The sequence below is a fragment of the Drosophila yakuba genome, chromosome 3L (assembly GCF_016746365.2).
Source record: "Drosophila yakuba strain Tai18E2 chromosome 3L, Prin_Dyak_Tai18E2_2.1, whole genome shotgun sequence".
NCBI classification, from domain to species: domain Eukaryota; kingdom Metazoa; phylum Arthropoda; class Insecta; order Diptera; family Drosophilidae; genus Drosophila; species Drosophila yakuba.
This window is the reverse complement of record NC_052529.2, coordinates 7872541-8978123: the sequence shown is the minus strand read 5'-3', so window position 1 is coordinate 8978123 and position 1105583 is coordinate 7872541. Positions and strand designations below refer to the sequence as shown.

Sequence of the window (1105583 nt, the reverse complement as noted above, 5' to 3'; positions counted from 1 at the left end):
CTCATTCAATTTGCTGAACACACAGAACTTCCGGAGAATCGCAAACCGAAGGAAGAGATAGCAATTTTAATTTGCATTCCTTTCGCCTCGAAGGAGCAGCGGGATGTCCTAATGCAGGACACCTGCAGCTTCAACTCACTTAATCAGCAAACAGACATGGGTGATGCAGGTGGCTGGAGAGCAGCGGCGACATGCGCTTAAAATTAAAAATCCAGCTCTACAGTACAAGCTCTCCAGGATCACACAACAAAACATTGACATTGAACTAATAAAAGCTGCAGGCGACACGTGCCACGCCCACCTACCAACCCCAGCGCCCACCCAGGAGACCTTAGCTAGCGAAATGGGCGTTGATACGTCGTGCCAACGGGTTACTCATGTGCTCCACTCTATATGTACATACATATACATATGTACATATGTATGGGAATTCTCATGCGACTATATTGTTCCCTGTGTGTCGAATGTTGGCTTTTGGTCTGGCGACTTTCAGCCTGCGGGGCGTTTTTGCACTTAACCAAAAAACTGGCTTTTGTTCTGGCCAAATATGGAGAGCGTTTTAATAAAAAGCTTAACTCAGTGAACCCTAAAAAAAAGAGTTCAAAGAGCCAGCGGCAAATTGAATCAAAAGTCAGCTATAAAGGGGAAAAAAGTAAGCAATGTGATTAATTTCCCACTTTAATTTTAAATAAAAAAAAACAAAATACATATAACTATAATCGAGTGAAAATCGTGTTCAGTGTACGATAGTTTCGCAAGCTTGTCGAACTTAAATTCTTGAGCTGACAGCTTTAGCTTCTTGGCCATCTACACGACAGAATCTGTCGCAGCGTGCCCGCCTTATACTTATGGCACTTACTGTGCATTTACAGTTTATGACAGTTTGAGGACATTAAAATTGAAGCAGTTTGTATCAGCCAGGCCAGCTGCCAGTGGCCACATGGGGTGTAGCTGGCTTATCGCCACTCGCCACTTTCATGGCCATGGAGCGCATTAATTGATTCGAGAGTTTGCTCTTTAAAGCGGGATTTTAGAGCGGACATAACAAAGCCACTTGGGGAGAGTCTGTGAAAGTCATTGACACTCTCGGCCAAGTCACGTATTGGCCGAAAAGAAAAACGCAGACTTTGCAAAAAGTAACAACGCTTCTTTATATTTATACCGTATCGTCACACATTTGTCGCATTAATTGAAGGCGCGAAAGCGAGAGTTGAGCACATTTTCGGTTTTTTCATTTATGAAAAGTCATTTGACAAGGGGGCTGCTTTCGACCGTTATCAGAAGGCCACAAAAAAGGGTAGAATTTGGCCCCTTGGAAATGCCAATAATAATTATAAATATATGCGACTGCTACCCACATCAAAGTGAAACAGCATTTGAGCCTGGGGGGAAATGTAGGACAACCCGCAATAAAAAGCAGAAAAACTGTGTAAATAAGAAAGTGAATACTATTGAAATATTACCTTGTTTTTATGATGGAAATAGTACACAAACATTTATACATATACATATATGCCAAAGTGGGCTTAAGTTAAACGTTTTCTTAAAGAAACTTAAATTTCAGATTAAAGCATAGCTACTTGGATGACACATTCGGAAATCTCGTACGATTTTCCCCTCAAATGACAATGATTTCGTGCAGCGAATTTCCTCGGGTTTTCAATTTCAATTACTATCGCTTTTATTTCAATTCATGTTCAATTTTTCCAGTTATTTTACAGCCATTGTCTGCGGCCAGGCGCCTTTGACTTGGACCCCAGCTCCTTCTGCTCCTTTTACTCCTCCTCCTGCTGCTGACATTGGCTTTTTATCGCAGATTTCTTTTGGTTCGACGGCCCGTAAAATGCTCATGTGATTGCATTGTCTTCGTGATGCACAGGAAACAATGTTGATTGGTTTTAATAAGCCAAAGGATTCTTCAAGCTAATTATATCTGTAGAAAAATATTGAGACATATAACTGATATGTAGCTTAAAAGTATGCTTACACAGAGTTTTTCTTTTCTGGTAAATCGCGTCAGTTTTACGATTTTTCCGCCGTGTACCATCGAAATGGCTGATTCAATTGGTGGATCTATTCGGTAGATTCCACGGAGACAACGCGACTGGCGGATGGACAATGCAGCAAATCCTCTTATCAAATTGTCATCGTCATTAAATCGCAATTAGCCAACACCACAGCGATGGCAGTAACAACAATCTGTCGAGGATTTGGGGCGCCTCGATTGCTGACGACAGCAACTGGAAAAACAGAACAGAACAGAAAACTTTTAAGCGGAAACACGCGCCTGGCCAGCTGAACTTTGCTGCTCGGCGCTGTCCTCCTCGGTGATTCTGAGACATCCTGCGATGTCCTGGCTGCCTTCGCTCTCCGAGTCAAACTCAAATTGACTTAAGCGCTTTTCGTCCACTTTCATTAGTGCAAAAGGGGGAGGAGCTGATGGTTCAGGACTCAGAACTTAGAACTCAGGACTCAGGACTCAGGACTCAAGACTCTGGATTTCAGGACCCAGTCATTGACACCGCCGTTGTTTTTCTTTCCATTTCAGTTTCTGCCTCCGCTCAACTTGGAGTAAATCAGCTTAGCGATTCCGCCCGATTTTCGCCTGTCAACCGGATATCCAGATGACGGATGATGGCATCATGTTCCAACAGACTTTATTTTTGGACTAGCAAATGCGGTCGGAAAATTAGTGGTAAATCTAAAGTGGCTGCAATTCACATTACAAAATTCTTTTAGAAATGGATCATAATTATTTTAATATTAATTTCTATGAACTAAACTCTAATTTGACTTCTTAAAAGCTACTGGTTATGTCAACTTCCAAATAAGTTTAGTTTAAGGAAGTTTTAGACTCATTCTTAAAGCTATTTTTGTGACCGCATCTGTAGTTGGGCACAGGCTACCGGATTTATGTCACGGAAGTTAAAAAAGACTCAGGCGCCCACCAAAATGGATTCCACTTCCTATTTGCATGCCCAAGAGGCTCTCATATCGTCGAGCTCCTGATTCTTAAGTGATAAGTGGGGTCTATTCCTGGCATTCCGCTGCCCTCGGCAGCTTGAAAACTTAAAGCCAATTCCACTTAAGTCTGGTGGGGAAGTGCACAACGGCCATAAGGCATTTGCCATGTTTTTCCAACCGACAAGAAAGCGCAACAATCGCCACCACACCACACAGGGTGTATATAGCATATATACTCTTACTTTGTGGGTAGTAAGAGGCAACGATTGTTGGTGGATTTTTGTGAGGCTTTCTCGCCGAGCATTTCCGTTGAATTATAAACATTTCTATCACATCGCAATGCACAAGTGCTGTGCCAGTTGGCCAAAACACTCGGCTGTGATTTTGATTGCGGAATGTGGTCACATAGGGGCGGGAACGTGACGAACGGAATATTGGCCAATCTCTGGGATACCCGTTTTATTTCTGGATGTCCAACTTCGCTGCAGAGCCAATTAGACAGAGTGCTTATATGGCTAAAACAGAGGGAACTGCCAAGCGGAATCCTTCCGCATGACTGGTTGTGTTTTTAATTGAAGATTTTAGTTTTTAAAAAGTTAAGCAGTTGGGAAAAGGAAACTTCTTTTATGAAATTAATAAAAGAATAAAATTCTGAGCACCTGATTAATTTTAACGCAAAATACAAACATTGATTATAATTCTAATATATTTCCTCCAAAATAAAGCAATCAAGATAATTATCCACGTTCTTAGCCCAATTTGCATTATGTTCGCCAACTTTTGCGCACTTTTCCCACTCATAATCGGCTGCCATTTTCCACGACTTTTCAACTACTTGCGGATATAAAGTGTTTACTGCACACAACAGCGTACGCAAAAGGATAAGTGGAAATTTTCACGCAAAGAACGTGACCATTTTCGTGTCTACAGTTTCTTTAGTTTCGTTTTTCCTGACGGTGGCTTAACATTCAAGTTGGTATTATTCCAAGTTCAGAACAACAACAAATTGTTTCAGAACTTTGCTAAAAAAAAAACAGACTATTGTCGTGGCGCAGGAGCAAAACAAGTGAAACAGTGCGGAATACTAGGAAAAAGGCTACTCAATTTAAAATATATATAAAGTTGTATACTTAAATCGATTATTCACAGTCTAGTCATAATTTTTGAAGTTCCTCTGCCTTTGGTTCAACACTTGGTTCATTTCAATAATGCCTGCGAAAGTCACACTGGTTTTTCTCAGTGCACTCGACACAGATGCGGCCAGCATCATCGTGTGCATTTGCCTTTGGTTTTTTGTTGCCTTGTTTTGGAGTTCGCCCAGCTGCACTTTGCAAATGTCAGGCAAAAGGACTTCGGCGTGGGCGGAAGGACGAAGCTCATGCGGCGCCACATGACATTTGGCAATGCATGCGAACGCGTCCTGCGGCTTCCCAAAGATTTGCCCCACTGGAGCAGCCATAAATTATGAGCGGCAGACGAGCTGATAAAAACGAGAGAGTTATTTGCGGAGGCGTCTTTGCGTTCAGCTTATTGATTACTTTGCATAAAGTTCAAATTAATGAATCATAGGCCATGTTTACAAATGCTAGTAGTCGTAGGCCCGTGGCAAATCACATTTATCACTGCTAACGAGTTTCCATCGCAAACGATACGCATTTTAATTGCCTTTAATGCGTTGGACCCTTTAAAGTTGTAGTATTTCTTTCTAATGTGTTTGTACAGAGTTATGTCATTATTATTCATTGTCATTGATGGGCTGCTTTTATAACTACAGTAGAATCCGTTTATAGCGACTTTCAAGGGACCGACAATTTTACGTCATTATACCCCGAAGATGCACTGACAGAAAGGTGCAAAAAAAAATTTTTTTTTTATTTTATGATTGCCATCTTCGTAATATGTTTTAACATAAAACAAATTAATTTTTTAATAAAACAAAAAATTTTAATAATTTAATTTAATAACATGGGTTTTTCATAAGAAAAAAACAGAAAAAAACTAGAAATATGGCGAAAACGCCGATTGAAAATATCCGATTTCTTACAAAAATTTTTTTTCGATTTTTTTCGATAGCAGTAAAAATAGTTGTCCAAACGTGAAATGCCATACCTCTTTGAATTCGTAAGAAAATTCCCTATCGATCCATGTAACTACATTGAAATGCTAATTTTTGGCCATTTTTCACAAATTTTGATGATTATCGAAAATGCAAAAATTTGTCAAATTTTTTTATCAAAAATAATCCGTTTTTTTCCGATAGCAGTAAAAATAGTTGTCCAAACGTGGAATGCCATACCTCGTTGAATTCGTAACAAAATTCCCTATCGATCCATGTACATACATCGAAATGTTAATTTTTGGCCATTTTTCACAAATTTTGATGATGGTACCCCTTATCAAAAATGCGAAAATTTGTCAAATTTTTTCTTTTCGATAATCAAAAAAGTTGGTATAGACTTAGTTAGATATGTTAATTAGCAGCACAAAACAGTCTTTATTTTAGCTGTGGCCATTTTTGGCCAAGCTATGGCGAAAACGCCGATTGAAAATACATATTTCCATTACATGGTCGTATTAACATTTTATTCCCAGAAATCCTTGAACTGGGCAAAATTGCCACATATGAATGTACGACTATTCTACAGGCCTCTTTAAGATTTAACACCTCTCGCAGGCAAGCGAAACAAATTCAACACATAACTCCACGTTTATTGTCGCACCCACATTTCCGTTTCATGCCCCTTAAATGTCGACCCTAGGCTTTAGAGTCGATTCCATGTTGCTCTTTATGTGGCACAATTTATCAGGCAGGACCCGAAAAGGAGAAAGAAACCCATGCCTCGCAACTGTAAAAACACAAATCGTTTGTGTGGAATGCAAAAATAATTTGCAAATCAAAGATTGATGCAAAAAATCGGGGCACAAAAGGAAAAACGAGTTCCGAATGACGATGGTCGAGCTACGAAAAAAAACCCACCAAACATTGCGTATCCGCAACGTTGTCGTCGGCGTAGTCGAGAGTTGATGACATGACCAACAAATCGTAAATTCGATAAAAGGAAATTAGAAGGAAAGGCATCCGTGGCCAGAAAGGGAAAATGAAGAAGTGGATGGGATGGAAAAGGAGTTGCGCGGGATTTTCCAATCGATTGTCTTCGAGTGGAAATTTAATTCAGCTATGAATACGAAATTTTCCACAGCCATATGGAAATTGAAAACCAAATCTGTCGCATCGATATTGGCAAATTACGAGGCGTGTAAAGCCATAAATTGATTATCTCAAGTGTGCTTATCCTGGCCTTCGATTAAGCTGAATCACGTAGCCCGAATTACTCAAGTTTATCAGTGAATTATGAAAGGAGTCTAGACTCTGCCCTCTGACTTGCATTTTAATTATGGTAATTTACTCTTGATTCTTCCGAATAAAAGTGGCCCAATCCCTTGACCATTAATTGAAATTGTTGAAATGTGCGAGTTATCTGAAATTATAATCTTCGCTGCCAACATTCCTGTCGATGGGCAATTAAAACTTTATTTATTGCAAAGCCATAAGAAAAATGCAGCCAACAATTTCGCAGTGGTCTTAAAAGACTTGGGCGGCAGCTTTTCAGTTGGCGGAAAATTCTCCGAGCCACAAGGGAGCCTCAAGATAATGGAAGTGGGAAAACAAACAGAGCGAAGGTAAAAGACTGATTTATTTCTCACCCACCTTCTTTGATGTTTTTAATTCTTACTCAAAACATTTTGCGGCATAATCTTTAGAAACTGCGACCCAATTAATGAAGAATGAGGAAAAAAGCATAGATGAATACACAAAGTTGCCTTGAAAAAAGTTTAAATGAAAAGGAAGCGTTTAATGTGGGTTAATTAGTCGTTACATTAACTATGCGGCGAATCTTTAGTTCGGAAATGGATAATTTTTCAAAGAACACTTTTATTGCTAACCCTAACACTCGAGGGCACTCAGCGGGACTCGAAAGTAATTAAAAGCAGATGATGTTGTAATCATAAACGAGTGGAAAACTATTTTATTAAACCAGCCAAACAGATTGCGGCCCCAACAGATAAAAATCAAATTCACAAGGACCTTCTATTCGCTTTAAGATCGTAAAAATTTACAGCTTTGGTAATTGCAAAATAGTTTGGCATAACATGGGAAATGTTGTATAGGCACAGGATAGAAATATGTGCAAATATTGCCGATGGCAAACACCTACACCAGATACCCAGTCGAAAAACACCTATCCATAAAAGATGCCGGCCAGATTTTATTGAGGCATTATCAGGCGAAATAAACGGGGACAATTTGCCGAAAATTGGGGACTGGGCCCAAGAGTTGGTTTTATGAATGCCATTTTGACAGGAGACGACAGCAAAAGGCGTTACAAATTGCCGGGCGGGGCGTGGCAGTGGGCAATGGGCATAGTTTTTGGCCAACCTTCAGACCTGTAATGAATGGCAGTGTATGAGCGATAACCAAGCACACGGAGAAAAGTGTCCTGTAGGTTTACTAAAATCCTGAAATTATATTTCCTACAGAACCAGCAGTTAGAATTCAAATCACTTAAATGATTAATGGTTTAAGCTTAATCCAAGTACTAACATTAATACTTTTCACCCTTTCTCATATCTAAAATATATTTATAATTAAGGTCAAATTTCGTTTTTCTAGTTATTTTTTAAGTGTTTTTCCGGTGGCTTTCGAATCGACTTTTATGGCTCATAACCCACTGCACTGAAATCGGTGAATGGCGGCGAATTTGTGCTTCCCGATTTATCATCTGCAAGGACGCAACTTTATTTGCCTCCGTTGACGTTGGCCGCCCAATTAATTGGGCAATAAAATGCAAAAACCAAAACAAATTAAATGAGGGTAAAAAGTTGGCACTGCCAAAATATTTGCCGTGGTTAAACCCACTGTCTGGTGACACTTCGATTCGCAGAGAGCAACGCCGAAAGGGAAAGAAATTCATAAATAAACATTTGCCCGGTGCAAATAGCGACTTTTTTGAACGGAGCCATTAGAAAGTGGCGCTTGTCGCTTGGTGGAGGGGGGTGGGAGGTGTTGCAAGTGGGTGGTTTTTGGGCACCTGGGTGGTGTGGGAGGTGTCAAGGGCGCGATAGCTCTTTGACAGCCGGGAAAGCGGATATGGAGTGAACGACAGGTTTTCCCCCAACTCTTCCGCTTGGACTTTCGTGTTTATGCAAAATTTAATTTGAAGCTTTTTCTCAAATATTAGCAGCGAAAAATGCTGCAGTGTTTTGTAGGAAAAACGGAAACGAAAAAACGCCACAAAGTCCGTAAAATTAAATACTTTAGCTACTTTTAGCCGTCACTTGATGGACGAAATAAGAACTTATTCTCACACATTACCACTTTTTTACGCCCAAGTGGAATTATAAACAAAAACATTGCTTAACTTTTTTTTTGCAAAAACAACATTTTTAAAGTCAATAATGGAAAAAAGATAATTTAATTTGCCACTAGTTTGTTATACTATACTGCGTTCAAAAAGAACTTTTACATTTCAAATCCGTTAACGTTTTTACATCTATTCTTACTTTACATTGTTAACTAAATGTAAAATGACTGATGTTATCGATTACTTAGGAAATTCAAATGTTTAAGCTTAGCGCGGTGAATCGGTATTTTTTAGGCAGTTCGTGTTCCGCCAAAACATATGGGCTTCACTTCGGTTCACCGTCTGGTTACACTGAAAGTTCTAACTGTGCTTGTGTGCGTGCGACGTCGGTTTTTTCGTCGTCGCGACTTTTTTTAAATAAACTGGAGGCATTCGCAAATAATTTAAGCCTAATTGATCAGGAATTTGTGCATAATGTCGGTTGTGATATCGAGCTCTTTGTAAAAAAGCGCTTGAATAGTGGGTAAGAATACAATTGCACCAAAAAGAATGAACGAATTAGAACTTTTTGCCACGAGAATATCAAGTGCGTAGGTGTGTTTGTGTGTGTGTTGGTGTTTGTGCATGTGTGTGTGTGTGTCTGTTGTGGTCTTTGAATATGCGAGTGAGGGAGTAGGAAGTATTCCCCCTTCATTGCTCCAAAAACAACAAATACGGGGAATAAGAAGGAGAGAGAGAGATAGAGAATAACTTGTAACAAAGTACCGTTACAACAATGTTAATACGGAAATGTGCAACTGAAAAACAAAAACAACAACAGCAACGAGAAGTAGTACGAGTTTTGTGGGCCTTTCGTGCAGATACTACCAGTTTTTCCCCCCCTCCCCCTCCGTTTTCTGCACAATTCGAGTTTTCCCAGCTGCGCCACAGCAACAACAACCACAACAACGAGAGCAAATGCGATTTTTCCGCATTGCAGTTGCGCCAACTAACACCGATATTTTTTTGGGGCTTCGTGCCTTTGCGCTCTTCTTGCATTCAGCCCGCGTTTAATAAACAATTAAGCGTCGAGCAATAAACAACACCGCAAGCCGCGCATAGAAACTTTAGCTTTTTCAAAATATTACACCATCCGCTTACATAATATAGTTTACAAGTCGTGCTTCGCCTTTCCGTTTTGTTTTGCTTGTTCGCCTTCTTCTTGAGGTCGTTTCTTCTGCTTCCTCTTCTACGTGAGAATTCCCAACAACCTGTTAGAAGATTCGGTCCCATTGGGCGCTTTTCTAGCTGCGTTTATGCGGGGCTATAATCCAGATCAATGTTACTATGTTGTGAAAAAAAGGTGAAAAGGGATTTGAAATCAATCAGGATAATAAATGTTTTATGTCAACATTCTGGTAGTAAACAATTTAACCTTTAAGAAGGTGTTTAGCAATTCGTAAGAGGAAATGATTCATTTTTATCATAACTGCCTAGTATCTACACGCAACTGTGCTTGAAGTTCTGTTTTGCTTGGTCTTATCTGAAATTCGCCCAATTAACGTTAATGGAATTCCCGCATAAACGCATACAGTCAAAGAATTTACGTTGATCGATGGTTTATTCACCCTCTTGGTCGCTTTCTTTCGCAGCGTTCTGCTCTTTCCACCTGTGGGCAACTACCGCCGTTATCTCATCCACCAAACATGTGAGACATACCGCCAGCAGTACGATCTGTTCACCTTCTCAGTGGGCCAAGGGGCGCAACGCCGCACCGTCCTCTGCTTTCGCAACCAGCTTCTGGATCCCAGCGGCTTTGAGAAGTGAGCAACACATATGGTAGATTATCCATAGTTTTAGTAACTAATGCACAATTAACAGTCGCAAGCAGCAGCAGCAGAGGGAGAAGGATAGAGAGCGGGAGGCAGCGAGAAGCTGGCGGAGCAACAACAATTCGCACTATCACACGAACGGCAGAAGCAGCAGCGCCAGCAGAAGAAACGCCACGGAGCTCTGTAAGATGGGCGTTAAGAAGCATATCAGCGAAACTCCATGTGAGTAAGGGGTCCACAGTGAGATGGCCATATAAACAAAGGCAATACTCTGTTGTTTAATGATTTATATTTTGGCGTGAAGCGTTGCGGCTCTTCATTTAGCAAGCAGCCATAAATTTAAGTGTTTGCAAATACGCAAAAAGACGCCAAACAAAGAAATCAAAAATGTTAATGAAAACCAGGGATCGCGACGAATATGAAAATACCCAGTAATACTTAAAATTAAGTCACATATGTATGTATGTAATTTGCCCAAGTTGTTAAATGTTTCTGTTCTATTAATTTAATATCTACATACTTGATTGAACATTGAACAGTTTTAATAGATACCCTGCAAATTGGCGCATTAATGAGCTTTCCAATCAGAAGTAATGGCTGATTTCCAGCCAAGTGTATAGATAACACGTATATCAACCAAAAATAACCAGATGTGCCAGCTGAGCGACGCCGACAGCGACGTCGGCAGCGCCGTGGCCGTTCATTCAAGGTCGCCCTCTTTCTCGAGCGGATTTTTTGGTGATGTTGCATCACAGCTCACCACCTCACTTCACCTCACTTGGCTACACGCAGGTAGACGCTCAGCTGGTCGACCGCTGCGCACGCTCACTAGCTCTGGACCGCCCCCGCAGACCCCCCTTGCACCCAGGGGATCCACCTGCCAAGTTCGTGTTGACATTCACGAAAATCGAGTATAGAGCGGATCGTGAAAAATTGGGTCGACATAAGTGAATTTTGTTTTTAATTTATTTTATGCCGAATCCGTTGCTTCACCTTAGTCTCTATTTTTTTGTTTTGGTTTGTTTTTTGTGCATTTGCCAACTATTGTTGCTAATCGTCTGCCTGCCTCTCTCATTTGGCGATCTATCTGCTTTTATGCTTTTGTATACACGAGAAGTATCTTAAACAGATGGTATCTGACGTCTCTTTCTTAAAGTATCTCATTGATGGCATTTTCTGTATCTGTATCTTGCAGTAAGCAAATCGAACTCGGTGGATTTATACAGGCCGCCAGCACTGAGGAACAACAATAGCAATAACAACAACAGCAGCAGCGAGGAAGGAGCTGCAGCAAACGAATCTATAACAACTCCATTAGCTGCAGGAACAGCAACCCCTGCATCTACGAGTCCTACCTCGAAAGAATCCCCGAACAGGTAGGAATAGATCAGGAATCAGGAATAGATCATAAACTGTGTATATACCTTTGACGAAACTGCTTCGTTAATATTCTGTCGTGAGCTAATCGGTTATCTGTTTTCTTTCGCCGCCATTTATTGTTACCTCTGTTTTGATCCGCTCCTTCGCAGAGAGCAGCAAGCGGACGCCTCAGCAGCAGCAGCGACCCGACGTGAACGCCGTCCCGATCGAGCGGTTTATGTGCCAAGGGCACGTCGCAGTCAAACTACACCACCGACTACAACAACAACGGCGACAGCGACAGCGGTTGCAACAACACCACCAGCAGCAACAGCAGCAGTCGCAGCAGCAATTACAACAGCGCCGGAATCCCCGCCAGTTGCAGATACACAACCGAGCAAAGCGGACGACGCCAACGGTCAGCCGCCGTCCAAATCGAAGAAAACCAAATCGCATCGGGAGCGCAGAGAACGCGGAAAGAAATCAACAGCTCTATCTACAACAACAACGGCCGATAACGCCACTGTGCTCGTTATATCAACATCTGAGAACGATACTCAATCCAACGAAGAACGCCGACCGGCAAAGCCAGCGGACTGTGATAAGGAGGTGGGTGTACGCAAACGGGACGAGAACTAATCTAAGTGCCACTAAAACCTTACGAGTTAGTAAAAAGTGTAGAGCAGTTAGCATTTTGTGAATGGAATAGCCTTCGAAGTGATACTCTATTTCCAAACTTATATTAACACTGACCTTGCCTTTCTAATGCACAGATCATGAGCGGCGCCCAGCGTACAAAGCCAGGCAATGGCAACAAATCAGCCAGCAATGGCAAAAACCAGCCATCGCCTCCACTGCGCATCGAGGATGTGGTGGCGGCCACAAGCACCAATGGCGAGGAGCCGGCCAAATGTGATAACGATGTGCGCGAGTTGCAGCGAGCCTCTAAGGTAAGTTATGCCACAATAAATGCCCGAAAGGATTTAACTTACTTTGAAACGATTGCAGGAAATCAATCGCAGCAATCGACGCATCATGAAACAAACCTTTAACTCAGATGTGCTGGAGATTCCGGAGAAAATAGAGACATCGGCCACTAAGGCCATCCCATCCCCGCAAGCATCAGCCACAGTAAAACCACCTGCAGATAGCACCACCGAAGATGACGACGAGGAGGACGAGGACGACTGGGAGAAGATGTTCGACGAGAGCGGCGACTGTCTGGATCCCAAGATACTCCAGGAACTGAGTGAATCTGTGGGCAAGTGCAAAATAGAGCTGCCCAAAATGGACTATACGGTGAGTAGCTATTTCTTTTTAACAAGCATCATAACAGCAAACACTGTATTCTGCAATCGGCACAGGTCTTTCACATTAAACAGCAACTGCTCAACGAAGAGGAATTTCCCCACGTTCTGGAGGTGTCCAATTTCCCCGTTGAGTTCAAAACTCCCGACCTGCTCATGCTTTTCGCCCAGTACAGGGGCAGTGGCTTCGACATCAAGTGGGTGGACGATACCCATGCCCTGGCTGTGTTTAGCAGTTCCCGTATTGGTGAGTGGCTATTCAATTCAACCGGAGATTGGTTTTGTAATGAAAATGAACGTTTCTTCCACAGCTGCTGAAGTGCTGACGATGGGGCATCCGTTTGTCAAGTTGAAGCCACTTGCAGAGGCCACTCTGGAGTCACGACTGAAGGCGAAGAAGGCCGGTGCGGTATCGCTGCAGCCGTATCGCCAGCGTCCGGAAACCTGCACGGCCTTGGCCCGGCGACTGGTATCGGGTGCACTGGGAGTCAAACTGCCCACGGCGCCGCAAGAACGGGAGAACGAGAGACGGGTGCTACGTGAAGCCAAAGGTGAGTGCGAGCTCTGTTATTAAACTGGGTCAAGGACATTCCTCCTTCGTCTTATATTAATCTAATACCTAATCTTCTTATTCAGAACGCAAACTGTTAGCTGCCAAACAGCGGGACGAAGTCTGGGAGAGCTAGACCTCAGCCCGGAAGAAGGCCAGGTGCATTTTTCTCACCCCATCTGCAATAAGTGCTGTAGCAACCACAACATGAAGATCAACAAAAACAACAACTACAAACACTACCATTAACTCCCACAAAAAAAATTCTCAATCAAAGCTAACAAAGTAGATGAGTAATTCGCATGCTAAGCAATGTACTTTTAATGTTCGCTTTTTGTGAAATTAACACAGACTTTTTGCTCAATTTGTTGTAGTTTTTAGAGGATGCATAATACGGATGCAATGCATATTATATCATCTAGACCGTAAGAGAGAAATATCTATATTTATTGGTCGTAGCAATTAAACATGCAGAGAGACATATGTACGTGTTGTTTTAACTCCAGCCGTAAACCTTAATTTTTAAGCGCGAGCAATTTATATATTGATATATATATTTTAATAAAGTTTATAGAGTAAGTAAAAGTTAATCGACAAAGTGGTGTTTTTATTAAAAACTTGGGTAGAACATATTTTTGGGTAATACTTTTTAATTCGACAATACAACGCATATAAATTTATTTTTTTAATTACGATTATGATTCAAATGAAAATTTAAATATTGTGCGAAAATTTAATTCATGTTGGCAATGCTGAACTTTAGCATTGGTGTCAGATCATCATCGAGGTATTTTTGCGTGCTACGGCCACACTAATGCCGGCAGAACACTTTGTTATTAAAACAAAAAGAGTTAATTATAGCGCTTAAAAGGTATCAGCTGTGCGTGTGTGTGGGTGCTCAGTGCAAGTTTACTTGGCCTGCAACTGAAACTGAATATTAAAACGAAAGTTAGGCAATCGCATAGGCACTGGAATTGTAGTAGTTCTGAAAACTATTTGTTTAAGTCAGTTAAGTTACACGCTGACAACTATAAAATATATTAGCAGTAAAGTAAATGAAATTGATAAGCTTATCTTTTCGGAAGCGCAGCAACAATAAGCGCGTTCTACGCAAATCAATTGAAGTTCTGGCCGTTGAAATAGTTGCTTTTTTGACTGCGTGGCTACAAGTTGTGGGCGTGTTCGAATTTCGGGTAGGTGCGTACAGTGGACACCGGCTTGCACGGACTGAAAAGGGATTTAGTGCCTGAAAGAAATATCTTCTCTTTGTAATCAGTGTCTGCAAGATTGGCAAGCTAGCTAAATTATATCTTTACTCTTTAAAAATGGTATACATTGATTAATTAAATGATTAGGATTATATAGATTGGTGACCACTGTACTGGGGTTTATTATAAATATAAAGAGGCGGCAATAATTGTAAGGGTTGCGTGTCATAAACACCGTATTAACCGAATCCAATAGCTATATACATACGTGGATCTCGTTTCAGCCCAGTCATGTCCAAGTACTTATCACTCCTACTGCTATCCGTGGCACTTGCTGGAGCTGCTAAGCCGGAAGATAGTGAATCGTGCTATTCCTTCGCCGGCGGCTCCGTTTATCCCGACCAGCCGAAGGGCGACCATCAGCTGCAGTACACCAAGGCACTCAGTAAGTTCCATAGATACGCATACAAACCGGGATTAGCATTACTAAGTCGCTGTTACCTTCAATTCCGCAGTCTCCAAGCCAGCTCCCCAGTTCGAGGGCACCGCCGTAGTTAATAAGGAGATTGTGAAGCTATCGCTATCCCAGTATCTGGGAAAGTATGTGGTACTACTCTTCTATCCACTAGACTTGTAAGTACATCCATTTAGTATGAAATTCAATAAGTAAGTTGTACTTATCATTGTATCATTTCAGCACCTTTGTCTGTCCAACGGAGATCATAGCCTTCTCCGACCGCATCGCCGAGTTCAAGAAGATCAAGACCGAGGTGATTGGCGTCAGCGTGGACTCGCACTTCACCCACTTGGCCTGGATCAACACGCCGCGCAAGGAGGGCGGTCTGGGCAACGTGAAGATCCCATTGCTCTCCGATCTGACGCACAAGATCAGCAAGGACTACGGCGTCTACCTGGAGTCCAGCGGTCATGCCCTGCGTGGCCTCTTCATCATCGATCAAACCGGAGTGCTGCGACAGATCACCATGAATGATCTGCCCGTGGGACGCTCTGTAGATGAGACTATTCGCCTGGTCCAGGCCTTCCAGTACACTGATACCCACGGGGAGGTGTGCCCAGCAGGTTGGCGGCCAGGTGCCGATACGGTTAGTTAGTAAAATGTGTGCCCAAAGTAAGCCTTACTGAAATTACTCCTCTTACTGCTACAGATCGTTCCCAATCCGGAGGAGAAAACAAAGTACTTTGCCAAGAACAACTAGGGAGAGATAGATGCACATTCCTTTAGCAGCCCAGCCCAGTTACATTCCTAATGTTCACGACTGAGTCCACGACCCAAACGAACAATCGCGAGAGTCCTCTGTACAGAAAGTCCATATACGCAATGCCACCGATTGCAAATGGTTCGCATTTGTTTTGTACAAAATATAGTTTGTTTATTTTACAGCATAACTGAGAGATAAATAAATTGATGAAGTACATGTGAAAGTGATGCAAATTGCGCGGCGCCACAGCAGCGGCACCAAAAAGGACAAGATTGAATCGATTTCAAAATGCCTTGAAGGCTGGCTCACGAGGCCATAATAATGGGTAACAATTCGATTGCAATTAGTTTCATACAAAAATATATGTTATATGTAATTGGTAATAGGTAATAGTAAATTAGTTAGGTACGCCATGGTTGCAGTTAAGTAATCCTGTGCTCCGACCTCTGGGTACAACAAAGCTAGGTATGTCGAGGTATATAAATCTGGGAAACGGGGCGGGGCGACGACAATAACAACTAGGACGTCATAAGGCACTCGTTCTCGTCTGATTCTTTGTGTGTAGTCTGTTTTTTGTTTTGTGCGTTGTCAGTATGTGCTACATTGTGGTGTGCTTTAAATGCCAAAAACCGAGGTCCATAAAAAAACGAAGGTGCAACTGCGGTTCACATCGAAATAATGCGTGAGATTCCTTTTGCTTTGGAGATTCCATATCGATCAAAGCGTTGCACTGTTCAGATTCCCGGAAACGTTAATCAAATAAGGGGATACAAAATTCTTATAGCTATGACGATGCAACACGTCGAACCAAAAAGCAGTCGGCGATAATAATGTCTGGGCGTTTGTTCCTTTATAATTCGATCCATTGACGGCTTACTGCTCGTAGTAAACCACGTCCTGGAACAAACAGAACATAAATTAGCACAGATCAAAGTAGGGCAATGAGTATATTTCAGTGGCAAATGTTATATTTCACTTTATGACGTATGAGCTATCTGCCTTGTGTTGAGTTTGACTGTTGATATACGCAAAATTGATATACTCACAATCAAAAATAGCGCTGCGAATATAAGCGCCTTCATGCGAACATCCAGATTCAGCGGGAAGGTGATGCTGAAGTAATCCGCATCGGTGAACAGCTCCCTTCCCAGTCCGGACCATTGTTTGCTGATTTTTCCGATCTCCTCGTTGTTCGCGCTCAATACCTGTACGAGTAAAGGGGTGAGAGATGTTTGCGTTTCGCATTAATCGGTACGCAGTTCGCGGCATCGCAGTTAATTGACTCGCTCTGGACAGTCAGGCATGTCGAGCCATGACGTCACTGGCTCGGACTGCAGTTTCTGTACTTTTATCCGCGCACAGCAGCGGTCAGCAAAAGGGCTGTTGTGTCTACAAATACGCTTGCTTACTGGAGCCATAAAAAGTATAAATGGATTGAGGTTTCAACTATTGTACAAAGCATATATCTAATATCTATAATTGAAAATGTAAACTGGTGTGGGTGCTATTCATCGCTTTTGTGATTAATAATCCTGAATGAGGCCAGAGCCACAGATACAGCCACTTATAATTGTTCAATAATTAAGAGAGCAATTAATTGGATTCCTGTTGCTGTTCATTTAAGAATCGCATAGAACTTCGAGCGAGCTAAACAGTTAACTGATAAAGCCCATCTGCGCTGCTACGACTTTATATGCTAATCCGCTGACCGCTGCTGTGTGTGTATACACTTGTTTGAGCAGGGGAATCGAGATCTAGAGCCATGAATAACCACTTGTTGGCTGCGCACTGACCTTGAAGTTGGTATCACTGAAGCACTTGCAGGGACAGAGGGGTCCCTCGATCTGCAGGACGGTGTCGCCGAATGTGTTCTTGATGTTGAACTTGGGCCGCATGAATGTGCAGACCTGCTCCACGCTTCCGATCACCTGGCCGGGTGGCGCCGACACCTCCACGGCGTTCATGCAGCTGGGAAAGCAGCAGAGGAGGTCGCACTTGAAGGGCCGGTACAGGTGGAGCACCTCGTTCTGGAAATTGTCCAGGATCTTCATCTCGAAGGGACGCGAACGGCCGAGCATGTTGCGGGTACAGCAATCGCTCTCCTCGAAGGCGAAGTACACATTCTGGCCCAGTGAGTTCTTCACCTTGAAGCGGTTCTTCGTCTCGAAGCCGGTGAGCAGCTCCAGTTTCTCGATCTTCTGCGACACGAGCAGCTGGTCCAGGGCGGTCAGGTATTCCAATCCCTGCGGACAGTTGGGCATGCCCACGGGTATCGACATCCAGTTTTCTGCAATGGGGCGTTGTTCCGGATTAGCTCTCTATGTATTTATATATTTATATATACACTTATATGTATATGTAAAATGTGCTTCCTATATCTATGCATCGGAAAGGGAAATTAGCATAGCTACCATGGCGGTCAGTTGATTAGGGGCACTGATAGTAGTTTTCAGCTTAGGCATTTATTTATTTTCCTGATCTTATTTTAAAATACTTTTATTTCACAAACTTTTGTTCCTTTCATTTATTGGTATTATTTGTTTTAAACCACTTGTAAGCCACTTTATTGATGCACAATATCTGCTTGCTATTGCCGTGCCCGCTGCTGTATTCAACGCCAAGAAAGTGGCGACGGCAATTCCGCCTTTTGCACACGCCCACTTGCCCACACAGACGCGCGCATCCCACTACGTCCATTTGAGCGTTGGAATTCAACAGTGGGACTAATCCATATATGTCCATCACTACGCACCAGCTCCGTTGGCATTGATTCCGGCATTCGCCGCCTGCGGCTGAAGGACCACTGCGCCATTCTCGTCCTGCGGTGCATTCTGCGGGAGCACCTTGTACTCGCTCATCTGCATCATTGTTATTCCTAGCAATTATATTCGAATCGGATTCTTGAACAGTTCACAAAACACTGAATGCAGTGTGACCGCGTTGGGAACGCCGAAAAATGCTGTCCAATGCATCTGCGAAAAATACTGCCATCTAACACATTTCGGTATTTATTCGAATACAAATTAACACTGTGTTAATTTAAATTCTTCTGAATGTTTTTCTGAATTAATTCGTATTTTCTGTAGAATATAATTTATTACGAATAAATATTCTTTTAACTAACGGTTTACTTTAGCTAGCCTCTGTATGTCCACAGAAATTAGAGTTTCTTTGTGCCAGTTGGTATATTTGTGCCTGCCACCTACGGTAACACTGCGGCTATGATTGGATGATAAGGGAGCCATAAAAGCCTGGACACAAAAGCCCCGAAAAATGCTGCTTGGCAGCCGAATCTCCAGTCGAAATGAGCGAATCTCTTGATAAGACCACCAGCCCAAGCTCGGCCAGTTCCAGGGCCACGCCCCCGGGGGCGGAGGATCCGGATGAGGGCCACGACGTGAGCGACACCTTCTACACCAGCCAACGCAAGAAGGGCAGCCACGTATTTCGGGTGCGCCTGGACGCCACGGGATTCACCCTGCAGCGGGAGTCGCCGGGCGGCAGCATTGTCAAGGAGCAGCATGTCCGTATCTCGGATATTGTGGGTGCCCGCTGTATGCGGCCCAAGAAGAGCCGGCGCCTGGCGATGTCGGGAGCCTGTGCGTGCAGCTCCGGTAACCCCAATTCGCCGGCCATCTCGGCGTCCGGGGATCATCATCGCACTGCCAACACCCCAAGCAAGTGCAGCACCAATAGCCGCGAGAATCTACCATCGGATGCCGGTGATGCCAGCGCTTTCCTCTACGTGTTTGCCTACGTTTTGAAGAAGAGGAGCCTGCGGTCGGAGTTGCACAGGGAGCGAACGGTGCTCACGCTGCGATTCAGGTCGTTCGACACCTTCGAGGACAACATGAGGGAGGCGGATCGATGGTACAGGTCCCTCCGTTGGCAGCTGCATCGCACGCTGGAGGAGATCTTTGTGGCACCGACGGCGGATGAGCGACGTCGTCGAGTGCTGGTGCTGCTGAATCCCAAGTCCGGTTCCGGTGATGCGCGTGAGGTGTTCAACATGCACGTAACGCCGGTGCTCAACGAGGCCGAGGTGCCCTATGACCTGTATGTAACCAAGCATTCCAACTTCGCCATCGAGTTCTTGAGCACCAGATGCCTGGACGCCTGGTGCTGTGTGGTGGCTGTCGGCGGAGACGGTCTCTTCCACGAGATTGTCAATGGACTGCTGCAGCGCCAAGACTGGGCCCACGTCCTGCCTCATCTCGCACTGGGAATCATTCCTTGCGGCTCCGGAAACGGATTGGCCCGGTCCATTGCCCACTGTTACAAGTATGTTACCTTTGTTTGATGTTTCATTTGATAGAACACTATACTTCGTTACTTTCTCAAGTTTATAGACAACTTTTTCAGGTGGCTCATCACATTTCGCGTAAAACAATCCTTTCTTAGTCTAGACTTGCACTTTTCCAGAAAATAGATTTCCTTTATGGTTTTCCTATCATTAAATTACAGTCTGAGCATAGGAAATAATAGTAGTCTTATCGTGTCAAATGGTTTTATGGTTCTTCAAGTGGGGATATCCCCGAAAAAACTTTCCATATCAATTCAGCACAATCTTTAGCTAATTGCCCCAATTTTGTTCAAAATTTACTGGCATATCATTGTAATTAGAAATCTTAATTGTATGGCCATATTTCCGATTGCTTAATGCTCATTTATAGCTTAACATCCCGTTGAAAGGGTATTTTTAACCGGTGATTGATAGAAAAGAATGTTTATAAACTGTTAAACAATATTCAGTTGTCTCGTCTATTCTATCCGATCTATTGCTCGTAATCAGATAATCCGGCTTGACTTGAAACCTATTCACTTGAAACCTCTCTCCTTAGCGAACCATACTTCAGCAAGCCAGTGCTAGGAGCTGCTCTGACCGTAATTAGTGGACGCAGTTCACCCATGGACGTGGTTCGCGTGCAGCTGCAGAGTCGCTCCCTCTACTCCTTCCTATCCATCGGCTGGGGTCTGATCTCGGACGTGGACATCGAGAGCGAGCGCATCCGACTGCTGGGCTACCAGCGCTTCACCGTATGGACCCTGTACCGTCTGGTGAATCTGCGCACCTACAATGGCCGGATCAGCTATCTCCTCACGGACCATCAGGTTTCCTCAACCCAGAGCGCTACCGGCTATGCTGCTCAGCGGAGAATGCAGAACAGCCGGAGCTGCAACACGCACATCGACAGGCTAAATGGGCCGGCGCCCAACTATCATTCCAGTGCCGAGTACCTGCCACAGGAGTTTGCGGACGTGATCTCCCTGGAGACGTCCATCAATCAGTCGTTCCGCTCGAGGTGCGACAGCTGGTTGTCCGGGGGATCGCGGCGCAGCTTTTACTATTCCATATCGGAGAGCATCTACCACAGTCTGGCGGATGAGAGTGAGTTCGCTGGCCTGTCGGCCGCCGCGCTAGAAAACAGGCAGCAGAACTACGGTCCGGCGAGCGAGCTGCCAGATCTGGACGAGCCCCTGCCCGAGGATCAGGGTTGGCTAGTGGAAGAGGGCGAGTTTGTCATGATGCACGCCGTGTATCAAACCCATTTGGGCATTGACTGCCACTTTGCGCCGAAGGCCCAACTAAACGACGGCACCATCTACCTGATCCTCATACGCGCCGGCATCAGCCGCCCGCAACTGCTGAGCTTCCTCTACAACATGAGCTCCGGCACCCACTTGCCGGAGGCACACAACGACCACGTGAAGGTGCTGCCAGTGCGAGCCTTCCGCCTGGAGCCACACGACAATCACGGCATCATCACGGTCGACGGAGAGCGCGTCGAGTTCGGGCCACTCCAAGCTGAGGTCCTGCCGGGCATAGCTCGCGTCATGGTGCCCAAGTAGGAGTGCAGGCCGCTCTCCCAGAGGCTGGAGCTTACTGAAAAACCATCAAGCAATCAAAATCTCAATTTAGGAATCTCTGCATTTGTAGCTAATACTTAGGGTCCCAGGTGGCCGATATGAGAGAGTTGTGCATTCTTCGTATTTTGTATTATTTGTGGCTTGCTTCTGCCAACCAATCATGTATTGTTAACATTTTGAACACAATTACAGCTATTTACGAAATATTTAACATGTTTGTATATAAAACGTGTGCCATATTAAGTGCACGTGAATCTTTGAATATATTTTTAGCTCGGCTGCTTAAAATAGTGATGCCGTCTTATTTATTTTATTCTTTTTTTGAAAAATGTAAGGACATGAAATATATATTCAAACTGTTTAAAGATGATTACAAATAAATCTATATGAGTTCAGAATTCTTAGAAAGTAAATGTTCAAAGGACTAAATCACTTTTTTAAAGAAGAAAAGTTAGGGAAATAATTCCATTATAGAATCAAATCTTTGAGCTTAAAATAAAAAATATAAGAATCAACATAAAGTTTTTAATGTTTTCTCCCAATCATTACCTAATCTTACGATTTAGTTTAATTTTGTCCAATATAAAATAAAATTTAAGCTTTTTTTAAATGTAACGGTTCCCACCAATAACGGTACCATTGCGGTATTTTACATATGCAACTAGTATTTTTGTGGAACGTGAATAACAGCTTTTAACAAAGTTCAGCCGGTCACACTGGTCAGAAAAAAAGAAAAAACAAATCCGTTTCGTTTGTGAAAAAACATTTCCGAGGAAAAATAAACAGCACGGCTTGCATTTCGCCCAGTGTCAGCACATTCCGATTGCAGTTCGCGACTCTCCAGCACGGAAACCCACTGTACATTCCGCTCAGGAAACGCTTCGAGCTCTGCAATATGTCGTCCGAAGAGCTGGCGCCAATTAACGAGCAGGACTTCAAGGATCTCAAGGAGCGCATGAAATTGATTGTGGACGCGGATCCAAAGCAGTATCATAATGACTTTTCACTGCGCCGCTATCTGCGCGCCTTCAAGACCACAGATGACGCATTTCAGGTGAGCCATACGCAAATAAAGCCCTATATATCAGTACCATTAGAAAACCTCCCAAGAACCGCAGCTTTGAATACCCTTTCACAAGGTCTCGAACTAATTTCCACCTTCATTAGCACCTCTGAGCTCTGATTTAATATGCAATAACAAGCCTAATTCCTTTTATGGTTATAAATCCATGGGCAGCTTATGATATCATCATCCATATCGTGCTCCACATGAAATTCAATTACTTCGAAGATTATTTGTAAAATTATATGAATAAAACCTATTAGAGCTCTGGCTTAAGGATAGAAACTTCGGATCCTTGACCCTTATATGAACAGCATTTTTCCACTTCAGGCCATTCTGAAGACCAACAAGTGGCGCGAAACGTACGGCGTGGACAAGCTGGCCGAGATGGACCGCAGCCAGCTGGAGAAGAAGGCCCGCCTGCTGCGCCACCGCGACTGCGTCGGTCGTCCGGTGATCTACATTCCGGCCAAGAACCACAGCTCGGAGCGGGACATCGACGAGCTGACGCGCTTCATCGTCTACAACCTGGAGGAGGCGTGCAAGAAGTGCTTCGAGGAGGTCACCGACCGCCTGTGCATTGTCTTCGATCTGGCCGAGTTCAGCACCAGTTGCATGGACTACCAGCTGGTGCAGAATCTCATCTGGCTGCTGGGCAAGCACTTTCCGGAGCGCCTGGGCGTTTGTCTGATCATCAACTCGCCCGGACTGTTCTCCACAATTTGGCCGGCCATTCGCGTGCTGTTGGACGACAATACCGCCAAGAAGGTGAAGTTTGTGGCTGACGAGGTCGAGCTGTGCCAGTACCTCATCCCGGACATCCTGCCAACGGACATGTAAGGCTTCCGCCTCGAATTCAGCATGCGACGAAGCTTCTGCTTGGCGTAGACATATCTCCAAAGAGAACCGAAACCAGTACCTAAGTTTGCAAGGAGGCTTCTGAGAGCTTTTATCCAGTACAGTACTCTATCTGTAAATCGATGTGTTTAACAAGTTGATTGTAAAATGTATTCTATTGGACACAACTATTAGTACAATGCTAACTATTTTAGATAAAGGTTTATCTTGTATGTGTAGTATCTATATACCTGAATTCGTACCTATATATATATACATAATGTATATGCAAGTGTCTATGTGTACAGCAAATAAAGTTGTTAAAAAAAAAAGCCTCGCCAAGATAAGATCAGTGTTGGCGGCACACGTGAGTAATCGTGTCGATAGTGCTCTAATTTTAGAGGACTTATCGCCACCAATGATAAGAATCATAATTCTGAACGATTCGTGGTGCTAGGCCTTATCAACTGATTGTTTTGGTTTTGATGATTTGAAATTTGCGCCGTCTAGAGTTGCCACTGCGAGGGGAATCAGTAAAGGGATATTTATGTGTTAGCCAACACTCTTACTGACCAATGCAATTATATCAGCAATCAGCTTAACCATTTAACAGCACTTATTTACTACATTCTAGTATTTTAATGTTTATAAGTTCAAAATGTGTACCCTGCAATCTGCTTACTTATTCATACAATTAGCTTGTCCTTTTAGCTAGTTTCTAGCTATTTTCGAGCCAGCTTACTTGCAGCTGGCGGGAGCAGGTGGCAACCCTGGATAACCAGTTGTGTTATCATTTGCAGGCGAAACAAAAACAAAAGTCGAGCACTTGATAAGGAAATCTGAATCGCGCACTATGAGACCCCGCCGGAATAACAATAACAATAGCACTAACCAGAGCATTAGCGAAATGGATAAGTCGCCCCGTCAGTTCGGCGCAACAGCGTCCCAAAGCCAGTGATCGAAGAAGCGTGCGCTGGGAAACATGTCAGCGCCTCCAAACGTAGCAGCAAAGCCAGCAGGAGCACCCAAGGATCGTCCATCTGCGGAGTGCTCGAGACCAGGACAACGCGCCTTCATACTCGCCCTGGACGTGGGCACCACCTGTGTGCGGAGCTTCGTACTGGACGAAGAATGTGTGGTCCGGGGATCGGCGGTGGATGCTGTAAGTGATTCGATCTTCAAGTGATCTTCAACCTCGGTGCAAAGTTAATTAAGCAAAACCTTTACGACCTTTGGCGCAATTAGGTGGAGCTACTGAACCCGCAGCCGGGCTATTTCGAAATCGAGCCCGAGAGCTTGTGGCGCAAAATCGTTAGCGTTATAACGCAGGCGGTGAAAAGTGAGTATCGGGTGTATTAAAAACCACCAACAGGTTTACTGCATGGTTCAATATATTAATAAAAAGCTTATGTGAGAGCCACTTAAAAACTATATAAGGTAAACCTGAATTTGGATACCTTTGGTATTATTTATTTATAATTATTGAATTTCCTAGTGCAGCTCGATTCTGAATATGAAGATGTTTACACTTGATACCAATTGCAGATGCCCAGCTGACACCCACGGACATCACCTGCCTGACCATCTCCACGCAGCGGTGCACCTTCCTCACGTGGGATCATCGCACTGGCGAGTACTACCACAATTTCATCACCTGGAAGGACCTGCGCGCCGACGAGCTGGTCGAACAGTGGAACACCAGCTGGACAAAGAGCTCCATGAACTGGATGTCGTATGCCCTGTTCCTGCTCACCCGCCAGTCACGATTCCTCGCCGGCAGCGTCCTTAAGCTGATGAATGGCCAGGTCACACCAAGGCTGCTCTTCGAGATAATGCACAATAAGAAGTTAAAGCAGGCGCTGATGCAGAAGAAGGCACGTGTGGAGCTGCTGGATTCGTGGATCCTGCACAAGCTCAGAACTGGCAGTAGTCGCGATAAGGATGTGGAGCACATAACCGATGTAACCTCGAGCACCGCGACGGGATTGTACGATCCCTTTACGCTCAGCTGGTCGCCGCTTATAAGTTGGTTGTTCGGCATTAATGTGAGTGGATTATATTCCCCTTAAAGCTTGGTTTTTACACATTTCACTCCATTGCAGTCCAAGATCCTGCCGCGTGTGGTGGACAACGGCTACAAGGGCTTCGGGCATGTGCATCCCACTGCCTTTGGTCCGGAGTGGGCCAACACACAGATACCGATTGCTGCCTCCCTGAGTGACCAAACGGCTGCCATTTGGGGCTCCCAGTGTTTCCAGAAGAACGACGTCAAGGTCACTATGGGTACTGGTGCATTTCTCAATTTGGTCACGGGCGATCGCTGTCAAGCTGCCATCTCCGGCATGTATCCACTGGTGGCATGGCAGTTCAAGAAACCAACGAGACAACAGGGAGCCGTCTACTGCATTGAGGGAGCATCCCATGACTTTGGCACCGTGGTCACTTGGGCGCAATCGTGCGAGCTCTTCGACAGTCCAGCGAATACCTCAGATATTGCTCAGTCTGTCCCAGACACGAACGATGTGTTCTTTATGCCCGCTTTCAGTGGCCTGGGGGTACGTTTGTCAAGCACTTGCAACTGTTTCCAGATTAGCTAATCCCCATCTTATCTTCGACAGCCGCCGGTTAACGATTATCGGTCAGCAAGTGGCTTTATTGGACTCAGTCCGTCCACCACCAAGGCCCACATGGTGCGGGCTTTGCTCGAAAGCATAGTCTTTCGTCTGGTGCAGCTGATCGAGGCCGCTGAAGATGAAACCTCTCAAAAGCTTCATATGATTAGGTATTTCTAAACTTCTTTGATATCTCAACCGATTTTATATTGAGCCTGCATTCACATATTTCAGGGTTGACGGCGGTGTCTCCCGCAACGACTTCGTCTGCCAATTCCTGGCGGATCTCAGCCGACTGAGAGTGGAGCGGGCGGAGAATGCGGAGAGCAGCATCATGGGCGCCACCTTCATGGCGGGCATCAACCACGGAATCTGGCGCGATGTGGAGGATCTCAAACGTTTCCGGCAAGTGGAGCGGGTCTTTGAACCGCGTCCCAAGGAGTACGAAACCATTGCCAGCCGGATGGACAAATGGAGCCGGACAATTGCTCGGTTCAGTGACTGGTATTAGACTAAAATCTTCTTGTTTGTCTTTGTTTTTGTTATTTATTAGTCACTTAAAAGAATAGGTAGCGGTAAAATAAAATGCTGAATTTTTCATATTTATGCGCTGGAGAATGTAATCTAATTTTAGGAATAATTAATTTCAAACATATATTTAGCAATAATCCGCTTCCCGCCGATAGCCGATAAGCGGTGTGACTGTTATCGCTAACGATAGCAAGTGTGGTGACACTGTTTCTTTGGTTTAGCACGCTGCATGTTTGTTTTGATTTTGTTGCCGCAGAAATCGCATTAAAATGGCAAAGACCAAGAAAAATGTGAGGGCCAAGGCGAAAAGCGTGGTGGGAGCGGCCAAACAGAAGGCGCAGGACATGCAGGGGAAGCTGCGCCAGGAACGCCTCCTTCACAAGACACTCACGCCCAAGAAGACGACCACCAAGAAGGAGAAATCCGAGGCGAAGCACAAGAAACTGCTCAAACGATTCGCCGAAACGCGCAAGGAACGCAAGGAGGACCAGGCGCGCAAGAATCGCGAGAAGACCAAGGTCATTGGCGATCTAAAACCACTCCGGGATGCCCTGCCCTCGCTGCAGGACATCTACAAACTGGTGAAAAGCAAGCAGAAGGATAGTTCGGAACAGGCAGCGCTCACAGAACCAGAGATTCCACTGAGTGCCAACGAGAAGATTCGGAAAAAGCGCACAGACATGGTCAACAGCGTGAAGTCCTTCGAGAAGCTCATCAAGGACAAGAACTTCAAGAAGAATCCCCGCGAAGTCATTGCCTCCCATGTGCGCAACAAGTACCAGGCGATGGAGGAGGACGACGATGAATAGAAGCCTTCAATCACTTTATTTTAAGCCATTACTTTTAAGTACACAAACAAAACAAAGATTGTAAAGAACTATATGACGACGAAAATATGATACCAGAAAGTCATCGTTAAGTGCCTCAAAAAATAAAAACCAAATTTATGCTTCGAAACTATAAGAATTATCATTAATTTCGATACTGAACTTAAAAAACGTTAATTGTAAATAAACTTTCACAGAATATAAGCCATGTGTATGATGAATGTATCCAGCTTAAATAGCTTGCCCCCAAAGAAAACCCGCTCGATTTTGTTTATTAAGAAGTATCTTTATTATATATGCATTAGGTATAGTTATCATTTAACGATGCATATAAATATTACATGTACGAATGTAAGTTTGTAAGCATTAAATCGTAAGATGGTCAACAGAACGAGGATTAGACAAGATTTGAACGTGAGGACTCGACTTTTTTTTTTGGCGGGGGGGATTTATGTTTTCTTCGGCCCGGAGTATGTGATCGTAGTAATCTATAGCAACGTTATAATCATAGAGCGCTTTATATGCGCCTGCTTAGAGTTCGAATTTCAACTTGGTGTTGTTCTTCTTACAGTGAAAACGGAGCCGTGGACTCGCGGTCCTTGCGTCCAAAAAGTTAATCTACAGCTATTTTATGGTTATTATCGGTATTATCGGGTTAGCGTGGGCTGGCTCCTTCCTGTGAGATCATTAAACGCTAGTCAAACACACATCTGCCGTCTTGTCCATCGATCGTATCCATTTCGCCACCAGCACTAACAGTTAAGTTAACATTGCTATTGAAAAGTGTCTCCATAAAATGGCGCTATCTCATGTACAAAATGTAGGCGAATCTACACTAAACTTAGGTTACAACCTACCGCGTTACGTCTGCGTGATCTTGAACTTGATTGAAATATGTTACGACGTTTCTCTGAACGCGTTGTGGGTTATCGGGAAGCGGTTCTCTGTTAGGCTAGGCTCGTGGTTTCCGTTTCGAAGTTTTACATATACATTGATAGAAAATATAAGTCAACTATGTCTAGGTTTTGCACATTCAAGAGTTTGAAACAACAAACTTAAGCTAATTTGAAAATCTTTATCCGCTGCACAGCGAATGTGTTTACTTGTTCAGCAGAAACATGAGCAGGCTGCAAGAGTATATTTGTTATTAAATTTCAGCTTTCAGAAGACTGTCAATGATTACTCACCGGAAGTTAATGCCTTTGTTGGCCAGCATACGGTTGCATTCACTTGAGCCGCTACCCCCGATTCCATCTGGCAATGGCAAGACATAGTACTCGCTTTCGGTACTCTGAAATTGCAGAAAAAGTATAAACACATGACTAGTCAACAGCTCTTATTATAAATATTTGTTATTCTCACCGTCTCGGTGAATTCGTGTTTGTATATTTGTGTTGAAACTTTCATGTCCGAGAATGGACCCTTTAGCGCAAAGAAATGTATGCTCATGGGCGTGCTGGTCTTGGTCTTGAGGATCAGCTGATAGGTGATGGTCCGCTCGTTGGACTGATGCGGATCGCGCTGGCTGTTATTGATGCGCGCTTTGACCACCCACTGCTGATTGAAGGCCGAGAAGCGGGCCGTCTCGTAAAAAAGCTTGTGCACGTACTCGTCTGTGCGGTACGGTTTCATTTGCAGATCTAAAAGATAGAATGTGAATACATACAACCAGGAAGTACGAGATTTTTATGTCACACCCACCATTGAATATGATCTTCTCGTAGCTAAGCAAGTCAATAAGGGTGTTGAACATCTTCTTCTCCTCCTTGATCCTTTCATCGTGGGCCTCCAGGGCCGCCATTACCTCGTATCCAGACTTCTGGGGATGCAAGCAGTTGCGCTCATGCTCGTTGGCTATGAATTAGTTGGATAATTAGTATAAATTTTGATGCGGGCTAGTCGATGCACTCACTCTCGTGGAAGGGTCCACGCCACTGGCAGCCAATGCGATGATATTTGCATTTGGTCGGGCGCTCCTGGCACTCGTGTTGTTCATGGCGTTCGAGAGATTTGTATGGGAACTCCTTGTTGCAGAACTACAGACGATAGTAAGCAATTTAAGTAATCAGATACAATAAGTAATATAAAACGGCTCACCTGGCACTCGCTGGGCAATTCTGAGGCAGCCTTCTCCACGGCCAAGTTGCGCGAGGCAGTGCTCTTGGAAATCTCCACACGGCAATTGGGGCAAGTGGCAATCTGATCGCGCAAGCTAGGAAAGGGACAAAAACCAGGACTAGTTAGTTGGAGTTAGTTGCGGCATTGGCAAGGATCTTAGTTTGGTTTCTAGAGTGGTTTCATACCGTCCATCCGCCAGCAGATGCGTGAAACAGGCGGCGCACATCAGATGGCCCATCTGGCACTGCAAATGAAAAGAGCAGAGGGAAAGAAAAACGCAGTTTTAGTAAATTCACGACTAAGCAATCGAGTGGTAGATGGATAGAGATTGAGAACTAAAACAAAAGTGGAATGAAAATTAACCTGCAATTAAAGAAAAAAGAAGAAAAGTTTTCTATTAGTCAAAATACGGCCTTGTTGCAGAGAGCTTGTATTGAGTTTTTATGGATGAGTGGGGTGGGTAATGTGGTGTTTCTGGGTGGGTTCTTCGAATGAATGAATCTATTTTGGAGTTCTCTTTGGGGTGGGGAAGATGGCGAGGCGTGGAGTTCTTGGCGGGAGGTGATCTGAGGTGAGGTCTGAAAATGTTTAGCTTTGGGGCTCCGGGTTGTGTGTGGTTTCATTTTTTTGGTTGAAATAAAAACGCTATTTTGTAGTTTGGTTTTATTTTGCATTCTCAAGTTTGCACTCTCCTTTGCAAATTTATTGAATTCAGTTTCACGTTTCATTTTTTGGGGTTTCTTTTTTGTTTGTTTAGTTTAAGATACATTTCAGGGTTTAACTTTAATGCTATTATGAAATCTGTTCTATGTACTTAGCATTTACGGTTACAATCTTGTTTCTTTTTCTTTTTTTTTGTTTTGTTGCGTGTGCTTACAAAGGTTACGAAATTGAGATTATTCACTTAACTAATATTAATCATTAAGAGAGGTACTTTATCTAAAAAAGGCTGCAGCAAAATCGAAATCATAAATAGTTGATAGTTCTGGTTTAAATTTAGCGTAGTTATCATATAGGTGTGGTTACTTTTCTTTTTTCCGTTCAAAGCCAATTACAACGTAGTGGTGTGTGTTTTCAATTGGTTTTCGGACATGAGTTGGTCAAGCAATTGATGAAGGGTCGGGAATAGTGGACCGATAACGGCCAGATAAAGTTGAATACCCCGCAGTGAAGTGAAAACTCAACCCCGCCGCTGTAAGAAGCAGTCATAAAAGTCGCCGCATGCGTTTATTTACAATTCGGTTGTGTGGAATGCGGGCCCGTTTCTCTCATTTTGGAATTTCTATATCTATTTTGGGAAATATTCAGCTCCGAAGGAGGCAAGCGATAGTCCCTGGGCACTATTTGTGGACGGAGTCGCGAGTTCTGAGCGATAAGCAATGCTTTTCTTGTGTATCTTGTGCACATAACAAAATTTTCATCGTCTCGAGGATCGTCCCGAAAGTTTCAAACAAACAACAATAAATATATACGGGTTTCACTGATATCGTTGTTCTTTTGTCTACCCTGCAGATATGAAACCCTAAACGGAATGCATAAAATGACTCCCCCTTAAAAATATGTGTATTACGTACAAATTTGACCGTCAAAACATTAAATGTCATGGGATAGGCATGTTATCACATGTTCGTGCTTGGAAAATTCCAATTGTAGTTTTATGTTAGGTCATTTGGAATCTTTTGACTTTCGAATCCAATTTTTCTCTGTGCTCTGTGTGTATCTTGTGAGGCATCTGAGTGTTCAAGTGTTTTACTGTATCTTGGCAGTTGAATGAACCCATGAATTCATGTTCTTTGACTGACAATTTATGACCTAGTCTAACTGCAGGCAGCAGCTGCTGGCAGTTCGATTGTTTAATGGAAAATCCTCGGGATTGACAAAGGAATTTAACTCGTTGAAGCGTTTTCTCCACCGATAACAATAACACAGAAAGCAGAAAGACGCAGACACAACAAAACCCAGCTGATGGTGTTTTTGTAGATAGAGAGTGGAAACAGAAGGAGAACGTCAACAGTGTGTACGAAAGGAAATCGCCCGAAAGATCAACGGCAACGGAAAAAAGAACTCAGGTGTGTTTTCAGGTATACCTTTCCCCCACAAACACACATGCACTTGGAACCCGAACTGGAAAAACGAGTTATTTCCAGATTACAGGTCTTAGAACCTGCAGCACGCTGATTCCACAAATTCATCAGCAATTTCCGAGGCATCACTGCATTTCCAATAACAAATATGCGTAGCACACACTCATTTCTATTCTTTCCTTTTTTTGCTACGTATTTAAAATCGGCAAAAACGTCGTTTCAATTTTCCCCAGGCCTCGAACAGCTGATTTGGCCACGACATTGGCGAGAGTGAGACAACAACAGCAACGCAGTGGCAAAAGCAAAACAATAACAGAGAGCAAAAATCCGAAGGTGCGTGTGTGTAAGTGTGCAGGGTGCACATACATACATGCATACGGAGAGGCAGACAGACAGACAAACATGCCAATAAAGAGGAGTGGAAATGAAAAAAAAGAGGAAAACAATCGGAAATTATTTTAGTTAATTAATAGTTTCTACGGGTTTCAGCGAATTCCTTCTGACCATTTAGTATGAATCAATCCACGGTGGTTAGGTAGCGTTATTTGTGTATAGAATGAAACGTTCATTTGATAGTTCTGTGTGGGTCAGCAGTTCTTTTTCATTGTACCGTAATACAAAACCGATTTCAATGACGCAGTTACGGCTGCCTTGGCACATGTGTGTTAGAGAAAGAGAGCAATGTCAACCTACACATACGCCTTACGTAAAAGATCTTGCACATAGGCGCAGCAGGAGGGGCCTGGAGGTTAGAAGGCCCCGGCTTAGTTTTGTTACTATATTTGTGGCTAGGCAAGGCAGTAAGCAGTTGGTTATCATTATAAGTTTCACCCCTCTTCGTTGCACTTCGGCCTACGCCCCTGCAGCATTTGAGACATTTCTGTATTTGTGCATTAAATTCAATCAACGTCAGTTACGGCAACAATGACGACGCCTGCAAAAGCATAAAATGAAAAGGAATGCGGGAACTGGGCCCAAGAAGCGAATAAATGAATAAACGAACGAGGAAGCACAATTAAGAGAATGAAATGCTGGAATTGCTCCGCTGAATTCTTCCCACTTAAAATAGGCCAATGGGGGAAGACATAATATGGACTTCTATGACGCAATACAGAAAATCTGCAGTAAGTGTTACTGCGCAAAAGAGAGTGAGAAGAAAGGGGGGTAGAGAGATGGGGGGGGGTCATAATTCATAGTGTGAAATGCAACGGTTCAATTTGGGGGGTTGTTTTCTAAAACGCAATAAAACTGCATTAGTTGGCCGAGAGTGCGACAGGGTCGGACTGCTTATGCTGCGGTTGCGCCCGCCCTCTCTCCCCCTCGCACTCTTTCAATGTTTTCAAGGCGAATAATGCAAGAGTGCCCCAGCTAGACATCTCGCTCTCGCACAGCTGTGTCTTGCTAGGGTGGAGAGAGGGAGAGAGGTGTTTTACTCTTACAGCTGAGCTGCCACGATTTGTTTGTATACAGAATGAGGCGCACACACACACGCGCACTTGCTGTTTTTCTTTTTTCGCCTTTTAAGCTCACACTTCCTTCTTTTTTTTTCTAGTTTACAAGGGCTTATAGTTCAAGCCGCTGTAAATACCCCAAAAAACTCACCTGGTACATGGCTGTCTTGGGCAAGTCCAGGCAGACGGCGCAGCACAGGGCATTGGAGATGCGGTGGGCCAATTTTTCATGCATTCCCGAAGCGGCTGCGGCACTGGAAAGCAAACTGCTGCCGCTGCTGCTGGTGGCACCCCCGTCCAACAACTGTTTCTTGGCCGGCGGCTCTCCGCTGCTCTGCGTGTCAAGCGGCACGCCCACCACATTGCCGCCGCCTCCCGACGAGGAGGACGACGAAGAGGACGAAGAGGCCGAGGAGGCGGAACTGGTAGTGGCCACAACCTGGTTGTCGCCCAGGAGCGGTAAGTTCGAGGACGACGGCGGCTGTTGGACCGCCGAGCTGGAGGATTCCACCGACATGACTGGAAATTTCCTTGGAATAATGTTTGTTGTGTTTTTCCTTGACACTCGCTTCGTACACAAACTCCCACACAACACGCACACTAGACTACTACACACACACAGGCAATACCCAGGTTGCTTTCCCTCTCGCTCGCACACTCTGTATGGCACTTTCTTTCAATTGCCACCTTTCCCCGCTGTCCGTAACGTTTCGTTCTCTTCTCTGTTCTTTCGCTCAGTTCTGTTCACAAGCCTTTTGTCCGCTGACACGTCCGCTCGCCAGAAGATTTGTTGTCTTTTTAGAAAGTACTGTGCGGTGTGACCGAAGGTTTTGTGAGGCTAAATACCAACAAGACGTATCGATGTTAGTAAAATGCCTATCGATGTTTTTCGATTTTCTGCTTTCTTTCAGCCCTAGCTGATCGTTAGCAGAGACACCGTGCCATACAAAAAATCCATTATACATGTTCATAAAATAATAATCATTATTTTACACCTAGAGTTACGGTATCCCTTTCCTAGCACCAGGACCGGCGACACCGTTTCATCACAATCAATGGATTTGCTTGGAATTGCACCAACATTTTTTTGCCAAATCATTTCAAATTTAGAATCCCGCGCAGTTTGCAAAACAAAGTCAACTGCTTCCATTTTTTTGCACGATTCGATTATGCTAAATTCAGTATTTTGCAGATCTTTGTGAGGATTTCTATTCTGTTTCATCTATATTACATATAACACCATGATTAATGACCGATTTTTTCGTAATTTCTGGCGTGGGGAATTCCGCACCCGCCCAAAATTTGGTTGGGTAACATCATAATGAAACATAGATTTTCTAAATTTAAAGAAGTAATCCGTGTTTAGTGTGTTGCCCTGGTCGCCGGCAGTATAGAATTCGTCACTCGCGAGATGCGGTCACACTGCTTGCGGCAAACGAAAAACATGTAAGAAATAAGATAATTTGATTTTGTCATTAAATTGTGCAAGAACTTTACAAAATACAAACGGTAGGTCCTTTATAAAATCCCCTCCCGCTAGCTGAACTGTGACTGGGCAGTGGAAATACGCAAGTCGTGAATTTCCCAGCGAAAAATCGCTGTTTTCTTAGCAGACATTTTTGTATCACCTCGCTGTGTGTGTGTGTTTGGCATTTTTTGTGTTTGTGTGTGTGTGTGCAACAGCGGCAGCAATTCGAAAAATAACAAAAGCAAAATGTTGGCTTGTTGAACAAGAAACTATACGCATAACTATCTGTTTTGCGTTAATAACGGCCATTTAGACAAATTGCGTCTTAAAAATATGTCTTAAGCTGGGTGTCGGTGGTGGGTTAAAAACAAAATAAAACAAATAAATAACGAAAAACGGCGTATTAAACATAATAAATTGACTTTGAATTCAATGTGCAATTATAATCACAGTTTTCGAAAAATAAAATAAAAGCATTTCGAAACATGGCTTTGAAAAAGTTAAAATTATAAATAAATAAATTTTGTTAATTATGTCCATCTGTTCCCACTTAAAAACAAAACGTATACATATGTGTTCTTATTTCCTTTGCTCCTGCTTTTCCTCTTCCCCTTACCATCTCATTCCCTTCCCCGCTGCGCCCTCTTCCCCTTTTCCTAGCCAGCTGTTTGTCGCGTTCCACAAATATGGCTGGAGTGTGGATCGCGCTTGGAGCCCAGGCTCCCACATTTCTCTATGTGGAACGCAACCTGTGGCCAGCTGTTGGGTCCTGTTGAACTCCCCCAGAAATATTTACATATATATGTATACATTTATTTTGTGTATATGTATATGCATGTGTGTATAACAACGCCAATTGCTAGGGCTTCTGCAAAATATCCTGGCCACTTAAAGTGTTACAGTGCGTCACAGGGACTTTGCCATTTCTAAAAGTTATTGTAATTATTTAATTATACTATATTTCAATACTCCCTAAAATCGGAACTTATGTAAACAGTGAAAGGATATTCCTTAGGAAGAATGCGCTATTTTTATACAGTACATTTTATCTAAAATGGATGAGAACTTTTCTACATTCCTCTTAAGCTAGATAAAATTATTAACAATAATATACTTTATTGCAAAATGGAGTGGCAAGCATTGTAGTCCATGTAACCCCTTGAGCGCGAATGTTTTCCCAACACTCCTCAAATGGGATCCACATCCACTGTGTTGCACACACAGCTGGCAGTTGTTGTTTTTATTCGAGCTCCTGTTCACATACACACATGCACATACGTACGTGCATGTATACAACACTCGGGGGTCGTTTGTGGACTCCATTTGGCTTGGCTGTTGGATCTTCTTTGCGTTTTCTTCATTCGTGCAGCGCCAATCGCGCGGTGTGTGTGTTGCGTTTTTCTTATTTGCGAAATCGCTGGGGAATGGTAATGAAAAAATATACAATATAGCAACAGCAAATCCTTTCAAGGAACTATTCAAATTCAAGTAATTACACGACCGATAACAATCGAAAGAATAGAAACAATGAAACAGGCAATTAAGTTCACAATATGTTGGCTTAGGTTCAGTGTGTATGTATTTTGGATTGTGTTAAATATAAAACTCTAAAAATATGAGTAACCAAGTGCAAAATGTAATGAAAAAAGTGTGGAAATGTTAGCAAATATGCGCGCAATTGTGTCTGTATATGTGCAGGAAAAAGCGTCCCCGTACACCCACACACAATCACTTTGGAAAATTTAATGAAATCCGCGCTATACCGCCCTCTCACTCCCACTCACTGTTGCTTTTCGGGATTTCATTTTGTCGCCCCGTTGTGCAAAAACAAACAACTGTTTTTCGCTTACCGTTACTTATTTTAATCCAATGTTCTTCTCTTTCTCGCATTTTACAGTCGACGCGCCTCAATTGTTAATCATTTGCCCGAAAATGCATTTCAACTGCAAAAAACTTACGTGAAAAACTGAAAAAGATAAAAATATTTTCCAAACGTACGATGTGAAAATGTGTTATGTGAAACTTAGCAGTTAAGCGCGGATTGTATGTATTATTTAAATTTTTGTTTTAATATTTTCTACAAAATAATTAAAAAGAACTGAAAAAAATCGAAAAAATAACGAAAAAAAAAACAAGAAAAAGTTTTTAAGTCAGTGCATATAAAACGAATAAGAAAACAAAAACAAAGCGTAACGAAACGAGAAGGACCACAAAAAGAAAGAGAACGAAAGAGGAATTGGCGAAGGCGGGAGCGAGAGAGAAAAATGTCAACGTTCTTGAACAATTTCTTCCCGGCAGGTAAGCAAAAACAAAGCCAGCCAAAGAAAATCAAACACAATCAAACACAGGGAACGTAAGAGCAGAAACACAGCTGGTGGCATGGGCGTAATGGAGGGGGTTTTGACGGACCCCCCCACCAAACAAGTTGCTTATACAAGTTGGGTTTATTGCGTACCAGTGAATTTAGATTGTGATGATATAAATGGTATGTTTTCATAACAACAACTCTTATTAAAGAATGGAGAAGTTTACTTATTCAAATCCTTTGCACACCTCTGGCCGGGTGGCATTTAATTGAAAGTCACCTTTGGCATATTTCATAAGCGTTCTCACCGGGGTCATCCTGTAATTCAATTCTGCGCCTCTCTCTCTGGTTTTTTTTTTCGCTCCACTGGCGGCATGTAAATTGAATTTTCCAACCGAAGCGCATATTGTGATTATTGGCAATTACATGGACGTGACCGAGGAACAAAGGAGGTACACAGTGGGTAGAAAGGGAGATAAGGACGGAAAGGAGTGGCGACTGGGAAGCGAGAATCCGGGCATAATCAATCTGGACCAGAACAATCTATCCACTTCCCTTTAATTACGTGCATTCCTCGCAGCAATACCATCGATTATCGTTTTCCTTGGCTGCCTGTTATTCCTGGAAACGCTCAGATTCCCATTTTCTACTCCTTGCAACCCCTCGGGGATCAGGAACAAGTTCCACACACTCTGCATTCACATTCTCCTGCATTTTCTTTGTCCTGCGAAAGAGATGGGAACACAGAGGCCGAGACTGGGAAACTCATACAGGTACGGCAGGAAAAACCACTTCCTCTGCTCCCAGCTCCCTGCCCCCTGCCCTTTGCCAAAACCAAAACAATGAGACCAGCACAAAGGCTGCTTTCCCTACGGCCACTGAAGCTTGGGATACTCTTTGGGGTGACTTTTGTATAATGTAACATTACCATATTATCCTATTATACCCTAAATATTTGATCGTCAACCGAAGATGTTGCAGGATTCTCCAGTTCATTCAGGAAGTTTCTCATTTTATTCGATATTGATTCACATATCTAGTCATGAAGGATTTGCAATACTTTCAGTAAGACAATAAATAATCAATTATCCTTGATGGCTTTTAAGCCATCCAAGTGAAAATCTCTGAACTACCTGAAAGGGTATAACAACAACCAAGCAGCCCAAGTAAATTGGCAATAGGTGGCAGAGGGGGTTGGCTGGGCTGAATGAATGCACTCGCAAACCCGTTTGCAGAGCCGAAAATTCAGACCGATCAAAACAACAGCGAACCAGAACTTCAACGCTATCAACAATAGCAGCTCCTTTCTGCCTTTCTGGCTTTATGTCTTTCTGGCTTTCTGCCTTTCTGAGCTGGAGTCAACGGCAGCTGACGGAAACACATTGACTTTGGTGATACGATGATGGTGATACCATGGACAATGCTACAATATGATGGCGCTGCTAACTTCTGGATGGTGCTGCGTGGTCTGTAGGTGCACTGGGTTACCTGTTGATGGCCCTGCCACTCACTCCTCCTCCTCCTCCTCCTCCTCCTCCTCTTCCTTTTTCGATGGTGTCCGTTCTGGTCGAGTGCAGTGGAAAACTGGTTTACCAACTCGCTCCTTCCCCGCGCCCTTGTCCCTCCGCTCTTTTGGGTCGAATTTAGCGTAAACAAGAGAGGTTCCTACGAAACTGGAGATCTTGAGTCTCTCTGTTTATGTGTATTAATTTTTGGCCAAAAGCGGATGAATACACCTTGCTAGAAACCGGAAAAGTCAACACGGAATATGGGAAACAGATTATGTTACCTTTAAATATGATATCAGAATCATGGCGTTGGGGACAATATTTTCCCTTCTGCACATTTTAAATGCGGAAGTGTGACGTAAAAACAAAATTATTGTGCATTCTCGAAGATGTCCTCATTTCGCGTTTAAGCACCCAAAATCATTTTTTTTGCACATAATACCTGGCAGTTATGGGTATTATGAGTCGTATTACTTCATGATTTGTGACCATCATTTCAGCCAATATTCTGTGCCTTTTCGTGCCGTTAGAACGTTTCGTCCGACGTGAAAAACTGGCGAGCAACTGGTTCTGTGTATATGGCCATCTTTAATGGGGTCTCCAGAGCAGCTGTTGGCCAGTTCTTGCAGGTCTTTCAGCTCCTTCAGCTCTTCCAGCTCTCTGGTTTTCAATCGCCAAACATTCAATTTGGGCCTTTGTTTATGGCCCATAAAACAGCGAAACAACAAAAGGAAAGCGCCTCATTCGTTCGTCGGCTGAACGCTGTGCAAATATTTTCACTCAACTTTATTGACGCACCAACTAAAAGCACTAAACCAAAGTCCGTCGATTCATCTGCCCAAAAAAATCAACATAGAGCCGGGCTTAATTTTATTTCTATCAACTTTTTTACTGCCTAACGATTCGTAAAAGGTTTTTGCTTTTGTTCTTTCGCTTTTTATTGTGCGACAAGTGCTCGCAACATGAAAACTGTGTATCGAAAATATAGGAAAAACTGTGCAGGAGCCTGGCAAACTAAATAGACTATAGAGGCTGAAAACAAAACATAACTATCGATTGATTACTCTCGAGTTGGCTGTCTGCCGCGACAGGAAGCCCGCTCTTCCCTTATTTGTTTACAACATTTCGCGGAAATTGCCTGCAAATAAGTTTTCCATCAGCGTCCATTTCGTTCCTTCGGTGTTTTTCTCACAGTCTTTGTTTACGCCGCTAAATTTAGTTGTATCAATTATGGAGGGGCTCCACAGAATGGGGCTTGCCATCTTATTATTAACCCATCAGGTTTATTTTTAGTTAGTCAGCTTTTTCTTTCGACATGACTCATTTATCGTGTCATTGTTTTTAAGAACGCTATCAAGTCACGATGGGAAATTCATCGATTCCTAGTTAAAATTTAAGTGGCACTGAATGCTTGTGAGGAAATGAACAGATTAGTGTGACACTTTTCTGACCAATTTGTTATGAGAAGTCCGAACAGGAACTCCTACATTGTTCTGACTTTAGTATCCTTATCAATAATGTAAAAATTGCCATTTAGTACACAGCTAATTTAGAATTATCGCGTTTTAAGCGTGGAAATCGCCTTCCACCTCTTTTGTTTTGTGGCCCATAATTTAATTATCGCGCTGCGAGCGACATTGCAGACAAGTTGACGTCGCTAATGTGCCACACTTGCCACTTTTGTTTGTGCAGCAGCTTTGACACTAGTTTTTCGCGTTTATTTTTTGCGAAATTCCAAGGCGTCGCGCTGGAAAGTATGCAACACATTCTTTTGTTGGCACGCACCCGACTTTTGCATATATCTTCGCCTTCCTCCTTTCATTTTGGCACAAACGGCTAATAATGACACCAGCATGGTGTTTCCCACGTCTTTCTACGCCTTTTCCCCCTTTTTGTCTGTTCGCGCCTTCCTGTGTCTTCTTGGCTATTTAATTTCGCATTCGCTTCTCGGCTTGCCAAAAAATCACATTGCGCCCTTGGGCCAAAATGCTGTGCACACACGCATTACTCATACGCCCGGGGTGTTCCGCCCATTTCTCATTGCCCACTCTGCATTTGCCGCCCATTATAATGGGATATATCCCCCAAATATCTCGTAAATACGCCGCTGGGCCTGTGCTCGCTGTCCTAGTGGCCATAAAGCAATTTGGCCAAGTGCGTGGCCCAAACACGTGCCAGGCCGCACAATATGCCAATCTCGGAGTGGAGGAGCGAGTGTCTGCCAGTTTTATTGCCTCTGGTCGGTGCCATTATCTCCAGTTCCGTGCTGGCGGGCAACGCGGATATCCGGTGCGTTTTCATGCAAATGTAGAGTTATTAAAAGGACCGGATTCTGCGTAAATTGTTCTTCCACTCTGCACTATGAAGGTGTTTTACGATCCTTGACGAGAGTTTATGGGAAAGATATTCGAAACTATAACATCCTATTATTTAGTTTAAATGGATATGCATGCAAGTCTGATAATAAAAGGTGGCGAATAAGAATTGGTGAACCCGATTAATTAGACTTTGTGCACTTTTCAAGTGATAAACTCCAACTGATAATTATCAACATTAATTATTCCTAAATATAAATAATTTGTTATCTGTCAAGGGTGCTTCACCAATTTCCATTATCAGTACTCGCCCCATTCTTAGAATATTCGAAATTATCGGTTCGGTTCAGTGACTTTCAAACTGTGTTATCACGCGCTCGTAGCTTTTGCATTTTGTTTTGTTTTCTTCGCTGTTCGCTTTGTTGGGGGATTTCGTTTTGTTATTTCTTCTGGTTTTTTATTGTATAAAAGTGTTTGTTTTTGTTGTTCTCGCATTGTTGCGCTTGGCTGTTTGCTTTTGCACTTCGCTTCGTGTTTTTGTGCTGAGAGGTGTTTGCTTTTTATTTCGATTTCTCGCGTCTCTCTTCAAATCCCCGTTTCTCTCTCGCGCTGTCTTTTCCTTTGCGCCGCTTGCTTTTTCTGTGTTTTTTTGTTAGTCACTCTTTGGCAGCGGTCGCGAACGTAAGCAAACGGCGGGTTTTTTTCGAATACGCCTGTTTAACCCACGAACCGCCCCCTTCGACACCTACGCCCCTGTCTGTGGAATTATCAAATGCGAGTGTGTGAGTGCTGCTTCTGTCTGTGTGTGCCTGTGCTTTTGCGTCTGTGTGTGGGTCTTAACGGTTAACGCGCTGGAAAAGTGGAGCGATAAAAAAAAACAGTTGTGCTTCGGAATATAATGCGTGACATGTGTTAACCCCCCGAGGTAAAGTGTTGTTGCTTCTGCCGTCAATCAGACAAGAGCATCAATCAAATGGTGACTCCGAAACTGAGACACACAAAGAAGAAGAATCCCGCTGAAGTGCTAGGGAGAGGGGAGGTAGGGAGGATAGAGGGAGTCGCGGAGAACTTTCCCAATGTGCTCCATTTCTACAGTCGTTCTTCCTTATATCCGACCTCGGCATATTTCTGTGAATAAAATTCTTTAGAATTTATTTAGAATTGAAACTTGTTTTGTGATAACAGCGTGTTGAGATTAAAATTTATGAAAAACAACGAAGTCTTGAACATTCCACATGGCAATTTTGCCAATTGCAAATTTACGACGTGCAATTTAGTCGTATTATATTAATACTTCAAATATCAATCTTTTTTCTAATAATTCGCGTGATACCTGTTCGATTTACCGAAGTTTGACTGTATCGCTCTCCCAGTCTGCATATCATTTTGCGGCCCGCTTCACATTTACAACTTCCGCTACTGTTGTCACCCCCACCCACTCCAGACTCCCCGGCCCCCTACCACCCCCCTTGTCAGCCACCAGACTTTTTCTTTGTCAACTCGATGGCCGCATTTCGAAAATTTAAAACTTCGCGCTGTCGAAATCGCATGCATACGAAAATGAATACGAATGGCGAATAAATAAAAAGCGAGTAGGCTTAATTTCGTGTGTACATATTTACACACAATTTACATTTCGTACGTTTTCGTTTGCGTAGTGCCTGTTGTTACCATTGCTCGTCAAGTTGGGCTTGAAGTTATATGATATATGAATGTATTTCCAGCTAGATATTAACTAGCGTCTAAAAACCCCCCGACTTGACCTTATCCCCGGCCCGAAGCGATTGCAAACAGCTGTTCGGCTCAAGCGTCGATGATTGAAAGCAGCTGTTGTTGCTCAGCGAAAAATTGGGTCAAACTGTTGCTGTTTCTGTTGCTGTTGCCGTGTCTCTGCCTTTTGCCGCTGGCAGTAAACCAACCAAACTTGTCTGTTGGCCAACAAAAAAACAACGCTCAACTTGGCTCAGTTGCTAGCTCTGCTTGATATTAGGCTGGAGATTGAGATCGGCTGTAAAGACGATTGTCAAGCGGGCCACGGTGCTGTTGGCCAAGTTTAGAGAAGCAGCCACTAGAACAGAAGTCGCGCAGAAAAGCCATCTCGATCATGGGTTCCCACCAACAGAACTAATTTATTCCTTAACCGCAGCGAAGGAGATTGGTGGGAAAATATTAAGCTACTTTGTAATTCCTAACTATGAGAGCATGATAACAAATTACTTCGATCTCTATCTAAGTATAGAATAGGAATCTATGAGCACATTAAATCATAACTAAATATTTGTAGTTAAACACATTTAGCCTTTACCAACTTCAAGTGCTACATAGACACTTAAAATATTCAGCTGCATCAACATGGAAATACTGTCTTAAAAGCAAAGCAAAGCTCAAAGTTCAAGCGTATTTAGCACTTTTTACCCGTTTTGTCACATGTCTGTAATGTTTCAAGTTGCTTTATTATTATGAGCAATTAGCTTTAATTTTAAAAGCAATTTTTTTGTCAGTAAGCTTTAATTCACTAATACTGGTTTCCAATTATGTTATCATTGCTTACACGCGCACTGGTTTGCCTTAATTAGTTATTTAATCTAATGTATAGATTGTGTTATGAATTAGCCACTGTAAAGAACTCAGCCTTTAATTTATCTTTCCAAACCTACTAGGCTATTATTATTTCAATTACAGAAAATGTGCTTGACTTATGTGTCTCTTATCTTTATACTTTTCAGGTAAAGTGTCTCCTTATCATTTAACCTCAAATGACACTTTACAGGTTTTGTAGTTCTGACTAGAGTTCTCTTGGTTCTGGGTTTCTATCAGTTTCCTTTGATCTCACTACCATTATGTACACCTTGCAGGTAATGCTCTCTATATATGTATGTTCATATATATAATACTGATCCGATTGTGCCAACCGTTTGACTGCGGTTGGGCTGATAATGAAGGCAAAGCCTTGGCTATAAATATTTCATTTATAATGTACTTACAAATGTGTGCGAGTGAATTATTATTACACCGACAGTTTTGCTAGCCATAAAGCGATGGCCACGTGTGTGCGTGAACCCCGTTCTTCTACCCGTTCCGCCCCTTCACCCCCAATGCGCCCCATTGGATGGGAACTTATCAGATGATCGCTTACAGCCCCTAGCACGCCCCACGCTCATAATTAGAATCCGCAAAATACTAGTTTTGGCGATGGTGATTGCACCGAAAGAAATCACCATGCTTTGGTTTTTCCTTTAGAAGATATCCCTGACTTTAATATATCAAGATGATGCAAGTGAGTCGCTTATTAAATATTCATCTGCTTAATATCATCTACGAAATGATCCCAATATCTGGCAGCGAGTAATCAGAACGCGATGCCCCGCGATCGAGGTGTGTAGGGGTCATTGCAACCGAGACTGGGGGCCTCTCAAACTGTGGGCACTTTTGTGCTGTAAGAGCAATAAATAAGCAAACAAACAAACAAACAAACAACGCCAATGGATTTTCATTGTTCTTACTGCTGCGCGTGTGCCTGCAGAGCTTGAACTTTCCCAGTACAGTGGTGTTTGGGTAGCCCAAACTACAATCATGGGAATATTTAACTCTACGCTTAATGGAGGGAATTAATAGAAGAATTAAACCATTGGGTAATATTATGGTTAGTTCTCGTATGGAAGCACATGCTGAATATTAAATACTTTAATGTGATGTGTGTTTGGTAATAATTTTGAAGATTTTTTTATAAGTTCTGCCAACTTTACTCAGTGCAAATTAAAGCTAGCGCTGCTTGACTGTATCTGCAGCAATATGCAAGCAACAACAGCACCATCTGCAGCTATGACCACATATTTACAGTTAATCGGACGGACGGGCGAGCGAGCGGCCCCACACCACACGCCCACTTTGTCTTCGCCGCTCGTCTGTCATCGTCACACAGTTTGACACGCACTGTGGGGTTGCCGCTCTCTGTTGTCTTGGCTCTCACTCTCTTCTGACAGCCAATGCACAGTGGGACGAAACTGTTAATTTATAACTGCATACATAAATGGGATATATTCCGTTTAAAATTGGATTAAATAATATTGAGTTGGAGCACCGAAATTCAAATATATATTTTTGGAGTGTGGCGAAAAAATCTTCTTAACAAAGCACATTTTGTACCCCTGCGACCACTGTGCGCAATCGCTGGCTGCCGCGTTTCCCCAAAGCAAAACAGCGGTTGGGGGTTTCAGTTTAGAGAACGCTGCACTGGCGCTCGGTTCGTGGCGCGATCGATGGTCTTGGTTGGTCTGGTTACCCGATTTGAACCGATCCGATGTGTTATTTTCACCGCTTGCATATTCATTACACTTACACAAAAAACAATTACGCGCCTCTGCTTTTTGAATAATAGCAACAAAGTGAGTTGAGCTGGGCGGTAAATGGTAGACCATCCGTACCGCTCTGCCACATCTACATATTCACTTAACGTGACGTAACAGCGCGGTTTTTTTGTTATTGTTTGGCCTGCTCCCCAAACGTGTGACTATCTGACTATCTATCTATATACGAATTCGAAATATATACACATGTATGTATGTATGTATCTGAGTGTGGCGTTTTCATGAACGCGTTCGTGATCTTTGAAGCAAAACAAAGCTAAAGCTGTCCATTTCACCGCGAAACGCAGCATAAGGCAACGGCCCAATAATCATCGGTTTTCTATGTGTGAATATATACTGAATACTTTTATATATGTATAACTTATAACTGAAGACCAAAATTGCTCACGTAAACCCTAAAGTATAGACGTGCCTACATATACATTATTTTTGTGCCGACGTCATGCCAACAAACAAGCAGTGGCCAGCGTTTTATGTAAACTGAGAAACAACTTTGATTCTGGCCATGTTCAAGTAAGTTTCGACCAGCAACACCTGGTTGGAGGCTCTCAAACTGTGGCCTAGTCCTAACAGGTTATCGCCCACCTTCTCCTTCTCCTTCGCCGCCCCCTAATTAGCCTGCCCAGTGCACAAAATATAAATAAATTAAGGCACACATAATAATTATCATTAACATATGTGGGCATTCAATTAAATCGTGTGTGCTTGTTTCGCTCGTGTGTTTGTTTTTCAATTCGAAGTCAAATAAATAAAATCAGGCTACAAATTATTGCTTATATGGCCACAGCATCATCAACAGCAACAATAATCTCACAATTCATAAACAATAAATGGCCTACGAAGTCTAACTACCCTTTAAAAAGAAATATATGTTTCAGCCTACTGATTGCTGCGCAATTATTTTGAAATAACATTCTAAAATGATTTCAGTGTGGTTTTAGAATTTAAATACTTATTAACAATACTGGTAAACCCATGTATATGTACCATTCTTTTTGATAATAGACTAAATCCCCGCAAAACCTATATCAAAAGTATTATAATCCTGTGTCAAATTTATTATATTATATTATATATGAACAGTTCTTTAATGGGGCAAAACCAGCAGTACTTGATAAAATGAAGTCAGTAAATGTATTCTTCGCCGTCGCCTCCCTGCCAAAATTGCACGAATAGTGAATACAACCTGCTCCAAATAAATATAAATATTTTTACGTATTCGTCTATATGCTATATAGCGATTTCAAGGCCAATATCACTTGTTTTCTCTTCATACATTGGCAAGAGGCATTGGCCCCGTACCCCGAATCAAATGCTTTGCTTTTGAAATTGAATTTTTCACTTTCGGTTTGTCGAAGGCAAATTCACTTGCATTCGAATTGAATCTCGAAACGAAACGAAGCGAAGCAAGTCTGCTTAGCATTGATTCAGCACTCGAATATCTGATCCGGTGGAGAGGGGGTTCCAAAATCAGAGAACTTTGAAAGCAGACCAAGAATTCAGCATAGCACTCATACGTGGATTAGTCATGACGGCGCTGCTTCCGAGTTGTCTACATAGGAGGAAGGTATAGTGATTAACACCTGAGCAACCTGACCGTAACAACACGCACATACAGACTACATACTACATGCTACTATAATATATGCGGTTGTATTATTATATTTCCTTTAAAATGTGCAAATTGCCAAGTTCTAAGTTTGGCGGCTCAGTTGTTTACCGCAGAAATTGCGTCTTGGCTTTATTTACTGCGACCTGGAGTCGCAAGAGGAAGCGGGAGCAGCCGAACAACAACCATATATATTGCGCATACTCCAAAAATGTTGGGGCCTACGCGCGTTATCGTCGTATCGATAACTGTGGAAAATAACAAGAATTTTGGTTTGCTTCGAAAGGGAATAACTGTAGGGGAAGGGTGTCTAAGGAAGGGGGAAGAGTTTGGTGAAGCAGCCTTATCGCGCCAACAGCACACACAAAGTATTCATGTTGATGTTTGTTTAATTGATTTCTAATCAATTATCGTCTGTAACGCAACTCTCTCTATAGTAATTCCCATTTTTCTGCTCTATTTGTAGATACGGCTGCTATGGATCCAATTTTCTTCTCGCCAACGAATGGTATACCGTCAGAGAGTAAACTCGCCACTTATATGGTAAGCTAACTTCCCCTCCCACCCAATTAGCTCTTATCACAGTCCCCCAAAACAAAAATAAACCGATTGAAAACAGGGCGATAAGAGTTAAGAGGAAGATTATGATAACACCACCGCCCACCAAAAAAACCACCCATTGAAAGCAGCTGTTGGCCCCCAAGTTAACAGCTGGCCACGTTTACGCGAGTATTTTTAATTATGCTTTATTTGTTTTCACTCAATTTACTCGAACCATTTCAGTTTCAACGCTCAGTCGCACATAATATACACTTGACCGACTTTTTCGGCTTTTTTTCAATTTTATTTTCGGGTCCACTGACACACAAAGTGCCATATAAGTCGTATATGCAAGTTAAATATCAATTTGAGTTTATGCATGGATTTCGTATTCTTTGTGGGGTGTGTTTTGCGAATCTTGAACAGCTTGGCAATTATTAACTATAAAATATTAATGTGCCAGCCGCATAATTGCCATGGAATGGTGCTAATGGAAAAGTATACGGAATTTAATGGCATTAAGTGCTATATTTGCCGCTCAATTCATTTTTACAATGCGAAGATCAGCAAATCTAATAGAGCAATTCAATGCGAATGTCGTGCAACCATGACAAACTTTAAACAATTCAATTTTCACAATTCGAAGCATTAGTTACTCAATACCTACTGCAATGTCTGATATATGAAGTTGTGTTATTCAGATAAGATAATGAATGCATAGACAATACAAACATTGGTCGAATTAGTAGTATTTTGGCAAACGGCACTCAAACAAAAGACCCACTGATTCGATTGCAGCATACCACTCATATCTGTAATTTGTAAGATCCAATTATTATGCTATCTCTGCTATCTTTAATTTTGAACTTTCACTACAACTGAATTTCTCACTTTTTTCTTTGTATCTCTCCGAATCTCAATCTATCCGTCTACTCCGATTTTTTGTGTCTCATCCCAGAATCGACAGAATGTCGCCACACCGAGCGGTTATGGGCTGAATAACGGGTTCTCACTACTTAATTTGGATTCGCCCCTAAATAAAAAGTCCCAGGTAAAGCCGTAAATATCTGGTTCCCCTTCCCAATTCTTCCCAATCGTTCTCTGTGACATCCACGAAACGTGTTAGACTAGTGAATGTTTGCGTAGCGGTTTATACTAGCCCCTTAGCGTAGTAGTTAGTTTAGTTACGATCCTATCCATCAAAGTGAACATTATTGTCCTACTGTGTGTTCTTTACAGGAGTGTTTTCATTTTCGATTCGGCAAGAGAGTATATTGCATTCCATGAAGCTCTGCACTTGAGCAAAGGGTTAAGGCCCTTAAATTGACTCCTGCCGAATAAGAAAATCGAAACAATCGTTTGGGAATCATGGCTAATAACTGTCTTTTAATGGATTTCCCATAGGTCACGCCGCAGTCGCCCGAGTTCATTCCAACGCGCATTAGCTCGACACCCAACTTCTACGCACCATATCATAACGCGCCCATGCAATTGAGTAATGGGCTCAACGGCGTCAATGGGTTAACAGCCGCCGCCGCAGCAGCAGCAGCCGCAGTTCCCTCCTCCGCGTCATCGGCGTCCTCCGCCTCAGTGACCATCAGCAAAACGGCCAACGGCGGCGCCTCCATGCTCGCCCTGCAAAAGACCGCATCCATCGCCACTGTTACCATCGCACAACAGCAGCCACAGCATCCACAGAAACAGCAACAGCATCCGCCGTCGGTGGGCGGAGGAGCTGTGTCCGCCGCCTCCGCCCCCATAGCCATTAGTGGCGCACCACCAAATCCCGCCGCAGCTCCGTTCGTCAGCAGCATGTCTCAAACGCCGCTCAAGGGCAGGGGCGCCATGATGCGCCAGGAATCACCCACGGCAGCCATGATATCGGGCGCAGGACCGGGTGAGAAATCGCCACCGCACGGAATGACGCCACACGGAGCATCGCCCATACCATCAGCGCTGCCCACCAGTGTACACCAGGTGCGTTAAAACAAACTGCAAGCCTTAACTACTCCCTATTTATCAAGTAAATTCTTAATTCTGCAGGAGAACGTTGGCGGCACCATATACTTTTATCCGACTGCCAGCGCACAGAACAGCCAGCCCGTCGTCAATTCCATGGTGGTGGACGGAACGCATCCGGCTCTGCATGGCGTGAGTGCTGTGGCACCGATGAGTGCGGGCGTTCCGGCGTCCATGATGTACACGGGGCATGTGTATCCGGGACCGTCCTCCAACGTGGTCACCTTGCAGCCAAAAACGCTGCTGGAGTCTGCCTTCTTTATGCCCGACGAGATGCGCACCGAAGTCCTTGCCCGCAACGAGATCTCCAACCTGATTATGGACGCAGCGGAGGCTGCGCAGCACGCCCTGCCGCTGGAGGTGGAGAACTACCATGCGTTATATCCCCTGGAACCGCCGGCGCAGCCGATGCACGCCAAGCTCACGTTCCCCGCCACCACATACAGGGCCACGCACAACACGACGGGCTACAAGTACTGCTTGCGAAGGATACATGGTGCGTAGATAGTTGTACTTCCTCAATTGTTCATTAATTAACATTGTAATTGTGCTTTAAGGCTTCCGCCTGCAGTCAACCAAGTGCATGACGCTGGTGGAGATGTGGAAGAAGCTGCAGCACACGAATGTGGTACAACTGCGTGAGGTGTTCACGACGAAAGCATTTGGTGATAACTGTAAGTGGGGAAAGGTCTTTGGAACCATTAGCTATAAGTGTGTGTTTAATGCTGCTGTCCCTGGGAATTGAGGACGTTGTCATCTCTATAATAATGGGGTAATTAGAGTACATTAAGATAATAAGTTTGCTTTATGCCATAGGATTGCCAAGTTTGCCAGAAAATTATTCTATACGTGTCATGCATGCGATTGCTGCTGCTATTTATAACTCAGCACTTTAAAATGCGTAATCTCAACTGGTCAGGGAATAATTATCACACATCGTTAATCACTGATATAGAGAGCGTTAAACTTGATTCCTTTATAATATTGTGGCTTCAATTAGACTGAAGATGAAGTGGGGTATTTTAGGTAAATTCAAACCTACTTAGTTACCATGTCAATAATGTTTATCGGGCACCTACAGCTTTAGTATTAGTGTACGACTACCATCCCGGCTCACAAACATTACTGGCCAAATACTTCACTCCGGCGCCAGAGACCAACGGGTACACTGATCCATTCCAAGGCGAGGCCCGCCCCTTCAGGTGCGTTTTTTATTGATCATAATCATGTTGTTCCACCAACTATTAATTAATTGCTTATCACAGTCATAAGAGTAACATGCAGCGAACGAGCAATGGACCCCTGCTACCGGAGGCCACCATCTGGTCGATCATCATGCAGCTGACCGCCGGCTTAAAAGCCATCCACCATGCCGGTCTTGCATGCAAGTATGTAAACCTCCGTGTGCTAGACAGCCAGAAACTCACTGATCAATCTTTCCAGAGTTCTTGATCCCACAAAGATCATAGTGACGGGCAAGCGTGTACGGTTTAGCTCATGCTGCATCTCGGATATAACGCAATTCGATCCGAATGCGTCCAATCCCTTGGCACTGGTTAATATGCATCAGCAGGTAAGATGGTCTTTTATTTTGCTGCATAAGCTGGAACAGAAACTAATTACACTTGTTCACGTGTCTTTAGGACGATCTGACCGCTCTGGGTCGCTTAGTATTAGCTTTGGCCTGCCGCTGCCTTCAATCCGTGCAACGCGACAACGTCCAGTCGAGCATCGATATGGTCACGCGAAACTACTCCACCGATCTGCGAAACTTCATTGTGTATGTAGCATATATTGTATAGCCATAGCCACTAAACTATAGAATTAACACGTGTGATTTTCAGTTACCTCTTCACCACCAATAACCGTCGCTCGGTGACCGACCTAATGCCGATGATCGGTGCCCGTTTCTATACGCAGCTGGATGCCCTGCAGAGCAAAATTGATATGCAGGAGGACGAGTTGGCCAAGGAGATGGAGAACGGGCGGCTGTATCGCATATTGGTTAAACTTAACAGCATCAACGAGCGACCCGAGTAAGTTTACATACAAATTTGCTTATATTTAAACCACAATCTTCACATCAAATATCCATTTTCTACAGCTTTAATCTGGACTGCACTTGGTCCGAGACTGGTGATAGATACATGTTGAAATTATTCCGTGATTATTTGTTCCATTCCGTCACTGAGGATGGCCGGCCCTGGCTAGATCACGCACACATTGTACAATGCCTCAACAAGCTGGATGCTGGCTCCATAGAGCGCGTAAGTAAAGTCGGAAAAGGTCGGCCAGTGGGTTCAGAGATCTCATAAAAGCTAACTTGACCCCCATTTTGCAGGTGCAACTGATGTCCCGCGACGAGCAATCGGTACTCATCGTCTCCTATGCTGAACTCAAGAATTGTCTGGAGAATGCCTTCTCCGAACTGATGTCAAGCGCGGCCAACTGAGCAACTCGAGAAAAAACAAACAGCAAACAAACAGAAAAACACGCGCAGCTCACTTAGCCACCCTCCGCACGACCACAAAACGACTACGATTTAACGGATTAGCTACTAAGTGAAACATTCATTACGACTAAGACATTTTGAGAACCATAAACAAGTAAAATACGAAGATGTTTATTGTTAAGCCAAACCGAAAAAGAAACGTAAAACAAAAAAAAAATGAAAACCGATATCCAATGTTATGTTAGCTTTTAACTAAATTTTAGGCATTTAAAACAATACAAAAGGAAACAACCACAACCACAAAAAATAAACCAACAACTTTTTGAAAACGAAATCTCTCCAAAAGAAAAAGCAAAAACACAAAAAAACGCAAACATTAAAAAAAAAAACAAGTAAAACAAACTAAAAGCTAAAAAAATTTGAAAAATTTGTTAAAAAATGCAAAAAATACATAAAAAAAGAAAAAAGAAATCACGCAAAAGAGCCGAAAAAACATGGATCTATTTTTACAGAGCTAAGAGAGGATGAAAGTATTTATAAATATGTATTAAAAATCGAAAGAAAAAAATTGTAAAATTTTGCAACAATAAATAACTGTAATGACAAACAATTGCAACAGTGCAGCAAATCGTTGAGCAACAACAAAAAAAGATAAATTCAATGCAGAGTAGATGGATAAGGATTATGAGAAACGTAGAGAAACTAAGAAAGTGAACAAGGAACCACATCAAATGTTTATAAAGCATGTCTGACAATGATCGCCTGCCTCTTCTCCCCTACAGTAAACAAAAAATATATGGAAAAGAAGTTACGAAATCGAAAAGAATTGGATAGGAACGGAAAGCGAAAGGCGCAGACGAGCTAGAACGACAGCCGAGAACGTTTTTTATTTTTCAAACTGTATTTTTTATAGCAAAATATTTTAAAATGGAAAAAACACAAATTTTCTAAATACAATTTAAAATGTTTACAAAAACCAAAAACGAAATGAGATGAGAAACTATGTATTTGTAAAGAAAATGTAAATGTTGGTTCATGGAACATGCAAAGCGACGCACAGCGCGACTGTAGAAAGTAGCTCAACGAGATACTCAAATCTCTGAAAACTGAAACTGAAAACTCTAAAAAAAAAAAAAACTGAAACCAAAACCGAAACCGCAACTAAAATCGAAAAGAAATTGTCTAGGCCAATAGCGTGATATGTACATACATCCATTTTGAAAGAGTCTGCGACACGCAATATCTACATTCGAACCATTTGTGTTGCTCTCACATGCCGATCAACGATCCAAGTGCATATATGTGTATTGCCACGCACGCGCTGAACATCCGAGTACAATATTTTGCTAATGAAAGTCTGTCTCTAGTTGTAAAACTCCTCCCCGCTATATTCCAATCCACTCCAGAAGTCGCGTTGCGCCTGCGCGGCCGCATATCTCCCAACCGAAGATGGAATGCCTATCAAGATCGAGTCAAAAATCGTTCGAGAGATCGGAGTTACTAAAAGGCTTCAACTACTCCTCACCACCAACAGATACCAAATCTCATGAAAGGGAAAAGCAAGGAACTTTTAAATACATTTAAGTACAATTTAATTTCAAGACTCGTAACAACTGCATATGGATATCATTTTTTGTTGCAACGAAATAACGACGATGAGAGAAAGAAATCTAAAGGATCTAATTTTACAGAGTCCACTCACAATTCCTCTAAGCAAAAGTTTCCAATTTTGGCAATTCTATCCTAAGTGTTATAAAAAATGAAAAAAAAAATATGCAAATCAGTAGATGGTTCGTTTACCAGCTTAGTGTGATTTATACTAATTTTGTACTTGTTTACAACTCGATTTCTTAAGATCTGATCAAATGGTTCATGCACTTCAGTTTAGTTTTAATTTTACAATATTTTCCTTGATTTTGTACACTTTTGTACTTTTATCGCTCTTTCCGTTTGTCAAGATTACGGCGTACTTTATTTTTTAAATTATTGTGTATGTACATCAACGTAAGACTAATTATTTAATTGAAACAAAAAACGAAATGTATAAAACTTTTTCAGAAAACCAATAAAAAAAATAATAAAATTTTTAAATCCGGTGTGTTTTATTATTCTGATCATTAAAATTGGATTATAAGAGTTACACATTTACAGATGTTGGGGATGCATAAAATAGAACTAAGAAAATTAGGCGCATGCGCACAGCGAGAAGAGAAAACCGTCGGCAAATTCATATCACCACAGGGCGGATTTCAAACTGCGCGCCCTCAAATCCCTTATCAAGGGTGGTTCTGTTTCAGCCCAAAAGAGAGCAACAGTTTTCAGCGCGAGGCGACCGTGCCGGTGTGCGAATAATTCCCAACATGTTAAAGCAGTCCCCGCATGGAGTAGCTGATAAAAATTGTTGTCAGGCACTCTGGTTTCTCTTCAATTGTCGAATAAATCTTTCGCCTTTTACTAAAGATTTCCGTGGAGAGGAACACTCTAATGAGTCTAAAATAATTTTTTAGTAGTGCCCTGTCGCAAGACTGGGGCCATTAAAAATAAATATAAAGTAAATTCTTGAAATTGAAAATACATGCTGTTTTCTTGTTGTCAATAGAATGGAATTAAAACTCCATTTTGTATGTTTTTTAAGTTTGTTTTTATTTTAACTACGTAATTACAACTCTATAATACAAAGTTATTGTTAAAGTTGAAAATGTACAATTTTCTCTGTGCCTGTTTGTATTAGATTGCGAATGACATGGGGAGTTGAGGCAAAAGCATTGGGAAGCTTCGTTTTAAAGGGGAAACTGTTTCGCTTGAATTTCAAATTCGTTCAAATTTCGAATGATAGTGACTTTTTAGGCCGATTTCTTGTTGGTTGGTCTCTTATGATTATCACAGTTTGCTATACGGAAGTTTCGGGCATCTTCCATATAAACCTTTTTGTTACGAGTCATACGGAAATGCGAAAGTTAGTGTGTGTGCGCCTCTCAGAAAGTAGTTCAGGATTTTTGGGTTCATCATTCTCATCTTTGTTGTGGGTGCGAATTGGTAACTAAGACATAAAAACTACTTACAGAGCTAGCTAGACCTATATTTAGTGTAAAAAAATTCAGCCGAAATTTAGCAAGTTGTCGAGTATTTTTCGTAGTTAGTTGGGGAATGGGGACGGCGGCAGCAAAAGAGTTTCGTGGCAGTTTCGCATTACAACTAAATCTAGGGCATCGATTCCATAATATTAACAAGTCCATCCGCAGATGGATGGTCTTAGGCTGGCGCCTCCGTGGGCGTGTGGCATCCCTCGACGTTCTCGGGCCAGTCGCAGACGTTCTCCTGGGGATTGAAGACCAGGTTGGCGGGACAGGGCATGTGGTGCTTCCGCTCGCCCTCGCACATGTAGTAGTGGGTGCAGTCGGCCCAATCCTTGTGGTAGCTGATGTGTCCGTCCTCTTCGGCGCAGGTCACGTCATGAGCTGATACAAATGATGGGTATATATTCAAGGTTCCCTGGATAATCCGTGCTAGCAACTTACGATCTTTGGTGGTGTAGGCTCCTCGTGGGCCATGGGATTCATAGGGACCATCGTATTCCAGCTCCACCTTGTAGTCCTTCAGCTCGTCGTTCAAGGCAGTCAGAAGCGGGTACTTACCACTGCCGCAGCGACCGGAGAAGTCGTCCATGTCGATGGACCACACCATGATGCCTCCGAAGCCCTGCTCCTTTAGCCATTCCGTCTGTTGATGAGAAAGAAGTTGTGTAAGTAAAGCGTTATTCACGACTCACTTAGTTTTTCCAACTCACCTTGGTCTTGAGAGAACGCTCATCGTCGAAGCCCACCCACTGGTTGCCGCGGTAAGCGAAGGGCACCTGCTGCTCCGAGTCCCAAACAAGGGTGGTGTTGTCTGCCGCCAGGAAGGAGCAGACCTCGTAGTAGCTGAGGAAGCCGGCCTCGTTGGTGAACTTGCCCGCCTTGCCACCGCCGGACGAGGGGGATCCAATGTCGAATTGGGTGTCATTGACAAGCTCGAAACTGCGTCCATAGATGGGCATGCCGATGAGCAGCTTCTCCTTGGGAGCGCCCTGTTTCACCCACTCACGCGCGCTGTAATCAACGGTCAGTTTCTTCTGGTACCCGGTGGCCGATTCCAAAGCAAACAGAGGCGAATTATGGCCCACAGTGCGTTCCCATTGTCCGTGGAAGTCGTAGGTCATGACGTTGATGAAGTCCAGGTACTTGGAGATCTCGGGAACATCGTAGCCAGCGGCGATGGCCTCAAAGGAGGCGGGTACAGCGGCCGTGAGCAGTAGGCGTGGCAGTCCAGAGGACTTGGCCTCACCCTCAAAAGCCACACGCAGTTCCTTTAGCAGACTAACGTAGGCAACACGATCCTCGGCACCACGGGGATACTCCCAGTCCACGTCCAAGCCATTGAACTTATAGTCGCGCAAAAAGTCGATGGCCTCGTAAACAAACTGATTCATGCGGAACACATTCGAAGTGAGCTCCTTGAAGGGAGTGGAACCAAAGGCCCATCCTCCGATGGCCAGAAGGATCTGTAGATCGGGATTATTGTCACGCAGTGCAATCACACTCTCGTAATTCTCGGGATCATCATCGGTGGCCTCTGTCAGCTTGTAGTCCTGAAGAGTGGCGAAGGCGTACACGATGTGGGTGCACAGCTTGGGATCGATGTTCTCCGGCTGGAATTTACCAGCTCCAGGGCGCTTGGCCGACCAGCTGGTCAGGTAACAGAACACCTGGGCAGGACGAGCTGAAGGAGAGTGAGCAGCAAGTTATGGATGGAAGTTTGGACATCGGCATTTATATACTACTCACTGTTTGAGGCGACAGCATTTGCTCCAGACTTGATGCGCTGCTTCTTCTGGGCCTGTGGTTTGCGCACCTTGTTGAGAATCTCATCCACCGAAATTTTGATGGGTTCCGGTTTCTGAAAGGAGCAACGTAAGGGATTAGAAATAGTTCAAGCTGTTATTACTGGTAAACAAACCTCTTCGATATCCTCAAATGTGGCAGCAACGGCGGTCCAGTTAACATCCTTGGCCTCCTTTCCACGTGAAATGCCCAGGAGTTCCTCCCGCATGGCGCCAATCAGTGGATACTTGACATTGCCACCGCACACCTCTCCCTTGAAGTCGTCCATGTCAATGGTCCAGACCATGGCACCTCCAAAGCCATTTGACTTGATCCAGTGCATCTTGTTCCTAATGGCGCGCTCATCATCGAAACCAACCCACTGATCTCCATCAACCAGATAGGGAACCTTCATCTCGTCATCCCAGACATAAACAGCGCCATTCTGCAGCATTTCGCAGATCTCGTAGTAGGCCAGGAAACCACCTTCCTTGGTATAGACACCTTCGCGTCCACCACCCGATGCGGGGGCATTGGGACCATGCTTATCGGGATTAGCCAAAGTGAAGGAGCGTCCATAGGTCGGCATTCCAATGACCAGCTTCTCCTTGGGAGCGCCCATCTTAACCCACAAACTGGCAGCATTGTCGACGGACAGCTGTTTGCGCCACTCGGAATCGGTGGAGGGAGCATAAAGTGGGGCATTGTGTCCAGTCTCACGTTCCCACTTTCCGTGGAAATCGTAGGCCATCAGGTTGATGAAATCCAGATAACTGGCGATGGCAGGCACATCGTATCCACCACGGATATTGTCGGGACCGACGGGCACGGCGGCGGAAAGCAGGAGACGTGGCTTCTTCAGTTCCTGGGCCTCAGCTTCGAAGGCTTCGCGCAGTTCCTTCAGCAGCAAAACGAAGTTCTTCTTGTCATCGGAACCCTTGGGGTATTCCCAATCCATATCCAGACCATCGAAGCCGCGCTTGCGCAGGAAAGGAATGGCCGAGTAGACAAAGGTCTGGCGGGTGTATCGCGTGGAGGACATGTCCTTGAATTTCTGGGTGCCAAAGGACCAACCTCCGAGAGCAAGAAGAATCTATAGGGTAAGGTGATTGGTTAAATAAACTTTATAATTTTTTATATATTTCTAAAACCAACCTTAAGTTTGGGATTGGCCTTCTTAAGGCTCATCATACGTTCGTACAGTCCGGGGACATTATCCTTGGTCTCATCGTTGGACTCATAAGAACTCAGCTTGTTCTTCTTCAGCCATCCAAAAGCGAAGATAATGTGGGTGCAGAGATCGGCTGGAATGTCCTCCGGCACGAACTTGCCAATCTTGACACGGTACTGTGACCAGTTGGTGTAGTAGCACACGATCTTCGGCGTTCCATCGTCCACCTTTGTCTTCTTGCCCTTCAATGAAGATCCACTGGCCACCAGAGCTGTTGCTCCAGCTGCTACGGCTGCTCCTCCAGCGGCAGCTGCTCCCAATTTCGCCTTGGAACGAAGGCGTGTACGACGAGCACTGGTGGTGGTGGCGGAGGTGATCAGGTCAATGCGCTTCTCGGCCTCTGGAGCCTCAGTGGACTTCTTGGTTTCGATGAGGTTGCTTCTCGAGGAGCTGACCGATGTTGTGGGACGCCGCAGACGTCGACGTGTCTTGGCTGAAGTTAAATTGAATGCAAAATATTAATTATATTCTTATGATATTGTTAAGTGCTTAATTAACATCTTTGCAATATTTTTGTTTCCCTTTATAAATTTTATTATATATAATATTTAATATGTTATACTATTGCAATCCATTGAAATCCATAGTTGTAGGTTATTCATTGTTCAACAGCCTCCCATCTGAACATCTGCATGAGACGTCCGCCCACATCTAGCCCACCACGTGATCGAATTGACCTTGCCCCAATTGCACAATCTGCGATGGAAGCGGCGGCTTCACTGTACAGGTACGGTAGCTGGCACCTGTCATCCGAGTGAGCTCCCCATCAGCCGACAATGTGGCAATGGTAATGACGGGTGGCCGCAATCTCGATCTCAATCGCGATCGTAATGGCAATTGCGATGGATTGTCAACCACTTGCGATCGACGAGTGCCGATAATTTCAAATTAATGTCTCTTCAGCTTGAATCCATCGAAAGTCGTGACGGAATTTACTTAATTCAGTCTTAATAATTAAGATATCGAACGTAGATTAATCTCAAGTAAATAGATGGAATGACTAAATTGAGACGCTGACTTGTCGCACCAGGTTTCTGTTATATTTTTCAGTTTAATTTCGTTAAATGAAGTGGTATTGCAGCAGCAGAAATAACAAAGCGAAATTATTGCTAAACCTGTTTAAATATTTCATTTAATGGCCGTATCTTTTGCATTTTTCCACTGCGCAAGCCCACACACAACACAACAACCATACTAAATATGGTTAAAAAGGGGAGGTGGCTGCAGTACGAGGTACGCCTTCGCCTTCGGATATTATTAGCTGGCGAGGCATTAGTTGCCGCTTGGTCGCGCGAACTCCAACTGGGGATATAGCTCAGTGGTAGAGCATTCGACTGCAGATCGAGAGGTCCCCGGTTCAAACCCGGGTGTCCCCTTGGTAAACCTTTTTGTTGCTGCCTGCTCCCCAGTTCTAAAATGTATATAATTTTCTCTGATCAGTTCTTATTGTTTGTTTTTCTAGAATAGGGGTCTGGCTTATTATCAGGCTCTTCGTGTTCTTGTTTAAAGCAGTAACGGAGATAATTAGCTCATGGGGCCTTTGTTGGAGCTCGCAGCCACACTTGGGGATATAGCTCAGTGGTAGAGCATTCGACTGCAGATCGAGAGGTCCCCGGTTCAAACCCGGGTGTCCCCTAGGTAAACTTTTTTGCCTTCTACACACAGTAGACAGTAGAACACACACGACACAGTAGAAGCAATTAAACACGGCGGATCCAGTGTAATGGTATGGGCATGTTTTTCTTACTATGGAGTTGGACCAATACATTGGATAAAACCATAATCAGCATGTGTATGTGGATATTTTGGAAACGGTTATGCTACCCTTTGCAGAATATGATATGCCGCTTAAATAGGTCTTCCAACAAGACAATGATCCCAAGCATACCAGCAGGAAAGCCAAGGAATGGTTCCAAAATAGATCAGTTCATGTTCTGGAGTGGCCTGCGCAGTCGCCAGACCTCAATCCCATCGAAAACCTTTGGTCGAATATTAAAAAGGTAGTTGCAGCTTTTAAGCCAACTAATAACGAAAGCCTATGGACCGTGATTAAGGAGTCCTGGAGCAATATAACCCCAAAACGGTGCCAGCACCTGGTTGACTCCATGCCAAAGCGTTGCGCAGCTGTTATTGCTAATAAAGGATACACTACCAAACACTAAATTAATGGGATCGGCGTAGTTTTAATATACAATCACTTGTTATTAATGAATTTGTTACTGTTAAGTTTATATTTTATGTTTAAAGCATTTTTTATGAAGTGGTGCTATTATTTTTTTCGCCCTTTTTTGTCATTTTTCATAAAGTTCCTTAAATAAGTTAAGAATTCATAGAACAATTGTAATTTTTTTTTATTTCCTAAAAAGTGAATTGTTTAACCTTTCTAAAAAGGTATTTCAGATCCTTTTAAGCCCAAAATTGTAGGTAGGAGACTTATTCAAAGTTTTACTGGGCAAGTGGTGCTATTTTTTTTTCGCAGCTGTATTTGACTGAATATCTCAAAGCCGTATTTCTGTACTAAGATGTATTTTAGTTGGCGCTTATAACATTTGCCAAACCTGTTTACCTTTACTCCGCTATAATACGAAATGAAAAGTTTATCAAAATCGCTATGCAGTTTGTGAATAGCTTCAAATTCCCATAAGATGGTATATTTATGTTTGCACAACGGCAATAAAATACTATTTTTTAATTTAAGGCGTTGTATAATTGTTGGTCGTTTTATTTATATCTGAGCTACTTAAAACGTATGCCCAGTGGAGGGTTAAATTCTTGAATGCTGCTATCGAACATGTTCGATTGCAGCCGCAACAGTGACTTTTACGTTAAAACGCTATCTTAGTCTGTGGCAGCCAACGTGGGGATATAGCTCAGTGGTAGAGCATTCGACTGCAGATCGAGAGGTCCCCGGTTCAAACCCGGGTGTCCCCTTGTTTTTTTGCAAATTTTGTTATTTCTTACGCACTTTTAGTAGTGCTTTCTATACAATTTTTAAAATGATCTTTTGGACAAAAATATAACCAGACGTGTTGTTATGAAGACGTTTTCCTCTTGTTCTCGAAAGGTTTTCTTGAGTTTAGACACTATTCTTGCACAGCCCGGCTAGCTCAGTCGGTAGAGCATGAGACTCTTAATCTCAGGGTCGTGGGTTCGAGCCCCACGTTGGGCGAAACTTTTTTTTTGTATACTTTACGTTTTAATTAACGGTTTAAGCAAAGACATTAAAAGATTAATTAGAATTATTCTAATTAGAATTATTCTAATGTCTTTGGTTTAAGTTTTTAAACAACTCCACCATTCTAATTGTTCAGCATCTTTTATTGCCAGTCACCGAAAATAAAAGTGATATATTTTCATAAAATTTTAGATAAACAACTCCATGTGAAACATGAAGAAGGATTTTAAATATTTACATAGCAACAATGCCGATACACTTAATTTAAAAGGACCTATTTATTAATGCAAAAAAGCAATTCGCCCAACGTGGGGCTCGAACCCACGACCCTGAGATTAAGAGTCTCATGCTCTACCGACTGAGCTAGCCGGGCTGTGTGATTGAGGTCAACCAAATTGGTGGCACAAATTTTTCAAACTTTTTTTAGTCTTGTGTCTTTTTACGCCCAATCATTGGGTAATTTGTAGCTCTTTGATAGCATAAATAATGACCCTTTTTATTAATGATGAATTTATCTGTTAACAATGCACCATTTTATAAATTAATCTATTGAGCATAAAAATAGATAATTAATTGCATCATATTGGCTACATCTTTTTCGAAACCAATTTAATTTTTTTATAGATAATTTTTTAAATACCTTCCTTAATTAAGATTTAACGTTGACTTGAAGGGTTTGTCTACCACACCCTTCTGCCTTTCTCCTAATTAACTTTTTGGGTTAAACAACAACCATTTGTGTGTTGCTATGTGTTAGTGATGCAGATAAACGCAATCACAGCAAAGTAGAAGCAACAATAGAAATGAAAGAAAAATTGGTTATCAATTTCCGGCAAGACCAGCATGGAGAAACTAAAAATAGTATCTAGTTACGCCCACACATCAATATCTGGGGGCTGTTGTTTTGACTTCTTCGGTTAATTCTAAAACTTTATATAAGAGGGGATATAGCTCAGTGGTAGAGCATTCGACTGCAGATCGAGAGGTCCCCGGTTCAAACCCGGGTGTCCCCTTGTTTTTTGCCTTCTTTCTCTTTTTGCCCAATTACTTGTTCATGTTCAATTTCTTTTTACATTTTTTACTTACTCTGTGCACTGTCTGCGGAGGGCGAGAGCAAGACAATCAGCAGGCATATCACAAATGCGATTCGCAGCAACCGCGGTGGAAACTGTAGTGGAGAAACAAAAAAAAGGGGCAATTAATCACGGGTTTATGCTCTGATGTACGATTAATAATCTGTGATTTATGTGGGGGGCACGTCGACTTTCAACAAATTACGTGGCACTTGTTGCCTCCCCAATTGGGCCAGAGGGAAGGTCGTCAGGTGACAGACAGAGGTCGGTCGGATGGCCCTTTTGGCGCCCACCAGTCATAAGCGGACGAACACGTCTTGACATTGACCCAGTTTTATCAGCAGTGCGACCTGCCTGACCGACGAAAAACAAACAATGCTCCCAGAGTTTCAGCTCGATTGCCCGGCCAACTAATTACCAATTAACCCGATGCTCATAATTATTCAAAGCGACTGCCTAGTGTTCAGATGAGACAGTTTGTCTCATAAAACTGTTAAAACTTCAGAGACATCAGACATCTTCAGCTGCACTTCGCACACTTATTAGCCGTTTTGAAGAGTCTCTCGACTTTGAAAGTAAGTCCGACCTCCAACCGAAGCCATTCCCCATTCACAAAGGTTCGCTGAAGTGCTGGGAAAAAGGTGGATTGCGGCGAGGCACTTCATTTTCTGGGACACCTGATTACTTTATTTATTGGAATTTAGCTGAGAGGTGTTTTTTTGACAGCTCTGATAATGCGCAGACAAAATATTTGGAGTTGTGGATATAACATTTTTTTTTGTTTTTTTGGTAAAAAAATATCCGTTTATATTCGATAGCAGTAAAAATAGTTATCCAAATATGGAATGCCATACCTCGTTGAATTCGTAACAAAATTCTCTATCGATCCATGTACAAACATTGAAATGCTAATTTTTTGCCATTTTTCGCAAATTTTGAAAATTTTATCGAAAATGCGAAAATCCGAAAAACTAGGGATAGACATAGTTAGCTATGTTTATTAGCAGCACAAAGCAGTCTTTATTTTAGCTGTACGACCATTTTTGGCAAAGTTATGGCGAAAACGCCAATTGATAATATCGATTTTGTAGAAACATTTTTGTTTTTACATTTTTTGATAAAAAATAATCCGTTTTTTTTCGATAGCACTAAAAATAGTTGTCCAAAAGTGGAATGTCATACCTCGTTGAATTCGTAACAAAATTCCCTATCGATCCATGTACAAACATTGAAATGCTAATTTTTGGCCTTTTTTCACAAATTTTGATGATGGTACCCCTTAACAAAAATGCAAAACTTTGTAAAAATTTTTTTTTCGAAAACCGAAATAGTAGGGATAGAAATTGTTAGCTTCGGTTATTAGCAACACAAAACAGTCATTATTTTAGCTGTGCTGCCATTTTTGGCCAAGTTATGGCAAAAACGCCGATTGAAAAAATCCGATTTTTAACCAATAATTTCTTTTTCGATTTTTTGATTAAAAATAATCCGTTTTTTTTCGATGCAATTAAAATAAATATGTTAAAGAAATAACGTAAGTATTGATTTATTGCTTATTGACTTAACTGTGACCCTTCATGTAGGTTATGATTATCTTTTTGCTAATATAGTGAACGCTACCCGTTTAGCTATAGGTAAACACACTTAACGTTTTTCCATTTACCGGGCTATTTTGGCCATTACCCATTGCCTGTTTAGGTATTCAGGGGGCATCTCCATTAAGAACACCTTACACAACGCCGGGTTATGCAAATCGCCCGTGGGCCACAAACAGTTAGCCGTAATGGAGGTGGTTAAGTTGAGAAATGTAAAAATGGAGAAATGGCCCAAATTGGCACAACCGTGATTCGATTGCTAACGGTTGCGGCTTACAGTTAGAAAGCGGTGGATGTTCTGGCGAGAAATGCTCAAGGTCGTGTTACTAACTCGCCGAGAAGGTTGTCTCACTAATGAACAAACCCCCGCCATTAGTCCGCCCATTAATCTCCTCGGATCTCTCCATCGAGATGGGACGCAGTTGAGCCGTAAAAGTGAAACTGGTTTCGTCTTATTTTGGGCTATTTATTTAAATTTTTTTAACAGTCCGCAAACGGTGCATAAATTATTTAGTCTTGAGGCAAAATAACGCGAAAGGTTCCTTATCGCGTGTGGCCAGTTAGTCAGTTAGTCAGTTGTTGAGCCGAACTGGTCTGGACCAACTGGTTTGCTCTCGCTTTGGATCTTTGCATCTTTGGCTCTGGAACTCTGAAACTCTGAAACTGGGCGCGGAAATAAACGGAATGACCGTAAAGAGAAACCTGGCCTCTCAAATGCCTTTCATTTTCCTTGTGCGAAAGCGAAAATCACCGAGAACCGAAAGTCTAACCAAACCGTTTGAATTCAAGCAACAAATCATCTTTCAATTGCATTCTTGCGTAAAATGTGTTGTATGTTTTGGCTGGCATAACCATTTCGGGCGATTGTCCAAGTCGAATTGCAAACTTTTCTACAAATGTCCATTGTGTTGGCTCGGTTGTGTGGCTGTGTGTCGGTATCATTAGCTGGTGTCCATGTTGACTAACGGCTCGCTGGAGCACAGCCAAGTCGCTGGAACTCGGCACTGGTCAAAACTGGGTGTTTTAGCCTCATAATGAGCAGCCTTAATTTCCCGAACAAATTTGCTTTGAATAACACAGAAACTTCGAAAGATTTGCTTGGTTGGCTTGAAAATGGCTTGGAAAATTACTTAGCTTCGAGAATTTTCTGGGAGTTTCAACATACGTACTATATTTTCTTTTCTTAAATAGAAACTTGTGTTAATACCATACATATATGCTCCAAAATTCATAGATTTAAACCCCAACATATAAATAAAAATATAATTTCTGTGTAACTGGGACTTGCTTTTCTTTCTCGGCTTAAAAGAGCCGCCAAGTCTTCGGTTTCAGTTTTGGCCCCACGTTTGTGCGTTTGAGTTTAACTGAAAGCCGCGCCAAGCTCTATGTCTGCGGTTACGACAGCACCAAATAAAAGTCAATAAATAATAGAAAGAAAGAGGGGTGGATGAGGGGGTGGATGAGGGGGTGGCTATAGGTAAAGACAAGCCAACTGCATTCCACCAGCAGCATGATTGGATTTGTTCAATTGTCTTGCGCAAAAAAAGAAACAGCATTTCCAAATGGGAAATCAGAGAAAATCGCATTTAACTATTAAACTTCGAATGCGAGACTTTGAACACCCCGAGGTGTTGGGCTTTATTCGAATTTAATGTTTTTCAATCAACCAAAGAAATGTGCAACAAACAACTTATTTTAAAGGAAAAACGTTAAATTCCTTCCTTTTGTAAAAGTTAGTTAGCTTATTAATAATTTATGATTACATATATGTATGTTAATTAATCGAACAGGGCAGACCTCACATTCAATTATTTCCAGGGTATTTAAAATATGATCTGTGTGGTGATTGTGGATTTCACTTGCACGAAAGCAAGAAAGCGCTGAAATAGCAATTCATTTGCGTAAATTTTGTGGCTTTTGTTGCCGTTTGCCGAATGCCGAATGGCGAATGCCCATGTCGGCTCAATAACTTCAACGGGCGAGACAAATTGCGCAAATACTGCATTAATCATGCGCCACGGAGGCTGCAACATCTGCCGTTCGCATTCGCGTTCGCGTTCGTCGCTTAAGTCTTTCGTTTGGGCCGATCGAAATGGAAATGAAAATGGAAATGGAAATGGCAATGCAGTTGGCGCTCGTTTGAAGTGCGATTTATTTAAATGCGGTCTCGGCTTTCGACCATTTACCACTTTAGCGGCTGTCGAATCGATGTTGTCTGGCCGTTTGTTTGCGGCTCTGTCGCGCCTGCTGTATTTAATTAAATGTTGAACGCCTTTTTGCTTGACCGAAATTAAGCTCAAGGTGAGGCGCAGCGCAGCGCAGCGCGTCGCAGCCAAAGCAGCGAAAATAACATCGAAAAATAAACATAAGAAAAATGTATAAAAGTGTAGTGAAAATTTAAGAAAACCAGCGCGACACGCGTCTTTCGACTGTGTGGGTATACATTAATTGGGGGCTCTAAGCCACACAAGTCATAAATGCTTGGGCAATATTTTGGCTTTGATTTTGCGGCTAACTATTTTGTTTTCTGGGCCCGGTCTCAGACCAGTTGCATACGTCACACAATTAAGCCATGTCGTGAGCACCTGTCCTGACCAGACGACCTTGCGCAATCTGACCAAAAAAGCTGCGCAAACGAGTCCAGAGAGAAAAACGGCTGCTTTGCTTTGACAACGATTGCGGATTAAGAGCGCCTGAGTCAGCGCACTTTAGTACTTAAGCCGCAACTGGTTCACGAATCGATTAGAATAATGGCTGAGCTTTAGCAATTTGTTGGGCGAGAATATGCGACTTCAATTACACATAAGACGTGTGGGAAGGGCGGGCAGCCACTTCTGGGTGCGGTGCTTAGCCAATCTTCTGGTCTGCCGGTTCTCCTGGTCGGGCAATTACTTCCTGTTGCAGCATAACCCTGAACCGGCCATTGACGTCTCGCAAAACGAGTTGAGGCAGCAGACTCCAACGGCTTTATGATAAGTGTGCTAAAATCTACAGACTGTTCTAGGGCCTCTTACACCGCGAAAATAAGCGAGGATATACAAGGAAAAGGAACGAACTTCATTTAATATAAATTCATTTCTCAAAATACTGTTACTTGTTTACTTATAAAATGAATCTGAGGTTTATTTGAGGTTAATTTAGAGACTTGAATTAAACATTATTGTTGGCGACAAAATAAAATACCAAATTTATTAATATTACGTTTTGAGTTTATGGCGAAATTTTGTTTCTTTGAAAGTATAATTTTATTTATAAGGTGTTTTATATTAGCTATCCTTTTTGGCTATAAAAAATTCCTATGAATGTGTTAATCGCGTCATCTTAAGATCAATCTATTCCCTTAAGCGTGTAATCTTTTGATGGATTAAGCAACATGGCTGGGATTTCTTGACGCACCCACTGAATTATGGAACTGCATTTTGGTTTGACTTTTTAATGTCCCGAACGTGAGGCAAATAAAATGCCAGCCAGCTGTTGATGCCTTTGCTGCTGAGTCACTATCAGTAACAGAAAAATGATAAAACAAAAACATAGAAAACATAAAAAACGCAAAAAACCTAAAAAACACAAACAGAAGTGGCAACAGAGCGAACGAGAACATATAACCATTATTCTTGCGGCTGCAATGCCAGATTTCAACAGTTGAGTGCGCACCACTTCCGTTCCAGTGCCGCCAGATCAAGCATTTCCTACACGCTGCGATCTTGTTCATAATGTCAATAAAATTTATGTCCGTTTGTTTGTTTGTTGGTTTGTCTTGCTTTTTGGCTGGCCTCGTAAAGAATTCGCCATTTGTCAGTGTCGCATTAGACTTAAGGCAACTTCTTTGGCTTTTTGTCAGCCTTCTGGCTTTGGTTTTTCACTGCTTACTCTGGCGAAACCGTAGGTAACGGCCTGGAAAATGCTCGAGACTTGGTGTCTCTCGAATGGTGGGTAAAAATCATATTTTCACTTGCACTTTCTGGGGGAGTGTTTTCAGTTTTCAGTTTTTAGTTTTTTTTTTTAGCTTTTTCAGCAATAAGGAACTGACTGTGCGGACATTATGTCATCGCCATCAGCAAGTGCAACACGAGGAGAAGCGCCAGCAGCCGCCTCCTTACGTAAGTCCACATGCGCTTTTATTAATAAACAAAGCGACCCAAAAGACAGAGACAACCAGAAATCATAGGGAAACGAGCAGCGGTGAAATTTGTATTATTAGCAACCTAATACGAGGTTTGCATCTCCAGCGGCCAAAAGCAGGTGGCATTGTGCTCAACTTTAACCTTTTCGCTTAAGCAGCGAAGATGCGACTGCAAAACCCGTTTCGCTTATACATTTTATAAACAAATGTATTCAAATTAAAAGATGTCCGATCGCCTCGAGGATGGGCCAGTTTGAAGGCCCGATCAGTGTTTATGGCCTAGACTATAAAAACGGTTTTGCTTTTAATTTAAGCCACTTTATTGCCTCGTCTGGCCGGATGACGGATGAATTTATTGCCAAATGGCACAGCGACGTCTTCGCTGGATGATAATAATAATTGCCTCGGCCAGCGGAAGGGCCACAAATTACAATTTTCGCCTAATTAGTTTCAATTATGAGTGGCCACGATTGTGCAACCGATCGGCGCGGATCAGTCTATCGCCACCGATAGTGATTTGACATTTCGGTTATGTCGCTGTGCGATTTCGCCGTGGATATACGGCTGATAAATATAGATACTCCGCCTTTATATAATGACGAGCCAGTGGCGAACCAGTTTGCTTTGGCTTTTATTTCGGTTTGTCACCTCGCCGCAATGACAAATGATTGATACACACGCGTGTACCACAGATCCCTAAGCATATGGATGTGGATTTGGCCCAAGCATAATTAACATTTGTTTGTCTGCCACTTTGGCTGCCGGTTTGGCATTGGGTGCGGGGTAATTAAGATGGATCTCGTAGCGCGCGGTTGGACAAACAAAGCGCGCTGGCTTTATGTCGCACTTCCTGCTAGACCCTAAAACTGAAACTTGCACTGCTCACTCGCCGAGTTCGTTGCCTCAGTCTTTTGATTTGCCACCGTGCACGGAAAAAATGCGAATCATTAACGACGCATTATTAATAGGTACACGCCGTTAATGTCATTTTGCAAGACCATAGCAATTGAACTTGCTTGAGTACCAAGTTTGTTGCCTCAGTCTTTTGATTTTGCTGTGCCTGTGGACATTAAACATTACCTTTTGTTCTGAAATGTGGATAGTAATCACGGCACTTGTTATATCTCTTCTTCGATTTTTTATTTTAAGTACTGTATATTGTAGCTATAGTGTGTTTTAAACTGAACTTGTATTTTCTTCAGTGCAATGACTTGTTGAACTACTCTCACTCCTATCGCCATCAGCTGGCTGACTGTTTGTCTATCTGTCTCACTGACTGACTGTCTCAACGAGGAGTTCAATAACCATTTGATGCGTTTCGATTTCAGCCAAACTGTGCACACAAATCAGCATAAAAGTGAGCGAGGCAGCAAACTCGATTTGCATCGCATAAGCTGTTTTTATTTTCATATGTACGAGCCCCAACCACTATTAATTCGAACAGCATGTGATTTTTGCAGTGTGCAATGTTCAACACACGATAGTTTCGATACTATTACAGATAGCGTATGTCAATGTATTTTTTCTTAAAGAGAATTTTGTTCTCTTTACGATGATAAAAAAATATTTCTTGTATTTACAACAACAACAAAAATATGAGTACTTTATTCAAAACGTAGACTTAAGAGATAAGAAAAAATTGACCACTATTAATTCGAACGCTGCTTAATATAACAAATTAATATAAATTAAAATTGTGTAACGTCACCTTTGGCCTGTATTACACATTTAATACGTTTTGGCATTGATTTCAACAAATTTTGGCAATGTTCTCGAGAAATCGAGTCCCACATCTCTTGCAATTTTATTTTAAGGTCAGAAATGTTCCTTTGTGGCTCATTGCGAAGCTTTCTTTTCATTAGCCACCAAATATTTTCAATGGGGCTTAGATCAGGACTATTTGCTGGCCAATCTAAAACCTCCATTTGTTTATATTGAAGCCAATTTTTTGTTGTTTTGGCTGTGTGCGATGATGCTCCGTCCTGCTGAAAGGTGAATTCACCACAGTCTGCCAGTTTTGGTATTGATGGCAGCAAACTAAAGGGAACTGGCCAAAATTGTCAAGTCTGATCGTCGCCAATCTTTAAGAAATTTGGCTTCAGAGTGGTCGCAGAAAATTGGAAAAACTGTGAAACGAGAATGGACGCGACAGCAGTTAAAAAATATTGGATATGGATTCTATAAAGTATGTTTTATTATACTTTTTATTATTATACTTTTATTATACTTTTTATATCATAACCAATAACTTATCTGACTCGTAGGCCAAGGAAAAACCCTTGCTTACGCTTCGTCAAAAAAAAAAGCGTTTGCAATGGGCTCGTGAAAGGATGTCTTGGACTCAAAGACAATGGGACACCATCATATTTAGCGATGAAGCTAAATTTGATGTAAGTGTCGGCGATACAAGAAAACGAGTAATCCGTACAAAGGGAGAAGCATATCATAAAGACTGCCTTAAAAGGACAGTAAAGTTTCCTGCAAGCCTTATGGTATGGGGATGTATGTCTGCCAAAGGGTTAGGAAAACTACATTTTATTGAAGGAACGGTTAACGCTGCAAAATATATTAATATTTTGGAAGATAGTTTGCTGCATTCAATACCAAAACTGGCAGACTGTGGTGAATTCACCTTTCAGCAGGACGGAGCATCATCGCACACAGCCAAAACAACAAAAAATTGGCTTCAATATAAACAAATGGAGGTTTTAGATTGGCCAGCAAATAGTCCTGATCTAAGCCCCATTGAAAATATTTGGTGGCTAATGAAAAGAAAGCTTCGCAATGAGCCACAAAGGAACATTTCTGACCTTAAAATAAAATTGCAAGAGATGTGGGACTCGATTTCTCGAGAACATTGCCAAAATTTGTTGAAATCAATGCCAAAACGTATTAAATGTGTAATACAGGCCAAAGGTGACGTTACACAATTTTAATTTATATTAATTTGTTATATTAAGCAGCGTTCGAATTAATAGTGGTCAATTTTTTCTTATCTCTTAAGTCTACGTTTTGAATAAAGTACTCATATTTTTGTTGTTGTTGTAAATACAAGAAATATTTTTTTATCATCGTAAAGAGAACAAAATTCTCTTTAAGAAAAAATACATTGACATACGCTATCTGTAATAGTATCGAAACTATCGTGTGTTGAACATTGCACACTGCAAAAATCACATGCTGTTCGAATTAATAGTGGTTGGGGCTCGTACAGTGAATAGAGTGCATAGAGTTTTTCACTCAGCCCACACTCCCCCGTTGCAAAACCCAAGCCCAGTTGCAGCTGGCTGTCAGGGCTGGGCAAAAAGTGATTGCCAAGAAGCCGACAGCCAAGAATCGAGAACGTCGTGTTGCCAGGCACTTTTGGCCACGCTTCAAGCCGAGATGTTATTGGCCAAAGTCGGAATGCCTGGCCTGGCCTGCAATTATGAACCAGCTACTTGAGGCTGTTTGAGCCATGAGTCGTGGCTGAGTTGTGAGTGCCTGGCATTTTCTGGCACATTATATTCACGTTTCATAGAAATATCGCAGATTGCTTCATAGAAACGCCAGTTGCATTGTCTAGTCTGACAATAAAACATTTAAATGTCTTTTATTTATGCAAAGTCAGACTTAAACTGCTCTTAAAGTGATTTAATCTCTTCAAAAGTCACAGCTTCAGGGACAAGTAAAAAAATGTCAGAACGTTGAAGCAAAATATGATTTAATTTGTTTGAAATAAAAATCAGGAGAAAAGCAATTCTTGTTTATTGTTTAATAAGCTTACGCTTACCACGAATATTTTGGTATTTCACGAAAAATGGTTAGTTGTTGTTACTCAATTTCCCTGCTTGTATCTTCTTCTATTTGTTACTATCTAATTGCGGGATCGGTTACAAAATCTGGCAAGGCAGGACCCTCGTAATCGTTGGCTGGCACTCGCATTACGTATACGCCCAGTCGCACCGCATTAGCAACTTCCGTCACAATAATAAAAAAGTAATACGACAAGAGCGTAGAGAAAAATGCGTTGCTTGTTTTCTGTAAGGGAGAAAGTCTGTCGCTGTGCAATTATATTGTCTACCCCCCCCACCCTCCTTTTCCACTAATTCGTATTTTTTACGTTTCGTATTTACTTTTCTTTGGGGTTTTTCGAATGTAAACACGGCTGAAGCTCGCTGTCTTGCCATTTCAATGGTTTGTTTTGCAAACAAAATTCTCTGCAAGTGTTTTCATTCAATTGTCAGCGCCGGCAGTGGCATTTCAAACGAAAGTGAGAGTTTCAGATACACTCGTAGATACATGAACAGCTACAGATACAGATACAGATACAAGTACAGGTACCGATACGACGGCAGTTTGCAGATACATTTCCAACTTACTGCACATGTCAGTCACGGCTGTCAATAGCGCGTGTCAAGTCGGGGGGCGTGGCAATGGGAAAAGGGGCGGCACTAAAAAGAGTTATTAACTTACGCCAAAATGCCGCGAAAGTGCACAGAGGCAATGAAAACTTTGGCCCGGCTGGCAATTAACATTTTTGAGTTTTCTTTCTTCAAAGCGATTATGTTTTGACCTGCTCCACATTACATAAATATTTTGGTAATCATAAGAAGGGGAAAACGTGATGTTAATTATAATTGGGAAAATATCTCCAATTAAGCAGCTTAATTTTTACTAAGAAGCTAGTTAGTTTGGTAGACCATTTGGTATGTTTCCATTGGGAAACTTTTATTAGCACATGAAATGTATGTTTTCAGTGCCATAACTAATGCAAAATCCTATCACGGAGACAATGAAAACTTGGGCAATTAGCATTTCTTATTGTTTTTCGTTTCGTTTTCATTTTCGAAATGCTTAAATTTCGACCTGCTCCACATTATAAGCTCGTTCACAGAAATATAATGGAGTTCGTATGTCCGATCGGTTGCATTGTGCGGCTAGCGAAAGACCATAAAATCAAATGTTTAATTTATAAAGCCAGCAGAGTTCGCATTTGATTTTGATTCGCCGATTGCCTGTTTTTTTTTTTTTTTTTGCTTTTCCACTGTTTTCGAGACTCCGCTTCAAACCTAATTTTTGCAGTTTTTCTTTTTCGAGACCAGTTTTTTTTTTATGTTTCTTTGCTTTGCCAACTATTTGCCAATCGACAGCGGCGAGTTATAGGTATTTTTTCATTTTCTTTTTGCTTTTTTCCTTTTGCAAATATTAATTGTTGTAAAACAAAACTAGTTATTGTTTTTGCTATTGTTGTGCGCCTGTGCAACTTTTACTTGCTGCCCAAGCTGCTGATTTTGCTGGCAAATTGAGGCGTGCCGCCTGCTGCGGCCATAATGGAAATCTTTCGGCTAGCTGGCTTTTCGTTTTTCTCGCATTTTTCGCCTCAAACGGCCGAGGAAGTAAAAGCTGTTGCCAATTGGCCAATTGAAGACGGCGACTACGGACATTTTCCCCTTTTCTCGGATGCTATTCAGCTATGAAAGCGAAACTGAAACCCCCTGCCAACTTCTAGCCCCCCACTTTACACTCTTTTTTTTTTGTTTTTTGTTTAGCCCCCTAGCGCTCATTTTATTCATTGTCTTTGACAAGTTCGCCTTCAACTTCGGTCGGTCAGTAGCGGTACAGAACCCGTTGTCGTTGTTGCTGTAGCCCCCTCACTCGCGTTGTTGCTTTTTCTCACACTCAGCCATTCAGCCATTCTGCGATAAAGTCTTACACAGGAAAAGAATTTGTGAACGAAACGAACTATTTCCTAGCTTTGTGGCGAACGTGTTGGATAGTTAAATAAAGCAAACTTAGCAATTAGCATAACAAGAATAACACAAAGTGTATCTAACTCAAGCAACTCCAAGATAGATCTTAGATTTTAAACAGTGTTTTTTACTTCAAGAAGTGGAAAAGGTTTCAACCAGTCATCTATGATACTTAGATTTTAAAAAGTGTTTTCGACTTCAAGAAGTGGAATGGGTATCAACAAATCATCTATGACACTTCTGTGATTTTTCTTCTGCCTATCATTGTTTTATGTTCTTTATGCTTAATACTCTTGATTAAAATGCGATTTTTTTGCTGTGCATTCTTAGTTTACGTTCTCCAACTGCCATGGAGTTTCTGCTGCTTAACATACGTTTTTCCGTTGCGTCAACGGACTTTCAATATTCTTTGGCATGCTTTTTGTTCTGCCAAGTCGAGGGGGTTGTGTTGTGTTGGGTTTTGATTTTGGTTTTGGTTGTGGATATGATAATTTCCATAGCTCCATGCCTCTGACACACATTTGCACTCACCATTTTTACAGCTCGACTCCGCGCCGCGTATCCACAAGCTACAAAATCGATTCTCCTTGAGCGGGCAGTCGCTATTAGATTGATCTGGACTCGATTCGATGCGATTGGATTGCTTTTTAGGTATGTTGGAGCTGTCGAGACACTGCAAACTGTCGTGGCTAACCGCACATATTTTGCCACTAGTCACTAGTCACTTTCAAAAATCCTGGCCCCCAAAAAGGCGAAGTGGACCGCTTGTCGCTTCGAACTCGCACGTTGGACTGAAAAACTGAAACTGATTCGAGCGCCGCCGCCGCCAGCTGCCAAGACAAGGCGACGACAACAACGGCCACGGCAGCGACGTCGGCGTCCACACTGCCAGAAAATATTGGTGTTTTCCACATCTAAATGCTGCAAAGGGTTGTGTTGAAAAGTAGCAACTTGCAAGCTGAAATTTTGTTTGCTAGTTGAACAGTAGAATACTTTTACATGCAGCTGTACTTTTAAATTTAGTCTTTAGTTCTTCGGTAATACTATATTTAGCCAAAAGTAAGCGGTATTTGGTTCAGTGCATTGAGAGTATAGCTGAGCTTAGTTTGGCCCCCGGATTGAGCAGGGTTTCGGTTTTTGTTGCTTTGGTGTTTGGTGTTTTGTGTTTTGTGTTTGACAACGGCTGAGCTTCAGTTTCAGGTCCGCCACGTACGACGCCATATACGAGCAGTCCAACAACAAAGCAATGGAGCAGCAGCAGCAGCAGCAGCAGCAGCGGCAGCGGCAACAGCATAAAAACAGTTTTCGGTTTGCAGCCCGCGCTGTGAGCTGCATGGAAAATTAAATTTGCTGCGTTGCCTTTGCTCGGCTCTTTCGTACAGCACTGTTAGCGGGCAACAGAGGGTTAACAGCGGATTTGGTGGACTAGACCATCGATTGCCTTTCAATTTGCGTTCAACTCAGCCACAATCAACCGGTTTTATTTAGGCGACTTGTAACGTCACTGAATCAATCACAGATTTAGGCAATTTCAGTTTCTTTATTAATTTATTTTAGAGCTGCCTCATTTTTTGTAGCATTTTATTATAAAGTATTATAAAGACTTTACTGGATTTGTTTGCGTCATTTTAATAAATCGATTATATGGTCACTTAGAAAGTAAAATTTGTAACTTAAAATAATAAAAGCTAGAATAAAACATCTTGAAAATGTATGTTCTATGATCTAGAGTTGTGCTCACAGAGAACTACAATTTGGCATTAATAACATTAATAATAATTGTCTTACACATTGAGTAATGTTTTAAAATAAAAACTAGTTTAAAGAGGATTAAGGCCGCATAAACGCGATTTTAAATAGTTTAAAAAATAATAATAATAATTTTGAACACCGTTTATTTGGTAACTAAGCAGAGTAAAACTAGTTGACTCCCCCACCCAACCGTACAGGGGGCGGTTGGTAGCCACCATTTGTTATCCGATTGGGATTTTGTAAACAAACATGTTTGATTAGCATAAAGACAAACGGCCAAGAGCCGTCAGCCAAATGTCTCCGACCTGATCCTCATCCCCATTCCCATCTCCATTTCCATCTCCATCTCCATCTGCGACTGCGTTAAATGCAAATTCGAAATATGATTTACAAAATACGCTGCGCATAACAGTTGGCTGACGTTTCACACGATAGAAAGCAGGAGGCAGTCGAGGTTAATTAGCATATGGGTTTCTGTGAAGGGGTTTCATAAGCGGAACCCGTCCAATTTCAACTCCAATCCCTGACCTGGCCACACCCCCTTCCACCACCAATCAGCCAGCAAGCGTCAACAAATTGCGCTCCAATGAAAGCGAAAGTTCAGATTGAAGTCGGTTTTTTTCCAAAGTTCTGGTCTTACAGTTCCTGGTGATCTTTTGGATCAGCTGAGGAGTCTTCTCACGCTTTGCATGCCATAAATTTCACCGCCTTTCACTGTAAATCATTTGGCCGACTCAGTTGCGTGCATTTTTATGCCCATTCCGTTCCATTGCGTGCCATTTGCCATTTGATGTTTGCTGCAGCTTTAGTGTTTTTGCAATTATGTGTGCCAGTTTTCCCCCAAAGAAAACTCTTCCATACGATGCTCTGTTTCGCAAGGGGGCCAGGTTTCACATCGGATGCACAAAAGTACATAAAACCGAAAGCCAAATAGGCAAAAAAAAAAAAGCGAGAGCCAGGAAGAAGGAATCTATTCGAATGGCAAATACCTATTATATCTATTATCTACCTATTATCTATGCGGTTCAGGTGGGACCTTTTCGACGAGTGCATTGGCATGGCTTTCGAATTCGTTATACCGATTGAATATCAAATCGAACGACTTAACCTTCACTCCAGCAAGTTCGTGCCTTAAGTCTTTTGTTTTCGGAAACACAAACACAACACACAGTCGTACAAACTGAAAGTGAAATTTCGTTGTAGGTAATTTCGTTGGCTGCCTGCCTTTATGATTTTGGTAATTGTTGAAAAAGAAAGGCACTCACAATCGCATCACATCGCTGATAAGAAACGTGATTTAATTTTTAGCTACAAATTATGAAAAACATATGCCGTCCACCAGCGGCTTTTCACTTTTCAATGGCCTTGCCTGGGGGGCCTTGTCTCGTTTAATTTTATTTTTATTTTTTTTTTTCTTCACTCTTAGTTACCATCAGATCGACTGCAATCGCAGCATTGGGTTGCCCTGGTCATCTCATTCGGTTGCGGAAGAACAAAAACTCGTCTGGGAGTCGTCCGCTCATTTTGCGTTGTAATTTTGGAGGGTGAACTGCCCTTTCCAAAGCTGGTTATTTACGTCCTTTGAAGATGGTTGTATATTATTCGCTTTATTGTTATTCAAACTGATTTTGTTATAAGTATTCATTCATTTTAAGCAAAATCAATTTCAAGGGTATTTCAAAATGATTTGCGGTCAGTGACAAAGCTTAAAGCAATTTATAGAACTAATCTCTTTATGGATTAGTGCTGTTTATAAGAATTACATTTTTGAAGGTTTGCTTTACCCCTATAAAATGTTTCTAATACCCCCATAACTTAGTTTGAAATAGAAATTCCACGAATACCCAAATTTTAATCCATTTGGGTTTCTGATTACCCAAAACGCCCAACCCAAACATACACCTCTGAATCTTTATGGTGTGGCAGAGCATCCGAGTTTCAGTGCTCCAACAAATAGCACCTTGTTTTTTCCCGTGCTCTTTGGCTTTTCCTTCCTGCTATTGTGGCCCAGACAATGATGGAGCTGCACTTGGATGCTTGGCTGGTGGAGGAGGAGCTCGAAGTGGAGCCGAAACGGCAGTGATGATAGCGATCTGCTTTCGCTGCCCCTTAATCAGCCAGTCATCGGGAAAACGAGCAAGCTCACCGAAGTTGGGCTTATTTGCCTTTTGTTTGTTTAACTTTTGTTTCGGTGTTTATCATATACATAGTATTTTTGTTGGTTGCCGCCACAAGATTGACGCGAGAACAAGGTTTGTCGCTTAGGTCTTTTGTCGGCCAGCGTTTTGGAACTGCGATGCCGGATATGTTCTAATAAAGCCAACGCGGATTCAAGGCCTTAATGGGCCGGGCCAACAAGGTTGACCTCAGCACGCTTTTAATCGTAACAAAATATAATCGCATAGTTTCACACTGAATGGAGCGCTGATTTCTTGATAGATGTGCCCTAGATCATTACCAGACTTTGGTTTAGTAGACATAGAAGGAGCTGGATCCCACACTGGAATTAGATAGAGAGCTGTTTGCAGAAGTCGTACTTTTCTTTCGGCTGGCATGTGTTTTCCATATCTTGCGAATGGAACTCATGCCTAGATGTTTAATGATCCCTGACAGAAGCTTGGAGCGTGGCTTTTGGTTACTTTTCCTGGGGGATTCAGTTGGAGTCAGTGATTCCGGTGGCGTTAGGGGTTCAACTAGAGGGGGAATAAAGATGGGCTGTGGTGGCGGAAGGGGCAAAGGAGTGCGCTGTAAGCCACCTAGCACCATTTTCAGATTCTCCCTGAGGTTTTTGTACTGCTCCTCCTCATCAAACGGATTCCTTGGGCTGAGATGGGCTTTTGGATACCATAGTATCAGACTTGAAGATGATGTCTTGGGGACTTTATTCCTACGAAGACGCGGTGGTGGTCTTGGTGGTGGTGGCGGTGAAGGAGCTCGACGCTTGACAGGTCTGGTCCTTTGGATGTCCAGCACCAAACGGTCGGCACTGCTGGAAGCACTGTGGTGTAGACGCCATCTGGAAAGGATTCACTTAGATCATTTAACTCTTTATAAACTAGACACTCACCCCACCACAATCAATATCGCATTATAAACTGGCAATGCCAACAATCCGAGTATCAAGAGCCTCACCAGCGGACACGAGGATTGTTGGAGTTGCATAAGCCAGTCTATGGAGCAGCATCCAATGGACCCGTCCACCATTTTCTGACTTTCGTTAAGCATACTTAAGGTGGTCACATTCTCTGTCCAGGACAAGGAATTAGGCAGGATGTTGTGCATGGGCCAAAATAACACCTCCCAGCATAGAAACTTCATTTTATAATTCGTTTTCTATTACTACATTTGGAACAAGTAATATTATGTGTCTAGAAAACATATAAAAAATAATGACTTTGGATTCCAGGATGTGGTGTTTTAAACTTGAAACATATTTGAAAATTCTACAATAAGTTATTGTCAAATTAGACAAATTGAAAATCACTCCCTCTTGTGCTTCGCTTGATCCACATAGTAGTAGTCATCCCTGCCCTCCAGATAGTCCACATTTGACTCCGTTGAAACGGGAAGGTACTTGTAGCACTCACATTGTGGCAAAGCCATGGGCAGTAAGCCAGGGGGCACAAAGTTGCTCCCTCCAAAGGATGCTTCCGAATAATTCTTTAAAGATTTCAGACGACATCTTAAAAAGTGGGTGCAGCAGATGGCGGGCAGGAGTAGCAGGGAAAACAGTAATAGCCAAAACCAAATGGCATTCTACGGAATGAAGATAGAAAATAAATAAGCATATACATTTCTATAATAATAGATTTTCATGGGTTTTTTGATCACTTATACGCTACTAAAGTAAATATTGATTCACCATTAAGTTTATGCAAACTTGTTTGATTATTTGCTCAATCATAAGTGTGTGGCTATCGGGGAATCACCTCCTTACTTACCATTGGCTTAACAATCCGATTGCAGAGGTCGGCGTACTCCACCATGGCTGCATCCTCCTCTCGGGTGAGGGGCTCACAGCTGTCCATGTTCACTTTGGTGGGCCCGTCGACCATTCGAACGTAATCATTCAGGCCCGATTTCACTAATTTACTGATATTGCGGGCCACTCCATCGCTTAACTTTTTATTATCTCGCCGCAAGAAGTCGTCGCCCAGTTTAATCTTGTCCAGCAGATGTTGGAGGTACCTGGTGAAGCTACCGTAGCCACCTGAAAAGAGGCGATCCATTTGCTTCAGCCGATTTATCAATCGCTGGACAATCGTTTGCAAGGGTGCACCCAGGTGTTTTTGATAGGCTCGCAGATAAGTTGCCTGGTTTTTCAGAGCGACTCCCGGCTTCATCTTGATCGCCAGGCTTTCCAGTTTTCTGGTCAACACGTTCAAAGGACCTGGCTTGGGTTCTGGCACCAATTGGCGGCAAATGTGTCTTGTGTAGTCCTTTATGTCATATGCAGATATATTTCCGCTCAATAACTGTTTGGCAGCTTCCTCTGCCTCGGGATGAATATCTTTAAGTCCGTCGGGCCACTCAGTGTTCTCAATTTTCTCAAGTGACTTGGCAACGTCCTCCATCACATCATCGCGTAAACCATCCGGATTATAGATCTCCTTGAGACCCAGTACATTGTACAAGCTTTCGTTGCGAACACAGCTCTGCAGGATATCCGAGGTTCGCAACATGGGCATGGAGCGAAAGGTGGTTACGTTTTCTGGGAGAAACTCGTTGGGATTAATAGATTTGTTTTCCACCGGCTGTGGTGCTTTCCTTTTAATGATATGAAACTTTAGTTTAGTGCTTTGCGAAATGATAACCCATACTTAGAGCAAAATGCATGATACAGCAAAGCGCCGTGAAGCAGATAGAAGAGCACCAGGATGATTCCAATCGAGAACAGGATGAAAAGAACAACCAGGACAGCACAGAGCAGCCAACTGGCTACTTTCGGACTGGACAAAGCTATCAGAAGACCAAGGAGCAGAATAAGCGGCACCAGCATTAATAAAACAATGAAGGCCAACGTGTATCCGAACCACCAGGATCCGAGCTTCCTACGCAAGGCAGCGGCTGGTGTAGATCCAGATCCAGCATTTGACTTGACCACCACCGGCATATCCTTCTTCATCTCCTCAACCACGCGATGCAAGACTTTCAAGGATGCGCCGTACCTCTTGTTCAGCTCCTTGGCTAATGAGATTATCGGACTAAAATGTTGTGAGCAGTCTTCAAAGGTTCTTAACTTACCTCCTTTGTTCAGGTCCTCCTTGATGGAGTCTAATACGCCACTCATGCGATCTTTCATCACCCTGGAAACCTGTCGCAATTGCTTAACTGCTAGAATTGGATAACTGACAAACTTGCTGTCTATTACTTCCTGAACAGATGCAAGCAGTGATTCAAAGTCTGGTAGCTTAAGGGTGGTGGTATATTAAAGTTTTGCTTCTGAAATGCATAAACTGATCCTCTTACACTATCGTAATGCAAACAGCCCATGTCGAGCATCATGATCTCATTCGCACGGTAGAAGTCTTGGCACTCCCTTTGCTTGCATTGGAATGTTAGCAACACCATGAGATCGCGTTTCACGCCACGTAACGCTATTTAGGATTATCAATTAAATAACCAGTTATTAAAGGAATCAAAATCCTCACCATCCCGAAACTGAGTGGCCAAACGTCGCGCATTGAGCAACTCATTCTGGATCCTTTGCACAACTGGCGTGATCCTTGGCATATTGTGCAACACCACACTCAGCCGCTCAATGGCTTTGGCAAGGACTTCCGGCTCCCTATTGGGATTGCTAATAGTTGGTTCGCGGTTGAGAGCACTCTGGATCCTTTTTACTATCCGATCGTAGTTGATGATGTGCTGCTGATGCATACGATCAGATGCTCTTTGGTATATGTAGTCCTCGTTTGATTTGCTGGAGTTACCGGCATGACAACCGATCGCTTTGAGGTGCTTCAAGTTTTTATGCAGCTGAGTGGCCGCCAATATGGCAAAAATTAGAAATAAACTGCGAATAAATCCATAATCCCACTAGGCTGCAACTTTCCTTATATACTCACAGCATCAGCAATGCCAAAAGGGCCAATAGAATGCCACAGCAGTAGCGCATGCCTTTACTGGACCTCTGGGTGTTCTTACAGCGCGCACAGCAGAGGGCATAGAAGAGCCTAATGGGAATCAGTTCGCTGACTATAATCTCTCCAAAAATGAAGCAGCTCTCACCCAAAGATGGGCATCAGCAGAAAGAGAAGAACCAGTAGAAGAACTAATATCTTCAGGCCCGTCTGCGATGCCAAATACTCCCGCCAGTCGTCATCCTTTACCTTGTATCCAATGTCATTGCCATCCTGGGATATATATCCGTGGGGAACATTCTCCGAGTCTGAGACCACGAATCCAGTAAAAACATGGGGTAAATATGTGATTGGACGCCAAGAGTCCGCATCCCCATCGTTCTGATTATCGTTCGATCTGCTTTCTGGTTCAACATACCTATTTTGTATACTAAACTTCCTCATAGAAGAGGAAGTCTGGGACTTAACTATATAAAGCTGAAGGGCTACAATCCAAAAAGGGGAATACCATAGCTGCCACAGGAACACTTTTAGTTTCATTCTTTTCAACTAGATTGTTTATCGACAGGATTGATTGTGAAATTCAAGATTGCTTCGGTAAAAACAACTAGTACAGTCGTTCTGACTAAGAACACTCATTAAAAAAACAATTAGTTTTGATACTCGCTTATTCGTACATAAAACCACTTGAAGTTTATTGACAAAATTTTGCAAACGACAGAGACAACCATCAACGGAGCTCGATGATTGACTGGCAACTGGGTTTCTTGTGTTTTTTGTATTTTCCGGGATCTTATTCGATAATCTTTACTTGCGCTGGGCAATATTGATACATGGTTACTTGACTTAAGCGGAAATCATTTAATGTACGTCAAATGTAAAATACAACATACATCTTAATTGTATAATAATACTAAAAATTATGTAATTGTGTTATCCATCCAATATGCTCGCATGTCTGTATATTTTTGTATGTATGGTGTTTATAGGTTTTGTGGAAACTTACAGCTTGCCCTTAGGTTCTAGACATTACAATTGGGAACGTTTAAATGCTTAGGGGTGTTTGTTTGTTTTGCTGTTGTTTTGGTTTTCTCTTACTAAACTATGACAACGTGTTAAAATACGTGTTACATTCAAGTATTTGTATTCTCGAATCTGTAGCTGAATAGAGGGTTTTATTTGATTGGTTGATCAGTGTCCGAATGCACAAATTGTCGGTTTTAAGGAAGAGTGTAGTATTGTGTATTGTTTCTAAAATAAATACATTAAATGCATTGAATAACTTCCAACTCTGTGTTCTGCTCTTTTCTAAATTAAAATGGCAGTTTTGGTATTGATCATATTTTCTTTACCGCGATTTTGATTTCCGGGAAGTTTACAGATTCCATAAAGTTTTTGATCGGTTAATATTTACGTAGTTGCTTGCTAGGTATTGATTTGTTTTATTTTCATTTTCATTATCATCTTCATTATCATTTTCATTTTGTTTTCGTTTTTGGGTATGTCTCGCCTGCTCTGAGTGTGTGCATAATAAAATTATGAGATTCCTTAAAGCTTCTGCGGCCGTGCGACCCGGCGAATGGCCAACTTCTTCAAGGGACTCATCAGATCCGACGCCTGCCGCTCGACCCTCTGGCCCAGAGTCTCCGGACCCCGGACTCCATAGTTCACTAAATGCTCCCGGCTGGGACAATCCCAGCCTGATTCGTCCGCTACATATCATCATATCGTATCGTGCTCGTCTTTTGGCAACATTTTTTAAAGTAACTATAAATGGGTGTTTGAGAATTTTCGCATTTGCTTTCTTGCTTCGGCCCGCACTTAAATATTTAACTATGCGTTCGTTATTCTCCAGCTTCCAGGTCAATGGCTGATCTCCTGGCCGGGCCAAAGTGATAACACACGTGATGCTACGATACTACTTAATTAAAATTATATAATTTCAGTTATTTTCGTTTAGGCCTTTAACTAAAAGTACAGTCTCAGTAGGGGGTATACATGTATGGGCGTGGGGCGTGAGGGTTCAAAATAAAATCATCCATGTTGCCACCTCTAGAACAAACCGCCTCCGTGCGTCTAATCCTGCTCGGAGGCACCCGGATAGTAGTAGGGCGGCGGACGCTCGTACTCCGAGGATGGCGGCGCAGCTGGGGGATTGTGGTATCGTGGTGGCTCGTGGTCCCAGTGCCTGTGGATTGCAATTAAATCGAATTAGTCCATGGGAAATATGCAGGGCGTATTAAATATTTATAGTGCGACCACTCACGCACAACACAGAAACAGAAACTGTAACAGGAACAGAAACAGAAACACAGAAGGCCGCAGTAGCTGCGATTAATCAGATTAGTTGGTCAACATAGATCGAAACCCGATATGGAGTTAGTGGCACTTGGTCATGAGAAAGCGGGCATTTACCAGCAGGAGGCCAGGCCACTGGGAGGATAAGCTTTGAGTAATGAGCTGTCTGGGCTTGTCTGTTAAGAGATTGTGTCCAGAAGTGTCTTTAACTTTGGAGCAGCAATGTTCGCAAGCTCATCCAATAAGCAGTACAAATTTAATACATAAACATTTAATAGTTCGCCGACTTAAGACTGCTTTTTTACAGAAGAGAAATAAACGTTTTGGAAAATTAAAATATTTAACAAAGCGCAAATGTTCTTTTACAACATTCAGCAAAATTGAACAAATTGAAATTAAATTGGAAATAAAGAGTTCAGATTGCAGAGAAAAACAGAGGGAACTAAGCAAATTTTTGGTAGGGGGTTTTTTCCAGTCTTTTCACAAACAGTCGGAAATGTATTCGAATCGAGGCTGTCGGGGAAGCACACCGATCGAGTCTTTCAAAAGGCACTTTACCGAGCAGAAACCAAAACCGCTTAGCATTCGGGCCATGCCTAAAAGAAACCATCTGCCGCCAATGCCTTTGGCCGAGTGCCATTGGTCACACCTTTAGCGCTAAATTAAACAAAATTAAAAATTAGCGTTATAGCGATTTAGCAGCGGTCTAAACGATCAAGGGAAACTGGATATCGATGCGGTCAAGCTAATTAATTCTCAATACAAGGCAGCTGCAAGGCATTCACTATGGTAAGATTCTATGGGGCGATTTGCTAAAAAGCCTTTCGTAATAATCAAATATTTCTTACAATACATTTTACTTAAGAAAGATAATTTCACCAATTATAATGATAAGAAAGTCTTTTAGTTAGAGCAAAAAAGCAGGAGAAGGATTCGCTGGGTGGTGGAGTGCACTTACGTTGGCGCCATGTCGTTGTAACGCATGCTGCTGCTGCCAGGAGCTCCATCGCCTCCGCCGCCACCACGATCGCCGCCAGAGCGGTTGCCCCGCGAGACGCTGGGCGAGGCGTCCTCAAAGTAATCCTGCTGCTCCCGTCGCCGCTCGTAGGCCTTGCGACGCTTCTTGGGAACGCTGGAAAAGGAGATGCAATGGGAGAGTGGGACACAGGATTAGCGAAAGTGCTAGCCAGCAAAGAGAGAGAGGTGACAGGATGATCGCTTACTTAGCCAATGGTACATGTTCACGATCACGTTCGCTATAAGCATCGTACAGATAGTCGCTTCTGTGGGCGGGATGATGCGGGGTTAGCGGTGAAATGAGAAGAATGTGGACGGCTTAGTTATGGTGCAAACGCTGAATTTTTTTTTTTGTCGGTACATGCATACATTTATAAAACAAATGCTGAAAGTTAATTAGATAAAATGGAGTCCAACCCAAGGTGTTAGTCTGTCTTGCGTTTGCTGGCGGAGAGATCGCGATCTGATTGCTTTAAGGCCACCTCAATCACATCCCAGGCAACAGCACCTGCTTCATCAGCTTGAATTACTTCCTCACCACCGCCACCGCGGGTGTTTGCGCCCGCGGGGCAGGCGCAATAAGTCTGCTGTCCGCCGGAGCAGGCAACTACAGGCGGTGGCACATACGGAGCACCCGTGCAAATGGGACAGCTTTGGGTTAGGCGGTTTAGCGGGGATGCCTGAAAGCTAATGGTAGTGCAAGGAAGTCAACTCACCCGCCCTCGACCACTCCAGCGGCTCCTACGGTGGCCAGATAAGGGTAGATCTTCTTGTAGAGGCACATCAGGCGGTGGGCCACGAACAGGATGGGCAGGAAGAGCAGGGCGCAAAGCAGTATGCCTACCCAGAATCCATTCTGCAAAAAGAGTTGAAATTAAATGTTGAACCTTTTCATTTTAAAGAACTAATAACTCACAATGGGATCCACGATACGGTGGCAAATCAAGTCGACGCCACGATAATAAATGTACGACAGGGGTGCACAGTGGCCCACACTTTCGTTGGCCTCCTTTATAATCATATCGATGTAGTCGTCTATCATCTGGTCAATGGACTGCGTCAAATTGCTTCCTAGTGTATTGATATAGTCCTTGCCGCGCTTTTGGATAAACTGTTCAGAGTTTATGGCAGTGGCAGTGAGAATTTTGATTGTATTGGTAAAGTCATTGTTTTCGTACGAAATGAGCTCGTCAATCTTCTTTAGATTGGCCTTCATCTTTTCCACGAGGCTCGTAAGTTTCGGTACAAAATTGCGATAGAAGGCTTTGGTGTTGAGGCCCTCATTCCAGAATGACACCTTGGCCCAGCCGTATGCAGGGTATTCCAGATCGTTGGACAACTTGTACAGCTGCTCGGACAGGGCGTTCAGGTTCATGGGCGTGAACTGGGTGCACAGACTAGGTAAGTACAGGGAGCTATGGTACTTCGCAAGCTTGCTGTCGCGCGCAGCGTTTAGCTCGTCACGTTCTTCCTGCGTCAGAAGTACCACGGTGGACAGATCCTCGTCGAAGACCTTGATCGAATCTGTATTTTCCTGTGCGTGTGTCATCACTTTTATGCGCGTCAGATCGTTGATATCATATATTTTATGCTGACGCATCATATCGAAAATGGTCTGATTGGCGCGGCAAGCCTTTATCGCACTTGACATTTTTAGTGGTTGCATCATCTCCTTGGTAGATTCAGATGCCGGCAAGAAATGATTCAGATCTATGGACGCGTCCAGTTGCCTGAATATCGTGTTGTTCTCCTGATCCCTCAGTGGTGCACAGGCACCCTGGTACGTTACCATGCCCAGCATAAAGTAGAAAAGTCCAACCAGTGCGATGATGGAGAAAACACAGAATATCAGCAGAATGGCTCTAAAATAAGTAAGTGTAATAAATAAGACAGCAGGACAGAATAAGGTTTAAGCTACTCACAGAAGCAGGCAGGTGGCACCAGTGGACTTGCTGCAGCATTCATCACCATATCCAGTTCGTCGTCGCCCAAAGCAGCCGCACAGTAGAGCAAAGATCAGTATAAAAAGTACCTAAATGAAAATCCGATAGTTAAGGTTTTTTGGTTGAAATTCTGAAGGTTCGCCTTACCAGAAGAATGAGCAAGCACACAATTAGGCTGACTACGTTCCTATCGTGCCCATACCGATCGTAGACATCCTCAAATGACTTGGTCGAGTGCAGAGTTTTTATATGTATATCACTTAGTACTCCCTCGACAATGTTGCGCACATTAGTCGCCTGTTCTCGGAAGATCGTTCTGCCCTTCGTTAAATCCCGCATCATGGGAGGCACCACAAAGGACAGTTGCGTCTTCACCTTGTCGCTAACCTTCTTCAGACGCTCGAGTCCACGTTGAGGTATAGCGTAATACTTGTTTGCAACTATAGTCTCCATTCCCTCTACAAATTCTTTGGTGTTCGGGAGCTGAAAGACGTTTGGGTTATTATTTATATTCGTACAAATTGAATTCCAAACATACATTGTCGAAGTGCAAGCACTGCGAGGAATCAATGTGCTCGATATTGCTGCTAATCAGGAACTTCTGGCACATCTGCAGTTGACAGAGATTGGCCACTGCAAAGTTGACATCTCGTTTAATGCCGCGGACGCCTGAAGTTGAATAAATAGTTTTGTTATTATACTGCGGCCTTTTTGAGTATTTGACATTTCCTTACCATCTCTTAACTGCGAGCCATAGAAGCGCAGATCCTTCTCCATCTTCTCGACTTGTCTCATCAGCTCCAGAGCCTCGGGCATATTCTCTAATACTCGTTCCATTTCTGCCAGGGAATTACTCTCCGAAGTGTCGGAGAGATCCAAAAATATGTGACGATGGGCATCTAAGAAAAGCCACATATGTTAAATGGATAATCAAAAGAGTGCAATCCATCAGTCTAATTACGGGTTAATTGATCCAGCACATGAGTCTCCATCTCCTCGTAGTTGTTCATCATCAGATGGTATACGTGATCGGAAACATCCTTCAAATAAGTGCAAGTGTCCTCGCTGCCGCGCTTCATTGTCTCGGAAGTCTCGGCAAAGCCGCTGTCAATCATTTTGTTGGTCACAAAGGCGATAATGATGCCAAAGCTAAAGAAGAAAGATAATTGCAAATAAGGCTTCTCTTGGTTAAGTGCCTCCACTTACATCAGTCCGATGATGAGGATCAACAGACAGATGCCACAGCAGAAGCGCCGCTGAGCGTCTTGTTTACTGGTACATGGAGGACATCCCTGTCGACATCGTCGGCAGCAACAGAAACAGCAATAGCAAACGCTGTAGAGTATAAATATTGGTTATCTATGTTAGCTATGTTACTATGATCTTAACACTCACGCAATGAACGGTATGATAATAATGAGCAACACGAGAATAAAAACCCAGATGAGAGCCAGCCAATAATGAGCCAGTAGATCCCGCCAGTCGTTCTCCTCCACCTTAGGACCCAGGCTCAAAGTGTCCGAATTCTTGACCACAATGTAACCTGCAATATTGAGAAAAGTAATTACTCTATTTTGTAACCATCAAATGTGCGCTTTACTCACCCTCCGGTATGGGTTCCTCCCTATAAAGAATCTTGTCATATAGAAAGTGTGTAAAATTGAAAATTGGATTCATGGCCGACGTGGGTGGAGGTGGTGCCTTGGAGTAGTTGGTCGTCGGTCGGTATGCGGTGTACTCGACTGGTGGCCAATGGGGCTGACCAAGCTGTTCGTGCGTGGTGCCATGGCCCACATATCCCTTGCGCCAGCTCCCGGGAGCATCATTATCCTGGGCGGTTGTGGGCCTGATAAGCGTGGCCAATGCGAAGCCGAATATGGCTACACTTAATCCACATATGGCCAGGTAGGCTATCTGTCGCCTACGTCGCTGTCGTCGCTTCCGGGATCGAAGGGACTTCGACTTGACCGCGGCCAGAGGCTCCACTGTGGCAGCTACTTCACCCATGGCCGGCTGCTTTTCGTAGGACTTCCTGTTGCGGAGAAGCTTCCTCAAACTGATTAACGTGCTGAGCTGCTGCTCTTAATCGTGTTCTCTTCGGTGTAGTAGCCCACACCCATTTCACACGTCAGTGGCCTGCAATCAGAAAAATGGAATACAGGATTAATCAAGGAATTTAGTTTTAGTGTCTGCCACTAAATATATGATGATCTCAGCCCTAAGATATATCTTCTATGTGTATCTTCACCGACACCTATCAAATTAATCTTTAATCTAAATTCCTTCCGTTTTTAAATGGAAATAGGTGAGACAAAGAAAATGCTAAATGAATTGGACTATTCGAGGACAGAACAGAGCTCACACCCTAATGCGGCAGTAGCATGTCCTCGTCCAATAAGAAATGCTTGGCCGGGGCAATAAAATATATTTGTTTCTTGGTGTGTCCAGGCAAATGGGGCATAATCCCAATCCAGGCATCGGATAGGATTGGTTCCACATCGCAATGCGCACACAAGCACACACCCAAAGGCAATCTTACATCCACTTGACATCAATTAAGGTCAATAAAAGCCGAGAAGATGACAATGGGTTGAGGCATTTGCTGCCCGAGAATGCAAACCACTGTCGATACAAAGGACTGAGCTTCGGCTTGGGCTTTGGCACATTGCCCACAATTGGCAGGTGTTATCTCTCCGTCGGGGAGGTGAAAGTCCCTTTGGCGTCGGTTGAATGCACTTGTCCGTAGATCATGAGTCACCAGCTATGCTCGGAAGCATGGCGTGCATGTGTCGCCCTTGCATAATTACCCAAATATCAAATTACTAGCTTAGAGAAATATTCCAAATAGGCAAAGCATTTGCAATTGCAAGCAAAAAACATATATTTTAAAAGCAAAATATAAAAACAAAACAAAAAATGTACATGCCCCGAGTGAGGCTCGAACTCACGACCTTAAGATTATGAGACTTACGCGCTGCCAACTGCGCCATCGAGGCATGAACACGTTGCCGGCAAAAAGCAAGCTTGTGCCAAAGGTTCTTGTGTGTGCGAGTCCTAACCGCATAAATAAATATTCCTACCTATGTTATGCAGGTACTTACATATGTATGTACATATAAACGAAATTATGTGTCTGCGACCTGTTTGTTTAAAATAATCAGATAAGGAACTTTGCGGTCTATTCTTATCGATGTCAAATCAGAAGCGTTATCTTGTTGACGCCACTCGAAATGCTGTTTAATGTGTAAATCACATTAAAAAGAGACACATTTGATTTTTCAAGCACTGTAAATCAATCATTATTTGATGTCAATAATGTCACTATTAAATGTGCACTTTAAATGTACTTGCATTAAAATGGTATCATAATGGGAAATGTTAAAATATTGTATTACTCCGATTTTAGTCCGATTTACACCATTTACATTATGGAACAACAAATTGCTCTTTTGAGTATACATATTTGAATATATAATATACGAGTGCACAGCATTGGTTGCAAATGGCACTTTCAATTTGCTTTTAATGTGGTTGTCACTAAGATGATTCTCGGAATTGCATTTTCCTTCTTTTATTTTATACCAGCAATTTGCTGATGGAGCCTTGGGTTTTTCCGAGCGCACTGCCTACTCACTATCAACGTTGCTCACATTTCCAGCATAGATCCAAGAATACGAATGAGTGTGCTCATTTGATACCCGCCACTGGCAACTGTAAATTTATGGCCATCGAGGCGAGCAACAAGCAGCAGTTACATACACTCATCGACTGTCTTTGCACCACAACACAACAGCCATAGACAAAGAAATCGAAAAGTTTATTGAACTCTGTGGGCGAGTGGACAAGGGCTCGACGGCTCGACGGCTTTCCAAGGCATTATGCTTTATAGCCTAGCCCTTGCGCCCTGGCCCCGTCGTGCCCCCAAAAGAGCACAGAATGTAGTGTCGCAACACTATACGTATTTATATATAACACTAAACACATTCGGAGCACTGCAATGCCGCCTGCTTATCTCGAGGTTGCCCCTCTTTCGCTTTATGCCCTGCTTACTTTCCGGAAAGAGCTGGATTACCAGACGTGTTGATGGCTGTGTAAAAATAGACGTTTGCTGCGAACTGCACCTGCTGACAGGGCTTATTGGCTGTCCCAAACAAGCGGACGACGAGTGTTTGGTGTCAATTGCGTATACGCCGCGTTGTCTGGCTGGGAGCGAACTAAAGACGCTGGAAAACCGATGCTCCATTTGCTGCTATGCTGCGTTGCCACCGCTACTGTGCAGAAAATTCTCTATACCCCCATGATGGGGCAGCCTTTGAACGGCCTTGACACGCGCTACGCTGCGGGCAGCGAAACAGAAGCTGCTCCTGCCCAAAGTTTGCTGCCGTTCCCATACTGTAAACTCACTTGGAAGTGAACGTCGCAGGACAATAATCGCAGATACTGGATACCAAGCATAGCATAGCCAGAGGTCGCGTCTCCTCAGCGAATTAGGGACAACAAAACAATTTGCAGCCTCGGCTTTGCTGTAGGACATCATGGCCATCAGGAACATGCGCAGTACGTGGCTGCAAGGATGCTGCACTCCCTCGAACAGTGGGCGGAACAGGCAAACGCTCGGCAAGGCCACACGCAAAATGCCCTTAATTCCGGTCAGAGTTCAGTTTTACACAGTGGAAAAGGCGAATAATAAACCACACTTAATAGTATCAGTATAAACAAATATCTCCCACAGCTTTATAAAATATACTCCCAAAAAGGTTTGCCAACTGTTTTAAGTAAATACGATAGCATTTATATTCGCTTATGTCTAAACATTTGTTTTTAAGGCAGTTTTTGTATATAAACGAACACATGGAAGAAATTATAGAAACACCTTCTAAATAATTGCTATATTGTAAATTTCCCACAAAATCATTTAATAGACAGACCAAACTCAAAACTTTCCGGATAATAAAAATCTTGCTATGGCATTTAGAAAAGTAAACAACTACAACAAGCTACCAATAACATTTTTATTATTATTTGGAAAATTGCTAGAACGCCATAGCGAAGTATTGGCAGTAATCAGGTAATAATATGTAAACAATTCTGGGAATTTGAGAATCAAATCTTTTAATTTGCCAACACCACGAGTCGTAAAGTGGTTTTTGAATTATCTAGACTTTTGAAAGTAACCAGATTCAGACACAGCTCTAATAAACTTGCTAGGTTAATCAACTTTACTGTCTATTTACAAATAACAATACCACCAGAGCGATAAACGCCATACAATTCGCAATCTGTTAATTTGAAGAACAAACTTCGCCACAGAATGAATCGAAATAAACTAGATTATTCATGCATTAACGAGCTGTTACGAATGCAATATTCCCATTGTCGTCAGTAGGTATCTTTCGTATCGTATCGTAATACAATTTCCCTTTTAGATAATATGAGTCAACAGCTCGCAACAAAGGCAACAGTCCATTTCTTGCAATTGAATGGCTTTGCCTGTTCCAAACCAGCTGATTGAATCCAACTGGTTTTTGCGCCAACAAGAGAAAGTTGACAAAGTTAAACAAACTTATTTGGCGATACCCGTATTGGGTCACAGGCACGGACCCATAGAACGGGTGGCCACTGTATCTGCGGAAACACCAAGTGCAAGGTACTTCAAAATCTGCTGGCGGCTAAGTCAGCAAAAAGTGGAATTCGAACACGATAAACTTAATGACGGCACCTGAGCGTCGTTTGCTTATGGCTTGTATAAACAAAAGAATTAAATACAAAGTGAAGGTTGCATTAATAACAACAATTTCCTCATCCATACAGAGCCACAATCAATGCCAGTCCCGAAGAAAAATGGCTGAGTGGTACATAAATATTTGAAAGAATTCCCATGAACGTAAATTATTTGCAGTTATTATTGCAATGTGTACTAGAATAAATAGGTTTTGTAATGACCAAGACAGCAATGACCTTTGCTGATAACTTGGAATAATAAATGCCTTACCATTTGCCAAATTAAAAACATTTCCTAGTAATGTTATAGTTAAACATATTCCTGCAATTATCAACTAATGCCGTTCTTAAGAACTCAGATAGTTCTATGAAATGGCTGCAATTAAGATGCTTTATATATAGACCATGTGAAGGAAATGCCAGCAATGAACTTTACTAATTTACGAGACCGGAAAGAGTCAGAATCTGAGATAACGAACGATGGCACAATGACCGCGAGACATCTTCAAATTCCAAGTGGGCTATGTGTGATTAATCAGTTTATAAATATAAACTTTTCCCCAGAAAAGTGCAGCCAACTTTTCGACCGAATTAAGAGCACACACACTTTGCAGCATCTACATCTTTTCAATTCAAACCGCCTCCGCCAAGTGACATCCACATCGAATTTGGAACAGCCGGCGGAGAAGTGGAGGTGGAGGTGGAGTCCATGGACGGCGGTTCGAGGCGAAAGATATCGCAAAAGAACAGGTTGCCCTGCCGATGTAGTGAAGTCGTGCCAAAGCAAAAACTCGTTTCTCGTCACTGACTCACTCTCCAATAAAAAAGCGCAGAAAAATGGGCTAATCACACAAGCAGATACAAAGTAAACTTCTTTAGATGAAAACTGAACGAATCCAAACAAAGGAAGTCGGAGAAAAAGGGGCGGAAATGAACTGAAGAGTTACAAAAAAAAAAAAAGGTGCAGACGATCGAGAAGTAGTTCGCTTCACTTATAGGAAGAAACGGAAGCCATGTACACTGACAGAAACTGACAGATGCTTACGTGCCCAAAGATGCATTATATCATCTCGATTCTCGGACGTTGAGTCAGCTTATTTACTTAACGAATCTGATACGAAGGTTGGCTTATCCAATCGCTTATCATATTGCAAACCTCTGATGAACTTGGTTCCATTTTTCGTTTGTTTTCAGCTTTCGAAGGCAGACCAGCGTCATAAGTTCTTCATTTGCGTTTTGAGTATTTGATTAATGATTGCAAACTCTGGGCTAATCTCTAAATTTGCTTATAGATAAATATTGCTGTGTTTGTTACTGGCTTCTTATTATGTTAATACTTTTAGCTTGAATGTAGCATTCTACATAACTTGTTTATTAGTCCTATTTGAGCAAGTGGCTTCATATTTAATTATTTATAACCAGACTTGTTATCATATTTGCATTTGAATATTTTTGGAATTTGTGAAATGTCATGCAAACCGCTTAGTCGGTTTTGCTTTAAATGTTTTTTCTAGCTTTAATCCTATCATAACTACAATCGCTTGGTGTTGAAAGTCATGTGGCCCTTTATTTATTTTGACTGTGTTATCTCGGTTCTAATTTGGGCTTATATTTTGAATGAAATCAACAAATGCTTTCGCTTTTTCTAAAATGTGGAGCCTATTATTTATATTTTTATCGTAATCCCATGGAAAATTGCCTATTCAAGCGAAATCTATAATGTGGGGCTCTTTTTTAGAGTCTGCTTCCGAGTTCTGCAAAGTGTGTGGCTGGGAAATAGAATAGAACCCGTAACTCTATAAATACACGGATTCCGCTCGGCTGGGTGTCGTTTCCACCACACGCACTTGTATCTTGTATCTCAGGTCAGGGATGTGTGGCACATATATTTATGTACACATGGTGTATATATGTACATCTGCGGGAGTTCCTTTTTTGAGTGTTTTGTTGGGATGAAGCAATTAGTGCAGTGCCGCGTATTAATTATGCACACCACCAGGTGGGAATTCCGGGCGAGAAGGGTGGGTGAAGCATTAAATTTGGAGACAGGAAGGGCGCTATAGCCACTAATTCGACACCGCAAATTGAATAACTCGCTTCGCGGGCTGGGTAAATTGAAATAAACAGAATAAATGAGCCGACGGACACTCACCAACATCGACAACCGCCGCCTAAGCCAATTAAGCTGGCTGTTGGACTCGTCGGGCTTGTGAAAGATGATGCTGATGCGACGCGGCGTCCAAATCCAATTAGCCGTAGGATCCAGCGATCGGTCGCAGTTACAGACTTCCAGACCCAGGCTCAGGCTCGTATCCCCCCAACAGATGCTGGGAACAGATGAAGGGAAGCGGAGGATTATGTCGCCGGACTTTCAATAAAACACCCAATTTGGACAGCTAAGAGTGCAATTTGTTCAACTTATAAAAATGCAATGCGACCGGACCGAGTAACGTTGTCTTGAGCTTAACAAAACTAAAGGTTGTTCGTGTTTTCGTGTTAAATCGTGTAAAATTCCAATCGAATTTGGGTTAATATTAACAGATAAATCAAAACCGATGGGAAAGTTCGTTGTACAAAGAAGAAGAAAAAACAACAAAATTAAGGTCGCTGGCGCAACGAGGATTTCCCACTTTCCCAGCTTCCAGTGGCCCTTTTGGCCCAATTGGAGTTTTTCGTTACACGGCAAACATGGATATTTTATAATCCGAAGTTAATCTCTTTAAGCAATTTTAAATGGAGCACATTTGTTCTACATTTGTATATATATATACATATATAGTTGGCGTTGTTTTTGTATGTATCACAGCACTGCACCGCCCTTTCGAAACATTCTGCTCTTTGTTTGCCAGTTACACCTGGCGTTTGTTGTGATTTTCACTCGCTTTTCATATTTTCCCGTGGCAGTAGGCGTGGCCAATCGGGTTTCAGTCACGCGAAGGCACGCTCCATTCAGACTAGATCCGCCCCGGATGTTCACCTTTTTTATTCCAAATTTATCCGATCGAAAAACTTCGCATTTCAAAGAGTTCTGGACCAGTGTGACCGTGCGCGGAGCTCGTGAATACCCGTTCGTGGCTTAGAAAAATGCGCTAAAATATAACGAAAATTAATACTAAATGCATTCCGGAAAAAAAAGTCGCAGCCCTGGAAAAATATCTAAAGAAACCGTTAACGGGAGACGCAAATCATAACCGGAAATTATTTTAAATTCAAATTTTTACGGAGCTCTATTCTTTTATTCAACACAATACAAAAGGAGTAATGGCAGTATAATGTATTGGAATAGGGATTCAGTACTCCCTTTAGCCACCGTTTTTGACTACGACTTTTATTTTCCCAAAGACAGACAAAAAGCCAACGTTGATCGTCCTGGATTTTTATTTTCCCACAAATTAGTTTCAATACTTAGCCTCTTCTTGTTTGCAGATAAAGGAGTCTCGAGTTCATTGTACTAGCGTTTCATTAAACAATTTTGTTTATTTTGGTTTCGTTTAAAACACTATGTTAGACGTTAAATAATTTACAATCAAAATTTGGGTTCAGTTTTCTCGTATATGTTCTGTCTCTGTATCTCGTAGCCCCCAAAGTTTTTTCCAAAGGGGCGCTACTCCATTGACCACCTGTCCACTGCTCACACGGGTGGATGTGTATGTACGTACGTCCTATGTCGGCATGTTTTCATTTGTGGGAGGGTAAGTGGGGGAGTGGAGGAGCAAGTGGGGGAGTTTTACACGATTGTAGCAACATCGAAAAATATAACTTTGATATCTATGGTACTATACTATACATACACATGCACGTGTGCTCCCTATACGTTCAAGCATTGACTTTGTTGAAGGCTCTGCAATTAGTTGCGTTATTATCAAAATAAAAACTACAGCGTTGCACATGATCGGAGGCGCTAACTTCGCATACGGCTAAATTAAAAACATTTCGATTTGTGTCAGTGCCCATACATATATCTCTCTATTTATATATACATATATATGTATATACATATTTCTCTCTTATATACCTTGTGGTTTTTCGGTTAAAGTCGCCTAGTTTGTGACCCCATTCATTATAATTTGCAAATTTATTTCTTTAGAGTTTAGACTTTAAATCACTACGATTTTCAAAGTAAAGCTTGGTATTCAGTTTATTTGGATTTTCCTCTTCCTAAGTGTTGTAACTAAACGGCTTTGGAGTGAACTAAATTAGAAATGCGATCGATATGCGGGATGCAGTATTGTGCTGTGCTGAATTTACGCGGTTTCATTTCATTCGAAGATATCGGATTACACTTACTTGGTTTTTTTTTTATTATTTGGCAGTTATTTTGTTGTTGTTGCAAAACATTATTAGCTCTAACACCTGTCTGCTGTGATGTAATCCCAACCCAAAGAGAACCAACACTCGCAAAAGCAAAGCAAAAGGAAACGGAAACGGAAGCCAGAAGCCAAAAGCCGGAAAAGCGGGCAAGCACACGGGCCAATCGAATCGAATATATGTGACTACGTTACTTAGGCGATAATAAATTAGTTAAGAAATATAATTGGGCTGAGGTGGTTTGTGGTGTGGCAAGGTGCTTTGTGGAAACTATGGTAAAACGAAGATCTAACCATCAAAACAATAACATTATCTCGGCCTGATCTGCGTTATATATGCACCTAATAGACTCGAAAACTAAAGCCAAACTAGTTACAGCATTTGTTACAGTTACAAAATCCTTAACTCCTTAACACTGCTTATACGTATCTATAGCCACCAGCTGCATTCAAGTTGTGTGGATAGGACGCCGGCGATGGAGCGCACTACAGCTGCGCCAGCGAGTCGGAGCGGATGAGCGGCGCCAGGGAGCTGGGCGCTTTGTGACCCGTCTCAATCTCGTACTGCACGTCTAGCGAGGCACCTGCGAAAGATCGGAATGGAAAGTCATCACTGAGTTTCACAGCACGGGGAATTTTATTTAAGAGTAGGTTTCAAATGGTGCATCTTGCTCTGGGACAATGGATGGGAAAATGGTTAGGTGGGTGGGCGAACTCTTCAACAACGACGACTGCTCTGGACCCTTACGTTTCTTTTCCAAGTTGGAAGTCTGTCCCTCCGGAATGAACGCTGACACTATTATGGCACAGAAGACGCACAAGGCGCCAAACACGAAGGGCGGACCTGGCACATGCTGTGAGATCTTCTCCACGTTCGTCGCCCGGCTGCCGCTGCTCTTCGCGTGCGAGTCGTGGTCGTCGTTCAGATCCACGTTAAACAGGTAGAAGACGACGCCGAAGACCGCCGGACCCAGGCCATTGCACAGACCCCTCATGCCCGTGATCATGCCCTGAACAGCACCTAAAGTACACACATTTCATTCAGTAAAGGTCTTTCAAATGGAGCAGTTATAGTCCTTTAACTTACCCTGACTCTCGGGAGCCGCATATAGGGATACAAAAGCACTGATGGCGGGATACGTGATGGAGCCCAGGGCAGCCACAACGCCAGCCGACCACATCATCCTGAAAGACAGGAAGTAGAATATAATTTATATGATCTGCCTGGAAGAAGTGTGAGTTATTACTCACCACTTTTGACTGCCAAAGCCGTACCACAGCAGCTGCACGATTTCCAGGGCTAGGCCCATTATGATCGTGCGCTTGGCTCCAAACACTCTGAGAAAGAAGCATGTAATTAGCCACTAAGTAAATGCAGCTGAAGAAATTCAAACTCACTGCATGAAGGAGCCGAGTGTGACTTGCACCGTGATGCTGAGGATGCCCACTATGGCTATGAAGACCGAGACCTCGACATAGTTGAAGCCCATCTTCAGCTTCAGATAGACAAACATGCAGGAGTACTCCCCTGCCTCGGGCAGATAGGATAACAGCACGGTGAGGCACAGCATCAGTACGGTCTTATCGGTGCCCACTTTGCGCAGCGCCTAAAAAGAACAAAGTGTTACAAAACCAATATCAGTACCCAGAGGCAACAGCTTGAGCTTACCAGAAAAGGATCCGCTTGCTCCCAGCTGATAGGCGCCCCCCAGGAGGCGGGGCGCATCTTCTCGGACAGACTCTCCGGCACGGCCACCAATATGAAGAATACATCGAGCAGCGCAATGGCCGTGGAGAGGGCCACGACCAGCGTGTCGCCGTACATCTCCATCAGGGCATTGCCCAGAGCCGGCGAGATGACCAGACTGGCGGCGAATGTGGCCGAGGCCAGGCCATAGGCCTTTGATCGCTCCTCCGGCGTAGTTACGTCCGCCACGTAGGCAAACACCACCGAGAAGGTGACGGCGAAGGCGCCGCTAATTGAGATCATGGCAAAGAACCACCACGTATTGATGGACATCAGCGGTATGGGCAGGCAGGTGAAGAATACTGTGACTAATAGGAAAAACTTTCGGCCCCAGATGTCCGAAAGGGCGCCAATCAGCGGCGCCGACAGGAACGACAGGATGCCCTTGATGCCCATGACCAGGCCGTTCATAAGGAATGTGTGATCCGGGAACGTCTGGTTGAGAGTCTGTTTGCGGAAGAAGCAGTAAAGATTAAGATCTGATACAACTATAGAACATAGAATCGAACTCACCGATATTATGGGCATCGTCAGCAGGCCCCAGGCGAAGAACTCTAGAAATATCACAACCAGCGCATGATGAACACTCGGCTCCCCGATGCCGGAACTCTGTGAAATAAATTCGATGGCTCATTAGTAACAATGCAGTTTTATCTATTGGCAAATTAAATGGACGTGTCCGCTGCCAATTGGCATAATGGCAGGATGCACTGGCGGCGCACCCAAGCCGAGTGAGTGCGTCATCGTTATGAACGGAGCCAGTAGTTAATAAGGCGACGAGAATGCCGCGTTAACCCTTTGAGGCCCCCGGCCAATTGGTGGCCGCCTTTATTTGTAAACATTTGAGTCCCGCGTCAGCTAAATATAAATTGTACTAAATGCGAAACTGTTTGAGCTCGTTAACTGCACCAATGTCATCCGAGGCGGCTGGCAATGGACTCGGAATGCCGGCAACTGATTTGTTTTGTCGCGCATCAATAAATAGGAGACGAAATCCAAATTTCAAATGATCAAAAGAGATCGAATGAGAAATTAAATATAATTAAATATAATAGCTAAGAGCTCCGAGGGTTTAAAGGCGACTCTTAATAAGTCCTATTGAATTATTAATTACTAACGCTAATTAACTGGAAACTTGAATTGACGAGAACGACATCTAATGAGCCTTTGTATTTACTACACTCAATTGACTCGAAACCCAAGTTGATAACCGGAGCAATCCGATTTTCTCCTATTTTCTAGTTTTCACTACTTTTATGTTCCTTTATATCTAACTTTTTCGCTTTAACGTATACTTATAGACATGATTTATGGGAACAGTGCCTAGAAACAACACTTTCTAGTAGTTAGTTTTTTCTTCAATAATATTCTCCACGAAAACAATAATTTTCCATGTTCCAATTACATGTGGCGAGGTCTGAGATAAGCGTTATCTGTTAGATAAATACAACTTTATCGCATAAACTGACAGTTTATCTTACATATGGTACATCTTATCTGCTATTGTGAAAGAAACCTAATTCGATTCTGAGTAATTATGTAAAGCCCTCAACGTGTTTAAAATGAGATAATTCATAATAATAACGCTCAATTCAACATATAGCTCCATTACCTATAGAGAGTATTACCTATCATAAGTGTGTGGAATTAGTGGAGTCAGTAAAAGGTTAACTTAAATGAAAAGTCTCTGTTTTCTATGAAATACCTTGCAGCAGCAGATGTTGCATACAACGCGTATCCACTCGAAGAAGCGGTTCCGCTTTGGTCGCTCCGGAGTCGCCTCCGAGTTGCCGCCCTGCGATCTCATCGAGATGTAGGAAGCGGCCGAGTGGGTGCGCCTGTGGGCGGCTCCTCCGCTTCCGCCGCATACACGGCCCGCTGCCGAGGACGCGGTGATCGCCGTTTCCGCAAATGCCGCGCTGGGATGTGCCGCTGCAGCTGCATACCGCGATGTCTGCGGGGATGTGGAAGTTGAGGTGGAGGACGAGGATGAGGAGGCGGCATTAGAGGGCGGACTCTGCCGCAGATCGCACCCACTTACCGTGGGCACATCGTCCGCATCGGGCTGCTGACTGCAGCTGGAGCTGGAGCTGGAGCTGCTGTCCGCCTGCTGCTGCTGCTGCTTGTCCTTCAGCGGAGAGTGCCGCTTGACCAGCTGATTGCCACGATCGCCAAAGGCGGGAGGAGAGAGCGGCAGGGAGCTGATGGTCTCCACATCGGCCACGTCCGCCGTTGTTGGCGTCGAACTGCTGCTGCGGGTGCTCAAACTGTCCGTCTGTTCACCCGACTCCTGACGCTCCCGCTCCCGCTCTCGATCTCGATCGCCGGGTGCCGACGGCTCACCCTTGGCTGCCGTCGGTGAATTGACCTGTTCCGCCTCGGAATCCTCCAGCTCGAAGCTGCTCTCCAGCGTGTCGCTCTGCCGCTGGCCATAGCTTCGCCCGCTGCGCATGGTCTTGTGATCCGTTTTAGCTGCGTGCCTCCCTATTGGTTTCTAGTGCTTCTGTGGGTTCGGTTATCACACTTATTTCCATTGCCACGGGTCCACGAACATGGGCGCTGTGAGTGGTGATGATTTCGTCTATGATTTTGGGATGCTATCCGGATGTCCAATGCTCTTCACTCTGCTCCACACCGCTTATCTCCTCCTCGTTTCTGCGACAATCGAAGCGAAGTTCTATCTTATCATTTGTTTGGCTTGAACACGCTGTTCTTTGCTACCGCTCTTTTTTTAGCTTAGTTTTGAGGCACTTCTCTAGCTGCAATTAAAGTTGGCCAACCGAATGGCGCTTACTCATTTGAATTCATGCGAAACGCGCGTTTTGCTTTCAGCTGTTCAAGTTCACTAGGAATATTAAGTTGGCGAAACAACATGCTGAACACATCACTCTTGTTTATTGATATTTAATGAAAAACCGATCAAAAATCTGCCCCAACTCGAGAGATATGTGATTTATCTTTGGAAAATGAAGTTAATCCTTAAAGAAGCCGCAAAGTATGCTGTTTTTTTAGGAATTCACGTGTGTTATCCACATTTACTTGGCCCAGAAAAAGATAAAGATCGCGCTAAAAGCCACTTAATGCCATTGCTTAGTGGCGATTTTAGCACCCTGGTGTAAATCGCAGTCGCAAGCTTGGATAGGCTCGAAAGTAGATCGATCAACATTAGCAAACGAGTAAACGAGCAAACGAAGCAATTTAAATCGAAGCAAAGGCATCAAAGTGAAATAAATGGAAAATCAAGTCGCTGCTGCCTGGCAATTCACAGCAATTCACAATTTTCCGGCCATGTCAGATGGGCATAGATGAGTGTGTGTGTATTTTTCTGGGAAGTGCCCAGTCCGCAGATCGTGGAATAAACATTCACATACCCGCCGCCTTCCCGACTTCTGGATCCCTGAAACTCACGTCCGCTCACAGCGATTCGCACCACGCGCGCGTATATCGATCTCTGAAATTTTAATTAAATCGACAGACGAAAAAAAGTCACCTAGAATTTTGACAAACATGGGAATCAAAAACATCTCCAACTCTGACGCTGTCGTTATCGAGATCGAGATCGTTTTCCCCCCCCAAAAAAAAACCAGCGACGTCTGCTGCGTTCCAAAGTGCGCGACTCACTAAATTGAATCGCTTGGGCACTCGGTTCTCCAGGCCACCGATTCGCCAGTGCTCCAGTTTTCCAGCGAGCGGAAGCTCGGCAGAGCGCCACAATCCCAGAGAGAAACACATGTCCACCTGCTGTGGAGCTTATTTAGAAAAGAGCCACAAGCAGAGCCACTCGATACAGCAAAGAAATTGAGCTTGAAGTAACGAATGTGGGATATCCCTTGTAATTTCCATCAAATTGCGCTTTTAAATGCAAGTACACGAAATATAATGATACACAATAAAATACACAATATTTATAGTATGATTAAGCATTAAGTTAGTCACTGGCTTAAGATGTGTTTCCTGTTTTCTATATGTTTATGAAACTACAGATTTGGTTTAAATGTAGATTATAAACGAGGGTATGAACAAGTCAAACACTAGTTGGAAGCACACGTAGTTTATAGCCATTGTGACTTGAAAAGTTTCGAATTCTATTAAATCGACAATTCTATTATCCAAACTGGCAGAGATACCCCTCGTACATGTACATGGTGCTACGGGGAGCCACAATAAAATGCCCAAAAGCAATTGTCGCACATATCACATGGATGAACTTGACAACGATGATGAAAGTTTCGCGTTAAAAGCAAATGAGCAGTGGTCTCCAGTACAATGGAAATGTTTTTGCTACACGACCACATGAGTTTGATTGCTATCTACATACATAGCTCTCTGGATTTATGCTGGCTATTTGTGTTGTCTCACAGTATCAGGATGACGGAGCCGAAAAGATCTGATGGGATTACATGCCATAAGGCATGTTCATATGAATGTGATATTGAAAGAGTATCATAGAAATCAGGCCGACCAACTGAAGGTTAATGCATAGAACTAATTTGTTTTGCTGTTAAAAGAGATTATATCAACAAATTCAGAAAAATATGTTAAATACATTTACTTAATTTTGTTTACAATATATATTATGGTATATAAATATGTAAAATGTTCAGCAGAATGAAATTTGATTAAGTTCGCGAATCTCCTCCACTGTCAGTCAACCGCTGTGCGTGGAATTAGTTAGATGAAAGCCGAGCTCCAAGCGATGATGGTGACCTGACCGCCGGCCTGGTTAGTCCGTGGGAAACGGCAATCGGGTCAAGTGCAGGTTGGAGAACAGAAGCCGCTACAGAAATTCAATTTCCGCGAGAGGACAAGGGATTGGACTTGCACTTGGACAGCCTGTTGTCCGAGAGGGAAACGCCAGCTGCCAAGTCAATCATCGGGAGAATGAACCGGAGGATCTCATCCACCAACTGAAGCTCGTTCACATGGGCGGCCTGCATATGTCGCATCAAAAGGCATTAGGAGCGACCTTGACAGGAGCGGCTAGGAAAGTAAAAAAAAAACAAAAACGGGGAAAAAGGGGGAAAGGCATCCGTTTTGCAGGCACAGCAAAAAACAAAGGGAAAAAGTGGACAGACAACAAGTCAACACGATGGCGTAACGATTTGGCAAGAGACATGCTGGAAAATACATTTCCATGTTTTCCTTACATTAATGTCACAAAAAAGAGAGAGAGACTAGCGACTAGTTTGTCGCTGGGCTGGGCACTGCCAAATTGAAATGAAAAGCCGGCTAAAACGGGATGTGAGCTGACTGGCGATGGCGACTGCTAAGCTAAAGGTGCCCTCGAGTGGCATTCGTTGCGAATTTCTGGTTTTCTGGTTTGGTTTGCTAATTAATCTTGCCGGTCATGGGTAATCCATCTGATGGGTTGCCCCCGCAGGACACGCAAAAAATTTAAATGGCCAAATGGCTGGCGAGGTCAAGTTGGGGGCCACTCAGGTGAAATTCGTGATACAATCTAAACTCCATTAAAATGCATTTAACCGCACTGAAAAAAATATTATCTACAATAAATTGCTATGAATCAATAATGACTGTGAACTCCTACATAAAATTAGTAGTCAGAGTTTGTTATAAAACTCCTAATTTAGAAATCTAAGCTTGTAAGAAGCTTTAACTTTATTAAATTGGTTTCAACTTCATTTTAAAGTGTAAGAATACAATAATATGCAAAGAAATGCTTTCATATTTCGAATTTTTTTCCATTTTATGCTAATTTTGTAGATGGTATTTTGGCGAAGCCACAACCCCTTTTTCCACAAAGATATTCTGCGCTCGTGGCGCACTTGATTTCGATTTGGATTTCGCAATAATGCCAAGACCACCAGACAATGGCCAATAACTGGCAACTCCATTGTTGTGGCTTATTGAAAAGTAGGCCAAAGCCCGCGGCACCAAGGACACCGAGCACTGGCAGCCCAGAAGTTGCCCCCAAAGTCATGAAGTGGAATATCCTGCTCCCCGATACCTTCTGCTTGCCACATGCCCAAGTCAGAGATTATCGCGCGTGGGTGGCTGAGTTGGCAGGTGCTTGAATCCTTAAGCAAAGGACTGTCGCAATTTTAATTAAAAATACTCCGGCAGGCCTGACGGCACACACACAAATCAATCAGCGACACTTTTGGCAGGGGTAAGCAGCATAAAAGCTGGGCATTAAAAGCAAACAATAAGCGGAATTCCATTCCATTAAATTTCCTTCTTCTATCCGGGCTTTTTGTTTCAAAACTGTGGACGAGGATTCCAAAATGGAACTATTCCTGTTGGGGTAACAAAAATAACTGATTTTCTTCACAAAAGCATTAATGAAAAAGACATTTTAATGGAAATTATGAAAGAAAGGTATATGCATTAAAATGAAATATGAATAAATATGAACACCTCGCTAAAAACAATTAAACAAAGTTTGCACTGTTAAAGATACCTACGAATATACATATATGATTTCCTACTTTAATAGATTTTCTACTTATATAGATATCTTTTCCAAATAGATTTTCTACTCATATAGATTTTCTTCTCATGTAGAAGAGCTTAAATTCCTGCCAAGTGAAACTGAAAACTGAAAACGCGCACATGAGCACTTCTATCGACCAGCGAAGCGCTTTCATCTTTCTCCTTAGTTGATGCCAAATGTCAGCCCACATGAACGGCGGACTGGCTGACGACGACTGGTGGCTAATGGAGAGCATTCCGTGGCACCAAGGTCATGTGAGTGCACGAGCGGCGGCTAAATGAAAAGGACGAAAAATGCTGAAAGAGACGAGCCTGTGCCAAAGCAGCAGATGCCGTTGAAATTCAATTCAGAGCCTGCAGCGCGCGTGCAACGCTGCGGATACGTAATGTGCCTGCTCACATTAGCCAACACATGAACACACACACACACACACTCTCGTGAGAAGCAAACGCTGCCCGCTGCCTTTCAATATTAAAAATAGTTTGTCAACAACGTGGCCAGAAAGTGTCAAGCTGCGACGGGTGCAGCGTCTAAATGGGTTTCAGCCCCATGAGCACCAAGGATCAGCGGGATGAGCAGGAGGAGCAGAAGGAGCTGAAGAAGCAGAAAGAGCAGAAGGAGCCAGATGGGAAGATGATTTGTAGCTCACTGGCTTTCTGGGTTGACACTTTGAACAGCCCACTGCCGCCCGCAAATAATCAATTCTATCGATTGGCTAAAAGATATACATACATCGAAAAATGAATTGGAATTTTCAAATTAATTTGACAAAACTTCCTCATTTTTATGAGCCCTCAGTTTGCATAAAATTCAATTGTTTGTAATAGTTTTAATCCCCCGGAGTTCTAAATTCAAATATTGACCGATTTCAGGGCATAAGAATAATGAATAAAGGACACAGGACACCACAGCAGAGCACATGATTTATTGATTTTGTGGTTTCACACAGATTCCGGCAGCTAGATAATGGAAATTGCAGTGCTGGCAGCAAAAACATCCAAATCGCTGCAATCCCAGCCGCAATCATCCAAATGTAGTGACCTGGGATTTCATCAGCCACATGAAATGGATGAAAAAAGCCCAGAAGCGAAGCGAATGAATGGCGTCTCTTATTGATTAGCGGCGATGATGCACCCAGACCAAACCAAGCGAACCGAACCCCTGGCACCACCCAACCACCCAACTACCCATCACACCAGCCGAAAGCTAACCCGATCCGAATCTAAATTCGATGGCGAGCACCCGGCTGACCTTGCATGCCGCACCAAGCACCGTGGACACCAAGACACGGCACACAAGCAGTTTTAATAAATTTATGATTCCCGAACTGTTGCCCAAAAAGTGTTGACACAACCAAAAAAAAAAAAAAATAAATAAATGCAACAACCGCAAAAGGACAGAATGAAAGCTGCAACACGACAGTTCAACTGCATCAGCGGAAGTCGTGCAGTTAATTTGCATAAGGAGACAACGGAAGCGAGTGCTCCGAGGATTGGCACGTGGCCAAAATGCCACAGCCCCAAAACGAATGGCACTACTAGGCTTAGATAATTTCCTTGGTACTGCATTAGCAACTGGATTAGATTATATGGAAACACAAGAACCAACAGTACATGTGCGCATAAACATATTATTAAACAACCTTTTTGGTCTCTACGAACAGTTGCATAATATAATTGAATTGGCTCAATAGTTATCACATGTTTGCATATTATTATCGATGTAAGGTAGATAAATCAACTAAAAGTTCTTAAATATGTTTAAAATGGAAACAACTTGCAGACAAGTCAGATAACTTTGAAGCGTACCTTTTAGTCACTGGGCTATGAAATAAAGTGCTGCACTTGACACTCTACCCATTGCGGCATGTCTATGAGACAATAGGAGCCCCCAGCTCTGACAAAAGGGGAGATTCCAAGCTGCGAACAAAGCCTCGGAATTGGGGATATAATTTATGGATGCCAACGCGTTATCCAACGGCGTTTTCTGGGACTCGAGCAGCCACTCATGTGGCGAAGCGAAGTTTCGCCATAATTGATTGGCATTCGAGCCCCTGACTGTGCAAATGTTTGTCCTGGCTTCAGGACTCAATCCCAACCTATAACTCGGGCCGAGGATGAGAATGGAAATTTATGCGTGGCAGAGTTTTATTCTTTTCGCTTTCCCAGCAAAAAAAAATAGAAAAAGAAAAGCACATAAAAAGTGTCATGGAAATTTTGCGGCGAAGGTTTATTGAACTCTGGACGTTTGGTTAGCAAAATAAACGTGGAGAGATGATTTCTCGCCAGAATGACTGCATATGAAGTAATCTGTACGCTATAAAACACGCTTAAATCCATATAGAATGCAAATCAGATTGTTGCATGCACCGCGGATGAGATTATCTCACATTTAATGGGCCCACATTAAATGAGAACCTCTAGAGCCAGAAGCTCATCGGCCATAAAAAATCATTTTACGAGCGCTTAATGCAAACGGAATTATGCGAAGTTCTCGGAACATTAAACAACAACAGCATACTGGTCAAGGAAATTATAAGGATCGGAAAATGGGCGAAAGGACGCCCAGTTTAGGTGACCTTCTTCAAGGAAAGCGGAGGCTTTTCCTTTTCCTTTTCGTTGCGTTTCTTTTCGTTTCTATTCATTTTCATTTTCGTTTCCATTTTTGTTTTTGTGTGCGTCAGGCGGGCAAAGAACAAAGAAAATCAGTAACACGAGAGGCTGAGAAAATTCGGTTTTCAAGGGGAAAATTCTCCGCCACATTTGGTTTTTCCTGCGCCAAAACGAAGATGCGAAGAAAAAGCAGAGATACATATAGTCTGATCTCATGAACAAAAACATAAATGAGCCGAGAATAACAACAAGAGTGGCGGTGGGGGTACAGTTACAGTTTTGCGTAACGGACGATTTTCCCACTTTTCCGTGGGTGGAAAGCTGAAAAGCGAATTGAGTGGGTCAGCGAATTGAGAAGCATTTCAAGTTCAATCTTCGCTTCGTCCATTTCCCACTTTTCAAACATTAAATTTGCACAAAAACACACATTTTTCACGGAATTTTCCTTTAAGAAACGAGCTGTTTCAAATTTTCTTTGCTGTTCATACAAGGCTCTATTTAATTGCACATGGTACCGATCCGATATAATTAGCAACAAAAGCAGTCACGAAAAGAAAACGCGTGGAAATTGTTTTGGCGAATTTTCCGTTTGGTACACAGCGCGACAGAATGTGCGCTACTTCGATGTGCGCTTTTCCACACGCTGCGCCGTACTCAGCTGGAAAAGCGTCTGGCAGAGCATTTTCTTTCGCTTTCGATTGCACTTTTCCTCGCGTTTTTCATTTGAAGCTTTGGCCGCGCAAAGCTTTTTGGTATTTTCAGAAAATGCCTCTCACTGCGAACTCATGATTTATTCTAAGGAATGCACATGAGTGAGTTTTACAGACTTGAATAAATTATTTATGTTAAATGTTCCATAAAAAGTAAGGATATTTTGATCTTTCTAAGCCTAGTACATATATATTTTATTAAAATTAAATTTCTCCCTTGGGATTATCACCCACATTTTCCCTGCCAAATTACTTTCGATTCTTTCACTTTCGTCGTCGATTTGCTCCATAAACCTGCTTTCTCGCGTGCTCGAGAATTTCCCACAACAATAACCATCGGACTTTTTGGCCAATGTTTGTTTGTTTGCCGTGTTGCTGTTGTTGCATGCCACATTTTCCCGGCTTCGCATTTTCCGAGCAGAAGCTTTCGCTCAACGGGCCATTTGCCACGCTCTCATGCGACTTCATTCTGTGGTTTTACTTTTACATATCTCTGGCACCTGTTCGCTTCTGCGCCCTATCGCAGTGTTTTATGAATGAAACAGCTTTTCTGCTTCTCTATTTGACTCACGGCAAAAAGCTACTTTCGTTGAATAAATTTACAAGGGAATTTTGGCAAAAAGTTCAGAGAACCACGAAAAACAATGACTTGTTCTGGGGAAATTATCTAATTGCTTGGGAACGGTAGTACACTGTACACTGCGCGCAATTACTTACAGTGGAAAGTAAATTAAACACAAATTTGTAAATAAAATTTCTCCTATAACGTAATGTTTTAAAAAGAATATTCTTGTTATTAAAGTGCATAAAGTATTCATGACTTTCTCAACAGTTTTCCGCATTTAAAGGGCTTCCTAATTGAAATTAATTTGTATGAAAAATGGCGTCGTTTGAAATCTCCTGGGTGGCATGAAGTCTAATGACTATACCGTGCAGGATAATTAGTGGCTAGCCAAGGTCGCTCGGCAACTCCGAAAACCAAATTCTCGTGGCTCGAGCCCTAATTAAGTTTCCCAGCCATTAGACAGGGAAAACAAGTGAAAATCCAATGGGGGAAATGGGCAGGAAAACTAGACCGTGGCGCAGGCGTCATGAGCTTTTCAGCTGGCCAGCAAATCGAAAACTGTTGCATAGAAATGGGAGCTTGGCGGCAGGCTGGCTACCAAACTCCAGGTGAATCCATTTCCCCAGCGACCAACTCAAATTGGACATGGGCTGCAAATGGGAATGGGGGAGTTCCTGCTCCTCCTCACCTGAGTTGCTCATAATGTCATGGCTAAAACTACAGCCATTACAAAGGCTGCTTTTCGAGGGTGGAAAGTAATGGTGACTAATGTAATATTCACACGCGCAGTGATTTCCCAAACAAATGAGCGATCATTAGTTCTGGAAAGCCAAGAACAACACACATAGGTATAGCATAGGAATAGTAAACAAAAGGCAGTTCAATGGCCCCAAGTAAAAATAAAACCAGAAACCCGAAAAGCACTCAAAGAGCAGAAAGCGAAAGGCCAGAACCCACGGAGCAGCTTCTCCACGAAATCGAAAGCCGACCACCACAAGTGGTTCATCTGGCTGCGGGATGGATGGGGTCACCGATGTTGAATTGATTACGCCATTGCCAGTGACACACTTATAAAACTAGAAGTGGATGTGGAACTTGAGCTGGAGCTGTAGCTGTGGCTGGAGAGGAGTGGAGTGGAGTGGAGCACTGGCAAATGAGGAGTCACCGTGGGAGTTACCCACTTATCAATCACGTTTTATGCCTTTACTGCACTTCATATCCGAATCCAGTGCAGAGCTTTAAAACAATCGCCCGATTTTTGGGGGAAAACCTTGTGATATTATCGCTACTATCGTAAATGGGTGAAATCGCCTGATGTCTGCCACATTTACCACCCCCTACAGTGGATATCAGCTTTATGGGCTTGCTTCATCATTAGCGATAGGAAAGTGCCACATTTTCCCGCAGTAAGGCACACAAATTACGCTCACTGAGGGAAAAATCTGACTAGTTTTACAGCCTATGCTGTGCATTGAGTGTTTTTATAAGAAATGGCTTGAAAAGTATTGTATTTGCAATACTTATATGTAGTAGTGTTAAGATAATTTCTAGTTATTCAGACTTAAAATACCGCGTGGCTTTTTTTTTAGCAAATAATTAGCATAAAACGATCATAAACAAAGCAAACGTGAAACGTGTTTAATATGGCAGAATTGCTGATAAGAAAATGGAGAGACCTAGTAAAGTACTTTGCTAATGGATAAACTTTGTGACCTTATATAGATTTTATAATTTTAATTTTAATAAATCTTAATCTAACACTTTAAATTTCACACAATCCTTAAAAAAATAAAAAGTTTTGCAATTGAAATTACCGTCCAAACTATACAATTGTATTACTAAATGTAATCACAGTGTATATTCCACATCGAAGCATCTTAATAAACACAAATAGGGCTTTATGCGATAATAAAACACCATAGTTCTGTGGAATGTAGTGCCTTTTACTATGATATATAGATGGCATTTGTTTCTGATTATAGAAAGTGCATATTTCATATCAGAGCGTACTTATAAACATATAGTACTACATGTCCAGTTCGGAATACTATAGTAAGCACTGTTTAAACCCCCGTGCCAACTGAGTAAACATTTCAGTGCTCGAATCGTTCGTTTGATAGACCTCGATTACGTCTAAAAGTAATGCCCAAATCGCGACTGGAGCGTCAAGCACACGCCGTTTGCTGAATCACCTTGGCTCCGTAGATAAGGCCACTTATAGTGATATCGGAACGGTGCTAGTCCGATCCGAAATCCGTGAATATATGCATATGTACTCACCGTGAAGACACTCTTGCTCTTGTGGGCCCGATTTCGTATGACCAATCCCGCCAGCGGCTTCTTCACATGGATTTTGGGCATCTTGGCGGCGCTGGCAACGTTGCGGCTACGTGGCTTTAGCTTTACCGTTAGCTGTGCAGTAGCTGGGGGTGTGCGGTGTGTGCTTGTATTTGTTTTGACAATGGAAACGCCGGAGAGTTGCTGCCTCTTTTTTTTGTTCAGTGTTTTTCGCTGTACTGCCTAACAATTTGGCTGCATCGCCTGTGTTTTGCTCGGTGTTTACTACACTGTTCACTTTACTACGCGGCGACACTTAATTGAGGCGCACACGGCACGGCACACACTCGATTTGCTCGTTCTATTCGCGCTTTAATCACAATTATTAGTTTACCATTAAAGGGACGCCTGGGCAACAAGAAGAACAACAACAACTGCGGCGGCGGTTTAGGCGGCTCGCATGCCTATGGGCTAACTGCCATCGACGACCTCATGTGGCTGGAGCTGGATCACCGGGATCTCTGGGCAGTTTCTGGCAGGGATTTGACTCAACGGAGCTATTTTCACGAAAATTTAATGCGTTCGTTGCAAACACGGGCCGAGAACAAGGTCGATTTGGGGCTAAAAAACGCCAAAAGCGGGCGCTGTCAACATGTGTTCTAGGGTTGCCGCAGCGCGCGCATTTCGTGTGCTAAAAATTTGACTCTCTTGAATTTCAAATTAGGATCAAATATTTATTTTAGGAGCTCAAATTTTCAAAGTTTTAATTTATATATAATATCTAAATGAAAATCACAACATGGGGAAAATATTATGGGAAAGATTAATATTATAGGTAATAAAATAGGTTACAGAACATATAATCAACAATAAGTATAATAATATATGAATAAAGTAGATAGATATCTTTAGACTTAATTAACAATGCACAAGCAAAAGCATAATTTAAAATAAAAAAAAGGAATATATGTAATCTATTTGGTATATTTCTTTAGAACCGCTTTAGAACATACATCCATGGTCACACTTACGCGAATCAGCTGAAGAAATATTTAAACGTTTTAAATAATAAAAACAAAGCCCTCTGAAGAATGCAAATATTCTGACCCCCGTTAGCAGAAGGATATAATCCTAGTTCGAGCATATTGTTTTTCAATAATTTTACTGCACCTTTCCGATTAAGGCCATGGTTCGAGTTCTGTTCCTCCACCCGGATTTGGGCATCGGAGGAGCCGAGCGACTGGTGGTGGATGCCGCTTTGGCTCTCAAGGAACGAGGACACCAGGTCAGCTTCCTGACGAATCACCACGACAGCACGCATTGCTTCAAGGAGACGGCGGACGGCACCTTTCCGGTTCACGTTGTGGGCGACTGGTTGCCACGCGGGCTCTTTGGAAGATTCTACGCCATCTGTGCCTATCTGCGCATGCTCTATGCGGCGATCTACGCCAGCTTTTTCATGCCCCAGCGCGAGCAGGTGGATGTGGTGGTGTGCGACCTAATCTCTGTATGCATTCCGGTTCTCCGCTTCGCCCCTCATCGTCCGAAAGTTCTATTCTACTGCCACTTCCCGGATCAGCTTCTCAGCAGCCGTGAAGGTCTGCTCAAGCGCCTGTACCGCCTGCCCATCAACTGGCTGGAGGAGCACACCATCGGTCTAGCAGATAAGGTGCTGGTCAACTCCAAGTTTACGCTGCGAGTCTTCCAGGACACCTTCCGCCGACTGAGCACGGTGCCGGATGTGCTGTATCCTTCGCTGCACACTCAGTACTTTGACCAGATGCAGAAAAAGCTGGAGCAGCGGTCTGCTTTATTGGACGAGCCTGTGCATCCGCGCGTACCACTCAACGCCTTCATCTATCTGGACATCAATCGATACGAGCGAAAGAAGAACCACGCTCTCGCCTTACATTCCCTGCGTCTCCTGGGCGACATGCTGCCCACCACGGACTTCAAGCGCTGTCGCCTTATCATCGCGGGGGGCTACGACACCCGATGCATGGAAAATGTCGAGCACTTTGCGGAGCTGGGGCAGCTCACGGAGGAGCTTAAGCTGCAGGATCACGTTGTGTTGCTGCGCTCGCCTACCGACGAGGAGAAATGTCGCCTACTCTTTGCCGCTCATTGCCTGCTGTATACACCCGAGAACGAGCACTTTGGCATCGTGCCGCTGGAGGGCATGTACTGCTCCAAGCCAGTGGTGGCATTGAACAGCGGTGGACCCACCGAAACGGTGGTGAACACTTCAACGGGCTTTCTGTGCGAAAAAACCGAGAAGAGCTTTGGTGGAGCAATGCACCAGCTTTTCCGAGATGAGCAGCTGCGTGTGAAAATGGGTGACCAGGGTCACAAGCGCGTTCAGCAGAAGTTCTCCTTCCAAGCATTCGCAGATCGGCTGAACGGCATCATTAGAGATCTTGTTCCTATTTCCAAGGAGTCGAGTGCTAAGAAAACTGAATAAAATTCCAGTTAAAAACGCACATCTATTGTATTCTTTCATGGAATTATTATACCCGTTACTCGTAGAGTAAAAGGGTATACTAGATTCGTTGAAAAGTATGTAACAGGCAGAAGGAAGCGTTTCCGACCATATAAAGTATATATATTCTTAATCAGGATCAGTAGCCGAGTCGATCTGGCCATGTCCGTCTGTCCGTCCGTCTGTCTGTCCGTCTGTCCGTCTGTCCGTATGAACGTCGAGATCTCAGGAACTACAAAAGCTAGAAAGTTGAGATTAAGTATACAGACTCCAGGGACATAGACGCAGCGCAAGTTTGTCGATTCAGGTTGCCACGCCCCCTCTAACGCCCACAAACCGCCCAAAACTGCCACGCCCACATTTTTGAAAAATGTTTTAATATTTTTTCATTTTTGTATTGGTCTTGTAAATTTCTATCGATTTGCAAAAAAACTTTTTGCCACGCCCACAAACCGCCCAAAGCTGCCACGCCCACACTTTTGAAAAATGTTTCGATATTTTTTCATATTTGTTTTAGTCTTGTAAATTTCTATCTATTTACTAAAAAACTTTTGGCCACGCCCACTCTAACGCCCACAAACAGCCCAAAGCTGCCACGCCCACACTTTTGAAAAATGTTTTGATATTTTTTCATTTTTGTATTAGTCTTGTAAATTTCTATCTATTTGCCAAAAAACTTTTGGCCACGCCCACTCTAACGCCCACAAACCGCCAAAAACTGTCCTTCGCACTTAGACTAGCTGAGTAACGGGTATCAGATAGTCGGGGAACTCGACTATAGCGTTCTCTCTTGTTTTTAGCTACACATGTTCATATGTACGCGAAATATTAGTCATCAGGAATGGATATATCATTCAAGCATATGACTCATCATTTGGTTGGATTGTATAGTAGAAATCCGCGAAAGATAAGTTTCCCTTTAAAAAGTTTTGAAGCCTCAAAAAAACCTATTGCAGCACTGTATATGTAGTTTATTATTAAATTCCATTTTTCAGGGCGCATAATATTAGGTTGTGGGACTGGGGTGATTCGGATTGGACTGAGATCGGGCTGGCTACTGCTCGCGCATGTAGAGATACAGATAGCCGAGGTCCTTGGGTGGGTTCTGAGACTTGGCCACCTTGCTGTCGTTGAAGATCACCCATTCACCCTTCTTGCGAATGTGACAGACGTAGTGTCCCACCTGGGCGGAGGTGCCCATGTGTGAGATGAATGCCACTAGACGGTACTTGCCGCCTCCATCGCGGTAGTCGGTCTTATTGGGCGCCGAGGAAGCCGCTGCAGCTGATGAATTCGATGCGGGGGCAACTTCCTCAACACCAATGGAATCGGCGTGTGAGAATATCCAGTCAGTGGCACGCTCCACATTGCCATCGGTCGCCTTCAGAGCAGCCACAGCCTGTCGTTCGTCGAAGCCCATGCTCATGAGCATGGCCAGGCTCTCGGGATTGGCCACAAACTGGTTGGCTGCGCTGTCTCCAATGCTGTTGTTCGGCACCACAAATGGCTCCGAGATATCCTCGTCAGCGATGTGCTCCATCAACCAGTTAGAAGCTGCCTCCAGTCCGCTGTTTTTCGTGTGGAAGCAGGCACGCTTGCAGGCTTCTGGTGGAAAGCCCATGGTCAGCAGCTCGGACATGACCGCCTCGTCAAATGTAAACTTCACCTCCTCTGCGGCGGGCTCAGGAAGAGCCTCCTCACCAGGCTGCAAGCCACCAGTGGAGCGCCAGTTGCTCAGATCCAGTTCATCGGGCATGTCCACGGAAACGTCCAGTTTCTTGGGCACCCAGTCGTCGCCCAGCGTGAACTTTCCTACGTGAATCATCAGGCAGTCGGGCATGGTGGCCAATCGCGTGATTTTCCTGGCATTCGTCTTGCCATCAATGGCAGTGGAGTAGAATTGCTCGATCAGCTCCGGGCCGAAGAACCTTTCCAGACAAGCCTGTAGGGGAACCTTGTGTCTCACGATGTCGCGATCCAGAAGCCGTTGTCCGGTCTCGCGGGCCGCCTTCTCACGCTCCTGAAACTCCCGCACCTCATCCAGATTGGTGGCCTTATCCAACGGAACAGGCAGACGGAAACTGTATTCCTCGCGTGTCTTGTACTTCACCTTGCGGCTAGCGAGACACTCAACGCGATCCTCCAGCAGAAACTTTAGAGCATCTGCAGGATTAGTTTGGTTCCGTGAATTCCTGTCCAGCAGGGTGAGCAAATGCAGATAGAAATCGTTGGCATCCTGCTGTTGTTTGGTGCTGAAATCTGGGTGATTCTTGCCCACAATGTTCTTAAACATGGCCGGCGAGATTCCGGTGCTGTGATCGGTGTCCAGAGTGTTCTCGGCAATACTGCTGTACTTTCCCGACTGCAGACCGGTTCCAAGCTTGGCCATTTGAATGTTGAAGTCATTGGCCGGGTCGCTGGGGAACTCGCTGAAATAGCGTTCCGCTCCGGTGCCCACGAACCGCTGCTGGAAGTCTGGGATGACGAAGAGCACCTGCATCACGCTGTTGATGTAGCAGGAGTTGCCCAGATTGCGCATGCCAGTGTATCCAGGACCAGCCAGAGGCTGCAGCTCACTTTCGCTCTCTGTAAGTGCCGACCACTCGCCGATCCGCTGGTTAATATCCAACTCAAGCTCCACCATCGACTTCTCGCTCTTCTTCATCGCCGCCATGTTGATGCCAAAGTGGGAGAGATGGCGCTCTAGGTGGGGATCAAGTACCATGTCGTCCTCCGGGTAGGAGAACACATCCGACTTGCCATCAGCGGTGATGGTGCCCAGTTTCACCGCCAGCGGGAAACCCGTCACTCTGTAGTGCTCCACGGCGTGATCGTTGCCTCCACTGCCGTCAAAGAACTTGCGACCGCACATGATCGAGCCATCGGTCAGATTAAGCCAGAGGTTGTTGGTCAAATCACACTTCTCGCACTGCCAGCCGGATGGCGGAATCTTCTTGCCATTGTCCAGCTGCTGCAGGTTCTCTGCGTACTTCGAGGCCTGACGCACTTCACCATCCCAGGTGCCTGTAAAATAATTGATTTTAGGTTAACTTCGGATTCACGAGACAACAATCCTGCAACTAACCCATCAGCGTGGCCTTCTCCAGCTTGGCAATTGCCGAGTCAGCGGCCAGGATCGCCTCCACCGCCTGGGTGACACGCATGGGCAGCTCCGGATCCGGATAGGGCAGCTTCTTGTCCAGCTGGGGGGCCACCACGATGCTGTACGTGTCCTTGATCTCGTACTTCTTGGCCATGTCCGACTCGTTATAGCCACCCTCGACACCGATGGCCAGGCGGGTGATCTTCCGTTCCGGCCCAGCCTCCGACTCTGGATCGCATTCAGCCTCTGTATCGGCGCCCTCCTTGGGCGTCTTCACCCGCTGGATGTGAAGGAAGACCCGGTTGCCGGTCTTGTCGGCGTACTCCCGCACGTACGCCTCGCCAAAACCCAAAAAGCTGTGCAGGCACACGTATAAGCCGGTGGGCGTCTCGGGATTGTCGTAGGAGTAGACGCACTCGTCCTTGTAGATCGGAGGACTGCCCGCCCCGGATGCGCAGGGCACGTTCACCTTAGATAAATGCTTGCGTAGTTCCTCCATGACGCTATCTGGTATCCTGTGAACAGCTCTTTTCTCATAAACTTTACGCACCGAATGTAAAATAGTATAGTTGATTTTTTTTGCAGCTGCTGCTTAGAGATGAACAGGCGAAAATGCATCGATACCGGCGAGCACAGCAATGCGAATATCGATGTCTTCAGATGGTGTTCTGCTGGTTACAATTAACTTTTAACAATTCTTACCACTATTTACATTCCTTATAACGGCTATTAAGTGGTATTTACGTATTTTACCGCCCAATAAGCACAATTACTTCAATTTGGTGGCTGCAGGCTATCGTAGTGTATTCAATACTGCCATCTCTAGCCAAAGCCAACAACAAATTCGCGAGTCACCAAGGGAACCAAACTAGTTCCCTTGAGTGCAAAAATTCAGGGAAAGTGTGGCAACGCCGAATGAAATAAATAATATGTATTACCGTAGGAAACATTTGAAAAAAACAATAAATTTTTGACCATTTAAGCACAATTAACAACTTAATTGAAAGTTCTGGAGAATTTTTAGTAATTTGGTATATAGTTTTGTTCTGTGAGTGGTCACACTGTTCAGCGACCTGCCAACTCGTCTTACGCAAAGTTGCCATATAGTCACAAAAATCTTTCGCATAAAGAAGTAAAACGTAAGAATTTTCATATGCGTTTTTCGTCTGAAAATTCGCATTAAAATAATGTAAAAAGTGGTAAATATGTTGGCGCAAACAGTGCGGCATCCAAACGCATTGAAATTCAGCTCGTTCGAACGGTTTTCGGTGTTGTTTTGCCCCTCGCATAAATTTGTTGCGCGCCATTTTGTTTTTGGAAAGCAAAAGAAAAAGAAGAAATACAACAGCAAAAACCTACCACAAAAAGTCAAAGTTTGTTAAAGCGATAAAAAGAAAGAAATAATTTTTCTGAGGGCGAAAAGCAAGTGAAAAACATGTGGCGCTCCGCTAGTTTGTGCATCAGCTTTGTGCCCCTAAAAGACATACGAAAATAACGCGCGACATAAATAAATACGACTGAAGCACAGAAAACTGAAAATATCGATACGATGAATAAACGAAGAAGCAGCGATTAGTACGTCGTCGGCGGTCGTCTGTGTGGGTGATAGAGTGAGGGAGATGGGCTGGGGTTGGCGATTAAGTGCGAAAGAGAGGTCGGAGCGCGGGGCGCGTATATAATTACGTCATAAGAATTAAAGAAAATTCAAGGTCTACAACGCTGCGGCTATACAAAAAGCTATACGATTTCGTTACGTTCTCGGTTTTATCAAAAATAAAACTTTGGCCAGCGGGCAGCAACAACAACAAGTATGGCTGTGGTGTGCCAGTATGTGTGTGTTTCATTTTCGCGACTGTATAATTACATACACACGCAGTCCCGCCGTTGCTGTCGTTGTTGTTGTTTCTGTTTTCTTTTTATTGTAAGCGAGGAGAGCGCGCAGCTGTGAAAGGCAAAAGAGATGAAGAGAGCGAGAGAGTGGAATTTGTTGTTGAGCAATTTGTGTAACCATCGATAATGTTTGATTTATTTAAACCCCATTTTTATTACCCCTTTTGCAGTGACTCGCGATGCGTGCGGCATAGAAGTCGGCACCCCCCAAAAACCGAAATCCCGACCCCCCACACGCACACACACATGCACAGACAGCGATTGTTCATAAAATTTAATTGATTAAAAAGGCAGAGTGAAAAACAAAAGCGAACAAAACACCGGAAAGCAAAGGAAAATTAATAAAAATCAATAGAGCGGCGAGCGGGAGGCGATAAAAAGTGTTATCAGTGCGAATTAATTGGCTACAAAAAAGGAAAGGAGGAGGAGGCGGAGAGGAGCGGGAGCAGGAGGAGGAGGTTGCTCCGGAGATTGAGGTTTAGGGAGCTCCAAATCCGCATCCCGGACGCGGATCCGGACCCCTCGCCAGTATGTCCGTGCAGCAGTTCTGCCTGCGGTGGAACAACCACCAGCCAAACTTCATCTCCGTGTGCTCCTCGCTGCTGCACAATGGCACCCTGGTGGACGTCACCCTGGCAGCCGAGGGTCGGCAGCTGCAGGCCCACAAAATCGTGCTGTCCGCCTGCAGTTCGTACTTTCAGGTAAGTTGGAGACCACTGCAGCGCATATTCCTTGAGAACTAAATTAAACATTAAATGTGTTCAATAGGCTTTGTTCACAACAAATCCGTGCCAACATCCCATTGTCATCCTGAAGGACGTGCAGTACGATGACCTAAAGACCATGGTGGATTTCATGTACTACGGCGAGGTCAATGTGTCGCAGGAGCAGCTGCCGCACATCCTCAAGACCGCCGAGATGCTGAAGATCAAAGGTCTAGCGGAGATGCCAACGGATCCGGCCAATCTTACCAAGTCAGACAGCAAGTCCTCGACCGACGGCACCGAATTGGTGGGCGGCGCAGGAGTGGGCACTGGAGCGGGCAACTCGGCTGGAAGCCTTGGGGCTGCCAGTGGAAGCAGCGTGGGGGACTCCCTGTGGAGCAGCAGCGAGGCCCAGCAGTTCCAGCAGCAACAGCAGGCCCAGCAACAGGCACAGCAGCAGCACCATCACCACCAGCAGCAGCAGCAGTTGCAGCAGCAACAGCAACAGGCCCAGCAGCAGCAACAACAGCAGCAGCATCATCACCACCACCATCAGCAACAGCAGGGCGGACAGGCGCAGGCGGCGCAGACGCATCACCACCAGATGCGACGTACGCCATCACCTTTGAGCGCTGGAACATCGCCGGCCACCAGGCGCAAGCGCTTGCGCAAATCCTCGAATAACGGTGAGTTGGAGTTGGGTAAAGCATCGTCGTGATAGATTCAACATTTTAACGATTCAAGAATTAATGGTTTTTTACGCTTACGCAGGCTCAGGCGATCGCAACAATGCGGAAGAGCAGCACAACAGCTCCCTGGACGCAGGCAGTGGTGCGGGCAACGCCGGTCTCAGTCTCGCCCAGATGAACCAGATGACATTTGGTGCGGGCGGCGGTTTGGCCGGCCACTCATTGCACGCGGCCAAGCTGCTCAAGGAGTCGGCCAGCGCTGAGCTGGACCAGCAGCCGCAGGACTCGGATCTGGACGATGGACACGGACACTTACACATGCAAATTGTAATGAAATTGGTCACGTTAACCTTGTACCCTCGTCCGCATGAGCAAACACACTAATTGTTTTCTTTTTCTTCTCGGTGCCCACGTGCAGAAGCCCGAAGTGGACATTGGTGGAGTGAACCAAACGATGCCCTTGGATATCTCCGGCGGCACTACACCATCGGAGCACGACGCACCGAACTCCCAGTCCTCGCACTCGGGTAAGTCGCAATTGGAAATCAAAAGCCAGCACACTGTTTCATCAAAGCTCATTGTTCATCGGGTAGGGATTTCATTCGCCAGGATGGATTCTATTTATCCTTTCTTAGTTTTGTTTTGCCTTGATTACTTTTAAACGAAACACAAAACACAGAGTACTTAACTGCAATTCGTAGTCAAAAGAAAGCTGAGTCAAGGGGGAACAGTATGTTAAAATCACTAGACTTTTTTGAAACGAGCATCTACTTGACATGACTGAAAGAATGGATCTTTACACTGTAGGTATCATTTGCGAACTTAGTAATGGGTTCATTGAACTGAAAAGCACTGTCACCTTTGTTCTCTTAATCAAAACAATCTTAAGTCCGAACCACTGTGTACTCTCGATTCACCCATCGAAATAATGCCCACAATCATACTTCATCTGCATATCTCACACACGAACGGTGCCATTTCGAAACAATTTCAGTACACAGCGCTTGGAGAAATGAATGCTAAAGCTAAATATGAGATCTAGCATACCGATTATTCATTACCGATTTACCGACTAAGTGCAACGAAATATTTGTGAAATGCCGAAATTTTCTATGTTTAACTATTATTGTGTATTGTATTCCAAAAAAAAAAAAAAAACCGAATCCTGCCTGAACTTGGGAATGGGAGAGAGCTAGCACAGAGTCCAAAACAAAAACCAAAACTTCCAAAAACTAAACCTATGATTTGTTTTTCAATTGTTCATTCTCGATTTGCGTTTACTTGCGTTATTTGATTTTTGTTTTGTGGGAATTTCAAACAGCGGTTTCCGATGATAATGATTTAGCCTTAGCAATCTTTCCTCTACTACCTACCTCTATTGTACCTATTGTACCTCTATAAACTGCCTCAGAACCTATAAACTGTCTCAGTACCAACACAACCGAACTAAGATCAAACAGGACTGGGACCAACCAGACCAGACCAGACCTAATCCCGATCCATTAGAGCTAGGAGAGAGCGATCTCAACTTCAATTTCGATCGAAATGCCTCAGTACCAGTAACAGAAACAATCTTTCATTCGCTGTCTCTCTCTCTCTCCCCTTCCCAGGTCTGCAATGGACAGTTGTCGATTCCAACTATCCGCGCTTCTCCCTGCCCGCCTGCCAGTCCAACTTGCTGGGCAACGGCGGTGGCAGCGGTGGTGGTGCCGGTAGCCAGAGCAGTGGTGCGAATAGCGCCGGCGGCGTCAATAGCGATCAGCGGCAGCAGCATGAAGCACAACAGCAGGCCACCCAACAGCAGCAGCACCTGCAGCAGCTGCACTACCAGCAGCAGCAACAGCAGGAGCAGGCCTCCGCCTCCGGACAGGCCTACTCGTCGCAGATCATTACCGTGAACAACCTAGTCGGTAGCTATGCGACGGCGGCCCAAAACCTTTCGCCCACCTCACCCAATGAATCAAACATGGTGCAATCGGTCTACAGTCAGGGACCCACGCCGACCCAGTCCCCCGTGCACGCGGGAGTTGGTGGAGCCAGTGCTGCTGGCGGAGGAGCGGGCAATGCCAGTGCTGGAAACGGTGGAGCCACTGGAGCGGCCAACCAGGTGGTGAAGCGCAAGAGATCAGTAAATCCGCAGGGAGACGAGAACTTTATCCGAGCCCTGGAGGCGGTACGCACGGGAGGTATCGGATTCTGCAAGGCAGCACGACTTTACGGAGTGAACAACAGGACACTGTGGCTGGAATACAAAAAGCGGGGCTATCCCGTGTCACGGCCCAGCATTAAAGCGCGCGTCGTTAAACAGGAGCCGAATCTGTCACCGTCGCCCACGCCCTCAACCAATCAGGGTGATGACAACACCAACGAAACGCTCGGCATGCAGATACCACCACAGGCGGAGACCCCGACGCCTTCGCTCATGTGCACCCCGCACCACGCTGGCCTGGGAAGCGGAGCTGGAAGTCTGCCGGCCGGAGGAAACTCGCACCCAGCGATCGGGGTGATGAGCCTGTTCGATCCGCGTTACATGGATTCGCCTAGCAATGTCCACTCGATGACGCGACAGCGGTATATCGAAGCCACCGGCGGCGGAGCAGGTGCGGGAACGGGTGCAGGCACCGGCACCATCAACGTTAATCCGACCACCGCCATGAATCTACAGAGTATTAACTTCAACTCAATATAGAATACGATTTCGAGCCAGGCGGGGACGGCCACTCTGCTGCAGGCAGCCGCCGTGATGGCCGCCAGCGAGCCAGCGGAATCCCTGAGCATATCAGCCATGCCCGTCTCCGTTCCAATGGGCATGGCCCACAGTTTCCTCATCAACAACTTTGTGACGGTGGCTGCACCGCCGGTGGCTACGGTGACTAACACAGGCCTGCAGTACTTGGACAAATCGTAGTTCTAGTTTCGGACACAGAGCCCCCAAAACGATCGATACAGGTATTAGAGCAACGGCAGCAATCTAGTGTATATAGCGCACCCGCTTGTACGGCAAAGTGGCAATATGATTCGATATGTCGGCCGAGGATGAAGCACAAGTGAAATCGGATCGGATTCCTGCGCTGAGCAGAGCTAAGCGAATCAGGAGGATCGGAAGGAAAAAGGGGGAAAGGAAAGGAGCGAAGCGAATTAAGAGAGCAGGCAAGCCGGCCGCACTTGTAATAATTACATAGAACCTAATTCCTTAAGCTAAATGTTTTGAACCCTACATTTTTACGATTGTTAACTAAGAAATCGGTAGTGCAGATCTTCGATATATATATATATATATATATATAGCTATATTACGTGTAAAAGAATAATGTAATTGTACATAAATTATAAAATTTTATTAGTGTTAATCGCGAACATAAAATGATTTGTAAGCAATTGCAGCTAAAAAGTGGTGCTGTGTGCCAGCAGCCGATCAAACCTTGCGGAATCCGTTCCATATTCCACTTTCTGTAATGCAAGCAAGCAATGGACTAAACCAAAAATTCTATTTGTAATCGTAATGCTAAACATTAAGGACGAAATGAGATTTATTGGCAATTTCTGGCAAAAAAAAATTCCCCACATCCTGCGGTTTGCTAGGCTCTGGCGCATCAGAAATAAGTTTTCTTCTTCGTTTCGAAAGAGATTTCATTTCTGCACTTGTGTTACAATAGCAAATATCAGTATGTAGGACCTCCCCGTGAGCATTATATTTAGCTTCCCTATCAATGTGAAAACATTTTCTGTGTACAGTGACGCAAATCCACTCAATTTGACGCATAGGCGTAATCGTTAGCGACTCCCAACTCCATGCCGAATAAGATCGAGTGTCAAGAGCATAGACTAAGCTACTAGATCGGCGGAGGAGGTGGAGGAGGAGCATTTAAGCGAACCGGATATGTATGATAAATATGTACCAATCAATATATATGTATATATATTTATATTTGTGAATGTATCCACACAATTTTTTTCATTTCCTTCTGAGTTACTCAAGGCTGCGCTGGCACATGGTTTTACGGTGATCGACTCTAGGTTATATATATATATATTTCCAAATCCGAAAACAACATATCTAAGAAGGGGGTGTTTTTCAGGGGGACTCGTTTACTTCGGCACTTGTTTTTATCCGATTTCTTTGTACATAGACAATGTACATACAAATAGCGATGCGACAACATCGGTGACGGACTACAAGATACAGATACGCAAACAAACGAAACTTAAAGATAACTCGTAACCACCCAAAATCCTAAACGGAGACTGCAGCTAAAGGCAAATAGGAAACCAAAACAGAAACGAAGACGGAAAGCGGAGATACAATTCCGGTTTTGAATAACGATTACGAATAGTGTGTTTTTTAAACGATTCATATAAATATTGTACTAATAGAGAACTTTTTATATTGTGTCAAGGCATACTAAGAACTAAGCGTGATTTGTTAGAAGTCATAGAGTAACGTAAACTTTGATAATGGACTTTTATTACACTCACCCACACGCATGGTATACCACGGAGGATCCCTACGATCCCCAAGCCAACCCGATCCGATCCGATCCCAGACCACAGAAACACAAAACCCCGGAAACATGCAAAACCGAACAACCAAACAGAACAGAACAGAACAGAACACGGATGAAACAACGCGAAAATAGCCGAAACAATAAGCAAATATTACTAACTCTGTTTCCTACAATTGCAAAGTACCAATAACTACGCTAGTTATGTGTGTTAAATATATATATAAATTATTTAAATCAGCGTAAGTGCATAAAGAACCGATTGTATTATAAGTTGCATGTACCATACCAAGTAATGCGCGCCCCAAACGAATATCGCGATGGAACGAACATTCTAGACTGTAGTCGATGTGCAAGAAACGAATAAACTTTCAAAACTACAACATACTCCACCTGCTCCCCTGGCTTCATTTCGCTTTTCCCCATTCAGAAAGACACGGTTGCAGATTGGATGACTTGAAATATACTTACAATTGATTCGAAAATGGTGCCAAAGTATTTGAAATACTTACATTTCGTCATGAACCTAAAGCGACCGTGTCCTGGCTTTCTAAACCAGCTCCAAAACTAATCCTTTGAACCGCTTTCCTTGCAGAACCCAGTCCGGCGCATGCTCCTCATCCGCCACATCCTCCTTTGGCGGCCGCCAGCAGCAGCAGCGGTGGCAGCGGCAGCTTCGAGCGCTCCTTCAGCATCGGAGGCGTGGGATCCGGCGAATGTGATCCAGATGGCACGCCCAGTTCGCCCGCCGTGATGGGCACCAAGCGCAACAGGGTGCTCACCCGCCAGCCGAGGGTGAAACGGGACAGCGACAGCATCTCGTCCACGAATCAGATATCCCCGGATACGGCTGCCACGACGCTCGACTTTGATCCATTCAATGCTGCGGGTGCTACGAGTGCCACGGCCAGAGATTACTCTACCACGGGCTCGCATCATCTGCACCACCAGCCGGCTGTGCACCACCATCATCACCTGCTAACCGTTCCACCGCGGATCGAGCGCCATGCCTCTGAACCAGCGCCCAGTTTGGGCCCCTCCACGCCGCACCTGCTCAGCGTGCCGTCCAGCACTCCCTATCTCATCAAGCAGCACTCGGATCCGCTGCTGCCTCGCCAGTCTGCGCTGCACATTGCCGGATCCGCTAGTGGATCCAGTACCGCAATGGCAACTGGCAGCAATCCGTTTGCCCCGCTGCACCGCCAATACTCGCATCCGTTGTCGGGTTCAAATGCCAGCTATGTCACTCCGGCGCCGCTTCACCATCCGCACCACATCTCACTGCCCGAGTCCATCTACGCCTCGGGGTCCCCGCCGCCGGCCGGCTCCTCGCAATACCTGGTGCCCACGCGCGTGTTGGCCTGTCCAGTGGTTTCTAGTGAAACAGCGGCCACGCCCACAAATGCCAGTCCCGGCTCTTCGTCGACAGTGTCGGCGGCCGTGTCTGTGGTTACCTCGCCGAATTCGGGGCTCCAGAACAGCGCCAGTAGGCATCCGTTGTCGCCCACGTTCTCCATTGGCTCGGATGTGGCACACGAACGCAGGTCTCCGCACTCGCCTTCCATCAGCAGATCGCACGTCGTGGAGCGGGCAGTAAAGAATCCAGCAGAGGCCGCCAACGGAGGTGGTTCGAGGCTGCGGACTTCCAAGTCTGCCTCGGGCTCCATCAGTGGCACCCATCTGCATCCCGGCCAGGCCACCATGAGCAGTTCGTTTGAGCATTTGCCAACGTTGCGTGTCAAGAACGAGGAACTGCAGCGCTCGGTGTCTTCACCCCAGGTGAGTTGGATATGTACCCAATCTAAAGATCACTCACTTACATATGCACCTCTTTTTTTTGCAGACCCAACGGGAGATCATCACTCTCGAGAATCCGCGTTCTAGTCATTGTCCGGTCATTCGACCAGGTCCGGCGCTGGGCTGCAACTTCTGTTGGAACACCATCGACGGGCATGGACGCATTTTGCGCCGCAAAACGAAATACCATTGCCCGGAGTGCCAGACGAATTTGTGCATTGTGCCCTGCTTCCAGGAGTATCACGAGCGGCTCAACAACGAGGCGGCCGCTGCATCCAGTGGAGCGACAGCGGGCGACAATCAGACGAGCAGCAGCACGACGGGATCGGGAAGCAGCAGCAGTGGCAAGGCTTCGCCGTACGTTTCCTCTGCCGGCAGTAGCAGCAGTGGAGCGGGTGCAGCTCGTCATTATACCAAGACGGAATCGATATAATCTGGAGCTGTCGTGGTCAAGCCCGTATATTTGTATTTGTGACAGGACGGCCGCCGAGAGGATGACCTCCACCAGACTTGAAGCCACGCATTACTCGGACTTCTTTCTGGATCATGGTTCAAAACGCGGTCGTCTGTCGAATTTGTTTTTTTGTCAGCAGGAAGCGCGAAAAACGCGCGCTCACGACCTGCACCAAAATTTTCATTTGTTGTCCCAGTCCCACTGTGCATCCGGCCCGGAGTCCGGGCACATGGACGGACTGCCGGAGAGGGCGCCATGTGGCGCCGGAGATTTGTTTTTTGAGCCGTGCCCAGATGCACGCAGCCATTGTAAAGTAACGAAAACCTTTTGGACCACTCCGCTGGAATGAATGCGGGGTGAATACTTTTTTAAATCGCTAAATGTAATACTATGTTTATGTGTGTGTACCAATGTACTATATATATATATATATATGTATGTGTATGTTCTTGTACAAAAAAAAACCGAACGAAAAATCTAACAAAAAATAAAACGTTGACGACGGTGCAGCCAGGCAGCCAGGTGTATCAAACTTCTGAAGCTCGAATTACGATTAGGTTTTCAACAAGTACAACTATCAACTATCACTACCCCAATCCGCTCCGGCTTAAACTTAAGTACGTCCTTGCACCTCTACTTTCGCCGGGCACCGCTGCGCAGGCGCACGAATTGTCAAGAGGCCCACACTTGTTTTACTTAACGTTTTATATCTATGTATGTATGTGCACATGGCCTTTAAGAAGGTTTACGGATGTGCTAGATCCGGGAAATTCGTATTCGTTTAACTCTGAGTGTAAACTACCATATATGTAAACAAGACGGATATCAATAAATACTTGTGACCCTCTGGTTTGATACGCATTGCGTTTTTATGTGGAAATAGTTTTATAAAAACTGCAACGAGCCAAGGAAACTAAACAACTAAGTCGAGTGTCTCTTTTACGTTTTACACATCTCACAGTGATCTCGTTTTATTGATCTAATTACCATTTAACAAACCGACTCCGGATTACTTCTTGGCTGGCGCCTGTGGCGGAACGACCTCAGCGGGGGGATTAGCGTTGCGGAAGTTGGGGAACTGTTCCCAAGGCGCCGACAAGTCAAACTTCCTGAACTCCTGGGCCAACTCCAAGGGCTCACAGACGACGCGCTTCTTCTCATCATCGTAGCGCAGCTCCACGTACCCGGACAGCGGGAAGTCGCGGCGCTGGGGATGTCCCTCAAATCCGTAATCGGTCAGGATGCGGCGCAAGTCAGGATGGTTGGCAAAGAACACACCGTACATGTCCCAGATCTCACGCTCGTACCAGTTGGCCGCCTTGTGAACCTCGCAGGCGGAGTCCAGGGGAGTCAGCTCATCGGTGTAGGTCTTGACGCGAACGCGCGAGTTATAGCGCAGCGAGAGCAGATTGTAGACCACCTCAAATCGGTTCTTGCGGCAGGGCACATCAACACCAGCAATGTCGACGAGGTTGGTGAACTGCGCCTGATGGTGATCCTTAAGGAACTGCAGCACGGGCACCACACCCTCTGGGGCAATAAGCACCTCCAACTCATCGCCGGCGGTCAGCTGCACCTTCTGCACGTACTTGGGCAGGCACTCGGCCACATAGCGCCCAAAATCGGAGAGATGCGAGCGAGCAACTGCATCCGGCTGGCGGACAGTGGCTGTGGGTGGAATGCCTTACATGTAATGGGCACTGCGATAAAGTCGACTGTTACCTACGCTTATCCGCCTTCTTAGGATCCACGGGCGCTGTGCTGGCCATCCGGAGAGCAGCCGATCCTGCAGCGGGAACCACTGGATATTTGAGGGTGTTAATAGATCAGTTGAAGCTCTGGAGGCGGGTTGAATACCCACCATGTTTGGCCGACAGAGCGGCGACTGCGGCCCGGGCACCCAGATTCCTGATTAAGGCCGCCATTCTACAAATTGTTCAATACAAATTCAACAATTTGCTCCGTTTTTGACAATTTATGTAATGCTAAAATGTCAATATAGTTGTTGGAGCTCTAGGGTTGTCAGTGCGCCCAAATTAATCATACTCGACAACCCTCGTTTGGTTTTTTAACAATTGGGGTATAACATAAATACCGCAGACATAATTTTATTTCGTGTATGATAACATTAAATTATTCTTAACAACAACTAATTTCCAAGATACATTGTTGACTGGCTTATCAAAAATAAATATATCTTACTTCTTGATTTGTTGATTAAAAATACCAACGCGTTGCTTGACGTACAGCACATGGAAAACATAACGAAAATACCGAGATCTTCGGCACACTCGACTACCCTGGCTGAAAACTCTAGCATCGCGTTGCGTTTGGAATTGCGAGAATTGAAATTAAAAACTTCTTGGAAATCAATTGGAAATCAAAACACAACAAGATGGTAAGTGAAACGCGTCCTGACAAGGCCCCGGGATAATTAAAATTGTAATCTACATTCGGCCCCTTTGCAGAATCACCTAAAGTGGATGGGCCACTCGTCCACGATAATGGACATTCAACGCTCGCTGCGTAATGATAATCAGCACTGCGAGGTGGTTCTGGCCTCCAGGGACGGGGTTCGAGTGCGCGCCCATCTCTTCGTGCTTAGCACCTGCAGCGAACTGATGCGCAACCTCCTGGTCGACGTTCCGCGCGGCCAGGAGGCAACTATAATGCTGCCCGACATCCGCGGTGATTTGCTGGAGTGCATGCTGTCCTTCATCTACATGGGCGAGACGAGCCTGCCCTCCGCGTCGCTCTCCGAGTTCCTGGAGGCCATTAACCTGCTGGGCATCAAGTCTGCCATCAGTTTCGAGTGCAATCCATCGGCTAGTCCACCCAGCGTCGATGTAGACAACAATTCGTTAGCCGTGGAGTCGGCCAAGTCCATAACTGGCCTTCAGATTGCTGAAGCGGAGCTGTTGGACGACGAGGAGGAGCCACAACCGACGGTGTCTGTGCCAGACACTGTCCTCGCGGGGTCACAGCATCAGCCCAGCCACTCCAGCCGATCCTTGGAGTACCTGGATGTCTACGAGCCGCCGAAGATCACCTACTCCATAGAACACATGGACGGAAATTCCAGCGGCAATCAGTTTATACTCACCGAGAACACGGGCACTTTTACTATAACACAGTCAGCTTCGAGTTTATCAAAAATTGAAGCTGATGAAACGGCAACCAGTGGCGCTGAAGTGGACCTCGGAGACGATGACGTGGATGCGGACATTGCTGAGGATTCTGAGGAGCACGAATCACAAATGATCGAGGAAGAGTTCGTATCAACCGATCCTCTTATGGAACTGGAAGCGGGTACTGAAATGGACGACGATGACGATGTGCACGACCATCTTGTGGACGATGAAATAGATGAAAAGCCTCGAAAGTTGGGCGGGGGAAAGTCTCGAATCCGCCGCTCTATAAGTGCGAAGCCTGTCAAACGATTGCCCGATTGTAAGCCAACGCGACTCCAGCAGTTTGTGGCACTCAAACGGGAGGTAAAAGATGATATCAACGACGCTTTGGATCTGGCGGCCGACGCGGTTATTATCGAGGGCTTAAGCTTACAAAAGGCTGCAGACCGATTTGACATCTCCAAGACAGTCCTGTGGCGCCGCGTCCGCACTAATCCCGCCTACATGCGAAATAACCGGGAACGACCATCGCTGCTAGAGGCCTACGAACGCCTGAAGAATGGAGACTCTTTGAAGAGTATCAGCACGGAGTTGCAAATCCCCATGTCTACATTGCACCGGCACAAGGTTCGTCTGTCCGCCCAGGGGCGCTTGCCAAACTTCGTGTCCTGTCGAAAGCGGGACACCACGCCCAAGGATGAGCTGCGCGACAAATTGGCCAAGGCGGTGCATGCGTGCCTACATGAGGGAATGTCGCAAAACCACGCGGCCAATTTGTTCGAGATCCCCAAGAGCACACTATGGAGACACCTGCAGCGACGCTCGACGAGCCAGAACAGAAAGGTTAAGAAGGAATTGAAGGTCGAGTACGGAGAAGATATGCTAAACTAGAAATAAGCTTTGGGAATTCTGGTGGTAGAGACGTTCAGCTGGAATCAATAAGTTACCATTAAGAAGCCATAAGCATAGCGTTTAACTGCGTGTTGTCCCATCAATGTACATCAACCTTGTCCTAGATCCTGATAAAACCAAAACTGAATCCAGAAGAGCAGAGAGAGATGCTATACCAGAGGTAGTTCTTTAGACTTAGCTCTATATGTAGATAACATTATCTATTTTAAGTACAGCTGCTCTTTTATTGTTCACTTCATCGTCATTGGTTAATTAAATACAACCAAACATCAACAAAAACTAATTTTAATGGGTACAATTTGTAGCGACATGAGAGAAATCTAATTCAAATGCAGGTACTCTTCTCCAGCAAGGGTATAAAAATATCGATATTTTTGCTGATTCTTCACATCCCTAGCGCAATCTTTTCCCGGAATGAAGAGTCCAAGTCGGTGGTCTAGTGATGTCCAGGTTACCAGACCGAACTCTGCTCACCCGCTGCGAGATTTTCGTCTACTTCGGCGTTTATATTGCGTACATAGTTGTGGGCTTGTACAAGATCTATGGACTCCGGGATCATATAGCCAAGGAGGCAAAGTTCCAGTTTCCGGACGGCTGGAGATTCTATCCTTTATCGCAGCGTCGTCGGGATGACAGCAACGACGAGTTGGAAAACTTTGGAGACTTCATCGCCAGCTTTTGGCCCTTCTACTTACTGCATGCGTGCGTCCAAGGATTTATACGCTGGAAATGCCCCCGCCTTCAGTGTCTGGGATTCATCGGCGTCTGTGCCTTGGCTCTTAGTGTGAACCTGGACTGGACATCGATGGTGCTACTAGTCACACTGATAGCCAGCTACTACCTCGTTTCCCTGCTCCCACTAAAATGTCTAGTGTGGCTCTTGTCCGCCGGCTGGATACTGTGCATCAATGTGATGCAAAAGAATGTCTGGTGGACAGATCGCGTCGGTTACACGGAATATGTCCTGGTGATTGTCACCATGTCCTGGAGTGTGCTTCGCGGCTGCAGTTATTCGCTGTCCAAGATGGGGGCTAAAGAGGAGGATCTGAGGAGATACAGCCTAATTCAGTATTTGGGCTACGCCATGTACTTTCCCTGTCTGACCTATGGGCCGATCATCAGCTACCAGAGGTTTGCAGCACGGAAGGAGAATGAAGAGCAGAACTGGCTGGGATTTGTCGGAGGAGTCCTGCGCAGCGCCATATGGTGGTTGGTAATGCAGTGCGCCCTGCACTATTTCTATATACACTACATGTCGCGGGATGTGCGCATGGTGGAGATGATGGACTCGGTCTTTTGGCAGCACTCCGCCGGCTACTTCATGGGCCAGTTCTTTTTCCTATACTACGTGGTAACATACGGCTTGGGAATAGCTTTTGCTCTGCAGGATGGCATCCCAGCGCCCAATAGACCTCGCTGCATAGGGCGCATCCACTTCTACTCGGACATGTGGAAGTACTTCGATGAGGGCCTCTACGAATTCCTTTTTCAGCACATTTACGCAGAACTGTGTGGAAAGCGATCATCGGCAGCAGCCAAGTTCGGCGCCACCGCCTTGACCTTTGCGTTTGTGTTCGTCTGGCATGGATGCTACACATACGTGCTTATCTGGAGCATTCTGAACTTCCTCTGCCTGGCTGCAGAGAAGGTGTTTAAGACGTTTACCTCGATGCCGGAGTACCAGCGATGGACACAGCGTCATTTGGGAGCCGTTGGTGCTCAGCGGTTGTACGCCATGCTGGCCACCCAGCTCTTTATTCCGGCCGCCTTCTCGAATGTCTACTTTATCGGAGGACAAGAGATTGGTGACTTCCTGATGCGCGGCGCCTACCTCAGTGGAGTGGGCAACTACTTGGCCCTGTGCTTTTGCAGCTATTGTTTTTTCCAATGCTCCGAATTGCTCCTGACCAAGTCGGTTGGTCGCTCCAAGACAAAAACTTATTGACCTCGCCAAAAGGCTGTCTAGACTTACGTTAAAACCGACTACTTATGAACAAACTTGTATTATAACATGGCTTTAGAATTGTATTGTGTTTTTACAAAGCAATTGTTTACTTAATTTTCTCTTCAACAAAAAATAAAATAATATTCATGGAATATATAATAAAGCAGCGCTCTATCTGATCCTTCTAACCGCCGCCTTCGCCTGTATCCTTCCAGTCCAGCCACCTGGTTTGTGTACATGTGGACTGAAAGTTGTCGGGGAAGAGTTCATCCATTATTTCGTCGCAGGTCTGCGTGTGCTGCGTGTTGTACAGACCATCTGGCCAGTGGGTTTGGGTTTGAATGTGGGACAGTCCCAGTTCCTCGAACAAATCGTCGCAGGTCTGGGTGTACATGTGGGCGGAGGTTTGCAAGTCAAACATAGGTTCAGTTCCTGGATACGCGTGGAAATCGTTTTCGACCGGAACTGGCTCTGGGAAATCATCGGTCATCGTTCCTATGTCGCCTCTGGTGTCGGGTGTTTGGGTTTCTATATCGCGCAACAAGGGCGCCAGCACTTCGTTCCTGATTGCATTCAGATCGTCCTCCTCCGTTTGTGTTTCCATATCTAGTTTCTGGGATGACATTTCTAGCGCATAGGGCACATCCATAATGGGCAGGAAACAAAGAATATGTTCCTCTGGAGCCGGCACATCGGTGGCTAGTTCAAGAGTGGAATGGATATTGGTTTCAGGATTGGGTAATTCAGCAGATAGTGCTGTAACCTCAGCCAAGCTGGATGACAGAGTGTTTATATACCCCTCTGCAGGAGGTAAATCACTGCCAGCTTTCAAACTGTAAGAGGCGAAGGAATCTGTAGGAACTGGAATTGGCTCCGGATTCAGCTTCCTCCATGTGGCCAGCGAAGGAATGGGAACCTTGCCGGATTCATGCTGCACCAAGTGGTTCTTGCGCCGCATGTGAGTCCTCAGACCAGCCTTGCTGTTGTAGGTCAGTTCACACACTGGACACTTGTGTTCTGAGCACTGATGCTTCTCCAGATGGTGTTGCAGCAGGAATTTCTCGCCGCACTCCTGGCACTTGTGGTTCTTGTCTAGGTGGCTCTTCTGGTAGTGCTGTCGCAGCAGCCGTAAGCTGGTAAAGCTGCGGGCTCCCTTGGTAGCCACATGGTAGATGCACTTTTCCACGGGGCAATGGAACGCAGTGATTGCGCCGATATGCGAGGGTGGAAGCACTTCCTGGTGCCGCTGGCGCAGGTGCAGTTGATAGTGACTGAGGTTGCCAAAGATTAGGCTGGGACATTTCTCGCATCTGTGCTCCCGCACTGGCATTAACTCGCGAATATCCGGCGTGTGTTTTTCACAGTGCATTTTGATTACACTTGTGTTGTTTTTAAATGGTATGCAATCGATGCAAGATTAATCGAAATCTATCGATTGCCTCACTTCGGTATTTCTGAACAATACTTGTAAAGGTCACTCTGCCACGAGAAATTTATTATTATAACGTATCGCTCTCGGTTGCAAAATACGAGGTAACGATCGCTTTCGAAAGAATATTTGTGCAGGTGCGAAAAGCTAATAATAACAGCCAAATATGGGCAGCAAAGAAAAAACGGGACCAAACTTATTTAGATAAAACTTAAAATCAGATTAAAGTGGGCCCCAGTGTGCGCACTTATACTTATACCGAGATGTACATATAAGCGTGTGCGTGCGAATAAAAGTACATTAAAATTAAGCGCAAATAAAATCGGTATATTTTTCTGTGGTTATATGTGCTATATGGTGTAAGCTGGCGCATGGCGAAGTGTGATAATATCAAGATATTTAATTACCATCGAATGCAACAAGCAGTTTCAACTGAGCAATCCAATCCACCCACCCACACCAACACACACACCTGTGAATCCATTGGCATTTGCTGTTGTTTTTGCCACGCCCCCCGCGTCCTTGCCGCCCACAGAAGTGGCTATTTTTGGCGCGACTACGTCATCAGTGGCATCGGAATCGGAATCGGCCGAAAACATCTGGCGGTGCGAAAGATAGTGTGCGGAATACACATCATCCAAAGCAGCTTCATCATCATCACGATCATTAGTGGACTGGGTTTTAAGTTCGGTTCCGTTCCAAAAAGCGATCTTAAAAGGGCGTCCCCAAGGTCGCCCAAACTCAAATCCAGTTCTATCCACAAAAAGTGCTTATATTCCACTGTAATTGTGCGCAATTTCACCACTATTTAACTACAAAATGTCTTCAATTATTCTATTTTCTGGCTTACGTACAATCGTAATTTGGTTTCTGTTGTAATTTTGTTGGATAAATACGCCCCGTGGGCCTAAAGTTCGATTCATGATATTGGCATAGGGCAGAGAAATAAACGAAAACACTGCCTGAAATTAACACAAAGGCTAAAATTAAATACATATTAAGGCGTTTTTTAAATCTCTTCTGATCGCTTCGAGTGGCAGACCTTGTACGCACAGACGTACACATCTGAATATTCTAATTTATGGCATACTCTTCTAAAAAGAAGCATGAATTTTGTAAGATGGTTGCTCTCTATATCGAAAAATATTTTACTCGTTATGATCTGCTGCTTGAATATATCCAAAATCGTTTGGACACAGGATAAAAGAGGAATAATTGTATCTTTTTATAAGATCGGCTTATTTTGGGTATTATTACAGTCTTTATTTATTTATAAAGCCCTTTTAAGAATGTACATTTTTGTTATTAATCTTATTAACTAGCATCTTAGCTGCATTCCTTATAAAGATTTGATAAGATAGTCTGGGAAAACAAGTTAGTCTGCCGACATATATCAAGCATTTTAACTACCAAAGGGAATTAGTTGGTGTCAGCACTAAACTCTGTGAGTTAAAGATCGCCAGGTCCAAAAACGCAAGACTATCGCCTTTTCAAAGCGAAGATTCATACGAGCTGAGAAGATAATGAATGTCTGAAAGCATGACGTAATCGCTGCGGTTGCACATAGGATGGATTTCTGGGGAGATGGATTTCTAGTGCCTCAAAGTCTCAATTTATTTTCCAATTAATGCCAGCCGCCGCATTCAACTGGTTTCGATGCCTATGGCAAACTCTGGGAATCGGACTGGTAAATGGGGAGTTTAAGTAGAATCTGGACGCCAGTGGATGCTAATTGCATTAACGAATTTGCTTCAATCGAGTGTAAACCAAATCGAAGCTGATTTAGCTGAGATCAATGCATGCATATCGCCCACATACGTCATCGTACTCGTATATCTCATGTATCTGTGCATATTTCCGCCAAGTGCAGCTGGTTTTAGCCGCTCGTTGGCGTTCTGGCCAAGACCAAGACATCTGGTTATCTGGCTTGGCCATATCTACTTCCGCCTGGCCTGCAGCTATGTGCTTCAGATATCTATGTATATCTGTGTGCAACAGCTCCCTGAACGAATGGTGAAAGTTGGCGCAGTTTGGATTTGGATGAGGGGCAGGTCATTATACTTCAGCTCCAAAAGTTGAGCGCCTGTCGTCTGAGCGTCAGACATGTAAAAACAATTGCTCAATTGCTTTGGCAGTTGTCGTCATACGAATACAATTGCCATATCTTATCCGAGTTTCTACCGAAAACTCCGATTGTTGCTCCCAGTTTTGCATGTCTACAATTTACAATCCCTTGATGGAATTTCAATTGGTAATTGCCTTGTGACCGCCAGCAGATTCTTTAGTTCTGTTGCTACACGGAAAACAAATATTTCCACGGTATTTAAACTATTTTTTCTTAGTTTTAACCAAATCAGTTGGTTTAGTAGGTGTATTGCTTGATTCTGCATAGGGTATATACAACATGTAGAGCATGTTTTGAGATCTCTCTATGCGGATTTGCTCTCCAATAGAATCGAATGCGTGCCAAATGAGCAAAAGTGACTCATGGCGCCGTGGATGGGGTTGAGATGCTGACCATTGGGCTCTGTGCTATTTTCAGCGTCTATTTTCTTAATCAAAGCTGTTCTGGTTGTTTACCTTTCTGAATGTGTAACTTTCAGTTTTATTTTGCACATATTATCACCAATCCGTTAAAAACTGAAGTTGATCCTTACACCAAATGTATTTTGGTTATATAACATATATATAACGAACTTCTCGTCATATCTACGAACATATACGTCTAGAATTTTGAATGTAGATAAACAAAATGCAAACCCAATTTTTTGATTGGGCAAATAGCTTTTTAAGTATTTTAAGTCGCGGAACTCCCAATGGACTTGGTGCTGATAATAAAAACAAAACGACAAAAAGAATACGAAATTTGATTAAAAAGTAAAATTAATGTTCAAATTGTAGACATTTTTGTTTTGATTAAACATTAAATTTTCTTAATTGCTTTTCCTTACAGATTCTTAACCGCCAAGTGCATTTACTAGCCTAGCAATATGAGTAAACCGGGCAGTGCTCCTCCGCAGTTCACCTATGTGCCGCCCCCTTCGGCCCCGCCCTCTTACCAGGAGGCGGTGGGCGGGGTGAAGCCCGTGGGTCCATATACGCCCGTGGTGGCGCCCGCAACCAACGCAAATACCACGATTGTGACCACGGTTGTGCCCATTAGTCGCACCTCGACGCACATGATCTGTCCATCGTGCCATGCCGAGATCGAGACGACCACACGCACCGAGCCCGGAATGATTGCCTACTTGTCCGGATTTTTGATTGCCCTGTTCGGGTGAGTTTTGACTGACCTTCTGCTTTCCCAAAGACAAAAGAGTTAATGCACTTTTTTCTTAGATGCTGGCTGGGATGCTGCCTAATACCTTGCTGCATCGACGACTGCATGGATGTCCATCACTCGTGCCCCAACTGCCGCGCATATTTGGGGCGATACCGTCGATAGGATCGATTGAATGAATGAGCAGGTCCAGCGGTTCCGTGGTGTAGATTGATTACTTTAAGCAAGCGTTTTTGCCTTTATTTATTTAATTGTAGTAATGTCATTTGGATTCCACAGCGAAGGCAGATGGAAAGAGCCAAGGCTTCCCTTAATCTAACGCTAACTCGCTAAATTGCTCCGCCGTTTTATATTTTGGTTCGCCCAATCCATAATTGTTACGTGTATGTTTCTGCCACGCTAAAGATAGTAATACGTATACATTCAAATATCCAGCGCTTCGCAGACAGGACAGCCACTACAGAAACTTAAATAATAAATCCGTCTTTCTACGTACCCACATATGTACTAGCCTGATTACGAGCACAAAAGTCGCTTGCGTGTCCATTTTGAGCAACAGGCCCTTAAATATTTGCACAAATTGTAAATCTGTTGAAGCCCATCTTATGTTTTTTGCACATTGTTTGATGAATAAATGGCTTAGAATGTAGTCCAAAAGACAAAATACAACATATTTTTGTAACAAATTGTAAATGTCTTTAGCAAAAGTGCATATTGTATACTGTGAAAGTTAATCTCCCTAATAATTAATCACGAAATCTATATAATTGATTCTTCATTTTTAAATAAACTGGAAAATGTCACCAAAGATTGGATCAAGTGGATTGTTTATAATGCTGAATACCTAAAACAATTGGACAGGAGTAGATGAAGTGTAATATTTATTTTGGAATTCACCTCCAAATAACGAAAAACAAAATTAATAAGAAACGGCCCTTTGTTCCAAATTCCACCGTTCCTCTATCGCCGCTAATATGACGCACATCCAATTTCCCCTGCTTCAGTGTTGAAAAACAGAGAATTCAAGTTCATTTGCAATTATAAATTTACCACTTAAACATTTCGAAAACTTTGTTTCTACAAAGCAGAAAAAAGGTAATACTATTATAATATACTTTTTTGAGCGGAAAATGCACCCACAAACAAATTTTAATTCAAATAATTTATTGAATACAATAAAGTAGCGTATGAGTTTCGTTTGTAAACTGTTTTCATTTTAAATATTATGTTCTAAAATATTTGATTTGTACAAAATATATTCTATTCATATATGCCGAAAATTGTTCCTTCTTTGCACACTCCGGTTTTTCAAATTTTCTTTTTTCACTCATCTTGTCGCTTGCTGAATGTTTAATTTTAAATTGAAGATTTTATATATGTAGGTGTGGTGCATGTGCTTAATCCAAGATATTTCGATATGATTAAACAATATCTAGGCGAGAACTTTACATACAAATCGAGTTCGGTGGATTGTCAAGGAATGAGGGCGCGAGGACTGGTAAAATAAAAGAATATGCGGGGAAATACAACTAATTTGCAAAGGCCGTTTATTTAATATAAAAAGCTGGCAACTCAAATATCAAAGCGAATCTGTAAATCCGTTTAAATGATTAATTAACAACTAACTTAGAAGTGTATGACAAAAGCATTTCACATTCCAATGGCAGCGCCAGGAACGGGGGCTTAGAACTAAAAAAATGTTTTGGGTTGGGAGAGGCCGTACAAAGGAATATTGGCTGGTACAAAACGAGGAAGAATCATCGCTGACAATATTAAGAGCTAAATTAAGTCTATGACCTATTTATTTACTTAAATACGCTTGACGCCATAGAGCCACCGTCGTTAAATCATCATCGCCGCCGTCGCCAGCCGCCAAGCATCATTGCAATCACTTTAGCATCATCGTCCTTTTTACTTTGAGGAGTGAGTTTCGTTTACCATCTCTGCATCTCTCGTTTTTGATCATTGTCCTTGTCTAAGCTGAGGAGGGTCCCACAGGATCGTCACCCTTCACGGCCGACGCATATGAGCCACTTGGTTTGTCGCCACCACCGGAAACAGAAACAGCCGATTTGCCATCACTGCCACTTCCACCAGTGCCTGCTCCGACTGCACCAGCACTGCTCGGCGGAACTCCAGCTGCTCCGCCAATGCTCACGCCACTGTTCAGGCCTAGAGTTTGAGGTGAATCAACTAGAGAATTTGTTTCGATTGTGGGTTTGGTTGGGATGTGTGTAAGTGTGAAGTGTGTGCGAGAAGCGAACAGTTAAGCACCTTTGATATCCATGGCATAGTGATCCTCCAGCCGCAGGTCGTGCCTCTTAATCAGCTGACACTCTGCGCCCTCGACGGTGGGAATGGAATACACGTACAAGTACCCATCCTGCGAGGCGATCAGCAGTCTGCAAAGGCAACCGAATGAAGGGTTATATAGAACTTCATATTAAAGCGAGGATAATCAATTTTCAGTTCTATTTGTATTTCATTTTCAATTTAAGTTTTGTTTTATATTTTAGTACATTTCAACAGGATACAAGAGCACATTTTGTTGAACACATAAGCGATCTCAAAGAAGATTAAGTAGGTAGAATAAATGCTTTCGCCGGCTGCTTTTCGCAGAACAAGGGCATTGGTTTCTAAAAGTCACAAACACTACCTACAGTTATAAGCTTGAATAGAATTGAAATTTTTTGGAATTCTTTCACATCTAGGTAGAATTTTATGACAGTTTTTCTTTGCAAATTGAACTGAAGACAGAACGGCGATTCGAGACTCACCTCAGCTGCTTTTGTATCGTCGTAATGGCGCACATCCTGCGCACTCCCGCCTCCGGCAAAGTGACCGAGGCGAAGGCGCGGCCTTGGCTAAACACGTCGGTCACCTGCGTGGGCAGGTAACTGGTGACCGTTTTGCTCAAGAATCTAAAAAACGAGTAACTTGCATGAGAGAGTAGATTTGGTGAGTGGTTGAGTTGTGGTTGTTGTTGTTGAGGTGGTTGGTTGGTACGTGTTTGGTGGATTCGCAAAATGAAAGAAAAGAAAAATAGATAAATGTCAAGTGCCACACGAGAAACAGGAGAAAAATCAAAAATTCATAAGTCCTACGCAAAAAAGATACTTTGATCTGGACCCGTTCTCAAAATAGCTGGTTAAAATTATGGCGGATTTACTATATTGGTATTGCTTGACTTTACTATTTAGTTTTGGAGACAAAGCTCTTTGTGTAAAGCGTATTCTTTTAAATAAGTTTAAAATGACGGGACTAGTTTACATATGAATGGTGTGGTCAATGAAAATAATAGTTGAAATGGATTTAAAACGATTGCATACCAAATGGGAAAAAAGAGTATTTGAATTAAACAAATGTGACATTCAATATACATAATAATTCGACGAAAGCCATAGATGATAGCGGATGGGTTTGGTTTCAAACTTAGGAGTCGGGAGGTAAAAGCGATTATGTACAGAACACCCACACCATAATAGTTGACCAGTAGCCTTAACTGCACCGAGCAGAAAGTACAACAATCTACAAAAGCTACACAACAGAAGTTGGTTTATCCGAATCCAACACCGCTTACCCCATCCAGTCGTCGCTCGACTGCTTTCCGCCATGGCCTTCGGCCGTTTCCGTGGCACTGCGATCAAGTCGGAAGATGTGCACCGTCTCAGTGTTGGAGCTGGACACCAGATATTCGGCGCACGTGCTAAACGACAGCGAAACGATGGACACACACCGCTTTAGTCCCCGTCGCAGTTCAAACAGCCGACTGCCATCCTGGGAGCTGAAGACTCGGATCACCGTGCCGCGCTCGCTGGCCGTGGCTATCTCTGTGCCCGAGGGACTAAAGGCCAAAGCCGCCAGAGGTGTGTCGTGTGCGGGAATCATGGTCTTGGCGTGCAAGTTGATGGCATCAAAGATTTGTACCTCTCCAGCAGTAACGCTACCCGGATAGGCCAGATAGCAGTGCTCTGAGGACGAGGAGAGGGCGCAAAGACCCTGCGGATTGCACGGTGTATCGCGTATGGTGTGCACCACCTTCATGTCCTGGATGTTGTGGATGTACAATGACTCCTCCAGGCACACAATCAATCGCTCGCGATTGAGCTTCACCGCCAGTATTGTGTTTGCATACGAGTAGTTGCAGATCTCGCTCTGCTTCTTAAAGTGGCACACCTTGAGCTTGCGAGGAGCTCGCTGGGAAACTATAGCCACTAGGGAGCTCTCGAACAGACGCTCGATCAGGAACAGCTCGTCGCTCTTCGTGTGGTAGATCTTGTCTAGGGTCGAGTCCACGGAGCCCAGGCTGTACAGGCTGTAGCCTCCACTGGTGGCCACGGCCAGCGAACTGAAAAAGATGGCAAATGTGAATGGGTATGCCAATAATAGTTGGAGTACAAAAATTTAACTCGCTTTGAAACTATGACTCATTCAGTTGAAAGTTTGTAAACTAGTACAAGTCAATATAAATTATAAACTAACATTGCCTAATGCAGAAAAGTATTATTTGTAGAGATAATTATCTAATCAACATGAACAAAAGTAGAACAAATATCACTGTCCGTTTGCGTTTACCGTTCTCTTTAGCGAGTGTGGCCTGTAACTTACGTTATGTTCTGGTTGAAGTTGACGAACACTTCGCCTGCATCCACATCGGTGCGCCCGAGCAGGCTCATCATGGTTTCTGTGTGGGAGGGGCTGGGGTCCTGCAACAGATTGGGCGTAAATCGTTAGCTATCATGGTTGAATACTCGGCCAGAATAGTGGCCCGATCTCCCGATTTACCGATGGCGCATTACGGAATGGCGAATGGCGCAAACAAAGCGTGGGCCAAAGCAATAAATATACATATGTTAATAAATACAATAACAAACGCTGCACGCGTGTGTGTACACTTTTTGGGGCTGCTGATAAAAACAACAACAACAAACAAAACACACACACACTCGCTTGCGAAATGTACATACGTGACTGGGATTCGTTTATTTGTACCTTTTTTTTTAACGGTTACACCTCTGCCTCGGCCGTATCAATATTCGCAGGACACCGCTGTTAACTTGTGGTTGGCTGCAAGGCGTTTATTTAACTGAATCCACGTAATGTTTAATGATATTTGGATTTCTTGTCGCGCAATTGTTTTTGCTCTGTTTTGCACACACACGCACACACACCAGCTCCCACACAAAGACAAGTTGGACAGCAACAGAGCAGAGCGCACCAGGGAGTGCGAGTCGAAGGCAGAGTTGCATCGGCCAGTGCTGGAAAGGGCTGAGCCTGTGCCTGAGCTGGTTACACTGAGGAAATCATTTACTCCCGTTTAAGATTAGCATCTACCATAGATCTACAATATAAAGACAATAAACGACATATTCGTTGTGTGACTAATGTTGGAACTCGAAATAACAATAGAAATTATTTTAAAGATATCAGATGGTGGCACGCTTATTAGTTCTTAAAAGGGAACCACCGAGTCGTAAGCACGAACCAGCATCGTCTGCACCCCTGGCTAGGTGTTCAGTGCTTTCCAGCCCTGGTCAGGTCTGGTTCACCAAAAAAGAAAATAAAATTACATTTTAATCTTTCCAATATGCAAATATCTGCGCGCAAACCAGCAAGAATCGAATGCAAACACTAAAGAACCCCAGCATAATGTGACTTGTGTTCGCGCAAAGTGACGTTTCGTGCCTTGCCCGAGTGCCAAAACCAAATCCAAATCCAGACGCACAAAATCGATGCAGATGCTGTCTGCATCGCTCGCACATTCTCATAGAAAGTGCAACTGAATTTGAATAATTGAATAAAAGCCGTGTAAATGACCAGTGAATAAACAATAAAGTCTCGAACATCGAAAAATGCAGACAAACGATAATCGAAGCAATAACAAGGTGCTCAAATCAGACCAAAACATGTACATGCAAACATTCGAGGAGCCCGATTTGTATTGACGTTGTTAAAGTGAAGCTGATTACACAAAAGATCCTCAGAACGATTTTATGTAAGTATGTAAACAGAGGCGGACAGGCCCACCTTGGGCCCCAATCACAATCTCCTGGCTTCGGCTTCCCTTGGGCTGATAAGAGCTGAGTGCTTAGCGCTGCTTATCTTTCATCTGCAACCTGGCTGATGTCGCCCGCTGTCTTCTTACTACACCACTACTGCCCCCCATTGTCTTTGCCAGCGCGCGTTTTATACCCTGCCAAGGGGTCGTCCGTCTGCAGTACCCCACCCGTTGTTGGAGCTAGGGATATATATATGACCATTTCAGCCTGCCATTATAGACTAAATATAGACTCGTGTTCAGTGCCTAGCTGATAATGCGGTCAAAGTGCTGGCATTCCAATTGGCTGCCAATGAGAAGGGTATTTAAGCTTCGCTCTCACCACTGTCCCTTTCCGATTTTAATTTACTTTGCTTCTGCCTAATCAATGTCAGCACTGTGCGTCGTGATTTGTAGTACCTTTAGCTGGAAGGTACTCCACGCACAGTACTGTTATCGCACTCCGGGTGCTCGTTTCGGTTCTACGCTCATTTCTGTCCCGTACTTTTCCACGACCACCGATGAAGTTCTACGCGGAAGAAGGGTACGCTACACATTTGTGGATCGGGGATTGCAGTCAAATTGCACTGGGCGGACCTCCGTTTGTTTTGGTTTTTGCGCGGCTTAATTACAATTACATTTTGCATTCATTAAGAATTCCGTGACTAGATTTCGTGCGACTAGCCAGCACTGTGGGCTCCACTTGGAATGCTCATTCATAAGTTCAGATAACAATGTCGGCATGCCGAAGTACCTATTTTTAGAGGCAATGCTTACCACTGTGCAGTGCGTTCTATTTGACATTAAACTAAAGCGATCTTTATCGCGGTGATTTTGCAAAATTGAACGTTTTTCCCACATTTCAACTCTTTACTTCTTCAGCCTTCATCGCTTTCTACTGAATTAAAGGTTTTCTTCAATTTTCAAACATTCATCTATATAAAAAACTGTTTAACATCAATGTATCAATTCATTCATCTTATCCGCAACTTTTTTTCCTCGCTCAGCCAAGGCCCGAATATGTCCGACGGCGTCAGCATCTTACACATCAAACAGGAGGTGGACACTCCATCGGCGTCCTGCTTCAGTCCCAGCTCCAAGTCAACGGCCACGCAGAGTGGCACAAACGGCCTGAAGTCCTCGCCATCGGTTTCGCCGGAAAGACAGCTCTGCAGTTCGACGACCTCCCTATCCTGCGATTTGCACAATGTATCCCTAAGCAATGATGGCGATAGTCTAAAGGGAAGTGGTACAAGTGGAGGCAATGGCGGAGCGGGAGGTGGTGGTACGAGTGCGGGAAATGCCAGCAATGCGAGTGCCGGAACAGGATCGGGATCTGTCAGGGATGAGCTTCGTCGATTGTGTTTGGTTTGTGGCGATGTGGCCAGTGGGTTTCACTATGGTGTGGCGAGCTGCGAGGCTTGCAAAGCGTTCTTTAAACGCACCATCCAAGGCAACATCGAATACACGTGTCCGGCGAACAACGAGTGCGAGATTAATAAACGGAGACGCAAGGCTTGCCAAGCGTGCCGATTCCAGAAGTGTCTACTAATGGGCATGCTTAAGGTAATTCCTTAGTCCAGAGTTGAAGTTCCTAAAAGCTAATTGCTTTGCCTTTTCAGGAGGGTGTGCGATTGGATCGAGTTCGTGGAGGACGGCAGAAGTACCGGAGGAACCCTGTTTCAAACTCTTATCAGACTATGCAGCTGCTCTACCAGTCCAACACCACCTCGTTGTGCGATGTCAAGATCCTGGAGGTGCTCAACTCCTACGAGCCGGATGCTTTAAGCGTCCAAACGCCGTCGCCACAAGTGCATACGACTAGCATTGCTAATGATGAGGCCTCGTCCTCCTCGGGCAGCATAAAGCTAGAGTCCAGCGTTGGAGTCACGCCCAATGGGACTTGCATTTTCCAGAACAACAATAACAATGATCCCAATGAGATACTAAGCGTCCTAAGTGATATTTACGATAAGGAACTAGTCAGCGTCATTGGATGGGCCAAGCAGATACCTGGATTTATAGATCTGCCTCTTAACGACCAGATGAAGCTGCTCCAGGTGTCGTGGGCAGAGATCCTAACCCTCCAACTGACTTTCCGGTCCCTGCCGTTTAATGGCAAGCTATGCTTCGCCACGGATGTCTGGATGGATGAGCATTTGGCCAAGGAGTGCGGTTACACGGAGTTCTACTACCACTGCGTCCAGATTGCACAGCGCATGGAGAGAATATCGCCACGGAGGGAGGAGTACTACTTATTAAAGGCGCTCCTGCTGGCCAACTGCGACATCCTGCTGGATGATCAGAGTTCCCTGCGCGCATTTCGGGATACGATTCTCAATTCTTTAAACGATGTGGTCTACTTGCTGCGTCATTCGTCAGCTGTGTCACATCAGCAACAATTGCTGCTCCTGCTGCCTTCGCTGCGGCAGGCGGATGATATCCTGCGAAGATTTTGGCGGGGAATCGCACGCGATGAAGTCATTACCATGAAGAAACTGTTCCTCGAGATGCTCGAGCCGCTGGCCAGGTGAAAAGGATTATGCGGGCTCCCAATCTAGTTGATCTAGCTGATAAGCACAGGTGCAAATATAGTCGTAGGTTGGATGTATACTTGAGTAGATTAAGCGTAGGATAAGCCATGTATATAGATAGTAAAGTACTTGTCGGGTAAGATTAGTTCGCAGAAAAAAATATCTTTTTAATGATCTACCAACTACAGCAACTGGAAAATCCTACTTATGTCTAGAATCGGGGACTGCTTACACTGGATAAAGGCGCAGATAGGTGTTATGTGTCACAGTTCTTCAATAATTTGTTCAATTCTCACAATTGTGAAACGTGGGAATTTGTAGGCTCATGTTAAATACGAAAGTGGTTATAATACAATGAATTATACTGTTTCTTAGTGTCACGTAACACATTCTGTTTCTATGTGGTACATTTGCGGTCAGAAAAATAGCACTTTACGTCTTTAAACCTTACAAATTTTGTAACTGATGTTTCCATACTCCCTAACCTTCTATATTTGTTGGAGCTTTCCCCGTAAAATCCTGCTTAGCTCAAGAATAAGTTGTGAATTGATGTGTTAAATGTGTTTGTAACATATTTGGATTTTCTATTAACTAAACAGTTTCAAATTAGATTACCAAAATTTAGTGCTACACCGTTGATCGCATTTGTATTCCCCTTATCCCAGTTCCCTACATATGTTGATATTTCGCAAAACTTCAAAAAATGAACCATGATAAAAGGTATTCCGTGGTCCTAAGAGCTTACAATTAGTGCTAACGATGGTCATATTTACATTTGCAGACTAGAGACGTTCCATCATCACCAATAAGAGCTAGACCCACTTAATGCTACGGTGTATGTGTATCAAAGTACTTGTTGGAGCTTTCCTGAAAGCGATCGCTACGCGCCAATTCGTTGCGGAAGTAGGAGATGGTTCGCTGGAGTCCAGTTTCTAGGGGAACCTTTGGCTCCCAGTGAAGGAACTGCCGGGCCCGAGTTATGTCAGGTTTTCTGCGCTGCGGATCATCCTCCATGGCCTTCGATTGCTTTATCACACTTGGCCCGCCGACCAGTTGCTTTATGATTTCGGCAAATTCGCCGATTGTCTGCTCCACGGGATTACCCAAATTCACCGGCTGTGTGTAGTTGGATGCCATTAGGGCTATCATTCCATCCACCAGATCGGAAACATACTGAAATGACCGCGTTTGTTTGCCATTCCCATATACGGTAATGGTTTCATTCCTCAGCGCCTGGAGTATAAAGTTTGAGACTACTCGTCCATCGTTCATGTGCATCCTGGGTCCATATGTGTTGAAGATACGCGCCACTCGCACTTGCACCTTTTCCTGCCGATACAGATACAATTAGAGAGCAATCAGTTTGAGTGCCATATTGCTGGCAAAGATCGAAAAATGTGATCAGTGTTCGCGCTTGATATCTCGAGATAGCCATTCGAGCGGAACATCAATTAGTGGCATTCCAATTGATTTAAATTAATGCTCAACTAGCCATCGAAACAGGAAAGTTCTGCCACATATCTGGATGCCAACTAGTTATGCTTTTTTTTTTTTTAATCTGACTTAGGAATGGTATTTATTCATATATATTATTAAGGGTATTACCTGTTTAGAATACGCATAGCTCAGCGTCTCCGAGACACGCTTTCCCTCGTCGTAACAGGCCCTTGGCCCAATAGGGTTTACATGGCCCCAGTACGTTTCCGGCTGCGGATGCACCGTGGGATCGCCGTACACTTCCGAAGTGCTGGCTATCAGAACCTTGGCCATCACGCGCTTGGCCAAGCCTTTAAAAGATATACACTTTACGTATAGTCCTTGATTAAGTTTATAAAGTATTTACCCAGGACATTGATGGTGCCCATGGTGTTGGTCTTGATGGTCTTCACCGGATTGTACATGTAGTGCGGCGGCGAGGCAGGCGAAGCCAAGTGGTAGATCTCATCGATCTCGATGAAAAGCGGATTCACGATGTCGTGGTGGATGAGCTCGAAGTTCTCGTGGCCCAGCCAGTGTTCGACATTTCGCTTGCGTCCCGTAAAGAAATTGTCCACCACGATGACCTCATGCCCCTGGACCATCAGATCGTCGACCAGGTGGGAGCCCACGAAGCCCGCTCCTCCGGTAATTAATATGCGCTTGCGATTCTTGTAGTTCAGGTATTTAACCTTCGGATACTTGCGCGGAGTACTGCTTTGAAGGCTATGAATTTGCTCCTCCAATCTGGCCAAATGCTCCCTTGTGCGCTGCAATTCGGCCTTTTGCTCTCGGATAAGAGAGCTCTGCTCCTCGTAGGCCATCTGAAGGCTCCTTTGCAGTGGACTCTCCGTAGGCGGAAACTTGGCCTGCACCTCCTCGCCGCCAGGAACGGAAACGGGGGGCTTGCCGCTTGGGGAATGGCTGGCCATTCGGTACAGGTAGACCAGGAGCAGAAGGACCAGCGAGATGGCTGCTACGATCTTCAGGCGCTTCTTGGTGGCGGTCATCGTCGTTTGTGGATTGTGTGTTGCGGGGTTTCAGTGCTTATCAGCAACTGATATCGCCACATTGCATTCTCGTTCGGCTTTGGAAACTATATAAACAATACAATTGCGTTATCAGGAGGTGTCAGAGTGGCCAGGTGGCTCGAGCTGAATCCCTAAATAGAATAAAAGCCTAACGCCAGGGAAAAGCTCCCGCCTAAATTTAAAATTTACTACAAAAGCAAAGACTACAGAACATTTCGAGTTTGGTTTACTCAATAATTCAATTTATTTTTATCATGATGTAAAATATGTATTCAAGTGAACTTCTAGGTTCTTTTGAGTATATAACATATCCGAACTGCGGTCATATCCTTAATCGGCAAGTTCATTTTATGAGTAAATTTCTTTTCAACGATAAACAAGGGAATTTAGGCGGGTCAGCAGGGAATACTGTTTGATGAATGTGATTGTTTGCCCAAGCCAAGTAAGGCTATTTAATTCGCCAACCAAGAACATCGATCAACAGTCGAGCAAAACTCTTAGTTGCAAATGTTGTAGGACTTAAACTCAACATGCGATTTCCTTCAGAGATTTTCTGTACAGTTCTGCTTTTTATTTTTGCGAGGAACTCAAAGGCAGATATTCCAGAATGCAACTATTTCGACACGGTCGATATTTCAAACGTTGAAAGACAAAACGATTCGTATTTATACGATGACATCCCAATTCCGGCCAACCTCACTGGAGACTACGACTACAAGATGTTTGGCCGACTAAGGATGCCGGATGAAAAGCGTTTAAGGGCCTGCGTTTGCAAACTGCGTCCTTGCATTCGAATCTGCTGCCCAATCAAGTACACTTTGGCCAACGGAAAGTGCGTTGATGGTCTCCAGGAGGAGCTCGCCCGGTTAAAATCCTATATATACCTGACATCAGCCACGGACCTATCGACGAAGACACGAGTACCATTAACCGAGATGGCTATTATCAGAGATCAGTTCTTACCTTGCGATGAAATGGTGCAGCTCAAGGATGAGTTTACCTACGTAGAGGTTTGTCATCCAGTACTTTAATAACTGGGCCTAACAGTTTGGTTTTAGAATGGAACGCTTTTAATCCCCGATGGCCAGTTGTCCATTGAAAAGCAATACTACTGCCTGTATCCGTATCAGTTTAATTCGGACTTTCCAAACTCCATGTGGATAGTGAAGCACAGCTGCATAACTTACATGTATCCTGGATATAAAGAGAGTAATGAAATTTATTATTATATAATATTTAACGATTGATATTTTCTGTTGCAGTCATAACAATATCAATTATATGCTTTATTCTGACAATCGCCGTATATTTATACATCAAGGATCTGCGCAATGTGACTGGCAAGTGCATTATAAGCTGCATGGTCTCTAGGTTAATCCAGTATTTGATCATTTTACTAATTAATATGAAGGTATTGAACAGTATCTGCTCTCTAGCTGGTTAGTTATTGAATTCGTCTAGTGGTAAAAGATATCCCTGAAAATATAAAAGGCTTCTCGCAGGTTACAGCTTGTACTTCTTCTGGAGAGCTTCCAATCTCTGGCTCTCCGTCATCAGCTACCAATTATGGAAACTCTTGACGTCGCTCAATCGAACCGAACCTACTTATAGGTTCCAGCTGTACAACGCCTTCGTCTGGACTACAGCCGCCGTCATGACAGGAAGTATTTATATGGTTAATCTGATGTGGGAAAACGATCTCTATAAGTGGAACTGGTTGCCTTTGGTCGGTTTTATTAAGTGCGGTGCCAAATGTAAGCTTTCAATCGTTACCAAGGTATTGCTTTACTATATTGAAACAGTTTCGAGCACATCCTCCTGGATCTACGAATCTGGGCCGTCGCTGATCCTAAGCACTTTCAATATCGTCATGTTCACCCTGACAGCCATTTACATACGAAAAGTAAAGGGGGAAATAAAGAGGTTCGCACATGAGGAGGAGGGAAGGATGGGCTGCATCCACATCGACAGCGAGACGTGAGTCATGCGTGATAAGTTTGGACCTTGGTAACCTAGTTATCCTTGCCGTTTTATCAACACAGCTACCTGCAGTTTCTGCGACTCTCCGTCGTGATGGGCCTGACTTGGATCATAGATGTCATTCCGTTTTCTGCGAGGTTCGAGTTCGTCTGGAAACAGATCATTATGATAACCGACTATTATCACTACGCGTTTGGAATAGTACTTTTCACTCTGCTTGTGCTGAAGCGCAGTACATTAACTTTACTGATGAGGTCTTAAGTGTTTTGGCAATACCCTCGTAAACTCTATAATTTTAATACATTTTTGGAAAAAAAAAACTTATTTCAACTCCAGTATACGTATTAATTGCCTTGAAAAAAATATATAGTTTAAAAAGCAACGTAGTTCAAACTGCCAATCTGTTACCGCTACAAGCTCTTCATTTAGCGAGCCTTTGGTCACACTGATGCTCGAGCAAGTTTCGATTCGCTGAAAAACATCGATAGGTATCGCCAAAAACAATCAGCTGCTCCGCTTGTAGTTTTGCGATTTCATTGCAATTTTAATTTGCTAAACTATTCAAAGAGAAATACGTTGGAAAACATGCCGAACGAAAAAGCAGAGGACCAATCAGGTCAAGAGCTGAAGCAGAAGGCCAAGGAGGTGGCCGTGGCATCGGAGGCAATGCTCGAGAAGGTTGTTGCCGGCTTAAAGATCCAGGACACGGCATCGACGAATACAGCCGGAAACGAGGATGCGGAGCAGACTGATGGTGCCAAGAATGAGGCTTCAGTGTCCGCGGATGCAAGTAAGTTTTCGATATGCCAGTGAAAACCCAGTTGAAGGCTCCTCCTTCGGCTGAAAAAATGAGGTTAGGTTTTGTCGCGAACTACAGTCCAGCTTCTTTAACTCGAACTTGCAAATGCTTTATATACATATGTGCGTGCCTATGCGGACACTACTCTTTCTAAATTCCAAGTCCGTTTTGTGTGCAATTTTAAAGATAACAGCAATCTAAAAAATGAGCAACTCATGAATAACAATAAATATGAATATGTATACTTGGATAAGGTAGCTCTATATTACAAAATTACAAAATATATGACATAAAAATTTCTACTTCGTTGATTTCATTGACTGATGCTTAATTGAAATCCCAAATTTGGCATCTCGCTGTCAATTGTTAAGCATTCGAAACTAGCTCACTGCCAGATTGCCTTAACCTTTTTATGATACAAATTTGTCATTTGAACAGTGTTATGCTACTAGCTAATTTAATCGACAATTCGTTTCTTTCAGGCAAACAGGCCTTGCTACAAGCCGTTTCCGATGCGATGGCCAGCACCCGCCAGATGGCCAAGAAGTTCGCATTTTGGTCCACACAGCCAGTTACCAAGCTGGACGAGCAGGTGACCACCAACGAATGCATTGAACCGAACAAGGAAGTTAGTGAGATTAGAGCGGAGCCTTACACTCTGCCAGGCGGCTTCAAGTGGGTGACACTGGACCTGAACGACGCCAATGATCTCAAGGAGCTGTACACGCTGCTCAACGAGAATTACGTGGAGGACGATGATGCCATGTTCCGGTTCGATTACCAGCCCGAGTTTCTGAAGTGGTCGTTGCAGCCACCTGGCTGGAAACGCGATTGGCATGTGGGCGTTCGTGTTGAGAAGTCCGGCAAACTGGTAGGCTTCATCTCGGCCATTCCCAGCAAGCTCAAGTCGTACGACAAGGTGCTGAAGGTAGTGGACATCAATTTCCTATGCGTCCACAAGAAGTTGCGAAGCAAACGGGTAGCTCCAGTCCTGATTCGAGAGATAACGCGTCGCGTCAATCTGACGGGCATATTCCAGGCGGCCTATACAGCTGGAGTAGTGTTGCCCACGCCGGTAGCCACCTGTCGCTATTGGCATCGATCTCTCAATCCCAAAAAGCTTGTAGACGTGCGCTTCTCGCATCTCGCACGTAACATGACCATGCAGAGGACAATGAAGCTGTACAAACTGCCCGATCAGCCAAAGACAAAGGGCTATCGCCGGATCACGGCGAAGGACATGGATAAGGCCCACAAGCTGCTGGAGGACTACCTAAAGCGTTTTCAGCTAAGCCCGGTGTTCAGCAAGGAGGAGTTTCGTCATTGGTTTACGCCCAAGGAAGGTATTATCGACTGCTTCGTGGTAGCCGACGAGAAGGGCAACATCACTGATCTGACCAGCTACTACTGCCTGCCATCGTCTGTGATGCACCATCCGGTGCATAAGACCGTTCGTGCCGCCTATTCGTTCTATAATGTGTCTACAAAGACTCCGTGGCTGGACTTGATGAACGACGCACTGATCTCGGCACGAAATGTCCAGATGGACGTGTACAATGCCCTCGATCTCATGGAGAACAAGAAGTACTTTGCGCCGCTAAAGTTTGGCGCCGGGGATGGAAACCTGCAGTACTATCTTTACAATTGGCGTTGTCCATCAATGCAGCCGGAGGAGATTGCCCTGATACTCATGTAGTCACCTCAATACCTAAGCTCACATTATCGCCCTGCCTTTCACAGCTAACCTCCTCCGCTTTCTTCACCCTGCTGGAAGTGTCGTGCGGCTGCTTTGCTTGGCTCCTATTTACGTAGCTATTACCTGTAATCTTCAGTTATTCCAGCGAGGAAAGCCCTTTGCGAGTCATACACCCAAATAGCATCATTGTGAAAATTGCATTTTGCAACGGCCAAGCTTCGATATTTTTTACCACACAAACGAACACAAACTGTATAAAATGCGCAGCAATATCAATAAATATCTAATGTTTATTTGTACCTTGTTTGCCTATAACTGACAAACTATTTTTCGGCTCTTTTCAATATAAAAAGATTTTTAAAATATTGTAATGTTAACAAAAAGAAAAAATAAATAAATATTATAATTTTTTTAAAACGGATTGACGTGTTTTTGCCCACTGTCTTAGCCGGCGATAGTCTGGCAACTCTGCCACATAGCCATTGGTCTGGCAGGGCTGGTCAAAAAGCGCGCGCTAAGCGAAAACAGCTGCACTTGTATTGGTTTGTTAGTTAACGAAATCTGGTTGAAATGTTTGTTTCCTCATATTACTAACAATTAAACTAACACGTCGACATGGACGATTCGGTGTTCAAGCTGAAATACCAAAAATACAAGCTGCGCGTCAAGTTGTGGGAGAAAGATTTCAAGAAGAAGAATGGCCGTGTTCCATCAAAGGTGAGATTGGGAAGCGAATGTGACAAGTTTGCTAACTGGTTGACCTGTTGCAGTATGATATTAGGGAGGCTAGTCAGGAGATTCGCGACTCCTACAAAATGTACTACAAGCTGAAGACATCCTTTCTGGAGGAGACGCTAAACGATGTGCTCAGCGAAGATGGATACGATATCCTGGAGATGTCACAGGCCAGTGATTTGGGTGTGAGCATGCTGGACCCGGACCTCAGTCTTAATGGAGGTCCCCAGCTGCCCCTAGATATATCTGGGCTGGTGGAGCCACAGAGCTCTGCTAATCTGGAGAAGATTTCACAGTCGGCGGAGGGCTCGTTCTCTAATCTCGACGATCTGCCCAATCGTCAAGTACTGACCAATCTGGTCAATCGCGATGAAAACCATGTCATTCGCAAATTTGAGGCGGTGGAGGAGCTGGCAATCAACCAAAATGCCTGGGGCGTTAATGTGAGTAAGAAGCCAGCAGCTCCACCACAGCCTTTAGAGTCCTCCAAATCAGCTCCAATACAGGGAAAGCAACCTAAAGCGGCCGCTAGTCTTAAGCCCAGCTTGAGTGCCAAGTTATTCCAGTCCACGCGCGGATTTGCCAAACGAAATCCTCGGAAGCCGCTGTCACGTAGTGTCAGTTCCTCTAGTTCCACCACTTTACTTAGCTCAATTCCCACTGATCATCAGGAGGAACTGCCCGACTTTGAGACCATACTCATACGCAAAGCACAGGAGTACAAGGAGAAGGAGCAGGCCCTAGCTATCAATCCAATGCTGGCCGGTGATCACAGCAAGGACAGTATCAAAACCGTTGTGGACGACGGCTGGCTGCAGCGGAATACCAAGGAGAACACCCTTGAGGAAGAGAAACCATTTGCAGAAGCAAATAATATCAGTGGTCCCAAGAAAACAAACTTTGGCCTGGCCAATCTTGATTTGAGTAAACTTAAGCCCACCATTAAGGAGGAACAAGTTGCGCTGGCCAAGCCCGAACAGGTGCCAAGCACGCAGGAGCTGCAAACAAATAAGAGTGCTACCATGAACCAGAAACCAGCTCATCCCAGTCACACACCTCCTGCATCCAGCCAACAATTAGCTGCTCCTAAAAGTAAACCTCGACAAAGCGAGCAGGAAACCGAATCGGACTCTGACTCTGTTGTGGCTGAGAGTGAAGAAGAGCCGGAGCCACAGGAGTATCGGCAGCTGGCAAAGCGTCGCAAAATAGTTTCAGCAGCATCAGGAGCAGTGGAAGTAGCCGCCTCAGTTGAAATTCCCAAGGAAGTCGAACCAGAGACAGAAACATTTACTACAGAAAACCCAGGAACCGAGGAATATGGTATGGATTTCTCTGCCGATGAAGATCAGGATGCCACATATGTACCAGAGAAAGAAAACAAGGATAAGGCAAAGCGCAAACAAGCCGCAAAACAAGCCGCAAAACAGAAGACCACTAAGCCTAAAGCGGAACCAAAGCCGAAAGCTGAGAGGAAACCCAAAGTCAAGGGTGAAAAGAAACCCAAGGTGGAGAAGAAGCCCAAAAACTCTAAAAAAGTCATTGCTGCCGAACCGGCTCCTGATCCAGAAGAGGATGAGAGCCAGCCATTGAATCCGGAAGACCTGAAATACGTGCTGGCCTTGGAGGCGGGAGATCTTACCTCCGTTCCTCGCATTAATGTGCAGGACCTAGAAGAAGCTGATGCTACCGCTCAGCGCTATATTAGAACCTTTGCCGCTGGATCCAACACAGGATTATCGGAAGGTTCCAACATCCGAGTGGATGAAAAGAGAGCCGCAGCACGAAAGAAACTTGAGGAACGCATAGCAGCTGGTAAATTAAACGAGAACTTTGTGACAATAAACATTCAAAAGAAGAAGTTCGTCCGTGGCAAAAAGTCCGTAAACTTCAGCAAGTATAAGAAGCAACAGTGGCGGAATAAGAAACGAGTGGCGGCCTTGAGTGGGCCCGACATGGATATGGGTGGCTGTGATGGCGGAGTGCTCACCTGCTTCCAGTGCGGCGGAGTCGGACATTTCGCTCAGCAGTGCAAGGTGAAGGGAGATAGCCTATTGCCTCTTTCGGCACAGCTGGAAGAGGATCCCTCGCCGTTTCCCACACTTGCCGAGGCCCAGGAGATGGCCAGCCAAGGAGCATTGGTGGCACACAGTCGCAACATCTCAAGGCTGCCACAGGCGGCCAATGCAGCCATCCTGCAAGGCGATGAGTTCAATAAGTCAGAGGACGAGGACCAAGAAAGCAGCAGTGATGAGGAGGGACAGCATCATCCAGATCCGAATTGGTCTAGCGATGAAATGGACGTCGATTTCGAAGCCCTGGATGCGGCCGTGGAAGCTTCCCTAAGTCAGCCGGACTCGCAAGAGAAAGCCGCTTCACCTATTAAGACATACGTCGGCCACAAGATTCCCGAGCAGTTTCTTAAGGAGGCTGGCCTGGACCCCAACGCACCCAGTTCGAATCGCAGCCAGCACGGTGGGGTGAAGCCCCTATACGATCTTCTTCCGGATGGCAGTGTCCAGGAGACGACACCGGAGGTTCTGGAGGCACTACACATGTTCGGTCACACCAACTTCAGGAAAGGTATGAGGAACCTTTCCCAATGGAATAATTTCATTGTAATCTGTTAAAATCATTTCCCTCTTAGGTCAGGATCGCGCCATTATGCGTACTCTTTCCGGACTCTCATCACTAGTTACACTTAGCACGGGCAGCGGTAAGTCCTTGTGCTACCAACTGCCCGCCTATCTGTATAGCCGTAAGGTGGGAGCTATTACGCTAGTCATCTCGCCATTGGTGTCGCTTATGGAGGATCAGGTGACCGGAGTGCCGCACTTTCTGCGAGCTCACTGTCTGCACACCAATCAGACGGCGCCGCAGCGTATGAAGATTCAGCAGATGATAGCCAATGGGGAGATTGACATTCTTCTTGTCTCTCCGGAGGCGGTAGTTGCCGGGGAAAGAGCGACGGGATTTGGAGCTATTCTTCGTCAGCTGCCGCCCATTGCTTTCGCTTGTATAGACGAGGCGCATTGTGTGTCCCAGTGGAGTCACAACTTTCGTCCCAGCTACCTGATGATCTGCAAGGTGCTGAGAAAGAATCTCGGTGTTCGCACGGTGCTGGGGCTAACGGCCACAGCCACATTGCCAACGCGTGTGAGCATTATAAATCACCTTGGCATAACAGATGGAGAACGTGGTGTTATTAGCGATATCCCATTGCCCGACAATCTAGTGCTGTCCGTCTCCAAGGACGATAACCGAGATGCGGCGTTGCTTCAACTGCTTAATAGCGAACGGTAAGACCTAGCCCACCGCCGTAACACATGAAGGAGGCGCAAATACATTTCGATCATTCTAGTTTCGAGCCCTGCCAATCCATCATCATCTATTGTACGCGTCGGGATGAGTGTGAGCGAATCGCTGGGCTTATTAGAACGTGCGTACAGGATCGCAGGGAACCAGCTAAGGATCAGTCTAAGAAACGCAAACGTGTGAACTGGCAAGCGGAGCCCTATCACGCCGGAATGCCCGCTTCCAGGCGGCGGACCGTTCAGAAGGCCTTCATGGGTAATGAGCTGCGCATTGTGGTGGCAACCATCGCCTTTGGCATGGGCATCAACAAGCCGGATATACGCGCCGTAATTCACTATAATATGCCAAGAAACTTTGAGAGCTATGTGCAGGAAATTGGTCGAGCAGGTCGCGACGGGCTGCCATCCCACTGTCACCTCTTCTTGGATGCAAAGGGTGGCGACCAGAGTGAGCTGCGTCGTCATGTGTATTCGAACTCTATTGATCGGCATGTTATCCGTAAGTTGCTGCATAAGATTTTCGTGCCATGTAGCTGTGACAAGGATGCTGCCAAGGGGACAGCACCGCCGATCGCCCTTGAAGGTGATGGTCCCAGGGTGCATGTGTGTCCGGGGCACGAGATCGGCTTCTCCGTGGAGAAAACCGTTGAGATGCTGGACATCCCGGCGGAGAACATATCCACGTTGCTTTGCTACATGGAGCTCGACCCCCGGTGGTGCATCAGTGTGCTCAGCTCAGCATATGTGATGGTCAAGATAATCTCCTATGGTGGACCCAAGTACCTGAAGTAAGTTCTTTACAAATTGTCGACATATAGTATGTATGTCTTTTAAAAACAGTTAATGGTATTGTAAATTAATGTATTCGGTTTTCCCACACACAGGCATGCTGCAAAGGAATGTCCACCATTAGCCATGGCCATTGCTTTGCAGATAAGGGACAAGACTTTTAAAGAGGACTCGAACATCATTGAATTCTCGGTCACCGATATCGCGGCAGGAATTGGCTGGAATAGTGGTGTGGTCAAGTACCAACTGAAGGATCTGGAGTGGGTAAAAGGTGAGATGCTACTTCGTTCAAATATAGTTCCCTTCAATTATTAACTAATCTTTCGATAGTAAATGGATATCCCAAGCGATCGCCCATCACGGTGAGCTTCTATGATTTGGGATTCCGTATTAAGGTGCCGGGCGACTTTACCGAATCAGAAATCGACAACGCTCTGGACACTCTCTATACGCGATCCGTAAAACAGGAGCGTACGCAGCTCATCCAGCTGCAATATGTGGCCCATGGACTGGCTGCTGTGGCCTATAGCTCTTGCGGCCAGTGCTGCAGTGCGGATTTTCCGCAGGATCGGGGCGAGCAGCTGAAGGCTATCGTGCGCAATTACTTTGCCAATGACTATCCACAGGATTTGGAGCTGGAAATAGAGGTAATTCTTTACCAACATACTTCCATTACCTTGTTTCATCGCCTTCCGCTCTGTTCTTTAGCCCAGTAACGTGCCGGATGAGAACATCATAGACGACGTTCATGCCCTGATAAACATGTACCCGGACAATACATTTAGCGGAAGGAATATTGCGCGCATCTTTCACGGCATCACGAGCCCTAACTATCCGGCTGTCATCTGGGGACGCTGCAAGTTCTGGCGCGCTCACGTCAAAGTCGATTTCAATCGCATCCTGCAACTGGCCAACATGGCTATCATCAAGAGGCGTACGTGACCGTGATATTAAGATGAAACTCCACCGGGATTCTCTTATGTATTCGATGCCGTGGTTAACTAATTAATAGCTTCATGAATTTAAAAATATGTGATGCCAGTCAATAACATTTTATTCGTATAAGTCTGAGAGTAGAAACCTAAATTACAATTTTCTTACACTATGCTTACAAACTATAAAATGAATGTTTCTATTTAAAACCTCTAAAATAAAAAGGTTTTGTTAAATATGAAGGAGAATGTATGACCTCCGATGCAAGGGTCAATTAGCGCCACTTAGATAAAGTAAACAAATGCCAAGCTCGTTTAGAGGCAAATTGCAGCTACGGCTTTAAATAATTCAGCTGAAATCAATTCGTTTCAGCCCGTAAAGAAACAAAGATGCGGCTGAGTCATTCCCAATAACATCACGATATGGATAACTCCGGTCGAAGGTGTCATCTTCAAATCGGAGTCTAGCCAAAGGTCGTCCTTCCTCAGTTCACACGAACGCGATGCGAACAATCCAATGGGGGAATCCAACTACAACCCAGAGCACAGACAACTGGAAACAGAGAAACATCATTGAAGTTGTCGGATCAGCGAAGCGTTTGATAAAGGTTTTTTATGACTTGGCCATTTTGTAAGGCCTTTGGCTTCTCGTGCCGTTGTTGTTTATAATCATAAACGAGACTCGAGTACACAAAAGTCGACCCAATTACAACTTGTTTGTTCTGAGAGTGAGACATCAACGTCATCATCCTCGCTCCATGATCATCCATATTGTGCAGATGGCCAGCAAAGCCATCGAGCAGCGAGCTGACCTTGCCTCCGATTTTACTCCAGTTTCGAGGCATAAGAGGCGAAAATCAATTGAAGTGGTAGCAGGCAAATACCAAAAAGCAACCTAAGAAATAAAAAGAATACAAAAGTAAAGGAAAAGCAGCGAACAGCTTGACTTGCAAGCTGAGGCAATGGACAACATGACGTATGCGGAATATTAAACAATTGCTGGCAGTCCAAAGAAAATGCCTTGAAATGGGGACTTTGAAAATATATTCTGATTGTTAAAATGGTAAGGAATCGTTGTAAAAAAAAATGCCTGTAAAATCTTTACATTGCTATCATATATCCAAACGCTCACTAGCCAACTTTAGCACTTCGCTGACAATTTACGTACCTGCTTCAGGCCACATTCTGTTGGCCAACTGGCCGTTCGATTGAGTTCAACTACGACTATGGCTAAAGGCTACCAGAGCTGACCCTGTTCGCACCTCGTTATGCTTCCACTGGCATTTGGCCGTGCTCCTTCATAAGTACTCCAGTATCTGGTCAATGTGATCTCCTCTCGTTTTACTTATGCCATTTTCTGCATGAAATTTCCCCCAAAGCGCTGTCTATCAGCATCATCATCATCCACTGTGAACTTTGCAATCCGATCAGGCTGGGTTCAGATGGTTTTGGCCTTCTAGTCAGTTTCTTTTATATTTTTGAATGGATCTTCCATTGGCTTCAATCATCTCCAGCAGCAATTGCTAACGTTGTGGTAATTGGTTTTCCTATTTCAGCTTCTCTTCGCTTGGCTGCGAACCGAAATTTGAGTATTTCTTGTCACTTTGCTGGTGAATAATTTTGATCAACATCAAATGGCAATTCAATCAGTTATTCTTGGCATTCTCCTGGCTAATTTTTTTGAATTGACTAATGGTAGTTGTAAATAATAATAGAACTGAAAGGCGCTGAAATTGATGGGCCAACTGAAGAACCGACGGAAATGTCTAGGATTCATAAAAATCATAAATATTTAAGATTTATGTCTGTCAGTCACTCATCAAACGTTTATTTAACTTTATCTTTTTGACCCTTTTTTTGTACTAAGTTATGCTATATCTCATTTTGGAAATCTTCATTTTTCATCTTTCTAAAATCACCCAAGTTTTTATTGAAACCGCTTTGTAGCCTAGTTTCAATGTATTTACCTATTTCGCAAATGCAAATTTGTCACGAGGAATTTGAAAAAAAAAAAAGCAAATTTATTAAAATCAAGTCACTTAAACGAATGACTGGCAAATAACAGGAAAAGATATCAGAAAACATTGGGTAACTCAACTGCGGCCAAATGCACTCAACTAATCTGAAAGTGACAAAACAATTTCGCAAAACAAAGGCAAAATTCGATTTTGACCCATATGCGGCAGATTCTGCACTCTGTTAAGCAAAACAATTCAATGGCTTGATTACAAAACCTATCGACAATTTGCCACAATTTGTGGTGGAGTGAAACCTTTTAGCTTTCAGCTTTTTGCTTTCGGCTTAGATGATGTATGGTATTTGGGTATTTGGGTATTTGGAGAGTGCCGCCAAGGAAGGAAGGGGTGGAGTTGCGCAAATCCGAGACAAAGACTGGCCCGGTGATGATGATAGATCATGGCGGTGCTCTTCTTTAATTTTTTTTTCTTGTAATTTTTCTGTTTATTTTGGCTTCTGGCGGAAGCCACATGGCATGTGCCATGTGGGATGTGCGATGTGGAATGGCTCCATAGGATGTTCTCCTCCGTTCGACTTGAAACTTGGACTGTTTAGCATATTCATTGTTGATTGCAGCGCCGTGATAATTATCATTCCTCAGACTTCTGCCGCTTTTGCTGTTCTGCCTTTAATTACCTTCCTCTTCTGGCTTTGCATAATTGCATTGTTGTTGCCGAAATCGTCATTAGAATTTTTATTTGCACAATAATCAAGTCGGTCCAAAGTCATAAAAAAGGAGAACAACCCGAAACCGAACTGTATTGTTTTTGTGCAATGGCAGAGAATTCAGTTATTCTTTTTTCAGTTTTTCAGTTTTGTTTTTTTTGGTGCGGAGCAGCGAACTCCAAACCAGAACAATGAGAACTTAATGCGTTTATCCAAATGTTTGCGGTCTGTTTGCCAGTATTTTTACATTGGTTGCTGGAAGGCGGGGTATGTTTCGTTACCGCCACAGAACTGCAATTGACAAATGATGCTGAGGAGGAACGAGGTGATGAATGAACTGGCCGGGAGGATGCAGTCTTACACAGCCTTGAACTACTTCAACTGGCTAACTCGGATAAAGTTGGTTGATGGATGTGGCCCCTTGAATGGAAATAAGTTCCTAATAAGTATGTTCAATATGCACGATGGACAATTTTTAGACCTTTTTTAAATGAATTCCCATAAATCAATGCCCTATAAAGACTTTAAAAGTGCACAGAACTTAACATGTACAGTTTATGGCTAGCAGAATATATTACCAAGTTAATGAAAGGCATATCACTGATCAATAGGTATAATTGAATGCCCCCAAAATTCAAAAATTGAGAGTACTTATCCAATGCTCCATTGATTTAAACCACATGCTATAAAACACTTGTGGTTAAAAACCGATCAGTTAGAGGTCAGCCCACGCTGACCCTGATGTAATGCCATCAAAGGTAATCCAATTCTCCACACAAAAGATGCCCCTTCGCCGGCGCATTAAAAAACATTTCTAAACTAATTTAATAAATTACCGCATTAGGCCCATTAAAACCGACAACAGAATGGAAACGGAAAAGCTAAGAGAAAAATGCGTTTACTGTCATATCATAACATTTACGGTGACGGGAAGCCGACATTTATAAGGCACATAATTACTCGATCATTGTTTTCGTCGCGTATTAAAACAATTTTCAAATGAAGAAGCTTTACCGCCACCGCTGATGATGATGACTACAATGGACCTTCAAATGGGTAAAAGTCAAGGTCGCCAGCTCGGCGTGTGAAATCATTGGAAATTAATTGTGGGTGCTAGGAAAACACTTCTGCTCCAATCGATTAACTATCAATTATCCGAAAATCAATTGGGAAACGAAACCTGCTTTGCAGGTTAATAAGATATGTTCAAGAAATCCATTGGACAACTTGGACTCTTGTCCATTTTTAGTGGTCCGGTGCAGTGCAACTGGCGCTGATTAAGGGAATTTCTCACACAATCCAAACGCTGAAACGCCGAAACTCGCTCACAAAACCAAAAACTAAGCCACGAAAGACGTTTGGCAATGCCTGACGTCTGCAAATGCCTTGCTTTTCTCGAAGGTGAACCAGAATGCAGCAGCCACATCTCGGGGTCCCAGGTCTTGAGACTCCGTCGATGTCTCAGCAATTGAAGCGCACTCAATGAACCGGATTGCCACCGTGCACATCTTTTGAAAGTGAGCGGCTCGGCTCAGCGGCTGGGACGGCATCAATTCTAGAGCAAATGGATGTGTCTTGCTGGCGCAGCGATGGAAATTTATTGCAGCATTTTATTTTAATTAGTCTAATGTATGATCATTTTTCGCAAATCGAAATTAAATGCTGTCAGTTGACGGGAAAATGGGCCGTAATCTCTTAGGCAACATCCCCAGGAGATTACAAGTTCTAGACATTGTGTAATTTATAACTAGTCAACTAAGAAACAGCAAGAAGTTTCTAGGACCTGAATGGAAATTATAGCATAAGACATTTATCTTTACAAGCGAACCATGTTACAAATTATGATAATACCATTTTACTGTGTTAAATATTAAAAAAAATATGTGGTTTATACTTGTACCAATACTTGCAAAATATATATAAATATTACCAAATTTCAATATTAACTACATGATTGCGACGTTTTTTGTTATGATAAAATATGTTACAATTTTTGTTATTTGGCATCGGTCAATTAGGTATTTTTCTCGACGAAGCCAATCGAGTTCGTTGCCTAAGTCTTTCGATTATCGGCCGCTAATGAGCGAAAATTTCGCACTAAGCGTGACAATTAAATGGAGTCGCTATGGAGATGGCCAAGTGACATCACAATCACAAATAAGCCGAAATTTGCACTAATTTTTCGCTGCTTTGCAACAGAGCCAGGCAAACGTCAACAAACCGCGAAAGCAAAACAAAAGCCGACCGCGCTTTTTTTGTGTAGGGCATCCAAAAAAAAATCCCCCGCACTCATGAATGAGAGAATAACTGCGATTTGAAGAGCCGACCAGCCGAGCGAGGCATCAATAGACACGATGATTTAGTTTTTCCAGCCTCGTCTCTGCGATGATGTTGCTCTTTGGCAATTCCAGCGATGACGAGGTGGATTTAGCCGCTGGCAGCCTCGCTCATCTGCAGAGAGTCCGCGGAGCCAGCGCTCTGCTCTTGAGTATAAAACTAAAATTGATGCGAATTTTTTTACAACTTTTGCATCAACTTCAAACGCGGCAACACGTGCAGAGCCCCAGCGCTTGCTCCTCCGTTCGAAACGAAGTGAGTCCGATTCCATACGATACGATACGGCTCGATCGGATCTGTAATAAATTGCGGCGTGTGTTTTATTAGCGCGGCAAAGTGCGTGGCATTTAAATAGTGTTGGGCGTTGAGCAATCGATTGCGCAAATTAGTTTTCAAGAGGGGCCGCAAATGAAAAAACATCCTTAAGAACGGATAAACAGAATTCAGCCCTTGCAGCACTCAGTTTCTGTATAAAACTATTGTAGTTCTAAAGGATAAGGCGCCTTAATTAAAAACTGTTTGAATATGGTGTTATTTTTGATAAGGAAGTGTCTTAAGAAGACTAAGCATAAAGAAGGAAGCATATAAGGAATGACATTCAAATAAAGTGTTTATAGGTCTAGAAATGTGCAAGTTATAAGAGGTTTAATAAAACTTTGCACCTTGACTATCGCATCTAGTGGATTACTGACCTGAAAGCTTTAACTGCTATATTTTTTAACTACAGATAAATGTTGATAACTAAAATGTTACCTAAATGTTAGATACTTTTCAATTAAAATGTGCGTACAAAGTACATCTCTTTAACAACTAAAACCTAAGTTTTCATTAATTTTTAATGCGTTTTAATGGTGATTAGATTGAAAGGACAGCCCCTTTATGTTCTTCCATAAAAAGCGTGTACTGAAATAAGCAAATTACGACGAACAATGTGTTAAACAAGAATCCAACGCAATATCGTTAACCCCGACTTAAGCGACTCGAGTTACTATCAATTAAGATCCATTAGAAGCACACAATCCGCGGGCACAAAAAGTGAATGCAACCGGCAGCAGCTGCAACATCGCCGTCAGCAATACTTGATTGTCCATTAGCAATTGCGGTTGCCTCCTCTCGTCCGACTATAGAAAACATTTAGATATAAAATCTAATTATATGCCGCATAAGCCAAGAAGGAGAAGATGTTTCCTTTCTAAAAAATTCCGACAAAAATTATGCTGCGCGCACAAAATAAATAACATCAACCCACTCGACTCGTTTTGTATCGATTTTCGTTTTGTATCTTTTAGATAGGAAAAAATCACATTTAAATTACGGATTACCAAAAGAAAAATTTACAAAAAAAAAACAAAACACCAAAAGCCAAAAAAGCAACAGACATCATGGCAGCCACAACAACAGCAGCGAACAAATTACCGCAGCAGCAACACAGACGGCAGCAGCATCTTCAGTGGAGCGCCTGCATTATGATAGTCGTGTTCGGACTGTTTTCAATGCTGGCAGGGAACTGTGTCAATGGGGTAAGTGGAGTCGTCTTCTTCCCTATCCCCATCCTGATCCCGAACTCTGAAATCGAAAAACCCAAAAGAGCAAAACGCCACAAAACTTCACAATACCCCTTTGCCTTTTGAATCGCTTTTGTGGACCGCAATCATGGAAAATAGCTATTTTTCCATGGGCCTTTTATGAGCTTGGGAAATGGCTTATTGAATAATTTGGCCAACATTGATTTGACAACTTCATTGGCCGCGTCTGTTCCCATTCGTCTGCATCGTTGCTGTATCAACATGAGCAACTGCAGCAGCCGCAGCCGCACACAAAAAAGTGTCATCTGAGATAATTTCCTACATTCATTTCGAGTAAAAAGATTGCGCACACCATTTGTCTCTTGTTTGATAGGGATCTAAACCAGCAACAACAACGGCACGCCAGCAACAACAAACTCCCACGCAAAGTTGCAGCCACGGCAACAGCAGCAACACCAGCAACAATTACAATTGTTGCCTCTAAAAAAAAAAACAGCCCAAAAAAGCGCCTGTGGCCCCCTTTCACCCTTCTGGCCATCTTCTTTTCATGCAGCATGCCATTTTGCAAGAAGAGGCCAAAAAGCCAGAAGAAGCGGCAGTAGATTCGGGGCTCCCAAGGGGAAGAGGGGCTAGCACACGATGCAGACAACCTGTCTGCCAAAGTGTTAGACAACTTCTCACGTCTTGGCCAGAAACACACAGAGAAAGGTGAACCCAAAGCTGCCTCAAAATAGGGGACGCCTCTTCCTAAAAAGGTGTCGTCGTGGGTTTTGGCTTCCCTAATTTAAATACTCTAACTATGCAGCGATACTTTAATACATTCACTGATCTTTTAAAAGGAATTGAGTATTTCTAAGTCAATCTAAAAAGTATTTTCTGGTTAGAACTACTATTAACCAAGAGACATACTTGTTTTCAGCACTAATATTTACTCACTTAAATAGCTAAAATAACATTTTTCAGGCAGCTCAAAAAAAAGGGTGAGCAACATTCGCTTTCTACCATTTGAGGCACTCTCCGCTGTGTTGCATTATCAATTAGCCTTGGTGGCCCCTCAGCCGCGCGCTCGCCAAACAGAAATAAAGGGAAAATGCAGGGAAAATTAACCATTTTCCAGCTGTAACTGCCGTGGCCCATCTCGGCTGGCTTAGCGGGTTGGTATTTAAAGGAAAACGGTCTGGTCTGCACTGGGCAAAGGTTGAGAGTGGAGGGTAATAATTGATGGTGGGCTTTTGTCGAGAGTGGCATCTTGTCCGCTTTTTGGGTTAGTAAGGCAATGGGCGGTCCATATAGTTTGTTGTTTAAGTCTTTTGTTGCCGCTGAAAATGCTAAAAGCCCCTGGAAAGTTATTAGCGTGAAAATTGCAAGTGATTGAGAAAAGTTATACCGAAAAACGAGGCAGCTCGAATTTGCAATGCAATCGAAATGGGACTGGAGTGGAAGGTGCATACTTGTTGCAATTGCACTTTGGGAAATAAGTGTATATTTGTTCAATATGGTGTTTGTGTATGTAAAAGATATCAAAACTGGGATTAATTTCGTTTGGTAACTTGTATCTGAAGTAATAACTTTATGCTTAAAGCTCCATAAAATCCTTGATTAAGATGTTTTTGAATTGCCCATAAACTCCCAAACTTTTCCCATGAAGAAACCCCCTGCTGCTCAGCCTTTTTCCCACCCCATCAATGTGCTGCACATTGCCAATCACTTTGCCCTGTCCCAACGTATTCAATTAGCATAAACTCAGCATTAACCCAAATAGACAAGCGCCAACGGCGGCAACTTTAACCCCCTGAAAAAGGGAGAGAGATTTATTCGAGCGTAACAGCGGCAACAATGGATAATGGGATAAGAAATCGAGGCAAGATCAAGATAGACAGCAAACGAAGATGCAACACACTGGCGCTCAAATGAGGCTGGAACCAATGGATGCGATGCTTGGCCCAGATGGATGGTTCCCCAGTGAGATCGACACAAAAGAATCACACATCTCCTCCAGCTTCGATACGTGGTGTGTTGTGATCCGTGCTGTAGCCGCCGGAGTTTTATTGTTTTATTTTGCACTTTTCGGCTTTTCATGGTTTCCTACGCATGAGATTGACAGTCGGTTGTCACATGGCACCCCCCCCCCCCCCCCCCCTCCCCACCAGCTCTGTTTGCGCCCCCAATTACTTGCAACTGTTGCAAGTGCACAATTTTCAACACTCGCTGGTTCTTTTGTTGGTTTTTTTCGACAGCCTTTTTTTCGGCTATAGCATTTGCATTTTAAATTTCTGTTTGTGTGGCAATTGTTTTAAATTGTAATTTGTTATTGTTTAGAGTTCATTTTGTTGCTGCGCTTGGGCAATGTTTGCCAGCCACATGTGCCACCACCACCACCACCCACAACTGAAGGTCGCTGAAGCGCTGCTTGCGCTGAGATAATTCACACGAACGATCCACAAAGTCATAATTTCTGGTGTGCGAGGGAATCACTCTTAACTGCATTATTATTTATTCTATTTACTGCGTTTTAAGTGTTTCGAAATGGGGCCAAAGGTGTGAAGAGTTGAATTTCACTGATTAACTAGATGTTATTGCTTTCAAAAGAGCCCCTGTATAAATACTTGATTTCATGTTTCTTAGCAAATCGATGGCTACACTGCTGGCGAGGATTACCCCGCCTACGACTCCGTGCCAAAGGGTCTAGCATTCAATTGCCAGGGTCGCCAGCCGGGTTACTATGCGGATACAGAGACGCGTTGTCAGGTGAGGTCCAATAAAACACAGTAAATGTATAATGACTATATGAAAGTGATCTTAGGTCTGGCACTGGTGCCTCCACTCGGGCCATCAGTACTCCTTCCTCTGTCCCAATGGAACCGTATTCAACCAGGCGGTCAGGGTCTGCGACTGGTGGTCGAATGTGAACTGCGAGGGATCGGAGCAACTCTACCAGAACAACGACGAACTGTATCGCATCCCAGAGCGCCAGCAGCAGCAGAATGAAGTATGATATGAGGCCGATGATGAGTATAAGATTGGGACAGCAAACGGAACCAGACAGCGCGGCGGAAGACAGCGGCAATTTCAAAAGCAACAGCACCAACAGCAGCAGCAGCAACTGCAACAGCAGCAACAGCAACATCAAGCAATCAACAGCAACACGGCAATCGGCGGAATCAACAGCAGCAATAGAATCGTAGATAGCAGCAACTACAGTAAAATGACCAAAAATAGCTTTAGAGGTAGCATGAGATTTACCACACCAAGTACCAATCCTCAATCGTCATACTCATCATCACAGCAGCAGCAGCAACAGCAACAGCAACACAAGCAACATCAGAAGCAACACAATTCTAGTAAAAATAGCGAAAGAAAATCAAAGCCTAGTAGCGTTAACCATAGAGATAGGGAAAGCAACCAAACTAGATCTAGGAACCGCACTCACAATACCCCTCAATCCGGCAAGAAGAACAACAGCAACAGCAACAGCTCAAGAGGCAAACAGCGATATAATACGAATAAGTTCGAAAACGACGCGGAGCTCAAGGATTACAAGAGCAAGATCAAGAACAAATACAATATCGATTATGATCATTCTTTGGATGAAGAATATGAAATAATCGAGGCCATCGAATGAGTGAACATAGCTTTATACTCGTTGTTCTCGATGTTGTTGTCACACAAATGCGACCCCAAATTGGCGAACTTCCATCTGAATGTTTTGAATGTTTTGAATGTTACCCAAAATTTACCCGTTGTATATATGTTAAAGCATAATCACATACCCTTCATTGTTAAATACACACAACCCCTTTCATTTAAATTTGTAAAGAAAAGTATTGCTTGTGTTGTGCACAAAAGCAAAATAAAAATACATCTTAAAAAGTAACTGATTTTTTGTTCAGTGGTTTTCAATCAAGTTTAAAGTTTTGGTGTAAAGCAGTTCAGGTGAGTGGAAAATCGTTCAGCTTTTGAATGCGAGCACTCAAGATTTTTAATTTGAAGAGAAGTTCGTTGAAAACGAAGACGATTAGTTAAGTTAAACCTTCTATGGAACAGTACAAAAATATTGTAATAATTCCCATTATAATTATATTATAATAATATATATTATAATAATTATCTTCATCTTTGCGGGCATTAGCAGTTTTCTTAGGAAAACAAAAACGTTTTAGGTCATAATAAAATGTCAAAATTGTTTACAAACAAATAACACCTTAAATGTATGTTGTTACAGAAATGTAGGACATTTGAATATGTTTACATTGTATTTCAATTCCCATCTTTAACTTCATGCTTCATTCATTGGCTGATCTGCATAGCAACTTTTTCGGTCACTTGCACCAAGCTTCTCAGATTTGTAAGCTTTCGATACCGATTACAAAGTCAATTTTCAAAGTAATCCACTCGTTCTGAGATGCGGCTTTTATTTCACTTTTAGCGGTATGTACAAATAACACACTTCAAGCTATATTTTTTAAAATCAAGTTTCATTCTTTTAGTGGTCCGTATAGCACAAGTTATCAAAATGATGCTATATATGCTGGCTATAGATGTCATTCTATATTTCCTGCTCTTTCCCGATTTTCCTTTATGGGCTTTCTTGCTTTTCAAGTTGGTGTTTATCAATAGACCGCTGGAGAGGGTTGGAGTTGTTTTATTGAATGCCGTAGCCAAGTGGTATATATATCCATTACTGGTGAAATGGGTTGCCTTAGAGGAAGCAAAATTGAACTCGGAACACCTTTAATTTCTTTATAGTGCAAAAATGAAGTAAAGAAAGTGAAGTAAAGAAAGTTTTAGTGACAATTGTTCCATGAGATGTTTTATATCATTGGTAAATTCTTAGAGTAAGAACGTAAAAAACATAAATAAACATTAACATAAATTGCTGACTAAGATCAAAACGAAATGCTATACGGACTTAAAGAGCTTTAGGGCAGAAAAGAGCTGCTTGCTACAAGATTTCAGTAGAGCTTTTAGCAACTTAAATTAGTTCGTTAAAATAATAACAAGCAAGCAGTCAAGGAACTGGGAAAACGGATTTGAAATATTTAAATACATAAAGAGAAATTATTAATAATGGAAATGTGTACGTATTGTGCTGAATTTATTGATTTAAATCTAGCATCCAAGCTTCAAAAGAAAGCTTTTCGCGATCTCTTTCTGCGATAGGAGTGCCAGTTGTCCCACTCGCACACGAAATCTTCTTAAAGCTCAACTTGACAGCAATCAGCTGGAAGCCATATGGTATATAGCTTTTGATCCGTCTAAAAAGAAGAAGCTCGAAAATTATCCAAAAATATTTGTATGTGCTGGCGTCCGTTCGTGTTTTATATTGTTTACTGACTTGATAAGGCGATGATACCCCGAGCAATGGATAAATAATGCGGTGAGTTTGCCGCACCACAAATGATCTTATGATAAAGCCTCTGTCCGCCTTTCAACCACAATGGGAGTACAAACAGCAGCAAATTGGGGAAATGCACACAAACGCGGCCTAAATGGCTGGTGAATGTTCACTGTGTCGTTGAAATGGGAAAAGGAAGCAGACAGTGGTTAGTAGACATTCGTAATGAGTTAGCTAATCGCCCTTCACCGGATTAGCATCCCCAGCAGAGGTCTCATAGGAAATGTGGGTGTTGGGATCATAACAGATCACCGGAGATATGTGGGTAGGTTTATAGGTTTTATAGGGCGAAAGTAAAACATAACTTACTGCTTATCGGATTTTGAAAGGTAAATGTATATTGAAAAAAAGGTGGGCTAGAATAAAACAGGCCATAGAAATATTTATATATAAGGATTTCACGTCGTAATAATATTCCTATTTAAATGCGTTAGTTTTCAAAATAGCAAAACACACATTATATTGCTTTTTAAATACCAAACTGACAACGATTGTTTACCTGCACAAATATAATAATATTTACTAAAAAACAGAAAAACCTACAAATATAACAAAAAGGTGTTGAAAACTTGAGTAATGCACTGCGCACTGTAACACTTCGTTCAAACATAATCGTTATCCATTCCATGATCGCCAGCCGAATTTGAATAACTCGAAAAGAGTGAGCTCGAATCGAAGAAGTAGTTCAAGTTTTCAGTTTGAGTGCCACAACGGGGGATTGAGGCTTCATTTCCGCGTACAGAGAGGCAAAATAATTATATATGTTATATATGTATATATAGGTAGATATATATAGGTACATATGGTACACCTACGCAATGGCAGTCGTACGTGCATAAGAAATAGGCCGCTTCCAACTGATGCGGAAATAACGCGTCTAAAGGCAAATGAAAACCAATTCAAAAATGCATTCCAAAACAGAGCCCAATCCAAAACAATCCAAAGCGAAACGAAATGAAACCGAGAAGCCTAATTAAAAGTCTATTTCAATTTCAGTCATTAACCGAAAGAGGGACAAAGTGTGACACCGATTTCGGTGCGCCCCTCGTTTGCTGGGAATTATAAATCACAAAATGTTACTTTTCTTGACCATTCACCCACATTTGTTTTTCCCCACATTTCGGTTTACGTTTTTTAATGGCCAAAAAAAAAATACAAAAAACAACGAAGAAAAAAGGCAACGATGAACTGGTAACTGGAGTCAAGTTAACACCATTTGCATTATGCAAGTGGCTTAAACAATATTTGGCTTTTCTTGCCGTTTCTTTGTTACGCTTTGCTGGAAGTGTCCACTAATTAATATGCAACTAAATAATTTACAGTGTGACGCGAATTTCATGCAAAATCTACGAAGGCGGTGCCAAACGAGAAATTATTTAATTAACTCGACTTCATGATGTTGAAAATGTCTTCAATAAATTGCGCAAATTCAATTCATTTGCCCACAAGGGATGCTGTATTTTGATCACGAAACTTCAATGCTCTTCAAATAATATATATTTTATTAAAATAGGAAAAACTATTAAAGAAGCATATATATACTGTCATAGACAGTACCAAATTGTATTGAACCATAAAAAAAGCAACTTTTAAACTTACCAGAACGTGTGATGTTACCTGGAAAGGGCATTTCCGAGTGACCAGTGTCCAAAGCGAGACGCGTACACAATTCGCAAATGTCAGAAGGTCTTTCAGGTGTCTGGGTCTGATCTCGAAAAACCGGTAGATCCACGCAGCAGCCAACTCATTCAACTTATCGTCTCCATGGTGGTGGTGATGTGGAGAGGTGGCTTCTGCGAAATCTTCTTGCCCACTTTGGAAGGCGAATCTTCTCGAGACTCTGCCGATGCGACAGGTCAGTTTGGACAGTTGCCAATCGGCTGGGAAGATCGAAATCCTTCCCAGAAACGAAGGCTATCCACTCTGTATGCCATATTTGCAACTGGTTTTCGTTTTTTTCTGCCCAATGCAGTTTGCGTTTTTTTTCCTGTCTTATAAATATGTTGCGTCTGTTTCGCATGCGTTTTGAAATTAATGCAAAACATTTCGTTGCGGCTCGTTTTCCGAGTGCTCCAGCAGCGAGGCGTCTTTCGAACGGCTCTCCTCCAAGTTGAAGTTGATTTGTGTGCTTAGTATAATGGCTGCGATTATCGAGTTGCCGAAGAGGAGACTGCTCCTCCGACTCCTCACCCCACTGGGTTTTTTGAACATCTCGTCTTGGCTAAGGTTAAGTCGGTTTGCGTTAAGCGATTGTCAAGTGTATTCAAATCCAAGAGATGCAATCTCCGGCCAGTTTTGACTTGGCTCCGTCTCGAAATTGTCGATCTGCCCGCTGACGAATGGCAGCTGGCAGGGGCGTAGTCTTCAAAGGGGGTCATCTTACCTTAGTCTCGGCTTGTCTTCCATTTAGGTTTATAAGCAGTTTTAAAACATACAAACAGGGTCAATTAGGTTTTAAGTGGCTGCCATTTTTGAGCGATCTTTGAACTATTCGAAATTAATCTCCCAATGATTTAAAGCACGATAATTGGTTCATTATCAGGGCCAAAACGGAGGTGAAGTGAATTGAACTTGATTATTATTTCTTTGGCTTTGATTATTTCCAAAATTTGATTGATTTCTTTTTGTGAGGCCACTTTGGCAAACATGTTTAATATGTTTATTTTGGGAGATTGCCGTTTCGATCATTTTGTTAATGGTTGTTTGTTAAAGAGGCTTTCTTATTTACTACACTATTTTACATTCCATGCTGTCTCTCCATTTGTAACTTGTTTTATTCATAAACTCGACTACTTTTCCTATTATTCTGTCTTTGCATTATTATTTATAGCTTATTACAACATCTCTGCCCAAAATCCAAGGCCCAACCTGACAAATTCGATCTGGTTTCCCAGCCAACACACACTTATTTATCTCCATCTAAATATTCAATCTAGCCAAAAAATCATTTTCCATGCTAATTAAGTAATCCGACCTGCCCCAAGCATGAAATCTCCATGAGATCCCATGCCGATCACACCTAGTGCTCCCATTTTCGGACCACTTTTTCGCAATCCAATTTGTTTACCCTCCGCTCGACTTTGTGTGTGTATCAAATTAATTTCCAATCAAATTAAAACGAAATTTGTATTTACAGGAAGCCATTTTAGGAGTCTGAGACAACGGCGAAGAAAGGAGAAAGAAAGGCCGACCGCAGCGATAATACCCAATGACCCAAAACAAATTAGCATAATCAAGGCGCCCAATGCCCAATGCCCAATGGCTGACCATTGAGAGATACATCTATAGAGAAAATACACGCACTTTTGTGCCGCGATCATTAACGCGATCAAATGCAAATGAGGCGACATCAGTCAAGCGGCCGAAAGCGAAATGTGCATCATCAGCTCGATAAGTTTGGACTAGCAGCTTGGATTGCATAATAGAGCCAACATCAAACAACAAACCACAAACGACCTCATTTCGGAAATCGCAAAACACGCTGAACACGCCGAAGATAGAGCCAAAGTTTTGCATTAAGTATACGCAACGTGGGCCGCTACAATGGATCTAATGGAGCTGCTGCATCAGCTGTTCCTTCACATACTCGACATATTCAAGATCTACGTCAAGTTTGCACTGATCACGCTGGTCATCTACTTCCTGGCCGAGTGGTACATACTGCGATATGGAGCAGAATTGGAGGCCGAACTGGACGCCCATTTGGTGGAAGGTGCCGAACTGAGAGAGGAATCCCCCGAGCGACCCGAATCGAATAGCACGCTAAGCAAGGTGTTTCGCTTTGTGGTAAACTTTTTCATCCTCTAAGCGACTGGAAGTCGACTTGAACCCACTTGTCAAGGTCAATCGCACAGCTGAATCGCTGGCTTTTTCGCGGAATTGCAATTCAATTCAGGCAGCCACAGCTCAAGGCTCCCGTCAAGAGAATGTAAAAATCGAACCAGTTGCATTTAACAACAGAAAATACAAAACAAAACTAAGGAAAAAAAAAAATAAAAGCAAAAGCTGCAGGGTAAACACAATCTTTATATGTAATAAACAATAACAATAAGGAGCTGTAAAAAAACAAGTTGAACTGCTTTTTTTTTTGTTGTTGTGAGCGAGCACAATAAGGTATCAAAATCGTTCATTACATTCGATTCTGTTGGGCAAGCAAATGAGAATGACTCAAACTCGGTTTTGGGGTTGGGTTTTCATGAATTTGGGCTAATTACAAACAGAACCGCAAGAAGTTGCCACAATATATTTCCATTGCAGAAGTGGCACTTAAGGAAGTGCCATATAAACTGAAATCTTAATGGCCTTTTTAAAAAGTTCTTCAGAGTGCTCATGGATTTATAATTGAAGTTGAACAACAAAGCAGAAGAGTTGCATTTAATGCCTTAATGTAAGTCTTTTTCCTTAGTGTGTGTTTATTTATTTTAATTGCTTCTTTATTCAGTTTTTCCACTTCTGGATTTTTATTACTCCGTGAATTATAATTGTAAGTTATCGGAGGTATAGCGCGGTTACTAGTAATGGACTATAATGCATTCGATTTAATTAATTCAATTTTTTGATAAAAAATAATCAGTTTTTTTTCGATAGCAGTAAAAATAGTCGTCCAAATGTGGAATGCCATACCTCGTTGAATTCGCAACAAAATTCCCTATCGATCCATGTACATACATTGAAATGCTCATTTTTGCCCATTTTTCGCAAATTTTGATGATGGTACGTACCCCTTATCGAAAATGCAAAAATTTGTCAAATTTTTTTTTTCGAAAATCAAAAAAGTAGGTTTAAACATAGTTAGCTTTGTTTATTATCAGCACAAAACAGTCTTTATCTTAGCTGTGCTGCCATTTTTGGCTAAGTTATGGCGAAAACGACTATTGAAAATATCCGATTTTTTACAAAAAATGTTTTTTCGATTTTTTTTTATCAAAAATAATCGGTTTTTTTTCGATAGCAGTAAAAATAGTTGTCCAAATGTGGAATGCCATACCTCGTTGAATTCGCAACAAAATTCCCTATCGATCCAAGTACATACATTGAAATGCTAATTTTTGCCCATTTTTCGCAAATTTTGATGATGGTACCCCTTATCGAAAATGCGAAAATTTGTCAAATTTTTTTTTTTCGATAGTCAAAAAATTTATGATAGACATAGTTAGATATGTTAATTACCAGCACAAAACAGTCTTTATTTTAGCTGTGCTGCCAATTTTGGCCAAGTTATGGGGAAACATTTTTATCCATGAATGTGTAATTAAGAGTTAATAGTTTATTGTTATCGCGGACCACCCCTTTGAAACAAGTGCAATTGGCACGAAATGTAATTGTTATCAGCTACATCCTAAGTACCTGGCAATAGTGGGCTATGGATCTATTGATCGATGGCTTGTTGTCGATGGTTTTTGTAGACCAGTTAAGTAGTAGTTACAACACGTTGTGATATCGTTGTTGCTAGTGAGTGCTACCTGCAACAAATGTGGAATACCGGTTCAACAAACCGTTCGGTTCGACCCACACAGCTCAACACATACATACAAACAGCCGGGCGACACGGTGCTCCCATTCTCACACAGATACAGATACAGGGACATGGATACAGATAGAAATACAGATGCAGATACTTTGAACGTAACTAGCTGTGAGATGTGAGCCACAAGGCACACGCCGCTGGCGATAAAGCACTCGACAATTCCGCGTGCTACAGATACACTCACCGATTCCGATACAGATACAGATACAGATACTTATTCCAGGCCGAGTTGAGCCTGGCTCTATTCCAATTTGAATACCCAGACGGGCCAAGTGGAGTTCAGTTGACTTGAGCCGGGCTCAGTGCTCAAATTCAACTTTCACATGCGGAACGAGCGCAGATGCAGTGCAGCATTATTGCTATTAAGGCTGCTGCTACTGCCACTGCACAGGAAAAAAAATATATTTTTTCCTTTGAAAATATTTTTAGAAGCCTTAAGTATGTAAAAGTACCAGTATTAGGGAAAAGATGAAAACAGTCCAGGGATTAATAAGATTAATTAAGTAAGAAAGATTCCAAAGGCACCTTGCAGCATAACTTCACTTGGCTTGAGCCTTTTAATAACTAGTAGCACCACTCGTAATAGTTCGCAGTGTACTCTAAGCCAAAGCTGCAGTACTTAGTGACGTAACAAAGCGGCTTAGAGATACACATACCATGCGCCACAGTGAACGGAGCTTGATTGATTCCATTATGAGGAGATGAAAAGTGTTTTGCATTATTTTGCATTCGAGGCGAATATTGAATTTTGATCTGTGCTTTTCTTTTCGGTCAATGAAAACACACATCCAGCCCAAAGTGCAGTCTTGACCAAGTGCCGCGGCCAGCGTTTAATTGCCAAACGAAGCGAGGCACTCGAACGAGCGGACCACGCGGCGTATGCGCAATAATTCATGAGGCGTTTAAACAATTTTTGTTTATTTACTATTGTGGGTCTGAGCCGAGTCTGAGGAGGGTCCGCATTTTGTGACTAATGCGTTGGCATCTGCCAACGGCTTCAGCTCGTTTGGGCCAACGCGGTTCATTAATTGAACCGTAACCGTAATTTGGCCGTATTATTGTTACCATTATGTCATTGCGGTCATCACGGTAGTTGAGGAAATGAAAGAAAGCAAAGCATTTAGGGCACTGGAAATAAGTAATGCACACAGGCATATTAGTTGGCAAATCGATAATGGATTACGATCGATGTATTAAGTAATCTCGGGCGGGTTAAAATTATATACAAAAATATATATCAAAAATATATAAAAAATTGTAAAAGTGCCTAAGTTAGGTAAATATCCAAAACAAAAGCTCTTTGTTAAAACGTTGTAAATATAGTGTACTAAATTTATATATATAACTATACTATTGATAGAAATAAATAGAATCAATGTAAGATTATAATATATTAAAAAGGTATTTTCTGCGAAATTGATTCATATCGATTATCATTCCAATCTAATATAAATTTCATGTTGGACTTAATGACTTTTCTGAGATGCATACATGTAAATCCCTTTGGTCTTATAACTTATTGCATTAAATATAGCATTAAATATCTCAGCAAACTGCTCCCATAGACCCATATTAATTTCTGTTACATTTTTTCCAACATTTTGCAAGAAATTAAATCGAGAAAAAGGTCTGAGCAATCTTAATCAATAAACCTGTTGAGCCCGATTATCGGGCAACCGCCAAGTGAGCAGCACGCTCCAAAAGCAGAGCAAAGTCAGCAAAGTCAGCAAAGCCAAAGGCAAAGGCAAAAACAGAGGCAAATGCAAAGCGTTTGGGTAAATACAAAGGCAAAGACAATCCGATTGCAGAATGTTGGGCCGAGGAAAATGGACAAAGTCAGAGTCGGAGGCGAGCAAAGCTCGACCTGGAGAGCCAGCCAGCCAGTACGGCTCTCCAATCCGCTCCGGATTTCTTGTGTGGCCTCTGGGCTCTCGAATCCGAATCCGAATCTCGACTGTGGACTGTCGGCTCTCCAACATTCGGGGACAACGTGCTGCGCATGCGCAAAGTCGGCATCGAAGCGGCAATAAACCCGTTTTCAGAGGCGCAGACGGACCAAAATTAGCGAGCGATGAGCTTTCGACGGAAAAGCAAAGGCAATGGCAACGGCAACAGCAAAGGCAATGGCAAACGCAAACGCAAAAGCCAGCCGAATTCCCATTTTTATGCCAACTCCGAGTTGGCCAATACGATCTGCAATTTCAGTCTGCAAGCGGTCAGCCAGGTGAACGGCAGCCAGCACAGCTGGTCTCTAAGTAAGTGGGCGTGACCAGTCGTCTAGCCATATAAACACACTATATACACACGGGTGTCGTTGTGCGTGAGAGAGCTGGCAAAATTATATAAATTGAAGTGAACAAATCCTATGGAAAATGCCCAAATAAAGCTACAAAATAGCTATAGTGTTTAACCAAAAAAATAGTGCATAAAATCACTGAAAATCACTAATCGCTTCTTGGCTGGACTCAAACAGCGATAGCCGCAAAGGCAGTTACAAAATCAGGCAAAAAACAATAAAAATTTCCACAAGTGCACCAACACAAGCACAGGCTCAATCACACACACAGGGAAAAGTGCTGCACTAACACCAACAGTGCACAAGTGCATAGAAAAAACATAAATGCATTTTGCCTTTGTGTGATTTTGCGTGCGTTTGCGTTTGTGTGTGTGCCAACTTTTATGGGATTACAATTTTTATTGTTCATTTAAGAAACGCGTTAAATTCACACAAATCAGCTGCAAACATTTGGAAAACAATCAACAGAAGCATTGAAAACCAATGCAATAACATCAAAACCTTTTTTGGATTACAAACAAAACACAATTTGGATCGACTGAAAAGAGGTGAGTTGGAAAATTTGCATTCGCTTGTTAGAGGGCTCTGCGGAGCTTATCTACAAGTCAAACACCTCGAGGGCCCCCAAACACCCATTTGAACACCCTTCCTGCTACACCGAAAGAAAACATTGCCTAGTTCACTATAGAAAAATATTGGAATTTACTAGATTTAATAGGTAAACTTTCTTGTAGAAGAATTGAATCTGAACTGTGAGTGTTGAAAATATACCACAGCAGTGGGAATAAAACGTGCTAATATATTTATGAAAAATAAACTTACTTTGCTTACAACAATCATATTTCTTGCTGTGCTGCAAATTCACCAACTCTCAGGGCCAAAAAGGCGTTTTGCCAACACAAAAGTACAAAAATGATCTCAGGCGTTGCTAATTATTTCTCTGCGCCTTGTACATTGTTAGATGTTAACCCCCCACCCCACCGCCACCCCACAACCACCTACTCTTTTGGCCACAAAAGATACACGTATAAGCCCCTGAAATTTGCAGTTACCATTTTTATTGGTCTTTGTGTGAGTGAGGAGGCGCTCAAATGGTTTGCGCATCTTCGCCGAGCAACAACAACAACAAGAAAAGCAACATCGAATATGGCCAACATAACTGAGCCAAGATTTTACTTTCATCATCGACAGCAACAACACACACAGCAGCCACAAGCAGCAATTTGAAATTTTGAAATTTTACTTTCATCCAGTTATTTGGCGCTTTTCACTCTCCATTTCTTCGCCTCGCAGTCTTCTACCCGCTCACAGTTTTCCACAATTAAGAAACTCAACAATTAGCATTGCCTAATTGCCGCCGCCGAGTAGAAGTTAAATAATACTTGGCTAGTGCGTCTGGGAACTGAACTGGGAACTCTTGGCCATGTTCAGGTCAGAGTGAAAAGTTGGCCAACCGGAATGGGCGATTAAACCCATTTGACGAAGAGCTTTACTAAATGCACACCAAAACAAAACTCAGCTTAAAAACTAAAACAAACACAAATTGATTTTGATTTGTGTGTGGCAGAAAAAAAAAAAGGAAAATCAGTTTTCTCTTGCGGCCAACAAATCTGCGGAATGAAGATGCTGTGCAATGCAAAAAGGCGAGGAAAAGCCGAGAAAAGCTCCTAATGGCGCCCATGTACATCACAGATTTGGGTTATAGATATAAGAAATAATAGCAATTAGCTGCGGCGGAAATTTCCTCAGAGAATATCTAGCAAATTGTCAAAGCGGCAACATAAAAAAGAAATGTACAACCATTGAGCTGAAATGCACAAATAATATTTAATACAAGCAAAGTCATGATTTCATTAGTTTTCGTTAGTGATTCAGTTCTAGGAACTGCTTAAACTTTAATCGATTCAGATCTTTTTAAACAAAACACAGCATTTCTCAGAATTGTTTTTATACTATTTAGTTATACACTAATATTTGTTGAATGCCATGAATATAAAGTGTTTATAAAACCTTCTTAAGAATACAATGCAAATATTTCCGTTAGTCACAGTCGAAACAAATTATATTTAACACAATTTATGCTCCGTTGATTCGAATTAACTCATCAAGAATAAGCTTCCCCTTCCTGTGAACTAGTAACCCACACCATTCGATTAATAATTCATAAAACTAAACGACGATTAAAGGCATTGCAGCCGTAAAACTAAGTGAGTCGTAAAATGATTCACACATATTCGAAATTTTGAAAAACCTTTACCTTTTTTCGTGCCATTCAGAGCCGTGAAAAGCGATCGACTTGTGGATCGACTGCACTGCACCGACAAGCCACAGAAAAAAGAGGCGACCTTGAAAGTGCCCAAAAGCGAAGCTCTCATAACATCCTATAAAGATGCTAATTTCTTATGACAGCCAGCAACTTGTATTGGCCAGCTGGCAACTGGCTAAGAGAGATGATGGCAGACTGAGACTGAAAACAAAAAAAAAATAAAAACCAGCGACTTCTGTTTCTATCGTGCAACCGGATTGCGACCACTTGGGTTATAAATTTCGGTCCACAAAACTCGTTGTTGACGTCGAAGAAATTTATTAGCGAAATACGAGTATGCACGCATTGAGATGTAAACGAAAACGAGAGTTTGCCTCCAGACGATTTTGCTTACGGCCATGATGCATCTAACAACAAGGCAATAAAATGATAAAAAATTATAATACTTAAATTTAATTGCTCATTGTGTCTGCGTGTAGCGAAACCTTCGGTGCTTTTGGTTCTAGGCGCCTTTTATTGTTAAAAAAAAACAATTCAAAGTCAGAGAATCTCCAAACAGATGGAAAAATTTGCAAAGTTTCAAGGAAAAGTTTGGCCATTATGATGGGTATTTCATGCAAATGTTCTATTAAAAATCGAATACATTTTATGAAAAGCCTTTTGGGTAAATTAAAAATAAATTTCCTAAACCAGATCTCGATTTTTTTATTGTTTCCGTTTAAGCTTGTTATTTTTGTGCAGTCGAACACAAGACATAAAGATTCATCAATTAGTTCCGAAACAAAGGCAGCTACAAAAATAATAACAACTCACCGGTATTTGTCATCGTGCTTAGCCTTGAATTTGAACTTGGCCAAGACAATCAGACCAGCTAGGCATCGACTTTTCGAGACATCATTTATTGTCTCGCCTCTCCGATTTCTCCGTGGGCTGTAAAAGCTTAGACGTCTGCAATTAATAAGTTAATATTCCATTAACAAACAATGCGGTGTACTAAATGCGAATTATGTGAATTAGGTGGCTACACAGAAGCAGAGCCATAAACTCATTTCGTTTAGCACAGGGCAATTTATCACCGAAACCCAAAGACACCTGTTCACCAATCTGACCTTTACCTCTGGGCTATAAATTAAACAAATGGGAAAAGGTGTACCGAAGTTGATGGCTGTGTAGGCCTGGTTCATGTGTTTTCATATTTTGGTCGTATTAAGAAATTAGCAGATTTTTGACACAGGCACAGCTTCTAAGTCATGGCATGCACAAAAAAGGCTGGAGCAATAAAATTCGAACACTGCTAGCCACTTAAAATTCATGTTTCCACTAAAAAAAAATCAACAATTAAACAAAGCACATAACACGCCCACCAAAAAGATCTGAAAGTACAATCCAAATTATTTGTGCGCATTTCAAGAACCCTTTGACATTTCGACTGAGGCATTCGTTGACGCATTCGCTTCCATCGACATCAAAGTTGTTATCTGTGTAAAAAGTTAAACCATTATCATATTTAGTCAGATATTTATCTGCGCACTCGGCCCACACAGTCGGGCAAAATGTCAAAAAGTGCAAACCAGCTGAGAGACACAAACAGACTGGCAAACAGTCAATAAGCCAGGCCGTAAGACATCAAATCCAATCAAATCTCCACTTAAAATGCACGACACACTTTTTGGTTAAACAACAGCACCAAAACAGGGTGTGATCGGCGAATCTTTGAGCTTATGGCCACTAAAATTGAGCACCAAAATTGTGCCATGCACAAGCAGAAAGGCAGTGAAGGAGGAGAAGGAGGAGCTTCCTCGCCCATCCGTAATGCCCATCAAGTATACGCCCCGTGTGCGAGTCCAAGGAGATTCCGCCGAACAATGCACAATAAAAATGCTTTTTGGGCGAAACAAATTGCATTCAACTGCCAAATTACAATGCTCCAATGATCTTTTCCCCAAGTCTACGTTTTGCATTTAATTTGTCGGAGAAAAAACGCATTGGAAATGAAAGTATTTTTTCCCCTCGCTCGCTTTTCAATTTGGTATAGTTATGCTTTGTGTTTATTATGTGGTCGAGGTATTTACTTATTTATTTGCCAGTGCGCTGACCACCACCCTTCCAATTTCGCCCCACCAACCAATCGCTCTCCTTACGTAAGCCAAAGCCCAGCGAAGTGACATTGAAGGCGTCCAAACCTAATTATGCAACGACATTCGACACCCGAGACGGAAATCGGAAAGTGAAGCTGATCAATGTGTGCACAATTAGTGTGTGCGCGAAATTCGCACTGATGACATTAGTTAATTGATCGATTTGTGGAGAAAAGAAGCCGCACTTAGACGGTTTTGCAATACCTTTTACTTAGGAACCTATGTTGCATAGGGTGATTATCAGTTACTGTATGTTTAAACGCTTCAGTTAAATTGGGATTCATAAAATACATGCAACTTTATCTCATCTGATATTTGTTGGCATACATTAAAGTCCATCCGAAACCACATTATTAAGAACTTCTTTAACAGCGTTTGATATTCTTTCTTCGCGTGAAATTTCACTACTTTTCTTTGGCCAAAACTGTCGGAGAAGAAAATCGAAAAGCCAACCAAATACAAAAGTTCAGCCAGGAACACTTTCTACAACCATAGAATGCATTTCTGCATGAGGTGATGGTTCCCTGCTTAATATAGAATCTAACCCTTCCCAACTTGAATAACAAGCACGGAAAGTAGCGTTAATCATGGCACGTGATTCGAATGCCAAGATGATATTCAAGATAATATTCAATCCAGAACCCTCGAGCTTACAACTCAATTGGATTTCTTTTGTTTTCTGTTAGCTTTAGAACGACTTCGTTCAACGACTTCGGGAGAACATTAATCTTCCGCAAAGGTGCGTGGGTGTGTCCGAAACTCAGAAATATACATAATATGTTGTACTTTTTTCATTTCAGTTACCAAACCAGCAGAGAACTGAAGTCTTCAAGATGGAAAAAGCCAAAGGCTGGCTGTTAATGACAGCAACAGGTGAGCTAAATTGAATCGGATCGAATCGAAGGACACTTCACTCGATTCAAAAAAACCACTTCATCTTGCTGTTCGAACCGGACCATGACATAACACCAATCCTTGATGTGTTATGTAACATAATTGGGGGCAACTGTGAAGTTTTAATTAATTTAAATTTCGCTTCCCTTTCGATGCAGTGCTGCTGCTGAGCCTGCTGGCCTCCACAGATGCCGCCCTGCCCTTCAAGAAGGTGTCCATTGCCAAGACACCCGCCTCCACGAGCAGCACCACCAGCACGACGACGGAAGCGACAGCCGTCGAGGAGGAGGAAGTGGAGGAGGAGCAGCCAGTGCCCACCGGAGATGGTGGCGACAGTAGCAAGGTGAGACGATGGCTTCTGGAAGGGATTGCCTCAGCCACTGACTTTTAACGCATTTTTGCAGTCGGACAATGGCACTCTGTCGAAAAACTCTAAGCTGACTGGCATCCCGCAGATCGATTACATCTGGGATCCGAATCTGCCCAGGGAACTGAGAGGGTAAGAAAGGTTTCCAAGTCCTTCAGGAATAATGTAAAAATAAGGGTGAACAGGTAAAAATAGTTATTAGGTGTTAAGTACTTACCACTCTACCTGACTTTTACGATCATCCAAGTTAATGATGGGCGTCTTCGACCCTTTTTCGGCATATTAATTATTATGGCAGCCCATAAAGGCAAACATGTTTTTGGTGTTAACTTCTTTTAAGCAATAAAAAACGGAATAACTTTTTTCATTGGAAAGTCTGCAGCTTCAAAGTCATTTATTCCTGCGCGATTGTCTTACCTTAAGTATTTTCTTTGTACAAATCAACCATCAACGTACTTAGAGTATCCTTCCTATCCTCTTGCACAGCTACAACCTGTCGACCTATCCATTCCTGTCCACCGTGCCGCCCATGGACGAGATTCACTTCAAGTGCGAGGGGCTGCACGACGGCTTCTATGCCTCCATCGAGTACAAGTGTCAGGTGAGCGAGCCGGCGTGACCTTGTCTGGGCAGCAACGACGTAACATAATTGGTCATCATGCCTAGACAAACCAAGCGCAACCCAACCGAACCCAATCCAAGCCAATCCCTCTGCGCCTGGCCAGCAATTTCTCTTTTTCAACTGGCGACGTGACGCCGAAAACTGAAACTTGTTTGCACCTCGATCTTGACCTCAAAAGCGGGCAAGAAGAAGAAGCGCTAAACGATGGCTAACAGGGCGGATTAGTTATGGCCAAATGTGATTAACCAGAGTTGGACTCGTTGCAGATCTACCACCACTGCGTCTATGGCATAAGACACGACTTTCTGTGCGCCAACTTCACGGCCTTCGACCAGCGCACCTTCATCTGCCACTTTGCATCCGATGTGGACTGCGAGGGATCCCAGAAATACTGGAACAGGTGAGACTTCCTCCGGGGGAAACTCCCTAACGAGTCAAAGCGGGCGACACGTTAGCAGCTTTGGATATCTAAATATCATATCTTAATTATGACAAATCGTGGATAATTAAATATATGTTAAATTATTGCATTAATTCAGTAATCTTAAATGGCCATCTCTTAATAGCCACGATTATTAGCTTCTGTACAAGCTTATGTGAATAATTTGAACCTCTACTTGAATGTTTAGTAATATTTAATACTACCTATTCCCATCTTTCTGCAGGAACGATGAGCTCTATATGGCCACCACCACCACGTCGACGAGTACCACAACCACACCAGCGCCACCCACTCAACCTCCTGCACCTCGTCGTCGCCCACAGAGACCACAGCGACCGCTGAGACGACCCTACAATCGCAGACCCATCGATGACTACTACTATGAGGATCAGGATCAGTACGAGGATGATTACTACGAGGAGCGACCCGTACGTCGGCCCAAGCCAAGACCACGCCAAAGAAAGCCCCAAGTGGAGCCGGAGTACGACGATGAGTACGAGGACAAGCGGACGGAGCCCAAGAAACCCATCAGGCGCAATAGGAATCGCTACCGCGATGAGGAGGAGGCCCTGGAGGAGGACTATGACGAGCGGCCGAGTAAGAGACCAAGAGGCAAACCAACTGCAGGAACGGCAGGGCGCAAGATATCGTCGAGGAAACCAGGTCGCGTGGAGGAACGACGCAGCTTCAACGAAGATCGTCCGTTGGGAAGGAGGCGTATTGAAAAGGAAAGGACAACTCCATCAGCCGCTTTGGATGACCTGGATGAATATGAAAAACCCTACAACGGTGCGGATCAGGAAGAGGCCGCCGAAGAGCAAACGCCCCAAAAAGTGAAGACTACACCAAAGCCATTAACGGAATTCATCACTCCAAAGGCGGCAGCCGCTTCCGTTTATGCTCGTCCTCGAGCTCCACCGCGGATTGCTCGCCCTGTTCCCATTAATGAAAAGAAGAAGTTCTCCTATCCAGTGCAAAAGATCACGGCCACCACACAGGCACCATCCAACAGCGCCCAGGAGGAGGAGGAGGACTACCCTGAGGAGAAGGTGGAGGAGGACTACGAACAACCTCCAGTTCGAAACACTCCTCGAAGACGTACGCCAGCATCTCGCGCAGAGCAAAAGCCCACCAGGACCACGTTGCGGAAACCAGTAACAGATAAGAAGCCTGCCGATGAGGAGTACGACGAGCCGGCGGAGCCAGAACCTCTGAGGAAGCGCAAGCGTCCCTTGGCTCCCAGGTCTCGTGCCCCAGCGGCAGATGTCGACTTTGAGGATGAGGAGTACGAGGAGAGTCCAGCGCCCGTTTCGACAGCGGCTCCTTTGAGAAACCAGAGACTGAGGACCAAAGCAACTACCCGGAAGCCAACAGTGCCACCACGTCCTCGCAAGCCAATCGTGGAGGATGAGGAGGAGCTCGACCATCCAGTGGAGCCCGTCGAGGAGGAAGCACCAGCACCCAGATCGCGGGCCAATTCATTGAGCGGCCGAAACGCTGGCGCTGGTTTCTCCCAGCGACCTTCATCGGTACGTGTGGTCAAGAGACCTTTCCTGCCCTCCAGGGGCGGCAGTCCATATCTGCCCCGAGGTCTTCAACCGGTGGGCGTGGCCCTAAAACCACTGCCAACCACCGATAGCACGCCCATTGACATGGGTTCCACCATTTCGGGAGTGCGTCTGCTCGAGCATGGGGCTCCTCTGTTGCGAGGAAGTCCCGATAGCGATGAAGATGACGAGGCGGAGGCTCCTCCATCGCCCAGTCCACCCAGAACGACTCTTCCGCCTCGCAGCGCGCTGCCCGCCACGCCCAAGCGTGTGGAACCGCAGCGACCGAAACTCAATCTCGACGAGCTCTACGAGAACGACTATGATGTGACATTGAACGATGCGCTCGATCCCACGCTGAAACCGCTCTCGCCCCAGCATCCGCATCCCCATTCGCATCAGCTTCCATACCAGCAGCAGCAGCAATCGCAGCGGCAATATGCCAACGCCTATAATCCATTCGCCTATCAGCCAGCGTATCAATCACCAACATCCGCTTCAGCATCCGCACCTGCATCCGCATCGCAACCAGCGAGCTATCATAGTGATTCCTATTTCTCGTCGACAGATATACGCAGGCGGGCTATTGTCCCGGCGCAAACCGCGCGTCCACATCGACTCGAATACGCTGCTGCCGGAGGAGCAGCCGGCGGACCTTCCAGCGGAGGAGCCGTCTCCGGGTCGGGAGTGAGCCGGAACCACCAGCCGCTGGGCGGACGGATTGCCCAGCATTTCTACGACGACTTTGCCTACTGAAAAGTTCGCTTGTAATAAGGTGCGTTTTTAGTCTTTGATGTCTTTGTATCTGACATATTAATATGGTGTCATATCTTTGGATTTCAGTTTCTTCAGCTGTAAATAAGTTTCCCCCACACAAGGAGAGTTCCAATTTGGTGCACGGCTCCAACTTCTTAAACAAATCTGTCTCTACCTTAGTCGTTTAGCCGCACAAAACGTACTCGTAATTCGCAATGGTTCGGGACATATGAAGCAATAGCCGCCGAAAAGCAACATAACCGATGATAACCTACAGCTAACTTTTATCAGACAAATTTTTTGGTTCGTTCTGCAAAAAGCCTTTTCAAATTTTACCCTCGATCGCTTGTGCTATTTTTGCAGCATGAGCTATATATGTCCTGAACCCACCACTTATATATACGTTGTATAATACTCAAATGTCGTGATAGTAGCAGCTTGCGAATTTGTCTGCTAGCTCGTATCTAGTAGTTTATAAAAATAACTCTCTCCTACTTGATTATCTTCGATTAATCAAATAGCATTGCATAAAATATCCAGCAGAACAGAACAACAAGGAAAATATGAATTGATGTCCTTGATCTACATATAGAATGAAAAATACCTAATGTGTTAATTTAAAACGGCAATTTGCATACAAATTGTCCATAATATTTAAGCTTCGTCGGAGATCGTGTTCGTTGTGGAGAACCCAGATGCAAGACTTAAGTCGGAGTGCATAACAATCGAAACAAAAACTGAAATAAATTTAAAACCCACTAAAGCTACTGTTTTTACTTGTCTTTTCATCCTGCTAATTTTGATCAGACGTTTGTAAACAGTGCTTGAGGTTCTCCGTTTCCTCTTCCAAGTGGTCAAGCTTTTTCATCAGAATGATCTAGAAAACATTCGATATTAGCTAATCAAATGGGTTTCAGAATAAAAAAACAATCTATACCTTTGCTGCCGAGACAATTTCCGTGGCAACTCTGAGAGGCATGTGCTCTAAGGATTGCACTAAGTGCGTCGGTTTGACTCTGGCTATATCCTCAATGGTTTGAAAACCCGCAGCATACAGCTGTCGGGCGCGATTCTAGAAGAGTAGTTTAATTAATTACTATATGTTTTCTATAAACTTTGCTACTCACAATCTTAACCGCCGGCAGTTCCATTAGCGGCTCCAGCTCAAAAGTGCCGCATCGATCCATTTTGTTCAGGATCCGTTCAAACAATGGTTTATAGCACCAGAACTCCTCCAACTCCTCGCACAGGCGGACAATGGCACTCGCGGCTGCAGTAGATTGGCTGATTAGATGCTGCAAAGTACCCCGCTCCACGTTGTACTTGCTGGCCACAGAGGGAAGCGGCAGGAGGTTCAGGATGTCCGCCAGAATAAGTACCTTATAGAGGCGATTCAGCTGCAGGGACAATGGACCCTGCACCGACTGCGTCTTAAAAAGGCGAGCTGCGTGGGCCTCTGTAAACCCAAGTTGCTGGAACAGTGCCTGCGAGTCCAGTGGCAGCGAGGTGTAAACTCCAAAGAGTATGCTGGCATCTGCCGGAAACAACTCATCGCCCCTTTCGTTCGAGTTAAAGCACACGACCAGGTACAGCAAGTGCATGTAGTGGGTCAGGATAAGCTGCTGCTGGGCCTGCTTGAGCTCCTTGTGAATGGCATTCGCCCGCTTGTAGTCAATGCCCGCCTTAAAAGCAGCTCTTCCAATATTGGTTAGCTTGAATGGGGTCGACTGCCCAATGAGCAAACGTCGCTCGCCGGCAGGCCTATTGGTCTGACTCACATCCTGCGAGGTTATAATATCCGAAGAATTGATCTTGGATTTGGCTGGCGGCTCGGTAAGCTGCAGCACTTTATTTTTAAACATCTCTCGAAGAATACGGAGCACAATCTCGTCCACGGCCACATCCAGGGATTTAGCCTGCACAGACAACAGGGTGCTGTTAACCAGACGATTCAAATCCCGACGACATTCTGCTAAATTCAAACCAACCACGCTGAGGATAAGCGACTAGAAAAAGAAAATGGTATTTTGGTTATTTAAAGAAAATATTTGTCAATAAATTAAATTAAATCATATCCTACTTATTCCTTTCATCGCATGAAAATAGTTTTACCATAATTTCACAAATCGTTGCCAGGTAAGATAATTTAGTTGTTACGAGGCGGTCACTTTGGTCAGGTAAATTTAAAGGCCATACTTTCTCGTTTGTCTTCTTCAGTCTTCAAAAATCTTTCAAGTCAGTGACAGCAAGAACAAAAATTGCATACAAATCGGCTAGTTTCCAAAAATATTCGCAATTTAAAAATTAATTGTAAGTAGTAAAACTAGAATAGTAAATAATATAAGAAAGAAGCTCTAGGGTTGCAGTTCTCCACATTTCAAAGTCCATCAGGACGATATATATTAGAGCATACTAGGTGAATTTCGTAAACTTACTTGCAGTCCAACTGCCTCCTGTTGATCCAATGAACTTAGAGCCTTGTCCATGGGCGAGAAAAGCATTTGACCGACCAGCAAGTTGTCTTTGCTCTGTGCTATCAGGATACTCTCGCCAGCTTCGCCCAATCCGGCGCGACCTGCTCGTCCAACCATTTGCTTATACTTGCACAGGGTCATAAATTCCTGGCCCACATACGGAGCTCGTATGATTACCCGCTTGGCTGGAAGGTTTACCCCAGCAGCCAATGTGGAGGTGCAACAAATAACTGTGACAACTCCAAATCTATAGGCAGTCTCAATGTACTTCCTCTCATCGGTTGTCAAGCCCGAATGATGATAGGCAATGCCATAGGGTAGGGTTTTCGCCAACACCGGGCTGAGTATGCCGCACATCTTGTCCAGAGCATCCATTAGATCCAACTTCTCGCTACGGCGATGCTCAAAAAATTTTTGCTTAGGCACAATACGACTAAGAAGTAGCGCCACGTTCTCACAATTTTTCCGACTGGGACAGAAAACCAGGCAGCAGTGTTCCGGTGCACATTCACTGATTAAACCAGCCAAATGATCGGGATCGGCGCGTTTGACGGCTTCACTGTACTGCAAATAGATAGTAAAGCAAAATCTTGTAGTTCAAAACGACTTATGCGAATATTTCTTACATTGTAGTCAACACTGCGGCTCGGAACAAATATCTCTTCCAACGTTTGACCAGACGAGTTAATCTCCATCAAGTCAGGGCCACATTTAATGTACTCCTTAAGCTCTACAGGGCGAAAGCCCCTTGTATAGACATCAGCATTCAAAAAGGAGGATATTTCGCTGAGGTTTCCTATTGTGGCACTCATGCCAACAATTTGAATATTAGCTAAAAGCAGAAATTCTATTAATCTGTACAAAAAAATATCACAAAAGATCCACTTACCATTTAGAAACATCACTTTGGTAAGGAAAGCCTCCAAGGTGGCCCCTCTACCTCTTTCGCCTATCAAATGCAGCTCATCCACCACCACCAGTCCTATCTCATGGGGACGTTGTACGTCTATCAAGCTGTCCATTAGAACAGCTCCCTTTTCGATGGAGGCAATAAAGAGACTACGTCTTTTGCGACGCGGCTGAGGCGGACACTTGCCCTTGCCGGCCGTGTACTCCTCCACAATAAAGTCCAGGTCGATTGCAAATGGTGACATGGCGCTGACCTTCTCCTGGACAATTGACACATATGGCAGGATGAACAACACATTGCGTTCGCGGCAAAGTAATTCACGCAGCATAAGGATTTCAGCCACTAGGGTTTTTCCACCACTTGTGGGCAAAGCATAGATAAGATTTTTGCGCTGCCTGATCGCAGGTAGATTCAGGCACTCGTCCTGCCATTCTGCGGGATTAATAGGTAAATGTCGAGTGTACTCATATTGTTTTTCCGTTGTCAGTCATACCATAAAGACTATTGATGCCTTTGTGTTCCAGAATCATCTTCTTGACCTTATCCGGCAGGCCATAGAATTCGCCCTTGCTAGGAAATTTGTCCACAATTTGGTTATTTTTCTCGAAGTCAGCAAAAGCCTGCGTTTCCCAATTAACTGGATCTAGGATGGATTGGTTCTTTAGCTCCTCGCTGGTCACATACTGTGTGCCCTGCACTATGCCCTCTAGCACAGATTTGGAAATGAAAGACATGGAATCATCTTTAACGGGAGGCAGTAGCTTCTCCGGAGTCTTGGGCCTCTTAAAGGTCATCGCGTCCAAGAAGAGTTGTGTGTTTTGAACCATGGGTTCACTAAAATCTTCAGCGCCATGGAATATATCCTCCATTTCGGCTATGCTCAGATCATTGAGGTTGATTTTCTTAAACACCTCGTCGGCATTATCCTCGTCTGCCAGGTTAATTTGATGGTTATCAGTTGGTGGCACACTGGTTTCATTAGGTTTAGAGACACTGTTCGATGGAACCTTCTGTGTGCTTGGAAAGGATGTGTCCGCGAAGAGTCCCAGTCCATCATCCGATCCACTTTGAGTAATCTTGCAACTACTGGTTGTCGGCTGCGTCCCAAAGAGCTCCTCGTTCCGTCCGTCCAGCAAATCCGCCAGTTGGGCATTGGAAAAGAAGCTGTCGTTGTCGTCGCCCTCCGGCCAAAACAGGTTTTCGGTGCACTGACGCTTGGCATGGCTTTCGCTTGTTGATTCCACGCTCAAATCTAAATTTCTTTTATTGCACAATTTTTGTTTATTCGCCATTTGGCGCGTAATAGTGTAACCGTCGCGGGGAAATGATAGAAAACGTAGACCAGGGCTGCAGTAAATAAGCGAAGTTTATGACAGGGATCGAGTCTCCACTTAAGTGTTTGTAAAGCCATTTCCCATAACGGTCGTTAGTTTATTGACATTATTTGTAAATATAACATACTCGGTGAACATAATTATTTATTTCATGTCCTAATTATATATCGAAGCTTTGTCAAATGTTAACGGCTGTGCTACCAAAATAATCACAACCGGCTGAAATGAACTTACTTGACAATGCACTACCAAAACTCGCTTTACAGCACTGCCATTTACTGTTTACCGCTGACCAAAACAGTGCCTCTTGTTGCGTAGTTTTGAAAACGATTAACACGATTGTTGACCACCAGAACAGCTTCTCGTTTTAACAACTACATATAAATATTAATATTTCTAAAGTGATGTCTTATAAAAGAAATTGCGCATTTGCATAGAGAACACAGTGCAAAATGCAGCCACTGGCTAGATAAGTTGTTATCGTAAGTGCATGCAGCGTCGCGCACATTTAATGTTCAATTTTTACTCAAAGTCAGCAATTTTTACTTCCTTAATTTTATTTAGTTGAGAACGAAGAGTGACGGCACGGTTGGCCAGGATGAGCAGCGTGTGGTACCTGGAACATGTGACCACTGGCGCCAGGCTTATTCTGCACAATGGGACTAATTTGGTGGGTCGCCACTCGCGATGCAGGATAATCTTGGGAGGACAGTACCAATTTGTGTCCCGGGAACACGCCAATATCATCGTCAGCGAAAAGGGCGTAGAAGTGCAGTCTCTGGTAGGTTATCGCAGCTCACCCACTCACATGCATCACATCCTCTATGCCTTTATCACAGCACCCCCTGAATGGGCTTTTCATCAATGGAGGAAAGCTGGGCGACAAGATCAATCGTTTGGCAGTGGCAGAGGGCTCAACAATCAGCCTCGGAGTCACGGGAATCAGCCTCAATGAAATTACAGGCATTCATGCTATTTTTACCCTAAAGAAAAAGGAGCCGGTAGTTGAAGAAATCGTTCTATCCTCCGACGATGACGATACAACACCACTGCCCCCCGTGCGATCTCCCAGTGGCAATCAGCCCACCGAGTTCAATCTCAAACAGCAACTACCAAACTTTGCCATCGAAAAGGACACCGGCAAGGAGGAGGCGGAAGAACTACCATCGAGTACCAGTCTGCATCTACCAAAACTTACAGAAGTTAAGCAGGAGATCGTAAAGCATACTTCAGAAGAGATACAAAACATTTTTGGGGATCCAAACCAAGCTATTCTCGACTCTGTATTGGAACTAAATCCATATCTTTATAACAAGCTCAGCAACAAGGCTGCGAGCAATGTTATAACTCACAAAAAAATACACGACGGCGACTGTATAGAACTGGACACGGATGCGGATAAGAGGAGCATTTCGGAGCCACAAGAAAACATAGACCCTGCTCAGTCGGATATGCAAGCAGTTAAGGGTAACCCTCCGCCAGCGCAGGAAGTAGACGATGAAGAAGAGTATGATGAGAGTTTCGCCATGTCTCAGGCAGTGCTCAGGGAAATGAAGGCCGAAATGGCCGTAAGCGATGGAGAAGAGGACTTCTTTTTGCAGACCAATGACCTGGGGAACTTGGCTGAAGGTTCGCCATCGAAGCAAGCTTACGACGACATTGTCTACATTAGCGATTCCGATGATGAGGAGCTATATGATAAGGTTGCGGATTGGTCAAAGCTGCTCAGCCAAAAGGTGGTACCAGACGTCATCGAAATGTCGCAAACCTATCCGGTGGAGGATGAAGAGGAAGATGCTGACTCAGAGCTAGACATTGGAGCAAAACACCCAAAGATGGCAATGCGCATCTCATCCTCCAGTGACGACGATACAGCCAATGAAGGGATTGCACCACAAACAGAACAAAAGGGATGCCACTCCAAAACAAGATCCTTAAACGATCATGTTGTGGGCCAGGGTAAGTATGCAAATAAATTAACTATCATCAATATGATATATTGCTTTGTCTTCAACACAGCCGACAGCACGACTCCGGATCCTCCAGCTGTTCGTAAATTATCAGTCCTATTAAAAAACGATAAAACTACCGGCAGTATCAGCTCCGCCGCCGATGTTGAAAAGCAAGATAATGCTAATGATACTGTAAATAACAATATAGAGGTCAAACTCAACTCCAATCTTAAGTCCTGCCTAAAAATCCCGACCATGATATCAGTAGATAATAAGGAAAAGTTGGCAGAAACCAAAAAAGGCTCTATTCGCCAGCGTAGGCAAACAGTTTCATCCCGAAACGAGCTACCAGATATCAGCGCGCCAAAAATGGAGACTAAAAAGTCCTCTACTCGTAAACGAATCGTGTCGTTCACTTCTCGGGATGAGTTAGCTACCACTTCAAAAGATTTCAAAGATGCTCTTAATAACAAGGTGGAACCACCTAAAAAACAACTTCGCAGCCGTTCAAAATCCTGTTACATGGATCGGCCTGCGGAATTGGATGAAATGCCTCTTAAGAAGAACATTGAAGGCGTCGATAATAATCTCGAAGAACTTATAGTAACACTAGAGGCTCCAGAAAAGTTAACAACGCCTACTAAAACCAAAAGTGAAAGAAAAACAACGCAGACTCGCGGCCGACGCAAGACAATACACAGCCGCGAAGAAATCATAGCTGAGGCTGAGGAAAATAAGCCAATACTGCCAACTAAACAGACCATTGAGGAAATCCGTATTCCAACTAAAAGTCCTCTTAAAAGGAGTCCACGGCTGCTTAACCGATCCAAATCCTGTTACACGGATCGTCCTGTGATCACGGAATCTGACGATCCCACCAAGAAGGGGATCAAGGGTATTTCTCCAACTAAAGGCGACACTACTGGAAAAGTTCAAAACTCCAATGAGACGAGACTGACACGCGGCCCATCTGTGATTGAGGCTCCATCCTTGCCAAAGAATCGCGGCAAGCTGCGAGGGGTTTCGGCAGAGGGGAAAAGTAAAGATAAGGTGATAGATCGCCAGCGTTTTATTGACTATCAAGCTGAAATGAACGCTAAGTGGAAGCAAAAACCCAAAGACAAGAAAAAAGAAGACGAAAAGGTAAAGGAGTGCCGCCGCGAAGCCCTCAAGAAGCTGAATGACAAGCCGAAGGAAAGTAATAATAGCACAAGCACCAATAAGAGAAAGCATTCCACAAGTGTTCCAACCGTTCAAAACACCAATCGTGGCGGATTTCTAACCAAAGGAGTGGAGGGTCCAGCTCCAAAAGTATCAAAGACGGATAACGCTAAACCACCGGAAAAGAAACCAGTTCCTAAACCACCACCCATTACCGAAACATTCTCGCAGCAGCTCCAAGCAGCTGATAAAGCAGTTAATTATCCGCAGCCACATTGCTCTCGTCCAGTGGAACGTAAGGCAGCGGAGCGGGCGAGGAATCAGCGCACCTGTAACAAAGTAACCTTTGCCGAAATGGAGCTTTACCATCAAAAAGCCGAAGACTCAAAGAAGATGAAAATGAAACTCCGTAAGGTGCACTTCAACGATGATGTCAAAGTACACTACATCGAAAGGGTCAAGGGAGCCAGCTCTCAGGTTCAGGGACGCAAGGAGTGCATGAAACTCTTCCTCAGCTCCTACCGCGATCGCCGCGAATGGATTAGAAAAAAGAATAAACCGGTGAATGACATACGGCAGCACTCGCGGAGCATTCTCAAGTGGGCTAACCAATGGCTAAAGCATGGCACCGTAGATGGGGTTGCGGAGCAGGATGTCCTAATGCCAATTCCGCCTGAATTTGATAGTTTCAAGAACTACAGAGAGTGAGTTTGATGGAAGTCTTCAATTTCTACACTTTTTACTCTTAAATACGTTTTGCAGGATATTTGTGCCCTTAATGAAGCTGGAGCTGCTTTCCACCATCGAAAGAGACTACAAAATTAACAACCAAAACTCTTTCTTGGTCAGCTTAAAAAACGTTTATCTGCAGGATGGCTGCTACCGTTTGGTTACCAGAGGTAAGTACATTCAATATTTGGTATCAATCTTACTAATTTTCGTACCTATTATTCAGTCAATAGCAAACCCATTGGAAAATTCGTCCTTTATACCCTCTACAGTCGTGGCTTACTCGAAGAGACCTTTGCCAATCTATTGGAGCTAAAGTGTGTATCAGGTAAATCATTACCATATATTAAGATAAGTGTAGACATCCATTACATAAGAGCATTCCTTCTCTGACCTTTCAGGCAACGTTTTTGACTTAACATTTGAGATCCTTAAACAAGATATATCCGAGGAGATGATGAAAAGCGTTAAGCAGTTGACTGCACGGCCAGTAGTGGACAGCTTACGGGTGGAGCTTGGGGCTCTGAGTGCCGTTCATCAGCTCCCTAGCTCGCCGCTCTGTCGGCGTATCTTGAAGCCTACGCAAGCAGTCAATGAGGTTTCACTGCCAAAGCAACCGTTTACCTTTAAGGGGTGCCACAAGATGAACGAACACCAGGAGAACATTGTCTTGCGCATCTACCAACGGATCATTGACGATTTACAACCGAGTCTCACACTGATCCAGGGCCCCCCCGGGACCGGAAAGTCAAAGGTTATTTCCGAACTATGTCTGCAGACCTTGTACGGAAATGCTGCCAAAACTCTGGACCGCAAAATCCTGATTTGTGCTCATTCTAATACAGCCGTAGATCATATTGTTGGGCTGCTAGGCAGAGTTTTGCGTGTGATGAGCCGCGACCGATTTCAGCTACTGCGTTTTGGAATGCACGAGAAAATGAGCCCCTACTCGCGTCCATTTTCACTGGAGGCGCATTTCAAAAAAGCCAAGGATCAGAAGTTGCAGCGCCTTAGCCCTGAGAACACTGAAATCTTAAAAAAGCAACATAATGATCTTAAGGCTGAGATTCAACAGCTGAAGCAGAAGGCGAATCTCACATCAACATATCTTTTGCAACAGTTGCAACAGAAGGAACGACAACTACAGCTGATAACCGACCAATTGAATCCGCCGCTAACGCAGCGCGAGGAATTTGAGATCTCTCAGATTTGTGTGGCCAGAGCCAATATCATCTGCACAACGCTTTCGTCCTGTGTAAAATTGGCCAACTATGTGGATTTCTTTGACATTTGCATAGTCGATGAGGCCACACAGTGCACAGAGCCTTGGACTCTATTGCCAATGCGATTTGGTTTAACGCATATGGTTTTGGTTGGCGACACACAACAACTTCCGGCTGTGGTGTTGTCCAAGAAAGCCATAGATTTTGGCCTTTCTAATTCCATGTTTGATCGCATTCAGCGAAGCCTTCAGACACAGCTTGATAAGCCGGGAAGTAATCAGTTGATGCATACGAAACTTTTTAAGCTTAGCATGCAATACCGCATGCACCCAGAGATCTGTCGATGGCCTAACCAGTATTTCTACGAAGACCAGTTGATAAACGCCGAGTGTACTGCTCGTTTCGCCTCACCGCTCATTCCATACTGCGTGATTAATTTAAAGTACACCCAAGACAACAGTGGCGCCCAAAACAAGAGTATTAGCAATGACGAGGAGGCACGTTTTGTAGCCAAACTTCTGACAGAAATGGACAAACATATGCCCAGCCAGCAATTTAGCTACGGATTAATTTCGCCGTACCAAAACCAATGTTACGCCCTTAGCCAGGTGATACCCAGTCACATGAATCTCACTCCTCAGACTGTGGACTCGTATCAAGGATTGGAAAAGGATGTAATCATCATTTCAAATGCAAGGACACGCGGCTGCGGCTTCCTCACAAACTATCAGCGACTAAATGTGGCACTGACTAGACCGCGTCGTTGCCTAGTCATCTGTGGTAATTTTGACGATCTAAAGGTCAGTATCCAGATTGAAATTAATAAAAACATATATTTTAATGAACTTTTAAATGTGTTACAGTCCGTTGAAATGTGGCGCAACCTTCTCGACGATGCTCGCAGTCGGAAAGTATACTTCGATATGGAACGCGAAGATGTGGACGACCTACAGCGGTCATTAATGAAAAAGATGATGGTAAAAACTATCCACCTGATTTAGGGGACACAACGGTCAACTATTAATTGAAGAGATTAAAATGGATTTTTAGATGTTATGAATGCCCCAAGTGCCATGGAAGAGAAGCGCTTCCCATATTTTTTTTAAAAATGATTGTTAATTTTTATGTTTTATCTTTTTATATATTTAACATAGAGACTGTAAGATTTAATATTGAAATCTTTGTACACTTAGTTCTTTCAAACGCCGACGAATTGCATTTTCTTTCTTAAATGCCGTACAGTATAACAGGATTTATAAGTAACCGATTATATATCATCTATGTACTTTTTGAGAAAGTTTCACGGGTTGAGGATGATGCATGATGCATAATGGGTATTGTAACACCGAAGGAACGTTAAGAAATAAATATTGAAATGGTTAAAGTCCATGGTTTACCGTCTGCATATTGCACTATATAGAATTACAGCATTACAGGAGTTTCCCTAGTAACTTGATCTCATAATTTCGTCCTTCAGGTATTTAACTAAAATGCGCTTTAATTATGCTAATCTCCAGATTCCGGCGTTGCCCGCCTGATCATCTCTAAGCTACAGTTATCGTAATTAAATTCACTAACAACACGCACACACACATAGTCGATATTAAATTCATAGTTATTCTGTTTGCTTTGCCTTGACGCCTTGTCACATGGGCATTAAAATTAATGGAATCGCTTAACAATACGATTGCACTGTGTAGAGTTTTGCCAAATAAAACAATCGCAATAACTTAATGCAAGAAAAGGAAAAACTAACTTAGGAAATTAACTAAAATGTAGCAACAAAATCTAACTAAGGACTAAAAACATAACAAAAATTATGCCCGTAATTAACTTATTTTATGTGGCTGCTTAAAGTGCTGGCCCGTTCGCTTACAGATATATATCAATGTATATATAGAAATTTCTGCATTACATATAGAACGTACGACTAAGCAAACGTCTTGTCCGAATCTTACTGGTAACCGTTTAAGTTTAGGTTAGCATGTCGCCCAAGTTGTCCTTAAGCGACTGATAAATTTGGTATTGTTGATCTGGCTTAAGGTTGTAAATCTGTGTCAGCAGCTTAGCCGGCGACGGAGTTCTGATGAAACTGGATATATAAACATTTACGAAGGTGGCCATAAGGAACTGGCAATCGAAGCGATCCATAATGCCGCCATGTCCGGGAATCATGTCGCCAAAATCCTTCAAATTAAATGGCGTTACAATTAAAAAACCTTTAAACCCCAAAAGATTCTTTACCTTGATTTTGAAAGCTCTCTTAAACCCAGAGGCAAAGAAGCCACCAAAGGGTCCAATAATGGAACTAAACAGGCTCAGGGAGATCGAGTGCCAGATGAAGGGGTAAAGATTGAGAGTCTTGCCAATGCCAAACTGGAAATGAATACAATTATCAATGTAGACATATAACTTTTTCCTAAGATAGAAATGCATCATCACTTACCAATTTAAGACTGTATTCCTGCGGCGTGAACAAATAGCTTGGCACACAGGACATAGTCATGCGTCCCAGTTCCTCCGAGTACTGGATGGGGCAGATAAAGTACTGGTAGTTGCACAGCACATATGAGAACAGAATGCCAAAGAGGACGGTGGCGAAGCCACCCCCGATGAAGCCCTCCCAGGTCTTCTTGGGACTGAGCTTGATGAGGGGAGTGCGCCCAAAGAAGAAACCGAACACGTACGCCATGACATCATTGCACACAATCATCGAGACAGGTACGATGAACCAAATGAGGCCTTCAAATATATTCTGGATGATGAGGTAACTCTGGGTGACGACAATCAGCAGAGATACATGGGTCCAGGCAAACAGGCTGAATTGTTTGATATAATACTTCTTCACCAGTGAAAGGACGAACCAAACGAAACCGATGATGTACAGGGCGAAGGAGAGGAAGCGGTGATAGGTCACCAGGAACTTTAGATATTCCTGTAAATCGAATTGCATATTAACATGTAGATATAAATGGGTAAAATATAATATAATTTACTTACCACCCGATTAATTACAACGCCAAAGTAGTCAACCAGATTCTCCCCGTAAAAGAAGTAATTGGAGGTGAGCAGAAAATACCAGGAAAGACTTCGGAACCAGGGCAAGCCATGAATTCGATAAACCTGGTAGCCGATCGAGATGATCTCCTGGAAGCACTTCACCTGCACCAGCAAAGTCTGCAAAGAGAAAGTAGGACGATAATTAATTGAAGACTCGTTTAAACGAATTCCAATAAACTTACCGTGATCATTAAGGCCAGCGGTCCCCCATAGATGATCAGTGCGAAGCCGCATATCATAATCCATGTGAAGATGCCGCGAATCACCCAATTCTTCCATCTGTGGAATGCGCAACAAAATAATTGTTTGTAAATGTACATATTTACTTAGAGTATTTGCTCGCCAACTGTAGACAGCTGTGGATATGAATTATTTTTGGAACGCACTCATACTGTCGGATTTATAAAATTCGCACTTCTATAAATTATGACAGTACTTTTTCAAAATTTGAATCACCACTAAAATATTGGGGCTTTGGGTAATCAGACATGATCTTCAAAAGTCTTCAACTGTGCATATGAATTTGGTTCACATACCTATCTGGTAGATCCTTGAGGGCCGAGTCCAATATCTCAGGGGTTTTGTCAGTTCCTTGCGGCAGATTCTTGGCCAGTTCGTCGACGAACTTTTCCTCGGGAATCTTCTCTTCCTCGGAGTCCACCTAGCAAAAGGAGAAGAAGAAAAGATTCGTTTATTGATTGCTTGCATTGGCTGGGATTGCAAAATTGGTTTCGTATCAGATTCGATACGACCGGAGTGCAGGGTTTAAACACTTTCTATTGGACGACACCGAGCAAAGTCCATGATACGTGTATGTATGTGCCTATATACCCATAATCAGAATCACTCGTTTATCCAATACAAAGGCACACAGAAGAGAGAGGGGGCCAAAGTGGGGAGACAAATTGCGGGCTTTTTTTTTGGGTGGCGTGTTTTGTTTGTTGCCAAATTGCTCGGTTGATAAGAAGGCATTTGGATTGCTTATCACCAAGCACAAAAAAAAGGGAGAAAGGGAGGAAGAAGTCTGGTCATGGTAATAGTTCCGGCTCTGGGTTCTTGGCCCAGTGCTTCCCTAATTGGCGTCGTCCATCTAATTGGATTTGCTGGTAATGATGGCGCTATATTGCAACACAGCAGGTGGGTGGGAGGATGGTCGGCTGGCTGGTGGTGTGTTTTGTGTTTGTTATTGGATTTTCTCCAGGAGAGAGCTCTCTCTTCTTTCTCCCACCTGCTTGTGCGTCAGAGAATAACAAAAACACACACCCACACACATTTGTTGGTATACACACATTGGGTTTTCTATGCTCCAAGAATTATGCAAATTGGAATCCGGAACAGCTGCCGCTCGGCTGCTCCACATACAAGTCATTGCTACTTACATGGTCCGAAGAGTCGGCGGCGGAATTGCGTTTATTGGCTCCGTCGGATCCGGAGATGGCGGTGTCCTCCAGTGGCTCATCCTCGCCCTTCCTGCGTCGCACTTCGGCCATTATTCGATTATCGCCAGATTTATTCCCAATGTATTGATTCCGCTTGAGCAGTTCTCGTCCGTGTTCCGCTCTCCGCGTTTGCTGTGATCCGTGCTCCGTGATCCGTATGTCCACTTCGTCCAAATTAAAATGCTTTTCTCTATTTCTGATTAGCGCAGTATGTAGTGTGACCAGCTTGCGCTAAGTGTGGTGGTGGAGCCGAAGTGTTGGCAAATGTGCTTAAATCTGTTTTACAAGTGATTTCTGTTGACTTTTTGCACAAATGATATTTGATGTCATTCAAAGTTTCCTTTATTTTCTTTGTTATCTCCATTGCGATTTTCATAAAATCTTATAATAAAATTGAAATACAATAATACTACAAATGGTCTGTTTTATTTATAATTAGCATTTAACTGATAAGTAACAGTCACCAAAATATTATTTATCTGGCCATCCCTGGTAGTGAAATACCTTCTTACGTTTTCCAACACATGCACCGGCGGCGTCACTTTTTCGGCTTTTGCATATCATCAATTTGCAATTTTGTTGCCAAAAATAAGAAGAAAAGGAAAGCGTAAATACGAAAAATGGCAGCAGCTATCGATGGTGTTTTCCCGGCCACATTGCAGGAGCTGGTGAAGAAGTCCAAGGTGCTGGTCGTGGGCGCCGGCGGAATCGGCTGCGAGGTGCTCAAAAACCTTGTGCTCAGCGGCTTTACAGATATCGAAATTGTAAGTTACTTCGAAAAAGTATTGCACTTTAATGTGTATTAATATATTAACATTAACTAGATTGATCTGGACACCATTGATCTGAGCAACTTGAACCGACAGTTCCTTTTCCATCGCGAGCACGTTGGAAAATCTAAGGCGCGGGTGGCCAGGGAAAGCGCACTGAGTTTCAATCCGGATGCCAAGATAACCGCTTACCATGACAGTGTTACCTCGTAAGTTGGTATAGCTTCGCCTTGGCTTCTTGATATCATAAAACAACAACAACACCTTTTCAGTACTGACTATGGTGTCAACTTCTTTAAGAAGTTCGATTTGGTGCTCAGCGCCTTGGACAACAGGGCCGCTAGGAACCATGTTAATCGCATGTGTCTGAATGCGGATGTCCCGTTAATTGAGAGCGGCACCGCCGGCTACAATGGCCAAGTGGAACTGATCAAGCGTGGCCTCACCCAGTGCTACGAGTGCACGCCGAAGGACAAACAGCGAAGCTTTCCTGGCTGCACCATACGCAATACGCCCTCCGAACCGATTCACTGCATTGTCTGGGCCAAACATCTCTTTAAGTGAGTTTTCCTAATACATAGGTTCATTAAACCGATTCAAACTTTAATTTTAATATTCTTTTTGACTTGCAGTCAACTCTTTGGTGAGTCCTTGGAAGATGAGGATATTTCTCCTGATGCTGCTGATCCCGATGCGAAGGAAAAAGACGGCGCCGATGGAGACGGTGAGCCCAAAGACGATGAGAAGGAAAATGAGAAAGGCGAAGAGTCCAAGGAAGAAAAGGAGGCCAAGGAGGATACTGCCAATGGCAACGTAGTGCGGATAAACACTCGCCAGTGGGCTAAGGACTGCAACTACGATGCAGGCAAGCTGTTCAACAAGTTCTTTAACGAGGACATTACCTACTTGTTGCGCATGTCAAACTTGTGGAAGACCCGCAAGGCACCAGTTCCAGTGCAGTGGGATACCCTGCTGCCTGAAGGTTCCTCCGGCGATCAGAAGGATGTGGCGAAGCAGCACCACAAGGTGTGGTCCATCGAGGAGTGCGCTCAGGTCTTTGCCAATTCTTTAAAAGAGTTGAGCGCTACCTTCCTCAAACTGGAAGGCGACGATACTCTGGCTTGGGACAAGGACGATCAGCCGGCCATGGATTTCGTGGCGGCCTGCGCCAACGTGCGGTCCCACATCTTCGACATTGAGCGGAAATCAAGGTTCGAGATAAAGTCGATGGCGGGTAACATCATTCCTGCTATTGCCACAACAAATGCGATTACGGCGGGTATTTCCGTGATGCGGGCTTTCAAAGTGCTGGAGGCCAAGTGGGAGCAGTGCAAAGCTGTCTATGCGCGACTTAGACCAAATGCACGAAATCACTTTCTTGTCCCGGACGCCTCTCTGCCAGGCCCCAATCCCAACTGCTATGTATGCGCCAGTGATCCGGCCATTACTCTCAAGATCGATACGAAGCGTATGCATATAAAGGAGCTGCGTGACGAGGTCCTAGTTAAAACACTCAACATGTTGAATCCGGATGTGACTGTGCAGAGCACTGGCTCCATTCTAATATCCTCAGAGGAGGGAGAGACGGAATGCAACGAGGGCAAGCTCCTAAGTGAATTGAACATTGTTGATGGTGTGATTCTCAAGTGCGACGACTTCTTCCAGAACTACGAATTGAGTATTATCATTTCCCACTTTGATGCGGAGCGTGATGAAAACTTGTTTGAAGTCGTGGCCGATGCCTCACAGCTGAAGCCAAAGGATGAGGAGCAGAAGAAGGACACAGTCGAATCCAAGGAGGATGAACAAAAAACGGCTGTGAAGCGTTCGGCCAACGGTGAAGGAGACTCAAAAGACGATGGTCCCTCTACCTCGAAGCGCAGCCGACCCACCGAAGTGGTCGAGGAGGATGACGATGACTGTCTGGTAATCGAGGAAGACGAAGACCAAGCAGATGTTGTTGTCGTGGCCACGGACAAGCTCTCAGTACAGAGTCCGCCAAAGTCGGGCGCTAAGCGCAAGCCAAGTGAAGTAATCGAGGATGAGGATATCACCGAGATTTTAGATTCATCTGATGACGAACCCGCGGGACCAACCAAATGCAAACGTTCCCGCCTGGACGAGTCATCATCGAATCCTGTGGAAGTCATCAGTATCGATTAATCAAAAAAAGTCTTTATTCGAATAAGTTCTCAACTGCGCACTAAAATATGCTCTGGATTCCTTTAATTGCATTCTGATTAAAAAACACATTCTTATGGATCATAAAATCTTGATTTGTTCAATGGAGGGGTTAATTTTGCACCACTCGATAAAATATAAAAACGTTTTTTAGTTTGCTAAATTAGAAATTATTGCGAATATTGCACTAAATAAATTCCTATTAATTTAGTTAATTTTTTAATTCGATACGTTTTTAGCGCCAACTAGTGTTGCATAGGAATTAAAGTCATCGGTTGTAATCGATTTCTTACCAGTTGAAACCAAAACAATAGGAGGTGGTGCGCTTTTCTTATAATTTTCTTTTTAAATATTAATGAAAATGTAAATTTTAGATGTCCCTGGCTAGTAGAATACTGCAACAAGGCTCCCGCTTGTGGAACGGCCTTAGTGCCGCGCGTGGTTTCCACTTTCTCATTCGGCCGGCGGCTCCTGCAAGTGTATCGATGCAAAACACACTTGTGGCCGCCACAACTGGGATCGGTCAGGCGTCGGGACTGCTGACACCTGGCTCCACTTTGGTTCAGCAGGTGGCTGGATTCAAGGTTAAGGGCCGCCTGAAGCGACGCTGCAAGGACTGCTATATCGTGGTGCGCCAGGAGCGCGGTTATGTCATCTGTCCCACGCATCCACGCCACAAGCAGATGTCGATGAAGAAGCGCGACTACAAGTCCTGGATCCTGACGCACGCCACACAGTCCAAGGAGCGCGGTTACTAGACCTAATTAGGCATTAATAAAAGCATTTGTTTCAATATGTTCTTTAATACATAAATAATTAAACGAAAAAAACATCCAAGTAGTCCGTGATACGCTTTCCAACACTGGATCAGCTGATTGTTTATCTTGACTCTGGAAAAGATTTGCAGTCGCTTCTTGCCGTTTGTTACTGTAACTGACCGGAGTTCAGTACACCTGGCCGGGAAAGATGACGACGCACTTCAGCAATGTACTGCGGCAGGCATTCAAAACGTTCGACCGGGCAAATCACGCCAGTTTCAATGCGAACTTGCAACACCTGCGTCAATTGACGGATGAGCTGACCTACCGGGATCTGCACCTCCGCGACGAGCTCTTTCGCAACGGGGGAAGCCATCGGGCACCGTGCAGCTACATGCATATCTTCGAGGATGACCGCTTCTCCATGAGCCTGTTCATAGTGCGCGGAGCGAGCACTATTCCCTTGCATGACCACCCCATGATGTTCGGTCTGCTACGCTGCATCTGGGGCCAGTTAAGGGTGGACAGCTTTTCGCAACAGATGGGCCCGGATGAGCCGCTCACCTATGATCCCCATCCCACAGTAGTGAAGGTGAATGCCGAGGAACCCACCTTGGTCACGCCGGCTGGTCCGTGTGCCACATTGACGCCTAGAAAGAGAAATTACCACCAGATTGCCCAAATTGGTAATGACGTTGCCGCATTCTTTGACATTCTTAGTCCGCCATACGACGCGGATATTCCCACATATGGACCGCGACAGTGCCGCTTCTATCGCGCCAAGGCAGATGGCAGCCAGGTGCAGCTGCACTGCATCCCATCACCGGATACGTACTACTGCGATGTTGTGGACACGCCCGAGTCGGTGGTGCAGGCCGCTTTTCAGTGCGCCGACGAGATCTATGCCGAAAATGCCAGCGGGACACAGTGAGTCGTTATCTCGCTTCCCAGCAGCTAACACCCTCCTATTTATTTGCCCATCATCACCCGTTGGCTGGTCGTATCAGCCAAGTATCTTCTGTGTTATTTAAATAAAATTGCCTTTTTTTTGTATAAATCGCTCCGCTCTCACGGAATTTGTTAGGGTTTAATCTTCTTGCGCTTGGTAAATGTCTTGGTTGCGTCGCTTCAGTTTCTTCACATTGGGACTAGCGGGCACTGATGCAGGCTCCTCAACTTGAGGGGCTTCCGTTGCTATAATTGCATCTTCTGGTTCCTCCTCGGGCAGGTCTATTACGTTTTTATCGGTGGTATCTGCTGCTGCCGATATAGGAGCTGGCAGGGATAAGTTAAGTTTCCTTTTAGTTGGCGTAACCAAAGGTTCAATAACATCTTCTTCTACCGGCCGCAGCTTAGAACTTTCTGTATCCCTATCCTTGAATTCGGTAGCTCCCACCGCAGGCAGTTCCTGGCCATTAGCCAATAAAACTAAACACAGTGGATCGTCTATACCCAGAGTGGCACAGAACGTATTGCTCTGAGGGTTCAGTTGAACCTTTGGTTGACCCACAAACATGTGCTTATAATCAGACTGCTCGGCGGGATCGAAGGCTGGAACTGTGCGCTCAAAGTTCTCGGGGACTTTAAGGTTCTGAAACTTTGCAGTCACTCCTTCTAGTTCCTCTTCAGTGGGCGTAAACTTAAATCGCTCAGTGATCTCTCCCGCCTTTTTGCCTGGCAGGTAATAATAATTCTCTTTTACAGAAATCAAGTGATTTGTGCTGTGCAAGATGGCTAGCCACTCTGCGTCGTATTCCAGACGGGGAGTGCCTTCGACAGGATCACTGGGTATCTCTACCACTTGCAGGAAAGCACGACGGGGCAGGCATTTGTCGAGAGCCAGGAACTTCGTCACGGGAACCGATTTGGATGGTGTAGGAGGAGCCTTCTTTTCATTATCATCGTCCTCATCTTCACTGCTGCTGCTGGAAGAGCCAAATTCCCCATCTCCCACCTTCTGGCTCTGATTGTGTGGCACCAAGGCGGCAAACTTGCAATGCAAATGGGCAGCGAACCAATAAGCCGGCTGAACTGCTTTTAGTAACTCCTCCAATGGCTGGCTACCCAGCTTCCCGCTCTCCATGTCTGCCGCAAAAAAGGGTTTCTTGCGGAGCAGTTGCGCTTTGTTTCCGTACTCATAGATCCCGGTGGGCCAGTCGTGCGACAGGAAAATATCCACTCGCCCGGATAATTGCTTCAGCCGGAAGACTTCTAACTGCCGCACATGGTAGACACTGCGGCAAGTGGACTCCGTATAGGGAGGGAATTCATGATGGCCGCGCAAAAAGTCGTGACCCTTGAAGATTCCACTTATTCCAGCAATTCGAACTCCATTTACATTGACAACGCCGGCATAACCAAGGTAGTAGATATTTGGAGCCACCCAACCGCCATAAGGGAGCTCCTGCAGGTAATTGGACGCCTCGTGGTTGCCGCCAATAAATATGGTCAGAACTGGCGCCACCAGCTCACCACTGTAGTACCTTCAATAAGAAAAAGGGATTACCTACTGATCTGAAAATGTTTAGAAACTCTACTCACTTGTAAAAGGTGCACATATCCAGGTACTTCTTTGGAACAGCCATCGTCTGCAAATCCTCCAGATTCCGGGTGGACTGAAAATCGCCACAGCACAAGAGCAAGTCGATCTTGGTGCCGCCATCCTTTTCGATGCCCGCTATGGTGTCGTATATTCGTTCTAATTCGCCATGCGCGCATCCTTCTACAGCTACTTTCATAGTTATTCCCGGTAAATAAAATTCGGTTGTAAACAAATGCGGCCTGTAGTCGTATATCGATAGGCATAAACAAATAATTATTTTTGATATCGCTTATCAATTGACCATTAAGTGTGAGAAAACGTGTTCAGGGAATGGGCGGATGATCGTTCTTATCGATAACTTCAGGGCGGGCACTAGCCCAGATTAAAATTATAGAAATCTCTGATATTAAACCGTACATTAATTATTCTTTAAAATTAAAAAAGATTAATTTATGAACTCCGACAATACTAATTCTTTAAATTCACCGAACAAAGAGATACCCAAATAACAAATAGCTTTGTCCAGTTCAAACGTTAAAAATGTTTTTTTGTTTATTTTTCAAAAATATCGCTTCATTTAGTACAGAATATACGTGTATGTGTGTATAAAGAAAATGTATGTGAAATGCTCTGCGTTGAATTCTCATTTTTTTTCCCTAGATGCCATCTTTTTTGGAGTTCTACGGGGCGTGCTGGTGGGCACAATCTCATTTAATGAGACCTTCTCGTCCTCGACGTGTTTGTTTTTCGTTTTGTTTCGTTTACATACAAAGATTTACAATGGACTTTCGACTTAAGTTATCATAATTTAGTTGGCCGCCATGGCCGAGAAATAGGAAATAAAATATAAATCTACAATAAATATAGTGCGGTCTCGACGCCGCTCGACCGATCGATCTGATCAATCGACCGATCGCCGCAGCATACATTGGTACACGGAGTGTACGAAAACCAGGAGAATGCCTTTAAAGCCATCATCAGCATGCCAGATGTATTTTGTTTGATGTTTTTGTTATTTTTGGAAAGAATATGAGAAACAATCAAGTCAGATATTGAACCAAGTCTCTGGTCATCTGGTCAATTCAGTTTCTTAGGAGCCGAACTTAAAAGAAGTGGGCACGGCGGTCTGCGGAAAGGCGAAGCCACCTTGCTTCTCGATCAGCTTCGATTCCTTGGCGGCTTTGCGTTGGTCGGCGGTCACCACTACCTCTTGCAGCGCCTTGGCTTGCTCAGGTGTGAGGTTGGAGGTCAACAGCGCATACCAGGCTTGGTCTTGGGCAGAAAGTGCTGATGGGGTAAATGTAGATTGTTTAGTTTCTTAATGTTGGAGAAATAACAAGCTAACTTACCAGTAATAACTTCCTTAAACGTCCAGTACTCATCGATGGCGCTTTCGTTCTCCTCATCGTCAATGGGCGTGGTAAATGACTCCAGTCCAGTCTCATTCAGATCACCAACAGACTCCTCCGCATCACCGTCCGAGTCAGCATCATCGTCCTTAATTTCGGCTTTCACTTCGAAACCTGACTCATTGCCCTTCGTTTTGGCAAATTCAGCCAATTTATCCAGATAATCGGGCGCCATTTCGTCCATGTCATCCTCGTCACTGGACAACGCCTCTTCGCAGTCGTCACCGTCCTCCTCCTCCTCTTCTTCCTCTTCCTCCTGAGCACGAGACTCGTAGGCGCGTTTTAGTCCATCGAAAAGCAAAATAAGTGCGGGCACAATCTTTCCAGCCACTTCACTTAGAACCTGGGGCTTTGCTTCGCCCAGCGAGATGAGGGTGCACAGACCCAAGACGCAAAGTTTGCGATCGTGGATGCTAGAAACCATAATAATAAGCTATCTAGTTTACTTAAAAGTTTATGCATTCTTACCCTAGGAAACAGTCCGTGTCGTGAAGCCACTGTTTAATGAAGTGCGCGCTAATAGACTCGTTATTTTGCTGGGACATTTTGTCCAAAATGGAAAGCAGCAACTGGGGATTATAGTAGAGTGCCGCGATCACCACTTGCAGGCACATAGTGCGCAGCTCTGAGGACTGAACCTCGCGAGTAAGCCGGGAAAGAGCCAGTTCCACGAACATGTGTATCACTGAGTCGATTTGACCCTTGCACTGCAAGATGATCACTTCCATCAGTTTGGCGGCATGGCACTCTGGATCCTCGCCAGGGCTACCAGTAAGCATCTAAAAGAAATAATGTGATAATTGAGAAATCAAGATTCTGACACATTTCATTATTCAGAATAGAAGCTTACCGTTTTGCACATGTCAAGAATGGCCAACAGCCTGTTGGGATTGGAGAGGAAAGCGGGCGTGTCGACTGTCACATAGTTATGCAGAGCAGGCATAATGTCGATGAAGTAGTCGATACCGTCCTTCTTAAACACCTGGTAGATGAGCTCGAGCATCTGCCACATTTCGGGGGAAATGGCCTTGGCTGTCAGGTCGTAGACCAGCGAGAAGGTTTCCTCATAGAAGTCTAAAAAGATGACCAGATATTTACAAAAGATATTAACGATTAAGAGCCACCCACAGCCAACTCACCAGTGATGTTGTGCTGGAAAATGTGTCCGACCACATTAATAACGATCGGGTGCAGGTTGAGCAGGACATCGGGGTGCTCTTCCATCACACTGAGCAGAGTTTCGATGGTGTTAAGCAGGCTCATGGCCGTGATGGCCTTCTCGTCGGATCCCTCCTCAGATTCCAGGACCTGGCTGAAAGTGGTTGCCAGGTGCTGGCAGATCTCGGTGGCCACCGGCAGCAATTGCTCGGTGAAGGTGCAAACGATTTTTTGCATAACATTTGTTAGATCTTCGTTCTCCGTCTCTCGAATAATAGTAAGCAGCTCCTTGGTGATCTCCTTGATCTGCGCCTCCACGTATTGCGGCGCCTCGTCCTGGGACGATAGGAACATCTGCAGACCGATGGCTGCCTCCACTTTGACGGGCAGCTCCTTGTCGGTTAGCAAGGCGTTTGTGGTCAGACGCATAATCTCGGCTAGCACTTGGGGATTCTTGATCTGGACGTCACAGAAATAGTGCAGTACCCAGCAAGCACGCGCCCTCATGTGTCCTGCGGGATTTTGGAATTCTGGGAACACGTAGGTGGTCAGCATGGACTCCACTTGATCGCGGTACAAAGCCTTTTTCAGCAGTACATCTGCCAGCGTTCCAATCATGTGCAATGCACCATCCTTCTGTTTGTTGTCCGCATTCGGAGATGTAATTATCTGCATAATTGTGGCCATGGCCTTGGGCAAAATGCCCTTGCGCTTCTTGCACATAGAATGCAGCAGGGATTGGGCAGCCGGCACAGGTGTGGCATAATCTTCAAAGATATCTATTTGGAAGCGGTTAGTATTGTAGTTTAATAGATGTGGTTTTATTAGAGCACTTACCAAACTTAAGGCGAATGTACTCGTAGGGATCGCTTTCCCAGAGCTCCTGATCGGAGTCAGTAAACGACATGATGGGGAAGATAACATCCTGGATGACAGCCACCATGTGAGGCTTGATAAGCTTCCAGGTGTATGCGTGGCTTACACTGAGAAAGAAATAAATTGCATTTAATAAAACAATAATTCGCATATAAATTTTAATTGACTAAAAAACCAGTCATAACTGATTGAAATCGACTTTTTTTACTGCAATTATAAACACTACATCTTATCAGCTTTAAAAATTGTCAGACTGACTATCAAAGATTAGGTATGACCTACAGGGTAGGTTTTTAGAAAGTACTAAACTACCTTTAACGAACAACTAATATCTGAATGTTACAGGAATGTTTATTTAATACTGAGTTACTTACGCATTCTTCAGATAGTTCAGCACATCGGTGAGGACGCGAGGAGAGACGTAGACTCTGTTTCGGTACTGGTCGAGAATCTTGAGGAGCACCTCTAGGACGCCCTGGCTGAACGTGGGCAGATACCACTCTGCGAATTTTTGGTACTTTTCACTAACCACATTGCTGGGACTGCCATAACTGAATATATAAATGCAATTATAGTTAATTAGACTATCAACATAATAAAGCCGTCAACGTACCGCTCGAACATGCGAACCATAATGTGCAGGGCCCACTTCTTGGTCTTCCAGTAGGGGAACTCCGTTCGCTCGTCATCGTCCAGGTGCGAGCTATCGGGCACTGTGCGATCAGCCACCTGACGACAGATCTCCATCCACTGCGAGAAGATCTCCTTAGTAATGAGGTCCAGTGGGAGCGTGTATTGCGTGAGAGCATAGTAGATCTTGAGAATTTGCTTTTGCAGCAGCACCGATTGTTCGGACTGCTCTGCCAGCAGTCGCACCATCAGCTGGTAGATCATGGGCAGCAGTAGGTTCATTGCCTCATTTAGAGGCGTCCTCTCCTCGTGCCGCTTGTACTCGTAGGTCTTGACCAGCTGGTACATGGTAACCAGAGCTCCGTTCCAGCCGTTGACATCTTGGTTTTGCAGATAGATGCTGATGTTGTCCACCACCTGTGGCCAGCGGCCAGGGAAATCGCTCTTAATGATGTGGTTTACGCAAACAGACAACTGGATCCTGTGCACAGAAGAAAATTAGCTCCCTGGAGAGGATTTTCGATGAATGTACTCACCTGATCAGCTCGGGAGCGTGCACAATAGCATCTACTATAGCGCCACGGATCATGGCCCTATCCTGTTCGTGTATGGAGAAGGGTATCGGCTCCCCGGGCTTTGCCTCGTGGTCCGACCAGCTGCTGTTGATCAGATTCTTGAGGTAGACAGCTCCAGCCTGACGCACCGGCTGCTCCACTGTCGTCTGCATGACGATCTGCAGTATGGTGGGCACAAATCCGATGATTTTGTGTATCTGTGGGGGTTATAACGTATAGAAATGAAATAGAATGTATAGATTTGTTTATACAGCTGTTGCTGTGGGTGGGGTTCAATTCGAATTGGTCAAAGAATCGATGGCAGACGCACTTTAAATTCTGTTCACAGAGCTCAATTAATATGGAGAAGCCAAGAACAACTGCTGGCCATAAACGCTGATAAAGTTAATTGACAAGGGGAGGGTTGGTGGGAGGTGATTGGGAGGGGCATGCAAATCGTTAGATGCTGACTCAGTCGTAATGAGCATGCCTCTACAGTGGGGCCAAATCCATTGGTCAGTGGGGTGGGGTCTAATTAGACTGGCCGCTTTGATTGCCCACATTTAATTCCAAGGAGATTGCGTAAGCTTTACTTAAAGGGCAATCCGGAGATATTTCGAAAGTCTTAATTAATTATTTATTAACAATTCAATTGATTTCTTAAGAACCAAGTAAAGACCGCTGTGAAGCGGTATATAAATATATATCTGGCCATATATAGCATACATATGTATGTGCCCCATAGATATCGACTTGTTGCCTTTGGGGCAACAACATAGAAGTCGGGATAATGGTAAACACATAAAGGGCAAACTTTTTGACCGATATCGGCTTACAGTATCCACACCCACACACTTGCACTGTGACAAGAGAGAGAGGGAGCAAGGGAGGTTAAAAGCGAACAATTAAAAAAGCACATGGTTTTCAGTCGATGGCGCCACCTCGAAGACCATTCGAATTCAAGTGGGGGTGTTTATTTTTGGGGCTAAGCTCACCTGGGCCAGTTGATCCTCGGCCGCCTTGCGCTGCTCCGGATTCGGATCAATAGTTGCGCGCAACAGTTCCGTGAGTTTTTGTGCCTCCATTTTTGCTACTTTTGCCTGATTCCACGTTTCGCCGGTCAATCTGCTGCACGTCGTCGTTTGGCGGTCACCTTGTGCCCACTGTGCACCCGCTGCTCTTGCCTTTATGTAGACCTTGGGTTTATGCTAGCCGCACAAGTGGCTCCAATGTGGGGGCCAAATTGCAAATCTCTTTTCCGGAGGAAAAAACGTGGAAAAGGCTCCACACACGCACACACACACCGCCGAAATTCGCGAGACGAACGAAGCGTAGAAGAAGAAGAAACAGCGCCAGGCTGTGTTGAACAACGCCGCAGTGTATTGCGCCCTACAGGGCTGCAACAAGTTCGCCGGTAACAGTTTAACGGAAAATTTCAGTCATACTATGCTATTTACAAATAAGCTTTCAGCACTGAAAAACGATCCACAATTCTCAGATAGACCATGGCAAACAGACAACTATAGTTAAATGCTTTGTGAAACGTGTTATGGACCTACTTGGTCTTGCGTGACTTATAATTTTATTTGTTTACAATTTTCATATCCTGACTTGGTCCGAATATCCACGGCCCTGGAAAGTGAGCTAGCTTGGAAAGCCCGAAATCTCTCGCAAGACCAAGTAGGTCCAAAACAAACATATTTTTTCTTATTTGGTTCCAACAGAATTCCCGATTAATTGCCATTCAAGTTGCATTGCCAATCGTTGGTTGCAGCCCTGGCAGCTGCTCGTACGTGAACATGCGAATGTGTGTGTGACGAAGAGCAAAGTGACACATAGTTGGAGGTGTGGTTGAAAATATATAGAAATTGGGGCTTATCTGCGACTGAAACGAACGGAAATTGGTGTCAAAGGCGAGCGAGGATCGCAACTGAAGAGCTTTACCAGGCAGCAAGGCAAAAGGACGAGCAGCGACCATGGCAGGCAGGCTACCGGCATGCGTAATCGATGTGGGCACCGGGTGAGTTTTTAGCTTCGATTGCCCGTGGGGGTCTCCAAATGGACGGAAAGGAGGTCGTCTGACTAACACCGTTCGTCTACACATTCAGCTACTCCAAACTGGGCTTTGCCGGGAATAAGGAGCCCCAGTTTATTATTCCCTCGGCGATTGCCATCAAGGAGTCGGCCCGAGTGGGAGACACCAACACACGGCGCATCACAAAGGGCATCGAAGACCTGGACTTCTTCATTGGCGATGAGGCCTTTGATGCCACCGGCTACTCCATCAAGGTATGCTCTTTTATTTATTGTTGATAGGCAACCACATCACGTTAACATTGCATTCCAACAGTACCCGGTGCGTCATGGTTTGGTGGAGGATTGGGATTTGATGGAGCGCTTTTTGGAGCAGTGCGTCTTCAAGTATCTGCGCGCCGAGCCTGAGGATCACTACTTCCTGCTGACTGAGCCGCCGCTAAATACACCCGAAAATCGGGAGTACACGGCGGAGATAATGTTTGAGACGTTCAACGTTCCTGGTCTGTACATCGCCGTCCAGGCGGTGCTTGCCTTGGCTGCCAGTTGGGCCTCTCGGTCTGCCGAGGAGCGCACTCTCACAGGCATCGTGGTGGACAGCGGCGATGGAGTGACGCACGTCATACCCGTGGTAAGTAGCACATCTTATCTTATCAGCAGAGTTGGGTTTGCTTTGGATACGGTAAAAACTGTTTTCAAAGTAGTGAATCCAAATACCGTATTGGTTACAACCATATAAACATATTAACCTGATTTCATTTCTAGGCCGAGGGCTACGTTATCGGCTCCTGTATCAAGCACATTCCCATTGCAGGCCGTAACATCACCTCGTTCATCCAGAGCCTGCTGCGCGAACGAGAGGTGGGCATTCCGCCGGAACAGAGCCTCGAGACTGCCAAAGCGATCAAGGAGAAGCATTGCTACATCTGTCCCGATATCGCCAAAGAATTTGCCAAGTACGACACGGAGCCGGGCAAGTGGATACGCAACTTTACAGGTGTGAACACGGTTACCAAGGCGCCGTTCAATGTGGACGTGGGCTACGAGCGATTCCTGGGACCCGAGATCTTCTTCCATCCCGAGTTCTCAAACCCCGACTTCACCATTCCACTGTCGGAAATAGTGGACAATGTCATTCAAAACTGCCCAATCGATGTGCGGCGCCCTCTATACAATAACATTGTGTTGAGCGGTGGATCCACGATGTTCAAGGACTTCGGCAGGAGGTTGCAGCGAGATATCAAGCGATCGGTGGACACACGTCTGCGGATCAGCGAGAATTTGTCCGAGGGACGTATTAAGGTGGGTGATATCACAGCTGCTAATGAGTCATACTTCTAACTTGATTATAATGTTTTCGTAACAGCCAAAACCCATTGATGTTCAGGTGATTACGCATCACATGCAGAGGTACGCCGTATGGTTTGGAGGCAGCATGCTGGCCTCAACGGTAAGTTGCAGTAGCTTAAAATCTGAAAGATCTTGTATATCTCAATATTCTTACCGTTTCTAGCCCGAGTTCTATCAGGTGTGTCACACGAAGGCTGCCTACGAGGAGTATGGCCCCAGCATTTGCCGTCACAATCCTGTCTTTGGCACCATGACATAATTGATCCGATCCAATCGGCTTGCAGCAGTTATTTTTGATATAATTTTCCATTTGAAATTTAATTTGTTCTCCAACCGTATATATATATATTGCGTCTCGGTATTCCACGCTAAAGTATTAGTAATTATTCATTTCTATATGTGTTTAGCTATTAACTCTGTGTAAATCAGTTTCGTTCTGTTCAATTTCGTGTGATTTTGTTAGGCTAACTATAAAGCAACAACTCCGATGTCTGCCAGTTTAACCCCTCTACTTAAGGTGCATTATTTCTAGAAGTCGACTTTTATACCATACTCAAACACGATCACACACAGTCACACCGATCTAAACTCTTGGAGAAATCCCAGCTCTATACACAATTAAATACGAAAACGCTCTACTTGTCATAGAAATATTTATAATTGCAATAGCTGCAACAAATACAAAAACTGAATGAACAAAAAAGGAAAAACGAAAAGAAATATTGATGAGAAATCTGTTTGTTATATTGATAAGCGTAATTAAAAAGGCATTAAATAAATCAATAAAACATTCTTTAAGCTCAACGCCTTTGCCGCATTTGATCTAAAGCTTGTACTGGAAAATTTTATTCAATGCATAAGTTACATATATGTTTTGTATGTGTTCAAATTGCTCTATGTCTTGTATATATTAATTTTGTGACGGTGTCGCTTAGCTGGGAAAATAGCAAAAGGTGGTTTCCGAACAACATGTTACATGCTACAAATCCGAAAAAACATTGTTACGCCTCACGTAATTGACAAGCCGACTAGTCAATGTAGTCACTGGAGCCCTCCTCCTCGTCGTTGCTGCTCGTGGATTGTGCCGCCGCCGTTTCCGGCGAACGCAAATGCTCTGCAATCCGGAAGTTCTGCAGGAAGTCTCGCATCGCGTCCATCATTAAAGTCAATGATTGCTGCAAGCCAGCTTCTGCAATATTTTTGAAGAAGAAGTGTAACTAGCTTATCCGATAGCGATTCTTTTGGAATTTCGAGAAAAGTTTAATTTAGATGTTTGTCAATTTCATGAACGGAATGGCAGAGAAGTTATTAAACGAAAACTAATGTTTTAATACAATTTAGGGAAACAAACGAAATTAAGTAAAGCCCAAACATAACCAGCGAATCATATTCTATAATCCATGCTCTGTGACGACACGGAGGCGACAAAATGGTTTTATCTCAAGATATTTCTAATAAATTAATTCTCATACGAACCTTCTCCTTCACGGATGGCTCCAGCTACGCCGTCAGCTCCTTGTTCAATGCCCGCTTCAATGTTACCATCGACTGCAGCTGCTCCTGCACCTGCTGCTGCTGCTCCTCCTCCTTCTTGAGGCTGAGCATTTGCTGCCAGGTTGTTGATGTTGAACGAAGGCAATAGCGATTGAAAAAACATTGATACGGAATTATTCGTGTTCGTTGTGGGGCTGCTGCTTGACGACGATTTTCTGCAAGTGTTGCGTGTTATAGTTTACTGACTTTGGGAACTTGATTGACCTACCGCTGGTAGCAGTTAACGCTGTTTGGTGGCGGCAGTGGATCGTAGGTCATGATGGCTTGCTTCTCCTTGGACACGAATACCGCCAGCGGAACTTTCTCCTTGTAATCGGAGAGTATGACATGCCGCAGGATGGGCCTTGGTGGCGTTCCACTATACCGCAGTGATCGCTTCTCCTTGTACTCATTGACCAGGGGGTCCTTACTCTCAATGCGATCTAGCACTATGTTAACGTTGGACTCCAACCAGGGTAGCACTTCGTTCTGACGCCAAACGACTCGTGCACGGCACACATACAGGCACACCAGTTGGTGCAGGGCTGGCGATTGACTGACGAACAAGATAAGGCATTAAATTCCACTAATCATTCAAGGAGATAAGACTCCACTTACTTGCCCGACACATCCGCAAAGAAGTACGATGAGGCCAGCACCCTCTTGTCCGTTTGAACCGACATCTCGTCCAAAAGAGGACGCAGAACACCAGGGAACATTAGCAGGGCGTATTGCAGAGCCTGGTTAGAGCGTTCACAAGCGCCATGGAGCGTGTGCAGGGCCAAAGCATAAGAGTAGGCCATGTTGGGCAGCTGATTGAGGTTCCTCGCTGCATTATACTCTTCATAGAACTCCACCAACCATCCAAACTGCTTGCTGCGCAAGGCATAGTAGTCAATGACTAGAATCATGGCAAGGGGATCGGTGTCGGGCTGGAGACTCAGGAGCAGTTTGGAGATCTCGAAGGCTGTGCGACTGCAAGCACGTTCCTCCAGGTACTGGGCGTGCTTAAACAGCACGATGTAGAAGGAGCGGTTTTCCTGTCTTCGATAGTCCAGTCGGCAGTTGCCAGACGTCAAACTGAAGTTCATGTGCAGCGACGATTCCAGAAGAAGAAGGGCGCGCTCAAGAAGCTCGGATGCTAAGGCAAAGTCTTCGGTCATCTTACATACTTCGCTGAGTTGGACCAAGGAGTCGACATGATAAGGACAGCGTTTGATAAGTGTGATCAGGAATTCCGAGTCAATGCGCTCCAGAGCAGAAAGGAACATTTGCTGCACTCCCTGATAGTATTGGCTGTGCTCGAAGGCGAACCACTGAACTTCTGCACCGCTATCTGTGATGGATTGGGAGGACACCGATGGAGAGTCGGGGGCGGGCAGCAGCTTCATCGTGATGGTGTTTTTGGTCAGTGCCGGCCACGAATCCTTCGCGGAAACCATGTAGGTGGACTTCAGTGTGGGCTTCTGCCTGCCGCGCTTAGTTCTGAAAGAAAGTTTGGTTGTAAGACGGTATGTCGGTATATAAAAGGAACGTAAGTCGCAAACTTACTCCACTTTTACAACGCGCTTGCCAAAGGTGCGACGCATCTCGTTCTGTGGATTCAGGTGCCGCAGCTCCACGGCCAGCAGTTTCTTGGTGGCAGACGTGCCGGTGGCAGCCGATACCACCTGCTTCGCCGACTGTCTCGGCACCGCATCGTAGACCTTGCCAAGAAGCGGATCCACCTTCTCGAAGTACTTGTCGTGACGCTCGTTATCCTCGCTGCTGATGTGATTCCCACTGGACTTGGCCTTCTTCTTGCGCTTCTTTTTTTTCTTCTTGGCCGCGCTGGCAGTTGCATTGGGCAGGGCAGCAGATGGGTGCTCCGTTTCGTTGTCATCTTCCTTGAACTCACTCTCCGAGAGACTCAAACCCGCTTGATTGAGCTGAACAAATTTAGGTGGGAACAGACGATGGTCATGACGTAGTTGAATAGGTGATGAGCTGGCTATTTGAAATAAAGGCCTACCAAATCGAATGGATTAAGGTGCGATTTTCGATCGCGTCGCATATCGCTGTCCTCCAGTTCATCATTGTCGCTCAGCTCCTCGCAGTCCTCGTCATCGGGCGGTGGCGCCAGCTTGTCAGCGTCGCCCTGCAGCTTCTTCAGCATTCGCGCAGACATCCTTCAAGTGTCCTTATACCCCTAAGCCGGAATTCTATTTAATTTCGTCGCAAAATACGTGTGTATTTCGCTGTTTCTTTTTTCTTCACCACATTCCCATTCGCACGGCAGCAGGGTTGCCGAGCACTGTGGCCACACGCGCTTAACAACACTGGCCAAGACAGGTGGTCACTTCTTGGCGGAAATCGAAAAAGCTATTCTAAATTTTAGCAAGTGCTTTGCACTATTTCTAAATTACACTAGCTTAAACGGCTTACGTTCCGACTTGCCAATGGAAATCGGAATAATTTTGACGTCTAATTCACAGATATGTTAAGTAAATACAGGTTTCATTTTCAAAATAAAATAAAATTGAAAATATTTAAAGTTGATTTTCAAAAGAATGCATAGAACAAATTAATGAAATGTTTTTGTAGTTTATTGGTAGAATTATCTCAAAACAAAAGTTAGGCAAGGTAAATTGTTTAATTGACAACTAATTTTCGTACAATTTGGGTGCAATTTACTGGCCTACGTTCTGAAAACTGCCATGAGAATTCACAAAAAATGCTTGCCATAAAAGGCGCCTAGCAAAGCACCCAATATAGTGAGAATAATGGCGGCCATGTAGAAGAAATTGATGCGTCCTTGGCGTGGACGACGCATCATCGCTTGGTCAGGATTGGTTCCAATCGTCTGGTCACGCAAATCGTCGATCTGGTCTCTAAGGGCCATACGCTCGTCCTCCAGCATGCTGATTTGCTTGAGCAACTTGGCCACCGGCTCACTGACCTCCTGGGCATCGAAATGGACCTCGCCGTCCTTGTTGTCCGTAGAACCCCCCGCCTGGCGGAACTCCTCCTCCTTCGAAGGGATCACCTCACATTTGATCTTGGTGTCCCAGATATCCTCCGGCCTCTGCTGCTTCCAGAACTCCTGCATATCGGTTATGTCACCAGTCACCTCGGCGGCCAGGAGAAGGAACTTGTGACGCTTCTGAATTTGCTCCTGCAGAATTGGCTGCATAATGATGTCGATGGTGACCTTTTCCTCGGGCCCCAAAACTCCGATGTTGGGACGCACGTAAAAAAGTTTCGGAGTGGTGGTCTTCATCTTGAAGGCCATTCGCTGGGTCTTGCTGGTGTTACTGATGACCAGCTTGCGGTTCACCGAGCGGCTGAATGGACCATTAAAGACGATCCCATCGCTCGGCTCTAGCAAAAGTTTGCTCTCGGTATTGTTAGACATATTGGAGTATTTATACTTTTTTTTTTTGTCAAAAAATCGAAAGCGATTTGAACTGGAACCGGATTATGCCCAATATATAAAAAAGAAATGTAGCAAATGAACACGTCTCCTGACAATGACGTAGCGGAAGTGACAAAAAACGAATGTGACACTTACTTGACTTCCCTTTTCAGGGCTAAGTTAAAATCACAGATTGTTTGATTACGACTCAAATCCTTTTTTTAGTGTGGACACACTGAACGCTTTTTAAAAGTCTTATGGGCAGCATAACTCTTACACATTGAAACATTTAACTTAATTCGTTAAAAAAAATGCCTTAAAACCTAAATTTTAGGCTAATTACAAAAATTATTTACAAACCCTTTTATCACAAATTGTTTAACAATTTTGTGTTGCTTTTGAAAACTGTACTTTTGTGTGCTTTTAAGACCTCTGGATGTTTCGTTAACAACATGATTTGAGTTTCAGTTCGTTCGTTTTATTGTTTTTATTTGTTTGTTTTTTAAGTATTTACAAAAATTCGATACGTTTGTGTGGCTGAGTGTGTGTCAGGTGGGCGGGTGGTCCATCATTTACCAAAAGATCATGCGCCCGGCATTGGGGGAGGTGGCCTTGGACAGAATGATGCCCGAGAGTTCCTCGTCCTCCATTTCGTTGCTGTTTCGGAATGGAAGGAGCGATGGGTAAGATACAAATTAAAAAATGTTCGAGAGGGGACACTTTGGATTTATGCAATTGTATACACATTTATTGGTATCGCTATTTGCTTTGATTAATTATTTTCTCTTTTTTTTGTGTTGCTTGCTTGGTAATAAATAACAATGAATGTTGGTTGTCGAGACGGCGGATGCTGAGTGGGCGTCGTTATTGATCTCACAGGTGCGATGATGGGTTTTTTTCCGAATGGAAATCGAAGTCGATTTGGTGGGTGGGTGCTTTTGTGGGCGGGTGCAGTACAACAGGCACAACGATAACAACAGTTACAACGGATTGCGGTTAGCCAATTTCGCATTTATGGTCTACAAAAAAGTCCGGATATAGAGATAGAAAAAGAAAGAGGAAAGAAAATAAAGTGATAAGATATTTACAAATTAAAACATTTCGAATTCCATTAGAGGCGGAGGCACAAACACAAATTCAAATGCGTAACGCAATACAAACATAGAACAAAACATATAATTTATAATATCGGTATGCAGACATGCGATTGATGATATAGTATGGACTGATTGACTGATTAAGCAGGGGAGCAGGGCTGAATAGGGCCAATAATACACAGTTCGTTTGAATTAGGTCACATTTTATTTGTTTTTTTTTTCTTTGTATTTCGTATTTTTTCGGTTTTTGTTTTCAACTTTAGGCACTATTTAAATATTAAATATATATTGCAAAAATCAATAAAAATATGCCTTAAGAACTCCTGCGCTAAAAATTAGGTTTGTACAGCATGTTTTGTTGTAAAAATTTTGCATTAAGTAAATTTCGATTATATGTACGTAGTTTAAATATCACTTAAATATTTTCGTTTTAAGCCACACGGATTAATTTAAAATTTAGCAATTTCTAATTTACGTTTTGCGGACGGTTACAAGAACAAGTTGCATTCGCGAGAAATGTACAAATTTTTAAACATATTATTTATAAATAGCATTTTAAATATAGTGTTTTCGTTTTCCAATGTATTTTTGTTTCTTGCAGTGTTTAGAATTAGTTGGTTTCTGTTTTGTGTTTTATAAATTAGGTTTCGTATTTATGCAGTCGTTAATTGTGTTTTTCTTTTCATAAATTAGTTTTCGCAATGTAAATTCGCTTACTTATTTTTCAATAAAAAAATAATTATCAAAATCAACAACTAATCACAAGGCAAATAGAGTTTGAAGATAGAGAAATTGGCAGGGGGGTGGAGTTCGTATAGTATTTTTTTATATTTTTTTTGGGCAACGCAGGCGAGTTTTAGTGGATGCTTAGCGACACGAGTCAACGAGTGGCGAGTAAAAATAGCGAACGAGTACCAACACCAGAGAAAGAGAAGTAGAGCCAGCAAGTGGAGGTAGAAAGGTTGTAGGGGTCCCCAGGAGATGGATGAATGCATGATTGGATGAGATTCTTTTTAGATGGCACAAATGCAGCGAGTGGCGAGAAACGGGTTAACAGGCACTTAGTGGGCGAGTGGCGAGTAACTAAGAGCATCTTTTCACGATCTGATTTCTTTCGAAGTAAACAACTCAAAAGCTATTATCCTAAGCAATATCATATTAGGCAGTTAAATTTACATGGAACAACTGCTGCGTGAAATCAGTTCGTGAAATGATGGATTATAGTGATATGGAGCAGATAGCGAGTGACGAGCGACAAGTGAGGAGACATCAAGTCCCGGTCCTTCTCGTCTCTCCGCCTTCTCGTTATGGCTTACTTTTTTATCAGCGAGCGGACCTTCTTCATCGTTCGATTAAATATCGTCTTGTTGTTTCCTCCGGCACTAAAGTTGGAGCCCAGAGACGAGTTGGAGGTCTTGTTGCTGGTCAAGCTGGCTCCCCGATGCACCGAGGCCGATGCCCTCTGTTGATTGCCATGTCGCAGACACTCATCCGGCTGATCCTCCCGCTCGCTCTCCGTCGCACTCACACCTTCGGGACTCTGGCGTTCCCTTACCCGTTCCTTGGCGGGTTGTGGTGGTCTTTCGGGCGTGGGGGATTTCGAGGAGGAGCTAGTGTCCCTGCGTTGGGGCTGCGGGGTCATTGGAATGGCCAGGTTTTGCATACTCTGCGTTTCATTTGCGAGGTCGCTACTCGGCGGTAGCAGCTCTGCCAAAGTCTGTTTGCTGAGAATATGGTCCAGACTTCGTGACTTTCTATGCTGCTGGACATTTCCCGGTGGAGTTAAAGTATGCTTATCACGCCGGGTCACCGATTCACTGAGCGGCGCTTCCGTCACCTCTTCTTCGGGTTGCAGTGTGCTGGTGGAACTGGCGTTGGTTAGAGCTGTACTTCCCGCCGTCACCTTGGCCGCAGCGGCTGCTATTCTCTGCTCAGGAGTTGAGCCCGCCTGATCTAGAAGCCCATCCACACTGTGCGATCGATAGCCACTGCCCATGCCGGAACCAGATCCATGTCCCAATCCAGCGGCGGAACTTCTCCGCGGAGGCAGATACGCCAACGGCATCATATTCTGCATGGACGCGGAACCCGCTCCCGTTTTGTGGAGCAGGGCTGCCTGCTGGGTGCGATAGGGGGTGAGGATCTGGGAGCGTTTCGAGGGCGCACGGGAATAGCCACTCAGCTGCGAGGTGCTGCCCCTTTGGCGGGCCGGTGAGGGAGATTGGCGGTACCTATTTGCCTGGTGATTAGCTGCGCGTGAGACGGCGTTTCAAGCGATTTTGAGTGTGTGGCAATCAGAATTAAATCAATTATTAATTGGTAAGAGTAAAGAGTAATGGGTAAGTGGAGTTGTAATGGGTTGCTTGAGTAGTTGAGTTGTGAGAAAGTAGTGGGTAGTGTATGGGGTAGAAAGTGAGAGAGAGAGTTGTACTAGAGAGTGTGACTTGAGGATCTCTGCTTAAGCCTAAAACATATTCGAGTTGGCTAGCTCTGTAAATCGTTAGCTTAACTTGGCTCACTCTACGCTGGAGCCGCTGGGGGACTCTGGTTAGAGCTTGAGCTTGAATTTGAGTTGGGAGTAGAAGTAGTAGTAGATGTAGTACTCGTTGGCCCACCTTGTCCGCTGCCATTGGCCGTCACCATCAGGCCATCCACCACACTGCCCGTAACGCCGCCACCACCTCCTCCTCCAGTTCCTGCTCCTGATCCTCCGCCTGCGCCTCCGCTCTGGTAGTCGGAGTCGTTGCTGTGCATTCTTTGGTATGAGACCGAACCGGGGGTGCCGGGCACCATCGCCGCAATGCGATCGATATTCTTTTCGCCGCGCAAAAATCTGCCGCATCAGAAGAATGGGAATCGTTTAAGTGTTTTAGTTTTGAAGTTTTCTGGGTTATTCAGGCTTAAGGTAATCGGTAATGGAGTTATCCATCGTCCTAGTCCCGGGCTAATCCAGATCTAAATGCGTCGCTTAATGTACCTTTCGAGCTTATCGATGCATGCGTCCTGGTAGTCGTGGATCCAATTAACACCGTTAAAATGGGCCACACTGCGCATATCCTCGGGAAGTCGCTCCACCTCGGGCCAATCGAATTGCTGATCTATGATGGGTATAATGTTGCAGTTCGAGTTGAGGGCAGCCACAATTTCCTGTAGAAGAAGTATTCCTTTATGAGTAACTATTTGTTTAAGGGATCCAGCCGCAAATGAGATACTCACGCGATGCACCCAATCCTTGCAGTCCTCGTCGTTAATGCAGCGGTGCAGGGCATCGGGCGTTAATACTAAGACAAAGTTCTTTGCCTGCCGAATACTGTTCAATAGGCCGTTGTCGAATTTGCCCGCCTCCAGGCGCTCCACGTCGATGAAGACGGAGAAGCCACGCAGTTGCAGGTGAACCTGTAACGAATGGTGATCATGTAAGTGAGAACACGCTTCCAAAGCACATTAGATATACGCACCTTGAGAAGACTGGCCAGTTGGGAGCCATTGGACCGTCTATAGCTAACGAAAACGTCCAGCGTCTTGGCCATATTCTCCTCCGACGAGCTGGGCAGCGAATTCTCCAGGTTTTTGACCGCATTAAGAATGCGCAGACGATGGATCGAGTTGTGGATGCCGCACTCCGTCATCAGCATATCCTCGTTAACGTGCGGCAGGGCACACTTGTCGATGCCAGCATTCAGCATGGCATACGTGTAGGTGCAGTAGTCAGTACCGATCTCCGAGAGAAATTGGTGCATCTTGGCCGTGTCCTTGGATGAGTAGTCAGCCATCCGCTTGAGATTTTGCAACTCGCGTTCAAAACGCTTTAGCAGGATTCCATTACCGATTCCAATATCAGCCCGCAGGTTATCCTGGTTGAGCTTCAGCAGAAGATCCCCATCCACTTGGGACTCGTTGAACTTGTCGATGTAGTCATTGAAACCGATTTGCTTCACCCACTCCTGCACATCCTCCACTGACCACAGAGGAACCTGTTGGGACAGCTTATGCGGCACTGTCTCTCCAATCAATCTCAAAGCCTGAGCGGCGAACTTGGATGCAATGGCATTGGGACAGCTGGCCACGTTTTTCAAAGCTTCGATAGCGTTGATCTCCCGGAAGATGTCGGTGTTACCCTGCTCCCTCTTGATACCCGCCTCCATGCAGAAATGGAAGGCAGCCAGATTGCGGGCCTCCTCGCGATTGGAACTCAAAACCGGAACCAATCGCTTGAGCCAATGTTTGCTTTGGCCATGGGCATGTGCCAGATTGGATCTCGCAAAAGCGGAGGGATCGTGGGAGGTGACAAAGGGCTCCACCAAATCCAGGCATCCAGACTTCAGCACCTCGGCTTCAATCTCCTTGTTGGCTACCAGCACGGCAATGGCCAAGCAGGCATAGTACTTGATGTTGTCATCGTTGTGGAAGGCCAATGGGAACAGCCACATGGGCACCTTGCGTAGGATCATCTCCTCCTGGTTCTCGGCACCACCATAGAGTGATAAATTCGCCAGTGCGCTGGCGCAGTGACGCAGTGTCTCCAAATCACTGGTGCGGCACTCGAAGAGCACGGCATCCAGTCCACCCAATCGTATCACATCCGAACAGGTGCCTTCCGAGTGCTTAAACAGATGCTCCAGGATGCCAGTGCCTACGCGGGAGTGCTCCATATTGGAGTTCTTTGTGCAGACACAGGCCACATTGACCACCTTATCCAGGCCATTATCCACCACATGTTTGCGATTCTCGGTGGTTAGGCACTGCTCGAGAAGCTGTGCGGAGGAAAACTGGAGATCGGGTTTAACGCAGTTCTTCATGAGAAGATCGAGACCGCCACTTTGGCGCAGGGAATTGCACAATGAGTAGCCCAGCTCGTGGCCATGTGTGGGCACTGCCCAGGCGCGCCGTATGACTTCGTTGATCTTCTCCAGGTACTGGGACTTCTTGCCACCAACATCGTGAACGGTTATGGCACTACCACCTCGCTCATCCTCCTGCAGCGAGCTCACTATTGAGGTCAGCATGTTGGAATACTTGTTGATGGTCTGCTCGATCTCCTGCTGTCCACTTCCCGCTGTCAGCGACTTGAGGTCATCCAACTTGAGATCGGCGAGCTTCAGCATCTGTCCATTCATCGCGGACATTTGGGAGGAGCTGGTGATCATGCTACTGCCGCTGCTGGAAACGCCCTTGTGCGACATCGAGTAGTTGGCCTGCGATGCGGAGGACACATGTTTCTCCTGACTGATTATCCCATTGGAGGTCATCGTCTGGGATTGCTGCGACTGCGATATCGCCTTCTTGTCCGCCGAGAAATTCTCACTTTGCACCGTAATACTGGAGGCCGCCACATTGTTGCTCGCCTGCTGTGTGATGTCGCCAGTGCGGAGGGAGAGGGCTTCCTGGATATTGTGTGGAGGTGATGTTGGAAAAAGGGTAAAGCAATTAGTAAGGTTGGATAAATCAGTAATAGCAATTACAAACATAAAACTGTTATACGAATGTGTATACACTTAATACTCGTATCATGGTCATGAGTTAAATAAGCTGACGTACTTTTATTCTTAAAAGTCATCATTTGAATTGGGAACTTAAGTACCGCATGTATAACATGTTTCTAAACTGTTATATAAACTGTTATACAAACTGTTATACAAACTGTTATACCTAGCTAGAAACCTTTTCTCAACATCGTACTGCCTTTATACATCACTAAATCTAAACTAGAGCTTAACAAACTCGCCCCCATCCCTGTTATACCTTGCTCTGCTCCACCTCAATGGGAATTTCGCGTACATTTCGCATTTGATTGCAGTTGTGGTTATTGTTGTGATTGGGTGTTGTAATTGCTGAGTGGTTGTTGGTGTTGTTGATGGGCGTTGGTGGTGGCGGTTGTTGTGGTAGTTGTTGTTGTTGTTGTTGGGGTGTTGGTGGTGGTGGCGACAGTGGACAACTGCTAATTGGCTGTGGGGGCGGGTTAGAACTTTTACGTACTCTGGTGTGCGAACTAGAACTCGACGATGATTGCGACGAGGATTGCGACGAGCACTGCGACGACGAAGAGGAGGAGGAGGACGAGGACGAAGTGGAGGCAGCTGCTCCAGACATTCTGGCAGCGGACGCAGTGGACATGGTAGTGGCTGTCGTTGAACCCGCCACCACCTGAATGGGCTGTGGTGGCGGGGAGAGCGGTGAATTGATTCCAAATCTATTCGAGGGCGTGGCCACCGGCGGCGGCGATAATGGCATCTCCACAATGGGACTGGGCGACCGGGTGGGCGTGAAATCCGACTGACCGCTCGAACGGAAGATGCCCTTGCGAACGGGCCAGGGTGCCTGATTGGACATTGTTTTGCTTGTATCGCAAAGAGGTGGCAGCAGGTATTTCAATGCCAAAGTCGGCTCGGTAGTTGGTGATTATTTCGTTCCGTATATAACTTGTGTATGTACTTCTATATATGCTATAATGCTGCTGTTTCGTTCGCGTATTTTTTTCCCCAGCTATGTATATACTTTGTATTTTATTTATTTTCATTCACATAAAAATAGCGCACAAATTGGCTACGTCGACGTCGCCGTCACCGTCACTTTCTCTGTGTGTGTTGTTTTCTTTTTGTTTCAGTGTATTCGGGTGCTGTTTTTTGTATCTGTGTGTGACACTGACCGACAAATAGAACTTGTAATAATTCTACAGCTTAATGGCAATTAACAAGGCACTTGACACAGCTTCACTGTACACAAAACGATGAGTCTATTCACATTGCAGGGCATGAAATGACCGAATCGAACACTTGTTGACTTGCTGAGCCAATTTTGCATATGGAAATGGGGAAAACTTAACGAAGGCATTGGTAAAAGCTCACATAGCGTCGAAAGCGGTAGGCCATCTGTCTCTAGGTTCTCGATTATCCGCTTTTGATAGATATTTCTTTTATATTTCAAAAGGATTTCATAAAATTGTTATTAATTCGTTTTATGGCATTTTATTGCGGTTTCCTTGCGGTGATTTTACTTCAATACACTTTTCTTTGTAACCACTTGTTTCTTTACATTGAATTTCACCACTGAATCTATTCAGTTTGTAACATTCTCAATATTCGAAGGTCGGTTTCTATATTTTTCGCAAAGCGTTCCACCTGCGACAATATTCTCATTCGTAAACAGAATCGCTGTATGTCTGATTTGTGGTTTAATTAGGAAGTCTTTGTCACTTCCGCTCTATTTGTATTTAGTACGATCTAGCCATAGACACACATCGGTTTCTTATATATGCAAATGATTATACGTTCCGTTCTATTGTATAATCCAACATTCGATTCGCTGAAACGCTCACGACGCTCGTCTGTCTGCTACTGAGGTCCGCGTATTGCTCTGAGGCGTTTTATTCTAAATAATTTCGAAAATAAAATAAAGAGAGCACGGCGATTTTGTTTTTGCCATAGAACATACGAAAATTCGGAGCGTTAACTCGTGGCAAATAAATCAAAAATAGGAAGAAGACTGCCGATGCGGGTGTACGACTTCTATATGGTTCTCCCATTTATCCATTTACTTCTCGGAAATAATTTAATGCGTGCCCTCCATGCGATTCATGCAATTGACGCAAATGTCCTAAGACTATTTTGATTACTCGCCAATCCATAAAAATGGTATCAAAGTATTTTCATTGGATTCTTTATGAATCTTTGAACCCAGGCACTTGTTTGCGGCACATGGAGCGTGGCTGTCTGTCTGATTGCCTCATATTTTGGCGGAGGGCCAAACAAAAGTAGCCCATCTTGTCGATGCCCTCGTGTGAGATTTCTAATATCTGTCTATGGATTGAGATGGCATGTGCCTAATAAGAGGATCTTTAATGGAATACATGTTGATGGTTTTTGAGATTGTACTTTGGAAGTGGATTGTTTCAGTGGACGAGTATTGCTGTTATGTGTTATACGATCCTATAGATATGAACTAATCCAGAACATTTAATTTGCATCTCTATGTGACTGTTTTAGTGCACTAGAGACCTATTTTTCTCCCAATATATGTACGTTTGCCCTGATCCACTTGAAAAACAAACGACCATCGTTGACATTTACCATTTATGCCTCAGCCAGGAATTTCATTATCCCATCATAAAATAATTAAACCTTATATGCGTATGCAAATCAACAATGATGTAATGCAGCCGCCCCAAAAGCTGATTAGATTAAATCCGCTGTTGGAACTTTGTTTTTCCCCTACTTTGCCGATTCCAGGTAACCCTGGGTAATGGCGAAAAACGACAAACATAATTACATCCATTTGGGTTCAATGGTACCTGAACTTTTCGGAACATTCCGGTTGGTTTGTCCCGTTTGGATTTGCAGTAGTTACGGATGAATTTTGTGCTCTTGAGGAGCAGGCACTTGTTAAGGAGCATTTCACATCACTTTTGCTTTGAATGTTGCAGGCTTTTCGGCGCCAGACAATCGATTTTCTTTGCTGCGCGAATAAGTGGCAGTAGTTTTCGACTTGACGACTTTCACTTTGGGACAGTTTTCACCCAGAACTGGGGTACATTAACGCCTTGGCGCTGGTGTCCCTTATGCGACCTTAACATGCACGCGATGAACTCCCAACTGAAAGGAGTGTCATGGTCTAACAGTTAGCGAAAGCTTTCAAAGGGGCTGACCACCCTTCGGTGGGGATAACTCCCCTTTTCCATGTGCCAAAAAGCTCCTTACAAAAGCTCTTTTGTTCTTTGATTTAGGGGGCGAGTTCAATGGCTTGTTTTAGCAGGTTGTTAACTCTGATTTCCCTGCTGACTAGAACATAACATACTTGGTAAGTTCTTACCTTAATGACGGCTGCATTCTCCTCCGTTTTGACACCATCCACCTCCAATCGATTCCGCATCGCGGAGGCACCCTTGCTTTCTTGATAGTCTATATCTCCGGTCTGCAAACGCTTCATCTCCGCCGAGTTGCTGGTGGCCTGCTCGGAACTGAAGCCATCGGTGACCACCTTGGTCTTGGACTCGGTCTTCATGCTCTTCTCCTGGAACTTGATCGTGTCGATTGTCTTGCTCGACCCGCTCAGCCCACTGGCACTCAGCTGGGCGGCGGTGGGATGGGTGAGGTTGAGGCCGCTGCCAAAGTGGTTATGCGGGCAGTCGTCGTCATCCGGCAGGGTCACGATCACATTGCTGTCATCGTCGTCCACCAGGTTCTCGAACGAGGCGCGAAGTCTGTCGAAACAAAAAATATATATTTGAGTAATGCTTTAACAAGTTGCAGAAATAAACAGACGAATGTCCAATTAACGTCTAAATGTTATACAATATAGGAATGGCTAAGATATTAAGAATAGTAAATATAACTTTCGTTGCACTTCATTGATAATAATTAGATACGTTTGTTTTTGCATATAAAATAAGTTTCAGTTACCAACTACTGACAACATCATAAGAATTTCCACAGCATGTGTCACTATCGCCGATGATTGACTATCTGATAGATAGGCACAACTGAAGTTTTTTTTTGCGACTAGTCACTAGTTAATTGTGGAAAATTCCCACTTCCCACTTCCCAGAGAGACCAAAACGATGATCACTTACTTCTTTTGCAGCTGGGTGATTTTGTCCTGGCTGCTGAGACCCCTGAGATCGTCGATAGACGGATGGGCGGATGTGAGTTTGGGTGCCAGCCGGCTGGTCGTCGTTTGGGACATTGTGCCGGGTGCTGTGATCGCCGAGGCTGAGGTGGTGCTAATGGAACCGGGTCCGCCGGTGATTCGCTCCTTGGCCAGATCGTTGATTTCCGACATGGACTTCTGGATGTTTGTGAGATCGCGCTTGATTTCCGCCGCCTTCATCTCCGATGAGGTGGACAGAGCCTGGGTGGTTGAAGAGCTGGAGGATGAGGAGGTTATGTGGTGGTGCAGGCGCTGAGACTTCTTCTCCACCCGCGTCGTTGTGCTGCTGCTGCTGCTGTTGACAACCTGCAGTAAAAAAACAAAAAACAAACGGATACAATTATAGAAAGTTGAGTTATTTTCTGGCACAGAGACTCATAGGCGGAAAAATGCGAGGAATTTGTGGCGTACAGAGGACATATTTTCCCCTCAGCTCTGTGCAAACATTATATATTTGTATATATATATTTTTGTGAATATGCTTTAACGTCTGGCGCTATCTGCACTCGCATTTTATGGGCCCGGGCGCTTAACTTGGTCTTTATAAATCAAATGAGCCATTTGTTTTGGGATCGACATTTGCTTGGGCCGCCATACAATATGTGACTTTCATGGAGCTTACCCCTAAAAAATAGATGGATGGGCCTCACTATCTAAATTCCTCAATTGTGATAACTAACCAAATGCTTTATGGCACATGAAAACAAATCTATTTGAATAGGGATTTGCCACTAAAAAGGTTCAGCAAACATTACTTCATTGATCAGACCTACAAATGGTTTTAGAAAGCCATTGACCCTAGGTCAGTAAACTTGGCGATGCGCTCATCAAGATTTAATTAGCTAAACATCTTTTGCTATGTATTATTATTTATTATATATATTGATTTTATTCGCAAACTCTGACACTCATAACTTTCTGGGAAAAACCCAAGGAAGACGATTTTCTATTTATGGTTTTGTTTGCTGAAAAGCCGCAGCTCGAAACGTTTTGACAAATGTTCGCGTATTATGAATCAAATCTAATTTTGGCCAGGTTTCTGGCGTCTGCCATCAAGAAGAAATGAGCGAAGAAGAAGCCCCAATAGTCAAACAAGTTGAACAGTTGAACGTTGATATATGCGAGTGAGTGGGCAGCGATCGGTTTTATAAGGCGTTCTTCTGGTTGGGCAATAAAACATGTACACACACATAAATCGAGAGCGATTTGAATTGGCGTTACGCATACGACATGTTGGCCACAGCAAATAGCAAATAGCAAACAGCAAACATTTCGCACCCCAAGTTGCTCACTTTCCGGCTGACATAAACTTATCGGTAAGGTAACACTTTCAAGTACCCCTGATCAATAAATATTTTTCCCTTACAAGTGCGGAGGGTGAAGGAGTTTTGCTTGGACACGAAATCAAAAGATTAGATATCACTTGTGTTTCATTTTTCTTTTTGTTTTTTTCATTCCCCCCTTGATTTCTGCGTCATTTACTAAATTATCACAATGATGTTTTGTTCGAGAATCGTTTGGACTAACCTTCGTAGATCGCTGGTTTTTCGATCAGAGTGGGCAACTTCTTTTGAAACTTCCTCGATTTCAATTGAATTTCATATTACGTATACGCCTCCGTTTTGATAAAGCACTTAACTCGGGCATATATAAACGTATGCGCTCGTTTCTATCACTGAATAATAATCAGGTTGGGATGAGGGGAGCTTATCAGAGGCTGACACACACGATTGTAGACTATATATGTATGAATATTTTCATATAGATTTTACTTTCGGCCCTGCACAATTTTCTTCTTGCAGGACTTTTACTTTTCTCACTCACTGACTTTTTCACTTTTCGTTGGTATTCTCTTTACTACGTTCGTTGTTCGTGGTGTGATTGGGTTTTATTTATTTGTGCAATACTGATAACAAAGAGAGTTCGTTTAATTGTTCGTTAATGGGCAAAAAAGAAAAGCCACGATTCTTTGCTCATTGATTTCGTTTCGGTACTCGCATAGGAGAAAATTATTATAAAGGTGATTTGTATTATTTCTTGTTTTTTTTTTTTTTTTGGTTTTTTTTCGACGGCACACACGCTAGCAAAAAAGAACTACAGCAAAATTATTTCCGCCTCGGCTGAGTGTTTTTGCTATAGTATTTCTTGGATTTCTTAGCGCGTCGCTGGTTCGTTCGTTTCGTTAACTAAAATAAAAATGAGCGCCGAGCACGAAATTTCTAGCTCCACAGGCAGCGTGGGAGCTTGGCGCTCGAGAGCTTTTTCAGCGCGTTTCAGTCGCGTCGCTGCCGGCGTCACTTTAAAGTGCGATCAACAAAATGCACTGAGAGAAAAAAGTAGTGAACAATAGCTAAATCAAGTTTGTATGCGGCAATACTTGGATATTAACTTGGGATCTCTTTTACACTTGCAATTAGGCATAACAACTCTAAGTAAGCAATGTTCATAGGATCAATGAAAAGTTCTATAAAAAATAAAGTTCTTAAATGATGAGACATTCTAACTTTTTATAGAATGAAAGATATTAAAATTTTATTTATTCAGACAATGCTGTATGGTGCAGCTATGAACATAACATCATCAAAGTTATACGCTAAGTGTGTAAGCCATATTTTCTGGCAAGTGAATATTCTTTACTATACAAATTCTTTGCTGTACAAATCTCTTGTTCTGTGAATTTGAATCAATTGTTTAAATACTATGCACAAAATCTAGCAATTTTCGTGCCGTGTAAGAAGAGAGACAGCGAGTGAGGAACAGAGACAAACGAGCAGCTAAATGGCAACACATGGTTTAGCTTTTTAGCGTATGAGTTTTTGCGGCAGAGGAATTCTAGGAAATCAAATTGTAAATACAAGTCTGGGCGGCTCTCCCCCAGCTTTTATGTGGTTACTGTTGTGTGTGTTTATTTTCGCCGTGTTTCCCTTCGCTTAATCTTTAATTTATGCCGTGAATAATTTGCATTTCCATAATTCAGGCTGCCAAGTCGAGTGTTCGATCCACGTTTATGTGTGAATGTCTAAGCTTTTCAAACTTAAGCTTCTCTAATTAACGAGTTCTCGGCTTGCGGTCGATTTGTAGTTCGTTCTTTCTGATTTTCGGATACTCGGATTTTCTGACTCGAGATACTTTGAGATTGTATCTCGTTCTACTCATTTCAATTTGCGATGTTTACTTTTCTGATTACCACGGGACTTTTTATTTATTGGACGAGCGAGCTAAAGAGCTTTGTTTAGCTTTTATTTAGTATTTGAATAATTGGGTGCTAATACATGCATAATTATTCAGCAAATTTGCTTAGCCTTTATAATATTTTAATTATTGTTCAGACCGTTGAGCTTGCCTAATAAAAATAAATGGGTTTTAAATGTATTTAAACATTAATATGGCACTGGTTTTATTGTTTGTTTACATGTTTTCTGTGTGTTTATGCTCTTTACTGTTTATAATATTATTTGTTTTTGCTTTCATGTATTTCTTTTTCACATCTCTATGTTAAGTTAAGGATCTTAATCAACTTATTATCATATCCCGCGTCATAGCCGTCTATTCATTTCGCTTAACTCAACAATTTCTTCGAAAGTCAAATCATATCGCAAAATTGGCTTGCTAACCATCTAAAATAAAGCTTATTTCCGTGGAAAACTTAAATTGTCATGCTGCTCGAAGAAAAGCAATTCGCCGAAGCAGTGTGTAATTTGTGTTCTATTTTATTGCATGAATGAATGAATTTGACGATTATAGTTTTGAATATATATTGAGAATATATATATTTATTTATGAGACTCCCTATATACATACATACATACAATGAACTCTTGATCACAGCAAACCAAAAGCAATCACATCGCAGTAATGATGCTTGTTGAACTTGGACCACAAACACACAATCTCAGTCACAACCAGGATGTACACAGATAAGCAAATGAACTTCACGAATACCAAATGATGATCCGGGGAAGTGGGCACTACGGGGGCCAATGAAACCGGACGGAATCGGAGGCACTCTGCTCTGCTGACGTAGAATTCGATGGCGACGAAGTGTGCCGGCTGCCGGCAAGTGACTCAGCCTCCATTTAAAGCGAGTCAATAAGAGACACCAAGAAGAAGACTGCGGAGAATGTGGTTTTGTTTGGATACCCTTAACTATGAGGGGTATACTCATTTTGGGAAATCGTTTTGATAGTATTACTATTCAAGAAGATTTTTTAAAAGATATAGTATGATGGTAGATATAAGCCATTTCATATTAGTTGCACACATTTTACTATAATAATAGTATACTTATTGGAGTCAGCTTTACTCTGTTATATAAGCAGAAGTTACATCCATTTTGCATTTTTACTGAAAATAATTTCAGGCAACTGAAGAAGTTATAGAGTAGCATTTTTGATACATTGTGAGTATGTCGAGATCGAAACCACCGACAGTGGCAATCTTTCTCACTCGCTTGTGCAAGGGATGTTCAAACATTTGCGAAAGTCATTGCAGCGCTTAACTAGCGGGCAAAATGTGTCATAAACTTATTACAAAAGCAAATGATTTCCCTGTTTACCTCATTCATAAACTGTCAAGTTCTAATTTAGTAAATTAAATAAAGTGGGCATAGAGCTCGTGCAGGTCAGGGCCTATTTTTGGGTTATGAATGGTCAACAGCATAGGCACTTTACTATCAAAATCGATTTCCAACAGGTCAAAACTATTTATACGTGTGTTCAGTTTAATAAGAAACAGATCAGATAATACGCGAAATCAGAAATGTAAAATGTTGATGGACAGTCCCTGTGACAAACTTCAAATGGGTCAGTATCTATTTTTAGCGGATAAAAAGTGTCGCCTATTAGATTGCCAGTTTTCTTATCGAAATGAAAGCGGGGAAAATGCAAAGATAAAAACGTGTGCTGGCTATGCAAATTCTAGTGAAACCCCAATTCGTATCTAATCTGTTTGAATCGTAAAACCAAAGCATAAACAACTTGTTAAAAGGTCATTAAAACGTTTAAACAATTTTGCGGCACGTTTCGCCCTGCCTTTTTGCTCTTCTCCCCCCCTTCCCCTTACAAAAGTGTTCAATAATTATTCGAATGCTTATTTATGTACATAGTGTACAACTCAATCAAGACGGGCAAATAATAAACATGTACGTGATTAATAAAACCGACTTTGTTTGCCCAGCAGCCACAACGTCGCCAGTGGGGCAATGAAAGACCAAAGGGTAATCTTATCAGGCCGCAATGGTTTCCAATGGAAGGGCGTTGAGTTCATCATAGAACTGGGGAACTGAGGAACCGAGGATCGGTTATCAAGTGTTAACCTCTAGACTTATCGATGGAGCCAACACAACACCGAAAGGTACTGCAGATTAGGGGGTTCCTTAAGTAATGCGTTAAAAATAGCGGCATTATGCGAGCTCTGTTTGATTTGAAAACGGTTCGCTTTAGATATCTGAACTGATGACCACGGCTGCGTCAGATTCTATTTTGTCTAATCGAGCACTTGAGTGGATGGAGTTCTTGGTAAATATATATTATTAACAGGCAAAAACCAGGTGGAACGGAGAAGAATGAGATCCTCGCATTTCTCGTTGATATAGTTTTAAATAGTTATTGAATCTTACCTGTTGCGATGTGGATGTGGACTGGTGTGAGGTTTCCTTAAGACTACTGCATGAACTAGAGCTGGTGTTGATTTGCCTGCCATTCGCGATGCTGTGGTGTCCAGCACCACCCACTCCACCACCCACCACAGCTCCATTCAAGGTCGTTGGAGTTAGTGTGCTTATTGTGCTGCTACTGCCAATCGGCTGCGGTGAGCTGTTCTTCTTGTGGAAATTCTCGATCAGCGAGGATGGTGGACTCAACACCCCACTTGGCGAGCTATCCGAGAAGTCTGTCATCTGTGGAGTAAACAAAAAAAAGAACGAGTGGAAATATGAATTAGACGTGAATAGTCGGTTTACAATGCAAGCTTATCAGCTTATGTTTGAGTAATGGCGCAACATTTTCCTAGTATGGTAATGAGTAAAATACAACGACTTAGCTCACAAATAGCACAGCTTTAAGTTAAATGGCTTGGTGATAAACAGAAATTGTGGATTCCCCATAGGCTAATCAAAAATTCAAACAATTTTTGAGCCATTAAAACACTTTATATGCTCAACGCGTGCCGTGCATTGAGATTTATGTGTTGTATTTCTTGATTGAATGTTCAAATGGGACTTCTCCAAAAACCAGGCATAATTAAGTATTTACTTAAGAAACATTTTTTTGTTGAGTAAAATACATTTCTTATCATAATTCATTCCCAGATCTGCACAAACAGGTGTGCCAACAATCAATTTTTTTTCCACAGTTTTCCTTCCTTTGGTTACTTAATGCAGTAGCTCTAGATAAAACTAGGACTGGCCATGAAAAACCCCAACAAGGCCGTGAATATTATATGCCTAGATAAATGGACTTTAAACGGATTTCAGGGGGTCCAACAACAAACGACACAAACCGACAGGGCGCAGCATAAGTTCTGGTTTAATTCGATGAATTCAGTTTGATTTATATTCTCTGGCTTGCATTTGAGTGTTTTGCAATTACAAATTTGCATAAATACAATGCGGTGATTTATCTGCGTTTGCTTGAAACGTAATTAATTTTTCTGCAATGCGATTTGTGAAATTCGATTGGCGCGTGGGCTGTGTTTATTACCATTTAAATCATACGACGGGTGTGTTTTGTAGTGTTTTTTGCGTGTGGGCAGCACGAGACCATTTTTAGTAAATACAGCAGCGGATATAATAATAGCGGAGCCAGCCGAAAACGATATGGTGTGAGTCATATCTTAATAACTCATGGTTTATGGCATTTAATATTAATCAATATACATATATAGTATTTTTGTTTATATCTTAAGTTTGAAGAGCTTCTATGTGTGCATAAATTATAACTCCAATCAATAATTGCGCAATTTGTTCGAAATAGTGAAAACCGTTACCAAGCCACCAAGAGAGAAAGCTCTCTCCAAGCTTTTCCGTGCTCCATGCTCGCTGCTTAGCGGTAACTGGCGTATCTAGCGCTCTATTCCGCTGGAAACCTCCCAACACTCATTCCACTCTCTCTGGAACGCCACTTACAACACTGCCTGCTGCGCAGGGCTGGCATAATAAATCAGCCATCAGCTGGAGTAATTGGTTATTTTTTTTTGTTGTGCGCTGTGGCTGAAAGAAAAAATCGCAGAGCCAGTGTTCCACTGGTGATATCAACTCCGAAACACCAGCAAACAGTCGGGCACTTGCGGAGTAACCCACACTGAAGATGGTACAAGTGGGCAACTGGATTTGCAGCCTGCTTTTGCTGGCCACTTCGATGGCGTCAGCATATGCCGACGTCACAACGCAAAACGCTCTGTTGGGTGGTGGTACCAAGAAGCACAAGGAGACCAGTCCGGATAATTCAGTTGGCGGTGGTGCTATATCGCCGACTCTGGTGTGCCACAAGATGCTGAGGCACGTGTTCGAGAATGCCACGCCGCGGGATGAACAGCAGGCGGGTGTGTTCGAGGAGTACAAGCCTCCGGCGGATGCAGCGGAGCCCCTGGAGGAGGAGGCCTATCTGTGGAACTGCCTGCAGGCATGCTGCGAAAAGCCCCGCAATGGCAGCAGTGCCTGCAATGTGGTGCTCGTCTTTAAAGCCAAATGCTATCACATTCGATGCCACAGCAACGAGGGCTGCTTGCCCAAGCTTCGAGTTCGTATGCCCAACGAGAAGGTTCAGATGGTACTGGTCAATCCACTGGGTGACGCCACCTGGCCACAGCTCCTCAAGGCGGAGGCGGCCAAACAGAATGCTGAGATCCTGCCTTACGACGAAGCCGCACTTAATTTCTGGAAGCAGCCCAGAAGGTTAAGCTACCTAGCTCGTAATCAGGTAAGATTACGATATTGGTTTCTTCCTATAGACCTATAAGTAATCTCATAACCTCTCGTCGCAGGAAACCCCTGTGTATGAGGACGAAGACTTTCCATTGGCCGACAAGCGGATGAATCAAATGATCTTCCAGCCCGACGAAAACGATGTACTGGCCAACGAAGAGCTCGGCTACTATGATTCGAATTCTAAATTCACCACCTGCGACATGGAGACACCTTGTCCACCGCCGCAACAATGTGTACCACTCCAGCCGAATGCCGTGAGGGGAGTATGCACCTGTCCGGAGGGCTTTGTGTGGAACAAGCAGAGGAAGTGCGTTATGGCAGCGGTTCCATATAGCTCCTATCTCACCAGCAATGAGGCGGGACAGCAAGAAGCGGCTGCTAGCGAAAACTCACCGGAGGTATCAGCGCCACCATTGAAGGCAGAGCAGAACAAGGATATTGTTGTCTCTGTAATGTCCAAGGAAGTGCGTTTGCCGGAGCAGGAGGTGACCCTTGCGGCGTTTACGGTGCCCGATGAGCAAACCAGTGATACCAAGTACAAATATCTTTGGACTCTGATTTCACAACCCAAGGGTCCCATGAATGGCACCATTTCGGATCAGAGCAAGTCCAAGGTGAAGCTATCGAATCTATCGGAGGGACTGTACACTTTTAAGGTCACCGTAACTGGAGACAATGGAACCTTTGGCGAGGCCACGGCCAATGTTACAGTGCTTCCAGAGAACCGAATCAATCAGCCACCACAAGTCATCATCTCGCCCAGGGAGCAGATCATCCGTCAGCCGACCACCAATGCCATACTTGACGGCAGCACCAGCACGGATGATGATAAGATCACCAATTGGCACTGGGAGGTGATCTCGGGACCAATTGGTTACCAACCAGTTTTACCAGAGGTTAACACACTCCAGTTGGATCTCACTTCGCCGGGAAACTACACATTCAAGCTAACCGTAACCGATTCCAATAACGTGACCAATTCAACCACTGCCACGATAGCAGTGCTCAAGGAAACCGATTATGCTCCAGTTGCAAATGCCGGAGATGCCGTGATCTTGTATTTGCCCAACAATAATGTCACTCTGAATGGAACAGCCAGTTCGGATGATCACGAGATCGTTGCGTGGGAGTGGACCAAGGATGCCAGCGACGAGGCCAAAGCTGTGGATATGCAGAACACAAGGACTCCCTATGTTCAGCTGTCCAATCTGGAGGAGGGCATGTACACTTTTGTGCTGAAAGTCACCGATGGTAGCGGGCAATCTAGCACAGCTAAGGTCCATGTGTTTGTGAAGCCTCCCACGAATTCTCCACCAGTTGCCGAGGCAGGAACAAATACGGTAGGTTTGGAGTTAAAGAATTATCTTTTATAGTAATTCATATCATATATTTTACAGACCACAAGCTTGCCCATTAACTGGGTGCTTTTGAATGGCTCCGATTCCAAAGACGACATTGGCATCAAGAGTTATTCATGGAAGCAGCTGAGCGGTCCCAATAATGCTGTCATTTTGAAGTCCAACTCATCAGTAAGTAAATATTTATATCGCTATGTTGGACCTCATGTAATCCCATTTATATCTGCAGATTGCCAATGCCACCTCGCTTACACTGGGACTTTATGAGTTCGAGTTAACAGTTGCTGATGAAAATAATAACACCGCTATGGACACCACTTGGGTGAAGATTGTACAAGGTATTCATCTCTTTAATCCTTCGCAGTTTATTGTTGCTAATTACATTACATACCGTCACTAGAACGCAACGCAGCTCCAATAGCCAACGCCGGTGGAGATCATACCGTCACCCTGCCGGCCACCGCCATCTATTTCAATGGCTCCAAATCCTGGGATGACCTGGCTGTGGTCAAGTATCTTTGGACACGCGACGAGCACAGTTTGGCAGCGGGCGTCATTGTGGCAGATACCGACAAAGAACCCGTGATGATTGTGAGTAAAGATTTATCTCTAATCCCACTGCGACTTATGTTATTTATACAATTTTCCAGTTAACCAATTTAGTACAAGGCCGCTATGTATTTACACTGACTGTGAGCGACGATCAGGGTTTGACCAGTTCCGATACCGTCAGCGTGAATGTCCGTCGAGATCCCAAGCTGTTGAACTTGGTCCAAATGACCCTGCCCATGGGCATCTCTGTGCTCGCACAATCCGAACTGGATTCGGTGGTGCAAAAACTGCAGTTGTTGCTGGGAGATGAGAATAAGATTCAGGTCAGGGAGCTAAAATATGATTTGCATACGGATGCAACTGTCCTGGTCTTCTATGTGAACGATGGTCAGGGAAAGGCATTGGATGGTTTGCAAGTGGAGCGGCAGCTGAGAACCCAACTTCAGAAGGATGCATCTATACTGGGCCCATTCGCCGTGGATATTCGCACCTCCGTTTGCCAAAATGATTGCTCTGGTCATGGCTCCTGTAATCCTATCACCAGAGCTTGCATATGCGAAGCGTTCTGGATGCCATCGGCTGGGTATTTCTTTAATAACCAGGAGGCCAACTGCGGTAAGTTTTGTAATGCCCTTCATGGCATTCAATGCTGAATTCTTTGTACATTTTCCAGACTGGTCCATATTGTATGTGTTTGTTGGGGTGATTGTGGGTTGCCTCTTGCTATCTGGAGTATTTTGGGGCATAGCCTGTGCCTGCAGACAATCGAAAAAGCCGCGCCTTCGTCAGAAAGTGCAAAAATATTCATTGATTGGTAATAAGGACGAAGAAGCAGCCAATTGTAAGTATCAACGCCATCTTCTCCTCGTCGCAAAATATTTATTTAGCAATATTTTCACTCACAGATTCTCGAAACACATCGCTGACCGAATCAGAGACGGATTCCGATGTCCTCTTTGAGACGCGCACCAAGTCCAATGGCCTGGGCAAGCACAAGTCGCACAACTCTCACAGCCATGGACATGGAAGTAGTGGAGGCAGTGGCTCTTCCGGCCGCGATGGTCATAAGTACGGAGCACAAAAGCTGGGCCGCAAGATCAAGGCATAAATATATATGCATCAGGATTAGGAGATCTATATGTGTGTGTTAGTCGATCTACTATACCGTGTGTGTGATATCTATTTGTATTTCTATAATGTACTCGGATCTTTTGTACTTTCTGCAAACTCGTCTGAAGTCCAGTTGTCTATAAGTTCCTTTACGTGCAATTACTTTAAGTTAAGAGTCATTGTTTATATTATTATTTTAAGCTGCTGCTGTGCAACAAATATTATTTTTAATTTGTATTTCTACTGCGATACTTTTTATGTGTGTATATAGACATAGCTGTTCACAATCAATGTAACAAACGACATGTAACTGCTTAAAAGTGCATTATTACCCACATTAAACGAAACTAATAGATGAAGTATGTATTTCTTCGTAACCGTCGGGAAAACCCAATGTCGTTGATTTAATTTATGAGCGCTTAATCAAGGCTAATGTCATTTAATTCACTTGATCAATCATTCATCACATTTGGCACAGCGCTGGGATAATTTGTATGCAGAGGCCATATCAGCAAATCGCATGCTGTATGCATTCGAAAACATTTCTCTTTGGCGGCTACAGTTTGACGTTCCCCTGTTGATATTTACACGACTTGTTGACTTATCACTGCTGTTTCTGCTGGCAGCTTCTTTACTTTGATCAGATTTTAATTCAAACATTGACGCATTTCAAGCCCACACACAAAAGACAACACCAAAGTAGGCTCGAATGCGGATTTCTTGCCAATTTGTACACAGCAAACAATTCGTTACTTCTGCCATAAAAATTATTGTACTATTTAAGTTTTTATTTCTATCTTATCGGTTTAAATGGGTTCAAATGGTATTTACATATTGATGTGATAAATATGTTTTGATGAGTTTAAAAAATCATTTTGACGTATTAACAGCTAGATAAAAACTGTCATTATGTTAATATTTTTGTATATTGGTAATTCTTCCAAGTGTGGCTGTCTGTTACGCTTTTTGGCGAAATAACTTTAAGAGCGCGGATTCGCTGATTCAGACCGCGCAGGAGCTTAAGTATTTGCGTGTTTATTATTGATTTTAGCCGGATTTGGCCGGCTCCGCGTGGACCTGACCCCCGTCTCCATCGTGACACCCACACTTTTGGCTGCCTGTCACGCGCGACCCATTTTTCACAGCTGGGAGCGGCCAAAAACACGCGATTTACCCATATCCATGTGGCGCCCGTCGCCCATCGTCCGTCGACTGCCACATGTCATGACCATTGTGGCAAGTCCTTTGACTCTAATTAGCCCGTGGCTCAGTCGAAACCGAAATCGACCTTCGCCGTCTTTTTGCATGCCCTAAACTGAAGGTGAGGTTTTTGAACTCTTCGCCCAACCCCACCCACTGCGATTTTCTCGGTATTTAAAGCTCGCTTATTTGTTTGTTATCCCCTTGTATGAACATAAGTCTCAATTAAACGCCTCTCGTATTCGAAGAATGCCTCTGAATTCTTTTCCACGAACTCCAACGAAATTATGAATTTTTAATTTCTTAATATGTGATGGCAAACTAATTTGCATGATCTGCGATCTCAGAAACCGCAGATGCCGTCGACAGTTTACAGCTGTCGGAGATGTTCACATTTCACATTGGCACTGGGCAATAATAATAACGTCTATAGTATTATTCACCGAATCCCTGCAGCAGGTGGCTACTGGTATTATCATTATTTTTGTCATTTGTCAAATCAGCCAAAGCAAAAGAGCGAAAAAAAACGAAAGAAAAACGACAACTTTTTGCTGTTTGTTTTGTTTTAAAGGTGAATTCCTCTGTCGCTTTGAGTTATGACCATTTTGCATAAATTAAGCGAGGGCTTTATTTTGTTTTAAAAGAATTATAAAACGAAGAAAAAATGTTCGCACTCCAATCAGACAGTATTTCATAATGGTTTTTTGACAGTGGATGATTTATGTGGAACACGGAAAGATAAATAACAATTTAGACTTGAGATGAATTTGCAATTAAATAATTAAGTTGTTATCTAAATTTTTCGTCGAAGAAGGCACTTCCAAACTAAAAGTTTTTGAGATGTTTTGAGATCTGTTTTAAGATCTCAATTATTCAAGAACTTAATTTACAAATTCAAATCAATTTATTAGCTCAGAAATGTACTTTAATTTTATTATCAAAAGAAAAACATCACAATTCTTGTTGAAGGGAATTCATTAGTCATTTTAATGCCCACAAGGCACAAATTATCTTCGAATTTAAACTTGATGATTAGCAAAGTTTTATTGATTTATCAAAGCATTAGTTTTGAAGACATGTCACAAATTCCGAAACTAAAACCGTTTCAAGGTAGGGATTTTTTCATCATTGTGGATTTGCATATAATTTGCGGTTCACTTTGGTTCAGTTTCGTTTGGCTGTTTCATTAAAAAGTTATAAAACTTTATCAATTAACATATAAAAAAAAGCAGAGACAAAAAAAAAACCAAAGAACCCGTAATAGAACATGGAATAATAAAACTGGCTTTTATGTGGGTTTTTTTGTTTGATTTTTATGTGATTTAAATGAACACCACATTGAATTTGGATGTGAGTGGTGGGAGTCGGAATTTTAGTAAAATTATATACCAACAAAAAAATTGGCACACGAGACAACGGTTGAGTGATTTTTAATGTATTCGTGACAATAATTTTTGGGTGCTGCTGATATGGGGTATACGTATTCAGTATGGAGGGGTATGAAGTCTTTTTTGGGTGAATGAGTTGGTGGGTGGCCGGCAAAAGGGGTGCCAGAAGCACCATAAAACGTATTATACGCTCGTTGTATTTGCGTTTTATTATTGTTTAATTAGTCCCTGGCATTCAACTATGAATGCCAAACTTTGTTTGTTTGCTTTGAACAGTAGTATCCAGTCCCCATCCCATTTTCTAGCACCCCACTACCCGTTTTTCCACCCAAATTCCCCTCTTCAGAGAGAATCCCCACACACAGAGAGAATTACTTTCATGAAGCCAGTTTATTGTTCTAGGGCGGCAAATTTCAAATGCAAACTGGCGGTGGAAAAAAAGAAAAAAAAAAAAAAAAGGAGAAATTGCGAAAAGAAGAAAATATGAAGCGAGCTCTAGTGTGGGCTGTGACATTTCATGGAAAACGAAAACAAAAACCGAGACTGTTTCCAATGGGTCGTAGGTTGAGGTTGTCGTGTGGGCGAGGGCGATAAACAAACTGGAAGTGCAAACACCGACTGCGAAAAGTTGATGAATAGTCTCTAGTCCAAGTGTGAGCAAAGGAAGAAGCAAATACAGAGATATAAAAGTGTTTATAGGTTTTTTCAAAAATGCACCATTTTAACTTCAAGAGATAATGGCGTCGTAAAAAGTGATTTTTATTGATCGCCTTAACAAAGATTTGCTTAAAGGTTTTAAGTGAAACTATATTTGTATACACTTTATTTCCGTTTTTTTCCTGCCTTTTAAGAATCTCTAAAAAAATGTGTTGAAACATAATCTTAGCTTTTGAAACATCAATGCGACCTCATTGCAAAGGAGAACTTCAATAAATCAGCTTCGAAAGGGCGTGAAAAATGTCACTATTTTTTCACTCACTGTCTCCTTGGCGACTGGCACCTTCAAGTGCACTTATTTTAGCCAACATTCAATGATTCCATTTTAGCACTTTCGCCAACGACTCGGCTTTTAGTTTCCCACTTCGGGACATATATTTTGTACCTGATGCACCTGCCATTCCACCTGCCAAGCGAATGACGCGCTTTGCAATTTGAGCACTAAAGGTAGCAAATTGAATGAAAAACCCGAGAGAATGCTACACTCGAGTTACCCGACTATCAGATACTCATTACTCAGTGTAAAGGATAAAGGGATATGGCTAAATTAACTCTGTAAGTAAATCTGATCAGGAATATTTAAACTTTATTGCGTCGCAAACACTTTCATATATCTGTTACATACTTTTCAAAGAATCTAGTATACCCTTTTACTCTGCAAGTAACGGGTATATTAAAGCGGGGAAATATTTACGATGACATGACAGGCAGAGGTATTTCCGCTCAGCTCCACCTGCACCTCCAAACTCAATTTTCTATTCAAATTGCCCCGTTGCGTTAGATAATGCAAGTCGCTGCTTAGCAAAGGAAAATCGGCAAAAAGGCAAGGCAAACGGGAAAAATCGCACAAGTTCAAGGTCAATGCCATTGGCATTGTCGTGCTCTGTGATTATATTTGTATTTGTATCTGCATCTGGCTTCTACGTTTTGTATCTGCATCTTTTGTATGGCAACGATTGCAGCTGAAACAGCTGCGATTGCGACTGCCATTGCCAATTAGATCTGTCTAAAATTTGTCTCATTACCCAGAGATTAATCTAATGCATTCGAATTTGACGTTACATTTGGCAAACTGCGTGGGCGGTTGGCTCACCTGAGAATCTTGCCAAAAGTTAACCACAGGAACGGTGAAAAGCGACGGGGTTAAGGGGTCTAAAAACAAGGGATTCTGGGAATCAATTGTTTCTGAATTATCACAATGAAATACTTTTAAACTAATCTAGCATATTTTACTCCTAGTGGAATGTTGTTACCCGAATCCGAATCTCGAATGTGGTTTATTATCTTGTTGTTTTCAAATGTAAATTGCATTTCTGCGATTGTACAACTAATTTGCATGACTTTTAGGTTATCTCAGTCGGCTTCAAAGCCCCCTCAAAATGAGTCAAGACAGCTCTTAATCATACGACTTAAACTATAATTTCACCAGTGAATGAAAAAAAATTATTAAGAAATTCATCGAAAACATTTAAATTAAGACCCATTTTAGTATAAATTTGAAAATGGTGAAGAGCTTTAATTTTCTGTAAATTAAGGTAAAAAGTCTAAATCCTTCTGGCTGCCTTCTATTGTAAGCCAAGCTTTTACCAAGTTTTTAGACAACATGTCGCATTTGAGAAACTATTTCACCTTTAGGGATGGAGGTGTCATATTTTAGGAGGTCGGAGGTCAGATTGCAATCCCTGCAATTGGAACAAGGGTGTGTTTACTTTCGACTACCCCTTTGATTGCCCGATTGCGTGGGTCGGGCCAATGTCTTTTGGCCATGTTTGTCGCGACCGCGATTCGATATCAGTTGTACTGTCGGAGATAAGCCATAAATAAACGGAGGGAAAGAAAACATTTCACAGAAACGTACAAAAAAAATCATAAAAAAATTGTATTCATATCTATGTGGTTTACCTGTGCAACGAAAAACCGGTTCGCAGATTCTTTTCACCTGGGCGAACTGCCAATCTGGGAGACGAGGTAAAAGTGCCAAATTGTATATCGTTTTAATGGGTTCTCTATATGAGAGCCGAGACTGTGTGTAGTGCAATCAGAAAGCATAATCGAGGCAATCGACCATGAAACTGAGCAACAACTACGTAAACTATCTATAAGATACATTTCCCATCGCACAGCCAATTGTGGCCAGGAAGGGGTGAGGTGGCTCATTATACCCCTACTATAAACAATAACAACTTTTTTATGTCTTTTCGGGGGAAAAGTTTATACAAAACTTCCTGTTGCTAAAATGTACAACGAAACGTTTTCAGCATTCGATTCCAAATATTGGCAATATTGGTGGAAAATCCAATTTTAGATATCGAATTTTTTCGACCTTAAAAAGGCTTTTCTTTTAAATAATTAAATTGTATGCAATTATTACCTTATGGTTAAAATTAAGGGCTTTATACCATGTATTTTAATCAAAGAAAGTTGCAATCTGTATAATCACTGCATATTAAAGCATAGTTTTCACGTTTTTTTATTCACTATAAACATTCTAAAAACTTGATGTTTAATGTTTAATATAGAATATTATTCTGTTTGCGTTTTACTTGAAAACAACTTAAAGAAATTAACATACTTTTTAATTCATTATTTGAGATAGTATAAACAGGGTAATAATCACGTTATTTTTGTAATTTATTATTGCGCTGCGATTTTATATAGTTTAGAACTGGTATTTTGATTTCAGCTTTTGAACGCGCGACGGCGACGAACACAACTGAGTTATGAAAACTGAATGAAAAGCACAAAAGCAGAGCAAAGTAAACTTGTTTGCCGCCCGCCCACCCCAAACAACAGGGAGGGAAAGAGCGAGCACAATAAAGAGAGAGAGAGAGAGAGAAACAACAATATTGGCGCTTTTTAGCATTTTCACAACACTGGCAGTGAGAAGCAGGCGTTACCATGCAGTAAAAAGCTTTTGAAACTTGTTGCTCTTGTCTCTTTGGGTTTTCTCTTTCTTTAAAACGTAAGATACCGGACACTTGAAACATATATCGAGTATAATTGACGTTTAAATTGCTTGAACTCCCATTATATATCTCTTAGAGATTCGAGTAAGCTAACAGTTTTAGACTTTAACCCTCTCTTTTTCTCCCCCCTCTCTTTCTCGCACACCAAACCGTTGCAAATTTGAATTAAGACTTCACCCTGTTGCGTTTATCTTTTAATTGAGCTGAGCTGCAATTCAAGTGGACCGTGTGAGATCTACGAGGCGCTCTGGGGTTTTCCCCGCTGCTGGAAGGAAAATCATCTTAATTGAATTCATTCATAAATTGCAGCTTTGAACTGGACCAGCAAGTCTCTATCTGGCAAAGATCTACGAAAGTGGTTCATAATTCAGCAAATTAAATGAAAGGTTGTTAGGAAAATGGCTTTTTATTGATGTCATTTCGGTTGAGATACAAATGTAATCGCTGAGGAACGGATTTTAAATGGATTAATCTAAAGCTATTGAAATGGAATTTGTAGAATGTATTTTAATCCTTGTTTACTCCTTCCATTCTCATATCTTCTCTAATTGAAATACCAAATTCTCCAACCCAATTTTGAGTCATTTTCCAACTGTAATAACACATTTCTCAATAATGGAAATCCTAAATCAAGTGAAAGAATTATAATTTAGTTACTGCAACGCCACAGCACTGATCCTATAAACAGAGCGAAGGGGCGCCGAAAGATATCTTAACATTGCCCCAAGTTGAGGAGTAGTCAGAGCAAAAGTAAATCCCCAGAACCACGGCATGATTGCCTTGCTCCACCACAGTCCGTCCGTTTGTCCGCTCATCTGTCCGTCCGTTCGTCTGTCCGTCCGTCCGTCGGACAGTCCGTTCCCCCAATTGACGTCAACGGCGCCGACTAAAGTCAGTGAGGCAGGCCGTAAGAGGCACGTACTGGAAATCAAATGATGTAGTTTCTACATTATATAGACAAAGGCGACGTCGGCAATGGAAAGCAGAGTACAGAAATAAAACATTCGGTTCCACTTTAGAACGAGACGAAGACCAACACAACAAAAATCCCAAAGATCCAGATCTTGGCTATATAAGCGTATACAATTATATTTTTAGAGGAGATACACGAAATCTTTAATCAATTTAAGAGAATAATACGCAGAGACTTTCTTGGCCCAGGTCGAGAGTGCAAATTGGCAGATGTTTCGTTGCTTCTGGAATCGTTCAATATCAATAGATACATATATGTTATATGTACATATGTATCTGGGCTAACCACTTTAAATGGCCAACTGGAAATCCCCGGGCCAACTGCAGTTGACGCATTTCCAGTCGACGCATTTGGTTCTTAATAAACAAAAGCCGCATGGAATTAATTATAAACAAAGAGCTTGCTATCGTTCGATTTATGTGCCGGCAATTTTAATGGTTTGTGTTATTATGTTCTCTGAATTTGCCAACGCTGCGCCACGAAACATAGAAGAAAACGTGTTTGAAAAGTGAAAAATTAATGTTTTTTTAATAGACTACTGGCGCTTTTTAAAGTGTGGTACTACGCACCAAAATTGCTTTTTAATTTTCAGTTTGAGTTCGTTTTATGACCACTCATTTAATGTTTAAAATGACATTTACAACCTGCGCTGGGTTTTAAAAATGATTTTAAATGCATTTAGTTTTTTTTTGTTTTAAGCTGAGAACATACATATCATTCCAAAGGAAACCTAATACTTTCAATACTGTAGAAATCAACAAATATACACTTCCTGTTTTTATCAATGGGCTTGCATTTTTTTTTAATCAGTGGACGTGATTTTTTACAAATAATATTTCCACACTTCATATCCGTAGGTTTCGTTATAGTTTTGTATATTTTATAGACACATAATACCACTGCAGTTTCTAGGAATCCCACATAGTGGATTCAAAGTCATTAACGCGTTTAGACGTGCTGTTTTTCAAACAAAAAAAGAAAACCAGGTCTCAATGCCATTGCGTCAGAGGAGGAATCATAAATTCATGTTTTTATATAGGTAGCAAAGGTGCCTTTCACTGACCCATTAGGAGATCGCTCTCGCCGTCGTCTGGTTGGTGGTTGGTCATTTTCTACCGGCGACGGCGCCTCGGGGTTAATGTACCCTGTTACCCAAACACTTAACACGAAACCCTTGACTCTGCGCCACAATTGGGAATCGATTGAGGCAGTTTTGGGCGGAATTGATTGACAATTACCTGATAATGCTGCCGGGGAAATATGAGACGCGATCGCAGGGCGGCCGAAGTGTGAGTGCCACTGGCGGTGGCATTTGCCGGTTGGGTTTGCGCCAGAAGCGGACTTCTTGTCGATGTGACAACCATTGTTTATTAATAATCTTTCACTTGGATTCACCGCACTTTGATATTGAGTATACAATTTATTCAAATTCAATCACTTGTACTCGCACACACTGTTTAAATTTTGAGGGGTTTTCCCTGTGCACTCGCTGTTTGTTTACCCTTTTATTTATGGTGGGTTCGTTGGCATTTTTCCTAGGAATTCTTAGCAACAGAAACAAAAGAAGCAAAACAAAAACATTTTTCATTTATATAATTATTAACAAGGCAGACGATTAGCATTCCTTGGGGTTAACAGCAGAAGAAGACCGTGTAATTTATCCGCATAATCGCATTCAGAAAGTGTTTCTCTCTGGCCAAAAGTATTTTACCGTTTTTAGTATTGTTGCGCATAAACAATTATCAAGCATCTGGTTTTTGTGCTCGTGCTTTATTGTGATTATCTGTATATTTGTATTTATTTTTATTTCGTATTTTGGATTTTGTCTGCTTTTGGCAACCGTTAACCGAAAGATACGAAAGAGCCACAAAAGATCGCACTCAGAAAGGCTTACACAAGAAATGCCACAGAACTGGTTTTCGTGCCTGGCCGTGCCTGTGACAAATGTATCTGCAAGATACACAATACGCGTAACTGATTATGGATTCCTTCTATGGATAGTTTTCTGAGTATTCTCCAGATACAATGCCCAATGGTGGAGTTGCTCTGTGCTTCCCCAGCTGATGATTTGTACTTCGTTTGAAAATAGCTAACCGATCGTTTTTCTAGCTGCTAATTGAGAGGTTAAAAACAGCTTGAATTGGCTTAAAAAATAAGGAACAAAGAATAAAAGTATCTTTCGAAGCTGAAGAATGCGCATCAATTTCTAGCATTTTATTGCAGAGAACTTAACCCTTTACTTTACGATCTTTTTATGCTCCATAAAAGTAAACCCTTCGGTTTCCCCAACTCATAACTTCCAAACCTTTCCACTGGCTTGAGCATTACATGCAAGAGATGCACATAAGATACGTATGACATTTACAGCTTCTTTCGGCTCAGACCTTGACTCGATTCGACTTTGGTTTGGTTTTTCACACTTCTGGGCGTGGAACAAGTTCAAAGCCCACATGGAAACTCGAGTGAAACATTTGAAAAGCCCACGTGCAGTGGTTTTCCCCACTTCCGTTTGCCAGTGTTTTTCGCTGTGTCTTCATGTAACTGGCTAATGAGTTTCCGCTTGGTTAATACAGCTAATGCCAATGGGCGACAAAAGGCGTTAACCGCTTTTTCCTGTTGCACTTTTGGCCCGATGAGTGTTTTTTTTTTTATTTATTTATTTACTGTGGGCGTTTGTCTGATTGATTTTAAGTCTGCCAAAGCGACGAAAAGCCTACGCAATAATTTGAGTTTGCGCATTTTGAGTTTTTCCAAGCACATTCGCTTTGAGACCGGTTTTCTGCTGTTAACTCGTTTTATTAGCCCACTTAATTTTTGTTTCAACAATTTATGTAAATTCATTCTTGAATTTTCTATGAACTGTGCACTCATTTACAAATGTTGATTCTATTTAATATATATTGCCATTTTATGTATATTAGAGTATGTTTAAACGTTTGTACGTTTGATATTTAGATTGCAAATTAATTTTCAACATTGATATTTCACGAATCTTTCATTTTATTTAATTGCTAATTTGTGTATATTTTTCTCAGATTTTTAGAAATGTGTCAAAAGTGAATAATATTTTTCTGTAGTAATTGCACACAAAGTGTTTGCAGTTTCGCGTATGCAATATATTATCCAGACTTTTTGCACATGTTTCTCTGTTTCTCAAACGTCACATGTGTGATTGTTTTATTTTTATTCACATTTGTGTTTTTATTTTTAGCTCTCATTTTTATTTACGATCACAGATCGATGGAAATATTTTTCTTTACGCACTTTTCACTACGATTTATAGCGATCCGTAGGCATTTTCGCTATTTCACAACAATACGCTTATACAATAAATCTATTGTATTATTTTTAAGTAGCCTTATTCTTGGATTTTCTCTATATTTGTCGTTGTCTTCGATTCCGCTCCACGAACTCGACGTTCGAGTGTTCGACACAAGACTGAGGCCTGAAATTTTATTTTGTGACTGCCTGGCTGGCTGATTGCCTCGAAAAAAGAGAAAAATTCAAACGAAAGAGACGGAGTAGTGCAGTCGGAAAGAGACAGAAACAGAAAAAGAGCTAAGAGTGGGTGATCGTTGAACAAGTTGTTTTTACTTGGCTTTTGGGTGCGAACTATAAACTGTTTTGATTTCTTGTTATTTATACTTTTACATCTTTTTCTTTTCGCATTTTGGCAATGATTTGCTGGGAATTTTTCGAGGAAATCACGGTTGATTTTCACCTCTCGATCAGTCGCCTTATTGTTTATATTTACCATGTATTTATTTGTACGTCTATTTTGCTTTATTTACTTGATATCTGAGCAAACAGAAATCATCTCAAATTCGAATTCGACACGTGCGTTTAAATGGGAAAAATCTATTAACATCTTTTGCTGTTTTTTTTATATTCTTTTCTCCTTTCAATCTAATTGATTTGCGTATTTGTTTATCAGATGGTTTTTCGTACGCTTTCGCATTTGCAGGAAATGCCAAAGTGGAGCGAAAATAAGCAAAAGTCTTCAGGAAATTTTGGTATAAATATGCCTTGAACTGATGTAAAAAGTTCGCCACACCTACATAGTTCACTTGAATCTGTATTTATTGGATACCCTGAGCAAGTTGGCCAGAAGAAGGTCGTTCATTATTTAACTGGTTATGCAATTTATCTCAGCTAATTCATCATCCATTCATTCACATAAATCTGTCGCATCCTTCAGCTACTTTCGCTATTCAGGTCACAAAATTACTCACTAAAGTGTGCCAGTTTCTTTTGATCGTATTGAAAGAAATGTTTAAGTTAATCACAAATTTGTCAGGTGTCAGGTCCTTCAAGTGAGTCATGTCCATTCAGCAAAACCAAAACATGAGCACATGAGCTTTTCAATCTTTCACAACTAAAGTGAGCGCTCGAGGTAATAGACACTGTGTTGTGTAGACTTGTTGACATGAACAAAGCCAGTAGGTATACAAAAATATTGGTTAGATGCCAGTATAAATAAATAAACAAGCAGTAGGAAAATAAATAAATTGAAACCAGAAACTGGTAATGGAAATGAACGAAAATATCATTGAAAACACAGCAATTCAGCAGTTACCATTTTAAGACAAATCATGATCAAAAAATGGAAGAAAAGTAAAAAAAATATAATTTTTTTTTTGAAAACACAGTTTGATTAGAAATTTAATTACGAGCTCAACGAGGTATGCCATTCCAAATTCGGACCAATATTTCGAATGTTCTAATCAAAATACTGATAGTCGCAAAAACACAGAAAATCGATTTTCTGCAAAAATCCAAAATCATCATCAAAAATTTGAAGAAAAATGAAAAAAATATAATTTTTTTTTTGAAAACACAGTTCGATGGGAAATTTAATTGCGAGCTCAACGATGTATGCCATTCCAAATTCGTACTAATATTTTGAATGTTCTGATAAAAATACTCATAATTTTAGTCGCAAAATAACAGAAAAGGGATTTTCGGCAAAAACTCAGAAATCATTATCAAAAATTGGAAGAAAAGTGAAAAAAGAAAATGTAGCTATTTAGCTACCATAAGGAATCTCCACTGTACTCTTATTTCCTTCGCCACGTACTTATTTGTATCTACTCGTGTATCTACGTATGAATGAATGGGCTTTCGCCTAAAACATCTCTGAGTCATCCGAAAGCCGTGGTTGGGTATCCAATAGCAACTTGCGTCGATCGAGTTGCAATGAAGAAGTTTTTAGCTGTGAGTCATCACCGTGGGAGCTTAATACATTTTACTGCATCCGCAGCAAAGACGTTACTTCCAAGCCTAGAGCTATAACCTTTTCCCAAAAATGAGATACCACGCCCCAAGTTTTCAAGACTTCAGCTTGAGGCCACGCATGCGCCTTGATTTGTTTGGCTTATCGTTGAGTTTTTCTCAATTGGAATTTTCATGCGTAATTGATTTTTATGCATTTCCCCTGCGGCATCCGAGAGATTGTTTATTTATTTGTATGCAAAGCGTGCTTAACACGTTTTTCTCCTTACCCTTGGTTGCACTCGACTTGTGTGATTTATTTGTGACTGGGAATTGGGTCACTTGGAATCGAAAGAGGGCTTCAATTCCCTGGAATAACACACTTAATCGAACGCGAGCCTTTGGGAGTGAGGTAATTTATGCGTCAGACTGAGTTTTTCACTGATTAAAAGGATGCTTTTGGGACAGATTAAATGTATGTTAAGTAGTTGAATGCGTTTTAATAGTTTCCCACAACTCTCGGAAATATTGAATGTGCGCAAATCCAGTAATCCGCCTACCAAACATAAAATTACCCAACGTGTCACATATCTTCCACATATTTTAAATTTTGTGAGATTTTCCAAATATTTGATATTCCAAACTCTGTGGTAATAAGCTATTTACGGGTATTATTGAACATTATTTGCCTGAATACTGACTAGAGTCAATAAACAGTATCTATTTGCCGATGCGCTTGCGTCATTTACATTATCCACTTGTTATCAAACAAGCTCCAAAGACCCTTGGCCAATTGCCTTCCCTAATGCCCTCATCAGAGCCTCAGACTCACAGACTCACAGACTCACATTATTGTTTACAATTTCAATTAGATGTTGGTCATAAATTATGGCAGCTAATCCCGATCGCGACACCTAACAAGCATCCGCATTTTCACACACCTGAAATGCTAATGACACACCATCTGAAGCCAAAAGCCGAAAGCTGAAACCAAAACCAAAACCAAAAACTACAACGAAACCATTTGGACAATTTGTTTTGATTTTGGCCGTGAACTGAGTAGCATATCGGAATAATTCAAGTTTGTCTTTTGTTTTTACTCTAGCGCCCATATCTATTTCCATTGCTATTCAAATGCGAGTGATACAAGCAAAAACAAATGACATAATTGAGGTATTTGAGTTATTTGAGTGGAACTAACCTTGACAGTGGGCATTAGTTGTGCATTAACTTTCATGCTGGAATCGAGATCAGCTCGCTTGGTTAGCTCCCGAAAGGTTTGCTCTACGGTGGCAATGCTGGGGTTATCCAAACTTGTTTTATTGGTCTTTTTGGGGTTATCTCTCAGTGATAAACGGCGTACGTTTGCGAGACGAAAAGTGCCTCTACCATCACCGGAACCACTCGATTTGGTTCGAATTCGATTTGATTTACGGCCACTACGCGGTGCGCTCTTATCGTTCCGTGTTTCCCGCTTATATTGCTGCTCGTCTTGGTGGGTAATACTCAATGTTGTTTTCTTGCACCACAAGCCGCTCAAACGATTGCCCATGCTATACGGTTTTCACATCAACTTTCCGCGGATGTTCAGCACGATCTAACGTTCTAATGTTCCAACGTTCTAATGCTCTAACGTTTGAGCAATTAATCTCGTGGATTTACAAAGATTCTCGCGTAGAACTCGGATACGAACGGGGAATTGGAATCGGGAATCGGAGACGAACCGGTGCGCATCTCAATTCGACAAATACTGAAAATGGAATTCTTGCCGAAAACCACAAAATGCCAGACCCAAAACACAGTTGTCCGTCCGTCAGTTTATATGTAGCTTTTGTGCCCCTCTCTCTTTTTGCCTTTATTTTTTCCCGCCAGTGTTTGCCGCTTTTTGGGGAGCTTTATAATGCGAACACAGAACGAACAGAACGCAAGTTGACTTAGTTTGTATTTCGACTGACACTATATGTGCTCCTCGGTCCCACCAAAAACTTGGCGTCTCCCAGTACTAATCGATTTTTTCTCTCAACAACAGAATACTACACTCTCACTGGGGCTGCTCTCTGCTTGGGAAGAAGATTCCCCGACAAACCCAAACTCAAACCCAAGCAACTAATTAATATGCTCGGGCGCTGTCATACACCCAACTTCATATAATACTAACAACAATCTTCTGCGACTCACGTTGTGTGTTTGAAGAGCTTGTCAAATAGTTGAGAACGGCGGGGAGAAAGAAATTAATTGATCTGCAGTTGGGAAATGGCGATGGGAATACCCTAACACTTCGTGGAAGGTATCTAATCAATAGAAAGTATGATATAGAAATTATGAAAATATTTTTGGTGTCAAAATATCTTTTTGTTTACATTGATAAGTATTGATTAGGTTAATGAATACTTTGTTTTAACTCATGTGAGTTACTATCAAAACATTTAACTCAGCTGGTCATCTTATCAGCTAAGGTGTATTGCCCTCCGCTATATGGGTCATCTGTTCTTTTCTTAATTAAAAGGTTGTCGGCCCATCTAATCGCACGATCAGTGAACACGAATAGTTCTTTGTTCCGCATTGATTACAACTTGATTACTCGACTTAATCAGTTGCTCACCCTAAAGGGTGATAGTGCCACAAAGTAATCAAAACGACCAAGTAATGCAGTATACCTTTGGAAAGGGCATTCGCAAACGAGAAATTTGCTTAACGACGCACGGGCCATGCTAAAAATCAACGCCAAATGCCGATTATTCATACCCGGCATAGCCATCCAATATCGTGGTTATAGCGCTATATACTGAGTGGGCTCGTTGGCCACGATTCTTTCCCCTCTTTTCCGTGGAGCTGCCCCTTTCTATAGTTGTGTGTTTGAAAACGTGCTAAATGTTATTTATTAATTAAGTTGACGCTATTTTCTACCCATTTACGTAAAGCAACGCCAAGCGGGAGAGAGTTATTTCTGCTCAAAGCCGGTTTTAGGAAAGTCGCCAACTCAGGGAGTGGTTCGTATCCCAAACCCCAATCCCCAATCCCCAAGAGCTCCCCAATCCAGACGAAGTCGCGTGTGAGGTGTGAGTTATGTATTTGCTTAAATATGGCACTGTAAAGCTCATCGTGGTTTATAGTTACTTATGGAGTGCACTCAAACTAATACTAATGGAATAATATAATACTAATTGAATAATATTAGTTTGTATAAATAATAATATCCTGGATTTTAGCTCTACAAGCGAAGAGTCCCAGGAACACTGTGTCAATAATTCCCAACTAGTTCTGGCAACTAATTTAGACAAGATAATAATATATATTGAAGATCTTATTAATTAATTACGGCTTATTACTGTGCACTATTATATTTCTCAGGTAGAAGACAGCACTTTTCTTTAAGTGTATGCAAAACAATAATCAAAATGAGCCTAAAAAGCGGCTCAGGGGTTGTAAAAGGTAACGAATGAGGGATAACAAAAGCTTGAGTAAGAGTTTATGGACACCATAAAACCAGAGAACAGCTCCAAGTGAGTCATGACCTTTGCTCCCACTGTGTGTTTATAAATAGTCATCGGCAATTATTACGAGTGGGAATTTGTAAAGTCAAAGGGCCGATCAAAGTCTCGGCAGTCAGGCACTTTTGCTACCCTATATGTATCTTATTAATCTAGAAAGTTTAAAAATCTACATACATTGCCGTAACTTCTGATGCTCGAAGGACTGAGGCTGAATAGCCTGCCCAGCTGGTGGTGATGTGTTGGTGAACCATTGCTGTTCGCCGATGATATGTCGGTGAACATAGGCGAGTGGCTGTGTTCTATTAAAAAGAACAAATTTAATTTGAATTATTTTACAACTAAATAGGAGGAAAGCTATTACTCACCACCCATCACAGGCGACATGTCCTTGGGAAAGGCGAACAGATCGTTGTTGTTCCGGATGTCCGATGAGTTCAAGGTCAGACTGGGCTTGCGCACGCCCAGAAAATTGGATGCTGACGAGGCACTGGAGCAGCCACTGCCGCCTCCACCCGCGCCCTGCATGCCGTACGCCAGTCGCGAGTGGGCGGTGGCGGTGGTGGGCGTGACATTGGGCAGGTGATGCGATTCCAGTGGCGAGGCGGACTTGGGTATGCCACTGCAGGCGGCGCTGACCGCTGGAATGCGCTTCAAAATCGGCGCAGGTGGCAGTTGCGAGGGGGAGGGGCGAAAGAGGCCCACACCCGTTGGGTGGTTCAGTGGGTCACCGGGTTGCGCCTTCGGGATGGCCAAGCGAAGTGTTTGCCGCGCAGCTAGCCTTCTTCCAGGCGCATATTTATTTCCAGGCGTCGCTGTTTGGTCGCCGCTCTCAGCGTGGTGAGATTGCGCCGTGGTGGGCGCCAGCTGTGGTGAGTTCATTATTTGATTTGCTTTCTGTTTTTATCGCTGCTTTAATTTCTATAGACACTCGTTTTTGTTTATAGCTCTTGAATATTTCGTTGCAATATGTTTTTGTTTTACGAGTGGTTTAAATTATTGCTGAGATTACGTTTTCATAAAATTTAATTTTGTGCAAATTAGTATTTAGTACAAATTATTATTTTTTATAGTTTTACACGTTTGTTTGTACAGTTTATTACAATTATTTGTTGTTGAACTTCGGTGTGTTTAATTTTTATTTTTACTCCTCTTTAGGCACTTGTTAATTTATTGCCCCTTGTTGTCAACGTTTTTTATCAATGAATTGCCCGCTGATATTGCTATGTGCGTTCACGGGAACTGCAGCGATTGCATAATTATATATGCACAAGCGTAGGTAATTAAAGTAAAAAGGCTAAGCAGTACTATAAATTAAGTTACAATGGTCGTAGTTGTTGATATTGCATTTTCTTGGAACGTGCCAATGTTGGTTTAATTTACACTCTTTTCCACTTGACCCACTTGCAGGCAATATATAATATTTATATATATATAATTTCTTAGAGATGCTACAAGTCCACAGGATGGTTTTACGCGGAAATGGTTATCTGCCCAGTTTCCAGTTGTGTCACACACTTTTCCACTGCACTTTAACAAATCATATTAATTTTCTACAGCTGAACTTGAGAATTGCTACGTGGTGGTGGGGCAAATGTGAAATCTCCGACAATGAGAAATCTCCGTCCAATTTTCGTGACTTTGCGTGGGACCGGCGACCATAAAAGCCACACGCCATTTAATTCTCGGGTTAATCTGTAATAAATATATACACACATATGGTCATCAGTATATAGACATAGCGAAATTCGTTTTACTTAAATTACTTGGAAACGTGAATGAATTCTAGACTTTATTTGTCTAGCATATTGTGGGTTGAAAGATCGTCTGAATTGAGATTGCCCTTGAACTCGGTAAAGAGAACATGAGAACACAGTCGAATATAATGTAGAAAAATTCATGTTGTTGATTATGGTTACACTGCCATTATAATCACATAACAGATTTGGAAGGTATTTAAGATAATTAGAGCCAAAGAAAAGCTGGTATATAACATCTGGATTATTAAATAAAATTTAAATTATTCTCTTTAATAGGTGCAACCTATGTCGGCAACCCATAAATTGCAATCTATAGAACACATTCATCCCTGAGATTTATTGGCAATTTATCAATTACTGTATCGTTAACCACATGTAACATGCAACTGCAGTCGGCAAGTGCAGTGTTGGCCCATCTGACAACTAATTAGCAACAATGTCAGATGGAGTGCACACACTGATTGATTGCCAAACGATTGGCACGAAGTAATAAAGAGTTTCGTTGGGTTTCAGTTTCGGTCTCAGGGGTTGCCAACAATTAGTGGCATTTAAAAACCAAATTCAGAGTCGCCGAGCGATTTGCATATGACAGCGGGATATTTGAATAGCAACCAAAGACAGTCAGATTGAAAAAATACAAAATTCAAATTGTGAAAAGCCGTTGGCCTCTGGTTTGCCATAAAGAGCTGCTGCAAATTTCTTGCATATTTGCACACGGATTTACAATAAATTGCAATTATGCAAATTGAGCGAGTCGAATGTTTTCGGAGCCGTAGCTCTTCAAACGAACTCCAAAAGATGCCAGACATTAATCATGGCTAGCAATTAGCAATTATTTATATTGACGGGGCGTGTCAATATCTGGGCAATGATAAATGATTTTCAAATTTTTTGTTACTACACACATCAACCCTGGAAAAAGTTCTCGTACTTACTTGCTTTCGATTAAATTCTATGCCATTAATCGTGGGGTCAAGTTCAGTACTAAGTTGGCCTTGCTTATAAAGTCCCAAAAGAGAAATTTAATTGTATTTAATATTAACTACAAGCATGTACATTCAGAGTGAGACTATGGAGACATCTTCCAAGGATTCATCCAAGTGCCATGATGCCAAGCGCGAGTCCTTAAAAATCGCACCGTTACTAAAGCCAGTGTCCATGAGTATTTCCAACAGATTCGGATTGAAGTGGTATCTGATCAACGTGGACAACTTCAAGCCTCGGCGGAAGAGGAGGTACTTCATCAACCTGTCGCGCTTCTCCACTCAACTGCCCAGTGTCATCTCAAGCACTATGCACCTCCTAAAGTATCCAAACTGGAGTGCCATCTTCCTGGCCACAACGCCTCATAGCTTCATGTACTATCAAGCCCATTTCCCAATGACATCCATCGTGACATTTTCACCCGTGAAAAAGGCGAGTTCCAAACCGGAATCATCGAGGAAAAAGCTGAGAGGATTACTTCCGTCGAAGACAAAGAAAGTCAAGGACGAAAAGGCAATAAAGCTAAAAAGCAACGATTTAAATATATAATTTCTTCCTTCAAATCGAAAAATAAATCAAGTAGGCTTTGCCCTTTCATTCCACACCAAAAAAATTAAAATTTATAAAAATGAAAGAGCTATTCATCAATACTCTACAATCCTTCAACGAGTTGACAGAAGATGATCAGAAAAAGTGCAAGGAGCTGTACGAAAGACCTCTCCATCCCAAAATGCAAGAAAACAAATACATAAAGTTTACGCAAGAAATTCTCAAAAACTTCCGAAATGAAAGTCACGAAAAGCCGTTTTTCTTAACATTTCAGACAATAAATTTGCACATCAACTACAGTTCTTTAATATTTAGTATGTGTGGCATTTTCGAAAGTTTCCATTTAGTCATTTACGTTGGAGTTTTGGAAGATGAAAAAGTTCAAGAAAAGGAGGTATTTATCAGTGAGATTTTGAACAACTTAATACGAAACGAGCTGCCCAAATTAAAAATGTTCACTATGAAATTTGTTCTCCTTCACAATAATTTGATCAATAGAAATGTGGTCAAGATTTTGTCAGACATGGAGCCCAGCATCTGCAGCCAGTTTTTATTCATTGCTGATCCGGGATATTGGAGATATTTAAATATGCATAATCCCTATGCTCAAAATACCTGTTTTGAAATATTAAACACTTCAATATCCGCAGAAAATATAGAAGAAATATTCAACAAACATAGGAAGATAGCTAGCACAAAGAAGCTTCAATATCTGGAACAGTTTGTAACCGACTTCTATAATCTTTCCCGAGTACTACTGATCGACAATGTGGCCATAACACTGCACCTTTGCACCTTGGAACGATTGGATAATTTTGAAATTATAATCCGCAGCCACATGAAGGCCTTTAAAAAGAAAATAATAACCCGAAAATTGATCTTTCAACTCTTGAGGGCATTGATCATAATCTATGACCGCTGAAGCAGCCAGGGCATCGTACTAAAAATTATATTTATTTGACAGCTAGATTATACAAACATGGGAATACAAATTGCGTTTATTTTTTATTTTATTTATTTGTGGTAAAAGATTTCCGTTTCGTGCGAAGATGTTTTGACAAGTGATTTTTACAAGTCAGGATGGCCGAGTGGTCTAAGGCGCTGCGTTCAGGTCGCAGTCTACTCTGTAGGCGTGGGTTCGAATCCCACTTCTGACAAACCTTTTTTTAGAATTTCAAATAATTGAATCCACTAGGAATTTATTTTTTCGTTGTATGAAGCATGTGCGAACACATGTTTCACTTTTATTTTATATTTGGGTGGGGTAAAAAGCCGCTTAATGCACACACAAGTAATTTCTCACGCCCTGCTGACAATTGGTCTTCAATAAAAAGTTGAAGCCACTATCTTGTTGTTGTATAGTGGTGCTCCATTCACATGATATTGGGTAATCAAAAGGGGGGCATTAAAGTGCATTAGGCGTGCCGCAAGCCAGCTTATCACGGCCTGAACATGACTGCGCTGCCAAGTCATTCATCAAACATTTGACCGTGAGCCAATGGTTTGTTTGGCTATTAATGAAAGAGCGCCAGCTTCATGTTAACGACCACAGGAATCCCCACCCATTTCAGATAAGCACTCAAAAGCACTGCGATGTAAGCCAACCCGTCCAGACCTTGTACGACAAATGGTGCTGATTCCCGTTTTGAATTTGTTGACGCAGTGGGTTTCGCGATATTGTCTTGCATATACATAGTAACCACAGAACTGACCCAGCCAAATGGCATTGAGCTCCTGCCCTGGAAATCAGACTCAGAATCGAAATCAGAATCCAATCCAATCCAACTGTGTCAGCTTCGACTTGCTTTGTTTACAAACAAATAAGGCAAAGAGAAATGCAAACTTAACAGCACTTTGCTTACTAAATGGTGTCAGTTTTATATTACCCTCAGCCAATTCGGATGCCCCCACCTTTCTACAATGCTGTCATGCCTGTGGGTATTTATTTTTGCGCAGCTTAATGGTTTTTTGATGCATTCTAAATTAATAAAAATTGCGTGCGCAATTGTTGCTCGACTTGAGCAGTGCTGCTGACCCATTTCGATGATTATAAATGAGTATAACTTATCAAGCGAGACTTGCCTTGGAACTAAACTGGGTTTTAGCTGTCTGTATGTCTCTTTTTTACCGGCACTAGCACTTCGAGTGCACTATAATTTGTTTATTTTAACTATATCAGCAAGGAAAAGGCAACAAGTTCAATGGCAAAAATCATTTATCGACGCTTGTCAAAACATTTTTCGATTTGATTTTGCATTTTTCGTTTCGATTTGGTTATTTTCCTGCGATAAACAAATAATTAGCGGAAAAATGAGCAAATGCAAATTACGTCTATTCGCAAACTCAGACATCTGTCTATGGCCATATCTATCTGTACTATATGCGTATGAAGATGTCGGCATCGAGTCAAAGGAAAGCCATAAACAATGCCCGCCTATTCTTCGCCTGCAAATGTATTTTTCCGAGCAGTGTCAAAATCTAATTGGAAATTTTTCACTATGAACATCGAGCAGCGGAAAAACTGTCGTCGAGTGCTGGGACCAAACTCATTAAAATATCCATTTCCCCAAACGAAAAGGCGAACTACCGCGGCGTACAGCTTTCAGCAGTGGCAATAAATAATATAAAATATTAAAAGAAAACAAAAGACAACAAAAGACGAACGCCGCTTAATGAGAAGGGTTTGGGCTCTCTTTTTTTTTTACCCCCAGTTCCGTTCCCAAGACCCACCACGCCCCCTTGAACCGGATTATTATTAGCCAGTTCGCTTTTGGCTCGAATCGAGGAATGCTACGGGTCTTGACCTCTTTTCGAGTTACGCTTTTTGGGAAATCCGCAGAGATATAGGTATTCTGAAAGGCCTTGTTTTCTTTTGTTCGTTGGCGGCGATTGTCTGCGATTTGTACGCCAGCCCAACCCCGAAACCCAGAGATAAGATATATCTGTACGCAAGCAACTTTGTAAACAGTTGTCGGCATTTGTACAAAGTGCAACCGCAAAGCAGCTGATCGAATCGATTTAATTTGCAATTACTCCGTCACAAAATTGCACAGTTCTTGTTATTTAACTCGCGATTGGTTGTGTAATTCCAGCAAATTAACGTCCACAATTATTAGCGGCAAATACAAGCAAGATGTTGATATACTTCCATGTTCCTCGGTGTTATTTCTCGTGAGAAAGTTGGTTAATTTGCATAAAAACTCGCACAGTTAAATCAGCCCGAGTTATGGCAGTTTTATGTAAACCACTTTTTATAGCAGAACCATATGAAGAGCAAACGAATGTATGGGCGCTATGGAAAACGCGCATTTGGTATGCTCATCTCATGTGTCAGGATGGCCGAGTGGTCTAAGGCGCTGCGTTCAGGTCGCAGTCTACTCTGTAGGCGTGGGTTCGAATCCCACTTCTGACAAGAATTTTTTGAAAAACTTTTCTTGTTTAAAAGTACTAATTATATTTAATTAACTAATTATTGTTAATTAACCGCAAACATTTCTAACAATGCCTGGAATTGCAAGACAATGCAGTCGCAACATCCTTTTTTTATTATTGCTTCCTTAAATTTATTTCCATTAAGAATTTAAGAATTTTAATTTACATAATTAAAGGTATGCACTCGAAATAATTATAATTTCTACACGACATTTTCGGGTTCTCGTTACTTTCATAGTCAGGATGGCCGAGTGGTCTAAGGCGCTGCGTTCAGGTCGCAGTCTACTCTGTAGGCGTGGGTTCGAATCCCACTTCTGACAAATCCTTTTTTTTCTACTTTTTATATTTATCTGTCTAATCAAATTGCTTATTTATTCAAGTTATTTTGGTCGGTTTTTAGTTGCCCCCGCCAAGAATAACAATTCGATTGCTTGAATCTAAATAAATGTGCGCGTGTTGGTACTGCTTAAGGCGTAAACAAAAACATGTGCAAAAGGCCAAAACTTCAATCAAGTGAAATGGAAATTGAAAATGTATAACGGAAAAACATGCGGGAATACGCAAATCAAATTGTTTGGCCAAGAGAGAAAGATCGCAGGCGGCGGGTCAGGCGGATAGACCATATGTATGCTTCCCGGAATTGCCAAAATTCCGCATTTGCGGCTCCATTGGGGCTCGTTGTATTCAGACTATGTGGGTGTCATCTGTTTAGTTTTGGGGGAAAACTAATTCGATTTTAATAAACTTTTTGCTTGAATTAATTGCAGCCTTTTCTCCAAAATGGAGGGCGATAATTCATGGCGCCTTCGCCTCGTCTGTGTTTAATGCTTAAATTACTTGTTGTTTTACTCTTTTGTGGGTAATTTATTTGGCTGCCCTTTCATTGATTGACTTGACTTTTATGTGAGGCTTTTATAGGCGTTGCACTGACGTGTGTATGAGCAGAAAAGCCGAAAAATCCCCAAAATGTATACGGTTTCGGAGTTTATGACTCTGCAGAAAAACGCCTTTATGTTTACTCACTTACACACATACAAACACAGAATCTTAAATGCACAGAAACAATTTTGTGTTGTTGGAAATATTAAAAAAAAATTAAGTTCACTTAGGTTTTGTATTTTTAAATTTTATTCAAACTAGTTAATTTAAAAGTGTTGAGCATTTTTTTAAAATTCTATAAAGATTTGTAATAGTTTTAAAATCAGCGAATGACTAACATCTTTATGATTTTGTTTGCGGTCATAGAAAAGTCCAATTTAGGAAAAAATTTGACAGCCTACAGAAATGTATACAAAATCGCGAGGGCGTACTAAATTATTAATCAAAATAAACTTAAACTTATGGGGAATATACATATACATACATATGTAGGAGAAACATTTTGTTTTAGGAAAATAGTAACTTAGGTTTACTAAAAACGTCTTATAGAAACTAACATAGATTAAAATTCTGTTACATTCGGATGTTCAACTTACAGAGAATGCAACTTGTGGGCGATTCTAGTGCGTTTCTCCAGCGATTTGTTGGCGTTTCTTGCTAAACAACGGAAGCTGTAGCTTCTGGATTCGCGATAAGCAGAGGATGAGCACTATGTACGCTTACCCGAAAATGTGTGATTTTCGTGTATTTTTTTGTTTTTAAAATTCCTGCAAGTCAATCAACCCGTCATTTTATGCTGTTGATATTTCATTTTTAGCGTTTTCGCTTCTTTGGTTTTTTGCCTTTTGTTGCTGCTTCTCTTGTTGTTCTTGCTGTTGTTGTTATATCTGTTATTTCTGTTATTTATAGACGCACACATGGAAGCGCAGCCAAAATAAAAGCGCACGCACCAAACACACACGCACACACACACACACTTGTCACAGACTGAATTTCGTAATTGCACGTCGCCGGTTGCCTGGCTGTTTCCTTCGAAACTAAAAATCTTCCTACATAACTAAACACATTTTATAGCCCGCATTTCGTTTTATTATTATAATCCGCAGCAGAAAGTATGGAAAACACAAAGACACACACCGCGACCTCCGTTTTTGCCGCTCTCAAGACGCGCGATGTTTACTGCGACGCTGCCGCCAGCCGAATGCAGGCGGAATGAAGCAGAAATGAGCTTAAAGAGGCGAGCGAAGATCGTGGGCAGTGCTGGCGACCTAGCCTTTTTCCCGTCAGAAACTGATTTGTTCGCAGATTGGATCTCTTGAAAACAGCAGCCACTTGCAGCGCAAATATTTGGTTTAAAAATGTAAAAATATAATAAATAAATAATTTAAAATGTAATAAGCAACTGGTAGTGGTCTGATATAAAACAAAGAGTATAATTATATAATAGGCCATAAAAAACAGATATTATATTCGACAACATTGGCAGCACTGATCGCAGAAAAGCTCTCAGAGAAGCGAAGAGAGAGAACTCATTTGTTCGCGTGTGTTTGCTGTAATTTCTTAATTTTTTATGCGTGGGCGAGTTCTCTCTGGTTCTCCGTCCCTTTCTCTCTAATTTTAAGCCGCTGCACGTGCAATGCAAAACGTCGAAATTAATAAAAAACAAAAATGGCAAATATTTAAACATTTTATGAAAAGGGATAAACTTAAAAAGTTTTAATATTTTCTTGATTTTTTAATGTGTTTAATTATCCAGAGAACTTTAACTAAGTAAGTAAATTGTACATAAATAAATACCATGTCTTAAAAGAACGGCAGTTTTCATAGATTATAATAATGCCCCTAAACAAACTCCCATTTAATGAGCCATAGCTGCGTGGGTAATTGTTGGAACTTAAGTGTTTAAGAACCACAAATTGCATCTTTAATTAAGTGTGTTTAGGACAAGCAGCTGGAACCGGCTTTTTCTACAACTTGTTTGCAGGTGCTTTCTCTGGACTTCACCCCCTGCAACTCCCCACCCAACTCGACATATGTACTATATGCAAATTCGTATTTGTTTTTACCCTCCCACAACAAACACGCCCCCACAATAATTTGTTTTATTGCGATCGTAAAAAAACTGAGCAACAGAATGGGAAAAATACAAAATTTAAAAAATATGGTATTCGCCTGAGCCGCCAAAAGTCGAGACAATGAAACCTGTTAATTAACTTTGCTCAAATTTGGCAGAAAAGTATCGCGACAAAATAGCCAGGGCAAAAAGAGGAGTGAGCCACAATTGATTAATGCTCCACAGAGTCTTCAGTTTGTTTAGACCCCTCCTTCAGTTTATATGTGTATTATTTATTTGTTGGTGTTTTCTACCCGAATTGACTTTGAACTTGAAAAGGAGCATTGACTTTGTCAGCACGGAGTTTGGATCTATAGAACTCTAATTGAAATATTGGGGCAGTTTTTGTTGGGGATTCGGGTATTAATTGAAGCATACTGAAAAGATCAGTCGATAAAATGGGGCATGTTTCATACAGTAAAGCATTTTGAATGTATTAATCATTTTAGTTTAGTTCTTTATTAAAATTGATTTATAAATCATGTATGCAGTTTTTGACAGCGACAACCTTAATGATTTTTTTCCATTAAACTTAAATTCAGAACTGATCAGATTAGTATGCTTTTGAACTCGAAACCCCCATTTAAATATGAATGCAATTATATTAAAGAACCCAATAAATCAAGGCAGCCATAAACGCGTGTCGTTTGGCTGTCCACTGTTGTGGAATTGCCATTTATCACTTGGTATCACCGTGAATTAAACACTTTTCCCCGCCCACAAAACGACTGGTGGTTTTAGGCAGATTAAATCTTTGGAAACTACACAATATCTTCATTAAATGATTTGCTCTAAAGAACTTATAGAAAGACGGCCGAAGGTAATCAGGTATTAGCTTAATCCAAACTCCATTTGCATCAGCTCGAAGCTGGAAAAGCATTCAATGCCTCGGTTTAACCTTTGTGCGGCTGTGCTAACAACTCTGCTGACATATCATGGGGTTTTGGCCGGGAGGGGATTTTCCACTGTTGACCCACATACGCAGCTCCCCAGAATTCCAAATTCAGAATTCAGAATTGTTATGGTAATTTATAACCTCCAGTTAAATATTTCAGCTGCACCCTACTGTTGCAGCCCGCTGGGCTGCGCTTATTTATACTTGAATTGGTATTTGTATTGGTATTGTGATCGAGTTGACAGTAGCACAAATTTTGATTGATGACGCTTGATTGACATTCGGGCAATTTGCTAATTCTATTTCGAGTTGGCCAAAGGAAAATGTGTCGCCTTTTGTGGGTCACCGCGTTCCTCAAACAATTCTTGTACGCTGCGATCATTAATCATAATGAGTCGAGTGCAATTGAGGTGATCTTAGCAGTGGCTGCGTTGCTAACTAGCAAATTAATGGGAATTATGTACGCTGGGTGGCTCGGTGGCTGTGTGGCTGTGTGGCTGGGTTGGGAGCAAATACTTTAATTAACTTGGGCTGTCAGGTCGAGTCGGCCGATTAACATACGCTCAGGCCTATCAAGTGTCTGCCATCAGTCTGTAAAAATGGAAAATATCCAGTCCGGTACGGCCACTCAAAGTCAAAGTGGAGCGGCTGCGGCTCCAACTAATTGAAATGCATTGAAAGTGCGTGCGACCAGTAAATGCTGCATAAAAAACAAAACAAAAACAAAAACAGCAACAACAACAACAACAACAACAACAGCAACTGCAGCTGCGTGTGAAATGTCAAGCGGTCCGCACTTTGGGCTAGTTGACATTTTGCCAGTTTGGCTAACCGAAAAACTACAACTTAATTACTCCTGTTTCGATCGTCAGCTCCCCCTCGATGAATATCGCCATTTTGTTGACTGTCATTTGTTGGGCAACAAATCTAAATATATAAAAAAAGTGACACTTGCCAATCTGCACAGTGTGATGTATGACGTTGACCCGATTTCGCTTGCTTTTTATTATCATTTCCATCGCTTGCATGTGATTTCGTGTCTTGACTGTACTGTCTGTACACACCTTTCCATGCCGCGACGAGCGGCAATTTGTCTTTGCCTCAGGGGTGCCGATTATAATAATTCATCGGGAGCGCATTCAAGTGTGGGCAGCAAGTTCAAGTGTTAAGTGTGATTTTCAAACATTCGTAATACGAGGCGTATACTTAATGTTGCGGCAGCACAATGCCAGCGAATCGGATTGGCCTTCTGACACCCGAACAAAAACTGTCAGGATGGCCGAGTGGTCTAAGGCGCTGCGTTCAGGTCGCAGTCTACTCTGTAGGCGTGGGTTCGAATCCCACTTCTGACAAGAACTTTTTGCCGCCTTTTTCATTTCTTTTAATACAAAAACAACAATTTTGAGTAGTCTAATATTGAAATTATTAAGTTTATAAAATCAAGAACAAACTGGCCCTTGATGAAACTGGAAATTAGCACTCGCTAGTTTAACAGTCAGGATGGCCGAGTGGTCTAAGGCGCTGCGTTCAGGTCGCAGTCTACTCTGTAGGCGTGGGTTCGAATCCCACTTCTGACAAGACTTTTTTTAAATTCTATTTTCCAGAAAATCAACAAATACATTTTTTTTTCTAATGCCAAGTAACATTTTTTTTCTTGTGCCTAACATTCATTACGTCAGACTCGAGGATAAACTATTTCTACATGTGGTCCCAACCAAAATGAAATTTGACCTTGGGGCTCTTAAGAGTCAGGATGGCCGAGTGGTCTAAGGCGCTGCGTTCAGGTCGCAGTCTACTCTGTAGGCGTGGGTTCGAATCCCACTTCTGACAAAGATATTTTGATTCAATTTCATCCAGAAAAACTATTTTTTAGCTTAAACTTTTTTGAACGTCTCTCAATGATCAGCATTCGTCTGGAGCATCCATTAGCTATGTAGTTTTAACGAGGCAGCGTACCTCTCAGGGGCGCCATAAAAATTACAAGTAAATCAATTTGTAAACGCCTAATTGTCAATATTCCAATCACATAATCGGCTGCCAGTTAACGATTGCCCCCGGCTGTCGGGCAGACAGACATAGCGATATAGCGATATAGCGAGACCACACAGGCGATGGCGATGAAGCCTGGCCCCTTGGGAATTATCGCCGTCTGGCATCGCCGGCAAACACTTGGACTTCTACATCGCCAGCTCGACTCATTCGGCTCAATCAGACAGAAATTAAAATGCTGACTGAGCGCGTTTTTCGAATGCGGCCCACTCAGTAGCAGTTCGTGTAGTAGTTTTCACAATTGTTCTTGGGAAAAAAACAGATCAGGTCCATCTGTAATTGTGCGACTATTGTCGTATTGTCGGTCGTAAAACGCAATCAACAGGCCACGACAATTGACAATTTGGCTAGTGTAAAACAAGCCGTTAAAATTTTATTTGCTTTAGCACTTGAGAAACACTAGAAATTGAGGCTGGCCTGGCCATAACAGGCGAATGGGTCAATTGCCATGTGACAGCAAGAAGCTGCAAGATGCAAGTGGCAAGTTGCTGCAGGCTGCAATTTTCACAGACAATGCAAATTGACGGCTTGGAAATATGAGTGATGTGACAAGTGGATGCTTATCTGCGGCTCGACGCCTCTGTTTTTTTTCGAGGGGCTTGCCTCCTTCGGCTGATGAGCGCCCATTGAAATTTATGACTTCGTCGAACCGCCAATTGATTGGCTTTTAAATATCCAAATGAAGGCTGCCAATCGCGAATTGTGCGGCCGTAATTAATGTACAAAAATCGTTTGAACGCACGCCCCAAAGCAACACCTGCAGCAATTGGTATCTTTATTTATGGAAAGCTCTTAACACTTTTAATTAATTATGGGATGGAAAAGTTGGCGGCTTAGCTATGTCGCAAATTTATGACACTAACAATTGATAAGCGCAAATGCTATCTAAATGCTAATTTCTGTAAACGCATTTAAAACTAGAGTTAAATGGCCTTTGGGTATTGCATTCTAAATATTTTATTTACAATCCATTATTGAATGGTGAGTTATCATCACTTTATTTAGTAGTATTTAAATTATGTATGTAGTATGTATACTACAATTAAGCCAACTCATTTTTAATGAAATTCATCATTAAATACACTATTATTTCCAACTTTAAAGTTTAGTCGAAATATAAAAAATTTTTGTGTAATGTCTCTGTGTGACAGTTTTTACTGTACTCGATTGAAAGCTCAGCCTGACTCCCAATGGGTCAGAGCTTTCCGGCGAAGATCTCATACGCATGGGCATAAAGCTCGCCAAAGCTGGAGAGACGCTCTCCAAACCGAGCTTCGCGCGATGCCTTCGCGTGCCACTGCCGGAGCTTTCGACAGTCGGCGCCCACAAGTGACGTAGCGCAGTATACATAGAATGCAGAACGTATTATAACCATAATCGGAGCCGCATGGCAGACCGCTAATTAGAAGATAGAAGCCCTTTTCATTTAATCGTAGCTAGTTGAGATCGCTTACACTGCGCGCGAACTGTATTTAAAGTTCCCCGAACCGAAAGCTTTCACCTAGAGTTCTTACAGTGGGGTTATTCAACTCACAACTGCTGGTCAGAGAAAAGGAGACTTTGTAACAGGTGAGTTCAACTTGTACATTTATGTTTGCCTAAGATAAGCATAGGTAAATAATGGCAAAGAGGGGTACATATATATTTAATTTCACGATATTTTGTAAAGGTAAGACCACGCGTGTCCGTAAGGCAAGCTCCAGTTATCCAAAAAGCTTTTCCGTGAATGTGCATCTTATTGGTGCTTTTTAACGTGCAGCAAAGCAAGCTTTTATTCGCAAGAGCAAAAGTTCTTCAGGTCATTCTAGGTTTTCTTTCATACTTAAGTATGGTAAATGAGACACATGTACATAACTTCATTGTTTCTTAAAATGGTCTAATCTTGAATAAACATTATCTTTAATAGATTACCAACATGATGACCACACTTCGCATTTGCCAGGCCGTGTCCCTGAATCCTAGAGCCAATGGGCCGGAACCAGTATTGCCATCGTCCTCCAGGATTTGCCTAATGGGCTGCCAGGATGTGAAGCCCAATGAGTTGCGTCGTTTCCCAGTCCACGATACCGATCGGTGAGTATTACGTGTGCACGCTCCTTGCAAGAACCACAACCAAACCGGTTTTTAGAGCCTACGAAGAGCTTTCCGATCGATTCGATTCGATTTGATCATCTGAAGCTTGTTTTTGTTGCGAATCACAAGTGCTCATTCTTAATTTTAAACACCACATCCCATGCCATACCATATACCATTTCCATTAAAGCCAAAACAATCCAAAGCTTTGGACCCCGCTCGGCGCTCCTCTTCTTCTTTGTCGTCTGATACCGATACTCGCAGTCAAAGGTCATTGAACTTTCCGCCTCTCCCTCTCTGTCTCTCTCTCTTCTCGATTCGCATAGAAGTGCATCATTTTCATAGGAAAATTTCAATGCCATGGCGGCCAAGAATCAGAAATGCAATAATGCCGTTGTGGGCGGGGCAGTGGGTGGTCGGGGGATAGGTCCCAGATTCCGACTGCCATTTATTTTTAGCTCTCACGCTCTCCTGTAAATGCAACAAATGCGCGTGGGGCTCTGCTCTGCTGGCCGTGAAGTGAAGTTATTTTGCGTTTCTTTGCCGCTTCTTCATCTCCAGTTTCTGCAGTTGGTGCGCAAAGTAAAAACAAAAAAAATATTGAGTTCCGTCTGCCAAAGTTACTTGGCATTGGCCATGGAGTTTAGAGTGGGCCAGTGCTAACTATATTCTTCCGCTCTTATTCTTCCCTTATTTCATGTTGGGAAACCCCAGAAAGTTTGGGTTTATTTATTATTAAGGAAAGCTCTTCGCTTACCTTTTTAGTGGTATTATCTTCGAATGAACTTTGAGACCAAAAAAGTCAAAGTCACTTTTATAAACGAAATCAGAATAAAGTTTGGTTATTTTTTTTAGAAGAAAAACAATTGAAAGAATGTACTGGACTTTTGTTAAGTTTTATTATAATAGCATGTTATCTAACTGTAGTTGATGAGTTCCGTTTAAAAAGTTACGAGCTTACGATATGAAATTTTAAAGCGAATTATGACAATGTTTATTTCACACATATGTGTCATAAATAACGCAGAACCATTGTGAAACTACGGATTTAAGTCTATTGCATTTTACATTTAAAAAGTAAAGCTATTGAAATAGTTTTTGAACTTGAGTTACGTGTCAGATGGTTTAGCAAATGATGTTGCAGTTCCTGACCTGCGCAATAATTAAGAATTCGGTCCACCCTGAAGGCCCTACTGTTGTTGATGTTGTTGTTTCGCCTAGCCATAAACATAAAGGAAAAAAGAAAATAAGCGGCATTTCGACTTTTCCCCCATCTTCCACAAACGGCAGCAACAACAACAAAAATAGGGGGAAGTTGAGCAGAAGCTGCAGCAAAAGCAACAGCGAGTACAGCAACAACAAACAATAACAATGCCCCGCAAAACTTCCGCTGAGCGAGAAAGAGCGTGCGAAAGCACAGCCTCTCTCGTTCGCACTCGCAAAAGAAGCATAAAAAGAGCTTAAATGCAGCGAAAACTTTTTCAAGAACTTTTTCAGAGAGTCAGCCAGAGAGAGAGAGAGCGAGATAAAGAGAGTGGAGAGCGAAAGTCGGATCTAATTTGAAAGCGTCGCAAGAACCAGAACGAAACTCCAATGCAGTTTCATTTTGTCGGTTTAATCATTAAACAAAGAACCGCGCAACCGATCGCAACTAGCTCGTCGTCTCTTTTCCCCTCAATAATTGGTATGTTTCCCATTTGGCGATAACTTGGGAAATTGTGCGAAAAGCTTTTTGACCCCCCCTCGAAAAGAAAAAGAAGCATTCTGAACTGAGCTTTTGGTGGTTAGTAATAGTAGTCGTTATTGCTTGCTTTTCTTATTTACGTGCAGCTGCAATCATTGGCTGCGTCACTTTGGAGTCAGTTATAAACTGGTGGATCAACTCGGCGGCCTCCAAAAGCTGCGCATCTGCTCGAGACACTTCAGCCAACGCCAGGAGATGGCCAAAACCCGCATCAAGATGACGCCGCTGCGCAAGTCGTCGTCCTCCAAGGGCACAGTGCTACCCATTAATGGTGCAGGAGGTTCGGTCATTGCAGGAGTCGGAGGAGGAGGAAAAGTAGGAGGAGGAGGAGTCAACGGAGGAGGAGGTGCAGGAACTGGGAGCGGTGCTGTCAAGTCGGCGCTGGCCGGCAGCACCACCATTGAACTTGTTGAGGTGAGTGGCAGCACAAAGGAACACAAAAGTTCAGCTTTCATAGGGGTTGGTAATTGAGTCAAGCTAAAATTCAGCTGCGACAGAAATTATGTTCTAGACTTCATAACGCAATTTGCATTATTTATTAACCAATTGAAAAAAATCATATCGGTATATACACATTAAAACGTGCTCTACAGAAAGGTCATGCTATTAAAGTCCATTTAACAACATTAAATACAAATGCGTACATAAAATAAATAATTTAAAACATATGTAATTTTCTGATAAAGCTTTATGCTTCAAACGAATACTGATCTTGTAAAAGCTTAGGACATTTTAATTGGATATTCTAAGGAGAGTGTTAATCCCCTTCTTATGTTCAGCATATGCAAATTTATTTTAATAAACCCCCTCTTCTCTTGCAGAGTCCCCATAGACATCAGGCCAAGAAGCCCCACACCAACGTCATGCCCATGCCACAGCGTTCCCACTCCATTAGCTCCTCGGCCTCCAGCGATGTGCAGTCCATAAACTCCGACTACGAAGCCTCGCTGCCACTGTCAGCCCTGGAGGATTCCCAGAATGGACTCAATCGCTTGGAGAACGGTCAAGCCAAGAAGAGGAAACTGTACGTGATCACCGAGAAGTCGGATGAGACCAAGGGTCAGACTCTGGAGACAAATGGACAGGCCAAGAAGCGGAAGATGTTCGTAGTCGTGGAGCAGGATAAGGATGTGGCGGGCAAGAAACTGATGATTATGGCCGACAAGCCGCAGGCCAATCTTACCCAGCATTTGGAGAAACTGCTGCCCGAGTTACTGAATCGCATACAGGACAAGGAACAGAAGCAGATCAAACCCACACCAGTGGTGGCTAAAGCCAAGCCGGTGGTCAATAATCCCAGACCACATATCACATTGCCGCCCAAAAAGAATCCAACAAACTTTGTGAAGATCCCGTCCACGCCAAGTTCAGTGCCTTCATCCATCCAGATGCCACTTCCCATCCAGAATGCCAAGATTCCGAAGTCCGAGCATTCGGAGGTGACAATGAATTCGGAGGAGATCGAGACGAACATAAATCTATCGCCCGACTTCCGCTTCCTAATGAAAATCCTACCCAAGTTGGAGCAGCTGCCCGAACCTCACAAGCAGAACGTGAAGCGTTCCATTCAGATCTTCGTGGAGAAGAGCTACAGTATTTACGGCAACAAGGATTAGTTGTCAGTATTTTGGGCACACCAATTCAATTTCCAATTCATGTGAAGCAGTTCCCATTATTTTTCGAAAGAATCGTACATATATTTACATCAAAGGCATTTCATAACTTTGTCTAAGACTGAAGCAGAACCAATTTAATTTGTAAGCCAATTGTAAGAGCTGAAGCAGCTCCCCCTTTAGACACGTAAGCTTACTGGAATTTGATATTACCCACCTGGAGTTGGGTACATTTTGTAAAAGTCGAGCCATAAAACGAATTAAGATTGAATTCCTTTCTATATTGAATATATGAAAGCTTGATTTAAGCCAGACACTAAAAACACCCTCCAAGAGTTTTGTTTTTGGGAATTGAAGGTATATAACTAGGGGATATTACCATCACCGTTAATAATAACACTTGCGTTTTTTCGTATCTTTTTTGGTTTTTTTTTTTTGCATTGTAATTCCAAAGAACTTTATTTAGTTTGAAAGCATTTGTTTCTTCTTTTTCAGTTACGTTATAATAATATTTAGTAAGTCTAATGCGGTTTTATTTAGTGTGGTTTAGTTGAGTTAATACAATGGTTAGTGTGTCTTTACGATTTCCATGTAAATTATGCAGAGTTCGGTAGCTCGACTGCATTTCGTCCTGGAGAAAGGATTGCATTTGGTAATTTACATTTCTTGCCGGCCCATTTACCACTACACAGGTATGTATTGCGGGCTTAGTTTCGTTTCAGTTAGTATATTCGGTTAATGTGGTTAATACATTACATATATACAGTTAAACACTTCATGTTTAATTTAGCTTGCGGGTCAAGGAAACCAAATTATGTGTAAAGTATTAGGGAACTTTGTTGCGTGCTTTTACTGGATGAGGATTTCTACATGATTGGAGAGACTCCATTTCGAGTGCTACATTATAATCGAGTAATATACTTTTTACAACATTTAGCAAATTTCCCATACACATACAATAACTCGTATATCATTTTTGTTTTTTTTGGTTAAGCATTTGCCATCGATTTTTAGGGTTTATAGGGGGTGTGTTTTATATGGGCTTAAATCGTGTTTGTTAACTACGTTTGGTGTGTCCTACAAATAGCGTTTGCTTTGCGTTTTGCGGTTAGCGTTTCAAGTGTTTTTACATGCTGCTTATAAGAAAAAATATTTGCCTTAAGGTTGCCCTACAAAACAGTTATGTCATTATCATCAATGAGAAGCAATCACAAAGTTTTCTCTAAATTTATGCACGACGACTACTATCATTTACCATTTATCATTTATCGTTTGCTTTAGTATTTACATAATTTCTCGGAGTGCACAAAGCAGCCAGTTTTGTTTCTGGTTAGTGTAAGCAACTAGAACTACATTCACTGTGGAGTCGAAGATGCCTAATTATCCTTTTTGCATTTACACATCGAGTTGGTGAATCGTCGGTTAGTTGCGGGTTTAGTGGGTTCGGGTTAAAAAAACTGTGTCACAATTTCTACAAACAGCCTTTTGTTAAACTTGTTAAACGTACATATATGTGGTTATTTATATGTTATGCGAATTTGGGATTATTTCATATATGTATATAGGAGTATTTTGTAATTTTTACATTTAATAACCTGAGCGCAATCATTTTTATGTTTTAAACTACCAATCTTGACCAATTCTAGTTTCAAAGGACTTCTCTCAGAGTCTCATCATTTGATCATCATATATATTTGGTTCATGTTCAAAGTTTATAATGTACGTGGCATCCTTAGGTGTCCTTTTCAATGGAATGCTGTCTTTGCTGTTTTCCTGCATTCTATTACAAACTTGAAGAATTGTTGGTGTGGTGTGTTGTATTGTGTGTGGGCTTTAATCTCAAATATTGTCCATAAATATACATACACATATATATTGTATATAGTGGGTGCTAGTTGTGTGGCTTGCAGTGTTACATGGCTATAAATTCTAATTAGCAAATGCATTGGGTTGGGTTGGATCCACTTTAGGTAATGCGACAAATAAAACAAAATGGATTCGTTTTTTTCTTTTTTTTGTTTTGTTCTTATTTTTTATACAAACAGTTTACACAGTTTTTTTCGTATTATTCTCATTTAACGTAAATTAATGCGTAATTCGTATCTAATATATATAGTTAAGAATGATCCTTAAAATCGGTTTACAAGTCAAATACTAATGCAGTTTACAGTTACAGTTACAGTTGATCTTAACTTATGAACTCATATCAAACAGGCGGCAGACTCGCCCCCAAAATCAAACATACACCCTAGTATATATGGGCCCATATCTTGTGTGAATTACATTATGTTTTAGTTCAGACCTGCTCCAATTATGGGGGAGGGGGGTTGTGCTATTCGTGTAGTATAATGTACATGTCCATTACTTATCGTACTCGTATCGTATCGTACCTCATAGCTAACCGTCTTACTGCGCTAAGGAGAGAGATGTGGGCTAAATATTGGTGGGGGCGTGGAGATAATGCTATGTACACGGTGCCTAAACCGAACGAAAACTAACTATCGGTCGTAACTATAGTCGTATTTGTTATTTGTTATTTTGTATATGTACCACTACGGGGAGTACGAGTATGTGCTTAGAGATGTAAATGATGTGGATGTTGTTGTTGATGTCGATGTCGATGCTGATGTCACTTTAATTCGAGCGATTTTCTCTATGGTCAAATGAGGGGAAAACAATCTGTACTCTATGCGTTTACGTTTAAGAAAAAACTTTAGTTATAAACAAAAGTTGAAAAGAAATTCTACTTTGCTGCACGATGCCTTTTTGCATTTTGGTGCCACTATGCTTTTCTTTTCTTTCATTTCGTTTTGTTTTTGCTATGAGATCTCCGTGAAAGTTTTGAATTCATATTGGTTTTTGTTTTGTTTTTGTTTGTTTTTATGCTAATCCATACATGTATATATATTGGATAATATATATAATGCTATAATTAATAACTACATACATAAGAAAGCAGCACAGTTAAGAGAATCGAAGAAGAGAAAATTTTAAGTTTAGCTTCAGTTTAAATTTCATCAAGAGTTTCTTCTAATCCATCGTCGTTTTTCGATTAAATATTCATGCGTTTGTTTTGCTCTAAACATTGAAGACAAAAGACATTCAAATACACATACACGGTATACGCTTTTTAATTTCGTTTAAGTGCTTAATCTACATCAAAATGTTCATTTTTGTTCTTTCAAATAAATGAAGTGCGAATTATAATATTGCATATCCTCAATCAATCAATCAATCAATTGTCGTCGTCAAATGAGAAAACTCAGTCTTAAACATATTTAATGTTCTGGTCAGCCGAGGCCTTAGCAATTGATCCTCTATAACCGATCCTGTCCTGCACCTTAGCTATAGTCTATAGCGATGAGCATTGAGAGAGACAGAGGTGTAGTTAGTCGAAAATTAAACTATATTACATGGTAATCAACTAAAAGCAAATTAAACATAACTAAAATCGAATTGGTTCGGGCGGCGCCTTGAGACTCCAAGAAGATCCCTGCAATGGGATGCCTTCTTTCCGTCCAGATGGGTGTGATCCGCTCGAACCATTCACTGGGGGCAGTGCGTCGTCCACTTGTTGGTTTTTCATTTGTTGGTTTGTTTATTGTGTAGTTTACATTTATGAAACTAATGGTTAAGAAGCTTAACAAACTATTATCAAAGCGAAAATTGTCGTAACTAAATTAAGTTGAAATTGTTTAATTTATATTTATATATTAATTTATATTGTATTTTTGTTCAGTCGACAGTTGAAACTTTGAACTAATTTCATCGAATATTTTTCCTTTTTTCCTAATGAGTTAGGCTGACCATTTTTTTGTAATAGTCAGTTACATTTAGAGTATATTTCTAGAAACCAGTTTCAAATTTGAAGCTTCAAACGTTGGTGTAAATAAAAATAGTTGCATAATTTCAAAAGAATTTTTGTTTTTCTTTTAGCGCCTAGTACACATTTAACTGTAGCTACACATTGCATTATTAAATGTTTTTGTCGTATGCTAACAGAAAATGAATCGATCCTTTTTGCGTTTGCGGACGAAAAGGACTATCGCTTGAGGTAAATTTTGGCAAACAAATGTTGGATTTGTGTGCATTTTGTAACTATTTTACTTTAAATATATATATCGATATATTTAAGATTTAAGCATACTTGTATATAATGAATACGATGTCTGTGTGTGTGTGTTGCTAATTAATTTACATATACATAGTTTTAATAGGAGCTTAACATAAAACGATAAAACGATTCTCTTGTTTTTTATTTTAATTGAATTTTCATTTCCAATTCATGTCAAGCACAACAAAATGTCTGCTTTGTTGCCAAAAAATTATAGTTATTTGTTAAATACGCTTTGTTTTTAGTGCGTAGATTCTACTGCTGCTGCTCCCTCTCTCTCTCGTTAATTTTCACTTTTTTTTTTTACGTTTTTGTTTTCTTTAAACTTGCTTGTTTTGCGTCGATGCTGCCTGCTGTTTTAACTACAGTTTTGTTGTTTAGACTAGTTTCCGTTGAGTTACGTTACATATTTGTTTGTCTATAGTATTATTAAATAATTGTTTGTTTTTGTTTTAGTTAATTTCGGTGGTGGAATGCTTTAACTTTCAAACAGACAAACGCCCACTTAAAAGCCGTTTGGCGCTTAAAAATTATTCAATAGTTGTTCCTGGCTGAGTTGAGTTATCTCTGGATTTGATTGGGTTGGTTGGTTTTGGATGGGGTTGGTTTTCGAGGGGTTTTTGGACTGGGAATCGACTCCTCTCCTCCTTCTTCTCGGCGGCAAGGGTCTATCGTTTGGCTGTGTTGCTTTTGTTTCGATTTTAGGCAGCAATCGCCTCATTTTGCCGTCATTCCCATTGATGAGGCGAGGGCGGTAGCTCCGAAGGATGTGCCACAGTTGAACTAAATTGCAGGTGGGGAAAAATGAAAAAAACAAACGAATTTTAATATTGAATTTTAATAGGTGGTTTTTTGGTTAAACATCTAGATTAGTTTGCTCATGCCATGTACAACGAAAAGTTTACAGAAAACATTTAAAGCTTTAATTTAAGACAAATTACTAACTAAATACAGAAATAGCTCCCATTGAAAACAATCTTAAAACGAAACGTGAAATGAAAATGTACAAGGTAGAACTACAAAAAAGAGTTTCGGGTTGGAGGGGGATTTATAAAATACAAAGTTAAAGTTTTGGTTTTGGTTTTGTTTTGGTTAATCATAATAATTTCAAGTCATTGAAAATGGTAGTTGTTCAAGCGTTCAAATCTACTTCAGTTCTTTCTTTGTCACTGCTGCTCAGCTGCACTGCAAATTGTACAAATATATATTTTGCATGATTTTCTGTGCAGTTTTCAAATTTATATAAACTTATCCAAGCATATGGTGGGTATTTTCAAGGCTTATGATCTAAACCTGCATGGATAACGAGATGTTTTTAGGATTAGGCAGGACAATGACTGAGCTAAATGATGGGCGTTAGCTATTCACAAGTTGAAAACAAATTTTCTTTAATTTCATGACACTTGAATTTGATATTAAATAGATAAAGTAGCTTTTTCTTTGGCACGGATATATTCAAAGCATTTGCAATAGGTCCTTGTGTAACGTTTAATGATAGGTGTGCATAACATTTGATATGGGAATGATTGCTTATTCGAGACATGGAGGGAATTATGGTCTGTAGGTGCGTATGGGCTTTTGTTTACTGGATGAAATCTGCTGTACACGATAACGGATATATATATATATAGTTTATAGATATATGAGTTGAATGCGAACACAAAACAAAAACACAAAATTGATTATGGAGCTGGTTATATGCATTATATTCATATTTATTCGATTTTAATCGACTTAATAGCTTTATAAAATAGTTGAAAATGTCTCTGCATATTTTTCGTTTTCCATTCTTAACAGATATGTAATTGCCTTGCCAATTTTGTTCTCAATTTTCATTGCGACATTTGTAAACAATTTTATAATGTTCTTGGTTAGACTGCTGTATTCTTGTTGGCTTTTTAAAAAACATGTATGTACAGAAAAATGTTACGCAAGAATACCCATTTAAAAGAAATGAACGTAGAATTATAACTAAAAGTTAATCATAAGGAAATGGTTAAAACTAAATAGGTTGTTGTTCTTTTTTTGTTTCCTTATTTCATTTTGGTTCTATACACATTTGCAATAGGTAGGAAAGTAGATAAAAAAAGAAATATGAACAAATAAGGTGATAAACTAAATAAATAAATATTTAGTAAGTTTTTCGCTTTATCAACAGACCTAAGAAGGAGTAGAGAGACAGTTGCCGCCCCGAGGCCTCATTTTCTGTATCTGTATCTGTATTATTGTATCTTTATCTTGGCTGTGCTTTCGTATTCGTATTCGGTTACGTTTTCTTTATCGATTTCGATTTCATTTTCATTATCAATATCATTTTCAGTTTCATATTCATTTTCATTCGTCAATCAATCGGCAGAGATTGCGGATAGTATCTTGTGACTTCTGCGTGTCTATATCGATTCGTTCTAGTGAGAGGAGATCGCGCGCCTAGTATATCTCGATCTGTATCTGGATCTGGATCGATCGGTTCTTGAGGAGAGCGCAGCAGTAGGCGGCGGCGGATTGGAGCAGCGGCAGGAGCAGCAGTGCAAGTTGTAGTGGTAGTAGTGGTAGTGGTAGTAGTAGTAGATTTTCTCATTCTCATTGGCTTAACAACGCAAATATAACGATTCGATTTAATAGAAATTTCAAGATTAATATCCATGTTGAACAACAAAAATAAAAGAACAAACGAAAAAGATCATTTAAAAATAAGGTTACAAATTATAATCGTAGTTCGGTAGTTCAATTGGCAAATAGAGAGTTATATAGATATAGTTTTGGATATAGTTGGGACAGGTACGACAATTAGCGGAATAGGTTTAGGTTTAGAGAGATTGAGAGTGAGAGCATTACACGGAAGCCATGTTCAATTAATTTAAACAATAAATCAAAATCAAAATCATAAATAAACGAAACGAAAGAGTGTATCAAGAAAAGAGGTATACAATTTTGACTAAAGGTGTTAAATTTGTAAAATGTTTTTTTTGGGGGGCAAAGACAGGACGGCGTGCAGAGGTGGGAAAAGTTTAAAGGTTTGTCGGTGGAGGAGGGGAAAACTGAATTGGTGGCATTGGCAAGGAACTGCTCACTCACCTGGCGAAACTCTTGAAGGCTGCACTCTGTGGATTGATGCACAGCGGCACACGACCCGTTTGCAGCTGCTCGGCAATGAACTTGTGCATCTCCTCTGCAAGTTTAAAAAACATTTGATTGATATAGGTATTAAAATTATATAAATTATGATTAGCACTAACCTTTGACCTGCTGCACGGATGTGAGTTTGCGTTCCCACAGATCGTCGAAGGGCTGGCCGGCGGAGGGCTCGAAATCAGCCGTATACTGACGCATTCCGGCTGAGGTAGTGAAGCAGCACTTGCACATGCACGAGTGGTACCGCAGACGTCCCTCATCCAGATACGGATGCGCCAGGGCATCTGTCACCGAGATACGCTTGTCCTGCACGGAAATGGGGGGGGAATATTAGTTAAACTGTACTTGCATGGATTGTATAATGAATGCAATGTACCGGATCGAAGACGAGCATCTGGCAGAGCAGGTGCACCGCCTCGTGCGTGGCATGTGAGCTGAGTGTGTAGAGCACCGAGAAGGAGGGCGGCTTGGGCGCCCGGCGCAACATGTGAGTGCGTGCACCCTCGCAGGCGTGACGCATATCCTCCATGGTTGGTGTGCCCAGCAGCTCCGTAATCAGCTCCAGCTGCTGCACGGGATTCTGTGCCTGAAAGAGGATGCGACGCCCCAAGAGTTCGCCGAAAATGCAGCCCACCGACCACACATCCACCGCCGACGAGTAGTGGCGTGCGCCCATCAGAATTTCCGGTGCGCGATAGTACTGGGTGACCACCTCCTGGGTCATGTGCTTGGCCTGATCCGGCTCCTCGACGCGGGCCAATCCAAAGTCACAGATCTTGAGCACACAATTCGAGTTTACGAGCAGATTGCCCGGCTTGATGTCGCGATGCAGGATGCGAGCCGAGTGCAGATACTTGAGGCCGCGCAGGATCTGGTAGAGGAACACCTTGATGTGGTCGGCGGACAGGTGCTGCGGCGACACGATTATCTTGTGCAGATCCGATTGCAGCAGCTCCGTTATCACATAGCTATTGATCGATTCAAAAAAGGGGAGTTAAGGTGGAAACCAATTTCATAGCGACATGCGAAAGGAGCAAACAAAAGTTTTGGAACTCCCTTCAACACATCTTTTATTTTTTGCGTTTTTGCCTTGTTTGTTTGTGCTTAAAACTTTTTCAATTAGTAACATTTGCTTTTAGCCCAAAAGTTTCGGCTGCGACGCCCAAAAAAGCAGCAACTCACTTTGCAAAATCGAATTTTTATAGTTTCTATGGGTGAAGGATTAATAAAATATTTGCTGTTGGTTTATAGTTTGGATATTTTTGAAAGTTTATTCATTGTCCGAAAGTTCGGACTTCATTAAAGGGTAAAAAACTGGATGGTGAAAGCAAGAAGGCGTCTTTAAGTTTAAAAATCTTAATTTAACATATTGAAAGGTTGTTTGGTACAAATGTTTGCAAAGTGATTAAATCATTAAAATATCAAAAAGAAAGATTAATTTTTATATGCTAAACTGGGGGAGATGTGAAACCACAAGAAATAAATTAAGAAATTATTATGGTTCCTAGAAAACTAAAACAATTTACGTTAGCCCAATTTGCACACTTCCGAGTTGAAAAGTATTAACTTTTCTTTGAGTTTTTCATGTTTTCAAATTGTAAAAGGATACATTTCTTGAAAGAAATCCAAATGCGGTGGCTGTAGAATGTCCAGAGCTGAAAGAACCTGCAAAATAACAAAACAAAAAACATCATTAAGTAAATATATTTGAAAATATTACAAAGTCATTGAACTGGCAGTAAAAATACAAATCCCTAGACAATCCAGTCAACAATTTGCACCTCATTTCAGGGGGATTACGTGGGGTTGGTCATAAATTATGGAGTTGCAATAAAAATCAAGTTGCATGTTAAGTGTCCCGGCTGCCGGGGCATTAAATGCCGCAAGTAAAAAAACAAAAAACAAAAAAGGCAGCAAGCAAAAAATCACCAAGGAAATTGTTGAACCCTTGATGATTTTTTATACACTACTAACCGCTGACGAAGGAGATACAAAACACGCCACATTTTGTGCGAGGGTCTTTTCTTTTTTTTATATGGGGGAGGAGGCCAAGTCGACGGTCGACTGATGGACAGGAGAATACAAAGAAAATAAAAAAAATATATCTATGTGGAAAAAGTCAAGGCGAAAAAAAGCAAGCCACAGACAGACAAGCGCTGATTTATTTTCGCTTGCGGTGAAGCGATGATGAAGGAACTTGCAGTGCAGGGCAATCACATCGCAAAATCTAACAGGAGGCGAACTCCACCACCACCGCCCATTTAAAATCAATTTACAATATTTATACAACTTCAGTTGCTGGGCCGCCAAATGCGTATGGTGAACAAAACAGCAAGAACAACAACAGCAACAACAAAAGTTGCCTGCCACAATGTTGCACATTTAACCCCCCTGCATTTCCCCACTTCCCATTTTGTTCGTTGGCAGTTGGCAAAGCCAAAAGCAGTTCAACAATTTTGAGCACTTTTCGCGGGGCATTGCGAACGCAACAACAAAAAGTGCCGACAACTTTGGTTACTGGTTTTTATTTTGTTGTATTTTATATATATATGTATATATATATTGGTTTTTTGTTGGCCGTTGCCGCTAAGCCGCTGCCGCTAAGCCGCTGCCGTCTTGAGGTCTGAATCTGCGTCGCCGTCTTAAGTGGCAAAGTTTTTATTTTTTTATTTTTTCTTTACACTCCACAGGAGCAACGCGAAATTCCCCCTCGTTTCATTTCGGTTGCGCTCCTTTGGCAGCCTTTGTCTTATATTTATTTCCCCGGCCACTTGCCACTTGAGCCGCCTGCAAATTCTGTAATTTAGCGACTGCATTTGTTGCGTTTGCAACATTTAATGCGAGCAGCTGAGGGAAACCGACACAAGCGATACACTCACTTTTGCATAGGGATTAGTATAGATTCGATACCAAGAAATATAGCTTTCTTAATTCAATATCAATCTAAAATGTGAGCAGGTATGGTAAAGGAAACTCTTCTTCAGCCCACACTATTCCACATTATTAAAAATTTCAGATTAGAAGATAGTAACACCTGCTTCTAAAGTAGCTTGTTTGAACCTCTTTTCTGATTACAAACATAATTAATTAATAAGATAACAGTATCATATCAGATATTTTTAATTCTATCTTTCCCAACAAGTCAGTATTTTTATTCAATAGTTGTGCAATCTCAGCATTCTAAATGATAAGCTGCTCGCTTGCAATCACTATTTCAAACCCTATAGATATTCCCGTCTCATCGTGACCAAAATCACTTCTGCATTCCCTCAATATCTTGGATTTTAGTTAGAGTAAACAATGAGTAAAAAACATGCCGAATTTCAAGTGTTTCTGAATGGTTTCCGTAGTTTCTTCATCGGTCAACCTCATCTGCTGCACTTCACTGAACTTCACAGCGCAGGCGCGTAATTTGGGTTGTTATTGTTATTACTCGACTCGAGCTGCATTTTTGTTTTTTTCTCGTTTTTTTATTTTTATTATTTTGGGGTCTCACGTGCGGCGCACGGCTTGCAGCTAATTAACATTTTGGCTTGGGCTTGCAATCAGAAACCAAATTTATGCATTGTGCACCGCCGAAGGCAGCTTCAAGTGTCCTTGAAGTGGTGCATGAAAATGCGAGGGGAGGGTGGTGGTTGTTGGAAAACCAGAAGGGGGAAATTAGCTAGCTAACCAACTTGGCCAACAACAATAACAGCAACAGCTAACTGGGTTGCGTTGAACAACTGGGTTGCACAGCGAGAAAAAGTTGCTGTAAAAATTTAGTAATATAGCTGAGATGGCAGCATATTATACAAATGGAATATTTACAAATTTTCATTAAAATAAAAATTAAAATAATTCTAATCTTTTAAATGACTAAATAATCTGAAAATTTATTGCCGTGTATATCTGCGAATTTCTAGTTAGGTAAAGATAGAGAGATACAAGTGAAACTTGTGTTCTACTTGCAACCAGCAGCTGTGGCAGCCCACCTCAAAACCCACACAACACAACACCAACAGCAACACCACCACACCCCTTTAACCCACTGAGCGCCAGGTCTTGGAAACAACTTCCTCTTGGGCAGCAGAACTTGAAGCATTCAGCAGCTTTCAGCTTCCAGTGAATTTTCCCCCAAGCCCCATGTGGCTGGGAAAACAAAAGCAAAAGTGTCGCCGCTTCGACTTCACAAGTATTTTCATTGCAAGCTGAGGGACAAATTTCTAGCTAAAAGATTGTCAAGCAGCAGCTGTCAACACATATTTGTGGGCTAATTAAATGAGAGGGGGACCAACTCCATCGAAATTGACTATTACAACTCGAAGGGCTACGAATATATACTACATGTATAAACAGAAGAAAACCTTGAGAAGCAACAATATAAATTTTCTTTGATTACGCTTTGCTAGTTCAAGTTTACAGGAAACTTTTTAAGAAACTCCTCCCTTTATTTGGTGCTACATTTCCTGTTAGATATGTATCTCTATGATTAGGAATTAGCTGGAAATATTGTATATCTGTGTATACTCGATGAGGATTTGGCTTCTTATAAAATCAACATATTTATTGCCCTCCAGCGAAATGTCTACCGAAAGTGGCATTTCAATTGCCGGAGAGCCAAAGCAATGCGAATAATAACAAAATTTGCATGCAATTGATGCTGCCAGCGCGTCAAACTCAATCATTTTGGCCGGAAAATGGAGTGAGATTCCCGCATAGAGATGGATTTTGTCGGGAGGAAGTTGACAGTCAGCTTCGAGGTTGCGTAGAAATGCTTGCTTGAAAAAATCTACAAAAAATAAAAAATGGGCAAAAACTCCTGCATCGCCCGAGTTGCAAGTGAGAAATGCTTTTGAAATGTGCGCCACGTACGTTGCAATAAGAAATAAAATACAACAAAACGAATTCAGCCAACAGCAAATCGTTTTATTGGTTTTCCATTTTTATTTTTGGCTTTGCAATTGAAATGGGCAACCGATAATGGGGCGAAAACATTTTGCTGCGATTTACAAAAACTGCAATGCATAAAGCATGAGAGCAGTCATTTGTGGATGTGAAAAGCAATTGAAAGCGCAAAAAGATTCAAGATGTTGATTGATTGAAAGGGTCAGGGAGTTGCTGCCAACTAAAGAAAATTTATTATTTTTTACAAACTACAAACGTTTACAACACTTTATTTATTACTTTATTTAAAGTAAAACATTAAATCAAATTCTCAAATACGTCTACGCAAATTGTGTGCACACTTTCAGCACCTTCTCCATCATTTAATCAATGCTGACCCCAAAATATTTTGCCGAAAAATCACTTCTGAAATGAATACCTCACCATTCACCATTCTCCCCTCACTCAACTCACAACATGCGAATGGAGGTCTTTCATTGATTGAGTTATAAATAGTTGAGCCGCTCAGCCCATATGAAAACTGTATGGAGCACCCAATTTGCAATAAAATGCAAGGTAGCCACGTGCCAAGCCCAGTGTTTTTCCAATCCCCCCAACGCCCATCCCCCCCCCCCCCACGTTGTCAACAACTTGTCTGGGGCTCCAATGCCTCTTGCTGACTCTTTCTTGCTTGTCGCTCCCTCTCTTTCTGGCCAACCGTTTGGAGTTGATTGCACTTGTTTGCCATTCCCTGAATGATGTCTGTCATGTAGGAAATGAAACAGGAAACACAGGCAGATGTAAACGCATTCGAAAAAAATATACAAACTGTATTTTCTAAAAAAAAAAATTGTATTTTTTTGTAATGTACTGAATTTATTGTCTGAATGTTTTTTGTTTCAATGTTTTTTTTTTTTAGTAATCAAATATGCTTTTTTATATGAAAGATATGTATTCAAATATTATCAATTACAGTTTTTCATATCATTTATCTGCTTTGCTTGTGCTTTAAAGTGGATTTAAATTTGATTGCTGACATTAGAAAACTGTTTAATAATTAACCAGAATATAATATTATTTCTCTCAGTGCAACAGTACCATATACCTCAAGCGTTGACAACAAAGTCGCGCCTCTACTGCGCTTCTTTGATTTCCCCCAACCGCCATTCATACACCCACCTATAGCCATTTATGCATATTAATAGAAAATTTGCATATTGGGCAAGGTGTTACAGCAAATGCTGCCTTTTGTTCTTCTTGTTGCTGTTGCTGCCAACATATGGAATCAAGATTGGGGATGGTGTGGTGTGAGGTGGGGAAATCTATGTAGCTGTCTGCTCCATAACGCCCACTTTTCCTATACCTCTTCATTATTGCATAAGGAAATTCACACGCAGCCAAGCGCGAGTTGGAAAAAAAAGAAGATAGAAATCATGTAGGCTGATGGAAATGATGATGAGCGATAAACAGAGATGGCAGATGTATAGATATAATATATGCTGTCCATCTCTTTCAGACAGCCCACGGCCTATTTGATGTCTAATGAAGTTGAACCAATCTGGAAATGATTTAGCAAATATAAACTATTAGAGGGGAGAGACCGTGACATTTAAGAGTGCGGCAAATCGCATGTGACAGTTTCTCATAGTAAAGGCACCCATGTAAGTTTCGCAATAGCCTCTTCGTTGACTTTTAACTTTCAATGCAAATGCCAAATACACCAAATATGGACTACAACAAAAGGTTCTTGATAAAACATGAAATAAGAAACAAAAAATATAAAAAAAACCATGCAAATCTTTCAAAAGCCAGCGGCACGTGCAGCGCAATTGCAATGAATATGTAAATAAATTATAAGCGCTGACAATCCAGAGAGAATAAATTTATAGGAAATGTCCCATTGAATCGCATAAAACATTTGACCCTCAAAAGTTGGCCGCTTTTTCGGTGTGTGTATATGCTAATGTATTTCGGCCCAAATTGCAACATGCATTTATGCATTTATTGCCATCGCCTCTGGCTGTGTTTCAAACTGCCACAAAATGTTGTACAATTCACAGGCATTTTTTTGGGATTGCAAACAAATTTGTTTGTCATAAATTTGCTGCATTTATTTAATGCTGACATATCGATCATAAGTGGAGTGAATTTATTTAAGCAATTTTATGCTGAACAAATTGTTTTCTTAAAGCAGTTCCATTTTATTTGATCACTTATTGAGTTGCCATCGCTTTTTTGCCATATTTCAATACATAATTCCCTTTTTTTCCAGCCCTGTGATTTATTGTAGTTGCAGAATCACTACGAATCCAAACTGAAACGGAGCTTAACCCTTTAAGAAGTGAACTGTTGGAATTCAATGAATTCACATGCCCACATCAAACATTTAATTAATGACAATAATTTCAGCGCACAATAATTCCACTTGAGCAGAGAACAACGGACATTAAATGGAGGGCGTAAAAATGGAAAAGTTTCTGCCAAAGGGATATGCATATATATTTTTCAGAGGCATACAATCCACAAAAAAAAATGCATCCCCTGGCAGTTGTATGTACTATATGTCATGCAATAAAGAGTCCAGCGCTAAAGTGGAAAATATAATTGTTAATAAATTGTTACGGCACCAAAAAGGGCAGAACAAGCCAAAGGCAGTCGAACTGGCACGCACAAAGATTTAAAGGATAAATATCCTGTGCAGTTAAAGACCCACTGCAGTATGACCATAATCAAAGTGGCGTGTATGTAAATATTTTAATTAAATTTTTATGTCATCGGCGATGGCACAAAAGTTCTCGATAATGATAAAAGAAAAGCAAGAAAGCATTTGCAATTTCCACTTACATTCTCATGCTTGAAGAAGCACAGCATTTTCAGCTCGCGGAAAACGCGCTTCGATGAGACCAACGATTGGAACACATTTGGCAGCTTCTTCAAGGCCACTCGTCGTCCATCCCGCGGATCTGTGACGGCCCTGCAAAATGCAAAATATTGATTATGAATATAAATGTAACAATAAAATAATATATAAGTCTAAGATAAGTCCGCCTTATTCCTCTGTCGACATATTTCAACTTGCTGTTATGAAAATACTTCTGTTTTTCAACGCCGACAAAGTTAATTTTCAACTTCTTGTTCACCGCTCAACTTCAACTTCAAGTGTCGCATCATAAACAGACCTCAATGGAGAATTCTGTAGCACCATCAACCCCCTTGGCATGAATGTCATTTTATCCTTTTGGCCAGACAAAGCACAGTGAAAATCAGACAGACACCCGGCGAAAGCAAACAAACATTCGATGGAGTTTAAAAAGTTCGTTCAACTTTTTGCCTTGACAATGCCGCCTGAGTTATTTTGCCTCTTTTGTTTTCCAGTCCACCAGGACGACTGTCCTACCACAAAAAAAAAGAAAAATAGCTTTTCCATTCGAGCCTACAAAATGGCGCCTAGAAGTAGGCAAATATGTATTGTCTCGCAATTGATAAGCGCGCACACAGACATGGCCACAAAATTAGCAATACGAACATTTGCGAAAAAAGGTCAAACAACAGACATGTGGGTTGGGTTTCACTTGGTGCTGAAATTAAGGAGAATGAATCCAGTTTGGGTGGTGGTGTTGGTGTCGAACACCGACGACACCGAGGCGACGGGTCGGCTTATGGAGAACTTTTATGATGCCATTGGCCATGGCTGTTGGCTGTTGGCTGTTTGGTGTTGGCTGTTGGTTGGTGTTGGGTATTGGATGTTGGATGTTAGTCAGCGCGTCCTGTTCTGTCTGGGGCCAAGTCCTTGTCCCCCGTCTGGCCAACTCCTTTGCGAGGCATTATACACAGCCAGAAAACGTATGCAATTAAGGTTTTGTTCGTAAGGCAAGCTCCTGTTGTTTAAGCCCTTTTACCATGATATATATATAACTACTACCTTGTTTGTATTCAATAGTTGGTAAATATATTTTTACTGTGTGCTAATATTATGCCAAGTTTACTACTTTACCCCCGTATCTTTCAGATTTTCCCTGTACGTGGTGGAAAATATTTTTGTTATGGTCTTTGTGCAGCATCTTTCACTTCTCCGGTTACTGAAAGCCCTTCTTCTTTTTTGCCCTGTTTTCGAGAATCTGGTTGTGCTGCGTGATAAGTTGGGGGCCGTAAATCTTTTAGCCCTGTTAGTTCGTTCGGCCGACGACATTTAAGCGTTCAAAATTATGGCAAATTGCTGCAGATTGAATTGGTTTGTCTGCCTCTCTATCTGCGCCTCTGTGTGTCCTGTGTGTGTGCCTGTGTGTGTGCTTGTGTGTGTGTGTGTGTGAGTGTGTGTGCCTGTGTGTGTTTGTGTCTGTGTTTTCGTTTCTTGCTGGATGAGTCAGCATCCAATTTGAGCGTAGCATACATTAGGGCGCTTTTCTTGGAGGCAGAAAAGCGATTTGCATGTCTGAGTTGCGAAAACGAATAAAATCGTCTAGGCACAATGTCAGCAGTGTTAATGATAATGAGAAACGAAACGATTATGCAAAAATACAAAACAACAGGCGCAATAATGCAGACAAATGAGATGAGATTAAATTGTTTTGTTTTTATCAAAAACAACTCGTACTGCACTTACAATTAAGAGCGCATGAGCATGCTATTAAAAACTATTTTCTCGAAAATCTCAAACCTTTATCTCTCATCCAAAAACTATCTGACCCCAAGAAATAGCGCATCGCCAGTGGAAAAAGAGTCGCACCCATTAAAATTTTATGGTCATCTATCAAAGTCGCCGGCGCGCAGGAATCTCAAAATCAAGAATTCACTTTGTTTGCGATGAATTGGGTTAAAATCAAAAATTGTTTACAGCTAGCACAGTGGAACCACAGTGAGTGAACCGATAAGACCACATACATGGACAAATGAGCCGAATGATGCGGAATGATAAAAGGGGCCAGACAGAGACGGCACGAGTTGAGAACGGAAAGAGAGCGCACGATGATGATGATGATGGATGACAAAATGCAGGCACTTCTTTAGTGCGAGGAAGCGCTCTATGTGTGTCCATGCCCCTCTGATCTTAGCATTTGATTGGCCCCACCCACAGCATTTTCCCCGCCCTAGGTTTTTCCATTTTCATTGCTGCAATTTCTGATGTTGTTTCATTTCGTTCTTCCCCTCTCTTTCAATGTCAGTTAATGGGAAATCATTTATCATGTGCGTGTCCCTCTAAGAAAATAAAGAGAAGAAAAGAAAAAGGGGAGAACCCAGTTGTATAAATAAGAAAATAAGTCTTAAAGCAGGCCCAATGGCAATGGCAATATATACATATATACTCGAGGCGAAACAAAAAGTGCCAGAACTAAATGATAATTACCCGAGACAACAAAGAGATCAATAATTTATCATCTCTGACCCCGTGGTCTGTCCTTCATTTGTGCTGGTCTCCGTGGCACCATGACTCCATAACTCCATAACTCCATAACTCCCATGTCTCCACTCAACTTGAAAATTTGTTATAGTTTCCCCCTGCCCTTCAGATTGATCGAAACCGGCGAACTAGAGGGAATAGAACCCATCTTCAATTGTCTTGCCTCATTTTCAGGTGTGTGTGCGTGCGTTTCGTGTTCAAGTGTCCGGAATTGAATCAAAAATGGGTTTACGGATTGTGGACAATGGGGGTTAAGCACTGCTGGAAAAAGTTGGGGAGTAGTCGATGGCCCCAAAGGGTGGAAAACTTCAAATTGTCATCTCGATGGTCCGAGAAAGTTTTGTCACATTCCCTTTTTTATTTTTGCCATATTTTCATTCCTGTTTTTGTTCCAGGCCGCAAAGGAATTCAAATAACCTTTTTATTCACTGGAAAAATCATATTTTCTTTTGGGCATATTTTTTGTTAGGCATTTCCAATTTCAAGAATTTATTTATTTATTTTCTCAAATATTAGTTGTAGGGCATTTCCCATTCGAATATCCAGCTGCAAGCACATTCCTTTCGGATGCTTTAGCAGCTTAAGCCGAAAAATAACTTTTCAATGACTTTTCGGGTTCGGACCTCGCCTGCGGGTCACATCTGCCTCAACTTTACATTATTATTTCATTCCTTTTCCATTTTTTTGTTGCTCTCCTTTGCATTCCCTGTATTCCATACATACTTTTTGTATTACACAAAACGATGTTATGGACCCTTCCTCCTCTTTCTTTTTTGAGAGAGGAGCATCAGCAGCCTTCGCCCTCATCTGCTTGCATAATTTCATTTTTGATTTCTTCTGACACTTTGCACATGCTTTTTGAATAACTCATCACCTTGTGCACTCATCATCACACATTCTTGCCTCAGCCACACCCCCTTCTTCTTCCTCGCGAGCCACTCCCCCTTCTCGGCCAGCTCCTTAAAGGCTGATCCATCCAAGTGAGCATTTGTTGCCTTTGGGCCTTTAACTTCCTGCTGCCGCAGTCGTCGTCGTCGTCGTCTGACTGCCCCTTTTCCCCCTTTCCTCTTTTTTACCCATCTACCAGATCCAGTCGTTCATTGAACCCTCAGCATTCTGGATCTCATTCCTCTCGATTATTTTCACTGCCACAGTTTTAAAAGCAATCTGCCATCTTAGTCTATTGGTTAAGGTTGGGTATATATGAAATATAGAATAAAAACCACTTTAACAAATTCACAAAATCACTTTAAAATTTAAAGTGCATCGAAACTGCGCGCTCGCATATGCGCTTGCTGTTCGTAGTCCTCAATTACTAATTGCAGTTTTGCTATAATTATAGGCCCATTATATATGCCACATGTGGCAGTCGACGGGGTGGCATTTCGCATTTGGCCTGCGTGTAAATTACTAATTTGTGCCGTTGTCCTGACGGCGCTTTGATTGTCTCTGTCACTCCCCCAGCACCTCCATCTCTCCATCTCTCCATCTCTCTGTCCCCCGCTCTCTGTTTATCCTGTGATGTGCTGATCCATCCAATTGTTGTCCTTCTGCTGATGTAAGCATTTCGCAGTGTACATTATTTTGGTCAGCTACCGGCGGCGAATACGTGGGATAAAGTGAAAATTCATGGTGGTGTACACTGTGAGCAGGTGTCGAAACTTTCGAGCAACCTCTTTTAACTATATAACAATAATAAAATATATAAGCTAATCCAAATTAATCCTTAAATCAAAGGTGTTAGTTTTCGTAACCATTCCTTCAATAAAATACAAGTTTTTAACATTGTTTTTGATTAAAACTTGTATGTATCACTAGTTGTTTCGCCTGTAGCATATACATGCATACATTGCGTATGCGTCATGTTTAGACCAGGTTTTCCCTCGACGCCACCGACAGCAACTAATTCGCATGTTTCAACCATTTCACACTGTTATAATTATGCCCATGTATGCCAATACCAGCTGGGAATTCTAACGCCCAACGCCCAACCCCCAACTCTCTTCTCTCTTTCACTCTGCCATCTGGCTGTCTCTTTCGCGCGCAGTTATTCTGTGACTACGCAACATTAATTGCAACATATTCGCTTTTGTTAATTGACTAATAACTTTGGGGTTTATTCACCCCAGGGAGCAGGAGAAAAATGGGGCACAAACAGGAAGGGAAATGGGGGAAAAGTGCACACTCATACAGGCGAAAACAATTAGGCTTAATTGAATTTGATTATATAAACAAAATAACGAATATTCCACATACTGTCATGAATGCATTCAAAACATTCAATTTAAAACTAGCATAGTTAGCTGTGTGTGTGGTGTGTTTGTGAAAATATCTGTGGAAAGCTAGTAAAATCCAATCTCCGCTCATCCGCTCCATCATCTCCTGTCTCGCTCTCTCCGCCCACTTCCTGCCCACCTTGCTGTGCCACCCTTTCTCCCAATTTCCCGCCCATTTCATCGTCGTCGTCTGCTTCAATTTATGCGCGTAATCAATTTTACAAATGGCCTGCAGGCGGCAAAGGCAGGCACAGGTAGGCGTGGCATTTTCCGTCCGCAGAGCGAGAGAGCAACAGAAAGAGAGAGACAGGGAGAGAGAGAGAAAAATAAATTTATGCAATTTAGAATTTTCCAGGGGTTTGGGATTGTCGTCTAGTGCTAGTATGTGCAGTCAATGACTTTCACAGCCGAACGAAGCTAAAATCAATTAAAATCCATTTTGATTGCATACTTTATTCGAAATCCTGCCAACATAATTTCGCCCCCTTCAAGTTTCGCACTTAAGTATACTACGAAAAATGTGAACACATTAAAAATGTTTTCAAGGCAAAAGCAAAACAATAGAGTCATTGTCAATGTCGTTAGCTCGATTGCTTGCCGCTTTTCTTCGTTTCGTCGTTTCTTCGTTGTTGCCTTTGAGCTCTTGGCCATATTTCACTTTAATGCCCAAGAAACTGCTGCTTTGCGCAGACTTTTTGGGGCGGAATGGCATGAAAAACGACAACAGTCTACAACAACAGAGCTCCAAATTGCCAACGACATTTAATGAAATATTCTCGTACATATATATACATATATAGGAAAGTTAGGCGGAGGAGTTGGCCACAGTCACTGTCATAATTTTATAATTTTCTGCGTAATTGTTTTGAACTTGTGTCTTAGTTGCTGACAAAAGATTTTGACCTAATTGATGATATAAAAACTTTTCGATCTTAATTATTACTTATCCCTTTTTGTTTGTTAGAATTATTTATCCCTCATGCTGTTCTGTTGCTAATGGCTTACCTAAAATGAGAAGAACAAATAGAAGAAAATTAGTGTTGCTTTTAATCTTTAATTTCATATTATAAGGTGTTAATTTGACTTTAGAGTTTGCTTTTTAATATTATAATAACAGGTGTTAATTTGACTAAATTTTAGTTATTAATTCACACTATATAGTTGATAAACTGAAGCATAAATTATATTTTTGCTAAGCTTTTCAAAATATTCCTGTATTTATTCCGTGAGATCGCAAAATGCCAAAAACCAAACTTTAACTTGTCGTAACCAATTATGTAAAAATCTGTTGGAAATTGAAATTCAATGTTGACTTTTCCGCGCTGCCATCCGCCCTCCATCTCTCCTTCAGCCAGATTGATTATGACATTTTCCTTCAGCCACGTTTTCCAGCTTCTGACGCAAATGCGCCTCAACATATGCAACGAGTATTTTATGTAATGGAAAATTACCAAAGTGCCAGAGACAAACAAAAAAGCGAACCAAATCGGCGCCAGATAGAAGAAACAAGTTTGCGGCACATGCATTTGACACATGGCGATGGGTGGGGCGGGCGTAAAGGCAAAACTTTCATAGCCACCCTCTCCCTCTGGTGGGTGGTTACAAAAATAACAATAATAATGATGATACTGATGATGATGATAATGACGACGTTGTGCCCTTGAATCAGCACAGCAGCCGAAATGTTGAACAAACTCGTGTGGCCGCCCAGGCAAAATCGCTACGTTTCATTTCATTTCGTTACGTTACGTTTTTGTGCGGATTTGTACGCAAACAATGGAGCGTTTGTGGTTCTGCTCCTGAAATGCCCAAAAATAGCCGAGAAGGAGCCCAAAGGCAAAACAGTAGCCGCAAGTCCGTGCAGCCCCATCTGCCACGCCCACAACTCCACCATATTTGGGCTGATTGGACGGCTAATGGGTAACAATGGGTGAATTGGACATTCAACGGCAGAACTTGAAATTATATGAACTATTTACCCTAAGTCTAAATATTTTTACAGAATTTTTATGTTACTTAAGCGCAATGTTTCTTGCCTTATAATTCTTTTATAAATTGATTTTGACAATTTAAATATTTTCCAGGGTAATTTCGATGTGCAGAAAGCATTTGTTCCTAATGACATTGCCTTTTTCCTTTGTTGTCGCTTCATACTTAAGACCGTCATCAGCATTTCTCATGGATTTTCCACTCGACCCGCGCCTCCTGCCCACTAATTTTGCCTGGTCGAGCGATTTCTTGTTGTGCTTCGCATGTTTAATTTAGCCCGGCTCCCCTTTCTCCCATCGAAATTCTCAATTTCTCGCATTTAGAGCAGAACCCACAGCTTCCTGGCTGTTCAAACACACTTGCATGTTCGTTTGTTTATCCAGCCCGTGGGGCCAAGGCCGAAAAAGGTCGGTCGTCCGGACAACTGAGCTGGGGATTCTGGATTCAGCTCCAACGAGGACTGACCGCCCACGGGGCTCTTCGGGTTACTTTTAAATTAATTATGCGCTTAATTGTCTAATTATTGCACAGCAACAAACAGAAATAGGGTCAGAAGATGGAGGTGGTACGATAGTTTGCCTCGGGAACTCAGGCTGTTCATTTTGGGCCAACAAAGTAAGGACCTTAGTTTTTTGAAAGAACTTTTTGTGTTTCCGGGAACAAACATGTAAGTTAAATGAGATTATCCCTTGTTTTACAATTATTCTAAAGTTAATATTATTCTATAAAGCTTTATTCATTCTAGTAATCTCATTAACACCCTCTCCTTAAAATATTTAATTTATGAAATCCACCCTTTTGACTTTATCCAATTTAATAGAATAAAACAAGACCCATTTAAGGGAATAAAACAAGACTTATACTATAGGATAAACATATAATTTCAGGCTATTTATACTTAGCGCCTGGCTAAGCTTTTAAGGCAATTCATTTGGCCTTTTCACCTGCACAAAATAGAAACCTTTGCTTTGCATTATTTTCATTTTGGCTCTCAGAAAGGCACGCATGAAAGTTGAGGCAAAAGATTTTTCAAACAAAAGTTCAAGGTAATGCCGTTTATTATTCTTTTTATGCTTGGCAGGAAAATGTATAAATTTCCACCGCCGACCGCTCATTAAAAAGGGTGGAAAAATGTAATAAAAGATGAAGAAGCAAACAAAAAGAGAACTTTGCAAGAATAGTAGGAAAAAATTCTTGTGGCGTCTGTGAATAATTTGTTAAAATTAAGCCCAGCCCAAGGGCGTGGCGTACACTCTCTAATGATATATACCGTTGCAACAGTGGGCGCCTTTTGGGGGGTGGGAGAGGGGTTGGGAAATGAGCCTTGCCGTGGGTGACATAAAAATATTATAAATGTAAATGGCGAACGTCGTCGTCTCCGTTGTCGGGCACATTTCTCATGTGAGCTAAGGAAAACAAAGGACTCTTGGCCAGGTTGGGGGAGTTGGTAACGTGTGCGCTGTAGTTACTCCAAGGCTGGCAGACAAAGCGACGTCGTGGCAAAGGGAATTGCAAGTACGGCAGCACTTGGATTATGCGAAACGGGTCCAAACGGATTATGTACTCGAGTGTGCCGCATAAAAGTAGTAATTTTGGGAAGTTTTTTAATTTGGAAAAATGTATATTTGTTGACTGAAAATTAGGCATCTGAACATATATCTTTTGAATATATTACAAAGAACACTTACAATTACTACTTTTACTTTTACTAGCAAACAATCTTAACAATGATTTATGTACAGAAACACCAAGTCGTATAAATTTCCATTTATATACCGCATATACGCATTAAAACAAATATTTCACGCACTATCAAAACACGGCACAAATTCAATATTTCCTTTACCATTTTTCCTTCATATCATAAACAGAAAAGGAAAAAAAATGTAGCCGACTTTTTCGCGTCACGTTGTGTAAGCTTGTGTGGGTGCATGCGTGAGTATGAGTATGAGTGTGCCTGTGTGTGTGTGTGGTGTGCGTTTCAGGTGGAGCGTGTGCCATAAGCATGACAAGCTGTCATTGTTTTTTGTGCCACGTCCTTGTTTTCAGAGGCCCCTGCTTCTGCACCATACACTCCCCCCTTTTTTTTTTTTTGATCCTTTCTCTCACGACTTTATTCCTCTCAACAAGTTGCTCATACGCCACGTTGTACTAATAAGTTAATAGCTCCACTCGCGCGTTTCTTTCACTCCTTCCTTCGCTTTCCTTCGCTCTTGACAAAGTGGCAGAAAGCCCCGAAATAAAATAGGATTTTGTACGTGTCGGAGAAAGTTATAACAATGGGGCGATTCAAGTGTGGAACAAAATATATTGCATGAATTGCTGAATTGCCGAAGTCATGGAAAGTGAGAGATGGTGGGTGGAAAATCGAGGCCAAGATGGCTGGTAATAACCAAAAGATTTTCCAAAGCCAGCGCAACCGACAGCTCAAGGTCTCGGGTTCCTTTGTTTGGGCTCTCTGTCAGTATCCTTTGCATCCTCTGCCCTAATCCAACCCTATCATTGATGGGCGACGCTCTAATAAATTTCAATACTCGACGGACAAACAATGCCAAACGAACGATTTGAATGAAGTTGCCACTTTATCGCAAGGCGCACACATAATACACATAAGAGTATATATATTATATAGCCATTGCATAGGCATTATCCCAATAGCAAGTCCACAAGCACCATCGGACTGAAAGGCCGTTCGCTGTTGATAAGCCACGTTACGACTTATCCTTTATCTTTTTGACTTGAGGTAGGTCTTACGTAACTCGTTACAGTATGGCACGCATCGCTATTCCTCTCGTTTGTATCTTCTATCAATAATTTATGAAACGTTTTTCATATTTATGACTGAGACGCGTGCAAATGTGAGAATTTGAAACGAAAAAGGATGTTCAACGTGCCCGACTTAAATCTACCAAAAACCCTTCTATTCGCTCTTCTTAGAATTAATTCAGTCATTTATCAAAGTCCCGCTTTAATGCATTAGAAGCAAGGACACGCTTGGGTTTTATTATGAATTTAGCACGCTATTTGCGCTGTTTTAATAGACAAATGATGGCCATTTAATGGTAATTGCCAGTTATAATAATGTCCCTTCTTTAAAAAGAGCAAGCAGTGTTTCAATCACGGTTCCAACTATTTTTGATTATAACAAAAGTGAATAACCCACTAAAGTCGCGATCCTATAAGTATTCGATTTATATTTGAAAAAAATTCTTAGATTTTTTTTTACCTTTTTTTCTGTTCGCAGAAACGCGTTTCCTGTAAACTGAACCGTTGTGCTGACCATTTTACTCACCCTATTAACCCCTAACTGACCTTATTACACATATTTGTAGGGCTAAAAATATATAAATACTTTTTCCCATTTCTCATTGTTACTGATGACATTCATTCTGGCACGCGATGTCAATTAGCATTCCCAGTTGAAATATGCCTGATAGTCGGAAAAACAAAGTGGGAAAAATGACGGTTGATAAAACCGCAAAGTCGTGTGAACTCATATAGTTGGAATTCTGTGAAACATGTGAGAAATATTTCCCCAGTACCTTTTGCATTTTTGGTGTTGCACCACCAGCACCACCACCTGCATGACATGTCCGAAAAGTTGGAAAATTTACGCGCCCGGTAATTGACAAAGGCTGGTGGGTTTGCAAATGGCGAGACTTACTTGCTACGTTGGGCGCCATCTGGGACTACTGTGCGTATGCGTAATATGAGCCACAAAGGGGACACAAAGGAGGAAAATGGGAACACAGGAGCGATAGACCACAAATCTTAAATGTCAAATGGCTTGAGTGACATTTGTATTGATTAGTAAATGCGATTAATCATGACTTTTGTGTATGTGGTGTGTGTTGTGTGTGTATGCTGGGTGTAGCATGTGGCATGTCGCATAGGAGCCGAGGCACAAAAATAATGTTACACAAGATAAATCTCCCCCATTCGATCCCCTGTAATTCCTTTAATTTTGGTCACATCTGTTGTTGTGGCCTTAATCAAGCAAATGTTTTCATCAAAAACCGCATAAAGCCAATTTGCCTTCGGGATATTAAGCTACAGTATACATTCTGCAGAGTGAACACTTTGCTTGAAGAGTTGAACGTAGAACTTTAAAATTTTGAAAATTTGAAATCAGCCCACTGAAACAAATACCTTATTTAAATTACAATATATTTCATTAGTTGACTTTTTTGTAGTCAAACTATTATACATTTCATTAAGTTGAGCGCGCACTGTAACCAGTCGCCTCCTGTTGTTTTTCATTGGTTATTCCTGCAACACCATCTTGATTAGCCATCGATAATGACGTCAAAGTGACCCATATAGAGACTAAAAAGTTTCATTCCAATATTGAAAGTAAATGTCCAACAGCTGCTGCACATAGTTAACTATACACACAACAGCTGGCAGACAGTGGGAAAGTGGAGTGAGGTAGCGAGATATGCAAAGAAAGAGATGGAATTATGCGGAGAAAAGGAGACAGCAGTAACAAAAACACGTTCGACACGTTCAGCGAAACTGAAACTGAAACTAAGCAAGTAGTGACCCAAATTCGCTCAACAAATATTATAATAGGCCCACACTCATCTTTAGATCCATTTCGCTATCTCTTTTCCGTCTTATATGATTTTCCGGCTCATGCGCTTCCATACCTAATTAGCCTGTAATAGAGCACTTTCCAAATGACGCAATAAATTTGCTTTTCTTTTTGGCCAATTAATTAGCTAATCATAAATGTAAGGCAAGACTTTGGCCCAACTAATCAATTCACGCAAGTAGAGCGAGATTAAATACATAGTTATACACCACCAAGGGAAATGGACGATTGAAGAGTTACAAAATTGCTGTAATGGGGCACCAAAATCAGTGCTAACGAGTTGGTTGAGTGAAAAATGCCCAAGAGTGTCAAGTTCAGAAAGCTTTTGTCATCAGCTGACTGAGCATTTTCTTGCTTATTTATAGATAAGCCCGCAAAGTAAAGCAAACCAAACTATGGAAATGAAATCGAAATCAACCGAGCGATTGCCACAACAACAACTTCTTGTATAGCTTCTGCACACGCCATAGTTTTCGTTTGCTTTTGAATTGGCTAAGCACGTGTGCCGTTATACGGGGATGTAGCTCAGATGGTAGAGCGCTCGCTTAGCATGTGAGAGGTACGGGGATCGATGCCCCGCATCTCCAGGTGAAAACTTTTTTTTATGCATTTTGTATTGAATTTGTTTTCTTAATCCAATGAAATACTGTAGTACAATTTTATTAATTCAATGCAAATAATAATCACCGACATGTAATACAATCAAGCGTTGAATAATACGTTTAATGAATGTAAAATTGGTTAGTTTCAAATTGCTTCGGTAATTGCCTTAAATTCACTCTGCAGCATTGCAAAATTTAAAGGCATTTTCAGAAAACTGTGCTTTTCCGTGAAAATCAAGAAAACCGCATTTCATTGAAGAGTTCTCAGTATTCCCAGCACTTGAGTCAAGGACAAAAGGCCTTAAAATGGACGCACTGCAGCATTAAAAACAAGAAAAATAAAAGAAATAAAATGAAATTGAACGGCGAAAAAAAATGTCGAGATAAAAAGCAGTGGAAAAAGCAGCGGAAAAGGAGAAATCACGAATGCGTCATAAAAACTTTGCACATCAATGCGCTGCGCGGAAAAGGGCGGCGGCAGGGGGCGTGGCAGGCCCATAGATAGCGGATGGGGGCCATCAGCAGCCACTTTTGAGCCAAGCATCTAGCCAACAAAGTCCTGGGCAAAAAAAATAGGCGATTACAAACAGTGGCGGTAAAATGAATAGCATTGAAATTTCAAATACCAAATCATTAGAAAAGTACAGAGCTAGCTTAAGAGTAGCTAAGAGTAGCTTAGGCATTAAAAACATATCTTGCTTTCCTATAATGTTTTCTAGAATATTTTTCATTAACCCGCATTCGTTAAGAATATACAATATTATGCACATCTGATTAAGAAAACATCCAGCATATATTATTTTGCGGAACAATGCAGAAACATGATTTTACAGCCTATAATTACGACCTCAATTGTATAAGTGTGTTATATAAATAAAAAAGAATTCGCTGCTGCTGTTTGGACCAAGATGCGAGGAGCGCAAGCACTTGAAAATCCAGCAAAAAGTGAGCAAGGCGAGAGGAGGTGAAGTGAAGTGAGGTGAAGTGGAGTGAAGTGGGCACGGATCCGTTCTGAAGGGTAACTGACCAAAATGGTTTGGGTCAGGCCGAGGAGAGAACGTTTTTATTGCAATTTCTGGCCGACTGGCTGGGCTGGCAGGCAGGAAGGTAGGCCGGCTTGTTCAACGGCCGCTATATGCGTGCTGTATGGCCGGCAGCCTCATTTGTTGATGGATTAGTCAAAGAGCAGCCACAGGGAAAATGTGACGGGCAGAGGGGAGGGAGGTAGCCTGACTGCACAGGGCAAGGGGAAGGGGAAGGGGAAGGGGAAGGGGAAGGGAGCAGGAGCATTTCCTCATTTGCCTGTGGCAATGCAATTTTACTGCTGCAGTTTTGCGGCTCCTGCAGTGCATTTTGGCCCCGGCAAACGGGCAAGGAGCCTGGGCCACATTTTTGCTGCTCATTTTGGCATCATTAAAGCCTTCAGTTACCGCATTTTTCTCCTGCAGCTCCTTCTTTTTGTCTCCTTTTTCCCGGCACGCACAGCACAAAATTTTGATTGATGATTGAATGCAACAGCAGCAGCAGCTACAACATCTGATGAGCAACAGCTGCTTAATGATTGAGCGAACGGCACAGAGGAAGCCAACTTCAAATTGTTGTAAAACATCTTGCAATACGCTTTAAGCTCATTACACGTAAGTTATCAAACTTTAATCAAGGTTGAGTCATGCCTAAAAAACTTTTTCGACTACATGACTCACAGTACTACAACTTTTGGGAACAGAAGTTTGAAATAATTAATTTGGGTCAGCTAAATTAGGAATTAAACACACACTCATTAAAACTTTATGGACTTTAAATGTCGATCACAATGGAAGGTGCGCGTTGAGCTACACGGATGTATACTTTTCATTTTGCATTTTTAAAGCTACAAAATTAGTTAGATAAAAACACCAGAAATTTCAACAAAAACCTCGTACTTTTTTTTAACATTTATCTGGAAAAAAAGATCACAATTCAAAAACCTTGAGGCGTAACAACCCACGCATCCATGTTTATTCTCTTGCACTTTTTTAAGGTATATTTTTTATTTTGGTCCATGCCGTTGGCATTGTTTTGATGTAATTTTTTTTCCCAAAAATGTATTTTGATTTTCATATGCTCCGGGTGAATTTCATTGTTTTAGTCGGTATTTAACCTAAGGGAGTTTTCGTATTTGCATTGGCAGCATGCAAAAAGATTCTATCTAAATGTTTTTGGAATTCAGAACACAATAACTACGCAGGTATTTTATTAGCTTTTGATTTTTAATTTATTAGCTGCAGATATTGTTACCTTTGGCACAATGGACGATATCTCTTTGGCTCTTTAAATTGAACTCCCTTTAGGGGAATTAACCTTTTTGACATTCATCGCTGACGTTAATTACTTTGGATGCCTTCACCTGGCTTAACGTGTTTTATTTATTTAATTTTCTCATTGGCATTTCCCTTTATTTGACACACACAATTTCAATGAATTTTAAATGATAATTTATATGGTTTATTTTAAATGTATACACTTTTAAGCAAATGAATTTGGTTTTGCAGTTTAATACTGCACTGCTGCACTTTGCTTTCCACATTTGTGTGGAAATTTTTGTGTAACTTTTCTTTCGGGTTTTTCTTTTCAAGTTTTCGGCATTTAACAACCAAAATGTTGCCTTTTGTGTTTGTTGTTTGGCAACACACAACAAAATTTGGTAATCGGTTTAGGCTGAAAGCAATTTGGCAACTGCATTTCGAAGCGATTTGTGTGGGTTTCTTGGTTTAGAAAAAATCTGTATTAGCATATGTTTTGAGCAAACATTTGTTGAACAAATGCTACCCATCTCTATTCAAATGGGGGAAAAAACAAATTGTCTTGATTAATCACTCGACTTGGGCGTGTTATGAATGTGAGTCAGCTCATGTTGCAGGTGACGCAATTATTAGCGCATTCCTCTTGGCCTTTTGAACTTGGCCCTATCAGATTAAGCTGATATTGATGTTAGATTAAGTTTCCCATTTTAGCTTCTCACATAAATTGCAATTAAATACGACTGTCCTATCAGAAATTCAGTTCCATCTGTGAGTTCATCGATACCTCAATAATTTATCCGCAAATCCATAATGAAGAATACAAAATAAGCTCGATCTGCTATCACTAACCATTTAGGTGCCATCAGTTTTGGCCAAATATTATTGTTGCTTTAACCCCAGTGTGTGTGTGTTTAAAAAATAGTCATCGCAGGGACAGTTGACCACTTTCCCACACGAAAATAAGAAAAAAACTGGAAAAGATGTCACAACAAAATCAACTAAAAACGAGGAAGCGCCTCGCGGCAGACACAAAACATGTTTAAAAATGCATAAATTAAGGAGGGCGGGCAATAAAGAAAAAAAAAAGAAAAAAACAATGAAAAAGCGGCAGCAAAGCCAAATGCAAATCAGCATTGAGGCCAAAGCGAAAAAAGGAGGGCAGCCATGGGAGTTGGTGGGCGTGTTAATTACACACACTGGGACACACTGCACTGCCTGCAAGAAGTTTTCCGACACGAAAATTATACTCCCTAGAATTTAATTTATAAAACTTAAATTGGATATAGTAGTTCCTAATATTTCGAATCAATTTTAGACACATTTATAACAAAATAAATATAAATGAAATAACAAGAACGAACAACGAAGCATGAAGCTTGCTTTAGTTTTTGCGTAACTTTTAATCATAACCCACTGTGCATTAGCATAAAAAAATAGCGCAAATTGGCAAAGCCGTAGAATTTATATTGTATTTTCTTTTGGACCCAGTTTACGCCGTTTGCTGCTATAAAGTTAAAAACCAGGTGCGTTGTTACCAATATATGTGTGTGTGCGAATTTGGAAATGCATTGGCAAGCGGAAACGTAAAGCACAACACAAAATGCAAATGCAGAAAAAAGTCAGCAAAGCAACACACACAAAAAAAATATAAAAAAAAAACCCAAGAAAATGAGAAACAAAACCTCAAACAGCTGATGGTGACGATTCAAAAGGCATCGCTGCTTTTGTGTGGTTTAATGACCTTGCCCAAGTTGCACGCCCCTCTCGCTCGCACCCGTTGTAAGCGAAAGGGGGGACTTTGGGGGGTGGGGGCCATTGGTATTTGCTCCCCTGCCAAGCTGACGCCATGTGGTCGCTAATGCGTGAGGGAGCGGGGTGCACGAGCGGGAAAGAGACAGCGTTCGTGCCTAATTTTAATTTTATGCACACTTCGCACGCCTCACACTCCCATTCCCATACCCATTCCCCTTCTCTTTCCCTTGCCTTTCGCCTTTTATAGCCCCCTCCCTCTCGCTCGCTTTATTGGCAGAACGCAGCGAATTTTATTTTTAAACTATTAAAAACTGTATCGGCCAGAGAATTGTGTCAAGTGTAAATTGAATACATTGTCGGTCGCCTCTTTTATTTAAAGATATGATAAAATTAAACAACAAAATTTCGAGACGAAAAAAATCGCATGTAGGCGTCAACTCGTCTTCTCTCGATTTTATTTTTTTGGCTGTTGTTTATAGAAAAGCATAAAATTCGCATCAAATCGATATCATAAAAAAAGCTAATTTAAAAATCGGTAAAACAGGGTGACTAAAACTCGCCATGTTATGCGAAATATCTATATGTTTCCAGGCCTTATTGCTAATTTATGACCCTAAAAACATACAAATCTACACACACACAGTCCCAAGAAAGTCAATGACATGTGAGGGGGTGGCAGGTATTATATCTTTTGGTGTGGGAAACTGGGAAACGACTTAAATGAAAGGAAATGAAATGAAATGGCACTGGCAAAATGTGTGGAAAATGTGACGCTGAAAGTGGATTCATTATGTCGCAGCCTGGCAACAGAAATTTGAAGAGGAAACTTGGCGATAGCAAGGCCTTCACTAATTATGATGTAAGGAAAAGAGATTAAAAGCTATAGAATGCTAGCACATTTTGTGTGTAGACTTTAAGACTAAACATGTCAAAAACTAGACAAATTACTTATGGAAAATTTGATTAAGATATTGTACACATGTATGTCCCAAAACGAATGGAATACAGAATGGCAAGTTTCTAATATTTTTAAAGCCCCAATAACCAAATCAGTCTGAAGTAAATTTAAAATTGGCACACAACTGATTTTATGACATCAAATGCGGCGCTAATTGATAAGAAACCTTTCAAGTTCAATGGCTTTTCGGCCAGCAAGTTCTTATCACAAGTTTCTTTCTTTCGTTTTTTTTTCCCCCATTTATACAATGTTATCAACAAATCAAAAACCTTTTAGACTCACAAGCAATTGCGTGAAATTGAAGTGAAGTTAATCAGTGGCAATTCCAGTGGCAATTACAATTCTATCTATTCCTCCTTAAAATCTTTGGCGATCAACGTGATCAGCATTTAACGTATATAGAACGTCAAGCTTTTGTTCTTTTTTTTTTTGTAATGTTTTATTGCCTATTTTATGAATCTATCTTATCTGCAGCACGAAGTTACGTTTACTTTATTCCCTTCCTAGTCAGAATCTAGGGCAAACAAACAATTGACTGACTGACAGCATTACGTTTATTTGTCCAACGAATGTCGGAGTGACTAATTTCATTTTGATTATTTTGTTTCAAGTGTGGATAAAGAACTTTCCGTGCAATGAACTTTGTTTTTATTGTGTATCATTTGGTTTTATCTCGAAAAATGGGTGGGGAAAACCAGCGTGGAAAATCTAGAAAAGTGCTGCTAATGGTTTTTGTTAGGAAGGCGCGGTGTCAATTTTTCTATCATTACGGGATTTGGATAAATAGATACGATAGTTTGATTTTCTGCTTGAAGAACCCACGCAGAGTCATAAATCAGCGGAAAATCAATAGAAAGAAACATGGAAATCCATCAGTGATCACACAAATTAGAAACGTGACTTTCGAAGGGTCGAAAAGTGGCATGTGGAATTTTGTTCATTAAATGGTTCTTTTTGTTACCGAAGGCATTTAACACCACTTCTCTAATCTAAACTAAAAGTTGGGAATGAAGCAAATATAAATGGACATTGTATGGGGGTAAGAAAAACGCAAATTGTGAGATCCAAATGCTAACTTGACAAAGAAATCTGCAGAATAAGAAATAAAATCTTTCTTCATGTCCCGGGGTTTTTTTTTTGCCATTTCCCAGTGCGGCTTTTGTCATTTATTTCTTTTTCTAGATTCTTGTATACGAGCCCCAACCACTATTAATTCGAACAGCATGTGATTTTTGCAGTGTGCAATGTTCAACACACGATAGTTTCGATACTATTACAGATAGCGTATGTCAATGTATTTTTTCTTAAAGAGAATTTGGTTCTCTTTACGATGATAAAAAAATATTTCTTATATTTACAACAACAACAAAAATATGAGTACTTTATTCAAAACGTAGACTTAAGAGATAAGAAAAAATTGACCACTATTAATTCGAACGCTGCTTAATATAACAAATTAATATAAATTAAAATTGTGTAACGTCACCTTTGGCCTGTATTACACATTTAATACGTTTTGGCATTGATTTCAACAAATTTTGGCAATGTTCTCGAGAAATCGAGTCCCACATCTCTTGCAATTTTATTTTAAGGTCAGAAATGTTCCTTTGTGGCTCATTGCGAAGCTTTCTTTTCATTAGCCACCAAATATTTTCAATGGGGCTTAGATCAGGACTATTTGCTGGCCAATCTAAAACCTCCATTTGTTTATATTGAAGCCAATTTTTTGTTGTTTTGGCTGTGTGCGATGATGCTCCGTCCTGCTGAAAGGTGAATTCACCACAGTCTGCCAGTTTTGGTATTGATGGCAGCAAACTATCTTCCAAAATATTAATATATTTTGCAGCGTTAACCGTTCCTTCAATAAAATGTAGTTTTCCTAACCCTTTGGCAGACATACATCCCCATACCATAAGGCTTGCAGGAAACTTTACTGTCCTTTTAAGGCAGTCTTTATGATATGCTTCTCCCTTTGTACGGATTACTCGTTTTCTTGTATCGCCGACACTTACATCAAATTTAGCTTCATCGCTAAATATGATGGTGTCCCATTGTCTTTGAGTCCAAGACATCCTTTCACGAGCCCATTGCAAACGCTTTTTTTTTTGACGAAGAGTGAGCAAGGGTTTTTCCTTGGCCTACGAGTCAGATAAGTTATTGGTTATGATATAAAAAGTATAATAAAACATACTTTATAGAATCCATATCCAATATTTTTTAACTGCTGTCGCGTCCATTCTCGTTTTACAGTTTTTCCAATTTTCTGCGACCACTCTGAAGCCAAATTTCTTAAAGATTGGCGACGATCAGACTTGACAATTTTGGCCAGTTCCCTTTTGTCACGGGCCAGTTCCCTTTCAGCAGGACGGAGCATCATCGCACACAGCCAAAACAACAAAAAATTGGCTTCAATATAAACAAATGGAGGTTTTAGATTGGCCAGCAAATAGTCCTGATCTAAGCCCCATTGAAAATATTTGGTGGCTAATGAAAAGAAAGCTTCGCAATGAGCCACAAAGGAACATTTCTGACCTTAAAATAAAATTGCAAGAGATGTGGGACTCGATTTCTCGAGAACATTGCCAAAATTTGTTGAAATCAATGCCAAAACGTATTAAATGTGTAATACAGGCCAAAGGTGACGTTACACAATTTTAATTTATATTAATTTGTTATATTAAGCAGCGTTCGAATTAATAGTGGTCAATTTTTTCTTATCTCTTAAGTCTACGTTTTGAATAAAGTACTCATATTTTTGTTGTTGTTGTAAATACAAGAAATATTTTTTTATCATCGTAAAGAGAACCAAATTCTCTTTAAGAAAAAATACATTGACATACGCTATCTGTAATAGTATCGAAACTATCGTGTGTTGAACATTGCACACTGCAAAAATCACATGCTGTTCGAATTAATAGTGGTTGGGGCTCGTACTTCTATCGTCATCTACACTTTATAATCTCATTGCCCAACATGACGGAAAATCTACCTTAATGCTTCGATTTTTCTAGAACGTAACTCCGTTTTCTTTTGGCCTAGTTTGTGCTGCGTTTACTTATATAATTATTCAATGGTTCTTGTCTCTCTAAAATATTACTTACATATAAGGAAGGTCCTAAGTATTATAAAATACAAATTATGGCCCACCGTTTCTCCGAATAATTACTGCCGTCCAATTATCAAAGCCAATTAAACAGAGGAGTGCTATTTGGCTGCCTGAAAGGGCTTGAACACTTGCCTCTGTAATCAAAAGTTACGTGCAGCTGTTTCCATTCTCATACAAATTATTTTCAATGAAACCGTTCCACATGAAAACTCGTACCAACCAAATTTTCCAATTGAAATTTTCCCGTTGAGCCCAAAAATAAACTTACCCCAGACGAAGGAAATGAAAAAGAGCGACAGATAACACGTATTTTTGCTTACCTGCAATGAAAATGAAAGAGGGGGTAAAATTAATCAATAAATATATATCTTTCATGGACGTTTATTACTAAAGTAGAGCTAAGTAAAGCCGACAACATTTTCAGCATTTTATTTGGCAACAAATCATTTTGCAAGTGTCATAAATAATCCACATACTCGATTCGAACCGAGAGCCGAGTGAGTTTGAGTTTTAAGACTATCTTAAAGACCGAGACAGACAAGTGCAGGTTGGTTCATAATTTATGCAACTATATTATGATTTTTCCTTCCTTTTTTTTTTGTTGGTTTTAAAGCAAGGGAAACCAGTTCTTCAAAAAGAAGTTCATTAAATATTGGAAAATATGTGAATTGTTGGTTGCATTTGAGTTATATGAAAGCTTAAGAAGATAAAGTCGGTTGAAATGCGGTGTTTTTAATTTAGTTAAAAAACAATAATTGCCTGATTTCAATGTACCAATCTATTAAAAGGTATTATATATGTGAGTTTTGATGACATTATTTCCCAGCTCAGTAGAGTGTAAAATTAAGTTATCCACTCCCACGCAACATGCTACTCGTATGGCAAAACTCATCAATTAAGCCGCGAAAAGCATTCAAGTGACAGCTAACAAATAAAATGCATTTACCAAATCAACTTTTGCAGCCACAGCAGCAGCGACGACAATCAAAAAAGAAAAAAAAAAACAACTGAATGAAGTGAATTAAGAAATCGATAAAAATACTGCTTCATTTTCGTTCTCATACTGGCGTGCAAAGCTTTCCTCATATCCCGACGAATTACGTTGATTAATTGCAAGTTAGATATTTTGAGATCAATGGACAATCATCATCAAATCAAACTGATTGCAATTTGCATGCCAAATGGTCCAACTAATTAAGCTCCAATTTTACTCAATTTGATTGGATTTCAACGGAGGCGAAAACAACAAACCAAATCGAAAGGTGGATTGACCCCGAACAAACATCAACAGGCCGCAATCAAATTTATTGCTCTTGCTGACTGTTGATTAGTTTTGATTAGGCTATGTGAATATTTCCCACATACAAGGCAATGACTCTATTCACAGATTATTTTCAACATGCACTATTTAATGTGGTTTCACTTTAATAAATCTGTTTCGCATTATGACTAAGGCATACGAACTGACGTAATCAATAAACTTATTTTGAAGTAAAGTAAGCGATACAAAAACGGAAGTTTATTATTCACATTTAAACTGGTAGAAAATATAACTTCAATGTTTGCACAAGCTGAATGCCCTGGGCGGAGCATATCAAAAATAAATAAGTTTGCCGTTGAGAAGTTGGAAAAGCTGGAAAACAGGTATTCTACACAGCACAGCACAGCACACACCTGCTTACCACCTCCACCTTCCCCCCGTTCACTCCACCTAACTGTTGATAAAAATGTTTATTACGTTTCCTGCTCCAACTATTGCGAACGCAAATGACACAAAAAACACACTCTTGACAAACTTCGAGTGACTCGAAAAAGGGAAATTAAAGGAAACGGATGTATGCCAAAGGGTTGGAGGATTACAAACAACAATTAGACGATAAGGAAACATAATTGTAGCCAGGGGCTTAAGAAACTTCCTCCAGATAGTTGCAAAGGGCAATGAGAACGCTTAGTTGATGAAAAGGAAATGAAGGATTTTATTAAAAGAAATGTGCACAAAGAGTAAATAAAACGGGAGATCTGCAAAGGCTGCAAGATAGTTGTAGCAAGTAATAAACTAATTGAAATTGTTCTCTATTAAATGGGATAAATGTAAATAATTTTCATCTCTAGATTCTATGAAAATAAAGGTATTTAATAATGAGAAAATATGTCCTATTTGTGGTATCAAAACGAGAGGAGAGTTTCCACTAGTTTTCCATTATGTTTTCCCGAGAAAACTGTGTCCAAACGTGCTTGGCAGCACAAAAACTATGTTTCCCAACAAATAACTTTATACCCATTTCAAAGTTTTCGCTTTGCATTTACATAGAACAGGAAATCACCTGCTTAAGGTTTTTCTTTATTTCAACTTGTCAGTTTTTCCCATTCGTTTCTTTATTTTTTTTCTTTTACATTTTCGTGGCCAAACCGCAAACGTGTTTGGCATTTAAAATCGATGCAAGAAAATGCAGCCGCAAAAGGGTGGTGGAGCGGGGGGGAAAATGTCCGGGGTGAGGAAGAGTAAATGCAGAAAAGAGTTGAGCAGTCGTCAGTCAACACAACTGACACGCAATAGTTACACTGGAGATAGATGGGAAAAAGGTGGAGGGTTTGGTGGCAAGTGGCCGGAAAATAGGGAAATGCAGGGGCAACTGAGACGAGCAGCCAACTGAGAAGTTGTGTGTGATTCCTTCAGTTGTTATTGCTAGCCATGTAATTAGGTTGTTGAACAGGCGCTTTTTCTCTTTTTGCCTTTTTTGTGCTTTTAATGTCTTTTGGCTACTCACATGTTGAACAATAATTGTGTAATTTCCCTTACTCCATTTGGTTGTCTACCCCAGCAAATTTTCTTTTTCAATAGAATAAATTTGCATTTCTTCCCCATTCGTATCTAAACCGCCGAGTTATAAATGTGGCGAAAATTTTGATAAATTCGAGTAATAAAAGAAAAAAACAAAAATACAATTTAATGGGCGGCCTTAAATCAAATGAAAACTCGTCCGAATGTGAAAAAGAACCACTGAGCGCGAGGAGAATAAAACATAAATTGCCTCGGCCACAGCAAATAAAACACATGTGGCCCCAGATAAGTGAGAAATGAGGGGAGAATATGTAACGCGGCTCTGACGCAGAGATATCAATAAGTTGCCTTTGGGGGCGACGCAACAGGGCGTATGCGTAATGTAATTTAAATTTTTACAAGCATAAAAAGTGTTCGCAGTCAAAAAAATATATACAAATAAAACGAATAAAATGAGAATCGAATGGAGAATTTAATGATTAAGCCCATCAAAAACAATCAGTATGGAAAACAAAACAAGTGCACTAATATTGATTTTAAAGGGGAAACTTAATCATTGTAGAATCTGTATTAAATAAACTTTTGTAGAATGCGGAGATTAAGTATAATAAAGAAATTATAATAATTATTTCAGTGAGTCATAAACTGCAAACTTTAAGCATGCAATTTAACTAGCAAAGTGTGAAACAAATAAATATTTTATTAACCAAGTTAATATGGTGAAATAATAACGTGAAATGACTTCAATTTTTATGGCAACTAAATAAACGCCTAACCACTAACTGACCAACCTCTGCAAATATTATCACACCTTAACCCACAACGAAGCCGAGCCAGAGCCATTAAAAATACATATAGCCAACAAATTAAGGAACAATAAAAACGCATAACCACATGCCCGAAAGGGGGCGTGTCCGCGGGCCAGTCAAGGCCAAGGGGGCGGTGGGTAGAGGCCACAGGTGGCACAGGGGCAAAGCCACAGAATCGCGACTCCGATACGAGTTGAATAAACCCCGACTAAAGTCAACAGCTAACCATAGAGAACTTGTTGGAGTTTATTTTTCTTTTTTTTTTTTTTTGTATATTTTCTTCTCTGTTTAGTTTTATTTTTTTTTTTTGTGTCGTAAACGGATCGGAATCGGACTGGCAACAGTTGGACTGGACAGGCCTAAAGTTGATAACCTTGAGAGCATTTTCATGCGAAAGTTCAATGAATTTTTAGTTTCTACTTCCATGCAGAGGGAGCGAGAGGGAGGGAGGGCGAAACTCACATGTGACTCCGAAGAAGTAGCCAACAAAAGCGACTTGCCGGGGGAAAAGTGAAACAAAAACCAGACTAAACATTGTCGAATGATGCAGCACGAAACGGGGCCGGAAAGAGGCAGAAGAACGAGGCAGAAGCTGAGAACCAGTTCAGCAAACGGACTAAAGACAACAAAGATCGACGATCTGTGAAAAGTTTTGACTGCATGATACCTAGTAGTACTAGTACCTAGTAAAAAAAATAATCAATAAATAATACTATACTCAACGGAGAAAGCAGAGCACAATTTAACCATGCTTCAAGTATGACAAGTGTGACTGTGGTTTTATTAGACAGCGGACAGTGTGGCCTTGCTGCTTGTTGTTAGGTATTAATAAAAAGCTTTCATTACAAAGAGGAGCCTAAGATTTCTTAAGATGTCTATGATTACAGGGTATTAGAACTGCACGCAGGATAAAGCAAGTGCGAGTGTTAGAGGGAGAGAGCAATGCGGAGAACGTAGAAGCGAGATAGTGAGGTGTGTGAAATCGATGCGTCGTCGAAGTCTTCGTTTTCTCCATGGTCTGTCTTCGCTTTTAGTCGAAGCTCATGAAATGCACAGGAAATCAATGATTCGCTTCGGTTTCGATTACACACACACACTCACACACACGCGAATACACAGAAACTGGCCACACACACTCGCGCATATGATAGCTATTTGCAACATGTTGCCGCAACACGCACAGCATGTTGCTGAAAGCATTTGCAATAAATTAACTAAAATTACAGATAATTATTAAGCATTGATCAAGCGTATAACTTGAGCGATGATCGCTCTCTGAGTTTTGGTTTTGGATTTTTTCTTTCTCCTTTTCTCCCTATACCTTACTTCTTGTTGCATGTTTACATTTTCCTTTTGCCTTACTTGCATATTTATTGGGGCGTTTGTGCATTTTAATTAAGCGATTTGTCAATTGCAGAAGACTACGTGCAGTTGAGAAATGCTTCAGGGAGTCCGCAGAGAAGAAGAATTATTGATTGCGATTGGCTGGGCAAAGAGAAAATTATATAGGAGGAGCAGGATGAACAGAAGAAGATACATGCATGCTGAAGTTGGTAGGCGGCATGCAATTAGTCAATCATAGGGCTGGAATCGGAGGCCAAGTCGACTGAAGGTAATTGAAATGGAAGCCAGATTGAGGCTTGGGTGTTAATCAAATCACGAGAATAGGGTTTAAAGGCCAGCTCTACTTTCAAGTGCCCCATAAAGAGCTTATAAATAGAAAACAGTCAGTGTGACAAACCTTCATTTAAAGCTGACAGTGTGACCACGCTAATTCTAAAATAATTTCTTAAAATCTAGTTTATACTAGTTCTAAATTTATTATAACCCGTGTATTTTTTGGTGTGTTTCTCTTGGTTTCCCAATACACTCCTTTCCTAAAAATCTCTTCCTGTGTCACCCAGTTTCCTTCTTCGTTCTCAAGTTCCCTGCTCCCTTCTGGTGTAATTTGAGAGTCGTGAAAGCCGCAGACATTATACATAATTTAATATGAATATTATGATCCAAAAAGGGAGACAGGGGATTTCCCCTTGCTCCTTGGCTCTTAATGACAAACCCGAGTGCTGCACTTCAACACTTTTAGTGGCAATTTACAGGAGCTGACCACAAAGGAGAAGGAGTAAAAGCTGAAAAAACAACAACTCAAACTTCGGAAGACGGCAACCATAATTGACCACAACAAAAATTTGTGTTTCTGATTATGACAACAGATGGGAAAAAATGAGCGTAAAAAATTGACGAGCTTGGTGGTACAGTGAAAAAAGTGTAATTCAGCTGTAAGGATATTTTGTGTAATGCATTTCTTTTACATCGAGAAAATATTTAAAAATGTAATCCCTTTTTCTGTTGTATTAGTGCCTTCACGTTATCTTCCCTGTTCGCTTGCTGATGATGTGAAGTGCAAATAATTATGAAAGCCAGGCAAGCGTGGAAGTGCCAGCGGGATAATATTTATAAAAAAATGCTGAACGGAAGCAGCTAAAGTAAAAAAAAAATACAAATACTCACACCGTTAAAAAAAAAAAGGGAGGTGCAAAAAAAAAACGCACAACAAATCTTAGCACACCTGCAAATGACAACAACAGCAATGCCGAGTTGGAGCCAGAGAAAAAAAAAGTGCAACACTTGAACTTTGGAGCAGCTGCAGCAGAAACTCGATGCAAGAGGATCTACAAAAGGGAAGAAAGGAGGCTGGGGGCGTTGAGTCAGCAAAAGACAACAAATTCAACGGCCACACCTCCAAGTAGCAACCACACTTCCATAAAAATATATCTTTGCTGGGCATCGAAGGCGCCAACACCCTTTCATATTTCTATACATATATGTAGATAAAGTTTCTCAGCTTTTCAAGCGTGTTCGCAATTATCTTTTTCAATATTTCGTGCTATTAATTCATGAGGAATAGTTTTACTATCTCTGTGTAAAAAGGAACCCCAATTCAGAAACAAAGAACCCTGCTTCAGAATTATCGAGATCCAACCGATTTTAGCTATAAGCCACGTTTTTACTATCCTCCCAACTTGCAGCTAAAGCTGTAATTATATAATCTAGTAAATTCTTATAGGCCAACTCGACCGATTTTTGCATAATTCGACTACGAACAAGAGTAACAAAAGTTCGCATCTCGGCCAACTGGCCACCAACTCAAGCCACCAAGCGCATAACGACGATTATGAAAGACAATCAGCTGAGTTAGCCGAGTTGCTGTTTATGTTGATGTTGCTATCGTTGAAGTATTTTTTTCATTTTTTTTTTTTTTTTTTTTGCTTTTTGCTGCTGCTGCAGTTGCTATTATGGGTATTGCTGCTTGGAGGTTTGTAGGGTAATTGACAAACGGCGAGCCGACTGAGAAACTCAGAAGACTGGGCCCGAAGACCGAGAGCCGCGTCCGTCTGGCTGCACTCGTCACAAATAAAAATGTGGCCAGTGGAGCAGCCAAGCGGCAAAGCTGAATGCCTCACTTATTGCTTCTGTTGCAAAAACAATATGCAGAAGAAAAAATGTAAAAAAAAAAAAAAAAAAAAAAAATGGCAAAATATAGTTACCTCCAGGGGGTTAATGCTATCTGTTTGTGGCCGAGCTTTTGCTCTGATTACTGATAAATGTGTTAAAACGAAATGAAAGGGTCTCCCTGCTCGTTAGACTGAAAATGGCTTTCTGCAGTGCACATGGCGAGGGGTTAAGTGTGCGAAATGGATTGGCCTGGGGGCAATTGTAGGGTTAACGTCATCACAATGAACAAAGTGTGGAAATGGAACACTCCTAGAGGGTGTTCAAATCGATGGAAAAGAGAAAGAATGCAGGTAGATGACGCACGATTTCCATTACATGTATAAACTACAAAGCCCCATGCACATGATGAATAACCTTGTTTCCATGCCACAATGGTGGGGTCACTTCTGTAAACCATTTAAACATATCAACTATGTTGATATACATATATGTATATTTATATCCCCACTGACGCAAAACACACATTGAGGACCTCAAAGGATTTGTACTCACACAAAAAGTTTGCTGGCATCTTCAGGCTTTCTTTCGCCTTCAGTTTCAGTTTGTCAGCCTGCTAAGCCGTAAGCAAATCCGCTGCCTCTATTTATAACCCTGCAGAACGTCAAGAAAAACGCTTTTCCACATCTAACCAGAATGCATAACTGCGAAGCTGCGTCAAAAACTATTCCCCAGTTAAGTCAGCGACAGAGCCAATAATGTAAAATCGCATAACACTTCACAAGCAGCAGCAGCAAAATCAGCAGCAGAATATATGTAAATATAGCATAGGGTTGTGTGGCATGCAACTTGGAAACGGGGGAAACGTACGAGATGGCGACACAGTCTGAAGTTGAGCTGATGCTAGTCGCAGCATAAGCCACTCAAAATGCTGGCATGGCCCGCGCTTTCACACAAAAGCCAAGCTGACACATCGAGTTGCAGGGGGGGCATGGAGGGGCGAAAAGGGGGCAGGGGGTTTAGGCCATGGCTTAGCCATGAGTCCTGTGTGATGGCGGCAATGCAGCTGTAGTAGTTGCCAAGTGTTCGGACAATGAGGAAGTCACTTGATATAATGACACTTGTCGTTGCTTCACTCCCAATTTCAGCCAAGTTGCTGGAGTTGTTCGTGGTGATCTGTGTACAGAATGCAGATTCTTCTTGGCGAAGATTGTAAAAGTTATAAATTTATATTATTGCAGTAGTTGGTGTAATTGGTTACGGAGTTGTTGTAAACGTTGGTGTAGTTGGTTATAGTTCTTGTGCGAATTACCCAGCGTTTATTTACTTTTATTTGTGATATGAAATAAAAAACATTCAAGATTATTGTTGTCTTTAAAAACTTCTGTTGTTAAATTGGTTCTAATACACATATGTAACTTTTTATCTAGATATATCTGCTTTGGTGTTGGTAACTTAATCAGGGTGCATTGCGTGCAAAAGTTTTAAATTCACATGGAAATACGAAGCCGCCACGCAAATAAGTTCCAGGGAAAACTATCTCACAGTTGCTAACAATCTTTGAGGAACGCTTAGGTCTCACAGTTTGATCAATCGCCTGTCGTCAATCAATTTAATGATTAAACTATAGCAATCTAGTGTATTTAAATATGTTGCTTGGGGCTTAGAATTGAGCCTGCTTAATTGGCAGAAACTTATAGTTAGAAATCACTTTGATGGGAACATCTGTGCAAGCAAACATCAAATGTTACTTTTCCCAATCAGAATAATTTTAAAATGTACAATTTATTGCATTTAAACCCGATTTTCCAGTCACTTTTCCATGAACACGCACATTTAAATGTTCACCTCAATGATTGTTCACATCTGAATGTGACTGTCATTTCCTTCACTTCACTTTATGTCAAACAGACGCCCACACAATCGTTTATGGGCCCACATGAAAAGTCCGATACTGTGGAAGATTGGTGAGAATAACGTGTTGAAGGCAACAGAGATTTGCATTTTCCCAGAGGCAGAAGCAGCAGGAGCAGCTTTTCCCCATCAACATTAACTTTAACTGCTAATTGAAAGTTTGATTGAACTTTAATACTTTTGCGGGCCAGCTTTGGATTTTTGTTGTTGGTGCCAACTGGAAATGTAAACATTATAAAAGTATATAGATTTCAAGATGCCCGCGGCGAAATCGTGTCTTAATGACAAAACCCATCATATTATTATTAATAGTTAATTGATTTCCATTCAAACTTTGTGTATAATTTATCAAAAAAGGTTAGTAGCTGCTTTTGAAATGACTTTTTTGGTCTGGCGGCAAAGATCAGCGGGTAGTTGATTCTCTTCTCAGGCCCTTAAAGGTTAATTCTGCTGGTTTTTCTTTATCTCTGGCGTATTCTCGTTCTCTGAAGGGCAATCATAATTAACGATGGAAATGACTGAGAAGCTTGAAGAGTTCTCAAAGTTTAATTCGCGTTGACCTTTCAGTTTGCTTGGGGTTTTTTTTTTTTGTAACCACTTTATGCTGGCCCCCGAGGAATGGAGAACAGAAACAGACTTTTTGGTCAGAGATTTTATCAGGAAATAATCATAAAAGATTCGTTTACCATTTTTTAATTATCTTGTGGCAAATAGAAAGATTTCTTAGATTTATGTAAATTCATTGTCATTTGTAAAATGATTTCCTTTACTTTTCATTTCCATTACACTCGATTTAATTGGCTTTTCCTCCTACTTTCTTCTGCCGACTTCCTGCACTACTTATTGCAAAACAGGCAGCCAATTAACGTTGATTCTTTTTTATATATTCTTAAATTACCATAACTAGTTCAAGAAGTTATTAATTTTGCTGTAAGCTGCACTTAAGTGGCTGCATTATTAGCTATCATGTTCTCGGTCTTATATTCCATTATGGCATAACTCTTTAATAAACATTAATGGCTGCTGGAATGGCAAAAGGAATTACTCGAGGAAAATCTCTAGCTTTCCAAACTAATCCACATTTAATGCACTTTTCCATATTTCCCCCGCCATTTCCCTTTTCTTCTTCATCTTAACCATTGGCTGCCAAGTGATTTTCTTGTTCTTAGGGCCAATCACACCCAATTTCTCTATGTAGAAATAAATCCTAATATTTGTTGAAATCAATTATTTATTATCCAATCAAATGTATAAATCAAATTTGATAACCAGAAAGGCATAAAGTGCCAATGGTTGTAGATAAATGCAATATGAACACTAGTGGCTACAACATTATACGACATTCAATTCGAATTTTTTCGCAATGTATAAAAATATATTTGAACGTCACAGCTGACGCAGTTTTGTCTGTGTCCCCCCTCACAAAGTTTCTACCTCTTTTTTTATAATATTTATGCACATGACACAAAAACGTGAGCCGCTTGCTGTTGCCATTATTTATATGCACAAATTTGCTGTATTTTATTTGTTTCTTTTGCGCCTCGCTAGAATTTATTGAAATAAATTGTGGCCGCTTTTTCAGTTTTTCAGGCAATTCCATTCCGCTCCAATTTGAATTAAAGTTGTGTAAAGTTCTTAAAGAACGTTCTCCAGGGGCGCGCGGTGCAGAGGGGTTCGCAGGTGGGCGGTGGGCCTTTTGGGGGGGTTTGGGGGGTTGGGGGGCATTCCCGACTGTCTGGCGCATGAAGAGGAAAAAACTGGGTCAAAAGTTGGAAAAATTATAAAGTAAAGCAAAGAAAGAAAAGCGTAGCAAAAGTTCAGTTCAAAGAAATGGAAGAGGAAAAGCTGCAAGCATGGGGAAAGGGGGGAGAGAGGTAGACGTGAAAGGGGTGGGGTAGGCGAGGGGGTGGAGGGGTTCACTAACGCGAATGTTTATGCACAAATACACATGCACTCTCTTTATCTCACAGCCTGCATTTTTGTTTATTACAGCTCCTTTGCTATTTGTTTGTTTTTCGACTTTATTGCAGCCAACAAGAAATCGAAATAAAGAAGTCTCTGAAGATATTTCAGGAAATTAAAATGGGCAAAAGGTCGGAAAAATACAAAAGAGGAGCAGGTTGACATGACATATACTTTATACTTGAATGCATTTCTATTGCAATGAGAAAGACGCTGGCCAAAACAAAAAGATTTTAACGAAATATGGTATCTGTTTAAAAAAGAATTTTCTATTGGCATCAAATTCTCGATTTGGGAATTTTTATTAATTTTGGAATGACTATACAAATAGATTTCATTAATGCAGTCAGCTTCGTTAACAAACTAACATAAATAGCTATCATTAATCATTTGAAGTGTCAGCAATAATTTAGCGGAGAATAAAAATATTTTATATCCCAATTAGTGGCAAGTATTCTTCCAATTACAACCATTTATAATGAAATTAAATACGAATTGCAATTGTTTTTCGACCAGCATCCGCTTGTCTAATGCCCACAAAATACCAAGGCCCAATATCCACGCCCACTCCGCCCACTTAAACACACCTCAAAAGAGGTGTTAACTGCAATTTTATGCAAATTAGTTGCAAGCAAAACTCAATTCGTTTGAGTTAAGTTCGTTGATGCGATGGCTATCAATCGTAGACAAATAGCTAATTGCATTGTTTGTAGTTTAATTAACCAAAATGTTTAAGCCGCACCTTCGAATCAGAGAACAGATATCGCGCATATATACTATATACAGATATATATATGCGACACCTACTCTGTGAGTAAAACGGAAATCTGATTTGGCAATCTAAGAGAATAACAAATGAACCTGAGTACAAACTAGAAAAAAAAAACCAAAACAAAAACAAGACAAACTTCCAGTCATAAATATTGGCTAATTATGTATAAAAAAGTAAACAGCCTTCAAGACCAACAGTAAGTAAACAAAGCCAAAAAACTAGGTACAAAAAAAAAAGATACTACAAAATGTCAAAGCAGAAATATTTGCTGTTAAAATTGTTAAACTTTTTTTTGTGTGGCGTACTGCGTTCTGTCAGCTGCAGATGCAGAAAATGTTAACTGCACAAAATGTAAATACATTTTCCTCGTCGGCAGAGGCAGCGCTGCAAAGTCACGTTGCGGCAGCAGTCAACAGACAGCGCGATTTGTGCCACTAACCTACTTCAAGACAACCGACAACTGAACCGACTCGCAAGCTCAACAAGCCAGCAGCTCCCCGTCTCTTTCCCGCCCCGTATGTGCCTCTCTTTCTACTGCTGCGCCTCGCTTTGTCCATGCAATCTGAAGCGTTGACAAAATTGTACAAAACCAAAAAAAAAAAAAGAAAAAAGAATAAAATACACAAAAAATAAGTAGTAAAATATATTTTAAAATCGATTAAGTAACATTTTTGATAGCAAACATTATCTAAATAAATTCAAATTATAGATATAACTATAACTGATGTGCAGTGTGACCAAACTTGCAAACGTGTAAAGGTGTAGCCATGCCACAAAATTTGAAGTCAAAAAAAGGGCATTTCGATTCTAACTATATCTCTTATGTGAAATCATCGTTAGGGTGCCCCAACTTCTATCTGCATTCATTTTCTTAATCCTCCCACATACTATTATTCAAGTTCCTTCGACCGAGTCGTGAACTTTTCCCCCCAGCTCCAGCAAATTAGGCAGCTTAAAAGCCAAAAAGGCGTTGATTGATTTGAAAAAGGCTTCGCAAAGAACCAAGAAAAGGTGCGATTGATGGAAAAGGTGAGCCAAAAGGTTTTTTAATCTCGAAGCATGTGTCCACGGCTAAGTGATTTGGTCAATGGTCAGCAGCTGTCGCAACTGAAAGCCGAGAACAGCTCAATTGAAATATTTCCAAAACTTGTTTATGGGCCAAGTGACAGATATATGCAGAAGGCAAAAGGGATATAGGCTGGAGACAGATGTAGACAATTTTCTGGTTTTTGTTCGTTGACCCATAAAAATTATCAGGCTGTCAATGCGACTCAGTGACACGAGACAGACGTGCGGACCTAAGCCACAAACCGACCAAACCAAATCTCAGTCCAAAAAGAAACCACTCACAGATATCAAACCATTATGTGTCTATCCATTTGGGGGGCCATTATCAAAGCTCTCAGTGGCAATTATGTGGGCATTGTTGCTGGGGTCTCGACTCTATGATTCATCAACATCATCAGCTGTTGCCGCTGCACTGCTGGCTATAATAAACATAATTCTGTTTTATTATTATTTTTTATTTTGCTTGCTTGTCTATTTGCCTATTGTTGCACAGCTGCACTGGACCGCAGTTAGGAAATTTGCTGCCTTTTGTTGCACTCCCTCAAAAGTTAATCAAGATCTAAATGGTTTTCAGCTGTTGAGTTCGCTTTGTAAAAAGGTTTGTTTGGCGGTACTTCTAAGATATGGTTCTCAGAAACATATTTGCCAAATCCTATGTGCTTATGTTTTGTATTTTGTTGCTTTAAATAACATATATCATTCCTTTTCCAGCTGATTTTTCTCTTACCTTTTCTCTGATAAGAATGCACACGACGATACCATATGATACGATATGATCAATATAATTTGGCATTCATTAAGCGTGTTTAGTTCAACGAACCTCTGTCGTTTGCCGTTTAATTCATTTCCATTTTTAGCCAATTAACTTGACCAGTTACTAATTAAATTTACAATGACTAAAACCAACAAACGGCGGAGAGGAAAAGGGGTAGGTCACTTCCATACGATATTGTCATAAAATATGTTTAATAAACACACGCATAGAGACACAGCTGGCAGAGGGAGAAGGAGAGAGCCTAGACAGAGACGGACACCTTCATCTAATTAAAAATATAATTTATGTTGACTCTCTTTTTGTGCTGATACCAAAATGGCACTAAAAGTTGGCCCAAAGAGCCAGGGCGCGGGGCGTCTGTTGTCAAGGCAATTAAACTTGTGTGTGCCTCTCTCCTCCGCTGCCTGCTTGTACATACATATTGTATATAACCCCTCGATCCTAACTCTTTACAAACTGAATTGACCCCACCAGCAGAAAAAAATAAAAAAAGAAGCAAAAATTCAAATTATAAAGCTAAAGACGAACGAACTCCCGCTTTTCCCTGCTTTTTCCTGCTTTTTCCTGCATTTTGCATGCGTTTACTCGCAGCTAGAAAAACGCACCGAAGCATTAAGAAGCATTTGCTGCGTTTGTGGGAGAAACATTTTTGCATTTGCCATTAAAAATATACACTTTTAAAGCCAACTTTTTTCCACCTTTCGTTTTTCTTTTTTGTAATTTCCCATTTTTGCATAGATAAAAGATACGAAAATGTAAAGCCACTTTGTTGTTTCTGCTTTGATGGTTGAGCTGCTGGCTTGGGTTTGGGTTTGGGTTTAGGTTTGAGTTTTGGTTTTGGTTTAGGTTTGGGTTTGTTGGTGGCTCAACAGCGCGTAAAAGTCAACGACAGCTAAATGTGGCGCTCGAAATTAATTTCCAACTTTTATTGTGGTTATACCCCATCGCCCAGTATACCAGTATGCCATACGAAAGCTCCCATTCCCTGACTATCTGACTATATAATTTTAATGAGACACACACGCATCTGCGCAGTGTATTCAACTTTAACTTACGATCTTTTTGGTACAGCAAAATAACTGGGCACTGTTCCATGACTCAACTCACTTTGAATTGTTTGGGGTTAAGTGCGGGCTCCACGTAATGTGAGACCCGCAATTATGTAGTTTTTTAGTTTTGCAAAACTTACCTAGAACGAGAACAATAATGAGAGATTGTTAGAACAGTTGTTTTATCGAAATGTGAAGGAGTTATTAAAGTATTTCAAACTTCTACAAATTGCTGCGTAAGCTGTGAATAATGCAGTACTATATTTTATTTATACCCATTAGATGTGAGGTTGATTTCTTTGATAAGCTAGCTTTATTTGTTCGCGGCGCACAAAATAAATTAAAGACTCTAAAGACTTGTTCCCCTACTCATTGTTTAACATCTGGCTTGTATCAAACGATCTGAAAACATAAAAACTTCAAGTGACTGCGGCATATACTGAATTATCAAAACCAAAAAAAACACTGAATAAAAAAAACAGAAAAAATCGAAATGCATGCAAGAAATTGTCAAAAGCAAATTCAGCAAACACTTAAAATGGTCTCAAGTGAGTAGACGACGGCAATGGCAAGAAAAACCAAAACAAATACAAAAACCCATTGGTCGAAACAAAACTCAATTCAATCAAATAAATACAACAAAGAAGCGGGATTTTTGCAGGGGGGGGGGGTTGGGGAGGCGAGGGGAGGTGGAAAATGCGCGACAGAAACCAGCAAAGTTTTTCGTGGTCCCCAAAGCTGCAGAAAAGTCAGTAACAGAAATTTGTCAAGCAAATAAAAAGGGGTTGGAGTTGGGGAAAATGCGCTGAAAATTTATGCAGCTCCCGCCGGAGGAAAAAGACAAGAGCAAGAGCAAATCCCTGCAGGGGGCGGCCTCTCATCGTCGCCTCGGTGGGCGTGGCACACGCTGCCTCAAAGCGCCGACATTCGTGTGCTTTTTTCTCTATATCTATCTTTTTTAGTTTTTTGTAAATATGCATGGGCACGTTGGCAAACGCTGAAGGACATTGGACCAACTGACTCAATGGCGAACTGACTGAATGCCTAACTGACTGAATGACTGAATGACTGATGGCAGCACTGCTGGTTGAATGAATGAGCTAGTGACTGACTTGCGGCCACGCCCTAAATGCCGCCCCCTGACGCTTTGTTGATTTGAACTAAACTTTATGAGTCTATGTGTACAGAGAAAACATAGAATTTGAAACCATTCTTAAAATGGAATATAGAATTTTCCAATTTAAGTGTTACATCTGGTTCTCTTGGGTTTCCGGGCCCTAATGTTGTGTGTACATTTTTAGTTTTTACTAGTTCGTGTTTCCTTTTGGAATTATCTGGGTAAAGTGGAAGTGTGGGGGTGTGCGGAATATAGGTGAGCCTTCTGTAAACAATTTAGAATAGGGCTGCGAGCAGGCTGATAAGGGGTTTACAGAAAAGTGGGAGTTTTGGGGGGAGACAAGAGTTCGACAGACAGCTAAGTTGCTGACTTTTCCCCAAAGGAAAATAGTTTAATTTAACTGTGGTTTGCGGTTAATCAAACTAAAGTTTCCAGCAGCCAGACGAGAAAGGAATATTTAATGAGTGACTGTCTTCAAAAAGTTAAATACGAACCTAAATAATAAACGCTTAGTAGTTAAATAAATAAACATAAATAAACAAAGTAAAATATTAATTGAATAAATGTTGTAGCAGCTTTTGCCATATCTTCTGCCACATTTCGAGCAATAAAAATCGCTTTTCTTTTGGCGAGCTGAAGGCATTTAAATCAAAAACACCATGGCGAGACACGTAACAATGCGAGGAAAAATCATGGACCATGGAACTCGAAGAAAAATGGTAAGCAAGAAGAAAATTCGCTGCCCAGACTTTTGGCTTCTTTTTGGTTCTGGTTCTTCTTTTTGTTTTGTTGCCCGGGAATTTTCACCGCGCAAACATACACACACACACACACAAACACACACGCTAAAACTTTTCCACAGACATGAAAATCTACTCAGCAATGGGAGTTTGGGTGGGTGGATGTGGGTCGAAGGACGTCGGGGTGTTATAAGCGGTTAAATTTGAGGAAGCTACTACTCCCGATCCCATTGGAGGTTCCACCTTTCCACGTCCACGTACACGTGGATGCCTCTGGCTGCGTCATCCTCTTCTCGCCCTTCTTATCCTCGTTGCTGCCCACCAATTGCCATCGCACCGAACCACCACCCACCACCCCCCTTTTAACCACCATTCGTTTGTCCTTTGTGCGACCCCCAGGTTCAGCCTCCGCCTACCAGCCACGCCCCCTACCCATTTTTGGCAACTGTTTGGCAACCATTTTCGTGTGTGGATGACGCGCAGTTTTTCCAGCAGCAGCGTAAAATAGCTAGGGCAAATTTTGGGTGGGAAAATGGGGGAATGGGTAAAACGGCGAGGGGCAGGACATAGATGCCCTGCAAAATCCTGTGGCTAATTTTATGTTACGCATACGCCGCGTGTGATGTTTCTGTTTTGTGTTTTTCGCTCGTTTTTACCACCCCTCCTGCAAAACTATGTTGCCTACTCTTAAGCGTTTTAGAATGGCTTTTTGGTCTGGGGATTGAGACTCTAAACGGAAAATCAGGATGGCCAAAAGGGGCTTGTAGATGTGGGGAGATGAAAGGATAGTGAAATATATGGTAGTGGTTTTTTAGCAGCAGCAGTTGTAGTTAGTGGAAGAGATTATCATTAAGCGTATAAAATTGTCAGATCGTAAAAGTTTCGCTTCAATTTTCGGTTCTAGAAAAACAAAAACAAAGCTAAATGAAAATTATGAAAGAGGCACTAAAAGTGATTGGCAGCAAGAACAAACTGAATCTTATATATGAACTTGATAAGCTATTCAACTATAATACATACATATTTTCAATCGGCATTTTTGCCATAACTTGGCCAAAAATGAACGCACAGCTAAAATAAAGACTGTTTTGTGCTGCTAATAAACATAGCTAACTATGTTTATCCCTACTTTTTCAATATTCGAAAAAACAAAATTTGACAATTTTTTGCATTTTCGATAAGGGGTACCATCATCAAAATTTGCGAAAAATGGCCAAAAAATAGCATTATAAGGTATGTACATGGATCGATAGGGAATTTTGTTACGAATTCAACGAGGTATGGCATTCCACATTTGGACAACTATTTTTACTGCTATCGAAAAAAAAACGGAATTTTTTTTACAAAAAAATTGAAAAAAAAATTTTTTTTTTAAACCGTATATTTTTAATCGGCGTTTTCGCCATAACTTGGCCAAAAATGAACGCACAGTTAAAATAAATACTGTTTTGTGATGCTAATAAACATAACTAACTATGTCTATCCCAACTTTTTTGATTTCCAAAAAAAAGAAATCAAAATTTGCAAAAAATACCTCTTACATTTCCAAGACCATCGCATATTTTCTCGGTATTGTCATACTGTTGTCCTGAGAATTAAACCAGGATCAGCGTGACAAAAATATGACTGGAGGCAAAATTCGAAGAATGGACTTGGCTACGCAAAAGCCGTCTGCTAACCCAAAAGTTGTACTAACTTGATTAAGATCATAATCGTTAAAATTACTTGAGCACAACTATTTTACGAGCAAATTACAATATTCTTTTTTTTGGCTTGAGTATTTTTATTTTTATTACTACGACGACACAAGCTCACTGGCTTGAACAAAATAATTTATGCCAAAGTCGCTTCAGCACACCCGCTCCTTTTTGCCCTTTTTCCTCCCCGCCACCGATTTTCCCATCGATGCTCCGATGGTCCGAGTTTTCCCTCACCAACGCAGTGATGTAACTTTTACGATGTTGCACAAGTTGCCTTCTGTATGGATGGCCCTGCTCTTTTCACTGCGAGCAAAAATATCCACCGTTCGTAGAAGTAGTAGTTCCAACTCTCTACGGGGGCGGTATTTCCGTCTTGACTTCCACCGAGATTGCTACGTTCTCTATCTCACTCGTCCTCTCACAGGATTTTCGGCCAGGGAAATAATGTCCTTCGTCTGGCATTTTTGGTTGGGGGAAAATTCTACCATCGAAACTTTGTTTTGTTTAATTTTAAGCGACGCTTTTCGGCTGCTCGGCAAAGGCACAACTTTCTGCCACATTCAATCTCCTGCAGCAACCCAGCGTTCGTGGATTATTTTTCGTAATTCGCATTTGGTGCAAAATTCTGTGGCACCAGATAGATAACACGCACCTCAGCAAAATTGTGGAGTTGGCACGGTGGCGTTGGAAAATTCTATGCTGGTGCGCTGGAGTTTGAGGTGGAATGGAAGCTGGTTGGTTGAAAGTGGCAAAACGTTTATTTCGGTGAAATATGTTTTCAGATTTTGCAACGTGGAGGCGAAAGGAAGTAGAAGGTGTTATGTAAAACTTGCTGTTATTGTTGTTTGCATGGCAGTATGGCCTTAGGCAAAAACTTGTGGTTTATCGTTTTATATTATAAACCACAAAAACCTTTGCGGCTAGACAGAAACTCATAAAATTCGAATGAAAATAAAATCAAGTGATTTCCAAACTAATGCTTAATTCAGCATGTTTTTTTAAATTATCCGCACATGTTTTCACCACTTTACAATACCCATAGGATCAACCACCTACAAAAACAAACAAGAAAATGTTCACGGAATTTGGTAAACGCCCCGGGAAAAACCGTGACACGCCCACTGCCAAAACAGCAGAAAGTTTAAATTTTAGACGCAAGTACAAAGTTGAAGCAATTTATGTTTGCTCCAAATGCTAAACAAAAAACGTTAGAAATGGTAAAGCCCACAGAAGAGAAAAGTATAATAAAAACATGAGTAGACCGTTTGGAAATCCAACAAGAGCTGAAAACAGACAAAAAAACAAAATAAGCATCGGGAGGAAAAATTGCAAGGAAAATTGCCAGAGGAAAATTCTAAGAATGCTTTTTTGGCAACATACAAAAAAGAGAGCAAAAAATGGCGCCGAAAAAGAAGAACTACATGGTCCAATGTTTACGACGGCGAAGCGCCTGAATTTATGTGCATAATTTTTTATTTCGCTTGCTAGACATCCCACAAATGGGGGCGTGGCGCAAATTTATGCAAAACAATAAAAGGCAGCAAAGCGAAGGGCAAGCCAATCAAAAAATAAAAACGAATAGAAGAACATTTAAACTTTTAATCTGCAAAATTTCTACGAAATTCAGGGGAATCTATACAGTGATGACTGAAATTAAATAACTTTCGAAAGACAAGCAAATTTTGTTTCGTCTAACATGCAATGCTTAAGGAATTAACTTTAAACCAATTTAAATAGATTTAATGCATACTAATTGAAGTAGTTGTAGTAATTTAAAATTCTCAAGCGCAAAAGGAACAAACCTACATTGATTCGGTCACAACGCCCAGATGTATGCTATAATAAGTTGATCGCTTTATAGTAAAGCCAAAGTAAACTTAACCCATTACAATGAAGGTGGCTTCAGGGTGCGGCTTTTAATCAAACAAGAATGAAACCGCAGTCGAGGAGGATATAAAATGCCGTTGGGCGTAACAGAGATGTACAATTAAAAGAACTGCCACACAGGAAGAGAACAAAAAAAAATTACAATCGTAGTAGTAAAATCAGTAGTTACATGCAACTTCAACTGCAGCAACATCCTCTCTAAAATACGCAGCAACTTCTAGAATCATAAAAATAGTAGCCAAACCCACGTATTAGCCACTTTTACGGCCGCAATCAACGCATTAAAAGCCATCTTCGCATCAGTACTTTCAGGTACTGCAATCTTACAGGGAGATGCAACATCAAGAAAACTTCGAACCGACTGATGATCGGCAATAAACGTGGCTCAAATTCAAAAAGCAAAGACAAAGCAATATCAACAAAATTGCGGCCCAGCTAGAACTTAAAACTGAAATATTAAACAAAACTTTTTTAAATTTGTATTTAAAATATGTACATTTATGCAGGATACAATGCGCAACATGAAATGTTTATGCAAAGAGAATAAAGCAAGGAAAATAATAATATTTATCATTGCAAAAATATTTTATACACCAAACATTGGCCTGGCAAAAAATGCATAAAAAAAACGTAATAATATTAAAGAACATTCTGCTGCACTCGAAGCAACGTTTGATGATCGTATTTTGTTCATTTTTTGGCATTTTTTCCACTCCATTGAAACGCTTAAAAGTGTGCTATAGTTCCTTGCTCTATTTTTCAATGCTTTTCACTGCCCGCGCAATTAAAGCCATCACAAAAAAGGTGCACCTGTGTTTGTGTGCGGCAAACATGTTTGTGTTTGTTAAGCACTTTCACAACAGTTTGTAAAATTTCATTCTGAAATGTTTATAGCACGTAAAGCGAAAAAGAGAGAATAAACAGCGAAAAACGAGGTGTGCAAGAAGAGCCAATCAACAAACAGTAGTAGCAAAAAAACAAACTCTAAAGCTTCATTTTGTAAAAAAAAAAAACTGAAGAAATTACTGGCGGTACAAAGGCAAAAGGAGAAAGTAATATGTATGAAGAGCAGTAAAGGGTTAAGGGGAAGGAAAAGTTTAGCTCTGGAAAAGTGCAGACGGGGAAAGCAATGGAAGTGATGGAGCGAGATGGAATAATGCTCCTAGCAGTGCTACCTAAATATATATATATATATATATATATGTACATATATATACGTATATATATAGTACCAATGTAGGTGGGTCATGAGGCGTTCGAGTGTACTTTGTTTAATGAGTTTTCCCTGTGATGAGAGTTCCCCTGCTGCTTTTCCCGGCAGTCAAAACAAAGCCAGCCACGCCTCCAGATAAAAGGCGTCGGAGGTAAAAGCAGTTAGCAATTCAAATATTAAATATTTATTTTAATCAACGCTTTAATAAAACATTTTGCAAGAACAAATAGAAACGCGAATTTAAATTAAAATCCATCAACCAACTTAATGTATTGAATTTAAAACATGGTTCTTCATGTTAAATAAAATTGAAAACATATACATTTAATAAAGTATTTAATACAAAAGGCTGTGTTGAATTCACTTAATAATCTTAGCCAAAAAACCTGTTTCCTATCCAATTTAGCCAGAGAAAACCACACCCGACTGAAAAACCAGACTAGACCATGCCGAATTGCCTTCCTGGAAAAGGAATTAAATTCAGGAAAACTGCCGAGAGGTAAAAACATGAGAATAATTCCGGCACAGACTTTGTGAAAATACGCTCCCAGCGGGTTGTCCTGGTGATAAGAGATTTCCACAGCATTGTTCGGTCAAAGGTGTATGTAGGTAGCATGAAATCGAAAATCTCTATCTATTTTCGACTGAAATTTAATATGAAAATCAGGGCTGATCGATTTTGCGTGAGAAATTCATAAGCGAGATAGATAGATATTTCTGAAATGCGTAACCACCGAAAACCGAATTTGTTTACACAAATCGAAATCAAAAGCAAACAGAAACGAGGGGACAGCAAAAGAGCAAAGAAAACACATAGTTTTCCACAGGCTGAAGGTCATCAAACTTTGTTGAGGGGCAAATGGATGGTACCACAAAATGGTACGACGAAAGAGGGGGCTTCTTAATGTCTCAAGAAAATCAAACATATGCTGGGGGCCCCAACGCCGCGAAAGATATAAAAATAGTTAAGAGAAATTGTTCAACATGTTTGGCTTGTTCCTCAAGATCACACACAATTAACAGCTGGATAAATACCAGACAGCACTACCAGAATGTAGAGATAGGAACTGAATATGGGGGGCTATAGGAAGAATATCTTATATCTTGTATATAGGGAGCAAAAGTGTCGGTTGTCTCATTCAGTTTTTGTGACTCAAGCCGAGGCGCTGACAAATCAATGTTGCTGGGGCCACAATTTAAATTTAGCCAATATCAATGGGAGCGGCAAGTGTAAACAAAAACCATCGGATATACTTGGGGGGTGGAAGTAGAAAAGCAGCGGGTTTCTTTTAATTAAAATGTTCTGCGATTCCCTCCTTTAATTTGCATTTAATGAAAGGGAAATGTGAAAATTCCTGGTAGTAATTGCCATCTGATATGGCTGATTTTCAAACAGCGCAAAGATGGGCGAAACAATAGTAATCGATGAGGTGAGCTAGCTAATAATAGTAAGGCATAAAGTAGTCTAATTAAAAGAGGTATATAAATTCAAGCTTATGTTCTTCCCTTAACTATGTGAGTTACAAGCCTTTTAGGTTTATGAAGCTTTGATGAATTAATTTCTGACAGTTATGTTAATGGATTGAATGCCCTGTCAGTCAGAATATCTTCTATAAAACTCCTTGATTAAGACAAAGACACCCCCCAACTGGCAGTATTAATAAAGGGGCAAAAGTAATTACGCAGTGTGCATTATGGCAACTAAAATTCCGCAGCTCGCCTGGAAAACTAAGGGCGTGGAAAATAGTTGTCTGGATACTTGGCGTTGTCCGGCATTTTCCGCCTCGACCACAGCTGACTCGCCTTTTGCCAATATTGTTTTATAGCCATACAATATTACCATTAGATAAATTGCCTTCAGTTGGGGGGGACAAGGAGGATAGACTACAAATGGGGACCCACAGAGAGGACACTCTTGTCTGCCCACGTTTCAAATTACTTTCTTTATTGATTTCTTTCGATGACTTCGGTATTGTGTCCGATAGTTTTAGTGCTCTACATGCATTCCAATGTTTTTCAACTCGACGATGCTGCTGCAGCAGCAGCATTTATTAGAGTTTTCCCCACTCGATTTTCCCATCCCCGCATATGTGTGTGTGTGTGTGTGTGAAATTTGATGCCGCACTCTTTGACCCTCAAACCGTGAGATATACAGAGAATGGCAGAGGAGCAAACACTTTGTCGACACTTCCATCCACCCCATAGAATTCTCTATAAAATGATGCATCTCGCCCCCGCACTCCCCATCCCTATATATGTATATATATATCTATCTATCTACAAGTATTTCCCTACACTTTGGCATGTTCAATTTCACTGCCAGCTTCAATTTTATGACGCATTTTTATGATTGGTAAGAAAAAATTTAATGCATTCTGTTGTCGAGTGAGTTTTATGGTAGTTTTTCCTATTTTCTCCCACTTTTGTCCATTCGCTGGCCAGCTCATTAAAAGATCCTAAAATAAAGAAACCCACTCGAACTTTGAACTTCTATTCCCGGCAAACGCACCCACATATCAGTTAATTATTTTTAACTATATAATAAACTTGTTTTTATGCCCAATGCAACATGATTCACCCGTGTTAATTGGGCTAGAAATTGATTAACTTACGTGGCTGATTAGTTGCCAATGTTTTTGATTGAAGTTAGGAACTTACCTAAAAAGAGAGAAAAGAAAATATTTGTTAGTTAAATTGAAAAAATTCATAGTTAAACTATTTTTATGATAAGGCTTTATTTGGTTTAATGACTTCGCTTATTACCCGAAACTAATTAACTAGTTAAGCAAAATCATACCAAAATCTATAATTATCATAGCTCATTAAACATTTATGCAATGCATATCAATGTCTATCAGTAACATGAGCAATAACATTAATAGAAACCCCCATAATCAATAGGACCCTAATAAATTTGACCCTGTTCAGTATCGGCAATTGGTGGACTGCGTAAATTATATAGTTATAACTTTTTATCATGGTTGTGGCCAGCGATACGACCGCATGTTTTTGTATCTAACTGATCAATAACCGCAAAAATAATACCCAATTACCCCTCTTTGTTTTACGACTGGAGGCAAGAGTTCAATTAAAAATATTTAAACTCCTCTTCTTTCCCGCTTTTTACATGCAAACACACACACACACAAATGCGTGTCAAAATAAAAAATAAAATACAGGAAAAAAACTTGGGATAGGTTGGAGAACTGTGCCCCCAAGGCATATTGCAACATACTGCACATACAATAATGCAGGCAAAGGCAATGAACGCGGTCTTGGACTTTTGGCTTACTACACAGGGCAATATTTCTATATTTCCAATATTTATATAATAGAATTAAAATAATATTTAATGGAGTTACGATAGCTATTTATTTAATAATTGTTTCTAGCTGTGCTATAAATAATACTCCATTTTTAAATTAACTTTAAATCACCTTTAGATACAAGTGTTTCCTGCCTCGACATTTCTTTAGATACTTAATTCTCCTTAATTCTCTTACTAAAGGGAAACCCATTTAATTTCTGTGTACGTTATGGGGTCGAAGGGAGGGGTTTTCCGAGGGGCTTTTTGGGAAGGGGTCTTTGGGGTCTGGGTCGGTCAGCTTGGCTCGACGTATAGACGCACCGACCATCCGGTTCTGCAGAGCCCCCATTCGCCATCTCTGTCGCTCGTTCTTGCCCTCTCGCTCGCGCAGTCATCGTAAAAATCCCCAAACGAAAATTTCATTCTTCTTTACTTAACTTTCCGTTGTTGTAGCTGGTTGTTTTTTATTTTTCTTCTTTTTTTTTTTTTTTTGTTGTTTTTGTTTTTGTTGTTAGGGTGCAATGAACGTTGCGTTGCTGCTCCTTTTGAGCGCATGCGTGCCAGCAGCAGGAGAAGAGCCACAAAAATAACAACATTGTCGGCTATTGGAGATGGGCAAACATTTCGAAATGTTTTTGGAAATTCTGTCACAGTTGTATGACAATTCGGTGTTCAGAACGTGATGGAATACGAATGAGATTAATTATGGAATATTCGCTGAAAAGCAAGGGATCAGAACGTACTATACAATACAACTCTCGTTTAAAGATGATATATTAAGAACTAAAAGAACCTGAGTGATCAGTTTATTTTATTATTTGGAGTGCTTAAGTTGTAACAACTTCCTGGTGGCCCAAATGCATTTCAATCACAGCGTTCGATGGCCAGCAATTTAGCACACTTTGTACGTAATTTTTGATACTCTATAAATATGAATGAGCGCCATAAAAATCAAAGTAGCAGTATAAATCACTCTGTCACGATCACGGCACTAACAGTAATTTTCCCCTCACTTTCCTCGTCCGTCCCTCAAAAATAAGTCCGCCAACAAAGACCGGCAAACTTCGTTAATAAATTGGCTAACCAATGTTGCAGCTTCGTCGTGGAGCCCCCGAATGAAACTGCAAACTCCACCTTGCGTCAATATTAACATTCATGCTCATCCTTTAGGTGGCACCCCTTCCTCCCCTACTCCCCCCTCCTAACCCCCCGACAGGGTCAACGGCCCCCACCCCGTGCTCCAATGCTATTATATCTGACCATCTGCCGTTTGTGTTGCAGTCGCCTGCCTTGTCATCGTACTCGTACTCGTTTTTCGGTTTGTATTTTGTATTTTTCGTTTTTGTTAATGACAGAACCGGGCTCCCAATAGTCGAGGCTCCAAGGTTTCTGACACACAAGCAGGGAAATCAATATGAAATGGAGGCTAAATAGGGACTACAACACAAAAAGCGAAGCCAGACAGCTGCAAAGGACATGGGAGCAAAACAGGGTCAGGTACTTGGCCAGACCTGCTGGTATCCTGCCATTGTGTCAGCGATGCTCAACGATCCTCGGCAAGGATCCTCAAACGCGATCCGCCCGAGGTTTGCTCGCTTTGTTATCCTTACATTTGGCTGCCGTAATTCGAGCTCAACGTTTTTGTCCTCGCAAATGCAGGATCTTTGCTTGAGAGAGGACCTGTGACATGAAAATATCCCAAAATAACAGGAAAATACAAAGTGCGGGATGCACCTGCCTGCAGTGGAGGAGAAATCCGTTTCCAAGGAGCAATGATGCATCATATATATTAGGTAAAAATAACAATTACAATTACTTTGAATGAGCATCTGCAATTATATTCAATTTGAAAGTGAACAACAGGAAAAAAACCATTAAGAAAGTACAATCCCTATGTATACGGATTTATTTTGCAGTCTGACATTGAATTGATTCCATATGGTTGTAAAACGTTATTAAACATTGCAGAAAACGTGGAAAAATAGACGAATAAAGGTGTAGTTTCTGCCAGTTATATTTATTTCAAGGTATATATTGAAAGATATTGTTTTCATTATCATTCAGTTTGAACTTCGCACTGTGCAACGCTGACGCATCGAGTGGCGCCAAGGAAACGACACAAAGCTTTTGTTGCATTAGTATCTGGATACAAAAAAAAAAAGAAGGGGAAATGAGCAGATGGCAGGAGTAACAACCTTTTGTTGTTGTTCATGTGTTTTGCGAGCAGCTATCAAGATCGTACATCAATGAATGACAGTTGACAACAAAGCCGACTCGAAAGAAATATGCATACAAAAATAAATCGCAAATTCAGTTCTTTTTAAATTCTCAGTGGGCGGTACGCAAAGAATAAATCTGGTTGAAGTCACCTTACACGGAATTATATATGGGTAATTGCATGGCAACAGCATTCCAGCCAACTGCGGCTTATTTGTCATTGGAGCTTAGAAAGAGGCGGCTAGCTGCTGAAGTGAAAGAGACGCACAGCTGAATTCTGCAGCAAGTGCAGCAATAAAGAATAGGAAAACATTTCCCTGCCACAATTAACGCATCTGTCTAATTATCTTGCTGACAGTAAATGGAGAAAATAAAAAAAAAGAGAGAGGGTCTCGTCTCAGGCACTGGTGCAACTCCGGCTTTTGGCGCCAGGCGGCGAACCATTTTCAAATACTCTTCTCTTGCTGGTAAATATTTAACAATGACGCTGCAGTGGCGCAAAGGCATTTCCAGCAATTACCGCCATAGACTTTTTCCAGAATTTTAATTGAAATGTCAAAAGCGTTTAGTGGCAAGCACACACAGCGTTTCGACCATGGCGATAATAATAATCATCGCGATGAGAATGATGATGATGATGATGATGTTGATAATGATGGTGATGCAGCCAAAAAGCAGTTCCCCATTTTAAGAGTCTAGAGTCGAGTATCCTCAGATTCGTTGGCTCGGACCGGCATTGCGGCAAAATCCGTCCCTGATTGTGTGGCATTATTGGGGTTACGAAAATATGTATGTTAAGCTGCTAGTTAAGAGCGGCCGGAAAGAGGAAAATTCGTACGATTGTGGGGCTTTGTTGATTTGCTTATCGCAGAGGCACCGTTGTCGAAATTCATTTGGCAACGAAAATATTCGGTAGCGAAAATATTTAAAGTAGTCACTAAGAGATTAATAATAGAGCTACTCTTAACCGACAAGAAATCTACCCAATTAGAAGGAATTTTCCTTATCAGTTCTGCTAAATCCCACAAAACAATTCTAGTGTAAGTCATGCGGTGCTTTTAAGCTTGTAATTCAAGCGCCGAACAGTTGTTAATTAACACCTACGAAAAAATGTTGTAAGCATCGCCGAAACTTGTAGACAAATTTGCCAACTCAAAATGGAAATTCAAAAGAGGCAAACGAGAAAATCTGCAGCTCAAAGGGAAACCAAAGTCGGGTAGTTTAAAAGAGAAAAAAAAGAAGGGTGGAAAAAGTGTTGTCAAAACGTTGCAACCAAAGATTGCAGATAGGCTGTTTTGCATCCCCGGCAAACCATTCAATATTTTAAAGCCGAGAGTCCACAGGCATTTTACAGTTGCAGCTTTAAATGCACAGAAAACAATTACGTTGATATACTGGTGATAATAAAAAAAAACAATTGTAAATCACGTACGATTCTTGCTGTTATAAATTATAGCAAGAACTTAAATATTGGAGCTTTAAATGTGAATAGCGTTAATAAAATCGTTAAGAAAAATGTTTTCAAGTGCCGAAGATAAAGCTCATTTCGCAAATATCTTTTTTCGCCTCTGCTCTTTAAGTTTTGCGTTAACCCTCATTTAGCATAAACAGCGGCAGACGCCGAGGAGGATGCAGTCGAGGGAATCCAGACAATGGCAGTAAGTTTACTGCCGTTGCTGCGGACTTGCAGTTGCAAGAGTTGCTGCCGCAGTTGCTGCTGCTGCAGTTGCAATTTCTGTTGCAGTTGCAGCTGCGACGAGCATTGCAAGCAAGCTTGCCAGCCACATTAAACGCTCGCACGATTTTCTCGTTGCGGCTGAGTGACTTGTGCCGTCGTGCCAGCGGCAAAAAGAGTTTTCCATTGTGCTAAATATGCGAGATTTTCCAAAGAGTCGCCGCACCACACCACACCACACCACACCACAACAATGGACCGAAGGTGGGAAATCGATGTTGGGCTGTAGTGTGGCAGCTCATCAGATCCTGTCGATCGGAAATATGGTGTCGCATCGAGTAATTAGCAGGAATCGTGCATATGACTTTAAATTTTTTTGGAGCAATGCTTTATTTAATTAGTAGGAGCGAAACTATTAACTATTGTACATCATTGTTATGCACACTTTACTACTTCTACTACTATTTACGTTCAGAACACCTATTTTGGCTCCTTTCCCGCAAACCTAAATTACATAAATGCATAAATTTTCCAACACTTCTCGAATAGTTTTTCCATTTGGCCCCTGGAGGCGAATAGTTTGACGCAAAACTTAATTAGTTTCCCCCTTCTTCTAGGAGCTGCTCTTCCAGCCCGATGGGTTTTACTTTATTTGCTGCCCCCCAAACTTGCCGTATCTTCACCCGGAGTGGCTTCATTAGGTTCGGGTTCAAGTAGAGTTGACCGCCCCAGGGCTGCCCCCCCCTTCAGCCCCCCCAATCGCCATCCATTTCAGTGTTCGGTGTGTCCAACTGTCTCGACTTGTCTATTTCAGTTTTCCAATGCACTTTACGAGCAGCTCTAAGGTAGGAGCAGCAGCTCACCAGAACAGTTGAACTCCACTCAATGGACGGGGAAACTGAGTATACTGGGTATACTGGGGAAAACTGGGGAAATGGGGGGCCATGAAGGGGGCAGAAGGAGTGGCGTTCAACGTTCGTTCTGTTGTCCAACACACGATGATTTATTTGGCACACACGCACCAAGAGAGGGTTAGTTAGCGGGGCGCTACCTGCTTGAGGTGGTATCTGCACAGCGAGAAAATAGTTGAACTGAGTTAAGAATCGATTTTAATGCCAGCCAGCACATACAAGATTTCCACTTAAAGATTCTAAAGGTCCTAAGTATCCGCATCGCTTCTCGAAATTTAATGGGAAGTCCTTGCTTTTCTAAGTCCAGCTAATTAAGCTAATAAGTTAGCTATATCAAAAGCACTTAAAGACACTCCCGAAATAAAGAAAACCTTTTTTCCCAGTTCACCAATCCCAACATACAACCCATGGAAGCTTTTTACGTTTTGGTGGCACTTGGTTGACTATTATTTTTCATTTGGGCCGCTCGCAGGCGGTCCAAGTGAAAATTATTTCAAGATACTGGTAAAACGCAAAGGCACACGCATAGAGATACAGATACAAAATACGGAATACACAGATACTGATACAGACACAAATGCCGATACAGATACAGATACATATACAGATACACGCACCGCACATGTGCTGCAACGTTATTTCTTGCGCTCCCTTTTGCCACACTTTGTTACACGATACCTAAAAGCCGGGGTTCCGAAGAGGTAGGTGCCAAGAGGGAGCAAATAGGGCCGGGTATATGGTACAAAATAAACTTCAAAGATACATTTGCGCTTCACTTGAACCGTAGAGAACGCCGTTCGAGTGAACTAAGCTGGCCACAGCAAGTGAGCTGCAAACACACATGTGTATCTGTATCTGTATCTCTATCTCCATCTGTATCTGCGTATCTGTAGCCGAGTAGTATCCGTATCTTCTTTGTGAGGACTAAAATGAAGCTGTGGACAAAATTGCGTGCGTAAATCCCTTTTGTCTCCCACTCCAATTCTCTACGTTATATTCGTTGTGCAAATGCTTCACCCGAAAACTAGAAAAATGAGTATAGGTATTTACTGTACTCTACCTGAAATTCAGGACCTGTTCGTTTCCTTAGGCTATGTTGCCAAACTTCTCCTATCCATCAACTGATGGTAGAGATAGAGGACAATAGATCGAGATTTCATAAAGGAATTAGGCAAAAAATGTCTTAAAGTGGTTGTATTTCAGATATCTAAAACCCAGATTAAATCATGACGAACCAAACAAATTAAGAAGTATGTTTACCCTTCTTCATTAGTAAGTCATACATATCAATCAAGTTGAGGCAGCCAGCCCCCAGAATCATGGCGAAGTGAAGAATAAATTATAATTGGACCAACCCTTTACAAATTTAATCAGCTGAAACTAGTTCGCTAAGCGCGGAAAACAAAATCAATATGCTCCTACCACAGCTAAGCAAAAACAAAACGAACCCAATTAATGTGTGAAGCTCAAGAAAAACTTGATGAAAAACTCATAAACCAATTGAGCGCCCTTTTTGGACGAAGCTGCAAAAAGCAATCAAAAGGAGGGGGAAATGCAAAGAAATCGCATCAAGGGAGAGAGAATCAGGATAGCTATGAAAAACAGGATAATTATTCAAACACTTTCAAAGTCAATCATACACTGCTACACACACATACACACACAGAAGGGCAGAAGTGCAAAGTGTTCCCCTAACGGGAAACGTGGAATTGAAAATGTTTTTTGGAAAAACTTTGTCGTTGCAACAGACGGAAAATAATACACATACATATACATATATATAGGCAGGGATGGTGGTTCATCGTGATGATGGTTGAAATTCGGTTCTATTCGGGATGTTGCATTCGCAGGGAAGCGAATCGAAACGAGTGTGGAAAAAAACATATGCGGGACCTCACGACACAACCATATCCTGTAAACGTCTGGCTGTGTGCACATGTGTGTGTTTGCCAGACAAAATAACTGAAAAACGGGCGAAGGTTGTTCAACCAAACGGGCAAGCAAGCAACCAACCACCGCAGCAGCAGCAGCAGCAGCAGCAAAAGACCAAAAACAGGATAGGGAATTCGGAAGGGGGATTCAGCATCAGGAGCAACATCGAAGCATCAAAATCAGCCGAGAGCAGCTGTTCCAAAAAGTGGATGGCATACCATATTACCCAGACCAGGATTGTGTGAGTTTGGAATGAGTGCTGTAGTGTAGTAAATAAAACTATGCATGTGCACCGCTTTCCTTTTTGGCCCTTCAAACACACAATCACACACACGTACACATATTTTTCGGTGGTTGGACGCGGCCCAAAAGCAAAAGATCCCATGGTATTCCATGCGGGAACTGAACTCCCCGACTGAGATTAGCACAGGATTTGCGACCCGATAAAAGTCGAATGGGGGTTTCTGCAGGGGGAAAGAGGCCAGACTTTACGAAAGGTCGAGGCCTAACATACCCTTGAATATTCATTAGGCATTCAGCATAGGGGAAACAACTTACAGAAAAGGCTATTTCAATTGTTTATTACTTTTTTTAATAAATGCTTGTTGGGTAGCATATTTATGTTAAGAAATCTCTTTGCGTATTTCGACAAATTCCTTTAACAATGTAAGATTGTGCTCGTTGACAGCTATCATTTATATATTTTAAACCGTTTAATTAACATTTTACTACAGTTTTCCCCATTTCAACATTGCGTTCAAAGTAACCACAATGTACACATTATGTGTACCAATAAAACATAAAGGCCATTAAAAGGCTCTAAATTGTTCTTGGCCAAATGAGCCTGTTACCAGGGAAGGGAACAAGGTGGCAAGGGAACTCGGGTAACTGGCCAAAACAAAGGCAAAGGCAAAGGCCGTGCTGGTGATGGTGATGGGTGAGGTGAGGTGATGTTGCTGCTACAGAGCCTAAAAATAACAGGAACTGGCTAAGCCGAGCCGAATCAGTGGTTGGTGAGTTAGTGACTGAGTGAGCCTAGACCAAAGACACCTTGCCAAGAGGCTGGCTGACCGGGCCGAGACACTGGGATGCCAGGCTGACGTCCAGGTCCGAATGGAATCGAATGGAGACGACTGGAGTCGGTGGTACGAGTTGAATCGCGCATCGGCGAGTGGAGAAGTCCACCAGCACCACCACCACCACCAACACCACCACCGGCCACAATTCGTGCAGGAAGCGGGTTTCGTCGAGATGCAGGCAAAAGGTTTACACTGTCTTTTTCCTACCTTCCGTCGCACTGTCCAGGTCCAGTTGTCCGTCGTCCGCCGTCCAATGGTTCGTCGTCTGCCTGCTCACCGCTTACCGCATACCGCTCACCTCCCAAAACCAGTTGCAGGTAGTTTAAAGTAAAGCCCAAAGATCTTCGCTCATTCGCTCGTCTTTTGGGATACCTTATAGCATATTTCTTATGCGACTGCTGCGCAACCTGAGTCGCCCGCCGTCTGTCCCGTCCATCCGTACATACATACCTACGTTTCGGATACAAATATAAAACTATATACGTATATGCCTCGTATATATATATATATATATATATATATATAAAACTCAGTTGCTTCTTGACTCTTTCGAGTCGGTTGCATTGGGGAAATTTCGTAGAACTATGCCTAGGATTAATTGCTTAAATGTTTGTTGTTCTTGTTACTCTTGCCTCGGATTTCGTTCCTATCCACAGTGCCACTTCTGGGAAACAAATTATAAATTGAGTAATCTAGCACTGAGCATCGAATTCGTTTTCTATTTCAGCCAACCCATTTGTGTTTATCGTCCGGGGGGCGTGGCAGCTCAATTAAAGGGGTTTAACAGCATTTGGACGCAGTTTTATTGCATAATTTATGCAAATTAATAACGCACTCTATTGCTATTTTATTGATTAAAAACAGCAACTAGAAATAAAACGTTTTCACAGCTAAATTCACGCAAAAGCTTGACTAATCGAAAAGTTCTTCAAGAGACTTGACCAACTAATGTTGCCTGAAACTTTTCTAAGCGGATTTTATTAAGGTATCTATTCTTGCTTGGCCACGTTGCCGAAGTTCACTTAAAACAAGAACTACTTAACAACTTGGACCCCACTCCATTTGCGGGGCACTTCCTTCCGCCTTGTTCCACCTGAAAATCCACGGTTCACCTGCTTTTGGGCTTTCCGCACCGGCTCTCTGAAAACAGGCACCACCTTTAACCAAGAAGCCGTAAACAAAAATACAAAAAATACGAAAAAAAAACCCATTTCCTAGTCTAGGCTGACCGGCTGCATCTAACAAGTTCGACATTTGGCACTTGAATTTAACGCTTGATTGCATTCCCGCCCAAGTTCTAGTCGCACTCCACTCCATTCACTTCCCTACTTTGCTGGACAGGATCTGCTGATATATGCAGTCCAACTTCCATAAGTTCAACTGCCATAACTTTCATGTTTTGGGAGAGCCAAAATATGTGTTCATAACTTTAGCATTTTACGCAATATACACGAGTTGAGTGAAACGTAGCAAGATTAAATCATGGAATTAATCTATGACCCATATATCCAGATTTGGGCAGCTTTTTTATATGCCAGCTAAGCAGGAGATTAGTTTAACTTATTATCAGTAAAATATAAAAGCAATTGGCATTGGTCTAGGTTTAAGACTTGAGGCATTGACTCACAATGTGTAACTTTGAAAGTAAATGAGCATTTTTGCAAGTTAGCAACTGGTAGACCCGCAAACAGTAAAGCCTGCTATGTAAAGCCAATCCAAACGTCAACGACTTCATTCTGCGGGCTCCACTTTCAGTTGGCCAAAGGGAATCATGGAATCAAAGGGAAGGTGCATGGTGCATTGTGGGATATACTTGAGCCTCTTCTTGGGCCTCCTCTAGCCGCCTTTTATAGTTCGCCGGGTTCTCCACGCTTTGTGTGTGTGTGTGTGTGTGTGTTTCACTGGGCTCCTCCACTTCTCCACTTGTGGCTCGTCTTCGGACTTCCACTTCCTTGTGCCTAAACCATCGGTGCCCCCTTGTGTGTGCCAGTTTTTAACTGGCTTCCCTGCGGACGACCAGCGAACGACCAACGACCACTCCCCCACTGCCAGCACTCCTCAAAAGACCCGCCCGATAGAACTGGGCTCACTTTGCGTTTTGATTATAGCCGGAAATGCCGTTTTACACGTGAATGAAATTTGTAAATGCAGCGTTGCCAAACTTCTGGCTACACCACGAATAAATTGATAGGAAGTCGAGTTAAATAATAAATAGATGGGATTTATCGCAGTGCTCTCTGCTTCAACAATTTAAAGCTCTTTTATATTCATATATTGCAGCAATGCATAAAAAAGTTCTATTACCAGTAAGGGAAACTTGATTTACTTGATAGATTTGCAGCTTTTCAGTTGCATTGATAGCAGAAAGTTGCTAATCCATATTAGGTATTTTACTTTCCCCAGTAAACAAACAAAAATATTCAATGCTCACCCCATTTAAGCAACCATTAATGTAAAATTTTGCACTGAAATGTAAATCAAAAGAGTCGAGGGGATAGAAAAAAGGCAGAGAGAGGCCCGACCACTGAGGAGATGGGCAAATAGAAAAGGCCAAATTGATGGGAGGAGGGGGGGGGGAAGGCCAAAACAAGGAGAGCCAGCCAGCCAGCAAGCACGCTTAGGGTAAGAAAAATATATATTATAGGAAAAATCCACCCTCGGGGGGCCAACAGCAACGTTGAAAACTGCACAAAGGCACAAAACCATGAAGGACAGCTAGCTGAGACCCGGGGACCGAGGTTCTGAATCGAAATGAGTACGAGGATGTTGACGTTGCCTGCTGCACAAAACATCAACATCACCATCAGCAGCAGCAGCAGCAGAAGCAACACAATCAAAAGGGTTACAGAATCAAAGGCCTAAGCAGAAGGTTGCTGAACCCACGGCGGGCGAGACCGTGACAAAAAGGCACACAGCAGAGTAACGATGCAGCAGATACCCTTTCCTCGCAAAATCACACTGCTGTTAACACAACTTTGTCAAGTCAAGTCAAGTCAAAGGAGAGTACAAGAGTGCATTAACATTTGTAATCAAAGCCTGTTTTTCAACTTTTTAACCACATGTGTTTATAATAAATTATCATCTGCCAATCATGAATTCTTAAAGTTGCACCAAGATATGAAACAAACCACATGTATATAAAGTTCATAAAACCATTTCTGCATTCTATCCCATCTATTGTATTATAACTCCCAAATGTATTTGCCAATTTCAGCGGGATGTCTTTAGACAAGCTACCAAAACAACCCGAAAATAACCATGCTTTTGCTACCGAATACAACATTTGATTGTGCCAATACTATGGCAACACCCTCTGCCCATAATCTGGATTATGGTGCGGTGCTAATATATGTATAGAATCATTTCACTCACCAGACAACTCCGAATGCTCCGTAGCCGATGGGACGATCCGGCTGGACATCCTGGGGAACAGCCGGCGGTTGATAGTAGGGAGCCGCTGCGGCCAAGATTGCGCTGGCGCCCTGTGGCGCACCACCGGCAGCACCACCCTGTACCAGTGACATCGAAACGCTCATTGATGGACTACGCGGCAAGTTTTCCAAATAATTCGAGCAGCTGCACCCGGCTCTGGTATTTGTTGTTGCCGATGGAGCTCAGTGGTTGTGGTTCTGCTAGGCTGTGGCTGGTGGCGATGGCGATGGCGATGTTGGCGATGGTGGTGGTTTGGACTGGGTCTTGGACTGTGGTTCTGGTTCCCAAAGCGGTGACGTCGGTGGTGGCTAAAGTGGCGGCTGAGGTGGCAGTGGCGATGGTGGTGGTGTTGGTGTTAGTGCTGCTGCTGGTAGTGGTGCTTGATTTGATGTGGGAGAAATGGTGTTGATTGCTCAATGAATGCCGCTGGGGCCAACTGATGGCCGCCATTCAATTGTTGGCCATTTGTTGCTGTTTGGCTTGGCGTGCTTCTATTCAGCGCTATTTGTTTCGCTGCGTGTGGCTTATTACACTTCTTACTTATTTAAATTACATTTGAGGACATTGTGAAGAAACTGCAGAGTGGAGAGAAGAAAAATACATCATTATTTTGCAGGCTGTTTTTGTGGAATGTAACATTCGAAATCATTTAAACGCTGCTAAGGGAATTTACAATACTCATTTACAGTCTCATTGCGAAACAATTTATAAAGGATTGATTCTTATTTGAAATGTTTATGTCGCAGACTTAAAAATTCAGATTTATTATTAAACAACTATGTATTTTGGGGACTCCATATATGAGTAAAATCGTTTTTATCGTGTTTATTTCAAATATTCATCGTTACGGTTACTTTGTTGAAATCCCCTCTTTCGATTGTTCACTGTACTTTAATTGACATTACTTTTGTTTGCTTTTTAAATTTTTGGTGGCAAATGAAGCTGCACACGAATCAAAAAAAAAAAAAAAATCCCAAAAGGAGAGAGACTGAGAGAGAGCGCGAGAGGACATGAAAAGTGCCGTTAGCTGTCGCGACCGGGGCGCGTCCGTGTATTACAGTTGTAAGTGTGTGCGCATGTGAGTGCGATTCTGAGTGATTTTTGGACTGCGCTGCCTGCGCAAAAAGCCGCTCAAAAGACACAAAAATCACTTAAAAATCAGACTTTTCATGCTAATTTACAAATGTTGAAAACCAAACAATGACGACCACCCCCAAGTCGCCAGCAAGCAACAAACAAATGAATTCAACAAACGCTCGCATGAAAATCAAAAAGCAACGGGACAAAAGGAAATTTGCCCGGGGATAAGTAATATTTCCCAGGGTTTCGCTTAGCTTTTTCCGGACTAATTAAACCTAAGCTATGCAAACATGACATTTCACATTGAATTACCTTAAAAAATGCACAAATTATTGAGCAGCGGCGGTGGCAGTTTTTCGTTTATAATTTCTTTTCTACTTTTTATTTTTTCTTTTTTGTTTAACTCTTCCGCCTTTGTGGGAGCGAGACGGAAGAACAACGCGCCGGGGGTAATATTCGTGCGTGTGTGTGAGAGTGAGAGAGAGCGAGCGAGCGAACGAGAGGGAAACAATTTTGTAATTTTGTTTAATTAATATTGTAAAAAACGCGAGATGAATTTTTTGTTGTTGTTTGGTGTGTTACTACTACTAACGCGACGGCTGCTCACACACACGCGCATACACAATCTCACGCACGTTTATATTATGTACATGTATATGCAGAGCCAGACAAACAAACAAAATTTTGCCTGGGTCACGTTTCTTGGCTCTCTCGCAGCTTTTTCTTATGCCTGCGCTTTATTGCATTATCTTTGTTATCACACGGCCGCGGAGCTTGGCTAAGAGAGGGGGCGGATGGCGTTTGATAACCTCGCAGCTTCCCTACGACTGTGCTTAATTTGAATTTTCGATCACACGCGGCGACGTTTGTTCCAGCGATAATTCCGATTTCATGCGCTCGACGTTCCGCTGCGTTCGAAAGTTGAGAGAGACTTGAAACATATGTTCGGCGTTGCTAGAGCTGGACGCACTCCGATAGAAACATCGATGTGTCCGATGTTTCTTACTCGTATATCGATTGGGACTTGGTAATCGATGTTTTTAGCGTGACCGCATCATATTACTCTCCATCCCTATGGTAGTTTTGGTATATAAATGTAATTATCGATTACGCCACCTTGAAAAGGAAGATGGCAGCGCCAGATTCCCGCAAAAGTACGTTACTTTTAAATAGCGGTTTTGTAAAATATTGCAGACACGTACAGTTTTAAATAAATAAAAGCAATAATAATTGTTTAGTTTTTATCTTATAAAATCCACATCACAGCTGTACATTATTATTATTTAGAAATACATCGCCATTTTTTCCATCGATAGTCATGCACATATCGATACATCATTGGCTGTTCGACATATAAACAAAGCGAAATAACAAGGAAATGGACCACGCGACAAGTGATTTAAAAGAATTCATCACAGACCTGGTGATTCCGCACCAGCGCTGCAATGTGAACATTATTCCCGACCACATCACCATGCTGGAGGGCACCAAGATCAAGAAGCAGCTCTCCCGAAAACGCCGCGCCCACAAATCCAGTACATTGAATCGCCGGGAATATGCGGCACTGGGCTTGAATACGCTTCCCACCAAGCAGATGAAATACGAGGAGGCACTGCCACTTCATCAACTCTGGAAGGGCTATGTGCGTGAGCATCTGGAGCTACGGGAAGGTGGACAGGTGCCCCAGGTGCACGATGCTCGCTACGAGGAGTTCAGCCGAAAGTTGGTCAAAATGGACTTGCACGGCGCCAAACTGAAGGTGCTGCAGTCCAAGTGCTCAACGCTGGAGGGTTTAGCTGGCATCTGTGTCATGGACACCAAGAATGTGCTGAAGCTGCTTGGCAAGGACCATCGACTGCGCACGATCCCCAAGAGCGAGTGCGTCTTTGGGCTGAAAGTGGGCAACATGGAATTTACCATATTCGGGCAGCACCTTAACATTCGACCCGCCGAGCGAAGCGTCAAGAAGATCAAGAGCTTTGTGCAGCCCTTCATGTAGAGAATTTAGTAATCATTAGCTTTAGAAACGGAATCCTATTGTAATTTAAGAAAAATACAAGAAGCGCTACCTTTTGAAAAGGAAATTATGTGTTACATTAGTATACATGATAAATGTATGGCTCCTATATGAAAGTAACTTATCGGGAAGCTTTATAATCTTTTCCTAATATTATTTTAAAAATAGCCCTTAAAGATCCTCTAAAACATTACGTGTTTTTAGTTTTTTGTGTTTAATATATATATATATAAAATCGTACATTAAATGTTTATTTTCTTTTTTTTTGGGAATATCGCGCCGCGTTACTTGTATATTTAGGTTCTAGACATTTTGTGTAGTTTGTGGGGGAGATTCCCAGACTTCCAAATCCCAGTTTGAAGGACAGATTTATGCGGGCGTCTTGGTCATGGTGATGACGGCGGATGGAACCAAGCCGAGCACTTCCAGCGGCTTCTCGTAATCGTCCTCGGCGAACAGTTTGCGCGGAAAGGTGGTCATCAGGGAGAAGGGCGACTCGATGCCGGTCTTCATCTGGATGAACACACGTACCGCGGACAGCTGCTCCTTGACATTAAAAGTTTCCTGGAGCGTTGAACCGTCCTGCAGGCGCACCTGGATGCGTGTTTCGGTGTAGTCTCGCGGCGGAGATTTCACGCCAGAGGGTGGCGACGAGACTGTGGTGGAGCTCACGGATGGAGCTGGCTCTGTGTTGCCCAATTCTTTTTGTTCTCTGCGGGGCATGAATTATAGTCAAATATAAAGTGTAAGGATGGGGGTAATCCTCACCTAGCCTTTCGTGCTGCCTTGTCCGCCTCGATTTGAGCCCTCACCCGATCGCGGGCCGCCTTCTCCTCGTCCTTTTCGCGCTTGCGCTGCTCCACGATCTTCTTCATCTCCAGCTCCTCCATGCGTCGCTTGGCCTCGGTCATGTCCTTGCCGGACTTGATGCGATTCTTCTCGCGCTGCAGTGCTTCGGTTTTTTCACGCTCCTCGCGTTCGATGCGCTTCTGCTTGAGCTTCTCCTCGATGAGGGCCAACTGGGCCTTCTTCTCTTCCTCGGTGAGCGCCTTCTTTTCCTCCTCCGATTCGGAGAACTTAGTGTGACCGGTTTTGGCGGCATGGTACTCCACTTCGGTGTGATCTCGAAGCACTTTGCCGCATTCGTCGCATTTCAGGGACTTGGCTACTGGAGCAGAAGTCTCACCGGAGCCACTGGTGCTACTGGAAGCTGCTCCGGCTGAGGAATCCACAGCTGCAGCTGGTTGAGCTCCAGGACTAGGGGATTCCCCGGCTCCTTGTCGGGATGGTATTGGATCATCCACGTGGGCCAGTAGCCACTCCATTGCCGGTTCTACTCCCTTGTTACTGGTCACCTCCAGTGCATACTCCCTGTGAAATAAATTTCAGAATTAAATCAAATTTGATTGTTGCAGTGTAACTTATTTTGCCGGCGACAAGTCGGCCATGGTCATGAATACTTACACACGTTCCCGAGGGAAACCCATATCCATCAGGGTCTGTACTTCACTCATAGCGTTGGATTGCTGATCACCAGTTTAGTTTTCGTATTTTTATGAAAACGAAAAATCTACGATGACACACAAAAACAATGCTAGGCGATTGCGAACTATCGATAGTTCGACCCCTATATCGCTACTACGCAATAGTTGCAGCTATAGTACAAACAAATTTGAAGTTAATATTAAATAAATAAATTAAAACAAAACAACGGATTATCAATTTTTCCCTTGATTCTTTTCGTAATTGGTTCCCAAGCAATATTTATACGTGACACATATTTTGAAATTTCCCTTCGACATGACCTCAAACCTCGCAACAGTTTCGAGTAGTGTAGTGCCCATAATCGATAGTTTGAGGTTTTCTGCGACGTTTGACAACACTGCCAGTTTGGCGTCTACGAGAATTGCTGCATTTCTTTTTTTTCGGCATTGAAAGCGAATTATCAACGATTTTATACTCAAAGCCATGTTGCCGAAGACTAAGAAAATGGTCGTAAAGATCCCGCGTCATCCCTACTTCAATGTGCAAGGCGAAGGAAGCGTGGAACGCGAGGTGGAGTACCAGGTACGAAAGTGTCGCGTGAACCTGGAGCGCATCAAGTCGTCCACCACTCCGAGTTCTCGTCCATTCCCGCTAAAACCAAAGCCCAAGAGATGCATTGTACGTGTGGCCCGACTTCCGGACGTAGAGCGCAGCGAGATATCCGTGACCCCGGCCAGTTCCATCATGAATTCCGACATTGACGAGGGTAAGTGCGATGGTCTAGCGAGGTCTGCCAAGGAACCTATGCCCTAGGCTATCTTGAAGCCATCTTTAACCCACGTTTTCCTTGCAGGTAGTTCCAGCGAACAGGAGTCTAATCTGACAATCTAGTGTTCACATATTATAAGATCAAACAACGCATCCTGCTGACAAACTTCTAATCACACTGGGAGTCATTCAAAGTACACAGAAGAGTACCATGTCCAATATACACCAAATAGATATGCGGCTACTCATTCCCTGAATATTTTTATAAGATCTTCATCTAAGACTGTATGCAAATGAAATTCGATTCATTAATACAAACTCGTGCGCCTAACATGCATTTTCTTTTGTTTTTTTTTTTTAGTTATACCTGAATACCTTATCAATCGAACTAACTTGATAAACGTTTATTTTATATACCAAAAATTAGGAGAATAATAATATATGTATTGGAATATTTCATCCAGATACCTCTCTATGTATGTATTTTATTACAAAAATTGGTTGATTGTATGCCCTAAACCTAAACTCATTGGTTTTATTTAATTCAAGGGATTTTTGGTGTCGCTAGTTTGAATTTCTAGAAAATTCACAATAAAATTTCAAAATATGAACTTAAAAAATGCCGGCAATACGATTTTATCGACTTGTGTTATCGACCTTTTGATATCAGGTTTTAAGTTAAAGCATTGCTAACAAAAAATTATAAAAAGTCCAATAGTAAAAAAGTGTAATAAAAGAAAAAGAAATATTGTTTTTTCGCATTTGAAACAATATCTTTAGTCTACTTATCGATAAATGGATACATCGATACCCGGGAGTCAGCTGTCAGCAGAAAAATATTTGTGGAATAACAAAAACAGGCAAAATTACCCGTATCCGAACCGAGTCGTAATTCCAAACCCAAACATGAACTGGCACACGGGCAACATTGCGGAGGCCGTGGCAGAATCCAAGGCCAAGGACGCCGTATTCGTGGTCTTCATCGAAGGTAATAGTAACTCCTTCGCATTTGCCAATTTTCACCACGTCACTCTGGTGAAATTTCACCTGATTTTCAGGCCAGGACGAGATGTCCCACAAACTGGAGCGCTTCGTGGATGATAATCGGGTGCGCTCTCGGCTGGAAACCTCCGACTTTGTCGCCATCAAAGTACAGGGAAATAGCTCCGCCTACGGACAGTTCATGTCGTTGTGTGGGTACCATTCTGGCTGGCAAATTCAGATTAGAAATCTCTCATGGTTCTTATTTGATTTTCAGACAAAGTTGTGCCCATTCCCTCGCTCTTCTTTATTGGCAAAACGGGAACACCTCTGGAGATAGCCACTGGGATTACGGCCAGCGTGGAGGAACTCACGGAAAAGATCGATAAGGTTCTGATCCTATCGGGAAAACGAACCGAGCCAGTGGTTGCCGCCAGCGACTCTTCATCTGTGGATGCACTGGAGGCCAATACAGTCAGAAGCTTCGCCGGAGCAGATAACTCAAGCAGCTCAAGCACTGGAGAGTCCCAATCAATTCAAACAGGTAGTCTAAAGTTCATTTTAGTAATCGAAAAGATATTTACAATAAATTCTCGATATTTTAGCACCAGAAAAGTTGGGAGAACCTGAAAACACATCAGATTCAAACTCGGCAACTGATGGTGTGGAGGAAGCCAAGGCCAATCCTCCAAATTCCCCTGTAGCAGCTAGCTTAGCTTCTATTCCTGCTGCCGTATCAACCTCCAGTTTAGATGTAAAATCGGGATCAGAGTCAGAGGCTGCTTCTCCCGCCGCTTTGGCGGCTGAGAAGAGAGCAGCAGCCAGCAAAGTGGAGGCTTCAGCTACCACATCCGGGGCAGCTGCCCGGAACTTTGCCACCAATAACCTTATACCGGCTGTGCCGTTAATAACACCTGCTGTTCCAGTTGCAACACAGCGACCGCTCGAAGGCCAGGCAAACACCGAATCCGAGGAAAGGTTAGCTGAAGTCAGAAACATTTTGGAGCAGAAGCGAAGGGAGCGTGTGGAGGAGGAAAAGCGTAGGGAGAAGGAAAACGAGCTGAGGCGTCGCCGGGACGGAAAGGAGGCACAGAGCCAGCAGGCAAGAACCAAGGAGCAGGAGCTCAAGAACATGCAGGTAAATAACTCAATGTAAATCAATGTATAGAGCAAATTGATGATTTAACACGTTTTTATGAATCCATTAGGAGCAGATAAAACGTGAGCGTCAGGAAGAGCTGGCGGCCAGGGAGCGCATACGTGCCCAGATTGCCGCCGATCGGGCGGAGCAGGCACAACGTTTTAATACACCGGACATCAGCAGCACGACCAATTCGGTGGCGGCTACCGCTGCCTCCAACGTGATCACAACAGATGCCTCTGTGAGTTCGGTGGACGAAACGAGGCTGCAGATCCGATTACCCGGTGGCATTCAGCGCACCAAATCCTTTCCTACCGGCGAGGTGCTGGCCACTGTTCGTGTCTACGTGCGAAACGAGTTGCTGGCGGCGAGCGATGGGCGCGATTTTACCCTGGCTACCAGTTACCCTCGCAGGGAGTTCCAAACGGAAGACGAGGTCAAGACCCTGAGCGAGCTAAACCTAGTGCCCAATGCAGTGGTTCTGGTGCTGACCAAGGAGCAAGTGAATCGTGTGGTGCAAAGCGGTGGCTCTCTAATGACCATGCTGGCCACTGTGATTTGGGCTATGCTCACACCGGCGGCCAAGGCTTTCGACTACATTCACAAGATGGGCCTCCGACCGCTCACTCAGAAACTGAGCGTGCTTATGGCTAACATTCGGTGGCCAGGACAGCAGGCCAACCTGGATGTGTACCAGGGCGATGCGTGAGTACTGCTTCTTCACTTGGTTTTCATATTTTGATAACAACACCTTGCTGGTTTAGTGCTGCCCGTCGCAACATGGATATGTTCTCCCTGCGACCCACACCAGCTCCAGGCTACGAATACGACGAGGCTTCAACGTCACAGGCTGGCGGAGCAGCGGACAGGCCCACTCCACAAAATCAACCTGGACCGGGAAGTACTCCGCCGGCTCATAATACCAGCCAAGCCTCGTCCTCCAAGTCACAGGAATTCCAACAGCGACCCGGTGGCTATCAGCCGCCGAAATATGGGGACTCGAACATTCGACGACTGCAGGATACGAAGAAGGATGAAAAGGATAAGGACAAGGCCACTTACAATGGAAACTCCACGCAGCAGCAATAGAACATCACTATTCCTTTACAGTAACCTGTTTGACAACAGTCTTTAGGTATCCATCTATGCAATAACCAGTTATGATACATTTAATTATATCAATTCAATATTCCAAAATATCAATTCGATGTGTTTTAATTAAACAAATGTGATCTTAGCAACTAGTAAAAGATACAGGATGCTTGGTCAGTTTTATGCAGTAGATTAAACTCAAATGCAATAGAACTATTAGGTAATCTTCAAAAAACAAGTTCACTTTAGTTAATAGTCTCAAAAATAATATTTATAAATTTGAAATACGCTTTGATTAATCAAATAAATTCACAATGAGTGTCTTTTAATGGGAGTATTTGCTTTTAACCTTTGATTAGAAACAAAACAAAGTTTAAGTCAACAAAAGAGAGCCTATAAACTAATAAGTGTGAAATCAAATACAGCTTGATTTACATCGTAGGATGTTTACAATTTTGTACAATTTAAATAATTCTATCGAATTACGGGTGGATAACCAAACAATAAATTGTATAAATTGGTAAATCCTTTTAAGTATATAATATAAAATATGACATCTTTTGTTTATAATTTACTAGACTTGCAGCTATTTAAAAACGAGTGTTCTCTCTTCGTTTATGATTGTTAAGCTCCGAATCTCCAGCACACCAGATCAGTGGAAGTATGAAATAATATTGGAGTTAACGATGAGTCCTCCTAAGGCGCGCCTCAAAATACATTCCAGATTGGGTTGCACCAAGACCTGTTTACAAGGTGAACCACATGAGGAATTGCAGCAACTTGTAGACGTTCACGAGAGGTAACTTCCAATGGCTTTTCCTTTGCAGCGGTGGCACCAAGCTGGGATAATGCACGAGGCTACCGATATGGCAATTGGTAATGATAGTGCCACCAGGAACACCAACGGGCACTGCATCGCCCTGCTTGACACCATCGCAATCAATGAGCTCCAGGGATTTGCTGAAGCAAATGCGAATCTCCGATAGATAGCTGATGCTGTTCTTGCCATCGTATAGGCAATGGATGGATGGATTCTTGCCCAGTGCCTTGACTATTGCATTATTGATGGCCGCCACCGTGTTGTTGGAATCGGGGTGGATGTCAGAGGCGTCTAGGACTCGCGACATGATATACTCTTCACGCCAAGTGAGTCCCTGCTCAAAGTACTTCAGTTCGTTATCCAGTTCCTCCACCAGCATGGCGCAAGTTCCGTGCTTCTGCCACTCGTGTTTCCAAAGCCACTCCGTGGAGTCCTTTCCCTTGAGATCTGGCCAAAAGGTCTCCAGTCGATCCTCAATGGGATTAAGCTTGTCTGGATCAAAGTTGGCCGAGTTATTGCAGAAATTGGGACCCATTTGGTGCAGTTTTGTTGGCCAGATGCCGTGGATGGTCCAGAACTCCTTCTTTTGGGGCAGACTGCACTCCTGGTCGGGATTCTCCTCGCGCCAATGATAGCATGTGGTCACCGGCCATTGTTGCGTGAAAATCAGTACATCCCAGTTGTGATCCTGGACAGACAGCTCCCTCGACGAATCCAGCAGGGATTCATCATCGTCCCGAAAGGGGAAACCATCGAATTCACTGTCATCGTCTGGACGTTTCTGGGCCTTCTCATCCACCGAAGTCGATTCATCCGAATCCGATATGTCGCTGCAATGGAGAACATGATACCATGAATAATTTGCCTAACTCAGCTGCAGCCTTTGTTTATTGTTAGAAACAAAATAGATTACTGGGTCAACCTTGAACTTGAATATATATCCCGGATCACCGAGATATAAAGTTTAGTTGGTTTGTTAGTTGGCAAAAATCCAGGAATGATTTTAATATGATCTTAGTTTGCAACGTTTGTACTTACCTAAGGGGCGTGGATTTGATGGTCACCAGAAAACAGGCCAAAATGGCCACAATTAAAAACCGCTGGCTCCGCATTTTGCTGTAAGATAATAATAATAATAACTGCGATGCAAAAACCGTAGGTGGTATCGATATATCGACTTTTGTCTTTTCATGTATCGAATAGTCGACAGTGCATTTTGGTATTTTTAGTCGATTTCTTAATCGATTTTAGTAACTTTTGGCGCCTTTAGTTCAATTTAAAATACGAACAGAACTTCTGATTAAAGGTCATTCTTTTCATAAAATTAAACTACCCTAAAGTATTTAAAAAAAATGGGATAAAAATATTTAGCTATGTTTATTAGCAGCACAAAACAGTCTTTATTTTAGCTGTGCGGCCAAGTTATGGCGAAAACGCCAATTGAAAGTATCCGATTTTTTAAAAAAAATATTTTTTTTCGCTTTTTTGATAAAAAATAATCCGTTTTTTTTTCGATAACAGTTAAAATAATTGTCCAAAACTGGAATACCATACCTCGTTGAATTCGTAACAAAATTCCCTATCGATCCATGTACATACTTTATAATGCTAAATGTTGGCCATTTTTCGCAAATTTTGATGATGATATCGAAAATGCGAAAATTTGTCAATTTTTTTTTTTTGAATATTGAAAAAGTAGGGATAGACATAGTTAGCTTTGTTTATTAGCAACACAAAACAGTCTTTATTTTAGCTGTACGGCCGTTTTTGGCCAAGTTATGTCGAATAAGCCGATTGAAAATATCCGATTTTTTATTTCCATCTATCAAGAGCCAGTCTAGTTAATAAGTTACGACGGACTTATCGCTTACCAAAAAAAATGAAACAATTATTTCAGCTGATTAGGATTTATTAAACACTTCGCCAGGTTGTCTGCTCTGGCTTTCCGTCGAGTCTGTGTCTTGAAAATCCCCTAGTGATAAGACTCCAAATTGTGTGGTTCGCCTCTGTTTTCCTTTTTAGTCATCCCACTTTAATTAGTGACAACGATAATTACACATTGCAATGCTGCTGTTGTCTTTTATCTTTTCTGGTGTTGACTTCTGTTGAAAACCCAATGACTAGAACTACAACAGCGGCAGCAACAAATCAAGTGACAACTTCGAATCGCTTCGCAACAACAAAACGATGGCAGCAATTGCTTAGCAATTGGTTATTGCTTAACTGTACTTTGTACTTTTGATGATCCCACATTTTTTTTTTTTTTTTGATGTCCCCAATTTTGGTGCTGGTACATACGACATGGTGGGTGGTTGAGTGGCCAGCTGTCGAAATTCCGGACAAAAGTGGTGTTCAACTGTCACACTTAATGCCCCATAATTGTAAGGGATATGAGTGGAGCAGCTAGGGTATAAGCAAACTGGGAGAAGTTGGCATAAACTGTCCGATGAGCTAAGGATATTTATAAACAAATACTTCTAACTAATAATACGCTTTAACATACGTACATAACATTAAATATTATTTCGGGTGTGGCTGATGCTTTTACCAAATTCCAAATAAAAGGAAATAAAAGGAAAGGGAATGCTGAAATATGTTAGCCAATCCAAGCCAATCAAAAAGTTTTCTATTTCATATCTTAAATTAGTATCTTAATTATTAGTTTTACAGGGTAAGCACCTAGTTCATTAACATCAAACAGTTCGAGCCGCATGGCACATATTTTATCTATTTATTAAATTCAATTAGTGCGATTGCAAGCGATAAGACTCATTTACATGACGAACGAACTTCTAATCTATGACCCCAAGCCCCCACGATTTTCGTGGAGCGTATTCAAACAAATTCCCGCTCATGTCTGGGGATTTATCAACAACATTTGTGATTATTTTCGTGTCATGTTTTTGTAAGCCCGACGTTGGATAGCGAGCTTTTATGCAGATTTCTGTGTGTGGGGACTTTTGTTTGATGACAAATTAATTTAATAATAACAGCTGCAGAAACATTTTGTAATCAATTGCTGGGGCCCTACAAAAACTTAACAATTATCCTCGATGTACAATCAATTAATGTAGTTGTTGCTCTTGGTTTTTTTAGATAGCGACCATGGGCTTAATGAGATATGTCCTTTGAAAAATGGTTTTCCCTTTCATTAGAAATAACTTTCCTTTGGGTTGGTCATAAATTTTAAAAAATGTACTTACTTTTTGGTCCTTTTTTTATTATAATCATCATCATCATCGTTGTGGGGATTCCCCTCAAGACACATTTTTTTTTGGGAGAAGCCATCTCTCTTTTTCTCTTTCCCTTTCTACTTTCTCCCCTTCTCACTTCCCCTTTCTCCGTTCACTTGGCGCCTGCGCAAGCGAGAAAGAGAGCTTTACGTTTGTGGGAGGAGTCTAGACTCGGCTTTATATAGAGTTTTCCGGCTGGGGACTCCCGGTAATTGCTTCAATTTGGCGTACATATCCGGATCCGCTTTCCACCCTCCCTTTGCGCTTTTCACTGCTCTTTTGCCAACTTCCTTCGCTGGTTGTTTTTGTGCAATTGCTGTGTAAATGGCATGAGAATGATAATTGTAGCAATTATAATATTAAATTGGGAGATCATGGCTCACAGCGTTTTCCCTCCCAATTTCCACCGACTTCTCTCCTCCTCTTCCCTTTCTACTTTCCCCCTTTTTTTATGTAGCATACTTTTTTGCTGTCATCGCTGCTGCTGCTTTTCCTTGTCCTCCCCCCAATTTCCTTGGGGGATTTTTTACTCTCGACTGCTGTGTATTCTACCGGATTTGTTTGTTAATTAGAATTCTAGCGTTGAAATTAAAATGCTCACTCCACTGGGGGTAGGAAAATGGCTTCCAAACGGGGGAAAGCAGAAAAACTTCAACTAGTTTTTCGGGGCGTTGGCTGCCTGGTTGATTTTTCCACTGGCGTTTTTTATTTGTCTGCCTCTGCTCTTAATTACTGCAGTTTATTTTCTAAGTGCGACTAATTAACAGGCAATTCGCAGCATTGCGGCACATTTTACTCTTTTTCGTCCAAAGATTTTCACTTCCTGTGTGTGCTGGCGAATGGTCAACATTTTTGGGGGCTAGTTAGTCGGTTGTGATAGCTCTAGACTTGAAAGTTTTCGAGGACACTGGCTAACTTTTCACATGTGTAGCTGGGTACTCAAAAGTTGGGTGAGTCCAATTAGTTGCAGTCATACGAGTAAGTGGGGCAAAGACAGCACATTTTTCAGCATAGATTTCATTTCGCTTTGGGTGAGTTTGTATCTTAATCAGGCTTGTTTTGTCTTAAAGTTTAAATATTATATACTCCCCAATTCGTCAGTTGTATTATATTATTTCTTAATCTCTTTCGTTGCGCTGAATAAATATTAACATGAAGTATATATTATTAATTAATTAACTATATATTGCTTAGTTAAACGACTGTCCGTCAAATTTGTGGCGAGCTAAACTAGACATTGATTTGCCACCTCGGATCGCACAATTTTACCTTGGTCGCAACCCCGCCGATTCCCGCCGTTAACTGTGCCACAAATTTACGTTATTAGTGCAGCATTAGACGCTCGGCTAATTATCAACACTGTCTGAGGCGCAAAAAGCCCGCTTAACCTCCACCTATCCGCCTATCCTGTAGTCCGCCATCGGCAACAGTCCACCACCATTTACCATTCACCATTGGAATGGCGCCCATTTGTGCAGCATCTCGCTCACACGGAACCACTCCACCCACGGGCCGTAAAACATGGCTCGCAAAACCACCCACTTGTACCCAACCCCACCCACTTTCATTTCCACCCACTCACGCACACACGTAGAGCACAACCCTCGCACGTTAATGAACGTAAAATTCACTTAATTCCAACTTTAGCCATGAATTAAGCACGACAAATGGACGCTAAGAGGATGGCAAAGTGGGTGGCGCAAAGTACTGGGTGGCATGGGGCATTATACCGAAGGGATCCCAGGGATAAATAATCAAAAAGACGTGCCACGAGACGTGGAAAAAGCTGTAGAGAGCGAGATGGATAGAGGAGAAGGGAGCGAGACAGAGTCGAACAATAAGTAAATGTGCTTTTATGGCTCTTAATTAAGGCAATGATGGGGTGTTTTAATACGTTTGCCAAATGTTAAACGACAAACTGGCAGTGGAGTCGTCGTTATGGCCCCAGCTACTGATCTACCCACTCTCAACTACACTGGAACCAATACTTTTGTATAAAGGTTATATAAATATACAAGGAATCCCCTGTTTGATTTCCCATTTTAACTTAATGTACTTAAGAATACAGAGTTAATTCATTGGTTTTTGCAATGGCTATTTATTGCATTAAAAAACAATTATTTATGCTTCAATAGTCATAAGACTGTTTCATAAATGTTTTTTTCCAGTGTAAGCCCTCTTACCCACACACATGTGCATTAATGAAGCTGCTACGAAAGCGGTTTGCAAGCATTTCCTTTCCATTTTCCCTCGTCCTTTTTTTTATAATTTTCCAGCAAGTCCGCAGGCATTTTCTTTTGCCACTGCTGTAATTTGTGTCCCACACCACAGCACACCATACTTTGACTAATTGCTCGGACTGGTCCGTAGATTTATGACGCGCACTGTGCACTTGGCATGCCTAATGAGCAATTGCGTCGACACTTTTCGTCCACTTTGACTTGTACTCAAGGAAATCATCGCAAATTTTATGGCTGATCGAACAAATAGAAAATTTGGGCTCGCAGTAGATTTTATGCTTTGTAAATGTTAGTCTCGACAAGTTTATGGCTACATTTGGGCTGGGATGGCCAAAAATGGCATCAATTTGTGGCTTTTTGTGATGTGTGCCTGTGTGCATATCGTAAAAATCAGTGTGGCACATAAAAATCCAAATGCGCCATTTGCCAGGCTGGCAAAATAACATTTTCAACACTTTTTGTTTGATTAATCAAATGTATGCGATGCCTAGGGGCTGGCTGTGCCTAGTCCTGTGCCTAGTATCTATTTTTCCTCGCTCCATTTTTTACCCGCACCCCGGACATTTAGTCCCTATTAGTATGCCACGCACGTTCTTTAGGGCAGAAAAAAAAAACAAAAAAGGACAACGAGCGGAAACAAAATAAAGGCAGCAAGGAAGCGGAAACGGAAGCGAGTCAAACAAAACAATCATCTAACAAAAAATGGCGTAACCTTTGCTCTTTTTTATGATTTATTTATATATTCAAAACAAATGCAATTGGGTTTATTACACATCAATAAGCCCCAACGACCACCAAAGCAAAAATTTGCGGTGCGTGTAGAAAAAAAAAATGGCCGATGAATTGATTTACATGGAATATAGTATAAATATCCATGGCAGCCGCAAACGTGATCAAATTATGGATGATTGAGGATATGTTTAGAATGACAAATAAATTGGGAGATTTAGGGAGCATGAATTCATTTCTAGATATTGAAACATACTATTCCATAGATATTCCTGTCTAAAATATTAAAAAGCATGTTATATCAGTAAAATTACAGCTTGGATTGTGAATAATGTGGAAAGCACCTCTGCTATCAACTCAAGGGACTTACGAATCCTTCAGCACTTTTTAGCACATCTGAAAATATTATTGTAGATCTGTCAAGTGCCAAGAAGTTGTTCAAACAAGCAAATCGCAGCCCCACACATGCGTAAGGATTTCGCTTCATATGCTCCAGGGAGCAGCTTCGCATAAGACGATGAGAAATGGAGGGGTGTGTCTTGGAGCTGGGGGAAGAGTAAAGGGGGATTGGGGGCTATAAAGAAAAGTATCCTTACGACCGCAAGGAGGCAATTCGGGATGTGTGTAAACAGTAAAATGGCACGCGTTGTCATATTTCAAGAACCAGCAGCGAAAAGGAACAACCAGCATTTCTTGAAGGACTCAAAGATTATGATTTGTTTTGCTTGACGCTTAACGAGCCCATGATATAACACATCTCGTTCTATAAGTATGCTAAGCATGTCCTTTGCCCCACTACCCACACTTTGAGTAATTTCCACTTGACAGCAGACAAATTTTTACAGATTTGTTAGAATTTGTCAAGTGCTTGTGTGCCCATATATGTGTGCGTATGCAAATAAACATTTGCACTTCAAATATATATACATTTATATGCTAAGATGCTTATTGGGGGGGTGGACCCAAGAAATTGCTGACATCATGTAAGCAAATTGCGTAAGGAGGCTCTGACATTGATTTGACATGAACCCAGAACGCCGAGCCCCGAGTCCTTAACCCCAACCATTATAAATCTGTTTGTTTTTTTCCCTTTGGCTGCACAAAGAACAAAATAAAGATTCAAAATAAAAAGGCTTTCAAGGATAAATTACACGAATTTTATAGAAATATTTAGGGACAGGAAAGAAAAAAAAGAAAACATTTTTCCACAACTAACAGTTATTACTGAAGTGAATAGATGGTTATTGCGTGCAACATTTCAAGCGGTGTTTCTTCCAGTGTGTCTTTAATCCTTTTGCCTCAATCAACCCTCCGAAAGATGTAACAAAAACTTTCTTTGCCTAACCCCTTTTTTTCTTACGACTGAGTAAATTGATTGGACAAATCCGTAGGAGCCAGAAGTTTAATGAAGTGAAAAATTGCCAAATAACCAAAAATTAAATGAAACAGTGGACAGTCGGACTTGGAAATGTATCTACATACAAATCTCTATATATCTATATAGTGAGTCTTGTATATATCAATGTTTTTATTGTTTTTTTTATTTTGTTGTGGCTTTTCAGGCCGTCTCCTTGGGTTGTGTAAACAAAAATTGAACAAATTTCCAGTTCAGTGGCTTTGTGGCCGTGTGGCCATTTATAAAAGTTCCATAAGTCAGTCCCGGAGTGGGGGCGTGGCCAGCCCCCGGAGGCAATTTGTATTTATTTGCTGGATTTCCATGTTGAAATTGCTTTCGTGTCTTTTATTTGTATAAATATTTGCAGGACACTCGCAGCCCCTAAAAGCAGGCAACACTTTTCGCCTGCAATTGGTACAATTTTCCATATTGTTGTGGGTAGCAAAAATCATACACAAATTTGCGGTGGAAAATTCTCCAACTACCCGAATTGCCACTGAGAAATGTATGCTTCGTTAAACACATACGCAAATTGTAGCCAGTAAATGTCAAGAAAATGTGAAATTTCATAACCAAAGCCATGCCGAAAACTTCATGCACGAGTTGATAGCATTCTCCATTTTCCAGTTTCCACATTTGCCGCCCTCTTACCACGCCCACGCCCACACATGGCTAAGCTAACAAAGCTGGGAACGCAAATCAGTTTCTGAATCCGAAACCGAATCCGAATCAGAGTTTCCCGCTGCAATCGAGAGCCCCGAAAAGGCCAAGATCATGGGAGCCATGACACCAAACTGTTTGCCCAGCCAAACAGCAACAGACCAACTTGCCTCCTGGCACCCTCAGTCCTTCGCATTGCTGGCAAATTTGCGTGCGGATAAATTGCAATCCACCCTGAGGTCGAATATGGAACAGTGGGATGATGGGGGTGCACTGAAAAAAAAAACAATTTAAACATGCCCTTCATAGGTAGAACTCCAAGTTTTTGAAAGTTGCAAGGTATCTTAGTAGTAGACCTACAAAACATAGGAGTGTTGTATAAATGTAACCTTCTTAATAAGTACTTATTAATATACTTTTTTTTTAGGTGTAAGTACTTTATACGAGTGTTTGGACTCCCAGAGTTTTGCGGTCGACTTGCGAGGCAGTTGGCGTCGTTGCATTTGTTGTCTTTTAATCACCAGCTAACTAGGAGTTGACTTCATAATTCTAATTGTGTCTCTGATCCGATGCTACAACTCTCACCGCCTTTCACTCGCCCCAAGGAAAATGAGAAAGTACGTGACTTGGTCTTGGAATATCGACTATTTGATGTTCTCCGATGGGCAAACAATAAATTGCAACTGCAGGCTGTGTTTGCAGAGGGCCTGGCCCTATCCAAACGATAAGTGACCTGTTGAGAGGCATTAAATTGATTGAGGGGGCACATCGGAGGTGGGCTAATCTCAATTGAAAGTGTTGGACCTCGACTAGATAAGCTAATGATGTCTAAATATTTGCCTGTAGTTGGCCAAGTGAGTTATGAAAACGCTGGGAATTGCTTGATTGATTGATCGGAATGCGTTGGATTGGGAAATCACCTTTTGAGTTGTGACTGACACTTTCGGGGGTTTTCTTATCACGTGATTTGGATTTTAGTTGATAAGTCGAATGAATAGTGGCTTAATCTGCCTGGGAGTTCTTCGATTAAAGTGGCATAGGGAATCGAAGGCTAATGTGCAGATTATGATTATCTCTTCAATGCCCCCTATAACTACTTTATGTCTTTATCAGTGCTTTGCTGTATAAAAGGCACAAATCCGTGCTATTCTATTCTATGATATATTTTATGAAGTGTGCATATGGTGTATCCCTCACCACTTTTCCCACCTTTGAGTTGGCTTGTTTATATAGCTACATAGGAAACTACTGCCTTGAGTTCGCTTCATGCACTCCATTATCAATCAATGCCCACACAGCTGCTACTGCTACTGTAGTTTGTGGCCAAAGCCCCTTTCATGCCTTCACTTTGGTGCTCCTTTATCACCTTTCTGCCAGCTCCCCGAATTCTCCTCAATCCCAATCAACTTGAACTTCGTTCTCTGGTGGAAACGTCAGAGGAGGTGGCTCAAAGTCATAGCCAGTCAATCATAAATATCCAGTGCCCGATATCTTATCAGCTGCTGAAAGCACTTTACTAATAATTAAAATGTCATCATTAAGAAATATGAAAAAGTCAACAGAGTCCCCTCACTTCTCTGCCCGCCTTCAAGCTCTGCACTATCCATCTATAACCGATCTGAACTGCAGTTGAAGAATTTATTGTTTCGCTATTGACTATTTAAACTCGATGGAGACATGTGGCTTGTGTAGGTGGGGGCTTTCCAAATGATTTTCCTGCTTTTATCGGAGCTGAGAACTCGTATTTACCTTTAAACTGGACTAGCCTGAAGTTCGAATTAACCCATTGGTGGCGGAAATATTAACTTCATAATTAAAGAAGACTTTGTAGGTGCTAGTTGCACTACTAAACTGAGTTCAAGGCTATTCGTAATTGGAATTAAATATTCAATATAAAAGTGAACTTATTAAAATGAATATTTTCAAGCAGGAATTCTAAGTATCAGAAGCCATACTTCCACCTTTGAAATATTTTTTAAAAATAATATTTACCCTTTTAAATATCTCGAAAAAATCAGTTTTCAACTTGGGAGTTTGCACTTTGATAAGAGGTTACTTCTGCCCACATGGGTTAAGCAGATAGTCGCTTGGGTTTCACTGTGGTTCCCAGTCTGTTGACACTAATGACAGACTATTGGCGTGTCACATTTTCCCGGTGCCAACCGGCGACACAGTAGCTGCATTTTCAATTATAAACAGATGTAAAGGTCTGATAGAGCTGCATGGGCATACAAAGATAGACACTGGGAGCCTGAGCTAGATATATACATATATATATATGTAGTTGCTAGATATATGGCCATCCATAGCCACAACGCGTATCATCTTATCGGCAGTGCAGTGAGCATTGCTCGATTCACGGGCCCTGGTACTTGAGCCTGTAATGAGTCGTGTCGTTGTCTCTCCGCTGAGGTTCCTCTGCGCGCTGTTTGCTTAGATGGGTTTTTAATTAAATGCTATCGGTTTGCGCCTTAAATAAATTGAAATAATCAATTTATATTACGTATACGACCCGTGTGGCTCAGGGCTCGGACTCGGGCTCCCGAACTCCGAGTCAACAAATTTAATTGAAAATCTAAACAGAGAGTCAACATGACGGAAAGTCAAATGACGAACGTGCCCCATGGCTGTTGTTTCCTCTTGGCTTGTTTGTGTGCATAATTGTTAAATCAATACAAATATATCCGTGCCGTGCCTGGTCCAGGTCTGATTCCCCCAATCTCCGCCAGCACTCGCTCACTCACTCATCATCATCGTCATCATTGGAGGTGAACCTTATCTACTGCACTCTCCTCTGGCTGGTATTTATTTTCCACTTTTTTTTATTTAGGGTTTTCCTGATTTGGCTGATTGAAAATTATTCGCTTTGCTTTCAATTAAAGCTGTCGTTGATATGAACGATGATCGTAAATCTTGGGCGATTCACTCTCCCCACCTTCTTATAATGGTATGGTATGGTATGGTGTTGTTTAGTATGGTATTATGGATTTATGGGCTACCGTATCTGTATCTTTATGGGGACGGTAGTCTTATCGTCTTCATTAACCAAACAAATGTGTTTATTGGCTGGGATGTGTCGTAAAAAACAGCGAATACGCTTAGCCTAGATAAATAAACAAATTAAATAAAATTATAGCACTAAAAATATATTATTAATATTATTAACTCCGCGACTTAATCGCAACGGAAGTCGCCACGTTTATATTTTATGACCACTGGGTGCTGTGGGAATCGGAATTATTGAATATTATCATTGATTAGGTGGCTATTATTGCTATTGACTCGTAAGTTCAGGTGGGTGTAGCAACTGGAAAGGGTATAATTTCTCAGCAGTATCTGTCATTAGTATGGGTTTCATCATTAGGAATTTGTTTAGTTATAGAAAAATTCCTTTAAAATTTTAACTTAAAATTTAATTTCCTAATTTCCTAAGCCCCAATTTAAGCCCCCCTTTTTCGCTGCGCCTCTGTGCAGCACCTCGGATTAGGCCATTTATATGCAGGGCCCAAAATGCAAGGCACAAACGCCATTTGCACACAATTAGTGACATTGGACCCCCAAATTGCCGCCTCATTCGTGGAATGAGTATTGATTGCATCCAATTGGAGCAGGAGGTGATTAGCAGTGCGAGTTGGGGGAGCACTTCTATCTGGCTACTGTTTCCTGTATGGGGATTATCTGCCGATAAGCTTGGATAGCCGGGAAATTAGGTTGGTCGGCTTACCGAAGCTCATATCGAATTTATTGTGTGATAATGGCCATAAAATAAATGGTTGAGTGCAACCCTTTGAGGCCCGGGCATTGCCAAAATTACTCCTTTTAAAGCATTTCGCATTTGCATAATCGCAATCAATCACTTTGGGGTTGAAGGGGAAACAAGAGCAGGAACACAATTTGAAAAATCAAGCTACACTTGTTAAACCAATTTCGTGGAAAGCTACCGCTATTCGTCGATTTGTTTTACTTCAATGGCCGTTTTCCCTAAGTACTTGGTGGAAAAATGGCTTTTCCCGACTGCTTCTCGGGTGGAGCCAATCGAAATGATAAATGCTAATTTGAGGCAAGATCACGCATAAACCAACAATAAATAAATCAAATGGCAGGTCACACAAAAAAGTTGCCCCTGCTCGATGGAAATGTAGAAATCTGTGGAGGGGTTGCCTCATATGAATGCGATTTTGGGCCACTTATGCAGGGCCATGTAAAAAAGCTGGAAAATCCGGAAACCTTGGCACGAATTTCACTTACGTTTTTTGTTCGCAAATTGTTAAGTGATTTACGAGACAGGAGGCGAAGCCATTTATTAGATGAGATTAAGTAAAGGGAGCAAAGGCCATTGAACGAGTAGCATAACCAAGTACAAGTACAAGTCCATCGCCATTCCGCTGGAAAAACGCCACTTTCTAAGCTTTGTTTGCCTGCAGAAAAGTTTCCAAATGGCAAAAAGTTTCTCTTTCAACATTTTTCCTCTGTGCTCAATTGGAATTTCAGCTACATTATGGCAGATTATGTAGTCATAGTGCGGGGATTGCGATGACAGGGTTTTGAATTGAATAAAAGTTGAACGAAACTTTTATTTTTATGGCAGCAGATTATAACAGTTCGATCAAGCTAAAGTTTTCCTTACTTTCAATACACACGAAGTTCTTCTTAATTAGAAAATTACTATCTAAATTTGTAGGGTCATTGAAAGAAGGCGTTACATTAAACTTAATTTTTAGCTTAACCTAACCAGTATTTTAGTGTTACTTCCTTAAAAATTCATAGTGATTTGTTATTTTTATTTTATTGTTTATTTTTTTTTTTTTTGAATTTTTAACCATAGTAAAAACTATATTAATTTAGTGTATATATCTATTACCAAAATCAGTATGAACAGGTTAATCGCTGTGAATATCACATTCCCTTATAATGCTCCATTTACAGCTCTTACAATAGACCCATCCAATTGCTTCAGCTAGCAAATCGAACAAAAACACAATCAATCCACCCATTTTGGCATACCCCCAACTCACAATCTTAACCATCTCGATAAGTCCCCCACTCCCCATCCATCCGTTGGCAGTCTTTTGCAGCCAAGCCATACCATTTGAACCCGTAAAATACACATTTTCTGGTGGTAGAAAATCCAGCAAATTGATTTTAGTGGGTGTTTACACAGAGCTTTAGAAGTACTTGCCGGGGCGAACTTTTCACAATTTGCTTGCCAAAAACCATGGGGTCCAAGCAGCTCCAGCACACGCCCACACACTGTGTGCGAAAGAGATGGTGCGCTGTCGCGTGAGAGAGACGGCACACAGACAACGCATTCGAGCCATAAAGGGCAAGTGGCAAGTGGCAAAACCTCACAAATGGCAAATGGCAGCATTTAGTATGATTATCTGCAATATGGGCTGGCGGGGGTGGTGATGATGATGATGGTGGTGGTGACTGGAGTACCAAGAGAAACGAAGCTATAGCTATATACCCCGGAGTCCCTGGAGTTTCCACACTCCCGGCAGCTCAGTTCCCATTTCCATCTCGTTCTCGAAGGGTAAATGCCACTTGGCCGCTAAACAGTTGGGTGTGTGAGTAGTCCTCGTTTCGCCCCCTTTTCCCAAAAAAAAGGGGGTCTTTCACTGGCTTACTGTGAACTGGGTGGATTTTCCGTTTTCGGTTGCTCTGCCCAGCATTTTATATGCCATTTCTTTTATTGCTTTAATATGTTAATAGCATTCACTGCTTTTCAAGATTTTGCTGTTGCCGTTTGTTGCTATTTTTCTTCATCTGTCGCTCAAAATACCCTAGTTTTATACGGGTATATCGCTATAATATAATATTACATTATTACACCTATATTATTAATAAATATTTTATTTGCTTGTATGCAGTTTGGAATTTTTTTAATGATTATCTAAGAAGTATTCAACTTTTGTTGGGTTGATAATAAACACAAGTTTATTTCAAGGGTATTCATTGTTCGATTCATTGAATAGTTTTGCCATTTTAATGATTCTGCGCTTCTGTCTGCGGACTGACTGGTGTCTTGTTTTTTGCGAATCTGGGCAAAAGGATTTTGCACATTATCATCTTTTATTGCCATTATCATATCATCTGCGGGGGTTCTGTCTCATCTTTCGACGCCAAGGATATTATGCCGGATCCTTCTTATGTAATGTGTGTAGTAAGTTCTTGAGATTTTCGCTTGAGTTTTATGTTTAAAATATATTGCCTTGGATGGGACAGGCGTTTTGATATGGTGTTGTATCAAGGGAATTATATTTTGGGTTGGAAAATGCTTTCAATCTTTTAGAACACTTCTTATAAACAAGGAATAGTTGTCTTAAGGAGAATATTTACTTAACTGTATGTCTGATTTTGTAAACGTTCTTCATCTAACAAGCGTACCATTCACTTCATATGCCCAACATCCTAAGTAAATACAAATCACCATTCACACTTCCAATTCTTGTGGAATTCTCGACCAAAATTCAGACCAAACGCCCTCAGGTATTTCAGCCAATTAGTGGCAAATAAAGTAAATTCAATTTTAGGCACACAGCCGCGGGAATGCCGAGGCCCAGTTGAGCGTATGTGTGAATAATGTGGCCCAGAGGTCCTTCCTCCGATCCCGGCCATACCTAAAGTATTTACCCCAGTGACCCCGGTTAACCCCCACATCGCCATCGACCATCGGAGGCCTGAAATTAGCGCGAATGTTTTCGAGGGTTGATTAGGCAAATGTTCGTTAACTTTCGGCTGCACTTGTCGGGATTACGGGAGTGCGGATAGGGAAATGGTTTATGGTGGTAGGGATGCGAACGGATCTGGGACTGGAATACGCATTAATTATGCTAAACATTTTTAAATATTGTCCTCACGTGCATTCCAAACTCGGCGCCAAAGATGCGCCACTTGAGGATTTGTACATGGTGAGAAAAATTGTATATTTAAACTAAATATATATTTAAAAAATATTTAAGAAATTTTAGTAAGCTTACTTCTAAATCTACTCACTAATTTGTTATGTAAATATATATAATCTGAAGCATTGTCCACTTTTTATATGCGTATCTGATTAAAATCATAGTTCTAAAGATATTTTTTTTGAAGATCTTACCTGTTTGTAATTTGACGATTAGTATAGTGTTTTTCTTTATACTTTCAATCCTTTTTATTTATTTCTTACGGTGCATTCCCCGCACTTCTCCCCGCGTGAGCCAGTTTTGATTGGATCGAGTTTTGTTTAAGGGCAAAACTTTCGCGCCCCTGACTTTCGTTACATATCCCTGGGGTTCGCTTGATTTCTCGCCCGTTCCGTCGGCTGGGCAATTATGCAAATTAGATTTAATACCTTTTAACACATTTAAGCGGATTACAATTTAATATTTCTCACATTGTTTATCTACATTTGTTTGCTTGCCAGTTTTGTGACAGGGGTAGAACATTCGTGCCGTCGATAGGTGAGAGGATTGCCTCAGACTCGGGCACACATGGGTTAATTAGCGCAGGCAACAGCGGCAACATCAACAACAACAGCAGCAAAGTTGATGTCTCTTTTTGTACATTTTAATTGTTGCAATTAATGTGGCACTCACAAAAAGGAGTTGGGATGAGGAGCAGTGCTACAGGAAGAAGTTCTACAAATTAACAACAATTTGTTACAAAAGTTGATGGATGGAAGGTTACTTGAGGAAAAGGTGCTAAGGAGGTTAAAAATGGGGTAGTTACTTTAAGAAATATGTATATATTTAAGAAAATGTAGAGTACCCACGAAAAATATATTCTATTGTTGAGAAATTAAAGCCAAACAGGGAACTATAAATTTCTGCCGGCTTATAAATATTTGTAATATGGAAACATATTTTTATAAAAGCCACTCTCATCAGAACCTTCCATTTCGTAAATCCCCGTTCCTCCCTCTTTATTAACCATATGATAATCTCCACCATCCACAAAAAAAAACCCACAACCTTTGGCGACAAATTTATCAATTCATTAATCAATTCATAACCCAATTGAGAATGGAATGCCGAACTCGTGATACGCGACTAATACCATAATTTCCAGCATGTTTACACAATCCATCTGGCTATATTCCAGCAAACCAAACAGATAGAGAGACGTCCGTGGGAGGGCTTGGTGGTCGTGCTGGTGCTGGTGGGGGAAAATTGAGGAAAATTCGGAACGGGAGACAGTCGCGGAGCAAACACAAAATGTCCAAGAGCAATCAGGAATTTCCAACTTGGCTGCCATCAATCCATAAACGAAGCAAAGAAAATCCGTGCGTGCGTCCACTGAATAAACAATGAAAAAGGATAGCGAAAAGGAGGCATTTTGGGCAGAGAGAAATGCTAGAAAAAATATACACTTTCGCGTTCTGAATTTTAATTTTTACAAAAATTTAACATTTTAAAAATTAATTTGTATTTATAGTAAAAGGATCAATTAGTTAAATAGAAAGATGGTGACGTACAAATTATATATTGAATACATATGTTTGTATATTGAATACTTGTATAAAACCAGTTAAATTATTTATACTTTTCACTACACACTTACCTTATTTTATACTTAACATTTTATATAACGAAATTTAATGTCGGAAAGGTCCTGGCATAAAGTCAATGTCCTGGCATTGCCAAAATGATTCCGATTTAATCGTTAGGAAATTTCTGCGACAGCAACGAACAATTCGTCTATCAAAGCTAATTGCTCGGGGCATCAGGACGAATGATGGGTGCAAAAGAGAGAGAGAGGGTCAATGGAAAATCGAGAGCGAGACGGAGCGATTTGTAAAGGGAAAATTGTCACCATATGCGTCAACACGCAATAATTCACCAGAAAAATAATCCAAACAATTGACCAGACTCCGTCACATTTCCCCCCTCCTGTCTCACAACTCTCTAATGGCGAGGGTGTGTCCGCTTTTCCTACGCCTCTGCCTCCGGATTTTCCTCTGCCCGCAGCAAGTGCCACCTCCCTCTGCAGCACCTCCCCCCCTGCTGCTCGCCCCTGCAACGCTCTTTTGGTGTTTTGGTGCTAATTGAATTCATTGCTGCGTTGATCAAGTGCTGCCAAACAACAACAAATCATCCCCAGAGGCTAATGATACCAAACGACTGAAGCCAAACTCAACTTCCAAGTGGGGGGGCTGTTTGGCTGTTGTTGGGCTGCCATGGGTTAAGGGGTGGCCAAGAGAGGGTTGCTCGTCTGCTTTTTGGACCAACTGCGGGCTCCGTTTCCTCCTAGATGCACTTGTATACGTACGAGTATATCCCCCTGTTGCTGATATATGTATCTCCGCGTTAAAGGAAATTAGAAAACCTTATGTCGGGCTAATTAACAAATTTAACAGAGCAATGAGGGGAGAAAGTGCTTAGCGGGTTGGTGGGGAGGAATTTGGGTGCTTTATTTACCTTAAGAGCATTTCAAGTTAGAACTCTATGGGTGTATCTCTACATATTTTAGATGCAACGTAGAATGGCTTTAATTACTTCAAGTGATGTTCAAGGAGAAAGTAGAAGTTATGGCCAAGTCAGCAAAAATTAATGAATAAGAAAAGGTGTATATACGTACTTCTAATAATTGCGCACAACTATACAACCTGAAAATTACAATGTTTGTTTTAAAATCCATCTCAATGTGTGCATATACATTTCACCCATCAATTAGAACGGATTTGCCCAACGCGGCAGCAATTAAAAACGTACTGCCGCCCATCAATTGTGATATGAATCGCAGCCAATCAATAGGGCACCACAGCATCCTGACCCACGTATCCTACTCCGCATCCGGTCCGCTGCAGTTCACCCGCTCAGCTGACTGTGTAAACAGCCATTAGCTAGATGGCTAACGAGCAATAACCGCTTATGCAGCGCAACACCCCCACTGCAAACCCCGAAAGTTCGGCGATCCCCAGACAAATGCAAATTTGACAATAATAAAATCCAACATATGACAATAATCGCACATATTTGACAATAAAATCGAAAAACGAGGCAAATTCGATTGAATATTAGCGTAAAAATGCAGCGAATGGCAATTTATAGAAATTAGAGGGGTTGAATGGGCAGCGGTGTGCGCTAAATCAGTTAAGCAAACAACACATATAACAAAATTAAGCATAAAATGTGATCATCTGTGTTGACATGAAGATCAAATTGGAACGCGGGTCTAGAACGATAAATACCATTCAAACGAAGAGGGTAGGCTGGCACTGAGAAAAGTAAATCATTGTAGCGAAATATAATAAAATATGAAAAATATACTGTTATGTTATGATTATAATAAATAAATCTACATACGTTTAGTGTGTAATAATATCAAGCAAGTTAGAGATATCTTTTGTGAAAGTGATTTATTTGCAGAGATTGCTAATTATTTTTTTCAGTGCCGCTGATGACGTCGCCCAACAGGGGACAACCAAATTGTAACACCAGCAACAAAGGCAACAAAGTCAGGCGAGGAGGGGCAAATTTGACAGCGGACGCGGGAAGTGAACCCTCAATTGAATCGGCGATTTTCTGGGTGTGTGCCTTCCTCAACTCAACGCTTGTGTGTTTATAGAAATTATAACGCAAATTTAATTTGCAACAGATGCGACAATCAGCAGCAGGCATCCCAAAGGACCAAAGTACCAAACAGCATTCAGGACCTTTCAACATCCCGAGTAGAATTCCAGTTCTACGGTTTGATCTTTGTCACCCTTTTATGGTCTCGCCGGGTTTTCATTGAAACTCTCCTGCTGCAAATTACCCGCTAATAGCTCAATGAATTGAAATTAGGGGAAAATCGCTCTCCCCTTTCCCCTTTTCCCTTCTAAATTTTTTTTTTTTTGTATTGTGTTCTGGTTCAACACATTTGGCCACTTCAAGGCAAATCAAAATAAAGCGCAGCATCAGCAACCGCAGCCCAGGGTGCACAGTGGGTCAAGTTCGGCGCAGAAAGGTGGCAAGGGTTCAGTAATTAGGACACGGTGTTAAAAGTTCAATATGAAACTGTTTTCGAGACAAGATATATTCATAGAAAACGTAATTATCTTTAAGTAATTTGTCAGCAAAGCTGTTTAGCTTCTGTGAAACCGATTGAAAAAGGTTTTGAAAAGCTGATACCAGTTAGATAAGTTAATATTAGTTAAGTTAATATTAGTTATAATTATAGGCAACTTTCAAGTGTTTAACCCACTGTACCTCACATATGTACCCTTCCATAGAAATGTGTGCTCCACTCATTTGCTCAGAGAAGAATGTGCTACGTGTTAGGGGCAAGCAGAGAAACGGAATGAATTTTTATTAGCCCATCAGAAAACAAGAAACTGCTGCATAATAACAACAATAAGGCAACAACAACAGCAACAGCAACAGATCAAACAACCAATAATAACAATATAAAGCATACTTCAAGGCAAACCAACAGCGATAAAACCCGTAAAGTCCGTCGTGTGCGAGTCCATGAAATACTTGAGAATTACGTGATAAAGTGGACGGACAAGTTCTCTTCACGAGAATGGAAGTGAAAATGGGAATGGAAATGGTACTGGGCATGGGAAATGGGAAATGCAATCGAAAGTGGCTAGAACAATACTTTATGTCATCTTATGTGAGCAGTAGTAAAGGTTATTGTAGTAATTAAGAAACTGAATAAAAAGTTACAAACGCAATTCACATAGAAAATAGTTTTGTTAAGAAATAAATATATATAAATCTAAAATTATCTTTTATGTAAATACTTAGCACTCACGTTAAACCGAATTCAAGCGGTTATCAAACCTGTTGTACTGAGCTCCTTGATAATAGCACTTTATATGGCTCTTCTTCTGGCGGAAATCGAGGCTCACCATGATTTTTTCAATTTGCCACACAAACGAACACACAAAATCGATATGAACAAGCCAAGAAACTAAGAAGTGCTTTCGTTGTTCACACTAAGTTGGCTACATTTTAATTAGCGAAATAATTTTGAAGTGATACTATAAATTTAGTCATAATTATTGTCTTAGCAATTAACTTGATTATCTGCGCACATTTTGATTTATTTGCAGCGATAAGCATTATCGCAAGGGCGAGAAATTCAGAAATTGAGTAGAATTTTGATTGGTAGTAACGAATATGTGGCTAATAGCTCTTTCTTTATGGTCGTCGTGTATTTATAAATTCGAGCCACAGACAGCTCTCAAAGCCAGCCAGATTAGATATTTACTTGAATATATATAAATTATTTATTTATTTTTACCTTTTTTTCGTTCTAAACATTTTTTTGGCTATCGTAATCGTTGCTTTGCTTTTTCTGGTTCAAATTAGTTTATGGTTTTACTTATATTTATGAAATTTTTCTCTTTAATTTTAACTTTGTTTTTCTTACCTTTTCCATATTTATGATTCACTTTTCTATTCCTTAATTTTCCCCCTTTATTAAAATCCATGTAAGTTTATGTTTCTCATGATTTATTTTTTCCATTTTTGATTTCCAAAATAAAATCCAGTTAATTAACTAATTCAATCGCATTGCGTTATCATACATTTTATATGTGTTATTTTTTCTCAATGGCTCTTGTTGTTTCTGTTAATATTAAATACTACAATTACATAATTACAATTATTTACACAAATTACACAAGCAAATTGCAAATTACCAACTAAACTAATCGCATTTAATGTAATTTATTTACTTAGGCATTACTCATTTAGTTTAGATTTATGTTTATTTAGTTATTTATGCTCGTGTTCCTATTTAGATTTATGTTTATGTACATACAGTGTCTAGAGAGAGGGGATGGCGGGGAGGGTAATGAATTTAATTTATATTTCTTGTTTACATATATCACACAGTGACCAGTTGTTGTGGCACAAAATAAAAATAATAAAGCGAAATCAATGTGAAAAAAACCCGAAAAAATAGATTTCGACCGATTGCGCGTATGAAACTGGGTGCAAGAAAACAGGGTGTCTCGTTTTGATGGTGGGACGGCGGTTTGATCGCGGCATGACTAGATTGGAGACCACTCCTCCAGATCTTACAGATCCTCCTCCTTAATGCTACTCCTCCTAACTGGCTGCACTGGGCGTCGACTGCTGCTGCTGCTGCTGATTGGCCTTTGCCCGCTCCTTGGCCTCCTGCTGCGCCTTCTTGGAGCGCTTCCACTTCATGCGGCGATTCTGGAACCAGATCTTCACCTGCGTCTCGGACAGCATCAGGCCGCTGGCCACCTCGAATCGCTTGGGCCGACTCAGATACTTGTTCTGCTTGAATTGCTTCTCCAGCTCGAGCAACTGCTGTGATGTGAAGGCGGTTCGGGGTCTCCTCGTCTTGCCCAAAATCGCATGATGCGGATAGGCGGCCAGCTCGGGGATCCGATGGTGCAGCATGCCGGCGCGGGCCAGGAACTCAAATTGCAGCTGCGAGGGCATGAAATTGTGACCCATGGGTATCTGCAACGAGGAACAAGAAATATATTATTATTATTAATTAAGAAAGCAGTATATTTTGAGCTAGTTTCAAACAACATATCAAGGTATCTATTTCTTATTAGCAACTTTATAATATTTAGATTTATATAAGTTCTACTTACGGGAATGGGTTTGCCTGAGGGATCCAGCGGTCGGTGGAAGGCGGAGCCGCCCTGGGCAAGCAGCTGGTAAGGATGGCCGCCGGCGTAGAGTGGGAAATCCTGTGGTCTGATGGGACTGTGGGGTGGAATCGGCTTCTTGAACTCGTCGTGGAAGTCGGACATGCGCATGGACAGATGCTGGGGATGGATGCCACCATGGGGCTGTTGCTGATCCTCACAACCTGGACTGATGGGCGGACTGGAGCGGTGCGACGAAGTGGGCGATTCCGATCTGTAAAGAGAGCAGAAATTTAAGACATAAATTTAATAAGGGGACACCCTATATGGTGAATTATCTAACACATCGATGACAATCGAAATTACGCGACACATTTTGAAAACAATTAATATTACCCCCCAACCGCCCCCTCATTTGTTTGCCTTTTCGTACACAATTCGCACTTCAAATTAGCCACTCACTCACACACTTGTGACGGCAGACACATGGCGTATACGTAATCTCTGTGGCTGATGACCAAATTGGAATTGACCAATTGAATTGGCTTTTTTTTTTTTTGCTTGCCATGTTTTCGAGTGCCAGCAAAGCTGCTTTGGAGCTTCATTGGGGCTTCGCTTTGGCTTTCGGAATGGTTTTCCACCAAGTGCTAAGGTTTTGTTTGGTAGCCAGCCAAGAGATTAGCACCAAAAGTTGAGGGATTTTTGGTAAGAGCTACATTTTTATCCGAATCGTTTTTTAATTCTGGGTATCAGCACACAAGTAATGCAAATGAGTAATAATATCGGGCCATATATCAGTATTTGCTTTGTGAGTGAAAATGTATCATATAACTATTAAGCTTACTTAATTTTATGAACACACCTAGGGTCATTGGTAGTACTTTTAAAAAAGTGACTAATTAAATTATCAGAACAGATAGTATAAGCTATCAAATAAATACTTTTGAATTATTCATTTTTCTAACCCATTGATATTTATGATGAGTGTTAATTAAGTGATTACATTACTAGGTTTTAAATACGTTTCACTTTAAAAATAAATTTGATTGGTTAAACGAAATGAAATTCTTTATGTTAACTAACAAATAATAAACGAGTTAAATTTTCTTAACAAATTTTCAAAAACATTTAATAGTAATAATAATTTTAGAACATTTTATATACTTAAAGGATATTATTTTAGTAATGGTTTTTATCACTCATGATAAATTTTTAAAGCCTTGTTAAAATGTTTTTCTATTCAAACCCACTTCAAACCCACCAGTACCAGTGAACCCATCTAGATCTCTTCACTCACCTTGACATGCCGTCGGGACTGGGTGAGTCGTACTCCCTGGAGTCCCGGATGCGCTGCAGTGCCTCCTGATCGCTGATGCCGCCGGCGGCCGAGGCAGCCGCCTGAGCAGCTGCCGCCGCATTGGAGGCGGTCACGAAGGCATGATTGAGTTCCGCCTGATCCCGGGCATAGTGCAGGGCGGCGAGGCGATCATCCACGATGATGGGCTGTGGCTCACCCGACGACTGGTGCTGACTCTTGGCCAGCAGTGCATCGATGCAGAAGGATTTCTTGGGCTGACTTTGGGCGGGTGGCAGGAGTGTGGTCGTGGCCATGGTTGTGGCATTACTGTGGCTCAGGTGATTGGCCGCGGGCTGCGGCGAAACGGGCGGTGGTGCAGTTGCTCCCGATGGCACACCTGGTGGATTGGCCGGCATCATGAGGGGCAGTCGTGGCAGGGGATAGGCGCCCAGGGCGGGATGTGGATGCGGCACGTGATGCGGTGGCGGGAAACCCTCCACATAAAGACGTGGATGCGGCGGCGCTGCATGTGGATGTGGCGGACCCACTGTGCCCACGGGCATGGGCGCCACTAACAGAGGCATCTGTGACTGACCACTGTGACTACTCTCCGTTTGGCTGCTATCCTGGGCAGCACCGGGACTCAAGGCCGGAGCGTAGGTGCTAACTGGTGATCCTGTGGTGGCCGCCGAGTGCGTGGGACTCGCTGCCGGCGGACTGGGCGTTAACTGGGATCTGGGCGAGAGTGTGGACTGATTGCTGCCCTGATCGTAGTCCTGGGCAGGTGGCGAGGATCGCTGGTGGCTGCGCTGATGCTGGTGCTGGTGCAGACTGCTGCTGTGGTGCTGAATGTGGCTGAGTAGCAATTGCGACGGCATTGAGTTGCTGCTGCTGGCGGTCAGCGGCGGTGGTGGCGGCTGTTGCGACACTTGGGCACTGGACATGCTTCACTCCGTACACCTATATGTTCAGTTTCTATACTCTTTTGCAAATACTCTATATATATATTTTTGCTTCAAATTTCAAAAACACTTTCAAACACGTTTCGAAATCGAATCTTTGCGAACGCGTGCGCAACCGAGTTGGGATTTCCTGCGAAGCGAACTCGACGAGCGCTCATTAACGACTGTGCGCTGCTGGCGGGTGAACGTGGTATATCATATCACATACGCGCTGTGGAATGCCAGTATAAAGCACCACCGGTGGTGCAATCAGCACTGCCTCTCTCTCTCTCTCCCTCGCTCTCTCTCTCGCTCTCTGAAAAACCAGAAAAGCCGCTTTCAAGATGGAGTATCTGGCAGTGGCCGCTGACAGTGCGACAGAGATGGCGCGCTGGCACGGGGCGTGGCCAAGCGGCTGAAAATGTCCATTGAAGGGGCGTGGCTTGGCCGAAAAAAAGAGAGTCACAGGAGGGGAGTGGGGTGAGGGGTGGGTTAGTGTGCTGGGGAGCAGCAAATTTCATATAAATTGTTGGAAAAACGAGGCTATAATTGCCATCATTATGGAGTGTTGAGCAACTAGCAAGTTCAACGGCAAAAGACGAAAGAATCTTCATAATCAACTTGAGTGGAGAGTGGAGGGTGGAGAGTGGAGGGTGAGGGAGTGGGAGTGCAGGGCGGAAGGTCATTAATGGCTCCTAAAGGGAGTGAGGGGTAGGGGGTGCTGAGATGGAGGGGCAATAGGTTACAGGAAGTCTGGCAGATGATTAGGCCAGCAATTAAGGCACTTGAGCACAGCGATCCACACACTTCAAGCCACTTTAAGCGGCCAAAAGGCAGAAGCCTTAAGCCCGGCCAGAAATCAATAAACTCGATAACGTCTCGTTTCATTGGAGTTTTATAACTCGGCTGGCAGTTTAACGCTATACGCCGTAATGCCCGTATAATGCATTTTCTTTACGACCCACGCTCAGCCAGATGAGACGATGATATTAATGTTCCCTTGATGGATTACTAAGTGGACATGAATGGCGGCCACCAAGTGTTTGGAGGGTAGCAGGCTATAAATGGATTGAATGCGGAAGCAAAGGACATCAAATTGAATGGAAGCCCAAGGAATACATTAGCATAAGCTATATAACGATGTGAGCTATAATCGATTTGGTGCATTTCACCTTGATAACTTGATACTGAGCAGATTTAATAGGAATGATACGTTAAAGGTGCTATTGCTTTTCTTGTTAACTTAATCTTAATCTTCTTAACATCATCTAAGTAACTCATTCCCAATTTAAAGCCACAATCCCTGGCCAAAGCAAAGGCGAACGAAAGCAGCTGGCAGAAAGACAAAGAAGTTGCAAAGGTGCAGACTTTAGAACCCAAACAAGAGAGAACGCTATAGTCGAGTTCCCCGACTATCTGATACCCGTTACTCAGTTAGTGGAAGGGAGAAGGAGAGTCTTAAACACAGTTTTTCGCGGTTTGTGGGCGTTAGAGTGGGCGTGGCAAAAAGTTTTTTGGCAAATCGATAGAAATTTACAAGACCAATACAAAAATGAAAAAATTTCAAAACATTTTTCAAAAGTGTGGGCGTAGCAGCTTTGGGCGGTTTGTGGGCGTTAGAGTGGGCGTGGCAAAAAGTTTTTTGGCAAATCGATAGAAATTTACAAGACCAATATAAAAATGAAAAAATATCAAAACATTTTTCAAAAGTGTGGGCGTGGCAGTTTTGGGCGGTTTATGGGCGTTAGAGTGGGCGTGGCAACATGAATCGACAAACTTGCGCTGCGTCTATGTCTCTGGAGTCTGTATGCTTAATCTCAACTTTGTAGCTTTTGTAGTTCCTGAGATCACAGCGTTCATACGGACGGACAGACAGACGGACAGACGGACAGACGGACAGACGGACAGACGGACAGACGGACAGACGGACATGGTCATATCGACTCGGCTATTGGTCCTGATCAAGAATATATATACTTTATATGGTCGGAAACCCTTCCTTCTGCCTGTTACATACTTTTCAACGAATCTAGTATACCCTTTTACTCTACGAGTAACGGGTATAATAAATAGAACCCATAATATGTAGTACATATATAATGCAATGTCCAGACAGGAAAAGAGTTAAAAGTAGCCGAGGAAATGGGGAAAACTGTTCGCTAACAAGAAACGTGCCAAAGTGTATTTTCCTTGGCCACGTACAACAATGAAGTCCCACTCACTCCCAATTTCCCCGAGAAAAAACCCCAAAACTCAAGCCGAAAATGTTTTCCCAACAACTAACTCAAAATTAGTGCGATGTCTGCAATGACGACTGATTGCTGTTGTTTCTATCGCCCCGCGTCCACTTCTCCTGCAATGTTCTATCTGGTTCTTATTTTATTTTCATTATACCATATTTATCTACTCATCCACGTGCATTTAACTAACATTTATGGGTTGGGTGGTGCTGGTTCATAGTGGAACATGACCTGGCAATGGTCCAGCCTCGTTTGTTCTGGCTCAGTATGATTTGTGTTATTCCAGAATAGTTTATTTTATATAACAACACAAACATTGATAGAAATATGGGATTGGGGGCTTTGAATGGTTTGAAAGTGGGGGGATTTTATGAGGAAAGTGTGAGGATTTGAATTGGGTTTCAGTTTTAGTTCGCATTTTGTTTATACCCATTTGATTTCCACTTTGATTTTGGGCAAATGGCTACGTAAATATGCAATTAGAGCTAAAATGTTGTAAAGAGAAGAGTTATGGGTAAACTTGATTTGAGTTAGCTTAAGTACTATGCAAGCTAATTGGAAATATTTTAATTCATTGGTTGTTAACCAATTTAAGCTCCTATTCCTTTTTACTTATTACTTTGTATTATAGTTGAGATTATAGGTGTATATTACCTTTTATATTTTTCCGATCCCAGCAGTCCTTGAAGGAAAACACACTTTTGACAGCCGATATGTTTGGAAAACTCGTTTGGATTATAGCCGCTTATATAACCACCGCCCAAAGTTTCTATGATAAGATGCAATGTGCGAATTGCTCGAAGATAAACCGCAATTGCGAAGTTAAGACAACCGGATGGAGTTGTGAATTCGATGTTGATGCCCGCAAGTTTGGCAGGCAGGTAAATTCATCCAAAGTACCACCATTTCTACAGACTTGCATGCCAGCCGGATTGGGTTTTGTGAAGGAAAGTGAGTATTCGCTATTTACTCATTTACTATTATAATACCAAATTTATAGAGCCAATTATCGGGTATTGCTGTTTCTGGTCGCCGGAAACGGGATGTCAAAAGATCAAGAGAAAAGGTGTAGATATTGAAAACAACAAACGTTGTCACATGTGCAGTCGAGCAATTTGGTCATCTTTGATGGAAAATAAGACGTGTCCCTGCGGAAAATGGTTTATCGACGCAGAAGGGAAAGGCGCTAATCAAAGGATTTCAAATTTAATAGTATTCTGGACTTTAGTATGTACATTACTATTTTTGTAAGCCAAATAAATAAAAAAATACATTTTTCTAATCACGAAACACGCAATATGGACAACAAACCATATTCACTATGATTATTTTAATGCACAATTGAATTGATAAACCCTTTTTTGAATTTACAGCAGCAACCCCATAAATTCTGCCCTAGATCATTGATAAATTGTCTGACATATTAGGCTAATCAGGCGTTAAATTTGCCAGCAAATATCACTAATAGAAATCACCAAATCACCAATAAAAATAAATCGTCACATATGCCGCTGCAATTTAGCTGATGTGGTCAGCATATAAAAGGGAAAGAGAGGGATGAGCCGAGTTGGAAAGAGACGGATAACACATATCCTGAACCTGCCATTTCTCCCTTTTTGTCGTGTTAATTCAGCCGATAAGTGAACAATAATGCCAGAAAATTTCAACAGATTTCCAGCGCCTTAGTTAGCTAAGTAAACAAAAAGTTGCAAGGCTGGCAAAAAAAAAAAAAGGGATGAAGGCGGAGGGTTGATTGAGTTGACTTTGGCACTTGTGTTCAATGCCTCAATCCCCATAGATAAATCAAAAAGGTCAAAGACTTTTCAAAACATTTTAAAACAATAACCGCAAAAAAGTGAAAAACAAACCAGCACCCTTTTATCGTCATCGTAATCATCAACATCATTGGATCTGCTCATTAATCACAACATCATCACTACCGCACCCAAGTGAATTGCAGTTGATAATTGAGCAAATATTGATGTGCAAATAATTGGCATTAAATTGCGTTATCAATAAATAATTTTTACATATCAGCAGCAACAAAGATACACAGATACGGATACTTCGTTGAGTTGTATCTGCAAAATGCCTGCCATGCCAATTGGCTCATTATGTTGACAGAGTTGTGGGCACAGCGAGTTCACTATACAAATGTGTGAATGCCAATTATTACTGCACTTTGATATTTATTATTTGCATGTTTTTTTTTCTGGATTTTCTTCTTTTTCCTGCAATGTTTTAAACAAACCCAGACGGGTCATCTTTGCCTGACCCCAAATGATTAACAAATGATTGCCACATTTTCCAAGGAGGCCAATAAATATGTTTGCTTTTCAATTGCAAATGTCATATTTCTTAACTCATTTACAGTCACCTAGAATTTTTTATGATCTCAATCGTTCAATCATACTTAACCAAACACATTTTTCACAAAATTATCCATTGTAAATCAACATAAGTACACAGACGAAATGAATTAAATATTTTATGTTATGTACATACATTTCATTTATTTACACACAATTTTTAATGGAATTTTCGCATTGAGAAAATGACTTTTAAATGACTGCGGGTTCCAGGAAAGAGACCAGCCCAAAACTCCGCCCCCAAAACCACTGATAAAGTTTATAATTGAGTTGTGTTTTTTTCATTAAGTGCGCGAATTGATTTGCTTTTGTTATTGGTTCGCCAACGAAGCAAACTTATTAAAAACTGATAAACTCATTTCTGTATTTCACTTCCTCGTATTTCTTTATTATTTTTAATAGCCATATACAAAACGTCAGAATTATGGGAGTCATTAATGAGATAATACCGATACTGATAATCCCTAAAGAGGAAATGGTTTACTGAACGATTGCAAATTATTATTTTTATTAAAACAAGTTAGAATAGTACTTAGTTTCCGCTAGGCAAAGATTAGCTCCTTTAGGTTTTAGGGCCGTTTTGATAACGATCAATGATTTTTTGGTCATCGTAAATCTTGCTGATAGTGCTGATGAAAATAAGATTTAAAGAGGTGCGAAGGGTAAAAGGTACTTGTGTTTTAAAATGAACTTACTTAGCCGTAAGAAACGATTGCAGCTTAAGTTTATCTCCGCAATCGCGCAATCTTAAAGCAACATAAGATATCTATATGTATATATCTACATATGTGGATATAGCTTCTGTATCTGCATTGGACTGCCTCATTAGCCACAGCGCAAACAAATTTCCAAGCCGTTGCAGACCGAAAACCAGAGCCAAAACCGAAACCGAAGCCAAAACCCAACCAAGTCGAGTTGCGAGTGGAGTTGTGTGGATTGGAGTGGGTTCTGTAGGTTCTGTTTGCACACAGTTGAGATACATTTAGCTGCCGTGGCGACATCGCAGTTTTTTAACCTCTGCAGGGAGTACTTCCTGATATATACACATATATACAGATATGTACATATATAAATATGGGACCATATAGTGAGTGCGTTGAAGCGCCAGACGATTGGAAGCGAAAGGTAAACGTGCACTTTCCGATAAGAAGGACGCACGAAAATCGCATTTTGATTTGTGCTCCTTATTTGTTCAGATACTCGGCTTGAGATACAGATACAGCTACAGATACAGATACACGGCAGTGCTGTTTGCCTGGCAGTTTGTAATTGTTTGCATAAGTGCATTCAATTGCCAGATAATGATGCCACCTCTGCCATCCTGCTTACAATATCAATTCATTTGTATTTATAAAATATACGATTCTTTTTTTTTTCATTTTTCATTTTGTCACTTTCGGCCTATTTACTTTACCTTTTTCCTGGTCTTGTTTGTGGCCACATAATTTACTATCTCCGCTTATCGATTCATATTTTATTTGCTCCCTTTCTCCGGTGATTTTCTTAAGGGTTCGAAAGACCCTTCGTACTTGAGTTTTAATTTCTGCGCTGACGTCTATTATGATGGATTAATTTTCAATTATGAAAGAGTGTTCGAAATAAAAGAAAACGCTTATCTTTAGCTGCCTTCAATTTCGGACTTTCTTATCGGCACGCTCATATATATCGCTAATAATCAATTTTCAATTAATTCAAAATCCCTTATCAGCAGTCGCGCCCTCCGCGCACTTTTTTCGTATACCCCTGATATTTATGAAGATGGAAAAATTATAAAAATTTGTTTAAAGCCGCTTAAATGGTCGTCACATCACTCGAAAAGTTAAGAATTTGAAGTTTTTTTGAAAGAAGTAATCGTAATCTAATCGCTGACGGGGCAGCGATTTAATTTATATAATCAACTTGTTTTCATAATTAAAAATATTAAAATTGTTTATTGAACACACACACAATCGGACTGATAGCGCGACCATTGGCCCATTTGATTGGATTGAATTGAATGCCTCTCTGCCTCCTTAGCGCTTATCTTGGCCTAATTGAAATTGCATTGAAATTGATTGATTTGCCCATAAACGTTTGACAAAATATCAAAGTTTCTTTCTTTCTTTCTTACCTTTACACACCACACTCACACACAAAGCAAACTCACTTCTTCACAGTTCCCTAATCGTTTTATTTGGTCTGGTTGATTTGTGGTCATAAAAAACGGGCCATTCCTGGCCAGATGCCAGCTCAATGGGGCAAAGGCTTCCACCGAGGGTGTTGTAAATCATTAAAAACCGAATCCGCCTGCCAATTTTGGATTTTATTCAAATGCGTCAGAAGGGTTCGATTAATCTGAAGAGGTGTGATTGGAGCAATAGAATGCTGAACTTGAGACCGTCTGGGGGGAAAATTTGTATGTTTAGATCCACATTTCCTGTAACGTTCTCTTATTACTAAAATACCTTACTTTTAATAGCACACATTTTAAATAAATTCAATGCACAGAATCCCCATCCATCTCAAATCACTCCACTCTATCGCCAAATGTCAAATGCCCTTAGACATTCCCACGTTCCTAATTAGCCGCTTGGCCATAGACAAACATGGCCAAATAGCAATGAAATGAAAACTGTGCAAATATCAAAAGTTGTTCAAAAACATTCAGCAAAGTCAATAAATCGCCGGCAATCTGGAGATCTGGAGATGCGGAGCTAAAGGAGCTAAGAGGCGCCTGGGGACAAACGTATTAATCTCCATTAAAGGGGAATTTCTGTGAATTTATGATGGCGCCACCTAGCTTTCAGATGTCTGTGCCACGCCCCACGCCCTCCCTGCCAACGCCAACTGCCAACTACCTTACTTACGCATTGCGTATTTAACATTTTGCCAAAAAACCAAAATAATTCGAAAGTAAACAAAAGTGCCAAAAAAAAAAAAACCCAAAAAGACGATTGTATACCTTGGCATGCCCCGCCCAGAAATTGCGCCCCCTGCTCACAAACTCACAAACACCATCAGCGTCTTCGGCGGCGAGCCGAGTAAACATTTTAAGCTGCCAGCCCGAAAAACGCTAATGGGTAAACACAGATGCGGTTAAAGCGACGCCCGAGATTTGAACTTTGCGGAGGAGTCTGGAAAGCGCGATTTAAAGCGCGAAAATCCTGCAGAAATGCAGAGTCTGCAAACTAACATTTCCGGTTAACTGTGGTGTAGAAACTGCAGGTTAAGGTAAGCATAGGTTAGCTATTAAGATGGGATTAAAGTGTTCATACTTTGCACTAACAAGTTAATTAATTTAGAACGCGGATAACCTGACCCTCTCGGAGTCACGGAAATGGCCACTTGAACCGGCCAAATCTCTCGATTAGCCATTAGCCGTGTAATCAGCCAAATTGGGGGCTTAATCGAGAGAGTTGCCAAGTGAGCCAGAAGAAGACGAGGTAGTGGCATTTTTGATTTATCAATAATTTGAGTTGTGAGTTGTGAGTTCAAACCTAGCTGCCTTCGTTTATGGCATACACCTTATCAAGATGTATTAAGCTCTAATCATAGACGTTGATTTACCAGGCCAAAAGCAGGCCCAGTTCGCGCCAACCAAAACCCTATAAATAAGCCATTACCAAGCCCATCGTATATTAGTAATAACAATTGCCATTTATCAACGGTTTTGAAATCGCCCTCTCGCACCATTGCTATATGTTTGATTTGTGCACCCCGATAAGTCGTGAATCGCAGAGATATTGATAGTATTGGTAGTATTGGTAGTATGTGGTTGTTAAGGAGCGGCCCATGACAAATCTGCGGCTCCCAAAACTTGAGTGGGCAATTGCTTCCGTATCTGGAACGCAACTCGTATTTTGTCATCGATTCCGGGGCATTGCGAAATTTCCGGCTAACTCCTTGTGATTCAATTATAATGAAAGTGATATAATTTGTACACTTAGTTTCTTATAGACATGCTGTCACCGCTTCAATTTGATTGTTGCCTTTTGATGATTATGATATATGTCGAATTACTAGGCCCATTGACGTAGGTTCTGTTCTTCCGGTTCGGACAACTCATTTCTTTATTGCTTTTAACCAGAAAATTGTATTGTATAGATAATGAAATCATGGTTGTAATTATGAATGGGTGTAATCATAATTATGAATCAAAAGTTCTATGAGTGTGCCAAGAAAACCTTAAACCCTAAAAATTACTTGCATTTTATGGTTTAACTTCCTTGATAAGCCAGGTAAAGTGATGCAATTATTGATAAACACTACTTTATAGATATCAAAGCTAACATACCTTCTGGGAAGGGTATGCAAAATGGAGTCGCATCGACTGGGAAAAAGAGGAAGCGGCTTCTTTTGGAGTTCTTCAAAGCGATTTCCCTTCACCTGCAACACCTTAAGGCCTCCATTACCACTCACTCACCTCAGCGCGCTGGCCAGGTGAACATAACTCACCACTTGATTTATGCAAATAAGCCACGTTTAATTATGACCATTAGCCACTGTTGAGCGGCTACCGTTTTGAGTCAATAGAGCGGCCCAGGGGGCGGCAAAGGGGTGGCAAGTAGCTTTTAGTCGGTTTGCATTTCAATTTCGCTTTGTTGTGTCCCCCCCAGTTGGGGAAAGGTGGCAGGGGGGGGGGGGGAGATGGTGTGGCTTGGGGAGTCTGAGACAATGATACCTGCCTTTAATGAGTTTTTTATTGACTCAAGTTATTGACCGAGTTATAAGACGAAGCGGCTGAAATGTGTGACTAATATCAAAGGGAATTTGCGGGATAAAACCATTTAAAACGAATTCTGCCATAATATAGATAAAGAATTATATAGTAACATAGATATCTTAGTTTTATTCAATTAATCAATACAACTTGTATGTAAGAACTTTGAAGTATGGATGTCGTACTACATGTTTAGGTTCCCAAAAGCAGGCTACGAAATTTTTCTTAGGTAAGTTATGATATGTAAAGTACTAGATAACCTTTTAAGATCATAAACCTTCAATTCTAAGGTACATCCATATCTATACAGCTTAAATTCTTGTCTTAGAGAAAATCCACAACATGCGCTGGTTTTAGATTGTGCCAGAAATCGGTGGTCTTAATTTATAACTAATTGTCATATGACCAACTAGTTATGGCAATCAATGGGACTTAGTTATATGGCCCTGCCAGGCCGATACCATATAAAACTATATGTATATATATATATTAAATCAGAGGGATTTTCATGGCAGTCTGACCATGGCGATAGAGTCAACTGTGGGCCGTCTAATTGCATGCTAACTGTACTTAAATATCTTTATAATTGACGCCACAGTGGGTGTCGTAAAAAGCACGTACCGCCATGGTCCGCGTAATACTAGTAGTAGGTCTATTTGAGAAGGTCTTACGCCTGGAGACAGCGAACCACCCAATCAGACCCGCACCCCAGCCAAATCGAACCCACATCCAAAACCACCCGCAATAAAAGGTATTTATGTTATTTGTCAAGTTTATCGCAACAGTTTGAGTAGAGGGCGGCCAAGAATCGCTGGGGCCTAATTAAACCATGAGCTTTATCGTCTTGTAAAGATCGAAATTATTGCCACCGTTCGTTCCCGCGCTGCCATGCTTCCATTTTACGACCCCCATTTTCCAACACCAGTAGCCACCCCACAATCGCCCACCCATCTATATAAAATATATGTTTTTCCAATGCACATGTACATATGTATGTGTATAGGGTGTATATATGAAAGCGTTACAGATTGCTCGTTGTGGTTTCTGTCTTTTGATTTGTTGATTTTGATAACTGCAACTTGTTGGGCTGCCTATAAAATTTATAGCACTTTTATTGCACTATGCAGGCCCCTTGGACGGATTGAAAATGAAGATCTATATGTAGGCATTACATTTTTAGAACTACCCGAATTTATACCCATTCCCCAGCATTTGAAAACCCAAAGTGATTGCAATGCGCTGCGCAAACAAAGCCAAACAAAAATCGAGTAAAGCACAGAGCCGGGCAAACACAAACATCCGATGGGTTGGGCAGGTGGGATCGCCACCGATCCCCGCTAGCCAAAGTCATCATCATCTTCGCCTCCTTCAAACAGAAGCCAAATGAGCTTGTCGTGGAGCTATGCATATTGCTGCCGGAAACTGACGGTTTCTTCAATCGAATGGACATGTATGGCCAAGAATGGCCAAGTGAGATGGAGTCCGCTTGAGCTGCAACTGTAGGGTTGGAGGGCTGATCAAAAGGTCCGCTCGAGCGGATCTCTGTGGGTCAAGCAAACGCTTCGACTTAATCCAAAGTGGCTACTGAGTTGCCTCCCCGTTCAACAGGTAGATCCCACCTCAAACGGACTCAGAATGCACTCATTCTCAGCAAACACTTGTGGGCTACCGATCTTCCAGTGTCCCAATGTCCCAATGTCCGATTGTCCAATCCGGTGGCCATCGGTGGCAGCGGTTCCCCAGTGGTTCCATCAATCTTTTGCGGCGAGCTGCTGTCAATCTCCTGCGGCAAATAAACTCGAGTGCCTCTCGCAGGCAAATAACCAATATTTGCTCTCGGATTATTAAGTGAGCCAGCAGCATCCCATCCCATCCCATTCCGCTCCATCCATTTCCAGTTCCCATCGGTGGTTCTTCGGTTGCTCCTCCTGCTTTCAGGTGGCTTGTTAACTGTTTGCTCGGGCTGTTTAATCGCTTTAATGGTTAGGCAATTAAGAGTTCTTCGGAAAGCGTCTCCAAATGCCAACTACTTCCTCTCCTCGTGCTGGAAATTCAAATAAATTCTTTTGATATGCTCCGAAAGAAATTCAATGCATTTCATGTAAGGTGAGCAATGCTAAGGATAGCTCAGGCAACTAAATTACTATTTTCAATATATGATTGTTTATGAAAAGGTTTACACACCATTTCGAAAATAGCTTTGATTTGTAATAGAATGGAAAAATGTGGCAAATTGCATTGCATTTCCTATGCACAGCTTGTTTTTAGAATAGTTTGATAGATCTAAATGTACATAGAATGGAGTTGCATTGAAAATTATAAATGTATAAAGTATAAGTATACACAAAAAGACTCATCCGTTTCATAGCATTTATCATTTCTCCCTTGATTTATTTCATGCTGATCATTTCATGGAAATGTGTGGAACGACCCATTGACTCTTACGATAAATACAAATCCGTATGGTTAACTTTATGAAAAACATTTTGCACCGCCGCCGCTGCCTGCAGATGGGATTTGGACCACCAGAAGAGGATTATGATGATGATGATTCCATCCGCAGCTCTTTCGCAACGTGTACAGAGCAGACATTTATGAAATGTCGTTTAAAAGCATGCTAAATGCAGCAGCTACTCTGATCGCCACATTCGAATTTCAAAAACTGGGCGGTTTTTTTGTTGGCGCTTAATAACTAAATTCAATGCGGGTGTTGATGGCACACACACACGCACACACCTGCTTCGATGAAACAACAACACTTGTGGCCAATTTACATGTGCATGCATGTGCTGTGTTTTTGTTGTTTTTTCTGGGCAGAAGTGCCGCCGTGGCCAAATAGTTTCGGTTTTTCTGCGTTTTATTCCTTGGAGGCCATGTGTCCCACCAAATTGCTGGTGATCTTCTCGATTTTCTTCAGATCCGGCATGTTCTCCGCTTTGTACTGCACACACTGTGGTTTTAGAAAACTACAAGTTAATAATGTGTTTGAAATGATAATGGAATTGGGTGCAAACCTTTACGTTGTCCGTCATTTTTAGCAGTATGTGACCCTTGGAGTGCACGTATTTCATGGTGTATCGACAGTTCTGGGGATTGGCCAAGTACATGTTCTCGGCGGCAATCTCGAAATCCTCCCAGTTCTTTACAAAAACCATTTTTTATTTAAACAAATGGAAATCCAGGCGAAATTATTAAAAACAACAACAGCAACTGGACGGCGTGACGTTGAAGCTATCGAAAAAATACTGACTCTCATTTCGATAACGATAGGCTTAACAGCTGCTATTGTAAGACCTATTGTGAATGGCTTAGTATATTTTCAAACATATTTTTAAAGACTTCAAATGCCATTTGCTTGGAAACCTTTTTGATTTACACTTTGCAAATTAAAAAAGTCTACAACTAAATATGATACAATGTTATAACATATAAGAGGTATTAATTTTGCAAACATTACTTAAGTGTGACCGTAAAACACATAGATAGGAATACCACTTCGTTACTGCAAGGAGATTGGTATTTTCCAGGTAACACTGTCACACCCACACCCACACATCGTAGCTGCGCTGCAAAGTGTTTCAATATTTATTGCAAAAATGCTGTGAAAATCCAGTGATACGCTTAAATTTAGTACTCAATCGTACGCAACGGATGGCCGCGGAGGCGTGGGCAGTGAAATTCGCGAGTAACACTGCTGAAAAGGCAGCGAAAAACAAACGCGAAAAAACGATGAAATCTAGTCAATCAAATATTGTGAATGGAAGGGAAAGAGAAGAAAGAGGGGCGCAAAAGGAAAACGCAAATAAAAAGTGACACGCAGAAGCCAGCTAAATTGCAGTTTATTTAAATATACTAGAGATTTGTTCAAAATATAAATATAATCACAAATCATCGAAAAGTCAAGTGTCTGTGTGTGGTGTGTGCGTGTGTGTGGGAGTCTCTCTCTCTCTCTTTCTCTGTCGCTCCCCTCTTTTTCTCCCCCAACTACTTTGTTGTTGTTCTGGTGGGGTTGAAAAGCCATTGCCTGCATAACGGTTAACGCGTGACGTACGACCCACCAACAGCAGTCAAGTGCAGCCCCCTCCCCACCCCTCGCCCGTAAAGGGAGAAGAGAGCACACGTCCTTTATAAAGAGAGGGATCTTGCGATCCACCCAAACACCATTCATCATGATGGACAACGATGATGCACTGCTCAACAATGGAGGACCACAGTCCGGAGCAGAAACGGTCTACGGCACCGAGGACAACAACATGGTCATGTCGGAGAAGGTAATTGTGCATCCACAATGGAGCTCTTTCATCTTAGTCTACTGCTGAATAACCAGATCACTTGGAATGGGAATAGCATAAGCTCACCGTTTGTTAACTTGAGGTTTTTTCAATAAATCTCTTCCTATTTATGTTAAGCTTTAATAGGAGTCCATTGATTCTAGATTGTTAAGACAGCTATCTTAAACAATTGGTATTTTGGTTTTTAGCTAGGAAAATGTAATGTGAAACCATTGAGCACTGACTAATTTATACTATTCACTGAATCATACGGGCGTCTCTGATTCTCCCTTAATTTTGATAACACACAATAAGTAGGTTTAATCTGTTCTGGGTCTCTGCTCCTTAACATCCACATTCAGACCCACTCATATCGTAGCAGCAAGACAAACACGAGATAATGAGGCTATAAAAGCGGAAATACAATCGCAGGAATATGCTTTCTTTGCACATCATTCTTACTCTCCTCATATCTCTATCTCTCTCTTGTTTATATACGCCTAATTATGTAAAAAAAAAAAAACGCATCCAACAATTGTTTATTATGCATCAGCTGATGTCTCTGGTCATTGACATTAAAACTGGCGAAAAACATCAGCCAAAAATGGGTAGAAAAAGAGAGTTAGAGAGCAAAAGAGGAAAAGAGGGTAAAGAGCCGGGAACCAGAAATCAATAAAGTCAGTCAGCCGGCCCTCAAATTTTATGACCACCTCACGCAATATTCTGCAGAGAAAAAAATTGTGGGTACACCACATGCCATGTTGTTATAAATTTGTATAATATCATCTGATCATCTGATAAGCTACCAAAATATAAATGTAACTTTGGTATATATACATAAGTATCTGCATCTGAGATTTAAGAACCTGAGTTTGAAGAAACCTTCCTCAAAATTAGTTCCATAAAATGGTATGACACCATTAAAGCTTATCGATTCTTATAGCCATAAACCCAATGTATATATATTCATACATATATATTATTAGATTCCCCAACTGCCCCATCTGCAGTCTGGTCTATTTTTATTTTTCACCCCAATTCCCCGATTGATTTTGCACTTTATCAGCTTCGCCAGCTTTAATCGGTCTATGCAAATCAAATCAGAAGGCCTTCCCTCGCAATTTCGCACTCATATAAGTGGTATTTCGAACCCCTCGCCCCCCCTGGAATGAGCTCATCAGGTTCCCCAATTCATGGTTCTTGGCGCACATGGGCGGCTGATAAGCTACCTGTTAATTGAGTAATGAGTTCACAGCCACTTTCAAGCGGAAAGCATTGCTAGCACACACCGATAAAAACTTGTTTTTTTGGCCCAACAAGCGCCAGAAACCATTTGTGAAACAAGTCTGGCCAAAAATGTTTGAATACCTTAGCTAGTTGGCCTTATAAGTATGCCCAACCTTGGGCTGCGGACGGGTTTTTATTAGAGAAGTGCCCTCTCGTGCAATGTAAATGCCAAGAAGCACTATGTAAAAACTTAAAAATGCAATGAAATCCCAGTTAAAATCATTTAAATAAGTCGAAACGCATGGGTTTTTTCAGTATTCTTAAAAATCGCATACCTTTTTATTTTACTTTCTTCTTTTGCACATTTATCGTAAATAATTTTCACACAACTCACTCATTCATCATGCACTTATTCATAAGACCGGTTTTATTTCCACAATTTTCATTTATTTTGTTGAAATTTTGTTTTTATGTGTCCTTTACACCATGTTTTTGTTCTTTTCTTTCTCTTTCAGAATGAACAGGTTGTCAGCATCGTGAGTTATCAAAATTTTTCGTTTGTGGTCTATATAATTTCTTCTATAATCTTTTTTTCTTACACACATTTCGATACGTAATTGCACGATATATAATTGTTTAAACCATTTAGTTGAGTACCATTTTGCACGCTTTGCAGTTGTTTTTGCTTTTAATTTTTGTTTGTTTTTAACTAACAACTGAAAGCTGAGAAGGTGTCAACCTTAACCTTTCTCGGTTCTATTATTTACCGGAAACAATCAAGTTTCTTCACCCAGTTTTATAACCAAAATGCATGCGTTTTTCATTCATTTAAACCGCGGCCACAAACCGCAATTATGTTAACCGATTTAATGAAGTCACTAAATGGCAGTTCCTTAATATCTCTACTTGATGCTCTATGTTTGTCTGAATGAAAGGACTTTATGAAAATGAAATATATCCTAGAAAAATTAAACTAATATTTATTTTAAAGGTTCCTAAGGTTTTTTGTGCCACCTCTACTAATCAATTGCACTTTGTTGTCCCCAAAAAAAACGAAGCTCAAATCAACTGATGCAAATCCTCTTGCAGGTCCAACAACTGGCGGGCAGTATTTATCAGGAATTCGAGCGGATGATCAATCGCTATGACGAGGATGTGGTGAAGAACCTGATGCCGCTGCTCGTGAACGTGCTGGAGTGCCTGGATGCCTCCTATCGCATCAATCAGGAGCAGGACGTGGAAGTGGAGCTGCTGCGCGAGGACAACGAGCAGCTTGTCACACAATATGAGCGGGAAAAGAGTGCCCGCAAACAGTCCGAACAGAAGGTGAGTGCATTGGGAACCCAATTTAATTCATTACATTAAATTCAAATGATATGCCCACAGCTATTGGAAGCGGAGGATCTGGCCGAGCAGGAGAACAAGGAGCTGGCCACGCGCCTGGAATCGGTGGAGAGCATTGTGCGAATGCTGGAACTGAAGCACAAGAACAGCCTGGAGCACGCGAGTCGTTTGGAGGAGCGAGAGGCGGATCTCAAGAAGGTGGAGCCCAAAGACTTTAACCCTATAGTACAGACAGTAAATATTTTGCTAATGTATTTAACTATCGTAGGAGTATAACAAACTGCACGAGCGGTACACTGAGCTGTTCAAGAACCATGTGGACTACATGGAGCGCACCAAGATGCTGATGGGCTCAACGCATTCCCAAATGAGCACCGCCTCCGAACGCATGGATGTGAGCCGAGCGAGACTGAATCCCGTGGCTCGCAGCTCGGGACCCGTTTCCTATGGTTTCGCCTCGCTGGAGAACTCGGTGATGCTGGACACCGAGACCATTTGCAGTGTGGGCAGCCAGTCGGATGACTCCGGTCCGCCTTCGCTGCAGAACGAGCTGGACAATCTCGGTGGGACGGCGGAACGTGGAGCTGCCAACGTGGAACAGCACCAGGCCACCTCGCCCCAGAGTCCCGACAGCAGTCCCGTTGTGCCAAATGTGCCCTCAAATGGTAGGTGCTGGGTGTTTGAAAATCACAACCTTTCTGCTTACTACTCATCCGCTGACCGTACTAATCTTTCCTCTCTTCTTTTGATTTTTGTGTTAACTCAACTAAATACAAAACACCAACACACAAAAACACCGAAACTCCGAACAACCCAATCCAATCCAACCAACCCCAAACCCAGTTGGTCGCTCGACTACCAAAAAGGAGCAGCGCTCGGATAACAATCTCTACCAAGAGCTGTCCTTCCAGGACAACGAGGAGAGTGAAGAGAATGAGATTGTCACAGGTGAGATGTTCGGCTCTAATGCACCATTTATGTTGCTAACTAAAATGCGGGGGATTAACTATTTTCCATACAAATCCAAAACCAACTCAACCAAGCTGTACTAATTGCCAATATCCCTCTTCTTCCTTTCTGATTTGCTTGCCCGCGCACTAAACAACACTAACGTGGAACTGAACTCCTTGTGGCCGAATCCTTTAGGCAGCTGGGTCCATCCTGGAGAGTATGCGTCCTCAGGTAGGTACCACTCAAGCACTCAAGACCATCAACCACAGCAGCGAGAGCAAAGACAAGTACAAGAAACTCAGCCACAAACGCCATATAATTCCTACATATATGGATTCATCTATATAACCTGTAAATACATCAAATATCATGCGAGATTCGACTGAACAATCTCAAAAAGAGAAACAAAGATTTTAGGATCTTCACTAGAGCCGCGTATTGTGTGTGTTTGTATTCCCTTGTGATATCTGTTGGAAATTATGAGCTCGAAAGTGTATCAGTCATGCTAAAGAGCATTAGAAAATTAGAAACATTTAAACAAATTTAGAAAATTGCAAATAAAATTTTATAACATCAACTCTAATTAAATTTCTCTTTCTTTTATGCCGAATTCTACTTGCCCAATTCCAAAACCATTTCGTTTCCTCCCAACAACACAAAAATCAAATTCCACTTGCAATTACTAAACACACTCCACAAACAACAATATTTGCATTGTATTGATCCTTTGAAGCTAACGACAACTATTTTGGTAAGTCTAAAACAACGCGCTGCCAACATCCACATATCTATCGATAAAGTAGCTCCCAGTTATTAAAAAACGTAGAATTAGTTCATTACTCTTTTATCCTCGTAAGTAGTAGTATATCGCAAATCGCTCCGCATTGCTGAAAAATGTATCTTTACCTTATTTTTGGTGCTTGTCTGGACTGGAAACATCCCTCTCCGTTTGGATTTTGCCATATCATTTGGTTTTAGCTCTTCCATTAGTTTGGTAGTTTTTGGTTTATTCCTTGATATGGTTCTGGATTTTTCTTCCTATTTTAACAAATGCAAAATGTGAAGGTTGCCATCATCTGACCATTGATTTTAATTGGCTTGATATCATTGATTTCATTTGTACCATCTATGAGTTAACTCCTAATTGAATGCCATTACTTACACTTGAGTTTCACTTGAATTTCCCAAACGCTTTTACACTTGTTTTGTCAATAAAACCCATACCAATTACCAATTATTGATTATGCTCTCAAACATTTTTCAGGCATGGGCAAGGAGGTTGAGAATCTTATCATGGAAAACAATGAGCTGCTGGCCACCAAGTGAGTGTGACTAATGATGTTCCCAATTGGGGAATCAATTAGCTTAAAACCAATTATACCCATTTTCCACATCTTACAGAAATGCGCTCAATATTGTCAAGGATGATTTGATTGTCAAAGTGGATGAGCTCACTGGTGAGGTCGAAATCGTTCGCGAGGAGCTCAATGCCATGCAGCAATCGAGGACCAAGTTGAGGCAGCGCATCAGTGAGCTGGAGGATGAGCTGAAGAAAGCCAAGGAGCAGGTCAAGCAGCAAAGTATGTACTAATAGATTTAGATAATGTTTTCCAGTAATAATTCTGACTGTTATGCATCATTTTAGACACTGAGCAGGAGGAGAATGATGTGCCGCTGGCACAGCGCAAGAGATTCACCCGTGTGGAAATGGCCATGGTGCTAATGGAGCGCAATCAGTACAAGGAGCGTTTAATGGAGCTGCAGGAGGCAGTGCGTCTGACAGAAATACTCCGCGCCTCGCGTACCGTAGATAATTTAGACAGAAAGTCCAAGCAGAGCATTTGGAAGTACTTTAGTAATCTTTTTACGTGAGTCATATTAGCATCTTTTAGAAAACTTTTGTATTAACATGTTAACCGCTTCTATATGGACAGCCCCTCCAACCGCCCAACGGAACGCGTTGCGGACGGTCTCGGAGGGGGGCCGATGTTTCGTCACACCGGCGGAGGAAGTCCTGCCCACAGCCACGGATCCCCCAGTCGAGGAAGTGGAAGTGGCGACAATCGCCTGGCCCTAACCAGCGGCCAGCCGCCGGTGCATCCGGCAAGCGCTGGTCTTGCCAACGCACTCATTATGCCGAAAGACTATGCCGAGGAGGGCAGTTCGGAGAGGATCAGTGCGAGGAGAAGGGAGCAGTACCGCCAGCTACGTGCCCATGTCCAAAAAGAGGATGGACGGCTGCATGCCTACGGTTGGAGTCTGCCGATTAACAAGGCCAGCCAGGAGGCGAATCCCAACCGCCATTCGGGTGGTGTACCAGTTCCCGTTTATTGTAATCCCCTGGCGGAGGCATCGCCCCACATGAAGGTATTTTGTGCGGCAGGCGTTAATCTACACGGCGGCTTCACAAAGAATGGGCAATCACTGATACCTGCCAGCTCACCATATGCTCCGAAATCTACGCTTAAGATAGCCGAGATAACCAGTCCCACAGCGGATCAGAGCATGGAGGCCTTGGACAGGCAGATGGCGAGGGTCAGCCTGGAGACGCTGGAGCCCGAGACGCAACTCAGTTCGTTTGTGTGGATATGCACAAGCACACATGCTGCCAGTACGGTCAGTGTGGTTGATGCCAATCAATCGGCCACTGTGCTGGATGCCTTTCCCATCTGCGCATCGCATTTGCTTTGCATTGCCTCCGTGCAAGGCGCAATGGAGAGTGACTACGCGTTGCTGGAGCAATCGGAAGTGGTCAAAGCCGGCGAGATGCTGCAGCGGCCGGGCGAGGGTGTCGAACTATTGGGCAAAGTGGAGTTTGTACGTGTGAAACCAAAGTCGGACGATGAGCAGAACAGCAATGCCAAGCAACAGCAGGAGGAGGAGGAGGCCAAGGAAGCCACTGAGAAATCCAATGAGCAGCTGCCGGCCGTAAGTGCCGAAGAGCCACTTGGCAATGTGGAGGCCATCAAAATACGACAGGCTCTGCCAGGTGCTCCCCAGCGATTGGCCACGGATGGCAACCAGACGAACAACAACAATAACACCAGCACCAGTAATCTGTTGTTTACCACCAAGTCATTGAACCCCATACTGGAGACCAAGGATCGTGATGAACCGGCAATGAGCTCGGTGGGCCCCACAATGTGGCTGGGCGCCCAGGATGGCTGGCTGTATGTGCACAGCAGCGTGGGAAGGTGGCACGAGTGCCTGCACCGAGTTCTCCTGCCGGATGCTGTGCTAGCGATTGTACACGTAGAGGCGAGGGTCGTTGTGGCGCTGGCCAATGCCCAACTGGCTGTGTTCCGCCGCCAGACAGACGGCCAATGGGATCTGAATAGCTATCACCTGGTGACGCTCGGTGATCGCAACCATTCGATACGTTGCCTCTGTGTGGCTGGCGAGCGCATTTGGGCCGCTCACCGCAACAAGATCTTTATCGTGGACCCCGTATCGCTCAACATTGTGCACTCGCTGGACGCGCATCCGCGTAAGGAGAGCCAGGTGCGTCAGATGGCGGCCACGGGAGCTGGTGTCTGGGTATCGATCAGGTGAGTTTCTTTACCATTCATTTGGGTGCCTCTTACTATATATGGCTCCCTATAACATTCAGACTGGACTCCACGCTGAGGCTGTACAACACGCACACGTTCGAGCACAAGCAGGACGTGGACATTGAGCCGTACGTGTCCAAGATGCTCGGCACCGGCAAGCTGGGCTTCAGCTTCGTACGCATCACTGCTCTAATGGTGTCCTGCAATCGGCTGTGGATCGGCACCAGCAACGGCGTGATCATCTCAGTGCCGCTGGCCGAAGTGCAGCCCAAGTCATCATGTAAGTGATATTCAACTGCTCGGTTTTGGAGCCTTCTGATGTAATTACTTGTATATTTCATTTGGACAGCCGATCCCCATGGCCAGATGCCGCTGTGCTGCATGGCCAACGCTCAACTTTCCTTCCACGGCCACCGGGATGCGGTGAAATTCTTCGTATCGGTGCCCATGCTGCAGCAGCCCAATCTGAACGGTGGACTGACCTTCACCAACAAGCGACCCGATATGCTGGTCATGTGCGGCGGCGAGGGCTACATCGATTTTCGCATAAGTAAGTGGCCACCGCGTCCGCCGGATGAAACGGATTGGGCAGCGAAGCTGTGAGCCGTGTATAACCATTCCATATTCCATCCCATCTGCAGGACATGATAAGTTTGATGCTAGTGATAATGCAGCGCACTTGATAGTTTGGAAAGTCGATACGTAAGCTTTGATTTCTTATCATTTTGATTTTCCTTTGTTTTTTTTTCCTTTGCATTGCTCTTTTAGTTTTCTTATTATTTTGTTAAATGCTTAGTTTTTGATTATTTTTTGTTTGTGTCCTTACCTAATTTGTTTTGTTTTGCCTTCAATGCGATTTAATTGTGCGATTTCTGCCCCACACCTAGAACGTTCAATCTGTAGCAGGATGGGGTCCCAAAAGTGGATTGCTGCATTTCTCTCAGCCGTGACCTGATCTGAACTAGCCCACTAAGCAGGTTTACGCAAGTCACTATTTTAATTTCATTTTATTTTCATGTTTTTCTGTATTGTTCCAATCGGCACCAGTTTTACTGCTCTTGCAGTGCGTTTCAAGGCTAAAAGACTGTTTAAATGAGCGTACCCACTGGTCTTTCGGTTCTGGAGCACTATATCTATGGTTCAAGCGCACACGACACTATTTTTTCGCACAAAAACCACGCACACAAAACTGAATTCATTGGTGTACCGTGTCCCTTGTCCTAAACATTATTTGTAATCACCATAATTTCTTTGTTCAGGGTTGGCAAATTTCTGCTGTGGAATAATTTCTGTAAAATACTCTTTAATCGGGTGTAAACTATGCCTAATTTTCTTAACATTATTATTTAACTTATTTTATTTATATTCATTTTAAAATGTATTTTTATTTGCAAGACTTGTGTACAAACTATTAACAAGTTGTGCAAAGTTCAGCAACACGCTTACTAAAACATTAAACTAAAGACTTACCAACTGTATTGTGGCCAGTATAAGCTTTGTAAATGATCGAAATCTAGTAGTACCCTGTAGTCGTACATGTCTGCACTAAACCATCTTTCACATAGGTCATTTTTGTGCACAGCTCTTAAAAACTTGAAAAACTAATGCAAATGAATGGACTCTTTACAGACGATAACGACATGGAAAACAGTATTCAACTGGAACCAAACCAAACGATCGAGAATCGAGGCGATAAGAGTTACTTGATCGTGTGGCACGTTAGTCAACGTTAAAGCCGATTAATTGGTTAAAGTGCAAATGAATATTATGAATAGCAGTTATATGAATGCATACATGTATAATCTAATAATTCGATGTGTAACGACACAACTGCAGGCTAGCGAAAAGATTACCTTAAACTTTAGTATTTATCTAACTAACCTACCTTAAAACAAAAAAACTACCACGATGACAAAATGGGTTCTATAAATTAATTTAGTTAAACAATTTTTAAATTTAAGCCGCGAGGCTGCTCCAATTGTTTCTTATTGCTTCAGTTAAACCAAAAAACATAAGCTGCACATTTATTTGTCAGTGATAGCCAGCTAAATATTTCAAAGTATATAATAATATATATATATATATAAGAGAGTGTAATAAGATTGAAATTTGTAAATTTTATGCGCTCTCCTGGCAGCAAGTTATGTATTTTGCATAGACACAACAACACCACATTTACATATAAATATAGATATATCTAAATCAGATATAAGAAAGTGCGCCTTGTCAAGGGAATTTTTGCGTGATTCTTTGTCCAAAAATGTAGTAGAATCTTAATTTCATTTATCTATATTTTTATTTTATTGTAAAGTGCGATCATGATGAGCAATTAATTTTTAGTTATTTTGTTAAATAATTTTAAACGTTAGCTGGAAAAGTTTCAACCTTAACTTTGATTGTTATTCATTTGTTCTGTAAGCCTATGTTTAATAATAAAACAAATTTGACCAAAATTCACGCATTTCCATCACATACAACATTAAATCGCTGCGATTTTGAAAGAGAATTCTTATGGCGCATATTCAGTGATATTTTCTGTTTTGCAATGGCGTGACATGAAAAACGAAAGTTAATAAATTATGCGTATGTATTAGCTTTGGCTTCACTTGTAAACGCAAATCATAACAACAACAAAACAAAAATTTTAAAAAATGTCGAAAGTTATTTACTGTAAATAAAGACTCATAAAATAGCAAATGTATTAAACTTATTATAAAAATCAGGCACGCAAATTGGGTTTTTTTTAAATCTACAACAGAGCTTATCATTATTTTTTGTGATTTGGTTTTCTTAAAAAAAGATTTCTCAGATAATTCGAACGTTCGAAAACTATTATATTTTAGAAGCAGTTTGTTTAAAATTTTCAAAGCGGGAAAATACCGGATCGTACATACCGACTTTATGTTTTCCCCACTTGGGCACACTGGATTTCAAAAAAGGGGAGCCCCATAAAAAACCAATTGTACATATTATACAGCTTATCTGTTTGATGTATGGTATTCCTAAAATGATTCATTAACTTGTATTGTACTGATAACTTGGATCGAATTCCTGCAATAGCAAATATTGAGGATTGGTTCAAGCTAGAAATACATTCAAATGAGGACGGAATTTTTGTTTTTAAAAAAACTATGCCTATCTGATAGTTGAGGAAATCGACTAGAGCGTTCTCTCTTACTTCAGTTTAAAGCCTAGCTTAAAGCTAGAGCTTACACATTACGCTAAGATGAAGTATTAAACCAAGTAATGAATACGGACATTTATTTTATTTATGCAATTAATTAAATTACAAATTCGGCATATTGATTAGTATAAGAGGCATGTTTGCCACTCCAGATTCCAGGATAAAAGTAAAGGAATTTTTATTTAGAAATTGTTAATGATATGGTATCCCACTCTAAACTTCATATTCGCTTTTAGTAGCATCACGTTAGCCCTGGCAATTTCCAAGTTGCTCTTTTGGGTTTCCTCATCCAGTTTCTTCAACTCCTTAATATGCTCCTCGATCAACTTGGCGCGAGCTGGATCCTTTTCCATTTTCATTTGGTGCTCGAGCTCCGTAATTTTCAGTTTAAATTGCCTCTTCTCCCTTTCGGATTCCACCAAATGATTCATAGCAATATTACCGTCCATTTTTGTGTGCAGAGATTGCTGTCAACTTGACTTTGTCGGATTTTTACTAACTCACTGTCTATCACTGCGTTTGCAGAACAAATGAAAATGTTCTATTTGCTCGCCTTTTTATAGGCGCAATGCCTTTGTTTGATTACTTTTAAAACGGGGAAATACCTGACATACTTATGTACATCGTACATGCCGATTTTGTCGTTTTCCCCACTTGGGCACACCGGACTTTATGGATTTCAAAAGAGGGGAGCCCCATAAAAAAGCTAATTGTAAATATGTACATATTCATGTACATCTTATCTTATTAATCTGTCGATTCATAAATGATTCAACAACTTTTATTGGTTTGATAACGGAATAGCAAATATTGAGGAATTTTTCAAGTTACAAATACATACAAAGGACGAATGGACAATTTGTTTGATTTTTAAGAAATTACAGAGGTGTTTTCGCTATTTTAGAGGGTATCTGACAGTAGTAAATAAAATAAAAATAAATTTTTGCAGACTTGTATTTACACGCTCCCAAATTGGTTATGTATATCCATTTATTTTTTATTTTCCTCTCAGTTATCATTACGGGGACTCCCCTAAAAGAGAGAAGATTTCTGGTATTTACTGGGTTGCTGGCAAACTAGCAAATCGCTGGTTGCTTAATTATTTTATAGATAAAATTAATCGCTGGTCAATCATTAATTTAATAATGGCATTGATAAGAATCGATATGCGTTGCTAATAAATTGTAAATTAACCATTTAAAGTTAGAAAGCTGGAAACCCAAAACATGATTCTGAAATGCAACTTTTTTCCGCTCTCACCACCTGGTCACACTGCGCCCAATCAGCTGTTGCCGGAATTTATTTATCGCCTGCGTTCCACACACAGATGGTAAAGCACCCATCCTGGATCGGCTGCATCCATGGCATCGCTGAACGAAACGCTCCGCAGCCACTGGCCCATCGCCCTGTTCGGTGTGATCCTCTTCGTGGCCGGGAGCACAGTGCTCTACTGGAATGAGGGACGCGCCGTGCACAACATGATGGCGCTGGATGAGGCACACGCCGACATCTACTCCGTTCGCTTCACGGAGGAGGAGCAGGAGGTGGGCCTCGAGGGCCGGATCGTCCACCTTTCTGGACCGATTATCGTGGGCGAACCGCTCACCGAACCCGACTACAACATCCAGCTGCTGGCGGTGAAGCTGCGGCGACGCGTCCAAATGTACCAGTGGGTCGAAGAGACCGTGTAAGTGGTTTTGCTTCCAGTCCCAGTAAACTAAAAATTAGGAATAGATGTAATTTTAAAACCTCATTCCACTCTGCAGCGAGCACAACTATGGCGAGAGCGTGGGAACGACGCAGTCGGACTCCCGCACCTACTACTACACGCGGGAATGGCGGGACAAGATCGTGGACTCGCGGAACTTCTATAATCGCTATGGGCACACGAATCCCAGTCACTTTCCCATCGAAAGCCACGTCCAGGTGGCAGATGCCGTCTACATTGGACGCTATGAACTGGGTGCGGAGGTGAAGGACAAGTTCAACAACTACCAGGAGCTCACCTCGGACATTCGGCCAGAGGATACTGGCGTTAAACTGCATCTGGGCATCTATTATCATACCAATGATGTGTTCAATCCGGAGGTGGGTGATATGCGCCTGCTCTTCAGCTTCGCCGGCATGGAGGGCGAGGTGTTCAGCGTGGTGGGCAAATTGTCGGGCAACAAACTGGTGCCCTACATAACCTCACGTGGCGTTCCGGTGCTGCTCGTCTATCCGGGCGGGCTCAGTGTCCAGGAAGTGTTCCGGCTGGAGGCTCGTGCCCAGGTCTTGCACACCTGGTGGTGGCGCTTCATCGGCTGGCTGCTCATCTTCTTCGGCGTCACCTGCAACACCAAAATCCTGCGTCTGTTGTGTAAGTCCTCCCTTTCCTAAGCAGATGATCTTATGTACTGAATGGTTTTTTGTACTTCCACTGCAGTCGTGCAGGTGCCGCTATTGGTGGCCTTGGCACCAGATCCCCAGTTCCCGGTGACGGGCAACCTGCTCATCGCATTTTCGCTGGCCCTTACCATTGCGGCTGTGGCCTGGATCCTGCATCGTCCTGTGATCGGCGCCTGCCTCTTTCTGGCTGGCGCATCGCCTTACGTCTGGTTCACCCGCAATCTGGTCGACTACCATCGCCTGGACTGATCCACTACAGAGGCATCTCAAAATATTATTTACATGTTTATTTATTGTTGATTTTCATTGTTGAGCTAACTCAATCTCATTTGCCATTTACCCCTCGGCCAATAAAAACTTAACACTTAGTAACTAAACTAAACTTAGAACTCCCTGATGGCCGCATTGGTGGTGCTGCCAGGTCCACTTCCACCCGCTCCCGCCACATTGGGCTTGGATTCGCTGGAGGTGTGCACGCTGGGACTTTGGGATTTGTCCTGCTCCTCGTGACCATTTGGCGGTTCTTCGTAGCGCACGTAGGGCTCGAAGCTGTTGTTGATTTGCACGGATCCGCGATGCAGATTGTTGGACTCGGCCTCGAAGAGTATTTCGTTGATGAAGCGCTCGGCCAGGAGACGCTGCTCGCGGGGCAGTCGCTTCAGTTTGTGCGTCCAGGTGCGGGCGATAGACTCCTCCTCCGGATAAGTGCCCGCCAGATACTCGCAGGCTATGTTGAGTAGTTCGTCAGTGTTGTGAGAGGTACCAGTTGCTCCGGCACCACCACTAGATCCTGCTCCTGCTCCTGTACATGGGGGCGTTTGTCTGGCTCGTTTGCTGCTCCCATAATCCACATGGTTGGCTGCTGGCGGCGGCGGTGGCGGTGGTCCAAATGATTTGTGAAACATCTCGGAAATGTTGGGCGTCTGACCACCCGTTCGTGGTGCTGGATAATGCAGGGCCCCGCCCTGGCCCTCCAGAAACGCACTTGGACAATTGCTGCTCTCGCCGAAGGCGAAGGTGGGTTCATTCTTGAAGGCGGGATTGACGGCCAGAAACTTCTCCGAGTTGCGCAGAAAGTCCAGCTCCTGAAAGGTCCAGCAACGTGGACTATGCAGACTGCCCGATCGCAGGGCACTCTCCACCACCTTCAGCTCCTTGCGGTAGTTCGTGCGCAGGGTGTTAATCTTCTTTTTCACATCCTCCACGGTGGCGTCCCGCTTGAGATAATGGTAAATGGGCACCAGGCGCAGATAGGCCTCCGCCCGTTTCTCCCGATTGGTGTAGTCCCGCAGCGATGTGTCCCACAGCACGGGCAGATCCCTGTACGTCTGGATGAAGGCGCGCAGATAGTGTCGGTTCTCCTCCGCACCCGACATCACCTTCAATCCGTGGGGCGGCGTTTGTGGCAGCATTTTGCGCGCTTCCTTCGTGTGCCCAATGCCAATCCTCGCCAGCTGCAATTTTGCGCTATGCTCTCCGCTTCAGCGAATCCTCGATGGGCCTATTTTGACCAAAAGTTTTTGTTGTAATTGCGCGTTTGACAGATTGTTTGCCATATTGACGTAATGGCTCTGCGTGGGTATGCGTGTGAGTGACGATACAGCAACAAGTGCGGACGTAGTGGCAACGCTGGTCGTCGATATCGGTACTTGGGCATTTGTATTGATCCCCAACTCGCTGCATTCCGGCGCGAGTTTTTCAAAAAAGAAGTGCAAAAACTTGGGTTTCATCTAAAAACATGTTGTTTCGAGCAGCTTTATATGTACAGTCATTGAGTATATGAATATGCATACATATCAACAACGACAACTTTTGAAAGTTGTATTGCAAAGATTATTGGAGGTCTACACTGCAACCTGTACAAATTTCGGTATATAAGCAAAAATTAATTATTAACCTGTTAATAACAAGTTAAACAAAGAAATCACTTTCTTTTTGTTGTTTATATATTGAAGTTTCCAACTATTTAATAGGTTAAGCAGATAAATGCAGCAAATTAAGTGAAAAGGGAAACCCCTCAATATTTTTGACAATCCCTTTCAAATGTGACCACAAGTTCGCGCCGAGTGGTTCTGGTATTTTTTTTAACACCACATACATTCGCATTTTTTGGCGCCCCAGCGACGGTCACACTGCGCGGCACACCACAGCGAAAAAAAATCAAACCGGACGCGATTGGCCGTTGAGTTTTGATTTGTGATTCCGACGCGCAGCCGTTGAGCGCAATTCGCTTAAATTGTTGATCATTTTGTTGGTTAAATTGTTTAAGCAGGTACGCGAAATCGCTAACCAGAGGACCAAGAACCGGGCAACGCTGCTCATGTGCTGCGTCTTCTTGTGTGTGTGTGTTCGTGTGTGCGTGAGCCTATGCCCGCCGCTTTTTAATTAAATAATTTGTAACAAAAAGGAGAAAAGCAAACAAACATGGAAATGATGCCCGCTAAATGCATGAAAACAGCGTCCAGTTAATGAAAGTAAACGAATCGAGTACAAACGAATTATTTGTCTCCTTGTGCGTTCGTTTTATTGTGTTTCGAGTGTGTTGGTGTGTGTTTTTGTGTATGTTCCACGATCTGTTCTTAAAAAAGCTGCCTTAAAAACGAAACAGCAGAAGATCCATGGAAATGGAGACCATTGAAGAGCAATCGAAGTGCGGTGAGTACCGAAAGAGGGCGCAGGCAGTTGCGCCGTGGGGCGTGGCAGGTCCAAATGCTACGCGAATCTTTCATTTTTCAATGTCGTCCAAAAAACAAACGTACATAGATGTGCCTTGGCAAAGGGTGCGGGGCGGGGTAAAACCACACTCGGGGCCAAAAGATCCTCATAAAAAATGTCGCTGGCAGCAAAATGCAAAGAAAAAAAATAAATAAATCGACTATAAGTACATCTTCGTGTGTATTTGTGTGACTAAAAAAGCAACGGCATCGCGTCGCTGATGTTTTAATCTTATTTTCTGAATTTATTTCGGTGTAGAACATATTTATCGCATAAATGCGAAATGCCTCCCTCTCTTTATCTTCATTTCCCCTGTCTCTCTCCGCTCTTCGTCGACACTGTACCGAGCGCAACAACAACAACAGCAACAACTGAGGCGCCCTAACTGTTGTGAGAGTAAAAGTAAAGGACAGGCAACAACAATTTAAGCGATCAGTTCCTGTTGTCAGTGATGCGCTTTCAGCCTTTTTTAGCCAAGGAGTTGCAGCTAAAAAATGAAAGTATCTAATGAAAGTTATCTTTGTTTAATGCGCAAAAATGGATATGAAACTCGTATTAATTTTTTAATTTGTTTGTAAGCAACTGAAGTTGTTTTTCATACCAAGCCTACAATTTCCGCAACGAGAACATGTAACTGCAAATACCATACAATTTCATATCATATACAAAGGTTATTGCCTTAAAAAATACGTGTAAATATGTTGTATGGCAAGAAATTTTCCCATGCGCGGCATAAACAAATAAAATTATCATTTAATGTATATTGTGCCTGAATTTAAGGCGCAAATAAAGCATATATCAATTAAAAGTTTATAATTCGGTTAGCATATAAAATCAATTCGCCTTTGATGTTGTTATTTAGCCTTTAAATGTTGTTATTTAGCCTTTAAATGTACATAGATACTTTTGCAATCGTTTCCACGTGATAGCTTTGTAAACTTTTCCGTCTGCTCTGATCCGATACTTGCGTACTGGTGGTACTTGCCAGGTAAGAAGATCTTATCCTGCTCGACAGGCTCTTTGCTGCTTCTTCCTCCTCTTGCTGCACAGGATCCTTGATCCTTACTTTCTAGGTGATTTACCTACCCCGCTGCCCGCTGCCCGCTTACCTCGTATTCCATTTACTACACATGTTGACAGGCCGCACATGCCTATACAACTATGACTATATAGTGTGTAGTCCGTGTTTTCCGTCCCTCAACGCTAATGGCATTTTACATGGGCCGCAGACCTTCGGAATCTGCTCTTCGCCTACGTCAAGGCTTCCGCGGGATACGTAATTTTATTACAAGATTTTTCTTTGATGACTGTCTGTGCTGTTTGACAAAATCCGCTACACAGCGAGAAATCGTTTGGTTCTCATTTTTCGTATCATTGTAGAACATCAGGCTAAATTTTAATGCTTCATTTTCTAGAGTTTTAAAATGACTTACCACATATTGTTGCACTTTCTAAACGGTTTTGAATTGAAATAAATTTTTTTTTAGATAATAGTTTTTGTTTTGGATTTCATTGTCATTTAAAAGCGCTATTAGGTCTAGGTCATTTTTAGAAAAATCAACTATTGTCATTTTGGGTTAACCATGATTTGTCATAGAATATTTTTCGCTGTTTGGCTGCGAATGCCCAGAAGAAACCCACACGCAGTCCTCCTTTTTCCGATGGCTTTTCATTTCTCAGATGCCACTCAATTAGTTTTTCATCGTTTCTCTGGCAGGCAGCCAGCGAGGAAAGGCAGAAAATAAATAACAACAGCGGATTTTGCTCGAGCAAAAAGGAAGGAAATTCCCGAATGGCGAAAAATGGTGGCCGCCGCCACCTGTGAGTTTCAGCACTTCTCTCACACTCGGGAATTTTGCTTACCATTTTCCTTACCTTTTTGCTTACCTTTTTGCTTACCATTTTGCTTACCTTTTCGCCTGACCTCACCTACATACATACCTTTATCTTCTTCTTTGAGCCGAGCCCACCACCTGTGGCTATGCAAAATGCGATTTCACTCTCAGGGGTTCCCAGAGCTCGTCTTCCATTTAGTTATGTTTTAGAGTCCGATCCTCGAGGATCCTTGTGCAAAATGTTGCACTTACCGCTGGTGCAGTTCAACTTTGGTAGCCATTTGGGCAAAAAGAGCAGCAAAGTGGTCACGGTTCAGCGACAATCCGCCTCCTATTTCACATATGCCGCCGCCGAGGAGGTCAAGCAGGCGAAGCTCCGACAGGCCGCCTTGTGTCAGGTGTACGAGGATTTCACAGGTATTCCAAGAGTCCCAGTTAAACCCCTTCAGGTACTTAGGTACTTTCCGTTTCCAAGGGTTGAATATGCGCAAATGCACGAGGAACTTGTTCGTCGGAGGGAAACTTAAGTAGGGTAAAGTCTTGAGTGAATCATCCATCCATCCAGATCCATCCAGACATTGAAAAACACCTGGAAAAGGTGCAGGAACAGAGGCATAACGATGTATTTCGAAAATAAATATATCCTTTTCCAAGGAAAGCATTTAATGTCGTGTTAGGATGATATTCATTTAAATGTCAGTAGAGAAATTCGTGGAATTAATTGAGCATATTAAACTTTATAACATTATTTGTTTAATAGCTAAGAATGCATCAAAAGAGAAGGGTTGTCATAAAAATGATTCGCAGTATTACGAATATAAAAACAAGAAAATACTATGTCCTCTTTGATTTTTTATGGCCAGAAGTCTTTCAATCAGGGTAAATAAATCAAACAATTTTCCTCGTACTCATAATACATTTTAATACCCATATCAATCTTCTAAAAATACCTCATTCCCATGCAGCACATTCCGTATCAGCGCTTTTATTGAATTCCACATTCCTGTGATACTCCTGCCTTATAAACATTCGGTTAGTCTATAAATCCCCCCGATTTCCATTAGGTAAATTGCATTGTTTATCGCTGGCTTGTTTTGGGAATGCATATCTGGAATATCTATTTGAAAATTCCGAGACGTCAGAGAGATGAGAATACGACACGAACTGCAGTTCTTCCTCAGTAGTTTCCTGGACTTTGTTCAATTGCACAAGTGGCGAATGTCTCGCCAGATACAGCTACAGATACAAATGTATATAGATGCAATTGGCATCGGTTACAGCTGCACAATTCTGGATAAAATTAATGCAACAAAGCCGCCGTCTGTGGTCTCATCTTGTTCCATGTGTTGTGTCCATGTCGATTGGGGGTAAATGATTTGCACTTGAAAACATTCCCTATCTCTGGGTCCATTTCCCATTCATTTCGCATACTCTACTTTCGCTGCGTGCCAAAAACTATGGCAATAAACGAAGGTCGCTCTTTTTTTTTTGTCGGCGGCTAAGAAATCGACACAATTAAAATTGTTGTCAACAGCTCGCAATTTGGCTGCTTAATGATCGACAGCGCATTTCTGCTGATGCTTCTGCTGACCAGGCCCCCATTCGCCATCCTCCAACCTCCATCTTCGATCTGTATATGAGTCCATTCTCAAGGGGTTCTATTTTGGTTAGTCGCTCTGCTCTGTTTCCTCGCATCTCTTTGTTTTATTTTGCACAATTTTGCCGCGATCTCCGCTTCTCAATTGCATAAACAAACAAATCCACAGAATAGCCATTAATCAAAAAAAAAATCTTTTCTCCAGTCGCCTGTAAACAGTTGAACGAGTTGAAAGTAGTGTTTGGGTCATGCGGATATCGAACTGTAATTAATTATGCTGCCAATAAAATATTTACTTTGTTAGCGATTTGTTAAAATTGATTTTGTTGGGAAACATGCATAAATCAAAAATATTTTAAGTAAATAAAAAAAAATAAAGAGGCACATAAGTACGAAGTATAAAGTATGAATTTTGGCATAGGAATATTTTTTAGTACATTTTTTAAGTACCTTTTCATATAAATAAACATGTGTTGAACAATTTTGTTTTATATATTGTAAGACATACCTTTAAACCGCATTTACTTGCTTGATTTACGTCTGACATGCACTTAACCCCATGCCTTTGGTCATTTCTGATTTCTAAGAGCACATTCCCATTTTCTAATGACTTTTCCCGATTTATTTCGCCCACCAGAGATGTCCATAACAACGCTGCCCACGCGCATCTGCCTGGTGGGCGGCGTTGGCCAGGATGCGGACACGCTGCAGGCAGCCGAATCCTTTGGCCTGCCCATCGTTACGTCGGACACGGGTCTGGACATCCTCGGAGAGTCGTCGGAGTGGCGGACCTTCTACGTGCTGGACGACTTCGAGGGTGCCAGCTTCGAGGCGATACACAAGCAGAAGGAATGGTGAGTACTCACTTACTTACTACTAGTCACTGGCACTAATAATAACTTAATAATAACAAAAGCTGCCGTACAATGGGGCTGCTTAATTTAGACCAAATCTGTCACATGTGGCCAGCTGTCCGCCCCCACATCCTTCCTCTTCATTTTCAACCCACTTTTCGTTTTTCGGGCTGTATGAGATGCCCCACAGTCAAGAGCCATTATCATCAACGCCATGCTGAGCCGCAGCAAATTGAGTTTGAAATCGAGACACACGCACGGGCAATATGTATACTGCTCCTCCGCTCCAAGTGCCCCTGTGGATGCGGATGGCCACCAGTCGCTGGCCACCAGTTCCAAGATTGACAGCGTCAGCCATGCGCCAGATATATCGGACTCCTCTGCCCGCTTCCTTCCGATTCCAATACCCTTTCTCGGGGTGTCAGCATTACTTGAATGCTTGTATTGGGTAAACAGAGTAGTTTGTTTATAAATTCGAATGTGTTTCTTGGAAAGCATGTTACGCATGCTCGATATCCATAAACTCATTTGAAATAATATCTCTCAGAAATGGCCTTAAATGCATTTTCAATTACAAGTGTGCACACCTGTGTGATGATCTTGTTCATGTAAACAATACTCGGTTACACATAAAATTAGGTTTATTAGTTGATTCATTGAAACTAATTGTAAACCGAAATGCAGTTGAAAGTGCTAAAGTGATTTTGAAATTAACATGTTATTAAAGCGGTTTGCTAAGGAGTTTTATGAAATATTTCGAAAGTTTTTCAGGGAATGTTTTTTATATAAAGATTGTTTTGATATTATGGCCAGGAAGGGTATATGTTTAAGTCGACTTGCCGCCGTAAGCTAGCAATCATTTTTCGCCTGCTACAAATTGTTGTCAAATTTGAAACTTGCGCAAATGTTTGTTCTTTTGCTCCATATATATACATATATGAATTTGGTTCGGTTTGAATTGGTTAGGCTCTTGGTTTTTTGCACGCTTGATTAATTTGCCTGCTGCGTAGTAATAGACTCAACTCATCCCCATTTCATTTAATATATATGTGTATATATATTTTTTTTTGGGAACCCACCTCTGCCCTGTCTCATTAGTGATTAACCATAATTTTTGCCATACTTTGGTTAGCGTTTATTTACGAGCTCTTTTTTGAAGGTCGCCTAGTGCGTTAAAGTTGTTATGAATTCGGGGGGTCGGTGGGCGTCTGTTTTCCGTTTCATGTTTTCCCAACACGCTCCGCTTGTAAGGGAAAAATAAAAGAAAATGGCAAACGGGAAAAAAGAGCAAAAAAAAGTGGCTTTTTTCCACCCATTAAGAATTATTATTTATCTTAGATTTTCATTCATGTTTCGGTTCGTTTTGTTATTGCAATTTGTATTTGGTTTTCATCACTTTTTTTGTTGCGCTCGCCAAATGAACGGAAAATAAAACAAAACTTAGGTGCGCATAAGTTGTTTTTCCTCTGCGCTAATTATATTTCATGTTTCACATTTTCTTTATTTGTAGTATTCCATCTATAAATTTAATTGGTCTTCGTCTATAGAAAAACATAAATCGGTATTAAATCTGGAATTTGTTTATCAGCCGGAAAACTACGTAGAAAGTTTATTTGCAGCGCTAGATGTTTATTTTTTAAATAAATATGCACTTTGTGAGTTTGTTTTTGTCAACTGATATGAATAAATCGTGACTATTAAATACACCTGTGTTTAAGTTGGTCATTAAAATTTACATAATCCACCAAATGCTATTCTCTGTTTAGACAAAGTTTTTTCTTGGCTAATCCCAAAATATTTATAAAAATAAATATGAGATTATCTTGTTTATCATCAAATGTTTTGACATTGAAATTACTACTAGTGCAATAATACGTTGCACTTTTGTAGTTCTGATTAAAAATTCACAAAATTCATTGGGAAACAGACGAATTTTAATGAGCTCTTCTCGGGAATCGCAGATAAGGGAAATAAACGATCAGAGGCACTTTAACGGCCACTTAACCTTGCCCAAAATGATGCCACAAAGATCTTGTTAATCGGTGTTCCCAGTGGATATATATATTCTGAATCATAGGACCGATCCATTCGCATAATGGGGGAAGTCTCGTCGCAATTCATTGCCTATTTTGGGGACGTAGCAAACTGCGAATGAAATGAAATTTAAAAATGAAATGAAAACAAATAAAACGCTGGCATGACAATTTCAAATAGTATTTCTTCTAAAGAAATTGAAAATGAATCGTTTTGAATAATTTTTTGGGGACTTCTCCTGGCAAGCGAATTCTCTGGTGCCATTGGCCAAGTTTCAGCTGAATAAAAATTGAGGAGGAGGCATTGCGACAATCTCTTGGCGCCAAGAATCTATAGGAATTCTGGTATTTTCAGATCGAGCGATGTCAAATCAAGTCAAAAGTGTTGAAAGAAGCGTTTTGGGGTTGAAAAAAAAAAACGGAAATTCTCTGCCATAAAAAAAACATAACAAATCGCGAAAAAAAAGATACGAATTTATGCGTTTTATTGAGGCATTTATGTGATCTGTGCTCTGGAGCGTTCACATATATTTAAATATATTTATTGTATATCTGCGAGCGTGTATATAATTTATAAGTTTTTCATATGGCAGTTTAATTGAGACGGCACGAAAAAGAGTCCGCGAACGACATGTCATTGACTGTTCTATAGTTTTGACCCTCGCAAAGTTCGAGTGCCCCGTGTGCTCAGTCAAAGATCGGCGCACTTTACAAAAGAATCGCCACTTCCCAGAGATGGCAGGTCATCCATTGGCGAGGCCGAAACCCCCAAGATCCCCCGATGCCCACGATTCACTTCAATCCGATCATCCATCTCGTCCAGCTCATCCATTTCATATATTGTTGTCGAGCACGCGCGGCGCATTTTTATGCTTTGACTAAGCATCAGAATTTTCCTGGGTTTTCCTCGGTTTTCCTTGGTTTTCCTTGCTTTCCAATGAGAATAATTTAATTGTTCTTTGGAATTTCATTTCGCTTCTGCCGGCTGCTTAAATATTTGGTTGACTCAACTCTCTTTGCATTTCACCTGACTCGCTTGATTTCTTTGTTTACTGTCGCCTCTATTTTCCTTTCTACACCAAGAGAAATTGATGTAGAAAATTATGCAATTTTTTTGGAAATATTTGTAGGAGATATAATTTAAAATATTAGCTAAGTAAGGCAAAGAGAAATAGGAAATTGCGTCACATAACATTTTGTTTTTTAAATTAAAAAAAAAGCCTATTAAAATTCCTACCAAAATCGATCATAAAATCGTTCTCTGTGGATCGCACACTCTCCCATTGAGAGTGATGTTTGCACTTCTTGTAGGGGAAATGTAGGAAAATATCACGCCTGTATAGCATTTGCCACTTATGTGCCACATTAAGTGATGAGGAGAGAACGAGCTGAAAAGTGGGGAAAAACCGGGGGAAAAGCGCGGGACAGGAGCGAAGAGGGTGGACCGAACCGCCTGGCATGTCAGGCATTTTCTATTTCCATTCTCCATACGCTCGCTGCTCTGCGGTCCCCATCGTTTATTCAATAATTTTCCCAAGCAACGAGGCTGGCAGTTGTGTTTGTTTAGTTGCCCGGATAGAATCATAAACTCTTGTCGCTCGGTTCCTCCGGCTAGATATCTCAACTTATTCGTACTCTTGTTCGGCTGCTCTGAATCACGGAAAATCGTACCGTTTTCCTGCGACAAATATTTGAGCATATGAAATATGAAAATGAAAATCTGCCTTTGTTGGTAAGGTTAACTGAACCTAACAGCCAGAAATGTGGGTGAAATGTGTGTAGATGGAAGTGAAAACTGATATGATAGCAGGCTCGATCAAATAGAAGAAGTGAAAGTGAATCTAACAACAGGAAGTTAGCCTGAGAAAGTGAAAGATCAAGTGAAAATGGAGTCTGGGGAGAAAACTACAAAAGGAAGATGGAAACTGTAAGTGTGAAACTTATTGTGATAACTTCAATACAGTAAAGTTAGAACTATGATAAATAAATAGTGTTATTTAAAAGCAAGTTAAGAGTGAACATCTATATTTTCAATGATCCAGTTTTTTTTTAGACGCCATTTTTTTAAGCTTTTGGCAATCATATAGACTTTGGAATTCCCATAAAAAAAGGTCTAAAAACGACATAAAAATTATTTATAGCTATTAATAGAATGCCTCATTCAAGAGTTTGAAATGGTATTTTGAATAGAAATCTTAAGCAGGTTTGAGTATTATCCATGCATATCTTTGCAAAGAGATTCCAATCCGCAGAATCATTCATAAATTTGACCGAAAATCAAAAGCATTACTCAATGCATGTACCGCAAATTGTTTTCAATTTGATTCCTTCCCCTGGAGTCATAATTATAAATGCGCCTTTATGAGCCACATAAATAAATAAGTGTACACATTTAATGTATCATAAATACATCCCCCTACGCCCACTAGGTGCCTTTAAACAATGCTGAACATGTCAGCTTCCGCTCGATTGATTTGTTTATAAGAACTTCCGGCTTTGTGCCACTTGGGATGCGGAATGGGTTGAGGATGGGCTGATTGGCTGACTGGCTGGCTAACCAACAGCTGTCGATGTCCGGTTTGGTAAACAAAAGAAGAGCCCTTAGTCTGATCGCTTGGCTCTGCAGTCAAAGTTCAGTAAGGCGAAAAGCGTCGAGCAATCGCATTCATTTGTGTGTTTTCGGAATGCAATCGGGCAAGGAAGATACCACCGATACGCAACCGATACGAAATGAATTGTGGCAACTGGCACTGCGAGTGCAACTGCCACTGCAAGTGCAACTAGCAAGGTCAATTGGGGCATAAAAACCAGATTGCCTTGCATAACTCAAAAGTGTGCCACATAAATATTTAATTGCCTCTCCCTTTATATCACTTGCAGCATTCTGGGACCGCCGGCTTTGAAGTACGCGGCCGAGATGAAACAGACACTGGGCCAGAACTCGCGGCCCATTTACAATTACGCGATGCGCGGCGTGGTCACTTGTTTCACGGGCATACGCAAGAAGGATGAGCTGGTGAGTGGCTGCCTCTGTTTGGAAGTCTTCTCCATAACTTTGTAACTAATATTCAAAATATATTTGGTTTGCAGACGAAGCTGGTTAATCTCATTCACTCGATGGGTGGCTGCATCAAGAAGGACCTGAACACAAAGACCACGCATTTGATTTGCAACCACAGTGGCGGCGAAAAGTACCAGTGAGTTCTTAATTGAATAAAACCACAAAGTTTTAAAGTTGCCTAAAATTCCTTACTAAAAATCCCTTTGTTATTTTTAGGTACGCCAAAACCTTTCGGTTAACCGTGGTTCGTCCTGCTTGGGTGTTTGCCGCATGGGCGGATCGTAATTCGCTGGAATTCGATGCCACGCAGGAGAATTTCACCAAGACGCATCGCCTGAAGGCATTCGAGGGTCAGAAGATCTGCTTCTTTGGATTCCCTGCGGAGGAGCATCAGCATATGGTGGATGTACTTTTGGAAAACGGAGGCGTATGCGCCGAACTCGATGATCCGGAGTGCTCGCATGTCGTGAGTTTGATTTTATTTTGTACTTAATGCCTAAATGCAAGCTTTTTTGTGGGTAGTTTGGTTTTTGTAGTTTGCATGCTGGATTTATTTCAATTTATTGTACATGCTTTTTAGCTGTTTCAAACAGCTCATTTTCTTAGCCACAAAATCCTAATCCGTGTGTCTTCCAGGTGATGCCCAATACGGGCGCAGTATTTACAAGCACTAGCACTAGCACAGATACTAACCCAAGCACCCTAATTAACCCATCCGAATCCCAAATCCCCGGCAGTAGTAGTGCATCGCAGGCGGTGGAAGAAGAGCACCGACAGGCTGAGGATTTTGAACAGGCGGAAATCAAAAAGGAGGAACACTCCCGCACGGAAACGGACAAGGGCATGGCATTGGACATGGACCAGGAGCAGAAAGAGAATCAAGGCACTGAAGACGAGGATGATATACACTTTGACGAACGCCTTTTTGTGGAGGCGGCCGATATTAGAAACCACGGCGAAGATCAATTGCCTGAATCCGATGAAGAAGACCTGGAGGAGGAGCAGAAACCCAAGGTCGAGCAGGTTATAAAAGAACAGGAGGGCGAGGAAGATGTCCAGGCCAGCACGCCAAAGACCAGTAAAATAAGGACTAGCTTAAAGGCTGCCACGCCCCTTAGTTCACCCGAAATGGATGGTATTGCCTTGGATTTCGAGAGCACCACCCAGAACATTTCCCCAATTTTAAGAGCTATTGACGAGTGCGACTTAGAGACAGATGATCTGCCGCCTTCGGAGAACGATCTAAAGCGCAAGAGGGAAAGCTTCGACAATGTGTCCCTGATGTCGGTGGATTCCTTTGCCCTGCCGGCAAGCACAAAGAAACCGAAACTCATACGCACAGGATCCATTTCGAGGACGCTGCGGCGATCTGTTAGCTTTGTTGCCGAACCATTGATGAAAACATTACGACCACGCAGGAGTTCAGTAGCAGATGCATCAAGTTTCATTGGCAGCGAGGCAGCCGATAATTCCATTTGCTCACTGGCTTCGTCCATTAATCTAACCCTAAACGAGTCCATCCGAAAGCCAGTCAAGGAGAAGCTGCGCAGCTTTTGCGGTAGGATTACCAGAAGCAGCAGTCGCAGACTGGACAGAGGTGTCGATGGCACACCGGAATGTAACACCCTACTGGATAGTGGCTTCAAGACGCCAAAAGCGCCCAAGCTCCGATCAACGGCCACGCCCAAAACAGCCAAGCGACTCTTCGGCCCCGTCTCTGGTGTGGTTTCCGCTTTGTCCCTAACTAACCCATCCACACCCATCCTGAATCCCAATCCGAATCCTAATTGCACCGCCACGTTGGATGTCAACGATACCTCCACCCACACATTTGCTTTCTGTGCTGCTGCCGTCACGCCTGCAATGCCAACATCATCATCATCAACATCGTCATCTCCCATATTATCGACTTCGATCGCTGTACATAGCTCGGTGCTAGTAATTAAGTCTCCCGAAGAGTCGACAACGCGGCGTCATAGCCCCGCTCACATAGAAGAGCCCATGGCAATGGTACTTTTAAAATTCACAAGTGTTTGCTCCAAAAGATCTTTTCAAATGGAGAGGACACACTTTGAAACGGCAAAATATTTCCACTTCGAGGTGTTTTTTTATACAGTCGAACATTGAAGATTTGTTTTCTTATACAGTCGAACATTGAAGATTTTAAAAATATTTTTTTTTTATCCTTTGTATAGTGATTTTGCGAAATATTTTATCTTTTCGGATATTCTCAAATACCAATTGTATGATTCTGTGATGTATTTTAATCATCTGCTCCACTTTCCCATGTTTCCATTGTGTTGAATTAAATATGTTCGAGCATTTTTAACATTTTTTCAGTTGCTGTGCGAAGCGATTTGCCTCAATCCTCCCGCCATCCATTATCCAGCCTCCTTCCATCCCAAATGTTTTGTTAATTGTTATTTAATGGTTATGCCGTAGCTTAAGTCACAACTCATATAACATCTAATTTGGTGCGGTGTCTGGAATTTCTTCTGTAAATAACTTTGGTTTCCTATGGTCTACTCAATATTTTTCTGGCCAGCGCACAAAGTACAAAATAGTAAAAAAGTAAAAAACACAACCAAACAAAGCAGCACAATAAATATTTGAATAACATTTATTTGCCACACACAAAACACACACCCCACACACTTTAAATAGACAGACTTTCGTTCAGCTTGAATAAATGTTAAAAATGCCAACTAGAAAACAGCGTAGATAAACAAATTGAAACAATAAATGGAAAAGAGAATAAAATCGAGCAAACCTTTAACCGTCTAGCACGAGCGATTCATTCGCATTTGGTTGAATTATTATTATTATTTTCTTGATGGACTAACAAATATTTACACAAATGTTACTCGTTCTCGGGGCAAAGCAATTTGCATTAATGTTCCATAGCTTCACACTTTTGCCTCGTTTCGTTCGCCAAGATCTTTTTTGCCGTTTCAAAGTGCTGCCAAAAATGTGCACTAAAAATGTTTTGTTTGGCCTTTTTGCATTTTGATGAATGTGTTCAAAATTTATTGTGCTTGCTGCTGCTGTGCCGAGCTATATCCCTCTATATATACCATCTATATAGACGCTTGATTGACTCCGTTTCGTATAATCTAAATTAGCCAGCAAACAAAACATTTTTGTTTTTTTTTTTTTGCGATCTAGCACATTTTGCATCTCTTTTACACACTAAACGATGAACCATCGAAATTAATTGCCATGTTCTCTTCCGTTCAGGTGGTTGACGAGCACACGACTTTGACGAAGCCGGAGCCGAAGAATAATCACACGCATATCCTGAAATCAGACTGGTTCTGGTATACCATACAGAATGGCTATGCCAATGAGATGGACTATCTGTTTGGCGACGTAAGTAGAGCACTATTAAATTGCTTACAAGCTGAAACTAATAGTCGATTCCTTAGTATTTGGATAGCATCACGAATACGCCGAACACAGATCGTCGGGATTCCTTACCCATTAGCTTTAACAAAAGGAAACGCAAGCGTTTTTCGCAACGCATCCAACTGGAGGGCACTCCATTGGGCTCTGGAAAACGACGCTCCTCCGTTTCGGATGCAGGTCTACTGTCCGTGTCAAATAGTTTATTCGATTGCACCACCAGTCCGGATAAACTGGAGTCGGATAAGTTGCTGCATGCCGAGCCGGAGGCGAGCGATGCCACACCAGCCAAGAAATCAATGCGCTTTAATCACTTTATGGACTTCTATACCACTGAGTCCAACTACGTGGGCATATTGGACACCATACTGAATGTAGGTTGAATATGATCTTAACGATGAAAGTTTTATTTATTTTTTTATGCTCGTCCACAGCTTTTCAAAAACAAATTGGAAGAGTTGGCCGAAACCAATGATCCGCTGCTCAATAAGTCCGAGATTAAGACGATCTTTGGCAACTTTCTGCCCATCCACGAGGTGCACCAGAGCATGCTGGAGCATCTGCGGAAGTTGCACGCCAACTGGCGGGAAGATTGTCTAATTGGAGACATAATCATTCAGCATCGCGACGAACTGATAAAGGCCTATCCACCATACGTCAACTTCTTCGAGCAAATGAAGGAGCAATTGCAGTACTGCGATCGGGAATATCCGCGTTTCCACGCCTTTCTGAAGATCAATCAGACAAAACCGGAGTGCGGACGCCAAGGTCTACAGGATCTAATGATCCGTCCGGTTCAGCGACTGCCTAGTATCAGTCTGCTGCTGAATGATATTCTGAAACACACGACCAGTGGCAATGCGGATCACGGACGTTTGGAGGAGGCCCTGAAGGCCATCAAGCAGGTGACACTGCACATCAACGAGGACAAAAGGCGAACCGAATCGCGCATGGCCATCTTCGATATATTCAACGATATCGAAGGGTGTCCGGCGCATTTAGTGAGCTCCAACCGCAGCTTTATCTTAAAGTGTGAGGTGAACGAGCTCTCCGATTCGCTTAGCGGTCGTGGTGATAGCCTGGTTCTGTACCTGTTCTCCGATTCCATTGAGCTGTGCAAGCGGCGTTCTAAAGGATTTAACACTGCAAAATCGCCGAGCACTGCGAAGACGCATAAGCATCTTAAGCTGATATCGCTAAATACGATCCGGTTAGTGATTGACATCTCGGATAGTCCAAGGGCTTTTGGTTTGCTCTTGCGGGGCGATAAGGAGAAGCTCTATACGTTTACGATCAGTGATGAGGAGACGGATAAGTCGGTCTACGTAAAGAAATTGTGCAACCAGATTGCAGCTCATACCTGCCGTACTGATGCGGTAAGTGGAAGCCTACATAGTTTATTATTCTGGTATTAATGTTCCTTTTCTTGCAGGACAAACTTTTGATTTGTCGTACCTCACAGGAACTGGAGGTGGACATAAGCGATGTGAATGTCAGCACGCTCAGCAAGGCCTTTAAACTTGCGGCAAAAACGCGACTCAAGGTGAGTCCTTAGAATTTTGTTACCTTTAAACTTTTCTAATACTAAGTTTCATTGCTTTAGGTGGGTCGTGCTTTCTCCTTCAACAAGACGCCCAACAAACTGAAACGGGCCGTTTCTACGATGATGACTTCGCCGTTTGGCAGCACCAACTCTCTAACGCCCGCCTCTCAATTGGCCCAGATGCGTTTGGCCAGCTGCACGAATATAAATGTGTGTACAACTACAAAATCCGAAATGAACGACAACTGATGAATGATTATATTTTTGTAGGAGGTAGATGATGAGGACTGTGCAAGCATGCGAAGCAGTTCGCCGTCAACGCAATCGGAGATGCTAGTGGTGCCGCCACTCTCGGTGCAACCCACGCGGAAAAACAAGGCCGTTGTGGGCCGCATTTAGTGCTGATGATGACTCCGCAGTCAATTTGTGTATTCCATTTTGGATGTCTCTCTTGGCGAGAGACTCGTTTGCAGTGTTATTCCTTGGGTGTGGGTGGCCCCATGTCCGAGTGCATATATGCAAGTTTCGAATTCGTAATCTCACAAAACAACCAGAAACAAATTATCACGCGTCCAATATTGTTTAGATTGTAAAATGTATTGTTAAGCTGCACCTGTCGATATGAAGCTGGCGAATGTTGAAGCGTTTGCTACGAGCTGCTATCGATTGATCATGATTAACTTGTAAATAGTTCTCCATATGTGTACTCCCGTGCCCGAATAATTGTGTCGCGTCGCTAAATGTAACCAACTACTCATTGCAGTGACTAGGGATCGCATTCACGCACGCACCGAACGATCGATTCGAATGGGTTTCGGTCGGATGATCGCCACACCGCAACAAGCTGTGAATGTTTACTGAGTAAATTTTTTAAAAACCCTATCTTACCATATTGATTATAACTCAACGATTTTGCTTGAGTAGGCAATTACGGCCCTAAGTCGTAAGGCATTCAAAGCATGATGATGTTTAAGTTAACACATGAACAATGATTAAAGAAAAACATTTTTAAAACCTCCAGCATTTTTTATTCTTAGTTTTAAAGCTGCAAAGTAGGCAAGGAATTACACAGTCACAAAGTATTAAACCTCACCCCAAAAGATGCCATTGCTGCGCGTTGGAAATTTGGTTTTTTAATTTAGTATCTCAGACAATTTCGTTTAAGGGCAATTCCAAGTAAATATTCATATACACTAAGCCAATCTAATCTTCCACACATACGAATCTGGTGTACAAAAATAAAAATATATAGTAACGTAGAGGACCCAAACGCTCGCTTTCAGAGTGTATAAACCGATTTGACGCCCGAATTGATTTTGCACATTGCATCGGAATGAAGTTGATACTGCAAATTATGCGATGGCACATGCAAGAGTATCTTCAGCTTCTGGCCGATCTCCAGAATGGCCATTTCGTTACTCCCGTTGGCCGTCCAAACCGCTGTAATGCATACTTTCTATATCAATGTGGAGCATAGCTAATAAACTTACAGATCTTGTTGCTCTTGGCGCGTATGTTGATCACAGCGCCGCAGATCTCGTCGGAGTATTCAAAGGTCTGGCCCACCATCATCAGGAGTATGTCCAGCCAAATGCGATCCAGTTCCACCTTGGCACTTTTGCCCGCGGTGACCAGCCAGCGACCACCCTTGATGTTGGCCTCATCCTCCCACATTGGTCTTTGGGATTAGAGTATTTAAGTTAGCTTCTCACAATGTGCAATGATTGTATCCTACTTTATGCCCTTCTTGAACATGGAGTAGTCGCATCCAATCTTCAGCTCGGATGGGGTCTTGATGGTATAGTACAAGCTCCAGAAGGTCTCCACACTGTCGATCTCGGTAATCTCGTTCAGCATGTCCTTCCAGTGCTTGGTGCGATCGTTTTCCAAATACCACAGCGTCCACACATGCTCCAACGGATGCTTGTACTCCACCTGGCATAGCTCTTCATCAATGGGCTCTTGCGCTTTGCTCTCCAGTGGCACACCTTCGTGGTGCTGATGCTTTTGGATGTTGTCCAGTTGATGGTGCTGATCCTGCTGCTTCTTGAAATCAAAACTTTGCACTTGTGCACTGGCCATGTTGTTGTGATGATGGTTTTTTATTGTTTTGCTGCGAACAGATTACTTTAATTTATATGGTGACCTCCGCAACGGTTGTGGTCTCAACGAATTTAGTTGGGATTCGAGTGGGGATTGCTTACTAATAACCAAAATTACTTTAGCACATTTTTCTAAGACCTAAACGAAACGTATCGAAAAGAAGGATGTGAAACAATGACACACGCACAACAAATGACGTGAAATAAGCAGTATACTATGCTGGTTTTATGTTATAAATTATTTTTATTCATTTATAAATACTGCAAAACTTAAGACAAATCAATTTACATATTGTTAACATAGAAATGCGCGCTTGGTTCTTACAAAAATCATAACATACAAACTGAAAATGTATGCACTCTATATTCAATGGTCAACTTAACACTAAGCGGAGGCACTAGAGAAAACCAATCGAAACAGCTACGGGGTATACAAAAATTAAAAAAAAAAAGGTTTTTCGTAACCATTTTTTGAAAAGTATCTCAAATAGATTCATAAATTATTTCAGACCCATAAAACAGCGGCTGCATCCTCGTTGGATAAAGTGGAGAAGCGCTGGTAGCGATTCGCATTGCGGTAGGTTTTCGAGGGCGATGGTCCGCTGGAAATCTGAGCTTGAACCTGCACTTGAATTTGCGTCTGGTTTTGCATAGGCAGCCCCACCATATTCAAGCCGGACTTTAGTGTGGAGTTCCTGCTGTCCGAGGACATGGAGAGGCGCCGCTGGTTGCCATTCATCAAGGTGGAACTCAGGGGCAGGCCGACATCGTGAAAGGAGCTAATCGAACTGAAGCCACTCTCATCCTCGGTACTGGAACCGCTCTGCTTATTGCTGCTGGGTTTGCTATTGCTATTGCTATTGCTGATGATATTACTGATGGCTGTGTTGCTGGCGGTGGTCTGGGTCTGCGTCTCCTCGTCCGTTTCCACTTTCGAGGAGGAGGATGCCGTCGAGGAGATGGTGGAATGCACGGAACTGTCGGTGGAGCTGCGCAGCGATAGCCTCGAGTCGCGCATGTTGTTGGCCCGCAGAAAGATGAGTTCCGCATTTGATTTCCCGCCCGGCGATGGTGTCTCCAGTGTGGCACTCATGATGCTCGTGGAATTGTGCAATGGTGGCGTTAGCAGTGTCATCACCGAACTGGTTTTTCCCTTGCATAGACGATGATTTCCCGAGGGCAGCGATGAAATCGAAGCAAGCGAGTGCCGCGGCTGCGTGAGATCTGGCTGCTGTTCCGAGGTGTGCAGGAGATTCCTTATGGTTCTGGCCAAACGAAAGGCCTCCTGATTCAGCTTCTCCTCGGCTGCCTCCGGTGCCGATAGCCGTGACTTGCAACCGCCACTGCCTCCAGACTTCTTTGGGGATCGACGCCTGTGGCGGAGGGAAACATAAATTCGGTTATTAATAGTTTCGAAACTTATTAGCACTGGTATGGAACTCAGCTTACCAAGTGAAATCCTTGAAGGCATTATAGCTGCCAGCTGGTGCAATCGTCTCGTAATTATGCTCCTCATCCATGGCATGCATTGATTTATTCAACATCAAATTGGTGCTGCTCCGGGCGCGTAGATATGAAGCGGATCCGCCACTGGAGGCGTCATCATCCCGGGCATCGCTCTGCAGCGAGGTGTTGCCCACTCCATGGACATGATGCAGACTCTTGGAGCGGGCTATCTGCTCGCCATTGCGTTGGGTCTGCTGCAGTTGCTGCTGCAGTTGGTATCGCTCAAAGAAGCGGGCTACCTCCTCCATCACCGCTCGGTACATCTCGCAATTGGTTTCGGTCTGAAATGTAGGATTATAAATGGATTTAGAGTAACTTTAGTAGCTTTATAAGGCTAGTTTCAAGTATTGTATCTCTCTCTTTGGGAATGTAACCTCAGAAACTTTATGGCCCATATTTTAAGTGTGCTTTCAGCTCTGTGTTATCTATAGATCTTCATGTAAATCCTATTCAATCGACCTTTCGCCAGCCAACTCACTTTGCATTTCCCCTACAAGTTTTACAGCTTTGCTCCAATGTGCCAGGTCATTGCTTTGACACATTGATAATGCATTTGAACCGATGACTTTAATTTATTATTTATGTTAATTATAAATGATTTTGCTTGGCAGCAAACATTTATGGAGCAGCAGTATCAGCATCAGCATAAGCATCATCATCAGCCTATAAAAACTTTCACTTGATTTGTTATCGCGCCCCTTACTCTGCGCATTTCTCTTCACTTCATTGTGCCTGTGGGTCTTTGGGCCATATCAGCATCTTTGGCCAAGTTGATGGTGGGGCTATGTCAGTTTTGGTTAACTTCTGTGGGCCAAATTGTCTAATTATCAAATGCCATTCGAAACTATGGCGCTTGCCAAATTGGCAGAGACCTCAAAAAGGCGTTAAGATTGCCGATTGCCATCACCTGGCTGGCTGGCACACGCCCACCTCCCATTTGAAAATTGGCCAAAACGGTTGGGTATATGTATGTACGAGTATATGTATATACATATATATATCTACTGGTATTTTGGGGGGGCTTCACACGATGCCAAAATAGTTGGTGTCTGGCTGATTATGTAAGTTGGCGATGCATTCGTTGCTATTGCAACGCTTGAAAATTGTTGCTAATTTTCCATTGGACGTTTTTCCGTTTTCGGAGGTTTTCCTACTGCGTGTTTGCCAAAGGTTTTCATTCGAATTACGAATTGTTTTCGTGTGTCTGAGATTTATTTGAAAATGATGTGGAAATTGTTGTCGGCGCATTGCTGCTGCTGCTGCTGTATTTGATTTCGAATTTGTTATGCTTTGTTTAATTTCATTAATGCCCAAAGTGTTTCAGCCATTGTCGAGCAATTGGAGCTGAGAGGATTCGGATTCGCACTCGCACTTGGATTCGGATTCGGATTTTGATTCCGATTCGGACTCGCTTGGCCTGGCAGCAGCTTCCACATTCAACGCATTTCCTGGCTACACCGGTCTGTTCAGTCTGGGATCTCCACGGTGCATAAATTAAATGCGGTTCCCTCCCATCGACTGCATCGTCTACATCGTCTACTCACTCAATCAATCAATCAATCAATCTCGCCTGGGTTCCACCCACGCCTGCATGGATTTTTCGTTTCATTTATAATGGCAAAAAGTTTTTCCAACGCGGTTTTCCTGCCTTCTAACCCAGTTTAGTTTTCCGTTCGCCAAACAAGAAACGTGGCAAACTACAGAAAATATTTATCTTTTCTTATTATTTTCATTTTTTTTTTTTTTCTGGTCACTGCTTTGTTTTCTTTTTGCAATTTTCCAAAGCGCAGATCGCCGGCTTTCCAAGTCAACTTCATTGGGGCTCATTTAAAGCGCATTAAATCGAAATGAAAGCGTAAATATTTTCGCTCTTTCAGCGGCATCCGTTGGCTGATTACGCGTTGCATAGAATAGCCTCGAATTGAAAGTGTTCGGAGGGGAGAAACTGACCACGTTGGATCCCAGATCTCAGCGTAACCAATGTGAACGTTGAAGGTCATTTTGTCGGTTTCGAGTTCAAAGTTCGATTCGGTCAATTGGGAGCAAAGCCGGCTTAGTGTGATGGTCTAGTTTTCGATTGGGGAAAATCTTAGACAGTTGGGGAAAAATTAGTCATCCAGCCGTAGAAGTTGAAATATTAGATTTATGATATAGACTTATAATATACAAACATAAGTGCCAATCTACTCGATTTTTATTAGTTACTTTTAATACCCAAGCTACTGGATTTTATTAGTTGTTTAAAATACCAAAACTATTTTAGGAACTATACAGATCGTAGACAAATCCCATTTAAAGTGAGATTCCCACGAATTCTTGCATTAGCCAAGCTAAAAAACCTACCTATAATTTGTAAATTCTTTACAGCAGCTTTAATCAATTCATTCTGTGTGAGTGCCTCTAGAAATCCTGTTTAAGCATTTTCAGAATGCCCAAGTCACTTCATTGATGCCCAACTTATTATTACACACCATATAGATACCAATCAGAATTGTTAAGATTCAATCGTGGCGCTTCTCACTTTAACAGTAAGGTTCTTCAGACGGCAGAAACCCGTCAGCTCCATTAGCAACCTTTTGTGAGGAAGTATAAAATTAATGCAGCTGTTGGCCAAAGGAAATGGTCGAAAGACAATGAAAGACACACGATGACCAAAGACCAGAACAAAGCCATCCATAGAAAAGCCCCAACCGACCACACTGCGAGTCTATAATTAAGCGACCGAGAAGAATTCCGCCGCCTAATTGCGATGGGGCAGTTGGGAACTATGGGGAAAGGAAGTGCCTTGATTGGTACACAGGTAAAATATTAAACAAGATTAAGATTATAGGTACAAAGCTGTTTTCATATAAGAAGATATTCGGAGTAGTAGATAAGGGAGTAGTAAGTAGTGAAAACTTAAAGCTTGCTTTTAAAGAAATACCCTTTTCTTAAAGCTTGCTTTTAAAGAAATACCCCTTTCTTTGAACTATTTAATTCGCTAGAGTAAAACTATTTCCAATTAAAGAATTCTTCACAAAAATTACAGTGTAAAAGAACAGAAACTAACAAGCGAGTATGTCTGATGACGGAATCGCTCTCCACATCTCGTACATTTCCATTTCCATTCCGATTTGAGTAAATTAAGCGTGAGAACTATTTGAATAAAAAATGCCAGAGACAGGAAAACAGGTTGATCCAAGGAGGGCAGCAAACAGAAGTGTTCAGCCAAAGCAGATCGAGATCGAGATGGGGTTTGTTGTGGGGTTGTTGGGTTGTGGGGTTCACTTGGCACTTAACACAGTTCCCTCCAAGTCGAGAACAGAAATCACAAGTCACGTTTGTGTCTTGAGTCTTTTGTTTGGTTGCGGATTTTTCTTGGTCTGCCTTTCGCCGGCTCATTCACTCACCTGTTTCAATTGCCAATGCAATGTATCCACCTGATTCTGCAATATGACAGCCTCGACATTTAGTTGATGTTGTTGTTGTTGCTGATGTTGTTGTTGCTGTTGTTGTTGCTGCTGCTGTTGTTGTTGTTGTTGCTGCTGGTGGTGGGGATGGTGGTGCTGATGTGGCTGCATTTGCTGTGGCAAGTCATAAATGTGGCTCTGGATGTGGTGGCTGGGTGCGGCCAAGATGTTGGCATCCTGCAAATGTTGTCACAAATAAATACATATACGTATATATGGATAAAGTTAAGGAAAAATGCCAGAAAAATGCGCGTTAAATTAGCCGGGCAAAAACGAAAATTGCGATTTGAAAAATGCTGTCAAAGTGTTGGACAACCACCCAGTGGCTGGTTCGCTTTTAATGCGAAATCCCGCCTATATGAAAACCACCAAAAGCGGAAAGGCTCAGGTGAGCAGCTTTAACACCAGCCAGACCATCCAAAGTTGTACAATTAATTAGAGAAAATTATTTATACAATACTTGCTCCTCCTTTGTATTTATTTTGCACTGCACGTTACTCCACACACACTCCATGGCTTTAAATTTCTGGTATACTTAACATTTTCCACATTTATTAAGGCTGTGGATATAGCCAGCTAGCTGGTCAAGCGCATAACCCGTTTGACTCTGGCCAACCATGTTTTCATATAACTTTGTTTTTATTTTTGCCCATTTTTTATGTTCACGGTTTACTTTTTCTTTTATAACATCATTTTTTCAAAGACTTTGACCCACAACTCGAAATTATAAATGGGGAAACTTATAGAAGTTATTATAACAAATGAAGAAAGAAATTAACAAACAGGAAAGCAACAGATTATGAAATGCAGTTAAACTGGAAAAGATTTTGCTAAATTTAAGTAAAAAACTGTAGATTTTGCTAAATTTAAGCTAGTTTAAGTAAAAAACTCTATACACATTTTCTTTTGTCAAACTGAAAACCATCGAAGTTAACAAATATTTACAACATTTTTCATAACTTTGTTTACATAGCTAGTTTATTAATAAATGATGAAATCAACCGAAATAAAGAAAACGCGAAAAAGACAATTACTCTTCAGGTTGCTACATAAATCATTTGAAGTCTGACCTCCAGTATTTGGACCAACTAATGATGTAATCTCTCTTAGCCCACTTTTCACGCCCACGCACACGCCCACTGCCCACAAGGCAAATTACCAAAAAGACATAGACAAAAAAACACAAACAAAAAAAAAAGAGTTTTCATCGAATTTGATTGCAAATGTTTGCTTTGTTGTTATTGGCACAATGCAAATTATCATTTGCGGTTTTCCAGACTGCCACGCCCACACACAGGCCGCAAACGCCCACCGTTCCAGTGCAGCAGGGAAAACCAAAAAATGTGGTCAGCTCAAAACTCAATTTGGTGCAATTTTACGCTTGTTAATTAATGCATTTGCAGTTTATTTATTTTTATTTTTTTGCCTTGCTGCTTCGTTTTTGGTTTTGATTTATTGATTATAGGCATAGCGGCCAAAAACAAGATTTTGCGGGGAGATGAAATGATTTTGTTGCCCCAAAGGCCAAAAAAGGAAATAAATAATTGTTAATGAACAGCTTTAAGCGTGTGCATTGGCAATATTCATGCTATTTGCTTTAAATATTGTATCCGTAATTATGGCTGTTCGACCATATAATCTGTATACAACTTACTTTTCACCCAATGAATCAACTAAACACTTTTCCGGAATTCCGATTTAACTGCCTTTCTAACCTAAAATACTCTTCCCATGTGAAAAACTGCTGTTTTCCATATTCCCATTTATGCATTCTTGTATTTCTGCCTAATATGCATATGAGAATATTCCCAGAAATTAAGCACACGGTTTTCCTGCATTCCGAGTTACCGGAATTACTTATCAATTATTTTTAATGCATTTTCATTTGGTTTTAATTAAAAATATCTTTGGGCGAGCCCAACATGTTCATTTCCATGGCACTCTAAACGGAAAAGCAATTACGTAAGCGTATAATGCATATAGAAAATCCACTTCTCAAGTAATCAGTTTTCAACTTTGGCTCCAGACTTTTGCAAGCATAATTGGATTCTTGTGAACTTATCTCCCACATTCTCGACTCCAACTAATTTGCATGGGGTGGAGAGCTCGGAACCCAAACAAACTAATTAAAATGCGCGTTACAATTCACAGCAGAACAAGCAGGTAGAAAATAGTGCAAGAATAAGTTTATAATGCAAAGTAGACTGGGTTATGTAACCCCATTCCGGAGCCAAGACTTTGGCATCTAGAACTTTGCTGTTCTTCTTCGTTGGCAACAAAATGTCAATTGCAAATGCAATTGCCGTTCTGCAGTTAAAGAATCTTGCACATTCCCAACTAAACCTACAGATTTACATGTGAATGCAAGGGATGTAAAGCTAAGGCTAAGATGACAGTGGGTTTCACTGAAGGAGTTTACTAACCAAATGAAAAGGTTATAAAAAGCGTTTCTATTAACTTCACCTTTTTTCATTAGCTGTTTAACTCTGTTTCCAACTCTTGCTGACCTAATAAAAATAAATGTTATACTTAAGATAGGTAGATGGGTTTATGTGATTAGTTAGCTTATTAGTTCCCAAACTCACTGTACGCTGAGAGGGAGCCCAACTTGCCATCCTTTGCCCCCAAGCTCGTCAATGTGCTATTTATATGTAATGAAATAAGAGCGCCGCAACGAGCAGAAGAAATCTGCATTTCAAATAGGCAGCAACAGCAAAGCCAGCCAACAATTGCATGCTCCAGTAATCTGCAATTGAAGGAGATTTGGGCGGGGGGCAAAGTGGGGAGCCATAGCAACAAGTGTGCTAAAAAGGGTTGCCACGCACGAAAGAGATGGGTAGTGCTGGCACGAAAGAGATGCAGCGATGATGGCCAATTCCCAGGCCATACATTTGCCATGGCACTTGGCTCGTCTCCATTACCAACTCCATGTCGTTGTTATTTAAATTGTTTTGCGCTAGAACAGCATGTTAAAGGGGGCGGGTATGCATGTGTGTGTGTAGGTGGGTGTGGCCGTTGGGGAAAAAGGGTCAAATAGCAGTTCACGCTTCGCTGGCGAGATCGCCACAATCTCGAACAGATCCGACTCGGTTTATTTAGTCTGCAATGCGATCACAAAAACATTTCTGACTAAATAACTAAGCCGCCATTGGCTCACAATGAAGCTGCAACTAATTAAAGTGTTGCAACAGGAAGTGGAAATTGAAGGGGTTTTTTTTTCTCTATCAAGAGGCAGGAAGCCAGACAGGAAGATGGGCAGAACAAAGTGCCATTCTATTCTATTTTATTTCAGAAAATAAGTTTACACTTTAAGCTAATAAATTTAAATATTAAATATGAAGCTTTGCTCCCAGTCAGGCATAAAAGTTATGCAAAAGGGCTTTAAGTTTTTGCATGTTTCGCGTTAAAAGCAAAGTTTATGCACAAATTGCTAAGCCCAACTAATTGCCGGCCAAATAATGTTATTCATCGCCAAGACCAAAACTCGAACTAACTCGATTAAGGGCTTGAGATTTTGCATTATTTCGCTTTTAGCCATGCCTGGCACACTTTCAACTTCCCCTTTTGTAGCATTTTCAAGGCAAACAACACACACAGACAGACAGAAAGTGCAAGGAAATGGGTAAAAATGAAAATGCTATGAAAAATGAGCTTGAAAATATTATGCCATTACAATGAGATGAGAAGCTGTAATGAGTGGGTGGAAAATGCCTGCTTTTGCTCAGCGATTTGTAAGCAGCTGCATTCGGAGCGCCTCGAATGGAATTCAACTTTGGATTTCGCTCCATCAGCGGCTGTATGGATAATTGTCATTATGGTAATGGTTAAAGATCTGCATTTGGCACGACTTTCTCACATGACAAAACCAAAAACAAACACACACAAAACAATGACAAACTGGAATTGTTGTGGTTTTTTGAAGCTGTTTGTGTCGGCAATCTAAAAGATTCGCTGATTGCTGTTTATTATTACGATGGCTTTTGCCAAGGAATTTCTGCGCATTTTTATTGCAGGGTTTTTGTTTATTTCGTTTGTTTTCCGTTTTCATTTTCATTTTGTCATTTGCACGGAAATTGGGTTAATTTCAAAACATCATTTTACTACAATTCCAATTCCACTTCCTCGCACTTGCATCTGTACATCTGAACATTTGAACATCTGAACATTTGAATGTTGCGTGACGTGTGCCCTCAGCTGGAACTACTAGTATTTTCGACCAAAAAAGTAGCTTCAAAGTTGCCAATGATGGGCTTCAACGTAGTTATCTTTCTGTCAACGGGTTTGACCTTCATTAGGCCCAAGCTTGGCTGATTACCTGCAATGTGTCAGTGTCTATTGCAGTCTACAGTGAAAAGAAATCAGTGTAGCATTACTGTTTTCTGCAAGAAAGAACTTTACTTAAAGAAAACAATTATTATTATTGGAACTTGGGAAAAAACCTAGTTGAAACTAAGAGTTAAGTATTATTTAAAGTAGTTTATACATTTTTCCCAGTGCGCTGCTGTAGTCTCTTCCCTGTTTTAAATGTGTACAAGTATTCCAACTATTCCCGCCAATTGCATTGACAGTGAACCAAAAGCAAAGCCAAAGCCAACAATCAGACTGACTTGGCTTTTGTTTACTTGTTGTGTAAGCTGATTTGGTTTTAGCCTGGCTGTTCGGCGGGTTGGTTAAATGTGTTTTAAATGGCCCTCTAATGGGGCTCGAACGCAGCCCTTTGTTGTTTCCTCATTGTCTTGCTGGGCACAGAATCCCCACCTTTTTCAATTATTCACCTTCCTGCTTTTCTTTTGTTTGTGGGCGTTGGCGGACACGCCCCCTTTGTTGGCCGCCCTTTTACGCATAATCTATTTCAATTGTCTGACCTTCCAATGTGGCGTTTGTTTCGGGCGAAATGAATGTCGCTTTATATACAGGGTAGTGTATTGAAATTGCGTGAAAACAAATTTAATTAATTTGATAATATATTTTGCAATATTGGTAAGGGATCTACTTAACGTGCTTTATTGTGGAAAAATTGTAATTGTGAAAATTGTAAGAATAAAAAAGCATTTAAAGGAACAAGAAACATGAATTGCATTACATTTTGATACGCAAATTTAAGGATTCTAACTTTATTTTCGTAGCTTGCTATTTGATAGATACTAAATCAATTTAATGAGATAATTATTTAATGAAAGACTTTATTGAAATTCCCTTGTTTTAGCCACACAAGTAACAGAACTTGATTAACGAAATGCTTAAGTGATATCCATTTGATTGATAGCGAGCATTAAATGAGACACCAAAAGTTTTCCCAACTGACAGACGCATATATTGTATATAAATATATAGAAGTTTTTCCCCTGTCAATCTGTCAATGTACCATTCTGTCCAACCGCTTGTTCCGGTCGCCTGTCAATCCGAAATCCGTTAGTTTCCTTTTTCATTAAACTCCGTAAGCTTTGCCCGTAACTTTTCCGGCAATCTTTCAATATTTACCCGCGTCTGTCATACAACCGCCGGCTGTTTGTCTTTCCACCTGGCCGTGTAAATATTAAATGAACAAACTTTGAGTTCAGGCGATAATCAGGTTTAATTGCCGCACACACTGTGCCATTTATGCGTTTAATGTTTAATTGTATATCATGTGTATATTTTTGCCAGTTATCTAATATTCGCTGTTTACTTTACACGCGATTATTCAACTCCCATCTGTTTGTGTTTACTTTGTCTATTTAATACCTACAGTTCGCATATTTCTCTTTGTCAATCAGTATTCAATTCATTTTTTGGCAGATATTTTTTCTGTAATTTTTAAGCTTTCTTTCGTTCAATCAAAAATGGTTTCAATTGGCCTGCGGCTGATAGTTGCAGCCACTTTTTACAGAACTCAAGAGGCTGAGGTATATATCTGTTTTTTTTTTAGCAAATTTGGTTCGCTCCCTAGGGCAAAACACTTGAGAAATGTTTTTCGAGAGTTTCTATCAGAGTTTCTTTCTTGTCTTTTTGCGAGCTGGGAGAATGTTTCTTGCAAATCACGCAAATGGATTGATTACGCCCCTTCGCAATTCGATTAAACTCGCTGTCCGTGAGCAACTTTCCGTTCTAATGAAGCCAAAAAAAGAAATAGCAAAAAAATATAAAAAACCCAGAGAACTCAATTGAATTAATAGAGAATTCCCGATTCTCGATTCTCGATTTCGTCGTGGCCCCGAGAAGCCTTTTCTTCACGCCTGAGATTTGGCCAGATTCGAACTGCTTTCTGACGATTGATGTTGATGGCTCTCCACCATTCGAATTGGCTACACGAAATTAAATTTTCCGATTTGATTGAGTGCGAAAACGTTTTTCCAGCCGGACTTTGCGTTCCAACTCTTTTTTACATTTTCACAGGGAGTTTGCTGTGGGCCGAAGACTTGTTTTTTCACGGCATATATACGTATACGTATACGTATTTTTTTTAAACATTATTCCATAAAGCCATTGGCCTTCGGTGACCAGGCAAAGGAGGGGCACTGGGGAAAGGTGGAGGGGCAGAACGGAAATGCAAAGCGACAGGCAAAGTGCGCAAAGAGCGGAACTGGAAAATTGTGCTTGCCTATTGACGGATGGTTTGGGCCAGGCCCAAACCGAACCAAACTGAACTGCACAGAATGCTTCTAACCAACTCTACCTGTTTTTATCAGAGAGTGGGAATGGGTAGGTAATTGCATTCTCTTCCTCATTTAAGTTTGCCCTTTACTGAAGAGTTATTAAACTTAGCCATGGCCGCAGCTGTTTGAAAAACTTTAGAGAACTTTAAGCTGATTAATTTAACAGAGGACTTAAGAATGGATAGAGGGATAAATGTAAACTAAAAGTTTGTAAATTTATAAGGATCTTTAATTATTAATTACACCTATGACGTTTTTATTACCTTTTCAATCTGTTTATCTGTATGTTTTAAGGGAAATTTTCTATATTTCAGTATATAAATCTTGTAAGCAACTTTAATGATACGATTATTTAGATTTGATTTAGGAGCTTTAGGTATTTACGTATTTTCGGCACCTTTTAGCAACACCTTTTCTCGCTCCATTAGCTGTTATTTTTATTGGCTTCTATGCTGTCGTTTGGCTCCATTTCGTGGGGCTTTGTGCTCGCATCAATTTAATTCACTCAGCGCCCAGAATTCACAGTTAAACGCATTCGCACGACCGCTCCTTATGTTACTTACCTATGTTACATAGGCTGAAGACCCCAACTCCCCACCCCCCCACCTCCCCTACTCCCCACTGCAGTGTGGAGCCCCATTTATTAGCCACTTTGGCTGGCACGTTCTTTTTAATTTTCTGATAACTACAAATAGGTTCGACACTCGTGCAGCAAATTTTACCGCTGCTTTGGAATAAAGGTTTTTTTTTTCTGTGCGAAGCAGTGAGGAAACATTGGGGATATGGTGGGGAAACAGTGGGGCCTGAAGGAATAAAGGGGACTAAGGTCTGAACACCCTGTGCATAAATGATGAGCTCAGCACGATTTTTGATTTTTTTTTTCTTCGATTCTGGCGTAATTTTTGTGTTATTTTTCTGGCTGAAGAATGGTTTTATTTATGCGCCTCTTGTGGCTGCCACATAATTCAGTGTGTTTGTGTATGGGACGGGTTACATCAATTGTTGGTATCCACCTCCATTTCTCGAGCTCCTCCGCAAATGCAATTTAATTGGGAGCACTTCGGTGGGCAAACTCTATGGCAGGCACCATCCAGCACCACTCATTCATTCGCTTTTCCACTGTTTGCCGAGCTAATGTCAAGGATTTCTTGAAACCCAGTTGGCTTCAAGGCCACTCGGATTTGTGGGTGGTGGTTGGTTGTTTTTAGGAAAAGGTGAGACACTTTAGAGCCCCAACACGCTTCAAGTGTTCTGCGATTTAGTTTTACGATATTTCTCTCTGCCTTTTATTTTGTTTTGTATATTCCTTTTTTTTGTTGTTTTTTTGTTGTTGTTTTTTTTTGCATAATTTTGGATTTGCGCTTAAAGTTTCAGTTCACGTCGTCGGCGACCGCAGCTAACTTCAGCATTTTTACATTATTTATCAGGCACGCTACACCATGTGAGCATCTCAGGCAATTCATTACGTATATTTTTATGTCTTTCGGCAAACTCTTTTTGGTTTCCAGTGCTTTTGGGCAGAATTCACTTTTCTGGTGTGCGGCTTTTTTTTTTTTTGGCAAAAGGTTCAACGAACTGAATACAAAAGCATATCAAAGTTCATCTTGAGGTGAGCAAAGCCATTTGAAACTAAGTGTGTGGCATACGGATTCAATTGTCACATTTTGTTGCCCGCCCACACATTGTTTTAGAATCAAATTGGGAATTTGGATGATATCTCATAAACTTTTAATAACACCCAATTTTTTAAAAAATATTTTATGTTCAAATAAAACTCTCTCCAAGCTGGAAAACATGATCGTATCCACGTAAATGTAATTAAAATGCGCTGAAAAAACCAATCAACCCAAGATCACCTCAAGATCTAATGCACTTGGGTTATCGCCGCAATTATAGATCAAATGCCTTGCCACTGCAAACACACCTTATATAAATGCCCAGCACTCCCCAATTCACATCCAAACTCAGATTGTCCAACCAAAAAAAAATCACACAAAAAAGATATAAACAAAATAGCTGAGGAAATCCAAGAAATATGCACAAAAGAGCCGGCAAGAAAAGAGTAAAGCGAAAATTACATAATAATTCTTTTTTATGTGTCTGTCCATTCGTTTGCCTAAGTCGACTTGCAAAATACATTTTTAAATTGTTTCTTTTTTTGTTTTTTTTCTATTTAAGCAACTTTATAGCGCTGTCTTTTTCACTCGGCTGTTTTTATGCTTGAAAAATTGGGACGGCAATTTGCACGCTCTCGACGGCAACAACAAAAAGCATCAACATTTCGAATATGTTTTTTAGATTCTAACGGAAGTCGCGTGTTGTTGGCTTGTTGGCATTTTTGTTGCTGCTACTTTTGCGACCATTTTGCGCGACTTGGGCGCCGCTGATGACCCATGCTAAATTGGCTAATTGCGTTTAATTACCACTCAGCATATATTCAGCTGGGAGCCGCGAATTCGTTTGTTAATTATAATATTTTTCAATTTAAGTTAATGTGCGTCTGTAGTTAGACGGCTCATTAGCGTCTTCATTTTGGCCAGCAAAAGTGGAGACATGAGTGGCCAAGAAGCACTTATGAAAATTGAAATCTAAACGGGAAGACAGGAAGTGAGTTGCAGAATCTTTGGGCAAATGAGTGTGGGATGTTCTTTTTGGCTAAAAGAATTATTTTGAAAATTATATTCCCAGCTTATGCTAATAATATTAAAAGCATGAAACATAAACACGTTTAATGGCTAATAAAAATATGAAAAGCATATAAACTAAGTGCAGTCTATTAGTTCCTTTATTTGCTTACTTGTCGCTTGTGCAAACGCCACAAGTGCCATAAATTCCACTCGAATTCCATTCAACCTGAACTAGAACTTTAAATGGCCATAGAGAAAGTCTGGCCATAAACACTATCTGCGAGATACTTGGCGCGCTTGCAACTCAATTCGTGAGATACTTTTCAGCCCGACAGATACAGATACATTTACAGATACAGATACAGAAGCAGAAAGAGAAAGAGATACATTTACAGAAACAGTGGCGGCAATTAAAATATTGTGCATGGCAAACTGTAAACCATGAGATTTATGAGCCGCCAAACAGGCGAAAATACAGCAAAAAATACAAAAAAAAACGAGCGTGCAAAATAAACTAAATTTAAAGAGCTCTTTTCCCTTCCGCCAACAGCGAATGCGTGTAATTTATGTCGCAGCCAAGAAAGATAAATTCCGTACCAAAGTGGGGAAATAGAGCTATAAATGTACATACATAGCTGGCGAAATGTGATACGGAATGATTAATTTGATAGGCCGTAGGGCAGAGAGCAAAAAAGCCAGCATCCAACTGAGCTCTGTTTTGCTTATTAGTTTGTGTATCTCGCAGATACTTTTTGTTAATGGTGTTGCAGTTGTTGCTGTTGTTGCTGCTGATGTAGCTGCTCGGACTAGTGCAACACGTTGCATGTCAATGGCCATAATTAAGCATGCGAAAACGTAGCAAATGAAAACAATGCGGGCAAACCCCACTACATAGCAAAAAAAAAAAGGTTTACTGCCTAAAAGAGGAAACTATGGTTTAAACTAAGTATGTTACTTCAAAGATTTCAGTTTAAACAAAAGAGAATACAATTATTGTGTTTTAAAGGTTTTTATAATTTTTCCATTACACTATTCCTTATAAAATATAAATTTATTAAACACAACGTTTTTTTCGCGAGTGCACTTAGTTTCCATCTCCATTTCTAGCATTTCTGTGCGGCGCTCTTGCCAGTTTTCCATGCATTTTGGTGGCAGCTCTGTTGGCCATTTTCATTAATGGTCTGGCTGCATTGTGGGGTGCAGTTGCCTCCCCTTTTGGCCTCCCCCCTCTCTCTCTATCTCCCCCCGCCCTGCCCCAACCAGCAATGTGGTTGATCCCCTATCCCCATTCCATTGTCTTGCTGGCTGCATTGTTTTGGCTGCATTTTGATTTGAGCCACAGCATCCACAGATATGCCTTCGCTTTTCCTCCGCTTTTCCACCGCATTTTCCCCACCCCATCCCCCCTCTCGCGACACCCCGGGGCTATCATTATTTCAATGTTCATTGCTCGTTCTCTTTCTGCATTTGCGCCATTCTCTCTTTCTCCCTCTGTTGCATTCTGCATTCTGTTGTTGTTATTGTTGCAATGCAGCCAAAGAATTCGCAACCTCGAGCCGAGATCTTTTTCCTCTGTCACTTGGGGCATCATTTCCATTCCATGGACCACCGCCCACCACCCAAAACGAGAACCACCCCCTATTATTGCCCCATGACCTTTATAAGCTGCGCTGTTGACCTTATTTGTTTTGGTTATCTTTTTTTGGGGGGGGGCACTGCTTTAAAATGAAGCTGAAACTAAGCAACTTAAGCCCTGAAATTAGTTATGAGCCTCTGGCAAACAAAAGGTTTTCAGTGGTGAGTAAATATAAATTAATTTAAGCACACAGCAAAATAGTCCTATGAGTAATTTAAATATTTTCGCTTCACTGGGTTTTCTCGTTTCCCTGAAAAGCTTTACACTTCACACGCTGTCTTGGGTTTTGAAAACCCAGAACCCTTTTCAAATGAAATTTCACATTTTCCCACAAAATCTGTCTTTGTTGACCCCCTTTTTTCATGTCTTTCTCAGCTTGTTTAAAATGTGTTTTAATCTAAACGTTGTTAATTTAGTTGTTACGCTTCAGACGCAGCCAAAACAAAAAATCAAAATCTAGATAAAACAATCGTTTTCATAAAAAGAAATGTTATATGAGCAAAAAGGAAAGGAGTTTCTCCGCACACAGAAATGGAAAATGCACTGGGGGAAAATGTGTGCAGTTCCTGCTTTGATTGCTTTGATTGCTTCTTCATCGTGACATGTGTTCGCTACATGTAATGGGAGAATTCAACAAATGAAGACAAAGACCAAGGCAACCAGAAGAGCCGGCAATTGTTGCTGTTGTCGAGGCTAGAATTTATTATTTCCGCCAGCTTTAAAACTCCCCTGTGTTTTTCTCTCTTTGAAAAGTTGACAAGGTAAAAGGGGTAAGGGGGCGAAAGGGGGACGGGGGGACGGCACTCAACAGGTACGCATGCGCAACGCTGTGCGTCATGGGTAACAGTGAAGCTTCCACGGAAGTCTGCGTGTTTTACACAAAAAGAAGCCGTTAAACAACACAAGCATGTTAAATAAAATGTTACTGAAAATATTTTTAACATTCTTATGGTAGCTGAGTTTTTTTATGTTAGATATAAATGATAGGAAAAAATAATTATATTCTTTATTACTGTATTACTATAATTTCTGATTAAGATCAAGTAATCTTACATGAGAGGTTATTTAATATCAAATAATAAAAGTAAATCATATCAAATTATTGGAATAAAGTTCAATCAAAATTATGGAGAATGAAAAGTAAAATGTTTTTAAATATTATTTACGCACTGTCGGAATGAGTCATATTTTTCTGAGATAATACTGCAGAAAGTCTAGCTATTCTATTTTTTAATAATTATTAAAACATAGATTTTGAACTTTCCCAGTGGATGTCCAAGCGAATTCTACTCACACAAGTTCTAAGCCAACTAAGTTTTAGACATTTTGTTATCAAGAACTCGCAGTTATTGAAGTCCCACTGTACTTTTCGCCGATCGCGAGGGTGGTTGCTGAAGGGGAACGCGGACAAACGCAGCGAAACGCGTTCACTGCGGGTCCAACTTTTTTTTGATTTTCGTGGATGTTTTACTTTAATTTCGGTTTACCTTGTTGCTCCTATTGTTGTTGTAGTTTTGTTATCGGCGCAATTCCGCCTTTTGAAATTTGCTGCTCTGCTGAGCGGTTTTTTTTAACCAATTTTTTCGTTGTTATTGTTTTACACTTGATGAACTCACTGTGAGGAGCCACCACACTGAAACTGCAGAAAAGCAGACAGAAAAACCCAGAGAGAACTTGTCTCTCAGACTTTTATTATATGGCATAGATGGTCATGGTCTGGCAGATTCACGCCAGTAAACTTTGCTTATAAACCTGCTAGTTTTCTTGTGTTGCTTGCAGGTTAACTGAAATTCTAGGATTTTGTTATTAAAATCTAGTGGTGAATCATATAATTCACTCATTTCAACTTTGACCATCAGCAACTAGTAAAAACCTTTACTGTACTCATAACTTTCAGTTTTTGCAGCGTTTACTTTCGTGGAAAGATAAACATTCAATCGAAAAATTCTTAAACAACAAAATGAAAACAAGTTCATTTAAATACATTGTTTACTTTGAGTGCTGGAGAAAATAAAAATAATGCTAGAATTCATGCCAAATAAATCTGTTATCTGCGAAATTTATGTCCGCATTTGATTAATTGGCTTAATAAAGATAGACATAAATTTCGTGCAACAGATATGTGGCTGCTAGAATTTCCATTTGCTTGAAGTGCTTTAAATAGCATTTCCCTTCTCTTAGATTCTTAAACAACAAAATGATTTTTCCTGATTTTTCAGCAATTACTAAGTGGTAGCACTTGAACCTGTTTTCCCCGCATGTGAAGCAATTTTTCTATTACCAAACCTTATTGTACTCTACTTTGCTCTTTTTACTTTTCACTTTCCAGGCGTTTAAGTGATTGCTGAAACGCAAATAAAACTTAACTAAAAAAAAATAAAAAGTAAAATGGAATGGAAAAGCAAACTTTAAACCAGTCCTAAGTAAACGCAAACTATTTCAATGTGTCAATCCAAAAGCGCAAAAAAGTTGGTGAGATGGCCAAATATTATGGCCAAATAGTTTCCGGCTTGGGAAAATGCCTAATGAGACTGCGGCGATGAAAGACGTTTTCACGATCAGGCCAAAATGCAAAACGACTTGGACCAGCCAGCTAGCTCACTTTGTCAGTCAGTCAATCAGTCATTCAGTCATGCAGCCATTCAGCAATGCAGTCCGTCAATCAAGAGACTTGGCAAATGGAAATACTTGGCCAAGTTGAGATTTTAGCCATAGAGCCATGGAGTACGCGGCCAAATTGGAATGCCAATGCAGACACGAAGCTCCTTTTAAAATATTTCCCAAATTGTCTTGACAGTTGCGATTGTGTTACGGTTATTCAATCTCAAAATAATCTCAAAAGAAAAGAAATTGTTATGATCTCTTCAGCATCTTCAGTTTCAGCTGCTTCTTCGCCTCTTATGCATTTCATTCATTGCACTTACAGCCGGTCTATAAATGAATAAAACATTCAAGCCAAGTTAACCCATTTCTGCATTCATCTTCTCCTCTCAGTGTTTTTCCCTGTTTTTTTTTCTCTTTTTTTTTGGTCCATTTTAAGTCCATGCAATTTTCGCACGCGTTAGCCAGGCTATAAATAAATATCACACTTGTCGAGGAAATTCTCTCTCTGTGTCTTCCTTTGCTCACGATTTATGTGGGAGCTTTGTGGGGAAAATCGGCGACTGGTGGGGCAATCAACTCCCTGATGCGTTTGGTGGCCAGCGCCAAGTGCACCACATTCATTCAGCAGACACATTCATTTTATTCCTTTGCTTTTTTAATGGCTCTCCATCAGTCTTGGCCCAAAAGTTACCTGGTTTTACGGCGTCGCACTGAGTTAAGTGCACCTAATTCATTCAGTTTAAGTTCCTTGGCTTTATAAATGCCAATAAATGTTTGCCGTAAATGTTTCCTATTTGTGTCCTGTTTTAATCGATAAGTTGGATGTAACAATTTTATTTTTGCCTTGTTTTAATCAATAAATTTGATGTAACAGTTTTATTTTTGCCTTGTTTTAATCAATAAATTGTATGTAACAATTTGATTTTTGTCTTGTTTTAATCAATAAATTTGATGTAACAATTTTGATGGAGAGTATAAAGAAAGCCTTCCTAACCAAATTAACTTTTTCGTCATGCTTCAATATATATGAACTTTTTTTTCCCACTCTTTGCGTAATGCAACCTGGGGCAAAGTGGCGTCTGCACTTCTGCAACGCCCCCTCAGCACTTGCAACACCCCCCACCCCTTCTTTTCTGGCTCCACCTCTGTGACGTTGACGATTGACGAGCAGATGGAATGAAATTGTGGCCGAATGGCCGCCGGGAGCACTCTTTCCATATCCCCCACAAATCGTATATATCCCCCACATATCGTACATATTGTACGTATGCCATGTGAAGGGGCTACAGGCGATGATGCGGTGATGAGGCCTGGGATTTCCAACGAAGTGCTATAAGAAATTTGGTGTTGCTTCTTTCGCTTTTAGCCAGCGAAAATAAATAAAGCTGCAGATTTATATGGACATCGTTTCAAATGGGAACATGTGAGATGAAATTTGCATTAGCTTACGGAGTTTATGGCAAGCCAATGAACTCTGTAAAAAGTGTGCCTCAGTTGTGGATATTAAATAAGGGAATTCTTAGAGCAACAACATTGCTTACTTTGACTTCTTTCTTCTTTACCTAGTAACTAAAATCGAATAAATTTTGTATTAATTTCTTTTGTATAAATAATATTTCTTCTCGTTCGATATAGTGAAACTTGCTGAGCATGGGTTTTTATGACCCTATTGAAATTCACGAAGCTAAATCAGCTTTTTAACTTTTTACCTTATTGAAAACTCTAGTCACTTGGAGCATTTATGCGTAGGCACTTTTTACGCTTCGCCTCAATCTTCATTTAGTAGCTTGATATGCGATCCCTTATTATGCTACGAAATTACCTTCAATTACACTAAACGACAATTAGAAGAGGCAAAAAAGCTACCATGTAATACTCATACTCTGGTCATGGTCTTATAACTGGCATAATAAAGACATTTCAGCGATATGACAATCTTCGAGCTAAACGCACCGAATCACAAGAGATTATGATGTATGAATAGAGAAGGGAGTAGCCGAAAATCAAGGCTAGGAAATGCCATACTTAGTGTAATTAGGAATGCTAATTAAGGCAGTTGTCATGCAAATTACAATTATTCAAGCGCAGAAATCCACACACAATGAATTTCGCAAGAGTTATTTAGTAAGTTTAAAGATTTGTGCCTATAATTGAAAAATATATATTTTGAAAATGCCAGTGAAGTTGAAAAGTGTAATTAACTATTATTTGCCAAGTTCAAGGATGATTCTTGGCTAACAAAAAAGTTAGTTGCCGTAACTTAGCTTGACTTCGATGGGTTCAGTGCCAGATGGATTGGGTAATAGTATGCAACCCGTAAGGTCAACGTAATTTGACTTCTATTCACGCCTGCCAGCGATGGCCATTGTAGTTGGTAAGTCAGCTGTCAACGAATGCGGTTTGTTGTCGTTTTTATTTCTTATTTCACCGCCAGGCAATTGAAAGTGAAAAGCCGATGCAATGAACTCTCCACCGCGGGAGGATGCAACTGTGGAGCATGCAACTCCTACACCACAAGTTGCAAGTTGTAAGTAGGGAAAGCAGCAACAGCAGCAGCAACAGCAGCAGCTGCGTTAGAAAAATTCAAATAATGCGACAACGGAGCCATTCAAGTGTGGCCAAGAGGCCGCAGCGACAACGAAACCGGCAACAATATCAAGTGACAATCATAAAGAAAAAAAGGAAAATGAAAATATAAATATAAAATAACAAGCTTTTGCTGCCACTTTTTCTCATTACGTTTTATCGGCAGCTATTAAAGCCGCAAAATCTTGGCGACATTTCGTAATGAGGCTTGCGATTGGGGATGGGGAATGGGGGATATCCGATTGCCAGTAGTTTTGCATGCCCAAGACAAAAGGCCATCAACTTGTTGAATGTCTGTTGCCATCGCAGTAAGTCCCAAAAACGAAAATCGTTTTTGGCCTGGGAAATCGCCAGTCCACAATCCGATCATTAAATTATGGCCTGACCTTTGCACGCAGTCGCTTTTCAAAAACGCCCGAATGAACGCTTTAGGCCCAAAATAACAAAATTAAAAAAAAAAACAGAATATAGAAGGGGCTGAAACAACACACGGTAATTCTTTGGCTAATTGCCGCTTAGGCCAAGACCTTGCTAGCATTTTCTTTAAACAAAAGTTTTGCTTTCGATGTTTACGCTTGAGTTTTCAGCGGAATCGGTGGGTGATTATGGCATATTTGCCAGAGAACGAATTGAGGAAATATTGTGATTGTTCGATAAGGTCAAAGGTGGGGGGGTTGTGTGATGACGGCAGAGGCCTTCAAATCAAAGGAAGTGAAAACTGGAGGTGGAAAACGCTGATTTAAGGGCAGAGGAAACATAAAGAATTCGCTGTAAAAACATGGGAAATTTTGCAAACAGTTAAAGGAAAATCAAGGAAGTGAGGCAAAGCGGAAAATTATTTATAAGAAAAAATTATTAGTAAATTACTCATATAATCATGAAAAAAAGGTATCAAGAACAATATTTATTATATTTTTGATAGCTTGTTCATAGTATTATATAGAAATTTGAAGTTCTTTTTTTTTATTGAATAACTTAAATATGCATTCTCCATTTTTGTAGTTTGACATTTTTATTGCTCATTTAATGAAAAGCAAAGTTAAATTTATGTTTTCAATAAATCAAGTGTAATATGGTCATTTATTGAAGTTCCCTGAATATTTTAATTTGTGATTTATAAGCCACCGTAAAAATATTTATTAAATTTTGTATTGCCTTAATTGAAAGCTAAATGAAATGGAAACATTACGGAGGAAAAACATTTTCATTTAATGTTTTTTTTTTACCAATTTCTTAGCTGCGTTACCCTGATGCAACTTTCAAGTCCACTTGATATTCGCAGCTGAATTCGTTGAGACACTTAATAAATGTTACATACACCCCTTCCAAACACTTCAACCCCCCAACTATCCCCCCTTATCACCCTTATCAATGCCAAGTGAAGTTTACTCTCCAATTTCGACCCACACACACGACACTTTTCGCACATAAATCAAGTTGACCTTAAAAAATCAGCGAAACATAAACTTTGTCATACCATGGCCAACAACAACAATAAAAGCCACAACTGCAAGATGCCAAAGGAGGCGAAGAGTGAGTGCAAGAGGGGAGTGGGGGGGGGGTACAGTGGGGTTGTTAAGGGGAGGCTGTCAAGGCTACGTGACAAACAACAAGGTGACATAAATATCCAGTTGCTCCAAAAAGGAAACTCAACTTTTTTTTCTTTAATGCCAAGGCAACATAGCAAAGTGCAAGGGAGCCGGGGGATGTGGGGCAGAGTGGGAGGGGGGAGACGGAGACGCGTTCCACGCAAAGAAAGCATTAAGTGAAACAGTGGGCACTTGCGAATCAGAACTTCATGAATTTCCAAAACATAAAAAAGTTATGTTGAATAAAGAGCTACAAAAATGCATAATAACATCTGGTTAACATTTTTGTATATTCTTTGTTTATAACTAAAATATAAAATTAAAGGGATTACCTAATCCAAAAACAAAAAAAAAAGTTTACATTCTTTGTAAGTCTCCATTAAATTGTAGTAAACACATTCATGAAGTACTTCCCACTTCTATTTATTGTTGAACCAAATAAAAACGAATTCAATTTCACAAATATTTTCTTGATAAATACTAGCGCATTTTTTGGTAAAACTTTTATAAACTGTTTGTGTAGTCCAACTATTTTTTTTATATTTCGCATTTCTCGAGAAGTCAAGTTCCGAGAATTCTTTATGGCGCAGAGACCACTGTACTACTGTACTAACCTGCTGCTGTGCTGGCTGATGTGTCGCTTGCATTGGCCAGACGAGATTGAGATTCCTGGCGCACTGTGCCGGTGGTTGTGGCTGTGGATGCTGAGGGGTGAGGTGGAGAGCGGGTTGGGGCGGCTGGGCGGCGGTGAGCAGCTGATTAGCGGCGCCAAAGTGTATCATGTTGGCGGTGTGACGTCGTGCTGGCAGAGCGGGGGGCGGGGTGGCGCAGGGGGAATCCTGTTCGCTGTCTCTCTCTGGCGGTTCCTGATTCTCCAGCTGCTTTTGCTGCTGTTGTTGTTGTTGTTCTTGCTGTTGTAGTTTGGCCTCGTTTGTTGGCGGCTTCTTGAGCAATGTCAAGGCATTGTTGTTGTTGTTGTTGTTGTTGTTGTTGTTGTTGTTGTTGTTGTTGTTGTTGTTGTTGTTGTTGTTGTTGTTGTTGTTGCTGCTGCTGCAGTTGTTGTTCAGCGAAAGCGAACGCGCAAAAGAACTTTTGAAATAGCGACACGGCATCTGGAAATCAAAGTCAAGATCCGTTGTCTGCTGCATGTTTGTTGTGGTTTTGTGCATTTCTATGGGCTAAAACGGGATTTCTTTATTTATCTATATTTGAATTTTCCCTTTTGTTGCCTCTTTCGTTGGTACTTTTTGGTCTCTTTTAAATTGGCATTGTTGATGTTTTTTCCTCTAGCGATTTTTCCCTTTTCGATTATTGCATTTTTTCACGCACCCATAAGTTCACTTTCACACACACTCACACACAAATCAATTTGTTTTTGACACTCGAACGATTTGTTTCCAATACAATTTAATAGAAATTCAATGGAAATCAATTTCAATTTCTGCGATTTATTCGCGCGCGCACAACACTAACCAAATTCATAAAGCCGCAGCTAGTTTTCGTTTTCGTCCGAATTGTTGAGCTTTTCTGCACTAAAGCACAGAAATATTGGGCAATATTGATTCGTTGATTTGTTGTCTACTGCGTGCTGTTAATATTTTATTCCCAAAAATTATGTTCTGCTTTTATATCGCTTGTTTTACAACTTTTTCACAATTTGCTGCGTCTCGAAACTCGCGCGACTTTTCCCGGCCGAGGTGTAAACCCAACTGTAAGTTTTACCGATAAGTTCGCAGCCGGTTTGTGCTTGGGTCACCCTGCTTAGGTTATTATTTCGATCTCCAATGTTATTAACAGTTACCAAGGCAACCGAAGAGAGTCTTAACAGCTAGCTATTCCGTTATTAACATTGCTGTAACGCTCAAAATAAGCTTAAAACTATGCTACACATTTCGAAAAACCTACATTTGTATGTCAAAAGAAGTGGAAGTTTTACCAAAATATACCAAAAACAAAAATTAAATGCATTTTATCAAGACTGTTTTTATATTTAGTATATGGTTAATGGCTAAGTATAGCTAAGCAGAAGGAACTTAGTATTTAAGAATATCTAAAAACCTTTAACAGATTTCCAAAATGTAGATCAAGAAAAGCTAATTTTTGGCGCCGTCAAAAAATGTTGATGTATGTAAATTGTATTTTACAAGAAACAGTAGAATGTATTGTAAAAAGGGAAAAAAGGTATTTTGTTTTTAAATTTAAATAAGATAGTTTGAATCTTAAAGCTTATTAAAAGTATATTTTTAAATGTCTTACAATAAAAATTTAGTGATTTTTCATATTTTTCCAAAAGTAAGCCAAGTGTTTTTTGCAGTGAAACTTTTGTTCAATGGAACTAATAATATCGCTTGGGCAATGGAAATTGTTTTACGATTTCCCCCTTCTAAGGAGGCATTAGCATTCGTTCCCCAGCTGAGTAATCCCCGGCCTAATTCCCATACCTTATGTGGTATCTAAATTGGGGAGACAGGTTGCCAATCAATTTGATTGTGCTGCGCTGATGTTGGCCCCTGTTTATCTAGCTTAGGGGCAAGGATTTTCCAGCTTTTATCATAACAGGAGTGCTTAAATACCCTTTGATGAACATTTGTACATAACCCCCCCTGACAAAGAACTCTCAAAGTTACTGATTTAGAAAACCATGACCCAAAACTTACGGTGTTTTTATTTACTGGTTAAAATAGACGTATGTAGGTAAAGCCCAAATGAAAGTTTCTTTAGTATATTAAATCTAATATTTTTGATATATTTTAGCATATTTATTAATATGTCATTTTAACTCATAATCACATTATTATCTATATCTGCCCAAAGCATTGATGGAATCCTTCTGCAACCTGACCCCTAGCCACTAAAATAGAAATACGGCGATTAGTCAGAATCGCTTGTAGTGGGTACTTAGTATAGATTTCTATTTTTATGGCCCCGCGATCCACTGTTGTTGCCATGTGCGCATGCCCCTGCGACTCTCCGTTACATAAGGCTTATATAAGGGGGCCGTGCGAGCAAGCGAGATGGACGTATGCCACTTGGCTCTCTCGCTGCTTCTTGCCAACTAGTCCCCTCTCGCTCCATCCCCTAGAATGGCTCCAGTGAAGATAAAGACCACGTGATTCTATTCCACCGGCTGCACCAAAAATAGAGAGAGAGCAGAGAGCGAGTGAGTACTTGAAGTTGCTCTTATTTTGATTTTCAATTTATGTCCCAATGCTCCCCCGCGCCGTCAACGAAATGATTTAATCTTTTGGAAAATAGTTTCAGTTACGGGTTGTTGCTGCGACCGTGTGTATCGGTAATCGGTTTTCAAACATTTGCAATCGATAGCAGGACCCTACTGAGCGTGCAATGAGCGGGCCCAAGGAGAATATCATGGACTTATCCGTGCGAGGTAAGTGCTAGACTAAGCACCTGTCCATTGCCCCCTGGCACCCCCCTCTTACCCACTTCGCGAAAGCACCAACAAAGGTAACACGTGCATTGGTGAGAGTGCGAATCGGTTTTGTTTGCTCTGCCTCTCACTCACACTTTGTGCGCGAAAAAGAGAAAGAGCGTAAGAGAGCCATGGGTGGGCGTGTGATAGTAAGCTTTTGCACGGTTTTATTTGTTTTTTTCTTTGTTTTTTCTATTCTCTCTTTTGTGCCTTGGTAAAGCCCGCCATGTGACAAATTATTTAATTTTGTCTTCTGATTGCTGCAAATTGGTTTCTTTGATTTTGCCTTTTTTTTTTTGCAATTTCCATTTCTATGGCGATTTTGTATTTACCTGGCGGCGGAGCCTTAAGCAAAGAGTGGCTTATGTACGCACACGCAAAATTAGAGTGCTTGTATATTGCGTTCGGCCTTCAATAGAAACGAGGTACAGTGAGTCAAGACTAAGAGGTACCTAAGTCGGGAGTGCCATAAGGGTTTCGAAGGATTTTTGTAGCATACTTTTCAACACCAAAGGCGGGGATCTGAAGTTCTGAAGAGAAGCTTGAACAATCTTTTGTAGAAACTTTTATTTTTGGTAATAATTAGTCGTAAAATGTGAGAGCTTAAATAGCCAGTGCTCTCTGTATTCCATAGCAATGAATAATTCAGAATTTACACAGCATGCTGTCATTAATTAGTACAGTCCAGATGCCGCCTAATTGATATATTGTGGAACCACTCCACCAGGAAACCCCCAATCCCCAAACCCATTCACCTTCCCACCCCCCCAACCACTTAGCCACTCCACCGAACGACTTCCCCGAGATAAACCCGTATTTACCCACCCGATCACCTGCGATCGATATGCATAGCACTTCGACTGACCCCATTGGATCTTGACTCCGTCGGCAATTGCGGCCTTTGATATCAGACTAATCAAATGTTTTGGAGGGGAGTTCGATAAAATAGCGTGGATTCTTGGATTGAGCTCATTTTTCGGTTGCCATGATGGACTGCTGTCCACAGTTGGTGAAATAGAAACGACGTCGTCGTCGTCGTCGTCGTCGCCAGTTGTCGCCATTCCACAATCACAATCAATTGCACTGTCATCGTTGTCGCCGGCGTTCGTTATCAGTAGGAAAGGAAAGGAATGGAAAGACGACGAGGTTACCAGGCGACTATAAATATTTACCCTCATGATGATGATATAGTTGGGGCGCATAAAAAGTGAGTTGTGGCTGTGCGGATGGTGATTACGATGATTATGGTGTGGTTGGAGGCAGGGGCTAGTTTTAATTATGAGTCTTTACGACACACAGTCACACAGTTGCCATCCATTGCTCACGTTTAGAGAAGAGTTCCTGAAAAAAAATTCAAATATGTAATAAAGAGACCACTTGTTCTCGAATCTTATAGTTAGAAACTTTTATAGTTACTGAATGCATATCATTTGTGTACCTTATAATTTAGATTAAATTGATTCAGATAGGGAAAGTCCATAGTCTGTATATGTATATGGCTTCAAAATAAGAAACCTTGAAAATAACAATAAGTAATAATAGTTCTGAAGTGCAACATCACACTTGATAGTATTACTAATCAGCACAGCTTCTGATAAGCCCGCCGTTGCACGCCCTTTTTTTCAGTGCACCTGTTGTACCCCGATACTCATCGTTTTCTAGCAACTTCTCCATCCGATCGACAAAGCTCTCATTAAAAGCTCACGAGAGCTGTGAGCCCCAATGCTCGTGTGCTCCCCACAGAAACAACTCTCACGATCTGCGCTTCGGTTGATTTTTTTTTTGTTTTCCCCAAGCGATCGGATCACATGGTCAGGTCGGAGATTTAGTGGCTGTCTTAGAAGCGAGAAGCCCGTAGCCCCAAAGTTCCATTCACTCTGCTGCCGCTGATAAGATCGCAACGCACGCTTCTGGGCGTGGAAATTTTACTGATGCAAAAAACAGAAAAATCATCAAAATGACACCAAAAAACCAAAACAATCGCCATATGTCGCAGCTTGGGTGGCTCCTTATATGCCAGCAGCCATTATCTGTTTTAAAACCACTCACTAATCTGTTCTCGAAATCGGGTCACTAAACACGCGACTAACCTGAATGGAAACCTTGGCACGCGCCCCTCTTCAAGAAAGGAATCAATTAAAAAAAATAAAAATACAACGCGTCTGGGCAGTTTTGGAAAATTTCGAAGCAATCTGAATCAGGCTTTAAAAAAATGTATATATTTTTTTTTTGATTTGGGGTCGCTTTGTCTTGCAAGTGGAATCAAAAGTGGACTTGGACATTCGGTGGCGTGATGATAAAAACACTTAGTATACATGTACCATACGCATGGAGCATAGAGCGATGCCAAGGCGTTTGATTTGAATCGATCGGGAAGCGGTACGGTACAGTACCCATTCAGGGGAATAGCCCCAAGATTAGATTCACCGGACATTTAGGCGTCAAATGGGGTTTATCGAGTCAGTTCGATATGCTACCCACTAGTGTGGTCACCTGCTATTTATGGTGGCTTTTTATGACAGGTAAATAAGTTAGGCACTCGACTTGAAACTTTTACAACCCTCAGTAAGATAGCGGAATTACCAAAACATGGTTTTATACGGTTTAAGAAATTAACGAAATGGAATATCTAACTAGTAAAGTTATTCTAGATTTTCTTTAACTTTACTCAATCTAAGATATTAAGAAATGCTCCTTGTACTATTTTATGAAATCCCGATTTAAACTGGTCAGCAAATACCGCTTTTGTTAACTGATAATCCTTAGCCACCGCTGATTCGTGGACATTATTTATCTTCAAGCTCAAGAGTGCATATTAAATATTCGAAAAGTCAGCAAAAGTTGCGGCCTCTCCTTTTCGTTTCCTCTACTATTTTCCTGCTTAATCCAACTTGGTTTTCCTGGCTTCTTCTTATTCTTCTGCCAGCTCGTTTCCACTGGCCATTACGTCAATTTGCAATAACGAAAACCGGCGAAATCTAAACAAAACTGCAGCGCCATCAAGTGCGGTAATAAGCAGGCCATCTCGCTTGCACCCGCTGGAACCCATTCAAATTGCGAATGCGAACTGTGCGCTGCAGCAGGGGGGAGGTGGGGATGTGGGCGGAGGGTCATTGGATGGGGGGCTCTGTGGACGCAGACTGGAACTGAAATGGGGGAGTCGCCGCGTCGACGGCGACTGCAAAAATTAATATTATGTCATACACATGTATTGCGGTTTGCGGTGTAATCTGCAGCTGTGTGTGTGTGTGTCAGTCTGTTGTATCACAGTATGTGTGTCTGGATGTGTAATTAGTAAGGCACTGGAAGAAATTAGTACTGCAGCTTATTTCTATTCAGATTTTATCTAAAGTAAGATATATTTGCTACAGGAAGTAATTTACTAAACGGGTTGCCTAGTTTATCAAAGCTCGGAACAAATTAAATAGCACATATCACAAAATATACTTAACTGAATTACAAGCCATTTTGTAACAGTGTAAACTACAGCGTAGAGAGAACGATATCAATCTACACGTGTTGAAAGCCGACAACAACAAAAAGAAATCACGATCGTTCATTGCCACGCCAATAAAAGCGCCAATTTACATAGAGTATTTCGCGCAAGATAAAGAGAACGTGAGAGTCGGAAAGAGAGAGCTGGGCTTACACACACATAATAACACACAACAATACATACAATACATACATGTGTGTGTGGCTCAATTAAAAGGCGCCATAAAGACCTACAGCAACGGTACATTTTGCGCTCTTTCGCATACAAATTGCAGGCAATCAATTTGCAACAACGACAATACAAGCAATAAAAGCAATAAAAACAACCGCAGACACCGCAAAACTAAAATGAAGAAGAAGCAGCAGCAGCTGAAGAGCAGCATTTAATGAAAATGTCCAATAAACCAGAGAGCTTTTTATTTATGACAACTGTGCGTGTGTGCGGTGCTCGTGCGTGTGTGTGAGTGCAACAAAATAAACAGAATACTTCTGAAATTATATTGGCCATACAATTTCATGAGACATATAAAATTGCACAAAAATTGGATCAGCAAAAACTTTATAACAATTGTGGCAGGCAGAGAATATGGGAACGACTAAGAGCTAATTTAATTCGATTATTTGGGACATGAAATGCGCAAGGCCAAGCTCAAGCGTTTGAAAAAGCTACTCAAATAACTGGTTTGGCCTAGTAACAAAATTTGTAAAGCAAAATACACTGGGTTAAATGCCCAATAGAAAATCAATATTATTAGCTTAAATAAAATGTACTTATCCAAACTATTAGTTTCGAAAAATAGCGTACTTAAGCGCCAAAAGGTAGGCAATAATATTTTGTTACGATATTTTAATGATTTCTTCGGAAATTGAAGTGAGTTTGATGGTTAAAGAAAGCTTAGTTTTTATGTCATTAGGAACAAAGTATATACATATGTAAAATAGTAAATATACAGAAATGTATGTATGCCTGCTTCTCGTAATGAGTAAATAAGAAATAATTCATTTTTCTTTGTTTATTAAACAAATTCATCTTCCCTCGAAAAAAGTGTGTATGCGGGTGTAATAATTGATACTGTGAACAGAATTTTCTTTTACCCTAAATAAATACACATATGTATTAATTGAAAATTGCCTATCAAAACATAAACATTCATAGGGATGGTTGAAGGAAACGGAGACTGGCACACGCAGGCTTAATTAGCAGCCACAACAATCAATTGTGGTGCCCCCATATTTGCATCATTTCAGCCCACTGTGTCAAGTGAATGGGATGGGTATTCAATAAGTGCAGAGTGAGAAGGAAATATATGCAGCGACCGGTAAAAAGTTTAATTGAAAAGCCGACTTAAGTAACCACGTGGTGGCGCAGAATGCATTGTTGTTATTACTTCTTGATTCGTTGAGTACTCAGCGGATTTTCGAGCGAGTTTGTATTAAATTGCAGCTGAAGTGCCTTCTCTGTCACACTCCGCATCCATCTCGCTCGCTCGCCTATCGCACTGTGTTGAGCCCGGTTTTGTTTTTCTTTTCCTTTTCCCTTCTGTTTGTATTTGTGTTTGTTTTTGCGGTCGCCTACCGTTGGAGCGGCAAAAGTGTCAACAGATGATGAAAAATGCGCCACTTGAGAACGGAGCCGATGAAACCGAAACTCAGCCAATGCGATTCGGTTAAACTAAAAAAAAACTCAAGAAAAAGGAACAAATTTTAATGTTTTTAATTATTAAATCAAATCGTAACTTAAAGAGCTAAAGTGTACATTTTATATACGCACTTTTTATTATTATTTTTTTATATATTTTACTATGTATGAAAACAAGCTTTTTCAAAGATTGATTTTTGTATTAAAAAAATTGTATTGTGGAATATATTTTACTCTGTTTGGAAACATGCTTTTTGAAAGATTTATTAATAAAAAAAAAATTTATTATGGTATATTATTATTTTATTTTCGAATATCCTAACAAAATGAGCTGTTATTATTGTAAGTTTCAACTGCAAAAAATGAGCTGTTTTTATTGTTAGTTTCAACTGCATTTACACTCTGTGTTTTAATGGATATATTTGTTTGAATTGACTTCCAAATTTCCGCAGTGATTTCTTTCAGTGCACCCATTTTTTGTGCTGCTCCGCGACGATATTCGGTTTGATGTATTGGCAGGAGCAGTGACAGCGAAAGGGCAAGCGAGATTGCTAGTCCCTGTTGAAGAGTGGGTACTTGTTGTGTGTGTTGGAAAAAAGGTGAACAGCGTGTGAAGTTGTGATGTTGACAGTTCCACGGATTGGATACTTTCTCCTCTAATTTCGTCTTTTTTTCCGGCTAAAACTCATTGTAAGTGACACTTGTCTGGGTTGGAAAAAGAGGGTTGTGTTGTGGGGTGGAGCTGTTCAGACATTTACGGCTGCTCATTTACGCCCCCAACCAAGAATTTGCCGCACAGATCAATCAAAAGGAACTAAGCCCATGTCTTACCCCACTCACCCCCACCAACCCCCTGAAAAATCCACCCCCTCTAATGCTCCGTTAATTGACAGTTGACACTGCCGCTGCTTCTGTCGACGGCGACGTCGACGTCATCGTTGCCTGACAGTAAATTGAAAAATTGTTGAGATTTCTCGAAATAACGTAAATGTAAAATACCTTAGAAATTACAAAGAACCAAAACAATTGAAAAAGCCAAGGTGCAGTGAGCAAAATTTAACAGCAGTTGCTGCGAAAAAATTTTTAAGCGATATGTCTTATAAGAATATAAACGCGAAATAAAAAAGTAAGTTATATCAAACTTTTATATTCCTTAAAATTATCTTTAAATCTGAAAGCCATGCCCAATTTATTTCGGTGTACCCATCTAGCTTGCTTTCTAATTTGCCATCTCGCTCTGATTTTGTATTTATTTGTTCTTTGGCTCTGGCAAAAATAAATTAAACTTTTACGAAAAATGTTCGGTTCAAGGTGAGCCTATATGAGTGTATAAATAATTTATGTGGCCGTAGTTTCTCAGCCCCACCCCTTCTAAACTCTATACTCTATACAGTGCCCCCGCCTCCGCTCCCGTCACCGCCCCCGCCACCGCACACGCGTCTTTTTTGTGCCAACGTCACACGCAAAATTTTAATTGAATTTACATGCCCATCGACACCGAAGAAGCAGAAATATAAACGAAAATAGAGAAATATTCCTATCTGTTCGTTAGTTGATAACAAATTGGAGGGGCAGTGAAAGAAACTAATTCAATTAACAGTTGGCCAATAAAAACGGAAAGCGATTGCCCACTTAAGTGGTCAAGGGTGGGCGCGGGGGCGGCGGGCGGTGAAATAAAATAGTGTGCAATAAAAAAAGTATTGCTCAATCAAAATGGTTTCTCAGGTAGCATTATATTCGTCTTTTTATTTTGCAGACGTTCTAGGCAAATGCCTTTTCTGCCTTTTGCGGAATTCGAGTACCCTTTAAATTGATTTATATTGCGGGCTTTTGTTTGTAAACATACATAAAATTATAAACATATGTACATGAAGTCAGGAGACTTGTTTGATTTATAAAGTTATACTGCTGCCATTATTATTTTTGTAAATATTTTTATTTATTTATTTTTTTTAATAAAAGTATTTATTTCTTTTTCTAACACTTTATGTATATTTATGATCTTTATTTTAAGAGAGTCTGCACATATCTTAAATTTTATTATAAGGCTTAAAAATACAAATCGAATAAACGGGTATCTTGTAGTCAAAAACTGGATTGTGCCTCCTCAGCTTGCGGCTTTTCCCATGGCGTCCAAGTGCGTGAGCTGCCACTTAGGACATTTCCTGCCCCATTTTTTCCCAGGTCCACTTCACCACCACCCCAAAAGCACATAGATACACTCCCACACTCACAAAGACCTACACAAACACACACTGCCACACACACACAGTCGCAGGACTGACAGCTTATAAATGATCATGCGTGGGTGGGTGTTTAACAGTGGCTCGCTGGGTGGTGGGAGGCTTTGGGTGGCTGAGTGGGTGGGTGGTTGGTGGTTCGAGGGGGTGTTGCGCCCAAGTCGTGCATGCTTTGTTTGCTTTGCTTTTGTTGCTGCCGTCACGTGGTATCTTCTTCTTGTTCCCCCCTTTTTTTTTTTTTTTTGGCATTGAAGCTTTTGTGAGTTTGTTGATTTCTTTTTTTTTTTCTAGCTTTTTGTTTGTTTTCACGTTATTCCACTGCAGTTGAAATTATCAATATTGTTGTTGCCCTAGTTGTTTGCCCCCGGAGTTAGTTGGAAAAATGTTTGACTTGTCTTCAGGAAAGTACAATTTTCCCTTTTCCCCATTCGGCTGCTCGTTTGTCGTTCGTAAAGTGTTTCAAAGGGGCGAGAAAATTGGGCCAGGATATGAGGAAATGGGTGAACAAAGAGTGTAAAGTCTCGTGCCATTTTAGTGAACAAGAATTACAGATAAAAAATGATGGAGAAAATAAAAAACAAATTAAGGAATAAAAAACTTGCAACATTGAGTGAATATTTGAGTCACAAGTAAGACACCTTCTTTATATATATCTATACGTATAGATACAAAGGTACTCTAGAAACATATCTTCAACAAATTATATTAGTAATTGACTCGATAAAAACTTGTATGCCACCTGCTTTACTTGACTTCCCCGTAACCACTGGACGACAATTGGCCCCCCTTCCATCATAATTAATTCTATTCATCAGACTGTGTGTACATGCAACTGGCGAGCCATTCAACCAGATAGATCAAAGTGTGCAAACAAAACGACAGCCATTGCATACGAGTACGAGTATACCAATCCAAGTCCAAATCCAAATCCGAAATTCAACGCTATTGAAAAAGTGCTAACAAAGGAACAACTTGAAAGATATTCTCGTAGTTTGGTGTTATTAATTCATTTGCGTGATGCTAATGAATTGCCACACAGCCGTCGAGTGTATCCAGAATCCATGTGCCATGTGCCATGTGCTGCTATCTTCGAATCATCTTTTGGAATCACCTCCACTTAGGAGACATTTTCGTTTGACTAGAGAAATGCTCGGGCATCCGTAGGGCTTCCAAAGTAGAAAGTATCCCGGCATATCCCCTATATCCCCCATAGCTTCCCCTAATCTTCTCGCTAGATCAACAAAGAGCACACGTACTAATTCCGTCATTCATTTGTACGTTAATTTGTACAACTTGCCGTCGTTTGCGTCGTCGTCCGTTTTTTGTCGTTTCTCGTTTCGTTCGTTTTCATTTCGTATAAATGTGCGAGATTTCAAATAGAGCAAAATGTAGTTCAGATCTCTGGGTATATACTCGTATACAAACAGATATACCTACTTATATGCAGCTAGCTGATAATGGGTAATCTCCATCCGAGTGTTGGCGAAGCAAATACATTGGTCTTCTATAGAATGCTCTCGCTCGGAATCCGAAGATGTTCTTCCGCAGAGATTGCTCACAGGTCCATGCTAATGTCCACTAATTAAGAGAATATCAAAATTTGATTATGCCTCGCCTTCGGTGCATTTTAGAGGGCATTAACTATCTGACTATCTGACTTCTTGTGCTGCCTGTCCAAGGCCGCCCATCAACGATGGTTATTTTGATAAGGAAAGCATGTGTATAAGAAATTCTTTGCTTGCCATGTTTGCACGTTGATATGCGATGTGCAGTATACCGATAAGGTATGGTGTGCCACTCGAAACCCACGAAATTCGAAATCCCAAATCCATTTTTCGCTGCCTGCGACATTTTAAGAAAATGCCACAGCAAATAAGTTTTTCACAGATACATGGATGTACAGATACAATGTATATATATATATACATATATGCAGCGATACATATATAGAGGTGTCCGTCTTTGGTTCCTTGACAGGCTGACATCTCGTGATGGGCAACATTGTTGGAACTATTCGAACCAAGGAGAGTCATTTATATTTTTCGATCCCCAAATGCGTTCACCCACACTTTGGTATACAATTTCGCCTAGCCTTTCTTTTGTTGCACTTGCTTTGAAAATGAAATGGGGGAGGGGAGTGGACCCCTTCTGGCCCAGGAGGGGGTCAACATAGCCTCGGCATAATTTATGAGGCCAGAACACGTTTCGTGGACGACGCTGAACGGGAATGACGTTTCCGCCTTAGAATCTATCTATCTATCTATCGTTCCAACCATCCATTTATATAGCGATGTGTGCTGAGTTATTTCTCGATGGCTTTCGGATTTTCTCCTGCCCACCGCTTCCTAGTTCTTCTTCATGTCACATGATGACAGGCGACAGTTTCGCTGTTTTCGTTCTAGTCGTTCTATCGTTCGAAGAAATTCAGTTGCTGGCTTCCTCCACTCGCACTCGCAGTATACATATCCCTCTGTTCTGGTCTGCAACATTTCTGGGCCCTGAATCACCGCCAAAATGGCCAGAATAGTACCAATCCCCTTGGCTTAGGATGCCTTCAAATTTGGTTAGTCTATTCCGATTCGATGGGGCTTTGCAGATGATCAATTGTTCATCTCGTCGAAGGTTGGCAGTGGCACTAACTTGGTTCATCAGCATACAGGAAGGTTAAGGGGCAACCAAAAGGTCAAACAATGTCGTGATCAGGGTCAGGGAAGAACTAAATTTTAGAATGCATCAGAAGACAGTTTTTACACATGAAATATATAGCTCATTCGTCTTATTTTAACTTTACATATTTTTGTTTAAATTATGAACATTTATAGATGAATATGTACTTACAATATTTAATTACAATATTTTTTATTAAAAATGTAGTTCATAATAATTATAGTGCGTTGGTATACAAGAAATCACTTATGCACTTAAATATTATCATATTTCCTGTCATAATTATTAAAAATAACTTTATCTGAATGAACTCATTAAAATGAAAATAAAAGCCATTCAAGTAGTTGTAAACCAACTGGCTTGCATTAATAATATATATTAATAATAACGTAAAAAGGTTAATAGGGTGTCATGTTGTATTTGCAACTTCACGTTTTTTTCAGAATTTTTTTCAACTCTTGATAAATACTTCTCCTTATTAAATATTGATTAAAGGGTTGCTCAAACGAACGCACAGCTCAATTAATTGCAAAATATGCCAATAAATACCATTCAAGTAGGATCGTTGAGCGCTTTTCGCATTTTAATTATTTTGTTTACGTCAAGTAATTGAGTAATTGAGTGTGAGCTCTTATCAGCGCAGACTCTTTTTCCACCGTTCTAATCGAAGAGTATGGAGCTCTATTTGTTAGAATTTGCCACCTGGGGAATGTTGGTCATGCCCTCCCTATTTTGAAGACCAATTTCAAGGTGTTCTAATTAAAAACCCCGCTCCTCCATAAATCGTTAAATGCAAAAATATTCTTGATTTTCGCGGTACTCTCTGTTCGCTGTTCACATTTCTACAATTCTGTGTTTATTTATACAAATTACAACGAAGAATAACAACTACAAAAAAACAAACAAAAATTTCCACACATTAAAAAGGTTTTCATAGCTATGAAATCAACTCACGTGAGCGCTGCTGGCGTCGACGTCGCCGCAAAATACATGTTAGAATTATTAACAAAACAAAAAAAAAAAACAACAAATAAATCGCAAAAAAAAATACAACCGAAATAGTGAAAAATAAACTCGCGAATGGCAGATAAATCAGAGAGGGAGAGAAAGAGAAGAACAGAACCTAAAAACATTGAAATGAACACTGTAGTTGCCGCAGTGCCAAAGGTACAGATACATCTACAGCCGCGGCCGAAGATACAGATACAGATAGAGATACTCGTGTTCGTATGTACAACTACAAACGTCAGCGTTCTTGTTCCATTGACGTAATAGCCAGGCAGAGCTGAACAAAAAATCAACACTTTTGCATGAGTAAATTAAAATGAAACAAAATAAATAAAAATTCACCCAGAGCCACACAGGCCGGCTCGCCAGCGATCTCTCAGATACTCCGGCCATCCGCGAGATACTTTTTGAGAGAGTCGCCAGAGAGAGAGAGACGCAATGTGAAAAAAATGAACTTTGAGACACAGTGGAAAATGCCAAAAGTTTTGCGCGCGTGTAAGTGAGCGGCCAAATGATTAGAAGGCAATTAGAAGGAATACACTGAGAAAATAATCAAGGCATGATCGATTTTATTAAAGTATTTTGTTTAAAAAAGGTTGATATTTCTGCAAAAGCAAAGATTAAATAGATAACTAGTAAATAGTAAGATTTTCTATGTGCTAATTTAAAGAAAATTAATAAATAAATAAAAACAATTAGTTTCAAACATATTCATTTGAGTCAACTAAAAATTTCTTTTAACGTGCTTGGCATAGTATTTTTTCATATTTAAATTTGTATGATTTTTTTTTGCCAGTGCAATAGCTAAGCTTTGGGCGGTACGCTTAGGAAGGGAATAACAAAGTTTGAGCTTAAGCTCAAGCTTGTTAAAACTATTAATTTCAATTTGAATGCACCTTTATCTTAGTATCAGTTTTAATTTGGCTTTTATTTTTTAAGTTGCGCGCGCTGAACGAAAAAGTTTGCCAAAAATAAGAAAAGCCAAAACACGCGGGTAAAAAAGAGAGAGCAATCGGCCGTGTATTTGTATCTGTGATTTGAGCATATTTCGTATGTGTATTTGTGAGTTCGCCCTTAGCCGCTCTCTCTGTATATCTCTCTCGTTTAAGGCGGCGTGTTTCTACACTTTGCAACGAAACGAGCGCGTGTGCCAGTCAGAAGTTAGTTGAACATTCAGCGCCACAAAAGCCACACTAAAAACATAACAGAATAGAATAAAAAAAAAAACCAATTAAATCGAAATTTCTAACAAGCAAAAATTGGCGAACAATTATTAAACAAAAACACAGAAAAACTATAATGAAAGCTTTACAATTAGCTAAAAACTTAAAGACACTAAGCAAAAAGCACGTGTCACTGCCAAGCAGTTGGAATAAAGTGTACAGTTAAAAAATCCGAATGTGTATTTTAAAACCCGAAATTTAGCGCGTGTTTGTAAGTTTGTCTGCTTGGATTTCGATATACATATGCACATATATGCAAACGTACGTACATAGATATTTTGTGGGAAATGTGAGTGTAATGTTCATAGTGCAAAAAGCATTGTAAAACAAACAGAAACAACAATCAGCTGACTTGCGCGCACTCTCCTCACACGCCGCTCTCTCTCTCAATTTCTCCACTCGCTCGCCATCCCGCTCTCTCTTATACGGGAAATGCATCTCCACTCGGTGTAGAGTTGGCCCCACTTCCGCATCCTCGTGCGCCTCTTTCTATTTCACTTTTTTTTCCGTCGACCTTTCGAACTTCGAAATTCGGTTTTTCGTAGGCGCTTGTCACATGCGCTCTGCGTCGACAGCGACGCCGGCAGAGCGGCCACAACTACACCCACAACACGACACGAAGTGAGCCGAGCGCAGCCGAAACGTATTTTTACAGTAAAAACAGCAGCACACGTTAAAACACTCACACGTCGAGCGTCGTTCGTTGAGATACAAACGCACGGATACGCGGATACCAGAAGAACGCACCGCATAAACGGTACAACTAAAAGAAAACTCAATCCTCTTACCAACCCAAAAAAAAAATTAAGGATACTACACGCCCTTAAAAATTAAATAAAATTAATTCACCCACATAAAAAAACCAAATTAGAAATTGTAATAAAAATTGTTAAATTTCGGTGCGTTTGTGTGTGTTTTGGTGTTGTTGTTCGCGTTTCTGTTGTCAACATTTTTCATCGATTTTCCCTGTCGGGCGCTCGTCGCTTTTCGCCTACTATTTCGCCGTCTCTCTCTCGCCGCCACCCACTCACCCATAACTATACCTAAAATTCTCCAAAAGGAAAAACACTCACTAAAAAAAAGGGAAAAATTTAAGCTGCTGCAGCGTCTTCTTCTTTACCAAATCTGCCATCTCTGTCGCACGCCGGGCGACCAACTATTGCAAATGCCATATTAGTGCTTTATAACTGTACAATAAGATATCACACACCTACAACATATATATGTAACACGGAATATATATATATATATATATATATAGAAAGCCAAGCAGAACTCTAACCAAAAAGCAATTGATTTTATTTTTAGTGCCGCCACAAAAATAAAAGCAACAAAAAAGCTAAATAGCGAAAAAGCCTAACAACAAATTTCAGCGTTAAACGTTTTTGAAACTGAAAACTGTGAACAACAAAAAAAAAGGAAAAAATAAAAACGCAGAGGAAAAACAAAATAGAAAAGCCACAGCAAAATAAAATACAGCAACTAGAGAAAACCAAACGCATTCGGCATTTGCAGCAGGAAAAGCGCTATAAAAATAGCATAATTAGCCAATGAAACAACAAATTCAATTACACGAAAATAAACCTAACAAAAAACAAAAAAAAATATAACCGCAAAGTCAGCGAAACGTACATTTAAAAACAGCCACATGAATTAGTTTTTAACGAATAAATACACCCAACATTTCTTGTTGTACTCGCAAAAGTTGTTGTTAAAACATAAAAATCTTGTTGAATGAATTCGCGGTGCCTTTATTTATAGCCAGCATAACAAAAATCCAACAGAAAAGTAATAATATACAAATATATCTATATACATCTCTATACGTATACAAAATATCTATGTAAAAATCTATAGAGAAAGATCGTATATATATATAGACAAAGCAATAAATCGTAACGGAAAACGTGCAATATTTTCAAAGGTTTAATTAAATTAATTTCGATTGTGATCCAAAAAACAAAAAACAAAACCAACATAACATATAACTAAACTAAGCAACCAAATCAAAAATAACCATCAAAGTGAGATACAAATTTCGTTCGTTATAAATTAAATAATTAATTGTTATTGTTGTGAGATAAACATCATTATAACTATTATTGTTGCAAGAATATACTATAAAAATAAAAAAAGAGAAAAAAACACATACACACAGAGAGAAAAGCAACAGCAATCTGCAGGCCAGCAAAAAACCCGCAACGAGACATTTTTTTGTTCGTGTATAATCACAAAATTTCGGAAATTTTTATGAAAAAATGAGCGACAGGGAGCGATCGTCCCCAACACTGATCGAAACTGGTTTAAAAAACTTAATTGGCGGCCGTGATGGTAACTACCCACTGATCAGCGGCATTAATGGTGAGTACAGGGCGCAATTAAATGCAGAAAATACTTGAAAATTTTCCAAAATATTGCCTACTAAAAGAAGAAAAAACATTACCCCCCAAAGTGCTGGCAATCTGTTACCACTCGAAAACTAACGAAAAATACCCCTCGATTCACAACGAAACCTAAAAAAAAACCAAGTCATAAAATACGAATTATTCTGTGATTGGGTCATCGCACGTCCGGAAATATGCAAAATAATGGGGGGAATTGGGGAGCTATTTGGGGTGGCAGGCAGCAGATTTGGACACGTTTCGCATAACCCCAATCCAAATTAATAGCAAAATAATGTTTAAAGTAAAACCCAAAAATTTTTCATGTCTTCCCGAACATAAATCAATTTGATGGCTTTGGGAGTGGGCTTTATTTTGGGGAGATGCTTGCCACAGGATGACCCCATTTGTGTAGCGATTTCCAATGCTCTGCATTAGGGCAGTAATGCAAGTATCCATCTATCTATCTAGCTATTGCTTTATGTCGAAGTGCGGCTCAAATCAAAATTGATAAGGCTATTAACCTAGAAGTAAGCGGCGAGTCAAGGAGGGGAAAACGAGAAATCGAGCTGAGGGTTGTCGCAAGGTTAAAGTGTACACTGTACAGGGTACAGAAAATGCTCAAGCGGGTGTCGCATGTAGCACTCGTGGTTGTGGGGTCATTGAGGTACATTGAACGTGGTCCGACTCCGACCCCGCCCCCAAACCGCCTCGATTAACCCCCTCCACAACTGCCGGACAGCGAGACAGTGTTATCAAAACCTTAACCCATTGGGCAATCTGGGCCAGCAATCCAATTGTCGAGTATAATTAGTTTTAAGTGTCTGTAGGAATTTTTTCGGACTAAATTTATGACATTTTAGTCTTCTAATGGAATATTTACGAGATTACAGAGATTTGGGGCGCCTGGAAAATTATATGTAATTTTTCTAATCAGGGGTTTTTTGGTATGACTGTATATTCTATTGTAAAAATGTATATAGCATAGGTATTTAAAAGTACTTTAAATATTTATAGCCACTATGGGGATTTCTCCTTATTTAAATTGATCAATATCTAGAAGATTTGGTATCTTAAAGATATATTTTCCTGCGGGTGCCATTTATTTACCAACTCAAGGCCGTCGTTCATCTTACTTTTCTGCAATTGTTACCCACTTTACGTTGCACTTCGATTGCAATTTCTTTTTCCAAACAATTACACAGCAATTTTGCAGCACCATCGATTCAGCATTAGTGTCTGCCTCTTTCCTCACCCGCACTTTAACCCCTTTAAATCTGTTCCAAGACATTTGCATAAGAAAGGAATCAGAAAGGAATTGGTCTTGACCAGCATGTGGAATGAAAAACCCATCTGTGGCAAGGAATTCGATTCGGAAAGCTTTTTAATTCCCTTATTTTTGCCATTTTTGTGTGCTGTTGCAATTTTTTTTTTATATTTTTGCTGGTTTTACATCAGCCCCGTCCACAGAGAAACGCCCACTTGGCCGACGGCAACGTAACCAGAAATCAATAGCATAAAAGCAGAACGAGAAAATTCCATTAAAAAGTGTCATAATCGGTCAGCATAATGAAAAGCAGGCCCAAGTATCCCCTTTCATATGGCACTCAAGTTGTTTCCATAAATCAATAAGCGGAAACCCGAGCACTCACTTGTATGAAAACCATTTCTGTCTGGCCAAAAGTTTTGTATTCAACGTTTTTTTTTTTCTTAATTTATTGTTGTACAAAATGTAAAGGTGTTGCTCTATTTTTTTGTAGTTAAGCGTCTTTTTTTTCTTAATTTTTCTTACTTCTTATCATCGAAGCGATGTCGTGTGTTCACACAAGCATTTGATTACCGCATTAAAAAAAAAAAAAGGAAAAATACACTTTATAAAACACACTAGTTAAATACGGCAAAATAAACATCGGAAAAGAGGGTGAAGCGGGCTGATAAGCTGCAGATAGCCAGGGGCAAGTGTGAAGAGCGTTGCATGCACAGAAACAATTTTCAATCGATTTCCAAATCAAATTACAAGTTTTTCACATTAAAAGAAGATTTTGCAGGACATTGAAATAGTATTTCCTAGTAAGAGATTCCTTTTATTAAGCAAATTAATTATAGACATTGTAAGATGATATCTTAAATGAATTTATCTTACATATGCCAGCCTTTTTGGGCAGTGTAACAAGTCCAATTGAGAGGGTCGCAGGGTAAAATCAAGTGAGCGATAAGCTGCACTAAACTACAAAATCTTACATGAACAAACTGCCCAAGGGAAGGAGATAAGATTGCCGGACTTAGTTGCAAAGAAATGGAGTCGTTCGTCTGGCACAAATCACTCGCCTGGCTCACATAAATTCTTCGAGTGTAAGACAATAAAAGCATATAGCTGCGTGTGCCGCCGTCAAGTACAAAGCTCAAAAGTTGGTTTAGTTCCTCTGATAAGCAAAGGCATTTGATTTGTATCTAGCTGATGAGCTGGTGATCCAATTCAAAGTTGGACGAGTGGTCGGTTTCGAGGGGATTTATTTGCCCGATTCCAGTTCCACTTGGGAAAACTTATGAAGCTAGTTTCTTATTCAGCTAGATGGCATTGTTAAGTTAATTAAATAATGGATGGATTCAAGAGATTTCCAGAGATTAATGAGAACTTTCCGTTTTGGTAGCTTAAGTTTTAGTTAGCCTTTCTAACTGTAGCAAAATGCATGTGTTCTTTGGATTCATCTGCATATCAACAGAAACTGCCAAGCAACATCACTTAACGGATAAACATTTAACCACTTATTTCGTATTCATTTCATGCAGTTAAATAAACTATAAAGTGCAACATAATAGCTCGTCAGCACCTTTAGTGCCGTCCAATTGAATTATGAAAGCAAATGAATGCATTATTTCAAGTGGAATTTAAAATGCTATCTACAAGAGCCATGTGTATCTCGTCTTTTGTCTCTTGTCTCTTGTCTCTCGTCTCGTCGTTGTTCTATTACCACGCTGTCTTTTTCGAGCTGATGGGCAATTATATTTTATTCGATTTGCATGTCAATGTTGCATAAAACGAAGCGCCGGCAATTGGCATAAATAAATGACAGCTCAAATTGTTGTTTGACCGAATAAACAAGTGGCAGGGATTGACTATCTCCTTGTGCCCTGCCCCCCATCAATATTGATTGCAAATTAGCAGCTAATCATTAATCTAGAATTTTTTTTTTTTCAATGACATAAGGCATATTGTGTGTCGTCAATTGATCGCTAATGTGAATCAATATTCACGTAATCAGATTGATTAGCCGCTCATTTTGGGTGCATTTTGCATGCATGTCACAAACCTGCAAAGATGATGATAGAAATGCATTAAACTATGAATAGAATTTTACTTATAAACTTATCTTCGCTTGGTAGAAAAGTTTTGCGAACTCATTGATTCATTGACTTGGTTTGATGCAATTAAAACTTTTAATTGAAAAAGCCGCTTTGAATGGCTGCAAATCTTAAGGTAACAAAAAACATCCATGCATTTTTGCAATTTTAATTAAGTGAGATGTGTGAAAAGCTCATGCCAGAATTATCAAACAAAAGTGTCTACAAAGTGTGAAAAATATTTTCATAAATATACAAGAATATATGTATTTGTGTGCACACTGGCAATAAGTGCAGCTGAGGAAAAACTAAACTGAGCAGGGAAAAATGCTGGCGTGCGAATTTGTCATGCCAAGCAGCTGGTGGTAATTTTTTTCGTTGTTCCCACAAAATTGCGGTCAAACAATATGTTTGCCATGTCTATTTTAAAAAGATCGCGATGCATATCATAATCGCATATCTGCAGCACTACCATTCATATCTTCGGTTTAAAGTGTGAGTGCAAATGTTTAATCAATTTTCGCTGACTTGCCATTTAAAAAACAAAATGGTAAAGTAGGAAATTATTCGCTGGCATTTGGCCATGCCAACCTTTCTCTATCATCCGCAGCAAGGACGTCGGCAACTTTTTGTACCTGGCAAAGGCAGCAATTCAACCAAAAAAAAAAAAAAAAAACCGGAAAAAAACAAAAAAAATGAGCAGAAGGAAAATGGCAGAAGAAAGGAATCAAATTAAGGTTAAATACCACAAAGCGAGCGCACACTCACACAAAATTCGTGGTACAGTAACTTAAATCCGAAACTAACACACGGATAACTAGACGTATATGTACGTATCCTCTTGGCGGCGCCTGAAAGCGGGCAACACTTTTTGGCATTTGCCGCCCGCCGACTTTGGCTTCAGTTTGGTTGAGTTCGGTGGCACTGAAAGAAATCGGGCATCCTTGTTAATGTAAAGTATCGGGATTTTTATTAAAAACCTCTTAAGGTAATCTACTCGCTTAATTTAAATACTAGATATATCTGTTGTAATTCACAAAAACAATAGCACCCCTAAAGAAATTTATTTATGAAGACGAGCCCTGAGTAAACATTTTGTTTATGTGCTCTTAAAGTTGCTCGTAGGCGTTGCCGCCGGAATTTCTGTTGGCAAAATGATGGACAACAACAATAACAACAACAACAACAACAAGAACAGGAGGAGGCCGAGTGGCACACAAAACAAACTGCCAGGAAGTTGGAAAACAGTCACGAAAGCCGAAAGGCAGCAAAATTGAGCACTAAAAATAACAATAGCAACAGCAACACACATCGACAGCAGGCACTAAAACATTCACAGTTCGTGCAACATTAATAACAAAATCCATAAATGAAATAATGTTGACTTCATTTGTTTGCCACGATGACGTCAAAAAGGACACAAGCATACAAAAGAATAAGCAAATGGTAAAAACGGAAAACGGGAAATGGGAAATGGGAAATAGAAACAAAAGTTCGCGAAATGCCTAAAAATCGAGAAAAGTACAAGGGGGAAATAACCCCGCTTGGCGGCAGGCGGCATGTGGCACACAAAAGACACACAGACCTATATAGAGTTTTGATGAGCCGCCACCCCCGCAAATACTCCGCCATTGCACAGATTTCCACTGTGGAATGCTGTCCTTACGTCCTGTACTGTCCTCCACCCCCTGCACCCCTCGCCAGTCCAGCCGTGAGTTGAACATGTGTTGGTTGTAAACAGGAAGCAGCAGCAGCAGCAGAAGCCGAAGCCGAAGCAGCTGGGGCCTGAAAAATGCTCGTATACGAAGAATGTTTTGCCACTATATGGTGCCCGAAATCCACCGTTTAAGCTCCCCTTTAGGCTTCCCTTTAGGCCGCCCCCCTTTAGGCCACCCCCCCTTTGGCCACCGTTCTTCAAGCCCCTACGATATTCCCCGACTTGTTCTGCTTCTTGCTGTTAGCCAGGCGTAGCATGTTGCAAATGTCAAAGTAGCAAAACCCGGAAATTCGAAGGACATGTTCGAAATACGACGCCCACACACACACGCTCAGTGGGTGGAATATGGAGAGAGACTTGCTCACAGAGAGACGGAGAGAGAGAGAGAGAGAGAGCAAAGAGAAAAGTCTCCAAAAGGGGAGAGACATGCGCGTCATGTCTTTGAGTGTATCGCTGCGAGCTTCACTTACGTTTTTGTTTTCATTTTGGCTTGTAATTGTTATTGTCTTTTTTGAGCCGGTAATGCCAGGCTTTCGCTCTCCCACTCCCACTCCCACTCTCTCTCTCTCTCCTCTGTCTTTTATCACCCATTTCTTTTAAGCCCCCTCCCTGTGCCCCCGTTCATTATCCAAGAAAATCGTAAGCCAAACTAAAGCATCTTATGCCGAGTTAGCGTCTTGCTGTTTTAACTAACACTAAGAAAACAAGGGGGCTCTTGCCTTATTTTTCTTGCCCCTGGCCGAAAGCGTGCGCAAATTGTTAAGACTGGCTCTGCGATTAGTTAAACTCAATCACGAGTTTCAGTTTAACAACTAACAAAATGGAAATGAAAAATATTGGGCAAACAAAGTTGGCCATTTAGCGTTGAATAAAGTGTGACACGAGGCAATAGCTCGACGGTGTGATGAAATTGCAGTTATGATGGACACACGGGGCGAATGCGTAATATGAAATCAAGGATAGGCTAGAAAATCAGGGCATAAAGAAGTAAATTTAAAGTCAAGGATAAGCTTAAAAATCAGGAAAAGTAGCAGTAAATGAACCCAATATTCATATGAGAATAATTTCAATAGAAACACAAAAGACTTACAATCTTGTTAGCCATAAATTCATTCCCCCTTTCAAGGTTACTTAAATAGGTGTTTGCATTATAAGCCTAATCATACGCACCGTTGTCACCCAGATCTTGACATTTGACAAATTACCCTCGTAGAGATTATTTAAATATAATATAATACAAATAAAAAATACCACACTATCAAAGACGCCTAAAGCTGATTTTTCCGAGCACATTTTCCTAATCAGATCTCTCGCGGGTCAACGCAAATCACACATATACCTCAGATTTTCCTTTAACATAATCAGTTTTTTCTTTTTTTATTTATTGTTGGTTTGCTGACGTAGTTTAGACCGCTGATCATGTGCCGAACGATGAGCACTGAAACAGAGCAAAAAAAAAAAAAAAATGTAGGCAAATAACGAAAGATAGAATGGGCAAAAAAGTAGGAGTGAAAAATGAGAAATGAATTGAAATAAACATTTTGAACTGAGGGAAAATAGTAAACATTTTTATATTTCTCAGTGCCGAAAATGATTTGCTTTTGAAAATAGGAAAATCCAAGGAAATGGGCAGTGAGACTAAAATTAGCTAACGAAATAAATGAAAATTGCTGCAACAAGTAATTGCAATTTGGAGCGTCTTGGCAGACAACCTCATTGCCCCGCCCCCCCTTGCACCCCCCTTGCACACCCCCGAAAAAATATCCATTAGCTTAATTTACCTTTTAAAATTGTTTTCATTCTCGGCATATCTTTTGCCATTCGTTCGTTTTATTTTTAATTGCACAAACATATTTTTGGAAAATTCGCTTTGCTTTGCTTCACATAGAATGTGTGTGCTGCTTTTCTCTGCTTTGTTAGTTCCTTCAATTAGCCTTTTATTTTTGAGGCGGCTGCTGCTGACGCAATTATCAATTGTTTTCAGATAGCTATAACTATAATTACATTTTCAACTTTTTAAGCCATTTTGCTACTTAACATATTTTTAGCCACTCCGTCCTTGGCAACTGCGATAAGCTTTCGACCTTAATTCGACCAAAAAACAATGTCACAATAAAAAATATTTAATACGGGAAATTGATCGATATCAAGGTTTTTACTCATTCACTTTCGTTATTTGGTTATTTGCAATGCTAACTCACGGATCAAAGGAGTTAGCATTCCATTACTCTTATCACTTTCGCCAACAGAATTGCATTATTATGGGCTTCTTTATGGCCGGGAGTGTTGATACGGTTATGAGCCTTCTGCGAATTTCGTAAGAGTATTTTATATTTGTATAAATATTGATAGATATAGCAAATGGTTAGGTCGTGCCTTGAGCATTCTTAGATTACCCATAACCTGATATGATTGCAACTTCCTGAAAATTATGATAGATTCAATTGTTTCATATTTATTGGTTAGCCATTATTTGGCCCGTGTTTTACGCTTATCTTTCCATTCAAAAGCACACACATCGATCTTAATAATCGCACTTGCCTGAATTGAAATTTTATTTGCTTTCTCGGCTCATTTGTCATAGAGACTTCGTTTGTCAGCGGCTTTTGTTGCACAAACAATTTATAGTCCCTTGGATACTGACAGTCTGTAGATATATGTACTTTATCAATAATTGTTTACGATAAATCAAATCGCAGGAGTTGCAATTTTTATCACCAAAAAAAAAACTCATATCAAGCAAAAATCACAGACTTTGAGGGAAAATATTGCTTAATAATAAAAAGGGGGGCTGGTGCAAAGATATTATAAATAATTTGGCTTTTAGCTTGAAGTTTACTTTGCCATTTATGTACATACGTTCATATAAACAAAAGATTATTGGCCTTAAAGCAAAAAGACCAGCCGCAACGAAAGAAAAACTAGGGATACTTGGAAATTAAACAAAAATACCAAACGGATTTAGGTAGATATCCAATATCAATAGTTTTTTATGGATATTATTTCTCGTTCTTCAGTTTTCTATCTTTCCACATTATCAAAACACCATCAAACCTAATGCTTCTCAAAACTCGAGTCAGTTTGTGGAAGCAAACACGAAGCTCTTTAAAAATGTGTATCCAATCTCATTTATTGCCGGGCTGCTCTACTTTTGATCCTGCCATCAAGTTTTCAATATATATTTCTGTTGTTGCTGCAACAACAAGGGAGCAAGGGGCTTGTAAAAAATTGATTAGTTTATAACGAAGGCAAATTGAGCTTTAATTTGTTGTGAGTGGGTCTGAGTGAAACAGCTTTATGTGCGTGACTGAAGTTGCGATTGTGGCAGCGCTTACAATGCATTGTATATAAGGTCATCATGTGGGTTGTCTGCCAGGGGGGGAGGTGGTTGGTAGTAAATATGGTCAAGCTGAGTCAGGTCAAAGCAACAATTTGTTGGCCATTAAGCCAAAGATTGCAAGGGGAGTACATGTCGAGGCATTAGTTGGAGGTATTTCTATCAAATATTTAAAGCGCCGTCCATATTTAGCACAAGCTGGTTACACTTTTGCCCTGACTTTCAGCTAGCCAAGAAATAGATCATAGGTATAATTTTATAGGATATATGGAATAGGATTTAAAGAATAGAATATATGGAAGAGGATTTAAAGAATAGAATATATGGAATAGGAATTAAAGAATAGAATATATGGAATAGGAATTAAAGAATAGAATATATGGAATATGATTTAAAGAAAAGAATATATGGAATATGATATATGCAATACTAAATGATCACATTTGTCTAAACAATACGAGTGTAAGCATTTGGTTTTGATTACCTTCCACAAACATTGACCTTTTGCACTCAGTGTTTATATGTCAAATCATTTCCCCAAATAAAGGAAAGGTATGCCAGTCATTACATTTGGTGTGCTATCGCATTGGCTCTCGTTGTTGGCCCGCTCTGCAATTAGTTTGGCTTGCATTCGTTTGACATTTTGTGTGGCCCATAGAACCACTTATATATCTACATACATATACATATATACCCATTCGATCTGTGCTTTCTGCAATATCTCGTGCATTCGCTTTTGTCAAATGACATTTCTATTTCTTCTAGTAACTCATACATGGCCATATACACACACACACACACATATATACCTACATATATAGACGTGTGTTGCCAGGGGGAATGTACATAGTCTGCCACTAATGTGGCGTACGTTTTTTGGCCAACACTTTATCAAGATGGCAGACGCCTTGGCTCTTGGCCAGAAGTGCACACAAAACTAAAGCTACATTTTTACCTAGACCAAAAGACCAAAAGACTAAAATCAAGGGATAAGGGCGATTGGGGGGAACACCTTGAGGAAGATACACCTTTGTTGTGCCTAAAGAGTCAAATGCTAAACGCAATTATCAGAATGAAATTTTAGCTCATCAAAATTTCAACGAACTTGTTCGAAAACATCTGCCACACTCCCAAAAACAAAAAAAAAAAAACAAAAAAATAACAAAACGCAAATGAGTCATACGCTTTTATATCCATTTCTATTTGATTTCTTTTCCTTGGCTTTTGTTAACGCATTTGTTTTCCTTTTTGGATTTATTTATCTTGGCTCAATTTTTCATGGCATGAAAAGTGGAATGAGGGAATGACTCTTAAGACTTTTTGCCAACCCCCCATGAAAATGGGCGACAACATGTGCCATTTGTCTTAACCTTCGCGAACATTTAGACGTCATTCATTTCTCATAATTTTTCGTGCGCTTTTCTTCTGATTTTCCTTCTTTTTTCCCATTGTCTACCAATGCTTAGGTATTTTTCCACCGTTAAATGTAGGAATTCCTCATTTAAACGTCTTAAATAGAATTTGTTTTTATTTTTTTGTTGGTGGCAATCATCAAATTTTTATACTCCTGCTGACGAAACCACAAAATTGTTGGGGAGGTGGTAATAAAACTTTTTGGACTGCGCCAGCCAAGGACGCTTGATAAGATTGAATGGGCGGCGGAAGTTGAAACATTTTGCTGGCTACCAGAAATGAACCCAATTTGTTTGGTGTTTCGGCCAAAAAAACAAATAAAAGAACAGAAGTTTATGGAAGGAAATTATAAATGCTTGCGGTAGCTGCCGCAAAGTAATACTTTTTCGAAAATTGATCCAAAATTGTGCAGTAAAAACTATTTCTATTTGGTGGAATGTGTAATTTAAAATTTAAGAACATCATAAATCATTTTTTTGGATAAAATATAGTTGTTTTTTTTGGATTTTTGCAGAGTGGAAATTAATAATTCTTTAGTGTGTTTTGACATACTTACCTTCCCTAAAGTTATAGAAATCGTTGAAACAGAACTTTGCCAACTCGCTTCATAAATCACTGAGTGACGCAGTTCGGTTAGAAAAACTGTCCCTGACTAATTTGTATATTCCAACTTAATCCGCCATCAAAAATATATGTCAACCGAAGCCCATATAAATTCCGCAAAATACATAAAAGTGATACAAAAAAAAAAATGACACAAAAAATGTTGCAAACTTAAAGCAATATAATAAAATATTAGAGGTAAATGAAGCGAAATAAATTTTAGAAAATTTCTTTCAACTGCAATAAAGTGTGAAAATGTTGTTGTTTGTGATTGCCTTGATTACACTCAGCAGCAGAATTCAGACACAAGCTGATTACACCGTATACATATACATACATATGTGTGTGCACATGTGGTTATGGTTATGGATATAGATATAGAGATATGGACATTATACAATAGCAGGAGAATGCCGCCTCCTGGCATGGGGCCAATAAATTGGGCCGGGAAAATGAAAATGAATATGAACAATAAACGGCCGGAGATGAGATGAACAATAAAGGTTGATCTGCGAACGAGGTGTTGCACTATACAGCAATACACTGGCAGCGATGGCAAAGAAAATCATTAGAGCGATTATCATCGAACAATTTCCCTGGCCACAGATACGTTTCACGACACCTTTATGGCCAATCAATTTGAAGAAGATAATCACTTTAATTTATGGAATTACCAGCACTACTCGCTACTCACCTTATCCATGGGATATTTTGTGGCGTTGTAGGGATCGTAAATAAAACCCGATTCGAATACTTGTGGCGTCTCGCCTGACTTCAGCTTATCAGCTATCAGTTTTTAGATTTTTAAGTTTAGCCGTTCCATTAAATGGGTATTTTATGATCGGGGGTATAAAGCATGTTTTTTTTTTATGTGGGTCATATATAATTAAAGTGATGGATAGGGATTTTGACACAATCACAAGATTAATTTATGGCTGACTGGGATTATGCAGCACAAGAAAAATGCTTGTTTCTTATCTGCCATTAAATTGAAATATAGCTACTATATGTATGACAATTAGTCAACGAATTGAATTCATCATTTGAAATGCATTTTCTCCATATATAAACACACTGTATATAGTTTGCCAGTCATAAATCCAAGTTGATAATGCATTTCACTAGCACAACGCTAATATCTTAAAGAAACTGGGCCTTAGATCATCGACATGACAGCCAGTATTTGACTTTACATCATCATCATCATGATCGAGAGGTCTGACTTACATTGTTCTTGTAATAGTGGTGGATGTGTCGGTTTTGACACCTCGATATATGTAATATTTGCACAGTCAGGCCCGTTTGCTTATCTCATTGTGTGGCCGGCGCTGGGGGAATTCAGCCCGACTTGATGACTACTTTGTCTATTTACCCTATCCGCCAGATTAAAGTGTCACGAGTGTTGTTCCACTATGCTCGCTGCTCCATCCCAAGTTCTCCATCCTCCTGCCCTCCAATTTTATCATCTTTCGCTGCTCGTTGTCAATTTGCGTTTATTAGATGCACAGAAAGCTGAGCTTGGGCTATGGATACCTGGAGGTTCAGGTGGTAAGGCAAGGGAATCTGCACCCAAAATGCACTGGAAAATATATTAGAAACTATCAAGAAAAATGATCAAGTATAAAACATCTTTAATGTGATATGCATATGGCTCAAAATTTATGTTTTGTATAACTTAGTTGATTATTTTCAAGCTATTGGTAGATCAAGGCATAGAATCAGTTGTATCTGGGCTGTTTTTTTCTCAGTGCTGACCAGGTGAGCTGTGGCAAGGTGTAGCAGTCTCGGGTCACAGCTGGCGAACTTATGTGTGTATGTGGAGATGCGAACCTGCTCACTTGAGAGCTGCTGGGCGTGCTCAACTATTTCACTGCTGTTTTCTTTGCTGGCCCAGTGGTACATACATACACCCAGTAGTGTAGTGTGTGCCGTACCTCTAAGCCAAATGCCCCGCCCCTCTGGCCATTGGCGCACATGCTTTTTATTCAATTAACACGCCGAGAAGAGGCGAGTACCGAGCGACATGCATTAATTTAAGCCAACAACAGCAGCAGCAGCTGCCAAAAAATTGACTTAATTTGTTGAGCAAACAAAGAGGGAGGATGAACAAAATAAAGGGGGGGGGGGGGGGGGTGGTGCCACAAAGGGGTTAAGTGGTGGGGGGTTTCGGGGGGGTGGGTTCACATCAAATAGCAATCGACATATTTCGTTAATTAGCTGTGCAAATAGGAGGAAGTAGCAGGAAACTTTTACTTTTCCACCGGACGAGCAATATAATAATGTAAATTGCCATGATGTTAAACCTTGATGTGCGGCACTTGAGAGCTGCAAAAACTACGAAAAGTAAATGGAAATGAAGATGAGAAAATTAGCAAACGCAATCAGAATTGGTAATAAGCTTGTATTTCACTTTGGAAAAATACTACATTTGGAAAATATGCAGTTGGAAAATATCCAGGTGGAAATATACATAGGCTGAATACCTATCGTGAAATACAAAAAGCGAATTACAGCAAATGTATCTAAATGTATCTAATGCCCTAAGCACACATCCGGACAGATTGACAAATGCCCGGACATCGACTAAGTGGCAAGTTCTGTGAAAGAGGCGGACTTCTGGGCAAAGTTCTGCTGCCCTCGGCTAGAGTATATCAAAATGCGAGATGCAAACGCATTCGGCAAGTGGCCACTGCATAAAAAAAAAAAGAAGACAAAAAAAAAGGGAAGACTAAATCGCAAATTGAAAGAGCTGCAAAAAAATGAAAGAAAATTTGCATAAGAGACTGTGAAACGGTTTGCATTTGATGAAAGTCGATTCATGGCTGCCCACGAGGGGCGGAAATGGGCGGTCGGTGGTGTTGCAGTGGTGTGTAAGTAGTGTGTGCCCCACTCAATTCATTGAAAGACAAAAACAAAAAAAAAAAAAAAAAAAAATAAGAAAAAAAAAAAAAGGAAATACTGACAGACGGAAAACTGCAAACAAAAAACACTTAAAGTAGCAACGAGAACAGCGACAATGTAGGGCCCAGAATAAAAAGGGGGTTGCGGGTGGGGGGGGGAAAAAAAAACAAAAGGAAAACTGTGAAATGAAAATTCCACCCACAAGTTGGATCCTTCGGCATCCGCCCACATTTCCATTTCCATCAGTCTGCCGGTTGTCGCTTCACGGTTTGCTTCATTAAAATTTGGTTTTCATTTCAATTAAGTTGCGGTTTCGTTGGCCGGAAAATGGGTGGGAAATCAAAGCAATTGTTGGCTTTACGAATAAAAAGAAACCAAGGGAAAATTGCCAGTGTTTGGCGGAAAGTGTTGGAATCGATTCGCAGTGGGCGAGAAAATGCTAAAACAACACAAACACCAAAGCTCAGTGAACCACGAATCAACTGAGTCCAATTGACGCTTTAAACGATTTAAACCAATTAATTTTTAGTTAGCTAATTCATTTAACAATTCCCCATGGATTTATGGCCCAACAAGCAAATATAAGTATTTGAGGGAAAAACAACAAACTGCCGCTGGCCAAATGGCATGCCGCCCACTCATAGTAAATACAATACACCTGCCTCAAAGTTAACGAAAACAAAACTGAGAAATACAAATACAAATTCGAAGGCGGCGAAACTGTCTGATGGATGTGGACGAATATGTTTCAGAATTTTCCGAAATTCCTGCCTCTGCCTGCTGGGGAAAAATGGTATAGAAAATTCAATTTGGCCTTTGATCAGAGATGAAATTGCATTTTCGGCGCGTTGGCAGTGGAAGTGGGGCAGATTTATTACTGTGAAATGTTGCATATGGCGAACAGGGCGTATGAGGTATGTGCATTCGTCTAATCATCTGCCAAATGGCCACCAAAATGCTGACTGCTGGATGCGAATTGCAAAAATATGTTTGCCCACTTAATGAGCCAACAAAAGTGCTCAACTAAATTTTCCACCGCAGCTAAATCAATAAAAAATATAATACACATATATTTTCCACTCGCTTAAATGGTTTCTCAATGGCCGCTGTTGGGGAGGCTGGTTTTCGGTTAATTACTTGGAAAAGTGTCAAAAATGCAAGAAAAGCTATGAGTGCAGCAGCGGTTTTCAAATTGTTTCATTTTCGTATGCATATGAAGAAATTGTCTTGGCATCTGCGACAAGTGCATTTAATGTTTCCATTGATTGCTATTTGCTTTAAGCGCTCTCCCATTTTCTTCTCTTCTCACTTTTCTGCATTTTCTCGATTCAACATAAAAGTGAACATGGTGCTCGTTGATTAAATCGAGTCATATATCTACATATATATACGTGGTTTTATACCTTCTTTTTACATATAAAATACTTCATATATAATTGTAATTTTTATTCATATTTTCTGTTTTTGTTTTCTTTCCAGGTGAGTATGCGCTTTAAAGACCTTTAGTTGTTTCTATTGACAATACAGCTGTAAGTATAATTAAATCGTACTGTAATTGGACTATAAAAAATGGGTCAGTAGTTAAGACCTAAACGGCTTAGACTTACAGTTTTAAATGTTTTTAAAATACTATGATTTTTAAACAACTTCCTAATCAACATCTTCCTTTTCAATGCCGCCCCAATAAAAGCCCAAAACATTTCGTTTCCACTTTCAACTTTATATGCAAACCGACAGCTTAGTTAATTAACACTCGCCGGCAATTACAAAAAAAAAAAAAATAAAAAAACATTGCTGGAGCAGGAACAACAATAAAGAGCTCAATTAACGCCGCTCATGGGCTAAAATCGTGGGGCAGAGAGGGGTTAAGCGGCAAATGATACGTACATGCAAACAACATTTTTACTAGTTCGAAGTAGTTTTCATGTGAACGACAATTTGAAAACCCGGTTGCATCATTTCTGACAACAAAGGGTTAATTTCCATTACGAGCTTATTGAGAGCGAAACGCAGGAAACCGTCAGTGAGTTTTTTTTTCACAAAGAACGGAAAATTCATTGGGTAAAGTATTGAAATGTATATTTAAATATGAAAATTATATTTTTAGGCAGTGGGCAGACTACGTCGAGTAAAGGCAACGCGCGTGGAGAATGCCTTTGATTTTATTTTGGGCTTAAGCAATGTTTTACACATTTAGAACTGTCACAAGACAAAGTGTCTAGAAATTCTTGTGAGCCCAAAAAACTAAATGAAATGAAAACTAAATACGTGAATAAATTTAAAGGAGTGGGTGTATCTGTACAGAACATTTTGTTGTTAGTTTAAATATTACAATTTGAGATTTGGAGCAGCTGCTTTAATTTTTTCTGTTGGACACATTTCAAAATTCATGCCATTTCATGATTTTGGAGATATAACGCCATCTATCGCCGGCAACGTGCAACTGTCAACCATTGACATTTTCTGAATGAAAAATAAAAACTATAAATAAACGAAGCGAGCGCAACGTTTTTTGGGCACAAAAAAGCAATTTAAATTTACGCTAGCTTATTGGTGACTTTTTTAGGTAAATGTACTTTTTGCTTAATTTCCGTACTGATTGGGTTTATTAACGAGTTCAGCAGACAATAAATTATTAAGTACCGCCTATATGGTACATTTAATTTTTTCAAACTATAATAAGATTTTATAAAAATACATTTTACTCTTGTATATAATATACTTTATATGAAAGTTACTTTAAAAATGTAAATAAAGTAAATTTTAGTTAGTTCTAACTCTCTAAATGAGCTTACAGCGACATTATTTTTAAATCATAAATGCGCCTATTTGTCCCATTGTAAAGTAAAAGCTCTGGCGCCCCCTGGCGGCTGCTTTGGTGCAACTGAAACGGAAAGCTGGCGAAAGCTTTCGCTCTCTTCACAGCGCCAGAGAGCGCAAACCGCTTGTGTTTTCGTGTTTTGCTGAAGGCAGCTTGTCTGGCGGCTTCCCCCTGCCGCCCACTAAGACCACCGCCCACCACCAACAACCACCCACCGCCTAACCATTTCCGCCCCACCACCCAGCCGCCCCCACGGCGCACAGCTCAAACATTGGAGCTCATCAACGGGGGCAAGACCGTTGGCTGCAACACGTGCGCATCGTTTTCTAGCTGAGATTCCTCTGGATATCGCGCATACGCCGCGTTGGCGTATGGATTAATACGAAATTTTACCACCTTGGCCTTAGCCTACGACAACAATCGAAATGGAAATCAAATTTCCGCGATTGCTGTTGTTTTGCCGCTCTTACCGCCCCCTTTTTTTGGCCAGCGAGGTCACATGTTTGGCCAGGCGACGACGTCAGCTGCGTTGGCTGTTTCTTCACTTCACTTCTTGGTCTACTCGAATTTCCCGTCCAAAGTGCCGGGTGATGATAAGGCCAAAAGCGCAGGGGGGGAGGGGTGGTTCTAGCCAGTACTTTAATTACGTAAATTAATTTCCGAGTGAACTGAACTTTAACTTTGCACCGGATTCCATTTGCTGAATAGTGTCTGCTTGTTGATATGAAATTTATGTTTATTGTCTGGTCAGCGGCTAGGCAAACCAACCTGTTGGCCAAGTTTTTTCACTGATAAGCCAAGCCGCCCGCAATATAATTTTTATTTTCCGTTAACTTGTTCTATAAAACCGTACAAAATTGACGGTTTCGCAGATATGGCGCATGTTTGATATTAAAACTTTTCGGCCAATGAATGAAAGTCAAGTAAGAGCTATACTGAGATTGGATTATCAAGAATGGCGTGTTTGGGGCCTTGAATGAATTAATATCAAATGATAAAACAATCACGAATTTTTATTGAACAGATTCATATGTACTTAAGGGCACCGTTTCTTTTTAATGAATTTTAAGTGGGCTTTTAATTACACACATAGTTTTTAATTATACATATGAAGTATTATTTGTTTATAATTGTTTTCGAGGAATTTATAATCTCACTTATGTGGGCAAAGTTCATAAAGTCTTGTCTACTACATCAAATTTGAGGTGTTTATTTATATTGATTTATTTCTGTCTGTCTTATAAGTCTGTCTAACTAACATAATTTATAAATATATTAATTGTTGTACCCTTAGAAGTAAATGTAGCTGCACTAACTGGGTCAATTGGTTGCAGGCTCTTAATAACCCAGTCGTGCTATCGTAAAAACGTTTACACATTTCAGCATTTCTAAATAATTATTTAGCAAAATGTTAATTTACGACCTGCTGCAGCAAACACGTGTATAATGACTCGAACCGAACGACGCCATGCCAGACTCGTAAACCCCGCGCTCTCCAGCGGATCCATTATAATACCTCCATACCTCTCTATGGAACCAGAACTCAGAACCCAGAACTCAGAACTTAGAACCCAGACGGTTTCCATGCAAACACGCCAAATCACAATATGTTTAATTAGAGTTTGATTTGCTGCGCTCAATTTGCAGCGACTTTTGCTCGAAAAAATGCATAAAAAACTCAAGAATCAAAAAAGGGGTACTCAATAATAATAAAAAAAAAAAAAAATTACTATCTTGCATAGGTAAAAAAAAAGGCAAGCAGTATTTTGTTTACTTTCTGCTTTGCTGCTCCGCTTCCGATATTTATACTGCACAATTTGCTTTATTTGCACATCTATGCGGTCTGTTTTTTGCTTCTCTATTTGTGTTATTTGTTCTTCGGATGCAAAATAGTGTCGTGCTAGTGTGTGTGTGACTCATTGATTCGATGTGTGTGTGATGGGTGTGTGTGCGATGCTTTAAATTGCTATTTATAAACCAGCAAGAGCTGCGTCTTCGACTCAGTTGGGTTTTGCTTGGCACTTTTTACCGCTCTCTCAGAGGGCTCATTCATCGGACGAAGCGCCACGGCGTATCTATGTGAGTGCGGTGTGCAGTGGTGTGTGTGAGGGTGTTTTTGATTGTACCCAGTGTGAGTGTGGCACTAGCCCAATCACACAGATACACACACACATACACACTGGTGATGGGGAGACCGCCGCTGCACGTGGTAGCGAAACGTGATAATACGAAATACAACAACTGACAACAAAACAAACAGAAAACCTGACAACGCCGCTGCCTCTGCCGCTGCCGTTGCCTCTGTCACCGTCGCAGTCGACGTCATTCGCTGCCCCAGTCGACGTTGGGCGATTTTCCCGGATTGGTTCCCTATTCTCGGCTCCGCTGGCATATAAGCCTGGCCAATAGCGTACCTCTGCCGCACATCCTTCTGTCATTGGAGCACGAAGCCAACTTCGTTTCCTACATTTTCCCGAAGCTTCGGATGACTTGTTGCTTTCGCATTTCCAAAAATAGTCACTTGGCTGCACGGGGCGTATACTCGATATTGCCACTGAATTGAGTCGACTGGGGAAAACAGGTGACTGAAGCGAACTGCACCACATGGTCCATGGTTATGCCAATTGATGGGATTTCAGGGCTGACTGGGTTTCTCAAATACAAAAAGAGTTTTCTTAGACCGAAGAATAGCGCACAAGGCTTAAAAGGGGGTTGCGAATAAAGAAGTTTTTGGGGTGGAAAAAGTGTCAGGATATTCTTGGAATTCTTTTGAATTAGTTTAGCGAAGGATGAAACCCTACAAATTTAGCAAGGCTTTATTTAATTTTATAGTTCAACTATTACAAATTTTTTAAATAATTTTAAATTAAATATTTTGGTATCCTGCATACATTTGTTAATAACAATATTCAAAAGTGTATTTTTAGCATTTTTAACTGCTCTGATTCATAGTTCAAAAATCTGCGATGATCAATGAAAGTTAATTGAGTGCATCGGAAAGTACGGGCGTATTATACAAAACTTCTAGGAAATTGTGCCGGACCTATGACAACAAAAAACGATTATTATAATTATTTAAAACTTGATTAAGCCCTCGAATAGTTTGAATACTTTTTGAAATTTCCAAGAAAAAACGGCGACCTACGGCAATAGTTTAGCGCCTTCGATAGAATGCAGATTAAGTATACGCTCCGTTGCAGCTACTACGTCGTTTGATTGGGTTTTCGCCCCGAGTGTGAAGCACCCAGCTCTCGATGCCCAACAACCCACCCTTCCCCCCCTTTGAGAGCTACTTACTGGTGGTGGGAATGACGCAGCGGTAATTAGTTGGCGGCACAGAGTGGCAATCCTTCGGAGCACATTACGCATACGTCACGTGTTGCAGACGCACCAGTGCCGAATTAACCGAATATTGCCACGCCAATTGGCCACGCACTCCAGCTGATGTGTGTATAGTCTAGTGGCCGTTACAGGGGTACAGGGGGAGGAGGGGGGTTTAGATACAGATATAGCGGTCTATTGCGAATCGACTGGAAACTTTTGAGTTGCATTCGTATTTCTAGCTGCCATTCTATCGGTACGCGTATCTGTGTGTCTGCCCATTTGTATCTTTGAGTGCGCTTGTCGTTCAACGTGCACTTCTCTCTCTTTCTCTGTCGCTCTCTCTCTCAATTAATTTGCGTCTGTGTGTGTGCCCGGTGTGTCCGCAACACGTGCTTAGAACTGTGCTAGACAGTGGGCTTTGGGTCATATTGAAATCCGCGTGACTTGGCCGCAGCAGCGCTGCCGCAGTCGACGTCGCTGTCGCAGTCCCCCAAGTATATACAAATATATATAGTTGTGCTCATAAAAATAGCACTAAATTTACAAATGTATGAATTCTTATTGGAAAAAAGTTTTTTTTAAATTGACATTCCTTACTGGAAAAGCATAAGTGAAATTGAAAAACTAACATTTATACAAATTTTGCTGAAATAAAATAATTAATATAAGTTTTTAATGTAAATAATTTTAGGAAAATAACTTAAGGTAACTATTAAATAAATTTAAATTTATACTATTTAGATCTGGTACTTTTAATAATGTTTTAATCTTTGTTCATTAAATATGTGCCTTCTTTTAAATAACAACTTATATTTGTGTAAAAATACCTGTCATTTGGATCGATTAATTTAGCAATAATACTAGTAATTTTCCCACTGCTGTATATAAAAATATATTTTGTACATGTACAAATATTTTGCGCTACCAACATTTGATAAAAAAAAAAGCCAGTAAAACAATTATCAAAGTGGTAGAGGGAGGGGGGTACTGTTTTCGGACCTCCGCCCTTTACGTAAGCCGACTTACTTGCAGAAAACTGCAATTTTAGCTGGCTGAGAGAGCGGTAGCGGCGACTGCGACGTCGACTGCGACGTCGACTGCGGCGGCGACTGCAGCGGCGGCAGAGGAAAACCAGAGACGGACATTGAGACCGAGAAAATTACTCGGCCGGCATTCTGTCGCATCGCGTTCTCATGTGAAAATCGTCGCAGCTCGTTCCGTGTTTTCGCCACTCGAGCGGGAAAATCAAAAATATATTTCTACGCTCAGCAAAATAAATTAATTGAAATTGATTTTTCAATATCACAAAAATAGTTCTAGAAGAACTATCAAAACGAGGAAATCATTTTTGTTTTATCAAATTTCAAGTGCAAACCATTGTGAAATAAATCTAAAGTGTGTGTGTGTGTCATACGAATAATTACTATTATTAAAAAGGAAATAAATACGCAGAACGAGAGAGATAGAACGAGGCGTAGTGAAAGAGAGGGAGAGAGAGAGAGAGAGAAAGAGCGAGAGATCCGGAGATCTCTCGAGAATCTCCAACCAGCAGCGCTAAAGTTACGGATCTAATTTCAAACAGTTTAACTACTTATTTTTACTTTTTCTACAAAACAACAAACTCCAGAAAGAAAAATACGAAACAGCAAAAAACTCAAAGCAAAAAACGATCTCATATCCAAAGCAGCAAGCAATTCTGAGAATAAGAAAAGGTATTCAACACACTAAAAAAAGGCTGAGAGGAAGAAGAGTTATTCATGCAAGGAAAGGATAATTCAATTGATTTGGCAAATAATAATTTATTTGTTTTGATTTACATATAGAAAGTATTCGAAATTATACTAATGTTTTAAAATACATTTGAAGCCTTTGACTCGGTTGATTTGATATACAGTTTAATTGGCAAACAATTATTAGTTTATTTCAGTTGAAATGTGAAGCGAAAACAATAATTGACCGTGAATGTTTTGATTGCAAAAATTCTATAAAGAACACGGAAAGCCTTTGTACCTATTGATTCCAACAAAATGAAATTTCTATAGCGTCACAAAAATCTTATTATACAAAATTGATTGAACGAAAAGAAAGCGCAAAACTATACAACTATATACAATGCCTTTTCTTATTCCTTATCATCACGATCATCAATAAAAACTAATGGAAAACTAAATAAAAATCATACAAAAATAGACGAAAACAAAGTGCATTCCCCGATCATACGAAAACAAGCGCACTCATTATCAGTCGCTATCAAAAATCGCTTCCCCATGCTGAATACTCAATACTCAATACTCAATACTAAAACTGCAAAAAAAAAAACCTGATTCATTCGCAACATTTTTAACCCACTATCACCTGTTCATTAGCAACAACGAATTGGCTATCAATTGACTGGCAAATAAAAAATCAGCAAACATACCAAAGTGCTCAACACTAATCAGGGTTTTTCAAAATCAAAAGCACAATATTTCCAGATAACACAGACACAGACGTTTAGACCAAACAAAAAAAAAAAAAAACAAAAAAGAAAAACTCAAGTGAAGCCAAAGTGTAAAGACAATGCGCACAACTTTCGGCCGTGGCCCAAAGTTTATACTGCTCACCAGCAAATTCAATCACGTTCAGCACAAGGAGGTGATCACCTAGGATCATCAGGGATCAGTGACTAACCATACCCCCAGTGAAGGATAACCCAGTGAATATCGAACGAACCCCGTTGAAGAACCCAGTGATCATGTCGTCGGATACGAATTCGTGCACCAGTTTCTTTGGCCAGGAGCACGCGAATGCCACACTGTCGCAGTATTTCCAGCAGCTCAACTCGCAAGTTGCTGCCGCAGCGGCGGGCAATGGCGGTGGCAACAGCAGCAGCAACAATAGCAACAATAACAACAACAGCAGCGGCAACAACAGCAGCAGCGGCAACAGCGACAGCGGCAACGATGGCAGCATGACAGGATCCTCAAGCACCATGGACAACCATCGCAGCAGTGTCAGCAGCAATGATTCGGGCAAGAGTAGCGCCACAGGAGGCGGCGGCGGCGGCGGGGCAGGTGCCACCAGCAACAATGGCGTGAATGCCTGGGCCTTGCAGCAGCAGCAACAAACCGCCGCCCTGCACCATCAGCAACAGCAGCAGCAACAGCAGCAGCATCAACAGCAGCAACACCAACACCAACAGCATCTGCAGCAGCAGCAGCACCATCAAGCGCACCAGCAGCATGTTGCCGCCGTCCTGCAGCAGCAACAGCAACAGCAACAGCAGCAGCACTCCCAGCATCAGCAGCAACATCACGGCCACCCCTTGCATCCGCATCACACACACCAGCAGCAACAACAGCAACCGCAACACCACCAGCAGCAGCAACAACAACAGCAGCACGCACAGCAGCAGCAGCAGCATCATGCCGCCCAGCTGGCTCACACACTTTCCTCGGCCGCCGTTGCCGCTGCAGCAGGCAACAGCGGTGGCAACACCAACACCCACTCCATTTTCGGCACCGGCAACTTCCACTACAAGACGAACAACTCGTGGACACTGCCCACGTTGACGTACCAGCGGATTTACCAGGAGAATCCACACTACCAGCGCAACTCCTTCATGGATCCGCAGAGCAATGCCGCTGCAGCTGCAGCAGCTGCTGCTGCCAGTTGCAATGCTGCTGCGGTTGCGGCAGCCGCTGCAGTTGCAAGTGGCAACAATCAGGGATCGAATGGGAGTGCCAGTGGCAATGCTAATGCAGCCACTGGCAATGGCAATGGTGGAAATCCTGGCCAGAATAACAACAACAACAACAGTGGCAACAGCAGTAGTAACAGCAACAACAACGTGTCCTCCGTGCAACATGTGGCAAATGCCGTCGCAGCGGCCGTGATCGCCAACGAGCATCACAACCATTTGAACAGCTTGAAAGCGCGTTTTCAGCCAGCCAGCTCAGGTGAGGTGAAAAAGGAAAATGTCGAGGAAAATGTGGGGAAATTGTAGGAAAATGGGCGTTAAATACAGATGAATTATTATATATAAATTTGCCTTAATGGTTTGTTAAAAATATTTAAAGTAAACTAGAAAAATGGTACTTAATAGCCCTGCTTTGCATACGTATGTATATACGTATCGTTTACCGCTTAGGTACTTTGCATTTTCTTGCTTGGCTTAAACATTAGTCATAAATAGTTCTGTGAATAACTAATTGGCTTTGAGAACACAAAAAGTACACTTAAAGGGAGAGAAACCGAAAACAACTGATAAAGTGCATGATGACTAGTTCGGAGGATTTCCACACTTGCCCAGGCTGCATTAGAAACTCAGTTTTGATATATATGTATATATTATATATGTATCTGGGAACCCTGTGCGATATGTCTGTAGAACGTCTATCTGCATCCCGGCCACAGCGACTGATATCATCCGACGTCAGCGGCCGAGAACTTTGCGCACTGCGAGCTTGTAAAGCGCAAAAGTCAAGAAAGCTTGCCGCGCACACGTGAGCTCAGCTGTACTATATAGTACACTTCATGTACATATAGCCATATAGCCATATAGCCCGTATATATGTACATACTATACCCACTGACGTCGCCGACGTTTCGCATTGAATAGGAAATGGAACTCAGAATGTAGATACATTTGCAAATGTATCTTTGCACTGCGGTATCGCGGTACCTAACACCAGGGAATGCTGATTAATTTGCGACACTTACTCCTTGCTGCAGATAAAAATCATTTACTTTTCGACCTACACCAAATTGCTTTGCTAGTGAAGTGATTAAACTAAATTTAGTTGGCATATAGCAATGTATTGTTAAGTGCCTGTTTACACAAGCAACTATATCTTATCAGTTGATGACTCCCTTAGTAGCTAGCCCATAGGAATTCTCCTTTTGCGTGGCAATTAGAACTGGAAAATTACTTTATATGCCGTTAAATTTTCCATTTAATAATCATGGAACCGATACATTTCGCTGGCACTTTAGTTCGCTGGCCTAAAAGGCTTTCAATTCAACCAGTTTCGTTTCTTGTATTTTTTTGGCACATCCTTTCACCTTTTTTGATCTACTTTGTCAATGCATTTGGCACAAATCCTTTCAAAAATCGCGACTAAGCTGCCACCAAATTTTCATAGGTTTTTCCGTTTCCCTTTTTTTTTTTGTGTGAACTGACCTCAGTTGGTCAACGTGAAGGAAATACATTTGGTTTGATTAGATTTCGGAATTAGGCTGATGAGATTTTTATGGCTGACGATATGGAAATGCATATGGCAAATGAAATGTGGGTGCTCTATCATCTCTCCCTCTCGATTATTCGCTGTTTGCTGTTTTCTGTTTTCAGCTGAGGTTGGTGAAAATTTTCGCTATTGAATACACTGGAAATGACCTTTTTTGGTCGGCCTGTATAATAATTTGTATGCATTTCGTGTTGATGTGTGTGCTGGGTGGTGTGGGGAAAGCTAAAATGGATAAATGTCAGTTGGGGCTGTGGGTGGCCATCCCATAACTCATGCCTGGGAAATTTCCGCCACCCTTGACAATGCCAAATATCTACTTGCTATTATTAAAAATGCCGCTTTATTTTATTTTGACTTATTGTTGCTTAAACATTGTTCTAATGCAATTTGCACTCTCTTTTACTTACAGGTAAGCATCGAAACTCAGTATTTTCCACTGTTAATGACTGTTTGTGAGTACAAGTAATTTTGTGGTTTGCTAAAAACGATAATGGTAAGCTTTTGTCTTGTTTCATTTACTAACACTCATAGTTTGAAAGAAAAAATGGTTTTAAATAGTATATTGTCAATGTAGATATTAGTGATCGTAAAGATACAAAACTTTCGAACAAACATTTTGTATGCAAAAATTCGTGTGATATTCGTTTTGAAAATATCCAACTCGAGCTTAGAAAATATCACTCAATTCGAAGAGCGAAAAGCTTTTTTGCGATTGACTCAAAACAAAGCTGCTGCTTTCGTGGGCAGCGGAAAATCTGCTTCCGCATGGCGTCGCCGTTGGCGTCGGCAGCGCAGCTCCCGCCAAGCGTGGCGACAGCGACGTCGACGTCGGCGAACTTTGCCAGGCGGCGCGAAAGAAAGTAAACAGGCGGAATGCGCAAAAAAATCAAGCGAATGCGATGAGAGAGTGCGAGAGAGAGAGGGGGCGAGAGCAAGACGGGACGAGTGGGCTTTCAGGCTTTCGGTTTCAAGTTTGGCTTTTATTTTGCTTCTCTTTTTTGCTGGTCTTACTTCGCCGTTGCTTCTCCAGCTTTTCACTCCGTTTCTCTGGCTTTTTCTCCGCTTATCCGCTTCTCTGCATTTCTCTGCTGCTCTGCTGCTCAGCTGCTCTGCTCCTCTGCTCAGCTGCGAAGCTGCGTTTCATCGCGCTGGCGACGCGCGCGTTCACTCGACGTTCGCAGTCCGGCGGCACCGGTTCGGTTGACGGCTCTCCACCAAAAACTAAAAAAAACAAAAACCTAAAACAACATAAAAACCAAATCACATGAATATATAGCCAACCAAAATCCAATACCGAAAACTCAAAAATCCCCACTCTCCTCCACCAACCAATACAATTAAAAAGCCGCCGAATAGCGACAAAGAAAAAGCCATAAAATAATACGTATACGACGCGTGTCTTTGTCTGCAGCACGACGCTTTCGAATTCGAATTCGTGCGAACTTGTGAACTTTCGTTTCCTTCATCCAATTCCGTGGATGATCATTGATCCTCCAGGAGCAGCTCATCTTGGATTAATTGTAATTAAAATGTATAGTGCAGTGCTTGAAATTTGTTGATCTCTCTAAGAAATTTGTGATCACAAGATCAGCAAGTGAAATTCCTAAAGGGAATTTATATACAAGTTTATGTATAAAACACATATATAAAATATACAACATATATATAAAATTTTATATTTGGAATAAATCAAAGGTGTTTATAAGTTTGCAAACAACAATTTAGTAGTATAAAAACTGACAGTACTAAATATTTTGTAGATAATTATGATCTTGTTTAAAGTTTAATGCAGAAGTATAAGTATACATTTAAAATATGATATTATTCACACTTGCTTAATATTTGTGCACTAATGTTTGATTCAAATAAACAAATTTCTTATCATTACTTCATGCATACTCCAAGATCATAAAATTTGCAAAAAATATTTAGTACATTGTATCAGTTATCAAAAATTGCAATAAATAAATACAACAGTACTATGAATTGCTAAACAGCCCCAAACATTCGCTGACCAAAAAAAAAGAATTAATGCTGCAATAAAATTTCGCATGAGCGCCAAAACACACAGAAAAAAAAACGATCGACGATCAGTTTGAAAAATAGCAAAAACGCATAGCGAAAACATTTTGCTGGCTGTTTATTTTGCTTTTTTTTCCTACTGCCGCCTCAAGGTCAAACTTTTCTCATTCAGAAGCGGCGGGCAGCGAGAACTGAGAACTGAACCCCCCAACAAACGGGCCCAGCCCCACACAACGATAAAAAAATACAAAAAAAAAAAGTGGGGGAAAAAAATGAAATAAAACAACGCTCAGTACACGGAATAGTTGACAACGAATAATAATAGAAGCAGGCAAACAAAACAAACTAAACAAACAATAGCAAAATTGCGAATGCAAAAAAAAGGGCAACAAAAACAAAACTGAGCCAAAGCGCTCGCCGCAAATTCTGAGTAGCAAAGTGAGCTCGCTCTCTGTGTTTTTGATGTTGCTGCTGTGATCGCAGCAGCAGCAGCAGCAGCAACGTGCGATAAAAGCTTTTATTCGGTTCTAAATTCCAATTTACCACAGTTAATTAAGCCAAGCAGCGAGTGCCGCAGCAGCAACATGTTTGGGCCACACATGGCCAGCTAAGTGATACATGCAGTAGAAAACATTGAACTGAGCCGGGAGTGTAAACAATTGTGATCTCAGCAATGAGAATGGACTATCAAATGCCACCGCCAGCACTGGCACTGCAACAGCAACAGCAGCAACATGGCATGCAGCATCAGCAGCAACAGCAGCTGCAACTGCTGCAGAGTGTGCAACAGCAACAGCAGCAGCAACAACAGCAGCAGCAGCAACACCAGCAGCAACAGTTGCTCGGCAACATGTCGCAGACGGCAGCCTTGCCGCCGCTGAGCAGCTTGCCACTGCAAGTGGTGCACAATCTGCCGCATTTGTTGGCCGGCAACGGTGGCAGCAACGCGGGCAACAATGCCAGCAACACCAGCAACTCGAATCTCAATGTGGCGTGCAACAACAATCTGCTGCGCAGCAACATGCAACACCAGCAGCAGCAGCAACAGCAGCAACAACTGCTCAACACACTGAGCAATGGCAACAATGTGGCAAGTGGCACGCTGCCGCCGCCCACGCAACTGCTGCAACATCATCTGCAACATTTGGCGCACGTAAATGTGAATGCAGCAGCGGCGGTGGTCGCTGTGGCGGCCAACAACCTGCAACAGCATCAGCAGCAGCAGCAACATGCCAACAGCACGGGCGGCAGTCCTGGCAGCAACAACAACAACAACAGCAATAATAATAATAACAATAACATACTCAATCACAACAATCTCAATATCATTATCAATAACCATGCCTCCCTCAACAACAACAACAATAATAATAGTAATAATAATAACAACAACAATCCAGCCACACCAAATGCCAATCTGGCGGCCAGCAACAATGCCACGCCCACAGTGAACACCGCCTCCGCGGTGGCGCAGCAACAACAGGCGCACGAGAACAGTTTGGTCAACAGCCTGGTGGGTGTGATCAACAACAGCAACAACAACAACAGCAGCAACAATAATAATAATAATACAAACAACAATAGCAACAACAACAACAGCAACAATGCAGTGGGCGGCGATGACAACAATCGATGGACGCAATTCCAGGTGCAACAATTGTGGAAGCAACACGCCAACTACTTGAATGGTATGGATCAGCACTTACTAACTAAACAGCACAAGCACAACGTTGGTATTGGAAATAAATTAAATAATTTTTAATTAAATTATTTAACTAATAATTAAATGTTTTAGACACTGCAATAATATTATATTACTTTTGACACCAAAACAACCTTTCTTTGGGTTCACTTGTGAACAAGTGAATAGTGCCAAAAATGATTGATTATTTTTAATAATTATTATTATTATTATAATTGGGAAGTGTTTTTAAACAACAGAGCATATGCTCCTAATAAAATAATATTATAAAACCGCTCTGCTTATACAACTAACTAAATGGAATTGATTAGATTTAGCTGTATTTATTTGAAATCGATTTGAAATGTAATTGAAATGCGGTTTCCAGCACCACAACATGTTCTCTGGATGGAATTAACTAATTGCCTTCAAAAGGCTGATTGCTCTTGACCTTTGTGGGTTAAGTTTACTTCCCTGTCGCTGCCGTTGCATTTCCCCAAATTGATTGTATGCCTGGCTAGTTTTTCGCACCCCAACGACAGCTACCATCCCCACCGTCCCCCTAAAACGACCCTGATGTAGTGTGAAAGTCAGCTTAAATCGATTGGCAGGGGGGGAAATGGAAAATGGGGGCTGTGCGTCCAATTGGGGCGACTTTGGCGACTTATGACGACTGACAGGAGGGGCATTTCTTGTGCATTTGGTAGTTTGTTTTATTTTTGAGGGGCTGCTGTATGGATTCAGCTGACATTTCCGCGTGGGGTAGGTTAGCTTGAGTATCTCTCGACTTTCGAACCTTTCGGTTTTTTGGTTTTTTGGGGGCTCTACGAGTCCGACTCGCTGGCATTTCACAATCACTTTTGCTTTCGACTTTAGGCCATGCTCTCGGCAAGGGCCAAAAAATACGGCAACAACTTGTTGAACGCGACATTTCCAGACAACTTTCGTTTCTGACTTTTGGGTGCTTTCCATATATACATATATACAAGTATATTTGTGTATATTGTATATATACTTATATTCCAGGCACTACTTTTTTTTTTTTGGGTTTTTATTATGATGCATTTAAAAGCCGACTGTTGCGGCCTTTTTGCCTCTTTTTTTCTCTTGACTCTCGGCTCGTCGTTGGCCTTTTGTTGTTATCAGCCAAAGTTGATCTGCCAAAAAATAAAGCGGCAACAAAAGGGTAATTTTACTTTTACTGTTTCCGTTTCAGTTTCTGTTTCTATTTGACATTGCGCGGCATAATTTAAACAATATCAAATTCATAAGCGGCTCTTTAGCTGCCGAAAAATGCCTTTTTTCTACATTTCTACATTTTTTCGTTGAAGCAACAAACGCCGACGCCACTAGCAACAAAAACAACAACAAGAAGCCAGCTACTCTGCCGGCTTAGCAACATCACCAAAAATTAACTTTCACTTTTTCGGCAGTTTTTAAATTCATTTCTTTCTTTGCCTTTTGGTAGTTTTTTGATATTTTTTTTGTGGCCTCTGCTGCTCTGTGTTGGCTCTTCTTGAAATAAAACCGAAAGACAGACAAGCAGAAAGCAAAAAAAAAAAATAAATAATAAGAAACTTAAGAAAAATGTTGAAGGGTTCCAGTTCAGCTCTGAAGAGTGGGATAAAATTTTATCTTAATCAAAAATATACAATTTCGAAAGTTGCCAAAAAAACAATGTGTAGTTAAATGGCGGGGGTTTTTTGTTTAATATTCAATCATCAGGCAAATAGTTGGGTGGATGATGTTAGCGTGGGAAAAGGCGTGGATACAACTAAACTAGCTAAAGAAATCTAACAAATATGCAATACTTTTTCTTGGAAATAGCTTGCTTATTGAATAAATTACTGCTATTATTTATGTATATGCTTTTCATATGTTTTTGGAACTAAGCAATGGGAATTTAATTCTAATACATACAAAGTGTTTAAATTGTTTAATAGATCTGTTTTCTTATGATAGAAAATTTAGTTGTAAATTTGTTAACTGAAAACAGTTTGGAGTAATAATTAATAGTACATTTTTCTGTCACCTGTTAATATCTTTCTACCTGCTTGAGTTTCTACGGTTCTATCAAAGCCACGAGCGCGAACAGCTCCCATTTCAATGGCAATTGACTTGGCCCGTTTGGTGCGCCTCAATCTGGCCATTCATGACTTCCTTTCGTTTGGTTTATCTGCGCGGGAAGCGCTGCGGCTTAAGTGCGCCCCTGAAACATGCCAAAAGGGGAGAATCGAAGCGGTATGGGGACTTGTGGGGTTAATGGGGGCCTGGAAAACCCAAGCCAAACCATCGAGGCGTCACACACTCACCCAGATAGGCGGCCTGCCAAAATGCAACGTATTACAGTTATTTCAATCAAAGTGCTCGGGCTACTCGTCTTGGCCAAACGCAAGATTGTTGCCAATTTATTGTGGCTATGGGTGTGACTCTACCTCTCTTTGTGTTTGTGTTTGGCCGACACTCTCGACTGTGTATGTGTGTGTTGGGTGTTGGGTGTTGCGCAATCGCGAAGCGGTAACGGTAAAACGTGCGAATTACTGCGACGCTGCCAGGTGAGAAACTTGAATCAGTGAAAGTGGCCGAAAGAGAGGCTTTAACGCTGGCTTTTGGCTCGTGTACCACGCGGCGTATGAGCAATCTGTTCACACGTCGTCGTCGTCTTAGGCAAAAAGCACAACAAAAATATACGTTAAAAACGAAAAATGCACAAAGACCAGAAGCACTTTGATTGAATTTAGTGTGTTTTGATTACGTTTCAGCCCAGCCACGCCTACTTCGCCAACGTTTTTGTTGCAAGCGTGCTGTGCATATTTGAGGCAATTTTATTTGGGTTTCGATGTCTGTGGTCGTTCGTGTTTCAGCCGCTTTATGGCATGAGTCTATAATTTGATAGAGCCAACACGATACGTATGATTATCGGTTTCGCTTCCTTATTTCTGCTAATTAACTGCTTCAGCTGCTGCGGCTTTCTTTCGAACTGAAATTGGGCTAATGGGTTGGTTGGAAAAACTGTGTATGTGGCAAATTGTGTCGTCGTCTGCGGATTTTCACTTTCGCCGACCGATTCGATTCGAGTCGAGTCTCGGGCAATTAAACTATTGCAAAATAGTCCGCCACTCGTTTGTCTTTCATAATTTTCTATCAATTTCGTAATCGCAAAGAAAGCGGCCTGCCGTTAGGGAAATCGCTTAATTGTGGACTGCTAAGCTGTTTCGTTGAATAATACGGGAAAATTAATTTGCACAATTGGAGAGATATGCAAATAGTGGAAAGCCTTTCGCCGTTCTCTAAACGGATCTTTTGGGTAATCAGCTCAGATATACATATTTTTGGGAGATTTACAAATTAATATAACTGAACTGCTATAAAAAGTATAGTAATCTTACTTACTCTTATTTGTAAATTTTTCTAGAGTTTGTTGAAGAATTACGTGTAATGATAAACATAAAAGTTTTGCTTCCATATTTCAAATTGATTTTGTACGAAAACAAAAAGTAAAATATAAAAAAAATATTTCATTAATAAACTCTCAATAAGAGTTTGTTAAAGTAAGCTATAGTTTTCAACATATTTTGTTTAACGATTCGGTGAGCAACAAATGGCTCGTACTAGCAACCCGGAAATCAAAAGCCTATCACATTTTCCCACAAATAATTAATTTCACACAAAAAAAGAGCGGTAGACAGATGTAAAAACAAATACACCGAAAGCTGTAAAAAAAAGGCCATAAAAAAAAAGGGAATCAAAAAAAAAAAAAAGTAATGCAAATGAGCGCAAATACGGAATGAATGCAATGCATACAAAGCCGCGGCAGCAAAAGCAACAACCAAGCAGCAAAAGCAACAAAAAGGCAGCAAAAGCAGCAGAGCAAACACACAGAGACAGGGCAACAATCGAAAGTGTTACACTTTCTGCACTTCACCAGCAACAACAACAATAACTACAATCACAACAATAAAAACAACAACAACAACAGCACAACTTCCCCCCAACAACAATGGCAACAAACCATAAAAAAAGAGTGCGGCGCACATATAGTTTATAAATCGATGTAATACAACGAGGCACTCAGGCGCAACAGCAACAACAACAACAACAACAGCAACAGCAATAATAACAACAACAACAAAAGCGGTAACAACAACAAGAAGCCGTCACAGTTGCGCCATCGTTGCGCATGCGCAGCGTATGACCAAGAGCACAGACAGTGAAAGAGAGATGGCGAGAGAGAGAGAGAGAGAGAGAGTGAGAGAGTGAGCGAGATGGCGAAAGTACAGGTGAAAGGGGCGGACAGTTGTTGTAGTTGTTGTTGTTGCTGCTGTACGTCGGTCGGCGGCTCAAAAAAAAGCAAAAATGCACAAAGTTGCATAATTTGGCTAAGTCATATTTATAACACCTTACCATATCGAAATTGATTGGATTTTATTGTTATTTTAATGATAACGCAGGCGATCTAAAACTTTCGCGTGGAATTAATTATCAAAAAATATTCCGCAATATCGTCACTGCATCGTCTTCGATTTAATTCTTCGCCCAGAAGTTGAATCGATTTGTATTTGCGTTTGCGTATTTTAAACTGGTTTCTTCGCCTGCTTTTTTGGGGATAGCTTATTGGGGAGCTGCAGACTCGTTTTTCCAGCACTCTCACTTTCATTTCGCTTGTGGGGGGGGTGGTGGAAGAGGGGGGAAGTGGAGTTTTTGGCCAGTTGAGACGGATGTGTCTGGGAATCAAAATTGTAATTGGTTTAACGGATACTCTGATTATCAGCAAAAGGCGGAAAATATTCACGATAAAACAGAGATAGCATAAATAATATTTATTTAAAGATCTAAAAGATAGTAAGTTGGAAAATTCAATTTCACAATCATTTCAACTTTCTTATATAAACTACAAGCGCAGTATTTTATAATCACTTAATAACATCCAAACTTTTTCATTAAATTAATGCTAGCAGCATTAAGTGTCATCAAGCTGCTTACTTCCTTCAACTTGAACACCACTTCCTTGACGACTTGCACTTGATCAAAATCACAGTCACTAAAACCGCCAAACCAACTAAAGCCCCCAAAAAAAAACGAAACAAAAAGTGAAAGTTTAGTTCCCAAAAAAAAAAAGAAACAACAAAATTTATACATATCTGAAAAACCCAGCGACCATGGTCCACTAAAAATTGTGGCCAACCATTAACACAACAAAGACCACAGAAGGCAACAATTTACAGAAAAATATATGCCCGTAATAAGCATAATATTATTATTAGGTCCATAAACCAAAAGCCACTTTGACCAAAAAAAAAAAAAAAACAAGAGAACTGGAAGTGTGTGATCGCGTTTCACCAGAGAAACAATAAATTTGTTGTCGTAGGCCCAAAAACAGAGAACTCTCTCGCTCTCTCTTCCACTGCGTATGCCTTTCTAATGAAAGTGAAATACGAACTAAAAATGTAAAATGCCGCGAAAATTATGCAAATTATTTTAATTACCAAAAATGAGAAATTTCGTTGGACGAGGCAAACCAAAAATGGTAAAATAAAGTAAAATAAAAGGTGCGAGGGCTCCCAGAGATGACACAGAAAAAAATCGCTGACCCACTTAAAAATGGCAAGAGAAACTGAAACCGAAACCGAAACTGAAACAGCAACAGAAACAGAAACTGAAACAAGAGAAGATTAAGTCGAATTCCTGTTTCTGGGTTCGTTTCTAAAAATAAACCGAACGACAAGATTCCTGCTGTTCAGCACACAAATCAACAATGTTGATGACAGTGAAAGTGAACCGAAAAAGATATAAATTCCCATCGAAGACAATGAAATAAAAGTAAAAGTGCCTTTTGCCAGGAGTCGAATTTACATCCTTCTTGTTTTCCATCCTAAATTTAAATTCCAACGAAATCAGCTACTTTGTATCATCACATTTGCACGCTCTTTTTTGTTATTTGTGCCATTAATTGTGTTTCTTTCCTGTATTTGTTGTTGCTTTATTTAATTGTTTGCTTTTGTGAAAGAATCAATATTGTATTTTTCTTTTCTACTATCTCTCTTTTCCGTTTCTTCTGTTTTACAGGCAGGAAATCTCCATTTTTGGGTTTCATTTGCAAATCAAACGGTAATTTGGTTTTTGTCTTTTTCGTTTTTAGTTTGTTTAATCTTTTTAATATTTCTGTAGTTTGGACCTTTTGTTTTTGTTTCCTTTTTGTGTGTTTTGTTTAATTGCCTTGCGAAAGTTGTTTTCTTCTATTTTTTGTATGAGTATTGTTTTTAATATTTTATTTGCAATTTGTATTGTTTGTTGGGGCATGATTAAAGAGATTGATCTGTTTTTGGGGACAAATTAAAAAAGATATTAAGTTTTGTCTAAGTTTTGCAAAAGTTTTAAACAAGTTTTCTTATGCGTTTTCACATGTATTGTAAAGTCTTAATTGCTAAAGAAAGCTGGTGAAATTTCCATTATGTTAATACCAAATCATTAAGCTTTACTAATAAATAGTTTTGTTTTAAACTTCCCACCAACATTTTTAAAGCTCCTTAAACATAGCTTATAAATAATTTATAGCATACACTTTATTTACTTTAATGATTGGACTTTACCTTATGTGTTTTGTTTTCATCTACTGCCGCATTACATTATTTTTATTGTTTTTCATTTGTAAAACTTAATTGTAAGAAATAATTCACTCAGCTAAATGCATTTTCAAATCATTTGAACATATGTGTATAAATCTTCTGCCAATAATTGGTGACTATCAAACAACAGTGTCTAATTGAAGGGGAAAAGACGCCGGCCAAAATGCTCATAAATACATTGCGCATACGCCCCGTGGGCCAGTGCATTTGCCTTGATTTGCAAGTCCCCATTTTCACCAAACAGCAGAGATTACTTCACAGACACTTGAGCATTTCACTTACGCTTTGGTGAGCACATCGAGGAGAAAAGAAAAGATATTACTTCATGGCACAGACCAGAAATGTGTGTGTTTGCCGTCGAAGAAGTCGAGGAAAGAAAGAGGCAAGCCAAGCCGCAAAATGGCATAAAATTTCGCAATAGTCCGTAATGCAAAAAGCGGCAGTAGCAACAACTGTAAAAGAAAAAAAAAAGAAATGGAAAAAATTCAAGAAAAAAGCATTGGCAAATGAAAGTGAGAGTGAATAAGAAAGCGGAAACTATTGCGAGCCGAAGAAACCAAAGACGGCAACTGGTTTCTTTTACTGTCTGTGGCCAGAAAACGGGTTTCGTGAAAGAAATCACAGAAATGAAGCAAAGAAGCGAGCAGAGATCATGCTCAGCTGCGCATGCGCAGCTTCGACAAAAATCACTCAACTTTGCAACAATAGGGCTAAGAGCTTTTAACCATCTTTGAGTGTTTTAAGTTTATTTAACATTTCGGTTTTTTTTTTTTGTTTTTTTTTGTGTCTCAGCTGGAAGCGATCAAAATCAGTTTGAAAGCTGTGTAGTAAAAATTTCACTTTCGCTTTTCGTATGCTGTCTGTTCGCTGCTTCCTCTTGCCGTTGTTTGCTTTGTGTTTATGTGTGTGTGAGTGATTTGTTTGTTTGTTGGTTTTGTGTCTTTGGTTCGTTTTGTTTGGCTGTAACCCGTTTTTATGGCCAAAAAGCTGCATGCGGAAATTCGCGGAAATTACTTCAGCTATATATGTGTAGTTCCCATGCGATTTCTGAGGAATTCGAATGGTTTATTTAATAAAGAAAGAAATATAGAGTACTTGACCCACTTCCCCGTATGGGGATAAGATATCAAGCCCTTAACTTGCAATACTTGTAAACCACTATCAATCTAATCAGTTGTAGCCATGACTAATTGTGCACCATTCTGTTGCAGGCAAATCCACATCGAATAGCAAAGAAATCATCTGCCCAGATGACAAATACAAGGAGGAGGGCGACATCTGGAATGTTGAGGCGCAAACAGCGTTTCTCGGCCCAAATCTGTGGGACAAGACCCTGCCCTACGATGCCGACCTCAAGGTAACACAAGTTAGTATCATATCTATCATCGCTGCGTAGTGGCTGCGTCTTTTTATACAATGTTCCAAAGGTCAAAAATAACACACAAAGCTCAAAATTTCACACGAAAAGGCTGATTTCACTAGTTTATTAGAAAGCATTTAAAACGATATGTAAATTGCGGATATAAATTTATCACATTTAACTAATGCACTTAGTGGAAACAGCCTAAGCACACACACACGAAACCACAAGTACAGTCATGACAAAACACACGGTGAAACAGTTAACTTGAATGTTATCGATTGCTTACTTAGTGCGAGAATTGTATTCTCATCATCAGAGCTCAGATCGTGTGACTAACCTCAAGGGAATATCTGCTCCACACATTGGTGTCCAGTTGCTCATTGCCAATTTCGCATTTAAACCCTTTTAGTATGCCGACCTAGACGAGTTCCTGTCGGAGAACAACATACCTGATGGCCTGCCCGGCACGCATCTGGGTCACTCCAGTGGTCTGGGCCACCGGTCCGATTCCCTGGGTCATGCAGCCGGTCTGTCCCTTGGTCTTGGCCACATAACCACAAAGCGGGAGCGGTCGCCCTCGCCATCCGACTGCATCAGTCCGGACACCCTGAATCCGCCATCGCCGGCCGAGTCAAGTGAGTATATCCATCGCTCTATCGCGCTATCGATACACCGATAAAAAGTCTATTGAGATCGTAAAATGAACCATTATCACATGTAATGTCTATTGAGATTGTCAGCCAGATTGTCAGTTACGAGCTATCGAGAACAATCGATTTACGCAATCGGTATCGAAATAATCGTTAAGTTTAGGTTTCAAATCGAGTCAAAAAAGTATATTTGCCATTGTTTTAAAGCAGAAATTCGTGTAATTATAGATAAAAAATATAATACAAAATAAAGTGGCATTAATCACAATTTTTTTGAAGTAACGTAGTGTATGACTATTGTTATCAATTATCATTATCAGTTGCTTTATCAAATCAACAAAGCTGTTTTTGTGAACACAAGTGTACGATCTTAGGACTTTACAAACAGAACTTTATTGACTTTTGTAAATTGAATTATTTCAACACAAATGGAATGGACATTGCTTCTTAACTTAAATTATAACTGAATTATATAAATTAATTTAAGTTACCCACAAATGTCTTATCAAATGCTAAATGTTAAAGAGACACATACCGAAGGCCCGCAAGGCTTTCATTTCAATGATTCCCATTCCAATTTGTGCAAATCCTTAAATTTCCATTCAATTCAATTCGTATTCGAATTCAATATAATACTCAATGAGTTACTAAGATGGATTTCATGGATATCCATATAGAGGTTTTGATTTTACGATATCAATTTAGCACGAAACAGTCTGTGAGCCATTGTTAACATTTAGTATTTGATATTCCAGCATTTTCGTTCGCCTCCTCGGGCCGTGACTTTGATCCGCGAACCAGAGCCTTCTCCGACGAGGAGCTCAAGCCGCAGCCGATGATCAAAAAGTCACGCAAGCAATTCGTTCCAGATGAGCTCAAGGACGACAAGTACTGGGCACGTCGCCGGAAGAACAACATTGCCGCCAAGCGATCCCGCGATGCCCGGCGCCAAAAGGAGAACCAGATTGCGATGCGGGCACGCTACTTGGAGAAGGAAGTGAGTCCTTTACTCAATGAACCCCCCTCCTACAAATATTTAAATCTAATTCGTAATTATTTCGCACAGAATGCAACATTACATCAGGAGGTGGAGCAGTTGAAACAGGAGAACATGGACTTGCGTGCACGTCTATCGAAATTCCAAGATGTGTAATGATAAATACAAAAATACAATTTTGTGACTTGGCCTGAGGACACCACAACAATTAAATAATAATAACTATTGATAAAATAACAATAATCATAACTATGATAAAACTACTAATAATGTTTAGTACGGCAGACATGAAACCTACACTATAAAGTACATATTGTATCTAAATATGTATATGCAAAAAAAAAAAATAATATAATTAGTAAGCAAACACACACAACTACACACCCACACACATACACAAGAAAACCCCTCACGGCGTCGTGCTCCGCTTTAATATTTATTTTATGCTAAAAACTAAAAAAAAAGCAAATTAACTAAACACAGAGGAGGAGAAACCGACCGAATGCAAACTAAACATTTTTTAGAGTAGCCAAAAAAGAAAGTCTCACGAGAGCAGAGCGTTGAAAAGCTCTGCAGCCGAAGCTTTTTGCCTTTAAAGTAGCATACTTCCGAGCGCAATGGGAATCCTAAACAAAAAACAAACAAACAAACACAGACGTAGAATTGTTATCTTTTAAATTGTTTAATAGTTGTCTAGCCTAGTTTTACGCAAACAAAAAAACAACTTCTCTTCTTCGCTATTTTTCTGCTATTGTTTTCTCCCTTTTACTTCTACTTCTACTTTAGTTTTTATCATTTCTTGTAATTAGTTGTTTGATTAAGTTTTTCTTTAGCTTTTAGTGAACGGAAATCCACATGCACACAACAAATCATATTGTAAATAATTTCGTTGCCTTTTTTCAAATTAACTCGTTAGAGGAATTACCATAAAAAGCAAAAGAAAACATGTATAAAAAATTGCAAAATGAAAACCCACAAAAAAAAAGAGAAAATTAAAGGAACGCTAAGAGAAAACCATTTAGAGATGAGCAAAGAACTTCCCTCCTCAGTTGCCGGGCACTTGGCAGCTGGTTAGTTTAAGTGAGCTATGATTTTTATAAAAACCTAATGAAAAAAACAAAAATATCAGAAAACCCCAAAAAAAATAATTCAAAACATACGGACACAGACGGACGGTGGACGGACAAAGATGAAAAACTAGAAGTGAAATAGTTTTCGTTGTTGATTTCTTGATACTAAAATAACCAACCCAAAACTAACCCAGACATAGTCAGCTGGTTAAAGCGAGAGAACTAGTTTTCTTACTTCCTACTAAGAACTACATGCACACAGATACACAGACACACAGACCATCCGCAAAACAAATCCCCCCTCATATCACCCTACAGATTTTCACATTTTTCCTTTTAGTTGTAAACATTTTATTCGTTTAACTTTTATTACAAGAAAAACTATTTCTTTTGGTGTGATTTGCAAGATCTTAAACAAACAATTTAAAAACAAAACATTTTTACATAATACCATACAATTATGTTACTTTAAACAACAACTATTTTCGTTAGCTAAGTTTATTAATTATTATTATTTGTTATACATTTGAGTTACATTTACCTGCATACAATTATCTAGAAATTTAAGAAAATATATGAAACCGGAAAAAAAAACACTTACCGACCGAGAGCAAATTTATATTTTATATTCAGCAAACAATATGGAAGCTATAACAAAAAGCGTAGAGAGATAAATAAGTCCATTAAGCACTCCTTCTTAACAAATTTCAATAAGTTTTATTTATTCTATGGAAAAATGTGCAAAACCAACAAAAAAAAAAAAAAACAAAAACAAACGAAAGAAGAACCACAAAAGTAAAGATTGATAAAGGAGAATGAGCGTAACGAAAAAGTGAGAAAGCAAAAAACAATTTGTGTGTAATAATAAAAGTCTAAGCGTTGCTTTTAACTATTGAAAACTCGTTTATTTTCTATCTATCCACCCAAAAAACACCACCACCCCCACAGATGCCCCCCATCCCCTCGCCACACAGCTCATTGTTAGTAAATATCTAATGAAAACCATACATGGATCTCAAGACAGAGTTAAAGAAATAAACCTAAAGCCGTAACCGTAACCGTAACCGTAACCGAAATCGAAACTAACCCTAACGATAGACGCAAGAACTACAAAGATTATATAGTAATCAGTAATATAGCAATATAGATATTTAGCCAACCCCTGTTTTTTTTTTTATTTTTTGTGTTTATTAAAAACAAATCCCAAAAAAAAACTAAACTCTAACCCTGAAGCCTTTTGCACTGCTATGAGACCACCTAGAGAAAACAACCACAAAATAACGTTAAAGATGAAAAAAGAATCCCACAATTAACCTAACATAAAAAAAAAAACATACGAAAAAAGTTGGGTGTCATTTTGCAAAATGAAAATTTTTGAGCTTCGGTTGTTGAATGAATTCACACAAGTATATACGATAAACTTAACACTTATGGATAACTCAAATAGCGGACTATACGACTAAGCAGATTCAAGCAATTGCTACATATTTGTACAACAAACCAGAAGTAAAACAAAAAACATGTTATATTTATATAAAAATATTTATACCTAAGTAATATAAATTGCGCGTAGAGGTGAAAACAAACTAAGGCGATATTTTGCTTATTTCATAACTGTTTGCCTGGCCATCAATTGAATGAGCAGTAGACCTCCCCCCTCCCCTTACACAACTTTAGTTAAGCGTAGTTTTGTATATTTTTAACAACTATTGTTTTCCGTAGTTTGTAGTTGAATTTTTGTAGACAATTTTTTGGTTTATGTAGAGAATTGTTGAATAAAAAACCGAATAAAAACTCTCAACTGAACTAAAATATTTGAGAATTAGTTTGGCTCACATACAAACATACTCACACCCACACTCACGCATCCAAAAAAAAGGGGGAGAATGCGATTTCTATAGTCTACTTTCAGGCGCTTATTTTGTCAGGCCAAAAGAAAGCAAACTTTTCAAGGGCAAATAGTTTTTGTTCCAAGTTTTGGCAGCAAGTTTGTGTAGACGTTTTTATTTAAAGATTTACTCTTGAGTTGAAATGAAAAAGAAAACCCAGATTTTCGAATAAGAATGTTCCGTAACAAAATGTAGACTTTGTAGCAACAAGAAAAGACGATAAAACTGAAAAGTATGAAACGTTTAAAAATAACAATTGAAAACTAACGAAATTATGTTAAATATACATTAAGCATTAATATATATATTTATTATATACAACAAAAATTAGTTAAATGAATTACGCATGCTGCAAGGTAAAACAAACAAACAAGCGAATAACTTTTGTAGATAAATTCGTAGTTGATGATTTTTATATCTATCTTATACAGATATTAGTTGTATGCATATAGTACACTCAACTACATAGCAAACGGGCAAGGGAAGGCGATCGTTAGGCAGGGTTAAAAATAGTAACTAAAGACACAAATTGTTGCAGTGCAAAGCAGAAAACAAACAAAAACGAGAAATTAGCAAAGCGATAACTTAAGTAAGTAGGTAACGGGCAAGAGCTGAGTGTTTTTAGTGAGTAAGAGTTTAAAAAATAAAAATGGAAGCGTGGCGGACACGGAAGTGGCGGCGCGAATCGAATGGCAATGCGAAACATATTAAATGCTAATATATACATAATATTATACACATATACATAACTTATATACATATATATACATAAAAATATATTCTTACATATTATTAAAGACGAAAATGTTGTTGAATTTTAAAATCAATAAAAAGCCCCCGAAAAAATCCACAAATAAAAATATTTAAATGTAGTAAGGTAAACAAAAAATGAAACAAAAAAACAAAAATTGTTAGTTGTTGCAAAAAATCAAGCTAAATTAAATTAAATAAAACCAAAACTAAAAAAGACCTTAAAGCGTTTTAGAGCCTTTACTTATATTTTGAGAATTTTGCAAAATGAAACGAAATGCAAATAATTTTATATGTGAAAAGCAAAAGAAACTGAAGGTAAACTTCATAAATAACACAAGGCTACCATAGCTTAAGTTGTGGCTTAAACGAAAGCTAGATCAAAGCTTAACTTAAAGCCAAAGAAAGGCAAGAAAACTTCATTTGGTACTCAAAAAAAATAAATAAAAAACACTTAGTAAGAGATCAGCTTAAGGCATTAGAGCAATGCTAAAAGAATAAAGGAAATCCACAAGAAACTCAGCCTAATTGTTGTTGGCAGCATGCAAAACACAAATTGAATACGAATGAAAACCAAATTTAAGCTAAAACTTACAGATGAAAAGCCTAAGCAAGGACACTAACATGTACCTAGATATATATACAAAACCAAAATAAATCTAAAAAAAAAGAATGGAGAAAACCTAAGAAAATTCCAACAGAAGTGCTCGAGATGCTGCAGATATCAGCTATAATTTATTACCTAAAGTGAAGTCATTTGTTAATTTTTTTTACACTCCACTTACTTCGTAATAAGTTCCACAGCATTCTGTATAAGTTTTTGTAGATTTTGTTAACTAAATGAGAAATTTACGTTTCTGTTATGAACTTTGATTTAGTAATAGAAATTGAAATTAATTAGTAGGAACTTCGAGAGATAAGAAGTGAGATTTAGGCAAGGCGAATAATTATGTTTTATGAAAACTGCAAGAAAGAACAAACAATAAAGGTTTAGATACAAATTTTGAAACGATAAATGCAAAAAAAAATCACAGCAATTGTTTTATTTTTCGATGGAATTCGTGGTATACCCTTAGGCGAGTTTTTTTCTCCAAACAAAAAGCCAACTTTGGGGCAGCAATGGAAAAACAGAGTGGTTGGCCTTCAAAGCAGCTGGAATATACATTTTTGAGGAACTGGAGGTCAAGTTGATTGCATAATTGGTGAGTGGAAAGAGGATCTGAAAATGGTAACTGGATATGAGATGAGCTGTTAAACTGTTGGTTGCAGTTGCCATGTCGCCTAAATAAAGCTACCGGAAATCCATAAGCCTATAAAAATTACAAACTTCAAGGTCTGATAAAATACGAAAAAATATATATTGTTCTACATTTTGTGTGTCGAAAAAACTTCCATAGATTCCAATCATAAGACCAATTCTCACTTCCAGTTGACAACAAACGAAACTCGCCCGACTTCAATTAACATTTACCAAAACAACGAAAAAAAATAAATGATTTGTTTGTTAGCTTCACACACTGTTACCAAATTCAGCTGAAACTAAGCCCGAATCGGTGATATACACCTATTATGCAAAAAGCATAACAACGCAAAAAAAAACAAAAAGCTTTGAAACTAATTTCCTCATATATTGCTTACAAAATAAACATTTCAAACATGAAACTCGCAGCTAATTTCCGTTGATGAACAGCAAAAGCCACACCAACTATTTGAGAAATGGGAGCTGTATAACCATTACACTGCCAAAAATTTAATTATATGACTTTATATGCCACTAAACTAACTTTAGTTGCTAAGTAATACACATAATTTTTTATCGCAACTGAGAAATTGAAGATGTATATTATTTTAAGGTATTTATTTGTAATTTAAATTTATCTGTAAAATGGAAAGCTTTTTTTTTTGAGTGCACGATTTAAACCAGACCCAGACCTGAGGCGAGGCAATTCGATTACTTCCCCATGGGGAAATGTTGCAATAAATGCGAGCAATGCTCAAACATAAGCGTGCTCCCCTCGCCCGCCGCGCATATTTTTGTATACTGGCCAAGACTTACGAAAGCGAAAAATAAGTTAACAACAACGGCCACTCAAAATGTTAATGGAAACGCAGCATGAAAACTGGTAGTATGCAGGCAACCGCTAACAGACAACGTTGAACTTGAGCTTGAAATACAAGCCAAGCGGAGCCAAAAGAGAAAGATGGGAAACAGGGGAAAGAGGTGGAAAGAGGTGGAAAGAGGGGAGAGAGGGGAAGGAGCGGGTGGGGCAAGAGACACGCGGTTGGTTTAAGCCAAGTTTGTCGACAACTGCATTTGTTGATCAACCCAAATGAGGTCAACGCGTCGTATACGTAATTTGCGTTAAATGACAAAACAATATGTAATAGCCACACAACACTTATGAAACGCAGATATTCGATTACCGTCAAACTTTTATAACTCTGAGCTCTATCGCGATAGGAGATCTATGGCTTTGAAACCTGTTTAATAATTATAACATACATTTATCTATATATGGATCACTGTAATTATTAAGGTAAAGCCAACAGACTAAATCAATCAATATTTTAAAATAAGTAAGCCAACTTTTAATGATTTAGGTGTATAAAAATATATGATTTAAATAGTTAAGTATAGTTTTATAAATAGTTTTAGCATATTGTATAAATTTTACACCATTTCATATAGTTTAGTGTAAGTTACAAAAGATCGACTGTATTTGTTGTGACTATTGATGTTTGCTTGCTGTTCATGTAGCTGTAGTCTGTTGAGTGGCGCCGGAAATGCGCATCATACGATAAATGACGCCCACTAGCAAACTAGCACCCCCCACACCCCCACACCACCCACTATCCCCGCAGCCCTAATGTTTTCCGCCGCCCCCGCTGGCCCATCATTTTTGTTGGCGTCGCCTGTTTTGACAGTTGACGGTTTGCCGGCAAAAATGACAAAAAAAAAAGAAGCTAAATTGCCAGAGAGCAGTGCTGCCCAAAGAGCGCGGACATCGATGACGCAACAGCGACGTAAGAGAGTCGGGGCGCCAAAGAGAAACGCAGTTGTGTGCTCCAAGCAAGCGACTGGCTTTTCACAGCAGTCATTCGCTGTTGAACAGCGGCCGTGGCAAGTTCAGACAGCAGGGAGAGTGTCGACACAAAAATACCAGGCCGTAATACAAATACAAACAGCAAAATAATAAAAAAATTATACACGAAAAAAAAGTATGAATAATAAAAAAGGCAAATAAAAAGCAACAAAGTGGAGCGCAACCCATAAGCAAATCATCGCCGAGCCACTCGAACACGTTGCCGCCGTTGCTGCTGCTCTCGCTGTCTCTTTCGCCCAGTGCGTTCGCAGTGCTCTCTCTCTCTCTGTCGCGTCGCGTAACGTAAGCGTATTACAAAACAAACGCCAACGTAATCAAAGAAATAAATAAAATCAAATCAAATAAAATAAAGGCGCCCGCTCGCTCGCTCGCGTGTTTTCCCAGTGTGCATAAATGAAATAAATAAATTAGTCACAAAATATAGAAAAAAGGGGCTCCAAGTGCAGCCCCCCCTAATTGCCGCACACCCTTTCAGCGAAAGAAAAAAAAAATTTAACCCGTGTGTGCGGCGGGGTTACGTAAAGCCGACGGACAAGCGCCGTTCCAAGTTCTTACAAAACAAAACCGAAAAAAAAAATAAAATAAATATCAAACACATAACACGAGTGAATAATTCGATTATTTCGCACGCGTGTGGCTATAAATTTTTAGCAAACAAAAATATATACAACAACAAGAAATTTTAAATAAATTGCAAGAGGGATTATATCGTGCTTGTGTGAGTGCGTGTATGTGTGTGTGTGTGGTTCTTGAGCAACAGTACGCGCCGCACCCCCCGCGAAAAACCGCCCCTTTTTTGGGGAAAAACAAGGAGGCGCGGTTCAACAGCGACAGGTAATTCCATTTCTGCGCTCTCTTTGCCTCTCTCTTCGCCTCTCTTCATGTGTGTTACGACATCAAACCACATGCTATGCCTCTGTGTGCGTGTGTGTGTGTGTGTGTGCATGTGCAAGAGTGTGTGTTCAATGTGAATGAACGCTCGACAAAGTTGCGTTTTCAAAGATTGGCACATTCAAGTCTCTCTCTTAGGTTTTCGCTCTTTGTCGGGGAAAAACAGTTTTTCCTTCGCTATCTGCAATGATTGTGAAAACAAAAAGTGCAACTGCACGCGGTGTGGGCAGCGGGGGGGTAAACTGAGGGGCGGCTCTTACGTGTTGCCATATTTTTAAAGGCATTACTAAGCGGTTTTTCTTCGCTGTTTTGTTGACGTTCTGTGGCCAATTGAATTCGGTCTGCACTTGATAATCATTTATATTTAATGTGTGATAAAACTTTCGCGGAAAATATATCTTAACGATTTCGCGATAAATTAGCTCAGATAAGCGAAAAACAAACGGTGTGCTTTTTATTCATTTTCCATTTCTTTGCAAGACCGATTTGGAGAGTTAAAGGAGTCAAATGCAGTGAGAAAATAAATAATTGAATCACATTAAAATCAATTAGGATGTATAACATTTATATAGAAAATAAAGTAACTTTAATAAACTTAAAATATAACATTTATATACAAAATAAAGTAACTTAATAAACTTAAAATATAACATTTATATACAAAATAAAGTCACTTGAATAAACTTAAAATATAACATTTATATACAAAATAAAGTAACTTGAATAAACTAAATAAATAACAAATATATAATTAATAATTAAATTGGCTTATATACCAAAATAGCTTATAGTTATTAGTTAAGTTGCCTAACAAAATTTGAAGCATGAAAAACTATAGTATAGTTTTCCTCGAATCTGTCGCTTTGTCATCGCTTTCGTAATTCACTGCTTAACAGTTTGCAATCCATGATAATCTACTAAAGATTCGCCAATTTGTCGGGGTCACCACCCAATATTCGTCAGCTTCCAAAGCGAGAAACTGGGCTCCTGCCCTCTCCCTCTCGCCCGCATATGCCCCTCTCACTCGGTTGACGTTTAGCGTTACGACACGCAACGTACTACGAGTATTATGCGACGTTTGCTGCCAATGAACAACACAGTTCGCCCACTTGGCCCAAAACAAAAACGCCAAAAGGGGCAAAGGGGTTGGGGGAAATGGTGAAAAAAAATATGGTTAACTCGAAATGGAGGAAAAACCTATTTGCATACGTCATCGGGGCAAAAAGGTTCGTCATGAGTCAGAGTCGAATATCGAGGAAGCCAGACTCCAAGCAGCTGGATCGCAGTTATATAAACAAAATCAAACCCCACACCGAACTTATGTAAGCCCCAAAGGGACTGGGCCAATTAGTCAGCGAATGAGTGGGTTCTTGTGTAATCGGTGTGAAATCAAAACTGAAAATTAAAAACTAAAAATTACAAACTGAAAATGAAAAACCAAATATTAAAAACTGAAAACTAGAAGCTAAATATTGAAGAAATCACAAACTACTTTGTAAAAATTTTGGTTGCTAATTGGCTTGCCTCAGTAAATTCTTCAGCCCAGTTTCTTTTGTAGTTATTTTGAGCTATTTATATGAGCGTTTATCGCCGTCGTCCGTCCGTCCAAATACAATGTCATAAAACGATGTGAGCCAAGCTAAAAAACGGCCTAACAAATGGGAAACCAATAAAACAAATATCAAAGAAGAAATCAAAATGTACAAGAGCGCATAAACGCCAGCATTAAGGCAATGAAAATATACATATATGTGATTTCATAACTACGAGCATGATTTCATAATTACGGTGAAAATTACTCGAGGAGCATAATCAATTTATAGCGCACTTGATTATGCAATTTATTGGCTTGCGTGGTCATTAAAGAACTCTATCAGAATTTCTGGGGGATTTTAGAAAAGACTTGAACAACTTTGCTGGCATTTCCATACCTGAGCTGTGGCTCATCATGTATTTGGGTAAATGTAGAGAAAGTTGAATCACTTGCTGACTCACTTTCGTGAGATAGTAATGTCATAGTTGATTCAGAACAACTGTCGTTTTCAATCAGTATTTTACAACCAGGTAAATAGCAATTATTTCAACTATCGCTCAATGAGTTTTATCACATTCAGTGCTGTAAGTTCTTTTATCGACTTCAATCAGCGCTCGCCTACAATCACTTATCGGACTTAAGGCAAACAATGTCTGCATTCAGTTGACTTAGAATAGTGGTGACAAAGGCCGTTGTAAGTGTAGCTATATACACATATTATATGTCAACGCTGCCATTTTGTCTGACTGACGACACGGACAACGGACAACGGGCAACAGTGATAGTGAAGGCAGTTTTGTATCTATCAGTTGTTTTGTATCTACACGATTGACATTGCATAATACTGTGAAAAATAAAACAATCTACGAGCGATTGCCCTGAGGGCGTGTTTTCAGGTAGCCGGGATCCACATATTTGCAGTTCGCTTAGGAACATTTATCGGACACGGATTGTGCAATACGAGTTTACGTACACGGAACGCCAGCAACAACGATTGCAGCGGGATGCACGTGCAGTTATATGCAGTTATATGAGGCGTATACATAATTTTTACTTACGCAAAAGCCGAGCGGCAGGCAACAGGAACAATTAGAATCGAGAGTGCCTGGCCTGTTGGCTTGTTTACCAACTTTTCCCCTTGCCCAATACACATTTACGATGCTTCACAATGCCAGCTGATATAAAAGCTGGAGCTCCCTATCTCAATCTCGTTCGTAACCTTTCTATTTTATATACTGCTTATATGGTTTCCATTTCGAGGCGAAGATTGCGCTGTTCTGCTTAAAATGATCACAAAGTGGGTTGTCTCGAGTGTTGCTTTCGAAAGGGAAATTTCTGGGAGGTTCATTCTTGAATTCCAAGTACAAAATACAGGGAACTTTTCTTTAAGTGTGGCACTTAAAGGCATGAAGTGATCAATGCTGACTGAAAAATAAAGAAGATATAATTACGATTAATTGATATACCTCGTTATCCCACTTTAACATCTTCACCATTAGAACCCCTTTTTCTTCACGAGTATTACATACAACCTATAACCTCTAACCAATAAAAAGGAAGCCAAAAATAATACCCAGATCTTATGTAACGTGCAGCCGAAATTCTATTCCGAATATAACATGCGTGTTTCATTTTCATTATATTTTTTGGGTCGCCGACTCGACTCGATCAGAAAGCCTCATGTAGATCGTATATCTGCGGGCATATAAACACACCCTTGATAAATTCATTTTCTTGGCTAACTACCAACTTATAAGATATTTCAGCATTACTTAACAACGAGATTTATGCAAAAGCAGAAATCGCCTGATATAAAAATGATTTTGCGCGTGTTTCTGTCTGCGTTTTCATATCGCTGCCAATGAAGAAAAACTACAAAATTTCATTTGCACGCAGCTTTGTAGTTTCATTTTATTTTGGCACACTTTTGATTGCCTTTGCAAATGTAAACAAATTATAAGCCCACAAAAAAAAAACGAAGAAAAGCAAAAAAAAAATAAGTAGCAAGAGAAGGAATAGCGATCTTGATGCCGGGCGGACGACAAACCAAAAAATTGTTTACATAACAAAACCAGAATGCGAAGGCAAATCGAAATTTGCAGGTGTGGGTGTGAGTGTGCGTTGTATCTGTATCTGTATCTGTATCCGTGTGTTATGCCGGCATTGTTTATCTTAAAGATACAATACGAACGACGTCAAAAGCAAAACGTGCGCACAATCAAAAATAAAATAAAACCGAAACAAGCCAAAAACCACACAAAAACAAAAACAGATTCTCTTTAATGAGCTGCTCTCTTGGGAATTTCGTATCTCACAAATACAGTTACACACAGCGTATGGTTCTCGAAAGAGCGAGAACGTAAGAGAGAACGCCTAAGAGCAGGTACACGTGCGCAAGTATGGGTATAAAAAGTATCTGTGTGCCGATGATTTTGATTTCGTTACTTTAGCCAGCGTCCGCGTCAGTTCGCTCTATGTGATTCAGTGTTAATTTTCATAATATTATGTAATAGCATGTGCCGCCGCCTGGCTGCCATTCTATTCAATGCCCTACCTTAACGGCAATTAGAACATATAGTAATTCACTAGCCGCGATTCAATAGATTTCGTTTGGCTTTCTACGGCTTCCAGGCTTCCACTTCCAGGCGGCACTTGCGAAAGTTCATTGAACCGCACACTTTTGCACTTTATATAAGAACTGTGCCTTCATAATTAGCTCTGTGCTAAGGTGCCGAACGTCACGTCATCGTTTTTTTGGGGCCTGGTGATTTGGGGGCAAGAAATGCATTTCGAGTGCGTGATATCTCTGGCGTTCTCCAGTGGTTAAGTAATAGATACAGTAGTTCTTCTTCCTCTTCTTCCTGGGCCACCCAGTAATCAAAGAGCGCGCGAGAGCGAGTTCTCTCTTTGATTTCATTGTGTGTGTGTGTGTGTGGGCTGGGAATTATAAAACAGAATCAAAAGCTGCCTCTGAGAATCAGTCATTTCATTTCTTTGGCTGCTATTTATTCTTTTTTTTTCGAGCGTTACGTAAAACCCCTATCATCTTCTTGTTCCGCTTACTTCACATTCTCTCTTTATCTCTCTCACATGCATACATATATATGCACATACTCGTACAATTCTCCCGGAATCGAAATCAAAATCCAACTCATATTCTCTTTGTTCTCTGTGTGTTTTTTTTTTTCAGATGCCTTGCTGCTGCTTCAACTGCTGCTGTTGTCCAAACTTCTTCTTCAGTTCAACTAAAACAGCCAAAAGCAGAGCACGCAAAAGATTAATTGATGGCAAATGAAGTGGTGAAATATATCAATTAAATTCAATAAATTCAATAAGTCAAGAAGTGAACAAAGGTGTGTGTCAGTGTCGTGATGAGGGGTATAGATATTGTATCTGCCAGATAGATTAACCCAACTGTTGCATACGTGACTGCAGGCAGCTACGCAAATAAATACATAAATCATATAAAACCAAATCGCGCATTATACGAACGGTTCGGATATCGGCCATCCATATAGCCAACTAGTGATGCCTCTGTCGCAGGGCTATTGCCTGAAGCCCTCGCTGCGGGCGATGAAGGTGCTCCGGCAGCAGGAGCAGCAGGATCAGGGTCACCACATGCCACCCGGCAGCCATCCGCTACAGTGTTACCTGCCCCACAACGACAGCCAGAACTCGCTGCACTATCTGCTCGCCGAATCCTTCGCCAAGGTGGGCAGTCTACCAGAAGCCTTCGATGTCTACGAGTTGATAGCCAGCCGCCAGTTCGATGGCCATGTGCCGCTCGACAAACTCAATACGCTGGCCAGTGCGCTGACCACGCACATTCGCCAAATGGGCGGCATTGCCACGCCCACACCCACGCCAACGCCCACACCAACGTCGGCGGGCGTGAAAAGTCCCAGAATATCGGATCGTGTGGACATGATGCCCTGGTCGCGATACCATCATCAGGGCAAACAGCAACAGGCGGAGCAAGGTGAATTCCTGCGAGGAGTGGGTGAATCTATGGATGAAGCGAGTGGCGGTCCTCTGGATTTGCACTCACCCACGCGAGAACTACGCGTGCCGAGTCCGCTGCAGGACTTGGAGGACTTCGATCCGCTGATGTGTCCGCTGTGCGGCGACATCCTGCGCTGTCCGGTGACCACCAATTGTGGCCACACCTTTTGCCGGCAATGCTGCGAAACAATCACGCAGTGCAACATCTGCCAGGTGCGTTTCCCCCGCATCCAGGCATCCTCGCCAGGACCGCCAGTCTGCGCCCTAACCACCACCACGGCGAGTGGTGCGACAACCAGCGGCCTCTTCACAGCACCCACCTCCAATCACAATGCGAACCTCAGTCTGATCAGCTTTCCCGTGGGCTATGGCGTTCAGCTGGCGTCCAGCGTCCATCGCCTGGCCGCACCACCCATGACAGTGACCACCACCACGGTGGCATCCACAACGGCCACGGCCACCACCACCATGGCATCCACATCGGCGGCGGCGGCCTTGGGCCTGAGTGCGTATCCCTCGGCGAATGGAGTAGGAGGCAGTGGCTCGACGGCCATGAAGTTCATGCCGGACGTGCTGGTGCGCAGGCTGGTGGAGAAGTGGTGGGGTCCCGATCTGCAGGCCAAGAAGATCAGCGAGAAGGCCAGCAGCTGCATGCACCTCAATCTGCTCGACGACGCGCTCAAGTTCTGCAATGCCAGCTTGGAAAAAGGTGAGTTGCAATATCAAATACTTGTGTATATTGGATAGAATTAAACAATTTGTTAAGTAGTTAAGTAGTGTATTTTTTGCACTATTGCCTTGAAATTTCTCTCTGTGCAGCAGCAATCCTTTTGCGCTGCGACTGCAATGAGGGGGAAATTGAAAAATCAATAAAGGGCAGGACCGAAAATGGCAAGGCTCAATAGACTCCAGTTGCTGACGTCAGGCGAATGGCATGAACCCAGTCCATTCATTGGTGGCGCAACAAGTATCGCACAGGAGAAACGCCCACGCACTAAATCCTGTGGGCCCATGCGGCGTATGCGTATTTTCAGCCATTACATCCGAGGAACTTTGCTCCCGCAAATGTCAACTTGTTACTCTAATTGTGTGTGCTCAGCGCGACAAATGGCACTGACAGGCAGGCAGAAAGGCAGGCCAAGGACCCAATTATCAAATATTTATCGAGCAAATTCAAAGTAAATAAATGCTGTCAGAAGGCAGTGGGAGCAGCACAAAATGTATCTTACGGATACGCGAACTTGTGGCACGCGCTGCCAGCTCAACTCTTTACGCACTCGAAATGATATTTTTGAGAAATCATGGTGCCTTATTTTACTTTTTTGCTTTTTTTTAATGAATTATTAAGGCGCTGAGTCAGTCACTTGAGCTCAAGAGGATTTTCCCCTTCACTTCACGTAGAGGGAATACACGAGAGAAATTTTGAAATTAAGAACAGCTAATTAATCACCTCCATTTTCCCAGCGACAATTTTTTTTGTTGCACCGCGCGCTGTCTTTTAAACGAAAATAGTTTTTGTATTTTTTAAAGAGGGAAAAAGAAATATCAAAACGATTTACGCACTTAGAAATCCATCAAACAAAATGCTTAAAGTTGAAGCAAAATGAACAAAAGGCAGAAGGCAGCAGGCGGCAGACGAGAAACACTTGACTCGTCAAGAGTTTTTCTTGGGCGCAAAACAATGGCAATGATGGACAGAATTAGGTGGAAGTGGGGTGAAAACAAATGGAAAAAATAACAAAATAACTAAAATTAACCAGATCTGAGTTCGATCTTTTTGTTGGCTGGCAATTAATAATTTTCGACAATTCTTTGAATGGCTGCAAGGACTTACAAACTGTGTATTTTACTTCCATGAATTTATGCCTATTTTCTGATTTTCTCCATATAAATAGAGTTCATCGATTCGTGATCATTATATTTGTTTTATCAGCGCTTCCATTTAATCGACTTGGTCACCATAATTGCACCTATTTTGTGTTTACCAATCAATGTTTGCGTTTCGTTCGGTGATTTTCCACTTTTATATATATCTCTGCTGTTTATCCCTGGAAAACAAAATTAGACGGCGACTCGAGTTTATGCTTTTTCCGCCCATCGAAAAATTCTCTCTCTCTGGGAGTGAAATCATACCCATTTCGCTTTCACCGGGATATAAAATAATAATGCATCAGCGTGTCTGTCATTGCTGCGGGTATTAAGTTGGCTTTCTGTGGCCACGTGGGCGTTGGACACAAGGTGGACACAAGGTGGACACACAAAGTGGGCGGCGGTGTTACTTTCATAATTGTCATTATCAAGGTGTTTGACTTGCTGACAAAGTACAGCGTGTTTTCGTGATTAGCCAAATTGTGTGCTGACGCATCCATCCATCGTACGACTGTGTTTACCCAAGGCATTATAATCGAGAGTGGAACGCCTTATGTGGCATCTATGTGTCGGATTGAAATGGCAGCAACGTTCCAGCTGACACGTAAACAACGAAGAATATTTCTTGCTCGGTCTATTTATAAGAAAGCCATGTATTTGTTCTATTTCATTTGATGTTGTGTCTCTTTTGTTATTGCTTCTCTTTTTTTTTCGGACGCCGTAATCAGTTATTGACACTTGCTGATAAAAATGGGGGAAAAAAATCCGAAATTATTTTTTTTTGGGGGCGAAAGAAATTCTTTAAGTAAACGATTTTGATAAGCCAAATGCCATGTCATGGATATAAAGGGAAATTCAAACGAATATACAAATCGATACCAATTAGGTTGGCAAATAAAGCGTTTCAGCAGGGATTCCGAGTTACAAGACACATCGCACATACGCCGTGTGGGCCAAAGCCAAGTGCCCCACTTGACAATGAAGATGTCGGGACACACACTGTCAGCACTCTAGTATCAAGCACAGTATCAAGCACACACAGAGACACACCCCATCCTCTGGCAGGATTTTAATGTCCTGCTGAAATGAGCTTGAGTCCTGGGGGCAGACATGCACAATTTAATTTACATACATATACGTATACTTTTTTTTTTTTACGACCCGAGGCTGTTAAATGTAGTCGTTCACCTCATCAGGAGTTTCCGTTTTTTTCGCCAAGTACACAGAAAATAATTAACAAAAAAGTATTACGAAGCTGGCTGAGTGGAAAGAGTTGTTAAATGAGCCGCAAGGACTTGGCCTGAATACATATTTGATTAGCAGGGGGGAAAAAAAAAAACAGGAAAAAGGTTGGAGTTCCATTAGAAATATTGCATTGGAAATGCCTTCGTGTCATGCAAGGCTGTATGCCACTGACTGGTCCTAATTTAATACATTAATACACGTATATGTTTGTGCATTAAATGTATATGACTCACATTATATATGCCGGATCGTATAATTATATGGCGTGTTTTTCATACTGACCACTTGGCTGCATTTAATGTTCCCTTTTGGAGTCGGAGTTCGTTGTTGGATTGAAAGAATTTTAGCACGAAGCATGCAATTAATTTGGTTATTTCTACCCGACACGTGGCATTTCCAGCCTTGTTCTGCCAGCGATTTCCATTTAGTTTTATGGCCGGCTGGTTTTTCTTTCGGCCTCAAATCATTTCTTTATGGGTTCGTAGAACTTGAATTTGGACCAACGACTTCTGGGCGAAATTATTTCAGTTTATGCGGCTTATTAAGTCTTAATTTCGCGGTAATTAGCGAAAGGAGCTCAATTAAGGCAGAATTTGTTAGCCCAGCAATTCTGTGGAATGCGATCTAATCTGGGAGCTCAGTTGGTGTGCCACATTTGTGATTGCTGTGAAGAACTGATAATTGTATGTAAAACGTGCTGGGAGCTTAATAGATATTATGTCACTTGTAGGTTTTTTAGATAAGTTAAAAGCTAGAAAAATATTACTGACATGACTGTTTAAAAATTTTTTCATTAACTATGAATTAAACGAACAACGTTTTATAACTATACTTTATATGTTACTCAGACGCAATCGTGCTATACAAAATGTAAAGGCCTTTTTATCTGCGTGTTTCATTATATCAACTCTGATTTGACAGACTTTTTTATATAAACCGAGCTAGTTATCAGTATGAAAAAAATATCATTGTTGTTTTGATGATAAGAGTTGCACTTTTTCCCATTTCCATCAAGGGCGTGACCCTGAACTCCAACACACTTTCCTCGGCTCGAGACAATCGCACTGGAAGCAAAGTGAAATTGTGTGAATAATATATCCATTCATGTGATTAATACGTGACGCTTATCGCAACTGCGCTGCCAGCTCACTCAATACACCTGATAAAGCCAGCACATTAATACTATATATTCAGGTATTAGGTACAGGTATTTATATACACTCGATTTGTGGTTATTGTTTGAAGAGCACCTTGATCTTGTTAGCATTGCTTTCCCACTGAGGTTGAGTACTCGTGCCATAAACCATTTGCCTGCCTTCATTGTCGTCATTCTCGTATGTATTTTTAAAAATAAAAATCCAAAGTCTCTGCACTTCCCTCGCAATTCTCCGTTTTGCAATTATTCAGAGTGACTGCACTCATTAACATTTGTTTCTAGCCATTTCATTTTTGACTGTGCTTTTGATTTTGGCCCTGCCTTCTTTTTTTCTCCTGGTAGCTAACATTTTTTAATTAGCCAAACAAGAGCTGGAAACAGTGCGCCCGATTCTTTGTGTGCAGTGAGAGAAATCAGAGCATAGTCTACGAAGCTCATCAGATCGTTCATGCCACGCAATGAGTTGATTCTATAATGCAAGTTTCTTATAATGCAAGTTAAAAAAATGATTTATATTATAAACTTTTTTTATTATTTATTTTTGAACTTTCACTTACCATGATTTCTGTTTGTGTAGTCAAAAGTGCAGGCAGCCAAAAATTTATTGCGCATTTTGAGGTCGTTGAGTTCTTTCCGTGAAAGTGAACAAAGAGCCACAAGGGATGGCAAGGGGGGGTGGGCCAGAAAGGGGGGGCGCAGGCGGTGAGTTTAACGACCACAAAATTCAACTGGCCTTGAGAAAGCCAGTTGCCAATGGTCGTCACACATACAGATTCAGATACAGATACAGATGCAGATACAGATACAGTTACGGCTACAGATGTAGATTTGCCTTAGAATGTAGTCGTGCACAAAGATTGTGTTAATTTCTATCGCAGATTTGTGCCTTTCTTTTGCCACATTATTGAGAATGTGCGATTTGATTTATTTCTTTCTGCGTGTGCTTTCTCCACCCCCGCCCCACTATGTATTTCGATTTCACAGACGCCATGCGTTGCATAGCCGGCATTCCCCGTGCTCACGTATCTGATAGATACTTTTTGGCATGCCCATTGCTTCATATACCCCATACCCCCTGCCCTCGTCCCTTCGACAAGTCTGGCGCACATTTCTTAAATGCCATCGCACATTTCACTAGCTAGTGCTGGGTAAAAAAAAAAACAAAACTAGAATCAAGAAGACACAAAAAAAAAAGAAGAATTTACAAGACTTTCAAATGAGAATTCTAACCCGAAAGGAATTGTTTGCGCTTTCGCCTCAATTATTCATTTGCTTTGGGCCTGAAAATGTTCGGGTCGAGTAAATGCAAACTTTTCCCATTTCAAGTTAAGTTTTCGGTATTTACTTCTGGAATTCAGTTCACCCATGGGAGCGGAGTGGGTGGTGTTAGCCTTGTGGCTTCAACGTGGGTTCTCTTTGAAGTCAAAACCAGTTTTAGGTGTGGGCGAGGTTAACGCAGTGAGATATGTGTATTTGTATCGGTGATTGTGCGGTTAACCAACTGGAGAAAATCTCTTATAGAGTATGTCAGTTTACTCATTATTTTCAGATTGTGTTTTAATCAGAACAGTCGAAATATTGGTGCAAATATGGAATGTTATACCTCGTTGAGTTCGCAATTAAATTTCCAATCAAACTGTGTTTTCAAAAAAAATATATATTGTTTTCACATTTTTTGCAATTTTTGATTTACAAAAAATGCGAAAATTAGGCAAAAATTAGTTTAACAAAGTTGGCTTAAAAGTGATTTGGTTGGTTAGTATTGGTAATACGGAGTAAAAAAAAGTTATTCTTTTAGCTTTCTGACCATTTTTATCCAAGTTATACCGAAAAAACATTGAAATTTTGATGAAAATTGTTTTTCTGGTTTTTGCGATTATATATTTCAGTATTTTGATCAGAACATTCGAAATATTGTTCCAAATATGGAATGTCATACCTCGTTCAGTTCGTAATTAAATTTCCAATCAAACTGAGTTTTCAAAAAAAAATTTAATTTTTTTCACTTTTTTTTCAATTTTTGATGATGATTTTTGAATTTTTGCCGAAAATCGCTTTTCTGTTTTTTGCGACTCTAAATATAAGTATTTTGATCAGAACATTTGAAATATTGGTCCAATCATGGAATGTCATATCTCGTTGAGCTCGTAATTAAATTTCCAATCGAACTGTGTTTTCAAAAAAAAAATCAATTTTTAAAAGTTTGTTTGCAATTTTCGATGATGATTTTTGAATTTTTTTTAGTACATAGTAAATGTATCTCATAAAGTAAAAGGTCACCTCATTGCGACCAAATATTATTTTAATTTCGCCACTTACGACCAAATATTATTTTAATTCCAAAACTTACGATGACTGAATGACATAATGTTAACAACGTGAACATATTTGCAGCTATTTAGTTTATTACGAAACGCTGACATGCACATCCATTCCCATGACACTTGACACTTGTGCAGGCATTCTGTTTGGAATAACGAAAAATATTCTCTTTTATAACCGCATGTCACTTACGGCATTGAATAAGTTTTTCAATTATTCACTGTTTCATAATAATGCCACACCATTTAAGGCGCAACAATGTAAGGAAAACTTAAGTGCAAGCAAGGCTTTTCCCCCAGCTCACATTTTCCCAGCTGCGCACCCACAAATTCTGTCAAAACAAGCCGAATGATGTAATAATCAGCTCACAAGCTCGGTTAGCAAGGAAAACTAACATTGAGACATTTTCCTAATTGAGATATGCGCCCTCTCACTCCGCCAGCCAAAAGATAAAACCCATAGCGAAGAAAATACTTATGCAAAAAACTAGGTAACAGCAGAAATATACAAAAAATGTGTTGCTCCTGTCGTTCGTTTCGTTTGTTTCGTTTGTTTCTTGCTGTCGTAATTGCATAATGAGGCCAACTGCAATTGCGACAAAACAGAAAATTACAAAAAAAAAAAAAAGCGCAAGCGTGAGTCATAAAAAACAAAGCAAAAACGCTGCGGCCAGATTGTCTATTAAGTAATATTCTATTGTAAACTGTGAATTACGATTCGCAAAATTCACTTTCAACATTTGCGAGCGGGCAGCAGCAACAAATCAACTGGCAGATTACTCAATTGACTGCCGCTGCAATTGCAAAAGCTATAGGCTCTATAGCTCTATAGCTCTATAGCTCTATCGCTTGATAGCCATATAGCCTTATAGTCGTAGCAAAATCAAAAGTAAGTCGCCCGCTCACTTGCATACATGTACACAAGCTGTCTAGCAGCTGCCCTCTCTTTCTAATGGCCTGTTGCCGTCTCTTTCGTGGCTGCCCGCCGTGGCTGACTCGTTTGAATTACAGTTATGTCATAGAACGTAGGCAAAGTTGTTGCTGCTGTTGCTGTTATTGTCGCTCGTGTTGCACTTTATCGCATTGCCCAACAACAACAATTGCCACAACAACAACAATAGCTACCCACAATCAGCAATCAGCAAACTGTGCAAAACTGCTAGCAATAATTTGTTAGACTATTGAGTAATAGACACGGGCGCCCAGAGATCGAGATCGACATCATTCCACTTCATTCCACTGCACTTCACTTCATTCTTCACTCCACAACTGTAAACTCTTGCCCCAAGCTGCAAATACCAGGGTATTGCCACAACCATTGCGGCCCTCACACCCTTAACCTTTTTATCCTAATCAATCTATTGAAAATTACATCAGCCTGACATTTTCATTTTCATTTTCCGCTCGGCGAATAAAGTCCACAAAACAATTTCCACGGGGCGTGACTGCGCCAAAAGACAATTCAAAGTACACAGAGATTTTCCAAGATTATTCAAGACAATTAGAAATCATTTTATGAGAAATATTAGTAATAAATATAACTTATAACCTATTTAAATATTATCTTTTTCAACTGGTGTTGAAAATACCAGTTCAAGTAAATTAGATAGGAGTTACCATAAGAATTAGGTGACAACATTATTTATATATATTTTAAAGATAAAGAAAGCCTTTTATTTTAAATGGTAAAAACAACAAACAAATGACTGACCTTAGTGCCTAATAAATCACGTAACTAGCTATATAAAACAATGATTTCAAATCCGGTTTGATTGCTATTAAAGCATTTTGAAGGTGCGATTTTTACAGCCCCTTTTAACTGAAGATAATCCAAGCAAAATGCATTTTTTCCCAGTGCCATTATGCAACAATTACTGGCCAACAGTGCCAACGAGTTAAGGGGAGTGTTGCCTAATTGATGGAACGAAGACAGAATGGAATTATAAAAGCAAAGTTCACGGCGATGACATAATTGTTTTGGATTTGATTAGCCCGCAAAAGGGATTTCAATTAGGTTTTTAAGCAGCGCAAGCTGTTAACACTAAATGATAAATCGCAAACTTTTCCACTTTGGCAACATGGTATTAGCATTCAATTTGGTTATTTGGGTCAGACTGTCAGGAGCACTTGGAACTTTATTTTTTTTTTTGCACTAACAACCATGACTGAAACTAAAATGTTTTTGCACCCAACCATTTTTTTGCTTCTTCGTTCTTGGTGAGTAAAGGTTTTCGCCCGAAAAAGTGATGAAAAAAGCCAGCGAAACTTTTTGCATTATCCCATTCTTTGTGTTAAAATGCGTTTTTCCAGGTGCTGGTGGCTACTGAAAATGAATCATCAAAGAAAGTGCTATGATGTAGCAGTGGTAATATAATTTCATTGGTTGCTTTTAATTTATGGCAGAACTTACCTTATTTTAACCAAACTTTTAGGTAACAGTTAACTAGCTTTGTTTATCAAGTAACTAGTAATTTTCTGGGGAATTTAGTTTGATTATATATATTTAATGAACCATTTCAGATCATTTCAAGCCAATTGAAATATTTATGTCTAAAAATCTAGTAGAATCCATATAGGTTTTAAAAGCTCTGTTGATTGCTACTGATTGCCCAGAATAACCCAGTTGCCCACAAACAACTTTCAAAAACCTCCTATTGTAACAGTTGCCACACAGCGTTGATTATTTAATCGCCGATAGGAGCGAAGAAAAAAAAAAATTATTACAAAATTGCAAACTCCTCAGTTGCGGCAAGCAGCAAAAACCAAAAAAAAAAAACAACATCAGACGAAGAAAAAAATTTAAAAGCGAGACGAAAATTTGAGAGCATTTACAAATCACGATTTAATTTCCACGCGGCAACAACAAGTCGAAAACCGTTGAAATTGGCAACAAACAAATGAGCAACAATGGGTTTTCTGGCGGTTGGGGGCGGCGTGGTTGCAGGGGGCGGGGCAGCGGGACAGCGGAACAGCGGGGTTCAGCAGACTAAGCGTGAAAAAGACAAAAGACCAAGGCGACCACGACAAACATGAGAAAACGGGGGAAACTGAGGCAAATCTTGGGCCTGCAGCTCAACGTAACCAACAACAGTTGGCCGCTGAGCCTTACATAACCAAAAAAAAACCAAAAAAAAAAAAAAACAAAAAAAAAGAAATAACAAGAAAAAAAAGCAGCTCCACTTACCAAACAAACATAATAAAAGTGACGTCGACGTCGGCGTCGCGCATTTGACTTTGACATACTTTTGCGACTTTGCAGATGGTAACCAATGTGGCCCAAAGAGAGCGCACGAGCTGATGAAAGAGCAGCTGTCAAAGCCAGGCTTCACACTCACTCACTCTCTTACTTTCTTACTTTCTCTTTGGCCAGCGCTGGGCGACCTCTTTTGGCCAAGGCGAAAAGACCAAAACTGTTGCTTGTTGGCTTTTGCTCGCTCTTTTTCTTTCTCTTTCTCTTTTACTTTGGCGCCGATTGCACAAGTCTCGGCTCACGCAATGTTTTAGCCATGGCCAATACCCGCCACCCCCTCTCCCCCGGCCAACGGCCCACAAAACTTACATGAGTTTACTCATATTTTTGGCAGCTTTGCATAAAAAGCCGGTTACGTTGGCCATACTTTTTTTTTCCCAGCTCCGTTCGCTTATCGAACTGCGTTTAGGGGCTGATTGGCGTCTCGAGCGATTACATAAGTGAAAACCAGACCGAAATAGACATGGGTTAGGGGAGAATATACGAAAATAGATCTGGAGAATGAAAAAAAGAACAGCAAAACTTTGAAATTCATTTAAAAAAGGTTGCTAACAATCAACAGAATGCTGGCACACAAAAAGATTTTAATCAAAAAATTAAAAGAATTTAAAAAGTAAATTAAATTCGGATTTAATTTTAAACTGAAATTGGACATCAAATCAATACATGTTAATGAAGTATTTGTAAAACTGTAAAAATATTGAAATAACTATATTATATAGATATACCATAGATACACATTTATTTGCTGCATTTTGTAAAAGTGTGCACCCAATTTCGCTCAGTTTATTAGCCACCCCAAATGACTTTTAAGTGGATTATAGCCATACGTTGTCGCCATCCCCTTGGCTGTCAGCCACCTCAAAATGTAATGCATTTTGATGGTTTTTGGTTTTCGGTTTCAGCCTCTCTGTTTTGGGCCTAGTCGCATTTCTGCTTTTGCTTTTGCTGTTTGGCGTCAGGTGGCCAGGTCAGTTCAGCATTCAGCCGAGAGTTGAGTTTTTCCCATTACGAACTGCCCTTCTGTCTGGGAAATCAATTAACTGCGCGTCAGAAGCGCGTGTGGCAACGGATGTGGATGTGGATTTGGATGTGGAAGTGGAAGTGGATGTGGGTGTGGGGACATGGACATGAACGTGTCCGAACATTTATCAAATGACATCTGGCCCAACAGAGCGGACATATGGCAGCAAAATGGTGGCAGTTGGACCTTGTAAGTGGGCGGAAAGAAGGGGGTGGTGATTAGCGGACTGGCACCAAAGTCGTAACACTTGATAAGAACTAGCTTTCACAGCTAACATCAAAGTACTATCAACGAACTTTTTAACCAAAAAAAGTTACATGAGTTCTTTTTAAATTACCAATTTGTAAACACTCAAATGAATAAAGTTTAAATAATTTGCTTCTGTGAATACAACCTTATCAATTGGGGCAAAGTGGAATTAACAACTACCCAAACTTATCTCCCAAAGAATCTATAATTATGGCTTTGAAGTTGTCGGCCTGCCGTCTTGTATTTTATATATATCTTTTGCCTAAGCTGCCTGACTAAGCAAACAATCAAACAAACAAACAAAAAAAGAGCGTAATAAAATATACAATAAAATACTTGTGTATATGGGACAACTTCTGTACATCTTACGCCTCACAAATGTGCGACTTCCGCACTTGTTTTTGGTTCCATAACGACCACATCTTGGTCACCAGTTGACCTTCAGCCCACTCAGCGAGTTGCTGCTCAGTGGAGCGTTTTGAAATCGTTGTTGCCGTTGCGGTTAAACATTTTCAAATATTATTTGCGCGCTTCGTAAAACTCATGAATGCCTTCGCATTACAAGAGAAAACTGCGAAACAACAATATATACATTTTTGCGCTTCACACAGTAGCAAAGGAATGTGTTTTTATTTTGTGTTTTGTCTTGCTCGAATGAAATTTATGTTTGATTTTATTTGCGTGCTTGCGAATTGTTTGAAATTTTTTTCGGCTTTTTTTTTTGTTTTGCTCCAATTTGCCTGAAGGTTGCGCTCGGTTGAGCAAAAAAGTAAACGACGGAGAAGTTATATTATATAAGACTTGAAAATGAAGTTCACTTCGCTGAATATCTCCCGCTGATTTACCTTGAATTATTTCGAATGTAAAGTAAAAATGGCGTTTTTTTGTAGCGAACATAAACATTTTGCGTCTCAGATAAAATGGCGTAAAATCACCATTAAATGAAAAGCTACTGCTTGGCCAAGAAACATGTCCTATAATTTCAAATTTTTAGCTCTCTTGACCAAGAAACATGTCATATAATATCCAACTTTTAGCTCTCTTGGCCAAGAAACATGTCTTATAATTTCCAATTTGTTGCTCTCCATAAAAATTGTCATCCTCACCATCAAAACTGGGCACTTTTGGCCTTGGCTCAGTCTGAACTCTGACATTTTATCTTTGCGTACTCATCTTTTTTGCTTGCCTTGGACTTTTTCTGTTGCGTCTTGTTTTCCAGTGCCGAAAATTTATGCGACAACGCATGGCGCTATTTCCCAGATGTAAACCGCGCAACAGCAGCCACAAAAATCTTCACAGTCGGTTGAGTTTCGCAAAACAGAAAAACCAACAAAATATAACCAGAACAGAGAACAAACTGCAAACAGAATTCCAGCAGTTTTTTTTTTGAGGATTTCCGGGGCTTGACATTTAACAGACTGAGTTGACAACACCCACATTTAGTTCATAAACATGACCAAACACATGAAAGTTTTAAATTAAATAACTAACTGTATTCAATGTTAAGCTGCATTTTATTCAATTTACTGCTGTTGAATAGAATTGAAAATAACGCATACGCCATGTGTGCCTCAACTCAGCGAACTCGAATATGGAGTGAGAAACTTATGTTTTTCAGGAAAATAACACAACACAAATGGAGGCGAATATGCATATGCACAAGAGCACATTCGAATAATTTACACAACAATTGTCTGTCATATGGCCTCGTAAAGATTAATCACATAAATAAAAATGAAATTTTATAGAATTCTTTACCGAGACTTGCAGTTGCATATTTAACGCCGAATAGCCAAAGGCGAATGCAAAACGTAAAAACAATGCGACTGCCTGCACTTCCTGAAAGTGAATAATTATTATTTTGCCACATATTCTTTGCGAGCATTTCACATTTCCGTCAACAGCAGCAAAAGTGGCCAAGTGAGCGTTCATTCATGAAGACAATTACAAAGGCAAATTAAGCAGGGAAATGGTAGACGCTTCTAGTAGCCATAAATCTGCCTAGAAATGCGAAATGCTCGACAAATTTGAGTTCAACAAGGAAAACGCAAGGCGATTTCTATACAAATTAATTGGTCTGAAGGAACTTGGGCTAGGTGTCGAAGAATAACTTGCATTTTCTAGAGATTATAATTTATAAGCGATAATTTTGGCAAATTAATATTTCAATGTTGTGAAATAAGACAGAGTGTGTTGGTAAATTAAATATTCGCATCAAAGGAAGGAAATATTTGCGCCTAACTGTGGTTATTTCCTTTCATTTGGTTTTGAATTATGCACAGCTCTTTTCCTCATTTAACTGCTGACATTTCCCCCAAATTCGCATATTTATTTCGCCTTTACATCGAGCGCTGTAACTTTACGAGGGTCATAAACTTAACTCCGCACAATTAGCTTCATCTGCATAATGGTCATATTTTATGCGCGCGAATCGAGTGTTAGCCATGGGGTTTTTCTGGGTTTTCCCAGTTGTTCCCTCCATCATAGACATCAAAAAACGGTCAATTTAACTGCGGATTTCGGTTTAGATGAGAACTGAGTACTGGGAACTGGCAGCTTGGAACTGGGAACTTGGAACTGGGAACTTGGAACTGTGGGGTGTCGCATAAAGTTTGCCATCTTTTCGCCGCTCGTTTATGGCCGCTCGTTTCCCGTCTCACTTGGCGCAGTTTTATGGGCATTCATTTAGTATTTAGGTCAGTTTTTCGCCACCCCTTCGCTCTTTTCCACCCCTTCCCCCCCTCATTTCTCCAGTTTCCTTTTGCATAATAATCCAGTATATATATATATATGTGTGTGTGTGTGTCTGTGGTGCTTGTGTTTGGCAATCAGAGCTCGGACCATGCGGCGTATACGCAATGTGTTTATTTTTAGCAAATTGTTTAACTGCCTTTAAGCACATCTGAATTGAAAAATTAGCGGGGACATGCATTCTTTGTCGCTACTTTTTTGCTTCTTTGTTGCTACTTTGTTGTTTTGGCATTTAAAAATAAATAAATAAAATGATCGGCGGTTTGCAAAATGCCTTTGTCTTTGTCTTTAGATCAGGTTGTCAGTTCGCTCACGTTTTCTTTTAGCGGAAATCAAAATTCTTAGATTTCTGATCTCATTATGCAATCCATGGCAATGCCATGTCTGTCAACCGCCAAGGAAAATTCGCTTCTCTTCTCAATATTCATTGCTGCTGCTTTTTTTTTTTTTTTTTCTGATGTGGTGGGAATTTTGCAAGCGATTTTTAATGTACGTGACGAAATCTGATTTTGAGTGCACACAAACGCGAAAACGACACACGCTGGCACGAAAAAATATCATAAGAAATATATACAGTGAGAGAAAAGTATAGAGTGAAGTATGTTAAAATTATGATTAAGTAATAACTTAGTGCCTGATAAAGTTATGATTAATTAAGTAATAACTTAATGCCTTAGTAATGTTTATTCTACAAATATTTGGAACATTTTTAGTTTTGCTTTTGAATAAGATATTTTTTATATCTGTGGTTACTGTAATATCTTCTCTATGCTTGTTAGTTTGTATGAGTTCGTATTACAAGATAAATTGCTTTCTAATGCATATGTTAAAGTACATAGAGAGAGTTGTATTTAGTTGTTTTTCACAGTGTAGCCAAAAAAAATATACGAATTGCACACATATGAGCATTGTCATATCTGAAGCCAAATGCAATTTATCAACAGTTGGGCTTAAATTGTCTGCAGCGTAACGGAAACTTGGCTCCGCGTGGAAGATGTTCTATCTATCTGAAGGGGCAGGGGGGCGGGGCGGTGCGGGGGCGTTCGTAGAGCGTAAAATTCTCTAATAAGTGCAAATTGGTAGCAGTGACAACAACAACAACCACAACAACAAACTGGCAGCACAACAACGTCAGCGAGTCGTCAGCGTTTGGCTTTGCATTTTAATTGAATTTCTGTATATTTCTTATATACTTAGTATTTATTATTTTTTTTTTTTGCCCACTCGCTGCGGTTGTAAGTAAAAGTATCTGATGGATACGCACACACATAGTCGCAGATCGAACGGGAAGTAGCCGGTCAGCGAGAACGTGGCCGCCTTCAGTGTGATATAATGTGGAAATGAATATAATTAGTATGCATAATACATATAGTTATGGCTCTGGACTCGTCGACCAAAGCGGGGGGGTGGTGAGGTGGGGGGGGGGGGGGGGGGGGGGGATGGATGGCCCTGGAGATCGAATGATATTATTGCATAATAAACAGGGGAACCACTTTCAAAGTGGGAAAAACATATGGGAAACAGATGGAATTATTGGAAAAGTTGCCATAGGAGGAGACAGCTGTTTTCTTGTTTTTTCGCAATTAAAAGAATATTAGAGATTCCAAGTAATAAATAAATAAATCCCTACATAAAACACAAACAGCAGTAAATAATAAATTGATTCTAAAGTCCATAAATTCATTACAAAAACCGCTGATAAAATATTAACTATTGATAAACAACCAAAAGCTGTCTTATCTCACGTAGAAAGAAGGGCTCAGAAAACGTTTAAGGCATAATCAGCTAAATTACATTCTACCGTTATCTGACAGGGCCCAGTGAAGTGCCGTTATGTTTTGCCACCTCCACTCACATAACGGTTAACCGCAAATCCCAATCCCAAATGCGTTATCTGGCAAGCAAACACCATATCACGGGTATTTATTTTCGGAATTCATTCGACACCCAGCGCAAAAAACAACATAAAAATGGGAACAGCGAAGTAAACACAAAATATTGACAAGCCATTTACATAATCAACACGAGTTTGTGATAATCGGAAGTGTTATTCAATTTATGCTAAAATTCTTGATATCTTGATAATCCAAAAGTTTCTAGTTCAAACTATTATCTATCAACAAAATTGCGCAAAATAGCAATCTTATGTTGCGACAAATATGGCAAAATATAAATGAATACCAAGCTGGAAAATTGGCGGAGTGAAGGGACCACATGTAATCACATTTTTTTTTAGCAATTTGTGTAACAATTGGAATTACAAAAAAATCGCTTATAGGCCCTCGTAGCTGATATTATATAGACATCGTTGTTATTGTTGTTGTTGTTGCAGCTACTGTCGTTTTGATGTTGCGCCTTTTTATGTTGCGTAATGTTAGGCTACATAATCGCGTTTTCTGCTTAACAGCAGCTGCGCGCGTCTTTTTTAACATAAATATTAAAAACTCTTACGATTTAACAGCGCAAGAGTACACTTGCAAGAGAGAAGCCTAACAGAAGAAGAGAAGGTGAAGTGCTCGCTGGTTCTCTTAGCGTGCTGCAATGTTGCTGGCAATGTGTCTGCAACATTGTCTACAAGTGGCCTACGTGACGTAGTGCGGGTGATAAAACTGTGTTGCTGTGGGGGTGGTGCGCGTAGGGTGGTGCAAAGGGGGTGTAGAGGGGGTGGAAAAGGGGTGGGTGGAAAATGCATGACCTAGGCACAGCAATGACTTTCTATTCTAGGTGCTTCGCGCTCTGCTGTTGCTGCTTACCTTGGTTTCGCTTTCACATTGCAATTGCCGATGGTCGAAGTTCGCGTTTTTGGGCCGCATTTTATTATAAATAAATAAAAAAAAGGTTCAAACTACTTACATAAAATTGTAAAGAAATGAGTGACGAAATTCCGTGTAACCTAAAATTTAATTTGTGTTTGTTTACCTATTATATTGCTATGATATTAATGTTACAAAAAAGCAAGATACATTTTAGCAGCTGTCAAATTGAATGTCCAATTGAAACGGACAAACATTTTGAAACACAAACTGCAGAAGGGGAAAATATAATTGACGAGTATTCGCGCGTGTTGAACATTTGCCCAAACCCACACCTTATAGATGCTGTTTACACGTCCATATCGTTGCATTTATCTATATGAATATATATATATATTTTGTCAATATTGGCAGACGTAATTGCCTTGGCCGCACGCCGAAATGTTTCAACTTGCCAAGTTTTGGCATTTCATTTGAGTTGAGGAAGATGACATTCATTGTGGGGGATCTACGTGATTTACAACGCCCATTTGGTCGCAGTAAAAATGAATTAATATGTTTTACTTTTTCATTGATATCTTTGCAGCGCCCGCCAATTTCAAGAGTCTCTGCCTGCGTGCCGAAGTTCTACTAAAATTGAGCCATTATCAAAGTTCTCTAGCGGACATCGAGAATGCACTGAGAACCCGCTGCACTTCGCCCAAGGTGCGTTTGAAATTACATACATATGCCGAGTGATGAATGCATATTTATTTATTTATTTTATTGCATTTTCCAGGCCCACTACCTGCGTGCTTTGGCCTTGAGCGGTCTTGGCCGATTGGAGGAGGCTTTGTACAACGGCTTTTTGGCCATTTGCCTTGATAAGAAAACCAATCTCAGCAACTCGGAAATATTTCAACATGATCTCGCCAAGGTAAAATCGCAGATGCCATGCCTCTATGGGTTTAATGCAAGCTAATGCATACATATGGCTGTAATAATTATTTTATGTTCTAGTTTGCACAAATTTATTAGTAGCAGCTTAGTCTGCACTATTTTTGTAAATGTCTAGACGCCATTAAAATTGCATATGCTCTTGAAAATTAGAAAATAATATGCTGAATATGATTACAACCATATTAATAAGCTGTAGCTCAGTTCTTAACCTTATTACAGAACAATAATTTGTAGTAATCTGTTTAAACATTGAAGATTTAACTGACCAATTCTTCATGCACAGATTCTCCAACGTCTCCTGGCCCAATTGCCGAAGAATCGCAGCTCGCTGAGCAGCGCAACGCCACCAGTTTTCCAGCAGCAGCACCGCAACTTTGCCACCTCGCGAGCACCATATCCACTACTTTGGGAGCAGGTGAGGCGGCGCAGGAAACAGCAGCACCACCACCACCATCATCATCATCATCACCACCACCATCACCATGTTCACTTGGACGATGTGGAGGATGAGTTCGGGCACTATGATAACTACATAATGGCTGGCGATGACATGGAGGAGGAGGTGGATGTGGAGGTGGACGGCGGGGAGCCGGGATCCCTGCATTTGGATGGCGACTTCCTGTTCCCCAGTCCCCTGGACTTTATGGATCACCATCGCCATGAGCGGCACGTTTTCGAGCAGAAGCAGTTCGATCTGCAGCCACGTCGCCATGCGAACCGGAAGCACTGCAAGCGGAAATGGTCGATGGCCATGGAACCGTTGGTCGGTGGCAAGGTGCTCGAGGAGGATGTGGATGTGGAGCGGGCGCAGGCGGCGGGCGAGAGTCAGCGGTGCAGTCGACTGTTTGCTGGGGTATTGGATCGCACGCAGCAGGAACTGCAGCGACTGAAAAGTGAGTTACAAAATATATTTTTATATTTATATAATATACTTAATGCTTAAATACCCTTACAGAACTGGACAAATCGGCTCCATCGCTGGCGATGAGCTCGGTGGCCGGGCAGCTGATCGATGCCAGCGACTTTGACTGCGTGGTGTGCAGCCGGACTCTGTGGAAGCCGGTGGTGACTCCGTGTGGACACACGTACTGCCTGGTATGCTTGGATCGTTGCATGGATTACAACTCCCCGTGTCCATTGTGCATGTCACCACTTGTGGAGTTCAATGTCAATGCCAGTGCCAGTGCCAGTGCCAGTACCAATGCCAATCAGCATCCAAATCCGAATTCGAATCAGATCCACCTGCATACGGGCTCATCCTCGCCAGTTCCATTTGCGCTGGCCAAGCGGCCGGTGACAAAGTTCCTAGAAGCCGCAATGAAACGATTCATTCCAGACCACTACGAGGCGCGTTTCCGTCAGGAGATCGACCAGGAGCCCTCGGTGCCGGTGTTCATCTGCACGGCCGCCTTTCCGGCAGTGCCATGTCCGCTCTTCGTCTGCGAACCCCGATACCGACTGATGGTGCGGCGAGCCGTCGAGTCCGGCGACAAAACCTTTGGCATTGTGCAGCCGAATGGCGGAAAGTCGCGCTACTATGATGTGGGCACCATACTGGACATTCGGGACTGCGTGCAGCTGGGCGATGGCTGTTCCATACTGAGCACCATCGGCTGCAAGCGATTCAAGATTCTGGCGCGCAACGAAAAGGATGGCTATGAGACGGCCAAGGTGGAGTACATCTGCGACGAGCCCATTGCCGATGAGCAGGTGAAGATACTCGCGGGAATGCAGGGCGTGGTGCTGGCTAAGGCCAGTGGCTGGTTCGACAGCCTGAGCACCGAGCAGAAGCACGAGATCTTGCAAAGCTTTGGCCAGATGCCACCACTGGAGCCCAACTGGGAGCTGATCAGCGATGGACCGGCGTGGGCGTGGTGGATCATAGCCCTGCTGCCCCTCTCCCAGCAACTAAAGGTGCGTCAAGTGGTTTACATACTCTGTATGACTCTTTTTAATAACTATATCTACGTTATTAGGTGGACATATTGGCCACTACCTCGCTGGAGAAGCGGCTGCGTGCCATCGACAAGACACTGGACTGGCTGCACGACCTGAGCCACCCACAGCAGCCGGCGCACCACCCGATGAACCACCACCAGCAGGCGCCGCAGTCGCCGCAGCAGGCACATCATCTCGATCTCGACTGCGAGGAGCAGGAGGCGGCTTCTTCCGGTGCCGATGAGTGTTGCCTCTTTGCGGAAACCGGAAGTGAGCCGCACACGGACGAGGAGCTGCTCCTCTAAGCCGCAAAATGATAAAATACATGAAAATAGAGAGAAATTAAAAGTCAGATATCTGCGCGAGGAAACACTCTTTTGTAAATTCTGTGTCTAAGCCATTTCGTTTGTAATCGAACGTTACATGTTAATCCTAGGGGCCAAAACCGAAAGCGAAGCAACCTTAGCAGAACCAAAATTATCACTAGATCAGCAACATAATCCTTAGCTCTAGCCATAACTTTGAGTGTGTAATCTGTATTGTATTGTAAATGTGTGTGTAAAACAACTAGAGAGCAAACCAGAGATATTTGTTTAAAGTCCAAACCATAAAAAAAAAGTAAGATAAACCCCGAGAACACCAGTGAAACAATCAAAAAATGCTTTTGGCTCAAATACCCATGAATGCTAACTTAATAACCCTAGATCGACTACAAAACCACATTCCACAAATCTTGAAAATACGTTTGCCATAGCAGAAGGAGCAAAAGGAAAGGAAATAAACATGAAATTAAATATACAAAATCTCTAAAAAGCAAAACTCATGGTTTCTACAAACAACATACACAAATTTTTGACCATTAAACAATTTTAACGACTACTAATAACAAATACCAAGTCAAAGGCCAATAAACGTACACCTAGAAGGAATATAAAACAAACAAGTCGGATAGGAAAAAAGTTCAACTTCTCTTCATTTACTTTGTATAAAGCGGCTGGAACTCTAAGACAATCTGCAATATTTTTTTTGATATACCTAAAACTAACTAAAACTAAATACTATATATACAAAAGTAATTAGACGAAAACTGAACTAGTAACTTGTTATGAAGAAAGTGATCGCGAGAGCTAATGTGTTAAGCAATTTGAAATTACCTTTCAGTTGATTCTGTCTAATACACTTTCACTCTGAACTCTGACCCTCTCTATAACACCCCTACTCTCTCTTGATTATGCTTAGGCTAACTAAATGATATGCTCACCTATATAAACCTATATATAAACAATGCTAAACGCTAAATGCTTATTTCTGTATTCGTATCTGTATCTTCAGCCCGCATTCCTATTGAAGAGATAACTTTGATATATCTTTGAAACATTAGCTAAAGCAATTCTGTCTTTGTCTTTGACTTTGATTTCTTCTACTTCTAAGGCGCATACTCATCTTGTTTATTCTTTTTAATCGCTCGAACTCTCCCTATAAAGCAAATCAATTTTAAAAACAAAAATTTGCTTTATCAGTCGGCACACATTTGTCTTTGTAAATATCTTTTAACGGATAATCCATAAATTATATGTACATTTGCTACGCTAGCTATAGAACACGAATTTAATTTTCAGCTTCAACACAAAATGAATAAATCTACATCAATTTTTTGTCAACTAAATATTTATGTAATTTTATACAAAATATACACGTACGTCTAAATTAAATCATCATGTATTTAAGTTTAGACACTAAATACAAACCCAAAATCCCAAAATTTGACATCATTTTTGTGTCTACTTTATATGGAGAAATTATTATATAATTCTATATGAAACAAAAAAATAATTATAATATTTCTAAAATTCTTAAGATCAAATCAACAACATATTTTCTCTGTGTTTTTTGTGCTAAATTTTTTTTACTGGTACTTCTTAATTTAATAATGATGTAAAATAAAGAGGAAAACAATTAAAATATAAAATAAATGTGAAACATAACTATGCCTTTTTTCTTTAACTTTTAAAACTGTTTGATGAAAAAGCTTACTATTGAATTTCAGTTGGAACTACAACAAAGTTGTTCTGACTACTCCACTGCATTGCTGAATAGCTACATATACATCCTGTGCGTTGCATAAACCTATAAAACTTTCAAATCAAATCGAGAAAATCTTGTAGATTGCAAATCGAGTGCTGAAATGTTACGTAAGCATCTAATAAATATCGAATTTCTGGTGCAAGCGGTTCGCGATTAGGCAACCATGGAATAAGAATCAGAATTATTACTTTTGTGTGCTACCTTTGCAGAAAGTGAGGTCGTAGTGCTACATTCGTTGCTGAATTTCAATTGTATTGTTTTTAAAGACATGGTATGACAAAGAAGCCAAAGGTAAGGATCGTTTATATTAAAAGAAATTTATATGGAATTTGAGTACGCATTGAAGAGCTAATCTCGCAGTCTTGAGAATAAGAAGAGTAGCTTAACGAAAGATGATAAGACAGCTTGCAAGTTTAATGATCATCTTTGCCATCTTACTGTTAGTTCTTCTATCTTAATTACATCATATTTAATATTTACACAATTTTTGTTTATATGAAGAGTAAGATATTGTTCAACTTCTCTTATAATTTTAAATTATAATTTATTTTTGCATAACACTGTTTCAGGTTGCATTTACGCACATTTGCTTGATCTATTTGATAGTACTATATGTAAGTGAATATAAAATATATGGCTATAAAGAAAGCTTCATAGATTAGGCTAGACAAAATGCTGAGGTTTGTTGGACCAACTACCCATAGTGGAAAACTCACCCCTGCCTCACAGACCTTGAACTTAAGTCGCGGGCAAACAAAGCCCGTTGAATCACCCCTGCGAGACCCCCGAGAGACCCTTGGTATAGTATCTGTAATCTCCAGACGGAATGCCAGAAACACGCGGAATATCGGACAACAAACAGAAAGGCTGAAAGAAAACTATAGAAAATCATGATACTATCCCAGCCGAGAGAGACCCTCCACTAGACGGAGTGCCCCTGAGTGTGCTGATAGTTTGATAGAGCGATAGATAAAGACTCAACTCAGGTTCACGATCGGTGCAATTGAGTGATGTGGCTGATGGGTTCTGAGTTCTGAGTTCTGAGAGCATATTAAATAATAGCCGAGTGCCGGGGCTCAATCAGTCAGTGAGGTAGAGCTCGGAATGCTTGCACATATCGCGTATACGCCCCGGCCGGCAAATGCCTTTTGCCTTTAAAAACAGACTTGTAGACCGACTCTCTCGACCGAACGATTCTGTTTCTGTTTCTGTTTCAGTTTCGTATCGTATCTTTGTATCGGTGAGAACGCTCACATTTCGATGCATTTCGTGGTTTTTCGTTTATCCACGGGCTTTTTGCGTTTGTAGTTTATTTTTTATTTTCGCCAGCTTAGAACTTGCAGTGCGGTTCTCGTGCATTTATTCAGTTTGAGTCCAGCAAGCGCAGCGTCAACGAGCGGATCTCTCTCTCTTTATTTTTCCGAATCGGGTTTTGCGCTTTTCGCAATTCGCATTTTCTCCCGGGTTTATTTTTTATTTCCAACGCGCGCAGCTATTGTTTTATATCACAGGTATTTGGCCGATCCGAAGCAAAGTCAAGCCGTCTGCCGTCGATATTGTCTCTGCCTGTAACTCGATCGCAAATTACACACTTTTCGCATTTTCGGTTCTGTTTCGAAGTTGAGTTGGATATTTTGGTTTGCGCTTAGGACAAATTGTAGCTTTCTTCTTTCTTTCTGCTGATATTGCCAAAAAAAAATCGTGTTTACCCTTTACCATCAACATATTAAAACGTGTATTTTTTTGTTATTGGATATCATTTGTGATATATTTGGGTATATATGTCACCAAGTGCAAGTCGGTGAAAAGTATAAAAAAGTGAGCAAAGCAGAACGGGAAAAGTTATTATGTAACTTTTAGAAATGTATTGCATATAAAAGCAGGAACAAATGTGGAATAATTCCTGAAGAAACAAAGTGAAGAGCAGGAGAAAACAAAAGTGAAAAGGGCGCCAAAAGAAATATATACAAATGGATAAAAAAATAGTCAATATAAAAATGGGCGTTTTTAAACAGCCAAGGAAGAAAGTGTAGTTATAAATAAATGTCCGTCATGTTGCAATAAATTATAAATGTGAAATCCAATTGCTCCAAAATTGATCTGAGCAGAAAATACATACTAATTTTACAAAACAAGTGCATCTAAACTTATGAAGCTAATATAAAATACCTAAGTGTATTAAATACTTTAACTGCTAATTACCAAAGTTGTGCGCCAGATTCAAAAGCTACAATTACAAATCAGCTGCGGCGAAATCGTGAAGTGAGCAAAGCAAAAGTGAATAGAAAAAAAAATATAAATAAAAGTGCAATAGGTAGTGAAAATAATACCAGAAGAAAAATGCCGCGCCAAAAAGATAAGGAAAAAACCAAGGATGAGATACGAGGGAACAAATTGAGATACTTCTCGCTAAAGCAAAAGTGCATTCAACCAACAAATTTGAAAACAAATTACCTGTGAGGGGGACTTATTCCACATACCCATAGTTCAATTTATAATTTGTATAAAATGTCTTTATATTCGGAAGGAATTTTAAAAGCCTACTCTTTGTTTAAATTTTCAATTGAGTTGTAGCGTTTGTTTACTGTGAAAGTCGGAATTCAGGGCCAATATAAAGCTACTGAGCCTATAGTGTTTGTGTTAGCTATTATCAGATTATAATGCATTTCTACCCTTTAGGAAGTGATGTTTATAAAATATATATAAATTCAAGAAGTATAAATTATGCGAGTATAATATTGTTCTTAGTTTAATTTCGCCAGATTGATTATATATTTCACATAGTTCAGTATTATTAAATGAATGAATTCAATATAAACGTCTTCATTATTATTGTGTGATAGATTTACTTAATTACATGAATTTCCAGCGACTTAAACTAGCTAGGTAATTTGCCAGTTGCTTTGCAACCCTACTTTTTCCATTTGTTTTATTTAAATTTTTGTTGCATTTTTTATTGTTGGCTGACAAGTCTCAGGTCTCGGATGTGGCGTCTTTTTGAGTTTTTGAAACGTCACCGTCAGCGTTTGCCTGCCCCGAGTATCTGTGTGCGCACACAGTCTGTCAGTGTGTGTGTGTGTGCTGCGATGGTGTGAGTGCGCGTGTGCATTTGTGCAGTGGTGTGCGATCATGCGGTAGTCGCACACGCTCTCAGTAAAAGTTACTTCAATTGACAACTAAAAAACTATAAACACATGCAAAACGTTTTTAAACATTACAAGTGATAAAACTTCGTTTCTTGTTTTCTTTTTTTTTTATTTATTTCAATTAAATGGGGCACAATTACGAAACGCTGCTAAATAATTACTGCAGTTAGCTGCACTTTCTGGTCATTTTTGATTGGGCTTGCAGAGCGTATACTTCATTTTCACCAAGAGCAAATATGGCTAGTTGTTGATACGGTGAGATAAGCAACTGATTGACAACGTCTATTTTTTGTTTAACAAAATTTAGGTAGTAACAAGGAACAGTAACTTAAGGAAAGCCTTCAGTTAAGCGTAATTATATAAAAATACACTCTTCAATATATAATGACTAATAGCTAGAGAAAGAAAAACTTTGGACTAAAAACTTGTAGGTGCATGATTTTATTTACATTGCCTTTTTAATTTAGTATTTGTATGATGGGTTTTTGTCCCTTCAGGTGAAATCGAACTAGTTTTTAATTACTCAGAATTTAATCGATACTAAATGGAAGTCGTTAAAAATTTCCACTTGGCGATTCACTCGAACTTTGCCAATATTATGCACTTCAAAGCATACCCAATTATTTTCTTTAAATTTGTAGTTTTAACTGAGTAAATTTCAGTTCTAAATAAATCATTTAAGCAAAATCATCTTAAAGATCGAATAATGCGATGATGAAGTAGGCTGCAATTATTTAGTGCTCATCACATCCGTTAATTTATTATTAGATTGTTAAGCGTTTAGGGCAGTGAACAAATTCAAGATCCGTTTGCGGTACAACTTGCAACAACTTAGCTAGAAAACCACATAAAAATAAAATAATCAAGCCTTTCGCTGATGAGCTCGGAATTTTGTAGATTCTAATTTAGTCGCGTCTGGTTAAAATAAGTGGAAACGAACGGCGTCGAAATAAATCAATGAATGAGGTAAAGGTAAAAATAAAATAATAGTGAAAAATTGAATTAAGTCAAGTTTAAAACAACAAACGCCAGAGCGCGACGAAAAGTGTTACAAGTTTTTTGCGGAAAGAGAAGTAGAAGGAAGAAGAGGAAGAAAAGCTGTACAACGGGTCGTATGAGTATTGAGTATTATCACTCACACACGGACACTATGTTGTAATCGCAATGCAATTAGCATTGCCAAGCAAAAGCTCAAGTTCACTGACAAAGAAATCCAGAGACAGCGAGAGCGCAAGCGAGACAGGGAGAGCGAGAGAAAGAGAGAGATAGATGGGGTGCATATATACACACATAGGTAGTATGCGATAATTTCTGTAACTGAGCGAAGCTTTACAAATGCAATCAAATGACGTTAGTTGCCGCATTGCCAGTGCGCCAGAGCGAGACAGCAATGGCCAGAGAGTGTGAGGGAGCGGGACGGGGCGAGTGGGCAGAGATATGGCCACTATATCTCCCGACGTCGTGAGTAGGTCAGTCAACGATCTTCGCCTGGGTTGAGTAAACCTGGCACTACAACCGGCTTTCTGTGCTTTTTCCAACTGCCTTCCGCATTGCAAATGTGCATATGGATATAGATAGATATTCTATGGAACACATATACATAGTATTAGCAACAATGTCATATGTTTTATACATCAGCTTCTATTTGCAATAGATGATGGGTTTCAATTATTCTGCTACATCGCAAACTGTCTACAATTCGATGATGGCTTTAAAGCAGTTTGGTGCAGTTCAATTCGTTGGGGTGAAGGCCAAAAGAGATTGGAAAAGTAGAATCCATTTTCATATTCCAACACTCCAATAAGCACTTACGACTTTAGGACTTAATATAATCATTTAAGTTGCTCAGATCTGTTTAAAAGTTACTAATGTTTATAGAAGCGTTATTAACTCGTCACTTCAGCAACTTTGGATCACCCATTCAATCATGTTGTATGGAGATTAATGAAGTCTTCATTTTAGAAAGTGATTGATAGTCTTTCCACTTGAGATTTATACACAAATTATAACAAAAAGAGACTGGACTTCTTATAAACAGCTTTAAGATTTCCTAAGCTTTATAGAGGCAATCAAACTATTTTCTTTGACCCAATAATTCCAGAGTTTATAATTGTGCTAGTTGTAATTGGACCGCATTCCTCTTGGGCAAAGCTAGCTTATTAAATAATAATACCTGACACCCACTCTATATGTCTCTATCTTAACTCTTTTCCTGGCTGCTTTTTTGCTTTTTTGCACTTTGCGAGAAACCAAAGCAAACCAAACCAACCGCACTAATTGCAACACGAGCCATTAAGCGAGTCATTGGCAATTATCTGGGCAGCATTTGAAGTCTGGGTCTGGGCCAACAGCTACTTACGGTTAACCAGCAACACTTGGCCAAAAGGAACGGGACACTTTTGGGCCTTTGATGTGTATTTAAAATGTATACATGTGGGAAATTATGAGCTGCACTGCGGGTCCCTTGGTCAAACGGAGGTAAACGGATTAATTACAACTGGCACGGCAGTTTGCAAAGCTGTGTAATTTTAAGCTGCTTTGCACATTTTAATTAAACACAGATTTTTCGTCAATGTGCCAGCTTTAAATGAGTCTCCCGCTTGAACGTCAGCGGCTTTCAGGGAATCCAGTCTCAACCCCTTTCCAACTGGTCGAATGCATTTAACAGGCTTGCAGAACCTTTGACATTTGCTGAAAAGTTTTCAAGTTTTCAAGTCGTTGTTTGGCAAGAAATTGCTTTTCGCCGAAGCCCCTCAAATGCTGGACCGTCAATTAAGAGTGAATAATTTTGCGTGCGCTAAGAAGGATGGCTGAAGGTGCAGGAAATGATTGAAAAGTGTCGAATTCAAAAAAAAAAAAGAAATCAATAGAAGAGAGACAGTCAGGCAAACACAAACACGGAGCATTACGCAATTGATAGCGTGTATGCCAGCTTATTTTTAGCTGGAAAACGGACCCAGCATCCGCACTCAAATTCCCGCTGCAGCCAGGCAATTGGCTGGCAGCTGCCCCACTCACACTCTAGTTTCTGGTTAAGCGCAAAGCCACCCAACCCACTACATTCCCACTCCAAAAAATACACCTTGCTCCAACCACCGAGCAGTGGTTGTTATGGCATTCGGTGAACGCATTTTGTAACATGACAAAATAGCGTAGCATACATTTCAGGGGTTGCAAATGTGCAACATTGATTGGCACGGCCAACTGGCAAATTGGCCACGGGGCCTCCAATTGGTTCGCTTGCGCAGGCGCAGCTTATGAGTATTCTTATAATTACATAACCTGGCGATAACCGATTCGAAAAGGATGCTGCTGTGCCACTTGGCGAAACCAAAAGCGAAACCGAAACAGAACCACAACTGCACTTGTTGCTGGCACAGCGCGGCGTTTGGCACTAATTTTCGGAACAAAAAAAACGCGTCGGGAAAAGAACTTGCAACAAAGTTACAAAAATAATCAATTAGTATAAACATAAACCTTTGCAGTTATACAAAATGTGGCATATTGAGCATATGGAAATCAATTGTTGCGTTAACATTACCTGAACTTTTGAACCAAAAACCAAGGGCACATATGAACAAAATGATGTGAGCGTGTAATTCAACTTTGTGGCATTTGTGAGCAAGTCTTCAAAAGAAGTGGAAGTTTCGAACTTTCTACGGTTCTTTCTCGGTTTCTAATTCGCATTTATACCGGCACTAGTTTAATTATTGTGCGGCTGGAAGTGGACTATCCTACAGAACCGAAAATGGACGACGAGAGCGACGACAAGGATGATACAAAAAGGTAAATTCTCTAGACATTCAGTACATTCTCCCAGTGCCCACACACTTATGCATTCGTTAGATGTTAGCACAAATCCATGGGCCATCTGCAGGTGACAGTTGACAAGAAGTAAAAGAATAGACGTGTATATGGCGTGCTTGCAAATTTTCCACTAGGCGAAAGTGAAATGTCCCCCTTTTATTATTTATTTATTATTTTATCCGATGAATAACTGTATTTGGATACCGCTGCTGTCGTCAAATAAAAAATCCCTGCCTTCCTCCACATCCCCTCGGATTCAGTCAATGGAAGCCAACTTGTGGTAACTCAATGCCTTGATCCGTTTCTCCTGCGGCCAACCTCAATGAATTGTAATCCGAGTGTGAATTCGATTAGCTCATGCAATAATTAATTAAGTTCACCGAATGACGTCGAAAGTATCGGGAAAATTCAGTAACTGCAAGAAAGTAGTTATCAAATATCCAGGGTGGCAGAAGGAAATGCTTCATAATACGAGAGTGTTGGTAATAATTGCTTACTTACCGACGTTCTGTTTCTCATGGCTTACACACCTTAAGAAATAACCATAATAGTTTCCTAACAACGCAATTCTATTTCATCACGCAGAGAAGAAAAGTTAGAGAAGAACCCATGTGGTAATACAACGGATGCAATTGAGCAATGCATTTCTATTAAAATATTTTTGCAAGAGTTATATAGATTAAAGGCTAGAGTAACTTTATCCATTCGCATTTATTAAATCAACCATTGGGTAGAACTATAAAATACAGTACTAAACATAAGGAAACTCAGGGTACCTTTCAACCATTTTACTTCGTTGTTACAACTATCTTCTATCTTAATAAACAATTCTTGACTATGAGATACAGTACTAAACATAAGGAAACTCAGCGTACCTTTCTACCATTTTACTTCGTTGCTACAACTATCTTCTATCTTAATAAACAGTTCTGGACTATGAGATACAGTACTAAACATAAGGAAACTCAGGGTACCTTTCTACCATTTTACTCCGTTGTTACAACTATCTTCTATCTTAATAAAGAATTCTTGACTATGAGATACAGTACTAAACATAAGGAAACTCAGGGTACCTTTCTACCATTTTACTTCGTTGTTACAACTATCTTCTATCTTAATAAAGAATTCTTGGACTTTAATGTTCAATTAACTTTAAAACCAGTGAGTAAGCCTAAGCTGATTCGTCATAAACTACGAGTACCATACTGAAAAACTGACAATAGCAATAATCCCAAAACTCAGCTCATCAAACAGTTAGTGACATGCAAATGTCAATGGCAGGATGGAAAAGTTAACTGTAGCGCAGCAAATTGAAAGCGACAAAGGGCACCCAACCCCTGTATCCTGCGTATCCTTAGAAAAATCCGGGTGAAACGGTGATAGCATATGGGCATATGTGGCTAATCAACGCCAGACAATGCCTCAATGGACTCGGCACACGTGGGTCACGAACGCACTCACCTAAGGGGGTTGGCAATACGCCGTTCAATGTGATATACTATTGGATAAACGAGATACATTGAGCGTGTGACGTTGTTAAGCGTAAATGCAGCCTATTGATTATTTTTAACTCATAGCTACCTTTGCAGGAAATCGCGTAATCTCAGCGAGAAGAAGCGGCGGGATCAGTTCAACTCGCTGGTCAACGATCTGAGCGCCCTCATATCCACCTCCAGTCGAAAGATGGACAAGTCCACGGTGCTCAAGTCCACGATTGCCTTCCTGAAGAATCATAATGGTAGGCCACTGCATTTCCCATTGCTAGCCCTTTCAACTCTCAAATGTTTTGATATCAGAGGCCACCGATCGCTCCAAGGTTTTCGAAATACAACAGGACTGGAAGCCCGCGTTCCTCAGCAACGATGAGTACACTCATCTCATGCTGGAGTCCCTCGATGGTTTCATGATGGTCTTCAGCAGCATGGGCTCCATCTTCTACGCCTCGGAAAGTATTACCTCCCAGCTGGGTTATCTGCCGGTAAGTTTAACTAGGAACTACAATTTGGATGTTCAAATTTAAGTGCTACAAACAAAGCATCCAAGTAAGCTGGTTTTAAGTTAAGAAACTTTTTAGTGCTGCAAACAAAGCATCCAAGTAAGCTGGTTTTAAGTTAAGAAAGTCAGGGAAACATCATTTTCAGTATGCGTAACGATTTTATTCAGTTGACAACTTGTACCCGTTCGGCACATAACAATATTCGACAAGAGTCAAAAAAAACATTATTTAATAAAGTTCAAATTTTTCGTACAAGATGTCTGTGAATGTGAATTCAAAAACAAAGGCCGTGAATGTTTACTGCACAAACGTGTCCAGCGATAATCCGTCGCGCATGGAAATGGTATCCTGGGTGAATCATACATTGAAGACGCAGTTGTCCAAGGTCGAGGAATTGTGCACCGGTGCGGCGTACTGCCAGTTAATGGATATGCTGTTTGCCAATTCGATACCGATGCAGCGAGTCAAGTTTCGCACCAACCTAGAGCATGAGTACATACAAAATTTTAAGCTTCTACAGGCGTGTTTCAACAAAGTCTGTGTGGATAAGATCATACCCCTGGACAGGCTGGTCAAGGGTCGATTCCAGGATAACTTGGAGTTTCTGCAGTGGTTCCGCAAGTTCTTCGATGCCAACTATGAGGGTCGACTTTATGATCCCGTGGCCGCTCGCAAAGGTGCAGTTATGGGACTTGGTTCACCGCCCATGGAAACCAAGTTGCATAGCTCTGCGTCCAGGTCCAATCGTCAAACTACTGAAACACCCCAAGAACCACCTGCCAAATCTGAATGTCAAGGTGCAATTACAGAGCCGGAAAAGCTAACTCCTGAACAGCAGTTGCAGAGTTACCGTAATTTTTTGCCGATAATGACAAAGGAAAGGGATTTTTACTTATCAAAACTGAGAGATGTTGAACGTCTTTGCCAGAAATACACTACTGGCAAAGATGGGGAATTATCAGAGAAGATTACTCAGGTTATTTACGCCGACTAAGAATTCAAATGAAGTACCAAATACGCCTAGTTCAAAACGTTTAAGCAGCAAAATTCAAAGAGTTACAGCCATGCAGATAAATTGTCAATAAATTTTGAATACACACTTTTTACTAATCTATGTATAATGAAATTTTTGGAATTGAATCTTATATATGAATCTTATACGAAATGAAAGGAGTAATGGGATAATTAAAGTTACATTTGCAAAAGTAAATATTTGTTCTCATTGCAACTAAGTACTCACTCACCTTTCACCTTTGCTTTTCAGCAAGATTTGTACAACATGACCATATACGACCTGGCCTACGAGATGGACCACGAGGCGCTGCTGAACATCTTCCTGAATCCCACGCCGGTAATCGAGCCCAGACAGACGGACATCAGTTCCAGCAACCAGATCACCTTCTACACCCATTTGAAACGCGGCGGCATGGAGAAAGTGGATGCCAATGCCTACGAGTTGGTCAAATTCGTGGGCTACTTTCGTAGGTACCCCGTGCAGTGAGTTTCGGTCACCTCCACTGATGCTTATCCCCTAGGTAACGATACCAACACCTCGACGCCCACCAGTGCAGAGGCATCGAATGGCTCAAATGGACAACCTGCGGTGCTGCCGCGCATCTTCCAGCAGCACTCCAATGCCGAGGTGGACAAGAAGCTGGTTTTCGTGGGCACGGGACGCGTACAGAATCCGCAGCTGATCAGGGAAATGAGCATCATCGATCCCACCAGTAATGAGTTCACCTCGAAGCACAGCATGGAGTGGAAGTTTCTGTTTCTGGATCACCGAGCACCGCCGATCATTGGATATATGCCCTTTGAGGTTCTGGGCACTTCCGGCTATGATTACTACCACTTCGATGACCTGGACAGCATTGTGGCGTGCCATGAAGAGCGTAAGTTGCCTAAAGCAAACTCAAGTGCATACATTTCATTTCAATTAGCAATTATAGTGAGGCAAACGGGTGAGGGCAAGTCCTGCTACTACAGATTCCTCACGAAGGGCCAGCAGTGGATATGGCTGCAAACGGACTACTATGTGAGCTACCACCAGTTCAACTCCAAGCCGGACTACGTGGTCTGCACCCACAAGGTGGTCAGCTATGCCGAGGTTCTCAAGGATTGTCGCAAGGATGGCCAAAAGTCCGGCAATAGCAGCAGCAGCACCACCAACAATGGCAGCAGCAAAGTCATTGCCTCCGCGGGAACCAGCAGCAAATCCGCATCTGCCACCACAACACTGAGGGACTTCGAGCTGAGCAGCCAGAATCTGGATGGCACATTGCTGGGCAATAGTCTCGCCAGTTTGGGCAATGAAACGGCAGCCACCTCACCCGCCGTCGACTCATCGCCCATGTGGTCCGCCTCGGCGGTCCAACCGTCTGGTTCCTGCCAAATAAATCCGCTGAAGACATCGCGTCCCGCCTCAAGTTATGGGAATATCAGTTCCACAGGCATTTCGCCGAAGGCCAAGCGAAAGTGCTACTTCTACAACAACCGGGGAAATGACTCGGATTCCACGTCCATGTCCACGGATTCGGTCACCAGTCGGCAGTCCCTAATGACGCACGTCAGTTCGGTGAGTAGCCATATAACCTCTATATTTATTAAAGAATATTTTTCAGATTTGTTCGGTTTAATTTTCATAGCAAAGCCAACGGCAGCGATCGCATCACCATCGAGAAAATCATCACAGTCAGTCACATCATCACATGCAGCAACAACAGCAGCAGCAGCAGCAACAACAGCAGCAACAACAACAGCAGCAACAGCAGCAGCATCAGAATCCGCCGCAGCAACATCAGCAACAGCAGCAGCAGCAACTGCAGCAGCAGCTGCAACATACAGTGGGCACTCAAAAAATGGTGCCCCTCCTGCCGCTTGCGCCCACGCAAATTATGACTGGAAATTCGTGTCAGTTCCCGCAACCCGCCTATCCGCTGGCTAGTCCCCAACTGGTGGCACCCACATTTCTGGAGCCGCCACAATATCTCACCGCCATTCCCATGCAACCAGTGATCGCTCCGTTTCCGGTGGCGCCAGTTCTTTCGCCACTGGCGCAACCACAACCGGATATGCTGCCCGACACGGTGGTGATGACGCCAACGCAGAGTCAGTTGCAGGATCAGCTGCAGCGTAAGCACGACGAGCTGCAAAAGCTGATCATGCAGCAGCAGAATGAGCTGAGGATCGTCTCGGAGCAGCTGCTCCTCTCCCGCTACACATATCTGCAGCCCATGATGTCGATGGGTTTCGCACCGGGCAACATGACAGCATCAGCGGTGGGCAATTTGGGTGCAGGTGGCCAGCGGGGCATGAACTTCAGCAGCAGCAATGCAGTGCAGCCGCAGTTCAATCAGTATGGCTTCGCGCTGAACTCGGAGCAGATGCTCAACCAGCAGGATCAGCAGATGATGATGCAGCAGCAGCAGAATCTGCACACGCAGCACCAGCACAATCTGCAGGCGCAGCATCAGAGCCACTCGCAGTTGCAGCAACACAGTCAGCAGCAAAGTCAGCAGCAGCAACAGCAGCAGCAGCAACAACAGCAACAGCAGCAGCAGCAGCAACAGCAACAGCAGCAGCAGCAACAACAGCAACAGCAGCAACAGCAGCAACAGCAGCAACAACAACAGCAGCAACAGCAGCAGTTACAGCTGCAGCAACAAAATGATATCTTACTGCGCGAGGACATCGATGATATAGACGCCTTCCTCAATCTATCACCGCTGCACTCGCTGGGCTCGCAATCCGCCATCAATCCCTTTAACTCCGGCAGCAATAACAACAATCAAAGCTTCAATGGCGGCGGTAATCAGAATAATGGCAACCAGAGTAGCAACAACAATCGCAGTACAAATCCCCCGCAAAATAACAATGAGGACTCTCTGTTGTCCTACATGCAAATGGCCACCGAATCGAGTCCTTCGATCAACTTTCACATGGGCATCAGCGATGATGGCTCCGAAACGCAGAGCGAGGACAACAAGATGATGCACACTTCCAACAGCAATCTGGTGCAGCAGCAGCAGCAACAGCAGCAGCAACAACAGCAGCAGCAACAACAGCAGCAGCAACAACAACAGCAGCAGCAGCAAATCCTGCAGCAGCAGCAGCAACAGCAATCAAACAACTTTTTCAGTTCGAATCCCTTTCTCAACAGTCAGAATCAGAACCAAAATCAGTTGCCAAACGATCTGGAAATATTGCCATACCAGATGTCCCAAGAGCAATCACAGAATCTATTCAACTCGCCACACACAGCACCGGGCAGTAGTCAATAGTTGGTACCCACTGTATATAACTCTCTTTAGCGATAGGAAAAGATCCACATAGTTGTGTATTATCAAGTTTGGCCTCTGGCTCTCTTTATCGAACCTCCTCCTCTATCGGAAGTCCAGAGCTAGTTGTAGATCTCAACAGACTGAGTATTGTCCCACCCCGCCCCCTTCATGTGTTATATATATCACATAGGTACATATAGTACTATAGAAAAGTTCTCAAAAAAATCCATTTTAAGTAGCTTCTAAATCGTTGTACATAATGGTATGTTTAGTTTGTAGCGAAAGCCCATCGTTTCCATGGGTTAGTCTTTATCCAGTAAGTGCCATAGAGGCGCCAAAAGGGATCTCTGATACGAAATCGAACCTTAAAGCCTAATCCTAAGTTATTTGTATTCTAATTTACTGAGCAGCGACTAACTAGCGAACGAGTTGAGCAAAGCTAATCCAATTCCATATTATTTTCAAGACTGGGCTTCATCATCGAGGTCGAAAATTATATTTATCGTACGATTTAGTTTTATTCTGTACATGATTATATATAACTCAAAACTCAGGTTGAGATTGCAACTGACATTTATTTCGCTGTGAACATATTCCCATAAGTTTTCTTTAGGCCCGATCTTTTCCGACAGCTGAAATACTGAATTACTGAAATATCATTAGTTCAATCGTTATTCCCCATTTACCAATGCATTCATATTTTGCTGTTGGAAAAGTTCGTTCGAATATGCTTCGATCTGCAGCTGATAAAGAGCCAAATGCTTTAAAACTTAGAACTTGTAAATGGAAAGAAACTATCTTAAACTCAACTACAACTACCTTAATAATTTTAGTTACTCAATGTTTAAGAATTGTACATACCTATACAACGAGTCGGTAGAACTTGCTTAAGCCTGTAAATACGCGTACGATGAGGATACTAACATATAGACGCCCTTTGTACATAACTGTTTATATGTTTTTCAAAAGAGCTCAACAAAAACAAATCCAATTGAACATGCTAATCAAACCAAAAAATCAAGAACACTATCGATACCGAGTTGTAATAAAGCAAAACAAAAAACAGTTACGAAAACTTAATTGCATGATATTTATTATTCGATTCAATCCTAATAGTAAGTAAAGAGAGGGGTGTTAAAAAGAGTATATGAATTCGACTTAGACGCGCAGCTTGGCAACGGCATTCTGGAGAATCTGGAACTCGGAGTTGATGTTGTCCATCAGATTCGAAATCTGCGGCTTCGAGTCGAGAACCTCAACACTCTGAGTGTAGGCATTGTAGCGAACACCAAAGGGTCGCGGAATGGAGTTTGCAAATTTACTAAAAGTATTTCAAGTTAATATCACACATTTCTTTAGATACATTAGATAACATACATGGTCTTCTCCTTGGCGGTCTCGAAACTATCGGCCACGTAGTACAGAGGCTGGAACTGGGTAATGGGATACTTGGTGACGCCAGTGACCTCCGGCTCAAAGTCCTTCAGCTGCGGCTTGTCCGTGAGGCAATACTCAAGTTCTCCGTAGGAGGACAGCAGACCTGCTCCGTACGCCTTTAGCTCACCCTCCTGGCGGCACAAGCCGTACTCAACAGTGAACCAGAAGATCTACAAACAGTTCACATATCAACCAAGTTGAACTACAAGTTTGGGGTAAAGAGCCACTTACGGTGGATAGTTTTTCAATGTAATCATCGGGTGCTCCCAGGGAAGCTAGCCCAATCTCCTGACTGAACTGAGCAAATGCTGGATCTGCGAAGAGCGGCACGTGACCCATCAGCTCGTGGCAGACATCCGGCTCCGGGGTGTACATGGGCTTGCTGGGATGTCGGATATACTGGGTGGAGTGGAAGACGCGGAAGGCCAGGCCGGCCAGGAAATCCCGGGAGCTGAGTAGTCCAGCCACTGGACGCAGAGTGAAACCTGTGCAATCTGAAAGGCAGCTCTTGAATGTTACAAATTCCATCCATCATGGGATAGTTATCGAACTAACCCCTCAAAAAGTTGGACACATCCTCCAGCTGGGGAATGTTATCCTCTCGGAATCCACAGTTGTCCACCAGCAAGGGAAAGACGTGGTTGTACTCGCGACAGGCGTGTGTCTTGTAGAGCTTCGTAAGATTCCTGAAGATAATGCCCCAGGTCTCGATCTCCTCCTTGGTGTAGTTCACATGGGGCAGCGGCTCACCATGCTTGTAGTTGTAGGCTATGTCGGCGAAGTACTTGCGACGCTTGCGGTATTCCGGATCGGTGAATCCAGGATGATCGGAATCCAGTTCAGAACCATAGCTCAGGATCTGATTGGCGAAACGATCCAGATCGCGTATACGCCGTGGGAACCAGGGCACAGCCGTTGCATTATCCTTGTAGTCACGCGATATGATGTTAAAGTAGCTGCACTGCTCCTTCACATCCTCGATGGCTTTGCCCAAGGCTCCAGATTTGCCATCGGCCTCCACGAAGAACTCGTAACCGGGAACACGCAGCGAGGATCGCGACTCAATGTGCACCAGGTTGATGTCATGCTTCTTGAAGATGGCCAAAATGTTGGCCAAAGCTCCGCTGGATAACGAGGAGTCCTTGGGCGAGAACAGCAGACAGGTGTTCCTGGCCTCCTTAATATCTACACCCTCGACTATGTAAGCCGAGTCCTCAACGCGCGTTGGCTATAAGAAATTCATTGTTAAATTTGAGAGGTACTTGCATAATTGAAAATTTGACAGATTGACTCCGAGTGACCTGGGTTTTACCAGCAGTGAATCAAAACTATTTAACACTGATAATGTTCCTCGCCTTTAACACCCAGATCTTATGAGCAGGCATAACCAATCAGCAAATCTCCTATTTCAGAGGTTACCAGGGCGCGAATCGCACAATTACTTAACCGAAGCCTTATATGAGCCAACGAACTGTAATTGTAGCACTTGCAACTTATTAAAAGCATTGAGTTTGTTTTTGTATTGGCTTGAACCCCCCATTGAAGGTTTAGGTCCGACCGCAATGGCAATTAGCGCATATTGCCAAGGACTCGACCTAGAACTTGGTGTACTTTATCTGTGGGAAGGTCTGCCATGTGGTTAACTTTGCAAGATCTTGAGACCTAAGAAGGTTTTTAGGCAAGGCTGTCTAAGCATTTTATTATTAAAGTATTTATATTACATCTTATTTTGTAACTCCTGTTTCAACTTCAAATATAAATAATCACATTAGTATACTGCTTATTAAAAAATGAAAAACTCACAATGCTCACAAAGCACTCTGTATTTCTTTGTCTACAACTATTGCGAACTAACCCAATTCCATGACAGCTCTCATAGATTATAGATCCGCTTTCTCATTTCAATCAAAATAATCAAATGATATTTATATATTTTATTTCAATTTTTTTTCCTCAAAGGTTGCTAAAGTTCAGGCCGAGCACGCAAAATAATAAACTTGTTATTGTTTTTAATTTATTAGCTAATTTACGGTTCACTTTCTATACCCGGTATGCACAGAGGACTAACGCTGAAGCAAAAACAAACCTTATCAAAGGAGACCTGCCGCTGGTACATATTCACAAGATTCTCGGGTTTCTCCGATGACGAACTATCCGCTCAGCACACGAATTAAAACTGATTTAGTTACTCAGTAAATCGCGCGCTTAAATAGACTTTTCGATAGGCCCCATAGCACAGCCAAACGAAAACGAAAATCAATCCGCACTGAAACCTGTAAATAATACAAATAATATCGCGTTCAATCGGGCGAGTGAATGATCTTGGAACGGCATCCACATGCGGTCCAATCGCGGCTCCAGCTCTGCGGCTGCGGGGTTATCAGTGGCCAGTCCCGATGGGTCTCTAGAATCTAGAATCCCATTTCAGCTCATTACAGAAGCCGTCGTCTAGCCGACTGAATCTAAATAATGTAGCATAAATACAGTCGAGCATCTATAATTCAAAATACGTAGAGAAGGAAGGCTTGATTCGGTAAACCAGTTATGTATGTTATAGAGCTGGGTTCTTAACCCATAACTTATCATAACTTAGATTTAAAATAAGAATGCAAACGATGTTTCACTTTTACTGCACTTCCATTGCAGATGTTCCACTGTATTTTTTGGAAATACTATAAGCTAAAAATCGCCCCTCTGCTGGGGTCCACATTATCAACACATTATTTCAGCTAGTTTTAGATTTGTTTTGCAAAAAATCATACTGAATAATCTGAGGCGGTGTTTTTCTAATGACAGGTTCTAACCAAACGAGTTCAACGGCATTTCAGGGCAATTATTTCAGTAGTGAATAGCTCCAAGTGGGCCTGGCACGCGCTGCTCTTGTTGTTTTATACTTACAGTCCACATCAGTTTGACTGGAATCAATTAGTTCAATCGTATCACTCACCGCAACTTATTGCCGGATTTTGCCTTTTAAATGTTAATACATTTTTCTCAAATTCGTTTGACTTACATTGTGGAACGTACTTGTAATGGCTAATCTATGAGTACGTTTATTATTGATTCGAAGTCGACAAAGCGGCAATATTTTACACTTTCAAGTTCAGAGTTCAGTCAGTCAGTCAGATAACCCCGAAATTTAAGCTGATGTAATATTACAAGAGTTTACAAAAGCCGAAGCAATAAACCATTTCCATACAATGTCTTACTTCCGACATAATATGTTCCAACATTTTTTTTTCTATTTTTAGATGTTTTTCTTTGGTCTATCCTAAAGAAGTTGGTATTTATTTCGGCTTAAAAGTAGGCAATATTATTTGGCCATGATTTAGAAAATGTCAGGGTCTTAGGGCTAAATTTAAGGTAGACGTAGAAAGAATTAAAAATCAATTTTCTAGAAACCGCGAAATCCACTTCAAGGGTAATTCGGGAACAATAAAATTCTCTCTTGACTGAAAACTCCAAAAGCATTGACCAAAATCATTTTGTACCCAATGTTTTAAACTTTTGTCTACAGCGTACAACTGCTCTACATGTCAACAATTTTACATCGCCATTGATGTTTACACAGCAACGTAAAAAAATTGACAAACGTAAATTGATCGGCAGAAATAAAAAGTAATGTAGATTAAGATGTTGTTGATCCAGTTTCACTGAGCCAAACCATACCAAGTAAATACTCCGATCGCAACTGAGTTCCAGCAGTTAATGTTAAGTTTATTGTAAGTAGAAACTATAATAATGAACTTTCAAAAATGGTTTAATGCAGATTTACATCCTTCACACAGAGTTCGGCATGTTTGACCTTAAAAATCAGAAACGATTAAGTAAGATATGGATAAGATACGTGTTAAAGGGAAGACTTACGGATTGTGAAAATACATATCGGGACCCATCGGCTTGCCACTGTCTTTGGATCCAGCCCCAAGGAGCCACACAAATAAACTGCACGTCTGTGGAGGGCTTATAGCCATGATCACAAGACAGCTCGCAAATCGCATGTGATTTGGATGGGCGTTTATTGCAGCTCTTCGGATAGAAACGTCCATGGCTGGGTGTTTCCAAAACTGGACAACTTGATGCAATCGAGGCTATACAAAGGGATAAGTTACAAAGATATAACGAGGCTTGCAAAATCTGATAGCACCACTGATTTGCACTTACCCACACACTTGGTCTCTGGACTAGACCAAAGTCCGGTGTGTCCACAACTGGCGAACTGTGAACCTTGCAACACATAACCCGCGTTGCAGCTGATATTGCAACGAGTGTGATGGAAGCCATTTTCGAGATACTTGTGGCAAGAAGCCTTTCCGTTGGTTGGCTCCTTGAATACAGGGCATATATCGTATGAAGGTTGGGTTACTCTTGGAGTTTCCTGGCAGGTAGTGTTGTTGATAAGCTTCCATCCTCGGGGACACGAGCACAAGTAGCCACCCCATTTATTGCTGCAAATGTGACTGCAATGGTGTAGGTTCTTCTCACACTCATCGATATCCTGGCATGTGCTGCCATTGGCAGATAGTTCCAATCCGGGAAGGCATTCCTTAACGGTCGGCGGAGTTTTTGTTGATGGTAATTTTGCGCCATCCCACATACATCGCTGGCGATCCTCAAGTAGATGATATCCTTGCGGGCAATGGCAGATATAGGAACCTATTGTATTCTCACACTTGTGCTCACAATAACGGTGAGTCACTCGGCCAGTATCTGGATCTGTATCCTGCAAATCGCATTCGTTAATGTCCTGACACTCACTGCCATCGGCAGACAGCTTGAATCCGGACTTGCAAACTATTTCTCCGGTGGAGAAACCAGAGCCATCGGTGGGTTCCACTCTGCCCACCAACGACGGCAGGCATTTGTATGTTCCATTTAGGTTCTCACATCCAGCGGTGCAGTCCCAAGACAGCTCGGGATCGGCGCACTCGTCAATGTCTAAAATAGGGTAAATAAATATATTGCTAATAATAGAATTCATTTATTCAAGCATTTTAAGTACTTACCCAGGCAAGTTCGTTGATTATACTCGTCTATTTGAAAACCATCTATACAAGTGCATACGAATTCACCAGGATAGTTGTTGCAAACCTGAGAGCAACCGCCATTCGATACCTTGCACTCGTCGATATCTGAATTGGTAGATATAGCTTTGTATATTTAGGAGCAATTTGGTTTACCTGTGCAGCTTTTCAAATCGGTATTCAGGGTATAGCCTTCATAGCATTCGCAACTATGAGTATGTTTGTTACATAGATGAGCGCAACCGCCATTATTATTCCTACAGTTCTACAATAAAGGCGGCTTATTAATTTCTATTATGCTCAATAGATCAGGTGTTAAAAGACATTACTTTTTTTTTGCTTTTGTTTCCGTTTTTCCGGGGTCCTTTACGATCCCTTATGCATCTGGGCTTATGACCAAACCAGCTCCCAATCACGCAATAGAGTTTATTTTTTTCGGGATTTTTGAGGCTGTAATTGTCCTTGCAGGAATAATAGGTCACAGAAAAGACATGTTCACCACTTCGGCGAAGTTCCATGGACGTCTTACCGTTTCTAATCCTCGGAGGACTCGAGCAGGTTGCGTCAAAATAAGAAAGTGAAAAATCCTCCAACATGGGAGTCTCTTCAGGAATTTCCGTTAACGATGCTGTAAAATTAATTCAAAAGAAATCATTAAAAATATAATTAAATAATATTAAAGCAGAACATTGTATTAGATTCCATTAATTGAAAATTGAAATACTTTAGGAAGGAGGTAGAAAAAATTGTTACACAGTAAATACTATTGGTTTATTTAAATTCTTGAAACTAAAGATGACATTTTATTTAGGGTTTAACTTTTGGTTGACTTATAAATGTATTTGAAAACACAATTTATATTATTTTATTTAAAGTAAATCAATTTTTTGCACCTGTAATGATATTATAGATTTACAACATACCTGTAGAGAATGCGATACACATAAGTGCGTATAAAACAACCAGAGATGCCGCCATTCAGTTTTGACCCTTTTCATTTACAATCGTTTTAAAAACATGTAAATTTGGCGATCACTTTAAAAAAACAGTTAGACTACTATAATATTGGTTTCAAAAAATTCAAAAATTTAAACAATAAAGTTCCGCATTTTGTAATATACTAGTAAATTCACTTTAACACAGATTTTACGTATTATTTAATATTTTAGTTGCCTACCTATAAACATGTATTTTTTATTAACTGCTCTTTAATTTTAAATTAGGTATCACAACGCGTTTTTTATAAAGTAATAATTTAGAAATATGTTATTTCCGCCGCAGCATTTTGGCTAACAACATTTTGACCGAAGGCAGAAAGTCGACTGCCTCCCATCGTTTCAGCCAAAAATTATCTTTCTTGCCAAAAATTTCCCTAGATACCGCTACCGTGGAGGGTATACAAGTACACTTTCTTTTTTGCTTCAGCGAAATGCGTTCAAAGACCTTGGTAAAGGTTCGAAGCAGCTAAGGTTAAGTGTTAAATTATGTTATTCAATAGTATAAGCTGGCATTACATCAATACAACTAACAATCAATCCATATCAAATGCGCCGCTGCAACTGCTCGCCATATTATAAATGGATTTTAATTAAACGAAATTAAATACAATAGAATTCCAGCGTAGGTGTGTTACTTTTGACTTATTTGGCAGGCCGGTCAAACGCGTTATTCGATACATGTATACAAACTATAAGTAACTATCGCAGTTGATGGCGTCCGATACGCAACATTGCGATAGGAAACCCAATTAACTTATTGTACGAAATTTTTCATTGATGCATTTTCATTCTAAGGTTACACATAATTGGCCATTTCATTGGTTCGCAGATTGGCAGTTTGACGTGACTTTGTTTGCTCGGTAATGCCTAATTGATGATGTTTTTTCGTGGGATTGCTAATCTAGATATTATACACATTAGTTTATAAATATTTTCAGGTTTCATTTGCTCATATTACTGGCGAAATACTGTTACGCAGAACACTAAGATAAGATAAGATTTGCTTATCTGAGTGAATGATTCATTTAGCCGTTTTTTTTTTTGGTAAAGGTCACGACCACGAAAATGCCATGTAAAATAAGTATTTTAAAAGGGGAAAAACTGCATAGGTGCAATAATGCATATATATATTTGATTTCCAGTTGGAATGTTATTAAAGGGTATCGCTGACTCGAATCTTTCCAAAACGAAAGAAAGATAAATAAAAATCGCTTTTACGTCTTTATTTAAAACACATGTTTTTCGGGAACCGTTGCTAAATATACATTGTACGCTCTCGGTATTATTCATATAACATATGTATAAGAAAACGCACACGCTCCTGGTGAGGCTCCTCTGCTACTCTGCACTTCGGAATTCAAGTGTGATAAACCCCCTAGCGATTTAAAACGCTGGAAAATCGCTCCCACGCTTTTGTACAAATATTGTGGGCGTGTGACTCTCGTTACTTTGTATGGTCAATTTAAACTAAACTATTTTTTCCAGTTCTGTCTTTTGGCTACTTCCATGTGGACCACGTGTGTAACTTTTCCGTGTGGGTTTTGGCTCAAAGCTGTTGTCGTTTATTGGCCCATGTACATTTAAAATTAACCTTAGTTGGCAAATTGCGGAAATCGCCTGAGGGCGTAAGCACTACACTGCCATATGAAAAATACTGCATATAAACGCTCGGAAGCTGAAGACAACATTCGAGCAGATACTTTTCTTTGGACAGACGTTGTCTTTTCCTTTTTTTTTCTACGACTTGAGTCAATTTAGGTTGACACTTTCTGGGGCATTGTTTTAGAGCTTCGAGACGAGAACTGAAAACTGAGAACTTCCGCTGGCGGTTGAGAAAAAGGAATGAAACCACTTCCAAATACGAACGTCTGAATTCATTATTAATAAATTAAACTTTTATTTTATTTAACTAAACAAACGTTGCTTTGTTAATTACAAAAAGAGTCCAATTCTAGTCTTAGAAATATGTGCATTACTTTTGTCTTAATTTTAGCTCCAACAGAAAGTAACTAAGAACAAAACACGGAGTTACGTTGCTATAGACTTGGATTAGTTCTTGATGCTTAGATACGATGGACCCACTTGGCGGACGTACACACTCCGCTCGTTGGTCAAATACGGCGGACACTTGACGGTGAGTATGCCATCGGAGGACAGTTCCGATCGCACATCGTTGGGATAGTATCCTCGGGGCAGGACGAACCGCTTGACGATGTGGCGACCCACGAAGGTGTCACCATCCCGTCGCTTCTCGTGCTTCGCCTCCACGACGACAGTGTCGCCCGTGGTCTTCACGCTAATCTCGTAGGGCTTGAACAGGTGCACATCCACATTGGCCTCGAAGCCATCCTTGCCGACAATCACCCGACTTAGATCGGGTGCGGATCCAACGCGGGATAGTGACCGCTTCCAGTAGGGCAAATCCCAGTCGTTCAGATCCCAATCGCGCCACAGACGACGACGGTAATCCCAGTAATCCCAATCCGTATTGTTTGTAGCCGGCACCAGAGCCATTTTGTTTTTTTTTTTTGTTTGGGGTGTTTCCTTGGGACAGGACCAACAGCAACGCTAGATCGTATTTACTTTTCACTTATCGCGTTTTCTGACAGACGTCCACTCGCGTTTTCTGCTCTGAGCACATTAAACTTGGAAACGATAGTAGACGACGCTTATATAGCCATAAGCTTCGCCCCGTGGGATCAGCTCAGCTCAACAGAGATTCTAGTCAATAGCCAATGACAGTTGTGACGTAGTAGCCACACTGTTAAAAAAAGCGGGTTTGATGAAAGTAATTCAACAGTTTTCCTTAAGCTCAAGCTTCACTTTGCCTTAACAGCAAGTGGAATATAAAATACCAGCGTTTAGGTTTAGGTTTAGGTTTAGGGTTTTAGAGCAAAATTATTTTAGAACTCAAATTATTTGAAAATTCTGGGCTTACTATAAATATTTCCCACCAAACTGTTTGCTGCATTTTTATATATTTTCTACACATAATTTATAGATTTTTTCCTGCAGTGCATTAGTTGCAGTTACAGTGGCGTTAAAACTGGGCGATGTTTTCGATTGTTTATCTTTGCATTGACTGCTGTTTATAAGGAAATGGGGCTGTGGGTCGAAAAAAATGTCTTTGCATGTTATTTCCTTGAGGCGCTTTGAGATCTAATGTTGGGTGGGTTGCTTTGCAGACTTGCTTCCGTAGGGGGGATTTTCCAAAGGTTGGTACATTGGATAGTTATTATGAAAACACCAAACTGAGATGCATATATAAAACTAAAAATCTTTTAAAGCTGGAAATCGCTTGCTTTTTATCATACCCATAAATGTATCTCTTACTTTCTCATAGCGCAGATGTCTTCATGGATCCATCCTTATTTGTTTACGTTTTTCCCTTTCGTTTACCAAATCATTCTCCCATATCGGCAACGCCTTAAAAGCGGTGGAAGCATGCCAGCAAGCTTTCGCAGCATTAGTATTTGGCAATTAATTACTCACAGCTTCCGGTTGCAAATTAAAACAAAATCAAAATCAAAGCAAGCCCAAATAAAAACCAACACATTTCTTTGACGGAAATACGCATTTCGTATGATTCTTTTCACTTTTTGACCAAATACGGCTTTAAATGTTGTACAAGATACAAATGAACAGAGCTACGCGGATTACAGATACACAATCTATAGATACAGCAAGCATAAAAGCTGGATTGAGTTTGACATGACAAAAGGGCAGTTTGTGAAAATTTGTGACGATTTTTGCCATGGAGATTAGAAGCGACATCTACGGAACATTTATGGGCCCGAACTGCCTGCCCCTCTTTATAAAACCCGTGCCCGTAACGTAACACAATCATCGGATTGGGATTGGGATTGGCCCACCCCATAAGTCGCTGTAATTTGTTTTTCCAGCCGTTGGTGTTGTTACTGCTGTTGTGCCAATAGATTTTGTGTGTGTTTTATAATAATTATAACAAGCTTCGCAGTTTCGCAATTTAGATGGCATTTGGGGTTGTATGTGTACATTAAGTCATTTGACATCGGACTAGTTCAATAGGTTTGTGATGCAGCACATCAAAACACAGTCGAGGGCACATAAATAGCGACTTTGGATTAATATTACTATAAATTGTATGCCTATATAAGTTGGAAATTTAATCGAAGATGATTTAACACAGTTAAGGAATAGACATTTTAATATAAAATATCTTGAAAATAGAAAACAGACAGAGAATAAGTGTTTAACATCCTTGAAGTCCGTAAGTACAAATTGTAACAATTTACTAGTTTAAAGTATTTCATCTATTTTTCATTTTCAGTGTAAGTGTAGAGAAAATTTCTCGATTGAAAACCAATTGAAGTGCCGCAGCTGGCGGAACAACAATACATTAAACCAAAACAAAGCAATTTACTAATTTGCTTGACTTTATGGCAAAATCGAATGAAAATCAGAATTCAGCCACTGAGGGTGTGGGTTGTGCACAACTTTCTTTGGCGACGATTGTGCATTATCTAACAGATGACTTTCTATAATCGCCAACATCATTAGCATTACACACCCACCACCACCTTCACCATATTCAATTCCCACAGGGTCATTCCTCCGATTTTCAAGTTGATGGATAGATAAGTTTCATTCGCTTTCCTCGCGTTGATTTAGTGATTTAACTTTATGGCAGTGGGCCAGGCATTTTGACTGGAAACAGATGTCTTCATAAATACTCAGAATAAAGAGAAGAATAATCATTTTTTTATTTAATTTTTTTTTCTTATGAGTAAAAAATGGTTCTGATGAAATTCGTTTGATCCAATTTGCTTAAGAATACATTTTCTGAGAATTTTTCAACTCAATGATTTCTATGTGTATCATAAACAGATTATTTATGATTAAAAATTACTTATTACTTGTGCAGCCTACAAGTATGCTACGAAAGTTTAAGACGGTCATGGCAAACGAGTCGTATGAGTAATTTTTGTAGTTAAAAATGGTCGGCAAAATGGCAAGCAAATTAAGTCTCGGAAATCAATAAGGTACATCGCTCACGTGGCAAATGAAGTCGCCGCGCGGTGAAGTCGAGCACAACTATAAATGACCCCCGAGACACTAAACATTCAGCCGCAAAAGGGCAACAAACAGGTGCAGGAGCAGGTGCATTCGACCTGGCCAACAGACAGGCCACTGCATTGCGACGCCTGCCGGGCGGAAAAAAGGGAAATTCTGTGGCCGGGGGGGGGGGGGGGGGGAAAACACAAAGCACATGGGCCAAAGGAAAGCAAAAGTTCAAGTCGGAGAAAAAGACAGGACGACGAGGAGCCAGCAGGACTTAAAACCGTAATTGGCCAAGCGAAGTGAACACTGCAGGTCGCAGGTTGTAGGTCGCAAGTTTCAGGCCCCAAGAATGAGTCCCCAAAAAGCAGCCACAATAATAGTTGCCACAACAGAGCCAGAGAAAACGGGCAAACTTATCCCAGAGAAAGTCAAAGGAATGGTTCAGAAAAGCCGATCATGATATGCCCTAAACAAAATATTAATATAAATATTAATTACCTTTGATATCACATTTTCACTTAAAACACCAATAAACCTGGTCATACAAAAAATTAATGAAAAAATGTATGTAAAGAACAGTTCCATAAAATAGATAACGGATTAAATCAACTGAATATTCAATTGAGTTCAGTCAGATAGAAAATGTATTTTCATATTTATCCGGCATAAATAGATATCGCTCTTGGATAAGTACCCAACGAAGAGGAAAACAATAAATGTTTCAAATAATAGTAGGTTAAATTGAATAAAATTAATTACATTTTCATTTTTTCAACACATGTGGATAGGAAATCAAAAAATCGAAAAAAATATTTGTTGTAAAAAATTGGATATTTTTAATCGGAGTTTTCGCCATAACTTGGCCAAAAATGGTCGCAAAGCTAAAATAAAGACTGTTTTGTGCTGCTAATAAACATAGCTAACAATGTATATCCCTACTTTTTTGACTTAAAAAAAAAAAACATTTGACAAATTTTCGCATTTTTGATAAGGGGTACCATCATCGAAATTTGCGAAAAATGGCCAAAAATTAGCATTGCAATGTATGTACATGGATCGATAGGGAATTTTGTTACGAGTTCAACGAGGTATGGCATTCCACATTTGCACAACTATTTTTACTGCTATCGAAAAAAAATGAATTATTTTTTATCCAAAAATCGAAACAAAAAAATGTTGTAAAAAAATCGGATATTTTCAATCGGCGATTTCGCCATAACTTGGCCAAAATTGACCGCACAGCTGTCTTGTGCTGCTAATAGGAATAGCTAACTATGTCTTTCCCTACTTTTTCGGTTTTCGAAACTATCGGTGGTAAATTGTAAATGTACATTGTACTTTAGTCCACATTCTTCGAGATAGTTATCATGCCCCGAGGCAACCTTCAACGAAATCCAGAGCTGCAACTACATTTCGCAACTCGCCCATTATGCCGCAAGTCACGCCCGTCGAAGGCGAAGGCTCGCCCTTTCGTCCTGTCGCTGCACTTGTTTGCATACGAATGAGCGACTTATTTATAGCGGTGCAGGCAGGACTCTAAAGGATTGCACTGTGGACGAAGGAGGTGGACTAGTACGTAGTAAAAGCCAGAAGGCGTACAAAAAGCGCTTGGCCCGGTCTATTATTCTATTTTTGTTTTGTGCTATTGAACCCAATGGACGTGCTGGCCAAACAACGCCAAACACCGAAATGGAAAACGCTGAATTGACATATACACACACGTTATTCTTTTTTACAGGGTATACAAGGCTCAACCGGCTCGCTGACTGCAGTTAATTTGAAATTCCAAGACCATTTTCATGACGACACATCCTGCGGCGAGATGCAAGCGGCCTAAGGACACTTTATGCCAACCTTATGAGTCACCAAAGGTCAGCGTTTACAATACAAAAACTCGCCTACTTGCACTTGAAAATTTGTAAATGCCTTCGGACAGTTTTGAGTGTCAGTTGGCCAAAAAAAAAAACACAAAAAACAGCGGCAAGACAGTAAAATTAATGCAAGTGACAAGTGTTGTGTGAAGGACGCATTATGACCTTGCATGTCCGTCTGTCAGGGCCAAAATGAAAGAAAAGCTTGGTTGGCAATGAAAACTGCATTTAATTTGTGTCAAATTGGGCGATGAAAGCCCATGCATTATGAAATTCGCGTTCTACTAAATTCTGCTAAACAAAACCGTGGATAAAAATACCTAATACCTTTAATGCTTTAGTTTATTCTATATTATGGTCTTCAAATAAAACACCCTCTTCATTTTATATATAGTTTCGCATATTTATTTATTGAATCTCAAGTTGAATATGATTTAGCTGAAATCTATTGTATTGGAATGATATGCGTTGAGTGTTTTCATTGTTGATAAAGTATGTAGTTACGAGAGGTTTTCCATTGCCATGCAAATGATCGTGTTCTGAGGAACGTCTAAATTACTTTGGTTATATTGGTTAGATGAGTGCTGGCCGAGTTGGCCAATGTTAAAATGTTTTTCCATCTAGATAAAAGTGTTTCAAGAGCTACTGGCAAAAATCGTTATTCCAAACTACAGCTAGGTAATTTTTTATTAACATTTTGTTTGTGGCTTATTTGTGGTTTCGATTTGGAGCTCTTAGGTATTACAATTATCTGAGAAATATGATGCTGAGTTTCGACTTTAAATTTTGTATTGTGATAAAGCTATGAGTTCTGAGACATACATAGATATATTTTCCGTACTTGTATTTTATGTTTTTTTCGTTTCTAAACTCTGAAAAGTGCAAACAGTGTGACTACACATACAGTATAGATATATATATATAAAATGATCTGCTTGATTAGTTGTAAATACATTTGAAATATTTGATTTTTTAACATTTAGAATATATTTAGAACACGCAAGAGAATATCTGACTACAAAACTATAAATATATATTTATTCTGCTTTATCTGTATTCCAGCTTTCAACCAGACGCAAGCTTCGCCAACGTTTTTCGTTTACAATTCTGCTACAAAATCTTATTTGCGTTTAATTTTTTTTTTTAATTTTTCCTGTTTTGCTTTTTTACTAATTTGAAATTGGGACCAAGGTCTTCTGTGTGTTTGTCCTTAGCCGTAGTTTGCTATTGACTTGTTTACAGTCCCCCGAAAAAAGGAAATTGAAAACATGTTTCACTCTTTATGGCGCCCACTGCCACCCCCATTCCACCCCTTTGAGCCCAAAACACTTGCCGACATTGTGCAAAAGTTCCACCAGCTTTTCAGAAAATTTCCTTTTTTTTTCCCAACAGTTTACAGTTGGCAGGGAAAAATGGGAGAAAACTAAACTTTCCTGTGTCTGCGTGAAAATGAAACAGTGCTATTGGTGTATCTTTGTTGCTGTGTGTGTGTGTGTGTGTGTGTGTGTGTGTGTTTCAGAAGACCCATTAAATTAGCCCGCAATTTACTTGGCTTAAAACAGCTAACAGCATTTATAAAATTGCGAGGAATTTCAAGCTCAACCAGCACCTTAAAGTCGTTCAAAATGTAAAAGAAATCGTTTCTTGTTAAATTAATTAGTAAAACGGCAATAGGTTTATAAAATTCTCCCTGAAAGTATTATAACTCTTTCGTTAAAAATCAAATAGGTAGTGCTTAGAGGTTTCGGTTCAGCTGGAATTTCCTTTTTTTTGATTTAATCAAACATTCCCAGTATTAATATAATATCCATATATAAGTTATATCGTTTGCTTGGTATCAAAAAATTGTATAAAAAATGTTTGCTTAACAAATTCCTGGAATCTTATTTGTTTGGTATAAATCTGGCTTTTAAAAATTGTGTGTGTTTGGTTTGCAAAAATGTTTCGGTGTTGGTTTAATAGTTTATCCTTATTTATATTCCATTTGTAATATTAGTTTCGCTTTAAGCTTCAAATTGCTTTGGCCTGTAATTTCTTGAAAATTGTGGCTACGAAGTACTTGCAATGAGAAATCGCTGCTGAACAGGGTTTCAAAATGAAAATGGGATGTTATTAAAATAATTTAGTAGTTCAGTAAAATGTAAAAGAAATTTTAAAGTCCTAAAACATCCAGTACAGTGCTGAATTAAAAGTATAAGTTTTCCAAAAAGGAATTAAAATAAAATAGATAAACAATAAGTATAAGGAATTTAAGAGAATTTTACTACAAAATTGAATACAAAACATGAAAGTGCCCTGTTTCTATTACCAAAGTTGATTTCCAGTGCAAAACAAAAACGGTAGCCCTTTAAAATCCTTTTCCTTAAATTCCAAAAATAATTTCAATCAAGCCAGAGGTTATCCCAGTGCAAAATCATATACCAAATATATATATACCCCTGACTGCGAATCGGAGTCGGTCGAGTGGTGGAGACCTAGTAGGCGATCCTGCCCAGACGCGTGGAGGGCAGCGAGGCGGGTTCCGAGTTGGGAAGCTCGCCGCAACGCTGGAGCCAACTCCAGGCCTGGCCACAAACGACACCGACTCCGGCCAACATTCAGAAGCAGTTGCTGCGACGCTTCGACGTGGTCGTATCCGTGTCCGTGGTTGCATTGGTCACGGCTCCACTGGTGGCCGTGGAGCTGATGGTGGAGGTCCTGGTGGACAACGCTGCTGGCAGCAGCCGGGCCGAGTTCTATGTCTTCTTCAGCGGCTGACCCACTGGCACATTGGCCTTGGGTGTGCGTGACTTCTTCACCAGAAAGCAGGTGAGGAACTCAATGGGCGAGGGTATCTTCTGGAGGCTCTCCTCCGAACTGGAGCTGGACTTGTGGCTCTCGGAGCGCGCATTGCTGCACTTGACCTTGCCACTGGCGCCGGGTCCGGTCTCCAAGGCATGGCGATAGTAGTTCTTGCAGCACTTCTTGGACAAATTATACATGCGCACCGTGCGATCGATGTTCTCATCGTCCTCATCCTCGCCAGCTTTCAGATTCAGTCCCAAACCACCAACACCCACATCGTGCGAATGGGAGTTGACCATGCCCAATCCTTTGCGAGCAGTGGCGGCAGTGGCAGTTGCACTCGTTGGCTGCTGTGGATCCGATATCGTCTGGTTGGTCGTCTGCTGGACCAACTGCTGTGGCACCAACTTCATCGGCTCAATGGGCTGGGGATCCTCGACGGGCGGCTCCTCCTCCTCCAGATTGTTCTGTGAGTCATCGTAGAACTTATAGCTGCGATAGCGAGTGTGTCTGTTGCCCGCCGTCGAGGACCAATCGCGACCCGATCCCGTCCAGTCGGTGCTGGCGGGCAGGGACAACTGGATGGTGGGTGTGCGATAGTACTGGCGGTGCGGATGGAAGCCCAGGCCAAAGTCGTCCATGTAGGACTGTGAGTGTATGTTGTCCAGCTCGTCGGCGACGCTCAGCAAAAAGGGTAACGTCGACATGCTTGTTGTTACTTCGGCTGATACTTTCTCTGCGTTTTCAGCACACCGTCTTTTTTTTTGTTTTTTTTTTTTGGGACCACCAAAATTGTAGGTATCTATGCTAGGTCCGCGGGATTAATCTCCGCTTTTCCGCCCACACTTCTCGACCAAAACGAAACTGCACTTGTTTGCTTATTTACTTTTCTCTATTTCTAATTCCACTGTTTTGTATTATTTGCAGTTTTGTATTTGTTTTTTGCTTGCAAATTTTCCACGGCGCTTTTCACTGCGGTGAAACACGACTGCACGGACTCGAAACTGAAACAGAACTGAAGGAAAATGCAATTTTCAACTGGCACACGACGTCGCATTTATGTTCATCGTCATGATGATGACGATGGCGATGATGATGGGGAAACTCCTTCGTGAGTGAGAGAGAGCATTTCTCTCTCTCGGGCTTTACCTTTTCCACTCTCTGTCTCTCTTCCTCTCTCTCTCTCTCTCTGTTTTGGTCACGCGCTGAGGAAAACCCGATGCAATCACTGGATTTGGGTTTATGTTTTGATTTCGCCGTTGCAACGCGGCGTATGCGTGATATTTTTGTTAGCGACCCGAGGCAAGGCGGCGTATGCGTGATATTCGGTGGGTGGCTGGTTGGGCTGCTCGAGGGATTTTCCCAGTTCGCGCCTTATTGTCATTAGTTTGTGGTTTTGGGCATCGCCAACTGCCTGATTCGTTTTTGGCCTCCAACGTCTCTGCCGCTTTCTAGGTTTTCACGTTTTTCATGCTTTTTCAAGCGCGTCCCTGGATTGCAGAGCGAAGGACATAGAAAAGTGTGTGGAGCGGAGGGGAGGATGTCCTACGGCCCTGCAGCCCTTGTGTGTGTGTGTGTGAGTATCTGTGTGAAGGGAGGAGTGGGTGGCGAAATCTTAGTGCGCAATAATTCATTTGTTGGCACAACTGTGAGCTGTGAAGGCTGCGTGTTTGGAAATTGCCATTAAATCAATTCAATTTTGGCTCGTTAAATCCTCACTTTAGGATGCGGATAACGTGTTGAATTGAACGATTTTCTGAAAAACTGGATCATAGCCTTTAGTAAGCAAATAATAGTCAGCTAAAGATAACCATGTGCATAAGAAATCGTTTGCAACAAACTACCAGCACTTCATTTACTAGACCCACAGTTAAGCGAAGAACTGAATTATCTAGAGTTCATACAAACACCTGCTTTATTTGTGAGCCCAGTCATCCGAAGCAAATCGAGAGATGAAATGGAAAACAGGATATTAGAGCCCCAAATTGGCCTGGGCCAAAGGGACATGAACAGCAGCCCCTAAGCGGGCAAAAGCCAGTGAAAAACTGCAGCCCAGAAGAGCACAGCACAGCACACACACAAAGGATATGCATATATGGGCAGATATCCAGTTGAGTGTCCTGTCTGGCAGTTAGAGACACTTAAGCCTGCGGTGAGCGCCTGTCGTTCGTCCTTTGTGCCACTTATTGAGAGCAATAGACAGCGAGAGAACGAACGAGCGACCCAGCTGGAAAAGGAGGTGCAGGGCATAAATCTTTTAGCACTTTATTTGACACACTTTCAGGCCAGGAAAGCGGACGAACGGAATATCGGACGGACATACGGCCGGAGAGACACATAGACAGACAGCCCAAGGGCCAGGACGAAACGTCACATGCTCATCAATCGGTCGCTCACATTTGCAAGAATACAGAGTGATGTCCATGTACCTTAGAGAGGTAGTACACCGAAGAAAAATATAATAAAACGTAGCTATATGCCAATAGAAATGTTTTATAAGAAATTCTTATTAATAAAAACAATTCTTATTATAAAACTTTTAGAATTAAGACTTATGTGAGACTGAACCTTTGTAAGAAGAACCTCTCAATTATATTCTGTAATGGTATTCTTACCATTTAATACAATTTGTTGAGCAATTTTTCTCTGAGTGCACAGGGGTTCAGAGCCTGGCAGACGATGACAGTTGACGATAAGCGGTCGAGTGACTGAATCCTTGTGTGCTCCGCAGCCCGTTCCCTCCCCTTTGTTAGGTGCCTCGAATGTTGTGACTGTCTTTGCTTTGTTGTTGGCCAAACAAACACTGACGAGAGAAACACTGAGAGGAGAAAGCGGAGAAAGGGCCTAGAGCAGCGGCAGAACCTTCTTCACGTTGGCCTCTTTTGACTCTAGCCTTTTTTTCTCGCTTAATCCATTTAATTGCATTTTTTCGTACATTCTGCTGCAGCAGTTAAGCTGCCCCCTTTGTTCTGGTGCATTCCGGTGTGCACGGGGCGTATGTGGAACGTGAGAACGAAGTACGCATACGCCCCAGTAACCCGCACATCGGTGCATTCAAATATTCATTTGCCATTTGGTGGCTAATGAAAATTCGTTAGAAATGCATTTCGAATGCCACCCATGTAGCCATGTAGCCAAAACACCCGCTTGTCCTTGTGCCACTTTCAATCCAACTCTTTCGACTGAGCGACTGTCTGACGTTTCGTATCAAATTATCTATAAATTGCGATTGCCTAGGCACGCCATCAATACGAAGGAAATTCCGTCGACCGGAAATGCAGGTGGAGATGGGTGTGTTTACATCCAGTTCGTGTTTGCTGATTGTTCCTTTTTGCCTTACATTGTCGTGTGAAGTTTTTCATATCACTCCATTGAACATGGGCACGGATAGCTAGTGATGGCGAATGTCTAAATTCTAATATATATGACAAAGGCTAAAATAAATATACATGGGAACGAAAAGTTCGAGAATATAATTTATATTGATATCCAATACTACTCAACAGTTTTTCTAATTTAATGATTGAAACAGGGCTTAATGTTTTGGCAATAATTTATGGTACAAATAAATAGTTTATTTCTCATCACTGCACACACAACATTTACTCATACACCAGTGCAATCAATTTGCCAATGAGAAAATAAACAAGCAAAATACATAAAAAAAAGAAAACAGTAGAAAAAAGGACGTAAAACTGCCTTCTGCCAAGTCTTGCCATTTGCCCGAGATTTGAATTTAATTTTGAGGTCAGACAAAGGCAAAGAGTTTTGGGCCGGAGAGGTTGTTTGTGCGGCTCAAGTGTTGCCTGCATAAAAAAATGCAATAAATATTTAAATTACTATATCCACATGCTGCACGCAAATGGAGAGCAAATTCACAAGGGGCTTTGGCTTTCCACAGGGATGGGAAATGAGGAGGCTTCTCGAAAAAGTAGGCTAAATGTGGATCGCACTACAAAATAATTAAAAGAAATGTTGCACGGGAATTGAAATGAGTGTCGGGTGTGAGAGTCGCATTAAATATTAAGGAATTGGTAAGGGCTTCGTTTTATTTCAACTTAGTAAGGGAAATAAAACTTAAATCTATGACACAAAGAAATAATATTAATAAAAACTGTAGATATCATGATAATAATATTTATAATTAATAATAATAGCTGATCGGCCATTTTTGGCAAAGTTATGACGAAAACGCCGATTGAAAATATCCGATTTTTTATTAAAATATTTTTTTTACTTCTTGATAAAAAATAATCTGTTTTTTTCGATAGCTGTAATTATAGTTGTCCAATGGTGGAATGCCATACCTCGTTGAACTCGTAGCAAAATTCCCTATCGATTCATGTACATACTTTGAAATGCTAATTTTTTGCCATTTTTCGCAAATTTTAATGATGGTACCCCTTATCAAAAATTCGAAAATTTGTCAAATATTTTTTTTTTCGAAAACCAAAAAGTAGGGATAGACATAGTTAGCTATGTTTATAATCAGCACAAGACAGTCTTTATTTTAGCTGTGTGGCCATTTTTGGCCAAGTTATGGCGAAAACGCCTATTGAAAATATCCGATTTTTCACAAAAAATATTTTTTTCGATTTTTTGATAAAAATAGTCCTTTTATTTTCGATAGCAGTAAAACTAGTTGTCCAAATGTGAAATGCCATACCTCGTTGAACTCGTAACAAAATTCCCTATCGATCCATGTACATACATTGAAATGCTTATTATTGACCATTTTTCGTAAATTTTGATGATGGTACCCCTTATCGAAAATGCGAAAATTTGTCAAATTTTTTTTTTTAAATCAAAAAAGTAGGGATAAACATTGTTAGCTATGTTTATAATCAGCACAAGACAGTCTTTATTTTAGCTGTGCGGCAATTTTTGGACAAGTTATGGCGAAAACGCCGATTGAAAATATCCAATTTGTTACAACAAATTTTTTTGTTCGATTTTTTGACTAAAAATAATGCGTTTTTTTTCGATAGCAGTACAAATAGTTGTCCAAATGTGGTATGCCATACCTCGCTGAATTCGTAACAAAATTCCCTATCGATCCATGTAATGCTAATTTTTTGCAATTTTTCGCATATTTTGATTATTATTATTTTGAAATAATAATATTAATAATTTTATTACACTTAGATCACTTTTATAGGACTTTTGACATACTTTTTAAGCCCCACTATGCTTCTCTATATATCTACTATCACTCAACTATACCTCTAAGATTGTTTATATTTTGGCATTTACTTTAAATTCAAAGCTTTACATTTTTGCACAATATTCGAATAATTTATGCGAAGAACAACAGCAACAAAAGGTAATGGCAACAACAACAATAACCACACCAAAAACTGAATGGACAACAATCGTGTCAAGTTCAACAAAAGCTTCACCCGCAGTCGAATCCAATCGCTTTGGTTTCCACTTTGTTGTAGTCTTACAAGTTTTTACACATAAATTTCACGGCACGCACAACAAAAGCCGAAAACCGAAAACCAGTTAATGCGTTTGCCCAAAAAAATATTGGACACCAGAGGGAGGGGTCTTGCACCCACGCCAACTTCAAAAGAGTCAAAAAAGAGAGAGACTCCAAGCCCAAAGAGCCAAAAAAGAGTTTAACTAACTGGGACGAGTTTTAATACTATTTATTACTATGACATTAGTTGAGCTAACATAATAAAATTACATGTTCTTGGCTAGAACCTTTTGTTCTTCATAGCTACCATACTATGAATGTCATTATATCTTTTCAATACATCAAAAAGGATTTTACTACAAATTGTACTATTGAAGTTAGTTATTCTAGAGCAATAATGATTGATGGGCCTAATCTAAATCCATAACCGATGCGGTTCAATTAAACAGAGTGCATCATTAGAGCTTCTTGGTAGCAATTAAAAGCAGCAATAAGTTATGGTAATTTCAAGGTCATATTTAAACCACCCCCTAAGATACCTAAGCGGCTTTCAATTTGGCCAAAACAAACGTAGTGAAAAAAGTGGCCCACCAAAAACTCGCACTAATTCGCTAATGAGCGGCTCATCCATAATTTAACGAAATAAAAATGTCAAGCCATATTACAAAAGCTGAAAAAATAACTCGAGCAACTAACTGCAGACGTTGCTCTTGTTGCTCATCAGTGGTCCCAAAAACTTAATGAAAAGCCCTCGACAAAAGTTTTCGAGAAGCGTTGCGCATGCGCTCTTTAATTTTCAACTCTCTGCGATCGCTTGACGTTGGGGCCTAGGGCTTTTTGGCCAAAAAAAACTACAACCTACTACAGCTGCTGGTGGCCGAAAGCCATAAGTCACAGCGTTGTCATCGCAGCTTGGCCTGAACTCTGCCAGTCGTCAGCGGTTGTCTCGAGCGGTTGGATCTCCGGCTTTGAAAAAAAATAAAACTGAATAAAAAGCGCTACAGTGTACGGGCCAAGAAAATATCAATAAATCGCACAATCGCACTTAGGACCAAACAGTACACTCCATAACAAAAGTGCGGTGGAAATTGTTGTGCTATTCCGCTGATTCATTTCGCTTTGTGGCGGAAGTTTTCCCCCATTTTTCACCGCTCGCGTGCTGCCATTAATTTGAATGCGCCGCTGATTTTAATCGTAAAACCCCGCCAGAGCCGCCCACCATTTTCCGGCCAAGTTCGCTTACGTTACGTTACGTTAACCAAGAATCAAATAAATATGTGCCACCATTAATCGCGTTTGTCATTTGGCCGGCGATTCTTCGATGGGGAAGACGGGCAAAAAGAAAAGACAATTCCTTTGGCGCGTGTGAAGTTGTGACTCGACCCAATTAGGCAAAAGCGCCAAATAATAATTAACGAAAAATATTTTAATTATACCAGCTGATGGCGGAAAAAAGCTTTCACTGCAACACAGCGGCCAAACCCGTTTTCGTACTTAAAAAACCTGCACATATACGCATACGCCAACAGTTGTTGCTCTCACTATAAGGGACATAATAAGATATAGTAAAGCGGCAGCGTCGCATCGCATCGCATTCGGCAACTTGTTTATTTCAAAATTATATATAACAAACACACAAAAACCAAAAAAAAAAAAGCCCCAAAACGGGTATCTTATAAATAGTGCGCTTTGTTTCGGCACCACAACAACCACAACACCAGATCGACACCCCAACAACTCCGGCTCTCACCTGACGTAGGTCAGGCCAAAGCTCCGCTGGATCAGACAGACAAAAAAAACAACCAAAAACCCAAAAAAAAGAAGCCGAAAACCAAAAAAAAGATTCCATACCCGTTGCCGGCGTTTCGATCGAGAGTGAAGAGTAGGGAGCAGAGCGGGGAACCCGATAAATGGGTCTCGCCCCATTGCCGTAGGCTCCAATACCCCACCGATCGTAGATCGCATCTGTGAAAATGATACACTGGTCTCTGATTGTCAGCGCCTTGGGCGCCTGCGTGGCCGTCTTGGGCGGCTACTGCGGCTGGATTCTCTTTCCCAACATGGTACACAAAAAGGTCGAGCAGGTGAGTGATGAAGAATTACACACACAACTTAAAGAATTTCAATGGAAATGGAAAACCACGAAAGCCGGCCATGCGTTTATGTGAATTGATGAGCTTTACCATTATGCCTACAAACGACTTTAAGAACAAGTTTTTATGTTTTGCGTTTCATTGCATAATCAAATGTTGGAATGGTTAATGACAATTCAAAGAACTTAACAATACTTTGCTTGTAAATTCTTGCGTACAGAGTCCTAATCTCTATTCACTTCGAGCTAACAAGCCTAGCCTTTCATCCAAAAACCCCACACAGTTTCTATGTCAAATATTTAGATTTCAAAGTTCACACACACATTTTCTCTCACTGACCAAACAAAGGCGTAAAAATGATTCTATTGTTGATTTTTTGCTGACCGGCAATTGGCAAATGAAAGCTGTACATCGATTATTGAATAGGTTCGACAGAATTGCAATGATGATGAGTCAGGGAAAGTTCAAAGTTCTAAATGGTGAATAACATTCAATTAATGGAATTGTGTTGATTTAATTACTTAATATGTGGTATGAACCGGTTCTCAGCATTCGCAAGATTATGCATTAAAAGCTGTAGTAACAACTACAGTTTATTTCTAGTTTCTTGATTATATGACATTTTTTCATTAAGACCGGCTATCCGACTAACTTTCATTATTAAAGTTTAGGACATCGGAAATGACACGGTCATCCAATGTAATTCAGCTTATCCATAATGACATCGCTGTACAAAAAAGTTGAGTGGCTATCATCCATCATACCAATCCATTGCGTTTTACGCTCGGTAACAAGTGTAATTACTGAGCCAACAAGTGCAATAGAATCTCATTTCCCTCGAATACATATATTCGAATATGACACGAAATAATTATATAGATGTTGGAATGGTATTACAGAACCGATCCCTTGGGTCACGCTCCAACCGAATGCCAAATGCAATTGAAATGCCATTCATGAGCAAAGCGAATTAATTTGCTAGTCAAATGCATTTGATTATTATTGGGGCTTTCAACCCATTAGCGCCAAAACACAAACATCTCAATTACGATGCATATTCTTGTCCTTCGACGCATTTTATTTATGACCAAGTTGAAATGCGTGGCATTGAGTCAGTTGAAAAACAATGAAATAAAAAGCTGTACTTGAAGAAGCATAATGTTTTGGGCCACGATGTTTACTAGCCACTGAAATGTTCTACAAGATTTTTACAAGGCATATTTATAACAATATGTCACTAATGATAAGTTATTAAACACAGCAATAAGCTTTGCCCATGTGTTATTTATTCAACAATAGGGTTAAAGAATATTAAATATGCTATTTAGTTAAATAATATTTTCTGTTATAAACTATTTTGAGTACTAGGTTATTTTCTCATCGCTTGGCACACGCTCGAAGAATCAGGCGTGACATCTTCGTCGCTCATTGCCAAGGCAACCAGAAGTACTTGGGTTGACTTTGAGCTGGGTTTTGCTTTTTATTGTAATTAGAATGCAAACACAAAGTTTTATCTGCGGCTGTGTTTGCTTTGCTTTAATTGTTGTAGCGAAGCCAAGTTAATTGCCCTTTTTGTTATATGGCTCTGCCCCTGGAACTTTTTGTCTGCCACCCATAACGCTGTTGGGCCGCACAATACTTTTTACGAGCCATCGTTAGCAATGAACTTCCGTGTGCACGCGTTTAAGATCCGATCTAGAATGGCCAAAATACCCTCGAAAATCGTTGGGCCTTCAACTTGAAGGTGGTCCGTCCCTTGCACATTAACCATTTATATTTAAAAATTTCGAATGCAGGCGCCAAAGACAAAAAACTAGCTACTGGCAACTGGCCATAAACAAACGAGTCATGAATTGAAATTGAAATTCAAAGCAATTGAAGTCTGTTCGATGGTCAACACAAAAATGTTGTGCAATTTGGACCGTCAGCAATGCCAAACAATCGCAGTACTCTTTGGGCCTTTATATCTGCTGTTTACCATTTCCTTGCAGCATTCTGACCCACATTATGGAAATTATAATGTATATACTAAGGGTGCTATAGATTTTTATATTGGTTTTGGGAATTATTGATAAATAACTAGGTTAGCAAGTTACGCATACGCCCCTTTGACCCAGCACATTCTTGTCGCACAGCCAATCTAAAGCGAATCTCGAATTTTAAACACGTTTCGCTTCGGCCTGCCTCTTTGCCAAATCCGCTCTATTTCGCAACAATTATTTGTATTTTTCTCTGAATGAATTTTGGGCCATTGTCAGCCGATGGTTGAGCCTCTCTTTGGCTCTTGAGGTTAATCAAACGTTTTGTATGCTCTTCGATATGCTGAGCTGAACCGACTTGCGTGTGCATTGACCTTGAGATCTGCCTTTGCCATATAAATATATGTACATACCCCCAGTTTTGTTCAGCGTTTCTTTTTTTTTTTTGACAATTCTTCAATTGTATCAAGTGCAAAGGGGCAGACCATAAAATTATATTGCTGGTCATGCTTTGAGCTTGTTTTCCACTTTTATTTATGTTTTTCGGTCGGCATCTTTATGTTTTGCCAATTTTTTTTTTCTGTGAACTGTGAATACTTTTCTGGCTACTGGAGTGTACAAATTAAAATGGAAGGTTAACAGCAGAGGTTTTTTTCCAGCATGGGAAAAGTTTTTCGGACAAAACACAGAAGCGACGCCTAATTAGTTGTATTGTTTTGATAAAACGCGAAATCGATGCAAATATTCCCTTGGTCAATGATCCCCTGCGTTTGTTGATAATTATAGCAAATTATCAAAACAAAAAAAATAACAATAGGAATTGCATTTGGGAGAAACATATTTTCTTCGATCGAAAACAGGTTTTCAACTTAGCTTAATCAGTTTGAAATCGATGCTAACATTTTTGATTTGGTTTTTATGGCTCATCAAAAGTCATAAATAGGCAAACAAGTCGCGTGATAAACAACATTAAAGTATGCTCTGATAAATATTAATATTAAGTTACTATCAAAACTTAACAGATTCAATTTGTGATGATTTTAAGTATACATATCTTAGGATTAAGAATATTATTAGCTATTTAGTGATTAGCATACAGTTTATATTAGTAATATAATTTTGGAATTTATTATCTTTACAGAGCGTTATAATACAAGATGGCTCGGAACAATTCAAACGTTTTGTGAACCTACCGCAGCCATTGAACTTCAAAGTCTACATATTCAATGTGACCAATTCGGATAGGATTCAACAAGGTGCCATACCCATAGTCGAGGAAATAGGACCCTATGTATACAAGTGAGAACACACAGCAATAAGTAAAAAACATAAAATAAAGCTTTAATTAATTTTTAGGCAATTCCGCCAGAAGAAAGTGAAGCACTTTTCGAGAGATGGCTCCAAAATTTCCTATGTGCAAAATGTGCACTTTGACTTCGATGCTGATGCCTCGGCTCCATATACTCAAGATGATCGAATTGTGGCGCTCAACATGCACATGAATGTAGGTATAGAAAACGGGATGGAAAAAATTACATTTTTTGAATCCGAATACAGTTTAAGGAATTAAAATCTTTATAATGAATTTGCAGGCATTTTTACAAGTATTCGAGAGAGAAATCACAGATATCTTTCAGGGATTTGCCAATAGGCTTAACTCTCGATTGAATCAAACGCCAGGCGTTCGAGTCCTGAAACGATTGATGGAGCGTATTCGCGGGAAACGTAAAGTAATTTTATCCACTACTAATTTAATCGAGTCAGAAACCCCTTCCAACTGGTGGTGGTCTACTTTTCAACAGAGCCCAAAACAAAATTTGGCTTTGTCTATATACATAGCATGTAGATACTATATGGGTACCTTTAACTTGTTGGTAATGGCTTTTCACGGTTCTCCGATGGACGAGACCAACACCATCGGCTGGCCGTTTGTCTTTGTTCTGCTTTTAGAGCTGCCAGTCCAAGCGATTTATTATTCCTTTCATTTACCGTTTTCAGTTTATTAATAATGGTTTTACCCCAGACGTGCGTCATTGGATAACGCGGGCTTATGAGCTATTAAGCAAATGATTTTTTTATTGCACCAATTGGGCCAATTTAACTTTTGGGTTGGGTAAGGTCGGGATCTTAATCGGAATATTCCAAATTCAGAACTTTGTTGATAAAATTATGGAAAAATACAGACAATCTTTTGTATAAAGTCACATACTTAAATGCTTTTGAAACATTTCTTAAACACTTGTGCAAAAACCAATCTCTATTGTAATGTAAAACAAATAGCTATTACACAAAATTGAAAGCCCTTTGCACCTGATATTTTAATTTATTATGATGTGTTATAGATACCAATACTTCGAATCTAATGACTTTTGAACTTATAGCGCCCATTAGCTGGGTATATGGCATCATTACCAGCATTTTCGATGGTGTCAAAGTAAGTTGACCAGCTTCTCAGCTTTCCTGACAGCTTTGCAACCGTTTAATTATATTAATTGCAATTCGGCGCATCTCCTACTCAATATTGAAACTTCAAAACGCCAAAGTCAAGATCATACTCGTACACATCAGATGTAGAATAGCAAAATTTTGATTGGCACTCACCTTGGGTTTCCCGCGTCTGTGTAAATATTTTGATAAATTGTCGACTAGATCTGGCGGCTGGCGAGGAGAAGCCAATGGAAACGGCAGCTGAAAACCGAATAATTGGAAACGTCAATGTTCACACATATTCAACTCAGAAACATAATTAATAATAACAATTTGAGCTTGTGCTTGCTACTAATTTATCGATAACCGCTCCCCCTGCTGCTAATGCTTTTTAAAAACATTTTAAATACTAAACTTTTTTCTGCCTTGCCCTTTAGCTTTGGTGATTATTGCAACTACGATCCATAATTAAACATATGTATTTTGCAAATCTATACATGATTATTTCAGTCTGTGCTGCAAATCTCTGAGAATGATCCTGGCTTGGCGTTGCTGCTGGTGCATTTGAATGCCAATCTGAAGGCGGTCTTCAACGATCCCAGATCGATGTTTGTGAGCACTTCTGTGAGGGAATACCTCTTCGATGGAGTGCGATTCTGCATCAATCCACAGGGCATCGCCAAGGCGATTTGTAACCAGATCAAGGAGAGTGGATCGAAAACTATCAGGGAGCAGAGCGATGGCAGTTTGGCATTCTCTTTTTTCGGTCACGTAAGTATTACAGCAAAAAGCAATCAGATTTGCCTAGTAACCATTATATTTTCTTATATAGAAAAATGGTTCCGGTCACGAAGTCTACGAAGTGCATACTGGAAAAGGAGATCCAATGAGGGTATTGGAGATCCAGAAACTGGACGACTCGCATAACCTGCAGGTGTGGCTGAATGCCAGTTCAGAGGGCGAGACTTCAGTTTGCAATCAGATCAATGGCACTGATGCCTCCGCCTATCCGCCATTTCGCCAACGCGGGGATTCCATGTACATCTTCAGCGCGGATATTTGCAGATCGGTGCAATTGTTCTACCAAACTGATATACAGTACCAGGGTATTCCGGGATACAGGTACTCCATTGGCGAGAACTTTATCAACGACATTGGGCCGGAACATGATAATGAGTGTTTCTGTGTGGACAAATTGGCAAATGTGATCAAGCGAAAAAATGGATGTCTGTATGCAGGCGCCTTGGATTTGACCACCTGTTTGGGTGAGTTATTATAATTATAATACATTCCACAGATCGAAATTTATTTCATTCACAACTATGGCAACAATATAGCAAATCAGGAAAGCATGAGAAAACGATATGTTAAGCGACTATCTGCGTAGTGATACCCAATATCGTTTCCGTGTTTGTTTTTATAATAATTCCAAATGGGCACAGCGCCGTCATAAAGTTTCATATGTTATAAACGCTTAAATATGTCGCGTTAGCACAAATATTTATGTTTAGAATTCAGTTATGTTATCTTCCGCTTATCTGCAGTTCCTCTTGTTATTTCACAGTAAATGCCAAATTTGCATATCAAAATATTTCCATAAATTTTAAAGATCTTTTGATCTTCTCTGTAGCCGATCTACTTTTAAATTCGATTTATAAAGAGTATTCTGACTTTCGCAAACGGTTTGCCTTCTATTTAAGGAAAGGTATATTTCCGACTAATTCAATTCCTAAAACTAGGGGAATTACATGAATGAATGGTACCAATTCTTTCAAAAAAATTCCCCTTCATTTTCGTTTACCAAAATTGGTTGTTAGGGTATTAATAATTTGATTTACCGCTAAACCCAGTTTCATCATCATTTTGATTTGGTTGAAATAAAACTGATTTAATTTAATTAGCACTTTATTTATGTTTACAGTCTAGCCAGCCGATAGTTTGTTTGTTATCTTATATTTTGTTTAGACTTAACTCATATTGTTTTGATTGTTTGATCAACTCTACATAAGCTTTATCATTAACTGGAGCATTGCCAGTTAGACACCCAAATGATCACCACTAAAAATAAACGAAAGACTCAAACAATGAACTTTCCGTTCTGTAGAAGTTGTGTGATAAAATACCCAGGGAAACCGGAAATATTTGGAATAATATTCGACAATTCTGCTCTTCGTATTTTGTTATGCAAATGAGCCTCTTTAAAACGGCGTTGTGTTTGTCTTATGGCGATTAACTGCTGGGGAGAATTACCCCAGAAGACACCTTTAAAAACACTCGGCTATGTCACCAAGTTGAAGTCGATTATTTGAGAAATTATAAGGTAGCCACCTATAAATCAAATAGTTATCATGGCATTCGAGTTGGTGCCAGATCTAGTTTGAATTTTAATGCGTTTTATATGCAAATGAGCAGCTCGATAAGTGCAAACTGGAGGCATCAAGAAACACAGCTAATAAAATTCGAATTCATGGCTTAAAAGATATAAAAAAATCTCCAGAGATCTCAATAAACACGCGCTATCTTCTAGCCGACAAATTGCAAACGCTTTTTGTGGCGACTTTGATTTAAGCACAGATTCACATAGCGATTTTGATCTCAAACCTGTGTGGGCTGGCTTTGATCTTCTTCGATTGTTTAATTTCTTAATTAACACTCGAGGTTCGTGAAGCAAAAACGTTTTGCTTCGCATTCTGATCTGAAATTCCCCCGAAGGCAATGCGCATTTGAAATCAAAAGTGTTGCCTTTCATTCAACTAGGGGATATAATGAGCCGCTCTTCATAATTCATAATGATGTTCTCAAGTGCTGTGAACGAACGCTCTACAAATTGAAGCATTAACTTTGATTTTTATTATATTTTTTTGTTTGGGTGTTTGCCGATCGCGCACGTTTCAAACTTGAGATTCTTATGGTAATGCCTTCCTTTCGTCGTTTTTTTCTTATTAGTTTGATTGTGCAAGCGTGAGTTAACAGTTTCGGTAATGAGCATTTGAAATATTTTGTCGGATGAGGAAATTCTTACAAATTGGTTCAGACATCACAAGTAGTTAAGTAAATAAATAAATGTTGTTCTGCGAAAACGTGATGAGAGGTTAAGAAGCTTCCGCAACTTATGAAAACATATCTTCCAATTAATTTAATTTAATTAAAAATAAGTAGCTGCGTCTTATTAAGGTCACATTATCCAGTTTCCTTCGAAATTATTTCAACAATGTAAACAGAATAATTAAATTGGAATGCAAAGTGATGTTTCAAGGAGCTGGTTATGCAAATCGAGGGGTCTGTTTTTTAAAGTATATTTTAAGTAATATAATATATATTTTTCATTGTTCCATGTGCATATAGATGCCCCTGTAATTTTGACATTGCCGCACATGCTGGGCGCCTCGAATGAGTATCGCAAAATGATAAGAGGCTTAAAACCAGATGCCAAAAAGCATCAGACTTTTGTCGACGTGCAGTCGGTAAGTTGTATATACAATTAATTTAATCTAGAAAATTCGTACAGCTATAAGTATTCCATTAGCTGACTGGCACGCCATTGCAAGGCGGCAAAAGGGTGCAGTTCAATATGTTCCTCAAGAGCATAAATCGCATCGGCATCACGGAAAATTTACCCACAGTTTTGATGCCCGCCATTTGGGTGGAAGAGGTTAGTTATTCCCTCAATTAAGCATTAATATAACAATTTATAATATGGAAAATTCGATTTATTCATAGGGCATTCAACTCAATGGTGAAATGGTGGCCTTTTTCAAAAAGAAACTAATCAACACACTGAAAACCCTCAACATTGTCCACTGGGCGACCTTGTGTGGGGGCATTGGGGTGGCGGTCATGTGCCTGATATACTATATCTATCAAAGGGGGCGTGTCGTGGAGCCACCCGTGAAGTAAGATATTAATCACAAATCGGTATTTGTTATTGAGAGTTATGTAAAAAAAAATGTATTTGTTATACTATTATTATTATTGATTATGGATGTAACACAAGAAGTTTTTGTCTACGAATTTGTATATAATTTATTTTTTAAATGTGATTCTATTGTATTGTGATTTAGCGCTTACTAAAAAAAAAAAACAAGAAAAACTACTACGAATGAATGAAAATGTTGTTTTATTTGAAATTTGGCACCTTTATGATTTTGGCTAATGAATAGCTAACAATCTAATGCATTTTAAAGATACATTTGATTCCTAGAAATTGGTTTACATTTTAGCATTAATTGGTATTGTGTTCAACATGATTAATGTTTCTTAGAAGCAGAATATATGGCATGACTTGTGGCTTTAATTAGGGACTTCTCATGAATATCCCAGCCCCACAATGTCTGCTATCAATGGAAAATGAATTTCAAGCAAAATGTTTAAACATTCCATTTACTTTTTTCGGACTTCTAAATCAATGCTAAAACCACAAGATTCACTTAGCATAGCCAAAGCCTTGATCGATCCGCCTCCCTTCTTTTTGGCCATGACTCAAGTTCAAGACCAGTTAATGAGGGAACCCGGGTATTAATCAATCAGCCAACTGTTTTTGGGCCCACCAATTTGCACAAAAAAGCGGCGGCAATTAAAACACAGTTTATATTGCATCAAATTGGCTATTATAGAAACACCACAAAAACTTAGGCAACGGAGGCAAAACTAAAAGCGAAATTCCGAAACAGCATCACCATTGGTCAATGGAGAGATGCAAACACATATATTTCACTAGGCGGATAAACAAAGACGATCCAAGGTGTTTGCATTACAATGCGATTGAGACACTATCTATGGGGTGGGGTCACCAACTCGGGAATTGATTGACAGCGGCAAATAGTGCCTGTCGATCTCTTGATTGAGTCTTACGAGGCGATTATAAACGCGTGAAAAACGCTTGCGACTCGCCAATCGGCCGTCCCATAAATACGGGTATTGTGAATTAATGAGGAGCTAATGGAGCCCAGGCGACTGCAGAACTTTCTAACCAATTTTTATGGCTGATTCGATAATTTTGTGGCCATTTCGCGCTTCCAATCTTTTGGGTTCTTGAGTGGCCGAGAACCTTAATTTTTTTTCGCTGTGACCGTCGTAGTAATTATGCAATAGCCACAACCAGTTTGTCTCGCTCGACAGTCGACGACGTCGTCATATTCAAATTGACTTTGGGCTGAAGATGCGACCGCCGCTGATTTCAGTCGTCAACGAAACGTGCAAACGCACACAGCCAGCAGGAAATCGACAAAAAAAAAAACAAAATAATTTAAATCGCGAAAATAAAAACCCATATACACGCGTGCAAAATCAAAAGCCATATACACGCGTGCAAAATCGCTGTAAGAATTTGAAATTTGAATTTCAAATGACCTAAGGATCTTGCTCCACTTTTTTGTGTGTGTTTTGTGTTCTATAAAAGAGTGATAGCCGCGAGTTCGCGTGTCAGAACAGATCAAGATGTTGAGGTGGCCAGTGGTTTGCCTGCTGCTCCCACTTTTGGCCACGGCCAAGATCTTCGATCGCTGTGAGTTGGCCCATTTGCTGCAGCATCGTTTTGGTCTTCCTGCCGCCCAAGTGGCCACCTTGGTGTGCATTGCCCAGCATTCGAGTGACTTCAATACGGCTGCCTTTGGCGGTGGCGCAGGATTGGGCGGTGGTTCCCATGGTCTCTTCCAGATCAGCGATGTCTACTGGTGCTCGCCGCCGGGTCAGGGAAAGGGTTGTGGCCTGAGTTGTTCGAGTTTGCGCGACGATGACATTGCCGACGATGTCCTGTGTGTGCGGAAGATCTATGCGGAGCATCAGAGGATCAGTGGCGATGGATTCACCGCCTGGCAGGCTTATGGCGCATATTGCCGACAGGATGCCAGTGCATATGTGGCAGGATGTGGAGGTCCTGGCAGCACCGCCCTTTCCGTAGCTGCAACCTACCAGAAACCGCAACAGGTTCAGGTCCACAGCTATCCAGTGCAGCAATACCATCAGGTGGCTCAAGTGCAGCCCCAGGGAAAAATCTACAGTCGCTGCGAATTGGCCCAGGAATTGTATTACCAACACAAGCTGCCCATGCCGCAGATTCCCACCTGGGTTTGCATAGCCCAGCATGAATCCTCCTTCAACACAGCTGCCGTGGGTCGCCTAAATGCGGATGGCAGTGCGGACCATGGCCTCTTCCAGATCAGCGATCTTTTCTGGTGCACCCATGAGCAGAGGGCTGGAAAAGGATGCCATGCCACGTGCAATCAGTTCCTGGACTCCAGCATAGCCGATGATGTGCAGTGCATTCGACGGATACACCAGGAGCACACTCAGATCTCGGGTGATGGCTTCAATGCCTGGACTGTGTACAAGAGGAACTGCCTAAATCAGCACTACGAACAGGTTGCGGCCTGTTTTGCCAAGCCACCGGCTCATCAGCCTCAGCATCATCCCAATGCCATTGCAGGAGGTCCTGTGAAGTCGAAGGTCAGCTATGCCTATCAATATGGCCAGGTTCAAGTGCATCAGACGCCAGTTGTGAATCCACCTGTTGTGAATCAATATTATCGTCTGCCGCAGCCGACGCCCATTGCAAGTTACCAAACGAATGGGGCTGCCTATTCGGGCAATCCCTTTCTGCGACCACGCCCAGTTAATCCTCCCAGACAGCATCCCAATGCCATTGGCATACCCCTTAAAAACCAATCCCCTGCCAGTCCCTTCTATATTCACAAACAGCAAACACAGTATCAACCACAATATCAGACACACTTACAAACACACTATCAACGCACGGGTAAAGTTTACAATCGCTGCGAGTTAGCCCAAGAGTTGTATTTCTCACACAAGTTTCCCATGCAGGATTTGGCCACCTGGGTGTGCATCGCCGAGCATGAATCCTCATTCAATACGGCAGCGGTGGGTCGTCTGAATGCGGATGGCAGTGCGGATCACGGACTCTTCCAGATCAGCGATCTCTACTGGTGCACACACAATGATGGTGGCGGCAAGGGATGCCACATCGACTGCAATCGCCTGCTGGACTCGGACATCGCGGATGATGTCAAGTGCGTGAGGACCATCCACGAGGAGCACACCAGAATTTCAGGTGATGGATTCACCGCCTGGACTGTCTACAATGGACACTGCAGACAAAAAACAAGAGCCGATATTGCCAGCTGCTTTGATGGTAAAGATTTGCCCGCGGAAGTCGCGAAACCATCGAAGGGTAACGAGTTGGTTAAGAAGACATCTCCACCTCCAAAGGCAAAAATCTACAATCGCTGTGAGCTGGCCAAGGAGCTGTACCATAGACATAAGATGCCCATGAGGGAGATTCCCACTTGGGTGTGCATAGCCGAACATGAATCCTCTTTTAATACAGCAGCTGTGGGAAAACTGAACTCGGATGGCAGTGAGGATCACGGCCTGTTTCAAATCAGCGACATTTACTGGTGCACCCACGATCAGACAAGTGGTAAGGCCTGTCACATTGAATGCGATCGTTTGCTGGATTCAGATATAACCGACGATGTCCAGTGTATACGCACCATCCACGAAGAACACACACGACTCTCGGGAGATGGCTTCAATGCCTGGACTGTCTACAATGGACATTGCAGAAATCAAAACTTGGCCCAATTGAGTGACTGCTTCGATGGAAATGAGATTTCAGAGGCGGATAAGACCAGTCATTATGGTGAAAGGCCCCAGGTTAAGCCTAATCAGCCAGTGCCACAGAAACCACAACACAAGATAGCAACTAGTCAGGAATATGCTGGTAATCCCTTTTTGCAAAACCTTCAAGCTGCCAAGACACCTCAGCCCACCTTAAATACCAATAAACTTACGAATAAAGTATCAGCTCCCAAGGAGCAAAACACAAATAAACTATATGCCACCAATCCATTTTTCAATAGTCAACTTCAGAACAAGCCTTCTCCCATCATAGCAGGATCTGTTTATACTACCCAAAAACCAATCTATGATCACAATCCCTTCCTGAAAGCACCTGTTTCAGTAACGCCATCTGTTAAACCTTTACATGCTTCACAAGAAGCCAAGCCCCATGACAGTATATCCTATGCCCAAAACCCATTCCTCAGTCTACTTGGCAGACCAATTGTACCTGCTCAAGCATCCATCATGCGCCAGCCCAAGCCTCAGCCCAAGCCCTCGAGCCCATCTAAGACCACTCAGCTGGTCAACAGACCCTACGTCAGCAGCGACAGCTTCCGCAATGAGGTGATTAAATTTACGGCCACCTCTGCAGCGGTGGCAACAACAGCAGGCCTTACAAAGCAATCTGTAACAACAACCACTCGAAAACCTCTGCCAGCGACCACAAAAAAACCTGTCTCAACTACGTCCAAAACAACGAGCTTGCCGTTATGGTCATGGCAAACTTCTACGACCGCTAAGCCCACAATAACAGAAAGTGGTAATCACCATTCAACATCAACCACTCGATCGGTGATAACCAATAAGCCGAATACTCGTCCAACCATTGCTGCAGTTTCACGCGCTACTACTCGAGCAACTACCCGGTCAACTAGTGGGCCAGTTAGCACAAAATCTCAACCAGGGATCTACCTAAGCACACCCCCAACAACTCGTCCGACCATTCGATCTATTACCTCAACAACCCGTTCCAGTACTTTCCCTGTATTTACGACTCGTTCAACAACTCGCCCAATATCTACGACTCGAACAACTACTCGACCAACTTCCCGTTCAACTACTCGAGCAACTACTCGCCCAACTACTCGTTCAATTACTCGCCCAACTCCTCGTACAACTACTCTTCTAACTACTCGCTCAACTACTCGCCCAACTACTCGTCTAACTACTCGTCCAACTACTCGTCCAACTACTCGTCCAACTACTCGTCCAACTACTCGTCCAACTGCACACCCAACTTCTCGCCAAACTACTCCACCAACTACTCGCCCAACTACTCGTCCAACCACTCGTCCAACTACTCGCCCAACTACTCGTCCAACCACATCCCCAACTACTTGGCCTTTCACAACAATTCGACCACTTACAACTACTCGATATATTCCAACAACCCACCAATCTGTAATAACACAAACCACTAATCGAAATGCAGCGATATATCTACCAACAAATCATACAATTTCGACAACTCGTTCAACAACTAAGTCTCCATATCACTATGTCTCCATAAATAAACCTACCACACGCTCAACTACAAGCACAACGATTCGTTACGCAACAACAACTCGTCAACCGCCCACGACAAGATCCACCACTCGTTATTCAGCTATAACGGCATCTACCACTCGTCAAGGAAGTACCACACCAAGGCCATACTTATTTACCTCAACAACGAAGACGAGTGTCACCACTAAGGATCCATTTGATCATCCGTTTTTCCAAAAATTCAAGGCTAAGTTTGAGAAAACTACAGCAGCCCAAAATCAAAAAGCTTCCACGACATTAGCTGTTTATCAAAATCAAACTACCATTAGTCCATATTATGCTAAATATCAGGAAAACAAGGCTAAAACAGGAGAAAAAGCTGTTTTTTCTTACGACTTTGGTCAAAAGAGAAACACTACCAGTAGGTCAAAAAGTGCCTTTGATGTATACCTGAATTGGAACAAAAATTAATGGCATTTCCATTAGTGTGACACTTTTGAGACTTGTATATACATATGCGTTATTGATCGATGTAACCAGCACTATGCTAAACATAATGACAGAATACTCATGCATTATTAATCCATAAGCCTTATAAATAGGATTTAGATAATAAAATAAAAATAAAATCCATGCAAATGCCAAATTTACGAACATTAATTCAATTTCAGAGACTGGTTGGCGAGCAAAGCTGGCAACGTGCCGAATGTCGCCAAGTGCGATTGGATCGTGTTCATAAACAGCTTTGATTAATTTGCTAAACCAGGTTTGGGACGAGTCTTGTTAGCACAAAAACCGAGAGATCACAGCCACAAAGCGAAAAAATACGTGTTTTGAATTTTTCCCAAAAGTGTTCCTTCGGCTCATACATACTTATATATTTCGACATATTTGATAAATATATAATAATTTAAGTCGATCTATTTTGCAGAGACGTTTTTAAAACGCCTTAAGGTATGCAATATTTTGTAGTCTTATATCTTCACATTGCGAAGTTTTCATACAGAAACTTTTTTTTGACACCCACCAATCGGTTAATGATTCCATTACTTGTATATTGTTTCGAATTGATTTTATGTAAATCTATATACAAAATTTTTCGCTTTAATTATAAACACATTCTAACATTTTGACAATGGAGTTTTTTACAGTGCACTGCAGTGTAATCAAAACAGAAATGTATTATATTAATTTGATAACCACATTTCACCGAAAAAAAAAACCTAAAAGGTAGTGAAATGCTGTCACCAAATCTTTACGCCTTGATTTGGCTTATCAGCCTCTTTCTGCATTTAATAGAAATTCCAAATTTCAAAGAGAGCAATAAAAAAATTGTTGCTTGAAAGTTACAAAAAAAATTGTTATGCGAAATTCCGATTTAGTTTCTCTGAGCTTGACCCTAAAATACAATAAACCGGTCTTTAAATTTATATATGTATAAACACAATGTTAAAAGGCTTATTTTGGTTCAACTATACACAGAAAGCCTTTTTTTTCTGCATATCAAAAAAATAGCACAAGCGAAATTTCTATAGAACTTTAAAGGACTTTAAAATAAGATCTTACAAAGAAAAACAAGAAACGATTGCGTTCCCAAAAACCAGACATGAACGTTCTTGTCTGATGCACTCTATGCTTTGAATATTAAGCAGTCGAATTTAGAATTGAATATTACCTCTTTTGGTGGTGGGCTATTGATATTCCTTTTAAGCGCGATTCAATTAGAACACAAGTTTGTACGTACCGAGTGTTGACTTCGCAAACTCACAGCTCACAGCAGACTGCTCCCAAAAATGAAATAGAAATAAAATACACATAAAGTAGAGGTCGACATACGCTTTAAGTGCCTTAATTAAAACCAAACCAGGGAGAACGCTACAGTCGAGTTCCCCGATTATCTGATACCCTTTACTTCAGTCAGTAAAAGTGCGAAGGAGAATTTCCACACTGACAGTTTTTGGCCGGTGACGCAAAAAGATTTTTTGAAAATCGAGAGAAGTTTACAAGTTTACAGTTTGTGGGCGTTAAGTTGGGCGTTCTGCAGATCAATAGAAATTTCCAAGACTAATAAAACAAATAATCAAAACATTTTAGAAATGTTTTTGGAGTCTCCAAGCTTAGTCTCAACCTTCTAGCTTTTATAGTTCCTGAGATCTCGACGTTCATACGGACAGACAGACGGACAGAAGTACGGATCGATCCTGATCAAGAATTATATGGTCGGAAACACGTATTTTTGCCTGTTACATACTTTTTAACAAATCTTGTATACCCTTTTACGCAACGAGTAACGTGTATAATAAACTAATCGAATTCGGCTTAGCTCTTCAGTTTCAAATTCGGCTTTGAACCCGAAGCTAAACAAAACACATGTTGTATATATGTACATTTGTATGTTTGTCGTTGCCCACCAAGATTTCTGAGATATACACACACATGTATCTTTTATCTTAAAATTTATACATGTGTCGCTTTTATATACATATATCCTTATAAGGCTTGCCAACTTTGATTTAGGATTACAAATATGTGATATAAATAATGTTGGCTCGTAAATGATTATCAGACAATATTCGAAAGAAATATGTATTATATTTAAACTTCAAAACAAGAAAACATATAAATAATACGCACTTTACGCACGGCGAATATTTCAAAACTATAGTATGCTTATAAGTTATCGATTGAGTAAAACAATCGTTGGCTTATCGATCTCTGCGGGCATCGATAGTATCGAATTGTTAGCACCCATTTTACCAGCTCTAGTTCCCGCCGATCGCAAAATAAACTGTTTGGAATGTTGTGAAAATTATTGTTTATTCCCGCCCTCGTCCCTTTGTGTTTGTGCTGTTTAATGGAGGAGAAGCGCTATCTGAAGCGCAAGGAAAAGGCGCGCAGCGATGGCAATCGAGATCAGGTAGCAGTCAGTTGCAACCAGCTGGGCGACTTCTACAATCAGCAGGGCAAATACACCGATGCGGTCAGGGAATATGTCCAGGAGGCCCAGATATACGCCTCCATGGGCAAGGAGCTGGAGACGGGCAAGGCCAAGAGGATGGTGGGCGAGATGTACACCCTGCTGTGCGACTACGATGCAGCCAAGGATCACATAAACGATTATCTGAGTGAGTTGTTGGTATCACAGGAAAAGAGCCCCTTGTATATCACCCGTATCCTTGTATATCACAGAGATTGCCAAACGCTTGAAGAACCAGGTGGAGGAGCAGCGAGCCTATGCCACTTTGGGACGTGTGCATCTTCTCCACGGTCAGAGCCTGGCGGACAGTTCCGCGTCCGGATCAATGGAGCAACTTAAGCTGGCCGAGAAGAACTTCCTGCGCAGCCTCCTGCTTATCAAAGAGTAGGTTGCCATCATTATGATGAAGAGATAGGCTTGCCTAACACAATTATACAGACTTTCAGGTCAGATTTCGAAGCTGGAGCAGCTGGATATGCAAGCTCGCTGCTACCTGAACATCGGCGTGGTGAAGGAGCACATGGAAGCTTTCCAAGAGTCCATTGACTACATCGACAAAGCCATTAAGATCAGCAAAACACATGAGCTGTGGGACCTGACCCATTTGTGCTACATTTCGATGAGCTTGCTCTACAATTGCAAAAAGAACGACGCAACGGCGGCACTTCGATTTTGCAATATGGCTTTGGAGGTGGCGAAGCGGTTGCCAAACAAGGTCAAGAAAATCTGCGAGACGCTAATCACCAAAGCAGAGATTCTTATCAAGGCGGGAGACTTTGCCAGCGCCAAGCACATACTTACCAAGGCTTACAAGAAAAACACGCCGGATGAGAACGATCGTGCAAATATAGAGAAGCAGCTAAGGATCGTGGTCAAGGTCTGCCAGACGCTAGATGAACTGGTCCTTACGAGTTCCGTAGACTACCCCAAGTTGAAGAGCCTGTACGAGAAACTGGGCGACGGTTGCTGTCACCTGATGAACTACGAGAAAGCTCTAACTTATTACCAAAAAATGTTGGAAAACGCTGAACTCAATCATGAAAGTGGCAAGAGCCTGGTGCCCATCTATGTGAGTCTCTATCAGACGTATCGAGACAACGGGCAGTTGGACAAGGCCTTGGAGTACCTGTGGAAAGAGTTCGAGGTAAACCAAGATACTCCTTCAGAGGCGTTCACCACTCTCTGTACGATTGCCGAGATATGCGAGCAACAGTCACATCCTTTTTGGACTGTGCACGATGTATACCAAAAGGCTCTGCGGCAAGCCGATAAGACTGGGAGCACCTCTGACAAGCTGGTAAAGATTGCTATGGTGAGAATAAGGCGGCTAATGCTGAAGCATAATATGCAAGTTCTTGTTGAAAATCTGGAGGCGGATGCTACAGCCAAAGGCATTGATTTGGATCAGGAAGAAAGCGTGGGCGACGATGATGAAGATTCTGACGGCGGAGGCACTGCCGTGCAACAAAACACTCCCGACTGGGACGATGATTTCGACCTGGCCACCCTCACCGACTCGGATGCCAGTGATCTGGATGAGACTGAGAAACCTCGTCCACAGAGAACCACACGCGGTAATAGAACGCTCGTCATTAAGAAGAACAACAAGGGAGAGACACAGCTGCATCAGGCGTGTATATCGGGTAATCTGGAACTGGTGAGACGTCTAATCGATCAGGGACACACAGTGAATGTGCGGGATCACGCTGGATGGCTGCCATTGCACGAGGCATGCAATCATGGTTTCCGGGAGATTGTGGAGCTGCTCTTGGACAAGGGAGCCGCATCTGCCATTAACGACAAGGGCGGAACCAGTTGTGACGGAATTACTCCTCTTTTTGACGCCTGCTCCAATGGGTTTTTGGATGTGGCTGAACTCCTGCTGGACCGTGGAGCGGATGCCACTGTACGAACAGACTACAATGAGACCTGCATTGCTGGGCTGGACAAGTGGCGGCAGGGAGCGCAGCTGGTGGATGGCGAGCAGGCGCAGTATGCCCAACTACGAGAGCGACTGCTTCGTACGCTCTCCAAGGTGGGCATCTGCAGTGATAAGAATGCCCGTCCTCTAACCAATGCCAATGCAAAAAGAATAAGCAGGGAAGAGCGTGGCAGCCTTTCAGAGGAAGAGGATGAAGAAGAGGCTCTTCACGAGAGCAATAGAAGATCTTTAAGTCACAACCGTTCAGGAAGTGAGTATGGAGCCAAGAAATCCAGCAGCTCAACCCAACCAAGTGCCAGCAAGGAATACCGAAGTGTTATGGCGCAGCTAAAAAGACCCAACCGCTCTAACGATGATCCTCCCAGCACCAGCACTTTTAACAAGCAGAAACGGAATGCCTTCCTAAGCGAAGATGAGGTGGATGCGGATAACTGGCTTATTGATGATGTGGGCCCGGAACGCAAACGCAAGCGTATTAACTCTGGAGATTTAAGTAGGCGTACCTCTAAGGAGAACTTTCAAGACTCCGCCTTGTCTTTGCCGGCAAACTGGGACGATGATCTGCTGCAGGCCACTCCTGAGCCGGAATACTCGCAGCGTCAGAAACAAATGCGTAAACTTACCCTTTCCCGCTCCTCCAGCATGAGCAGCAACCATAGCAGTTCCGCTGCGCCAAGTAGGAAAAAGCATCAAGCCACTTTGTTGGACAGTGGTTTCAGTCGGTTCCGGAGCGAAAGTCCTTTGGGCAGTGAGTCCTCGCAGGATGGCACCACCTCGGTGATCAGCGTGCGCACCATAGAACCCGATTCCACCACAGGCACCATTCAAGTGCTCATCTCACCGGCAAAATCGTCGCCCATTAAGGTGCAAACTACTCCTGTTATAGCCACAACTGTGTCATTTAAAGTCAAAATCCAGGATGAGCTGTTGCTTGTGCCTATCGAACGGAAAAAACTGCAGGATATTAATATTCGTTGGCTTGCTGAGGAAGCAGGAAGGCGTTATAACAAGTTAGTAATACATATACATCTCCTAATGCAAATTGATTTCAATAATAATTTGCAGGCTGACGGGCTTAACACCTCTCCTACGACTGAAGACTGCCGATGGATTTGCCTATGAGGAAACCGATGCGGTTAGTGTAGCCCTTGAGCAAAACATGCTAATGGCAACTATTCTGGACTGGAAAATATCACCGCTTTCACAGCGATATGAAGAGATGTGCCTTCAAGTGCAGAAGGGTAAGAATACATTGCTTTGACTCCTTTTCCTATATTCCTCGAGTACTAATAGCAATGTCTTTGCAGCTGTGGACAACAAAGTCAAGGTGTTGTTGGAGCGTTCGCAAAGCACTAATATGCTAGAGCTCTCGGGCTTATGGATGCGGGCTGAAAAAACAGAACCCATATTCAAAGCACTTCTCCATCAAGCTCGTCTCACCGTTTTGGATCTTTCGCGCAACTTTATTGGCAACGAGGGATGTCAGCAGTTAGCAAAGTCACTGCCCACATTACTTCAGCTCAAGGCACTGCGATTAGAATGCAATGCGATTGGATCCCATGGATTGGAGGCTTTGCTATGCGGTCATGGCATGGATAAACTGGAGCTCTTGGAAGAGCTCAACTTAAATCAGAACCCATTGGGCAATGCGAGCGTTAGGATTCTTAGCAGATATTGTGCCAGCGCCGCTGGTCAAGCTTTGACTTCTCTTCAAATTGCCCAATGTGAACTGACGGAACTGCAGGATTTTGACCTGGGATTCAATAAGTTGACGCGATTTGATATCAGCTTTAATCAACTCACCCAGCAGAGCGTGCGTCGGCTAACGGATCAGCTTAATAGCTGCCGGCTGGAGCAATTGAATCTCAGTTATGTGCGTTGGCCCCTGGACGAGGCCAGTGGATTTGCATTGGGCGAACGCCTTGTTGCTCTCTTCGAAGGTGGCACCTGCGAACGATTTATACGAGTGGAGCTCGCTGGCTGCGGCTTGAGCGATGCTCATATGTACAATATTAGCCAGCATTTGGCCAAAGCCAAGCAACTACAGTGGTTGGATATCAGTGATAATAGCAATTTAAGTGGAACTACTCTTGGATACATATTAGATGAACTACCTCAATTACGCGGTCTGTTGGCTGTTAATTGTAGCAAACTTCTGGATGACATTCGCCTTCAAAAACTCGAACAACTGAAGCAGCTGCCCAGGCGCTTAGAATTAACAGTTGATGAGCAAGTGTTCTCCATGGCAGGAGCCTTGGAAACACTTCAGTCCATTTGGCAGCTGCAGTTTGGAGACAAGGCAAAAATGCTGACGACATCGAGTAGCCGGAAAAGTGGAAGACGGTACAAAGGTCTACTTAAACTACTCGCTGATGGAAGCGATGCGGAATAGTGAAGTCTCATCATGTGTAAACCATTTCATTCTGTTGTATGTCCCAGAGCACTTTTTTATTGTTTGACAATTAAATAGCAAATCTAAGTACACCTCTTATCGTTCAGTTGATAGCAGAACAGAACAACGATTTCTTGAACCTAAGTAGGACAGACACTCAGCCCCCACAGGGCTTATCTTATCAATGGATGATAGCTGGCGAAATAATTTGCGATGGTCTAGACTCTATGCCCTGGGAGGTAAGTGAGGGCAAGATTGGAGAAACTTGAATCGGCAAACATACTAACGTACTGACTGTTTGCCTATTTCTTCATTCCTTCTATACACTTGAGGTTTTCGACATTTCTTGGAAATTACCAAGTACCATTCCCTTGAGTGATAAATTACATTCAGTCATTCATATTTTCTTGTAATTATTTACTTATTGTACTTTATTAATCGGATTTGTGAATGTGTCTACAATGAGCATGACGACGGATGAGGTAAATGGAGATGCGGAATCCTAGTTAAAACTGACTTAGGCCTGACCCTTAGCTGCCTCGTACATGTTTCGGGAAATGATGAGGCGCTGGATCTGAGAAGTACCTTCGTAGATCTGGTAGATCTTGGCATCACGCATCAGCTTCTCCACGGGATACTCGCTGTTGAAGCCGTTGCCTCCAAAGATCTGGACGGCATCGGAGGCAATCTTGTTGGCCACATCGGCGGCATGGCACTTGGCAATGGAGGCATAGTAGCTGTTACGACGTCCCTGGTCGATTTCCCAGGCAGAAAGACGCCACGCCAGACGGGATGTCTCCACACCGATGGCCATATCAGCCAGCATGAACTGCACAGCCTGGTGGTAAGCGATGGGCACGCCAAAGGTCTTGCGTTCCAGCGCGTATTTCAGAGCCTCATCCAAGCAACGCTGGGCCAAGCCCACAGCTCCGGCGGCCACTGGAGGACGCGTCTTATCGAAAGTGCCCATGGCAATTTTGAAACCGGCTCCCTCGCCAATCAGCACATTCTCCTTGGGCACGCGCACATCCTCGAAGGTGATGCCACGCGTGTCGGAGGCGCGCTGTCCCATGTTCAACTCCTTGCGACCGGGCGTCAGTCCGGGAGTGTCCCGCTCCACAATGAACCCGGTGAAGGCCTTGCTGGGCGGGCACTTGGGATCCGGATTGGTGCGGGCCAGCACAAAGTACCAGTTGGCCACGCCGCCGTTGGTGATCCACATCTTCTGGCCGTTGATGATGTACTCATCGCCCTTCTTCTCGGCGCGTGTCTTGATGCCGGATACATCGGATCCTGCTCCGGGCTCCGTAACACCATAGGCGGCCACCAGTGGCTCCTCAAGCAGACGGCCCAGGTACTTTTTCTTCTGTTCCTTGTTACCGGACAGGATCACAGGAGTTTGCTGTGGAAAAACGTAGGGCTTGGATCATCTTGCCGTGAATGCTTGCCACTTGTAACTTACGCCCAGACCACTGGCCTCCAAGGCGGTCATGATGCCGGTGCAGCCGTAGGCCAACTCTTCGGCCGACAAGCAGGTGGTGAACACATCGAGATCCAGGCCACCAATGTCCGCGGGAATGTGGTTGTTCATCAGACCCAGTTCCCAGGCCTTCTTGATGATGGGCCACGGGTACTCGCCGCTCTTGTCGTATTGGGCAGCGACTGGGATGATCTCCTCGCGGGTGAACTTACGGGCCAGTTCCTGCAGCTGCAGCTGATCCTCGGTGAGTGCAAAGGAGGTGCCATTGGGCGACACGTGCGACACGGCGGCGTAGGCGCGACTTTGGGACACCAACTGGCGCAGGGCGGGCGCAGCGAGCTGGAGTTTCGAATTATAAATAACACTAGTTAAAATGTTTAATTCAAAAACTGTGTTGGCTGCCTAACAAACACTATTATTTTACATGCCTGTAGATCTGCTGTTACATTTCAATTCAAATGATAAACAAGTATCTGAATTTATTATGAAAATGTAGAAATGCTCGGATTAACAACCCACTAAAGTTGACCATGAAGTAATCTCAACGCTCAGCCACAATAAATTGGACCAACTACGTGTGTATTTAATTAATACAACATCATTATCAGCATAGACAATTATTGTTTCCATTTTTATAGGGAACCATGGATGTTTGAGGTTCATAATCCATAATCATATTCCAAAGATTACGAATATGTCTGCCAATAAAGTTTGCGTTCCAATTTAAATAGAGTGAGTGCACAATAAGCCGCCATTAGACGCCGCTAATAATACTTTCTCGGGGGGGCAAAGTACAGATGATTGCTACCAGATAGGCGGCAGCAACAAAATTGTTTTCGAAAACGGAACCCACTCGAATAAACATATGTATGTATGATTGTAGGTATGTACGAACCTAAACGCGAACGATCAACAGTTGCTGTCGTCACTAGAGTGATAGAACTTTAAACTTTCGGATAGGATATGTCTGAGCTATGTATATGTTAATTTCACTTTCGCTGCGTTGTAAATCAACTAATATGCTCACCTTGTTGAGGAACGCCATCTGAATATGGGTTTATTTTCGTATTTTCCTGAGTTTTAACTAGGTCGCCTTGCTAACTCGTCGCTGGCTGGCAGCGAAATGATCCAAACGAGTTGGCGATGCGCCGGTATAGCGATGAAATATATATGTATGTGCATATGTACATTTGTACATTTGTTCATCGCGATACAGCAGCAGCGACGCTTGGACATTGGACTTTGTTGCGCTGGCAGTCGCAAAAGCTACAGAATCGTGGTGACGAACGAACTACAAACATATGTACCTATATGCAGGAGGTGGAGATAAGGGAAGATTTCGCTGACATTTGTATGCGCTGTTGGTGGAACTTTTCCAGAGCTTCTGGAAGAGTTCACAAATTTGTTTTACCTTGGCTTAGCCATAAAATAATGTAAATACATACTAAATCTGATTTTTAGTCGCCCTGTTTTAACACCACACATGTATTTTACGCTATTTTATTAAAATTGTATAAAACATAAATAAATTGTATTGTAAAATATTTTTAAATTACCTAATGCCCATTATATTGTCAAGTACAAGCATATATACATATATGAAGAGACACACCCCCTTTTTGATTAAACCGATGTACCACGCGTGATACCCTATGAAATAAGCTCAATAAAACATAGCTTCAACGTAATCTTGAACAAACTACGTAAGGTGAAAGCTTTCAGTTCACAGCGTAACGCATGGCTTTTGGGCAATAGGTAGAAAAACTTACAATCGGGTATATTAGGCTTGCAAATGTTCGTTAGCATAGGTCAAGTAAGGTAATCAGTGAAAATTAATTTTAAATATAAATATACTACATTTGGTACTCCATTAGTTCAACCAAATTAAATAAAATATTCTTTTATTATTAAACTTCAATAAAAATTCAATAAAATATTATTTTTAATTACAAAAGTTTTTGAATATTAAAGAAAAAATAAATTTATAATTGATATTGCTGACTTGTATCACTTTAACTTCGATATTTTTCTTTTTAATTTAGACAAAAAAAAAATTTAAGCAAATTGACAGGATAGTGTCTAGTCGTTAGTCTTCGCTGCCACCTGTTAGGTCCTTAAAAGTCGGAGCATACTTTCCCGCTTGACACAAATAGGCGAAACATGTTCCTCTGGCTGCGCGTTAAAAATAACAGAGTGCAGCCCCGCCTCCAAGCGACAAGCGACCAAAAATCTCCAGCGAAACGAATTGAAAGTCCGTGACACAGTTGACAGGCAGATATAAAAAACAGAGCACTACGTGGCGCGGCACGAAGACATCATTAAATCAGCATCCGCAGCCATCCAAAGTCGTAATCAGCCGTTGGAGCGAGTGGGATCTCTTATCAGCCAGGCCAGGCGCATAAAACTGGGTCCGGTTAAAGCTCTTCCGCCAGGACGAGGACGAGCACACAGCCGAACTGCTGCCGAAGTGGTTCGGGTGGTGCGAGTCAGGCGGGTGGAAAGTCCTGTGGCGTCTATGGCCCAACTGGGATAGCTGCTCCTAGTCAGTCATTTGACATTGCTCCTGCGAGAAGGTTGTCCACGGTCCGAGCCCAAATCCTCCGTCGCCCACAACAAGTCCGCAAGTCAGCCGTAGTGTGTGTGTGTTTACTTGTGTTACCCACTCCCACTTTTGGGATACATATAAAAGTGCCACCCCTGCCATCACCCCACCCACAAAAAAAAAAAAAAAAAGTGAAGTGAAAAGTGGAGAAGTGGAGTGAAATTTAAAACAAGTGTTACCTAAGTACAAGCCGCAAAAAAACCACAACAAAAAGGGAGCAGTAGTAGTTGAAGGTTGCGGCAAAATGGCCCAGTTTGTGACCCACATCCAGCCCACGCTGATGGAGGCGTCCCAAGGTCATGTGCCCCACCACCACGGACATCAGGTGGGTGTGCAGCACTCGTCGCATCTGCCCCACAGTGGCCACAACATGCCCTCGCCGCCCACCCACAATCACCACCATGGCCACGGACATGGCCATCATGCCACCAGCGGTGCTCATCATGGAGGAGCAGCTGGCCACTCGCAGAAGCAGTCAGCACATCATACCACCACCACCGGCCACGCCTCCAAGGGACAACACCACAGTCCGCCCTCGAGGATACATTCACCGCCGCCAGAGCACCATGTGGATCATGTGGGACACTACGAGTACTTCCAGCATCAGCACGAGCAGATCTTCCACCATGAAGGAGCGAATGGTGGTGCCGGCCACAAGCAGCAGACCCACCACCATCCCAACAAGCACGAGCACTGCCCCACAGGACACCAGAGTGCGGTGAGTGGTCCTCCCAGGGTTACATCACTGGATGGGGATCTGGGGAATGGGTTGGTCCCCTTAATATAGATAGTCACGTGATCAGACCGCCAAGGGTCGAAGTTAGAGGTCGCACCCAGTTGGCAAAGGAGTGGGTTGAAGTCCATAAAGTTTAAAGGACTTCTCTTTCGATATTCGTGTTTTTCCACTTAATGTTTGAAGCTTTAAATCATCCAAAGTTGGGTATGTATCTTTTAGGTTATAAATAGGCCTGGCATATCCTTTTTTTTCATCTTATGTGTTCAGTATCAACTTGTTAAAGTAACTTATGTTTCCAACTCAATTTGATGTCAAAGGACTTCTACTTTTTCTATAGGATGTAGCATCCTTCCTAGTGTCCCTTAACTACGAATTGAACTCATAACTTTCGGGATACAACAACGTCTAATCATGTTAACCTCCTGTCAACTCGGTCAACTTGGCAATGATAACAAAAAGTTGAATGCCTTATGAATCATCGTAGAAAGTGACAATGAATCACAACTTTACGGCCATAATCGCGGCCACATCTTTGAGCAGAGAGTGTAACACATCCCATGCCATCCCAGCAGTGACGCAATAGTAATCCTTGGACCGACTGTGTCCAATGCCAAGTGAGTCATCGGCAAGTGCGCTTCCGTTGTCCTTGCGGAAGCATTAACAACTCCTACTGGCGCCTGGCATCTCCGGGCCATCAAATCTTGGGGCTCCCATGACGCTGGCAATCCTGAGGTCGTCAGCCAATCACCCAAAAAGCTCTTTTGCACAATCTTCTCGGCTTGTTTGGCCTTTATAAATAGCCAACTGGCTGAATGTTTTAGCTAAACGTTCTCTCTTTACGCCACTCTTTAGTTTGGCATAGAGTCCGATGTGTGGTCTCTGTTCTCGTGGGTCTATTATATTCCTATCTGTTCTGGGGTCTCTGCTTCTCTAAAGCGACGAGGCGCATTCGAAAATAATTCAGAAAACGACTCAAATCGCTCGGTGCGGCTGACGCGTGAGGCCCTCTAGACAATATTTAGATATATACGCGTATATATATATTTCAATCTATTGGCCCCCGACAAGGTTGAATACCTGGGGGTATTCTGGGCAAATGGAGACGCTGAAGAAACGCTTCCCATCGCTGCAGAGTTTGGGCGTAAGTTTCGGTGGAACCTCTAATTTCAATTTATGTAATGCACGTGGAGAGCTTCCCCAAAAACGAAAAAAACAGAGTGTAACAAAGCCCACAAAGCATCTGTTTTGGGTTGCCCTAAAAATACAAATAAATTGGCCAGCGAATCGTGCGGGAAATATCTTCTTGTTTTTTTTTTTTTTATAATTCTGTGCGTGTGCCGTTTAAATATTTTCGCCATATTTTGTCCCTCGGGTGCAGTGAACCGAACGCGGTGAAAATGTTTCCATTTTCTGCTCCCATTCCACCAGCAAATTTCCCGCGATATGACGACTTTGGCGTGCTCAATTTGCGTTGCGTTTTTTTGGGTCGTCAGAATTATGGGCAATCAGCTCATCTAGGTGGTAATTTACTTAAGGCATTGCCCCAAAACATTCCATCCACGGTGTTTCATTTTTTTTATTTTTAAGGGGCTGCGGGGAGGGTCATTCAAATATCATATTGCTGGCGACAAGCCCCCGCGACATCGATGCTAGCACAAATATTAACTTAAATACAGGGAGGTTTCAGGTACCTTTTTATAGAACCGACGTGTTGATACTCTATGGGTCAAACCAGATTAGGAGTATTTCAAGTTAATAGTAGTCACTGCTTAAAATTCGCCTGTTTACTAGAATATTCCATAAACATTTATTGAATGAGCAATATGAAAGTTTTTAGCTGCAAGGTGAGCAGCATATTTATCATAGATGTTTATAAACAATCGTGTTTGCTTCAAGACTTTTGGCCTAAATATGAAAATTTTGATATACTCGCTATATAAACTTGATGAATTTGAAAGATTTCTTTAAAATTAGCAATAAGCTGAACCAAAACAAGAAAATCGTTCCGCACTTCCCTTGGGTTTATTGCAATCGAAAATAGACTAAGCAAAGCAAAATGTAATTAAAAACCTATCAATTGCATGCTAACAGAAGACTGCTTTGAATTAATAATGAAGTCATACACAAATGACAGTGGGCACCGACTTAGAAAGGGTACAAACATTTCCAAAGAGCCACAGGACATGCAAAAAGGCCATTTGCTTTGGGCCAACACTGACCAACTCGAAGGGATTTTGGTTCTTTAAAGTGCGAAGGGAAAACCCCTTTCGGCTGTTCAAAAGCAAAACAAACAGGGTATTGTTTATACAAGCGATAGGGGGAAGCTCTTTAATTAAATTCAAAATGTGTGTGGCACCTTGCCGGTGGTTTTAGCCTACCCTTTTAGCCCATTTAATTACCTGCAACGTGATTCACGCACACTCATTCCTTTATTTACTGCACAATTTGTCCCGGTCACGATGCAATTTGAAATGCAATTTTATGCAACCGCTCGTAGGGGTGGATTTCGATGGCAGCCGGGTTTTCCTCCTCCTTGGCAGAGGGTGAGTTTCCCATCTAAGAAACAGAATTAATGGCACTGCGTTTGCCTTACTTGGCACAACGTGACCGGGAATGCATACTCATTCGATCGGGATTTTCGACCTTTGAATGCGGTGGCCAAAAGAGGGTGGGTTTTGGGGTGTGATTTTCGAATTAGAAGAATGTCGAAACGGGAAGTAAACAACATCCAGTTGCGAGGTGCGTCTGCGCAAAAGTTAATCCCCAGCTGGAAGGAACAATCCACCCATCCATTCGGACCATCCAGTCATCATCCATCAGCCGTCAACCAACTGTGGATTGTGTGCACTCGGCCGAGCCTTTCTTTGCTCTCGGTCAACAGAGTTCCGGGTCGAGAGATGATAATCTAGGGGTAGGACTTCTATTCTCTTTTTTTTTGTGTACTTAGGTAATTAGTATAATGTGCCAACTGAAACAGTCGGTGAAATTAAATGTCTCGGATTTTATTGCGCACTGACGGGGAGATTAATGTGGGCTTTGTTAGGATAGTTATAGTTACACCCTGAGTAGGTTGTTCGCAAGTAAATATTTGTAATGCTAGTGGGTATGAGTTGGATGGGATTCTTATTGGTGTGGAATTTGATATATGGTAAGGTATGATACGAGGGTATTCTAGGCACACAAGGAAGTTGTGAAATGTGAGAGTTTACTTATAAGAAATTCGAGTGCTTTCACAATTTTACATTGCTCACACTTACATTTGAAGAAAAGGGGGATGGAAAAGTGTGTAGGAAAGACTTTGTCATTGTTCTTCATATTTCGATTATTGCGATTAGATCTAAATACATGCTTAAGCATAACCAAATTTTTGTTCATAAATTAATTTAAAACCATTAATTTTTTTGACAATGGCCCCCTAAAGGTCTCGATTTCCTTTAAAACACGTGCTAGCGTCTATATGAAAACGTCAACAATAACAAAGGGCACGTGTCGCATGGAAGGAAGACCCTTCGGTTGTGGGCCCTGCCCCTTTTTGTTGCTTCCGGTGGCACTTCCATTCGAAGTCCCGGTTCCAGAGGGCGAACCACCCTTGGAATACGAAGGGTGGACCTTCCAATTGGAACGGTCGAGTGCGCAGGTCCTTCGAAGTCCTGCCAGTTGAAGTTTCAACCACTCGGGCAGGACTTGTCGCATCCAGTCTGGAGTTGAACATCGAAGAAAACGGCAGCAAAACCGAAAACTGCTCCTCGAGAACCGTGAACTTTTTGAAGGGACTGTGTGAGAGCAGCCAGGAATCCAATCAGACACACAAACACACAAAGACATTTACACACATACACTGACACTGACACGCACACAACCGAATCGGTCGCCTGTACGAACACACCCTCTCGCACACACATGCACTCGTGTACATATAGCTTACATAAAGTCTAAGGAAAAATCGATAGGAGTGCATTAATAATTCAGCGAAAATAGAAGAGGAAAAGGTCTCGAGCAAAAATCTTCAAGTAGTTCGAGTTTTCCGCTTTGTCTAACGGTGAAGAAAAGTTCCAAGTCGCGTGAAAAATATGACTAATCTGCAGTGACGACACACGCCGCTTACACAATTTCTCTACACCAATTAATCGCTGAAATCAATCCAAGACGGGCATTTTCCCACTGGCAATTGTGAAAAAATGGTCACCGAAAATGGAGCTCAGGTAAAATGAAATTTTCATCATGCTTTTCACATTGTGGGGTGTACTTTTCGGGGCCAACGTGTGGAGATTCTGGGGAGCAGCCATGATGGCGTCCATTTTGCGGATTATCGATTTTTCGTTGTCTGGCTGAAAAAGTGCAGCGAATTTGGGGAAAAGTCTCGTGAAAAACTCTATATCGGAGTTGCATGGAAAAAACGCTCTTTTTATGCGAAACTTAAGGGTAGTAACCCTTTTGTCGTAGTTGTCAATCAGGTTTATTGATTTTTCACTGCATTAAAATCGCCCATTTAATTAATGGGCGTTGCAGGCAATTCTGATTTTAGCCTTAATGATCCAAAAATAACTATTGTACTGTACTGTAATGGGAATTTCAACCAGATGGTGGCTCTCAGTGGCCCAACCACTGTCCTTTTTTTAATCGGAACTGGGTGTGGTGCGTGCGTGTATTACTAGCTGTGGCAGCAGAGTAAGGTAATCGAGATTTAGGTTAAACCTAATGATGACATGCGACACTCGGGCCAAGATGGAGGGGAAAAAAAAATCCATAATACATGACTCACTTTTTCATCTGGTTGCACCAAGAGATTGTTTGTTGCTCCTGCTAAAGCACAGCCACTTGGACTTCGATTAGGGCCGATGCTTGTTGCCAAGTACCAACTTGGCCACACAAGTTCAAAGCAAGCCCACTTCAAGGCGAAACTCCTTTGGTCGAGCACTCAATTTGGCCCTCGTTATACAATGACGAGAACGGGGAGCGAGGCCGAGCCCAAGAACCTTTGAACTTTCGGAACACGTCTGGGAATCACCTCGCCCTACAGGCAGAAAAAAAGTATGCGTTGCTTATCAATATGACCTCATTTTACAAAGAAAAAATCAAACCACTTTGAGAACTAAAAAACTTGTAAACAACATTTGGAATGCTTATTGTTTTACTATTAATAAAAAAAATTTTCTAAGAAATATAGGAAATTGATTTTAAAGGTGACTTTAATGTCACATATTGTTAATTCAAAATTACAAAGTTCTTTGATGCTAAAATTGGTATATCACATGAATGTCCTGTAATAACAATATCTTTTAATGGCCAACAAATTGCGAAGTATTACTGGTAATAATATTTGCCTGTGCAGCCAAGCAAACAGACTTCAGGAAGTAGACGGAGCAAACAAGTTCCTTTTCAATTCGTATGTATGCCCAGGGCATGTGAAATGAGTTTTCCTTTTTGGCCGCTTGTGTATATCCTTCACACACTTCCTTGTTTGTCATGGGGGGGGGGGGGGGGGGGCGGTGGGTGGATGGTTTTTGCGGGTGGGTGGTGCATTGGACTGGGTGGTTGTGGAGGAGAGTTAATGCTCAGGAAGCGGGTCTGCCGGGTGTCTGAGTTGCGGTCACTCTCCAGCAATTTTTCGCTCACTTCCAGTGCGAAAATTCGTTCGCTTTGCCGACTTCCAGTTGCAGTTTGAAAACGCGACATGACGTCATTTTCGAACTCGAAAATCCTGAAGGCAATGGTGGGGGTTGGGGGGGCGGTAGAAAAACATAAACAAAAACCACCATCGACAGCTGAGCTCCGGCGAGTGGGTGGTTGGTTTTTTCACTTCAGTGGGTGGGCGTTGGCCATTAGACCGAATTACACCGAACACCTGCTCCAAAAGCCGGAAAAACGCGGCTGACCCCTCACCTTGACCCCTGCAAATCGAACTTGCAACGAGCAGGTGCATAATAATAGCCATTTGTAACTTTTCCACTGCTGAACGGACACCAAACTTGGAGTTGCGCAACCTAGCAACATTCGAAAAAACTTTAACCCCCACTTTTTTTTCTTGGTAACCACCCACACAGCAGGTGATGAATACGCAACTAGCACGCAACTAAGCGAAAAGTACATGTTAAGTTTTCCGGAGCAGCGGAAACTTGGCGAAGATCTATGGCATTACGGTTGATAAGGTGTCAGGCAATTACTTCTGCGTGACCTTTGCCTCATTTGAAAACTGTGCAATATTTTACAGCCGTGTATTTGGCCATTTGCATAATAGTGACTTTAACTTATTCTGATAGGAGAAGAGCAATAAAGAAGAATACAATTCTCATTAAGTAAGAACTTACTTACTTAAGCGAACTAACTTGTTTGGAAACAACTTGTTTGAGAGATAACCTTATGAATTTATAATTACCCAAAACTTATTTTATCTTATAACTCTTTATTTTCTAGGGCGATGGAAACACTTCCTTTCTGCGCGCCGCTCGTGCCGGAAATCTGGAGCGCGTGCTCGAGCATTTGAAGAACAACATTGACATAAACACCAGCAATGCGGTAAGAACTTAAGGAATATCTTTTCAAGTCTTATTCCTAGCTGATTCCATGACTTATTTTCTAGAATGGCTTGAATGCCCTGCACCTGGCCTCCAAGGATGGCCACATCCACGTCGTCTCGGAACTCCTTCGTCGGGGAGCGATTGTGGACAGTGCCACCAAGAAGGGAAACACTGCCCTGCACATCGCCTCATTGGCTGGACAGGAGGAGGTGGTGAAGCTACTGCTGGAGCACAATGCCTCCGTGAATGTGCAATCCCAGAATGGTTTCACTCCACTCTACATGGCCGCGCAGGAGAACCACGATGCGGTGGTGCGTCTGCTTCTGTCCAACGGAGCCAACCAGAGTCTGGCCACCGAGGATGGCTTCACCCCACTGGCGGTGGCCATGCAGCAGGGCCATGACAAAGTGGTAGCCGTCCTCCTCGAGAGTGATACTCGTGGCAAGGTCAGGCTGCCAGCACTGCACATTGCCGCCAAAAAGGACGACGTCAAGGCAGCGACTCTGCTTCTCGATGTATGTACAGATTTCTATATCTCTAGAGAAGTGTATTTAACCTAAATCCTTCATCTGCCTTTCAGAATGACCACAATCCGGACGTGACTTCCAAGTCGGGCTTCACCCCGCTGCACATTGCTTCCCACTATGGTAACCAGAACATCGCCAACCTGCTCATCCAGAAGGGCGCCGATGTCAACTACTCGGCCAAGCACAACATCAGTCCGCTGCATGTGGCCGCCAAGTGGGGCAAGACCAACATGGTGTCCCTGCTCCTGGAGAAAGGTGGCAACATCGAGGCCAAGACCCGTGACGGACTCACTCCGCTCCATTGCGCCGCTCGCTCCGGTCACGAGCAAGTGGTGGACATGCTACTCGAACGTGGAGCTCCCATCTCGGCCAAGACCAAAAATGGCTTGGCACCCCTCCATATGGCCGCCCAGGGTGAGCATGTGGATGCTGCCCGCATCCTACTGTACCATCGTGCACCCGTTGATGAGGTGACAGTGGACTATCTGACTGCCCTTCATGTGGCCGCCCACTGTGGTCATGTTAGGGTGGCCAAGTTGCTACTGGATCGAAATGCCGATGCCAATGCAAGGGCATTGAATGGATTCACACCACTGCACATTGCGTGCAAGAAGAACCGCTTGAAGGTGGTGGAGCTGCTGTTGCGACATGGTGCCAGCATTAGTGCCACCACAGAGAGTGGACTTACGCCGCTCCATGTGGCCGCCTTCATGGGCTGCATGAACATTGTCATCTATCTGCTGCAGCACGACGCCAGTCCCGATGTGCCCACTGTGCGCGGCGAGACGCCACTCCATCTGGCCGCCAGAGCCAACCAGGTGAGTTGAGTGTCAATAATTGGGGGGAATCAGATTGCACAACTAGCTCAAGACCTTCGGCACACTATGAAAAGTAGTTATAAAGTTCCATGAAGTAGTTAGATAACTTTCCCTGTGGTTCAACCTTTCCCATTCCAGACCGACATCATTCGCATCCTGCTGCGCAATGGCGCCCAGGTGGACGCACGTGCTCGGGAGCAACAGACGCCGCTGCACATCGCCTCGCGTCTGGGAAATGTGGACATCGTGATGCTTCTGCTGCAACATGGCGCCCAGGTGGACGCCACCACCAAGGACATGTACACGGCACTGCACATCGCAGCCAAGGAGGGCCAGGATGAGGTAAAAGATCTGATTGCGAAAAAGATCACCGACCACATCGACACCGTTTACCTGATGCAACTGTTTTGGATACGCCATCAGGAGTTTTTCATTTGATTTTAAGTTTTTCCCATTGATTTTTGAGTTTTTGTACTCGAATCGGTATTATGAGTTGTTTTTTTTTTTTTTAACTCTTGTGTTGTTGTCGCCATTTGCCGTTTTGTTTTCGAATAAATGTTGCAAGTCTTTTTTTTATGTATTTTGGTATTATGATTTTTTGAGAACCATTTTGGACGTCTGATTTTTGGCACGTAGTCTTGAGGGTGTATTATTTATGTGACTTTTTGTAACTTTCTATAGGTGGCCGCTGTGCTAATTGAGAACGGCGCCGCCTTGGATGCCGCCACCAAGAAGGGATTCACGCCACTTCACTTGACGGCCAAGTATGGACACATTAAGGTGGCCCAGCTGCTGCTCCAAAAGGAAGCGGATGTGGATGCGCAGGGCAAGAACGGTGTCACTCCATTGCATGTGGCTTGCCACTACAACAACCAGCAGGTTGCCCTGTTGCTGCTGGAGAAGGGAGCCAGTCCACATGCCACGGCCAAGAATGGACATACTCCGCTGCATATTGCCGCCAGAAAGAACCAGATGGACATAGCTACTACTCTATTGGAATATGGCGCTTTGGCCAATGCCGAGAGCAAGGCTGGATTCACTCCACTGCATTTGAGCAGCCAGGAGGGTCATGCCGAGATCTCCAATCTGCTGATCGAGCACAAGGCCGCCGTCAATCATCCGGCCAAGAATGGTCTAACGCCCATGCATCTGTGCGCCCAGGAGGATAATGTGAATGTGGCCGAGATTCTGGAGAAGAACGGCGCCAACATCGACATGGCCACCAAGGCTGGCTATACCCCATTGCATGTGGCCTCGCATTTTGGCCAGGCCAACATGGTGCGTTTCTTGCTGCAGAATGGCGCAAACGTGGATGCGGCCACCTCCATTGGCTACACTCCGCTCCATCAGACGGCCCAGCAGGGTCATTGCCATATTGTGAATCTCCTGCTGGAGCACAAGGCCAATGCCAATGCCCAAACGGTCAATGGACAAACGCCATTGCATATTGCCCGCAAACTGGGCTACATAAGTGTCCTGGACTCGTTGAAAACCATCACCAAGGAGGATGAGGCAGCTGCTGCTCCGGCCCAAACCGAGGAGAAGTACCGCGTGGTGGCGCCCGAGGCCATGCACGAGTCCTTCATGTCCGACTCCGAGGAAGAGGGCGGTACGTATACTCATTAGTAAACACCTGAACACGTAACAATAAGCCACAAGGTCACAAGATCACTGCCCAGCTAGTCAGCCAGCACACCAGACACTGAGCACAATCCCCATAGTCACATATAGTCTTACGATAGTCCTAAGTGAATCCCCCCGCTCTTTCATGTGTGTGTGTGCCAGGTGACACTAACTGGCAACTGGACGCTGGCTACGAGTACGGCTTTGGCCCAATCTATCTGCCGTACTACCAGGGCGACAGGCACTATGTCTCCAGTAAGTGCCCAGGGCCACTTGGACGTTCCCTTATCAGTATATCCGTATACTTGTATACTCGTATTCGTATTCCTAACTTAAGTGCTGGCCGTTATCAAGTGCACTAATTGGCTGCGATTGGATTGGATTATGATTGGCTTGTTAAATTGTCTCTAAAAGTTGGCACTTTATATGGGGCTGAAATGTATAAATGTACACAATTTCTTGACGTTGTAATTGGGCAAAGGTATACAGACAGACCCCCAACATCTAAATCCTAGATCTTCTATGAATTCAGTTAAATGATATGGCCAAAAAATAGGTAAACTGAAACTTATTTTATTATTGTGTCCCCTTTTTTATTGGCAATAGATTTATAATTTTTGTCAACTTTTGATACGGAAATGGATTTTCAATCTGTTTTGGGAAACCTTGACTTGGTTGTCAGACTTTGGGCTAAAAAGAACAAAAATATAATTTGCTTTTAATCGCGGCATGAACAAGTGTATTCTACTGTGTCTGTATTTATACCATCACTATTATCGTATCCATGTAATATGCTCCTATATAATGGTCATGCTAGCTTTATATCACCCCTAAATATATATATATATATATCTATTATATACCGATTACAAAGTAAAGCATGTAAAACTAACGAAATTTTGTGACTAAAATCAAACTCATTTGCATTCTTCTACTTTCAATGCACCGCGCTCTCATCTGCAATTCAACAAATGCCAACCAATCAACCAACAACTCCAACACTTTAACAACAACAACAACAAAATACAACAACAATAACCAATGACACCAAACAACAAATAATAATATGAACAACAACTACAACGCTATATGGCCAATTGGACTGTCTTGTGCTTAAACAAAATGCAAATGCTGTGGAATGCCCTCGAAACGCATCGAAATCGAAATCGAAACAAAACTCTAGGCGAAGACAATATGCTATCAGATCAACCATACCGCTATTTGACCGTTGATGAAATGAAATCCCTAGGCGACGACTCGCTGCCCATCGATGTAACCCGTGATGAGCGCATGGACTCCAACCGGATGACCCAGAGCACCGAGTACGCCTCTGGAGTTCCGCCCACCATTGGTGAGGAGGTGATCAGTCCACACAAGAGCCAGGTGTACGGCAGTTCACCCAAGGCCACCGTCGATGGAGTTTACATTGCCAATGGATCTGGTCTTGATGAGCCGCCGCATGTGGGGTAAGTTTTCTAGTTCCTCTGCATTTGTACATAAAAAGCTAGATGCTCCAACTAATTTTGGTTTACTTTGCAGTCGCAAGCTAAGCTGGAAGAGCTTCTTGGTGTCCTTCCTGGTGGATGCCCGTGGAGGAGCGATGCGCGGCTGTCGGCACAGTGGCGTCCGCATGATCATACCCTCGAGGTCCACTTGTCAGCCAACCAGGGTAACCTGTCGCTATGTGAAGCCGCAGCGCACCATGCATCCGCCCCAGTTGATGGAGGGCGAGGCCTTGGCCAGTCGTGTCCTGGAGCTGGGTCCTTGCTCCACCAAGTTCATTGGGCCCGTGGTGATGGAGGTGCCACACTTTGCCTCGCTGCGCGGCAAGGAGCGCGAGATCATCATACTGCGTTCAGACAATGGAGAAACATGGCGGGAGCACACCATCGATAACTCCGAGGAGATCATACACGATGTCCTGCAGCAGTGCTTTGAGCCAGAGGGTGAGTGAGAATGTGGTTTATTGGACACATCCCACATGGTATATAATCCGAAATGTTTGCCACAGAGATTGCCCAACTGGAGGAGCAGGCTGGCAACCATGTGTGCCGATTCGTCACCTATGACTTCCCTCAGTATTTCGCTGTTGTATCACGCATACGTCAGGAGGTCCATGCCATTGGACCGGAGGGCGGCATGGTGTCCAGCACCGTGGTGCCACAGGTGCAGGCCGTCTTCCCACAGGGAGCCCTCACCAAGAAGATCAAAGTTGGCTTACAGGTAAACCTCTTTAAACCGCGCAAGGGCGTTGCGCCTGAGAAATTGCGCAAAATAAGCGTCAATCATGTGCCCAAGAAGAAGCGCTTCTCGCTCATCTGGTAAATCAACCGGGGCAGTCATTGAGACAAAAAAGTAAAAATCTAAAACAATTACACGTTATCGGTCAGCATATATACTCGAGCATTTAATCTACAACTTCCCCGAAATATCAAAACAAAAATAATGCAAAAAAAGGTTTTCCAAAATGAAAATGAGCATTTATAACCAGTACTCCTATATCCAGTTACTGTAACCATCTATGTTAACCCGCCCTAAATCCTGTGTAGTGAATTATGGTAGATCTAAATCACCAAAGTTCGATTACAGTGGTCATATATTGGTGGCAATTTCCCAAAACTAAAACAACTGTAACCGAACTTTGGAGGTAACGTTTCCAAATGTTATTACTCGTATGAAATATGTGCACTTTGTTTGATTATATTGAGACACACTTTGATAACTTTACGGCACTAAGCTAATGGAGCCATTGTGGAATCGGTATCCTCATTGCTATCCTAATCACGAATGCTTTGCAAAACAGTGACATACAATAATACAATTATATATGAACCGATTGAATTTGATCATGGATCAAGCCAAGTCTGTCAAATTGCAGATTTTCGGCTAGCTTATTAACAGCAAGAGCAAAAACAGCAAAAAAAATTGTCCAACTTGATAAGACATATGAAATACATATGAATATCGAATAATATGATACATTTACTTATATGCTAACTACTTATAGCTATTCATACATTATTTATGATTATTATCTACTTATGCATAAGATTATACTTACAAGTTCTCTGAAATGCAGTACTACCCAATAAATTTAGTTCGACAAAAACTTTATGCCAATGAAAATGTTTTAATTACGTTTCATTTGATTACTTTTCATTCAATTGCTTTTTCAAAAATGAATAGATAAGAGGTGAAAATACTTAGTGAGTTACAATTGGGTCCGGTTTGAAGTGCCTAACGAAGTTGTAACATTTTAGCCATGCCGTAAGCAAAAAACGATTTTATAATGGCCCCACTCATGAGTTCAAATTTTCGCACGTTTTATTTGCATTTAACTGATATTTGTAAATCTCAACATTTTCAATAATATTATTATGATTTTTTTTTTCGTTCTGTACATTGTATAAAGTTCTTAGTTTACTTTCTAGCCCTTCAGTTGTAGACAGAGTTTTTTTGATAACTAAATTTATTGGGACATAAATGGGCTCGAACATTGTTATCGTTTGTAGTTAACTTATGCTGTAATTTAACTAAAACATGCAATTGCTCAATACAACAACAACCATGAAAACAATATGCATAAACACCTTAAAAGCATTGTACAAAAACCAAAAAAACTAAAAAAAAACCCAAAGTGTCGAATCGAATTGATAATGTTCACCATTTAGCCCAAAAGACTCATTTCATATTATTTATTTTATTCGTTGCCTTACTACGACAGACAAAAAAGCGCATATTTCGTATAAAAAATTTTGTTTTGTCAATTTTTATTAAGTTAAGTTATACTTTTGCGTTCATCTCATGCCAGTGTGTACTGTGTGTATAAGCGTGGCCGATCGAAATCGATTTTTGTCTATAGTGCCAATCGAATCCGTTACACTCGTTCTAGGCCCAACCGGTCGATCCCGACCTCACGGCGAAGCTATTGGGTCGCGGCGTGGCCGTATCCCCAATTGTTACGGTCGAGCCGCGTCGCCGTAAATTCCACAAGGCCATCACACTCAGCATGCCCGCGCCCAAGGCTCACAGCCAGGGTATGATCAACCAGTACTCGGGCAATACGCCCACCCTGCGTCTGCTATGCTCCATTACAGGTAAGTTGATGCCGATCCATTACCGATCCGCCAGCTAAGAGCCGGTCTTTTGTGTTGTTTGTACGATGTGATCCAAGCAGTTATTATTACCCATTATCGATTATCGATTACCAATTGCCAATTACCTATTACCATTACGACTATTACGAAGTATATCCACTTACATTTCCATTACGTTAGTTGATGTTTTTTGAGTATTAATGATCCTCCTCGAAAACCCCCAATATCTTCCACATCCTATCTCTCTCTCTCTCTTTCTATATATCTCTATATATATAACTCTGTCTCAGGCCTTTGTTAACTTCATTCCTGTTTATGATTTCTTGAGTGTAACTATACCTTATGCTTTCGTTGAGTTGAGTTTAGTACGTGCTTTCGTTATTCGTTTTGGTTGTCTCTATAACATTTAGAATACAAGTATCTCATGTGCTAAACCGTAGTACTTTATATTTACCATACATGCCATATATACTATACTATCCAAAAACCTGTACAGTGGAAATTGCCATCTAAATCCAATGAAAAATGACTCTGGGAATTAATGACTCCCGAATTAAATTTATGAGAATGAGATTGAATTGAGAAACATTCGTTTGTAGGTCCCATCCGATTCAAACTGAAACATTATGCTTGTGTCTGTGTTGTAGATGCGTAAACATAAGTTGTTCGAACGGGTTGTTCCGGCAGTAGCCCGCATCGTATCGTATCGTAATCGTATCCTCTTTTGGAATCTTAGACAGTTGTAGAGCATTCACCTCCATTCGCCACCTTTGATGCGCTCATACATCAATGACACACCCACCACAGATACATACAGAAACAAAAACAGAAAAAGATACAGCTACAGAAACAGATACAGATACAGATACAGATATTCCACAACTTTATCTCGTACTTCAGCTCGATCCCAACCCAGATCAGTGTCATGTTCAGTGTGTCTCTTCATTGTGCCAAACGGTGTTCGTTCTGTTACCCTTTGTTCAATTTGCGTTTATTGTATCGCTTGAGTTCGTTCTGATAATTTTCGATGATTTCGATTTCAATTTCGATTTCGTGTTGAGCAAAAACAAACCCAAACAAAACAAACTTCGATTCAATTCTTGATTGAAAACCTATTTAATTGTTCTATAATTTCGTACTAATGCGTCATTGCATACGTGTGCACGCATTCCGTTCTGTTTTCTCAATCCATTGAAGGTGTGTTTCGGAAAAGGTCTCTAAAAGGTAACTAAAACTGACTCAAATGTCACAAATACTAAAATAAAAATAATACAAAAAAATTCAGAAATTCACAAACATGTATGAAGTTTCAAATTGAAACTGTTTACAAAATAAAATCGTTATTTGTTCATATTTAGTTGTTTCGTTCTATGCCAAACAAAACCAAATAAAAATTTAAGAATAGCAATCATATTGTGTTGCAAAATGAGGCATACAACCAAATCCAAGAAGCAAATTTGACAAAGGAAAATTTGAAAATTCTGCATATTTTATTTATGATAAATTCTCTTGTTAAGAAACTATTGCAAATATTTCAAACAATTTATTTTTCAACTTCTATGCCTTAAATCCTTGGTTATTACTCCGTTTCATTGAGTTCTTCGTTTTCAGTTGCCCCCATTTATTTCCTGAGTTTTGTTGAGTTATTCGCTTAAATTCGGGTTGCGCTGCGTCTTTGGGTTTACTATACCAGATGCTCAGGGTTAACTTTCTGTTTTGGTGGGGTCTGTTCAATGGGCCCCACTCGATCGGCAATGTTCTCTTAGCCAAGAAAACGCTTTCAGCTCAAAGCGGCTTAGTTTTTTGAAGTAAGCAAACTTTCCAATTTACTTTTTCGAACCTTAAGCTTGTCATGCAAACGTCTTTGCCGCCTTCTCTTTCTCTCTGTCTAACCTCTCTCCCTCTAACATACAATAATATGAATTACTCAAGCGATTTTCTGACTGCACGCGGTTTGTTGCCAAATATATAACTAAACTGCACAATTTCATTAAAGAGTTTGTAGGTTTTGTAAGCTAAACTAAACGCCAACTAAAGTTGCTCTTTGGGCCATTGAAACCGTACTTAAAGCCAGGCCACCAGATCGTGCCAGACTAATTTGATTTATTTAGTTACCGATTGGAATCTTATCCTTATTCCATTCAAACATATCATACTTGTTAAGGTTCTGAAGCTTTACGTTTACATTTTGGTTAATATTTTCGGTTTTGGAATGCCGTGCACCTGATTGTAGATTGTTTATCCGTTGTTTATTGAACGTTAACAGTTTGTGTTGGTTGATATTATTTCGTTTCAAAGAAAGCAGAACTATTATGTACATTGTTTCTTGATTTAAGAAGAAAAATCAAACTAATTAAGAATGATCAATTTCGAATTTCTACTGTTTGTGGCACCAAAGAGAACTTTTCTGAAACCGAATAAGTGTCAACTATTGAGAAAGAAACTAAAGTCAAGCGATCGCTGTGGCAAGCTCAATAATATCATATAACAAACGGTGTTTTGTTAATGTACCATACAAATATAAACATATTAAATAAATATCAATAAGTTGACGATTCTTTTATACATTCCTATTTAATTACGTTTGGTTTTCTATAATTTGTATTATTTGATTGTATTTGATTCCATTTCGTTTGGATCTTATGTTGATTTGAACACATTTACAACAAGTAACACTTGACACGCTCACTTAATTTCCATTCAAAAGAAGCCAAAAATTAGTTTTTTTCCAAAGTGTTAAGCATGTTGTTTCGAAACGGCTTCAACGTAAGCGCAACAAGTACCCTAGTACTCGTACCTCTGTAAATGCTACAGCCCTACCAAATTAACCAAATATATGCTTGAAATCAAAGTGCCTCATAAACTCACACACCCCACACTACACACTACACACTCTTCTTTTGACATTCAACAGACTCCACTTATATCATCACACTCATGCCATGCCATAAGATAACCATATGATACTAAATATATCTAATACTTATCGCTAAATACGATTTTAATACTATACCATAAACTATATACAATAATAATTTTCAATACTACTCCTATTCCATCTAATTGCTTTGTAATTAACACACACAATCGTAATTCTCTCTGAAAAAAAGTTTTTGTGTTGAGTTTATGGTTTCGTTTGAGAAATTAGTTCAACAATTTTGGAATTAATTCAATATTTATCTGCTAATGAGACAACAGTAAAGATTTTCAAGAGTTTTTACATATATATATGTAGTCTATGCGTAAAGCCCATTTTCCAAGGCCTTAGACCTGCCATTGAACCTTTCCGTATTCCATCTAACTAATCCATCGCCAGGCGGACCATCTCGTGCTCAATGGGAGGATGTCACCGGTTCCACGCCCCTGACATTTGTCAACGACTGTGTCTCCTTTACCACCACAGTATCAGCTCGTTTCTGGCTGATGGATTGCCGCAACATCTCGGATGCCACCAAAATGGCCACTGAACTGTACAAGTAAGTGGTTGCTCTGCACCACAAGTAGTTCCATTCATAATTTCTGCATCTTTGAACACAGGGAAGTCATCCATGTGCCGTTCATTGCCAAGTTTGTGGTATTTGCCAAGAAGATAGAACCATTCGAAGCGAGACTCCGGGTCTTCTGCATGACCGATGATCGTGAGGACAAAACCCTGGAGAAGCATGAGCTCTACACGGAAGTGGCCAAGAGCCGTGATGTCGAGGTCCTCGAGGGCAAGCCGCAGTACATCGAGATGGCTGGCAATCTAGTGCCTGTGACCAAATCGGGCGACCAGCTCCAGGTGCAATTCAAGGCCTTCCGAGAGAACCGTCTGCCGTTCACTGTACGTGTCAAGGATCAACATGCTGATATTGTTGGACGCACGTTGTTCATGAAGGAACCCAAGGTGGCCAAGGGCGAGCCACCGCAACAGCCCATCTGCATTCTGAACATCGTTCTCCCGGAGGCTGTGATTCCCGATTCCACAACCGCGTTTTCGGACCGCGTCACCTCCGCTTACAGGACCTCAATGTTCAGCTTGAGCAAGCATCAAAATGACCATTACATTGGTGACATCCGCATCGTCGATCTATCCAACCTGCTGGGTAAGGACTGGATTCAGCTGGCCCCGGAGATCGGCATCAATGGGGAGGAGATCGATGAGATCATCAACCACAACACAGATAGCATTGCCAGGCAGGCACAGAGCATGATTCGCCTGTATAAGGACAAACCAAACTACGATATTCTTTCGCTGGAAACGGCACTCAAAAACATTGGACGAGACGACATCATGAAAAAGTGTAAGAGTGGACGACTGTCGCATTCGCGTGAGTTCGATGAGGCGGACCTAATGAAGAACTCGGAGTCCGTGGAGGAATTGGTTCGCAGAGAAAGTAAGTATACATTGCAATGGCTATAAAAGTCTATATATATCGCTTTCTTCGAATCCTTTTAACCCATAATGTCAAACGTGTTTGAAATAACTCTTTAAGTTCTCTTCCCAGGCAAGCGAATCCAGCAAATTAACGAACGCGAAGAAGTCAAATACTCTGCCGAGGAGAAGGAGGTCGAGGAATCGGAGTCCGATGAGGAAGCTGCCAAGCGAACAGTAGCGGAACGACGGGAAAAGATTGTGAAGCGTCTGTCCATGGAACGATCCATTCCTGCCTCAACCCAAAAGAAAGAGATCACCCGCGAAATAACCGAGATCAAGCGAAAGAGTCTCATCGAGGACAAGAAGGCTCACCATGAGTCCGAAATTCTAATGCAACTGCCTGCCGATAACGTGATTATCAAGACAACCACTGTACCCGACCAAGTCATTAAGATGAAGATGGGCAAGATGGACTCAACCGAGATAAGCAAGAGCGAGTTCGACAAGGAACTCACGCACAAGTTCAGGACATCCGGGCGTAGCTCAGAGGAGGAGGACCAGCCATCGTCTCCAGATCAGACTGACAAGATTGTCCAGGACATTAGTGCTGCCGAGAAGAAGGAAAAGGATGGCGTTACCTTCAGCCGAGTGACGACAATAACCCGCCAAGAGGCTCGCGACATTACCGAAGACTTCCTAGAGATTGAGAAGCGCAGCCAACTGCCGGCTACTTCCACAAACGCAACAGTTCATGAGAAGTTCGATGAGGAGATCAAGGAGAAGACCAGCCCTCTGGCTTCAGTGCCGCAAGAAACCGTCAAGGAGGTGCAACAAGTTATCAGCGAGGTCACCGAAATAGCCAGCAAGAAGGTTGAAAACATTATTAGCTCCTTTGAGAGTAGCAAGTCTGTGGAAGCTACTCCAGTTCTGCCCACACAGTCGTCTGTCGAATCAACGAAGGTTAGCGAGACCATTAAGAACCTGGAGGATGCCAAGACCGTGCCCACGGAGCAAACGAAGACTGTCCATGTTATCGAGAGCTCTAGTATCGAGGAGACAATTGCCGAATTCGAAGCCAAGAAGGTCAAATATGACTTCCATGGCGGTGAGCCTAAGACACAGATCCCTAAGTTCACACGGAAACCTAGCGATGATTCAATGAAGCCCACTGCAGCTCCACGTGCAACAGTTGAATGCGAAACCGAATCGGTCATTGAGACAAAGGCCGAAAAACCGATCTCAAAGATTCCAGTCAAGACAATACCAACCGAAGCTCAGAAGGTGGTCGAAGTAGATGCACGTAAGATCACTCAAGACTTCCTGCAGGGTGAGAAACTGGCAGCCGAGCCCAAGACATCTCCGGCAGCAAGCAAGATACCCAAGGTGGAGCCGAGAAAATCTATGGATAAGCAGGTCGAACGGGAATCAAAAATCTTGGACGATGTTGTGGCCTCTACAGCCACCATTATGACCGCTGGACTAGGGAGTGAGCAGTTCAAAGAACAAATCGTTGAGCAGTCTGAAATTGTCGCCAAATCCGAGACAGTCGCGGAAAAGGTCAGCGAACTGCTAGAAACATTCCACAAGATCGAGGAGAAGGTCGCCAAATCGGAGAAGACCTCGGAAATATCCAGCAAAGTGGAGGAGCTAGTTAAAATCGAGGACAAACCTCTCTCACAAGTACAGCCCAAGGAGGATAAGGTGGCTGAAAAGGTTGCTGAAGTTATCGAAACATTCCACAAAATCGAGGAGCAGATCACCACTGCCGATGCCCACCAGCTCACTCGTGATTTTCTGAGCATGGAGCAACAAACCCAATTGCCAAGCATGCCACAAGCTGCTGAGAAGCCCCTCGAATCCAGTTTGACATCCACAAGTGCTTCGGAACCAGAATCAATTGTTACAGTGAAGTCCTCACCGCCTGCGAGTAAGATACCTGTAGTGGAACCCAGGAAAATCGTTTTCGAAGAAACCACAAAGCCTCTGGTCGAGCCTGAGCTAGTGAAGACCACTGAAAAGAAGCCTCTCAACGAGCGACAACTAACCGCTGATTTCTTGAGCATGGAGCAGCAAACACAGCTGGTCTCCGAGCCTGCCAAGTCGTTGGTAGAAGAGGTGGTGAAGTCAGCCGAGCAAATGGTAGAACAACCGAAACAGCAAAAACCCCTGAGTGAACGTCAACTGACAGAGGACTTCCTGCTTATGGAACAGCAGACACAGCTGCCTACAGACATTTGCAAGCCGACGGATAAGCTGATCGATGGTATTGAGTCTGCAGCACCAGTTGGAGATCAAGCTTCGCCGTTCCACACGCCCAAGCTGACCACCAGTGTGGTCACCCAGGAGCCACAGCCACTGGCGAGCGAATATGACAGTGACACTTTCGGCAAACAGGCCACCATGCCGCTAGGAGATTCATTGTTGGAGCAGGGACTTATTGCACCAGTCTCCATGGAGCCACGAAAGTCACTGACCGATGCCGAGTTCTGCAAATCGGTGGGCGAAACAATCACCAAGAAGATGAGCGTGGGAGTGATTGAAATAAGTGATGAGCTCAAGAAAATAGGTAAGTTGTCTAAATGATCTAAGTTATCATTTGGTCTAACCTTATTGCTTGATACAGAGAGCGAAATCCCACACTCCCAGACTCCGCCACCAACTCCGAGTGACAACAAAACCGAAAAGCAGAACGAAGAGCCTGAACTGATCAGCCTAGAACGTGGTAAGTTGGTGTTGGTTAAGCTTAATGTTAAATCTATAAAACAATTTGAAAATAGATTATCTGGCCGACACTGTGACCACCCTGCATACGACTACAGAGTCGACCCTCGAACGCGTTTCTGCCATTACCAAAATTGGTAAGTGCAAGTCCTGAAATGGGTGGCTGCCACTATGCTCAATTTCTATGCAATTTGTAATTGTTATGTAAACTTACTTTATATATTTTCTTATGTTTGCCTTTTTCGGTAAAAGAATATAAATCTGTTACCATTATTTTTATACACCCCTTCTTTTAATTTGAATTTTTTTCATTTAAAGTTTTGCCACATTCCGTAGTGTTCCTTGAAATATTTTTCTGTTTTATTCCATTTTGTTACTACTACTACTCCGTTCCTCTACATTCCATTTTGATTTAAGTGAAAAGGCTTTTTGTATGCAAAGTACCATTCAACCATTAAACGATTGCGATCTAAAAACCGTTAGTTAGTTAATTGTATTTGTAAAAAAAACGAATGGCAAACTGCTACTGTGTGTATCTTAATTAAAAAAGTCTATAAGTGCGGCAGTAAGAGTGCCATAAATCGAAAACTAAAAAAATTAAAAGGGATATCCCAATCCTAAGATAACAAACACCAAACTGAAACGCAATGAATGAATATGGCCACGAAATCACGCAGATACTTGTAGCAAAGCAAATGTCGTTAAGTTTCCCGATAATCCAATTACGTTAACACTGACGAAAGGTCGCAGAAACATGGCTAATTGTTTGTCTGGCGCCGTTCTGCGCAGTGAATGCATAACATTCGGTGGTGTCAATGTCAGTGGGGCATTCAATAGATAGATCCAATCACGGATCGATAATCGTGAAAAACTTTAACTTTTTCCCGAATCGCTATCCCATCGGGGATATTTTCCTGTTGACCGAAGAAAGCCTATTAGTCCATTAGCCCTGTGAAGGCATCCACAGTTAATAGTATTTTCCTGTGGTTTCTTATATAATTGTCGTCTATCCAATCCACCGCAGGGTGGTGAAAAACCGACACTAGCGCACTTATGTCATAGGGCATGGGGGCAAAAAGCGGGCAAAACCCGAACGGTGGCGTATACTTAATTTAATTTGCCTCTGGCATTCTTGCAGTACAGCGATAGCCGCGCATTTCGGGAAGATTTAGTCACGTATTTGAATTTCCCAAGTACGCGCGATTCAGAATTTAAACAGAGTCACGACTCTGGTAAATGTGAGGACTATTTTGAAACTATTTTAAAAAATATTAACAAATTTGTGCTGATTTGTGATTGTGATTCATTCAATGCGTAACAGAATAAACTATACACATAAACTTAACAATACGCTAAAGTAACTTTAAGTCTATTGTATTTTAATGGTAAGTTCTGATGTATAATTACAATCAATTTGAAAAGTTGCCACAGCTTCAGGTCCTATGTTTATACATCTATGATGGGTATCGTTTTCTGATAGGTCTGTCTCATTGTTGTCCTCTCAACTCTCATGGTATAATAATTACGTTTGCAATTACAAATATTTAAGCAATTGAGTTTATGTTTTTTAACGAACTACTGCAAGCTACAATTTACATTTAAATAATTCGATTTGTGTTTAACCTATGTAATAACCTTGTTTACTATACTCGTACTCAATCGGCCTATAGAATATATCTATAGCTAAGCCAAATATGCAATACCTACATATATTAACATTCGTTTAGCAATTACTAAGATTTTTTTCATTAAGATAAACACTTTTGGCATACTTTTGGATTTACGAAATTGAAAAAAAAAACCAATTCAAAACCTCGCCCATATTGGGATCAGCAAGGAGCTGGGCGTTCTCCAGCCGGCTTTCGATCTCCATATGAGGATTTGTCGAAGAACACTCCAGTGAACCACCATGGCCTTCAGTTTGCAATGTTTATGTTTAATTTGTTTTTCGCAAATAATTATGTGTTCTGTTGCTTTTCGTAACTTTATCCAAACCTTAACGAAAAAGCATATACTTACCATAAATATATATCGATAATAGTGTACTGTACCTGAATGTTAAGTCAAGTCATATACAGATCTCACTGTAGTAGTCCTATACAGCATATACAACTCGTATTCGTACTTTTGTCATTATTTGCGAATTATATAACAGCCACAGTTGTAATAGCCTCACTGTATAATCAACATTTGATTTCTTTGCACCCAGACCCACCAACCCAGCGCGCTTTTTAAATGTAATCGGTTGTTTATAGATCTCATTAAATATACGAGTATGTGACATATGATGTCGTGGCTTGCTCCAAATCTTGCAATCCTAGCTAGTTTTGCTTTTTGATTTCATAATCAACATAAACATTGCTTAAATATTTGCAAATCCAAAAATGTGCAAACGTAATTCGCTAAGATCAGCTCTTGAATTTCACTCGAAGCCTTGAATCTTGTGCAGCATCCAAACAAGCAGAAATGGGCCCAATAATCCACGACCTCATATGCAGCATCTAAACGTATGTACCTGAATGAAGCTAAGCTCATCTCAATCCCAGTTTAAGTTGGGTCGGTTCAGCTATGCTCCATCTGGAATTTGGCATCTGTTAATTGCGAAACAGAAATTTTAATTGCGCTTCTCAACTAATAACTAAAGCATAAGCATTAAGTGCATGTTTGTGCCTGCTGCTGGGTTTTTGGCGTATAGCTTGTAGTAAGAATAAAGCCATATATACCAACCTTTAATAAGGTGTGTGTATATATGTCGGCAACTTGATTGCACTGTGTACATAGACTAATCCACCATAAAGAGAATATGGTTTAATCGAAATTGGTGTTAATTGTGTTTATATTGCTTGTTTTTACTCTACTTTACTCTCCCAACCAAACCCCAATTCGCCATCCCCGGAATGCCTCAAACAGAGCACTTCAGTGTTCATAATGTAAAAACCGAAACCTTTACAAGAACAGATGAACCTGATAAGCTGCTCCATAGTGTGGTAGCTCCCCCCGATATTCAGAAATTTTACTCACAAGACACTACCTCATTTACAGAAATGAGTACAAGTAGTCAAACACCGAAGATGACAACAACGACGACCATGACAGCACAAATAGATCGCACCAAAGTAGATTTGACTATTCCTGGGCAAGATCAGCAAAAACATAAGGATCTCAAGGAGCAGTCAGCCGTAGATGTAGATGCAAAAACAGAGGCAGAGAAGACTGCCAGTGATAGGGATTATTTAGAACAAATTATGGGCTGTGGTGATGTGAGACGCAAAATCATGCGTTTGGAGAGCAGTGGCAGCACCGAATCATTGGAGTCCATGGGCAAGTCGTCCACTGTGACACCCAAATATATAGGCGACAATGTGCCAGTGGTGCGAGAGGTGGTGCAGAGTATGGAGGATAAGATCTGCAGTACAGTGGTGTCGGCCATTCCATTTGCCGTACAAAAACGGAAGACCCATGAAGATGACAAGGAACCCAATGTAGTAGAGCTAGAAAAGCAAATACTTACGCCAGCAGATTTGGCCCTGGAAAAGTTAATCAAATGTGAGCCGCCCTCTGAGGTGGTAAAAATTTCACCCATCGAGGCCATGGCTGTTGGCCTTAAGGAGATTGAAGAAGAGGTTTGTGAAAAGGTTTGCGAGAAGCGCAAGTCGTTTGTGGTAGCTGAAGACTTTTGTGAAACGGATAAGACTTTAACAGAACAGGTAATAGATTTAAATAGGCAAGTAGACCAGGTACCTGCAAGGATTTTAACTGACACTATTGAAAAGCATTTAGACTTAGAAGATAGGGACGTCCTTGAAGCTTCACCAACGGTTAGGGAAGTTGTGCAGGACATAGAACGCAAATATCCCGCGGCCAGCTTAGAGGCCAAACCTTTTAGCCCACGCAAGCGGGTAACAACAGACCGTAAGGTTGATGTTTCGTCCATAGAGCAGCTGATTTTAAGTGACGCCGATCTGATTTTAGATGGTTTGGGCTCTAAGTGTATACCAGAACAAAAGGTACAGTCGCCCATTTCTTCCATGAACAAGACGAGCAGCAGTACTGAAAACCTAGAAGACATATGCGAAAAAATATGCTCAAAGCGCACAATCTCAGATATGGCAAAGGTCTTTGAAAGAAAAGAAGACCCAATACCTTTACCATCTATTACAAATGTAAAGTCGACAACTGCCAAGTTCCTAGAGTGCGAGTCAGGGAAGTTTGCTATTACGGAGAGTATTCAGGATTTTAATGCCAAGAGTAGTTTAAATGAAGAAGTAGCAGGGATTGAAAAAGTTCAACATAGATTTTTAGCAGATTGTTATACACAAGAATTTCCAATAGAAACGATTATGGATACAAAATTCGTAGAATTCCCAAAAATTTCACACACCCTCGAACGATTACATTCCATTTCGAAAACTGACCTTGCGGATACTAAGAAAATCGTCCACGAATCTAGTGAATTTGAATCAAAACTAGATAAACTTGTGCACAAAATAGAACAAAAAGATAACCAAAACCCTGATTTTGAACACAATGTAAAGTTTCCCACTCAGGACAATTTAGATGAGTTTCAGACACAGAAAAACTTGACCTCTGAATTTGTTACAGTGACGGATAACTCGGAGTATAAATTTCCAACTGAAGGAAAATCTTATTTAGGTAAAGAACCAATTGAAAGCGATAGCGACGAGGAGTTGGACAATTTGAAAAAGAAAAGCAAGATTAACCTTTTATTGAAAATTGAGCACTCATCCTATTTTGATACAACAAAGATCGTCAAGAGCACAGAAAGTAGAGAAATAACGAAATTTCCAATGGCGAACGATAGCAAGTCAGGAGACACATTTTACTCTGGGGAAAAAGCACAATACATTCATTCCACTGAAACAATGTCAGACAAACGTGACAAGTCATTTAGCCACAAAACTTCGTTGGTAACTTTAGATAAAAGTAGTGCAGATACTTCTCACATTAGTTTGGAACCGGAGTCCCCTGAGAAGAAGGACGAAAAGGTCCTAGCAAAATCAGACGACAGTTCCCAGTCAGTCATTGAGACTGTTAAGCCAAGTCCCAAAGCATATTCGCACGACGAATCTGATGACGAAATAGATATACCCAAACTACAAGACAAACCTATTGGCCACCCAATTTCTTTGCTAACTTCTGTAGAAATTATTGGGGAAAAATCTCCTCTTCATTCTAAAGAAATAACAAAGTCACCTCAGAAGAACGACGAAAAGGTCCTAGCTAAACCAGAAGACAGTTTCAAATCAGTCATTGAGTCTGATAAGCCAAGTCTCAAAGAATATTCAGACGACGAATCTGATGACGATATAGATATTCCAAAACCACAAGACAAACCTATTAGCCAGCCAACTTCTTTGGTAACTTCTGTAACAGGTAGTGAGGATAAGTCTCCTCTTCATACCGAAGAAAAAGCGAAATCGCCTGAGAAGAAGGACGAAAAGGTCCTAGCGAAACCAGACGACAGTTCCAAGTCAGTCTTTGCGACTGTTAAGCCAAGTCCCAACGAATATTCGGACGACGAATCTGATGACGAAATAGATATTCCCAAACCACAAGACAAACCTATTAGCCAGCCAACTTCTTTGGTAACTTCTGTGACTGGTAGTGAGGATAAGTCTCCTCTTCATACTGAAGGAAAACCGAAGTCCCCTGAGAAGAAGAACATTAAGCCCAGTCAAGTGGAATATTCCGACAATGAAGGCGATGCCAAAATTGAGTGTCCTAAGCCCCAAGAGAAGCCTTTAAGTGAACCAATTCCAGTAGTGACACCCTTCAGTAGTTTCCATGACGTAATGTCTAAAGAAGTTATTTCCTTCAAGGCAGAAGAAAGTTCAACAACAATTCAATCAAATGTTAAGTTCGCAAGCACTACTATTACAACAGAAGATACCAAGATAGTTATACCGATTGACTCCCTTTCACACTTAAAAGACGATAATATCCCATCCTCAGTAGATGAAAAACCAAAGTCAGCAAGAGAGTCAGGGAAGACTATTTTAAAAGAGCATTCGGACAATGGAAGTGAGAAGGAGTTTGGAACTACTAGGCCTCAAGACAAGTCTGATAGCCACCAAATATCTTTGGTAACTTCTGTAGCAGATATTGGGGGAAAATCTCCTCTTCATACCGAAGAAAAAGCGAAATCGCCTGAGAAGAAGGACGAAAAGGTCCTAGCTAAACCAGACGACAGTTCCAAGTCAGTCTTTGCGACTGTTAAGCCAAGTCCGAAAGAATATTCAGACGACGAATCTGGTGACGAAATAGATATTCCAAAACCACAAGACAAACCTATTAGCCAGCCAACTTCTTTGGATAAGTCTCCTCTTCATGCCGAAGAAAAACCGAAGTCGCCTGAGAAGAAAGACGAAAAGATCCTAGCTAAACCAATCGACAGTTTCAAATCAGTCATTGAGACTGTTAAGCCAAGTTCCAAAGAATATTCAGACGACGAATCTGATGACGAAATAGATATTCCAAAACCACAAGACAAACCTATTAGCCAGCCAACTTCCTTGGTAACTTCTGTGACTGGTAGTGAGGATAAGTCTCCTCTTCATACCGAAGAAAAACCGAAGTCGTCTGAGAAGAAAGACGAAAAGGTCCTAGCTAAACCAGACGACAGTTTCAAATCAGTCATTGAGACTGTTAAGCCAAGTCCGAAAGAATATTCAGACGACGAATCTGATGACGAAATAGATATTCCAAACCCACAAGACAAACCTATTAGCCAGCCAACTTCTTTGGTAACTTCTGTGACTGGTAGTGGGGATAAGTCTCCTCTTCATGCCGAAAAAAAACCGAAGTCGCCTGAGAAGAAAGACGAAAAGGTCCTAGCTAAACCAGACGACAGTTTCAAATCAGTCATCGAGACTGTTAAGCCAAGTCCGAAAGAATATTCAGACGACGAATCTGATGACGAAATAGATATTCCAAAACCACAAGACAAACCTATTAGCCAGCCAACTTCTTTGGTAACTTCTGTGACAGGTAGTGGGGATAAGTCTCCTCTTCATCCTGAAGAAAAACCGAAGTCGCCTGAGAAGAAAGACGAAAAGGTCCTAGCTAAACCAGACGACAGTTTCAAATCAGTCATTGAGACTGTTAAGCCAAGTCCGAAAGAATATTCAGACGACGAATCTGATGACGAAATAGATATTCCAAAACCACAAGACAAACCTATTAGCCAGCCAACTTCTTTGGTAACTTCTGTGACTGGTAGTGAGGATAAGTCTCCTCTTCATGCCGAAGAAAAACTGAAGTCGCCTGAGAAGAAAGACGAAAAGGTCCTAGCTAAACCAATCGACAGTTTCAAATCAGTTATTCAGACTGATAAGCCAAGTCCCAAAGAATATTCAGACGACGAATCTGATGACGAAATAGATATTCCAAACCCACAAGACAAACCTATTAGCCAGCCAACTTCTTTGGTAACTTCTGTGACTGGTAGTGGGGATAAGTCTCCTCTTCATGCCGAAGAAAACCCGAAGTCGCCTGAGAAGAAAGACGAAAAGGTCCTAGCTAAACCAGACGACAGTTTCAAATCAGTCATCGAGACTGTTAAGCCAAGTCCGAAAGAATATTCAGACGACGAATCTGATGACGAAATAGATATTCCAAAACCACAAAACAAACCTATTAGCCAGCCAACTTCTTTGGTAACTTCTGTGACTGGTAGTGAGGATAAGTCTCCTTTTCATGCCGAAGAAAAACCGAAGTCGCCTGAGAAGAAAGACGAAAAGGTCCTAGCTAAACCAGACGACAGTTTCAAATCAGTCATCGAGACTGTTAAGCCAAGTCCGAAAGAATATTCAGACGACGAATCTGATGACGAAATAGATATTCCAAAACCACAAGACAAACCTATTAGCCAGCCAACTTCTTTGGTAACTTCTGTGACAGGTAGTGGGGATAAGTCTCCTCTTCATACCGAAGAAAAACCGAAGTCGCCTGAGAAGAAAGACGAAATGGTCCTAGCGAAACCAGACGACAGTTTCAAATCAGTTATTCAGACTGATAAGCCAAGTCCCAAAGAATATTCAGACGACGAATCTGATGACGAAATAGATATTCCAAACCCACAAGACAAACCTATTAGCCAGCCAACTTCTTTGGTAACTTCTGTGACTGGTAGTGGGGATAAGTGTCCCCTTCATGCCGAAGAAAAACCGAAGTCGCCTGAGAAGAAAGACGAAAAGGTCCTAGCTAAACCAGACGACAGTTTCAAATCAGTCATCGAGACTGTTAAGCCAAGTCCGAAAGAATATTCAGACGACGAGTCTGATGACGAAATAGATATTCCAAAACCACAAGACAAACCTATTAGCCAGCCAACTTCTTTGGTAACTTCTGTGACTGGTAGTGGGAATAAGTCTCCTCTTCATGCCGAAGAAAAACCGAAGTCGCCTGAGAAGAAAGACGAAAAGGTCCTAGCTAAACCAGACGACAGTTTCAAATCAGTCATCGAGACTGTTAAGCCAAGTCCGAAAGAATATTCAGACGACGAATCTGATGACGAAATAGATATTCCAAACCCACAAGACAAACCTATTAGCCAGCCAACTTCTTTGGTAACTTCTGTGACTGGTAGTGGGGATAAGTCTCCTCTTCATGCCGAAGAAAAACCGAAGTCGCCTGAGAAGAAAGACGAAAAGGTCCTAGCGAAACCAGACGACAGTTTCAAATCAGTCATTGAGACTGTTAAGCCAAGTCCGAAAGAATATTCAGACGACGAATCTGATGACGAAATAGATATTCCAAAACCACAAGACAAACCTATTAGCCAGCCAACTTCTTTGGTAACTTCTGTGACTGGTAGTGAGGATAAGTCTCCTCTTCATGCCGAAGAAAAACCGAAGTCGCCTGAGAAGAAAGACGAAAAGGTCCTAGCTAAACCAATCGACAGTTTCAAATCAGTCATTGAGACTGTTAAGCCAAGTCCCAAAGAATATTCAGACGACGAATCTGATGACGAAATAGATATTCCAAACCCACAAGACAAACCTATTAGCCAGCCAACTTCTTTGGTAACTTCTGTGACAGGTAGTGGGGATAAGTCTCCTCTTCATACCGAAGAAAAACCGAAGTCGCCTGAGAAGAAAGACGAAATGGTCCTAGCGAAACCATACGACAGTTTCAAATCAGTTATTCAGACTGATAAGCCAAGTCCCAAAGAATATTCAGACGACGAATCTGATGACGAAATAGATATTCCAAACCCACAAGACAAACCTATTAGCCAGCCAACTTCTTTGGTAACTTCTGTGACTGGTAGTGGGGATAAGTCTCCTCTTCATGCCGAAGAAAACCCGAAGTCGCCTGAGAAGAAAGACGAAAAGGTCCTAGCTAAACCAGACGACAGTTTCAAATCAGTCATTGAGACTGTTAAGCCAAGTCCCAAAGAATATTCAGACGACGAATCTGATGACGAAATTGATATTCCAAACCCACAAGACAAACCTATTAGCCAGCCAACTTCTTTGGTAACTTCTGTGACAGGTAGTGGGGATAAGTCTCCTCTTCATACCGAAGAAAAACCGAAGTCGCCTGAGAAGAAAGACGAAATGGTCCTAGCGAAACCAGACGACAGTTTCAAATCAGTTATTCAGACTGATAAGCCAAGTCCCAAAGAATATTCAGACGACGAATCTGATGACGAAATAGATATTCCAAACCCACAAGACAAACCTATTAGCCAGCCAACTTCTTTGGTAACTTCTGTGACTGGTAGTGGGGATAAGTGTCCCCTTCATGCCGAAGAAAAACCGAAGTCGCCTGAGAAGAAAGACGAAAAGGTCCTAGCTAAACCAGACGACAGTTTCAAATCAGTCATCGAGACTGTTAAGCCAAGTCCGAAAGAATATTCAGACGACGAGTCTGATGACGAAATAGATATTCCAAAACCACAAGACAAACCTATTAGCCAGCCAACTTCTTTGGTAACTTCTGTGACTGGTAGTGGGAATAAGTCTCCTCTTCATGCCGAAGAAAAACCGAAGTCGCCTGAGAAGAAAGACGAAAAGGTCCTAGCTAAACCAGACGACAGTTTCAAATCAGTCATCGAGACTGTTAAGCCAAGTCCGAAAGAATATTCAGACGACGAATCTGATGACGAAATAGATATTCCAAACCCACAAGACAAACCTATTAGCCAGCCAACTTCTTTGGTAACTTCTGTGACTGGTAGTGGGGATAAGTCTCCTCTTCATGCCGAAGAAAAACCGAAGTCGCCTGAGAAGAAAGACGAAAAGGTCCTAGCTAAACCAGACGACAGTTTCAAATCAGTTATTCAGACTGATAAGCCAAGTCCCAAAGAATATTCAGACGACGAATCTGATGACGAAATAGATATTCCAAACCCACAAGACAAACCTATTAGCCAGCCAACTTCTTTGGTAACTTCTGTGACTGGTAGTGGGGATAAGTCTCCTCTTCATGCCGAAGAAAAACCGAAGTCGCCTGAGAAGAAAGACGAAAAGGTCCTAGCTAAACCAGACGACAGTTTCAAATCAGTCATCGAGACTGTTAAGCCAAGTCCGAAAGAATATTCAGACGACGAATCTGATGACGAAATAGATATTCCAAACCCACAAGACAAACCTATTAGCCAGCCAACTTCTTTGGTAACTTCTGTGACTGGTAGTGGGGATAAGTCTCCTCTTCTTGCCGAAGAAAAACCGAAGTCGCCTGAGAAGAAAGACGAAAAGGTCCTAGCTAAACCAGACGACAGTTTCAAATCAGTTATTCAGACTGTTAAGCCAAGTCCCAAAGAATATTCAGACGACGAATCTGATGACGAAATAGATATTCCAAAACCACAAGACAAACCTATTAGCCAGCCAACTTCTTTGGTAACTTCTGTGACTGGTAGTGGGGATAAGTGTCCTCTTCATGCCGAAGAAAAACCGAAGTCGCCTGAGAAGAAAGACGAAAAGGTCCTAGCTAAACCAGACGACAGTTTCAAATCAGTCATCGAGACTGTTAAGCCAAGTCCGAAAGAATATTCAGACGACGAATCTGATGACGAAATAGATATTCCAAACCCACAAGACAAACCTATTAGCCAGCCAACTTCTTTGGTAACTTCTGTGACTGGTAGTGGGGATAAGTCTCCTCTTCTTGCCGAAGAAAAACCGAAGTCGCCTGAGAAGAAAGACGAAAAGGTCCTAGCTAAACCAGACGACAGTTTCAAATCAGTTATTCAGACTGTTAAGCCAAGTCCCAAAGAATATTCAGACGACGAATCTGATGACGAAATAGATATTCCAAAACCACAAGACAAACCTATTAGCCAGCCAACTTCTTTGGTAACTTCTGTGACTGGTAGTGGGGATAAGTGTCCTCTTCATGCCGAAGAAAAACCGAAGTCGCCTGAGAAGAAAGACGAAAAGGTCCTAGCTAAACCAGACGACAGTTTCAAATCAGTCATCGAGACTGTTAAGCCAAGTCCGAAAGAATATTCAGACGACGAATCTGATGACGAAATAAATATTCCAAAACCACAAGACAAACCTATTAGCCAGCCAACTTCTTTGGTAACTTCTTTGACTGGTAGGGAGGATAAGGCTCCTCTTCATACCGCAGAAAAACCGAAGCCGCCTGAGAAGAAAGACGAAAAGGTCCTAGCTAAACCAGACGACAGTTTCAAATCAGTCATCGAGACTGTTAAGCCAAGTCCGAAAGAATATTCAGACGACGAATCTGATGACGAAATAGATATTCCAAAACCACAAGACAAACCTATTAGCCAGCCAACTTCTTTGGTAACTTCTGTGACTGGTAGTGGGGATAAGTTTCCTCTTCATGCCGAAGAAAAACCGAAGTCGCCTGAGAAGAAAGACGAAAAGGTCCTAGCTAAACCAGACGACAGTTTCAAATCAGTCATCGAGACTGTTAAGCCAAGTCCGAAAGAATATTCAGACGACGAATCTGATGACGAAATAGATATTCCAAAACCACAAGACAAACCTATTAGCCAGCCAACTTCTTTGGTAACTTCTTTGACTGGTAGGGAGGATAAGGCTCCTCTTCATACCGCAGAAAAACCGAAGCCGCCTGAGAAGAAAGACGAAAAGGTCCTAGCTAAACCAGACGACAGTTTCAAATCAGTCATCGAGACTGTTAAGCCAAGTCCGAAAGAATATTCAGACGACGAATCTGATGACGAAATAGATATTCCAAAACCACAAGACAAACCTATTAGCCAGCCAACTTCTTTGGTAACTTCTGTAACATGTAGTGGGGATAAGTCTCCTCTTCATCCTGAAGAAAAACAGAAGTCACCTGAGAAGAAGGACGAAATGGTCCTGGCGAAACCAGACGACAGTTCCAAGTCAGTATTTGAAACTGTTAAGCCAAGTCCCAAAGAATATTCAGACGACGAATCTGATGACGAAATAGATATTCCAAACCCACAAGACAAACCTATTAGCCAGCCAACTTCTTTGGTAACTTCTTTGACTGGTAGGGAGGATAAGGCTCCTCTTCATACCGCAGAAAAAGCGAAATCGCCTGAGAATAAGGACGAAAAGGTTCTAGCTAAACCAGACGACAATTTCAAATCAGTTATTCAGACTGTTAAGCCAAGTCCCAAAGAATATTCAGACGACGAATCTGATGACGAAATAGATATTCCAAAACCACAAGACAAACCTATTAGCCAGCCAACTTCTTTGGTAACTTCTGTAACATGTAGTGGGGATAAGTCTCCTCTTCATCCTGAAGAAAAACAGAAGTCACCTGAGAAGAAGGACGAAATGGTCCTGGCGAAACCAGACGACAGTTCCAAGTCAGTATTTGAAACTGTTAAGCCAAGTCCGAAAGAATATTCAGACGACGAATCTGATGACGAAATAGATATTCCAAAACCACAAGACAAACCTATTAGCCAGCCAACTTCTTTGGTAACTTCTGTGACTGGTAGTGGGGATAAGTTTCCTCTTCATGCCGAAGAAAAACCGAAGTCGCCTGAGAAGAAAGACGAAAAGGTCCTAGCTAAACCTGACGACAGTTTCAAATCAGTTATTCAGACTGATAAGCCAAGTCCCAAAGAATATTCAGACGACGAATCTGATGACGAAATAGATATTCCAAACCCACAAGACAAACCTATTAGCCAGCCAACTTCTTTGGTAACTTCTGTGACTGGTAGTGGGGATAAGTCTCCTCTTCATGCCGAAGAAAAACCGAAGTCGCCTGAGAAGAAAGACGAAAAGGTCCTAGCTAAACCAGACGACAGTTTCAAATCAGTCATCGAGACTGTTAAGCCAAGTCCGAAAGAATATTCAGACGACGAATCTGATGACGAAATAGATATTCCAAAACCACAAGACAAACCTATTAGCCAGCCAATTTCTTTGGTAACTTCTGTGACTGGTAGTGAGGATAAGTCTCCTCTTCATACCGAAGAAAAACCGAAGTCGCCTGAGAAGAAAGACGAAAAGGTCCTAGCTAAACCTGACGACAGTTTCAAATCAGTTATTCAGACTGATAAGCCAAGTCCCAAAGAATATTCAGACGACGAATCTGATGACGAAATAGATATTCCAAACCCACAAGACAAACCTATTAGCCAGCCAACTTCTTTGGTAACTTCTTTGACTGGTAGGGAGGATAAGGCTCCTCTTCTTACCGCAGAAAAAGCGAAATCGCCTGAGAATAAGGACGAAAAGGTCCTAGCTAAACCAGACGACAGTTTCAAATCAGTTATTCAGACTGTTAAGCCAAGTCCCAAAGAATATTCAGACGACGAATCTGATGACGAAATAGATATTCCAAACCCACAAGACAAACCTATTAGCCAGCCAACTTCTTTGGTAACTTCTGTGACAGGTAGTGGGGATAAGTCTCCTCTTCATACCGAAGAAAAACCGAAGCCGCCTGAGAAGAAAGACGAAAAGGTCCTAGCTAAACCAGACGACAGTTTCAAATCAGTTATTCAGACTGATAAGCCAAGTCCCAAAGAATATTCAGACGACGAATCTGATGACGAAATAGATATTCCAAACCCACAAGACAAACCTATTAGCCAGCCAACTTCTTTGGTAACTTCTTTGACTGGTAGGGAGGATAAGGCTCCTCTTCTTACCGCAGAAAAAGCGAAATCGCCTGAGAATAAGGACGAAAAGGTCCTAGCTAAACCAGACGACAGTTTCAAATCAGTTATTCAGACTGTTAAGCCAAGTCCCAAAGAATATTCAGACGACGAATCTGATGACGAAATAGATATTCCAAACCCACAAGACAAACCTATTAGCCAGCCAACTTCTTTGGTAACTTCTGTGACAGGCAGTGGGGATAAGTCTCCTCTTCATACCGAAGAAAAACCGAAGTCGCCTGAGAAGAAAGACGAAATGGTCCTAGCGAAACCAGACGACAGTTCCAAGTCAGTATTTGAAACTGTTAAGCCAAGTCCGAAAGAATATTCAGACGACGAATCTGATGACGAAATAGATATTCCAAACCCACAAGACAAACCTATTAGCCAGCCAACTTCTTTGGTAACTTCTGTGACTGGTAGTGGGGATAAGTCTCCTCTTCATGCCGAAGAAAAACCGAAGTCGCCTGAGAAGAAAGACGAAAAGGTCCTAGCTAAACCAGACGACAGTTTCAAATCAGTCATCGAGACTGTTAAGCCAAGTCCGAAAGAATATTCAGACGACGAATCTGATGACGAAATAGATATTCCAAACCCACAGGACAAACCTATTAGCCAGCCAACTTCTTTGGTAACTTCTTTGACTGGTAGGGAGGATAAGGCTCCTCTTCTTACCGCAGAAAAAGCGAAATCGCCTGAGAATAAGGACGAAAAGGTCATAGCTAAACCAGACGACAGTTTCAAATCAGTTATTCAGACTGTTAAGCCAAGTCCCAAAGAATATTCAGACGACGAATCTGATGACGAAATATATATTCCAAACCCACAAGACAAACCTATTAGCCAGCCAATTTCTTTGATAACTTCTGTGATTGGTAGTGAGGATAAGTCTCCTCTTCATGCCGAAGAAAAACCGAAGTCCCCTGAGAAGAAAGACGAAAAGGTCCTAGCTAAACCAGACGACAGTTTCAAATCAGTCATTGAGACTGTTAAGCCAAGTCCGAAAGAATATTCAGACGACGAATCTGATGACGAAATAGATATTCCAAAACCACAAGACAAACCTATTAGCCAGCCAACTTCTTTGGTAACTTCTTTGACTGGTAGGGAGGATAAGGCTCCTCTTCATACCGCAGAAAAAGCGAAATCGCCTGAGAATAAGGACGAAAAGGTCATAGCTAAACCAGACGACAGTTTCAAATCAGTTATTCAGACTGATAAGCCAAGTCCCAAAGAATATTCAGACGACGAATCTGATGACGAAATAGATATTCCAAACCCACAAGACAAACCTATTAGCCAGCCAACTTCTTTGGTAACTTCTGTGACAGGTAGTGGGGATAAGTCTCCTCTTCATACCGAAGAAAAACCGAAGTCGCCTGAGAAGAAAGACGAAATGGTCCTAGCGAAACCAGACGACAGTTTCAAATCAGTTATTCAGACTGTTAAGCCAAGTCCCAAAGAATATTCAGACGACGAATCTGATGACGAAATAGATATTCCAAACCCACAAGACAAACCTATTAGCCAGCCAACTTCTTTGGTAACTTCTGTGACAGGCAGTGGGGATAAGTCTCCTCTTCATACCGAAGAAAAACCGAAGTCGCCTGAGAAGAAAGACGAAATGGTCCTAGCGAAACCAGACGACAGTTCCAAGTCAGTATTTGAAACTGTTAAGCCAAGTCCGAAAGAATATTCAGACGACGAATCTGATGACGAAATAGATATTCCAAAACCACAAGACAAACCTATTAGCCAGCCAACTTCTTTGGTAACTTCTGTGACTGGTAGTGGGGATAAGTCTCCTCTTCATGCCGAAGAAAAACCGAAGTCGCCTGAGAAGAAAGACGAAATGGTCCTAGCGAAACCAGACGACAGTTTCAAATCAGTTATTCAGACTGATAAGCCAAGTCCCAAAGAATATTCAGACGACGAATCTGATGACGAAATAGATATTCCAAACCCACAAGACAAACCTATTAGCCAGCCAACTTCTTTGGTAACTTCTGTGACTGGTAGTGGGGATAAGTCTCCTCTTCATGCCGAAGAAAAACCGAAGTCGCCTGAGAAGAAAGACGAAAAGGTCCTAGCTAAACCAGACGACAGTTTCAAATCAGTCATCGAGACTGTTAAGCCAAGTCCGAAAGAATATTCAGACGACGAATCTGATGACGAAATAGATATTCCAAACCCACAAGACAAACCTATTAGCCAGCCAACTTCTTTGGTAACTTCTGTGACTGGTAGGGAGGATAAGGCTCCTCTTCATACCGCAGAAAAAGCGAAATCGCCTGAGAATAAGGACGAAAAGGTCCTAGCTAAACCAGACGACAGTTTCAAATCAGTTATTCAGACTGTTAAGCCAAGTCCCAAAGAATATTCAGACGACGAATCTGATGACGAAATATATATTCCAAACCCACAAGACAAACCTATTAGCCAGCCAACTTCTTTGGTAACTTCTGTGACAGGTAGTGGGGATAAGTCTCCTCTTCATACCGAAGAAAAACCGAAGTCGCCTGAGAAGAAAGACGAAATGGTCCTAGCGAAACCAGACGACAGTTCCAAGTCAGTATTTGAAACTGTTAAGCCAAGTCCGAAAGAATATTCAGACGACGAATCTGATGACGAAATAGATATTCCAAAACCACAAGACAAACCTATTAGCCAGCCAACTTCTTTGGTAACTTCTGTGACTGGTAGTGGGGATAAGTCTCCTCTTCATGCCGAAGAAAAACCGAAGTCGCCTGAGAAGAAAGACGAAAAGGTCCTAGCTAAACCAGACGACAGTTTCAAATCAGTCATCGAGACTGTTAAGCCAAGTCCGAAAGAATATTCAGACGACGAATCTGATGACGAAATAGATATTCCAAACCCACAGGACAAACCTATTAGCCAGCCAACTTCTTTGGTAACTTCTTTGACTGGTAGGGAGGATAAGGCTCCTCTTCTTACCGCAGAAAAAGCGAAATCGCCTGAGAATAAGGACGAAAAGGTCATAGCTAAACCAGACGACAGTTTCAAATCAGTTATTCAGACTGTTAAGCCAAGTCCCAAAGAATATTCAGACGACGAATCTGATGACGAAATAGATATTCCAAACCCACAAGACAAACCTATTAGCCAGCCAATTTCTTTGATAACTTCTGTGATTGGTAGTGAGGATAAGTCTCCTCTTCATGCCGAAGAAAAACCGAAGTCCCCTGAGAAGAAAGACGAAAAGGTCCTAGCTAAACCAGACGACAGTTTCAAATCAGTCATTGAGACTGTTAAGCCAAGTCCGAAAGAATATTCAGACGACGAATCTGATGACGAAATAGATATTCCAAAACCACAAGACAAACCTATTAGCCAGCCAACTTCTTTGGTAACTTCTTTGACTGGTAGGGAGGATAAGGCTCCTCTTCATACCGCAGAAAAAGCGAAATCGCCTGAGAATAAGGACGAAAAGGTCATAGCTAAACCAGACGACAGTTTCAAATCAGTTATTCAGACTGATAAGCCAAGTCCCAAAGAATATTCAGACGACGAATCTGATGACGAAATAGATATTCCAAACCCACAAGACAAACCTATTAGCCAGCCAACTTCTTTGGTAACTTCTGTGACAGGTAGTGGGGATAAGTCTCCTCTTCATACCGAAGAAAAACCGAAGTCGCCTGAGAAGAAAGACGAAATGGTCCTAGCGAAACCAGACGACAGTTTCAAATCAGTTATTCAGACTGTTAAGCCAAGTCCCAAAGAATATTCAGACGACGAATCTGATGACGAAATAGATATTCCAAACCCACAAGACAAACCTATTAGCCAGCCAATTTCTTTGATAACTTCTGTGATTGGTAGTGAGGATAAGTCTCCTCTTCATGCCGAAGAAAAACCGAAGTCCCATGAGAAGAAAGACGAAAAGGTCATAGCTAAACCAGACGACAGTTTCAAATCAGTCATTGAGACTGTTAAGCCAAGTCCCAAAGAATATTCAGACGACGAATCTGATGACGAAATAGATATTCCAAAACCACAAGACAAACCTATTAGCCAGCCAACTTCTTTGGTAACTTCTTTGACTGGTAGGGAGGATAAGGCTCCTCTTCATACCGCAGAAAAAGCGAAATCGCCTGAGAATAAGGTCGAAAAGGTCATAGCTAAACCAGACGACAGTTTCAAATCAGTTATTCAGACTGTTAAGCCAAGTCCCAAAGAATATTCAGACGACGAATCTGATGACGAAATAGATATTCCAAACCCACAAGACAAACCTATTAGCCAGCCAACTTCTTTGGTAACTTCTGTGACAGGTAGTGGGGATAAGTCTCCTCTTCATACCGAAGAAAAACCGAAGCCGCCTGAGAAGAAAGACGAAAAGGTCCTAGCTAAACCAGACGACAGTTTCAAATCAGTTATTCAGACTGATAAGCCAAGTCCCAAAGAATATTCAGACGACGAATCTGATGACGAAATAGATATTCCAAACCCACAAGACAAACCTATTAGCCAGCCAACTTCTTTGGTAACTTCTGTGACTGGTAGGGAGGATAAGGCTCCTCTTCATACCGCAGAAAAAGCGAAATCGCCTGAGAATAAGGACGAAAAGGTCCTAGCTAAACCAGACGACAGTTTCAAATCAGTTATTCAGACTGTTAAGCCAAGTCCCAAAGAATATTCAGACGACGAATCTGATGACGAAATATATATTCCAAACCCACAAGACAAACCTATTAGCCAGCCAACTTCTTTGGTAACTTCTGTGACAGGTAGTGGGGATAAGTCTCCTCTTCATACCGAAGAAAAACCGAAGTCGCCTGAGAAGAAAGACGAAATGGTCCTAGCGAAACCAGACGACAGTTCCAAGTCAGTATTTGAAACTGTTAAGCCAAGTCCGAAAGAATATTCAGACGACAAATCTGATGACGAAATAGATATTCCAAAACCACAAGACAAACCTATTAGCCAGCCAACTTCTTTGGTAACTTCTGTGACTGGTAGTGGGGATAAGTCTCCTCTTCATGCCGAAGAAAAACCGAAGTCGCCTGAGAAGAAAGACGAAAAGGTCCTAGCTAAACCAGACGACAGTTTCAAATCAGTCATCGAGACTGTTAAGCCAAGTCCGAAAGAATATTCAGACGACGAATCTGATGACGAAATAGATATTCCAAACCCACAGGACAAACCTATTAGCCAGCCAACTTCTTTGGTAACTTCTTTGACTGGTAGGGAGGATAAGGCTCCTCTTCATACCTCAGAAAAAGCGAAATCGCCTGAGAATAAGGACGAAAAGGTCATAGCTAAACCAGACGACAGTTTCAAATCAGTTATTCAGACTGTTAAGCCAAGTCCCAAAGAATATTCAGACGACGAATCTGATGACGAAATAGATATTCCAAACCCACAAGACAAACCTATTAGCCAGCCAATTTCTTTGATAACTTCTGTGATTGGTAGTGAGGATAAGTCTCCTCTTCATGCCGAAGAAAAACCGAAGTCCCCTGAGAAGAAAGACGAAAAGGTCCTAGCTAAACCAGACGACAGTTTCAAATCAGTCATTGAGACTGTTAAGCCAAGTCCGAAAGAATATTCAGACGACGAATCTGATGACGAAATAGATATTCCAAAACCACAAGACAAACCTATTAGCCAGCCAACTTCTTTGGTAACTTCTTTGACTGGTAGGGAGGATAAGGCTCCTCTTCATACCGCAGAAAAAGCGAAATCGCCTGAGAATAAGGACGAAAAGGTCATAGCTAAACCAGACGACAGTTTCAAATCAGTTATTCAGACTGATAAGCCAAGTCCCAAAGAATATTCAGACGACGAATCTGATGACGAAATAGATATTCCAAACCCACAAGACAAACCTATTAGCCAGCCAACTTCTTTGGTAACTTCTGTGACAGGTAGTGGGGATAAGTCTCCTCTTCATACCGAAGAAAAACCGAAGTCGCCTGAGAAGAAAGACGAAATGGTCCTAGCGAAACCAGACGACAGTTTCAAATCAGTTATTCAGACTGTTAAGCCAAGTCCCAAAGAATATTCAGACGACGAATCTGATGACGAAATAGATATTCCAAACCCACAAGACAAACCTATTAGCCAGCCAATTTCTTTGATAACTTCTGTGATTGGTAGTGAGGATAAGTCTCCTCTTCATGCCGAAGAAAAACCGAAGTCCCATGAGAAGAAAGACGAAAAGGTCATAGCTAAACCAGACGACAGTTTCAAATCAGTCATTGAGACTGTTAAGCCAAGTCCCAAAGAATATTCAGACGACGAATCTGATGACGAAATAGATATTCCAAAACCACAAGACAAACCTATTAGCCAGCCAACTTCTTTGGTAACTTCTTTGACTGGTAGGGAGGATAAGGCTCCTCTTCATAACGCAGAAAAAGCGAAATCGCCTGAGAATAAGGTCGAAAAGGTCATAGCTAAACCAGACGACAGTTTCAAATCAGTTATTCAGACTGTTAAGCCAAGTCCCAAAGAATATTCAGACGGCGAATCTGATGACGAAATAAATATTCCCAAACCAAAAGACAAACCTATTAGCCAGCCAACTTCTTTGGTAACTTCTGTAACTGGTAGTGAGGATAAGTCTCCTCTTCATGCCGAAGAAAAACCGAAGTCGCCTGAGAAGAAAGACGAAAAGGTCCTAGCTAAACCAGACGACAGTTTCAAATCAGTTATTCAGACTGTTAAACCAAGTCCCAAAGAATATTCAGACGACGAATCTGATGACGAAATAGATATTCCAAAACCACAAGACAAACCTATTAGCGACCCAATTTCTTTGCTAACTTCTGTAGAAATTATTGGGGAAAAATCTCCTCTTCATTCTGAAGAAAAAACAAAGTCACCTCAGAAGAACGACGAAAAGGTCCTAGTTAAAACAGAAGACAGTTTCAAATCAGTCATTGAGTCTGATAAGCCAAGTCCGAAAGAATATTCAGACGACGAATCTGATGACGAAATAGATATTCCCAAACAACAAGACAAACCTATTAGCCAGCCAACTTCTTTGGTAACTTCTGTGACTGGTAGGGAGGATAAGGCTCCTCTTCATACTGAAGAAAGAGCGAAATCGCCTGAGAAGAAGGACGAAAAGGTCCTAGCTAAACCAGACGACAGATTCAAATCAGTCATTGAGACTGTTAAGCCAAGTCCCAAAGAATATTCAGACGACGAATCTGATGACGAAATAGATATTCCAAACCCACAAGACAAACCTATTAGCCAGCCAATTTCTTTGATAACTTCTGTGATTGGTAGTGAGGATAAGTCTCCTCTTCATGCCGAAGAAAAACCGAAGTCCCCTGAGAAGAAAGACGAAAAGGTCCTAGCTAAACCAGACGACAGTTTCAAATCAGTCATTGAGACTGTTAAGCCAAGTCCGAAAGAATATTCAGACGACGAATCTGATGACGAAATAGATATTCCAAAACCACAAGACAAACCTATTAGCCAGCCAACTTCTTTGGTAACTTCTTTGACTGGTAGGGAGGATAAGGCTCCTCTTCATACCGCAGAAAAAGCGAAATCGCCTGAGAATAAGGTCGAAAAGGTCATAGCTAAACCAGACGACAGTTTCAAATCAGTTATTCAGACTGTTAAGCCAAGTCCCAAAGAATATTCAGACGGCGAATCTGATGACGAAATAAATATTCCCAAACCAAAAGACAAACCTATTAGCCAGCCAACTTCTTTGGTAACTTCTGTAACTGGTAGTGAGGATAAGTCTCCTCTTCATGCCGAAGAAAAACCGAAGTCGCCTGAGAAGAAAGACGAAAAGGTCCTAGCTAAACCAGACGACAGTTTCAAATCAGTTATTCAGACTGTTAAACCAAGTCCCAAAGAATATTCAGACGACGAATCTGATGACGAAATAGATATTCCAAAACCACAAGACAAACCTATTAGCGACCCAATTTCTTTGCTAACTTCTGTAGAAATTATTGGGGAAAAATCTCCTCTTCATTCTGAAGAAAAAACAAAGTCACCTCAGAAGAACGACGAAAAGGTCCTAGTTAAAACAGAAGACAGTTTCAAATCAGTCATTGAGTCTGATAAGCCAAGTCCGAAAGAATATTCAGACGACGAATCTGATGACGAAATAGATATTCCCAAACAACAAGACAAACCTATTAGCCAGCCAACTTCTTTGGTAACTTCTGTGACTGGTAGGGAGGATAAGGCTCCTCTTCATACTGAAGAAAGAGCGAAATCGCCTGAGAAGAAGGACGAAAAGGTCCTAGCTAAACCAGACGACAGATTCAAATCAGTCATTGAGACTGTTAAGCCAAGTCCCAAAGAATATTCAGACGACGAATCTGATGACAAAATAGATATTCCAAAACCACAAGACAAACCTATTAGCCAGCCAACTTCTTTGGTAACTTCTGTGACAGGTAGTGGGGATAAGTCTCCTCTTCATACCGAAGAAAAACCGAAGTCGCCTGAGAACAAAGACGAAAAGGTCCTAGCGAAACCAGGCGACAGTTCCACGTCAGTATTTGAAACTGTTAAGTCAAGTCCCAAAGAATATTCAGACGACCAATCTGATGACGAAATAGATATTCCAAAACCACAAGACAAACCTATTAGCCAGCCAACTTCTTTGGTAACTTCTTTGACTGGTAGGGAGGATAAGGCTCCTCTTCATACCGCAGAAAAAGCGAAATCGCCTGAGAATAAGGACGAAAAGGTCATAGCTAAACCAGACGACAGTTTCAAATCAGTTATTCAGACTGTTAAGCCAAGTCCCAAAGAATATTCAGACGGCGAATCTGATGACGAAATAAATATTCCCAAACCAAAAGACAAACCTATTAGCCAGCCAACTTCTTTGGTAACTTCTGTAACTGGTAGTGAGGATAAGTCTCCTCTTCATGCCGAAGAAAAACCGAAGTCGCCTGAGAAGAAAGACGAAAAGGTCCTAGCTAAACCAGACGACAGTTTCAAATCAGTTATTCAGACTGTTAAACCAAGTCCCAAAGAATATTCAGACGACCAATCTGATGACGAAATAGATATTCCAAACCCACAAGACAAACCTATTAGCCAGCCAACTTCTTTGGTAACTTCTGTGACTGGTAGTGAGGATAAGTCTCCTCTTCATGCCGAAGAAAAACCGAAGTCGCCTGAGAAGAAAGACGAAAAGGTCCTAGCTAAACCAGACGACAGTTTCAAATCAGTTATTCAGACTGTTAAACCAAGTCCCAAAGAATATTCAGACGACGAATCTGATGACGAAATAGATATTCCAAAACCACATGACAAACCTATTAGCCAGCCAACTTCTTTGGTAACTTCTGTGACTGGTAGTGAGGATAAGTCTCCTCTTAATGCCGAAGAAAAACCGAAGTCGCCTGAGAAGAAAGACGAAAAGGTCCTAGCTAAACCAGACGACAGTTTCAAATCAGTCATTGAGACTGTTAAGCCAAGTCCGAAAGAATATTCAGACGACGAATCTGACGACGAAATAGATATTCGCAAACTACAAGACAAACCTATTAGCCAACCAACTTCTTTGGTAACTTCTGTGACTGGTAGTGAGGATAAGTCTCCTCTTCATGCCGAAGAAAAACCGAAGTCGCCTGAGAAGAAAGACGAAAAGGTCCTAGCTAAACCAGACGACAGTTTCAAATCAGTCATTGAGACTGTTAAGCCAAGTCCGAAAGAATATTCAGACGACGAATCTGATGACGAAATAGATATTCCAAAACCACAAGACAAACCTATTAGCCAGCCAACTTCTTTGGTAACTTCTGTGACAGGTAGTGGGCATAAGTCTCCTCTTCATACCGAAAAAAAACCGAAGTCGCCTGAGAAGAAAGACGAAATGGTCCTAGCGAAACCAGACGACAGTTCCAAGTCAGTATTTGAAACTGTTAAGCCAAGTCCCAAAGAATATTCAGACGACGAATCTGATGACGAAATAGATATTCCAAAACCACAAGACAAACCTATTAGCCAGCCAACTTCTTTGGTAACTTCTGTGACTGGTAGTGAGGATAAGTCTCCTTTTCATACCGAAGAAAAACCGAAGTCCCCTGAGAAGAAGGACATTAAGCCCAGTCTAGTGGAATATTCCGACAATGAAGGCGATGCCAAAATTGAGTGTCCTAAGCCCCAAGAGAAGCCTTTAAGTGAACCAATTCCAGTAGTGACACCCTTCAGTAGTTTCCATGACGTAATGTCCAAAGAAGTTATTTCCTTCAAGGCAGAAGAAAGTTCAACAACAATTCAATCAAATATTAAGTTCGCAAGCACTACTATAACAACAGAAGATACCAAGATAGTTTCTAACTTAAAAGAAGATAAGATCCCATCCTCAGTAGATGACAAACCACAGTCACCAAGAGAGTCAGTGAAGACTATTTTAAAAGAGTATTCGGACGATGAAAGTGAGAAGGAGTTTGGAATAACTACGCTTCATGACAAGACTGATAGCCACCCAATATCTTTGGTAACTTCTGTAGTAGATATTGGGGGAAAATCGCCTCCTTATCCTGAAGAAAAATCAAAGTCGCCTGAGAAGAAAGACGAAAAGGTCCCAGCGAAACCAGACGACAGTTTGAAGTCAGTCATTGAGACTGTTAAGCCCAGTCTAGTGGAATATTCCGACAATGAAGGCGATGCCAAAATTAAGTGTCCTAAACCCCAAGAGAAGCCTTTAAGTGAACCAATTCCAGTAGAGACACCCTTCAGTAGTTTCCATGACGTAATGTCCAAAGAAGTTATTTCCTTCAAGGCAGAAGAAAGTTCAAAAACAATTCAAACAAATATTAAGTTTGCAAGCACTAGTATTACAACAGAAGATACGAAGATAGTTATGCCGGTTGATTCGATATCTAACTTGAAAGACGGTAACATCGCAACCTCAGTAGATGTCAAATCAATGTCAGTAAAGCCTATTGTGAACGAGTATTCGGACGATGAAAGTGACGAAGAGTGTGGAATTACTAAACCTATTTCTGGCGTATGTCCTAAAATAAATACACCCATTATGTCAGAGGGAAATTCAACCCCAGTTCAAATCGATTCAAAATCAGCAAACACTAGTGGAACAACTGTATATATTCAGACATTTAAGCCAATAGCCGAGTCTGATGGTCAGATGACATTGGGAACTCCTTGTGGGGTAAAGTCAAATGCAACTAGTCTCATTGCACAGAAATGTCAGGAATCCTATTTAGATCATCATGCGGGCGTTGATTTGGTTTCTGATTCTGAAGAAAATAGGTCTGTGCAACAGATTGTGGAGGATACCATCAGGGCTGGTAATGCTGAGGTACAAAAAATTGTAGACGAAACACTCAAAAGTGTTCAGAAAACCAGAAATATTAAAGATCAGGTAGTAGACGAAGGTCGTTCAGTTGAACAAATAGTTGAAGACACTCTTAAGAATGCAAAGTTTATTCCTGATATTCCTAAAGAAGATAAACCGTGTAGCCCACAGCTAAAAGAAACTAATGCCCAAGAAGTTCGTCCAGTTGCTTACTTTGTAAATTTAGACGATGAACAGAAATTAATAGCTCCAGTTAAAAAGGCACCAGTTAGAGCACAATCGAAACAAATAATTAAGTCAAAAACGGGGAAAATATTAGAAGAGACTTCTGCAAAATCGACGAATAAGTCTACGATTAGCAAAAGAACACTCGCGGTTAGGGAAAAGCCTAGTCCCAAACCAGTTTCTTCAGCAAAGACCACTACTACTGTCAAACAAACTCCGACTAAAAAAACAGTAACAATGGACAAAACAAAACTATCGAATAAGACCGAGTCACGACGTTCAGTTACAAGCTCTACTTCAACAACCACCAGTTCCGCTTCCGCTACTAGTCGCGTGATAAGTGAAATACACTTCGAGAGATCATCTAGTCCTGCTTCAAGTTCCATTTTCTACGAAAGCAAGCCGCAAGGTGAAGGCAGTCGTTCAACCACGCCAAGACCCAGGGTTAAGACAGATGTCACACGAATTCCCTACAATACCTCACCTCGATCGTTTAGTCCACAGCTGAAGACCACAAGGGCAGGCAAGAAAGTCGTTAACCAAACTAAAACCACTGTCACTCGATCTACCAAAGAGCTTACAGAAAAAAGTTCCAAAAAGACTGAGCGAACCGTCAGCCAAGAGCATGTTGAGAAGCGGAAAACTCCGACACCGTCTGCCACCCACAGATACATGCAGCCCACCCTGGCCCACAGCATGAGGTACGGTTTGAGTGGCGATGGCGAAATTGGCCAGAGTGTCTCCACGGCACCCCCAAAGTCGCCAGCACCACCCAAATCGCCAGCTCCGGCCCAAACTAAAAGTACCCGAAGAACACAAACTGTTACAAGTGCCTTGACAAAGTCCACAACCCAAATAACGAAACCAAAAAACTCGATTGCTGAGAAGAAACCAGCGCAGCCCCGTTCCCAGATTAAAAGAGGCTCACAGAGCGATAGCAAGGAATCCCTAATAAAAAGCACCGACCGCCTATACAAACGACAGACATCCAAGGAAAATAAACTAGCAAACGTGATAGGCTCAAAGAGCCAAGCAACCAAAAGCATGAAGACACAATCAGCTAATTCAGCCATGAAACTTGTCTACAAAACTTCCATAGAAACCGACAACAGGCTTCTGACGAAGACCACAGCCACTATACAGCGCACCAAAGTTCCGATTAGCGTGTCTTCCAGTGCAAGGACTGCAGCAAAGCTAAGCAAGAGTGATGACACCGTCAAGAGACCTCAGGTAGACAATAAGAAACCAATAAAGCGAACGGTAAGCAAAGTAAGTGAATCCAGTGGCACCATGTCCACCACAGCTTCGACAGCTACGACCAGAACCGCGCAGAGCTCCATGGAGCCAAAGCTCCAAAAGAAGATGAAGGACACGATGAACGAGTCGAGTTCGAACTCGGGTAGCGGCACCACCAGTGCCAGCGGCTCTTCAAATAGCACGCGACGAAGTGTGCGTTCCGTTAGCACGGCTAGCCGCAAAACGGACAAGGACTTGACCAACATCCGGCGAGCAAGTGGAGCGGTTGTTTCGACATCGACCGTACGGGTGCATCGGGAACCAACAGCAACCACCAGCGCTGTTAGCACCGTGCTCGTTGATGACGACTGTGAGGTGATAACCATACGTTCCATTAAATCAAGCGATAGTACAAAAAGTTCTACCTCATCATCCTCCGGTAGCGGCAGCAACAGTCGCAAGGTGCTAACCAGCGAGGTGTTCACTAAAACCTTCGGCCCCGACAAGCCGCTGGAGGTGGTCTATCGACAGCCAGAGTTTGATGTAGAACACCACACGATCATGTCTGTGCGCCCGCCCTCCACGACAAGCAGCGATCAGAGATGCATTAACGAGTTCGATGTCAGTTTCATCGACACCACCGACTCCAGTCTCTCGGACTCTGTTGCCTTACCCATGTTAGGCTCCGGTGATCCTGATCGTCTGCTGGCCGCCAGTCCCGGTTCGCCCAAGCCCACTCGCAGCCCCCTGGCCCTTATTGAGGAGACCCTGCGCCGCCAGCAACAGCACCACCATCACCATCAGCAACACTACCACCACAGTAGCGGTGCTATTGCTGCTGCCCTTGATCCTTCTCTGTCGATGCCAGTGGCTTTTGGAGAGAGTCAACTGGAGGCGGAGGCAGGGGTGGAGAAGGGCAACACTTTCAAAGGTAACTATGGTACTTATGTATATATTCAAGATATCTGTTAGGTCGAGATCACAATGATACTTAAGATAAGCTTAGCTACGATACCCATCATATCTAGGGCTTAGTTACCAAATGCAACTTTTCTTATTGATATGCCTATGTATGAAATGCTTTTACTTAACCCATTTTTAACTTATTCTCCACAAATAGCAAACATAAATAACTAAAGCCGTCAAACTCAAGCCATAATACACAATAGCACAGACCCACCAAATAAAGCCAAACATAATGTCCAAGAAACTCCCAACTATATCCGTAACTGCCGACAAGCGATCCACCCATTCCGACTTATCCTCCTCATCGTCATCCCAAGACACAGATAGCAATGACATGGACTATGGGCGCAATGGCGGCGGGGGCGTAACCGATGTCGAAGATTTCGACAGTCAGGTGGAGGTACTAAAGCCAAGCTCCCGTCGAAATTCTTGTAAATCCTCCCTGAAGCCCAAAGCTCATCCTAAAGCGAATACGGGAGACAACGATGTGACTGATGTGGAGGACTACGACACAGAATCGGAAGATGATGAGAAGAGCACAGCATACCCAGAACTAAAGCTGTCGCTAAGGGAGTTCCTCCAGCAGGGACTCCAGAACCAAGAAGTCGTCGATAATGATGCCAAGGAGAGCTGTGAGATTAAAGCCGGAGATTTCGTGCAAGCACAAAACCTGAATGGTATGGCAGACTATCTGACTGATTGCGAAGACTACGACACCGATTCCGAAGTTGGATATGGTTGCGAGAAATCAGTGTGCGTTGATCTGGATCAAGCAATGGGTGATCAGGGGCGAGTAAATATAGCAGATGGGGAGAAGAACCAAGACGACTCCGATCAATATGAAGATGTTTCTGTGATTAGCGATATAAGCGATTTGGCCTCAGCCATGTCCGATTGCACTGGTATTGGGGTGCGTGGCATGTCCGAGGATGAAGTTTTGGAGGTATCCGATAGTGGTCATGAAGAGGTTTGCAACATTGCCTGCTCGGAATCAGAGTCCGAGTCTGAGGGAGCAGCTGCGTTTAGCCAGAGTGCAAGTGAGACTAGTTTTCCTGCAATTGACGTGGCCTTCGTAAGTGCCAGTGGACAGCCACGTCGAAACTCGAAATGCAGTATACCCACGTCTGGACAGAAGAATTTCCTACAGCTGGCTTCAAAAAACGAAGAGGTTTTAACTGACGTTGAGGGTATTGACGACTCGGCCGCCGAAGATAGCTTTGACAACGAGGAGGAGGACGAACAACCCATACCACGTGCCATAATCCTTGCCTCTGGCGATGATGGCACCTGTCTCACTGATGTCGAGGACATGTTCTGTGAAGAGAGTTCCCAATCCACCACTGCTGAACCGGAAATTCGTTCAATTTGCCACGAGGCCTTACCACTGCCCCATCGCGAAGTAGTAGAACTGAAGGAGGATAAGTACGGAGACACAATTACCAATGTCATGCCCATGGACACGAACTACGAGTTTGGCATTTACAACCACCTAAAGGACATGATCCACACCGATTCCGAGGACTATTCGTGTGCCGATGAATGGAGTCTTCAACGTTCAGTTGCTGAAGATGCTGCAATGGGAGGACCGAGTCTAATTGAAAACGAAGTAATTGTATCCAATGAACTATTGAAGCAGCAGCAAAACAAGCGCCTGGAAGTACAGACCAATGCCGAATCCGTAACCGATGTTGAGGAAATCTTCGTGGCCGGAATAAATCGCCGCAAGAAGTTGAAGACCCGCACTCTAAGCAAAGGCAAGAATAAACTACTGGACGCCGTGAAGGGCAAAGAGGATGGAGTCACAGATGTCGAAGATATGGACCTGAGTGAATGCGGTTTGCCTTTGGGTGTGAAGCGCGTGGAACAGCTTAAGCAACAGGCAAAGGGATTAAATGCAGACAAAACCTCAGAATCTGAGGATGTATCCACCGACGATGTCTCCGACATCTCAGACGTCTCCGACGTACCACCGCCATCGACAGGTGACAAAACTAGCGGCAAGACAAAGCCACAACCGCTTCACTTCCGTCTGCTAAAGGATGATATGCAAAATCAGGAACATACCGATGTTGAGGACGTTCAGTTGCCTTCGGATGCGGAGGATGCGCTGGAACCACCGGCCGTTCCACTGGCCAACAGCAATAGTAAGGAGCTGAATGATATGTTGAACGAGAGCTATACGGTGGTGCACGAGAAGAGTGGTCGCAGTTTCAACAGCGAGGCCGAGAAGCTACATGCCAAAGGCGTGATCCGAGATGCCCATACCGACGTTGAGTATGTTGAGTCTGACGAGTCAGCCGCCAGGGGAGGCAACTAGCGTGCTTCCCGTGTCCGCAGCCAATCCGACTCGAATCAGTCCCAAGCAGTTGCCAAAATAAATCTCAACAATAGTTAATAAGTGTTCATAGATACGAAAACCCAACACACACACTCTCAAGCATTTTGTAAGTAAAGCCAACAATTACCAACCATTTTCGTTAAAGTTCTTGCCACAATAAATGCAGCAAAAAGCCTTAAATCTACTCGCATCGCCCCCATACGTCTAACCTCTGTATCCGTGCCATACTAACAAATTTCTAAGCATCACCTATGCGTCGTTCTACTAACACTCACTCTCTCTATTGTAATTCCCAATCGTAATTAATACTAAAAAATTGTGATATTTAAAATTCGTTTCGTTTGTTCTTGTTTCGATTGTCTGTAAATCATTCATTATCATTTCGTTTGTAGATTAATATAATGTAGTTCTAGGTCACTTTTGTGTTTGTGCCACACATAAATTGAGCTCGTCTAACGTGCGTTTTGTTTATTGCAGAAACCCTTCAGGAAAAAAAAGTAGACCTATCCAGTCTGGATACCGCAAAGATCTCACATGAAATTGGTAAGTTTTTCAAGTTCAAGATATTTAACTTTTGCTTGTCATAAATATTGTACTACATAATGCTTAATTGGTATGCAAAATTGATCAGTTATTCGTATTTGTTTCCTAAATGCAATTAAAGCTCATTGACAAAATAATTTCAACGGAATTATGTTCGATATAAACTTTTGACTCAGTGCGTCAGATCTCGCTCACATCACCAATCAACCTCACCGCCATCAGCTATCACACATATCAGCTATCTTGCACATACTGCTCGCTTCTCATGCTCTACATGATTTCCAAAGCTTGCCCTTACTTTCTAACGCGCTCACACTTTCTATTTCAATCTGTCCAATTTCTACCTACCATTGAACTGTGCAATTGTCTTCCAGGTGATGTTAAAGTTGGTGGTGGTGATGATGATAGTGATGGCGATGGCGATGGCGTTAGCGGAGATCTTGTTGCACGCATTCGCGAGGAAGCCAATATTCTGGTGGATCGCGTGCTCGAAGAAAGTGTCGAGATCATTGAGAGTCACGGCCATCAGGCCAATGGCCATGAGATCGCTAAGCTGGACTACAACTCAGAAAGTGAGAATTATGCCATCACATGCGACGATATCAGCGGCGTCGATGTTATCAAATCGCCCACCATTGAGTCCATGTCGGGCAAGTCGTTTGACGACAACATGAGCTTCACCGACGAGCACATACATTTACCCTTGCATGCCCAGAACACGACCACCACCATGACAACGACAATTACCACTCAGTTCCAACAGCAGCAGTCCCAGTCTGCTGTCCCAAGTACATCGGCGGCAAAAGGTAACATACCATATAGATTTGAGGTAGTCCCAACGCTAGCCTAGAGTTTAGGATAGTAGCTTGAGGCGAATTAGAATGTTGCATAGTGTTGATTAGTCCGTTGGCTATAACCACTCTCCTGAATTGTTTGCTTTTTGCTCCCATTCCGCCTCCCATGTGACCATGTACCATATAGATCCGGTTCCAGTTCTCGAATCCGTACCCGTATCATTTCCCATAGAGAGTAGTCGAAGTCAGGCGGAAGACGAGAGTGCAACGAGAGCCAGGCGCATTGATCGAAAGATCGAGAAACTATCCACGGACATGGACGATGTCAGCGCCAGGTTCGATGAGGCGTTTGAGATGTCGGTGCCCGAGGACGAGATCAGCGCCCTGCAGGGCGACTTTTCCAAACTTAGCTGGGATGAAAGCGTTTCCCCCACGACCAACACCATGGCCGATATGGCACAAAACCAAATAACTCCCGATAACGATATCCAAGATCTCATCGCAGGTACCCTAAGCAAAAGCGAAGCGCCTAGTGATAAGCTATGATTTCCATTTTATTTGCCTCATTTAATGCCGTTGACAGAGCAAAAAAAACGACTCACTATAGATGTATGTGCTGTATTCCTTTTGATTTATGTTGTCCTAGTGAAATGGCAGAACCATAATCGCGGCCAATAATTACTTTTTGATTGTTCAAGTTGAGCTCTAATTGCATTTAAATTTTTTAAATTAATTTTGTACTCATATCATATGAAATATGCATGCTCTCCTATACTAACCTATACTACCTATCTATCTCTATGAACTTGTGTTTCCTATGCTAACCATATACTTGAATGCATATACCCTAATATCACCTACTCTATTTCCTGTTTCTATCCCGTAATCGTATTTACTCTTCCTCATCTTTTGTTCTCGACTTTCACAACACTTTTAAAATTGCTTTCGTTTTCACACCTATTGTTTTGTAGAAACAGGCGGCGATTTACCAAACTCAAGTGAAACCGATACCACTCCCGTACCACCGTCGAAAGAATCGGAAACCAAAACCGAAACTGAGCCGACGGTAGTAACCAATGCCTTCACTACCACCAGCCACGATACACCCACACCAAAACCAAGAGTACTCAAAGCAAACTCCCCCGTCTCCGAAGGCACTGATAGCACCACCATTCCTGGCCCAGTGCCGAAGCCCGAAATACCAATTGATATTAGTTTTGATGCCGCCGCACCGGTTCCAAAACCCCGTGCTCCCATTAAGCACACGGAACCCTTTGAAAACCTGGCTGCCCTAGCTGAACAGTCTGATAGCATTAGTCTGAGGAGCTTTGAGCTTACAGAGGACATTTCCAAGACGGACGAGCCCTCCACAGAGCTCTCCATTCGATCCCAGCTGCGGGACATAGTCACAACCACCACCACTGCTTCGGAGGATCACACCGAAAGCTTCGAGCCAACGAGTGAGATTTCCGTCGATGATGCCGATACTGAAAAATCAGAGGGTGCCGAAAAGACCACTAGCTTTTATATTGGGGAATCCAGTCGTAATGTTATCATCAAGACATCGACACGATCTGCAAGTGTTACCCCGCAAGAAGAGGAAGCTCAGGGCGAAATTGGCATTGATGCTAAAGATATTTCCCTAATGAAAGAGGTATCCGTTGACTCTGACGAGGCCAACGATGTTTTCAAGGAGTTCATCACGATGAAGCCCGAAGATCCCACTGCAATGGACAGCAAGATAACCAGACAAGGCTCGGAAACCCGAAATGACATACTTGAATTTGAAAATGCTGATAAGGACAAGACTGCAGAGCAAAAGATGTCCAAAGTAACAACCGAGGAGAGCTTGACCACATCCACCGGCTCCAGCGGTCGAGCCATCATTGAAATTGCACCTTCGAGCAGCGAAGATCCCGATGAGTCCAGTAAGGAAATTCCGGAAATTGTCAATACAATCTCTGAGAAGGCAGCCTCAACTGATAGATTCGAATTGCCCTTGGAAAAAAGTGAGTGGGAAACATCAGAAAAAGAAATCCCAACGGCGGGCAAACAAAAAGTTGTTCACTCGCCTCAACAACCCCAAGAAACCAGCATGCAGAGTACGCTTGATAAGTTTCTCGGAGATGAAATCCTGGAGGAAGAACACAGCACTGAGGATAAGGAGATGAAAGACTTAATCCAGGACACCACTTCCCAACTTGAAACGAGTAACATGCCGCAGGGATTTTCATTTGCAGGTGAGAGCGAGGACATCTCCTCATTCATTGGCATACCCGAAACAAGCATGCAGACTTCCACCTTGGATAGTACTCAGCCTCCAGAAGGTCTGTTCGACACCACAATCAAGGAGACCCTTAATAAACAAGCGGCAATGGCCCATTATGCCCATGATGTCTTTGGCAGTGCGGAAAGACGTGATGACCACGGTTCGCTAGGTTTCATTTCCACCGGCACAGCCGAGGAGTTGAGCTCCATGGAAGAACAAATGGCAAAGGAGGAACAAGCCTCATTGGGCTTTATTTCAACTGAAACTGCCGAGGATTTCAGCTCCATGGAAGATTATTATTCAGAGAAATTGGCCGTCGCAAGTGTTGTTGGTGATGAGGTGGCAACCGAAAAATCAATTACAACTAGCACTTTTGAAGAGCTCTCGTCTGATCAATCCATGAAGCCAATTGATGCTGTGGTTCATCGACTTAAAACCGAGACATCGCCAGACTCCATGAACCGCTGGTCTATTCCCGATGTAGATACCTCCAGCTCAAGCGAGAGCTTCCACAGAAGCTTCGACAAGACGCAAAGTCGGCCGTTGTCCTCAGACTTGGATAACCTTCTGACCACCACAGGCACTGGCACCTCAAGTGAGTACCAAACCGCGCGGGAATTCACCACCACTGGTCGCACAGAGGGCACCGAATATATTAGTGCAGTCAGCACCCTCGGAAGCAGTAGCTTAGATTCCCAGTCGGAGACTTCGGCCAATTTGGCCAGCATTGATGTGTCCGAGCTGTCGGAGACATTGGTGGCCTCCTCTGCTGATGTCGATGCATTCGAGGCCGAAGAGATGTCGCGTCTGGGCGATCTTCGAGCCGATGACGAGGACAGTGATGAGAGTGTAGAGCTGCCAGGAACTGCCTATCCAACCAGCGAACAGCAGAGCCTCATGAAGCGCTCCCAGGAAATGATTTTCAAGCCAAAGACCCAGGACGAAGAGCCATTGCCCGTTCAGGATGTGCAAACCGAGGAATATCCCAAAGCCAAGGAGGCAGAGCGCACCTGGGGCCTGGCCTATCCCTTGGAGGATAGCAAGGTGGGTAGTCCGCGGGAAAGTGAAAAAGGCGAGGACATCCTGCTGTATCACGCTGATCCACGTCGGTCCATTGACGAGGCCAAGCTGGCATCCAGCCTAGACGAAGGCAGTATTCTTTCCGTTAGCATGTCGAGTACATCCAACATTGACACCGTTGTAGAGAACTTTGATGATATCATTGGATCTGCCGGATCTTCTTCGTTGACCGGCATCGAAGGTTTCCAGTACGGCCATGATGAGTCTATTCCATCTGCCTCGGTGCCCGAAGACGCCACATTTATGCTGGAAATGGAGAGCAAAGAACATTCACCACAGGATTCGAATGCCAGTACTCCTCCAGGTGGTGAATCAAAACGCCGGGGTCACAAGCGTAATGAGAGCATTTCGGGAGATGCCTTGAAAAACTTGGACAAGGAGGTTGCCTTACTGGGCGAAGGCAAGGAATCGGAGAGCGAGTCTGACACGGATCCCTACGAATCGGAATATGCCCGCCAGTTCCGTTCCCCCAAAGAACGAAAGAGCAAAAAGAAGAAGCAAGCGGCAGCCGAAATGGATCACAGTGGCGAACTGGAAAAGCGTCCATTTACACCATCCCAGTTGGTAGCCGAGGTCATCGTGGAGGACAGTGTCACCGAGGAGCTGGAGGCAGAGGCCGCAATGATCGAGGAGCGCCGTCCCTCTCAGAATATGCAGGACTATTCAAATATACCCGACATTATGGTCACGGAAGACATCAAATCGCCCATCCTGGAGGAAGAGACAGATGAGTTCCCCGAGAAGATGCTCTACAAAGTGCGCACCGAGGAGGAATTGCACAAGGCGAGTGACACCTCGGTATATCAGAAGGCCAAGGCCGAGGAGAAGGAGCAGGACTTTCAACGACGAGTACAGGAACAATACCGTCAGAAGCTCGAGGAACTGAAGCGCGCTGAAGTGGGAGCTGAATACGATGATCGCAAGGCTCCCGATTCCCCAGACTCCTTTGAAATGGTCGAACAACCGGATATCTCGGATGAATTCGTCATTATTGAGGAGGTGGCCAAGGAGGCCAACGAAGTAGATCTCGGCGGTCAGAGCATTAAGATTAAACCGATTAAGTACGTGCAAAAGCACGACGAGGATGTTGAAAAGATCATCATTAAGTCAGCACCTGCGGATCCCAAGCTCGGATCCCAGCTCTACAAGGACGACCTGAACTTTGAGTTCGAGGAGAGTCCTCCCACAGGAGCCAGCAGTAGTAGCGGGCAGCAGGAGGAGAGCGATTCCAGTGAAACTGCAGCGGCCAACAAGCGCTGGGTTGAGATGCAGTTGACCGACAACCAGCTGCGTTACCCATATGACTTAGCCGGAGCCGTGCTGGAGGACATTAAAGAGGAGGACGGAGAGTTTGAGGTGGGCAGTAGCCGCATCAGCAGTTTTAAAGACTCCTTTTCGAGCACACCCGAATACGATGTGGCGGCACGACGCTATCATTCCCGTGGTGAGCACGACGATGTCTCAATGAGTAGTCTACAGGAGTTTGAGTCCCTGGAGCAAGCCATTTCCCTAGAAAACCGAAATCGCACACACCAAGGTTCTACGGATTCGAGCAATGGAAGCTTCACCCGCCGATATGTGGTTCGTCACAGTGGCAGTGGAACTGCCCCTGGTGACGATGTATCGGTCTCCAGTCTGAAGGACTTCGAGGGTCTCGAGAATGCCTGCATTGAAGCCCACCTGATTGAGATCAAGGCCAGGGAGGAAGCTGCATTACTTTCGCGCTCGGATGAGTCTAATAAATCGAATGGCAGCGAAAAAGGAGCCACGGGTAATGTTGTGGTGACCAAGGTAACGCGCACCGTAACCCGCACCGAAGTGGTGCCCTCCAGTCAAGTGGAGAGTATCGAAGCCCTGCTAAAGCAGAAGCTGGAGCGGGAGGAAGGATCCGTTCAAGGCAAAGTCACCGACATGAGCACCACTGAGTTGGATACCAAGTCTAAGATCGACAGTCAGGACTCCGAAAAGGATAGCATCGATAGCATGGAGATCAGCAAAAGCCACGACATGATGACCAGCAGCATTGAGAGCTTTGACATCTCCAAGGACGCCACGACGAGATCGGACATTGATTCTTTGGAGATCGATAAGCGACACTCGCGCCAGGAGAGCATAGAATCCTTTGGCGATGAGCAGCTGGATCTCATGAGCAAGTTCGTTAGCGGCGGTGGAGTGACACTGGGTGATGGACTGACCACCACCACGACCACGACTACCACCAGCACGGATGCCGATGGGCATGAACATACGGTGACCAGGGTGATAACCACTACAACAAATGTGGCTGGTGGCATCCAGGAACTTCCAATGGACGAGGCCGGTATGTCGAAGGACGTATCGGTGGATTCCTTAAACATGTGCGTGGAGCAAACAACCAGTTCGGCTGGCACAACGGCCACGTACCAGACTAGCGCTGGTAACTCCCAGATGTCCGGGAGCGTGACCAGCTGTGCATCCAGCACTCTCATGGAGGATTCGTTCCCTGGTGTGGGTGGCATGTCGTCGTCGCAAATGTCGGCCAGTTTTTGGTCACACGATGAGTCCACGGTGGTCGAGGATGAAGGACGCGATCTCGCCAAGAAGCCACACCAAGGCCACTAAACGCTGGATGGGATTGGGAGATAGAGAGAGATACAAAGAGAAAGAGCGAGAGAGTCAGAAGAAAAGAGATATATAAGAGATGTCACACGTAATCCTATATGAAAATGGGGCTTGAACGGTGACTTAGAATATTTGGCTAGGTAAGCATCACACGGCAAAGGCTGCGCGGCTTTTCGTTTTACTTTTGTTTTGTGTCTTTACTTGGTCTTCGACTTAGAAGCAGAGCTCAACTTTGACAGAGAAAAGTAATACTCGCCGCTCTACTTAGATCAAAATGGTTATTAAATAAGGCTCTTCTCGTTCTATTTTTGCAGACAAGGCGCCCTTCTAGACGAAGCACTAATGAAGGAGTTTCTGGATGAGGAACGCATCTTTACCGGCTCTGAACATCACCGATTTCAAATCGAACAGCGAGAGGGATTTATTAATTAGCAAATTTGACATTTTCCATCTACACAGACACACACACACACACATTTTTAATGATATTGAAGTGCATACACGAGTTTTTAAAGGCAAATATATATATTTTATATATTTATAAAAACTATAAAATCGCAAACATGAATATGAATACGAATATGAATATGGCAAAAATTAGCCGTTCAACGCATTTTCTTATTGGCTTTAATGTTTAAAAATATAAATAAAGTTACGGCAGAAACCGAAAATCTTTGTGCTAGGCGTTGTAATGGAATACACCTTTGCTTTTAATTTGATGTAGTTATTATATATGTACATGTACGAAGGAAACTTATTATTAAATGAATCGCTTATTATTGTAGTTTAATTTAAGCAATTATACAAACGCATGTGAAAAAGGGGACGCAATGAAATAGTTAAAGCGTGGCAAGTGAAATGCTTTTAAAGTCTCATTTTTTACCAGAACCAAGCAAATTTTTTCGCTTGCATATTTTAACAGTGAAATATACATAAATATACAATCTGAAAAAGAATGCATAGATCAAATTTAAACCATATACAAACAAAATATGAACTTAATTCACATAGAAATACCAAAAAAAAAAAAAACAACAGCCATTAAGTGTATCGCTAATTTTCGTAATGCACATCTTGCGTGAACGAGTATTTGTCAAAGAACCTAATTATTGAAAGGATTTAAACGTTTTAGCATCACCACTGTAATGGAATATGAATAAAAAAAAATAATATTTGTGTTAAAAACATACAAGAAATATTGAATGAAAAAGAAAAACATTATTGTATTGTAAACCCACACGCGTATGAATAACCAAATAAAATGCTTAATACAAATTTTGATTGTAGTTCAATATTATGGATAAGGGGAAATTGTTATTACACTTACAAAAATGATGTGGGGAAATTTTTAATTTTGGAGGGTGGCACTGTAAGTGTACCGTAAAAGAGTGCAGGATTTCTTTAAACTCTTTTAAAGATACTTTTTGTATCTATGAGCTATAATTTTTGGTATCTTTTTTTTTTTTAATAACTTCTGCGGTACGATTTTAAATCCTGTAAGATTTAAAAAATGGATAAAATAGACAAGTCTTCAAGTAAAAATAAAATGACAACAGAAAAGAGTTTTTTTAAAACAATTTTATCCGTTTTTATATGCATATATATTATAGGAAGGATCTAAAAACAACACAAGGATATAATATGGTCACACCATATATTTTTTTAAAATTAAATTATGATGAGGTCGGCATATGTCATAGCTTTATATTACGTATTTAATGTAAGTGAATACCCTGCTTAATCGTTTTAAAGAAACTAATTACATATTAAGGCCGGTATGTCTTAAATATTTAAATAAATAGTTTAAAAAAATTAGTTGTTGTAAAGAACAAGGTATTAAAATGGTATTTTATTGGAAACGACATTGGTGGTATATTACGGTATTCATTTTACGACCTAGCCGTATGGCATTTTTTATCGTCATCGGCGCGGTCACACTGAATCGGGCAACATCACCGTGAAAAAAGAAACGAATTGGGGAAAATGTGGTTTTCGGTCAAGTGATAGCCGCAACGCAGGTGAGCTGGGCCGAGGAAAAACGGATAACCGAACCGTGAAAAGCGTCAACTGGCCGGAAAACTCCTTGGCTGGGCTCTATGCAATTCCTGGCCCCAAAAACTTGTCGACGTTCGGCTGTTTTTGTTGTTGTTGTTGCTGCTGCTGCCTCTGCTGCTGCTGCTTGCTGATGGCTGCATTTTCGTATTGGCATCGGATTTTTCTTGGGTACCATTCGACGTACATATAATCCGTAGTTGAAAATCCAGAAGCAATTGCTAATGCCAAGCCAAGTAAAAGAAAGGCAATAGATAGAGCCAGCAGATCCGACGGATATTTCTAATTATACAACATACAACCCAGGCCGTAGCAAAAACGTATTTTCACCCGAAGATCCGAAACTGGTTATACACACATCGCAAGGAACACGGGAGGTTGGGAGGGTGAGTAAAAATCGATTTGTTGCACAAAACACACGACGAGTGGGCGAAAATCGGGGGCCGAAAAGTGGGGTGCGGCTATATAGCTCTATATAGCTGGCATAGCTATAGATTCTAGGTCGACCTGGGATTATAGTACAATATATCACTGGCCATCTTTTTTCTTGCAGGCTGCCCCATGGACAAAATCAAGTTAAAGGTTATTGGCGTGCTGCGCGAACGCGATGTTGGTAATCGTAGTGGTTCTGGAGGATTGGCAGCAAGTGCTGGAGCTGGAGCCGGATCTGGCGGTGTTTCGGCCACCGCAGGTCATCAGTTAGCCACCGCCGCAGGAGGAGTGGGCGTGGCGCAGCCCTCGATTGGGGTCACACCGGATAACAACAACGAAGGCAACGCCCCGGGCGGTGGAGGAGCAATAATGGAAACCCAGGCAACGGGAGGAGCCGGACCATCGGGTGGAGTCGGTGGCGCCGCTAGAACATCGGTGCTATCCAGACCGCAAACGTCCAAGATAAGCGCCCTAGACCTGGCCGGCATACTCAACACGCGGAGAAGACTCGAGTGGACCAAGGAGTGGCTGCGCAAGAACCAGGCCGAGTTTCTTAGCAAGGAGAATTTACTAAGTGAACTGCAGTCGCGCAAGGATGAGTGCTATCACTTGAATTACTTCCTAGCCATAACAGAAAGCCAGTTTCGGTATCTAGTGCAAAAGCTGGAGCCCATCATTAGCCAGTATGCTCCGCAGCGCAAGAAGAAGTCCTTCAGCGCCGAGGAGCGATTGGCCATAACGCTCAAGTATTTGGCAACGGGTAAGTATATATGAATGTCCCATTAAGGGCTACTAATATAAGTACCTCTATTCCGCACGCAGGTGAAGTACATTCTTGTCGAAACTACTGCTTCCGTGCCTCGAAATTTGTGATAAACGAAATGATTGCCAATATCTGTCTGGGCTTCTATGAGCACCTCAAGGACCAATACGTGACACTACCAAAGACTGACGATCAGTGGCGCAGCGCCGCCGAGGAGATGGAGCGCAAGCACAACCTGCCCCACTGTGTGGGCAATCTGTTCATGCGTAGCATCCAACTCCAAGGCTCCGGAACAGGTTCAAGTTCCGGGGCGGCGAGCAGCGCATCCGCCGCTGGCGACGATCGCAAGCGCGCGACCGTCATCTTCACGGGCATCGTGGATGCCGACAACAATTTCCAGTACGCAAAGGTGGAACGGGCGGCGAGCAGCCGACCCAATGACATCTATAACCAGACCACTGCCGTTGAGCTAATTAGGCACAAGATGCACGCTCTGGAGGAACAACAGTCGGCGGAGATGGACCGACAGGGCTATTACTTTGCTGGCGATTCGGTACTGCCAGCCACCTCGTATCTGGTGACCACACGCAATCTGCCCAAGGATCGAGCCGTATTGGAGGCACTGGAGCAGGTCAATGCCCATGCGGATCAAACGATGCGAATACTGTGCAACATGTTCCCCATTCTGGCGCAGCCGCTGCGCATCAGTGACAAGCACATCCGCGAAGTGGTGCTCGGCTGTGTGGCCCTGTACAATTTCCTGCGCAAGACGGACGACTCATTTCGGCGCACCAGCGACAGCATCGTGCAGCAAAGGGCAGAGCAACAGCAATTGGCCTACAGTGTCGATAGCGATGAAATTGACGACGATTGCATCATGCTGGCCACCGAGGAGGAGTTACGCGAACGGGCGGAATTCACGCCCAGCGTTGGACTGACCACCTGCTTCCAGCCGCTGTGTACGCAGCGTGGCGAGACGCCCGAAGGTCTGGCCAAAAGGGATTGGCTGCTCCAGCTGGACTTTGGCCAGCAGAGCGGTAATGGAAGCGGTATTGGCATAGGAATTGGCAATGGCAACATGAGCGGAAACGGCGGCATGGGCGGCAGTACAGACAGTGCGAGCGGCAGCTCAAATGGGAGTTTATATTAGTGCAATTTACCTAAGTACTTTACGAATTTTGTATAGTTCCTTGTTTTATATTTTCTAAATCTATAATCTGTAATCTGTAACAGCATCTCTGTTTGCCACGTTCACGTTGCCGACTTTTGTTTACCTCTCTCTCTCTCGTTTGGCCCATTATCTATCTGCATACCATTACGATTACGTTCACGTTCACGTTCGTTTCATCTGCGTTCCGTGCTTCATCCTAGGGTTCTGTATAGTTAGCTTAGTTTCTTGCGGAAGTTCCGGTTCGGTGAACGATGCTATGTGATGTCTCAAATCTCTATTGTGGCCCAGTGCACTGCTGCTCCTGGGGAGCACCCTGCTTATTAAACGGGTCTGGCAAACAAAAAAAAATTAAGAAAACAAACAAAGCGGCAGCTGACAAAAATGTGCAAAGTCGAAGAAGTACATCGGAAACAGATCAACAAAATTAAAATTTTAGTATTCGTATTTAAGCAAAAAAAAAAAACAAATTATACATAATTATATTTACAAATAAATGTGTAAGGAGTGGTCTTTACGTGTCGAAACCTTATGCAATGACCTCTCTCTCTCTAAATTTCACATCTCCTGGGACCAGTGGGGCCACTGCTGTATCAGAGTGTACAGTGCGTCTCCAGGACTCAGGGTAGCACTGACCTGGCGATGGCCCAGTAGCTTGTAGCTCTCCACGAGCTGAGCCTGCTGGACAGCCAGCTGCAGCAGCTCCTTGGCGGCATTCAAGGCCGCTTGGTTGGGAGCTTGCTTATTAAAGTTACCAATGAAGGCGATGCCCAGGGAACCATCGTTATGGGGAGCAGCAAAGGCACCTTTCTGGCTTGGACTTCTGCCTTCGTACACCTTGCCATTGCCGCCGATCAGATAGTGGTAGGCTATGTCCGAGAACTTTTGCCTGGTCATTTGGAAGTTTTGCAGATTTCGCAAATGCTGGGCGCATGTGACGTCATCCGCACAATCCCCACCAGCTGTATGGGCAATCACAGCGCGGGGCAAGGGAGTTGCCATGCTGTCCATGGCTCCGTTCGGTGGCTTGGCATTCCACTCGGCCCTCGTCACTATCGGTACTTCCCCCTGGACAGCAATGGCTGTGAGGCCAACGATGAGCACTCCGATCCAAGTCATCCCACCTTCGTGTCTGCCAACTGACTGAACCGGGGATCTTATGTGCTGCGGCACCTATATGACCGCTGCCGATAAGGGGAGTGCTCCCAGGGAGATAGTCTTACGACCCCGCATTGTATGTAGCTCATGATGTGGGGGGATTTTTCTTGCCAGTGATAGATAACTGACAGAGGGGAGTTCTATTAGCTACTTGGGGGTTACGATTGAAGGAAGCACACGGAGAATATTGCAAAATGGTTGGGGTTTGGAAAGCACACATTGTGGGCCACCGCAAAGGGGAATTTTATTAATTTGTAATGAAAAGAGTAGGATAATAGCACTTAATTCACTTACCACTTTTGTACTTCATTAGGAATTGGTCGCAATTAGCATGAATGGAACAGCATCAATATATACAAATGTATGTACATAAATACATACACATGCATTCATACAAGGCGCTACACCAACTTCTTATTGGGTTGTTTCACTATTCCGCTTTCTATGTTACACTAACACTCGCGCATCAGCAGTTGGATCATTTTTACATATTATATTTTATATTACCACAAACTCTTTGTAAATTATGTATTTATAACGCCAGCAATAATTTAACCGCACTATTTTCACGCATTCAAATAACGGACTGCATTTTACCGAAGCGTTTGATGCGATCGAACTACGCGCCGAATTGCATGTAATGTGTATAACAGAAAGCAAGGTGAAAGAGAGCGCGTTCGCGCAAGTGCCGTTATTTCCAACTTGTGCAGCATACTCTTTCGCACAATTTTCGAGCAAGAACTATGCAACTGTAAGCTCTCCGTAAGCAAACGTAAGTGTTTGATGCGATCGAATTACTCGCCGAAAGCGAATGCGTGTGTGTTTTCGCGCAAGTACCGCTATTTTCACCTGGGGACGCCTTCTTCGATCGAATATTTTTCAGTCGTTCCTTTTGTTTTGCCGAAGCGGTCGCTTTGTTTACCGTGCGCCTGAATTTAATTTTTTTGTGAGTTTTTACTACAGCTGGTTGCTGGCCGTTGACTTAAAACTAACTGTAATCAGTTATCTAAACTGTTACATTCTATACAACGTCGAAGTAGAACGTTAATTCGATTCGGTCGGTAATATTAAAATATCTGCGAAATACTATGGAGTAACGAATGGAAACAACAGTTATTTTTTGTATTTTTTTTTATTATGTGTGTGGGTTGTGAGTATCAAGATATACATATGTAAATGTATGTATGTCGGCAATAGTAAATTAGTGAATAGTGAAAAGGATAAATAGTGAATAGTGAAAAGGATAAATAGTGAATAGTGAAAAGGATAAATGTAAGAAAATAAATATATGTACATATATGTATGCAGAAGGTAAGGTAAGTAACTTTTAAATTTGAAAAATAAAAATAAAATTGTTTTGAAAATATATGCATATTTTTGGTAGTGCAGTATAGTAGCAGTATATAGTAGTAGTATAAAATTAAAAATGGCAATTATAATTCAAACAGCTTATGATAGGGTATTCCCCCGAAAAAAGTCGAATACCCTTAAATATATTGAGAGCCCTCGATTTATGCGTACTTTTTGCCAGTTAATACGAGCCCACAGAAACCTCAACTTGACACAGATGTTCTAGGCAGTGATTTAATTAAAAAACTTTTGCAATTAAATGCAAAAACTGCAAAAAACAATGCGGAGTGCAGGCCATTAAGCCCCCAAAAAGGGGCGTGTTGAGGAAGTGAAGTCGCAAAGTGACAACGAAAATGCAAGTAAGCGCCCTCAATTAAAAGCCAAAATGAATATAAAATGCGATGGCAAAAAGGAGGCGAGTTGGGCGAGGATTCGAGCCCAAGCCGCAACATCCAGAAAACCCAAAAAGCCGGGCTAAAACCGAAAACCGAGGCCAAAACTATGCGCGGCTGGAAAAACCAGCTGCTGGCGGGAAAAACTCGCCGTTAACTTGAATTTAAGTGAGTTCGCCACTCGGAGCAGCCCTACAAAATCCGCCCACCGCTCACCCCAAAATAAAAAAAACATTGTTGCATGGTTATTCGAATTGTTTTCGGGCGAGTTTTCCGAGTTGTCCTGCCGAGGAAAACATATTTTTTTCGCCGAGTCCATAGTCTCAATTTAATCGGTGCCGCATTTGGGTGCAATTTTTGGGGGCGCCAAGTTGGCTCATTTGCAAAATTGTCAGATTTATTTCGCTAATTGCTGCTCATCCGTTTAATTAAAATTAAAAGAACTTGCACAAGTTTAGGGCGAAAGTTTTTATGCGAATTCTACTGGAATCTCGCATTGGGCACGTTTAGTTATCCTTCGCTCTCCCGCGTTTTCCTCTTCCATTTTCCATTTTCCATGCCACGGCAGTGGGGCCGTTGGCACACAAAGCCATCTATTAAATTGCAGGGAAAACTTGGAGAATCCATGTTGCTCACGATGGCGATGACGATGGTGATTATGATGTTGTGTTGCATGATGAAGAGTAGGCCTTCCATTTCTCTGGACGGCAAACAAATTAAACTGCAGGCTCCGTTAAAGCCGTCGTGTAGCAAATTCCCAAAAGGTGTCAATCGTGCAAGCCCGGAAAGTTGTGGCCAACAGCAGCAACAATTTGCACCCAATTCTGCAACATCTGCTGCCTGCCACGCCCCCTTTCCCCCTTCTCGCCCCGCAGGCTTTTCCACGAAACAGGAAAGAGCAAAAGTTGCCTGCCACTGCAACCACAGTGCGGATTTGGATTTCAAGTAACTTTGCACTGCGGATTGACACCTCCCTCTGCTTTTCCCACACCCACACCCCTCTTCCACCCGAAATTCGAAATCGGGGGGCGTGTCAGATCACGAGGAGGAGGAGGGAGGGGCGGTAGTAGGAGGCGACATTTTTATGACAACTTGCTTAAATTCCATAACAAGAACTCGAGCAGAAAACGAAAACTTATTTCGTTTACGAGTCGCGCAACTTGTGTCCTGATATTTTCGAAGGCGCTGCCTTCGTCTTATTCGCTAATGAATAAAGTTCCCGGCTATGAATATGCACGAGCAGGATTCAGGACCTTAACCTTAAAGTTCCCTCGAACTTTCTGTTAAACAATGATTGAACTTTAAACCTTTAAATTCAAGCTGAATATGTTGTACTAATGGCTGACAAATATGAGAAAGTCACTAAAATACAACCACCTAAGTTTATGCTACATTCCCCAATTCAACATCATTCAAATAGTTTAGTAGTTTTATGTTTAAATGCACAAAATGCATAAATATACAAATAAGAAGCTTAAAATAAGCATCACATTTTAAGGTAATCTAGTTTAAACGAATCTGTGCTTATTTATAAATACGCATAATTCTCATTAGTTATATAAGCATATTTTCCATCCGAATCAAAACACCAAATTAAACTGAAACATAGCTTAATTAGTGCGATCTAAAATGCATTCTATACATCTGTGGTTTTACCAAGATTGGAAAATTGCCTTTTGCATCTGCAATTTATGCATTGCCATTTGGTGGCAAACCACTTGATTGTCGACTTTAATGGGCCCATAAATAGGCTTTAATACTTTGCACTGTGATATTTGAAAGTTTGTGCTACTTTTCACATTTCCCCATCTATTTTATTATGAACTGCAGCACTTTGTGCTTACATCTGCTCTCTCCAAGTTGCAGTTTGGCACGCCGCAGTATTTGCAATATGCAATGCAAGTTATGCGCAACAATATGATGTTATATTAAAGCCAAAAACGATGTGCGTAACTGCTAACTCATCGTCCTTTGGTCCTTGCCCCTTTTGGCGACCAACAAAACCAAAAAAAAAAAAAAAAAAAAAAAAAACCCGACTCCATCTTCCTTCGTCATGCTGACATCTTGTCAGAAAATTTTCATGCAGCTGTAAGCTGTTTTCATGCACATTTTGGGCACTTGTGCCTCGCACAAACACTTCAATTTTTGGCTTCAAGGATGCGTGTGTGTTTGGCCAGGATCCAGTATGCAGCATCCCACATCCAGTCGCCAGGATCCTCAGACGCAGCCGATCCGAAGAGGCGGACAAACATCAACCAGTCCCCCGAGCAGCCCGTCAAAGTGCCGGAAGGAAGTGCGCTGGGGGAACCTACTGAAGGCTAGCTGGGAGCTACGATACGACGATATATAGGGGCAACTCTTTAACCATAACTTTTGATATATGCTAGGGAAATATTGTGGGAGTGCACTCAATCGTGGTTCGCCTGGCATCGCCATCAGCAGACGAGAGGAGCTCTGGCTGCGCTTTTTGTCGATGGGCGATGGAGTTGGGTTTAGCTTGTGTAATAGTAGTGCTGCCATCAACTACTTAGCGTCAAAACGCTTAAAGTTGAATTTGTAACGCTCGAAGTGAGGCGACGACCAAAGTCAAAGCCAATGGGTATGTGGGTGTGTGTGTGTGTGAAAGGACGCAGGACGAAGGTGCCGTCTAATGCCAGTTTACTCATCTATTTTTATTAAATCGCCTCGGATGCACACACACTCCACACTCCACTCCTCTTTTCTCGCCTTTGTCCCCTTTTGTTGCATCGCCCGAAAAGCGTTACGTATACGCAGTGTGGGCCAGCACAATGGAGTGTGTAGTAGCCACGGGGGTCATAAGGCATCATCAAAAATATTATTTATCGTGTAGCCGAACATTTCTTTACAATCTACGAAGTTGGCTTCTATTTGAATGAATTCTTTAAAGTAATTCTTGATTCCCTTTTAATTACATTTTACGTTGTTGTTTCAGTCTTTCCAAAGCGAAAGCAATTCATTACGGAGATAATTTGAACGTAGAACATTTCAGGAAAGCATGTTGCTCAAGCTCAACAGAAAATGGTTATTAAGAAGTTGTTTATCGCTTAGATTTCTTCAACTACTAACTACAAAATAATCAAAATGCAGCTGCAGAATAAAAAGTAAATAAACTAGAAACTGTTGCAATTACAGGTGAAGAAGCTCCACTGATAAGCGTATGAAACAGCATTTGAGGTAATTTCTTTAAGAACTACTTGAGCCAGTATGGCATGACCCTTAAAAATACGTGTATATACGAGTATACTCGTACATACATATAGATGGCAAGTGTGTGGCGATGGCAACGGGAGGTCGAATGACTTTAGAGCCTTGATTGCTGCACTGCAGTGCCACTGGGCAGTGACTGCTTGCCACCCACCGCACCACTCCACACCACACCACACCTCACTACACTTCACTTCGCACAGCAGCTTATTTTGGGGGTTTAATTTTGATTTAAACGCTGGCAGACAGCTTGAAGCCCGCTGCGTGCTGAACCGGAAGCACAGACATGCCCGTTCACTCGGACATGGCAGTTTTCAGCTTTCAGTTCGACTCTGCATCAAGTTTTCTCCTCTCGCATCTGGGCTTTACTTAAATTTAAGTTGCACTTTCTGTGTGCAACCCACTCAGTTCGCTTTTTGCTTCGGCAGGCGGAACTGGGCTAATTAAAGGACACTTTAAGGCCACTGCTTAGCTAACCAATCGATGCTGCTTGTCAAGCATTTAATTTTCATTAGATTAAGAAGCTGGGCACCTGAGTGGGCGGACGCTCACAGATCGAAGGATTACTATGTACAGGGGGAAAAAAGAAAGGTAAAGAAACTTAATTCTATTAAAAGTATTGTAAAAATATAATTAGATTCCTTTACTCTTTTATGGATGGTGCAGTGGATGGATTTTGCTGTTTTTATAATGTCCAAGAATGTGAAGTTTGTGAGCCTGCTTATTGCTGAACTAAGTTCTTTGAAGGCTCATTGAAACCCGTAATATAATTACTAGTTCGAATGCTTTTTCTGTGAGTGTCCTGAAACAGATAGAAATGGGGAACATCCAGACGGCTCCCGTCTGGCAATAGCTGCCGTTGCTATTGCTGTTTGCTCTCGTTCTCGTAAATGTAAAAGTTGCAACTTGTAGCCTCAAAATAACCACAAAGTAAACACCAGAGTGGCGCAGTCAGGAGTCGGTTGTCCGTGGTCCGTGGTCGGTGGTCCTTCGTCCTTCGTCCTGCGTCCTTCATCCTCCGCATTCGTTCGGAGTTGCTGAGTGGCTGTTTTGGTGGCGAAAGAGGGGTACGTCTATTTGAATAGCCGGCGAAGACATTGCGTGCTCTCGCACACAGTTGCAGTGCCACGGACAAGGACATTGTACGTGAGAACAGGACACGGCGATGGCGATGCGTCGATGTCCTTCGGCGGAGCTCAAGCGAACTGAACTGAATCGAGCTGGCCAAAATAAATAAGTGTGTAATTTAATATTTAAGGCTTTGTCAGTAATTATTTCATCGCAGATGGCGCAACTTTTCCTTTGTCCCGCTGCCAGGGCAAAGCAAAAAGGACGAAGAGGAGCAGTGGGCTAGGGTCCTTGAGAATGGAGGATACTCTTGATCAAATGCACTCCTGCTGGCTGCTAGATGTGCTGCAGCAGCGCACTCATAACTCGCAGTTGAGATCGCAGCTTGTGGCACGGCGGGGCAGGGACTTGTTAAAGTGACCCACTTGCCGCACATTTGTCTTTATTAAATGCGAAAAATTACGAGTTCACGAGCATATAAATTATAAACCAATTTAATAACCAGCCAGGCACAAAATGTGCTCAAAATGAACTACCAATTTGTGGAGAACAACGGTACGAAACATAATAATGGCTCCGGGTGAGCGTGAACATGAATTACGAGTACCAATGGATGGATGGATGGATGGGATGGTGGGTAGTACTTGACATTAGGTGGCTTGGAAAATTCGAAGGGGCTTCCCAGTTTCCCAGCTTTCCCAGCTCTCCGGTTTCAACGCAGGGGAACACCTGTGCGAGCCATAGGGTTTTTACCACTCCTTTATGCGCTGATATGTATGCATTTCCCACCCCCCCCACGTCAACTTTTCGCTTTGAATATGCGCATAGTTTAAGCTTGTAATTATTCCAACATTTAGTTTAACATTTAGCCACGCCCACACGCCCCCTGACCCGCTGACGCCCACAATTTTGCCATGGAAACGGTGTGCATTTCGCTTTAGAAACTCCCGCTGCCGCCCTGGAAAAACTCGAGTTCGCTGCATGCGCGTGTTAAAGTGAATTTGAAATGATTTATTGCACATCTAGCCAAACCAACCACTGATACTACAAATTCTACAATTACAGGGCACACACCCTCACACCCCCACACCCTTACACCCTTACAGCCGCCCACCCAAACACCCCACTTCTGTGGCCTTACATCTCATGGCTTTTTTCCAGTGTTTTTCCGGCTTTTTCTCCTTGGCTCGTTAGCATGTTAATTGTAAAGCGTGTCCTAATTGCATTTTACCTGCAAAAGTGAGTCCAGGTTTTTGTCTCACGCTCTGCGCTTTAAGCCTTGTTTTCCAGACACATTATACTATATAGAGTCAGTAAAACAGATTGATGGCAATATATTGGTAATATACATAGCTGGGTTTTTGAAATGATTCACAGTTAAAACGGCACATAAAACAAGAGTTTATAGAGTAACCCATTTTCATAATACTTGTATATTATCAACCATAAACAGCCATGAACTTAATATTTGTATAAGTCGGTTTTCAACTTATACTGGGGTAGGAAAATGCACTCAAAAAAGTATAAGACTATTGCCAACTTATAAAGGGTTGGCTTACAAATCACTCGGTTCGGTTTCGAGTAAAAGAACAAATTGGAACCCAATGCGAATGCTTAGTTGCATCAAACTCAAATGGGATCCGCAAGCAAACCGTGTTTGAAGTCCTTTCTAAGACCCCTCCAACGCGCAACTCCAACTTCATACAGGATCTAGTCAAACAAGTTCGTGTTCGTGTCATACTCCACCCCTAAATGGACTTCAAACTTTGCAAACTTGAGCTACGAACTTTGCAAATTTGAGCTACGAACTTTGCAAATTTGAGCTACGAACTTTGCAGACGTGAGTGAGTCTCAAGTGAAAATTCAGAAGCGGAGGTGTTTGAGTGCATTGCCGAGTGATTTTGTGGGCGAATCACGATAATTATTAATAATGTTGCTTAATTTCATAAATTAATAAGGCCATTAAAGCACGCGCAGAGACCAAAAAGGTAAATGAGCAAATTAAACAAATTGCCAACTGCATTCGAAAATCACATCAATCAGGCAGCTGAATCTCAATGGTAGGGTGGCATATTTATGGACCCCAGATAGCTGGATAGAGTGGGTGGCCTCTGGGGATTGGGATGGGGGGAATAAAAAGGTCGCCATCAAAGCATAAAAATAAATTGATATCACAGCGAATTTGAATGAGCAATATGGTGTTCCTGCTATTTTTCCTGCCCTGCCACTCGTTCATATATCAGCGCTTCTTTTTTTGCCATGAATTATTTTGCCCGCTGCATGTGAAATTTTGGCCAGACAATTGCAAAGCAGCAGATACACTTTAAGAAGTCTAAACTAAAGGATGTGATTAGATCTCTTAAATATGGAGATTTTCAATAAATTCTATATTATATAGCTTTTCACAGCATTCAACCTTTATAGATTTGCATAGACTTCCTGATATAAAAGCCAGATAATAGAAAGTTTGCTTTAAGATTTTTATCCGTGTAATCACAGCCGTGGAATGAATATGATGCATGAAATAACAATAATGAAATGACAACAAAAGGCACGGATAACAAAAGGATTGCCAGCGAGAAAGAGTCAGATGCACGGATGATGGATAGAGAGGCAGATATGGAGCCACATGACTGGGGCAATTCAAAATCAAATGTGATTTTTGGTCACTTTGAAAATTGTTGATTAGTGACGCCTGAATGCAGCCCAATGAAACCGGAGGCCAGCCGCTGCATTAAAGCAATTTCAAGATCTCCGCCCGCCTGTCACTCAACTGCCGGAATCCAAAAGGGTAGTAGTACCCTGGGAAATGGCTTTGACTTTGGAATGGGATGAAATGGAATAGTATAGGATGGGATTGGATGAGTTGGTCAACTGGACATGGCACTGAAAGTGCAACTCAGCCGGGCGTGCACTTGGCACACTAGTCCCAAACAATTGATGGGGTACAAAAATAAAACACACAAAAATGGCAGAGACCAAAACCTCAGTGTGCACGGCTGTGTGTGTGTGGGCGTTGATTCCATTTAAACAATTAAAGCAACATAAATTAAAAATGTGGTCAAGCGCCGGTCACCGCCAACAGCGACAAATTGCATGTACCAGTGGTAACTAGAGCCACATCTGCCACGCCCTCACGCCCCTACGCCCCCACATCCACATCAGTGCCATTAATTCGAGCATATTAATTCGTATCCACATGCCACTCTTCTGTGTGTGTTTTTGGTTTTGGCATTATACCGCAAACGGAACGCTACCCTTTATTGTTAATCAATTACAATCTGCAGTATGCACTCGTTCTTTGCCGAATTATTAGCTCTATTGTTCGAATTGGTTGCAATTATTAGCTCAATTGTTTGAATTGGTTGGAAATCATTGGGAAACATACTCGTATTTTTAGGCAGCAAAGTCTTAAAGTAGGTCAACACTTTACAGACTATTTGCAAACCTCTTTTCAAAAATTTAAATACTCATTTGCGTCGGTGTAGGTGCATAATAATCGGTGTATATATTTTAACGGAATACAAATAAATTGTTATATAATCAAACAGTGTTTAACCGGTAAGTACATGTATTTTTCTTATTTTGTTGCAATGTTTGTTCTTTAATTAATATGCAACCTTTCTCTACTGTACACATAGCTATAAAAGGCATGCTTTCTATTCTGATAATATCAACATTGGTCAGGTCAGTTCAAAATTTTAGGTCTAGCTAACTAGTTCTTGAATCCCTTTTATTACACTATAGGTTATTATTGATAGGATATAAAACATGTTTTTATATTCTCGGTGATCGATGCTCTTCTGCATTTTAATGTCCGTATCTTTTTTGGTGAAAGAAAAAAGGAACTTATAGTTATTTGAATATCCGTTATCAGTGCAATGTTGCCGTTTCCTGTTTCAGTATTTCAAAGATGAGTTGGTATATTTTTTAGAAGACTCATTGACTCGGGATTTTTTAGCGCCCAAGTGTGGGTCACACTGCAGCTCGTGTTATTTAACGTTCGGCAAAAACATCTGTTTATTTCACTTAAAACAAGTAAATTGCACCATGCTATGCCTACGAGCGGTGCTGCCAAGAGGGAAACAGTTCGCTGTTGTCCTGGGAAATGCCAGCCGTCAGATTTCCCTGCCCCACAACTGCAGATGCATTACTAGTGCCACTTGGACGAAACTACAGCAATCACAGCCACAAAACTTCCAGCAAAACAGGTGGCTTTCGGCAAAGTCCACGAAAACTGAGTCCGAGGATGCACTGCAGCGGATTTACTTTGGAACTCTGGCGCCACGAATGAAAATGGTCAAGTTCTTTTCGCTGAGCACCAGCTTAGCCGGCTTGGCTGCCCAGCCCATTCTCCTCGAGCAGGGAATGAAAATCGGAGGAACTGGAATGGCCGTATTCCTTTGCACCGTCGGTGGATTCTTCACTTTTGTGACTCCACTGCTGCTGCACTTCATCACCAAGAAATACGTGACGGAGCTGCACTTTAATCCACGAACGGAGGAGTACACAGCCACCACAATATCCCTACTTCTGCAAAAGGTCAAGGTGAGTAGAGTTAATTTTAAATAATAGTTTCTGTCTTAAATGTATATACTGTTAACCTTCCAGACCACGTTCCGACCAGATGATGTGGTCGTTCCAGAGGTTCCCGGCATGTTCACCTCTTTTCTGGTCAACAAACGACCTCTATTTGTGGATCCGGCGCTCTTCGACGATCCCGAGCATTATGTTAAGATAATGGGCTACGACAAGCCGATCGATTTTAAATTGGATCTGACTCCGAACCCTGAAAAGCCCAAAAAGAGTGGGGAGCAGCAATAAAAGATACTCTTTTTGATTACGTGGAATTTTTTTATTTTATAACCAGAGTCTGAAAAAATTAAATTTTCGGACAGGAACCCAAAAATTAATGAAAAAATATTTTTTTTTTTAGAAAATTTTTAGTTCTGAGTTTGAGGTTGCCAGACCTAATAAGAAATTTAATTTTTGGATTTGGTATTATTTTTGGACAGTTAAGCTTTCTTAAAGTTTGCGATGTGGTCACACATTTATTTACATCAAACATATGATGGGCACGCCGGAATTAAAAATAATATTAGAATTCAGGTAAAGCCCTCTGCTTAAAGCATTACTTGCAATGAATGAGACAATGTATCATTTAATTTTATAGTGCAGGAGCGGAGTTACTATTTGGTAACATCAAACGCCGTGAACTGGTTTTGGACGGTAATCAAAAATGTATGTTTCCAAAAAGAGCTCTTAAAATTTGATTAAATCAGTAATGAATTATATATCTTAAAAAGGGACTATTGCTAATCTGCTTAAGTGGATGCATGCCAATATTTTAACGGAGCGTCCGGAACTCTTTCTTCAAGGAGATACTGTGTAAGTTGGTTTAAACTATAAATAAATCATAGACTTACTTTATAATTTCTGTTTTCAGGCGACCTGGAATTTTGGTTCTCATAAATGATACAGACTGGGAATTATTGGTAAGTAAGAGTGCAGAATATGGAATACATTTAATTACATATAATTTAACATCTAGGGCGAACTGGACTATGAGCTGCAGCCCAACGACAATGTGTTGTTTATATCAACCTTACACGGCGGTTGAAAAATGTTCTGCAAACTAAATTAGTAATAGAGTTTATTTTTATACTGCTGCCATTAAAGCGTAATCAAAAAAGAAACAAAACCGTATTTGACTGAATCAGAATTACGTCCCTTTACCAGAGGCAAAGGCCCACACGATGGTTCGGGTAGTAAAGTTTTCATCATATCATCTAGAGTTTGTAAGTTAGCAGATTCTCGCTATTTATACCAACACCCCCATAAACAAACACCTGGGAATTGTAAGCTAAAAATAGGAAAGCTCGGCTGTGTTTTGGCGGGTTATTCGAAATGAAGTGAAGACAAACACGTTCGTTTTACATTGAAGCAACATTTATTGATTTTAAATTTTCGCTTAAACTTAATTATCGAGTTATTATGAAGTATAGATATATTTTTTTATGTTCGTTTACGATTATTTTAACTATAGGCACTTAGGTTACATATCAACTAACTGTACGTAATGAAGTTCGATTCAGATATGTTGGGCAACGGCCACGCCCCTTTTTCGGGTGCTGCTCATGGCTCCCATCGATTTCTGTGTGTGTGGGTGTGTGGTGCGGATCTTTCGATTGTGTGAACTAAGAACTAGATACATATGTATGAAAATTGCTTCGACATTGACACGCTGAATTCAATAATTTCGACTGAAACGAGGCCAAACAAAAGCAGCGACTATGACAAATTAACGAAAACTAAAAATGTAATAAATAATAAATAACAAGAATAATGAAATAAAATTAGCGATCGAACGTAATATGGATGATACTACATGGATCCGATGAAACCGTTCTGCTAAAGCTATTAATGGGGGCTTTATTCTATATCTAGATGCGATGCTCCAGGAGCTCCTCTCTATTTGCCGCTTTCCGGACTTGCGGATTCCGCTGCATGGGCGTAGGATCGATATCGCCGCAGGATCACCGTGGATGCACTCGTCGTTGAAGCTCCGGATGCTCCAGTCGTTGATGTGGACCAGCTGCTTCGGCTGCTCTCCGCCGCCGATTGTTCCTGATCCGGGGTAACGCACATGTCCGAAACAATGCCGCTCTCTGAATGGGGGGATATTTACACATATTGGAGATATTATATTTCGGATACGGACAAAGCGCCAACAACATATATAACTTGGATCAATAAACATGCAGCACACGACAGGTTAGGATTTGGTGTTGGTGGGGGATTATATACAGTAATACTGGGGGCGGGGTTCTTCGAGATTATGTACAGGGAACAACTACTAGCTACGGGATGCATCTGGGGGCCTAGAAGAAGTAGCACAGTTCAAGCTCTATACCCATGGACAGTTGGCTGACAATGGTCGTCGATCGTTTGTGGTGTCGTTTGCTGCTCCTGAGTCCGTTTCCATTTCCATTTCCGTTTCCGGAAGTGCTGCCTCCATCGGCAGCCGTATCCGCCCCCTTGATGCCACCTCCACTCGGGGATTTGGCCAACTTCAGAGCCTGTGTTTCGTTGATCAGCTCCAAAGTGGCACTGCAGTTGGTGGAACTAGCGCTGTGTGCTCCAGGTAGCTTGCCAAAGTGCAGGCTGTGCCTGCCACCGCCATCATGGTGACCCGACGAGGAGCCACCGCTGATGGAGGAGCCACTGGTGGTGCTGGTGCCGCTGGACAAGGAGCTCTCCGATATCAGCGAATTGGGACGCCGCATGCTGCCCTTTCCAGGCTCCGAGTGACGCAGCTTGGGAGCTACGCAAAGATCATCGATACAGAGATTGTTAGGAAATTTGAACCATAAGTTATAGATGGCTTAATCTAAGAGGGACTTACTCTTATTCAGCTGTGCCAGTGGAATCGAGCGATCGCTGATCTGGTTGTTGCTGGGTCGAATATCTAGACAAGGCTTGCTGCCAATGCCCATCGAGGACATCTCCGCCAGGCGAACTTCTGTAAAGTGATAGACATTAGTTGGGTATATACTCGGACATATCAGATATCTGAAAGATATTGCAAGTCACACGAACCTCGGTTTCGTTTCGCCTGCTTCCAGAGCAGTTTGGAGATCTCCTCGGTCCAGGCATTCTTAATGTCCTCCGACATGCACTGCAGCATCCACGTATCATCGGGCTTTCGTTTCCGGAACCAAATCTCGAACTTGGTGGCCGAATCACCCGTGTGCGCTGTGAGGCCGATATCTGAAGTTTTTATGCTGTTCTTGTAGATGTAGATATCCAGATTCTGTTAAAAAAATACAAAAAGCATTATTGAGATGTTCTGATTTTTTTAAAAATATTATATGAGGTACCTTAAGCCTTTCATAAGTTGCCTTTTGTTGCGTGAGAGTTAAACATAAAAGGTGTTTATATTTTTTGCCTGCTTTCTAACAACTAATGCTTCAAGCCTAAACCTACTTTTTCTATATTTTTAAGTTAACAATTTAGAAGCTTACCTTATGATCAGGAAAACGACGAGCTTTGCTGAAGAGCACCAGTTCCTCGAAAAGGAACACCTGTCGCAGTGTTTTCTTGCCACCGCGTCCCTGCCAAACGAGGAACTCGTTTTGGCGCAAAAGTCGTCCCTGCTCCTTGACATTCACATCGCAATCGCGCAACGAGTCCATGGCCAGTAGGTCATTTCCATGGCGCAGCTGAAACTTGACCATTTCCTCCGCTCGCTGCAGCTCCTCCACATCAGCTGCGATTTCTTGAAGAGCTGCTCCTTCGACTCCCTTGCAGGCTTTGACCAACTGCTGCAGGAGCAAGGCATATTTACCCATTCTCTGCACAGGTTTCAGGAGGTAAGAGGCCAGATCAAGCTTATCCTGCAGCTGCATTTGCTTGGGCTTGAAGAAGGAGCTACCATATTCACTAAGCAACGTGTCGCTTTTGGGCTTATTCTTGTTGTAAAGCGCATATAGGTAGAACTTGGACTCCATTTCCAGAAAGGCAGCGCCCACTTTTAAAGGATTCCGCTCATAGCGTTCCAGTTCGCCCAGAAAGTGCGAGTTGTGGAACTCAAAGATCTTCTCGATATTGCCAAAGATCACATTTCTCTGGCCCCTCAATGGCTGTGGGATATCCTCACGCAGCAGTTCGTCTATATAGTTCTCGATCACGTAGTACAGGGAGCGGACATAGTCGCGTTCGGTACCAATCATCTCACGCATGATCAATAGAAGCGTTCTAGGTTGGTTTTACACATTATTAGCGTTGCTCAATTGGTGTGGCTCATGGAACTTACTTTTGTATCTTGGGATCCAGGCAGCTGAGCTCCTCCAGCTTTGGCAGCTCCAGACTGGAGCCATGGCACTGCAGGTGGGCATTCGCCTCCATGGGCGAGTGCATGATGTCCATGTATCTCTTAGAGGGTCGATCGAAGCACTCGTCCTCGAGCAGTTCATCGTGACTGGAAGGGATTGGTATTAGGTAACAACTAACAACAAAAAAATGAAAATATTGTTTTCCAAGTACTCACCTCTTTTCGTTGAGGCTTTGGCAGGAGCAGATCCTGGCCAGCTTGGGATTGCGTTCGCAATTGTCGCAAACACCCACACCAGAATCGGCGATCTTGGACTGCTGCTCCTCGCCATCACCACCGTCGCAGTCGTGATCCTGCTCCTCTTCCTCCTCCTCCATTTGGTCCATGTCCTCCAGGTTGCGACTCTCCCGCCAGCAACTGCAATTGCTGCTCGAAGGCCCGCCCTCAAAGGAGCTCCCACTGGCCGAGCTGCAGCGATAGCTAACCCGTTTTCCAGCCGCCGGAGCCGGTGTGCTACTGGCCACTGGCAGGGAATGGCTCTTTCGCATCGCCGGCCAGTGCTTCTCCAGCAGTGAGGTGGCGCCCAGTTGCTCCGCCAGACGCTGCAGTTCCTCCTTGGCGGCGGTTTCCCGCTGATGTTGGGTGAGCAAGTGCAGCAGACGGCCAGCAGCCTCATAACGTTCGTGGGCCAACTCCAGTTTCTGGCCAAACTGATCCAGGGCGGACTTTAGGTTATTGGCGCTCTCACTTAGGACAGAAACTTTAAGGGCAGCAGCATGCAAGTCGCGTCCTTTGGCCAAGTGTTTCTATGGGATTTGTAATTAAACAAGAGTCGTAGATTTCAATGCATTCAATGCACTTACCATGGCTATGAAGTAGTACTTTTCAAACTCCTGTTCCTGAGTCCTCAACTGCGACTCGTTGTCCCATTGCAACTGAGAAAACTTTTGCAGATTCTCCGCTCCATCGCTGCCCAACCATGAGGTGACCTTAAAAAATAGGACATCAAAGCAAACAAATCAGTGGGAAACCTTCAACTCGTTGTAAACACGCCCACGCGCCAGGCCAAGGTTCCCCATTGCCATGTTCCACTTGATCATAATCACAATCATCATCGGCATCAGCATCTCCTCCCAATTTCCAATTCCCAATTCCCAATTCACAGCGCTGAAAAGTGAAACTCATAGAAATGATCGTCGCTCTAATTAGCCTCCACTTTACAAATTAAAATCCAATCGAACACAAATCAAATAAAACGACTCAACTATGGGTATTTTGGAGGTAGCTAAGCCTCCCAAAAGGCATTGGAAACCACAATATATATATATATATGTATAAGCCAGCCACACAGGTAGTAGAGATGCCGTCCAAACAAAAACAACAGCCACGGGCAATCAACGATCTCACATTGATAATTTTGTGGCTCTAACCAATTTTTAATCACCTGCTGCGTCCAATTGAATTGATACAATCGACGACGCCGCTGCCGCTGATGATGATGATGATGAAGTTGCTGCTACGGAACCACCAAGCTAACCAGCTCCCATACCCATCCCAACCCAGAGTAAGCGCCCATCCGACGTCGTCCGACTTGGAATCCAAATTCCCAAATCCCAGGTCGCGACGCGTGCACCGGAGCATTCACTTTCCGTTTTTGGGTTCTGCCCAACTCTAGTTGTGCACTGCGAAATAAAACGTCTTCTTTCCGCAAATCTTAATCTAATAATATCTTGAAAGTATATAATGTACTTGGGAAATTGTGGCATCATTATTATTGAGAAGATGATTCTAGCAAAGAAGTAACTCAACTTGATCCTAAGAACTGATTTGTTTACACAAGTTGAAATATGATCTCCTGTTTTTTTCGAGTGCCATCTCTCTGGCATAGAGATCCACTATCACCAGCCTTCTTTGGGCCATGTCCACGTCTGCAACCCGCCCAATGAATGAAAATAAAGTCCCAAGGGGCTGGGGAGTGGGAGTCGGACTTATTGGGGGGATCTGGAGCAGGGGCTCCAAACAGCTGCTCCAGTTTCACAGTCACAGTCACAGCACAATCGGCTGTCAGAGACGCTGACTCGGAGTCTTCATGCTCATCAGATATGGCAGGCACGGCTTTTAGCGGCGTTGTATATATACGTATATATAGAGATCTATGGCTTGTACAGGGTGAGGCAATCGGCTTGATTTCTTAATTGACTTCGTTCTTTAATTAATCTAATTTCGGAACTGAGTGCTTTTGGCTATTCGATTGAGCATGGCAGATTGATAATTGCACTGAGTGATCTACTCTCTATGAGTGACTGGAAATCCCAGCAACTCACAGAGAATATTATTTAAACAAAAAGTACAAAAATTTCATATTTTTTGCAATTTTATCTAGCAAAGGTTATTCATTGCATTCATAGGCTTATCACAAAAGTTCTAGTTCAAAAAATTACTAATTTGTGAGTATAATATACGAAGAATGTTTGGCTTTATAAAGATTGACTCACATTTGGGTAAAAACAATCAACGAGTTTTAGTTGAATCACTTGATTATATTTCGTTAAGCTTGAGCTAGAAAGGAAACAAAAGATTTAGGAAAATAGCCCATAGAAATATTTAATTGCCACACTAGTGTGTTTATGAGCAGGGAAAATAGAGACGAAAATAATTGAACCGGACATTGAAATCGAACCTTGAATTATTCCATTTGGTGGCTTAACTATTTCCAATCAAATGGAACCAGAACAGAACACACAAATCGATGATGTCATTGAGTGAAGTATGTCAAAACAACTGGATTGGGTCACAAAAACTTTGAATGGTTTTGAGTGCACTATATCCGTATAATGGATCGATCACATTCGAGTCTGTAGAACTGCAGACACCCTGTATTTGCTGAAAAGTGTTTACATTGAAACCGATCGATAGAAGGGGGAGCAGTTTGGCCTTTTTGGCTCCGTAAAGCCGATCGGCAGATTGTTTCCCAACGATTGCTCCGCCGCACAGGCTGGCCATAAATTAATTAATTGATTTAGTAAAACTCGGCCCCAAGACGATTTTCACTGCTAACCCGATGCCGATAAGAGGACGTGGGCCGATCTCAACTGAACTGTGAACTATTAAAAGCCGACTCGATTGCTATATTATTGCGATGCCCGATAAGTCAGTAAGTCAGTTGCTCAGTTGGCTGACTCACATAGTTGGCTATTTCGGCTGCCAATTTGCCGGCGTTTGGCTCTTCTGTTTTTGGAGCGGGTGTCATTATGACGCGATTGCTTGCCACTGTTGTAATGGTAACGAAGTTCGCCAAACGCGTCAAAAACTGCAGCAACCTGCCACAGGCAGCTCAGAATCGCAACTGGATGTGGAAAAGCCGAGGCAGTTGCTCCGCGTCATCCGTGCCCACGATCTTCTACGTATATATGTACACAAGTACTCGGGCACATAATGAGACATTTTCAATTTCATTTCGGTTTTCCGTCCTCATCGCTGGCAGGCGGCACTCAATGAAATTCAATAAAATCAAAACAATTAGCAAACGTAAACAGAAAAGAGCCAAAGAACAAAATAATAAAAAAAACAAAATGGCAAAATGGGTTAGACAGGGAGCTCCGGCACCCACGACTGCAAACCGATGACAATGTCGGCGGAGTATTGACGGAGTGGAGTCTTGCATTGGCTTACACCGAAAGAATAAGAATCAGGGTGTTGCAATCTTCCATCTTCTATTTTAGTTAAATATAAAACGAAACTTATTTTTGTGTTTTTTCCACTATCTAAAACAAGGTTTTTTAAGATCTGTAGTATCACAGATATGAGAAGAGTATTCCCAAAAGACTCTTTTGTGTATAAACACTTTGAGGAGTTTTTCTTGGAGTGCAACTAAGTAAATAGGCAAATGTCAGCCATCCGCCAGCGACTTTGTCTTCGGTGGCTGAAGTTGCTTCTGCGGCGATAAGAGCGCGTCCATCTATGGCGGATGTGGAGCTCTTGGAGTGATAAGCCACTGCATGCGAGTTGACTGCACTCTGTTCTGGACGGGATGATCATAGGAGCTGTTCCCGCTGACGCTGCCACTGCCGCCTGGCATAAAACGCAAATTTAACGTGACAGTTCAACAAGTCGATCGCATGCGCCATAAAACACATGCAACACCTACAACAACAGCGGGAGCAGCAGCAGCAGCAGCAACAACAACGGCGGCTAGTTGTGAGCATGCGTGGCTTCCAGTGGTGGCCACTCCCTCCTCCTTTCTGCATCCATGATCCGTGCTCCTTGCTGCTGCCGCTGCTGTCGTGTAATTTACACAAATGTCGCGCACTTATCTCATGGCCATAAACATTTTTTAAGCCACAATATCGAATTTATTTTGACACTTTACAAAGTTGTCGCCAATGTAGCAGTTGTTCTTGTAGTTGTTGTACCAGCCTATCATAGACAACCAAAAGAACAACAACAATTGGCAATTGGTTTACCCTTCGAAAGAGTAATTCGATTTCGTATGCTAATTCGGTGTACTTCATGGATCATAGCCAACACATGAAGTTCATTTAGTTTTATGTAGTTGAACTGGGTTTATAATCGGAACTTATGGTTTCCTGTCTATAAAACAACATTATTTCCGTTTTAAAATAGATAATTCAAGTAAAGTGCACAATCCTGAAAATGTTCAACAAATTGATGACTAATCATTAACCTTATTTTTGTGAAGTCTCAAGTTTTGATATATACAAATGGTATCACATAAACATTCATTGCTTATTTAATACTAATCGTATTGATTGCATTTTAAAGAACATTTGGGATTCGGTTTGTGTCGAATTACATGAATTTCTGCCGAGTGGAGGATTTTCGACTGGGATTCTGCGGATTCTGCTTCTATTTCTGGTATTGGGTAATTTATTTGAAGTACCTCTTAAATGATATGCTCTTGCCATTTGGCTGTCTCATTTCTTGTTGGCTAATTTGTTCTCTATGTTCGCCAGTTGTTGATGGTGATGTGTCGCCTGGGATTTCTCAAGCATATCGCAGCCGGCTTATCTCAGGCCTTTAAGTATTTCTGCTCTTGTCGGGCTGTTTCGCATTTGAATTTATGGCAGCATGCTAGAAATTATAGCACCGATAACTGGCTAGGAGATCAGAGGAATGGCAATCGGAATGCGAGTGCGCCAAGTGAGACATTAAACATGAAAGCCGACCAGCAATGGAGTGGGAAAAACCAATTGGAACTTCAATTTTTCTTGGCACCTAGCTATGCACTGCGAAAAAATATCCTATGCTGACCATAACGAGTTATCGAAAATTCTCTGATGAAGAAACTATTCTTGCATTATTTTAGTAAATGTAAAAGATAGCTTCCTTAAGATGGCGAAACTTATAGCTTCTCTCTGTGCATCATTTACCAACTGTCAAATGTTATTTATTTAGTTTCTTATTGCCCTGCTAACCGTGTTGGTAATCCCTTTGGGCCCACATACCTACATTCGGCATCCCACTGGGCCAGTAAGGGGTTTATGGTCGTAAAGTATGGTAAACTCTTGGCACGCTTGGCTGCATACATTCCCGAAAGTAATAAAGCAATTTCGTTTGGCTATTTTTACGGCAAAAGGCGATTACAATTTTACTTATTTTTCACTTTCCAAACCAGCCAACTCAGCCAACCCAGTGGACAATCTAGCGTCTAAATCCCATGGCCCAGGTCTCCAGATAGTGAGACACGCACAAAGTCATAAATACTGGCCACAAAAGGCCAAGACGTTAATGTGGTGACAATATTGCATGCAACCGAATGGTGCACCTTGGTGTTGTTGCTGCTGCTGCTGCTGGAAAAGCCGCTTTACCGCCAGCTTTGGCACAGCAAGTGCATCGTTCATACATATATCGTACATGTGTACGTACATATCTTGGAAAATGAGGGGCGGGTCTGGGGGGCTAGGGGCGTGGCAGCTTATCGGCGATCAGGCGACGGCGACACTGTTCAACTTCAACATCAAGTCCAACTCCCAACTCCATTTCAATTGCATTGGGGAGCGGACGTGACGACGCTCAAAAAATGATGACAGCTGCTGATGAAGTTGACGATTTCTAAAAATGCGTGTAAAATTAGTGTTAAAAAACATGTCAGACCCAATGTGACAGTTACGTTTTGACATGACAACAATTACACTTTGTTTGCCCGCCACGAGCAGTATATGCATACTACGTATACATATACTTATGTCTGGCAGGTTTTAGAGACCTCAGAGTCCAAGAGCAGGACCCCGAACCCAAACCCCAAGCCCGTGTTAATTCAATAACCTGGACATTCTGGCGACCAAAGCGACGATGGCCAGCGGCGATGGCTGGCTTGCTAAGCGTATGATTAACGTCCGTTTTGATGACACAGCCAACATGGAATCATGCGGCCAAGAAGGAGGTGGTACGGCTATATGCAGAGGAGCAGGAGGATCACATCTGCATTGTTTGTTTGCGTGGAACATTTGCATGCAACAATCTCAACCGGTTGGAATTGGCGGCACTTGCGGCAAGCATGTGTTCATTTCGTACGAGGCACTCGTATCTTGGTAGCTTTCGAGTAGAGATGACAGCGGACACGGGTGCTACACCACATCACGCACGAGGAGGTTGCAACATCAAAGGAATACCTATTAAGTGGATGTTGCAGCATTGACATAATTCTTATAAAAAATAACTAAATGTAAAATTCTAATGCTCAGCAGCACACTATAGCTTTAATGTTGTCTGTGCAAGCCTTAACTCGAATCACTGTTTGATATCCACTTTAAATCCTTTTAAGCTTCTTGTTTGTCTTGTTTTTTTTTGCATCTTTGCCTTTGGTCCACTTAAGATTTGTCAATCTGGCAAAGTGCCTATAAGCTTATTTTTCAATTCTCGATTTCTGGTTAGCATTTATCCAAATGTCAGCGGCTAATCGACAGTTGGCTAAGCAATTGAAAGAGCGATAAGTGCGTCGAGTGGGGAAAATGTATAAAACCCGAAATCAAAAACTAATTTTCCGCCGACTAATTGCAATTAAGGGTAATCTTATTTTCCTGTATGCCAACTAGTTTTTCACCCGTTGCGGAAAATTAATGATTAATTTATGTAATGGGGTCTGACATCCACACACACTACAAACAGATATGTATGTGAAAATGTGGAAAAAAAAATTCGGAATAACTTGGGTTAATTATGAAAAGAACTATGGTCCATCTCTATTGGGTGGAAAAACGTATTATGCCCGCGAGGGCTAATACATGCGGTTATTATTAATGCCCCTGTGGATGGGGTCCCGTGGTTCGAGGTTGCCGGCTATCAAGGGGGTTCGCCTCGGCATGTCGACAGTAAATAAGCCTTCATTTTTCATGGCTCTCGCCTGACCGAATTCTATGCAGCCAGTTCTTGGCCGAAAGCAGCTGGCAGTGCGGTTATGCAAGCTGGCAACAAGCAAGAAACCGGGAGAAAGGAGCTGGAGCTGGGTTCTACTGCCACCGCATTCCTGGCCCAAAAGACAGCCGGTCAAGTGTCAGGGGCCATAAATAAGCTGGCTTCCGCGACACAAATGTTCGGATCTGCGGATGCTGTGTGCCTCCGCTACAGAAGCTACAGTCAAATCCAAAACCAAAACCAAAACCAAAGTGCTTCTTATGGCCATTGCAATTCAAGGCGCGAAACAATTAAACATAGTTTTCATTGCACAAAGAAGCCGACATTGCGCAAATTAATTTGTGCGCAAAAAAAAAAGAAAAATAAAACATGAAATCAAATCAAGAAAAAGAGCAATCGTCTCAAAGAAAGCGCGCTAAGCAAATCCAATTTCACCGTCAGCAATGTTTATTTATCTGTCGCCACAGCTGCATTTACCCCTTTCTCCGGCCAGCGAAGCAAACACCCAACACGGCCATATTTGTGGAGCAATCCACCTTCATCTACGGGGGACACAGAGCTCCAAGCTTCAAGCTCCCAGCTAATGCAGCCGATCAACAATTTAGATACAATATCGCATATCGCATCATAATGTCGTCGTCGTCGTCGTCGTCATCCTCTTGGCCAGCAAAATGGAGACACTGCAGCAGCAGCAACTGTTGCAACTGTTGCAACTGCAACAGCAGCAGCCACATCAAGCACGGCGGCATCTTTTTTCGCACCTTGTTTGAATGCTCGCGCCTAATGGACGACAGCAACATTAGTTTGCCGGCCGGCTGGAGACGCTTTTTGTGGTCCAGTTTTATGTGTTCGTTCGTTCGTTCGGCTTGTTTTGGCATCGCAGATTATATATATTTAATTAAAAAGAAACAAGATGAATGCGGTATCAATTGACACGGCCAGCGGTGAATACACTATCCATAGATCTCAGAGATATTTTCTACCGATAGTGCGATCGAACTAGAAGTATGCAAATATTTGCAAGGAAATGGGAGTGCTGTCATTTCAAGTTTCCCACGCAGGAAAGTAGGTTTAAATCAATAAAAAATCAAATTAAGATAGCTGAAACATAAAATAGCCCTTAACCCTAAACACGATAGATAGTTCTACGCGCTTTAAATAATTTGTTGGTAGATTAATGTTTCATGGAAACAAAATCCATAAGCAATCCTCAGTTAGAGTATTTCAAAACTACAAGGGGCAAAACAAAAGCTAACAACGAGCTGCTCAAAATTGGTAGCTGTCAACGCCTTTTTAATTGAAAGCGTGTTGGTGTTAAATACTCGTAAGTATCTCTTAGTATGATTTTTGCGCCGATCGCGATATGACAAGCGGTACAACTCCGGCGAACGGACATGCGGACGGACAGACTGACTCTTGAGCGGACATAAAGACAGCTGAATGGGCGGCTGCTGCTTATCGGTGAACTACTTTTGAATGGAAATGAATGAATTCAAATCGAATGTAATGAAATGAAATGAGCGAAGTCGAAGTCAACGAATCGAATCGAATGCGAGTGCGAATCAATGGGCGCCCCGAACCGCCGACAGATCGATTGAAAAATCACACACAAAAAAAAAAGCAAACAGCAATTAAAAGACAGGGAGTGCAAAACAAAGATTGCGCTTAATTTCTTTAACCTTGCTTTCACTTTTCTCATTAACTTTTCGTTTGGCAATTAAAATTCAATTTTTGCTCAAAAATCAACTCAGATAAATGGCCGCACATTTCTCAAAAATAAAGCGAAGTGCGCGGGAGCGTGTGAAAAAGGCCAAGAAAACCAGGCAAGACGCCACATACGAGCCGAGTACGTTAACAAGGCTCGGTAAATTTTTAAATGCCAATTTCCGCAAATTATTAAATGAAATTGAGGATTCCGCACAGCTATCTATACATCTTTGGCTATGGGGAATTCAATCGGCTGTGGGACCTTATACGGTGTGTTGTGCAGAGCAAAAATAAAGTATAGACAAATTATCTACAACAAATTTGTTTAAGACTAGGAAATACTTGGATTTAACATGTAAGAAATGGATAGTTACAAGTTAGGATATTGCCTGTATTTTAATTGTAGATCTTGTATTTTATTCTGAAAACAATTTTCAAAATTTAATAACAACTATCTGATAAGTAGCTTTCATATTTCTCTCTGTGCATTAGCTGCGTGTTTTTGCAATTTGACATACTTTTGTTAACCAGCAACTGCAACTGCAACTGCAGCAGTGGCAAAGGCACAGGCACAGGCAAAAGCAGCATCTTGGGGCAGCATCAACAATCATAGTAATAATGGCAAAACTTAATAGTGGCACAAAAGTATGACGAATATGTAAACTGCAGCTAATCCCGCAACAAATGAATGCGATAAATCAACGGAATTGCATTAGCCGGGCCAAAAGGACTCTCGTCCGAAAACGGGCGTAGCTCCAACTGTCACAGTTGCTGATTAAGCGAGATTCCCAGCGGAAGATACCGCGACGAGTTTTGTGGGTGCGTGCGACTGCAATTATGCGCATGGCGCGCACGGTAGCCCTCGGCATGCGATTGCGATGTGCACAGCAGATCCCTTTCCCCCAATTGGCCAAAAACTCATTAGCCAGTCAATTAAAAGGCCAGGAAGTGGCAGTTGCTCTTCTGCCTGCTTTACAGCCACCTGGATGCCAGCGCTTATCTAACGACTCCATTTGGCCGCTGACTGGCAGCATCATCTCTCAATCCCAATCTGCCGACCGATCCTGAAACTAATGCGAAAGCGACTGGAGGAGCAGTGGACACTAAGCGGATGTGCGTAATAAATTAATAAAATCCGCATTAAACGCAATGCATATTCAATTAACAATGTCAGTTGCGCCGCCAGCGTATCTTGCAGATACATTCGGCATTCGCTATTCGCTATTTGCCATTCGGCGATTGCAGTCACATATGCCGCATTTGGCTGCGCCTGCCGCATTTCCTGTCAGCAAATAGCAAATCCCAGGTGCTACAAAGTTGCCGGGAGAAACCAATTTTATGGATATTGTAAATCGTTCGCCGAACCTAGGGCTTTAAGCTTCGCAAGGGAATACCGCAATTAGCCTAGAATTCACTTATGACTGTGCTTGAAACATACAATGGTGGACTTACCTCGCTGATCTCATCCTCGAGGGCCCGTTGCCTGGTTAGTTGCCTCAGTCGCTCCCTGCGCTGCTCGGTCAGCTGTTCCAGGCGCTGGGCAGCCCGGTCCACCTCGTTGAAGAGGAGCGTCACCTTGCGCAGCTTGCTGGTGGCATCCACGTTGAGGAATGCCCCCGATGGAGAAGATGTCGGTGATTGCGGCTGTGACGTCATACGTGGCGAGCCGGGTGCAAAGGTGATGGCCCTGGCCAAATCCTGCAGCCTGGCCAACTGGCCAGCACCCGTCTTGCGCAGACTGTGGAGCTGCGAATCCATCAGCGCACGACTGAGGGCGCGATGCTGACCATAAAGTTGGCGGCGCGTGGGCAAACCCTGAAGATCGGCGGCGCGTATTTCGCTGAGGGCGCTCACCAAACGACCGCCGGCCGTTGAGCATTGACGCTGGAAGGCCTCAAGTTGGGCGAAAAACTCACGCCACTTGGTGGCATCGTGATGACGCTGGTTAATCCCGGCCAGCGTGGACAGAGCGGGCACGGAGGGCAGCAATCCAGCGGGCAGCTGCGATGGCGCAACACTTGTCGTGACTTGGTCCACGCTAATGAATTTAACCAAATCCACTGGCAACGGCGACGAGGGCTCCTGTTTGTTTGTTTGTTTTGGGGTCACAGTCAGAGCAGAGAAAAACAGCGAATTCGTTGTCATTAGTGGACAAGTTCTGTTTTTTTTTTTTGTGTATTTTTTTTTGTTTTTGCGTTTTTTTGTTTTTGTGGGATTTTAGCCTAGTCGGTCATGTTGGGGCGGGTTAATTGGCTGGGGATCAGAGTCTCAAAAGAGCACAGGCTGGGGCGTTAGCCCGTTGCCTGGCCTTTCGGCCTCACCCCCTGACAAAAGTGCACAGAAAAAATCACTTTCGAGTACCTTCAACCAATATATACAATTAATGTAATACATTTGCCAGAGGGATTTGACTTTCTTACATTTTGATAAGTATAGCTGTTATCCATGATGTTTTTCTTTGGTTTTCACAGTGATTGTTATTTAAGAGAATCCATATGAAAGAATTTACTAATTTTAGAAAATATATTCATCCTTCAGCTATTATCCTATTTATCCTATCCTATCCTATTTAGCTATTTTAAAGGGCACAAAATAGCTAAATTACTTTAGAATATTGCATTTTTTTATAGTGTTTGAGGTACTTAAGCAATTTCTCGCTGTGATCCTTTTGTGCAATCTGAAAGGTCAGGCGGCATAAACTTTAAACTCACCGGGTGATCGCTATTATTGTTCTGGTGCTGTTGTAGCTGCTTCTGTTGCTGCTGCCCATTGCATAATTGCAGCAGACTCGAATCGGAACAAACGGCCAAAATTTCACAATTGCCAATTTGCTTGGCCAAGAGTCTGAGACTTTGGCAAATTAAGTCGATTACGCATAAATGTTGAGACTTCTCGATGGCAATTAAAATGGTAAATGTCTGTTGGGCGGGTTGTTGTTTCTGCTGCTGAAGTTGCTGCTGTTGCTGCTGCTGCTGATCAGCGCTTTTATGGCCATTGATTGTAGCTGTCGTTCCGGGTGTTGCCGGGGTGCTGAAGGGGCAGGAGCTGCAATGGTAAGAGCAGTGCAAAACGAGCCATGAATTGTGGCTCAAACCGGCCGAGAAGGTGCACGGTCAAGTCGCATAAATAACATCAAAGTGTTTGCCTGCTGTCGATCAGAGGTGGGCAGATATCCATGAACTAGTTCTACATTGTGTTATACAAGATATCTATATACAAATTTTTATATATTCTCTTACGTACTTTTATGCCTTCAATTTATATTTGGGAGCTTAAGATTTAAATGCAATATCATTAGCAAAATACAAAGTCTTCATTAAATTACATTTTGTATTCCGTAAATTGTGAAAGCATAACATTTTCAAGAGCTATTAAAACGGTTTTCGTGGGAGTTTTAATTAATTATTATTCCCGTTGTGCAAACTTCTACCAAACATGAAATTAAAACGGAAATTGCCTTGTGCTTCCACCAAGGTGTCTCTATTTGCAATCCCCCCACTAAGATGAATACCACACAAAATGCACCTTATTAGCATTGTTAAATTTAATGCGGCCGCAGGCTACAATTTTTCAATAAATCATTATAATCTCGAGGAGCATTGCCCGCCTGATTCTGGCCGCAAATGAATTGCTCTGTTTTCCCGCTGATTCCCAGGCTACCATGTGAACTGGTTCGCATGTGGGCCGCACAGATCCAAGTGGTTGGGGTAATAAAACGGCACATAATGCTTGGGCGGATTGGGTGGTGGTGTCCGTTTGGGGAGCAGAACACACCGACTTGGCTACGCCCAAAACAAGTTCACTTTAATTGGCAATAAGCGGCCTCTGCACTTGGACTCTTGGCCAGATGAAGCACTTTACCTTTCAGTAACTCAGCGGGGCGAAGTCACGTAACTATGACAAGTTGGTAGCCACTTTTAATCAGCGTAAATAAAAATTGAAAATTGCCGCTAATGGCGGCCGGTGGGCATTGCATTAACAGAAGCCAAGTGCCGTGTCCTAACACTTTAGCCAAAGTTTGCACAGCTGCTTTGAAATTCTTTACTAGCCAAAGATAAGCTAACTGTAAACGCATGCCAGGCCAGGCCAGAATCTCGTTTCTCACATGCTTCTCAATGGCTCTCAGTTGGCAGTCCACCCCCAGGTTGTCTTCCCGATGCAGTTGCTCTCGCCGCTGCTCTGCAGTTGCAAATTGCACGCAATGCTCACGGGCCAAGATTCAAGATCCAAGATCCGCTGATGTGGCGTGTTTCAGCGGAGTCTTTGGGTCTAAGACCGCGGCTTAATGATGCCGCACAGTGCGCACAGGCTATAAAGATCGCCTGGCATTTCAATTCCAAAGCGGCCCATATACACGCTCAAAGCAGTTCTTTGTGAGAAAGGCAGTCCGAGGGGAATAGTACCCTAACTGTAGAGAAAGCTTTCTTTCAAGTTTTATTAACTTATTTATCTTTATAGTTTTATTACAACTTTAGCTTACATTTAACTCTTTTAATGCGATAATTATCAAATTGCCTCGTGTATGATTTGACTCTGGAAAAGCCAATTTATAGTGTTTCCCAATATTGAAGCTTCTCTCGTCAACAAAATTGTTATTAAAATCATAAGGGATCATTAGTAACTCAATATATGTATTTAACATTTGGCAAAACCGTCCCATGCCTTTGAACTCATCTTGCGTGAACCCATTTTGTGGATCACCCCAAAAGACGTATGTATGTAACCCCGTACAATCTTCGTCATGGGCCATTATAATTGTGAACCTCGGCTGAATCCAAATGCATTTCGGTTTTGGGAACAGCCGCGCATGCTCTCTGCGTCAATTTTGTAGGGCAAGACGCATTAAAATATGAGCACAATCCTAGGTCGAGCGTGTGTAACCTGAGCTTTTCTTTTTTTATTTTTATACCCGTATTATGCGCGGGCATGCATATTTATACTAAAAACTCTGGCAAACTGGGTACCTTTCGCAGGCGAAGATTCCGAGAAGTGCAGCCCGCCAAACGGTGTCCATAAAAACAAATTTAATTGCAAGCTGTCACACACACACGATGGAGGGAGTTGTGGATTGGCATCGTAGATGGGTATGCTTTTTTCCCTGCCCCCCCAATTTTTTTTGGAGTCAGATAGGCAGGGAGTCATGGAGTCAGGGAGTCAGGGAGCTGGAGTAGAGGTCAGACCTCTGGCCCAGACAAATGATGTAAGCTATGGATAAGCCAAGTGGCCATGTTGACACTGACGCACTGGTGAAAACTGAACGCAGACCAAAGAGCCAAGTGAAGAGTCGAGTCAGCCAAGTCAGCCAACATCTAATATTTGCCGTCCATCTGGCTGACATTCGGAATTGGACAGGCAGCTAATGAATACCTTACACATGTCGGCAAACAAACGCAAATAATGTCAATGGTCTGGCAGATCCAACTCGTCATGAGTCAGGTCAAAAAAAAAAAAAAAAACAAAAAAAACTGGATGGAATGGGATAAGTGTAGTGGAGTTTTAGATGCTGATAATGATGATGATGATGAGGCGGCTACAGCAGATGTGCCAGTTTTCAGCTGTTGCTGTTGCTTTTGCGATTGCTATTGCTGCCACTGCCAATGTTTGTCAAAGACTTTTCTACACGATTTGGCCGCGTTTTTACCAATTGGCATTGAAGCAATTAACATCAGCATGCAGCTGGATTTCAAAGTGAGTCTCTGGCTAAAACTAGAACGGGAATCGCACTGCCAACTCCAAGTGGCCGCCAGATACGAGTACACGAGTGTTCTCTCCTCTGTCGATTTAGATTTCACAGATTTCTGATATTTCCAGGAATCGTGTGGCAGTTGGAACCTTTTTGTGCGCCAACAGCAACAACCACTGCGCAAAACTAAAAGTTCACATCATAAATTTTAAAGTGTCACGAATCTGTCTGGGAGGAAAATAAAAAAAAAAAAAAAATATAAAAAAATCATTCATATGCCTGCAGTTATCGTTCCCTCTCTATCCATCCACCCCCACGCTCACCCTCTCACTCTCTCCTCAAAGGGAAGCCGCACTCGGTCCCCCAGAAAGACGTGCCCGCTGGAAGCAGCCCCACCAACATTGGCAGCCAGCCTGAGTGGAATTCTAATTTACACTGAGCAGCAGGAGAAAAGCCCTGGGAGTTCATTGGGTTTTCCCAGACCCTTTCCCATGACCTTTGCGATGAACTTGTAAACGGCATGTCGTTAATACACTTTTAACGCGCGGTGTGGGCAGAACTTTTGTTTAAATTTTGAGGGCTATTTCTTAGGTAAAGTTCTAATAAAAACTTCTTTTATCTATTAGAACATCTGGTTTATAAACTTTCTCTATATTATTCGCTATCTCGAGTAAAAGATTTTAAAAAGATTACTACCGTCTTCCAGCAATTGGGCTTTTCAAAAATCTCAATTGCATAAAACTTATTAAACTCGAATCCGAATTGCTTCTCTGTTAGCACGCCATTATCTTACGATCAGCCTTATCTTATATCCTTTGAAATCCACAATCGCTCTTGACCCTTTTGTGTGTGCCCCAATTGAGAGTACCGATTTTCCCCGCCTTATTTGTTTACTCCACAAGAACCCCCCTTCACTCAAAGATGTGGGGCAGATAGCCAACCCTGCTGGACAGTGTTTATCGACTTTTAGCCCAGACTTTTGTTCTATTTTCTAAGGCAGAGCGTTCTTGGCTCACAATGCAAGTGCTGTTCGATGTTGCCGTTGTTTTTTCTGCTGCTGCTGCATGTTTCCTTTTAGCCAAAGTGGCAAATTGACTGACATGCATTCGAGCCGAAACGTAACGAAACGAAAGGAAAGGAAGGGGGGAGGAGTGCAGGTGGAGCGAGGAGTGGGAACAGAATCCCCCGACTTAAAGGCTTAAATGCAGCTCCGCTTCATTCCCAGCGCCATTTGGCTGACTGGCTGGCGCATTTGCATATCGGCTCGTAAATATGGATGGGCCGACGGGTCTGCGGGTCTGCCGGGTCTACGAGTCTATGAACTTATTGCCAGACAAATTGAAATGCCTGATTCGGCTGCAGATGCTGATTCTGGCCGGGGGATTCAAGGTGGAGGAGGAGGAGGTTCCATGGAGTACTCGTACTGGTTCTGCGATTGCCTACAGCTGCTCGTTGAGCCCATTCCCATGCGTTACTTTGACACTAAACCGATGAGGCTGATTCTAATTCAGAATCAGATATGGAAATTGAGATATGCACACGGGAAAAAACTGCTATCATGATATGCTACGATTTAATAGTCTTAGAATAGCTGAAATGCCAAGTTCCTTGGGTATGTATAAACTTTATTGGACTGCAAACTCTCAGGTTCTTGAGGGATATTTATGGAATTTGTTGTCAGTGTAGATCATAGGAACCCCCACTCACCTGCGCTCGGGAATTGTGCTGTAGTAGAGGAGCAGCGTGGCCAGCTCGTAGCAATTGAGGCCGGCGGACGCCACACAGGCCGCGTCCACAGTCACAAGTGGGTCGCCTTGGAGGGTGCGTGTGCCTGGAAAGGAATGGAGATTTTAGATGGGAGATGGAGATGCGAACGCAGTTAAGAGATGGGCCATAAAAGAACTCGAGATGTGGGAAATCGCACTGGTACGCGGTCTCAATTGGTGCACCCTGGGTGGCCACTTTGCCTTCGATAATGTGCGAAAAAGCGTGAGCACATTAATTGAAAAGCGCCAACTTTATGCACCACCACCATTTCCACCAACCGCTTTTCGCCAATAACACCAGGAAAATCGCCAGCGGCAAATTGCCTGGCGGGGCGTTACAAAAGCGATTCCAATTTATAAGCAAATTTTTTTTCATGTTGATTTCGGCTCAGTGAAAGTCTAGAATTAGTTGAGTTTGGACTGGGGGAGCGGCGAAAATGGAAAGTTTGTCACCTATGTGCACCGCATGCGGATGGATGCTCACCTGGTAAATAGACGCCGCTGGTCAGCAATTTCTCAGGCAGCTCGCCAATCGAACTGGGCGGCAGTAGCTCTGTCTCGCAGGTCTCTGCAGAGAGAAAAAATATATGTAAATATAAATGTATGAAATATAAAAGTAAATGCAAAATAACTCACAAGTTATGGCGAAAACGCCGATGGAAAATATCAGATTTTTACAACAATTTTTTTTTTCGATTTTTTGATAAAAATAATCGGTTTTTTTTCGATAGCAGTAAAAATAGTTGTACAGACATAGTTAGCTATGTTTATTAGCAGCACAAAACAGTCTTTATTTTAGCTGTGCGGCCATTTTTGGACAAGTTATGGAGAAAACGCCGACTAAAAATATCCGATTTTTTACGAAAAATATTTATTTCGATTTTTTGATCAAAAATATTTCGTTTTTTTTCGATAGCAGTAAAAATAGTTGTACAAATCTGAAATGCCATACCTCGTTGAACTCGTAACAAAATTCCCTATCGATCCATGTACATACTTTGATATGCTAATTTCTGGCAATTTTTCGCCAATTTTGATGATGGTACCCCTTATCGAAAATGCAAAAATTTGTAAAATTTTTTTCAAACTAAAACTTGCTTGAAATTTTTCTCCATGTTAAATTAGTTACCAGAAAAGACTTGCGAAAACTCACACGAGTGTAAAGTGTGGTTAGGGGGGGCTTGAAAATATGGGTTAATTGTATTTTAAACGCTCGACGGAACCTTGAAAACTGGTCCAGGATCTGCACGGTTTGCATAATAATGTCATTTGATTAATTTGCGGCTGCCGAACGGCCCACACCAGCTCTCTATCTCTAGCAAGGGGGCGTGGTCGGAGTCGCCACCGCCTTGGCTCTGCTACGTTGCCCCCAAAAAACTAGTTCGTCATAAATTGTATAGCTCTGCCACGGGTACTTTCGCATGCGACAAATATTTCCCAATGATAAATGCGGCACATTTCAGCGTCTCGGGAAATTCTGCACTCGACGCAGTGAACTCCGGCCACCTGTTGCCGCTTTTCCAATGGCAGAGAGCCAAAAACGAACGCGACCCGCTGCATTGTAATTCAATAGCCCGACCACAATAGCCCCCGCACTTGCCAACTGATTTATGTCCGCTTGCAAATTGCACCCACACCCAGCCCAGATCTCCAGTTGAACGCATTCCAGGGAACAGTGGTAAGATTTGGTGGCAAGATAGGGTTCTTACTGGGATGTGTCAATGCCAAATAGATAGAAACATTCATGATATGTATTTGCTTATGTTATAAATGTGTCAAGTGTGACTTCGAATCTTTTTCCTGTGTAAAGTCTTTATCATATACTTTTACTTCTCTAAATCATATAATTTGCGCTCATATATTTTGGCTACTTGGAACCACTGTGTCTGCGCACTGGCACTGCTTTGGTTTCTCATTTAATTTTCATATTTTAGGCTTTGACAAATTAAAAGGCATTTGCACCGTTGTGGCTGCCACAGAGACAACGATATTTTGCGGCTAACCACGTCTCGCCGGATGCCGTGGGTTGTCGATGTTAATGGCTAATGGCTAAAACCACCGGCTGCCGGCGAACCTCCTCCACTTCCTCCCTACTCCTTCTCTCAATGGAGCATTTTGAAGGGGCATTTTTTTTTGCCGCCAATAAAGAACGGCTTTTAGGATTTTTCACAAAATAAATGGGTACATGTAGAAGTGGCAATTTTCCAACATTGCCAACTTAATTGAGAATGGATTTGGCATTTAATGGATTGCGTTCTCATGGTATTAAGTTTTCGGTAAGCTGTTAATTAATCTCAAGTGGCTTGGCAAAAACAAAAGCCGGATGCGTAGTTTGAGATTAAAACCACACAACATCAAGATATCAAAAATGTCAAAAACATTTTGGCTACAATTTCACTCTCTCATACTTTCGCTAGAATTCAGGGCAGCAAACTTCCATAATCTTTTGGCAATCTTTGGCCATTAATTGATTTAAATATCGGGCAACATTTATGAACAGCAAATATATCAAATTAGCGCCAAAAACTAAACGCTATCAAAGCGCGCGATTAAACCCCACCCCCAAAAAGGAAAAATAAAACAAATCGACTTCAAAGCGCCGTTCGAAATGAACGCAAATTTGACTCCAGTTTGGGTTTAACCGACTTTTGGCTGCGGGGCGTTTAATTGAATAGTTCGGGCTCACAGATTTGCATACGATGCAGGCCACGGAGCTAAAACAAATAAGACAAATCACGCCCAGCATTTGCGATAAGCGAGCCACGAACTGGTCGCTCTGTTGCAACTGTTGCAGGTACACTCAAAAAAATAATCAAATTACATAGTTTAAAAAATAACTTTCATTGGAATTATTATAAGCAAATAGAGAACCGATCTCCAGGGGTTTCCTTTTTAGTAAATTTTCTACTATTACTTTTTGCAGTGCATTAATAGCGCAACGAAATGCCGACCGATATCGGAGTAATTTGAGTATCCTGCGGCTATCGGTGCGCATGCGTAATGCGATATTACGTATACGCAGCGTGGTGCTGGATCGGTGCTGGTGCTAGTGCTTGTGCTTACCTAGAGTGTGGTGTTTCCCCGGTCCGATGCTATCGCTGGCCTCCTCATCGCTGTCGATGTGCGGAAACGAGTTGCCCAGACAAAAGAGTGGTAATGCCGGCGAGATGGAGGCACCACTTGCCTCATTACCACCAATGTTGCTCCTCATTTTGGCCTCCGAGTGGCTGGTCAGGAGCTCCTCGCCGGCACTGGAACTTGAGCTGGAACTGGAGCTGCTGCTCCTGTCGCTCACATTACTGTTGCCCGACGAGGTGGAGTTCATGCTGTCCTGGCGATTGGTCAAACGCCTAAGCATGTAACGGCTGTTGAACAGCTTGTTTTTGGTAATCAAATCGCTGCGTCGCAACGCGCACTTTGGTGATCCCAACAGGTTATTGTTGCATCCATTATTGTTGGCCTCATCCAGAGAATCCTCCCCGCGGTCATGATGCATCGGCATCTGCAGCTCATTGAGCGAAACACGCTCGATGCTGCGCTCCACGCTCACCAGCAGATTCTGCAGCAGTTGCGGCAGCTCACCGCAATCCGATGCCATCAGTGCCGCCGCTGCCGTGGACATTTCCAGCTGGAGCACGCTCAGGGGCAACTCGCCGGGATTCTCGTGGTCGATGCAGTGGCTCTGGACGCTCTCCTCCTTGCGGGACGAGCGCCAAACAGCATAGAGGCGCGCTTTGCAATCCGCGTCTCCTTCTGCTGAAGATTCTGTAAGAGAAAAATGGTTTATTACCGGAAGTTCCTACTTATGTTGAGCTTTTCAATCACATAGAGATGATAATATCAATTCATTTAGTTTAGCCCAATTCTTATTTTATACCAATTACTGAACTTGTACTTAAATGTTCGCTTATTTCAAATTCATTTAAATTTATGCACATCAAAATTTAATAAAATTTATTGCAAATACTTAAATAATATCTGTAAAAGGTCAATTGTGTTGCAATTAATTTTTATTGTAGGGGTCAAGTCGTAAAAAGTTATTAGTCATAAACATACATATGCTATATGGTGTCCAATGCAGTAATAAAAAAATAACACTCAAATAATTTTACGACTATGTTTTCAGCTAGTTTATAGGGCGTTTGGTAGGCGTAAGAAAATTATAATGTTTCAAAGTAAACCAGTTTCTTGAAGTTTTGTCTAGACAAAATCAAAGCATTAGCTACTAAAATTTGTCAATCGTAAGACAAACACATAGAACTTAAAAATGTAACCTGTCTGACTTAATTGGAAGACTTCATAACCTGTATTTAAATAAATACCTAGAGATACAGCTTACTCCACTATTCTCCTTCCCATGCTTCCATTCTAGACCATTTAAATTGCACTAGCAAGCCCTAGACGGTCGTAAGTGATCGATTATTTTGATTGGGGGTTGCGGACTCGTGTGCCTGCCATAATCATAGCTATAAGAAGGGCCAGACCACTTCGATCCCGATCCCGATCCCGATACCGGTCGACCCACTTACCCAATTTGATGCAGAGATAGAGCTCCGCCGGACGAAGTGCGTGCGCGATCTCAGCGTCGCTCAGCTGCAAGACCAGAGCTCCATTGGATGTTGCCAAAGGCCAGCCGGGATGCCATAACCAGGACTGCAAGAGACGATAAGCGGTATAAGTGCCTGATTGCAGATTGAGTAACGAAATCATTTGCAAATTTTTATTATTACCACGATTACATGTTCGGGTAGAAATTGTGCAGGCCACAACACCCGCAAGTGTTAAGCTGCGGAAAGGAAACCGAAAACGATAAAGAAACCAAAGCCATAGCAGCCACCAAAACTCTAAGACCAAATAGCAAAACCAAAAAAAACAAAAACCAAAAGCCGAGGCTGAATGCCTGGAAAGCGCATTAAAAATGGCCCAGACTGTCCGACGTCAGACATCAGAGCTGGGATATTTGGATATTTGGAGGCCTGAATGTTCGAGGTCTCCCCCATGTTTGTCCGCCAGTTGGCCATATCGGAGATGGCGAGTGTGGCAACTTTTGGCCGCCCCAGTACCAAAGGTGCACAGGAAAAAGAGCAATGCAGATATCTATAACTACGTATTAACCACAGACTTAGGAGATATGAATAGATTCCTTGTAAAACGAAAAATGAACCAGAGCTTTATTCAGTTGGCTATCTATAATAACCAGCTTAAGTTATAAGAGTTCCGTCCATTTAAACTTCAAGGGTTACAAAGTAGAAATAAGAGTACCAAGAATATTATTAATATTAATAGGATAATGTTTTTCTTTGTGTGCATTCCCGAAAAGCCCACGAAACAAAAAAAAAAAACGGAAAACGGGCACCGCCTGGCGATGGCGATGGAAAATTATAGATAAATCATGCAAGTCAAACTTTTGGCAATTTTTGCTAATTTTTGGTTATTACCCTCAGCGTTTGTGCCAAAACTGAAAACACTGAAAAGCAGAAAGCCCAACGCAGATTTCACCCCTACGGGAATGTGAAATCGAATTCGAGACCCGCGACTGCAAAAAGCTAGAAAAACTAAAAAATCAAACATCGAAACCAAAAACCAAAGGAGAGAGAGCTCCTAGAGACGCGAATTAAAGCCCGATCCTTTTGGTCAGCTATTAATTGTTACAATGCGAAAATGTTTCTTCGCATTGTTGCTAATTTGCCAGTTGCTCAGCCTTTTTTTTCAACATTTGATTTTTGTCTTGTTTTCGTTTCGCTTTTTTGGAAAATCAGACGGGGGAAAAAAGGTGCGCACTGCCTTGATTTATAGCGCCTTTTGACTCAACACAAAAACTTGGATATTTTATTGGTAACAAAGCGATGGCTGTTTTGTGTGTGTGTTTTTTTTTTATTGCACATGCCACCCAGTTAGGAGCGAAAGAGAAAGAAATAGCGAGGAAAAAAGAGAGAGACGCGTACATAAATCAATTGTTGTCGCTCGAGAGGAGGCATTCGTGGTTTGTTGGGGTTTGAGGCGCCTGAAGAGGGTCTCCGATCGAAATCCATTCAAACAGAAAATGATCAATTTTGTCATTTGATCAAAGCCGCAGCAACGATCGCAACGCATCGTTTACAATCGATTGAACAAAATGATCATCGCCGATCAACCGAACCACACAACGACAACAACGCAACCACTTCCTCCGCTCGAAAGCCATCTCCCTCGCACCACTTGCCGTCCCCCTCTGTCTGATATTTCGGACCTGCACTGAGAAAATTTGCATATATTTTATAACTATATCCTTCCAGCTTAAGTTCCTCTTACTGCATTGTATAGGTTTCTTGTACATGATATTCTTTAGCACTTTATTTAAAAACTCATAATTAAAGTAAATGTTAGTAAATTGTTTGGCAGATTTAATAATTGCATGTCGTGCAGGAAAATCTTAATTTTTTCTTTCTGTGTGTTTCAGGGAGGTATCGTTGTATAAGCCCCTGTCGCCACATGCTAAAATAATGATTTTCGTAACATTTTCTGCATGATTGCTCCCAGACCCAGCTCCATGCCAAGTACCATGTTCCATTGGCGGTGCCGGTGCCTACCCTTTCTCCATCTCAGATCCGATCTGTTCCGATCGGATCCAAGCCAATCCAATCCAATCCAATCCAAAGGGGGTTCTAAATCATTGGAAGCGTTTCAGTTTCGTCGTCATTGACCCAAATGCGCGCGTCGCTCGGACGCCGCTTGTCATTGTCGTCGATGTGGCTATATTGTTTGTTAGTTTTAGTTGTCGTTTGTGTTCGATGGTGTCGCCTACACTGAACGTTAAACCAACCCTCCATCAACAAAAATTGGATTTAATGTCCAAAGGCAAGTCATGAATTACTTTGAAGGACAGCAAGTGGTCGAGTTAGGTAAGTTTGTCGTAACTCAATATTCTTAAAAATGCCTAAAATAAGGCCTCACCTGAATTTCTTGAACAAATCAGCTTAAGTCCATTAAACTAACATATTTTTTGTTAATTTGTGCTTTATATTAGAACTAGTTTCATAACTTCTTAAAATAACTCTACACGTCTTGAAGGCCAACAAATGGTTAATGGACCATAGCTGAGCTAGAACAGAACTACTTCCCCTAAAAAATATTCCATAAATTTAGTGGTTTGGTTTCTCTTCCCAGAATTGTAGGCACAAAAAAGAACAAAGCAAAGGGTATTTCACCACAAAGATCCAAAAGTATCTTTTTTGTTCTTCAGCTTGGGTCGTTTTCAATTTGTTGAGGGGCGACAAATTTCCGTTCCATTGGCGGCTTTTGGCTTTCGAGTGCCTGAATGCCATAAATCTGCGGGTAGATTTTGTCGAGGATTTGTCTGAATCCTTGCCCGGATCAGAGCATATATCATTCCATCATGGTTTGTTGTTAATTTTTTTTTTATATATATATTTTGTTGTATTTTTTGCCACATTCCCACGCCTTTGATGTTGAAAACTAAATTACCGACCGGCAGCCGCAGAAAACGAAACGGAATGAAACAAAACCCATCAACAGGCGGCGAAGTCAGCGAAGTTCGACGGGCCGTATTTATGAGTAATCAAGCCGACATGGCCCGGCATTAGCATATATGCAGATATAAACATATCTGTATCTGAATATATATATATATACGAGTGTATGGGGATATGTGAATGGTGTGTTGCGAAGGAAACCGAGTATGAATGGCCATGTCCCGGCGTGTGGCGCCCAGCCTATGGCAATTATTCAATGCGGGTGCAGTCGTACACGGATTTGGATTTTGGACTCCGCTTTTGGATATCGAAAGAATCATGGGACCACCATCGGTGCCGACAACATTACGCATGCAAAGGAGCACAGGGCGCTGCACAAAAATAACATAAAATGAAATAAATCGACACATTCACATGCACTTGGCTTGTTTTCTCAACAAATTGTATGCAAAAAAATGTGCGCTGCTGGGTCTCAAGTTTCGTTTATTGCCAATTTTTGGCTTCACATATCTTATATATATCTATATATAGTTTTTAATTTCTCAGCTCGAGAAATAGTTAATTTGTTGGGTAAAAAAGGGCCACACCTGGTCAAAAGCGCCGCCAGCAATCGATAATTATGATGTGTAAGCAACGGCCTCGGGTTTTTTTTTCTATGTAACCATTTTTATTTTGGGTGGATGTCCAATGTCTGAATTTGGCTGGTGATTCCGTTACTTTTGGCCACATTTTGTTTGATGGCTAACAATTGATATGTGGCTGTTTGTTATTTATTTTGTAATTTACCGCTGACCAAAGAGGCGGAATTTAATCAGTGAGCGAAAAATTGCTTGGAAATTAAATAACACACTTCTTTGTTGCGAGGAACATTGCAGAAAATTGAGTTATTAATGGCGATAAATAAACTTTCTTTGCGAGAAAATAAATGTGCCATAAATCACTTGCTAAAGCAGTTAAAAAAGTAATTTGCGTACTTAATACCAATTGATTTTTCGAATTACTTATACCATGAAATATTGCAAATAAATAGAGCTATAAATATGACAATAAAGTTGCCAGCTTGTGCTAAGCACAAGTGAAGTTTAGAAATCGAATCTTATTATTTGGCTAATTTCATAATTTAGGCATAAAATAGTAGCTTTAAAGTAAAAACCTGAAAAGCAATCGATGTTTACGTTCACAGTTTATCGATTTGCTGCTCCAAAAATGAAACCATTAAATGCATTGATCTTTTTTTGAATAGAATAGCTGGCTATTTTCGCCATTTCCTATTTGGCTGCTCTAATTGATTTCCTACTCCACATGTTTCCTGTGTATCAATTACCATGCTCAATATTCCTGATTCTCTATTAATAGGCGTGTTATTTTGCACTCACTCCCACTCTAATTTTTGTTCGAAACTTTTCAGCAAGCTTTGAACTCTTGCAACAACAGAGCGATTCACTTTGTATTTATTGCCGTCAACGTCACATTTCCGCTTGATCTGGCGCGGAATGGCCATCAACGGAACGTCATTGGCACCACCAACATTTGCAGTTGGATCCACAATGCACCACACATCCATGAACACATCCATGACCACGTCCCTGTAGATGCCACATTTGATTCGGATCACTCCGGCCACACCTACAAATTGTTTCTGCTCCCCCATATTGTGTGTATGTGCGAGACGGGGGCGGAGTAGAACCGCTATATACTTGTAAATATATAATAGCACGGAGAAAAAAAGGTATATACTTGTTCTAAAACAATTTATTTAGTTATAAATTCAGTTGAAGACTTATTACAGATATCAATTGGTAGGTAAGTGACAAATTGCTAAGCCAACTTTGAAATGGTCTGCAAATTGTTTGCTTACTATTTTTCTGTAGTTACAAAAGATCTTTATTTCTTAAAGTGCTTCATATGTGCACCGTGCTTGTGTGGGGCACATTTTTCGCAATGCAGATGGGAGATGGCACCGGGAGTGAGACGAAAATAGATCAGGTCTAGGCTGTCATGGTAGTTGCACGGTCGGAATGCCACGGCAGCTCTGGTGTTCTTGGAAGCCCCACACTGCCCCACTGAGTGTTACAGTATCTGCAAATTTGTTGTGTTTGTTTGCATTTCGGTGCAACGATCGGTGCAGCGAATTTCGAATCGTCTGTGGATGCAGGAAGTTGCTGCTTACATTGGCCCTCGATGGGGTGTTGAAATTGCAATCAGTATGGGAATGGAAATGGGATCGAATCGAATCGTATCGCATCGGATCTGCTGTCACAGTTATGGGTTATGGCTTGGAGGGCTTGAAGGGATGAGAAAGACTGTTTCGATTTCGTGGCAACTTCAAAGGCAAGATGCTGGGGCAGGCAGGCACAGTACTGTGTTGCACGTTGCTGGTTGCTGGTTGGCCGTTGCAAGTTGCTGTTATATCAGCACAAGACTCTCTCAATTACGAGTCCAATTGACGGGAGCGGGGCACGAGTAACAAGTAAGCAAGTAACTGCAAAAACCGGTACGAGCACAGAGGTTCTTCTGGACAGAGGAGGCTGCTCACTGCAACAATCAACCACTTTCAGTTCACAGCTGATCATGAACTTCGGCTAAATCAGCTGAAAACGAGTTTTTATGGCATAATAACCAAAACGACCGGGAAAGAAGTTAAGGCTCCGCAACAATGATGACGATCTGATCTGAGCGAAGCTCTGTTGTCTGTGTTTGCTCAACTGCTTTTCCAGCAGTTTGGATGGTTAGTTGGACTTGGACTTCGACTTGGACTCGGACTTGGACTGGGTAATTGAAAAAGTTGTTAGCCACATCAATTCCAAAACGGCCGTAAACTTGTTAATGCAACCCAGACGGGCAGAAAACGCATTAAAAAACACCAATAAGCTTTAGGCCCGATAGAATCTCGACCATCATTTCGCAATTCAAAAAGGGATTCGATGTTCTGCTCTCAAACAGAAATCGTATTAGCCAATAAGGAAGTACAAAACGGGTAGCAGAAATATTTGTTTCTCTGATTGTTTTTCCTTTTTTTTTTTTGGGGGGAGAAATTCTGGGAAATATTCTAAGTTGCGACCACGAAATGTAATTCCTTGGAAGCAGTTGGAAAACTCAACGAACTAAGGACAACTGCAGCGACAAAGCAACACAACACGGCGCAACAAATCGAAATAAACTTTATGCACGTAAAATTTTAATGAGCACAGCACGAAGTCAATTTCAATGCTAATCCGGCGGCCAAAAGCCAGACGATGGACAAATGGACAAACGGACATTTGACCAGGAGTTTGGGGGACCACCGAGTTGATGTTGCTGCATTCGCTGCTGCTGTTGCCTTTGTTGCACATGTGCCCCAAAGCCACAAATCACGAAGGTGGCGCGATCTGACATCCTACTCACAACGGAGGCCCTCGGGCAAGGTGTCGCTAACACTATGTAACCAACGAGGGGATTATCATAGCTCCTGCACGGAACAAGGGAGCTATAAAAGAAAAAAACAGCCATAAACTTTGAGTATTTCCGCAGCGGCATGTGTATCCATATGGGGCATATTGGCAAGAAGTGGACGGAATTTTGCAGCTTTTTAGGTGCAGTCAGCTATTTTTAATACCCCTATTAAGTAGTAAAAGGGAAAACCATCATTGACCTGTAGCTAAGAATCTTAGCAGACTTTCTAATTAAGTTTAAAATGTTTAGCAATGAAGTACGATATCTGATTGGTAAGTGTTTAGAGCCCTGTTGACTAGTGTAAACAAAGAGTTACGCTTGAACTTGACAAATGCCCAAATAACGTGATGCCGAAACAAATCCTAGAGGTGAACCTGAACCGGGAGGTAATTTATTATTGAACCATTTATTAGAGCGTGTCGTTGTCGTGGTCGTGGCTCTTTGACTCTTTGGCTGCTTGGCTGTTTTTGGCCGTTGCTGTTGGAGCACTTTGTGGCCAACTGGGCACAATTGTCGCTAGGGCTTGTCAGTCATTCATGGGACGATTTGACGGCTTCGTTTGTTCGCTGAACAATTTATAGGTAACTATTTGCTTTGCCCGGAGCGTTTCTGGCATTTGAAGCAGCCGATTCCCACCGACTACGTTCACGTCTGGCCAGAGGATTGGGAATGGGGAGGTGGGAATCGGGGTTGGGAATGGGTCTGAAATGGGGATCGGGCACTGGATGGATGGATGGATGGATGGCTGGGACGCCTTTGTCTTGGTCTACCTGTTGGCATTGCAGGAAGCGTTCACCTCCACGCACACACACTGAGCAATAGAGACATGCTCATAATGAGGATAATCACGATGGCGATGATGACACAAAGACAAAGCTGAAGGCAAACAAATAAGCAAACGGCAGACAGAAGACAGCGATACACAAAAAAAAACATATAAAGGAACAAAAGTATCCATATATGCATGAGTGTTTCTGTGAGCGCCGCGGATTCGGATTCGGTGTCTGCCACTTGACGTGCCTGCCCCATACTGCTCCTCCTCCTCCATTCCCCACCCCTATATATGGCTCCCAGCCCAATCGCAATCCCAATCCCAATCCCAATCCCAAGCAAAACCAAGCCAAGCCAAGCCAAGCCAAACCGCGACTCATCGCTGGCCTGCGGCTTTTGTGCTGGGTTAATTACTAAGCGAGTCACACGCGCTTGAATTATTCAAGGCTATCTTCTGGATGCATTCGTATCTATTGCCAGCTGCGCTCGGATACAAAAGTCTGGAGATGCGCAGATGTTTCTTTTAATATAATATATGTAATAAATATATATATACAAAAATGGTAGTAAATAAAAATTCTAAGTAATCTGTTGTGTCTAACGAATTGATTATGAATATTCAAAGTAATTTACTTGATTTACTCCATAATATCAGCCTTTAAAGTAGTATTTAGTGCTTGCTAGTTAAATAGGGTTTAATTATATATTTTTTTCTGTGTGAAGTAAATGCACCGAACTTTATCTCCAAAGACCTGTGGATCGCAGAGTGCACACGCGTCTTGTAACTCAATCTGCTGCATTGCAGCAATTCAGAGGGACGAGGCATCTGGGTTTGTTTTCTTCGGGGCGACAGCATTTATGACTAAGTATTTTATAATGAAGTGGCAAATGTGTAGCTACGAAGTTGTCCGGCTGAATAATTGTTAACATTACACTGCAGATAGTTTGAATTTTTTACAGGCAGTACATGTATTGCCAGACATACCGAGAAATTTATACAAAAAGTGGTTTTTGTAGTGAAAACATATCTCCAGCCACCCAGAGGGTAATTTAGTTAAAAGTGGCATAAAATAGTAGAAGTAATTATTTTTTTGTGAAAAAGAAGCTTACTGATCCTTTGATTGTTTATTTGTTCTGGCTAATTTTATAAAACGCTCAGGATACCCGTAATAAAGATATCTATATAATGAGACTTGCCCGAGAATTGGTTCTTCAAGTCCCGGGGAACTGAGCTCATTGACCCGTCAAACGTTATCTTAACGTCATGCCACATATTTCTGTCAAAGTAATGTGCACATTTTGCAGCATAATATACCCATAGCGGCTATTTTATTTCGAATGTTTGCTCATTGGCGAGTCCAGTCACATATCATCCATATCCTGAACAGCGACTTCCTCGGCGATCGTGTGCCTATATATATATTTATATATGTATATAGAGAGTCGGTTCCAACAACACGTGTTCGAATGGCGAATCTACACATACATATGTGTGTCTTCACACAGCAAAATCCGCAGAGACAAACAGACGGAGTGAGTGAATTTTACAAGTTATTTTATGCAAGCCATAAATATGCACTTTACACTTTGCACATTTTCCCCTCCGTCTAACTCTGCGTTTGTCTTTCACTGGGCGGGCAAAAACAAACCGCATATGTGCCTTGGTCAGATGCTCTTAGTTAGACCAACACAAATACTAGATATATCCAGGCATTCAGACACTTAGACACCCAGACACATGGCAGACGCCATGGTCCTCGGACTACGGACTACGGACAACGGACCATGGACTACTACGGAGTATGGACTCCAAACGTTGGGCCCATGAGTGGCGGCCCCCAGAGCCTGCATACAAATTATGTACAAACATGTTTTCAGAAATGTTCAATTCATTATCGCTAACAAATGCCGATCATGTTGTGTTCAACACAGTTCAAAGCACTTTTCTGCAAATTATTGCACAGATCTGGTCGCTGGATTGATGGACCGTTTCAAATGCAACTCGGAAGCACAGACACTCACTTCATAGGCACTTTTTTCCTCTTTTTCCACAGACTTTTCACTCTTGGCGCTGCACTCCTAATCGTAATTGCTGTTTGGCTAAGTGATATGCCGTGTTCGGAGATTCTCAATTACACGGCAAGAAATGTTCTGTATCAATGGAGATCTGGAAGCTGGCATAAATCCATATATATGTACATACTTTGCAATAAAACAAAGCCATTAAACTAACACAGATAAATCAGACTTAAGAGAAAAGAAATTAGTTTCTGTTTTAATGAGACTACTAGCTCTTTACTTATTAACACCTTTTTTAAAACATATTTTCTATGCACAAACTTTTGGTGTTTAAAAATGTAAGAATGCCACCCTTTCTGTACTTTTTGTTCTCTGCAGATTTCGAGTTTGCGCTGGAATCTGTTTAGCAGACTGTACGGCTTTACCCCAACGCTCCCTTTGCTCGAGAACACTTAATACACAATTTCCGCTTTCGGATCGGTAAAGGGGGAAAATCAGAATAAAACCAAGCCAAAGCAATCCAAACAAAACCCTATCAAGTACTTGCTCTTCGGCTGGGCCACTCTTTAGATGAGAACGCTGCTGCGTCTGCGCACAAAGGCGATTTAAATTACAGAACGTGCCCGGCTGCAGAGGGTAAATAAAATATACAAAATACATAAAATGCAAGCTCGACGCGAACTACCATTGAGTTTTGAGGCGGTACACAGAACGCAGCAAACACAAATTAAATAGCAATTAACATGCAGAGGCAGCTGCAAGTTAGCAGTTGCAACTGCGAATCGAGTTGCCACAGGTCAACCAGATGCCCGCCAGTTTACGACTCCAAATCAGCGGCAAATGTGCGCTGTGGCTGATTGATTCAAATAAGTTTATGTGGTTGGACCTAAGTGGGTCACGCCGAGCACTTTACAGCAGCTTTTTTTTTTTTTTGGTTTTTGTAGTACTTTTTAGCTGCCTCCCACGGACTGAGCACCACATGCTCCACAGTGCGTATGCGTTACGAAAATGATTATAAATTACATTGCAAATGGAGCTAGCTGGGGAACTGATTAGTGGACCCAGAACCTCTGACAATTCGATTTAGAAGGGGCATAGCACGTAGTGCACAGCCCACACTTGCCACTACTTTGTCATTGAAAATGGTTAACAAATAATACAAAGACCTCTCTCTGCGATTCTAACAAGTCGAAAAAGCGTAGGCTGACCCGAAGGACGCTTCCGTGGTTTGTCTTGTATCTTTCATGACTTTTGCCTCTGACCGTGTGTAATAAGTATGCAAATTGCCAATGCGAATGTGAGTGCGAGTGGAAAACAATTGATTTTTAATGAACACTGAGGTCAGGGTTGGATTCAAACACTACACTACACTACACTATACTTTACATACAACTGAACAACGAAAAACACTCGACAATTATTGGCCATAAATGATAATGAACTTCAGACATCGGGCCGCTTAGCTAATAAAATGTGAAACCAGAAATTACCTCAAAACTATTCGGCGCGGAAATCCTCTGATTTACGCTGATGTGACGGCTATAAAGCGTTAACTTCTAGGCTGATAGCAGATATATGTGGCACTTAGGAGAGAAGTATATATTTCTATATATATGTATATATTCGAAGCTGATTCGCACTTTTACGATTATTTCTTGCAGATTGTAAAAAGATCACACATTAAGGCACTTTTATAACGTATTTGCAGGCACTATTCGGGCATCACTCTGTCGCGATTTCGATTTATTTGCATGTTAATTCAACGATACTTTGCACATTTCTTTCGGCACACTCTGTAAGCTCCCAAAAGGTGAAAAAATGCGAGACTCTTTAACTACGAATTTACGTATTTAGTTGGCAGTGGCACGTTGCACTTGGTCACTTCTGTTTACTACTCTATGCATTCGTCTTCGAGTCGCTTTTCTTTTTCTGGGCTTCTCAGTCGCTTTCTGCCGCTCACAAGACTGCGCGTCGCGAGTTCAAATGTTCAACTGACTCCAGAAAATCCGAAGCACAGACCCGTTAACAGTGCTTCGGCGTGCCACCAGCCACTGTTAGCGCGCTGCTAGTTTAGACCATTTTTAACAGCTGCTGTTAGGCGCCAGGGCTGCACAAGCAGCAGCTGTAATGTTACACCCGGTGGCGAAATTTGAACATTAATGTAATTCAAAATTTGATAAGTTCTTAGGAAAATTTAAATTTTAAGAAACATTCGTGCTTAAAACTATATTTTAAATTTGATCTTGAAGTTAATATTTGCATTTAAGTGACTCATGTCTTACATTTAACAAATAGTCTTCAAGTTTTTTACTGGTGTATTTATCAGTAAATACTTTATTTGTAAACCGCAAGATACTCCTCGTTCCACAAGAGGACACAAAACATTCCATTGCAAAAAGGGAATCTCAGTTGACTTTGCTTTGTTGATAAGGGTAAACCTCTGGCGAGCGTAGGTGATATAATCTTGAAAGATTAATTACTCGGACAAAGAATGTGAGTGCCATGAAGTTCAATAATATGTTGCTGGATTTGATTATCAATGTTATTAATTACAAGTGAAAAGGTGCAAGTATTCGTAACTTCATTTGCATAGATGGTATTACATTAAATTAAATGAGTAAAATTATTTGGTTTTTATTTTCATGCAATGTACTGTAGAGTCTAGGTAGTACTTGAGCATTTAGTGGAAGTTAGATTAGCAATACCCTTAAGCGGAATTCTAAGCCACGAACAACTTCGCCCTGGTAATTTTCGCAACTATTTGCTCCAGAGAACACTTATCGCCTGATGATCGACCAATCTCCCGATGATTTTCCAATTTTCACAACAATTTCTCAGCGCAATTGTTACCCAAGCATTTCTTTTTGGCGGATGAAACCAAAGCAAACTATTTAGCTGCGATTAAAGAACTACGTTCGTGGAGAGCCAAACAAATTGCTGCTAATTTCGCCTGCTGCGAGTAACTGGCTTGTAAATGATATATCTTTTGGCTGGATTTCTGGTGTTCTCTATAGGACTCTTACCTCGCCAATTTGATGGGCCGTGCGGAGAGTCGCGGCAATTTGCGCAAATTTGCATAGGAATCGCTGCTCGAAGCGGGCCAAACTGCCGTCGAATCCGCACACGAGTCGCTCACGTGCCTGCTGGATTAAAATGGCACGCGTGCGTGCCCAGTAGACGGGATAAATGTGCGACAGATGGCTGTCAATCAGCCGGGCCAGCGTGGCGTCCACGTCGGCGGGAAGTCGAAGTCGCTGTGATGCAGGGACTTCTTCGGGGTTACACTGCGAAGGTGATGTTGAGGAAGGTTCCGTCAGCTGAGGAAAACAGAGAATTGAGATTCCTTAACTTCATGAAAAATAAATAATTGCCATTAAGTATACAGCAATTAATAACACTACAACGTTATGCAGTATTATTCCTTTTTTTTAAATGTATAAATCAGTTTCATTTTCCCTCAGTGTAGATACGTACCTCCGTCTCCAGTGGGACCTCCTCCGCCTCCTTTGGCGGCTCCAGCTCGTCGACCGCCTGCTGCTGCTCCTCGGCAATGCTGGCACTCAAGCTGCACTCGATGGGCAGGGCGTCCGTATAGGACCCGTTACTGCCCTCCGCCAGGTCGTCCTCCTCCAAGAGCTCCTCCTCCTGCTCCGCCAGTGCCTTCGCGGGCTCCCTCTCCCCGATTGTCGTGGGTGCTGCTGGCTCATTCCTGACCAGTGTGATGGTGGTCGTGGTGGTGGAACTGCTCGTTGGCATCTTGGCCTGACCCGTTAGCCGCTGTTTGCACTTCTTGAGGTACTTTTGAACCCGCGACTTGCTGCGGTTCAAGGTGGCTGCTGTGCCGGAGGTGGAGGCGGAGGAGGAGGTTGTAACCGGGTATCGACAGCACACATAATTAGCATTCGCGGACAGTTGGTCCACCTCTGGAGGTTCCAGCTCCATCTCCTCCTCCTGCTCCTCTGGATCCTCCGTCTCCTGATCCTCATCATCGCGAGCTATGGGCGCTGCTCTGGCCTCTTTCATGTCCCTGTCAGTGGACTCTAGGCTCGGAATCTGGCCTCCTGGAACTCCCGCAGCCGGAACATCGATTTGCGTGTCACTCGGCACCAAGATCTCGGCTAATTCCGCTCCTGCTCCCGAACCAGTAACAGCTGCTTCTGCTCGCCCTGCCTCGATGTTCGTGTCAGCCTGTAAATGCAGAGGGGAAAAAAGCTAAGAAAAAGACCTCAGACACGTGTGGAGTTCAGAGTGCGCTTGTGTATCCGCCAGATACACAATTGCCGCATTTCAAATGGGCCAAAGTTCTTTGCACAGGCAATGGGGCAATGCAAAGAGCCGCATTAAACACAATTGCTTCGGTTACCACTGGCAACACGGGGGCATACAGTGGGGCAAAATATGGTGGTAATTTAAAACTAAATATTTTGTTTAAATTGAGTCTAAGAAAAGAGTTATTGATTTAATACGCAGGATGTCCTTTAAGTAACTAAATATGGAATACAGGCTTATATGTTGTGCCAAGATATAGAAATGCAACTGAGGACTTTAAAATTCGATCCACTTTCCCACAGCAAACAGTGCTTAGAGGGCTGAGGGTGAAGGGGCTCGGGTTGCCTTGTTGCATGTTAAAAGTTAAACAGAAATCAATTGGGGACAGCATTGATCCGAGAGACAAGGCTGGGAATAGGGAGTGCGGGGGGACGCATTGCATGACAATCAAATGAAACGTCAAACGTTCGTTGCCAGTTGGTTGTTAGTGGGTATGTTGTTGCTTTTGCCGCTGCCTCAGTTGTCGTTGTCATAGGTCAAGTGTAGCACAGTAGAATTCACTTTCTTTCAGATACGAGCACACACAAATTTGCAGTGAAAGTGGATGTGGTGGCTGTTCAGTGTTTCGAGGATGTGGATGGTGTGGGGATGCGGCCTAAGCAAATGGCCAAACTTTGACCATAACACACATAACAAAAAACCTTGGCATGTTAAACTTTTTCGGTTGGCGAACCAAAATACTTTTGGTCTCGGCCACAACAATGTGTCATTGTGCGGTGCCGGCGCTTTTCCATTTATTTTCCCATTATCCACTCACTCGCCTTTCCACGCCCAAACGAACTTAGCTACTAACTTGGCCAAGGAATGTGGCTAGCTCTGCAAGTCCTGCCTGCTAGCAGCTTTTGGTCCTTCGTGCCGGGCTTCCAAACGCCGGCGTTGGCCGCCAGATGTCGCCCTCGGCGCCTGCGCATGCTCAATGAGTGCTTTGCATAGCCAAACTCGAACTTAAAACCCCAAAACCCCCTAAACCCGCTGACTACACTCATTTATTGGCAGTACGAAGCCCGCAGAGACAGAGATTTCTGTTGTCGAAGCTTATAAATTTCCACAATTTGTTCAGGCCGGGCTTTTTGAAGTGCGGCCAAAGCGACGCCAATAAATACCAATAAATATATCATCAATATTTTCTTTTTGGGCCACACACTGAGAAAAAACCAAAGCTTGGACATAACACAAATGTTTAAAAAGTTAACTACTCTTTTAATTCTTGTGTTTAAGGTTTACAACCCTCACAAAAGGTGATCTTATAGAATTATCATTGCAAAAATGTATCTAATACCCCAGAAATCATGTCATTTTCTTGCAGTGCATGATTCTGGTGCTGCATTCCGGCAATTGGCCACCGCTTGAAGATCAGTGCCCAGTGGCCATGGCAGTGGCACGCACGATCTGGAGAAAAAAAAGGCAGAATCAGAGGCAAATGCAATTTGCTGTCATGCCAACTCTTGACCAAGTGCCGACCACTGCTCATCAATTAATTGCCCCGGCTGGTCTGGTTTGGTTGGCTTTTGGCTCTGCTTTTGGATTCGTTTTTTGGAATGGGTTCGGCCCGCCCGGGGGCGTTTTGTCGGTGGGTATCGGTGGGTATTGTCGGCGGCGGTGGTGCGTGAGTCTTGGGCAGTGGGTCGGTCGGTGGTTGAGCTGAGCTGCTAGCCCGCTGTTCAAATTATGGCCGCGCGTCAAAAGGAAATCGAAAATGTTGCACTAGTTGGCTGGACAAGCCATTAAAGGAAGGTCGCCTCGCTGCACACCGACAGCACAACAACCTTGGGGCTATGCCATGTATCTAAAATATATGCCGATCCCCATCCCCATCCAAACCGATTCAGCACTCTCTCACGCATCTACGGTTTCACCTAACGCCGTCGTGACCCAAATCGGAATCGGTCATCCACCATTCCAACGTCTAAGATCCACTCCCCTTTGATTTAGTGGATTCGGACAAGATTGGAAATTAATTTTTATGCATCTCTTGTCACATTTGTGTTAATCAAAACATTATGACTGCGTTTTCGTTTATTAATTGGACAACCTACTCCGGCAACCCAAACACCTGCAAAGGAGCTGGAGTTGGAGCCTAAAAGCGAAAAAGCTGGAAATGTCATTGCCATTGCCATTTGGACGCACTGCCTCTGCCCACAAAGCAAATTAAATTTATTGCGTGTGATTTTGATAGCGCAGAGATATACAGAAATATTGCGTCAGTAACTAATTTGTTAGACGATCGTTTTTTCTCGTTGGCGATTGTAACGGGTCGAAAAACTTTGACTACGACTTTTACTGATATATAGTAATAAGAATTATAAATCGCGTGTTTATTCCATAACATGAATTATAATTGCAACTAGTTTTGTTAATTGATCCTTTACAATCTTAAGTTCGTCTAGTAACAATTGCATATTAATGGGATAAAAGGTTGGAGATTTAAAGTGGTATACCATAAAAACTAATATAAAAAGCCATGTTTTAGCAGCATATAAACATGTAAAATGAAAAATGTTTATGTGGGAATTTGTAAAAGTAGTGTAGGTGGTGCAAATTGCATTTTTTTTTTTTTTTGTAGAGAAAGACAGAGTGTGTGCGTGTGTTTCTGTGTGGAAATGCGTGGGCTCAAACTGCCACTGCATCCAAATTAAAGTGACAGCCCCAAGAAATTGAAAATGACTGTGAATGCGTGTCGTTAATGGGCTGTCCTAACCCCAGACTAAGGTTAAAGAAAGAGAAACTGAAAGCTGGACAGGAAAACAGGTAAACAGTCAAATGGCGGGGGTGGCCAATAAGAAAATTAATATACAACATAAAAGTAATAATTTTACTTGATGGGTAGTGCTTTTATTAGATATTCATCATGTGAAATCAATATTAAGTGAAAATTTTGGCAACGTAATAGATATAATAAAATAGATTAAATAATAAATCAAACATTCCTGCTTAGTAAAATGTTAAAACATATTCTTTAAATGTTCGATACCTTCATAAAATGCGCCATAGTATCTTAAGCAAACTCGACTGTCATGGCTTTGAAATTGTTATTAAACAATGCCGCATTTAAAGGTCATCCCTCATCATCAGTTAAGCCATTGCACTTCCTTCCACTTTTGGGTCAGATCGACTTATTCGATTACAAAAACCCATTTCCTATATCAAATTTGCATCTCGTGCGTTGAATAACAGCTGAATGCCAATTGTCGGCGGTTTATGAAAGGTTCAATGTGTCGGCCTTTTCCGCGCTGAGATCGCAAATGCGTTGCAGATTTTGGTTTTGAGTTTTCAGTTTTCAGTTTTGAGTTGCATTTCGCCGTCGACGACGAAGACGAACTCAAAGTCGCGAGCTGAAAAATTCCCACGTCGTGCGTGAGTGCGCGGGAAAATATTAAACAGATTTTCATGTCTGAGGAAAAGCATACGAAAAATCGCTCTCAACCGCATTTAACAGCTTCGGAGATTCGATTTGAAAGGCGTTCGTCGTCGACGATATGTTTTTTTTTTTTGTTGGCAATCGCATGTCGCGGCGTTTTTGCATGATTTCTAGTTAAAATGCAAAACTCTGGCTGCGATAAATAAATATGCATGCCTCGAATGCAGCGAACAATGTGGAAAACGGCAACCGAAAACTTAAACTGCACTTTGAATTGAAACTGACGAGCAGCGGATGCACAGCCCCCATCCATCCCATTCCAACCCATCCCCAACCCCATCCTCATACCCATTCCCATTCCCATTCCATCCACCTATTTGGAATTGGCCAGCCAGCCAAAGCAGCCAAGTTAACAGCGGCAAAATCACCAAACAGGCGGCGCAATTAGCCACCACTGCCTGCTAGTTGCAATTTTTATTTGCTCTCTTGGTTTATTGGCCATTGAATGCAATGCTCCGCGTCCACCTGTCCGTTTGTCCATCTGTCCGGCCAACAAATGAGCCACTGATAAATATTATTAGCGCACGGCCAGTCCCAGTCGCAGTGGCAGTTGCAGTTGCACCACCGAAACCACCGAAAACCAAGTGCAAGATCAGGTCCCGCACCTAGAGTACACTGAAAAAGTCTTCCAGATGAAGTCAAAGCCCATATTATAATCCAAGTTCTCAATACACAATTGTGCCTTAAGTGTTTTATAATATTTTATTAATTTATTTCACATTTTTTGTTGCAGTGCATAGTTCGGTGCAGCGACTGCCACATTTGCGGCATAATCGCAATTTATTTAAATGCGATCCGGGGGCAGCAGAGGATGGGACTATTGGCTACCTCTTGAATTGTAGTCCCACCACAAGCGCTGCCACTCTGCAATTAATATCGACATTTTAACACTTTACGTTGAATTATTACATCTCTTACTTTTACCCAATTGTTATTATCTGTGGGCCAGACAGTCGCAGTTCGTTTATCTAGTTTGGTGGTCCCTATTTGTGTGCAACAGCTTTTTTGCCTTGTCGAGTCTTATTTTGGCTGCTGCTTTTCCAAGCCGCCAAATCACTGCTATTTCCTTTGCATTTTCGCATTGACTTTTCCTATCCCCCCACTATCGTATTTCGTTAATGGGCGGGAAATGCAACTGTCGTCGCACTCGAATGTCAAGGAAAACGCCGGCGTACATTAGTAGAGTGCCCTGGCTGCTGATTGAATAACGCCAATCGAGGTGTGATCGGATTAGTTCAGTGTCGGAAATTGCCAATCTAAAGTGTAGCAAAAATAGTCGTAAACTTGTTCCTTAAACTCTTCGAGAAATGCAGTTAATTCGGTGCTAAAAGGTGATTTATGCTGGAGTATGTAGGTTAAGTATGCTAAGGTTGTACATCTCTTGGAATCTATGAATGCTTTTTGTGCATTTCTTTTGAAAATGTAAAGATGCAGCAGTTGGTGAATTTATAACCAAATAGTTTAAACTAAATATATCCCACGAGCTGCAAAATTCCTGAGTTCCACCAAAAAGAAACCTGTTGCTTGCAAAAAGTTCCCAAAACTTCATAAAATGCTAAAAACTTTCGCCAACTTCCCTTAACGAACTGGCCGCCGTTTAATCACAAATCAACTTTCACGCCCCCAAAAAGCGCAAAACACTCGAGAAATATGAACTCTCGTCTTGAGCGCTCACTTAAAGCTAGCCACATTAATCTACAATTACTTTGTATGCCCCGATGGCCGATGGCAAATGGCCAATGGTCGAGAGCCGAGAAAAATGACTCAATTTAAATCAATAAAGGGCAGGAAAGCGGACTAAGGCTCTTTCGCAAAGGTACGTGGTGACCCCGAATGCTGCAGTGATGCAGTCATTCAGGGATAGAGGGTGACCCACCGTCTCAATGGCCGCATACGAATGCCAGATCAACTTTGAGCTGAGGGGCCGAGGATTGTGTTGCAGGCGGGCATATTGCTTCATGAATATTTTCCAGATTACATAAGCCATCGTCGAAGCGTCTCCGGTCATAAAGATCGATATCCACATGCAAATTATATGCGTGCCAGGAAACTGCCGCCACATCCACGTCCACGTCCACGTCCACATCCACCTCCAATCCAGATTCGAATTCGGATTCGGATTCGGGTTTAGGTTCAGGTACGGACTTGATGCGTAGTTTGTTGGGTTGCGTTTATTGTTTTCATAAATAAAGCGCAGGCACACCGAAATTTGTCGGCTCGCATTATTATTATTATTATTATTGCTTATTATTATTGTTGCAATGGCGATATTCACTTGGCCAGACAGATTCACTTCATTTTTCACAGCACACAATTGCACACAAACACAAACAACAAACCGATCCGAAGCAAACCGAAGCGAACTGAACGGCTTAAACCAACAAAGGCGAAATGCAAAAAGGCAAAAGGCTGGGCGCATACAAAAGGAAGGCAGTGTGGCAGATACTTTTGGGCTCCCCCTTCTCGTGATCTTGTGTATTATTTTAATATTTATTTACATTTTGAGCATTTTGCATAACGCGCGGGTCACGACGGAAATCGTCGGCTGGCAATTTATCAATACATAGTTGTGTGGCCTAAAGGAAAAAGCCAAAGTTAGAGCCATGGAAAAACTACGTAAAAAAAACTGGGCAGAAAGGTTTCGCAGACGCGAAATCAAAACAAATGAAAAACGCGCCAAAAAATCAAAACGCGCACAAATTTTGCTTCACTGGGCGTACGTTTCCCATTTTTTTTGTTTGTATTTTTGTATTTTGCTGAATCGGTCGAAAAGATCAATATAGGAAAAACGTCAAGAGCCATGAAGTCCGTCTGTCCGGGAAACGAGTTCAAAGCGTTTGCGGCGGCCGCTTTGCGCCAACTAAATTGAAATGAGCGGAGCGCGAAATGGAAAAGCCCAGTCGGAATCGAGGGTGTAACTCACAGATACTCACCCAAACACCCATACCCATTTTCCACTGCAGGCTTCAATGATTTTCCATGCGTGCGAACGCTTGTTTGCATTTTGCCTGGGCTTTTTCGCTTCATTTCAGCTTTTTTGCTGAATTCGAGCCCAGCTGACTCAACCGCTTGAATGGCCGGTAGAAAAACGCTCGCGGAACATCAATGGCAGCAAAAACAATATGCACAACACACCCACAATTATCGGTGATTTATAGTGGATGTGTACAGGGATATCTCCACTTTGACGGGCGCTTGGTCACCGATCGCATTAGAATACAATCAGGAAAGGAATACATTTACATACATTTCCAAGAACGTTGTTTTTCAATCTAATTGCTTGGGCTTTCGGCAACTCAGAAGATAAATAACCAGGTCTGCATGCAGATCAATGTCTTACTATTTCAGGGTGCAAGATTGCTGGATTATCTCAGGGAAATCATTGAAATTATACAAGAACTGCACTTCTTTTCAAGTAGTAATTTCTATGGCTTTAAATTTCGTAACTTTATGTATTGCCGAGATACCGAGTTAGCAGTTCTACTCCCAGAGTAGAAAAGAGTATCTTATAGTTCGGCATGCCAAATCGAGCATTTCGTTCAGTTCCATTTAGTCAGTACGAGTGTTCCAGGCTGGGGACTGAGGTCTGTATTATGCACAATGTTATTGTTTGCCCCGCTGAATAGCCGCCGCCCTTGTTTCATGCCCATCCCTCTGCCATAATTGTGGATACAAAACATCATATAGACATCTTCAACTCCTGCCTTGAACTTGGCAAGTTCTCGTATATACACGCATATATGTACAAAATAGAGGGCTGTCCGCATATATTTTGTTTGCTACTTTGTCGGTATTTAGCTGATGCCTTTTGACGGACATTTGTTTACGATGCCAGACGCAGGTTTACCCTAGAACGCTAACGAGCTGGGGTTCCATTGGTTCCTGGCCTCGAGAAACCCATGCGATTGCGTTAATCGGAACACGCGATGAGTGTTTACTCCGCTTTAGTTTCACGAAAAAAAATCTGGGCAGTCGCTGAAACTTCGAGTGGTGCGAATAAACATTTGCCAGCGGGATAAACAATATATGGGCTCCACCGATGGCCCATAAATATGAGTATTAAGTGCTCTTCCCGGTGGGTCTGCCATATTTTCATTTGCAATGCGAACGAGCATTAGGGTAAAGTTGCACTGCAAATTGGGTTGTGAGTAAGAGTATCAATATTTCCGCAGCCAATTAAAATCAATTAATTTCTAAGCTTTTTACAGGCATAATTGTGAGTCACTAGTTCGTGATTTGATTCCGGTTTAATGGCTAGGTATATCATATTATATGCCTTTTACAAAAAGTTCTCTAACTCACGTTAATCACATGTATTAACATATATGAGAGCTTTACAAATTACTTTATGCATACAATTCCCGCATTTAAAAAGGGCGAGTATCCCCATCTATTTTTTAAAACACCCATTTGGGTGTCTATTGGCTCATATCAGTTTGCTGCCTAAATATTAGAAAACTTTTTAATATGCCAGGGGCGTTCAACTTAACCCCTACGTGCTCTGTTTGAGATCCGCATTGTTACAAACACAAAAATTTCGAAATCGCACAAATGCCAGCTACAAATAATTGCCAAAAATCACCGGCAAAGTCAACTCAACTTTCATAAAACGGCATTCAATTTGATTTGCACAATTTGGGGGCCTCTTAGCGGCTGGCTCCTCGACTGTCGGTTGGTTTTCACATTTGTGGCATTTTGGCGTTTGTTTAAATTGATAACAGGCTGAAAGTGCCTTTCAAGCTGACAGCCATAATCGCTCAACGCCAAATGTTCGCCGGGCCGAAATAGTTTGGGGTGTTGCGGAGTGTTTTCCGACTGCCAGGGGATGGAACTAAGGATACATGTTACATATATAGTATAGAACCAAGCCTATGTCTCCGGCAGGTCGATGGACACACCCACCCGGCAGAGCCGGCGAAAAGCGGAAACGGAACAAAGCCTCAGACAGTGGACTCCTTTGCCTCAGACCACTCCAAACACTCCAAACCACGAACTCTGATGGAGAAATTATAGCGAGTCACGCGAGTGCGAAGCTTTTCTAACCCTTTTCATCAGCCGGCTGTGCCCCGATTCGCAGGAAAAGCAGAATTAGCTAAAAATTGCACCGAAAGCACCGAAAATGATTGTATTTAATTGAATTTGCAGCCTGGGCTGAATAACTTTTAATTGAATTCCAGCTAAAATCTAAGGGTTGTGCGTTGGAATGATGACCCACTTGGGATCTAGTGCAGGATGATCTAAGCAGGGTAATAAATACATAAACCTAATTGGATAGTCAGATAGTCAGCAGAGGGACAAAAACTTGTTTAGCTTAAATATGCATAATATCTTGGTCAAATACAGACTTATTTTGCAGGCCTGTATAATAGAGCACTCACTTTATGGACTCTAAAAAGTGCTAAGTACTTGGATAATGAAAAATGTTTTTATGTCATTAAGTCACTTTTTGCCATTAATTTTAATGACTACAGATGATTCTATTTATTAACCTTTTTTTGTAGATTAATGGTGTTCCTGCAATCAGCGCCCACTTTATTTTGGCTATGCAACTTAGTTTATACTACTGTTTTTACAATTGTAAACTAACTAGCTTCTTATATGCAAGTAGTAAACAGTAAAGGCTGCCCATTAAAAAATATTAAAACAGCTGTTTAGTAATGCATAAAGGGCGAAAACAACTAAAGCAGCTTTTAAATAATGCAACTCGATTTACACTACTTCATTGGTTTTATATGATGAATTGGGGAACTAAAATAGACAGAGTACCCTCAATATAGTAGGTATTATATTTTCACATTGACGTTATCTGGTCAAGTCTGGAGTAGTTAACTGCCAGTGATCTCATTTCGAAGCCCATTCAAAGTGGAGACTAAATAATAGATTAATGCCCTTAATTGTGGCTAAATTTATGGGGGTTACGTTACTGTTTTTACCTCCCCATTTCTTTCGGTGTACTCACGTGACACTCCCGCCTGGCCAGTCGGCGCTTAATCCACTTGAACGCCTCCTGACGACGGCGAACGAAGGACATGGTGGAGCGGTGCCAGAGATGTAGGACGACGACGAGGAGGCGCTGCACCCAGACTCCCAACCGCTCGCTCCAGACTTCCCTGCGCAGCTGGAACATTAAGCACTGCACTCAGTCCGATTTTCAGCGGAATCAAATAACATAACTTTCGGGGCGTTATTCCCACGAATAATACGTTTGATTTCTGGCTAAGCACTGGGCGATATTCCCTTGCTGGGCGGATTGGCCAAGACGCGGGGGCTAATAGAATTTCACTTTTGTTTTGGGGGCGGTACGTGGTACGCGGTACGGAACCGTTGTTACTTCAGTTGCGTTTGTTGTTTGACTGAGAATGCCGCCGAGTTTGTTTCTCCACCTCGGCAAACTTTGAGTGAGTGTGAGCAGTAGACTCGACTTGAGACTCAAGACTTGAGACAGAGAGAGCCCTGCACTTGCGATTGTCACCGCTGATACTTATACGTTTTTTTTCCGTTTTTTCTTATGTTTTTTTTTTTTTTTTTGTATTTTTGTGGCTTTCCGCGTTTTGTTTATACAATTTTCTGGTGCGGCCCGTGTGCGTGTGGCTTACTGGGGAACCCAGAAAAATCGTACTACTCGTACATAAATAATGCAATAAGTTAGGGCCCCGCCGAATCGAGACAAAAACAGAAGGCGGAAAAATTGAAAAAAAATTGAAACTGTTTTTGCATTCGCTGCACACTCACACACACACACATCAAACATCACACCTCTGCTGCTGTACGAATACTCGAGTACTCGAATACTCGGCTTTTAACCGAGCTTTGCACTCAATTTGATTGCCGGCAGAAGCGGCTGCGAAATCCACGGTAGTCACATGCGACACATGTGAAACACGCAGGGGAGGCCCATTTTACGGTGAAGGCGAAGGTGTTGCTGTTGTAATCCGCGGCCTAGGCACAGTGGGTGGAAAACCATTGAAATGGGATGAAAAAAATTTGTCTCTGGTTCAACTAAAATATGTACTATAATGTATCAAAAGAATGAAAGTAAAAATGAAATGATATTTTAGGAATTGTCTTTTAAATTTTTACACTATATAAAAATAGATATAAAAAGTATAAAATATAAAAATCTAATGCAAGGGCAAGTAAGTACACGAAAAAATATACCATTTGCAGTTGACATTCCTTCAAAGGGTAAAAAAAAAGGTCGATAGCAAAATTATAGAGAAAATATTTTTTTTTGAAACTGAGGAAAATTAAGAGCACTAATTAAATCAATGCCAGTCGCACTTAACGCCCAGAGAAGCTCAGTTGGATATTAAACTGTATAACTGTTTCTTACAATTTGAATTTCACTTTTTCACATATCCTGTCACCACTGTACTCGTGCTAGTTCGTGTGTGGGCGTTTCTAGGCGATTCCCTTGTACAAGCCCAAGCCCAGTCTTCGAAGTGCAAGCGCCGCTAGGCGACGAAGGCAAACAAGTGTTTTGGGTGTCTGCTATAAAATGCGAGGAGGACAAAAGCCCATGGAGCGTCCATCGGAAAGCTTTTGGAGCGTAGATTAATGTTACTGGCGGTCGGCTGGCCGTGTTGCTATTTTGTTATTTACCCGCTCGTTGCTAGTACGGTTATTTATTTATTTATGCTAATGTTGCTGGCAGAGCCGCTGACGGTGCATTTGCATTGTTTAGAATGAGAACAGCGAGAAAACGAGCCCAGCAACAAAAAAAAAGGGGGCACACACAATAACAACTATAACAACCATAACAACAACAACAAGTGCAACAGCAACTGCAGCTACAGCAGTAGCAACAAACACACGACAAGTGGCACTCACGCGACAAAAGCCCATATATAAAGTGTTCTCATGGTTATCTCGTTGCCTGTGCGATACTTTCGAGTGTTCCACATGCAGAGGAAACAATGATTATTATCAGTATAGTATAAAATAAATATATTTACATACATCACTAAAAATCATTTAGCTTTAATCAAAAGCAAAATAATTCATAAGAAGTTTATATAAATCTTTTCAAAATTAAGGTGTATTGAGGTGTACTCACATTTTTTCACTGTGTGCCGATATTTTGGATACTGGCACATAGAAAGTTCGAAGTTCCCATGGCGCAGAAATTGATGGAAAATTCTCAGCACGTTCGTCAGTGGATTCTCCTGCTCCGCTTGATTGACAACTGGGCGTCGGATCACCCAGCTCAACTTGAAACCTTGAAGTATGGGTTTGTTGAAGTGCACCTGTGGCTCCACCAGAAGCGAAGATGTCGCCGCTGGGCACGATGCTCGATGCGGATTCAGATTCAGGATCAAGTTCATTTATTTGAATGCATTTCAAAGCTTATTCGTCGATTCAGTGGATATCACCGAAAGGAACCACCTTTTACGAATGGCTGGAAAATATGTTAAATAATTAGCAGAAATGGAAATTAAAACCAGCAAGCATTAGATACTCAGCACTGCAAACTATTTTTATGACTATTCAAACTATACTAACTCCACATTGTTAAGATGAGGGTACTAACTAAATAGGTAGTTTAAAACTATTTTTTATTTTACTTTAAACTCTTATCTATTTAAATTTAAGGCTACCTTAGTAGTTATTCTCATTCAGATACGTAACCAAAATAATTTTGAGCCTCGAAATTTGAGCTCAGTTCTTGATATATTTTTTGCTACTCACCATGAATCCTGACAAAGCAGAGAGTGACTTTGCAAACAAGGTGCGCTTTCACCTGAGCAAGGACGAGTTGGAGCGGCAGATGCGGAGAATTCACGACCGTGATGATTCCGTGGACGGCAAGAACCGTTCAGCTGGAAGCGGAAGCAGTGGACATAGTCGCATCACGAACTCGTCCACTGGTTTGCCACGGCAGGAGTCGTGGATCTTTGAGAGCGTTGGAGGTTACTTTCTTGCCAACGAAGATTTGGCCAGGATGAGTGTGCCGCGTCAGGAGCAGTTGCTGATGAGGGATCTAATCTACTCATTCTCTGGGGTTCCCTCTGCATATGTAAAGCCTGATATTCAGATCGATCAGATTTCCGAAATGTCATCAGTGGATATAGCCAAGGTGCGCTTTCGATTGGATGAGGCCTTCAATGGGGCTTTCAGAGCTTTGGCTAATGAAGTACTGCCCATGATAGGTTATTATATTAGTGTCCAGAGCTATATAGAGGAGACCAATATGTCGCCAAATTGTGGCAGAACGCGTCTGGCCTTGGCATCTGCCTTAGGTAACCAACTGCAGGACTACTATGATCTACAGGCCAAGTTGGAAACAGATTTGCAGGAAAAGAAGTTGAATCTCAAGGAACTGGTGCGACAGGTGCGTCCTTGGTTGCCGATCCTAAAGTCTTTCTCCAGCATGGCCTGCAGTGCCCGGGGCAATCTGACCAGCGCCCAGGTACTAACATTACTGGATCAGACCTATCGGGATCAGAAAGACACTGATGTAGACCTAAAGGAACGGGTATCCCAAGTTTTGGCTTCTGTTAGTCGCACTTACATGAAGATTGTGCAGTTGTGGATGCAAAAAGGTGTTCTATTCGACACGCAGCATGAGTTCTTTGTGGAGGACACGGAGCCCTCGACTTCAATGAGCAGTACTCTATTGGCGCCGGAGAAGTGTTGCCACGCCTACTGGGCGGAGCGGTACCGCCTTATGCCGGACCGTTTGCCGGGTTTCTTACTTTCTCTCGCGAATGATGTTTTTCTGGCCGGGAAGTACCTGAATATTCTGCGACAGTGCAATGTTTCCATGAAGCTGCTGCAGCTGCCACTTGCTTATAATCCAAGCGATTTGGAGCATGAGGAGATCATCAAAACCAGCTATGAGTTGCCAGCGCAGAAGCTTCTCCAAGTTTTGGCAGAGGAACACAATTTGCCTTTACACATTCGCAATTTAAAGTCCTATTTCCTGCTGCAGGAGGAGGGCTTCTCCGAGACTTTGCTGTACAAATGCCAGGAGTACCTCAAGTACAATGTGGACAGGTTGATACCCGAGAAACTGCAAACCCTGCTTACAGAGACCCTGCAAAAGTCCAAGGATTTCTTCAAGGATATGCTGCGATGTCAGCTTAAGGATTGCGATGTAGCCACACAATTGGAGAGACATCATAAGGCCCAAAGAGCTGAAGAAGAACAGGAAAAAGAGAGCTCCAGCGAGGAGGATCCTCCAGAGGTCCTGAATCTTTACGGCTACGAGGCATTAGCTTTTCGCTATGAAGCTAAGTGGCCACTAAGCTTTGTGCTTTACCCGGAGCTCCTAAATCAATTGCAAATGCTGCAGCGTGTCCTGCTCTTCCTGCACTATGTGAAACACCATTTGACGGTCCTGTGGCGATCTCCATCTGAGGGTACGGGTCTCAAACTCACCAATCAATCTGCAAAACTTCGCCATCGTATGCTGATGTGTATGCTAAGTTTGGAGCACCACATCACCCAAGACATCGCCGAGCCCCGATGGCAATCGTTGACCCTAACGGTGGACAAGGCGAAAAGTATTGACGAGGTTGTTAACAAATTGGAGACCACCGTAGAAGAATGCCTGCGACTAGGGCTACTACCCTGTGCCAACACTTTTGTAAAGTCCCTATTTACACTCGGCCATGTGTGTCTCAACTTTTGTGACTTTGTGGAGTCCTCCATGGGAGAGAGGAGTACCAAAGAACTCGAGCAGGATATGTGCGAGTACGAAAAGGAATTTAACAGCTTTTTGGCCAGCATTTTGGAGTTGGTTAGCCAGTTGGCCAAGACCAAAGACTTTGGGGAACGGGATTCCTGCAAGCGATTGCTCAAACGACTTGAGGAGTTCGTCAAGTTATCTGAAGTGGACAAGGATCACGCTTCCAACATTTAATGAGGAGCTCCAATAGCTTCGCCAAATCATTCGTGCTCCCAAATCTCCATGCTATTAAATACTAATTGATAAGCCCATGTATTATTTAGTCCTGTATTATATTATTAAATTAATCCTTTAATTGCCCAAAGTGTGATATACTATTAACCCACCAGTGTGAGCTTGTCTTATGGGTATGACACCTGTGGCGGTCTTCCACTTTTGAGTTATTGTTAAGTGGCGCACAATGGGCGTGAATAATCGATGTGTGCGTTTAATTTCTGGCCAACGAGCATTATGTCGAGTCACGGTGGCAAGTTTCGGGGCTAGTGCAACGAAAGCGGCGATTTGCATAAGATCGTAAATTATTTTAAATGGCGGTAAAGAGATTTAAATGCAGCAACGCAGACCCGCAGCCTCACACTCTCGGGATAGCTCGATTCGATGGAGGGGCCAAAGTCTCTTGCTGCCAATTTGAATTCAAAGGCCAATTGTTATGTAAATGCACTTGCCTCAGTTGCAGACGCACGCAAGCGCACGAAAATTGTATTAATAAATAAATGGGTAGAAAAACGAAAACTCGCGAGTGGCTGTACAGAAATCACTTAATACTTATCGCTTTAAGGACAACAGGTGGTCGACGTCGATGATGATGATGATGATGATGCAACGCAAAATGTATATCTGCAACTTTGCATTCAACTGCCCAGAGCGGCCCAATAATAATGCACTCGAAATTATGGTAAAGTTCAGATGCATTGCTTCCGAAATGTATATCATTATCTGCTTGCGAAAATGATGGACTGCCGCTGTCGGTTTGCATTCAAATTTACCCCTGCCTCAATGGACTTCACCTGGAGTACGAGTACCTTGCAGCGCAGTGACCAGAGGTTGCATGGTCGTGGGAATTCCCCCAGTTCGACTTTTGGAGACCGCTGGATTTTCTCTCCCCGTTATGGGGGCAGGTTCATTAAACTCGGGGCACGCCTCGTCCACGTAGATGACTTCATTTGTGCACACAAACATGCTTCAAAATGCCTAGAAATGTCATAAACTTGAACCCGCCAGCTGGCTGTGGAGCGGAAGCGGCTCTTCAAGGTTCAATGGGCCCCTAATTGAGAGCCGAATTTTATTTGGCAAAACGGCCAGAGGCAGTCAACCGTTTAGCACGATGGGTGGGTCACCTTTTTAATGGCCAACGGCGTAGTTAATGCCTTATCTAAACAAATCTTAAAAAGACCGTTAAAATGGCGTTGAAAGTCAATACATAAAATTTGATTATCTTCGTATTATGATGAATTTTCACTTTCTACTTGCATCTGGGATGGTTGTTTAACAGTTTTCGCTTATAAATATAAGCTCGTGTTTAATTATTTTCTGCATAACAGTTTTATTAGCAAAATGCCAAATAAAAATATTTGAAATTTAAATAATAGAGTGTTTATTTACATTTACCAACTATAAGGACGAATAAAACCATTTAACCGTCGAAATCGTCTACAATAATATCGCTGTGCGATTTGGTCATCATATTCTGTAGAGCTGCAAATTCGGGTTGACTGGACTCGACCGCCTGAGATCCGCCAAGGGGTTCGTAGATGAACTGGCACTCGCCCAGTTCCCCCAATCTGACCCTATCCTCGTACCACCGCAATCGATCCGTATTGCCACCCAAGGATTGATCCAAAAGTTGACGCCTCTTGCGACCTCGCTCCAGAAACTCAATATAATCGATGGGCTTGAACTCATTGAAGTTGTTGAGGATCTCGAAGGAATCTTCGCACACCTTTTCATAGGAGTCCGCTTCTTCAACCTCTCGTTTTACTCTCTCCGCGATCATCTCACTGCGCTGCATGTCCTGCAGCTCCGCAGGCAGGATTCTGGCCCGTATGTTAGCAATATCGTTTTCCACTCTGGCCAAGACATCCAAATGGGACTTCTTCTTGGCAACCTCGTAGGAGTGCCGCTCCTTCTCCAGCGCCGTCTCCCTGGCCAATTTCTCGGGATCCATTTGCTTGCGGGACATCAAAATGGTCATCATTCGATTCAGATTAAGTTCGTCCCACTTGACGGCCATTTTTTCGTTGTAGTTCAAGCCACTGTAGATATTCTTACGCCTGGGCAGAACAAAAAGAAATTAAAATAGTATAAGCTTGCGATAATTTTATAACCTACTTGATCTCTTCGCCACCTTCACCACCTTCTTCACCGGACTTTTGGCCCTTTTTCCTGGTGGCAAGCTGCTCCTCCTTTTCCTTTCTATCCATTTCCTTGCGGACTTCCGCCGCAGCCTCACGCTTTGCCTCTATGATGTCCTTGTTGAGTTCGTAGTACTTCTGTTCCCACGCCTGAATGCCCACCTTGCGGCGCTCCTCCTTGAGGACGTACTTCATCAGCTGTTCCAGCTCATTGGGTAGTGGCACATCGAAGGAATGGGGCAGCTTGACCATTCTTATACTACTGTTATAGTCGCCAATGCCCAAGATCTTATAGGGAAGCGAGGGACGATGCTCCGTGATCCCGGTAATGATACCACCGCCAAGGATCTCCGTGAGGCAAGCATCATCGTCGCGGGCTGTTTAGGGATATAGTTAATAAATTCTATTATTTAAGTTAACGTCTAATTACCTAGTATATCCCACGCCTCGAGAATGCCATCCATTCTAGTCAGATACAAAACTGCTGGACGCGTTTCACTCCAGGCGACGGCGGTGAGGTCACAGGCTCTCTGCCGCCAAAAGATGGGTGAATAATTATAGTCCTCCTTCCAAATGGCCAGGATGGTGCGTCCGATGGAAGCGAACAGCTCCGGATAGAAGGGATTCTTCTTCACCATCACCACAGGTCCATCGTGGACCATGGCAAAGGGTATCGAACTGTTGATCACCTCCGTGGCCTCTCCCTCCGTATATGTGCCCTGCCAATCAATCCGGCTGACATGGCCATAGAATGTGGACACAATCATGCTCTGGCGCATAGTGGGTGGATCCTTGGCTATTGTCTTAATGGGATAGTTCGAGGGATTGGCGTGTATCAACTTGGCAACAGGAGTTAGGCAAGAGAAACACGAGGTGTCCGCTATGATGCCAGTTATTGGTTCCGGGAAGTAAAGGTTGTAGGTGGGCTTTATGTTCATGGATTTGTATGCGGATTCACTCGAGGTCAACTCCTTGGGCAGCATCCGGTTTCGCATCTTTTCCTTCGCACCCTTTCCACCCTTGCTGTCCAAGTCCCAGAAGCTAATGGTGCCATCGAAGGCACACGTGATAAAGAACTGGTGATGGTTCCGAGGATCGGGATCATTGTAAACCTTTCCAAATTGACTTAAATACATCGAACGACCCAGCCAATAAAATCCTGTGATAGCACCTTTTGGTGAGCAATCCAACAAGGAAATGGTGGCCGGTGCGACGACATTGTCCTCGATATCAATGGTCCAATTTAGGAACTCCCCGATCATAATACGGTACTTGGCCTGGGCCGCCGTCAAGTACTCCTCCTCTTCCAGCTTCTCGCAGCGACCTTGAAGATCCCACAACACCACCTGACCATTCTTACTGCCGCCCAGCAAGATATCCCCATTAAATGGGCAAAATGTCAGGGCAGTATTCTCGATGGGGGCCTCGAATTCCAGCTTATAATTGAGATTATCGGAAAAGCTCCACAGGAGTACGGGATTGGGCTCGAGCACCGCTCGCTGCACATAGTCCACCCGATTACTGGCCTCATTCACGGTAGCTGGAGTGCTGAATGCATATGACACCGCTATTAGTCCGGATAGTTTTGGATACCAATCATAGCCAGCCACGAAGCGCTTGTTGCTCTTCGATATGTTGGCAAAACAGAGGAACTCCTGCAGATAGGGATTGGTGTACTGCACCACTTGTCGCGTGGATATCAAGGAATAGTCATCGCTGAGGAGAAATTTATAGAGATAATTTTGAAGAAAACTAGAAGCTTAACTGGCAACCCACCGATAGCTGTCGATCTGATTAAATTCCAGAGTATTGAGCAACATTTCAATCTGAGCGGACATTTCCGGCGGTTTCTTCTCGGGCTCCACATATGTTCCCGGCTTAGCCTGGGCCTTCTTCTTCTCCTCCTCCTCGTCCACATCGGTTTCATCCAGCTCAAGGTCTTTGGATGTATATAAATTTATGTTACATTGAAAATAAACGAAACCCACCTTCATCCTCGATCTCATACAGGTACTGCGACCAGGCGTTCGAGGGAAAAGTCGGATTGGTTTGCTGCTCTCTTTCGATTTTAGCAGGCGCAGATTGCACCGACACATTGATCCGTTTCTTGGTCACATTCTCCCACTTGATGTTCTCATTGGGCAAAAGCTCGATCACTCCATCCCGGACATCGCGTGTCAATCGGTAATCGAAGGCCACGTGGCGCGGCATCTGAATGGGATATACACTCTGGATCTCCACATCGATGGGCTCGTCCTTGAAGCGCTCCACCATGATGGTCATCTCCGCATCAGTGCCATGGCTCACCCATCGACGGGGCTTCTTTCTCAGGCGTCGCTGCATCCGCCAACGCTCGAAGTGCTCCATATTCTGGATGATACTCAGGGCTATTTTGGACTCCTTGATGCTCGAGTAGAAGATGAAGGGTTCGCCCTCGGGCGGATCATCTTCCTGTTCGGTCAACAGTGGACAGAAACCAATTAGGACGAAGTGCTCCGGATTGAAGTTCTTGAACTTCTTCATCAGATCAGCCGAATTTTCCAGTTCGTCGAAGAGCACATCTCGAAGGTCCTTGAACTGCACCTGCTTCCATGGGAACTCCTGCGTCACATTGATGCCCACCTCAATCTTCAGTGCCTTTCGAGCTTTCTCTCTGCACAAAAACCAAAATAGAGTTGGGTATGGAATGGTTTATAAGTTCTCTACATAACTTACGACACCATGACCTTTTGGCAACTGGAGAGGGACATGAGGGTTCGCCAGGACTCCTGCACATTGAACAGCTGTCGCAGATCACCGACATCCTCGTCGGAGTCCGGCTCCTTGAACTTTTTGAAGTAGGGCTTGCTGCGCCTAGTTGACAACGGTGCCGCAGGATCTGTAAGCTCCGCATCGAGCGGCAAACCTTCGAAGTCACCATCTATTTCCGATCTTCCCGTGGGCTCGATATCCGTGTTCGACATGGTCAGTGCGTCTTTCTAAACGGTTCCTTTTGATAAAGTTTCGTCTGATTGTTTTGTTTATTTGTTCTATTCCTACTGACAACTGGAAAACTCCAATTCTGTCATGGCAATCCGGGAGCATGCGCATATATATTTATATTAAAAAGGTTTACACATTCAAGCGTAGAAATAAATCATTTTATTGGATACTTTTTTAAAATAAAAGTTAAATTTTTAAGTGAACTTTTGCTTTTATGTGAGTTTGGTTTTGTAAGTGCGAAGCTAAGGTCTGACTGGAGTTTCTCCTGGCCTGAACGTGAACGCACATAAACAGAATTAAGTTGAAACATTTTCACTCATTTACATGGACGATTCGCGTCGGCCTGGCAATTTTTCCTCAACGATTTTTGAGTGGGTGATTGCCTTGTTGTCGCTGTCGTTTCGCCTTCGTTGCCGCTGTTGTTTTTGGGGAATACGCTGTTGTTGCTGCATTTCACATCATTATCTTTGACCAAATACGGAACTATGCGCAAAAAACGCAATTGTGTGTCACTCACAGCGACTTCAAGCCCGAACGAAAAAGCTACGAAATATGTGTTTCTTGTGCGATCTGTGGCAGTTGTTGTCCGAGTCCCAGTGCCAGGTCCAGTCCCAGTCCCAGTTCCTGACCCTCCTCACGTCTGCGATCTTTTGCTAGCACAGAGAGAGAAAAATATAAGTAGTCTGTATACTAAGACTATATACCTTTTAGTGCATATTTTGGAATTTACCTTACACATTTCTACTCAAAGTTTTATTGTTGTGGGTGTGCTTTAGGTAACACCCCACACAGTGGCCACTGTTTCAGATCTTTTTCTCAATGTAGCCGAGATCGGTTCAACAAACGCCACAATGGAAAGTCTTCGAGTTGACGCACTACGCAATCGAAATCGAAAGTTCTCTGATGGACAGCTGCGAATGCGACTGCTGTGTGGTGCAGAGTGCACCGAGTCAATGCACCACCGCGATTTTGCTGGTGGCTCAAGTTGGTGATGGTGGTGGTGGCGGTGGCAGTGGTGGTGCCACATGAGTGGCACACATTTAATGGATGCACGTCGTTCACTTTCATTCTGGGCGTCTGCCCAACTTTCGATTTTAAATGCAATTTATGCACCTGTCACTCAGCCAGCTGATAACTGGCAACTGCGATTAGCCGCGGCTATTGTGCCCAGTGTTGCAGTCTTGCCATGTGGCAAGTAGCTTGCAACCAACGCCACAAAAGCCAATAAATCAGTGGACAAATTGTTGACAAAACATTTCGTAATTTAAATAAGAGAAAAACTACGACAAGCTGCCGATAGTTGGTAGCATGCCACAAATGCAGCCCAGTCCAAAAAAACTTCCTCATCCGTCTGCAGTTTGCAATGCAGCACCACCAAAAAACAAAAATCGAAAACCAATGACAATAGCCCACTCTAGCAACTGAAAAACCACACAAAAAAAAAATACAACAGTGGGGCAGGCTGATAATTTTCCGATTGCCACTTTTGTACATGTGTGCATCTGTGTTGCAGCGAAAAAGCTTAAGTTTTTTTTTTCCAACCAACACCTCTGCCACCTACACAACCCCTTGACCTTATTGACTACCCCAAAACATAAGGTTGAGCTGGTAAATGGAAGATAAGATACGCTGTATATTGGCAAAGCAAAATATAAATAATTAATATATAAAATTAACATGAATTACAATACATCGAATAAAGAAATACAGCCTTTTCAATCTTTCTGTAAAGAAAATATCAATAATTTTGTGACTAATGAGTTGAATACCTTATTGTTTTCCTCACATGATAATACGGAACAATTAAAGTATTTTTTCAATAATTTTCTATGTTGTATAAATTAAAATAAGTAGGATCATAAAAATATATTTATATTCAAATAGAGATAGAGATAACCATAGAGATTTCTAAACACAAAACATGAAATCAATTAATAAACCTCTGAATCCCCTTAATTTCCTAACCCACCACGCCACTTTTACACGACACCAGGTGGCATCTTTGATGATTGATGGCGCCGAGGTAGGTGCTGAAATTCCATAATCCCCTTAGAGGGTATCGCCTGGTACTGGGCTGGGCTGCCATTGCCATCATAATCGCGAAAAGTCGTAGGCTGTGTGGCTAACACCGTGCAACACCGGCAACATTGGCAACATTTGGAAGTCGGCATTCGGTATTCGGCAGCATTCAGGAGTTGTACAATCGGCGACAAAATGTTGCATGTTCGTGGCGCTGTCACCGGGGCTTAGAGCTCTTGGAGACTTTGGATTTGGCTTTTGCCAGGACTGGACTGGGACTGGGACTGGGGGAATGTATGCAAAAAGGTGCTAAAAAGATCAGAGGCAGCGATTTATCTTCATTTGCATTTGACGTCGCTGGCTGTGTGTCAAAAAGGTGTTAAGTGCCAGGCAACAGCCCAAACCGATTCCATTCGATTCGACTCGACTCGACTTAAGCCGACTTTCGGCGCCGCTTTTGATGGCAGCCACAGTAGCCGATGCGCATAATTTTCTATATTTTATAACTTTGCGGTAACCAAAAATGAAAATACCAGGGGTAGGTGGGAAAACTCTGCTGTTCACACAGAGGCACATCAATCCGTTGAACCGCGACCGCCCAATAAGGCGAAAACCCCCCAGCACGAATCGCTATTATGGCCAGGCAAATTTGCCAAAAAAAATAAACCTCAAGCGACACCAACAATGGCTACTTCTAGCCAGGCCAACCAAAGCCGAAAAATACTCCCCAAAAAAAAGGAAAAAGCCAGCAAAACAAAACTAAATAGAAACCAAGCGAAAACCAACCCATGCTGAACTGAACTGAACCGCTAAGCGTTAGATAGTCGCACCGATAAAAGGGACATGAAATTCAAATTTGAGTGCTGCAAATTTGCCTGGCGACTTATCAGTCGAGTGAAATTTGCAACTAGAAACGGCTTCCGTATTACGGCGTTTTGTGAATTATGTGAGAAATTTGTTTGTGGGCTAAATAGTTTTCATGATTTGCCACCGACGCTGCCCGCAAATCTCCCATATTCATGGTGGCGCAACACGGCGTATGGGTAATGGGACGAGAAGGAAGTGCCAGAGATGAAATCCAGATAGGGGATAGCGCTTAAAAATTAGTTCACCGCCAGGCTTCCTTTAAAGGAGTGATTTCAGATTGGCTGGAAAGTGAGAAAACTTCACAAGGTTCTCAATGCACTTATTGCACTTATGTTGGCTTAACACTTTTTCTGTCCCAAACTCGCTACATTTTCGCTTTTCCCATGAACAAATTGGCTAATTGCTTACAAGTATAACAAGCAGCGGACTGTGAAAATATAACTTGTTTTTAATAAGCAACTGGCAACAAAACATTGTAAAATATTAATGAGAGGAAGCGCTCAAATTGGTGAAAGGGAAATTGCCGGCAAACGACGTTTTGGCTGTCCCTCTGGTAACTTAATATGAGGAAGCCACAAAAACAGTAGTAAGTTAGTTTACTTTACTGCCAAGACTTGCATGAATGTATTTAACTTAAGATATGTTAAGATATGGCAAACCATTTAATCGTTCTAAGATCCTATTAATCTAATAGGTTCTACACTTATGAGAGTTTTTTGCTTTAAGATATTTAAAGCTCCTTGAGAGTTTTGGTTTTAGGACTGCCATGCCATATGCCAAAGCTCCATCCACTTGGGATTGTAATTGGAGCCCCGAAAGAGGCAGAGATCGTGGCTGATTCGAGACTTGGTGTGGCGGGTGTGTGACAGTGATAATCCCCCGAGAAATATGCACACAAATTAGGCATGCATGTGGCCCAGGTAGGATGTGGTATGTTTTTTTCAATGGTTTTGGGTGGAGGGGCTGCAGTTGCTGTGCCTTAGTGGCTTTTGGCCATTGTTGGCATATTTAAAGTTGTAAAATAGCAAGCCAAACACGTTTGACCGACATTCGTGACCAAAGTGCGGCTGCCGATCCGTTTGGATCCACAGCTTGGCTGGGGCTGAACCAGGATTTCAATTTCAATTTCGATTTCGCTTGGGCTGGCGACAAATGTGGTCCGCTCCCCAAATCACCAGATCACCAGATCCCCCAGATCCGCCAATCCCCGCCAGCCAGCCGTCCCTGCTTACTTCGTTTGCCAACCGCTGACCGTGTGACTACTTTGGCAAATGAAAATGCTTAGAAGAAAAAATAAAAGTTGCGCTGATCGCAGCCGCAAAGGCAAAATAATTTATGATGCACTTTTTGAGACTGGGACCTCCGTCTTCCAACTCCCGTCCCGTCCTTCCTGCCTTCCACTTGGTCGGTCGCTGGATAACTCCGTGAGTCATGGGCATGGGCCGCTCCGCTCGCAGCCAGGTGTCGCTCAAACAAAAGTGAAACCATTCTGGTCGGTGGGTCCCCCACTTTATCGGTTTTTGGGGGGATCCAGAGAGACCAGCGACCAAAGACCAGCGACCACGGAGACCCTAAAATATGGCGCATTTGATATTTATGATTGTCTGCGTTTTAGCGTTTTAATCACATGCCCAGGGTGCACTGACCTGCCGCAACCTACGTACTTCGGCTTCAGCTACTTGCCGGCTACCGAATTGCGGTGAAAATCCCTCGCAGTTTCAGTTGGATTAGCTGGGCACTGCGAGAAATGTCATAGCCTCAGGTCTGCGGGCAATAAATTAAGTTGGAGCATTCCATTTTGATTGCCCTGAAGTTTAGCAACTAAGAACATTTCACGAATTGCGAAATATATTTTTCGATTCACATATTTACCAATCTAACAATTTGGAAGTCTGATCCATTCTGGATTGATATTTTATTTCTCCGAGTGACAGAGGTGGCCCACGGCCCAGCTAACTATGTTAAACAGCGAAATCAGGCTCGGGCCAAGACTAAAGACTAAAGACTGAAGACTGAAGCCTAGGCCTGCAGCCTGAAGCCTGAGGACTCAAGACTCAAGACCAGGCTGGGGCTCATGACTCCCAACGTCATCAAGATAAGGCGCATGACATACGGCGACAAGAAGCTACCAGAGCGTGCTCCATTCAGCGCCTTTTGGCCAGGAGGAGGTCGCTCCATCGCCCCATCGTCAGCGTCACGGCCACAGCGGTGGACCAGGCAAAGAAAACAAACCAACAAAAATCAAAAAAAAAAACCTTTGCCACAAAACGCTGCGACCAAATTTGGTCAAACGTGCAACATTTCAGCCGCACGCTGTCAAAGTTTTGGCGTAGAAAGCGAAATTTTGCGCGACTGAGGTAATCCAGGCTACTGATGACGAGAATTACGAGAATGTGGCAACCGAAAAGGAAAGTATTTTGTGCGGCCCAACTTTCGGTTGAACTCGTTTGTGGCAGCCACAGCAGCAAAATGGTCAATCGATCTTGGTTCCCCCTTTCAAGGTCCAAATGGGCAAGACAATTTATTTTATAATCGTTTAATGCGCTTGTTTTTCCGATGACATCACCCGGAGTCAAGAGTTGGAGTTGCACCTATACGAATACATAAGTGTATATATATATATCTTGGATCATTATAATCTGTCGTGGCGATTCCCTCGCTTGGCGACGTGGCAACATCAGCATTAACGCGGCCCACGCGGCGAATGTGTAATCAATCAACTGGCCATCGCGGAGGCCAACACAGGAGTGGTTCCCCTTCTCACAGATCTTGGCCAGCTATCGCTAATGGCTGCCACACAGTGTCAGGGGCATTGGTTGCAAGTTGCAGGTTGCAGATGGCAAGTTGCCCATGTGTATGTTGCCCATTTGATAGACACCGAACAACGGGCTGATGAGGCTTCGTCTTCGCACTGCCGCATTCGAGGGCGTAATTACATTTTTATTGAAGCCTCCGCAATGCAGGTGCTGCATTTTGTGTTATTTCATCGCAGGCAGGGAGCCGAAAGTGCCAAATGGAAAACTCCCATGAAAATTAAGGCTCGTTTCCGGCGTAAACAAAAATCGAAAAAAATTTACATAGTTCACCGCCCCCGATGGCAATTTTAATGATTAATTTTCTCAGGCTCCAAATAAATGAAAAACCCATTGACAATAACATCGAAATTGGTAACAACAGGAGCTGGCAAAAAACGTTAGCTAAACGATATTTCTATGCCCTTTCTTAGTTAAGCAACTTAACTTAATTTATACAAAACAAACAGGATCTGGAAATTAATAAGAACTTAACTAACTAAATTTAAAGTGGCATTTAAAAATTACTACTGATAGGCGCAATTAAATTGCAAACAAAACAATTAAAATAAAAGATCTGAAATCAGTAAAGTTTACGAAAAGAGCAAAGTTTTCGTTATTCACTGAGGGTATCGTAATGCCTGAAGTATTTTTCCAAGTATTTTGCCAAGCGCGACTGAGATCGATATAAATCTACAATTTTAATTTTATTTGGCAAGAACTCGCAGCAATATATGAATGCAATGGACGATAAACATCGACGGGCACGACTCATACCCGCTGCCAGTGGCAGATCTTGGCCAGATTCGAACCCAGAGCCCAGAACTAGCTGACATTTTCGTGGGTGTGGGCCGCGAAACAATGCCAGATTGCCAGGGACCAAATGAAATACAAAAAAGGTCAACAGGCAGCAATCAAAATAACTGAAAATAACTCAATTTTCTGGAGCAATTAACATGGTGCCGCGATCGCAGATATGCCCACACACTCCTTTGGGGCGGCAAACTTGAATAATTCGCGCAGCCGATGAAAAATTGCATGTAATTAACAGTTAATAATCAAAAATTACGTATACGCATGCGCGGCCGAGTCGAGGCAATTAATTTAACCATCGATTTGGTCGGCACTTTGTGAGCTGTAAGGCTATGAGCTGGGAGCCGTCTTGAAAGCCACGTTTGGCCTCTCTGACATCCAGTGGCAGCTGGGCGAAGATGGCCAACAAGAAAGAGCTTCACCCGCAACGAAAGTTTCGCATTCTTTGCGAGTGCCTTTGAGTGAAATGAAAAGTGAAATTATTTATTATTAATGAAATTAATATATAATCATGTTTTGGGTGCGTATGCGCTTTGTTTTTGCGCGACAGCAGCACGTACATATGTTAAATCACAAAAAAGCGACGATAAATAACCAACAAAACGCCGGGACCAACAAGACCAAGTCCAACACGTTTCGCAGCATCCAGTCAAAAAATCACAAAAAAAAAAAAGTCAAAAAATATACAAAATGCGAAAAATACTTTTGGCCAGGCTTTAAAAAGTTCACTTTCGTTTGTGTCCAAAAACTACGTCTTACATGGCATCTGCTCCCAGCAGCCGTATGATAATGAACACGTAAAATTGCGGGGAAAATGTTCGAAAATTGTGCAAAAAGCACAAGAGCACAGCCGAAACCAGTTGCTGCACCAAAAATCATTGCAAATCGGCGGCAGATGCTCCAAGAGGATGAGGATGTCGTCTCCTGCCAACTGACAGGCTGAAGGTCGCCAATGTCACAGAATGTGTGCTCAGTCATAAATATGGCCTGAAATATGAAGTCGACTGTGAGAAATGGCCTGCCGTGCGCCGCTAAGTAATGATAAAGGAGGGCCATTAATTTATAGCCTTTTAAAATGTACTCCAGATGCCAGAACTACACTTCATTGATGGCCATTAAAATTAGTACAAGCCAGACTGGATTGATTTAGTGGTAGGTAAATTGAAGCCGTCTATCGAATCGCCATTTCCCCATAGAATTGAACAATAAAGCAAGCGATTAACCCAAAAAATGATACCAAATTGGCATAAGTCGCCTCATTAAGGAGAAAATTCGCAAATGAAGTTTGGCAATTACGGAGAAGTAATTTGCCATAAAAAGTTAAGTAACCATATACAACTTAATTTGGCTTAATGGCAACCATAACTTGCACCCTATAAAAATCAAATGAAAACCAATTGTTTCCTCCAGTCGCGTTACAAATTAAATGCGAAATTTATGCAATTTCAATTTCCTTGTGGCCTTTTTAATTAAATCATAAATATTTATATGGAATATTTCACACGACTCGCACACTTGCCGCAGCTTGGCCAAAATTAATTCAGCAAATAAATAATAAAATCATTTACAATATAATTGCAACGAGCCAACAAAAACACTTTCACCTTCGCCACGAAGTCAAGTCTTTTCTTTTTTTTTCTTTTTTGGGGGGAGGTGAGAGGGTCTGATTTTATTTTTCCGCTCGGTTTTGGTTTGGTTTTTTCGCGGTTCGGGCCATTGCTGCTTTTATTTATGCTTTGTGGGTGTTCAACATGCGCCATTTGACTTTTTACCACTGTTTTTCCTCGACTGCCGCATAAACATATTTATGCATCGCAGCGTTAAGCGTTTATGGGATGCCAGAGAGTCTGCAATTAGCCGGTGCCAAGTAACGTGGCTTATGCCACGAAAAAAAAAAAAAATCGTCGCAAAATATTTGTGCTCGGATATCGCATTTCATATGGCCATTTGACACGGCCATGGCCCCACTCCCATCGAAATCTTCGATCAACTTCATCATAGAATCTGGCATTTTCCACCGAACTCCCCGCCCTCCTTCAATTAATTAAGCATTAAATATTTGATTTGCACTAGGCACATACATAAAACATGGCAAACTTCGTTGTGAGGCGCGTCATTATGCCATCGAAATTGTGGCCACTTGGCTGATTACACAGATAGGCACTCCGAAACTCTGCACAGTGGGTTTAATGGGTTGTCTATAAAAACGGACATTGAATTTCTTCCCATTACCCGTTAAGAAGTGAGACGGAAGTATCAAAATGGCTCATGATAATTAATCAAGTCATTCGGTACAAGCCATCTGCGTATGCCTTAAAGTTTGTAAATATATTTTACTTTAGCTGTGCGCCCATTTTTGGCCAAGTTATAGCGAAAACGCCGATTGAAAATATCCGATTTTTTAAAACAAATTTTTTTTAGATTTTTTGATTATAAATAATTCGTTTTTTTTTCGATAGCAGTAAAAATAGTTGTCCAAATGTGGAATGTCATATATCGTTGAATTCGTAACAAAATTCCCTATCGATCAATGTACATACATTGAAATGCTAATTTTTTGCCATTTTTCGCAAATTTTAATGTTGGTACCCCTTATCGAAAATGCAAAAATTTGTAAATTTTTTTTTTTTTGAAAACCGAAAAAGTAGGGATAGACATAGTTAGCTATGTTTATTAGCAGCACAAAACAGTCTTTATCTTAGCTGTGCGGCCATTTTTGGTCAAGTTATAGCGAAAACGCCCATTGAAAATATTAGATTTTTTACAAAAAATGTTTATTTCGATTTTTTGATCAAAAATAATTCGTTTTTTTTCGATAGCAGTAAAAATAGTTGTACAAATCTGGAATGCCATACCTCGTTAAACTCGTAACAAAATTCCCTATCGATCCATGTACATACTTTGATATGCTAATTTTTGGCCATTTTTCGCCAATTTTGATGATGGTACCCCTTATCGAAAATGCAAAAATTTGTAAAATATTTTTTTTTCGAAAACCGAAAAAGTAGGGATAGACGTAGTTAGCTATGTTTATTAGCAGCATAAAACAGTCTATATTTCAGCTGTGCGGCTATTTTTGGACAAGTTATGGAGAAAACGTCGATTAAAAATATCCGATTTTTTACAAACAATTTTTTTTCGGTTTTTTGATAAAAAATAATCCGTTTTTTTCGATAGCAGTAAAAATAGTTGTCCAAATGTGGAATGTGGAATATATTATAAATCAAAATATTGGATATATTTGGGTAGAATAAATTTTCGACATGAAATCAGCTTTGAACTTGAGTACCTAGAAACCAAAGCAAAGTAGCCCAAACCAAAGTGCAATTATCTGTTTCTTTTTCAGCCAAGGATGTGTAGTTGAATTCCAATAACTGCGAACTTCCCAATAACAGAACCCATCCATCCACTCAGTACAACCCGTCCATTCCGAACCAGGTTAATGCCCACTCAATCGGCGTTGATCCAGTGTTCACTAGTTGACTGCTTGACTGCCTCACTGGCTGTCTGGTGGCGGTGGCTCATAACTCATTACTAAGTGGCAGGCTTTTGTTATGTGGCACAAAATGCCAATGAACTCTGGGTTTGGTTTTATCAACGGTTCCCATTCCGCTTAGAAACACAATGAGTACAAAGAAAACGGAAGCGTCCTCGACGCTTATAATTTGCGGCCACTAAACATGCATTTCCAGCCCGTGATATATATCCCCATCCAAAGATATGTATATATACAAATGTATCTGTATCTGAATCTGAGCAGGCAGACGCATCCGAAGGCCGTTCGAGGAAAAACTGTGCGATGGACGATGGACCGGCGAAGAGTGCATGCTTAAAGCGCGTTAAACGATGATTTAATGCCAATAAATAAGTGTAAACGTTCATTACAGATAATTAATGTATCTGCACAGAGGTCAGACAGTCAGGGAAAAAAGTGAAACTTCAATTAGACGGCTTAACAGCATTATGGCGTGGACGATTAAGACTTGAGTTACGTGGTGCGGTGCGGCAAATTGACATTTCACCTGTGTGCGAAGTGGTCGTGGTCGTCTCTCTGCAACTCAGCCTGCCTGCCTGCCATTGATCTCTTTATCAGGTGGTTCGGGTCCTCAGTGTCTAGACCCTGGGGTTCCGGATTGGGGAATGGCGAATGGGGGGTGGTGGAGGGGGTATTGTGGCTTCAGAGGTATTGGGATCTTCGTCGTCTGGGATTTTGGACGGGCGTTAGTGCTGCACATGCCCCAAATCCCGGCAACAATCTCAACTCTGCCCGCCTGACAATGTCGCCCAATTCGTCTTGCACTTTTCATGCCCGCCGGCTGCAAATTTCGTATTTCTTTCGTATATCTTTTCTTGGCTTTTTTCCTCCATCGAGTTTGGGTTTCAGTTTTCAGCGATCGTTTTTCGGCTCGGTTTTGGGTTTCGGTTTTTGGTTAGCCTTTTCAATTTAAAATGTAAATCAAGTGTGAAAAACAAAATCTGCAGCGAAAGTGTTGCAATTGCAATTTGCTCGTTGCGATTTTTGACGTTTCTCGCTCCGAGGCTGTGTATTGATTTATTTTGATTGTTAATCAATTTGGCGAGCGCTGTCCCCCGAACACTGTCGCTCTGGTAATAGTTCAATGAAATTATAAATCAGTCGGCCAATTCCCGTCCGCCCGATTCCGGAATCCCCATCCCCATCCCCATGCCTATCCCCATTTCCATACCCTCGATTTTCAGTTATCGCTCGCCAGTTGCATATCGAGTAATTCAAGACAAACTCGAAAGAATGCAAGTGACACACTTTTGATCTCTTTCACTGCGGCACCATTAACCCATTGAGGGTGTCAAGTAAATGGGCGAAATGTGTAAAAGGTGAGGGGTATTAATGGTATTAATCAAGGAGGATGTTAAAATATTTGTCCACCTTGCTAACCATTGAATTCATCCACGGGAATTGATAGCAGCTGAAGTTATGTACTTCAAGGTTTATCTTAAGAAAAAATTTGCGCGTTTAAGCAAAATACTTGTGTCACAGAATGACAGACAACCAGACTTTTATCTTTTTCAAACATTTTGGTGTTTAGCCCTTACTAGGTCAGAATATAAACATGCAAGACCCATTGCTAGCAAATTCCTAAAAACTCACATACTTTAGGGTCTGTCGCGACAACAAGAACCAAACACCAGTGGGTTAAGCCGATTGGGAGGTGGGTCATTTGTCAGCAGGAAGCTGCTGGAATCGAGGAAAGCCACTGCCAATGCCGCATTTGCTGCATAAGCAAAAGCAAAAGGTTATGGCGCAATTTGCGCATGCGCACGCAAATTACGCGCCATAAATCATGCGACGGAACGCCAGGCGACTTTTGTGGCCATAAAGCTTGGACGGTTTTTTCTGATTTTTCGCTTTCTGGCTCCTTGGGCTTGGCTTTTTTGTGGGAGTTGCCCCAACTGTCACCGTTGCTGATTGCCGGTGGCTGCCGCATTGCGAGATTAGCGAGAAGCGATAAACACATAAACCAAAATAAACTGTAAAGAAAGTAGTTGTGGATGTGGATGTAGATGTGGATATGCTTGTGGACACACATTCGATGGTCGCGTGCGTAAGCAATTAATGGTCGAAATGGTGGCCCCAAAAGGTGGGGAAGTGGGGAAGTGGCTTTGGTCATGTCTGCATCTCTGTGGTCGCATTGACATTTGCTATCCTGACCCTGACCCACAAAGAGCTTGGCGGTTCGCTTTGGCAAATTGAAAAAGAAAACTCAACTAGAGGCATGTCAATCACTGTGGCTCACGCCACCTCCCTCCCCTCCCCTCAGCCACCCACTCAGGTGGCATGCAAATCTTCTGCTTTACCCCAGGTATTTCATTTCTTTGCCAACACTTTTACACTTTTGTACACTTTTTGTACTTCTTGACGGTCGCGGTTGGCTGCTGTGCCCCCAAGGTTAACGGCGCAAACAAAGCGGGCCAAAACAGCCAAATGGAACCGGCCAAAATGAAATGAAATGAAGCTCTCTTCACGGACCCCAAAGCCAGCGGCTAGAGATGGCCGACTGACAAGCGCTCCGATTTGGATGGGAATCAATCCGAAATGTGGGAGCGGAACCGGGTTTGTGGTCATCAAATATCGGTCAGCTGGGAAATAGTCGAAAATAAATCTAGGAGTTACAAAAACAAGTCGTAAATAATATTACTGAGTGTATTCCTTAATCAACATTAATGATAATATGGGTCTTATGTGCAAAAAAACTTAGTTTTAGCATCATATAATAAACCTCAAGAATACAAGAACTGTCATGTCTAAACGGTTCTTCATTACATTCTAATATTCTATCAAATAAACTTACGTATTTTACTGATATTTAGCTTTCAAAAAGTTTTAGGAATGTTATTTTACTTTTATGTTATGGACCCCTTTCCATGTTCTTTCTTCAAGAACCCTTCAAGTTAGTGCTAAATTTAATTGTCTAAATATATCAATTTCAGTTTGGCATTCACCTACTTTTTGCTCCCTGCGACGACTGACCCAGAACAATCACTGCTGGCAGCCACAAGTGCTTTTGGGGGATCCCAACTGGAGACCCTAACGAGAAAATCACGAGACGAGTGCCATAACTCTCACGCTCCGATTTCGACCGTCTCTAGGCCCATGGGCACTTCGGCGCCGACTTTGTTCTTCTGGCTGCCAAAGCCAGGCCCAAAACGTCACTCCAAAGAGCCAACACTCAGCTCGGTTCGCGTTCTTCTCATCGTGTTTATAGTTGTTTTTTCCGATTCGGATTTGGAGTTGTTGAGTAGCAGCGTCTGAGGAGCAGCGGCATTGGCTCTTTCTGACAGCTCGTAGTACAGCTCGCCTGGTATGTATGTTCATTTTTATGGATTTTTCGGGAAGATGGCAATGGGGATGGGGATGGAGCATTGGCCGTAGAACAGCTGCATTCTTGGAAGTCAAAAGCGAGACGTTCTTTGGTTGTGCGGCTATGGCTTCTAACTGTTGCTGATTGAAGTGAAGACCCGTCTGGCGGCGGCCAGTTTCGCAGGGCGTTGCAGAGGTTTCTGATTACAAATTGAATTTTATTAGTTTGCTTGCGCCCGCATTGATTTATGATTTTTCTACAAAATGAAATCTATAAATAAATAAAAAAAAAAAACAAGAAGAAATGCCCAACTAGAACTGGGCTTTTGTAGGTTGTCTTTAATTAAGACCAAGTGTCAATATGATTTATGCTCCACACATACTCGTTGGTATAATTAAAGATACGAAATCATCGCAGCTTTAGCTTGTTGTTGTGGCTTTCCCTTTGGCCAACACAACATTTTTTTTTTCCATTTTTTTTTGGTATTTGTAGATTTGAGAGGTGGACACATTGCGTGCGATTGCATTACGAGTGAAATTTGCCAACTTTTACAAAAGATCTTGGGATATTGATAACCTTTTTGCCTAGGTTTTGGATTGCTGCCGCCTTCGACTTGGTTTTCTGCTCCTTCTGCCGCCGCTGACATCATCAAATTCGAACTCAAAACCGAGTCGCAGTCCAAGTCCAAGCTGGCAATTTCATTTCGATGGCATCCATTTGGGTTGGCTTTGATTACATAAATTTGGCGCCGTCTGCGATCGCGATGCTATGCGATGCGATGCGATGCCATGCGGTTCCATTTGCATCTTCAAAGTCCAAGTGGAACCCCGAAATGTGGGTCAGCGGTCTTCGACTTGGGTGCGGCTCCTTGGCTCTGGACATCGCCATATGTAATTACAATAACTGCAACTTCCAATGCAACAACGGCAATGCAGCGGCATCAAAGCAAACAACACAACACAACACAACACTACTCGACTCCACTCGACTCGATCTCAAAGTAAAATGTCTCGAAACCTGTCGCTTTTAATTAAAGGCCCCGCAAACTCCGACTCTAAGTAACTTTTCATGTTCCAAGTTATGCGCACAATTTTAAGCGACAGCCCCCACAAAGGCATTCAACATCAAAATAACTTTTGCATTTAGTCATAACTGCATTAAATATGTTATTGTTGTGGTTAAATATTGTAAATGTTTTCGCTGTTCGTATGCAAAAAGAGGTGGTAGCATAGAAAAAACTGGGAAAATCTCAAATTTTTCGACTTAGAGTTCGGTGCTCAGGTTCGACCGACCCACTTCTGTCATGTTGTACGATAAATACTTTGAGATTTATTGTTCGCCGCGGTGGCAGGCATAATTACAATTTATGCCCAAGGTGGTCCCCCAAGAGCACTCGCCAAGTCCCGTCTTGTGCAATAGACCCCAACGAGTCCAACTCCTCCCCGAGCTGCCAGCTCCATCTCAATTCCAGTCCAATCCCAGTAACAATCTCCGCCAACTCGCCAAGTTCAACAGCGTGTTTGAGGAAGCTGTCGCCAAAGACAAAGACCCATACAAATTGCCAGGGAAGCCGTCTAACGAGCCGTCCCTCTGACAGCCACTTCGATGTTTACCTGTCTCGCAATTGCCATTATTCTTGCCTGAATTGAAAGTGAACACCTCACAATATTGGGAATATGAAAGCTTGGAAGTGCGGATCGAAGATCGCATACCCCTTGTAAATAATGTGGAGAAAAAGCTGACTTAAATAGTTCAAAACTATCATAAGATTATTGTAAACTATTTTGATTTTAGCAAAATGATTCACAAATTCCCATTCAAAGTATTATCAATGATTGTTTCTTAAGAAAAATGTCAGAATATTTAAAAAATATTTTTCTTTTCTTTAGGCATACAAAAGTCGTACAAAAATATTGTTATAAACTGTGCATCAAATATTACACACCACAATTACACAATAATCTCGGACATCAGAAATTTGTATATTGATGCCACAGAGAAGTGAGCTTGCCGCGCTTCAGTTGTTTCGGAGAACTCGATTGTGGACGTACATTCTTCAGAGTGCAACCGACGGGCAGACTTACCTAAAAATTTCATAATTCAATTAAAAAACCTAGGATTCATTGTAAGTCAGACTTACGGATTCGCTGGTCACCCGGACGGGCTCCTTATCCGGACAGACAACATAGGTTCCGGGACCATCGGAGGGAATCTCGGGCTCGGAATCAAAAGTAATCTTGGGTTCGATGGGTGCAGGAGTGGGCTTGGCAGCTGTTAAAATAGAAAAATAATTATTAGAATTAGTCAAATTTCTTAATTTTTAATAAAAAATAATAATCTTAAATATGTCAACGATGAATTCGTTTTTCTACTTACACCTGACGTAAATGAAAAATGTGCAGCTTAGAGTTTTTCCATCGGTGGTGGTGGCTTCGTATTTGATTGCGTGATCGCCGACTTTAAACAAAGAACCCGGAAACTGCAAGTAGGTAATTGAAGTAATGGTTTCCCAAACGCCATTTGTTTTTCTTACATGTGACTTATAGATCTTAAGAAGTTTGCCCTCGAATCGTGGCTCATCCCACACCACTGACCGCAGGTTCTGGTGCTCCTTTAGATACACTTCGGTGGATGGAGGACAATAGTTGGTGGTATCCGAACCCAAATCCACTCGTGTGCTTTCGCTAGAAGCAGGAGCAGCACTAATGAGCTGGGCTGGCTTGGAGGAAAAGGGCTCCAGCGTGGAGTAGGAAGATGACCCAGTATCTGGGGAACTTAAACTAGGAAATTCAGACTGGCGAAGTGAACTGTGTGTGGAAAACAAACCGAAGCTTACGGGCTTGGATGATTCCCGAGAAAGGGATTGTAGTTTAGAATAGGGTAATGTTTCTGAATCTTGGGAAATTTGAAAATTGATAAAGGAAACTGGTTTTGGAGTTGATGCCTGGGATCTGAATGCAGGAAATGAGTATGAACCACTAGTTGACAAGGTCGCAAATGGAGCCGGTCTAGGAAGTGATGATCTTGAATATTCAGATGTTCCCAAAAAGATAAATGGATTTGACACTTTCGGTGTTGCGGCCTTAACAGTAATTACTGTGTGGCATCCAATTGTGAGTTTGGTCTCCGGATCGTTAACTCTAAAGTGGACCTTATGGACTCCAGCTGGCAGATGACCCTGAAGTTGACCTGCCCAAGTGGGATGTGCGACCAATCGGCCATTCTTAAGATTTGTTTCTGGCCTTTGCAGAGTCACATGAGCCTTCTGCTCACCGGCATGCAGTAGGATTACAACATTTTCCGGGCACTTGATATAGGGTCTAATCCGTGGCACATTCTGGATTTGATGTGATGTCACTGTTTTCGGAGAATTCCACTGCACGGATAATTGACTTGCAAGCTGATTGATGCCGAATGGCTGGCAGTTAAGATCGGTACCGAATGACCAGCCCTGCAACACCATGCAGGAGGTCAACATGGATCCGGTGGGCACGTAGCCAGAATTGCACTGAAGTTGACAAATGTCGCCAAATCGGGATGGACCCTGAGTGCAGCTGGCTGGGAATATAGCTCCATTCCGAGCGGGCTTTAGAGCGGGGCAGATTCCATGACTTTGCACGCGAGTTTGTTTGATGGCTGTGAAAAGATACGGAAAAGGTATAACACCAGCTGTAGAATTTATTACTTGACTTAGGGTCTCACCAACACACTTGGTCTCGGGTCCCTCCCAAATTCCATTGGCTCCGCAGCTCTTGGTCTCTGGACCCTGTAGTACATAGCCTGGATTGCATGCAATTCGGCAGCGACTGTTGTAAAAGAGCTTCTGCTTATGGCGATACCTGTTGCAGTGCGACTTGCCATTACGGGGAGCCTGGAATCGAGGGCACAGATCCCTGGGCTGCAACTGATTGACCCACGTGCTCTTGGGCACTTCTGGAAGCTTGGGAACGGGTGCTTTTGATGTAGGTATGTTACCAAGGGGGGGCAGCTTTGGCAGACCTTCCCACTTGGGCAATGCTGGAAACTTGGGCTCTGGGAAATCGAACACAGGCTTCTTCGGCTTCTCGGGTATTTCATTGGACAGCTCGGTGAAATCGGGATACTTGGGCCTCTTAGATTCGGGCTTGGGCGATTCAGGCAGTGATGAAACTGTGGGAATCTCCGGCAAAGCAGGGAACTTTGGGAACTCGCAACGGAAGCCCCCAATTTCGTTAATGCACTTTCCGGTGATACAGCTAGTCTTGTCCTGAGCACACTCATCGATGTCCTGGCAAGTCTTCTGATCACTATCTAGCTTATAGCCCGGTGGACAGCTGCACTTGAATGAACCCTCGCTATTGGAGCAGCGATGCGAGCAGCCGCCGTTCTTCTTCTGGCACTCATCGATGTCCACACATTTGTCGTCCGATCCCAGGATGAAACCCGAATTACATTCAATTGGAGCACATCCCTCGGCGGATCGCTGAGTGCCCGGTGGACAGCCCACCAGAGCGGGATGACAACTGCGACCGTCGTCGTTGAGGATATAACCCAAAGGACATCCGCACTCGAAGGTACCTGCCTTATTGATGCACTCGTGGCTGCAACCGCCGGAGAGAAGGCCGGCGCACTCATCCACATCCTGGCAACTTTGCTTGTCCTCGGCCAGTTCATAGCCTCTTTCGCATGCACAGGCATGGGTACCTAAAAGATTGACGCAGATGTCACTACAGTTTCCATAGTCCTGCGAGCACTCATCAATATCGGAGCAACCGAATCCATCTGGCGTTAGCTCGAAACCCGTTTCACAAGCGCAGGCAAATCCCCCAGGTTGATTCAAGCAGAGCTGCGAGCATTGGCCATTGCTGTCAATGCACTCATCAATGTCCTGACAGGTGCGCATATCCTCTGATAAAGCATATCCCAAAGGACAGGCGCACTGGAAGCCACCTGGCTCATTCTGGCAAAAGTGGGAGCAATTCCCATTGGCCAGCGAGCACTCATCAATGTCCAAGCATGTAGGCGGAGATGGGACATCGGGTGAGGTTGAAGCAGTAATGAATGAGGTGTTTAGTGATGTGACTATGTGGTTATCCAAGCCCAGTGCATATCCCGGTGGGCAGAGGCAGGTGTACGAACCATTGAGGTTCTCGCAAAGCATTTGATCGCTGCACCCATGAGTTCCCTGCGAGCACTCGTCGATGTCGAAGCAATAGCCGCGTATGCCATCCAGCTTAAGGAGCTCATAGCCGGCAGCACATATGCAGCCATACGAACCTGGAAGATTTCGGCACACCTGCTGGCAGCCACCATTATTCACCAGACACTCGTCCACGTCCTCGCAGCTCTTGCCATCGGCACTCAAGCGGAATCCCTCGCGACAGGAGCAGCTACCTCCGCGGGCAGTGAGGCAAATCTGTTCGCAGCCATTGTTGTTCACCTCGCAGAGATTCTCGGCCAAACAGGTGTACTCCTCGACCAGGTTGAGTCCTTCGGGACACTCACACTGATAGCCACCGGGTGTATTCTGGCAAGTGTGACTGCAAAGGTGCGTATCCTCTGCGCACTCATCAATGTCCTGGCAACTGAACACCTCACTGCGGTAGCCCGTTGGGCAAATGCAACTAAAGCTGGTATTGTCCTCACTGGCCAGACACGATCCCGGAGAGCACTTCTCAACGCCCTTTTCTGTGGAGCAAGAAGATTCCTGCACCAAACAGGAGTGTTGATCCTCAGATAGTTCATAACCCTTGGGACACACGCATTGGTAGCTTCCCTCGGGCAAATCCTGACATTCGTGGGCACAACGCGTGCGATTCAACTGGGGATTGTCCAGGTCCGCACAGGTGTCCAAGGCACAGCTGCGCTGATCCTCGAGCAGGTGATATCCCTCAGCGCAGGAGCAACGGAATGATCCGATTGTATTCTCGCACTGTTGCTGACAAGCTGCGTTATTATCAAGATCCTCAGGACCTTCTACATCGCACTCGTTAATGTCCTGGCAATCAGTACCGTCCGCGGACAGTTGAAAGCCAGAATTGCATGACTTTCCAGCGGGTTGTACTTCGGAAACTTCCTCTGAGATTTCGTTGCTCTCCTCGATGGGATTCGCCGCAACTTCAGTGACCTCGGGCTTCTCCACCAGCGGCTCCACACAGCGATAGGAACCTGGCAGATTCTCGCAACCGTCCTGGCAATCGGATGACAGCTCGGCATTGGCACATTCATCAATGTCTGCAATGAAATGTGTACCATTTAATGTCTATTTTTTTTTAACATGTAAATTATATAAACATACCAACACAGTTCTTTCCTGACTCATCTATGTAATAACCACCTTGACAGCTACATTTATATTCTCCTGGAAGATTTTCGCAAATTTCCGAACAGCCACCATTCGATTCCAGGCACTCATCGATATCTTTAAAAATAATAACAATGCTTAGTTTATTCTAATAATTTACGTTAACATTATACACCCACCAAGACAGCTAGCATAATCGTCGGGATTCAGGGTGTAACCTGATCGACAATCGCATTTATTGATGGGCTGGTTTTCATCTGGATAAAGCAATCGCTTGCAAATGTGCGCACAGCCGCCATTGTCTTCCCCACAATTGTTATCCAAGAATGTTGGCTCATAAGGATCTTTGATGGTCTCAACAGATGCATTGCTGGAGCTCTGTACTTCAGTAAGGACTTCCGGTTCCAATGGAGCTTCGTTTTCAAGGACCTTGTTCTCAGTTGCAGTCTCCGTTAAAGTTTCGTTTTCACCCGTTTTCTGAGGAAGGTGTGATTCAACGACTTCATTCGCCTGATTATCATCAATATCGATAACTATTTCTGGTTCAGGCCTGGATTCGGCATCATCCACTACCGGTGGTGGCGGTGGCGGTGGTGGTTCCGATTCACTAACCTCTGGCTCCTTATCACTTTCCTCGAATTCATCGTAGGGCACAGTGTCGTACTGTTCGAAGTCATCTTCGTCATCCGCTTCGATTTCTTCTTCGGGCTCTACATAATCCAACTTGGGAATGCAGGTGGGTATTTCACCCACCCACTTTTGGTTCGAGCAAAACATTTCGGAGTTTTCGGATTCAAAGTCGTAGTTATCATCGCACACATAGAAGGCCACTAGGAAGACCTTCTTGCCCCTCCGGCGGCGATCGAAAAGGGACACCCTGCCGTGGTTAATCTCCGGTGGAAGGATTTTGGCTGCCGAACAGCTCATGTCCAGGTTAGCAGCCACAGAGACAGGCACTTTGGGCTCCTCTGGAATATCCATGACATTTTTCCTTTTTCGCTCAGAGCTTGGTGAAGCTTAATGGAAATAGAAATACATAAATTTTGATCAGAAAATTATCATACAAGAAATCTGTTGATATTTAAGGGTCTATAAAATAGTATTTCCCGGTATGAGAGATATAACTTCTAAATGTTTGTGCGATTTTATAACAATTAAGTTGTTAAAATGAACATGCCCCAACTATAAACATAAACGATTTTCCGTGTTATGCATCCAGCAATTTTAAGTGCACTATAAGATTTCTCACCAGAATCCGACGGCAATAAAATATTTTATTGGACGCACCATGCCACAAACAGCTGTTCACTCTCGCCTTAATATGTACCAAAAAATAATGACTAACACAATCCTAGAATCTTAGCTTTTAAGGGGAAACCCATAAAAACTAGGTGAATCAATCTTTTGAATCGTTGCCAAAAGATTTTTCATGGCCAGAATTTAATTTGTCATTTTGGGATTTGCTTTGTTTGGATTTATGACCAGTTGTATATTTTCATTTTTCACAAAGCCGGCCGGTGATTTGGTGAGTAATATTTCGTTCAGATAAATAAGAGACCTGTGTTAGCCATGACTATTTTGTGTTACACATTTTCCGGAGAGCGTGTCATAAAACTATGAATATATGCTCCATTAGCTATAAACCAAACGGTCTTATGGCCATTTTGTGGACACTTTAATGTCATAAAATAATCAAAAAAAGTGGTGGCATTTTTAAACTAATTAAGAAAAATTATTTTTATTTTTTTTAATTTAAATCTTAAAAATTGAAAAGGATTCTTTTTCATTACTACAAAAATAAAGATGTATTTAAATATTAAAAGAAAGATTATATATTCGAACATTATTTAAGTGATATAATTTCGAATATATTTTGTAATACCAAACCGATCGCCATAAGCCAAAGAAGCGCAATCCAAACTATAATAATCTTTTACAATCCCCAAATTCCATGTAAGCTATCCAATAAATTTCCCATTTCCACAAAATCAGTGAAATATTTCCGATTTCCACCCACACTCACCTGAAGCAAATGCAACGCATGCTAGCGCGCATAAAACATATTTCGCCGCCCACATTCTGAGGCCCTATTCCGATTGCGATCCTTATAGAACAGCTTCCACGCACACCTTTCCACTCTCACTTTTGTCGAGTTCTTGGGTTCAGATTTTATAAAAAAGAATACATTAATAAGATTTCACGACATTCGTTTCTTTTTTTATTTGTTCTCCAACATATTTATGGGACAAGATCTATATATATGGTGGCATACAGAGGAACAAATCCATTTGGATTAAGGCGGCTTTATAAATAGCACATGTTCAACTCTTTTTACATATATGCACAGGTCATTCGTGAAGAAAAAGGGGTCAGATTTACATCAAGCGAATGCACTTTTTGCAATTACAGTTCACAGAGCATTTCACTACTTTAGTTGATCTAAAACACATAAAAACGATCTGTATATATATACTTCCGTAGCTTTAGGAAAAACAACGTGTAGTATTTTTATTTTGGAAAACGCACCGATTCCGTCGAGAGCCCAGGCAAGACTGAGGAGCCAAAGAAATTCGGACTTTTCTCGAAGGGAACGAGAAAACCATTTTTCGATGTCTCCAAAGATATATATACGTTTATGGGTGTATATATGCTGATATTTCATTGATATCATAAAGCAAATTAGTGCGAGAGCGCACAAATGTCACCAGAGGGGGGCGTAAAGAGGGAGGCTATTTTTACCGATGGTATTATCATTAGCATTGGGCTGTGAAAATTAATGGGCTTCCGTCATCCATTGAACTTGATCGCATTGATCCTTCAGCAGCTGTCAAATGCGGTAGTCTCTAACATAATTTATATTAGCTAGCTGCTTAGTCATTCTGTAGATTATTGCAAATGGCTTTAAATCGAACATAATTGAATACACTGAAATGTGGTGCGCCTAGGAATTTAAATTTAGTTCAGTTTAAACTTAGTATTTGTCAGACATAATAGTTTTACACCCACACGTACCTGTTTCAAATGCGAAAACTCATAAAGCATTTCGCTTCCCACACTCAACAACCATTTATTCCATCCTTCAACATATCAATAAATTTGATTTTTCCGGTTGGCTTGACTCAAATATTACTCGTGCATTTACATTTAATATTCTTTTCAACACTTTTATGGGACGGCAGTCATGTTAAGATGGGCAAAGTCTTAAAGATTAGGATACCTTTCAAAAATAACACATGACAATAAGTTTTGTATACAATATAGATATAAGTTCTTTAGTTACTCATATTAACTATTATCATTTAAAGTAAAATAGGTGCGATTGCACCTTATTACTTGAATTTTAAAAGAGGCCCATCATCTGTAAACAAATTGCCCATCTGAACTCGAGATATCGGAAGAGTGTTAAGAGGCGAAACTTTCGCATGGGGGAGGCCATTACATCACAAGATTGGTTGGCTGGGTACCGAGCACTTTTGCTCCATTGTTGAGCACATAATTAAGCACCGCTTAGCTTATGTAATTAATGTCAAGCCAAATGACCAAATGCCAAGAGCCCGAAGTGGAGAGTCTAATGAACCAGCTGCGTGTGCTGATTTATATGCGACTTTTCGAGCTGGTTTGTTTGTTTGTCTACTTGTATGTTATAGGTCTCTCTGTCCGTCGATCTGTCTGTTCGTCTAACTGTTTGTTTGGCCTGGCCAAATTGTGTTTTGTCACCGTCACCATCGCGAACGACGTCTCTCGTCTCTCGTCTTTCGATCGCGCACTTAGGCCTCGTTTATGCGCAGGCTCTGCTCGATACTCCAGTTTCTTGGGCCATGTGAATGTGACATAAGTCGCCGGGTGTACGGCCATGATATATGAATATGACAAAGCGACATGGACAACTTTATTGGCTCATGAAAAGCGCTGTCACTGCTTGACTGACATAAATCACCGAACGGCAGAAATAGGCATTCAGCGCCCCAAGAGCCAATCGATTGCCGCCAAAAAATAAAACAAACTGGCCAAAAAGTGTTCAGTTCAAAATAAATCAAAAATCAATCATTGCGAAGGGCCCATGGGCGATCATCTCTGTGCAATGTGGTGTGGGTCCCAGTGAAATCTAGCGCAATCAGGCGATTTGCGATTTGCATACGACAGGAATATGCCGAATCGATTGCATAGTTTTTATCTGATTGGAACTGTCAACTCAGGCGGACATTTCGCTTCATTCATGGGCACGGGCAAAAACCCATATGGAAATTAGAGCAACAATTGGACATCGTGCAGCGTTCTAAAAATAATAACCAAGTGCTGCTTTTATTGACCAACAGACAAACACACAAAGTCCACGTCAGGAACAGGAATGTGGGCATGCGAATGCACGCCACCTATCGGACGAACGAAGCGTATCCCGACACGCTACCCCCTCACACACACACACATGCTCAGAATTTCGTATCTGAAGCCGTGTTCTTCACTTTCCCCATTGTGTTTTCACTTTTGTGCCGGGTACTCATAGGTTACCAGGGTATACCTGCCCTTGAGTGATGCTCAAGATCGGTAAACATTAGATTACACACAATTTTCCAACAATAATCGTATATTTATAAAAGATATTCATATATAGACAAGTTGATTACAATGCAGTTTATTATAATAATAAGTTTAACAATCATAGGTTTAACATTTGCATCTATTCTACCTGTTTAGAATCTCCCAAATACTTTATATTGTATGGTACAGTAAAAACATATACGACACGCTCAAACAAACTGATTACACTGATTAAATAATTGATTTTGCATAACTTCGGAATACATTTTGTGTAGTTCAGCTCAGTAACAGGTACTCCCTGGTCTAAGTCCTGGCTCGTGGGCACCACACCTTATTTTGTTGCAGACCTAGAACCCTTTTAGCTTTTGGCCTATAACTACCTTAACTATGACTATGGTAAGTGTGCGCCCAACGCGCATGACCTCAGCAATTTCACTTCACTTGAAGTGCAAACGCACATGCAAACCGTGGAACTCCAACAGCTCCAAAGTGCTCCACGGGTCTGCTTGACCAGTCCAGTTGAGAACGGTGCGGTCCTGTTGCGTTGCGTGCCCAGTAAATGGCAATGGCAGGGATGTGAATGGGGATTGGCGGCGAGTGGTCGAGTGCCGAACTGACCCTTCACTTTAGCAGCGAATGTTTTGGGTCAGTGCTCAGTTGCGTTGAGTTCGTGACCAAAGGCGGGCGTATTGCTTATACCCCAAATTCATAATCATATTCATATTCGATATAAATAAATCCACGGCTGTTGCTAAACCAATCCACATCGATACCCGCTCCGATCGGCATGGTTCGGCGATTGTCTGGCTCGAATTGAGAAGAAGTCATGGGCTGTGCCAGCAGCACTCCCATGGTTGCAACGGCGGGCAGCGAAATGCTGAAAGCCGCCAGCCATGTCAAGCAGAAGGGCGAGGCCGTCGTGGAAGGTGTGTGTGTGTGTTTGTGCTTGAGTGTGTGTGTGTTACCAATCGGTGCTGGCCATTAGTTTGGGTTGTGGCCAGCAGATGACATTTAAGAGTGTGCAGTCGCAGGGACGTTCCAAACTGGCAGTCGGCGTATACTTGATATTTGAAGCGGATACTTAATTTTCTGCAAAGGCCAGTCTTAGATCTAAACCCAAATATGCGATATTAAAGATTCTAGAAATGCATTGGTTTACTTGTGACATAAAATCACCTTATTACCTTTTAGTAGTTCACCAATGATTGATGGCTTTGAGTAACCGTCCCAAAGTGCTTGTTCTACTCTCACCTCGATCATATATAAAGTCCTTGACCCCGTGCCCAAATCAATATTAAATTCAGCTAATTACCGGCCACCAACAAGCTAGTAAATTCCCACTTAATGCCAACAAGAAATTCGATACATCCAGGCGCAATGTACGTAATAAATGTGGTCGCACTTCGCATTATTATAATAACAAGCCACGTAATAAAGGACAATTGGCCAGCGCAATGCGTGCCGCGTAAACTTTTTTGGCCTGATTTTTCGCCTTTCAGAGGGTCGCAAGTGAAAGCTGCCTCCATTGCCATCACTCGACCATATTTTTATACATTTATTTAACGCATATGAAGAAAAACGACTTGGTTGCGTGACCAGACGTCAACGAATTAGAGCAAAAACATATTATACGTACATGTGCACTGAGGGAAAGTACTATTATTAAACGCGGACAAAACTCTGTAAATTGACTTCACTCCAATACACTGTTTTTTAAGAAAAGAAATATAATTATTCTTTGCACCTGTGGTTTGAACAAAGTTTTAAAATTTATTGTTTAGTTAAAAGTGGTGTTATTCCCTTTAATTATTCGTGAAAGTTTTGAACGTTGATTATTTTCTAACTGCACATTTATATTCTATATATTGGCACTGCCCTTCGTGAGCGGCAAATGAAAGTGCTTTCATTCCCGTGCTTTCCTTGCAGACGCCTCTGAAACGCTGACCACCACTTTGGACACGGCCAAGGAGACCGTTGGCACGGCGGTGGCGGGAATTACCACTGAGCTGGGCAACGCCTTCAAGGAGGGCACTCAGGCTCTGGACGAGGCCAAGCACAAGGTGATGGAGGGTCTGCATCTGGAAGAGCTCCAGCAATCCGAGTCGAAAACAGATCCGGCAGAGGCAGCGATGAGCAGTTCCCGGGCACCGACGCCCAAGCTGCAGGAAGATACGGATAGCCTAAAGACGTCCACTCCAGAGCCGGAGATCGAACGAGCTCTGGCCAACGAAGAGGAGAGTCCACCGACTCCGAAACCCTCGCTAGAGGAGATGGCGCTACTAAGTGCGGAAGTCTCGCAGGCATCTGATGCAGATGCGCCCGCTGCAGATGCACCTGCTCCGCCGGCTGCCGAGCCTTCAGCGGCTCCAGCAGCAGAAGCACCCGCAACTGAATCCTCCGCGCCCGTGGAGTAAGTAAGCCTCTAGAGAGCACCTGATGCAACGCAAATCCGTAATCGCTAACCCGTAACCCCCGTAGCCCCATCGCAAATCCGTAACCTGTAGCGCCACTGCACCCTGAAGTTTTCGCGTAGTTTGTACCTGCAACGTTCGCTTATGATTCGTAGTTGCCGTCGTAGTATCCCGATATTTACATTTATTATGGCCTAATCAACATACTTTCTCCTCTCTCTTTTCTTGACTTGTATGTAAATTGTAAATAAACTTACTCTACTTCTATGTACATATCATATACTCTGCCTTTGTTTACTTGCGACCTCAGCAAATCAAACTAACCCGAACATCAACAGCAAAGTCATGTGCGTAGTATTGTGGTAATATTTTGAATATATTTTACACGGTTATAAATATACTTTATTCGGTTGGTCGAATATGTGCGTAATTGCACAACTGTGAACAAATGACCATTAAAAAACTATTATAAACACCATAAATACTTTTTTAAGTAAAACACATAAAAAATTACATTAAATTGAGATCGTTAAAGTTTTGCAAATACCACTCTCACACAAAATCTCACATATATACAACAAATGAAACACCCCACCAAAAATTAAAAATCCGCATAACACTAAAACACCATCTTTTCACACATACATTTTCACACACTGAATGGTAATCCCTCCAGAAGTCGTAAGGTGCGTCGCAAACTCGTCGAAAGGAATAAAAGGGATGAAGAGGAGCATAGACCCAGTACCACCGAGTGGGAGAAGTTCGCGGATCAGTTGGCCAAAAGCAAGAAGTTTAAGCCCTACGAGAGCTTTGCCCACGGCCAAAACAAGTTCTCCGTTTACCAGGATCACACCAGTCTCAGGGATAAGCCGAATCACTACGATGGTCATTTCAGTGGTGGAAACTCGCAGAGTGCCTCCCAATCGGATTTGTCCAGCGGTCACATAACTCCAGCCCCCACTCGCAGAGGGCAGCGGGAGTTCGCCAAGTTCGTGGGATCCGAACAGGCGGGCAGTATATCCCGATCCAGTTCCAGGCTCTCGAATGCCGCCACTGCCAGGAACTTCGATTTCAATCCCCAACGCGAACGCATCAGTCTTTCAGTGGCCACTCGCATTGGTTCTGGTATTCAGAGAGCTCCTGCTGAAAGGATTTCCGGTTGGGGCAGAGGAAGACCGGCTCCATTGGTGGAGGAACCGGGATACGCAGGACGCAGGATGAGCACGGGAGTTATTCAACAGCCTTTGAGACCTGGTAGAGAGAAATTCCTGGGCACTGCAAGTCGACGGGCAGTGAAACCCATAACCCCTACGAGGGATGTGAAGAGGGAAAAGTCTTCCAAGAAGCAGCATTCAAAGATTATCTCTTCGAGAGAATCGTCGTATTTAGATTTTGATCCTCGAAGTCCAATAAGGACTACCAAAGCTTTACCGAAGGATATAGTACGCTCCAGAGAACATTCATTGAATGAGTTCGATTCCATTAAAACACAAAGGATTCCCTCTAAAGGATCAAAAACTTTGAATACGACTGTGGTGCCATCAAGGAATGTATCTTCCAGGGAACCATCTTATGTGGAAATAGAGTCTTTGGAAACCTATCACAATCCTCTAAAAGTACAAAAACCTTCAGATAAGGAAACTGTTAAGTCTAAAGAGCCCTCCTACACAGAATTTGATTCATTTAAAAAGGATAAAAGTCCGCGAAAAGTAAAAGCTTTGGACAAGAAAATGGTACGGTCAAGAGAGCATTCATTTCATGAATTTGATTCTCATAAAGCAGAAAATAGTGCTTTTAAACCACCTCTACCTATGCAATCCGCTGAAGCGCAGAAACTACCTCAGAATCTCAACCAATCACACAATATTCCTATGGAGCACCTACCCCAGATAGAACACAGTCCGAGTGAAGCAACCCAGACATCAACAAACCAAAATCAATCCTCCGCACCTCCAACACCTAAAAAGACAGAAACTCCAAAAGCAATTGCTTCGAACTCAAAGATGCCATCACCACCGATTTCTAGGGCTTCCAGCGCCAAATCCTCAGACAGCAGCAATTTAGATGTGATAATCCAACCCATGAGCAGTCTGAATACACCTAGTATAAAGTCCTTTACCCAGTCACCGGATCAAGTTATCATGGAGGGCTATGAGGACTCCGATTTGGAAGCTGCGCTGGCCAGATTGGAAATCTTGAGAGGATCAACGGCCACTTTGCATTCTTTAAGATCCTGCAGTCCTGGCAGGCACACCTATACAGCCTCCTTACTGAGTTCTCGACGCACTTCTCCTTGGGTGATGAGAAAGAACTACGGAGGCACTGTTGGCAACAAAATAAAGCCACCTGAATTGGTGGAGTCCCTGAAATCCACAAAGGCCATCCATCAAACCCTCGAACGCTGCGATATTTGCTATAATGAGTTTCTTACAAACTAGCTATATTCTTAGTTATGGTCAAAGAAAAATGTAAAAAGCTTTTAGTTCTTTTAAAGTTCTTACATATTTATGAAAGGGAACTACTACAATAATATTACTGCCGTACATAGCTGTGAAGCTTGCTCTAATCTACAATATAGACAATAGTATTTATATCATTCATGTAAACAAATATTTTACTTTCATTGTTAGATAGGTTTCAACGAAAATTAAAATGTATACAAATTTAAGTAGACATTTTCCAGTTCCATGAAAGTATATTTTTTTAAATTATATAAAATAACCACATGCCTCAATAGGTTATCAATAAATTCCACTTCCATATATACGTTAAAAATAAAAAGTTTATTTACGAATAGATTGTTTAATGTTATGCAATCCCAGGAGTTGCAATAAAGCAAGACCAGATATTAAGAAGTTATATGCTTTTGGAACGCTTTAATTGCGAAACTTTTATGGCAGGCAATTTGGCTATCGGGAGTTCAAATCAAAACCGAATCACCCTGCAGTCCGATTTGGGTTCCTTTAATTGATGACTTAATAACGAAATTGAAATGTTTATCTTGCCGTTCACTCAATTATTCTGCCACTTGAAGTTGGCTGCCTCGGTGCGGTGGGATGAAGTTCGATTTTACGTTTTACGACTCCACGTTCCGCGTAGCAGTGATTCCACATGGCTTCCACATCCACATCTCCCGTCCGTGACTTAATGAACTATTAACAGCAATGATAGTAATTTGTTGCAGCAGCAGCAGCAGCAGCAGCGGCGGTGGCGGCAGCGAATGAAATTGCTTTCGGGCAACAACGAGTTGTCTTCATGGCACTTTTTGGCAAACAAATAGACAATTCAACAAAGCGACATGCAGACAAATGGCTACAGTGGATACTACGAGCAGCAGACATATATCTGTTTGGCTTTTCGCGGGGGTGTTACCTGTGTTTTGGTGTCCCCCTTACCCCACAACACTTTATGCACCTGCCTGCTCTAGCCTTTTGCCTGCAAATTGAGTTTGGAGCTGGCATCTATTTTGGCACGATTTTCAAATTACGTACATTGACTCGCAAAATGTTTGCTTTATGCCGCAATTAATTCCCAGGCGGAAGAAACAGTGCCCCACAGGGGTGAGCGGGTCCAAAAGTTGAAGGTCTTCGGCGGTCTCTGTGGCGTGACATTGAAAGTGAAAGAACAAGTTTTGATGGGCTTCGCTTTGTTTTCTATTTTTAATGACTTTGGCATGGCCGCCACTTGGTTCATTGAACGCAGAGCAACGCACATAAAAAGAAGAAAAAAAACAAACGAAAAGTAATCACCGCTAATGATCTATGAAGTGCAAGTGTCTGTACTTTTACTTTCATTTATCAAAAGTGGAGGCGTCATCTCTTTTGGCCAAAAAAAACAAAAAAATGTGGAAATTAGCAGCCGTCCAAATGCAGAAAATGCATCTTAGCACTTCATTTTCTGGTTATAACTCTCGTTGCGCGTAAGTTTGTGGTAAAACGTGCTTTTAATCAAATTTACATGTGCCACTCATACGCACTGTAGGCTGGCAAAAACCAAACAACCACCAAAAAAAAAAAACATCTGAAAAAAACAAGCAATTTTCTGTGTGAAATTGATTTATGCAATTGTTGTTTGGGGCAAGCAGCAGCTGATTTGTTTATATGTTCAGGCGGCAGCAACAAGCATGGCAAATCAATAAGTTTATGCAACAGGCGGCGATAAAATCTAAGAAATCAACGAAGACAATGCCTTTACAGAGCTTCCTGCTACAGTTTCGTTTTGACCAGTTTTAACATACATTTTTCGACCACTTTTAACAGCGCCCACTGAGTTAACAGTGCTCTGTGCGCATGCGCATGCGCATTTTTGGATTTTTTCGGATTTTCAATTAATGTCTTTCCTTTTCATTTCCATTTCAGTTAATGCGGCAACGCACTTGCTGCTGGCTGCAAATAGCAATCATTTGTTAGGCAAACTACTTTTCGGCCGCTTTCGTTTGGCCTTTTGCCAACATTTTGCATAACCTGGGTCAAGACGGAAATGCAGGAGGAGGCCGGCCATTAATAATCTTTGGCTCTCGGCTTTTCGAGGCCTCAGCTGCCCGCTGCTGGTGACTTCTTCAATGCGTTTCGCCAGAGCCTTTTCTTTTGTTTCTGCCGGTCGGCCAGTTGGCCCAAAACGTGCCCGGGCTACAAGCCAAACTCAAATAGCAGATCCCTGTGCCACTTACCCAAAAAACACCCAAAATAATAGAAAAAACTGACTAACGATGCTCACATTCGTTCATTACTTAGCCACATATTTGAAAAATTTTAATTATCATTTAAATTGATATAAAAATGATAAAAAATGAACACAACTTTGAACTTTTTAATTATATTATTCACTAAACAATTTTATTGTTAATACAAAATGTTATTAAACAATCAAGTTGACAATGAAACACAGATGTAATTAATTCATTCGCTTTATGCAATCCCTGTCCAGTCGGTGACCCAATCTTATTCACCTCTGCCTTTTATCCGACCTGCACTCCCTGCTGCAACGAGCTGGTGTTCAGTAGCCTCCGCATAATCCAAATTAAATTGTCAAAAGAAATGACAATTCAATACACACAATCTTGTTAAGCAAATATGAAAGAAAATACCAAAACAAAAAGCACTCTGTCATCCGTGCTCTCCAACAAAAGCGGAGACAGCAGGAAAGAGTGAGAGTGAGGCGAGGAATCACAGCCGAAAACCAAAACCAAAACCAAGACAGAGATGGAGGTTCCAAAAAGTGTCAAATTAAACTGTCAGAGCGACTTTTAACCCATTTTCGTGGGCCATTACATAAGCTACTTATCAGTTGATAACTGGGCTCTCGGGGTGTTGGAAATACTAATAGGGAAATAGAAATAGAAATGCGAGTGCGTAGGTGGTGCGACTGTGGAGCGGTCAGGCGCATAAATCAGCTTGGACACTCAGCCACTCGAGTTCATTCGCTCATGCGTCAGCCAAACAAAAGACTTAGGCAACGAACTGCAGCCGCTGTTGCAACAGAATGCAAGCCTTTCGAGTGTGTGAGTGTGTCAACAGCTGGGACTGCCACTGCATATTCTAAGCCATGTGTGTGTCTAGCCCTACCCTATTCAATGCCCCCCACGTCCCCCCAGTTGCATTCCCATGTGAACTGCGCTAATTCGTGACTACTTTGTTGGGCGAATGCTGAGGACTCCAGAAAAACACATCGCCGGATGCACAGAGAGAATTCTCTCCACTTTGAATAAATTAGTAAAGAACATCAACTTTCCTTACACATAAAGTTTACGACGTATGTGAACTAAAAATTTATAGAATATCGGTTGTATTTATCTGCCCCAGCTTAACTTAATAAGTATCTTAGGTTTAAGTGTTCGATAGAATAAGTGTTCGCTTAAAATTTCTTATTGTTGAGTTTGAAGCCCTTCTTTCTCATCATAGAAATACTACTTTTTTCTCCCACTGCCTATAAAAATATGAAAGAACACTTAAAGCCCTATTCATATGCGCGTCACCCCAAATAAAACGGGGAGGGGAGAAACCCTCTGTAATAGATTTGAATGACCCACTCCCAAGGCTCGAGGTTCAAATCTGGAGCTACTGCCTCGAGGACTGGCGCTTGGTGCTTGTGAGTCAGAGATCGGCTTGCTATATGTCCCATTTCGATGGCAGTTCCCTGCCCACGCCGCAGGCGCAAACACTTTACTTTTGTTTTCGAAACGGTCGCAGTTGCAGTTGCAGTTGCAGTACCCAGTTAACTTGCAAGTTGCAGTCCCAAAATGAACTACCCAAATGAACGATGCAAGCACACAGCTCTCATTCTCCGTCGTCAATTGGATTCGGCTGTTTTCCGTTTCGATTCGACGGGGTTTTTCTTCTTCAGGGTTCGACAACGTTGCGGTTGTCGCTTTCGTAGTCACACAAAGATAGAAATCGCATGACACGATCTTGTAGCCCGAAACAGGCGCCAGTAACCCAGTTTTCAGGTTTCAGACCAACAGCAAAAGCAAAAGAAATAAACACAGCAACAGCAACAACGCCAGCAACGATGACTCCCTTTGGCCAAAGCCAAATGAAAATGAAAATGAAACGTTTTCGGCATAAATAAATAATGACAACAGAGCGCAGCCACCAAAAAGGCAACAACAAATGATCAGACAGTCCTGTATTTGCATTTGTTTGCATACCTCTGCCACAAGGGTATAAACCGTTTATTGACGGGCTTCGTATAGATTAGTCTTTTATAGTATGAAAGCGAATGATTTTCATCGGGCATAAAATATATGTGATTAATTGTTAGCTTTTATATTATGATGAATTTTATATCTATGTCTTATCTGGTTTTTATTTCATAATTAGACGTAACAGGTAGAAATATAATAGTTTCGATATTTTTTCAATGATATAAATTATTTAATCTACTCGCATGTAAGTATATCAGATGCACTGCGACTTTCTTTCAGTCTGTGAGGGTAAATTGGCTTCTGTTCACCAACCAAGCGATTTCTTGCTTTTTGTTATTGTTTGTTTGCTGCCTGTTATTTGTTTGTTTGCTTTTTTTTTAACTGCGGCATTTTGGTTTGTTTGTTTCAAGTTGTTTGGGCTCAGCCTAACAAGCTGGCGACATCGACGTCTGCCCATTGTCTTTGTGCCTCGCCGATTTCATGTGGCATTTTTCTAGATTCAACCAGCCATCCCAGCCATCCCAGCCAACCCAGCCCACCCCCTAAAAACAAGCGCTGACCTTTGACATCGTCCCCCGAATAAGACCAGACGCTCTCGATCTTATTGGGCAGCGAAAAAAAAATTAGGTTTTTAGTAAACTTTCTTTAATAGATATTTGGATATAGAAGAAGTTCTTTATATAAACTCCTGGGTTTTTTACGATAAAAAAATATAATAGCATCGAAAGTTAATACGTAATAGCTTTTCTAAATCAATATATTCTTCTTTTTGCTTTCTTACATTCGTTATACAATCTTCTTCTAGTGAAAGAAAAGCAGGTAAGTTGATACTCATAGTAAATTTAAGATGCATAGACTTTATTTATGTGTAGCAACTGAACGGCGATGTCGAAAACAGTACATTGAACTGCAGCTCAGAGGCAGACCCATAAATTGATTGATGCCGATGCATAAACGTCAAGTTTTCGCTCAACTTCAATTCTAAAGCAGTCGAAAGCAAATTTCACTTTCATTGGCAGTCCGTCACCCACAACATCGGCGATCCGCGCGTCTGGGAAAGCGATTCACCCTACGCATCGATGGATGGATGGATGAATCGTCTGGGATCCGCCGATCCGCGGATCCCCGGACTTCTTTTTATGTTGCAACGGTAGCCGAAAGACGGGGCGACAGACCAACGAGCATGCCAAAAATTGCATTTTCTACAACAAATCAAGGTGACTGGACATCAAGATAAAAACATAATAAACGATTTGACTAAGCCAAATGGTAATAGGCCCCGGCAACACAACATCGCCAACATCATCAGCAGGAGCAGCGATCGTGGCCACGAGCTCTGGAGCTGGAGCTAAAGCTGAAGCTGGAAGTTGGAGCTGGATTTTAGCCACTGGAGCGATCATCGAGCTGCTCCGCCGTTATTGTTATTGCCATGGCCAACAGCCTGGCATCGCATCGGATGGCTGGAGCTCCTGGCTCCAAATTTGGTGCGAAACTGCGTTGTCGCGGTCACTTTTTTCCCCCTTCGTGGATCGGGCACAGTGGGACGAAGGACTCGTGATTTGCCAGGATAGCACTTGCCTATTCAAAAATATTATAAGTGTGCTAAAGGCAAAATATATTCTATTATTAATTTAATTTAAGTAAAAATTTCTCCATTATTTTTTCCGATAAGAAAATATCAAGTTTGAAAATTGTATATATACGTAGAACATTCAAATAGAAAACCTCAACAGCTGACCTTCAATTAAACCCAAATGAAACCACTGTGCCATCGTTGTCGTGCCTGTCGTCGTCGTCATATTGAAATTGAAAATAAGAATCGTATTTGGTAATTGCAATGAAAGCGAAAGGAGTGAAAACTTTTCTGCTGTTGTAGGTATGTTATTTTGGCCACTAAGATAGATCACCAAGGATAGCGGCCAAGCAGCGGTCACTTTCTACCCATCGAGCGGTTCAATGACACGGCCCCAAACGCCCCCGCCTTCAGTCCATTGCCGTTTTTATTTAATTTTTTCATTTAGTAGTGTGTTCATGGGTTATAGGTGGAGGTATACATTTTTGTGAAGTGAACTCGAGCTGATGGCAACACTTATCGATGGCTTAGCCGAGTGCCTAAGCCGCTAAACGGCAATAACCACATCAAAATGCCAATGAAAACCTTTTGACATTTTTATCACGCACAGCACCGCCGATCGAAGATCGGAGCTTGAAGCCCCAACCAAATGCTAATTGACCTTGACATGCGGAAGATTTGAATGCGCCCCCCGTTCCCCATCCCCCAGTGCATCAGATGCACTTCAAGAGCAACTTGAGTGGCCGCTGCACTTGGCTTTGGATGTCTGGGTTTTGGGTCTGGGTCTTACTGCCACTGGATGTACGAACATGTATGAGAAGTAAAAGGTACGGGGTCCGAGGTCCGAGTTAAGTGGTAAGTGGTAAGTGTTGCGGTTGCAACATCATCAGCGCCAGCATCGAAATGTGAATGCATATGCAGAGTGTTAATTGCAATCGCCACTGCAGTGTGACCAAGGTGCCTGCAGTTCAACAAGTTAAGTGTAATTTATAAATAAATTAATCAAATTATGGGTGCTATTGGCTTCCAGCTATTAGCTAATCCAGTGTGTAAGCTGTTTAGGGAGTTGCGTGGAGTAGGTGAACCCAAACATATTCAATTACCTTGTAACACTGGGAAGTTTGAGCTATACATTATAACAATACACCATAACATTCTCATTTTCCTGGTGAATTCAAACTAAATTCAAGTTTTTTGAATAAATCTTCCTACAGTTCCTACAATCGGAACTGTATTCCTAAAAATATAATAGGGTGTGTATACCATTAATGACAAAAGTTTTTTGGATTTTTCGTAGGAATAACAGTTTGTATAAAAAAAACTATATACTTTCGAAACAGCTCAGCTTTTCGGCCACACTTGAACAACATTTAACGAATTGATGTGCAGTGGGCCGCACCTGATTAAATGTCTGGTGAGTAAACAACGAAAGTGCAACAAGTTGGGGGCCATAAAAATGACACCAGTTGGGGCGGCCTGCAGGGGGTGTGGCTGAAGGGGGAAGTGGGGGGACAAGGCCGGGCGACACTTCACCTTGGGTTGTTGAAGTTGTTGTTTCTGCTGTTGTTGGGAGCCAACGGTTATTATTTTACACGCTTTCAGCTACAACTACAACTTTATTTACTTTGCGCGCAGCGTCTTAATGCCTTGTGCTATAAAATGAAATTTTACGCACTAAGCGCGGCAATTAATACAAAACCGGCAGACAATTTCAGTTTTATTTTCATTTTTTAAGGGGCGGCCATTGCGGGGGGAAAGGTAGTAAAAGTGAAACAGAAACTGAACCAAGGTTGCCCCACAAACTGCCCACCTGCCACCGCTTTTCACTCTTCACCCCCCGAAATGCCACAATGTTTGCCAGTAAAATTGATAACTCTATTGCCCATTTTCTGATTTAGCTGCCGCTCGTCAATTGCTCACCTGATGATTGATTTTGCTGATTGCCAACGAGTTTGCATCTCACATCTCGCATTTGCATTTCGCATCTCTGCATATTTACCGCGGCCAATTATAATTAATTTCCCTGGCTCTCTCTCTCGTATGTGAACATCGCAGAATCCGATGCATTTTGTCAACATCAACTTCAGCGCGCCGTTGGAAAACCGAAAACGAAAGTCCGCCAACTGACTGAGTGACCGACTGTCACCGTTTCAGGTGTCCATTTATTACCTGTCATAATCAATCGGTATAGGGAAACGTGAAGGTGCTGAAAGTTGGCCATAAAGGTGAGGAAAGGTGGTTAAGTCGCTCAGTAAAACGTTCACAGTAACTTTAAATTGGCAATCTGGAAATTTCCTCGAGCTACAAGACTAAAGCCATTTTCGGCTTTTTCAATGTCAGGAAAATATATATTTTGAATAACAATAATACAGAATACTAACAAATTAGTTGTAGTTGATCTTGTGACAGTATCAGCTATGCATAACGTATTTAAATTCAAGGATTCCCCGAAGAGAACTTTCAATTTCTCTGGAAAGAGAGAGTAGAGCTCCATATGGAAGTGGAAATGGCGAAGACCTTGTCCGTCACTCGGATGAATGTGAATGTGAGTGTAGTGACCTGGCTCTGCCTTCAACCGCTGGCTCACTGACTGACTTGCAAGTGATCTGTGATCAGTGATCCGGAGGAGGGATTCCCGCGGAGGTTTTCCGAGCCTTAAACGGATTGCAATTGCAACTGGGAATGGTGGGGGCTTCGTGCCTAAAACATTTTGCATAATTTGTTTTGCTCACTTTGTATATGTATTCCAAGGCTTGTGATTTGATTGCGTTGTTGATTTTATTATGAAAGTTGCGAGACAGCAATAACAACAGCCCGATTAGCATTGCCACTTTTCTATGGGAACACAGGAAAAAATGGTAATCTATTTATGCAAATAATTAAATGCACACATTAGAAAACGCAATAGTTCAACTTAAATTATTTTTAAGAGCAATGAATATTTTTATACAAATTTGGTGGCCCGAACCCCCTTATTTAATATCTATACAAATTGCTAATTTTACTCAATATGAGCATATAAATCTTCCTTTTTCTGTGCAGACTGACTCACAGCGCCTACAATTTTATTTGTATTTTATATTCCTTTTTATGTGCGGCGTAGCATGTTGCCAGCAATTGAATAAAAACCCTTTTCATGTCAATGCAACATTTGTTGCTCTGCCAGTCGCAGTTCGATGTAGACTAGCCAAGCTGCAACAATCGGCGGCGCTTGGCTTTGTACTTGTCTCTTTGGATTTGGATTTGGTTTTGGCTGCTGCTGCAGTTGTTTCCTATTAACGATAAAAATCACATGACACGAACTGGTCGCTCGATCTGGCTCCATTTTCTGCACTTTTTCCCTGGGCCTTTGGTTGCTTTGTTTTGGTTTTTTTTTGCCCCGATGCCGCTTCAAGTTTTTTTGGGATTTGGCGCCGGCGCCACTAACCCAGTTTAAGCCCAGCCGTTCGGGCCCAGTTTAAATCCGACCTGGGCTGGCCAATTATGCCACATTATTGTCCAGTTGATTGCCGCTGTTATCGCCCTGGAATGACAGGATGCGGCGGCCAATTGGCAGGGCCATGGCCAATGCCTGGAGATTACGCAACGTCAACGTCAATTAAATCAGTTTTACTCCAAATATTTTAAGCCAATGTCAACTGAAACGTTGGGGGGAATGGGAAAATATATGGACATCGTCTGCCCATCGCACATCGTACACCTTTTGGCCGATCTCGATCTCTGGCAGTGGCCACGCCTGATTGAATTTATGGCCGATCGGCCACGGACCAACTGACCAACTGCAAATCGAAACTTAATGCCCGAAAACGCATCGATTCGATTAAAATGCTGCAAACTTAATTGGGGCCCAGTTTGTCGCACATTCTGGGTGGCCCTCGTACAGTGGTCAACAATAACTTTACATTTAAGTAACTTATTGCAGATAAAAATATATATGCAAGTTTATATATTTTACCATAATTTCCTGTTCTATACTTCATTCTTTGAGGTACACAACAATTAGGTTGACTCAGCACAATCAACAAGTTAGACTTCTTAAAGTATCTAAAAATTTCGAGCTAATGCTGATAGCATGATCCCGCAAAATCCATTAAAATCTTTTCCACGTTTATTCAATTCTAAGAAATATAACTAATTAAAAATCCACTTTACCTCTCCACTGTGCATCCGTATTCATATGTGGTCCGCCTGGACCTTCTTGCTCGGTCAAGTGCAAGTGGCAGTTTAAAGAATCGGGCGAGGAGGCTCCTCTGGAGCGATGAATCGGGTGTCCCGGTGTCCCAATGTTGGCGCCCCCATATGCGCATAATAATTTGGATGGAGTGCCGAAGAAAGTTGCCGGCTCCACGGCATCGTTTCATGTGGTCGATGTTGTTTTGCAGCCAGCGCTTGTTGCAGTGCTTGTTGGTAAGGCTGGTAAGTGAAATGAAAAGTGCATAAATCTGCCGATCTGGCAGCGGAGTGCAGCGTAAAAAGCGGGGCGATAAGAATCGAATCGAAGGAGCCTTTTTTCTCGTTCGTTTTCGGTTTAAACGCAACACAAAAGAACTTTCGCTTTCGTTGCGCTCTTTTTTTCGGTGCGGTAAAAGTGGCCAGTGGCCAACAGTGGTAGTGCATTATTTAACCAAATTTGGCCATTGAATGCAACCGGTCGGCGCATTCGGTGGTAGGTGCCCCAGTCAGCGATATAACAATTATGTGCGTTTAATGAGCAGCGGGAGCAGATCGAGGAGTTGCCGATCATGCCGCTGACGGATGAGATTGATTGCGTAAGTAGGCATAAGGAAAACGGTCTGCCCGGTTGCAACATTGTCACCCGCTCCCGTGGAGCGATCACTTTCACTGCTGCCCCCCACACCAGAATCGCTTAGAAGAGTCAGCGATTTTCGCTTGTTAGCTTTATGCGATGGAGCAGTCGTTCGTTGTGCATTCGTTCGATCGATGGTAAAAGTGATAGTCGTTTCCAATTGGTGATTATTATGGCTTAAGTATTTTACGACTTATATAACCACCACGCACACATGAGACGTCAAAGCAATTAAGCTACCCAAACACACACGGCCGGCGATACAAATGCAGGCACTTTTCTAATTAATTTCGAAGAGTAGCAGGGGGTTTCGGAAAAAAATCTCAATAAAATTTCATTTTCATTGACAGCCGCTTTTCAACTGCAGCTCCACCAATTCCAACATCGCGGTTCAGTGCCGCCCCAGTCGCATGATGAAGTGTGGAGACGGCAACAACAAGAGCCACCACTCGGTACACTTAATTGACAAGTGTGAAACTTTCGATTTCTATACACCCATTGACATACAAAACGAGGCAGACAAAGACACTCGGAAAAAATCTAGATCACTAATGAAAATTGAGAGCGGAGTCTGGACATGGCCCAAGTTTACCTTTTTAAAATAGATAGATAAACTGATTAGATCGTTAGTTTCTAAGCCAAGTTCTAGCCTAAGCTTATGAAGATACTTAATATTTTGTTGCACTTGTTAATAATTTGTTATTTTAAAAGCACTACTCCAAATAATCCCACTTATTTTCATTAGTTTATAGTAAAAACCCATAACTTTCTAGCTGTGCAATCTAATGATCTTGCCTGCTATGATTTGTTGTGCCTAAATGTCACAATTCTTCCAAGTGATGGGCGGATCCCGGCCAGGACAGGAGGGTCTGTGGAGGCTGAGCTAGGAGGTACTGGGTGCGTCTGGCCAGATCGAAATGGCATGGAGCGTGGAGCGTGGAGTCTGGGGCACTGCGAGCTTGCTATCACTATCGGCAGCTGATGGCTCCGGTGATAATTGCCGATATCTGGCGACTGGTCGGGTGCGACTCGCGTGCTGACTTGACAAAAAGGCTGCGCAATGCCATCAAATGATTAACTAACGGCTCGGATCGACATGAAACGTGCGAAATGGGTGAAATTTTTGTTGGCGTGTTCGAGTGCCGGCCGGTGCGATTTTACACTACAAAAATTATGTTTCAATTATGCCAGAAAATGAAAGTTGTCTGCAGAGAGCACTGTAATGGCTTAATTGCTGCCACCGAATTGCGGGTAATCCAGGAGATCATAACGAGATATCTTTATTTCTTTTACTACGAATTTGTCGGCTGGATGACCTCATGCAGTCACATCGCGTTTTGGAATTTCATTTTTCTTATAAATCACAATAACTTTTCTTCGATATCCTGAAATTATTACCCTAATAAACATAATAAGATACAACATAAGTAATATTTAGTTGGAAAAGTATGAGTATTTCCTCCAGTTTAAATTTAGATTCAAAAATACTCAAAAATTCATTAGAGCTTCAGCAGCTTGTTCAGTGCCGCCTTTTAAAATCTGGAGTTCTCAAAGTTGCAACCTTCCCAGAACGGGCTGTCTGTTCTGTCAGTTTGGTATTTCAACATATTTTTTGGCAAAGCCATAATTAAAAATCAATTTGGCCAAAAAGTTCCTATTATGCAAGCGCAAGAGCAAGAGCCGCCGCGACAGGCTCGTAATAACCAGGTTCGTTGCCTGAGTCTTTTGTTTTGCCGTTTTGTCAAAGGTGCAGGCAGAAAGGCAGGCAGGCAGTTCCCCCATCTGCCGCCAGACATCAACGTGAGCCGCACATATCGAGCATAATATCGCGATGTGGAACGGCATGGTCTATTGGAACCCGGGTTCATGCTATGTCAAGCATGATTTCGCTGTTTGGGGGCCGTGCCTCAGAGACCCATTAATGAGCACACAAACTGGCATTTGACAGATTTTTTAATTAAACCATACAAATTGCGATTCTTCACGCTTTTCGCCACACGAAACAGTGCGGATATTATTGCTGGCCCACATGGCCCGTAGGCCACATTGAAGCTCCTCCCGCTCCTTTTCTGCGCGAACATAAAAAAAAATGGCATTCCAGTTAGCGATAAGCGAGTAATCTCGGCAAGAAAACGAATGAAATGCCAACGTTATCGGCTATCTGGCAGCTGGCAGCTCCCGCGTAAATGCAATTTAAGGAGCGGGGCAAAAAGAAATTTGCATAGGCGCCGAGCTAATGAATTTCTGCTGCCTGCTTACATAATTATCGGCGGCACCATTATGGCCTAAACCTGGACCTCGTGCTCCAAGTCCAAGTGCTCCTTTCACTTTTGTGCGAATGCGCCTGCCTAATTATTCCTGCCCGGCCGTGTCCACATCCATTGTTACCCCTGTGATTTCGCACATAATTAAACTGCACAAAACGTACTTAAATTAATAGTTTTATTGTTTTGTCTTCTCCTGAGTTGGAGTCTGAGTCGAAGCGGAGTCATGCGGAAGCGGCGCCCTACCAAAAATGGGCAGCGGAAACCTGCCACAAAAAATCCAGAAGTGAAAAGGGGTTATTACCACCAGCAGCAATAAATAAAGAAGAAGTCAGAGACCACCTTCATTTCACTTTCTTGACAAATCGCACAAGCGAATAAAAAGATTATTTAATCTGCTTCCTAAACATAAAAATTGTAAATTTCAATAGAGTGTAAAACTTCTTCAGAGTGGTGTATAAATTGCATATTTTACGATTTTAAATATACAAAGAACCCAAGAAAGAAACCTGAAATACATTTTTAATTTGGCATTCATTCGGATGACTTCATTTAAAGATTCTCTACTACACCAAACCGCGTTCAAACGACAAGGATTACAAATTGCAAATTTAACATTTGACCTATTTTATAAATTTAAACAAAAATGGCAAAACGAAAAACTGGTTTTTAGATCCACATCGGTTATCAAGAGGTCGAAAGGTGACTTGAAAGAATAAGTTCCTTTCAGTCAATTCGCGTTCTTCGACTCGAGCGGTTACCAAAATGTATCAGAGGTCACTAGAGCTAGCCATTTGTGCGGCACTACTACTGCTCGGATCAGGAAGTGAAGGACGTGAAAGGGATCCTTCGTGGTCAGGATACTACAAGGACAATGGAACTCATTACTTGCTGTACGAAAAGACTCAGGATATCGCTTCAACACCAAACTTTGGAAATATATCCTCGAATCCTTTTATCAACGCCTTGGAAGCCCAGGAGAGTTTTCCAACGAGAATCGTCAATGGCAAAAGGATTGCGTGCACAGAAGCTCCCTTTCAGGGATCCCTGCACTACGAAGGATATTTTGTTTGCGGCTGTGTGATCATCAATAGAATTTGGGTCCTCACTGCCCACCACTGCTTCTTTGGACCACCAGGAAAGTACACCGTGCGAGTGGGATCGGATGAACAGCGACGCGGTGGTCAGCTGCGCCATGTGAGTAAGATCGTGGCATTGGGGTCATATGATGAGTACACCATGCGACACGACCTGGCCATGATGAAACTGAGATCGCCGGTCTACTTTGGCAAATGTGTTAGGCCTGTGAAACTGCCCTCCACCAAAATTACGACATTTCCCAAAAAGTTCGTAGTTAGCGGATGGGGTCTTACCTCGGCGAGTGCCCAAAATGTCCAACGCTATCTGCGTCGCGTGCAACTCGACTATGTGAAACGGTCAAAGTGCAAGAATATGTACAAAAAAGCCGGACTCCAAATATACAAGGATATGATCTGCGCCAGTCGAACAAGCAAGGATAGCTGTTCCGGAGATTCTGGTGGTCCGTTGACCAGCAGCGGTGTCCTTTTTGGCATCGTGTCCTGGGGCATTGGCTGCGCCAACAAAAACTATCCCGGTGTTTATGTCAACTGCAAGCGATACGTGCCTTGGATTAAAAAGGTCATACACAATTATTAATATAAATTAAACTGTATTATACTTATTGGACACAACCTTATCTTGAGCGCAGAAAAGTATTTTAGTAATAAAAGTAAAATTAAATTAAGTTTCCAAAACTTTTCATGGCTGTCTAATATCAATCTTCGGCATACTATAAAGCAATTACCTAAATTAAAATGTTTGATTTAAAATAAATTAATCACGCTTATGACAACAATTTGACAGCATTTCAAATTCGAGCTAAGCGCTGCGGGTTAATTTTTTGCCCAGAACCCGCTAATTAGCTTAGCCTACTTCAACGAAGCTAAAGATAAATGGTCAGCAAATATAAAATATAAAAAGATAAAAGATCCGAGAACTAAGAGGTCAAAAGGTGAGCCATTGTTCTAAGATGGTTCAGTCGAGAGGCGATCGTTGCTCCGATCGGTTATAGAAACGTGTTTTAGGATGATTGCGAGTTTATCGGGAATAGTTCTTATTGCGAGTCTGTGGATCCTGCTGGCAGGTGGTCAACCAAACAATTGGAGTGGCTACTACGTCGACAATGGCACCCACTATCTGCTTTACAAGGATCCACGAATTGAGCCGCAGACCATTTTGCCTGGAAATATATCCACTAACCCCGCCATAAATGCATTGGATGCACAGGACTATCTGCCCACTCGAATTGTGAACGGCAAGAAGATCAAGTGCACCAGAGCCCCATACCAGTGTGCTCTTCACTACAATAATTACTTCATTTGCGGTTGTGTTATCCTCAATCGGCGATGGATTCTAACTGCCCAGCATTGCAAAATTGGCAATCCTGGTAGTTATACCGTGCGAGCGGGATCAACGCAGCAGAGGAGAGGTGGTCAGCTGGTACAGGTTCAGAAAACTGTGTGCCATCCGAACTACAGTGAATACACCATGAAGAATGACTTGTGCATGATGAAGCTGAAGACTCCATTGAAACTCGGTCGGTGTGTCCAGAAGGTGAAGCTGCCCTCCACAAAAACCAAGCGATTTCCCAAATGTTACCTGGCCAGCGGATGGGGTCTCACCTCAGCCAACGCCCAGAATGCCCAGCGATATCTGCGGGGTGTCATCGTCTGCAGGGTGAATCGAGCCAAGTGCCAGCAGGATTATCGGGGCACTGGTATCAAGATCTACAAGCAAATGATCTGCGCCAAGCGAAAGAACCGAGACACTTGCTCCGGAGACTCCGGAGGTCCACTTGTTCATAAGGGCGTGCTCTACGGAGTAACATCATTCGGAATTGGTTGTGCCAATGCCAAGTATCCGGGAGTGTATGTCAATGTGCTGCAATATACTCGCTGGATTAAGAAGGTCGCAAAAAAATATTAAATTCTAATTTATGCAGAAACAGTCAAACAAAAAGTCCATCAGTTTCTTTAAAGATTTAGATTATAATACCAGTTATTTCAAATTGATCTGTTGCTTTTGTAAGATAACTTGAATAGTAACTTCAATATTTTAAGAATAAATTATAATAAAGGAATACATTAAACAAACGAAAATTTTTGTTACTAGTAATATTAATAGATTTCTGTTCAAACATAAATCCATGCTTAAGACTGGGTTATCATGCCCCCAAGTGAAAGAATTCGGCCAATTAATATTCATGCCAAAAACAGTAGGTCACATGCCAAACCTGGAGGTCATTAGCATTCTTGATTCCCAGCTAGCAAAGTAGAGTTCGCACCAAGGGGTCAAGAAGTCGACTTTCAGTTATCGGCCATTATTGGTGCTTTACGGACCATTTGTTTTTGTACGGCTGATGAAAATGTTGGCGTTGATTTTACTGCTCATTTGTGGCCATAAAACCTGGGCTTCAACGCCCCAGGAACGGATCGTGGGTGGAGTGGAGCTGCCCATTCATCTAACACCATGGCTGGCCTCGATCATGGTGCATGGCAACTATAGCTGCAGTTCGGCATTGATTACGTCTCAGTGGCTGGTCACGGCTGGACATTGTGTCCACTATCCAGGCAGCTACTCCGTTCGTGCAGGATCCACTTTCACTGATGAGGGTGGTCAGGAAAGAGACGTAGAGAGTGTTATCCTCCATCCAGATTTTAATCTACGGACTCTGGAGAACGACATCGCCCTGTTGAAGATAGGTAAATCCTTCACTTTGGGAGAAAATATTCAGGTGGTGAAGCTGCCTCTGCCGGGTCTTAATATACTTCCAAGAACCCTCTTGGTTGCCGGTTGGGGCACTCCAAATGCCAATGACAGTGAATCGGAGCCCAGACTACGTGGCACCATGGTGGAAGTTATTGATCAGAGACGTTGCCAGCGACTGTATTCGCATCTGCACCGTCCCATTACGGATGATATGGTGTGTGCAGCGGCAGCTGGACGAGATCACTGCTACGGGGACTCTGGGGCTCCATTGGTTCACCGCGGCAGTAGCTATGGGATCGTTTCCTTTGCTCATGGCTGTGCTGACCCACATTTTCCAGGGGTGTACACTAGACTAGCCAACTATGTAACCTGGATCTTCAACGTCCTGGAAAGTGATAGCAAAAATTAAAGAATATTATATACAAGGTTGTTGGGCTTTTATTTATTTTTTTCTCATTGTACAACTCGTTGCTCGGAAAGCAGTTCTTCCTGCATCTGCTGGATGCTCATCGCTCCTGGAATACCCGATGCATTATACAATCCGCCAGCGTTTTCCCAGCCATCTGAGAGAAGCCGCTCTTTCTCGTGCCCAACCAAGGCGATAAACTTGCAACCGCCGCTCGACGGCAAATTTGTGTAAATTATGTATTTGTGCATTTTGATTTCATTTAAACGAAGTTTCCTGATGGCCCCTGGCGCATGTCAAATATCAAAACCGAAACCAGCCTGCCAGCTAGCTGGCCACTTGCGCAACAGCCACAGCATCCAGCAATCCATATTAATATCCAGCCCCATCCCGATTCCATATCCATATCTCCATCCCCATCCCCAGCTCCATCCTCATCCTCATCCCCATTCCAATCCCAATCCCAGCTGGCCAAAATATCACTGCCATATGCGGTGGGCGTGCTCCGTTAATGCTGCACTCTGGCGGCCCCCGGAATTAACATAATCGTGCTGCCGTTGCTGCTGGGATCGGGATCGGGTTTGCTGGTGATTCGGATGCGGATTGGTATTGGGATTGTCTGTGCCTGTGCCGTGGCCCGGTGTATCCGACATGAGTGTGATGCCCCAACAAAGTGTTGAATGCCGGCGCTGGCTGTCAAGTGGAGGCCCCCGGGCATTGGCACACTCAGTCGCCACCCGCTTAGTTGTGCAATGGGAGCATCAAAAGTGGTCTGACTTTTACATGGATTTTCTTCGCTTCTTTTTTTTTTAGTTAAAATAAAATTTTAATAATATGAAAATATGCTTAAAATTTGCAGTTTTGCAAGTGTATATGTGATTTTTGGGGGTGTGTGTGTGTGTCTTCATATATATAAAAGGTTATCAGCGTTGTGGGGGTGTATACGCTTGCTAGTCAGGCATGTAAATCTCTTAAGCATAATTTCACACCGAATCGGCTTTCTTTTATATATATATATATGTATATTTTGTTTATCATTAAGTTACGCTTATACAATTCGTTACGTATTCTAGCCTAAATGTATACCATCGTTTTGTTTTTGTTTTTGCTTTGTTTTAGTTTTCGATTTGCTCTTGTAATCTTGTTCTTTGTATATGTGTTCAAAGGTTTTTGTAAATTTTAAACTAATTGCTATAAAAATGTTCAACAGCAAACTCGCGTATGCATTGGTGACTTGAAGGTGGACCAAAAGCGAATGCACAAACAAATCAACTGTCAACTCGAAAAAATCGTAAAAATGTGTTTAAAAATCGATAGCCAAAAGCCATTAATAATTGTATTTGGTTTCTGCAGCATGCGCGCACAATAAATTTTACAAAAATGAACGTAAAAAATTTACAATTACAAGCACATATAATTTGTTGAACATGGCTCTGCACATGTTCTCTTTACCAATGCATTCTTTAAAGCTATATAACAATTTTTTTAAATTTCATTTTGCATCATTAGTTCTGGACTCGATTGTATCTCCTCTTACCAACTGCCTACTCGGTTCTTCCCCCAATAAGGATAGAAATTAATTAACAGTAAGTGATCAACTAAGGAAGTACTTGAAGACTGACAGTGAAGGATTCCCCAACAACCACTCAACTAAAGGGGGGCACATATACCCATGAGCTTTAAAAATGATTAAAATTAGAGTGTGAATCGTAGGGAGAGTAATTTCATAGTCAGCTGAATGGCTTCGGGGATGCCTTGCGATTTCTTATGGTTTGGTTTACAGATTTAGTTATTGCAAATGTTTTAAGACTCAAGTTCAGTTTAATCGTAAGCTTCCTGCGCAAAACTTCTCTACTCATCTTGGCTGGGTGTCGTTGCTGGTTCTATTTAAACTCCTCAATTTCTATTTCGCTGGATCTTGGCTTTCTCTCTCACATACATCACATATTTTACACTTTAATAATACTTCCTTACACATAATTTATTAATTAATTCATATTTCCCTCTCTGCAGTTATGTAGAGCTAAAGTTGGTTGCTTCTGCTGCTATTGTTGCTAACGCTATTGGACAGCTTCTTATACACCAGTCAGGTCTTTATTAGTTGACTTTTTCCTTAATTGATGATTCCGCTGCTGCCACTGCTCCTGCTCCTGCTTACATTGTTGTTGATTGATCGGCGCCAATTTACGACAAAAACGGATTTGTAGTTGCTTCCGGCTTGATCCACGGCATGTTGTTATTTTGCTGCAAAATTCAATGTCTCATTAGTTTGATTCCAATAGTTCAGTACGCGTAAGCTAAGTTACTAAAAGTAAGCAAACGACATGCATGAGTTTTAAGTTATTTGAGCCAACTACAGGGTTTACATTATTGGTTTAATAGTTTTAGTTGTTAGAGGTAATTCTACAAGTTAAATAGCAGAACATGCACATTCGAAAAACATTTTACCCATTTGCATTTATTGCTTAGTGTATGTTTTATTTAAGCGTCCAAGCCTCCATTGATGGCTACAATTAGAAAATATTATGGATCAACTGGGTTTTAGCAGAGCTTCTGGTTAGGATGAGTATGTGTTCTTCGGGAAGCAGCATGGAAAACCCTTTGCTGCACTCCCCCATCAGCAGCTCATTGTACTCAAACAAACAAACAAAAACTAAATCAACGAAATAAATAATAATGCAAGCTAAACAATAAACAACAATTTCTGGCAAAGGTTGTAGTGTGGAAAGGGCAGCAGCGACAGCTTTAGCGACAGCAAACTCACTTCCAGCTTGCAGTTGGCCGACGAGGTTGGGGGGCCAAAACTCAGGACAGGATCGGCCACAAAACCCAGGGGAGCAACGCTAATTCCAGGGGTTTCGGCCAGTGATTCGGATAGGGCACTGCTATAGCTGGCAGCATAGCTTGAATAAAGTCTGGGAGTACCATAGTTGCTGTTGATATTGTTATTATCCTTGCTGTTGTACACATAGCTATCATCAGCAGGTGCTGTTGGACTATTATAGTATGGACGTTCGCTGAATATATCCATGTTGCGAATGCCATCGACACCCGGACTCGGACTTGCGTAGCAGCTGTGTATGGTGCTGTTGCTGGTGGAGCTGTTCATATTGCTCGGAATATTGCTATTACCAAGGATATTGGTGGTGGTGCTGCTGCTGTTGCTTTGATACGCATAATTGTAGACCTGCGAATTGGCCTGTGGCTGGGGGATGTTGGCGGAGGGAATGATGGGATTACTAAACGCATTCAACAGCTGAAATTCACCCACGGACGAGGGCCCCAAATTGAGGCTAGTGGGACGTACGGGAGGCGGAAGTCTTGGCTGGGATATCGGGTTTTACATGCAACAGTTGCTCAAAACGAAATGACAGAAGGACAAACGATAGTATAAGGAAACAAAATGCAGACGTGAAATGATAAGATAGTTTCAAAGACAGAAACAGAAATATCGATAAGTCATCAGAGAGCAAAACCTCAATTAAAATAATTAAAATATAAGTAAAAAGAACGCAGAGTTTCCCTAACACCGCAGACGCACAAAATCCTCCAAATTCTGGCAACTCACCTGTGAAGTCGCACTAACGCCACCCATTACAGGTGCCCAGGGATCTTGGTTCATGCTGACTGAAAACGGGGCCTGTTGTTTCAGCTGATTGATGGACGGCACCTGGAAGTAATCGAAAAAGGAAATTATAAGCAAATCTATATCTATTTAAATCGAATCCAAAATTCAACTCACGGCTGGCTGCTGTTGCTGGAATAGATTCGTTTTGGGTGGCACTACGTTGTCGCTGAAGGGATTGTACGTCGGCTGATTACCCGTTTGCGTTTGTGGCGCAATCGGTTTGATCAGATTATCCAGGTTAACAAGCGCAGAGTTCTCCCCGAGGAAAGAATGGGCATCCTTTATAGGTTTCTTTGCCGTGGCGCCCGTCGACGGATGCATACTGCTGTTTATAGCTCCATTTCCGTAGTTCGCAGATAGCGGATCCATGTCGTCAAGCAGAGAAGCTGGAAATGGTTTTACGGTGATAAGCTCGAAAGTTCTGTTGTTTTCATACAATTGCCTTACCATTGTTGTTGTTGGAGGCGTTGGAATTGCTGTGCTCACTCTTGTTCCGGTTGGTAATCAAGTCGAACTCATCAAACTCGGGTGACTGTTTCTGAAATTGACAAGAGTATTTTTAACATTACATAACAAAAATTTAAATTTTATTATCAAATTAAAGATTAAAACACCGCGTACCTTTATGGCACCAGTTCCCAGGGCTTTCCAGGGATCATCCAGTGCCCCCACACCCGCCTGAGGTGCTGCTCCTGCTGCCCAGGGATCTGCCAAGGCAGCTGCTGCTGCTGCTCCTCCTGCCGCTGATGCTGCTGGCTCTGCTAGCCAGGGATCCGAAGATGAGCTACCATTATTTGCCGCATGGTTTACGGGCGCAGCTCCTAAAGCTCCGGCAGCAGTTGATTTTACCAGCCAGCCTTCAGCAGGAGCACCGGCCGGGGTGGCTCCACGTCCATTTTGGTTGGCATTGCCATTGGTCTGCAGCCAACCCTCGTTGGAGGAGCCCGAGGCCACCGATGGCGACTGAGTGCGTGCTCCCCAGGCATCGTTTCCAGCTGCTGCACCCAATGGCGCCGAACTCATCGGCACTCCGGCACCCATGATGGTTCGCGGGGCAGCGGAGGGATTCCAGGGATCCACTTGTGGCGAGGATGTACCCGACCAGGGATCGGACAACTGGCTGGGAGCTCGGGGACCAGGTGTGGCCCAGGGATCAACTACAGCCGCAGGGGCGCCGCCTGCAGCGCCTAGCGGCGGACTCGAGATACTCGTAGCGCCCAGAGAAATATCCAGCAGATCCAGTAAGTGGCTCTGTGGTTCCTCCTTCTTGGGCGCAGGAATAGGACGTCCGTTTGGATCCCTAATAGATTACGTAATTTTATTAGTATAAGAATCGGAAGTATTGTATTTCACAATTTCCACTCACTTGAAATCCTGCTCACTTTGGCTGAGCGCAAGTTGCAGGCGCACATCATCACTGCGCCGCTTGGCCTCCTCCTGCTCCGCTTCCTCTCGGGACATGGCCATGGCCAGCTGGAGCTGCAGCTCCTCCTCGCCCGCCGTCTGGGGACGAACCATTTCCAGCTCGGAAACCGATTTGGGTGGCTCCTCCTGCCACCCTGGCGGCAGGTCTCGTTGTGATGGTCCATCGATATAACCATCGCTGCCGAATCCACTCGGATTCTGAGCGAATCTCTCCTTGGCCTTCAGCGCCTTCGCACGCTCGTTCTTTAGTCGCTCGTCATCCTTGAGGAGGGTGACCAGCTGCTTGGCCTTCTCACGAACATGGGTTCCCTGATCCTTGCCCTCCTCGAAGTAGACAAACTCCCGCAGGGTTTGAATGGCAAAGATGTTCTCCTTGCACTGCTGGGCCACCTTTTCCGAGCCGGTCTTGATCAGATACTCCAGCAAAATGAGTGCCTTGTACACATGGCGCCAGTTCTTGCCGTGGTCATTCAGACGCTTCCAGATCATCTGCATGATTTCCGAAAAGGCAACCACATTGTGGGTGAGGTCCGCTATCTCGCCCATGATGGCGGCCGAAGGACCCCACGGGTCATTCGAGGTGGCCTCGCGCACTTTGACCTGGATGGATGTTAAATGTATGTTTTAAATAGTTGAATTGGTTTGTGGATCATGGAGACCACTCACCTGGGCATCGGAGTAGTTGTGCGCAAGGTTCTTGATGTTTCTGCGCAGACCAGCGACATTGACCTGCATATCGTCCTTTTGCTTTCTCACTGTGTGACAAGAAGGATGGAAAGGGGTGTTAACATGGCTATATGTTCTTGATCCAACCGTTTGGTGGAGTACAGGGTTTATCGGTTGGATTGTGGAAGGGGTTATTTGATCTTAGGTTTAGTTTTGCTATCGCAGAGTTCCGCTTTGATGTTGATGCGAATCGGTGTGTGGTAAATTTGGGATTTTGCGTTGATTTTTTTTTATTTTGACAGTTTCTGCAAAGGTTTTGAAATGTTTCCGAATCTAAAGTGTTATGTGTGTTTCGGACTACAAAATCTGAACAAAAACAAACAGAAACGGTGAAGACGAATCGGTTCCAGTGGGAGTGGAACGTATGTGGAAGGTGTTACGTGATCTGTTTGGTGAGTTTTGCTGCTCTGTGTTGCTGCTCGGTGTGGTGAGAGTTGAAACTCAAGTTTCAAATCGAATCGGATTGAATATGTTCAATATGTCCCATTTATAATTGGCGTTTTTTATATACTTTTTTTGTTGTGGAAAAGAAATTGAAGTTATATAAGATGTATTAACATTGAGACTTACTTTTCGTTTGTTTTTGCGTTTGACTTGGCTTTTTATTTTCTATACAGAAACTTTGGACTTTTGCTTGAATAAGCTATAGATTCTTTTGCTCTTTTTGTATTTAAATTCGTTTTGGTTTATGTTTATTGCTGTTTAAGTGCTCCAAAGCAAGCTATATATGAGATACAAGATAAATACAATCAAAATACATAGTAAAAGAGTACACATACGGATATACATATTTATATATAGTCAAATGTCGATTTGTGCAAAACACACAAATTAATTGATTAAATATTCGCCAAACTCAAGTGCACCAAACAAAAAGAGTGAAAGCATATGTTAAAACAAAAAATTGAGATACGAAACCCTGAGATTTTAAAGCGCTGCTTTAAAAACCGCACCAGACTTTACAATACTAGATACACCCAGTCCGAAGGCCTCTAGAAGAAATAATTCAATTTGCGGGCAAACAAAAAGCAAACGGAAAGGAAAAGCATGGCAAAAAAAAATTAAAACAACTCATGGCAAAGAGTATTCCCTTTGACATTTCCTAGTCGACTAGGAAATACACTGCACAGAAATAAGTTAATATACATATCATTTTATACAATCTTAATTTGTTGCCACCGAAAGGGGTTAACTTCATTTTAACCATTGACAATATACACAGTTTGGATATGTACAAAATTTATTGCATTTAGCATTTTGCTAAATGTTATGAGAAACTGATTAAAGAATCTTATCTTTTAATCAATTTAAATGAATATCCGAAACCTATCTCATTTAACTCATAAACCCCTTTTCATTTAGAGCCCCTGCTTGAACTTAACCCATGGCAGACTGAAACGTGAAGCCGCAAAAGTGCAAATAGCCACGGCTCAGGAATCAAAAAGTGGACAGACAAATGTCTACGGCTATGTCTGGATATGCAAATGTGCAGACCAAACTGCATTATGCATTGCAGGGCAACCCACAACCACAGCGAGAATTTATAGCAAATGAATTGATTTTCAACCGCCTTCCTTGCGCTGTTCCATCTATTTTTAAAAGCGAAAACTGCACACCGGCTAATCAAATTGTTATCGATTCAGTTGCAAAAGTAGCGAAAGCTATTCGAGAGGAATTTAGAGTAATGTGGTACTCGACCGTAAAGAAAAACAAATGTACACAAATAAGCCGCAGTTGCGAATTGAAGCTGATTAAGTATAAGATAACCACGTATATGTACAAATTATATTTTACGACTTTGTTTGGGGAAAAGTAGATAAACGCAAATCGCCAGTCACTTTACACACTTTATAATGTTGTTAAATTTATTAAAAATAATATAAACAGCTATAAACAGAAAAGCCAAACATACACTTGATAAGCGAATACCACGTTTTATTAGGTTATCGATAAGACCAAAACAAAGAAAAACATACCACTTTCTTGATTCGAGTTATCATAATTTGATTAGATATAAATTTAGAAATATTTAATAATGCTTTTATTACTTATAAATGAAGAAATTAGCTTATATAACACAATGAGCCTGGACAATGATATTTCAATAAAGCTCTTCCAGCAGTTAAGTTAGCAATTAACCTCAGCTAACCCAGAGAAAATCTCAAAAACACTGCTGCAAATTAAGTGGCGACTATTAACCAGTTTTACAGCTGGAGAATCATTTAGTTTCTGATATAAGCACCGTTCTTTATGCGGTCCGACGAGTCTATATTTATTTCTGTTTATTTTTCGTGTAAACAACGCACTTGACACATATCGAGAAGAGCCGGCAATCCTCCATCGCGGCAGGTGCCTCAAAAATGTATCTTACAGATAAAACCCGTTTCGCAGGCATTCGAGCTATGCGAGAAATCAAGTGAATATATGGGGGGCAATACTCGTAAGTGGTCACTGAAATTCATTGACCGATCGTAGTAGCGATCCACTGTGAAAAAGGGCCGTTTGTGTGCCTCGTTTGTTTGTTTTCATTTCGCCCGAAGAAGGCAAAATAATTTAATTAAATGTCGCGCAGTAAGAAGGGCAAAAAAAAACACTACGCAAATGAAGTGCAAGAGTCAAGACAAAGTGGGTGGTGCGGTGTGCGGATGGTGGTCTGTTTTTTTGTAGTGACGGTGGCCTGAACTTGAGCAAATTGAATGCCAGACAGCAGACAGAGCAACGACGAAGCTTTCTTTGTGTTTCGGTGCACTTGACTTTCGGCTGAACGTCGCCGTTTTATTGCCAAAATAATACAGCTACGCTTGTGTGGGTATCAAAACAAACAGAATGGCGAACGAGTTGCGAATCACTTTGTTCCAAAGGCTGCGAGCCTTGACGGCAGCGGTTCAATGAACGTATGTAGCCAGAGGCAGCAAAAGCTTCCCAAGCGCCCCAAATGCTCCAAACACCGAACTTAACTCAAAATGGGGAGCTACTGCGTGTGAGGTGTTCGTCGATTGATATGCGCGGTGTTACTGATCACTCTGCGATCGCTCGTTATATCCAAAAGCAATTAAATGCGAGCAAAATATTCCACATTCACGAGGCTATTTGACGTGCATTATTGTCAGACGTTTAGCATGTTTCCGCTAAGGTGAAAAATATTGATGAAAGCCTGTCGGTAACCCCTCAAAAGATCGTTCTCTCTTAGTGTTCCTATATACTATTTTATCTCATTAAACAGCAGGGAAGCTTTTTTATTTAAACACTACAGGTTGAACTCAATTCTCTGACAATCTTGGTATTAACAAAAATAAACAATTGATTACAGGTTTGAATTAATATACTTGATATATGCTATACGAAATATTTTAACCGATTTGTGAGCTCTTTTTAATTAAATATTTGGGTTACTGTCGAATTTCTATTACTATTTTACTGTATGACTCTCAAGTATCTATTTGCAAAGTAATAGATACATATGTATGTACAACAAGAGAATATAATAACAACAAAAAGTCGCTTGTAAACATCTGCTTATCTGGTATTCATGGAATTTTCACAGTCTGAAGATATCTGCGTTACTTTCGCAAATGAAATGTTTGCTTTTGGTTTACGGTTATCTGAGCTCTTGAGATTTTTTTTTTTTGTTTGTTAGCACCTCAAACAGGTGGAAAGGGCTAGTTACTGGCGACGAAGGTCACTGTTCGCCCGCTGATGCTGCCCACTGTGCGACACGATCGCCGGGCCCCTCCTCAATCCCCCTCAGCCCCCCAGTCGCTGACACTGTTGCATTTCCCAATGCTGCTGCAGCGGCTGTAAATGCGGGCGTACATTAGGTATCATTTGTATATAATATATATGCATTAATGGCTACATGGGTGCTTTTTGCGACTGTGTGCGTGTGATAACGAGCCAGAAATGCGATTAGATTTCATTTGTGACACTCAAACTACTCGCACACACACACACACACGCACACGGACGCACTGATTGGGGGGCACACGAATGTGCGAAACTTCATTCATTACTCATACGCCCCCCTCGCATAAATAAACCTGTTTCCACCCACGCCCCTGGCAACCCCGAATCCACTATGACTAATCACTCGACCGGCTAACGGCAGTTATCAAATTATAAAAAAAAGGAAAAAAAAAACACAAAAACCAAAGAAGCGCTATCAATAAGCAGAGTAAAATATGGTTAGCGGGGAATTACATTTAGACAAGGGGGATCTATAATTACGAAAATTATTATTTAAGAAAAAGAAGCCCCAAAGAGAAAGAGAGCGAGCAATATGTTTGTGGCCCCCTCCCACTTACTCTTTCGCTCACCTGCAATGTTTCTGTGTTATTGTTGTTTTTGTTGCTTCACTGCAGTTCGCCTTTGGATGTTCGTTTGTGCCTGTGTGTGTGTTTGCCGTATGTGTGCGTTTGGGGGCTCCGCTAGGCTGTGTATGTGTGTGTGTGTCTGTGTATGCGACTCCTCCTCCCCAACTAGTTTTCTTTTCTATATTTTAAGACTTTCTTTTCTTTCTTTTTTCGGACTCGAATAGACACGGTCACAAGATGACGATGACGACAATGCGACGTCAACAAAGGTGAAAAACAGTGGAGCGGCGCGCACGATATGGATATCCAAAAATCCTGGCACTTTATCGGGTATTTGGGGCTCTCGACGGCTATTGCGATGATATTGCAACTTATTTACCCTTTGCACTCTGCACACAAAACACGAATTATTATTTCTATCTCTGCTTTTCGCTTTGCACTAGTGATGGGACCAGACTTGATGGGCACTCGATATTGCGATGTCGATATTACTCATCAACCTATTGGTTCTTATCAGTTTCGAATATTAGTATTTTAAAAATACTAGTTAATAAATGAAAAAAAATATTTTGGTTATTAAGTAATATTCATTTGTTATTATTCATTTGTATCTCGTAAAATTAAAAACGGAATATCTATATACTAAAGTCAACCAACAAATAACATCGTTATCTCCCCTTTTTCTTTCAATATTTTCTTAGATTAATATTTTAGGTAGCCATTTAAATAATAATTTGAATAGATTATAAATAATTTAGATAATAATTTTAATTATTTAAAAATTGTTATTACTGAAAATTATCTACATCATAATTTAAATATAACGACGGTATTTTTTAGTTGTCGTCCCGATTTATACGCATGTCATCGATGGTAATCGGTAGTTCGCACATATCAGTTATCGATTTCTCTAGCCTTCTTAAACTTACCAAACTGTGGTGAATTTTTTTGGGTGAAAGTGATAACGTTATTTTTGTCATATATTTACAGTTGTATTTATTGATTTCCAACGAATAGACTTAATGTTCTATCTACTTCTGTTTATCTTTCCTATTTGTCAAACATTAAAATCAATTAATTGTGATATTTTTGTTTTGTGAGCTTAGAGCAGTTTAGTTCCCACCTCTACCGTTAGCGGTAACCCAAGTTGGCGCCAACAGAATACTTTCAAAACCAAAATAACTTCAAGAAATCGTGGCAAGTTTTTAAAGAAAACAAAATCGAGTTTTATTTATGATTTTATTTAGAATACCATTTTCATTTTCGTATAATTACACGCTAAAATCTATTTTCTCATTTTGTTAACGAACTGATAACAATATTTTTTCTCGTTTTTTTATTCGTATTTTTTTTCAGTTTGTGCATGTGCACCGCTACGGTTGTGTTTGTGTGTGTGTGTGTTGTTTTGTGTGTTTGTATGTGAGTGAGTGCTTTTCGTTATTAACATTAGCTCGATGCGATTTGTTGTTGCTGTTGTTTAACTCTAAGTACCTACTTGTAGATGTTCAACGTTCATACATACGTACGTGTATACAGTTATTAAATATAGATAATGTGCATATGCAGTTGCATATTCGATATCGCCAACTTCCTGTTTCTATCGGTCACGCTTTCGCTTTTTAATTTCACGGTTTGTTTTAATTTACTTCATATTTTAATGATCATACTACGTGAGCCGACATTCATTCAGTTATATTTTTGGAAAATGTATCACCCATTTTAATGTATTGAAATGGAATCAACTCTAGACATATAACAGAATGAAGTATACATTTTTCTCTAATCCATATATTTTCAACATTTTTAGGATATTCCTTCTAGTTCCGTGAAATTGAAAAGCGAAAGAGTTCCGCTTGCCAACGCCAAAGCACACATACGCGAAATTGAGCCCCCAACAAATAAGCTTAAATCATAAGACTGTCCTCGTACGTTTGTCCCGAATTCAGGATTGAAAAACCGCAGTAATCGTATCGAATTTTGCATAATATCGACGAAAAAACTCAACAAAAAAGCGTTTGGTTCGACAACGGTTCGATTTAGCGATGGCTTAAATAAAACATAAGAACTAAGTTAACTTAAGGCATACAAATCCGAAACTCGCTCCTTTCCGCCGTTTGCATGCTGCTCCGCCCGATCTCCATCGATTCCACCGCCTCCATTCGTCTGCGATTTACAGTAAAATAATGTGGTTATTTTCGGGGGATTCCCCCCGAGGAGCCTAACCGCCCCAAGCGGAGGACTCACTCCTCCGGCGGTTCCTCGGGAATCTGAAGGCTCTGCGCCGCGTGCGGATACTCTGCATGCACGGAGTTGGAGTGCACCGACTCGGAGTCCTCCTCCAGCGCATTCGCCTTGCTCGGCGGCGGCGTCAGTGCATCACTGCCCACTGGAGGCTGCACCAGATTGGGGATGTACTCGACCGTCTCGTATTCGGTCTTGGCCACCGCCTCGTGGTCCAGATCCCGCTCCAGTTCTCGCTCCCTCTCACGCTCCCTCTCCCTTTCCAGGTCCTGCTGTAGAGGATCGAGAACCACTGGCGGTACCAGGGCAGATGCCTCATCCTGTGCCACACCGACATCCGTTTGATTGACTGGAGTGTCCTGCGGATTGTGATCCTGGAGTTCCACAATCACGGGCAGCGTTTCATTAGGTTTCGGTGTCGTGGTGCTGGTGGTCGTCGTCGTGGGTGCTGTGGTGGTGATCACCTCGATGGGATCCACCTGACTACTGGTCTCTATTGTTGTCGTCGTCGTCGTGGTACTTGTGGTAGTCGTGGTCTCCTGTGCGCTGTTCGTGGCAACTGGATTCGCGGTGGTAGTCTCATTCTTGTCCTCTTCTGGTGCCACAGGAAGTGGCAGAGGCGGTGGCGGCGTAGTGGTGGTCAGCAGAAGTGGTGGTGGTATTGGTAGTGGCGATATCACCGGATTGACCAATGCGGTGCTAATGAGCACTGGATTACGCAGAGTGGCAATAAGTGGTGGTAACAGCTCATTATTAGCCTTGATCAGCGATGGCATGATCACCTGCACCATCGGCTTTGGAACCTCGCGGCCTGCCAACTTCAGATTGGTCACCATTATGGGCAGGTTCACATTGTATAGCATCGGGAGTACCGTGCACACCTCCTGGTCATTCTCAAAGCACTGGGAGCGACCTCGAATTCGGGCCTCCTGGACTGCCATTAATCGACACAACTCGTTTAAGCCCACGTCACACATTATGGGATTGTCTGGAAGAAAAATAGAAGAGTTTTTATCAACAATATAGTTATTAGATCTAGGTATATTGAAGAACTTGGAACCCTTGTTAAAATAGAAATTCCTATAGTAATTTGGGGTAGGAGCAATCCCAGTTGCTAAGAAATAAGCTCATTGATAACATACCATCTAGATGAATCTCCAGTTTGCCGGGAACATTGTGGTTTTTGCAGCGTGTGTTGGTGACGAGTTCGCTGGATATGGTCGAGATCTGGTTGTTGGTCAAGTTGGCCTGGCAAAGAACGGGCAATCCCTTGAAGTCCTGCTCCAGTTTGGTGATGTTGTTGTAGGCAACCTTAAGGATTTTTAGGCTGGGCAGCAAAGTCTACATACAAATAATGACAATTAGTACGCAATAGTATGAAGACAACAAGTTGCTTACCATTTCCAAGGGCTTGAGCTCCGCCAGCTGATTGCCGGTCAGGTCGAGGATGTCCAAACGAAGCATGCCATCGAAGTCCCCCACCTGGAGGTGTTCCAATCGATTTCCAGCCAAATTCAGTATCCGTAGATTGCCCAAGCCAGCCAAAGCGCCATTCAGAGCGTCGATTCTGTTGTTATCCAGATCCAGGTTGACCAGCATCAGCTCCTGCACTCCTCGAGGATCGGGCAGCAGACGTTGGATGCGATTGCTGGACAGCTGGAGGGTCTTCAGCGAACGCAGTCCGTGCAGTTCCGCCATGGAGAACTCTTCGATGTCGTTGAATGAAAAGTTGGCGTTCTTCAGCTTGAGTATGGGCAGCAGCGAGGAGTTGAGCGACTTGATGTGGTTGCAGCCCATCTGCAGGGTCTCCACCTTGGAGCAGGAGGCGAATTCATCCTGGGCCAAATACTCCAGCTCATTGTTATCGGCCATGACCTCGGACAGATTGACGGCATTGCGCAGTACACGATCGAAGGATCTCAGTTGGTTGCAGTGTATGTGCACCGTTTCCAGGCTGTGCATGCCGGCCATGTTGGCCGGTAGACGTTCCAACCTATTATTGTGGGCCATGAGGAGGCGCAGCTGCCCGCCATCGGGTAGCTCGTCATCCAGCGAGGTGATGTTATTCGCATTGATGAACAGCGATTCCAAGTTGTGCAGATCGTGTAGCGAACCATTGAGCGACTCCAGTTGATTGCGACCCAAATGCAGGATGAGCAGACTCTTGGGAAAGGAGCCTCTGTCCAGGCGCGTGATGATGTTGCTCACCAGGATCAGGTTTGTCACCCGTTGAATGCCCCGGAAGTCCTCCTGCTGCACCGACCGTATCTTGCACCGCCCAATGTCCAGAGTCAAAAGGCTCGGCATGTGGCTCAGGGCGTGCTTCGGGATCTCGTCGAGGTCGTTGTCGCCGATGCTTAGGTAGGTGACATTCGATAACCCGCGGAACGGCACCTCGGGCAGCGATCTATAAATAGCGGCAACAAAACAAATCCATTACATTTTCGTATTATTAGACGGAGGGAGCCGAATATTGGACACACGGCCAAAAAGGCAGTAGGATTCTCCGGATCCATTTCACCAAGACTTAAGTGACTTTTGAAGAAAAGGTGCCCATTAATTCTTGGTAAAAACTAAATCTCTTGCACTAACAAATATCTAATGTTTGACATATAAGCAGACACTCAACATTTTTATCAGATGAGTTAACTTATGAAAAGATCTGGCGAATCTGTTTTAAGGAATGGGCCGATTAAACGTATATATTAAAACTATAAATTCTCTAAATGTTGTAGTTATCTTCTTAATTTATTGGGTATTTCCCGATAATCAGACACATTGTTTAGTAGATCGCTGGCGAAATTTCCTAGTAATTTCGAAAATGTATGCTTTAATGAATGGCTCTAATAATCGTTGTAGTACAAGAGCAATGCCCCCTAAATCTGATTCACGCCATGACAGTGATTCAAGCCAATCTGTAATTAGTTTTGAATGGGCCCATATCAAGTTTCGCATCCCTGGTCTATCTTTGGACCTGATGACGCAGCCTTATCAGGGGCTATGGCCCCATCCCGCACCGCTGCACCTGATCAGTATCTTTATCGACGTCTGCAGGTGGCTATTAAGTTGTCGCCGACGAGGCGCCAAACGACGAGGCCCCCAAGAACAGCAGATTCATGATGGGAACTGGGCTGGATGGCGGATGGCGTGCCAAGTGAATCCTTGGCGCCCGTTATTGGCATGTGGATGTGGATATGTTGATATATGGAATATGTGGACATATGGACATATGTACACGGTGGCCAGATTGTGCAGCAGATTGATTGGCAGGCTCTATTTTTAGCCAGACGATCTTGATTGATTGCCGGCTCCAAAGAGGAGGAGGAGGATGAGTAGGACTAGGAGGAGGAGGAGGAGTGCTACTTTATCTGCGAGCTGCTCTTGTCAAGCCTTGATTATGTAATGAGTGAAGCTGGCCGAGCTGGACACTCTGCCCAGATGCTCAGATGCTCAGACACTGAGATACTGTATCTATAATGAGCCCGTTGAACTTGAGCACATAGATATCGAGATAGATAGTTGGATGGATGGATGGATGGATGGCTGGATGGATGGCTGGATGGATGGATGGATGGATGGATGGATGGTTGGATAGATGGTTGGTTGGATGGATGACTGGTATGTGCGATCGGGCAGAGATGTATCCACAATTCCTTAACGTCAGCGGTATAATTGTCACACGACCTAAACTGGCCCCTTGATCATTGATTGAGCGTAATAATAAAATTCAATTGGACTGCCTGCTTCGCTCTTCACTGACCCCGGACCAAAGACCCAAAGACCACGGAACAGGGAGAGAGCCCCCAACCGTATAGCATATATATATATAAACCCCCAAATTGAAATTGAAAACAAAAACAAGTTGAAAACATTCCATTTTAGAGTACTAGTAGTATTTGGTGGTCTATTGAAATGCTCTGTTATTGTTTACTATACTATGAGTACTACCTCCACGGATTGAGTAACTTAAATCCGTTTCCAGCGGCAACATTATCTCATTTTTGGGCCCAGACAGATCGACTGGGAATATTCCATCGGACAACCGACCGACACCCAATAAATTATGTACGAGTAGTTATCATAATTAATTGTCAGGCAGCAAGCGAATGAAGCCGTCAACATTTTTCGCACTTTCTCAGGGCTGTGACTGCACTCCGATAATGCTGGTCATAATGGCGATCACTGCAATAATAGCCTCAAACAAATCTGCGAGTGATTGAACACATAATGCACATATAGTGGGCCCCGAGCATGAGACCTTCTTATCGCCTGAGAAACCACAAGACCAAAGCCCCCAATCAATCTGTCGAAAAGGCCACATAACTCCTTCTCGAAGATCCCAGCCCACAGCTTCCAGCTCATAGCACCCAGATGTCCTTATGTCCATTCAATAGTTGACCACACTTCACTCAAGTGCTCGCTGATTATGGGCGATCGTAAAAAGTGATCATAAAGTCGAGTTGATTATATTTTGGCGCCAGCCATTAAGCATATTTAATAGTCGTAAAAAGAAATCAAATAAACACAATCTCTTATCACAAATTGCTTTCGGCTGTGGTCCACATTTGGGCTAGGATGATATAGAAATGTGTACTTGGACGAGATCCATCAGTGCATTGGGATAACCTTTATCAATTCATTACGAGATGTTCTGAAATCATCTTGCTGCTATTTTTTAAGAATGCAAGCTAAAGACTTCCCAAATTCCACAGACGATCGGAAACAATCCAAAAAAAAAAGACTTTTACCGCCAATCTTTTGGGAATTTCAAACAACTTGTGATTTCAAGCGGTTATAATATATATATTTTGCCAACAAAGATCCTAAGTATGTACAGCCAGATAAGCTTCTCTAATTTCTCCCAGTGCATACGAATACACATGTGTCTGGTGGCGATACTTTTCCTGGCTGGTTGGCATGATTTGGTCAAAGCGCGATATTAAGGCAATAGGTCAATTGTTATAAATTGACATCAATGTAAAAAGCGTTCCCCGAGCAGCCGAGAATCGAAGGCATTGCCACCAGAGGCACGCGCTCCCCGCTGGATGCTCGATTCTGGGATTCTGTATTCTGGATTCTGGGGGAGATCGGCGCAGAGATGGGGAGATGGTGCATAACACTGATTCGATCAAGTCGGCTAATTAAGTCATGCCGCCTTTCATACGAGCACACAAATTGCATTCGGAGAATGATAAATCGAATAGCTTAATCGTGGGGGTAGGCCGGGAAATTGCCATGATTTCAGATTTCAGATTTTAGATTTCAGAAGGCCGATTCAAGGAATGAATTTTCCCAGAACTCGAACATCGCAATCTGTTGATTAGCTTAAGGAATAAGTAGCTTTCGGTAGTTTGCACATGCTACTTTAAATACTTTCAATGGAATGCTACATTACTAAAACGTGTTTGGAATGTTCGTCTAATCTGCGCTTCATCCCACACAGATGCTATGAAATTTTTAATAGATTCCCAAAAACAATAAAGATAAGCGATTTTTGAAGAATAAACATGAATGAGTCTAGTACTATGGACTATAACAAAGAGCCATTTCATTTCGACTAAGACAAAGATGCAATTGAATGAAGCTATTGAAGAATTAAACAAACGCTTGTCCTTGTGACTGAATTCAGTTTTTGAAAACATTTTCTTTTCTTTTTGGCAATTTCGGAATTTTCGGCTGCCTTTCGCTGAATGAATTTCTTGTTGGGCACAATGAATCCTGAGTCATATTTTGTTTTGAATCGCGACTGTTGCTTTAAGACAACGGAGTCAAATATCAATGAACCCGCGACAGGCGCTTATGAAATAGGCTCGAATGTTATTTCTATATTCGCAAGTGCAGAACGGAGAGGTGGTGGATCGGTGGTGGATCAGTAGATTGACAGCACTTATTTATACTCGTTATTTATAATTGACAATATATAAAACACAATGCGACAGTGAATTGAAATTCATTGAGAGTCAGAGTCGGAAAACGTGCAGGCGCCCCGTTGAAAAGACGCTTTCAACCAACTGCAATTATCAATTTTTGTACGCATTAAGTATACGTCGTATAACCGCCAGCCATACGGCTAAGTACATACATAGCTTGAATCCTATATAAATACTTCGGTAGGTGATAAGACCGTGCTGTTATCAATTCAATATGAAGACGATGATGATGAGAATCGAGCTGCGGCACATCCCATGGCTGGTTGGTGGTAGTTTGGGAATTAGCGGCAATTCAATGCTACTTCCTAATTGAAAAATTAAATCATCTGCTGGGCGGCAATTAAGATGCGACTGCACCATCTCCAAGTCCATCTCCTTTGCAATTTTCCCCAATTTAGCCTTTTAGATAATGAGGCGACGGTGGTGGCGGTGGCGGTGGCACTGGTCTCTTTGACGTAAACAAACGACATTGTTATTGTTTTATTGTTTTAGTATAGTATCTATATGGCTGTAAACAAGATCTGGGCACCCGAACCGATCTGAGTTCTGAGCACATTTTTTTTCGTGCATTTACATAAGCGTATTGAAATTTGTGTACATTTTGCATTATTATTTTTCGCTCGGTTTTTATTGGGTTTAAGGAACCTAAATTGATAGCCGGCCGAGCGGAAAATTCTGCCTTTCTGCGGAACTTGGCTGTTGGCCTTGAACTCCCCCCCAGTAAAGATATTTTGATTGGATCTATGGCAGGGTAATTTCCCCAATAGATGATACACCTCGTTCCACGGAAATTGGCACACGCTACCAAGAAATAAAAAGACTAATTAAGTAGCTCTGCTGTATTGTAGCTACAGTAGTATCTTTCAAAAATAATATTTCCTTTAAATATAAGTAATATCTAAAATGTATGCTATATGAAATGGAGTGCACCTATGTTCTCTTGTTAACAATTTATTCTCGTTGGGAAATGTAAAGTACATTCAGTCTATTTAGTTTGTTTCTAGAAAATAGTGACTAAGCAAAGGAATTTGTCTCGAATGTGCACGCTGGGAAACCCCTTATAAAGCCATTTGGCTCCTGCCCTCGAAAAGTGTAACCAAATCGATATGAGTCAACTCACTTGAGACTGTTCCACTGCATCCGTAGCTTGTACAAGTTGAAGTTCATATCCGTAAACGATCGCATTTCCAGGTCGTCCAGTTGCGAGTGCGTGATCTTCAGGTCGATATTGGTGTCGGCATTGAGCTTATTGGCCAGGCTGTCCACGACGGCATTAAAGGATTCCAGTTTCTCGCAGGAGAGCTCCACATGGTTCCAGGCCTTGCCCGTTTCGCAGGTGCAGGGCGAGATCTCCGGACGCACGGAACACTGCAGCGAGGCCAGGTGAAAGACGGTGTACACGAGGGAAGTCATTTTCGTATGAGTGATCTCAGTCACTCGGTGAATGCGATTATTTCACAATTCTTTGGCCAGAGCAATAATAAATATATATACACTTTTTGTTTATCTACGGTAACGATATAACGCGGTGCACAGTTCACAAAACACGGTTTTCCGGTTCGAGGCCAGGACACGTTGCATTCGCCCGGGCGGCGGATTATCAACTGTTCGAGCAGGCAGCTCGGAAAACGAAAAACGAAAGACTCGGGAAATTACCCACTAGGCGCACATATGCGTGCGTGCGGGGGTTTCCATGGCAGCTCGGTTTTCCAGCAGGATTTCGTTGATTCTCTGAACCGCTGGCATCGGATTTCAAAGCCGCACTGTTCACCACTTTTGAAGATCTTTCGAAAAACACACGCGCACAAAAACGCTTCAAGATCGGATCAGATCGGTTTGGTTTGGTTAGGTTCGATCGATCGATCGATCGTATCGAATCTTTAAGACTGGGATATGGAGAGCTGGAGCTGAAGCTGGAGCTGGAGCTGCTACTCCTCCGCCTCCGCCTATCTGCTAGACCTCCTGACCCGCTTGTATATGTATGTAGATCGCCGATGCTCGGAATTAATCTTCTAAAAAATTGTATTTGTCGATTGGTCGTTTGCTTGTTGTTTGTCGAACCGAGAACACCGCGAGTATATCTCTATTGTATTTTATTGTATTTCATTTATTGATGGGCTGCTGATCACGTCTAGATTGCAGGGCGGTCTCTTTCCGACTGGGAGTGGAAATGCTAACGTTGAGGATTCGTATCTGCTGCTGCTGCTGTTGCTGCTGCCGGCGGCGCTGTTGCTGCTGCGGTGCGATATGTATTGCTGCTGCTGCTGCTGCGGTGCTGCTGCTGGTTTTACGCTCTCTGCGATCTCTTGGCGCTCTGGCGAGATGCTCGAGCGGCTTTTTGGCCAATTGGGGACTTGAGATGCGGCTATAATTGTCCACGACACTCAATTACATGTTATGTCGGCGCCAGGCATCAATCTCCATCTCCATCTATATCTGCAACTCAATCCCGATCGCGATGTGCGTGTTTGTGCCCCCTTCGAGTGCTGATGTTGCTACTTGCTACTTTGCTACTTTGCTACTTGGTTGCTTGGTTGCTGCTGGGATCTTCTTCTTTGGAACCTAGTTCTATGTATGGGGCATCATTATATTATCGTGGACACATGTTGGTACGTACTTACATATGTGCTACTTGCCTCCTGCTCTTGCCCTACGCACTCCCAATAAATTGTCCTTCACATAGACATCTGGCACTCGCCTCGCTCACTCACTCGCAATGTTTTTAATTATGACTTTTCGGATCGTATCGTACCGTATCGGATAGGATCGTATCGTATCGGATCGGTTGGGATCGGTTGGGATCGTTGGCAGTGTTTGAATGGAACCGGCTTGTTTAAGGATCTCCGGCAGCCCAATTGAGATTGGGCCAAGTGAAAGAAAATTTTCCACTGGCGCCAGAGCGATTCAGAAACTCTGGCGGGGAAGGGATCAGGCAGCTGGGAGATGGAAGCAGGAGCCATGCATCAAAGTCCGCTGCCTTAATTTATCTCCAAGTTCTGGGCCCGCATGCATAATTAAACACTGGGCGCCTTAAATGCGCTCGCCACAAATTCCGCAAATTCCACGGATTGCGCGTGCCAACAATGTCTCCTCATCCTCCTCCATCTCCTGCTCCTCCTCCTCCTCCTCGTCGTGGTCGTCGTCGTCGTCTGCAGTTCTGGCTGCAATTAATCATCGGGATCATCGGGGGGCGGCCACTGGCTGAGTGACTTCTGATGCCCAGCCAACACATCCATCTCCATTTTCCATGCAGACTGCCAGCTCCCGAGGAACCTTGGCACGATTATGTTATGTTTAGGGCCGTCTGAGAGATTAACTTAATTACTTACATACAGCCGGGCTCATTCATTTAAGGGGATTTTATTATTATTTAAATCATAGTGCCGGTTATTATTCTATCAATCCAATAATGTTGCAATAAAAAAATTATTTCAATATTTCCAGCCAAATTGTAAACGTAAAACGGGGAACACAGTTTTTGATTTATAGAATATTTCTTATCTAATTACCAACTAGGATATATGTATATCTCCAAACTCTTTGCCTCTGAAACTGTTTTTTCTTAAATCATTTTTTATAGTTTTTTTAACGTGTTTCACGTGTTAAAAATTGGAACGATTTTAAAGATTGAATATGCAAATCCACATTAATTCTTAGGACTCAAGTCAAAAGAGTTCCCATTAATATAAAAGATGCAGATGTAAAATAAATTCTAGTTTGGAAAAGAAAAACGTAGGATGTTAAATTCTTTGGCAATGCAACTGCCGACCTTGACACATGCGAATTGTGGTGTTACAGTGCTGAACCGCACTGTAATCAATAACTGTAGGTACAAAAATATACTTCGATTACGTAGCAATCTATATTTAGCGCCCAATCATTTCGAGTAAATATTTAAAGAAAAGCGGCAAATATTTATAATTATTATTTATTCATATGTTTTCTTTTCTTTACGGCTTCTTGGTATTTGTGTTGATTTCTGGTTTTTTTTTCTTTTTTTTGCACATAAATATTCTCAACATTTTTATGTGACACATTTTCGTGTTTCGATTGCAGGCGACAACAATAACAAGAGTAGCGTAGGCTTCGGAATTCGATGACGATGAAATTGGATGGTGCGTGGTGGTATGCTTTCGAATGCTGGTCCAATGGCTTGGTGTGGACATGCCTCCGGGAATGCTTCTGCTGATGGCTTATCCACTTGAATGGATCTGCACATTCCGGCTTGGTCGTCATCGGCCGTCCAGTCCAGCAATCATGTGCCATCGGCTCACGTCAATGGCGATTTGGCGCCGGCCAAAATATGTACTTGGCTGGAATTCGGAATTTGGCTGTCGTCACGGGTCTGGTCTGCTTTTGCAGCACGTCATGCGACGCGGGGACGCCACCGCCATTTGGGACAATTGAAAGCATTCCGCTCGGTGTGTGGTCCCATATCCAAGTCCATTTAATCCGATTCCAATCGCCATTCTTTCGGTTAATGTGTGTTTATTTTGCTCATTCATGCAACGCAAAAATCGTTTTTGATTGGGCTCTGTGTCTTGAACCATCGTGTGTGTGTGTGGGTGTGTGGATAAATATCAGTTGGATATTATTAGTCTAAATAGTTTGAAGCATTTGCTAAGGGTCCACTCCGTGTGTTGGTGTTGTCGCAAACTTCGTCGTCTTCTCGATTTAAACAGAACTTAGCCATTAAGTAAATTAAATACAGTTCATTAAAGTAAAATATACAACAAGCACAAGGTGGCCGCTGCAACTGCCCCCTACTTTTGCTCGGCGAACTTGGCGATCTGTGGATACTTGCTGGACTTGAAATCCGCATCCTGCTTGATACGCTCTTTTAAACTATTCCGCACCGCATCAGTGTAGGCAGCCTGAACGGTGGAGTCGTGAGCAATGGAACCGATTACGGTATCCATACTGATCGACGAACTTGAGGCGCTACCACTGGTTCCACCCAAACCGGCGCTTTGGATAGCCCTCTGCACTCCGTTCGCAATGAGACACTCCACGCTGGCCGTCGGCTTTTCCGACTGAATTATCTTCCGCCGCTTGGCGGACATGCCCGAGATGTAGGCATCCGAGAACGGCGGCTGAGGACGACTCTGCTGCAGGATACATAAGTGGAGACATAGTTTTCTATTAGTGTGGTTCAGAAAGTTTAACGAAATAACATACCTCTGACTGGGTCTGTAGGTCGCGCGTTATCACTGGCAACCAGTCATTGGGGAAACTCATGTGCCAGGGCTCTGAGCCCACAATCACTACGGGTAGGTCGGCTGCCGGTGAACTGCTGCTGCTGCTGCTGCTGGCGGCCACTTCAGCCATCTCAACATCCGTATCCAGAGATTGCTCTTGCGGCTGCTGCTGCTGTGGGTTGAGAGCAAAAGGCGGCGGCGCCACGAATGGCTATTAGTGCATGAGTTTCTGGGCAGCAAGAAAAGTTAGGAAACCTACTTCGTCGGCAGCGGTTGGAGGAGTTGCTTGAACGCTGCGCAGGACCAGGAACTGTTGGGCATCTGCTGTGTCAGTCTGGGCAGGAATCGTGGGGTCTATGTAGATGCACAAGAACTGCAGTGCTTCGTTGCGGAAGTCTGCAATAGAAATATTCAGTTAGCAGGGTTACATGCGAGCACATTGGTGTAAACTTACTGGATCGCATTGGTGTGCAAAGCAGGCGCATTAGCTGGCGCCAGTAGAGCTCCGCGTTCGCGCTTCCAAGACACAAGAAGAGAACGCTGTAGAGGCGCTTGCGGAACTGGTCACAGAGCTGTTTGAGACTTTGCTCGAACTGAGCACCATCACCGCCGCCCGGAGCTCCATTACAAAGCTCGATAATCAGACGCAGGCTGACACGCAGGATGTTGCACACCGAGTCGCGGGAGTTGTATTCCGGCCGCTCGTACTGCGGCAGGTAAACCAGGCTCTCTGCGAACCAGTCAAGTGCGCGACCAATGGCCCCTGGGATGGTCTGCTCGTTGATGGGCACGCCGACAAAGAGGCTGTCGTTGAGGAAGCTGCGCAGCTGCGAACGCAGGTTGTTCGAATCTCCGCCGGCAGGAGTGGGTGTGGATGTCGGCACAACAGTTTGCGGTGGGCCAGCTGGTGTGGTAGCAGCAATTGGGGCAGCTGCTCCTGATGATGATGAGGCGGCCGAACCTCCCTCGGCGGCGACTGCGCTGCCTACCGAAGCTGTTGGCGCATTATTTCTCAGATTATTAAGCAAAAAATTAGCGAGTAGGGTGGGAAATTGTCGTGACAGGCGACTGGTGGCGGCCTGTAGTCGCCCCCGCCGGCCAGAGGGCAAGCCTCCGTTGGTGCTGCCACCGCCAACGTGGGCCGTTCGAGCCGCCAGCCGATCGCGATTGATGGGCGATCCTCCCGTGGGCCGCACTCTTCCGGCTCCGGCCCCGGCTCCGACTCCGGCCCCATTGGTGCTGCCAGCACCAACGTGGGCAGCTTGAACATGAGTGGTTTGGGTCTGCGCCTGCGCCCAGGCTGCCGGTCGCAGGCTGTTTAGTTGCTCGCTGGCTGGTCGCTGGCGACGCGACGACCACATTGGGCGGAACGTGTTACTGCCGCGCTGGATGCGACCAGTGGTGACTAGATGATGACATGGATAAAATGGAAATTAATGTCAGAGATGGCAGCCCAGTCGGCAGTCGAGAAAGCAAATAGTTTTAAACTAAATCAGGTTTCTGTTAAACTTAGTAGAAATTTCATAGAAATTAATATTAAGTTTAAGAAACCAAATCAATTTCATTCGATTAATTGAATTCAAGGCTTTTGGAAAAGTTTGATCACGCCCTGACTTGACTGGTTTTTTTTTGGGAGACTGTGCTTTCCATCTCTGGTTGGTGAGTGTGCGCATGAAATGGATTGGGTGTGCGAAGTGGGTCGTGGCGGGGGTCGTGGACATAAAGTAGTGTCTGATAGCTTCCCCTGAAGGGGAACAGTACTCACCAGGACGAGTTACGGCAGCGGCTGTCGGCGACAGAACGGTGGCTCCTCCTGCTGGTGCTGTAGAGGTGCTGCGATTGGTATTGTTGTTTTGGAGCAGCTGCTCGGGTTCCCGAATGTGATGACTGTTGCAAGGCAGGAAGCGGTCGAATGCCGTGTGTGTGGGAGCAATGCGTCCGCCCCAGTTGTTGTTGCCGCCAATCTGAATCTGTGGCCTAGATGTCGAACGCGTTTGCGTGGACGTGGTGGGCAAGGTATTGGCCCTCTGATCGCCACTGCGTGTTCCACTTGATGTTGAAGCTGCATTTGGAGACTCTGCAGTGGCCGTTGCAGGCGTACTTTCAGGGGAGGATTCGGACGCAGAAGGTTCTGCTGTTTCGTTTGATCCAGGTGCCGGAGCCTGTCGCACTGTCGTCATCACATGCACCGGCAGGTTAATCGACATGACGTTGGGGGCATTGAATTCCACATGAACATCGTTCGGCCGCTGACCATTGACCATTGCCTGAATAATGCGAGCCATTTCCATTTGGGTATCTGTAAAGCAGCAGGAGTTAGTAACAGCTCGTTACAGCATGAGGTAATAGCAAGGGTTAATCTTTTTAGGGCCTGGTCAGTAAAAGAAACAAACTAGCAATGTGAAAGTGGAACCAAACAGGGGATGCAGTTAGTGAGCAGTTGAGATTATGGTTAGTCTGCCGTGACTGCTGCATGGGATTCAACCGAACAATCAAACATACTGCGCGGTGGCAGGGTCACTGGCACATAGACACGCAGCCTAGGCACTGGTCGGTTTTCTCGTTCGGGAGTTTCGCTTTGATCTTGATCTTGATCGTGATCTAGAATATGGTCAACAAATAATACGGGTATATATGGATTCAGTACTTAAGCAGACACTAGTTCCTTGCAGAGACTATGAAATCGAAACGAATCTAATTGAGCACAAATTCATCTGCATACAATATTTGAAAGCATTTTCTTACCCATTTCTAGACGCTGCTGCTGTTGTGCAGGTGTTGCGGCACCTGCAGCATTTGGCGCCACCATAGGTTCGTCGACGGGATCCTCCACTTGATCGCTGGACAAATCGCGAGCAGCGGCGGCAGCCGCACTCGCAGCTCCAGCCGCCATTTCCGCAGCGGCTCCAGCAGCTCGACTGGCGATCTCCGCCATGGCCGCTGCACTGCGGCTGGCATCGGTGGCCGCCTGCAAATTGGCAGCCTGCGGGGGTGCCACAGCAGTTGGAGTGCCTGCGGTGTTGGGCGTTTGCGTTCCAGCTGCAGAGGCAGTACCAGGTGCTCTATTACGGAAAGGCTCGTTGAGGAGACCCGAGGCCGGTGCCAAAAAGTTGGGCGTGAAAATGTTATTGGAGCGTATGTAGCCGCTCTGCTCGACAAGAATGGGTCGGCAGGTGAGCACACGTGGTCCTGGCTGCGACAGGTCAAGCATTAAATCGGATATAGCGTGCTGGGCATGCGAAAGGTAGTGGAAGGCCTCCGAAACGCGATCAAAAATTCGCTGCGCGTTCTCGCGTCCAGCGGTGTCCTAAAAACGAAATAAAATGTTTCACATTTTCTAATAGGCCAATAGGAGCACGGCTTATTGACTTACACTCTCCTCGAAAGTGGGATCATTCTGGAGAATCTCATAGTACCGATCTACAAAAGGCGCCAAGCGAGCCTGTACGCCACGATAGTGCTGAATCACTTGGGCCAACACCTGCGGACGAGTGCGGCGCCTGGGGCCCGAGTTGTTGCCTCCTTCTGCAGCCGCGTCATTTGCTGATCCAGCCGAGGATGTGGGAGTCTCTGCTGCAGTGGCCGGTTGGCCACCAACTGCTCCCTCCGCTTCCGGCTCTGGTGTTGGCGTGACGGAACGATCCGATGCTCCATCGGCAGCTTCGTCGTCCGTTTCGATAACATCCTCGATAATCACAGTGGCCGCTGTGGTTTCACCACTAGCATTGCTTGCAGCTCCGCTGGCTGCTCCTTCGCTGGTTCCAGCTTCGCCAGTCCTCTGCTGGCTGGTCTCGCCATTCTCGTTGGTATAAACTGTGGGCAGCTGCACCACCGTATAGTTGCGGGCGCCAGTACGCGAGAGAGCGGCGGTCACAGCATCTTGGACCATATCGATGATGTTATTGTTGCGCGGCAGATCCGTCGAAGAAACACCCACTTCCACGACAGTGGACTCCATGGACCAGCGACCACGCTGCAGGATGTCCAGCGATTGATTGTTGAGACCAACGGCTGGATTTTCCAGATAGGCTGCTATATTGTCGGCGCAATCGATCATGTGCAGGGCCACAGTGATGCGGTTAATGCAGAAGGACGAGGAGTTGGGATAACGATTTGGTGGAGGGCGAGTCTGCTAAGATACGTTTTAATAATGGTGTTGAAAGATCGTTTAGCATAATGGCTTACCCCTGCAACTGGACCATTGTTAACGGGTATGGCCATGGTGCCCACCAGCATGCCGTCGAGGGCGCGGAAATACGGAGAGGTGCGCATTCCCGGCGGCGGAGGACGTGCCACATTGCGGAAGGTGCGCATGGGTTCATCATTGTTCCGGGCGTTGGCACCGCGCTGCGAGAACGGTGGTCGTTCCGCCACATGGAGCACCTTGCCATCCACATCTGCATGGGCATAGAGATGTATTAGATACAAGTGGTAGATATGTATATATATATGGGGGTGCTCCCGGGGGCATGACTCACCGTATTCCTTCACCTGCTTATCATCGGCCAGAACGCGACCCTGGTAGATGATACGCTGGTTCTCCGCCGCAATGTTCGTCTTCTCGGCTATTTGGTCCTTGAACTGGCGGATGGTGAGCTGCAAATGGGCGGGGTACATGGATATATAGAAGCCTCTAGACCTGGACACACAACCTCAAAACATTACCTCATTGTCGATGCTGAATTCGTGGGTGCGCGCATCTAAGGTCTTCACCTTAAGGTTTATGAGCATTTTCCGGCCGGACTGCGTCGCAAATCAATTGAAAATCTCGTTTTTCTTTCGGTTTTTCCCGTGCCGTGCAAAAAAACAGTCGAAAAGGGTTTGTTGGCGGAGGGGTGGGGAGCGGGGTATCTTGTCGGTGTCGCTGTCACCTGCTCTCTCGCTCGCACTCGCACTCGCTGTCGCTGGCCTTTGGCTTTTCCGGACACGTTTTCGCACTGCACAACTAGCGGTAAATACGTATATCTTTTCACTGATCTCCGGCTGCTTTCGGATCGGGCAAATATATGCTGGGCTTCTATGCTAAAGCGCCGAACGACTTTGCAATTCAACAACAGCAGTAGAGGAGAATAATTACTGGAATTTGACAGTGTGGCAGTGTTGCCAACTCTCGCAGCGAAAGAGTAGCCAAATGCCATGTTGCAAATAGCTAGATTAGCTAGTAGTTGCCGAGAGCGGTTTAAAAGCTAAAATAAAGCGTTCACTTATGTTCGGTGTGGAGTATTTGGGAATAATGTTATTTATAATATATTATTGATTATATTATTGATTAAAATAACTAAGTACAGGAAGATAAATAAAAACTTTTAGAGTGAAGTCCAAAATATGGTAGCTCGCTTTGGCTACAAAATAGTTAAGCTGACAGCTCAGTTGCTAGTGCAGAAAAGGTCCTAAATATTATATCGAAGTCACTAACCACACGGTTAGCTTAGACTCAAACCGAACGAACTTTTCTTCTAGTCTGGCAACAATAAAGGCCACTTGAGCGGTTCTTTTGAATTTGTACGAAATATTATAATCTATATTATTTTTATTGTTTTTAGGCATTCTTTGCTGCTCTAAGTTAACAGAAAGGTAGAATGTCTCTTGAGAATTGCCTAGACTCTTGCTCACATGTGGGGCTCTGCGAGATGAGCGCTATAAAAACGTTTAAAGAACTGCACATGTGAAATACAATTCACCCACCGACCTTTTCACCCCTTACCCCTCCCAACCCTTAATCACCCCACTGCCTTTGACTGCATCCTGTGGGAATTTTTCGGCACTGCACATGAAAAGCGGCGTTTGAATAATAAAGAAAAGAAAACACGAAAAACTGGGGAAAGTCAGCCAAGACGCAAAGGTGTAGGGCAACTTTTCGCTTTGAATATTTAAGTGGAGCTGTGGCATCGGTTAGGTGGAAGTAAAATAAGCAGAAGGCTGCCGGAGAAAAGCCAACCGCAGCTAACACAATTTTTCGCATACCCCTTGCCGGAATTGTGCGGAAATTTGATTTAATGTCTGCGATTGTGAGCCTTTCCACGGGCTCAAAGTGATTGCGACGAGCCCTTATTTTCCGCACTGAAAGGATGCCACGGAAATGGGCAGTGGCAGATTGCTGAGCGCACCATTCCTTTTAAGGATTTTTTACTGTGTTTTTTTACAAGCAATTGAAAGATTAATTACAAAACTGGCATTTAAATATTCTAAAAAAAGTTTGTTAGTTTATTTCCCGGTTTTATGTTAGATCTTGTTATAAAATTGGACTACTAATAAGAATAGGTTTAAAGACAAGCTCAGTTTAGCTGTACAAATTACGAACAGTTAATTGCATTAAAACTCAGCTCAGCCTACATTCCGCTCAAAATATGGATTATGCTGGGCGTGAAAGTATAAATAATAATTATTACCGTTTTTCACCGACTTTGCGCGGGCCAAGTGCAAGTTTTACAATTTACAAATTGCTTTTAAATGGGCTGTGAAAAGTTTTAATGAGTTTTCCACACAGCCGTCCCTCATCTAAGCGCCCAGTACATTCCGCCCACCGCCTTGTCAACGATTTCTGTTTATGCATTTTCATTTTCATTATCATTCCAATTTTTTTCCACCAGCACTGCCCTCTCGTTTTCCGCTTTCCATTTGTTATTAAGCTAACGCTTTCCGTTACTTTTTTATTCCTCGTTTTGCACCAAAAGTTTTTCCTGTCACAGTGGGTGGGTGGTGGTCGGCGGTGGGCGTGGCACTACATTGAAAATGTTTTCTTTGTGGGTTGGGGGAGGGAAAGGTCGCCTAATGAAATTATATCAATCGGGCAGATCAGCCACCCTTAAGTCGCTGCTCCTGGCAGCTGGCAAATGACATTTGCTTTTTCCAATTGTTCATATTTTCATTAAGAAACATTTGAATTTCCCCAAACGTGTAACCTGTAATCGTTTCACTTCAGCTTCAGAATCGCAATCTGAATCAGATTGAAGTGCGAGTTTGGCCTCCGCACTGGCACTGCATGACTACATTTCTAATTTCGGTCTGGTCAAGAACAGGGCCCCAGAGCAAGTCTCACGTCAAATTAAATCAAGCTGTAATATAAAGAAAATTGAAGCCAAGTCCCCTTTGTGCCATAAAGTACGGATGGCCAAGGAGCATTCGGTGGGGCAAAATGAGAGTGGCCTTGGTCTGCGAGTGGGTGGTGTGCGAGTGGGTGGAGTGGTGTGGTGTGGGTTTTCGTTTCCGCCGCTGATTGGCAATATAACACCAAGGAACCTCAGCATTCATGGCGGAACTTAACCCGTGTGCCACTAGTTCGAATTCAAAGGAGCTGTGTGATTAATATTTTATTTCTCTCGTAATTCATAGTGCAGAATTTTTATAAAAATGGGATATGTTTAGGAAGGAATACTATATCTTTCAACAAAGCAAGGTTAATTAACCCACAGAACAAATGAACAATAACTATGACGAGGTGAAAAGAACTTTCGTTGACCACTTGTAACTGCCAGAAAGTACTATAATTTTGACCTGCTAAATGGCAACTGCACTGGCCTCATAAATACAACCGCCAACTAACCGTGCCAATTTATAGTCAACACTTAATCTAAGCTGTCAATGTGGATGCAACACCAGCGGTTAGAGCAACAAAACTTGGCCGACGAAGGAGAAGAGTTACATACATATGTATGTAGGTGGGTGGAGGGTTAGTAATTGGCGGGGATTACGACAAAACGTAAAAGTGCAGAAAGGCATGTGAATGCGGAAGTCGAACTCGCAATTGGCCAAAGTGAAGAAGTCGTAAAGTTTTTGTTGCATTCTGCCGTCTTCGCCTCCAAATTGGACGCTTAATTTATGTTTCAATTCCAATTAGCCAACGAGGCGCGGGCTTTTATGCTACTTTTCCTTCTTTTCGCTTTCGAGTGCACAGAGAAAAATTCTACATGGCTTATTAGGATAAGTGTTAAGCTTTTAAAGTGTTGTAGTATAAGGAGCTATGTGTATTGTGATTCATGGATTACTTTTTATATATCATTCTTAAAGGCAGCAGTGTTCTTACAATTTGTATTTAATTTCCCTAAGTCTACAAAAACTCGTAATATTTTTTTTCATCAAAAATTGGTAAGAGATGAGACCCATTTCCCACCGTGCTCGCTGGTAATTGACTTTCGGCCTGGCCCTGACGCGTCATTTGTAATTGTATATCAGCACGAGGAGCGAAGACGAAGGCGGCGTTTATTAGCCATGGCCAAATGCAGCTAATTGAAGTTCAAATTGCGTTGGCGCACGAGTTGAAATGGCAAAGGAAACCGTTGAAATGTAAGCACTCACATGTGATTCCTGTCGGTTCAATAAAACGTTAAGTTCAGTTCAGACGACAATGCAGACGTAAACGAAGACGAATCCACTTAAGGCCAAAACGAAAATCCAAAAAGGAAAAAAAATAAGAAAAAGAACCAGTAATGCGAAAGCCAATTCAACACTCAAACACAATCAGCAAAGAAAAGCAGAGTCGAAAGTTGGGCTGCGAAATAAAATCAAGCATAAATGCAATAATACAATTTATGTGCCGAATTTCATAAGGACCATAATGGACACACAAGCACACACTCTCCGCCTCCATGCCTTCCTGTCCTCCATAATCCGCACAATAAAGATATGTGTATCGAGTGGGACCAACAAAGGTGACTTTCTCAAGTTGGTCAGCAATCGCTGTTACCGTAATCACATTTGGCGCCGAGATGTTGACGCTATTTGCCAGTTTGTGTCATTTTCATTGCGCAAAAGTTCTCCACTCTTCTCCGCTCTTGAGGGCAACAATGTCCCCAACACTTGCCCACCGGATATCCGGTACCTCCATCCATTCCATCGATTCCATCCATTCCATCCATCCATCTTCCCATTCTTTGTCTCGTTTGGCAAGCTAACAACATTTGCTTGACGTTTGCCAATTGCATTATGACTCAATTGTGAGCTGAACGATTTCACGGGCCATCCAAAGAATCAAAGAGAGGCATCCCATCATTGAGGCAACTTCAACTAGAGTGGAGTGTCGCTCCATTGAGGGAGAAACTGAAACAGAAACGGAAACGGAAACAGGGAACTAAGTTAAAAGCGGAAGTGGTATGCTTTTCGATCGAAATGCAATGTAACATTTAAGGTTCTAATTGTTGATTCTAATTAGAATGTGTCTAAGCTAGCACTAAATTCATACTGCGATTCTTCTATTAAAGATAGTTCTGAGTAAAATTTTGGTCTTATTCAAATATTCAATATTCATACTTGCAATATCGAAGGGAAAACAACTGAATACAACTTAATACCATTGATGGTTCGTTTGCCACAACGATTGCCACTTCGGATGGTTGAAGATACAAGTATCCACATAAACCTGCATATCTTCATGTGGAAGCGTAACTCTCGGATTGAGATGCTTCAAGAGCGGTTGAAACTGAAATGCATTAACCATTTGGCAGCGGCGTTAATGCATCTCCGATGGGCAATAAATCGCGTTGGCCGCAATATGTTTGGGCCACTTGATGGCCCTTCAGCGGACAATTGTAAGTTGCCATCACCGCGTTATGTGGAGCAAGTGCACAAACCTTACCTTATTCCGGGCATTATGCAATGACTATGGGCCCAAAGTCTTGGGCTCCATGAAACTGGGTCGACGACACGCCCTTCTCCATCGCCTTCTCCGGCTGATAGGCTCACCCCCACCAGCTTTTGTGGCTGTCACTCGGAGAGCTGGGCAATTGTAAATTGATTTGCCACGATCGAGGGATAGAGAAATGGATTTCTGAAAGTCACGCAAAGCCAGCCGGCAAAGCCGAAACGAGTTGAAACGACCACTGCGCCCGATTATGAGTAATTGCTCAGCGCTGTTCATTGCGCTGGTCAGGTCTTCTATATATGGCCCAACCACAGACTTATCCAGCACAGTTGTTCCCATTGCCTCAATCGACATGGCTTACTTCCAGTTCCTCAGCGTTGCCTCCAGCCTGCTTCTACTCCTGGCACCCACCTGGGCGGGTTTGATTGCCCAACCGACCATCAGCTATGCTGGCGATGAGCACGCGGTGGCCCACACCCAGCAGAATGTCGTCAGGAGCTTCGATGGCACCGTCTCGCACTACGCCAAGTCGCTGGCCACGCCCTACTCGCAGGTCCACAAGCAGGACACCCGGATCAGCAACAATGTCTATCAGCCGGCGGTGGCCAAGACCTTCAGCTATGCCCCAGCTCCAGTTCCAGTCTCGCTTCCAGCTCCGGTCTACGCCCAACAGGCTCATCAGGAACCAACCCAGCTGTTTACCCAGGCATCGCCCGTTTACCATCAGGCTGCTCATGTCCAGACTCCATCGGTTTACCATCAGGCTGCTCATGTAGAGGCTCCATCGGTTTACCATCAGGCTGCCCATGTCCAGTCTCCATCGGTTTACCATCAGGCTGCTCATGTAGAGGCTCCATCGGTTTACCATCAGCCTGCTCAGGTGCAGAGCTACCACCAACCTGGTCATGTGGAGACACCCTCTGTGTACCAGCAGCACGCCCACTACAGCCAGCAGCCCGCTGTCATCCAATATTCTCCGGCGGAGAGCGTGTCCCACATGAGCTTCGATGGTTTCGGTACCCACTACGGATTTTAGGTGCTCATTACTTAAGTTAAGGTTATGCATTGTAGCTTGTGTATGCTTGTTAAATAAATTGTTGAACTAAAGTAATTAATGGTTTTTAATAAGTATTTATTTATGAGCTTGTGCTAAGGTTAGTTCTGTAGTTAAAGTAAAACACAGCAACTTCTTGATTGACTCATTTAACAGTTTGCTGTATAATCTTCCTGCATAACTATATTTGCATCATGTGCACACCATTTGCTGTGGTTTTCTTGTCCAGCTTGCGGCTTACTCCCTGTTTATCACTCACGTTCGGCGGCAGCGTAAACAAATCATAAAAATCCACACAAAGTGCACCCTACAAACAGCCCCAAGTAGGACATTAGCTCTGGTCCTTACACCACTCCGAGATCCTTGGATCCTGGACAGAAGGATGCTGGGGGGTTACGTGATTTGTGCAGCGCAAACTTAAAAATCGGACATGGAAGCTACGTGACTGGAATGATGGCAAACCAAGGAGCCAGGAGCATTTGAAAGTTTGAAAGGGCGAAGGAGTATCGAGTGGCGTGGCTTATGAACTAATAAGATTCTGCCCATCCTCGTAAATTATGCACATTGACAACTGTAATCGGGAAATTGAAATCAGATTTTTGCAGGCTCATTAATTTTGCAAAAGAAACGGAAAAACTCCATACGCAGCCGAAGGGCAAATCGAAAACTTATGAATGCCCGGAGTCAATAACCAATTTGTGTGCTCTTCCTTTTCTCACAGCTTCTTTAAATGATAGCTTCATTAGCTGGCCATCAAAGTAATGGCCAAAATGATTACCAGAACAGGGCCAGCAACTTCTGGAGCAAAAACTTGCGAATTGAAAAACCGAGCAAAAGGCACAAATTTGCAAAAAATGAAGCCATAAACTGCGCTTAGTCCGACATCCTGCAGGACCTCCTGCCACTCCCCCCCTTTGCAGCCAGCACTTCTGTCCGCCACTTGAGTGCTAAAAGGCGCAATGATAAAATATTTGCCCGACCAGGGCTAGTAAATTTGTTGGCTGAAAAGTTGAAACAGCTAACAAAATGCAAAAGGAGACGAAGAAAGGCCGAGCCGTTAGTTGTTGTTTTTATTTAGCTGTTGCGGCTAAAAGTTTTCCCACTTTCCACAGCCAGGACATTGGCCAAAGGAAAGTTGGCGAAAAATAAAAAAAAAAGCAAAATGCCCAGTAAGACGTATTTATCAACATAATTACATTTTTTAATGGCCCTTTAAACCGCAAAATGGCAAAGCCGCAAGGCAAGATAGAGTCATGGCGCAAACTTGCCTCAACATCTGCATTCTTTTTTTTTGCTGCCAACAAATATTAAGTCGATTTGGGTGGTCTTAGCAAAAGGTTGTGAAATAGTTGTTAATAACATAGTTTTATTTTGTGTCGAGTTATCGCATCTTTGCATTGGAATCAACCAAGTATAATTATTTGCCCTTTAATTAATAAAAGTTGACGAATAGCGCAACCGATTAATAAACTTATAAAGGGAATATGCGCATGTAAAAATGCATACTACAGTTGTATTATTCAGCACAATTCTTCCGTGTGTTGTTTATAAATCAGTGTATTCTTTAGTGTAGAGATAAAAAGTTAAGAGAATGTGCTTTCCATTCTCTTTGTTTATAGTCTCGCGATTGCATGCTTATTTAAAGAATAGGATTCAATGGATTTCTACTACAAACCTGTTTGAGTATTGAATGACGTAAATTTTGCGTGCTACTCGAAAATTTGTTCAAATATGTTTTAAACATGAAGTATGTGGGCTACTATATATGTATATATAAATATATATATATATTTAAAGAGAGTCCGTTCCCAATAAAGAGGGAAAACATTTGTTGTTTGTGATTTATAAAAATTGCCAAAATTCCAAGAATTGTATAAATCATACACAAAACATGAACACATTTCTCACATCATTTGGGTCGTTAAGTAAAAAATGGGTGTTTAGGAATAGTTACGAATGAGGGTATTGTATATTCGTGGTCACGATAAAAGCACTTTTATACCATATCTCTCAAAGCCATGTATATATTAACCGAACTCGGAATGCTCAGAGTTAGTTCCCGGCACATTGGCTCTCCGGCAGCATGTGGAGAATTCTGTGTGGGATCGTCGTTCTAGCGGCGATTGTGAATCCGCTGGCGGAGACAAGGGGAGTCCGCCGACGAAGAGCAGTTAAGCTGCAACTGGACAACTACCTAAGCTACGATGGAATCATGGAGTACCTGGATCAGCTGGCTCGGTCATACAGCAGTCGAGTGACACTAAAGAATGTGGGTCGCACCTACGAGAAGCGAGTGCTGAAAGTGGCGATGATAACCAACGGAGATGGACGACCGGGAAAGAGGGTGATATTCTTGGATGCTGCCCTCCATTCGCGCGAGTGGATGACTCCCGCCGCCGCCCTCCTCACCATCCACAAACTGGTGGTGGAATTTGAGGAGAATTCCGATCTTTTGGCTGACTTCGATTGGCACATAATGCCACTGGCGAATCCAGATGGCTACGTATATTCACGCAATACCGATCGCTACTGGCGAAACACGAGGACACCGAATGGAGGCAACTGCTTTGGCACGAATCTCAACAGGAACTTTGCAGTTGACTGGAAGGTGGGCTTTTCGCAGCTGGAGGATCCCTGTGATGAGAACTACGCTGGCAGTGCACCATTCTCGGAGGTGGAGGCACGTACGGTGCGCGACATAATGCACATCCTGGTGGACAGTCAACGGGCGGTAATGTATCTCTCACTGCACACGGCAAACCGATCGGTCTTCTATCCTTGGGTCTACAATACGTAAGTTGCAAAGAAATGCCTAATAATTTATAATTAACTTACATTTACATTACATTTAATGTAGCGCACCAGTGTCAAACCAAAAGGAGCACGATGAAATCGGAAGGTTTGTTGCCGATCGAATTAGGCAAAGTACGGGCACCTTTATAAAGACGTGGCAATATGCTAAATTTGATGGAACATTTGGTGGCACCAGCATGGACTATGCACTGCTCGCGGGATTCCCACTCTCCTTTGTGTTCGAGATGTCGGGAGTGGGACAGGATCAGGTGGAGTACAAGTTCTTTCCCCCGGCCAGAGATATTCGTCATCTGGCTGAAGAGTCCTGGACGGGCATTAGAGCGTTTGCCGAGAAGGCCATTGAGAAATATCCTCCCTCCAGGGTGATTGCCTATAAGCAAATGGTTGAGCCTCCCAATAACGCAGCTTCACGGATTCGGGGCTTTAGTTCACTGGTTTGCATTTTGTTCATATATTTGACCAACGTTTTTGGCTCGAATTCTTTGTAAGCCAAACTGCCTATATAAGAAAAGATAACCAAAGTTATCTAAAGCTCTTATTGATAAACCATATTTTGTAAAAGGTCTTCTTTCGTTATCTAGCTGTAACTAAGTTCACTTGTTTTAACAAAACAAAATTAAAATAAAGACTAAAAATTATTTTGTATAAAAATGAAAAACTTCCTTTGCCATATATACGCTTTATTTTTAATTATCAGGCATTTCACGAAAAAACACTTTCCTCCTTGCGCTCTTTAAAATGTTTTTAATATCCAGCAGGGAAAACCCGTACTTGACGCACTGGCATTACGCATACGCCTCGTTGTCCGCTTGTTTGCACTTGCTATCAACGTGACTTGGCTGCTTCGCTGGCGTGGAAGAGGGCAGAGTTTTCGTTTTTCGGGTGGGGGAACCCGCATATCACTTGCATTGTCCGATACATTTCACATGCTGCAATTAACGCAACAAATTGCATTTTTAATATGCAAAATTAATGCGAAAAATCTTTCTGTGCGCGCGGACCAACCGAAATGCAACGAAGGCGAGATATATCCAAGTATTTTATTTATAACAGTCATTGTGAAAATTGTGAAAATTGAAAATTCACATTCACTGTCTACAATTAAAAACACTTTTCCCACACACGCCTTGTTTCGCCTTGCATGTTTGCGCACTCGTTCTGCTGGATATTGTGGATATGGTGAGTATTTAAAATAATAAAATGCCATTACAAAGTCAAAGTTGCCTGGCCCAGGAAGTCGCTGTTAATTAGTTTTTTCGCAGGGCAGCTCTTGGCCAGCTGACGAGTCGTCGCCCAGCCATCTATCTGTCCATCTAGCCATTCATGCACTTTCTGCGCGGGAGTTGGGTCAAATGTTTTAATTTCCGCACGAATGTCTCTAACGGAAATTACTTGAAAAAAAAAAACGAAGAAAAATACACTTTACCACCCAGGGGCGGGATGTCAATGGCCTGCAGGGGCTTCTCGTTATCTTGTCCAGGGGCTGGCAATAATTACTACAAATGCAAGTACTCGTACTCAATAAAGCCACTCACTCTTAGTGAGATTAGCGCAATTATCGCTCTCAAGCTATGAAGTCAACTGCACTTTGAGTTACACATGAGTCCTACTCCGATTAGATATACTATAGGCACTTCGCTCTCGGATCGCTGGTATCGTTCGGCTTGGTTGGCGATTCAGAGTGAAACATGCTGCTGTTTCTGCTGGTTGTGCTGCTCTGTGGCGCCGGCTGGATCATCCATCTTGGCCAGGCCGATCGGCGGCGCAAAGTGGCCAACTTGCCGGGTCCCATATGCCCACCGCTCATTGGCGCCCTTCATCTGATTCTCCGGTTGAGCCCAAAAAGTGAGTAGCTGCTGAAAAAAATTATATATGTATTAGCTTTCAAAAGGGGTAGAATATAGAATATTCGCCTGACATCAGAGTTGTAATTTGTATACTAAAAGATTTAAATATTTCATATTTAGAAATAATAAAATCAATAGAGTTATTATATTTTATTGCTCCTTAGCAAGTATTCTGATTATGAAAACCAATTTAAGTACAGCAGATTATAATCCTTTAATTATCAGAAATAGATATACAAACCTTCAACTTCAAAAAGTTTATATCCGATTGATTTGCATGCACTTTAAAATGTATCACGTTTTGTAATATGTATGTCACATATGTATTACTTACTCATAAATGAAAACTGAAAAGCTGTTCGTGACTGCTGCTGTTTTAACACACTGATAAGAAATTACGAGGTTTCTGTTATTTTTTTTCAACATTTTCACGCTACCGGCTAGTGAATAATATAAATTTGATGTCAACCGGTTTTCTTACAACCAGATCAATAATAAAATACATCAAATTAGAATAAAAGTAGCATTTTACTTAAGCTAGCGAATAATACTTATGCACTTGAATTGTGCCTAGTGGAAAACTTTGAATGGCTTTATGTTATCACCAATGTTTATTGGTACTAATACTAAATATAGTATGCAATTTGAAAAGAGAAGTACTTAATCTTAAGCTAATAATATTCGAACAAACATTAGCCGCAGATTACTTTGGAATCTCACGTATTATCGCTAAGCTATTAATGAATGGTCAATGGCAAACAAGATTTCTTATCAATGAGAATTTCTGAGCAGAGAAGGAAATAAAATGCATATCGTCTTTACTCATATAAGTAAACATATACTTCTTTATTATTTTCAATTGATTTATTTTATTTTTTTCTATATAAATTTATCAGCTTTTTTAAAAGTGGGTCGAGAGTACGTGCAGAAATTCGGTCACCTTCAACGAGTTTGGATCTTTAATCGCCTGCTGATTTTGAGTGGCGATGCGGAGTTGAATGAGCAGCTACTGAGTAGTCAGGAGCATCTGGTGAAGCATCCGGTGTACAAAGTACTTGGCCAGTGGCTGGGCAATGGATTGCTCCTCAGCGATGGGAAAGTGTGGCACCAACGCCGCAAGATCATCACGCCCACGTTCCATTTCTCGATCCTTGAGCAGTTCGTCGAGGTTTTCGATCAGCAATCGAACATTTGCGTTCAAAGACTGGCGCAAAAGGCCAATGGTGATACCTTCGATGTTTATCGGAGCATTTGTGCCGCTGCATTGGACATAATAGCCGAAACAGCTATGGGCACCAAAGTATATGCCCAGGCCAACGAGAGTACACCATATGCTGAGGCAGTCAATGAGTAAGTGCTCCATGAAATGTTAAATGAATTAATGAGATATATTGCCATATTTGGTAATCCCTCACAGATGCACTGCTCTGCTTAGCTGGCGATTCATGTCGGCTTATCTGCAGGTGGAGCTGCTTTTCACCCTCACCCATCCTCACCTGAAATGGCGCCAAACGCAGCTCATCCGCACGATGCAGGAATTCACAATCAAGGTGATCGAGCAGCGTCGTCAGGCTTTAGAGGATCAGCAGAAGCAATCCCGAGCTGCGGTGGCCACTGGCGATGAGGATGTGGGCTCCAAGCGGCGCATGGCCTTGCTTGACGTGCTGCTGATGGCCACTGTGGATGGCAGACCACTGACCAACGATGAGATTCGCGAGGAGGTGGACACGTTCATGTTCGAGGGTCACGATACCACCACCAGTGCCTTGTCCTTCTGCCTGCACGAGCTATCGAGGCATCCCGAGGTGCAGGAAAAGATGCTGGAGGAGATCCTCAGGGTTCTGGGCACCGATCGAAGCCGACCAGTTAGCATTCGGGATCTCGGAGAGCTCAAGTACATGGAGTGCGTCATTAAGGAGTCGCTGAGGATGTATCCACCAGTGCCCATCGTGGGGCGTAAATTGCAGACTGACTTTAAGTACAGTAGGTTTCTCGATCCTTTATAGTTTCCAAATCGGTCCTTAATTTAATATGTTTTTAAATTCTTTTCAGCGAATTCCGTTTATGGCGATGGAGTTCTTCCAGCTGGCACAGAAATTATAATCGGCATCTTTGGTATACATCGCCAGCCAGAAACCTTTTCCAATCCGGACGAGTTTATCCCTGAACGACATGAGAATGGAAGTCGCGTGGCTCCATTTAGAATGATTCCATTCAGTGCGGGACCCAGGAACTGCATTGGTCAGAAGTTCGCCCAGCTGGAGATGAAGATGATGCTGGCCAAGATTGTCAGGGAGTACGAACTGCTGCCGATGGGCAAAAGGGTTGAGTGCGTTGTGAACATCGTTTTGCGTTCGGAAACGGGCTTTCAGCTGGGAATGCGAAAGCGAAACAGTAACTAACTACTAACTAGTTTAAGTTGTAAAAATACACAATGGGTTCATAAGGTATTGTGATATATTCATATGTTTAAGCAATAGTTTTAAAATTAAAGGCTTTATACCAAAACTTTATTAGACGATAATTAAATGGCGTTTCCACCTATTTCGCGTGGCTTTAAGCCCAACTGAAAGCCATTTGATGAGCCCATTATGAGTCGCAAATCCAAGCGCAGCTCATCGCCATAGGGTAACAGTTCAAAATTGGCCAAAATAGGAGCCAACAATGTTTTTAGTAGCTGCATACTTAACTTTCGAGCTGGACAACAGCGAGGACCAAGACTGAAGCTCAGGAGTTCTGGAGGAGAGTCCAGAAATCGCTCCGCTACAAAGTGGTTTGCTTTTGGATATCGATTCTCATTGCGTTGCAGTTCAAAGAGATTAATATAGATCTCTGAACCAAAAGGAAGATCTCCATCTCCCACAACACTGTGTGCTGTTGGAAATCAAGTTATGACGAGTATTAACTAAAATATATTACTCATACGCACTGTATGGAAAATCCTTCTTTAGTTGCCTGCCAACAATCACCTGTGGTGGATAAAGTCGCATAGTTTCTTGCAGAACAGCTTCCAGGTAAGGTAGCTTTTCCAGGTCCCATCCTTGATCCTTGATCTGTGCCAGACTTAACTCCTCCCAACACCTTTGTTGAACCGATGGATTTCTGGCGATCGTGACGAGGCAGAAACAGAGAGCTGAACTGCAGAGCAGATAGCCCAGATAATTACTGGTATTGAGCTCTCCACAGATTTCTTCAGTTGTAAGTTGGGGATCTTTACTTTCCACAAGAATTTCCAAAAGGCATTCAAAATTCTTCATAGGCATTGGCCTCAACTGAGACATGTCCAAACCATTACCAATTTTGAATTGCTTTTGACTTTGGTGACTGGCCATGAGATTCTTGTGTTCCTCATTTAGTCGTTTTATCAATCGATTCTGACGTTTTCTCATAAAGGGCGAACTCAGCCAATAGTTAAATCTGTTTGCTGACTGTAGACTCAGAAAACGTTTTCTATATATTTCCGATAAGCTGAAAAAGGTAATGAATATGACATAATTAGGAGTTTTAAGCAACAACTATCAATTACCTTTCTAGATTCTTGGAATACTCCTCACTGGGTTTGGCACCGCAGGTGATCATTACTATCAGATCCAAAACCAAGGGACTCACAGTTTCCCAGATATCGAACACCTTTTGATCGGCCTTTTCCACCAATTTCTGTTGCAATTGATCCGCCTGCTGGCGACTTAAGTCCATCAACTGCTCAAAGTTTCTTTTGTCAAAAAGACCACTTATAAGAGCATGACGCTTTTGCCATTGATCCGACTGGCACATGAGCACACCTCCTCCCAGCCAATCCTTCATCAGCTCATATCCCGTCTCCAGGTGGGTGTCACTTTCCAGAAGCTGCCTGCTGAGCTCCAGATCTGCCAGGGGAATGAAGAGGCGATGGAAGACCCAACAACGACTCAAGGATCCATATTTGCTAAGGTATTCGGTGCTGCGCTGCAAGAAATCTGCCCGCATTTGTAAGAAAGTGTATGTTAAGTTCAGTAGCACTTACTTTTCGGCGTTAGGAATAGCAACTTGTGCATTGCTCCCATCAGCGGCCAGGTGAAGGGTCCCTTCAGGTTTTTGATCAGCGATCTCTGCCGGCGTGTCCTGAAATAGTTGAAGGCTGAAGCCAGGCAGAAACAAACGAATGTGGTGGTCAAGATCATGGTGCCAACTGAGCCAAAACAACGGTCCCCGTTTGTCTATGCTAATCGCAGGTTATCGCAATCGCCTGCATCTATACTATCCACGCTTTATGGCCGTTCGAGGGGCAGTGCTAATCTCACAGGGGTCTTAAATTTCATTTAATCTTATCGATGCTCCGACCCCCTTGTATGTCAAAAAATAACCAAGCGATAGTAAAATCTCCGGATAAGTTAAGATAAGTTTAATATATTATGCTTACATATAGTATTTCATAATCAAATCAAATCAGAAAGATATTTGGATATATCTTAATCTTTTCTTTAAAAGTTTTTGTTTTAAAAACCTTATTTTCATAAAAATAAAAACAATTAAATATACATACATATATATACATAAATAAAACAGCAACATTTTAATTTTGTCACTGGCAATGCGTTCCACAAAATGTTGCGTAATGTATCAGCAACATGTTGCTAAATAATATGCAAAATTAATATGTACTACATTAATAAAAGGCGTATAATTAATATAGATTTTAATTAAAAATATTATTTATACATATATTTAAATAAAGTGCTGGCATAATTTAATTCTAAGCCCAAATCTCAGTAAAGCGAATTGTTTGCTTAGAACTTAGGTTAGCGAGCAAACTTGATTGGCCAAGTCGAAAATTGCCAATACCCGCTTGGGGTTGGGGTGCCATTGATAATTGCGTCATCTGTGCCCTAAAAGATACTAGTCACTAATAAATATTTAAATACTTATCCGACATTTATGGCTGCTGAGCCGGGTGACACGATTCGAAACTATTAAACAAACCAATTTGGGGCAATCGAGTGAGTGGGAGGGACAGCAAAGGACGAAGGACGAACGCCTTGGGGCCATAAGCAGCTGTTGTCCCGTCGAGCAAACAAATCTTTTGTCTTTAGCCCCTTTGCGGTTGCCGGGGTCAACGGAGAGGGTTGGTTGGTCAACCCTTTCAGGTTTCTGGAGTTTGCAGCACTCGGACTGTCAAAAGTACATTTGCCTTGGTTACGCCACAGAAATATCCCCCAAGCATGTAATGACAATATCAGCAATCCTTCCTGCCCCCCTCCGACCACCACTTGTGTATATCTCTTGTATCTTGTATATATCCTTGCCCTCGGGGAGTTGGCAAAACTGGGGTGTTCCTTCAAACCGAACGGAGTTTGTTGTGTTCCATTTTCATTTTGCGGCGTTGATGAAACTTTAATGACACTCCGCACGCATTCAAGTGGCAAATGGCACAGGGCAAAGAAGGGCCATGTGTCCAGCTTCGGGTTTTTGCTTCCAGCCCCGGCATTTTTCTGCACAATTTCACTGTGAGGCAACAAACAGACAAAGCCGGCTAATGGCGGCTAATGAAGCCAGTTTTATTGGGGATTTTGTGGGCCGTTGAACCCGGCTAGAAGCACTCGGAAGCTCTGCAACACCGAAGTTCCCAAGTTGGCCATAGTGCATGCATGTATTTATGAGGGCCAGGTATTCAGGCATTCATACGTCAATGTCACGAGTCGCAAGTACAAGGACTCTCCGGCTGGAGTCGAGTGCAATGGCCACTGGTTACTGGCCACGTGACCAAACACCAAACAGCAAACACCAAACATTCCGTTCGCCACCGTCTCGCATATGCAAATGAACAAAAAATTTGATGACAGCGTCGCCGGTGACAATGAAAAGTAAGCGAACTACAAAGCCAACAGCACAGGAGTGTTACGCAAAAACACAGAAATAACCAAACAAGAGAAATAAGAAACAAAAAATCCGAGACCGACAAACGGCGGCAGGACAAAAATCCTTTCACAAGCCTGCCGAATATGAGCTCCTGCGAAAAAAAGGTTTAAAACAAAGACATTGCAACAATTTACATTCCCATTGTTCGCCGCGGCGGCAGATACACGTTCGCAAAAAGCGGCAGATAGTTAGATACAGCCATAGATACACATGCTTACAGTGCGATTCATAATTGATGGGACATGTGAATATACTTTAATATAAATGGTGCACCTAAAGGCATGTTTGTTTTTAAAGATGTATGCACAGCATGTACAATATTAGATAAAACAGATTAATAACCTCTCTCTCACGTTTGTTAATAAAAAGGATATATTTATTAATAAAAAAATATCTGCTAATTTATTTACCTATTATAAAACATTTAAAGTTCATTTTGTAAACCATATTTATTGAGACGCAGTGTAGGTTTGTCCCTAAATTGCAAATGCAGTCGGTCAGCCGGCAAGTTAGAGGCAGAAATAAAGCAGAAACACACATGGAAAGCGATGACAACTGAAGTAGAGGATATGGGCCGAAAGGACTTAAGGAACTGCTAGACAATAAAATTTATATAAGTATATACAAAAAATGCATGTCAAAGAAAGCTAATTAAGTCAAATATCTAGATCGTTCACCAACTCGATTTATTTATATTTTTTTGGCTTATAGGTAACAAACTAACGAATCTGTTAAACGTACAGTTTCAATAAAAAATTGTTTTTTATTAGCATAATAACATTTGCATAAGAAACTAGTGTAGCGTATTGCAAAGCCGTGCAGGCCGAAGTATTTTCGACGTTGGCATTGTGCTTTTCCTTGCTGTTGTTGGCCACAGGAAGCATTTTGCATGAATTGCCCATAAAAATGATATGCACATCAAGATTGTCTGATGTGACTTCAGCGATAAGCGTGAAAATTTGCTTACTGCCAAAGCTCGTACTGTCCGCATTTCGAGAAACTTTAATGTGCAGGAATTCCTTAATTATAACAGCTAATCAGAATGAACGATACTTGGCTAGACATTTCATTTGGCGACTGCAGCTAAAAGGTTTCCATCAGTCTCAGGCACACGCCCTCCGCCCACTAACCTGCTGTTAAGCTACCTCTTAACCGCCGCCTCTTAACCGCCACCCCCATTAACCATCACCCATTAGGTACCGCCCATTATGATCTGGGACCTGGATAATAATAGTACTATTAATGCACAGAGAAAAAACTACTTCATAATAGTATGTATAGTATAATAAAATTCAGTTACTCAATAAGTGGATTTTTAAAAGTATTTCGCAAACTTCTTATAAATGATAGCAACCATTTATATCATTGAAAACGATAGTGGGGTACTTACATACATTTTTGTTAAAACTTAAGAGATAAGGAATTTTCTCACTGAATAAAAGCCTCCACATACACTGGCATATTAATAGTCCGCATACCTTTTCCTTGGTCCCCGAGCCCCCATTTTCCGCTTTCCCAGTTGTCATATGTCAGGCGGCCGTAATATTACGAGCTGATGACTGCGTTATGATTACTGTCAGCGACAGGCACTCAATGAATAAGCAGATGAGTGAGACTCAGCCCAGTCCCAGCTTTGTCGTGCTTGTGGACTTTTTACGCATTTTCCGAAGCGAAAACCACACACCACCCAAAAACACCCCCACACACACACACACACACACTCGCCGCACACCACCACATGTGACTTGAGGTGCCCCGCAGCGGCAACAACTTTGACTCGGCAACAATTTATCACAGCCAATTTAACCACTTAAGTGCGAAAAAGGTTTCAGCAGACTGAACTTAACGTGGCTCAAAAGTGAAGTACTGCACTGCATGTGAGATAAAGTATTGCATGAATTTCAGGCTGCAATCTGGCAACTGACCACCGAATGTTCGAGTATCTGTGTGTCTGCCGGCGGCATTTATTTGTTTACAATCTGTTTGCGCAAAAGCTGCCGCAAGGCTTAAAAATCTGCATTTGCATTTGCATTTGCAGTCTGACACCAGCCGGCTGGTGATTGTGAGGAAGAAGGTGGAAGAATTTGAGATCCTGTTGCGAGTGCAAGGACTAATTGAAAAAGCGAGTTTCCATGGCAGTGCATATTTTTCAATGCAATTCAATTTTATTCACAATCACATATTTTTGTTGAAAATTGACATTTTATTCTAGCAAAAAAATCAAATTATATTATTGATTACTCTTTTATTTATTGTGCAAAGAGTGACTGCTTTTAATTAAACTTACTAAAAAAGAAATGTAGAATAAATAAAACAATTATCTTTACTTGTACTTATTATACCCGTTACTCGTAGAGTAAAAGGGTATACTAGATTTTCAAAATTGGCGAAAAATGGCAAAAAAAAACATTTCCATTTTTTGAGCTCTTGTGGATAGGAAATTTTGTTACGAATTTAACGAGGTATGGCATTCCACTTTTGGACAACTATTTTTACTGCTATCGAAAAAAAATGGATTATTTTTAATCAAAAAATCAAAAAAAAATTTTTCGAAAAAAAAGGATATTTTTAATCGGCGTTTTCGCCATAACTTGGCCAAAAAGCGCCACACAGCTAAAAGAAAGACTGTTTTGTGCTGCTAATAAACATAGCCAACTATGTCTATCCCCACTTTTTCGATATTTAAAAAAAAATAATTTGACAAATTTTTGCATTTTCGATAAGGGGTACTAACATCAAAATTCTCGAAAAATGGCAAAAAATTAGCATTGCTATGTATGTACATGGATCGATAGGGAATTTTGTTACGAGTTCAACGAGGTATGGCATTCCACATTTGGACAACTATTTTTACTGCTATCGAAAAAAAACGGATTATTTTTTATCAAAAAATCGAAAAAAAAATTTGTTGTAAAATATCGGATATTTTCAATCGCCGTTTCTCCCATATCTTGGTCAAAAGTGGCCGCACAGCTAAACTAACGACAGTTTTGTGCTGCTAATAAACATAGCTAACTATGTCTATCCCCACTTTTTCGATATTTGAAAAAAAAAATTTGACAAATTTTTGCATTTTCGATAAGGTATATCATCAAAATTTGCGAAAAATGGCAAAAAATTAGCATTTCAAAGTTTGTACATGGATCGATAGGGAATTTTGTTACGAGTTTAACGAGGTATGGCATTCAACATTTGGACAACTATTTTTACTGCTATCGAAAAAAAACGGATTATTTTTAATCAAAAAATCGAAAAAAAAATTTGTTGTAAAATATCGGATATTTTCAATCGCCGTTTCTCCCACAACTTGGTCAAAAGTGACCGCACAGCTAAACTAAAGACAGTTTTGTGCTGCTAATAAACATAGCTAACTATGTCTATCCCCACTTTTTCGATATTTAAAAAAAAATAATTTGACAAATTTTTGCATTTTCGATAAATCAAAACATCAAAATTTGCGAAAAATGGCAAAAAATTAGCATTGCTATGTATGTACATGGATCGATAGGGAATTTTGTTACGAGTTCAACGAGGTATGGCATTTCACATTTGGACAACTACTTTTACTGCTATAAAAAAAAAACGTATTATTTTTAATCAAAAAATCGAAAAAAAAATTTTTTGTACAAAATCGGATATTTTCAATCGGCGTTTTCCCCATAACTTGGCCAAAAATGGCCACACAGCTAAAATAAAGACTGTTTTGTGCTGCTAATAAACATAGCTAACTATGTCTATCGCCGCTTTTTCGATATTTGAAAAAAAAATGTTTGACAAATTTTTGCATTTTTGATAAGGGTTACCATCATCAAAATTTGCGAAAAATGGCAAAAAATTAGCATTGCTATGTATGTACATGGATCGATAGGGAATTTTGTTACGAGTTCAACGAGGTATGGCATTTCACACTTGGACAACTATTTTTACTGCTAACGAAAAAAAAGGTATTATTCTGTATCAAAAAATCGTTTGTTAATTCATGTTGCTACGCCCACTCTAACGCCCACAAACCGCCCAAAACTGTCGGTGTTGAAGACTCGACTATAGCGTTCTCTCTTGTTTTTATTATATATTTATTTCGCGCTTGATCGAGGTGATTGATTCCTGTCTTCGTGGGCCGCTGATTCTAGTGAGATAAATAGTTGGTTACTTTGAAATCTCAGAAGCAGAAGGCACCTACCTCTCAAGAATCATTTGAATTGTGCTGCGCTTAAGAATGAACAGCACAAATATGATTATGCCGGAACCCAGATGGAAAAAATTTGGCACCCGAAGGACTTGTCGCCAAGCATTGTGCCGCTTGACGAAGTATGTTATTACCTCAAAAATCCCAGTCACGCCCATCATTACCGATAGACGCAGGTATAGTAAAAAACTATTGTTGAAAAAAGAAATTAGAAAAAGTAAGTTGGAAAATCTTAAAGCTTACTCATTATTCTTCAAGCACTTTTCCTGCTGTTGGGTAGAATTTTTCACACTACTCTTAATCTTCCTAATGTGAATCACCGTCAGAATAAACGTGAACACATTAAATAAACTCAAGATCAGCATCGGGCCATATAGATATATCATTGCAGACCAGTCATAAGCTGTAAAAGTGAAAACAATTACTAGTTCCCTACATTGCTTCACCTTAAAACCCACTGTTTATCCAACATCGATATAAACCAACGCCGGGTATCCAGTTTAGTTTGTCGGGCTTATCCTTCCAAGCCCAATCCACGAGATATGTAATTCCCGTCATGATGGCAGGTGTGCCCCAACCAATGACATTATAGGCCAGGAAGTGATAGCGATGCTCATCCCGATTGATCAACCTCAAGTTATTCCATATATGATGGCTCATAACCGAGAGCCAAAAGTGCGAAGCCAAAGCAAAGTAGTAGTTAGTGTAACCTGTGAAAGATAAGCGCATGTTGCAAGTGCATTTTCGATATGCAATTAACTACCTGCTAGAGAGCAATTATTAATCCACAAGTTCAAATCTCCTCCTGCCCAGATAAGGTACTGCACAAACTTACAAAACACATAGCAAATGAAGCATTTTCCGAGCAGATTTCGCAGCTTCTTTATAAAGAGATACACTGCGATAGTGAGAATACAGCCCACCATGGAAATTGTACCGACTGAAAAAGTCAATGTATTACATTATAGATGCTCAAATCAGATGAGATACTAGGTAGCTACGCTGAGGTACGGCTGGCATTGATCTTGGTATGTATACATGTTCCAGAATCCATAAGGAATTCGGATCCTCGATACGGGGATAAAGGCAGTACCACTGCTTGCCCAATGTCCAATTTACAGCGGGGTTGATCATGAAGCTTCCATTCTAAAAAGATCGAGTTATATGAAGAAATCTCGCACTGATCAAAACTGAACCTCATATAATTGGTACTGATCTTGCTGCACCGTAACAACCTTTTCGCAATACCGAAACTCATTTCTTAAAACGATCATGTCGGTGAGAAGATGATATGTTTTCTTCGATCCATCCTGCAGGGTGATCTTCAAGTGCGGATTGAAACGCTTCAGTTTCTCAGTGAGGCCATCGCTACAACGACTATTTGGTAACATTTTGTTGCGAGGACAACAGAATCGGATGCAGAGTTTCAGTTTGCAGATACACGCTCTCAAATGAGTCTTCACTGGCTCCTGCGATCCATCTGCCAGTTGCCTGAATGCGTAAAGACCCGTGAGATGAGCAGGAATGTTAAGGCCCTCGTACGCATATGAGTTATTTAGCTTTGGGATGTGAGATATATCCACAGTGTCGAAATAATCACATTCAGGAATAACTGCCTCCGTTTGACTTAACATCGCGAAAACAATTATGGCAAAAATATTCAAACGCATTCTGTGCAAACTGTGTGTTGCGACTGAACTCCATGGGCATAGCTCACTCAAATCCAAAGCTCGTTTTCGGTATCATTTATTATTTTATCGGTCTTTTATTGTTTTATTCTTCTTATTTGGATTGCAAAATAAAATCGTAGCTAATTCCCCTGAGTTTTATTATCAAAAAGTGGTAAGCAAATATACAGTACTTTTTAATCACACATTTGAAATAAAATATATAAAAACATTTCTGAATCCCATTTCATTCAGTAAGTTTCGACCATTGTATTGTTTCAGATACTGCAGATTTTGTAGTATTGCTTACACGTGGGGTAAAAAATCTGTACTCCTAATGAGAGGAATTAAATTCTTAAAGTAATGTTAGTCTGCGTTTACTTGACACTTTGGTGCTGCTGTTTTTTTTATATTAACGACCCTTTGCCAGTTTAATGTGCCTGAGCTTAAATGCCCACGACCAAATGCGAATCACGACCTAAAGGGCTTCAACTGAATGGCACCAAATCGGCTTTCGTTGCTCTGCCTTTCAGTCATTTACACATATGTGTGTAAAAGTGCGAAATCATGTTTTGTTTGACAAAATCTGTATAAATCTAAAGACCAAATGCCAGCAGTCAGCTCAGCACAGAGCTCTCACAGCGCAGGGATTAAAGGGAAAATGGGTGGGTGGAACAAGGAATACGACGAGGTATTCGAAGCCATGCAAATGGATTGCTTTGGGGCCTCTGGGGGTCAAATGGAATTAGCCGCCATTTTCAGGGGTATAAATATGGAAAGGGCAAAGGACCAAGGACCAAGGAGCAATACGCGAGCACTTGTTGCGCCGCGCATACCATTTTCACACTCATTAAAAATTTGCATAATTACGGCTGCCTGCCAGCTCATTAACACTGCCGAGGTAGACAGGACTTAAGGACCCAGGACACTCGTAACCAAATGAGCTTTTCATAAGACCGCGAGAATGTTGAATTATAAATGCATGGAAATTAAAAACAATTACATGATATTCCATTTTTCGCCCACGCCGCTTGCATGTATTAACAAATAAAGTGCCCATAACGATGCTAATCCTTTAAGCCACACCAAACTGTTAGCGGGTGTGCGCCCCTCGCAAAAAGGGGGCGTGGCTGTCAAAAAAGGGCTATCAATTTGCATTGCGTTTGGCTCATTAGCGTCGCTGCCACTGACCACTTGTAAATTTGGCATGTCTATATGGGATATTCGGAAAATTTATAGCCTTGTGCATGACATTAAATCGGGGAGGATTGATGTCTTTTCTGTAATGTTGTGGAATTTTAAATATATAGATTTTAATAGAGAAGTATGGGCAATAGTTTATATCAATATATATTTACTGAAGTATGTTACAGAAATTGTTTTCATTTATTTATGGAGCAGTAGTACTTCTTAATCACTTTCTTTCTTAACTATATACCTTTTATAGACAGATTTTAGTATTTTCTTTTGATGTACAATTAAAGTATATAATTATACATAGCTTTCCAGTTTAAAGTTTTGAACTTTATAAGCACACCTCGTGGAGGCCGCCATTTGACAAAATAATGCGGTTTTGCTCCTGCTCGATGGCTCGAATAAATTGGAAAAGCTTGAATTACAACGGCAAGCAGGGAAATATTTATATAAAATATTTTCAATGAGTCGGCTCTGGCCATAATAATATGAGTAATTAAATGTCAATAGAATTAAGCCAGACAAAGTGGCACAAACACTGAGTAAATAGTAATCTCAACAAGCAAAGCCAACAAAATATGTGTGTATTTTTAATAGGAAACAATATTTATTTGCACAATAATTTGAGACTACTTTGATTAACTAGTATTGATTTAAATTCCAGGCATTGAAGTGCCACCGTCGAGTGAAGAAACCAACTTATTGCCCAGAATTGCTGAATTTGCTGGGCAAATTGCTGCGTCGCTAAGCCGTAAGACCAACAAGAAAAATCACTTTTCTCCGTCAGACGGACAGGGTGTTTTATATACTTTTTTTTTGGTTTTGGGTGGCTTGGGATTTACTTGCGATTTTCCAACGGCTTTGCCGAATGATTCCCGCTTAATATGCCAAACACAATTTGACTTTTATTCAATATGCAAAAGATACGCGTCAATTTGTTGCTTGTCTGCAGAACTTTTTAATCTGATCGATATGCATTTCTCCATCCACTCTGCTGACTCTTTAAATCTTCAATTCACTGGCATTAACTTCTGGCGTCTAGTGGCAACATAAAAGATGTTGTGGCCAGATTTATGTTGGCAGTTTTACAGTCATTTTGAGCACCAACCAACGCAGAACGGCTACTTAAGACAGTGAGCTCGCGCTGAAAACTTTTGCAACTATTAAAGTCTTAAGTAGAAGTGGATAAAGTGAAGCTGCCACAGTCAGCAAACTGTAAATGCATTTCCACTATCCACAACAACAACAAGAACAACGATATCACGTTGCAAGGGAAAACTTTTCCAGAATTGTTGTTCTACTTATGCGGCCTGGCCAACACTTTCCGTTTGTTTGTTTGTTTGTTTGTTTCTGCGAGGACAAGACAAAAACTGACTTAAGCCCACATTCCAAGTTTGGTATGGGTGTGTTTTTGAGTGGGTCAAAGGGTGTGTTGCCTGCTCCAGAAGTAGCAGGTGTGCTGAATAAAGAGATTAGGGATTCTAGTTCAGAAAGTATACAAAATATCAGTTTGCAGTCTGCAGTATGAATAAATGCAGCATTCATCTAGTATCTTTTAATCAAAAGACTTTAGCTTTTCTTTGGCTCATAAGCAGGATGCAGTTTTACAAGAATCCAAGTATTTATTATTTTAAAATCAGCTTAAAGCATATATTCAAGCTTCAGTTACCCATAAAAATACATTTCCACCTGATACTCGACAACTTGTGGGTTTATAACTTTATCAAAGTATTTAGAGCACCTGATAACACTTTTCCCATTTCTTTGGGGGCTTAACATTTTTTGACTTATGGTAAAAGCAAACGAAATGTCAAATGATTTTCCAATTTCCGCCGCCAACCGTACTGTCCCATAATATGCACCCTCTTTAGCCTTAAATCAATGTTGACAAAAGTTTTATTGGATAAGTTTGTTTAACGACAAGCAAGAGTAAAGAGTAGACGCACACAAAAGGGCAGGTAAAAAGGCAAAAGTTCTTGCTATTTTGCTGAAAAATCAAATTGAGCAAAAGTTGATCTTCAAACAGGATAGAGCCAATGGAAAATGAGGGGTGCGGGGGCGGGGTGCAAGGATGCTGGAAAAGTTTTTTTTTGCAAAAATCGTCGGACGCGGCAAGTTTGCAATTTGATTTGTGTTCAATGTGCGCGCAACTGATTAGGCATTCTGCGAGTTCATGAATGTCCACTTTCATGTCCACGAGCAAATCAGTACCAATTTTATGATATTTTTTGTATGTTTGTGCTATCACTTAAGTTTCAGCAAATCGCTTAACAATTTTACAGCAATTCACAAAGCGTAAACAGTGACTTTTAAACAAATATGCCTTGTACATTATATTTAGTTTCTTTTCAAGTATCTGAATTTAGAAATCACTTAAAAGTCAGCGTCATTATAATTTGCACTGTGTGCTCATCTTGGAAGTAAGCCCCACTATCTCCATCTGGAAGCTTGCCAAGTGTGGCACACTGAAACTTTGCGGCAAGGACTAACAACTGTTGCAGGACTCTCCCGGATAGCGAACTTCACACCCTCGCATGCATAATGGCATTGTGGTTTTCCGGCCGCAGACTCCTGCTGTTTAATATGCTGTTAAATTGCATTAAAATTTGAAAAGAGTTGCCTCTGCTGCTGGTTGGCTTCCTGATAAGCGCATTACGAGCTGCAATCGGTGATAGTCGTGCTTTCTCATGTGATCCATTGAATAACCCTGGAAAACCGAACTGGGTTCTTCTTCAATGTCAGGCGGCAGTAATTGACTGGCAAATAATTTAATGCGAAATCATGGAATGCCACGCCCCCGGGGGCGGCAGTGTGTGTTGCACATTTAAAATGCAATAACCGGATTAGATTGTGTTGTTGTCATATCGGCGTGTCCTTTTTGGCCGCACTCCGTTGTTGTGCTGCATGTTACTCTCGTATTTATAGAGTTTTAACGCAATCGCAATTTCGGTTGACATTTTGCGCTCTCGGCCATTTCCCACTTTCCCATTTTCCCATTTTCCACCTTGCCAACTTGCCCCAGCCTCTGGCTGTCGATAGACGTTGTCTACAGGTAGTCCGCCCCCAGAAAGTACCACCCCATCCACCTGAAATCTCTTTGCCATCCCAAAAACCAGGTGTATATATGCCCCATGCCCTCACTGTCTGCTTTATGAAAAATGCATTTCGTCTGTCGTCGGTGGTCCATGAACTGCGTAACTGTGGCCGTGTGGCTAATATTATTTCATTTGGCTTTTGAAGTTGAAGTTACCAATTCACTGGGGCATTGGGAAATATCTATTCAATTTCTATTCAATTAAGTGGCTTAAATGAAATCGCCCTTATTGGCCACTAAATTTTCCATTTGAGCACTTAATTGACATTTAAAATAAGTGAGAAGGCTGTTGTCGAGTGGTCCGACTATCAGATACCCGCTATTTAGCTAGTGGAAGTAGATAGAAATCAGAAACAAAATTAATAAAATTTAATAATATTTGATTTTCTAGCTTTTATATGTCCTCAAAATATCGTCGTTCATACGACGTTCATATCCACTCGGCTAGTGAGCTGATAGCTTTCAACAAATCTAGTATACCCTGTTGCTCTATAACTAAGGGGTATAATTAATTGAGAAAGACAAGTCATGGATTTCACGAAATATAGTTGGCGTTAAAATATTATATTTATATTTTTCATTTCTGGAAAAAAATGTAAGGAATACCTAATGAAATCAAGTAGAGTGCTAATCAATTTTAGAAATAAATCCCCTTCAGATTGTTTTTTTTTTTGTTAAAAAAATCGTAACATCCCGTTTGACATAAAAAAAAACTTTTGACGAATAAATCTCATAATTTGGCGTGCCTTCCATCAATCAAAAATGTGACATCTGCAACACCTGTGGCTGTGCAAGCCGCAACATCCCTATATTTTTGCATTTTTTTTCGGGTTGGTGGTATTGATGTTCGTACAAATTAAACCGAATGCAAATAAGTCAATTTCGAATGAAACACGAAGCGAAATTAATGTGCTACAAAATAAATACGACAAGATAAATGTTTTTGCCACCGAGCGGGTGGCAAGTAACAAGATAAACTGATGCCCGGAGTATCTCACGGATGCGGATGGGAGTACTAATAAAAATACACGGACACGAGCCCTGCGAAGCGTCCTTGTGAAATGTGTGAAAAACGCTTTTGGCTCTAGACTTTCGTGTATAAGGATGTATGTATGAGTGCGGCACGTTTAGCATTTCAAAAGGCGTATTGTTTATTTTTTCGTGTTTCCCTTGTGTTTTCACATTCAATGTTATTTATCTGCGTTTTTCCTGCCCTCCAAAAACTCCTACGATCTTACCTCCTTTGTAACCCAAGTTAACTTTCCACTCGCCGCTTTTGTAGTTAACTTCTTTGTAGTTTCGTTTGCTTATTCATTTTCTTTTTTTCGCCCCCACATATACACATGTACACATGAAAAGTTATTTTTTCATCGCACAATGAAAATGAAAATGGGTGTGCGGCGAATGAGCGCAAAACTGGAAAACTTGTCACGTGATAAACTCGGAAAGCAAAAGAATGTCACGTACTGGAGAAGCCCAGCGCGACAACCTTTGCCACTTAAAGTTTTAAGCTTGCAGCGCAGAAATATGTTTTAATTCCATAATCAGCTTGCACTTGGCCAAAAACCCAAAATCAATTCCCCACTGTTACCCTACTGTCCTGCCAAAAAAGGAAAAAAAAAGAAAATACAAAAATAGGGAAAATCCCAGCATTTTGGGACGACGAATGCTGGTCACGTAGAGTTTTCCCCCCTGGAAAAGTGGGGGACAGCTGTTTGGGTGCACTTAGCATTGCTACATAATTTCTGATGGCGTCATTTTAAGAATTATGAATGCCACGTGACTTCTGCTGGGCAAATAAAAGAAAATGAAATCCGGAAATCAGGCAACAGGATTTTCAGTGTTCAGCTAAGGCGGCATAATCGTTTCTCAGAAACTGAGTCAATTTGAAAGTGGGATATTGACTTTGGGCGATTTTTTAAATGGAAAACTTATTCAAATTTAGAGCCTGACCGGAAATTAAAGAATTCGCTGTTGAATTTTTCAAGATAAGAAGCTATGTATGTACTTACAGATACAAATTGTGAACAGACAATACAAATATTTTTAGTTCGGCCAATACTTATTATATGCAAATGTGTATAAGATATATGATGATAATGATAGGTAACTTACTAATTTGAGCATTTTTGTAATTATTACCAGCTACTCTGCAGATGCTGCGTGGTAACAAATGTCCTTCTGTGATTTTAAGATAGTAGTTTTCCCGGCTTGCAGATGCCATTTAATTTATTTCGTCTGACCTGAGGGAAACCTGCGCCAGAAAAACACCTCGGTGACCAGCGGTCAAAGGTGTCACACATAAACCATTCAATCTGACAGCCAGTGGGGGAGATATATAGTATATACGAGTTGGCAGGGGGGCTCTATATACATATGTAGCTTCTGAAGTGATATGGCAAAGCGATAGACAATGACAATGCCCAAACGTTGACCGCAGTCAAACTTTCGATTTCACTTCGTTAACGTGGCGAGTTGGACACGTTTCCGCCCCTCAGCTCACCTTTTGCGTGTCCTGCAATTTATTTTCCCTGCACATTTGTCGAGAGCACATTTCCCTGACCCCACAACGCTCCATATTCATTTCGGTGGTGCAAATTGCGCACGAAACATGCGAGTGGTGAGTGCACAAAACCAATTTGTAATAAAGACGACGCTGGCGAGGAAAAGCGGGAAAAAGCGCAATGCCTTCATTTCATTGTTCATTGTTGCCATACCCAGTGTTCCAAGGAGTAGGGGGTATACTGTAGTTGGGAATACCTGTATTTTTTGGTATTCTATATCAATATGTAATCTGTAAAATTGCATACCTCAGCTATGATTTTTATACTTTCGCTGCTACTTTTCTGAAGTTCAATTACTTTTGTTTCGATCATTTTCACTCTCAGGTAGCTTACCACTTATTACTTCTTTTATTGTAGGAAATGCAAGAGCTGGATATCCTTTAGTCGAAATCTGTGCCCAGTTTTTTGTGGTGTCCTTAAGCAGCAGGATGATGGGTAGGGGATCAGTGGCCCGGAGTGGGATTATGCGGCATCAGAAGATGTTGACACATCACGCAGCCGTCCAGGCATTTGAATGTTTTCAATTAACTTTATGTAGATAAATAGCCGCCACTAGCCCTCACCCCCTGCCCCCTCTGGTTGACTGAGTCGTTGGAATTGCAGGAGTTGGCTTTAAAGGACGAAGCCGAAGGACGCAACAAAAATGAAACATTGCACGGCTGTAAATTACGCCAGTGGCATTGGGGGTATAAATGGGGGGAGGTCTTTGGCGGAAATTGCATTATCAGCGTCAAAAGGCAAAGGCATTTCAGCTGCAAACGCCCAGCGCAGCCCAACGAACTTGCCCCTGCCACTGGTGTGGCATGTTTTGCCGCCGGCTGCTGTTGCCTGCCACTTCCTCCTGCCACTTCCTGCCCGCCGAGACAATGAGTTGTGATAGCACAACTTTTGCAGCGGCGTCGCGCGTTGCGCATAATTACCGTTCGGGCGGAATGCGAACTGCGAATGGGAGCGGCTGCTATGGACCGCCTTCACCGCCCTTACCGCCTTTGCCGCCCAAGACTGATGAGCTGTTTATGACTTGACGCTTTCGCAGTGCATTTAATGCCGTTATTGTGGCGCATTTGTAACTAGCAGTTAATAACAGTGCACAGAACTTTTTACTTAGCCATTTTAGTTTTACTTACCAATATTACAGCGACATTAAATTTCTTTACAGCTGTTGTTACTACAATTATATTTGTATACAGGGGTTTTTGGGTAAAAAATATATTTTTCCAATTTAAGTAGCTACCATCCAAAGTTTTGTTCTCCGTGCTGTTGCAGCTGCTAAATGGATTACGCTCGCTGGCCATTGTTCATGGTGTTTATATGAAATTTTAATGAATTGTAAAGCCAGGACATCTTGGAGCAGCACACATGTGTCTTCACCATCGCCTTTGCTGCTCTATCAGACAAACATTATCATCGCAGTCCCTACTTCAAGTTCAATAAAGTTGAGTGCCTGGCACAAATGGAAATTTTACGCATACCCATCGAGGCGAAAGGAAAGTGCGGGAAAGTGCCCTTTAAAATCACTTTATTACGCCGGCTTGTGTGTGTGGGTGTGTTTTTCACCCCCCAAAGCGGGGAGTGGGTAGCGGGGAGCGGGGAGCGGGGGTCTGGTGATGGACACATTTGTTGGGGGGCGACAATTTATAAGAAAATTCCTTCATCGAACTCCGGCAAATGTCTTTTGGCCGATAAAAACGTACACGGCACACGCTTTAATCATGAAAAATCATATTGAAAGCTCATGCCCTGCACATGCTGATAGCGGTGGGCGTTCGCCAGATAGTGGGCGTGGCAGCCATTAAATGAATATTTCAACAAATTTGCTTTACAAGTATATTTAAGAGCAGCGCCAAACGAGACGCTCAATTCTACACACAAAACAGCTGCACAATTTCCGTTGGAAACTTGGAACTGCAAAGTTTTTGTGTGCGACTTTTGACAACAACAAGAACCGTGACATTTGGTAGGCGAGAAATAAGTTTGGACAAGAGCTTACTTAAAATACCCTAACTTTTATATCCTTACACATTGACATTGTTAATATTGAGGCATTGACATTATCTACAATATAATACTACTTATAAAAGTAGCTTAAATAAACGAACATTTCAAAGCATTTTTGTAAGTTAAGCATGGTATATTTATGCTGATGATTGTATTGTTGGTTGATTATATTATTTCATACCCTTTTTTTTTTTGTTCTCTAAGCCCATGTGCCCATCATACCCTTCTTCGACAAGTTGAAAGTTCTTGCCGCATGCATTTCAATTGCGTCGCCGTTGCCGTCGTCATTTACATGGCAAGTCATTGGACAAAGTGGACGCCCCGCCGGCTGGATGGCTTGCCACCCGGTGGCATGGAGAGCATCTACCGCCTGCTTAGTGTCTTACATCTCTTTGACTCTAATAGATTTTAATCAGCCGCAGGACATGCGCCCGGACGACAAGGACAACGACAACGACAACGACAACGTCGACGACATGCTGTTATGGCCCCCAAAAATTCCAGTCCAGCAATCCAATGAGAAACGCCGGCGGCCGATCAGGCCTCGTCTTTAATTACGCCAGTTTTGGGGGGAATTAAAAAAGAAATGAAATACTTATTATTTGGCATTCATATCTTTGTTCGCATTTAAATTGGACTTCAGCAAAACGAGGGCTTTGTTCATAGCTAACGGCTTTGAGCTTTTTCTGTGTGTAAAAGTGCCAGTTTAGTGAGTGTTTTTCCACACAATTTCCCGGCCAAAACCTTCGGGGCAGCGCACACACCTCTAATGAGCCACTTCACATCCTTGAATTCTGCTGCATTTTCCAGCACTTTGACACGTTTCATTCCCTTTTTTCCAATTTTTTTTTTTCCATCCAAGAAGGGTGTGTACTTTTATTTGCGTAATTGGCCAAATGCTGAGTGATGTGGCCAGCGTCTTTATGGCTGAAACAAATTTAATGCCCTTATCGGCATCCGTTCTTGGCCATAAAATGACCCGGTTTTCCGCTCCGCCGTTGCCATTGCCAATAAAAGTGTCAAGTGAAATGCGTGTAATGAGCATCGGACTTCGGTAGCCCCTCAGTTCCGTTCTCTGACTTCTGACTTCTTCTGACCGAGTGGGAAAAGTGTTTTTAAATGCAAAGTATCATTATTTGTGGGCATCGTTAAACTTCATTTAAAGCTGCGCAAATGGAGCCAACAGATGACCTCCGGCCGGGGGTCACAGCCTCTGCTCCTGTGGGCGCTTATCTTGTCATTGCCATCTTTATTGGCTGCTATTATCGTCCTGCGGGTGTCCATAATTCCGCATGTAATTTGATTACCCACACAGCCCACAGATTGCCACGCCCGCCGATATCAACAACAACTTCAACGGCTTCATCAGCACTTTGAGGTCACTTTCATGGGCGGAGACGTTTTAAGAATAAAGTAGAAAAATTGGCATTTAATTAGCATTATTAAAATTACAAATATATATATATATTCAATATTTAACTGCAAATATGAAAGTGAAAATATGATTAGCCACATCATTTTGCATGGCTATTGTCTAGTAGCCCAATCGAAACTCTCGCGTTTGCTCATGCAGGTACATACAGAAGATAACCGTCATAATAGAACCTATTATCTGCGGGCAAGTGATATATCAATAAGGTGTTTAGGATATATATACATCGGACTTCCTGATACCGATAAGCACGTGTTAAGCTGGAACCAAACGTTGATGACGTCCGCAGCTAAATCTGGAGACAAATTCTTACACACTATCCACATGACTATCTTATACAGGCAGAATATAATCATAATGAACATCAGCTGAAAGAGACTCGGAATGTAACTATTTTTGATTAGAGAAATTAAGTACCTACCACTCGAATTATAAAGATTATATTCATTACCGTTCCATAAACTCCAAATGACAAACCTAAAAGTGCAATGAAGCATGCTACTATATTTATGTTTTTGGCAACTTGATGTTCCTCCACTGTTGAATTCACACCGTAAATTATTACTTCCATAATATTAACAGCCTGCGGATTGGATCAAAATGAATTGTTTAACGACAGGCAAAGTAACCAACTCACTATGATTAGAATTATTGTCAACAGCAGTCCGATCTTAATAATTAAAGGCCGGCAACCGCACATCCTGAATTTTTTTATGAAATTCCAATAATAAATGACAAGTTTTTCATGCCTATAAATGCGGCAAGAAAGATAGATATGTTACAGAATGTCTTGACTATAAGATACCTGTTACTCTGCCAAGGAAAGTGCGGAAAAGCCAGGAGTATTGCTATTATAATCGGTTATTATAATTACAAATAATGAGCAGAGCTATAAGTATGCTAAATACAAACTCATTCATTTTGCATATTCAATATTTATTGAGAATATGCCCATAGTCCAATGGTGGTCCACAGTCTAAAAGCCCAATTGAAACTCTCGAGTTTGAATTTTATATGAAATTCAAACAATAAATGACAAGTTTTCCATGCCTATACATATGGCAAGAAAAAAATATATTTTATAGATGGTCTCAACCATAAGATACCTTTTACTCAGCCAAGGAGATAGCGGAGGGGAATTTACTACATGGCCAGTGGTGTTGATAAAAGTGTGACAACTTCTCCAACTTCAGCTAGTTATTTACAAGTGCTAAGCCGCAAGATATTCAAGTGGCGGAAAGAGGAAGAGGTCCTCGAGGTTCTCGAGGTCCTTCGAGTCCTGCCACATGTGGCTGAGTAACAGGGACAACAAAGCGGCCAACAGCAATGCCAACAACACTGTTGACATTTTCCAGTTGAACGCACAATAGCCCCCATTCCATTTGGAACCCGTTTGTTGTTTGCCGTCTTGTATCTTGTATCTTGTATCTGGTATCTTGTATCTGGTATCTGTCCTGTGTGTCCTGTCGCTCTGCTAAAATAATCGCCACAATAATCTGTCAACGACAGCTGCTGATGTCATAAAAACCTTTTGAAGATGTCCTTGCTGGAGTCCTCTCCTCCTTGTTTGTGGACCCAGCACAGGCTAATGATAATTTGCCACAATTTACACTCAAACCAGCCGCAGCAACAGGACCTCCTGGCTGTGTGATAAAATCATTGATGGAGCCAAAAGCTAATTGAATGTTAATCGCTTGCCATTGACATCGTACGTGGCAGCCAACGGCGGGGTGGAAAACTGCCATTGAAAATCGCAGGAAAACGGAGAAATAGAAAACCCCTCATCCGGAGCTTTTCACAGATGCGATGCGTTCAGATAAAGCTCAAAGGTAAGCGGTCAATTTGCATAAAGTGATGATAAATCAACAGCAAAAAAGGCGACCTTAAAGCTGCTTTTGTTTTCCCCACCGCCCAGCTGCACTTGTTTGTTTCGCATCGCGTAGCAAATAGAAAACAAACAGTCTTTAATCTAAAATTTAATTTTTCAGCATTAAAAAAGATGGGGCATGGTACACAGAAGGCCGAAAATTGGCTTGTTGTGCCTTTGATATGTTTCAAATGCAATGCATTCAAAGTGCGGCTGCTTGTGACAGAAGGACACATTAACTGCAGTCACTGGCCGGCATTATAGTCGCAGTTAGGAAAACAGAATCCGGACCATGGGACGGCCCCTTTGTGGTTCGGTGGAGTCAAAGTTGCAATTGAAATGCTGGCACAAATGTAAATTCAAACGGGCACAAAATGGCACAACAGCCACAGCAGATGCATCAATTGTCTTATTGTGTGCCGAGACAGAGTCGTCATAATGTCCATCAAAGTGAGGGAAAAATTACCAGTATACAGTAAAAAGTACCTACTTCTTTTAGAAAAGAAAATTAAATTAAAAATATAAAATATATGAAAGGTTCTGGTAAGCTCTACATTCACCTTTTTATGCTAAACTTTAAACCACACTATTTTATATTAAGACTAATAAAACAATATGAATTTCTTTCGGTGCAACAATGGCCATAGCATACTGTGTCTGTGACGCCGTCTGGAGTGTCATGCTCGGCATGGACCCGTGGGATAGGTAAATTTGATTTATGACCTATTATGCGTCTTATGTCCAGCCATAATTTAATTATACCAGGACACACAGCCATCCAGCCATCCAGCCAGTCAGACAAAACACAAAATACCGAACGGCAAAGCGACAATGTCTGCAGTTTTTCAACCACATACACACACACATAATGCTGTTATTTAAATCATGAAAATTCGCTTACCTAAATTGCATTGCAACAATTGCAGGGTGGTACTTGCAACCTGGCCCCCTTTGTCAGTCTCGTTTTGTGTGGCAAAAACTAAAGCGACAATCCTAAGCCAAAATGTAAATGTAATTAAAGTGCAGTTAGGTTTTCCTTCTAGGAGGTGTGTGTGTGAGTGTGCTTGGCATGCGAAATGAAATTGAAATAAATTATTGACTAATTGTCAACTCAGACGAGGACAATCTGGCACATTTTGGCATGTGGCATGCGGCATGTGGCACGGGGCGTATGCGCAATCAAATCACAAATCAAATCGCCGGCCGAGCACAAGAACAAATGCAGCTAATTTGGCTGGCAAAAATTCCAAGACAGGGTGCCCGTTCTACTCTTTATGGACACGTTTTCATTTAATTTGATTGTTCTTGTCTGGCCTGTCAATTGGTCTTGGGGGAATTAATCAGCTCGATTGCATGTCTCATTAGTGTCATGTCTTGAAGGGGCCAACTGAAGTGAACATTTTGCTTTATTTTGGAGAAATTAAAAGGGGATTTTAAGAGCACTTTGCCATTTTTGAGGTAGAGCCATCCACTTAGTTTATCACTCATAAGTTATTTAGTTTCAAGCTAGTTCATAAGTTCATGCAGCCTACGTCAATAATGGATCTATGTGTTTAATAACTTTGCTGCCTTTTTAATTGTTTATTACCTCACTCTCTCTATCATTTACCCTTTGTTACGCAACTCGTTTTGCTGCCCAAGAAATCCGCTAAAATATCACTGTCAAAACACGCATTCGATCTATTAAACTCCACCTCTTGGCCGCCTGTCAATGGTTCCAATTGAACCCATTTAACTGAAACCCATTAAAGTACCACATATCTATAACCACTCTGAGCCAAGATGTCAATTTTAAGCTTTTGGGGGCCGGCGTGTAAGCCATTTATGCGTAGTTGCGGTTATGCGAGCATAAATATCCGTTAATTAACTGACAATAATTATAACAAGTGCACAAGTGGGCCAGTTGTTGGTTATTTGGTGGTAAGCGGAAAAGGAGTGCGGGCAAGGTGTGCGAAAAATATGAAATCCAATTAAAGAGCCATAAAACACGACATGCCACGCCCCCGCAGCTTATCACAAAGCCGCTTACCACCACGCCCACCTCCTCCACACTTAAGGTAAGACCTCATAGAAGGCCAATGCTTAACGATGAATTGGCACAAACCAGTTCGGCCCATTGTTCGCCCAGAAGGTCTGCTCTGCTCCACTCGACTCATGTTTAATTTGCAACAATCGATCTCCGTCTTTATTGACCACCAAACAACATTAACAATTGCTTAAGCCCAAAGGCCAAGACTCATTTAGAAACCCCAGTGGGTTCCGAATCCATCGAAGCTCATGTGCGACACACTCTCGGCGGGGGAGTAGTGAACCGTCTGGGAGCTGCCGTAGCTGGAGACGCCCAGAGCTGGGGCACTGTGGCTGTAGGTGGTGGCAGCGGGTCCGTGGTTCACATTGGTGGTGGCCAGTGGGGCGGCATAGGACACGGTCTTGGCTACAACGGGAGCGGCAGCAGCGTAAACGGGAGCTGGAGCGGAGTACACGGTCTTGGCCAGAACTGGAGCAGGAGCAGCATAAACTGGAGCAGGAGCAGAGTAGACAGTCTTGGCCAGAACTGGAGCTGGCGCGGAGTACACGGTCTTTGCCAGAACTGGAGCGGGAGCGGCATAAACCTGAGCTGGAGCGGAGTAAACGTGCTTGGCCACAACTGGAGCTGGAGCAGCAGCGTACACGGTCTTCTCCACAACGGGAGCTGGAGCATGGACCAGAGTCTTGGCCACAATGGGAGTAGCCTGGGTGTACAGAGGAGCTGCACCATAAGTGGTGGTCTTAACAGCCGGAGTGTAGACATTGTTCTGGATCCTGGTGTCGCTCTTCCTCACACTGGAGTAAGGGGTGTCCACCGCCTTCGAGTAGCTGGACACAGTGCCGGCAAAGGACCTGACCACGTTCTGCTGAGTGGAGGCGACGGCATCCACTGAAGGATTGGCAATGGCCACATGGCTGGCTAGGAGACCAGCATTGGCGTAGGCCACCAGGGCGCACAGAGTGATGAGGTATTGGAAAGCCATTTTGGAGTTGATGTTGATGTTGAAGTACGGGGCGATGACTGGACGGATTGGTCGAGTGAAGTCGAAAGCAGGCTGGTTGGGCTGCGACTGATGCTGATTTGTCCAAAATGTTGCGGCTTTTATACGCATCGGACGCGTGCCAGTTTTTGCAAGTTTTTGGTTGGTTTTTTGGTGATTTTTGTTAATGTGAACTGCCCACAATGCGATGGCAGTTCACCTGCGTAACCACTTGAAAGCCAATTTGCAGGCATACATTAAACGCGGTAATTAGGTTTCGGTGTGGGGCAAAAGCGCATACTCCAGAGCCCCCAGTGTAAAATTAATAACAATTTGCCAAAAAAAAAAAACAAAATCAAAAAAGTGCGCAAATAGAAGAAGGAAAAAGAGCGCAGGAATTTGTGGCAGTAAGAAGCATCCCAAGTTGGCAACACAATTCAATTTGGAGTAGCGTCAACTTTGGTAATTTCAATAAATATTCATCATGCGCCCGTGAGCAGCGGAGCAGGAAAATTCATTTTCCAAACTTGGCCAAAACAAAAGGAAAACATCAAGAGAGTACAAATGCAAACGGAACGAAGTGCTGGATGCTCTTTGCCTATAATTTGGGCGATGCAATAAATAGTGACATACTAATAAATAATAATATATTTATGGCTTATCTATATACAAACTTTATACTAATATATACATATGTGATCTAGACTGAACAGCTTATTTATGAGCCAGCAAAACTTTCCGCCTCCTGATCATTAATTTCAACTTCAGATCTGCCTTCTGGAAGGGCACAAGAACTTCTGAGCTCCCCCTTGGTATAAAAACAAACAAAAATCATAAACAACTGACTGCCACCACTCTGAGAACAAAAAAAAAAAATACGAACCACTGACACCCCTGCTGATAAAGTTGACAGCAACAAGGAGCTGAGGAACATCCCCTCATCCATTCAGAGGAGGGGTTGCCTCATATTTGCTGCTCGAGTGGAACTCAATTTAATGGAAAAACACGGCGGGAAAATAAAAGTTTGTCCCCTGCCCCACCAGCAGTCGCTGGAAAATTTATGAGCTGCTGATAGCACGAGTATTCAAAATAATTCACTTTCCTGATACATTTCGGGTGTGGGGCACTTGAGCTGGCCTCCAATTAAGACAGAGACGGAGCACGGAAAGCGGCAGGCAAAAGAGCGCAGTCATTTGTCGACCCATTGAACCAGTTTCTTTTTTTTTTTTCACCTTTTTTTTTCTTTGGGTGCTTAGGCCTAAGTCAATCTGTCATACGAACACACACTGTAATTTGCGGTTTGGCCGTGAAATTTGAAATTTGGCAAACCATATGCGCGTTTTGGCTATAAAAACAGTCGCTTGCCAGGGGTTTGGTATCAGTAGCCACTGCAGCTCACTACAAACATCACTTTAAGTGTTCAGTTCTCAATTAATCCAATCCAATTCCAGCCATGGCATTCAAGTACGTCCTGTTGTCCTTCTGCGCTCTGGTGGGCGTGGCAAGCGCTGGCTTCCTGGCTCCGGCCACCACCTATGCCGCCGCCTCCATTCCCGTGGTGGCCAAGGTGGCTCAGCCCCACTACGATGCCGTGGGCACCACCCAGCAGAATGTGGTGCGCTCCTTCGGCGGCACTGTGTCCACCTACTCCAAGAACGTGGTCACCCCCTACTCCAGTGTCAGCAAGGTGGACTCCCGCATCACCAACAATGTCTACACCCCGAAGACCCTGTACTCCGCACCTGCTCCCGTGATCACCAAGTCCTTCTACGCCGCTGCTCCTGCTCCAGTGCTGGCCAAGACTGTCTACTCCGCTCCTGCTCCCGTCGTGGCGAAGACTGTCTACTCCGCTCCTGCTCCGGTCTACGCTGCTCCTGCTCCAGTCGTGGCTAAGACTGTCTACTCCGCTCCTGCTCCAGTGCTGGCCAAGACTGTGTACTCCGCTCCCGTGGCCAAGGCTGTCTATGCTGCCCCAGCTCCAGTCTACGCCGCTCCCGCTCCAGTTGTGGCCAAGACCGTGTACTCCGCTCCAGCTCCAGTTTACCACGCTCCTGCTCCTCTGGTGGCCGCTGCTCCCGCCGCCTTTGTGAAGTACTCGCCCGCCGCCGTGGTGGCCCACGCCAGCTTCGATGGATTCGGATCCCACTGGGGATACTAGGGCGTGACATCGCGACCTTTGTTGACACTTTGTTGATTAGTTGATTTTGTACGAAATAAAAAAAGTCCATTTGTAACTGAATCAAGCACGAATTTCCTTCTTTAGTAATTAGTAATAATAAGGGAAGATTGGTTGATTTATGGAAATATTTTAAGACTAAGCATTCAGAACTTCGAATATAAAACGAAGTTATAACCTCAATTTGAAGTAACACTTTCACCCTTTTTCTCAGCATTCCATTTGTCTAGCGTTTAATGGGGCGTATGTGTGCCAAGATATGTTGTAACCATTCCAAATCCCTGGAAACAGGGTTTCCATTCACCTCAGAAACCCTTTTCATTCTGTTCGCCAAGTGGAACTCTTTTCATTTTTTTTGCAAGGGCGCAAATATTTAGTGCAAAACTTTCTGTTTGTCTTTGTCGGTTGGGGTGCAACAAAAAATTGTTGGCCAAAGTTTAATGAGCCACATGACCCAACCCTTCTATCTGTGAACTTTGCACTGGATTTTTCAACAGCTTGACCAAAGTGTGGTTGCTTTTGCTGCCGTTATTGTTATGGAGGCTAAAAAGTTTTCCCAACACCGCCACCCAAAAAACACACGCATAAAAAAGGCATTAACGATGTGGGCCGGAGCAAACTATTTAGCCATAAAGTTGGTCGTTCCGGCGGACAATTTCGTATGCATATTTTATGGATTTTCAAATGCTGCAAAATTGTTTTTCACGACTAGAATTTAATGTTGACAACAATAAAATTTATGCGCGGGTCGAGGGACAAGGGACATAAAATGAATATCCAAACTTGAGCGTTTGTTGGTGGGAGTTCTGGCTGGATCGTCCTTGAATATTTTCTGCTTAGCTGCATTTGCATATTGTCCGGATTGGAGTCCAATTCCGTGTCCAAATCCCCGACTGTCCGGGGTATTTGCAATACTTTTTCAATCGCCCGACATGCTTTGTTGATTTCTTTATTGGCTCATCCATATGCATGCCGTCGTTGGACAGAGGATTCTGGACATTGGATTTGCCACTCAAGTGTTTATCGTTATTGATTGCAGTCCGTGAAACATGACGAGAGCCAGCAGCATCCAATTTGTCTAGCCCAGCATGCCAATACTCATTCTCATGAATTGTAAACCGCATTCAAACGTCGAGTCTACAAGAAAATCGGCTGCTTGAGTTCTATGCGATGTTGGAAAGTAGTCCTCAAGATCTTTGAACTTTGGCTCTTTAGGATTGCTTTCTAAGTCCGAATGGATCTTCAAGTTAGGGATTTAAACTACCAAGCGTTTCGCTGCGTCGTTCAGTCCACAAGCTTCTGCGTTGGGTCCCGCTCCTTATCAGGATAACGAGGAATACCTTCAGACATATGACTAATACATACTGGGATGGTTTTTTAGTACATGGAATTGAAACAGCCGCTCATTACTCACCTGAACTAGGAAGGAGATCACCTGGATGATGGGGAACGAGGGCTTTATGGAGTGCGTGGAGCAGCCTGATTGATAGAGATCCTCGTCCTTTCCACTGAGATCCTTGTAACAGGACAGTGGGATAACCAGCAGGCCCAACTTGTAGTCGTCAGGTCCCAAAACACCGCAGCACTGGCACTATAAATAAACCAAGTGGTAGGTTCACTTAATTAATATTTTTGAGTGACTCTTACACGGCTTTCGAAGAACTCCAAACTCTTGCGATTTCTCCATATTCGCAGTACATCTCCTACAGTTTGGTACTTCTGTGCAAACAGAACAGTCAGCATCATCTGCAACCAAGTTGCTACGAAGAGTACTGTTGCGTACTGGAAATACAGTGAAATACATTGTAGACAATCGCTGTGTTTTTACAAAGTGTTTTCAAAAAATTACAATGCGTATTTCCCTGGAAAAATGCAGATATATGAAGAAAAGGCCCAAGATTAGCAGCGGAACCATAAGGACATTTATGACTAGAGCGATAATCATGTAGGACCTGAACAAACAATTCCAGCAATCCAGGTATTCCTTCAGCTTGTCATAATATATATAAACATCCGCACAGGTGAAAATCTGTGGATGGCTGCACATTCGTAGTGGCTTTTTCTTAGGTTCTATGATACTACCTACGAAATTTACTACCCATACTAAGAAGGTGATCAGTTTGCAGATGCCTATCTTCGTACCGCAGAGTAATCTTTGAATACCTCGTGTTTCCTGATCATCCATCATACCTATCTGAATAGTAGGAATTTATATATTACTAAAATGACACTACTCCCGCAGGTATAAATGCTTTTAAAACACAATTTATTCGGTTCAATACAATGGCCTTACTCTCCTACAATGCGAGTTTTTTGTTATACCACAATGAGAAAATCAGATATTATTTTGAAGGCCAGTAATATGCTTTGAAGAGAAGAAATTTCCCAGTTCAATATAATAGTTTCAGTTCAATCGGCTTCGTTTGCAATGTCATATAGCCGAAGCCAGTATAGAATTATAGCGGCCATACATAAAAACTATTCAGATAATAGTTTATTAATGTTAGTTATTAGTTAATTATTAATGTAATTTGCAAAGTACATCCATACCGTAAGGACCCAGCATACCATAAACATGGGATGAGCTGCCGTCTTACCCGGATTCATTTCCGTACTTATACACACGAAGAGAATTCCTAGTTTCACCAGGACGATTCCTGCAAAAATCAACATTATCTGCAAAAAACAAAAAACGTTCATCTTAACGATATTAGAAACCTCATGCTAACAGACCACTTTTAATATTCGAATTTTATTACAGATCGTCGCATATATTAAAACAACTAAAGTCGACAGTACAAATGCGGACACAGATAGGCTTATAACAATCATTACATAATGGTGTCCCTCTAATGCATTCCATATGGAAACATCTTTTGCTATTTGTGCGCCATTAATGCCCTGCAAAATGAGTAAAGAATTTTTTAATTAACTAAATGCGCATCCAACTTACTGCGGTTATGGGTATCATAAACAAAAGCCCAACTTTGAGAGCAATTGTGGGACAAAAGCACATCCTGCTGAAGATTTTTCAAGATCAAATTTGGATATTTCCGTTTGAAGAACTAAAAATATATATGTATGAAAAAAAGTTTAAAATTTTCTACATAGTTTACAAGTTTTTCAGGTGCTTACCAAAGCAATATTATTTTTAGGAATTAGACAGCTTCCCTTGAAGGCTCAGTTAGCCGCATATAATAGAATAGAGTTAAGATCATACAGATAGTCTGTGTTAGGTAAAAAAAGGGTGTAGGTAATTACTAATGGAATAAGATGAAATACCCACCGTAAACTTCCAGCACAGAAAGAACCAAAGATGGGCGGCGGTATTTTCTATACTTGTTTCTATCGTTACTGTACACACAATTACGATAACACCCTTTGCCACAACCTTAATAATCAAGCAAATGAGAGTCTACAAAATTCAGTAAATAAATTATTATTTAAGAAAATAATTATGAATTAACTCCCAGATACGCACCACGTTCAAAGCCAATATGTGATCTTTAATCGCAGCAAATATGGCAAGTAAGAAAACAACTAGTATTATGACACAGAGTGCTAAACTTATAATAAGCATAACATGATGGTGACCCACCAGTTTGTCCAGCAAAGTGATGTCCTTTGCTATTTGCGCGCCATTAAATCCCTTAAAAAGTGTGAGTACAGTAGTTTTACATGAACGGGTGTATATTCAACTCACTGCGGCAATATGTATGAATGCCAAAAGACTGAATTTGAGTACTTTAGTTGAACAAATGCACATTATACCGCAGATGAAAGTCAACAAATCACATTTGAAATTTTACAACTACCAAACCCAATTGACATTGTTCTCATGTGTTATGTAAATCAATAAATCTACTTTTTCGAATAACAGTTGTCAGTTTTGTTAATTTCATAAATTTGTACTTAACTCTGTACTTCACATTTGTACAGCTTGAAAAACCCCTTTAAGAAATCTCTGGAATTTGCATAGATTTATTCAGCATCGCAGCTTGTGACCGCGTTTGGTAATGGAAAACGGCTTGGGGTTGGGAAAACTAGAACTAAACCCTTACACATCCCTGCATGGAAAGCTGCTGTGGAATTTTTTAATCAAACAGTTGCCATTAATTACTGCAAAATTCTCTAGCCACATAACAGACATTTTTTCGACAGCCAGCCGCGCTGGAATGAATGAAAAGAAAACAGGATGCGCTGCCGAGTCCTTCTTCCTGTGGGTGTGTGTGTGTTCGTACTTGTATTGGTGAGTTAGGATCTGCGAGACGGTGCCAAGCGAAATGCTAGATGGGTGGGGCACCACCAGCTGAGGATGGAATGCCAAGCGAACCGACCGCAGACTCGCCTCCAAAAGGGGCAGCAACTAAAAATCAAATTAGGTGCAAACGAGCGCCCGTCAGCGGCAGGCGTTCATTTACTTGGCTCAAAAAAAAAAAAAAAAAATAAGAGAAAAATAAGGTGGGCGTGTCGCGGTTGCGTTTTCGTAATGAATAATTTATAATGCAACCCGCCAATGGATTTTATGTTTTTATTTTCTTGTAAGCTCTTAGTTGAGATTAAAATTTTGCGGTTGCCCAAAAACGCGGGCGAGTTAAAGTTCATGCTCCGCAGGATTCGCCTGAAACGGCTGATAAATGTGCGTGGGCTGGTGTCATGTGCACGCTCGTGAATTCAATTTGATACACAAACTGATTTATCGACTCCAACGACTCCAGCGTATTCAAAACACTTGAAAAAAATACGCATAGTTTAATAATAATAATGCTATGTTTGTTTAAAGCTGAAAATAATCACAACAAATCTTTAAAGTATCTTTTTCATTGTTAGGATTATATAAATCTAACTAAGGCAGCCAAAGTATTTAATATGTTTCATTTGGTGGGCTACAAAAATGTTTTAATATTTAATTTTCTAAATATAATTATTTCCAACATTTAAACCATACGATTTTTTCCAGTGCTTTGTCTCAACTCAACTTGGCACACGCCATTCATAAGTCAGTCGTCGTCAGTGGGAGAGTGGAGAGTCGAAAGTCGCAGACGATAAAAAATTACATACACTTGTAACTGGTGGTGTCCTCGGAGTCGGAGCCAGAGTCCTTGCCGCTACCACTACTCCGGAGTTATGTCCTGGTTCACGACTGTGAAGGCTGCTGTGCTGCAGCCTCTAACAAGGTTAATTTGTTGCGATCGCAGTTCTGTGTCATTTATCTTCGCTGTCAGCGGCAAGTTCTCGCATAGAACGATGCTCCTGGCAGCGTTCTAATTTGAATTTAACAAGCTCACTGGAGGCAAGGATGTGGGCATGAATCCATCAGACCCGCTTCCTTCTATCGGCAAGCATTGAAAATTAAAAATTTATTGCCGGGCGTGGTGTCAATCATCGTTGTTCATCATCATTCTCAGTTCAGCTGAGAAAGTGATAAAGTATTGGAATAAAAATCACTGGGCACTTGCGGTACTCTGTCAAAAATAAAACCATTTTTACGATTATAATTTTATGCTCAATTTTTTTCATGAAATAAGTTTAGATACGTGTATTTATAGATAGAAAATGTATAAATAATTTTGGAAGCCCTGAAATCCCTCTATATATTCCGAAAACCCATGTCAGGGTGCATAAAAAATCTCGCCGAGCATCCTGCCACACAGTTGCAGGCACACACACTACATCATCATCAATTTGCGCTTGTGAGCTTCTAGAGCACCCTCATCCATCCTGTTTCCTTTTTATGCCCCCCATGCCCACATATGTACATCCTTTCAGGACTCCGCACTATCCATTGAACGTTTCAATTTCACTTGTTGGCTTCGATTGTCGCCTGTAGTTGGTACGTTGGGTAGTTGGGTTAACAATTGAAAGCGACACTTTTATGGTTTTCAGATTTGTGTGATGTTTCCTCTTTCACCCAATTTTACCACTCTCAATTCGGTGTGTGCTACTTTTTTTTTTGTCCACCGTAGCACTTTTCCCTCTGTTACGTGCTTTATTACAAGGGTGTTGGGTTTTCCGTTTTCCAGCAACAATTCTAATTGATAAATTCTTGGGGAAATTACGTTGAGAGAGTGTTTTTCACACTTACTTCCAAAGCATTGCCCCATAGTTTCTATAATATTATTTTTATGCCAGCCAAAAGGTCTCGTGCTTTTATTTCGGCAAATAAAATTTTGTTGCATATTTTGCGGCGCCAAATGGCAGCCACAAAAATGAATGAAATCGTAAAATTCAGACCCTGCTGGACCGCATCCACGCCCAGTGAGCTAATAACGTATACTCGAAAACCGGAAACGCCGCAGACCAATCCAATGCCGCACAAAGGCTGACCCGCAGTTTAAACCCCTTTTGACCTCTGACCCCAAAGGAATTGCTTACTTTCTATGCAGAGAGGAAAATGTATTTCGAAGCACACTTTTGGACAGCTTTACATGTGATTTTTGTGGAAAAGCTAATCTTAGACACTTCTACAGTTGATTTTAATGGAATACCCTATTGTGGCATGCTGGAATATATACTTATGCAGTATTACTATCTTAGGCAAAAGCTTTTACACTTATGATAACATTTTAATACCCACTAATAAGATTAACAACTTATGTGGATTTTTTCTTGTGCAGCTCTATTCAAACTTGCATATCAGTGTGTTTTCCGGTTCTGTGTGCATTGGCATTTAAGTGCCGAAACAAATTTTTTGGCAAAAGAGGAAAGAGTTCGCAGTCAGGACGTCTAACATAACCTCGATTTGTATGCGTTGCTTCTTTCATTCGGTTTTGTCTGTCTGTTTGTTTGTTTGTTTGTTTGTTTGTTTGCCTTTTGTCTCTGCTACTGCCATCTATTGCCATCTCTTTCGGCATGCAATTGCAATAGCATTGCCTCCTCTTTCCCTCACAACGAAACGCCACAAGGACTGTCCTTGTCCCGCATCCGCGCTGTGTAAATATTTGATTTTTGCATTAAAGTCAATTTGCTTTCATGATTCCGTAATTCATTGTTTACTCACGCCAACTTCTATTACGCCTTCTGCCGCCCGCTTTGATTGTTTATTTTTATATCCCCAGGCCCGGCCTGGAACTCAGACTTCGGGTTCGGTGGGGGGTATCCCATGGTCCCGGATTTCCCGCATTTCCGCTGCACTTCCATATCCACTTCCATATACTCGTAACATCCACAGACTCCGACACACCAGTGATATCCGCATCATCTTTGTTTGTTGCTCCCAGCAAGGTTTTCCACCGCCTTTTGTCTGCTGCCGCCGCCTCCCTCAGTTTTCCACCCGGAAAATCCCCGGCCACCACAATCACCACCAATCTCCACCAGGCAGACTCATCCTCATTCTCATCCTCATCCCCAATCCTCACTGTTTTAATATGCGCACTCAACGTTAGAAATTAAATCTGGCTCTCAAATGTTATTTGCGCTTTTCGTTTATTTATTTATTTATTATTTGCTTACGCGGCTGCCAGTTCTGTTCCTTCGTTCCCTGGTCCTTGGTCCTTGGTCCTTGGTACTTGGTACTTGGTCCTTGGTCCTTGGTCCTGGCCCAGTTTTCATTAGGTAATGCATAATAAGCTCGAGAACTTGCGCCAGTGAATTCAATTTATATTATTTTCTCTGGGTGCAGATTTTTGGGGCCTGGTCCCCGGCAAAAGCAATTATAAAACTGAATATGAATGGAAGTGTAAGAACTCCGATTTCAATTGTTGGGACCTAAGAAATGGGATTACACTTTTCCATGCAGAATGTCCGTTGCAGATTGTACAAAAGCCGTAAACAAATGGGTTATATTCATAGAATAGTGTTAGAACCTTTGACATTGTCTTTAGCACTATAAAATTAATTATGATGCTTTGGATTTTCACAAGCGAACAGCATTTTACGAGAAATCATAAACTACAACAGGTTGCAAGCTCAAGTCCTGCGAATTCTATTTATTTTACGCGACCCACTTACCATCACCGATTTTATGTTTACTTTGCTCCACTCTCGGCACTCCTAGATTCACCATGAACCGCAGGAAGAATCCTGCGGAGCCAAATCAATATGTCGCACCATCAATATCCTTCAGCCATCGATTGCCATTATTATAAGAGGCGCGTCGCGTGCAATTTTAACGAGCTTACGCATTTTATCGCCAGAAGCTGGAAAAGCTGGAGAAGCGGGAAAATAAAGCCAAAGACCCTGTCATCGCCTCATCATCAAGCTGACTATGTGGCTGCAGTAAAAAAGAATCTAATTTAGTGCGCGGTTTGCATACAAATGCCACATACCAGCGGCCAATGCCGCAGCGAATCCTGCGTGACAATGATGCCACATGCATAAGTAGGTATGGGGAGTGTGCTCGTATATGGTGTTAATTCGCAATTGGTGTCACGATATACATTGATTCGCCATTTGGCTTATGCATTTTTCATTAATTGTCTCGTCCCATCTTGTCGCAGTAAATTGCCAAGCATCTCGCCAGCCAAGCAATTTAATCAAAAATTCTAATTCGTATCCAAAGTTGGCAGCAAGTTTTTAATGACTTTTCCAACTCCGGTTAAAGTTTTAGACGCGCTACAACTGCAATTACTGCAATCGATGCCGGTGTTTCGCTGTTTCGGCTCTCCATGCTCCCAAAGCTAAGGTGTTGCTCCACAGGACTCGCCCAAGGACTAAGGCACAACAGCAAACAAAACAACGTTGAGCGTTGCGCAAACCGCTAATCGCGTTACACAAAACTTCGCCTCCAAGGCAATCGAGTGCGAAATTCCACATACGCCCCGTGTGACGCGGCGATAGCGAAGGCATTCAAGTCATTTCCGCTTAAGCAATCAGTTCTAGGCAGCAGTCATCATCCACTTTCCGCTTACCACTCCAATCCCCGCCAAACCAATCCCACTGCGATCCGATCCCCTCCAGGTGGGCCACCACTTGACATGACAGCCGCGTGCTGTAGTCACTCTGCATTTGAATGTCTGAATGCCGCAAAACGTTGCTCGGCAAACCGACATAAATACAAACAAACATGGCTGACTGGCGGCCACTTCCTCATCCTCATCCTTTCTGGCCATAAATTGCAAAGTGCTGAATGGTGCATTTTGAACTGGGAAAGCGCTTACTACGAATAGTTAAGAAAACCATTTTCAGAAATTTTTCAAAGTTTTTTGGAGAGTGTTTAACTTGTATATCTACTACTTATATACTGAGTACTGAAATATATTCATGTTAAGTCTAAAACTGGTCAGCATATTTTATAAGTCTAAGAGATGATCTGTTAACTTTAAAAAAAATCTCAAAAATATGAGAGTGTATTTTAAAATACTGCGCTTTCTTAAGAAATTTTCCATTCCTTTTTTCATATTCGTAAGATAAACTACTGCTCATTGGGATTGAGAATAAGTAACACGTCAGAGTCCAATCATGTGCCTCTAATATTATTTGATATTCGCCGTTTGTTTTCGCTGTGGGCTGCTAAACCGGAAACAGGAAACCGGAAATTCAAAGCACCGCCGAGCAAATCAAATGCAGCACGTCTTGCACTTTGTTATTGGCTGTTGCTATGCAGCTGATGGTTTTTTGTTGCCGCTGCCAGACACTGCGGACAGTTTGAGTTGCATTGTGCAAAAGTTTAATTACAATTTGTACTTTTTTTTTTTGTTTGCTGCGTGCCATTTCTGCAAAAAGCGAAGAAAACTTTTTATTGATATTGCTCGCGAGTGCACGGTGCACGATTTTCCCCGCCGACCTCCGGCTCAATGTCAAGTGTCATGTTATCCCGGACTTATTCATGTCCGCCAACACAAAGGGAGGAAAACTCAACCGGAACCGTGCAGAAATTACTTGCAAATTGATTACTGACATTGCCTGGCCCGACTTTGAGTTGATTTTACTGCTTAATAGTCAATGTCACATTACCGGCGCACTGAAACGACAATATGACAAAGACTCAATGCCCAAAAGAAGATACTTGTACAAAATAAGAGTTTCATCCTTTCAACGATAGTTGGTACAAGAAATGACAAAGAGGAACTTGAAGTAAAATATAATTAAAATTGTTATAGCCCATCTACTTAACTAACCATATTTACTGAGCCTTAAAAATGTAAAAAATGCTTTAAGGAAGCATTGCAATATTTTGAAAACCACCCTCGCTGTGTGTGGAATCAATAAAGCCCTCGAGACAGCCTTGGCAGCCATCAGCCGGAAATTGTCATAAATTTATTTTTATATGTGAATCAAATTGGCAGGCACGGCAAGTGAAAAGTGGCCCACAAAAGGCAAAAAGCAGCCGCTGGAGTTGGAGATGGAGATGGAAAGTGCCAAAGTGCGGACACGAATCGTGGACTGCGATTTCGTGCTCGATGTGCAATGTGCGCTGCACTCGCCGTGTGCGGAAAATGTATGAAAATTTTATTAGGCATATGCAAATGTGTCAACTTTATTTGCAATATTTTCGACACATTTCGACACTTGTTGCCGTAATGAACTCCCAGCGAATTTCAGCACTTTCATGGCTCGCACAACTGTTGCGCAAAGTTTTGGTGGAAAATGTACGAGGCGTACATAATGCACAAACAGCCGATTGAATTAAACAAAATGACAGGATAGCGCATGGCAACATTTTAAAGCCTACTTTGCAGCGCCTGCAGGATGTGAAGTTCCCGGGTTGGGTGTGCATAAATTGCTGCTATTGTTTAAATATTTGCCAACATAATTAACTTAATTCAATTGGATTTCCATTAGAGCCGCACACGCACAACTTGAACGACGTAGTGCTGGGATTGCCTCAGTGTTTGCCCAGCCAAGGTATCCCATGCCCCATGCCCCATGCCACCCATACTCCTGGGATCAGGATACGTTCGGATATCCTGGGCTGAATCAAAGGATTGGCCCTGCATAACATATGAGCTGGAAGTTGAGATGCGTAGCTCCCCTTTTGACTTTGTCCACGAGACTTCGACGACGTTGTCTATTGACTTTCGAAATCGAATCGAATCGCATTGCATTGAAGGCAGCAGCAAATCACACAATAAAATAATTGATTCCATTTCAAATGCACACATACAGAGGAGTTTTGGCAGGATGCGGGTCGTATCGGAACACAAACTCGTTGAGAACTGCATTTGCCGTCTAGTGCTGAGTACAACTTTATTTTCATTGTTTGCAGATTTAACATTTAACGCAACACAAACACACAGAGCAGCAGAGTCAGCTCAACTTTGGCTTCCAGTTCAGCTGCTTGGTTTTCACTTGATTCCCTATTATGGATTATTTATGGGCCGGGCAGCAGGTCCTTCGATTAGGCATCCTTGTTGACCGCCTTCAGCAGCTCCTTGCGGGTTTTGCGGCGCATCCTCAGGTTCGAGATGAGGCGCACGGTGCAGAAGTAGATAAGTTCCACAATGCTCAGCATGGACACGCCCATGAAGAGGCCAAGTAAGCCACCACAATTGGCAAGAAAGTCGGTGGTACCATACAGCTCTGAGCGGCGAGAGGTGAGGAACTGGGCCTCCTTGAAAAAGATGGACACGCGCGACATCTTCATGCTGTCAAAAGGTAGTTTTTAAGAAGAAAAGGTTAACATTTTAGGTAATAGATATTGATTTTTAAGATATTTATGACTTAATAATTAGTATCATGACTTACCCTTGTCTCTTCTCCTGCTCCTCCTTGCCCTCCGGAGTATCCGTGTTAATAACTGTCTTGTAATCAAAATCTGCCTGCGAGATCTCAGCCTCGTAGGCAATGGAAGTGCACGATGGCAGGCAGTTGCACTCGGTTTCTCCCCGTGTATTCTCCCCAGCGTTAACCAAGCCCTGTGTGAATTCCCTGAGCAGCAGCTCATCCTCGGCCTGGTTATAGCACTTTAGGCTGGCGTCACCGCAAACAGGCATATTTACATTACCTGAAACAAAACCAGTTGAATAAATCCCAATGGTATAAAACCAAGCCGGCTATAAAACTTACGTGGCATGGAGAACTTGACGCAGCCACATTTGGTCAATGTGAAGTTGGCCAGGCACTCCAGTTCACAATTACTCTGCGAGTAGATGTTAAAGTAACGCAATTCCCTTTCCTTCTGGAAATAGCACTGCCGCCGATTGGGCTCGTAGTGCTTCAGGCCATCCGATGTGGTAATGATCTTGGGACGAATGGATATGAGCACCTCCTGGTCGAATGGTATACGGAAGTACTGCTTGGACACTTGGGCCACATCGCCAGGGGTGTGTAATAAAATCTAAGATGGATTTATCTTAAATGGATTTTCTTTAAATGGAAAACAAAATAGACTTTACCTTGAAACCTTGAACTGGACCACGACACATGTCATCGAAATCGATCTCGGCACCACCCATGAACAGATATAAACCAGCTCGAGCTCCGGGGCCCAAAACTCGATTGGGATAAGGCGAAGTATCCGCACCGGCGCTATAACCATCCTCCACATTCCAGTCCATGGACAGTCGGTTCTCCTCGCGGAAGATAAAGTCGGGTATAATGCTGCAACGGATCTTGTGCATCAGAAGAATTTGAATTTCTCACAAACTTGATGTTCAAGCTCACCCTTCCGCTCGGAAAATCTCCGCTGGACTGAGCGAGTTGAAACTGTAGCAAACGCCGTCTTCCGTCACAAATTTGTGGAATATATCACTGCACTTAACCGGAGAGTTGCGCCACTTGCAGTTCAGATAAGTGTCATCAAAGTGAGGTGATACTTCAGTCAGTGCGTCTATGATTTCCATGCCCCTACGCGTTTTATTACCCAGTGTTACATCATGCAAGTGGGGCTCGCAAACCTGCGACACAGCGCCATATAATCCCTTTCTGTTTACAAATTTATCATGATACACACTTGTTTTTAGGTGTGAATAGCGCCATAACTTACTGCTTATTGGTAAGGTCCACTATGCCGCTGACATTGCTCTGAAAATCACGCACCTGGTGATACGAATCCGTAAAATTGAATACATCACGTCGGGTTTTTGTTTCCGGACAAACTGTGACAGCGGGAAATGGGATTTGCCACACGGGAGTGGATTTCTCGGCGAAGCTCACAATCACCGGATTGTTGTTCCACTTGTCCCAGATATTAAGGGTCAGCTTGACGCAGGTGAAGACCGATAGCACCAGGACACTGATCCAGAACAGACGCTCCAGCAGCGGACGCTTCTTCTCGCCCAGATACCGGATGCCATGGATGGTCGTATAGTCGCAGTACTCGTGTATGATGGCCTTGGCCGCCTGGAAGCCGCTGCCGTATTTGATCTGCTTCTTGGTGTCCACCTCGTCCTCGCTGTCATCGGAGACGGTCTCCCGGAATGCCGGCGCCATCCGGGCCATCAACGCAGCCCGTTTCCACTGGTTAGCGGCACTGGGCGGCGGACGCACTGCCACCTCATGGCTGGGCGTATGCGGTTGTGTGCTCTCCGTCGACATCCGGTCCGGCGTGCTGGAGATGCGTTGACTAAGTCAGCGTTGCGCACGCAAGACTCCGGCTTTTATATACCCTCCGATTCCGGGTGCTGGGTGCGGCTGCCTGGGTTGTCCTGGGATGGAACCCAGTGGTCAGTCCCGGCGGATCGCGAACGCGGCACGCATACTTTTCCACGAATTTTTCGGCGTGAGTTGGAAGGTGGCGTTTTCGGTGGCGTTTCAATTACTTCATGTCGCTAAGCTGGCGTAATTTGCAAGCTCGCCCTGGAGCACCGGAATCCCCATGGGTGGATGGGGATGGGGGAAACGGTTGAGGAAACCCAGAAACTGGCAAACCTTCCCCGCCACCCACCTGCAGCTAACGTAATTGTCAACTGTGACCCAATGCCCGGCTAAATGTTACCTTTGAGTACCTGCACTAGGCGAGGCCATCTAATTAGCCAGTGCGCACTTGAAGCTCACCAGGGCCCCGGTTCACCAGTGCCACATCCTCATCTGCAGCTGGGCAGCAACGCGACATGGCCATGGCCAAATTGAAAACGGCTACTTTCCGGCCACGCGGGCTTATGCATTTTAAATCCCGGCCTCACCGCTCGACGCCACTTGACTGCAGGCGCTTAACTCGACCTCGAAACAAAACGCCAAACGGCTGCAGACGCCGACAATGTCGGCCCAAATCCTCAGGTTAAACATGGCTGAACAAAGGCAGCGCTGGGCAATAATAAGCAACGACTAGCAAATGCTCTAGCTAAATGGAAAATGCTTTTTAATGGCAGCTGACCCTTGACATTAGGCAGAGTAAAAACCTGCTTTACATAGAGAATTTATTGGTACTGCACAACTTAAGCTAAACATTCAAATTATTTAAAAATGTTAGTTCAGTCTATCGATCTTTTCATATATAAAATATAAATATATAAAAATTTTAAAAAAATCAGCAAAATGTATGTCAAAGTGTAACTACCCTTTAATGAGAGTGCAGCAAAGAAATGCAGTGGCCAGCGGCAAGGACACAACAAAGAGGCAGCCAGGACGACGGGGCAACACGATGCGACCATTTTGGTTGCGCATTCTAATAAAGTGAACTGCATTTGGGGGGCATTGTGTCTAAATTTTTCGCAGGTCCTGGAAAACGGCGCCAGAAAAGGGCCTTTGTTGGGGGACTTTTCATTATTGTGACGCTGCGCCTTCAACAATGTTGTCATTGTCCTTGCACTTGCCGTTGTTACCTGTTACCAGTTAGCTGTTCCTTTTGCCAGCCGTAAACATTTACACACTTCTCGCTGCTGTCTGGCAAAGTCTGGCCATCATTTATTTTAATGAGCTGCGAAATAGAATTTCTGATGCGTCGCCCCAAAATTCAACCGGGAAACTCACTTTAATTTAGCTACCACAATCCCAGCAAAACCATTGAAAGTCTCAATAAACTATATATTTGTGTATATATATATATATATTTTTGGTATTCTCATTTAGCATAATACATTTCGTTTGTTGGTTTATATGCTTTAGCTGGAGGACATTGAATTGAATGTTGTTACTGTTTACAAACTGGTTTGGTAAGTACATCATAATAATGTTGATTAACCTATTTACATAGCCGCTACTTTTGATATAGTTATTACAGAATATAGTCGCTATTATAATAATACGCATATTTGATTATGGTTCTAGATAATGTATAGCAAGTTACTTCGAATTTGTTTTTGAAACACCTGTTGTCACTATGCTACTTTTGATATACAATTTGCGTGGGCTAATTTGGTACCAACTGGGATTGAGTTAACCCTTAAATTATATCCAAAATATAAGCATCGATTAAAGCCGGCACCAGACGATTGTCCGGTTGATAACAATGATCTTATAATTCCGTAATTTGTATCCGTATTATTCCATATATTCATATATACAAAGCTCGATTACCATTCAATTTGCAACGCCGACAGGCGATGACAGCTTAAGCTTTCCATAATTTTACCTATACGTTCACTTATGCAGTTTCGAAACCCAAATAAATACTCTTCCGTTGGAAACGATAAACCCAAAGGACACATGCAAACAACACAAACACAAAGGCGTTTTGCAGTTACAATTACCATTACAATTACAATTACAATTACAGTTACAATTACAATTACGAATACAAATACATTACATATAAACGTACACATGGCTGTAATTGATATAGTACACAGTACGCAGTACACTTTATATACTATATAGCTGCTCATATTTCATATCTATGGCTAATTAAAAATGATATGTTTGCTGTAATTTACGTTATTCGTTCTTCTTCTCCCTCCGGCTTATTAGCTTATTAGCTTCCCTCCAAGGTTAGTCTGTTGAAAAAATACTGAAGAAATTGCACTTGTATCGCACTACGATAGCACAAGAAACACCGCTCCAAAGGGCGTCTTCTGAAGCTGTTGACCTTTGACCTATTGCGGTGCGAGAGCCAGGCCTAAGCTGTTGGATAATAGGCCCAAAGTATTGGCAGTTGGCGCTGTGGGTGATCCCGCTGTTTCCTGGAATTAAAGTTGAAAATACATTGATTTAATAGAATTAAAGATACAACTAGTAACTAATCAGTGCAAGGTGACTACTTCGTTTAGCTTTATTTGCTTAGGATTATTATTTACAGTGAAGTGACTGTCGAGGATCATTCATACTCACAATGCTCAAGGTGCGGACAATGCAAGCCCTGGTGGCCGGCGGCACATCCGCCTCCAAGCCGGGCGAACTGCCCCTCGAGGAGACGGAGCCGTTCAGCAGCTTGACATTCAGCTCGTCGGAGTGATGGGTCTGCTGGGAGCTGCTCGACATGCGTCCATCCAGGGAGAGATCATCCCTGTGCTGATCCTGCAATGGCATCATTGGCATATCGGAACCACTGTCTGTGGTCGCCGTAATCATGTCACCCGCCTCCTTGGGACTGGCGCTGAGGCTGAACTTGATGTCCAGACAGTTGGAGTCCATGTCGCTGCATGGCATTCCGTTCTCAGTCGATGATCCCGATGCCATAATGATGGCCGTTCCCGAGGGCGACATGTGGCCATTGATGGCCGTCTCACTGTTGATGTTGTTGTTGCTAATTTTATTATTGTTATTGGGCTCCTTGTTAAGTGTTGATGAGGCATCTGCTCCATCTGCTGGCATCTGTGGCATCTGCTGCTTTGTGGCTGCCTCATCGGCGATGGCATGTCCATTCTCCACGGCTGCATTTGCAACATTGTTGCTGCTGGCGGTGGTGGTGTTGCTGTTGTTGCTGCTGCTGCTGCTGCCCTCATCATCGCCCAGCTCGTAAATGTTAACCATGTGGGCGGCCTGTGCGTGGACCATCAAATCCCAAGGATTGACGAACGCATCCTTGCAAACGGCGCACAGCAATTTGGCGCTCGTCGGCGGAGTCTCTGTTGGAGCAGGAGCATGCAAAACATGCGAGAATTAATTAGTTATTTAAGTTGGAATTTGCAGAAGGATAGACAATCGGAGGCTCTGGCGCATAAATAACTCAATTTTAAATGCATTTGCTAGCAGCCGCAGGACATGAATCCACAGACATCCTGCTGCCGGCCGCCCGGCCAACAGATGTTGCTGACTGGCAAACAGAGCCAGTGCCAACAGTACGACTTAGACAAACACTTTTGGCCGGCAAGGGGCAAGGGCAAAAAGTGTTTAACAATCATAAATTAATTGCCAACAGACAGACAGGCTGCCACGCCTCCACTCTCCCCAATCAAGAGGCCCGTTTCGCCCACTTACTTGCACTTGCCGCAAAGGCAACATCCTGGCACTTGCATGTGAACCTCAGCTTGCAATAACTTTTCTTGTGGTCCAATAACTCAGACAGCTCGCCAAAGGACTCCCGGCAATTGCCGCAGATTAATGTATCCGGATTGCCTGTAAATATGCAAGGGGATAGGTCTTAAAAGCATGTTGAGCGTAAGTGAAAAACTGTGAAATGGCAGTCTGTTTCTTTCTTGTAGCTTCAAAGTATCTGCTATCTATCTCTGCTAGTTTAAAAATGTATTTTAAAAATATTAAATATAATATTTCTTTAAGACTAACACTGTAAATTCTTTAATTTCTTTATTTTAAACGTTTTTGGTGGCTTAAAAAATATATTAATATTGCAAACTCAGTGCAATCTTTCCACCAAATTCGATTTTATGCTAATGGGCCAGATCTTTAGCTCAGCCTGAAGCAGTTGATTTTTGTCCAGGATCTTATCTCTTCTTCGCTTCGATCGGCTCTGTAGCCGCAATCCTTGATCCTTTTGTGAAGAAAAGGGTTTCGGATATGGAGCTGCACCCTGAGCCCTTTTTCTGCGATATCTGAGTAAGTTCGTTATAGCATTTATGCGCAAGTCAGGCTGAATGGCGTGTCTGCCACTTCGAGGCTGCTGTTGCAAGGCCTTCGACTGCTCGGCATTCTCATTTTGTACGTTCAGTGAAAAGCTGATGACATTGGGAGCGGATGCAACGCCTTGATTCATGGGCTTGGTGCAACAGGGCAGCTTTCTGGTGGTGCTTTTGGTAGCATGCGTTGTCACATGTTTTTGAGTGGTGGACTTGGCGCTTGTGGGCTTAGTGGGTTTGGTTTTTGGAGCCACAATTGGTTTCGCAGTGGTGCTAGTAGTTTCCCGCTCTTCGTTCTTCACATCCACGGATATAGTGTCCTCCTCTTCATTTTTATTGGGCTCCTTGGTGGTGTCACAACTCTCGGTGTTCGCATGCACTTCGCACTCTCCTTTGCCCTCATCTGGATCCATTTGAGCGCAGTTGGTTGCCACCTGCGGTCGCACCTGTTGTTGCAACTGCTGTCGCTGGCCAAAGAACTCGGACAACTGTTGCAGCAACTCGAGCTGCTCGGCAGTTGGCGGCGGATCCTGTGACTCCTGTCGCTCCTGCTTCCTTGGCAGTGGCACAAATGGCGGCTGGAACAGATGAAAGGCGGGGAACTGCTGGTTATATCGATTCAACTTGAGCGACGGCATCTGGGAGTGAAGAAGGTTGCTTTGAGCTATCGCAGATGGCCTCAAACTGGCAACGTGCTCAACCTGAATCTCTTGCAACGGCTGACTTGGCGGCTGCTGTACGTCCAACTGCGGTGTATACCGCATTCCTGGTCTGATTCCGATTGCGGATACGGGCACGGCGCTATTCACCTGCTGACTGGAGCCGTAACCCAACAAGGCCGGCTTGTTGGCCAGCAGACTGCTCTTCAGGCTGAGTATTCCCTTCACGTAATCCGCGGTCAGAGGCTTCTGTGTGGGGGCTTCTATCACGGGCATCGGCATAACCTGCTGTTGACCCTGAACGACACTGAAAACGCTTGCAGTGGCCAAGAGAATGGCAATGTGACTCATTTCTCTTTTTCAGAGAGTCTGCCGTAAACATTTTTGACCCCTTAAGCCAGGAAAACTAGACGGAACTCCTCATGGAAAATCCTATGAGTTTTTCTTCTTTTCCATAAAATATCTTGCAGATGCCTACTCTCATCTTTTCAGTCAGGTAAAGGAAGAGAACCTAACCGCTTTTTTACTAACTTATAAAAGCTGACTGCTCCTTTGCTAACTGCCACAATGAAACCACAGACAATAATTAAAATATGCTTTTCCGGCTTTATCCCTCAATTGGCCAGCTGCCTTGTGAGCAAACTGCAGTCAATACTCACTGTAGACTTTGAATGGTCCCCATTGCTGATGCAAACTTAATTGCTCCTGAGCATGTTGCTGCTGCTGCTGCTGTAGTTGCTGCTGTTGCTGCTGCTGTTGCTGCTGTTGATGTTGCTGCATCAATTGGCTGTGCAATTGTAGTGGCGTTGCCGCCTGATGAGGCTGCGGTTGCTGTGGGGACAATGCCAGAGTCAACGGCTGCAGCAACGGTTGCTGATGTTGCTGTTGCTGATGCGGCTGCTGCTGATGCTGTTGCTGCTGCTGCTGATGCTGATGGGCGGCAAAGGCAGCGGCTCCAACCGGATATGGCTCGCCGAGCGCCGTTTGATTAGCAATTATTGCAGACTTTGCATTTTGCGGCGATGTCGTCGCCTGGACAGCCACGCTGCTCTTCAGCTGGAATCCGTACGGCTGCTGGGCATGATGCGGGTGGTGGGCATGTGGATGGTGCTGCTGCTCCTGTTTGTATTGCGACCAGTGAATGGAACCCGGTGCCGCCGCTACCGTTGTGGCCACTGCCGCATTCGAGAGCAGATTCTGCTGATGCAGCAGCAACTGCTGTTGCGGCAACAAATTGGCCATGGCCGCCATCGCAACGGCAGCAACCTGCTGCTGCTGCTGCTGATGATGGTGTTGCTGCTGCTGCTGCTGCACCTGCTGCTGTTGCTGATGCTGATGTACGGCGGCTGCCGCAGCAGCGGCCACCGCGGCCGCACTGTGATGATGCTGGCCGTGCTGCTGCTGTTGTTGCTGTTGCACGGCCACCGCCAGACCGCCGCCGTTGGTCATCAGACGCTTCCGCTTCTTGGCCCGCACTCCGTTCGAACCGCCCCCGCCCGCACCCCCGCCGCCACGCAGCAGCGCCGAGGAGCAGTAGCTGTCGTAGAAGTAGTCCCTGCACGGAGAAAAAAGCACAAGCAAGTTTAAAAGGCAACTACTAATTGGTTATGTAATTGCTTATGTACAAGTAACTGTTTAACAAAATGTTGGAATTAACTCATTTTTATTATCAGTGCATTAGGCAAACTAGTGGCCGCTTAGGAGTCGTAATCTGCTCAACAAATATTTGTCCGCTAATTGAAGTGTCAGCCCCAAAAAGTATGCAATGCGGAAATGTTTAGGGAGCATGATAGTTTTGCTTCTGCGAAAACGACGAATTGTCAATACCCTGCTTATATTTTAATATGTTACATAAAAAACTCCTAATTCTTATTAACTGGTAGGTAATTTTATTTACAATTGATCTATTAATTCCATATAATAAAAGTAGTCTTAAATCAAACTTTCCTATCTTAACAAAGCCCAATGATAAATGTGTATTCCCCCTCATTAACTGCAAATGAACAACCTGCCAACTGTTGCCCAACCTCAATGTCAGTCAGTCACTTCCTCAAACCATCAACCCATCAGCCCATCAGTGCGTCAATATTTGTTTAGGCTGCCATTGCCGCCGTTTGAATTGTCATTTGGCAATTGTGTTTGTGTGTGTTTGTGTGCTGGGGTCTCCCGTTGGGTCATGTTGCCAGTGATTGATACAAATGCCGAGACAGGACGAAAATGCCCCCTCCCCTCCCCTCATCACCCCTTCATACCTAACGAAGCCAACCAATTGTGGTCAATTGAGTGGGGGCAGTGGGTGGGTGGTGGAGTGCAACAATTGCGGCTTTTTCGGTCAGTTTGTGTGCGGTCACAAGAGGGAAACCAGGTGAGCAGCCGTTTAATGACAAACACAAGCAAGAGCACCTGGACATAGCTATGGTTTTTCGATAGAACGGAGTGGGGAGGGGGTGTGCCTCGACATGTTTGCGTTTTAATTACAATCAAGTCGATGTCAGTTGGGTTACCCAAACCCAAAAGTCTCCCATGTCGATGTCCTTTTTAAAGCATTTGGCATTTCGTTTCGGCGTCATTAAGCTGAAATTAAATATTTCCACACGAGTGCTGGAAGGTCTGGGGCACAAGGCCCAAATAAATTGTGAATGTCGCTCAGTCATCATTAAGGCCGCGCCACGACAAAGACAAACAAGTGCACATGTCAGCGCCAGGACATTATGGCATACATTGCAACTGTCACTCACAGGATCCACAGGATGCCCACACATACATATATACGTATGTATAGCTGTGTATAGCTGTGTTGACGCAGCTCTCGAATACACCAACTGACCCTAGAACAGTAAGGAAAGTGAGGAGAGAGGAATGGAGACGAGAACTTGGCCTGAAGTGTCCTGGTTCCGGTTGGGGCGCAAAAAGCCCGGCTAGCCGTTGACAGCCAAATATTTTATGCCGGACGGGGAGTTGAAACAAAGGGCGACCCCATCGCCTGATGAATGGTTTCTTATTTATTTATTTATTTGTTGGGTGGCGCACACCCGAATAAAAAGGGCCACCCGTTAAATGATATGTAAATAGAGTGCAAGTGAATGCCACATGGCGGCGTTAAATTGAGCAAAATTAACTTTTAGATTAAATTGAAATGAGGCTAGAGCCCAATTTGTATCCTTGGTAACTCACCAATCGTTTCCGGTCTTGCTCACATTCTGCCTTTTCCTTCCGATCTGATGCGCTTTCGGTTCGGCCACCATGTTGACATCTGGAAATGGGAATTTGAAATGGGGTATGCTTTTAATGACAAAAGGCAATCTGTATTATATACCGAAAAAATATATATAAGTACACAAAAATTCGGTGTTCTTTGAAGTCATTGTTTGGCAAAACACAAAGGCAGTCCTTTATATTCCCACTCCTGTCATTATGCAAATGAATAGACAAAATGTGAGTGATTAAAAATGCTTTGTTTTTTTCTTTCTATGCGCATGCTTTTCCATTGACCAACTGCAGTTCTTGGTTAATTCAATCTGGCTGCACTCCAATCATTAATCTTAATAAAAGTGCGCCAAAGCCGGAAGGTACATTGTCAGTTATTGTTTATGCAAAAAAAAAAATACTATTTGTAGTCGAAGAATAAATGCTCTACAAAATATCAAGATTTAATACCAGATTTTAGAAATATTGAAGCTGTTTTCAGACAGTTTGTAGGAATATTATTTTGTGTGGTGTTTTTACATCGCAGGTTACTTATAGATTTAAAACTATTTACGTTGACTTTTCAATTCCCTAAGTGTATTTGAATAGCTTTATAAGCCCTAACCGCATCTGACTTTTTTTATGAAAAGGGTGGAAACGGATAGCTTTTCGGAAAGAGTCAGGATTTCGCAGCCCACGCTCGTTCATCATAATTCATGACAAAGTTTGAAGTGCGACGGCTGCGCCTCCAATCCTTTGGAAACGAGTAGCTGGGGTAGAATTCAGAGGAACCAAGAGCTATCTACAAATTGGTGGGTTTGGCTTACAAAAAGGAAAAAAAAAAAGGAAATACTGCAAGAAAAGCGGGCGTGAATGCTTTGAGACCTTCTTCTTTTTTCAGCTGCTCCATTTCCTTCTTGGCTTTTTCTGTTATTTGTGTTTTTCATTTTACTGCCTCAGTACTGTCCGACTGTTGGGCTGGCAGGCTATAATTAAGATTAAGGATAAAAGCGTAAGAAGGATTTGCACAACTTCCAGCCAACCATCCCCACTGTTACGCCACGGCCGTGTAAATCGCTTTAGTTGGCCTGGCCGCGTTTTCCAGCGCTTCAAAGTCAATGGCGCGTAGCAATGAAATATTATGCCGGCCACTTCGTAGTCGGTTCTTCTTCTTTTCCTAATCAGTGGAATTAGCATTCAACATTTTCACATTTAGCGTTTTGCATTTGCATAAGCGGGAAAGTAAATTCCATGAGAGTCTGGCAATTTCGCATTGTTTGCGCGGCGAACGGGGCGTATGAATATCAAGCATCCGCCGCGTTGCCGCCAGAAGCAGAAGCAAAAGCATCATCAGCCGACACAGAGCACTAAGTGCATTAACTTGTTCTCCACACGAGACACGCACTGAAGAAATGAAAGCAAAAAAAGAGTAAAAAACATAAAAAAAAAAAGATAAAAGAGATTCACAGAACCGTCAACATGGCAGCTGCAACTGGCGTTGAATTATTTCATTAAACGCCGAACGACTAGACTGTCAGATAGTCGGATAGTCGGATAGTTGGAGAGTCAGGGAAAACGGCAGATACAAAAGACAGTGAGTCGACTGTCTGGCATAACATTGAAATTTCATTAAAAGTATCGTGCCAAGATTTATGTCGACCGCACTTTAAGTTTTTGCGGCCGGCAGCGACTTCCGCCCGTCGAAATACTCAGACATTAGTGCGGAGGGTGCCTGGAAATATGGCCACTACACATGCCAGGCCAGGATCGTTGGCGGCTCCTTCGTTACCATTGCCTACTATGTGTGTGTGTGTGTGTGTATATGTTAGCCATAAGCCAGGACAAGGCAAACCATCCGCACCTTCTTCCGTTGCCCAACCGCCGCCTTTGTGGCTTTTTTCGCGCGTTTGTTCGATTTTAGTGCAACTCTTCCGCTGCCGGCGGCCATTAACCTGACGAATGCCCCAAACTCCATTCAGAGCCGCATAACTGGCGATATCCCGCGAACATGCAACTTGGCCCAGCCGCGGACGAGGGTTAAGGTCTAAAATGTCTATGCAAAGCAGCAGCCTTCGTTAGCGGCGAACACAGCAGTTGCACAGATTTAAGACCACCTCTATGCACTTTAAAGGTACTGAAGGGTAACATGGGTAGACTAACATATACCCGTTATAAAGCTAAAGAAAGTGAAAAGACTGAAGTACCAAAGCTACTTCGATGCTCCACCTAGCGAGAGCTACATTAACTACCCATAACATTAAAATATACAGTTTGATTAGTAAGCAAAACAAATGTTTTAAATAGTACTCAATAACTCAGAAAAATACAAAATCTTTAACAAAATTTCTTCATTTAAATGTGTTATTTGCTTGTCAAATGATGAAATAAATGAATCAGCAAAGAAGCTGCCTGCAGGACATTTAACAAGACACATATCCTTACCTAATGTCTGGCTGAGCACCGTCTTGCCATCCTCGCCGTGGCAGGCATTCCGAGCATCGAATGGATTGGTGAACTGCACAAAGGCATAGCCCTTATGCATGGATATGCCTGCAGGATGTTTTTGGGAAATTCAGTGTAAGAGGACGAGGGAAGCTGGCTGTTGGATGACAAGGACTTACCCGCGAGGCGGCCATAGATCTGAAACATGCGCTCCACGTCCGTTTTGGAGCACTGGAAGGTATTCAGATTGCCGACAAAGATGCGCGAGTTGACCGCCTGCGGATCCTGCGAGTTGGTCTGGTTGGACAGCTTGGACAGCTTCATGGTGGCTACTGGCAACGTCACAGATCCTGCCAAGGACACGGGCACGGGCGCAGCCGCGGCGCACCTGTGTTCAAATAACAAGAACGCAATCCTGCAATCCTGGCTAAAACCCCCCTGTTGTTGTTCCTTTTTTGTCTGTGGCTAAGATGGGGCTTTTATTGACGGCTTATTGCATTTGCAGTCGGATTGTTTTCCCCTCAAACTCGACCGGCTGATTTTTCACTTTTAACGAATCCAAATCTGTGAGCGGCCGCAGATTGTTCGGTATCGTTGGAAAATCTGCAAAATAAGAGAAAAACTCAGTGAACAATAAATAAAAATCACATTCGCTTTTGTTTGCCGTTGGGCTTAAAAAGTATCAATGGACGTGTTTTTGTTTCATTTATTTATATGGGTATCGCTTTTTCACGTTGTCCTGTTGATTTTGGGGAATTTTCAACTTAATGCCGGGCAATTAAAATGCAAAAGTGGCTTTTTAATTTAAAAATACTTTTTCATCGGTTAATACTTTAATATGCTTTCAGAACTTTCATTTATATAAACTATATAAGTTATATAAATATATAAACTATATAAGTCATATAAATATGTTTTGGATTCTTTGGAATTATTTTATTATTTATTGTAGCAGCTTTTTACACCCTGGCAATTACTACCAAGATGCTTCCGTTGAATTATATTTCTAATAAACATCCTCTTCTACGGATTTCACTTTGCCTTCACTAAAAACATGTTTTGAGCTTGTTATTAAATTAAATAACGTTCAAAGCCATTTCATACAGCGACTCACAGCCATTTACACACCCATTATCCTTCTTTTGAAAAAGGAGGCAAAAGAATACAAAATGGAGAAGAGGTGCCGAAGCGGCAACAACAAGGAAAAAGTGAAAAATTAAGCGTTTTTATTGCGCTTTCGATGCCAACAGTGCAGTGCGTCCTTGTCTGACACTCCACCCCATTCACTCCCACTTACTCCCACTCACCAACACCCACGCACACACTCACACGCCACCCACATCACACCCATTGTGGCAACATGTGCGTTGAATGTGTGCGTGTGTGGCTCCTTTGCATAGTGTGCATGTGGTAGTGTGGGTGCTGAAGGGCATTAAAATGTACAAAAGACGTGCATGAAATAAAAATAAAACATGCAGCCATAAAAATAAAATACTCGTGTACTAGCAAATTGTTAATGTGATTTTTATGCAATCCCCAACCCAAAGAATTTATTGCGGATTTATGGGTGTGCCAGTTGGTGTTAATTGTGAAAGCTTTTGGCGCTTCAACTGGAATCTAATAAAAGGAGGAGTCTAGATTATTGACGTGGAAAAAACAGAACAGTAGTAGCTATGAATGAAATAGTATCAATGAACCATAAAGTTTATTTAGTTTCAACGAATTAAAAATTCATTAGCGTAATTGATGATGTCGCTTTTTATTAAGTTCTTTCTAGCCGTAGAACTAAAATGTACTTATTTAGTACCTAGCCCAGTTTAGAATACAACATTTGCAACTCCTTTAGGTGTTTAGAAATAAAACTGCATTACTTTCGTCGGTAAATATTCATTGATCGGTATCTACGGCTTTTCCCATCAGTTTTATTAAAAGCGTTTTCGCATTGTTTGGCATAAATCAAATGGAGGGAGCGAGAAAAGGAGTAGCAAGGAGTTGGGATATTCATGGCTTTGGCTGCATTGTGCGCCAGTTATGAGTGAAAGACTCTTTATTTATTATAATGGCATTCCTGCCTGCCAGTCTTCTGTCTGGTTTTCATCCATTCACTCACCCATTCAGGCATTCATTCACTCATTCAACGGCTCCTATTTTTGTGTCGCATTGTCCTTGCAAATGAAGGAATAACGCCGATGGCGAATGCACCGCAAACAAAACCCACAGATGTGCTCAAATGACAAGTTTGATATGAAACGTAAAACTCCCTTTTCATTCAAATTCCAGACGATTGAATAGATACGAATTTTTGTTTGATTATATAATATTATTTGATCATGCTACTCACAGCATGGCACATGTTTCTTTAATACTTTAGTCTAAGAATCAGGAAATGATTTTCCTCAGTGCATGACATGACAGCTTCCTCGAAGTCTGCTGTTCGTCATGGTGCAAATCCTACAACAATAGGAACAAACACTCCTGCTGAAGTCACATTGAATAAACGTTTGAATATGCAACAGTTTTGGTGGCCTACTTTTCGGCGCTGTCGGCATATTAATGAACGCAACTTTAATTAAGACAACAATAAGGCAAGCTGACATATTAAAGGTGTGTGTGCTTAATCCTGTGGACAAGTGAGTGTGGCAATGGAGCTGCTCAAGTGCCTGCAAGTGGTTAGTTAACTTGGCTTAATTATAATTAACTGCACTACGGAGCAAGTCAGCAGCCCAAGTTCAACCGCTAGAAAATGTGCAGGAAATTGCCGCAATTCCCACTTTCCACACCCTTTCCCTGCTCCCCCTTTTGAGTCCTGGCAGCCGTTTTAGGCGCAGGACAAAGGCTGCCACCGTGTGCACTTTTATTTTCCAGACGCCCGAGCGCAAAAGTAAATTAAGACGCTTCGTGGCAAGTGAGTTAGTAAAAGTCGTCGCCGGCTAAACTTCAGGATGCCAACGTGGAGCTGAGCCGCATGTGAGCTGAACTTTGTAATTGAGTGTGGTGGAAACACACAAACAGGAGTTGCACGTCGGAAAAGTCGAATATTTAATGCTCTTCATGGGGCTAAAAATTGAAAAGCACTTTACTTACAGCACTCTTAGAATTCACTAAGACAGTATGGAACAATTACCTTTATGGGCCTTTAAAAATAGTTTTAAAAAAATCGTGGGCCTTGAACAAATAAAGCAATTAGGATGTATTTCAACTGTTAAATTGAACATCCTTCTCACCTTAGTGAATGGACCCTGCCACAGAGTCCTTAATTACTTTTGCTGCATCCGGCCAGGCTCAGGATGCCTAATGCCCCGCATTGTCTACGGCTTAAAGTCAACGACTCTGTGGACTACATTTCGCTGCCTGCCTAGTTGAGTATTTCGCATTTCGCTCCCCGATACTTTTTAGCCAGCAGTTTGGTGTTAAAGCGTTTTGATGGGGCCTCGACGTGGCATAAATAATGCAGAAAGCCATTAAGCTGGTGGAGTTGTTGAAGAGCCAAACGATGCGATGCCGTCAGGATTATCGGTGGCCAGCGATCAAATGTCAAAGGACACATTTCGTCAGCACGCCTGTTGCTATTTACTGCCTACTACTCGTATCGTATCATCTTGCGTTTTCTTTTTCCATCTCTACATATGTTTATATGGCAGACAACTTTTCATTTCAAATTGCTTGGGGCCAAGGGGTTAGGGGGTTTGGGGGTGGCTGGTGTTGATGGCAACCCCAATAGCGTAGCACAAAAAATGAATAGACGCCGTGGCCCATTGAAAGCCGAAAAGTCAACAAAGGGGCTTTCTCCTCACACCCACCGATCTGAAGCAGATAGAGCGACAAATAACCCCAATTGAAAGGGGGACTGAAATGTTGGAGGAATGATGATGATGGTGATGGTGATGATGATGGTGATGCCATGTGTGCATTGACAAGCCAGCAAACAACTTTATTCATAAGCAGTCAAACAGGACGAAGCCGGGCCAGGACATGGCGGACCAGGCCAACAAGGACCCGCAGACGTGACCCCGGTCGGGCCACACAGAATCCTTTCCAAAAAGCATAGTCTCCATATGCGTGCACTGAACAAAACTTTTAGATATTAATATTAAAAAGATAATTGTTCCTCAGCACAGTAGTAAATTCAAGATATGTGACTTTTTAGGCATTCCAGAATAGGAAATATTTTAACATTATTTAAACCTAAATTATATGCCATTTCTCTCAGTGCATCGACTTGTGCCCAGAGATGACTTCACGTCTGCTGGCGATAACTCTGCCGAGTTTATGGAACTCGGACTAGACCAGAGTCGAAGGAGTCCAACTTTTGGGACTTTCATGGCATGAAATTCATACTTTGTACATGCTGGATATTTTAAAATTCCGGAAAAGTACTCAAAATTGTCGATAAGCGGAGAACGTGTCACTAGCCGAGCATTGTTGCTTTTTGTTTGCTCTTAATTTATCGTAATGCACAAAACAATTTACAAAAGAGTGGGCAAAAAAAAATGGATACAAATATTTAAATATATTTACAGGCGTATTAAGTGCCAACTATTTGCATAAATAACAAGAAATTAATAACAAACACACGGCGCCATGGCAGCAGCCGCACAAAAGTTAATAATTGCCGCTGCTGTCAACAGGCTGTGGAAATGGGTGGAAAATGCTACTGACATGTGGACCACATATAAATGAAAAATATGCAAAGGGGCGGGGGGTTTGGGGAAAAAAAGAAAACATCGGGCTTCGGAGCTGCAATACCATTTTATCACTTGACAGTAAATGCGTTTTATTGCGATGCTCATTAAATAAATTAAATTTGCAATGGACGAAGTGCCGCGGGGAAATCGCAAAAGTATTTAAACAATTCAAAAAGCCAAGGAATTCACGCTTTAAAACTTTGAGATACCAATATACGTGTTGATCATACCAGAATAAATGGCAATAATTACCAACAGGTATTAAATTTTTATTCCCAAAAAAATGTATATCAACAATTATTTTCAGTTAATAAGTACTGTATATTATTATATTTTATAAAAATTAAGATGAAAAAAAATGTAGAAACTAAAATTAAGTTAAACAAATTAGCCGCACCAACATAAAATGGATTCGACACAGCACTTATATTTTTAAAAACTTCAGTAATAAAGTAACACATTGTTACTGTGTGGCGATGAAGCTGGTTGTGACATTGCTAGTCTTATCACTAACTGTTTCGGTCGGTGAAAATAACAAATTGAGTCCCAGGATAACCGGTGGCTATAGGGCCAAGACCTTTACAATTATATATCTAGTTGGAATCGTCTACTTCGAAACTCAAAGGTCACCACTGTTCTACGGAGCCGGCACCCTCATTTCGAATCAATGGATCCTCACGGTCAAGCATGTTCTGAAATATAAATACATTGAGGTCCATCTCGCGTCAAGAAGATCGTATAGGGGCTTTGATATCATCAGGGTCTACAGGGAAAACTTTCACTTTCACCATGATAAGCAGCGCGTCATTGCCCTGGTTAAGTGTCCCTACCAAAAGTTTGACTATCGAATGAACCGGGTTCGCGTTCCAGCTTTTGGAACAAGACACAATCGATTCACCGGAAACATGACCATGGTGTGTGGCTATGGAACTTCAAAACGAAACGGTAAGCTGCCCGAATGGATGCATTGCATAGAGGTGCCGGTCATTTCCAACACCGAATGCATTAAATACTATGAAAAATTGAATCCGTTTGAGATGTGCACCTCTGGAGAGGGCTATAAAGCAGTTTGTGGGGGCGACGTGGGCGGTGCGGTGGTCACGATGGGCGATAATCCCACTCTTATTGGTATCATATGGCTCATGCCCACCAACTGCAGCAGTGGATATCCATCGGTTCACATCCGTGTCAGCGATCACATAATATGGATAAAGAGGATATCCGGTGTGGGATTCTGTGAGTATCCCAAATGTTAACTACTTTGACTAGAGAATGTAAATGCCTAAATTGAATCATTTCAGAAAAAGGATTGATGTTGTATTGATGCAGCCCATTAAATTAACAGACAAATAGAGCGTATTAAAAAAATTAAGCTTTGTGGTAACAATCAACCTAACTTCTAAACATAAACAAATAGTTGTTATGTATTTCATGAACGTTAATACAAATTACTACAAATGTAAAAACTAAATTATTATAAATATTCTGCAAAATGTAATCTTAATTCTGGTACTTATTTGGGTACAACGAAACATATATTTTATAGCTTGAGATTTAAACAAATTGGCACCTAAAAGTTTGCTGCAATATTTAAACGTACACCTATGTAATGTAATTTTGTTTGTTTATAATGTAACAATTTAATGCGATTTGGGGATATAATACATATGGAGTTCTCCTCGCCCAGCCGTTAAAGTGTTAAACTTATTGTTATTGCATCCACTGTTTGCAGTTGAAGCTTCACTATTTGCTTTATTTCGCTCTTTTCGGTTCAGGCTGCGGTTCTTTAGCGCACATTCATTCATTATCGCCAGTCCCTATAAATATATATATATATGTGTATGGATATATATATCTGGTGTGCGGTTCGTCTGGTGTGGCAATAAAAATGGCTTGAATATTTTTCAGTTTGTTATGCATTTTCCTGCCACTTGGGCAGCAACAACAATTATGAATAACTCGCTGCATAATGGCCTGCAAGCTGTTCCTATGAAATTCCTGGATCGATTACCAGGGGGATGGGATATATATATTCATATAAATGTGTATATAGTATGCATATATCACTCCGCCAATTACGTGGCAAAGGGAACTGAACAGGGAACTGGCAGTGCCGGCGACAGTAATCAAATAATTGTTGCACTTGCTGTCATACGTATCGCTCTTTGGCTTTAATTATTTGCACAGTTTTCCACTCCGCAATGGACACGTCGTAATAAGGATATGCGGATAAAGTCCTGAATATGCCAACGATTACTTGATTAATCCAAAGCGGTTCATTGCTGCGTTTCAATTGAAATGCTTTACTTTATATCACCAATTGAAAGACTAAAACGCACATTGTGAGCTTAAATTTTGGTTTGAATGATGTACATATGGTCCAGTTGGCTTTTTGAATACCCAACGAAGTTCAAACTACACTTTTTCCGATCCAAGTATCCAGAAATTTGTTTTCGAATGTGCCAGCAGTGCTTGTGTATTGAAATCCTCAGTTATTACACTGATTCGTAGATGTGAACAGGTCTAGAGTTCCAACCAAAAGTGAAATCCCACAAACCAGGCCATAACAAAAAACATTTATAGTTTAATTATTTTGTTAAAAATTTTATATATGGCGTGTTAAAGAGTTGAACATTTTATAAAAATAACTAAACATTTAACCCTGTTGTGCAACTCACCATGCACGTTCAGCATATAGTCCATTCTTGTACACCAAAATTACTGCTCACAATACGTCTCCTGTCGACCCAAAATTCGCCTCCATTCCGGGCATTGCGATGGCCTACGACTATTGCACTGGCTCCACATTGCCAGTGTTCATCAGCCACTGTGCCCCGTACAACTTTCTGCGCGAATACCGCCTAGCCTGCGATGATAGGAATATACCAGCGATGACGCTGCTGCAAGAAGCCCGCAACGCGTGGCACGCACTCAGTGCCCAGGAGAGGTCCTTGTTCGAGGAAACGCCATATCTGATGTCCCGATTCGGACAATCCAGCGACTCGGCGTTACGGCTCACCATCGATGTCCTGTCGGCCCTACAAACCACAGTGCACAGAAAGCACTATGACGATGATCGGTCCAGGAATCGTAGAATCCATCGTGGCAATGCCAAGTCGCACAGCAAGAAGCGGCAGCAGAAGATGGGTGCAGTTGGCAGGAAGCGAAGTCCAGGGATTGGAAGTAGTACCAGGTGTAGGGCAAGCACCTATACTCCCCAATTTCATTGCGAAAGAACCGCCTCTGTTTAACCAAGATAAACCCATTTCACCACTGACTTGCCAGGAATGGAAAATATAGGTACACTTCAATCAAATGCGTTTTATTGCCAGCTTTATGGCTCATTTGGGTTTTTGGTTGGCAAAATATTATGGTTTAAGTAAATAACTTGGCTGAAAGGTAAATTGATAACTGCATTATTTGCTGCGCTTATCGCTTTTCAACTTAATTTAACACCATTGTTTTAGCCAAAAGCTTTCGATTGGTTAATCTATTAAATTACGCTGTAATTTCAAAATTAATTCGAAAGTGTTGTTTTTGTTACTCCCCCCACTGCCCCGTGACCCGCTGATAACCTTGCAACAACGCCCACCCACCCACTTGAAATCGAATACGAAATCGAATGATTCACCCACGCACAAACACAAATACAAAAAGAGAAACATTTATTCCACTTGAGCGGACTTCATTGGCGATTTAATTGTTGCGGATTTTTTACAATAAATTCCATTAAAAACATTTTTGAAAATGCATATTATTGAAATTCATATTCATATTCATGCCCGTTGTTCGGATTGCTGGAGAGCAAATTTTGTGGCGCCTATTTAATTATCCAATTACAGCAGCACCATCAGCAGTGCGAGAAATTAACTTAAATGCGAAAATATTTGCCGGCGGCACTTTAAACACTTCCATTTAAAAATCAATGCGAAAATGGGCGTGGCATGTGGGCTGGTTGGTGAAAATGGGGCGAAGTGGGCGGAAGCCAAAACACAAACACGAAATATTTTGGCTATCACTTTTGGCTGAATGCGGATGCGGCGGATTCGGTGGATTCGTTGGATTTGGTTGAATTCGGTTTGGGTTCTGTTTCTGCCTTTCGGTTTTTACTGTCGATATTTTGCACTGTTTGCCAATGTTATTAGTTTGTTATTCCTTGGGCTTTGGTTTTTGCCGACACACGCAATTTTGTGGTCCATTAAAACAGTCAACGGCAGCAAATATCGCTGCCTTTTGTAGTTAGTCATGAATTTAATAATTCGTTTAAAAATTAGAATGGCAAGGCTGTTACATTTGTTAATACATATAACCCAATTTATAGGTAATTGTATAAAAAAAATCTAGTACAAATTTAATTAGCTACCATTGATTTCTAAGGCATTGCATATGTTTTAAAAAATGTATACTTCCATTTAAGTATTTTCATCAAAAGGCAGTGACACATATTTCGGTCACATAATTGATTCACCAATAAAAATATTGTTCAATTAATATTTATATCGCGATATCAACGTTTATTTTATCAAGTTTATTTTTGGTGTGGCACTGCAATTGTACCGCGATAAGTCAGAGACGATGTGTACCAGAGTTAGGTACCGCGCATCTCTGACAGTCTCGAGACGCGTGGAAATTGGCTCAAAACAACAAGCAATGGTAGGGAAATTCGTGGAAAATCGTCGAACAAATATAGAAAACTCTACAAAAAAGACCAAAGCAAGGTCAAGTAAAGATACCCACTAGCTCTCGCTCTTTCTACCGCTCTATCTCTGTCTCTCTCTGCTCTCGATGGATTGCCACGACTAACGTCACCGAGGTAATGACTCACTCTGCCTAATTGTTCGGGACCGCACTGTATCTCGCTCTCTTGCTCTTTGTATCGGAGAGCGTATGCGCAAAGCGCTTCGCTTAAGCGACTGGCGCACGCGTGCGAGCGAGACAGCCGTACAAACAAGTTGAGAGAGCGAGAACTACAGTGAAAAAACAAGTACAACAACTGCCAGCGGAGGCAGAAAATTTCTTCAATCGCCGCGAAGATTTCACAGCGTTTGGGCGTGTTTTCTCCGTTCCTGCCACTGCAAATCACCACATATGCGGGCAAAATTAATTCATAAATAATATACCGAACGAACAGGAAGAACGCCGTCACGGTTCTGCTTTCAATTAAGAATATTGATTGAACAACTTTCGCGATAAATCAAACTCCACTTCAAATTCGCATCTCTCTCTGTACGCGCTTGAGTGGGTGTGTGTGTGTGTGGGCAGCATTTGTATTAGTGCGTGAGCAAATTATTGTATAATCGCCAAAAAAAAAAAAAAAAAAAACAATAAAAGCAAAACGCCAACGCGAAAAGCAAAAGCTATACAAATAGAAAAAACAAGCTGAGCTAAAAAAACGAAACTAAAATTTGTTTGTCGAACTAAATAATTACGAAAAGATACCAAAAACTGCTGAGTACAAAAAGTATCTAAAAGATTTAAGAACTGCCTGTGACCTACCAAATTAAATGATAACCCCAAAGTCACTACAAGTATAGCTGCCACAAAAAAAACCAGTTGCAAACCAGCTGATCCACTGAAAGACACCACGCAAAAACAAAGCAACGAGCTGCTGAATTCATCGATCATTCATCAGCATGCAGGCCATCAAGTGTGTGGTTGTGGGCGACGGAGCGGTGGGTAAGACCTGCCTGCTCATCAGCTACACGACCAACGCCTTCCCGGGCGAGTACATACCCACCGTGTTCGACAACTACTCGGCCAACGTGATGGTGGATGCCAAGCCCATCAATCTGGGCCTCTGGGATACCGCTGGTCAGGAGGACTACGATCGTTTGAGACCGCTCTCCTATCCGCAAACGGATGTGTTTCTCATCTGTTTCTCGCTGGTGAATCCGGCATCGTTTGAGAATGTGCGTGCCAAGTGGTTTCCGGAGGTGCGTCATCACTGTCCGAGTGTGCCCATTATCCTGGTCGGCACCAAGCTGGATCTGCGCGACGATAAGCAGACCATCGAGAAGCTGAAGGACAAGAAGCTCACGCCGATCACCTATCCCCAAGGACTGGCGATGGCCAAGGAAATCGCTGCGGTCAAGTATCTGGAGTGCTCGGCCCTGACCCAAAAGGGTCTGAAGACGGTCTTCGACGAGGCCATACGATCCGTGCTGTGTCCTGTCGTCCGCGGTCCCAAGCGGCACAAGTGCGCCCTGCTCTAAGAACTTTGAACCCACCCAAAACAAAAAAAAAAACACAAAAAAGCGAAGAACTCTAAAAAAAAAAGAGGAAAATGAGAAGAGAACAAAGCGCAAAATTCTGTGCAAAATATTCATATTCGCTTTGTTGGGTCTATAGTTACAGCAGATAGTGTGAGTGTGATGTGAATGGTAGTGTGAGTGCGATGTGAGTGCGTCTCTGGGTTGCGAGTGTGACGGCATGAGTGTGTGAATGAGTGAGCGTATTTTTGTTTTTATTGTCAGCTTTATGTGGGGGAGCAGCAGCCACAACAAGAACAACAACAACAACAGCTATCAACAGCAAGGGGGCTACAAGGGATGGGCGGGGGGCGTGGTGGGGCAGGGGTCTCTGGGGGGCAGATCACGGATAGAAAGATACATACATAAGCATACAAGTATGATAGTGTGCGTACACGATGAAATAAATGTGGAGAAACTTATTAATCTTATCGAATGTAATATTGCTCAAATTTTATTAAATATTTTAAAGGGATTTTCTTACTGCCACCACAGTGTCTAAATTGCTGCAGATTACATGGTTACATTTTTCTGTTCTGAGTTATTTTTGCCTAGCATTTTTAATGACTAACTTGTTCTAGTATTTAGATTAAAGAACAGCTCATGACTTACAAGAATTGACATTTAAAAAATGTTTAATGATTAAACAATATTTAAAGAATATTAAAAGTAGGATTTTAGAAGCTTAACTATACTAATTTATGCAGAAAACAGCAGCTGCAGTTTAAAGAAAACTAGTTGAAGTTCATAAAATGCCTTAAAAAAGCAAGTGCATCAGGATAAACAGCACACATTATAACTTTCTTGTGTTTTTTCAAGCAAAATTCGGTTCGAGAAAGGTATGACAAATAAAATCAAATGAATTGTAAATAAATCTAGACGGTTTAAAGCCTTTAGCGCCCCAAACACAGTCACTACAACAAGAACCAGATAGCTGTTATCTGGGTGGGCGAGAAAAACCGCAGGAAAGGCCCCGCCTATGGCCAATATCTGAACAATCGGGAATCGGGGAATGTGGGAAGCCGACAAATGAAAAAGAAACTTTCATTTATACATACGAGTATAGTAGATATTAGAGTTATGAAGGAATGTGTGTGTGTGTGTCTGATCAATGGTCTTCCCGCTCAATGCATTTGCATTTGGCATTTGACTTGATTTAATGTATACTAAATGCACAATTAGCCACTACTTTCATGTTAATTTATATACTGATATTTATGTTAAATAAATGCATATACTTTGCCAATTTGTTTTTAACGAAAGAAAGCGGTAAATAAAAAAAAAACCAACACTTTATTTATATTAACACATAATTTACCAATAAAGAGTGTAATATTAATCAACCGAAATAAACGTGTGTACAAAGCTAAATAGTAAATTATGTTGGGAACAAAGTGCATTCCAGATTTATGTCTTCTATGGCAGTAATGTGTGGGTATATTCAAAGTTCGTTATAATTGATAATGCAATGGGTTTTAACTCCTGATTTGCTGCATACTTTTCGGCGACTGCGGAAAAATTCCAAACGCCGGGCAACTTTAATCTTATCTGCACCCGCATTTGTCACTAATTTTAGATAATTATTTCCGATTGCCGGACACGCCGGAAGTTCTGATCCCCGGACCGGTTGACTAAGCAATTTGCCAGTTCCAGTCCAATCATATATATATATGGCGCTACATCATATTTATTTATGTTTTCGATCAATTCCATCTATTTCTGCAGTATACTTCGATTGTCATAATGAGCCAGCTGTTGATTGATTGCCCGCGGTTATGATGAGGTTCTGGTTTGGGTGATTCGGGTGATTGGGGTGTTTTGGGTGGTTGCTTTTGATGGCTTTGCCGTGGGTTACCGTATGTATGTAGCTCGTTAGCGGATGTGGGCCCCACGCCGCCGCTGCTCAGTGTGAATTTGACAAATAATTACATAAGACAACCTGCTGTGCGAATTGTGCCCATCCTCCCGCACATTTCAATGGCCTCTGATGGATGTTTTTGAAACACCCCCACACCCACATCCACAGCCATCAGGGTTTTGTCTGTGACGCGACGAATCGCATAATTGACCCACATTTTGAACAAACACCGCGACCAACCAGCCAGCCAGCCAGCAATCAAAACAGAGAGGCCGTAAAGGATCGAGAGACCAACGAAGTCAATTTAATTAGCAGCAACATTTGGCTAGCATCTAGAACTGCTTGCTGCACCTCTAGAATTTGCACTTTTGGCTCTAGAATGCAACGCCCAAGAAGCCGCTGAGTGAAGAAGCGTTGACAGGCGCGGAATGTTCGGCATGTGCAGATACAATTGCCCTACTACATTGCATGCGGATACTTTGTTTCACCACAATGCCAAATCACAAATCACAAATAATTCCCAATTCATTTCATAAATTTTGTGTTCTCTCACATGCAATCATACAAGCAATAGCTTTAATTTTATGGTTTAGCTTGTGCTTCATGCTTGTTGCATTTATTTTGAATATTTTCATTATTTTCCTACCTTCCATTCACTTTGATATCTACTACGTCTTAGAACACATATCATACACAAAAGCATAGTAATTTTTCTAGAATTCTTCTAAAATGTAAATGATTGTGCTTTTCACCTATAAACAGAAGCAGAATTCCATTGCGCGCATAAATAAAAGGCATATAATAAAATTAGCTTGCTTTTCCCTTGAATTCCCTTTAATTTCCAATCCCCAATCACGGTCCGAATTTTAGAATGTGAACGGGTGGGATTACCCCCTCTCAAAATCGAAGGGGGAAAACTGCAGAATGGCCAATACCGCAAAGTGGACAACTGCTGTGCGATGCAAATCCATTGACAAGTGTCGCATAATCATGCCCCATGCCAAATGTAAATGCAAATGGAAAATGCTAAATGCCAAATTTATGCACTGCATGCGTGAAATTAAAAGCTTCCCCGGCGGACTTACAGCTCCATTTGGTCCTGATTTTCGGGCCAGGTTTTGGCCAAAAGAGGCTCGCGCAATTTGTCCGCTTTCAGGCGGTTAACAATTTGGCTAAATCAATTATACGCACGACGAGTAACGTGAAATCGACTGCTATTTTTCATGGCGATTTTTAGCTTAATTGAGAAATTTCCAGGGAAATCGTGGCCGTATGGCAAAGCCGAAAAATTTAATATGAAAATTTCCAAAAGAATTCCTTGCTGGCCACAAATTGCGTACGAAATGCCAATAAAATACGCTCCAGCGCAAAAATTCCATGCCACATAAGATGAAGGTAAATTCAGGTGAGCTTGGCGCTGGGCAGGTCAAAATATTTCACACTTCCGCTGTGGCGAATACTTGCACCTGAACCTCTGCCAACAGGATATGACAAGCTCAGACCTCACTCACCCTTCCTCTATCACCTAGGCCACCCAACCATTTTCTCAGCATATTTTCAGCGGCAACTTCCTGCCAGAAAACACATTGCAAATTATGATGCGAATACGAGTTGCGGGCGGAAATGTTGAGTTTTCCAAACGGCCAACTAGAAAAAATTTCATTTGTGCGCTGATGTGGATATTGGTTTTGGCTGCTCATGGAAAAACAAAGGAATATGGGACAAATCGATTTTACTCGAACTGGAAACGACTTCAATACAGATAAATAAATAACAAAAAAACAATAGTTTGCACCTTTACCTCAGTTAATAAATATTGCTTTACAAAACCTTATTGTATTTAGGCAACATAATTTTACATTAAGATGCTGACTATTTAAGCGGAACACCACGCGATACTTTGAGTAACTGTGAGATACTGTGAGTAAACAAAAGCTTGAGCACTCAATTGATATGGATGGCCAGCAGCCAGGACACGCAGGACATTCGATGGGCTTGTGGTGATAGAGCGCAGCCATCTAGTGGCGTAACCAATATCCGTTGCAAGGATTACGCATGTGGGTATCTTCCTCGGACTTGTTATTGATAATCTTTGTCATGGCCTGCATGGCAACGTAAAGCATCGACAGCGGCTAACAAAAAAGCAAGGAGTCACAGGACAACAGCGTGCCGGAAAAGGATGCAGTCAGCAAAATTTCAATACTTGCATCTTTACTAGTTAGAAAAATCTCATAAATACATTAAACATGTAAGAAAATGTACAAGTTATTGTATTGCATGGCTATCTTTATATATAAATCATAATGACATTGATATTTATAGAAAAATTGGTTTTTAAAGTATCTCAATATTTTTGATTGTGTAAAAGATGGGCCAGGATTGTCGTCCTGCGGAGTAACGAACTGCGGCAGGACCAGACAGGCGACGGGCCTTGTTTGTCCCGTCGATCGATGCAGCTGGAGTCGTGGCGAGTCGAGTGTATTAAAAACAAAGTCACACTGTGTGTCCTGCATCCTTGTACGCTGCCAAAGTCAATGAACAGCGACGTGGGACTTGGACGTGGACGTGGAAGTGGACGTGGTTGTGGAACCGGCTGCCAGGATATGAAGCGTGTGCGAAAGTTTTGCACAATTAGGATGCCTCCTCCTCGGATCGCTCCTCCTTCTCGGGGCAATAAAAAAGTTTAAAGTTGCGTTTAAATATGCATTCCATAATTCATGAATGCAGCAGCAACAGCAGCAGCAGTGGGGGAGCTTTGATTTTCCAGTCGACGTCGACAGCAACACGTTTCCGCCATTTTGTTGGCTGGCTGGCCAACTTGTTGCATTTTCTACATTTGCATGGTTGGAAAATGATGATCGGGTGGGGAAAGTGTAAGGGAAATGTTGACATCCCGAACACGTTGAAATTTCCGCCAGACAACGAGCGATGCTGAAATGTTGAAAAGCTGAAAGGCTGAAAACTTGCGCCAGTCTGACATTCAAATCGACCAAAAGTACCGAGTGTGTGTGTGTGAGATTTCAGGTGTGCATACTGAATTTGAGTATGATTCTATGTGAGGCTTTTCATTTTCAATTAAACACAATTACATGTCCAACTGTCAGCTTTCAGTTAATAATGAACACAAGACAGAACTAAAACACAGGCCAACATCCCGAAATAGGTGTCACTTAGTTGCGCCCCAGGTAGTTCAGCTGATGCTCAAAAGTATCTGCATTTTTGCGCTACACTCTATTTTCGACCACCTCCCTCTGCTACACAGTTCAAAGATTTTTCCCCACACCCCCTTCATCACATTTGTGTGTTTGGCTTTTTAAAAATATATATGTAAACAAAACACACATAGTATTTACATTCGCGTATAATGATTTTTGGGGTAAATAGATGGATAGAATTCTCAGTGGGTTCGAATCTAATGAAATCAAATGAACTTACTTTTTAATATATATATTTTCCGCAGCAAGAACGTATCTAGAGCAGAGCAAAAATTATTCACCCTCGGCGCAGATTGACATTAATTGTTTAAATTGAAGCGGATACGCTCGACTGGCCAGCGGAATTCTTATAAATTTTATTCCGGCACGGGTGAGTTCCATCGAAGGATTTACGCATCCCACTTTGGACTTTGGACTTGGGAAAACTTGCTTGAAGGGCTTAAGTAATGACGGAAACTTTGGGAATTTATGGAAAGTGGAAATTAGTAGCTAGGGGTTTCTAAGATTTACTAATGCAACTATTAACATTGTGTGAGGTAACCAAATTACTTTGGCCGGAAATTTACTTAAAGGGTTGAGTAGTTTATAGTTAAACTTCGGACAATTAGGTACAAGTTACAAGAACCACTTTCCACTGTCAGTTAGAGTATAGTAATCACAAAATGAGTTAATCAAATTAGTCTTAATAAAACACTTATACATATACATTTGTCACCCCAAAACCACCAAGTGTTAAATTTATTCAAAAATGCTTCTTCCCCCGAAATTTCATGCATTTGACGCAAATTCGGGGGAAATCCTCGCCCTCTTTGGTAACTGATGTCTCTGAGGACACTTTATCATGGCTCGCGAGGCTCAAACAATTGTTGCAAATGGAGCTCAGCGACTAAGTGGTTTTATTTTAAATCTTTCACGTTCAGCACAGAGTCACCGAAAAAGTCACAGAAAAAAGAACTAAGAGCGCGGAAATCTGAAGCTTTATTACAACAAGTTGCTTTCAAAAACTCAACAGTCGCGACAAGTTGTAAGCGGAATAATTTGGTTTTTCTGTTTTGTCAGCTCTCCTTATTTTCCTTTTTTCCATCTGAAGCTCAATTGTTTGGTAAATGTCAGTCTTCATTTGTCAGCTACATTCAAAGTTGGCTTAAGTGGCTTTGTTCCTGGGCGGAGGATACAGATATACTAGATTTATATATCTATATAAAGACAATGTGCACTAAAGCTTTAAAGGTGGGCCATTCTACTTAACACCGATGGGCGGACATTTAAAATTACAATTGAAATTGAAAAATTCCCAACGAAGCACTTACTGTCTTATAAGAAGCCTATAAATATTTAGTATAGCTTTTCAAGGACTAATTCTGATTAATTTATCAATCGATTTGCCGATGAGCCTTGACACGAAATGCCAGACTCTGGATTTATGGCCCAACATTACGAGCTGACTAGCTAATTATTTCGCTGTGTTTCGCCTTGGCTTTTGCCCACTTAACAACTGCCTGTCTTTGTTTCTTGGCAGTGAATCAAGCCTGGAATCAATAAAATCCCGTGGCACATGAATTCAAACACGTAAACCCCAAAAACAAAGCCTGCAAATGTGCATGGCATCAAAATCAAAAAGGGGGCCAAAACAACAAAAGCCAACAGCGAACGAAAGTGAATTTCACGCCATTGGCCAAAACGATTTTCCGGTAGGAAGGCATCAATCAGATCGGAAAATATTTCGTTTCGCTTACTTATTTATGCGTCCCTGGCGTATGCGTAATATTTCGCTGTTTTATTACAAGCTCATTGAATTCACAGAGCTGCATAGTTGAAGCGAGCCTAATATGCATAATTATTCATTATAATTTATTGTATATATTTATTAAATTACGAGCTTGTTATATTTGCTCGCTTATTTAAAGTTTTTATAGCCAAAAGTTTGCTGTTGGCAACTTTTTAATCGCTTTTATTACTACTAAGCACGAAAGTATAAATTAATAAACACTACAAAAGTATTCCACCTTTCAAATACTACTACTGTATATATTACTTTCAATTAAAACTTGACAAACTTACTACCAAAATATCTCAATTATAAGCTTGTAAAAATTCAAGTAAAACATTGTAGTACATTTTTAATGTTAAACCGCCTGAAATTAAACGAGCTAAATCGTTTAAAATTGAATAGTATTTCTTTTTCAGACATTTAAGATAAATAACCCGAGACATCTGTGCCACAAAGGAATGCTAATCAAGTGGGAAGCCGAAGCAATGAAATTATCGACCGATTTCGGATTCCCAGTGGTTTCTCGTTCCCATGTTCGTGCTCTCTAAGCTCTCTAATTGAACTCTTTTACTTTAAGCCCGCTTCCGCGTTTCTGTCAAATGGAGCATGTAAATCCAACCCACCGGAATCCGCCACCCACTCGATTGCACATCGAGTCAGGTGACCTTGTGGCAGTGGTTGGATTGGGCGGTGGGGATGTGAATGGGGGGATGGGCCATCTTGTTTAACTCAAACCGCAATGGGCCATTTGCTGTTACATTAACCCACTATGCACAGCTCATAAATTAGGAGGCATCTCAACACCTGCGAATTGCAGTTGCAGTTGAATCGCAATCGCCATCGCCATCGGGCAGATGGCTTTAATATGCTCGGAATTTCGCAGCAAAACCCCTCAATAAACACTGATTTTCATTTTGACTGCAGAAAGCGTTAAATAGTTTTGTGGTTTTTGGCTGTTTAGATGAAAAGTTAATACGGCTGCGGCCTTTGATGCGTCAGCTGCCAAAAATTAACAGGCTAACTCTGCACTGAAAAAATCCCTATTAAATCATTCCACAAAGGTTACAATTCTTAAGGGTATAAACTAAGGGTATAAACTAGTCTCTTAGCTCTAAACAAATTCTGTACCATAGAATTAGAACATTTATGTTTATATTATACACTTTTACGCAAGTCTTTCGAATACTTGAACCTAGGTGACGACGACGAAGTTGTTGAAATTTTTATCATATTAATACAATTCCGGTGGAGCAAGCTACTTGCATAAATTAGACGCAGATAAATAAACACGATCGAGATGAATAAGTTTCAGGAATTGTGCACATGTGACCGAGCTGTTAGGCAATCGAAAATCTATGCAATTAAAATGCTATAAAATTTTTCACAAGCCAATCACCGGAACATAAACTCAGCATGTACTTGAACGAGAATCCATAGGAGCCATAAAATATATGGCCTACAATTTGTTTGAACTATCGTCGCCTGCAAAGCGCCAAGGACAACGCATTGTATCTTACCATTTCTATCTATTTATTATGCTGCGTACAGCCATTGGATGGTCATAAAACCATTGCATACTTAGTGGCGTTTGGTGGATAGTAATTCGTTTTTAATAAAGCGTATAGCAGCAGGCGCCAGTTTCCTGGCAGCAGAGGAACTACAGGACTCTACAGGAACCCCTCCATATCAAGGCACTATTCAGTTTGGTGCCGCAATAACCGAAAATCTAATAGCCATAAATGTGGCGATTTTGGGCATTTCTAGCCGAAAACGGGCCGTAAAAATGGTAGCCCCCATTCCCCGATTTATCGCCGTGTGTTTAACAACATGTTAACATGTTGACTATTGCAATGAGCATTTCGTATGCGAGCGTGCCCGTAAATCAGGCAATCGACTGTGAGCCACAACAACAGCCAAACATTAACCCCGGCAAACCCCAAATCCGTTTCCCGCAGGATTCGGGCCTTTTTGCGGTCTGACGGGCCATAATATGATTTAACCTGCGGTTTGCGTTTGCATTTGGTTTGATTACCGATTTTGGGTTTTGTTTGGATAGTCGCACTCACTGTGTTTGCTTAATATTATGTTTCTGTCATAATCCTTTCCATATTTCAATAGCATTTGACTAACTCAACTAGCTAAATAACAGATTGAAACACTTCAATTTCAGTTATATGTAACATTTTCATTTACAGATTGTTTCTTTCTTACTTTTTAAATTTAATTGTATTATTTTTGGAACAAGGACCAAACTTAATTTGATAGTTCCCGAAGTCTACCGAACTAATTTATTGTTCCCAGCACAATCGCCATCCCATTTGCAGCCTATTCATTCCGCTCATTTGTATCTCCACTCGGCCGGTCTGTCTAGTTATTATGCTGTTATTTATATTTCAGCGCGAAATTCTCAGTGCCCCCGAATGTTGCACAATTTTCGTGTTTTTTTCCCCCGCTTTGTTTGTTTTTTTGTCATCAAACATGTTGCGTGTCTGGCCGCCGTGTGCAATTTAAGCGATGACTGAGGTTAAGGGGGGGTGCAGAAATTCGGGAGGAGGGCTGACAAACTTTTGCCACGTAAATGATTTGTTTTGTCAATTATTTTGTTAGCCAACATGCAACAGCAAAAGCAACGGCAGAGTCTCAGCTGATAACATCAAAACAAAGGATCCCATCCCATAATCCCAAAGGAATAACTTTTTCGGGCTCCGATTTAATTGAGAGGCGTGGCCGCACAAATTGCATCAAGATAAACAAACATTTCCGTAAACGGGCAGTAAACAGCAACGGGGAGTTGATGTGTCCCAGATTGAAAGGCTGATTTTGTGATTTTCTGATTTTTCACAGATTGTATTAAGTACTGGGCGAGGATCGCTTCGCTTAAGATTGTCTGCGGCATCTGTTTAGACAAGTGAGTCGCATGCATAAATATTTATCGCACTCACAGCCAGCTGATTATTTATTGCCTGGCGGCAGATTAAAAAATAATGAAACACATGTGCACTCGACTCTCTTGCTGTTCAAATTAAAATCAATGCACATTTGGCTTTCGGGCGGCCTACAAAAATAATAGAAAAACAGAGTTTTATGGGGGAAGAACGCCAAACAAAGAAAAAAAATGAAGGAAAATCCGTTGCTGAACTGGCAATTGAGTGATGGATGGATTGGCATTGGCCCCACTACCATTCGGCATTTCTTTTTTATGCCTCTCGTCTTAATTAACATGCGCGACATTCTGTTATTTCTTTTTTTTTTTCCTTTTTTTTTGTGACATATGCTTAGGTTCTGACGTTAGGGGACTAGATATTCGGTAGAAATTACCTTAGAGCAACTGGAACTCGAACACCATTCAAAATTGACAACACACACGATAGCTCACTCACTAATAATATCTTTGTGGTAAATTCATTTGCTAATGATGCGCCTGGCCAGAGAAATAAATTTCCCAATTCATTGCACTAAATTTGTGGCACTAATTGCACTTAGCCGCAATCGCGATAACTCAAAATAACACACGCGGCACCCAAGATTCCAAATATTTAGGAGGAAAATATTCAAAAACACATAGACATACAGAGATCTCTTGAATTCAATTTGCTTAGCGTACAGTTGACCGTTTCACAGTGCGGGCCGTTGCCAACTGAATCGGTGGATAGGAATCGAAATAAAGCCAGCCCCGAATCGCTGGCACAAAGGCTCGTGTATCTTTCGGATTTTCCGCTCGTTTTGTTTCGGCTATCTGTCGGATTTCGCCTTCGTGTGGAAAAGCCGGCAAAACAAAATGTAAATAACAGTGGGCAGGAGGGTATATTGGTTGGTTGGTGCGGGGTGCGGGGTTTTGGGGGGTTTATGGGAAACCGGCTTTTGGTCTCAGTGTTGAGCTTTGCAGATTTTACGCCTTACGACCCAAAACGTCAGACGAATGGATGTGTGCCCCCTGCTCCATAAAAAAAACCCCACCCACTATACCCACCCCCTCTCTGTTTGCTTTGTGGCTTTTCGGGGTTGTTGTTAGAGAGTGTGTCGGTGTGTGTGTGTGTGTGTGTGTGCGTGTGAGTGTGTGTGTCAGCGTTTGTTTGTAGATACTTCGGCTTGTCCTGCAATTGGCGGGAAATGTTGTGGATCGCATTTGGAGTGGCTCCTTGAAGCCATTAATATGCTAGACATTAAAATCTAATCTTGTTAATTAAATAAATTGTCGTTCAGTGAGGTCCTTAAACAGGTCATAACTCCAAATATGGAATGTCATACTTCGTTGAGTTCGTAATTAAATTTCCAATCAAACTGTGTTTTTAAAAAAAAAAATATATTTTTTTAAAATTTTTTTGAAGTTTTCGATGATGACTTTGGAATTTTGCCGAAAATCGAATTTCTGTGTTTTTGCGATAAAAATATCAGTATTTTGATCAGAACATTCAAAATATAGCTCCAAATATGGAATGTCATACCTCGTTGAGTTCGCAATTAAATTACCAATTAAACTGTGTCTTCAAAAAAAAAATTTTATTTTTTCACATTTTTTGCAATTTTTGATGATGATTTTGGTTTTTGGCAGAAAATTGATTTTCTGTGTTTTTGCGATAAAAATACCACTATTTTGATCAGAACATTCAAAATATAGCTCCAAATATGGAATGTCATACCTCGTTGAGTTCGTAATTAAATTTCCAATCGAACTGTGTTTTCAAAAAAAAATTATATTTATGTCACAGTTTTTGCAATTTTTGATGATGATTTTGTATTTTTTGCCGAAAATCGATTTTCTGTGTTTTTGCCAAAAAATATCAGTATTTTGATAAGAACATTTGATATATTGGTCCGAATATGTAATGTCATACCTCGTTGAGTTCGTAATTAAATTACCAATTAAACTGTGTCTTCAAAAAAAAAATTTTATTTTTTCACATTTTTTGCAATTTTTGATGATGATTTTGGTTTTTGGCAGAAAATTGATTTTCTGTGTTTTTGCGATAAAAATACCACTATTTTGATCAGAACATTCAAAATATAGCTCCAAATATGGAATGTCATACCTCGTTGAGTTCGTAATTAAATTTCCAATCGAACTGTGTTTTCAAAAAAAAATTATATTTATTTCATATTTTTTGCAATTTTTAATGATGGTACCCCTTACAAAAATTGCGAAAATTTGGCAACAAATAATTTTAACAGAGTCGGTCAAAAAGTGATTTGGTTGGTTAGTATTAGTAATTAGGAGTAGAAAAATGTAATTCTTTTAACTTTCTGACCATTTTTAGCCAAGTTATAGCAAAAATACCAATTGTAAATATTGAAATTTTGCCGAAATTCGATTTTCTGTTTTTTGCGAATATTATTATTAGTATTTTGATCACAGCATTCGAAATATTGGTCAAAATATGGAATGTCATACCTAATCCTAATTTTATGGCTTTCTAAGTTTTTTAATGCTTTTCTTAATCAGTTTATTCCTTTTATTTTTTTTAAAAGACCCTCATAATATACTACAAATTTATAAATCCAGCAACATATTTTCAGAAATGTTTGCAATATAAGAACATTAATTCCTTGTAAAATTTCCTATCAAAAACGGCAATTAGTTACTTTTGAAACCATACCTTGCTCAACTCACAATCCACCTTGTCAACATGTTGCAGGAGCACAAAATGTTGCCAACACACATCGCTCATGCGCCCTGTTGTCCCATTCGCCGTGTTCTTCGTTGTTTTTCCTTGCCTCCCCCTCTGTGCCGCCTTCACCCCGCACCACCACCCCCCGGGCCGTCCCTTACTACCCAATTACCAACACCATTGCCTATCCCAACCAACACGAGCGACCGCCTAACGCTGCCAAAGTGACAACCTTTCAGTTTTATCGCTTCTACATAGCCATGGTTTGTATGTTACTGATTGTGTGCCAATGTTTGCAAGGGGGATATCTATGTGTGTGTGTGTGTGTGAGTATAAATAATGTAACAGTAAATTAGCGTGTTTGACACACTGTGGGCGTGGCCAAACGGTGCGTGCGTTGAACAAACTCAATCAAGTTAATATTTGTAATTGCGGATAAGTTGAAAATTAACAGTCTCTGTTGAATTAAAAACAAAAAATCTAACATATTCTGCTGGGAAAATACTTAATATTAAAATAATTATAACTAATAAGTTAATTTAAATAATATATGGACATAATTGCGTATTCCGCGATCTTACAATCTTTCTATCTACGCCAATTACTATTTTTGCAAAACTATCCAGTTTCTGCTGCTAGAAATTTCATAAAATTATATATATAGAAGATTTAAGATATGCACAAGAAAAAAATTATTTAATTATGCTTATTATATTTAATTGGCAAAGTTTAATATCATGATAAATAGAAGGAAATATTTTTCTTCTCATCAAATAATAAACGAAATTATGTGACTCAATTAAAAATAATTGTATGCGTATTCTCTAATTGAATCAAAATTTATATTCAATTTTCCTCTTTTCATAAAATTGAGAAGAAATTATTTCTATATTACCGTCGCTGGCCAATTACATGTTGCAAAAACAAAAGGCGTCCGCTGCTGATTTTCATTCCGATTTTTATTATACTCAATACGAAAGAAAACTTGTGCATTGGGAAAACCCAACGCGAAACTGAAAAAAACAACAAAAGTAAAAATTAGAAAAGCGAGTTTTAAATATATTCTGTAAATAATAAGACAAATCTCTACTCATTATCTATTTTAGAAAATAAATAATATTTTTTAAATATTTAGAGTATTAGTTTTGAAAATCACAATTTTAGTGTATTGTGTACCATATAAAATCGCATAGTCAAAAGTCAACAAAAATAACTGTTAGGCAAGTAAACAAGCGGACACAGCGAACACCAGAAAAATAATTAGAAGCCAAAGGGGAGCAATCTAGGCAAAAATTGCTTATACCCGCTCCTATTATATCCATTTCGTAGAACATCAAATGGGCCAAGACGTAAATAAGATCGTCTTCCTCTCATTTTTGGGGGAAAATCTTGAGAGTCCACAGCAGGCGCCACCAAAGGGCACTCGATGTGATGACGCGATCGCAGAGTTCGCCTCACATCCGAATGATCACAGACTTCTCGCACCTGTACAAATCAGTTGTTGTTTTTCGCCTTATTGTAGTGTCTGCTGGCCAAAGCGTATTTTTGGTTCATTGCCAAACAGGCGAGCAGCAAAAAAGTGACTGACTATGCCAAAATATCTTCAGACATTGCCTATTGAGTAGGTATTTTCTTGACTGAATAATTCTTAAAATTCTTTGTGGAAAATTAATATTTTTTTCAGGATTTTTTATTTGCTATTTAAGAGTAGTTAACGTACTGTATTAATGTCTAAGTCGCCATTTCGTTCATTCGCAAGAATTTATTTGGTTCTTTTATTAACATTTATTTTGGTATTATTGGCTTAATTTTGTTGCTCATAGTTGATCAGCTAATATTAATTATATTAATGTTCCTTAAGTAATGAAATGGAATGATCAGTTGTTAACAGATTGTTATCAGTTAAATTAAAGTAAGATTTGACCAATTAAGTTCAATGGTCTTCGCACCTACAAGAGATTATTAATCGACATTTTCAGGCACAATCCAATCGCGCACGTACAATAAATCTGTCTTTTATCTGCCTCAATTAAACATGGTCGAAGAAAATCCCTTGCCATTTGCCGTATTTTTGGCCCAAAGGGATTTCGTGGGCCGTGACTTTTTGCCCAATCCGTGGCCCAGAAATTCTCACCGGAATTTTGGAAGGTGCGGTGTGTTTGTAGTTTCATTCCCCTTGGAAATTTTGGCTGTAAATTGGCCCAACTGTATTTCATGTCGTGCGCTGAAATATGCGAACCATTTTTAAGACTTAATTGTTATGGCTGTAAATTATACTTGGCTGTGATGTATGGACTCTTCGACGGCGCTATAATCATAATTTCCGAATGACTAAGTGGATGCTAAATCTTTTTGAAGAAGCTAGTGCGCTGAATTTTTATTGGTTTCTAATTGGCCATGTTTCACAAGAAAACAATGTTAATAACAATAATAAATTTATACGCCTGTGTAGATTATTCAATTTCTTCTTTTGATGTAAATTTTAACTCAATAGTATTCTTTGTTATATGTAGTCACATTAAATATCCCTACCGACGACTTGTTATTTCTCCTGGTCTAATTTATTAATCCCATCACCCATCCATCTCAGCTGGCTAAGCATTAACCCCATTTGGCCTAAATGGATTCCCGTTTGCCTTGATGAATGCATTTCCCTGACGGCACGAAAGCCAAAGGAAATATCACTTACGAAAGTCATTCGAAATAATTGCATAATGAATAGGCAGGACAAACGAGCAGGGGTCAGAGGGCACTGTTTCTCGTCCTGTTCCTGTTCCTGTTCCTATTCCTGTTCTCGTTTTCGTTCCAGTGGCAGTAACCCCCAAAGTATTCCTGCTGGCTAGCTGCGTGTGGTTAATCAGTCCGATTAATCTACGCAGGACGAGTGCAAGTGTTTTGCGAAGGCGGAGGAGAGCCGTCCTTGTTGATGATGATGTTAATTTGCACATAAGTTGCACGTGCAGCAAAACGGGAGCAGGTCCAAGGAGCAGCAGGATCAAGGAGCTGTATCCAGCAATTAATTTACTTTGGCAGGACATGCGACCAACGACCGACGACCGGCCGCCTGCTGGGGCGGCACTCAGGGGGGTGGGTGTCCTTGCTGGCGGACCAGCTCATTACGGTTTGCCGGTGGCATTGTCATATGGAAAGTCTTGGCCGGATGACAATGTGAAAGCCGCATTTAATTGGCATTGGGAATTCGCCGGAGTCGGTTAAAGAATGGCATGGAAGTGGGAATGACAAGTCAGCCAGCCAACGGAGAAATGACAATGACTCCGACTTCGGATCCTTCATTTATACAGGACGAGTCCTGCAGTGCAACTCACAGTTGGAGACTTTTGATTGGCATGTCCCACATAGGTACAGTGCGTGTCACAACCATATTGCTGTAGCAAGTTGTACTCATATGCACGTCAAAGGGAACTGAAGCATGCGTAGATTTTAATAAATTACTTATATTATTTATTATATATGACCCATATAGTATATACTTAAAAAGTTCAGCCTTTTTTGTTTTAATTACATTTCATTAATCACATATCCATCCAAAATTAGACTGATGTGTAAGTGAACGCTTTCGTGTTGAGTCAACGCAAACGGAAGTGCAAATCACGAGTCTTATTAAAAGTTTATTTTTGATCATTAAGAGAATAATGCAAATAGCATTATGCCGCGATATATCATATACGAGTCTTGAATATTTGCTCAGGTGCTTAGGAGAGGGGAGAAACGGGAGTGGGCAAAAAATAATTTGCATTTCATTTGGCCGTCACATTTTTGAAGTAAATTCTGCGGCCGAGGGGAAATGCGGATTGTTCGCCGAGATCCGGCGGAAATGACGGCTATAAAAGCCAACTGCCGTATGCGGGATACGTGTAGCTAAACAACCGTAAAATATATGCAAACCCCAGATATTCTGCCACCCCGCACGCACGCACAGCAAAGACAATTAGTGTAAGGCAAGCCATGCCATGCCACGCCCCCTCCGGCGCCCACTTCGTGACTTTTGGCGTTTCGTCCTGGAAACGTTTGGCTTCTCCTCCCCTCTACACCCTCTTCAAAAAAAATGAAGAAAAATACCACCCCTTACCTCGGTTTTTCCCGTTAACACATGAGCATTTGCTTATTTGCACAATGCGAACTGAACGAAAGGAAATAGGGTGCGGCAGAGGCCATAAAGCGAAATTAAATAAAAAATACTTGCATTAAAATGAAAAGCCGGCAGAACGGTGGAAAACCCCAAGGACACGGCACTCTTTGTTTGAAGATTTCATTTTCGTTGAAAATGCTTCTCAAATGTGGTGCGTAATGTGCCATTTTTGGGGCTCTCGCCATCTCGAAACGAGTTTATTCTGGTACCTAATTAAATGCGAAGCTTAAAAAATGCGATTAAGGAATTCTTGAGATTGTGGCTTTACTTTGGTTACATGTACATATATGTACATACTATAAGAACAATTGGATTTTCTTCGACATGGTTGTGTACACAGAACTCAACACAAATAGAAAACTCGATTAAAGCGTTTGCATTGATGAAATAAAAGTTAATTGCTTGAGCATATTTACTTAAAAGTAAGGCAAGGCAAATGCATTTTGATATATATTGCCCGAAAGAACACAATTGAAATGAGGAGATGAACACTTGCAGAATTTATACTAAATATGCTTATTTGCCTAGACTTTTTTCTAACTTTATGCAGCTTTTCTCGTATAAAATTGAGTGCGTCGTTTACAATTTTCCAAGCATCATATATTACCAGATCCCAGACTAACCCAACACGCCATTGCCACCTCATACAAGTGATATAATTCCTTGGGCAAAAGCAAAAGAAAATGTTCCATAAGAATTAATTCCCCAGGACGACTGCTGCTCCTTGAGGACGAAATTCCTCTAATCGAATTAGTGGAATTAATTTTTGATGATATTGAAATTAGTGGCAGGCAGCACCACAAATTTCACCAACTTCGATCCGGAGGAAGAAGGTACTATTTGCACCACAGGGGGCTGCCGAAGCCAACTACAAAACACTTTTGGCTGTCCCGCATTCCTCGATGGCGTGTGGGTGCATAAATTTTGGTTTGACATACCGGGCTTGACTTTTGGCCCGTCGCCATTCATTGTGCTCTTTTGGACCACTTGATTCTGGCATGTATACTATATATATTACGTATATATGTAGGTAGGGCTGAACTCCAACCCTCCAGTAACGACGTCTTCCACCTTTATTATTAATGACTCTTCGACATGTGTGTCAGGTTCGGCGAGCGGAAGTTTTGTTGAAAAGCAATTTTATTTACTTTTATTTCGTGCCGTTGCAACAGCAACTGTTACTACTGATATTCTTCGATTTGTGCTTATAAATGGAAAGGTTGGAGGTGGTAGGTGGTGAGTGGGTGGCTGCTATGTGTCATGTTATTATTTATTGTGTGCTGCAAATTAAATGCCAAAATACGTTGAATATTTAATGCAGTTCTGCTTAAAGTTTGCCGCCCCTCAACACGTGAGTTGGCGTTGAAGTTGCCAAGTTTTCGCTACATTTCCTACATTGTCCTTGTCCTTGGGGCACCCACCCATCTGCCCATCCACCCACCAGGACATGATAGCACTCTTACTGCTGGCAAAAATAAGGACCTGCAGGCGCGAGTGAGAGCGCAAGTGTTTGCATGTCAGCGAGTAATAAGCACAAGGGCCATAATAGTTTTGCCAGTTATTTTATTTTTTTTTTTTTTTGCTCTCTCCGCCTGCGAAGCATTTGCGCCCGAAATTCCGCCACGATTACGCGGCCATGACTCGAAAGCCGCCCAGAGCCAACTGCTCCTGCTGCAGATAGCAAAAACTTTCAGGAGATCAGTTTGGTACTTACCAATGACCTTCTAGTAAAGTAAATAAATAGTTTTCATAAAGTTAATTCCTATCTAAACATATGTTTCTTTGGTTTACGAACTTGATCTTTGTAATCTTTGCTGCATGTGTAAATCCAAAATATAACTCACGAAACTAAATGGTCAGTAAAAATTAAAGAGAAATAAGCTTTTTGTATTAAGTGAGGTTTTGTAATAAATCCTTTTCTAAAATCAAAATGGGAATGATTGTTGAACTATTTACTTTAAAGGTTCTGTTTATTAGGTTTGTCCCCATAAATTGCATGCATCGCACGTTAAAATTTCTTCTAATATGCTTTAAAATATTTTTCAGTGTAGACTAGACCAAATGAAGGAGGCCAAGTCAGGCCAAAACAGCTAAGAGCCGAAGAGAACCGGCGCCTCCACCTCGTTGAGCGTCTTGGGAGGCAGACATAAATGTTGGACATTAACGGGTAATTTTCTTGCAATTTTGTAGTCGTTAGCGTTTTGTGGCAAGGACGATGACGACGCGCCGCGTTGACAACAGCAGGCAGAAATTTAATTTTCGCCCCCAAAATGTTGCGCCACAATTCGCATAAATTGTGCAGCTAATTTCGTGTGGCAGCAAAACGGGAGCTGCTGCATTCGCCAGGAGAAGATTTAACAAAAAAATATATATGCAGCTTCTGCAATTATTTAACTTGCAGCCTTAAAGCGCCAGCAGCAGAGGCAAAAGCAATTCGGAATGGAAATCCATTAGCGGCGGACAAATTTGTAATTTCCGCTGTTGGGCACACGCACGCAGGAGACCCCAGGACACCCCTGGACAACCAGGACATCCAGGACACAGCTGGACACTCGGCTGGACAGCCACCTCATCGCTGTTTTTGAGGTGTGTTCGGTCAGGTAATTTCATTTACCTTACTCATTTAGCACGTTTCTTTGAATGAGGGTCGCGACAGGGGTTGTGGATGTCGGTTGGTGGGAGGTCCGGCTTTTTCCGGCTGTTTGCATGATAAAAATCACATACACTCCTTAAATTTCAACAGCACGCGATGTCGGATGATTATCCTTGAACCAAAAAAAATACCCAAAAGAACCAAAAAAAAGCACCAGAAAGAAGAGAACACCGCATGAGAGGAGTGCAACCCACACCTCTTTCATGGCTTGGCCTTTGTCTCCTTTGCTGGGCAGCAGGGACTCAACCTTTTTGACTTTCCTGATAGAAATTAATGCTCTGGCTTTTGTCCTCATAAAATTTTATTTGAACTAGTCTGCTATTCATTCGCCCAGCGCACGCAAACTCCAGGAATCCAGCTTAAAGCTGAACTCCACCTTCCCATCTTCCGGTTCCGGCAACTTTTTAATGAAATTCCATAACCTGGTAATCAAAATCCAGCACCCGGATGACCAGAAATATGCCCAAACACTTGACGCTGGAGCGGCGACAAGATTGAACGGAAGTTGTCAATTATTCAGGCTCACACTACCAAACTTGTTTGCCCCGAGGGTTGTCTCAAATTTTCTGCTTAAAATCCTAGTATAAAACAAAAGATTCTTTAAATAATAATAGAAAGTATTGTACAAATGTAGCACTTAGTTATTGAGGAATAAAATGTATTTTCTTGATTTCAAATTATTATTGTACTAGACATTCAACCTCCATGGGCAAACTACGAGTATTGCATGCCCAATTTGCTACAAATCAGACTGGAAATGAACCTAACTCCTTTTCTGTCCGTAGCCTGCCAATCCTGCAATCTGTTTCCACCTCCGGGACGGCAGCTCCTCTGAGTTTTGTGTCCCCGTTCTAGGCTCAGTTTAATTTACATTTATCCACACGCTTAACCAGTTTGCTGGCCCCAAAGACTCCAGGTGGAGAGTTCATTTGCCTGTTCCGAGTCCTGTTTCTGGTCCGACTTTTGGTCCTTGGTCCTTGGGCCAAAGTCCCTGTGGTGCCTTGGCACGCAGACACACACATTCTCGCACAAACAGGAAACGACTGACACCGTACAAAATGTTAAACACTTTGGCAACATTTGCTTAAAACTTTTGCCAGTCCCTGACTTTTGGGGAGGATTTTTCCAAGAGGCAGGGCATTTGGATGGCAAGCGTGTGCTTTCTAGTTGCGGTTGCTGCACACAAACAGTCGCCGGGCACGATGCAGTTCAACCAACAGCAGCTCCAGTAGCAGTTGGCATGCACTGGAAAAAACTAGAATGTATAACAAACTTATGGAACAACAGTACGAACAATAGTCTTCACCATTTACTAAAATGAATAAAAATAACTAATTGCAGAAAGATGTCTTCACCCTTAACAATACCATAAGACACTTTAGACTATTTTAGAGTTGCTCTGCTTTTTAAAAATGTATAAAAACTTGTATAATTTGCAGACAATACATTTTCCGCTGTGCAGCGGCAACAACAAAGGGCCAAAAAGGTAAACGTGGCAAACAAAAGGCACGCCCGGAAATGGCAAAGCTGCTCGACTACAATAACAACAGCAATGAGATCCTGCCGCAGGAGCTGGAGCAGGAGCAGGAGCAGGAGGATTCAGGAGCTGGAACAGCAGACGCCACTTGGCCACTCATTGTCGGTCGCCATGGTGAATCCTCAGGTGTTTTGCGCACAGTTTACTACGTTTTTCATTTAACCAACGTTGGGTTCAGGTCGTTTGTCCTGCTTTTTCCTGCTCTTTGCTGCTTTTGCCTGGATGATGTGGCTCCTGCCGCTTGTTGTTTGCTAGTTGGTGTTTGGTTTGCGGTTGCCTGTGGACGGCCAACGACACCTCTTGCTGTCCGAGCATAATTAAAAATTCACATAAATTTAGCTTAGCGTTGACGCACACTCACTCACACACAAACACACACGCACGCATTCTAATTGGGTTAATTATGTGTCGCCTGGACCTTAAAAATGTCTGTGTGAGTTGCACCTGTATTATGGCCAAGTTGTCAGCTTCAGCTGGCCAGAACAGGATCTGAGTTGCAAGTACATTAACACCAAATTATGCTGTCGCATATGAGGTGAACGAAAGGGAGTTTAAAGGAGTTGGGTGTCCGTGAGGTGCAGGGAAAGTAAAATGGTTTAAATGTAATCCCCTGATGTTTTCCTCTTTCAAGCTGACTAATTATGGGCTATTTATTCAAGACTGCTTCTTTTGAAGCCAAATAGGAGGTTTACTACTAAAGCTTTTTAACATATTTTTTAGTTTTTCTTTAAGTAAAATTAAACTTCTGTAGTATGTTAAAACCTCTTTCGCAAATTTCTTACCCTTACTCGTTTAACTCTAATGCTGATCCACTGTTTCAGGCTTAATTACACATACGCCCCGTTTGACATGCCCCGAATGGTTGTCCATTTTTATGGCCACCTTGTTGCATAATTTAGGCCACAATTTCGGCTTGGCAACGGCTTAAGTAGCCAGAAAAGTTTTTATGTGACCCCGTCTACGTGTGCGGTCCCCAAAGGACCAAACGTGAACTTGGCAATAAAAACAGATTTAGGTCGGGAAAATGGCATGAAAAGTGTGACAAGATGGCCCATAAAATAATGAAACATAATAATAATAATAGTAATAATAAGGCGAGGTCTGCTTTTAATCCCGAAGAAAGGCTCTGTGACACTCGAAGAAAGCAAAAAGCACACAGAAGTATGCAACCTATAATGGCAAATGTCAACAGCATAAGCAGCGGAGGGAAAATCGGGAAATCCGGGTGGGGAAAATGACGGGGGAAGCCAGCAAAGGCAAGAGACAAAATTAATTACTCGACGTGGAAATGTAATTACGAAAATATTTAGCCCAAGCTCAGCGGCATGCCAAGGCAACAAAATGCCATTTGTCAAGCGGTGTCCCACCGAGCGGATTTCTTCGGGTCAGGCTCAGGGGAAATCCTTGATATCCTTGATATCCCTGCTGTCAGTGTGTGTGTGTATTTGGAGCCAATAATATGCCGCATGCTAAATTTAATGATTTATGAGCCACGGCAATTAATCAAATCGAATTAATCAAAACCTCATTAAACTGTGGCGCACTGCAGCAACGCCCAGTTTTAAATGCCTCAAGTATAGATTCTTATTCTATATATCACTAATTTTTGTATATTCCCCTCACTGCTTTTTCTTTGACATTTGTGCGTGCCATATGCACATTAACTCAGCACAAGGAGAACTTTTCCCGGTACGGCGTGTGGAAAAAAGTTCACTTTATGGCCCACTTATTTCAGAACGATGCGGTTTTCCTATAGCGCCGCTTCTGCGGTAATTATCCACTCACTATCCGTCGACCAACTGGCGCAATTGCCTTTCTATGTAAATCCTCTCGGGCGGGAAATCAGAAATGGAACTTTTGCTACAATTGCCTTGTATTGTAAATGCCATCCGATGGCCTCAATGCGTTTTCTGTTGGCAAAGGGACAACCACATCTCTTTTAAATCAAGTTATTTCTGTTTAATTTTCTATCTATTTATATGAGATTCTTTCAACTGATATCTTTTGGTACATTTCAATACTAATACTGTTTAAGGTAAGGAAACCCTTTACATTTTTATATGAATTCCAAATCAAAAATTCCTGAATCCTTAAGAACCTTATCCACCAAGTACGTCGCAATATTTTTTTGTTTCAGCCAGCCAAGTCGAGTAAATTGAATCCAAGCTACGGAAGGGATGATGATGATGACTGCGTTGGTTATGGCCATGTCTCGCTTTCAGTGTTGACAGCTCCGCTGACATGCTGGCCATAAACACGGCCAATGCCAGAGGGGAAATCATGGGGATTGGCGGGAAAGGAGCTGCACCGAAAGGGCTTCGGCTTGGTTTGTGTGCTGCCACCAGCGTAAAACCGCAAAATTTAATTCCCTTATCAGAAAGTGACAAGCGTGCGTAGTTAATGCAATTTTGCAGCGCATTTAACATGACATAGCTGCCGTCAAGGATGAACAAAATCTTTGTTATGATGAAAAAGGGGCGAGTACCAGAACTGCAAACAAATATTCATAACACATTATAAAACAAAATGTCCAAAACGTTTTACATGTGTATAACATGTATATTTAAAAGAACGTCTTCTTTAAATTCTATATAAATTTAAAAGAACGCCTTCGATCTTACACTGTTTTTTTAGATCAGTTATAGATATTAGATCAAATAAAATAATTCCATTTTTCTGACAACTAACATTTATTATTGTTTGTTTAAAAATTCGATGTGATAACTTCTTTTTCTGTGCCATCTTTGTAGAACGCACAGATCCGCAAGGCATTTTCCATTTTGCAGCGGAAGTTGTTTACGTCCAGGATGATTCCCTTTATTTCAATGGCTACACTTCCTCCTTTGTCTTCTTTGCGTGGAAAAACCGCAAATTGCGCTGCTGGAACTTGCCCACTTTTGGGGCAAATTACAATTCCGCTGATTGCATTGCCCACACTCGCCGGCATTTTCTTTTGGGCTGCGAGTGAAAAGCGCCTTCGGCTCATTCACATTTTCCACGCGTTATTCACACTTTACGCCTAGATTTCGAACGCCATGAATCCTCCAACTGTTTTGCATATTTGCGTGCCTGATCCTTGCTCCGGACTCCAAAGTCCGTACTTTGTAGTCTGTAGTCCGTAGTCCGTGCTTCTGCGTCCGCAGTTTGCCGTTTTGTTTCTGTTTTTGTTTCGTTTGCTAGTTTTGCATTCATTGCGAAAGAGATAAAAATAATGAACATACCAAAGGCAAACTCGAATCGCACAAAAAAAAGGAGAAAACCAAATGCCAACAAGCAACTCAGCACAACTGCAGATATGGCTCCTTCTGATCCGCCAACGCCAACTTCTAAGCCCCATTCCGCCCCCCAGTTTTTTGTATGTGCGTGCAACGGAGCTGCGATTTAGCCAAGTTTTTGTTGCCTTAGATTTATGTGCGCCGAATGCATACACGTACAGTAGATACTGCTCCTAAGGAACTATAGTCAAGAAGCTAATATACCTTAATACCGTATATTTGTTTATATCTGTACATATTTCCAAAAATATTGTTTTTATGATATTGGTATTCTATATCAATTTTTATTGGGTAAACATCATTCATTGTTGATTTATGCTGGGCATCTAATTGTTATAATTATTTATAACATATTTTCTATTTTTTTTAAGTGATCACACCTGTATTTCTATACTAAAAATCGCCTTCAGTTTGAGTGAGAAATGGGCGTTTCCCTGCATTTTCCTGGGCGCCGTGCATAAGGCAAATTGCTTGTAAGTTCAACTCGTATTTTGCATTGTTCCTCACTTCCGACAGTTAAATTAAAGCCATTGTCTAAGTTGCAGTTGGTGTGGCCGTTAGTTAGTTTTGTGCGCCTAACGTAGCGGCGATTGCCTGGCATTTTTATCTGCAACAAACCGCTGGGGCAACAATAACAACATTAGCCAGGAAAAACAGGAACAGGATTAGAAGCCAAAACAGTTGAAATACGACAGCGAAAACAATTTGTTAGCCCAGAAGTGTTCTGCAAGTTTTCTTCTTGACCAAGTACCCTACCTACCCTTTCATTCCAGTTTCGTAATTGTGGGCCTAGTGAATTTTATTTTGAATTCTGGCTTTTGGCCATGAAGTGTGGGCTTTTGGTTGCGGTTTTAATTAGTCAAGCACGCGTCGAAAGAAAAAGCTGTAATCAAATGCGCAAAATCTTGTTTTAAACTCTGCATGGGGCGGAAGTTACCTTGCTTAATTAGGGAAGTTGCGGATTAAGATTTTTTTTTTAAGGATTAAAAACTATATTAATACGAATTTTTGCTGATACTGGATGCATGAGAATTTCGTATTATATTAGGTTTGCAGATAGTTTAGTTATTATTTATATTTTACTTACAACCAAGTTTTTTAATTGCTACATCTGGACCTCATCAAGAGCCAACTAGTAACAGGGAGTCCACTCGATGTGGAAAAACAACAGCTGAGAAACGCATTAATTATCTGACTGCGGAAAGGAGGTTAGTGCCTGGGGCAAAAACCACCCATTAACCCACCAACGAAGGCACCACCCACCGCAGACAACCACCGGGATGACACAGAAAGTGTTGAGCTGCAAATGAGGCAACAATGCGACCAAAAGCGGGGCGAAAAAAAACACACAAAATAGAGGGAAAAGTGGGGAAAATGCAAAGTGGAAATGCTTCGAGTGCAGGCCATGCGTGGCGCAAACAAACTCGGAAAATGCAAAACGGATGTGTAAATAATTTAGACGAGTTGCCAGCACAACCGGCGAGTATCAGTGTGTGTATCTTTTTAGTTTATGTATCATTAAAAAATACTTACAGCCAAACAAAGCGGGAAGAAGCCGAGCATAATGAAAGGCAGTGGGAAAAGCGGAAAATGTGCCATTTGCGAGCTGCAAAGCAAACAGAATGGAGGTTACATCATACAGTACATATACATATATCTACATACATATATATAGTGGCTTCGTACTTTTCCGGAACGTGCGAGAAGTGCAATAATTATATGCATACAAAGAAACAAACACTCGTGTGCTTGTATAGTTACTTTTTTGACATGCTGCAAATTAAACAAGTGGTAAAAAAAAAGTAAAGCACGAAAGGAGAAAGACGCTTGCCGAAGTAAATTACTTTTTGCTACAACTGCACACAATCAAATGCAAGGGGATTAAAAACCAACAAGTAACATGTAACAGCGATATCACCTTTGGATTATGCACTTAAAAAACACAAAGGATTAAGATCAATTTAGAGTCCAGTTTCAGTTAAAACCAAACAAATTTTCAGGCAAAATCCAAAGTGATTGTGAAGTGTGCACCTGTCAGATACGCAAAAAGAATCATTTTATTACTAGATCTATATATGTAAAGCTCATTTTTACGCGCAGTGCATGAAATTCTCAGTTTGCGGCCTGTCAGTCTGTATAAAGGATGGGACTGGGTGCAATGTGGCAAACCTCCGGCGGCATTTGCATACCTGATGCTAAAAAACTATGTTAATGTGTGAGCTATCCGGGATTGAGGCGAGCTGGCAAGCAAGTTCCTGGCCCGCCGAGAAGGAGAACCAGCTGTGAGTCCGCCGGCGGGACAAGCCGCAGACATTGAAAGTGTCGCCCATTCCGCCTCTCCGTTCGCTGCGTCCTGTTTGTCTGCCTCTGTCTGCCTCTATAAATCTCTACGGATGTGTTGTTAACTGCCGCCGGGCTACTGGAATCACTCCCCTTTGGATTTTTCCGCCTCCCAGACAGAATAGGGGGCGTGGCTGGGTGGTGGCTCAATTTGCACGCTTCGTTATTCAATTAGACACTTGGCACACAGAAACACAACGAGTGCCGTGGAGGAAGGGCAAATTGGGAAGAGCAGCGACTACAAGGGACGCATAATTTTGATTGATGGCCCAATAATGGCGGTGATTTATCATATTTGCATGCTAACATTTAAGCCAACGAACGGCGGGTCTGCTCTTGAAGCCAGTTAGCGAGTATGTTTGCGAATTAGCTGCATGACATAATTAAATTTAGCCCTTTCAATCTGAAAATGCAGTAAATGGAATGTACTAAAGCACATGGAAATAGCTTTAAACAAGAAAGAACGCTTTAGTTGCGGTGGAAGTGCAAACGAATATGTTAAACAATTTCCTGGAATATGGATAGATATTTGGAAGAAAAGTAATTAAATAAAATAGTTAAAAAAATATTTAAAAACTCTGGTATACCGATAGAAATTGGGAAAGTAAAATAATGAAAATAGTCTAGGCGTGGCACTTTTGGGCGGTAGCTACTAGCTATAACCTTCTTCTGTCACCGGCCACCGAAAAGTATGCTATGCAACTGAGCAGATGACACCCATACAACTGCAGGTGTGTGCGTGTGAGTTGCACATATATACACATGTATCCCGCTAATTGGTCTTTTGCTCTCTGCAAATGAGAGCGTTGCTGTGGCAACAGCCACGTGCTGCTGTGGCTGCTGGGCGTATACGCAATATTTGTAGTTTTTTATTGCACTTTCTCCGTGTGCATGTGTGTGTGTGTGTGTGTGTGTTTCCCCCAGAACGACTGTATGTCTATAAAATCCGGCTTAAGCCGCTTGCTACCTGCGAAATGTATGAAATTTTTGCAGCCACTCAGCAGCCCTCCCACACACACACACACACAATCGCACACAGGTGTGTATGTGGGAATAAAGCCAGCGACAATGCAGCTTCGCACACGCAGAAGTACACAAAGGAAAATATTTGTAACTATTAATGTTTTATTATAAGCCAACAATACCAGCTTAAGATATTTTACTAAAAGTAGTAATAGTAATAAAAGATTTAAAAAGTTTGAAATGCAGGCATATTATATGCATTTAATGAAATATAAAAATGATTAAATATTTAATTATACCTGTTCTTGGTAGATTAATCCACAAACCGCCCTAAAGTGCCACGCCCACACTGTTAAAAGATGTGTTGATATTATATTTTTTGAGAACTCGCCAATAGTTGTTTTAAGCCAAATAAATTTAGTTAACTATTTTGCGGAATAATACCCTTTAGGAATTTTATAAAATATAAGCAAGGCATTTGCTTTTATATATTATTTAAAAATTTGTTTAAACAGTATTTTTTTTGAATGCACAAATACAAAAAACCAAAAGTGGAACGCATTTTTGCCAGCAGGTTTAGCCGCTGCTCTCGCTGCCTGTGGCTTTGCCGTCGGCTTGGGACGCTGGTAAACACTCAAATCCAATTAAATTTAATACGACTTACTTGGCTTTGTTGCAGGTGGAAGTGGGACAAAGGGATCGGGGGGAAAAAAAAGGGGGGGGGACAAAAAAGAACGACGTGTGCCATTTGTTTGGCATTTGGTTGTTCTCGTTCTGGTTTTTCTTGTTGCTTTTTTCCCACTCGCAGGTTGTTTTCATTTCAGTTTTTATTTTGTGTTTCATTACTTTACTTTTTGCTGTTTTTTACGCGGTACCTGTAGAGTATATAGCTGCCAAACAGACATATTCTTCATCTGGCTTAAGGACTTAAATTAATCCCCTTCCTCGTACATGCAAATTATTCCAAATGTAACATTTTTATTTTGCAGATGAGTTAATCATTCCTAGTAGTATATAAACTACTTGTTTTTTTATTTAGCTGCTACCATCGACACTTAAGGAGTGAGGAAATCTTTAAAATAAATTTTAGATTACTTACATTAGTTTAAAGTCATGTATGATTTCTGATTCCTAATGGAAATTTAAAAATAAAAAAAAAACGTACATTTAAATTCAAGTAGCAAGTTAACTCTAATAGTCGCAAGACTTTCCAACATTCTTACCTGTTTTGTAATGATTTTGCGGAGTCTGCTTTCGTTCGGTTTACCCGAAGTGCTTTGGCTTAATTAAGGCAACATTTGCCAAATAAAATTGGCCCCTTCAAATGAGCTTAAGAGAGCTAATTGCGTTTTGTGCCACCAACTCGAAGAATCAGGCTCTCCGGGAAGTTGGCAAAGTGAATTCGCCGTAAGCCGGGTTTAAAAATAAAAAAAAAATAAGCAATAACACGAAAATGAGGCAATTAATATCGCCCCGACTGTCAACGATCGATGCAATCCGGTCCGATTCGTTCGGTTTGAATGGGATTATTTATACAGCAACTTCTTTCCGGTTGTCGTAGGACCAGCGGTGCCACTGGCATTGTAAATATGCATAAGCTCCAGAAACGGCTTGGAATATTCATGGAGGTAGTGTAAAGTGCCAGGAGCTGCAATCTATGGCATATGCAAAACAAACTCCTCGATAACACTCGAGGTGGCTGTCTAACATTTGCACTATATCAATTTAATACAGCTTGAATGGTTTGTTTAGCAGTTTAAATCACGCAAATCGGAAATGGTTTAACGATAGAGTTTGACATGCAACAACAGCCATATAATGTTCATTTGGTTATAAGAACAAGATTTTCATTAGAGAAACACACATCAGACTATAACTTAATGAATTCCTGAGTAAAAGGCAGTGGCTTGTCATAAATCTAAACTTTATTTGAGGTAACAGTTTGAAATTCGTGGCACATTATTAATAATCCCTTAATTCCTTGACCATTTATCCAAGGCCCTTCAGACTTTCCAGTGTTCGTGATCCCACCCTTGCAGTATTTTGTGGCGCCACCGTTGGCGCTTTTTCTCGATTCACTGCCGGAAAACTGATGGGTGGATTTTCCGCCATGATAAGCGGCAGCAGCAAGATCAGGCAGAGCAGAGCCAAAAGGTGTTTCATCTTGAGTCAGATCGAAGTAACTGGCAAGTAACTGGCAATTGAAAGGCGAATCGCTCTTTTATACGAGCGATTAAATTTTGCGAGTACACTCGAACAAAGCACAGCTTCGGGGCCAGTTTGCCGGATCTAAATTTAAGTGGAAATCGTATTCAATTTGGATTTCCGGCTGGCAATTAAGAAAATTGGCCAACACAACGACTGGCGACTGGCAACGAGTACATAATGGATTGTAAATATTTGACACCTGCGCCACCCACTTAACCCCAACCCCAAACCCAACCCATTGATGTGGCCTTAATCCAAACGCAGAACAATGCCAACAATTTACTCAGTCTAAGCTGCCGCCCAGCAAGTTCTTCTTCCAATTACTTTTTGCACGATTTGATTTTACATTTAACGATTTTTCGCACTTAATTAGAAGCCAGTGTCGATGTCAGTGGCAGGCGGAGGTGGATGTGGAGGTGGATGTGGTGGCATTCAGCCAAAGGGTTGCCATGATTTGATTAAATGTGAAGATGAATTTTAATTAAAATCCACCCCCAATCTTCTCGCCCTGGCTTGCCGCCCTCACCCTTTTGTGGCCAAGTTTTTGACACTCAACGGTTTTCCGACACTCCCCCCAAAAATCAACCCACTCCTCTTTATAGAGCAATAAAAGCCGCAAGTTCATGCCAGACTTATCGTAATTTATGCAAAATGAAAATTAAAGATCCACTGAGCAAAAGTTTTTAATGCAAATGACAGAGGATTTAATTCCCAAACTACTTACAAGCAATTTGCCCGAAATTCCACAGTTCTCGACCATCTATTTCAATTAATATGCTTTAATGCGCTGATTACCATCATTCCCTTGGCCAAATAGTAAATTATTTTGCATAATTTCTCTTTAAATGAGCTGCATGACAAACAATGCCGCTTTGTCCAGCTGTAAAAAGCCAGCTGGAAGACTTTAGTTAAAGTTTTAATCAAAAACAAAAAAGTAAGCACAAAGGAAAACAAATACAGCCGAGCAATCACACACTCACTCGCACAGAATTTTTACGGGCAGTCACATACAGTCCACAAAAAGTACAAAATGCGAACAGGAATCGCTGCCAACAGGGCGACTACTTGATACTCTCTCTTTTCGCTTTGTTTGCTTTTATTCATTTTTTAAAAATATCATAAAATAAAGAGAGTGTATTTCTTTTGATTTGAAATGGAGATGTGTATGTATGTATATAGCATGTTTTTTTAAGAGATGAAGAGAGCTGGTAATTAACGTTAGCCTTAAAGTTCTAAGGACTAGCCATCATAAGTGAAAGTATTCAATGATAACCAAATATTTCGACGATATACACCAGATATTCAGAATGTGGTTTAGAGGGAGGAGTTTTGGCTGTCGCTTCCAATGGGCCATTCAAAATTACGAGCCAACAGTTTCCGCAGTGTTTTTTGTCATTTCCATGCGCTCATTGTCAGTTTTAAGTAAGCAACTTCCTCGTTGTTGTTTTTTCTTCCTTTTTCAAAGCAGCAGCCGAAAGTTTTGTGACCAAAACTCTGCCTACAAATGCAGACAAATATGGAAAAACTCATGAAATGCAATAAATTTTCAAATATATTTTGTGTGCGCGGCAGCCGAGTTTTTAGTTAGTCTGTTTTTGAAATTCTTTTTTCTCCCCTTTTTTTTTGCGTGCGGGGCTTTTTGTTTTTTTGCAAACACTATACAGACTTTCATTGTTTTAAACTGAAAAACTTTTTTCTTGGTGCAGCGCACAGAACAAACTGATAAAGCCACGTTTCGCTTGCAAATTCAAATACCAAAAAGTGCGATAGAGACTGCGACTGGCGCACTCCAAGAATTGACGGAGTCTAAGGCCAAAAAGTCATATAAATCAAATGTTGATTGCGTAAAGTCAGAAGACCAAATTTACGAGTAGCGTCAAAACCGTCTAAAAATGGTAGATATCTTTGGAGAATGACAAATTCAACATGTCCATATTTTGTTAAGTTATTTGTATTTGAATCTAATTTGTATGAAGGAGAGTTATTGTAAGTGAACCAAATTTGATACCTTCAAAATTGAGATGACAACATTTTAAATGGTTTATTTATAAGATGATAGATAATTCAATAATATGATAAGCAATAGTTAATGTTTTACAAAAAACTATATTATAAATATATGTACATATGCAATTATTTGGATGAATACAATTAGCAATCAAAACTGTTTATTTAATCCCTGACTCACTACATTTTCCAACTATTAACATCACACAGCAAATTGTTCAATCCCCGAGTCATGAGTTAGTCAAGTGAAAAACTTTTACTACGATTCAGCCTGTCATCCTCTTGTCAATGACTATAAATTTTGAGAGATTTTTTTTTAGAATTGCCCCATCGCTCGGCGAAGACACAACAACAAATCAAATCAAATGAAATCGAACATCGCCCATCATCTGCCCGCTGATAACTGTGATAACTCTGTTCTGATAGAGTTCTTCACTGATAACAAGACAAAGTGGCTGGTGGGTTGGTGGGCTGTGAATGAACGCTGAGCTAGCAGTTGGCTATATAAGCCAGAATACGTAGGTGGGAGCCACATTAGAAGCCCTGGGCCCAAACGGAACGGAGCGGTCTGAAAAATGTTGAAACTATTTGCTGCAGTACTCCTACTGGCCGGTGTTGCCTTGGCGGTGGACAACTACGATGGGTGAGTGATTCCACGGACACTTGGCCATTTATCAGTAACTGGCACAAAGGCTTTTAGTCAGCTTGAAACAATTAAAACAGAGATGCCATCTGCTTTTTAATGAAAAATGCTGAAATTCATTTTAAACTATTGTTTTACTTATTCAAATCTTTATTTATAGCTACAAGATCTACGACATCACTGCTCGGAATGCCTTTGAGAAGCAGTTCCTGCTGCGTTTGTCCGGAAATGAGGCGTACGACTTCTTTGATCTGCCCCGCTCGCTGGACGCCGCCAGTCGCGTGATGGTGAAGCCGGAGGATCAGGAGGGCTTCGAGCACCTGCTGGAGAAGTACAACGTGAACTACTTGGTGATCAATGAGAATTTCGGTGAGTCGCTGCGCAAGGAGCAGGAGGAGAACCAGAGCCAGAGGCTGATGAACCTGCGTTCCGCTGGACGCAGCGTTAGCTTCAAGGCGTTCCATCGCCATGCCGAGATCAATGCCTACTTGGATGAACTGGCCGCCGCCTATCCCAGCCGTGTCTCCGTTCAGGTGGCCGGCAAGTCGTATGAGAACCGTGACATCAAGACCATAACTATCACCAATGGCGATGGCAAGACCGGCAAGAATGTTATCTTCCTGGATGCTGGCATTCACGCTCGCGAATGGATCGCCCATGCTGGCGCTCTGTATGTGATCCATCAGCTGGCGGAGAACTTTGCCGTGAACTCGGATCTGCTAAAGAACTTCGATTGGGTCATCCTGCCGGTGGTGAATCCCGATGGCTATGAATACTCTCACACCACCACCCGTATGTGGCGCAAGACGAGGAAGCCAATCAGCAGTGCCTGCTATGGAACCGATGCCAATCGCAACTTCGATTTCCACTGGGGAGAGGTGGGTGCCTCCAGCTACTCCTGCTCCGATACCTTCAAGGGTGAGACAGCCTTCTCCGAGCCGGAGACCCAGCTGATTCGCGATCTCCTGCTCAGTCTGACCGGACGCGGCAAGTTCTACCTGACCCTCCACTCCTACGGCAACTACCTGCTGTATCCTTGGGGTTGGACCTCGTAAGTATCTTAAACACATACTCGTTTCTAGATATTCAGTGCTAATGCATTCAAATCCTATTGCAGTGCTCTGCCCAGCAGCTGGCGCGACAACGATGAGGTGGCCCAGGCTGGTGCGGATGCCATCAAGAGTGCCACCGGAACGAAGTACACCGTTGGCAGTTCCACCAATGTACTGTACGCTGCTGCCGGCGGCAGTGACGACTATGCCTTCGGAGTGGCCAACTTCCCGGTATCCATCACCATGGAACTGCCGGCTGGCGGTACTGGCTTCAATCCCAGCACCAGCCAGATCGAGGGCTTCGTTTCCGAGACCTGGGTGGGCATCAAGGCCATGGCCCAGAAGGTGGCCGAAAAGTACTAGGCGCGTACAATAAATGCCATTGATATTTCCTAATCGCGTAGTCTGCTCACTAATTGGGTATTCTATTCCCGTTCTTGGCATTGCCATGCATGGTAAAATCGACGGGTGTTCCATCGGGTTGGGTGGCCATATCGCTCAAGCTGCGCCATTGACATACTCTTCTTCTAATTGGGCGGGGAACACTCGACTCGGGACACTATGAACTTATCGCGGTCTGCCACTTGAGTTCATAAAGTGGAACGGATCTAAAGTGGCGGTCTTGATTATCATGGATACTCGGTTACTCGGTTACATGTGTCTCATTTCCTTTGGGCTGAATAAGTACGAACTTCAAATATTTATTTATGTTGGATATTTATTGGCATTGGATTCATCATTCCAATTTTAAATGTATAAATGTATGTTAAAAATAGATTCATCATTTTCATTTGTTTAGAAAGATGTTTCACCTCCGAAAGTGTCCACAGTCAGCGGCTTTACTTCAACTGGGTCTCTATAAAAAGAAATATCAAGTTATTTCAAATATTACCCAATCTCTGGACTTACTCTTTTCTAAGCCATTCAAGGATTTTTCTCCTAACAACAAATAGCAAAAAAATTTGTATTCCAATGGCAGCATGAAAATAGTCGGCTACCCACAGGAAGTGTGGAAAAACTCTATAGGTCTGCATTACACAGAGAATCAAATCCAGACTCCAAAAAACTCCCAATTTCGTAGGTAATCGCAGCCAAAATAAATATCTGTGATCGAAATAAAATATATATATGCTAAATTGTGATATTTATAATGCCCTACCTTAATATGTTCCTCTCCTTTAGTTCAACTTTAAGCACTTCTTTAACATTTCTTACGACCAGGATACTACAGACCATGTTGATAAGACTTACAATCATCATCCCTATATAGTAGAAGGCAATTGTGTAAGAGCTGTCCGCAGCATCAAATTGAATGAAATATGAAAACATGTATTTTGCGTTCTTCTCCCAGAAATAGTTTACGAAATAAATCAGTACGGTGCAAATGGCCGCAGTGAGCCAGACAAAGGAACAAAAATTCTTGAACCGAACCCTAGATTGGGGAAGATTTCGATCTTTTACAATAAAATGTTTCCAAATAACATGATTTAGAACAAGGAACCAAAGAAACGAAGCTATCCAGAAGAAGTAGGCTAGGTAACCTGTAAATTAAAAGAGAACTATTTTACTTGACTAAGTATGGTAAACAATTTTTAATAACTTACCTTTAACAGCGTTATTTCTGTTCAACAAACACTGATCGTCCAGCAACCAGAAAATGCATTTCATACACATGCAGACTAAGCAACTTGAAAAGCACTTTCCGACTATATTTCGAAGTTGTTTAAAGTACAGATAGGCGGCAATCGTTAGTACATAGCATATAACTGATATCACACCAACTAAAAAAAAACAAGGGTAAACACTATAGTCTGTGCAAAGACATTATAATAAATAAATAAATAAATAAAATATAAAAAAATAATTTAAGTGAATCTTATTTGCATTTTAAATACTGAAAATTGGGAATTGTATGATTAATTATTGTGTATAAAGAGTGATCAAACTAATACGAGCAATAATAACCAATTTATTTACTTACGTACGAGCACCGCTGGCCTCATTTTGCAACAGATTGTCGTATACTTATAGATGTCGATGATATATCCCGATTCGGTCAATTGGTATATTTTTATTGCGATGGTTTCATTCTAAAATAATAAGTAAAATGTTATAGCGATAAAATATGGCAAATCAAATACAAACCTCAAGCAATGTATGTCCATGGCAGCTGGGGTATTCTCTTAAAGTTTCGGATTTACTTAGGATGTCTTTCTTTCTGTTAGGTGACTCTACTTGATTATATATGCACTCGCCAATGGGAATAAATTCCGTTCTGGAACAACAAACTCCGACGCAGTTCAACCCTTTACACACACATGCGTTTGTGGTCTCCCTACATAAATGTTCCACTGTCCCATTGACAGGAACTTGGCCGAAATAGTCATCTACACCTTTTAAATACGAAATATCCACCGTGTCGTGGTAACTGCAGCTAAGTAATTTCGCGTTCGACTCGTATACAATTAATGTAAAAATTAATACATTTAATAATTTCACAGACTTATGCATTTTGAAACTCTGCACCCAAATTTGCTAAGAGGAAATCTCGACTGACTGTTTTTAAGCTTACTGTACTATATTTATATAGTTTCGAAACCGACTCATTGGCAGCATCAACATTATACTTATTCCACAGGGAACTCAATGCAAAACATATTTTGAGAGCTCAAAACAAATTCTCTCCCTTCTCTCTCCTAAAATGCGATTAGAAAATAAATGAGTGTTACTGAAAAGTTTAGAAGGTTCAGTTATGCGAAACTTATCAAAAAAACGTTTTTATCATACAAAAATAATACAAATGTTTGTATTGTTTGCCAAAATGAATCACTCATTCTATAATTTAATTGTAATTCGCTTTAAAAAAAAGTATTTAGTTCCACACAGTTCAATAACTTGTCCATTCATTCCATGTTTATTTGCAAAAAATACCGTAGACTTTATCGTTATTGGTATCACAAATTAGCTATTGAACTGAAGTTCTACTTGTTTAGTTTATATTGGTCAGGCAATCAATAAACTGAATCATCGAAACAGTTTGATAACGATTATGCCAGAGGATACTTTTGTATTACCCTCCGCGCCATGGCCGCAATGCCCACCCAGGTCTCCTTGACTATGCGATCAATTTCCGATGCCGGGGGATCGAATCCAGTGCCTCCGAATGGCAGTTCCATGGTGAAGGAAATCGGAAAGCCAGCATTGAAGGCATAATCATCGCTAGCTCCGGATGCCGCATAATTGATGGTTGTGGTAGAGGGACCAACCGTATAGTTGGTGCCAGTGGCCTCCAGAATAGCACTTTTACCTGCTTCAGCTACCTCCTTAAGATCCTCTTCTGTATCGGGAACAGCTCTGGAACATGTTCAAATTTCATGTTATAAATAAAATTTAAAAAATAAAAAAGCTCTATAGATACTTACGCAGTCCAACCCCAAGGATACAGAATAAGTGAGCCATAGGAATGCAAAGTCAAATACATCTGTCCGCGATCCGCATAGCTATGGATGAGATCCCCGACCACCAGAGCCTCCGGTTCCGAGAAAGCCTTTGCACCAGCGAAGGTGTCATCACAGGGATCGTCCGAGGCACCCTCCTCGTTCCAGTGGAAATCGAAGTTTCGATTGGGATCGGTGCCAATGCAGTTCGAACTGCTGGGTTGCCTGGTTTTGCGCCACATGCGAGTATCCGCCGATAGCTGTGTGTACTCATAGCCATCGGGATTGACCACGGGCAGGATCACCCAATCGAAGTCCTGCAGTAGATCGGCATTATCCTCGAGATTTTCCACCAGCTGATTGATTAGATAAATCGCAGCCGCCGGTGATATCCATTCGCGAGCATGGAAGCCACCATCCACAAGGATCACATTCTTATTGCGCCTGGCATCGCCATTGGTGATCGTGATGGTTTTCAACCAGCGATTTTCGTAACTTCGGCCAACGGTTTTCAGGAAAACTCGACGTGGATATTTCACAGCCAAATCCTCGATGAACTGGTTGATCTCCTCGTGGGAGTAGTATCTCTCAGTGCCCAATCTTCCATTGTAGGGAAACCACTGGCGTAACATTTGGTTCGTTTCGAATTGGCGACTTAGAGTGAGACCCACATTCCGGTTGATAATATCATAGTCCACATTATTGTCGTCCATCAGCTGCACAAAGTTCACCTGTTCGTGAGGATGCACCATAATCTGGGCTGGATTACCACCATTGAATCCCGAGAACACCTCATAATATGACGCATTCTTGACCAACTCATTAAGAGTTTCGCTAAAGGACAACGAACGCGCTTTGCCAGAGATCTCATAGATTTTGTATCTAAAAGAAAAATTTGTTTAAATTTTGATTTAAATTATAGATATAATTTAATATCCTACCCTTCGTATCTATTGGTTTTTTGCAGTCCAGCAGAAAAGCTTAGGCAGCTTAGTGCCAGCAAAACCCACCAAACCGACATCTTTCACAGTCGATTCCTATCTGTGCACTACCAATTTTAAGCTATCGAAGAAAGTGCCGTGGACTAAATTCTTAAATCGTTATCAGTAAATCGTGCTGCGTTATGAATGGTAGTAAAGATTTCAAAAGAAATCGATTGTAAATAAAGATTGCTAGCAATGAAAATAGCGATCCACTATCTATTTGGTTCCCAATTACGTTATCGACCCAAATCTTGTTAGGTAAAGTGAGTCGAATTCGATATTAATTGAACACGGTGTTTTTTAAAAGAAAAAAATCTTTAATACAGAAAAATATTGAAAATTAGACATCTCTATAAGCACTATATATAAATGGTAATTTATTGAAAACCAAACACATGTTCTAGTACATCTCGATCACTTTCTCGGCCATGGCACGGATGCCAATCCAGGTTTCAGTGACGAACTCATCGATGCGGGTGACCGGAGGATTGAATCCAATGCTGCCGGCACCTGTCAACTCCATGGTGATGGACACATTGAAGCCGGCATAGTAACCATAATCATCACTGGCTCCGGCAGCAATATACAGGACATTGGTGGACGATCCATAGGTGTACTCCGTACCAGTAGCGTTCTGAATAGCCTCAGCTCCAGTGCGGGCAACCGCATCCAGATCCTCCCAGTTCTCCGGCAGATCGCTGTGAAATGTATGTTATATGTCAGAGTAAATCATATAAAATGTAATAGTCATGACTTACGAAGTCCATCCCCAAGGATACAGCAGATAGTTGCCGTAGGAGTGGATGGTGAGGTACATAATACCCCGATCGGCCAGTGAGTGCATCAGATCCCGAACGGTAATGGTCTCCGGTTCGGAGAAGGCCGTTGGTCCAGCATAGGTGTCTGCACATGGGTTCGAGGAGGCACCCTCCTCGTTCCAGTGGAAGTCAAAATTCCGGTTGGGATCGGCTCCGTAACAGGTTTGACCACCGTACGTGTATGGCTGGCGGGTTTTGCGCCACATTCGAGCCAGAGTTCCGGTCTGGGAGTGCTCATAGCCATCGGCATTGACCAGGGGCAGGATGACCCAGTCGTAGTCCTTCAGCAGATGAGCGTTCTCCTCGAACTGCTCCACCAGTTGATCGATGACGTAGAGAACGGCTGCTGGCGAGATCCATTCCCTTGCATGGAAACCGCCATCCATGAAGATCACTTTCTTGTTAGCCTTGCCATCGCCATTGGTGATGGTGATGGTTTTCAGGACGCGCTTCTCATAGGACCAGCCAACGGTCTTAACGAACACACGGCTGGGGAAACGCTGCGCCAGGTCATCGATATAGTTGATGATCTCCTCGTGCGTGTAGTATCGCTCCGTGCTCAGACGACCCTTTCCCGTGATGGGCGCCAAAAGACGCTGCATTTGCCGCTGGGCAAACTCCTCGGCAATGGAAGCCCCCAGGTTGGAGTTCACCAGATTGTGCGTCATATTCTCTGCCTCAACCAAACGCTCGAACTGTTCCAGCTGGCCGGGACTCACAATCACACGGGACGGATGCCCCAACAGACGAGTTTCGCTGATGAAATCGTATCCCTGCAGACTGAGTTGATGCAGCAGGTGAGCCTGGTCGGCACTCGAGGGAATCACCTCATAGATGCGGTAACTGGAAGGGAATAACTTGAATATTTCATATCCAATAGTAATCCTCTGAGTAGTTCCTTGATGGGTAAGTGATAGCTCCTATGCGAATACTTACCCCTCGTAATCCTGATCGGCAGCCACAAGAGTGGCGCCCACAAAGAGCACTAGCAAACCCAGAGAGTACTTCATCTTGGCAAGAACTAAGCAACCGCGTGGATGTGCCGTGCCACTTAAATAGCTAGACAAAGTCACCCGGCCACATATCTAATCGACAAATGGATCCATAAATAACAAGCCACTGCCGTACGAGTAACCCGCAAATCAGAGCAAATCAAAGTTAATGTCTGTTTATTTACAGCCCGATTACGCCGGATAGCGTCTTATCACCTCGGCGGCCATGGCCCGCACTCCCACCCAACTTTCCGTGACCAAACGCTCGATGTGGGAAACCCAGGGATCGAAACCCTGGAAGCCAGCAGCCGGCAGCTCCATGGTCATGGAAACTGTGGCATTCACCACTCCCAGCGCAAAGTCCGCCGTATGTGGGATATAGCACGTAGTATGTGCTTCCATAGCTATATATTCCATTCGTGGAGTAGATGATCGCCTTGGCTCCGGCATCCGCTACAGACATCATGTCCTGGTACGTATCCGGAAAGTCGCTGGAATCAAATAATATAAAATAAAATTGGTTTATTTGCTATCTCTGCTGACCTACCTGGTATAACCCCATGGCAGGAGAAAGTAGTTGCCATAGGAGTGCAACGAGAGGTAGAAGTTAAGTCGTCCCCTGTAATGGAGCATCACATCTCGCAGGACCTGCGACTCGGGTTGGTCGAATGCTCGCTCTCCACGATAAATATCTTCGCAGGGATCTGAAGAGGAGCCCTCATCGTGGCCCCATTCGTAGCCGAAGTTGCGATTGATATCCGTGCCAATGCAATCCGGATTGCTGGTGGGTCGACGGGTCTTACGCCAGTAACGAGAATCCGTGTGGGTGTACTCATAACCATCCGCATTGACCACCGGCATGATCACCCAGTCGTAGTCCTGCAAGAGCTCCTGGTTATCCACATAGTGGTCCAATAGCTGCTGTATGATATATAGGGCCATCGATGGTGATATCCATTCCCGGGCATGCACCGTGCCATCAATCAGGATCACTGGCTTGTTCCGCCTGCCATCTCCATTGGTAATAGTTAAAACTTTGAGGGCGCGTCTCTCGTAACTCCAGCCGAATTGTTTCACCTGGACTCGCTTGGGATATCTTTCGGGTAAACTATCCAGATAATCATTGATTTCCGAATGGGTATAAAATACTGATAGCACATCAATGTGTGGCCATTGGATGAGCAACTTCTTCTCAAGATTCTCAGCTCGTTGGGCTTGCACCAGTGGTGCCAAGTCCTCTATCAAAACCTTGTACTCCAAATGATAGTTTCTTAAAGTTTCAATAAACCCACTAGCTTCTTCAGGTGGTATCATCACTTTTAGTACGCTTTCATTTCGACTTGGCTTGTGAAAATCCCATAAGGGATTCTCCGTCGACCACTTCCTCACAAGATTCTGCTCCTCAGCTCCTTCGAGTTTCAGCTCGTACAGCTTGTAGTCCTTGTAATCCTGCCAAGCGAACAGCACCATGGGCTGCCATAGCAGCAGAGTTAGCAAACCCAAGAGTGGCCAAGCCATTATTGCCTGAAAGTCCGATATTGACTGGGCTAAAACACTGGCGACGGGGGCTGATCGCATTACCCGTTTTTATCACTTTATTGGAGACGCTGCCGCCAGCTTACGATACCAAAAAGGCGGATCGCTTTTATGATATAAATAACTGATAAAAGCAACTAAGTAGTTCCCCCTTTTAATATCCAGGGCTTTAGAAAAGCCACTAGTTCCAGTTCATTTAAACTTAAAATTTAAGGCAAAATTGGAAGCTGCATAAATATAAATTTAAAGTAAAATTGAAAGCTGCATAAATATAAATTTAAAGTTGAATTGAAAGCTGCAAAAATATAAATAAAATAGTAAAAAGAACCCTGTATTTTATTATTCGTCAAATATAAGTATATAGGAAAAAAAATTGTATATGGTTTTTCAATTGTTCAGTTTCATATATTTAATTAATTTTCTTTTCATTTTTTGGCTACTCAAATTTAAATTAACTGAAATCTGCAATTCATTTGGCAAATGCATATAAAATCAGCGAATATATATTATATATATTCTTTAAAGTAATAAAGAAATTTTTTTATGGATATATTTATTCATCTATTCATCTCTTTAATGCTTAACAACGAGGTCACTTATCATGTTAGTTTTAACAAACAATAAATTCAATTGCCCAAAGGCTTAGCAAATACAGTGGCACCTCCTAGTAGAGGCTGACATGCCGGATGAACTCGATGAAGCCGGCGAATGTCTCCTTGCAGACGTGGATGATGTCGTGGGCGGGCACGTGGAACTCGTCACCGGGCAGCTCGAGCGTGTAGGACAGCGGGATTCCCAGATTGCCGTAGGCGAAGTCGTCCAAGCTGCCGGATGCCTCGTACAAAATGGAGGCGGAGGTGCCGGTGGTGTAGCGCGTTCCACGGTATCTGCCGATCTGGTTGGCGGCCCTCAGAGCCACGGAGCGCAGTGTGCCCACGGTGGGTGGCACGGTGTTTCTACACAGAGAGAAATATTCGTTATTAAGGTGTATGCATATGGAAAAAATAACTATTAATGCAACAATACAGGGAATGAAAAACATTGAATATTTTAGTTAATAACCGAAATCGGCATAGAAAATAATACAACTATTTGTTTAATATCTTAAGAATTTTAGCTAGCATCATCAAATATTTTTAAATATTTTAAATACACTGTTTAAATATATAATACATATATATGTAATATTTTATAATCACTTTACATATGTTTCAAGAATTATTATTCTCCCTGCCATGTTCAAAAGTATGCAGCCTAAGCTTGAATATTTAACGAACAGTGCAACGAAAATGAATTAAATGGTTGCATTGGCAGAAATATTCGCGTTTAATTGCTTTTAGCAAATAATTGAAAAGTAAATTGAATTTCTTTCGGGGCCACCCGCTGGCCGAGCCTTCAGCCACATCCACTGCCATTGCCACTGCCAGTGCCGAGGATTTTCGGACATGCAACATGGAAATCAGGGAGACTGCACTTTCCACTCACACTCACACTCATACTCATACCCATACTCATTCCTATACCCATACTCATTCCCATACTCATACTCACTTCGCATAGCCGTAGGGATAAAAAATGAATTTGCCAAATGAGTGAACATCCAGGCTGAGTTTCACACGGTTTCGATTGAATTCCAGATACCTCACCACCGCCGACGTCTCCGGCTCCGAGTTGGGAGCCGTGCCCGAATACACCTCCGAGCAGAGCTGTTGGTATTTGGAAATGGAAATGGAAATGGAAAGGGTTCGGGGATTACAGATATCACGTGGCCATCAATGGCGAAGGTCAATGTCGGGGTCAACGAGGGACTTACATTCTGACTGGCTCCCTGGTAGTTCCAGTGGTTGCCAAAGTTGCGATTGATGTCCACGCCGGAGCAGGAATGACCCGCATAACGATGGCGGTTTTTGCGCCAGAAACGATCCTGCAATGGATTTAGTTTATATATTTATTATAATATTTTATTTTAATATATATATGATTATTTGCTTATATTTGTTCATTTAGACTAGCAGTTTATGAGCAGGCGAGAACATTGAAGATATATTTCAAAATGTATTTTAAAGCCCGCGACATCTAAACACTTTTCACATGACACTTTTCTCTCAAATAATTTATGTGTTTTCTTTCAGCCTTTCAATGGATATTTAAAGCGTATATGTATTACAAGATAAATGAGCAAGACTTGTTCAACACATGTTTAAATCTTTGATATTTCGTTGTTAAACAAATTGAAAGTTTTTCTTGCTAAAAAAAATACTTAAATGTTGTCAGCAACGACATGACAAATGTATCCTACTTATGTTGATTATATGCTTTGGTAAATATGGTAAGGTAAAATGTCACACAATGCAGTAAGCATTAGAACACACATGCACCCCCCACTTACCGTCGTGTGAGTGTACTCATAGCCATCGGGATTGACCAGAGGCACCAGGAAAATCTCCACATCCTGCAGGACCCTTGTGAAGGCGCGCAGATTGCTCAGCAGCTCGTAGGCCAAATAGAGAACGGTCTGGGTGGTGATCCACTCTCGTCCGTGGGTGGCTGCCTGAATATAAGCCACTCGACGAGGACGTACCCTACTGTTCAGTGAAATCGAGAGTGCAGCTATGTGCCGACCCTCGTTGGAACGACCCAAGGATTCGTAGCGACAGTATTGCGGATATCTGGAGGCCAAGCCACTCATAAAGCTGAGGACCTCGTGATACCGTGGATAGTGCGAGAAGAAGCCGCGCGCCTGACGACGACTCCTGCGACGTGGTCGCTCCGCCTCCTCGCACTCCTCCTGCTGGCACTCCTCGTACTCCCCATCGTAGTTGTCCTCCGCATACGAACTATTCGCCTGGAGGGCCGCCATCAGTTCCATGAGCGGCTGCATCTCGTAGCTAACTCCCAAACTGGACAGACGCGCCTCGAACTGGGTCTTCCGCTTGGGACTCACTGTCAGAACGGAGGAGTTTCTGGTCAGCAGCCAGAAGTCCAGCTCGGCGTCATTCGTCTGCAGCTCAACCATGTACTTGAAGGCATCCTCGTCTCCATGTTGCACCGTGTATTTTGTATAACTGAAAAAAAAAAAATATTAACATTAAATCGCAAGTTCTTGTTAAGTGCTATAAGTTTTAATTGTTACATGTCTATAAGCCTTAAATTTTTTGAATGTTCTTTAAATAAAATATGTTATATATTGCTAAACTTATTGAGGCCAAAATTAAATTAGGTAATGTTAATCTTGCGAGCAATTTTAAAACCATAATTCCTAGTTAGTATGTCAAGGTTGGGCTATATATTGTTTTGGTAGATACGTGTTAATTAATTCATTGTAGAGATACGCGATGTTTGGACAAATAAATATTAACATTCAGTTGACAGGCGTTTAATTAATTTAACAGCAAAACATGTTGGAACTTATTGCTAGTTTTTTTTCAGCAAACTAAGAGTGTGATATGCCGTTTTAGTGATTTCTAATTAACTGATACCCAGACAGATAATCATAATCTAGCGGCGGGAAATCCCGATGATTGCTCCACATGTCTCAAACTAATTGGACAACAAATTAATTTATGGCTCGCCCTCGCCTGGCGTCAAAATGAGTTGTTGATTCATAAATTTATGCAAAGCGACTGCTGGCCGCTGTTTGTTGGCTCTTTGCCACCTCGCACGAATCGGTGGCCAATTTATCATCTCTCGAAATTCCACACACACTTTTGAAAATACACGAAATTGTGAGGCAACAAGTCTTAGGTCTCCCTGCATATTTATCTCGTTTGCATTATGCGATTTCGTGGGTGGCAGAGGGGGGCATTTTGATACGCTATTATATTGTATTATATGCCACACAAAAGCTAATCACGTGAGCCGGCCAACGGCATTTGTTGTTAGTTTAATGAGACGCCCCGTGCTGTTGGCTCATTTTTCATCTTTAAAAGTTACGATTATTTTTCGAAATTTTCCCAACGCCTTTTCGACCAAATCAAAGCCTATTGTCCAACGCAACGCGACCTTGTGAAAATTTATATCACTCTGCATGCATATCTTAATGTTTTTGAACTTGAAAAAAGGTTAGGAAACAAAACATCTGGCCAGTACTAATCGGAAGTTAGTCTTTTACTTAGATACGAACTTCCAGTCGGAAGCTGTGCAACCGCAATGCCCTCATCACTCATACGCCACATGGTCCAATGACAGGAGGCGTGGCATGTTTGGCAAACAATTTGCACTGCGATCGCTTGCCAATTACAAATGTATGGCAATTATCAACGGAATTGCTGAATGTCCAACTGTTGGTCAGTTGGACCAAACGACAAAACGTTTAGCCCTGCTCATTATGATGACTTCTAATCACGGCCAACGACCATGGACTTGGCTAACAATAGAAAAAAAAATATTTTAAAAACATGCCGCTTTTGTTTATACTATGATTAGATGAGGCCTTATGATGTTTGCATATTTTAAGCTGTTTAACAAACTGCAGTAGTGGCCAAAATATCTCAGGTTTTTTATTGAACGAAAAAAAAACATTTTCAATACAAAACAATTTATGTTAATACAAAAAGTATTGAAAATATTCAATAAGTTAGCAAACTATTTTAAAAAAATAATTAAGACAAATTTAGTACACTTAAGCTGTTTAACAAACTGCAGTAGTGGCCAAAATATCTCAGGTTTTTTATTGAACGAAAAAAAACCATTTTCAATACAAAGCAATTTATGTTAATACAAAAAGTATTGAAAATATTCAATAAGTTAGCAAACTATTTTAAAAAAATAGTTAAGATAAATTTAGTACACTTTGAAAACTAATAATTTTATATCGGAAATTTGCCCAGGTGAATTTTAACTTGACAAAATGTTGTATCCTGATGAAAAAGTGTTCAGTTTTTCCCTATTCTCTTTAAATCTTAATTTGGTTCATGCTTCTTAGCATTTTATTCTCTTTAAATCTTAATTTGGTTCATGCTTCTTAGCATTTTAGTTTAAGTACCCTTTGATTTTATATTATACCTCTAAACTAGTTATCCAAGCAAATCACATCCAAAAATACTATTTAAAAACCGAGCCCATAAAGAGAAGCAAAATGCTGCAATTTCTACAGGACTTCGTCGATTGGTTCTTTCACCACAATCGCTATTTTTGGCTGGCAGCGATTGCGGCCATTCCGTATCTCTCCTATCGCTCCAAACAAAACGATTTCAATATGCTGGATGGCCTGATGATGTACACAACCGTGTTCATTGGAGCCTTTGAACTGATTCAGGACGAGAGGCGGGGTCGTCCTCGTTAGCACAACCTGCTGAATTAGCCCTGATCATCGAAGAGATGCGAAAACCCGTTTATCAGCTGGAAGCACTCAACAACTAACCGACAACGAAAATAAAAAGCAATTTCAATTAATGACTTGCCCCACAGAAGAGCCGCTTGATTGATATGTATTACGTATTTCATATTTTTTTTTAGTTTACAATGCTACCTTTCGGTAACGTTGTAATTTATAATTAATGCGAGTAGCCGCTGATGATTACCCTTCGTAGCCGGCGAGATTGTTGGCGAGGCCGAAAGCCGTCAATCCGACGAGGCATAAAGTCAAGCTGCACACGATTCCCTGCCACATTTTTGCCATGTATATGGATACTATATATATATATATATACAATAGTTTGCTGTACACTTGCACCGAGATGCTTCCACGATCTGTGGCTAATTATGTATTAAAATATGCAGTTGCATGGACTGCCACACGTATTTGTTTTTTTTTATTTTGCACTTTTGTTTGGCTATTTGTTTGTTTTATTGTTTGCACGCTGCACGCTGGCGTCGATTGGGTAAGAGTTTTGAGTTTTCAATTTTTCGAGTGCTCTTAGTTAAAGTGATTAGCTTAGGGAAAATATTATAATATTAAACACTGTTCAGCGGACGCGATCCGTGCGTTCCATCTCCGGTCCGGCGAAAGACTGACGGGCGGTTTGTAAAGCGGCCGAGAAAGAAGACGAGATCTTGGCCAAAAGAAAAAAGGCAGAGACCAAAAAATGATCTCGGTTCCGAGAGTCGATTGTTTAGAAAAGTGAGTGTCAAGGTCGGGCTTTGCGGCCAGTTTATATAGAGTTCCGAAATAATGCGGCAAACGCGTCACGAGACAAGATTTTGGGCACGCGTCTTGGCCATTATAAATATCTCGACTTTCGGCTAAGAACTTTTTGATATTTTTGCATAATTTATTCACCGTTTCGATTCCCTTTAATCTGTACTTTTTCTTTTATTTAATTGATTGGGAATTAGTTTTTTTTTTTTTATTTCTTTATTTAGATCGAAAACTTGTTTGTCTCGAAATCACTTTTGATCACTGTTGGTCGCACTAACAATTTGTTCTGGCTTATTTTGTGGCTTTTGCATCCGCATATGGCGATTCGTGAATCGATTCTGAAGCCGCTGATAGTTAATTTTCTGGTTTTTATATACAAACTCGCTTCCTAATGTCATGATGATGAGTGTTCTGTTGCGGTCTGAATTGAAAGTTCAAGATGTGCTCGTGTTGTAGATGCTCCATACTTTGGAGCACTGAACTTTCGAATGTTTTGTGGCCAAAAACGGACAAGGTTACTGGGCCCAAAATAGCCGGAAGCAATAGACGATGGATGATGTGTGATGGGTTCAGTTCATTACAGTTACCAATTGGCATCTAAATACGCATTTATTGAGTTCATTAATACGTGAAGAGATCATCATCATTGTGATCGCCGCCAGAAGCCAGGTCACTCAACGTCCAAAACTCATCGACTGATATTTATATTTGCTTTCGGCTCCATTCGTTTCGGACCGCTATTGTGTGTAATTATAACACTTGGCTATAGCTTCAGGCACTTCCGCCTGCAGTCTTTCGATAGGGAGACACGACAGATGAACAATCGTACCGCCACTCGCATATTTCCGGTGCTAAACCGATCAGAAACACACAACTTGTTTGGATGAAATAATTTACATTTGAAATTGAAATTTGTGCGACTTCTGCGGCTTAATGGCACCACTTGGCTTAATGCCAGCGCTCTCTAGTCGGGTTCTAAATCATTTTAGATTTTAGTTTATTTATTAACCATGTTCAGACACCGCCACAACTTCACAGCAGCCCAAAGGGCATTCAACTTCCCCGGCAAATTAATTCACAATCTCCACGCGACGATCGCATTAGCTTAAAGGCTTATATATGTACATGTTTATGGTTTCGTATAAGGAGAGATCTATTTGGCTTTCGGTATTGTTCAACTCAAGGCATTGGCCATTGTTTTGTCGCGTTTTCGACCGAATTATTTGCATCTGAAAAAGCCACTGATGACAATTGATGCGTTTTGGCCTTAACCATGAACATGAAATCTTCAATCTTTAATCTTTGCATGGGAACGGAACTGCGAGCTGCGCAGATTTAAATTCAACTTATTGCATAGATGCTCGTATCAAAGAAACATTTGTACACCTAGTATAAACAAATGTATGCTTGAAACTAAATAAGTTAATTTTGCAGTGTTTATGCTTATTTAATAGAGTGTTTATTGGCCCGGAGAGTGGGTAATCATCTTGTACTCGCTCAGCAATCAAAGTAATCAGCATATTGCCCCACAAACTATGCCAAATTGCACAAAGTTAAATTGCCCTGCCACATGACAAAAAATCCAGCTTATTGGGGCAGGTCCAGGCAACACAACAAATTTGCCAGCAAATCCGCATTCGTTTGGGTATAATTGTTTGGAATTTCGTTAATTCACAAACAGTTTTATGCTACATTACGTTTCGTCATCGCAACTCGAACAAAAGACAGGAGACAGCCGTCAGGCTGGAAGTAAAAAAGGGCCCGAATTCAACAAAGTTTGGTCCTTTATATTGGCCAACATGCTAATGACATAATGCATACTTGAAAAGGGTTTCCCCTTTAACTTTTACCCCCGAAAAAGGACGAGCAACAGCCGACTGACTTACTGACTGGGAAAGGCTTCACTTGCTCCATTCATCCATTTGGTTTCAGTCCTTGCGTGTTTATGCATAGTTTACACTGAAAAAAGGAAGAAATCAGTTGCAAATAGTATTTTAAAGGTATAGTTTCTTGAAACATTCAATGTAAATAGCTTTCGCAGGACTTTAAGCCTTTAAATTTAAATTAATGTTAAAGTGAAACCTATTTGCTCTAAAAAAAGTATCATTTTATATCAAATTTAAAAAGAAAGAATAGGAAATCTACTAAAAATACGTATAAATAGGCATTTTAATTACACAAATGTTTAATTAACTAAGTTCCTTAACATCTACGATTAGATTATACACGATAGTTTGGCAGTGAAAGGGTATTCAACCGGAAAGGGACTTACAACGTATTATGTAGACATAGGTGGACGTAAATAGATGGCAGTCACTGTGTCAGGAAGTTGACTAAAAGACCGTTAAATGAAAATCAACACGAACATGCTTCCTGTATAAATCAACTGGTTGCGTTGCTCCCGCTATATGCCATACATATTTATAACAATTTATATGGATTCCGTTGAGGACTCGGCTCCAAACTCCGTGAATTTTTGCGGGTGGTTCTACTACAACGCCGACCTGCCGCGCACTTTTGACTTTTGCGTTGACATGACATTTGCCAGGACATAGGAAACATATTACACTCGTCAACAAGTTGTGGGAAAAATTTGGAAGATATGTAGTTCAAGATATGAACTGGATCATTACTTGTTCCAAACTCAATAACTCATTTAGCGAGATGAATATTATTGCTGTACTATAAAGGTAGGTTACTATTTTAAAAACTATTTTTTAAAAATATATTTTAAATATTTCATCAACACTGAACCAAAATTTTTGTTTAGATGTATAAAAACTATAAAAATACTAATATTATTATTAAAATATATATTATATACATAATCATTTCCCTGCAACTCAGTGTAATCAGGAAGCACAGATCCACAAATGAACTTCGCTGCAAAACGCTTAACCGGAGAAGGACAGCAGTGGCTCCTCCTCCAAATCCTGGCTCGTTTCCCAGGCTGCACGCCAGCTCCTGAAGTCCCTGTTTATTTGCATTAGTGAGCGCCTCCTGCGCTTTTCTACGCCCACGCCGTTGCTCCTTTTCCCGCCGCTCGTGCTCCTCCTGCTCCTATCCACCAGTTCCCACCAGTCAAGCCACCCCGTCCTCCTGTCTGACATTTAGCATATTTGCGTTTTGTGGCAGCTGCAGCCAGGCTGAGGGATTCCGAGCCGGAATCCAAATCCAATTCCGCATTACATGCTACCGTGCCCAACTTATTAAACGTTGTCGCTGTCCCATTTACCCACTGCGAACTGCGCACACAAAGAAAAATCTAATTGGGTAAAAGTAGTTTAATTTCTACAAAATATACTGATAAAAGTAAAAGGTACAAATGTAAAAAAAAAGCTAAGCTAAAAGTTAAATGCAAGCAATTTGTTAGCTAATCTGGAGCAATTTAATAGCATAAAAAGGTAGTTAGAACTTAAGTTTTAGTTTTAGTTTGAATTTCTGGCAGTGCATCAGCAGGAGCAACTCAATGGGCGTTGGACCTTCTGTGGGAGTACAAATTCCGCCATTCAGGAGTACAAAACCCAAGCGTCCGCTGCTCCAGGCCCGCACAATGGAGGAGAAGCCCAAGCAGGGCGCACGGCTGGCTCTGCTCGTGGTCGAGCGGCTGCACCTGAACATCAAGTGCCAGGTGAGTGTGCCACCCAGCAGGCCTGGGTAATTCCACCCGGATGTCAGTGGCTAGTTTCTCAGCCTCAGTATTCATTTGTGCCTCATACGAAGGGCGAAATACTTAAAATCTCAAGTGATAAATCGTTTTCTTGTTTGTTGCTCCGTAAAAATTGTTTCGTATTCTCCTACGATGGCCACCATATCCAAACGTAAAACTCAGACGGCCAAGGATCGCAATCGTGATGCTGCCACTACGGCGCTACGCAGACTGGTTATCCCACGACCGGACATCCTGCACACCTACCTGGAGTACAAACAGATCAATCAGTATCTGGAGTATCTGGCCCAGCGGTATCCCCACTTCGTGCACGTCCACATCCTGGGCCACACGCACGAGAAGCGTGAGGTACGCGCACTGGAGATCAACTGGATGAACTCGGAGAACGTGGAGCTATCGCCGCAGATGCGGGAACACGCACCGCGACTCTTCGACCACGCACCCAATGGACGATTCACCGTTCCGGTGATCCACGTGGGTGAGCACTGCCGGAAAACCGTCTTCATAGAGGCGGGCACACATGCCCGCGAATGGATTACCATCTCCACGGCCCTCAATTGCATCTATCAGCTGACGGAGCGATACACCAGGAACATCGAGGTGCTCCGGAAGCTTCGCTTCATCATCGTTCCGCTGGTCAATCCCGATGGCTACGAGTATTCCCGCACGAAGGTAAGCAAGGATTTTCGTTATAATAATTACCAGCATGGGATTGTAAACGATGCAACCAACTCCTTAGAATCCCAAGTGGCGCAAGAACCGACGGCCACACAAGTCCACCAAGTTTGTGGGCACTGATTGCAATCGAAACTACGACGTCTTCTGGAACAGCGGACCCAGCAAGATCAACCGCAACACATACAAGGGTGAAAGTCCTTTTTCCGAACCGGAGACCCGGGCCATGCGGAGCATTCTGGACAGGATGAGTTCGAATCTTCTGTTCTTTTTGTCCCTGCACTCGTATGGCCAAAGTATCATGTATCCTTGGGGCTACTGCCGTGACAATCCGCTTTTCTGGCGCGAACTAAGCTCCCTGGCGAATTCCGGCAAGAGTGCGATCAAGTCCTACAATGGCCGGGAGTACCGAACGGGAAGCATCAGCTGTCTGACCAAGCGAACCATTGCCGGATCCGTTGTGGATTATGTATACGGAGTGCTGAAGGTGCCGATGGCTCTGGTGATGGAGTTGCCATCACGAGAGCTCGGCTTCCAGCCGCCAGTGGAGATGATCAGTCAAATTGGACACGAGAGCTGGTATGGGATTCGTGAGATGTGCAAGCGCTCCTATGACCTGCGAAATCAGATTGCCCGTGAAAATGATCCACCAATGCCAGCACCGCGACCGTCACGTTACGAAACCAGTAGTGAGGGCGTGGCAATCGGGAAAACGTCAACGTCCACCGAAGAAGCCACTACGGCTGGTGGCGATTGTGCCAAAACCACGTCCAAGAAAAAACGATCAAAGCGCACGGTTCGCACGCAGCACGAGGACATCGTACAGCTGCAAAATAGTTTCAAGGCACGTGAAACACAGGACCTGCCCGAGGGCATTCAAGTCCTGCCTCCAGGACTCTTTCCGCGGCAAATGGAGCCGCGTTATCCACCGATAAAACGTTCTGGACTCAGTCGTGATGGGCAAGGTGGTGGAGATGGCGCCACTCTGACCAGCCGTGGCAAACCCACTATTTCTTCACAAATGCCGCTGGTTATTCGATGAGCTTAAAACTTGGTTTTGGGATTAGCGTGGGAACGTATATATAAAATAAAATAAATTTTAGATTAAATAAGTAAGTCAAACTTAACTGCGATGAACCCAAATAAACGGTCTCTTTTTTTACATACATATAACGTAAGGTTTAATATAAGCTTGCTCTTCAAATTTAAATCTTTAAAAGTAGGTTTTCCAATTTATTTTGTAAATTAATACAAACAATAAAGAAAATTACGTTGAAATTATGTAGTATTACAATGTTTTTTTCTGGGTAACATTACGAAAACTATTCGTTACTTTCGCAATTCTAAATTTATTTGATTCGCGAGGATTCTTATCGGCTAAAACAACAAACAATGTTGATGGGGTTACTATTCATTCATGTTGGGTACCCTAGAAGCTGCGTATTTCAGGCGCAGTTTATCGTATATTTTGCGGTCCTGTTAAGAAAGTAGATACATAATAAGCAATTTTAAATAACAAGATATTGAAACATTCCTACCTGTTCGTTAACTGAGGGGCGAAGCTGCTGTAAAGCTTCCTTGAAATGCTGGCTGCGTACGCACAGATCGTCAAGGCTTGTGTCGCCATTGTTTAGAGATTGGCGCAGGGAAAACATAGAGGCCTGCTTAACCAGTCCTGCCAAGTCAGCGCCAGTATAGCCTTCAGTTTGGGCAGCAATTTCATCAAGATCCACATCATCGGCCAGAACCGGACGCTTTCCGTTCTGCAATGCAAAAGAAAAGTGATTTAAATATAATTTATTAAATAAAATAAATAAGCAAAATCTTACTTTGGTTGTGGCCTTCAAGATCTCAGTACGTTCGCTCTGCTCGGGGAAACCCACGTACAAAATGGTGTCCAGGCGACCGGGTCTCAGGATAGCCGGATCAATGATATCCGGTCTGTTGGTAGCCGCCAATATGTATACACCCTTGCGCTCCTCCACGCCATCCATTTCGGTCAGCAGTTGGTTAACTATACGAGTCCCGGAATTATTACCGTCGCCGCCATCCGATCGCTTGGGGCACAAGGAGTCGAACTCGTCGAAGAAGATGACGCAGGGTGCAGAGTTCCGGGCGCGTTGGAAGCAGGCACGCACAGCGCGCTCGCTTTCGCCGACATACTACACAAATACACAGATGATTGGCAAGGCAAGAAAGATACAAAATTTCAATTATCTCACCATGTTCATAAGCTCGGGCCCCTTCACTGATATAAAATTGATGCCAGCCTCGTTGGCAATAGCCTTGGCCAGAAGAGTTTTGCCACAACCTGGCGGACCGCACAGCAGAACGCCTGATGGAGCTGTCAGCCCAAGACGTTCCAGCATCTCTGGATACTTGACTGGCGCCAAAACAGCCAACTTAAGCTCTTCGCGAATTTTTTCTAGGGCACCAATGTCATCCCAAGTGGTGTCCGGCACTGTAACAAAGCCCTCGCGCTTGGCGGAAGGCTGCATCACCTTAATGGCATCTACGAAATCGATGAGAGTGAGGCAGAAGTTTGGATCGGCGAACTCCTCAGGCGGGTTATCTAGAAAATTGGTCAGCTCGGCCAGCGTGGGTTCGTAGTATTCGTCATTGGAGGAGTCAACTTTCTGCTCAACGACTTTTTTCGGCTCTTCGTTAGCGACTTCGTCTACTTCCATGGCTGCATCCGTTGATTTCTTCGGCGATTTCTTGGGTGATTTGCCGTTGGTCACTTTTTCGGGGGTTTCAGTTTTAGGTAACTCGACTTCTGATTTCTCCTTATCAGATGTTTCCTTGTCACCATCTGCCTTTGGCTCGGCCTCTGCATCTGTTGCAGTTTCCTTATCATTTGAGTCAGCAACAGTTGTTTGTTCAGCCTTTTCACCTGCCTCCTCGCTCGGTTCGTCGTCATCCAAAGTGACCGTTGTCATGTTCTTCTCACTGGCAGCGTGCAGTTCACGGAACTTCTTCATTGACCTACGCTTCACAGCCACAGAAGCTGCTCGGCTGACGAGAGCCATCAAATCAGCACCGACATATCCCGGTGTAAGCTCGGCAATCTTATCATAGTTAAGCTTTGGATCGATGGACAGGCCTTCGCACTGGATGCGCAAGATTTCACGCCGCTCCTTGCGCGACGGGATGTGTATGGCAATTTCGTGATCAAAGCGACCGATGCGACGTAGTCCAGGATCCAGGACATCGGGACGCGTGGTGGCCGCGATGACGACAACTGATTGACCAAACTCGTTGGCCTTAAGGTTGTCCAAGCTGCTTATCAGTTGTGACACAATGCGACGTTCCATATCCTTGGACGCCCACTGACGATTCCCTCCGATGGCGTCGATTTCATCGATGAAAAGCACACACGGCGAGTAGCCTATGGCCTGTTCAAAGACCTCGCGAATCCGCTCTTCCGACTCACCAGAGATGCCACCAATTAGCTCCGTGGCCGGTATTTCCAGCAGAGGCATTTTTAGTTGCTGTGTTGAAGAACAGAGATAGTTAATATATGAATTAACGATTTAATTTCATTTTATAAAACAAACCCCGCTAATGGCACGAGCAAGAAAGGTTTTGCCGCAGCCTGGCGGCCCATGCAGCAATAAACCTCTCGAAGGCAATAATCCCAATTGAAAGTAGAACTCCGGCGACTTAATGTGGATCAGCATCTCGCACAACTCCTTGAGGGTGCTATCCATGCCGCCAATGTCCCGGAAACTTTCCGTGGTGTGCTGCACCTCCAACTCCTTTTTGTACTTCCTCGGGCGGTCCCGATTTTGGTTTTGGTGCAACTGCTGATATAAGCCTGGTGCATTACGGTGTTCTTTGGACCGCGAACCGGCGTCATCTAAATGATTCTTAGCCCGATGCCCCACACCTGGATGCACTAAAGCAAACGATTTAATACATTTTTCTAAAGTAAATCAAATAACTCACATTTTTGCACGGACTCTGTCTGGGCGACGTGAATAGTATTCGGTTTAGCTGCTAATAGAGAAGGTTATTAAACTAAGTCAAAGAGTCATGCATTCGTAACCCACTTTTCTTTGGAGCGACTGCGATCTCCGGCACTTCCTCCATTAGGCGTTTTAAGGCGTTGGCCTGAACTGCTGGAGGAGCAGCAGCTGGAGCTCCATCTCCGTTGGTGGTGTTTGTATTCGAGTCATCGTCGTTGTCATCACCACTGGATATATCGATGGGCTCGCTGATCGGCTTGGGCGCCAGCGGCTTTCTTGGTTGACTGTACAGGCTGTTCATCATATTGTTCATCACACTATTGGTGGGTGGCGCCTCGAATTCCTCGCTAACGCAATCTTCCTCGGAACTGCTTACCTTGTCCAAGTTGTAGCTTTCCGATATGATCGAGAACGCTGCAATATAAATATTGTTTGACATAAATATAACAAACACACGCCCAAGTCCAATGTTTACCTTGGTGCACCAGCTGTCTGAAGGGTCCGAATTTGCGACGTGAATATTCCGGGTACTTTTGCATCAACTCCCTGGTCATCTGCTTCACATCCAGGTAGGTTTCCCCGATGTGCTCCTCGAGGTACTGAAATCGAAAGTAGAGCGCAATTAGCACACGATGCGGGTAGCCTGCGGACCTAACCTTGTTTTCCCTTGCCCAAATTCGCCGCCCTGCGAAGGGTTTTTGTGTTTTTTTTTCCTGCTTTACATGGGAATTTACCGGCTATCGGGCAGCTGGCAATGGGGAAAGTGTGGGGGGATGAACTCGGAATTTTGACGCACCTTCTTTACTCGGATCGTTATCAGATGGTCGTGCAGCAGCGGCTTGGCTTTCTTCATATTATTCAAGGATTACTGCAGTCTAGACATTCGCACGAGGACAATTAATTCACTTTGCCGCTCGCAAAATGCTAACGAAGCTGTCGCCTCGATATGTTCGCTTTGCAGGCCGTTTCCACTCTTCCACTTCTTCGTATCGGATGCGTGTGTATCGAAAGGGATTTATTTCAATCAAGCGTTATTTTATATATTATCTGTACTTGTCTATACAACTCAAATGTTTAAATTTTTAAATAATATTAAACGGTGCAAGACCAAAGATTAGGCCTTTAAGTCTTGTGCTATTTTCCAAAGCCAAGCTCTACAATTTTTTAGTGTGAACACGCAGTTATTGCGACAGTAACTGTCCAACGATAACAATGGCATGCCCAAGAACTATCGATATCCGCCAACAGCTGTTCGCCGTTGTTATCTCGCTCCCGCCCGCAGCATAGTCGCTCTGCTCTGCTCTCTCGCTCGCTCTCTGAACGGAACAACTGAGTAGTCTGAATTTTACAAGTAACCAAACCAAAAATTAAATGTGCTTTTACATCAACAAACGCTGGACGCGCAATAAGTGAGGTGTTAATTATGCGCCGCAGCAGCAGCCAGCAGTGAAATAATGTTGCACTCCGTCTGAATTCGGCCGCACAATTGTTTTGGATTGGATAAATCGCAAAATTGGAACGCATAAGAAAACAGCCAGAAGAACACCGAACGGAAAAAAAAGAAAGCGCGATGTGCGACGGTGAAATTGGCGATCCGGTGACTCAGCCACGTTCCGAGGGCGGCGGATTGGTCACAATGGATGAGGTGACCCGGACAGATAAGCACCTGACCAATGGATCGCCAGATCCGGAGCCCGTGGATCCACTGCTGGTGGCCCACTGGTCGATCGAGAATGTGACCAGTTGGGCCACCTACACCGAGCACTTTTCGCGAACACTGCTCGACTGCCTGCGCCAGGAGGCCATCGACGGGGAGGTGCTGCTCTCGCTCACCGAGGAAGATGTACGGGATATGCGCTACAAGCTGGGCTACAAACTCACCTTCGGGGAGCTCAAGAAATTCTGGCTGGCGGTGCTCAAGCTACAGCTGCTGGTGAAGAACAGCTCTGCGGAATCGGTAATGCTGGGCATCGAGAGCCATGGCGGGAACTCGGTCTACATGCCACTAGCCGGCACCGGCTGCGGTCCACCATCGTCATCCACGTGCCCCTGTCCGCAGGTCGAGTGCCCCAGCTATGTGTCCGACTGCGATACCTACTTGCGCATGGGCGGACGCTATGTGCCGCCGGAATACTTCAAGACCGCCATGAGCTTAGGTGAGTGGTCCACACTTCCCACCGACGACAACCTGCCCCCCTTCAATTACGAAGGTCAATTGTCCATTGATTGCTTCTACGGGCTTATCGGTCGTGTGCCAATTCTCGAGAGCTTTTCTCTATAGCGCAATTCAGGCATAAACTTTCCTTGCGATAACCGAGAAGTAAGAGGTTTCCCCATGGGAATGACTATTATGTATATGTACATATGTAGATTGCAAGCTAAGGTGCTTATGACATATAAATTACGCAGATTCAGTTTACTGGCGCTTTGCCCAATTAACTTTCAAGCAAAATGTATTGGTCACTCTTGAAATATACTATATACTGATATTGTGGTTCTTAGGGAAAACATACACTTTGATCTTTTTGAATGTCTTACAATTAGTTCTTGTCATGTTTCCCTCTTTCCTTGTGACAAACGTTGCTTTAATTAGCACAATTATTTCTGGAGTTCATCAGCCAATATAATCACTACCCAAGTGATAAGCCAACAATAATAAGTTCAATGTCACGCATGTTATAAATGCTTAATCAGACCATACGTCATGAATCCCCACTTATAGTCTCTGTACTATACCCATCCTACAAAAGTAAACGAGTTTACCTTCGAGTTCATGGGTTCATTTGCTGTGACTTCTAAACACGTCACTCTAATTATTATTAAATAGTTTCTGCCCACTAGTGACGCATTACTATTATTTATTTCGAGCACTTTGGAGGTTATTTGTGGAGACGCCGCTCGCATTTATTTGTGTACTCATATGCCTCTCATTCTGGCTTACTGGTTTTATTATTTGTGAGCTTGGGCTTTGAGCCTTTTGTGTAACTTTGCGTGCCTTAAATTTCAAATTCCGATTTGTTTATGATACCCTTCAAACGGCTGACTTACTTTACTTGGAAATTTTCAACAGCTTAGCGGCAAAAGAAAACATAGACGCTGTAGCCAAGTGCATATTGATTTGTATTATTGTTAATCTGATTTAGTTTTTGATAAGGTTCCGCTTTTAATATGCGTTACTTAAAGGTCTGTAAACAGATGTTGCATTCAAGAATATATTAAATATTTATGTGAACAAAGTCCAAAACAAAACAATAAGCTTATCTGGGCTAATTTGCTATCAGTGGCTTTTTATTTCGATAATGCATTTATCATTACAGACTGGGTTTGTTTTCTTTTGTCATGGCCACTTCAATAGATAAGTCTATATTTTTGGGCAGATAAAGCTACTGAAAGATAATTCTTTGGGTAGTAAATATTACACTTTTATCACTGTCAGAATGGGGTCAAATACATTACCAACAATAATAAACTGAAAAAGGTTTCTTTCCTTTGTTAAACGGTTTGCGCCTTATATACTAAGTTGTTATACAAACAAAGATGAATTTCAGAAAAACGTATTTATTTGCCACGAAATCGTGTTTAGTCATCATTGTGATTCAACTTAATAATATAAATGTTTTTAGCAATTAAATATATAGAAAGTATATGCAACACTTTCAAGATTTAATTTGTTCTAGCCTAGAGTTTCCAGATTAAATTGCCGATGTCATGATTATTTTTTACACGTGCAGAGCTATGTTAGTCACAGTCTGAATCCGCTTGGTAACTAAGTTTTCTGTTCCATCAACAGGCTACTCGTTCGTTGTCACCTGGATAACTTCGTTAACAATGGTTATTGTCCATGAGCGGGTGCCGGATATGAAGCGTTATCCACCGCTACCGGACATCTTCCTGGACAACGTGCCGCACATTCCGTGGGCCTTCAATATGTGCGAAATAACCGGCTCGCTACTGTTCACCATTTGGGTGGTCGTCCTGATCTTCCACAAGTACAGATTGGTCCTTCTGAGGCGTTTCTTCGCTCTGGCAGGCACGGTTTTCCTGCTGCGCTGCGTCACCATGTTGATCACATCGCTGAGCGTGCCTGGAACGCATCTGCAGTGCAGCCAGAAGGACTTTGCCATCGATGATCCCAATGTGGACATGGTGGGCGCCTTGATCATCCGCATGTCGCGGGCCTATCGCATCTGGAGCGGCCTGGGCATGTCCATTCAGGGCGTAAGGACCTGCGGCGATTATATGTTTAGTGGTCACACGGTGGCCTTGACCCTGCTCAACTTCTTCATCACAGAATGTGAGTTAGTATTATTATTGCCAATTTGTATTCACTGACTTATTTTGATCTCTCAGACACGCCGCGCAATCTGTACTTCCTGCACACGCTGACCTGGCTGCTCAACATGTTTGGCATATTCTTCATCCTGGCCGCCCACGAGCACTACTCCATCGATGTGTTTGTGGCCTTCTATATCACCTCCCGTCTGTTTTTGTACTATCATACTCTAGCTAATAACAGAGTAAGCACTTAATGATTTCTCCTCAAAATATTGAACTATCTAATATTTCCTTCGTTTCACAGGCTCTCATGCAAAGCGACTCCAAAAGGACGCGTGTTTGGTTTCCTATGTTTAGCTACTTCGAGAGCAGTGTCGATGGCATGGTGCCCAATGAATATGATTCACTTGGCTCCCTTATCGATGGGATGATTGAACAGATGTTCAAGGCCAAGGACCAATTGGCCATATCCGTGAAGCGCTGCTGGCTGGATGCCCCGCTGTCCGGCAATTCATCAGCACACATTTTTGGGGGCGAATCTGATCAATGCTTGCGCAATGGTACAGCATCGGCCGCTTTCTTTAGTCCCAACCAGTCCATGATCGGAGGATTGGGTCGTCAGGGGAGCCAAACGCATTTGAATAGCTCCCAAGCCGCGGCGACCACACCCACAGCGGCAACATCGGCGCCGGCAAAGAGTTTGCAGACCCAGAAGAAGACCTTCAGGGATGCGAGTGTGGATCCCTTCTCCCGAACGACGTTTGCTGCCGGGCAGGAAAGCGCCAAGGATTCGCCGGTGAAGGAAAAGAAGCATCTCTGATTCTCAGAGCCATTCGCTCTTCCACATTCGTATATCGATGTCGCTCTTCGAAAAGCAAACATGCTGAAATCAACCATACCGACTGATATTTTTATTTCGAAATTTCCATCGATCCCCTTCCTTTCACAGCTCCCCTGTATTATTGACTGCATTCTACCATTTGTAGTGCCTTCCGGGTCAGATCCCCCCTGAGTCGCGTCGAGTCTTTCCTTAGTTTACTTGTGGAATTTGAATATCGAAGTTTTTTTTAGCCGGGAGACGCTCCACGTCGGCTTTTAATTGATAATGATGATAAGATAACCCTCCTCATTCCGTTCAATTGAGTTTTGAACTAATTGTATTTATTATTGAAGACTTTTTAATGCATTATTATGTAATTGTAAGCATGTGAATCAAGCGTATTTTTAGTTAACTAGTGTTAAGTTTGGAAAATTTCTGTTGAACGCACAAACATCAATAAATCAAAATGAATATTCTCAGAGTCTGGAGAAACCACAGTAGAAATGTATTCAATTTTATTCATAAATGGAAAGTTTTGCACAAAATGAATTTGTGCTCAGTCTTTTCCCCACCTTAAAGAAGAAGCCCAAGTTTTGCTAGATTTGCAAATTATATTAAAAAATCTTGTTAATCATTTACCATTAGCTGGATTTGGAACAACCTGAACCAATTGAGTTTTATTAGGAAAGTAAGGTTTGGTATAAATAATATTGTGGGTTACAAACGGATGAAATTAAAAGATCTCTTCACAAACAGAATAAAAAGCTTTAAAAAGAAAAGACCAGCGGGCTTCTACAATTCATCATTTTATTTTTGTTTGTTTTAATATAAAAATGGCATTTCTTTACTAATTTTAAGTTTAAATTACTAATATAAAGTATGTATGATTGCGGTAATTGAAAAATATATATATATCATATATTCTTGTATATATTCTTCAAGGTGTGAAAAAATAATTGTAATGAACATGAAACATCTTCTGTCAAGCGTTTATTATAAGAAAGCGTTCAATTTGACTTTATGAATAACTTTTATACGTTTGTGTTTTCCTCTTTTTTTTCAGTATTCATTTTCGTATAGTGTAAAGCAATAATTCGCATCAAAGGAAGAAACAATTAACAAACGATACTCGAGAAAACAGGCAAAGTCAAGCGTTCGTTTCTCGCCTTAGTGTACAACCAATATGCAAAAATAAACTATGAAAAGTGTTCTTCATGAGTTGTGAGTTATCTTTGTTGCTTCGCTCGTGGCCTTCCGCTCATAAATTACTATTTCAAAAAACAATATATGTAGTTTGATACGTTTTACATCATACCTTATATGCTACATGTGTACCTAACATTATATTTGCCAATTCTGTCGGTCAGTTATGTATGTACGAAGCTACGTTTGAGGTTTCATTGAATCGTTCTCTCTACGGATGCACCATATATGTCTGCAGTGGCGGTGTGCTTATAGTTCTTCATATTAGATATTTGTCATTTTATTTAGAATTTTCGTTATGTGAAAAACATAAATTTAACAAGTTTTGTTGGTTTCTTTCGTTTGTGGTTTCTGCTTGCTGTTAAATAATTCATCCCTTTGCTGCTAACCGATACAATATATATGTAAATCTAGGCATAAACTATAACTGCTTTCTTCTTCGCGTGTATTTCAAAATATATTAAACACGATGTATGTTGTAGTTCGTTTTCTTTTTTTGTTTGTTTTTCTCTTTTTTGCTTTTTAGGTTTTTTTTTGTTGGTTTGTTTTGCGTTTGCTTTAGTTTCCTTATTTGTTGTTTGTTTTAGTTTATGAGGGCTGTTGTTGTCGCGGTAGATCTACCGTCACATAAGATCGTAGTGCAATTATTAATTTCTTTTTTTTTGAGGCTCCAGCTGCCTACACAGCTTTACGACAGGTCTGTAAAGATAAGGAAATTAGCATTTTAACCATAAAGTATTTTAGTTTAAACTCACAGCTAGGCGCTGCCTCGTAGCGACGCTGTATCTGATCATATGTGAACTTGACGAAGGCATCGTACTGTTCGGCCAGCTTGGTGGTCAGCACGGACTCGTAGCGCTCCCTCAGCTGATTCTCGCGCTCCTTGATCATGCTCTCGCAGATGAGCTGCACCTGCTTGAACGTGAACAGTGCCTTCTCGCCGTGGCGCATCAGGTTCTGTGGGCTGTCCGGGCGACGCGGACTCTCCGGACCCATCTCCGATCCGCTGGACTCCGAATCCTGCATGCGCTCCAAAGCCGACGAGGTGATCGGCAGCTGTTTGCGCTTGTGCAGTCTCTTGATCTCGTTGCACAAGCTCTCGGCCATTTTGTCTGTAATTCGGATAGGTGAAGGTTGCATTTAGGTAATGTGCACAAGCGGGGACATTAAACTGATTGACTCACCTGGTGACATTTTGGCCAGCGACGCCTCGCTGAACGGACTGGGTTCGGTGTTGTCCTTGGCGAATCGGTTGCTGGGCGTGTGGGGCAGTCCAGCCGAGGTGCTAGGACCATCGCGGTCACGGGACGGCGACGATGGACCGGCGTTGTTACCGGCCTGGCCAAAGGGATTGCAGCGGCGGCGCTTCGGAGGACGCTGGTTCATCGACTCCCAGTCAAGGGCGCGTTTCAGGGTTGCACAGGCCATCGCTATGATTGAGGTTCTACTTCTCGGTGCTCTGCTGATGAATAGATGGTTTGCTTGATTGTCGCTAGCTGCTGATTATTGCCTCGATTCCGGATGATGGATGCTGCAGATGGATGATCAAGCGTCGGCTGCAATGGCCAAACAAACAATGAATGAGTAAGGTGAAGTGAACACCTTGCTGGCAGAGAAAAGACGGCCACAAACTGGTTTCCAGGAAAAAACAGGATTCACAGGCGTGCACTCACGCACACGCAGCCGATAAAAGAAAATGGTGCAGCGATTTATGGCTGCCAGTGCTGGCAAATTGTTCTTTTTCCCGCTAGATCTGCATTGCATGGGCAACAATTATTAAACGCTCTCTTATCTTATCGTTTAATGGGGCGTGATTTCGGAAATAATTAAAAGGGGTAAGGTAGCTAGCAGATGCTTTAGAGCTATAAATACAGCGGCTTTCATTTCGGTGAATCCCTAGGTTGGACTTCGTAAACTATAAGGTGATCCACATTTGTTTTCAAGTTAATTATTGCATAAAAAAGTACAGTTACTCATGCCAAAAATAAAATGATTTATAATAGCTTGTATTATATTTCTAAAAAAAAACCAATAGAAAATAAAGGTAAATGGCAATAAAAACCTTAAAATGCCAGGTTAGCCAGAGTTTAATGACTTCGATGACGTCCGTTTTAAGACAAAATATTCATGGCAAAAGAGAGGTGAACAAATTTAAGCCAACCAAAAAAATTCGTTTATTGCCCTCAATTTTACATTCGTCACGATTAAATAATATTTTTCAATCAAATTGAATATTATTCATATTTTATGTTCTAATAGTGTCATGGCTAATTTAGAACGGAATGACACAAATTTTGTAAAACCTACATTTAAAAGAATAATATATTTTAATTAAATTGGCTTATTTAGGGTTTCTAGCTTTTTCCGGATATCACCGACAGCACCGATGCCCTGCAAGCAGCTGGTGTTGCCACAGGAAAAGGGCGATACCGAATCGGAATACGAATCCAGAAACTCCGAAGAGAAGGAGAAACAGCATAGGAAAGCAATGAAACGAAGTGGCGCAGCGCAATTAAAGGACGGCCGACAACACAAAAAAAAGAAAGAAACCACCACGACAAAGGCAAAATGCATAGCAATGCAGAGGGAAAATAAGAAAACAGAGAAGAGTGTAAACTGTAACCTAATAGCAGAACAACCACCGATAAAAGAAAACTACGCAGGATAATAAGCGTGTTCTTTCTCTCCCCTTTTCTTTCTCCTCTTCTTCTTCGCTGCAGCGGCAGCTGTACCAGCTGTTTTCCGCACTAACACACGCACACTGCCCTCTCGATAAACCGCAACACGTGTGTATGTGTCTGCTACTGCTGTTTCTGCCCACAATTAATACATTTTTAGAGCCATGTTTAAAGTTCTTTTGAGTTTTACGTTTTACTCTTTTACTTGACAAATGCCTGAGATTAGTTTAAAAAAACGCAACCAAAACGACAGCAGCCAAAGCGATCACACTAGTTGTCTCACTCTCGCATGCACACACAGAGACACGCACACGCACACCGTTGTGAGTTGGAATGTTGATTTCATGAAATTTTAAAAATGGTCGAATCGCATATCATTATCAGCTTTTCAGCGGAACAAAAAATGAATTAGCTTTTCCAACCATCGCACTTACGTTAATACGTTTCTCGGTTTTGCCGTCCGACTGTGTATTCTCTTTCTGCACCACTTCACACGCGCTTTATTTACTTTTTTACTGTGCCACTACTCCGCTGGCACATACGCACGTACATTTACGTTCCAACTTCGATTTAGGTTCTTAGTTTAGGTTTGTGGGTAGATATTAGTAAAGTTATTGCTTGCTGGTTATTTGAGCAGTATTCCAAAGGCCACTGAAATGCACTGTCAATAGGTATCCGTCCTCTGCGATTCGCCTGCTATAATTTACAAATTTTCGTCTCGCTTCTTGGCAAAAATGGACGACGATGCTTGCGTGACGGGACGTGAACAGAGTGACCGCACTGCGACCGTTACGATTGGCCACCCTGCCAACGAGTATATACCAAAAACTACTTTCTGGTTGTACCAGAATATACCAAAAATAATCTTATAATACCAAAACAAATTATTTTTAAACTATGTACTTTTTTAACTGTATAACTAATTTATACGCAAAGAAAAAAATTTGTTTTGCAATAAACATCTGCTCTTGTATATTTTATGTAACATATTAATGTCTTCTAATTTCATATGCCTTGTTTAATGGATCAAAAATGCTCTTAGATGTTCTACATGTTGGATGGACCTGTGCTTTAAAAAGCTGCCATAATAAAGTTTTATATAATTTATTTATAAGCTGTCGCTCATACATCCCAAAGCGTTAAAAAGTCAGAACTTTACATGGAAGCACAATTAACTTATAGTGTTATTAATAAATATTTTAAGAAATCGCTTAAGTAAAAGGCTTAAAGTATTTTAAAAAGTAAATTTAGTATATTTGATAAGCCGGAAGGTTTTCTATAGGCATTAAACCGCGGTCACACCATTCGGTTCAACGACAAAGTAGGAAATATTTTCCACTCCTGATATCAAATATTTTTGCACTTTTATAAGCGTCGTCAAGCAATTTTGTGTCCGCGTCTTCGCCGTTTTAACAACCAATAAAACCATCGACCTTGCCCAGTGCGTGTGCCTTCGTCACCAGTGGAAAAACATTACGTAGGGGCGCAGGACGGAAGAAAGCAGGAAAAGAAAAGATCTAAAAATATTTTTAATCGTTGTGAAAGTAACCAGCGGATTTTAGTCGCAAATTATTATTTTATTTGCGGTGCAAGGACACAGTTATCTGCGAAAATGGTCTTGAAAGTCTACGTCAGCGGCATGTCCGGCAATAAGGAGGTGAGTTTGTGGGCGTGGTGGGCTTAAGACCGAAATAGTGTCATGTTATTGGAATGTTTGGCCCTGTTATTAGCAGCAAACAGATAAAAAAGAAAAGAGCAAAACCAAAGTGGTGACGAACGCATTGCAAATTCTATTTCTTCTGCTGCGTTTCGTGCATGTATGTACGTGCGTTGGACAATGATGATGATATAGTGTGTGGTATGTAAGTTTGTCTGGCTGTACAGTCAAAGAAAAACAAGTGGGTATTTTCGTGAGTGTGCTTGTGTGCGAGGTTAGTGGTGGCAAGAAGCAGAACAAACATACATTTCATTGCCCATATAAGCTCATTCCACTGTGAACTGTAAATTGTTCATGGAAGAGAGGGATTTCCATTGATCGCAGTTGCGTGGGTGCGTGTGTGCGTGTGTCTGTGTGTGCATGCGTGATGGTGATTCACTTACCCCTCTCTCTTTCGGTGCCTTTGTTCAATTGGCAAAGTTATTCCTCTCCCAATAAGAACAAAAACATAACGGTCATTGTACGGTTCACAATAGTCGTTTTTGTCCTGCCTATGTACACGTTAAAAAATCGTAGGAAAACACTTACATATTCTTATCGTATGATAACTGCTGGGGTGCAACAAACCATTTTAATTAGCTTTATCATATCGTGAGGTACTCGCGTTGTTTGTTTGTATGTTTATATTGCCGGGGAGTTGGCTTTGCGTGTGCTTGTGTGCGTTTGGGCTTGCCGGTAACATTTCATTAGCGATTTGTCATCGCTGTAATTAACAGTGTTTTTAAAGGTAGTTACACTGAACAAAACGATGTGATAATTTCCTTTTAATATACATTACTTTTAAATCAATTTGTGCAAATAAGTGCATTAACTGACACTCCGAATTTGATTTCAGGTGAAGAAGCGCCAGCAGCGCGTTCTGATGATCCTGGACAGCAAGAACATCAAGTACGACACGGTGGACATCACGGAGCCCGGCAAGGAATCCGAGAAGGAGCTGATGCAGAACAAATCGACGAGCAACGGCGGCACGGTCAGCGATCCAGAGCCCCGTCATCCGCTTCCTCCGCAGCTCTTCAACGACGAAGAGTACTGCGGCGACTACGACGCCTTCGACATGGCCAACGAGATCGACACCCTGGAGGTGTTCCTCAAACTGGCACCCGCCGACACCACGGCGGTTAGCACCGCCCAAATCGAACTGAAGCAGGAGAACGGCGATGCCAAGAAGGAGGAGGCAGAAGCGGAGGCGGCTACAGATGCGGAGGAGAAGAAACCGGAGGCCGGCGATGGCGGTGTCAAGGAGGAGGAGGAGGCTGCGGAGAAGGCCGAGGTTTGAACTTGAGCTATTTTCACGTATTTTCCGTTAACTGTTACGACGCAACAAACGCAGCCAGCGATCATCTGCAGCAGAGCAATAGAATTAACAACAGCAACGTCTTGAAACTAAAGCCCCACAGTTAACAGCAGATATAACCCCCCATGTTACCTAACAGCACCGACACTACCAACTTTCTATATCCATATTTATGGCACCCGTCTCCGATTTCAATGCCTATAGGGTTCGGGGAGTTTTGGGTAGTTATAAAAATAGTTGCATAATATTAAGTGCAATCAACTTGAAACCCCTTGGAAATTATAGGAAACTTACAACCTAACTTTTAAAAGCACGAGATATCTTAGATTTGTATAATCCTACTAAACCCAAGTGGCTTAGTTTTTTAAAGACTTTTTTAGACCTCATCGGTAGCTATTCCCCGGATTTTATAGAGCTAGAAATCGGATATCTTCCCATGACGACTGCGGTTCTTAAGCTAAGTTCATGAGCGTATTTAAGCGAGGGCGTTCGATTGTGTTAGCCCCCGGAGAAAAGACAATTTTAATCAAAATATTTATATTCATTAACTTACATCCTTGAAAGAACTTGTATGTACCATTTATACACACCTGTAAGGACTCGGAATACACGCCAGCACTTAAGCCTAAGTTGGATTAGTGTAGTGAGCTGAAACTTATTGTGCAGCCGTTATGTTAATGCTAAAACATAAAAAAGCGCTGCCCCTGTAATAAAAGGAAATATATTTGTATTAACTAAAGAACTATAACCAACCGCAAGCTTGTTTTTCTAACACTATGCAACACACTCAAACCCTAACACATCACTTCATTAACTCAACAGCTAGTTTAACAAAGAGAATGTGACAACTAAACTCACTCAACGCCTTTTCTACTACCAAATTATCTATAGAGGTTTTACAAAGCTGGTCTTTAGGTAGCTCTTTGCAAGAAAGATTATGAACTGCAATATTCTTGAGCACGTTTGTTGCTCTAAAGACCGACTTTAGTTTCGTAATGAAAAGCATTATTAACAAGTGTGAGTGATTCTCCAAAGAACGAAGACGCTGACGGCGAGGACAAGGAGAATTCAAAGGGCGAGGCTGAAGACGCCGAAGATAGTGCCGAGCAAAAGGTAAACTAGATAGATAGATCCTGCATGACCCAACCATAACTCTAGAGTTTTAGAGCTTGTATGAGCTAACAAAGGCATGATCTTGCACCGTAGTAGCCCAGCGATTGTAGAGATCAGTTCTTGTAAATACAACTTCCACTTTCCTTCCCCCAAAAAAATATACAAAATCCACCCATCAACAAACCACAAACATTCGCACGCCTAATCCCACCACCCACAAAAAGACTGAAACCGAAGAATCTGGGGATAAGAAAAAGGAGGAGGAGGAAACTGCAGGTAAAGTAGGCAGATTGTCCCAAGACTCTAATCAACATTTCTACCCCGTAAAGAAGCTGAAGGTGAGAAGCAGGAGGAATCCGAGAAAGTGGATACCAAGGAAGAATCAGAGGTTGAGGGTACCAAAGATGATGAGGTGGTAAATGGTGATGAGGATGTTGCAGATGATGATAAACAGTCCGAGAATGATAAAGATGATAAGGATGCGGAATCCGAGGATGCTAAAGATGATAAGGATGCGAAGTCCGAGGATGTTAAAGATAAATTAGCGGAGAATGAGAGCACAGAAACATCGGAGGATGTGGACACCACCGAAAAGTCAGAGGTGGAGGCCACCAATGAAGAAAAGTCCGAGGATGTTGATGCCGCTGAAAAATCAGAGGCAGAAAGCACCAAGGATGACGACGATGAAAAAGCTGAGGAAACTGAGAGCAGCAAAGTCAACGAGGATGATAAAGTCGAGGATGTTCAAGGAAAATCTGAGGAAACTGTAACAGAAAAGCCCGAGGAGGCGGATAGTGCTCCAAAGTCAGAGGTTGATAGTACCGAAGATGAGAAGGCTGAAAAATCGGTGGAAGTTGAAGATAAAGTGGAGGAAACTGACAACACCAAAGAGTCCGAGGAAGTTGAAAGTACTGGAGTAACTGAGGTTGCAACTACCAAAGACGAAGAGGAAGCAAAAGCAGAGGAAAATCAGACCCAAGAAAAGCCCGAGGAAGTAAGTGCGGCAGAAAAGTCTGCAGATGAAACCGAAGAGAAGGAGGCTTCAGCAGAAGAGAAGGCAGAAGACACGCCCGAAAATGAAGAAAGCAAACCGGCTGAGGAGAGTTCCTCTTCCGAAGAAAGCGAAGAAGACGAATAAGCAAAAGCTACCAAAATCGAATAAACGACAACAGAAACCCACTGACATCCGCATCACCAATACCAATGCACAAGCTCACACACACACGCACTCGCACATAAAAACGCACATTTAGCCAAATAATTAAAAGAAACTGTTTTGTAAATAGAAACAAGAACCCACTAATATCGAGTCTGGTGACGGGTAATGAACCCTAGTTTAGGCCATTTTGTGACTTTTATTTACAATTTCTACCCCTTTCGCTCCTGTCTACAATAACAACAACGCAAGAAGTTACCAGCGACAACAACAGCAGCAGCACCAGCAGCAGCTAAGAAGACTTCAGATTCCCAATCGGATCTCTTATTGGACAGCGAGCGAGCAGCGGCTGCGCAGTAGGCGTCGACGCTAACGCCGGCAGAGGCAGCGCCAGCTTTGATTTAATTTATATTATGATTTTTACAAACTATTCGGGCTTGTTGCAATTCTCACCTGTTTATGCTTAATTATTATTTTATATTTCGTTGGTGTAGCAATGATACAACTGTTTTTACTTTATTACAAAATGAATTTTCTTTTGCTCCGAAATAAATTAAACTTTTAAAAGCTACAAACAATTAAATTTGCTTTAAGTTTACCAAAAATGTAATAAAACAGTCAACTTAAAAATCGTTAAAGATTACGCGTTGTTAAGATCATAAACAATAGAACAAATAATGAATAACTTGAATGGTTTAAATTAAAGTAATTGTGATGCTATCTATTTAAATGAATAAAATGTTAAACAACAAATTCAGCAAATGTTCAGTAAATTTAAGTTGATTCAGCATTAAAATTAGTGAAAGCCGTAACAAGCCCGTGGGTTTTCTTTTTCAGTTTATAACACAACAAAAAGAGTAGTAATATCAATAGACTTTTGTATTTACGTGTCTCACTTTTAGTTCTTGTATCCAAATAATTAAATATACAGTACATTATAATTATGTTTAGTACAGTACACGGTAAAATGAAGTTATAGTTATTTACGCACTAGTTCGGGGTCTTTTTCCATTACAAAACTAGTAAAAATGCGAAGGAAGGGTCGCATTGGTGTGCCTCCGCCGCCACGCGAAACTCATTTACTAAAAGGAAAACAAAGAGGCGTCTCTTCCCTCCCACAGAAATAAGAGTGGAGGTTGGAGGTTGATTGGGGGTTCTTCGGATTCGGGACGTCCAGCCTTCCGTCGCTCTGTCCATCTAGATCTAGTCGCTGTCCTCCTCATCGGACGTATCTGTGGTGTAGTCGCTGAGGTTCTCCTGCTGGTCGGTGTGCTCCGGCTCCGATTCGCTCAGATCCCACTGAGGATGATCTGTCGGTGGTGCGGGCGCCTTCTGCACATCCAGTTTAAGCTCCTGCTGCTGGTCCATGCCCAAATAGGAGTCTGAAACAGTGAGAACAATTCAATGAAGGTCTAATTCAAACGGATCTCTTCCAGCTCAACTCACCCGATCTCAGGCAAACGGTGAACGTGTAGACGCCTGGCCAGCGCGGCGCAGTGAACTTCAGCTGGATCTCCTCCTTCTCGACCAGATTGGTCACGTGATAGGGCGCCGTCAGCAGGGTGCGAGACTTGCGATCGCATATGTAGGTCCACCAGTACTCCTGCTTCTCCTCGGGGAAGTAGGGGCAGTGGACGGTGTGCGACAGCCGAGACTTGCCCTCGAGACGCTCCCTCTTGTTAAGCTTAGCTTGCAGCCGCTCCCACTCCTCGTCATCGTCGTCGTCCAGCGAGGAGTTGTTCTTGCCCTTCTCCTCATCCTCGCTGCCACTGCCAGCAGCCGATTCCACATCGCTGCCCTCCGCATTTCCAGCATCCGATTCGGCATCGGAATTACCCGCCGCCGCTTGATCCTCGGATGCCGTGTTCGTAGCTGTGGCCGCAACCTTTGCCGGCACCTTCTTCTGGTTTTTCTGGTTCTGTGCTGGTTTCTTACCTCCCTTTCCCTTTCCACCTTTACGTGGCTTTGCCCAGGCGGAAGCCTTCTTGACTGGCGCAGCGGCAGCAGCCTCATCCTCGTCACCGGCAGCCTCTTCGTTGGCCTCATCCTTGATGCCCTGCTTCTCAGGTGCCTTCGTGTCCCCGAAGAGCGTCTTCATGTCCTTGCGCTCTAGCGTAACCGTGACCGTAACTATGGCCCCGGCGGTTACCACATTGGTGTTCTCATCGTCGATAACCTCGCAACGAATGGAGAAGTCAATCAGCGGCATCTTGCCTAGCACTTTCATCGTGTTCTCGTACTCAAAGTCCGATAGGTTCTTTAGCAGCTGACGGCTCTCTTCCGGCTTGAGCTGAGCGAATTGCTGCAGGTTCTTGACGTGCCTCTTCTTGTTCATAAAGTACAGATGGTCCTCGGTGAGGTGGGGCAACTGCAGCAGTGGTGATTTGAACTCCCACAGGCCTTGGATAATCATCGGTGACATCTTCATGCAGTTTTCAATCGTTTCGATGCTGGGCAGTCGGGGCACACGTCGGGCATAGGCCATCATGACCAGCTGGTGGACGCAGGAGACCATTTCTTGTACCAAATACGGGCACTTTTTCACCACAAACTGACGATCGCGCTCCAACGTTTCCGGATTGAGGGGCATTCGACTGAGATGGGCATGCAGGATAGCGCGGGCCTTGATGGAGTACATGCGGCACAGCGGATGCTCCTTGCACTTCTCATTCAGGTTGGGCAGCTGTCGAATGAGCTGTATTGGAAAAGGACGTGTCATTTGTAACCGCACAAAGTAGGGTAATGCCCAGAAAATGCACTCACCGCCGGCACCTCGTCGTTATCTGACTGGCGCTCCTGGACTTGCGAGTTGTGGCGCTTGTCAAACTCCAAACTGGCCGCCAGCACCATAAGTGCCCGCTTAAGCAGCATGTGCGGTGTCTTGTGGATAAAGTAGAAGTACATCTGAGTGGTATCCAGCAGCACCTTGTCCCCGCTGAAACGGATGGATCGGTACCACCAAACACCCACCGCCGAGGGCATGGCCACCATGAAGACCAGGCCGTACAGACCCAAAACCCAAACGCTGTTCTCCTTCTCCACAATCCACGAGGGCAGGGCGATGCCAAAGGACATGGCACCCGGTCCATCCGGATTACCATACTTCTCGTAGTTCTCCTTGGCCACATCGTCGGTGAGCGCCTGGTACGCTTTGCTCAGCATCATGAAGGACTTCTCGTCACCCGTCTCCTTGTCGGGATGCAGCACCTTGGACAGCCGATAGTAGGCCTTCTTGATCTCGGCCTGCGATGACGTTGGCGGCACATTCAGAATTTCGAAGGGATCGAAGCTGGCCATCTCGTAGTCGAACTGTGAAACGCGGTACGTGAGAAAGAGCAACAGGGCCCAGCCCAGCACAATGGTCAGCTTGATGGTCCATGACGTCAGAGCCCTGTACGGCTCGGCATTGGCCAAGATGGTCTTCTTTTTCTGGCAGTCGGCGCACTGACATTCCTCTTTAAGCTTGCTGTTATCTGCAAGTACATGCGTATACGAAAATTGGGTCAGTACAGGTGTAATGTATATTTGATAATATTACAATATTAATAATATTTTACTTTAAATTTCAAATAAATAGAATCATATTTTAAGCAGTACCTTTTATCTTTGGACACAGTGAGTGACTTTAAAAGTACTCTTAAAATTAGATGAGGTCTAAGCATATTAAATTTGTATTTTTACCGGGAATGCCAGCGTTACAGAAATGAAAATCTCGAGAGAGGAAAATCTTAAAAGAGTACACGATTGGTCAGCGAGCGTGTGTGCAAAGTGCACGAAATACAACAAGATCGCGATAAGTCAAAGGTAACACGCTCTTGAACACTCCATCGATCGCGATGATAGTGGAGTTATCTCGATTTTCGCTACGCATAAACGCTTCCGGAGCGTAGAGTGCGCTGTCCCAATTGGAAAATGAAGAGAGCTCGACTTGCGGTAATCGCAGCTTTCACCCATACGAAGACGATGAGCTGACGTTGTTAGAATAACTTATTGGAACGTGTCCATTTGCCGCGGAGCTCGAGGGCGGGAGGAGAGTGGGTGGAGAGAACGAGAGCGGGGTAATCACATGTATGTCTATGTCTTACTAGCACTCACACACACACGCACTCGCGCACAGCTGCAGGTGGAAAATTAAAATAAAAGAAAAAAAACCCAAGAGCGAAGAGAGTGCGATTAAAATCGGCTCGGAAGCGGCACTTACCTTCTTTCTTTTTACGTGGCCAATAGTAAATGGTGGTCGGTATCAATATTAGCGCCAAGAACGATAACACAAAGTAGTAAAACGTTCCGCCGCTCTCATCATACTGGAACTTTTGACCCGCCATCTCCGGCAGCGACTATATGTTATTTGTATTTTGTGTTTTATGTTTTGTCTGGCACTGCCTTTTGGCTCCGTTCCTTTCACTGCCGCTTTCCCTTGCACTTTTCCTCCGGCGGCTCCAGCTGATGTTGCTGTCGCGTTGGAGTTATCGCTTCAATCGCTGCGCCCCGTGGATTTTCAATCGACACGCGGCGATCGGCGGGCGTTGGAGTCGAATAGGGCAGAAGCTGTTGCTGCTGCGGCTGCTGATGCTGCAAGATTTCGCGAGATTGGCAAGCCGCGAACTTAAAAAACTCTGTATTTACACCGACGCATGAGACTGACACGTAGGGTTGTTTGGCTCGTGCTGGAACCGATAGACGTAGCTGGAGCGGAGCCGGTTCGATTGCGCGCTAATCGATAGATAAGTGGCAGCATCCATATGCTTAGGGCTGCCAAGGCTGGCGGTATTTAATTTTTGAACTTGATTATTTATATATTACTATTAGCGCTAGGATACCAAGTATTATGTATGTATTATGTAAATGTTTTCAAGCTAAGTTTCTTTCAGCAAATTTTCAATAAATCTGTATTTTTAAATAGTTTTGGGTGGTTTTTTATAATATTTCAAGTAACCCATAACCAACATGAGCTTGAGTGTATGCCAGCTATGAATACAAATCAAATATTTTCTCATTAAATTGTTGTTTTAGCTTTTCATAGGCCTCCAAACCTGAAAGTAAAATGAGCCAAAATGGTGGCAGTGGTAAAGGGCTATTATTTAACTAGACAAAAGGTATGACCGCTTTAGGGCTTTTCTACTGGCTTGCCTTTTTGGTATTTTAATGGAGATCGCGGGATAGTGTGCCAGACATCGAAGTTTGCGCATAAAAGCTGGTGATTTCCCGGTAACATTCCATTCGCAGCGCAATTGTGGCCACGGAAAGGTGAGGTCTTAAAAATGGCAGAGAGCACGGAAAACCAGCAAGTTAACCGCACCGCACGGGAAGTGCAGCAAAACTTTGCAGAGTCGCTCGGTTACGCGGAAGAGATAATCTGGGATTTGTAAGTACTGCGCAGTAGAATTTATGTTCGCTAAAGTGTTTGAGTTGGGGTTTTCCCGTTTTGCCCTTTAGGTTGTCCCATGAACAATCTAACGTGCTGAGAAGAAAACTCTGTGAACTGATTCGTGATTCTCCGCCACCGGAAACTGAAACTCCGGAAAATAAAAAAATCCGGTTGAAGTTAAACGCAGATAATGAGCGGGCCCGTCAAATCATTTTCGATGCTGTTTGGGAGCAACGTGAGTTGGATTTTTATAATTTTAAAGCATACATTTTTGTTAGCTTAACTGCCTACACATTTGTCTGCCAGGAAAATATACCAACCGTCAATCGCTAACGGCGATCATTTACGTAATGGTGGTAACTGACGAAACGGACGTTAATCGCGCCGAGGATTGCAGAGCTTTCAGTGTGCACCCAGTCTTTCGGGCCCGTCGCTGCGTCAGTGAGTAATTCTGTGCACCTATATGTGTTTCTTGATCCATCACATAAGATAAGCATTTCTATTACTCTCTGATATATTTCTCAGCTAACAGCAGTGGCACCAGCAGCGATAGCTCGAATTGCTGCAATCTATTTATCGATGAGGTGGGCCGGGTCTACCAAAACTGGGAACAGTATGTGCAAACCAACGAGTTGCCCGCCGGAGTGATGGTGGCCCCAGAGAGGGGTATTTACCGCCTGGTCAGGGACCAAGTACGTTTGGATAAGTACCAAACGCCGGCGGGGACCACCAACAGAAGGGTGCTTGGCTACCTGGATACTGGTTCGGCAGTCGGAGGATTTTTTGCAGCCTGCGTGCCTATAGCTGCCCTACTAACGCTGCCGGTATCCGGTCCGGTGATGGCCGTAGCGGGAGCAGTAGGTTTGGCCAGTGCTGGATACGCCACAACGCGTTCTGCCAGCAGGTTAGTCGATCGCAGCCAACACGAGCAGTCTATCAATGTGACGGACCGTGAGGCGCGTGGTCATTGGCTGGGCGTGACTGCAGGAGCTGTTGGATTGGGAGCGGCTGGCGCCACCACAGCCTTGACAACGGCCACAAATGCCGGACGCGAAGTGGGAGCGGTGAGTCGTTAGCCCCCACACCGTAAGAGCATTAAACATTACCCCCAAAACCATGTTATAGATCACCCAACTGACTGTGAATGGCATGAACATATCCTCGATCGTTGTTTCGGGCACTGGAGTGGCCAACGGTGTGCTGGATCTGATATTGGCAAGTCTGATTAAGATCCCCATAGCTGCAACATCAAAGCTAATGATCTCTGCTTCCCACAGAAAGCGAAAGATGGTGATGACATTACTGGAATGGATGTTCTGCAACTGTCCGCATCGTTGGTGCTGCTCACGCACAGTGTCTACAACTTCAAATTGGCTTCTACCATAATTAGTGAGACAAGCAATGCTAATATTGCCGACTATCGTAGAAATCTTTCTAATAGACAGAGGTGAATAACGTACAATAAGATGCATTCTGTTCTGAAAAAGAGTTTTTCATAACTAATTTTCTTCTATTAGGCGATCCTTTGACAAGGCTGCCAAGGAGACCGTTCGGTTGAAGGGCAACTCTGTCGGCAAGCTGGACATTATACGCAACGTAAACGAAATGTCGCCTCAGGAGTTTAATGATCTTTTTAAGATCAACAAAAACTTGAATCAGGAGGGCGTGCGATACTCATTTGCATCCGAAGGCACCGGCTTTTTGCTAAATGGCGAGGTGCAGACGACGGGAGCGGAACTGCGAGCCAGTGTACAGCATAACCAAGGATCGAATGTCCTAGGCACAGTTAGTCAGCCCATTCCCGGTAGCCATGCGGGGTCAGGTCGCCTGCAGCTGGACGGCGTTAATCAGGTTTCCCGACTAATCGGACCGCTGCCCACATCCCATTCCCGCCAGGAACCAAGTACTTATGCTGCCGGCGTCTTCATCTTACAGCTGAGCTCCGTGGTGGTGAGAGGTGTGGTTTTCGCAATGGAGAAATACGGAACAATCATATTTGAGCACGTAATCAATGCTGAAAGCTTTGAGCATCTAATCAACGGCATGGCCAATAACCTTGAACCAGAACTCTTTGACTTTATTATGAATTTGACCCAAACCTTCATGGACGCCATGCTGAATAACCTGACCTCGGTGCTAAAGTTCTATATATCAACGGAGTCCGTTCTGTATCGAATTTTGCAGATTGTGCAGATTTTAAGGAACTACGAAAACATGCCAAATTCTGTGATTGCGGATCACACTGGCGAGATCTTAAGTGCCGTCAGGGCGTACTTCCTCAGCCTAAACCCAAATGCGTTCCCGGATCTACTTCAAAAGTGTGCAAAGTGCGTCGGCTACTTCAGCATTCGTCCCTTGTAAATGTTTGAATTGGGACTTGTGATAATTGTTGCCTTGTTGTTAAACCACAAAGAAAAGTTAGTTTTATAGAAATGTAACCAAATATGCGCACAAATCTTTATACGCAAATAATTATTGACATATCTTACTCAAATTGGAGCACAAATTGACAACGATTTATTAGTTTTTATAAATAAAGATTTCTTTTCTACTGCAGTAGAATTTTAATGTAACGAGTCTAATATCCGGTTTTCAAGCAGAATATGTGATTCATCCACTAATCTACCTGGGATTTTTTAATTCTAAAGAGAAATGCACATACATATGTTGATATGATGTCATCTGGGGCAATAAATAAAAGGATAAGCATGTGTGTAAGGGAACTTGATGCTTTCGGAAACAGGAAAGAGGTCGGGACCAAATCATTTTCTTTGTTGCTTAATTTTGCCATAAAATGTATTAATGTTTGATAGTAAACTATTTTAGCTGATGTTAAGATATTTTCTGTTATCAAAAATTCAAGATAGTATGTATAGAGATGACAAGATACGAAACCAATCGAACTATCGATAACTGGCTGTACTGATGCTATATGTCGCCATCTTTTATTAGAAATGGGCAGCTGTTTCTTGTGGACGCGAATTAAATTGTACATTTAACAACAATAACGACAACCGGCGTCCTTTTTAACTTATTATTTGTTGGTCATTCAGTGCCGGTAGGTAAATTGAATCAAGCGGGATTACAATTGGTCGCTGCGAGAAATCGATAAGCGCCCTCTTCGGGATCCCGGTCATCCGCTGTGGGTCGCCACTAAAACAAATCCAATTTGCCCATAGGAATGCCTAGGAGGACAAAAAAGGACGAGGACCCCGAGGATCTGCAGTCCTTCCTTAACAATTTCCATAAGGAAATCGAAGGCAACAGCGATGAGAAGGTGGTGAACACAATTTTGGAGGCCATTAGTGCCGAGGTCAACGACTTGGAAGAGAATGATGTGGAGGCGGGTGGATCGAAACCGCTGGAGGAGGATCCGGAGGTGCTGGAGCAGTTGGCAGATTTGGATGAAGCGGAGGAGGAAGACGACGAGGACAAGTACTTCATTGATGACGAGGGCAACTGCTACATCAAGACTACGCCCAAGAAACAAAAGGAGCTCCAAAAGAAGCTCAAACAGGCTGGCAAGCCGGGGAAAGCCACACGTTCCGTTGTCAGTACAGCCACCAATAAATGTGAGCACTCTGCCATATCTGTATGTACATATATTTCATTACTTATAACACTCTTTTTCAGCAATCAATTTGCGCCCAGCCAAATCGCCACCCAAGGCGGCTACTTCGAAACCTGTCCCAGAGCCCAAGGCAATTAGCGTTCGTCCTGCCCGAGCAGCTGCAGCCAAGGCGAAGCAATCTGCAATGCCACCCCCGCCGACACCAGTGGTCAAAGTACCGGCACCCAGGGGCAGGCCAAGAAAGAATCCTGTCATACCGAAGCCTGAACCGATCGATTTGGAGCGCGAGCTCGAGGAGCTGGTTGATGAGCCCGACATCAGTTCAATGGTGACCGAATTGGCGGACTATGCCGTAGACGAAGCTGCCATAGACGCGGCCTCAGCTACCCTGGCGCCAAACGAGGCTGAGGTGTACGAGTTTGAGGACAATGCGACAGAGGATGAGAGTGCCGACAAGAAGGACGTAGACTTTGTGCTAAGCAACAAGGAGGTGAAGCTGAAGCCAGCTTCTACCAGCCAGAACTCGAATGCTTCGGGACATAAGTACTCATGCCCACACTGTCCATATACGGCAAACAAGAAGTTTCTGATCACGCGTCACTCCCGGAGTCATGACGTCGAGCCATCCTTCAAATGCTCCATCTGCGAGAGGTCCTTCCGATCGAACGTGGGATTGCAAAATCACGTAAACACGCACATGGGCAAGAAGCCGCACAAGTGTAAGCTCTGCGAAAGCGCCTTCACCACCAGCGGCGAGCTGGTCCGTCACACGCGCTACAAGCACACCAAGGAAAAACCGCACAAGTGCACGGAGTGCACCTACGCCAGCGTCGAACTGACCAAACTGCGCCGCCACATGACCTGCCATACGGGCGAGAGACCATATCAATGTCCGCACTGCACCTACGCCTCGCAGGACATGTTCAAGCTGAAGCGGCACATGGTGATCCACACGGGCGAGAAGAAGTACCAATGCGACATCTGCAAGTCACGATTCACGCAGTCCAACTCCCTGAAGGCCCACAAGCTCATCCACAGCGTGGTCGACAAGCCCGTCTTTCAGTGCAACTTCTGTCCGACGACTTGTGGGCGAAAGGCTGACCTGCGCATTCACATCAAGCACATGCATACCTCTGATGTGCCGATCACTTGCCGGCGCTGTGGCCAGCAGCTACCCGACCGCTATCAATACAAGCTGCACGTAAAGTCGCACGAGGGCGAGAAGTGCTACAGCTGCAAGCTCTGCAGCTACGCATCGGTCACCCAGCGCCACCTGGCCTCACACATGCTCATCCACCTGGACGAAAAGCCGTTCCACTGCGAACAGTGCCCGCAGGCCTTCCGGCAGCGCCAGTTGCTGCGTCGCCATATGAATCTCGTACACAACGAAGAGTATCAGCCACCAGCGCCGCGCGCGAAACTGCACAAGTGCCCGAGCTGTCCGCGGGAGTTTACCCACAAGGGTAATCTAATGAGACACATGGAGATTCACGACGATTCGGCAAATGCTCGCGAAAAGCGCCATCGCCTTAAGTTGGGCAGAAATGTGCGACTCCAGAAGGATGGCACTGTCATTACGTTGATCAAGGATCAGTATGTGGATATAGACCAGGAGGACAACGAAGAGGAAGACAACCCAGAGAGCTATGACCTAGCTGAAATCGAGCCTGAGAACTCGGAGGCTGAAGAGGCAGAAGATGTTGAAACCATAGTCGCTGATCCGATCCGGCAGAGAATCAAGCCCGCACCTGTCATTATCAACAAACAGGCCAGACTTGCCGCCTCCGAAAAGCAGCCGATGATCATCAATCAACGCCTCCGAAGTCAACGGGGCACCAAGACGTTCCACATCAAGGAGGAGCCGGATAACTCGGACTTCACCGTGGAATGGCAAGGGGATGACGGCGAAGTTATGGTCGTTGAGCTGGTTAATGGCGACGAGGAGGTGTTGGTCAAGCACGAGCCGAGCGCCAACTCCAAGATTAGTGCCAAAAACTGCTTTGGTTTCGAGGTAGGTTGCCAAACTTAAACTGACATTTATTCCAATACTTAGATCTGATTTTCATTCAGGACGACGATGATTATGAGGAGTACGGCGATGCGGAAAACGAAGTTGATGGCGCTTCCCAGGAGTTTCTGCAGCTGATGGATATGATTGAGCAGGATTCTTAGTCTCCTGAAAACCAAGCTTATAGATAAGAAATGATGACTAAGTTATGTACATACCAAGCATACGGTAACGTAATTCTACGTTAAATTGTTTACTATTTAAATACAAAGTTGAAAGAGAAAACTTATTTTTGAAAGGTTAAGAAATGGATTTTGAAAATTTATTTTTTCTAAATGAATATACAATTCTTGGTGAGCAGTTAATATTCCTCGGCAACTAACATATTTGTAAATGATCCCCAACACTTAACCTTTAGTTGACAACTTGGCATAAATATTTATTTAAATACATATACATATATTTCAATGTTTTCATTAGTAGTACAGTATATGGGCAAAATGTTAGGTGCGTTTGCGTTTAGCTGCATCTGGGCGTGCACTGTAAATTCTCGGCTATTAGTTGTCGTTTCTACCGTAAAATGTTCGCATAGTTTTCAATTTCCTCTTCAGCAATCTGGTTACTTCTCTTGTTATTTTTCCGGTTTCTCTTGCCGTTATTTTTGTGTTTTTTTTCGGTTTTTTTTTAAGTGTATAACTACAATAAAAATATATATATTTATATATAATATATGTATATATTTTTTAGGTGGTGCAATGTGCAAAAACCTGCTGTGCAGTGCATCATTATCATTATTTCAATATATAGTTGCTTTCATTTGTGTTGATTTTGCATGAACAATTTGTCGTTAATGTAATATTAATATATGTATACGAATTGCATTTGTATAACAATTAAAATGGAACAACGTCGATAAAGGAAGTGCACATTGAGTTCCGAGTGAGTTAGATTTGATAAAATGACACTTAGAAATCGAAAATTGCTTGCAGAATCGAGTTACGAATACGAAACACACTTAGAAATACAAGAGCTAAAAAATTGCATATCGCATATTTTATAATTCAGTAATGCTCTGCGAGATTTGCGTGACTTCATTTGGTGGGCAAAACTAAAACTGGGAAACTAATTGAGTCGCCGACTGCCATCGTAGACGTAGACCCGCAACTAACTACGTAACTTTAAAGCAAAACTATATTAAAAGTAAAAAGTACAAAAACTAAACAAATTCTTGGAAAGCTGTGCTATGGCTCTTTGCTAGCTCACCGATAAGCTTGGCTTATATCAATTTACTTTTGGCTTAACAATTTTCTGTAAGGCTGCTGTTGGTTTTGTTATCCATCCCCATCGATTTCTCTTTCCAATCCAATTCCTGTCCTCTCCATTTCCGTTCTCATCGCTCTAGTTTCGGTTGAAAGTAAAGGGTTCACTGTAGGCTTTCGGTTGGCAAAGGGTAACATAAATCTCAGAATATCTTCAACTTCAGTTTCAGCTTGTGCAGGAAGCGCAACAGTGGCGCACTGAGGCACGCAGGCGTCGGCTGGCTGCTGGCCTGCTGCTGTCTCGGATTGGCGGCAAAAGAGGCACTGCCGTTCGCAATTCACGACTGCTCCCTCTTTTGCCTCTTTGGCTGCTAATTGCAATTGAGCGTGTTCTGGTTGGGGCTGCTGCGTGAGACGTTGTTGTGATTGATCTGGTTCGACTGCGTGATGCTGGCGCTATCGCTCGTCTTCCACGACAGCAGCTTGTTGAGGAGGCGGTCCATGTACGGATTGCTACCCAGACGGGCCACCTGTGTGGGTTGAGAGTTTATTAGTTGGTGATACATGCGACCAATGATGCGAAAACATCATAAATTTAATCCTGCATCGGCTTCCAAGCCACTTCGGTTGGCTTTACACGTCTTTAAGTACTAACCTCCGCACGCGCCTCCGCGTCAAGCGTCTCCAGAACCTTGCGTGTATACTGAAAGCTGCCCAGCTTTTCCAGCAAGGTGATGCAGTACTTCTTGACCTCAATGTCGTGCGTGCGCTGGCGTAATATGTCTGTGGATATTAGCACAATAAGTCCCAGCTTAATGCGTGAAAAGCCTTTTGGGTGAGGTCAAGCCGTAGGACTTACGTAAAACCTGTTTATCCTGCTTCTGGGTGCGAACCGCATGGATTACCGGGAAGCCGAACTTGCCCTCCGTTAAGTCCTCGGCGAAGCTCTTGTTCTCCGTGTACTACAGAGAAGTGTCATCAATGATTAACCGATTTATGCATATTGCCATCATTCACATTCACTTACCTCTTTCAGACTCAGATTGCAGTAATCGTCGCGTATCTGAAAGTACAGGCCCAATATAGCCGTCAACTTTGAATAGTCCTCCTTGTTGGTGCTGAACAGCTGCATCAGGCGAATGGCCAGCATGAAGAGGCCGCCAGTCTTGCGCACAGTCATCAGCTTGTAATCCGACTCCGAGGGACACGTGAAGCTGTCGCGCCAATAGATCTCCATGCCCTGTCCGCGATGCAGCTCCAGCAACTGTTCGGTGTACACCTTGGTGGCCTGCAAGCGAAATGCCTATTCATTTTAGCTCCACAATGTCGTTTTGGTGCTTTGATTTCGTTCGTACCTCCGGGTGATCCAGCTGCTGCACCTTCTCCAGCGCCAGGAACAGTGCATAGTTGGCCGCATTTATGGTGCTGGCCACGCCGTAAATGGAATGCGCCACGGGCACACCTCTGCGAAGGATCGAATTGTCTTCAATATCATCAATGCTGTAAGTTAGTATCAAGAACACACATGTTTATAGTTGCTGTGAGTTAATTGTGTAAAGGGCAGTTACGCACTTCTAATCTAACTTAATATTACGAGTATTTCAAGCATTTCAAGCAGTTGGAGAAAATATTTGCTTAAGCAATTGGAAATATGTTCTTCGTTTTCATATTCGATAATTTACTAATCAGCAGATGTTTTCGTAAACCTATTTATTCCGAATTGCACTACACAAACACGTACTGAATAGAAAACTATGGGTTTTTAAATAGAATTTCACAATTGAAGCGTGTATCAAGCGAAGGGTGCCTCCAGTTCATGTGTCCACCAGCCAGCCACATGCATATTTATAAACATACGGTGGCGCCCCCCATTCCATTCATAATGGATGTGTAATTTTAAGCCTCGCTTAAAGGCCGCCATCGCTTCAATAACTACGTTGCCCGGCGGGTAAGACGAGCTGGGCAGCCCAACATTTGCGTAATTAAAAAATGTTTGCGCTCCGCCAAAGCTGGCAAAGGCATTGGTAGGGAATATGGATGGTTTGGCTGGTGTAGGGATGGTATGAGGCAGGATTGGCATGGCATGGCAGGCATGAAGGCGTGGGCGTTGAAGCGACAACGCACAAAGGGGCTGGGTTGTGGAAAGGATGGGATGGGGGCTGGGGTGCAAAGGAGGCTGGATGGGATTGGGGAAAATGAGGAAAACAGGGAAAGTGGGGGAAATGGGCGGGTGGGCGTGCTGCTGCTGCTGCTGCTGCTGCCGCTGCGTGGCAAGAGTTGTGACAATGCCTGTCGACTGGCGACGGCCTGACTAACTGACAATGGGCATAAGTGCATGAATGACGAACGGACGGACGGACGAGGGTCGGGGCACTGACTGCTGCGACTGCTGGCGTCGTTGTAGAACTAGGTTTTTGCCAATATGAAAATGCATTACTAAAAAGGCAAAAACACCAGGAACGCCAAGAACACCAAGTACACCCAAGAACACCAAGAACATGCAGGCCACTTGCTGGCAATGAGAATGCTGTCGAGGAACAATGCTGGGGATTTTAAGCAGAATTAAGGCCAGTTCTGAGTGTTTGCCTGTAAATGGATGGCGGCGACAGGTGGCCGGAGGCAAGACGGGATTAGCTCGAAATCGACATGAATGCTTCCCTAGCTGCTGCTGCTACAGCTGCTGCCTGAAGATAGGCGAAAATCCCTGGTCACTTCGAGTCGGTTTACTGTCTTCAATTGAAAAGCGGCAGACACTTCAATTGGCTGAGTTCAAAAGTTTAATTGCGACGTTTTTGTTGCCAAGCCATCTTATTCATCGCTTTTTCCCCACGTAGGTCGCCCGGAGAAAAATCTAAATAATTTATGCAATTTCGTATTCCACATTCGAGTGCAAAGAAATTCAATTGTAAACAGAAAAACCTGCGGGCTCATGATGAAATTTGGAAATTGTTTTGAGGCCAGCGCACAACGCTCTGGCCAAATAGCCCACAAAATGTGCGAGAATATACATATGGTCAAATCCAATTGGGTAAAAGGGGAGTGCGGATGATTCACCATCCAAGTGATAAAGCAAACTTCTATACAGCATATGGAAACGCTATATATGGAAACGAACTGCTGATGATGATAAGAACTTCTCCAACGAGCATATGGCAGCATTGCTATATATTTCTTTTGGAGCGTGGAGTCTCTACTTTTCATCACTTGCCCAAAGAACTTCACGCTCGATTGGGCATTTAACTGGAATCCATCTAAACTAAAGCAAATAAGCCAAATGTATACAAATACGGACTCTGCAAGTGTGAATTGAGATAAAACATGCAGGAGAAGTGGTTAAAACGGGGTGGGGGTCAAACGTTCGGGTGTTTTGGGGGGGCACAAAAAAAAACAAAAACAAAGCGTAAACAAAGCCAGATAATGGAGAGCAGAAACAAAGAGGGAAGGCAAAGGTCAAAACGAAAAAGTAAAGCACGCCAAGCATGATTAGTTGACTGGCAATAAATCGACAGGTATTTAAATACGTTCATAAAACTAGCACGGATTTTATATGGTTTCCAAACGACACATGTGTTTAGTGAGTCTACAATTTCTTAGTAAAATATCTTGTTTATATTGATATGCATGTTAGTCAGTACATTATTTTGGGTTTTTCCTAGAAAGTGGAAAATATATGTATAAACATTTATATCAAATGTTTAATGTCTGTAGTATCATGCTGATATGTTGGCCTGCAGCTTAGGGCCTATTTATCTGACCGCAGCTGTATACTATATATAATTGATATACTCACAGCAAACTGGAATTGTGCAGCATCTGCACAATGTCTCCGATCTGCGCCAACTTTTCGCCCGGTATGAGCAACCAGTGATTGAAGGCCAAGGCCAACTCGGAGCGGAATTGTTTGCCAGGAATCTGTTGTATGTATGTGAAGGGCTGCAGCAGAATCTGGATAGCGCGTTTGCGTGCGTGGGCCACATGTAAATAAGACCCGAAAATGAAGTGGGACGAAAAAGAAGCAGATGGAGAAGGAGAATGGGAAAGGCCAAAATAGCTGGTTAGTTGGTGGGTGTCACTTTTAAATGTCAAAGTTCATCATGGGGTCCGGAAGGATTAGGCAGTGGGATAAGTACCTCATCCTGCTCCTTTTGCGTTGATTTATCTTTGGTCTTCTGTAATATGCTGTTCAGTTCTTCCATTGTTGTTGTCGTTTTTGTTGCTGGTGCTGCTGTTGTTTTTGTTGTTGTTGTTGTTGTTGTAGTTGCTGCTGCTGCTCCGCCGTGGCCTTGCGTGTGTGCTTTTGTTGTTTTGATTGCGCGGGTGTGAAGGGGCGGGAGGGTGCACTGCGGTGTGGGGCGTGCTTTTTGTTTACCGCTTGGCTTCGCGACACGCGTGACTAGAATTGTTGGCCGCCGTTTCGTCGACTCGTCGCTTCCACTTGGTGTTCGCGTTATCCGCACGACTTCAAGGCAATTACACCACGGAAAGACCAAAAACAGACTGTTATTGAAGTTCTTTCGCGGCCTGCATATTAGAGACGGTCACAGATCGATGTTTTTATCGATAAGGTGGGGAGGGCTTTTTGTTTTGATATCATCGATATTCCAAGAGATGAGAAATCTAGCTAAGTGGAATTGCCGGGAAATAGCCAAATTCTCATCAGTACCTAATTTTTAACTTAATTACATAATTTAATTTATCCAGAATAACATGTAACTATGTACTCTTTAAATCAATCTTTTTTTTTTTTAAATTTAATTGGCATATAAATCACCTATTATTTAGTAAACAGAAAAAACGCAAAGTGCATTGTTAGCTCTCTCGCCAGATATCGATTACTCGACCTGCTGCACTTGCCATCCCTATTTCAATTGGGCTGCTTGCGTGGAAAATAGCTTTCTCGCTCACTTTTTGTAAATTACACTCGAATTGCAATAAACTAACAAGGAATTCCTGCAATAATGGCGGCAGCAGCTCCCGTGATAAGCAACTGGAATCCGAGCATGAAGCACAGCGATATGGAGCGGTAGGAAGCAGACACAGGCCACAAAAACAAAGTTCGATCCCACATGTAACTTTTATTGTTGTTATCACAGATGGATTTGCATATATCCCGCCTACATCAACAGCAAAAGGACACGCCAGGAGGGCCGCCGGCTGCCCAAGGAGAACTGTGTGGACAATCCCACCTACACCGAGATCCGGGACGTGCTGTCTGTGTCCAACTTGCCCTTCCTCGTGGAGAACAAGAAGTACTCTCGCGAGAACAGCAGCGAACTCGAGTTCCGTGGTCGTGTGCGCGTCCAGCTGCGTAATGTCGATGGCACTTTGTACAACGGCGACTTCCCCACGCGCGAGTCCATCATGCAGCATATCGCCAGCAAGATACCGCAGCTGAAGACGCGACAGAACAAATCCGGCGACTCGTACCATCAGCAGTCGCAGCAACAGTCGAATGCATCCGGATCCGGGGGTGGTGGTGGCGGTGGCAAGAAGGGAAAGGGCAAGCGCCGCTAATGACTTCAGTGGCTAATCGTTGTTTTGGTTTCTTTTGTAATAAACGCTGTAAACAAAGATTTGTGTGTTCTGGGCCAAGTTCAAGTGCGGGAATTCGGCCTTGGCACGCCGAAGTGTGCCAAAAAAAAAAAAAAATCGGCACAAAGAACTCAATTAGAGAACCCAATTGGGAAATGTCTCAAGATCACACGAAGTCAGCATAAATTCCGGCGAACTGAAAGCTAAAATCAACTGTCAGTCACGAACATCTACGATTTCACCTGGTCAGCGTTATAAAATCGGTTGCGCATCGCAAATGGCCACACAGTTTGAACTGGAGCACCCACAATGATGACGGAAAAGATACGGAAGAGCAGCCTCTCCGGCTATACGGTGATACTTCTACTGGCGGCTATTCAGTTCCAAGCAAGTGTAGTGTGCAGCACGACGACCAAACCGCCGTCAACAGTGGCCACCACCACGAAATCTAGTCGCAATGTGAATCCCCTGACGGAGTCCAAACTCGAGAAGAATTGCAAGGCGCTGTGCGAGCATTGTGGCTGTCTGGGTTTCTACTGCGGCGAGGAGTGCCTGTGCGAGTGTAATGACGACCACTCCGACACCGAGTGCATCCGCACCATGCAGATGAATGCCAAGACGTTGAATATGCCATTCGAAATACTCATCCAGGGACCAAGCAGCAATCGCTTTGTGCGCAACGCCCAGCAGTTCGAGCAGAAGCGGGATGTGGTGGCCAGGAGCGTCTCCGCTTTGGGTCAGTTGCCGCGGAATCGTCGCTCAAACATAACCATCTATAAGCCCGCCGCCAAGTCGGTCATTCAACGCACTGCTAATGCCTTGGAAACGCCATCCAAGGCTACGGAACAGATTAGGCACAAGAGGTCCGTGGAGCATCTGGAGTGGTTCAACGACTTTGCCGGTTCCTTGGTGCGTCCCTCGCCCTTGGGCACTAGAGCACAAAAGCAGCAGCGTGCAGCGGCCAAGCCATCGGCATTCAAGCGTCAAGCTGCGTTGGATGAGCCGGCTCGTCGGGAACCATGGTTCCTGGAGCAGGCTGCTGCGCGACTGACTCGCCCCGCTCCCCTGAAAAAGGATCAGTTCTCCCGGAAGAGCAAGAAGAGTCCCTTGTTCCGAAAGAGCCCCAAGAGCAAGGCGTCCAAGGAGCAGTCGCGCAAAGAACCGGAGCGCGAGATTCGGCCACTTCGCGATGCCCTGCAGGTGGTGGAGCGCATACCCAAGGTGCTCCAGGATACTGTCAGTCATCTGTCCTCCGATCCACGCACTGGGGATGTCTTCAGCCTGAATATGCGAAACGAGGAAGTGTCGGCTGAGAAACGAGGAAAGGATCGCCAGGCTGAGGAGCGTGCGCCTCGCAGACCCTTCCGTGGTTTCCGGCGTAATGAGATCATCCCCGAAGCCGTCACCCTTGCTGCCCCACTGGACCTCGCCCCACGCGCTGCACTTCCCGTCCAGCGGCCAGGTGGTCTTCTGCTGCCCTGGCTAAGGCAGCGGCGACTGATGCGCTTGCAGCAGGCACAGGGAAATCTGTAGAGGAACTCTGCTATCAAATTTACTTTCATTTCTTTTATTTTAATCCTTTGTTGTATATTTATAAGGCATTTTGGGCTCTCAAAAATAAACTTGCACACTAAAGTGTTCTGCAGTAGCAGCGAATCAAATAGCTTTTTCATGTTTGGAATAGTATCTTAAAGATACATCTATGCCATTGATGATCCAGCTCCGAGCTCCACTCCAAGCTCCTAATAATGATAATGTTAAGAAGCCGTAATGGTTTCTTAATCCATTTAAAAGAGTCCATAGATTGCGGACTACAATATTATGCTTAGGACTAATACCCTGAGTAGAAAGCACTTACGATCTATCTTATAGTTGCCTTGGCCACCAGAGTATCTCCATAGCATACTTTCGGGCGCGGGCGTTATCTGCCGCGGCCTCCTCTCTCTCTGGTCAGCTCCATGCCGCTCTGTGGCGACGCGTCGTCCGGTTTGTTGGCAACAGGCGCTGCCGCGTCTTCAGCTCAGTCCGACGCGACCGTTCATCTGCAGTGGTTGTCGCTGTTCCGCTGCAACAGGTAGTTAGTTGGCTGGAGTGAAGCCACGGAACCACTGAACCACCGAACCCGATTGGTAAAAGGTGCATTACCCGCTACGGAAGCCCCACAAAGGGATTGCGAGGAGAGGATGCGCGGTGGGGGGTGACTTTGACTTCTAGCCGTACAGAAAGATACATGTACATAGACACAGATACAGATACAGATACAGATATAGCCATTGGCATCGGAGAGATTGGGGAGAAAAGCGCCTACTGTGCGGTTGGTTAAACATTACAAAGATCGAGGGAGAGCGAGTGAGTGAGAGTGTGACAAAGAACGAGTCATTTAAAAAACAATGAGTGCCTGTTTTACTTAAATACTTGTGTAAATAAAAACAAAAAACAACTTGGTAAACTTTAGAAGGCGGGCCAAATAATTATTTCGAATGCGAAATAATGAGAAATCAAAGAAAAGAGTGCATAGGCAAAGTAGCTTAACGAAAAAACAAAAGGCAGCCAAAGATCAACGGTCGCTATCTTGTATCTTGTATCTGACAAATGTGTGTGTGCGTACTTGGAGAACGAGAATCTGGCTCTCCACAAAGTAAAAACCAAACAAACTTGTGCATCAATTGACAATTAGTATACTCAATCAGAAATTGATTTACGAAGGCGTGACTTTCCATTGAGAAGTGATATAGGAAGTAGACTGAAGTCTGATTGATATGGCTAATCGCTGCACTTGTTGCACTATCAAAAACTAAAGTTCAAACCAAGTGTTTTTATTTCGGACTCGAAATTAATTTCCATCGCTCTCTCTCTGATAAATGAAGTCATGTAATAAACTGACGTTCTGTTCGAGCCTTATCAGGCCATATAAACAAAAACAATGGCGTACTCACAGTGATAGTGGTTTTTACTAAAGAAAAACGCCCTACAAACACCCTCACATGGCAACGGATAGCTACAAACAGCTTAATTTCGGCACCGATTGCCTTTATCTTCCGCAATTTCTGTGATAAGTTCGACCAACTGTTTTCCATATCTTCGGTTTTTCGGAGGACGGCGGAGGATAATCACGCCACGGCTGGCAGATAATCCACTTCGTATTCAAGTGGTCGAACCCACCGACTAGGAGCATACTCTACTCTGAGCTTAGTTATCTTAGGTTACTCCTCTACAGAATTATTCTCAGCTTTCAACAGATGAAACGAAACTGACACATTCATTCACAAAAGCACTAAAAACTCATTCGAATCCAGTTACAGAATGACTCAGTGGCGGTGAAATCCAGCAAACGCATCCATCGCAATCAACCCACCTCCAACCACCAAACAGCACACAAGTTAGCCAAGCAAACCAGCCATGGAGTTTGCACGCCGAGTGTCCGCTCGCTTTGAAACCAAAAGACTGCCGGAGGATGTGGACGATGGCCTGGAGACGCTGGAGGAGTACAAGCAGCGCTGGCGCTCCGTTCGCATCATCTACTTTACCATGTTTCTGATGGCGCTGGGCTTCAGCATCATTCTCACAGGCATTTGGCCCTACCTCAACAAGGTTCGTTTCCACCTGTACATGGTCACATTATCCAGCTGCTTATCAATCCCATCTCTCGCTTCAGCTAGATCCGGATGCGGGCAAGGAGTTCATGGGTCTCATTGTAGCCGCCAATCCGCTGGGACAAATGATCTTCAGTCCGATCTTCGGCTGGTGGGGCAATAAGCTTGGCAAGATTCGTCTGCCGCTGCTGCTTTCGCTGTCGCTGTTCACGCTGGCCAGTGGTATATACTCCTCGCTGGAACTGCGTCCGGACAACGTTAAGTACTGGATGCTCTCCTCGCGCTTCCTCATCGGTGTCAGCTCGGCGAATATTGCCCTGTGCCGCTCGTATTTGTCCGCCGCCACGCGAATCAGCGAACGCACCCATGCCGTTGCAATGGTTTCGCTGGCTCAGGTGCTGGGCTTCATCATTGGACCCACTCTGCAGGCGGCAGTCACTCCGCTGGGGGATCAGGGACACGTTTGGCTGTGGGGCAAGATGCACTTCAACATGTACACGGCATCCGGATGGATCAATGTGCTCATGAGCATTGGAAACTTCTTGATGTTTCTGCCTGGTGTGTTTGAGGTGAGTAGTAAAGTTACCTGGCTTAAAAGTGGTATCAAATTTGAGCATTCCTGCAGGAGCACAAAATTGCAGCTCGCGAGGTAATGGTGATGCAGGGCGGCACATCCGAGAAGGAGACCTGGAAAGGCATCAAGCCAAGCTATCTCTCCGCCTGGACTTTGATCGTCGCCTTCTTTGTTCTGGTCTTCAACTTTGTACTGCTGGAGACGTGAGTATTCCACAAAGCGAAGTTTTTGAGAGCTTTATGGTTTATGGATGGACTCCTCGCTTTGCAGACTGGGCACATCCCTGACCATGGATATGTTCGCTTGGTCCAATGACGAGGCGCTCTGGTACATGGGCATCATGATGACCACCGCAGCTATTGTCTCGCTGATCACGTTCGTACTGATTGAGCCCATGTGCAAGATTATTGCCGAGCGTTATGTGCTCATCTGGGGCGGATTCTCGCTCATGTTTCTCGGGCGCGTGCTCTTCGTGCCTTGGGGTCCGGATCCGCCCAAGCTGGCGCAGCCCTTCAATGCCAGCTGGAATCTGAGCGAAAGCGATCCCATCTTCTTGGGCTGCCCCACAACGCAGTCATGGTGCGGCGAACTGCCGGCATTGACGCTGACGCAGTTCATCATTGGATTTGCCTTCACCTCGATTGGATATCCCATTGGCGTGACTCTCATCCAGACCATATTCTCCAAAGTTCTGGGTCCCCGGCCACAGGGCGTCTGGATGGGCTGGATGACCGGCTCGGGTTGTCTGTCCCGCGTCCTTGGTCCTGTCTTCGTGGGATCCATCTACACGCGACTGGGCACATTCTGGACCTTTGGTGTTACTTCGGCCATGATGCTGGTCTCCATGTTTTGGCTGCAGTGCAGCAAGTAAGCTGAAATACTTTTCTTCTTTGTTGGTTTCCCATAATAATGAACGTGTTATCATTGCAGTCGCTTACTAATCCCACCAACATTTGAGAAGGCCACACCTGTGGAGCTGCAAGAACTGAACAAGCACAATGGCAGCAAACTGGACGACTCACCCGAGAACAAGCACAATGGTAGCCCACCGGAAGATCTTTCACCCGATCAGCCCATTTTGGGCAAGCACGGCAGCCACCACTCCATTTCGCATGCGTAACGAATGGAGCGCCAGTAGATCTTAAGACACATCGTTGCAATACTGCCCCTTAAACTAGCTTTAAAATACATGTTTATTTTTGCATAGTTTCGACTGTTTATGCGTTTATTGGTACTACGGATGAATGTGTGGGGCGCATGTCGTTGTCTAGTCTTTTAGGCATGTGTTGCATATAAGGAGGATGCTTCGACACACGTGTTTCCATCTTCTTGTTTAAGTGTACGAATTATGGTTAGTATGGTTTAGGCTTAGTAAAATACGTGTGGTTCACCAAGGCGGCAGCCACAGTTGTGAAAATGTCGTCGGCATCAGCATGTGCTGTTGGTGTGCTTGTTGGTAGTAGGCCGCTGGCGACCAGCAGAGCAGCCAGCAGTCCCCAGGCGCCGTCCTTTGGTTGCTGGGTGTGTGGTAGACAGTGTGGCCCCTGGCTAGGGACACGGACATTGGCAGGGGCATGGGTAGTGCAACCGCTACTCAGCTGCTGCCGTGATAGTAAAACTCATCTCAGTAGGGCGCATATCGGCGACCCGGAGGCGATGGACCACGCATTCCGCGCGACGAAATCATGCGTTCGTCAAATGCATCGCGACTGAAGTCCTCGTACACGTGTGAAGTGGGCGAGCTGTAAAGGAAGAAAAGAACTTGTTAGTTACTGGTTTTAAAATGGGTTCGCTGGCGATATATGTTTTTGATATATATTTCAACATTTCGTTGTATATAAACAAGCAAGCAAAGCTCTTTCTAGGGCCTAACTTGCAAGTAATAATAGTAAACTTAGTCAACTGATAAGAATTAGCTTGAACTAAGTACACACATACTAGCATTCCAACCACTTGACGTGGTACTTACCCATAGCGACTCATGCCATTGCTGCTGCGCGGCGGAGGCGGCGAGCGCCGACTGAACATGGTGTCGTATCCACGAGAAACGCTGCAGGAGCGCAGGCTACCGCTTAAGGGGGGCGGTAGAGGCATTGGTTCGCGGCGAGAGATAGGCGGCGGTGGGAAGTCGCGCATTCGCGACGTCTGATAGCGACGCTCGTACAGATCTCGCGAGTCCTCGAAGCGACGGTCATAGTAGTCATAGTCCTGCGGGTGGGAAAGCAAGGGATTGGATTAGTAGCAGCACAAAAAGTGGATGATACGTGGACAGTGGATGATTTGATCGGGGGGCAAAATGGATGCTGAATTTACCCTAAAGCCATCCATGATGCGGTCACGCAGGAACGGCGGCGGCGGTGGTGGCGGCGGATACGGGTCACGACCGTACATGCGATCTCTGTAGCCGCCGGCGCTGAGGGGCGATGGCGGCTCGCGTCCGCCTCCGGCACTGCCGTACAGTCGCGGACACTCTTTCGACCAATGCCCGGATCTTCCGCACCGATAGCACTGCTCCGGATCGCCCATGCCCGGCTTGGGCCGGACCCGACTGGTCGACACTTGAACCTTGAGCGGCTGCCCATCTACGACGCGACCGTTCAGCTCCTTAATGGCGTCCTGCACATCACCGACACAGTCCAGATGGACAAAACCATAGTTGCGCACAATGTCGCATTCGACGACGGTGCCGTATTTCTGAAACAGTTCCCGCACCTCCGGCGCCCGCGTCTTGTCCGTTAGATTTCCCACGAAGATTTTCGTGGTCGGTGTATTGGGCGCCCGCCGGCTCTTGGCCGCCTCCACCTTGATGGCGAACTCGTTCAGCGTATAACCGTTCAGATTCTGTATGGCATCGCGACCCTGCTGCTCCGTCTCCATGTGAACGAAGCCATAGTTCTTCACAACGTCGCACTCGACGACGGTACCGTACTTCTCGAAGAGTGCCCGCAGTTCGGTGGCTTGCGTCTTCTCGTCGAGATTCCCGATGAATAACTTGAACGTGCCGGCTCCGGGCATGGCGGCAGCGGGTTCCGCAGCGTGGTCGTCCACGGTTATTTCGTTTCTATCACTCTGGGTGGGGGATTCCCGGAAATTGGATATCTACGCGGCGGCGGCGTCGTCGGCGGCGGCTGCGTCGGTAATATATATATATATGTATGTCTATATGTTTGTATGCATATACCGCGGTTGGGCGACGACGGCGGCGGCGAACAAACGCGATACCTCAAGAGAAGAGAGAAGACAGTGCAATTTTTTCTAATTTAACCATTACGAGCAAAGGATTATTAGGATTTAGGCAGCAGCACAGGGAGCGCGATTAACCAGTAATCTCTATAAATTCGGTTTTATTTCTCATTATTGGCGTTGGCCTAATGCATACATAAAAAAAAAGATGGCGGCGGCTAAAGTTCACATTTTCTCACGGTTCTCGTTGCTTTCGTCGGCGTGGCTTTCAGATGCGGTACGGATAATGCAGGGGGCTGACTTACCTGATCGACGGCGGGGCTGGGCTGCAAATTAAAATTTTAATGCACAGCTCTATACTTTCTGTATTCCAAGCCGTTCAGCTGAATTTTCCAAATCGATTTTGTGCCTTGTCCGCAGTATGACCGTTTGACAGCTGGTGAAGTGTGACCCTAGATCACTTCGCTAGAAATACCAACGAAAGTTGCTCGCTTTACTCTGTAAACTCTTTGACTCTGTAAAAAGATCGGTTAGTTAACAGAAAAATAAAATCTTTGAAAACTACGAAGATTGGGAAAATACACTTAAAATTAAGCGACTATGATTGCACCTTATTAAATAGTATAGTACTTTAGAATACATATATATATTTAAATATGTCCATATACAATATATCGTTACTTGGACTCTGTAAAAAGATCGGTTAGCTAACACAAAAATAAAATCTTTAAAAAAATATGAGAATTGGGAAAAGCTAGTCAGGCTTTTATGATGGTAACTCATTAAATGGTTTTAAATTGAATACATTTTCTGTCCATCAACAAATTGGTTTAATTTATTTCCTTAATTCAGCAGAAACATCTACGCCACTCTACAAATGTTTACTATTTATTGCAGACGGACTTGATATCTTTAAGGAAAAAAGTTTAATATAAAGTGTGGTAGCAAAAATCATTTTTTTTTTAAATATTTCGAGTACTTAGTATTTCATATTTATGCAATATATTTATTATAATATTAATAATAATAATTTTTAAAACAAATAGTAAGTGTGACCGTATTGGATCTCGAAGCAGCTGATAAGTGTTGACAAACGACCGCAGAAACCTCGATCGATCCAACCACCCCCAACACTAGGCAGCTACAAAAAAGCGCGAAGGAGTCACAATTTGGACAAAGTTAATGCGAAATAAAAGTTTTGCGCGCGATCATGGAGACCCCAACGGGTAGTGGGCGTCCCGGTCGCATGGCCACGCCGCGCCTCTCCGAGCGCAAGCGGCAACTCTTCGGCAGTCCGGTATCCAGGCTGCGCCAGATCAACGACGACGAGGATGATGGGGACGTAGACAGTCTGGGTGTCTTGCCCCTGAAGACTCATGTGGCGGCCAACAGGCAAAGGAGGAGCCTCTTCGCTGCGGGCGCCGGCAAGTCGAGCAGCAGTGCCAACAGCAGCCCGGAAACCAACAAGGAGAACAAGAAATGCCGCGGAGGAGTCGTTACAGCCGCCGCGGAGCAACTGCCCCAATTGTTTACAGCCACCATGCGGCTGAATAGCAACAGCAGCAGCAATAGTCGCACCAGCAGCCCCCGCAAGCCGAAGGTCCAAAGAAAGCGAGCTGATTCTTCAATGTCATCGCCCACATGCTCCTCCGAAGGAACTCCTTCACCGAGGGCCAAACCCAACCTCAGACGCAGTCCACGAACCCCCAACGCGCTGAAGGATCCAGATGCGCTTTCTCCGTCAGACTCATTTCAGACTAGACTAAGCAAGGTGGCAGCTATGTTAATGAAGGGCCAGGATCCAAGATCTGTGTTAGAATCTAAGAAAAAACACAACCATAACCTAAGAACCACCGCCCAAGTGCATATAACTAAACCCAAGAAAACGAGCCCATCTGAAGACACTCAGTCGGAGGACGAGAAACCCTCTAGTAGTAAAAACTCCAGGAAGAAAAGAGAAGTACGCGAAGCAAAGGGATCGCAAATCATCAGTCCCAAAACAAGGAATAGTCGACGAAGCTGCACGTCTGTGGAAATAAACAGCCACAATCTGAAGGCTGCTGCCCATGTACCTGTTATTAAAACAGACAAGGAGAACATAACTTCGGGTGACGAGGAAAACCGAGTTACTAAAACCGCAGCAGTTAAGCTGGAAAACAGCAGAAGAAGGACGAAATCCCCAGTAGAGGTGTTCAAGTCAAATAACGATGAAGCCACACAACAGAACCCAGGAAATACCATCTGTAAAAAAGCGAAATCTCCAGGAGAAGACACGGCAAAGAGCTTAGAGAACCCAAGAGACAGTATGAAGGTTGAAGTCGAAGTGCCCGAATCGGACGAGGAAGCAACCAATCGTAAGCCCCCAAAGCGAATGCACTCTGAAACGTCCAGCCAGACTGCTCCCTCAACGGAGTCCGACTCAGGATCGCCGCAGAGCAAGATGCGCAAGGTGACGCTGAGTAGCAGCATACCCACCATGGCCTTCTATTCTCACAGTGGTGGCACTGCCACAAAGTCGAGAGGAAGGCCGTCCGAATCCAAGAACAAGCTTAAGCAACCGACGAAAATCTCTCCAAGCTCCCGTCCACAATTGGGCATTAATAGAGGGGTTCGCCACAAGATACGAAAGCGCCATGGATTCGCCACTCGACTGCCAGCCACCGACTTGGACAACATTCTCAACTCGTTGAGCAACGAGCGGTTGAAGAACTTGATCACCACCAAGCGGCAAGAGCGCGCCAAAGTGGAGGAAGTCCATCAGATCCTGCGTAGTGCCAAGGACCCGATCAAAATGGCCAAACCATTGAGTGTGATTGAAGGTGACGATGCTAACAATAATAACAGTGTGCCTGCAACGGCATGGCAAGAAACCTCAGCCGACTTCTCCGACCTTAGTGAGGATGAGGATATTGAACCCGTCATCGAGATGGAGCCCATCATACCGATAATTCGCCACGAACCGGTCCAGAAGTCGCCAATCGCCGAGCCAGCCGATCTCAGCAAGCGAAAGTTCTTTAAATCGGGCCGGCGAAGTAGCACCTGCATGGAAGTGCGAATCACGGACAACATCCGGGCCAGTGTCACCCAGGGCAAGATTGCCCTCGTCCAAACTCCACGTCGTAAGCCGCGGCAAGTGCGCGTCAGGTCGGCCACTATATTTTCAGCCGAGCAGGCCACTGTGGATGCAATCTTGAAGAACCTGGACGATACGGTGGTGGATGAGATTGTTGAGTCAAATCCGGTGGCACAGACAACGCCTAAGGATGCGGTAGAAACAGCGATGGAAACGGATCCGCTGCCGGATATAATTGAATATGCACCAGAAACGAACAATGTGGAAATTGATCCCTTTGCTGAGTTCCGTCAACGTTTGCCATATGAAACCAATGATCCCGAAGTCGTGGAACAGCAGCAAATCTTGCTGGAGTTTCTCATAAGCAACAATATATGCACCGAAAAGAACTTTGAGATCTTTATTGCCAATCCGGACAACTATAAGGACGAGGCCAATCAAATAGTGGACAACTTGTACATGGTGGTAAACAGCGAGGAGGCTGCGCAGCTTGCTGAGATGGAAGCGGCGGTGGTTGTTGCACAACAACCGGATCCTCCAGCAGCCGAGGAAGTTCAGCCAAAGCTATTCCCCATCTTCACGCAACGCCTACAGCCCGTTGTCCAGAAATCGTTGCGTCGTCGTCCGGATACATCGATGAGATTGATTTCGGCGGCTGGGGGATCGAATCAGTACCAGATCGATGCCGGTCAAAAGGCCTTCGGAGCGCGACAGTGCCAACAGTGCGGACTGGTGTACACCGTGCACGAACCGGAGGAGGAGCTGCTGCATCGGGAGTACCACAACTCAATACATGTGCTGCGATTTAAGGGCTGGATCGACGAGGACATTGTGGCCGTTTATCCGGAGTGGGCCAGCGACGGCCGCATCATACGTATCAACGAACGCGCTCCGGCAGCTCGGCTCGACAGGCTGCGGGATCTCATTGGTGTGGTGGACAAAGAGCTGGGCTACTCCTCGTACATTGTGCCAAAGATCTTTGTGGCCTTCATGGCGGTGCGAAAGCAGCAGATCGTGGGTTTCTGCCTGGTGCAGCCCCTGACGCAGGCCCATCGTTTCATCCAGGTCGATGGCACGGACTACTTCAGTGAGGAAAGCTACCCGGCCAGGTGAGCATCCCATTTCGTATGGCTTCTTTCTTTGTCAACAGCTAAACTGTGCCTTCTTTCAGCTGCGGCGTATCACGCATCTGGGTTTCCCCGTTGCAGCGGCGCAGCGGGATCGCCAGCAAGCTGCTGCGAGTGGTCCAGTGCCACACGATTCTCGGTCAGGAGATCGCCAAGGAGTGCATCGCCTTCAGCACGCCCACCGACGATGGTCGAGCACTGGCGCGCCGGTTTACCGGGTTGGATAACTTCCTGACCTACGACCAGTGATCGGGCTAAATGGAATCGGCTATTGAATAGCTGGATTGTTTTTTGAGTTAGGATTGCTTCGGAACCTGTAATAGTTGATAAGGAAATGCGATTTTGTTACAAAGCGGCACGAAGACGCGGCATTTAATTTGTTTACAATGGTGGGTTTTATTATGCCTGTTCTTATGCAATGAACTTGATTTCTTCTTTGGATCGCATTTATTTTGAAAATATAGAATAATTTTGTTTATCATACTTTCTTACTTTTGTTTAATACGATCAATTATTTTAGCGGTGTAAATTTCGTATTAGAACAGTAAGATTAACGTTCAAGTGCTATACCAAAAATAAAGAAATTTATTAAAATAATAAATTTTGTTTAAATTTGACTTATAAGAAACTTAATGCCTAAATGAATGCAATAAACAATTTACATAAATCGCATTGGCGATCGATAAATTGCTATCGATCGCTTGCAACCATGCGGCAAAACCACTGAGTGCCATCACTAACTTACTGAGCCTGGCTTTTGGGCGTTGTTTTCGTAGCAGCAAAGTGGCTGAAATTGAATACTTTTACGACCTTAAGTGGGTAACATACCTGAATGGGACTTGTGCCAATCTCAGTGACCACCAATCGCGCGCAAATGGTAAGTGCACTTCACGACTAAGCTGGAAACTCGGCTGCAGGTGCTGCTATGTAGTTTGATTACTTTGGTGACGCCACGCCCAATGTGACAAATTGGAATCGGTGGCAAGTGGTTTTCGGGGTGCAAGTGACTTGCAGCGTGGTGGTTGAACCGCTTTCTCATTGCACACACACTTCTTCTCCCGCCTTCCAGACCATTGAGCATTGTGCAGCAGGCTATTGAGGCTCTTTCAAGTACCACACCCCTAAAAGACTATGTCCACAATCGAAGAGGAACGCAAGGCGTACGAAAAGAATCCATACTTCACCGGCCACATCTACGGCAACTTCTCGCCGTTTTATGTGACCATTGCCATCTGCACGGTTGTTCTGGGCACGATCATCATACTGAACATTATCTTGGGCTGCTGCTCCAAGCATCGCAAGTACTGGCAGGACAGGCACACGGGTAATCGCTGGCTGGTCTCCATTTGGTCCGCCACGCCCCACAATCAGCCGCCACTGGACTTCACTGAACTGAAGGACGCCTCCTACTTCCAGCGTTTCCATGTGAGTTTTCGTTTTTTCTTTGTTGCAGCTCAAATTAATCGTAGCTTGTTATTTGGCTCTCTTGACTTATCTTATGCATATTTCTTCTAGCCCACAACTCATCAGCAAGTGTTCCCCGACGACGTTGTCATTGGCGTTGACGATTTGGAGCCCGTGCATTCGGCGCATCATCACCACCAGCAGCAGCACCAGCGTCCACCTCGCCCAGAGGGTCGCACTCTGCACCAGCAGCGCCAGCGCGAGGAATACGTGGAGTTGCAGAAGCGCGAGAGCGACATCTAAGTAGCAATGGCTCTTTACTTCCTTTATCCCGCCGTGGCCGCCGTCGCCCTGTTCATCGTGGGCGTTATCATTGTCATGCTGCGCTACGGACCGCGTTTGTGCGGTTTGCGCCACCATGCGCTGCCGGATGATGAAGACCTGCGGGGAAAGACGTACGAGCATGAGATTAGCTATGCCTAATCTTGTTGGGGGGTGTCCCAGCAATTTCTTTCAAACAATATACATTTCTCTCCAGCTTCCATTAACCAATGCCAGAATGAAAGAAGTATTTTCCAAGCTACAAAATTGTTAGAGATTTCTGGGACATCCCTTCTTTAATTTACATACTTACTACATGCCGGCAATGCTTTGAATTGCTACTTATATATCTCCCTATAACTAATCCTAGCTGCTGTAAAGGCCCACTAACCCGTCTGCACCCACCAACCATATCAATTTTGCATGCAGTACAAATAGCTTCATTAGCAACTAGTTTCGTTCGAGCCGTTTCCATTTCATTAATCACAATCTGACAATGTGCCTTCAACGTAGAGTCTCGTGAAAAAATTATGCCGTCCAAGTGTCTTTCTAGCGCCGTAAGATCGAACTGTATTTACATTTAATACCCTTTATGGGGTAGTCTGTCCACAGATGCTGCATTTAATGTTGTCCAATATTCTATTCGTATGAACATATCAGTGTCTTGTATCTACAATAGTGTATGCAAACTATATTCCATTAGTTTTATAATATTGTATTTTGAAGTTGCAACAAATAAATCTACGGTCTCCAGAATAATGCAAGTTATTTTTTATTCTATGGATTGTTCATAGGGGGTAACTGGAAATTCCAAAAAAGACTATTTGAGTTTTATAAATTTCAATATGTATAATATATTTAATTCGCAAAATGCCAAATAACAATTTCATTTTCAATAATACATTCTAAGGTAATACATAATTCAATGCATTCGAAGTGGAGTATAACTACAAAAATATTCCATAATTTGACTTGCAAATAACGGATAATAGAACTTAACTTTTCTTTGACGGCTTTTTGTGGTGCCTCCGCACATGGCGCTCCGCCTGCTTGTCGGGAGCAGCCAATTCATAGCGAAAGATGATGCAACGCCGGTCAAAGAAGGTCTTCAAGTCCTTCGGATCGTATCGGTGACCCAGGTGCTTAAAGTGCAAGTAGACCGCCTGCAAATCAATGGGTTCGTACATGAGCACACTTTCGTGCAGCTGCGGATTGGCACAGAGGAGATTGTGCCAGGCGATGTGCAGTGGCACCAGCGGCTGTGGAGTCTTCTTGGTAACGTTCGTTTGCATGACAAAGGTCTCGAAGTCGTCACAAAGACCCGGGATCAGGGTTTGGGAAAAGCGCAGCAGTTCCTCGCCCGTGCCATCATTGAACTTGAAATCCTTTTTCGGCTCTGTTGCCGTCGGTGGAGTCTTAGTGGTAGACTTGGTTGCCTTCGAATGTGGCCTCTCCATAACCACAGGACTTGATTTGGAACGGACAATTGGCTCTGTTCTGGGTGGCGCGTCCTGGACAGCAGCAGTCTTCATTATGGGATGCGTTTGATTGTAGATGAATTCTAACATTTTCACGGCCTGCTTGCGTTTCAGTGGCTTAATACCGTAGTTGTAAAGCTGCTGGAGGATCTCCGATTCCGAAAGAGTCGCGAAATCTGGCTTAGGTGTGTGGCAAACACGCACGGTGTAGACATTACCATCTACATCTACTTGCTCCGGCACAATAGGAGATTGGTTGCTGGGTGCACTTGGCACTGGGATCGCTGTGGTCTTTATCTCTCCCTTTAACAAAAGGTCCAGTCCGCGAGGCATGTCATTTGTTTCGCCAACATTGGAGGCTTCCTTTGTGCTTTGGAAAACCATCTGATCGAATTCGTCAAAGTCATCATCGGAATTATGTTCAGGTCTGCTTACTTTCGCCAAGAGTTCATTAAATTTGTGACTGCTTCTGCGAGCCAACGGCTTTACGGGTGCATCCAGAAATGAAGCTTCAGCCCAGTTGATTTCGCTAGCCGATGTCTGAGCAGTTTTTACGGGACTTTGGAACTCGGAGAGGCTGAAGGGTTGAGACGGAGCAGCATCCAGTATTCCAAACTCTGCGCGCTCCTTGCTAAGGGCACTTTTGTTGGGTGAATGCGAACTTTGCGATCCATTGGCAGTCGTTGAAAAGCCCCTCAAAAAGGCATCTAGATCCTCCTCGGTTTGGAACTGTGGGACAGCTCGTTTTTTCGATACCGGAGATGCAAAGCAACTGTCTGAGCTATCGTCGTCGAATTCCAAGTCCTTTGCACTTCTATTGGACTTCCATATGGAGTAATTGATTTCCTCGTCGGAGAGCAGAATCGCGTCGTCTTCATCATCGCTGCTGCTGTTCTGTGTTAAATCCACACTTGCATCTGACTGTTTATGCGGCGAAGCTGCAAGAGATACCCTCTTCTCAGCCGATAAGTTTGCTTTCCAGCTCAGCGGACTTTTGAAACCGAGATCCGTTGATAGACTAACGCTCCTTTGAAAAGAGTTCCTTGAGAAATTCAACTCACTGAAGCTTGAACTCCGTTCAGTGTCGTTTGGAGTGGTTAATATGCCGAGATGGATCGACGACTGCTCGGAACTCTTCAAATCTCTCTCCAAGCTCAATGAAAACTCAACTTTATTCTCCTCTTCTGCTGCACTCCACGCAGGAAATGTATCCACACTGGCATACTTTTGGTACAATTCTTTGGAGATGGGACAACTAACCTCCTGGGAACTGAAATCTAGTAGTGTGTTGCCATTTAGGTTGTCCACATTGAAATCTGTTTCAGATGATGCATTTAAATTTGGGGTTTTAGGCCTCGACTCATTAAATACCGCCATTTCGAACTCTTGTGTTAGGTCTATAAAGTCGTCAATCGGTTTGTCTGCAAATAAAATACGATGAGATTTCGGTTGCAAACATTTTGCTTTCTTACTCACCATCAAAAGAAATCTTCTCCTGCGTAGCGTTGGAAACAGTCTTTACTGAAAGCAAGTTGAAATACTCTTTAGAGTTGTGCCTTCTATATAAATGAAGATGCTCACCTTCGTCGCTGGAACTGGAAAACACTTCGTACGTGGTTATCTGATAAGGCTCATCGTTGCTGGATATAATTTCTATTTCCTTGACCGGAGATGATCGTTCGGATGTGCTTACATTCTTGTAGACCTTTATTGAAAGATTTCTAACATCTTCGGGTTCCTTTGAGCTAGCAGTCATTACTATATCCTGTTCATCTTCGGAATCCGCAAAGAGATCAGGCGATGTGCAGCGAGTTAACTGGGTGGGAACGGTTAAGCTGGCTTTTGAGGTTGTGGGCTGCAGGTTTTCTTTATCTTCCACTGACATTTTTGGTCGTTTATCCGGCGGCTCCTTAGATGGACTGCTGCTAGTCGAGGATGTTGCTGCCTCCACTTTATTAATCACCAGGCAGTCATCTTCGATCATGTTTTCTGCCACCAGTTTTTCCAATTCATCCAGCTCCTCCATCACCTCTTGTTCCAACTTCTGCGGATCCCCGAAGTGCCTTTCCAACTCAGCGTAGACAAGTTCATGTTGTTGCCTCAGTTGGCGGGATTTTTGTGTCTCACGCTCTGGAGAGAAATCTCTTCCCTGTATCGCAGCCCAATTCTTCAAAAGATGGTGTGCTGGCGTTTCACTAACTTCAAACAAGTCGGTTACGTAGTATAATCTAAGGTCATCTATGGGTCCTTCGCTTGGTTCTCGAAGGATACTAGATTCCCCTTCAGCTCTGAGTTCCCGAAGGGCTGCAGTGATCACAGTGTTAGGTGGCAACCAACAGTCCCTGCCCTTCGGTTCCTTGGTGCGCACTTGTTGTGCCAGCAATGCTGACACTTTCTCCTCGAGCTTCTTCTGTTGCACCTCCGGATTTCTTAAAGTTAGGGCAGTAAACTTATTGGCCCACTTGCCACGCCTACCTCCTTTTCCGGCCATCACAGGCATGACAGCCAGCGATTTATAATCTAAATTGGAATGAGCGAAAGTATAGTCGTACTGCCAAAACTTAATCTCTGTACTTACCCTCCTTGGCAGCTGTGCGAAAGCCATACTTCTGCAGTTTCCGGCGTATTTTATCCGTGGCCTGCTTTTCATCATCCAGTAGGTCCACCACAGCATCGTCATCGTCGTGCAAGCGCAGGCGTCCCTGCTTCTCACACTCCGACTTGGACAGCGCCAGCGCCATTTCAATGTCATCCGGACTGAAGTTGTCCGCCATGCAATGCTGGGCGGTCACCTCCGCGAAGATCTGCTCGTTGCGCAGGAAGTTGCTGATACTGGGCTGCTGTTTACTCTTTCCGCGTCCGCGACGTGCGCCACTTGACGATGGCCCAGTGCTGCCCTTCAGTTTGGGCGCCTTTTTGGGCTTCGGTCCAGGTTTTTCGAACACATTGCTGGCGCGTATTGGTTTGATTTTGGGTGCAGGCGGATCGAGCTCCATGGCATTGTCTGTGGCACATGGCGGAGCTTCTTCAGCACTGTCGGGTGTGGCAAAGTAGGTGGATAACGATAATGTCTCTGCGTTTGCTTTGGTGCTTCGCGTCGATCTTTGGATGAAAGGAAAACAAAGTGTTCGGTTAGATTATGACATTCGTTTTATTGACCTCCATCATATCAATTAAAATTACCGGGGCTGCAGGTTTTTGAAGTTCGCCCGCCGCGTCTTGCGATCCATTATTTGTTCTTTTGCTCCTCGCTCTCCTCGATGGCCTGCTTGATGAACTCCGAAGTCCTTGGAGCGGCGAACTGAAAGAGTCCTTTCCTATCGCGCTCCTGTTCCGTTTGGGCCACCGCCTGGGACAGCTTCTCGTTGGCAATGCGCTGGATGGGAGTCAGGCTGTAAACGAAGCGGGAAACACATTAAAACCCCATTTATCCGTTGAATTCAAAGATATAGTCACCTCCAAATGCCGAAGAGCACAGTTCCGACGGCCAGTAGGGCGTAGGCGAATCGATTGCGGTACGTATAGGATGGTGTGCCGTGGGTGCGTCTGGGCTTCCGCTGGGTGGTGTCCGTGGAATCCATTGCTGCAAGTGCCGCTGAATTATATAATTAAGTACATTTTGCCCGGTAAAAAGTATGAAAACATGCTTCTACTTGGCGTTGCTGGATTAGGGTTGCCAGGCTGTGTAAAACAAACCAAAACAAATGCCTTTTATGTATTTGTGGCTTTTTGAGTTTTTGAAATGTTGAAGACTTTTCAAGTATGATTATCTGGTTTAATTAATTTTTCTCTAGCGCTCTTGTATTTGCTTAAAGATTGTTTACTCTAAAGTAAATGGAAATGGGTTTAAAATTAATCATAGCTTACTTTAATTTGTATTTTCAATAAGATAACATTTATAATGTAATGGGTATCAAACAGGAATACCCCTACTGTTTGTGATCGTTATCGCGTTCCAGCTGCTTGAATGCACCTGCAGCTGCGTCGACAACCCTGCCCCATGACGAGTTGGCAGCGCCGCCATTGTATATGCGTAATTAACGCTAATTAGGCGGAGAAAACAATTTAGTTTCATTCGATCAGCAATAAAGTGCGGTTGCACACGACACCGCAAAATTTTGCCCAACACCGCAGAACGAACTTCAGCTGTAAGTGGGAAGAGTGGGAGAACTGCTGATAACCGATGAACCCAGAGACAACAAACTAGCCCACGCAGACAACAACAACAACAACTATAGTTATTAGACAAAGGGGTACTAGTACAGTAAACAAAAACAAAAGCAGCGAGATAAGCAAAGACAAAGCAGAAGAGTTCAACTCGCTCGTTCGTTCGCTGAAATTGATACAAATATTTTGCAGAAACGGCAAAAAGGAAAAGAGAAAAGCGAAAGCGAACGAAAAAACAACTGCGGCAGGAAATCAGAAGGCCGATTAATCATATCACATAGTTTTGCATACGCCCATATTCAGCGGGAATCGGCTTCCAGCCAACTGGTCAGTGCGGATTGTGCCAGCGGGGTGAGTGGAGATGGCGCGCGAGGACGAGGAACGCATCGTTGACAATGAGGAGGTGTCGCAACCGACGGAGGAGGACCAAGTGGTCGGTCGGCGTGACAATGGACGGCGTGACAATGAACTGAGCCTTCCATCCGGCGGCTGCTGTATGCCCTCGAGCACGAGCCATCGGCTCATGGCTCTGGTGTTCATGTGCCTGCTGGGATTCGGCTCGTATTTCTGTTACGATGCACCCGGCGCCCTGCAGAACCATTTCAAGCAGGATCTTCACCTGACCTCCGCCCAGTTTACGCTCATCTACTCCATTTACTCGTGGCCCAATGTCGTTCTGTGCTTCGTCGGCGGTTTCCTGATCGATCGCCTGTTTGGCATTCGACTGGGCACGATTATCTACATGCTGATCCTGCTGGTGGGTCAGCTGATCTTTGCCTGCGGAGGCATACTGGACGCCTTCTGGATGATGATCCTGGGACGATTCATCTTTGGCATTGGCGCCGAATCACTGGCCGTGGCCCAGAACAGTTATGCGGTGCTCTGGTTCAAGGGCAAGGAACTGAACATGGTATTTGGCCTGCAGCTGTCGGTGGCCCGATTCGGCAGTACCGTCAACTTCTGGGTGATGCAGCCCATCTATGACTATGTGAGCAAATTTTACAAGGATCATACCGCTCTGGGCGTCGTCTTGCTGCTGGCTACCCTCACCTGTCTGATGTCTATGACCTGTGCCCTCATCCTCGGCTGGATGGACAAAAGGGCCGAGCGGATTTTGCAGCGTAACACCAACCCGGCTGGACAGATTCCAAAGCTCACTGATGTCTTCTCGTTCAAGCCACCATTTTGGATGGTTTCTATCATTTGCGTCGCCTACTATGTGGCCATCTTTCCATTCATTGCCCTCGGACAGAAATTCTTCATCGATCGCTTTGGTTTTAGCCCCGCAGAGGCCAACACTGTGGACTCGCTGGTGTATCTAATTGCAGCAGTATCGTCCCCTGTCTTCGGTTTCATCATCGACAAATTGGGCAGGAATGTGACCTGGGTGTTTACCGCGACACTGACCACCATTGGTGCCCATGCCCTGCTTACGTTCACTCAGGTGACACCCTATGTGGGCATGGTCATTATGGGACTTTCGTATTCCATGCTGGCCGCTAGCCTGTGGCCACTGGTGGCGCTCATCATTCCGGAATACCAATTGGGCACGGCCTACGGCTTCTGCCAGTCGATACAAAATCTTGGCTTAGCGGTCATCACCATCGTGGCTGGAATCATCTCGGATTACAGCGGCAGTGAGCACATGTGGCTACAGTTGTTCTTCATGGGTTGGCTGACCATTGCCCTGATCTCCACTGGTATCATCTGGGCCTACAACAACAAGCACCGCGGTAATCTCAACATGACTCCCCAGCAACGGGCACAGTTTGTCAGCGCCGAGAATTATCAGAACTTTGAATAGAAGGGGATACAATGGCGAATGGCACCCGCAGATCGGATTATTATCGGTTATTTAGTGTAGACATAAAGTTACTCTCTGCGGGCGATGCGCCTTGGTCTGTTCCACGATGTGATGATGATGTGTGATGTGCGTCTCGAGTCGCAAATTGGTATTTACTAACTGCAATTGTTTGTCATCCGACGACTGGGATATACAATACGCCCTGATCAGCCGTGAATCGAAATGAATCAGTATTGATGTGTCAAATGCAATATCTGCGATTCGAGGCCGATCAGGCCGATTTATATGCTATTTTACGCTATGTATTTTTAGAGCAATTTATTATTAAAGTTACCGCATGTTTTTTGTGTAAACGTTTTACAAATTAAACTAAACATTGAACCCCGATTCCAACTAAATGTTTAATTATCGCAACACATTCAAGACTTGTGCGCCAAGGGCAAGGAATCGCAATTTAATTGTAAATATATACTCGAAATTATATGTCATGCATACAACTTGGTCGTTAGTTACTAGCATTCTCACGATTTGAAAACTGTGTCCTGGTTAAATACAAATTAGTTAAAGCTCCGTCATGAAAACTATGTTTATACACATGCCTTTCTTCAAATAAAATGAATGTAAATTACGATAAACATCTATTCGCTTTCATTCCAGGTGTTAATGATTTTATTTCGCAAAAAGTCGGCGTCTGAACGTTGTATATCATTGCATAAGTTCCTAGTGCCCAATAAAAAACAGAGTAATTAACTAGCTTAAAGATTTGCATTGCTTAAAACATCTTTATGTCCGTCCTCCGCTCCAGAACCTCAATGCACTGTTTGCTGTCCATGCTGAGCACATGCAGCTCCCTCAGCGGCTTCGTTTTCTCCTCCACCGATTGATTACTGCGCAGCGTTTCCAGCAGCAACAAAGCAGTTCCCCGTGCCGCCGCCAGCAGTTTGCAGGCATCGTGTATTCTGGCGAATCGAACGTGAATAAAAGGTGTCAGGTTTATGTTTATTGCCATGGCATATGCAGAGATGACTCACCGTTTAAAGAGCAGCTCGGGACGTCGCGTATACTGTCCAAAGAGTGCGAATAAATTGCGCGTCATGTCATAATTGAATTGCGCTGCCCCAGCGGGTGCGAACTTTGTGTTCATGACCATGCTCTCGAGCATGAACTCATCAATTTGATGGGCTATCAAACGAAGCGTCTGATTGAACAGATTGGCGGACAGTTCCCGGTCCAGATTGTGTAGCAGCGTGACCAGCACCTGGAACATTTCGCCACCACTAGGCGAGAGGATAAACGGCTCCCGGCAGTTTTGTTCGGGCATCGTTGGCCACGCATCATGGCGATAGCTCATCGATTTCGCTTTCATTTCATTGGTTGCCTTGGTAGCCAGATTGCGCATTAGTTGTCTGGCCCAATGCTCCAGTTCTGCGACCGCATGTTCGAACACTGAGTTAATCTCAGTTGCATTTGGACCGGCCAGTGCCGCATGCAAGTGAAGATAATGCACGTTTTCGCCCCATTCGCGCAACACCATTACCAAATAGTTGATGGCATTCAGAACGGGAATGCTTGGCACCGCTCCACTGCTGTGCAGCTGCACCAGGCGCCGTCGGAAACTATCGATCAGCTCCAGTTGCAGGTGCAGGAACTGCAGTTGGTGGCCAGGTTGAATCAGCCCGTAGTAGCGATCCTTAATGGCGTCCAGCAGTCGCATGAACTGATCCGCACACTTGGGAATTTTCAGATCGTCCTCGAATGTGTTGGGATCAATTAGCTGGAATGGCGTCTCCGCTTGCAGAATTTCATCCATTTTTTCCGCACAAACTAGGTAAGCACATTATTAAATAACAGCAATCGAGTGCAGCGACCTTATCTCACATCGTTCTTCCAGTGAAATCCAGCGAAGCAAATACATGGGCTGCGTGATTACAGATATAGCGCTGGGAAAACTAGCCGGATACCCAAATGTTTCCCGCAACTCGGATTCAAAGGCCAGCGTCTCGTCCAGCAGATGGGCAAATAGTAGCTCGTCTTGGGCAATCTGTTCTATATCCACCGCCAACTTCTCAATGGCTAACTGAACCAGACCTCGCATAAACTCCAGCTGAAAGAGGATCACAATTAGAACCTGGAATGGTCTAGTAAGCTACCAACTACTTACCCTGAGATTGTAATCTAGTTTGCCCGCTTTGATAGCAGATGGTTGAAATGTTTTGCCCACAAAGAAATGCGTCTCCTTGCCCCAGTTGAGAATTTGCGTATAGAACCACTCGGGCTTGTCTAGTCTATTTGTTTGCCTGGTGCCTGTGAAGTGAAATGTGAAACGCTGGCGATATGGCGCCAATAGGAGCTGCACCACCTGGTTAATGGGCTCGCAAACGATGCTGGGCGTGATGCTTTGCAGTGGCGCATGCTCTTCGGCCGGAGACTTGATGAGGAACATGTACTCGGCAAGTAGTTGCGCCTTGGCAGTGTCTCGTGTGGGTGAATAGTTGAGGGTTTGCTGTTCCAGATGCGCCCAGCGCATGCTCTTCAGGACCGCCTCGAATTCGCTGGACAGCCGCTTGAGGAGCAGCTTGTGCCAGTAGATGGCAGTGCGTTCGGCAAAGGATTTCAGGGACTGTGCCTGCACGGCCTGCAGGCGACCCACAACGCTGTGCTCGCAGTCGTTACCCTCGTAGAGGGTTAGGTAGATATTGACCAGTTTGTCCTCGTCCTTGCCATCGATGGCATTGCCCAGGGCAGCGCTTATCTCCTGGATGTCCTGGACCAGGCGTAGATACTGCTGCAAACGCTGCAGTTGGCGCACTTTGTCCAAGTCCTCGGCCACGCCCTCAAGGGCAGGCTGGCACTCCTTGAGCTTCTTTTTCAGCTTGGCTTCGAACTGGGCCAGCTTCTCCAGCTCGAAGTCGATGCTCTCGCAGACCTGTTGCTGGCACTGGAAGGCGGATTTGTAGCAGGACACGTTCTGGGCATCCTCGTAGTCCAGCTGAAGGATTATATGGATTAAAAACATGATCTAGATGCATAAATATTCATTCTACCGTTTGTGACAAAACTTGGAGGCGCTCTTTGTAGTGGCTAACGAGGTGACTGGCCCGATGCAGCCGGCTGGCATCCTTTCCAATCTCCTCATTTAGACGCGCCACTATGCGCAACTCGGTTTCACTGAGCTTTGCATGCATTTCGGTGCAGCAAAAGCTAAAACACCATTTAAATTAAAAGCTAAACGGGCAACGTACCACGTATAAAAAATAAATAATTATGCTAGTGTGACCATGTCGCAAGACAATAAACAAGCTAGTGCAACTATTTTGCGGGCCCAAAGTTCTAAATAATATTATATTGATATTACAGATTTTACAATATAAATAAAAATAAGAAGTAAACGGCTGCGAATAAAAATAAATGGCTACTAATGAAGATACAATATATATATATTTTAGATACTCCACTTATTCTTCAAACTCCCCTCGTCAGTGCGGTCACACACTTGCCAGTGTGGCTGCCACCGATGAACGGTAACACTGCAGAAGCGGCATTGTTCAAATTGAACAGGTGTGGCGTCGTTTTCGTTTGAGATCATCTTTTCAGAAAGTTGGTTGGAAAATGTTTACGCCCAGGCAGAAAGGATACGGGAATGGCTTCATCCCCTCGCCGCAAACACCTCTCAGCTTCAGCCGGGAACTGCGGCAGGTGCTGCAGGAGAGGAATCTCCTAACCGCCAAATCGCGCAGGAAAGGTGAGCGGCATAAAAAAGAGTCGCCAGGTGTTCAATCACTAATTGTGGCTATTTCCTGCAGTTTGCTCCATGCTGGACAGCAACAACAGCAGTCCCATTGGCTCACCCAATCCGGAGTCGGGAAAACGATTGGGATTCCGGCGCCAGGCCATCCAGGAGATCATCTCGTCGGAAAAGTCATATCTGGAGCAGCTGGAGCTGTTGATGAACTTCTTTGTGCGTCCCTTAAAGGAACAGGCTATCATCGATTGCTCCAATCACACGCTGCTTTTCGGTCAAATCGAAATGATCCACAATCTGAACGGAGAATTCCTACGGGAACTGGAGGCGAACATGGAGAATGTTGCGCACGCATTCCTGAAAATGGCACCTTTCTTCAAGCTGTACTCCGTGTACGCCTTTGATTACCGCGGAGCTCTGTTTATCATCCAGGACTTGATCAGCAAGAATCCGGTGTTCCGAAAGTTTTTGGAACAAACTGAAAGTCGCCCGGAGGTGCAACGCAAACTGAACTCACTGATGATTGTGCCCATCCAGCGGGTTCCGCGGTATAAACTTCTTTTGGAGCAGGTTCTGCTGTACACGAGTCCCGCAGATGCTGACTATAAGTTGTTGAAGGGTATTATCTAAAAGTTAAGGTAATCCGATATCCAATAAAGATGGTCATACTTTCAGAATCCGTCAAGGAGATCGAGGCCACCGCCAGTCACATAAACACCTGTGTGGAGGAGCAGGAAATCACCCAGTATCTGATTCATTTGCAGAACTCCTTAGTGAATCGCACACCGAACATTGTGAAGCCCTCGCGGCGGGTCATCAAGGAGGGCGTTCTGCAGAAGATCACACACAAGGGCACAGAGATCAAGCGCTATTGTGTACTCATGTCCGACATTTTCATGTACTGCAAGATGATCAAGGAACGAGCGCCCAACACTGTTGTGGAAAACTCACTGGAGTGTTGCTGCATTTTCCCTTTGAAAAAGTGCAAAGTGTATGAAATGCTGCCGGGCAACTTTAAGCTCACTTGCCAGAGTGATGGCATAATCTTTGGCAGCGGCGATGTGCAGCTGTCGCGCACTTGGGTGGGCTTCATCCGCGATGCCATCGATTTGCACGTGCAGTGCCGAAAAACACTACGCAAGGACTCGAGCAAAAGAACGCCCATTCGCAAGAAGGACATGAAGAAGTTCGGAGCTGATTATGTCCTCAGTCCCAATAAGCGCAAATGTGTGAGTAACAAATAGTTGCATTTACAAGACTAGTTTTAATGTTTTTAATACCCTAGGAATATGAGACGGTTTTCCGCAATAAGAACCGCAGCACAGATTCCGAAGAAGAGACCGAGGACAGTGCTTGCTTTTCTCGGAAGCGCAAAGTGCCCAGTGCGATTCTGAGGACTCCAAATTCCAATCTTACGGGAAAGGTCTCCTCCTCAGTTTCCATGAAACGTGTTGCACCACCACCACCAGCTCCTCCGCCGCCTCCGGCAGTGCAGTTGCGTCACCAGCCTGGCAGACCAGGAGAGTCGGCCAGCAAGGAGAACCGCATCTCAAAATTGTACAAAAAGATTGCCGCCGGCGACAAGGTGGCCAACGTTCGCGGCATCCTTAAACGCAGCAATGTGCCGGCGCCCAACAATGATCACGATCCAAGCTACGGCTTCGCCAGTCGCTACTCCGACTCCAAATCTTATTTTAGGGCCCACAATGTGGACAACACCATACCGACATTTGTGAAGCGAGAGGATCTGTTCAACGGGGACAACATGTTTCCCGTACATTTAAAGAGCCACGAGGAGATCAGCACGCCGCCGCAGAAAAAGCGGGTCAAGTTCGACGACACCTTGGATGCAGTGTCGCCGGTTTTGGCCGAGAAACCCTTTGCTTTCTCCAGCGAGGCGTCTACTGCCCTCAAACCCACATCTTTGCGTGAGCGAATTTATGATTTCTTTGCTAATCTATTCTAGAACTAGATGACTTCAAACTAAATCGTATACATATTTCATCGTTTACAACATTTATACACATCAATAAATTCATTAACAATCATTATTAATCATTTCAAGTGCCGTAGCTGGCAAATCTTTTGCATGAAATCATCCACAGCTGGCTCACTGATCTCCTCAAGCCAGTTGCCATTCCGCTTAAAATGCGAGCCAATTATCACTGCATGGGCATCTTTGTAGTAACTATCGATGTTATCTTTGGTCACCCCAGAGCCAATTATCAGCGGAACCTTCACACGGCCGGATAGCTGCTGCAGATCTTCGGGACTGGCTGCATGACCCGTTGCAGTTCCAGTGATGATGATGCCATCGGTTAGGAAGAACTCGGCTGCATGGGCGGTTTCCAGGAGACTGACATCGGCGGTTATGGCATGTGAGCTGTGCTTCTTTTTCAGATCTGTGAAGATGAGCACATCCTCTGCATCGATGAGCTTCCGGTAGCGCAGCAAATCGCCCGCACAGGCATCGGTGAAACCCTCATCCGCCACGTGGCCAAAGACGAATCCCTCGGCGCGAATAAACTGCAGCTGGCTGGCTTTGGCAATGGCCAGTGCTTGTTTATTGCCGCAGGCGAGCACTTGGACACCACACGGCGTCTCCTGGGGGAGCACATCGCGCACCGCTCGTCCCAGGCGGGTCATGCAGGCCACTATCTCGGCGCCAAGAAGACGCTCTGGCACATAGGGAATATCGTGCATATTCTCTATGAGCACGGCATCCTGCAAAAGGACAAACACATATACAGAATGGAATATTACTTATGTACATGTATATTCTACCAGTTGGTGTTTCTTGTACAGATTCGCCTCGTAGATGGCCTTCTCAATCGTCTGCTTCCAGTTGCCGGTGTATCGTGGCGTTCCTGATGTTGGGTTTCCGGATTAAAAGCAATCGGATTTCGTTCGGTTCTGTAGCTCTGGCGTAGCTTCTCTCACCTGGCAGCGCATCCACGTGTATCATGCCGATTACTTTGCATGTTTGCTGGTTGAATACCTTCAGGAATCGTTGCATATTTGAGTCTAAAGACTTTAATGCCACACAGATGGTGGGAAAGCCAAAATAGTTTGCCGGCAAACAGCTGATTAGCGAACCAGGGATGGGTGACATTTGTTTATGTTTTTTGGGTACTTCAAATAATAATAAAATCGAATAATTAAATAGAAAAAATTAAAAAAAAAAAAAATCTCTTTAAAACTTTATTTTATATTTTTCTGAACTTTTTATCAAATTTTAACTATTAAATTTTTCTTATTTTTGTTGTCAATTTGGAAACATTAAATTTGTAATAAAAAAGTAAGCACTCAAATTCGGTTTGAAGTAAGCTGAATCTTAACGTGGAATGTGCTATTTAACTTAAAGCTTATTGCAAAAACATACTAATATAATAATGTTTCTCTTTTTGACCACTTTAAGTACTCGAAACCTTTTAAAATCTTTTTTCCTTGATGCAAAAAAAAAGCATCACGAAGTAGCACTTTAAATAAACGGCCAGTGCAAACGAAAACAATTATGACACTTTGGCGGAACAATGAGGACCGCTATCGGCGGCCGGGAAACCGGAATAGGACTGAAAGCCGCCGGGGAAGAGCAGCAGCTGGGACTAGGAACTGGGGAAATCCGCCTACAAAGTCGCACCGAATGAAAGGCTTCTCCATTTGGGCGGTGAAACAGCTTCTGTTTTGTTTCTGTTTTGTTCCTGTCGCCACTCAATTACATTGTTTCAGGCGCCAGGAGCCCGTCGTCCTTGAGTTTGATTTGGTTTGGTTTCCAAAGGGGGTGGTATGGCATGTAGGATGTGCTCCTAACTGGGCTGGGCTCAGCGGAAACGACTGTGCGCGACAGAATTTCAATTACCAATGTGCGTGCGTTTTTCTCCCCTCGCACTCACCTTCGATTTGCATAACGCATACCCTGTAACCCACACCCATTTCATGCTCGCCATTTGTTTGTTTGCGCGGCATTGTTTTCCTCGCTGTCGATGTGTGCGATGTCCTTTGTGCAAGCAACAATTGCGCTTTGTCCTGTTTACATTATGTAAAAACGATTGTTGAAATGGACTCCACTACTGCGGTTCCATTTGCGCCATAAAAATGTGCAATCTAATTGAATTTGGTATTAGCAGCTGATTGGCCAGCGAGGTTGAGCACAAACAATCAGGATATGCCAACTTAATTGATAACGTGTAGAAATGTGTTTGCTCCTTGCTGCAACACAATGGAAATTACGAGTATTTCCAAGTACCTACCTGGCTTGCTGATTAAATCGAGTTTCGCTCTCGAATTCCAGCTCGTTTCAGCGCTGTGCAAAGGACCTGTGCAAATATCCTGGGCCAAGTGGAAACTCTTTACCTGTTTGGCAAACAGTATAAATAATTTATAATCTGAGCCGAGTGTCCCTTCGCACTTCCAGTCCACTTCCGCCGCAGCATTTCGCAGCTAGTCCGCAGGATCCGTGTCCTTTGGCGTCGCCTCACATGTGTATGTATGTATGTTTGTATGTGTGCCCACTTTGTTCGGCTTGTAGTTGCAACAAGTTGTTTCCGTGTTTGCCTTTTGTGCCCCCGCCCCTGATTATGCGAGCTGCCAGCAACCTTCATCCGTATGTTTGTCTGTGCCGCACAGCATGGTAAACAGAAAACATAATGTCCAGGATATCCTCCCAACACGTCCCCCAGCAGAACCCTCCTTTTCTAATTGCCTTGCCGAGCGGACACAGGATGCAGGATAAAAGCACTATACGAAAATGAGACTTATCACCCATCAAGGCTGGGAAAAGATGCAGGAAAGTTACAAGTATATTTTGAAGTTGCGGCTAAACCACTTTTAATAATTATTAATATTCAACATTTTCTTCAGTGCCGAGTTTAAGCCAACTTTACTGCTGACGAGGCCAAAGAACCAATTACTGACCAACTGCTGAAAGTTGGCCAAAAGCGAAAGCTTCTCGAACTCGCACTAATTAAGCTGGGCTACAAGTGCATCAAATATTACACAGTGTGCAATAACAAAAGGCTCCTCAAAAGTGAAAAACAAGCAGTTGATAGCCGACATGTGGACATGGCCAAAACAATTGAATTATTTAGCATGCAGCAGGGTGAACTTTTTATAGTCTCTAATTGAAAAGTTGCCGTCAGTTTTTGGATTGCCAGTTTCCTTCACCTGCATTTGCCCTCCTTGGCTCCACCTTCGAGTTTTCCATCAACTGTCAGCTGCAGAAGATTGGGCAAAACAAGTGGGACAGGTAGCCCATTTTCCTGACCGCAAAAACTTGCCGACATTCATTTGACAGCAGACAGTCGTCCCTGCGAAACCAAATCGCAGCGCAGCAAAAGAAAAATCAACTCGGAAGTCGGCCTAACGAGTTTTCCATTAATCTCCGCGTAAATTACATTTTCACACCTAATGCCGCTCAACGTGGGCGAAGCTCTTTATCATTGTCGAATCAGCGGCGACCATTTTACAAATTAGCATTTCAAATATTTGGCCAACAGTGCGACGTTGATTTGCCAAGCTATCGAAGAACGAAGGACTTTGGCGCGTGAGAGAATTTGATAAATTTGCCATTTTATTTGGCATTTGAGCGTTTTCATTAGCCAGTGTAAATGCAATTAGTCAATAAATTGAGTGAATATTACCAATTTTCATGCGAGCCACGTTGCCCAAAATGCTGAAGGGCAAGGACACCCGCTGCCCTGCGAAATGTGCGTGCTGTCGCTATCGGTGGCCATAATTCCTGGACGCCAGCGACGCCGCATCGATCATCATTGGCCAAGGGTGGTGGTAATATGGCCAACACGCAACCAGGCTGCGCTGCAAATTGGTAAATGAGCGAAAACATGGCCAAATTGTGTGCACAGAGGGCGGCTTGTAAGCGGCCAAAACTGCACATTGAATGGCCCACAGTGGGTGGCTATGTTCTTGGCCAAATTGGGCACAGCGAGAGGTGCTTACCTTAAAGAAGCTGATTTATTACAGTATTATCTTGTGAAGTTTTCACTCATGTTTTCAGTCTAAAATCTGTTTGGTTTCTCAGAACATCAACCCAAGTTAAAATCAAAAGGTAGCTGCTTGAATTCGGAGAAGAGCCACATGTTATTGGAAACTGACTTAGTTCGTTGAAGGATATAACAAGATTTTAAACATAATATTCACCATGCAATTTGCATTATTTAGCAATTTTATTAAAATGCAGCTTTCAAATATTCACTTTCTTCGACACCTTTAAATCCTTCAGTTCGCCAGCTTTATAGCCATATTTTTACAGACTAACTGACTTGCAACTCCACAGTTTAACCCACTTTATGGCACTTTCCATAATGAGCAGTGCTAAATTCTCACCATTTCTCAGCGGTTGGTGCTTACCAGGCACTTCGTTAAATGTTGACTGGTTCACAGCCCCAGCCATATTCCACTAAATGATTTAGGTGACAAAAGTTTGCAGACGACGCGAGAGCTGAACAAAAAAGATACAACTTTTTACTTGGTTTTTTTTGGTTGGCTATAAAAGTATAAATATGCCACAGCGCGAAGGAGTACTGCAAATTATGCCATAAAGCTGAAATTGCAAGCGCTGCATGAACAATTAAAGGCGCACAACACGTATACGCCACGTGTGCACAATTTGCTGCAGCTGCCGAGGGAGAAATAAATTACTCAATTCGTTGTTTCAGCTGACAGGCTGCCCAGACAGGCCAAACCAAAAAGGCCATAATACCAAACAACGTCGAATTTTCAAGAGAACTTTAATTAAACTAAGCCACAGCCAGCAACTAAGCGACGTTTTCGTGACCTCAGGTGGCAAATATACGTTGGCGCACCCACTCGCCACTCGGACAGCCAGTGGTTGACCAAGAAAGACGAAAAAAAACCCGAAGAGCAGACAGCTGGATTTCGGGGAGTGGCCACCGCCTCAGACATGGCTAGTTGGGCTATCGACTCGCTTTATCTTGGTCAGCCAAAAACAAATTGTCGCACCTTGAACTGCGCACAGAAGTATGCTATGCTTTTTCATTTCACCTTTATTTATTGGATTTCGCGGCACAGCGAAGCGAGACTTCAGATACTGTATCTGTATCTGAAGAGTCAAAACCTTTTTCTGCCCAACTAGACTTACATTATAATCCCGTGAATTACGCTAGAAAAAAGGAAGACATTTTATATACCAGCTGCGTCTTTTAGTTTAGTTTTTTTCTGCGTGTCCTTCAGCTTTTAAGCCGGACTCCATAGGTAAGTGGGCGGTCATCAGTGGGAGGATATAATTAGTGAAAGTGATTTGTGTCGGTTGACTTGAACGCCCTGAAAATCACTGGCACTTCAAGCGCATTTTCCCGTCCATTTAATTTGCATTCCATCCTTCCGACAGTCGACTCCTTTTACATGATCCTTAAGTCCCGCTTTATCCTGGGCTTCAAAGGCAAGCGGGTATTAAAATGGCGCTGCAATGCACCTGGCTTTTGTCTCTCCCAGCCGCCTAATGAAGCTGGGCAAATGCATTCTGTTGAAATTCCTAGAAGATATAATTTGCATTCCATTCAAGTGGGTCGGGCATTTCAGGTATTTGCTTCGTTATTTAGATTTTTAATCAAGCAACATTCTGTTTGCCTCACTTTGCATGCTGCACTGCAATGTAATGCCAGCAACTGTGTGGCATAATATGGCTGCTTTTCCATAAACTAAACGCACAATTTCTGTTCAATCTAATGAACTAATTCTATAAGCTCTTTACGGATTTTTAGGCCAAGTGAGATATCCCTTTAAATAATTACACGGTTTGCTGTGTTGGCATTTTAATTATTGTGATTTAATCTCGGCTTTGTATCTTAACTAATTACACAATATTCCGCCGTTGCTTTGAAAAGCCAAACTAAAAGCTGGTAAAGCCTAAAATTAAAGCGCTTGTAGGTGTGCAATTTCAACTGCCTGTGTGTGTGTGTTTGCTGGTGTGTGTGTGTGTATGTGGGGCAACCAATCAAAGTTCAAAAGTTCACATCATTGACAGCGAACAACTTTGGCTGCTTTGGCCCAACTCAAATTAAGAAAAGATAGCTGGCAAGCGGCAGAGACGCACAAAACTTTTATCATTTTCACAGTCCAAGAGAGCAACGAGAATAGTTAGTTACGAAGTACTTGCCACCCTGAAAACCCTCGCAATCCTTCGGCAAGGACTCTTGTTCAACTCCTTGATATTGTCGCTTATTTAAGCTGCTTAATTTCGTTGCCATTGGCATCCGTTTTTCGCCCTTCACCATGCAAAATGTTGGCCAACAATCAATCACTGCACGGCTGACGTCTGTTGACTCCTGCCAACAATGCAGGATGCAGAAAGGCGTCGCATTCGCACCTCCAACCCGAGCATATCCATTCTGCCCCCCACAAAATGCCAAAGCCCCAAGCCAATCAGGCGGAAGGTATGGGTGTCACTGCAGATCTGTGCCTTCGATGCCCGGACACACTGCCTCCCAGTGTTACAACATCCACCTCGCTGGATGAATCTCCATTCTCAGTTCGCCACTTCTGAGCGCCGTGTACGTGGAGGCACGAAATTGGGTCGCCCGGCGAAAGGCGGGGTTCTGGGTCATCGTCGTGGAGGAGCGTTCCGCACGGATTCGGCCTCGGATTCGGGCAGCCGCAGAAAGTACGGGAACATAACTTAGATTGCGGAACTAAATTCCTTAAAAGTAGGGACATTCATTTTGGCATGGAAGAGGAATGTGTAACCTTACAGATGCAATTTCACAATTGACAATTTTCGGTTCCTATTTTTGTACACTTTCAAAATCAAGTTAAACATCTAAACCTTGAATTAAATTAATAACTGAAGGTTGGCCAAATGAATATTGCTTACTATTCGATAAACAATCTATAGAGTTCATCAAGGTAATATAAATATCTTAACGTTTTTATATTTCCATAAGTTGAGCTTATTATAAATACGTTACATGATGTTTAATTATCCTAGCATTATTTAAACAAATAGATAAAATTCTTACAAATTGTATAGTAAAAAGTTTTAATATTTTTACCGAATTTTTCTTGTGTGTAATCTTTGGTGGCAGGATGCGAGTGGTTCGGATTGTGGCAAGTGGGTGGAGCTGGTCGTTGGTGGGTGGCGAGTGGCCAAGGAAGGAAGCCAACGCGCGCTAAGCGCCGTCGCTTGATGGAGCTCATCATAATTTTTGGGGCGCCATGGTGGAAAGCAAAAAGGAAACAAAACAAATCGAAGTTTAGCATACAAGAGCAACATGTTGACGAGCGAGAGACAAAAGAGAGAACGGAGAGAGAGAGAGAGAGAGAGCGAAAGCTTCGCAGCTTTTCGAGTTTTCGGCGCTAACCTTCATCTTGAACTTCACGGAGAGCGGAGCCATATGTTTGTGTGTGTCTGTGTAAGTGTGCGTGAGTGGGTGGGCGGCTTGGTCGGTTGTATGCTCCATTTCTAGGCCAAGTCTCGACCCCCTTTTACCATCCTTGGCCATAAAAACATATGCAACAGGAGGGAATTCATTCATGACCAACCCACACCATTAAGCAGCGGATAATCGTAGTAGCAGACGGAGCTTTGGTAGAGCAAGTTTCCTATTACCCAAGAAAGTGCCTATAATAGAAAGTTCTATAATAAATTATAAATAATAGTAATCAAATAACTCTAAATTACAATCTTCTTGAGTGTGCAACATGTTGATATCTACAATACGTTTAATTAAAAATAGTAAAAACAAATTTTATTTTATTAATACCACCAAAATTTAAAAAATATATTATAAAACATTAAATTTCAAGGTTTTTAAATGTTTTTGATAGTTTTCAAATATTTCTTAAACTAACTATGGCAAATGCTTTCATTTTCAAGCGACGATGCTAAAAATTCTTTGATTTAGGCTTTAGAACACCCAATAGAACTTTAAATTCGTAACTTAGCTCAACTTTATGCAATATATTCAGAATTCATTAAATAAAATATGTCAGATTTGGTAGATAACATAATGTAACATTTGAAATTCAAATGTTTCTAACGGTAAACTCCCTGTTGAGCTTTGTTCGCAGAGAGTCGGGATGTTGGGAACCGAGCTTTCCACACACACTCTCGCTCTCTGCGGCGCTCGCTCTCTCACGCACACCAATGCCAGCTCTTATCAAAGGACAACGGCTGGCTGGAAGGCAAGCCAGCCAGCAGGACTCGCATTGAGGATAGCACAGGAGCAGGAGCAGCAGTAGCAGGAGCAGCAGCAGCAGGAGCAGCAGCAACAGTGCGATGGATGCACGGCTTATAAGGTGAAGCCCGAAAGTGGAGCAGCTCAGTTCGCTGTGGGCAGGCGTCGCAGAAGGTAGTAGCTCTAACCACCCAGCGGCACCTGAGGAAGTCCAGTCGGCAGCCGTGGGACCAGTCTCCCAGTTGGTCTCCCCCACTCAGGAGTCAATCAAATCAAACAGAAAAAAAGAAGAGATCCTAGAGCAAAACCGACGGCGGTGTGAAAGTGAGTGCGCGAGTGTCAAATGAAATGAAATGAAACGTAACGAAATGAAATGTATAAGCCAAGCAAAGCAAACTCGACCCAACTAAAACAAATTCAATTGAATTAAATTGAAGGAGAGGTGCACCAGCAGCAGGAGCAGCAGCAGCAATTAAAAGCAAATTGCTTGCAGCTAAACGACGGAGGATAAAAGGGTCCAAGCGACGGGGATCCGCCCGTTTATGTCACGCTGCATTTGCACATAATTGCAAACTGTTGCGCGGCCTGCAGTTTCGCTTTTTATTGCCAAGCAATAAAATAAAAATCCATTTGCCCGCAACCATTACACTACCCTGAAAAAGAACGACAACTGTTGCACACACAGGACGCAGGATACACCACATAGGACTTAGGACGGACACATGGACACACGGACACTGAACGCCATACTACACCGTACTGCACTTGGGGGCCACAGGACATAACCATTTATTTTACGATCCCAGCCTTGGTCATGCCCCATTAAGTATGCTTCTGAATGTTTTGTTCAAGTTGAAACGGAAAGCGAGAAACGAAAAGCGAGAAACGAAAAACCGAAAAACGACATGCAAAATACGAAATACGAAAAGTGCACAACCGAAAATTATGCTAAAATAAATATTACAAACGAGATCCGCGCATAAAAGCAAAGAAGACTTTAAAAATAAAAGTAAAAAATATCCTGAAAGGAGCAATTTGCATCAGAAATTGCGAGTTCTGGTCAAAACGGAGCAGCGTGTCAATTTATGCAGCCATAAAAGTTGAAGGCGAACTCGAGAGCAACGGCAACGGCAAAGGAAAAGGATTCCCATTCACCTGGTGAGTCCTTGAAAAACAGTTTGCACTATTCTCTGCAAATGGTTAATAAATCGAATGTCCGCCCGCCAGTGACATTCGCAGTGCAATTAATGATAACAACCAAAGCATTCACGGGTCATTAATTATTCATGCCAGTCTTCATTATTAATTTAATCCTTGTAACTTCCACACACGACTAACATATGTACATACGTGCGATAGAGTACATATATTATTAACACCTGGCGGCCCAATGGGATTGTGAATGTCCGGCTGAAAGTTGATTCATGGCTAATAACATCAGACAGAAAGGGCGAATTCGAAATTGCGAATCGGTGATATAAAATCCGTTTTATTATTGCCATAAAGTATTCACGCAATTTTTGCAAATCAATATTTATGTTCGCATCGCAGTCAGCGGTGCATTTGTTTTGTTTTGTTCGCAAAATCAGGAAAAGTCGAAGCGGCATACATGGCGTATACGTAATGCGTATTTTCCTTAATCATGGCAAACAAATATTGACGTAAAGCGAGCGAGCTGGCCGTAATATTTTGATGATGTGAATGCCTCGGGCGCATTTAATGACCGCTTCCTTATCGCGGCAAACTATTATGGCCACGTACACGAGTATTACGCGTATTATATGGAATACGAGTATGTCGTCTAATTTGCTGCCGTATATCAGATGCCCATGGTGTCTGCGAAATGTGCAGCTGTTGTTTTTATGGCCTTTAGTCGGATGGCTTGGCGGGATATAGAATAACAAATGTCTGCCGAGCAAAAACGTAAACAAAAACAGCAACAGGCCGATGGGATCGGTACAACCGCACTTAATTAAAACTCAACTTCAATTGGGCAACTGTTCATTCGTTGCGGACTAATTAAATTTATGCAAAATCCGTGTCAATAGCACATACACGTGCAGCTGTAGCGAAATGCAAATTTCAAATCAAATTAACCAAGTAATTCCACGGTGGCCCACCTGGCGTATGAGTGCTGTGGCTCAAGTGGTGCCATCTGCTTAGCTTGGCTGCTTGGGAAAGGCAAACAATTAAGCGGAAAGTTCAAGCTGAAGGAGTCTGAAAGAGGCAGTTTCAATTGGATACCCTTAAAAGTGATTAATTTCCTGTTCAATAATATTCCTCACTCAGCTCAGAAAATAATCGTGAAACTTTTCCCCGCAGACACCAACAATTGATTCCAAATATAAACTGCAAAAGGTGGGCTCACTTACCAGCAAAGGATGTGACCTTTGATAAGTTAGGGTATTGATAAAAGGCGGCACCGCGCTTTCATGTCAACTTTGTTAATTAAATGAAGCACTTAACATCGGGACATATTTCACCCTTTTTGTGTGAGCTGCGTTTTGTTTTCCCTGTTAATGTTTTCGTTCTTTTTTTTATCGTTTGTATTTCGCTGACTACATAATTCGGTGTGCCAGTTCCATTTTAATGACTGTCCAGTTCCGTAGTTCTTATCATAATTTCCATTTTGACTTCCGTTCGCCGTGCTGCCACTTCTGTGCTTTATTGCTCTTCCTGGCACCGCCCACCCAACCAAAAAAAAAAACACCCCTCAGATTTAGCGAAATATTGTCCTTTGACTGAATGTGGACAACTTCAAAGGATTTCATTGAAATCGCTCTCGGCCAGTGCGACTTTTGCCTTTTCCGCTGCTGTTTTGCATAATGGTTACAAACAAGTTGTTTTTCAATTTCATTCTTCCGACGTTAATTGCAAGAAAAATGTTTAGTTTCGTTGGCAGCACAACTTTGAGCAGTCGTTATTATTTGCAGTTTATTGCTGTTCGACAATCTGTGCTATTTTTCTGGCTATTTTCATTGTTTTTGACATTCCCTGTTTGTTTGCCAGCTGCAATTGTTGTGGTTTCTGTGGTAAGTTTGTTAGGGAATGGCTTAGAGGCAGTGAAAAAACAAATGCAGATTGTTTGCAGCACAAACCACAACTTTATTGCATTCAAATTTGTTTGTATTTCGAATAAAAAATTTTTGTTAAAATTGTATAAGAACAAAGGGAAAACAAATAAAAAGCCAATTATGTGCAATATGGCAATATACAAGTTTGAAAATTAAAGATTTTTCTATTTCGTGAAGAATTTCTTTTTTTCGTAGGGATAATTGTAGGAAGATTATGTGCCACAATTGGTAGGAATTTGTGTTCCTAGTCTAGTTAAGCTAGCAAAAATTGTGCTTTCAAATTTCGTTTATTTATGTGCTGTATATGAAAATGAATTTGAGTTTGTCTGTTTGCATAGCAACTTGTAAAGAGTAATCCTTCTAGGTTTTAACTTGTCTTCGCTCGGCCATTCATTTAACATGATAAGTATTGGTAATAGGATATAATTTGGCTTTGTTAAATTGGGAAACTACCAACATTATGGGTCCTTATTGAGCAGAGCTTCTTTGCAAGGTTGCCATGTCAATGAGCTCACTTACATTCAGTATTCCATTCATATTGCTCTAATATGCGACAACAAGTATCCTTCATTAGCTTGATATTCCCATATCGAGTTTCCCCCTCTCCTCCAAATCGAATACTTCCCCCTCTCAATTTCCGCTGACCTCTGGCAGAAATGTCGCAAAATATTGTCGCCTGCTGTGCTCCCAAATATTTGTGTTATGTCGCCGACGATGAGCGTCAAATCAGAATTCGATATGTTCCAACAGCCAAAAGACGGTTAGCTATGTGCTAAAATCAAATGGAATTCACCGTCGAATCGAATCGAAAATACCCTCATCGCAGCAAACGAAGCATGTGCAAGACATCAAAGAGTCGTTGAAGGTGTTATTAGCATGCCCATTGAGTTATGAAGGGTATGGCAAAAATGGGCAATTAACCTTATCAAGACGCTGTGTGGCAGTAAAACAAAAAATGCCAGCAAAGATGTGTCCTCAACATCGTTAAGATTTGGCAGTGAGGAAAAGCGACACGGCGAAATGAAAGGGAAAAAAACAAATAAAACAGGACGAGGAAACCGAAACCCGAAGCAGCTACCGTAGCCTAAAATATACGCCATTAGACAGACGGAATGCCAAAGTAAAAGAAAAAAAAACCAACACAAGGAGTGGGCGAAGAGTCCTTCAACGGGGTGGTAAAGGCAAAAAGCAATTTCAAATATTTTCGTTACCTGCTTGTAGAAATTTTTACGTTTTTCTGATTACGTAGCAAAGCTTTCGTTGCCTGCTGCTTTTTTTTTTTATTGTTGTTGTGTAATTGTGCGCACCGAAAAAAAAAGTCGTGAAAGTGGGGGACTTTCCCAAAAGAAGACGATGAAATGGGTTAGGCAGCTGGAGGCAGAGAAGGAGAGCCTGGAACAGCTGGGTGGGTGGTAGCACTTAAGGTCCGACTCTAAGGCTCCTTTCTAGACATTTGAAATGCAAAGAAGCATTGCATACTTTTCCACATCCACAGCGAAACAGCATGGAGGCCAAAACAGTGCATATTATAGCCAAATGCAGGTGCACTGACAATGCAATGCAGCACAACAAAACCAGCCGAGAATGGCAGCGAATGTTCCTTTGGAGAAACGGATTTGTCAACCAAACAAACAGGACGAAGAGGTTTGCTTATTAACCATAGCATGGAAATTCCAGCCAAAGAATGCTGAGAAAGTCAAGAGTTGTCGTGGGAGAACTTCAAATATAATTGAGATTTGTCTTAAAGTTGTGTAATGCCTAGGGAATTTGCGTGCTACATACACACGTGAGTTGCGTTGAAGGAGTTTGTTTGCAATCATCAAAGGATTTAAGGAAAAGTTGATGAGAACTTTATGAAAAATATTCAAGCATTTGCTATAGCAAGGATTTGAAGAATGGGTGATAAAGTTTAGGCTTAATAAAGCATTCATTAAAATGAGTGTTGTGCAAGAGATGTCACTTGAATAATAATAATTGAATGTATTTTGATTTTAGTCAACATTCAAAGCATACTTTTAAACACTTTTAAAGTGGCAAAGTGTCTGTACTTTTTTTAAATCGTAATATACTATAGTGACCATGTATTTTCAATTTAAATCGAGTGCCATCCGCATGTCTGGCATGTTTATATTTGGCTCTGTGGCTTAATAGCTTCATGTTCATGCAAAACGGGAATTATCCTGCGGAAAAGCTGTACGCCTGCTGCTCTTTTGCGACTATAAATAGATTCAGCTCCAGCTTCAACTGTTGCGCAGTAACGGATAACTAAAAATAGCAGCCAGCTGTGCTGCTTCGCAAAGAGCGGCATAAAATCCAATAAATTGTGCTGCGGACACAGTCGAATTACTCGACACGTCCTCCTCCTGCGTCCTCCACGAAATGTTGACGTGTTTTAGTGTAAACACACAAGCACGGGGATACCGCTTCGCTTTAGCACTCGAATACATATTTGTTTAGCTGTTGGATGTTTATCAGCTTGTCGCATGATTGATTTATATGCCCTCTGGATTATTAATGGACGGGGCCAAGTCAATTGAAACGACTCCACGGAGCTCGACTCATTCATTATTGATACCCTGCATGAAAGTGACACACACACATCCATTTTCTTTTTTATCATATCCAAATGCTATCCATTACTTTTTGGACCTTCTTCATGTTCAAGTATTTTGAATGAAAGTCATATGTCATATGGAAATGGAGCTCAGTTCCATATAAATCCATCTGGGAAATAGTGTTCATTAATAGGATAGTTCCGCATCGTCTAAAAATAGTTAATGAAATGATAGGGTGCACTACGCTTTTGTTTTAAAATATACTAATGATATTACCCCGTTAAATGGAAGTGCACACGGCAGTATGCCACTGGCATTGTTATGTTTTTCCCTCAGCACACACCCACACACACAAACAAACAAAAAAATGGGTTACAAAACAAAGAAAAGGGGAAAATTGTAGGTAGCTCGTCGCTTAATTGCTACTCCACTGGGAGCAAGCATCGCCCGGTTAACTTTGTTTGCTCAAGCAGAGCTGGGAAATGGAAATGGAAAATGCCATGGAGGCGGTGGGCAGAAGATGATGCAAGCAGCGCCAACGGGACAAAGTGAAAATGTCCCTATGTTTCTGCTAGCTGAATTCACCCACCTCACTTAACCATCTACCGAAAATAAAGAAAAACTTTCAGAAAAACACACGCATGTGACAACTCTCTAGGGGAATTTTCCTGTGGGAAAACCTGGTGGGCGCAGCTGACTGTTTTATGGCTCAATCATAATTTTTCACACTGTTAATGTGCAAATGCGCCGCCAGACAAAAAGTTGCGAGGGGGGTGGGGGGTAGGGAGTGGAGCTGGCGGGGGAAGGCCACTTGGAAAAGCGGCAAACACTCAGACAGAGCAAACACACACACACACACACCCACGTGCATGTGTATGTGTGTCTGTGTGTGTGGAAAAGTTTTTCAAGTGTTAAATGAGATAACGTAAACATTGTGAGGTTCTCTGCTCAAAGGACGTGGATTCCAGGACAATGGCTGGCAGTCCTCATCTCTTTGCAACACGCTGACAGACTGACAGCTCCCCTCAGCTGCCTCCCCCCCTCTGCACTCCAAGGTCATAATAATTATTAAAAATAGCTCGCGCTTCTCGAAAGTTCTTAGGCAAAATGAGCATTTTTATGGCCTCAGGACACAGGACTCAGTTGCAAAGAGTTCTCCGTTCGTTGGGCATAATTTATTGTTCAAGTGACGTTTTGATGGTTTTCATTTTTTTGCTGTGTGTAGCAAGTATGTGCAAATATTTGCGAGCCTCCTTTGACATTCGCAGGCGCAACACTTTCGGTCCTTCAAGTTAATTGAGTTTCAACAAGTGGCCGTGTCTTCAGGCGGCTGGAAAGTGCACAAATCGTTGTGGATTAAGCTCTTCAAGTGGCTTGGGGCCCTAATGAATTGCCCTGGCATGCAATCGGTTTCACTTGGTTAATGAAGTGCTCGGTGCTGGTGGACTTGATTGCAGTTCATTGCAATCTGAAAGGATCAGGTAGATGGCTCAGTTTGCTCAGGGCAGACAGACTGACAGAGTTTCATCGATTTCTATTTGCCCATTACTATTTGCTGACTATGCTAATGGCAAATGGATAGCCATGGAGTGTTACACTGCGAAAAAGGTGGGGGGGTAATTTATAAAAAATATCTAGAAATTATAATGATTTTAAATCAAAATTCTTAATTAATTTAAATGTATGTAAGGCGGTAAGGGTGAATAGTTAGGAAAATGAATTTTTTTTATGAGGTCTATAGATCCATTGGTGGCAACATGGTGTTGCTTTCATTATTTTGCCTTTATTCCATTTTATTTTATTTTATTGCATTTCCATTTCTCATGATTTCGACACTGCGGAATGAATGATTTCGACGGGTGATGGATATACTCCTGCCTCGGATGCCTCTGTATTGCGTATTCATATGTGTTTGGTTACAACAGGATATATGTCAGGACGCAGCCCCCTGCAACGCCAAATGTCAATTTCAATTTATTGAATATGTAAAGAGATCGTGCGCTGAAAGAGAGAGGGCAAAGCAGAAATAAATGGGCGTCAGGATGAAAATTGAAAACGATGCCAGCTGCGAGGACCTCGACTGCGTTCTCCTTGTCAGCTGCCGTTGGCTGCTTATTAGTTTAAATTGTAAACAGGAAGTGTTGCGGCACCGGATATAAGGCCAAGACGCTTTTAGGCCAAGGAAAAGCCAGGCAGGATGAGGCAATGAAACGGATGGGATGGGGAGTCATTTTGATATTTAGATGGAACAGCAAAGAGGCGACTAGCAGCGACTGGCGACTTGCGACTGGATTCAACTTGCCTTTCGCCTGTCAGCGGCAGGCGAGGAATAAACTTTTAAGCGAATGACAACAGCGGAAGCACTGCGCCAAGAGATGCCTCTTCACTTGGCCTTGGCTTCCTCCCTACTCCCAGTGCCACTCCCCCTGCCACTGCCACTTCCTCATCCCAAGTCCACTTTTCCCGCACACTGCCATCCGTTTTGTTTGCCGTTTGTTGCAACTGTCGAGCATTTAGTTAACTCTTGGCGGTGTCCTTGTCGTTCCCAGTCAGCCGGTCGTCAGTCAGTCAGCTGGAGGAAGTCTTGAGTAGTCAGTTAGCCACGCCACGCCACGCTACGCCGGCGGCTTAAGGCTCAATGGGGTCTTTAATTCGCTCCTGGAGCAGCTGCCTCTACCACTACTTGCCTCCTGGCCGACTCCCCTGATTTATTCAGCATTCTCTTGCATTTTGCATGAGCTGTTCATTGTTGTTGCTGATGTTATGCTGATAGTGTTCGTGTATGAGGATGTACAAAGAAAAAATGCAGAAAAGATCTAAAAATGAAGTGTAAGTAGGTCAGGTGCTTTAAAACACTATCTACAAGTGCAATAAATGAGAGAAATTTGGTTCGAACAATCAAATACTTAAAACAAAGTTTGTGTTAGCTATTAAAAATATTAATTATCTAAACATTTCGGAAATGTATGTGCATGTTTTCTCTCAGTGCACTTGGCTTCCTTCTTTTTGGCATAGTGAAACGCACAAACGTTTCCATTTATTTCGAACAGCTCTTGAAGTCAGGCCAACGGGGCGGATGGATAATATACGAGCAGTCGAGTAGAAAGAAAAAAACGTTGGGTGGTGAAGAGGGGGAAATTAAAACCAACAAGACAACAGAAATTAATTTAAAAATCCTTGAGTGAAGTGAAGGAGCTCCAAATCGCTTAATTATATTAGCAAACATTAAGTTTAAAGCTTAAGTGGGTGGCAGGAGATTTGTTCGCTGGGGCTCAAAGTCAAGCTTCCTGCCGCCTCTTTCATTTCGCTTTCATGGCGAATTCACAAAAGTAAATTGTTGCTATAACAATGACAGAGCACCTCCTGCACCACCCCTCCCCCCCGCACAGGACGCCTTTGGGGTCTATTGTCTTGCTTTTATTCGTCACAATCCAAGCGCAACAATGCGACATTTTAGGCATTTATGGTGTTCCAAAAGTTGTTGGCAAAGCCCGATGATATAGACGTTAAACCCACAATGGCCCAACACCACCACCACGCCCCTAGCTTAGCATTCAATGGTAATTGAAGTTGTTTTTTGCCGTGGGAAAGCTACAAGGTCCTGCCCATCGGGCACCGATATCAATCATATTTATGCAGTTACACGTACGACAGGACAGGCACCAGGCACCTTTTGTGCCCAGTACACCAGTACAACAGCCAGTTTGCGTGATTTATGCGTTCCATTCCTGCAAAATCCAGTGGATCCCCATGCCCTACCCCCCCAAAATGCTGCTTATTTTATTTCTTTTCTTGCCAAGCTGATAACCAAATTTTGAGCAACATAAAAGTTGCAAACAATGCGCATAATGCATGAGCAAAAGACCCCCATCCAAACATCCGAGCATGGCACCAATCTCAACCTCGGGCCACACCTACTGGCCAAAAAATTTGAATGCTTCTGTTGGCACGAACATGTCGGGGAATAATGGACAGCTTACATGCGCATTAAGCTGCTTTCAATAACGTTGCTCCAAGTACAAGTTTGATTGGAAAACTCTCGATGGCGAATGGCGATGGAGATTGCTATTGCGATGGTCAAATGCTGTGCTGGTCAGCAACTGAAGCGGCGTCCATTGTCCGTCAATTTGTTGTCACCATATTTTGGCCATTTTTGTTGCTCTTTGGCGGCGATCCTTGTCAAATCAATTTGCAGGCAGGCACAGGACAATGGAATGCCATTAATAAAAGGCAAATGAATAGCGCTTTGTTTATTCACCAACCTTCGAAAAGAGCATTGTCATTTAAATTGTCATTATTTTTACAAATGATGGGCTACTGTTTTTTTTTTTTGCTAAATTAACATTATTAACTTGGGCTGCGTTGCTACAATTTTCCACTCGTCTAGACTGCGGTTGGCAAATAAATCTTTCCTTCAGACCTAATGGGATAATTTTCTGTATCATAACTTCCTTGGCAGACTTAATCTGACTTTCTGCCTGTTTATGGCTGAAATTCAGTTGGCTTGTTGGGGTTTAGGCATATGTACTCTTATACTCTGGCCTGCATATTTATGTACTATATGTTGGTCACGCTCAGCACTCCATAAAGGTTAAAACTTTATAACTGACAAAAGCAAGCGCCAGACAAATGGCCAACTTTTTTACCATTTTACCTCCATTCTGTCCTGTTCCGTTTATTTTTTCTCTTTGTCCTGCTTTTTGAGCCTGGGGGCTGAGGGTGGGGGCCAAAAGGACTAAGGGACTAAAGGACCAACACGAAGACAGTTTAATGGGCTTTGACAACAAAAAAACATCAAAATTTAACTGACATAGACGAGCAACGACAGCGCGCTGCTAGAGAGAGATAAACAAACACACATAATATAATATTATTTATTTTCCCTCGATTGTGTTTTTGTTTGTGTAGCAGAATTGTGTTCAGCTTTGGTAATTTGTAAATCTGAATGTGGAATGCGGGAGATTGCTCATTTTAGCAGGCATATTTCAGAGTAGGCAAATGGTTGCCCATTAAAGAGCATGTGTTATTCGAGATGTTTGTGCGGCTCACTTGCTATTGTTCATTTGCAACATTTGAAATGGAATGATTCGCATTCAAAAGATACTTTAACTAGATCATAGTACAAACTCAATCGTAGGAATAGAAATGCCATTCTTAGTTCGAATTAATAGCAAACAATCTGTGTTGCAAAGCATCTATTTGCATTTTATCGAAAGTAATAATTGAGGCAGTTTAGAAGTAAGTGCTTTTTACCGAAAAAATGCCAGATATCCTGTGCCATAGAGCAGCTTCCAGACCGTTTAAGCCATTATCGTAAAGCAGCTTCCGCATAAACGAGTCGCGAGTGCTGCGTCCTTGGCTGTCTGCCTGCCAGTCTGTTGCTTACCATTTTTTGATAGAGCCTGTCTGTCAGTCGTCCTTTTGCTGAACCAGCCACCCCCCACCCCCCCTAACCTCTCCCGCCTCTCCGCTGCCTTTGTCCTTTTCATTTTCTCTGTTTGTCTAGGCAGCCATTTTGAGTGTTGTTTTTGTTTCTGCTGTTGCTACCGCATTTCTAATTGAATTGCTTGCTACGTAAACGTTGCCATTGCCATTGCCATTGCCGGTGCTCCTGACACGAACAGGCTGCCGCCACCAGGATCTCCGACCAGGACCTGCTGACACACAGACAAACAAGCACCTACACACACACACACACACACAAATAGGAGGGCACACAGCAACACCCGCTCAGGGCCATAATCGAATTAGATAAGTTAATAACTTGATAAAAAGTTACAACGTGCTGGTGCTATTTGGCCGCTTGAATTTGCCTTTGTTGGGCGACCGTTTGTCATTCATTGTTTGTCAGTTGTCGCTGTCAATAAGCGCTACGAAATGAAGTTGCCAAACAAAATTTGTTTCCCAAAAAATCGGGCAGAAACAAACATTAAATTTGCTTAAGTTTTCACGTTGCCGACGGGTTGGTCCACTCAAACTGAGTGCTTAAATAAATAAACATAATAATAATAGTACTTATAAAAAAAGGGCTACGTTGGAAAAATATGATGAAATTTGTTTAAAAAGGTTTGGTTGAACCCAAATGCAAAATGCTTGCTCTCCCTGCATAAAACCCTCTGGTTTTTAGGCTTCGAAACATCAACAAGGAAATAATCATGCAGCGAAAGCAACAAACAACAAGAACCAAACAAACAAACAAGCAAAAAGAGAAATCAGAAGGGAAAATGTGGCGCGAATTATTCCCAGAATTATTAGCCTCGTTATGGCAGGGGCGTGGCATAATTTACGAGCCATCACCCTTCAACCCTCCAAACCTACAAACCACAATCCGGCAGGACCGCAGTGTCCTTATCGATTTTGTTGCCGAATTTATGCATGATATCGTCTGAAATCTGCCTGTGCGCGGACATATGGCTTTAAGGGACGTGATGAGGCTGGCCAAAAACTTCAGAAAACCGCCGAGTGCTGGCCGCTTGAAGGCTAAAAGCCCTTGATCAGGTTGTGGCCAGGAAACGGGCCACTGCCACTAGACTGACACTAATCAGTTCACAGCGCATTGACCCACTTTTCCACGGTGGGGCCGACGGCTTTGAGCCCATCAAATGTAAACACAACGGCTGAAAGGGGAGACATGTGGCCATGTGTATGGCTTGCAGTACAGGAATGGCCGATGGCCACCATATGGACCATGGCCACGACTTTATTGACAGCTCTCCAGCTCGGCAGTTCACCAGCCCACCAATTGTCCGGCCCGTTGCATTTTAATGAGTTTATTATGCCCATAATAGCGAGCAGCTGAAGGGCAGCAGCGGCGATGGAGCCAAAGGAGCAGGCAAAGCAAACATATTTAGCCGCTTGGGCGATAAATTAAACAGCAAGGAACCAGCTACACCTCCACCTCCACCTCCATCACCATACCCACTGGGCAGCTCAAACTGGGGCACATAATAATAATGATGTGTGCATAGGTGGACTCCGCCCGCGTTAACTCCACTGCCAAGTTGCCCTAAGTCCCCATTGTCGATGCAGTGCAAGAAAATGTTAACTAAAACTGAACGTTAGCTAAAGCTATTACAATTTACATGATATTAATTCAAGTTTCAGATCTTTTGTTCAGTTGAACTGGCTAAATTTACACATAACCATTGGTAGCACTTATGCATGTACTTAAGAATGATTTTGAGTTACATTTGATTTTGCGCTCATTATTACTGAATCTAACATTAAATACTATGATTATACTGATATTAAACACTATTGATTTTTGTGATATTTTCTGATACATGCCTATATTCTCACTACATTTCTTTAAGTGCATATTCCTGCTCAAAGTCCAGCCTGGAGCTCCTGACAAAACACTAAGCTCACTTGCCCTGTCTGACTGCCTCCTGGGCGTTTCCTGAGCTCATTAAAGTCACATCGTCAACAAGCAAAACTCATTTAAAGGTGTTTGCCAGTAGTTGTGATTCGTGAAATATTCATGAAAGTGTTGGAAATTGTTATTATTAAATTCAGTAGAATTAAACACAAAACGCATTGCGAATGACCGTGAATCCCACTTTGCGGGCCAGACAAAAGTAATATTTATGTGCGAGTATTGTGCGTATGGCGAGGGTGAAAGTAGGCCAAGTTTTTAATAAACACCCAACACGCAAAAGTTTTTTGGCACGCACTCACATACACATACACAGCGCTACACCAGCACACTTACAAAGGAATATTTATATGATTACTTTGACGAACAAGTTTAGAGAGGCAACAAAAGAACTCGCCGAAGAATAGAGTGGCAATTTGGGGGCTGTGGGGTGTGACCTGCACATGTGCCACAAATACACAGAACAAAAAAAGGTGTAGATGTTGTTTAAGCATAAGAAGTATAAATATTAAGCAATTGTATAGCTGAAAGTCTCCTAAGTGATGATGTCTTTTGTTATAAGTAATGGTTTTGCATACTTTATAGACTCTATTTTCATACAATAATTTTATCTTTTGACTAATTTTTGTTTCGCTACTTATTGCTGTTGGTTAAAAGTGGCCACGTCCCGTTGCCTTATTAAATTAGTAAGCGCACTCTACTCGAAAGCAGCTGAAACGGAAGTCGAGCATATACAAGTTTTTCAATTTCCTGCGGCAAGTGTTTGAGTGTGTGTGTGTGTGAGTAACGTGTGTTACCGCACCGTTTTTAGTGGCATTTACCAACCTGCGGAGAACTTAACATGGAGCCAAGCCCCTCCCTTAATCGCTGTTCTTGCTGCCAGGTCAACTAGTCGGGCTTATCCTGTCCCGCGTTTGGCGTGGCTAAATCAAAATGGGAAAATAAGGAAAATAGGGAAAATGAGGAAAAAGATGGAAACCCCAGCTGCCAGTTTGCTAATATACCAGCTCAACTGCTGACCAGCTCAGCTCCATTTTCAGGTAGCACAAGCGCGCGTACACATATTTTATCTCATTTATTTCTGGTAATTTACTTTGATTCATCGATTTTGTAATATATACGTGGTGTGGACGATGGAGAACCGAGGAAACACGCTTTTATTACACTAACTGTGGGTAGTATAGCGTTTTTACGATGTTTGTTATTCGCTGGGGAGAGTCGTGTTTACACCAAAATGGTCTTAAAGTTGCCGAGAAAGGCGAACGAGGTTGTAAAAGTTTTTAAGTTTTAAACTCCTTGAAATGTGCTAAATTAAAGGGTGAAGCTTGCCAAAGGACTCTTGTTCAACAACTTCAGAGTTACATAATTAACTCGATATATACGAGAATATAGCCACTTTTAAATGTTTACATTTTTGCTGCTTCGTTTAGGGTATTAAATAACACATCCTCCTCAATCGTCTTAAGACTCTATAATATATCAATTGGTTGTTGTTTTTCGTTTGGCTTGGGCAATGCATCAAAATGTTTCTATCCTCCAGTTTTCGATACACACAAATTTGTGTATGTAAGTGTGTGTATCTCGTGTGTCGAAATCTGATTGAGTTATTGAGCGAGAATTCCCTTTAGCTTCCAGACATTTTCGTTGCTCCTCGCAATTGTGCACATTACAATCGTAATAATAATCGTATCTTTTTATGCCGCAGATAGAAGTTCAGAGTCCATAAAAAGCCAGCAGTGGATTAGGTTATACTCGTGTGGGTCTGCGAAAGGCTTTAACGCGATTTGTGCACATTAATCATACGCCATGGTGCACAGTATTGAAAACAATAACAGCGACTTATACAAACATTATGCGATGGGCATGCCAATGTTGGGCAAACTTATGACGGTCATTTGGCCGAGTGTGGCAGACAATGAAATCGAATTTCATTAAATTAGCAGAAGCGACTTGAGCAAGGACACGACTCTGGATGCTCGAATCAATGAACAAAACAACAAGAACGGACGCCATTAACAAAAGCAAATACGTAGAAGTTTTGCTAAAGGTAAAAACAATCGATTGAGGTGGAATGAACAACATCTTTCCCAGAGGGCGATTCATTGACAATTTGCCAGGCACCTCTGAAGGCGACTCTCGAGTTTTTGGCACCTGATTGGGGAGTTTGGGAAAGGACGTGTGTGTGGGTGGACCTTATGCCTGTCGCTTTATTGTTTGCAATTTGTTTCTAGCTGCCCCAAACAAAACTTTATCTTTATGGCTAAGCCTTGAGGCCAGGACACGCCCCATTTGGCCGCCCAAAGGCTAAAAATAAACAGAACGTGCCGCTCTATTTATAGCCGCCCAGTATATGTATATAGCGACTATAACACTTGGTGGCAACAACTAATACCGATTGCCATAACCGAGAAATCGTGGATGAATGCCATTGACATTTAAGCTGCCACAAAATTGGTTTTCTGCGGCACCAATACTCCTTGGCCTCTGCCACACCTCATCCATGTTTTTGGCCCGGTCATGTGTTGTTCTCTGCTTTTATTTTTCGAACTGTGGCTTATCGAGCGCATTTACATAACGAAAAATGAAATTTTCAAATTATAACAAATTGAATTTCCCCAAAGCGTAGCAAGCAGAAAACCGAAATGGAAATGAAAATGAAAATGTAAGGAAAAGCTGGCAAAAGAGGATAACCCACAATCCAAAAGCTCTAAATATTGACATATGCCATAGGCCTGCAAAGGAGAAAGTAAAACAGGTGGAAGGCAAAATGTCTGAGGGGATTTACCAGGGGATTTCAATGGCCATAGTTTAGCAAAGGAAATTGACAAACTAATAAAATTCGTGGCGGGTTTTCTTTAGGGGAAGTTACCTTTATTGTATAAAAATAATAAAATATTTTAAATTAATAAACTTAAGACAAATGCATATATACTTGCTTTTAAATGAAAGTAGCTTAATTTGCTGCACTTTCAATCTGTGCTTCAGTTCAATGAATCCGTAAGCGTTCGCTGTCTGGAGCTGCGAACCAGTTCGAATCGGATGCACTCCGCATCCTTGTATCCTTGTATCCTTGTAGTCCAATCAGTCACCCGCCTACGTGTTCGATTCGAGTTCAACATGTTGTGGAGCCGCCTTGGCATCGCATTTGCGGCACATTGTGTTGTCTTTTGATCGGCGGGCGCCATTTCTTTTCCGTCTGTTCGACAGGCTCAACTTCCTTGCTGAGCGGAGTCCTTGTTTGCACTTTTTGTTGTATTTATGCGTTGATGTTTTACGTGCCCGAAATGCCAATATCCTGGCCATCTAAAATGTATGCGCGACTACCGACTACCGATTCGTATGTGCGATGATTGTACGTGCAAAGTTTATATTGTGTAAATGCTGGCTGCAAAAGTGAAAAAAGGCTGGTAAAAGGCGTGTAGCAACTTGGTTTGATGTGGCCAAAAAATTGTATGTATGACCCTGGGAAAAAGGGGTTAGCATGCCAAATGAATTTATGTGGTTTTTTTTTTGCCTGCTTCGCCCTTTTTCGACTCCGGTTACATTCATATTTGTATTCGATTCCATTCGTCAAATGCAGAAAGTGAATTTAGCGCTCTTTGTGGCTTTCATTTCGTATTTCGTATTTCTTGTTCATTTTCGTTTTCGATTTTATTTCTCATTTTCTGATTTCCGTTTTGTCGGCTCTCCGGTTTCGCAGCCAGTTTTCAATGTTATTAAAGCGTGGCACAATATTGACGCAACCATTAACAAAAGCTTTTAGTGCAAATACAGCTGACAGTGGCACATGGCCAACGGCGATGCCAGCGCCGTCGTGCAAAAAAAGCCAGTGCCGGTGAAAGTCCAGTGAAAGTCCAGTTAAAAGGGCGGTCGTCACTTTGACAGTCCTGTCGTTTTGTAGCCCGACTTTGTATGCCGCGCTGCGTTGCACATTTCCATTTGCATTGTCCTGCTGCTGCTGCTGCTGCTGCTGCTACTGTCCCATTTCCCTCTGCGTCCAGGGCCAAGTGAGCTGGTCAACGGGCTATCTATTTTTGCTGCCCTGCAGCTTCGCTGTCCTGCAGAGCACTTTCAGCCCTTCCAAATTCGCTTCGGCATGTGCAATTGCCTGGGACAAGAGCCACATACCGAGTTGCAACAGCCACATCCCTGCAGCAGTAACATCCATGCAGCAGCAACATCCCTGCAACAGCAACAGCAACACCAACAACACACATTGTTGTCCCGCATTTGTGTTTTGTGTCATGCCGGCTCTGCCTGTGGCATTGATTTGACTTTTCAGTGGCCAATGCAAAACGTTTCTCGCCAAGGATAAAACAGCTTTAAATCCGAACACTGACAGTATTGTGATGGCCCATATGAAAAGGATTTTCAGACAGCTCAGTTTGCCCATAAATATTCACAGTGAGTGCTGCTTGATTTGATTTGCGAAAGGAAATTAATTACACTGACTTATTTTGATCATCTGAATTCTTTAAGTCCTTGAGCCAATTTTCTTCAATTATGTAATTAAAAGTGCGAAGATGCAACTTTAATTTAATTTAAACAGAACAGTGAGTAAAATAAATTCCAGATTTTGTTTGGCCTTAGGGTAAAAAACAATCAAATGAATTTATTGGTGCTTGAATAATTCAATTACAAATTGATTTGGACTCGCTAAGCATTTATAATTAAAAGTAAACAATATTTTTATATATACACATACTGCTATTGCATGTATATAAATATATAAGCTTTGTTTTAATGCAACTGGTGATTTTGCAGAAAACAAACTGGTTGATAAAAGCAGCTTAATTATTTACAAAAAGTTTTAAAGCCTAAATCATAATGGATGCAATTCCATTTGCAAATTGAATTTCTATTTCTATTCTTTTTATTTGCGCCTAAATTGGATTTAAAAAATGGAAATGAAATCATTTAAAGGTTATTTAAAATATTAAATTTTTACCAATTGCTTTAAAAGAATAATGAAAATGTAGAAACCTCGATTGCATGGCATTTTCGGTTAGCTAACCACCAAATTCCAATCTCGCCAATGCCCCAATCTCCACAAATCCACCAACTTTTTCGCTGTCAAGGCAATCAGACATGGATATTGGTTGCCCTTTAAGGAGCAGCCGCAATCTAAAACAGGCAAACGCAATTAATGGGATAAAAAACGAACTCGAACTGGAACTGAAGTCGCGCACTCTAATTTACTTTATTTTTGGACACGAATGGCGGACCAAGCTAAGTGTGTGGCCTCAGCAAAACGGAAACGGATACTCATGCAACCGAAAGCGGAAATGTTACGCTGACGACAACGAATGCGATGGTGTGTGTGTGGGCGAGTAGAGACGCTGGGCAAAAAAGGACGAAGACGAAAATAACACCCAGCAAGAAGGGATCCGCAGACACACAGGACTCGAGTCGAGTCGTGTCGAGCGAAGCATTTCTAGCATTAAATTTATGTACATGTCATTGGGGGCGTATACGTAACGTGCCCGCTGGGTATCACGGTATTTTCGGCCCGGTCGTCCATAAAGTGTTGCGAATTCCTTACCTGCACTGCGCCTTTGTCTGTGGCGCCTGTAACGCGGCGCCGATTTGATGGCTGGGCTTAAAAAAATATTTGCTGCCGCACCGCGCCTTAAATCCACACAAATTAAGCCCTAAATTAGAAAGCCATCACTTGAGGTAATTGCCGGGCCGATTTTTATGCTTTATATCTTGGTTTTTATCTTTGCAGTCGTGGCATTAGCGAACGTGCCCCGCATGCCAAAAAGTGTTGTGGTGGTAGACTTGTAGACTTGTAGCAAGGACAACTTAACTCAACTCATCTCAATACAGTGGCTGTTGCTCTCGATTCAGTATGCGTTTAAAATTTCATTTTTACTGCACGGGTTTTTATTTCTCATTTAATGGGCTAGTCCTTATCGTCTTTTTTTCGTTTTCATCTTGGCACAAGCCCGAAAACAGTAAAGTTGTTTGGCTGCCCACATGAAACTTTAATTTATTTTTGCATAATTTTCAAGGTGTGTGTGTGTGTGTGTGTGAAAATGTTCATTAAACACCCGCAGGAATGTGTCTCTGCAGCGCCAAAAAATGTTTTTGTTTTAAATTGAGGTAGCCGCCGCAAGGGTGCGATGGTCCCAGGACTTCGATGTCCTTGTCAGTGGGGATGTGTCCTTGTGAGTGGGATGACAGTGACACCAATTATGCATAATTTTGATGGCAGACCCGGGACAAAAGCGGGCCAAACAACCATAACGAATGTCAACTTTATTAATCATGTATAACGCTAGCCTATAAGGATAATAAACAGCGGAGTTATTGCTATAATAATGATTGCTGCTAATGGACAGGAAAATGAGGAAGTCCGGTGGAATTATCTCATTAGTGGGGGTGAATTAAAAGATTATGGTTAATTTAACGTTACTTTTGTGTGCTACTTTTTATATACAATTAACTATACAACTATGAAATTAACTATACCTAAAAAAATAAAATAACTTCTGTATTTTGGCTTTAAGAAATGTTTTTACTAATAATAATAAGCAAACGTGCACTTATACAAATTTTTTTATATGAATTCTCTTTTATACATATACATATTTTATATATTTGATGATTCTATTTTTAAATGCTCCCCTGTGGTCTTTTCCACTTTTTCGACCTGCGTCATTAAAACAACACCTAACTGCGTTAGCACCACTGGCCTTAGTTGTGTTTATTATTATATTCAAGTGCCACGCCCACAAGCAGAGACCATAACATGCACCACAAGGACGCCCCCATGTGGCACATCATCCCGGCAGGAGTGATAATATTTTCCCTCGGTCCGACCGCAGTTTTAATGCCTTTTTCATTGTCTTTTCATCGTCATCGCCATGGTCGAGGCCCATGTCGCTGGTCACGCCCCTGGCTGGCCACATTGGGTCCTGGATCCTGGATCCAGGATCCCTTTGCATTCATGGAGCACTGAGACTGAGTGGCTCTGGCAAATTGACGTCATGTCATCAATCAATCTTGCTGCAGAGCTGCGAGCCGCACGCCAACGCATCATCACGCTTTTCCTTTTTCTCCCCTGACAAGCTGAGTTTTTTTTTTGCCTTTTTTTTCCGCCTCACTTTGCTTAAATCCAAGTTTCAATTTACTATGGAATACTGTTTCTCGCTCGGAAAATTTTCATTATGCATTGGTATATAGCTCCTAACTGCAGGCCGGTCGCTGCGGTTTGATTTATGTTTTTTTAATGAGCCACCATGCCATTTTAGCTATTGTCTGACCAAGCGTGAAGCCCTCGCAAATTGTAGACCTTCAGGAGTGGTCTCTTTGAGCGAGGATGAAAGGGTGCGGGGGTAAAGGGTTCAAGGCCATAGCATTGACCTTTGCCACAATAAATATTCAGAGAACGTACTGTTGAATACAAAACAAAGTAAGAAATAGGCAACGCAATGCGTTGGGTGCCGTTAAATTTTAATTGCGTCGCAGGACACGGCCATCATGGCGTATACGTTATGCATGTGACCAGGGGAAATTGTCGCTGCTAATTTCCCATTTAACATGGCTCCCTTTTTCTGTGTGCTTGTGTGCGTGTATGTGTGTGTGTTGGTAGCGCTGTTTTATTGCTCGGTTATTTTAATTAAAAACTTTGCTCAGCTGACAGTAGCAATTGCTTCAGCCGCCCGCCCATCCTTAACCCATTTCGCCTGCCTACTCAGCAACTTTCCACCGCTTTCTTGGGCCGAAGTTTCCTGCGCATTTTGGCTGCCTGGAGCCTTGAGCCTCGAACAGCGTGGCATCCAGACAACAAAGCTGTCGGTACAAGAGGCACTCTTGTGCGAGAGCATCTTCCTTTGTGTTGGCCTTGTTTTCGCCACCACCCACACACATCCAAACAACAGGCATTCAACGTTTTAGCGACTTTTGCTATTTTTACGCTGCTAAGCCGCCATTAAAGCCATATGCAAAATATGGCCACGTTAAGAGCGTTAGGATGTGAGGCACAATCTTGTGACATTCTTATTTTTTGTTGTATTTTATTTGTTCACTGCTCTTATGTCACCTTGTTGATGATGTTGCCGACATTCGGCAAAAACAAAAGCGCAAAGCGGCGGTCCTAATCCCGCTTAACGTTCTGTTGACATCGCCGTGCCAACCGAATGCCACCAGGCATTTCGTCACATAAAAATACATGGCCAATATACATATATATACATATATATCTGTATGCGGGAAACAGAATAATGAAAAATGTATATGAGGGCCAAACCGAACGCAAAGAAAAAATATAAAGGGTCCTTAACGAAAATAAATCATAAAAAACGAATGAAATGAAATAAAGATTACTTTAAGCGGCATTTCGCAGCCAATCGGCTGATGGTTTGTCACCGAAATGACAAAGGATATTTTACCAAGGGAATTACAGCCTTCTTTGGATAAATTCAGAGAAACTTAATTGCAATAAGCTTTAAAAGTGTACATCTTACGTCAGAAATGTTTTTAAATTTTTTGATAAAAATAATCAGTTTTTTTTCGATAGCAGTAAAAATAGTTGTCCAAATGTGGAATGCCATACCTTGTTCAATTCGTAACAAAATTCCCTATCGATCCATGTACATACATTGAAATGCTAATTTTTTGCCATTTTTCGCAAATTTTGATGATGGTACCCCTTATCGAAAATGCCAAAATTTATAAAATTTTTTTTTTATCAAATATCGGAAAAGTGGGGATATAAATAGTTAGCTATGTTTATTATCAGCACAAAACAGTCTTTATTTTAGTTGTGCGGCCATTTTTGGCCATGTTATATCAAAAACGCCGATTAAAAATATCCGATTTTTTACAAAAAATATTTTTTTCGATTTTTTGATAAAAAATAATCAGTTTTTTTTCGATAGCAGTAAAAATAGTTGTCCAAATGTGGAATGCCATACCTTGTTGAATTCGTAACAAAATTCCCTATCGATCCATATACATACATTGTATTGCTAATTTTTTGCCATTTTTCGCAAATTTTGATGATGGTACCCCTTATCGAAAATTCAAAAATTTGTCAAATTTTTTTTTCTTAAATATCGAAAATATGATGATAGAAATATTTAGCGATGTTTATTGGCAGCACAAAACAATCTTTATTTTAGCTGTGTGGCCATTTTTGGCCAAGTTATGGCGAAAACGCCGATTAAAAATATCACATTTTTTACAAAAAATTTTGTTTTTGATTTTTTGATAAAAAATAATCCTTTTTTTTCGATAGCAAGAAAAATTCTTGTCCAAATGTGGAATGCCATACCTCGTTGAAGTCGTAACAAAATTTCCTATCCAATGATAAATGATAACTATAATGCTGCTTGAATAATTGCACTTCAAAGTTGGTTGGTTATAATGAAATAATTTAGCCTAAAGCACACATTGTTTGAAATTAGTTTCTCATTTAAGACTGCCTGGCATTGCGAGTGCCAGAATGCACCTGACCTTAGCAAAAATCCCACATCGTTTGCAAAAATTCCACTCCGCACTCTGGCGGAGCAACTGGCAGCAACACGTTTTAATTACCGAGCATTTAAGCAAACAAAAGCCTGAATGTGCAGTGCAAAAATACATTTTCATTGCTCCGCACGCCGTGTGTGCATTGCGCATACGCCGCGTACGCCGGCCAAGTTCGTAAATAAGCTGCGGCGCCCTTAATTGCGGACTTTGTAAAAAGCGAAGGGCGGCACGGGAATGGGTTAATACAAAACGCAATGAAAGCAAACAATAAACCCGCTCGGCATAAAGGCCAATGGAGAAAAATCCAGCACAGTACAAGCACAGAGCAGAAGCTGAAAAGCAATTTTTATGATGGTCCTTTGCTAACCCAGTAAAAATGTACTTAAAGCCGAGCTCAACGAGTTGGAAACATTGAACGTCTGGCAGAACCATAACCCATCCTTGCCGCTTTCCCCTCAGTCTGTCATACCCCCCTCCACCCAGCCAACTCTCTTTTACCCCCAGGAGATGTTGTGCATTGAGCCGTTTTGGATTTTCTTGTAATTTGCAACAATGTAGAAGCTGTAGAAGCTGCTGGTGCCACTGCAACATCTTCGTTCGTTTGGCCCCCTCCTTTTGTTGTTCGCCGTTTGACATGTCAAAGCCAAACAAAGCGCTGCTATACACTCATGTACACACACATTTATTTGGGGGGATAGAGGGATTGCCCCATCTTAACCATTAGCACTCCCCATGGCGTTGATTGGCGTCAAAAAACGCATCAGACAAAGGCAAGGTGACTTTCAAGTTCAGCGCACATGGTCAAAGGGTGGGGGGAAATTAAAAGGGGCGAGGTGGTTTGGGGGTACTAAACGCTTAAAGGCCCATAAGTTTAAAAAACAAATAAATCGAACTGCACAATGAAATTTAAAGGGTCCTTAAAAACAAGAGAAATCGCTGCAATCGCAAATGGTATTTTAGGAACTTTTTCATGTAACATTTTTAGAATGTATAACTTGTAAAATATTCTCATTAACATTTTAAGGTAATGACCTATGTACTCATAAAGTTCTTAGCTCTTTGCCCAATCTAGAGTACCCGAAATCCAAATGAAAACTTATAAAAGTTGCATGGCCATCGCTTTCAGTCAATCTATGCATTAATTAGCAGCATAAAGAGTTCATCGAAAGTTTGTACTTGCATTTTGGGCCACAACAAATACCCACCCAATGCAGGCTTAATTTGCCCATCGATTTTGAATGAGCCGAGCATGTTTGGAATTTGTAATTAAAGCGGCCAAAGCATCTGTGGCACGGGGTGTTCGAGCGACAGGCACTTTGAAATTGTTGCAATATCAAAGGCGACAATTAAACGTTGACTCGGCCTGTGTGTCTCTCTTCAGCCGCTCGGTGGTTTTGGCCACACTTCACAATTAGCCGAAATAGGAAGCACATAGCACGCACACACACACACACACACACACACACACACACAAGCCACATTAATTATGCATGCGTATGTGTGCGTGTGTGTGACGCGCCTCCAATTTCCAGGCCCACACATTCCTCATTGGCGAAAACATTTTTGCGCCACCGCAAATATAGTCAATGGATGGATCCAGTGTCCTGTGGGAGGACACCGAGAGAAAGTGGCAGCGATTAGGATATTTAAAGAATTCTTTACTAAATATTTTAGGTAAAGGAACTTTAAGACTACTACTAAGATTCGATTTGATTTGTCTGAGTGTGCGTGGTAAGATGTTTTACTTGAGTTTGGCTCAAGACCTGCATCTAATTAGGAAGCCTGGTTACGCCTCGCTAGGCTTACACGTAATTTGATAGTTTTAATTGGCCATTCCATGGTCCCCATAGACATGCGATGGAGCTGGAAGGGTTGCAGGAACCCTTACATATGGAAATTTCGATTGAAATGCGAGCAATATTTAATTAGAGCCCCTTTTCCGCACACCAAGTTTCTGCCAAGTGGAAAGTGCTCGAGTCTTCGCAATCTTCTGTTGATTTTCTCTCCTAGCTACTTAATCTTAAGAACGATGGTCCAAAGGTTACTGTTCAATTTCTTGCAATCGCCATAAGTGCAGCTTATTTTGATGGCTAGCCTTTGTAATTGATAACCGCAAATCTAGCAAGTTAATTGAATTTCTGTTGCATTTGCGCAAATCGCCCATACGCCCCGTTGTACCAGGCATTGCGTGTGACGACGCTTGTGTTTTCCTGCCCTGTTTGCGCCCTAACAAATTAAGCAATTTAACAGACAGCTGCACAAGGCAGGTGACCCTTCTTGGGCGCATTTATCAAAGGCAACTCCTGCTCCGGTCTTTCAGTTCACTCAGTGCCTTTAGTTCCTTTAGTTCGGCACTTTTGCATGCTCGGTGGCCATTACTCATGGGCCCCCGTTTGCCCATTGTCCTGGCCAGTTAGTCTTGCTGTAGTTGCTGCTGCTCTCGCCCGACATCTTCTAGTGCCCGCACACAAAAGGATCTCTGGTTTATTGCATTTGACAGAGGAATAGAGCTCGAGTCCTTGCTTTTCGGCCCGACAACATGCTGACTACAAATTGCCAAAGCAAACAATGATCACGGGGGCAAGGAAAGTGTGGAGAGCGTTGCATATGCTGCACTTTTGTGATTTATGGTGATGACGATGTTGCTTATGATGATGATGCTGATGATGCTGATGATGATGCCAATACTGATGAAGCGGAAAAACGAGAAATCCCTGTGGGCGGACACACAATCCCTTTTCCTGGTTTCTGTGGCGGATGCACTTTTTTCGCATCACGTTTAATGCAATTCATGCTTATCGCATCACCTTTCATCACTTTTCAATGGCTTTATTATGGAAAGTACTGGGGAAAAAACCCGTTTTGTAACGCTTTAGAAAAAACAAACTATTACAAACCAGCTACTTTGCAGCAACTGTTAATATACAAATATTTGTATTTCATAAATTCAAGCTGTGCGCTGTTAAAGCCATGATTATTACCATTATTGGTTGCCATTAACCTGGCTGGTTGCCACAGTTGCTGATGCCAATTAAATTAAATTTGGCCACAATTGCAGCATTGTTAAGGCCGTTTCGCTCCCTGAATTTTGGGTGAGCCCGTGCGTAAAATAATTGATGTTTTGCCACGCCCACACACACACACACACGCACACAACTAAGGAAGACATTTGAATGCCACACATTTGTTTGGCTCAGTTTTTGGCCCCAACCCAATGGCAATTTTTGCCTTTTGAGTTGTCGAATTCGGAATATCTGCCGCAATGTAAACGACTTTTTTCTCTGGTTTACTGGTTTTTCCTTAGCTCTTTGCTTTCTTTCTTTTGGCGGATATTTAAAGCCACATATCATGTTGGGCCAGGAGTGCAAAATAAATTTTATGCCATAGCATGCGTTGCCGTTTGTTGTTGAGCAGCTGCTTTGTCATTTTCACGTACAACCGTGCACCCTAAAATCCCCATATTCGTCGACCAAAAACATCCTGAGTTTCACCCCCATCTCCACTTTTTTTTTTGTCAGCGGTATGCGCAACACATTCATCTGCCAGTTGCCTGGGAAAAACTTGGCTTTTGCCAAAAAAAAATGACATAAAGCGACATAATAATTTTGCCTTTGAAATTGCCTTACAATTGCTTTTTTTTTCTTGGTGGGTGTGCGCGAATTCTTTTTCCTTTGGGGATTCTGCGTTTTTTACTCAGCTTATTTATAGCTGTGGCTTTGTGATTTTTTTTGCACAATATAAGGTAACATATTTGATGAAACACCCTACTTTTATATTTATTTACAGTGCTTGGAAACATCTTTTTACGGATTAATTTATTATGCAACTTTGTTTCATAGAAATACAATATTTCAAGCTTTGGTTAGCGTATTTAAAATTCTTCTTGCTTCTGGCAACGAGTTTATTTATCAATTTTCCGCCTTCTATTTGGTTTTCGCAACTTTTTGCGTGCAACTTGCCACCGCAGGATTGTTGGCACAGGTGGGTGGGCACACGAAATGTTTTCAAATTATGCATGGCAACCAAATCAGCTCACAAAATGTGTCTAAAATTGACTAGACCCTTGTCTCGGTTCATTGCGGGGTACAAAAACGGGGAAAAAACGATAATTACTGCGAGTTGATGGAGAGCGCTGTGTTGTGACAGCTCTTCAGAGCATTCGGGAAGTCACATTAGTGCAATCCACATTTAATTTAGTTTTTCCCTCCCCCGTCCCGAACTAGGAAAACTTTTTCGAACAAGGGTTGGCTGACGGAACAGGAAAACCCACGCAAACACCACCCTTCTCACTCGGTCCACATGGCGTATGCGCAATCATTAATAAAAACTAAATAGATTGAAGCAACAGCGGGAAGGAAATGGCATGTGGCCTTCCTTTATGGCTTACATTAGTGCACTGGAAAAACATATAGGTAAATGACGATTAATTACGTTTTTTATATGCTATACTAAGAAGTTTTTCACTGAAACGATATTCTTAGAAAAGCTCTTAAAGATTGTAATCAAATATTTTGGTGAAGAATAAAGACCCTGGTGAAGTTTCTCCGAGTAACTCACACATGGCACAATGACTTGGCCAGTGACTAATTAATCTTAATTAAAGCCAAGTTGGCTGCGTATTTATGGGCCCTTTCCTTCACTCACTCACATGTGGCTATATAGCACATCTACTCGCATGTATACCAAGGTTTGGGGCAGCTGTTGCTGTTGTGGCTCCGCTTCGCTTCCATTTCATTTAATTGCAATACATTTGTCTGTCGCTTAATGGCAAATTTACGTGCACCATATAAATCAACTTTTGTGTGCGGGCTGATTTATTTTTAGCGTTTTTCGAAACCAAAACAAAGCTCAATATAACCGAGCCACAAACACACACACACACACACCAACTACAATGAGATAACAGAAATGGTTTGCAAATTATTTTCGGACTCCGCTAATTATGCCACCAGTTGTAAGCAGGATAATATGCGGAAGCTAATGCCGCCTAGAAAGAGAGCGCTGCACCGTTTAGAAAGAGAAACCAACATGCATGAATGCGCTGATTACGGCTTACACATCGCAATCATCACTGTTGTGGCCATTGTTTTTGCCGGATGCGAGTTGTTGGCCAACTGTAGTTTCAGTTGCTATGACTGCTGGCCATTTAAGGCCATATCCTGGGCACAGCTCGCTTTTATGGCATTTAAAGTCACTCAGCACAGCACATAATACCTTTCACTGTCCCCGAGAGTACTCAACTACACTATCCTGCGTGTTGCCAGCTACGATAATGCTGGGAATTTAATCAGTTTGGTTCTTATGACCACAGCAAACAGGTTGACAACATTCGAGTATTTTATTGTGGGCCATAAGTACGTGAAATGTTATTGATCTCGGCCAAATCCTATTTTGACTTTTTGAGCTCGACATGGAAATGACAAAAGTTAAACGGCTTATTACTTTATTTACTAGCATATTTGGAAAACAAAGGAATAAACAGCAGCAGATTATAAGTATACTTTATACTACTAGTATACTTTCTACTACTACAATTATATGGCACAGCTTTGCTTAGTAGCTATTGAAAAAAGAGATTTCGTAAATAATATTTCTGGTTAGTCGGGCTTAATTCAGCAAGTCTAAAATCCTTTAATTTTCTACGCGTTTCTCCCGAAGTTTAAGCTACTTCCCTCTTATTGCCAAAAACGAAATGGCCAAAACGAGCCTTTATCCGGATACATTTCCATGGTAATTTCCATGAAAGGAAAAAGCGGACAACTAAGCCGGTCACGTTTTGGATGGCTGGGGAGGAAAACCAGGACCAAAAATGGTTGGTGTTCAATTTGCAATTTCATTTTCGCCAGCCGATTTGCTCATCCATAAATGCGGGCCAAAAACCTGCAAACTAATTAATTAACTACTTTTCTGCTTGGTCCAGCGTATTGGACGTATAATTATTGTTATTATTTTGTGCAAGGCCATGTATGAGGGCTAATTTATGGGCCAGGACAACTCCGCCAGTTACCTTGAATGCGTGTGTGTGTGTGTGTGTTGCCTAATTATTCATGCAGATCGATTAGCCGTGAATCCAAAAACGGCTCATTAGGCTGCGCTGATTAAACGTTAATTAAGACAGCAATACTGGCTGCGTACTTCAAACGAAATTTAATTAAGAGCTGCGCCTTGAAGTGAGCAAATCGACGCTCCAATCAAACGTTGAATGTATATAGAACGTTGAAGTAATGCCTAAATGCAATCGTCCTTTTTTTCACCCTTGATATTTGTACAGAATTTGGATGAGCAAACAGGAGATGGGGCGGTGGTAAGTCAACAAAACTGCTGACGAAACGAATCAAAGACAAATATAATGACTGACTGCGAAATCGGGGACATTGGGGCACTCGTTGCGAATCACAGTGGCCGAATGCACTGCCTATAAAAATGCCAAACAAGTTGGCTTAATTAATTTTTTGTTTTGGCACCCATGGAATTCCAGCACTGCAAAGTATGCTACGTCAAAAAGGCAAATGAAGAGCATTTTGCTCTCTGGCTTTCCTTTTCTATTTTGTAATTGCTTTCGGTCTGAACACGAAAATGTTTACATACACATACATATACAGATAATTCCGCCAGGGTCGAAATTCAATTATTGCCAGAAAATAGCTGAATACAATTCTCCAGCGAATAGCAGAAGATTTTCCACCTTAAGTAAACATTTCGTTTCGTCGTTTATCCTTGCAGAGCCTCGATAAGCGGAAAACGGCGAGAGTCTGGACCAATTTATAATCGGGGTAGGCAAATCCCGGGCGCAACTTTCCAAGTGATTAATTTTACAAAAAAAAAAGAGACGACGACGACGAGAAGGAAGGAGAGTAACAACTTGAGCCAATTACCAGCCAGCCAGATAAGAAAGCCAGATGCCGCCATGAGTTTCCTCAGCTCCATGCAGCAATATGTAACAAGTGGCATCTCCAGCTTGGGCCTGGGCAATCGTCGCTTCTCCCTTTCCCGCCAGGAGTCGAGTGAACAGCAGTCGGGCATCGGAGGCGCCACACCTGGCGGCCTCGTTTCCGGCCAGCCGCAGCAACAGCAGCTGCAGCAAGTGCCGTTTCCGCAGCAGTCCTTGCAGCAGTCACTTCCGCAACAGCAGCAGCAGCAACAACAACAACAACAACAGCAGCAGCAGCAACATGGCCACGCCCCCTTGCAGCAACAGGCGAGCATTGGCAGCGGACTGGGCGTCTATGGCACCCCTGCCCCGCCCACCGGCGTGGGGGCATCCTCGACGTGTGGCAGTAATTACCCCTCCGGCGGTGTGGTAATCGGCAATCCAAATGCCACCAATCCATTACTGGGTGAGTATTTCAAAAGCGATATGGTTCTTGTTGGCACAAGTAAATACTTAAATACTCTATACAAATATTGCCAATTATTCACATTTAAAGCAAATGCATAATATTAGTACAATAATATAATAGAAACTTCCAATAAACTTTTGGAAATTATAATTTAAATTATTCCATTTACGTGGAGGCTTTAGTGTGCACAAAATATATCTAGTTTTTTCCATTTCCTATGTGAAAAGCCCTTAGTTCTTTGTATTGCATTTTTGACAGCTTTTGTATTTTTATTTTTGTGTAAAAACCAAAGGTCACGTCCTCGCAGACGAATAGAATGGGTTGGCTGGATTTCAAAAACAGCCTTGCCCCTAATTAAGTTGGTAATGGAGTTTTCCGATGTGGTTTTTAGCCTCCGGACTTATCAAGAAATCGTGTAGAGAAATGCGCAAAAAATGGAAAAAGGAAAGCACCTAAGATACACCTTTAACTTGGCTCAAAGTTGACTTTCACTTTCCATCAGCTGCCATAACTTGGCCCACAAAACAATTTGTTTGCGTATGCGTGCCGCAAAAGATGGTAAACATGGAAAAGTTTATTGAATCCGCCAGACGCTATCGTCATCGGGTCTCAATATGAAAATTACATTACATGTCTTGCCATCCACCAAATGTGCCCAAAGTTTACCAATCGCCGAATGCTTTTGGCCAGCAACGCCTCTCGCATATGGATCAACAAATGTGCAGACAAAACCACCGCAATGGGGTGCCAGTTGGTCCTGCTGGCTGATAGTGGCTCTTACACAAAGAAATAAAACTGAAACTAAATCTATTAGGTTATATATAGGTATATATATGTATACATATGTATCGAAAATGTACAGAAATTAGGTCTTGCAATATAAGAGTACATCATACTTTCCATCTTTTATACAAATACATAACTATTTTCGTTGCGCAGCAATAGTTTTTCTCAGTGTACGCTAGCTGGCGAAGCGAAAGCAATCAGCATGCATATGTGACTTCTTGTGCGGCTTCGTTTCCGCTTTGGCTCCGTTTGGCTATGCAAAACTTGTTTGCCAAGCTAAACGATGTACAAGGTTGTTGTTTCTGCCGTAGTTGGCAAATGCAAACACATTTAAATGTCAAGACGCAGCAGTGGCATCAGCAGCTGAAGGAGCCGGAGCAGCACTACCACAAAACCGCCGGATCCTGAACTTTCCGCCATAGCCATCACATGCCCATTGCCATCGCAAACGTTGGCATTTGGCTGGGATTTTGATTCACCGACGTCTGCAGCATTTGAATCAAAATTGAAATTGGCTTATCTTGTTGCACGAGCGACGAACGAGCGGTTTTTCCTGGCCAAACAGCTGCCAACGGGGAATTGTCGTTCTAATGGCAAGATAAAAAAAACAAGAGAGAACGCTATAGTCGAGTTCCCCGACTATCTGATACCCGTTACTCAGCTAGTGTAAGTGCGAAGGACAGTTTTTGGCGGTTTGTGGGCGTTAGAGTGGGCGTGGCCAAAAGTTTTTTGGCGAATAGATAGAAATTTACAAAACTAATACAAAAATGAAAAAATATCAAAACATTTTTCAAAAGTGTGGGCGTGGCAGCTTTTGGCGGTTTGTGGGCGTTAGAGTGGGCGTGGCAAAAAGTTTTTTCTGCAAATCGATAGAACTTTTCAAGACCAATACAAAAATGAAAAAATATTAAAACATTTTTTAAAAGTGTGGGCGTGGCAGTTTTGGGCGGTTTGTGGGCGTTAGAGTGGGCGTGGCAAAAATTTTTTTTGCAAATCGGTAGAAAATTACAAGACCAATACAAAAATGAAAAAATATTAAAACATTTTTCAAAAGTGTGGGCGTTGCAGTTTTGGGCGGTTTGTGGGCGTTAGAGTGGGCGTGGCAGCATGATTCGACAAACTTGCGCTGCGTCTATGTCCCTGGAGTCTGTATGCCTAATCTCAACTTTCTAGCTTTTGTAGTTCCTGAGATCTCGACGTTCATACGGACAGACGGACAGACGGACAGACGGACGGACAGACGGACATGGCCAAATCGACTCGGCTATTGATCCTGATCAAGAATATATATACTTTATATGGTCGGAAACGCTTCCTTCTCCCTGTTACATACTTTTCAACGAATCTAGTATACCCTTTTACTCTACGAGTAACGGGTATAAAAAAAAAACCCATCAACGTGTAAGCGCTTTTCCCAATTCCGCAGTCCACTGCAAGTCCAACTTTGACTTTACGCTTTGTGCACACTTTAAAACCAAACCGAAAATTCGAGCGCATATTCGTTTTCTTTTCTTTTCAATTTTTTAGTTGGCCCGGCTTTCTCGCTACTTGGCCAAAAAAAAAAAAGGTTTCTTTTCATAGCCACAGCAATGGTTAGCTGGTTTCCATCCAAAGCACCGCACCACAGGCACTCTGTGCCTTCCAGTCGTAGTCCTTGGCAGCCAGGAGTGGCAACCAGGAGCAGATGTAGGAGCCGCAGGACCCACACAGATGCATGTCAAGGTTGCGGGCTGTGGTTGCATTGCCATTGCAGTTGCCATTGCCTTCAGCACGGACCACTGCACCACACGGAACCACATCGCACCACATTGACTTTGACTGCGTTCGTTCCACACCTGACTTTCCGTGGGCGGGGCCATCATCAGCTGGCTGTTTTCCACAGATATTTGCATGTTGTGAAAATTATAGGATATGGCACAGGGCAAATAGTTTTTAAGATCTAACTTTCTGTGTGACTTTGTTCAATCTTCTTATTTCGGTGTGAAGAAAGTTCACAAAAGAATGGCAAGAACTATAAGAAAACAATACACTGGCCTGTACATTTAAACATTTTTGCATATATGTATGTTAGTTACCATAGTTAGTCAGATAGTAAATAGTAATAGTTATAGACTGTGACGTATATGATTTTCCACTTAAAACAAACTAAATAAAAACCATATTATAATTTAAGTATAACAATATTTGCTCACCTGCTGAGAGGTTATTTTTGTAATTCAGCTCATGCTTTTACCCCTTCCGTTGTGTTCCCAAAAGGTTACCCCAAAATACCAGGTGGCGCCGCGGGACCCGGCAGTCCCTCGACATCCGGCTCCGGCGGACCGGGTGGAACGCCCCAGTCGCGTCGCCAGTCACGGGCCCTGGAATGCCTGGCTCCGCCCCGCACCGGATCCTTCAGGCAGCGCAACTCGCCACTGCATCAGCCGGATCCGCCGCCTCGTCCGCCGCTGGCCTTCTGCAAACGCCGCCTGAGCTGGCCCGAAGTGGATCCGCGCTCCAATTCCGGGTAAGTTCAAAACCGAAGCGATAGCCAAAACCAATTCCAAGTCCGTTGGCCTTAATGCATAGTTGATGAAGTGCCAATGGATTTGGCAAATTTAATGCCTGTCTGACGGAGATTGGGTTGGAGATGGGTGTAGTTGGGTGGAGGCGCATGTTTGCTGGAGGTAATTAACCCACAGATGGAAATGCTAATATTTTGCCCCAACTTAGCTGCCAGATATTTACACGCCAAAACACACACGCACACACGAGAGTACAGAGGTATTCGAATGTGAAATGCATAAATTAAACATTCAGGCATAATGAGCTTCTTTGGGGATTTGGAGTGGCGTAAAGTAAACAAGGCGTGGCTTGAAGTCAACCAAAAAGGTAGAAAATCTAAAATAAATTACATACATACACCAATTAATTAATGTACTTCAATTTCAGTTGCGTTTTTCGATTTGTTTTCCCGAATTGCCAAACAAAAACTTTACCGCTCGACCTTCATAATTACGTAATTACAAAAGTTCCTTCAGTTAGTTGGGCGTCGAAATTGGAAAGAAACTTCAGCACCCGCCCCACTTTCGTAGGACCATGGCAACTTTGGATGCGGGCGAAAAAACCTTTGAGTGTCGAAAAGTTTGTTTGGGAATAACCAGCACAAATACACACACACACACACACACACATTGAGGGTCTTGTTCCTTGGGCTTAAAGGTGCCTCTTATGGTTCTTTGGATTGCTCTCAATGTGGCCGAGAATCATCTGGCAGCCAGGTGCAACATCCTCCAGTCGCTGCAACATCATCTTTGCGAGTGAAAAGGCAGATTTTTCAGCACTTTGCATAATGCGGCATCTGCTTAACCTGGAAATGTGCGCTCGACGCGAGTGCGGATCACAGGTTACATTTAATTAAGCCCGAAAATGAGGTTTACTCTGGAGATTGCTTAAAGAAATATGAGGTTTTGATGAGCCGAAAGTGTAAAATGCGTCCTGAAGAGCCGGAGCTGCCTGGGAAGTTTTTACATCCATTAACATGGCTGGCTCTCTGGCATAATTGGTCTCGTAAAGTATACCAAAGTTGTTCAAGGATGAAATTAATTTTCCCCGCTTTGTAAACTCATGACCCGAGGCGCACCTCAGAGATATTGAGCGCATATTGACCATTATTGAAATTAATTTTTCACAAATGCACAGCAATTTGATTTATTCACATTTAATTGCTTTGCTATTTGAAAAGCAAAATATTTCTTTACCATTTGGAAGTCAAACCAAAAATTGAGCTGATTAAAATGCAATTGATCAGCGAAGTCGCATATTTTATGCATACCAACTAATTGCCACAACATTGGCTTGTCACCACAGCCAATAAATTGTAGCAAACAAACATAAATTACGCGCAATGGGACTGATTAATTTATATTTCATAAGGGTCCTTAATATAAAGCCGATGCTTATCAATTATTTAGCATCAATTGGTAGTCAGACAAATAAAAACCAATATTAATTAAGTGCTGGAAAATGAAAAAAAAAAATAAACAAACTTTTTTGCACACTTAAAATTGTTTACATCAAGTTAAATACAAAATAAATATTTGCGACTAAATAAATACCAAAGAAATATAAAAAAGTTCAGCAAAAACTTGAGCCCAACAAAAATAAAAGAAGAAAATGACAAGAATACTGTGGAAAAATCTTAAAAATTGAAACCAAAATTGAGTGTCCTCGGAGGCGATGAAATCACAAAGCAAACCGGCAAGAAGAAAAATAAAAGCAACGCAAACATCTGGGCGAAAACTTTAAAATTAAATTTTTCACGAAACAACTTTAGAGTGGGACAACTTTAGACAACTCAGTTAGTCTACCCTATCATTTACGGCAATTATGTTGACCATTTTCACACGAACACGCCCCCAACACTCACCCACATATATATGTTTATATATATAGGTATATTTTCGTATATATTTACTTATATATTTGTCTGGATGAACACCGAAAGGTGTTCACGAAAAGTGTTGCCTACATTTCGGGGTCGACAGGAAAAAGTGCGGACAGAAATTGTTGCCTACTTTCGTGGGCTCTTCAGTTTATTTTCTGCCATAAACGTAAACGTAAAAAATCATCAACGCCGGCGACAAAGTTAAGCCGCTTAGCCGTTTTCCCTGCTGAGTGGACAAAGTTTTGGCCAACTTTTTTTTTCTTGCCACAGCTGCTCAAATAAATCCGATGGGCTTTTGCAAGAGAGCGGGGCATGCAAATCAAATGATTAGGAGCATCCACTATCGGGACTCTAGTCCTAGTTAGGACCGAAGCTAAAAAGTTTCAATCTAGCATGCACTGGAAAAATAATTTCGAAAAAGTTTTCTATGCTTAAAATGCTAATTCTTAAATTATTTTCAGCAAATTTCAGCTGTAGAATTTTTACGTTCTTTAAAGGGAAATTATTAAGTTAGCTCCTAAATTTAATTAAATATTATTTATTAAATATTTTTTTGAATGCTAGATTTATGGACATTTGTTTTCTGTGTGCAAACGGGTGAATATTTGTATACAATTAGCGGCTCAGGGCAAGCCTTCGCTTTGGGGCATCGAGCATACGCCGAGTGGTACGCGGCAACAGGCGACGACCCTTATCAAAGTTGAAATAGGTACGGCCATGTCACATTTGTATGTCGGCAACTGCATATTGACAGTGCCAATTAAAGTTGGACACCCAACTGACAGCGGCAGCAGTCGATTTGAATATCCTTTGATATCGAATCGGCAGAATAGAGAGTGAGTGAGTGAGACCCCATAAAATTGCACACTCATATGTATACCTATGTATGTACGAGTATAACTCTATTTTATACTAACCTTACGCTCCATTGTATTTTTTGCTTCACAGAGTTCAGGAAACGGACGGCTCGTACTTTGAGAACTTTACATCGCTGGGCTGGAAACGTGAAAATCGTCGCATGTCGGCCACGCGTGCCGCCGAAGCACGTGCCGAGGCTAATCCCGAGAATGAACGTGATCCGCCGGCGGGTGAGGAGTCCATTGACCGCCAGGACGAGAAGGAGAAGCTGTATGCGGAGGTGCTGCACACCATTGCCAACACGGTGGGCGCACCGGCTCCCGGTGGACAGGTAAATCAATATTCCGGGATGAGTGGTTGCCTCTGCTGCTTGGAATACAATTATGATTTGGGACATATTTGGGTAAGAAGTTTTGGGCTTGGGTTTTCGGGGGGACTTATGCAAATAGTTGCAAATTACACAAATTAGGGCGATTTAGAGGATACCTAAAACATTTTTGCTTCGGGGCGGGGACACCACATGATTGAAAGGCTTAATCGCCGGCATTACGCTTTGAGACGTTTTGCAATTTGAATGATTAATGCTTTGGGTTTCGGCGCCCAAAGGCAAGGAAGCACATTCTGGGATTTGGAGATTCTGCAACTGGGCAAAATCAGCAGACGAATGGGAAATTTCATTCCATTTCCAAGCACTCAAGCTTCAAAGTCTCTGTTGAGGGTAGCAAAATTCAATTAAAAATGTGCTACTTTTCCTCCTCATTGCTGATTGCCATTTCAAAAGGAATTTCCCAATAATTCTGCCATGGCCCAGACCGGCTTAACTCGAGTTCATTTTTCAATTATCGTTTTTAATTTAGCAGTAAAAAAATTGCTAGACGCCCAGTGCACAACTAATGAAACTTGAGCAGCTCCCAGTGGGAGTGAAAGTGAAGTGAAAGTGAAAGGATGGCAAGGTTACGCCATCATAACAAAAGTTTCAACTAGTAGCGGAAAATAACGTTCATTCTCCTGCTGTGATTGAGTTGAAACCGGTCAAATCTCGCGGGTCTCTGCAAAGCGGATCGAGAAATGAGAAAACAGGACGAAGGACGAAGGACGCAGGACGAAGTAGTGAGTTGGCCAAGTCAGTAAAGTTATTGCCTTGGCATCTCTGCGGGCGTCCCCAATGCTCGAGTTTTTGCATTTAATCGTAAATAATTACAAATAAATGCGATTTGCTCGGCCAGCGAGCCATCAGAGGGTTAAACCTGCCCTAATGGAAATTAATGAAAAGGGAAAAAATAAAATAAAAGTAATAACGAAACGGAATGCGGGTAAGTTGCAAAAACAGATGCTGAAATGTGAAGATTGCTTAGCCAAGTGGTGTCCATTTAAAAGATAAACAAACTGAGCTGAGCTCCGATTATTTTCAATTATAAGGACTTAAGTTGCAGCAGAAGTAAGAGTAATGAAGAAGGCATTTAATGAGCATTAATGTAACTGAGATTGGACATATATATGACTCGTTGGGTACACATGAGAAGGAATATTTAATTTCCCCACTTGAAAATTCCCTATACCCAAATCAATTCTCACTCGTCAACCAAACAGCGTACTTTAAGTAAATGTAATTAAATTTTAAAAATTTCGCTGACTGAATGCGGATTATGTGCACATTCTACCGAGTCGATTTAATGAAAGTCAAGATTATTCATAATTTCGACTGCAGCGAAAGCAATCAAATTATAATAACATTCGAGTAGTGGGGAGAATGATGAAAGCGTTTTTCGAAGCGTGATTGAAATCAAAAGACGGCTGGCTAATAAATTCAACAGGGATAAATCAATACAGAAGCCAGAGAAAAGAGAGTGAAACGAAAGTGGATTTGGTTTGATGAGGGGAGCGGGCGGGGGGGCAGTCAATAAACGAAATTTTCTACCAAAGCGAAATATGCAAATTTTTGGCCCAAAAATGATATTATAATTTTGTTGACTTGCAAAATATTTACAAATGAATGACAATATAATTAAATTAAATTTTTTTAAAATGTTTACTCTCTTCCTGTGGCAACATGCGGCGTATACGTAATGTGCCGTCACATGCGACTTCCTTGCGAAAATGCGGAGCACAGTTTGCACACTACAAGGACGAAATGTATCTGCACGCACAGCGCGCCTTCGGTGTCAATCCGGATCGTCATTATCGCCTGCTGCACGCCTCCGCCGAGGATAAACCAAAGATAATCGTACTCTCTGCGGTGGTTATCGAGGCTGATGGCCTCGAGGCGAAGGATGCCAATGGTAAGCCAGCACAATCGACTCTTTGCCACACTTTTCCACAAATTTCCACTTACCCGCCTCACTAGCACTAGTAATCCACCTGCCCCCCATCCCATCATCCCAATGTTTTAATCTGCCTAGCCATGTAACGTGCGTAAATATTTTTAGTTTGCAAATTGATTTTGCGGCTACTGCGATAATTGCATTATGTGGTGTTGTGCGTGTGTCCGTCTCTCCTGCGAGAGTGTGTGTGTGTGAGAGTGTGTGTGCACTTGGGCAAATCAAAAAGCCAAACGAGCCATCCATAAACTGAGCACCATGTGCGTTGACTATTTCCCCCAATTATCCTACATTTTCTGTGCAGCGTTTGTGTTGCTGTCCTTGCCCCCGTGGACCAAGTCAAAGTTACAGTTTTGGTTATACCCCCCCCTTTCAACCATCTTGCTCTTGAGCTCCGTGTGCGTTCAATAAATTTGCAATTTAATGCTTCCCATTTTGTTCATTATGCTCAAGAGCCAGAAGCCCCTACAACCAGAAATAGAAATGCACTGTGGGAAATGAAGGGGGAAGAAGTGAAGCATTACTTTTAATTACATCTGAAGGTGTTATTCTAAAAACACAAGAAAAAAGTTGCAGTTGCATGTTATTTTATAAGCAATTTACTTGAAGTTGGGCTAAAAGTTTATTGCTCTCTTTAGCTATGATTCTTATTGTAATTTTTACCAACAAATTTTCAAATTAAGCTCAAGGAAGCTTAGATAAAATGAATAGTAAATGAAAGAGTCTCTACCATTGAAGAAAAACCTATAAGTATTCTTCGCTGTGCAGTAGCAGCAGCAGCCTCATCGAAGGCAACGCAATTTCGCATTTTAATGTGCTCAAGGATGTGTAAGGAATACGTTGAGTGCTCCTTCGTCTGCGTTTGCTTCAGTTGGAGCATTTTTCTATCGCTCAACTGGCCCACATCACCATCTCCATTCCCATCACCATGCCCATTCCGTGAAGTAGTAGTGCAGTGTTAGTGTGCCGTCTGCCATCTGTTAAATGTCCTGATGACGGGCAACGTCTGCAGGCAGAGGGCACAGTCAATAGGCCAGAATGAGGGGCATACTTTCGGATGGTAAGGGGGTTTTTTGGGGAAGGGGGAGGGGGCCTGGGCAGATGGCAAACAACTCGTTGCCAATGAAACGTGGCCGATGAGAGCGGTCTGCTTTTGTTTGGCCCACTCTCGATGGGGCAAATAAGCTGGCCAAGCGGAGAATCAGGTTCAGTTCCGTTTCGTACTGTTCGATTCGATTCGATTCGGCTTGGCTCGATTTTCATTAGCAGCCAGTGATTCCCTTCCCCAGCCAACAGCGATTGGGAACTGGTCAAGCATGAAAGGCAACAATCAAATTGGCCATTACAATGAGTGCCGTCAATGTACGAGTCCGAATTTCAAATGAATCATTTCTGCGGCGTAATCGATTTACCGGCGCAAAAACACACTAAATGTAAATTGAATTCGGAAGGAATCCGTTTTAGTACATAATCAGCATTGGCAATCGGATATTATTTCGCTTATTTGCTGCCCACTTTGAACCCAATTAAACTAATCGCCCCGAAATCGCTATCATGTCAGATATTGAAATTGTCCTCAAGGCTGCGTAATTGTTTCAATTATGTAGATCTTTGTGCAAAAATCTTAATCTTGGCATCTGTGGCCTCGCAGTGCTCTGCTCTGCGATGTGCGCGTAAATCACAGGCACTCAATAATTGAGCGGCACTTTATGCAAATGAAATGTTAATCATACGCAATGTGTGACCGGCACCAGCTGACGACGCCACGTTGTCCCCGCTGGCAGTGCCATTAATTGCCATTTAATGTCATCAGGCGACCTCTTCATTAATGCGCCACCATTTCCCACTCCACATTATTTATCCCCCCAGCCCCCCCTTCTTCCATCTTTTTTTCTTGGTCCGCACGGAGATAAAAACATAATATCAGTTACATTACGCCACCGGAGCTCATTAATTGAATTATTATTGTAATTATAGGGACATTACTTGAATGAAAAAATTGAAATATTATATTAACTTCTTGTGGAGACTCATTACTAAATTGTTAAATTGTTTGTAAAATTTACTTAGCTTTATGAGCAATTATTCCTCCTGAAAAAAGGTTAAAGTACTGTAATATGAATTACAACATATAGTAAAATTTCAAAAATAAAATAAAATGAATAAAATAAAATGAAATATTTTTTGGAATTTTATATCTGTCAATTAAGTAATTTATTGAATCTATAGCGCCGTAATGTAAATTAACATAAAATAGTACACTATTAAAAATTAAATGAAATGATAAAAAATCAAATGAAATATTTTTTCTGAATTAAGTAATTTAAATAATTTCCTTGCCAATGATATTTTGATAAGATTTTGTGCCTGCAGTGTGAATGTCCCTCTCCATGAACCAAACTTTTTATATCCAAGTGTACTCAATTATTTATTGCCCGCCCAGGTTTCTCGGATCCTTACTGCATGCTGGGCATCCAGCCGGACGAGAACGGCGGTCCGCCCGTGTCGCCGCTGCCGCTGCCGCCGACGCCGCGCGCCCTCTCCGCAGATATGGGCGGCGGCTTTGACAATAGCGCCACGGACTCGCCGCCGCACAGGAAGCACAGCTTCCGGCTGAGCTTCAAGCGGCGGGAGGCGGGACGGCGGGAGCAGCGCGACTCACTGGGTGGACCGGTACCGGCCAAACTCATTAAGGCGACCAGCATCAAGCCCCACACGCTGACGCCCAAGTGGAACGAGAAGTTCAAATTGTAAGTACAATCCATTACGATTATAAACCTCGACATTTGATGATAGATTTGTGGAACTGAACCGAAGCATTTAGCATTCTTGTTTCCGCTCTGTCGCCTGATAAATGAGAAATCCTGGCAACAGAAAAAAAGAGAAATTTAAACAAATCATTGGCATCTGAATGGTGGGTCCTGATCCCTGTCACATGCCCAACGATTCGTTTCGGATATCGAATGTATTTTACGAGTTGTAAGCCATAAAAAAAACACATTCATTTGCATTTACATTACATAAATGAAACATAAATGAAATACAAATGCACATTGGGTGAAATGCTATAAATTTGATGTTGCAACTGCAATAAAAATGAACTGCGCAAGGACAGCAAGAAATGAAAGCAAATATCAAATGCCCTTTTCACAATAAATTTGTAATACGTGAATAATTAGGCAAACAAAGAGATTGTTGTTTGCGTTTCATGGAATGACAAATTAGTAAGGTATAATTGATTTGTTGTTTCCGGGAATTCCATTATCAATGCTGTCATGTCGGAATGGAAACAGCTAATTCTTGGAAATATGAATCTTTTCTGAATAATTACCATCATAATTCCGGAGAAATCAACCACAAAGGTAGAGAAAACCATAATTCAGTTAAAGAGCAACAATAAATCGAGTTATAAATTAAATGGAGCACAAAAGCTTAGCAATCAGAATAAACATAAACACGTGCTGCACTTCGTAAATCTGTAGGCATAAATAAATCACTTGAATTAAATTTTGAATTACACATATTACTACGTCCCGCAGCGACATAGATGACATCAATACGGACACCTTTCACCTGGACATCTGGGACCACGACGACGAGAGCTGCGTCATGGACGCCGTTTCGCGACTGAACGAGGTCCGTGGAGTGCGCGGACTGGGTCGCTTCTTCAAGCAGGTGTGTCAATCCGCTCGCCAGGGTTCGCAGGACGATTTCCTCGGCTCCGTGAACATACCGCTGGCGGAGATCCCGTCCACCGGCCTGGATGCCTGGTTCAAGCTGGAGGCACGCAGTCATCGCAGCACCGTACAGGGTCGCATACGACTCAAGTTGTGGCTCTCGACTCGCGAGGATCGGAGCACGGTCAGCGAGGAGAACCACGAGCAGCAGATCCACAAGGTGGAGCAGCTCCAGCGGGTGTTCATGCAGCACGAGGTGACCACGCACGAGCCATCTTGGACCTGGTGTGGTGACCTACCAGGTCCCGCTCTGACCATCCTGCATCAGCTGGCCGTGCAGTCGGATCTCTCGGACTTGCACTGCGCCATGGCCAGGTGAGTTGCTACACTTAATTTATTTATTTATTAGATATATTTATAAATAGCTAAATTCCTTGACTGAAACTTACTTTTGCGAAATCCATTCCCAGATATGTGGCTGCTGCCAAACTGAATCGAACAACGCCGCTGGATCCCAAGTTCCTGCATCGCCTGCTGAGCGACGTGGAGAAGCAGTGGAATCAGCCCAACCAGGAGGCACTCAGTCGCGATCTGGAGCAGTGGCTGGCGGATGCGATGAATGGCTTTGTGGAGCGCTCGCTCAACCAAATCCGTCGGCACCGGGACATCTTTCCCGCACTCAATCCACCCTCACTCATTCGACTGGAATTCCTGCTGCGCTGCCTGGGACTCCTCGGCTCCATGCGAGCCTTTCGCGCCGTGTGTCCTTTCAATAAGGGCGTTAGGGGCGAGGTGGTCAATGCCCTGCGCAAGGGGTCCGTGATGTGGGGCCAAACGGTGATGCGGGAATCGCAGGGCATGCCCAATCCATTATCGAATTTCGTAACTACATTAACGGCGGACATTCAGCTGGGACAGACCTACTACCATGCCCTCTTCGACAAGTGAGTAGATTTTTAGGATCACTTTTATCCGCCGGTCTCGGTTAGTTACCTTTGGTTTGCCTTGGGTATGTGGCACACGTGTTGCCCATTAAACGTACCCACTGTCCACACATCGTAGATATAAAAATGTGCCCGGGACATTTAACAGAACAAGCTGGATACCATCGCAGATCCCTGGGTTACCATGAGAACAGTGCACTCCGTGTTGACCCAATTGAATTGTGACCCCCACGCGAGTGGCGTCACTTCGATTCCAACTAATCGCCCATCGGCGCCGGGGGCGGAGCACTTTACAGTTGCCGGGTCTCTAATCAGTTTGTGCATTTGTCAAATGGCCAAAGTCAAAGTCATAAAGCTAACGAGCATTAATGAGGGCCACAAAATGTTGTCATGACAGATTGCCAGCAGCGCTGGAAGTGACAGAACTAGTTCAAAGAAAATGGGGAGTGTTTATAGTGCACTACTACTACTACTAGTTACCTACTCAAATAAATGTAACCGGAAACATATAGTTTCACTCGGAAGTTACCTTCCGTTCAATGTAGTTGATGGAATTTGATAGATACCAAATGAAATGATAAATCGAAGCACCTAATGCCCGAGATCACGTTACTGCCGTAAACGCAAGCGGAAGTGCTGGCATAATGGGTCATTTATAGGTGCATAGAGCCGCATCCTTCGTCTGCCTCGCAGGACTAATCAGTCACATATTTGCCAGTTAGCGCGGCCATAAAAGGACCTTAATGAGGACATCAAGTGGCTTACACACATAAGCCCCAAATTAATTGCGCTGTCATAAAAATGCTCTCACGTTGCCCTTCTCCATTTTCCACCCAGGCCAACAACTCGGGGCCATCCTGACGAGGCATTTAACAAATGTCCAGGGGCTGTCAGCCAAAGAGTTGAGTGCCGGAGTCCGGAGTCAGGTGGCATTAGCAAAATTTACTTGCTGGCTAATTGCTACATTTTCTCGCCTTAGACTCGGCTGGCCATTATTTGCAACTCTTTGGGCGGAAAGGCAGCTTAAGTGGTGATGTCTGTGTCAGGTGTTTACACAATTCAAAGTTGCTTTATTTATGGGCCTTTTAAGAAGTTCTGCTTAATTATATAAAAATGTTTCATAAGTTCAATGAGTTTCGTGGCTTTTGTAGTTTAGTTTATCGCTCCACTCTCACACTAAATAATGTTTCAAGTGCAATAAAACGAAGTAAGAAGATAAACCTTCTGGCAAAGTTCCCCTCAAATAATTCGAGCACCTGAGACCATATAAGCTCATAAATCGATGTCCAGCCACGTAAACGTTCTATCTTTTCATCACAGCACGAATGGCATACAGTACTTCAGCATCATCTACAAACAATACGATGCGATGGTGGGCGAGGAGGTGTACAGCCGGATGGCCGCTGGCCAGGTGCCCGGTGTGCGGATGAATCTCTCGCAGTACGCCGTGCTCGAGGGCGATGCGGAGCCGGTGGACACCAAGCCGTTCGAGTTGTTCCTGGCCCTGCAGGAGTTCTGCCAGCTGAAGCGACACCTCTCTGCCCAGCCGCAGCCGCCGGAGAAGCCATTGGCGCTGAGCAATAGCCATGAGTGGTTCATACCCACGCTGGAGCGCTGGATGATGGTGAGCAAGGCGAAGGCGCTGCAGAGGATTAGGGCGGCCATTCGCATGGATGCCATATGCGAGGGTGAGCGGATTGTGCGTTACAGTAGCTCCTCGGTGGACACGGCCAGCACGCTGCTCAATATCAAAGAGTTCTGGAAGGTGCTCAATTGGCCGGACGAGGATACGGCCATCATGATGGAGTCGCAGCTCATCGATGTCGTCTGCTCCGCAGCCATGCACTATTGCGATCTCATACACACCGCATTGGCCGACAGTGGTTACTATGAGCAACAGGGTCCATTCCGGTGTTCGGATGACATGTGTGTCACCGTCAACAATGTGGAGTATGTGCGTCGCACGCTGGCGGAGTTTCGATCGGATGAGCAGCCGCTGGAGGAGTCGGCCGATAATCTGCTCGAGTCCAGTCTCACTCACATGGAGAACCGGTGTGAGCGTATACTCTCCAAGTTGGCACCACTCATGCAGATGTCCCTGCAAAAGGCCATGTTCCATCTGGCCTGGTCACCCGACTCCCTGCCCGCCAATCAAGCGATTGTCCCACTGCTGGAGTACCTGGATTGCCACCTGGCTGCTCTGAACAGCGCCCTGCTCACCAAGAACTTCAATCGATCGCTGCGATTCATTTGGAAGACGGTACTTGGCGAGATGTCACGCCAGATGGAAACTGGCGATGAGACGGACAAGCCGACACACTTTCACAAGCGACTCTATGAGGCACTGCAACTGCTCATCGATTTCTTTCATGCCGAGGGTCAGGGCTTGCTCCTGGAGTGCCTGCACACCGAGGACTTCTGGCGCATCGAGCAGCGGCTGCAGTTCCACAAAACGGACACGGATCGTCTTATTGACATGTTCTATATGCAACGTCTGAGGGAGCAGCTGATGGCCGTCATGCCATCGCCATATGGATCGCTGGCTGTGAGGGCGTACTTCAACCACGACTCGCTCTGCGTGGAGGTGCTGCATGCCAGGGATGTGGTCCCGCTGGATCCGAATGGCTTCAGCGATCCCTTCGTGGTCATCGAACTGCTGCCTCGCAGGGTTTTCTTGCACTGCATGGAGCAGCAGACCAATGTGCATAAGGTAGGATATCATCTAGTTTACTACACATAGTAAATCTCAACATTCTAGCAAAGTGGAACGCCATACCTCGTTGAATTCGATTGAAAATATCCGAATTTTTTACAGAAATATTTTTTTCGATTTTTTGATCAAAAATAATCAGTTTTTTTTCGATAGCAGTAAAAATAGTTTTCCAAATGTGGAATGCCATACCTCGTTGAACTCGTAACAAAATTCCCTATCGATCCATGTACATACATAGCAATGCTAATTTTTTGCCATTTTTCGCAAATTTTGATGATGGTACCCCTTATCGAAAATGCAATAATAAGCTAGTTTTCTTTAAAATAATACCATTTATATATATTTAGCGAACTCTTAACCCCGTTTTCGATGAGTGCTTCGAGTTCTCCGTGACCCTGGAGCAATGTTTGACCGAAGGAGCCATGATCTGCTTCACGGTGATGGACCACGATGTCCTGACGGCGAATGACTTCGGTGGCGAGGCGTATTTGGCACTGGGCAACATTCCCGGCGTAGCTGACTACAGTACGAGTGTGGACAACTTCCATGGACTGAAACAAATCGAGCTGCCACTCATGGAGCAAAAGGATAAATGTGAGTATAGAACACCCAAACAGCTCGATGATCCTTTGATGTCATGTAAAATGTTTTACCCCCACGAAGGCAATCCAATTTTGCAAATCCTAGAAGTGCGCGTCAATGACAAACAGGCTCAGGACTTTGTGCGCAAACAGAAATCGCGGTTTATCAATTGATTCTAGACAGGATAACAAGGAAACAGGATAAACAGGACTACCGAACGAACCGTTTGTAAAACGTTGAAAAGTGCGGATCGAGCAATGTAATTGCATCGATAGCGATGATGATAACATAACCAATCTAAATTGTAACCAAAACCCAAAAACCAGCATTGTATGTATTGTATTGTACTTAAACTAGTTGTTCGACAAAGACTCCTCCTTCTCTTCAGTTTGTAAATGTTAGCAAGGAATCGAAATTCAAATGGTGCAAAAGTGACGAGTGACTACAAAAAATTGGGGAATTCACGTTCCCCCAGCTCTACACAAAAAGTTGCTTGAACAAAATTATGAATAAATTGTAACACATATTAGGGACTTATTAGAAGCCTAGCATTGCTGAAATTGTCACAAATTGGCAATCAAACCAAAGTTATCTACAGCAAAATCTCATATGCGAAACACACACAAAAACTCGAGCTATCTACTCCAGCACCCAGATGCGTTTTGAAGACTTTTACCAAACAAAAAAAAACACTATATAGATATACATACATTGTGAAAAACTCGCTAGTACACTGAAACACATTTTTGGGTCAATTTGAACAAGACGAATATATCAGCAACAAGTATACCTAATTACCTAATCATACAAGCCACAATTCAGCATATTTTCTACCATAAGCCAAGTAACAATCAAAAACCGCGTAACTCTGAGCTTCTTTGAAACCCCCCAAAAGAAACTAAAGAAAACACAAGACACGAAATATATTCACACATATTTGCCACACGGACAGGAGAAAGCTATTTACAATATGAATAAACACAAATATGAGATATGAGATGTGTGTACATGATTTGTACATTTTATATCACGCCCAAAGGACAGTGTAACTAAGTCTAAAGTATATTTGTAAACTATTTTCTGAGCACAGATTTTGTATAAATTTATTAGACACGCGCTTGTCCCCAGAGAGGCAGCCTTCAGCTCTTTTGCTTATACACAACTTAGGGCTTTTTCCCCCAACTTTTATGGATCCACTCTCCTCCTCCAAAGAAAACCCCATTTAACCCCCCCCAATTGGTTTAACCCACCCAGAAGGTCTCGCTTCTATTGTAAATTTTGTACTATATACAACGGTCCCTATGATGAAGATGAAGGAACTTAAAATGAATAATTGATGAAATTGTTGAAATTGTAACTCTTAACTGTAAACTGTATACTGTAAACTGTAGCATGAACTTTTTATACCTGTCGCTAGGGAGGCAGTGGGCGTGGCTGAGCAAAATTAAAGCGGTTAAAACTGAGGATAAAACTTAACTACTAAAAGATGCACAACAAAGATGAAAATCCAAGTCAAATTACAACTATTTTTAATATTTACACGTAACACAAGAGATGTGCAAAGAAATTTCATGATTGTTAATTACCAGTAAATGGAGTATGGAGTATTATGCAAAGATAATATACATAAATATATATATAGATAAATGGATACAAAATTAATCGGTAATCAAGTATTTAGTTTGTAAGATAATTCTTTGGTTTCTCATCACTCTGCACAGCCTTTCTCACACACTTAAACTACAAACTTTTCTCTTTAAGTTGGGTTTTTCTATAATTATTTTAGTCTGCCATCGCCAAGACATCGACAGTGATTAGTGACAATCCTGGGCGCAGGGAAGTTAGGATCCCGAAGAGATATGAAACATCGAAGTAGAGTCAACGCTGTACGATCACAATTTCCTCTAAGAACTCCCATTTCACTCAGTATCTTCCAAAGGGCACTCGTTATTTTCCAAAACTCCCCACTTCAAACTGCTATCTTCCAGAATGCATGTGCAGCAAAATCTAGTAAGGAGACAAATAGTTAATTGGATAAATAAATAAAGAAATAAACATAGGCCAGGGTTTGTTGTACTAGCCAAGCATAACTACTGACTACTGTGTTGATATGTGTACCTATGATAATTTCCTATATCGAATAGACATATGCAAACACCCACGCGATCGAAGAAGAATAAATGAAATCAAATCAAATTAAATTATTCATGTTACTAGCACTATCTTACAAAAAAAAAGTAAAAACTATAAGAAGCAGACAGGGTAGGATAATTTTAAACAATTGTACAACTTAATTTCAAAGCAAAACTGATAGTAGAATGCGGAAATTGGCCAAACAATGAGACCAAACGCATTTCCCAACCGCAACAAACCCAACAAGCAACTGAAACTGTGGAAAATCAAGGCCAAAACCTATACTAAAACTATATAAATATATATGTATACATATTTGAATGTGCAATTGTTGTGCTAGTTACAGAATACAAGGAAAACCTACAAAAAGAGCCCTCCTACATATACAGAATGCAAATGCAAATGCAAATACGAATACGAAACACTTTTAATTGCCACATTTACAAGCGACCAGCAGCTGAGAAACAAAACTGCAATTTTTTCGATGATAAAGAGGTAATATATATTTATTTCCCCGTTATATTCAGGGCACACCACAACCCAAAAACAAAAGCAAAACAAAAACCACATACTAAGGACTTGAAACTATTTTTTGTATGCCAAGACAGAACTATAAAACAATCCACCGCCGAATCTTGATAACAATATTTTGAAGGAAACTACTTAAAAACCAAAGCTAAAGAATATAGTTTTTTAAATGTGAGTGCAAATACCAAATGGGCCGCAATTCAGGTTCCTAAAGCTCCCCTCCGTAAAAAATATCTGAATGGATGTATCTGAATAGCAAACACCGCAAAAAATCTAAACTCTAGCTAAGTACATAATTGTGTGTCTGTGCCACAGCAAAAATATCAAATCAAAAAGAAATCGATACGAAAGCGATAGGGAAAATAAGAATGACAGCGAGGACGAAACCCCCTAAAACATATTCAATGTAAATTCAACAAAATGCTGCAGAAAAAAACATTATCAAATTCAATCAATAAATGTCAATGAATAATTAATAAGCAACTGTCTTTTATTCAGCTTGCGATTCGCTGGCTATTCAAAAGGGTTCGAGAGCAGGTGGCAAAAGGTAAATATGGGATTGTTGTAAAATGGATTACAATTCACTGTAGACGGCAGTTTACGTAGTAACGAAGCACTCCAACACACATTCTCCAACTGACCGCCTAACAGTCAAGGAAACTCTTTATTTGAGCAAATTGTACCCTTTCTAATTGACAAGTAATTGCTCCTACCAGAGCTAGATTTGTTATCAGGTTCCATTTAATTTTCCAGCAACTTTCATCTACTGATAAGCTAGAATCAATCCCGACGACAGCCCAAACGTCAGAGGTATGAAAACAAATTGTCGTCTTGATGGCTGGGGTTGCAGCCGGTAAAATGTTTACGGAATTGATTTGAGGCATTATCTGGTGCACGTCAAAGGTCTGGAGTGAAAGTGTGGAAAAGCTTTTATCTAAATTAAATCCAGACACATGCGAACCAGTCCTGTTTTTCCCCTGTCCTTTTTTTCCTGACTTTTTCAGCCATTCTCAGCACATGACGTACAAACGACCTGCTGCTATTTAAAGCGATCCTTTGAGCGGGACACACATACTTTTACGATACATATGTAGATGGTCTTATTGTCTTATTTAAGGCATATCCTAAACTTTTTCACGACACTCACGACGGAGAAATCTGTGCAGTTTTATGCAACTTTTATGACACCAGCCGAGGACACAGAGCGCACACAAAAAACTTTTTACGACTTGCAATGCCAAGGAACAAACATCAGAGCTTCTCGAGCTGCGCCTGATGCGTAAAGTCAACAAAAAGTAAAACGTACTACACTGCCAGGCACCGAGTGAAATTTCACAAAAAACTCGTCCATCCACCTACACACTAAAAAAGTGCTGGCAGGAGGAAAAGCTGAAATAGACAATGCAAGTATGCACAGGATCCTGTTCGTGTCAGAATCAAAGATATCAAACTTAGACGAGGACGACACATCCTGCACTGAGCAAATAAAAAAATTAGTACACGAGATAGGGAAGAAATGCTTCACATATCTCAGCTTTGGATGAAAATGAAACAACAGTAAGTACACTTTTTAGTCAACTGGGAGCCACATTAAAGAGCAAGCTAGAATGCACATTAAAGAGCAAGCTTTCCATAATTTAAATCAAAATTAAATTAAATACATGTTTGACTAGTTTATAATTCTACTTGCACATCAAATTATAATGCCATAGAACTTTATGAAAATAAACTAATGCAAACTGCGCCAGCGGAAGTTGTGCCGAAAGTTGTTAAACAAAATTCCGCGCAATATTTTCATACAAATGTCGAAATGTACGAAAAATATGGCATGTAATATTTATGTACATGAGTAACTATTTTGAATACCATTCAGCGTATAAATTGCAACCTTAAACGTTCACGTTCAGAAGTGGGATTTGCGGGGGGCGGGGCGGGGAAAGTGACCCAGAGAGTTGGGCCTGTGGCCCCATTATCGATGCCACTCATCCTAATGACATGATGCAAATTAAGCCCCCAACTTCTGCCCCCAGCCAACATGACCCCCAATGCTCCAGCCAACAGTCAAAAGCATTGCACAGTCACGTGCGGCAGCTGGCCAAAAGCGGTGCCTGTCAGCCAGTGGAGCCTAATGTAGTGAGCCCCCACCTCCAAGCACCTCACCTCCAACCCCTGTAACGCTCTCACTCCCACTTGCACTTCCACTCCCAGCCCCATCTCCTCCCACCACCCACTCAAACTATAAGTGCACTGAAATTATTTTCAGGAATTATTAAGGAATTATCAGCGAGATAGAGTATTATGTATGCAAGCATGATTGGGTTTGTGTATCAACACTTTTTATTCAAACATTAAATTATTCTACTGTTATGCTTTATATAATAATAAAAAAAATATTTTTAATATATTTTTGTAAGTCTACTTGATTTTACTTGTTTTACTTATACATCAAATTGTAAACGTTTAAAAAATCATGGTATAAGATGCAAACACATTTTGCCTTACAGCATTTGTACCCATGAAAATCATAGAAAGAGAATCTTTCAACATCCTTTTTTCTCTGTGTGTGAATGCAGTGCACGTGTTGCAGAAGTTTCGGTTAACGGTTATTAAATGCAGTTTTTGCAGTTTGACAACAAAATGCAGTCGCCAAAAGTGCAAAGTGCAGATGCTGGAGACCGGCACGGCCAGGCCAAGAAAGCCACAGAGAGAGAGTGCCAGTTGAGAATAGTTGGGAAAGAGCCCGAACAATCGGTAGTGAGATTGACTTGGCCAAGAGCGAAACCGGTTCGAGTCGCGTTTTAGACCAGTTTAGACCACTCACAGGTGCTGGAACATTGTCGCAACTCTCGAGCGATCAGTTTGAGCCGAGATCGCGACGCGTTCGCTTCGATTTCTTCTACCGGACCAAGTTGCAATTGCCAATCGCCGCGATTGCCAAACACAATACAATAGCAAAACAAAGTTGTACTCCAACAAAAAAAAAAAAAAAAGCAAACGAAAAATCTGAGAAAAATAACGCGCAACGAAATCAACTATTTTTAGCGGATTACGTGAGTGTCATTTGAATTTTTTCGGCGTGAAGTATACGCCCGATCTGCTGGCGAGAATTAACCAACGAATAAAAAAGAACAAACAGAGTGTTGGGCCAAATTTGCTCACCATCTACGGTGTGTGTGTGTGTGTGTCTAAGCCAAAGTGTGTGCGAGTGTGTGTTTGTGTGTATATTTGTGTGTTGTCCAACTTCAAAACCTGCTGCTATTATTAGCCTTAGCCAAGATTATGGGCGATTTCATTATGGCGATGCAATTTGCTCTGCCGCCGCAAAAAGCGAAACAAAAATGTAAAACAGAGCTTAGGCCGAGAAGATTTGAGCTGAGTTAGACGAGTTCCGAACTCTTGGCCATTGTGTTTGGGCCGCCTCGCATCGATTCGAGCCAACTTTGCGAGAAGCTGCAACGCCTTTCATTCATTCATTCATGGCAGCAGGCGATTATATCATTCCACATACATTTATGTGTTGGCTGGCATTTTGGCCAGAACTAGTAAAGGTTTTTGGCCCACACACACACACACACACACACGCAGACAGCGACGACGTTGTCATCGCCTTAATATTTGCATTAATATTTATCTTCACCTCCACATACATTGCGAATGTTTGTTTTTTCTCGATTTTCGGTGCAGCAGCCAAGTGAAGTGTAATGAAATGTGTACAGCAGCCAAAAACTAACAACCTGTCGCACTGGCTGGCAAAAAGCGTTAACAATAAATAAGCGAAACAATACCAACAGCACGGCCAGTTCAACTGTATAACAATGAGGAGAGAAGGTAAGCCAGTTTTTGTTTTTTTTTGTATTTTTATTTATTTTGTTGCCCACAACGATGCCGTGGAATACATTCCCATATCTCTATATATATGAGATATGGCGAGGAAGTTGTGTGGATGCATAGACGAGAATACAGAGTGAGAAATCCAAGGACACACGTCTTAAATCAATATTAGACCATCTGCATTCCATTGAGACTATAAAATCCCAATTAAGTGCATACGAAATGCTTAGAATTTAAAGAGTTTCCAATATGATAGTAATATGATTTCTATTAAAAAGAACAAAAGCTCTGGGACAACAACTTCTTTTCAAACAAATTTCTAAATGATTATTAAAGTTTATCTCAAATCTTTAGTATTTCATGGCTATATCCCTTTTTTCAGTGCATGCTCAACTGTGTGCTTATTTGCCAACAATTTGCTTTTTCGGCGCAGTGGAATTGCATTTTGAGCATCTTAAGGCTGCCATCCACCTTCGGTTTCAATTTCCGCAAAACGTTGAACCGAACTCAGCTTTTGCCTCTTGCGTGGGCGGTGATTCCATTGATTACGCACCGGTTGACCCTGAAAGTGTCAGCCAAATGTTGGCTGAAGACTGGCCTTATATGAGCACGATTCGCTCTTTTGTCAGTTGTGTTCACTTCGTTCGGTTTGTTCAGTTTGCTCAGTTTGTTCGCCTTTCGATGGCCCAGAGTGCTTATGTCATTTGTCAACGGACCAAAAATGATACCCCGTACGGAATCCGGTGGAAATTCGAGTGAAAAGGCATTTTGGTCATTTGGCAGCAAACTGCAATCTGTGAAATTGCCTTTAGGCGACAGGGAGACCAGTACAAATGCCAATACCAAATGGATCAATGAGTGAAATTTAATGTGCTTATATGCATTTAATTTATTGCTTTCACTTTTGAATGACAATCGTGATGGAAATGCTTTGACATAAGCCCTTACCCAACGATATTATCATGAATGGCAGAAAATGAGTAGTTTTCAAAGGGCTGTTGGCTTATCTATATGGTACAGATAATTTATATAAACCACTGTGCATAACAGAACTAGCTTTTGGTTTTTTGGTCTTTGGCTTATTCGGTGGGTTGTTCAGTTGGTGGTTTTTCATTTTTCATCTGTCTTCGGTATTATTTTTTCGTGTCTTCGCCGCTGGCGATGTTTATGCTTAAAAGCCAGCCATGCTTAGCACGCTTGCCATCCAATAAAATCCAATAAAAGTTGCACGGACAGCGGCGGCAGCTAGAAATTCAAAACCAACGCCAGCGGCCAAGTGTTTCTAGTTTTTCTCTTAGCCCCCTTTTTAGTTTTTTTCTTTTTTTTGTTTGATGACAATGTTTTGATAATAATCATAATTTGCTGTGTCTTTTATTGTGCCGGGGTATTTTTCCTTTTTTTTTCAGTTGGGGTCAACATAGAGTTGTTTTGGTCGTGATTGCGCCGAATTCGGTAACAATTAGAGTTTTGGCGATGATAAGTTTGGTAAGTTTGCAGCTGAAAAGCCAGTGCTCATGGTCAGCAGCGTAATTCGCAAGATGCAGGGAAAGTTACGTAATGCTGCGGCTGTTGCGGTTTAGCGCAGACAGGTTTTAAACGGCCAATTTGCAGCTGCACACGGTGCGTATACGTGTTAAGCGAGAAACCAGCGATTCATTGACTCCAAGGCACAGCAAATTTGACCGAAGAGGTTATATGCCCAAGTATTATGAGTGTATACATACATATATGCAAAATACTCGTCAAAACACAAATCAATCTGAGCTAATCACTCTTGGCAAGTTGGTTATATAAAGTCGTGTTACTATCCGCAAATATGGAAAAAAAACATACTCCCAGCTTTCGCAGTCTTTCTCATCTTTGGTGTTTGCGTGTGAATCTGAAAGACAACTGAAAACTGAACCTAAAAACCAAGCAACTATTATGCAGGTACGAAATATCCAACCAACTGCAACTTTCATCTGACATTTGAGACTGTATGCAATTGAAAATCTGCAAACCGACAGATGACTTGCTGATGATGATGTCATCATCACACGTAATTAATGCCTCGTGTCGCTTGCACATTCATTGCGTGCAAATTATACAAAAAAGTATCCGACACTCAGACATTCAGACAGTCAAAGATTCAGACATTCCGCGGTTGCATTCGAGCTATATAAATCAGCGATCGACTCGCAGATCGATGCTAAGTTGAATGCTTATTGAATCAATGATGCCAACCGGTTTTGGCTTGGATTTCTGATTGTTGATTGTGCAGGCAGTCCGACTTTTTAGGGTATCAGTCAGCAGCAAATTATGGGTTTCATTCTCGACTCTCAACAGCTTTTTCAAAGGCCATTACTGGCAGTGTTATTATTTTGTTGAAAGCATATATGCATAAGTTTTAGGAATATCAACTGGTGAAATTTAATTATGCACCTTGGCATCTTTAAGTTTCTAAACATTTATTTGGAAATATATTATTGGTCTTTCCAACAGCATGTTAATAAAAAATAATACTAAATGTAGGCAATTAATTTATAATTCTATGCTACTTCCTACTTGTTTTCTATGCTTCCACAAGTTGAAGCCCCAAATAAATCCTATAAATAGTCCCAGCACATTTCAGTTGGCCTGGGAAACAATTAGAAGTGGCCAAACAATAAACAATGCTCAATATGCAAAAACCTCTTCACTGCTCAATCCATAATTCAATCCGAATCGGAGGCAAATTCCAAGCCATGGCAACGTCCTCAGTTTCAACATCTAATTGAGTAACAAGCATTTGATGAAATGTGCCCAAAAAAACAGAGAATCAAGCAATCAAGTCGCTAGGAAAAATAAGGCAAAAAAAAAGCAAAACTTGTTGAATACACAAACACAGTTTTTGGGCTTCTCGAGACTCGAGTGCCTTAAGCTTTAACAATGCCAGCAAAAAGCGAGATTTTGCGATTCTGTGAGCCACACTTGACATTAAAGCATTTTCTCAGGGGCCACATACACGCCCCCACACAAATCTTCGCCAAAATTATACATGTATTCCGAGCAAAGGCAAATATTATACAACATCAACGTTGGCCAAATTATAAAAGGCAACACCCCTCTCTCATAAATCGCTGTCTGCGTTTTGCCGCCAAAAGACCTTGACGGCCAGCCAAAATACAAAACTTTATACACAAATGTATAGACAACAAAAGGGGAAAAAAAGTCTCAAGATTGTGTTTGATATTTAGCGTAGACTCGTTAAGTTCAACTAAATAGTTTATTCACTTCCATGATCCGCGGTCATCTTCATCACGAGAGTCGCGTCATCAGCGATCAAGTATTACGATAATTACGCGGCAATGTCAGGCAAACATTAGGGTATAATTAAGTCGAGTCAAGCTGCTTGAGGAAAGCCAAATGGAGTTCCTGAAAGGAGAAAAACTGCTGTTGGAATTTCCGCCATGCCGCGATATAATTGTGAAACAATGAATGTGCAAAAAAGAAAAACGGCCTAACGAGTTGCAATATTAATTAATCTCCATCCGTGTCCCGGCTGCATTAGAATACTGGCAACCGCCACCAACTGGGCATTCTCAACACCACCGATCCATAGTGATTCCGATCCATACCGATCCAATCCAATCCAAGCCAATCTGTTGCGATCGGAGCAGCTGCAGCCTAGCGTGGGAAACCGATGGCGATGCAAACTGGCCAAGGCGGACACTGGCGGTCCGGGATGCTAGGTGGAGTGGTGGAAGGAGCTATGGATGTGTATGTGGATATATGGCCACGATCTGGTCTTGGGAGCCTCGAGTTTGCATATGCTCATGTGTCGATTGCTGCCGCATTGGCTTATTATTGGATATTTAAGGTCTGCTTTTATTTGTTTCCACCACTTTTTCTACTTGGCCTGCAGAGTGTACTTTATTGTCAACCTGATTGTTGTGCAATGGAAATTATTGATAGTAGATTGACACAAGTACGGGCAATACCCCCTACAAACAACCTCTTTATAGTACTTAAATTGTTTTTTTGTTTAATTATATCCATGAGTAAGAACTGAGTTCAGAAATGAGTTTATTATACATCATTAGGGTCATTAAAACTGTATAATAATTCAATAAAAAATGTCAGAAAAAGGAAAGTTATATTGCGTACAACTAGTTTTATATATATGGTTAAACATATGGTTTATACATATATATTGCTTAAATATATGACTTAAATATATGGTTTATATATATGTTTAAACATATGGCTTATATATATGCTTATTGTTTAACAAGACATAATAATACAATTTGCCTTAGGTTATTTCGCCTGTATTTGCATTGCGCCACTTGTTCGCAACTCGATCCTTATGACAGTCTGTAGATCAATAGATTACAGCCGCAATGGGGTTTACGAGGTCGTAAAAGTGGCGAACTGTTTAGTTTAGTTTAGTTTAGTTTAGTGTGTGTGTCTGCCTTTGATGTTCAGTAGAGGCACTTGTGCAGTTATTTGAACTATTAATGAAACTGAATTATGTGCACAGCCAGGCGGCGGCTGTCTGAAAAGAAAATGGAAATAGAAATAGAAAAGCGGCATTCGGGGGGCAGAAAGAAAAGCTGTATAACGGTGTGGCTGTGTAGCGGTGGCATGCAGTCAAAGAGATACATTTTGGGCTCCCTACTGCCTTGGCTGACTGCCCATAAATAAGGCAAACAGGTTTACCCATGGCAGCCCCCACCGAAAAAAGCCACCAAAAGCAGTGAACCACCAAACCATCGAGCCACTGGAGCCACCACCACCTTACCCCCAAAAGCAAGAATATTTATTATGCGCATTGTTTTGGGTTTTGGGTGCCATTTAGACCGTGCGCCACAGATACGAATCCGCACGGATTCAAGAACGCAGTTAGAACCACAACGTACTGAATAGTTGCGAAGTACTAAAACACCTGACGATCTCTATCTGCATCGGTTCTGGTCGGAGGCCTGGTTAATGCGCCACAACTGAGTTGGTAATACGACCACAAATCTAGACGTCTGTCAAAGCAGATCATTGTGCCTCCAATCCAAACGACACCCTAGTCTGCACTCGAGCCAAAGTGAAAATCAATTTACCCATACCATATGGCAGCTATATAGAGAGACGCTATTCCACTGGAGTGCAATTATGCCGGAAGACGACACCATTAGCCCAGAAGCCGGGGGAAAACAGCGGGCGCCCACATAACCATATTGGAAAAGTGTGCTAATGAAGTGCGAATGGCTAAGTGTGCCCTCCACATATTGATTCCGAATATGTTGGGGTAATGAAAGGCGTGAATAGAAGTGCTCAACTACTAGATTCTCTTATTTCAATAATATTATACAAATGTAGCTTTAAAGAGCTTTCATAAGTTTAAGTATAAACGTATCTGCCCAAAAAAAACTAGGTTGCTTTTTAGATGAGCTTCAAAGAACTACAAATCAATGAGTAATTTTTTTCAATCAGCGGATTAGCTTGATCTCCCAGCGAAAACAGCACGATGGTTGTTAACTTGCTGCTAAGTCCGCAAATCATCTTGGACCTTTTGTACTTTCAAGTATGCCTGCTCATGTTCTAAGCCCTTGAATCCCACCATTTGGCGGAGTTGGGTGGCCAAAGACAATCCCAACCATGTAGATTGCCCACCGACAACTGTTGCGTTTTGAGCTGAAAAAAAAACGGGGGCCATACATACATATGTGGCATTCCCTATTGCAAAAAAAAGGGGGAAAAGAGCGCTGGGTTGATTGAAATTGATGTGGCAAACGTGACGCAGTCGAAAAAGGGACCTTTCAGACACCTCGCATGACCACTTCATCGTTTCTTGGCCAGCAAACAGTTGGCCAATGCCTTCATTTTTGCCCTTGCTAGTTGCCACAATTGCAGAAGCAAACTCAAGGCGTGGCTAAAATAAAAACAAAACACCCGAGCGTTGTAAACAATTTTTTGCTGTTTAAAGTGAGTTTGCAGAAAATAAAAAATAAAAAGAATCAAAGGGAAAAAAATTGAAAGCGGATGGTGGTGGGCGGTTTGCTTAGTTTGGTTGGTTTGGTGGGTTTTTGGGAGGAAGTGGCCTAGCTAAGGCCGTTAAGTCAACTTTCTCCAGTCGATTGTTGGGATTTAATATTGTTTGCCTCACTCAACAGCAATGCCAATTGTAAGCTTCTTTGCGAGTCCGTTTCTGTTCAATTCTTCTTGCTCATATTGGCCATTGATTTTAATGGCTTACTTCACGCGGCGCAACGTTAAAAACACGCAGCAATAAATGGCTTCAAAAATTAATCAAAGAAATATGGCATCTTTATCGCACTTTCATCGCCCAATGCCCAATGCCCAATGCTCGCACTTGGCCATAATTAATTTCGTTCCCTTGCCTTGTCCAGTGCCGTTGCCTTCGCCTTTTGGCCAAAATGCCTGACGACGTGAGCGAGCATTTATGGCTAGAAAGTTTGTAGAAGGGGGTGTCTTAGGTTTTTCGGGCATTTCGCACGGGTTTTTTGTGGCATTTGCCGCATGGCTATTGTCGTTGTCAAAATGTTTTGCCAACTGACCGCCCCATTTGAATTTTTCGGCCAACTTGTTGGATTACCATGGGTCGCTTTGAAATGGCCACAGTGAAATTACAACTACCCATTTTATGCATTGAAAGTTTTAGCCCTCTTATGTTTGCCGAACTTTGGCAGAACTTTCCCCATCTTAGTCAAGTGTGCTTTATGAATAATATATGACATTGTATAACATTTTTAATATGTATGTATGTGCATACATACGATATGTTGGCAGTTAAAGGATGCTGCCCATCGTACAACTGAATAATTTTAAACGCTGCTCATTTTTCAAGTCTGCGCGCCCTTTTCGGAATCCGCGGCGGCCTCTTTTCTACGTTCGTTTGTGTCTTTAATAGCCGGCAGGGTTAAAAATTTAATGGAAAAACGTTTTAATAAATCAGTTAAGTGGTCGGTCTGGCCGCTTCTTTTTTCCCCCACTCTTTTTGCGGCTAATTACACGCATTAGTGTTGGCCAGTCCCACATCCCCGAGTCGTTTCTTTGGCGTGTTAACAGCCGCACCGGTGTCTCCAGCCTCAGCTCCATCTCCAGCTTCCACTTCAGTTCCATCTCCCATGGACCCGACTCCAAGCTCCACATCGGGAACTCCATATACTACATACACACTTATATATATCTATATAGCCGCCATAGCCTCCTCGTCGCAATGTCGACCATGCAGCGCGTAATTTAGCAATTAAAAGCGATTAACGCGCGGCAGACATGGCTACTTAGTGTCTAAGATCGGCGACGAGACTACGCATTATATACATACGTAAATATGTATATATCAGATATATATAGTATATTCAGTAGTTCTCTACACAGCCAGTTTGAAGACCGAGCCAAATCAGCATTAAGAGTCTGACTCCCAACAATGCAATCAAATTTTATGCTGATTAACGAAAACATGCAGCCAAACTTAATAGTCGTGCGCAATTAAGCAAGGGTATTCTGCTCGAATGCATTTGAATGCTTTTGATTCGACTCCAATATTCATAAATTCCCAGCAGTATACACATTTTTACCCATTTAACGACTTGTGAGATGATGTTTTATAGCTCAGCAACACCAAGCTATTTAGATTTCTGCAGTTGTAAAAGAATATTTGTTAATTATTTCTTAAAGAAATATTTGCACAATTTTCGTAATTTCCGTAATTGAAAGTCCGGATTCGAATGCATGAGGAAATACATTCACAAATTCCTCAACGTTTTATTAACTAAACAAATAGGCTAAGCCCATAACAATTGCTGATTTATGGACATTAAAAGATCACTTACTGCGCAGCCGCACCGAATGGTAATTGTACAATGCATATTGCAGAGACTCGAAATTCGCAAAATGACAAGGTAAAGTGTGTTATTATTTATTCTAGCGAATTCTGGGGGCGCAGTGGGGATTTATTTATGGGATTGCAGCTTGGTCAGCAACAACTGTGGCCAGCAACTTTTTGGCCAGGTAATGGAAACTGCCTCCCGACTCCACATCCTTCTGCCGATCATCACCAGGTTTTGGAATTTTTTTTTTTTTTTGTTTTTTGTGAAAGGCGAACCAATGCGGGTTGACTGTTACAGATTTGTTTCGATGGCGACTGGCCTGCAGTTCTAGTGAATGCCAATGGCCCAGTTTTTCGGCCACATCGTCACATGGCAGGGGGAGAAAACTTTCTAAACCGCGCCCCAAACAGAAAAAAAAAAAACAAAAATAATATGCCGCTCTGGCCATGAAATTTGCATGCTGACCACAAGTTATTGGTTCACTAGCAAGTTCAAGTCACTCGATCGTCCGTTCGTTCAACCTTAACGACACTTGACCACTTGCCCACTTGACCACAACGGTCGTCAGTGCAGTGGAGTGCATTTTTGTGGTCATTCCCTTGGCGACGGCGCCTTAGCTTTTTTTTTTTTCTCACCTGGGCGTTGGTGTTACACAAATTGCCGCGAATTAACTTCTCGTTTTCGTCGAGCAACTACTTCCGCTCTTAACCCATTGTTGCCCCGCAACGGCAGCGGAAGCAGCGAAAGTGGTGAAATCCATCGAAGACAATGGTGGAGGCGGTTGAACGACAAAATGCAAATTTCTTGTAAGCTGGTCCATCTAAAATGCTTTACGAGTGATGTTGCAAAAGCATATAGTACACTGTTGAAAAAAAGTTTAGATTGGCTCTCGCTGAAGTTTACATATAAATGTTCTATATTATATAAGTATTTCGAAATATCTGAGTGACAATGCCATGCTTTCATAAAGTTATTTTAGTGTGTGATATGTGGTAACCCCTTATAACATATGTAAAATGCATATACATATTATATTATATATTTTTGTGCTTGCAACTAACGATGCTCTCGAGTGAGTTCTCGAGGCTTTCACGGTTTATTAAGGCTGTTTATGTGGCGTTAAATGTTAAGGCCACTCGATGTGGCAAGGTAAATGGTAGATGGTAAATGCGGGAACAAGCACATTTTAATGGCATTCGCATTCCATTTGGACAGCGCCGCAAAAAGGAAAAGGCTTTGATATAAGTCAGGCCTAACAAAACAAACCCCAAAAACCGCATAAACAAATCAATGTGCGGAGTGAAAATCCGACGCATGGGAGTTGCAAGTCCATCTTTGATGGCCGCCAAGTGATAGAAGTGGTCAGTAGAAATCAGTTGAAATACGCGCCAGCACAAGAGGCCAAATGGAGCGGTTCAAATCCAAGTCAGTGCCATAGGGACCACACAGATGAAAGGGTCGCCCTTTCTGCTCTTTTTTCCCCTTTTTTTTTTTCCTTAAGGTTTCTGTCTCCCAAACTCCCCGAACCGCACACCCAATTCGATTTTTCATTTGACGACGTTCCCGCCCACACCATAAATGTATGCGGTGTGTGTGTGTGTGTATTTCTGTCCCCAGGCACAGAAATCACCGCATTGAACTTGAAAGTTGGCTCCATAAGGGAAACCAAACCAAACCAAACCGTACCGAACTGAACCGCAAGGAGACCCCCACACAGATCCACAGATCCAGATCCCAACTGACAATTGTATCGCGATTGACCGCCGGGCAGGGCACAAATGTAAATGCACTCAGAGATTGGCTTCAGCTAAAATAATAAGAAAGCTGGCTGCGAAACTCTGCGAACGGGGTCCAATTCAGTGGAGGATTGTGGGGCGGAGCAGGAGGAGCCAGCCCATCCTAGCTGGCCATCTTGCCCAGATAACGACACCCTTTAATTGGCCTAATCGAGGCAATAACTCAATTTTATCAGCTGCCATTGGCGTTAATGATATGCTGCGAAAATGAAGCTGGTAAATTATAAACTCATTCCCCAAGCAGATTCGTTAAAAATAAATATATACATATATCTGATTAGAGTTTTCCATGATTGACACAGTCTGATTTTTCCTCAAAGCAATATGCTAATAATAAGAGGCTGGCATAATATGGGCAGAATTCGCAAACAGGTGCGTTAAAATTCTTGGCAAAAACACCTAAAAGCGAGCAGAGCCCTTGATTTCGCAATATATGGCTACTTTTGATTGACATATTCGTGTGTCATAAATAGATGTCATGTTTCGCAATGGGTTAATGATACACTAAAGAAAATTAGGTATTATTATATAGCTAAAATATGTTACCTGTTGATTGACATATTCGAGTGTGATAAAAATGCTGATTTATGAGCGACCGGGGTGCGTAAACAAATTCATGGGAACATCGGGCAGAGATTAAGTTGGCGATGGCCGATGGAACCAGTTTGCCCTTAACCCGCTGGCGCTCCCTTTTATCAACTGTCACCTCGGTTGGCTTGGAGTGACGCACCCAGAACCGAGCACTACGTGACCAAGTGACAAATTGCAGGCGAATGGCGGACTGCGAATGGCAAATGGTGAATGTCGAATGGCTGCGAAGGACGGGCAACTTCAATTTCTCTGCCATGAACTTGAAAGAACGAACGAATTTCTCCAACTTTGCTGAGTGCCTGACTGCGGGTGTGTTCTTGATGGCCAGGAGTTGAGGTATTGGGGGCGAATTTAACGGAAAAGTGCAACGAACTGGCATTGCAATCATTAAGCTGGGTGTGTCCTGTGCTCAGGCACCATAAATTGATATAAGTTATGCAAGGCGTAAAGGAAGTTTAAGGTCTGTTTTGATTGCAAAATGGAATTAATGGCATTCTCGGCATCTTCGGCATCCTCCATGGACTGCCAGCTTATCGAAATACCCTTTTGTTTATGATCTTTTGTCTCTGGTTTCAATTAACTGCTGCACTTAGATAAGCCCATTACTTCCAGTTAACACCTATTTTGAAAAACATTTTTGTCATTTTTCTATCGCAGTTGCTTGAAATTTTTATGAGCCCGTTGGTGTTCTTGAGTTTTTTGTATAATTTCAATAAATATTTAACTATTCAACTTTTGCGAGCTGCGAACACACAGAGCCATAAAACTTTACATTACGCTCGTGAAATGCAAGCAAACCAGTTACTTTATTGAATATGGATGGCTGCAGTCGACAAGTGCAGTCGAATGAAACTTTCATTGCTCTAATTAAAAGTTCTAAGCTATCCGATAAAGTGAGGCCAAAACCTAATTGCCATGAAGTCGAGCTCATCGTGTGTTTGCTTTACTTCCCCATTGCAGGCACCTCGAGGAATTGCTAGACGGGTCCATTAGCAGTCAATCAGCCGCAGCGAAGCAGAGGCAGCAAAAGATACAGATACAGCCGGTGCAAAAGATACAGGATGCACGAGAGACAAGTGAAGAAGTGAGTAGCGGATGGACCACTTAGCGGCCAATCGGCGATAACATTTGCCATCCAATTACAGGTTGAAGGGCAGCCATTATGTGGCCACGCACGGTCGCCTCACTCCGGATCCGCCCTACGTTCACTCGAATCGCGGCTACTCCACGGACGGCGATGAGACCCACTCCCACCGGGCGCCCTCGGAGCGCACCTACTCGGAGTACACGCTGACCCACGAGCGCATCTCGCCGCAGTACAATGCGTCGCGCAAGAAACGCTCCACCTCCGCGAATGGCCACCACCACAGCCAGCACCTGCAGAGCAGCTACAGCCACAGTCAGATGGGTCTCTCCAGTTCGCCGGACAACGGAGGACCACGCTCCCTCAGCGGACCGCCGCCCACGCGACAGCCACCGCGTGCTCCGTCCGCCCTCAGCTACGACCAGGCTGGGGATGCGGGCAGCGACATCTATGTGACCAGTGCCGCCTACAAGGCGCCCTCCGAGATCAGGTGCGTGGCTCTAATGCTCTTGATGCTAAAAACTAGACTATAAGATACCCAGGAATCAGGAATAAATAACTAATTGACCTACATTCATTGCAGTCGCTACAGCCAGCGGCCAGTATCCCGAGGAGCTCCACGTAGTGTTTACTCGGTGGCCAGCACGGCCAAAACCGGACGCAGTGCCCGCTCGACAACCCGCAGAGGCGCCAAGGTGGAGACCATGTCCGCACCGAATCCATTCTGTCCGAATGTCAAGGGCGTGTGCTGCCTGATGCTGTTGCTGAACCTGGGCCTGATCCTGGTGACGCTGGGATTCGTGATTGTGGTGCAGTTCTATGAGCCACTGTACGTGTGGATACTGGGCATCGTGTTCCTGGTCTTTGGCTTCCTCACGCTGATCGGCTGCATGATCTACTGCGTGTATGTGTTCCGGGATGCGAAGACGCCGTCGCAGGTGCGAAACGAGGATCTCTATTGGACGCGGCACTGGCAGAAGAACATCGGATACACGCCGCAGGAGATCAACTACAAGGCAGATAAATATGATGCCTACTCGGATCGCTATTCGGTCAGCAAGCTGAGTGGAAAATATTCGGATCGCGAGAGCCAGCGATACTGATAATGATAATGATACTGACACTGATTGTTATGCAGTTAATGCGGTTTGATAAAAGGGGATCCTTCAGCCGGTGAAGAGAAATATCAATAGCAACATATAAACCACTTATATCTTAACTAATTGTAAGACTATCTACTAGTTCTAAACGGTTATTAACAAGGCCCCTCAACGTACCTGCTGCAAGTTGCTTGCTGGTTTGTATGTTTTAAGTGAGAAACTGAAGGGAGACGAGAGGATACAACAGAGTATTGTAATCTGCCATAATCAACAAGAGAGTTTTATGCTAAAATTGTAACTGCAATTGTAACAAATGAGAAATAAACCAGCAAATAATACTTACTAGAGACAAGCACGGCGAATTTGTTTTTATTTCCTCTTTTTAAATCTAATATTAAAATCAACGTGGCAACAGTTTTCGCCAAAAATTCAAAAATCATCATCAAAATTAGCAAAAAATGTAAAAAAAATAGATTTTTTTTTGAAAACACAGTTCGATTGGAAATTTAATTACGAACTCAACGAGGTATGCCATTCCGTATTTGGACCAATATTTTGAATGTTCTGATCAAAACACTGATAATTATTTACCCAAAAAATCTGAAAAACGATTTTCGGCAAAAAAGGCAATATTTACGATAGGTATTTTCGGAATAACTCGATTAAAAATTGTCAGAAAGCTAAAAGAATTGCAGTTTTTAACTCCTAATTACCAATACTAACCATCCAAATCACTTTTTGACCGAAATTGGCAAAATAATTTTTGACCAAATTTTCGCATTTTTTGTAAATCATCATCAAAAATTGTAAAAAATGTGAAAAAAAATATAATTTTTTTTGAAAACACCGTTCGATGGGAAATTTAATTACGATGTCAACGAGGTATGACATTCCATATTTGGACCAATATTTCGAATGTTCTAATCAAAATACTGAAATTTAAAGGCTCAAAAAACAGAAAAACAATTTTCGGCAAAAATTGCAAAAAATTTGAAAAAATAGAATTAGTAGTCTGGCAGCATCAAATATTGCGGTATTTCGAACGTGGTATTAACAGGGTGCCAAAATACCATAAGGTATATTTTAAGAATGGAAAAACAGCCACATTGCGGTGTGGAAAATAAACAAATTGCCATAATTGCTTAAAGGAAACGAATCAGCGCGATAATGTCGTTTCACCTCAGCACAAAAGAGCGCCTCCTGCTCCTGATCGACGACATTGAGATGATTGCCAAGGAACTGATCGAACAAGCACACCAGAAGATCTCCAGCACCGAACTGGTGGACCTGTTGGATTTGCTGGTGGCCAAGGATGAAGAATTCCGCAAAATGCTTGAATTGGCGGAGGAGCAGGCCAAAGTGGAGGAGGCGATGGACAAACTTCGCGCCAAAGTGGAGGTGCACGTAAGTGGATGTCTTGTATGCCACCAAAAATCACTTTTAAACTGGATTTTCCCATCAGGACCGTGAGATCCAGAAGCTGCAGAAGTCCCTAAAGGATGCGGAACTCATACTGTCCACGGCCATCTTCCAGGCACGCCAGAAACTGGCCAGCATCAATCAAGCCAACAAACGACCGGTTTCCTCGGAGGAGCTCATCAAATACGCACATCGAATAAGCTCTGCCAATGCGGTCAGTGCTCCGCTCACTTGGTGCATAGGCGACCTGCGGCGTCCCTATCCAACGGACATTGAGATGCGCAACGGGCTGCTGGGAAAATCCGAGCAAAACATCAACGGCGGCCCAGTGACCCATCAGAACAGCGGCATGCCCTCGGAGCAGCAGAGAACCTTGTCCGGCAGCGCAGGAAGTGGGAGTGGCAGTGGTGCCGGCGGCGAGGTGCCCAATGCCTTCCAGAATCAATTTAACTGGAATCTTGGCGAGCTGCACATGACCATGGGCGCCTCCGGCAACACGGTGGCCCTGGAGACGCGCGCCCAGGACGATGTGGAGGTCATGTCCACGGATAGCTCCAGCTCCAGTTCAAGCGACTCGCAGTAGTTTTGGATGCAGAACTATAATTAAATCTCGTATAAGATAGTAGTAATATTTAATAAAAGTGCTCTATAAGGTAGGCTACTTCTATATATTTGTGCGTAGTAATCCCAACTGATATTAAACATATAAATTAAATTGGCATTTAAAGAACTTTAAATTATTTTAGCAAATATAACTACATAGTGGAAATAGCTTATAATAACTCGTACTACCTTCCGTGAAAAGACCTTGGTATTCTCGCGCTATTTCGATACGGTCCTCCACAACCACAGAAACAATCGATTGGCAGGGTCGCGTGCAATCGATACTTTGACAGCTCTCACATATTTTAGTTTTGGTTTTTCAAATAAAATGGAATGCAACGCGAATGCAGCGTGTTTCAAGTAGCTAAAATGTGGCCAAGGTTTAGTCCAGTGTCGCCGCCAATCGCAGATCAGAACCGTGTGCGTCTATAACACGAGATAAGCCCCGAAAACGATAGTAGAAAACCGACCCCCATTCGCAGTGTGTGTGTACAGAGGGCGAAGCGAAGCGAAGGCTCGACTCAAACCAATTGCAATATCAAAAAAGTGGAAGTGGAAGGTGGAGTGGAGTGGCCAGGGAGCGAGAGACACCGCCATCGCCACTTGCATCGCCGCATCTGCAATCGGGTTACATACGACACTCACATACCATACAGCACACAGACCAAACTTTTACTTTTCCAATCCGATATTGTTGGGGAAAATTTGCCACAAGAAAATATATATAAAAAGAAGCGTGCACCAGTGGCGACATGAGAATTTGTTTGATTTCTACACACTGCATGTTTGAATTATTGTAAAGCCAAGTTTCACAGTGAAGCCACAAGCACGTAAATCCATAGTGCGCCCCTAGAAAGTCGCATAGACCGCCCATACATGATGATTCAAGAGCCCGTGCAGGTAAATCAATAGCTCCTCGGTCCACCTGGCCTCTAAAAAACAAAATGCTCTCCCTCTTTTTTTCCATTCCTAAAGGCCGCCATATGGCATTGCCTGAACTACTACGACTTCAAGGATGCTGTTTTCCTGGCGGAGCGCCTGTGCTCAGAAGGTATAGGTCAAGGTCTCTATTGGTTGGCCGGGTACATCACTGATTTTCTTTTTCACTGTGTTCTTTCAGTGGAGAGCGACGAGACGATATTCCTGCTGGCCACCAGCTACTTCCGATCCAATCAGGTGCACCAGGCATACTGGCTGCTCAAAGAGAAGGCACGACGATCGCCGCAGTGCCGCTTCCTGCAGGCCAAATGCGCCTACGAGCTGAAGAAATACGCCGAAGCGGAAAGCGTTCTGATCTCGACGGGATTCGCGGACGCCAAGAACTGCGATGAACTGCAGCGGGACTTCGGGGATTTGGCCTGCTTCGCCTATCAGTTAATGGCCCAGATATGCGTGAGGACCGAGCGAAATAAACTGGCCGTCAGTGCTTTAAGGCGGGCCCTCAAGCTGAACCCATTCATGTGGCACGCCTTCGCTGATCTGTGCCTGCTGGGCCAGGACACAGATGCGGCGACCATATTCCAGATCCACAGCACAGATGTGTTCAACACCTGCCAAGGCAGCAGCGCCAATGCCAATGCAATGGTGCTCTTCGGCGCCGAGCAACAAAGTCAGCAGCATCAGGAGCGCCACTCGCTGATCACCAGCCTATGCAACTCTAACCCCAACTACATTCTGACCACGCCCGTGGATCAGCAGCAACAGAATCAGCAGCAGGTGCAGCAGATCAACCAGAATCAGAACCACAACAGCAGCCTGGTGACGCCCATCAACAATAATAATAATAATAACAATCTCAATAGCTCGATCAGCATGCTGCGCGGCGGTTTGGTGCAAAACTCCAGCATGCTGGCGATGCTGGAGGATACACCTATGGGTTATCCGCAGGACACGGCCGGTCAACAGCAGCAGCACCAGCAGCTATACGACATGAGCAGCGGCACACCATTCCGCAAGCAGTTCAAATACCTTTCGGCCATCTCACCGCCGACTCCGAGCTTCGGCATTATGCCATTGACTAGTCCCTGCACCGGCAACGATGGTTCCTTTATCGGCAACCACACGCCCGTTATGAATATTAGCTATTCGCCGATGCCGCAAATGCTGGTCGAGGTCAACCAGGAGCCGAAGATGATGGGCAAAAAGCTGAAGACACATGTGGGCGGACTCATCAATCGCAAGGAGGGCAGCCTTAATAAACCCGCCGTCTTTACGCAAGCCGGTAACATAACGCCCCGCACCCCGAACAACAATAATGTGGGCAACAATGGCAATATGAATGTGCCGCCCAATCCGAATGCTGCAGTGCGTCGCAGTTCGCGGCTGTTCAGCAATTCGTATTCGGTGAAGGAGAACAATAAATCGCCCAACATAGCCAACAAGTTCGTGCAGCCACGTTCGCCGCCCCGCAAAACCAAGTCACGGATGACCAAGATCTGCCTGAATAACGAACTGATCGAGGAGAAGTCCCACCACCTGTCCGAGAAGCGCAAAGAGAAGGTGGAGACTATTACCTCCTCGGGAGCGAATAATAACAGCGGTGGACGCAGTGCCGCCGAGGAGGCCAAGGTTCTGTTGAACAATAGCTTAAACAACGCCCAGACGATGGCCCACCAGCTGATGGGACTCAAGAAACAGTCGGCCGATGGACTGATGGCCCTACTGCGGGATTTGGCTGAAGCCTATCAGCTGCTTTCGAACTTCCAGTGCAAGGCGGCCATCAAGCAGCTGGAGACGACGATACCAAAGCACCACCTGAACTCCAGCTGGGTGCAGTCGCTTATCGGACTGGCCAGGTACGAGATGCGCGAGTATGAGGCGGCGGTGGCGATATTTGAAAGCATCCACAAGGCAGAGCCATGTCGCTTGGACTACATGGAAATATACTCGTCATCCCTGTGGCATCTGCAGCGTGAGGTGGAGCTCTCTGCTCTCGCCCAGGATCTAATTAACCAGGACAAAACCAGCCCGGTGACCTGGTGTGTGTCCGGAAATTGCTTCTCCCTGCAAAAGGAGCACGAAACAGCGATCAAGTTCTTCAAGCGGGCTGTCCAAGTGGATCCAGACTTCGTCTACAGCTACACACTGCTGGGCCATGAACTCGTACTCACCGAAGAATTTGAAAAGGCGATGGACTATTTCCGAGCCGCAGTGGTTAGAGATCCACGGCATTACAACGCTTGGTACGGCATCGGCACCATATACTCCAAGCAGGAGAAGTATGAGCTGGCTGAAATCCACTATGTGAAGGCACTGAAAATCAATCCGCAAAACTCGGTAATTCTCGTGCACATCGGCGCCATGCAATTCTACATGAAGAAGAAGGATCTGTCGCTGCAGACGCTAAACACGGCCGCCACGCTGGACCCGAAGAACCCGCTTACGCGATTCCATCGCGGCTCCATCTACTTTTCTTTGGGCATGTACGATGAGGCGTTGCGCGAACTGGAGGAGCTTAAGGAGGTCGTGCCCAAGGAGTCGGTGGTGTTCTATCTGATCGGCAAAATACACAAGACGCTCGGCAACATGGATCTGGCGCTAATGCACTTCAGCTGGGCCACCGACCTGGATCCCAAGGGTGCCAACAATCAAATCAAAGATGCCTTCGACTCCATGGCCCATCCCAGCTGCTGTCCGGCCAACACTACGGCCCTGGACGTTGATCTGGAGCCCACTTCGGAGCGTTCCGATGACTCCACGCAGGCGCAGCAGGACGGAAGCTACGACAGCGACTACTAGGGAGCTGCGCCTCCAAATTCACGCGGTTGTATATACGTTAAAGAGAAACACAGTAAACAAAGGAAAACTTAGTAACAGATACAAAAACCCAGATCGATTGCTGCTGTATTGTCGTAGAGGAAAGGAAACCAATTATGAAGTATAATAAAGTCTAGATAACGTTTAGCATTAGTAATTTAAAATATACAACAAAGTAAATGGTTTAAACAAAACTTGTGCACTCTGAAAGTCTAAGGCAAAATAACAAAAACAAACAACAAAAAAACAACAACAATTAAATACCACTTAAAAATATACAAAAAAAAAAAACAGATACATTTTAAATGTTAACTTAAAGCAACAAGGATCTTAAGGATCCTGGACTTGGTCAATTGGAATGATCACATTAAAACTATTCAAAGTGGAAACATTTCGAATGTTCAGTTATATGTCACTAATTTCTAAGATACTTCCAATTCCTCCACCTCTTGTTTTATCGGAAAGCCTAGGATCTGCTCGTGGGTTAGGCCCTGGGTGATTTCCAACACACTGCGCAGTCGCTCCAAGTCCACGTTCAGCATGGTGGCCAAAGTGGGCAGGTGCTCCTCCAGCAAAATGTACTGACGCGGGCGCTGCATGGTCAGAATTCTGCTTATGTCCTTGGTGCCAAAGATCTCGCCAATGGAATCGGACAAGGAAATGTTCATGGAGACATCGGAGTCGAGATCCGACGGCGATTTGTTTAAGATTTCACCATGTCCCTCCGGAGTTGGAATCTCATCGGGTGTGAGGCACAGATCGCGGAATTCAGTAGCCGGAGCAGACAAGAAACGTCTTCGAACGGCAGGGCTGGAATCCTTTGCGGGTGGAAGTTGATGAACAAAATGTGCTGGATATTTGACAGGCAGCTTCGATGGCGATGGCGATGGTGTGTTCCCTAGATGATCGTTCGGAATACTTGATTGAATTTTTTTGGCCTCTATCTTAGTTGGTGGCTTTGGTTTTCGACCACGCTTTTTGGGAGTGCATTGCGTGCTCCTCCTTTGTGAATTCCTTGGGGGATCTCCTTTCTGAATATTACACTTGTTCTTTCCGGGTTTCTTAGCATCACCCTTTAATTGGATAATCTTATCCGATGGCTTCAGGTGGACGATTTTATTGGAAGGTTTCAATTGGAGAACTTTAGCTGGGGATCGAAGTTTGTCCACATTCTCCACGGATCTCAAGTGCACTAACTTGGTTGCTGGCTTTTCTTGGTGCAGCAATAGTTCACTGTAATCATCTTCAGTGTTTCCAAATAATTGAGGAGAGAGGCTTTTGGGCGGAATCTTCGGCAAATCGCGGTTCTCCTTTTCGATTAGGCGCTGTGATCGCCGTAACGGCGAGTGCTGAGAACCCCCCAAAAAGGAGCAGTACGTGGAGGCAGGACTCGGTGTGACTGTTGTCCTATCCATTTCGTTTTCTACTTCAGAATGAACAGGAATATGCTTTAAACTATTATTCGATCCAATAATACAAGAAAACTAACAGTTGGCGCGATAACAGGATTTTACCAATTGGATAACAGGACCTTATTATCGAAAAAGCTTAGGGCTGCCATGAAGTTTATCAATGTTATAAATTTATGTTGATTAAAGTTATAACTAGAAATTGAAAGAGTATCATACTTTTTAAATAAAATGTAATCACAGATAGTTCCGTAAAGTATAGTAAAATATTTGACACAAAAAAGTTTATTTTAAGATGCCGAATAAATTTAAATACTGTATGATTGTTTAATTTCGTTTATTTAACAATGGGTTAAGAGCAAAGCCATCTGGTAACGCTAATTGCAGTATTTTAGTATTACCATCTCCATATTTGTAAATTATTGGTCAGTATTAACTGCCATGCCGCAGTGTTTTTAATCTGGTCACATCCGATGGCAGCGATTTTACGTAAAACCCCAATTGTAAGTAAAAATAATATAAATTTAAATTAAAACCAAATGCAAACGTGATTTTAGCTTGCGGGAAGCCTGCAGAGGAGATTCGCCTCCGCCGCCAAGGCCGCAAAGGCGAAGCCCGTCAAAACCGGCTCTATAACAGCTGTCGGCGAGTCCATTGCCGCTAAGGGGTAAGCACTTGTCATTTATTTACTTCGAAACCAAGTAAATATTTTCCGTAAATATTGCAGCTTCCTGCGTCCGCATAAGCCGTACTCACCACCTGCAGATGCAGCAGAACGTATACGAACGGTAGCCGCCTCGCTTCAACTAAAATCCGATCAGTTTGGTAATCTCTCCGAGAAGTTCGAGTTCCTGAACGCGTGCTTCCAGGAGCTGCAACACGGAGTGCCCAACTCCCAAGTCCATGAACTGCGCACCATCGGCGATGTTATCGCCTTCTACGAGACAACTGTGGACACAACCGTGCCGTTGGATGCACTAAAGCGCATAGAGTTGCCGGAGAATCTGCACATCCAGTACGAGTACGTGCGATTCCATCCCGAGACAGATACCAAATTCGACGGCAAAACGGCTTTCCCCAAGAGCTCCACCCTGGTTACGGGTCTCAAGTACCGTGGCAAGTACGAGGGACACGAAGCCAAGCGGTCATGGCCTTAGAAACAGCCTAGTTGTTAATGTCTTACACTTATTAAACACCTGCTACAGTTTAAAGCCCGAGTTATACGTAATATTAGGTATTACTTTTACTAAATGCCAGGAATTCGTAAAACTGCGTATTAAATTACTTAATTCTACTACGTATGGAGCGTTTATAAAAACTCGGCTAAAGTCTGCCTGAGATCCGAGTTGTAAACGCTTTCCAGGGCCGCCATCACTCGATCATCAGCAAGTAGCTCCATTAGCCTCTTGTCCTCCTTTACTGCCTCGAAAGTGGGATACATAAGCTCGTTGGCGATCTCGGTCACTGCAGGCTTATTCATAATGCTGAGAATCTTTTTCTGCAACTCGATCTCTGGATCGGGTGCTTTTAGTCTAGCCAGAGCATTGGCCTCGCCAACCTCTCGCTTCAGTTGCTCCTCGCGTTCGCCTTCGAGGTACTTTAAAATCACCTCGTACTGCGCCGCGGTCAATGGATGATTGTCTGCCAGCCTTTCCAGCAGCTCCTGCATTTGCACGGGATGTCGTCGCTGTCCCTTGTGTATGGATGGTGTAGGCGGTAAGACGACAGCGTCGCGCTGCTTTTTAAGCCTGAAATCGGTGGCAATCAGGGTGATGGCGTCCTCCAGTGGCATGTTACGATGCTCCGCGGGTACTCCATAAAGGATGTTTACTGTGATGCTGTTATGTTCCTCGTGTTGGGGCGTGACTAAGACCGCATACAGGCAGCCGCGCGAAGATATGTTGGCCAGGACCTTGCCCAGCAAGACGTCCTCGTTGGGAAAGAGGACATCCACTCGCAGGCTGGAATTCTTTAGCCGCTCTTCAATGTATTCTGCGTATTTGCTGCAGCGTTGACAAAGTAAATAAACATCTGAAGTCGAATTATATAGACCATAACTCACGTATTCTCGCGATTCTTGACTATAATCTCGCAATCGTTGATGAGGGGCTGACCAGCAGCCACGGACGCCGCTGACATCACAATGCCGCCCTGAACCGTGACCTGGGCTCCTTGATTTGGATTCCTTTTGGCGTTCGCATTGGCCGCCTTTGATTTAACGCTGGCATTGCGTACGGTGAGGACGTTTTGTTTGAACGTGGACTTGTGCAGGGCGGAGGCGGCTTTATTGGCCAGCTCTTCCGTTTCAAACTGAACGAATCCGTAGTTTTTCTGGACCATCGAACCAAGGACCTTGCCATACGGCTGGCAAATGCTCACCAGCTCCTCGCGCGTGCAAACCGGTAGGTTGCCCAAGAAGATACGACTCTTGGCAAGCGCCGGATCCTTGGTTATGTTGTATCCAGCGGCTCCTGGATCGGACATATTTAGTTAAAGCTCTCCGCTATTGACAAAACCGAAAAAAATAATTCTTTAATGCAAGTGTGACCAGATGGGCAAAAGAAAAACATACACACCGGTTAGGCTCAATAGTTATTTATCAGAGTTGCTCTCAGTTTTGAATTAAAAAAAATTCAGATCCCTTTTTTTTACTAATTAACAGTAAAAGTAATAACACTTATGGCTAATTTTACAGTCTTTTCCTAATTTTCAAATGAAATCACTCTGTACAAACGTTTTTTTCTATTTTTATGTAGTGGACTTAATAAACATGCCGGTGTTTCCAAAACGATTTACTTACTCCAATATTAATACACTTTTTTATGCTTTTAAAGCTCATGGCAGTCTGTGAAACTTGAAAATGTTTGTATGCTTTTAAAGCTCATGGCAGTCTGTGAAACTTGAAAATACTTCATTGGTAAACAAGATATCAATATTTTATTGTATCCCCCTAATATTAATAAAATAAATCCATGGCCATACTGATAATGTTAAGCTCATTAGCGGCGTTGCCACACTGGACACTTAGCAAATAATTGTTTTTAGGTATAATTATCTTAAAAATTGTTTAAGTGTCATGCAAGTTTTAACCATGTTATTAATTATACTAGAAATATTATTTTAAAACTTAACTCAGCGCTTTCAAAGTATATAAAGCTTGCGCCTTAACAGCACAATGTTAAGCTAACAGCACAGTCGGATATTTTAGCGTCTTGTTTCTGCTCGGCGCAGCCACACTATTTTCTTTCTTTTGGCTTTCGTTTCCGGCGAGGTACGTGCAAGAAATTCCTGCTCCACGTTTTAGGCTTAAATTAATGTCTAATTTTCCATTTTAGCGTTGATTAATACATTCAACAAAAGAAATGGTGGGTTCCCGATGAAAGTGTGCCAGTGATTCTTGCAGGAAACTGGCAAATAACCTGTAAACGTCAACGGGGCCCCAGCCCACGTGCATTGCAAAGCTTCCTGGCGATGAAATGAAATAAAAACAAATTTGTGTGGGCGGCATCTAGTTTGTGAACCTAAAATATCATGAAATAAGCACTTAAACTAAAGAATGCCATGGATATGTTGTAAACATTCGCTCGGATGCCGACCAATTGTTTTCCCGGTTCAAAACACCAGTTCTAATACGTGTGTTTCGTTTGCAGGGTATTGATATCAACCACAAGTACGATCGCAAGGTTCGCAGAACCGAGCCCAAATCCCAGGATGTGTACCTGCGCCTGCTGGTCAAGGTAAGGCTTTAGATGGCGTCGATTGCCAGTGGAATGTGGAGACTAATGCGTATTTCTATTTGGTCCCTGCAGCTGTACCGCTTCCTGCAGCGTCGCACCAACAAGAAGTTCAACCGCATCGTCCTGAAGCGCTTGTTCATGAGCAAGATCAACCGCCCGCCGCTATCGCTGCAGCGCATCGCTCGCTTCTTCAAGGCCGCCAACCAGCCGGAGTCGACCATCGTGGTCGTCGGCACCGTCACCGACGATGCCCGCCTCCTGGTGGTGCCCAAGGTTACCGTGTGCGCCCTGCACGTCACCCAGACCGCCAGGGAGCGCATCCTGAAGGCCGGCGGTGAGGTCCTGACCTTCGATCAACTGGCTCTCCGCTCGCCCACCGGCAAGAACACGCTGCTGCTGCAGGGCAGGCGTACCGCCCGCACTGCCTGCAAGCACTTCGGCAAGGCTCCCGGTGTGCCCCACTCGCACACCCGCCCCTATGTCCGCTCCAAGGGACGCAAGTTCGAGCGTGCTCGTGGTCGTCGTTCCAGCTGTGGCTACAAGAAGTAAGCGGCTGGCTGACTGGACTGGATTCGGCATCCTTTTGGTTAAGATAATAATTTTTCTCGCCTTCGCTTAAGCAGCGCGGCAATAAAGAGGTTTTATTCCAAAAGGTGAAAACGAACGTCCTTAATCTGTGCGGTATAGAGTTATACTAGTGAAGGTGTGTGCTCCAGTAGTTGATGATCGGCTGATCCTGCGGCTGCACGCCAAGTACCTTCTTCAGTTTGCCCTGCACGCTGGTGGATTTGGCCTGGTTGAGGCAGGTCACTTTGCTGAAGCAGGAAGTTTATTCAGTTGTGGATTATCTCAGTAATTGAAGGGCTACTTACTTCTTCCACTCTTCGATGAGCACTTTGGTCTGCTTGTTCAGCACTAGTTCTGTGAAGTTTTTCTCCTCCACCGCCTTCAAAAGTTTCACCATGAGATCTGGCACTTAAGTGGGAGAATCATTAATAAAGTTCGTGTATAGGGAACATAATTGATTCCCGTTTTCACGTAATTCCCGATTGGTTCTTATCAGTGAAAGCGGAAATTGACTATACTGAAGCTTACATTTTCGTGGCAGCTCTCCCGGCCATTTGACCGACACCTCATGTCCGTTGACGTGCTTGTCCAGAAAATCGATCCGATAAACGGAGCTACTGGCCATCGGCACGGCTATATCATTGGATACGGATATGATTTTGTACTCTGAGCTAATGGAGTGCTGATGCTGGGCGTCGATTCGCATCAGATTGTGCATGGGCTCGGGCAGGAGTTTCTTCAGGCAGACCATAAAGCGAAAGGTCTTTCTCGGATCCCCTCTTACCACAATCTTGACCCCGGTCAAGGCGCAGTAGCAAACCGTAGCAAACTCCTCTTTGCGGACGACACTTTTAAGGTGGCGCAAAGAAAAGAACTCCTCCAGATCGGGATCGTCGATGCTTTCTATCATTGGCAGAGTGGAACTGTTGTACGTGAGTCGCTGTGCTGGAGGACGGCCACTACTTTGTGGCGGTAGCCATGGAAGGTTTCCGAAGGTCACGTGCTCGGTGAGGAAGCGGGACCCGGCCAGCAGGAGCCACGAAAAGTGTGAGTGCAACTGAGCGAAGATGTGCTCCTCGCCAGTGAGTTCCAGCAAAGAGCGGGAAGTGGGCATCAGGAATTGAGCGCCGGAGAGACGCCTCTGCCGCTCCGAGTACGTCAGCTCCTCCGTTTCCTTGGTCTTTTTGGCAGCTGCCTGCAGCTCCGACGACACCTTCTTCAAGTGCTCCGCCAGAAAGGGCTTAATGTTTAGCAGGAAGTACTTGTCCTTCATCAGCACAATGATGGAGAATAGCTGAGAGTAGCCGCGCGCCTGCAGGTCGCTGACGCGGAACGTGTGACTCAGGATGTGACCCCTAGCCGAGTCCCCGAAAAAGACGAACTCGCCATCCTTGCTGGCGTCCGTACCATTGCTTAGACTAAGGACCGCCGCCTGCTTGACCAGACTGGCCACTTCGGGCAGCACAGCCACCTTGGTGCTGACGAATGTGGCCCCGCTCTCAGTGTCCCTGCTGTAGATCGCATTGTTATTCTTGCTAATGGAGTAGTTGCAGGCGGAGCAGGTCTTTTGGGTCTGCTGATCCAGCGACAGGTCTTCCAGCTTGGTGTCCCGCAGTGTCTGGGTGCAGAAGATGGCGCAGGGACCGTGCGCTTCGCAGAAGTGGCACAGCGCTATCACGGCGTTCATCGCTGCTTCGTAGTTTCTCTTTTTTCCCTGGTTATGTTATTGTTTATTTTATTCGTTAATTATGCTAGAGTGACCAGGTGCGCTCAATCAGTGAAATACTTGGAAGTGCAAAAATAACATAGAAAACATCGCAACGATTTTTAGGCGATATTTTAAATTGGGCGGGAATATTTAATTAATTTTTTTAAATTAAATATATCTTAAAATTAGTTATGCTTTACTCAAACACACAAAAAAGTTGGACGAAAAAATAATCAGTCAACGAGAAATAAATTATTAAATACATACAAAAATATTTAAAATATAGGTCTACTATAATTAAAACTTATTTTTTAAGTTAATGTGATATTTTACAGTTGTCTACCACTGTGATTATTTACCCAATTAATCATGCAAAACGAGAATGTAAAGCAGATCTACATTCTGGATGTCTTTATAACCCAATTTGGATGCTAATTTGTTTAGTCAATATTAAATATTCTTTGCAGCGCAGATGGGTACCGATTCAACTGCTCTTCATTCTTGAAAGTTATTGTGCCACTGCCAGTTGATTTTTCACACAATGCAACTGGTTTCTTGGATTTACTTGTTGGCCCTTTCATTGCCAGTGGTTAGAAGCGCGTATGAGGTGGTCGGTCCTCCAGTTGGTCAGAATGTTACAGAGTACATGCATGCTCGCCAGAAGCGACATCAGTTGATCTACAGGAATGGGGGAACCATCCGTTTGGTGGTGGGTCCCGTGCTGGCCACTCAGCTCGAGGATCCCGTGGTGTGGCGCAGCATGGTCTACTACTATGTGTTGCATTTCGGCGCATTTACCCTGCCATCAGCTCCACTTTACCCCTGGGACAAATGGGAGACGATATATGCCCGTTCGTTGCAGGAGAAGATCAGGAGCTTGGATGAGTCGCACGAGGACGACACACGGCTATTTGTGTATGCCATCTTGGAAAACTACATGGACCAAGTAAGTGGATCGGTGGGCCGAGGTCGACACTGTTTGCTGCGGGGGATCTGCGAAAATGCCCAGGTGCATCACCATGTGGGTATCATGGCGGAGCTACTAAACGTTCTACTCACGTGAGTTCTGATTACTATTACTTAAATGGAAAATTGATGAATGTATGTAAACTTTATAGACCCGGTAAGACGCGTTTGGATGTGTCCTACACGGAAGCTTTTGCGGCTGGCAAGGCTGGGATTGATTGCATAGCTCACTACTCGGATTGTCCAAGAGGTGAAAGTGTGTTGGATGCCTATGCTGTGGATATGGATTATTGAAATTCCAGGAGCTTTGCGGGCAAAGTTTAAATCTCATATAATTGTTAATCAAAAATTGATTTAAGTGATCAGTTTACAACTGCAATAAATCCAGTTAATTGAATTTATTGACTACCACTGATAGCACTTTTCAGTAAGATCAGAAGGAATCACTGTCAACCCCTGGAGTAATCTCTACTCACATGAACAATCTAGGTACTCCGATGCATTTTTAACACTAATTGCAAGTGATTTGCGCCCCTGTCGTCGCCACGCCCCCTCGAACTCCGCCGACTGAAGGATGTCGCCTCTGGTAAACCAGAAACATGAGTGCATCCAAGCCAACATCCAGCAGAATCTGGGCGAAAAATGCGTTAACATTAATGGCTTGTGGCTGGTGCAACTTGGGTGCAGCGAAAGCGACCGCCATTTTGTCAACAATGGCGTCAATTAAATGGAAAATGCGGCACCACCAACAGCCGCCGTGCTGCAAGAACGGCAACAACAGCAACAACGAAAGACAATAAATGCGTCTTAAGTGGCACATTAGGCTCACAGACGGTGCCAAGCGGATGGAGCGGGCTTACCTACAGGGTGCAGCAGATGCTTTCTTAACCGGAAGTGTCCTTGGAATAACTAACAAGTTCAAGGAAATTCATAAAAATATAATATCATATATTAAATGTAATATATAGTGCAAATGTAATTTAAGAGTGTGCAAATGGTTTGCCTGTATACTTTGATTTGATTTTCTATATTACATTATCATTCTTAATATCAGTTGAATATTAATAGAGCTTTAAAGTAATTGCAAATACAAATTTAATTTAAAATATATTTTATTAGTTTAGCGCTTTAATTTAACGATATAGAAATGATTGAAATACTTATAAGTGAAACAATAATTTAGAAAGTAAAATCTCTTAGTGGCAATTGTTTATTACCATATCTTCTTTTATTTAATTAACGCTCATAATTTATCAAAAGCATATACACAGGGCACCCTGTTCGAAATCCTCAGCTGCGCCTCGTGTGCACAGCTAATTCAAATGCGATTATGACAACGCGAACAACGAAGGAGCTAAGCGGCGGAGAGAACGGAGAGCGGGGGTGAAAGCCGAGAAAGTGGGGCGAAGGAACCTGGCAGAGTGCAGCTGATGCAGCAAAGGGGGGGTGAGAAGGGTGGCTTGGGGGAAGGCCTGCACAACTTTGCGGTGTTTGAACTTGTGATGGTGCAGAGGAATAGGTAACTAATGTCTGCGGCTGCCATGTTTATGCGCCAGAAATAACGTGAACTTGAAAATACTCACGGAATATAAGGAAAGCAAACCATTTGAGTAACTAGTAACTAATTCAGTTATGTAGCTTTCAACAAATTTTGTTTCTGCGTTCCGCAGCATACGGTGCGAATGATTTATATTAGGATATCTGCCATAAATTTTGCATTAATTTGCAGCTGGAAATAATAAAAAATACAATTTTAGTTCTCTATTTTTGTAGTAGCAATGGGATTATCTTTTATTTATGTTTTGTATCTGCAATGAAGTGGTTTTAGAGCACGATGCCCGCATAAACCCTTGTACATGTGGGTTGCCTGCATCGATGTGCACACATGCTCATCCTGGAGCCGAGTCAACACAGTTTCCTGCCCCCACCCCCTCCCCCCGCTCAGACATGCTTCCGTGCATTTCCGCCCCAAATTATGCAGCAAGAACAAGCGGAATCCGACGTCAGGACAAGAACCATTAGACATGCACTTTGATTTGGTTGAAAACTTTATTGCGGATCCCCATTCTCTTCCGTACTCCACAGCAATCCGCAGTAGCAGCCGCAGCAGCAGAAGAAGCAGCAGGAGCAGGAGCAGGAGCACAGTAAATCAATCATCTTCCGCAATCAAAAGCCCGTCGAGGAAGTTGATACCCCGAGGACAGGTCCTGTATAAGCCCAAGCAATTGGCTCCAGCTCTTCCTGCGGCATAGGCCTCATGGTAGGCATTGTCCACATCCGCTTTGCCGGGACTGAAATGATTGACAGATTAACGTATGATTAATGAGTAAAGAGTAAGTACAGGAAAATAAGTAGCAAAATTTAACTTGAAAATTTTATAAGAACTTCCTACAAAAGTATTCCCTAATCTCAAAGACTCTATTCAATAGCAATTTGTTACCTGAGTACGATATCCATGATTTCCGAGAACACGCCGATGTGATGATGAATCTGAGCATTCTCGCAGATGGAGCGCAGCAGGCATTGTCTGCCCACGGAATGGTCATTGTTACTCCTGCCAATGTACTCCTCCAGAGCAGTGTAAACCAGCAGCCTGGCATCATCCGCATATCGCACTCCTCCATTAGCCACATGGCGCTCAATATTCTTGCGCATTTGCGTTAAGGATCGGGCAAAGGTGCCTTCCCACTTGTCCCACGGCCAGATTGGTGAGGTGGGCAGAGAATAGGATCCGCCTTGGAGCGTAAAGGAGAGCACACAGGAACGAAAGGACACCTTATCCCCCAGGGGAATTGGCATTGATGGACCAATACTGAACTTCATGGACCCGCTATTCTGGTAGATCAGCCAGCGTTTCTGTCGATGTCCCATGAATTCCGTCAGATTTCGAGAGGCTAATCCCGGCGATGGCAGGGTGAGTAGCCCCACCGCCAAGAGCAGACCCGTTGTCCACTTCATGCTCCCAACGACTAACTAGCTGCAGGTGTAGGCGTCACAGCCTTAACTCGCTTTGAAATAGCTCGTGAATTAAGTGAGCCATCAACCCAAGATGACAAGTGGAAATTTCGGAGGCACAAACATTTGGCCAGGCAATTAGCATTATGAATTTGTCAAGAACTGGATTACACTCAACCGAAAATGTAAAAAACCTATTTCATTGATTGTGTTAAGTAAAGAATGTCGAAATATAGAAAAACTAACTAGAACACATTATTTTTCAATGTGTGCCCAATCAGTTTTGGTTTTCTATTTGCACACGTGAGTGGAAAACTGAGTGGACAATGGCCAACCATTTGGGTATGGCCCAAATAAAGTGACCCCAACATGGAAGATCAAGATGGAAAGGTCACAGTAGCAGGGAGATGGAGAAAGAGCCACTTAGAAGACCATTAAAACACGGAAAATCTCTGGACACAATCAGCCAGCAGAGCGATGAAACGAAAAATGTTTTGCAAATTATTTATACAAATACGGGAAGTAGCACCAACAGACTGGGCGACCGCTCCAGGCGGAGATAATATCCTTTTTTGGGTTGTTTTGTGATTTGTCGACGTGGCCGGAAATGAAAAGCAAATAGCAGTTGCAAGCAGGCAAAGCAGTTGGCAACAAAATTTGCTTATATCACAGCACTGCCATGGCAACTGTGGTGGCAACAATCGGAGTACAGCAAACACGGCAACAAGCCGCAAAGATGAAGACGAAGGAAATGGATTCCGACCGCAAATGCTGTTTACACGCTACCGAAATCCCATGTGGATTCTTAGCTCTGACAAAATCACAATGCCGCGAAACTTTTGCCGCCCAATTGCAGCCACCTTAACCTCGGCCACTTCCGCTTTCTATGGAATAACAGGCCACTACAATACAACAAGAATTTGAATGATTTATAAAGAAACTAGCTGCCCAAAAAGAAAAGATAAATATATTGAATTACCGGTGGCTGATGTGTAGGCGTGAATAAAAAGATCAACAAAACCTAGCGATTCGGAGCAATAGACCCGTTTAATAGACACGTGACTAGCTCATTATATGAAAGATCTTCAAGTTGTCCAGTCATTGTTGATATCATAGTCTGGAAAGATTTTAAAAATAGATTTTAAGCTGTCAACATATTTGTTCAAAAGGAAGTGGTCTTAAAAAATATTTTTAGGGAAGAAATTGGTAAAAATAAGGTAATTTTGATTAATTCTTAGCAGGAACCTACTGAGAAAACCAGTTTCAGCTCTACAACTTTCCTCCGGTGCGCTTCGTCACTACGCCACAGTGATGTATACCTAAGTAGCTTAATCATCTGAAATTGAAGTGGCTTCATTAAGCAAAGCAATTTTCTACCTTATAGAGATTCTACATTGCCTATTATTCCTTGGCTTCCATGTGACCAGCAAGCCATTTTTGAGTCCTCGGTTGCATCTGCATTACTTAGCAGTAGTCCTGATTTATGGTTGCATATGTGCACTTGCTTGCAATATTTTTGGCAAAAGCTTGTTTCAACATTGCAACATTGCCGTATCTCATGCTCTGCCATACGACATTGCACACGTTTTTCCCAGCCGTCTTTGTCCATTTTTACTTGGCCCATTCGCCCGCTCCTTTTGCCCAATTTGGCACAGCCAGAGAACTTATTTTTCTTGGCCGCAATTAGGCAGCGGGTGCACGAAGGAGTAGTTTCTGGAAAAACAATATCTGAAGTGGGGCGTGGCATCGCCCCCTTCGCACCCACACACAGAGCATTTCTCCAACTGTCTTTGGCAGCGTGAAAAGGACGAAGGAGCGGGGAAGAAAGTAAGGAAAGTAAGGAAGTAACTGCGACACCCAATGGACTCGTAGCTACCTCATTCGACCTTCTATCCCTCAACCGCACCATCACCCACCACCCCCCCCCAAAAAAAAAAGAACGACTCCCCAGAGCGAAGTTCCTCTTCTTCAATTTCTCACACAAACTGTATATAATATTTATTATGTTGGCATAATAAATTGCAACATGAGGCAGATTCATTTTCGCACTTGCGGACATTTTTCATTTTGTTGCCCGCCGGGCAGCAGCTGCTTGGACTTGGTGGTGCGATGGGTGGTGGGTGGTTTCCTTTTTTTGGCCGCTAGCTTAGTGGGTGGTTGTGAGCGAAAGCAAGAGAATAAGAAGCGTTGGTGCCACATTCATGTCGCCACTGCTGTCCTCGTTGCGGTGTTGCAACTGATGTGCAAAAAATACTTGTTGCCATCCTCTAGTTCCGTTCGGCACTCTTGGTTCGCGCTGCCTTTGAATATAAATGACATTTGAGGAGCGACTTGATTTATTTATTATCATTCGCATGCAATAGTTATTCATATCAGTGGATTCAGGAAAATAGAGAATTAATCATAGGAATGCTTGTATAAATTCAAAAATCATATTATTTATAGTTCTTAAAATTGATGCGAAACTATTAATATTTTATACTATAAATATCATTTATCATGTCCTAGGTTTTTAAAAAATTGTTTATTTTTCCTCCACAACTAGTTAAGTAATTGTCTGTAAACAAGTTTCCAAACTGGTTCCTTCCTTGGCTGCACTGCATCACCTGTTCTCGCTTCTTCGCCATCTGCCACGGCATGTGCACATTTTAAAAGGGAAATTTAATAAACCTTGTCCTATTTCATGCTCATTAGTGTCATGATAAATTGTGGAGCCACAGTCACGTAACCGGAGCGCAAAGGAGACCCCGGATCCGGGGCCATTTCTCAGGTGAGGAACGCCGTGGAGATGGGTATCGCGTGGTGCCCATGTAAATGTCGGCCGGGTGCGAAGTTCAAAGGGCAGTCGGGCTTAACTGTTGCACAATGCATAGAGCCCACACCACACCACACCACACCACCTCACACACAAATGGCCATAAATTAGAAAAGTTCGCCTCTGATGCGGACAAGTTGCCTTTGATTTGCCAGTTTTGTTCGCCATTTTATGGCCGTTTAATGTGCTGACTTGTCGGCAATTACAAGAGAAAGATCGCCGGGCAAATGTAAATGGAGCTGGGGAGCTCGGGGTGTACGAGTTCATGGAGCTCACATAAATTCAGGCAATAATCTCATTGTTTTCACATGCGCTTCATTGCGCGGTTTTTATCACGCATCGGGTTGCAAGGGGAGAGGCGGGGCGAGAACTGAAAATCGAGACACTTTTCCCCATCTGTTTGCTCATTGCCCTGCTGTTTTCCTTTTTGCTTTGTTGTCAACAAAGTTTCGCAGACACAATATGTCTGCGGCAGTCAGTTGTCTATGGTATATCTATATATAGTATAGCTACGTGTACACATGGTGTATCCCAAACTCCTTCGGTTGATCTGTCCGTCCGTCTAACTGAGCTCTGTCCGTCCAGCCGGTTGCCTCCATCTGCCATCTGATGTAGCTACTTTTATGGTTGATGTTATTACTTTTTCCTTGTTGTCCCCACTGACGCCTCGCTTTTCCATTTCCCTTCGCTTTCCCGCCCAGCATTTCCCACCAACTGATACTGCGGCATGCAACAGCATAAAAAGTTAAAGGTGGAAGACAATCTGATGGGCAGAGTGAAAAGCTCTCGCTGATGCACTCGGAAGTATTACAAAATATATAATATAACATATATAAATAATATACATTTTAATAACAACCAGCCCACAGTTAAGCACTCTTGCAATAAATACTTAAAATATATTAATTACAACCCAATCGAAAAAGCGTATATACCTTTTCTTAGGGCATCATCTAACATAACTAACTTCAGCAGCTGGTTATTGTTTTTTATGCTAGTTGCAGCATTGCTTTTTGCCTTTGTGGCTGCATCCGCACTTCAGACGTCGCCATCCTCGTGGCTTGGCGACGACATTTAAAGCGCCATGAATATGCAAAACTTTTACACTTGCTTTTTATGCGCAAATGTATAAATTGAGGGAAACATGAAGGGGCAAGGCAAACAAACGCCGCTGGCAGCAAGGATATTTTTTGTGCTCTCCGGGCTCAGCACTATTAGTCGCCAGCATTGGCAACTGGCAACTTGTGCCGCCAGGATGCTGTGAAGCTGGGATGTTGGGTTGTTGGGATTCCAGGATCCAGCGATCCTGGGTTGTTAAAATGCCCATCCCCTTCATCGCGCAATAATTCTTCAATAATAACGGAGCAGAGTTGGCGGAGGCCAAAGCGTTTGTCGGTTAGGTGGGAAAATGGGTTCCGGCGGAATCGGAGTTCCTCGCTTTCCACTGCTGCAGCCAACTCCATTGCGGGCTATAAAATAAACACTCACTCACTCACTGCTGCCCCAGCTCCTTGTCGCGTTATCCTTTTTCCTGCAGCTTCTCATAGAGCACTGAGAGAAATCACACAGTACTAACATAGTGCTGAAAAAGAAATGCAAGCACTTGTTTAAAATATGTAGATTACAATTCAACAATAGGACTCTTTATAAAATATGTAAGATTTTGAAATCTATAATGAAAAAATATATAAAACATTATTTCTAAGTGCTTAACTTAAAATATAAAATTGTTTAGTTCTTATTCTTCCTTGACAGATTGAAAAAGTAATTAATAAAAAGTTTAAGTTTTGGTCAGTAACACTTTATGAATTTCTGTAAATAGTGCAGATTATGCAAATTAAATACAAATATGAAATGATGATTAATGAATATCCAATTTATTTTTAGTGTTCAGCTCCTTGCCAGCGTTTTTTGTCACTAGCTGCGGTTTAAGTTCTCGTTCTTCTTTCCCGGGGTTTTTCACATTTTTTGTTCGCAACTGCGGCTTGCTGAAATTTGTTTGCATTTGCAATGCAGAATTAAATTATTGCTTCCCCGTACAACCAACGTGGTCTAACTTTTTGTCTGCTGCTGTTGCGGTTTTTCCATGTTGCTGCTGCCACAGTTGCTGTCGCTGCTGCTGCTGCGTGTTGCTGTTGCACGTTGTTGTTTTGCGCACCGCAGCAACATTATCGCCGGGTTTTGGCTTGTTATTCGAACGCCGCTTTGAGACACGAAACTTTGGGCCGCGAAGCACTGCGGTGTGAGGGCCGTATTGATTGGAAGGCGTTTAAAGTCGCCAAGAAGCTGGCCAGGATACTGTGGTCCCCGGACGAAGTTCAAGTTGCCGCCGCAGGATGCCATTGATAGCGATCTCATCTATTAAACGCTTGCGAGCGCAATTGCGGTGGGAGCATGGGGGTCTAATAAAATCCTTGAGCACGAGCAAGCTGGGAATTTTCTGGTCTCGCGAGCGTTTTCAAGTGGAAATCCAATTATGTAATACTGCTTAATGGATGAAAGAGATTTGTAAGCAATCATGTTTCATATTTACTTTAAAAGAAGCATAATTTATATTTGAATTTGTAAAATAACTTCGAAACCACTGTTGAAAACGAACCCTATTTATTTCGCCAACTTAAGCAATTTCTCAGCAAAATAAGCGAGGAATTTCGTTGGTTCTGCTTATTTGTGCGCCAATTTTTTTTTTGGCACTTCCTGAATCTGTCGCTGTCCTGTCCGCTTACTTGCCGTTTTGCATTTATTTCAAATATTTGCCGCCACATTTGCACAAACAATTTTCGCATGCATACTTTGGCAGGGTGGAGTTAAAAAGCCGCGTGACTCCAGCTGAAAGCCAAATCCGGCAATAACTGTCTTGAGTCAGGAATCAGGAATAAGCAAGGATGCGATGTCTACCGCACTCTAAGAACAGGACACCCAAGGTTCCCTAATGCGTTTGTCTAAATTACGCGCCGTTGTTGATATTGTTGGAATATAACAAGTAACCAAGGACGAAACTTTAATACACTATCCGCTGTTAAGAACAACCCTTGGTATTAATTAGACAGATCGAGTTGTTGTTTAAAATTCTCTTAAATATTGACTACTAAAGTATGGAATTATACATTTAAGAAAATCTAGAGCACTCAGGTGAGAAATTTATTTGAAGCTCAAAAAAGCTGACTTTCAACTTATGTGTGCTGTCGCAAGTTGCCAACTCCTTGATCTCCCAATCAAACATACCCTGCAAAGGGTATTCGAAATATGAAAAAAGAGAAAACAAGCCCAAGGAAGGAAGAGGCGGCGATGAGGTAAGAGCCCGGATCCTGGCTGGCGAAGTTTGCCAGCTTGCAGCCCATAGCCTCGTGCCCATGGATGAGTTGGCCCGGGCATGAACTGTGACCCCAAGACTGGGAGCAGAAGTCAAAGAGTGTGCGGGGGTTAAATATGTTTTTTGTTATTTATGCAAATTCGTTTCTGTGTTGCCAGCGACCTGGGCATTGTTGTAAGTCATAATAGCGTACACGCGGCGCGGGTAAAAGGAAAAATGGGGGATTGGGGGGGGTTTCCGAAGGGGTTTTCTTCTGGCTTCTAACCTGTTGGCATTCGGGGCCTCGTGTTTATGTGCCAAACACTCGTGCTTTCCCCTTGTTTTATGCAAATTTCCCAACCAGCCGCATTTTCTCGTCCATTTTTCACAGCATCGCGGTGGTTGAGCTATAGCCAAGGTACTTGGTCTACAACTTTGTTGCAAGTTTGTCTTTGCCGGCATTCTATGTTCCCTTGCTACATATTTAATGCCCAACAATAGGCTTGAATAATGAATACGTTGCCCTGTGCCATCCAAACTCACATACACACAAACACACTCAAACTAGCAAGGACTCACATTCAGGTTCAATATTTGACACTTTGGGGCAGCACTTTAATCTCAAATTTGTGCCTGCGCTCAGTTTATTACATTTAATGTCATAATTTATTATATATGTACATATACCAACTTGGGTCTACGAATTACTCAAGGACGAACAAGAGGCCCCAACAGCCGGGCACCAAAGTTGCTGGCTCGAGGACATGGGTAAATCCACCCATTTCTGGCTGCATAATCACAAAAAACACTCGAAACATTTTTAATTAAAATTTGTGTTGTGTTTGGGCTGAAGTGTTGGGTCGACTTAATGGGTTACACGGCGTTTGCTGCAGGTCAGCTCTGCACACATTAATTTACGTAACCGAAAGGTGTGCCCCCATTATATTAAATCAATTAAAACGAATTCGCTTACATGGCCATTAAATAGGAACTAATTAATCAGATTGGGCTTAATAAGCGAAAGTTCACTAGTTTATTTCAGGCTATGCAACGTGCTTTAAGTGAAATACAGTTTTAAACATTATTTATCATTAAATGAGAACTTTGAAAAATAGTTTGATTTAATACACACAATTATTCAATTTATTTTTGATGCTATGATTTTGGCTTTTGATGTATATATTTTGGCAAATGAATGCTTCAGTTTATGAATCCTAACTCAGCTTCACTTAATACAGAAAGGATCCACCTTTCAGACGTTAATATGTTGGGTGGTGGCCTCGTTTATTCGGGTATTTACTCTCGCCTTCTCCGCATGTGGGTTAATTTATTTAAATCTAGCTTGTAATTCATATTTCTCAGCTAACGTTGGCTGCATAATAAGCAACTTATTTGGGTAATAGTCAGCTACGAACTGCCTGAAAAACAGCCAGCATCTGAGTTCCTCGACTGATTTTGGTGAGCATCCGTGTTCACGGGTGCGTGTGCGAATATTTGAGACATAAATTTGGCAAATTTTGGGTAGCTACGTGTTGGTTGGTTGGTAGGTTGGTTTCTGGGTGCCCGGACAGCATTCGTGTCGGGTGTAAATTTGCAGATAAGTAGCATTAGTTGGGCCTTCCATCGTGGCGCCTTTAGCACGGTTATTATGTAGTTAACGAGTGTTTATTAGCATTTTAATTACCTTCTGGGAGCGTGAAAGCTGCGCGCATTAGCAAACCCTTAGTCGCATATACATACATACATACATATGTACATGCCGGCGGGCTGGCAATTTACCTCCTGGCACTTGGCCGACAATATATGGCTAAAACTTTAATTATGTTTTTAAAGTTTAATGAGCGGCAGCCGCTTTGAGCTTTGAGTGCTTTCAAAATATTTGCTCATTTCAGCAGGTGCAAGAAAAAACTTAAAAATCATTTCATTAAAAATTCATACTATACAGAGATGTGCGGGTACAGTGAAATCGTTTTATAACAAACAGATACAGCGAAATAGTGATCAATGGGTTAAGCTCAAAGGACATAAGTTATTAGGGAAATATGTGTAACAAAACTTTGTAATATGATCAATTAAAGCTTTCGTGATAGTGCTGTAAAAATAAAGTAACTGAACGCACATGTAAAGCGCAAACTATTTTTTGTTTGTTGCCATTTGAACGCAAAGGATTTCATTTAAACGGACTTTACTACAACATTTTCCATATGGTACAATAGTAGAGAAATATTTGCATTGCTCTAATAAAAACAAGGGAAAAATTGCAAAAACTAATTGGATGTGCTGGGCGGAAGAAAAAATTGCACTACGCAGCGGTAAGCGTTCGAAACGGTGGGCGTGGCTTTTACGGGAAAGGGGGGCGTGGCGGTGCTGGTTGCTTGTTAAAAGTTCATTAAACTCATAGAATGCTTGTAAAGCGAGATGATAAATTAATCTACAGCAGGCAACGAAGCGCGCTATTGAGTGGGCGCAGCGAAAGGGACAGACGATAAGGAGTGAAGGGTAAAGTCAGAGAGAGAGAGAGAGAGAGAGATAGAGAGAGATGGAGAGGGGGAGAGAGAAAGAGAGAGCGGTGCAGATGGAGAGCTAACATAAATGACGAGTTTAATTTGTATGCAAACAAGTTGGCGGCGTCGTCGCCACACAAACACACGCTGCTGATGTTGACGGCGATGAGGATGATGTTGGACCTACAGTAATTACGCACACATTTAAAGAAATGCAGCGGACGAACACACACACACTTAACACATGAAAAGAGAGCGGGAGAGAGGGAGAGCAATATGGCGAGGTAGCCATGATGGTTGCTAACTGTTTCCGCTTGATGCTGAGTGACGTGCGAATGCCAGGAATGAAGAAGCATTGCACTGCAGCCAGCCACAGAGAGTGAAAGAGAGAGAGAGAAAGGGAGAGAAGGAGGAAGGAAGAAAGAGAGCGAGGTAAAGGGGAAAAGTGCTGAGAGAATTATTGTGATGAAGCTGCATGTGCATTAGTTAAAGTTGGGGGAAAGCATTTTACTGGGGTGCACGATAGCACGGTAATGCCAGCGAGGGGACTCCCAAGTAATGATGCAGAAAACATGGCAGCTTTGTCATTCGGTCGCCTTCTTTGAATGGCAAGGATATTTCAACGCGAACTGTACACACTTTTGGATTTGATGAAGTAGGTCAGTATTGTGATGGACCAACTGCGCTGAACTTGTAATTCAAAGTTTATCTTTTGGGTATATATGTACATTTAAGCAAAAACAGTTGTATTACCAGGCAAACAAACACAATTATTAATTAACCAAGCGCATGCACATAGCAATCCAATTAGGAAGCACTCGGACTCCATGGTGTATGCGTTATATTTCAAAGAAGCAGTGGGATCGACCTTTTAAGTGGATTCTCGGCAATAAAATTATTCGCTCGACTACCAGCGTGTAATTAGCATAAACTCGAACAGTTAATTAGCGTAATAATTGCGTTCATTCAGACAAACACAAAGGCAGAGGGGATTTTAACACCAAAGGGAAAACAAACTAAAGCAAAACAAAGAAGCAAAGCAAAAGCCAAAATCCAAAGTGTAACAAAAACTAAAACTTATAGCGTCTTAATTAGCGTGCGTGTTCAATTTCAATCGAGAAAGCTACTGTTGAACCGAGTTTCCTTGGATTTCTTGGTCGGCAAAGTTGGCTGAGAGTGGGTGGTAATAAGCCATTATCAGCTGCTGTTACTTGAATTTATTTGCCAGACAAAACACGCCGAAACAAAGCTGAAGACCCGGCCAGCACGTAATGCTTGAGGGACGAGTGCCGGAGGACAGGCTGTCATTCATGAATTTCAAATAATGTCGATGTCGAACACTTTGACTTTGTCCTGGTGCCGTGCACTGCGATGCGATGCGATTGAGGCGAAAACCATTTCGTCCTAGTCCTCCTCCATCGGCGCACAATGTCGTGATTCCATTCCGTGATGCCTGGCATGCCAAAATCCAATGAAAGACGTTTAGTTTGCTTCGGTGTCGTAGTCCTGCGACGTCTCAAGGAATTCGCAAAGAAAACAAGCAATGAAATCGCATAACTAACAATGAATTCCTAACTTGCAGCTACTTGAGCAGCCAGCCGCCACCAGCCACCAGCAGAAAGAAGCCATAAGATGAGTTGAACGTGGTCTATGTCTGTGTTTCTACGGTTCTGCCCCCCGCACGCCCCTCTTTTCATCAGCCACACACGTAACTATACAGAGAAAATATAAATCAGTAGAAATGGTTATCAATTGGATTTTATAGTCATTTATATAGAAAATAAAAATAATTTCTAAATTCCCCCTTAAAAGTTTGTCAGTAGCTTAAATTTATAGACATATACTTTCTTTAAGGAATGATTAAACATCTATACAAAAATATTATGTTGTATTTAATTGGTATGTTGATTATTAAACCAAAAAATAGATAAAATATTTAATTCAAGATTTTCTTTGCGTGCATAGTGTGCAAAAGTCGACTGGGAGTTCTTTGCTGATTTCATGGCAAAAAAATAACTTGAAGCGTGCTCTTCTCCCGTGTGTCCTGCGGGTGGGCCTTCATTCCTATGCTGCCTGTGTGCTGCCGGTCGCGATTTGCTTTTCCTTCTGCTTTCCCATTTTCCTCCATCTCCGGATGGAACGTGGTTTCTTTGCTTTGCTTTCTGTCCGCCGCTTGGTTTACTTGTGGGCGCATATTTGATTTCTGTTCGCTGGAATTTCAAGCAGTCATCAGCGCCAGTTCCGGCTTCAGATTCATATTGCAGCTCAGTTTTTACGCCATTTGAGCAAATGCAGTCGATTCATTGCATAGCACTGAATTTATCTTATCACCATCCCATTCCATGAGTCAGCAAATATTTATGGAAACTGACGTTTGGGAACGATAGTCTCACAGCCAAGAGAAATGCATCCTTGGAAAGGTAATTTATTGCTTATCATTTAATTGTTTGCCATTAAATTGATGGCCTAAATAGTGATGGTGCTATCTGATTGGATTATCAACTGGGGCCAGGCTAGAACATTTGGCATAGTTGTACATAACGAGTATATATTTTTCTCATGTGCTGCTTTAAAACGGACACATATGTGCTAGCTTGCTGCCACAAAGCCAATAAACATGCGAGTAATTTCATCGACAAACAAGGCACAAATCCCTCAATGTTTTGCTTACTTTTAGCCAGCAAAGAACAACAAAACGAAACCAATGCGAATTGAATACGTTTTCGAGTTCAATGGAAGCGATTTCCAGCTACGATCCCAAATCTGAAATCCGAAATCCATTGCATACTTCAAGGGGCGACTGGGATCGTATGCGACTGCTCTTGACTTGCATTTCAAGTGCATGTTGGTTTGCTGTGGATGCTGTTCCACCATTGTTCCATCGCATTGCGGGCTTCTTCTTGGCCAGCTTCTAGTTTTAACAATGCCACTGACTGCGGATGACAGCATTTCGTGTTCCAGTTGTTGTTGTTTTAACGCCATAGCCTGCGGGCTTTTCAGCTTTTGTGGCCATGCGGATATGCATATGTATGTATGTAGGCAGACACTTTTACGACAAGCTGAAAAACATGTTAATTTGGCTCTGAAAAGCAGAGGGGTATGCGGGGAATCGATTATCACAGCCTAATGCAAAACGCCGCAACTGCTGATGCATAATTTAGACGCCAGACTGTGCTCTAAATGAAAAGACGGCTTATCAACAGCGCCTCTAATCAGGGCAAGGTAACAAATCCTGCGCCAGAAAAAAAAATCCCAACAGCGCGGCTGGCAAATAAGCATTATAAAAACACGGGGAATACGGCAAAAAAAAAATGTGTACAAAATAATTCCACAACAGACAGAGGGTGAAGAATAAACAACGCGAAGGCAAAGGTGCAAGTCAGGTCGCCACCATGGGTGGTGAGGAAACACTCATATATTTATAAAATGTAATAATTCGGTTAAACTCGAATTATCAAAAATGAATAAGGTATTTAGTTTACTTTTTATGTTTAGAAAAAGATTTTGGTAGAACCACAAAAAGTATCCCATATTATTCAGATTTAGAGATCTACAAATTTAAAGCACATTTTAAAGTTAAAAGTATATCTATTTTTGGGGCTGTACAAAAAGCTAAATCATTTGTATGAACCACGCCACTTAAGAGTTATTTGACATATAAAAAATGTAGCTTTTGTTTTAATATTTGAATACAAAACTTTCAATCACCACACCCATGGTGTCTGAGCCATTTGGTGTGCCCTTCCTGTTGTCGCCAACGACTTGTTGGCAAAAGGCATTTAACGACACCTAAACAGAAGACGTCCGCCCAGCCAGGAGAACAGGACAGCATCGCGACAGGATACTGGGAGACAGGACTCGCAACTGGAGATGGCGAAGACGTCGCTGTTTACATACAGGGATGCAGGGTCTGGTGGAAAGATATGAGGTAGGAGAGGAAATGGCTGAGCGACTGCTCGCAAATTCTAATAAATGTAAAAGAAATTGAATGAGGTTATGGGGAAGGTTATGCCACGGCAGCTGCGAAAATGGCTGAAATTGCCAGGCAAACGCAATTTTTAGACTCATCGTTCTACTTTTTTTCTGTTTTTTTTTTTTTTTTTCGTAGCTCTGTGGGTAAAATGAAAACTAAACGAGTTTGTGCTGGCCTAGGCAACATCATCCTTGACTTGGATTTGATGGCAGTCAGCAAATTGGCAAACGCACTGCGGAATCGTGGTGCTGGTGGCGACAGTGAAAATTGCTGAGCCAAAATGGATATCGTTTTAATTTTTTCAAATTGGGGACTCAACATCGTTACGCGGATAGACAGCCAGCCAGGCAGGCAGGATGACTTGTGTGTGTGGAATTTTTGACCAGGAATTTAAATTATAATTGTAAGCGGTGAGCGGTGAGGAGCTGATGGCAGAGCAACCATTAAAACCCGATAATGTTGCGAAGAGGAATTCCCGATTTGTCAATCGGATATGCAACAGCAATTTGGAAACGATTTAAATTGGGCTGCCCAGAATGCCACATGGTGATGGTGCACACTGGTAATGGTAGCAGTAGTACAGTGTGGCAGTGTCCTGCTGGCTGACTGACTTTACATAATGCCTGCCTGATTAGGGCAAAGGGCATCAGCCATGCCCCATGCTACTCAGCTTGCAACTGGCACTGCACTGGCCACAGTTAATGGCGCCTGCATCTAGGCCTCAAAATATATAACCAGAGCATGTGGCCAGTTTCGTGCGTGGGCATGTGTGCGTGTGTAACTACATAATGCCCAAAATGTGTATTTGCATGGCAGTATGTATGCCTGTGTGCGAGTGTGTGTGTGTATGTGTGTGTGTGTGCCGAGTGCGTACGCAAAATTCATGTCTCTATACGCACAGGCGGCAACATTGGCGAATCAATAATGATGACCTGAATACGCAAAAGCTGCAGCCGATTAACTCTGGACCCTGCCATACGCACACACGCACACACGCACACATGCACACAGGCATGCATTCAGAAATTGCGTATACGTATACGCACAGAGATATTACGTATACGCACGCCTCGAAGTAGGCAACGGAAATGGTATTTGTTTTGTATGGTTTGCTGACGTTTTTACTATTCTTTCTTCTTTTCCATTTCTTTTTTTTTTGTGTTGTTGCCTATTTCAATTGCTGTTTTGCTTCAATTTGCTGGTGCTTCGTTTGCCAGCTCCCCAGTTTCATTTGCGCTCTCGCCAGCGTCTTGTTTTCAGCTCTGTATTCTGTGCTCTGTGTTTTCATTGTCTTGCCGCTTGATTGTTCAAAGCGCAGCTTTCGGCTGAAACATTTGCAAAGTACTATTGGACACCCAGTCCTCCTACCTCCTTCCTCCAACCCCATAGTCACCTGCCAGCGCGTTTTACTACGATACGAGGGATATACGTTTGTATGTATGTATGTATGTATGTATATATAGATGGTCTGATGGTCTGGTTGTAGTGCCAGTACATAGGCCTCTCCCTCGCCGGTAAATGTGTGTGCTATATTTATAGGCATGTGCATTCCATGTGCAGTCCGTTTTCATTGTGGGTCACTACCGTTCCCAGTCCCAGTTTCAGGCGGGCTACCCAGCTACCCAGCTACCCAACCCATTCTCTGCCGCACCCTTCTGCTCTCACATTTTTATGTTTTCGACGCCTGCCTGCTTCCATTTGCATTCGCACTGTGCACACGAAATCCGCTTTGCCCACTCACACAGATGCACAGACAGATACAGCCACGTATATGTATACATGCAATCCTCCGTCCAGTCTCCGTCTGACATGTGTGCCTGTGTTGCGTATACGCCGCGTGGCCCATTGTGAGCCGCGCCTCGGTTCGTTCAGCAACACACTGCCCGCCCTCCACGCCTCTCCGCCTGTCCACTTGCATTACTCATATGGAACAGCAGCCAACGAAATACCGACAAAAAAAAAAATACAAATAAAAAGAAACAGAAACGTAGAGCAAAGAAGTAATAAAAAAAAAATTGCTCAACAATTTATTCATTTACGTGGCAAACCAGGGCTGCGCCGCAGCAGACGATAAACGGGCTGAAAGTCGAACGAAACTGGGTCAGCAATCGAAACCTTTAAAATGCATTACAAATTGATGAAGTCCCACTCGAAAATATTTTAATTTTAATGCGCAAACAAGCAGTTGGGTTGGCTCAGGATGCCTACAAAGGGTGTACAAGTTGGCAGTGTTATCGGAATATCTTATTACAGGAATAAATCAAGTTATTCCGACCATTTCGGAATGTCCAATTACATGTAAGGAATGCCCACTTACATGTAAGGAAAACATTGAGAGTTACTTTTAAAAACTGGAAAACTGTTTTGAAGACTTAAATATAATATTATATACTTTTAAAATAGCACTGAATAACTTACTTAACTTAATAGAACTTAATAATAATAAACTTTTGTACAGAACTTATATATGAAAAGAATTTGTATCTGAAGCTTGTATATAGAATCAATGAATTAATTTTTAGGACTATGAGTTTAGTTGTGGAAAAGTGTTTAGACTTCTGCCCACTCTTTAAGTGATTATTCACTAGGTTTCGTTACTTTCCAAGTTCATTTGCCACATCGTTCCTAGCTTTCACTTGTCTAAAATGTAATTGTTTCACCTTAGCTTTAATTGCTCAAATATTCTCATTGTGTGCGTTCGGTCTTTTAACGGGTGATTTTGCTTGAGTGAGAGCCATCAAATATTTAACTTGAATTTGATAGGGCTGCATTCTGCCATCTATTACTATCTAATTCTTCTGCATATTTCTGCGATATGCCATTTATCTTTGTTATGCATAGCAGGACCATTTTTTGCCCTTACCCTGGATGCACATTCCCCATCTTCGGTCTTACTTAACCCATTTGTTATGGCTCTTAAAGCCTGACCCCTTATTGCATTCTACGGGCAAACAATCACACACACACACACTCATACTGGGTATACGAGTGTTTACATACATATACATTTGCTGCAGCCCTGTGTGCTGGCTGTGTATGTGTGGGCACTGGTCGTCATTCGGTTCTTCTTCTTTTTGTTCATCTTCTTTGCAATGCATTTTGCTGCATTTTATTTATTGTTCCACAGGCTGGATGTTGTTGCATGCATACATTTTGCATTGCCACCTCTGCATGCGTGTGCGTGTATATCTCTCTCCCACTTCGCATCTGTGTGTGTGTGTGTGTGTGAGTGTATGCATTTCGTATTTACGCCTGCTCCAATTTATTTATTGTATGTATATTTGTTTATATCGTATATAGAACTCTCAACAAATTGCCGCTCCTGCTGCTGCTGACGTTGCTGTTGTTGTAGTTGCTGCTGTTGTTGTTGTTGCCGTTGCAGCTGCAATTTTTTCGACATTTTTTATTGGGCGTTGGCCGCTTTATCGATTGGTTTTCAAGTGTTTTGCGGCTGCCTTCGCACCGCTTCGCAATTGATGCAATTTCAATTATGCACGCACAAATAATTAAATTGTTTTAATTGCCAGAAACGAAGTTGCCATGTCGTTAATTAACGGCGGAGGAGCTGGAATACTAAATATTTATCAGCGGCCAGCCACACAGGACACATGTCCATCGCACCTTTAAAAGATATTTTATACACTAGAAAGGAATGAATGACATGGTCGTTGATTTTTGTTTATGTTATTTCCTAAAGGTCAGGTTCAAAGTAATAATACAGAACATAATTTGCATACCCTCAAGTGGGAAATAAAACACGTTTCATTATTGGGGCTTTAATTTCAGTTGATTAATTTACTTGCTGTGTACATTCACGAAAGGGATACATTCGCATCTGCAATGGGCATGAAAGTTTTCATTTTCATTTTCATTCCCTTTGCTTCGTTTTCAGCTTATCTAAAATTACTCCTTCACACACACACACACACACACTTGCACTCAGGCAAAAAGGAAAAGGGAGTGGAATGTGTGTGGATAGCCTGACAGCCAGATTAGAAAATATTAAGGTCA

General features: G+C 42.4%; 149 protein-coding genes, 4 long non-coding RNA genes and 15 other non-coding genes across 325 annotated transcripts; 96 read left to right on the top strand and 72 right to left on the bottom strand.

Moving 5' to 3' along the window:
• Nucleotides 1-8686: 8686 nt before the first annotated feature.
• Nucleotides 8687-13837, top strand: LOC6533446 (uncharacterized protein DDB_G0290587). The gene is made up of 10 exons (XM_002094121.2): nucleotides 8687-8850; nucleotides 9959-10129; nucleotides 10188-10360; nucleotides 11334-11514; nucleotides 11668-12106; nucleotides 12271-12447; nucleotides 12506-12796; nucleotides 12862-13051; nucleotides 13116-13355; nucleotides 13441-13837. Exons 3-10 carry the CDS (start codon nucleotides 10327-10329, stop codon nucleotides 13488-13490), a joined length of 1602 nt encoding a protein of 533 aa, XP_002094157.2. The 5' UTR covers nucleotides 8687-8850; nucleotides 9959-10129; nucleotides 10188-10326; the 3' UTR covers nucleotides 13491-13837.
• Nucleotides 13838-14133: 296 nt separating this feature from the next.
• Nucleotides 14134-15969, top strand: LOC6533445 (peroxiredoxin-2). Of its 3 annotated transcripts, none has more exons than XM_015194539.2 (5): nucleotides 14134-14225; nucleotides 14847-15007; nucleotides 15078-15195; nucleotides 15260-15665; nucleotides 15729-15969. In XM_015194539.2, the coding sequence occupies exons 2-5, from the start codon at nucleotides 14854-14856 to the stop codon at nucleotides 15777-15779; spliced, it is 729 nt and encodes a 242-aa protein (XP_015050025.1). In that variant the 5' UTR covers nucleotides 14134-14225; nucleotides 14847-14853; the 3' UTR covers nucleotides 15780-15969. The 3 variants fall into 3 exon arrangements, with proteins under 3 accessions (XP_015050025.1, XP_015050024.1, XP_002094156.1); XM_015194538.2 differs by lacking the exon at nucleotides 14134-14225 and adding an exon at nucleotides 14350-14547; XM_002094120.4 differs by lacking the exon at nucleotides 14134-14225 and adding an exon at nucleotides 14373-14551.
• On the bottom strand, nucleotides 15932-18717 carry LOC6533444 (phospholipid scramblase 1). The gene is made up of 4 exons (XM_002094119.3): nucleotides 18535-18717; nucleotides 17576-18069; nucleotides 16829-16987; nucleotides 15932-16679 (listed from the first exon to the last, which is right to left on the bottom strand). Exons 1-4 carry the CDS (start codon nucleotides 18647-18649, stop codon nucleotides 16656-16658), a joined length of 792 nt encoding a protein of 263 aa, XP_002094155.1. The 5' UTR covers nucleotides 18650-18717; the 3' UTR covers nucleotides 15932-16655.
• Nucleotides 18718-18977: 260 nt separating this feature from the next.
• Nucleotides 18978-22063, top strand: LOC6533443 (sphingosine kinase 2). Its single transcript, XM_002094118.4, has 2 exons — nucleotides 18978-20063; nucleotides 20624-22063. Exons 1-2 carry the CDS (start codon nucleotides 19087-19089, stop codon nucleotides 21630-21632), a joined length of 1986 nt encoding a protein of 661 aa, XP_002094154.1. The 5' UTR covers nucleotides 18978-19086; the 3' UTR covers nucleotides 21633-22063.
• Nucleotides 22064-22353: 290 nt separating this feature from the next.
• On the top strand, nucleotides 22354-23738 carry LOC6533442 (CRAL-TRIO domain-containing protein C3H8.02). The gene is made up of 2 exons (XM_002094117.4): nucleotides 22354-22704; nucleotides 23044-23738. The coding sequence occupies exons 1-2, from the start codon at nucleotides 22546-22548 to the stop codon at nucleotides 23551-23553; spliced, it is 669 nt and encodes a 222-aa protein (XP_002094153.1). The 5' UTR covers nucleotides 22354-22545; the 3' UTR covers nucleotides 23554-23738.
• Nucleotides 23739-24328: 590 nt separating this feature from the next.
• LOC6533441 (putative glycerol kinase 5) lies at nucleotides 24329-26766 on the top strand. The gene is made up of 6 exons (XM_002094116.4): nucleotides 24329-24712; nucleotides 24796-24889; nucleotides 25096-25595; nucleotides 25653-26105; nucleotides 26169-26332; nucleotides 26397-26766. The coding sequence occupies exons 1-6, from the start codon at nucleotides 24533-24535 to the stop codon at nucleotides 26671-26673; spliced, it is 1668 nt and encodes a 555-aa protein (XP_002094152.2). The 5' UTR covers nucleotides 24329-24532; the 3' UTR covers nucleotides 26674-26766.
• A 125-nt stretch (nucleotides 26767-26891) lies between these two features.
• LOC6533440 (protein FAM207A) lies at nucleotides 26892-27665 on the top strand. Its single transcript, XM_002094115.4, has one exon. The coding sequence runs from the start codon at nucleotides 26963-26965 to the stop codon at nucleotides 27500-27502; it is 540 nt and encodes a 179-aa protein (XP_002094151.1). The 5' UTR covers nucleotides 26892-26962; the 3' UTR covers nucleotides 27503-27665.
• Nucleotides 27666-27785: 120 nt separating this feature from the next.
• On the bottom strand, nucleotides 27786-33986 carry LOC6533439 (cysteine and histidine-rich protein 1 homolog). 2 transcript variants are annotated; one of them, XM_039374102.1, is made up of 8 exons: nucleotides 33325-33986; nucleotides 29824-29882; nucleotides 29618-29756; nucleotides 29433-29556; nucleotides 29222-29374; nucleotides 28883-29160; nucleotides 28708-28811; nucleotides 27786-28647 (listed from the first exon to the last, which is right to left on the bottom strand). In XM_039374102.1, the coding sequence occupies exons 1-8, from the start codon at nucleotides 33688-33690 to the stop codon at nucleotides 28620-28622; spliced, it is 1251 nt and encodes a 416-aa protein (XP_039230036.1). In that variant the 5' UTR covers nucleotides 33691-33986; the 3' UTR covers nucleotides 27786-28619. The 2 variants fall into 2 exon arrangements, with proteins under 2 accessions (XP_039230036.1, XP_002094150.1); XM_002094114.3 differs by having other exon boundaries at nucleotides 29618-29732; nucleotides 33325-33985.
• A 1972-nt stretch (nucleotides 33987-35958) lies between these two features.
• On the top strand, nucleotides 35959-52366 carry LOC6533438 (PAN2-PAN3 deadenylation complex subunit PAN3). 4 transcript variants are annotated; one of them, XM_015194534.2, is made up of 14 exons: nucleotides 35959-36068; nucleotides 36539-36939; nucleotides 47212-47288; nucleotides 48244-48336; nucleotides 48690-49262; nucleotides 49329-49800; nucleotides 49862-49978; nucleotides 50386-50506; nucleotides 50570-50692; nucleotides 50748-50877; nucleotides 50948-51084; nucleotides 51149-51340; nucleotides 51409-51571; nucleotides 51646-52366. In XM_015194534.2, exons 2-14 carry the CDS (start codon nucleotides 36906-36908, stop codon nucleotides 51754-51756), a joined length of 2343 nt encoding a protein of 780 aa, XP_015050020.1. In that variant the 5' UTR covers nucleotides 35959-36068; nucleotides 36539-36905; the 3' UTR covers nucleotides 51757-52366. The 4 variants fall into 4 exon arrangements, with proteins under 4 accessions (XP_015050020.1, XP_039230035.1, XP_039230034.1 ...); XM_039374100.2 differs by lacking the exons at nucleotides 35959-36068; nucleotides 36539-36939 and adding an exon at nucleotides 45195-45649; XM_039374101.2 differs by lacking the exons at nucleotides 35959-36068; nucleotides 48244-48336 and having other exon boundaries at nucleotides 36808-36939.
• Nucleotides 52367-54164: 1798 nt separating this feature from the next.
• LOC6533437 lies at nucleotides 54165-54287 on the top strand. Its single transcript, XR_005561394.1, has one exon. It is a non-coding gene; the product is annotated as a U5 spliceosomal RNA (small nuclear RNA).
• A 462-nt stretch (nucleotides 54288-54749) lies between these two features.
• LOC6533430 lies at nucleotides 54750-74349 on the bottom strand. 2 transcript variants are annotated; one of them, XM_002094111.4, is made up of 8 exons: nucleotides 74076-74349; nucleotides 62108-62189; nucleotides 57771-58279; nucleotides 56752-57708; nucleotides 56580-56691; nucleotides 55544-56514; nucleotides 55275-55476; nucleotides 54750-55214 (listed from the first exon to the last, which is right to left on the bottom strand). In XM_002094111.4, exons 1-8 carry the CDS (start codon nucleotides 74076-74078, stop codon nucleotides 55009-55011), a joined length of 3042 nt encoding a protein of 1013 aa, XP_002094147.2. In that variant the 5' UTR covers nucleotides 74079-74349; the 3' UTR covers nucleotides 54750-55008. The 2 variants fall into 2 exon arrangements, with proteins under 2 accessions (XP_002094147.2, XP_039230032.1); XM_039374098.2 differs by lacking the exons at nucleotides 62108-62189; nucleotides 74076-74349 and adding an exon at nucleotides 58590-58879.
• Trnac-gca lies at nucleotides 59151-59222 on the top strand. Its single transcript has one exon. It is a non-coding gene; the product is annotated as a tRNA-Cys (tRNA).
• Trnac-gca lies at nucleotides 59411-59482 on the top strand. The gene has a single exon. It is a non-coding gene; the product is annotated as a tRNA-Cys (tRNA).
• Trnac-gca lies at nucleotides 60706-60777 on the top strand. Its single transcript has one exon. It is a non-coding gene; the product is annotated as a tRNA-Cys (tRNA).
• Trnak-cuu lies at nucleotides 60943-61015 on the top strand. The gene has a single exon. It is a non-coding gene; the product is annotated as a tRNA-Lys (tRNA).
• On the bottom strand, nucleotides 61322-61394 carry Trnak-cuu. Its single transcript has one exon. It is a non-coding gene; the product is annotated as a tRNA-Lys (tRNA).
• Trnac-gca lies at nucleotides 61963-62034 on the top strand. The gene has a single exon. It is a non-coding gene; the product is annotated as a tRNA-Cys (tRNA).
• Nucleotides 74350-77625: 3276 nt separating the features above from the next.
• Nucleotides 77626-78720, bottom strand: LOC120321587. The gene is made up of 2 exons (XM_039374666.2): nucleotides 78364-78720; nucleotides 77626-78312 (listed from the first exon to the last, which is right to left on the bottom strand). The coding sequence occupies exons 1-2, from the start codon at nucleotides 78612-78614 to the stop codon at nucleotides 77766-77768; spliced, it is 798 nt and encodes a 265-aa protein (XP_039230600.1). The 5' UTR covers nucleotides 78615-78720; the 3' UTR covers nucleotides 77626-77765.
• LOC6533429 (prominin-like protein) lies at nucleotides 78622-81919 on the bottom strand. 3 transcript variants are annotated; one of them, XM_002094110.4, is made up of 8 exons: nucleotides 81528-81919; nucleotides 81365-81472; nucleotides 80948-81312; nucleotides 80766-80893; nucleotides 80541-80706; nucleotides 80117-80483; nucleotides 79238-80063; nucleotides 78622-79052 (listed from the first exon to the last, which is right to left on the bottom strand). In XM_002094110.4, exons 1-8 carry the CDS (start codon nucleotides 81917-81919, stop codon nucleotides 78777-78779), a joined length of 2628 nt encoding a protein of 875 aa, XP_002094146.3. In that variant the 3' UTR covers nucleotides 78622-78776. The 3 variants fall into 3 exon arrangements, with proteins under 3 accessions (XP_002094146.3, XP_039230593.1, XP_039230594.1); XM_039374659.1 differs by having other exon boundaries at nucleotides 80948-81275; nucleotides 81365-81664; XM_039374660.1 differs by lacking the exons at nucleotides 80948-81312; nucleotides 81365-81472; nucleotides 81528-81919 and having other exon boundaries at nucleotides 80541-80699; nucleotides 80766-80886.
• A 114-nt stretch (nucleotides 81920-82033) lies between these two features.
• LOC6533428 (prominin-like protein) lies at nucleotides 82034-95428 on the bottom strand. 5 transcript variants are annotated; one of them, XM_015194531.3, is made up of 15 exons: nucleotides 95336-95428; nucleotides 94511-94685; nucleotides 88242-88773; nucleotides 88033-88180; nucleotides 87844-87972; nucleotides 87599-87786; nucleotides 87372-87536; nucleotides 87176-87306; nucleotides 86785-87120; nucleotides 86617-86726; nucleotides 85611-86556; nucleotides 85411-85550; nucleotides 84901-84960; nucleotides 84636-84809; nucleotides 82034-83567 (listed from the first exon to the last, which is right to left on the bottom strand). In XM_015194531.3, exons 3-15 carry the CDS (start codon nucleotides 88642-88644, stop codon nucleotides 83456-83458), a joined length of 3042 nt encoding a protein of 1013 aa, XP_015050017.1. In that variant the 5' UTR covers nucleotides 88645-88773; nucleotides 94511-94685; nucleotides 95336-95428; the 3' UTR covers nucleotides 82034-83455. The 5 variants fall into 5 exon arrangements, with proteins under 5 accessions (XP_015050017.1, XP_015050016.1, XP_039230592.1 ...); XM_015194530.3 differs by lacking the exon at nucleotides 84901-84960; XM_039374658.2 differs by lacking the exon at nucleotides 95336-95428 and having other exon boundaries at nucleotides 94511-94958.
• On the bottom strand, nucleotides 89561-89633 carry Trnam-cau. Its single transcript has one exon. It is a non-coding gene; the product is annotated as a tRNA-Met (tRNA).
• Nucleotides 90937-92647, top strand: LOC120321588. The gene is made up of 2 exons (XR_005561292.1): nucleotides 90937-92380; nucleotides 92449-92647. It is a non-coding gene; the product is annotated as an uncharacterized LOC120321588 (long non-coding RNA).
• Nucleotides 95429-95810: 382 nt separating the features above from the next.
• Nucleotides 95811-111520, bottom strand: LOC6533426 (hippocampus abundant transcript 1 protein). 7 transcript variants are annotated; one of them, XM_039374665.2, is made up of 10 exons: nucleotides 107906-108134; nucleotides 100454-101171; nucleotides 100118-100366; nucleotides 98926-99021; nucleotides 98335-98859; nucleotides 98064-98272; nucleotides 97917-98003; nucleotides 97753-97850; nucleotides 97414-97686; nucleotides 95811-97249 (listed from the first exon to the last, which is right to left on the bottom strand). In XM_039374665.2, the coding sequence occupies exons 2-10, from the start codon at nucleotides 100862-100864 to the stop codon at nucleotides 97152-97154; spliced, it is 2046 nt and encodes a 681-aa protein (XP_039230599.1). In that variant the 5' UTR covers nucleotides 100865-101171; nucleotides 107906-108134; the 3' UTR covers nucleotides 95811-97151. The 7 variants fall into 7 exon arrangements, with proteins under 7 accessions (XP_039230599.1, XP_039230595.1, XP_039230597.1 ...); XM_039374661.2 differs by having other exon boundaries at nucleotides 100118-101171; nucleotides 107906-108135; XM_039374663.2 differs by having other exon boundaries at nucleotides 100118-101171; nucleotides 107967-108135.
• A 525-nt stretch (nucleotides 111521-112045) lies between these two features.
• On the top strand, nucleotides 112046-113510 carry LOC6533425 (alpha-1,3/1,6-mannosyltransferase ALG2). The gene has a single exon (XM_002094107.3). It carries the CDS (start codon nucleotides 112217-112219, stop codon nucleotides 113489-113491), a length of 1275 nt encoding a protein of 424 aa, XP_002094143.1. The 5' UTR covers nucleotides 112046-112216; the 3' UTR covers nucleotides 113492-113510.
• A 949-nt stretch (nucleotides 113511-114459) lies between these two features.
• LOC6533424 (ubiquitin carboxyl-terminal hydrolase 5) lies at nucleotides 114460-117414 on the bottom strand. 2 transcript variants are annotated; one of them, XM_002094106.4, is made up of 3 exons: nucleotides 117315-117414; nucleotides 116595-117127; nucleotides 114460-116533 (listed from the first exon to the last, which is right to left on the bottom strand). In XM_002094106.4, exons 2-3 carry the CDS (start codon nucleotides 117109-117111, stop codon nucleotides 114564-114566), a joined length of 2487 nt encoding a protein of 828 aa, XP_002094142.1. In that variant the 5' UTR covers nucleotides 117112-117127; nucleotides 117315-117414; the 3' UTR covers nucleotides 114460-114563. The 2 variants fall into 2 exon arrangements, with proteins under 2 accessions (XP_002094142.1, XP_039230190.1); XM_039374256.2 differs by lacking the exon at nucleotides 117315-117414 and having other exon boundaries at nucleotides 116595-117284.
• A 260-nt stretch (nucleotides 117415-117674) lies between these two features.
• LOC6533423 (AF4/FMR2 family member lilli) lies at nucleotides 117675-127505 on the top strand. Of its 5 annotated transcripts, none has more exons than XM_039374252.1 (7): nucleotides 117675-117751; nucleotides 118673-119203; nucleotides 119271-119892; nucleotides 119978-120234; nucleotides 120314-120422; nucleotides 124993-126176; nucleotides 126241-127505. In XM_039374252.1, exons 2-7 carry the CDS (start codon nucleotides 119033-119035, stop codon nucleotides 126625-126627), a joined length of 2730 nt encoding a protein of 909 aa, XP_039230186.1. In that variant the 5' UTR covers nucleotides 117675-117751; nucleotides 118673-119032; the 3' UTR covers nucleotides 126628-127505. The 5 variants fall into 5 exon arrangements, with proteins under 5 accessions (XP_039230186.1, XP_039230184.1, XP_015050004.1 ...); XM_039374250.1 differs by having other exon boundaries at nucleotides 117709-117811; XM_015194518.2 differs by having other exon boundaries at nucleotides 117710-117811; nucleotides 119978-120222.
• Nucleotides 127506-127585: 80 nt separating this feature from the next.
• LOC6533421 (NADH dehydrogenase [ubiquinone] iron-sulfur protein 3, mitochondrial) lies at nucleotides 127586-128670 on the bottom strand. Its single transcript, XM_002094103.4, has 3 exons — nucleotides 128510-128670; nucleotides 128375-128449; nucleotides 127586-128316 (listed from the first exon to the last, which is right to left on the bottom strand). Exons 1-3 carry the CDS (start codon nucleotides 128571-128573, stop codon nucleotides 127658-127660), a joined length of 798 nt encoding a protein of 265 aa, XP_002094139.1. The 5' UTR covers nucleotides 128574-128670; the 3' UTR covers nucleotides 127586-127657.
• Nucleotides 128671-128911: 241 nt separating this feature from the next.
• Nucleotides 128912-130964, top strand: LOC6533420 (modifier of mdg4). Its single transcript, XM_002094102.4, has 2 exons — nucleotides 128912-129046; nucleotides 129117-130964. Exons 1-2 carry the CDS (start codon nucleotides 129044-129046, stop codon nucleotides 130668-130670), a joined length of 1557 nt encoding a protein of 518 aa, XP_002094138.1. The 5' UTR covers nucleotides 128912-129043; the 3' UTR covers nucleotides 130671-130964.
• A 115-nt stretch (nucleotides 130965-131079) lies between these two features.
• Nucleotides 131080-132824, top strand: LOC6533419 (protein-cysteine N-palmitoyltransferase Rasp). Its single transcript, XM_002094101.3, has one exon. The coding sequence runs from the start codon at nucleotides 131134-131136 to the stop codon at nucleotides 132634-132636; it is 1503 nt and encodes a 500-aa protein (XP_002094137.1). The 5' UTR covers nucleotides 131080-131133; the 3' UTR covers nucleotides 132637-132824.
• LOC6533418 (zinc finger protein Pegasus) lies at nucleotides 132720-134035 on the bottom strand. The gene has a single exon (XM_002094100.4). The coding sequence runs from the start codon at nucleotides 134003-134005 to the stop codon at nucleotides 132821-132823; it is 1185 nt and encodes a 394-aa protein (XP_002094136.1). The 5' UTR covers nucleotides 134006-134035; the 3' UTR covers nucleotides 132720-132820.
• A 16-nt stretch (nucleotides 134036-134051) lies between these two features.
• LOC6533417 (LITAF domain-containing protein) lies at nucleotides 134052-138153 on the top strand. Of its 2 annotated transcripts, XR_001454092.3 has the most exons (4): nucleotides 134052-134169; nucleotides 137019-137342; nucleotides 137405-137568; nucleotides 137625-138153. XR_001454092.3 is itself a non-coding variant. In XM_015194515.3 (3 exons), the coding sequence occupies exons 2-3, from the start codon at nucleotides 137056-137058 to the stop codon at nucleotides 137508-137510; spliced, it is 393 nt and encodes a 130-aa protein (XP_015050001.1). In that variant the 5' UTR covers nucleotides 134077-134202; nucleotides 137019-137055; the 3' UTR covers nucleotides 137511-138153. The 2 variants fall into 2 exon arrangements, 1 of the variants encoding a protein (XP_015050001.1); XM_015194515.3 differs by having other exon boundaries at nucleotides 134077-134202; nucleotides 137405-138153.
• A 716-nt stretch (nucleotides 138154-138869) lies between these two features.
• Nucleotides 138870-142564, bottom strand: LOC6533416 (WD repeat domain phosphoinositide-interacting protein 2). Of its 6 annotated transcripts, none has more exons than XM_039374257.2 (6): nucleotides 142341-142564; nucleotides 141954-142053; nucleotides 140926-141693; nucleotides 140123-140281; nucleotides 139620-139747; nucleotides 138870-139538 (listed from the first exon to the last, which is right to left on the bottom strand). In XM_039374257.2, the coding sequence occupies exons 2-6, from the start codon at nucleotides 142022-142024 to the stop codon at nucleotides 139321-139323; spliced, it is 1344 nt and encodes a 447-aa protein (XP_039230191.1). In that variant the 5' UTR covers nucleotides 142025-142053; nucleotides 142341-142564; the 3' UTR covers nucleotides 138870-139320. The 6 variants fall into 6 exon arrangements, with proteins under 6 accessions (XP_039230191.1, XP_015049996.1, XP_039230193.1 ...); XM_015194510.3 differs by having other exon boundaries at nucleotides 141954-142051; nucleotides 142338-142563; XM_039374259.2 differs by having other exon boundaries at nucleotides 138870-139517; nucleotides 141954-142051; nucleotides 142338-142561.
• A 293-nt stretch (nucleotides 142565-142857) lies between these two features.
• Nucleotides 142858-146301, top strand: LOC6533415 (steroid hormone receptor ERR2). Of its 2 annotated transcripts, none has more exons than XM_015194509.3 (3): nucleotides 142858-143340; nucleotides 144390-144948; nucleotides 145005-146301. In XM_015194509.3, exons 2-3 carry the CDS (start codon nucleotides 144403-144405, stop codon nucleotides 145914-145916), a joined length of 1458 nt encoding a protein of 485 aa, XP_015049995.1. In that variant the 5' UTR covers nucleotides 142858-143340; nucleotides 144390-144402; the 3' UTR covers nucleotides 145917-146301. The 2 variants fall into 2 exon arrangements, with proteins under 2 accessions (XP_015049995.1, XP_002094133.1); XM_002094097.4 differs by lacking the exon at nucleotides 142858-143340 and adding an exon at nucleotides 143847-143926.
• On the bottom strand, nucleotides 146054-148626 carry LOC6533414 (UDP-glucuronic acid decarboxylase 1). Its single transcript, XM_002094096.4, has 3 exons — nucleotides 147760-148626; nucleotides 147522-147703; nucleotides 146054-147245 (listed from the first exon to the last, which is right to left on the bottom strand). The coding sequence occupies exons 1-3, from the start codon at nucleotides 148400-148402 to the stop codon at nucleotides 146745-146747; spliced, it is 1326 nt and encodes a 441-aa protein (XP_002094132.1). The 5' UTR covers nucleotides 148403-148626; the 3' UTR covers nucleotides 146054-146744.
• Nucleotides 148627-148714: 88 nt separating this feature from the next.
• On the top strand, nucleotides 148715-150769 carry LOC6533413 (probable G-protein coupled receptor Mth-like 7). Its single transcript, XM_002094095.3, has 6 exons — nucleotides 148715-149433; nucleotides 149482-149632; nucleotides 149686-149862; nucleotides 149926-150177; nucleotides 150226-150400; nucleotides 150466-150769. The coding sequence occupies exons 1-6, from the start codon at nucleotides 148954-148956 to the stop codon at nucleotides 150662-150664; spliced, it is 1434 nt and encodes a 477-aa protein (XP_002094131.1). The 5' UTR covers nucleotides 148715-148953; the 3' UTR covers nucleotides 150665-150769.
• Nucleotides 149394-192177, bottom strand: LOC6533408 (helicase POLQ-like). 3 transcript variants are annotated; one of them, XR_005561170.2, is made up of 9 exons: nucleotides 191338-192177; nucleotides 190824-191276; nucleotides 190561-190766; nucleotides 189896-190498; nucleotides 188588-189466; nucleotides 188398-188532; nucleotides 188238-188337; nucleotides 181508-181642; nucleotides 149394-149617 (listed from the first exon to the last, which is right to left on the bottom strand). XR_005561170.2 is itself a non-coding variant. In XM_039374249.2 (8 exons), the coding sequence occupies exons 1-7, from the start codon at nucleotides 192134-192136 to the stop codon at nucleotides 188254-188256; spliced, it is 3159 nt and encodes a 1052-aa protein (XP_039230183.1). In that variant the 5' UTR covers nucleotides 192137-192177; the 3' UTR covers nucleotides 169586-169948; nucleotides 188238-188253. The 3 variants fall into 3 exon arrangements, 2 of the variants coding, with proteins under 2 accessions (XP_039230183.1, XP_002094126.1); XM_039374249.2 differs by lacking the exons at nucleotides 149394-149617; nucleotides 181508-181642 and adding an exon at nucleotides 169586-169948; XM_002094090.3 differs by lacking the exons at nucleotides 149394-149617; nucleotides 181508-181642 and having other exon boundaries at nucleotides 188204-188337; nucleotides 191338-192176.
• Nucleotides 150886-153191, top strand: LOC6533412 (glycylpeptide N-tetradecanoyltransferase). Its single transcript, XM_002094094.4, has 2 exons — nucleotides 150886-151193; nucleotides 151685-153191. Exons 1-2 carry the CDS (start codon nucleotides 150989-150991, stop codon nucleotides 152896-152898), a joined length of 1419 nt encoding a protein of 472 aa, XP_002094130.1. The 5' UTR covers nucleotides 150886-150988; the 3' UTR covers nucleotides 152899-153191.
• On the top strand, nucleotides 153406-158856 carry LOC26534889 (ATP-dependent DNA helicase Q4). Its single transcript, XM_015194508.3, has 7 exons — nucleotides 153406-153615; nucleotides 153669-156213; nucleotides 156278-156929; nucleotides 156992-157732; nucleotides 157829-158004; nucleotides 158064-158380; nucleotides 158442-158856. The coding sequence occupies exons 1-7, from the start codon at nucleotides 153514-153516 to the stop codon at nucleotides 158673-158675; spliced, it is 4767 nt and encodes a 1588-aa protein (XP_015049994.1). The 5' UTR covers nucleotides 153406-153513; the 3' UTR covers nucleotides 158676-158856.
• Nucleotides 163240-169142, top strand: LOC6533411 (probable basic-leucine zipper transcription factor O). The gene is given in 3 exon segments (XM_002094093.3): nucleotides 163240-165204; nucleotides 167836-167958; nucleotides 168014-169142. Coding segments are annotated over 3 exon segments (1080 nt in total). The 5' UTR covers nucleotides 163240-165066; the 3' UTR covers nucleotides 168833-169142.
• Nucleotides 169724-170004, top strand: LOC26535988. The gene has a single exon (XM_015194507.3). It carries the CDS (start codon nucleotides 169724-169726, stop codon nucleotides 169943-169945), a length of 222 nt encoding a protein of 73 aa, XP_015049993.1. The 3' UTR covers nucleotides 169946-170004.
• Nucleotides 170433-174674, top strand: LOC6533410. The gene is made up of 2 exons (XM_002094092.3): nucleotides 170433-170587; nucleotides 173742-174674. Exon 2 carries the CDS (start codon nucleotides 174149-174151, stop codon nucleotides 174410-174412), a length of 264 nt encoding a protein of 87 aa, XP_002094128.1. The 5' UTR covers nucleotides 170433-170587; nucleotides 173742-174148; the 3' UTR covers nucleotides 174413-174674.
• On the top strand, nucleotides 178263-188223 carry LOC6533409 (proteoglycan 4). 3 transcript variants are annotated; one of them, XR_005561171.2, is made up of 10 exons: nucleotides 178286-178387; nucleotides 178843-178976; nucleotides 183633-183705; nucleotides 183885-184069; nucleotides 184131-184225; nucleotides 184580-184694; nucleotides 184982-185115; nucleotides 185381-186686; nucleotides 187273-187479; nucleotides 187548-188223. XR_005561171.2 is itself a non-coding variant. In XM_002094091.4 (9 exons), the coding sequence occupies exons 3-8, from the start codon at nucleotides 183666-183668 to the stop codon at nucleotides 187458-187460; spliced, it is 2649 nt and encodes an 882-aa protein (XP_002094127.1). In that variant the 5' UTR covers nucleotides 178263-178387; nucleotides 178843-178976; nucleotides 183633-183665; the 3' UTR covers nucleotides 187461-187479; nucleotides 187548-188223. The 3 variants fall into 3 exon arrangements, 2 of the variants coding, with proteins under 2 accessions (XP_002094127.1, XP_039230189.1); XM_002094091.4 differs by having other exon boundaries at nucleotides 178263-178387; nucleotides 185381-187479; XM_039374255.1 differs by lacking the exons at nucleotides 178286-178387; nucleotides 178843-178976 and adding an exon at nucleotides 183553-183571 and having other exon boundaries at nucleotides 185381-187479.
• Nucleotides 189654-198627, top strand: LOC6533407. 3 transcript variants are annotated; one of them, XM_039374248.1, is made up of 8 exons: nucleotides 189654-189770; nucleotides 192743-192959; nucleotides 193018-194137; nucleotides 194198-195995; nucleotides 196054-196190; nucleotides 196247-196348; nucleotides 196398-198043; nucleotides 198107-198627. In XM_039374248.1, exons 2-8 carry the CDS (start codon nucleotides 192777-192779, stop codon nucleotides 198242-198244), a joined length of 5124 nt encoding a protein of 1707 aa, XP_039230182.1. In that variant the 5' UTR covers nucleotides 189654-189770; nucleotides 192743-192776; the 3' UTR covers nucleotides 198245-198627. The 3 variants fall into 3 exon arrangements, with proteins under 3 accessions (XP_039230182.1, XP_039230181.1, XP_002094125.1); XM_039374247.2 differs by lacking the exon at nucleotides 189654-189770 and adding an exon at nucleotides 192449-192660; XM_002094089.4 differs by lacking the exon at nucleotides 189654-189770 and adding an exon at nucleotides 192450-192660 and having other exon boundaries at nucleotides 196422-198043.
• A 433-nt stretch (nucleotides 198628-199060) lies between these two features.
• LOC6533406 (phosphatidate cytidylyltransferase, photoreceptor-specific) lies at nucleotides 199061-201990 on the bottom strand. Its single transcript, XM_002094088.4, has 7 exons — nucleotides 201683-201990; nucleotides 200840-200964; nucleotides 200486-200582; nucleotides 200244-200420; nucleotides 199690-200178; nucleotides 199488-199619; nucleotides 199061-199430 (listed from the first exon to the last, which is right to left on the bottom strand). The coding sequence occupies exons 1-7, from the start codon at nucleotides 201791-201793 to the stop codon at nucleotides 199218-199220; spliced, it is 1344 nt and encodes a 447-aa protein (XP_002094124.1). The 5' UTR covers nucleotides 201794-201990; the 3' UTR covers nucleotides 199061-199217.
• A 267-nt stretch (nucleotides 201991-202257) lies between these two features.
• Nucleotides 202258-204782, top strand: LOC6533405 (SUMO-activating enzyme subunit 2). The gene is made up of 4 exons (XM_002094087.4): nucleotides 202258-202506; nucleotides 202567-202721; nucleotides 202785-203072; nucleotides 203145-204782. The coding sequence occupies exons 1-4, from the start codon at nucleotides 202363-202365 to the stop codon at nucleotides 204673-204675; spliced, it is 2118 nt and encodes a 705-aa protein (XP_002094123.1). The 5' UTR covers nucleotides 202258-202362; the 3' UTR covers nucleotides 204676-204782.
• A 163-nt stretch (nucleotides 204783-204945) lies between these two features.
• LOC6533404 (39S ribosomal protein L36, mitochondrial) lies at nucleotides 204946-205530 on the top strand. The gene is made up of 2 exons (XM_015194503.2): nucleotides 204946-205010; nucleotides 205068-205530. The coding sequence occupies exon 2, from the start codon at nucleotides 205068-205070 to the stop codon at nucleotides 205449-205451; it is 384 nt and encodes a 127-aa protein (XP_015049989.1). The 5' UTR covers nucleotides 204946-205010; the 3' UTR covers nucleotides 205452-205530.
• A 15-nt stretch (nucleotides 205531-205545) lies between these two features.
• LOC6533403 (2-aminoethanethiol dioxygenase) lies at nucleotides 205546-206508 on the top strand. The gene has a single exon (XM_002094085.3). The coding sequence runs from the start codon at nucleotides 205660-205662 to the stop codon at nucleotides 206380-206382; it is 723 nt and encodes a 240-aa protein (XP_002094121.1). The 5' UTR covers nucleotides 205546-205659; the 3' UTR covers nucleotides 206383-206508.
• A 30-nt stretch (nucleotides 206509-206538) lies between these two features.
• On the bottom strand, nucleotides 206539-208189 carry LOC6533402 (lariat debranching enzyme). The gene is made up of 2 exons (XM_002094084.4): nucleotides 207993-208189; nucleotides 206539-207934 (listed from the first exon to the last, which is right to left on the bottom strand). Exons 1-2 carry the CDS (start codon nucleotides 208187-208189, stop codon nucleotides 206539-206541), a joined length of 1593 nt encoding a protein of 530 aa, XP_002094120.1.
• A 764-nt stretch (nucleotides 208190-208953) lies between these two features.
• On the bottom strand, nucleotides 208954-213956 carry LOC6533401 (importin-7). The gene is made up of 10 exons (XM_002094083.4): nucleotides 213616-213956; nucleotides 212603-212838; nucleotides 212050-212547; nucleotides 211811-211987; nucleotides 211398-211543; nucleotides 210542-211339; nucleotides 210253-210476; nucleotides 209871-210181; nucleotides 209343-209815; nucleotides 208954-209280 (listed from the first exon to the last, which is right to left on the bottom strand). The coding sequence occupies exons 1-10, from the start codon at nucleotides 213703-213705 to the stop codon at nucleotides 209084-209086; spliced, it is 3150 nt and encodes a 1049-aa protein (XP_002094119.1). The 5' UTR covers nucleotides 213706-213956; the 3' UTR covers nucleotides 208954-209083.
• A 462-nt stretch (nucleotides 213957-214418) lies between these two features.
• LOC6533400 (actin-related protein 3) lies at nucleotides 214419-216808 on the top strand. The gene is made up of 6 exons (XM_002094082.4): nucleotides 214419-214640; nucleotides 214729-214909; nucleotides 214971-215285; nucleotides 215420-215956; nucleotides 216021-216104; nucleotides 216168-216808. Exons 1-6 carry the CDS (start codon nucleotides 214597-214599, stop codon nucleotides 216261-216263), a joined length of 1257 nt encoding a protein of 418 aa, XP_002094118.1. The 5' UTR covers nucleotides 214419-214596; the 3' UTR covers nucleotides 216264-216808.
• Nucleotides 216809-216821: 13 nt separating this feature from the next.
• LOC6533399 (transcription factor 25) lies at nucleotides 216822-219953 on the bottom strand. 2 transcript variants are annotated; one of them, XM_002094081.3, is made up of 6 exons: nucleotides 219549-219950; nucleotides 219089-219465; nucleotides 218156-219022; nucleotides 217767-218093; nucleotides 217481-217713; nucleotides 216822-217193 (listed from the first exon to the last, which is right to left on the bottom strand). In XM_002094081.3, the coding sequence occupies exons 1-6, from the start codon at nucleotides 219702-219704 to the stop codon at nucleotides 217033-217035; spliced, it is 2121 nt and encodes a 706-aa protein (XP_002094117.1). In that variant the 5' UTR covers nucleotides 219705-219950; the 3' UTR covers nucleotides 216822-217032. The 2 variants fall into 2 exon arrangements, with proteins under 2 accessions (XP_002094117.1, XP_015049988.1); XM_015194502.3 differs by lacking the exon at nucleotides 216822-217193 and adding an exon at nucleotides 217241-217409 and having other exon boundaries at nucleotides 219549-219953.
• A 147-nt stretch (nucleotides 219954-220100) lies between these two features.
• LOC6533398 (vesicle-associated membrane protein-associated protein A) lies at nucleotides 220101-221113 on the bottom strand. The gene has a single exon (XM_002094080.3). The coding sequence runs from the start codon at nucleotides 220929-220931 to the stop codon at nucleotides 220242-220244; it is 690 nt and encodes a 229-aa protein (XP_002094116.1). The 5' UTR covers nucleotides 220932-221113; the 3' UTR covers nucleotides 220101-220241.
• A 290-nt stretch (nucleotides 221114-221403) lies between these two features.
• Nucleotides 221404-259576, bottom strand: LOC6533397 (NAD(+) hydrolase sarm1). 8 transcript variants are annotated; one of them, XM_015194498.3, is made up of 11 exons: nucleotides 258929-259566; nucleotides 258738-258862; nucleotides 237288-237566; nucleotides 231594-231976; nucleotides 230834-231224; nucleotides 225487-227412; nucleotides 225245-225424; nucleotides 225006-225175; nucleotides 224644-224861; nucleotides 223345-224278; nucleotides 221404-221588 (listed from the first exon to the last, which is right to left on the bottom strand). In XM_015194498.3, the coding sequence occupies exons 1-11, from the start codon at nucleotides 259440-259442 to the stop codon at nucleotides 221504-221506; spliced, it is 5205 nt and encodes a 1734-aa protein (XP_015049984.1). In that variant the 5' UTR covers nucleotides 259443-259566; the 3' UTR covers nucleotides 221404-221503. The 8 variants fall into 8 exon arrangements, with proteins under 8 accessions (XP_015049984.1, XP_015049981.1, XP_015049982.1 ...); XM_015194497.3 differs by lacking the exon at nucleotides 221404-221588 and adding an exon at nucleotides 221652-221950; XM_015194495.2 differs by lacking the exons at nucleotides 258738-258862; nucleotides 258929-259566 and adding an exon at nucleotides 256271-256636.
• On the top strand, nucleotides 238815-242973 carry LOC6533395 (dyslexia-associated protein KIAA0319). The gene is made up of 8 exons (XM_002094077.4): nucleotides 238815-239586; nucleotides 239651-240934; nucleotides 240992-241123; nucleotides 241182-241290; nucleotides 241353-241543; nucleotides 241603-242119; nucleotides 242178-242345; nucleotides 242410-242973. The coding sequence occupies exons 1-8, from the start codon at nucleotides 238975-238977 to the stop codon at nucleotides 242610-242612; spliced, it is 3216 nt and encodes a 1071-aa protein (XP_002094113.1). The 5' UTR covers nucleotides 238815-238974; the 3' UTR covers nucleotides 242613-242973.
• Nucleotides 259577-261346: 1770 nt separating the features above from the next.
• On the top strand, nucleotides 261347-261846 carry LOC6533393. The gene is given in 2 exon segments (XM_002094075.4): nucleotides 261347-261676; nucleotides 261678-261846. Coding segments are annotated over 2 exon segments (333 nt in total). The 5' UTR covers nucleotides 261347-261370; the 3' UTR covers nucleotides 261705-261846.
• Nucleotides 261847-262175: 329 nt separating this feature from the next.
• LOC26534847 lies at nucleotides 262176-262845 on the top strand. The gene is made up of 2 exons (XM_039374260.1): nucleotides 262176-262247; nucleotides 262352-262845. Exons 1-2 carry the CDS (start codon nucleotides 262225-262227, stop codon nucleotides 262773-262775), a joined length of 447 nt encoding a protein of 148 aa, XP_039230194.1. The 5' UTR covers nucleotides 262176-262224; the 3' UTR covers nucleotides 262776-262845.
• An 82-nt stretch (nucleotides 262846-262927) lies between these two features.
• Nucleotides 262928-263010, top strand: Trnal-cag. Its single transcript has one exon. It is a non-coding gene; the product is annotated as a tRNA-Leu (tRNA).
• Nucleotides 263011-265182: 2172 nt separating this feature from the next.
• Trnal-cag lies at nucleotides 265183-265265 on the top strand. Its single transcript has one exon. It is a non-coding gene; the product is annotated as a tRNA-Leu (tRNA).
• Nucleotides 265266-265522: 257 nt separating this feature from the next.
• On the top strand, nucleotides 265523-265605 carry Trnal-cag. Its single transcript has one exon. It is a non-coding gene; the product is annotated as a tRNA-Leu (tRNA).
• Nucleotides 265606-270441: 4836 nt separating this feature from the next.
• Trnal-cag lies at nucleotides 270442-270524 on the top strand. The gene has a single exon. It is a non-coding gene; the product is annotated as a tRNA-Leu (tRNA).
• A 142-nt stretch (nucleotides 270525-270666) lies between these two features.
• Nucleotides 270667-270749, top strand: Trnal-cag. The gene has a single exon. It is a non-coding gene; the product is annotated as a tRNA-Leu (tRNA).
• Nucleotides 270750-270919: 170 nt separating this feature from the next.
• On the top strand, nucleotides 270920-271002 carry Trnal-cag. Its single transcript has one exon. It is a non-coding gene; the product is annotated as a tRNA-Leu (tRNA).
• A 1539-nt stretch (nucleotides 271003-272541) lies between these two features.
• On the top strand, nucleotides 272542-276974 carry LOC6533386 (MAP7 domain-containing protein 2). Of its 2 annotated transcripts, XM_002094074.4 has the most exons (4): nucleotides 272542-272790; nucleotides 273128-273294; nucleotides 275125-275452; nucleotides 275860-276974. In XM_002094074.4, exons 2-4 carry the CDS (start codon nucleotides 273137-273139, stop codon nucleotides 276652-276654), a joined length of 1281 nt encoding a protein of 426 aa, XP_002094110.1. In that variant the 5' UTR covers nucleotides 272542-272790; nucleotides 273128-273136; the 3' UTR covers nucleotides 276655-276974. The 2 variants fall into 2 exon arrangements, with proteins under 2 accessions (XP_002094110.1, XP_015049980.1); XM_015194494.3 differs by lacking the exons at nucleotides 272542-272790; nucleotides 273128-273294 and adding an exon at nucleotides 274857-274978.
• Nucleotides 276975-279459: 2485 nt separating this feature from the next.
• On the bottom strand, nucleotides 279460-347615 carry LOC6533384 (serine/threonine-protein kinase NLK). 2 transcript variants are annotated; one of them, XR_005561229.2, is made up of 8 exons: nucleotides 347452-347615; nucleotides 291608-291737; nucleotides 285507-285562; nucleotides 284274-284865; nucleotides 284002-284203; nucleotides 283841-283934; nucleotides 282926-283352; nucleotides 279460-281548 (listed from the first exon to the last, which is right to left on the bottom strand). XR_005561229.2 is itself a non-coding variant. In XM_002094073.3 (7 exons), the coding sequence occupies exons 1-7, from the start codon at nucleotides 347613-347615 to the stop codon at nucleotides 281494-281496; spliced, it is 1293 nt and encodes a 430-aa protein (XP_002094109.1). In that variant the 3' UTR covers nucleotides 279460-281493. The 2 variants fall into 2 exon arrangements, 1 of the variants encoding a protein (XP_002094109.1); XM_002094073.3 differs by lacking the exon at nucleotides 282926-283352.
• Trnaa-agc lies at nucleotides 303535-303607 on the top strand. Its single transcript has one exon. It is a non-coding gene; the product is annotated as a tRNA-Ala (tRNA).
• A 2297-nt stretch (nucleotides 347616-349912) lies between the features above and the next one.
• On the top strand, nucleotides 349913-350675 carry LOC6533382 (ribonuclease P protein subunit p29). Its single transcript, XM_002094071.4, has one exon. The coding sequence runs from the start codon at nucleotides 349970-349972 to the stop codon at nucleotides 350588-350590; it is 621 nt and encodes a 206-aa protein (XP_002094107.1). The 5' UTR covers nucleotides 349913-349969; the 3' UTR covers nucleotides 350591-350675.
• A 163-nt stretch (nucleotides 350676-350838) lies between these two features.
• On the bottom strand, nucleotides 350839-352229 carry LOC6533381 (UBX domain-containing protein 1). The gene is made up of 3 exons (XM_002094070.3): nucleotides 352073-352229; nucleotides 351377-351979; nucleotides 350839-351320 (listed from the first exon to the last, which is right to left on the bottom strand). The coding sequence occupies exons 1-3, from the start codon at nucleotides 352120-352122 to the stop codon at nucleotides 350978-350980; spliced, it is 996 nt and encodes a 331-aa protein (XP_002094106.1). The 5' UTR covers nucleotides 352123-352229; the 3' UTR covers nucleotides 350839-350977.
• A 254-nt stretch (nucleotides 352230-352483) lies between these two features.
• On the top strand, nucleotides 352484-353198 carry LOC6533380. The gene is made up of 2 exons (XM_002094069.4): nucleotides 352484-352859; nucleotides 352947-353198. Exons 1-2 carry the CDS (start codon nucleotides 352577-352579, stop codon nucleotides 352982-352984), a joined length of 321 nt encoding a protein of 106 aa, XP_002094105.1. The 5' UTR covers nucleotides 352484-352576; the 3' UTR covers nucleotides 352985-353198.
• Nucleotides 353199-353656: 458 nt separating this feature from the next.
• On the top strand, nucleotides 353657-356186 carry LOC6533379 (UBX domain-containing protein 4). Of its 2 annotated transcripts, none has more exons than XM_039374435.2 (6): nucleotides 353657-353849; nucleotides 353920-354054; nucleotides 354120-354385; nucleotides 354438-354980; nucleotides 355051-355688; nucleotides 355748-356186. In XM_039374435.2, exons 1-6 carry the CDS (start codon nucleotides 353657-353659, stop codon nucleotides 356070-356072), a joined length of 2100 nt encoding a protein of 699 aa, XP_039230369.2. In that variant the 3' UTR covers nucleotides 356073-356186. The 2 variants fall into 2 exon arrangements, with proteins under 2 accessions (XP_039230369.2, XP_002094104.3); XM_002094068.4 differs by having other exon boundaries at nucleotides 353658-353849; nucleotides 354120-354386; nucleotides 354448-354980.
• A 184-nt stretch (nucleotides 356187-356370) lies between these two features.
• Nucleotides 356371-358091, bottom strand: LOC6533378 (ribonuclease Oy). The gene is made up of 2 exons (XM_002094067.3): nucleotides 357934-358091; nucleotides 356371-357725 (listed from the first exon to the last, which is right to left on the bottom strand). The coding sequence occupies exons 1-2, from the start codon at nucleotides 358005-358007 to the stop codon at nucleotides 356822-356824; spliced, it is 978 nt and encodes a 325-aa protein (XP_002094103.1). The 5' UTR covers nucleotides 358008-358091; the 3' UTR covers nucleotides 356371-356821.
• A 19496-nt stretch (nucleotides 358092-377587) lies between these two features.
• Nucleotides 377588-381126, bottom strand: LOC6533377 (homeobox protein Nkx-6.1). The gene is made up of 3 exons (XM_002094066.4): nucleotides 379997-381126; nucleotides 378703-378973; nucleotides 377588-378562 (listed from the first exon to the last, which is right to left on the bottom strand). Exons 1-3 carry the CDS (start codon nucleotides 380938-380940, stop codon nucleotides 378179-378181), a joined length of 1599 nt encoding a protein of 532 aa, XP_002094102.1. The 5' UTR covers nucleotides 380941-381126; the 3' UTR covers nucleotides 377588-378178.
• Nucleotides 381127-383837: 2711 nt separating this feature from the next.
• On the top strand, nucleotides 383838-384467 carry LOC26534898. 2 transcript variants are annotated; one of them, XM_015194491.2, is made up of 2 exons: nucleotides 383838-384128; nucleotides 384178-384467. In XM_015194491.2, exons 1-2 carry the CDS (start codon nucleotides 383891-383893, stop codon nucleotides 384426-384428), a joined length of 489 nt encoding a protein of 162 aa, XP_015049977.1. In that variant the 5' UTR covers nucleotides 383838-383890; the 3' UTR covers nucleotides 384429-384467. The 2 variants fall into 2 exon arrangements, with proteins under 2 accessions (XP_015049977.1, XP_015049978.1); XM_015194492.2 differs by having other exon boundaries at nucleotides 383838-384124; nucleotides 384178-384258.
• Nucleotides 384468-392605: 8138 nt separating this feature from the next.
• On the bottom strand, nucleotides 392606-393480 carry LOC6533376 (signal recognition particle 9 kDa protein). The gene is made up of 2 exons (XM_002094065.3): nucleotides 393260-393480; nucleotides 392606-393195 (listed from the first exon to the last, which is right to left on the bottom strand). The coding sequence occupies exons 1-2, from the start codon at nucleotides 393398-393400 to the stop codon at nucleotides 393103-393105; spliced, it is 234 nt and encodes a 77-aa protein (XP_002094101.1). The 5' UTR covers nucleotides 393401-393480; the 3' UTR covers nucleotides 392606-393102.
• Nucleotides 393481-393770: 290 nt separating this feature from the next.
• LOC6533375 (JNK-interacting protein 3) lies at nucleotides 393771-404286 on the top strand. Of its 11 annotated transcripts, XR_001454091.3 has the most exons (17): nucleotides 393771-394516; nucleotides 396259-396279; nucleotides 396833-397069; nucleotides 397130-397285; nucleotides 397356-397752; nucleotides 397931-398035; nucleotides 398234-398269; nucleotides 398772-398789; nucleotides 399303-399360; nucleotides 399440-399618; nucleotides 399684-399906; nucleotides 399973-401586; nucleotides 401649-401869; nucleotides 401939-402139; nucleotides 402231-402291; nucleotides 402477-402566; nucleotides 403219-404286. XR_001454091.3 is itself a non-coding variant. In XM_015194483.3 (16 exons), the coding sequence occupies exons 1-16, from the start codon at nucleotides 394415-394417 to the stop codon at nucleotides 403223-403225; spliced, it is 3636 nt and encodes a 1211-aa protein (XP_015049969.1). In that variant the 5' UTR covers nucleotides 393771-394414; the 3' UTR covers nucleotides 403226-404286. The 11 variants fall into 11 exon arrangements, 8 of the variants coding, with proteins under 8 accessions (XP_015049969.1, XP_015049974.1, XP_002094100.1 ...); XR_001454090.3 differs by lacking the exon at nucleotides 396259-396279; XM_015194483.3 differs by lacking the exon at nucleotides 402477-402566.
• Nucleotides 404287-404836: 550 nt separating this feature from the next.
• On the bottom strand, nucleotides 404837-405326 carry LOC6533374. Its single transcript, XM_002094063.4, has one exon. It carries the CDS (start codon nucleotides 405220-405222, stop codon nucleotides 404956-404958), a length of 267 nt encoding a protein of 88 aa, XP_002094099.1. The 5' UTR covers nucleotides 405223-405326; the 3' UTR covers nucleotides 404837-404955.
• A 710-nt stretch (nucleotides 405327-406036) lies between these two features.
• Nucleotides 406037-407538, top strand: LOC6533373 (transmembrane protein 43 homolog). Its single transcript, XM_002094062.3, has 3 exons — nucleotides 406037-406460; nucleotides 406540-407132; nucleotides 407199-407538. Exons 1-3 carry the CDS (start codon nucleotides 406135-406137, stop codon nucleotides 407408-407410), a joined length of 1131 nt encoding a protein of 376 aa, XP_002094098.1. The 5' UTR covers nucleotides 406037-406134; the 3' UTR covers nucleotides 407411-407538.
• LOC6533372 lies at nucleotides 407434-408791 on the bottom strand. The gene has a single exon (XM_002094061.4). The coding sequence runs from the start codon at nucleotides 408571-408573 to the stop codon at nucleotides 407545-407547; it is 1029 nt and encodes a 342-aa protein (XP_002094097.1). The 5' UTR covers nucleotides 408574-408791; the 3' UTR covers nucleotides 407434-407544.
• Nucleotides 408792-409298: 507 nt separating this feature from the next.
• LOC6533371 (protein ECT2) lies at nucleotides 409299-425215 on the top strand. Of its 6 annotated transcripts, none has more exons than XM_002094060.4 (12): nucleotides 409299-409816; nucleotides 413946-414162; nucleotides 419076-419211; nucleotides 419286-419392; nucleotides 419473-419722; nucleotides 419893-421266; nucleotides 422494-422625; nucleotides 422682-423032; nucleotides 423093-424034; nucleotides 424091-424201; nucleotides 424262-424411; nucleotides 424472-425215. In XM_002094060.4, the coding sequence occupies exons 1-12, from the start codon at nucleotides 409780-409782 to the stop codon at nucleotides 424598-424600; spliced, it is 3936 nt and encodes a 1311-aa protein (XP_002094096.2). In that variant the 5' UTR covers nucleotides 409299-409779; the 3' UTR covers nucleotides 424601-425215. The 6 variants fall into 6 exon arrangements, with proteins under 6 accessions (XP_002094096.2, XP_015049965.1, XP_039229626.1 ...); XM_039373692.1 differs by lacking the exon at nucleotides 409299-409816 and adding an exon at nucleotides 411936-412128; XM_015194479.3 differs by lacking the exon at nucleotides 419893-421266 and having other exon boundaries at nucleotides 409304-409816.
• Nucleotides 425216-425318: 103 nt separating this feature from the next.
• Nucleotides 425319-426479, bottom strand: LOC6533370 (eukaryotic translation initiation factor 4E1). The gene is made up of 3 exons (XM_002094059.4): nucleotides 425937-426479; nucleotides 425692-425879; nucleotides 425319-425641 (listed from the first exon to the last, which is right to left on the bottom strand). The coding sequence occupies exons 1-3, from the start codon at nucleotides 426281-426283 to the stop codon at nucleotides 425481-425483; spliced, it is 696 nt and encodes a 231-aa protein (XP_002094095.1). The 5' UTR covers nucleotides 426284-426479; the 3' UTR covers nucleotides 425319-425480.
• A 48-nt stretch (nucleotides 426480-426527) lies between these two features.
• LOC6533369 (basic-leucine zipper transcription factor A) lies at nucleotides 426528-450655 on the bottom strand. The gene is made up of 4 exons (XM_002094058.4): nucleotides 449550-450655; nucleotides 431199-431435; nucleotides 427753-428090; nucleotides 426528-427676 (listed from the first exon to the last, which is right to left on the bottom strand). The coding sequence occupies exons 1-4, from the start codon at nucleotides 450102-450104 to the stop codon at nucleotides 426809-426811; spliced, it is 1998 nt and encodes a 665-aa protein (XP_002094094.3). The 5' UTR covers nucleotides 450105-450655; the 3' UTR covers nucleotides 426528-426808.
• Nucleotides 450656-452265: 1610 nt separating this feature from the next.
• On the top strand, nucleotides 452266-507009 carry LOC6533367 (hepatic leukemia factor). 15 transcript variants are annotated; one of them, XM_015194474.3, is made up of 7 exons: nucleotides 487659-488188; nucleotides 488937-490414; nucleotides 501471-501512; nucleotides 503242-503396; nucleotides 503803-504028; nucleotides 504799-505040; nucleotides 505110-507009. In XM_015194474.3, exons 2-7 carry the CDS (start codon nucleotides 489211-489213, stop codon nucleotides 505194-505196), a joined length of 1956 nt encoding a protein of 651 aa, XP_015049960.1. In that variant the 5' UTR covers nucleotides 487659-488188; nucleotides 488937-489210; the 3' UTR covers nucleotides 505197-507009. The 15 variants fall into 15 exon arrangements, with proteins under 15 accessions (XP_015049958.1, XP_015049959.1, XP_015049962.1 ...); XM_015194472.3 differs by lacking the exons at nucleotides 487659-488188; nucleotides 488937-490414 and adding an exon at nucleotides 452266-452323; XM_015194476.3 differs by lacking the exons at nucleotides 487659-488188; nucleotides 488937-490414 and adding an exon at nucleotides 465029-466998 and having other exon boundaries at nucleotides 503242-503387.
• On the bottom strand, nucleotides 455008-464848 carry LOC120321407. The gene is made up of 3 exons (XR_005561010.1): nucleotides 463361-464848; nucleotides 457249-457532; nucleotides 455008-457112 (listed from the first exon to the last, which is right to left on the bottom strand). It is a non-coding gene; the product is annotated as an uncharacterized LOC120321407 (long non-coding RNA).
• A 4830-nt stretch (nucleotides 507010-511839) lies between the features above and the next one.
• Nucleotides 511840-539650, top strand: LOC6533366. Its single transcript, XM_002094055.3, has 7 exons — nucleotides 511840-512687; nucleotides 517469-518989; nucleotides 535485-535603; nucleotides 535677-535814; nucleotides 536121-536730; nucleotides 536793-537751; nucleotides 537814-539650. Exons 2-7 carry the CDS (start codon nucleotides 517807-517809, stop codon nucleotides 538078-538080), a joined length of 3276 nt encoding a protein of 1091 aa, XP_002094091.1. The 5' UTR covers nucleotides 511840-512687; nucleotides 517469-517806; the 3' UTR covers nucleotides 538081-539650.
• A 4241-nt stretch (nucleotides 539651-543891) lies between these two features.
• LOC6533364 (circadian locomoter output cycles protein kaput) lies at nucleotides 543892-554169 on the top strand. 3 transcript variants are annotated; one of them, XM_039373696.2, is made up of 7 exons: nucleotides 543892-546792; nucleotides 548391-548551; nucleotides 548610-548791; nucleotides 550074-550290; nucleotides 550345-550701; nucleotides 550759-551384; nucleotides 551455-554169. In XM_039373696.2, the coding sequence occupies exons 1-7, from the start codon at nucleotides 546755-546757 to the stop codon at nucleotides 553087-553089; spliced, it is 3216 nt and encodes a 1071-aa protein (XP_039229630.1). In that variant the 5' UTR covers nucleotides 543892-546754; the 3' UTR covers nucleotides 553090-554169. The 3 variants fall into 3 exon arrangements, with proteins under 3 accessions (XP_039229630.1, XP_015049950.1, XP_039229631.1); XM_015194464.3 differs by having other exon boundaries at nucleotides 543894-546792; nucleotides 548403-548551; XM_039373697.2 differs by lacking the exons at nucleotides 543892-546792; nucleotides 548391-548551; nucleotides 548610-548791 and adding an exon at nucleotides 549924-550014.
• LOC26536340 (microtubule-associated protein RP/EB family member 1) lies at nucleotides 548955-550019 on the top strand. Its single transcript, XM_015194465.3, has one exon. The coding sequence runs from the start codon at nucleotides 549066-549068 to the stop codon at nucleotides 549801-549803; it is 738 nt and encodes a 245-aa protein (XP_015049951.1). The 5' UTR covers nucleotides 548955-549065; the 3' UTR covers nucleotides 549804-550019.
• LOC6533363 (protein henna) lies at nucleotides 554156-556727 on the bottom strand. Its single transcript, XM_002094052.3, has 5 exons — nucleotides 556613-556727; nucleotides 555082-555754; nucleotides 554758-555020; nucleotides 554467-554696; nucleotides 554156-554410 (listed from the first exon to the last, which is right to left on the bottom strand). Exons 1-5 carry the CDS (start codon nucleotides 556640-556642, stop codon nucleotides 554248-554250), a joined length of 1359 nt encoding a protein of 452 aa, XP_002094088.1. The 5' UTR covers nucleotides 556643-556727; the 3' UTR covers nucleotides 554156-554247.
• Nucleotides 556728-558218: 1491 nt separating this feature from the next.
• LOC6533362 (multiple epidermal growth factor-like domains protein 6) lies at nucleotides 558219-593060 on the bottom strand. 3 transcript variants are annotated; one of them, XM_039373709.2, is made up of 9 exons: nucleotides 593032-593060; nucleotides 582339-582425; nucleotides 560474-560585; nucleotides 559880-560178; nucleotides 559707-559815; nucleotides 559533-559658; nucleotides 558691-559464; nucleotides 558394-558617; nucleotides 558219-558331 (listed from the first exon to the last, which is right to left on the bottom strand). In XM_039373709.2, exons 3-9 carry the CDS (start codon nucleotides 560526-560528, stop codon nucleotides 558287-558289), a joined length of 1632 nt encoding a protein of 543 aa, XP_039229643.1. In that variant the 5' UTR covers nucleotides 560529-560585; nucleotides 582339-582425; nucleotides 593032-593060; the 3' UTR covers nucleotides 558219-558286. The 3 variants fall into 3 exon arrangements, with proteins under 3 accessions (XP_039229643.1, XP_039229642.1, XP_002094087.2); XM_039373708.2 differs by lacking the exon at nucleotides 593032-593060 and adding an exon at nucleotides 592963-593021; XM_002094051.3 differs by lacking the exons at nucleotides 582339-582425; nucleotides 593032-593060 and adding an exon at nucleotides 560728-560876.
• On the bottom strand, nucleotides 562422-563202 carry LOC6533361 (heat shock protein 27). Its single transcript, XM_002094050.4, has one exon. It carries the CDS (start codon nucleotides 563060-563062, stop codon nucleotides 562598-562600), a length of 465 nt encoding a protein of 154 aa, XP_002094086.1. The 5' UTR covers nucleotides 563063-563202; the 3' UTR covers nucleotides 562422-562597.
• On the bottom strand, nucleotides 567838-571263 carry LOC6533360. Its single transcript, XM_002094049.3, has one exon. The coding sequence runs from the start codon at nucleotides 570948-570950 to the stop codon at nucleotides 570195-570197; it is 756 nt and encodes a 251-aa protein (XP_002094085.3). The 5' UTR covers nucleotides 570951-571263; the 3' UTR covers nucleotides 567838-570194.
• Nucleotides 571769-586264, top strand: LOC6533359 (sensory neuron membrane protein 2). 5 transcript variants are annotated; one of them, XM_039373705.1, is made up of 9 exons: nucleotides 571769-571819; nucleotides 580879-581036; nucleotides 581094-581241; nucleotides 581330-581467; nucleotides 582675-582935; nucleotides 582997-583429; nucleotides 585510-585628; nucleotides 585691-585816; nucleotides 585885-586264. In XM_039373705.1, the coding sequence occupies exons 1-9, from the start codon at nucleotides 571784-571786 to the stop codon at nucleotides 586059-586061; spliced, it is 1596 nt and encodes a 531-aa protein (XP_039229639.1). In that variant the 5' UTR covers nucleotides 571769-571783; the 3' UTR covers nucleotides 586062-586264. The 5 variants fall into 5 exon arrangements, with proteins under 5 accessions (XP_039229639.1, XP_039229640.1, XP_015049948.1 ...); XM_039373706.2 differs by lacking the exon at nucleotides 571769-571819 and adding an exon at nucleotides 571878-572681; XM_015194462.2 differs by lacking the exon at nucleotides 571769-571819 and adding an exon at nucleotides 576596-577749.
• LOC6533358 lies at nucleotides 587357-591933 on the top strand. Of its 2 annotated transcripts, XM_015194461.3 has the most exons (2): nucleotides 587416-588918; nucleotides 588984-589200. In XM_015194461.3, exons 1-2 carry the CDS (start codon nucleotides 587601-587603, stop codon nucleotides 589016-589018), a joined length of 1353 nt encoding a protein of 450 aa, XP_015049947.1. In that variant the 5' UTR covers nucleotides 587416-587600; the 3' UTR covers nucleotides 589019-589200. The 2 variants fall into 2 exon arrangements, with proteins under 2 accessions (XP_015049945.1, XP_015049947.1); XM_015194459.3 differs by having other exon boundaries at nucleotides 587357-591933.
• A 961-nt stretch (nucleotides 593061-594021) lies between the features above and the next one.
• On the top strand, nucleotides 594022-598690 carry LOC6533357 (tonsoku-like protein). Its single transcript, XM_002094046.4, has 5 exons — nucleotides 594022-594412; nucleotides 594477-594648; nucleotides 594703-597216; nucleotides 597272-597447; nucleotides 597514-598690. The coding sequence occupies exons 1-5, from the start codon at nucleotides 594142-594144 to the stop codon at nucleotides 598596-598598; spliced, it is 4218 nt and encodes a 1405-aa protein (XP_002094082.1). The 5' UTR covers nucleotides 594022-594141; the 3' UTR covers nucleotides 598599-598690.
• Nucleotides 598691-599000: 310 nt separating this feature from the next.
• Nucleotides 599001-601260, bottom strand: LOC6533356 (probable medium-chain specific acyl-CoA dehydrogenase, mitochondrial). Its single transcript, XM_002094045.4, has 3 exons — nucleotides 601106-601260; nucleotides 600061-600417; nucleotides 599001-600000 (listed from the first exon to the last, which is right to left on the bottom strand). The coding sequence occupies exons 1-3, from the start codon at nucleotides 601121-601123 to the stop codon at nucleotides 599116-599118; spliced, it is 1260 nt and encodes a 419-aa protein (XP_002094081.1). The 5' UTR covers nucleotides 601124-601260; the 3' UTR covers nucleotides 599001-599115.
• Nucleotides 601261-602642: 1382 nt separating this feature from the next.
• LOC6533354 (ankyrin-3) lies at nucleotides 602643-662798 on the top strand. 27 transcript variants are annotated; one of them, XM_039373672.1, is made up of 24 exons: nucleotides 602654-603398; nucleotides 609831-609932; nucleotides 609997-610449; nucleotides 610515-611279; nucleotides 611418-611621; nucleotides 611961-612888; nucleotides 613065-613157; nucleotides 614086-614368; nucleotides 614442-614848; nucleotides 614914-615125; nucleotides 616795-616999; nucleotides 618197-618223; nucleotides 620316-620475; nucleotides 620537-621375; nucleotides 621487-623922; nucleotides 623980-624078; nucleotides 624134-624214; nucleotides 627120-629731; nucleotides 648728-651863; nucleotides 654714-654779; nucleotides 655154-655585; nucleotides 655761-656078; nucleotides 656545-661663; nucleotides 661838-662798. In XM_039373672.1, exons 1-23 carry the CDS (start codon nucleotides 602925-602927, stop codon nucleotides 661521-661523), a joined length of 19311 nt encoding a protein of 6436 aa, XP_039229606.1. In that variant the 5' UTR covers nucleotides 602654-602924; the 3' UTR covers nucleotides 661524-661663; nucleotides 661838-662798. The 27 variants fall into 27 exon arrangements, with proteins under 27 accessions (XP_039229615.1, XP_039229617.1, XP_039229613.1 ...); XM_039373671.1 differs by having other exon boundaries at nucleotides 621475-623922; XM_043207004.1 differs by having other exon boundaries at nucleotides 621475-623922; nucleotides 656545-661768.
• LOC26534770 lies at nucleotides 652131-662798 on the top strand. Its single transcript, XM_015194455.3, has 3 exons — nucleotides 652131-654342; nucleotides 654714-654779; nucleotides 661838-662798. Exon 1 carries the CDS (start codon nucleotides 652131-652133, stop codon nucleotides 654213-654215), a length of 2085 nt encoding a protein of 694 aa, XP_015049941.1. The 3' UTR covers nucleotides 654216-654342; nucleotides 654714-654779; nucleotides 661838-662798.
• Nucleotides 662799-663440: 642 nt separating this feature from the next.
• On the top strand, nucleotides 663441-666470 carry LOC6533352. The gene is made up of 3 exons (XM_002094041.3): nucleotides 663441-663961; nucleotides 664129-664767; nucleotides 664830-666470. Exons 2-3 carry the CDS (start codon nucleotides 664137-664139, stop codon nucleotides 665918-665920), a joined length of 1722 nt encoding a protein of 573 aa, XP_002094077.1. The 5' UTR covers nucleotides 663441-663961; nucleotides 664129-664136; the 3' UTR covers nucleotides 665921-666470.
• LOC6533351 (peptidoglycan-recognition protein SD) lies at nucleotides 665900-667105 on the bottom strand. The gene has a single exon (XM_002094040.4). It carries the CDS (start codon nucleotides 667055-667057, stop codon nucleotides 666497-666499), a length of 561 nt encoding a protein of 186 aa, XP_002094076.1. The 5' UTR covers nucleotides 667058-667105; the 3' UTR covers nucleotides 665900-666496.
• A 9980-nt stretch (nucleotides 667106-677085) lies between these two features.
• On the top strand, nucleotides 677086-677974 carry LOC6533350 (transmembrane protein 70 homolog, mitochondrial). Its single transcript, XM_002094039.4, has 2 exons — nucleotides 677086-677679; nucleotides 677743-677974. The coding sequence occupies exons 1-2, from the start codon at nucleotides 677182-677184 to the stop codon at nucleotides 677953-677955; spliced, it is 711 nt and encodes a 236-aa protein (XP_002094075.1). The 5' UTR covers nucleotides 677086-677181; the 3' UTR covers nucleotides 677956-677974.
• Nucleotides 677975-678082: 108 nt separating this feature from the next.
• Nucleotides 678083-678827, top strand: LOC6533349 (ubiquitin-related modifier 1 homolog). The gene is made up of 5 exons (XM_002094038.3): nucleotides 678083-678240; nucleotides 678305-678372; nucleotides 678438-678519; nucleotides 678578-678626; nucleotides 678683-678827. Exons 1-5 carry the CDS (start codon nucleotides 678200-678202, stop codon nucleotides 678749-678751), a joined length of 309 nt encoding a protein of 102 aa, XP_002094074.2. The 5' UTR covers nucleotides 678083-678199; the 3' UTR covers nucleotides 678752-678827.
• A 231-nt stretch (nucleotides 678828-679058) lies between these two features.
• Nucleotides 679059-726703, bottom strand: LOC6533347 (guanine nucleotide exchange factor DBS). Of its 5 annotated transcripts, none has more exons than XM_039373690.2 (18): nucleotides 725895-726703; nucleotides 715663-716376; nucleotides 715212-715505; nucleotides 703024-703147; nucleotides 701558-702259; nucleotides 698979-699062; nucleotides 698436-698559; nucleotides 693757-694090; nucleotides 692498-693127; nucleotides 682828-682953; nucleotides 682181-682770; nucleotides 681947-682111; nucleotides 681156-681888; nucleotides 681012-681032; nucleotides 680731-680944; nucleotides 680537-680653; nucleotides 680045-680455; nucleotides 679059-679799 (listed from the first exon to the last, which is right to left on the bottom strand). In XM_039373690.2, exons 1-18 carry the CDS (start codon nucleotides 726060-726062, stop codon nucleotides 679603-679605), a joined length of 5748 nt encoding a protein of 1915 aa, XP_039229624.1. In that variant the 5' UTR covers nucleotides 726063-726703; the 3' UTR covers nucleotides 679059-679602. The 5 variants fall into 5 exon arrangements, with proteins under 5 accessions (XP_039229624.1, XP_039229625.1, XP_002094073.2 ...); XM_039373691.2 differs by lacking the exon at nucleotides 725895-726703 and adding an exon at nucleotides 721812-722067; XM_002094037.4 differs by lacking the exon at nucleotides 681012-681032 and having other exon boundaries at nucleotides 725895-726701.
• Nucleotides 694097-698896, top strand: LOC120321408. Its single transcript, XR_005561011.2, has 2 exons — nucleotides 694097-698340; nucleotides 698410-698896. It is a non-coding gene; the product is annotated as an uncharacterized LOC120321408 (long non-coding RNA).
• Nucleotides 726704-728540: 1837 nt separating the features above from the next.
• LOC6533346 (gamma-tubulin complex component 2 homolog) lies at nucleotides 728541-730946 on the top strand. The gene has a single exon (XM_002094036.4). It carries the CDS (start codon nucleotides 728625-728627, stop codon nucleotides 730797-730799), a length of 2175 nt encoding a protein of 724 aa, XP_002094072.1. The 5' UTR covers nucleotides 728541-728624; the 3' UTR covers nucleotides 730800-730946.
• A 1205-nt stretch (nucleotides 730947-732151) lies between these two features.
• LOC6533345 (dynein axonemal intermediate chain 3) lies at nucleotides 732152-736057 on the bottom strand. Its single transcript, XM_002094035.4, has 6 exons — nucleotides 735692-736057; nucleotides 734965-735629; nucleotides 734753-734915; nucleotides 733407-734692; nucleotides 732954-733353; nucleotides 732152-732895 (listed from the first exon to the last, which is right to left on the bottom strand). The coding sequence occupies exons 1-6, from the start codon at nucleotides 735937-735939 to the stop codon at nucleotides 732259-732261; spliced, it is 3399 nt and encodes a 1132-aa protein (XP_002094071.1). The 5' UTR covers nucleotides 735940-736057; the 3' UTR covers nucleotides 732152-732258.
• Nucleotides 736058-751123: 15066 nt separating this feature from the next.
• Nucleotides 751124-758133, bottom strand: LOC6533343. Of its 2 annotated transcripts, XM_015194439.3 has the most exons (10): nucleotides 758098-758131; nucleotides 757595-757726; nucleotides 755751-756587; nucleotides 755566-755688; nucleotides 754545-755501; nucleotides 752991-753971; nucleotides 751822-752924; nucleotides 751665-751767; nucleotides 751429-751559; nucleotides 751124-751372 (listed from the first exon to the last, which is right to left on the bottom strand). In XM_015194439.3, exons 2-10 carry the CDS (start codon nucleotides 757647-757649, stop codon nucleotides 751259-751261), a joined length of 4404 nt encoding a protein of 1467 aa, XP_015049925.1. In that variant the 5' UTR covers nucleotides 757650-757726; nucleotides 758098-758131; the 3' UTR covers nucleotides 751124-751258. The 2 variants fall into 2 exon arrangements, with proteins under 2 accessions (XP_015049925.1, XP_002094069.2); XM_002094033.4 differs by having other exon boundaries at nucleotides 752991-755501; nucleotides 758098-758133.
• A 2621-nt stretch (nucleotides 758134-760754) lies between these two features.
• LOC6533342 (predicted GPI-anchored protein 58) lies at nucleotides 760755-765380 on the top strand. Of its 2 annotated transcripts, none has more exons than XM_002094032.4 (3): nucleotides 760755-761036; nucleotides 762037-762520; nucleotides 763198-765380. In XM_002094032.4, the coding sequence occupies exons 1-3, from the start codon at nucleotides 760937-760939 to the stop codon at nucleotides 764957-764959; spliced, it is 2346 nt and encodes a 781-aa protein (XP_002094068.2). In that variant the 5' UTR covers nucleotides 760755-760936; the 3' UTR covers nucleotides 764960-765380. The 2 variants fall into 2 exon arrangements, with proteins under 2 accessions (XP_002094068.2, XP_039230161.1); XM_039374227.2 differs by lacking the exon at nucleotides 763198-765380 and adding an exon at nucleotides 762589-762801 and having other exon boundaries at nucleotides 760765-761036.
• Nucleotides 765381-777401: 12021 nt separating this feature from the next.
• On the top strand, nucleotides 777402-779510 carry LOC6533341 (trypsin alpha-3). Its single transcript, XM_002094031.2, has one exon. The coding sequence runs from the start codon at nucleotides 778574-778576 to the stop codon at nucleotides 779483-779485; it is 912 nt and encodes a 303-aa protein (XP_002094067.1). The 5' UTR covers nucleotides 777402-778573; the 3' UTR covers nucleotides 779486-779510.
• Nucleotides 779511-779597: 87 nt separating this feature from the next.
• Nucleotides 779598-780822, top strand: LOC6533340 (trypsin-3). Its single transcript, XM_002094030.2, has one exon. The coding sequence runs from the start codon at nucleotides 779915-779917 to the stop codon at nucleotides 780812-780814; it is 900 nt and encodes a 299-aa protein (XP_002094066.1). The 5' UTR covers nucleotides 779598-779914; the 3' UTR covers nucleotides 780815-780822.
• Nucleotides 780823-781218: 396 nt separating this feature from the next.
• Nucleotides 781219-783277, top strand: LOC6533339 (trypsin beta). The gene has a single exon (XM_002094029.3). The coding sequence runs from the start codon at nucleotides 781248-781250 to the stop codon at nucleotides 782004-782006; it is 759 nt and encodes a 252-aa protein (XP_002094065.2). The 5' UTR covers nucleotides 781219-781247; the 3' UTR covers nucleotides 782007-783277.
• Nucleotides 783278-783301: 24 nt separating this feature from the next.
• Nucleotides 783302-792545, bottom strand: LOC6533337 (epsin-1). Of its 6 annotated transcripts, none has more exons than XM_015194436.2 (10): nucleotides 792096-792545; nucleotides 788353-788503; nucleotides 787723-787811; nucleotides 786998-787656; nucleotides 786253-786931; nucleotides 786079-786169; nucleotides 785746-786017; nucleotides 785572-785673; nucleotides 784768-785328; nucleotides 783302-784247 (listed from the first exon to the last, which is right to left on the bottom strand). In XM_015194436.2, coding segments are annotated over exons 2-10 (2514 nt in total). In that variant the 5' UTR covers nucleotides 788354-788503; nucleotides 792096-792545; the 3' UTR covers nucleotides 783302-784187. The 6 variants fall into 6 exon arrangements, with proteins under 6 accessions (XP_015049922.1, XP_015049919.1, XP_015049924.1 ...); XM_015194433.2 differs by having other exon boundaries at nucleotides 784768-785208; nucleotides 792096-792544; XM_015194438.3 differs by lacking the exon at nucleotides 784768-785328 and adding an exon at nucleotides 784452-784510 and having other exon boundaries at nucleotides 792096-792544.
• Nucleotides 792546-793317: 772 nt separating this feature from the next.
• On the bottom strand, nucleotides 793318-802432 carry LOC6533336 (insulin-like growth factor-binding protein complex acid labile subunit). The gene is made up of 4 exons (XM_002094026.3): nucleotides 801384-802432; nucleotides 795732-796740; nucleotides 795476-795674; nucleotides 793318-795321 (listed from the first exon to the last, which is right to left on the bottom strand). The coding sequence occupies exons 1-4, from the start codon at nucleotides 801674-801676 to the stop codon at nucleotides 794333-794335; spliced, it is 2490 nt and encodes an 829-aa protein (XP_002094062.1). The 5' UTR covers nucleotides 801677-802432; the 3' UTR covers nucleotides 793318-794332.
• Nucleotides 802433-804175: 1743 nt separating this feature from the next.
• Nucleotides 804176-810576, bottom strand: LOC6533335 (large proline-rich protein BAG6). Of its 14 annotated transcripts, none has more exons than XM_015194422.2 (11): nucleotides 810127-810576; nucleotides 809940-810057; nucleotides 809647-809858; nucleotides 808835-809593; nucleotides 808207-808768; nucleotides 807964-808062; nucleotides 807227-807760; nucleotides 805916-806866; nucleotides 805721-805857; nucleotides 805442-805672; nucleotides 804176-805368 (listed from the first exon to the last, which is right to left on the bottom strand). In XM_015194422.2, exons 1-11 carry the CDS (start codon nucleotides 810190-810192, stop codon nucleotides 805027-805029), a joined length of 4011 nt encoding a protein of 1336 aa, XP_015049908.2. In that variant the 5' UTR covers nucleotides 810193-810576; the 3' UTR covers nucleotides 804176-805026. The 14 variants fall into 14 exon arrangements, with proteins under 14 accessions (XP_015049908.2, XP_015049909.2, XP_015049905.2 ...); XM_015194423.2 differs by having other exon boundaries at nucleotides 804176-805371; nucleotides 805442-805630; nucleotides 810127-810575; XM_015194419.3 differs by having other exon boundaries at nucleotides 804176-805371; nucleotides 810127-810574.
• Nucleotides 810577-814671: 4095 nt separating this feature from the next.
• LOC6533334 (pupal cuticle protein G1A) lies at nucleotides 814672-816145 on the top strand. The gene has a single exon (XM_002094024.3). The coding sequence runs from the start codon at nucleotides 815289-815291 to the stop codon at nucleotides 816072-816074; it is 786 nt and encodes a 261-aa protein (XP_002094060.2). The 5' UTR covers nucleotides 814672-815288; the 3' UTR covers nucleotides 816075-816145.
• A 1996-nt stretch (nucleotides 816146-818141) lies between these two features.
• LOC6533333 (carboxypeptidase B) lies at nucleotides 818142-819551 on the top strand. Its single transcript, XM_002094023.4, has 2 exons — nucleotides 818142-818885; nucleotides 818950-819551. Exons 1-2 carry the CDS (start codon nucleotides 818176-818178, stop codon nucleotides 819392-819394), a joined length of 1155 nt encoding a protein of 384 aa, XP_002094059.1. The 5' UTR covers nucleotides 818142-818175; the 3' UTR covers nucleotides 819395-819551.
• A 1025-nt stretch (nucleotides 819552-820576) lies between these two features.
• On the top strand, nucleotides 820577-823277 carry LOC6533332 (cytochrome P450 4d8). Its single transcript, XM_002094022.3, has 4 exons — nucleotides 820577-820751; nucleotides 821650-822103; nucleotides 822171-822736; nucleotides 822806-823277. Exons 1-4 carry the CDS (start codon nucleotides 820595-820597, stop codon nucleotides 823153-823155), a joined length of 1527 nt encoding a protein of 508 aa, XP_002094058.1. The 5' UTR covers nucleotides 820577-820594; the 3' UTR covers nucleotides 823156-823277.
• On the bottom strand, nucleotides 823193-825160 carry LOC6533331 (probable cytochrome P450 316a1). The gene is made up of 4 exons (XM_002094021.3): nucleotides 824757-825160; nucleotides 824280-824709; nucleotides 823683-824221; nucleotides 823193-823627 (listed from the first exon to the last, which is right to left on the bottom strand). The coding sequence occupies exons 1-4, from the start codon at nucleotides 824911-824913 to the stop codon at nucleotides 823278-823280; spliced, it is 1476 nt and encodes a 491-aa protein (XP_002094057.2). The 5' UTR covers nucleotides 824914-825160; the 3' UTR covers nucleotides 823193-823277.
• A 5553-nt stretch (nucleotides 825161-830713) lies between these two features.
• On the bottom strand, nucleotides 830714-832504 carry LOC6533330 (probable G-protein coupled receptor Mth-like 6). Its single transcript, XM_002094020.3, has 7 exons — nucleotides 832031-832504; nucleotides 831836-831980; nucleotides 831598-831774; nucleotides 831293-831544; nucleotides 831078-831237; nucleotides 830829-831023; nucleotides 830714-830774 (listed from the first exon to the last, which is right to left on the bottom strand). Exons 1-7 carry the CDS (start codon nucleotides 832502-832504, stop codon nucleotides 830714-830716), a joined length of 1464 nt encoding a protein of 487 aa, XP_002094056.2.
• A 10247-nt stretch (nucleotides 832505-842751) lies between these two features.
• On the bottom strand, nucleotides 842752-843803 carry LOC26534902. Of its 3 annotated transcripts, XM_039374534.1 has the most exons (6): nucleotides 843696-843803; nucleotides 843589-843631; nucleotides 843421-843532; nucleotides 843205-843366; nucleotides 843026-843151; nucleotides 842752-842963 (listed from the first exon to the last, which is right to left on the bottom strand). In XM_039374534.1, exons 1-6 carry the CDS (start codon nucleotides 843697-843699, stop codon nucleotides 842886-842888), a joined length of 525 nt encoding a protein of 174 aa, XP_039230468.1. In that variant the 5' UTR covers nucleotides 843700-843803; the 3' UTR covers nucleotides 842752-842885. The 3 variants fall into 3 exon arrangements, with proteins under 3 accessions (XP_039230468.1, XP_039230469.1, XP_039230470.1); XM_039374535.1 differs by having other exon boundaries at nucleotides 843589-843803; XM_039374536.1 differs by having other exon boundaries at nucleotides 843421-843631.
• A 3017-nt stretch (nucleotides 843804-846820) lies between these two features.
• LOC6533329 (larval/pupal cuticle protein H1C) lies at nucleotides 846821-847750 on the bottom strand. Its single transcript, XM_002094019.2, has one exon. It carries the CDS (start codon nucleotides 847659-847661, stop codon nucleotides 846891-846893), a length of 771 nt encoding a protein of 256 aa, XP_002094055.1. The 5' UTR covers nucleotides 847662-847750; the 3' UTR covers nucleotides 846821-846890.
• A 1036-nt stretch (nucleotides 847751-848786) lies between these two features.
• On the top strand, nucleotides 848787-849897 carry LOC6533328 (cuticle protein 76). The gene has a single exon (XM_002094018.2). The coding sequence runs from the start codon at nucleotides 849112-849114 to the stop codon at nucleotides 849814-849816; it is 705 nt and encodes a 234-aa protein (XP_002094054.1). The 5' UTR covers nucleotides 848787-849111; the 3' UTR covers nucleotides 849817-849897.
• Nucleotides 849898-850529: 632 nt separating this feature from the next.
• Nucleotides 850530-852212, bottom strand: LOC6533327 (protein late bloomer). 5 transcript variants are annotated; one of them, XM_002094017.3, is made up of 6 exons: nucleotides 852128-852212; nucleotides 851921-852028; nucleotides 851684-851863; nucleotides 851482-851616; nucleotides 851249-851425; nucleotides 850530-851198 (listed from the first exon to the last, which is right to left on the bottom strand). In XM_002094017.3, the coding sequence occupies exons 2-6, from the start codon at nucleotides 852020-852022 to the stop codon at nucleotides 851082-851084; spliced, it is 711 nt and encodes a 236-aa protein (XP_002094053.2). In that variant the 5' UTR covers nucleotides 852023-852028; nucleotides 852128-852212; the 3' UTR covers nucleotides 850530-851081. The 5 variants fall into 5 exon arrangements, with proteins under 5 accessions (XP_002094053.2, XP_039230116.1, XP_039230117.1 ...); XM_039374182.1 differs by lacking the exon at nucleotides 852128-852212 and having other exon boundaries at nucleotides 851684-851873; nucleotides 851917-852001; XM_039374183.1 differs by lacking the exon at nucleotides 852128-852212 and having other exon boundaries at nucleotides 851917-852000.
• Nucleotides 852084-852879, bottom strand: LOC26535057. The gene is made up of 4 exons (XM_015194413.2): nucleotides 852788-852879; nucleotides 852568-852735; nucleotides 852385-852510; nucleotides 852084-852312 (listed from the first exon to the last, which is right to left on the bottom strand). Exons 1-4 carry the CDS (start codon nucleotides 852848-852850, stop codon nucleotides 852244-852246), a joined length of 426 nt encoding a protein of 141 aa, XP_015049899.1. The 5' UTR covers nucleotides 852851-852879; the 3' UTR covers nucleotides 852084-852243.
• LOC26534774 lies at nucleotides 852571-853688 on the bottom strand. The gene is made up of 6 exons (XM_015194412.3): nucleotides 853538-853688; nucleotides 853316-853483; nucleotides 853121-853249; nucleotides 852970-853061; nucleotides 852788-852899; nucleotides 852571-852713 (listed from the first exon to the last, which is right to left on the bottom strand). Exons 1-4 carry the CDS (start codon nucleotides 853598-853600, stop codon nucleotides 852993-852995), a joined length of 429 nt encoding a protein of 142 aa, XP_015049898.1. The 5' UTR covers nucleotides 853601-853688; the 3' UTR covers nucleotides 852571-852713; nucleotides 852788-852899; nucleotides 852970-852992.
• A 7243-nt stretch (nucleotides 853689-860931) lies between these two features.
• Nucleotides 860932-863297, bottom strand: LOC6533326 (pickpocket protein 28). The gene is made up of 6 exons (XM_002094016.3): nucleotides 862700-863297; nucleotides 862378-862638; nucleotides 862110-862314; nucleotides 861781-862051; nucleotides 861460-861718; nucleotides 860932-861359 (listed from the first exon to the last, which is right to left on the bottom strand). The coding sequence occupies exons 1-6, from the start codon at nucleotides 863248-863250 to the stop codon at nucleotides 861113-861115; spliced, it is 1794 nt and encodes a 597-aa protein (XP_002094052.1). The 5' UTR covers nucleotides 863251-863297; the 3' UTR covers nucleotides 860932-861112.
• Nucleotides 863298-864681: 1384 nt separating this feature from the next.
• LOC6533323 (uncharacterized protein DDB_G0283357) lies at nucleotides 864682-895309 on the bottom strand. Its single transcript, XM_002094013.3, has 8 exons — nucleotides 894988-895309; nucleotides 874072-874495; nucleotides 873893-874000; nucleotides 871439-871517; nucleotides 868924-869819; nucleotides 867010-867147; nucleotides 865921-866657; nucleotides 864682-865772 (listed from the first exon to the last, which is right to left on the bottom strand). The coding sequence occupies exons 2-8, from the start codon at nucleotides 874214-874216 to the stop codon at nucleotides 865686-865688; spliced, it is 2190 nt and encodes a 729-aa protein (XP_002094049.2). The 5' UTR covers nucleotides 874217-874495; nucleotides 894988-895309; the 3' UTR covers nucleotides 864682-865685.
• On the bottom strand, nucleotides 867224-868697 carry LOC6533324. 2 transcript variants are annotated; one of them, XM_002094014.4, is made up of 2 exons: nucleotides 868307-868697; nucleotides 867224-868243 (listed from the first exon to the last, which is right to left on the bottom strand). In XM_002094014.4, exons 1-2 carry the CDS (start codon nucleotides 868613-868615, stop codon nucleotides 867386-867388), a joined length of 1167 nt encoding a protein of 388 aa, XP_002094050.2. In that variant the 5' UTR covers nucleotides 868616-868697; the 3' UTR covers nucleotides 867224-867385. The 2 variants fall into 2 exon arrangements, with proteins under 2 accessions (XP_002094050.2, XP_039229644.1); XM_039373710.2 differs by having other exon boundaries at nucleotides 867224-868696.
• On the top strand, nucleotides 879028-880058 carry LOC6533322 (serine protease 1). Its single transcript, XM_002094012.4, has 2 exons — nucleotides 879028-879813; nucleotides 879879-880058. Coding segments are annotated over exons 1-2 (762 nt in total). The 5' UTR covers nucleotides 879028-879053; the 3' UTR covers nucleotides 879881-880058.
• Nucleotides 881032-881888, top strand: LOC6533321. Its single transcript, XM_002094011.4, has one exon. It carries the CDS (start codon nucleotides 881355-881357, stop codon nucleotides 881826-881828), a length of 474 nt encoding a protein of 157 aa, XP_002094047.1. The 5' UTR covers nucleotides 881032-881354; the 3' UTR covers nucleotides 881829-881888.
• LOC6533320 (ras-related protein Rac2) lies at nucleotides 883593-886196 on the top strand. The gene has a single exon (XM_002094010.4). It carries the CDS (start codon nucleotides 884211-884213, stop codon nucleotides 884787-884789), a length of 579 nt encoding a protein of 192 aa, XP_002094046.1. The 5' UTR covers nucleotides 883593-884210; the 3' UTR covers nucleotides 884790-886196.
• A 21529-nt stretch (nucleotides 895310-916838) lies between the features above and the next one.
• Nucleotides 916839-918499, top strand: LOC6533318 (carboxypeptidase B). Its single transcript, XM_002094008.4, has 3 exons — nucleotides 916839-917051; nucleotides 917212-918102; nucleotides 918169-918499. The coding sequence occupies exons 1-3, from the start codon at nucleotides 916984-916986 to the stop codon at nucleotides 918464-918466; spliced, it is 1257 nt and encodes a 418-aa protein (XP_002094044.1). The 5' UTR covers nucleotides 916839-916983; the 3' UTR covers nucleotides 918467-918499.
• A 110-nt stretch (nucleotides 918500-918609) lies between these two features.
• LOC120321440 (probable G-protein coupled receptor Mth-like 7) lies at nucleotides 918610-920872 on the bottom strand. The gene is made up of 6 exons (XM_039373893.1): nucleotides 920249-920872; nucleotides 920085-920193; nucleotides 919708-919884; nucleotides 919263-919644; nucleotides 919013-919207; nucleotides 918610-918959 (listed from the first exon to the last, which is right to left on the bottom strand). The coding sequence occupies exons 1-6, from the start codon at nucleotides 920612-920614 to the stop codon at nucleotides 918899-918901; spliced, it is 1290 nt and encodes a 429-aa protein (XP_039229827.1). The 5' UTR covers nucleotides 920615-920872; the 3' UTR covers nucleotides 918610-918898.
• A 34-nt stretch (nucleotides 920873-920906) lies between these two features.
• Nucleotides 920907-922580, bottom strand: LOC6533317 (carboxypeptidase B). Its single transcript, XM_002094007.4, has 3 exons — nucleotides 922482-922580; nucleotides 921526-922422; nucleotides 920907-921457 (listed from the first exon to the last, which is right to left on the bottom strand). Exons 1-3 carry the CDS (start codon nucleotides 922559-922561, stop codon nucleotides 921151-921153), a joined length of 1284 nt encoding a protein of 427 aa, XP_002094043.1. The 5' UTR covers nucleotides 922562-922580; the 3' UTR covers nucleotides 920907-921150.
• Nucleotides 922581-922876: 296 nt separating this feature from the next.
• On the bottom strand, nucleotides 922877-924375 carry LOC6533316 (carboxypeptidase B). The gene is made up of 3 exons (XM_002094006.4): nucleotides 924278-924375; nucleotides 923282-924184; nucleotides 922877-923221 (listed from the first exon to the last, which is right to left on the bottom strand). Exons 1-3 carry the CDS (start codon nucleotides 924349-924351, stop codon nucleotides 922924-922926), a joined length of 1275 nt encoding a protein of 424 aa, XP_002094042.1. The 5' UTR covers nucleotides 924352-924375; the 3' UTR covers nucleotides 922877-922923.
• Nucleotides 924376-924493: 118 nt separating this feature from the next.
• On the bottom strand, nucleotides 924494-925878 carry LOC6533315 (carboxypeptidase B). The gene is given in 3 exon segments (XM_002094005.3): nucleotides 924494-924703; nucleotides 924705-924824; nucleotides 924881-925878. Coding segments are annotated over 3 exon segments (1269 nt in total). The 5' UTR covers nucleotides 925852-925878; the 3' UTR covers nucleotides 924494-924525.
• A 527-nt stretch (nucleotides 925879-926405) lies between these two features.
• On the bottom strand, nucleotides 926406-931933 carry LOC6533314 (carboxypeptidase B). The gene is made up of 5 exons (XM_002094004.4): nucleotides 931392-931933; nucleotides 928259-928934; nucleotides 927683-927793; nucleotides 927421-927575; nucleotides 926406-926825 (listed from the first exon to the last, which is right to left on the bottom strand). The coding sequence occupies exons 1-5, from the start codon at nucleotides 931487-931489 to the stop codon at nucleotides 926534-926536; spliced, it is 1332 nt and encodes a 443-aa protein (XP_002094040.2). The 5' UTR covers nucleotides 931490-931933; the 3' UTR covers nucleotides 926406-926533.
• Nucleotides 931934-935644: 3711 nt separating this feature from the next.
• Nucleotides 935645-937459, top strand: LOC6533313 (carboxypeptidase B). The gene is made up of 2 exons (XM_002094003.4): nucleotides 935645-936290; nucleotides 936358-937459. Exons 1-2 carry the CDS (start codon nucleotides 935751-935753, stop codon nucleotides 937333-937335), a joined length of 1518 nt encoding a protein of 505 aa, XP_002094039.2. The 5' UTR covers nucleotides 935645-935750; the 3' UTR covers nucleotides 937336-937459.
• On the bottom strand, nucleotides 937448-941217 carry LOC6533312 (nuclear valosin-containing protein-like). Of its 3 annotated transcripts, none has more exons than XM_015194411.2 (9): nucleotides 941058-941217; nucleotides 940737-940860; nucleotides 940346-940675; nucleotides 940242-940292; nucleotides 939851-940191; nucleotides 938516-939784; nucleotides 938123-938455; nucleotides 937832-938056; nucleotides 937448-937769 (listed from the first exon to the last, which is right to left on the bottom strand). In XM_015194411.2, exons 1-9 carry the CDS (start codon nucleotides 941112-941114, stop codon nucleotides 937701-937703), a joined length of 2799 nt encoding a protein of 932 aa, XP_015049897.1. In that variant the 5' UTR covers nucleotides 941115-941217; the 3' UTR covers nucleotides 937448-937700. The 3 variants fall into 3 exon arrangements, with proteins under 3 accessions (XP_015049897.1, XP_002094038.1, XP_039230930.1); XM_002094002.3 differs by having other exon boundaries at nucleotides 940242-940289; XM_039374996.1 differs by lacking the exon at nucleotides 941058-941217 and adding an exon at nucleotides 940918-940939.
• A 350-nt stretch (nucleotides 941218-941567) lies between these two features.
• LOC6533311 (sphingomyelin synthase-related 1) lies at nucleotides 941568-945856 on the top strand. Its single transcript, XM_002094001.4, has 4 exons — nucleotides 941568-942417; nucleotides 944052-944555; nucleotides 944612-944778; nucleotides 944841-945856. Exons 1-4 carry the CDS (start codon nucleotides 941832-941834, stop codon nucleotides 945354-945356), a joined length of 1773 nt encoding a protein of 590 aa, XP_002094037.1. The 5' UTR covers nucleotides 941568-941831; the 3' UTR covers nucleotides 945357-945856.
• Nucleotides 943519-944044, bottom strand: LOC120321637. Its single transcript, XR_005561361.1, has 2 exons — nucleotides 943718-944044; nucleotides 943519-943644 (listed from the first exon to the last, which is right to left on the bottom strand). It is a non-coding gene; the product is annotated as an uncharacterized LOC120321637 (long non-coding RNA).
• A 477-nt stretch (nucleotides 945857-946333) lies between the features above and the next one.
• On the bottom strand, nucleotides 946334-950019 carry LOC6533310 (akirin). The gene is made up of 4 exons (XM_002094000.4): nucleotides 949672-950019; nucleotides 947744-948115; nucleotides 947315-947671; nucleotides 946334-947258 (listed from the first exon to the last, which is right to left on the bottom strand). The coding sequence occupies exons 2-4, from the start codon at nucleotides 947985-947987 to the stop codon at nucleotides 947248-947250; spliced, it is 612 nt and encodes a 203-aa protein (XP_002094036.1). The 5' UTR covers nucleotides 947988-948115; nucleotides 949672-950019; the 3' UTR covers nucleotides 946334-947247.
• Nucleotides 950020-950511: 492 nt separating this feature from the next.
• LOC6533309 (SH3 domain-binding glutamic acid-rich protein homolog) lies at nucleotides 950512-955513 on the top strand. Of its 2 annotated transcripts, XM_039374373.2 has the most exons (5): nucleotides 950512-950894; nucleotides 951790-952227; nucleotides 953287-953364; nucleotides 953589-953640; nucleotides 953694-954631. In XM_039374373.2, exons 1-5 carry the CDS (start codon nucleotides 950850-950852, stop codon nucleotides 954500-954502), a joined length of 1422 nt encoding a protein of 473 aa, XP_039230307.1. In that variant the 5' UTR covers nucleotides 950512-950849; the 3' UTR covers nucleotides 954503-954631. The 2 variants fall into 2 exon arrangements, with proteins under 2 accessions (XP_039230307.1, XP_015049896.1); XM_015194410.3 differs by lacking the exons at nucleotides 953589-953640; nucleotides 953694-954631 and adding an exon at nucleotides 954773-955513 and having other exon boundaries at nucleotides 950516-950894.
• LOC6533308 (translocation protein SEC63 homolog) lies at nucleotides 955382-959199 on the bottom strand. Its single transcript, XM_002093998.4, has 4 exons — nucleotides 958722-959199; nucleotides 957284-957993; nucleotides 955967-957215; nucleotides 955382-955902 (listed from the first exon to the last, which is right to left on the bottom strand). The coding sequence occupies exons 1-4, from the start codon at nucleotides 958843-958845 to the stop codon at nucleotides 955724-955726; spliced, it is 2262 nt and encodes a 753-aa protein (XP_002094034.1). The 5' UTR covers nucleotides 958846-959199; the 3' UTR covers nucleotides 955382-955723.
• A 481-nt stretch (nucleotides 959200-959680) lies between these two features.
• LOC6533307 lies at nucleotides 959681-962456 on the top strand. The gene is made up of 7 exons (XM_002093997.4): nucleotides 959681-959885; nucleotides 959957-960123; nucleotides 960195-960329; nucleotides 960414-960952; nucleotides 961014-961103; nucleotides 961166-961335; nucleotides 961406-962456. The coding sequence occupies exons 1-7, from the start codon at nucleotides 959782-959784 to the stop codon at nucleotides 962247-962249; spliced, it is 2049 nt and encodes a 682-aa protein (XP_002094033.2). The 5' UTR covers nucleotides 959681-959781; the 3' UTR covers nucleotides 962250-962456.
• A 339-nt stretch (nucleotides 962457-962795) lies between these two features.
• Nucleotides 962796-965771, top strand: LOC6533306 (transcriptional repressor CTCF). Of its 2 annotated transcripts, none has more exons than XM_002093996.4 (4): nucleotides 962796-962946; nucleotides 963068-963460; nucleotides 963522-965470; nucleotides 965530-965771. In XM_002093996.4, the coding sequence occupies exons 2-4, from the start codon at nucleotides 963070-963072 to the stop codon at nucleotides 965629-965631; spliced, it is 2442 nt and encodes an 813-aa protein (XP_002094032.1). In that variant the 5' UTR covers nucleotides 962796-962946; nucleotides 963068-963069; the 3' UTR covers nucleotides 965632-965771. The 2 variants fall into 2 exon arrangements, with proteins under 2 accessions (XP_002094032.1, XP_015049895.1); XM_015194409.3 differs by having other exon boundaries at nucleotides 962823-962950.
• LOC6533305 (geranylgeranyl pyrophosphate synthase) lies at nucleotides 965757-971250 on the bottom strand. 2 transcript variants are annotated; one of them, XM_015194408.2, is made up of 7 exons: nucleotides 970857-971250; nucleotides 970517-970671; nucleotides 968082-968190; nucleotides 967754-968014; nucleotides 967586-967688; nucleotides 967382-967509; nucleotides 965757-967256 (listed from the first exon to the last, which is right to left on the bottom strand). In XM_015194408.2, the coding sequence occupies exons 1-7, from the start codon at nucleotides 970920-970922 to the stop codon at nucleotides 967098-967100; spliced, it is 981 nt and encodes a 326-aa protein (XP_015049894.1). In that variant the 5' UTR covers nucleotides 970923-971250; the 3' UTR covers nucleotides 965757-967097. The 2 variants fall into 2 exon arrangements, with proteins under 2 accessions (XP_015049894.1, XP_002094031.1); XM_002093995.3 differs by having other exon boundaries at nucleotides 968082-968226; nucleotides 970857-971248.
• A 322-nt stretch (nucleotides 971251-971572) lies between these two features.
• On the top strand, nucleotides 971573-972297 carry LOC6533304 (signal recognition particle 19 kDa protein). Its single transcript, XM_002093994.4, has 2 exons — nucleotides 971573-971749; nucleotides 971820-972297. Exons 1-2 carry the CDS (start codon nucleotides 971685-971687, stop codon nucleotides 972238-972240), a joined length of 486 nt encoding a protein of 161 aa, XP_002094030.1. The 5' UTR covers nucleotides 971573-971684; the 3' UTR covers nucleotides 972241-972297.
• A 98-nt stretch (nucleotides 972298-972395) lies between these two features.
• LOC6533303 lies at nucleotides 972396-973914 on the top strand. The gene has a single exon (XM_002093993.4). The coding sequence runs from the start codon at nucleotides 972568-972570 to the stop codon at nucleotides 973789-973791; it is 1224 nt and encodes a 407-aa protein (XP_002094029.1). The 5' UTR covers nucleotides 972396-972567; the 3' UTR covers nucleotides 973792-973914.
• Nucleotides 973915-974269: 355 nt separating this feature from the next.
• On the top strand, nucleotides 974270-977631 carry LOC6533302 (major facilitator superfamily domain-containing protein 8). 2 transcript variants are annotated; one of them, XM_002093992.3, is made up of 6 exons: nucleotides 974270-974394; nucleotides 975555-975849; nucleotides 975914-976420; nucleotides 976477-976628; nucleotides 976696-977292; nucleotides 977356-977631. In XM_002093992.3, the coding sequence occupies exons 2-6, from the start codon at nucleotides 975658-975660 to the stop codon at nucleotides 977543-977545; spliced, it is 1638 nt and encodes a 545-aa protein (XP_002094028.1). In that variant the 5' UTR covers nucleotides 974270-974394; nucleotides 975555-975657; the 3' UTR covers nucleotides 977546-977631. The 2 variants fall into 2 exon arrangements, with proteins under 2 accessions (XP_002094028.1, XP_039230306.1); XM_039374372.2 differs by having other exon boundaries at nucleotides 974271-974394; nucleotides 975561-975849.
• On the bottom strand, nucleotides 977618-980070 carry LOC26534510 (RNA-binding protein lark). 2 transcript variants are annotated; one of them, XM_015194406.2, is made up of 4 exons: nucleotides 979914-980070; nucleotides 978739-979647; nucleotides 978395-978633; nucleotides 977618-978167 (listed from the first exon to the last, which is right to left on the bottom strand). In XM_015194406.2, exons 2-4 carry the CDS (start codon nucleotides 979438-979440, stop codon nucleotides 978050-978052), a joined length of 1059 nt encoding a protein of 352 aa, XP_015049892.1. In that variant the 5' UTR covers nucleotides 979441-979647; nucleotides 979914-980070; the 3' UTR covers nucleotides 977618-978049. The 2 variants fall into 2 exon arrangements, with proteins under 2 accessions (XP_015049892.1, XP_015049893.1); XM_015194407.2 differs by having other exon boundaries at nucleotides 978739-979553; nucleotides 979914-980063.
• A 653-nt stretch (nucleotides 980071-980723) lies between these two features.
• LOC6533301 (N-acetyltransferase eco) lies at nucleotides 980724-984170 on the top strand. The gene is made up of 2 exons (XM_002093991.4): nucleotides 980724-983790; nucleotides 983853-984170. Exons 1-2 carry the CDS (start codon nucleotides 980819-980821, stop codon nucleotides 984055-984057), a joined length of 3177 nt encoding a protein of 1058 aa, XP_002094027.1. The 5' UTR covers nucleotides 980724-980818; the 3' UTR covers nucleotides 984058-984170.
• Nucleotides 984171-984526: 356 nt separating this feature from the next.
• On the top strand, nucleotides 984527-985515 carry LOC6533300. Its single transcript, XM_002093990.4, has 3 exons — nucleotides 984527-984685; nucleotides 984878-985233; nucleotides 985324-985515. The coding sequence occupies exons 2-3, from the start codon at nucleotides 984940-984942 to the stop codon at nucleotides 985513-985515; spliced, it is 486 nt and encodes a 161-aa protein (XP_002094026.1). The 5' UTR covers nucleotides 984527-984685; nucleotides 984878-984939.
• A 6-nt stretch (nucleotides 985516-985521) lies between these two features.
• LOC6533299 lies at nucleotides 985522-986292 on the top strand. Its single transcript, XM_002093989.4, has one exon. It carries the CDS (start codon nucleotides 985522-985524, stop codon nucleotides 985693-985695), a length of 174 nt encoding a protein of 57 aa, XP_002094025.1. The 3' UTR covers nucleotides 985696-986292.
• Nucleotides 985592-990336, bottom strand: LOC6533298 (structure-specific endonuclease subunit SLX4). 3 transcript variants are annotated; one of them, XM_002093988.4, is made up of 5 exons: nucleotides 990195-990336; nucleotides 989590-990113; nucleotides 988593-989531; nucleotides 988488-988532; nucleotides 985592-988432 (listed from the first exon to the last, which is right to left on the bottom strand). In XM_002093988.4, the coding sequence occupies exons 1-5, from the start codon at nucleotides 990239-990241 to the stop codon at nucleotides 986529-986531; spliced, it is 3459 nt and encodes a 1152-aa protein (XP_002094024.1). In that variant the 5' UTR covers nucleotides 990242-990336; the 3' UTR covers nucleotides 985592-986528. The 3 variants fall into 3 exon arrangements, with proteins under 3 accessions (XP_002094024.1, XP_039230904.1, XP_039230905.1); XM_039374971.1 differs by having other exon boundaries at nucleotides 988325-988432; nucleotides 988488-988527; XM_039374970.2 differs by lacking the exons at nucleotides 989590-990113; nucleotides 990195-990336 and having other exon boundaries at nucleotides 986080-988432; nucleotides 988488-988527; nucleotides 988593-988694.
• LOC6533297 lies at nucleotides 990069-990704 on the bottom strand. The gene is made up of 3 exons (XM_002093987.4): nucleotides 990468-990704; nucleotides 990195-990403; nucleotides 990069-990113 (listed from the first exon to the last, which is right to left on the bottom strand). The coding sequence occupies exons 1-2, from the start codon at nucleotides 990590-990592 to the stop codon at nucleotides 990241-990243; spliced, it is 288 nt and encodes a 95-aa protein (XP_002094023.1). The 5' UTR covers nucleotides 990593-990704; the 3' UTR covers nucleotides 990069-990113; nucleotides 990195-990240.
• A 321-nt stretch (nucleotides 990705-991025) lies between these two features.
• LOC6533296 (major facilitator superfamily domain-containing protein 1) lies at nucleotides 991026-993369 on the top strand. Its single transcript, XM_002093986.4, has one exon. The coding sequence runs from the start codon at nucleotides 991540-991542 to the stop codon at nucleotides 992980-992982; it is 1443 nt and encodes a 480-aa protein (XP_002094022.1). The 5' UTR covers nucleotides 991026-991539; the 3' UTR covers nucleotides 992983-993369.
• A 254-nt stretch (nucleotides 993370-993623) lies between these two features.
• LOC6533295 (RINT1-like protein) lies at nucleotides 993624-996254 on the bottom strand. Its single transcript, XM_002093985.4, has 5 exons — nucleotides 996027-996254; nucleotides 995144-995971; nucleotides 994861-995086; nucleotides 994014-994806; nucleotides 993624-993941 (listed from the first exon to the last, which is right to left on the bottom strand). The coding sequence occupies exons 1-5, from the start codon at nucleotides 996165-996167 to the stop codon at nucleotides 993755-993757; spliced, it is 2175 nt and encodes a 724-aa protein (XP_002094021.1). The 5' UTR covers nucleotides 996168-996254; the 3' UTR covers nucleotides 993624-993754.
• Nucleotides 996255-996502: 248 nt separating this feature from the next.
• On the top strand, nucleotides 996503-998772 carry LOC6533294 (triple functional domain protein). Its single transcript, XM_002093984.3, has 4 exons — nucleotides 996503-996724; nucleotides 996786-997343; nucleotides 997400-997953; nucleotides 998010-998772. The coding sequence occupies exons 1-4, from the start codon at nucleotides 996592-996594 to the stop codon at nucleotides 998688-998690; spliced, it is 1926 nt and encodes a 641-aa protein (XP_002094020.1). The 5' UTR covers nucleotides 996503-996591; the 3' UTR covers nucleotides 998691-998772.
• Nucleotides 998718-999821, bottom strand: LOC6533293 (uncharacterized protein F13E9.13, mitochondrial). The gene is made up of 3 exons (XM_002093983.3): nucleotides 999665-999821; nucleotides 999509-999591; nucleotides 998718-999448 (listed from the first exon to the last, which is right to left on the bottom strand). The coding sequence occupies exons 1-3, from the start codon at nucleotides 999738-999740 to the stop codon at nucleotides 998780-998782; spliced, it is 828 nt and encodes a 275-aa protein (XP_002094019.1). The 5' UTR covers nucleotides 999741-999821; the 3' UTR covers nucleotides 998718-998779.
• A 7084-nt stretch (nucleotides 999822-1006905) lies between these two features.
• On the top strand, nucleotides 1006906-1056140 carry LOC6533291 (BAI1-associated protein 3). The gene is made up of 12 exons (XM_039373778.2): nucleotides 1006906-1007199; nucleotides 1007728-1008033; nucleotides 1036080-1036693; nucleotides 1039739-1039988; nucleotides 1042857-1043097; nucleotides 1044877-1045045; nucleotides 1047528-1047834; nucleotides 1048624-1049136; nucleotides 1049232-1049705; nucleotides 1051026-1052415; nucleotides 1052766-1053012; nucleotides 1053082-1056140. The coding sequence occupies exons 3-12, from the start codon at nucleotides 1036264-1036266 to the stop codon at nucleotides 1053171-1053173; spliced, it is 4113 nt and encodes a 1370-aa protein (XP_039229712.1). The 5' UTR covers nucleotides 1006906-1007199; nucleotides 1007728-1008033; nucleotides 1036080-1036263; the 3' UTR covers nucleotides 1053174-1056140.
• A 2369-nt stretch (nucleotides 1056141-1058509) lies between these two features.
• Nucleotides 1058510-1072223, top strand: LOC6533290. 5 transcript variants are annotated; one of them, XM_015194403.2, is made up of 5 exons: nucleotides 1058510-1058711; nucleotides 1059349-1059489; nucleotides 1070645-1070768; nucleotides 1070830-1071258; nucleotides 1071352-1072223. In XM_015194403.2, exons 3-5 carry the CDS (start codon nucleotides 1070746-1070748, stop codon nucleotides 1071869-1071871), a joined length of 972 nt encoding a protein of 323 aa, XP_015049889.1. In that variant the 5' UTR covers nucleotides 1058510-1058711; nucleotides 1059349-1059489; nucleotides 1070645-1070745; the 3' UTR covers nucleotides 1071872-1072223. The 5 variants fall into 5 exon arrangements, with proteins under 5 accessions (XP_015049889.1, XP_015049890.1, XP_015049888.1 ...); XM_015194404.2 differs by having other exon boundaries at nucleotides 1059346-1059489; XM_015194402.2 differs by having other exon boundaries at nucleotides 1058510-1058828.
• Nucleotides 1072224-1072936: 713 nt separating this feature from the next.
• Nucleotides 1072937-1073943, top strand: LOC6533289 (mediator of RNA polymerase II transcription subunit 4). Its single transcript, XM_002093979.4, has 2 exons — nucleotides 1072937-1073272; nucleotides 1073331-1073943. Exons 1-2 carry the CDS (start codon nucleotides 1073036-1073038, stop codon nucleotides 1073868-1073870), a joined length of 777 nt encoding a protein of 258 aa, XP_002094015.1. The 5' UTR covers nucleotides 1072937-1073035; the 3' UTR covers nucleotides 1073871-1073943.
• Nucleotides 1073944-1074149: 206 nt separating this feature from the next.
• LOC6533288 (cell division cycle protein 27 homolog) lies at nucleotides 1074150-1077793 on the top strand. The gene is made up of 3 exons (XM_002093978.4): nucleotides 1074150-1074790; nucleotides 1074866-1074941; nucleotides 1075011-1077793. Exons 1-3 carry the CDS (start codon nucleotides 1074767-1074769, stop codon nucleotides 1077626-1077628), a joined length of 2718 nt encoding a protein of 905 aa, XP_002094014.1. The 5' UTR covers nucleotides 1074150-1074766; the 3' UTR covers nucleotides 1077629-1077793.
• LOC6533287 (meiotic recombination protein P22) lies at nucleotides 1077697-1079230 on the bottom strand. The gene has a single exon (XM_039373526.2). The coding sequence runs from the start codon at nucleotides 1079059-1079061 to the stop codon at nucleotides 1078069-1078071; it is 993 nt and encodes a 330-aa protein (XP_039229460.1). The 5' UTR covers nucleotides 1079062-1079230; the 3' UTR covers nucleotides 1077697-1078068.
• A 241-nt stretch (nucleotides 1079231-1079471) lies between these two features.
• On the top strand, nucleotides 1079472-1080324 carry LOC6533286 (39S ribosomal protein L50, mitochondrial). Its single transcript, XM_002093976.3, has 3 exons — nucleotides 1079472-1079558; nucleotides 1079613-1079722; nucleotides 1079783-1080324. Exons 1-3 carry the CDS (start codon nucleotides 1079529-1079531, stop codon nucleotides 1080210-1080212), a joined length of 570 nt encoding a protein of 189 aa, XP_002094012.1. The 5' UTR covers nucleotides 1079472-1079528; the 3' UTR covers nucleotides 1080213-1080324.
• On the bottom strand, nucleotides 1080277-1081609 carry LOC6533285 (nuclear receptor coactivator 5). The gene is made up of 2 exons (XM_002093975.3): nucleotides 1081118-1081609; nucleotides 1080277-1081058 (listed from the first exon to the last, which is right to left on the bottom strand). The coding sequence occupies exons 1-2, from the start codon at nucleotides 1081537-1081539 to the stop codon at nucleotides 1080365-1080367; spliced, it is 1116 nt and encodes a 371-aa protein (XP_002094011.1). The 5' UTR covers nucleotides 1081540-1081609; the 3' UTR covers nucleotides 1080277-1080364.
• A 656-nt stretch (nucleotides 1081610-1082265) lies between these two features.
• LOC6533284 (60S ribosomal protein L18) lies at nucleotides 1082266-1083452 on the top strand. The gene is made up of 4 exons (XM_015194401.2): nucleotides 1082266-1082326; nucleotides 1082391-1082420; nucleotides 1082706-1082792; nucleotides 1082865-1083452. The coding sequence occupies exons 2-4, from the start codon at nucleotides 1082418-1082420 to the stop codon at nucleotides 1083339-1083341; spliced, it is 567 nt and encodes a 188-aa protein (XP_015049887.1). The 5' UTR covers nucleotides 1082266-1082326; nucleotides 1082391-1082417; the 3' UTR covers nucleotides 1083342-1083452.
• On the bottom strand, nucleotides 1083392-1085135 carry LOC6533283 (folliculin). The gene is made up of 3 exons (XM_002093973.4): nucleotides 1083888-1085135; nucleotides 1083665-1083767; nucleotides 1083392-1083607 (listed from the first exon to the last, which is right to left on the bottom strand). Exons 1-3 carry the CDS (start codon nucleotides 1085044-1085046, stop codon nucleotides 1083487-1083489), a joined length of 1383 nt encoding a protein of 460 aa, XP_002094009.1. The 5' UTR covers nucleotides 1085047-1085135; the 3' UTR covers nucleotides 1083392-1083486.
• Nucleotides 1085136-1085524: 389 nt separating this feature from the next.
• LOC6533282 lies at nucleotides 1085525-1086465 on the top strand. The gene is made up of 2 exons (XM_002093972.2): nucleotides 1085525-1086126; nucleotides 1086186-1086465. The coding sequence occupies exons 1-2, from the start codon at nucleotides 1085609-1085611 to the stop codon at nucleotides 1086325-1086327; spliced, it is 660 nt and encodes a 219-aa protein (XP_002094008.1). The 5' UTR covers nucleotides 1085525-1085608; the 3' UTR covers nucleotides 1086328-1086465.
• A 1603-nt stretch (nucleotides 1086466-1088068) lies between these two features.
• Nucleotides 1088069-1090113, bottom strand: LOC6533281. The gene is made up of 2 exons (XM_002093971.4): nucleotides 1088474-1090113; nucleotides 1088069-1088324 (listed from the first exon to the last, which is right to left on the bottom strand). The coding sequence occupies exons 1-2, from the start codon at nucleotides 1088989-1088991 to the stop codon at nucleotides 1088183-1088185; spliced, it is 660 nt and encodes a 219-aa protein (XP_002094007.1). The 5' UTR covers nucleotides 1088992-1090113; the 3' UTR covers nucleotides 1088069-1088182.
• Between the last annotated feature and the right edge of the window lie 15470 nt (nucleotides 1090114-1105583).

Bases quoted from the DNA above. Each gene is read 5' to 3' on its own strand.
- LOC6533444 (XM_002094119.3), bottom strand. From the start codon at position 18,649: ATGATGCAGATGAGCGAGTACAAGGTGCTCCCGCAGAATGCACCGCAG. The intron at 16,988-17,575 runs GTCAGTGCGCAG...TTACTCGTACAG, and splicing joins TCAGTGATACCAACTTCAAG to GTATTGAGCGCGAACAACGA. The intron at 16,680-16,828 runs GTGAGTATATCA...TGTTTGTTCCAG, and splicing joins TCGCAGCGCTATTTTTGATT to GACGTGGTTTACTACGAGCA.
- LOC6533399 (XM_002094081.3), bottom strand. From the start codon at position 219,704: ATGTCTGCGCGAATGCTGAAGAAGCTGCAGGGCGACGCTGACAAGCTG. The intron at 218,094-218,155 runs GTAAGTGGAGTC...CTTGTTCGTCAG, and splicing joins TTTGCGGATGTGTCGGGCAA to TCAATCGCCAGCCCTGCACC. The intron at 217,714-217,766 runs GTAGGTCAATCA...CAACACTTGCAG, and splicing joins AGCGTTAACTGCTACCAGCG to AAAATCGTCGTCAAGCAGCA.
- LOC6533341 (XM_002094031.2), top strand. From the start codon at position 778,574: ATGTATCAGAGGTCACTAGAGCTAGCCATTTGTGCGGCACTACTACTG.
- LOC6533362 (XM_039373709.2), bottom strand. From the start codon at position 560,528: ATGGCGGCATCTCTGGTTGTTTTATACGCACTTATGTGTATCGCATTC. The intron at 560,179-560,473 runs GTATGTTGTAAA...TTAATTTTACAG, and splicing joins GTGTATCGCATTCTCTACAG to CATCGTTAACGGAAATTCCT. The intron at 558,332-558,393 runs GTAAGTCTTCCC...CTGATTTTTAAG, and splicing joins GATATGTATTTTCACAATCC to GTCAAACATGCCGAACTCTG.
- LOC6533321 (XM_002094011.4), top strand. From the start codon at position 881,355: ATGGCCTACGACTATTGCACTGGCTCCACATTGCCAGTGTTCATCAGC.
- LOC6533286 (XM_002093976.3), top strand. From the start codon at position 1,079,529: ATGGCAGCGATTTTACGTAAAACCCCAATT. The intron at 1,079,559-1,079,612 runs GTAAGTAAAAAT...ACGTGATTTTAG, and splicing joins TTTTACGTAAAACCCCAATT to CTTGCGGGAAGCCTGCAGAG. The intron at 1,079,723-1,079,782 runs GTAAGCACTTGT...TAAATATTGCAG, and splicing joins GAGTCCATTGCCGCTAAGGG to CTTCCTGCGTCCGCATAAGC.
- LOC6533370 (XM_002094059.4), bottom strand. From the start codon at position 426,283: ATGGCCAGTGCACAAGTGCAAAGTTTTGATTTCAAGAAGCAGCAGGAT. The intron at 425,880-425,936 runs GTAGGATACAAT...CTAATCCCAAAG, and splicing joins ATGTTCAAGAAGGGCATAAA to ACCAATGTGGGAGGATGAGG. The intron at 425,642-425,691 runs GTAAGTTTATTA...TATGCATTACAG, and splicing joins CGCCAAGAGCAACAAGATCT to CGGTTTGGACGGCCAACGGG.
- LOC6533367 (XM_015194474.3), top strand. From the start codon at position 489,211: ATGTCGTCGGATACGAATTCGTGCACCAGTTTCTTTGGCCAGGAGCAC. The intron at 501,513-503,241 runs GTAATTTGGTTT...ATTCTGTTGCAG, and splicing joins TTTCATTTGCAAATCAAACG to GCAAATCCACATCGAATAGC. The intron at 504,029-504,798 runs GTGAGTATATCC...TTGATATTCCAG, and splicing joins GCCATCGCCGGCCGAGTCAA to CATTTTCGTTCGCCTCCTCG.
- LOC6533296 (XM_002093986.4), top strand. From the start codon at position 991,540: ATGGCGCGCGAGGACGAGGAACGCATCGTTGACAATGAGGAGGTGTCG.
- LOC6533350 (XM_002094039.4), top strand. From the start codon at position 677,182: ATGCTATGCCTACGAGCGGTGCTGCCAAGAGGGAAACAGTTCGCTGTT. The intron at 677,680-677,742 runs GTGAGTAGAGTT...TTAACCTTCCAG, and splicing joins TACTTCTGCAAAAGGTCAAG to ACCACGTTCCGACCAGATGA.
- LOC6533369 (XM_002094058.4), bottom strand. From the start codon at position 450,104: ATGCACAAAACCACAACAAACATGCAGCAGACAACGGATCTTGACTTT. The intron at 431,436-449,549 runs GTTAGTACAGTA...CAACATTTGCAG, and splicing joins ATCAGCCAGCACAGCAGCAG to GATGCCAACATCTTGGCCGC. The intron at 427,677-427,752 runs GTAAGCTGAGTT...CCTCCGCCACAG, and splicing joins GCCTTCAAGGATTTCACTTG to GCGTCGATCCCCAAAGAAGT.
- LOC120321440 (XM_039373893.1), bottom strand. From the start codon at position 920,614: ATGCATAAGTCTGTGAAATTATTAAATGTATTAATTTTTACATTAATT. The intron at 919,208-919,262 runs GTAGGGCATTAT...TTTCGATCACAG, and splicing joins AAGGAGAGGAACATATTAAG to ATATTTATTTTGGCTGCGAT. The intron at 918,960-919,012 runs GTAAGTCCAGAG...TTCTTTTTATAG, and splicing joins CTTGAATGGCTTAGAAAAGA to AGACCCAGTTGAAGTAAAGC.
- LOC6533439 (XM_039374102.1), bottom strand. From the start codon at position 33,690: ATGTCGGTGGAATCCTCCAGCTCGGCGGTCCAACAGCCGCCGTCGTCC. The intron at 29,757-29,823 runs GTATGAAACCAC...CCAACTAACTAG, and splicing joins CATCTGCTGGCGGATGGACG to TCCTGGTTTTTGTCCCTTTC. The intron at 29,375-29,432 runs GTGAGTGCATCG...ACTAATTCATAG, and splicing joins GCGTGGACCCTTCCACGAGA to CCAACGAGCATGAGCGCAAC.
- LOC6533402 (XM_002094084.4), bottom strand. From the start codon at position 208,189: ATGAAAGTAGCTGTAGAAGGATGCGCGCATGGCGAATTAGAACGAATA. The intron at 207,935-207,992 runs GTGAGTAGAGTT...TTCTTATTGAAG, and splicing joins GATATGTGCACCTTTTACAA to GTACTACAGTGGTGAGCTGG.
- LOC6533305 (XM_002093995.3), bottom strand. From the start codon at position 970,922: ATGGAAGAACTGAACAGCATATTACAGAAGACCAAAGATAAATCAACG. The intron at 967,510-967,585 runs GTAAGTCCTACG...TAATATCCACAG, and splicing joins GCAGGATAAACAGGTTTTAC to ACATATTACGCCAGCGCACG. The intron at 967,257-967,381 runs GTTAGTACTTAA...CAACCCACACAG, and splicing joins ACGCGGAGGCGCGTGCGGAG to GTGGCCCGTCTGGGTAGCAA.
- LOC6533346 (XM_002094036.4), top strand. From the start codon at position 728,625: ATGAATCCTGACAAAGCAGAGAGTGACTTTGCAAACAAGGTGCGCTTT.
- LOC6533428 (XM_015194531.3), bottom strand. From the start codon at position 88,644: ATGGGTGAAGTAGCTGCCACAGTGGAGCCTCTGGCCGCGGTCAAGTCG. The intron at 87,537-87,598 runs GTAATTAGACTG...GGCTTTTCTTAG, and splicing joins TGTGCTGGATCAATTAACCC to ATGCCCATCGTCACATATTT. The intron at 86,727-86,784 runs GTAAGGCGAACC...ATTTTCATTTAG, and splicing joins TGTGCTTGCTCATTCTTCTG to GTACTTTTTATACTGATCTT.
- LOC6533284 (XM_015194401.2), top strand. The intron at 1,082,793-1,082,864 runs GTAAGGCTTTAG...TGGTCCCTGCAG, and splicing joins ACCTGCGCCTGCTGGTCAAG to CTGTACCGCTTCCTGCAGCG.
- LOC26534510 (XM_015194406.2), bottom strand. From the start codon at position 979,440: ATGCCCGGAGCCGGCACGTTCAAGTTATTCATCGGGAATCTCGACGAG. The intron at 978,634-978,738 runs GTAAATTCAGCA...TCCCACCCGCAG, and splicing joins GCATCATGGATGGCTTTAGG to GACTATGACTACTATGACCG. The intron at 978,168-978,394 runs GTAAGTACCACG...CTTCCTTTACAG, and splicing joins AATGGCATGAGTCGCTATGG to CTCGCCCACTTCACACGTGT.
- LOC6533395 (XM_002094077.4), top strand. From the start codon at position 238,975: ATGGTACAAGTGGGCAACTGGATTTGCAGCCTGCTTTTGCTGGCCACT. The intron at 240,935-240,991 runs GTAGGTTTGGAG...TATATTTTACAG, and splicing joins CCGAGGCAGGAACAAATACG to ACCACAAGCTTGCCCATTAA. The intron at 242,120-242,177 runs GTAAGTTTTGTA...TACATTTTCCAG, and splicing joins TAACCAGGAGGCCAACTGCG to ACTGGTCCATATTGTATGTG.
- LOC6533378 (XM_002094067.3), bottom strand. From the start codon at position 358,007: ATGCGGAGCCAGCGGTTTTTAATTGTGGCCATTTTGGCCTGTTTTCTG. The intron at 357,726-357,933 runs GTAAGTACAAAC...TCTCCATTGCAG, and splicing joins ATCAAATCCACGCCCCTTAG to CGACATATCGGATTCGGATG.
- LOC6533412 (XM_002094094.4), top strand. From the start codon at position 150,989: ATGCCGAACGAAAAAGCAGAGGACCAATCAGGTCAAGAGCTGAAGCAG. The intron at 151,194-151,684 runs GTAAGTTTTCGA...CGTTTCTTTCAG, and splicing joins TTCAGTGTCCGCGGATGCAA to GCAAACAGGCCTTGCTACAA.
- LOC6533380 (XM_002094069.4), top strand. From the start codon at position 352,577: ATGTTGCCGAAGACTAAGAAAATGGTCGTAAAGATCCCGCGTCATCCC. The intron at 352,860-352,946 runs GTAAGTGCGATG...TTTTCCTTGCAG, and splicing joins GAATTCCGACATTGACGAGG to GTAGTTCCAGCGAACAGGAG.
- LOC6533376 (XM_002094065.3), bottom strand. From the start codon at position 393,400: ATGGTTTTTGTAAAGAACTGGGAGGATTTCGAGATTGCCGCCGAGAAC. The intron at 393,196-393,259 runs GTTTGCACCCAA...CTAAAACCACAG, and splicing joins AAATGACGGACAACGTAAAG to TGTGTGCAGTACAAAGCGGA.
- LOC26535057 (XM_015194413.2), bottom strand. From the start codon at position 852,850: ATGTGCTTTTGTCCCACAATTGCTCTCAAAGTTGGGCTTTTGTTTATG. The intron at 852,511-852,567 runs GTCTGTTAGCAT...TGTTTTTTGCAG, and splicing joins AAATTCGAATATTAAAAGTG to ATAATGTTGATTTTTGCAGG. The intron at 852,313-852,384 runs GTATGGATGTAC...TTATCTGAATAG, and splicing joins TGGTATGCTGGGTCCTTACG to TTTTTATGTATGGCCGCTAT.
- LOC6533438 (XM_015194534.2), top strand. From the start codon at position 36,906: ATGTCAACGTTCTTGAACAATTTCTTCCCGGCAG. The intron at 49,263-49,328 runs GTGCGTTAAAAC...TTAATTCTGCAG, and splicing joins TGCCCACCAGTGTACACCAG to GAGAACGTTGGCGGCACCAT. The intron at 49,979-50,385 runs GTAAGTGGGGAA...GGGCACCTACAG, and splicing joins GAAAGCATTTGGTGATAACT to CTTTAGTATTAGTGTACGAC.
- LOC6533409 (XM_002094091.4), top strand. From the start codon at position 183,666: ATGGAAAAAGCCAAAGGCTGGCTGTTAATGACAGCAACAG. The intron at 183,706-183,884 runs GTGAGCTAAATT...CTTTCGATGCAG, and splicing joins GCTGTTAATGACAGCAACAG to TGCTGCTGCTGAGCCTGCTG. The intron at 185,116-185,380 runs GTGAGACTTCCT...ATCTTTCTGCAG, and splicing joins TCCCAGAAATACTGGAACAG to GAACGATGAGCTCTATATGG.
- LOC6533281 (XM_002093971.4), bottom strand. From the start codon at position 1,088,991: ATGAAGTGGACAACGGGTCTGCTCTTGGCGGTGGGGCTACTCACCCTG. The intron at 1,088,325-1,088,473 runs GTAACAAATTGC...CAATCATTTCAG, and splicing joins ATCATGGATATCGTACTCAG to TCCCGGCAAAGCGGATGTGG.
- LOC6533282 (XM_002093972.2), top strand. From the start codon at position 1,085,609: ATGCAACTGGTTTCTTGGATTTACTTGTTGGCCCTTTCATTGCCAGTG. The intron at 1,086,127-1,086,185 runs GTGAGTTCTGAT...TAAACTTTATAG, and splicing joins CTACTAAACGTTCTACTCAC to ACCCGGTAAGACGCGTTTGG.
- LOC6533347 (XM_039373691.2), bottom strand. From the start codon at position 722,021: ATGTGGACGTGGACGTGGACGTGGATGTGGCGGCAGTTTCCTGGCACG. The intron at 698,560-698,978 runs GTGAGCATCCAT...ATTCCTTTCCAG, and splicing joins CAGCGGCGTCTATTTACCAG to GCACACGCACCCTCCAAGGC. The intron at 680,945-681,011 runs GTACCTCATATA...TTTTTTTAACAG, and splicing joins CAACTTATGAAAGGCTTAAG to AATCTGGATATCTACATCTA.
- LOC6533303 (XM_002093993.4), top strand. From the start codon at position 972,568: ATGATGACGGAAAAGATACGGAAGAGCAGCCTCTCCGGCTATACGGTG.
- LOC6533318 (XM_002094008.4), top strand. From the start codon at position 916,984: ATGTTGAAACTATTTGCTGCAGTACTCCTACTGGCCGGTGTTGCCTTG. The intron at 917,052-917,211 runs GTGAGTGATTCC...CTTTATTTATAG, and splicing joins GCGGTGGACAACTACGATGG to CTACAAGATCTACGACATCA. The intron at 918,103-918,168 runs GTAAGTATCTTA...ATCCTATTGCAG, and splicing joins TATCCTTGGGGTTGGACCTC to TGCTCTGCCCAGCAGCTGGC.
- LOC6533414 (XM_002094096.4), bottom strand. From the start codon at position 148,402: ATGACCGCCACCAAGAAGCGCCTGAAGATCGTAGCAGCCATCTCGCTG. The intron at 147,704-147,759 runs GTAAATACTTTA...TATCTTTTAAAG, and splicing joins GGGCACCATCAATGTCCTGG to GCTTGGCCAAGCGCGTGATG. The intron at 147,246-147,521 runs GTAATACCCTTA...CTGTATCGGCAG, and splicing joins GCTATGCGTATTCTAAACAG to GAAAAGGTGCAAGTGCGAGT.
- LOC6533330 (XM_002094020.3), bottom strand. From the start codon at position 832,504: ATGCGTTTGAATATTTTTGCCATAATTGTTTTCGCGATGTTAAGTCAA. The intron at 831,775-831,835 runs GTAGCTACCTAG...TGACTTTTTCAG, and splicing joins AATGCCAGCCGTACCTCAGC to TCGGTACAATTTCCATGGTG. The intron at 831,238-831,292 runs GTGGGTTTTAAG...TCACTTTTACAG, and splicing joins ATATCGATGTTGGATAAACA to CTTATGACTGGTCTGCAATG.
- LOC6533299 (XM_002093989.4), top strand. From the start codon at position 985,522: ATGGCTCTTTACTTCCTTTATCCCGCCGTGGCCGCCGTCGCCCTGTTC.
- LOC6533400 (XM_002094082.4), top strand. From the start codon at position 214,597: ATGGCAGGCAGGCTACCGGCATGCGTAATCGATGTGGGCACCGG. The intron at 214,910-214,970 runs GTATGCTCTTTT...GCATTCCAACAG, and splicing joins CCACCGGCTACTCCATCAAG to TACCCGGTGCGTCATGGTTT. The intron at 216,105-216,167 runs GTAAGTTGCAGT...TACCGTTTCTAG, and splicing joins GCAGCATGCTGGCCTCAACG to CCCGAGTTCTATCAGGTGTG.
- LOC6533322 (XM_002094012.4), top strand. From the start codon at position 879,054: ATGAAGCTGGTTGTGACATTGCTAGTCTTATCACTAACTGTTTCGGTC.
- LOC6533377 (XM_002094066.4), bottom strand. From the start codon at position 380,940: ATGTCCAGTGCCCAAGTGTCGCAACAGCCGCCACCACCGCCGCTGACC. The intron at 378,974-379,996 runs GTGAGTGAAGAG...CTCTCTTTACAG, and splicing joins AGTCCCGACGGCATGTCAAG to ATCGGAATCGCCCACTTCGT. The intron at 378,563-378,702 runs GTAAGTAGAACT...TCCTCGTTGCAG, and splicing joins CCTCAGGCAAACCCATTCCC to ATACCCATGGGTCACAATTT.
- LOC6533374 (XM_002094063.4), bottom strand. From the start codon at position 405,222: ATGGACGGTAATATTGCTATGAATCATTTGGTGGAATCCGAAAGGGAG.
- LOC6533323 (XM_002094013.3), bottom strand. From the start codon at position 874,216: ATGAAGCTGTCCAAGCTGTCCAACCAGACCAACTCGCAGGATCCGCAG. The intron at 867,148-868,923 runs GTGAGTATTGAC...GCATATTTACAG, and splicing joins GGGACCATTCAAAGTCTACA to GCAATCCGGATACATTAATC. The intron at 865,773-865,920 runs GTGAGTATGAAT...CTTTAATTCCAG, and splicing joins TTGTCCGCACCTTGAGCATT to GAAACAGCGGGATCACCCAC.
- LOC6533300 (XM_002093990.4), top strand. From the start codon at position 984,940: ATGTCCACAATCGAAGAGGAACGCAAGGCGTACGAAAAGAATCCATAC. The intron at 985,234-985,323 runs GTGAGTTTTCGT...TATTTCTTCTAG, and splicing joins CCTACTTCCAGCGTTTCCAT to CCCACAACTCATCAGCAAGT.
- LOC6533416 (XM_039374257.2), bottom strand. From the start codon at position 142,024: ATGATGAGCCTGCTCGGGCGCACCGATGTGGATGCAGGCGAAGTGTTC. The intron at 141,694-141,953 runs GTAAGTTACAGG...CATCTTTTTCAG, and splicing joins AACTTCAACCAGAACATAAC to TTCGCTGGCCGTGGCCACCA. The intron at 140,282-140,925 runs GTAAGCGGTGTT...CTCTCATGCAAG, and splicing joins TCGAGCGACGACTGGATGGG to TTACTCGTTTTTTAGATTCT.
- LOC6533372 (XM_002094061.4), bottom strand. From the start codon at position 408,573: ATGCTGCCACAAACGCCGCCCCACGGATTGAAGGTGATGTCGGGTGCG.
- LOC26534770 (XM_015194455.3), top strand. From the start codon at position 652,131: ATGTCCAAGAAACTCCCAACTATATCCGTAACTGCCGACAAGCGATCC.
- LOC6533359 (XM_015194462.2), top strand. From the start codon at position 577,639: ATGATACACTGGTCTCTGATTGTCAGCGCCTTGGGCGCCTGCGTGGCC. The intron at 577,750-580,878 runs GTGAGTGATGAA...TTATCTTTACAG, and splicing joins TACACAAAAAGGTCGAGCAG to AGCGTTATAATACAAGATGG. The intron at 582,936-582,996 runs GTAAGTATTACA...TTTCTTATATAG, and splicing joins CATTCTCTTTTTTCGGTCAC to AAAAATGGTTCCGGTCACGA.
- LOC6533361 (XM_002094050.4), bottom strand. From the start codon at position 563,062: ATGGCTCTGGTGCCGGCTACAAACAATACGGATTGGGATTACTGGGAT.
- LOC6533442 (XM_002094117.4), top strand. From the start codon at position 22,546: ATGTCGTCCGAAGAGCTGGCGCCAATTAACGAGCAGGACTTCAAGGAT. The intron at 22,705-23,043 runs GTGAGCCATACG...TTTCCACTTCAG, and splicing joins CCACAGATGACGCATTTCAG to GCCATTCTGAAGACCAACAA.
- LOC6533440 (XM_002094115.4), top strand. From the start codon at position 26,963: ATGGCAAAGACCAAGAAAAATGTGAGGGCCAAGGCGAAAAGCGTGGTG.
- LOC6533289 (XM_002093979.4), top strand. From the start codon at position 1,073,036: ATGTCGTTTCACCTCAGCACAAAAGAGCGCCTCCTGCTCCTGATCGAC. The intron at 1,073,273-1,073,330 runs GTAAGTGGATGT...TTTTCCCATCAG, and splicing joins GCGCCAAAGTGGAGGTGCAC to GACCGTGAGATCCAGAAGCT.
- LOC6533302 (XM_002093992.3), top strand. From the start codon at position 975,658: ATGGAGTTTGCACGCCGAGTGTCCGCTCGCTTTGAAACCAAAAGACTG. The intron at 976,629-976,695 runs GTGAGTATTCCA...CTCGCTTTGCAG, and splicing joins AACTTTGTACTGCTGGAGAC to ACTGGGCACATCCCTGACCA. The intron at 977,293-977,355 runs GTAAGCTGAAAT...TTATCATTGCAG, and splicing joins TTTTGGCTGCAGTGCAGCAA to TCGCTTACTAATCCCACCAA.
- LOC6533334 (XM_002094024.3), top strand. From the start codon at position 815,289: ATGAGTAATTGCTCAGCGCTGTTCATTGCGCTGGTCAGGTCTTCTATA.
- LOC6533345 (XM_002094035.4), bottom strand. From the start codon at position 735,939: ATGTCGAACACGGATATCGAGCCCACGGGAAGATCGGAAATAGATGGT. The intron at 733,354-733,406 runs GTAATTAGACGT...ATCCCTAAACAG, and splicing joins CGAGGCGTGGGATATACTAG to CCCGCGACGATGATGCTTGC. The intron at 732,896-732,953 runs GTAGGTTATAAA...TGTTCTGCCCAG, and splicing joins GAAGGTGGCGAAGAGATCAA to GCGTAAGAATATCTACAGTG.
- LOC26534889 (XM_015194508.3), top strand. From the start codon at position 153,514: ATGGACGATTCGGTGTTCAAGCTGAAATACCAAAAATACAAGCTGCGC. The intron at 153,616-153,668 runs GTGAGATTGGGA...GACCTGTTGCAG, and splicing joins ATGGCCGTGTTCCATCAAAG to TATGATATTAGGGAGGCTAG. The intron at 158,381-158,441 runs GTAATTCTTTAC...TCTGTTCTTTAG, and splicing joins ATTTGGAGCTGGAAATAGAG to CCCAGTAACGTGCCGGATGA.
- LOC6533357 (XM_002094046.4), top strand. From the start codon at position 594,142: ATGGAGGAGAAGCGCTATCTGAAGCGCAAGGAAAAGGCGCGCAGCGAT. The intron at 594,413-594,476 runs GTGAGTTGTTGG...TGTATATCACAG, and splicing joins TCACATAAACGATTATCTGA to AGATTGCCAAACGCTTGAAG. The intron at 597,448-597,513 runs GTAAGAATACAT...ATGTCTTTGCAG, and splicing joins GTGCCTTCAAGTGCAGAAGG to CTGTGGACAACAAAGTCAAG.
- LOC6533293 (XM_002093983.3), bottom strand. From the start codon at position 999,740: ATGCAACGATTCCTGAAGGTATTCAACCAGCAAACATGCAAAGTAATC. The intron at 999,592-999,664 runs GTGAGAGAAGCT...ACCCAACATCAG, and splicing joins ACACGTGGATGCGCTGCCAG to GAACGCCACGATACACCGGC. The intron at 999,449-999,508 runs GTAGAATATACA...GTCCTTTTGCAG, and splicing joins TGTACAAGAAACACCAACTG to GATGCCGTGCTCATAGAGAA.
- LOC6533320 (XM_002094010.4), top strand. From the start codon at position 884,211: ATGCAGGCCATCAAGTGTGTGGTTGTGGGCGACGGAGCGGTGGGTAAG.
- LOC6533418 (XM_002094100.4), bottom strand. From the start codon at position 134,005: ATGCACTGTGAAAAACACACGCCGGATATTCGCGAGTTAATGCCAGTG.
- LOC6533298 (XM_002093988.4), bottom strand. From the start codon at position 990,241: ATGGATCGCAAGACGCGGCGGGCGAACTTCAAAAACCTGCAGCCCCG. The intron at 988,533-988,592 runs GTGAGCATCTTC...ACTTGCTTTCAG, and splicing joins TTCCAGTTCCAGCGACGAAG to TAAAGACTGTTTCCAACGCT. The intron at 988,433-988,487 runs GTGAGTAAGAAA...TTTTATTTGCAG, and splicing joins GGAGAAGATTTCTTTTGATG to ACAAACCGATTGACGACTTT.
- LOC6533310 (XM_002094000.4), bottom strand. From the start codon at position 947,987: ATGGCCTGTGCAACCCTGAAACGCGCCCTTGACTGGGAGTCGATGAAC. The intron at 947,672-947,743 runs GTGAGTCAATCA...TCCGAATTACAG, and splicing joins GCTGGCCAAAATGTCACCAG to ACAAAATGGCCGAGAGCTTG.
- LOC6533314 (XM_002094004.4), bottom strand. From the start codon at position 931,489: ATGGCAAAAATGTGGCAGGGAATCGTGTGCAGCTTGACTTTATGCCTC. The intron at 927,794-928,258 runs GTAAGTGGGGGG...AATCCATTGCAG, and splicing joins ATGAGTACACTCACACGACG to GATCGTTTCTGGCGCAAAAA. The intron at 926,826-927,420 runs GTGAGTATGAGT...CTCTCTGTGTAG, and splicing joins TATCCCTACGGCTATGCGAA to AAACACCGTGCCACCCACCG.
- LOC6533419 (XM_002094101.3), top strand. From the start codon at position 131,134: ATGTCCAGGTTACCAGACCGAACTCTGCTCACCCGCTGCGAGATTTTC.
- LOC6533408 (XM_039374249.2), bottom strand. From the start codon at position 192,136: ATGGCGAATAAACAAAAATTGTGCAATAAAAGAAATTTAGATTTGAGC. The intron at 190,767-190,823 runs GTAAGTGGATCT...TTCTGCTTTTAG, and splicing joins CAAAGTGATGTTTCTAAATG to CTAATATTCAAATTGTTGGC. The intron at 190,499-190,560 runs GTAAGAAATATT...ATCTATTTGCAG, and splicing joins GCCGCAGTGTTGACTACAAT to TACAGTGAAGCCGTCAAACG.
- LOC6533316 (XM_002094006.4), bottom strand. From the start codon at position 924,351: ATGAAGTACTCTCTGGGTTTGCTAGTGCTCTTTGTGGGCGCCACTCTT. The intron at 924,185-924,277 runs GTAAGTATTCGC...ATTCCCTTCCAG, and splicing joins GCCGATCAGGATTACGAGGG to TTACCGCATCTATGAGGTGA. The intron at 923,222-923,281 runs GTAAGTCATGAC...TACATTTCACAG, and splicing joins TATCCTTGGGGATGGACTTC to CGATCTGCCGGAGAACTGGG.
- LOC6533354 (XM_039373671.1), top strand. From the start codon at position 602,925: ATGGCCCAGTTTGTGACCCACATCCAGCCCACGCTGATGGAGGCGTCC. The intron at 611,622-611,960 runs GTAAAAGATCTG...AACTTTCTATAG, and splicing joins CCAAGGAGGGCCAGGATGAG to GTGGCCGCTGTGCTAATTGA. The intron at 617,000-618,196 runs GTAAGTTGATGC...AATCCATTGAAG, and splicing joins TCTGCTATGCTCCATTACAG to GTGTGTTTCGGAAAAGGTCT.
- LOC6533297 (XM_002093987.4), bottom strand. From the start codon at position 990,592: ATGGATTCCACGGACACCACCCAGCGGAAGCCCAGACGCACCCACGGC. The intron at 990,404-990,467 runs GTGACTATATCT...CTTCGTTTACAG, and splicing joins GTGCTCTTCGGCATTTGGAG to CCTGACTCCCATCCAGCGCA.
- LOC6533333 (XM_002094023.4), top strand. From the start codon at position 818,176: ATGTGGAGAATTCTGTGTGGGATCGTCGTTCTAGCGGCGATTGTGAAT. The intron at 818,886-818,949 runs GTAAGTTGCAAA...CATTTAATGTAG, and splicing joins TATCCTTGGGTCTACAATAC to CGCACCAGTGTCAAACCAAA.
- LOC26536340 (XM_015194465.3), top strand. From the start codon at position 549,066: ATGTCTGTGAATGTGAATTCAAAAACAAAGGCCGTGAATGTTTACTGC.
- LOC6533291 (XM_039373778.2), top strand. From the start codon at position 1,036,264: ATGAGTTTCCTCAGCTCCATGCAGCAATATGTAACAAGTGGCATCTCC. The intron at 1,047,835-1,048,623 runs GTAAGTACAATC...TACGTCCCGCAG, and splicing joins TGGAACGAGAAGTTCAAATT to CGACATAGATGACATCAATA. The intron at 1,049,706-1,051,025 runs GTGAGTAGATTT...TTTTCATCACAG, and splicing joins TACCATGCCCTCTTCGACAA to CACGAATGGCATACAGTACT.
- LOC6533285 (XM_002093975.3), bottom strand. From the start codon at position 1,081,539: ATGTCCGATCCAGGAGCCGCTGGATACAACATAACCAAGGATCCGGCG. The intron at 1,081,059-1,081,117 runs GTGAGTTATGGT...TCAACGCTGCAG, and splicing joins GTCAAGAATCGCGAGAATAC to CAAATACGCAGAATACATTG.
- LOC6533337 (XM_015194436.2), bottom strand. The intron at 787,657-787,722 runs GTGAGTGGTCTC...ACATCCATCCAG, and splicing joins ACAACTACTCCGATGCCCAG to GTCAAAGTGCGCGAGGCCAC. The intron at 785,329-785,571 runs GTGAGTTGCCAG...CCGATATCCCAG, and splicing joins GCGTTAGTGCGACTTCACAG to CCAAGACTTCCGCCTCCCGT.
- LOC6533363 (XM_002094052.3), bottom strand. From the start codon at position 556,642: ATGTACCAGCGGCAGGTCTCCTTTGATAAG. The intron at 555,021-555,081 runs GTTAGTTCGATA...GCTGCCTTTCAG, and splicing joins TGTGTCCAACTTTTTGAGGG to ATTGCACAGGTTTCACTCTG. The intron at 554,697-554,757 runs GTAAGTGGCTCT...AACTGTTTGTAG, and splicing joins ACATTGAAAAACTATCCACC to ATCTTCTGGTTCACTGTTGA.
- LOC6533382 (XM_002094071.4), top strand. From the start codon at position 349,970: ATGGACCACGCGACAAGTGATTTAAAAGAATTCATCACAGACCTGGTG.
- LOC6533312 (XM_015194411.2), bottom strand. From the start codon at position 941,114: ATGAAGAAAGCCAAGCCGCTGCTGCACGACCATCTGATAACGATCCGA. The intron at 940,192-940,241 runs GTGAGTTATTTG...CGTTTGCTTTAG, and splicing joins GACAGAGTCCGTGCAAAAAT to TGCATCCAGGTGTGGGGCAT. The intron at 938,057-938,122 runs GTAAGATTTTGC...TTTGCATTGCAG, and splicing joins TCTTGAAGGCCACAACCAAA to AACGGAAAGCGTCCGGTTCT.
- LOC6533304 (XM_002093994.4), top strand. From the start codon at position 971,685: ATGGCGGCAGCAGCTCCCGTGATAAGCAACTGGAATCCGAGCATGAAG. The intron at 971,750-971,819 runs GTAGGAAGCAGA...TTGTTATCACAG, and splicing joins AAGCACAGCGATATGGAGCG to ATGGATTTGCATATATCCCG.
- LOC6533313 (XM_002094003.4), top strand. From the start codon at position 935,751: ATGGCCACCATATCCAAACGTAAAACTCAGACGGCCAAGGATCGCAAT. The intron at 936,291-936,357 runs GTAAGCAAGGAT...CCAACTCCTTAG, and splicing joins ACGAGTATTCCCGCACGAAG to AATCCCAAGTGGCGCAAGAA.
- LOC6533443 (XM_002094118.4), top strand. From the start codon at position 19,087: ATGAGCGAATCTCTTGATAAGACCACCAGCCCAAGCTCGGCCAGTTCC. The intron at 20,064-20,623 runs GTATGTTACCTT...CTCTCTCCTTAG, and splicing joins TCCATTGCCCACTGTTACAA to CGAACCATACTTCAGCAAGC.
- LOC6533407 (XM_039374248.1), top strand. From the start codon at position 192,777: ATGAGCAGCGTGTGGTACCTGGAACATGTGACCACTGGCGCCAGGCTT. The intron at 196,349-196,397 runs GTAAATCATTAC...CCATTACATAAG, and splicing joins GGAGCTAAAGTGTGTATCAG to AGCATTCCTTCTCTGACCTT. The intron at 198,044-198,106 runs GTCAGTATCCAG...AATGTGTTACAG, and splicing joins GTAATTTTGACGATCTAAAG to TCCGTTGAAATGTGGCGCAA.
- LOC6533288 (XM_002093978.4), top strand. From the start codon at position 1,074,767: ATGATGATTCAAGAGCCCGTGCAG. The intron at 1,074,791-1,074,865 runs GTAAATCAATAG...CCATTCCTAAAG, and splicing joins TGATTCAAGAGCCCGTGCAG to GCCGCCATATGGCATTGCCT. The intron at 1,074,942-1,075,010 runs GTATAGGTCAAG...GTGTTCTTTCAG, and splicing joins GGAGCGCCTGTGCTCAGAAG to TGGAGAGCGACGAGACGATA.
- LOC6533336 (XM_002094026.3), bottom strand. From the start codon at position 801,676: ATGACTTCCCTCGTGTACACCGTCTTTCACCTGGCCTCGCTGCAGTGT. The intron at 795,675-795,731 runs GTAAGCAACTTG...ATTTGTATGTAG, and splicing joins AGCTCAAGCCCTTGGAAATG to ACTTTGCTGCCCAGCCTAAA. The intron at 795,322-795,475 runs GTATGTTATCAA...TTTTTCTTCCAG, and splicing joins ACTGGAGATTCATCTAGATG to ACAATCCCATAATGTGTGAC.
- LOC6533335 (XM_015194419.3), bottom strand. From the start codon at position 810,192: ATGCTCATAAACCTTAAGGTGAAGACCTTAGATGCGCGCACCCACGAA. The intron at 807,761-807,963 runs GTATGTTTGATT...GCTGCTTTACAG, and splicing joins AGTGACCCTGCCACCGCGCA to ATACCCAAATGGAAATGGCT. The intron at 805,673-805,720 runs GTAGGTTTCCTA...ATGCACTAATAG, and splicing joins CTCCAACCGCTGCCGACGAA to CCATTCGTGGCGCCGCCGCC.
- LOC6533324 (XM_039373710.2), bottom strand. From the start codon at position 868,615: ATGAGTCACATTGCCATTCTCTTGGCCACTGCAAGCGTTTTCAGTGTC.
- LOC6533311 (XM_002094001.4), top strand. From the start codon at position 941,832: ATGTGCGACGGTGAAATTGGCGATCCGGTGACTCAGCCACGTTCCGAG. The intron at 942,418-944,051 runs GTGAGTGGTCCA...TTCCATCAACAG, and splicing joins CAAGACCGCCATGAGCTTAG to GCTACTCGTTCGTTGTCACC. The intron at 944,779-944,840 runs GTAAGCACTTAA...TTCGTTTCACAG, and splicing joins ATACTCTAGCTAATAACAGA to GCTCTCATGCAAAGCGACTC.
- LOC6533425 (XM_002094107.3), top strand. From the start codon at position 112,217: ATGGTTCGAGTTCTGTTCCTCCACCCGGATTTGGGCATCGGAGGAGCC.
- LOC26534902 (XM_039374534.1), bottom strand. The intron at 843,367-843,420 runs GTGAGTTGGTTA...TCCAATCCGCAG, and splicing joins TGACAATAATTCTAATCATA to GCTGTTAATATTATGGAAGT. The intron at 842,964-843,025 runs GTATCAGGAAGT...ACTTGCCCGCAG, and splicing joins AGCTTAACACGTGCTTATCG to ATAATAGGTTCTATTATGAC.
- LOC6533379 (XM_039374435.2), top strand. From the start codon at position 353,657: ATGGATACATCGATACCCGGGAGTCAGCTGTCAGCAGAAAAATATTTG. The intron at 354,981-355,050 runs GTAAATAACTCA...TGAATCCATTAG, and splicing joins AGGAGCTCAAGAACATGCAG to GAGCAGATAAAACGTGAGCG. The intron at 355,689-355,747 runs GTGAGTACTGCT...TTGCTGGTTTAG, and splicing joins GATGTGTACCAGGGCGATGC to TGCTGCCCGTCGCAACATGG.
- LOC6533358 (XM_015194459.3), top strand. From the start codon at position 587,601: ATGTTGAGGTGGCCAGTGGTTTGCCTGCTGCTCCCACTTTTGGCCACG.
- LOC6533364 (XM_039373696.2), top strand. From the start codon at position 546,755: ATGGACGACGAGAGCGACGACAAGGATGATACAAAAAG. The intron at 546,793-548,390 runs GTAAATTCTCTA...TTTAACTCATAG, and splicing joins GACAAGGATGATACAAAAAG to CTACCTTTGCAGGAAATCGC. The intron at 548,552-548,609 runs GTAGGCCACTGC...TTTTGATATCAG, and splicing joins CTTCCTGAAGAATCATAATG to AGGCCACCGATCGCTCCAAG.
- LOC6533446 (XM_002094121.2), top strand. From the start codon at position 10,327: ATGGGCGTTAAGAAGCATATCAGCGAAACTCCAT. The intron at 12,797-12,861 runs GTGAGTAGCTAT...CAATCGGCACAG, and splicing joins TGCCCAAAATGGACTATACG to GTCTTTCACATTAAACAGCA. The intron at 13,356-13,440 runs GTGAGTGCGAGC...CTTCTTATTCAG, and splicing joins GGTGCTACGTGAAGCCAAAG to AACGCAAACTGTTAGCTGCC.
- LOC6533328 (XM_002094018.2), top strand. From the start codon at position 849,112: ATGGCATTCAAGTACGTCCTGTTGTCCTTCTGCGCTCTGGTGGGCGTG.
- LOC120321587 (XM_039374666.2), bottom strand. From the start codon at position 78,614: ATGAAGTTTCTATGCTGGGAGGTGTTATTTTGGCCCATGCACAACATC. The intron at 78,313-78,363 runs GTGAGTGTCTAG...AATCCTTTCCAG, and splicing joins GCGATATTGATTGTGGTGGG to ATGGCGTCTACACCACAGTG.
- LOC6533308 (XM_002093998.4), bottom strand. From the start codon at position 958,845: ATGGCGGGTCAAAAGTTCCAGTATGATGAGAGCGGCGGAACGTTTTAC. The intron at 957,216-957,283 runs GTGAGTGCATTT...TTTCCAATACAG, and splicing joins ATAACGACGAGGTGCCGGCG to CTCATTCGACAGCTGCCCAA. The intron at 955,903-955,966 runs GTGAGTTGAGCT...TCACTGTTTCAG, and splicing joins CACCGTTTGCCTGAGATCGG to ACTCCTATTTGGGCATGGAC.
- LOC6533397 (XM_015194498.3), bottom strand. From the start codon at position 259,442: ATGAACTCACCACAGCTGGCGCCCACCACGGCGCAATCTCACCACGCT. The intron at 224,862-225,005 runs GTACATTAAGCG...CTGATGCGGCAG, and splicing joins TGCATCGATAAGCTCGAAAG to ATTTTTGCGCGGCGAAAAGA. The intron at 221,589-223,344 runs GTAAGCCATAAC...ATTCCGAAACAG, and splicing joins GTCCGCTCGCTGATAAAAAA to CAACGAAATGGAGGACGAGG.
- LOC6533307 (XM_002093997.4), top strand. From the start codon at position 959,782: ATGGCAGAGAGCACGGAAAACCAGCAAGTTAACCGCACCGCACGGGAA. The intron at 960,124-960,194 runs GTGAGTTGGATT...TTTGTCTGCCAG, and splicing joins CGATGCTGTTTGGGAGCAAC to GAAAATATACCAACCGTCAA. The intron at 961,336-961,405 runs GTGAATAACGTA...TTCTTCTATTAG, and splicing joins AATCTTTCTAATAGACAGAG to GCGATCCTTTGACAAGGCTG.
- LOC6533410 (XM_002094092.3), top strand. From the start codon at position 174,149: ATGGATCTAATGGAGCTGCTGCATCAGCTGTTCCTTCACATACTCGAC.
- LOC6533384 (XM_002094073.3), bottom strand. From the start codon at position 347,615: ATGAGCGTTTCGATGTCACTGGTACAGGGTGGTGCTGCCGGTGGTGCG. The intron at 291,738-347,451 runs GTGAGTGAAATG...TGCATTTTGCAG, and splicing joins GGAGCATTCGGAGTTGTCTG to GGCCGTCACAGATCCGCGGG. The intron at 284,866-285,506 runs GTATCCTTTTAC...ATCGATCAATAG, and splicing joins TTGGATTTCTTTCAAGAAAT to CTATGTGATAACGGAGCTGC.
- LOC6533441 (XM_002094116.4), top strand. From the start codon at position 24,533: ATGTCAGCGCCTCCAAACGTAGCAGCAAAGCCAGCAGGAGCACCCAAG. The intron at 24,713-24,795 runs GTAAGTGATTCG...TGGCGCAATTAG, and splicing joins GGGGATCGGCGGTGGATGCT to GTGGAGCTACTGAACCCGCA. The intron at 25,596-25,652 runs GTGAGTGGATTA...ACTCCATTGCAG, and splicing joins GTTGGTTGTTCGGCATTAAT to TCCAAGATCCTGCCGCGTGT.
- LOC6533352 (XM_002094041.3), top strand. From the start codon at position 664,137: ATGGACAAAATCAAGTTAAAGGTTATTGGCGTGCTGCGCGAACGCGAT. The intron at 664,768-664,829 runs GTAAGTATATAT...TTCCGCACGCAG, and splicing joins GCTCAAGTATTTGGCAACGG to GTGAAGTACATTCTTGTCGA.
- LOC6533405 (XM_002094087.4), top strand. From the start codon at position 202,363: ATGGCAGCAGCTATCGATGGTGTTTTCCCGGCCACATTGCAGGAGCTG. The intron at 202,507-202,566 runs GTAAGTTACTTC...AACATTAACTAG, and splicing joins GCTTTACAGATATCGAAATT to ATTGATCTGGACACCATTGA. The intron at 202,722-202,784 runs GTAAGTTGGTAT...ACACCTTTTCAG, and splicing joins TACCATGACAGTGTTACCTC to TACTGACTATGGTGTCAACT.
- LOC6533426 (XM_039374661.2), bottom strand. From the start codon at position 100,864: ATGCGCAGCGGGCGAAGCTATGGCCAGCGGCAGAGCGACACGCTGGAG. The intron at 97,851-97,916 runs GTGAGTAATAAC...CCTGTCTTTCAG, and splicing joins GGCTTTGGCAGTCAAAAGTG to GATGATGTGGTCGGCTGGCG. The intron at 97,250-97,413 runs GTAAGGGTCCAG...GATCTTTCGCAG, and splicing joins TTCCAACTTGGAAAAGAAAC to GTGCCTCGCTAGACGTGCAG.
- LOC6533287 (XM_039373526.2), bottom strand. From the start codon at position 1,079,061: ATGGATAGGACAACAGTCACACCGAGTCCTGCCTCCACGTACTGCTCC.
- LOC6533401 (XM_002094083.4), bottom strand. From the start codon at position 213,705: ATGGAGGCACAAAAACTCACGGAACTGTTGCGCGCAACTATTGATCCG. The intron at 211,988-212,049 runs GTACGTTGACGG...TTATATATTCAG, and splicing joins ATGGTTCGCATGTTCGAGCG to TTATGGCAGTCCCAGCAATG. The intron at 211,544-211,810 runs GTAAGTAACTCA...TTTCTTTCTCAG, and splicing joins CTGAACTATCTGAAGAATGC to TGTAAGCCACGCATACACCT.
- LOC6533294 (XM_002093984.3), top strand. From the start codon at position 996,592: ATGTTTACGCCCAGGCAGAAAGGATACGGGAATGGCTTCATCCCCTCG. The intron at 996,725-996,785 runs GTGAGCGGCATA...TATTTCCTGCAG, and splicing joins CGCCAAATCGCGCAGGAAAG to TTTGCTCCATGCTGGACAGC. The intron at 997,954-998,009 runs GTGAGTAACAAA...TTAATACCCTAG, and splicing joins GTCCCAATAAGCGCAAATGT to GAATATGAGACGGTTTTCCG.
- LOC6533417 (XM_015194515.3), top strand. From the start codon at position 137,056: ATGAGTAAACCGGGCAGTGCTCCTCCGCAGTTCACCTATGTGCCGCCC. The intron at 137,343-137,404 runs GTGAGTTTTGAC...CTTTTTTCTTAG, and splicing joins TTTTTGATTGCCCTGTTCGG to ATGCTGGCTGGGATGCTGCC.
- LOC6533306 (XM_002093996.4), top strand. From the start codon at position 963,070: ATGCCTAGGAGGACAAAAAAGGACGAGGACCCCGAGGATCTGCAGTCC. The intron at 963,461-963,521 runs GTGAGCACTCTG...ACTCTTTTTCAG, and splicing joins CAGTACAGCCACCAATAAAT to CAATCAATTTGCGCCCAGCC. The intron at 965,471-965,529 runs GTAGGTTGCCAA...ATTTTCATTCAG, and splicing joins AAAACTGCTTTGGTTTCGAG to GACGACGATGATTATGAGGA.
- LOC6533317 (XM_002094007.4), bottom strand. From the start codon at position 922,561: ATGTCGGTTTGGTGGGTTTTGCTGGCACTAAGCTGCCTAAGCTTTTCT. The intron at 922,423-922,481 runs GTAGGATATTAA...TTTTTCTTTTAG, and splicing joins AAAACCAATAGATACGAAGG to ATACAAAATCTATGAGATCT. The intron at 921,458-921,525 runs GTAAGTATCTAT...AACATGTTCCAG, and splicing joins TATCCTTGGGGTTGGACTGC to AGCTGTTCCCGATACAGAAG.
- LOC6533429 (XM_002094110.4), bottom strand. From the start codon at position 81,919: ATGAAACTAAAAGTGTTCCTGTGGCAGCTATGGTATTCCCCTTTTTGG. The intron at 80,894-80,947 runs GTGAGGATTTTG...AATCCTAAATAG, and splicing joins GGCCACTCAGTTTCGGGATG to CGTTACGTGGCGTGAAACGC. The intron at 80,064-80,116 runs GTATGGGTTATC...TATCATTAAAAG, and splicing joins TATCATGCATTTTGCTCTAA to GAAAGCACCACAGCCGGTGG.
- LOC26534847 (XM_039374260.1), top strand. From the start codon at position 262,225: ATGAAAAAGTTCAAGAAAAGGAG. The intron at 262,248-262,351 runs GTATTTATCAGT...TTTGATCAATAG, and splicing joins AAAAAGTTCAAGAAAAGGAG to AAATGTGGTCAAGATTTTGT.
- LOC6533424 (XM_002094106.4), bottom strand. From the start codon at position 117,111: ATGGAGGAACTACGCAAGCATTTATCTAAGGTGAACGTGCCCTGCGCA. The intron at 116,534-116,594 runs GTTAGTTGCAGG...ATTATTTTACAG, and splicing joins GGAGAAGGCCACGCTGATGG to GCACCTGGGATGGTGAAGTG.
- LOC6533371 (XM_039373692.1), top strand. From the start codon at position 411,951: ATGTTGCACTTACCGCTGGTGCAGTTCAACTTTGGTAGCCATTTGGGC. The intron at 422,626-422,681 runs GTAAGTAGAGCA...TCGATTCCTTAG, and splicing joins TGGACTATCTGTTTGGCGAC to TATTTGGATAGCATCACGAA. The intron at 423,033-423,092 runs GTAGGTTGAATA...GCTCGTCCACAG, and splicing joins TATTGGACACCATACTGAAT to CTTTTCAAAAACAAATTGGA.
- LOC6533373 (XM_002094062.3), top strand. From the start codon at position 406,135: ATGGCATCGCTGAACGAAACGCTCCGCAGCCACTGGCCCATCGCCCTG. The intron at 406,461-406,539 runs GTAAGTGGTTTT...TCCACTCTGCAG, and splicing joins CAGTGGGTCGAAGAGACCGT to CGAGCACAACTATGGCGAGA. The intron at 407,133-407,198 runs GTAAGTCCTCCC...CTTCCACTGCAG, and splicing joins CAAAATCCTGCGTCTGTTGT to TCGTGCAGGTGCCGCTATTG.
- LOC6533413 (XM_002094095.3), top strand. From the start codon at position 148,954: ATGCGATTTCCTTCAGAGATTTTCTGTACAGTTCTGCTTTTTATTTTT. The intron at 149,434-149,481 runs GTTTGTCATCCA...GTTTGGTTTTAG, and splicing joins ATGAGTTTACCTACGTAGAG to AATGGAACGCTTTTAATCCC. The intron at 150,178-150,225 runs GTAAGCTTTCAA...ATATTGAAACAG, and splicing joins TATTAAGTGCGGTGCCAAAT to TTTCGAGCACATCCTCCTGG.
- LOC6533301 (XM_002093991.4), top strand. From the start codon at position 980,819: ATGGAGACCCCAACGGGTAGTGGGCGTCCCGGTCGCATGGCCACGCCG. The intron at 983,791-983,852 runs GTGAGCATCCCA...GCCTTCTTTCAG, and splicing joins GAGGAAAGCTACCCGGCCAG to CTGCGGCGTATCACGCATCT.
- LOC6533421 (XM_002094103.4), bottom strand. From the start codon at position 128,573: ATGGCGGCCTTAATCAGGAATCTGGGTGCCCGGGCCGCAGTCGCCGCT. The intron at 128,450-128,509 runs GTGGGTATTCAA...TCAAATATCCAG, and splicing joins CGCTCTGTCGGCCAAACATG to TGGTTCCCGCTGCAGGATCG. The intron at 128,317-128,374 runs GTAGGTAACAGT...TTCCACCCACAG, and splicing joins TCCTAAGAAGGCGGATAAGC to CCACTGTCCGCCAGCCGGAT.
- LOC6533356 (XM_002094045.4), bottom strand. The intron at 600,001-600,060 runs GTAAGTTACAAG...GTTTTTCCACAG, and splicing joins TGGAGGCCAGTGGTCTGGGC to CAAACTCCTGTGATCCTGTC.
- LOC6533445 (XM_015194539.2), top strand. From the start codon at position 14,854: ATGTCCAAGTACTTATCACTCCTACTGCTATCCGTGGCACTTGCTGGA. The intron at 15,008-15,077 runs GTAAGTTCCATA...TCAATTCCGCAG, and splicing joins GCAGTACACCAAGGCACTCA to TCTCCAAGCCAGCTCCCCAG. The intron at 15,666-15,728 runs GTTAGTTAGTAA...TTACTGCTACAG, and splicing joins GGCGGCCAGGTGCCGATACG to ATCGTTCCCAATCCGGAGGA.
- LOC6533340 (XM_002094030.2), top strand. From the start codon at position 779,915: ATGATTGCGAGTTTATCGGGAATAGTTCTTATTGCGAGTCTGTGGATC.
- LOC6533403 (XM_002094085.3), top strand. From the start codon at position 205,660: ATGACGACGCACTTCAGCAATGTACTGCGGCAGGCATTCAAAACGTTC.
- LOC6533309 (XM_039374373.2), top strand. From the start codon at position 950,850: ATGGTCTTGAAAGTCTACGTCAGCGGCATGTCCGGCAATAAGGAG. The intron at 953,365-953,588 runs GTAAACTAGATA...ACCCACAAAAAG, and splicing joins AAGATAGTGCCGAGCAAAAG to ACTGAAACCGAAGAATCTGG. The intron at 953,641-953,693 runs GTAAAGTAGGCA...TACCCCGTAAAG, and splicing joins GGAGGAGGAGGAAACTGCAG to AAGCTGAAGGTGAGAAGCAG.
- LOC6533342 (XM_002094032.4), top strand. From the start codon at position 760,937: ATGGGCTGTGCCAGCAGCACTCCCATGGTTGCAACGGCGGGCAGCGAA. The intron at 761,037-762,036 runs GTGTGTGTGTGT...CTTTCCTTGCAG, and splicing joins GGGCGAGGCCGTCGTGGAAG to ACGCCTCTGAAACGCTGACC. The intron at 762,521-763,197 runs GTAAGTAAGCCT...TAATCCCTCCAG, and splicing joins GAATCCTCCGCGCCCGTGGA to AAGTCGTAAGGTGCGTCGCA.
- LOC6533339 (XM_002094029.3), top strand. From the start codon at position 781,248: ATGAAAATGTTGGCGTTGATTTTACTGCTCATTTGTGGCCATAAAACC.
- LOC6533329 (XM_002094019.2), bottom strand. From the start codon at position 847,661: ATGGCTTTCCAATACCTCATCACTCTGTGCGCCCTGGTGGCCTACGCC.
- LOC6533326 (XM_002094016.3), bottom strand. From the start codon at position 863,250: ATGTCGACGGAGAGCACACAACCGCATACGCCCAGCCATGAGGTGGCA. The intron at 862,639-862,699 runs GTAAGTTATGGC...ATTTGTAAACAG, and splicing joins GTGGACCTTACCAATAAGCA to AAAGGGATTATATGGCGCTG. The intron at 862,052-862,109 runs GTAAAGTCTATT...AATCCATCTTAG, and splicing joins GTCCAGTTCAAGGTTTCAAG to ATTTTATTACACACCCCTGG.
- LOC6533349 (XM_002094038.3), top strand. From the start codon at position 678,200: ATGATGGGCACGCCGGAATTAAAAATAATATTAGAATTCAG. The intron at 678,241-678,304 runs GTAAAGCCCTCT...TTAATTTTATAG, and splicing joins AAAATAATATTAGAATTCAG to TGCAGGAGCGGAGTTACTAT. The intron at 678,627-678,682 runs GTAAGTAAGAGT...TTTAACATCTAG, and splicing joins ATACAGACTGGGAATTATTG to GGCGAACTGGACTATGAGCT.
- LOC6533366 (XM_002094055.3), top strand. From the start codon at position 517,807: ATGCCTCTGTCGCAGGGCTATTGCCTGAAGCCCTCGCTGCGGGCGATG. The intron at 535,815-536,120 runs GTAAAATCGCAG...CTTCATGCACAG, and splicing joins TTCAACATGATCTCGCCAAG to ATTCTCCAACGTCTCCTGGC. The intron at 537,752-537,813 runs GTGCGTCAAGTG...CTACGTTATTAG, and splicing joins CCCTCTCCCAGCAACTAAAG to GTGGACATATTGGCCACTAC.
- LOC6533290 (XM_015194403.2), top strand. From the start codon at position 1,070,746: ATGCACGAGAGACAAGTGAAGAA. The intron at 1,070,769-1,070,829 runs GTGAGTAGCGGA...ATCCAATTACAG, and splicing joins CACGAGAGACAAGTGAAGAA to GTTGAAGGGCAGCCATTATG. The intron at 1,071,259-1,071,351 runs GTGCGTGGCTCT...CATTCATTGCAG, and splicing joins AAGGCGCCCTCCGAGATCAG to TCGCTACAGCCAGCGGCCAG.
- LOC6533283 (XM_002093973.4), bottom strand. From the start codon at position 1,085,046: ATGAACGCCGTGATAGCGCTGTGCCACTTCTGCGAAGCGCACGGTCCC. The intron at 1,083,768-1,083,887 runs GTAAGCTTCAGT...CTCCCACTTAAG, and splicing joins GGGAGAGCTGCCACGAAAAT to TGCCAGATCTCATGGTGAAA. The intron at 1,083,608-1,083,664 runs GTAAGTAGCCCT...TTCCTGCTTCAG, and splicing joins CTCATCGAAGAGTGGAAGAA to CAAAGTGACCTGCCTCAACC.
- LOC6533398 (XM_002094080.3), bottom strand. From the start codon at position 220,931: ATGTCTAACAATACCGAGAGCAAACTTTTGCTAGAGCCGAGCGATGGG.
- LOC6533295 (XM_002093985.4), bottom strand. From the start codon at position 996,167: ATGCATGCAAAGCTCAGTGAAACCGAGTTGCGCATAGTGGCGCGTCTA. The intron at 995,087-995,143 runs GTAAGTAGTTGG...ATCCTCTTTCAG, and splicing joins AACTAGATTACAATCTCAGG to CTGGAGTTTATGCGAGGTCT. The intron at 994,807-994,860 runs GTGAGATAAGGT...GTGCTTACCTAG, and splicing joins GATTTCACTGGAAGAACGAT to TTTGTGCGGAAAAAATGGAT.
- LOC6533415 (XM_002094097.4), top strand. From the start codon at position 143,904: ATGAAGTTCTACGCGGAAGAAGG. The intron at 143,927-144,389 runs GTACGCTACACA...TTCCTCGCTCAG, and splicing joins AAGTTCTACGCGGAAGAAGG to CCAAGGCCCGAATATGTCCG. The intron at 144,949-145,004 runs GTAATTCCTTAG...TTGCCTTTTCAG, and splicing joins TACTAATGGGCATGCTTAAG to GAGGGTGTGCGATTGGATCG.
- LOC6533351 (XM_002094040.4), bottom strand. From the start codon at position 667,057: ATGACTTGGATCGGAGTGCTCATCGTTGGCCTCACAGCCATTGCTGTC.
- LOC6533375 (XM_002094064.4), top strand. From the start codon at position 394,415: ATGATGGACAACGATGATGCACTGCTCAACAATGGAGGACCACAGTCC. The intron at 397,070-397,129 runs GTGAGTGCATTG...ATATGCCCACAG, and splicing joins GCAAACAGTCCGAACAGAAG to CTATTGGAAGCGGAGGATCT. The intron at 399,907-399,972 runs GTGAGTCATATT...CTATATGGACAG, and splicing joins TACTTTAGTAATCTTTTTAC to CCCCTCCAACCGCCCAACGG.
- LOC26534898 (XM_015194491.2), top strand. From the start codon at position 383,891: ATGTTTGGAAAACTCGTTTGGATTATAGCCGCTTATATAACCACCGCC. The intron at 384,129-384,177 runs GTGAGTATTCGC...CCAAATTTATAG, and splicing joins ATTGGGTTTTGTGAAGGAAA to AGCCAATTATCGGGTATTGC.
- LOC6533360 (XM_002094049.3), bottom strand. From the start codon at position 570,950: ATGTCGACGTTACCCTTTTTGCTGAGCGTCGCCGACGAGCTGGACAAC.
- LOC26534774 (XM_015194412.3), bottom strand. From the start codon at position 853,600: ATGTGCATTTGTTCAACTAAAGTACTCAAATTCAGTCTTTTGGCATTC. The intron at 853,484-853,537 runs GTGAGTTGAATA...ACACTTTTTAAG, and splicing joins CATTCATACATATTGCCGCA to GGATTTAATGGCGCGCAAAT. The intron at 853,250-853,315 runs GTGCGTATCTGG...TGAATTTTGTAG, and splicing joins ACATATTGGCTTTGAACGTG to ACTCTCATTTGCTTGATTAT.
- LOC6533423 (XM_039374252.1), top strand. From the start codon at position 119,033: ATGTCCGTGCAGCAGTTCTGCCTGCGGTGGAACAACCACCAGCCAAAC. The intron at 119,893-119,977 runs GTGAGTTGGAGT...ACGCTTACGCAG, and splicing joins GCGCAAATCCTCGAATAACG to GCTCAGGCGATCGCAACAAT. The intron at 120,235-120,313 runs GTCACGTTAACC...GCCCACGTGCAG, and splicing joins TGCAAATTGTAATGAAATTG to AAGCCCGAAGTGGACATTGG.
- LOC6533430 (XM_002094111.4), bottom strand. The intron at 58,280-62,107 runs GTAAGTAAAAAA...ATTTAACTTCAG, and splicing joins CTCCGCAGACAGTGCACAGA to CCAAGACACGTCGACGTCTG. The intron at 55,477-55,543 runs GTGAGTTGGAAA...TCTCATCAACAG, and splicing joins AGCGTTCTCTCAAGACCAAG to ACGGAATGGCTAAAGGAGCA.
- LOC6533381 (XM_002094070.3), bottom strand. From the start codon at position 352,122: ATGAGTGAAGTACAGACCCTGATGGATATGGGTTTCCCTCGGGAACGT. The intron at 351,980-352,072 runs GTAAGTATTCAT...TTTATTTCACAG, and splicing joins GGTTTCCCTCGGGAACGTGT to GGAGTATGCACTGGAGGTGA. The intron at 351,321-351,376 runs GTGAGGATTACC...CATGCCCCGCAG, and splicing joins AAGGCAGCACGAAAGGCTAG to AGAACAAAAAGAATTGGGCA.
- LOC6533404 (XM_015194503.2), top strand. From the start codon at position 205,068: ATGTCCCTGGCTAGTAGAATACTGCAACAAGGCTCCCGCTTGTGGAAC.
- LOC6533327 (XM_002094017.3), bottom strand. From the start codon at position 852,022: ATGATGGATGATCAGGAAACACGAGGTATTCAAAGATTACTCTGCGGT. The intron at 851,864-851,920 runs GTAGGTAGTATC...AGCCATCCACAG, and splicing joins TAGTATGGGTAGTAAATTTC to ATTTTCACCTGTGCGGATGT. The intron at 851,426-851,481 runs GTAAGAGTCACT...GTTTATTTATAG, and splicing joins TGGAGTTCTTCGAAAGCCGT to TGCCAGTGCTGCGGTGTTTT.
- LOC6533331 (XM_002094021.3), bottom strand. From the start codon at position 824,913: ATGATCTTGACCACCACATTCGTTTGTTTCTGCCTGGCTTCAGCCTTC. The intron at 824,710-824,756 runs GTAAGTGCTACT...AAATGCGGGCAG, and splicing joins GCTATTCCTAACGCCGAAAA to ATTTCTTGCAGCGCAGCACC. The intron at 824,222-824,279 runs GTAATTGATAGT...TACCTTTTTCAG, and splicing joins TATTCCAAGAATCTAGAAAG to CTTATCGGAAATATATAGAA.
- LOC26535988 (XM_015194507.3), top strand. From the start codon at position 169,724: ATGATGCTATATATGCTGGCTATAGATGTCATTCTATATTTCCTGCTC.
- LOC6533386 (XM_002094074.4), top strand. From the start codon at position 273,137: ATGATGACCACACTTCGCATTTGCCAGGCCGTGTCCCTGAATCCTAGA. The intron at 273,295-275,124 runs GTGAGTATTACG...ATTTACGTGCAG, and splicing joins CCAGTCCACGATACCGATCG to CTGCAATCATTGGCTGCGTC. The intron at 275,453-275,859 runs GTGAGTGGCAGC...CTTCTCTTGCAG, and splicing joins CCACCATTGAACTTGTTGAG to AGTCCCCATAGACATCAGGC.
- LOC6533406 (XM_002094088.4), bottom strand. From the start codon at position 201,793: ATGGCCGAAGTGCGACGCAGGAAGGGCGAGGATGAGCCACTGGAGGAC. The intron at 200,583-200,839 runs GTATGTGAACCA...CGCATTCCACAG, and splicing joins CTCAAGGATCTACCAGATAG to ATGGAAGAATTGGGTGATTC. The intron at 200,421-200,485 runs GTAAGTTTATTG...TTCTCTTTGCAG, and splicing joins CGCTGGCCTTAATGATCACG to ACTTTGCTGGTGCAGGTGAA.
- LOC6533343 (XM_002094033.4), bottom strand. From the start codon at position 757,649: ATGTGGGCGGCGAAATATGTTTTATGCGCGCTAGCATGCGTTGCATTT. The intron at 756,588-757,594 runs GTGAGTGTGGGT...ATTTCCATTAAG, and splicing joins ATGCGTTGCATTTGCTTCAG to CTTCACCAAGCTCTGAGCGA. The intron at 751,768-751,821 runs GTAAGAAAAACA...ACCTACTTGCAG, and splicing joins TTAAGATCTATAAGTCACAT to TTTCCGGGTTCTTTGTTTAA.
- LOC6533332 (XM_002094022.3), top strand. From the start codon at position 820,595: ATGCTGCTGTTTCTGCTGGTTGTGCTGCTCTGTGGCGCCGGCTGGATC. The intron at 820,752-821,649 runs GTGAGTAGCTGC...TAAATTTATCAG, and splicing joins TCTCCGGTTGAGCCCAAAAA to CTTTTTTAAAAGTGGGTCGA. The intron at 822,104-822,170 runs GTAAGTGCTCCA...AATCCCTCACAG, and splicing joins TATGCTGAGGCAGTCAATGA to ATGCACTGCTCTGCTTAGCT.